The sequence below is a fragment of the Pleurodeles waltl genome, chromosome 2_1, assembly GCF_031143425.1.
Source record: "Pleurodeles waltl isolate 20211129_DDA chromosome 2_1, aPleWal1.hap1.20221129, whole genome shotgun sequence".
Taxonomy (NCBI): domain Eukaryota; kingdom Metazoa; phylum Chordata; class Amphibia; order Caudata; family Salamandridae; genus Pleurodeles; species Pleurodeles waltl.
This window is the reverse complement of record NC_090438.1, coordinates 593,174,690-594,328,122: the sequence shown is the minus strand read 5'-3', so window position 1 is coordinate 594,328,122 and position 1,153,433 is coordinate 593,174,690.

Here is a 1,153,433-nt window from a genome sequence, read left to right as displayed (position 1 = left end):
AATGTGGTAGTGTTTTGTATATGTGTGTGTATTTTGAGCGCGGCGGTGTGTACCGCCAATGGAATATCGTGGTTGAATGACCGCCGCGTGGATTCGTGGGTTGTGATAGTGTGGCCGTATTTCTGTTGGCGTGACGGTGGAGGTTTTGTTATCGCCAGTTTATCACTGACCTTTGGTGTGGCGGACTTGTGTGGGTGTCTAGATTTTGGCGGATTCCGGCCTTTGGGTCATAATGACCGTGGCAGAATTCCGCGGCGGTGTGTTGGCGGTCTTCTGCACTGCGGTATGCGGCTTTTAACACCAATGTTGTAATGACCCCCATAATCTTTAATCAGAATCTGGGGAATGATATAAGAACTCAGAGTCTGAATTGACAACTTAAACAACTGCCATAAGAAGGAAATTATCAACTTCATGGAAATGAACATGGATGGTGCTGAGTCTAATAGGTCTACTCCAATCTGTGGACTGATGGTGAGAGGCGCGTTGATTACTTGATTTGGGAAATGCAATAATGCTGTGTGTTTGTGTGCTGGCTGGCTCAAATTTGAAACTATGTGGTTGGGTGCGGGGTCTGTTGTAGGTAGCTGGAGGTTACAGACATGTGATGGATGATGTCACATTATACACATGGTCTAGGCTAACTATTATGATGATCAAACAGTAGTGGGTTTGATCATCCCGATACATCCGGCCACTTGTCTGTGATTGTTGGTTGTTGTAATTGCTCTCACTTAATTGATTGCACATCAGTCACAAAATGAATGATTGCAAAAGACTTTGCTCTTGCTCCGCCGCCTCTGAATCTTCTTGTTATACTACTCCTCATGAAGCTTACCTTCCATTCTATACTTCTTGATTCTACAATATCATGATAATCATTTCTGTTTTACAATCCAGAGGCCTTCTCTTCTACTTCACCATAACACTCATGCTTACCTTAACGGACCGCTTCAGGCAGGCACTCCAAAAGATTGAAGCGGCAATGCAAAAAAAATGCAGATGCAGCACACAATTTGTCAATATAGACTAGTATAATTTTTCTTTGAATAATCTTTTTTTAGAACTGTAGCCCTCATTACAACCCTGGCGGTTGGTGATAAAGTGGCAGTAATACTGCCAACAGGCCGGCGGTAATAAATATGAAATTATGACCACGGCAGAAACCGCTCAGACAGACAGCCACTTTAACACACCGACCGCCAGGGTGAAATTAATAGGCACCACAGCAGTAACCGCCTACAGCCAGGCGGAAGACAATGTTCTGCCCACTGTATCATGACACACCAATCCGCCACCTTTTCTGGGGCAGTACCAATGACATCAAAAGCCGGGTGGAAACACTGCATAGAAGGGAAATGACTCACCTCTGGAGACTCAAGGAAGAACCACGCTGCCATGGAGCCCGAGTTGCATGTGTTCCCCATGCTCTTCAAAGTTCTGCTCCACTACGAACACCAATGCTGGCAAAGACGACCACGCTGAGTACTGCCGCCTAGCACACAGGGGAGGGGAGGGAGGAGGAAAAAGAGAGTGACACACACACGCAACTCCCCCACCCCCAACACCATACACACAAGCAGATGCAATAACATTACATATTCACCCCATGCCCCTCTGGAATAATGCAAGGACAAAATGAATTGATTAAAGTGAGTGTAATATGATAAAATAGTATAAATACGTTCATCCAAATCAACAAGAATATACATATTTACAAATGTAGGGACACTGTCCAGTCCTCAATGTCCGTGGGCCACAGGGCCACATCACATAGTCCAAGGCCCCACCTCACTCCTGCAGCAAGATGGAGAGAACACTGCAGGGACATCAGGTCGAAAATAGCCAGGCACCTCAGGGGGACGGGTAATGGGGGATCACCTCAGCCGGAAGATGGTACAACGCCACTGGTCCTGGAGGGGCCAAGATGTTTATTACTCTGTCCTGGGGAGTGCAAGACCACAGTCTCTCAAGTGGGTGACTTGCCCACTGGCTCTGGAGGGGGCGACATGCCCTGTGCTTGGCCAAGGGGAGTGCAAGGCCACAGTCTCTCAAGTGGATGGCTCCTTCCATTGGTTCTGGAGGGGGCATTGTGCCCAGTGAGCTTCATCCTGTGGAGAATGGGTTGAGTGGATGGCTTCTCCACTGTTTCTGGAGGGGGCATTGTGCCCTGTGAGCTTAATCCTGTGGAGGATGGGTTGAGTGGATGGCTTCTCCACTGGTTCTGGATCGGGCATTGTGCCCTGTGAGCTTAATCCTGTGGAGGATGGGGTCAGTGGATGGCTTCTCGACTGACTCAGGAGGGGGCATTGTCCCCTGTGAGCTTCACCCTGTGGAGGATGGGGTGAGTGGATGGTTTCTCCACTGGTTCTGGAGGTGGCATTGTGCCCAGTGAGCTTCATCCTGTGGAGGTTGGGGTGAGTGGATGGCTTCACCACTGGTTCTAGAGGGGGCACTGTGCCCTGTGAGCTTCATCCTGTGGAGGATGGGGTGAGTGGATGGCTTCTCCACTGGTTCTGGAGGGGACATTGTGACCTGTGAGCTTCATCCTGTGGAGGATGGGGTGAGTGGATGGCTTCTCCACTGGATCTGGAGGGGGCATTGTGCCCAATGAGCTTCATCTTGTGGAGGATGGGGTGAGTGGATGGCTTCTCCACTGGTTCTGGAGGGGGCATTGAGCCCAGTGATGCAGATCTTTGGGAGTGCCAGGGCACAGTCTCCCACTTGGGTGACAGACCCACAGGATTTGTGGGGCCAGGCCGCACAGCAGCCCATGGAGGCAGTACTACATACTGTCCGCCGGTGGTGATGGCTGTTCAGTGGTGGTAGTGGTGGTGCTGCTGGCGGAGCTGGCAGTGGTGGTGGGAGGCTCCAGCCCATCCCTGCAACCTCAAATGGCTGCCTACTTGGACTGCTGCTGCTGGCATTGGTGCTGGTTGCGGTGCTGGCAGTGGTGGGGGGAGGCTGTAGCCCATCTCCTGCAGCCTCAGATGGCTGCCCACTGGGGCTGCTGCTGCTGGCAGTGGTGCTGATGGCGGTGCTGGCAGTGGTGGGAGGAGGCTCCAGCCCATCTCCTGCAGCCTCGAATGGCTACCCACTGGGGCTGCTGCTGAGGGCAGTGGTGCTGGTGGCAGTGCTGGCAGTGGTGGGGGGAGGCTCCAGCCCATCCCCTGCAGCCTCGGACTGCTGCCCACTGGGGCTTCTGCTGCTGGCAGTGGTGCTGGTGGTGGTACTGGTGCAGGTAGCAGTGCTGGCAGTGGTGGGGGGAGGCTCCAGCCCTTCCCCTGCAGACTCTGAGGGCTGCACCACCATGGTTGGTGGTGGGGACTCCAACTGAGTCCCTGCACCAGGCCCTTGTCTCTAGTGCTTGCTGTTGAAGGCCCCTTGCCCCTCCTTCATGCAGCTGGAGCAGCCTCCTTGCCCTTCCGTCCTGCAGCTGGGGCTGCCTCCTTGCCCTTCCATCCTGCAGCTGGTGTTGCCTCCTTGCCCTTCTGTCCTGCAGCTTGGGCTGCGTCCTTGCCCTTCCGTCCTGCAGCTGGGGCTGACTACTTGCCCTTCCTTGACGCACTTGGGCTGGCACCCTGTCCGTCTGCCTGGCTGGTGGCCGGGATCCTTTACCACCTTGAGTAGTTGGGGACACTATGGTGCCCGTGGACTGGGTGGCTGAGATGCTTGCCTGGGTTTTGATCGCCCTGGCCTGATGTGAGGGATGGGGGGGAGGGGTAGGAAAGAGGTCAATGGTGGAGAGGAAACGCTTCTTAGGGACATTGGGGCGGGAAGAGGGAGATGGTTTGGGAGTGGAGGAAGAGGGAGTGGTAGTAGGAGGTATCTGTCCGCAGTGTTTGGGTGCATGGGCTGGATGCTATTTTGAGGTGGATGGCTGTTGGGTGTCTGAGTGCTTGCATTTGTGTACTTTGGGAGGAGGGGGCACAGACACAGTGGGAGAGGACACAGGGGTAGTGTGCATGGATGTGGGGATGGTGACTGCCAGTGAGGGGCCAGTACTATTAGGTGTGCTGGTGATGGTGGTAGTGGATGAAGATGTAGTGCATGCAGGTGTGAGTAGAGATGCAACTGGGAGGGAGGTGGACGAGGAGGAGGATCGGGCCTCAGTGGAGGCAGTGAAAGTGGGTATGTCTGCTTCTGGATGGTGTTTATGTGAGTGCCTGTGGGATGAAGTGTGGTGCTTGTGTTTGCCATGTCCACTCTTGTGTGTTGTCCTGGATGCATGCTCGTCTGACTGTGTGCTTGGGATAGGTTGGGGTTGAGGGGAATGGGATTGGGAAGAGGAAGTTGGATGGGGGGAGGCTGGAAACAGGGACAATGGCTGCCATCAGAGAGGAGGCCAGAGTCTGCATTGATCTATGTTGGGCTGCCAAGCGAGTGTGAATGCCCTCCAGGAATGCGTTTTTCTGTTGCATTTGGGCTGCCAGCCCCTGGATGGCATTCACAATGGTTGACTGCCGAAAAGAGTTGGATTGCAGGAGGTTAATAGCCTCCTTATTCAGGGCAAAAGGGCTAACTGGGGCAGGGCCTGAAGTGTCTAGGGTGAAGGTGATGCCCACCCTCCTGGGTTAGCGGGCACGGGAAACTTGCTGAGTAGCTACTGGTAGGGTGGTGCTGGTACAGGGGGTGGTGTTTGTACCCGTAGCTGAGGTGGGCACAGAAGTGTTCACCACCGCCATGGAGCTCCCATCAGAGGAGGTATTAGTGTCTGAACTGTCCCCTCCTGTCTCCGCTGTGGTGCTCACCTCACCCTCCGTCCCATTGGTGCACTCACCGTCGATGGTTTCGGCCTCCTGGGTCCTGTGGGATACAGCTCCCTTCATCACTGGTGCCTCTGCTCCTCCACCAGATTATGCTAATGCACATAAGGACAGGGTGACAAAACAAATGGGGGGGACAAAGGATAAACTTGGTCAATGGCGCCAACAACACAACTGTTGGCTTACATGGCACACTCACACACAGGAAACAGCCCTAAGCACTACAAATCACAGTGCTAGTCACCAGCCCATGGCTAGGGACACCTAATGCCAATTGCAACATACCTGAAACCCACAGACCCCTGCCCAGTAGTGGATGCCTACTAGCTTGGTTGGAGTAGTTTCACATCAGAACCCTTTCCAAGTAAGGGACCTACCTTGCAAAGCCAGGCCTGGCCTAGGGGCACCCACAGGGCCTACACCTCTCACCCGGATCCCACCCCACCAGGCGCAGCTTGTATATTGAGGCACTGTACCACCCCCTTGTGGCTGCTGTGATGCCCCCAGGCGCCCATCTAGCTTTGGATAGGTCACCGCCAGTAAGCGGGCCATCAGGGGGGTCAGGGTTCAACGGGCACCCCTTCCTTGTTGGGAGGCCATCCCCAGCTGGGGCACCGAAGACTGCAGGTGCCCAGCTGGGCCTCTGCTATCTTTGGTGCCCAGCGTCTTAGGTCCTCCCACCGTTTCCGACAGTGGGTGCTCCGCCTGCTGTAGACCCCCAGGGTCCACATGTCCTTGGCGATGGCACACCATATACCCATCTTTTGATGGGTGCTGACCTGCAGTGAAATAGACACAGTGAAAGGTAATAGTCTGACCGTCATGCCTGTTACACTCATGGCCCACCATGCCTCTTCCCATCCCCATTCGCACAGACATGGCGGACCATACATGTTGCACGCTGCCCAGGGCCCATTCACCACCCACCATCTACATGAGGCCTTCACACACAGCACTCAATGCATTCATGCAGCATGCATCGTACTCACGGTATACTCACCTCTTGGTCTGGAGACCCATACAGCATTCTGTACTGGAGGAGGACCCCATCCACCAGTCGCTCCAACTCCGTCGAGGTGAAGGCAGGGGCCCTTTCCCTAGTCACACGAGCCATGGTCAGTTCCAGACACAGGTCACAGCAGTACATGCAGTGTAGGTCCTCTCCTGTTGAAGGTCAGGTAGCAAGTGAGTGAACAGATAGAAAATGGCGCTGACGTCCGCAGCGGTGCATACCGTCACCACCGGTGTACATCACCATTGGCCACTGTACCCCATTTGGCCCAATGTTAACCAGTGAGGAGTTTACACAGCGGTTCTTGACCGCCTCCCGCAGTGGCGCACAACATCAGCAGAATGACCTGATTTACAACTGTCCCTCCATACAGGACAGGTGGATGCCATTTCAGGGGGTGCAGGCCATGGATCCTAACTGCGTCACAGTACACAAATGCACCATTTGGACATCTCCAACAAAATACTGTTACAATCACAACATGCAATGAACTGTAGTGGTTTGAATTAATAGATAATGACCAGTTGCTCACTATTTTACCCCATAGTTTGCAACCGCCGCAGATAAATAGGAGATGGAGGTATCCCCCGTGTACAGACCCCTGGTGGACTTGGCAACAATGGAGGACAGGCACATTATCCTCACTTATAGACTTGACAGGGCCACAATCACCGAGTTGTGTGCTCGGAAATTCTCTCCTGTGTGCATGCAGTGGTGATAGGTGTCCATGCAGGTCTGTGAGGGGTGTCCATGCATTGGTGTTGCATGCAGGGCTTGCTATTGGGATGAGTGGGTTGTGATGGTGGGGTATGTAGGAGGTGGAGGAGTAATGGGAGTTTGTGATGGCATGCAGGTAGGGGGGTGCTAGTAATAGAGATTTGACTTACCAGAGTCCAGTCCTCCTCCTACTCCTACCAGGCCCTCAGGTAGTATGATTGCCAAGACTTGCTCCTCCCATGTTGTAAGTTACGGAGGAGTAGGTGGGGGTCCACCGCCAGTCGTCTGTACAGCGAGCTGGTGTCTTGCTGCCACGGAATGCACCTTCCCCGTAGGTCATTCCACCTCTTCCTGATGTCATCCCTTGTTCTGGGGTGCTGTCCCACGGCGTTGTCCACGATTCTCCGTCCATAATTCCATCTTGCTAGCAATGGATGTCTGCTGCACCTGTGATCCAAATAGCTGTGGCTCTACCTGGATAATTTCCTTCACCATGACCCTTAGCACCACCGCTGAGAACCAGGGGTGTTGTGGTGCCATGGGTTTAGTGTGAGTTGTGTGGGTCAGGGTGTGTTGGGGGATGTGTTGGGGTGTGTGATGTAAGGTGCATTGGTGGTGTATATGTGATGGTGTTCTGTGCCTCTGGTTGTGTGGGCCCTCTTGCTATATCTCTCTCTGGTGGCAATGCTTTGTAGTTGTAAACAGTTGTGGGTAATGTGGGTGTGTGTTTTATAGTGGTGTGGGTGTGTGGGTGTGGTGTGTGAATGGGTGTCAGGTATGTGTATTTTGAATTGTCCAATGTAGTGTTGTTTTGTACGTGTGTATTTTGAGCGCGGCAGTATGTACCATCAATGGTTTATTGCCATTGAATGTCCACTGTGGTGATTCGTGGGTCATAATGTTGTGGGCGTAGTTTTGTTGCCGTAACAGTGTGGATTTTGCTACCGCCAGTTTATCACCGACCTTTTGGCTGGCGGACTTGTGTGTGTGGCTGGATAGTGACGGATTGCTATGTGTGTGTCATAATATCTGTAGCGGTGATCCATCGCAGCAGCGGTATGTTGCTGGCAGTCAACATGGTGGTAAGCGGTACTTACCGCCAATGTCATAAAGAGGGCCTAAGTTCACGATGCTAGAGTTTTAGGGATCTTTTACATCTCATGTCTATTTCAAGATGGTTTAGGTCTTTGTATTCACAATTCTCATCTTTACAATTCTGCTTCTTGCATTGTTCATTATCCTGATCATTACAGCGAATTTATTTTACGGTAGATTGCAGTCTTGTTAATTAACCCTATTAAAAAACTTTACTGCATCTTCTTTATTGCCTGTGTGTAACTGAGACTTATTGCTCATGTGAGAAAAGAATAATCTCCCTTGAGATGTCTCACTCCTGAGTCCATGCATAAAGGTTGACAGAAATCACCTTTTGCTGTTTGGGTTGTTGCTGAGTTTCTGCTTGTAAGGGCTGGGAGTGTTGGGCTGAAAATTGCAACTTTTTGTAGGATTGGCCTAGTCGCCTACAAACAAAAGTGCTATCATCCCTAAACCAGCAGTCTTGCCTAGAGCAAGAATCCAACTACAACAAGACGATCACATTATATTATATTTGTTACACAAAGTTAACTTGCCTGCGTAGCCCGACAGAGTTTTTGCAACTTTGCTTAGTTCTGTGTAGCACGACTATGCAAATTCCGCCCAGGCCTACACTCAATTACACTGTGTCTGAAACACCACGGAAGGAGGATAAGGGTGGTTGATCAGGATTAAGTGCGATGGCTGAACAACTTTTGGTCTAACCCCCTGAGTTTGAGGATAAGCTCTACTTCCCTGACTGAATAGGGTACTCTATAACTTTCAGATTATTGCCAAGCTGCTTTACCAATACAATGAGCATAGCTATACGAACAATATACAGTTTGTGCTTGCTTTATGCTGTCCTACCATTTATTCACATGTATGGCCAGACTGGAGTTAGACCAGTGTGCAGCAAAGAAACCTCCCCGTTCCTTTAAAGGACATGAAGACGATGCCTTCCTCTATCCCATGCATATCCTTTTTTGAATTCCCTAGCAGGGCTAACTCAGTAAACATAATTAATTTACAAGATTGCCATTGTGTTGCTACTATGAAAACAGGGGAGATACGTATAGTACTACAATAGTACATCACAGTGCTTGGATTGCTACAGGTAACATTGCACCAATGAGTTCTATATATCACAAGTGTGAGTGATGATGAGTTATGTGGTGGCATATACTGAGGGTGTTCAACTAATTTGTAATCTTGATTTCAGTGATTTGCAATATTTGGGGGCTGATGGGTGATTTTACCTGAAGGTGATTTGCCCTTTCACATTTAGCTAATTTCACTTGCAGGTCCCCTCCTTGACATACTTTTTTCGGGTTCTTCAGAGACCATACCAGTCAGTTTATTTAACAACTACAAATCTACACAAAATGTTCAAATACCTTTGCTCATCTTGTTAACCAACAGCAGTGCACTACAGGTCTATCTCTTTCAATCTCATTTGTGCCAGACGTTGGACTGATTAGTTAATTGGAGTTGGAGTCAGGACTTAGTCGAGAATACTACAACAACCAAAAGAAGAAAGCTATCTACTCTACAATATCATTCCTGTTTTATATTCCATAGGCCTTTTCTTCTTCTACAGGAAGAAAAACGCTCCACAGCACTACTGCTTAGTGCTTACCTTCCTGGACGAGTTCATCAAGGCACTCAAGATGGACATACTGAAAAGAATGCAGCTGCAGCACCCAATTTGGTATTTATATACATATAGGGCCCTATTATGACCTTGACGTAGGGGTTTCCTCCATCACAAATGTGGTGGATATCTCGTATTATGATCCCATTAAATTAAATGAGATCGTCGTATGGCGGATGAGGTATCCATCACATTTGTGATGGAGGAAACTCCTCCATTGAGGTTGTAATAAGGTCTTTGATATTTCTTCTAATAATCATAAGGTTTAGAACTGTGTGGGTGACAGAAAATGTAGATATATAATAATTTGGGTCTCTTGGTCTAAAGGACTGCTTGCAGTGCATTTAATTGAACTGTCTTTAATTTCCTTCGACAACAGATTTGATGATATGCTGCTGTTTGACCTGATGAATATTGTTTTTGTGTGGTGTTTGTCTTTGTCACAACTTTCACCAACGCTACGTTCATATCCACTCATCAAACACCTAACCTTCTTCTCCCAGACTGTTTGATTCAATGAGGTGTGACTTTATTTATACCAGAAATAGGTCACACACTTGATGGGGTGAATGTGGGGAAAGCGACACCAACTCACTGCAGATTCTTCCTACCTAAATAATATAATACCCCACACCAGCACCACTTACCCACCCAGGCACAAAGGGTTAACATAATCATCACAGTGCAGAAGAGTGAGAACAATGTCTGACTCTGTTCCAGTGTCCCATGATAATGCACACTAGTTGAACAGTTTCTTATCATGATGGTCTGTCCTCAGTCTATGATAACAAACCCACTAACTCTGTGTTTTCTTCCAGTCTAGTTGCCTGTGATGAGTAAATAATCTTTTTGATGAATCTGACAGTTGGAGTTCACCTCATTGGAATAGGTGGGAATGGGACCTCGTTTTGTGAGGTTTTCCCTGGTAACACAGGAAGAGAATACCAATACCCCCACCATCAAATATATGCCCTTTTGGAAAACCTTGCATTAAGGTTTGGAAAGATTTCCAAGCGGTACCATCGCCTAAACAATTCAGGTAAGAAACAATTGGACAAACTTGTTAACGTAGTAGTTAAGTTGTTCTTTGGAAGGAGAGATACGTTACATTTTTGTCTATGTTGGCAGATCTCTACTGGCAGTTACAGGAGGTAGGACAAGGACAGTGACTACACTAACTACTACTATAATGTATAATTGATTAGTGGCTGGGTGCTGCAAAACCTCATCAAGTGAAACAGATTTAAATTAAATAATTAAATAGTTTTCTGCTCCCAGACAGTCTCACACTGGTGGTGGGGTATAACTTGACTGCAGGAAGATGTAAGTAACCTACTGAAGACAATACTACATGGTAAGGGACTTCGGGTAGGGAAAGTTTAGGCGGAACAGTACACTCAACAATGCTATAATAAATTATACTACTCCAACTAGCAATAGAAAGACAGATAATGAATGATGACAAAAAGTTCAAACCCATTTATTTTCACAACCCACCCTCTTCACCCACAACAAGGCCTCCCCCTCCCCAAGACAAAAAGTCCCAAAAAGTATGTCCAAAGTCTAAGCTCAAAAAGTCCATTGTAAAGATGCTTTCCCCAACCTTGTGGACCCACCCTCTCCACCCACAGCATAGCCACCCAACAAAACAAAAAATCAGTAAAAAAGGGCCTTGAGTGTATCAAGTTTACAGGCCAAGTCCTGCTGCCCTTTCTCGAGAAATGTTGTCTGGTGCGAAAGGTGTTGCAGGATGTGGTGGAAGAGATGGGGTGTTATTACATCGAAGGAGGGGAGGGCGGTGGTGGTACTAATGTTCTCTTCTTGCAGGTGCTGCAGGTGGCGGCAGTGGCATGACTTTGTTGGAAGTGAGCCTGGCTGGCAGCCTGAGGTACCAGCCTACACCTGGGCCTGTAAATCTTGCTCCTCAAGTTACTGGGCTACCAGTCAGTGATATTCGTCAGCCACTGCCTCCAACTTGTGCTGCTTCAGCTGGGTGGCTATCTCCTGCTCTGTCGGTGGGTGGGCCGGTGGTGGTGTCTGCTGCATGTTGCTGTCAGCAGGAGTAGTCACATCGAGAAATTAAGAGAAGAGCAAATTACAAAAACAAACTGTGATGTTGACCTCAAATGCTTGTTTATATTTTTATTGCCTATAGTGGCACAGTACAGAACATTTCTGTTCCCCTATGGCCATTGGAGTTTTATTTGGATGTGATGATTGATGATCTGGTTAGTGATATTAGTCAGTCACATACAACCTGGGCCAAGATTTTACCACCTATGCATCATATTATTACTAGGTAATCAATCATAACACTAATTGGAAGGAATACATTTAAAACAGAACACCAAAATATAATCACAAGAAAGAAAAGAAAACATGATTTTTTTAAAGGATTTAGTGAAACTGAACACACTCTTTGTGTGTTAAAAAATGTGGATTACTTTACCTGCCGTTAATGAGTATGCATGTTGCACAATTAATACTTGACTATGCTTCAGACAGCCCCATACCACCCCTCTCCATTTTAACAAAGATGTCATGGGGTCCTTTCCTCGGGATCTGCACGTTGCTGAACAGAATGTCCACCTCCCGGCGTCACCAACTCAGAAAGCTATTATAGCACAGAGTTATGGTGAAGCCAGTCGGCGGAAGGGAATTTTAGGGAGGGGAACAGGAGGGAGAGAGATCTGAAAAGGAAAGGTTAGAACAATATGCATTTACTCATTCATAGAAAAACGTAAATTGTTTATGGACTCTTGACTAAATGTGTCTCCGAGATATCAGGTGGAGACCTCTTCTAAAATGTGGGCGAAGACCTTTGTGAAAACACGACCTCAGATTCAAGAGATGGCAAGAACGCTGAACTACGATTTTACACAGAATATCAATCCTGCAACATTTATGTATTCACATCATAAACCTTTGATCATGACTTAGAAAATCTCAAGGACTTAAATGTTTTATCATATGTTAAGTTATTCAAAGATTAATGAAAACTTTAATTAGTTTTATCTCCAAAATAATTTCACATTCATAATAACTGACAAAAAGGTTTTCCTAATCAAAACCTAAAGCGCCTTACTTAATAACACCAGGAAGCACTTTTTATCTGGGAACTGAAACACCTTGAATTACTTGTGCACATAACGCATTTTCTCTGTGAACTGAAACGCTTTGAATTACTAAGTCAAAAGAGTGTTTTACATCTCTGACCGGAAAGCACCATGAATTACATGTGCGCTAAGTGCGTTATCTCTGTGAACTGAATTGCTTTGAATCACTGAGCCAAAAGAGCGTTTTACATCTGTGAACGGAAACACCATGAATTACATGTGCACTAAGCGCGTTATCTCTGTGAACTGAACCGCTTTGAATCACTGAGCAAAAAGAGCACTTTACATCTGTGAACGGAAACACCATGAATTACATGTGCACTAAGCGCATTATCTCTGTGAACTGAACCGCTTTGAATCACTGAGCCAAAAGAGCGCTTTACATCTATGAACGGAAAAACCATGAATCACGTGCGCACAAAGCGCATTACCTCTTGGAAGTATTAACTTCCTCCAAACTTGGATTCAGCAAGGCCTTACAGCTCCGAGTACGACCTACTCGCTTTTGGATGCACCATGGACTCTGGTTAGACGATACTCTGCCATTCAGAAACTCTGGACTTTTCCAGAGAAACCTCTACGAGGTCTGGCTGCATCAAAGTCTTCAAAATAGTGAGCAACATGCTTGGGTGTGGCTGGGCTTTATAGGCCTGCCACACCCCAAGATGGCCGCTGCCTCTAAAAACATGGGAAATGTAGTCCTTTCATAGGATAACACTGATAAGTGCATCTTGACCACCAATGCCCTGAACCTGCAGCTACGTGAGCTACGTGAGCTTTACCACAGGGCAGACAACGCTGATGGACATTCTTGGAACAAGCGGGGATGACCAGTGGTGCGCATAAAGCTCCACAGAGTTGCGCAGTGGAATTTTGGGCGAGACCTGGACTGCGCCTGGCCTTATTCCTGACATTACACGCCTCTCCCAAGCGCGGTCCAGGGCCTGGTTTAGTAGGATGGAGGAGGTGCAATCGTCGCACCAAACGTGGTGCATGGACATGTCTTGCACGTTTCCGTATCCTTTTCAGGACACCAAGTATCCAAGGGAAGCCCTAAATTTAGAGTGCAGAATAGCTCGCACCTCATACTCCCAATGATCCTGAACTAATAGAGGAGCAGGTTGCCTGATGCTTGAGGGTAAATCTGGTTTAAGAAGCAAAGTGTGAAACACTGGATGAATTTTCAAAGACAATGGTAATTTTAGCCTATATGTCACTGGGTTCACTTGTCGTATTACTTCATAGGGACTTATGAATTTTGGATGAAACATATTTTTGTTTTTGAATTCAAAGTTTTTTGTGGACAACCAGACTCTGTCTTTGGTTGTATAATGAGGACCAGGCTGGTATTTTTTGTCATATTGCATTTTATATTTTTTCTTTGCTTGACAAAGATTTATTTGTAGTTGCGCATGTATCTTTAGCATGTGGGTTAGCATGTCCTTGACTGCTGGAGTGGTTTGAGTAGATGTAGGTAACGTAACTGGCAAAATATGCGGATGTCATCCATATAAACCATAGAAAGGAGTTTAATTTATCGATGAGTGGTGAGAGTTATTCTAAGCCAGTTCTGCAAGCCATAAAAGATCCAGCAAGGTTGTCTGAGACTTTGCTGCATAACATAGTAAATATTGTTTCAGAGTTTGGTTTAGTCTCTCTGTTTGACCATCCGTTTGTGGATGATAACTAGTAGATAAAGTTGAATCAATTTTTAGAGCCTTGCACCATTGTTGCCAAAAACACGCAGAAAATTGTGTTCCTCTATCTGAGAGGATAAATCTTGGAAGTCCGTGAAGCCGAACTATATTTTTTAATATGATATTCGCTAAGGCATCGGAAGTTGGGAGTCCTTTACAGGCAATGAAATGTGCATATTTGGTGAGACTGTCTATTACCACTAGAATAGTTGTAAATTGTTTTATCTGCAGAAGATCAATGATAAAATCCATAGAGATATGTTCCCATGGATGATTGGGAACAGGTAGAGGTATCAATAGACCTTTGGGCTTACTATGTTCTCTTTTGCATCTTGCACATACTTCACATGATTGTAGCATTTGCTTAAGGTCATGAACGAATGTAGGCCACCAAAAATACCTTTTCATGAGTTCTATTGTTTTTTGAGGACCTGTGTGACCTGCCAGAGGATGCCAATGAGAAGCTGTCTCTCTTAACTCTTCACTAGGCAAAAATACTCGAGATTCATGGGGAGGTAAGCCTTGTTGAATAGACCTCTTGGTGTCTTGTTGTAACCACTCTTGCCACTTAGTGATGTGAAAATGATTACGGATGAGATCGAAAAATATCTCAGCAGCTCTTAAACACAACACTTTTGACGGTGCTATAATAAGCACTGGTTTTTGTTCAGTAGGTGTGATTGAAGAATCTTGTCTAGATAATGCATCGGCCTTACGATTATCTATTCCTGGTCTGAAAGTCACTATGAAATCAAATTCTGCGAAGAAGAGCATCCATCTTAGTTGTCTTGGAGTTAGTACCCTGGCAGAACTCATAAATTGTAAATTTCTATGATCAGAATATACAGTTATGGTGTGTTTTGCTCCCAACAGATAATGACTCCATTCTTTAAAAGCATTACGAATTGCTACTAATTCTTTTTCTGCTTTGATGTAGTTATGTTCTGCTTCATTCAATTTTTTTGATGTATATGCTTGTCAGGTTTCCCAATGACGTTGAGACAGGATGGCCCCAACAGCAACATCAGATGCATCAGCTTCCACTATGAATGGTTCTTCCACATTAGGGTGAGCTAAAATGGGAGCGGTAGTAAAGGCCTTTTTTAAATCTTGAAATGCTTTTTCTGTCTCTTGGGACCAGTTGAAAACGGCCTTTTTTCTTAACAACTTAGTGATTGGGGCTATGTTTTGAGAGAAGTGATGGATGAAACGTCTATAAAAATTTGCAAAACCCAAAAAACATTGAATATCACGCACTGATTTTGGTGCAGGCCATTCTGATACAGCTTGAATTTTTCTTTCAGCCATTTGCATGCCATCAGGTGTTAGAATGACTCCTAGAAATTCAACTTCTTTGGTTTGGTATGGAATTCACATTTACTTAATTTACAAAACAAATTATGTTTTTGTAGAGTTTTTAACACTTTTGTAACATGTTCTTCATGTATATCTTCAGAGTTTGAATGAATCAGACTATCATCAATGTAAACGATGACAAAGATGTCTAGATATTCTCTTAGAAAATCGTGTAAGAAATATTGAAAGGCTGCTGGGGCATTGCACAGACCTAACGGCATCACTAAATACTCAAAAAGGCCATATCGAGTCTTAAAAGCCGTTTTCCACTCATCTCCCTCTCGAATTCGAACTAGGTGATAAGCACCTCGTAAATCAAGTTTAGTATAGATGAAAGTGGATTTTACCTGGTCTAATGAGACTGGTATGAGAGGTAGTGGATACTTATTCTTAACTGTGATCTTATTAATTGCTCTAAAGTCAATACAAGGTCTCAAATCACCATTTGCTTTTGGTACGAAAAATAGTGGAGAAGCCGCTGAGGTCGTGATGGCCGGATTAGCTCGTTGGCTAAACATTGATCAAGGTCTTCTCGTTGCATTTGATTTTCTTTCTCTGATAGAGCATAGATCCTATAATTTGGTATATTAGCGTCAGGTACAAGATCGATCTGAGAATCGTACGGCCTGTGAGGTGGTAAAGATCTTGCTGTCTTTTCACTGAAAACATCAGTGTATTCAGCATACTGTGATTGTAACTTGATTTCCTTCTCAACTGCAGTCGCTATGGAGTGTTGAAGATTTCCTTCTTAGTTTCATTTTGATTGAAAACATTTCTTTGCACAAGAAGAGGAAAAACGCAAAACCTGGTTGCGCCAGTCTAAGCATGGATTATGTAACATAAACCACAGCATTCCTAGGATGAAACAATATTGAGGTGCTTGGATTATATCAAAACAAATTATTTCATAGTGGCTCTGATTCTTCTCATCTTTACAAATCATTTGTATTCATGATGTTTGGTTAGTAACGGGGCCTCCTGCCAACTCACTTCCATCAACTGCATACACGACTTCTGGAACCTTTTTCTTGACACTGGGTATATGGAGGTCTAGAGCAGTCTGTTGGTCCACAAAATTTCCTGTTGCCCCTGAATCAATTAGAACTTGAACATTATGGCCCTCATTCTGACCCTGGCGGTCGGTGATAAAGCGGCGGCCAAACCGCCAACAGGCCGGCGGTCTAAAATATGCAATTCTGACCCTGGCGGGAACCGCCAACACAGCCCGCCAACTTAACACTCCGCCCGCCACGGCGGTACAAACAAACAGCGCGGCGGTTCCCGCCAACAGCCAGGCGGCAGACAATGTACCGCCCACCCTATTACGACCCACCAATCTGCCACCTTTTCCGGGGCGGGAGCACCGCCGATAAGAACACGGCGGAAACAGACTACGAACGGGAAAACGCTCACCTCTACGCACTCCACGCGAGATTCCGGCAGTATGGAACCAGAGTTGCAGGTCATCACCGCACTCCTATACCTGCTCATATACCAGGAGCACGCCCGGCGGCGCGGAAGACATCGGTGAGTACTGCACCTACGACACAGGGGAGGGAAAAGATTACCGGCACACACCCACCCACCCACTCCCACTACAACACACACATCAATGCATTCCCACAGATCACTGTCACAACCCACAAACCACCCCCCACCGAAATAATGCAAAGACCAAAAGACGAGATCATAAACGGGCAGATATATTGAAATATGGACACCAGTAATCCCAATAAATAAATAAACTATGTACAAAATATATACAGCTACTAAATGTAGTCCAACCACTGTCCGTGGATCACAGGGGTCCTGTGCAAAGGGGCAAGGCCCAGTCCCACGACAAGAACTCCACGGAGAGAACACTGCAGGGGCATCAGAAAGAAAATAGGACAGGCACCTCAGGGGGAAGGGAAGGGGGGGCACCTCAGCCACTTGAGTACACGACGCCAGATCCACGAGGGGACTCCATGACCACTGGGCCATCCTGGGGAGAGCAAAGCCACAGTCCAAACAGTCCATACAGTGGGTGGCCTGCCCACTGGGCCATCCTGGGGAGAGCAAAGCCACAGTCCATACAGTCCATACAGTGGGTGGCCTGCCCACTGGGCCATCCTGGGGAGAGCAAAGCCACAGTCCAAACAGTCCATACAGTGGGTGGCCTGCCCACTGGGCCATCCTGGGGAGAGCAAAGCCACAGTCCAAACAGTCCATACAGTGGGTGGCCTGCCCACTGGGCCATCCTGGGGAGAGCAAAGCCACAGTCCATACAGTCCATACAGTGGGTGGCCTGCCCACTGGGCCATCCTGGGGAGAGCAAAGACACAGTCCATACAGTCCATACAGTGGGTGGCCTGCCCACTGGGCCATCCTGGGGAGAGCAAAGCCACAGTCCAAACAGTCCATACAGTGGGTGGCCTGCCCACTGGGCCATCCTGGGGAGAGCAAAGACACAGTCCATACAGTCCATACAGTGGGTGGCCTGCCCACTGGGCCATCCTGGGGAGAGCAAAGCCACAGTCCAAACAGTCCATACAGTGGGTGGCCTGCCCACTGGGCCATCCTGGGGAGAGCAAAGCCACAGTCCATACAGTCCATAACAGACCCCACTGCCACTGGAGGAGGCAAGTTGGCCAGAGGACATCCTGCAGCCCTGCCCGAGATAGATCCTGCCCTGCCACGTCTGCCAAAGGGCCAGCGGTTCTTGCCTTGAAGGGCCCAGTTCAGCGGTTCTTGAGACGGCGGGGCCCAGTTCAGCGCTCCTTGCCTTGAAGGGCCCAGTTCAGCGGTTCTTGAGACGGCGGGGCCCAGCGGAGCGGTTCTTGAGACGGCGGGCCCAGTTCAGCGCTCCTTGCCTTGAAGGGCCCAGTTCAGCGGTTCTTGAGACGGCGGGGCCCAGCGGAGCGGTGCTTGAGACGGCAGGGCCCAGTTCAGCGGTTCTTGAGACGGCGGGGCCCAGTTCAGCGGTGCTTGAGACGGCGGGGCCCAGCGGAGCGGTGCTTGAGACGGCGGGGCCCAGTTCAGCGGTTCTTGAGACGGCGGGGCCCAGTTCAGCGCTCCTTGCCTTGAAGGGCCCAGTTCAGCGGTTCTTGAGACGGCGGGGCCCAGCGGAGCGTTGCTTGAGACGGCGGGGCCCAGTTCAGCGGTTCTTGAGACGGCGGGGCCCAGTTCAGCGCTCCTTGCCTTGAAGGGCCCAGTTCAGCGGTTCTTGAGACGGCGGGGCCCAGTTCAGCGGTTCTTGAGACGGCGGGGCCCAGTTCAGCGCTCCTTGCCTTGAAGGGCCCAGTTCAGCGGTTCTTGAGACGGCGGGGCCCAGTTCAGCGCTCCTTGCCTTGAAGGGCCCAGTTCAGCGGTTCTTGAGACGGCGGGGCCCAGCGGAGCGTTGCTTGAGACGGCGGGGCCCAGTTCAGCGGTTCTTGAGACGGCGGGGCCCAGTTCAGCGGTTCTTGAGATGGCGGGGCCCAGTTCAGCGGTTCTTGAGACGGCGGGGCCCAGCGGAGCGGTGCTTGAGACGGCGGGGCCCAGTTCAGCGGTTCTGGAGACGGCGGCCGGTCTATGGCCAACTGCTAATTGCCTGGTGGTGCCCTCCTGGGCAGCGGGGATGGTGCTCCTTCAATGCCCACCTGGGCTGTGGGTGGTGGGGCCCTCCTGGCCAGCTGGGCTGGGTCCTCCCTGGGCAGCGGCTATGGGGGTGGTGGGCTCTCCCGGGGCAGCTGTGCCGGTTCCTCCCGGGGCAGCGGCTATGGGGGTTGTGGGCTCCTCCTGGGCAGCAGGCCTGCTGCCTGACCTCTCCGACTTGCTGCCCTTGCCCTCCTTAGTCGTGGGCCTGTGGCCCTTTCCTCCCTTTGGAGCTGTGGCTGGTGACTGTCTCTGGGTGGTGTCCGGGGGGGATGTAGAAGGCGGGCTCCTGCGGCGCCCCTTCCGCCTTCTGCTCCTCTTCCCAGGGGGTGGGCTGCCTGTCCCCTTGCTGCTGGGCGAAGATCCAGACATGCGGGCTGGCGGGCTCCAATACCCCTGCACCCTTGTCAAGGGGGCTGCAGGGCTGGTGGTGGCTGAGGTGCTCTTCTTACCCCGACGAGAAGGAGGGGGGGGCTCAGGGTCAGGAAAGAAGTTAGTAGTGGCGAGGAAGAGCTTCTTGGGACAATGGAGAGTGGTAGGTACAGTGGGAATGGGAGTGGAGGGAGAGGATGTGGTTGTAGGTGAGTCACGTTTGCTGTCTTTGGGTGCAGGTGCAGGAGGGATAGGCTGTCGTGAGGTGGATGGCTGTTGGGCGGGTGGGTGGCTGCGTTTGTGTGGTGTGGAAGAGGGGGTGACAGACACAGTGGGAGAGGACACAGGGGACGTGTAAATGGCAGTGGGGGTGGTGACTGCACGTGTGCGGACTGGAGTGGAGGGTGTGCTGGTGATGGAAACACTGGCTGATGGTGAGGTGAATGGAGGTGTGAGTGTAGACGTCACAGGGAGGGGGGAGGGAGACGAGGAGGTGGGGGTCACAGAGGTGGTAGTGACTGTTGGCATGTCTGCATCGGAATGTTGCGTGTGTGAATGTCTGCGTGATCTGTGGTGCTTATGTTTGGATGAGCTTCTCTTGGGTGTTGAGGTGTGTGCAGGCTGGTCTGATGGTGTGGGTGGGACAGGCAGAGGAACAGGAGACTGGGAGGAGGGAGTTAGTAGAGGCAGGCAGGAGACAGGGACAATGGCTGCCGTCACTGCTGAGGCCAGAGCCTGGAACGATCGCTGATGGGCAGCGTGACCCGAATGAATGCCCTCCAGGTACGCATTGCTGCGATGAACCTCCCTCTCCACCCCCTGGATGGCATTCAAAAGGGTAGTCTGCCCAACAATGAGCGTTCGGAGGAGGTCAATGACCTCCTCACTGAGGGCAGCGGGGGTAACAGGGGCAGGGCCTGAGGTGCCTGGGGCGAAGGAGATGCCCGGCTTCCTGGCAGAGCGGGCACGGGGCGAACGCTGAGGGGCTGCTGGGAGGGCGGAGATGGTGCGCTGGGTGGCGGCTGTACCTGTAATGGCGGGGGGCACGGATGGTGCCACCCCCGCAAGGGAGCCCCCTTCCGAGGACGTGTCCGTGTCGCTGCAGGGTCAGGTCGTCCCCGTCGTGGAGCTCCCCTCGCCCTCCGTCTCACTGGTCCAGTCTGACTCTGTGGCATGGCCCTCCTGGGCCATGTGAGATGCAGCTCCCTCCTGCCCCGATGCCACTTCTCTTCCGCCTGATGATGCTGATGCACACAAGCACAGAAAGACAAACAAAAAGGGGGGGGGAGAGAGAAATAAAGGGATATTGATTACATGGATCTCCGGTACAGTTAGCGGACATGACAGACACAGATGCCCCCTGCACTAAGTTGCACACTTGGGGTCCGCTACGCATTCCGTGGAACATGCCCTACACGCCTAGAGTTGACAACTGCACCCATGGATGACACGGCCCAGGGATGGCTGTACTGACAAATTACTGAGGGTGGTGGCTGGGGACACAGGGGCTTACGGGGGTGCCCAGCCTACAGATATCGCCCTGGCCTAGGGGGACCCACAGCCCTCCTCCCCCACCCAGACACCTCCACTGCGCGACAACAAAGTAGATAATGCTTGTACTCACCCCCTTGTGTCTGCTGTGCTGCCCTCACGCGCCCATCCAAATCAGGGTAGGCCACCGCCAGGATCCGGAACATCAGGGGGCTCAGTTGACGGCAGGCACCCCGCCTACGTTGGGAGGCCATCCCCAGCAGAGACTCGGCGGTCTTCTTGGTCCCGCGGCGGATGTCCTCCCACCTCTTGCGGCAGTGGGTGCCCCGTCGATGGTGGACCCCCAGGGTCCGGACTTCCTTGGCGATGGCACGCCAAATCCCGATCTTCTCATGGGCGCGGACCTATGTGACACGTACAGGGAGGGAGAAATACCACGTTCAAGTTTGTCAGCATTTTCCTTGCCAGTGGCCCAACGCCCCCCATCCCCGCCAGGCCCCCGCCAGGCCCCCCGCCAGCCTCAACATGCCCCCCATCCCCGCCAGGCCCCCCGCCATGCCCCCCGCCAGGCCCAACATGCCCCCCATCCCCGCCAGGCCCCCCGCCATGCCCCCCGCCAGGCCCAACATGCCCCCCATCCCCGCCAGGCCCCCGCCATGCCCCCCGCCAGGCCCCCCGCCAGGCCCAACATGCCCCCCATCCCCGCCAGGCCCCCCGCCATGCCCCCCGCCAGGCCCAACATGCCCCCCATCCCCGCCAGGCCCCCCACCATGCCCCCCGCCAGGCCCAACATGCCCCCCATCCCCGCCAGGCCCCCCGCCATGCCCCCCGCCAGGCCCCCCGCCAGGCCCAACATGCCCCCCATCCCCACCAGGCCCCCCACCATGCCCCCCGCCAGGCCCAACATGCCCCCCATCCCCGCCAGGCCCCCCGCCAGGCCCCCAAGCCAGCCAGTGGCCCCAAATCCAGATTGAATTAAACTCACTTGTTGGTCTGGAGGACCGTAGAGTAGCGCATACTGGGGGAGGACCCCATCCACAAGTTTCTCCAACTCCTCTCCAGTGAAGGCAGTGGCCCTTTCCCCAGGTGCAGCAGCCATTGTCCCTTCCAGACCGAGGTCACAGCAACACTTGCAGTATAGGTCCTCTCCTGTGAAAGTTCAAGTCGCAAGGGGATAAGTAGATAGAAAATGGCGGTCACGTCCGCGGCGGTGCGTACCGTGGCAGTGCGTCCCGCCACCGCCGGCGCCCTTCGCCATTGGCTCCTGAAACCCATAGGCTTCAATGTTAACCAATGCGGCTTGGCGCCGCGGTCTTGGCCCGCCGCCCGCCGCGGTGTGCCACGCCAGCGCATTGACCTCACATCCCATTGTCACACTTCACAGGTCAGGCAGCCGCCATTTCCAGGGCCCACATGGCTCAATTTCAACTGCGTCACACAGGCCTAGGCCTTGCATAGCCACTCAGACACGCCATTCACTGCATAGAGAATCGTTTTTGTGCTAGCTGTGAGTACGTACCTGTGGGTTGCTTGACTGTGTGCTCCATGTTGTCCTTCCTAGGCACCGTCCGCTGGGTTGGGCGAGGAGACGGATGAATCCTCCCGTGTACCGACCGCTGGTGGACCTGTCGACAATGGAAGAACGCCACATTATCCTGACCTACCGTCTTAACCGTGCCACTATCCATGAACTGTGTGCCCAGCTGGAGCCCGACCTGATGTCCCCCATCCGCCAACCCACAGGGATTCCCCCTCTGGTGCAGGTCATGTCAGTACTCCATTTCTTGGCAAGTGGGTCATTTCAGACAACCGTGGGAATTGCTTCTGGGATGTCTCAGCCCATGTTTTCGAAGGTGTTATCCAGAGTGTTGTATGCCCTGATGAAATCCGTGAGGAGCTACATCATTTTCCCTGAGGTGGGCGAATTGGCTACAGTGAAGGGTGATTTCTACGCCCTTGGACATATTCCCAACGTAATTGGTGCCATTGATGGGACCCATGTGGCTTTGGTTCCCCCAAGAGACAGGGAGCAGGTGTACAGGAACAGAACAAATTACCATTCAATGAACATCCAGGTGGTGTGTTTGGCTGACCAGTACATCTCGCATGTAAATGCCAAATTCCCAGGGTCAGTGCATGACGCCTACATCCTCAGGAATAGCAGCATCCCTTACGTGATGGAACAGCTACAGAGACACCGTGTATGGCTAGTGGGGGACTCTGGGTACCCCAACCTGTCGTGGCTACTGACCCCAGTAAGGAATCCCCGGACCAGGGCAGAGGAACGGTACAATGAGGCCCATGGGCGTACTAGGAGGGTGATCGAACGCACCTTTGGCCTCCTAAAGGCCAGGTTTAGGTGCCTGCATATGACAGGTGGATCCCTAATGTACTCACCTAAGAAGGTGTGTCACATCATCGTGGCCTGCTGCATGCTTCACAACCTGGCTTTGCGCCGCCAGGTGCCTTTCCTGCAGGAGGATGGTCGAGACGGTGGTGTTGTGGCAGCGGTGGAACCTGAGGAGAGTGACGAGGAGGAAGACGACGGGGCTGAAACAGACAACAGGGACAGAATCATTGAACAGTACTTCCAATAGGACACAGGTAACATTTCAAAGATAATTTAGTAAATGTTAACTACTCTCCTGCATCTCTGCTGCCTGTCTATTTGCCCCAGTGTATGATGACTGAGTTTTGGCTTTTCCCTCCCTATTTCAGATCTGGGGTCCCCACTACGAGTCCTGTGCTTCGTTTCCCCATGGACTACAGCTTTGTGGCAGCTGTTTGTTGACTTCACCATGTACAAGGACATATTTGCACTGTCATGTCAATTACAATATATTGAAATCACAGCCAGACTCCAGATATTTTGGTGCAAAATAGGTGTTTATTTAAGTGCTCAAAATGGGATGGGTGGTTTCAAGTGGGTGGGGGCTATGGTGAAGGAATGTCCATGGCAGAGTCCAGAGTAACAGTCACACAGGTGCATTGTCCAGAGGCCTGTGGAGAGATGGAGCATGGGCAGTTCAAGGATGGACAGGGTGACAATGTGGGACAGTGGGATGACATCAGGTGGTATCCATTGCTGGCGGGGGTCTTGACATCCTACTCTGTCTTCTTGCGAGATCTCAGGGCCCTCTTGCGGGGTGGTTCTTCTCCTGCAGGAGGTGGGGGTCTGGTGGGCTGCTGCTGTGCGGGGGCCTCCTGTCCACTAGCGCCGGCGGAGGTGGTTGGCTGTTCTTGGTCCAGGCTAGTGGCAGGGGCCCTTGGGTGTTGTTGAGTGTCCGCCCTGGTGTTGACGAGGTCCTGCAGCAGCCCTACCATGGTAACCAGGGTGGTGTTGATGGCTCTGATGTCCTCCCTGTACCCCCGATAGTGTTCCTCCTGCAGTACCTGGATCTCCTGGAACCGGGCCAGTACCGTCGCCATCGTCTCCTGGGAGCGGTTGTATGCTCCCATGATGGTGGTGAGGACCTCGTGGAGAGTGGGTTCCCTGGGCCTCTCCTCCCCCCCCTGTCGCACAGCTGCCCTCCGAGTTGCCCTGTTTCCCTGGGCCTCTGCCCCCTGGCCGGTGTGCCCACTACCACTGCCCCCAGGTCCCTGTTGTTGTTGGGGTGGTGGGTTATCCTGGGTGCCCTGTAGTGGTAGACACACCGCAGATTGACGCGCCCTGGAGACAGAGGCATGGGCCCGCTGGGTGGGAGCTGTGCTGGTGTTCCCAGAGGGGTTTGGGTCTGTAGTGGCCTGTGCCTGTGTGAGGGGAACCGACTGTCCAGAGGTCCCCGATGGTCCGGGCTGGTCATCGGTGTCCAGGTCGACAGAGCTGCTGTCATCGCTGACGGCCTCTTGGGTGGGGGGTGTGGAGAATTCTGGCCCCTCCGCCGCGGTGTGTTGACGGTCGGGTCCTGCAGGGGTATAGAGGTATGGTTATAGTTTCAATGTGTGGCATATGGGTGTATCTATGGGTTCTCGTGTCCCCAAGTGCTGGCATTCGTGTGTGGGGGCTTTGGTGAGGGTGGCTTGTGGGGGGGATGTGTATATGCATTGGGCATGCTTTGGTGATGGGTGTCCATGCTTAGTGGACGCATGCAGGCCTAGGTTTTGGGATGTGTGGGTTGTGATGGTGAGACATTGGCGGGGAATAGGTGTGCTGGGGTGGGGGTGAGGATGGTGGTGGGGGTGAGGATGGTGGTGGGGGTGGGGGTGAGGGTGGGGTTCGAGGATGGGGGTGAGGGTTGGGGTATGATTTGGCATGCAGGTGGGGGGGAAGCAGTAGTGAAGCTTCAACTTACCAGTATCCATTCCTCCGCCGACTCCTGCGAGGCCGTCAGGATGCAGGATGTTCAAGGCTTCCTCTTCCCATGATGTGAATTGTGGGGGTTGAGGTGGGGGTCCTCCGCCAGTCTTCTGCACGGCGATGTTGTGCCTGGATACCATGGAACGCACCTTCCCCCGTAGGTCGTTCCATCGCTTCCTGATGTCTTCCCGATTTCTGGGGTGCTGTCCCACAGCATTGACCCTGTCGACAATCCTCTGCCATAGCTCCGTCCTCCGGGCAATGCTGGTGTATTGTATCTGTGTGCCGAACAGCTGGGGCTCTACCCGAATGATTTCCTCCACCATGACCCTGAGTTCTTCGTCTGTGAAGCGGGGTTGTCTTTGGGGTGCCATGGGGTGGTGTGTATGATGTGTGGGGTGGAGTATGTGTATTTAAGTGTGTTGAGTGTGGTGGTGTGTGTTGTTTTGTGTGTGGATAGTGTGTGGGTGATGGTGTTGAGTGGCTGTGGCTGTTAGTTTGTGGATGCTGGTGTCTCGCTCTGGCCTTCTTTCAGAATTTTTTTGTGTAGGGGTTTGTGGGTGATGTGGGTGGGTGTTTTATATTGTATTGTGTGTGTGGGAGTGGTGTGTGTATGTGTATCAGGTGTGTGGGATTCAAATCGTCCAATGTGGCTGAGTTTTGTTCGTTTGTGTGTATTCTGACCGCGGCGGTGTGTCCCGCCAATGGAATACCGCGTTTGAATGACCGCTGCGTGGATTCGTGGGTCGTAATGGCATGGGCGTATTTCTGTTGGCGTGGCGGTGGAGGTTTGGTCACCTCCACCTTTCCGCCGACCGCTGGTCTGGCGGTCGGTTGTGGCTGTCGGATTTTCGGAGGTTTGCCTTCTGCGGGTCAGAATGACCGTGGCGGGTTTCCGCGGCCGCGGCGGTGTTATGGCGGTCTTCTGACCGGCGGTAAGTGCATTTTACCGCCGGGGTCAGAATGACCACCTATGTCTTTTTCCCCGCACAGTCACTTGTACTAAGATTCGGAAATGTTTGACTTAACGCTTTGTGCAAGAGTACATTGAAGGGATTGTCAATTTGCCCAAGAGGCCCCCTTCATTTTTTCTTGGGCACCTTATTTTCCCTGTGAATTTTCTAAAGCAACTGCTATCTTTTTCTTTGACACAACTGTTGGATCAATCTTGCCTTTGGGTTTCTTTTGGCACTCTCTTATAAAATGACCCTTTTTTCCACAATACAAACACTGACCATTTTTTTGTTGCAAGTCCATTTCCTCTTTCGTCAAAGGTGGGTGCACAGTTCCGATATCCATCGGTTCAATCATAGAATCTAAAGATAATTGAAAGTATCTGGACCTTTCCATTAGCCAATTTGTTTTTTCCCATATTTTCCTTGCTCATTTTCTTTCCGAAAGTCTGTGATCTATCCAAAGGGTTAGGTTAATTAAATCAGTACAGGTTTCTGGCTAGGGTTCTACTTGGGCCAAAACATCTTTTAGTTTGTCCTTTAGCCGCTGATAAAATACTGTTGACCTTTTTTCCTCAGGCCAAGCAGTTTCCACCACTAACTGGTTGAAGTGGGACAAATAAGTTATCAAGGGCCAGATGTAGCAACCCGTTTGCGAGTCGCAAACGGCGAAAATCGCCGTTTGCGACTCGCAAACGTGGGTTTGCTATGCAGAAATGCATTTTGCGAGTCGGATCCGACTCGCAAAATGCATTTCAGACTCGCTAATAGGAAGGGGTGTTCCCTTCCTATTAGCGACTCGCACTGGTATGCAATTCCATTTGCGGCCGCGAAAGCGGCCGCAAATGGACTCGCAGTTACCATCCACTTGAAGTGGATGGTAACCCAGTCGCAAACGGGAAGGGGTCCCCATGGGACCCCTTCCCCTTTGTGACTGGACCAGATATTAATTTTTCAGGGCAGGGAGTGGTCCAAGGGACCACTCCCTGCCCTGAAAAACCGAAACTAAAGGTTTCGGATTTTTTTAAAGTGCAGCTCGTTTTCCCTTAGGGAAAACGGGCTACACTTTAAAAAAAAAAAATCCTGCTTTATTGACAAGCAGGTCGCTAACATGGAGGCCTGCTGACGTCAGCAGGCCTCCATGTTAGCGAGTGCCTATACTCGCAATGGGGCCGCAATTTGCGACCCACCTCATGAATATTCATGAGGTGGGTCATTGCGACCCCATTGCGAGTTGCAGTCGGTGTCTGAGACACCGTACTGCATAGCAATTTGCGAGTTGCAAATTGCGAGTCGCAGGGACTCGCAATTTGCAAGTCGCAAATTGCTTTTTTCGTACATCTGGCCCCAAGTCTTTATTTCCTTGACGTAATTCTAATAACTCTTTGTCTGCAGTCATAGTGATGGCGCGTCTGTCAAAAACCTTTACGAATTCTTCTAAAAAGCATAGCCAATTGTACAAAAGACAACACTGATGGCCATTCTTGGAACAAGCAGGGATGACCAGTGGTGTGCATAAAGCACCGCAGAGTTGCGCAGTGGAATTTTGAGCGAGACCTGGACCGCGCCTGGACTTATACCTGACAAAAGAGCCCTGCATAAAAGGTGGTCCCTGAGGATCAGGGGGTCCGTGTGCCCCCCATATATTTTTTTTAATGTATCCCCAGGAGATGGTGGTTCCTAGGGCTAAAGAAATCCCATGAAGGGGTGCCCCATGCTCCCCCCTCACTATGTTTTATCAAATCTGCATGGCCCCTGGACCAGGCCTACAGGCCGGGTAAGTTAACCATAAGCACTAGTTTTTTTTGTCTTTATGTTCACAAATTCCCCGCAAGAAATGCTTTGTTGCCCTGGAAGGGTCACTGGGGGCCCCCAGCACCAAGGTTAAGGGGTCAGGGTATTCCTACTCTGCCCCCTTTTCTTTTCTTTTCTTTTTTTTTTTTTTACATTTTCTTTTGGGACTCAGCTGAAGTCGAGTCCATAATTGGATGTCAACACTTCCTGGTTGAAGAATTGGCAGCCAATAAGAGCTTTGAAGATCTCTGCACGAGCTCCTTATTATTCTTGAGGCCTTCGCACCTCTAGATATCTATTTATTTTTCTTTTTATATCTCAGAAACTACTGAATGGATTTACACCAAATAAAAAAAGCACTCTTTCTGGACCAAGAGTTACCTTCCTTCAAAATTTGATGGAGGGGTTGCGTGGCTCCCCTCCAGGAGCCAATAATGGCTCTGAGGACCACCACTTCCCCCAGGGCCAGCTCCTGCTATGTCCCGGGTTGCCCACCCTGGGACATAGCTGTTTGCTCTGACTTGGCAGGAGCTTTAACAGCTCCTGCCAAGTCAGAGCAAAGAGCTCTAGCTTGCTGGGAGTGGAGATTTTCTCTGTTTCCCTGTCCACAGATAGGCGAGCAGGGAAACAGAGGAAACAATTGCTCTCACAGACAGGGAGCTGCATGTTTAGCAGCTTCCTGTCTGTGACAGCACTGCTGGCTCCCGCAGGAGGCAGGGAGCTGGCTGGGACAATGGGGGCCTTTAGGCTCTTGCCACACTCCCCATTGATGATGCCTAGGTGACATGGCCAGGCCCAGGGATTTCTGGGGCCAAAATTGGCCCAGGGAAGGGGGCCATGTGGTGCCCCTCCGCCAAAAAATATGATAAGGTTGAGCCCCAGGCGATGGTGTCCACAGGGCCAATACTGGCCAGGGAATGGGGGCCATGCGGACCCCTCCTCTGTTTAATGGAGGATGGGCCCCAGGGTGGGGTCCCCATGCCCGAAATCTGACACAGCCCCCATTACTCCACACTGGCGATTCACCTACTGAGGTAGCACTTACTAATAAACCAGTAGAAAATACTCCAGCTGGATACACATTTTGTTCAAGACTCTTGTTAGGTAAATGAGCAGGTGAGTTTCCATTCTGGCCATGATGCTCATTTCACAGAAATTAAATCTAAACAGAAAGCACTTAAAAATATCAACGTGGCAGCTTCCCCAGTTGAAGCTCTATTTCTGGAAAGGATAAATGATCCTCACTCCTGAGTTTGGCAAAGCAAGTGTGTTTTGTCTGCGATTCCATATTGAAAAACAATCTGAAATCCTTTGTGGAGGTGAATGCATGTTTCATCTATTGGAGTGCAGTCAGACAGTCTCAGACCCACGCTCACATCCACATAAACCCTCTCACACCCAGACTGATACTCTCACAGCCATTTCCACACCCAGAGACACCCTCTCACACCTATTCCCACACCCAGATAGACAATCCATGTGGCCAACTCCCACAGAGCACGTCCAAAGACCATGCGCAGCGTGGGTTTTGTGGCTAGTGGGATAGGCCACAAGGACTGGCCACAGGACAGTCACTGCAGCCAACCCTGCCACGCACAGTCAAAGGCCATACAATGCAGTGGTTGGATTAACGTATAGTACTGAAAATTACTTTACATTAAACAAAACATAAGAATTCACAGAAAAAACTGAGGTTACAGGGAGCGTTATTGGTAGGAAATGGAATTAGAAAAAAAACATAGAAATTCACTGAAAAAAATGAGTCTGAATTTACTCGCACAAAACCATAACAATTCCGCAGTTATACTTAGAGTTATAGCGAGTAACTATAACTCGCACCCTACGGTAACTATAACGCACGCCATTGCCATGCACTGCTAATTACCCCAGATATTACAGCACTTGCGACAACTTCAATAGCATCATTAAAAATATAAATGAAACATTATCAGATAAATTATTGAAGGAGAACTGTGCATGGCGGGTGCAAGTTATAGTTACCTTACTTTGCGAGTTAAAGTTGCTTGAAATAACTCTTATTATAACTTCTGAATTTTTATGGTTTTGTGCAAGTAAATTCAGAACCTAACTATAACATCCCTGTAACCTTTGTTTTTTTCAGTAAACATATAGATCTAAAATAGAAAAATTAAACAACTGGCACAAAAAAAGGTTTGTTGGAAGATGAGGAACGGATGTATATCAAAAGACAACATCCCATAGCACCAACAATTTGTGTGCTACCGAAAGTAAACAAAAGAATGAAAAATCCTCCGGGCCGTCCTATAATCAGTTCCTGTGACTCATGACTGGAAAGTGCATCACAATTTGTAGACATTTTTTTACCCCCATATGTGGCAGCACTTCCATCTTATATTAGAGATTCCAGGGATTGTTTTAATCAGATAAATGGTATATCATGGAAATGCAAGTATGTAATGGCAATGGTGGATGTTTTGTCTTTATATACCTCAATCAAACATGGGGATGGCTTGAAAGCCTTTGCATACTTTCTACGCAGTAGATCATTAGGCTTTTTGGAGCACATACAGATGTTGTTAGAAATGATGGAGTTATGTCTTACTATTTACATCTTTATCTTTGATAGTAACTATTATATATTGAAGAAAGGAACAGCCATGGGAACATCCTTCGCTCCCACTTATGTGAACCTCACAGTAAGCTACTGGGAAGCGGAATGTATATGGACACAAGAACATACTGAGACTTTGGATCAGGTGGTCCTGTGGATTTGTTTTATTGATGATTTCTTTTTAATTTGGGAAGGAGAGCAGAATGAACTAGAGTTGTTCCTAAATTCATTCGAAAACAATCTACTTGGATTAGAATTTACATCTGAAATAAGCAAAGAAAGAATAACCTTTTTGGACATTGAAGTTTATATTGAAATGTACAAAACTATACCACAAACCTACCAGCTGTAATAGAATTGTATTTGCCAATAGCTTACACCCAAAAGCACTTAAATGGAGTGTGCCCTTTGGAGAATTCTTAAGAGCCAGAAGAAACTGCTCCGAGTTGAGCGAATTTAAAATGTGGGGCTAAGAAATGTTTCAGAGACTTACAAAGAGGGGATACCCAGCATGCATACAGGAGGATGCTATGACAAGAGCCATGGAAAAGAACAGGGAGGACTTGTTAGTTGCTGAAAATAATAAAAAAGAAAGGAACAATAATCAGGATCAAATCATTAGATATATTATGGATGATAACTGTTCAGATGAAGAAATTAGAAAGGCCCTTGGAAAGAACTGGAGGATCATTAGGAAAGACCAAGAATTGAAAGAATGAGTGACAGAACACACATGGATCACCTATAGCAAAACACCATCTTTGAACGACTTGCTAGTCAAAAGTTATCTATCCTTGCAAGAAAGTGGAACAAGAAGCTGGCTCCAAACAGATGGTTTTGTCAAGTGCACGAAGCGCAAAGCCTGCCAGGATGGTAAGAATATGACTGAGTTCAAATGTTTTGATGTATCCAGGAGGAGGATCACGAACCGGATATCAGATGAAACCCCATTTGTTTTTTATATCTAAGAATGTAAATGTGGCAAAAAGTACATAGGCAGCACTGTAAACAAACTGAAACTATGCATATTGCAACATTTAAGAGCAAAGCAAATAGATACTGCTCCTATGTCATTGCCAAACACATTTGGGATCACCATGCTGGAGAGTATAAGGAAGTTCGTTATTATGGCATCCTTCATGTGAAAACTAATATAAAGGGGTAGATTGAGAGCTGACCCTTAGGAGAGTGGAATCCAAATGGATCATAACGATAAGAAAAGAAATAACTTGGGGTTTGAATACGGATGAAGAACTTCATGTCCATTTATAAACAATATGAAAATCATAACTGTTGTTAGGACATCTCTGATACTTGGAACAGGTGAATATTCAAAGAAAGGAGATGCCATCCCTATGCCTATCACCTTTTCCATTTTTGTACATATGCTTTTTCACATAATTTATATTTAGGTTGTCTGTTACATAATTGAAATTGACGCACACCTCTCTTTTTTCCACGCCTCTCCTCCTCTGCGGGTCCTTGCAGAGACTTTGCCCGCAAACCAGGTAGTTTGTGCTTGCAGGAGACCTTTATTGCTTTTAGGAGACTAAAGACACTTTATATTATTTTTACAGTGATATTTCAAAATATACTTATTGCAACTTAATTGCTTTGACCTGCATCTAACCAGATAAATATTTTATATTTTTCTGAACACTGTGGTGTATTTTTGTGGTGTTCCACATGTGTTATTACATGATTTATTGCACAAATACTTTAAAGATTGCCTTGTAAATAAAGCCTGACTGCTCAGTGCCAAGCTACCAGAGGCTGGGCACAGGATAATTTGGATTGTGTGTGACTTACCCTGACTAGACTGAGGGTCCTTGCTTGGACAGGGGGTAACCTGACTGCCAACCAAAGACCCCATTTCTAACAACTATCATTCACTACCTACAAATGGAGTAGCAAGCAGTCGGATTAAGACATTCATTCATTATTTTTTTGATTTCCCATATTGTCACAAGATAATTTAAGCTGGTTTTCAAAGCATTTTGTTGAGAGGAGAAGGGGTGCCTCTGTAAGTACAACCACATAATAACATAATGATAACATAATGCAAGTGACCTCATTAGCCTAAAGCAACTCCATCTCTGTCTCTTTGTTTAAAGGTTGTATCCTAGGAACCAGTTTGCACCACGTGCATCGTGAAGCACCCATGAACCACTTACAGCATCAAGGTAGGTGTGTCAATTATGATCCCATGTACTCCCCCTCTATGACCCCTTAAATAGTCCTCACAATATAATTATGTTTTTTGTATATTTCGGTGTCAAGTAATTTAATAAAATCTGCTCTATTTTTCTAAATATGTTTGGGATTTTTCATGTGTTGTGTTTGCACTTTATTAGTGTTTGTGTGCTGCATAAATACTTCACACATTGCTTCTAAGGTAAGCCTGACTGCTTTTTGTGCCAAGCTAACTAGGGTTAAGCACAGGATAATTTAGTGACTTTTTGTGGCTCACCCTGCAAGAGAGTGTGGCTGTTGTTTGACTAGGGCTCACACTCAAGTCAACCCAAAACCCAGTTTCACATAAAACTTATCTCTCCTTGTGGTGTTTTAATGGAAATGTTATATAGTAAGATATTTCAGTTTAGTGTCATATTTTATGATTGATTCCGTTCAATGTCATCACTAATTCGATCTAGATGACTCTTATGCCAAAACATTCAATGTAACCCGTACTACAGTATAACTTTGAGATCCTCGCTGTGGTCCTTTTGTATCAGTCTACCTGAGATCAAAGTTAGTGTGATGGTGTTCTCTGACTCACTAACCTGATTGTTAGTCTGCCCTGGTGTATATTCTGCGTTCAATGACCGTCTGTGCTGTCATACCTATAAAGTGTAAGGCATAACAAGATATTATTGACACTACACCCTCGGTGTTACTATTCCGATATAATTTTTACATCGAACATTCAAGCGTGAGATCAAATAGTCGTGTATGAACCAGATAGTCTTGTAGTCTTTTGTCTTTTTGTATTTTGTTAAACAATAGTGAGAATGTTGCGACTACAGTCAGTCTTCCGGATTTTTCGTCAACTGCAGTTTCCACTAAGGGATCCCTATTAGTATTTCTGCTTTGCTGTTTGATTTTCTTGGGGTAATTCCTAGCCCTTAGTTTGTTTAATAATTCTAGTGATTGTGCTTCATAGGTTTTGCGTTTGGTTTCCTGTTTCCTTAAAACCCCAGACATTACCACAGAGGCTCACTGGGGAAGCTGGGCGGTGACTATTAATTAACATCAGAGAGTTCTTATGTGTTCATTTTCTGTACACTTCACTAAACAGTCTGCTCTCTTTAGCATTAATGAAGAGTCCAGGAAAGGCATTTGTTTATTATCGTGATGAGTTAATTTCAAGTGTAGATAACTTCCATTCAACAATGAGGCAATTTATATTTTGTTCTCCTTATTCCCCCCCCAGATGATAAACTCATCAACAATTTGCCCTTTGTGAACTCTCACGTTGGAATGTACCTTAATAATTGCTTGTTATATAATGCGTGATGGCCACACAAACATTCTCTGTGAGAGACAAAGATACAGGGTTGACTTAATTTATTTAAATGTGCTGTATTCATTGTTGGTGATGTCAAAATGTAATATAGAACTTATGATGATTGTTGTTTACAAAAGCACGCACTGTTGTTTTATTATTTATTTCTTCCATCAACGAAGTTTGCTGCATCATTTCATCTTTATTTTCTGTTCGTTTGATTATATTTGTTCCATCATTGTATCATTTTTATTGTATTGCATTAGTGGCACTTTTCCTGCTGCCCATGGTTGCCGATGAGTGCTAAAATACCATCCATGTCTATTTAATTTTAACTACCATTCATATGTGGAATTTGATAAATATGGTGAGCTAATATGCACTGCTAAATATCGACATCTATCCCTATCTTCAGGTTTAGGGATACTCGATTCTGAAGGTCAAAGAAGAAAATGAAGGCGGATTTTTTCTCCTTGGTAACATTTGAGATAATATATATAAAAGCATTCTTTTCAAAAGTATTTTGTCTGTACACACCCCGTTCACAGGGCCAAGAAGTAATTTGTGAGTTGTTTTTTATCAATCCATATAATTCGCACTTTTAGGCCAGGCCTAGAGACAACTTTAGCTGACTCACCAGTCTCGTGTTTACTAAAATAATAATAAACCCACCTATATTTGTTTATTTATTTATGACATTTCTACATCACACTGCCACCAACTGGTACCCTGGTGCTGGCCATAAACAAAAGACAGGTATGCTGATTGCTCAAACACACTGCTGTAAGTCCCAGCCAAGCTACTTAGGGAAGAGCCAGGTCTTAAGAGCCTTACTAAATTGCCAGAGGTCTGTTAGTGATCTAAAGGAGGCCTGGAGTAGATTCCAGAGTGTAGCAGCCCTGACCATAAAAGTCTGACTCTCTCAAACTTGGCCACCGATTCCTATTTGAAGTATATCTCCTTCATAAAGGGGCCAGGCCTGATCCCTGCAGAGCTCAAAACACAATACAGAGTGACTTGAACCAGATTCTTTATTTTAGCGGCAGCCAATGTAGCTCCTTTAGTGCTAAGTAGACCGAGGCCCTCCTTGGTCTATGCAGGGCACGTTTGGCTGCCACAACTTGCACTCTTGAGAACCAGAGTAAAAGGTAGTCTAGGGCACCTAGGAGGACATTAAAATAGTCGAGTTGATTAAGAATAACACAAAATATCACAAGGGCTCTAACTGAGGAAGGAAGCACAAAGAGAATCTTCCGTAAAGCTCTCAAAAGCACAACGCAAGTGCCCACTGTTTTATTCATGTGGCTTTCCATGCTGAGCTTGCCGTCAAACATAGGCACAGGCTCCAAACTGTGTCTACGGGAGTAATATTGCTGTCTGATGGAAAAGGCCAGAAATTAGGGGGAAGCCCCGTCTGTCTCTTTTCACCTGGACAGCATAGCAGCTCAGTCTTATTCCAATTGAACTTGAGGGAGTTAGAATTGAGCCACAGCTCAATCTCTTGCATGCAGTCATGAAAACAGGCCAACTCCTCGCTGACAGCCAATGACAAAATGAGTTGTGTATTGTGGGCATGATAGATAAAATGCAAATTGTAGGATTTCAACAATGAAATTAGAGGGGCCATATAGATGTTGAAAAGAATTGGCCTGACAGTAGAGGCCTGGGGCACACCTTGGTTCAGATTCCCAAACTTTGAGGAAAACGAAAGGAGTGCAACTGCCTGACATCGGCCTGATAGATACAAATGGAACCATTTCAGAGCTGTCCTGCCGACCCCAATTTCGGCCAGCCAGGACAGAAGTGTATTGTGACAGACCGTATCAAATGGAGCCGAGAGGTCCAACGGGATCAGGACCACTAATTGCCCTCATCAACCCTCATTCTGAGCCATTAATGGCTGTGAGCAATGCTGTCTCTGTCCCAAGCTCTGGCCGGAAACCACATTTTTCCCCTTCCAGCAGATTGTTTGCTTCCAGATATTGAGACAGTGCTTTACTTACAAATCACACCAGCATTTTCACAGGGCAAGGCAACAGAGATATTGGCCTATAATTGCTCAATATGGATGGATCCAAAGGAGGCTTCTTCAGAATGGGTGTCACAATGGCTTTTTTCCATGTGCCAGGTACCGAACCTGAAAGTAGCGACTGACAGCAAGTTTCCCAAAGCAGTGGAAAAAGCTCATCCTCCTGTTCTTTCCAAATATAATGTGGCAAGTGATTGAGGGATGAGGCTGAAGAGGTGGCCATGGCCAGCAGGTGGAAACTTCTTCTGAGAGTGGCCTAAGATTATGGGGGTGATTCTAACCCTGGCGGTCGGTGATAAAGCGGCGGCCAACCCGCCAACAGGCTGGCGGTCCAAAAAATGGAATTCTGACCCTGGCGGGAACCGCCAACACAGCCCGCCAACTTAACACTCCGACCGCCGCGGCGGTACAGACAAACAGCGCGGCGCTCACCGCCAACAGGCAGGCGGCAGACAATGTACCGCCCACAGTATCATAACTCACCAATCCTCCACCTTTTCCGGGGCGGGAGCCCCGCCGATAAAAACACGGCAGAAACAGACTACGAACGGGAAAACGCTCACCTCTACGCACTCCACGAGGAAGGAGGACAGCATGGAACCCGAATTAAACATACTACCTGCTCTCGTCTACCTGCTCATCTACCACGAGTACGAACGCCGGCGCAGACGACACCGGTGAGTACTGCACCTACGACACACGGGAGGGGGGAGGAGGAAAGCTTACGGGCACACACATATGCGACCCCCACCCCCCCAAACTATGTACACACCAATGCAGAGCAACAAGTCACAGTGACACCACCCAAACCCCCCTGATAAATGCAAAGACAGAATTAAATTTTGTATAAAAATGTATGTACAAAATAGTCTCTGAAAAGTTTTGGCAACTAGCCAAAAAATCAATATCAAAATAAGTCTATATACAGTGCAATGGATAACCGAGGCAATTAGTCCTGCACATCAAAAGAAAATCGAAGTGTCCGTGGGCCAAAGTGTAACAACACAAGGGCAAAGCCCACACAGGAGACCTGAGTCCTCTGGAGAGAACACTGCAGGGGCATCTGATGAAAAAACTACAGGCACCTCAGGGGGAAGGGAAGGGGGGGGCACCACAGCCACATGAGTCCACGACGCGAGAACCACGAAGGGGCCACCATGCCTACTGTGCCATCCTGGGGAGTGCAAAGCCACAGTCTCTCAAGTCTCTACAGTAGGTGGGTTGCCCACTGTTCCATCCTGGGGAGTGCAAAGCCACAGTCTCTCAAGTCTCTACAGTAGGTGGGTTGCCCACTGTGCCATCCTGGGGAGTGCAAAGCCACAGTCTCTCAAGTCTCTACAGTAGGTGGGTTGCCCACTGTGCCATCCTGGGGAGTGCAAAGCCACAGTCTCTCAAGTCTCACAAGTGGGTGGGTTGCCCACTGTGCCATCCTGGGGAGTGCAAAGCCACAGTCTCTCAAGTGGATTACAGTCTCCACTGGTCAAGGAGGAGGCATGGTGGGCAGAGTGAACCGTTAACAGTGCATGCAGGAAGGGCCCAGCGGAGCGGTGCTTGAGAAGAAGGGCCCAGCGGAGCGGTGCTTGAGACGGCGGGGCCCAGCGGAGCGGTGCTTGACAGGCGGGGCCCAGCGGAGTGGTGCTTGACAGGAAGGGCCCAGCGGACCGGTGCTTGACAGGCGGGGCCCAGCGGAGCGGTGCTTGAGACGGTGGGGCCCAGCGGAGCGGTGCTAGAGTTGAAGGGCCCAGCGGAGCGGTACTAGAGTTGAAGGGCCCAGCGGAGCGGTGCTTGAGACGGCGGAGCCCAGCGGAGCGGTGCTAGAGTTGAAGGGCCCAGCGGAGCGGTGCTAGAGTTGAAGGGCCCAGCTGAGCGGTGCTTGAGACGGCGGGGCCCTGTTCAGCGGTACTCTTCTGCACGGCGGGGCCCTGTTCAGTGGTGCTCTTCTGCACGGCGGGGCCCTCTTCAGCGGTGCTCTTCTGCACGACGGGGCCCTGTTCAGCGGTGCTCTTCTGCACGGCGGGGCCCTCTTCAGCGGTGCTCTTCTGCACGGCGGGGCCCTGTTCAGCGGTGTACTTCTGCACGGCGGGGCCCTGTTCAGCGGTGCTCTTCTGCACGGCGGGGCCCTGTTCAGCGGTGCTCTTCTGCACGGCGGGGCCCTCTTCAGCGGTGCTCTTCTGCACGGCGGGGCCCTGTTCAGCGGTGCTCTTCTGCACGGCGGGGCCCTCTTCAGCGGTGCTCTTCTGCACGGCGGGGCCCTGTTCAGCGGTGCTCTTCTGCACGGCGGGGCCCTCTTCAGCGGTGCTCTTCTGCACGGCGGGCCCTGTTCAGCGGTGCTCTTCTGCACGGCGGGGCCCTCGTCAGCGGTGCTCTTCTGCACGGCGGGGCCCTGTTCAGCAGTGCTCTTCTGCACGGCGGGGCCCTGTTCAGCGGTGCTCTTCTGCACGGCGGGGCCCTCTTTAGCTGTGCTCTTCTGCATGGCGGGGCCCTGTTCAGCGGTGCTCTTCTGCACGGCGGGGCCCTCTTCAGCGGTGCTCGTCCAGTAAGTGAAGGGAGCCAGACCTGGCCTGGACTCCCTGCTCAGTCGCCCTCCGACCGTGCTGTTGCTGGACCCTTCGGTGATGGAGTCCTGGGCCCTTTGTTTTTCTCCCTAACACCCGGGATGGGGCTTGTGGGCCCCTCCTGCTCAGCGCTCCTGCTGGCTGACTTCTCCGCCCTGCTGCCTTTCGCTCCTTAGATGGGGCTCTCGGGCCCTTGCCTCCCCTAGCTGTTGTGGCTGGTGAAGTGGGCGAACTTGGCTCCTTGGGGGCAGCCGTGTTAGTCCTCTCACGGCGGCCCTTTAGTTTCCGGGTCCTCTTGCCTGGGGGGGGGCTGGCTGTCCCCTTGCTGCTGATTGAAGTGTCACTGCTGGCAAAGGGTGGACTCCAGAACCCATGCACCACAGTGACACTCGAAGCTGGGCTGGTGGTGGCTGAGGTGCTCTTGGGACTCTTTGCAGATGGAGGGGGTGGGTCAGTGGAGGGAAAGAGGTCAAGATTAGCGAGGAAAACTTTCTTAGGACCAAGGTAAAAGGTAGGAGAAGTGGTGATGGGAGTAGAGGAAGAGGATGTGGTTGTAGGAGAGTCAGGTGTGCTGTCATTGGGTGCAGGTGCTTGTGCTGGAGGCTGTCGTGAGGTGGATGGCTGTTGGGTGGGTGTCTGCCTGCGTTTGTGTGTCTTGGAAGAGGGGGTGACAGACACAGTGGGAGAGGACACAGGGGACGTGTAAATGGTAGTGGGGTGGTGACTGCACGTCTGCGGACTGGACTGGAGGGTGTGCTGGTGATGGAAGCACTGGCTGATGGTGGTGTGCATGCAGGTGTGAGTGTAGACGTCACAGGGAGGGAGGAGGGAGACGAGGAGGAGGGGGACACAGAGGTGGTAGTGACTGTTGGAATGTCTGCATCTGGGTGTTGCTTGCGTGAATGCTTGTGGGTTCTGTGGTGCTTGTGTCTGGATGAGCTGCCCTTGGGTGTTGAGGTGTGTGCAGGCTGGTCTGATGGTGTGGATGGGATAGGCTGAGGAACAGGAGACAGAGACAGGCTGGAGGCAGTCAGAAGAGGGAGGCTGGAAACAGGGACAATGGCTGCCGTCAGTGCTGAGGCCAGAGCATTGAACGATCGTTGATGGGCAGCCTGACCCGAATGAATGCCCTCCAGGTAGGCATTGCTCCGATGCACCTCCCTTTCTACCCCCTGGATGGCATTCAAAAGGGTAGTCTGCCCAACAATGATGGTCCTCAGGAGGTCAATGACCTCCTCACTGAGGGCAGCAGGGGTAACAGGGGCAGGGGCTGAGGTGCCTGGGGCGAAGGAGACGCCCGCCTTCCTGGGCGAGCGGGCACGGAGCGTAGGCTGAGGGGCTGCTGGGAGGGCGGGGCTGGTGCGCTGGGTGGCGGCTGTACCTGTAGAGGCGGGGGGCCCGGATGTTGCCGCCACCGCTAGGGAGCTCCCATCCGAGGACGTGTCGCTGTCGCTGGTGTCACCACCGGTCCCCGTTGTGGTGCTCCCCTCACCCCCCGGATCACTGGTGCCCTCGGTGTCTGTTCCTGGTCCCACCGGGGCCTTGTGACTTGCAGCTCCCTCGTGTTCCGATGCCAATTCTCCTCTGCCTGATGATGCTAATGCACACATGCACAAGAAGTTGAAGAAAAAGGTTGGGGGGAGAAAAACGAAGACCAGGTTGAGTGCATGCGATGTCAACACCGTTGGCGGAGAGGACAGACACAGGAGCCTCATGCACTAAGCCGCGCATTCGGGGTACACTACTCAGTACTTCTGACTAGGACAACAGGTCTAGAGACGACAAAGGCGCACATGTGTGATGCTGGACCATCGATAGCTGTACTTGTCACCCTACAGAGGTGGGGGCCGGGAGCACAGGGCCATGCCTAAAGGAGAGGACTACACTACAGAAAGCGCCCTGGCCTAATGTCACCCACAACCCGCCTCCCCCACCCAGACGCCTCCACTGCGCAGAGAGATAGCAGAATGTGCTGATACTCACCCCCTTGTGTCTTCTGTGATGTCCTCAAGCGCCCATCCAAATCAGGGTAGGCCACCGCCAGGATCCGGGACATCAGGGGGGTCAGGGTACGACTGGCACCCCTCCTAGGTTGGGAGGCCATCCCCAGCAGTGACTCGGCGGTCTTCCTGGTCCCGCGGCGGATGTCCTCCCACCTCTTGCGGCAGTGGGTGCCCCGTCGGACGTGGACCCCCAGGGCCCGGACGTCCTTGGCGATGGCACGCCAAATGTCCACTTTCTGATGGGCGCTGACCTATTTGACATGTACAGGGTGGGAAGGAAAAATCATCAATTTTCTGCATGTTAGATGCGATTGGCCCCCCCTCCCCAACCTTGCCATATGGCACATGCTCTCATCTGTCGTGCGTTGCACTCCTCATTCGCCCCCCACCCCACCAACTTACATCCACCCCACTCCACACAGGCATAGCCCATTCAATGTGCACCCAGTGTACTTACCTGTTGGTCTGGAGGACCGTAGAGTAATGCATACTGGGGGAGGACCCCATCCACAAGTTTCTCCAACTCTTCTGTAGTGAAGGCAGGGGCCCTTTCCCCAGTCGCAGCAGCCATTGTCACTTCCAGACCGAGGTCACAGCAGCACTTGCAGTATAGGTCCTCTCCTGTGGATGATCAGGTCTCAAGTGATTAAGCAGATAGAAAATGGCGGTCACGCCCGCGGCGGTGCGTACCGCGGCGGTGCGTACCGCGACCGCCGGCGCACCTCGTCATTGGCTCCTGAAACCCATAGGCTTCAATGTTAGCCAATGCGGCTTCGGATAGCGGTCTTCGACCGCCTACCGCCACGGTGTGCCACGCCAGCCCATTGACCTCACATCCCATTGTCCCACTTCACAGGTCAGGCAGCCGCATTTCAAGGGCCCACATGGCATAATTTGTACTGCGTCACACAGGCCTAGGCCTTGCATTGCCACACATACACGCCTTTCAATACGTAGATAATCGTGTGCTATGCATGCAGTGGTGAACGTACCTGTGATTTGCTTGACTCTGTGCTCCATGCTGTCCTTCCTAGGCACCGTCCGCTGGGACTTGCGAGGAGAAGGATGAATCCTCGCGTGTACCGACCGCTGGTGGACCTGTCGACAATGGAAGAACGCCATATCATCCTACGATACCGCCTTGACCGAGCCACTATACATGAACTGTGTGCCAAGCTGGAGCCAGCCCTGATGTCCCCCATCTGCCAACCCACAGGAATTCCCCCTCTAGTGCAGGTTCTGTCAGTCCTCCATTTTTTGGCAAGTGGCCCATTCCAGACAACAGTGGCCATGTCATCTGGAATGTCTCAGCCTATGTTTTCAAAAATCTTGTCTAGAGTGTTGTCTGCCCTGACGAAACACATGCGGCGCTACATTGTATTCCCTGAGGAGGTTGATTTGGCCACTGTGAAGGGTGATTTTTATGCCCTTGGACATATCCCCAACATAATTGGTGCCATTGATGGGACCCATGTGGCTTTAGTACCCCCAAAAGACGATGAGCAGGTGTACAGAAACAGGAAAAGTTACCATTATATGAACGTCCAGGTGGTCTGTTTGGCTGACCAGTACATCTCCCATGTGAATGCCAAGTTCCCTGGGTCAGTGCATGACGCGTATGTGATGCGAAATAGCAGCATCCCTTATGTGATGGAACAGCTACAGAGACAACGTGTGTGGCTAATTGGTGACTCTGGTTACCCCAACCTGCCTTGGCTATTGACCCCAGTGAGGAATCCCCGGACCAGGGCAGAGGAACGGTACAATGAGGCCCATGGGCGAACTAGGAGGGTCATTGAAAGAACCTTTGGCCTCCTGAAGGCCAGGTTTAGGTGCCTGCATATGACAGGGGGATCCCTGATGTACTCACCAAAGAAGGTGTGCCAGATCATCGTGGCCTGCTGTATGCTTCACAATCTGGCATTGCGACGTCAGGTGCCTTTCCTGCAGGAGGATGGTCCAGATGGTGGTGTTGAAGCAGCTGTGGAGCCTGCGGAGAGTGAAGAGGAGGAAGACGAAGAGGACGACCCAGACAACAGGGACAGAGTTATGCAACAGTATTTTCAGTAGCACACAGGTAGGAATCACCCACGCCATTTAACATTTACTGAAAGCCCCCTGCATCTTTACTTTGTGTATTTCCCCCCAGTTCTTTTAAACTGATGTTTGATTTTCCCTTCCCTTTTCAGTGCTGTATGACCCACTGCGTGACTTCTGCTTGGTTAGCCCATAGACTAATGCTTATTGACATCGGTATGTTGTCATCACATAAATAACAGAACATTATTGATCAGTAATGTGTTATACATTTGTAAATAATACAGGCTGACTCCAGCATGATTTCAGTGCAATGAGTGATTTATTTTTAGTGCTAGATATTGGTACATGATATTAAAACGGTGATGGGTGAGGGTGGAGTTATGTCCATGGCAGAGTCCAGTTCTCGGTCGCACAGGTGCATTGTCCATATGCCTGTGGAAGGATGGAGCAGGGGCAGTTCAAGGTTGGACAGGGTGACACTGTGGGACAGTGGAATGACATCCGGGGGGATATTAGGCTGGCGGGGGGCTTGGCATCCTACTCTGTCTTCCTTTGAGATCTCAGGTTCCTCTTGCGGGGTGGTTGTTCTTCAGCAGGAGGTGGGGTTCTGGTGGGCCGTCGTTGTGTGGGGGCCTCCTGACCACTAGCGCCGGTGGAGGTGGTAGGCTGTTCCTGGCTAGTGACAGGGGCCCTTTGTGGTGCCACATGGTCCCGCAATGTGGTTTCTATACGGTTGAGGGCCTTTACTATGGTCCCCATAGCGGTAGCGATATTCCTGAGTTCATTGCTGAAACCCATGTAGCGTTCCTCCTGCTGTGCCTGGATCTCGGTGAACCTGGCCAGTACAGTCGCCATCGTCTCCTGGGAGTGATGGTATGCTCCCATGATGGTGGTGAGGGCCTCTTGGAGAGTCGGTTCCCTGGGCCTGTCCTCCCCCCCTGTCGCACAGCAGCCCTCCCAGTTGCCCTGTTTCCCCGGGCCTCTGTCCCCTGGACGGTGTGCCCACTACCACTGCCCTCAGGTCCCTGTTGTTGTTGGGGTGTTGGGTCAGCCTGGGTGCCCTGTAGTGGCGGACACACCGCTGATTGACCTGTCCTGGAGACAGAGGCATGGGCCCGCTGGGTGGGAGCTGTGCTTGTGTTCCCAGAGGGGGTTGGGTCTGCTGTGGCCTGTGTCTGTGTGTGGGGAACCGACTGTCCAGAGGTCCCCGATGGTCCGGGCTGGTCATCAGGTTCTAGGTCGACAGAGCTGCTGTCCTCGCTGGGGGCCTGTTCTGGGGGTGGGATGGACAAATCTGGACTCTCCGTGGTGGTGTGTTGGCGTTCGGGCCCTGCAGGGGTAAAGGAGTATGGTTATTGTTTCTGTGTGTGCCATGGCGTGCATTTTGAGTGCCCTTGGCCCCCAGTGCTGGCATTCCCTTGTGGGAGGTGTTGTGAGGGTGTTAGGGGGGGGTGGGTGTGTGGGTATGTGCAATGGTCATGCTTTGGTGGTGGCTGTCTATGGTTTGTGTTGGCATTCAGGGGTTGGTGTTGTTTAGGGTGGGTTGTGCTGGTGAGACATTGGCAGGGAGGTTGTGTGCTGGGGGTTGAGATTGGGGGTGAGGGGGGGGGGGTTGGCATGCTGGTGGTTGGGGGGGGTGAAGTAGTTGAGATTCGACTTACCAGAGTCCATTCCTCCGTGCACTCCAGCGAGGCCATCAGGATGCAGGATGTGTACCACCTCTTGCTCCCATGCTGTGAATTGGGGTGGAGTGGGTGGGGGTCCGCCGCCAGTCTTCTGCACAGCGATGTTGTGTCGCGACACCATCGAGCGCACCTTCCCCCGTAGGTCGTTCCATCGCTTTCTGATATCTTCCCGATTTCTGGGATGCTGTCCCACAGCGTTGACCCTGTCTACGATCCTTTGCCATAGCTCAGCCTTCCTTGCTATAGTGGTGTGCTGCACCTGTGTGCCGAACAGCTGGGGCTCAACCCTTATAATTTCCTCCACCATGACCCTGAGTTCTTGGTCCGAGAACCTGGGGTGTCTTTGGGGTGCCATGGGGTGGTGTGGATGAGGTGTGGGATGGTGTTTGTGGTGATGTGCGTGGTGATATGTGGTGATGTGTGCGTAGATGTGGTGTGGGTGATGAAGTTGGGTTCCTGTGTGTGTTGGGGTTTTCTATCGCTGTGCTCGCTCTCTCTATCTCTATCTCTCTCGCCTTCTCTCCGATTTCCAACTAGTGGGGGTTTGTGGGTGATGTGGGTGTGTGTTTTATAGTTGATTGGATGTGTGGGAGTGTTGTTTGTATGTGTGTCAGGTGTGTGTATTTCAAATTGTCCAATGTGGCTGTGTTTTGGAACTGTGTGTGTATTTTGAGTGCGTCGGTGTGTACCGCCAATGGAATACCGCGGTTGAAAGACCGCCGCGTGGATTCGTGGGTCAGAATGGCATGGGCGTGTTTGTGTTGGCGTGACGGTGGAGGTTTGGTCATCTCCAGTTTTCGGCGGCCCGCTGATGAGGCGGCCTTCCTTGGATGTCGGATTGTTGGCGGTTTCACAGTTGGTGGTCAGAATGACCGTGGCGGTCAGAATGACCCCCTATATTCCTACATTTGATGCTACGAGGCAAGGAGAGATTAGGGCATCCGACCTGACTCTTCAAAGGAGTCATAGTGGAATTTCAGGGACTGATATATTCTAAAATGTTGTTAATTTTTTCCTAAAAAAATATAACAAGCTCATCACAGAGAGCTTGAGAAGGCGTAACCACCTGATTCATGCTGGTCGGATGGGACAACTATCTTGTAATGTCAAACACCTTCGTAACGCTGTTCGGGTCAGCCAAAATCGCCTTAGCAAAGAACTCTGCTTTGGCCTTCATGATACCCATTTTGTACTCGCACAAGGCCTCCTTCAGGGGTATTTTCTCATCCTCCCTATAGGCAAGATGCCATTTTCTTTCTCCCTTCTTGCACTTTTGCTTCATAAGCTTAAGTGAGGCCTTATACCATGGAGCAGAGGGTTTCTGTTATTGCTTTGTTACCCTAAAAGGGATTACTCAGTCTAACGTTTCTGAAATTTGCTTTTCCAAAGCAGCATAGTAGCCCTTGACTGACCTATTGAGGTCAATACCCGGAGGCAATTTAAAGATGGAATCACCCGTACTTAAGGCCAGATGTATCATGCATTTTTGCAGTAGCAAACGGGCCGATTGGGATGCAAAATGCATTTTGGTATGTATGAATTCCAATTTGCAATTCAGTAACTTGTTACCGAATTGCAAATTGGAATTATGACTATGGCCCTCATTACAACCCTGGTAGTCGGTGTTAAAGTGGCGGTAAGACCGCCATCAGGCCGGCGGAATAAAAATGGAATCACGACCATGGCAGAAACCTCCAACATAGTCACTTTAACACTCCAACCGCCACGGCGGTACAAACAAACAGCACAGCAGTCATCGCTAAAAGACAGGCGGAAGACAATGTACCGCCACCCTATCACAACACAGCAATCCGCCACCTTTTCCGGGGCAGAACCAACGTGATCAAAAACACGGCAGAAACAGGACTTGGAAGGAAAAACGCTCACCTCACTACACCTCCGAGGAACCAGGACGCCATGGAGCCAGAACTCCAGATACTCCCTGTGATAGTCTTCCTGCTCCTCTATCAGGAGCACCAAAGATGGCAGCGATGACCACGGTGAGTACTGCACCTACAACACAGGGGAGGGGGAGGGAAAAGAGAGTGACACACACACGCAACACGCAACACCCCCACCCCCACCCTCACCCACAACACCATACACACAAATACATGCTGGAACATTTCATATACACCCCCGAACAACCCTGGAAGAAAGCAAGGACAAAAGGAAATGATTTGAACGATTGTAATCAATAAAAATCCAGTACTCAAAACTCTAAATATAGTATATACAATTATGTACAACAAATACACAAGTCTGGGTAGTGCACCAATTATTGTCCGTGGACCACTGGGCCCAAAATGCATGGGCAAGGCCCACACATGACACCAGACTTCAAACAGAGAACACTGCAGGGGCATAAGATCAGGAGGAGGGGGGCACCTGAGCCAAATGAATGCACAATGCCACTGCACCACGAAGGGGCTCCATGCCCATTGATGTATCCTGGGGAGTGCAAAGCCACAGTCGTTCAAATTTCTCCAGTGGGTGGGTTGCCCACTGCTTTATCCTGGGGAGGTCAAAGCCACAGTCTCTCAAGTCTCTCCAGTGGGTGGTTTGCCCAGTCTCTCAAGTGGATGCCTTTCTCCACTGGTTCTTGAGGGAGCATGGTGCCCAAGTTGCTTCATCCTGCCAAGGACAGAGGTGGTGGATGGGATACTCCACTGGTTCTGAAGGGGACTTTGTGCCCAGAGTGCTTCATCCTGCCAAGGACAGAGGTAGTGGATGCCTTTCTCTACTGGTTCTGGAGGGGGCTTTGTGCCCAGAGTGCTTCATCCTGCCAAGGACAGAGGTAGTGGATGTCTTTCTCCACAGAAAGTCACGCATCATGGAAGCTGCCCAGGCTCCTGGAACTGACCACCAGCCTCGGACGACTGACCACTGGGGATGGCAGCCATGTCTGCAGTGGTGCCACTGGCTCAGGATGTCGCGGGGCTGCTGGCGGTGCTTGCGGCGGGGTCATATAAGTGGTGCTGGCGGCGGGCTCTGTGGCATCAGTGATGGCGGTGGGCTCTGTGGCGGTAGTGCTGGCGGCGGGCTCTGTGGCGGCAGTGCTGGCGGTGGCCTCTGTGGCATCAGTCCTGGCGGCGGCTACTGTGGCAGCGGTGCTGGCGGCGGCCTCTGTGGCATCGGTGCTGGCAGTGGCCTCTGTGGCGGCGGTGCTTGCGGTGGCTTCTGTGGCATTGGTGCTGGCGGCAGGCTCTGTGGCGGCGGTGCTTGCGGCGGCCTCTGTGGCGGCAGTGCTGGTGGTGGGCTCAGTGACTGCAGTGCTGGTGGCGGGCTCAGTGACTGCGGTGCTGGTGGCGGCCTCAATGACAATGGTGCTGGTGGCGGTGCAGGTGGCGGTCTTCTCCGCAGTACAGGTTGGCGTCGGCGTGGAATGAAGGTGTGACACTGGTCCAATTGTTGGTGCCACCATGACCTCTCCTGACCTGACCTTTATTTTCTGGCCCTTCCCCACCTTGGATGGTGGCGCAGCTGTCTTGCCACCATCCCCTTTCGTTTTCCCTGAGCCCTTGGTCGCAGCTGTTTTATGCTTCTCCCTCCAGGATGTGGGCAACTTTTTGACTTTTGCAGGTGGCAGAATGTCCTTGCCCTCGCTCCGTGGCACACTGGCAGCCCTGTTGGTTGGCACACTCCAATAGCCCGCAGTTGCTGGCACCACTGTGCCTGGTGATGTGGTGGCTGAGGTGCTGGGTTGGGACCTGGAAAGCCTGGCCCTAGGGGAAGGACGGGGGGAGGTGTAGGGAAGAGGTCAATATTAGCCAGGAAACGTTTTTTAGACATACTGGGATGGTTAGATGGAGGGAGTTTGGGGGTGGAGGAAGAGGCAGTGGTTGTAGGAGGTGTATGCTTGATGAATTTGGGTGAAGGTGCATGGGCTGGAGGCTGTTCTGAGGTGGATGGCTGTTGGGTGGGTGTACTTTGGGAGGAGGGCTCACAGACACACCGGGAGAGGACACAGGGGATATGTGAATGGTAGTGGGGTGGTGAGTGCATGTGAGGGGAGTGTGATGATGGGTGTGCTGGTGATGGAAGTAGTGGCTGAAGATGTAGTGCATGCAGGTGTGAGTGGAGACGAGACAGGGAGGGAGGAGGAGGACGTGGAGGAGGGGGACACAGTGGATGTTGGTATGTCTGCATGGGTGTGATGCTTGTGTGAGTGCCTGAGCCACCCTTGTGTGTTGAGATGTGTGCATGCTGGTCTGATGGTGTGCTTGGGATAGGCTGAGGTACTGGGGATTGGGTCTGGGTGGAGGAGGTTGGAGGGGGAGGCTGAACACAGGGACAATGTCTGCCATCAATGCTGAGGCCAGAGCCTGAAATACTCTCTGTTGGGCTGCCACGCCAGAATGAATGCCCTCCAGGTATGCATTTGTTTGTTGCAAATGCCTCTCGACACCCTGGATGGCATTTAGAATGGTTGATTGCCTTACAGTGAGGGATCTCAGGAGGTCAATAGTCTCCTCAATGAGAGCAGCAGGGCTGACTGGGGCAGGGCCTGAGGTGCCTGGGGCGAAGGAGATGCCCACCCTCCTGGGTGAGCGGCCACGGAACACACGCTGAGGGGCTGCTGGGAGGGCGGAGCTGGTAGGGGGGTGGCGGCTGTACCTGTTGATGTGGGGGGCACAGAGGGGCCCGCCACCGCAAGGGAGCTCCCATCAGAGGAGGAGTCGCTGACTGAGCTGTCACCTCCTGTCCCCGCTCTGGAGCTCCCCTTGCCCTCCGTCCCACTGGTGGCTTCTGACTCTGTTGTCTCACCCTCCAGAGCCAAGTGGGATGCAGCTCCCTCCTGCTCCGGTGCCACTGCTCCTCTGCCTGATGATGCTGTTGCACATCAGGGAGACCACAAAAAGGGGGGGAAGACAGAAGAAAGACATGTTCAGTGCATGCAATACCACTACCGTTGGCGGACACTACAGACACAGCAGTCCTCTGCACTACGCCATGCACTTAGAGTTCCTAGATTATTCACAGGGCCATGGGGTACAAGGCCTATGCCCGATTGCTGCACATAAGGAGGTCACAGGAGCCTGACTAGGTGTAGATGGCTCTTACCACTGGTGGGGTTGGGGTGCCACATAACCTGCCTCACAAAGGGACCTTGCATACAAAGCTCGCCCTGGCCTAAGGTAACCCACTGCCCACCTCCCCCACCCAGACACCTCGTAATGCGTGCAGAGTCAGATGGATGTGACTGTACTCACCCCCTTGTGGTTGCTGTGATGCCTTCAAGGGCGCATCCAACTCCGGATACACCACCGCCAGGATCCGGTACATCAGGGGGGTCATGGTGCGACGGGCACCCCTCCCACGTTGGGAGGCCATTCCCAGCTGGGCCTCCACCGTCTTCTTGCTCCAGCGGCGAATGTCCTCCCATCTTTTCCGGCAGTGGGTGCTCCATCTGTGGTGGACCCCCAGGGTCTAGACGTCCTTGGCGATGGCATGCTAAGTATCCTTCTTCTGGTGGGCGCTGACCTACAGGAATAGTACAGGTGAAAAGGAAAATCTTTAACCGTTCGGACCGTCACATTCATTGGCCCACGTTCCCACCCTTGCCCTGACGCACATACACTCACCGTCCGCTCATGCAGGGCTCAGCCCCCCCCCCCAAATCTTCCATCCACACCACTCCAAACAGGCATTGCGTGGATTCGTGGGTCGTGATAGTGTGGGTGAATTCCTGTTGGCGTGACGGTGGAGGGTTTGGTATTGCCAGTTTATCACTGACCTTTGGTGTGGCGGACTTGTGTGGGTGTCTGGATTTTGGCAGATTCCGGGCTGTGGGTCGTAATAGCTGTCCCGGAATTCCGCCACCGCAGCGGTGTGTTGACGGTCTTCTGCACGGCGGTAAGCGGGATTTACCGCCAATGTTGTATTGAGGGCCTATATACCGATTCGGTATTAGCAAGCGGCATATCATGGGGCCTCCCTTCCTAATACCCATTCACAGTGGTTTGCAGGAATGTTTTGTGACCAAAATGCGGTCACAAAAGATTCGCATTTTACCACCTACTTCACGTAGGTAGTAACCCATTAGCAAAGGGGATGGGGTCCACTTGGGACCCATTCACCTTTGTGAATGCATGCAAAAAAAGTTTTTAAGATCAGGCAGTGGTTTCACAGACCACTGCCTACTCTTAAAAAATTAAAGGAAAACTTTCTTTTTCTTTTTTAACTGCATCCCATTTTCCTTTAAGGAAAATGGTCTGCAAAAAAATTATTGCTTTAATTAAAAGCAATCCCAGACATGGTGGTCTGCTGAGCCCAGCAGGCCATTATCCCTCTGACTTTAGAGTTTCCTAATGGGTCGCAAATTGCGACCAATCTCATGACTATTAATGAAGTAGGTTGCTCTGTGACCCATTAGGAAACACAAAATGAAAAACTCCATGAGTTTCATACATTTGAATAGCAATTCCCTAATTACAATTTGCAGGGTATCTCAATTAGGGAATCACAATTTCATTAAACTATACATCTGGCCCTCAGTCTTAAGCTTACTCTAGGCCCGCTACGGCGGGGCCGAACCGTGGATATTTTCAAGGGAACTGCCTCACGACCCTGGAGTTTGAAAGAAATAAGGGCATAATTGGTCCAGCAGATGGGTGAAATGTAGTCAACCAAAATGAGCCCTTCCATGGAAAAGCTAAGGTCCAAAATGTGGCCTCCCTCATGGGCCGGGCATGGACTAGCAGGCATATTCCTAACACCTCAGATGACCCTTGTAGGTTCCTGAGTTCAGACAATGGGTCTGAGTCAGACCATAGATTAAAATTGCAGAGCACCACAGAAGTGGGATGTTATTGCCATATTGCTAACACACTCAATGAGGGGCTGTAAGTATGACGTTGCAAGTCCAGGGGGGTGATAACATAAAATGCCTGAACATATGCAGCCTCTTCCTTGCTTTAGAGAGAAACCTAGGAGTTCGGACCCACAAGTTCATCCTGACAAATTGGGGCAAAATCCCACTTGTCCTTAAAGCTAATGGTCATCCCCCCTTCCTGTTCAGACGAGGTTTGTAAAAGACCTTATGACCCAGTGGCCAAGCTATGCTGAGGTTCACTGAAAAATCAGCAGAGGCCTAGGTTTCAGTTAAGAAGAGCGCAATCCAGTATCCTACTTGAAGCAGCAGGTGAATGTCTGTTGCATGCTTCTCTAGGGACCCTACATTCCGAAGTCCTCATTTTAGGGTGGTCCCCAGATGAGTCTTATTGTTGCAAGCTAAGCCCAGAGTAACATCTCTTCCCTTTGCCTTTTTGGGGCCATTGGGAGTTCTCCCCCCAATATCCAAAAGCTGTTCCTTGGATTACTGAGTACAGGCCTTAAGAATTACCTTATGTCTGCACTTGGCTAGCTCTGTGCACAGTCGTTGCACTGATGGGCACAGACAGGCTTGCCTGTGGTGCATCTTCAGCGTGACAGTGGCATGTCTGCTGCATGCGGTTGCACCAGCATCTGTAATTTATATTCTCCCCTTAACGACTAGACCGTCAACACAAATGGCTGCCAGGAAGTGACTCGCTCTAAGAGTTGGTCATTTCCAACACAGCTCGACCATACAGTCTTCACCCTAAAATATATATATTTTTTAAAACAACAACCTACACATGCACATATAGTAGTGGGTACATTTACTGTGGGAAAAATACTCAAAAACATAAAACCAAGTAACCACACATTTCTATGAAATGCAATAAAATAATTACAATTATACATACAAGAACCAGTGACTAATATAAAACCAGGAGTGATGTGGATTTGGGGGACTTCTAGCCCCAGTGTTCATCATGTCAGGAGGTGCACAGCATCCATAACGAGAGGGAGGAGCGCTATCAAGTGCTTTAATCATTTCCGCCATACAGACACATGTGGGTGAAGCCCAGGCCAAGGGCAGACCTGTGTTGCACACGACAGCCCCAGCAAGATGCAGGACAGGTGAACACCATTGGGCTCTCCCACAGAGATTTTACTCTTACACCTGGTAAGCTTTTATTTTATGTTCAGCACCTAGAGGCATACTTCTTGCTGCTTCTCGAGTTATGCTTTTCCCCTCAGCCTCCTCCAGGGACTTATTTATGATTTCCAGATTGTTATCTATTGAAGGACAGTATGACTGGTCTGTGCAGGATCCCAGATCACATGATGTCTGAGACTTTAGCTTAATGTCCTGCCTTTTTTAAAATTTTCATTTGCACATTAATGGGGCTTAGTTGCATGATTACATTGAACCGGAGAAGGAAGAAAATCATTTGGTTGGAGTGTGGATCTACTCTGCTGCAATTTATTTAACTTTGCTATCCATCAGGCAAGATCTGTGCTGCCTATTTTGGTGAGGACTCCGCAACCCATAGTGTCTTACGCCTGGAGGTGCTATTGTTTGGGGGAAGGAGGAATCTTCTCATTAGCGATTTACGCGCACTGTGCTTTACAGTCACACAGATCATCTGAGGCTGGGTCGGGCCATTCCCCCAACCCTCACTGTGCAAGAAGCATTACACCCTTCACTCTCCAGTTAGTGAGGTGAGCTTTTTCTATTGTTTTGTATGCTCAAAGCCTACTAATGTTCCCTGAAGCAGTCATCATCTGCTCCTCTCTAACAAAAACTAGTTAACCACAAAGGGCAAATGGAAAGCAACAGGGTCTCTTGGAGGAAAAGAAGCTCTCACATTACTAATGTAACTAAGACCATCTTGACTGCTCCAGTTCCTGATCATCCACAGGTGGCTTATGATGTGAGCCCCAGTGGACTGTCTTGTAGTGAGTACCAAGGGGTACTTGTACCTTGCACCAGGCCCAGTTATCCCTTATTAGTGTATAGGGTGTCTAGCAGCATAGGCTGATAGATAATGGAAGCTTAGCAGAGCAGTTTAGGCTGAACTAGGAGACGAGTGAAGCTCCTACAGTACCACTAGTGTCACTTGCACAATATCATAAGAAAACACAATACACAGTTATACTAAAAATAAAGGTACTTTATTTTTATGACAATATGCCAAAGTATCTCAGAGTGTACCCTCAGTATGAGGATAGCAAATATACACAAGATATATGTACACAATACCAAAAATATGCAGTATAGTCTTAGAAAACAGTGCAAACAATGTATAGTTACAATAGGATGCAATGGGGACACATAGGGATAGGGGCAACACAAACCATATACTCCAAAAGTGGAATGCGAACCACGAATGGACCCCAAACCTATGTGACCTTGTAGAGGGTCGCTGGGACTATTAGAAAATAGTAAGGGTTAGAAAAATAGCCCACCCCAAGACCCTGAAAAGTGAGTGCAAAGTGCACTAAAGTTCCCCAAAGGACATAGAAGTCGTGATAGGGGAATTCTGCAGGAAAGACACAAACCAGCAATGCAACAACGATGGATTTCCAGTCAAGGGTACCTATGGAACAAGGGGACCAAGTCCAAAAGTCACAAGCAAGTCGGAGATGGGCAGATGCCGAGGAAATGCCAGCTGTGGGTGCAAAGAAGCTGCTACTGGACAGTAGAAGCTGAGGTTTCTGCAGGAACGACAAGGGCTAGAGACTTCCTCTTTGGAGGACGGATCCCTCACGCCACGGAAAGTCATGCAGAAGTGTTTTCCCGCCGAAAGACCGCCAACAAGCCTTGCTAGCTGCAAATCATGCGGTCAGTGTTTTTGGATGCTGCTGTGGCCCAGGAGGGACCAGGATGTCGCAAATTGCGTCAGGCGACAGAGGGGACATCGAGCAAGACAAGGAGCCCTCTCAGCAGCAGGTAGCACTTGGAGAAGTGCCAGAAACAGGCACTACAAGGATGCGTGAAATGGTGCTCACCCGAAGTTACACAAAGGAGTCCCACGTCACCGGAGACCAACTTAGAAAGTCGTGCAATGCAGGTTAGAGTGCCGTGGACCCAGGCTTGGCTGTGCACAAAGGATTTCTGCCAGAAGTGCACAGAGGCCAGAGTAGCTGCAAAAGTCGCGGTTCCCAGCAATGCAGTCTGGCGTGGAAAGGCAAGGACTTACCTCCACCAAACTTGGACTGAAGAGTCACTGGACTGTGGGGGTCACTTGGACACAGTTGCTGGATTTGAGGGACCTCCCTCGTCGTGCTGAGAGGAGACCCAAGGGACCGGTAATGCAGTTCTTTGGTGCCTGCGGTTGCAGGGGGAAGATTCCGTCGACCCACGGGAGATTTCTTCTGAGCTTCCAGTGCAGAGAGGAGGCAGGCTACCCCCACAGCATGCACCACCAGGAAAACAGTCGAGAAGGCGGCAGGATCAGCGTTACAGAGTTGCAGTAGTCGTCTTAGCTACTTTGTTGCAGTTTTGCAGGCTTCCAGCGCGGTCAGCAGTTGATTCCTTGGCAGAAAGTGAAGAGAGAGATGCAGAGGAACTCGGATGAGCTCTTGCATTCGTTATCTAAAGTTTCCCCAGAGACAGAGACCCTAAATAGCCAGAAAAGAGGGTTTGGCTACCTAGGAGAGAGGATAGGCTAGCAACACCTGAAGGAGCCTATCAGAAGGAGTCTCTGACGTCACCTGGTGGCACTGGCCACTCAGAGCAGTCCAGTGTGCCAGCAGCACCTCTGTTTCCAAGATGGCAGAGGTCTGGAGCACACTGGAGGAGCTCTGGACACCTCCCAGGGGAGGTGCAGGTCAGGGGAGTGGTCACTCCCCTTTCCTTTGTCCAGTTTCGCGCCAGAGCAGGGCTAAGGGGTCCCTGAACCGGTGTAAACTGGCTTATGCAGAAATGGGCACCAAATGTGCCCATGAAAGCATTTCCAGAGGCTGGGGGAGGCTACTCCTCCCCTGCCTTTTCACCATTTTCCAAAGGGAGAGGGTGTAACACCCTCTCTCAGAGGAAGTCCTTTGTTCTGCCATCCTGGGACAAGCCTGGCTTGACCCCAGGAGGGCAGAAACCTGTCTGAGGGGTTGGCAGCAGCAGCAGCTGCAGTGAAACCCCAGGAAAGGCAGTTTGGCAGTACCAGGGTCTGTGCGACAGACCACTGGGATCATGGGGTTGTGCCAACTATGCCAGGATGGCATAGAGGGGGCAATTCCATGATCATAGACATGTTACATGGCCATATTCGGAGTTACCATTGTGAAGCTACATATAGGTAGTGACCTATATGTAGTGCACCCGTGTAATGGTGTCCCCGCACTCACAAAGTCCGGGGAATTGGCCCTGAACAATGTGGGGGCACCTTGGCTAGTGCCAGGGTGCCCTCACACTAAGTAACTTTGCACCTAACCTTTACCAGGTAAAGGTTAGACATATAGGTGACTTATAAGTTACTTAAGTGCAGTGTAAAATGGCTGTGAAATAACGTGGACGTTATTTCACTCAGGCTGCAGTGGCAGGCCTGTGTAAGAATTGTCAGAGCTCCCTATGGGTGGCAAAAGAAATGCTGCAGCCCATAGGGATCTCCTGGAACCCCAATACCCTGGGTACCTCAGTACCATATACTAGGGAATTATAAGGGTGTTCCAGTAAGCCAATGTAAATTGGTAAAATTGGTCACTAGCCTGTTAGTGACAATTTGAAAGAAATGAGAGAGCATAACCACTGAGGTTCTGATTAGCAGAGCCTCAGTGAGACAGTTAGTCACTACACAGGTAACACATTCAGGCACACTTATGAGCACTGGGGCCCTGGATGACAGGGTCCCAGTGACACATACAACTAAAACAACATATATACAGTGAAAAATGGGGGTAACATGCCAGGCATGATGGTACTTTCCTACACAACCCCCCCCCCCCAAACGAAGGACAATAAGACTAGCCATGACCTGATGAGTCTTCATTGTCTAAGTGGAAATATCTGGAGAGTCCATCTGCATTGGAGTGGCTACTCCCAGGTCTATGTTCCACTGTATAGTCCATTCTCTGTAGGGATATGGACCACCTCAACAATTTAGGATTTTCACCTTTCATTTGTTTTAGCCAAAGTAGAGGTTTGTGGTCTGTCTGAACAATGAAGTGAGTGCCAAACAGGTATGGCCTCAACTTCTTCAGTGCCCAGACCCCAGCAAAGGCCTCCCTCTCAATGGCAGACCAACGCTTTTCTCCAGGGGTCAACCTCCTACTAATAAAAGCAACAGGTTGATCCTGGCCCTCAGAATTAAGTTGTGATAGGACTGCCCCTACTCCTAATTCAGATGCATCAGTGTGGACATGGAATTTGTTAGAGTAACAAGGGCTTTTCAGGACACGTGCAGAGCACATGGCCTGCTTCAGCTCCTCAAAAGCTTTCTGACAGTTTGCTGTCCATAATACCTTTTTAGGCATTTTCTTGGATGTGAGGTCATTAAGAGGGACTGCAATGGAGCCATAGTTCTTAATGAACCTCCTGTAATACCCAGTGAGGCCTAGGAAGGCTCTCACCTGAGTCTGAGTAGTAGGGGGAACCCAATCTATAATAGTTTGGATTTTCCCCTGTAGTGGTGCAATCTGTTCCCCACCAACAAGGTGTCCCAGATAAACCACATTACCCTGCCCTATCTGGCACTTTGAAGCCTTGATAGTGAGGCCTGCCTTTTGCAGAGCCTCCAAAACTTTCCATAGGTGGACCAGGTGATCATCCCAGCTGGAGCTAATGACAGCTATATCGTCCAAATATGCTGCACTAAAAGCTTCCAGCCCTTGCAGGACTGTGTTCACCAACCTCTGAAAAGTGGCAGGTGCATTTTTCAATCCAAAAGGCATTACTGTAAACTGGTAATGGCCTCCAATGGTTGAAAATGCAGTTTTAGGTTTAGCATCTTCTGATAATTTGATCTGCCAATACCCTGCAGTCAAATCAAAAGTGCTTAGATACTTGGCAGATGCCAGTGTATCTATGAGCTCATCTGCCCTGGGTATAGGGTGAGCATCAGTTTTGGTTACCTGGTTGAGACCTCTGTAGTCTACACAAAACCGCATTTCCTTCTTTCCATCCTTGGAATGAGGTTTTGGTACAAGTACCACAGGAGAAGCCCATGGACTTTCAGAGTGCTCAACCACTCATAGTTCTAACATTTTCTGCACCTCTTGCTTTATGCAGTCCCTGACATGGTCAGGCTGCCTATAGATCTTACTTTTGACAGGCAAGCTGTCTCCAGTATCTATAGTGTGCTCACACCAAGAAGTGGTACCTGGCACAGTAGAGAAGAGTTCAGAAAACTGACCCAGGAGATTTATGCAATGGTCTTTCTGCTCAGAAGAAAGACAATCTGCCAAAACTACACCTTCCACTAGAGCATCTTGTTCTGTGGAAGAGAAGAGATCAGGTACAGGATCACTGTCTTCTTCCTGTCCCTCATCAGTTGCCATGAGCAGGGTGAGATCAGCCCTGTCATAGTAGGGTTTCAGGCGATTGACATGGAGCACCCTAAGGGGACTCCTGGCAGTGCCTAAGTCAACTAAATAGGTGACTTCACCCTTTTTCTCAACAATTGTGTGGGGTCCACTCCATTTATCTTGGAGGGCTCTTGGGGCCACAGGCTCCAAGACCCACACTTTCTGCCCTGGTTGGTACTGAACCAAAGCAGCCTTCTGGTCATGCCATTGCTTCTGGAGCTCTTGGCTGGCCTGAAGGTTTTTACTGGCCTTTTTCATATACTCAGCTATCCTTGATCTGAGGCCAAGTACATAATCCATAATATCTTGTTTTGGAGCTTTTAATGGTTGTTCCCAACCCTCCTTGACAAGTGTTAGTGGACCCCTAACAGGGTGACCAAAGAGGAGTTCAAAGGGGCTGAAGCCCACTCCTTTCTGGGGTACCTCCCTGTAGGCAAAAAGGAGGCATGGTAACAGGATATCCCATCTCCTGCGGAGTTTTTCAGGGAGACCCATAATCATGCCTTTGAGAGTTTTGTTAAATCTCTCCACCAGTCCATTTGTTTGTGGATGATAGGGTGTAGGCAACTTGTAAGTCACACCACACTCCTTCCACATGGCCTTTAAGTATGCAGACATGAAATTGCTTCCCCTGTCTGATACTACTTCCTGTGGGAAGCCCACCCTGGAAAATATTCCCAGGAGGGCCTTTGCCACTGCAGGTGCTGTAGTGGTCCTTAAAGGAATTGCTTCAGGATATCTTGTGGCATGGTCCACTACCACCAATATAAACCTATTGCCTGAAGCAGTAGGAGGGTCAAGGGGGCCAACTATGTCAACCCCTACCCTTTCAAAGGGAACCCCAACCACAGGCAGTGGGATAAGGGGTGCCTTTGGAGTGCCACCTGTCTTGCCACTGGCTTGACAGGTTTCACAGGAGTTACAAAATTCCTTTGTGTCCTCAGACATTCTAGGCCAATGAAACAAGGAAACAAGCCTGTCCCAAGTTTTCATTTGTCCCAGATGTCCAGCTAGGGGAATGTCGTGGGCTAGAGTTAGGAGGAACTTTCTGTACTCCTGAGGAATCACTAACCTCCTGGCAGTTCCAGGTTTAGGATCCCTTGCTTCAGTGTACAAGAGGTTGTCCTCCCAGTAAACTCTGTGAGAGTCACTGACATCCCCATTAGCCTGTTTGACAGCTTGCTGTCTTAGACCCTCTAGTGTGGGACAGGTTTGCTGTGCCACACTCAGCTCCTGCCTGGCAGGCCCCCCTTCACCCAAAAGCTCAGCAGTGTCTGCTTCCAGCTCCTCTGGTGTAGGTTCTGCACAGGGTGGAAATTCTTCTTCCTCAGAAGTAGAATCCACTGTAGAGGGAGGGATAGTAGGTAGTGCTTTACTTCTACTAGCCCTAGCTTTAGGGAGCACTTGGTCCATTGTTCCAGGATCCAAGCTTCCCTGTCCTTTTTGCTTTTTGGCCTGAGCCCTGGTTAAAGCAAAAATATGCCCTGGGATGCCCAGCATTGCTGCATGGGCCTCCAACTCCACATCTGACCAAGCTGATGTCTCCAAATCATTTCCTAGTAGACAGTCTACAGGTAAATCTGAGGCTACCACAACTTTCTTTGGACCAGTAACCCCCCCCAGTTGAGATTTACAACAGCCATGGGGTGGCTAAGTGTGTTGTTGTGAGCATCGGTTACTTGGTACTGGTGACCAAGTAGGTGTTGTTCAGGGTGGACCAGTTTTTCAATCACCATTGTGACACTGGCACCAGTGTCCCTGTAGGCCTGAACCTCAACACCATTTATTAGGGGTAGCTGCTTGTACTTATCCATATTAAGGGGACAAGCAACTAAGGTGGCTAAATCAATAGCCCCCTCAGAGACTAACACAGCCTCTGTGGTCTCCCTAACAAGACCAACCCCAACTAAGTTACCAAAAGTGAGCCCAGATACTCCCTTGGATTGGCTATTAGTAGGTTTGCTCCCACCACCACTGCTATTAGTAGGGACACTAGGTGTAGCAGTAGGGGTTGTAGTGGTAGGAGGCTTGGTGCTTTTCTCTGGACAACTGGGATCTGTTGTCCAATGGCCTTTTATTTTACATAAATAGCACCATGGTTTCTTTTCCTTGTTTTGATTAGAAGAGGATTTGGGCCCACCACCCCCACCAGAGTGTTTTTGTGGGCCTGATGAAGACTCATTCTTAGATTTGTCCCCACCCTTGTCAGAAGACTTACCACCCTTCTTCTTGTTGCCATCTTTGTCACCTCCTGTATGAACTTTTCTGTTCACCCTTGTTCTGACCCATTTGTCTGCCTTCTTTCCCAATTCTTGGGGAGAGGTCAGATCAGAGTCCACCAAGTACTGGTGCAACAAATCAGACACACAATTATTAAGAATATGCTCTCTCAGGATCAAGTTATACAGGCTGTCAGAATCAGTAACTTTACTGCCATGTAACCACCCCTCCAAGGCCTTCACTGAATGGTCAATGAAATCCACCCAGTCTTGTGAAGACTCCTTTTTGGTCTCTCTGAACTTTATCCTGTACTGTTCAGTGGGTAAGCCATAACCATCCAGGAGTGCATTCTTAAGAACTTTGTAATCATTAGCTTCATTTTCTTTCACAGTAAGGAGCCTATCCCTACCTTTTCCACTAAATGATAGCCAAAGGATAGCAGCCCACTGCCTTTGAGGGACATCCTGTACAGCACAGGCCCTCTCAAGTGCAGCAAACCACTTGTTAATGTCATCCCCCTCCTTATAAGGGGGAACTATCTTGTGCAGATTCCTGGAATCATGCTCTTTTGCAGGATGACTATGGGGAATACTGCTGCTGCCACCATGGGTTTCTAAACCCAGTTTCTGTCTCTCCTTCTCTACTTCTAAAGTTTGTCTCTCCAAATCCAGCTGTAGCTTCTTGAGCTTCAGTCTGGTTTGTTCCACTCTCAATCTATTGAGCTCCCTTTCTAACAATCTGTCATCAGGGTGGGTGGGAGGGACATGTCTTGAAACAGAAGTATGGTGAGAATGGACAGAAGGAGACCTGTCCCTTACAGAAGGCACCCTAACAGCTTGGTTAACAGAAACATCACTTCTACTGTGGTGAGAATGAATGCTCTTGCTATGATGTGAGACAACACTATCTGTATGGTGTGACTCTACATCAGTACCAACTATGCTAGACTGTCTAGTAATGGGCAGACTCTGAAGTTTCTTTCCTGAATCTTTTCCTATAGGTGTCCCTGGATCAGATTGGGAACCATTAGCTACTTTTTCAACAGATGGGGCCCTTTTGGCCTTATCTTGTTCTCTAAGCATGTTAAGTAACAATTCCAAGGAAGGATTCTTCCCTACACTCAAACCTCTCTCTATGCAGAGACTCCTTGCTCCTTTCCAGCTAAGGTGATCATATGCAAGTTTGGACAGATCAACATTTTGGCCTGTGCCAGACATTTTTTAGAGAGAGTTAAAGTGATAGAAAAAGTGAAAAAAGTTTTCAGAATTTTTAGAAAGACAGAAAAAAAAACTTTTTAAACTTTTAAGAACTTTTTAGAAAGTTTAGAAGTACTTTTCAGCACTTAGAAAAGAGTGAAAAGAGGAAATGCAAAACTTTTTAGTTGTGTGTACACACACTGAACTTGTTTTGTATATTTTTCTCTTATGAAAAGTACAATGACAAGAGTGGTAAGTAGTCTCAAAGCACTTATCCCACCGCTGCACAACCAATGTAGAAGCCTGGACTGGCTTGTAGTGAGTACCAAGGGTTACTTGCACCTTGCACCAGGCCCAGTTATCCCTTATTAGTGTATAGGGTGTCTAGCAGCATAGGCTGATAGATAATGGTAGCTTAGCAGAGCAGCTTAGGCTGAACTAGGAGACGAGTGAAGCTCCTACAGTACCACTAGTGTCACTTGCACAATATCATAAGAAAACACAATACACAGTTATACTAAAAATAAAGGTACTTTATTTTTATGACAATATGCCAAAGTATCTCAGAGTGTACCCTCAGTCTGAGGATAGCAAATATACACAAGATATATGTACACAATACCAAAAATATGCAGTATAGTCTTAGAAAACAGTGCAAACAATGTATAGTTACAATAGGATGCAATGGGGACACATAGGGATAGGGGCAACACAAACCATATACTCCAAAAGTGGAATGCGAACCACGAATGGACCCCAAACCTATGTGACCTTGTAGAGGGTCGCTGGGACTATTAGAAAATAGTAAGGGTTAGAAAAATAGCCCACCCCAAGACCCTGAAAAGTGAGTGCAAAGTGCACTAAAGTTCCCCAAAGGACATAGAAGTCGTGATAGGGGAATTCTGCAGGAAAGACACAAACCAGCAATGCAACAACGATGGATTTCCAGTCAAGGGTACCTGTGGAACAAGGGGACCAAGTCCAAAAGTCACAAGCAAGTCGGAGATGGGCAGATGCCCAGGAAATGCCAGCTGTGGGTGCAAAGAAGCTGCTACTGGACAGTAGAAGCTGAGGTTTCTGCAGGAACGACAAGGGCTAGAGACTTCCTCTTTGGAGGACGGATCCCTCACGCCGCGGAAAGTCATGCAGAAGTGTTTTCCCGCCGAAAGACCGCCAACAAGCCTTGCTAGCTGCAAATCATGCGGTCAGTGTTTTTGGATGCTGCTGTGGCCCAGGAGGGACCAGGATGTCGCAAATTGCGTCAGGCGACAGAGGGGACATCGAGCAAGACAAGGAGCCCTCTCAGCAGCAGGTAGCACTTGGAGAAGTGCCAGAAACAGGCACTACAAGGATGCGTGAAATGGTGCTCACCCGAAGTTACACAAAGGAGTCCCACGTCGCCGGAGACCAACTTAGAAAGTCGTGCAATGCAGGTTAGAGTGCCGTGGACCCAGGCTTGGCTGTGCACAAAGGATTTCCGCCGGAAGTGCACAGAGGCCGGAGTAGCTGCAAAAGTCGCGGTTCCCAGCAATGCAGTCTGGCGTGGGGAGGCAAGGACTTACCTCCACCAAACTTGGACTGAAGAGTCACTGGACTGTGGGGGTCACTTGGACACAGTTGCTGGATTCGAGGGACCTCGCTCGTCGTGCTGAGAGGAGACCCAAGGGACCGGTGATGCAGTTCTTTGGTGCCTGCGGTTGCAGGGGGAAGATTCCGTCGACCCACGGGAGATTTCTTCTGAGCTTCTAGTGCAGAGAGGAGGCAGACTACCCCCACAGCATGCACCACCAGGAAAACAGTTGAGAAGGCGGCAGGATCAGCGTTACAGAGTTGCAGTAGTCGTCTTAGCTACGTTGTTGCAGTTTTGCAGGCTTCCAGCGCGGTCAGCAGTCGATTCCTTGGCAGAAGGTGAAGAGAGAGATGCAGAGGAACTCGGATGAGCTCTTGCATTCGTTATCTAAAGTTTCCCCAGAGACAGAGACCCTAAATAGCCAGAAAAGAGGGTTTGGCTACCTAGGAGAGAGGATAGGCTAGCAACACCTGAAGGAGCCTATCAGAAGGAGTCTCTGACGTCACCTGGTGGCACTGGCCACTCAGAGCAGTCCAGTGTGCCAGCAGCACCTCTGTTTCCAAGATGGCAGAGGTCTGGAGCACACTGGAGGAGCTCTGGACACCTCCCAGGGGAGGTGCAGGTCAGGGGAGTGGTCACTCCCCTTTCCTTTGTCCAGTTTCGCGCCAGAGCAGGGCTAAGGGGTCCCTGAACCGGTGTAGACTGGCTTATGCAGAAATGGGCACCAAATGTGCCCATGAAAGCATTTCCAGAGGCTGGGGGAGGCTACTCCTCCCCTGCCTTCACACCATTTTCCAAATGGAGAGGGTGTAACACCCTCTCTCAGAGGAAGTCCTTTGTTCTGCCATCCTGGGACAAGCCTGGCTTGACCCCAGGAGGGCAGAAACCTGTCTGAGGGGTGGCAGCAGCAGCAGCTGCAGTGAAACCCCAGGAAAGGCAGTTTGGCAGTACCAGGGTCTGTGCTACAGACCACTGGGATCATGGGATTGTGCCAACTATTCCAGGATGGCATAGAGGGGGCAATTCCATGATCATAGACATGTTACATGGCCATATTCGGAGTTACCATTGTGAAGCTACATATAGGTAGTGACCTATATGTAGTGCACGCGTGTAATGGTGTCCCCGCACTCACAAAGTCCGGGGAATTGGCCCTGAACAATGTGGGGGCACCTTGGCTAGTGCCAGGGTGCCCTCACACTAAGTAACTTTGCACCTAACCTTTACCAGGTAAAGGTTAGACATATAGGTGACTTATAAGTTACTTAAGTGCAGTGTAAAATGGCTGTGGCTGCAGTGGCAGGCCTGTGTAAGAATTGTCAGAGCTCCCTATGGGTGGCAAAAGAAATGCTGCAGCCCATAGGGATCTCCTGGAACCCCAATACCCTGGGTACCTCAGTACCATATACTAGGGAATTATAAGGGTGTTCCAGTAAACCAATGTAAATTGGTAAAATTGGTCACTAGCCTGTTAGTGACAATTTGAAAGAAATGAGAGAGCATAACCACTGAGGTTCTGATTAGCAGAGCCTCAGTGAGACAGTTAGTCACTACACAGGTAACACATTCAGGCACACTTATGAGCACTGGGGCCCTGGATGACAGGGTCCCAGTGACACATACAACTAAACCAACATATATACAGTGAAAAATGGGGGTAACATGCCAGGCAAGATGGTACTTTCCTACACACACTCAATGAGGGGCTGTAAGTATGACGTTGCAAGTCCAGGGGGGTGATAACATAAAATGCCTGAACATATGCAGCCTCTTCCTTGCTTTAGAGAGAAACCTAGGAGTTCGGACCCACAAGTTCATCCTGACAAATTGGGGCAAAATCCCACTTGTCCTTAAAGCTAATGCTCATCCCCCCTTCCTGTTCAGACGAGGTTTGTAAAAGACCTTATGACCCAGTGGCCAAGCTATGCTGAGGTTCACTGCAAAATCAGCAGAGGCCTAGGTTTCAGTTAAGAAGAGCGCAATCCAGTATCCTACTTGAAGCAGCAGGTGAAAGTCTGTTGCATGCTTCTCTAGGGACCCTACATTCAGAAGTCCTCATTTTAGGGTGGTCCCCAGATGAGTCTTATTGTTGCAAGCTAAGCCCAGAGTAACATCTCTTCCCTTTGCCTTTTTGGGGCCATTGGGAGTTCTCCCCCCAATATCCAAAAGCTGTTCCTTGGATTACTGAGTACAGGCCTTAAGAATTACCTTATGGTCTGTGAATCACCCTGCACATGGCTAGCTCTGTGCACCGTCGTTGCACTGATGGGCACAGACAGGCTTGCCTGTGGTGCATCTTCAGCGTGACAGTGGCATGTCTGCTGCATGCGGTTGCACCAGCATCTGTAATTTATATTCTCCCCTTAACGACTAGACCGTCAACACAAATGGCTGTCAGGAAGTGACTCGCTCTAAGAGTTGGTCATTTCCAACACAGCTCGACCAAACAGTCGTCACCCTAAAATATATATATTTTTTAAAACAACAACCTACACATGCACATATAGTAGTGGGTACATTTACTGTGGGAAAAATACTCAAAAACATAAAACCAAGTAACCACACATTTCTATGAAATGCAATAAAATAATTAAAATTATACATACGAGAACCAGTGACTAATATAAAACCAGGAGTGATGTGGATTTGGGGGACTTCTAGCCCCAGTGTTCATCATGTCAGGAGGTGCACAGCATCCATAATGAGAGGGAGGAGCGCTATCAAGTGCTTTAATCATTTCCGCCATACAGACACATGTGGGTGAAGCCCAGGCCAAGGGCAGACCTGTGTTGCACACGACAGCCCCAGCAAGATGCAGGACAGGACAACACCATTGGGCTCTCCCACAGAGATTTTACTCTTACACCTGGTAAGCTTTTATTTTATGTTCAGCACCTAGAGGCATACTTCTTGCTGCTTCTCGAGTTATGCTTTTCCCCTCAGCCTCCTCCAGGGACTTATTTATGATTTCCAGATTGTTATCTATTGAAGGACAGTATGACTGGTCTGTGCAGGATCCCAGATCACATGATGTCTGAGACTTTAGCTTAATGTCCTGCCTTTTTTTAAATTTTCATTTGCACATTAATGGGGCTTAGTTGCATGATTACATTGAACCGGAGAAGGAAGAAAATCATTTGGTTGGAGTGTGGATCTACTCTGCTGCAATTTATTTAACTTTGCTATCCATCAGGCAAGATCTGTGCTGTTTATTTTGGTGAGGACTCCGCAACCCATAGTGTCTTATGCCTGGAGGTGCTATTGTTTGGGGGAAGGAGGAATCTTCTCATTAGCGATTTACACACACTGTGCTTTACAGTCACACAGATCATCTGAGGCTGGGTCGGGCCATTACCCCAACCCTCACTGTACAAGAAGCATTACACCCTTCACTCTCCAGTTAGTGAGGTGAGCTTTTTCTATTGTTTTGTATGCTCAAAGCCTACTAATGTTCCCTGAAGCAGTCATCATCTGCTCCTCTCTAACAAAAACTAGTTAACCACAAAGGGCAAATGGAAAGCAACAGGGTCTCTTGGAGGAAAAGAAGCTCTCACATTACTAATGTAACTAAGACCATCTTGACTGCTCCAGTTCCTGATCATCCACAGGTGGCTTATGATGTGAGCCCCAGTGAAACCATCTTTGTCCCCCATCCTATTATCCCCTTTGAGGCAAATATAGTGTACTCAAACAACTTTGCAGTTTTAGAAGTAAACCATCCGTGCTCTGGCCCAGCGGAGACATCAGCAAGAATCAACCTGGTATGTGACGGTGGAGAGTTCCCCAGTCAAGAAGCCACTATGGACCACTACAGATCTGGAATGCGTGCCACCGAATTTGGTAGTGCTCGTACGCGGTCCACAAGAAGAGATTAGTGGTTTGAATGGGAAACTCCTGGCCCTAACAGCAAGGGTTGCACAATTTCAGAACCCCAGGTAATGTGTGTGCCAAGTTGTTGCCAATCCCCAGTGTCCAGCACACCACTCCCAAGTGGTCAATTGCCAAGCGCATCCCAGACAAGGTCCAGACAATCATCCTATATCAGGGCACACACACCAGATGAGGTTTGTCTGTAATCCTAACTCATAAGCAACACAAAGGTCTGTAATCTCACCAATTTTGCGACCTGGCCCTAGCAGGCCCAGGTAACCAGATTTGGGTCACAGGGTACCTACGCCAGAAAGACTCACTCAAAGCCCTTCCCCAGTGCTTGGAGGGAAGATTACTATCTAGTATGGGGCAAGATGAGAGACTTGGTCCTCCTAGATGTGTGTATTTGATCAATGTTGATCTGTGCAACAAGAGAAGATGAGGAGTCTTTAGTGAACAAATGTATTCATCTGATAAGGCCACCTTGTAATTGTTATTCTGTGATTCATTCTGATATTGTTTATGCAAAAATAATCTTAAGGGATACACTTGATTACATTTAGCTAAAAGGCAGGTATGTCTATTTTGTTTATGGTCTTGTGGGCCTTGATTTTTGCAAGAATCCCCCGCCAGTCAGCCCTTCATGTGTTTTTTTACACAGCCCTGCTCTGTTCGTCCAATCCCTTTTAGGCCAAGAGCAGAGTCTATGATATCAATCGTTGACTGACTCAATGGAGGGCTGCAAGGCATTCCAGGCAAAGCAAGGGGTCATTTGTAGTCAAGTCTGAGCAACATATGGCCAAACGTGATGAAATCCCCAGTGCTGCGCCAGGAGTATAATCTGGGAATTTATTTGGCATCAACATCTTATCCTAGAGTGTAGAGGGTTTGAAAACCAAGCTAAATGTTCCTGACTAGGGTGCATTCATAGAACAGCATTTGCATGATCCAAGAAACCTTGGAGGGGAAATTCTACTCTGCTTGCTCCAAATTTGCATCATTTGTTTTATACGAATTTGGCGCAAACCTAACTCCATATGTATATTTTTGACGTTAGACACATCTAATTTCATAATATAGGAGTTTACACCATTTTTCAGATGCGTGCCCCTACCTTCCATCAAAGAGAGGCAAGGTGGGTGTTCCCATCTAAAAAATGGTGCTAGCCCCATGTTTATCCCCCTGTGCTAAAATGACGCACGGGTGGGAGGAGGGGCCAAATTATGTTGCAAAGCTTGTTTTGCACCATTATTTAACACCTGAGTCAAACCAGTTGTTTTAGGGGACCTCTGGACTCATTTCCATGGTTACACACCATGGAATGGGTCTACAGGTGGCCTCCCCAAGCCCCAGGAACACCCCCACCAGAGGGACACCGGAGGATGGGGAACCCCATTCTAGGTAAGTCTGGGTACGTTTTTTTTTTTTTTACATCGGCCCCTAACTTGGGACCCCCTGCATGGCACAGGTGCAGTGGGCATGGCCAGGGGACACTTGTCCCTTGTACTGGCCACTGGGTGGTGGGTATGACTCCTGTCTTTCCTAACACAGGAGTCATGTTTTTGGTGGTTGTGCACCAGGAAATGGTGCTAGTCTGGTTAGAGGCATTTTTTTTTGCCTCTAACCAGGCTAGCATAATTTCTTGATGCACAACCTCCTCCTTCCCTACCACCACCCCCACCTGCTAGCATCTTCTTTTAAGACGCAAGCCCATGTTTAGTAATATGGCGCCTGGCTGGTGCTGTTGAATAGCGCAAGCCAGCACTATACTTTTTGCCGCAAAACTACGTTTGAACAGTTTTGCTGCAGAAAGTATACGTCAGGCCCCTGGTGTCTTGACACCATACACAGGAATGGTTATGTGAACTTTGTCTCCACCCACCATAACGGGAAAGGTCGTCCCCCTGGTGGTCTATATACCAGTATTTGTACCTCCTTAAAATGTATGCTAAGTTTCTTGGATATTGTTTCACCTTACATCAAGGGGTTAGCTGTTTCCACAAAAGAGGGTCTCCTTCTACACGTATATAACATCTCCAATGGGGGGATCAAGGGTAGGTGGTGAAACCCAACCCATGAAACATGTTATGGCCCATAGGGAGCAATTTGACTCACACACCTCTATGATTGTAGAAGATGATTTTTAATGCGACCTATGAACCTTTTGACAACTATTGCTATTCCTCACTAAGGCTGAGGATGATGAATGGGGCACTTCAGAGATTGAAATACCCCCAGTGAAGCGTTGAACTGATAGAGCCCACCAATTGTTAGCTCTGGTGCTAACTTATTGTTTGAGGGCCTGTAATAGCTGAACTTGATCAGACCCATAAGCTCTCCATACTTATAATCGCCTGGGGAATTATTCCAGAATAGACTATGCTTTGATTGCTTTGCCCCTATGGAAACCAGTATCAGATACGAAGGTCATACCTAGGAGTGACAGCGATCGTCATGCTATTAATTTTATCCTCATGGATATATTTAAACATGCAGCCAAAATCCCACAGTTGCTATCTAGGGATCTCAGGCCGGCCAATCATAGGGAACACTAAAATGGTCACAAGTGTAATCTTACCCAGAGTTTAGGGCTGTTATAGCTAAGAGCTGCATGTTGCCCAAATGGAGCTTTTTAAACTACAGCTCTCTGGGCCTGATATTCAATCTGCCCTGACCATTCACGAGAACTTTTTCACCGTTGTGGGTGAATGTTTTCATCAGAATCACCTAAGGGCCCTCTAGTTAAGAAATCTGAAAGGACCGCTTCAATAAAGATTGCAGGAGAGCCAAAAATTATCTTTTTGAGGCCCTGAAAAGTTCTGATATTAATGCCATCAAATAAAAAAGAAAGCACTATAGATTAACACAGACTAAGGCTCTTAGGAGCTGGGATACCCAGATATGGGCTTACTTTTGTAATGCAAGTAAAATTAAAGACTCTGAGAAATTCAGGCAAAGTGACTAACCAGAGTCAGTGTGAAAAAATCTTTTGGCCAACTCCATTCAGCCACATAATTGGCATAGACATTTTTTCATGCTCTAAGGCTCAGGCCTAAAGGCCGAACAATTATATGCCCATTAGTTTAATTGATGACATTCAGAAAGTGTTCTGCAGGTAGATATATGGATAGAGGAACACAACTGCCTTTTCTTTTTACAAGCTGACTTTAGAAAACAAATTTGAACAGTTGACCAGTAGCTAAGGACTCTAGTCTTGCAGAACCAGCACCTTTACATTGTGTACGTAGGCTTAAAGTCTGCATTTGATTTCATACAATCCTGTAAACTTTGAGAAGTATTAGAACACAATGGTGTACCCCTAGACCTGCTTGATACCTGGTCTTACCTAATGAAGGGGCATACACATAAGTTAACTAGGACCCCCAAGGAGAACTAACAGAACCTATAGAGATCCATAGGGGGTTGTCAGGGGTGTGTACTTGCTCCCACCCTCTTTTGTTTATTTAAATGATGTAGCAGCCTATTTGGAGAATTATAATAATGTTGGCCGTATCAATGCTGGCCAAAAGATCCCCCCTGCTCCTTTTTGCAGACAATACATTGCTGGTATCCAAAACACTGGCAGTTCTGTAGGTTCTACTAGACCACTTTGATGCCTTCTGTGTAGGTAGAGGATTATAGATTAATCATTCAAAAACTGGGTTTATGGCTATAATTCCCCACAAATCTTTTAAAGGCTATATAAGGTTGTGTGGTAGCACTCTGGGAAGGTTCTCCCATTGTGACTACCTAGGAGTCAGATTAACCACTAATATGGCATGGTCTGCCCTGATCAAAAAAGCAGCCATAAAAGTAGGCCAGCACATAACTATAACTCCACCAAGGCAAACATCTCTCTCCAGCTATCAATGTATACAACACAAAGGTGGTAGGGAGTGTCCTTTATGGGAATGAGCTGTGGGTCCATTCAGGGCTTACCATTATAGAATGTACTGAAAACAGCTTTCTAAGAGCTCTATTGACCCTGACTAAAAGCACTTTCCCCTCCTTCCTTTGTCGTGGGATTTGGGAATTAAGGGGGTCATTCTGACCCCGGCGGTCATGGACCGCCGGGGCCAGGGTTGGAGGGAGCACCGCCAACAGGCTGGCGGTGCTCCACAGGGTATTCTGACCGCGGCGGTTCAGCCACGGCCAGAAAGGGAAAACTGGCGGTCTCCCGCCGGTTTTCCGCTGCCCTGTAGAATCCTCCATGGCGGCGCAGCTCGCTGCGCCGCCATGGGGATTCTGACACCCCATACCGCCATCCTGTTCCTGGCGGCAGAGCCGCCAGGAACAGGATGGCGGTATGGGGTGTCGTGGGGCCCCTGGGGGCCCCTGCAGTGCCCATGCCAATGGCATGGGCACTGCAGGGGCCCCCGTAAGAGGGCCCCACTTTGTATTTCAGTGTCTGCTTTGCAGACACTGAAATACGCGACGGGTGCCACTGCACCCGTCGCACCTTCCCACTCCGCCGGCTCAATTCTGAGCCGGCGTCCTCGTGGGAAGGCCGTTTTGCACTGGGCTGGCGGGCGGCCTTTTGGCGGTCGCCCGCCAGCCCAGTGCAAAACCCAAAATACCCTCAGCGGTCTTTCGACCGCGGAGCGGTATTTTGGAGGGGGGAACTCTGGCGGGCGGCCTCCGCCGCCCGCCAGGGTGAGAATCACCCCCTAAATCCATTGTGCCTAAGGCCAACTTAAGACCTATTCTTTATTGGTGGAGACTGAAGCACACCCTAGTCATTGAAAGATGTTATAGTGCCTTCCTAGATATAATTGCCCTTGATAAAGGCAGGAAAATCAAATGGATCCATTTTATCAAGGACTGTCTAACCCAACTAGGATTTGCCAATGCCTGGGGCTCCTGTGGTACCTGGTGTTGGTTACTAAGAAATATGTCATGGATTCCCTCTGTGCACTCCTCTGGGACAGGAAGTCTGTAACAAAAATCAAGAATCCCTCTCCTCCTAATTTATGGTTCTCAAGAATGGTAGTAAATTCAAAGACGTACTTCATTAGATCGGAATTCCAACAGCTAGGCAACTGTTTGTGAAGTTCTGGTATGGAACCCTCCCATAATATCTTTCGCCTAAAACAGGAGAATTCCATAGCCCAGAATAACACTTGTCCTGTTTGGTTGGAGGGAGCCGGAACTGCACCACATCTTTTGTTCTTCTGACCATGCCTTGATAAACTAAGAAAGCGATGGGTAGTGCCATTTTCTGACAGTTAGGATGCAGACAACACGTTGTGGTGCTGAGTCTCCTGCGAGCGGAAATCAAAAAATCTATTTTGAGCAGCATAACCTGCTATTTGCACTGGGTTTGGATTATAAGGCGTAAGGCACTGTGGTAGCCTCAAACTATGGGTGGACGCGTCCTAGGTTTTTGTCATATTTTGTAGAGATTAAATTTAATTTTGCAAGGGCTACCTCAAATTAGTTATCTGCCTTTCAGTTGTAGTTATGCTACTCTTTAGGTGTGTTACAGTGATGCTATGTAGCCTGTGCAAGGCCCCCTTTTTCCTACCTGCAAGTGTTGTCTTTTTAATTAATTTATAACTGTCTACGTTTGACTGTCATTATTTAACTTTGTTAACCAGTTGGCAGCCAAGGACGTAACAGTTACGTCCTTGGCTGCGGTGCTCAGGTGTCATGGATGTAACCGTTACGGACTTGGACTGGTTCATGGTGGGAGCGCTAGCGCTCCCCCAATGAGCCTCGCCTCGCCACCCCCAGGGCAGGGATGGAAGAGGAATCGCTTCCCCTTCCCCCTCCCCCTCCCGGAGTCTGATAATGTCAGCGCACGATCGTGCGCTGACCTCATCAGAGGCCTGCCCCACCGCACTGAAAGCTAAGCTTCCAGTGCGGATCGGAGGAGAAATGCAAAAGCATTTCTCCTTCAAGTACATGGAGGGGCCGAGAGAGTCATCAAAGGAAATGAAAGGCCTATCCTTTCCTTTGATGCCTTGCTCAGCATTTCTGCTGCCCGATCGCGATGCGATCGGGCAGAAGAAATGCCCACTACCCTCCAGGGGGCAGATCAGTCTATTTTTGGAAGGTTCATCTGCCCCCATGGGGGCAGAAAGTCCAACAGAGATCAGGGAAGATTTGTTTTTCAAAATAAGAGGGGGGAAGTATGGCCATATCCCTACCCCAAATAAATAGGGCCAAAGTTGTTATGCCCACCAGTGGGTAGATGAGGCAATTACCCATGATCCACAGGGGCAGAAAGTCAACTAAATGCCCGGGAATTTAAAATAAAACAAAAAATAGCGTGGTGGTGGCTACCAACCAGTATGGGCATGGTTATGCCCCCATCCCAACTGAAGGAGGTAACAGTCTCTCAGCTGTCCCCCACACACTAAAACATTTTATCCCATGGCAAGCAAGAGGATGTTTGATTATTTTGGGTTTTGGTTTTACATTTGGGCCATGAGAGCTTGGTTAACTCTCAAAATCGTCCCACTTTGAATGGTGAGGGCTGCACTTTTTTTACTTTGGGACACTGCCATGTAGAAAAATCCACAAGACCTAGACACATCTGAAGACTAAACATCTGGGTGAGTTCAGGGTGCTCACATGCACCCCACACCATTTTCTTACCCACAATGCACTGCAAAACTCCAACTTTGCTGGAAATCACACATTTGTTCCACATTTTTGTGATGAAACCTTCCGGAATCTGCAGGAATCTACAAAATTCCTACCACCCAACATTGTCTCATCTATACCAAGTAACATTCTGCCCCACTTGTCAGCATAACATTTTTTTTTTTCAAACTGCCCTTTTGGACCCGCTTTGGTTCCCCTCAATTTTGACATGTTTTTGGCTCATCCCTGTCACAGGCACTTGGCCCACCTACACAAGTGAGATACAAATTTTACCAGGAGACGTACAGGAACGTTGGGTGGTAGGAAAGTTGCCCCATTGAGGTGATCCCACACAGAAATGTGGAAAAAATGTGATTTTCCAGCTAAATTTGAGGTTTGCTGAGGATTCTGGGTAAGAAAACACTGTGGGATCCACGCAAGTCACACATCCCTGGACTCCCTTGGGTGTCTAGATTTCAGAAATGTCTGGGTTTGGTAGGTTTCCCTGTATGGCTGCTGAGCCCAGGACCAAAAATGCAGTTCTCCTCATTCCCCCACAAAAACAGGTAGTTTTGTATTTGATAATTTTGATGTGCCCAGATAGTGTTTTGGGGCATTTCCTTTCACGGGCACTAGGCCTACCCACACAAGTGAGGTACCATTTGTATCAAGAGACTTGGGTAAATGCTGGGTGGAAGGAAATGTGTGGCTCCTCTCACATTCCAGAACTTTCTGTCACCAAATGTGAGGAAAAAGTGTTTTTGGCCAAATTTTGAGGTTTGCAAAGGATTCTGGGTAACAGAACCTGGTGAGAGAACCACAAGTCACCCCATATTGGATTTCCCTAGGTGTCTAGTTTAAAAAAATGCACAGGTTTGGTAGGTTTCCTTAGGGGCTGGCTGAGCTAGAGGCCAAAATCCACAGCTAGGCACTCTCCAAAAAACAGCTCTATTTTCTTTGCGAAAATGTGATGTGTCCACGTTGTGTTTTGGGGCATTTCCTGTTGCGGGCACTGGGCCTACCCACACAAGTGAGGTACCATTTTTATTGGGAGACTAGGGGGAACACTGGGTGGAAGGAAATTTGTGGGTCCAGAACTTTCTGTCAGCGAAATGTGAGGAAAAAGTGTTTTTTGGTCAAATTTTGAGGTTTGCAAAGGATTGTGGGTAAAAGAACTTGGTGGGAGGCTCACAAGTCACCCCATCTTGGATTCTCCTAGGTGTCTAGTTTTAAAAAATGCACAGGTTTGTTAGGTTTCCTTAAGTGCCAGCTGAGCTAGAGGCCAAAATCTACAGCTAGGGACTTTGCAAAAAACGCATCAGATTTCAATGTGAAAATGTGACGTGTCCATGTTGCGTTTCCTCTCGCGAGCATTAGGCCTACCCACACAAGTGAGTTGACATTTTTATCGGGAGACTTGGGGGAAGATAGAATAGCAAAACAAGTGTTATTGCCCCTTTTCTTTCTCTACATTTTTTCCTTTCAAATGTAAGACAGTGTGTAAAAAAGACGTCTATTTGAGAAATGCCCTGTAATTCACATGCTAGTATGGGCACCCTGGAATTCAGAGATGTGCAAATAACCACTGCTTCTCAACACCTTATCGTGCGCCCAATTTGAAAATAAAAAGATTTTCTTGATACCTATTTTTCACTCTTCATATTTCAGCAAATGAATTGCTGTATACCCAGTATAGAATGAAAACCCATTGAAAGATGTAGCTCATTTATTGGCTCTAGGTACCTAGGGTTCTTGATGAACCTACAAGCCATATATATTCCCGCAACCAGAAGAGTCCAGCAGACATAACGGTATATTGCGTTTAAAAATATGACATTGCACGAAAATGTTACAGAGTGAAAAATGGAGAAAAATGACAGTTTATTTCACCTCAATTTCAATATTTTCTATTTCAGCTGTTATTTTCTGTAGGAAAACCTTGTAGGATCTACACAAATTATCCCTTACTTTTCAGAAATGTTTAGCTTTCTGGGATCCAGCACTGGTTTCACACCCATTTCTGTCTGTAATTGGAAGGAGGCTGAAAGCACAAAAATTAGTAAAAATGGGATATATCCCAGTAAAATACCAAAACTGTGTTGAAAAATGGGGTTTTCTGATTCACGTCTGCCTGTTCCTGAAAGCTGGGAAGATGGTGACTTTAGCATCGCAAACCATCTGTTGATGCCATTTTCAGGGAAAAACCACAAGCCTCCTTCTGCAGCCTTTTTTTCCATTTTTTCTGGAAAAAACAAAATTTGCGCTGTATTTTGACTAATTTCTTGGTCTCCTTCAGGGGAACCCACAAACTCTTGGTACCTCTAGAATCCCTAGGATGCTGGAAAAAAAGGACACAAATTTGGCGTGTGTAGCTTATGTGGACAAAAGTTATAAGGGCCTAAGCGCGAACTGCCACAATAGCTGAAAAAAGGTCTGGCACCTGAGGGGGAAAAGGCCTGGCAGCGAAGGGGTTAAATTTACTGTCCTATGCACAGATTTGTTCCACAAAGAACTCTGTGTGACATTTTTAGATGATGATAGTTAAATCTGATGGGTTTTGTCAAGCTTTGCTTATGCACTTTAATGTATTTGAACAGTTGATATAGCATGGCTTCCTTGGCATCACTTAGGGGGTCATTACAAGCTTGGCGGGCGGCGGTATCCAGCGGACCCCATTACAACATCCCCGCTGGGCCGGCGGGCGCAAACCTAGTTTACGCCCACCAGCCCAGCTGGGATGAGCGGCCGTGCGACGGGTGCAGTAGCACCCGTCGCGCTATTCACTGTCTGCTATGCAGACAGTGAAAAGCTGCACGGGGCCCTGTTAGGGGGCCCCTGCACTGCCCATGCCAGTGGCATGGGCAGTGCAGGGGCCCCCAGAGGCCCCAGGACTCCCCTTACCGCCAGCCTCTTCCTGGCGGTGCAAACTGCCAGGAACAGGCTGGCGGTAGGGGAGTCATAATCCCCAGGGCAGCGCTGCTTGCAGCGCTGCCTTTGGCGGATTATCACCACCGGGGCTAAATCGGCGGAAAAACCACCGCCCCGGCGGTGCGACCGCGACGGGTCTCCGTACCGCCAGCCTGTTGGCGGTACGGACGCCACATTACCCCTGGCGGTCTCTGACCGCCAGGGTCGTTATGACCCCCTTAGTCCCCCATGATAGCATTCATTACTGCCTTCTTTATTGAATACTGTTTTTGTACGTGCTTGTCATCAGTGTTACTTGTATTGAATATCAACTTATCTCATATTTGATGTGACTAATATTTTTTATATGAATTCAAATACAGATCTTATAAACTTGTATACCTGTTTTATTCTATTTATTAATTGGTGTACCTACTTTTATAGTTAGTTTTCTAACCGAATAAACTTTATTATGAAATAAACACATCTAATTTAAAAGCTGACAAAAAAAAATGTGAGACAGCAGAAACAACCTTAATAGATGTGTCGGTTTTACAAATTTCTAAAATGTGGTTCAAATTACTGTTGCCCAGAACTCCCAACAAGCCTCCAAGCCACTTTGCCCTTATTGAAATGTACAATGACCATTGCATTAGGAAAAGTGTTCCTTCCTCGACCGAATAAGTACTGTAAGGACATAAGGTGTCTTTGTTGAGGGATGAATTCCACTTAAAGGTAATATTCAGTGGTAGAAAACCCAGTCTGACTTTAGCATACAAAGGTGGTCATTATGTTGATGGCAGTGTGGCCGGCCATGCCGGCGGTGGCGGGAAAACCCGCCAGCCGGCATGGTGGGCCACACCTCCACATAATGACCACTATGAGGGCCGCCATTGGCGGCCCTCACTTGCCGCAAGGCTGCCTCTGTCAGGCAGCCTGGTGGCGGTCGGAATCATTATCCGACAGGGCAGAGGTGCTGCCCCTCGGATAATGATTCCTAAGCCTCCAGCCTTTCCCTGGTGGGTTTCCCTGCCAGGGAAAGGATGGCGGAAGGGGTTCACCGGGGCACCCCTGGGGGCCCCTGCACTGCCCATGCACTTGGTATGGGCAGTGCAGGGGCCCCTGTGCAGTGCTCCATCGCGCAGGTCACTGCCCGATTTTTGGGCAGTGATTTGTGTGACGGGTGCAGCTGCACTCGCCGCACAGAGGCATTGGTGGCAGCTCCATGTGGAGCCGCCGTCAATGTTTCTGCCCACCGGCCCACAGGAATGTTCTTTATATGGCCGGCGGGGATCCAGGGAGGCTGGCGGTCAGTAGTTTGACCGCCAGCATGAACACGCCGGTTTCGACCGCCGTGTTCATAATGAGGGCCATAATCTTGGCTAGAGCGGGCTTGCTGGCATACACATCTTTGATTTAGCAAGGTGTTATTGTCTTAAAAATGAAACCTCAGCGGTTTCCATGTTCAAGTGCACTAACGCCAGAACATAAATTTGGCTTTTACATTTGTTGCTGTCTCGATTGAAATTGATTCCTATCTGACTTGCTGATTTGTGGACATGTCTAAACCAGCCCAATAAACTGCTCCGAATAATAACCAAAATAACAATCTCACATGCTCTAAAGTGACTCAGTTCTGGGTTCCCTGTACCCTAACCCAATAGTGGAGAGGCAGCAGTTTTTCTTGGCAAGATATGCTTACAATACCAAGGTCGAACAAGAGAGATGCTGAGAGTACACAGTGAGAGGGGTAAAATCATCTTTGTATATAGAGGAGAGCCACATTGTCATACCCCACATTTCAACGTTATAAAGTGAGGCATTTCGATCTTGATCTCTGTGCACTTCCAGGGCAGGAAAGACCACCTGTCCACCATATTACCTAGCAAGGTGCACTGTTGCAGGTTCCTTGATGTCATCATTTTCAGTCTTTTGAAAGTTTAATTGCTTAACACCTAAAATTGTTTGCATGTTCTAGGACTGATCCAGCAAAAGTGCCCTTGAGGGGTCTAAAGGCCATCAGCTTGATTTTAGCAGTGAAAAACTCACTGAATGTATTTAAAAGCACTGAACTGTGTCTTTATGACAAAGGGCCTGATTTAAGTCTTGGCAGAGAGCAAAATCTGTCGCTACGGCTAGAGTTCTCTCCCCGCCAAGACTATGGTCCATCTGCTGATTTAAATTTGAAATGTGGGAGGAACATAGTTTGTCTATAGCTGATACTACTTTATCTCCACAGTGGTCAAAATTCTGTGATGGGCCGACGGAGTAAGGGCCGACAGCTCACTGGCTCCATTTCTGCCTACATAATTTTGATGGCCCGACAAATACTTGTTTTTCAACGTCCATCATCACCAGGGAAAACCTGGCACTAACAGGCATTGAAAAGTGCTCAATGCCCCAACTCCCATGGTTTAGGTGTCATTGTTTTTTTTCATTTTCACAAAGAAAATCCTAGTTTGATATTTTCTTTTGGAAAATACAAAAACATTGTAACTTTGCCATATGGTTCCGTCATGTTTGACGTAGCTGCCTGGCAATGTTACAATGCATGGACAGGAACCCCCTAGACGGTGGTTTTTGTCAATGTTTGAAATGTCTGAGAGTCCTATGTACATTTAAAAATTTGCCAGGCAGCACATCCACCAGGACGATGAAATAATTTTCTCCATCGCCCTGGTGGAGAATGGGCCAGCACTCTAAATTAAGACCCCTAAGTGAGTATCATCAGTAGAGTGAGATATTGGAAGCACCAAAACCGTGCAATCATTAGATATAGTACCAACATAATCCACTTCCTGGGTAATGTATCTAAGAAAGTGTATTTCTTTGTGTTTTTCACCCCCATGTTTCTGTGGACTGATGATGCTGGACTCTGTGCAGATCAACTGCTCCGGAGCACGTGATCCGGCCTCTAAAACATGTCAAAATTGTCTAACAGTTCATTTGCATCTTTAATAGGCGTGAGGAGGTGTTTTTTTCTGAGTGGCATGAAGTCAGGTGGGCTCTGCCAAGGCACCTAATCCACTTCAAAGAAATATCCACTGTCACAGCCAGATATCATAAAACACCTTTACAGGCTCATTTTTACTATAGTATTAGCTTCCAGAACTCTGGTGATCAAATTGGTTCAACATGGAAGGATATTTCCCTAGTGAACATTTCATACTATAATTCATCTAGCCTCCCCCAACAAGACAAGAGTGTCTTCCAATGTTCGAGTTGTTCCCAATGAACCCTTATTTTCTCTTGATTCCCTGTCTCATTTGCAGATATGAATTCGATAACAATGATATTTTGAGAAGCAGATTAATGGGCATTCAAAGATGATCCCAATGACATTAGTTCCACCTGATATTTTAATGGTTTCACCGAATGTCTTGTGCCAGATTACAAAATCTTATCTAGATGTCTGATGAGTCCTGATGTTTCCGAATCTAACTCTAGAGTGAAAGTAACCCTCTACTTAGGTTGAAATTTTAGTTCCACTGGTCTACTTTTAGGCCTTTCATCCACTGCTAAAGTCTTAGCTTTGGGGGAACTACTAATTGACAAGACCATGGGCACATACTGATGGATGTCAGCATTGGCTTGATCAATGCCAGATGTATTTTGCCCATCATTTTCATGGTTTGTTAGAGTTGCATTTGGAGAAGATTGACATGTATATCTGGGCAAATACCCTAAAAGATTAACTGGTCATGGTGAAAGGAAGGGTGTAAATGACAGAGATATTTATTTAGCCCCACAGAATGCTATTCTAAAGTTTCCATATAGCTACAATAACAACATATGGCTGAAAATGTGGGGTACTGAGGTGCTGACTCTGCAGTACAGCACTTGATCCGCAATTCAACTCTTGGGGGGCCCCCTGCATAACTCCACTTGCACTCTTGTATGTTATATTATCTGAAATCTAGTGTCACCATTTTTAACAGTTTCTAAACCGTAGTAGCAGTGTGGCAGGTGAGTATTTCCTTTTCCTTTTTTTCCTTTAATGCTCGCAGTACTTAGCAGCAAGATAGCTGTGAACCTTTGTATAGGACAACAAGGTGCAAATAGCAGCAGGTGCCAAAGATACTTATTGGAGTCATTTGCAAAGACAATGATGGTGATGGCAGGAAAATTTTAATCAAATTAAGTGGACTTAAACTTTTAACTCCTTATCTGCTAGGCCTCCCACCCCAACCCCTGTGCTGAACCCTTTTTTGGCGATTTGAGGTGGATCGCGCTTAGGGCTCTGTAACGTTTTTCCACATAAGGCATCTACATCAAATATGCACACATTTTTTCAACCTCCTGGGGATTGTAAAGGTACCCAGGGGCTTTGGATTGTCAAGGAAAGGGACCAAAAATATAGCTGGATTCTTTTGAGAAAAATGTGAAAAAGTGCCTTTTTTCCTAAAAAATGGCACCAACAAACGGTTTGCTGTGTTAAAGCCATCATCTTCCCCACTTTCAGAAACATGCAGAACTGAATAAAATCAGCTAATTGTTTACCACAGTTTTGGCATTTTTCAAAGTGGTAGCCGCTTTTTCCTATTTTTGAGCTCTAAACCTAATTCCAGTTTGTGGAGGAAACTTCTGTAAAACCAGTGGGTGCTCCAAGAAAGCTATAGATTTCTGAAAAGTAGACAACATACTGAATATAGTAAAGGGTCATATGTGTAGATCCTTCAGAGGTTTCCCCAAAGAACCTAACTGCTGTAATAAAGAAATATTTATAATGAGTAGGTAAAAACTGCAGTTTGTGACAATATTTTCATCTATAACCTTTGCTCACAATGTCCATTGTAAAAAAGCAATATACCATTTTAGCCCTCACTGGTTGCAGGGATATATAGGATTTGTTGGTTCTCCAAAAACCCCAAGGTACCCAGAGCCAACAACTGAGCTGCACATTACAATGGTTTTTCGTTGTGTACGGAGCGAAGACCAATTCATATGGTGAAATGTGTAGTGTTTCTGAAATGGGCATGAGATGTGTAGTTTAGGAGCAGATATTATTTGTACATCTCTGAATGTGTGAGTACCTGTATTAGCATAAGATTTACAGGGCATTTTTCAAAATGCTTGTTTCTTATACACTGGCTTAAATTTGGAAACACAAATGCAGTGAAATGCAATTGGTAATAACAAATCTTCTACTACTCTAGAGTTCCAAATGTCTTCCAATAAAACTGGTAGCTCACTTGTGTGGGTAGGCCAAGTGCCCCCAACAGGAAATTTGCTAAAATTCAACATGGACGCATTACATTTTTCCTCTCAAAACGGATCTTTTTTTCGAATGTTGGTAGTTGTAGATTTTGGACCCTAGCTCATCAAATACCTAGAGACACCAAGCAAACCTGCACCTTTTTTTAAACTGGACATCTAGGGAAATCAGGACTGGGATGACCTGCAGTGCTCTAACCAGGTTTTGTTACCCAGAATTCTGTTCAAACCTCAACGTTTGACTAAAACACATTTTCCTCACATGTATGTTATGAAAAGTTTTTGAATCTGCGGGAAGCAACACATTTCCTTCTACCCAACATACCCCCAAGTCTTCTGAAAGAAATGGTACCTCACTTGTGTGAATATGCCAAATGTCTGTGATAGAAACGGATGAAACCCAGGTCAATGGGAGCCCTTGCAAGAGGATTCACATTGACCCTGGTTTCATCCATTCTGGTCCCAGGTACTAGCCCAATACCACAGGTTTTGCAGTATTTTATTTGCACAAGTGGGGCAATACTGGGTAATAGGACGTTTGGGGATTCCTGCAGATTCCAGAAGTTTCCATCACACACATGTAAGGAAAATGAGCAATTTCAGGAAAAGTTCAAGGTGTGCAGGGCACTGTGGTAAAAAAGACCTTGTTGGATTCATGCAAGACACACCACCTTGGAATCCCCTGCCTGTATAGTTTTCAAAAATGAATGTGGATGGTAGGTTTCCATGGGTGGCAACCGAGCACAACTTCAAATCTGCAGCTACCTCTATTGCAGAGCTCTCCAAGTACAAGTAACACTTTAGGGCCCTCTGTTGTTTCAAGGTCTCTTGGCTCACATACACAAGTGAGGTACCATTTTTATCTTTGGGAAATGGTGTGGACCAGGAAATTGGTGGCTCCCAATAGATTCCCAAAGTTTTCCTCACAGAAATGTGAGGAATATGTTTGTTTAAGTCATAATTTAAAGTTTACAGGGCGTTGTTGGTAAGAAAATGGTGTGGAATGCAGGAGCACACCACCCCGGACTCTCCTGGCTGTCTAGTTTTTACAACCTTCCGGGTCTGGTAGGGTTTTTACAGGTTGGAGCCTACCCAAGCCCAAAAATTTCAGCCATTCACCATTGCACTTGGGAGTTTGTCACACTTTCATGGCCCATTTTGAAAACAACACCCAAAAGAATTAAGGTGGTCATTCTGAGTTTGGCGGTAAACGGACCGCCACGCCAGCGGTGGCAGTGGGACCCCCGTCAGGGTGGGGGTGCAGACCGCCACATAAAGAGTAAGGCGGTGAACCCAACAGAACATAGACAACTTACCGCTAGTACCGCCACCGCCGATGAGCAGCATCCAACGGCGGCAGCCAACTTCAGGCTGGTGGGAACTAATGTCACACCCACTATATTATGAGTCACCAGACCGCCAGGATATCCAGGGCAGGCTTACCGCGACAAACATTTTGGCGGAAACAGAAAGTACAAAAGGAGACAATCACATCCAGGTACACAGACGCGTCTGTGGCCACCATGTCAAACAAACTGCAAGTCCTTCCAGCGTTGTATCTCGTCACACACCGTCAGGGCCAGCGACAATGACAAAGACTGTAACCATAAGTACGCCTAGCACAGAGTGGAGGAACAGTACCCACAGATAACACACACTCCCAGCATGAACAGCGAAGGTCGCACACACACACACACACACACACATACAAACGTACCATTACAGCCCACATATTCACACACAAGCACTTGTAAAAACTAAGTACCCATTACCACACACAAAGCCAAGCAGATATGTGCCAAACACACAGCAAAACCCACACAAACACCACCAACACAGTCATACACATCCATACACAACACCCCCTAATCACACAATGACAACTAGACCACAAACACCTCAACGCAGTCATAGACAGTCATGTTGTGAAACACAACACATTCACACACACCAAAAACAGTATGTAGCAATGACCCACAATCACTAGCAGTGAATACACATCCAAACAATGACACAGGTGACACATCACGTACAACCAACATACAAGGAAATCCACAGATGCAGCACCATACACACTGACACACTCAACACCCATGCAATCCCACAAGCAGCAGTCAGACACATAACAACATGCACATGGCACAACCCATCTACCCAGCGCATGCAACAACACAGACACAACCCATACACAGACCTCACACACAGTTGCACACAGATGTCACACCACATTGTAGCAGGAAACAAGGACAAGCATCTCATCTTGCCAACCACAGCAATGTGGGCAGATGTATGTGGAACCATGAAAAATAAATTAAATATATATAGAATGTGCCAAATGGCAAGTCCAATTTGCAGAAATGCAGGACACATATTCCATATTTCACAGTCCCAACTTGATCCCTGACAGCAAATCGGCCTCCACATCATAGGAGCATCAATTGGACATGCAGGCACCTCAGGGGTTTGGGGTGATGGTGGTGGGGTGACTTGGATTCGGAAGGAAGATGTCTCTGTTTGGGCTTGGGAGGGAGGCCATTGGCTCTGGGAGGGGTGGAATTTTACTGGGCGGAGGAGCAGGGGAAACACCAGAGGGGGCACTAGATGAATGGGAGGTGGAAAGGGCTAGGTGGGGCAGGGGAACATGACGTTTAGGGGCAACAAGGGGTGGGATAAGAGAAGGGAAGATGTTAAGGGGAGCAAGGAAGACTTTTTTAGGCACACGGGGTGGTCACATGAGTGAGGGATGGGCGTAGGTGGTACAGGGAGTGCTCATGTGACGTGTTGGTGTGCTGTACGTGGATGCTGGTGTGTGCAATGTGTGCATGACTGTGGTGGGTGTATGTTGGGTGGGTGAGTGGGTGCATTTGTATGTCTTGGGAGGAGGGGGTAGAGATGCAGAGAAAGGGAATGGAAGACATGTGAGTGAATGTTGGGGTGGTGTGTGCAAGTGAGGTGGATGTGCTCCAGGTGGCAGAGAAGGTGGTCGTGGTAAGTGCGGACGTGGGTTTGTGGGGTGGTTGTCTGTGAGGCTGCTGTGGTGAGGGTATGACAGGAATGCTAGCAGGTCAAGTGTGTGATGATGCAGTGCTGGCAGGTGTAAGTGGTGATGTGGCTGTGTGGGAAGTATCTGTTGTTGTGTATGCAGATGTGTGTTGTGAGTGTGCATGGCTGTAGGTTCATTTGTGGTACTTATGTTTGTCTTTGCGCACCTTGTCTGTTGTAGCGGCTGTGTGCTGGTCTGTAGGTTTGCCCTGGTTGGGTGAAGGTAGAGGGGTTGTGGATTGTGAACAGGGAGCTGGAGGGAGGATGGAAGATGAAGGGACACAGGCTGCCATCAAAGAGGAGGCCAGAGCCTGAAACGATCTCTGTAGGCCAGACAAAGCACTGTGAATGCCTTCAGGTAGCCATTGGACTGTTGCGTCTGGGATGCCAGTCCATGTCTGTGCCACAGATATGGACCTCAGGAGGTCAATAGCCTCCTCACGGAGGGCAGCAGGGCTGACTGGGGCAGGAGCAGAGGTACCTGTAGCAAAGGAAACGCCCACCCTCCTGGGTGAGTGGGAATGAGCAATTAGGTGGGAAGCTACAGGGGGCAGTGCAGGTAAGGGGGGTGGCAGACAGGGATGGTGCTGGGGCTGTCCCTGATGGGTCCGCCACTACCAGGGAGCCACCATCGGAGGAAGAATTTGAATCAGATGTGGTGGTAGCTCCAGTCTCCCCATAGTGGTCCTCTTGCCCTCCGTCCCCCTGGTCCCCTTGGCTTCACTGGTGCCAGTCTCCTGGGTTCCGTGGGCTGATGCATCCCCACTCGCTGGTGCCCTTCCTCCTGTGCCAGATGATGCTATTGCACACATAGACAGAGGTAGAGAGAGAAGAAGGGTGGGGAGAAAAAGAAAGGGAGGAAATGGTAATAACACACACATCCACTTCACATGCAAACAATACATACATTTGCCCCTGTTGGGAAAACAAGAGCACATTTTGCAGTCATGAACAATAGAGTCCTGCAAGCCGTATCCAAACTTATCACCAATTACCTCATCCCTGAATCCTAGACACCTGATTGAAAAGTCCTACATGCCTGTCAACTGCATAACTGACTAATCCAACAATGAACCAATTAACATACCTAACCACATGTCAGTCATGATAGGATTAAACAAATCTGACCTCAGAGAACTTGTGCACACAAACTTAATGACAGGTATGTGTGGATTACATTTGGTACAGATGTCCATTGATATTGCAATTAAATCAATTGTAATATAATCAATTGCAATATTAACTAAACATACCTGTAAATACCCAAATACAGTGCCAAGAAGATCATTTTGAACTACCACAGTATAAGCAGATATGGCGTATTAAGCCAGTGAAATGCCTGAACATTAGAGTAACCCATATGTACAGTAACACCACTTCTGTTCCTGCATGGCTTTACATAGCTAACGTATCACACTCCAACACGGGTGGTGTGACAACCAGTACTGTACACTCCCCAAATTTCATCTGACCACATAAATCCCAAGTCCAGTGAGGGTCACAGTAGACAACCATGCAGGAGCCACCTAAGAGTCTAAACTTAACCCCTCATGTCTGCTGTGCTGCCCACAAGTGCCCATCCAACTGTGGGTAAGCCACAGCCAGTATGTGGGCCATTGGGGAGGTCAGGGTCCGACGGGCACCCCTTCCATGTTGGGAGGCTGCACCCAGCTGGGCCTCTGTGGTCTTCAGGCTCAGCATCTCAGGTCCACCTACCATTTCCTGCAATGGGGGCTCCCCTGGCAATGGACCCCCAGGGTCTGCACTTCCTTGGCGATTGCTCTCCACAACCCTTTTTTCTGGTAGGGGCTGACTTTCATGGGAAACATTATGAAACTGGAGGACATGATGTAAATGATACCAATACAGCTGCATCCTTTGGCGAGACACAATATACACGGCCCATGCACATTGCCAATATGCCAAACACCACTCACATAATGTGCGTGCAAAACTCTAAATCAGTCATCACATGTCAATGTGCACACACATTCACCATCAAACACCACCCAAAATGTGGAACAAAGCAATTTGTACTGACCTGTTGCCCTGGAGCCCCATACAACCGCCCATACAGGGATAGGACCCCATACACCAGTTTATCCAGCTCCTCAGCTGTGAAGGCTGAGGCTCTATCCCCTTCAGTGCGTGCCATCATTGCTCTAATATTCAGGACACAGCAACAAAGGAAGTGGAGGTATTCCTTGCCTGAACGTCAGGAGTCAAGTGAGCTTGCCCATACAAAATGACGGGCCCGTTTGCATTGATCATAACCATCAGCACCGGCGGTGATCATCATTGGTCCTAGTTTCCCATAGACGTCAATGTTACCCAATAAGGAGTTGCACAGCAGTTCCGAGCGCCTTCCACCATGACAACTGCCGCCAGCGGAATGAGGTCACTTCCATCTGTCCAATGCGTACATGACAGGCAGATGCCATTTTCGTATGTTACACGACTGTCCTGGGTTCACACTGCGTCATTACCTGTATACCGTCACAAAATTATTCATGTAGGTTATATTTTATGGATAATTGCATATGTACTGGGTGTCAGGTGACATCACCATACTTGTCACTACATATGCCTGTATTGACAATCCGTATGGTGAAACACATGGAAAGTCTATGTTTACATGTCCTGTACACATCCCTTTTCACAGGGATAATGTGGCATTGTCTGGCTAGGAATGGACTGTGGAGTAATGTGTCTTTTCACAACATTACAGTCAACTTACATGACCAATACTTCAAGATTGTAGTATGTCATACGTGTTGCACGACATTGTGAGAGGTGCCCAGATTGTTGTTTGTCTCCCTGCCTAGATACCACCAAAATGGAGTGATGAGGAATGCACCAGTTTACTGGCCTATGGCAGATCTTGAAACCATTGAAGAGTGCCACATCATCCTGACCTATCGACTGAACCATGTGTCCATCAAGGAACTGGTCACCCAGCTGGAGCCAGACCTTCTGGCTTTGAGAAATCCCCATGCCATCCCTCCAACAGTCCAGGTGTTGGCAATCCTGCATTTTCTGGCAAGTGACTCATTTCTGGTGACTGTGGGACTGGCTACAGGGATGTCACAGCCCAAGTTCAATAAGGTGTTACATGATGTGCTGGATACCCTACTCAAACATGTGAACAGGTACATAAGGTTCCCATAATGTGCTGAATTGCCCACTGTTAAAGCGGCCTTCTACAATATATCACATGTCCCACATGTAATAGGGACCATTGATGGAACTCACATTGCCTTGGTACCTCTGAGGGCCAATGAACATGTCTACAGAAACTGGAAGAGTATATATTTGCTCAATGTACAAGTGGTGTGTCTTGCAAATGAGTACATAACACATGTAAACGTGAATTTCCCTGGATCAGTACATGCTTCCTATGTCCTGAGGAACAGCAGTGTCCCTGCATTGATGTTACTGCTACATAAAAAAAGGACCTGGCTAATAATTATGTATACTGCTCTACATGTCTGACATTTGATACCCCTCCTTACACAGTCTGTACACTGCCTTGCATTGTTACCTATCGCCATATCCCTTTTTCCACACAGGTGACTCTGGATACTCCAACCTGCCCTGGCTCCTGACACCTGTTAGACATCCAACTACAGGAGGGGAGAACAGGTACATGGCTGGACGAGCCAGGTGATTGAGAGGACCTTTGGCCTCTTGAAAGCTAGATTTAGTTGCCTCCATGTGTCTGGTGGTGCCCTACATTACCGACCAGGGAAAGTCTGCAAGATCTTTGTTGCATGGTGCATGCTCCATAATCTGGTCCTCAAAAGGCACATCCCACTGCTGGAGGAGGGGGGCAATGATGCTGGAGCAGTGGTTGGGGCTGGTGACTCTGATACTGAGGAGTAGGCACACGAGGATGGAGAACATGACAACAGGAGTGCCCTGATTCGTCACTACTTTCAATGGCAAACAGGTATGTGTGATTTGTATGTCATGTTCACTTGAACTATGTAATGATAAAGCTAGTCTGTACTCAGAGTTTGCATGCATCAAGGTATGTGTGGGGACTACTGCCTTGGATCTTGGTTGCTGACTCTGAAAGGTAACTGACTTACCATAAGGGGTAATGGAAATGCATTGCTGCCAGTGACATGCGTGAAATGCTGGTGTCCTACTGGAACATCCTTATGGTTGTATCAAAGGTTATAGATCCTCAGTATGACTGTTTGGGTAAATGTAAAGGGGACTTTTCAGTCTTGTCCTGCTGTGTAGGCCTATCATGCTGCATTGTCAGCTGCTAGTTGGCAACTACCTGTTCCTGACTACTCAGGGAGGTGATCTGTATAGGATGTTACCTATGTGAAATATTTACTTTCATACACGTGTGTGAGTAACAATGCAGGCCCTTACATATGTGGTATCATAGCTGCAGGGGCAGTCATCGTGTGTTTGTGCTCTACTGCTGTTGATATGAATATGGAGTACATACCTCACAACATTGAGCCTAATTCTATGTAATTTTCACTCTTTAGGTCATGTCTGTTTGCAAGCTGATTACTAATATGCCTGTTGGCGTTGTTGACACTTGATGTTACAACAATGTGGATGTACTTACACACCTGCTGGACATTCCTACTACATCTTTCATTTTGACATTCTTGTAGTGCCAACATGTGTATTTGATTGTTGCTTGTAAACAGAAATGCCACTTTAAACAAAGAAGACACATGCACCATGGCCTGTGCAAATTAGTGTTTATAGAGTGTACTAGATCACAGTCCAGAGGAGTGGGGACTTGGTTAAGGTGAAGATCAGAGTGGGTGGTCCTGCTGTATGTTTCACAGGTCCTGTATTCATTAGCCTTGGGATGATGGGATCTTGGCATTGGACAGCCAACAGGGTGTAACAATGGCACACAAGGGTGTCAGTTCAGGAGAGGGATCACTTCCTGGTGGGGGGATTGCTCTTTGCCTTAGGTCCTACAGGATGTCTGGATGGCCAACCTCTTTTACAGAGTGGTCCCTCAGCTGCAGGGGTAGGGGTGCTGGTCACCTGTGGGTCCTCCTGCTGGGCCTCCATTCCAAAAGCAGGTACTGATGAGGGCAGTGGTGTTATGTGACTACTGGACGGAGCCGGCTGTTGGGCGGAGGATGTACGCAGAATTTTGTTGAGTTCCTTGAACGTCCCTAACATGGAGACCATGGTGGCATTGAGTTCCTGCCACTGCTGCATGGCCTCCTGGTGGTCTTCCCCCCGGCAGCCTTTGGGTCTCCTGCAAGGTGGTGAGTATCTAGCCCTTCTTGCCCTGGGATTGCTGGTAGGCTCCCAGGACTCTGGAGATGGCCACCTGGCCAGTCATGTCCTGTTGCTGCCTTGTCCTTTGATCCACAATGGGCCTCACATTGGCCGTTGCCCCCTGTGTCAGTACCACTGGTGCAGTGTGTCCCCTCCCACTGACACCAGGACTGCCATTGTCTTGGGATTGCAATGTTGACTCATGCCCCAGTCCTGTGGGGCACTCTGATGTTTGATGTGACCTTGGGACATAGGTTTGGGAAAGTCAGTTCTTCTGTGCAATGAATGTGAGGCTGGTGGCGGTGGACTCACCACTCATGTCTGATGGGCCAGGTACATCATCCCTATCCAGACGTCCAGGGGATTCCTTCTCTAGTAGACCTGCTTCCAGGCCAAGGCTTTCTGTCACTGGCATTCTCTGCTGTGTGGCAGTACTTGGGAGACCTGTGGAATGAGAGGTATTGTGTCACATGATGGTATTGTACAAGTGATACACATGGTTGTATGCCATCATAGACTGGATTTGCAGGACAGTAATGGCATTGACAGTTACTAGACTACTGCTTGTGTTTACATCAATGGAATGTTGCAATGGTCATATTTTGGGCAATGGTTTGTATTTGTCTTGCTACTGTACTGAAGTGCATTCCAATTACTTGTTAGTGAAGGGGGTGACATGGTTTAATGTGCATGTGCAGAGATGTGAAGTGGATTTAGAAGTCATGCAAGGGTAGGGACTGTTGCACTGTGGTAGGTGTAGTACTTGCTGCAGTGTGGGGTATCAATGTACTAGATGAGCCTGTGAGGGAATGGTGTTAGTAGGGAGTTGTGGCATGCAAGGGTGGGTTTGGGGTTCCATGGTGGGTCTGTGCATGTTAGGGTGGTGTGAGTGGGTGACAGGGTGGTGTGGGGGTACGTGCTGTGCACAGGTACATGTCGGCCGGGGAGTGTAATTGACTTACCAGTGTCCAGTCTCCTAGGTGTTCCCATCAGCCCCTCTGGGTAAAGGATGGCCAAGACCCTGTCCTCCCATGATGATAATTCTGGTGGAGGTGGTGGAGGCCCACCACCAGCCCTCATGCCGGTGAGTTGGTGCCTGGAAGCCATGGCCTGTACCTCCCCCGTAGGTCATTCCACCTTTTCCTAATGTCCTCCCTTGTGTGTGGATGGTTTCCCACAGCGTTCACCCTGACGATGATCCTCTGTCATAAGTTGTTTTTCGTGGATATGATTGTCTGCTGGACCTGTGCTCCAAACAGTTGCAGCTCCATTCTAACAATTTTTATTGACCATGACCCTCAGCTTGTCGTCTGTGAATTGTAGGTTTTTTTGTGGTGCCATGGTGGTTTTGTTGTGGGTGTTGGGGTGTGTGTTGTGCAGGGATGCTGGGTGTGCTGTTTGTTGGTGTGCGTTGGATGATACAATGTGCTTGTGGCTTGTGGTGTTTGTATGCAGTGGTGATGTGCGTGGTGTGTTTCCCTTGATTTTGTGTGATGCGTGTTCAGTGTGATAGGTGCCTGTGATATCTAAGTGCAGTGCATTCTTTCAGTGTGCTCTTGCCTCGCTCTGTCTAATTTTATGGTTCAAAGAGTGCAAAGGGTTCAGGGTATGTGTGGGGGGTGTTTGCAGTGTTGAGGAGAGGTGTGTGTGGTGTGTGTATGTGTATCAGATGTGGGGTATTTTCCCATGTGGTGCAGAGTGCTTTTTTCTCATGGTGGTTCGGACCGCCAATGGATTGGCACCGTGGTAAGACCGCAGTGCTGATTTGTGATTCGTTATTTGACAGGTTGGATGTTCTCAGTGTGGTGGTGCTGGTAGTGCAGACACCTCTTTCACTCCATCATACAGACTGACTATGTCATTTTTTGGGTAATTTTTTGGCCGTGTTGTGTTGGTGACTTGAAATGCGGCAGACTTCAGACTGCCATCACTGGTGGTCTTTCGGCGCCCGCTTACACAGCGGTTTTCAGTAAAGACCGCCGAAGCCAGAATGACCACCTAAGTGTCCTTTTTTTTTTTTTTTTTTAGATGGGATGCTTTAGTCTGCAGGGGAGCAGAAAGACTGTTGAGATTTTAGAAGTGAGTGTAGGGCGTGATGTTAGGATTAACAAGACCAACACCATTGCTTTACAAAAAATGGGTTTTCTGTCTGCAAGAGTCAAATTTGGGGCACACTCTGCCCCTTGAGTTGGGTGGGGGGGGGGAGATCAGTTTGTCCCTTTCAGGATGGAGTGTGGCCAATGCCAGACTGCAACATCCACACCACCTGAACATGATGGAAAGCCCCACCCCTATTCTTTTGTTTCTTTTTAAATCCCTACTGTCTAGTGGGCTTTATGCTACTGGGGGACAGATCAAGGTAATTACCCTCATGTGCATCTGAGGGGGAGCAGAAGGACTGTTGTATCATTTACTTGGGGCAGAGACATGGCCATGCCCATGCTGGGCAGCTCCTACCCTAATATTTAAAAAAATAAAACATTCTCTGGTGTCTAGTGGGATTTCTGCTCCATTGGGGCTAAAGATCAGGGTAATCACCCCATCTATTCCCAGAGGGAGCCAAAAAGCTGTTGCTCAGTTTAGTTGGGGTGGGGGAATAGCCATACCCATGATGGGCAGCCCCATTGCTATATATATATATATATATATTTTAAATGTCCATTACATATGGGCTTTCTACCCCCTCGGGTGCAGATTGAGGGTTATTACCCCATACGGCCCTGGGAGCAGAAAGCCTGCTGCCCCCAATTACTTATTACTTGGGGTGGAAGCATGGCCATGCCCACACTGGGTAGCACCCACCCCATATTAAAAAATATAAACGCATTTCTCTAGCATCCAGTGGGCATTGTACTCCCTGGGGGGTCCAATTGAGGGTAATTACCCCATCTGCCACCAGAGGGCAGAAAGACTGTTGGTATATTTACTTGGGGTGGAGCCATGGCCATGCCCCTGCTAGGCAGCCCCCAACCCTATATTTTTATAACAAAAATACATCTCTGGTGTCTCATCTGCTTTCTGCCCCCCTGGGATTGCAGATCAGGGTAGTTACTCCTAATCTGCCCTGCAAGGGGCATAAAGACTGTTAAAATATGCTTTTGGGGTAAGGGCAGGGCCATGCTTTGGTGGGCTGCCCCCCACCCCTATATGTTTCTAAAAAGAAAACATTCCTGGTGTCTAGTGTACTTTCTGCCCCCTGCCGGAGGAGATGATTGTGGTAATTACCCCCTTCTGCTCCCTGAGGGGGCAGAAAGACTCATAATTTTAAGGAGGGGTTTGAGGAGCACTAGCCTAAGGGACCACTCCCATTATCCTTGGTGTCTAGTGGGTGGATCCCTGCTTGGGGCTTGCTCTCCTGTGCCGATCCCCCAAGCAGGGATCCACTTGGCAGAGGTACCATCGAAAATGGGAGATTGCTGCCTTTCCAACTATACCTCTCTTGAGAGATTCAGTACTGAGGGGGCTGAGTTAAGCCCCTGAGCATTGATTCAGTGAAAGTAAAAGAAGCCCATCAGCTTGCTTTACTTTCACTTTCAGGAGTAATGACGTCAGCGTGCCCTTATCTTCATTTCAAATTGGGGAAAAAAGGAACATTCAATCTGGAAGCTCTTCTCGGGCAGTCACAGCTGCAGAAAGAAAGAAAGAAGGCACCAGAGGGCCCTTCCTATTCCTCCCCCGTGTCACCAATGGCCAACAGAATAATTTAAGGGATTAATTATTAATTAATAATAATAACATTTACAATGAAACAAATAGAGTACAGCCTCACCTCCTGTGTACACCTAGTGTGCCTCTCCTGCCTCTTGTGCCTTGTTGAATGTATAATATGCAGCTACTCAATTATGAACCAGGGGAAAAAATGAAGCACTGTATGAAGTGCTAAGTGACGCCAGTCATGTTGGAGGTAGCTGGTCACTAACTTCGATTGGTGATCCCCTGCACTCTAGAAGCCCAGCTCCCAACTGCTCCTGTCCAACCAACACTTTTCCCTCAGAGTAACACCACAAGGAAACTCAGCAATGGACTCCCTCTGGGATTTGAGTGGTGATATACACACATATTGCTGAGAGTAGGGAAGCTGCTGTGCTTCAAGCAAGGAACACATAATCAACACCAGGCAATTAGAAATACTGGAAAATGTTTCCAGTAAAACCAAATGCATCTAGTGGTCTGTTTTTACTTAGGTAATAGCAGTCAATAGGTTAGCAGTAATCTAGCAGTTAGCTAGTAAGTGAATAGGCCTCCTGCATCCAAGACTCAGATTCCAGGTTGCAGCTTTCCAAACACAGCAGAATGTAGAGCAGTTTGGGGGCAGGAAATGTGAGGGAATGTCAGATAATTCAAATGGAATGGCAAAGGCTTGTCAGCACATTTTACAGTCATAGATACATATATGCAAGGTCTTTTGGGCCAGCCATCTTCTTCCACTGGTCTGTTCAAGTGTTGCTCAAATTTAGCTTTCAACATGCAGCACGAGGCAATGGGTCAGCCCACTCTTACCAATGGATGCCTAGCACTGGAAGTGATGGCATTTTGTATATTTTACCTGCATACATGGGTTTTCACATGTTCCGCACTGAGAGGTAGAGTGCTCCTTCACCCACCAATGAAAAGTGCACACACCAGCCTTGAATTGAGCTGTCACATGTAGTGCACTTAGTGAAACTTGAGACAACTGGATGCAATCCATAGATGAAAACAATGGCACTTTACAAAAACCTACAGACAGCAGCTCCCATGTCATAAAGATCAAAGGGCTTAAATTGTATAATCTTGTCCCAACTCTTACGACATTCCTATGTTCAAAGCTGGCAATAATTCTTGCTACATGTATCTAATATGCATGATTGAATAACCAATTACTTTTACATTTTAAAACTATTTAAGAAAACTGATTGTAACATTACCTGTAAGAAAATGTGTTTTCAACTGTTATGTACAATGACAACAGTCTACAGTCAGAAACCACTAATACTAAATGGCAATATTTTACATTAATACCAGCAGAGAATTTAGGGGCATATTTACAAGCCCCATGCTCCGCCAGTATGTCACTTGTGTGATGCACCACTTTGCATTGGCTTTTTATGACCTCGCAGGTATGGTGTAAGGCAGAGCAGCGTACATTGCTGCATCAGGACGCAATCCATGGGCATTGTGGTGGGTTTTACCACACAACATCCATAGGTTTTGATGCATTCCCAGATTTACAAGGCTCTGTAAAGCTGGTGATGTGTCATGACCATACGCCTCGCCGGGGAGGCGCAACAAAGAGAAATATCTCCTTGTTTTTTTTTTATTTCTATATGTGATGCATTCTGCAGCACACATAGAAAGAGGAAAAAGCCTCCATTGATTGTTTCTGTTCAGTAAGTTTCCCCGTTCTGCACAAAAACAATCCTTCCTTGGTGCAAGGGTATCTGCATTGGGAATAGGAACCAAATAGTGCTTAGGCAGGCTGAAGGACTGGAATCTTGCAAATCTTGGAAATTTGGTGCATTCCTGCCCTTTCAAATTAGTGCAGGGCAGCACAGCAAAAAGGCTTGCGGTTCTGCCTTACTCCAACTTTTAGTAGATGTGCCCCTTAGTCTATCATTTTTAAAATATTCTTATTAGTATGCAAAACTCACAAATTGCGTCAAGCCTTCAGTTTTGATGCAGTGTTATGCCTGCTCCATATTGAAAAGTTGCTAAGAGTGGTGTACACCATGATTATCAACACCAGAATATTGAAGGCCCATAGTATTGAAGGCAAAATATTGAAAATAAAATATTGGCAGGCAAGTAACTCTAAATTACTTAACTCCACATAGATATATCTTGTCTAATAGCCTTGGCAAAGTTTGATGCTAAGTTCAGCTTCTGTTTTGAAAGTTTTGGGATGATCTGTTAAGCAGGGGCAGAGAAAAAGGAGGGGTCCCAAAATGCGATTTTCCCATTAATTTTCACATAGGTCATTTAGACACGCCTACATCCCGAACCACTGAACGGAATTACACCAAATTTGACACAAAGCTAGATTCTGTTCCGCAGATCCCACATTTTGTGATTTGGTGCAAATCGGTTCAGTAGTTTCCGAGAAATTCAAGGCCAAAAAATATATAAAGAGATGTGGATCCTCCACAGATCTACTGTGGGTCGATCTGCAGATCCATTCAACACAGAACTAATCTGATTGGCTGCCCGCAACCTGAGAGAAATGTTACGGCCGCCATTTTCTTTTGTCGGAAAACAGTCCCGGGTTGAAATGTGGTGGGTAATTGAGTTGATGGGGTCAGAGTACAGGGTTCCCGACCCCTTGGAGGTGATATAGTTGTGCTGACAGGAGAAATAATGGCTTTGAAATGCAGAAAATGTATTTTTTATGCTTCGCGACATCTGCGGTTTTACCCATGGGGCTCAGCGTGGCCCCTGGCTCGGGAAGCAGAAAAAAAGAGAAAACAGACTAACTTCTAACAGAGATACTCACGTTCATTATTACACACATAGAGACACTCTCACACCCAGTCTAACATGCAAGCAGACACTGTCACACCCACTCACATCTATAGAGATGGTGTTACATCCACTGTCACATCTACACAGACACTCTCACACTCACTCTCACACTCAGAGAGACATTCTTACATCCACCTTCACATCTTGGCATACACTGTCATACTCCCTCTCACACCCAGACAGAGACTCCCAAGCTCAGTCTCACACTAACATAGACAGTAACATAACATAGTGTCAAACCCTGAGACACATTCTGACACTCACGCCCAGACAGCTACTCTCACACTCAGTCTGACATCCAGGCAGGCACTGCAACAGCCACTCTCACACCTATGCAGAGAATCTCATTCTCACACTCAGAGAGACACGATCATAACCACCCTTGCATCCACAAAAGTGATTTTATTCCTTTCATGAGATCCACTGAGCCAATCACGGATCTGAGTGGGTATTGAAAAAAAAGTACATAAATATATATGTATCTGGATAATGGACTGGCTCTGAAAAGAGCCTTTGTGTTTTCAATGTGTAGGTGATTACTACACATGATTGAGGATACAGTCTCTCAAGTTATGCAAGAATAGTTTGTTGCCTTTCTCTCTTCGGTGAACGCCATTATTTCTCTTTATATCCTCCATATCAAATCGCAAGTTGTTGTGCTATATATAAATCCTATTATGGTCTGTGAGGAATGCAGACACAGTTTTATTGACATGTTCCTGGATTTCTCTATTTGTGGGCAGAACTGAGTTGATTTGAAAAAACCAAGGCAGTGTGTGGGAGTATCATAAATTTTTCAAAGGTATCTTTCATAAGGATTTTCAAATCAAATCCTGTGACTACACCGAGGTCATTGCTGCCACAGTGTGCAATCATAAGGCCGGGATGTTGGCAATCCTTAATATGTTCAACCAGTAATTGATGCCACTTTAACCCTCTCTGGCCATGCCAACTAATAACCAAATTAGACAAACCTAGGTCCCTGTCAATACCCCTTCTTTTTGCACTCTCTCTGGCCTAAAACACAAAGATGTGACCCACAATCCACACTGAGAATCTTGGAGGTAATCTGGAGAAGCACGCAGGAGATAGAGGCAGCTGAATGAGGCTGGTTTAAAATGAAAATCAGTTGAAATAGAGGGTAGTAGGTCCATCTATAAGAACTGATTACATTGGCTGTTCTAGATATTTTTTAAGTGAAGGTAGGTGGTGAGATTATGTGAATTGTAAGTATATATTGGATTGGGTTTAGAAAAATTGGAAGACAGTAAAAATAGCTGTGGTATGTTCACTCTGAAAGATTCAACCGCACCTGCTGGAGGTGGCTTGAACCTAAGCACGATTTAGTCAGAAACTGTTATCAATGTGTGACCTGCTGCAGCAGAATGTTGCAGACTATGTAACCATGGTAACAGAGCTAAAGGAGCATGAGGCGGAAGGGAATACAAAAAAGACTTAACTGTGACTTTGTTTTACCATATATGGAGACAGTGATGATTCATAATGATTGTTTAATGTTACGATCTGATTTTGTGTGAAAAAAGTGTTCATATGGATGTCTATTTTTATAAGATCAAAAAATTATTTCCAAATTTCGCTGTGGATCCACCATTGAATTTACAAATGGGGGCTGTGCTAAGTGCCATGATGGATCCGTAGATCCGGCGAAACTCACATTGTATTGGCTAACTTTTTAGGAGCACTGCAAAGGTTTAACTATACAAACCAGTGAGAAGTTGTACTACATTATATTAACATGAAAGGACGATTTTGATTGGTTTACTGACTCAGTAACATTTGAAAGGAGAGTTGAAGAGGTTGCCATCACTGGTTGCCTGCAATTGGAGTGGGAGTGGACTTACATTCTTGTGGTAGGTTTTTGAGGCTTGATCAGTCAGAAGAAATTCTAACTGATACTGAAAGAGAAGCAGAGCACAACAAAGAGAATCATCAGGTATGTGTAGTGAAATATGCTTTATTTTACAAAGTATTATTACGTGAGTACATTAATATTAAGTGAAGGAAAGTGAGCAGTGTGTTCAAAAAATGCTATAAAAGATATTGATACTATGTTTGTGATTAATTTAAAGGAATTATACAAGTATTTCAATACATAACAAAGGGATTCAGCTAAACTTTTATAAGGGGTTTTATGGATGTTTCCAGTTTCCATCAGTATATTAAAGCGATCCCTCATGTATCCTGAAGATAGTATGGAAAATGCACTTATGAGTACTGTAATGGTTAGAAATGTTGGATTGAGTTCTAAAAATGTAATGTGTTTGTTTATACAAAATGGGTATGTTTAAATACAATGTTGAATTCATGCAGAGAGCCACGTGTATGAGAGATAATAGAGGTTATTTCACTATGAGTTAGCCATCAATATGAGTGAAGTATATTGGGATTGGGTGAGAGTAGGTTGAACTGATTTTTGCTGTAGAAGGTGAGGGGGTCAGATATACTGTATGTAGGCTGAAGAGGAGGTCGCCATGTCTAAAGAAGAGAAAAGAAGTGTTGTTAATTTTCACTGTGTTAAACCTGCACCTGCTATGTTAAGTTATATGTATAGTCTCTAATATATTCCTTTTAGCAGATAGAAAATAATAAAGGTATAAAGCGGGACTTATCCTCAGTTATAGACATAAACAACCTCTTGTATATTGATGTACACATAGAGGAAAGAATTTGAGTACATAGGCTGCAGTAAGATGTATTTAGGATGTAATAAACTAAATGTGATATGTAGTTTTCAATATTGATAATGTAGATTCTTATTTATATAAATTGTGGTTTAAATGTGGTTTAGGGTACTAATTGTAACCACAGGTACCCAGTTTTATTTTTAAGTTTACTTGGCAGTAGAAAATGTGTATAAGTAGGTTTATGCTGTGTGTTGTGAGAAAAGTCACCTTTTAAGTGAGATGCATGTAGACTATAGAAAGAGTGTACTTTTGTTAAAAGATGAAACATGCTGTTCTAAGTTTTACTGATGGAGCTGAAAGGTTGCAGAGGCCTATGCCCAGGTATATATACACTCTACTTAAACATATGGTACTTATATAGCTAAAAAGGAAAATATACAGTCTGTCTTGTATCTAGTGAAACAGTGATAAAGTCACTTGTGTATTCACTGATGCAGATACTAACATACCAAGCCATACACCAAGGGTGACACTGATGGCTTCAATAACACAATCAGGGACATACTGATGAATACAGTGACACACCTAGGCACACACTGATCTATACACTGACACACCTATGCACACTATGATGTATTGACTGACATACCCAGATGTGTACTAAGGAGTGGAGTGAAGCAACCCAACTGACACATCCAGGGACACATTGATAGATACACTGAGACACTTTGTGCCCCACTACATGCATTACTGAACACAAAGATACGCTCTCATCTATACACTGACAGAGCCAGGTTCATACTGATGTATACACTGACACATCCAGACACACTTTCATACATATACTGAGACATCTAGGGATGTGATTATGTGTGTTCTGACAGATTGAGGCACACATTGGTGCATGCGGTGAAACACCCAGGTGGACACTGATGTATTTAGAGAATCATTCAGATATACACTGATGTATACACTGAGTCCCCCAGGCACAGAGAGATGGATAGAGTGACACTCACACATAAAGAGCACACTGATGTATACACTACCACACAACAATGCAAACACTAATACACTCATGCAAATATATAGATATATTGAGACACTTGCACAGTGATATAGAGAGGTATATAGTTAGGTACACACTAATACATAAGCTTACATACCAAGGCACATATTAATGCATACACTGAGACAGGTAGCTACACTATTGGATAGACTGACACACCCAGTTATACAGCTATGCAGAGGATGATATACCCAGTCATATGGTGATGCGTATACTGATGCACCCAGACCTCAGTGCTGCCAGATATCTTGAGAGAGATTAATGCATACAGCAAGAGAGTAAGTGAGAAACATATCCATAAAGTGACACATGTGGGAGGGCATTAATTCATTTAGAAAAGCTTTGAAGAAGACAGTGATACATATAGTGATGTGAAAAAGGTAACACTTATGAATATTGTGACACAGGTTGATATACAGCGTTACATTGACTAGTAGATGTAGGAGAAAGTCTTGTGTTCACTGATGCAGTAATACACAATCTATGATATAGTCTCACAGATACTGGTAAACACTAATGTAGTACATATTTACAAATTTAGTATAAAGTAAACTTTGTATTAGAAAATGTTGTTGTTTTTTCCACATGTTTAAACGTATTCTTTATTTGTTTTCCTGGTATTGATTTCTTCTTAAGTAAGAAGATAGAGAATGCCAGACAAAAGAGAAACAAGGAAAAAAAGAAACAGTTGTGCTATCTGCTCAAAACTGACAGTAAAAAAACAAAATAAGGTGGAAAATGTTAAGAAGAACAGAGATACTGGTAAGAGAACTAAGGGCTTTTAAAAATAAATATGCCGTAAACTGCAAATGATAGGAAGGTGTTAATTAAAAGTGGAAATTCTGAATGTAGTCATGAATTGCAACAAATGGATGATGTAAGAATTAGCAAATCTAATAAGAAGCCACAGACTTTTAGACAGCAACAATTTACGGAGTTAATAGTAAAAATGTTTTGAATCAGAGTATTTCAAAATTTGTGAAAGAACATGAAGAAGTATAAGAAGAGAAGTGCTATTATAAAACAAAAGCACCATATTGAGAATTTAACTGACAAGGAATTTGTAATGAAGAGGAAACCTTTTTTAATATGGAATAGAATGAAGACATAGGATAAAATAATTATGTAAATGAGGACTATGAGTTTCAGAAAGAGAATTATTAACAAAAGTAATTTTTGCAATTGTTTTTAAGGTGAATGGATGCACACATTTAGTATAGAACTGTTTTAATGGATCGAGTTACTTCCAGGAGAATGCATTAGTACATGCAGTTGATACAAGTGGTTGCTGATATGAAGTGAAAGATGGTGATCCTTTAGAAAAAGGAGAGATTGTTGCTAGGAACATAGAAGGCATGATAGTTGAAGAATTACAAGAGAGACATAAACAAGCTCTTAGGTGCAAGTGGAAGTGTACTAGTATTTGTAGGATCCGTCAGGAGTCAATTAATACATTGAAAGCATTCCTAATTGAATTTTCATGGAGGAGTATAAAACAAAAAAAACTGCATCAAGAATTAGATCCTTGCAGAGTTAGAAAATACAGTAACCTACAAGGGCATGCAAGAATGCAAAATCTGGTAATGAGACTATATTATGTGAAGACCACAGCTTTATGTTTAGGAGATTTTAATAGAGCTCTCTTACACTGTACTATAGCAGAGGTTGAGAGAGTTTCTAGAGACATTCATTTCTGTTTCTTTGGCCCAGAAGAAGACAATAGACACAGAAATTAATGTTGAAAAAATTAGAAAAGAAATAGGCAAATTCAATGCAGTGTGTTCTCAGAAACCTGAGTTTATTTATGTCTTTTGTCAACATACTCACTACAAAAACCAAACTTGTTATGTAGGTGTATTTTCCAAAACTGAAGATGATGATAATTATGAGTGGCAGGAATATGATACATATCTATTTGTAGAGGAACGCTTTGAATTAGGTACAAGGCAAATTATATGTAAAAATTGTTATAAGTTTCACAAGAATAAAATGCTAGCTAGGGCAATTCATAACAAATTAGAGTTGATACCTATGCCAGATGAACTTAATGAATTAAATGTGTATGAATCCATTTTAATACAAACTGAACATCCATTTCCAGAAATTGTTCGAATGGAGCCATAAACAGGGAAACTGACACCAGCAGAACTACAAAAAGGTCTAAAGGGAAGAGTAGTATATTTACCTCTAGATTAAAAAGATGAATTGATACTGTGCGTGTTGAAAAAGACGTAAATGAACCACTGATTATTATAGTAAATGGAGTTCCCATTAAAAGTAAACAAACCTAGCAAGAATTAGTAGATGGCAATAAGGTGAAAAAGCTACACCTTATTTGAAAGTAAATAAAAAAAATTTATACAGACATGGATACCTGTGTTGGAGATGAAGTAGTACAATCTAGTGGACAGATTGAAAAAGTGGACAAGCAGAAGTCAGAAGAAATATATGAACTCCATAGTATTCATCCACTACATTCCAAAGCTGTTGTAAGGGATTCTATTAATTTGTTTCAAATGAAGCAAGATAAAGGAGCTCCTTTGAGTGTCTGGGAAAAACGTTTAGAGGCTTGTTGCTTCCCACATCTATTTCCTACTGGAGTAGGTGAACATTATGATGACCGTCCTGCACAAATACCAGCAGCTGAGTACAGGTCAACAAGACTGAATTCAGAGAAACCTAGGTTTCTACAATGTATTCCTAATATATTCTATCTGTTATTTGAGAGTGATTTGTCTGGACTCTAATATGCTGTTAACCATATTCTTAAGACAGGAGTTAACCTCCAAAATCTTTCTGCAAGAGATTTTGTGGATAAGATACAAGTAAAAGATTAAAATCTGGAGTACAACTCAAGTAATTTGATGGCTTGTCAACGTGGCACTGAAGAATACTGGTACCATAGTAATGGAGAAGTTAAATGTATGCTACGCAACCCAGGTCCTCTTACTTGGTTTGTAACACTTTGTTCAGACTATGCGTGGAATGATTTACTAATATTTCCAAGACTAGCAAACTCTAACATAAAGGATATCCATTTGAAGACAGCAGGAGAACTTTGCTCTTTGGATGCTGCTAATTGTTGTTGATATTTCAATCACAAGTTTCAAGCTACGCTGGCTTTCATATGCAATAAAACAAATCCTCCTCTTGGATATGGTACAGATTTTTTGTGAGAAAAGAATACCAAGCAAGAGAAGCTCCTCATATACGCATACTGTTATGGATAAAGGCTGCCTTAAAATTTGGAACTGACCCTGATGAGTGTGTGCTGCCTTTTATAGAGCAGTATGTTACATGTGGCATTCCAGATAACAATCACAACAGACATTTAAGACAGAAAGTTCTATGTTGCCAAACACATAAGTGTAGCAAATATTGTTGCCGAAGATATAGATGCAAATTTTATACCAGATGTAATTTTGGATTTCCAAGGACTATCCTCTCCGAGGGAAGAGTAAACAGCTTTTTGTCTGCAGTAAGCAACACACTCACCAGAAAATTGCCAAAAAATATATACAATCTGAGAAAAGCAGAAGCATCCAAATATATTAATAATTACAATCCTGTCATCCTGAAATTATGGAATTCAAATATGGACATACAGTCTGTTGCTCACAATTCTATTGCTGTTGCTCAGTAAGTCACTTCATACATCACCAAGTCAGAAAAACAGAGATGAAGGAAACATGGGAGGACATTTCTGCAGAAAAGTCTCTATCAAAGAAATTGTACAGTTTCAGCTTGAAAATGCTGTCACACAGAGAGATAAGTTCTTATGAGTGTTGTGATATCTTTAGTTCAGCTAGCCTTTTCTCAAAGTCTAGAGGACTTGTTTGGGTTAGCCTAGGCCTTGTGAACATGAAAACTTTTCCAGAAATTCAGTACTAAGACACGTACTATCCAAAAGAAGTGTACACCTTAAAAATATGCAGACTTATGAAATTCTACAAAACTGTAGGCTTCTAAGTAATGTTTCAGAAAACATTGATAAAGGCAAATATAGTGTAGCTGGTTGTGACAGTTGTTTAGTTTGGCATGTGAAGGGTAACTTAATTAAGCATAGAAAACTTACTTGTCAATCTGCTGGAAAAAGATAATTTTTCTACTTGGCACTTCGTCTATTCAAAGCTTGGTGATCTGAAAAAGAGTTACTTGGACAGTTTGACTGCTATGGAGACTCGTTCAATGCTGTGAAAGACACCACTCAGTGTGCAATATTTCCAATCTTTATGAAAATGTTAAATGAAGGAATTGAATTAGAAGAAACAATTGCTTCTGAGATTGCAAAGGAAAGTTCACCAAGCAGTCAAAGTTCTGCACCTCTTAGTCAAGAACCTCTTGGACAGCCAGTAATAGAAAATGAAGCTGCCATTGCATTGAATGAAGTCAAGACAGCAATGCAACAAATAAGAGAAGAAAATGGTACGTAGGAAGATTTAGTAGACCAATTCAATAGTGAGTAGAAAGAAATATTTATGAAAGTCAAAGGAAAAATAGACCACGGATTACTGCATGAAAACAACCAAAGTAAGTGTTCAAGTTTTAAACCAATTCTTTATATTTCATTGGACAAGCAGGTACTGGAAAAAGCTTTCTAATGCAAGTTCTAATAATGTATCTATAGAAGACTACAGACTCAATTTTATCATGTGTAGTAACAGCTCCTACTGGTTTAGCTGCACACAATAACAAAGAAATTACCTGGCATCATCTACTAATGCTCCGTGTAGAACACAACAATACATGTGAATATTAAAGGTTATCTGGTGAAGCTTGTCACAAAGTTTTCAGAGTTTTGAAGAAACTAAAGCTTTTAATTATCGATGAGGTAAGCACGATGTCAAACTTAATGCTTGCCTTTGAGCATTTGAGAATGCAACAGATATGAAAAACTGACTATGATGTGCTCTTTGGAGGAAAGCATGTGCTTGTTTTTGGTGATTTATTACAACCTACCCCTGTGAAAGGACAATCTATATTTAATGCTCTATCACATGAAGAAACCCATAGTTCTTTAGGAAGAAATGGAAATGTAAATATTTGGGTACATTTTCAATACAAGGATCTGCTTACACACGTGCGTCAAGGATCCGATAAGCAATATGGAAGTATTTTGAAGGATGTTAGAGTTGGAATAAAGGAAAAGATTGACTGGAAGCACAACTTATAAAGAACAAATTTTCTTCAGAAAAAAGTGCAGCAGACCTATTGTTTGAATTTTATTCAAGAAAAAAAGTAAATTTTCTGCTTAATGCCTACCATTCAAGCATGCACCCATTTTAATGAACAATTACTACAACTACAGAATGAGCAAATATTAGTGTTGATCTCAATTGATAAAATGGAATACCAAGCAGTAACAATACTATTGAATGATAAATTACAATCAAAACTGAATTCTTTTGAAGAATCGGTTTCCAAAACTGCAGGATAGAAAATTCTTTGCATCTTTGTCAGAACCGTAGAGTAATTTTGCAGCATAATTTAAATGTTTAATAAGAATTAGTTAATGGGGCTATTAGAAAAATGTTAGATTTTATTCTGTATCCAAACAGAAATAAAATTCAGTATCTGACAATAACATTTGATGATCTTGAAGATGTAAAACAGATGGGAAGATCTGTTGCGCATTTCCTACTTGTGAAAGGCCTGTATGTACATAGAAAGCAGTTTCCATTATCTCCAGCATATGCTGTAACAATACATAAGTCTCAACGTTTAAATGTAGATGCAGCTTTTATTAAAATTTGTAGCACTGTATTAAAGGAAGGTATGTGTTATGTAGCATTATCATGCATAAGACGTTTGTCTGGTTTGTATTTAATAGACTATGATGACAGTGAGCAAATGCTGATTCCAGTTGTATATTGGAGTACAACTATTTGCGAATCCGGTATGCTCTCCATCTAGAGCAGTATCCTGTTTACAAGAAGCCTACCACCTTACCAAAACAAAAACTTTAAAAAAATCTGATTGATGTTCTGAGAGAAAAAAAATAAAATGAAAGAAGTATCAAAGAAAAACAAGAGTACAAGTAATAGTGAAATTGTAGATTACCAGTTATCAAATTTGTCTGGAGTCAACTGCTACACTAATGTAGTTGTTAATGCACTGTTCTCCTTACCTACTCTGGTCCATGAACTTAAAGAGAAAACAGAAAAACAATTTTGCTCTGTACTACTGACTTTGTTAGAATGGTTGTCGAGTCATAGAATGAAAACTTACTCTGCATCTTGTATTAGGGATTTTGCAGATATGTGCTTTGGATCTGTACAGTTTAGACAAAATACTCAAGAATAAGCACAAGAATTTTTGATGGCGCTACTAGGAATTATAGAAGGAGAGATGTACCTTTTGATGAACTGTTTGGACTAAGTTACTCATGGTAGCATGACTATGAAAATTGTTCCTTTTCTTCAACAACATGAATAGATTCAGAACGATTTATCTACCTAACTCTACCAGATTCAAAATCTGTCAGTTTTGAAAAGTTGTTGAAAGATGCTTCACAAAACAATAAATGCATGAAGTGCAACTCACACCTCCTTTCACGTTTGAGGATAAGAAAACCTGGGAAACACATCATCTTGATGCTACAACAATGCAAAGCAGATGATCTGAATTGAAAACGTAAATACAAATTATAAAGATGCATCCTTAGTGTGTATTCTTTATTGTGTATAATCACAATGAAAATGGTTTAGAACCTACTAACAGCAAGCACTACTGTGAGCTCAATTTAATGTGCAGACATTTTGTGGGCTATTGCCCACTGCTTCCTCTGTATCAGTTTTGGTACATTGACTATCTCCACATTATCAAAGAGTATAGGGAACCTCCAGCTTGGGCTATGTTCTGGATAAGTAAAGAAAATATCTAATGTTGGTAATCAACTAGGGCCAATCTTTGAGTAATCTTGAATAACATATACCACATTTTACCAGTCATTACTAATAGTAGGCACATCAGTTGTAATCTTGAATGACATACATAAGATTTTACCATTCAATACTAATAGTGGAGAGGTAATTTATAATATTGATTTCCTTTCTCAGTTAAGACAGGAACATCCTCTGCTGTGAGTTTGTCATGTGTTTGACTAGTACAAGTTGTTTTTGCTCTTCAATTTCTGCCTCCTCTTTTGAATCTGGTTTATAATAGTGTGCCATTCTAAACGTAGAGCACAATAACACACAATCTGTTAGCTAAAGGTGTCCTACTATGGTGAGGTGGTGGTCTTAATTGCATTGTAAATACACATGTTGCTTGCCCCTTAAACTCATGGGTATAGTTTGATCCTGTAGACCCACATACTGGCAACTTTCATGCATGCAGAGCTGCTGCAATACCGTCAAATGAACAGCAATATAATAACTAACAAAAACAGAAAGAATTCAACATAAGAAAAAAGGTGAGACAGACATCCTTGGTATTCCCAATGGGCGTGCACATGAAATTGAAGCAACCAGGGCCTGTAGTAATAGCTGACTGCCTAACAGGGCCATTATGAGGGAATTACATATCACCTTGGCTTATGATGTCCTCAGCAACCTTATCCTCTACAGACTAGACTTAACTTCAGAATGCCATCAACTGATGCAGGACACATCCAGTTGTTATACAACCACATTTTGCGCCCTTCTGGGGCTGCACCACTACAAACCATTGATCTTCAGGATCTTCTCAGCAGCAGAGGTGTTCCAAAATGCCATCAGGGAGTCACTGTCTGGAGACGTGGGAGTCCTATCAGCCATGACATGTGTGCAAAATCCATCCCAGACCATAATCAGGGCCTGAAAACCATATTGCACAGGATTTCTCACAGTGATCTAAAGCTGCATCAACAAGAATTCGAGGTTCGCATGTACAAATTACATTTCTCTGGGTAAACCATCCCTGGCCAGGGAGTCATGTGGGCACAAAAAGGCTGATAACATCAAATATGAACTAGCTCCTCAGAAGGCATAAGAGGTAATGAGATTCCTTGAGATGGCCATGTGCTGTTAATGATTAATCTCCAATCTAGACACCTTCATGGAGCCTCAAAGACAAATAATGAAGACTAACGGCCAGTGGAACTGGAGAGTAGAACAAAAGATGGCATTTTCATGAATACAAAATGCCCTGCTTAGAGACACTGAGAGAAAATAATTCATGCCAAGTTATTTCAAGCTGGTTGTGGAAGCTAATCTGTTGAGCCTATGACAATACTCTTTCAAATAAAACTAGGTAAAACTTGGATAACCAGTGGTGGTTTAAGACTTTTAGGATACTAGTTGAGAACAAACCTCTAGCAATCAAGTGAGGTTGCACTCATTTACGCCTCTATCTGTAGGGTCATGAGTTCAGGGAATTACCAGATCACAGACTGCTGATACACCTATATAAAGGATCATTTGCCCATGTCCTGCTTTGAATAGAAAAGCATATTTCACAACAGCAGCTGTTTTGACTGGAGGTACCCATTTGGAGTATAGAACAGGGTGTAGCAACCCTGATGATATTTGCTTAAGACACCCAGAGAGGCATCATTAGTTATACATTTAACATGATGCAAAACAACATATCAATATGGTGGCCTAATTGGCATGCTTGAGAGTAATCTTACTGCAAGACCTGATAAAGCCAGCAGTGGAGGAGGTGTGCTTCCAACAAGCAATCACCATATCCAAAGGCAACAAGTGGGGGTATTTTCCATCCAATACCAAACAAGACAAAAGAGTTTTATGGCAATTTGTAAAATTAGAAATGTAATCTCCACAACCAAGGTGGCTTTACTGTGTAGTAGACCCTGAATCATAGTCTCCATCTCCATCATAAGCCATAACGACACTAGCTCACCAAGGTCACCAATGAATAGTCAAGATCATGTCACCCCTCTTGAAGAAACATTAGTACGCCAGCAACAATGATGATGTTGTAAAACTATTAAACAACTATCATCTAGGTCAAGCAAAAAACAACCACGACAAGACAGCATCTATCATCTTTGAAGATGCATATGAAAAGCCCTGTTATGAACACAGTGAATGTTTCAGTTCACTTCCTGATGGGAAAGAACGCCTTTTGGTCCAAGACACACACTATCCTGTGGTGGAGCTTGTGGAGAGCACAGCGTTTGAGTTGATCCCATCTAAACAGAAGGGAACCTGCGCTGCATCTGATTTTCCGCTATCAGTGAAAACAGAAAAAGGACCCCCATTCTACCAGATGAAGCTCAAAGCATATTTCGATAACTTGGTATAGCACACCGAAAAGTTATCCCAATACATTCCGAGGTCAATGGGAAAGTTGATAGGATTATGTGAATCTTAATACAAATGCTGAAACTCGGTGGAAAATCCACTACTTTCTGAAAACCTACTGATTCCTCCCACACTCCACCACATAGTGTGGCTTGACAAGAATGCCATTTAGAAAATCTTTAAGAAAGTGATCCCAGAGGCTCCACAGTAGACCTCACCAACCCTGGGCCACTGTCTTCTTCTCTGGACGAGTTGATATGGCCAGTGCCTCGTTAGCTTGCCAGATCGTGACCATAGTCCCCTTGATTTTGGTCGCTCTTGAGAGGGTACATTGAAATTGCCCCTGTTTTTCTCTTTGGTTTGACTACATTGGTTATGTCCTTTCTTTTCTCCATTTCCTCTGGAAAATAACCAGTTTCTTGTAGAAATAAATTTCGTCTTGGACTAGAGTTTTATATTTCAAAGTTGAATTTATTTTTCAGCTGCTTTGGATTGTAATGGTCCCGAGTACTGTGTTATGTCTATCAGAAATTGGGAGGCACAGATAAGAACTGCAACTAAGTGGCAAACCTGTGTCATAAAGAAACTTTTCACTTAGTAATGCTAACAGAGTTGCACTTACTACTATATACAAAAAGGAATTCGACATCATGTCTCAGGCAAAACTTTAAGAAGTCTGCTTTGAGATCTTCAGGTGTTTCCTCAAATCAAGCTAAAAACTAAAGCGTAGAGAATATGTATCTGTCGTCCAGTAACCCTTGCAGAGTTCCAACTCTAATGAATCAGACCTTCAACCTAACCTTGTTCAGAAATGATTTTTTGAGCCTGCCTTCTTTAATTTGCTGTTTCAGGAAAAAAAGATGAAGTATGGATTCCATTCTGCTGTCCATTTGGGGTTTGTATCATCGTCTTTAGATCAGGGAGGGTGTGGTCGACCACTCTCACAGCGACACCGAAAATGCTGTTCTAATATTACAGCGATCGCATCTCAAATTAAACTAAGGTTTACAAACCAATTGCAATTGCCAAAAGAATGTGGATTTTTATTGAGCTATTTGCCTTTTCACACATAAAATCATAGTACAATTCCCAGTATGTAATTTTAAATTCTTACTAGCATATGGTTCCGTGTACTCTAATGTTGTTTCGTGCAACATTGCTGATTGCAGACTTTTTAAATAGATTTATAGTACAATTGTTCGTGTTTATAATACAGCAGCATTTCAATACTTTTTACATTTTGAGCCAAAGTTGTATTTTTATTTGAACGCTTTGCATTTTACAGAAACATACGCTAATCTATTTAAAAAGAGTTAACTGAACTCGGGCAGAAATCTACAATACGCGTCTAGAAGAGATTGACTACTTCTAAAACATATTAACTTTCCTCTTCTGGATTTCCCAATATTCTGGTATTGTTGTAAAACGAGGGATGGGTTTCTGAAATATAAAAGTGTGAATTTGTGTAGGTGGGTTGTGTCTGCTCCTAGAGTGAGATGTTATATATTTATTTGAACTATACTCAGCAAGATATAGGCTTCTACTGTAGGGGAAGAGGCACGGTATGTTTGTATATGCTGAGGCTGTCATTTAAACCCAATAGATTTTAGGACATTGCACGGATTCGGAGACGTTTACAATTCAGTATATATGATGACATTCAAAATTATTTTAAGTGCAGAACAGTGCTTTTCAAGCACTCTCTTTGCCTGCACGCTCTAGAACTGAGCACTTCTCGTTGAAATTACGCGCCTTCCAGTGGTAGCTTTCTAAAATCTGGGGCCAACTAATCCCTCAGTGGATCGTGGTCCTTTTTGAACTCCAAGTTAAATACAGAGTGACATTACCTTAAAAGAGAGGAAAGCTGATTAATAAACTTGGGCTGTGGGCTGCAGACAACACATTCATAGACCTCATATATGTAGGGCCTGATTTTAATTATGTCCCAGTAGATTTACTTCCTCAATTGGGTGCAGGTTTGCATAATTTAAGATTATATTTTCCGCCTCTGTAATGGATTCACTTCTGCAGCTCGAAGTATTAACTGAATCCATTGATGTGCGTACTGTTTATAATCATTGGTTCACCCATCGTTTAGCATGACTGATACATATAGTTCCCAGGGCCATTGAACCTCGTTGTTGCTGGGGCAGTTTATGAATTTTCTTCCTGGGGCCATTGATGCATGCATTGCCTGGAAGCACTGATGCATGTACCATTTGGGTCTAATTATGTTAATTAAAGCCAGGGGCAATTGGTGCTAGCTATTTTCTGGGGGACAGTGTTGTATTTCACTGCTTGTGTGCATTGATGCTTGCTAATTCCTGGGCCATTGGTGCATACTACTGTTTGGGGTTATTGATTCATGACTTCCGTGTGTGCATTAATGAATGCACTTCATGAGGCCCTTATCTTCTTCACCCTAGGTCACTATTTCTGCTCATTGTTGTCTCCTTTGTCAGTGAAGTACCTGTATTGATACGTACCTTTTAAAGGACACTTTCTATCTGATACTATTGATGATATTACTGCCTGGCCCTATTTATACATGTCATGACTCCCTCCACTGACACATATTACTGTCTGTACTACCAGGGCCATTGATGGACATTACTGTTTGTGGTCCTTAAGGCATGTACCTGTGTGATGACATTCGTATGTAATGCTGGGGTCATAACTGCATACTACTTCCAGGACAATACATTTATTTTCTGTCCAGGACCACTTACGCACAACACTGTTTAGAGAAATCGATACTCATTGTAGTATGGGGCAGTTAATGCATGTTACAATCTGTGGACATGGATTCATATATGTTTAGGGGCCACCAAGGTATATAGGGCCAGATGTATCATCACAGTCCTTTGCGATTCGGAAATAGCGATTTCTTAAAAATCGCAAATGCTATTACCGAATCGCAAATTGCGATACCAGCCCCATTCGCAGCTATGGGCCTGTTGGCCCATATCTGCAAATTTTTTGCATTTCCAAAATTGGCATTTCTGAACCAGAAATCGCAATTTTGGAAATGCAAAACCCCAGGGTGCTGGGGGCCAAGGCCCCCTCTGCTGCACCCCAAAACATTTTTGGGGGACATGTAAGGTGCACACATGCCAAAAGGGCATGTGTGCTTTACATGTACAATTTAAAAATGCATTTTAAATGCATTATTACATTTTGCAAATGGTTACCACCAAGTTCAACTTGGTGCTAATTAGCGATTCCTAAATGCCAAAATCGCATTTAGGAATTGCTTCATACATGTGCTAAGAAATCGCAAATAAGGAATCCTTATTTGTGATTTCTAATTTAGAGAGTCGCAATTTGCGTCTCTCTAAACAGGGTTGCAACTTTAAGGAATCGCTATTTTAGCGATTCCTTAAAATTGCGTTCAGAATGTATTTCATACATTCTGAAATGGCATTTTGCATTTGCAAACGGGCATTCGCACCGTTTGTGAATGTAAAATGCTTTCATACATCTGGCCCATATTGTCTGGAAACATTTATTTGTGTGCTGTCTGGGTTCACTGAAGCACAAATGGTCTGGTGCAACTAATTTCTATAATGTATGTGCCATGAATCCATATATTGTGAGTGGCCATTAATAAATAATAATTAAGGAATTAATTAATTATTATCGGATAACATTACAAGTAATGTTGCATCTGTTTTTTTTCCTGTTTGGAGGTGAACTGTTTTTTTTACTTTAATATTGAAACTTTCTCACACTATCCAGTTAATGGCTTAGTTGATAACATACTTATGTTTCTGAGGTGTTACGTAAACAAAATACAGTTAATTGTTCAATAGTTGACTTTTACTGATGTCATTTTCTGTGCTGGCACTGGAGTTAAAGATCATCCAATGTAATTTCCTTTAGTGAGCTTTGTGCCTCCATAATCCCACATCCCTGCATCATCACCTCTGCAATTCAAACCTAGGCTCAGAGAGGCCAAAAGTGGCAAAGGGTTTTGGAGAGGTATTTGCAGGAAAATAATCTGAAACAGGACATACTTGACTGCAATCTCTGAATTATCAATGGCTAGAGTAGGTTAACAGAAATGGATACTTAGGGCCAGATAAGCTGCTTAGCAGTCACAAAGCCTGTGATTCAGTCAACCACAGGGTCTGTGACTGCAAAATATATTTTCTAAATGAACTAAACTCATTTTGTAGTTTGGTAACTACTTATCAAATCACAAAATGGGTTTAGAAATAGTTTCTGAATCTAAAGGGGCATGTTTAGGGGGCCCTCCCAAATTGTTATATATCAGTAGACTGTGACCGCAATTCTGGTTGCAATCCATTGATAGTTCATGGACTCCTCAAGGGAGGTGGTAACCCATCTGCAAAAAAGTCAGCATTTGCGAATAAAAATATCTGTTTGGGAGTGGTTATTGGGACCACTGTCAATTCTTAAATACAAATATATATACATTTTTCCTAATGCAAATCCCTTTCCTGTAAGGAGAACAGTATGCATTTTATTTAAGGTAACTCATTTTAAGGCTGCACTTACATACATGGTGGCCTCCTGACCCCTGCAACTGAAACCATAATAAAAACTAATCTACAAACAACAGTTTCTGAATAACAAAAGTAAAATGCTCCAAAAATTATATAACATGCTTCATCACACTTGTTCTTGATCCCACCCCCCAAGATTTTTCCCCATTCAATGGAAGCATTAACAGATGCAGGAGTGCCCCCATTATATTACACAGTGATGGGAGGAGTGCTTGAAACAAAATCTAACCACTGTGAATCAATCAGGATAGCAATGGAACCCATTGTTCCTTGACCCACCATGCTACCTCAGTTTAGACCTAGCAATATTGCTCCAACAGGAACAATTCAGCCCAAACTGCCAGATAGTTGTTCCCTGAAACAGAACACAAGTAACCCAAGACCAGATTCGCCCTGCTTGTGGCTTGCCAGTTGGGTGTAACTTGGTTATGGTGGCACTGTGCGCATGGGGCCACCATCTGGGCATACCCTTCCTAGGTCATATGCAGTACCAAATACACAAAAGGTGATAGGAGGAATACTTGCAATACGTCTAACCACTGGCAATCACTTGAGATAGTATTTTAACCCATCGCTCTTTTGCTCACACTGTGTTATTTCAGTTTAGAACCAGCTATATGCAAATCAGTCTTGACCCTGCTCCTTTAGGAACAGTCCAGCCTGAAATGCCAGACCTGGTCCTCACTGAACCCGAACACAAGTAGTCCAAGACCTATCTCACCCTCAGTGAGGTCAGGGGAGGTGCGCTCACTGTGCCACTAGAACCAAGTTACACTTGATTGACAAGCCCCATTAAGACAGGTGCAAGTTCATTAGGTGATTACCACATCGGGTTATTTATAGGCTGCACAGGAGGTCCCGCTGACCTCACAGGGCTTGGGTGAGCACTGGCTTCACTCTGTAGGTCAGGTAGCTTCTTCTAGAAGAGTGTCTCTTCTACTACAGGCAGGCAGGCCCTCTCCTTCCCTCTGTGAGCAGGTAGGGAGTCTTCTAGGCACCAGTCAGACCCACAGCTTCCTCAACAAAGTGAAGTCTTGGATGATGTCACCTCATCTCTGAGATTGGCTGTCAACACACCAGCCCTGGTCTCACAATAGCTTTTCAATTTCTCTGAAGAGCACTTCCTTCCTTGGACAAGAAGAACCTGCAATTGATACAGGGAGGGAGGGTTTGTAACCCATCTTTGTACTTCTTTTACAGACCGGGGCTGCAACACCCCTGTCTAAAGCCCTAGAAGTGGGTTTGGGTGACTCCCTTTCATATGTACCTTTTCTGTTGTGGTGCAGGCACAACTTTCATGCAAGATGACAGCTCTCTCTGCAGATAGTGATGATGCTGGCCCCATGGAAGAGAATTAAAATCATGGACACAATGAAGAGTGAAGTCTTTGCACCTGCCTGTCATCAGTCTTACTGGAATAGCAATCAGGGAAAAGCAAGAGGACACCCATCTCCTTTACCCCTGCCAAATAGCAGTGCTCATGAGAACTGGTCAACAATCCCTTGCTAAAAGTTTCTCATAGACTTTCTGATCCATAAAGAATGTGTAAGAGTAGCCCTAACTTAATTCTCTTGAAATTTAGTGTCTGGAACTCCACATTCCAGCTTACCAGAAATGCAGGTTATACACGTCCACTATCTGGGGAAGCTTTACCCACCCTCCGCCTCATGCCATCATAAACCAAAGTCAAACCAAAATGCATGCCACTAGTCTCAACAGTCATATTTTCACCACACACAGTCTTTCTACCAAACATGTGTCACACTTCCACCATGCAAACATGAATGCAATCTCATATGGAATGTGAGTGAAAGGGTCTGTGTGTCATCTAATCTAAAGCAATTTATTGGAACTCTGCTCCAGAAGGAACTTACAAAGCACACATTAGTTCTTCTAAGGGAAACTCTTTTGGTATAGGAAGGGTTGTTTTCCTACCCTATAGTCTCAGGGAAGTAGTCCTCCTTCATTCGATAGGTACAAGCTCTGGCTGCTGACATCCTATTTAGAGGTGCACCTTGGGGTTTCCTACCGGCATCCCTATGCAAAGGTAGAGACAGGGTCCAGCCAATGTGTATTTTTTAATGTTTGAGATTTTTACAAAGATTATGTGCATAACTTGTTGAAATAGTGATTGTAATAATTGGAACATGTGACCCCAGTATATGCTTAGTGACCACTACTAATATATTTGATGTTCAGGAAATCTATAGCTAATTGTTAGTATTGGACCTGGCCCTTTTGCAGGGTCACCCCAGTTTGTTGCCTTCCTTTACCTTTCTTTGATGATCCCGTTTTATTGGCTTTTGGGACTCAATTCAATTTTCCCCTGCTAACTAGTGGTAATGTGTTCTCTCCCATAAGCATAGTAAAATTGGTTAACACCAGTTTGGTACATTTTAATTTTAAATTTCTAGCAATTCCCCAGGGTATGGTATTACATGTCCCCAAGTCATGTAAATAAATGCTACTAGTGGGCTGCAGTACTCATTGTGTCACCCAACAAAGAAGCCTGTGTAATCATGTCCCAGGCTTGCTACTGCAAGCTCATGGTGACTTTTTAAACTTCCATTAGGACCTGCCAAGTGAAACCTTTTGGCAGACCTAAACATTATTTTTGTATTATTTATATGTCACCCCTAAAGTAGGCCCTAAAGGCTCAGAGGGCAGGGTGTATGGCTTTTAAAAATACGACATTGTATGTTGAGGTTTTACATGGCCTGACAATGAAAAATTCCTAAAGTAATTTTCCACTGTTGTGTTACCCTTCTATAATTGGTAAGTGCTAACTTTAGATTGAGAACAGATAGAGAAATAATGTTAACACTCAAATAAATTGAAATTTAAGGAACATTTGGTTTTAAGTTACAATTGAAAAAATGCCTAGTTTGGAAAGTTATCATTTTTCTGCTCAAACCACTTTGCCTTTCTGCCAGTGTCCTAGTTCAGGTTGTGTATTGCTTCTAGACAGCAAGATGAAGCAAACTTACATTTTGGGTAAAGGGTCTTCCTAACAGTGTGGCTATGGAGGATTTGTGCTCTGTCCTTATTAAATTCAAAGGGCCCTGCCTGTGGCACTTGTTAAAAAACCTGGCACCAGTCCTGCCCTTGTCTTTGTCACCATAAAGAGTCCAAAGCCAGAACCAGGGGAAGGGACAGAACCGACCAGAATCAGTTTTTGGTGTAGTTCAGGGGCTATGCATCCCCCCCCAAGGCTGAGACTGTCAGAACACCTCATCAGACCGTTCCTGGGCCCATGGAAGATTCAGAAGAAGAATTGCCTTGCTGCTTGATTGAGGGAGTGCCAGCTGACTGAAGAAGGAAGATTGGACCTGCTTGCATTGAACCCAGGTTACCCAGGGTGACTCCAAGGTTCACTTATCCAACTTCCTGGATGAGCTGTAGGGACAGAATCAGCTTTCAGAGACCTCCATGCAACTGCCCAGCTGCCAGCATGAACTGGACCTGCCTGAGCCTGGCTGAAACCTGCTGCTGGCCTCTGCTGGAGAACGCATACTGAAGAAAAGGTGAGGTTACATATGTTTTGGGCTGCTTGAAACCACGAAGTGACCTCTTCACACCAAGAATTGACTGCCCATAATGACCCCCGATGGAAAGCTCCAGTGGGACTTACTCTTCGTGCAGACAGTGACCATCAAGGATGACTGGCAATGCGAGATCTGTACAATGCACTGACAGCATCCATCTACAATAATCAACCAACTCAAAGCTCCAGTGACAAATTGCTCTTTGTTATACAGGACTGACGGTGAGCAAATATCAACCTGCTCCTTGCATCAACAACCTCCTCCTCCTTGTACGTTCGGCTATTGGGAATGGCGCCCCTTGATCCGGAATGAAGAAGGTAACTATTTAGAGGGACTAACGTGGTTCCAGTGTCTGATCCAGGCTCCATTGCGGACAGCTTGAACTTGTGACTTTTACCCTGGTGTAGCGCAACCAGATAACTATGAGTGCTGCTTTGTGCTTCTTGGAGCTGTCTTCACCTGATACTTTCAAAACTCATAACTCTGGTTCTTCTGATTGGATTTTGATTTTGAGTGTCTTTTTTTTTAACGTACTTTAATTTTCTAAATTAGTTTGAGATTTTTCTTGTGTTACGTTTTCACTTCTTTACTGTTTGTGTGTTGCATAAATTAACAGATTGCCTCTTGGTATAGCCTGGATGCTTTTCTGCAAAGCTAACAGAGGGTTAAGTACAGGTTAATTTAGTCAGTTTTGTTGTTCACCCTGAGCAGGACTGTGTATATTATTTCAGTGAAGCTTGCTTCCAACACTCTCAACTAATACACCCATTTCTAACAGGTAGCACGTATTATGGTAAGCATGCCATTTGGAAGATGGAAGATAGGTTCCTTCCATGGAGGACAACCCTTTCCACCACTTCTTATTCTGGCAGCTGATATTTGTTTTCCAGGGCTGTAAGCAGGGAATTCTTTGCATTCGCCTGAAATATGTACATCATTTCATCTATAGAGACATTCTGAAAAGCACAAGCCAGTCAAAGCAGTCATGAGGCACAGACATTGCATTTGGAAGCCCTCTTTATCCCTCTCAATAGTTCATCAGAGTGCATCCTCAGGAATATCTAACTATAGGTGCAGCTAAACTGAAACATGCTGGTGAGCACACAGCTGCTATCCACAAACATAATATTTTTGTCATTCTCCACTGACCCTGCATTCGTCATGGTCCAGCACAGTTTGTATTCCATCTTGTCAGATCAAGAGAGGCCTGTGTGACTTGAAATTAATCCTCTGTGCATTTGGGCTCCATCCTGTCTGTTTCTTTGGGCCAGAGAGTGGGCTTCCTTAACCTTCATTGACATTGAGTCTCCCTAAATTTGAAGTCACTCACCCACCCTTCGAGCTCCCTAGTAAGGTAAAAAGCCACAATTTTATATCATTAAGCCCAAATATAGGAAAAAGGCCTTTCTTCGAGAGCCAATAAAGCTAATTTGTTTTGTTAGGCAATTTTTGTTCGTAACATCCTGTGCAGCCGTAGGACCAAGATGTCTTCTGACATATGTTGCACTCATAAATACCTCACTGATTATACTTTTCCTACTTGGCACATGGTCCCCATCATCTGCTGGATGCCTGGGTATACTGTCAATCATTTTCCATTGAATTTGTCTCATTTGGCTTTATGAAGGAGTACAATGGGATTTCAAATAGTAAATGTTACTCACCCTTACAAATTAACAATTTTGGAGGGAGCCATGTGTACTGACTGAGATCAGTTAGATATAGTGACATTTATTTCCCTGCCAGCATTGTATTTCTCTTTCATTGGGTCTGTAACTGAAATGTTGTGATATTGTGATTCCCGTTGGGTTGATCAACAGCAAATATGATATAGTTTTCATAGCCAAGTAATCTGGGTTTACTACTAAATTATTTGACAATGACATTGTTTGGATATATTTTGTATTGCATTCTTTCTATGATGCGATTCATTTTTTATACAATAAATTCATTTGTACATTCTTGAGCTATTAAGTAAGCTGTTATGTTATGTTATGTTATGTTATGTTATGTAATGATATGCTATGTTATGTTATGTAATGAGGATTTTTAGAGTTTGCTATCACCTGTAGGGGCATCCTAGAGGCTGGGAAGATGAGGTGTAGCCATGCCTAAGGTGTCTGGAGAGACTAATCAAAAAGCCAATTCTTCAATGTTTTGCCAAACTCAAGAATTTAGGAGGAGGCTCTGATGTGTAGCTGTAAGTTGTTCCATGACTTAGGAGCAATGTAGAAGAAGGCTTACACGACAGTCCGGTTGTGAGCTTGTAGGGGTCCTGCTGATCAGAGGTGTCTGGTGGTTTTGTAAATGAAGATACAGCCATTGAGGTATGCAGGGCCTGAAATGTTTCGAGCTTTGTAGATGTGAGTGACGAGTTTGAACTGTACTCATTTGTGCATAGGGAGCCACTGGAGTTTCTTGGAGTGTTGTGTGATGTGCATGCTGTGGGTGAGGCTGAGAGTTATTATGGCTGCCAAGCTCTGAATGGTTTACAGACTTCCATTGAGTTTTTTGCTGACTCCAGCGTATAAGTTGTTACCGTAGTCCAGCTTGCTTGTGACGATGGTATGAGTGACAGTTTTACATGTGTTGGTCAGGAGATTTTGCTCAGCATCTTCAGCAGGGGGTAACAGGAAGAAGCACAGCCAGCATTGATGTGTGTAGTCATGTTGAGTTTGCAGTTGATGATTATCTCGAGGTTCTTGGTGAAGGTGTGGTGGGTGGGTCCTAGTTTCTCCAGCCACCACAGTGAGTCCTATGGTGAGTTGTTATTTCAGAAGATCACAATTTCCGTCTTCTCTGTGTTCCTTTGAGAAAGTTAGTTTTCATAAGGTGGCAACTTTGGTCATGCAGGCTGTGAACATGTTCCAGATACTGGAGTCTTGTCCAAGAGGAAGAGTGTGAGATTTGGGCATACACCATAAAAGTCCACTAGACTGTCAGCAATATTAAACAGAACATTTTCTAAAATAAACTGCCTCATGATTACACTGGCTGTCATAGTCAGACATTTCTCACAAATATGGCAGTTATCAATTCCACACCACCAAGACCATAGCAATAATCTTGTCCCTATACATTTGTCTGAGCCTCAGGGAGTAGTTGTGATGAAAGTCTCAAAGGGTGCTTTGTTTAGTTAAACTCACAATCCAGGCCCTTCCTCAAGTAGGTGCTTCTTTCAAAGTAGTTAATCATTCATCTGTTAAACCACCTAAAAGGCAGTACCTTGGGTATCTGATAGGACACACAAAGATTATAATTGTCAAAGAGTGTCCAACAACAGAAAACTCATTTAGGGCACTTTACATCCAAACTAGTGATTACTTAGGAACTATCTTGTATTTGATATTTCCATAAACTCTATTTGTTAGACTTCACATCCTTGGTGTGGTATCTCCCACCCCTTTTTAACTCCCTTATTTTGCTGAACTTGTTCTTGGAATTTGGACTCTGCACTTTAACCCTGCTAACCAGGGCAAACATGCTTGTGCCCTTTCCCAAAATCATAGTAAAACTGTCATAAACCAGGTTTACTTGTACGTCTATACTAAATGGTAATCCATATATCCAGGGCCTGTAAATATAATGATACTAAATGGCAGCGGCACTTAGGCCCTCATTTATGGAGATTTGGCAGAGGACAGCAGAGCAAGTCACCTTCCTATGTTGTCCTACACCAAAGTGAAGGGGCAGGAATACACCATGTTTATGCAATATGTTGCATTCCTGTCCTTTCCCCCTACACTGGCACAGTTTTGGCAGCCTGGCCCCAATGCAGGCACTATGTTGTTCGCATGATTGTTTTTTTTCAGAAGGGTGAACTTTCTGTACAAAAACAATCCTGAGAGGCGTTTTCCTCTTTCTATAAAAAGTTACTTCTTCTCATTAATCCTCCCCTTAGGTGGTGTAAGGTTTTGGTGGATCCCCAGGTTCACATGGTTTTGTAAATCTGGGGAAAGTCAAAATCCATGGGTGTTGCATGGAAACACCAACTACAATGCCCATGGACAGCCTCTAGAGCACAGAATAAGGCAACACATTGACTTGCGCTGCCTTGCCTTACTCCATACTTATGAGGCCATTGAAAGTCACACAAAGTAGCTTTATGTGGCCTCGTAGATATGATTTTGTAGTTTGCACTGTTAGAGCATCATGAAAAGTGACGCTGTGGCGGCACAAGAGGCTCATATATATGCCCCTTAGTGTGTCACCCACTAAAATAGAACTGCCAAATGTGTCCCAGGCCTGGCACTGCATCTTGCAGTGAACCTTTAAACTGTCATTTTAACATGGCAAGGCCTAATCCTTCCTTTTAAAAATAAATGTCATCCCTAAAGTAGGCCCTAACTGTCCCTAGAGCAGCGTGAGTGGTATTTAAAATGCAGACAGTGTGTATTTAAGTTTTCCATGTCCTGAGAGTGAAAAATGCATAAACCTGTTTTTCACTGTTATTTCCATCTCTCCCATAGACTAACACTCGGTTCCTTTTTAGACTTAATAAGTCCCAACTACACTTTAAGACTAGACAGAAACGTTGTTTCCACCATAATGAATGGATGAATTGAAATCTAAAACCCTTCTTTAATGGTAATAACGGATTTTAGGTTACAGTTTGTAAAAAGCCACTTTTAGAAAGTTGGCACTTTTTACCCCAAAACAATTGTGCCTTTCTGCCAGTGGCCTGGGTCACATGACTATGAATGGCATTGCTGCTGTGGGCTATGGGTTACTTCCAGACCATGAAACAAAGGAATCCTAGGTGTGAAGGGAGTGGGTCTTCTTGACAGGATGGCTGAGGAGGAGGTGTCCCCTACACTTCAAAGGGCCCTGCCTTAAGCACACACACAAAGTAACACGACACCAACTAGCCCTTGCCTTTGTCATTATAGACAGTTTGCAGCCAGACCCAGGGGATTAACTGACCAGAATCAGTTTTAATGGCAGTTCATGGAATTCCCCCTCACAAAGACAGGCACCAGGTATAAAAGTAGAACTTTCAGAACTTCCCATGTGGTGGAAGATTCTGAAGAAGGACTGCCCTGTTGCCTAATAAAACGGGACTGACCTGATGATTGAAGAAGGATTGGACCTGTCTTCCTTGACCCCAGGCTACCCATAGTGACTCCAAGGGACAGCTGACTGATCTCCTGTGTGAGCTAAAGAGACACAACAAGCTTCCAGAGGGTTCCCAGAAACTGCCCATTTGCCCTGCACCAGCTTGACCTGCCTAAGCCTTACTGCTGGCCTCTGCTGGAGTGAGTCCTGATCCCCAAGAAGTACCTCCAGGTCCCGGAACCTTGGCTAACATCATTGAGAACTCCTTCTGATGAAAAGGTGCAATCGCACCGTTTTGGGCTTCTTGTGACTGTGAAGTGACCGCTTGATGTTGTGAATCAACCACCCGTGGCAACCGCCAACGTGAAGCTCCAGTGGGACCAGCTGTTCACACCAATGTCAAGGGACCACGATGACCAGCAATGCAAGTCATGCACTTTGCATTGACCTTGACAATCCATGATGATCAACAAACCCAAACATAAGTGAGACATACTCTTTCATGCAGACAGCGACCATCCGGGATGACCAGAAATGTGAGATATTGCACAACAGTTGCTACCCGCTACAAGCAACCAACGTGAATCTCCAGTGACAACTGGCTTTTTGCACTACAGCACTGTCTGTCCACAAAGCTTGACCTGCTCCTCACATCAACAGCCTCCTCCTTCATGCGTACTTTTTGAGCCAGACATGAGAAGGTAACACTTCAGGTGGACTAACCTAGTCCCTGCAGTTGACCAGAGCTTCTTCATGTTCGGCCTGAGCCAGTCATTTTCTTCCAGTCTGTCCTGACCAGACAATGCGAGTGGTGCTGTGCGCATCTTACCACTATTTTCACCTGAAACTTTAAAAACTCATGTATTCAGTTCCGCTGATTGGATTTTGATAATTTTGGTGTCATTTTAATTAATAAAAGTTACTCTATTGTTCTATGTTGGTTTAGGATTTTACTTGTGTTGTGTTTTCACTTTATTAATAGTTCAGTGCTGCATAAATACTTTACACTTTGCCTCTACGTTAAGCCTGACTACTAGAAGGTGAAGCACAGGTTAATTTTCTGACTTCTGTGATTCACCTTGACAAGTATTGCTTTTATTATTTGAGTGGGGTTCCACCCCTCTCAACTATTCACCTAATTTTGTACAGTATCTCATAGCAAACCTTAAGCACTGGGCCCTTCTGCATTGTTGAATGGGTGAAACCTTGACACAAGAAACCTATTACTGGTAGCACTTCCAGCTCTACCTAGGCCATATTAAAGGCTTATCTGCCACCAGTAGTTTTGCAATGTTACTTGCATACCATTGATGGGAAGAGTCTGGTACTCGTGCTCCTTGCTCTGTATTTGGGTAGGATAAATTCTCCTGCTCTGTATTTATATCTGCACACCTTATACTCTCTGTGGCACACACACACAGAATCACACATGCACAAACACTCATTCAAACCTTTGGATATGGTCACGCCTCACAATCTTTCTGTAATGGATTGCTTACATTGATGAACTGATAGCGTCATCTAACGTCAAGACCAGACGGGCATTTCCCTGTGTGCTGGAGCCATTGGAGGCACAGGGCGGTGACATTTGTCTCTGTCATTTTACCCAACTCCCTAGGATAACCACCACAGGCACAGTGGGGCATCAAGAGTGAGAGAGAAAAATGGGGGAAGGGAGCGAGTGATGAGAGGGCTAGAAGAGAGGGTGGAGAAAACGATAGAGGGAGAATGGATGATTGGGAAGAGACAGATAGAGCCAGGAGAGGAAGAGAGAGGAACATTTTTGCCAGGGCTATTTTGGTTCCCAGTGCGGCTGTAGATATGTATAGCTGACTGAGAGAGAGTTTGGTCAGAAGGATGACAGACCCCCTGAATGAGATAGGTAAAGGAGATCCATTTCTTTAATCCCATTATGGAGTAGCGGTAGTTAAGCAAACCCATTTGCAAAAGGGGGTCATGTTTGAATCACTGACACAGCATGGGTTTATTTTTTCTATTTTCAGTGGCATAGAATAGGTGAGAAAGGCCCAAGTGTAAGCAAAGAGAACTACCCTACCCCACCCCGATAGACTCCCTATCCTCTGTCAACGGATTATTTGTTGAATGCTGGGGGTAAGAAGTGAGCATTATGTGGTCCCCCATAATTTAGAAATGGACTGAGGACAAATAGATGTCAACTCTTTATGAACTTGATGTGCGCATTAAAGCCCTGATTTGTACTTTTACGTGCAAAACTGCGTTAGCGCAGTTTCGCATGTAAAAGTATAGCACCGGCTAGAACCATTCCTGGACGCTGGCCGGGCACCATATTTAAGGAATGCCGCTAGTCAGCTGTAATACCTGGTTGACACTAACTGGGTGGGGGAGGCATAGAGGGAACTGGAGGTTGTGCGCCAAGTAATGGTGCTACACTGTTTTGAGGCAAAAAAATTGCCTCTAGGCAGAGTAACAGCATTTCCTGGCGCACAACCCCCAGGGACTCCAGACAGGAGTCATACCTACCACCCCAATGGCCATGCCCAGGGCACAAATGGGCATGGCCATTGGGACCAGTGCCTAACAGGGTGCCCCAGGTTGGGTCCCCTAAGAAAAAAAAAAATATATATATATATATGTATGTATATATATATATATATACTTACCGGGACCTACCCGGGATGGGCCCCCCATTCTGTTGTGTCCCTCTGGTGTGGGTGGGTGGGGGTATCCCTGGGGCCAGGGAAGGGCACCTGTGGGCTTCCTCCATGGTCTCTGAACATGGAAACATGCCCACAGGTCCCCTAACACCTGCCCTGTCCCAGGCGTTAAATAATGGCGCAAAGCAAGATTTGTAACATTATTTGACCCCTCCTCCCCCGCTTGATTTTAGCACTGGGGGATAAATATGGCGCTAAGGCCATAAAGTCATTTTTTTACATGGGAACACCTACCTTGCATCTCATTGACACAAGGTAGGTTTCCACATCCAAAACATTACTTTAACTCCAAAGTATAAATATGGAATTAGTGTCAACACCAGGACAGTACGCGCTCTACAGGCAGCATAATGCAGAATGACAAACCTTATGCAATGTAATAATTCATGCATTGTGTGCTGATGTTGCATACTAACTTTTTGAATTACAGGTATTTATCTTGTAATGTCATTAATGATGTTTGTAATATATTGTTCATTTTCAAGCTTGTTCATTTGCAAAGCCTTTCTTGCAGCCTGGCTAGGGTGTGGCATGTGTGCGGAGCTTGGGTCTATTTAAGGAACCCAGCCCAGCTCCACGTGCTCACTATTCAGAGGTCCCGGTGCAGAGCAGCAGCATTTTCCAGGGCTCCTGTTCCGGAGGCCTACTTGGACATTTCCTGGCCCTGTCCTCATTATCTTGCTGATCTTCAAGCAGGGCGGTAAGGCGGAGTTCGGGATAGACCTCGATTCCATTTTCTAGAAACATTTGAGTTTTTGGCTTTGTGATTTAGCGGGTGTGTGATTTACTCTTGGCACTTAACCCTTGCAATTCAGATCGGCAGTGTGCGCAATCATTTTGAGGCATTTGGATTTTGATGGTTGAATCGGCAATAGTGAGCGCGATTTATTCTTGGCAATTAACCCTTGTAGTTCGGATCAGCAGATTGCGCAATCATTTCCAGACATTTGAATCTTGATGGTTGAATCGGCAACAGTGTGCGCAATTCATTCTTGGCAATTAACCCTTTTAGTTCGGATCGGCAGAGTGCGCAATCATTTCCAGACATTTGAATCTTGATGGTTGAATCGGCAACAGTGTGTGCGATTCATTCTTGGCAATTACCCCTTGCAGTTCGGATCGGCAGAGTGCAAGATCATTTTCAGGCATTTGAATCTTGATGGTTGAATCGACAACAGTGTGCGCGATTCATTCTTGGCACTTAACGCTTGCGGTTCAGATTGGCAGAGCGTGCGATCATTCCAGGTACTTGAGTCTTGATGCGCAGTCTGGCAATAAGGTGCGCAATCACTTCTAGGCAATTGAGTCTTGCAATGTAGATCAAACAGAGTGTGATCTTTCTAGACAGAACGAGTTGAGTCAGTTTGCCAATGTTACAGTATCATTCATGAAACATATAGCAGTTAATTCTTTGGGAACTAATGTACTCATTGACTCTTGTTGTGATGTAATTGCTATTTTTAGGATTAACTTGAGAAAGTTCAATGTTCAGAGTATATGATTATAAAAAGTTCATGGTATTGAAAAGGTCTTGATCTCTCATGTTACTAGAGTATAAAGAGTTAAAACAAAGTTCATGAAGATTAATGTGAATGACCTTGCTATTGTGTTCTTAACTCTTGCTTCCACAGGTCTCCTTCCCCGCTGTTCCCAACCTAAGCCCCATCCCCCGCTTGGCAATTCTTTCACTCCGTGCTATAACGGGTAGTAGAGTTTGGAGCTGCCAAGAGGTGGACATATTGGGAACAGGCGCAAACCCCGAGGATATGGTCTTGCTGACAGAATAGTGAGCCCACAAATTTTTATCCTCCTGGTTTTCGTTGTTTGCAATATGGCCACATTGGACGAGTTACTTAAGGTCATTACGCAGCTTCAAGTGGATGTAGTCAAATCTAAAAACATAGCAACTAATCTAGCAGAAAGGGTGGATCAGTTACAAGACAGAGTGGGAAAGAAGGAGCAAAGTCCTATGAGTGCAGGTAGGTTTAATCCTACTCCTCAAGGTCCAAGAGGGAATCCTCCAACTAACATTTCACTCACAGTTCCCACACCAATTCATTTGGCTCCTCTAGAAAGGTTTTCAGGAGATCCACAGAAAGTACAATCTTTTCTGACTCAAGTAGAATTGCAATTCACCTGTAGACCAAACACCTTCCCTGATTCCCAATCCAGGGTGGCCTTCTTGATTTCTTATTTGAGTGGAGACGCGGCCACCTGGGCAATCCCTCTTGTGCGTCAAGATAATCATTTGCTTTATAACTGGAGAGACTTTGTCCGAGAATTTGAAAGTGTCTTTGATCGAAGAACAGTTACTCTGACCACAGACCGAGAACTGTTATAATTGCGACAAGGAAATAAAGATCTTGTCTCTTACTTGGCTAACTTTAATCGGCTGGTAGCAGAAATGGCCTGGCCGGAGGAAAAGAGATCAGCCCTGTTCTATCAAGGACTCAAAGATTAGTTAAAAGACATTCTTGCACAAATTGACCCTCAAACCACGCAGTGTCAAGAGCTGATAAATCTTGTTTTAAGATTAGACCATTGTCTTGCAAAACGACAGGGAACACGTAAAAAGACTGAGAAAAATTCCTGGCGTGTTCATGAGCATAGAGAATGTCAACATCAGGGCAGTGCGTGCTCTACGGGTGACTGGAATGCAAAAACCTAGCACTTCCAAGATAACGTAATTCATGCATTATGCTGATGTACTGTTGTTTAACCTTTTGCATTGCAGAGTTTAAACCTGAAGACTTATATTCAAGGTGCTTATAAATACTGTTCATTTGCAATGTATTGCTGCAGGCTTTCAGAGTGTGTCGCGGTGTGGTCCCTTTCCAGGGCCTTCTAGAAGCTTCCTCTGCAGCATGACTGGGTGTGGTTTGTGGGCTGGGCCAAGTCTCTATATAAGGGAGCCAGCCCAGCTCCACGTACTCACTATTCAGAGGTCCCGGTGCAGAGCAGCAGCAACTTCCTGAGCTCCTGTTCTGGAGGGCTACTTTGACCTTCCGTGTCTCGCCCTTTCACTTTGCTCAGTGATTATTGATAAGGGTGGTAAGACGGAGGTCGGGCTGAGCCCCCGATCCCGTACTCGAAGGCTTTCGAGTTCTTGGACCTAATTTTCATGATAAAAGATTTTACCTTGTGCGTGTGAATGTGCGCTTGGCTTTTTCTGGCATTTGCATGCTGGCATTTGAATCGGCAAGACACGCAATTCATTTCTTGTGCTTAATCCATGTTATTCATTGTGCGCTACCATTTCATGGCATTTACAAGGTAGAATTCGAATCGGCAAGATGCGCGATTAATTTCTTGTGCTTAATCCATGTTATTCATTGTGCGCTACCATTTCATGGCATTTACAAGGTAGCATTCGAATCGGCAACACGCGCGATTCATTTCTTGTGCTTAATCCATGTTATTCATTGTGCGCTACCATTCCATGGCATTTACAAGGAAGCATTCGAATCGGCAAGACGCGCGATTAATTTCTTGTGCTTAATCCATGTTATTCATTGTGCGCTACCATTTCATGGCATTTACAAGGTAGCATTCGAATCGGCAAGACGCTCGATTCATCTCTTGTGCTTAATTCATATAATTTATTGTGCGCTACCATTTCATGGCATTTACAAGTTAGCATTCGAATCGGCAAGACGCGCAATTAATTTCTTGTGCTTAATCCATGTCATTTATTGTGCGCTACCATTTCATGGCATTTACAAGGTAGCATTCGAATCGGCAAGACGCGCGATTCATTTCTTGTGCTTAACTCACAATATTCATTGTGTACTCCCATTTCAAGGCATTTACATGGTGGCATTCGAATCGGCAAGGCGCGCAAATCATTTCTTGTGCTTAACTCATGATATTCATTGTGTGCAACCATTTCATGGCATTTACATATTCTTGTGGAAATCAGCAATTTGTGCAATTCATGTTTCTGCATTTTAGAAAAACGAAGTGTTAGATTCCTAGATGTTACATCATAAGTGCCTAATAAGTCCCTTAATACAACTCCTATTGTGTTCCAGAAAATGTTCAGATTATTTCCTTGTCCTCATGCAAAATGACTATGTTTGATTTTGAAAACATAATTCTAGAGGGTTCTTATGTTTCTAGTCAATGTGTAACATTTCATTAATAGATTCATTGAGAAGTTGTATTAATCATTCTTAATTTCTTCCTAGGTAACCAGACGTCTTGAGGTCTAGATAATTAGTCCATGCTTAAGTTATCCATGGTTACAATATGACAATGCTTAGAATCATAGTCTAGTAAAGATTTATATGATATAATCTTGATATTGTGTGTTTTAACCTTTTGCTTCCTACAGGTCTCCTTCCCAGCTGTTCCCTACCTAATCCTCTTTTCCCCACTTGGACTCTCTTAGACTCTGTGACATTCTAATCAGAGTATTGGTGCTGTCTTGTGGTGGAAATGTTGGGAACGTGTGCAGACCCCGAGGATCTGGTTACTCTGACAGAGAATCACAAGTTCATGGAGACCACAATCATGAACCAATGGAAATAGGAACCATCAAGCGGCCCTTAACGAAAGAAGAGAAAGATCTACGTAGAAAGAACGGATAATGTCTGTATTGTGGTCGAAAGGGCCATTTCACTAAAGAATGTCCAGTAAAACCTAAAAGTAAACAAACCTCTACCAGGAAAGTCATAGCAAATACACAGATCGATCAGGAAAACTAGAACACCCAAGATGTAAGAAAGGGTTGCACTTGGGAGTAACCATGGACCCTTCACAAAATGTTTAAAAGGTTTTACTTGAGTCCAGACATTTAAACTAGATCTAGAAGTACTGTTAAAACAAAAGACTTATCTAAAGAAAGCCTTAGGAGATTCCAGGGCTGCTGGTAATTTTATTGAAGCACAATTGATTCAAACATGGGGATCCCATGTAAGAAGAACAAAACACCAGAAATAATACAAGCTGTAGATGGAAAACTCCTAGCTGGAGGTCCGGTGACTCTGCAGACCTTCCCCTTGTCTGTGATCTGTAAAGGAGCAAATTAAGACACCAAACATGTATAAAAGATCCTCTTTGATGTAGTCCATGCTCCTCAGTATGGAATTATCCTAGGAATGCCGTGGTTAAGTTACCATAATCCTTTAATAAATTGGCAAGACAGGAAAATCACGTTTTCTTCATCTCTGTGTAAAGAAAAATGTCTCCAGACATCAAGTGTCACAGATTGCCACAAATCTCACATAGCCACAGCCGCTGAAAAAGATGTAACGCTGCATTTGCAGTATTCATCCTTCCTTGATGTTTTTGATGAAAATGAAGCAGGGACCTTGCCACCTCACAGTCCCTATGACTGTCGAATTGATCTGACTCCTGGTGCTATACTCCCTAGTTGTGTGTATGCCCTGTCTGAACATGAAAACCAATATCTAAGAAACTATTTAGATCAATTTCTAGCTAATGGATGTATCCGCCCTTCCAAGTCTCCTGCAACATTGCCTCTTATTTTTGTTCCCAAGGCTAATGGGGATCTTAGGGCTTGTATAGACTTTAGAGGATTAAATAAGATCACAATAAAGAATAAATACCCATTACCTTTGATCCCTGTCCTGTTAGACCAAGTTAAAAAAGCCAAAATGTACACGAAGTTGGACCTAAGAGGAGCTTACCACCTAGTCAGGAGGAGAGAAAATGACGAGTGGAAAACCACCTTTAAAACTAGATATGGTCTATTTGAATACACAGTCATGCCCTTTGGACTTTGTAATGCTCCAGCAGCGTTCCAATTCTTTCTGAATGAGTTCCTTAGAGAATATCTAGATCTATTTGCAATATTTTACATTGATGATTTTCTAATCTGTTTGGATAACGAAGTAGAACATGTACAACATGTCCAAAAGATTCTCGCAGCCCTTCGGAAACATCATTTATATTGCAAGTTGCTCAAATGTGAATTTCATGTTACCACCGTTGAATTTTTAGGGGTTATTCTTACCCCTCAAGGCATGGTCATGGCAGAAAGAAAAGTGCAAGCAGTATCCGATTGGCCAATCCCAAAAAGTGTTCGAGATGTTCAGTGCTTCTTTGGATTTGCAAATTTCTGTCGCAGGTTCATAGACCACTTCTCACAGACAGTGGCACCAATCACCAAGTTACTACGAAAGAAAGAACCAGTTGTTTGGTCTCCAGAAGATGACAAGGCTTTTTCAACCTTAAAAGAAGCCTTCTCCACTGCCCCAGTCCTGACTCACCCAGATACTGAACGTCCATTCATAGTAGAAGCAGATGCTTCAGATGTAGCAATTGGTGCAGTGTTATCGCAACGCAACAAAGATACTGGTCAGTTACATCCTGTAGCTTACATGTCCCGAAAACTAAACGAAGCTGATCAAAATTATGTCATTGCTGTGAAAGAACTTCTAGCAATCTGTGATGCCTTTAAAGAGTGGAGACACTATTTCCTGGTAGCAAAGTACACTATCACAGTATACACAGATCATCGTAATCTCCAGTTCATGAGTTCAGCTCGACTTTTGACTCCTCGACAATTACGATGGATGTTGTTTTTTGGCGAGTTTGATTTTGTGGTAACCTTTTATCCTGGCAAAGACAATCACAAAGAGGATGCCTTGTCCAGACAAGACTCTACCATGTTACCCACAATCCAGACCCCACAAGCTATCATTGCTCCAGACAAAATCCTTTTTATCCTTAAAACTGAAGATTTTTTAAAAATATTTGTAATTCTTTTTCCATCGAAAAGTGGCAGAAATGGGCTCAAGCAGACCCCAAAAGATCAATCAAACAAGGCCTACCTTTTCATGATGCATGTTTATTTGTTCCCACTACCAAGTTGCGCAAATTAGTGTTTCATTGGTTGCAAGTTATACCTACAGCAGGTCATCCAGGTATTCCTAAGACACTTGAACTAATCCAAATATATTTTTGGTGGCCTACTTTGACAAAAGACATCAAGCAAGTGGTAACTGACTGTGAAGTTTGTGCTCATACCAAGACAAGTCATTCAAAACCAAAAGGACTGTTACATCCTCTCCCAACTCCACTCCGACCTTGGGAACACATATCAATAGACTTTATTACAGGACTGCCAGTTGTTCAACATCACTCAGTAATCCTTGTAGTGGTAGAGAATCTCACAAAATATGCATATTTCATTGCTTGCAGGAAATTGCCTACCTCCTGTGAACTGGCAACAATACTTTTAAATTGAGTGGTCCATTATCATAGATTACCAAAAGTAATTCTTTCCGATCGAGGATCACAATTTGCCTCTAACTTCTGGGAAACATGGTGCAAAACGCTGCAAGTTACATCTACATTATCTACCAGCCATCATCCTCAAACAGATGGCCAAACTGAGAGACTCAATCAAACATTGAAACAATATTTGCGTGCTTATGCTGAAAAAGCACTTCATTCTTGGGTATCAATGCTTTGGTTAGCTAAACTGGCCTACAATAATTTGTGTCATACTTCTACTGGAGCAACGCCCTTTTTTGGTCTATTTGGTTATCACCCAAATACTTAACCAATCACAATTCCACAAGAAAGTTCGCTTACACCAACAGTGTCAGAAACAATACAACAACTCCATAAAATCCAGAAACAAATCCAACAACATCTGAGCAAAGCAAAACAAAAGTATAAAAAATATTATGACAAAAAACATTGTGAGGGACCACAATATAAGCCAGGAGATAGTGTGGCTTTCCACAGGCCATGTTGATTTCAAGAAAAGACATATGTTTAATCCCAAATTTATAGGTCCTTTCACAGTTCTTCAACAGATCAATCCAGTAACCTACAAACTGCAGTTACCAAAATCACTACATATTCATCCAGTGTTTCATACTTCTCTCCTGAAAAAGAGCTGTCTAGAAAGATTGCTCTTGACCAACTCCAGTACTGGTACAATGAGAACTGGAATACGAAGTAAAACCAGTTCTGGATTCAAATTCGTACTCTCTGGTATCTAATATCTTGGAAAGGGTACTGTCCAGAGAACGACTCATGGGTCTCAGCATCTGACATTCATGCTCCACAACTAGTGCTGCGTTTTCACCGCCTAAATCCAGACTAGCCAGGCCTTAGAGCACGTTCGGGAGGGGGAGTACTGTCCACACCAGGATAGTACACGCTGTACGGGCAGCATAATGCAGAATGACAAACCTTATGCAATGTAATAATTCATGCATTGTGTGCTGATATTGCATACTAACTTTTTGCATTACAGGTATTTATCTTGAAATGTCATTAATGATGTTTGTAATATATTGTTCATTTTCAAGCTTGTTCATTTGCAAAGCCTTTCTTGCAGCCTGACTAGGGTGTGGAATGTGGGTGAGGCTTAGATCTATTTAAGGAACTTAGCCCAGCTCCACGTGTTCACTATTCAGAGGTCCCGGTACAGAGCAGCAGAGCAGAGCAGGAGTAGGGCTCCTGTTCCGGAGGCCTACTTGGACATTTCCTGGCCCTGTCCTCATTATCGTGCTGATCGTCAAGCAGGGCGGTAAGGCAGAGTTCGGGATAGACCTCAACTCCGTTTTCTAGAAACATTTGAGTTTTTGGCTTTGTGACTTAGTGGGTGTACGATTTTCTCTTGGCACTTAACGCTTGCAGTTCAGATCGGCCGACTGCGCGATCTTTTTGAAACATTTGGATTTTGATGGTTGAATCGGCAACAGTGAGTGTGAGTCATTCTTCGCAATTAACCCTTGTAGTTCGGATCGGCAGAGTGCGCGACCATTTCCAGACATTTGAATCTTGATGGTTGAATTGGCAACAGTGTGCACGATTCATTCTTGGCAATTAACCCTTGCAGTTCAGATCGGCAGAGTGCGCGGTCACTTTCAGACGTTTGAATCTTGATGGTTATATCGACAACAGTGTGCGTGATTCATTCTTGGCAATTAACCCTTGCAGTTCAGATCGGCAGAGCGCGCGACCATTCCAGGTACTTGAGTCTTGATGCACAGTCTGGCAATAAGGTGCGCAATCACTTCTGGGTAATTGAATCTTGTAATGTAGATCAAAGAGAGTGTGATCTTCTAGACAGAACAAGTTGAGTCAGTTTGCCAATGCTACAGTATCATTCATGAATCATATAGCAGTTAATTCTTTGGGAACAAATGTACTGATTGACTCTTGTTGTGATGTAATTGCTATTTTAAGGATTAACTTGAGAAAGTTCAATGTTCAGAGTATATGTGTAATAATTCACACAGTCATTAAAGTGGATGGTCCTTTATTCGGGCAGTAGGTTTCTGTACAGAGATAATAGTAGTAATGGTAATACAACAACTCCTAGCACTCCAGCTTCAGCCTGCTTCCTCCTCCAACCTCCTCTCCAGCCTGTCTCCCTTCCCAACACTCGACCTAGAATGCCCCTTCCTCTACATTCCATTCCCCACTTATAAGCGTATCACTACACATCTCCCCCCTTACACATCCTACGAATTATACACACATAAAATTAAATAATACTTATTTACATTTAAAGATACTAATAATCCCCTACCAATTTCCTGATAGTCCCTTAATGAACACTTTTAACCACTCTTAATTTTGCATAAGTTTCCCATATTCCACTCTCTTCCATCATCCAACTTAACCACACTATTATACACCTTTACCACCTTATATTATTAGATTATAAAAAGGTCATTGTATTGAAAAGTTCTTGATCTCTCATGTTATCAGAGTATAAAGAGTTATAACAAAGTTAATGAAGATTAATGTGAATGACCTTGCTATTGTGTTCTTAACTCTTGCTTGCACATGTCTCCTTCCCTGCTGTTCCCAACCTAAACCCCATCCCCCGCTTGGCCATTCTTTAACTCTGTGCTATGATGGCTAGTAGAGTTTGGAACTGCCAAGAGGTGGACATATTGGGAACAGGGGCAAACCCCGAGGATCCGGTCTTGCTGACAGTTAGTTTTGCAATAAATTTGTGTAAAAAAAATTCTGCGTAAAACACGTATAAATATGCCCCTAACTGTCTACTTTGTCACAACAGCATATAAGTAAAGTACCATAAATCATTTTAAAAATAATGTATTTTTTACTTTGTTTCTAACCATAAATCTGATCCAGCTCATTAACATGTTATTTATTCATAGTCTGAGGGGCAAGAAAGTCCTACCCAAAACATACGGTGCATAGTCCTGGCAAATAAACAATTGTCCAGGTGCAGACCAATTTTTTTCTTCAATAAAGGTTAATCAGGTAAGTGACATTTTACAGACCTCCGGCTCGGCTGGGCTCAACTGTTATCTACTTTATTCACGTTCTCCTGAAAATATGAAATCTGAGATTGGTTACAATTTTTAATTGCATTTATTTCTGACCAGTAGCATAACAGGTTTTGAGTAGGAGTCTGCATGCATGGCAATATTAGTTCTTACTATTGATAGAGATTTTTGCAGTTCCAACCTTGTTATCTAACAAAATAAGTTTAACTTTTTACTCTTCAGATTGGGGGCAGTCTATGGGTGAGTGCATCCTTTTTCATTTATATCTGACACACACATACAAACACACACACACACTCAAGAGAATAACTAGGTTAACACAACGTTCCAGGAAACATATCGTGAGATATGGCTCACTGTTTATGGAATGTAGTATTCCAAGCCCACTTGAGCTGAACAGAAGAAAAGGCAGGTGGTTCCCAAAGAGTGTCAGAACCGTCTGGTGTGAGACTCCGCTTTGTGCAGAGAAAACACTGTGGGCCTAATTACGTGTGGGGAAACTTTTGTCCGACCCACGCATAAAGCCCTGTTTACGCTAGGCCTGAGCAGAATACTTAGGGTCAGATTTAAAAGGCCCTAATGCCACAGGATCATCACTTTTAGTGATGCTCCAGTGGCGCTTTGCACAACGCCATATTTAGAATGTGGCGTTAAGCCACTTTTTGTGGCTTAATGCCACCTTGTAAATATGGCCCCTTCACACACAGCACTTTGTGGGGAAGGGGCGTGCAATGGGTGTTGCTTTGGGCGTGCCACAGCAACATCCATTGCATTTTGATGCTGCTCCAGATTTACAAGTTTTCATAAACCTAAGGCAGCGCCAGAACCTAACACCACCTCAGGGGGGAGAAATGCTTTAATTTTTCCTTGTTTTGGATCTTTCTATGTGTGATGCATTCTTCAGCACTCACAGAAAGAGCAAATTGCCGTTGAAAATAGTTTTTTGGTAGGAAGGTGTCCCTTCCTTCCCAAATACAATCTCCCCCTCAGCGTAGCTAACCTTGCACCATGGCGCAAGAGTGACTGCATTGGTGTTTTGCAGCAAAATTAGCACTGATGCAGTATTTGATTAAATACAGACCATCCCTGCATTTTGAAAATGACAGAGAACGGCTCTGCCAAATGTGGTGCAGTGTCGCACTCCCGTATTTTCTTTTAAATATGGGCCTTAATTTCACTCGTGGAATCAGAAGAATTTAGTAATTCAACATTACTCTTATAAAGCACAATGACTGATAAATCCCGCCGTTCCCCCAGTGGAATTAATCTGCAGTGGTTTGGTTTCTAAACAGGGCAGGAAGAGGGAAACGTCCATCTGTTTGAAAACCACTGGACATTAAAGTTTAAACTGCAGTGTTTGTGAAGCATAGAGGGACTGCTCTCTCTTCCTGCCCTGGTAAGAAAGTATGTAAAGGTGCCAAGGGGTGCAGTTTACAATTGTTGAGAATCTGCTCTGTTTTCCTGCAGCAAACAGTCCCTGTACATTTAGAAGCTACACAGTACCACTTGGCGTCCTTATATAACCAGTATTTGCAAAATACATACTTCCGTCCATTTTTGGATGCGTGGTTGCATTTTGCACTAAGAAAATAGTGCAGAATGCTCACTTTGCCCTGCCATGAAATTCTAGAGAATCTGGCAGAATGTTTATGTAATTTTACAGAATCAAAACCCTTAGTTTACGCACTGCTTGGCATTACGAGTTTGGCTGTATTTAATGCATCTGATTATTATTGGATGCATTCAAAACCTTTACTGTAGTTACATTTTGACAGGTCAAACTGCCGAAATTTAACTGGGAAAATTGTATATTAACTGTACCTTGAAGAGTTTGGTGCATTCAATGCCAAAATCTGCATGTTATTTCCCTCAAACATATTTAATTGATGTTGTTTATTTCACTTAATCAGTGATGTACCTTGTGGTATTGTTATCATGTGTGAATAATAACACATACATTCGTAATCAGGAACTATGTGTTGGTGTCCCAATTATGAACTACAGTCCCAGAAGGCCCTACACACTTACATTGTTTGTAGACAGCTTGGCCATCCTGAGATATTGACATATTATTCCTCATGTCTTAGGTCGTCTTTCCTAGGAAATATTTTGTTGCAGCCAGGATTTTGCTATGGAGCAGACCTTTCTTTGGTAAATAAAAATCTATTTTCTTGTAGATTGTCAGTGGATATTGCAAAAACAAAAGTATTCTGAAATTCCAGTTGTGCTATGTAGGAAAATGGCCCTTGTTGCAGTTACCTCACCCCCTCCCACTTTTTGCCTGATGTTGACTCTGACTTGACTGGAGAATATGCTGGAATCCTGCTAACCAGGCCCCAGCACCAGTGTTCTTTCACTAAAAATGTACCATTGTTTCCACAATTGGCACACCCCTGGCAAACAGATAAGTCTCTTGTAAAAGGTACCAGTAGTGCCAAGGGCCATGTGACCATGGAGGGTCCCTCAGGGCTGCAGCATGTGTTGTGCCACCCTAAGGGACCCCACACCAAACACATGCACACTGCCATTGCAGACTGTGTGTGTTGGTGGGGAGAAAAAGGCAAAGTCGACATGGCATCTCCCTCAGGGTGCCATGCACCCTGAAACACTGCCTGTGGCATAGGTAAGTCACCCCTCTAGCAGGCCTTGAGGCCCTAAGGCATGGTGCACTATACCACAGGTGAGGGCATAGATGCATGAACAATATGATATGTTACTCCAGTTTCTAAGTCAATTCTTAGACAATATAAGTACAGTGTGGCCAGTGTGCACTGGGTGCTTGGAGAGCGTCATTGTTTTAATCTAAAAAGTGCCCAGAGAGCTCTTGATCTGTTTTTGTTGGATTCACTGCTGCGACCCAGGCAGTCTACTGTAAAATGCTGAAAACGCGCTGTCCCCTGTGCCTTTGGGGCACGAAGAAAAACAACTCGGAGCAAACGCGCTCCTATCAGTGCCCCCAGGGCAAAGCATGCTCGGGCACCAACCAGCCCTCACTGTAGTCAAGTCACCACTGTGGCCTGGGGAACCACGAGGAACACTCGCTCACCAAGTCCGGTGCGGGCGAGTTTGGGTGGGCTGCCCCAGGAGAGAAGGAGGCCTCATCAGAGGTCCTTCCCAGGGCCTGTGATGTGTCAAGGACGTGCTGGGGGAGAAGTGTTGCCCCCAGTGCACTAGATGCAGCCAGAGCCTCTCCTGTCCTGTTGGGTGGCCAGAAAACCTCCTCAGAGGTCCCGCCCGGCAGCATGATCATGCCCATAGTACTTTGGGGCCGAGAGAAGCATGACACGGGGAGTGAGGGGGAGTCTCTCCCCCCGGTCACTGCGTTTGGAGTGTGAACGCTCCTGTAGGTTTTTCTGGCCCCTGTTGTTTTGTGGACATTGTTTTACCCCCCTCCCCCGGTTGGAGGGCCAGTGGAGGGGCTGTTATACAAACTAGAGGGGGTGCAGGTCGTTCCCCTCCCCACAAAGGAGTGCAAGGCCCTCGTTTGGCGGAGAGGAGTGCCGGGGGCCCTCTTTTCTGGATCTTCTGGGCATGGGGAATGCAGTTTTCATCAGGACAAACAGGTATCTTTGAAAGGACATGATTTATAATGTTCCTGGGATGAACATTATTGATTTATATGTTGACCTGTTTTAGTGATGATGTGTTGCATATATGTGCTGATGTTCCTGTTATGGGCATGACATGCTAATATGTGGGTTTTTTTTTTCACTTGCCATTAGTTTTATAATGTTCCTGATATGGGCATTTATGAGATTTCTATGACAGGTGCATTTGTGTAGTAATGTGATTCCTGACTCCTGCTTATGTTTCAGAACACTAGGTAACCTGTGTGTTATATGTGACTACTGCTGTTTCTGAAGAGTAACTAATGTGTAACGTTCTGACAACTGCTAATGTAACAGGATATTACTGACTTGTTGTATTTGGTCTAATAATTGTGTTGTGTACAATACAGTATATTTTCATATAACTTGGTATTGTGTTTCCTTTGTGGTGGGGATAGTGTGCCAGGTGTTGTGTGGGTTGTGCAAACGCTTTACACATTGCCTCTGGGATTGGCCTGACTGCTCGTGCCAAGCTACCAAGGGGGTGAGTAGGGGATATCTTGGACGTGTAACTCCCTTGTCCTGACTAGAGTGGGTGGGTTCTGCCTGGCTTAGGTGCATACCCTAGCCAACCAGAAACCCCATATCTAATAGTCCCCATTCTCCAGGTCATTGAATCCATCCGTGTGAGACTTTAGTAGAGAGTGTGTGTTTCTCTCTAAGTGATTTGTAAGATGAGCTTTGATCATGAATCCATCGTAGCATTCCTTTGTACAGATAGCAACACAAATTAGAGAGCTTTGTTGAGACTACCAAGGTCCTTTTGTTGGACCTACAGACAAGCTGAAACGTTCTGGAATCCTTCCCTAGACCTGTACTCTAGCTTGGCTCGTGTGACCGATGGGTAAGGGTAAAATGTTTTTCCCTTGTCTCACTTGTGAGTGAGTCCAGGAATATTTCTGCCATTTCCAAAGCATTGCCATCGATAATCATGAATGTGTGCTGGGTTGGACTCTTTGTTTCTTTGACTGGGGCTGCTGGGCCCAAGAAAGATTGAAGAATAAGACTCAGCAATGGTGTGGAGCTTTCCCGTGCAGGAGAGGCTTAGTCAGCACAACATTCTCAAATAACATCCCAAGTCACAGATGCAACTGATGTGCCTGCCCACCAGCGCCGCACTGATCAAAGTCTCTGTGCACATGTGCACAGGGCAGGACAAGGGACCATAGGTAACTCTGTGAAGCCAGCAAACTTTGCTGTCTTCAGTTTGCTCAAAGAGAAACATGGCTTTTCCATTGATTACAATAATCCCCAAAGATATTTTGAAAAAGGTAAATGTTTGACACACCAAACCCAGCGCGTGTCTTATGGCTGCCTATCACGCACTGGGGGCAACACGTCTCCCCCCAAGTGCGTCCTTGTGACGTCACAGGCCCTGGGAACACCCTGGGGGTGAAAGGGACCTGGTTAATCTCAACACCCTTAGTCAAAGCCTGCAGACAGATGTGAAAGCCAACAGGTATCGTTCTACTTTATTGTGAAAAGCCCATTTTTACATTGATTAATGTTACTAAATGACAGTTTGTACATTTTCATACCTAGTATTCAAGTGTGTAGAAGTGTGTGTGTTCCAGGTCATAGGAAAAATGCCTGCTGGCCTGAAAACGGTGTTGAGTGCTACTATTGTTCCCACTGAGTTCTGGGTTGCTGTTAGACCTGACAGCTCTTGCTGTGGTTACCCCTGTCTTTTTGCTTCTGACCTGTTTTTAAGACTGTGCTGAATTTTCTTTTTGCTGACTTTAGGACTCTGTGCACTTTACCACTGATGGCCAGTGCTAAAGTGCAAGTACTGTTTGTATAAATGGTACTGGTGACTGGTTTATCCATGATTGGTGTTGGACTTTTGCTTATGCAGGGTCATCCTGAATCTTTTTGCCTCCTGCCTCCTATTTTTTCTGACCTGTCGCTGTTGGCTTTTGAACTCTGAGCACTTTACCAATGCTAACCAGTGCTAAAGTGCATATGCTCTCCGTGTAAATTGTATGTAATTGGTTTATCCATGATTGGCCTATTTGATTTACTAGTAAGTCCCTAGTAAGGTGCACTAGAGGTGCCAGGGCCTGTAAATCAAATGCTACTAGTGGGCCTGCAGCACTGGTTGTGCCACTCACATAAGTAGCTCTGTAATCATGTCTCAGACCTGCCACTGCAGTGTCTGTAAGTGTATTTTTACACTGTAAATGCGACTTAGCAAGTGTACCCACTTGCCAGGCCTAAACCTTCCCTTTTCTTACATGTAAGGCACCCCTAAGGTAGGCCCTAGGTAGCCCCAAGGGCAGGGTGCAGTGTATGGATAAGGTAGGACATATATTAATGTGATTTATATGTCCTGACAGTGAAATACTGCCAACTTCGTTTTTCACTGTTGCAAGGCCTGTCTCTCTCATAGGATAATATGGGGGCTACCTTTAAATATGATTAAAATGTAGATTCCCCTAGAGAGTAGATGGACATGGGGAGTTTGGGGTCCCTGAACTCACAATTTAAAAATACATCTTTTAGTAAAGTTGATTTTAAGATTGTGCGTTTGAAAATGCCACTTTTAGAAAGTGAGCATTTTCTTGCTTAAACCATTCTGTGACTCTGCCTTATTTGTGGATTCCCTGTCTGGGTCAGTTTGACAGTTGGGTTGTTTTTCACTTCGCACTAGACAGTGACACAAGTGGGGCTGGGGTGTAACCTGCATTTCCTGATTAGCCATCTCTGCTAGGAGGGAGGGGTGGGGGGGTCACTCTCATCTGAAAGGACTGTGCCTGCCTCTGACAATGCCGACTCCAACCCCCTGCTGTGTGTCTGATGCCTTGCCTGTGCAAGGCAGGATTTCACAAGTAGGTGTGAGTCCCCTTTGAAGAAAGGTGACTTCAAAGACTAAAATGGGTATAAGAAGGGCACCCAAATCTTCAGACTTTAGAAACACTTCTGGAACCAAGAGGAACCTCTGCCTGGAGAAGAGCTGATAGCTGAGGAAGAAGTGCTGCCCTGCCTGTGACTGTGCTTTGTGGAGCTTTCCTGCAGTGCTGTTTCTGCCAGAGTAAGAGGGCAAAGACTGGACTTTGTGTGCCTTCCATCTTGTGAAGATATCTCCAAGGGCTTGATTTAGAGCTTGCCTCCTGTTGTTTGAAGTCTCAGGGACAGCAAAGACTTCTCTCTGCCAGCACCTGGAGTCTCTGGAGAGACTCCTGCCCTGACAAGTGGTGCCCTATCCAGTCCCTGGGCCCTTGAAAGGAAAGCTGGTGGAATCCAAGGAAATCGACTTCGGATGACTTCGGACTGACGCTGCTGCTGAATCCGGTAACGCCGCCTGACCTGACGCCGTGACCTTCGCTGGAACGCGACGCTCTTCGCAGGCCTGACGCGGCAGCAGCCCCGCTGAAGTCCGCGACTCCGTGGAAGTCACTGCAGCACGTCGTGACCGACGCCGCACGAAGTGCGCGGATTCAACGTTTCGCACAGACGCCGCGATCCCCGACTTCGTGCATCGGCTTGTTTTCACTCTTCACCAAAGGTACTGTACTTGGGGGTCTACACGACCCCGTGTCCGGCGCCGCTGGTGTCGGCTTGTTGGGAACGACTCCGTCACGATGCCGTGTTAACATCTCATAGAAGCATTTTTGTTTCTAAACGCTATTTTTGAGTTTAATCTCTACAAATTCATAACTTGACTTGTGTATGTCGGATGTTTGTAGTTTTGGTCTTGTTTTGTTTAGATAAATATTCCCTATTTTTCTAAACCGGTGTTGTGTCATTTTGTAGTGTTTTCATTGAGTTACTGTGTGTGTCGGTACAAATACTTTACACCTAGCGTTCTGAAGTTAAGCACAGTCTGGGAGGAGGCTGAATCTGAGGGGGTGTCCCAGGATATACAGGGAAAGAAGTGGCCGAACTGGGGGACCTGCCTGAGCCGACCCATTGGTACTGGGATGAAAGCACCAGCAGGGAAGAGTTCTGTGCGGCACAAAAAGTGTGCCCCACTCTTGAGGGATTTCGGAAGCAGGCCAAAGCCCTGGCAGCTGGTGATACCTCTGGACCTCACATGATTTACTGGGAGAATGATCTTCTACATAGCAATGCAGAAGGTTGCTGAGCATGGGGCTACCCATTTGCTGATGGTACCCCAGGGTATCAGAGCCTTCCTACTAGGTCTGGCTCATGATGTGCCACTGGCAGGTCATTTGGGGCAGGACAAGACCTTTGACAGACTTGTCACCCACATTTATTGGCCCCAGATTAGGAAACACTCAGATGCGTCAAATCTGCTGGGCGAGTGCCAAATCTGGGAAGAGGTGCAAGGCTTTTCGTCAACTGTTTGCTGTCATGAGTACCCCTTGTGTGTGGATGGGCATTGACATTGTGGGGCCTCTACATCCCAATACAGCCATGGGCAGCCGTTTATCCTGGTCATGCTGGGCCATGCCAACCTGTACCAGGAAGCTATCCCTCTGAGGACAGTGACTGCCCCCACAGTGGCCAGGGCACTTATGGGGATCTGTAACCTTGTGGGTTTCCCCACAATAGATGGTATCTGACTGGGGCACCAATTTCATGTCATGGTATGTGGAAGGAATGTGGTGTTACCTACAAGTTCACCACGCCTTACCACCCCAAAAGCAATGGGTTCGTTGAAAGGTTCAACAGTACGCTGAAGGGCATGATTATGGCTCTTTCAAAACCCATGAGGCATAAGTGGGTCGTCCTGTTACCATGCCTGTTGTTTGCCTACAGGTAGGTATCGCAGAAGGGGGTTGGCTTAAGCCCTTTTGAACTTCTGTATGAGCACCCTGTGAGAGGGCCTCCCTGTTTGGTGAAGGAGGGCTAGGAGGAAGCTCCTAAGAAGCCACTACAGGAAGTATTCAGTTACATGCTGGCCTTCAGGAACCAAACAGTTTGCTTCCAGAAACTCACCCAGAAGAATATGGAAACTAGCCAGGAGGACAAAAAACAGTGGTACGATCAGAAGACCGCCGCTCAAGTTAAGTTTCAGCTTGGTCAGCCTGAGAGATGGGCCCAGTAGAGCCCGTGCTCTCCAAGACCATATGGCCATTTGAGGTGAAGGTGCACAAGAGTAATGTCACCTACCTGGTGGACATGCAGACTCCTAGGAATCCTTTGAGGGCTCTGCATGTGAATCGTCTCAAGCTGCACTTTGAGATGTCGAAGTTCACCATAATCTTGGTCACGAATGATGGGGTGGAAGAAGAGAGTGAATGTCTCCCTGACCTCCTGTCTTCCAAAGAGCAGGATGGGTCAGTGGAGGGTGTGAACCTCTATCCTACTCTGACCCTAGAGCAGCAAAATGAATGTTACCAGTTATTGAGACATTTCGGGGCATATTTATACTCCGTTTGCGCCGAATTTGCGTCGTTTTTTTCGACGCAAATTCGACGCAAAACTAACTCCATATTTATACTTTGGCGTTAGACGCGTCTAGCGCCAAAGTTCATGGAGTTAGCGTCATTTTTTTGAGTGAACACCTTCCTTGCGTTAATGATATGCAAGGTAGGCGTTCCCGTCTTAAAAAATGACTCCGATGCATATGCGTCGTATTTATACTCCCGGGCAAAAATGACGCCCGGGAGTGGGCGGGTCTAAAAAACCCGCATTAGCGTCTGATTTTAACGCCTGGGTCAGGGCAGGCGTTAAGGGACCTGTGGGCTAAGAATGAGCCCAGAGGTGCCCTCCCCTGCCCCCAGGGACACCCCCTGCCACCCTTGCCCACCCCAGGAGGACACCCAAGGATGGAGGGACCCACCCCAGGGACATTAGGTAAGTTCAGGTAAGTATTTTTTTTTTTTTTTTTTGTGGCATAGGGGGGCCTGATTTGTGCCCCCCTACATGCCACTATGCCCAATGACCATGCCCAGGGGACAGAAGTCCCCTGGGCATGGCCATTGGGCAAGGGGGCATGACTCCTGTCTTTTCTAAGACAGGAGTCATTTCAATGGGGGTTGTGAGTCGTAAAAAAATGGCGCAAATCGAGTTGAGGCGATTTTTTTGCCTCAGCCTGACTTGCACCATTTGTGGACGCCCATACTCCATTTCCCCCCTACGCCGGCGCTGCCTGGTGTACGTCGTTTTTTTTAACGCACACCAGACAGCGCTGGCGGCTAACGCCGGCTAACGTCATTGAATAAATACGGCGCCCGCATGGTGCTTCAGAATGGCGTTAGCCGGCGCTAATTTTTTGGGCGCAAAACTGCGTTAGCGCAGTTTTGCGTCAAAAAGTATAAATATGGCCCTTTGTCTTTATGTTCTCACTCATCCCTCCAGTCACCCACTTTTATACCCCAAATATTCAAACAGGGGACAGCCTGCCTGTTAAACACACTTCTTACAGGCTGACTGATAGAGTGAGGAACAGCATCAAAGAAGAAGTCTCTAATTTGCTGGAGTTAGGAATGATTGAGCACTCCAACAGTCCTTGGTCCAGCCCAGTGGATCTGGTCCCCAAGACTGCTCCACCCAGTGTCACACATGGACTGAGGTCCTGTGTTGACTACCAGGGGCTCAGTGCTGTCACCAGCACTGACTAGCATCCAATCCCTTGAGCCAATGAGCTCATCAACCGGTTATGAGCTTCCAAGTTCTTCAGCACGTTTAATCTAACGTCTGTGTACTGGCAGATTTCCTTGACCGAGAGGGCAAAGTAGATGTTGGTTTTCTCAATGCCAGAGGGACATTACCATTTCTGTGTTATGCCTTTTGGGTTTAACAATGTCCCTGGCACATTCCAGAGACTGGTCAACCAGGTCCTGGCTAAGTTGGAGAACTTCAGTACAGCCTTCCTAGGCGATATTGCTCTCTTGAGAGCCAGCTGGGGGGACCACTTGCACCACCTCCAGGACGTGTTTTACGGTCCTGCAGAGTGCAGGCCTCACTATCAAGGCAAGGAAGAGCCAGATAGGGCAGGGGTCTGTGGTGTACTGGGGACACCAGGTGGGGAGCGGCAAGGTGGCGCCTCTACAAGCCAAGTTTATACCATTCTGGCTTGGGCACCCCCAAGACCCAGACAGAGGTGAGAGCCTTTTAGGTCTCACCGTATAATACAGGAGATTCATCAAGGGGTATGGCACCATTGATGCCCCCTTGACAGAGCTGACTTCCAGAAAGCAGCCCGCCAGGTGATCTGGGGAGAGGCATGCCAGACCACTTTTGACACCCTGAATGAGGCCATGTGTACAGTACCTGTGCTCAAGGCTCCTGACTTCTCCAAGGACTTTGTGGTGCAGACAGACCCCTCCGAGCATGGTGTGGGAGGCGTGCATTTACAGCTAAATGAAGAGGCCCTAGATCAACCTGTAGCCTTCATTAGTAGGAGATTATTTCCACAGGAACAGAGGTGGAGTGCAATAAAAAGGGAAGCTTTTGTTGTGATCTGGGCCCTGAAGAAGCTAAGACCCTACTTGTTTAGGACTCACTCCTGGGTTCAGACAGACCACAGGTTCCTCTGATGGTTAATGCAGATGAGAGGTGAGAATCCTAAACTGTTGAGGTGGTCCCTCTCCCTACAGGGAATCAACTTGGAACACAACCCTGGAACAGAACACTGCAGTGCTGATGGTCTTTCAAGGTTCTTATCCAATGGTGAGGAGTACTTCCAAGAGGTTGAGTAGTTCTCCCTACCTTCAGCTGGGGGAACAGGTGTTAGACTTGCCAGCTCTTGGTGTGATGTCCCCTGTCTTTTTGCTTGTGACCTCTTGCTTTTGGTCCTGTGTTGAATTGTGTTTTTCTTACTTTAGGACTGGGCACTTTACCACTGCTGACAAGTTCTAAAGTGCAAGTGCAGTCCATCTAAATGATTGGCATATATGATTTACATGTAATTTCTTAGTATAGTGCACCACATGTACCCAGGGCCTATAAATCACATGCTACTAGTGGGCCTGCAGCACATGCGTTGCCCTGTAACCATGTCTCAAACCTGCCACTGCAGCATCTGTGTGGGCAGTTTTAAACTGCCATTTCTACCTGGCAAAGTGCACCCTCTTGCCAACCCCAGACCTTCCCTTTTACTACATGTACAGCACCTCTAAGGTTGGCCCAAGGCAACCCCATAGGCAGGGTGCAGTGTATTTAAAAAGTAGGACATGTACTGGTGTGTTTCACATGACCGATAGTGAAATACTGCTAAATTGGGTTATTACTATCACAAGGATGGTCCCTCCTGCTGGAGCGCTGACGGAGGTCTTCTTCCCACATTGGGTTCAGAAGCTGCAAAGAGTTGGGTGAGACACCATCCCAATTTCTCCCCCTCAGAAGTCGATTGAACCTTTGGACTTGTGATGAAGTCTGTAATTAGAATCATACAATCCCAAAATCATGAACTAAGCACACAGACAATTAAAACACCCTGAATAATTCAACACTAAACCAAAATTCCAAACTGAATAAAGTTGCAAATCTTTATTACAATCCCAAAGTCAATGTCACATAAATGGAGTGCAGAACAAAGTTATAAACGCACATGAAAACCATGGGTTGACCAAAGTGTCTGAAAAGATTCAAACTACTAATCATCAATACTGTTAAAAACTCCAAGGGCCGCAGAGGGGGCCGCCGGTGTCCCTGTTCCAGGTGGTGAAATGCGGCCTTTGGGCTCAGGATCTTGACCAGCCCGTTTGACCTGGTTGCTGAAGGCTGCTGGAGGTGGGGGGAGCCGGCGACTGCAGAGCCCAGGCAGAGCCCACTGTGTGGCGTGTGGCACACTACTGCCCACCCCGGTTTGTGGCAGAGGACCGCAGAGGACCGCAGAGGACCCGTGAAGTTCGTGGGGACCACTGAAGTCCCTGCACATTGGACCACAGGCTGCGGCCACCAGGAGACTTGGCCACCGGACTTCGTTTGGCCTCAGTTCTACCCTCTTCCACACCTTGCACTCCCTGAGCCCCTGTCTCCATCCGGGGGCCATGTTGGAGTCTGCTTGATCCTAGTACACCAGATTTTGCTAGTCCAGTCTGCTCTGTATAGCATTAAGTGACACATACAACTTTATTTGCAGTGGAAAGCCGAGTGCAGTGGAAAAACGCAGTGCATGTGAGTCAAATTAAAGGCAAGTGGGCCTGTGTGGGGACTGTGAGGTGGGCTGAAGCTTATGCTGCAGGCAGCCAGCATCAGGCAGGGGCAGCTGGTTTTAGGCCAGTGTGGCTTGCAGGGGCTGTGCTGTCCTGCACTGCCCTTGCTTCCATGTCCCTACTTCAATCTCTCTTTCATATCTTTAAGCCGTCGCAACCCCCCACAAGTAGTTCGTTGTAGTGCTGTGACAGTGTTGTTCAACATTATACTGTTTAATTTTTAGCTTACTAGCTAGCTTGAAGGGAGTGGCACAAGAACTGAGCCCGCCATGAGGTCTGGAAAAGGAAGAAAATACCTTATCTCTCAAAAACATAAGAAGTGTCATTGTGGTGATGCAGTGCTACAGCCCAGCTGTCACCAGTCCATGATGAGGAATGTCGTCCTTCCTGTTTCAGTTCTAACATGGCAGTGACCCCCCAGACTGTTTTACATGATGTTGAACGACTTAATACTGTAATCTTGAACCCCCATTATCCTGTTGTTCATTTGACTCAATCAAACTCACTGAAGCGCCGCGGATCCCCTCTGCTGGGTTTTTTTATTTTTCAAACCCAGCTGCAGCAAAGGTGGGGGGCAAAGCCACTCAGCCCGAGGTAAATTCCGACTCTCCTCTGACATCCAGTCCTATGGAGGCATTACCAAATGCTCTCTGACCTTTGAAAACACATGCTCTAGTTCATCGGCCTGTATTACCAGTCACTTTTGTGGACCATTCTGGTTCAGAAAGCCCCCTAGAGGTAGGGGAGATTTCCATCAAACTGATAGTTCTCAAAGATAATCTAAGCTCCTTGGTGTCACATGCGGACAATTCATCACTCCAAAAGGATTATGTAGATTAGCAACTGCACAATATGCACAATATTATTTGAATTCAAAGCCAGAAATGGTGACATCAGTAAATAATCAAAATACAGTTTTAATAATCAATTTCAGAACTGGGCCATTCCTAACACTAAGCTGAATTGTGACTTGCATGTGTGAGAACGGGCTAACACATACAGGCAAAAGCAAAGATAAAGGAAGGCAAAAATAATTTGGAAAACATCTAACTAGACCAACTATAAAAATATGCTGGTGTAATTACTAAGCTAGAGGAAACAACAAAACACATTCAGTTGTACCTCTCCTCATGGGACAGCAGATAGTGTTAATTCATTTAGGCAGTTCATTCACCATCTTCTGGGGTTGGTTTGGCGGCAGCATCAGTACAGTGCAAAACACAAGCTGCACATAGGACAGATCAGCAGTTTAGAATCAGGCAATTAAGACTATCATGAGAAAGCTCATCATGGGACTCAGATAAGAGAATTGAATAGCAGACTTAAGACAGAAGTGGACAAAGTTCTGGACAGCTTTAAGTTCAAAGTAGACTGACTCCCAGTTTTCTAAGTTCTTTCCTAATTAATTAAAATAGCCAAAATTAATTTCATTGGTCCATTAGGTGGGCACACTCTGGGCGTCCATTTCAACATCCAATCATTGTAGATGGCACCACCAAGTTTTGATACATACAGAATTCTTCTCAGGAAAAGTACATTGTCATCTTCCATCAGTTGCAGGGTTTTGCCAAAATATTACATTTTCTAATAATATGTTACTTGCAAACACTTTCCCATGGCACACTGTAAACTAAGCTAATATTCTTTCACATAAGCTTCATGAATTTTCCTGTGCCACTCAACAACTAGAATTAATTAAATGTAAAATCTTCTACAACATTCAACAGTACATTTGCTGCCTAAAGAAAAGAATTCAGGCTAAAGAGAAAAATAAACACATATAAAATGTTTCATTTCTGCTTGCAGTGAACTTTCAAGCTAAGTCATGTTAAAACAGCCTAATGCACAATAATACAATTAATGCATTAATGAGCATCTTTGCACACCTTACATTTTAAATCAAATTTGAAAAGCAAACTATTTTATTAAACATTATTAATGTTGTGTTAAAGCAATTTCAAACATGCATTTATTCTTCTAAACACCATAAGTGAATTTATTTTGAATTTATTTTAATACTCATAAAGACATTCCATTTCTACTATTTTTACTTGAAAATAATATTTTCAGGTTAATATTTATTAATAATTAACATATGTATGAATGCTAAAGGTTTTCATATTAAACATGGTGCTAGAAATACGAAAGGTAGGCACTAACTCCCATCACAATTTAAACTTGCACATTTTAGAATCAACATTATGTTTTCTGTTGAGCCTTTAAAACTGCATATTTATTAGCTGCCAAATGCTCTGTGTATGCCACTAATAAATTACTAAAACGTGATCACTCTCACTCCCATAGGGTAACATGAATATTGCCTTTAAATAGCTTTTACGTGTAAATTCCCATTGAGAGCAGATAGAGGTGTGGAATTTGGGGTCTCTGAAATCAAAATGTAAAAATACATCTTGAGGTGAAGTTGATTTTTAAATGGTAGGGTTGAAAATGTCACCTTCAGAAAGTGGGCATTTTCTTGCTTAACCATTCTATGCCTCTGCCTGTCTGTGGAATACACGTCTGGGTCAGGATAACAGTTGGTGTGTTTCTGAACTCACTATAGAGAAAGATTATGCAGGACACACCTCAGCTCCCTTTGTGTGACTGATGGGTCTTCCTGAGCTAGAGTAGTGGGAGGAACTGACTCCAGCCCCCTGTAGTGCTGTAGCGCGTCTGGAGCCAACGCAGGAAAGGCAGCATCTTGTGCACTACAAAGAATTTACTTAGAAGTATGTCTACTTCCAAGACAGAAATAGGTATCTGACTTCACAAAGTTAAAACACTTCTGGACTGAAGACATTCTGCCTGGAAGAAGAGCTGAATGCTGTAGGAGGGACTGGCACTCTGCCTATTGCTTTGGTGTGCTGGCCTGCTGGCCTGCTGGTAGCTGCTTTTGTCCTGGGAGTGAAAGGACTGGACGTTGCTTTCCACATCCTGCTTTCCAAGGTTCTCCACGGGCTTGAGTTGAGCGTGCGTACTGTTCAGAAGTCTCAGGAATATTAAAGACTTTGGGGGTCATTCCAACCCTGGCGGTCGGTGTTAAAGAGGCGGCCAACCCGCCAACAGACAGGCGGTAAAAAAAATGGAATTCTGACCCTGGCGGGAACCGCCAACACAGCCCGCCACTTTAACACTCCGACCGCCACGGCGGGACAAACAAAGAGCGCGGCGGTCACCGCCAACAGACAGGCGGCAGACAGTGTACCGCCCACCCTATCACAACTCACCAATCCGCCACCTTTTCCGGGGCGGGAAAAACACGGCGGAAACAGACTACGAATGGGAAAACGCTCACCTCTACACACTCCACGAGGAATCTGGACAGCATGGAACCCGAATTAAACATCCTACCAGCTATTGTCTACCTGCTCCTCTACCAGGAGCACGAATGCCGGCGCAGACGACAACGGTGAGTACTGCACCTACGACACAGGGGAGGGGGGAGGAGAAAAGGTTACGGGCACACACATACGCAACACACCCACCCCCCACCCCCCTCCCAAATCCCTACACACCAATGCAGAGCAACAAGTCAGAGTGTCACCCCCCAAACCCCACGGAATAATGCAAAGACAAAATAAAATGATCATTCAAATTGAAGTATATTATAGCACATTTGAAGTTAAGTGAAATATTAAATATATAAATAAAATAAATAACAACATGAACAATATATACATAGCCCAAAAGTCCGGCACATTTTGGCAACCTTCCATTGTTCGTGGGCCAATGTGCATAAACACATGGGCAAAGCCCACACACGAGACCCGATTCCATTGGAGAGAACACTGCTGGGGCATCAGATAATAAAACTACAGGCACCTCAGGGGGAAGGGAAAGGGGGGCACCTCAGCCACATGAGTCCACGACGCCAGATCCACGAGGGGCCTCCATGCCCACTGTACCATCCTGGGGAGTGCAAAGCCACAGTCTCTCAAGTCTCTACAGTGGGTGGGTTGACCACTGTTACATCCTGGGAAGTGCAAAGCCACAGTCCATCAGATGGATTACAGACTCCACTGGTTATGGAGGAGGCATGTTGGCCAGAGTGCTTCGTGAAGCCCTGCCCGACACAGATCCGGCCCTGCCAATGGGACAGCGGTGCTTGAGATGAAGGGCCCAGCGGAGCAGTTCAGAGACGGCGGTGCCCAGCGGAGCGGTGCTTGACAAGAAGAGCCCAGCGGAGCAGTTCAGAGACGGCGGTGCCCAGCGGAGCGGTGCTTGACAGGAAGGGCCCAGCGGAGCAGTTCAGAGACGGCGGTGCCCAGCGGAGCGGTGCTTGACAGGAAGGGCCCAGCGGAGCAGTTCAGAGATGGCGGTGCCCAGCGGAGCGGTGCTTGACAGGTAGGGCCCAGCGGAGCAGTTCAGAGACAGCGGTGCCCAGCGGAGCGGTGCTTGACAGGAAGGGCCCAGCGGAGCGGTGCTTGACAGGAACGGCCCAGCTGAGCAGTTCAGAGACGGCGGTGCCCAGCGGAGCGGTGCTTGACAGGAAGGGCCCAGCGGAGCAGTTCAGAGACGGCGGTGCCCAGCGAAGCGGTGCTTGACAGGAAGGGCCCAGCGGAGCAGTTCAGAGACGGCGGTGCCCAGCGGAGTGGTGCTTGACAGGAAGGACTCAGCGGAGCAGTTCAGAGACGGCGGTGCCCAGCGGAGCGGTGCTTGACAGGAAGGGCCCAGCGGAGCGGTGCTTGACAGGATGGGCCCAGCGGAGCAGTGCTTGACAGGAAGGGGGAAGGGCCCAGCGGAGCGGTGCTTGACAGGAAGGGCCCAGCTGAGCAGTTCAGAGACGGCGGTGCCCAGCGGACCGGTGCTTGACAGGAAGGGCCCAGCGGAGCAGTTCAGAGACGGCGGTGCCCAGCGGAGCGGTGCTTGACAGGAAGGGCCCAGCGGAGCGGTGCTTGTCTTGAAGGGCCCTGTTCAGCGGTGCCTGTCTTGGCGGGTCCTGTTCAGCGGTGCCTATCTTGGCGGGGCCCTGTTCAGCGGTGCCTGTCTTGGCGGGGGCCCTGTTCAGCGGTGCTTGGCGGGGCCTGTTCAGCGGTGCTTGTCACGGCGGGGCCTGTTCAGCGGTGCTTGTCACGGCGGGGCCCAGTTCAGCGGTGCTTGTCTTGAAGGGCCCTGTTCAGCGGTGCTTGTCACGGCGGGGCCCTGTTCAGCAGTGCTTGTCTTGAAGGGCCCTGTTCAGCGGTGCTTGTCACGGCGGGCCCCTGTTCAGCGGTGCTTGTCTTGAAGGGCCCTGTTCAGCGGTGCTTGTCACGGCAGGGCCCTGTTCAGCGGTGCTTGTCTTGAAGGGCCCTGTTCAGCGGTGCTTGTCACGGCGGGGCCTGTTCAGCGGTGCTTGTCACGGCGGGGCCTGTTCAGCGGTGCTTGTCACGGCGGGGCCTGTTCAGCGGGGCTTGTCATGCCGGGGCCTGTTCAGCGGTGCTTGTCACGGCGGGGCCCTGTTCAGCGGTGCTTGTCTTGAAGGGCCCTGTTCAGCGGTGCTTGTCACGGCGGGGCCCGTTCAGCGGTGCCTGTCTTGGCGGGGCCCTGTTCAGCAGTGCCTGTCTTGGCGAGGCCCTGTTCAGCGGTGCCTGTCTTGGCGGGGCCCTGTTCAGCTGTGCTTGTCTTGTGTTCCTAGGGAACCAGATCTGGCCAATATTTCCCGCTCAGTCGCCATCCGACCTTTCGCTTGCGGGGCCCTCCTGTGCTGGAGTCCTGGGCCCGTGGGTGTCCTCCGTCACACCCGAAATGGGGCTGGTGCGGCCCTCCTGGGCAGCTCGCCTGCTGCCGGACTTGTCCGCCCTGCTGCCCTTGCCCTCCTTCGCCGAATCTCTGGGGCCCTTGCCTCCCTTTGTGGATGTGCCAGGTGACGGTGCAAGGGTAGTGTCCTTGGGGGCAGCCGTCTCAGGCCTGTCGTGCCGGCCCTTCCCTTTTTTGGTTCTTTTCCCAGGGGGTGGGCTGGCTGTCCCCTTGCTGCTGGCCGATGTTCCTGCCCTAGGAGCTGGTTGGCTCCAATAGCCCTGAACTATGGTCCTAGTAGGTGCAGGGCTTGTGGTGGCTGAGGTGCTGTTTAGACTCTTACCAGATGGAGGGGGTGGGTCAGGTGATGCAAAGAGGTTAATTTTGGAGAGGAAAAGTTTTTTAGGAGCAATGGGAAGGGTAGGTGCAGTGGGTATGGGAGTGGAGGAAGAGGATGTGGTTGTAGGAGAGTCAAGTGTGCTGTCTTTGGGTGCAGGTGCTTGTGACGGAGGCTGTCGTGAGGTGGATGGCTGTTGGGTGGGTGGCTGCCTGCGTTTGTGTGGTTTGGAAGAGGGGGTGACAGACACAGTGGGAGAGGACACAGGGGACGTGTAAATGTCAGTGTGGGTGGTGTCTGCACGTGTGCGGAGTGTTCTGGTGGGTGTGCTGGTGATGGACGTACTGGCTGATGGTGGTGTGCATGCAGGTGTGAGTGGAGACGTCACAGGGAGGGGGGAGGGAGACGAGGAGGAGGGGGACACAGAGGAGGCAGTGGCTGTTGGCATGTTTGCATGTGGATGTTGCTTGGGTGAATGCTTGTGTGATCTGTGGTGCTTATGTCTGGATGAGCTGCCCTTGGGTGTTGAGGTGTGTGCAGGCTGGTCTGTAGGTGTGGCTGGGATAGGCAGAGGAACAGGGGAGTGGGACTGGGTGGGGGGAGTTGGAGGAGGGAGGCTGGAGACAGGGACAATGGCTGCCGTCAGTGCTGAGGCCAGAGCGTTGAACGATCGCTGATGGGCAGCCTGACCCAAATGAATGCCCTCCAGGTATGCATTGCTCCGATGCACCTCCCTTTCTACCCCCTGGATGGCATTCAAAAGGGTAGACTGCCCAACAGTGAGCATCTGGAGGAGGTCAATGATCTCCGCACTGAGGGCAGCAGGGGTAACTGGGGCAGGGCCTGAGGTGCCTGGGGCGAAGGAGATGCCCGGCTTCCTGGCCGAGCAGGCACGGGGCGAACGCTGAGGGGCTGCTGGGAGGGCGTAGCTGGTGCGCTGGGCGGCGGCTGTACCTGTTGTAGCGGTGGGCACGGATGTTGCCGCCACCACAAGGGAGCTCCCTTCCGAGGACGTGTCGGTCTCGCTGACGTCTCCACGGGTCCCCGTTGTGGAGCTCCCCTCGCCCTCCGTCTCACTGGTGAACTCGGAGTCGGTTGCATGGCCCTCCGGGGCCATGTGAGAAGCAGCTCCCTCGTGCGCCGATGCCACTTCTCCTCCGCCTGATGATGCTAATGCACTCATGAACAGGAAAACCCCAAAAAAAGGGGGGGAGAAGAAAGAAAGACATGTTGAGTGCATGCATTGGCGACACCGTTGGCGGAGAGGACAGACACAGAAACCCCCTGCACTACGCCGCGCACTCGGGGTACGTTACTCAATTGTTGTGACTTGGCCGACAAGTCTATGGACGACAAATGCACACATAGGTGAGTCCGGGCCATAGATAGCTGTACTTAGCACCCTACAGAGGTGGGGGGCGGGGGCACAGGGCCATGCCTTACGGAGGGGCCTAGCCTACAGAAACCGCCCTGGCCTAGAGATAGCCACAGCCCTCCTCCCCACCCAGACACCTCCACTGTGCGCTAATATAGCAGAATGTGCTGATACTCACCCCCTTGTGTCTGCTGTGATGTCCTCACGCGCCCATCCAAATCGGGGTAGGCCACTGCCAGGATCCGGGACATCAGGGGGGTCAATTGCCGTGTGACACCCCTCCTAGGTTGGGAGGCCATCCCCAGCAGAGCCTCGGCGGTCTTTCTGCTCCCGCGGCGGATGTCCTCCCACCTCTTGCGGCAGTGGGTGCCCCGTCTGTTGTGGACCCCCAGGGCCCGGACGTCCTTGGCGATGGCACGCCAAATGTCGATCTTCTGATGGGCGCTGACCTATGTGACGTACAGGGTGGGAAAAGAAACATCATCACTTTTCTGCAGTGAGTGGCCCCCCCTCCCCAACCTTGCCATGTGGCACATGCTCTCATCTGTCGTGCGATGCATTCCTCATTCGCTCCCCCATCGTTCATTCACCCCACTCAACCCAGGCATTGCCCACTAAGCATGGTCCCAGTGTACTCACTTGTTGGTCTGGAGGACCGTAGAGTAGCGCATACTGGGGGAGGACCCCATCCACGAGTGTCTCCAACTCTTCTGAAGTGAAGGCAGGGGCCCTTTCCCCAGTCGCAGCAGCCATTGTCACTTCCAGACTGAGGTCACAGCAGCACTTGCAGTATAGGTCCTCTCATGTGGATGATCAGGTCTCGAATGATTAAGCAGATAGAAAATGGCGGTCACGCCCGCGGCGGTGCGTACCGCGGCGGTGCGTACCGCGACCGCCGGCGCACATCCTCATTGGCTCCTGAAACACATAGGGTTCAATGTTAACCAATGCGGCTTTGCACCGGGGTCTTCGACCACCTACCGCCACGGTGTGCCACACCATCGCAATGAGCTCACATCCCATTGTCACACTTCACAGGTCAGGCAGCCGCCATTTCAAAGGCCCACATGGCTTAATTTCTACTGCGTCACACAGGCCTAGGCCTTGCATTGCCACTCATACAAGCCATTCAGTGCGTAGAGAATCGTGTACAGTGCAAGCTGTGTGAACGTACCTGTGGGTTGATTGACTCTGTGCTCCATGTTGTCCTTCCTAGGCACCGTCCGCAGGGACTTGTGAAGAGATGGAGGGCTGTTCCCGTGTACAGACCACTGGTGGACCTGTCGACAATGGAAGAACGACATGTCATACTCACCTACAGACTTGACCGTGCCACTATGCAGGAACTGTGTGCCCAGCTGGAGCCAGACCTGATGTCACCCATCCGCCAACCCACAGGGATTCCCCCTCTAGTGCAGGTTCTGTCAGTACTCCATTTTCTGGCAAGTGGATCATTCCAAACAACAGTGGCCATTTCATCTGGGATGTCTCAGCCTATGTTTTCTAAGGTTTTGTCCAGAGTGTTATCTGCCCTGATGAAATACATGCGGAGCTACATTGTTTTCCCTGAGGTGGAGGATTTGGCTACAGTGAAGGGTGATTTCTATACCCTTGGACATATTCCCAATATCATTGGTGCCATTGATGGGACCCATGTGGCTTTGGTACCCCCCAGAGGAAGTGAACAGGTGTACAGGAACAGAAAAAGTTATCATTCGATGAATGTCCAGGTGGTCTGTTTGTCAGACCAGTACATCTCCCATGTAAATGCCAAGTTCCCTGGGTCAGTGCATGACGCGTACATCATGCGAAATAGCAGCATCCCTTATGTGATGGGACAGCTACAGAGACACCGTATGTGGCTAATAGGTGACTCAGTTACCCCAACCTGTCATGGCTACTGACCCCAGTGAGGAATCCCAGGACCAGGGCAGAGGAACGGTACAATGAGGCCCATGGGCGTACTAGGAGGGTGATCCAGCGGACCTTCGGCCTCTTGAAGGCCAGGTTTAGGTGCCTGCATATGACAGGTGGATCCCTAATGTACTCACCAAAGAAGGTGTGTCATATCATCGTGGCCTGCTGTATGCTTCACAACCTGGCTTTACGACGCCAGGTGCCTTTCCTGCAGGAGGATGGTCCAGATGGTGGTGTTGTGGCAGTGGTGGAACCTGTGGAGAGTGAAGAGGAGGAAGACGACGGGGACGACACAGACAACAGGGACACAGTGATACTACAGTATTTTCAATAACACACTGGTAAGAATCAACACCGGCATTTTACAATTACTTACAGTCTCCTGCCTCTCTACTGTTTGTCCTATTCCCCCAGTGTATGTTAACTGAGTTGTGACTTTCCCTTCAAATTTCAGAGATGTGGCCCCCACTGCATGACCTCTGCTTTGTTTCCCCATGGACTATAGCTGTGTGACAGTGGTATGTTTTCATCACTGTGTAACTGGACATTTTGGCAGCATTATGTTTAATACATTTGTTCACAATACAGGCAGACTCCAGATTGTTTTTGTGCAATACGTGTTTTTATTAAAAAGCTGAATTTATGGACATGGTGGGAAATCGGTGATGGGTGATGGTGGAGGAATGTCCATGGCAGAGTCCAGCTTTTCAGTCTCACAGGTGCATTGTCCATATGCCTGTGGAAGGTGGAGCAGTGGCAGTTAAAGGTTGGACAGGGTGACAATGTGGGACAGTGGGATAACATCAGGGGGTATCCTTTGCTGGCCGGGGTCTTGACATCCTACTCTGTCTTCTTACGAGATCTCAGGCCCCGCTTGCGGGATGGTTCTTCTTCTGCAGGAGGTGGGGTTCTGGTGGCCTGTTGTTGTGTGGGGGCCTCCTGTCCACTAGCGCCGGCGGAGGTGGTAGCCTGTTCTTGGTCCATGCTAGTGACAGGGGCCCTTTGTGGTGCCACATGGTCCCGCAATATGGTGACAATCTGGTTGAGTGCCCCTACGATGGTGCCCATTGCAGAACTGATGGTTCGAAGTTCTTCCCTGAACCCCATGTACTGTTGATCCTGCATGACCTGGATCTCCTGGAACCTGGCCAGTACCGTCGCCATCGTCTCCTGGGAGTGGTGGTATGCTCCCATGATGGAGGAGAGGGCCTTGTGGAGAGTGGGTTCCCTAGGCCTGTCCCCCCCTGTCGCACAGCAGCCCTCCAAGTTCCCCTGTTTCCCTGGGCCTCTGTCCCCTGGACCGTGTGCCCACTACCACTGCCCCCAGGTCCCTTTTGTTGTTGGGGTGGTGGGTTAACCTGGGTGCCCTGTAGTGGTGGACACACCGCTGATTGACGTGTCCTGGAGACAGAGGCATGGGCCCGCTGGGTGGGAGCTGTGCTGGTGTTCCCAGAGGGGGTTGGGTCTGCTGTGGCCAGTGGCTTTGTGAGGGGAACCGACTGTCCAGAGGTCCCCGATGGTCCGGGCTGGTCATCTGGGTCCAGGCTGGTCACCTGTGTCCCAAAGAGCTGGGGCTCTACCCGAACTATTTCCTCCACCATGACCCGGAGTTCGGCGTCTGAGAATCGGGGGTGTCTTTGGGGTGCCATAGGGTGGTGTGGATGAAGTGTGGGGTGGTGTATGTGTTGTAGAGTGTGGTGAGTGTGGTGATGTGTGGTGTTTTGTGCGTGGATATTGTGTGGGTGATGGTGTGGTTTGCCTCTGTGTGATGGTGTTGTCTAAGCAGTGCTGTCTATCTCTGGCTTTCTGTCGTTTTTTTTTGTCGTAGGGGTTTGTGGGTGATGTGGGTGTGTGTTTTATATTGTATTGGGTGTGTGGGTGTGTTGTTTGTATGTGTATCAGGTGTGTGTATTTCAAATTGTCCAATGTGGTTGTGTTTTGTAAGGGTGTGTGTATTTTGAGCGCAGCGGTGTGTACCGCCACTGGAATACTGCGGTTGAAAGACCGCCGCGTGGATTCATGGGTCGGAATGGCATGGGCGTATTTCTGTTGGCGTGACGGTGGAGGTTTGGTCATCGCCAGTTTTTCGCTGACCTTTGGTGTGGCGGACTTTTGTTGATGTCGGGTTTTTGGCGGTTTGCCAGTTGCGGGTCAGAATGACGTGGCGGTTTACCGTGGCCGCGGCGGTGTTATGGCGGTCTTCTGACCGGCGGTAAGCGCCTTTTACCGCCGAGGTCAGAATGACCCCCTTTGTCTGTCAGCACCTGGGCTCCTCTGCTGAGAGCCCTGTTCTGCAAAGTGCTGCCAAATCCAATCTTGGCTCTTAAAGAAAGTTTTTGGTGCCACAAGAACAAAATTCATGCATCTACTCACTGAGTCAGTCTGAACCAATGCATCACTGCAAGAATCTGGCGCATTGTCTCTGGGTGCCATTTTCTTCATCGACACCGCACCGCAGTAAGGAACTGATGCGTTGTTCCGCAAACTATGGATTACCTATCCTGTAGCAGTAAGGAACCAACGCATCACCTCACATCACCCCCACACCCCTGCAACAGTAAGGAACAGACATATCTCTGCTTCTTTCAACACTTCGCCTCCTCTGCAGCCCACATTATCTTTCTTTTTGAAGCATCTCAGGAACTTTGCCTCAGTCAAGCGCTTCATGATTTCAAGGAACTACAATTAAATTTAATATTTTAAAAAGTGATATCTTTACTTGTGTATGTTGGATTTTTGTTGTTTTGGTCTTGTTTTGTTCAGATAAATATTGGCTATATTTCTAAACTGATGTGGATTACTTTTGTGGTGTTTTCACTGTGTTACTGTGGGTGCGTGTACAAATACTTTACATATTGTGCTCTGAGATAAGCCTGACTGCTTAAGCCAAGCTACCAAGGGGGTGAGCAGGTGTTGCCTTAGCTGTTTAGCTCCCTTACCCTGATTAGAGTGAGGATCCCTAATTGGACAGGGTGCAAACCGCAGCCAGTTAGGGACATTATTTCTAACATTTGCTAACCCACATCAGCTCTCTAAAAATGCCTTAGACTACTCTACCTCACTATTTGCCCAAGGGTGTACTTCGTGTTAGTGTTTTTTGGGTCCATTACTTAGGCGGACCCACAACACTAGAGGTAACAGGCTCTAATTGACACAACTGAAGCTCAGTGACCTCTGAATGCCCTTGGCCCTTCAAAGCTGTTCCTGCTGATTTGCTCTCTAGCATTCTCAGACCATGACACCTTTAAAGACTATTGCCTTGTTTTGAAATCTGTGAATTTGGGTACCTATTCCTGATAATTGTAAATTATATCTGCAGTTCTCTCCATTTCTGTAACTTTGGGTGGCCTGGAATAGCCTAAAGTATCACACTTGTAGAAGTGTAATGGCTCCTATTTGGGTTGGTGCTGGCATTGGCAGCTCTGGCAGGGGAAACGAGTTTTGCAATCTGCAGTGGCCTCCTCTGTAGGGCCCTGGAACATACTATTTTTACAGCTCTTTCACTATCACGGGCGTAGCTTAACCATTACGACTGGGAGAGCAAGAGTCAGATTTACCAACTATTATGCTGGTGTAGCATATTAAAATATGTTAAATGAGAAGCAGGATATGTGGGGGGCTTAAGAGGCAGATGAGAGGGAGGGGAGTGCAGATTGTTAGGGGTATTTAAACACAGTATTTTGCAAAATAAGCGATATTTTAGAGACCTTCAAAATAGAGACTAGACAGAATGCGTGTGTGTTTATTGCCTGTGTTTATGTAAACATCCCATTTGAAATCCACCAAACACCTCGCCATACCCGACAGAAAGCACCTGCACTACCTACTTACTAGTTAATACACTTATTAAGGGGATGGAACACCCCAAACACCCTCTCTGATGCTACGCCCTTGTTCACTAATAGTATGTTGATTGTGCTGTAGGATCCACTTGCTAATTCCTTAGAGGTTTGGTGTTGGCTTGATTCAGGAAAGTATTTGATTTTCTAGGGCATGTCCGTGTGATGACATGGAAGGTCATTCAATGACACTATCTCCTTCCTTGCCTGCCTGGTGCGACCTTTCATGGCAATCAGGGTATTTCAGCTTCATGCTTATAAATTCATGAGGTTTTCTGGGTTCTTCGTTTTGGGAGAAATAACGTGTTTATTTGGAAAGAGTGTATACCTTCTAAGTTTATATTTACACCACAAGTGCACTTCATAAACAGGTTACGCATATTTCCAGTCGATACAAATTGAGCAGTTCAAACTCTGATTTCTCAGCAGTGTGGTTTGTAAGTTCACACTTTCTACATTTTAGTGTTATTTTTAATAAGAAGACCTCCATTTCTTGAAGTTAAGAATATATATACATCGAGAACTCCTATGGGCAAGCTTTAATTGTAAGTTCCAGGTTTGGTCCCGTATTGGAGGTGTGCATGCTTTGATGTCATCTCAAACACTGGCACACGTAGTCATGCCCGTGTTATTAGGTGACATCTCCGACTGTCTTGTTGCTGTTTCTAGAATGATCATTAAGCTTGTTTTAGCTACTGTGACATTCGCGATCTGAATGTAAGACAGTTTCTGGGAGGAAACAGAAGAGATGTATTTTAAGCATACACGAGCACAGTCAGTCATATGGACATCTTGTCTGTTAAACTTTCTATTTTCATCTTAGTTTACTAATGCTGAATACATTTCAATTTATGTGCCTCGAGATTCTCGAAGGGAGCCAGGTATTCACGGCCTTCCATCGTTTGCATGTAGCGTAAATGAGACATCTGTCCTTAGAGTCTGAGGACATCTATATTAGAGCTCTATTGATTAAAGTGAGCAGAAAGCAGATCAACCTCGTTTACTCTCCTGTTTTACACGCCACGTGTAATTTGGTACTGTAAAACAGGCTGTGCAGCGTCATCTGTAATATTGAGTGGCCTGCAAAGAACTTGCCCTGGGATACTCACTGGTTGAATATTCCCCAGTCACTGGGATTTTATATTCAAATTATAGTATAGGGGTGCTGCCCAAAGTAAATACTACCGTCTAGAGGCAAAGGGGGCTGGCCAATCCCAAACACCACCATACCCTGGTGAAAGAGGATTACTTTAGAAGCCATCCTATAGTAATTGGATGATCATCCAACTACTTCAGAAGTCATTTTCATGTCATCAGACATCATCGAGCTCTGGAAGTCATCAGCAACCTTTAGAAACTAGGCTTGATGATTTGAAGATGATGTGAAAATTACTTCTTGTTTACTTCACAAGGTGTGATTTTTCCTGAGAACTTGAGGATGATTTGAAAATGACTTTCTGATTACTTCACAAAAGAAGATTGTTACTGATGATTTGAGGATGAGTACCTGATTACACAAGTTTGCTTATGTAGGGAAATAAGAATGTGCAATGGACTACATCAAGAGTCTTTACATTGAGGTAAGTAGTAGTACATTTACACTGCAGTTTGTACAACAGGAGTGCCTTTATTTTGCATCTGTTTAAAAAAATGATTTCCATAGGTCACAGAATGTGCAGAATAATCTGTCTTTTGTTGCCACATAATTTAGTCAACCTCGCCAAGTTTGCTTTTTAATTATAGCATTATTTCACTAGCTCTAATAATAACTACTATATGTGGCTGTTATAATAAAAGAATACACAGTTCCATAATATTACGTGTGGCTGTTATAATAAAAGAACATAATTCCAAGTGAAGCTTTGAAACAACTTCGAGGTTGGAGTGCCGACACCTGCTCAACATCCCGAGATTCTTAACCTCCATGTACTTAAAAAAAATGTGCAACGTCTGGCTCACCTATAACGTATCTCATTGTCGTGTAGAGCGTTCTGATGCCTTAGGGACACGTTTGCACTTAAGTATGTGTGCATCTGTAGATAGCAATGCATTCTATTAGTAAGGAAACTATTTGTCATTGCCAATGCTTGATGGCCGCCAAGTTAATGACCTGCACTGTGAATTCGCGGTAGTCCCTTTTCTGTTTCTTCCACCCAAATGTTTCTTCAATGGAACAGAAGCGGAAGTACAATTACATTGTGCCCGATGGCGAAGGAAAGGCTAAAGAGTTGCTGTTGCTCCGGGCAGTGCGTGGATTCAGTGCTGTGCTAAAGGGGATATTTTGTTCCATTTCACTTGGTATTTCTTTTGGAGACGTGTGCACCAGGGGAGAGGTGGAGAGTGAGGCAGGATTTGATTTCGTGGCTGTCGTCGCCCTTTTGAGATGTGTGTGTGATGCGCTTTGTTTGAAAGGCAGGAGACTGGCTTTTAAATGGAGCCCAAAAATGTACTGCCTGGTCATTTGGCGGCAAAGTGTGTTGGTACATAAGTGTTGAGGAATAGTTGTATATTGTGGAAGGCGCAGCAGTACAGAATAAATAAGACGGAGATGTCTAGGGAAATCCAAAAAGGATTTGAACGTTTTATTGATTTATGTATAGTAGTTCAATTCTTCAGATGGGCAATACTGTCCTTTCTCTAAGTTTCTTATCCTTGGTCCTTCTCAAATTATCATCTGCTTGCTGCTTTCTCTTCTAGGCGTTGTTGGGCTCCCGGTTTCAACTCTCTCTCGGTCTCTCGCCCAGGTCCCGGAAAAGCAAACAAACAGGACACAGGGTAAGTGTGGGTGTGGGTATTTTTTTATGTAGTCGAGGTTAGTAAGGAGGGTGGTTGAAGGAAAAGAAGTAGGGGTTGGTGTTTTAGGGGATATAGGTTTAGGGTTTAAAAAAAAAATCCTTCAGAGCTTCAATGGGGGTGCCTTGGTGAAGGGGTTCACACAGTGCATTAGTGCTCAGCCCAGTTGGTTCTACCCCATTCCCTCTGCCCTCCCCACTATCTCTTTTCCTCCCCTCCCGTATTAACAAACAGTTATTTCTTTTTAAAGTTCGATTGCCCCTTCAGAAGGGACCGTACCTTGGCTAGCCACAACCCTCCTGGGTCGTGGCGGGAGTTGTTTTCTTCACTCTGCGTTTCCCTCTTCTGGCTCGCTGGTTCTTCTCTCTCTGCGGCGTCTTTTCCGTTTTCGGGCTCCTCTCTCGGCGGGATGTCCTCTCTAATAGCTGGTTCCTCCCGCGGCGGGTTCTCCTCTTCCTGTTCTCGAACGACGATGCCTCTCGCGTCGTCCGTCGTTCTTTTCTGTGTCCCCCTCCAGAAGTCCAGCTCTGGGGAGACGGCCTGCCCCCACGCGTCGCCATGGGAACGCGGCAAGGGGTCGGCCGAAGTGCGGAAACACCGCCATTCTGCTGCCGTGGTAGATGAGGTTTCCGAGACCCGTCTACATCCCCATCCCAAGAATGGGACTGGTAGAGGCCCGTCGAGTCCGGACAGCGGGAAAGAAAGTCAGCAGGCCATTGCCGGGTACCGGCGATGTGGCGGACCTGAAAGGTAAAAGGCTGGAGTTCAAGAAACCAGCGCAACACTCGTGAATTACTGTCCTTATGGGAGGCCAACCAGGTCAAAGGGGCATGGTCAGTATAAAGGACAAAAGACCTGCCGAGGAGGTAATACTGTAAGCATTCAATGGCCCATTTTATGGCAAGGCACTCTTTTTCGATAGTAGGATAATGTACCTCCCTTGGAAGGAGTTTACGGCTAATGTAGACGATAGGATGGTCCAGATCCAGTTCGTCTGGTTGGGCTAAGACTGCCCCAAGACCTACGTTGGAAGCGTCCGTGTAGAGGTTCTGTTGTGAGGGCCTCCTTTAGTACCTGGAATCCCTGAGTCTGAGAGGTTGAGAAAGGGGGAAGTTTATTGGGATACTGTTTCTTTAGAAGGTCAGTAAGGGGGGCTGCAATGGTGGAGTACTGGGGAATAAACCTACGGTAGTACCCCACTAATCCCAAAAAGGAGCAGAGCTCTTTTTTCGTTCTGCGAAGAGGTATTTGTTTAATAGCTTCCACCTTGTCTTTTTGGGGTCGTAGAACTCCCTTACCAATAACATATCCCAGATAAGAAATCTGTGTTTGTCCTAGTACACATTTGTTTGGATTGGCCTTAAGGCCAGCCTGTGCTAATGTGGAAAACACTAATTGTAGATGATGTAGATGCTCGGACCATGTTTTGCTAAAGACGACAATGTCGTCTAGGTATGCGGCTGTAAAGGCTTGTAGTGGACGTAGGACCTGGTCCATTAGATGTTGAAATGTAGCAGGTGCTCCGTGAAGGCCAAAGGGAAGAACAGTGAACTGATATAACCCAGATGGGGTAGACAAAGCTGTCTTCTCTTTGTCTGTTGGGGCCAGTGGAATCTGCCAATAGCCTTTCGTCAAGTCAAGAGTAGACATATACTTAGCGTCTCCTAGGTGGACAGAACGAAATAAAGAAATATCATTCAGTCTCCGAAAGTCAATACAAAACCGGATGGTCCTATCTAGTTTCGGCACTAAAATGACCGGAGAACACCAAGGGCTAGTGGAGGGTTCGATTACCTTCAGTTCTAACATTTTCGTTATCTCTTCTTCGATAATATGTTTTCTGGCCTCTGGATTTCTATAGGGACGAAGACGTATTGTGCGACCTTCTGCCGGTTTTCCGCTGCCCTGGGGAATCCTCCATTGCGGCGCAGCTTGCTGCGCCGCCATGGGGATTCCGACCCCCATACCGCCATCCTGTTCCTGGCGGTTTTGGCCGCCAGGAACAGGATGGCGGTATGGGGTGTCGTGGGGCAGGGGCCCCCGTAACAGGGCCCCACCAAGATTTTCAGTGTCTGCCATGCAGACACTGAAAATCGCGACGGGTGCAACTGCACCCGTCGCACCCCTTCCACTCCGCCGGCTCCATTCGGAGCCGGCATCCTCATGGAAGGGTGTTTCCAGCTGGGCTGGCGGGCGGCCTTCTGGCGGTCGCCCGCCAGCCCAGCAGGAAACCCAGAATACCCGCGGCGGTCTTTTGACCGCACAGCGGTATTCTGGCGGATCCAGCCAGGCTGGCGGCTTCCGCCGCCGGCCGGGGTCAGAATGACCCCCTTAGTTCTCTATCTGTGACCTAGATTCTTTTTCTGCATAGAGTAACATTATACTTAATTAAACAAAACATTGCATTTTTTACAGCAACTATCTTCAAGTCAGGTATTTGAAGGTGCCCTTTCTCATGTATGATTATGAACAAAAAGAAGGCTCAAAAACCAGGAATACTTATTTGCCTGGGATCACACAGTTTGATCAAGCCAGGAAGCCCAGATTGATCCCCTTTCCCTGATTTCACCTGGGCAATCCAGCCACAAATATGGAAGTATTTTATTCCCATCAAAATTAATGCTTTGCTTTTAACTGTTTCACATGTGATTAGCACCCATATGACGGTCAGAAATTACATTTTTCTCACTGTATTATATAGCGTAAAGCAAACCTTTCCCAAGATCCCTAGAAATCTATGTATTTACCTCACTGAGTCATTTTCCTGATGTCAGAAAATGATGTACTTCACTGAGTCATTTTTTTGATGTCAGTATAGAAGGTGGTCTGACAGAATGAGACACACTGTCAGGAGAGCCTAATGAGTGTGACAGTATGGCAGGACAGACAATGAGAGGGGATTTCAACAGACAAAGACAGGTATGTATAGTTTGAGTATATGGTTCTTGGAAGAAGGTGAGATTGGAGAGTATTGTATTGAAGGGCTGGTGGGACAGCGTGGCAGTTTAATAGAAGTGGACAGGGAATGAGTGACACTGGATAGATGTGGGATAACTGTTAATAGAATGTAGCTGGGATGGGTCACAGTAGAAGTAAAATGTAGATAAAAGAAGGAATAAGTTGACATTGCTTGGTGGGAGAAGATGTCATTAAATAGGAGACCATTGTTAATGAATGGCTTAAGCACAAGGAGCAGTCGGGGATGGCCACTTGTTCGGAGCGGGTAATAGGTGCAAACAGTGTGTTATAGCTAATGGTTGACTGGTGTGAAAGGAGACGTGACAGATAGGAAATGCAGTGCAGAGGGGACAGGAAAAGTCATGGTTGGCATGGTTGAGAATAGGGATAGGTGGGAGTAGTGGATGTTGGGCAGATGAATATGGAGTTGGATGACATAGGAACAGTTACAAGAAGGGATGGCTTATAGGAGGGGACAAAGGCCTTTAAAATGGAAGAGGATTTGGTGCCATGACAAGATCACAGAATGGTAAAGGAGGTGGAGGAGGGTATTGTCCTGAATGAAGGGAAACAGTGTTGGGTGCCAGGAAAGGGACAGACTGAGGTAAAACTGGAGTGAGAGATGTGGAATGTGAAGTATTGGTGGCAGCAAAGAGAAGTAATTCATGATGGGATGGCTAAAAAGGAGTGGCAAACGGGCAGAAAGATGTACTCTATGCCACTCTATGCCAATGCACTCTACTTTAATGAGCAACTTTGCATGATTCCCCTCTGCACTGTGCACCACTCCAGACTCTAGGCCACTCCACACGACTCAACCATACACCAGTGCACTCTTTGCCACTCCACTCTATCCCAATAACTCTTCTCTAAATCACTGCACTCTACCCAATGTCCCCTTACTCCACTTTACTCAAAACCAATGCACTCTATGCCAGCTACTCTGCACCACTGCACTCTTCACCACTCTATTCTACTCTACAGCACTGTACTGTAGGCTACTTCTCTCTACACTACTTTACTCTGCAATACTCTACTGTACGCCAATGCCCTCTTCATCATTGCACTCTAAGACACAACTCTGCATGACTGCAGTCTCCGCCACTGAACTCTACACCACTGCATGCTCTATTCTACTCTGAATTACTGAACTGTACACCACTGCTCTCTACAGAGCTCTACTCTGCAACACTCTATGCCAATACAGTCCACACCACTGCACTCTGAGACTCTGCTCTTCAAGACTTCACTTTCCACAGCACTCTGCAGCACTCATCTCTACACCAATGCATTATCTGCTATTACTCTAGGCTACTCTTCATTACTGCACTCCATGCCACTGCACACTGTGACTCTACATCAATACACTTTGTGCCACTCATCTCTACACATCTACACCTTGCCCTGCACCACTCCACCCTGCAACACTTCACTCTACTCTGAAACAATGTACTCTATGCCACTACACTCTACACCACTAGACTCCACCCTGTGCCACTCTACTCTATTGTAGTCCAGCTGTGCTACTCCACTACTCTGCACAACTGCCCTCTAAGCCAATGCACTCGACACCACTGCACTCTATGCCAACTACTCTGCACAACTAGACTGTACACCACTATACTCAAGTCTACTCAGCAACACTATGCCACTGCATGCTACGCCACTCTGTACATTTCATTCTCCACCACTCAGTTCTACTCTGCACCACTGTACTGCAGGCTGCTGTTCTAAACAGCACTCTACTCTACAACGCTACATTATGCCAATTCACACTACACCACTACACTGTAAGACACTACTCTGCAAGACTGCACTCTGCACCTCTGAGCTTTACGTAACTGCACTATACACCTCTCTATTCTACTCTGCACCACTGAACTGTACACCATTGCTCTCTACAGCACTATACTCTGCAACACTCCACAGCAATACACTCTACACCACTCCTCTCTGTGACACTATACTCTATGCCACTCTAGTCTACTCTTCACCAATGTACTCTACGCCACTCATCTCTACACTTCTGCACTCTATCCTGCACTGCTCCACTTTACCCTGCACCACTTCACTCTACTGAAAAAAATCTACTCCATGTCACTGCACTCAACCCACCACCACTGTACTCTATTGCAGTCTACAGTGTTCCACTCCACTCTGCACCACTCGACGCCAATGAACTCTACACCACTTTACTCCAAACCAAGGCACTCTATCGCACTGCACTCTAAGCCAGTTTACTCTGCTCAGCTGTATTTTATGCCACTTCACTCTAAGCCACTCTACTCCATTAAACTCTACTCCACTCTGTGCCAATTTGATACTACAACACTCTAAGCAACTCCCTCTATGCCACTCCGTGCCACTGTACTCCACGCTGTGCTGTGACACCACTCCACTACGTCACTCTGTGTGACTCTAGCACTCCACTTTACAACAGCCCAGTCCATGCCTCTCTGCCACTCCACAACAATCTTTTCTGATCTACACCACTCTACTCTACACCACTCCAGAACTCTCTGCCACTCCACTTTAGGCGACTCTACTCCACTATGCAACACTCCACTCTGACACTCTACTCCATTCTGACACTCAGTATATGCCACTCTGTGACACTACCCCACCCTAAGCAACTCTCTCTGCCACTCATGCCCCTTTACTGTACACTATAACATACTACTTCAATCCACTATTTGACTCTACGCCACTTCAGTCCATGCCACTCTATGCCACTCCACTCTCTGACAATCTACTCCATTCTACACCACTCTACTTTGCTCTATACCACTCCACAACACTCTTTGCCACTCCACAGCACTCTACTCCACTCTGCACTACTCAAATCTATGACCCTCTACTCCACTCTGCCCTTCCACTCTATGAGACACTACTCACTCCACAACACAAAAAATTTCCAAACTACGACACTCCACTCTACTCTGCACCACCCCAAGCCACAACACTCTAAGGCACTCCATAACACCCCACTGTACTTTACAACACTCCACACCACTCCTATTTACACCACTGACTTTTAGCCATGCTGAACAGCTGCCATACTGGTGTACAACATGGCTAAAACACATTGGCAAAGCCAATAGCTGTCACAGAGGCAAGGCCTATTGGCTTTGCAAATGCTTGTGTTTTTTAGCACTCCGTAGAAAGCATGTGTTTTCTTGCCCCCTTCCTTGCTTACTGCTCTCCACCTGATGTACCACCGTTCATCGGGTGCTGCATGTTGCCCCTCTTCCACTACCCTCAACTTGTCCATTGCTTGCTTCCCAGCTGTTTGTTTTCGCTTTTTATTTGTTCCCCTGCCTCACGCTCCTCTGTTGCTACCCTTTCTACTACCGATTGACCCTATGCATTTACTACTCCCTCCACCCTCTTTCATTGCTCTCTTCCTGTCACAATCCTTAAAAAAATTTTTTTTTTTTTTTTTTTAATGGCTTGGCAGCTCTCATTTTCTTGCTTGCTCTCTCTGTTTTCAACAGCTTTTTTGTGCACATTTTAAAATCTGTACTCTATTGTTTTTATTTCCGTGCATTCCAAGTTGAGTCCCCATCTTGCACCTGTAAATGAAACAATAATTGAAACGGTGGCTGATTCATGCAGTATGGGTGTGCATTCATGGTGAGGCAAGCACATGTGTGTCATTCTTCTTGGCCACTACAGTGTCATGTGTCCACATTGCATTGGCACCCTCTTTTTCAGACTTTATTTTTGCCAGTACTGCAGACCATCAGCAACAAAAACAATGGCAAGCCATTTAGTCGAAAATGTGAGACCTATTTCCTTTTCCAATGCTTGTTTTTGTAGTAGTAATCTGCTCAGCCAACAAATTAATAAAACTGTGGATTTCTTTACTTCCTGAATGTCAAACATGGTTTACCCATTATTACTCAAGATCATTCTAAAATAATACATAACCATACTGAAATTGCCATGAAGTAATGCAGCCAGAACCAACTGTAGGGTAATACATCCTCAATGTGAAATCAACACTGACTAATACATTCCCATTCTAAAGATATCATGGGATCATCCTTGAGTAATAGAGTCCCATTCTGCGGTCATCTCAAGATTATTCTGTAATATTACGGCCCATCATGAAGTACTCATAGGATTATCCTGGAGTAATACAATCTAATCCTGAAATCATCATGGGATCATCCCACAGTAGTAAATGATCATCACATGTTTTCCACTGAAGTAATCAGGAACCCATCCTGGAGTGATACAGCTTAATCCAGAAATCATCATGGGATCATTCTGTATTAGTAAAAGAGCATCACATGTTTTCCAGTTAAGTAATCAGGAAGCCATCCTGGAGTAGTTTCTTTGATGACTCTAGAGTCATCTCATTTAAATATTTCGCCCTATACACATACTTCAGGATGGCTTGGGATGACTTCCCCAGATAATTGCAGTAATAGCACAGCTGAAGTCATCAGATGAATCCAGAATGACGCCAGGATGATCTTCCTTTTTGACTTGGGTAGGCCGAGGAATGGCTTTTAACATATTCACGAAACTGCAGTTGTCTTTTGGCTTGCAGTGGCCAGTGCATTGAGCGAGGTTCTGAAGGTATCTCTGTTTAAAAGACCAGTCAGAGACTGCACTCCCTAACGGTAGGGAGCAGAGGATTCCTCTGATAGATTATGGGTTGTTGCCAAGAACATTGATAAAGGAGGAAGGTGTGAAGGCTAACGCATAATATGAATGCACCTATCTGGTTAGAACAGAGTAAAGTGCCAGGGACCGAACTATCATTTGGCGCTGCAGTTGCAGTGGTACCGGGACGCAGGGCCCTGAGGGCCCACTGAACCCTGATAGGTGCTATAGTTAACTACCCCCATCAGTCAATGGGATCCTTTTCCCTGCTTGAGCCTGGGCCCACATCATCCTTCCTACACTACTATAGTGTGCTTGGCAAAGGTATAAACAATGAATCAAACAATGTCCCATTTGCCAAGTCCGCAATATTTACAATTGGTGTTGGTGTAATCTTACATTGTGATTTACAACCTAGTTTCCATTTTGACATTTGAATAGTAAGGCCTGGTGGTTTTACTCAGCCCAAATCAACACTGCCTATTTGTTGTAGTATTTTGAGTCGGGGTTCTCCAACTTCTTATCGATTTGGATACAGACTACCTTCACAATTGTAGCCTGTTAAAAGTTTAAACCCAAAGGTGAACTGTTAATAATAATTCATGGGACCACAGAATCATTGACCTCAACTTGCAAATTGCCATTGTAGCTGCGATCGCTTGCTCCACCGACTACAGAGTAACAGGCATTTCATTTCCGGTGTTCCTGGGTGCGTCTGATGTAGTTAACAGTTAGGCGGGTAGGTGGGCTGCGATGGGGGTGTTTGGACGTGAAAAGTCTGGTAGCTCTTCACCACGTATTTCTAATTGCTCTTTATGGTATACCCTGTGTGAAACCCATTGCTGTTTCAAGTTGTTATTTTTTGCCCCAGCTTATCGCCACCTGCTTTTTGCCAGTAATAGTGCCACTGTTGTCAGCCTACGCTCTAGTTGTTGCAGATATTTCACAAAATCAAGGAGACATATGGGTGGTTATTGGTCTACACGTCCCAGTGTTATGTCAGGTAAGGCTTCAGTGATCTCTGTTTATATATTTGAGGGTAAGTCCACACCAGGTATGTAAAATCCGAGTTAGGTGTTCCTACACACCTCACATCCTCCATTAGTTCGAATCTACACAATTTCATAGGTGTGTGATACATTTGATGTAGATATTTAAATACCCTACCCTTGATCTCTCTCTATACTGATTTGGGGGCCCTGTTTTCTACTTGATATTTAAATATATGACACGTAGATTGCAGTTAGAGGTGATCATAACCATTTGGGAACAGCAAACACCCAGTTAGCTGAGGTTAGTGGCTAGTCAAGTACCTTATCCCACCTCGCTAGTTCTGTGTTAGGTACTGGTACTCTGTTCTGCACAGAGTTGTATAATATAGTGATGAGGACTTTCCTGTGGTAGTGGTAAGCATTACATGTCATGCATGCAAGATTGGAGGTTCCTTCGGAAATGTACGGAACATTGTTCTCACTTCAGTGAGGAGTCAGTAGTATATAAAGATCAGTAGTTGGGTATGACCTTTTGTGCGGGTTATTTCCTCTAGTGTTGTAAAATTTTCACACAGACATATGTCCTTCATAGTCTTTAGTTTGGCCTTTTTAAGAAGTTCAAGTGCTTTTGGTTCGTGCATTACCAATATAGCTGGATCGTATAGCCGAAGAAATTCTGGCAAGTATACAGGCTCCTTATTACCTCGTGCACCCAGTTGTCGCCAGATCGTCGTGGTGCAGTGAATTGTAGTGAATTCCGACCTCCAATATGATCTGTTTTTGCAGTAAGATAACATTGAAAGGGATCTGGTAAGAGTCATCGCTTTCTATCGCTGTATGTGGGATGTAGAGGGTGCGAAAGAGGCCAGTAGAATGCTAAATGTGCCTGAGAGCATGATGTTAAGGTCAGCATCTCCTATAATATGCAGGGTTGTTGCCCTGCCCACACTACTTTTATAATGTGTGTTTTAAGGAGCTTAAAGAGTTGTTGTGGTAGAATAATGGGGATGTTGACAAAGAGGTATAGAAACTTGGGTAATATCACAATTTTCATGATGCTATTTTATCCACCCTAGACAGCAGCAGCCTAGAACATCTATGTACCTGATCCTCAAGTTGTGATATGGTTCTGCCATAGTTAGTTTTAGTACCAAGTTGAGGTCTCTGTTCACACAGATATTCAGATGTGTTACTGGGTGTTCGCTCAAATGTAATGGGAACTCTATTTCACATAGCTTGGTGGTCGGGTTTAGTGGAAGGATTATAGAATTGTTCCGGTTTATACCTAAGCGTGAGTATTGCCCAAATGATTTAGGGCCTCATTATGACCCTGGCGGGCGGCGGAGGCTGCCCGCCAGGATGCCGCCCTCCAAAATACCGCGCCGCGGTCAAAAGACCGCGGCGGGTATTACAAGTCTTCCCCTGGGCTGGCGGGCGGTTGCTGAAAAACCGCCCGCCAGCCCAGGGGAAAACTACCTTCCCACGAGGATGCCGGCTCGTAATCGAGCCGGCGGAGTGGGAAGGTGCGACGGGTCCAGTGGCACCTGTCGCGTATTTCAGTGTCTGCAAGGCAGACACTGAAATACTTTGCGGGGCCCTCTTACGGGGGCCCCTGCCGTGCCCATGCCATTGGCATGGGCACGGCAGGGGCCCCCAGGGGCCCCGCGACCCCCCCCTACCGCCATCCTGTTCATGGCGGCTTTCCCGCCATGAACAGGATGGCGGTAGGGGGGGTCAGAATCCTCATGGCTGCGGAGCGCGCTCCGCAGCCATGGAGGATTCACACGAGCAGCGGAAAGTCAGCGGGAGACCGCTGACTTTCCGCTTCTGACCGCGGCTGAACCGCCGCGGTCAGAATGCTCGTTGGAGCACCGCCAGCCTGTTGGCGGTGCTCCCGTGGTCGGTGGCCCTGGCGGCCACCGGCCGCCAGGGTCAGAATGACCCTCATAGTCTTGAATTATTGGTGCTAAATAAGTGACTGGATATTTCACGTATAGGTCTATGTCGTCTGCATACATCAATATACCCAGCGGCCTACGTGTACATTTCAGAGCTGAGGTGGAGTATTGTTGACATAGGACATACACTAGTGGCTGCATCGTGAGCCCAAAAAGCAAAGGGGGGAGGAGAATCTGCACTATCTAGTACCTCTGCATATGTGTATAGCAGCAGAGGATGTCCCATTAAGTTGCAAGGTTGTATCATTGTATAACAATCTGATCCATAGCTTAAAACCTGTGAGCATTCCCATTCTATGCAGGGTTGTGAACATATATCGCCATTCTACAGAATCAAATGATTTGGTAGCGTCTATTAGCACTGCAGTCACATCTAAGCTGGGGTTGAACTGATGAAATAAAGCAAAGACTGTATGCAGGTTGTATGTGCTGGATCATGTTGAGATCGTACCTACACTATTTACTGAGCTCATGTTCTTTTTGGAATACAAAGTAATCTCAGTGTCAGAACACCGGATCCAACAAAGCCCATGTCTGAAAGCACCACACAAACTGGGTGGTTATGTGCATAAGTATCCTTAGCTTAAGACGGATGGGTGTGTGATCTGAGAAGGTCTTAGGTAAGTGTTTTATTACATGTGTCCAGGTGCGTCATATCGGGTCACCAACCAATTGTCCAGCCTGGACCAAGAGCCATGTACCGAGGATGCCAATGTGCCCTCCTGCTTGGTGGGATTTTTAAGTCTCAACAAATAAACCACCTCATGTTCTTCCATAATGGCTCTAAGGGCTTTAGTGGACTGTTTACCTTGCAAGTCTGTTGTCACTGATCAGTCTATTGGATCTAAATACGTGTTAAGGTCTTTCCCTACAGTAAAGTTGTCGTCAGTGTGAGAAGCTGATTCCAAAGTGGTATGTAAAACTCTGGATCTTCCATGTTGAGGCCACAGATATTATCTAAGGTGCATCGATGCCACTTAGTGCACTGGTTGTAATCAGATGACCCCTGAGTATCTAGCTGTATATGCATGAACTGGAAAAGGGATGCCCTTTTTTATAAGAATCATAACACTCCTTGAATAAAAGGTGAAGAGAATGCCGTCCTGTGCTTAGCTTCTCTGGTGCCTATCCTGCTCTCAGTGCTGCACGTCAAATGAGTTTCTTGTAAGAACGCAACATTTATGTCATAGTAATCTAAAGAGGCTCTAGGTAAGTCGAAGTATTTTACCCCTGAGGGTAGTTATCGTCATATTTTGTCATTACACAATGTATGAGCTAAGTCGGCCATGGTGGTCTTCTGAGATCGATATAAAGTGGTCTGCAGCAATGCTGTAGTTCAATAAATAGCTTTGTTCCCTCACTCCTCCCACCCGCATCCGCATGCCAACGACATTCCCTTTTCCAAAAAAACATCGTAGTAGATGGATGTAAATACGTGTTCAATTTGAACTTTCGAATCTTCAACATATGTCTTCAATTGGGTTATTCCCTTGGAAGGTCGCTAGAGTCCTAATCTTAACCTCTGAGCTGGCGGAGGCAGTCAGGGAGAGTAGATGATGCATGGGCGTGGTCGTTCTTGTTGTTAGGAGCAGATAGGGGCGCAAAAAGATTAAGGTCGAACTTATAGTCCAAGCCACTGGGTCAGCTTAGTTCCACGTTTTGTGTCCATTTGTTTCACATTTCATATACTCAACCCAACCTTATAGGCCAAGCTTGCTGCTAGTCCGAGGGGATTGCCGTTTAATGTTCTTCTGCATCCATTTCAGAATCCTACGCACCATCTCATTGTTTAAAGATTGTTTTAAGGTATGCAGATGCTGCTTTAGGAGTTGTGAATATTTCCTGTTCACCATGGTAGTCGATGCATTTGTTGTTGTTGCTTGATTGGGAGCTATAAGCTGTCAGAACCACAACTGTGAAATCAGGAAGAATACCTATGTTGTTTCCTTGGTAGTTGGGGGTCTTTCTTTTTCCTAGCCAACTGATGTACAATATCTTGATCTCTGTAGTTTGGTAGTTTCGGAATGCTTAGGTGTGGTGGAGCTCCCAGCAGTGGGCGCACCATCAGAGAGCGGCAAGCTTGCTTCACAGTTAGCAAGTTGGAGTGGTTATCAGAAAAAATGAGATAACCACATAATTTCCACATATTGCTCGGCCCTGCCGGTATTCGTGGATTCTGGGACCCAATAATACGCAAGTCATTTTGGTGTGAGCGCACCCCTAGAGCTTCATTTTTGGCTTGAATCACTGTCAGTACTTTTTCCATATTAAAGTATTTGGTGGATACTACTTCCTGATCAGAGATCCTTTTGTCTGCTGAGGTGATGTGGGCAGTGTGCTTGTCTAGTTTTGTTGAAAGATTACCAATGAATAAGCTTAGTGTTTCTATTTTCCTATCAATTGAAGCCAGGCTGTCTTGCATGGCCTTATGCATTGTTGTAGGGTACTTTTCAATTGTTAGTTTATTTGCCTGCTTCGGGTTCATATGTTCTCCCATAGAGCTGTCTTCTGGCGGGCTTCGTGGTGCGCCTTGTCTCAAACAGGAGGCAAGACTGGCTGCATTCTGTCTTCCCCATACCAGATAATGATTTCACCATAGGGGGAGTGTGGGCAAGAAAAGCACTGTCCTATTGAGTGTAGTATTAAGTACGTCTACTCAGTAGATGATGATTAGAGAACTGTCAGCCTTTACCAATGTGTAGCCATTACTGCATCTAGTGGGCTATAATTAGATAAGGTCTCATGCCCGTTTTGTGATCTCTGCACAACCTCGCCCAAAGTTAGATTAATCAGTGTTCCGAGCTGTCTACTGCATCCGTGATCAGCAGCTGCTGTCCATCTAGTGCCATCCATGTATCACGGCTCACAGGTGCCAATAAAGAAGCAGGACGCAACGGTGCTCGGTCCAAGTGCATCTCTCCCCTAACCATGTGGCCTCGCCCGCACATTCCTGAGGACCACTCCTCAGGTGAATGCTGCTACAGCTTCTGTCAGTGACAAGGCCCAAGTAGAACGCCCAGCAAGGCTGTGCAGTCTTACCTTGATGGGGGTTCAGTCTATGGCTCTCCTGGCCCAGTGCACCATATTCAGCAGCTGTAGAGTGGGGTCCAACCAGGTGCGCTGCCTGGCTCACTGCAACAGCAGCCCAGAGATCCTCACCACCCAGCCATGATCAGCAGTCTTTGCGCCAAGGTTCCCGGAACTACCAGGTCCTATTCGCTCAATATCTGCCTAGGCACAGGGGGTGATTCCCAGGACAGATGCACTCCCTCGCCCACTGCAGCCATGGCCCATTATCTCACCACCCAGTCACGAGCAGTGGCCTCCATGCCAGAGGTCTTGGGCTGTCTGGCCTCAAACCGCTCAAAATCTTGGGATTGGCCCCAGTAGTGGATCTATCCAATCCCTACTGATGTGTGCAGGTTGTATCCCTCCATTTGCTAAGTGGCAGTAGACCAGATTGCAGACTATTTGACAGATAGTGTTCACCGACCAGTAGAAAGGCACTAAAGTGCAGCCATCTTGCCATAGGCTCTCTAACATGCCTGCATGCACAATACTTTACACTGGAAAGACATTTTTCTTTCTTTAATGAATATGACCTATCAGATAGACTGGATGCTGTCACCAGTGATGTCATATAATGTAATTTGATCTATCACAAGTGATGTAATTGATGATGTAATTTAGCATGTCATGAGTGATGTACATGCATGATTCAGACACACTCTTCCAATGTGTATTAAATCAGAATTTACATACATAATTGATCAGGAGACCAGAGAACTAAGACGTCTAAATGTGGTATAGGACTCTGTTAAATTTACTGGTAAAATGTCTGTCCTCATTTGTTAAACTTGTAACTTATGCAGCACTGTATATATATATATTGTTGGCAGAAGATTGAAACTAAGATGAAAACAAGGATGTTGTCTTGAATGCACTTTCTTTAATCTCCACCAATTGCCTTTGCAGCAGATAGCAGCAGCAAGGTGAATGCACCTGCGAAAGATGTAGTTGAGGTTGGGATATATAATACAACTTTATCCAATATTTCAGCAATGGATAAGTGCAAGTGCAAGCTAACCTGTTTTAATTGTAAAGCATTTTTGGAAGCAACACATACAATGGGAACCGTATAGAATTATTGCTTTTGCAACAAAGAATATGCATTTCACTAGAGAGATTCAGTTTCTTAGTATTTTTTTTCTCCTATTTTGAGTACTTTCTGCAACAGTTTGAAATGACAGGCTGTATAAATGGCTGTATATATGTCGTAAGCTTGAAAACAGCAGTCAGGCTAACAAGATGTTTTCTGTCAGAAGAGGCATGTTATGCAATTAGGAGCAGAGAATATAATTTTGATTAACTTACCTGCGCACTCTCACCATGCACTGCTAATTACCCCACAAATTACAGCACTCATCACATCTTTCATAACATAATTGATAATATCCATGGAATATTTCCAGTAAACATTTTGAGGAAAAAACTATTGGGGGCCTGAGTTATAGTTATCTTAGGGTAAGAGTTATAGTTACTTGAAAAAACTGCAACAGCTGAATTTCTATGTTTTGTAGTTCTATTTCCTAACTATAACATAATTGTAATAGTTTTTTAAGTAAATACATATATATATATATATATATATATATATATATATATATATATATAAATATATATATATATATATATATATATATATGTATATATATATGTATATATATACAAATTCACCTGTTATGCTTAGAGTTATCTCAAGTAACTATTACTCATGCCCTAAGGTAACTATAACTTGTGCCCCCACTAAGCACAGTTTTTTTTGTCAAAACGTTTACTGCAAATATTACATTGATATTATCAATTATGTTATCGAAGGGGTCGCAAGTGCCGTAGTTTGTGGGGTAATTAGCAGTGCATTTAAGGGTGCAATTTACAATTACCTTAGGGCACGAGTTATAGTTACTTGCAATAACTCTACCTAAAACATGTGAATTTCTATTGTTTTGTTCGTTAAAAATGTGAGCCTAACTATAATGTCCCTGTAACCTTTGGTTTTTTAAAGTACATTTCTATATTTTTTTAAATGCTGTTTCCTAACTATAAAGTCCCTGTAACCTTTGTTTTTGTTTCAGTGAATTTCTATGTTTATTTTTTAACATATAATAAATTTCATTACCACACAATAATCCAGTGGTGATCGCCATTAGGTAATATTACCTAGTGGCATTCACCACTAGGTAGTTATAGTTAGGACCTAGTTTCTATAGAAGAAGCAGTTTTTTGTTTGCCTATATCTTTGGAGCTGCTTGACGAATCTTCACAGGATTTTCTAAAAACATTTGACAGTCACTTGAGCTGCTGTCTGGAAAGTTTCCAGGTGATTCGTTAAGCGGGGGATGAGATAAAGGGGGGTGAAATTTAGAGTGTTAATTCCCATAGGAAAAATTGAACAGTGATAGTGCCAAAACCACTGGATGGATTTACACCTAATTTGGCAGAAAGGTAGCTCTTGGTCCTCAAAGAGCCCTTTTTGTTATTTGGTGTAAATCTGTTGTGTAGTTTTTGAGAAATGAAAAGAAATCCAAATTTGTATATTTAGGGACGCAAAGATTCGCAACAACTATGCGAATCCTTGCACCATGAGGAATACTGTGATTGGTTGGCTGCAACCTCTTCAGAAAGTTGCTGCCACCATTTATGAACTGGGGCACGGTCCCGGATGATGGAAATAGTTGTAAATATGTTCAGCAGTATTTGAGAAATTAAAGGAAATCAACATTTCTATATCTGGGGACACAAAGGATTTGCGACCCCTTCTGATCTCGTGCTGTGCTGAGATCTAAGTGGCTGCCAGCACTTCCACAAGGAAGTGTTGGCAGCCAGAAAAAAAAGAATAAAAAATACAAAAGGGGCCAGGGTATGAATATCCTGACCACATCGCTCCCAAAGGTAACCCCCAGGACTACAATACATTTTTGTAAATTTGTTTACCGTGGAATCGCCCATGCCACGAATCCGAGGTGAAAAAAAAAAACAAGCTCAGACTCCTGTGCTTGTTGTGGTTCTGGTGCCAGTGGCACTACTTTCTTTTTAATAGGGGGCCTTTCCCCCCCCCACACAGCCCTCGGGACCACCACCTCTCCAGGGCAATGAATGTAATTCATGCAGGGGGCCCGTGCCCACCCACCCCCGGGTACCAACACCTCCTGGGGCGAAATGTGTAAATTGGGGCAGGAGGCCTATCGCCTCCCCCTTAGCCCCAGGGCTATATGGAGATATGGAAAATAATATAAAATAATGATAGGAGGCCTTTTTTGGACTCCCTTAGCCCCAGGGACACACCACCTCTCCGGGACATCTTTGTTTGGAGTGGGGCCCCATGGACCCTCTTATGAAGCCATTGATGGCCCTGGGGACCGCCACCCCCATGGCTGGCTCCTGCTATGTCCCACGGTGCCTACCTCCGGGACATAGCTGTTTGTTGTCAAACAGGTCCTGCTGTGAAAATGTGCAGTTTTCACCTCTGTTCCCTGCATGCAGGTATGCGTGCGGGGAACAACGATGAAAGGATTGCTTCAGCAACCATGATGCTGCTACTTAGAGCAGCTCCTTGGTTGCTGAAGCAGTGGGACCACAGGGGAGATGTTGAACCTTCCCCGTGGTCCCACATAGCCCGTAAAGGGCTTGTTCTGAAATAAAAATAAAAATTGAAAACATGTAGAGCCTGCAGGGGAGCCCTTGGGGGCTCCCCACGGTCCCAGAAAGCCAATAAAGGGCTAAAAAAAAAAAAAAAGAATAGCTCTCTGTGAAGGTCATAGACTCCTTTCCCTCCTTGTTTTAACTACAAATGTTTAAGCCTCATACTGAAAGGTGATTTTACTGTTTTTGAATTACAAATAAATTTTTCTTTTCAATTTGTCCAGAAATATCTCATTCTAACCATATCATCTATCAAAGCCTAAAAAACGCTCTATCTCTCTTCCCTCTCTTTCTCTCTCTCTCTCTCTCTATCTTTTATTCTTTCTCTCACTCGCACACTCACATACTTAGCACCCACTCACATTCCCACTCAGACACTCATGCACCTACTAACAGACCCACTCAGACCCTTGTGCACCCACTCATAGCCCAAATCAGACCCTCCAAACCCACTCACAAATCCACTCAGTTATACACCCACTCAAAGACCCACTTAGGCTCTCAAACACTCACTCACAGACCCACTGACACCTTCATGCACCCACTCACAGACCCATGCCCACACTGATGCGCCCACTAAAATACTGATGTATGCACTCTCACACCCAGACAGACACTCTCACAGGCATACTCACCCCCAGATACACCCTCTTACAACTATTCTCACATCCATAGAGGTGACGGCCAACTCCCACTGCACACGGCCCAAGGGCTGTGCACAGCAGGGGGTTGATTGGTTGGGGTGGGTAGCTGCAGGATCTGGCTGCAGGCCAGATCTTGCAAGCTGCTTCCACTGCACATGGGTGAAGGCTGTGCATGGTGCAAGGTTGGGTGCTTATAGGAGGTTGGACTCAGAGCCTGGACACAGACCAGGCCCTTTGACCACCTGCCGCCAAGCACAGTCGAAGACCGTGCGCAGTGGTGGTAGGATTAACATATAGTAATGCAAATTAACTATAACTCGTGCCCTCAGGTAACTATAACATGCCCTCTCACCGTGCACTGCTAATTACCCCTCAAATTGATAATATCACTGTTATATTTGCAGTAGCAAATTTTGATGAAAAAACTGGGCATACTAGTTACCTTAGCGCATGAGTTATAGTTACTTGAGGTAACTCTAACTATAACTGGTGAATTCCTATGGTTTTGTATGTTTAAAATTTGAGACTCATTATAATGTCCCTGTAACCTCTGTTTTTTTCAGTGAATTTCTATGTTTTTTAAAATTCTATTTCCTAACACTAATGTCCCTGTAAACTTTGAATTTTTAAGTGAATGTGTGTATTTATATATATAACCACTATGGAGGGTATTAGGAAATAATCCCTCTGCTAAATGCCCCAGATCAATATATATATTCACTGAAAAAAGCAAGATCAAATTAATGTAATAGGAGACAATTCCAGTACCAATGTAACATTTTAACTCAAAACCCACTGAAATTCACATGTTAGAGATACTTCTAGTAACTATAACTCGTGCCCTAGGGCCCCTGTCATGCACAGTCTGGTCATCAATGAAGTAATTTAAAATGTTGCAGTGATATTATCAATGATGTTATAGAACATGTCATGAGTGTTGTAAAATGTGGAGTAATAACCTGCACATAGCAAGGGTGCATGTCAAGTTTCCTTGAGGTGTGAGTTATGGTTACAAGAGATTTTTATAATAGGTGAATTTCAGTGTTTTTAGGAGTTTAATGTTTTGGTACTGAAATGTTTATCTGGACCAGGTTCTACAACCAACCCCTCACAGTCAAGCAATGCCATGCCATGCACAGCCTTTGGTTATGAGCATCCCCTCCCACCAAGGCACTATTGATTCCGGGACAGTTTGTTTTTAAAAAGTGTACATGGCCCCTCCCTGAGTCTCTAGTGGCTCTGGGGACCCCCATTTCCCAGGGCATTTTTTTAAAGGGGAATGGACCACACAATCCCCCTCCCCAAGCCACTACTGACCCTGGGGACCTCATCTTCTGAAGCCAAAAAATATATTAGGAGAGGGGATGAGTGGCCCCTCCCCGGCCCAAATGGGCCCTGGGGGCCATATATTAATTATATGGAGAGGAGTGAAAGGTGTCTCCTCCCCCAGCTTTACGAGACCCCCAAAACATCATCACCCTGGGGCCAAATACTTTAGCATTAGGGGAGTGCACTTGGTCACCCTCCCCGAGTGTAAAAGGGCCCCAGGAACCCAAACCCCCAGGCCATATTTTAATTATAGGGAAGAGGGGTGAGAACCCACCTCACCGATACGTAGGAGATCCCAGGAACCTCTTCCCCGGGGCCAAATACCTTACTACTATGGAAGTAGGCACATGTCCTCCCTCCCTGAGCCAAAATGGACCCCAGGGACCCAATCTTCCAGGGTCATATTTTCATTATAGAAGAGGGGGTGTATGCACTTCTCCCTAAACCTTAAGAGGCCCCATGGACTCTATCCCCTGAGGCAGAATGTATTAATATCAGGGCGGGGTTTGTGTGGTCTCTATCCCCAAGCCCAAATAGGCAGTTGGGACCCTACCCTCTGGGGCCATATTTTATTTATAAGGGAAGCGAGATGTGCCCCCTACTCGAGCCTTAATGGGCCCTGGGGATGCCATCCGCCTGGGTCAAATACCTCTCCATTAGGGAAGAGGGGAATGTAATCCCTGTCCCCAAGCCCAGATAATTTAGAGGGAGAAGATCATGTACCACCCCCTTCCTGAGCCTTAACAGGCCCCATGGAACCCATTCCCTGGGGTCCAAGTCCTCATCATTACTGAATGGGGGGGCACATGGCCTCTTCCCCTAGGTCAGATGGGCTAGGGCCCATTGGACCATTCCCTGGGGTCAAACAGAACACTGTGGACTATGGGGTGAGCCCCCAAAGACCCTGTTGCCCCAGCTGGCCTGTGCACTGGAGCCAACATTGATCTCACTCACTATAAACCTCACACCAATTTATGAACACAATGTAATAAACAATTTGATAGCAAAAAGACAAAAATCCAAACAGTAGAACCCGAGATATGTAATTTTCAAGATTTTACCGAATATAGTATCTTGAATCACAAAGCACCTAATGTGGTTCTCTGGTCATGCCAAACCGGGACAAAGTAAGGTCAGGCTGACCATGATGAACTGTGGGCCAGAAATAGGGACAAACGTAGTCCCGCTGAATGAAGTACATTAAATCCTGACATGCAGAACATTGGAAGATCCTGCATCAAGCCTGTGTCAAACAACAGCGGTTCCAAGGAAGCTGAGAGGCTGCAATGCAGTCATCATCGAGGATGCCGTTGATGAGTGGCTTGCAATGCGAAGGCCTGCACCTAGGATGCATCAGACAGTATCAGTTGTGAGGAATCTGTGGGCTGGGATGCTAAGTCCTGCATTGGGGATGCATCGCACAGTGGCGGATCTGATGCCTTGCGCGAAGTTACATCATGCTGCATCAGTTCTCCTCGCAGGGCCACAACTGGGCTGAGCTTCAAAGAGTCCAGGACTAGGGTGGCAGCACTTGTGTGGTAGGACTCACAGCAGACAGAGTACAGTAGCTGGATTCAAGGTGTTTGGAGCTTTTACTAACTTGTCATTCCTATCTGCCCCCAATTGAGAGTTACCACTTATTAAATGCAAAAAGGGAACCCAATGCAATCTTATGGGAGAGGTAAGCCTCACCATTGTGTACATTAATATACAAGTTTTCTGTACCAGGACATGTAAAACTTAAAACTAGAAGTTCAACTTTTTAAATACTCTCCACTCTGCCCTCTGGCTGTGTCTGGCCTTCCCTAGGAGTGAGGTTTGGGACTGGCAATACTTACCAGGTTAAAATGGCAGTTTAAAACTACAAACACAGGGCCTGATTCACAAAGGTAAACTTACACTTTTGTGTAAGTTAACAAATGTTTGCTATTCACAAAGGAACTAACAAGTAGTATCTTTAAGAGTGCAGAGTCTCTGCACACAAAATGATAGGTCTTTTTATTTGCAGAGACTTGGCACTGGTAAAAAACTACTCGTAATTCCTTTGTGAATACCATACAATTGTAGACTTACACAAACTTGTAAGTTTACTTTTGTGAATAAGGCCCACTGGCACAAATGTCAGGCTTGGGACATGTTTAAAAGGCTAGGTACGTGTGTGGGACTATATGTGCTGCAGGTCCATTAGTTGCATTTAATTTACACTCCCAGGCTACATGTAGTACCACTTAACTAGAGACTTACGAGTAAATTAAATATGCCAATTTGGTGTAAGCCAATTTTACCATGTTTAAAGGAGAGAGCCACAGCACGGAAGCACTGGTTAGTAGTGGTAAAGAAAGCAGAACCTTAAAGACAGCAAAAACATAGACATCAAAAACAGGAGGTTTGAAGGTAAAAAGTTGGGAAAAACCAAGCCAAGATGTCATTTCCAACATGCTCCCACTCGACTGGAACATTTTCTAAGCTCTCACCGGGTGGGGGCACTCTTCTCTCTGTACCCAAAGTCAGGTGTACCTGTAGTAGGATCTCCAAGACACAGTTAAAGAACTGGACCTGGGGCATTGGGTGTCTGGGGCCTTCCATGGCTAGGGAAAGGGAGCCACACCCCTATCCCCCTACTATTGTTTCACACATGAGGGTAGGGTCAATAAACCCATTTAGGCTCTATAACAAAGGCCACACAGACCTCACCTATTAATAAAGTGGTTGTCTATAGGGGTGGGTCCCAGTTCCTCCACAGGCCTCAGCAGGCCTGGTGGGGGAGAAGCTAACTCAAATAAATATGCCTTGCTTACACACTCCATAGGATATTATGGACTTCAGTGAAGAGAAGCCCATACACCCAAAGGAGCCCTAGTGTGTTGCTGCTGTACGCAGAAATGCATACATATACCCCAGTGCAACTCCTTTTTCCCAGGAAGAGCATACAATCCTATTCATGCAAATACAATGTCTTTTACACCTATGTCACATTTATTTCTTTTTGACTGAACATAGTGAGTGATCTCAGCACTTACTCAGTGAAAACATATTAAAACAAACTGCAACTTTAATTAGCACCAGAGCTCAATCTGAGCTGTAGGTTGCAGATGGGACCCACTGGCCTACATTTTTATGGACTGGAAAGACTTTGGTCCAGAGCAAGAGACAGAAAAAGACAAAAAGGGAAAGGAGCAAGAGCCAGATGAAAAACAGAGTGACAAAGGGAGAAAGCAGGTATGAAATGGTATCTGCAAAAGTGAGATAAACAGGCAGAGGTAGCTGCTGGTTGATTAAAGAGGCATGAGGTGTAATCAGGACTATGCAGCCTTGGTATTTGACACCCAACATTCAATAACTCCGACCACGAACTTCTGAATGTAACATTTTGAATGTAACATTGGGCCAGTGGGTACTCTGTCAGGAAGGCAGAGGCATCCACCTGCCAAATCTTGAGTTATGTGCCAGCCCATAGCCAACTCTTAACAATGAGATGAATCACCATCACTATGATTCCTGTCAAGGTTGTAATGGTTTAAAGGACAGCTCCTCAGTGATGACTGGTGACTTTTAAAAGTGGTGGGGGGTGAATGTTGGGGATAAGTGCCTTGTGGCAAGCAAGCGTAGCAAGTGAGCTTGAGCGTCATAAGGAGGTTTAGGGGGGTTCTCCTCCAGGAACATTTTGACGCTGACAGGGCATTTGCACTCCACCCTACTTTAAAATACACTAACCTGGTATTATACCAAATAACATTTCAAGGCAGAATCCAGAACCACTGGTTGATAAAGTGCTGGGATGCACTAGTGGAATAGCAACAGACACTTTGGGCCTGATTACAACTTTGGAGGAGGTGTTAATCCGTCCCAAAAGTGACGGTTAAGTGACGGATATGCCACCAGCCGTATTACGAGTCCATTATATCCTATGGAACTCGTAATACGGCTGGTGGTATATCCGTCACATTTGGGACGGATTAACACCTCCTCAAAGGTTGTAATCAGGCCCTTTATCATCCATTTCCTAACGCATGGGAATGACTTGCTTAAGGTCACACAACGCTCAGTTTTAATTTTGCTGTTTTGGTTCTGATGATGTAAACTCCTGGTGAAATCTCTACTCCTCCCTCCCCCTAATTGGCTTTATCCAGTATGTGGGTGCCCAAGTGAGATCACACAGCACTAAATGGTGGATCATTACAGGGAGTGCAGAATTATTAGGCAAATGAGTATTTTGACCACATCATCCTCTTTATGCATGTTGTCTTACTCCAAACTGTATAGGCTCGAAAGCCTACTACCAATTAAGCATATTAGGTGATGTGCATCTCTGTAATGAGAAGGGGTGTGGTCTAATGACATCAACACCCTATATCAGGTGTGCATAATTATTAGGCAACTTCCTTTCCTTTGGCAAAATGGGTCAAAAGAAGGACTTGACAGGCTCAGAAAAGTCAAAAATAGTGAGATATCATGCAGAGGGATGCAGCACTCTTAAAATTGCAAAGCTTCTGAAGCGTGATCATCGAACAATCAAGCGTTTCATTCAAAATAGTCAACAGGGTCGCAAGAAGCGTGTGGAAAAACCAAGGCGCAAAATAACTGCCCATGAACTGAGAAAAGTCAAGCGTGCAGCTGCCACGATGCCACTTGCCACCAGTTTGGCCATATTTCAGAGCTGCAACATCACTGGAGTGCCCAAAAGCACAAGGTGTGCAATACTCAGAGACATGGCCAAGGTAAGAAAGGCTGAAAGACGACCACCACTGAACAAGACACACAAGCTGAAACGTCAAGACTGGGCCAAGAAATATCTCAAGACTGATTTTTCTAAGGTTTTATGGACTGATGAAATGAGAGTGAGTCTTGATGGGCCAGATGGATGGGCCCGTGGCTGGATTGGTAAAGGGCAGAGAGCTCCAGTCCGACTCAGACGTCAGCAAGGTGGAGGTGGAGTACTGGTTTGGGCTGGTATCATCAAAGATGAGCTTGTGGGGCCTTTTCGGGTTGAGGATGGAGTCAAGCTCAACTCCCAGTCCTACTGCCAGTTCCTGGAAGACACCTTCTTCAAGCAGTGGTACAGGAAGAAGTCTGCATCCTTCAAGAAAAACATGATTTTCATGCAGGACAATGCTCCATCACACGCGTCCAAGTACTCCACAGCGTGGCTGGCAAGAAAGGGTATAATAGAAGGAAATCTAATGACATGGCCTCCTTGTTCACCTGATCTGAACCCCATTGAGAACCTGTGGTCCATCATCAAATGTGAGATTTACAAAGAGGGAAAACAGTACACCTCTCTGAACAGTGTCTGGGAGGCTGTGGTTGCTGCTGCACGCAATGTTGATGGTGAACAGATCAAAACACTGACAGAATCCATGGATGGCAGGCTTTTGAGTGCCCTTGCAAAGAAAGGTGGCTATATTGGTCACTGATTTGTTTTTGTTTTGTTTTTGAATGTCAGAAATGTATATTTGTGAATGTTGAGATGTTATATTGGTTTCACTGGTAATAATAAATAATTGAAATGGGTATATATTTGTTTTTTGTTAAGTTGCCTAATAATTATGCACAGTAATAGTCACCTGCACACACAGATATCCCCCTAACATAGCTAAAACTAAAAACAAACTAAAAACTACTTCCAAAAATATTCAGCTTTGATATTAATGAGTTTTTTGGGTTCATTGAGAACATGGTTGTTGTTCAAAAATAAAATTAATCCTCAAAAATACAACTTGCCTAATAATTCTGCACTCCCTGTATGTTAGGGTTGCTGTCGCTTTTCTGAGGATGCAAACCACTAGTGCGACTCAAACTACTTACCATAATTTTCAGTACTCTAGTCTCTAAATCGTAGCCTTCCTCATCATAATCCTTCCTAATGAGGCTTCTGCCCCACAGCTTAGACCACCATAATTAAAACCAAAACAGTACACTGCAGAACAGATGATACCCCAGAACCATGCCCACAGTCTAAGTGTCCTTCTCCTTGTATTTATTTCCATTCACTCTCACCATAGTAAAATGTTATTCAGACATTTTGTGCATATTTAGCTTTCCGTTAACAGCCCAGGAAAATCCCATTGACGATGGTCATCCATGTCACTGATTTACAGAGGCTACCCTCAAAGTTATCTGATGAATTTAAAAATCAATTTCAGCACTGCCATTGCTGTGAACTGTCGGTGTCTAAGGACCTCTTAAGGGCTGAGAGCTCCATTTGGAAAACCTACTTAACATATCAAAAAACAGTTAGGCTCATATTTATACTTTTTTAGCGTCGCATTTGCGCCGCTTTTCGACGCAAAAACGGCGCAAAGTTACAAAATACAATTGTATTTTGCAATTTTATGCCGTTTTTGAGTCAACAAATGGCGCAAATGCGGCGCTAAAAAAGTATAAATATGGGCCTTAATGTGCAAATTGGTGTCATAAAGAAGCCTTCATTGCTTTTTCCTTTCATTACTAGCTACTCCCCCCACGCTCTTGAATTCTAGCCTCGGGGGTGAGACTTCAAAGAGCGCTTGTGAGGCGGTCCCCCCATCCACTCACACTCCCCACGCAGACACCTAAACCCTATTGTTGTTTTGATGTATCCTTCCAGCAGATTTAATGAATATTATAACCAGATCCGTCTTTGAGGCCAGCTGTCTGAATAATGGGCCAATGACTCATGGATGGGCCGGGTGATTACCAGTGTCTTCACAAAATACCGAAACAAACAATCAGCACTGCCCTAGTTTTTTGTTCCCTTAATTGAGATTATCTTTCAACTTTATTTTAAACTGGGCCCTTTAGTGCCTTAGTATCGCTCTGGTTCAAAAGCCTCCTTTTCAAAGAGCTAAACATGAATGACGTTGATGTTTTCTATATATTATGACACAGAGGTTAGAATTTTCAGAAAACTATAAAAAATATACTGACAAGCCACCATGTTCTATGTGTAACTGTATGTTACTGACAAAGGAGACCATATATCATACGGAGTTAATTGGCATAAGTAAGTCACTATTACTATCCCCTCTAGTCCCTTTGCCATTAGTTGTGTACCCAGTATTTGGAATCCAAGGCCCAACCGGGTTGATTTGCCGAAGAACACACAGCTCTCATGGATGGATCCTGACTTAAAAGTTGCTGCCGGTGTTCCAGTGGTGCACACCTTGTTATGCCTCCTTCCCTCCCCATACTTTTCTTGTCCTTTGAAAGGCCTGATTAGAGTAGCATAACATGAGATGATGCCCCATATTTATAGTCGGTTTGCGCTGAATTAGCATCATTTTTGTTTACGCTAATTCGGCGCAAACCTAACTCCATATTTATACTTTGGCACTCGACGTGTCGAGCGCCAATGTTATGGAGTCAATGTTGTTTTCGGAACAGAAAAACCTACCTTGCGTCAATGAGATGCGAGGTAGGCATGCCCGTCCAGAAAAGGACGACATGGCCTTTGCGCCATTTTTATCCCCGTGCTAAAATGCAGCACAGGGGGATGGGGACATTAGATAATGGTGCTAAGCTTGCTTAGCGCTACTATTTAACGCCTGGGTATGGGCAGATGTAAGGAGACCTGTAGGCATGCTTCCTTGGTCAGAGACCATGGAAATTGCCCACAGGTGCCCTTCCCTGGCCCCGAGGACACCCTCACCCACCCCACCCACAACAGAAGGACACCTAATGATGGGGGAACCCATCCTAGGTAAGTCCCTGTATGTATTTTTTTTTTCCGGCAACACCTCTCGGCGTCCCTGACTTGGGGCCCCCTGCACAACGCTGGCCCCAATGGCCATGCCCAGGGGACATTTTTCCCCTGGGCATGGCCATTGGGGTGGTGGGCATGGCTACTGTCTTTACTAAGACAGGAGTCATGTCCATGGGTGTTGTGCACCAGAAAATGGCACTACACTGCTTAGAGGCAATTTTTCTGCCTCTGAACAGTGTAGCACCATAATTTGGCGCACAAGCCCCAGTTTCCCCTACGCCTCCGTAGCCCTGTTAGCATCCTTTCCAAGGACGCTGACAGGGCATTAGCGGCAGATAGCGCCATTCCATAAATATGGTGCCCGGCCGGCGTCTTGGAATGGCGCTAGCCGACTCTATACTTTTTCATGCAAAACTGCGCTAACGCAGTTTTGTGTGAAAAAGTATAAATCTGCCCCGAAGTTTACTGTGTCCTGCACTGGCTAATAAATATAAATAACAGACAGACAGATGGCTGGGCAGATTCTCAGAGTAGGCCGAGGAGAGAGAGGAAGATAAAAATATTCATGGAAATAAATGACTGTGTAAGTACTGCTTCCTGATTTAAAACCTGCCCTTAAAAAACCGCAGAGCCATCAGTGACCATGGGTTGGGCAAGTCAAATCAACATTGGATTCGCCAGACAGTGCATAAATAACTCTGTTTGCACCATGGAAGCATTAAAAATGCAGGACACCTGAAGCTCTGCCAGTGCCCACTGTCAAACAAAAAAATGCTTGATAATTCAATGTAGTGACTTTGAGACTGTCACCCATTTACCGTTTTCCAAAATAATTGTAACTCAAACCTAAAACAGTACGCAACTGAGAGATTAAAATATTATTTTCAATTTATTGCACCTCTTATTTTTGTTTTTACACAGCTTCAGCGTGAGCATCTCTGAGTCCGAGTTTATGTGCAGCTTTAATAGTCACAGACAGCATACTGGTGTCCCGTGTCTTCCCTACCTAGAGCCACGCCTCGGCCCATGCATGCGGAGCACAGCTGCCAAAAGGCACCTCACTACAATAGCGTGCTTGCACTCGCACAATACCTGATGTCCTGTGCAACAATTGGTGTGGGTCTGAGCCCATAATTATGTGGCTGTGCATTTTCTATCCTGTGACACGTGTCAGGATGGAAAATGCACAGCCACGTCGTGTTTTATATCGTCATGCACTTGGAGTTGTATAACTGATGCAGTCTTTTATCTCAATGTATCTGCGGGTATGCACACTGCAGCAAATATTCTTGTATACATTACATTTTTGATGTCTGACTCTGAGCTAAAAATCATGTGGTTTGTTGGACTTTTTTGCTTATGCAGGGTCATCCCCAATCTTTTTGCCTCCTGCCTCCTATTTTTCAGACCTGTTGCTGTTGGCTTTTGAACTCTGAGCACTTTACCACTGCAAACCAGTGCTAAAGTGTATATGCTCTCTGTATAAATTGTAATGTTGATTGGTTTATCCATGATTGGCATACTTGATTTACTATTAAGTCCCTAGTAAAGTGCACTACAGATGCCAGGGCCTGTAAATCAAATGCTACTAGTGGGCCTGCAGCACTGGTTGTGCCACCCACATAAGTAGCTCTGTAATCATGTCTCAGACCTGCCATTGCAGTGTTTGTGTGTGCACTTTTAACTGTAAATTCGACTTGGCAAGTGTAACAACTTGCCAGGCCTAAACCTTCCCTTTTCTTAGATGTAAGGCACCCCTCAGGTAGGCCCTAGGTAGCCCCAAGGGCAGGGTGCAGTGTATGGTTAAAGAGGGACATATAGGAATGTGTTTTATATGTCCTGACAGTGAAATATTGTTAAATTCCTTTTATCCCTGTTGCAAGGCCTGTCCCTCTCATAGGTTAACATAGGGGCTACCTTTAAATCTGATTAAAGTGTAGATTCCCTTTGGGAGCGGATGAACATGAGGAGTTTGGGGTCTCTGAGCTCACAATTTAAAAATACACCTTTTAGTAAATTTGATTTTAAGATTGTGTGTTTGAAAATGCCACTTTTATAAAGTAAGCATTTTCTTGCTTATAACATTTTTGTGACTCTGCTTGTTTGTGAATTTCCTGTCTGGGTCAGTTTGACAGTTGGGCTGGTTGCACCTCACACTAGACAGTGACACAAAGGGAGCTGGGGTATAGTCTGCATTTCCTGATGAACCATCTGTGCTAGGAGGGAGGGGAGGAGTGGTCACTTACACCTGAAAGGGCTGTGCCTGTCCTCACACAATGCAAACTCCTGGTCTGACAAGTGGTGCCCTATCCAGTCCCTGGGCCCTTAGAAGGAAATCGACTTTGGACGACTTCGGACTGCTGCCGCTGCTGAATCTGGTGACGCATCCTGCACCCGACTCTGTGATCTTTGCTGGAAAGTGACGACCTTCGCAGGCCCGACGCCACTGCAGCCCCGCTGCAGTCCGCGACTCTGTGGAAGGAGCCGCACCACGTCGTGATCGACGCTGCTCGAAGTGCGCAGATTCAACGTTTCGCACAGACACCGCGATCCCCGACTTCGCGCATCGACTTGTTTTCACTCTTCACCAAAGTTACTGTACTTGAGGGTCTACACGACTCCGTGTCCAGCACCAATGGTGTCGGCTTGTTGGGACTGACTCCGTCACGATGCCATGTTAACACCTTATTGAAGCATTTTGTGTTTCTAAGCGCTATTTTTGAGTTTAATCTTTAAAAATTCAGAACTTGACTTGTGTATGTCTGATTTTTGTCATTCTGGTCTTGTTTTGTTTAGACAAATATTTCCTATTTGTGTTGTGTCATTTTGTAGTGTTTTCATTAAGGTGCTGTGTGTGTTGCTACAAATACTTTACACCTAGCACTTTGAGGTTAAGCCTACTGCTCTGCCAAGCTACCAAGGGGGTAAGCAGGGGTTAGCTGAGGGTGATTCTCTTTTACCCTGACTAGAGTAAGGGTCCTTGCTTGAACAGGGTAACCTGACCGTCAACCAAAGACCCCATTTCTAACATGGTTCATGTTCTTTAATCTAAGGCCCATATTTACACTTTTTCACACCGCATTTGTGCCGCTTTTTAACGCAAAAGCGGTGCAAACGTACAAAGTACAATTGTATTTTGTAAGTTTGCACCGCTTTTGCATCAAAAAATGACGCAAATGTGGCGCTAAAAAAGTATAAATATGGGCCTAAGTTATCAATGCTTGCGTGGTGCCCTGGGAGTGTGAGTTCCAGTTCCCTTTTCGAACAGCATCACTTGCACCTCACTCCCAAGGGGATGGAAAAGCACCATTTCCCGCTGCTGGAAGTTTGCCGAAGCCATGTAATCACTTTATCCTCTTCCACCAGTCTCCCTCAGTACTCCCCTGTCAAGCAACTGATTTACAGATGCTCCACTAAATGATTTAATGGCCAGTGAATGGTTTACATCCACGGACAGTAGTACACGGCAGAATGGCCACACGCAGTTACACATACATGGAACTCTCACAAAACAGGCCGAGCCCAGACTGGAACATGCAAAAGTGAGACTAGTACTGCTACTTGTTTTAAAACCTTCCATTAAAATCCGAGCAGCCAGCAGTAACCATGGGTCAGGCTAGTCCAGATTGAATACTGAATTTGCCAGACAATGGCATCGTATATAAAAAACGGTGTTTTCAGGGTAGTGACTCCGAAACACTTGTCACTCTAACTTAAAACAATACAGTACTCAACTGACAAACCAAACCCAATGTATCAATAAATTTTTCCTCTTTTCTGTTTTCTACACTGTAGCGTGTCCCAGTCGGACTCCAAGTGCTGCCTTGCGGAGTTGCGGTGAAAGTGCAGGCACCCCTGGACAGAAAATGCGAGGCTGAGAGGTGGTGGTCAGACGGAGGAATAATATTAATAATACCTCCTCTCTCGTGTCTGACCGCACGTCTTTGCTTCCTCATAGTGTGCTGTAACTGTAGTAGCCTTTTCAACAATAACTACTGTCTATAATCTCCAATCCGGCACTGGTGGAGCCATGGAGGCAAGAGAGACTGCGAGTACGGCAATGGCAGAAAGAGCAAACCATTGAATGGCATCATAATAAAGCCATACAGTGATTGGCCATGAGAGGTATTTTGACCTGAAGGAAACCTCTGACCCCAAGGCTGATGGAGGTCCAGCAACCACGTCTCAAAATCAATGCAGAAAATGCTCTCTTGCTGTTATGTTACCAAAAATGCGAGAGAGCAGTGCTAGGATTGACTTGGGCAGGTGAGGTTAGTGCTCATTACGAGACCAGGGTGCTGCAGCTGTGATTTCCCTCCAGCTCACTTATTGGGCATGTGGGGGAGGCCTGTAGTGCACATTTAAGGCTGGCCACAGAAAGGCTGCCATCCAACCTGATGTGTGCACTTCCAATCTGCTGCTTTCAAGTGTGAATGACTGTGGTCCCCTCCCACCTTCCTGAAGAACTTAAACAAACAACTGAACTGGCCTATGGCTGAGTGAAAATATCTGACCGCTGTGGTAAAAAAAAAAATATAATGAATATTTAAATGTAATACTGGGGATGGTGGGGCACAAACAGGGAACTGGGGGCCACAGATGTAATCGGGCAATGCCCCAGCACCCTCAAAGAGGAACTGCCCCTGAGGTTTGTCAAACATGATGGCTGACCATCCAACTTTTACACAGGTCTTCATTTATCAAAAGCAGACTCCTAAAGTGAAAGTTTGTTTGTTTTGAAAAATGACTGACCTCAAAACCATGGGTGGCGTCTCCCATGGTGTGGGAGAAGGGGTCATTTTTTTTTACTGCCCCTCACTGGCAGGTTTTTTCTTGCCGTATCAGTAAAAGATCTATCAGACCATCAGCTCTAAATAGGGTGGGCAATTGAATGGCAAACCTTCAGTGACCCAAACTCAGTTGGAGATCTGACTTCCAGCAATGTTTCTAAGTTCAAACTTAGAGCCGTTCACAGGGACCGATGGCAAGCAGCATCCAATCCACATTGAGGCCTTTCCGAGTGAGGATTTTGGCTTTACCCAGTCTAAACTTTCCTACCTTCATCAATGACTGCACTGGGACAGCCCCTATTCAGCAGACATCCTTTGTCAAGCCCCTTTTGACTTTCATGTGGGCAAGAGTGACCAAATGCTCCTGGTTGGAGCTTTGTGCATCCTTTAGGAGCTAAGAGATGGCAACAGAGCAAAAGGCAACCTGGCCTATACAAGAGCTGAATAACAAGGTGTACGAAATGAACCTTAATTAAAAAGGATTACAATAATTAGATAACATGAATATGTAAGCGACTATTGCATGAGGCAACCTCGAGAGAAAACTAATGCTTTTCAGTCTCGATAAAACCATGGGCTTCCGAGCCAAATAGGGGGTGAAACATAGGTTGGCTTCATTTATTACTTACATTTCTTCCGTTATTGATAACTGGAACAGTACTAAGATTTATCCAAAGAAAATATTTAGAGACAACTTTTATATACCAGGAAAGTAAATCATATACTGGATTTCAACTAGAAGCACTAATGAGAGGTTAGATAAAACATAGGAAATAAAATAAATATAAAAGCAATCCAAAAATAAATCCAGTGTTTTTAACGTTACCTATTTGGCTAACTTTTTTCTTTTATAGCTTGTATCAATTTGGAATGTTTTCTAACTATATTGGGAATAACCCTCTCTAAAAGATATCCTTTTGTAGTTCACTGGTTTATGCTAACCAGATACTCCCAATTGGAGTTTTGTGCTTTTTAGAGCTATTGTTAATTTAAACTTTCAAAACTCATCTCTCTGGTTCTACTTGCTGGATTTTTGTCATTTTGGTGTCTATTTTTTGTCTGTATTTATTGAAATATTCTCTATTTGAAACTGGCTTGGAAATTCTCATGTTGTGTTATATCTTTATTAATGTTTGTGTGCTGCATAAACACTTCACAAATTGCATCTAGGTTAAACCTGAATGCTTTGTGCCAAGCTAACAGGAGGCTAAGCACCAGTTTATATATTGACTTCATTGGTTGGCCCTGACAAAGAGAGTGATTATTATTTGAATTGGGTTCTCACCCCCTTCATTGGTGCTTGGCAGTTAAAGTCAGTTTTTTTGTTGTGAAGTGCCACTCAGGGATTAGGGTAAAAGTGAAAAATGTTTTTTTTTTTTAAATTTACCTCTGATTTTTTAAATTGGCCAATGTTTGTTTTTTTGCTAAAACGTCATGCCTACCTTCTGATTTTTTCTGCACCTGTGGTTTTTGAAAATGGAAGAGGACTTGAGCAACACTGAGAGCTTCAACATAGCAGAGTTGAAGAAGCTGTGCACAGAGAAGAAGCTAAAACTGGAAAAAAGGAGCTTAGAAAGTGGAATACTAGAGAGTCCTTAGAGCCCGGGAGGAGGTACGGTTGCTGCAGGCCCTCACATCAGAGCAGGGGGAGGTTGGCCTAGAGATGGAAGAAAATATAGAAGAAGAAGAAATAGAGGCAGAGGAGGGATGGCACTGCAGAGGAGCAGTGCAAGACGAGCATGACCCTACAGGATCCACGCCCCTGTCTTTTCCAGAACTGGGAGTCTAGCTTCACCTCCAGCCTGACCCAGTCAGACCTGGAGGCCAGACAAGCAGAGAGAGCCCCGTGGAGAATACATAGCTATAGAGGAGGCAAAGATGGCCATGGAGGACAGGAAAGCTGGTGGAGCAGCAGCAAGAGCCCTAGAGGAGAACGATTTGCTCTGGAGGAGAAGAAAATATTGTTGGCTCAAAACGTGTGTCAGAATGAACTGGACCTGAAATTCAGGAGGGTGACAGAGACCAGTAAAGATGATAGGCAGTGATACAGTTGTACCTAGAGGAGGTAAAAAGGTTCACAGCCCCAAAGACCTGGTGCCTTGCTTTGTAGTAGGGTTGACATGGACAAGTGGTTTGTGGCATATGAGGTGGCCTTGTACATGCACAGGGCCCCAGAGGAGGAATTAGGGGTCATATGCCAGTCACAGAGGGAGATTACCTTTTAGCCTTGGAAAAGGCAGACAGGATGAAGCCTTCTATGTCAAGGTTGGTCTTCCCCAGAGGAATACTGCTGAAAGTTTAGGGACAGCCAGAAGCTTTCTAACCAGTCATGGGTGGATTCCATGGAGTACTCAGTAAGACACTATATGGTGGGTGAAAGGCAGCAAAGTCAGTGACTATGATGCACTGCTTTATCTATTCATGAGAGAACACATAGGTAAGTAATTGCCTTACAGAGTTGTGCCAACATCTTATACATTGTAAACACACTGTGCCCAGAGATATTGCAAATAAAGGAGCACTCAACATCAGTACCAGAGTTTCAAAAAGGTTGCCTGGGAATAACCCAAAGATGGGTGGTTGAGGTCCCCATGGCAAAGCGAGGGTGATGCACAGGGTAAAAATGACAAAGTCCCAAAATGGTCCCAAAACAATGTGGGCGGGGGGTAAAGGATTCCCATAATTCTTCTGAGAATAAGGTGGGAGGCAGAAGCCCAGGGCACATTATTTCCAACCCAAGTGCTTTGACTTCCGGTCTAAACTTAAACCAAAATTCTAAACTTAAACCAAAAGTGTAAATTGACTACAAGTAAAGATAGATTTTAGGGCTGAATGTAGACTTGTAGTCTAAACGTAGACTTTTGGTCTAAGTTTATCTTTCTGAACTGGGCCCTATGTGTTTAGCCCATGGTTAAGCACAGCATGAAACTGTCATACAAAGAAATTAATAACACATTCTGCATGGAAGGGCAACTGATAAAAGAATGAAAAACATCTCCACTAAAATGAAGGTTTGATAAAATAATAAAAGGAATAAAAGTGGAATGTAACTTGGAGAGAGGGCACAGGCACCAAGCCCGGGGCAAAATAATGTGCCTGTGTAAAGGCTAAAATAAGCACATGACAAAGAGACCTCAGGATCAGGTAAGGGACTCCTTGCCAGACTCAAGGCCTGAACCTTGTTGGGGAATAAATCTTATATCAAGGTCAACTAACCCTTCAGCTATCCAACTTTCCCTTATCCTTAGTTCAATATAGTCATAACGGCCATTTGAGCTTTGTTGTGCTTCTACGATATCTGATCTAATAATAGAATAGCACTGTCTAGGGTGCCTAATAGAGTCAATCATTTTACTTTTTAATGAATCCCTATTCTTCCTCATTCTAGGGCTCTGATGTGGAACGTTAATCATGAGCAAGTTGATACCATTAACTTTATAAAACATTTATGTGGGGAGATTGCATAGGAAATTGGGAAGTGTCCTGCCCTTGCCACCCTGCTTTCTTTGTTGTCTTGGAGGACACCTAGAACTAGATAAAACTGTATTTGAAGAAAACTGACCAGGGGGATGGCCAGTTTGCGCACTATGCTGGTTTGGTAAAGTTCTCTGGAACTTTGGGCTGTATTATTTGCCTGTATAAACCATCCAAGCCCACCTCACCTGCATTCAATCCAACAAAGCCAGTACAATCAATTGGAGCACCCTTGTGGTTAGCCTGTTTGAAATAATAGAGGTAGAAAAGGGATCAAGGATCTTTGCCCACTTTCTGCCAGAGTTAATCTACAGTGCATGTAAACCATCAGTTTATTAGCCATGGTCATGGCAATTATTTTAGTTGGCTAACTTCCTGAAACAGTGATTGCTCTATGCTTAGGGTGGAATCTGTTTTAGACAGCATTGTGCTATCTGTTGATTAATCACTGAGACAGTGGCATGATTATTTGAAGGACTGAACTCATTACATCCAAAAATGGTCAGTGGATCACATCTATTAGAGCATTCTAACCAACTATTACAAATGGAGAGAAACGTTGCCTCTCAGGGCTGCTGATATTTTGACTGGAGTCACCTGAGCCAGATTGTGAAGTTTCCCTAATTGTCTGGTTGGCCGTGCTCCTTTTTGGGATGGCTTGCACAAGATCCTTTTGCAGTTCAAAATTACTACAAATTCCCTGACCTAATACTGGTTGTGACTTAGCTATTTATTTCTTAGCTTTAGCAAATATATCTTCCACTTTGGCCTTATTTGCTCTACATTGCCCTTATTTCCCTTCTTTTCCTGTGTTGACCAAAGTTTCTACCTGCACAGTGTGTTCAACTATGTCTTCAGTTATGCACATGTTAGCAATGTGTGGCCCTGCTTTCCTATTTTTAGGTGAGCTTGAGTGATGTTGGTTGCTTTCCTTTTCCCAATTATAAGGGACAGAACTGGCATATTGGCCTGATAAGAAAGAGCTCAAAGGGAACTAAGTGAAACTGAACTTTATGTAGGTAAGCCCCCTACATCAAGATAATACAAGAAACATGTAAAATAAATTAAACATACTAAAATTCAAACACTTATAATCAATTAGTCAATTTAAATGTTTGCTTAACAATATGTGGTAACACTGAGCAGTTTTAAAATGTAAATGTTAAACAAGAGCATTTGTTTTCCAAAATGGCCCAGCAGCAGAGTGGATGAGTTTAGTACAATTTATAAACTTTAAGTTTTTGAACAAAATATTGAGGAGACATAATTATCAGAGATAAAATACTGTGATACATAAATATCATTATGTAAGAATTTTTTTATAGCATTTTTAATATCATTGTCAGTAATACAGTTGTTAAAAATATTTTTTGAATCATATTTATGTGTTTTAGCTGATATATCATTTGTATTTGTTACCAGGGATTATATAAACACATGTTCTAAATACAGCATGCAATTTTAAGTGAGTCAGAATTTTTTATTTAATTTTTAATTGTAATTTATAGTGTTTTAAGGAGTTGTTGGGTTTGTAAGGACATGGGGTGGGAAGTTAACTTGTAAAAATAATTGTGAAGTATATAAAATTAATTATATTATTATTGATATGTATTACGTAGATTATGCAATACTGATTTTGTTTTGTTTAATAGTAATTTATAGTGTCATAGCAGGCTATTAGGTTTGTAGAAATATAAGGTGGGAAGGTAGTAATATTTAATCAACAAATAATTATTAATTGGTAGTCAATTATTCAATTCGTTTTAATTGTGTATTTTATGGAATACCTTTTATTTTAGTTATATTTTAGTTGTGGTAAGCTAAGTTTGCATGGGTATAAGGTGGGAAGTTAATTAGGTAATACATAATTAAGGACTAACTATTATTTGTAAATGAATGATCTAATTGAATTGTAACTATCCAAATTATGGAATACTTATTTATTTTGAATGTATTTTACTTCTGAACTGCTAGATTTGTAGGGATGTAGCGTGAGAAGTTAAGTAATAATTAAATATCAATTGATAATTAATTGATTTTACATTTGTAAATTATGGAATACTTATTTTTAGTTATAGTTTAGATGTGGACTGCTAGGTTTGTAGGGGTATAGTATTGGAAGTTAATTAATTACTAATTGAATAACAATTACTTATTAATTTATCATTATGGAATAGTAATCTTGAAAATGGATTAATTAGTGTGTGTGTTTGTGTGTGTGTGTGTGTGTGCATGCAGGGGTTAATGTTTTTTAAGTTGAGTTTAATTTTTATCTACATTCATGGCGTACTGCTTTGAAGTGAATCACTTTCTCTACTGTCACTTAGACTGCAGTAGGATAATAAAAACGAATCCCTCTGCAGTCCTACACTTTCCCTATTATTTCACTGTTTGTAGTGACAATATTAAATTTAACCCATCTGAGGTCCAGTGCTTTCCATATGTTGCACACACTGGAGTGGAAATAGTAAATTTAACCCCTTTAAAGTCCAACACTTTCCCTACAATTGCACTGTTTGTAGTGGGATTAGTAAATGTAACCCCTCTGAAGTCCAATGCTCTCCCTGCAGTTGCACTGACTGGAGTAGGAGTAGTAAATCTAACTCCTCCCAAGTCCACACTTTCCCGACTATCCTGGTGACTGGAATAGGACTCGTAAATCTAACCCTTCCCAAGCCCAACAGTATCCCTACTGTTGCTTACACCAGAGCGGGACTAATGTATTTAATATTTGTAGACTCCGAAAGTTTTCCTAATATTGGTTAAAGATTTTCTAGCATTAATTGTTTGTTTTATTTTATATTATTTGTTTTCACTTTGAAATGTAGTTTAATGTTTAAGCTAGCCTGTCTGATGAGGGTTGATGCTAACACCCCAAAACAAGTTCCAGGATGCTTGTTTTCCATTCCAGGGAGGACCTGGCCTGGCAGTTTGGGCTGGACTCTTCCCATTAGGAGCAGGGTCAAGACTGGTTTGCATCTGACTGGGTCAAAGGTGGGGTGGTGAGCAAAAAAGCAATGGATTTAACCCAGATCTGCGGCTGGGGTGAATGTTTGACAATGCTCAACGTTTACGTCCATCATCTTTTTGTGTTGCTAGAGTAGCCCTAAGTGGGAAGGATATGCCCAGACATGAGTCCTGTGCTCAGTGCACCACTGAATTCAAGATAGCCTGGCTGATGGGAGTTGACACCCAGAAATCGGTCCTATGATGCTTGTTTTCCGGTCCAGGAAGGATCTGGGCTGGCAGTTCTGGCTGGATTGTTCCTATGGGGACCAGGTGAAGACTGATTCACAAATGGCTGGGTCCAAACTAGGAAGGCATGTTGAGCAAAGAAAACAACTGACTTATCCCAGATCTGGGCCTGGAGATGAATGTTTGATAATATTCAGAATTCTATCCATCATGTTATTTTGTACTGTATATATATTCATAGTGATGAATGTAAAATATAAAAAAAAAAAATATTAACATTATTGTTTTAAATATGTTTAATTACTATGAATATATATATTTATATATATATATATATATATATATATATATATATATATGCAAAAAACAAAGGCGAACTCTGGGAAGTTCCCAATTTTAGGTGGAGAGCTGCTCTAGTAAGGAGCACCCTGCAACACCAGCGACACTCTAGATTTGCTCACATCAAATGTCTGCTTACTAGAGCAGCTCTCCACCTAAAATTGGGAACTTCCCAGAGTTCTCCTTTGTTTTTTGCATAATTTATGCGTCACTCTAACCCTGAAAGGGCCTTGGTTTGACATATACTGGGTGCTCCCTTGTGTCTGGACAAAGCTATACCCCTCTGAAGAGCTCTAATGAGAGCGAAACACGTGTCAGGGGTTGCTTTACTCATTCCAGGTTGGCTTTGATCGTATTTGACCAGTCCAAAGGTGTAATACTATTCCTGGAGTGGTAAATGGCTTTTGTCATTTTACAGCTCGGCGAGGATGACACTGTGTCAATCCTATGCTTAAAGATTTTGCTGTATAAATGGCAAAAGACTTTGGCCCTCATTCTGACCCTGGCGGTTCTCTACCGCCAGGGCCAACGGGGGCGGGAGCACCGCCGACAGGCCGGCGGTGCTCCCTTGGTCATTCTGACCGCGGCGCTTTGGCCGCGGTCAGAACGGGAAAACCGGCGGTCTCCCGCCGGTTTTCCACTGACCCTTAGAATCCTCCAAGGCGGCGCAGCTCGCTGCGCCGCCGAGGGGATTCTGACCCCCCCTACCGCCATCCTGTTCATGGTGGGAAAGCCGCCATGAACAGGATGGCGGTAGGGGGGGTCGCGGGGCCCCTGGGGGCCCCTGCCGTGCCCATGCCCATGGCATGGGCACGGCAGGGGCCCCCTAACAGGGCCCAACTAGGCTTTTCAGTGTCTGCGATGCAGACACTGAAAAGCGCGACGGGTGCTGCTGCACCCGTCGCACGCCTTCCACTCCGCCGGCTCGATTCCGAGCCGGCTTCCTTGTGGAAGACGCTTTCCCGCTGGGCCGGCGGGCGATCTGAATCAGATCGCCCGCCGGCCCAGCGGGAAAGTCAGAATACCCCTCGCGGTCTATTGACCGCGGGGCGGTATTCAGGCGGCTTCTGACGGGCGGGCGGCAACCGCCGCCCGCCTAGGTCGGAATGACCACCTTTGTCACTATCTAGCTCGGCGAGGATAGCACTGTGCTGATCCTATGCTTAAAAACTTTGCTAGATAAACAGACATTTGAGGTGAGCAAATCTAGAGTGTCACTGGTGTTGCAGGGTGCTCCTTACTAGAGCAGCTCTCCACCTAAAATTGGGAACTTCCCAGAGTTCTCCTTTGTTTTTTGCATAATTTATGTATCACTCTAACCCTGAAAGGGCCTTGGTTTGATATATATCTATATATATATATATATATATATATATCTATATAGATAGATATATATATATGTGTGTGTGTTCATAGTAATTATTGTAACATATAGAAATAAGGTAAATTAAATATTTTTGATTAATTATGTTACATTACACTATGGCCAAATAGGGGAAAGATTCATCCAATTTATTATAATAATAAGTAGTCTTAGTAATTCACATTATAATTTATAAAAGATTATTAGGAATTAGACAGTCAAATACAGAGGACAGTAGTACCCTAAGGAGTGCTGGAGTTTGGATGTGTGACCCAGCCCAGCCTCATCCAGGCACAGACGGGTGCATATGGGAGTTCTTTATGCTCCATATAGCGTTCTGGTGTTGTCCTCTTCCTTCTGGCCTCAGTCTTTTGTTGCACTATGGGGCTTGTAGTCCACAAAAAACACTGTGATGTGTTCTGCACCATGTGAATCCTTTCTGTGCTTTATAGCACACTGGGGTTGGCTCCTCCTCCTCCTGGTCTCAGGCTTTTTTTTGCACTTTGGGGCTTGGTGGCCCTAAAAAACAGCATGATGTGTCCAGCACCACCAGCATCCTTTGTGTGCTATGATGGCACCTCCTATTCCTGGCCTCAGGCTTTTGATGTACAATTGGGTAGCTGGGCAGCACCAATGGATCTCCCTGCCTTCAAAACTCGGCAGGAGCTGGGGGGTCACAAGGAGCCGACCTAAACTGCTAGGTTCTCTTTGTACCAGCAAAGGGGCCCAGGAAGATGGTGGCGGGGAGTACATATAGGGCCTCATTCCGACCCTGGCGGTTTGGGAGCACCGCCGACAGGCCGGCAGTGCTCCAATGGGCATTCCGACCGCGGCGGTAAAGCCGCGGTCGGACCGGCAACACTGGCGGTCTCCCGCCAGTGTACCGCCGCCCATAGGAATCCTCCAAGGCGGCGCAGCTAGCTGCGCCGCCGAGGGGATTCCGACCCCCCCTACCGCCATCCAGTTCCCGGCGGTTCTCCTGCCGGGAACCGGATGGCGGTAGGGGGGGTCGCGGGGCCCCTGGGGGCCCCTGCAGTGCCCATGCCACTGGCATGGGCACTGCAGGGGCCCCCGTAAGAGGGCCCCTAAATGTATTTCACTGTCTGCTTCGCAGACAGTGAAATACGCGACGGGTGCAACTGCACCCGTCGCACAGCTTCCACTCCGCCGGCTCGATTCCGAGCCGGCTTCATCGTGGAAGCCTCTTTCCCGCTGGGCTGGCGGGCGGCCTGAAGGCGGCCGCCCGCCAGCCCAGCGGGAAAGTCAGAATCACCGCCGCGGTCTTTCGACCGCGGAACGGTATTCTGGCGGCCCCCGACAGGCCGGCGGCGACCGCCGCCGGCCAATGTCGGAATGAGGGCCATAGTTTTAGAGAGGCATGGAATAAGACAAGTGTGACTGCAAGGAGGCTGCGCACAGCTAAAATTTATTTGAAATGGAAGTTAGCTGCAAATAGAAGGTAAGGTCCAGGTCATAATAGCATGTGGACTATATTCAGAAGACCCCAGAAGTTCACTGAAAGTATATCAGGGGTTAAAGTGGAATGATTGTTAGTTTTGGTTATACCACTGGAGCAAGTAGTTAAAAACCTCAGAAATCTATTGAAAAAACACAGTTAACCACTCAAATGCATGGAAAAAGCATTCACAACTACTGCACTACCTCAGCCGTGGGGTGGACGTGGATGTTCTACAGGGGCAGGTCTTAGGAGACCCTCCTGGCAATGTGAAAGTGCTTTTTCAGTAAATATAATGACAGGACCTAGGAAGATATATAGAACTGTAAATTGGAACTGTCAAAAATGGGTTGTTGTCCCTGACATCCCAAGTCCCAAGATATTCTATCTTCTGATCAATATGCAAGCTTATGAGGTTGTATATCAATCGAAAAGCATCTGGCTCTGCTGATAAGTGCTCTTCAAGGGCTTGGATTGAGCTTGCCTCCTGTTTTCTGAAGTCTCGGGCCAAAAATACTTAGGGGGTTATTCTAACTTTGGAGGAGTGTTAATCCGTCCCAAAAGTGACGGTAAAGTGACGGATATACCACCAGCCGTATTACGAGTTCCATAGGATATAATGGACTCGTAATACAGCTGGTGGTAAATCCGTCACTTTTCCGTCACTTTTGGGACGGATTAACACCTCCTCCAAAGTTAGAATAACCCCCTTAATCTCTGCAAAGAACTCCTTGTGTGGTGAAAATCAACACACAGCCTGCCGGAATGGTCGCACAGCCTGCCCTGTAGTGAGAAAATCATCGAACGCGAACCGGAACGACGCACCCTGGCTCTCCAAGTGGAGATCGACGCAGCACCAGCGTTGCAACCGGAACTTCGACACACGGCCCACTGGATCGACGCATCGCTGACCTGGGATGATGCAGCCCGACTTCCTGCGAGAAGAATTGACGCAGGGCCTGCTATGAGACTGAAATTTCCCCACATCGCCCACCGCATCGACGCAGCTCCTATGACCTCGTCCTGCACGCTCAGGATTTCTCTGCATCATCCACAGGGCGTCCACATACCCCGCAACCCAAAGAGGATCCAAGCTTGCGTGCTGAAAATCAATGCAAAGCCCTTGCTGCATGGAAAGACACTGACACATCATCTGTGTGCGCCCTGAGAAACCGACGCACACCTCTCCATTTTCATGCATTTCCTCCTCTGCAGTCCTGTGCAGATAACTTAGGACCAGATGTAGCAAACGTTTGCGAGTTGCAAATGGCCCGAATCGCTATTTGCGATTCCGCAAAATCGGAAATGGGATGCAAAAATCCCATTACCGACTCGCAAAATGTGCGACCCCATTTTGTGACCCGCAAATAGGAAGTCGCAATTTGCGAGTCGCAAACCATATGCAATAGGAACTCGCAAATTGCGACTAGTCGCAAAAAGCAGAGTTTGCATGTCCCATTTACCACTAACTCAGAGCAGGTGGTAATCATTACCAAAGTATAAAAGGAGACCCAGAAGGCATCTGGGTTACTCAAGATGGCGGAGATATACCTGATAGCAGTGAGGAGGAGAGTCCACGCAGCCCAGCAGAGGAGGAGGAGGAGCCAGAGACAGAAGAAGATATACAGAACAAGGCAGACTCTTTTTCAGCAAACTGAGGAAGAAATCTATGACAAATACAGACTTACCAGCGCAGCTATACTAGAATTAATTGAATTACTCAAACCACAGCTAGAACGCCAGACTCTGCACGGCTGCGCCATCCCTACGCATGTGCAAGTGCTATGCTCACTGCACCTCTTGGCCTTGGGGAGCTATCAGGGGGTCATTGCTGTGGCAGGTGGGGTATCTCAAAGTGCACTATCAAGGTTCCTCAGGGTATTCCTAGATGCCATACTCACACACATGTCTCACTACATATACCTACCCAGGAATGAGGCAGAAATTAACAGCACCAAGTTGGACTTTTACCGGATTGCCAACTTTCCCCATGTAATAGGGTGTGTAGATGGGACACATATTCAAATATGCCCTCCTGCAAACCTGGAATATCTGTTCCGCAACAGAAAATGTACCCACTCACTCAATATTCAGGTTGTTTGTGACGCCCATTATGTCATCACTGACATTGTAGTGAAATTTCCAGGCAGTACTCATGACTCCTACATTTTTAGGTACAGTGGGATACACCAACGCCTGGAACGTGGGGAGTTTGGAGACGGATACCTCCTAGGTAGAGCTGAAAACACCTTGTAGACATACACACAGATCAATGTGCACACCAACCAGGACTTTCTAACAGTGTATTGTTTGTGCCCAACAGGTGACAGTGCATATGCACTACGGCCATGGATAATGACTCCGTACTTAACACCCAGCAATGAATGTGAGAGACGATACAACAGTGCACATAAGAGGACCAGGAACCTGAGTGAACGCACCTTTGGATTGCTGAAAGCACGGTTCAGATGCCTCCACCGAAGTGGAGGTGCCCTCCAGTATACCCCCATTACGGCATTCAAAATTGTTGTCGCATGCGCTATCCTGCACAATATTGCCACCCGACGTGGGCTACCTCTCACCCCTGCAGACCCAGATTCTGAGGATGAAGAGCAAGAGCAACCACATCGCCATCATGGGGATTGGAGCATTGCAAATCAAGGCAGACTGAGACGGCAACACATTGCAACCCAATACTTTGGAAGGTACGTGTCAACTTCAACCATACTCACCTATTGACCAAAAACTCAATTTGTTAAGTGGAACAAAAAAATTATTTAATATGTGCAGAAATTGAACTATTTACAATGACAAACTGTTCAGGGAGTTCAGAAAGCCAACCAGGCATGGGGCACAATGCCATCATGTGCCCCAACATCAGGGACAGTGTTCAGTTTATGGCCTACGGTGGCCTCTGCCAGCCTGGCTGGTCCCAGGTTGTTCAGCAGTGCTCTGCCCCTTACTCCCACTCTGGAGCACCCTGGTGTCACCAGCAGAGACACTGCTCACAGTGGAGCCCTCTTCGCTGTCCTGTGGGGTGTCCCCTGTACCCCTGGACACATGCCGTGCCTCCATGAGGTCGATCACATGGGTGATCCGGCCCAGGCCTCTTGCCACATCACCTGCAAAGTGGCCCATTTCCACCTGGAGGCCGACTGTTCTTCTTGACAGCCCACTGGTGTTGACTGCCAGTCTGCAAATTGAGGAGGCCATCCTGTCCAACCTCTGGAGCAGCTGGCGGTCCCTGCGCTGCCCATCCTCGCTCTGTGACAGCAGTCCAGCCACCAGTTCACGCATGGACAGGGCTAGGTCCCCAGTGTTGTTGCCTATTACGTCCAGTTGTGCATGGAGCTGCTGCATGCTGTTTTCATTGCTCCTTACAAAGCGGTGCAGAACCCCACTAATCCTCCCTAACATTTGGTTCTGCAGGCGCTGACCACGTAGCAGTTGTGCCTCTGTCATGGTGGTGGATGGACGCCCTGACTCTGCCTGCAGCCCTGCTCTCCTGAACCTGTGTCGCCTGCACAGCGGTGGATGCCCTGTGAGATGTGCCTTGGCACTCCTGGCTGTTGCTGGTGCAGCCTCCGGAACCACTGTTGCAGGAGGTGTTGTGATCAAGGGGATGGTGTTGGTGGTGCAGGTGGGAGTGGTGGCAGCTCCTGTGCTTTCCTCATGGGGCTGGCTGACAGTTGGCACCTGGCTGCTGTGGCTGGTGGTGGGGTCTTGTGGGAGACCTGTGGGACATGGGGAACAGACTGTTAGTGTCTACTATCTGTTGCACACTTCCTAATAAACATTTGCCTATTGACTGCCTACTTGACTACATTGCCCATAATGCATCATGCTGGTATATGCTACCCTGAAATGGAGCTATCTTGGTTGTGCATGGCCCTGTGTACATGGTGGGTGGGGGTATGGCATTGATGGGGGTACAGGCTTATCACATGGTACTCACCGGTTGATATTCTGGGCTCAGAGGTGTCCAGATCTCCGAATCCTGTTACAGCCTCCTGCTCCAGGGTCTCCTCCACCCTTTTCTCTAGGGGTGTGGGTGGTGGCATGGATGATGGTCCCCCTCCTGTGCCTCTCATCTCCCGGAGCCTTTCTGCCACCCTCTCCTTGGTCCGGGAGCGGAGGTCATACCACCTCTTCTTTATCTCATCGACACTCCTGTCGCTGACCCCCAGGGAGTTCACCTTCTCCTGAATATCCTGCCAAATTGTTTTTTTAGTAGAGTCTGGCACATTGAGGTCTGACTTCCCAAATAGCTCATCATGGTGCTGACAGCATTCCTCTATCAGCACCTCCAGCTCCTTCTCAGCAAATTTCAATTTCATCTTTCTGGGAGTGTCAGCCATTGTTGCTGTTGCTCTGTTTGCAGTTCTGCTGTTAAAAAGGGTGTGGTCCTCCCTCCTCCCAGGTGTATTTGTAAACTTCCTGGCTGTGATGTCATCATCATGTGCCAGGAAGTGTTTCCAGAGTGTTCTGGAGTGGTTTCTGGAGTGTTCTGCAGCACCTGCAATCAATTTTCATTATAATCGCAATTTGCGACACCCACTCGCAAATTGCGTGTCCGTTTTGTGCGTGGTCGCAAAAAGCGACCTTGCAGACAGCGGACTCGCTATCTGCGTTGCGACTCCAGGTGCGAGTCGCAATTTGTCCCCGAAAATTGTACCTGCATTCCTATTAGCGACACGCAATTTGCGAGTCGCACATGCTCGCAAATTGCGAGTCGCTAATTTTTTGGTACCTACATCTGGCCCTTAGTAACAAACCAAGTATACTTTTTGCTTGCAAGAGACATTTGTTGCTTTTTAAGAACTAAAGGCTATATTTATCATTATAAAAGTGATCTTTCAATGTGTACTTATCAAATCTTGATCGTTTTGAACTCATTCTACTCAGATATATATATATATATATACTATATTTTTCGAAACCTGTGTGGTGTATTTATGTGGTGTTTATACTGTGTTATTGCATAATTTATTGCACAAATACTTTACACATTGCCTTCTAAGTTAAGCCTGACTGCTCAGTGCCAAGCTACAAGATGGTGGGCACAGGATAATTTGGATTGTCTGTGACTTACCCTGACTCGAAAGAGGGTTCTTGCTTGCACAGTGGATAACCTGACTGCCAACCAAGGACTCCATTTCTAACAGCTCTCACATTTTCCTAAGTTCTGAGACATGATGAAGAATCAAGAAAAGTGCAAGTTCCAAGGCAGAAAAAAGAGTTCCAAATGAAGTTCAAAAGTCAATAAGGATCAGCAAAAAGAGGGCGGTAAGAAAAAAAAAAAAAAAAAAGCTGTATGTGGTGACGTATTGGTCTGCACTGAAAACAGTAGTGTACACTTAATCACTGTATGACAAGTACAAATACAAGTGCAATCTTCACTGCTGATCACCAATGTTAGAAATGGGGACTTTGGTTGGCAGTCACGTTTCCCCCAGTCCTAGCTAGGACGCTCACTCTAGTCAGAGCAAAGGAGAAACACACCCGATTAACCCCCACTCATCCACTTGGTAGCTTGGCACAAGCAGAAAGGCTTCACTCGGAGACAATGTGTAAAGTATTTGTACCAACACACACCGTAATACAGTAAAACACTACAAAACGAACAACACCAAATATGATAAAAATCCATAATACACAATTAAAAATATGACTTTAGCAACTAAAAACACAAAATGAATATCTAGAAGAACTAATGCTGCAATTTTATGTTAAGCAGCGTCGTGACAGAGTTGTTTCCAACAATGCGACACCAATTGCGCTGTTTGGGGAGTCACATGGGCCCCCAACTACAATACCTTAGCAAAAGTGTAGAAAACAGATGGTGCATGGAGTCAGGGATCACGGTGTCGCTGGATCCAATGCGCCGGTGGTTCTGGTGCTGCAGAGTGGAGGATCGGTGGCGTCACAAAAAGTCGTCTGGTCCTTGCTGCGGAGTGGTGGAGGTGAGGTGATGTTGGTGCGAAGCTCTGGATCCTCACACTTCTGGTGGGGTCGATATCTGGCGTTACAGTATGGTGCGGTGAAGTTGAGTGTCATGGACATCTCTGACACAGCACTCGGCAGGTCTCCTGCGGCCTTGGGCCTGCGGGGTTGTTACACTGCAACAAGGACAGCGGTTCCTGGTGCAGGAGGCATTGTGGAATATACCACACAGTCCAGTCTTTGTCCCCTTTCGCAGGCAGAAGCAGCAACTGCAGGATAGTCCAACAAAGCACAGTCACAGGTAGCACTTCTCATCAGCAATTCTCCTTGGCAGAGGTTCCTCTTGAATCCAGAAGTGATCTAAAGTCTAGGGTTTTGGGTCCAATACTTATGCCTCTTTCTGCCTTTGAGGTTTAGTTTCCCAACCTCAAAAAAAGTATCTGTTGTTTACAGGATCCTGCTGTGCCCAGGCCAGGCCCCAGACACACACCAGGGGGTTGGAGACTGCATTGTGTGAGGGCAGGCACTGCCCATTGAGGTTTAACTTACAACTCCTCTCTCCACTCTAACCTAGATGGCTCATCAGGATATGCAGCCTACACCCCAGCTCCCTTTGTTTCCGTATCTAGAAGAGATTCACAAACAGCCCAACTGTCACTCTGACCCAGACAGGGAATCCACAAACAGGCAGAGTCACAGAATGATTTAAGCAAGAAAATACCCATTTTCTAAAAGTGGTATTTTCAAACTAACAATCTAAAAACCAACTACATTAACAGATGTATTTTTAAATTGTGAGTTCAGAGACCCCAAACTCCTTATTTCTCTCTGCTCTCAAAGGGAAACTGCACTTTAAGGATATTTAAAGGCAGCCCCCATGTTAGCCTATGAGAGAGCTAGGCCGTGCAACAGTGAAAACCAGATTTGGTAGTATTTCACTGTTAAGACATGTAAAAACACACAAGTACATGTCCTACTTTTAACATACACTGCACCCTGCCCATAGGGCTGGGGCTACCTAGGACTTACCTTAGGGGTGCCATACGTGTGCAAAAAGGGAAGGTTTGGGCCTGGCAAGTGGCTACTCTTGCCAGGTCGAATTGGCAGTTTAAAACTGCACAATCAGTGCTGCAGGCCCAATAGTAGCATTTGATTTAGGGTCCCTAGCACCTCTAGTTCACTTTACTTGGGACTTATCAGTAAATCAAATGTGCCAATTATGGAAAAGCCAATTACACATACAATTTCACATATGGAGCACTTGCACTTTAGCACTGGTTAGCAGTGGTAAATTTCCCAGAGTAACAAAAACAAAAACAGAGTCCAGCACACATCAACAACCTGGGAAGTAGAGGCAAAAAGTTGGGGGATACCACGCCAAGGATGCCAGGTTTAACACTGCTACAATTTCAGGTTTAAGCAGGGGCCTGTCTACTCCTTCCCCGAACCTCTTCAGCTATTATGTCTTCCATATCCCTAGGAACAATATCTTCTTTTTGAATAGGAGTACCTATCTCATAACAACAACCAGTTAAATCTACTGCGTGAACTAATATGCTACCCTGCAGGTATGCTTCCAGTAACCAGTAAAAATTTTACAAAAATTACTTTTTTCCTGTTACTGCATCTCTACATCCATGACACTGTTTCGTCTAGAGTTTTCATTCTTTTAAGTATTAATAAAAAATATTTCTCTTTAAGGAAAATGTCTTATCTACCACATCCTCAAAACATTTATTTTGTTTCAGCACTTGTGTTCTCTTTTTATACTGCTTATACTGCTTCATACCTTTCAGTAGGTTCTGAATTACTCTTCCACAAAACATGCTCTAATTTCTTTGAACTGTTGCTGTCTTCTGCTTATGTGTCTGTTTTCTTTAATTTGTGCTTACTTTTCTTTTGACATGATATTTCCACATCCCTGCTTGATTTCACATCTTTCTTTTCGTGCACATCATTATGCATTATGCAATTTTTTGCAAACAAATTTAACAAATTGTCAAGTTTTATTTGTCAGTAGTTCCTTTTTCTTTTCCTATTTTGTCTATATTAGAAATGGGATTTCCTGGTTGGCTAGGGTATGCACCTAAACTAGGCAGAACCTAACCACTCTAGTCAGGGCAAGGGAGTTACACGTCCAAGATAACCCCTGCTCACGCCCTTGGTAGCTTGGCACGAGCAGTCAGGCTTATCCCAGAGGCAATGTGTAAAGCTTTTGCACAACACACACAACACATGTGACACACTATCCCCACCACAAAGGAAACACAACACCAAGTTATATAAAATAAACTATATTGTACACAACATCATTAGACCAAAACATGTCATACCCTGCTACCCAAGCAGTTGTCAGAACGTCACACAGTGCTATTACTCTGCAGTAGTCACATATAACACACAGGTTACTCATTATTCTTCAACATAAGCTGTAGTCAGGAAAGACATTACTATAGAAATGCATTTATCATAAAAGTATCATAATTGCCCATACCAGGAACATTAAAAAATGTATGGTAAGTGACAGAAACAGAAACATATCACCCGGGTAAAAATTTACTAAAATTATGCACACATCACGGTAAAGCACATATCACCAGGAATGCATAAGGTTATAATAAACATAGATGCCCATAAAAGGAACATCGTATAACCTTTGGGAAGTCATGAGGGCATATCACAAGCAATGCCCAACATCATCAAGCAGCACACATTATAGACAATGTTCCCTAATTGGCAGGTTACTAGTATAATTTCTTGGATGAAATACAGAGATATTCTTTGCAAGCAATTATCACCCCACCAAAAGAGAATGGATCCCCAGGGAAGTCAACACATCCACATTGAGTAAAAAACTGCCCCAGAGAGGCTGGGCAGGCATGGGCCCTCTGTAGAGGGTCTCCTCCCTATCCTGCCAGCCCAGTGTACTGCCAGAAGAAAGGGCCAAGGCCGGGGCCTCGCTAACGTGTGCACTTACTGGGAGGTGCGTAGGGGTTACCTGGTGGGCAAATGCCCACCACATTGTGGCGAGGATCTCACATGATCCTGTTTTGAAGAAAAGGGGTAACCCTCCATTGCATGTGTGGGCCAGCTACCCTTGTGCTCTCACTGCGCACTCGATGACCCAAAACAGAAAGCGCACCTGGAGCCTCCCCAGGGCTGCTGCTAACCTGTGCCAGTAGCGGAGGAGCTCCTGTTGATGTCGGGGGCCAACCAGCCCTGCGCGTCCTCCACAGAGCAGGCCTCTTGCTCTGACGGCAGTGACTTTGTCCTCGCCGATCGACAGGCAAACTTGCTTTCTCCCCGGGTCGCGGCGGTGATCTTATCGGAGAGCGGTTCGCACTGGTGCCCTGGGGGTACCGCCAAAGGTTCTCCTGAGCCCCGGGGGGCAATTTCAAACGTGCTCCGGTGCCCCGTTGCATCAGTCACTGCTAATGTTTTGAGCGTGTCGGGCTTCCTCAGGCAGTGCTTTTCACGCGCTGTTATCAACTTACACAGCGCTTCAGGGCAATCACAAAAAGCAAAGCGCTCTCTGGGCGCTGGCTCAAATGATCATGTGCTCTTCTTGGCACTGCAGTAATCAAAGGCAAAGCATTCCTTAACGCAGCAAAGCCAGCAAATGCAGGGGGCAGGGGACACAGCACCCAGCCCCTGGAGGACACAAGTGGAGCACAAGGCGGTAGGGCCCAGTAGCAGGCCAGCACAAAGGGATGCAGACAGTGGCAGTTCCTCCAAGTGACCTAGCAGGACACAGGTCAGCACAGCAGCAGCAGTCCAGGGCGAGTCCTGGTGAGTCCCTCTAGCATCATTCTGTGTCCAGTTACAAGCATGTTAAAGTCCAGAGTGTCTCCAAATTGTGGGGAAAAATCCCCTGTACTTACACTCACTTTTGCAAAGGTTTAACAAAGAGGGGGAGAAGAGGTCCCAACCAGTTACAACTGGCTCTGGGAGTGCACCCTCTCTCCTCCAGCACATGCTCCAAACATCAGTTAGGAGTAAACGATCCCTTTGTGTGAGGCCAGGGCACAGCCTTCACATATGCAAGTGTGCTCCGCCTCCCCTTCTCTCAGCCCAGGAAGACCATTCAAAATGCAGATGTACCTCTGTGACACCTCCACCCTCCCTGTGTACAGGCTGTCTGAAAAGTATGCACAAAGCCCAACTGTCACTCTTCCCAGGAGTGGATTGGAATCAACCTGCAAAATGCCAGTGTCATATGCACAGAGAAATGCTCACTTTCTAGAAATGCCATTTCTGTAATGATACGTAAAAATCCACCTACACCAGTAAGCAGATTTTCTCACTACCATTACAACCATATTATACATGCCCACGCTACGCCTCATAAATCAGACAATACCCCTTAGACATAAGGCAGCGCATTTCCAATGCAATCCTACGAGAATGCAGCACTCACAGCAGTGAGATACCAAATAGGATGTTTGTCACTACCAGGATAGGCCACCCAACCAGGCACATGTCCTGCCTTCTACATACACAGCACCCGGCCCATAGGGCTAGCTAGGGCCTACCTTAGGGGTGACTTACATGTAGTAAAAGGGGAGTTCTAGGCCTGGCAAGTAAATTTAGATTCCAGGTCCCTGTGGCAGTAAACTGTGCATGAAGGCCCTGCACTAGCAGGCCTGAGACAGGTTTGATATGCTAATTCTGTGTGTGGCGAAAGCAGCGCTGCAGGCCCACCAGTAGCATTTAATTTACAGGCCCTGGTTATAGTGATACCACTGTACAAGGGGCTTATAGGTCAATTAAATATGCCAATTAGCTATAAGCCAATCATACCAACTTTAGAAGGGAGAGCACCTGAACTTTAGCACTGACCAGCACTGACAAAGTGCTCAGAGTCCTAGAGCCAACAGCAAGAGGTCAGACAAAAGAGGAGGCAAAAAGTCTGGGGATGAACCTGCAAAAAGGGCCCAGTCCAACAGTCTACATATTCACTGTTTTGTTTTCCTCTTGCACGTTGATGATATGTTTTCCTCTGTTTTTAGGGCTTTCAGTTTTCTTTAACATATTTTGGGAACAAAAAAAATCATTAACAGCTTTTCATTTTTTGGGAATACTTTACAATATTATATAATACACATTTACTTATTTTAAAAACAGACAAATCACTATCTGGTGCATATGCTACATATCTTCTTTTTCATGTTTAAACCACGCTATGGCATCTGGTGCTATTATTCCTGTCATGGTAAAAGTCGTATCTATATACGTTCCTATATCATTGAATATCTCACTTTATTAGAAGGTATATATGCATGCCCTCTCTAAAACAGGTATATGTAGGTAAACAAACTATAGATACCAACATCCTTCTCTATTTCTCACTGTGACCAGCATTTTCATCATTATAGCTATTACTTGTCAAAATATATTTATTAATTACTCTCCATCTCTCTCATTCTATTACTGTAGACCTGAAAATAGGACTTTATGCACAACTCTTTTTCTGAATGTTTTACAGTTGGACTCAGTATCTACATACATATCATAGTATAGACAACACTCTTTGCACACCTTGTAACGGCCTATAATACATTGACATCTCTGATGCACATTCAAATATAGAAACACATTGAAAAAGATTTCACAGATACATAAAGTACCTATATTAAATTTAAACTCTCCTCCATGCAATCGTACACAAATACATCTATTTCTATACATTTAAATTATGCATGTAATATCTGTTTGTCTCTATGTGATTCATTATACAGTTCTATCTCTTTTATAATTATTTACTCATCCTATTTTTGCATGTATCTAAAATTATACATAGAGAAAAATATAAATACTCCTTTTCACATACCTCTTAAATAGTAGCTCCTGATAGTTATAATACTTTTTTCTTTATTATAATTATAAAACCTCATTATAAGAATAATAGTGTACTCCCACACCAAGGGAAACTTAATGGCAACCTACTGAACTCTGCTCTCACTGGTATTTATTACCCAAGAACTGAATAATCTTCTTTTATTACCCAAGAACTGAATAGTTAACATCTGTTAACCCCTTCTTTGCCTACTAGAAAGAAGCCCAATGTGCTATACAATACTACAGAGTCGCATACCCCAGAGCAACACTCCCTTGTAAAACCGTATTTGATTCGTGACCCAGAGCGTGCGTAAAAGAATTCAATATTAAATCCTTATCTTTATTTTTCTATTAGGTATAATGCACACTAAATGAAATATCCTATTAAAAGTTATTACCTGCAAAATACATTTTCTAAATAAAATATCCCTCTGCCCTTCAAACCAAACACCCATCCCCCATTGTGTTTTGCTTCAGCTGCCATATCAACCTTATTTGTAACAATCCACTGTAGCAGCAGTTCATAAAGTCACAGCACTGTCTGCAAGAAGCATGACAGCTTTTAATTTGTTCTGTAGCAGATGTGGTTGACTGTTTGCAAATGTAATCTTATCCAAAACTCCATCAAATTTTACTCAAAAGTGTCACCCAATCACACAGTAACTTAATACTGTTAATTGCATCCTACATATCTATTTTAAACATCCAATCAATGTGCTGCTTTTTCACAACCTACTGCTCCCTTCATTTTCAGCTGTCTCACATTTTGAAAACTACTTGACTCAACTGCAGCCTTCTCTCTAGTGCTCTTGCTTCTACGATTAAAAATGCTGAGAGTGTGAATTGTAGGTCACAGCTATGTTTCTTGGGCTGGTAAGTATGCTAGAAACAGTGGCATTAACAAGGACCTTGCGGATATCACTGGGTTGGCGGGAGAGGCTTAAAATGGCATCAGTTGTTTCCATTGGTTGAAATCATTAGCGATTGCCAACTACCTCACCTCATGATTGCGCACTGTGGTGGAAATAACCTAGGCACACTGACTGGAGTAGGATTGGAAACCCTAATGAAAGATACCTTTAGTCAATTAATGACACTTTATCGCCACACAACATTTGTGTTCTCAAATATTTGCCAGAGACACAAATAGAACTGGTCCACAACGTTTTCTCCACAGATTGACAAAGCTAGGAAACATGGTAACAAAACTGTTTCAGCATATCTCAAAGGCCATAACATAAGTTGTATTTACAATACCAAACTACGCTTTGACATGCCAACATTATATAGAAGAGATGGTGTGCACTTTACAAACGAAGGCAATAGAGTGCTTCTGAATAACTTAAAACTCAGTATCCGCTCTTACCTCCATCAATAATATGCAAACAAATAACACAGAGCCTCTTCTTGGAGCCACACTACTATCTAAACTGCAAGTAATTACTTAAAAACCTACTTCCCTTTTCTTTGACCAATTTAAGAGCTGTATCTTGGCGCTGAAACGGAGTTGCGACTCCAAGTAACTTTACACCTTTTGTAAGAGTAGAAAAAATAAATCCCTCAGACATCTTTTGATATATCCATGATGTTACAATACATACACTTTGGCCCCTTCTATATATTTCATCCCAATTTTTATCCCTCAGGACCATGACAAGGTTTAGAAAATGCTGCCAACAACCCTAAGAACATATTATAACCAACCAAATATACAATGTTCATGTAAACCATTCTATCTCAAAGTAGGTCTGTAAGTGACTTCACAAGTGTGAGTGTTTCTATGACTCCATGACTGAGGAGTTTGGTGGTCTTTACTGAAGCCCACCGTGGTGCCAGCTGCCAAAAGACCACCAGTGATGGCGGTATCCTAACCGCTGTATTATGAGTAACCTAGTGAAGATGGCCTATAAACAGCCACAAATCCAACACCGCCAGGCCGACTGAGGGCAGGAGAGAGGCAATCCCACCACCACTCCCGCCCTCCATATTACGACCCACAAATCAGCACAGCGGTCATTGCACAGCGGAAAACCATTGGTGGTGCGAATCGCCGCAGTTAAAATGTCACCTTCACCAGAACTCAACACCACATTGGACAGTGTAAATACCCCAAACCTGACACATATACCCAAACTACACACACCCACACACACCATTATAAAACACCCCCCCACAACTCACAATCCTTTGCAATTACAACAACACACAGACAGCGAGGACCCACAAACCCATTACTAACCACTGATACACCATAAGCACATATCCACTTCCCACTCAGCACACACCTCACAACTGCACCATCAACACCATAAACACATCACAACTGCACACAAACATCACAACACACCAGCACACAAAACTAAAAACCCCACACACCCCATCGAGCCTCAAACACCCCACCCTTGCACACAACTCCCCTCCAAGCCAAGTCACTACCACCATGTCCCTTCAAAAGCACCTACGATTCACAGATGAAGAGTTGAGGGTCATGGTCTAGGAAATCATCAGGGTAGAGCCACAACTGTTGGGAGCAAAGCTCCACCAAACATCCGAGGCCAGGAAAATGGAGTTATGGCGGAGGATCGTTGACAGGGTCTACTCAGTGGGCATCCATCCTCGCACGAGGGAGGACATCAGGAAGAGGTGGAATGATCTACAGGGGAAGGTGTGTTACATGGCATCACAATACCAGATTGCCATCAACAAGAATGGCGGTAGGCCCCCGCATCATCCCCCAAAGTTCACATCGTGGGAGGAGAAGGTCTTGGACATCATGCATCCTGAGGGCCTGACTGGAATAACCGGAGGACTGGATTCTGGTAAATTACCAACACTCTCCTGGTACCAACAACTCCTGTACAGAATGTGTCCCCATCCCCCTGTGATCCCCAATTTACCCCATCTCACACTTCTGCCCCCCCCAATCACCTGATGTCCCTCCACTGCATGCTACACCACCCAATTCCCACTATCCCCACACAGTTCCTCCCTAGTGCCAGATAGCACTCACAATAGATAGCACAACAGCTCCTACAATGCAACACTCCCTACATATGAAAAGATGACATTCCCACTGCACAGTGAAACACCTGCATGTAAAACCATTACACATGCAGCACATACTGGATGCTTCAACTGCGTACTACTATACGCTAATGACAGCACTATCCACAAATCTCAATGGAACATGGAAACAATGTCACAATCCATCACCCACAAACAATGTCTGCAGTGCAACATATCTCATTGCCATCATTGGGAAGCAAGTCAAGCCACTGTATGCATCAGACTATGATATGAACAAGTACACCTCCACAATGTAACTCTCTCCCTCTTCATCCATAGGTACCCCTGTCACTGCCACCCTGCAGAGTATGCAGGGGCAGACAGCCCTTCCAGGATGAAGGACCCACTGGATATGTGGACATTGATGGCTTACCTGGCCCATCTGTGTCAACTGGTCAGTCCACCACCACCAGCCCCACCCTGCCCACATCTGAGTCCTCCACCCCAGTGGCAACAGCACCACAGCCAACCCCTCATCTCCAAACCTGTGTTCCAAGGACTGATCAATCAGCAGTGTGCCCCACAGTACAGGGGCCAGAGTCAACCCCTCACACCCAAGACAATGAAGGTCCTGGTGTAACTGGGAGTGGGCACACTGTGCCAGGGGCACAGGTGCAAGGGGCCAGAGGCAGTGGAAGGGCACTTGTGGGCCAAGGGATGGCCCCCCCAAGGGAAACAGCTGGCCATGAGACCATCTCCCATGTCCTGGGAACATACCAGCAAACCCAGGACAAGATGGGCCAGCTCCTCTCAACCTTGCAGGAGAACCAGAGGTTGCAGATGGAATACCACCAGGAGGACATGCAACAGTGGCAGGCTCACAATGCACCATGGCCTCCATTGCAGGGGTGCTGAAGGAACTAACTACCATCCTCCATGTGTCCTCCACCCACCAGGAGGCCTCTTCCACTAGCCACATACCAACTGAGCCTCCACTTCTGCTGCAGCCAGTGGAATTGAGGCCCTGTCATAGGACCCGCAGACCACCATCACCCCTCTCTCTATAGCTCAGGAACCCCCACGCAAACAAGGTCGTCCATCCAAACATTCTGCAGGACCTGATGCCAAGACTAAAACCACTGCCTGTAAGTGACCCTCTCCTGAGCAGTCCCCCTTGTGTCCCACTGAGACACATTGTTGACTGTCCACTGTCATGTCTCCATTTTCCATGGCCCCTTGGATACTTGACCTGACCACCCAAAGCTGGACCAACTTCTCTGATGATTACATCCAAAACAACCCCACTCATCACCCATTGCACTTACCTACTTAACCTGTCTTTATTGTAACAAGTATGATTTTCAGTATTATAATATGTAAGGACAATTAACCCATTAACCATTAAAAGTCTGGAAGATGGACCAAAGGGGGAGCAATGTGTAGCAAGTATAGAAGTAGAACATACATTTTCTGAAATCATGTATTAAGGGAGCCACCAGTCAAGCCAGGAACCAGCTTTGGCACTACCCAACAGACCTGCAAATAGACCAAGACAGGGACAGCCATCACAATAGGAGTCAATGTTGCCCACTCAACACACATTCAGTACATTGTGGACCTCCCTAGTGCGAACTAGCAAGTGGAATGGCAACACATATTACCATGGCAGATCCACTTTTACCATACATGCATTCCCAATGGTCCATCCCTCACAGCTGACATTAGCCAACTAAAGGCGAGTTCCACTGTCAGTAAAAGTCATGTGCCATATTCGTCCATTGTGTACAGTGAGGATAAGTAGCAAAACTGATAACACTACTATGTTTGGCAGTCCTATTGCAGTTGACATACCAGTACAGGGAACATACAACCTGGGCAATCCTTTGCAGATGCAATGCTTGTCAACAGAATAGTAAAAATTGCTCTGACATAAGAAGTGTAACACCTCCCCTGATGGCCAATATGTTTACCCCAAAAACCCACAAAGAGAGATATATGCACTTAACACTTCAACTGAAGGCACACAACAGGAGGAGCTATGTCACAAGCCAGAAGGGAGTACAGTTGACATGCAACACAGTTAACACATAGCTGTATTTCATTGGAAGTATTGGTGGATCAATTCTGTTCTAGAGTCAGCTGCATCTTCATCATCTGCCTCCTCATCACTTTCCATGTCACCATCATCATCCACTGGTCAAGCTGCCATCTCTTCAACATCCAGTAATGGGATGTAATGTCTCAGGGCCAGATTGTGTAGCCTGCAGCAGGCAACAACGATCTGGCAGACTTTTAGTGGACTGTAGAGCAGGGCACTTCCTGAGACATGTAGACACCAGAATCTGGCTTTCTGTAGCCTAAAGGTCCTCTCGATGACACGCCCCGTCCTGCTGTTGGCCTCATTGAAACGGGTTTCCCCATCTGTGGTTGGGTATCTCACTGGTGTCAGCAGCCAGGGAAGGTTAGGATAGTCGGAGTCACCTGTGTGCACAAAGGGTGAACCCATCACAAAACCGGTTGCGACACATGGCAGAATGTGAAGAGAGGTGAAATCACAGGTGAACACATACTCTTGGATACATTCCAATGAACCAGGCCCTCTCTCTCTCTGTAGTTGTGCCGTCATATGTGGGATGTTGCTGTTCCTCAGAATGTAGGAGTCATGCACAGCACCACGAAACTCGGCTGTCACCTGGGAGATATACTGGTCAGCGAGACACACCACCTGGACATTGATGGAGTAAAAGTTGTTCCTGTTCCTGTACACTTGTTCTTTGGTCCTGGGAGGAACCAAAGCAATGTGGGTGGCATCTATGGCCCCTATCACATGAGGGATATGAGCCATATCATAGAAGTCAGCTTTTAATAGTGGCCAAATCCGCACACTGGGAGAACTTGATGTAGCTATCTAGATATTTGAGTAAAGCACAAAGTACATCCTTCAACACAAGGCTGAACATCAGCTCTGACATCCCTGCTGCCAACCCCACTGTAATTTGGAACGAGTCTGAGGCAAGGAAGTGTAAAACAGGCAACATCTGTACTGTGGGAGGGATGGCATAGGGATTACGTATGGCAGGCAAGAGATCCGACTCCAACACAGTTCCATGATGGTCTGACAGTTCAGAGGATATGTCTGGATGATGTGTCGCTCTTCCAGGATAGCAAGGTCGACTAGGGGTCGGTACACCGGTGCATGTCTCCTTCTAACCATTGCATGGTGTCTAGGAATAGGAGAGAGGAAAAGCCACAAGTTGATGTTGACAGTTCACAAGCCACCGAACACTATTCTTGTAGCACACAAGAGTACTGTGGTCATAACACTGAAGTACACATAATTCATTTGGGCCTAAAAACTGACTGTGTATGCTATCCTAGATGACTGTTGCAGCCCCAGACAGACAACTTACCACACATGAAACATTTGACACTTCCATGTAATATAAACCTATTTCCACAAGTAATAAGGTGTAGGTAACATTTGAACATGTAGCTATGGTTACTAAGTCTATGAGGCAGCAAGTGACTGCACATGTTGTGTCTTAGAAACCAGTACATCTAACTACACAATCCATGAATGTCACACGTGTGAACCCCTGCTTTGATGTGTGAAAAAAGTTGATCTCTGCACATGTCACTAAAAATCATCCACGATGCACTTATCATTCACCTACAGCACACTAACCACTTGTAAAATGGCAGCCCCGTGGCCTGTGTGCACGGGACAGATGGAAGTGACCTAATGCCACCTGCATTCGTCATCATGTCGGTAGGCGGGGCTCAACCGGTGTGTGACTCCTCATTGGACATCATTGTTGCCTATGGGAGACTGGGGCCAATGATGATCACCGATGTACGCGGCGGCCGTGACTGCCATTTTCTGTTGCATAGCTCACTTGATTCCTGACACTCATGAAAGTAAGACCTGAACTGCGTGAGTTGCTGTGTACTGTCTCTGGGAGCCATAATGCCACGTCGTGCAGGAGATCGGGCCCCTGACTTCACCCAGGAGGAGCTGGAGAAGCTAGTTGATGGGGTCCTACCCCTGTATGGGCAGTTGTATGTGGTACCAGAGCAGCAGGTGAATCAAATGCTCCTGTCCTATCTGATAGTGATGTGTGAGGTTGAAAGGTGGTGAGACGATGCACATGGAGTGAATGCAGGCAGATGGCAATGGAGTTGGTGCTTTTGTGTCACAAAGACGTGTTAGTGTGGTCATGAGATGTGTCTGATGTGTAAAGTCCACTGCTGTTGCTGTGAAGCCACTGTACATGACTTTCTCCTTCTGTCTGTGTCTCCCATGCAGGTTAGTGACCTTCAGAAGAAGGGGATTTGGCGTACCATCGCCAAGCAAGTGTGGACCCTGGGGTCCATGCCCGGTGGAGCTCCCACTGCAGAAAGTGGTGGCAGGACCTGAGACGCTTGGCCCATAGGACCGCTGAGGCCCAGCTGGGGATGTCCTCCCAATGAGGGAAGTGGTGCTCATCTGACTCTGACCCCCGTAATGGCCTGCATTTTAGCCATGGCCCAACCTGAGGTAGAAGGGTGCTTAAGGGCAGCACAGCAGCCACAAGGGGATACATATACACTCACACCTTGCTAATGTAAGGCTTGTGTGGTTTACATTAACCTACTAGTGGGAAGACGAAGTATGGATCATTGTGAGAAGCACATCGGCTATGGGTCTGAGCCCTGGCAGGATTTGTATCAATCCCATGCAGACAGTGACTTATGAGGGGACTTACTTCCATGTTTGAGTTTGTCTGGACACACTTTACATCTTTTGAGTGACCAGCTCCTTCCATCAGCATCAGTATACCTGAGGTGTCAGGGCATCACCATCAGTAATAGTCTGCCACTATGACAGAGGTAATTTGTGAGTTCTGAATCAGCAGCCTTACACTGTATGTGTAGATGGCTGCAGGGGGTCAAGATATTACTGGCCACATTGTTTATGGATTTGTTGGCATGCTACCTTGTCATGCAGGAATCAGATGTATAAGGAGTACTGGGCATGACTATGTAAATGACCATGGGACTGTGCTAAGTACTGTGCTACGGTGAATTGTTTGAGCCTTCATCAAGTCAATGAGTGCCAATGTTCCCTCATCAATAGGTTTTTTCTGCATAGCATTTGTTTCCCCTATGATTTTCCACAGTTGTGCATGTCAATGTAAAGGCATGCCCTGCAATGGCATATGAGCAGAATAAGAGGTTGTTACTCTGTGTGAATGATGGGTATTAACCCATTGCACGCTTTCTTTCTCTCCCACCCTCCCTCCCTCTCCTTCTCTGTCTTTTTGTGCCTCAGCATCATCAGGTGAAGGAGAAGGGGCACCAGCGACTGGGGAAGCTGCAGCCCATGGGACCCAGGAGGCTGACACCAGCGGAGCCGAGGAGATCAGTGGGACAGAGGGCGATGGGAGTGCTATGGGGGAGACCGGATCTATAACATCCTCTTCAGATTCCTCTTCCAATGGACACTTCCTGGTAGTGGTGGACCCATCTGGGACCAGCCCAGCACCATCCTTGTTCGCCATCCCCCTCACCAGCACCACCCTCCATGTAGCTCCCCACCGATGTGCCCAGGCCCGCCCATCCAGGAGGATGGTCGTCTCCTTAGCCGCAGACACCTCTGCCCCAGTCTGCCATGCTAGTCTCAATGAGGAGGTTATTGACCTCCTGAGGTCTATCTCTGTGGGACAGTCAACCATTGTGAATGCCACCCAGGGACTGGCATCACAATAGCAGAGCAGTGCCCACCTGGAAGGCATTTACGGTGCCCTTAGTGGCCTGCAGAGATTCTTTCAGGCTCTGGCCTCCTCGTTGACAGCAGCCAGTGTCCCATTGTCTTCTGTCCCCCCTCCAGCTACAGGTGCTAAATTCCACACCTCTCTCCCCACATCCACCCAGAGCACGCAGTCAGACCACCATTCACTCACCTCAACTGAAAAAGTTGGCAAAGACAAACACAGGCACAACAAGACCCACCACCACCATGCACACAGTCAACAGACACACGCAGACACAACAACATTCACTCCCTACGGAGACTCCCCCACCACCTCCATCCTCACAGAGACTACACCACTCAAACCTGCCATCACCACATCCTCACTTCTAGATCCAGCCGCAAGTCCCCTCATGCCCCCTGTCACCACATTAGCAGACCCCCGTACATCCACCCTATATACCACAAGGGCACACACCACAATTACCAACACACCTACATGCGGCACATCCACCTTACCTGTAGACACCACCTCAACAGACACTCACACATCCACTCTGTCATCTCCCTGCATCTCTTCCTCCCTCCTCCCAGTACACCTAAACTCCCACACTCACCCACCCAACAGACACCCAGCACACACATGGCATCCACCCACGTATCTGCACCCAAGGCACCTACACGTGCACACCTCTCAACCACTCCCCCTCCCTCTACTCCCAAACATTTTTCCCATGACTGCCCTTGTGTCCTTAAAAAAAGATTCCAGTATGAGTTTTCCCTGTTTCTTCCCACTGTCCCGGTCCCTGTGTCCCCCAAGCATCCAGTTACCCTCCCCAATCAAAAAAACTAAGGGCCCTCCCCCAAAGGCAAGACTAAGGGCAAACCCTCCCCCAAACCCAAGCCAAAGGACCCCCCTAAACCAAGCCAAGGAACCCCCTCCCAAACCCAAGCCCCAACTTCGCTCCTCCCTCACTCCTGAGGTACCAGCTTGCCCTATTGATCCCCCTGCCATGTGGAGGTCACTTTGCAGTCAGGAGTCAAGTTGGGCGCAGAGACATTGGCCAGTGTGCCTGGGGCACTATGAACAATTGGAATGGCCAGTAGGCCTATATTGACCATAATATTTTATTATTCATATCATTTATATTTAATATTTCTGCTCCAGAGAATCTTTGGTGTCGAGGGTGACAAACTTGTCCTGGCTTTTCTTCCATATGTATGTGTTGTATATGTGCGATTCGGTGTGTGTGTTCTGTGTATGTGATGTGTTTGTGTAGCAGCATGAGTTGTGTAGGTGAGTTGTGCTATGGACTTAGGCCCTCATTTCAACATTCGCGGTATTGACCGCCTACAGCCACGGTGATGGCCGCCAACAAACCGCCACCGTGGCTACCAGCCGTCCACTGGCATCATAACCGCCGGTGGTATTCTGCCAGAATGCAGGCGGAACACCGCCGCCGGTCATGGTGGTGGCCGGCGGTAAGGCGGCGCTGCTGACAGCAGCACCGCCATGCCAGCAAAACACTGCCAACCGTATCAGGAGCAATGATACGGCCTGGCGGTGTTTTGCTGGTGGACGCTGCTGCTGACAGCAGCGCTGCAGACCGTCTCAGCCGGAGGACCGCCTGCAAGCAGGTAAGTTGGGTTCTCTGACCGGAGAGGGGGGTGGGTGTTGTGCGTATGTGGGAGGTGTTGTGTGTATGTTGGGGCTGTTGTGTGTATGTTTTGGAATGCATGCATGCGGGTGTGAGTCACTTTGGATGCATGTGTGAATGAGTGATTGTGAGTGTTGTGAATGCATGTGTGTGACAAGGTATGTTTGTGTGTGTTGCGATGTGTGGGTATGTATGTGTGCATGCATGGGTGGTGGTGGGTATGCGTGTGTGCATGAGTGTGTATGGGTGCATGTGTGGCTGTGTATATGTGCGGGGGCAGGAGAGAGAGGGGGGCCGGGGAGGTCCCTATCAGTGCCAGGGAACGGATTCGCTGACATTAATAGTGCCTACCACCATGGTTTTCGTGGCGGTATATTTGGCACGAAAACCATTGCGGTAGGCCGGGTCATAATCCCGTGGGTGGGATTGTGGCGGCCACCGGGCTGGACCGAAGTCTCCAGCCCAGCGGCTATTACCACCCTGCCGATCTGTGTGTTAAAGTGGCGGATTTGGATGGCGGTAACCACCATGATCCAAATCGCATTTTTTTACCGCCGGCCTGTTGCTGGTATTACCGCCGCATCAAACACCAACCGCCAGGGTTGTAATGAGGGCGTTAGTGTGATGTGTTGTGATGGTGTTGTGTGCCATTGTGTGGTAGTGGTGTGTGCGTCTGTGTGTGTTGTGCTTTGTGTGATGGGTGGACGTGTAATGTGATCTGACACGTTTGGCAGTGTTTTGGTTTGGATTGGATGTGTGCTATTGTTACGTGTTGCTGCCAGTATGTGTTGTCCTGTGGAAGTGTGGGGTGTGCCTCTCTGCCAATACCTGTGTGTGACTGGGTGTTGTTGTGTGTGGATGTGTTTGACAGTGGCAGTGGTGTGTGTGTGCAGTGTGGTGTGTGTATGACATGTGTATGTTGGCCATGGTGTGTGTTGTTTGTGTGCGAGTTTGTGTATATAGGTTTGTTTGTGTGTTGGTACAGGTGTAGGTTTGCATGTGTATTTGGCTATCGCTAGCCGTGCTGGGGTTGTGTGTTGTGTGTGGGTGTGTACTAATCACCTTTCCTTCAGTGTGTGCTAGGTGGGTATACTTATGGCAGTTGTTTTTGTCGCTGTTGCTTGTTCTGGAGTTGTATGGAGAGCAGGAGCAGTGGGAAGACTTCAAGTTCGGGTTCCGTTGTGGCTGCGGACGTCTGTGTTCCTGAAGGTGGGTGTCTCTTTTTATGTTGTTCGTTTCTGCCAGGCTTTTTGTGGTGGTGCGACCGCCCCGAAATCCTGGCAGTGTGCACCCTCCTAATATGTTCAGCAGAATCATGGTCCGCTGGTCTGGACATGCTTGCCAGTGGCCACAGCGGTCCGTTCGCACTTGCGGTACTGGCGGTGTATTGGCTGTGTTCTGTTTAGAACACCGCCATGCTCATAATATGGCAGTCTAACTAGTAATGACCACCTGAGTGTCTGCATCTGAGAGTTTTACCACTACTGTATGAATGGGTCTATGATTGGGTGCATTACTGTCCGAATAGGTTGTGACTGGGTGCACTACCCTCTGAGTGGTTCTGTGAATGGGTCTCTGGGTGCCTGCATAAGTGTTTGAGTGAATCTCTGAATGCGTACATGAGTGTCAGAAAGGGTCTGTGAATAGGTGCATGACTCTCAGAATCGGTATATGTTTAGGTGCATGAGTATCTAAATGGGTGTGAGTGAGAGCATGATTGTCTGTTAGTGGGAGCATGAGTGTCTGAGTAGCTCTCTGATTAGGTGCATGAGTATCTCAATGGCACAATCACTGAGTGCACGAGTGTCTGAATGGGCCTGTGAGTGGATGCATGAAGACCTGACAGGATATGTCAGTTGGTATATAAGTGTCTCACTGGGTCTGTGAGTGGCCTTATGAGGCTCTCACTGGTTTTGTCAGAATGAGCGCCACTGTGTTAATGACTATTCTTATACATCAACATTTGTCAGTAATGTAGAAGAGTGTCTGACACAGAATTTTGTGTGAATATTTTTATATTTTTTTCATTTTTTCCATCGCAGCTTCAGGAGGCGGGAAGGGGGTGCCCTGAAGGCTGCAATGGATTCGCGACTCGGCGATCATGGCCAAAAAAGGGTTTTGCTTATTTTAAACTCAAAAACTGTGCCCTCACACATAATTTAATGTTCACATGGGGTCGGAGTACCTCTACTCTGACCCCTACTGTTATATTGAACCCCTATTTCCATCCTCTGGGACCTGTTGTGGCCAACGAATAACAGTATTCCTCGTTGCGCAAGGGTCCGCGTAAGGGTCGCAAATCCTTTGCGCCCCTATATATTCAAATTTTCTTTTCTTTTAATTTCTCAAAAACTACTGAACATATTTATACTAAATAACAAAAGGGGCTCTTTCTGGTCCAAGAACTAACTTTCTGCCAAATTTGGTGTAATTCCGTTCAGTGGTTTTTGCGCTATCACTGTTCAGTTTTTCCTATGGGATCTAACATTGGAAAAGCTCTAAATTTTACCCCCTTTTTACTCAGGCCCTGCTTGATGGATCATCACAAAATTTTCCACACATCTCACATGACTGTCAAATGTTTTGGGAAATTTCATGAAGATTTGTTAAGCGACGCCAAAGATATAGGCAAGCAAAAAACAGCTTTTTCTATAGAAACTAGGTTCTAACTATACCTATCTAGTGGTGACTGCCAATAGGTAAGATATATATGTATATATATGTATATATTTATATATTTATATACACCAACTGTCTTCTCCGTTAAAGAAAGAATCTGCACTCCAATGGCAGTTGTATGAAAAGCCTAACGTGGAAAAGGGACAATTAAATTCTGATTGAATGTATAATGTTTGTACCATTGTAAAAATAAGTCGGATTGGATACCATTCGTATTGAAGTATTCAAGACTCAAGATGGCAATCTATTCTGGATGGCACTTTGTATGCTTTCCATGTTAGCCACATGTTGATTGGAGTGTTGGCCATAGTGTGGGATTAAGCATATTTAAAATTGAAATTGCAAACATGGTGCTGCTAACATAATCAAGGCTCATACCAAAACGCATTGTTAGCTTCTCGGCAATAAAACACTTTTCATATAATTGCCACTGGAGTGCTAATTCCTTCTTTACTGAAGATGATTGTTGGAGTGTGACGTGTGTTGACGGACATGCTTGTGAGCACCGTCAATGATCAGTGAAAAAGATCAAAGGTTAAAGGGACGTTATGGTTAGCTCTGAATTTACTCACACAAAACTATAGAAATTCAGCAGTGCACTGTTTTAGTACAAATGTTGCAGGCTAATATCAGCGATCACATAGAAGGTTTCATCAATGATGTAATTAGCCGTGCATGGTGAGGACATGTGTAGTGGGAGGTGGGCCAACCCCCTACTTGCAGCCAACCTCATGCTGTGCAGGGCCTCACCATGCACTTCTACTTACCCATATGGGATGGGGTCCCTTAGGCCCAGGGAGGGGGACCGTGGGTTGCCTGTCTTTAGGTGGTAGGCCACAGTTCTTGGCCACAGACCAAATCCCTGCTTGCATCCAGCCAATGCTGTACAAGGCCCTCAGCTGTGTGTGGCATGGTGTAGGCTACAGGGTGTGGCCTGTAGCCAGACCCTGTAGTCAATCCCCAAAAGGCAGCCAACCTGCTAGCCCCTACTTTGGGCTGCTTCAGGGTCTTTTGCAGCCGAGGGAGGTCGATGCAGAAAAATCTTGGGCATGCAGGACGAAGTCACAGGGGCTGCATCAATCTGGTGGGTGATGTGTCAGAGTTTTGGTCGCACTGCAGGCGCTGCATTGATTCTTCACGCAAGAAGTCGGGCTGCGTCATTCCGGTTCAGCGATGCATTGATCCAGTGGGCTGTGCATCAAAGTTCCGATCACAACACTAGCGCTGAGTCAATCTCCACTTCAGGAGCCGGGCTTCATCATTCTGGGTTGGCGATGCGGTGATTCTTTCACCGGACGGCAGGTTGTATGTCGATTCTGGCAGGCTGTGTGTCGGTTTTCTGTGCACAAGGAGTGTCTTTGCAGAGATGAAGTATTTTTGGTCCTGAGACTTCAGGAACAGGAGGCAAGCTCAATCCAAGCCCTTGGGGAGCACTCCTCAGCAGATCCAGATGCCAGCAAGTCAGCAGTCCTTATCAGAAAAGCAGCCCAGGTGAGTCTTTTGGGCAGCCAGGCAGTTGCTCTTGGCAGGTTGCAGGTTCTGGGGCAGGGTGTCTGTCCCAAAGTGTATCTAAATTGTCTAGAAGTGTCTAAATTGGTACGGTCAGAGACCCAACTTATATACCCTAAAGTGCCTTTGAAGTGGGGGAGACTTCAAAGAGTGGTTTTGAAGTGCACCAGGTCCCCTTTCAGTACAACCCTGTCTGCCAGGGTCCCAGTAGGGAGTATGTCAGTCTATTGTGTGATGGCATGCCACTGTCCTTTGAAATGTAAGTGTCAGGCACTCCACCCTCCCAGCCCAGGAAGATCCATTCAGTATGCAGATGTGTGCAGGTGTGACTGAGCATCTTGTGTTTGTGGTTGTCTGGCTGAAATGCACAAGGGAGCTGTCATCCAGCCCAGCCCAGACGTGGATTGTAAGGCACAGGTTTTAAGTGCAGAGAAATATTTATTAAAAGTGGCATTTCTAAAATAGTAATATAAAATCCAACTTCACCAGTAAGCAGGATTTTGTATCACCATTCTGGTCATACTAAATATGACCTCTCTACCCCTTTCTGATCAGAATCTACCACTTAAACAGTATATGAGGGCAGACCTAATGCTAGCCTATGAAAGGAGCAGGCCTCACAGCAGTGGAAAACAAATCTAGGAGTTTTTTACTATCAGTACATATAAACCACACAGGCATATGTCCTACTTTTTACCTACATAGCACCCTGCCCTATGGGTACCTAGGGCCTACCTTAGGGATGACATATGTCAAAAAAGGGGAGTTTAAGGCTTGGCAACTACTTTTAAATGCCAAGTCAAAGTGGCAGTGAGACTGCACACACAGGCCTTGCAGTGGCAGGCCTGAGATGTGGATAAGGGGATACTTATGTGGGTGGCATAATCAGTTATGCAGGCCTACTAGTAGCACTAATTTTATAGGCCCTGGGCACATGTAGTTCACTCTACTAGGGACTTACAAGTAAATTAAATATGCACTTTGGTATGAGCCAATGTTACCATGTTTTAAGGAGAGAGCATATGAACTTTAGCAATGGCTAGCAGTGGTAAAGTGCACAGAGTCCTAAAACCAGCAAAAACAGTGTCAAATGTGGACGGAGGCAGGCAACAAGTTGGTGGTGACCACCCTAAGGCTGTAAGGTCTAACAGGCTACATGCCCCCTTCTATTTCATTTAAAGTTTGGGGCATGGCAGATGAGGTACCTGGAGTTTAAATTGGCCTGTGGAGGGGGGCCATGTGTGTCCCTCTTCCCCCAAATAAATGTTCAAATACCTCCTGGGGCCCGGCCCACCAGGAGGGCAGAAAAAAAGCAAGTGATTTTTTTTTTTTTAATTCTGATGCAGATCTACCGATCCTCTGTGAATTCACTGCAAAATGTTTTAAAAAACAATGTTGTTGGCCCCAAGCCCCCTTCTAGTTTTTTTGCTCTTTTTGGGACTCGAGATAAGTCTTGAGTCCCAAAATGGCTGTTACCACTTCCTGGTTGTAGTGGTGGCAGTCAATCGGATCTCATCAAGAGAGCTGTCGGATCTCTGGAGGCTCTACGTCCTTAGATAGACATAAAAATATTTCTTTAATAACTCCAAAACTACAGAATGAATTTACACCAAATTTCAAAACACACTCTTTCTGGATGAAGATCTACCTTTCTGCCAAATTTGTTTGGGCTGTAGTCATGTTCAAAATCCCTACGGGAAATTGCACTGGAAAATCACGTTTTGGGGACCCTGATTTTTCACAGCCCCATTTGATGACTCACCCAAAAACTTTCCAGGCAGCAGTTGCATTGACTGGTACATTAGTTTTCAAAATTCATGAAGATTGGTCAAACAGTGCTAAAGTTATTAGCAGAATAAAAAACGCTTTTCCTGTGGAAGCTGGGTACCAACTATATGAGCACCAGTGGGTAAAATTTTACCTGCTAGCAGTTGCCAATTGGTAGTTATAGTTGAGGCCATGTTTTCATAGGAAAAGCATTTTTTGGCTTACCTATATCTTTGTCACCCTTTGACAAATTTTAACGCACATTTTCCAGCAACAAAATGCCGGTGATTCTTGTTGAGTATAGAAAGTTTCGGGGTGAGCTGTAAAGTGGGGACCAAGATAAAAGGGGGGAGGGCGCTTAAAAAGGTGCGTTTCCAATGATAATTCCCATAAGAGTTTTGAACATGAGTATAGCCCAAACCAATGGACAGAATTATGCCAAATATAGCAGAAAGCTAGATGTTGTTCCACAAATTGTACCTTTTTTTTATTTAGCATAAATCTGTTCAGTAGTTTAGTATAATTCAAAGGAAATCCAAATGTATATATCTGGTGGAGCCCTAGCACAGATCTCATGGATCTCTAACATGTTTTCTCAGCAGGGAACAACATCACCATCTCTCACACCTCTGATCTGCACTGGACTGACCACTGGTGAGTCCATTTTGCGTTCACGAAGACCACCGCATGCTACCATGCCCCCCAGCAGAAGCCGAGGCAAAGTCACCAAAGCGCAAATCACTGATGCACTCAGCCACTCCCCCCACTGGATGCCGAGAATGACTTAGTACGTAACATGCACCGCTGGATCACAGAATGCACCAACAGCATAGCCCCCTTCAGAAAACCTACCATAAACCAGCACTGCTAGAAACCAAGCTGCTTCACGTCAGAACTCCAACAGTCAAACCGCATCTGCACATGACTGGAACTAAAATAGAGGAACAGCAAAACAAGCGGAGACCACTCAGCTTACAAAAATGCAGTCCCCATGCACCACCAGCACATCAGAGCCTCCAACAAAGCTGCCATTGAAGAACACATAAGCACCAACTCACACAACCGCATGGAGCTCTTCAGAATAGTCAAAGAATTCACAAACACTGGAACAGACACCTCAGACATACCCCTCTCTCAAGACATCTGTGACAACCTCACTATCTTCTTTCACAGGAAGATACAGGACATATACGAAGGATTCAAGAACCAAAACCCACCTCCACCACCCAGCAGCACCACTACGGACCCCATGTCGCACCAAACCCTGAACCAGTTGTGAGAAGTTGCCGTGGTTTGTAGGGGGTACCAGAGGTACTTACACCTTATACCAGGTCCAGTGATCCACCTTAGTGAAATGCAGGCAGTATCTAGAAGCTTAGGCTGTCTAGAGGTAGCTGAAGCAGAGCAGCCAAGGCTGAACTAGGAGACATGCAAAGCTCTTGCAATACCACTATAGTCACACAGTACTTATACACAAGAGAGACAATACTCAGTGTTACCAAAAATAAAGGTACTTTATTTTAGTGACACAAGGCAAAAAATACAGGGAGTGCAGAATTATTAGGCAAATGAGTATTTTGACCACATCATCCTCTTTATGCATGTTGTCTTACTCCAAGCTGTATAGGCTCGAAAGCCTACTACCAATTAAGCATATTAGGTGATGTGCATCTCTGTAATGAGAAGGGGTGTGGTCTAATGACATCAACACCCTATATCAGCTGTGCATAATTATTAGGCAACTTCCTTTCCTTTGGCAAAATGGGTCAAAAGAAGGACTTGACAGGCTCAGAAAAGTAAAAAATAGTGAGATATCTTGCAGAGGGATGCAGCACTCTTAAAATTGCAAAGCTTCTGAAGCGTGATCATCGAACAATCAAGCGTTTCATTCAAAATAGTCAACAGGGTCGCAAGAAGCGTGTGGAAAAACCAAGGCGCAAAATAACTGCCCATGAACTGAGAAAAGTCAAGCGTGCAGCTGCCACGATGCCACTTGCCACCAGTTTGGCCATATTTCAGAGCTGCAACATCACTTGAGTGCCCAAAAGCACAAGGTGTGCAATACTCAGAGACATGGCCAAGGTAAGAAAGGCTGAAAGACGACCACCACTGAACAAGACACACAAGCTGAAACGTCAAGACTGGGCCAAGAAATATCTCAAGACTGATTTTTCTAAGGTTTTATGGACTGATGAAATGAGAGTGAGTCTTGATGGGCCAGATGGATGGGCCCGTGGCTGGATTGGTAAAGGGCAGAGAGCTCCAGTCCGACTCAGACGCCAGCAAGGTGGAGGTGGAGTACTGGTTTGGGCTGGTATCATCAAAGATGAGCTTGTGGGGCCTTTTCGGGTTGAGGATGGAGTCAAGCTCAACTCCCAGTCCTACTGCCAGTTCCTGGAAGACACCTTCTTCAAGCAGTGGTACAGGAAGAAGTCTGCATCCTTCAAGAAAAACATGATTTTCATGCAGGACAATGCTCCATCACACGCGTCCAAGTACTCCACAGCGTGGCTGGCAAGAAAGGGTATAAAAGAAGGAAATCTAATGACATGGCCTCCTTGTTCACCTGATCTGAACCCCATTGAGAACCTGTGGTCCATCATCAAATGTGAGATTTACAAGGAGGGAAAACAGTACACCTCTCTGAACAGTGTCTGGGAGGCTGTGGTTGCTGCTGCACGCAATGTTGATGGTGAACAGATCAAAACACTGACAGAATCCATGGATGGCAGGCTTTTGAGTGTCCTTGCAAAGAAAGGTGGCTATATTGGTCACTGATTTGTTTTTGTTTTGTTTTTGAATGTCAGAAATGTATATTTGTGAATGTTGAGATGTTATATTGGTTTCACTGGTAATAATAAATAATTGAAATGGGTATATATTTTTCGTTTGTTAAGTTGCCTAATAATTATGCACAGTAATAGTCACCTGCACACACAGATATCCCCCTAACATAGCTAAAACTAAAAACAAACTAAAAACTACTTCCAAAAATATTCAGCTTTGATATTAATGAGTTTTTTGGGTTCATTGAGAACATGGTTGTTGTTCAATAATAAAATTAATCCTCAAAAATACAACTTGCCTAATAATTCTGCACTCCCTGTACCTGGAGATAAGTATACACAATATATACACTAGTAGCCAAAATCAGGTAAGTAAATAGTCAAAAAATAGTGCAAACAGTGAAAAACACAAGCGGTTGCAATGGGCCAAGGGGCAACACAAACCATATACTTAAATAGTGGAATGCGAATGCCGGTTTCCCCCTTAGTCAATTGTAGTGTGTGAAGGGGCGCTGGGAGTGCAAGAAAACACCAATGGTAAGTAAAATACCCCACCCCAGAGCTCAGGAAAACAGGAGTAAAGTACAGCAGGTTTCCTCAGAACACACTAGAAGTCGTGGTAAAGGATTATGCAAAAATCAAGCAAGACTGCAAGATACCAATGATGGATTCCTGGACCTGAAGACCTGCAGAGAGATGAGACCAAGTCCAGAAGTCGATGAAGAGTCCAGGAAACACAGGAGCCCCTGCTAACCCGGATAAAGGTGCAAGAGTGGATTCTCAGCTTGGAAGAAAAAGTCAGGAATGCACCACAGAAGACAGCTGCGGGTTCCTGCTTGGTGCAAGAGATGCACCACATCGAGTCATTGGATGCAGGCTGTTTTTCGTCATTGGATTCCACCAACAAGCCTTGACTCATGCAAATGTCGCGGTTGGTGGGAAAAGGAAGGACCTGGGTGTCTCAACTCTGCCTGAGGAGACAGAGGGGGCTCTCAGCACTTTAGAGAGCCCTCAGAAGACCAAGCAGCAAACACAGGAGTCCCAGAACATGAGGACAAAGGAGTTGCAAAATGCGGTCGTCGCAGCACTACACCAAGGGATCCCACCCTGCTGGAGAACAACCCAGGAAGCTGAGCGTCGCAGGGTAGAGTGCTGGGGACCTGGGCTATGCTGTGCATGAAGGATTTCTGGAAGAATTGCACAGAAGCCCAAGGAGCTGCAGAACACATGGTGCACAGGGGAACTGTCTGGCACAGGGAGGCATCCCTTACCTCCACCAAACTTGGTCAGATGGACCATTGGACAGTCAGGATCACTTCAGTGCACCATCTGTGTTCCAGGGATCATGCTCGTCGACAGGATAAGAGTCCCAGAGTCTTGATTGTCGTTGCAGAGAGGTACCATGCTAGAAAGAGGCTACTTTCTCACACCAGTGGGCCCTTATCTCCACAGAGGACACCCCATAATCTCATGAATTCCATCCACTCAGGGCCACCCTCAGACCCGTGTTCACATCATATCTTCAATCTGGCCAGCGGCACCATTGCACTAGTGCGCTGCTGGACTATCAACTGCTCCATCGAGACCTCCACCTTCCCATCAGACTGGAAGCATGCAGAGACACAAGGGAGCTCAAGAACTACAGACTCATCTTTATGCTTCCCTTCCCAGCCAAGGGAATGGAAAAGGCCATCAACTTGCAACTCACAGAGTACCTTGAGGCAAACCAGATCCTAGACTCATCTCAGTCAGGATTCAGGAACAATCACAGGACTGAAACAGCCCTCCTATCAGTCACCAATGACATCTGCACCATACTGGCCGCTCTCCTTGACCTCTCTGCAGTGTTTGACACAGTCTCCCACTCCACCCTCTGCACCAGACTTTGTGACGCCAGCATCCACAAAACAGCACTGGAATGGATCTGATCCTCCCTTACCAGAAGAACCCAGAGTGTCAGACTTCTGCTGTTCACCTCAGCACCAAAAGACACTTGCTGTGGAGTACCCCAGGGATCCTCACTGAGCTCAACCCTCTTCAACATCTACTTGGCACCGCCCGCTAAAATCGCTAGACACATGGCATAATCATTGCCCCCTACACCGACAATACCCAACTGATCCTCTTCTGACTGATGACCCATTGAGAGCTGAGACAAACTTCCACAATGGAATGAGAGAATTCACCACCTTGATGGAAACCAGCTGTGTCAAACTCAACTCAGACAAGACAGAGACCTTAGTACTCTGCTCCACCCCCTTCACCTGGGACCACTCTTGATAGCCAACCACCCTAGGAAATGACCCCACTCCACCAACTACGCACACAACCTGGGCATCATCCTGGAATCCATGCTTTCCATGACCTGTCACGCAACCGCTGACTCAACATCATGCTTCCACACCCTGCTCCTCCTTCATAAGATTTTCAAGTGGATCCCCACCGAGACAAGAAGAATGATCACACACATGCTTGTCAGCAGCAAACTCGACTACTGCAACACACTCTATGCTGTCATCACAAACAAGCTTCAAACAAGACTACAGAAAATCCAGAATGCGACAGCCAGACTCATCCTGGGCATATCTCCATCCAGCCACATCTCTGTCCACCTCAGAGACCTGCACAGCAGGGGCACCCAGAATGGGCCTATTTATCACTAAGTACAGACTCTTCACATACACACAGCAAAGCTACATGATCATATATCCCATGGTACACACATATGACATCACAAAGGACCCAGTACATTAACCATACATAACCATAGGGCCTATACCTGGAGTAATGCTCTTATTGATTTGCCACTTTACAGTCATCTGCACCTTGTACAGCAGTGTCAGAATATAAACACATTTAGCCCCCATGGTCATCACAAACTAGTTTACCCACTGTGTAGCCAGAGTTCATGATCCATTCTACACACAAGTGCGACATACTTCAACTGACATGAAAAATGTCACTTCATATCCTCCCAACCCCACTGGTAATAGGAAAGGATGAAGCTGTCACATTTCCACATGTATGGAGTACAAACAGATTTACATCTCAGTGTAACTATATCCTATATCCAATTTGCATGCTACATGTCATTACAAACTCTCATGTCTGTCATCTACAAACATTGGATACTGATAATGAATACCTCAAGCCATAGGCTGCAGAGACAAACAGGAAAATACAATTTAAGTGAGTGAAAGGAAAAGAGGATAGGAGAATCCAAGACACATAGCTCAAACCTGGATAGTCTATTCCAGAAGATAATATTAGGATTATATGTAACAATAATTGTTAGAGTTGATACTCTATTACTGTATACCTTATATCAGTCAGCTTCCCCAACTCACATATAGGCATTGGAGCTCAGTAAAACACCACTGATGAATCTAGTCAGGAAGTGTTATAACATCTATCCACATCAAAATGTGCACATGCAACTTGTAAAGGTCCATTTCACATACATGCATGTCAGTGGAAGTACTAACTCATGAGCTCTGTCCTAGAGTCATCTGCCATATCAGCATTACCAGCCACTGGTCCTGCTGCCTCCCCCTCATCTGCTATCATTGGGATTAGACATCTTAGGGTTAGATTGTGGAACATGCAGCAGGCAATGATTATTTGACATACCTTGTGAGGCAAGTAGAGAAGGGCACCTACAGATTGGTCCAGGCACCTGAATCTTGACTTCAAGAGCCCGAATGTTCACTCTATTACACGCCTTGTCCTCCTGTGGGTCCCAATAAAATGGATTTTCCCTGGGGTGGCTGGGTACCTCATTGTTGTCAACAGCCAAGGTAGGTTTGGATAGCCAGAGTCACCTGTGAACACAATGGTAGAACAACACATAAATACTTTCAGCAACTACCTATGATGTAATGAAAGGTGACATAACACAGAAACACACAATACAATGCATACTTTACCAAGCAGCCAAGGCTTTCTCTGTTTGTAGTCTTACCATCAGATGTGGGACATTGCTGTTCTGCATTATGTAGGAATCATGCACTGATCCTGGATATTTGGCTGTGACTTGTGAGATGTACTGGTCTGCCGAATACACCACTTGTACATTGATTGAGTGATAGTTCTTCCTGTCCCTTTACACCTGTTTATTGCCACCGGGAGGGACCAGGGCTACATGGGTGCCATCAATGGCTCCTACTACATGCAGAATGTGTCCCAAATCGTAAAAGTCTGTCTTCACAAATGCCAAATCCACTCTTTGGGGGAACTTGATGTAGCTGTCCAGGTGCTTCAATAAGGCACAAAGTGCATCCTTCAACACCCGACTGAACATGGGCTGAGACATCCCTGATGTTAAGGTGATAGTATTCTGAAAGGACCCAATGCAATGGGGATTGTGAATGGCTAGCATCAGATCGGGCTCCAACTGTGTACATAGATCCATGATGGCATGACGATTCAGACGATATACCTGGATGACATGCCTGTCCTCCATGGTTGCCAGGTCAACTTGTAAACAGTACACTGGTGGTTGTCTCACTCTCCTCATTGCAGGATAACTAGGTTGAGAGGGAGAGGAGATAATGTACAATGGGTTATGCAGTATGCATACATCACCAAAACATTTTATGTTACCTGACAACTAACATCTATAGTGGTGGCATAGGACTGCTGAGATACATAATACAGAACACTGATATGTACCAAATTCACGGTCATTTTCTGCAAATTGGCTAACATGTAAATTGGAATGCACATATGAAATATATGTCATTGTACATTTGTGGGTGACTTTGCTGTCATGAACTCATTACACATATATTTTGGTATCAACCAATACCTAGTCAAGACCTATATACCTCAGAGTTGCTTTACATTGTTCTCAACATGTAGACATCCTGAACACTTCATTGTGTAAAGATTATAACAATATGTTGCACAACCATGATGCCCCAACACGCGGTTAAACTGAAAATATGGGGAGTAAGTGACTTATACAGATTTTTTGCACACCCATCGATTACATGTGCCCAAAATGGCAGGCGCTTGACTTACTGTAGTGAACAGTTAGAAGTGATCTAAATCCGCTTGCGGAAGTCATCATGGTGGTAGGCAGTTGCCACCACCGTGCTACTTGTCGTTGGTTAACATTGCTGCCTTTGGCAGACTAAGGCCAATGGACATCACAGCCGGCGGTGACGGTCCTGTACCTGAGACCCATGACCACCATTTTCTGAAGTTTTTCTCATTTGACTCCTGACACTATAGCCAGCAAGACCTCCACGACGTGAGCTGCTGTATACTGCCTCTGGGAGGCATCATGCCAAGTCCTACAGGTGATAAGGCCCATGCCTTCACCCCGAATAGCTTGATAAGCTAATGGAGTAGGTCCTACCCCTGTGTGGACAGCTAGATGGGGCACCAGAGAAGCAGGTGAGTTCAATGGGCCAGTCATGTGTGATAGATGTTGTGTGCGATGCTTAATGGGGCATGTGAACTGATGAGTGTGTAGATGCATGCAAAGGCCATGTTGTGAAGACGTGTGAGAAGAGAGTATGGGTAGGTGTGCCTACTTGCAGTTACAGATGTATAGTGACCACTCCTCTTGGTATGGTGTATGTAAACATGACTTTCTCCTTTTGTCTATGTCATCCATGCATGTGAACGCCCATCAGAAGAAGGGGATCTGGCATGCCATCACCAAGCAAATGCGGACCCTGGGGGTTTACAGCCAACAGAGCATCCACTGTCACAAGTGGTCAGAGGACCCAAGTCGATGGGCCTGGAAGATCATGGGGCCAAGTTGGGGATGTCCTCCCAATGAGGGTGGGGTGCCCGTCGAACCCAGAACCCCCTCATGCCCTGCATTTTGGTGGTGGCCTACCCTAAGGTGGATGGGTGTTTAAGGGCAGCACAACAGACACAAGGGTGTAAATAGTGACTGTATACTTGTAATTGGCTTTGGTTGCATGCTGTAGAAACTGTGACAATGTTGAAGGTGCTAAATGTATGTAGATTAGTGGGAATACATAATACCCACATTACCTACCTATTAGACATAGATCTGGCATTCAAGGTTTGCTATGCATACGTTTATTTCACCTGTGTCAATACATATCTATGACTGCATGTGGAGATGCTCAGGTGAGAATGCCACATGTGTGACTCCACCCAGCCATTTGTATGGTTGTAAATTGCACTTTCATCCTACTCATAGAGTATGTCCTGGTCCATCCTTCAGCATATGTGCTCTAGTAGCTCTAAGATGTCTGAGCACTCCCATCTATCTTGATCATCTGTATTTGCAGCTGGATGCCTGACATATTTTTTACAGTGGATATGTAATGTGTGTCCCGGTACAGGTATTGACTCCATGTGAGGCAGGCCTCTCAATCACTGTGCAGATATGGCCAGGATAGGATAGTACATATGGTTCTATAGATGTATCCCCATTGTCCCATCATCTTCATAATAAGGGGTATGTAAAGGTAGTAAAAGAAGGCTATTCTACTTTGGGTGCCTGATTTGGTCTATTTGCCCTTTTCATGCATTTCCATGGTATTGACATATGGGCAAATTACATTCATTCCAATGGATCTGTTCCCTATGCGTAAGTGTCTAGCAGAGCTACCCTTTTACTATGTGCAATGTCCATGCAATGTGTGCCAATGTCCTACCGATTACAGTGACACATATGTCATTATCTGCCTCCATCATGTCTCAATGGCTACTTGGGGTCACAAGTAATAGATTGGGTCAATTATTGGTATCCTATGCCTAGATGATATGGACAGTTTGGACAGAAAGTTTTCATTGACGGACTCCTAATTTGAAGGTATGATGGTTTAGCTGAACTACCATTTTTAATACAGGTGTTGCTGCAGGAAATGTCAGTGCAAAGGCAGTCCTGTAGTTCCATGTGTACATCAAATGTAGATATGTGTGTTGTCTGAACTCAAGTACGGGTAATCACATGTCAGGAAAGATGTGAGTGGTGCTGCTTTACTCGTGTAGAAATGGGGAGAAACTGTAACAGCGTGTCAAGTGGTATGTAAGGTGCCCTATGAACTATTTGTGGCTGGATAATGTTTAGGTGTCCTTACACTGTACTCAGTGATTGTCATTGGATGTCTCATGTGTGCTATGTAGCCCACTGTAGCTGTACATGCATGTATGATGTGATGTGGTGTATCTGTATTCAGTGTCTGCAGAGGTTCCTCTGGAATATGATACATGTAGTCACATTGCTGTTCTCCAGACATGTATTATACACATCAGATGTCACCTGTGTGGAAGTGCCTCATGTTGTGGCTACATCAGTGATTCTTTCCATTATGGTATATATGCACAGAGGGCTCAGCCAGGCATGTGATATGAATGGCAGGTGCTGTGTGTTCTGTGAATTTAGTTTCTTAACTGTCATGGATCATTACTTAATGGACATGGACTGGTCAGGTGCAGATTCAGAACATGCATGTTATGTGATCAGTGATTTGTTTTTTCTAAAGGTTATAGGAGTATGGAGAGTTCTGATCCAGATTAGGACAGATTTTCTACTTCTGCCAGGGCATAATGGGCATACTGACATAGCTTTACCGGTGATTTCTTGGAATGCTCCAGTTGTGCTACCTCATTTGGATCATGATGTGGATGAGAGGGAAGAGATGAAGGGGTGGATAGGAGTAAAATATTGGGACATGATGTAGGTTATGTGGGTTACTAGATGTCATAGCCTAGCCAGGAGATGTATAACTTCAGTTGTCCTTTTTCTAATGTATGTATGTGTAGAATATGATAACCCTCTCTCTCCCGCTCTACCTCTCCCTCCCTCTCTCTCTATTTGTGTGCATCAGCATCGGCATGCGAAGGAGATGGGGCACAGGCGAGTGGGGATACTGCTGGCCATGGGACCCAGAATGCTTCACGCTCAATTGCACTCCACCTACATTCTAGAGGAAGTAATCTCTACTAATAAAGGCTACAGACTGGTCTAGGCTCTCTTCCTTTAGCTGTTAAAACACTACTCCCACACCATGCTTTGAAGCATCGGTGTCCACGACAAGTCCTTCACAGACGTTAGGTGCCTTCAGCATGGGTGCCGTGCACATGGCTGCCTTCAGGACATCAAAAGCTGTCTGGCAAGCCTCAGTCCAGATCACTTTCTTTGGTTGTTTCTTGGAAGTTTACTCTGTTAAGGGGGCAACAATGGTGCCATACCCCTTAACAAACCTCCTATAGTAACCTGTGAGACTTAGGGCCTAATTATGGACTTGGTGGGATGCCCCGCCACCAACCGTGCCGGCATCCCCCAAATAATGACACATGAAGCCTCACAGCCATTGATGGCGGTGAGGGCCACCATGTGCCATGCTGGCTGTCTGTGGTGTTGGTGGATGCTGCTCTACCCTCACCGACATGTCAGACCATTCAGCGCCACACCTATAATGAAGCAATTAAAGGCGTGAGAGTGTATGGAGAGGCGGCGATGGTGGTGTAGCAGCATTCAGGGAACCTGTTCCCTCCTGCAGCAGCGTGATGGAATAGGTAAGTGCTGTCTGAGAGGGAAGGGGGGGGGGTGAGTGTATGTGTGGGAGGGATATGTGTCTGAGTGCATGTATGCATGTGTGCATGTAGGTGAATGGGTGCATGTGGATGTGGGGGTTTGGGGGGACCTGTATGTAGGGATGGGGGTGGGGGATGGTGAGTGTCTGGTTGGGGGGACCTAGATGGGGTTTTGGGGGTGGAGGGTTGGTGGGTCAGTTGTTGGGGTTCGGGGTATGGGTCATGGGGGTGGATCTAGGGGCTTCGGGGGGTGGGAAGGTGTAGTGGCAAGGGGGGGCCTGACATGTCACATACAGGTGACAGGAATGATTTCTCCTGTCCCCCTTAAGCTTTCTGCCAGAGTTCTGGCGTGGCTCCAGGAGCAGCAGCATTTTGGACCAAGAACATAGGGCTGGCCCATGGGCTACTGGAGAGCTCAATCACCCCAAGGGCTAACATTTTGGATACCTCATCCTTAATGTTGACCCTAACCTTGTCAGTCACTCTGTAAACGTTATGTTTCACTGGTAGACTGTGCCCAGTGTCCACATCATGTGTACATAAATGAGTGACCCCTGAGATGAAGGAAAACAATGAGGAAAACTGTCCCAACACCTGGCGACAGACCTCTGTTGCTCTGGGTTTAGTGAGGGGGAGACTTTCACACCCTCAACAGACCCATCTTTCTCTTTAGCAGACAGGGAGTCAGGAAGAGAGTCACTCTCTTCCTCCACTCCATCATCAGTTACTAGGAGAATTGTCACCTCTGTCCTCTCAAAGTGAGGCTTGAGGCAGTTTCCATGTAGGACCCTCAAAGTGTTCCTAGGAGTGCGCAAGTTCACCAGATAGGTGACATCTCTCTTGCACTCCAGTACTTCAAAAGGCCCAGTCCATTTGTCCTGGACAGAGCGGGGCTCCACTGGGGCCATCACCCACACTTTCTGGCCAAGCTGAAACTGAACCAAAATGGCATTCTGGTCATACCAGCGTTTCTTGTCCTCCTGTCTTTCTTCTAGGTTGTGTTGAGCTAGCTTCCTGAAGCGTACTGTCTGGTTCCTAAAAGCTAGCATGTCACTGAATACATCCTGGGGGGCCTTGCTGGAGGCCTTCTCCAAGCAGTCCCTATATGGACTTAAAGGTCCCCTAACAGGGAGGCCATACAACAACTCAAAAGGGCTAAATCCAAGACCCTTTTGTGGCACCTTCTTGTAGGCGAACAGAAGGCATGGCAAGAGGACGGCCCACTTACTCCTCAAGGGCTCTGACAGGCTCATGATCATGCCCTTCAAGGTGAGGTTGAATCTCTCAACCAGACCATTTACTTGGAGCTGGTAAGGAGTGGTAAATGTGTAGGTTACCCCACACTCCTTCCACAGAGACTTAGGCCCTCATTACAACCCTGGTGATAAATGGCATCTACCGCTGTGCTGACGGCTGCCAACATGCCGTGACCGTGGCGGTATACCGCTATGGGTATTATGACCCACAAAGAGAAATCCGCCACTATACAGACACCCACACAAGTCTGCCGGACCAAAGGTCAGTGATAAATTGGTGGTAGCAAAACCCACACCGTTACGCCAACAGGAATACGCCCACAGTATCAGGATCCACGAATCACGTGGCAGTCTTTCAACCGCTGTAAACCATTGGTGGTACACACCGCCACACTCAAAATACGCACACACTAACAAAACTACACAACATTGGACAATTCAAACTACACACACCTGACACACATACACACACCACACCCACACACCCACACCACTATAAAAATCACACCCACATTACCCACCACCCTTTCAACGAAAAAAAAAAGATTGCAAACAGAGAGAGACACAAGCCAGAAGCACCCACCCAATCTGAGCCACAGAACACCATCACCCATACACCATCCATGCACCTCACAGCACACTCCACAACACATCAACCCACACATCACCACACACATCCTCACACATATCACTCACACCACATCCATGGCACGCCAAAGACACCCCAGGTTTTCAGAGGAGGAGCTAAGGGTCATGGTGGAGGAAATCATCTGGGTGGAGCCACAGCTGTTTGGATCACAGGTTCAGCAGACGTCCATTGCTAGGAAGATGGAGCAAAGGCAAAGAGTCGTGGACAGGGTCAATGCCGTGGGACAGCATCCAAGAACAAGGGATGACATCAGGAAGAGGTGGAATGACCTACGGGGGAAGGTGCGTTCCGTGGTTGCAAGACACCAGGTAGCAGTACAGAGGACTGGCGGTGGACCCCCAACTCCTCCCCCACAACTAACAACATGGGATGAGCAAGTCTTGACAATAATGCATCCTGAGGGCCTCGCAGGAGTAGCAGGAGGACTGGACTCTGGTAAGTCAAATCTTTACTACTATATGCCCCACCCTACCTGCATACCATCACAAACACCTACCCCTACCCTTACCCCCATCACTCCAACACCTCAATTATACCCCACTATCACAACCCACCTATCCCAATACCAAGCCCTGCATGCAACACCAATCCATGGACCCCCATCACAGACCTGCATGGACACACATCACCATAGCATCCACACTAGTGAAAATCACTTAGCCAAACCAAGCACAACTCACACAAGCCAAAGAGGCCTTGGGAATAACAACCATAGTGGGGAACATACCCATGCACAAGATGGCACATGCAGAAAAATAAAAAATGCATTTGCATCCCCACAGGACCCCTACTCAACGTCACTGGCGACGAGTTGCCAGCAACATCCAGTCCCCCCCAGAAGAGGCCCACAGTGATGACAGCAGCTCTGCCTGGATCAGGATGACCAACCTGGCCCATCAGGGACCTCCGAACAGTCGATTACCCTGCCACAGTCCCAACCCACCACAGAGCCTCCCCCCTCAGGAAACACCAGCACAGCACCCACCCAGCGGGTCCATGCCACTGTCCCCAGGACACATCAATCAGCAGTGTGTCCACCACTACAGGGACCTCAGGCAACCCCACAAACCCAGGAAGATCAGGGACCTGGGGTCAGTGACAGTGGGCACATGGTTCAGGTGGCAGAGGCACAGGACAGCAGGGAAGCTGGGAGGACTGCTGTGTGACAGGGGGAGGACAGGCCCAGGGAACCAACTCTCCAGGAGGCACTCACCAACATCCTGGAAGCATACCACCATTCCCAGGAGACCATGAGCCAGATACTGTACAAGTTGCAGGAGACCCAGCGGCTGCAGGAGGGACAGTACTTGGGGATCAGAGATGACCTAAAAACATCCACATCATCCTGGTCACCATTGCAGGGGTGCTGGCTGACATGGGCAAGACCATGAGGGAGGCAGTGGCACAAGAACGGGCCCGTGACACTAGCCACACCGAAGAACAGCCCTCCTCCTCCGCCGGCGCTAGTAGACAGGAGGCCCCGCCACAGGAACAACAGACCACCAGCACCCCACCCCCTGCAGAAGGAGAACCACCCGCAAATGGTCCCTGCAATCCAGGCAGAAGCCAGAGAACATTGCTAAGACCCCTGCCAGGAAATAAGGCTCTCCTGATTGTCACCTTTCTGTCCCACTCTGTTACCCTGTCCACTTTGAACTGCCATTACTCCACTTCCTATGCCCCCTTGGACAATGCACCTGTGATACAAATAGACTGGACTCTACCCTGGACTTTCCTCCACTATCACCCCAGCCCATTGCACATCCCCCTCTACTTTTGAACACTTAAATAAACACCCTTGGAACAAATACAAATCTGGAGTCTGGCAAATGATTCAAATATGTATTAGAACAACATAATCAAAGCATAGGAAGTCATATGTACAGTTACATTTTCATTGGAATGACCTTAGGTGGGCAGCAGTAAACACACCAGGAGCCAGAGTGGGCCCCAAAGGACAAAGAAGTCGTGATAGGGGAATTCCACAGGAAAGACACAAACCAGCAATGCAACAACGATGGATTTCTAGTCGAGGGTACCTGTGGAACAAGGGGACCAAGTCCAAAAGTCACAAGCAAGTCGGAGATGGGCAGATGCCCAGGAAATGCCAGCTGTGGGTTCAAAGAAGCTGCTACTGGACAGTAGAAGCTGAGGATTTTGCAGGAACGACAAGGGCTAGAGACTTCCCTTTTGGAGGATGGATCCCCCACGCCGTGGAGAGTCGTGCAGAAGTATTTTCCCGCCGAAAGACTGCCAACAAGCCTTGCTAGCTGCAAATCATACGGTTAGGGTTTTTGGATGCTGCTGTGGCCCAGGAGGGACCAGGATGTCGCCAATTGCGTCTGGGGACAGAGGGGGCATCGAGCAAGACAAAGAGCCCTCTCAGAAGAAGGCAGCACCTGCAGAAGTGCCGGAATAGGCACTACATAGAGGAGTGAAACGGTGCTCACCCAAAGTCGCACAAAGGAGTCCCACGTCGCCGGAGGACAACTTAGAAAGTCGTGCAATGCAGGTTAGAGTGCCGTGGACCCAGGCTTGGCTGTGCACAAAGGATTTCTGCCGGAAGTGCACAGAGGCCGGAGTAGCTGCAAAAGTCGCTGTTCCCAGCAATGCAGTCTGGCGTGGGGAGGCAAGGACTTACTTCCACCAAACTTGGACTGAAGAGTCACTGGACTGTGGGAGTCACTAGGACAGAGTTGCTGGATTCAAGGGACCTCGCTCGTCGTGCTGAGAGGAGACCCAGGATACAGGTGATGCAGTTCTTTGGTGCCTGCGGTAGCAGGGGGAAGATTCCGTCGACCCACGGGAGATTTCTTCGGAGCTTCTAGTGCAGAGAGGAGGCAGACTACCCCCACAGCATGCACCACCAGGAAAACAGTCGAGAAGGCGGCAGGATCAGCGTTACAGAGTTGCAGTAGTCGTCTTCGCTACTTTGTTGCAGTTTTGCAGGCTTCCAGCGCGGTCAGCAGTCGATTCCTTGGCAGAAGGTGAAGAGAGAGATGCAGAAGAACTCTGATGAGCTCTTGCATTCGTTATCTAAGGAAATCCCCAAAGCAGAGACCCTAAATAGCCAGAAAAGAGGGTTTGGCTACTTAGGAGAAAAGATAGGCTAGCAACACCTGAAGGAGCCTATCAGAAGGAGTCTCTGACGTCACCTACTGGCCCTGGCCACTCAGAGCAGTCCAGTGTGCCAGCAGCACCTCTGTTTCCAAGATGGCAGAGGTCTGGAGCACACTGGAGGAGCTCTGGGCACCTCCCAGGGGGGGTGCAGGTCAGGGGAGTGGTCACTCCCCTTTCCTTTGTCCAGTTTCGCACTAGAGGAGGGCTGAGGGGTCCCTGAACCGGTGTAGACTGGCTTATGCAGAAATGGGCACCATCTGTGCCCATGAAAGCATTTCCAGAGGCTGGGGGAGGCTACTCCTCCCCAGCCCTAACACCTTTTTCCAAAGGGAGAGGGTGTAACACCCTCTCTCTGAGGAAGTCCTTTGTTCTGCCATCCTGGGCCAAGCCTGGCTGCACCCGAGGAGGGCAGAAACCTGTCTGAGGGGTTGGCAGCAGCAGCAGCTGCAGTGAAACCCCGGGAAAGGCAGTTTGGCAGTACCAGGGTCTGAGCTACAGACCCGTGGGATCATGGGATTGTGCCAACTATGCCAGGATGGCATAGAGGGGGCAATTCCATGATCATAGACATGTTACATGGCCATAGTCGGAGTTACCATTGTGAAGCTACACATAGGTAGTGACCTATGTGTAGTGCACGCGTGTAATGGTGTCCCCGCACTCACAAAGTCCGGGGAATTTGCCCTGAACAATGTGGGGGCACCTTGGCTAGTGCCAGGGTGCCCACACACTAAGTAACTTTGCACCTAACCTTTACCAGGTAAAGGTTAGACATATAGGTGACTTATAAGTTACTTAAGTGCAGTGGTAAATGGCTGTGAAATAACGTGGACGTTATTTCACTCAGGCTGCAGTGGCAGGCCTGTGTAAGAATTGTCAGAGCTCCCTATGGGTGGCAAAAGAAATGCTGCAGCCCATAGGGATCTCCTGGAACCCCAATACCCTGGGTACCTCAGTACCATATACTAGGGAATTATAAGGGTGTTCCAGTATGCCAATGTGAATTGGTGAAATTGGTCACTAGCCTGTTAGTGACAATTTGGAAAGAAATGAGAGAGCATAACCACTGAGGTTCTGGTTAGCAGAGCCTCAGTGAGACAGTTAGGCATCACACAGGGAACACATACATATAGGTCTCAAACTTATGAGCACTGGGGTCCTGACTAGCAGGGTCCCAGTGACACATAACAAACATACTGAAAACATAGGGTTTTCACTATGAGCACTGGGTCCTGGCTGTCAGGATCCCAGTGAGACAGTGAAAACACCCTGACATACACTCACAAACAGGCCAAAAGTGGGGGTAACAAGTCTAGAAAGAGGCTACTTTCTCACACATGGCACTGGTCCCCCGAAAACAGTTTCAAGCTGAACGCGCCCCAACCAGTGCCTGCTGTAGGTGGAACAAACAAGGGGAGAGACATGATACATGTCATGTGAACCGTAACGCACACGTTATTCCAAGCCATTTTCACTGCACTTAAGTAACTTATAAGTCACCTATATGTCTAACCTTCACTTGCTGAAGGTTAGGTGCAAAGTTACTAAGTGTGAGGGCACCCTTGTGTAGGAGGCTGGCCTGGATTATAGTGGGTACCTGATGGTGTGCCAGGTCCAGTTATCCCTTATTAGTAGATTAGTAGTGTTCTAGCAGCTTAGGCTGATAGAGGTAGCTATAACAGAGCAGCTTCGGCTGAACTAGGAGACATGCAGAGCTCCTTCTATACCACTTATATCACATAGGTACTATATCATAAGAAACACAATACTCAGAGTTACTAAAAATAAAGGTACTTTATTTTAGTGACAATGTGCCAAAAATATCTCAGAGGATATACTCCCTCAGGAGGTAAGTAAAATACACAAAATATACATACAAACCAAAATCAGGTAAGTAAAACAGTCAGAAAGTAGTGCAAACACTGTAGAATACAATAGGAAGCAATAGGCCTAGGGGTAACAAAAAACATATAGTAAGAAAGAGGAATGCGAACCACGAATGGACCCCTAGGCTAGTGTAGTGTGTGGAGGGTCGCTGGGAATATAAGAAAACACTAAGGCTGTCCAAGATACCCCACCCCAAGACCCTGGAAAGTAGGAGTAAAGTACTACTATTTCCCCAGAAACACACAAAAGTCGTGATAGAGGGTTTTGCAAAGCACTGAAGATGGATTCCTGGACCTAAGGACCTGCAACAGAAGGGGACCAAGTCCAAGAGTCATGAAAGTGTCCGGGGGGCAGGACCCCTGGAAGAAGGTGCAAAATGGCTAGGTCTGGATGGAAGAAGCTGAAGATTCTGCAACAACGAAAGGTGCTTCAAACTTCTCCTTTGTGCAGAAGATGTACCAAGACAGTCTTAAGTCCCGTTCCCGGGACACTATTGGTGAACCACCACAGACTTTAGCAAGGTATACAGGATGCCGGTCAGTCGACAGGGTCTTTCTGGGGTCAATGTCTCTCAAATTCCTCTTTGGCCCAGTAGAAGTCCAGTTGCGACTAGACTTCTGGTCTCTGGTCACAGCAAAAAAAGTGCTTCCCTTTTAAGGCTAGTGTCCATCCTGGACATACCAAACTACACTCTGATGACTCTCCCAGGTACGGCAGACTCGGGTGCAACTTTTGAGCATTGGGACTTGGTCATCCGGGCTTCTCATCTGTAGTCAGCGGTGATCAGGCAAGTGTGGCTACTGACTGGACAGAACTTGCTTCTTCAGCTTTTGCTTCCCTAAAGCTGTAACAAGAAGCCTACCAACTGACTCTTGGGCCCATACTTATACTCTGCTTGTGCCGAATTTGCATAATTTTTTTTACACAAATTTGTCGCAAAACTAATACCATACTTACACTTTGACGTTAGACCCATCTAACGTCAAAATATGTCAGTGTGCATCATTTTCTTGATGTGTGAAACTGCCTTGCATTAATGAGATGCAAGGTAGGCGTTCCAGTCCAAAAAATGACTTAAACACCCATGTGCCATATTTATCCAACCACGCAAAAATGCTGCACGGCTTGGAGGTGGAGCTGGAAAATGGTGCAAATCCCGATTTGTGCCAAAAATTAACACCTTAGTCAGGCAATAAAATGGGGCAAACACACCAGTACTTAAGGAATACTCACTGAAGCAATATCAGAACTCCAAAAGGAAGACATGGAGGTGCTATTCATCCAACATGCACAAAGACGCAGAGCACTGGAGAAACAGCATCAGCTTCCACCACACCAACAGGGACCCCAAAGGCAAAGCCAAAGGCAGGAGAGGATATTCCGGACATGGACAACCCTTCAGGGCCTCATTGAACATGACATCATCCAGAGGTACAGACTAAACTGGCAAGCCATACAGCCTATGCTGCGCCACATTGAGGCACAGTTGGCACCCCGCTTGCAGACACCCCACATCATTCCACTATAGACCAAGCTGCTAGCTGTCCTGCACATGTTGGCAAGTGGCTCTTTTCAAACCACTGGTGCCCTGGTTACCGTGATCTCGCAGCCCTGATTGTCTGCCTTCCTTCCCAAGTTACAGGATGCCATCATCTCCCTCACACCCCACCACACAGCAGACGCAGCAGGCGCCCAAACAAGGCTTCTATCAAATCAATGGCTTCTCACACGTGCTTGGTGCCATTGACTGCACACATGTACGGATTGTGCCACCTGCTGCAACGGAGCATCTATACCGCAACAGGAAGCACACACACTCCATCAATGTGCAGGCCATTGTGGATCACCGGGGATTGATCACCAACATCCTGGCAAAGTATCCTGGGAGTGTACATGATTCATTCATCTTCCACCACAGCACCATCAATCAACACTTCTAGGATGGACGATATGGCAATGGCCTACTTGTTGGTAAGTACAGAAACCTAGGTATATACACACAGCACAGCAACCCTGTAGGACACACAACACATACACCACTACATTGACACGTGGACAGGAAGACACTGAGGTTGTGACACTGGTAGTCATGTTTGATATCCTGACCAAATGGGATACACACCTATGGACAAATGACAGATGCAAATAACAATAGATGCCACTCCAGAGCCACACGGACCAATTTAAAACCACACAGTGACAATGACATGGCCTGCACTGGCAGTACATCTTGGAATATTAACCATTCAATATCACATCAATAACACTCAATCACACACCCTTCCAAGCAATACGTACTGTGTAAGGGGTGTGTAATGTGTTTTGCTGCAGGTCAAACACTATGAGACACATAGCATGATGATGCTGACTCTAATGAAGGTGACATGGAATCATTGAGGCTGTACCAACATCTCACATCACTCCTGGGGTGACACTGCCCGCCAGCAATAAGGAAGTGCAGTGTGCTATGAACACATATTGATGTGACACTAAAGCAAAGTGCACACTACTACACATACGGATTGAGACAATTACACATATACATAACAGATGTACAGGCACATGGACCTTCTGACACTTAAACCTTCACCCCCACAACCAAGTTAGCCAGCTTACCTGGAGCAGGTTCAGTATTGTAGGTACACGTTTATACATGAACCAACTCGGTGAGGGCACAAAAATAGGTTTGCCTAGAACTTGTCACACATGGGATATTTGTGCATTGTCATTAGTGAACACTTCAGTGCTGCCAACTTATGGAAATGTGTTGTTCATTGTCACCTGGCCAATTCATAGGGCCTCACTGTTCTTTATCACATGCTATTACATATGTTGAATTGGACGGGATGTTCAGGCCATATAATGCATTCATGTTATCACCACAGTGGAATCAATTCTGTGTGTGGAAGTATCATGTCACCTCCAGTGAATCACTTGGACACTTCTTTCACATGACATAATGCATGGGAGATACACAATGAACTGCAAGTTTACAAATATACCGCTGATATCAGGTCAATCAGTCAAACACCAGTTTTTATAATTAAACAACCCAATGCAGAAAGAACATCCCAGAATCCTAGGATCCCACACAATAACACAAACACAGATGAGTCACAGATGACACAAAATAACAACTGCCATGCAAAGTGATAATCAAGGTGCAACCAACATCCAAATATTTGCATTGATTTTCTCTTTCAGCTGATCTGGGTTAAGGGATCCAGCCATGGATCATGACCACATTTGCCAACCCAAGCACAGCATCAGTGCGTGCCTGTTAGAAATGGGGTCTTTGGTTGACAGCCTGGTTACCCCCTGTTCAAGCAAGGTCCCTCACTCTAGTCAGGGTAAAAGAGACTCACCCTCAGCTAACCCCTGCTTACCCCCTTGGTAGCTTGGCAGAGCAGTAGGCTTAACTTCAGAGTGCTAGGTGTAAAGTATTTGTACCAACACACACAGTAACTCAATGAAAACACTACAAAATGACACAACACAGGCTTAGAAAAATAAGAAATATTTATCTAAACAAAATAAGACCAGAACGTCAAAAATCCGACATACACAATTCAATTTATGAATTTTTAAAGATTAAATTCAAAAACAGCGCTTAGAAAAAAATGCTTCGATGACGTGTTAACACGGCGTTGTGACGGAGTCGTTCCCAACAAGCCGACACCAGCGGCGCCGGACACGGAGTCGCGTAGACCCCCAAGTACAGTACCTTTGGTGAAGAGTGAAAACAAGTTGATGCGCGAAGTCGGGGATCGCGGCGTCGGTGCGGAGCGTTGAATCCACGCACTTCGAGCTGCGGCGGTCACAACGTGGTGCAGCGACTTCCACGAAGTTGTGGACTTCAGAGGGGCTGCAGCGGCATCGGGTCTGCGAAGAGCGTCCCGTTCCAGCGAAGGTCACGGCATCGGGTGCAGGCGGCGTCACCGGATTCAGCAGCGGCGTCAGTCCGAATTCGATTTCCTTGGATTTCCACCAGCTTTCTTTTCAAGGGCCCAGGGACTGGATAGGGCACCACTTGTGAGTCCAGGTGCTGGCAGAGAGAAGTCTTTGATGTCCCTGAGACTTCAAACAACAGGAGGCAAGCTCGGAATCAAGCCCTTGGAGATTTCTTCACAAGATGGAAGGCACACAAATTCCAGTCTTTGCCCTCTTACTCTGGCAGAAGCAGCAACTGCAGGATAGCTCCACAAAGCACAGTCACAGGCAGGGCAGCACTTCTCCTCAGCTCTTCAGCTCTTCTCCAGGCAGAGTTCCTCTTGTTTCCAGAAGTGTTCTAAAGTCTGTGGTTTTGGGTGCCCTTCGTATACCCAATTTCTCCTTTGAAGTAGGCCTACTTCAAAGCAAAGTCTCCAGTGAATGTGAAATCCTGCCTTGCCCAGGCCAGGCCCCAGACACTCACCAGGGGGTCGGAGACTGCATTGTGTGAGGACAGGCACAGCCCTTTCAGGTGTAAGTGACCACTCCTCCCCTCCCTCCTAGCACAGATGGTTCATCAGGAAATGCAGACTACACCCCAGCTCCTTTTGTGTCACTGTCTAGTGTGAGGAGCAACCAGCCCAACTGTCAAACTGACGCAGACAGGGAATCCACACACAAGGCAGAGTCACAGAAATGGTATAAGCAAGAAAATGCTCACTTTTTAAAAGTCGCATTTTCAAACACACAATCTTAAAATCAACTTTACTAAAAGATGTATTTTAAAATTGTGAGCTCAGAGACCCCAAACTCCACATATCCATTCGCTCCCAAAGGGAATCTACACTTTAATCAGATTTAAAGGTAGCCCCCATTTTAACCTATGAGAGGGACAGGCCGTGCAACAGTGAAAAACAAATTTGGAAATATTTTACTGTCAGGACATATAAAACACATTACAATATGCCCTACCTTCACCATACACTGCACCCTGCCCTTTGGACTTCCTAGGGCCTACCTTAGGGGTGTCTGACATGTAGGAAAAGGGAAGGTTTAGGCCTGGTAAGTGCGTACACTTGCCAAGTCGAACTTACAGTTAAAACTGCACACACAGACACTGCAATGGCAGGTCTGAGACATGATTACAGAACTACTTATGTGGGTGGTGCAACCAGTGCTGCAGGCCCACTAGTAGCATTTGATTTACAGGCCCTGGTACCTCTAGTGCACTTTACTAGGGACTTACTAGTAAATCAAATATGCCAATCATGAATAAACCAATCATATACACATTTTGTAAAGGAGCACTTGCACGATAGCACTGGTTAGCAGTGGTAAAGTGCCCAGAGTAACAAAAACAGTAAAATCAGAGTCCAGCACACACCAACAACCTGGGGAACAGAGGCAAAAAGTTAAGGGAGACCACGCCAAGGATGAAAAGTCTAACAGTGCCTATAATGAGGCACCTCGGAGGACACGCACCATAGTTGAGAGGACTTTGGCATCCTGAAGTCCAGATTAAGGTGCCTGGACATCACCGGAGGCAGGCTCCTATATTCACCTGAAATGGTCTGCAAGATCATTTTGACCTGTGCTATCCTGCACAACATTTGTGTAAAGAGGAACATTCCCCTCTATGAACCAGACCCACAAATGCCTGAAGAGGAGGATGCTGTCTGTGAAAATGAGGGGGACCAGTCAAACACTGCAGCAGGATTGCGTCGGAGACAACACATTGTACAAAACGTCTTCTAACTATAGTCACCATCACCACTTTGTTATCATATGTCATTAAACACCTACCATCATCACTCAATTGTGCTCTGGGAATTGTATATGCATCACATGATCCCTAGGAATCACAATCAAAGTTTAGCCTCATGGAGCATTACAGAAATACAGATTAGGATACTGAAAAAGCCACATCACATTTGATGGGTATGAATGTACACCCAACATCACACACAGTGTAAATGACAGATATCCTGTCTATTTCACATGTGAAGGGCAATATCAGAGGACCACAGCTATGAGACACATTCATGTTGCCAACATGGTCCATTGCAGCACATGGCACACAACTAAGACACCATCAATCATAAGGTAAAAAAGTGTTTCATACATGAGGCAGTGGATGTGCTATTGCATTGGTAACAGGAATGTAAAACCAGACCGTTGACAGCAGTAAGTGTGAAATCAGCTATCTTTGCAAGGAGCATGTGTGACAAGAAGTCCATCTAAGCAGAAAATGGATAGCACGAGTGCTCACAAGCATTGCTCACAAGACAGTCCATCCCAGGTAATAAGTCCTGCCACTGCCATGTTTTCAGTCTCTGCCCACCCTTCTCTAGGGGCCCTGTAAATGGACCATCTGTACCCTGAGAATCTTCATCTACACACACCCAGACTCCCATTCTGCCTCCTGTGTGCTTCCCTCTTCAGTATGGTATGCCATAGTCAGAGTTCATCAGTCGGCATGTACTTCAGGTCCGATAATGCTCTGCCTGGTAGTCGGAAGGACCTGTAATCAGCTGTCCATTGCTTCCCATGTGAAAGGTCCAGTTGGCTCTTTGAACTTGATTCTCAACTTCAGGACTTGTGAGAGACTAAAGCTGCACACACCTGCGAGTACTTCCATGCAGACCAGCTATTTGAACCTGCCCTGCCATTGCTGCTGCCTGGAACTGCTTAGAAGCTGCCATTTTCTTGATCTCCTTGTTGTGCATTGATGTACAATTCTCTTGATGTGCAATCAATTTTCATTTATAAATTTCTCCTCCTCTTCATCAGAATGATCTTATCTACACTTGTTTCTTGAAACAATACAATAAATTAACTTTTTTTGTAGGTGTTGGTGAAAAATTCTGCTCTGCCGGCATAGTTTGCAGAATTTGGGAACTCCGCACTATGCGCGTAACACGGAGTTCCTGCTAAATTCCGCTATCTAGCATGCAGTAGAGGTTTTTTCCACCTTTTCATGCAAGAGTTTCTTACAGGCGCGCTGCTAAGCGCAATGAGATTTGCAGGCCGCTAGTGAGTGGAAACAATATTTACCGCCCGCTTGCATGGCTTATGGCCACCACTCAGCCTTCCAGTGCCATTTTCATGATGCTGGTGAGTGCAAGCTGCTGCTTCTAAACAGATTATCCACTCAAGAAGCAGCTAAATCTATTCAAAGGTGCTTTTGAGTGAATATTTGTTAGAAATGGGGTCTTTGGTTGACAGTAAGGTTACCCCCTGTTCACGCAAGGACCCTCACTCTAGTCAGGGTAACAGAGAATCACCCTCGGCTAACCCCTGCTTACCCCCTTGGTAGCTTGGCAGAGCAGTAGGCTTAACTTCAGAGCGCTAGGTGTAAAGTATTTGTACCAACACACACAGTAACTTAATGAAAAACACTACAAAATGACACAACACCAGTTTAGAAAAATAGAAAATATTTATCTAAACAAAGCAAGACCAAAACAACAAAAATCCGACATACACAAGTCAAGTTATGAATTTTTAAAGATTAAACTAAAAAATAGCGCTTAGAAACAAAAATGCTTCGATGAGATGTTGCGGCGTCGTGGCGGAGTCGTTCCCAACAAGCCAACACCAGCAGCGCCGGACACAGAGTCGTGTAGACCCCCAAGTACAGTACCTTTGGTGAAGAGTGAAAACAAGCCGAGGTGCGAAGTCGGGGATCGCGGCGTCGGTGCGAAACATTGAATCCACGCACTTCGAGCAGCGTCAGTCACGACAGGGCGCGGCGACTTCCACGGAGCCGCGGACTTCAGCGGGGCTGCAGCAGCGTCGGGCCTGCGAAGAGCGTCGTGTTCCAGCGAAGGTCACGGCGTCAGCTGCAGGCGGCGTTACCGGACTCAGCAGCGGCGTCGGTCCGGAGTCGTCCGAAGGTGATTTTCTTGGATTTCCACCAGCTTTCCTTTCAAGGGTCCAGGGACTGGATAGGGCACCACTTGTCAGAGCAGAAGTCTCTCCAGAGACTCCAGGTGCTGGCAGAGAGAAGTCTTTGCTGTCCCTGAGACTTCAAACAACAGGAGGCAAGTTCTAAATCAAGCCCTTGGAGATTTCTTCACAAGATGGAAGGCACACAAAGTCCAGTCTTTGCCCTCTTACTCTGGCAGAAGCAGCACTGCAGGAAAGCTCCACAAAGCACAGTCACAGGCAGGGCAGCACTTCTTCCTCAGCTATCAGCTCTTCTCCAGGCAGAGGTTCCTCTTGGTTCCATAAGTGTTTCTAAAGTCTGTAGATTTGTGTACCCTTCTTATACCCATTTTAGTCTTTGAAGTCACCTTTCTTCAAAGGGAACTCACACCTACTTGTGAAATCCTGCCTTGCCCACGCAAGGCCTCAGATACACACCAGGGGGTTGGAGTCTGCATTGTCAGAGGCAGGCACAGTCCTTTCAGATGAGAGTGACCACCCCACCCCTCCCTCCTAGCAGAGATGGCTAATCAGGAAATGCAGGTTACACCCCAGCTCCCTTTGTGTCACTGTCTAGTGGGAGGTGAAAAACAACCCAACTGTCAAACCGACCCAGACGGGGAATCCACAAACAAGGCAGAGTCACAGAATGGTTTAATCAAGAAAATGCTCACTTTCTAAAAGTGGCATTTTCAAACGCACAATCTCAAAATCAACTTTACTAAAACATGTATTTTTAAATTATGAGTTCACGGATCCCAAACTCCACATGTCCATCTACTCTCTAGGGGAATCTACACTTTAATCATATTTAAAGGTGGCCCGCATGTTATCCTATGAGAGAGACAGGCCTTGCAACAGTGAAAAACGAAGTTGGCAGTATTTCACTGTCAGGACATATAAACCACATTACTATATGTCCTACCTTATCCATACACTGCGCCCTGCCCTTGGGGCTACTTAGGGCCTACCTTAGGGCTGCCTTACATGTAAGAAAAGGGAAGGTTTAGGCCTGGCAAGTGGGTACACTTGCCAAGTCGAATTTATAGTGTAAAAGTACACACACAGACACTGCAGTGGCAGGTCTGAGACATGATTACAGGGTTGCTTATGTGGGTGGCACAACCAGTGCTGCAGGCCCACTAGTAACATTTGATTTACAGGCCCTGGGCACTTCTAGTGCACTTTACTAGGGACTTAACAGTAAAACAAATATGCTAATCATGGAGAACCAATTACGTACACATTTTAAACAGGAGCACTTGCACTTTAGCACTGGTTAGCAGTGGTAAAGTGCCCAGAGTAACAAAAACAGCAAAATCAGAGTCCAGCACACATCAACAACCTGGGGAACAGAGGCAAAAAGTTAAGGGAGACCACACCAAGGATGAAAAGTCTAACAATATTCTTCTCTAATGGACTATTTAGGTTGTTTTTCAGTGCAAAAAGCATTTTTCTTATTTTACTTTCTGTTTCAACAGGAAGACTCCAACATTGTGTTCCTGTCCAGCAGGCTCCTCCCAGTGTTTTGTTCATCTCCTAGTCACTTTCACTTGGATTTTGAGGAGGAAGGATCACTCTCTTTGTCTGCAAATCCTGCTGCATGTATGGAATTGGATTTTAAGGACTTTGTTTTTGTGATATCACAAGTAAGTTGATAAACATTTGTATAGGGATGTTGTTTTTTTGACAGAAGGATTGCACCAATTCTTATTTGTACTTTTATTTAAAAAAATTATTTGTTTGTGGTGGGTGGCCTTGAGTTTCAGTACGGGCCTGGTTATTATTTTGAATTTATTTTTTGTAAGGCAAAAAAGTTGCACAGTTCAGCACATTTTCTCAATGTTTGTTCAATTTGCACTATTCATTTATTTTACTATGTAGACAAGTCTGCCCATGGGCCATACAGCCATTACCAGTCATGGGTACATGAAACAACTATTTCTTAGGTTTGTTGTTCTAACGTATCATTTAGGCCGCGGGTGACATTGGATTGAATTAAAATGTGGGGTTTTATTTTGCATTTCATGTTTTTTCCTGCAAAGTTGTATATTGGTGGGGTGATATTTGACGCCCTGGGAGGAACCTTTATAGCTGACTTAATTATAATTTTTGGCATTGCTGAGTAAATGGTAGTGTTTTCTTCATTGTCATTGCAATGTCTCCTTTGTGTGACCAGTGTGTGTTTGCCATATGCCACCATTTGTCTTTTTTTGTTCTCCATGGCATGTGGCCAGGGTCCTTTTTGTGTTGTCAGTGTCCATAGGCATGTACATGTTCTTTGTTATCCATGCCTCCTTGCTTGTTGTTAGAGAATGTGGCTGATGGCCACTTTGTCTAGTCAGTCAGTGTGCTTTTGCCATAGGTCCGCATGTGTCTTTACGTCTCCAATGACTCCTTGCTTGCTGTTGTTGTTTGACCATGTGCCCAGCAGCCATTTTGTGCAGCCAGTTAGTTTGCTGTTACATAGGCTTGCATGTGTATTTTTGTCCATGCCTCCTTGCTTGTTGTTTGACCATGTCATTGCTGGCCATTTTGTGTGGGCAGCCAGTGTGCTTTTGCTAAAAGTCTGCATGTGTTCTTGTTCTCCAGTGCCTCCTTGCTTGCTGTTGGTGATGTTGTTTGACTGTGAGAAGATGGTTCTGACCATCTAATCTGTCTGGATTTTTTTTTGCTTTTGATCACCTGCTTTTTGACCTCCTACTCTGGGGGAGCCTCATAACCCGTCAATCACCCACAGTCAACTCATGGTAACATGGACTGCAGTGTTTACTGCTAGGGAATGACTTTTAGGATAATGCTACTGCGACACAGCAAGGATAAGAGGCACCTGGCTGGTTACACTTTGAGATGTGTGCACATGCATGTACACATGCATGAGGGCTGCACACAGGAGACTCCTATCATGCGCAGCCCAAGAACTACGGAGAGGTATCCTAGCGCAGAAGGGACTATGTAGAGTGGGTGGTGAACTGGAATAAGCCTTAAAATGTGGGTGTGCACATCTAGGGAAAGTCAGTGTGCTTTACTGTCCTGACTGTAGTGACACACCATTAATCTCCTATGGGAAAGGTTGCCGTAGGACACAACTCCAGTTCTCTAGGGCCGACAGACTCCATAGTCACACCAATGTACACTGTAACGTGTATGAAAAGAACACTGCTGTGAGGTCTAAAAGCATATCTGTTCAGCTTATGGATCATCCAGGATTGTCATATTTCTCTGACTCAGTCCAGTATCAGAGAACAGACCTTTTGTGACCCTGCTGAACTGGGTTAATTTTTTTTCCCATCAGCTACAGGAACAAAGGCCTCACCCATCAAAGAAAGCAGTGCTGAGATTAGCTCTGAGGGAGGAAGGACTTTGGTGAATGGGTCCACATCAATCGAATGGGGGCTCCTTTGGAGATCTGCTCGGGGAAGGCCCTGGCAGTGATGTCAGCAAAGTGTGCAGCTCAGTCCCCCAGAGCCCACTTTTGCTAGTGACTCCTGGGTGACGCCAGTTTGAGCTATCCCAGAAGACTGTGCAGGGAAGTTGGGACAGAGGCAGAGTGGTGATGTGGCACATCAGAATAGGGCAGAAGTCCAGCCATGCTGGACACCCTCGCCCCAACTTGAAATGTCCTGCTTAGAGAAGAGACCTCTCTATTGGATGTGCTTTTTCTGCCAACCACTGAGACTGGAGGCTGGTGCCATGGAGAATTGGAAGGAAGAACCCCCTGACTGCCGACTGGATCAAGGACTCTGCTTCTGAATGACCCCCATACCAGGTTGAGGAAGGACTCAGCTCTGCACAATGGGGAGTGGCCCAGAGGAGAACCAAGCAAAGTGCTGGAACAGGGAGCCAGTGAAACCTGCTTTCTGGACAGTGTGGCATCTGTGAGGCCAGAAGGCCTGAAGAAATTTCTCCAGGTAGAAAAGGTTCACCACCCCAAAGAAAATTGTCCCAAAGGGGCCTGAGGTATGGCTGTCGGAAGGTTGACGACTTTTGACCTTTCCAGCAGTAGCAATGAAGCATGTGGGGCTCCACCACTGTTTTAATGGGTGCCGTGGGGGTGGGCCAGTGCCCGGAGGCTATCCCCAAAGCAAGAAGAATGTGGGAAAGCACCGCTGCCATCTCCCTGTGAAGGTCAACTCCACGTGATACTCCACCATTTTGTGAAGGGGGCCCACGACCCCATCACTGGGCCCGTATGGAGGGAGAATGCGGGACTGCACCATCATCCCCCCATTACTACAATGAAGGGGGCTCAGGACCACACCCCTAGGCACCAAAAAACCTTAGCACCGAGGAAGTGCCGATGCCATAACCCCAAGAAGTAGGGAGTGGTCCCAGAACCCTATCCCTGGCCCAGCATGGTTGGAGAAGTGGGGGAGTGCTGCTACTCTCTCTTGTGCAGCCAGCCTTCCCTAGTCCCCATGCCTGAGTCCAGCAGGAGTGGGAAGGCCAGCAAGAGAAGACACATCTGCCAGCCAGAGTGGGCAGACAAGAATGTGACTGCTGGCTAGAGCGTCCACACTCAAGTGCGGTTAGCTGGTGAGAGCGCCAGGAGGTGGACTCCTTGAGCCGCTGTCCGCCAGAAGAGACAAGCACATGGGGTGTCTGGGTGGGACCAGACACGCCGAAAGGAAATTCAACCATGGCTCAAGGCTGTCATGAAAAAGAACAAGAAATAAAGGAAATGAACCAGGGGAGGACGCAGCTCTCTCCAGCACAGCGGGAGAGCCTCTGCTCAAGTACTCATGAACTGCATGCCCAGAGGAGCACCCCATAATGCCCTGTTGAGTTTACCCACATTTTTAAGTTAAGAACCTGTTCATTTTGCCATGTGGTTGCCCTAAGAGGACAGGATCACCACCAAAGGAAAGTACATGGGCCAGGGGAGCTGCAGGAGCAGTGCAGCCTCCCCCCAGCAGGAAGTTTTGCATCCCCACCCTAAAGTGGGTGGGACTCCAACCAGATAACCCCTCAAGGGTTTTACAATATTTTAAAACACTCACCCCTTGGAACTTTTGTTTTTAGCTGGAAGAAATGTTCCCAATAGTGGGGGAATTATGACTACTATATCTGTGGCCTGATGTGGTATAATTGGAATTGATCATGTTAAGAAACACCCTCTAGGGGTGAGAGGTGTTTATTATACCTGTGGTGTTACCAAAGTGATGTCCTTAAGGGACTATGTTAAATGTGCAGCATTCAGAGGATGAAACATGGCAACTCCCCCTAGGGGTAAAAGTCTATAATTACATAGGGATGTAATTATAAAATTGATGACCTTTAGGGCACAAACCAGTCAAGCATGTCTATAACATAGTCTTGTAAATGCTTTATTTAAATGTTGAGACTGTTGCCAGTATAAAGTGCTCTCACTCTAAGTTACACTCAGACATTGCATATAAGTACAAATTAATGTTTTAAAGGAGTGGTTTGTTGGTCTAAAGTTCCCTTTGGGAGAGACAAGAATGAACATGTAATGTCACCCAGAAGTATTTCAATCCGCTTATGTGTAATTGTACATTATTGCATAGTATTGAGTAGTGTGTGTAATAAATATACTTTTTCCTTTTTTTAAAAAAAAGCACAGACTGGACAATCAGTTATTGAGGTTTATTATTGCGTATTTGTGAGTAGGACTTGGACTGGTCTGCTTTGTTACCCTGTGAGAGTCAAGCAGTACAACAAGGAGTTTGGTTCCCACTGGAGACAAATTTGGATCCATTATTTGAGCTGGCCACACAACTAATGACCCATTTTCGAACATTGACCATGTGGCTGGCAGCCATTTTGTGGAGGCAGCCATTGTGCTTTTCTTATATTGATTGTCATGCATGTGTTTTTTGATCTCCAATGCCTCCAAGCTTGCTGTTGTTAATGTTGTTTGGCCACGTGGCCAGCAGCCATTTTATGGAGCCAGCTGGTGTCCTTTGCTTTTGCCATAAGACTGCATGTGTTCTTCTTTGTTGTTGATACCTCCTTGCTGGTTGTTTGACCATGTTGCAGGCAGCCATTTTTGTGAAGACAGTCAGAGTGCTTTTGGATCCCCGTCAACAAGAAAATAATGTTCAACCTCCTCACCCACACTCACAAGGCACTGCACAACACCGGATCAGAATACCTCGACAGATGGCTTTCCTTCCACACCCCGACCCAACAGCTTCCCTCTGCCGACCTTGCCCTGGCCACGGTCCTACCGGCAGCAGATCATTCTCACACCTCGCCTCCAAGACGTGGAACACTCTTCCCACCCACCTGCATCAGACCAAGGACCTCCTTACCTTCAGGAGACATCTTAAGACATAGCTGTTTGTGTAGTAGCAGCCCCCCCATTCAGCGCCTTGAGACCCTCACAGGTGAGAAGTGTGCTTTACAAATTCCCTGATTGATTGATTGATTGCCATAGGCGTGCATGTGTTCTTTTATATCAGTTTAACTATGCTTGAGGGTCATTGTAGTATATGTATGACAATGTTTAATAATACATTTGTTCCCCATTTTTCACCTGCACCTCCTTGCCTCCCAAATCTCAATGGGTTCCTCATAGTCTCCTAGTGCGCCAGCAATTATTTTTTCTTTATTTTTTTATATTTTTTATTTATTTCTTATTCATTAATTTCATGTTTTATTTATTAAAATATGTATTTTTTTTATTTATGTATTTATTTATTTTTAATGTTCCATCCATGCACCTCCTGTCTGCCATAGGCACCTGTCACACAGCAGCATTCATTTTTTAATTATTTTCATTACTCATTTTCCACTGTACCACCTGCCTGCTATAGGCACACCACTGCACACACCCACCAACGTTCATTTTTTAAAGGATTAGTTAATTTTCCTCTGGACTCTCCTGCCTGACTTTGTCACACACCAGCATTTATTTTTTAAGTATTATTCTATTTTCTCTTGAACTCCCTGCCTGCTGTAGGTGCACACCACCATTCATTTGTAAAAGATTACATTTTCCCCTGGACCCCCTGCCTGCCACAGTTGTCTCCTCTTACATGCACCTAACAAAAAATGTTGTATCTGTCTGCTGTTCTCCTGATTGAAAATTAAATATTATGTTAAGTTGGTGTGGTTTGACTTGGACGGATACACTAACCATTCTAAATTATATTGTTTGTACTATGAATAAGTACAGAAAACTGCAAAACTGCCTTGTTTCACTAAATGTTTTTCTTATTTGTTTGCTTTTAGGTGCACAAGATCCACAGGCAGAAGGCCGGCACAAAGTGACATGACTACAACATGTGAGTCTTCCATTCTTTTTCGCTTGTGCAGCTAAGTGCCACTGCCTTCTGACTGAACTTGAAGATGGCCCCAAAGAATGGTTTTGCCTAGAAATTGGCCAGTGAGGAGGAGAAGAAAAAGCTGATTTCCACCACTGGTGTGCTGCCCCAAACCTTTTTCAGGGAATGTGTGCCTGCCTCATGGTCTACTGGCCATTAAATTGGAAGCAGCGCTTCTGCTTCAACTGCACTACCCCACCCTAAGCCCAAAGCCATCTCTCTCTGTGAGGCAGCCATTGCAATCATGGTGACAAGCAGTGAGTCTGAATTGGAGTTGTCTGAATTGGAGCTAGTACTTAATCGTCACCACCACCACTGCCAACTTCCATTTTTGTAAGGCCCCCTCTGAGACCTGCACCCTCTACTCCCTCTCTCAAAGTATGCACTGCAGAGAGGCAATTGTCAACAAATCTATGTACTTCCAGTTCTTCAAGCACTGGCAGTGGCACCACTGGTCCAATAAAAAAGTTATCCTTCCCATTTTGGGGCTCCTTTACTATTAGCAAGCCAGAGGATAACATCACAATATGCTCTATTTGCCACTGGAGTGTTTGTCAAGGTAAGCCTGGTTAAACTTATGGTACTGAAGGCCAAGTAACCCATGTAAAAGAAAAATCAAGTGAGAGGAAAACCTTACAAAAATGCTGGTGGTGGTGGTGAAGAGAGAGGGGAATTAGCCCCAGGTGGGAGGTGAAGGTGATAGCAAGAAGAGGGTAACAGCTTTACGCAAAGCAGCCCTGTCTGCAGCAGGGTGCAAGCATCACCCACCTCAGCAATCTTGAAATGGCACAGTCAGAAAGAGACACCACTGCATACAGTGGCTGCCCCAAGATGCACATTAAGTCTACCACCTCTTAGTTCTCAGACTTCACCTGGATCAGTGGCACCAGAAAACAATTACCCAGGCTACCGAATGGCACATTTGCACAGTGGAAACCTGGCTAAAATGTTAGCACTGGACCTCCTCCCCTTTTTCTTTGTGGAAGGAGTGGGATTTTTGGAATTTGCAGCGGCCATCTGCTCGAAACAGAAGGTCCCCAATTGAACCTATTTTGCCAGAGTTTATTATGATGTGCTGCAATTGGTTTGACAAGCTTTACAGCAGAGTGTTGTTCACACTGCCGCTAATGACAGACATGTGGACAAGTTGTTAGGCAATTGATCACACGTGTATCACTGCACACTGGATCTCTTCTGCAGCGGTAAGGCAACAGCTTTCTACAGGTCTCAGTGCTGAAGAAACGTTTAAGGGCATTGAGCAGCATGCAACAGTAGCCATGTTTGCCATGGACAAATCCCATACAGTTGCAAACATCTTGGAAGACTTCAACCCAAGGTGTTTCAATGGCTACGACCCAGAAGTCTCAGAATTGGATTTGTTGCCACAAACAATGCAGGAAGTCAGCAAGTAGGACAGTGCGATGGGCCAAGCTATCCCTTTGTTGCATCTGCTACAGGACCAGTTCAATAAGGTCTCACAAAGGTGCACTGGTGTGAACAAAAATGCATGCCTTGGTTGAGAGCCTAATCCTTTACGTGGCTATTAACACAAGGCTACAAAGAGAAATTGGCCTATATTTATACTTTTTTAGTGCCACATTTGCATAATTTTTTTAAGCAAAAGTGGTGCAAACTTACAAAATACAATTGTGTTAAAAGTATAAATATGGGCCCTTGTGTTATACAAAGAGTGCATCCATTCCACAACACTTGATCCACGGTACAAAAAATTACTGGGCACTTTCATTCCTTTTTCTGAAGGGGATGTTTCACAATACAAGAAATGAGTTGTTGATCAAGCCAGAGACCTGAAAGAAGAATGTCTAGAAATTAGAATCCCAGTCCTGTTGTCTCACAGCAGTCAATACCAGTAACAAGAATCACTGGCAACAATCACAACAGAAACAGAAGAATTTGCAGCAACCTCTTTAACGGCTTGGTTTCAAGTGGCAGGTCTTAAGTCCAGTGCAGAGGCAAGGGCAAAAGAGGTCGAGTAAGAGGCAGCATCAATGACCATTCAGAGGATGTTCCAGGGGTATCTCAATGACCTAAGAGGTCATTGGTGCATTGGTATGGGAAGATGTGCCAATGGCCAGAGCTCAGAAGGCTGGCAATAAAGTATCAGCTTTGTCTGCTAGTCTGAGCGTGTGCTCAGCATGTGTTCAGTGCAGCTGGTGCCCTTTCCACAGTGACAAGGACATTCTATTGCTGCAAAACAGGAGAGATTGGCCATGATTAAAATGAATCAACACTTCATACCACAGAATTACACTGTTCCTGGTTTACCACAGGAGGAAAATAATTGGTCAGTCTCAAGTGTGCTAGCTGACTAATTTGTGAGATAACCACCTGAGTTTGAGGACAAACTCTAGTTTCCTGGTACAGTAGGCCACCATAGAACATTTTAATTATTTATTGCCAAACTGCTTTGGTAAAAAATAATGATATAGCTTGTGGAACATTATGTTTGTGTCTGACCTATGCAGCCCCACCATTTTAGGCACATGTATGGCCGGATTGGAGTTGGATCACTGCGCAGTGAAATAGCCTTTCCAACCCCTTTGGGGCATTGAAGGCAATCCCTGCCTCTCGCCCGTGCCTATCTTCCCTTTTTTCATCACCTAACGGGGCTTCTCCAGAAGATCATTTGATTTGCAAAACTGCCCGATTCCAATGCGTTACTTGTATCAAAAAAGGAAATACAAATGATTGATTGATTGATGATCTATGTGAGGGCAGACACTGAGGGAGAGTGTTCAAATAATTTGTAAAGTTGTTTTTGATGATTTTCAATTTTTGGGGACTGATGGGTGATCACTTTTCCTTAAAGTGATTGGCCCTTTCACACTTAGCAACATTTTTTTGCGGGTTTCACTCTTTTTTCTGGTTCTTCAGAGACTAGACCTGTGACTTTAGTGAACAAAAGAAAATCCACACAAAATACTCAATTTCTGTTTTACTTCTTGTTCTACAACAGCAGTGCACTACAGGTCTTTCTTGCTTGAGTTGGTACAGAGTTGACTGCTTCATTAATTGTTACTCAGAGTCTGGAGGAGGATGGGAGGACTCAGGGTGGGACTACCTCAACAGAAGAAGAAAGTTATCAACTTCAAAGGGAATGAATGGTGATGATGACTCTGGGGCCTACTCAGCTCTGTGGACTGGAAAGAGGTGCATTGATCCGGGAAATGCTGCTGAGTGTGTGTGCTGGATAAAATGTGAAACTCCTCCTACATGGTTGGGGCAGGGAGTCTGTTGCTTGCAAATAGCGATAGACTTGTGATGCAACATCAACACATTATGCATGCACTTGGCTAAATGTTGTGATGACAATTGTGAAATTGATCAGCCCAGTACATGCAGATACTTGTCTATGCTTTGTTTAAATTGCTCTCACTTCTCAGTTAATCAATCCCACACTAATCTTAATTAAATTAATGATTGCAGCAGCCTATGCACCTACTCTTCCTCTGAGTCTTCTTGGTACACTCCTCATGATGCTTACCTTGTGTTCATCTCCTTGATTGTACAATATATTTTCTGTTTTACAATCTGCAGGACTTCTCTAATCCTGCACAAAAGGCAAATGCTCCATAACTCTCCTGCTTACCTTGCCGAGCTGGAACAGCCAGGCACCCAAGCGTGACGGCCAATCGCAAAGTAATGCAGATGCATTGCCCAGTTTGGTAAAGCAGTATAATTTTTCTTTTTAATATAATTTTTAGAACTGGGTGGGTTCACTTCATTCCTCCATAATTTCCTAGGTGACAGAACATTTAGATACATATTATCATGGGTCTCTGGGGCTGTAGGACTGTTTGCAATGCCTTTAACTGAACGGTGTCATGCTCATTCCTTAATTTCCTTCCACAACAGATTGATAATGATGTATTGCTCATCGCACTGATGATCATCGTTGTTGTGCTGTTTGTCTTTGTCACACATTTCCCCAAACCCCCTTTCCCATTCATTTATCAAAGCCTTAACCCTCTTCCTAACCACTCACATATTGAGGGATGACTTAATTTACACTATAAATAGAACAGTAACTGTATCAAAGACACATAAGATGTACATATGGCTTAAAAATGCTATCTGGTTTATCCATGGAATTACCTGTGGATAATGTTGACATTGCTTGTGTTTCTGCTTTCAATTGGTTTTGTCATTGTTTATTTTTCTCTTAATAAATAGTCATTATCTTCCTGAATGCTTTGCGGTTCAGCCGGTGATGAGGTGTTAACACTTTATTTATCTCCCTTGTGAACATTTCTGCAGTTCCAATTCCTGATGGGATTGTTTGGGATAAAGTGCAATTTGACATATACAGCCTGTTAAAATATCAACGACTGACGTAATTACACCAGGTGTTGTTTCTGATGAATGGGATGTTAAAACAGTTGATTCTATGCTTCCTGAGCTAAACTATTACACTGTTTTTGAAATTGAAGATGTGTATATGAACACACCAAATTATGGGGAATTGTTCTGTTACAACAATGGGGACATTACTTTCTCCAACTAGCTAGTAAACCCAGAGCGGTTTTCAAGTACACACAATAGGAACATTGTTCGACTCCACCTGTGGGGACCTCGAAAACGTATAGAACAGTTTACATATTTCACTGGGCATGACACTAGAAATGCTGAGTCATAATATTTTAAATTGCCACCTTCCAGAATGAGGAAACTATTGGTAACTGACAACAAACTGATTTATTCAGACTCCTTTGTATCCTGACTCGCTGTTGAAGGTTATGAGTATTGAAAGAGCACTGTTGATATGAAAAGGGAACAAAAGATTTGCAGATACAGGGTAGGGAAGGTTTCGTAAGAGCATGGCTAAGTCCCTTGCAGATGATGGGCCAGATGTAGCAAAGGGTTTTACCTATTCTGTGTCTATGGGAAAATGTGTTCGTACATATGGCCCGATATTTTTAAATGCAACAGTACAACAAACATCATGCTTGGAAGTTAGCAAAAATGAAAGAAATGAACACCCCCCAATCCTTACACCAGCTGATTTCACAATTGGCAAATGCTTTTAAATGTCACTGAAGATCAACTAATGGCTTGGGTTATGAATGCTACCTTTAATTCCTCCCTTTGAAGTCCTGACGGGTGGTTTTTTTGGCCAAAGGACACAAACGGTTGCCAGGAAAAAAAATGTCATTCCTTGGGGGGTCTCAAAGCAAGCAGGCCAGACCCTTGCTATGTCTACGGGGAATACTTGCTACATACAATGTGGGTAAACTGTACCAACAAAGGTTACCCTGCTCCACCTTAGCAGCTGTAAAGCAACATCTTAATCTCCTTTAGTGGGAAATAGACTTACATGATCTCCTGTTAGGACCTAGGAAGCAACGCTGAAAACATTTCCTGTATGCCATATATAATGAGATTTGGAAGCTTCCTCAAATGTAAGCTGCTGCACTTTTAAGGCAGATAGATAAGGAAAACATGGAAAAGGCTTTAACTGTTGATAATGGCGTGAACAATTTGTCCAACAGAATTTTCACTTTAAATAATATTGCGGCATCTGCAATTGACATCATTCAGAATGACGTCCTTTTTACAACATGAGAAGAGTCAACTGTGTTCCATCAGGCGGTTAGGTTGGACATTGCAAGTTTTGAAAAATTGTTGCGTGCCCTGGAAACACATGAACAGTAGTGAATTATTTTCTGCTTTTAATTTATCAAGGGAAGAACAGACAATGGCCCTCATTCTGACCTTGGCGGTCTTTTCGCAAGACCGCCGAGTTACCGCCGCGGTGAAGACCGCCGACCGCGGCGGTATGCCGCTGTGCGCATTCTGACCGCTGGGAGCGTTCCGCCGGAAAACCGCCAGCAGCCACACTGGCGGTCGGCGGGAAAGTGGAGACTGGTCAACCTCCACCGCCACGCCAGCAGAACACCGCCCACAGAATTACGACCCACATTTCTGTGTGGCGGTCTTCTGTTGGCGGTCTTCTGTTGGCGGTCACCTCCCCATGGCTCCCGTCGCCTCCCGGAGGACCAACGCACAAGGTAAGTTGACCGTCCGTGAGGGGAGGGGGTGGGGGGGTGTTGTGTGATGTGGGCGTGCATGGGGGTGTGCGTGTGAGTGTGTAGAGGGGGTGTGTGAGTGCGTGTATGCGGGCGGGGGGTGCTGCTGTGTCTATGGGTAATGTGTGCTGTTCGGCAGGTGCGCATGTCTGCATGTATGTGTGCGGGTATGTGTCCCCGTTGTGTATGTGTGTGTAGGGGGTGTGTATATGTGCGTGTTGGGGGTGTGTGCATGTCGGGGTGCATGTATGTGCATGTCGGGGTGGGGGTGGGGAGGGGGTTCGTACCACCTCTGGGGGGTGGCAGGGGGGTGGAGGGTGTGGGGGGAGGACTCGGGTGGGTAGTGGGGGGTGGGGGAGACCCCTATCAGTGCCAGGGAAGGAATTCCCTGGCCCCGATAGTGCTTACCGCCATGGTTCGCACGGCGGTTCCCGCCCGCAAGAAACCGCGGCGGTAGGCAGGGTCATAATACCCTTGGCGGTCTTGGGACGACCGCCGGGCCGGAGTGCGCAAACTCCAGCCCCGCGGTCATGACCGCTGTGGCGGTCGGAGTGGAGAAGTGGCGGTCGGTCGCGGCGGGGACCGCCGCGGTCAGAATGCCATTTTTAATACCGCCGGTCTGTTCGCGGTCCGACCGCCGTCTCTCCGCCGACCGCCAGGGTCAGAATGAGGGCCAATGGCTAAAAAAGAAGCTAGTTACACCATGCTCAACGTTGAAAAGTTAGAAAAGTTGCCTTTTACTGTGGCAGAAATTCCCTCAGCAGTATGGTCCATACATGAAGTCATAAATCTGCCCATTTCCACCTTTTGTTTAACAAGCTCTTTGAAACATTTTGTTTTAGGCAGATATGAATGGCTAGGAGACAGTTATATTCACAAGGTGTGGGAGTTCCCTTTTGATTTCAAATGTCTGAACAGTGAAACAGAGTTTTTTTTTAGCAGAATCAAATGTGAGACTACTGTTAGTCATTCTATGATTTGTAAGCAGGTGTCCTTGCACGGCCTTTGCAATGCAGAGGTCACCAACTTGCCATTCCATCAAAGGGTACTCCCGTCCCTTTAATTTATTCAGTATTTCAGATACTTTCAAATAGAAGCTATTTCGTTCTGAATGATGAAAGTTGCTGCAGGATGAAGCTTGGAATTTCCTATGTCATTTCAGTTTTTCAAATGGTAACTTGTTGCAGCCATATATATTCCCCCCTACACATGAAATAAGAGTAGCGGTATTGGGACCCTACATTGCTCCTTCTGATGTAAGTTTTGACAAGCTGAGCAGACTAAAGGCACTATTGTTTAAAAAACAATTGACTCTGACATCAGCCAGAAAGATGTAACGATTTCCAGATTGCGGGGTTATCAGCTGATATACATTCCCTATTAAGTACCATTTTCCCCAAAGAATTGATCACCAGAATTTTCAATTCCTCTAGCAATGAAGGGATTATGCACTTTTAAAGGCTGTCTGTTCTAGAGTTGGCACCTTCCAGACCATGTTTGGAGTCAAATCTTTAGACTTACACTTAATCTTTTTGAGTGTCTTTGGTGGTTTCCCAGCTACTTTGCCGTTAATTGGTAGAATATGGCTGCTGTTATTTTTTATACCCAGACGCTGCCCAATTTCAGCCAAGCTGGGAGATGGAGATACCATCGACCCTGCTGTGTCATGATCGCATGATTCAGTACATTGGAGCCTCCTTGCTTGAAGAGCTAGAGCATTATTGGTCATTGACATTCAGACCAATTCTGATCTGTGTGCAGCCAGTTTTCAACTGCATTTAGTGTACCTTCGAATGTGCATCAGTAGTATGTCTTGCATTGCAGCCCGTGCCTCCTGTGGACAAGGATCTGTTAATGTTCTCGATGCGGGTTCATTCAAGGACATGCCCCTTGAGATTGAGGTTGACTCACGAGCCATCTTATGAGCCACTTCTTGTGGATTTCCTGGCTGAAATTACATCTGGCACAATGGACAGTGCTGCCTCTGCAAGTCATTCTGCGTTCAAGGCTCCTGTACATTTCTGCTGCATGGATCCCTCTGCTAATCCTTTGATGCATCTATCGCCTGCTAAAGTGGAGTCCTTTTTAGGTCTCAATCTTCACTGATGACATCAGAGACATTTTGCAAGACCACGATTATTGTTGATTTGACTATTGTTTTTTTCTAAAAAGCATAAAGTGTGATACCAAATTGCATTTCGATTTGGCCTGTCTGCCGGCCTGTTTTGCTTGTCATTGTTGGCATTATGGCCCTCATTATGACCCTGGCGGTGGTTGATAAAGTGGTGGTAATACCGCCAACAGGCTGGCCGTAATTTACCGGCAAATCATGACCATGGTGGTGATATCTCTGATAGACAGCCAATGTACCACACCGACTGCCTGGGGGGAAACAACAGTCACCACGGTGGTAGCCGCCGACAGCCAGGCGGAAGACAAAGTTCTAGCCACCATATTTTGACCCTGCTATCCGCCACCTTTCTGTGGTGGTACCAACACGATCAAAAGCCTGGAGGAAACAGAGCACAAACGTCAAAGGACTTACCATTGTAGACACAGGGAAGAACCATGCCGCCATGAAACCCGAACTGCAAGTCTTCCTGATGATCTTCTATGCTATGCTCCACCTGGAGCACCAAAGCTGGCGAAGACGACAACGGTGAGTACAGCCGCCTAGCACACATGGGAGGGTGGGAGGAAAACGAGAGTGACACACACGTGCACAACACACAACCAACACACACACACCGTACACACTACCAGCGGCATTACAAAAACAATTTGACCCTGAAAATCTCCAGAACAATGCAAGGACAACAAGAATTGACGAAAGTGATTGTAATCAGTTCAACAATAAAATCAACATTCCGATTTGGCCGTAAAACAGATATGTACACTTGTATAAAAACGGGACACTGCTCAGTCCATAGTTCAAAGGGCCCACCCGCACACAGGGCACAGTCCAAGGTCCTACTCGAATCATGTACCAATCCGAATAGAACACTGCAGGGCATCAGTTGTTAAATAGGCAGGCACCTCAGCCAGAGGGGGTGGGCACCTTAACCAGATGCAGGAACAAGCCCACTGGTTCTGGAGGGGGTAACATGCCCATTGCTTTGTCCTGCGGAGTGTAAGGTTACAGTCTCTCAAGTGGGTGTCTTCCCCACTGGTTCTGGAGGGGGCAACATGCCCCTTGCTTTGTCCTGGAGAGTGCAACGCCACAGTCTCTCAAGTGGGAGACTTGCCCACTGTTTCTGGAGGGGACAGCCTACACAGTAGCCCCTGGAGGCTGGACTACATGGTGTCCGCCGGTGATGATGGCTGCATGGTGGTGGTGGTTGGGGGAGGCTACTGGTCAGCCCCTGCACTCTGAGATGGCTGCACTGTGGTGGTGGTGGTTGGGGGAGGCTCCTGGTCAGCCCCTGTACTCTCTGATGGCTGCACTGTGGTGGTGGTTGGGGGAAGCTCCTGGTAAGCCCCTGCACTCTCTGATGGCTGCACAACCACAGCTGGCGTTAGGGGCCCTGTGACAGCTGGTGGTGTTGGCAGTCTTTGGCAGGCAGCTTCTGCTGGTGTAGATTGCCTCCTCTACTCCTGGTCATGGGTTGGGGATCCATTACCCTTCCTGGTAGCGGTGGATGGGCTCTTCCCCCCTCTGCCTAGTGATGCAGGCTCCTTCCCCTTCTTTCCAGCTGGTGCAGGCTGCTTCCCCTTCTTTCCAGCTGGTGCAGGCCACTTCCCCTTCTTTCTAGCTGGTGCAGGCTCCTTCCCCTTCTTCACAGCTGGCACCGGACTCCTCCCTTTCATCCCAGGTTGTGCCACCTCCTTCCCCTTCAGTATTGTTGGTTGGGTATCCCTACCACCACGAGTAGGTGGTGCTGCCACTGGCCCCATGGACTGTTTGGCTGAGGTGCTGGGCTGCTACCCTGCCCATACGTGCAGGACGGTGGGGAGGGGTAAGGAAGAGGTCAGTTGTGGAAAGGAAAAGCTTTTTAGGTATGTTGGAGGGAAGAGGGAGGAGTAATGAGAGTGGAGGATGAGGGAGTGGTCATCGGAGGTGTATGTCTGCTGGATTTGGGTGCAGGTGCATAGGCTGTATGCTGTTGTGAGGTGGATGGCTGTTGGGTGTCTAAATGCTTGCGTTTGTGTCCTTTAGGAGGGGGGGCAGACACGATGGGAGAGGACACAGACGACGCATGCATGGATGTTGTGGGGGTGTCTGTAAGTGAGGTGTGTGTTCTGCTTGGTGTGGTGATGATGCTAGTAGTGGATATTGATGTAGTGCATGCATGTGTGTGTGTAGATGTAACTGGGTGGGAGGTGGAAGAGGAGGGGGGAGCCAGAGGATGTTGTTGTGTCTGCAAATGAATGGAGTTTGTGTGAGTGCTTGTGGGATGAAGTGTGGTGCTTGTGTTTGCCTGTGCCACTCTTGGGTGTTACTTGGGTGTACTCCTGTAAGCATGCTTGTCTGTCGATGAGCTTGGGATAGGTTGGGGTTGAGGAGAATGGGACTGAGAAGTGGAAGTTGGAGGGGGGGCGGAGGGAACAGGGACAGTGACTGCCATCAGAGAGGAGGCCAGAGCCTGAATCGATTTCTGTTGGGCCGCCAATCCACTGTGAATGCCCTCCAGGAATGCATTGCACTGCTGCATCTGGAATGCCAGCCCCTGATGGCATTCACAATGGTTTATTGCTCTACAGAGTTGGATCTCAGGAGGTCAATAGCCTCCTCACTCAGGGCAGTAGGGCTCACTGGTGCAGGGCCTGAGTAGCCTGGGGCGAAGGAGATGGCCTCCCTCCTGGGTGAGTGGGCACAGGCAACTAGCTGAGGGGCTACTGGGAGGGCGGTGCTGGTTTGGGGTCTGGCGGCTGTACCTACAACTGGGGTGGTCACAGAGGTGCTTGCCACCACCAGCAAGCTCCCATCGGAGGAGGTATCTGAGTCTGCGTTGTCCCCTCCAGTCTCTACCATGGTGCACCCCTCACCCTCCGTCCCACTGGTGCCCTCAGCATCAGTGGACTCTGCCTCCAGGGTCCTGTGTGATGCAGCTCCCTCTGTCGCTGATGCTTCTGCTCTTCCGCCAGATGATGCTAATGCACATAAGAACAGGATGACAAAACAAGAAAGGGGGAAAGAGAGACAAAGGATACATAGGGAGAATGACTGAACCAACACCACCGTTGGCGTACACGGCACCCTCATACACAGGGAACAGGCCTACGCACTATTTATGGTACTACCAGTGAAATGGCTAGGCACCAAAGAATGAGGAGGGGCACACACTGCCAATTGCAGCACACCTGGGACCCACACAGCCCTGCCCAGAAGTGAATACTGATAAGCTAGGTAAGCAGTATTTCCCCTTCCAACCCTTAGCCACCAGAGAACCTACACTGCTATGTCTGGCCTGGCCAAGAGGCTACCAAGGACACACAACCACCACCCGGATACCATCCCACCAGCCGTAAGTTGTAATAATAGCCACTGTGGTCACCCCCTTGTGGCTGCTGTGATGCCCTCAAGCGCCCATTCAGCTCAGGGTAGGCCACCACCAGTATGTGGCCCATCAGGGGGCGACGGTCCCGCGGACACCCCTTCCTCGTTGGGAGGCCATTCCCAGCTGGGCCTCCACTGTCTTCAGTGCCCAGCATCTCACTGTTTCTGACAGTGGGTGCTCTGCCTGCCATAGACCCCCAGGGTCCTTGGCGATGGCATGCCATATTCCCTTCCTTTGATGGGCGCTGACTTGCAGAGGCAATACAGACAGGAGAACACTATTAGACAAACAGTCCAGCCTGTCACACAAATGGCCCACCATTGGCACACACATAGCCCAGCCCAGCCCACAACATGTACACCGCCAAGAGGACATCCACCCCCCTTACACGATGCCTTCACACACAACTCAATGCATTCATGCCACATGCATAGTGCCCACAGTGTACTCACCTGTTGGTCTGGAGGCCAATACAGCAGTCTGTACTAATGTAGGACCCCATCCACCAGTCGCTCCAACTCCTCAGAAGTGAAGGCTGGGGCCCTTTCCCCAGTCACACGGGCCATGGTAGGTTCCAGACACAGGTCACAGCAGCACATGCAGTGTAGGTCCTCTTCTATGGAAGCTCAGGAAACAAGTGAGGAATCAGATAGAAAATGGCGGTCACGTCCGCGGCGGTGCATATCATCACCGCCGGTGAGATCCACATTGGCCACTGTACCCCATGGGGCCCAATATTAACCAATGAGGAATTGCACGGCAGTTCACGACTGCCTATCGCCATGGCGCATATCGTTGGCGGCATTACCTCACTTCCACCTGTCCCTAAACATAGGACAGGCGGTCGCCATTTCGGGGGGTGAACAGGCCTATTAGTAATTGCTGCATCACAGGATCAATAGGCACATACTTCATAAATTACACTGTCCCATAACATGGTTGCACATTGTGGACTGTTTTTTTCACTCCATTGTTCAGTTTGTGACAGCCTACTCACTCTTGTGTCCCTTAGATACCTACCGTTGTGGATGAATAGGAGATGGAGACATACCCCGTGTACAGACCCCTGGTGGCCTTGGCTGCACTGGAGGACAGGCACATAATACTCATCTGTAGACTGGACAGGGCCACAATCACAGAGCTGTGTGCCCAATTGGAACCTGACCTGATGTCAGCTATCCGTCAGTCCACTGGGATCCCCCCTTTTGTGCAAGTTCTATCAGTGCTCCATTTCCTGGCAACTGGTTCTTTCCAAGTGACAGTGGGCTTGGCAGCAGGAATATCACAGACATTGTTCTCAATCGTGCTAACAAGAGTCTTGTCTGCCCTGATAAAACACATGTGCAGCTACATTGCTTTCCCTCAGTTTGAGGATTTGGCCACTGTGAAAACTGGGTTTTATGCAATGGGACATATCCCAATATAATTGGGGCAATTGACGTAACACATATTGCATTTGTACCCCCCCACACCAGAATGAACAGGTGTTAAGGAATCATAAGTGTTTCCACTCCATGAATGTGCAGATGGTGTGCTTGGCGGACAAGTACATCTCCCACGTCAATGCTAAGTATCCTGGTTCGGTGCATGGCACCATTGTCCTGAGGAATAGCAGCATCCCAAATGTGATGTCCCAACTACAGAGGCACAGGGTGTGGTTAATAGGTGAGCCCTGGTTCCCACCCAGTATATGTTGGTGTATGCCTATGGTGTTGGTCATATAGGATAGTGTTTAGCTAAATGTTGCCCCTCAATAGTTGCAGGTGACTCTGGTTACCCAAACCTATCATGGCTGCTGACCTCTGTGAGGAATGCCAGGACAAGGGCAGAAGAACGTTTTAATGAGGCACATGGGTGAACTAGAAGGATCATTGAAAGGACCTTTGTCCTCCTGAAGGCCAGGTTCAGGTGCTTCCATCTGAAAGGTGGATCCCCATGCTACTCATCCAAGAAGGTCTGCCAGATAGTAGTGGCATGCTGCATGTTGCACAACCTGGCCCTCAGACACCAAGTACCTTTTCTGCAGAAGGAGGAGATTGGAAATGCCCCTGTGGCAGCAGTGGGCCCTGAGGACAGTGAGGATGAGGAGGCAGAGGATGAGGATGTGGACAACAGAACATCAGTGATACATCAGTACTTCCAATGACACACAGGTGAGACGGTGCAACTTCACATGTCTATGAGTATTGGTGTATTCTGTGTGGCATTGGCATGCTGGCAGTACCCACTTCTTTGCCCTACTTACTGTTACCTATGGATATTCATTTTGCAGATGTTGGTGATATGACAACATTTTTCTGGTGTGATCACAACAGCCAGCTACAGGTCATTAATTCTATGCTCATACTACTTACAGTTCATTTGCAATGGTTGTGGCTGTTTCAATCTTACAAATTTGCTATACATGAAATGTTAGTAGTTGATTTTTATCCAAGGGTGTTTATTGTTCTGCTAAAATATAGAGGGGAAAGTGCAATGGAATGGGGTGATGATGGATTAAAGTCCAGGATATTTTTCCAGTCTGTTTGTAGCACAGGTGCATTGTCCATAGGGACATAGGAAGGGGAGCAATGGCAGTTCAAGGTGGCAAGGTGACAGTGTGGGACACAAGGGGGACAATGAGGATACTCTCATTTCCTGGTGGTGGTCTTGGCAAGTGTCTCTGGCTTCTGTCTGGTTTGCAGAGAACGTTTGCGGGGTGGTTCTCCTTCTGCTGGGAGTGGGGTGCTGGTGGCCTGTTTGTCCTGTGACGGGCCTCCTGACCACTGGCTGAAGTGGGGGGCTGTTCAGATGACTGGCTAGTGGCAGGGGCCCGCTGGTGTGCTGTTGCCTCCCTCATGAAGTTGGCCATGTCTGCCAGCACCCCTGCTATGGAGATCAGGATGTTGTTAATGGCCTGCAAGTCCTCCCTGATCCCCTGATACTGTCTCTCCTGCAGTGGTCTGTTCTCCTGCACGTTGTCTAGGATCTGGCCCATCGTTTCCTGGGAATGTTGGTAGGCTCCCAAGATCTCGCAGAGTGCCTCCTGGAGAGTCGGTTCCCTGCTCCTGTCCTCCCCCTGGCTCTCAGCAGTCTTTCCAGGGTCCCTGTTGGCCTGTGCCTCTGTCCTCTGAATGGTGTGCCCAATCCCACTGACCCCAGGTCCCTGATTGTCTTGTGTGTGAGGTGTGGCTGGGGTCCCTGTACAGGTGGGCACACTGCTGATTAACGTGTCCTGGAGACAGAAGTGTGGGTACGCTGGGTGGGTGCTGTGGTGTTGGATCCTGATGGGGGAGTCTCTGTGGTGGTCTGTCAGTGGGCTTGGGTGACCAGCTGTCCAGTGGTACCCTGATGGGCCAGGTAGATCCTCCAGATCCAGAAGTCCAGAGTTACTGTCATCACTGTGGGCCTCTTCTGTTGGGGGACTGGATAGTGGTGGCACCTCCTCTCCAGTGACATTGGCTGGGATACCTGTGGGGATGTAAATGATGTATTATGCATCAGGTGTCTGACATTTGTACTTCTGTAGCTTCCCCTCTATGGTTGTTGTTCCCCTGCCAGTTTTTGCTTGTGTATGTTGATGTATTGTGGTTATGTTAGATTCCCTATGCTGTGCATGCTTTGGTGATTAGTGTCCCTGCAGGCATGGCTGGGAGGGGTGTCCATGCATTGGTACAGCAGGCAGGGTCTGGCATTGGGATTAGTGAGATGTGATGGTGGAGAGTGTGGGATGTGGTGGAGTGAGGGTAAGAGTGTGTGATGGCATGCGGGTATGGGGGGTGATAATTGTTAAAAGTAGACTTACCAGTGTCCAATCCTCCTCCAACTCCGGCGAGTCCCTCAGGATGGAGTAATGCCAAGACTTGCTCCTCCCATGCTGTGAGATGGGGGGGAGGAGGTGAGGGTCCACAGCCAGTCCTCTGTATGGCGAGCTGGTGTCTACCTGAAATGGAACGTACCTTCCCCGTAGGTCATTCCACCTCTTCCTGATGTCGTACCTTGTTCTTGGATGCTGTCCCACTGCGTTGACTCTGTCCAAGATCCTTTGCCATAGCTCCATCTTCCTTGCTATGGATATTTGCTGCACCTGTGCTCCAAAGAGCTGTGGCTCTCGGCAACGCACCGACCCCACAGACCACGCCCGCAACCTCGGCTTCATCTTGGACCCTCTTCTCACCATGACCAAGCAAGTCAACGCCGTGTCCTCCGCCTGCTTCCTCACCCTCCGCATGCTCCGCAAGATCTTCCGCTGGATCCCCGCCGACACCAGAAAAACCGTGACCCACGCCCTAGTCACAAGCCGTCTGGACTACGGCAACACCCTCTACGCCGGGACCACAGCCAAACTCCAAAATCGCCTGAAACGCATTCAAAACGCCTCGGCCCGCCTCATCCTCGACATACCCCGCAGCAGCCACATCTCCGCACACCTGAGACACCTGCATTGGCTCCCAGTCAGCAAAAGGATCACCTTCCGACTTCTCACCCAATCACACAAAGCCCTCCACGACAAGGGACCCGAATACCTCAACAGACGCCTCAGCTTCTACGTCCCCACCCGCCTCCTCCGCTCCTCTGGCCTCGCACTCGCTGCTGTCCCTCGCATCCGCCACTCCACGGCGGGTGGGAGATCTTTCTCCTTCCTGGCGGCCAAGACCTGGAACTCCCTCCCCACCAGCCTCAGGACCACCCAGGACCACTCCGCTTTCCGGAGACTCCTAAAGACCTGGCTGTTCGAGCAGCGATAACCCCCCCCTTTTTCCCCTAGCGCCTTGAGACCCGCACGGGTGAGTAGCGCGCTTTATAAATGTTAATGATTTGATTTGATTTGATTTGGCTCTACCCTGGCGATTTACTCCACCATGACCCTATCTCCTCGTCAGTGAAATGGGGGTGCCTTTGTGGTGCCATGGTTATTGGGTGATGTGTTTTGGTGAGGGTGTGTAGTGTAATGTGGTGGGGTGTGTGGTGTGGAATGCATGAGGGATGGATGGGTGTGAGTGGTGTGTGTGTCTAGTTGTCTCTGTGCTCTTCTTCTCAGTCTCATGGTGGCAATAGTTGTTGGTAAAGGGTTGTGGGTAATGTGGGTGGGTATTTTATAGTGGTGTAGGTGTGTGGGTATAGTGTGTGTATAGGTGTCAGGTTTGTGTTGTTTGAATTGGCCAATGTGGTGTTGTTTTGTATGTGGGTGTCCATTATGAGCACTGTGGTATGTACCGCCAATGGTTTACCACCATTGAATGTCCGCCTTGGTGATTCATGGGTCGTAATGTGATAGGCGTAACGGTGTGGGTTTTGGGACCGCCACTTTATCACTGACCTTTGGTCTGTCAGATTTGTGTATCTGGCTGTATTCTGTCAGATTGGTGTGTGTGTGTCATAATATGGTGAAAGAATATTTGCCAGAGTGGCAGTAAGTTGGCAGCAGCCATAGCGGTAAGCGGTATTTACCGCCAATGTCATAATGAGAGCCTATATATCTTATGTATGATTTCAAATTTGCTTATAGATTAGTTTAGAGCATTTTTAGACTTTGAATTTTGCACTTTCATCAATAGTGCAGAGTGTCGTAGATCCGTTTTAAGTTTGCTCGGGTACAAGAGTTTAGCTCCGCCGTGGCTTGGAGGCCTGAGCCCTTTTACCTAGCTAAACATACTCTGTTTTACTATAAAAATTTTATTCATTTTAGCATTACTTGCAGTTCTTGGGTTCGTCATTGTGTCCCTTTGCTTCGCAGAATATGAACATGTCAGGCATTTTGTTATGATATTGACGATCCAAGTTTGCGCACACATTTTCACGCTTAGGTACATACCCACTTCAGGACGTCTGCACTGACAATCACATGGGTCTTATAAAAACACTCTGTGAGACCAAGGTTATTAGAGGGGGTTCCACCCAGGATATTCTATCCATACTGCATGTCACTTTGCAGCAGACCTCAGCCTTTGTGGCTCTACACTGCCTGATTTAGAGACTTGAGGCTAAACTTGTTCTAAGGTAACGGGTTGATACGCTTCTCATGGACGTGGCTTGGGCGCATTAGGTTTATCATGCCTTGCTCTCTACAGGGTAAACAACAAGCTCTAGGGAATAATTTGCGTATTCATGTTTATCACAAAATGTTGGGATTGTTCATATATTTACATCACTTATTCTCACAATTCTGATTTTGTCTCTTGTCACTATCCTGATAATTGCAACTTGTATTCGTTTGTAAATTGCAGTCTTTTTCAATAAATGTATTGAAAACTGTTCTGCATCTTCTTTCTTGCCTGTGTGTGTAGGAGACTCACTTCTAATGAGAAAAAAGGGTAAGACTTGTTGCACCGCGATTTCCCTGGGAGGATTTCAGAGTCTATGCACTAGGCTGCAAGAAATTACCTTTATTGTCTGTGTTTGGTGAAGTACTGCTAGAAAGCCCAGAGGTTTGGGTGACAACTGCCAACTGGTTTGGGAATGACTCAGTTGCTACAACTAGAGGTGCTGCCTCACATAATCCAGAAGTTTTTTAGTGATACAAGGGTCCTTATGAAAAAGTGAACTCACCGCACTGCCAGCATGAAGTGACCTATTGCATGTCCGGAATGTGCAGTATTATGCCACAATTAGGTTCATGCCCAGCGGAATGGTTCCTTTGCTTCTGAAATAAAAGGAATACAATGTGGGCTTCCGCACAATTAGGGGTTTCTCCTTCACTTTTATCTATGTGCACCTGTCTAGCTCAGTGTCCAAGATCTCCTAATATTGGGTATCTATGCTGTTAATAAACCCTCCCCTACAAGACCAATCTCCCTTCATGTCATCGAGGTGGATAGCCTTGCACTGAAACTCCCCAGCCTCAGACATGCTAAGGATCATGCTAAGACCGTAGGTGGAAGGGGGGGGGGCGGAGGTGTTTCTGCACTAGTTAGGTGGTTTAGCTACCTCCAAGAATCTCTTCTCAGGAACATTTGGGGGGGGGGCAAATAGTGTCTTCTTCTATAGCTCCCTTTTTGGGCATCCTGTCTAGCTTAGTTTAGATGTTGCTATGCTCGGTTAGAAGGTACAGAGTTGTGGGTCCGGTCTCTTAATAGGTCAGGTTTACTACTCCCCTATGGGGCTCCACTTTCTTAGGTTGTAACTTGGCCTTAATTCTACAGAGGTACAGATGGAGGAGGAATTTCACTTTTTCAGAGGCTACCGACTGAGATAAGTTTAATTTATATGCACCTACTGCGTGTGGTATCAGCAAACAGACATAACATGACTCGGCTGATATCTTTGAGCCCACGGTGGTCATGTGCTGATACCACATGTTGTGTAAAAGAACGTTGTGTAGTGCATGTGGGATGTTGCTGTTGGGTGTGGTGCAATTGAAGGTGACATATGTAAGGTCTCTACGCAATCATGGTGACATTTTCCAAATAGACGCCATCAGATCAGTCTGCTGTTTGGAACTACATGGATGCCGTAGCATTCCTAGCAACCAGAGAATGTATACGCTTTATAAAAACACATAACGTAGGCATCTTTGTAGATCTTGAGTTGATTCCAGCTGGGGTGTAAACTATTTTCTCAGTGACAGGAGTTTCTGGGTCACAAAATACAGGTCAAAATGTCTTTGGGGCAAGATGTAGTACAGGATCCCACTGGAGGTACTGGGGGTATGGTTGTGAAAAAGTCCTTGGGGTGTGTTGTGGTTCTTGATCCTTTTTGGTGCGAGAGATCCCAGGACTAGTATGTGGCTCTTGATCCTGTTCGGGATTTTGGTGAGGTTGCAGAAAAGGGGATGGTTTACTGTAGAGGTGGTGCACTTAACGACTGCACCTGTTGAACAGCAGTTAGGATTGGTTGCAAAAAAGAAAAACATTGCATAGCTGTATGTCACCAATTAATCGTTAAAAATGTCTGTGCTCTGCAAGTATTTCGATATGGCACAGGAGTGTAGCCCCCAATTGGGATACCTGGTTCCAGAAGAAATAGGTTATTTTATAAACATTTCATATCTACACATCATTGGGTCTCCCCCATCTCTGTGCTTAGTCGAGTATATATTTGAGAAGTGTGCTTTAGGGGTCATTCTCATGTATACAGGTAGTCTGCAACTTTTTAATTGGTGCTATGTTGAGTTGCCAGCCCTTCAGCACCCTGGTCTGTGCTCAGGGCAGTGTCATCAGTGTGGGTGGTTTTTCTAGCCTACACGTGTGGGCAGATGCAAAAGAGGAGTCGTCTTGCAGTGAACTTTGGTCAGGGAACACAGAGTGCCCTGAGCTCACATATGCACTCCTATGGTCTAAGCATGCGGCACACCCGTGAACCTCCAAGTGGCGCCAGGTGTCCTAACTACACACTTTTTCTCAAACCATCCTTTGGGCTAGCTTTGGGGTTTTTTGTTTGGCTTTTGGGCATTTCCCCAGACCTCTGAATTTTAGTGTTGTATACTAGTGAGGGTCATAGTGTGGTTCCGCGGCACATGAGTCTCTGATTTGCAAAACATGATATTGGGTTCATTGCTTCCTTCAAACTGTGTGAGGCCTTGCATGTCACCCTCTTGCTAGTCCTTTTGCAGGGGTGAGCTTACTCCTGCGTACTACTCTGCTCAGATCTGTGAAGGATGTTTTGGACATCTTTTCCTGGCACCCTTTCTCTCTAGGACCAAATCTTTTTGGGCCTATTGTTCCTGGCTGCTATTGGGATACTCAGAGAGGGAAATGAGTCTGGAGCAAGGCCTGAAACTCGTCAGAGTTTTACCCGCATTATTGAAATGGATTGGTGTGACTGGATGTCCTGGTGACCCCCCTTTCTACTGACTCGGTGCCTTAGGGTCCCTTGTTGGAACTAATGTATGCACTGTGAATGTTATGTGATCTTTGCTACCCGAGTGCACGAGGTAGCCTGGCTCTCAGCACTAGAGTACAGCATAATTTTAAAATGAAAATGGGGGCTCGCATTTGGCTAGGGGGCCACTGAGGGCACTATTCCTGCTGGTGCTATGCAACAAAGACATTTTGGTCCCGTCTGGGGCCTGAGAATGGGAACCATTTAATTTGGTAATTGGAACCCATCTCATTTGGTTGTGGACTCAAGCACCTTGTGTGCCTGCCTCTTAAGCAGCAGTTAGGGAGCTGTCCTGCCCCACTCAGTCAGACTGCTTTCCCCCTGGGATGTGGCCAGCTAGCCCCATCCTTAGATCCCAGCAGCAGAGTGGACCAAGACTCCCAATCGACACTAATATAGCAGCCCTGCACGGCAGACTCCAGCGAGGACACATGGTCAACAGCCACACACCAATCTGGAAGTCCCCAAGAATGAGTAAATGTTGACATCCCTAATGTTATTCTAATTTTTCTTTATTGAGGATTCTATTGTAGTGTCTTTTATGATGTGCTCAGAATGTGCACTTTTGTACCGGGGTGCTAAGGCTTACTGTGCATTTGGGTTCTGGGTCTGCATGAAGGTATTGCTTCCCCAAATGGTTACCCCTACCTGCCATGGCTGTGGCCTGGTTCTCCGGCTGTGGCTGCTGCTGTCATGAGCTGGTCCAATTATCTGACCCCTGCTGTGGTGGTGCGGCAGTGGACTCACCTCTATGCGGCTGTGTGTAGGGTGTGGCTAGAGATTCCTGGTGGCCCTGATTCTGTGGATGGGAGTTCTGTGGGGTCTTGCCTCTGCTTATTGACTTCTGCATGTGGTGTGCCTTTGGTCAGCACCTGTCAGCCATGTGGCCCATTTTATGGCAATCATAGCATTGTACGGGGTTTGGCTGCTGCCAACCACCCTGGTTTTCATCACTGTATCCATGTTGGAACCCTTGGGGTTCCTGGGACAGTGTTCCCTTCACAATTGGTGCTATTTGCATGCTTGCAACCAATGTGGCCCTCTTGAGGGTGGCCTTCCTTAGCTTATAGTGGATCAACTTAGCATTGTCCCTCCGGGCCTGTTCCTGCCTCTCCTTATCCTTTTGTTGTTTACTCTTGCAGAAGTGCAGTATATGCGCTTGTATTTCTCACCAGTGCTTGGTGTCCAGCCCTATCATGCTGTTCAAACCACTTTAAATTTCAGTGGGCAGCTCTTCTTGAGGATTTTGTAGAAGAAAATGACTTGACGGGCTGCATTCATCTATAGCTGTTCTGTCTGCTGTCCCTATCATTCTCTCATCCTGTCTAGGAATCCTACTATCGTTTCCCTAGGTTTCATGGCTTCTGCCATCAACCCGCCTACCTCTGGGCAGTTAGGGAATATTTCCCTCAGAGCCATCCATATCTGGTTACTGTATGAATTAAATGCAGTCCCATCGTGCCCTGAGTTGGTAAGTGTAACCACTGAGATACAGGAATGGGTGAACATCATGTTGGTCTTCTCATCAATAACTCTACTCAGCAGACCTTTGACATCACCTATTACTAAGGTGATCCCTGTGGTATTTTTCTCAAAGCATGATATCCATCTACCAGCCCTATCCAATAACCGCAGCAGCCTGGCTCTTATCCATTCCATGTCCATCTGAGCCCAGGGCATGTAGATGGACTCTGGCATGCCCTTTTGTAATGGTGGATATACCCTCGTTTTGGACATCTTCGCCAGTGTCCCTGTTACATAGTGTTACCATCTCCTCAGAAACTCCTGCATCTAAGGGAAGTTCCACTTACGATTTCCACCCTCCGTTCCTGATGAAGCCTTTGGCAATTGCTATATCTTCTGGTTTGACTGACCCCCCTCCGGCCAGTACCTATCATATTGATCACTTCTCTCCTCCAGCGGGCTAGCTCTGTCTCTTGGGGTCGGGTTACCTGTCCTGCACATTTGGGAGGAGTAGTAGAGATACTCATTGCTACTCTCCTAGTATGCATACAGTGATGCCATTTTGGTCCTAACTTGGATCTGCAGCAGACTGCCTTGGTCCCTAATTTCCTGTTCAGACCCTCTCCTTAGCTGGTGGCATGGCGAGACACGGACCGCAGTCAAAAGCTTCCCTTCTGATTCTATCTCTGATTCCTCTGTGACTGGGACCCTGTACCTACTCCCTATTTCCTCAGATGGAGAGTGCACTACCCTATTCTTTAATTGGGCTTCCAGGGTGAGGGCTCTTTTTCTTTCTCTCCTCAGTTCACGCCTTTCCTCTGACTCCCATCTCCTTTGCTCGGAACTATGTGTTGTCCTAGGTAGGGCCTTACTCTCGTGTTCACTCTCTGTGGTTTCCTTGGCACCCTGAGTGTACCCTGTGGCTCACTCCTTGCTGTCAGATATTGGAAGGATGGGACCTCTTCTCCCACTCACGCCTGCTGTTTAACTGTCCAAGATCACTAGAAATCTTCCCTTCATTCGCTTTCTGTCTCTGGGACCAGCAAGTGTGTGAGTTTGCTGTGCTGCGGAGGCTCGGTCTGTTGGTGGTGATGGACGGGGGTCTTGTACTACAATGGAGTGAATCAGGGACTGTTGGGCATATTAGCCTGTCAGTTCTCCATGCCGAGACCTAATAACCTGCTGTTTGGTAGGAGCCCCTTGAGCTCCCTCGACTGGTGGGGAACATGTGAGTATTGGTATGTGCGTGTAACTCATGGCTGAGCTTGCTAAGCTTTCTAGCCTGAATGTGGAACTTACCCTGCATGTGCTCAAAAGGTGATCCCATGGTGGTCTTTTCAGGGAAAAGCTACTCTGCTAGGTTTACATTCTTTAGGGTTTTCTTTTTCTAGTTTTCTAGTTCTTATAGATTTAATTTTTTTTACTCTGGTAATGAGAAGTATGTACAAGGGAACTCCGGTAGTGGGAAATATAAATATAAATATATGTATACTGTATATATATATATATATATATATATATATATATACATATATATATACATAGTGACAGTTGCCACTAGGTAGTTATGGTTAGGACCAAGTTTCTATAAAAAGTGTGTTTTTTGTTTTGCCAATAACTTTGCCACCACTTGACGAATCATGATGAAATATTCCAAGAAAATATGATGCTCACTTGAGCTGCTGTTTGAACGTTTCAGGGTGATTGAACCAGGAGGGTCTGAGAAAAAGGAGGTTCCCAAAACACTTTTTCTCCATTCATTTTTTTCTAGGAAAAGTTCAACAGTGATAGTGCCAAAACTACTGGACAGAATTACACCAAATTTGGCAGAAAGGTAGGTTCAGAAAGCAACCTTATTTTTTTCTGGTGTAAATCCGTTCAGAAGTTTTTGAGAAAGTAAGAGGAAAAAAATGTGCATATAAAAGGACAAAAAGGATTTACAACTTCTCCCAATCTTGTGCTAAGATCCGATTGGCTGTCAACACTTCAACCAGAAAGTTTTGGCAGCCATGTTGGGACTCAGCAGCCAAGTCCTCGAGAAAAAAGAAAAGGTGCCAGGGTACAGACATCCTGACCCCTTAGCTCTGACCCGCAATCTCAGGATGAAAAGCATTTTTTAAAGATTTTCACCGCACTGCTCATTACCCTAGAAATGTCGGCACTCATGACATTTTGATAACATCATTGATAATATCAATGTAATATGTGCAGTACATTTTTTGATGAAAAAACTGTGCATTGCAAGGGTGCGAGTTATAGTTACCTTAGGGCACAGGCTATCGTTACTTGAGGTCACTCTAACTCTAACTGATGAATTTCTATGGTTTTGTACGTTTAAAATGTGAGACTAACTATAATGTCCCTGTAACCTTTGTTTTTATCAGTGAATCTACATTTATTCACAGATGCTTCAAAGTAGACATTGAGTAAACAAATGCATGAAGGTTCATGATCCTAGAAAAAGTGCAACTGTTAGTTCACAGCAGCTGGCAATCTGGTGACAAAATAGCAAGCCTTACTTTGGCATCAAATAACAATTTGTTTAAATCAATAATATATTTGCTTATACATTAAACATTAACAAAGAACACAACATTCAACATTTAAGACAAACAAAGTCACGTTGGTCTACCAGCATCATAATATCAAAACAACACCATTTCAAATATCAAGGGAAATATTTACTAGGCCCCTCAAGTCTGAATTCCAGCTATGTCACACCCTGGGGTCCTTTGTACCATCTGTGTCAGACCCAGTGGTCCAAGTTAAAAACAATTCTCACTTCTTTCAAATACCACCAGTGTTAAGAAACTGTTGTCACTGAGATAACCAGGATAGCCTAGCAAGATTGAGATGTAGGACCGATATCACATCCAGACCCTATGCTTACTGACTACATCATGCCCAGCAGTCCAAGTGAAGGCACCTCAGAAAACAGGGAGCTGGCCCTGGGTCACAGCCGGAGTCCTATGCATACCATCTGTGTTATACCCAGTGGTCCAAGCGGCCAGCAACCAAAAACCCTGTAGTACACCCAAGACTCAAGCAGTAAGGTAATGTCGGGGTGGGGAGGGGGGTCCTGCCACCCTTGGGGGGTGGCAGGGGTGGTGGGGGGGTGTAGGTGAGGGAGTCGGGTGGGGGTGGGGGGTGGGGGAGATCCCTATCAGTGCCAGGGAAGGAATTCCCTGGCACTGATAGTGCTTACCACCATGGATTTCATGGCGGTTCCTACTGCTGGAAATCCACGGCGGTAAGCCGGGTCACAATACCGGCGGCGGTATTGTCACGGCCGCCGGGCTGGAAACCCAGGTCTCCAGCCCAGTGGTCGTCTCCGCCCTAGCGGGTGGAATGGAGAAGCGGCGGATGACCATGGCGGTAACCGCCATGGTCATAATTCCAAAAAAAATACCGCCAGCCTGTTGGCGGTCTTACCGCCGCTTTATCACCATCCGCCAGGGTTGTAATGACCCCCTATAGTTATAATTTTAAATATAAAAAATGTCTATGTTTGTTTAGAAATTGTCAAATTTTCCAAGGACTATGGTAGGTTACTATTTATTTTATAATATGCTTCTGGCTGTACTTTCTATGTAATCTAATCCTTTGTTGTATATGATGATTTTGACTTTCATTTGTAGCATCTCATACATTTGTTTAATTCATTTGCTAATTTTAGGGCCCATTTATCTAACACTGTAGGTTGGGTTATGCCTAGTGTGGATTGGAAGGTATTGTGCCATCCTTCCACTGCGTTGTTTATTTTGACTTCCTTTGCCAAAGTTCTGTCATAGACATTCGATGATGATATTTGGAATTTAGATTGACGTCTGTGTCCAGAACAATGCAGTCTACCAACACAAGTGTCTTTAAAATAGTCCATTAGGTGACTATAGGCCTGATTATGAGTTTGGCGGGCAGAAAACCCTACTGCCAAACCCGTGGTGAGGAGACCTCTGTGGACCTGGGGGTCTCCCCACCTGCTCTATTGTGAGTTTTATAAAGGCTGACTGATGGAAACCAGGGTTTCCACCAGTCAGCCCAGGGCAAAATGTATGGCGGCATTGGGCTTGATTCCAAATGGAGCCGAGTCCAACGCCGTCGCAAAGGGGGGATGACCAGCACCCTTTGTATGCATCCTGTGTGCTGAGCCGATAGTTCGCATTCCAACAGTGCTGGGGAGGGGGGCCCCTGCATTACCCACCCCAATGTTGTGGGTAGTGCAGAGGCTCCCTTGTGGCCTCCAGCACTTGTTCTCCACCAGCCTTTTCATTGCAGTTGAACCACCATGAAAAGGCTGATGGAGAACATGGTTGTAATCAACAGGGCGGCGTTGACTTTAGCGCCACCCTGGCTGATCACAACTAAGAGTGCCGTCATCCCTTTGGGATCAGAGATCCTGGTGGAGACGGAGGTCCCCTGGTCCCACTTTGACCACCATTGTAAGTCTGGCAGACTCATAATCAGGCCCTAAGTATGTCTTCCTGTTTTTGGTAAGAAGTGATTTTTATTAGAAAATTGTAGTTGGTGGCTACCTTTGTGACAGGACATAGACCAGTGCTATCATTTTTTAATTTCAAATGCAAATTGGCTGTTTGTAGAATTTCTACTCTTTGTACAGATTTTTGGAAGTGTTTCCATATACTTTGTTTGATGTGATAATAACAGTCTTGTATGACTGTGTCGGGTCAGTTTTCAGAATATGTTGAATCAGGGCTTGCTCAAAGTCTATGATTATTTTTTTGGGTTAGTAGTTATTTGTTTTATGATTTATATGGTTTAAGAAGTCCTAGTAAGTGCTGCTTTGTTTATTTGGTAATAGGGCACACACAAAAAGGATATTTGTGTTTTGATATTCATCATGTATGTTGTACATCTGGATGAATGGTTGGGACACATTTTGAGCCGACCATCATCCATGTTTGACATAGGCTAATTTTTAGTATGTTATCTGCTGTGGAGAATATTAGGATTTATTATTCAGGTTGTCATGTAAAAGGAAATGTTCCTCATTATGTGTAATTGTAAAATGTTCAGATATGCTTATAACTTGGTATCTTCTAGGGGCAGGTGGGGAATCACTGGTGTCTGTTTTTTAGTTTGTGCAATTGAAGGTTTAAAAGTAGGTATAACTGTTAGTTTGCCTGTTATGTTTTAGGGGACTCAGAGTAGTATATTTTTTATATATCATTTTTATTGATTTTCAGAACTAAGACGAACACATAGTTGTTAAAACTCCCCTTCACTCCCTTCCCGCGGGGCATTTCTTATTACAGCAATAATAAATATGGGGTTCCCCCTGGGTTAGTGTCCTGCTAAACTCCTTAGAGTTTCCAGTGGTCCCTCTGTGAGTAGAAGGGCTGGCATCAACCCTTACATGCCTCTCCCTGCCATGCATGTCACATCCTTATAAATGACTTACAAGACCAGGGCTGCTTCCAATCCAACCCATATTTTTGCATACTTCTTTTCATTGTCTCTACTGCAATATACCTTTTTTCTATTAGTCAACAATTATCCAGGCCGTCCCACTGTTCTACTCTTCCTGGAGGTATTCCATATCCCCATTTCCTAGTGATGTCTCTCTTCGCCACCATTATCAATACTTTGTGGTATCTAGTGTGGTCAGTGTGTCCCCATATTCCCAAAAGTGCTGTTTCTGGACACACCCTTCCAGGGGAACCCCAGTGGCTGCTTCCAATGTATGTCCCACCTCCTTCTAAAAGGGTTCGATCTTGGGGAAAGTCCATAAAGTGAGGAAGAATGTACCTTCCATTCCGCACCCTCGCAAGTACTCCGTGCTAGGCGCCCTTCCTAGCTTACTGACTAGAGTGCGGGTGTAGTAGACCTAGTGTAATATTTTAAGCTGTATTAATCTGAACAATGCAGATATCACAGTTTCAGCTTCCCACCAGTCCTCCTCTACCATATCTTCACAATCCCTCTTCCATTTTTCATACAAGGCATCCAGGAGGAGGGGGGGTGTTTCTCATTAAATTGCCATATGTGAGGGAGATCAGTTTCTCTGGGACTGCCTCATCTAGAAGCCTTAGTTCCAGTTGGCAGTCCTCCTGTGGTTCCTCCTCAGCTGGGATACTGAGCCTCAGGGCCATTCGTAACTGTGCATAATGCAGCCATTGTGTATTGGACATACTATATTCCTTTTGTAGATGTAGACTACACTGTTGGCATCCCATACCTCTGCCAGAGTGGAGATCCCTATGGCATCCCACTGTTGGAATCCCTGCAGGGCCTGTACTTTAGGAAGTTGTAAGCCCTCCCATAAGGGTGTGCTTGGGGTCAGACGGTTAGCCCATCCCATTTCCCTTGTCAATTTTCTCCAACTCTGACCACTGCAACCCTGACTGGACTTGTATTGGGCTCAATCCTTCCCCCAAACAGCCAGTGTATGTAGCTGTGATTGCACATATCTTCCCCATCTGCCCTGAATGTCGGGTCTTCCAAGGGGGCAAATGGCCAGTGTTTAACCACACTCACCTGTGCAACTTCGTAATTGCGATATTGGGAAGAGCTATCCCCACTTCATATTTGGATCTCTGCAGTGTACGTAGGGCCACCCTCGGTTGTCAACCCTCCCACAACAATGTACGAACCAAGGCCTCCACCCTAGTGAAGAAGGTATTTTGAATGTGGTATGGATAGTTTTGAAGAATATAAAGGATGCGGGTGAGGGTGATCATTTTGTGGAGGGCTGCTCTTCCCAGCACGGATAATGGTAGGGACTGCCAATGTTTGACGCCCTTCTCAAAACATTGTACCAAGGGGTCCAAATTAGTGCCATAGTATTGTGTGGACCGTTTTGTGACCCAAATCCCCAAGTATCTAAATTTGTTTGTCTCCACTCTAAATTGCAATGTCAGTACTTGATTCGGTTCCCAATTGCCAAGGTGGTGCAGCAAGGACTTGTCCCTGTTCAATGTGAATCCACAGGATTACCCAAATCCCTGAAAAATATCACCCAGTCACCCAATTGATGAGGGAACCTGCATTAAGTAGAGAAAGACACTGACAGTATATAGAAAGATGCACTTGTCTCTATTGCTGCTGATCAGTCAACCCCTAATCAGTGAATCTATCTATATCCAATTTGCTTATCCCTCGATAGCCAGCATGAATAGCATTTGTCATAGGAAGCATCCCTCTCGTGTACCCCTGTGCAGGACAAACTCATGGGAGGTGTATCCATTGGCCCTTAATTTCGCACATGGTTTGTCTTACAGGAGTCTGACCCATTTATTAAATTTGGGAACAATGCCCATTGTTTCCAAGAAACCAAACAGATAGGGCCATTCCACAGAATCAAAGGCCTTATTGGCATCTAGAGAGATTATTACTATCCCTGTAGTGAAGTCTTAAAGCCTAGTAAGGTTATTATGAAGTCATCATAGATTTGATGCTGTTCAGTACCCTGGGATAAAGCCACACTGGTCTGGGTGGACCAGGGTCACCATGACCTTTTATAGCCTATTTGCGAACAATTTGGCCAGAACTGTAATGTACACATTCAGTAGTGAGATCAGGCAGTAGGAGTCCCCCCGGTCTCATGGCTTGCCTGGCTTAGGGACTAGAACAATCATCAGACTCCCAGTCTCAAGTGCTCCTGTTAGGACTGCAAACAGATGGGGGATTGATCATTTGCCGAGTATCTGAAAGAACTCTGGCAGAAAGCCATTAGCCATTTCTAGTTTGTAATTGTCCTGCTGCCTTGGTAAGCTCCTCTTCCATGATGTCCTCCTTTAGGGCAGCACTTTGTTGAAGGGTCAACTTCGTCATGGGACAATCAGCTATGAAGCTGTGAACATCTTCTGTGACTGTCCGTTAAAAGGCATGGAACCCTTCTAGTTGGGAAGCAAGCTCCTCCACTATGCTTTTGGAGTCTCTAACCATCTCTCTTGACATAGTCTACAGTTCTTTTATAAATTAGTCAGTCCGCTTTTTGCTCTCTATCCAGGCGAATAACTTCCCTGTCTTGTTTCCTGCCTCTTAAAGGTGCTTTTGTGTTAGCAAATACCAGTGTTTCACTTTGTCTCGGAAAACTACTTAGTATTCCTCTCTGATTTGCTCAGCTTTTCTCTTCTTGTCTGGAGACAGGGAGGACGCTAAGCTCATCTTTTCCTCCAGCAAGTCACTCCTGAGGGTCTGCAGATGTTGTTGCCTTTCTTTACAGACCCCCACTTCTCTCGCCAGGATGACACCTTTAATAGTGGCATTATATGACTCGAAAGAGTTACTGGGTTCTACATTGTTCCTGTATTTTCAACAAGGTGCTGCTGGGAGACCTTTCACAGGTTTTCTACCACTTTTATATTTGCATGACACCCCATCTCCATCTTCCATCCTCCCCTAGGCGGCCTATCCCATATGTATATCGAGGGCTCAAATGAAGAATGGTTGCCAATGCCTCTTGCAAGGTACGTTGCTTCTCTGAAAATGGATAATGTGTCCTAGAGTGAACGTTATGAATGGCTGAGTAAAATAAGTAGCCCTTTTCCCTCTGATGTAGGCCCAGGGCCTGTAAGAAGCTTTCTAGTTTGCTCCTTGTTAAGCTCCCTTCTGTCGATGTGCTGGTTCTGTCTAGCCATGTGTCCATAACTATATTAAATCACGCCCCACTAAGGTACATGCCCAAGGGGTATCTGTCAGTTTTGCACCCACATACTGAAGTGGATCTCCCCATAGCCCAGGGGGTAGATATACATTGAACAGTAGTATCGGTATAGTGTTGTATTCCCCCTAGTATCCCTATATGGCATCCCTGGAGATCCACCCTGGTGCGAACCGTGTGAAATGGAAGAGATTTCCGAAGCAACACCACTAGCCACCAGAGCCTGAAGTATATTGAGTGGGGCCAGCCACCTTATATTTCCCCCCTTCCATTCTCAGTAGTATATTTTTAAGGATTTTGGTTGTGGGTTCCTGGGACCAAATGCTTGCCTCTCTTATATCCTACAATACTTCCCTTACTTCTATTTCTGTCACATTTTCGGGGTGGTTGTGCTTTCTTACATGAATTACAACACCATCTTTTGTAGTTGTCCCCCATTCCCAATAGCATGCATTAGAATAATAATATTTAGTACATTTACAATTTGTATCTTCTGATGATTAACTTTCTTGGTTGTAGGTGTAGCCCATGTGATTTAGTAACTGTTTTCTTTTCTGTGAAGTGACATACTTTGCAGCTTCTGTCATTGTATCTGAAATTAGTATAATAGTATGCATATATATAACATTTTAAAACTTGTACATTTGCTATTTACATGGCAAAATATTCAACTGCTTCTATTTTATATACTGACAGGTGTGTTCTGTATAACTGTTTCATACAGATTTGTAGCTTTGGTTTTAGGGGTGTTCTAATATGGAGCAGGTGCTTTCTTTCAGCTGATTAAAAAAACATGTTTTATTTTGAATGTTACTATTTTGGTAGTTTGTAGAGTTTGAAGTCGTTGGGTTCATTTTTGTTTTCTATTCTGGTGAGTTTATAGTTGTTATTAATTTATGTGCACTTACTTTTTTATAATTTTTAGCTGGGTGGTGATAATTTTTATTTTCTGGTAGTTTATCAGCTTTTCAAGTCATACTTTTTCAAGAGGTCTATATAAAGAGATAGAAGTTGGAGAGTGTTTTCCTATTTTAATTTTTTTTTATAAGTATAACCCCTTCGCTGCCAAGCCTTCTCCTCTCCTGTGCTGAGCCTTTTTGTGGCTATTTGGGGCAGATTTACGTCTTTTTTACCAACATCCTAGGGATTCTAGAGGTACCCAGAGTTTGTGGGTTTCCCTGAAGGAGACCAAGAAATTAGCCAAAATACAGCAATTTTTTTCAACAAAAAAAAATAAATGGGAATAAAGTGCTGCAGAAAAAGGCATGTGGTCTTTTCCCTGACAATTGCATCAACAAAAGGTTTATGGTGCTAAAATTACCAAATTCCCAGCTTTCAGAAACAGGCAGACTTGAATCAGAAAACCAAATTTTTCAACACAATTTTGGCATTTTACTGGGACATACTCAATTTTTACTATTTTTTGTGCTCTTATCCTCCTTCCAGTTAATGACAGAAATGGGTATTAAACCAATGCTGGATCACAGAAAGCTAAACATGTTTTAAAAGTAGGCACTCTTTTTATTTACAAAATGGACACAAGATAAGGTGTTGAGAAGCAGTGGTTATTTGCACTTCTCTGAATTCCAGGGACCCCGTACTTGCATGTGAATTACAGTGCATTTCTCAAATAGATGTCTTTTTTACACACTGTGTTACATTTGGAAGGCAAAAATGTTGAGAAAGAAAAGGGGCAATAACACTTGTTCTTATATTCTGTGTTCCCCTAAGTCTCCCAATAAAAATGGTACCTCACTAGCATGTGTAGGCCTAATGCCCGTGACAGGAAACGCAACATGGACACATCACATTTTTACATTGAAATCTGATGTGTTTTTTGCAAAGTGCCTAACTGTGGATTTTGGCCTCTAGCTCAGCCGGCACCTAGGGAAAGCTACCAAACCTGTGCAATTTTGAAAACTAGACACATAGAGGAATCAAAGATGGTGTGACTTGTGGGGTTCCCACCAGGTTCTGTTACCGAGAATCCTTTGCAAACCTCAAAAGTTGGCCAAGAAAACATTTTTTTCCTCACATTTGGGTGACAGAAAGTTCTGGAATCTGAGAGGAGCCACACATGTACTTCCACCCAGTGTTCCCCCACGTTTCTTAATAAAAATGGTACCTCACTTGTGTGGGTAGGTCTAGTGCCCATGACAGGAAATGCCCCAAAACACAACATGGACACGTCACATCTTCCCAATGAAAACAGAGCTGTTTTTCGCAAAGTGCTTACTTGTGGATTTTGGCATCTAGCTCAGCCGGCACCTAGAGAAACCTACCAAACCTGTGCATTTTTGAAAACTAGAAACCTAGGGGAATCCAAGATGGGGTGACTTGTGGGGCTCTGACCAGGTTCTGTTACCCAGAACCCTTCTCAAACCTCAAATGTTGGCCAAAATAACATTTTGTCCTCACATTTCGTTGACAGAAAGTTCTGGACTCTGAGAAGAGTCACAAATTTCCTTCAACTTAGCATTTCCCCAAGTCTTCTAATAAAAATGGTACCTAACTTGTGTGGGTAGGCCTAGTGCCTGCAACAAGAAATGCCCCAAAACACAACATGGACACATCACATTTTCCTAAAGAAAACTGAGCCGTTTTTTGCAAAGTGCCTAGCTGTGGCTTTTGGCCTCTAGCTCAGCCGGCACCTAGGGAAACCTACCAAACCTGTGCATTTTCAAAAATGAGACACCGAGGGAAATACAGGATGGGGTGATATGTGGGGCTCTCACCAAGTTTTATTACCCAGAATCCTTTGCAAACCTCAAAATGTGGCCAAAAAAACACTTTTTCTCACATTTCAGTGACAGAAAGTTCTGGAATCTGAGTGGAGCCACAAATGTCCTTCCACCGAGCGTTCCCCCAAACCTCCCAATAAAAATGGTACTTCACTTGTGTGGGTAGGCCTAGTGCCCACAACAGGAAATGACCCAAAAAACAACATGGACACATCACATTTTCCCAAAGAAAACCGAGCTGTTTTTTGCAAAGTGCCTAGCAGTGACTTTTGGCCTGTAGCTCAGCCATACCCTGGGAAACCTTCCAAACCTGTGCATTGTTTAAACCTAGACACCTAGGGGAATCCAGGATGGGGTGAGTTGTGGGGCTCTCACCAGGTTCTGTTACTCAGAATGCTTTGCAAACCTCAAGATTTGACCCAAAAATACTTTTTTCTCACATTTCGGTGACAGAAAGTTCTGGAATCTGAGAGTAGCCACAAATTTCCTTCCACCCAGAGTACCCTCAATTCTCCTGATAAAACAGGTACCTCGCTTGTGTGGGTAGGCCTAGTGCCCACGAAAAGAAATACCCCAAAACACTATGTGGACACATCAAAATTATCAAATACAAAACTACCTGTTTTTTGGGTGGGGGGGGCACCTGTGTTTTTGGTCCTGGGCTCAGCAGCCATCTAGGGAAATCTACCAAACCCAAACATTTCTGAAAACTAGACACTAGAGGGAGTCCAGGGAGGTGTGACTTGCTTGGATGCCCCAGTGTTTTCTTCCTAGAATCCTCGAATTTAGCTAAAGAAATCACATTTTCCCCATATTTCTGTGTGGGATCACTGCACCTGGACAAATTTCCTTCCACTCAACGTTCCCCTCAGTCTCCTTGTAAACATAACACCTCACTTGTGTAGGTGGGCCAGGTGCCTGTCACAGGGAAGAGACAAAAACACCTCAAAATTGAGGGGGAACCAAAACGGGTCCAAAAGAACAGTTGAAAAAAAAAAAACATTTTTAGGCGGAAAAATGGGGCAGAATTATTATCATTATAGATGAGACAATGCTGGGTGGTAGGAATTTTGTGGATTCCTGCAGATTATGGAAGTTTCCATCACAAAAATGTGGAAACAAATTGTGATTTCCAGCAAAGATAGAGGTTTGCAGGGCATTGTAGGAAAGAAAATGGTGTGAGGTGCATGTGAAGCACACCACCCTGGACTCACTCAGCTGTTTAGTTTTCAGACGTGTCTAGGTCTTGTGGATTTTTCTACATGGTAGCGTCCCAAAGTCCAAAAAGTGCAGTCCTCACCATTTCAAGTGGGACGATTTTGAGAGTAAGACAGGCTCTCATGGCCCAAATGTAAACCCAAAACACAAAATAATCAAATGTTTGCATACTTGCCATGGGATAAGATGTTTTAGTGTGCAGGGGGAGAGCTAAAAGCTGTTACCCCCTTTAGTTGGGGTGGGGGCATACCCATTCCCATACTGGCTGGTAGCTACCACCCCACTATGTTTTATTTTGTTTTAATTCCCTGGCATCTAGTAGGTTTTCTGCCCACCCAGGGAGTGAATCTGGGGTAAATTGCCCCATCTGCCCACTGGTGAGCAAAACAACTTTGGTCCCATTTATTTGGGGTGGGGGTATGGCCATAACCCTACCCTCTTTTATTGAAAACAAAATTGTCCCTTGTGGGCTTTCTGTCCCCTGGGAGGCAGATGGGCCTTCAAAAAACAGTAACATGCCCCCAGGAGCTGCGCCCCCAAACAAAGCACACACATATACACACACCAATCCCAGGTGCCTAAGTGGATTCTGCCCCATCGGCCTAATAGAAATAGGCCGATCTGCTCCTAAGGGGGCAGAAATGGCCCAAAATAAATTTGTCCCCCCAGGGGAGCGACCATTGCCTAAGGGGTTTCTCACCTTGCGTAAAATTGGCGCAAAAAAATAATCCCTGGTGTCTGGTGGTTTCAGCCTAAGAAAAATAGGCCGATCTGCCCCGAAGGGGCAGAAATGGCCTAAAATAAAATTGTCCCCCCAGGGGAGCGACCCTTGCCTAAGGGGTCGCTCCCATCTGTAAAAAATAAAAAAAAACTCCCTGGTGCCTAGTGGTTTCTGCCCCCCTTGGTGGCAGATCTGCCAAATTAAAATGTCCTAGAATAAATTTTCCCATCTGAGGGAAGCGACCCTTGCCTAAGGGGCCACTCCCCATATATATATATATATATATATAATCCCTGGTGTCTAGTGGTTTCTGCCCCCCAGGCCCCTGGGGCAGATTGGCCTAAAAAGAATAGGAAATGGGTAAAAAACGATTTGCCCCCCGGGGAGCGACCCTTGCCTAAGGGGTCGCTCCCCACACGAAAAAAAACAACATCTAAAAAATTATCCCTGGTGTCTAGTGGATTCTGCCCCTCGGGGGGCAGAAAAACGACTAATATTTAAATGCCCCCAGGGGAGTGACCCTTGCGCAAGGGGTTGCTCCCCTTCATATGTATATAACATTTTTTTTTAAAACTCCCTGGTGTCTAGTGAGCAAGAAAGCTCAAAGAGACATAGAGTGAAAGGAAAACCCTTTCCTTTCCCCTGATGCCTCTTTGTGTGCGATTCCCCCCACAAAGACGGAGGAGAAAGTTACCTGTTTCTCTGAAGATGCGCTGGAAGCCATTTGCTTCTAGCATGACCGGCATGGTGTTCTGCTGCCATTAGAGTGGGGTGAGGGGGTTGAGGGGGCGCGGGTGCCCTGGGGAAGAAGCTGGGACGTAATGGTTACGTCCTCAGCACAGGAGCACTGTGCCGCAGGACGTAACCGTTACGTCCGCGGCACAGAACCGGTTCATGACAAATGCGTTTTAGTATAAATATACGTTTTACTTACTTGGTTAGGTAGTTCTTTAGATGTATATATTTCTTTAATTGTCTGGTGAGAGAATCAGGCAGAGTTTTCTCGCCTTGCATAATTTGTCATTTTTGAAGTATTTAGCTGTTTATATTAGTGTCCCTTTTAGACTGCTTAGTTGTTTGTTTGTTTTTATTTGTTAAAATGTTTATAGTTTCATTTTAGTGGTTGGTTCAGTTTTAGTTGGATTTTGTTATCAATTGAGTCTTTCTATGGTAAATATTATTTTAGTTTTTTCTATGTATGATATATATGGTTTAATAGTTTTGAGTAAATATGTATACCTCTGTGTGTATATATATGTATATAGATATGTGTGTATGTATGTATATATTTCTTAATATTTTAGGTTTGTGTTTAAATGTTTGTATTTTATGCAAATTGTTTTGAAGTTGTGTTGTCAATACTTAAGTTCTATAATTGATTGGGGTGAATAGTACATATTTTGTTGATGTAATATTTTTATATTATTTAAATATTAGTGTGAATGATTTGGGTTTATTTGAAGTAATTGTTTTATGTAAAAAGTGTTTTATGTATATTAGTGATTATTTAATTATTTTGGTTATAATAATGCAGTCGATATTGTGTAAATCAATATTTTTGATATATATGTTTATGTAAAGGAAACAATATTTTTGTTTCCGATGTTTTTGTTTTTGATATAGGTAAATATGGATATTTTTAACAATGATATTCGTGTTCAAGATTTTTGTGGTGTTACTATTTTAGTATAGGAAGTCAATATTTTTGTTATCAATACTTAATTTCCGATATTTTCATGTTTCAATATTGTATGCATCGATTTCATGTCAGTAATCCTGGCAGGCATCACTTAGGTCTTCAGGCAAAGTGCTGTGAACATCAAATTTTCTTTCGAGAAAGATACAGGGGCAGTGGGGAACCCGTTTTGGCTCTATCCCCAGAATCTGTGGTTGTCATGTGGGTAGCTTCTTGCATACTGCAAAAACAGAAAGCAGGAGGGCTTGGGCGAAAGAACCAATACTTGTCACCCTTATTATTGTATCTGTTAGAAAGTAGGAGAATTTCCATTATCAGAGGTACCATAACACTGGGTGAATTACCAGTTGAGTACCACATTCACACATCATGAAGTATGAAAGACGATTTACTTTTCTTTTTTCCCCCGTAATACATAGTATGTGAACCCTGTGTCCAGGATCACAAGTGCCATACATTATTTATTATATTCAGCCCTCAGCATTCCTTGAAGCTCAGCAGGAGAAAACAAAATAGTGGAAACACTGGTAAAGCAGCTGAAACTGGATCCAGTACATATATACATATTCAAATAGCTCACTTTGTAGAAATGTTAACATTATTGCAAATGTATTAAAGATACCCTTTTCCATTAAGGAGTGAGGTACAGAAAGTACTTCCGCCAGGTGTGTTCATTTTCTTTTTATCATCTCCCAAATCAGAAGGTATTAATTATTTTATTTCTAAGTAATTGACTATTAAAGGCCTTAATAGCTTTACTGAACAGCCTGTTAAAAGTGAGACATAGTTTTGATGAATCCCTTGTGTGAAACTGCCTTGCAATAAAGTGAAATGCATCAGAAAACCAGTGATTCTTGTCATGGATGTTCTGGTCTTTAAGGTTACCTTCTAACAACATACCCTAAACTCTAACATAGTGAAGCCATGGAAAAGAGGAGAGCCTTCATCTGCCCATTAATTTGTGAGAAGCAACAATGCTGCTGGCTGGTCTTGAGTACTCACTGATTGGGGACATTGCAAAATTTACAATTGTGAATCAGTTATTGTATCTAATACTTCTGCACATTCCTTTGTGGCTTTACTGGTATAAATCTGTATGGCAAGAGATTTTTCAATCTAATTCTGGTCCTTTTTATGGCAAACCTCTCATGAAATGATGGTATGCCTCTCGTGCACTTTAGCAGTTATGTCTAAAATGAGACAATAAAGTGGAGAGGCTCTCATGGTGGCTAGGAAATAAGGATATTTAAGAGACCAGACAAAACCATGTGTCACACAGGAGGAAACTATTATACTTTCTTGGGAACATTGAGGAACAATATTGTAGTGAGCTTGATGAGCATTTGTTAAGTCACGATGAGCAGCATGAAATATGGGTCCAGATGTAGGAAGTTCCGATTTTGCGAATCGGAAATTGCGAGTCTGTGCGACTCGCAATTTCGGATTTGTAAAATCGGATGCAGAACGGTGTCTCAGACACCGTCTGCGATTCGCTATGGGGTTGCAAAGACCGACCCATTATTATTAATGAGGTGGGTCGCATTTTGGGACCCCATAGCGACTCCCTGCACTCACAGGGATGGTGGCCTGCTGAAGACAGCAGACCTCCATGTCTGTGACTGCTTTTTAAATAAAGCATATATATTTTTTTATTTTGCAGCCCGTTTTCCTTAAAGGAAAACGAGTTGCAAAATAAAAAAAATAACGAAACCATTTGGTTTCGTTTTTTCAGAGTAGGCAGTGGTCCATTGGACCACTGCCTGCTCTGAAAAAACATTTTGGGCAACATTCACAAAGGGGAAGGGGTCCCCTTTTGCAAATGGGTTACCACCAGTGTGACACTGGTGGTAACTGCAAATTGCTTTGCGACCGCATTCGCGGTCACAAAGCAATTTAGAATCGCGATGCGAGTCGCAAATAGGAAGGGGACACCCCTCTCGCAAATTGTGAAGGAGCATCGCGATGAGCATTTTGCATGGCGCAAACTGTGATTTTTGCAGTTTGCCCCATGCAAAATGCTTCCTACATCTGGCCCATGGTGTACAATGTAACGTGATACATTGTAAGCTGGAAGTCTCACTTTGCAAGCTCTTTTTGCGCTAATTGAGAAAACACATTTGGTGGAATTAATTCTGGCACCCTAGGAGATGGTCTATTCGGTGTCACCAAATCACCTCTATTCTTCTCTTCCAAATTCCTTGCATGTGAAATCATGAGAGAAGAGCATAACTGTGTAGCAATTTCCTCTTTTTGCCACATTTCCTTACAGTTTTGAAATTCTATATTGATCATATGAACAGCGTGCAATGTTTTAGAAAATGAGCCATTAATGGACTAACAGTTAATTCACACTGCAGCTTAACTCATCACTCACACTCGCATCAAGGTGCTAGACAGTCCCCAGAACTATTATCAGGGCTCATACCCAGTAATCAAAATGATTAACAAGAGGAGAAAGACACAAAATATACAAAGTAAAGAACAGGGATAAAGAAATACTGCACAGTGTTAATAGCTAGATACAACACAGCACCAAGTCAAAAGAAACCAGTATGACATTGTCAAGCAATGACACTGCTGGTTCACCAGGAAATACACACTAATTTCTTCACAAGTAGGAACTATAGATGTCAAAGCAGGGGATAGAGGTGTCTGGACTTTGAAAAGACCTGCAGCCCTGCTGCTGGAAAGGGATCCACATCCTTGCCTCCCAAAAATGCGGAAGGATGACAGAAAAGAGTTTGGAAAGAAGGTTTGTGGAGTCAGAGACACTGACAGTCCTAGCTTTTAAGGTGAGAACAGCACCTCCTCCTGGTGCCACATCTGACCATGCCCCTAGAAATATTCAGAAATCATTCTGATAGAGCAGCAACAGACACATGGGGATCATTACAAGTTTGGTGGTCTCATGACCGCCCTGTTAGCAGTGACGCTCATACCGCCAACAGGCTTGTGGAGAAGATTTCCAAATTATAACCACGGCAGTACTCCCAACAGAATATAGCCAATCCACAGCTGGCATCGCCAGTGTGGTCAGGCCGCCACAGACGACTGTGGCCACCTTCAGGCTGGTGGAGACCATGTCACCGCCGTACAGATTACCAGGCTGTACACCGCCAAGGTTTCTGCCGCGGTTGCACCACCAAGGAAACCCTGGCAGAAACCAACTCTATTAAAGGAGACACTCACCTTCACTCATACCTGTCTTGAGCCACCATTTAACCTGAGCTACACATCTTCCCGCTGCTCTTGCTCTCCCAACGACTTCGGAACCAGTGACGACAACAGCAAATGTGGGTATGCACACTTATCTGTCACTGTTGCACAATGCCAATGGATCTACACACACACAACATACGTATTCTGAACGGGTGGCGATGGCAACCCACACATGTACCCTCACACTGACACGCACACCCACACACAGCCACATACACAAATGCACATACATAGTACCCAAACTATAGCCAACACACACACACACTTCTAAAACACACACCAACCCACAGATACACAGCACCTGCACAGTCAAACACAACAACACACAATACTACCAAATGACACAACTACACCACAGCTGTAACACCTCAAAGGCACCATTAAGCATCCACAATGCACACATCCACTTTACAAATCATGCATACAGCACTACTTTACAGCACCAGAGAAACAACACACACAATCACACATCTATACAACGAGGCATACGTCATACCCCGAAAACACACTTCACATCAGATCTGACATACCACTCGCCACACACACACTCGCACATAGTCAACTACACAAGGGCATACAACACTCCAAATAACGCATGACAACATAATCACTACACACAATATCAACATAAATCCATGTCCCAAACTCATACATGACCATCACACAATACACAGCCATCACTGCAGGACAAATGTAATGCACACACCCACAAATGCTGCCCAGACACAACTGGTAGCACAACCACCACACACACAAAACGTGGTCACACACAAACTAAAGCAGCTAAGACCAAAACAGCCATGAGGAATGAAAGGCAGGACAAAAATGTAACCTTAGAAGCAACAACTGATTGGCCCAGATGTATGCCAATAAATAGATAATTATATATATAGAACTATATACAAATGAAGAAGGGCATAGGCCAGTAAAAACACATATGTGCAGTGTGCACATGTAGCAATTCCAAGTGCACCTACTTGACTCCTGACTGCTATATAATCTCTACAGATAGGGGCATCAAGGAGGCAGGCAGGCACCTCAGGGATTTGTGGTGGGGAAGAGGGGGGTTTGGGTTTAGGATTGGGAGGGGGATCTTTGGGCTTGGGCTTGGGAGGGGGGTTTTAGGTTGAGGCTTAGGGGAGGGCTGGTAAATCTTGGGAGGGTTCAACTTTTTGGCAGGGGAGAGTCATGGCTACCTGCAGGGGGGCCAGGGGAAGACTTGAAGGTGGAAGGGCTGGACTTGGGGAGGGACAAAGATCTTTTGAGGGTCACACGGGGTGGGAGAGGAGTAGGGAAAAGGGTCAACTCCAAGAGGACATTTTTTTTCAACACACTGTGAAAGTCATAGCAAAAGATTTTCGGAGTGGAGGGAGAGGGAGTAATTGTAAGAGGTGTTTTGGTGGATGTCTTGGGTGCATGTGTGTGTGTGAGGTATGCTTTTGTGTGCTGGGTGTCTGCTGGGTGGGTGAGTGTGTGCACTTATGCATCTTGGGAGGAGGAGGGTGGAGGTGCTGGGAGATGCCATGGTGGATGGGTGACTGTTGGGGTAGTGACTTCAGGTATGGTGGATGTGCTGCATGTAGATGTGTCTGTGGTTGTGATGTCCACGGATGTGGTGACTGGGGTGGATGCCTGCAGGTCTGCTATTGTGATGACTGTGGATAGGATATGAGCTGTGGCTAGCATTAGTTTCATATGTACAATCTCATTTACATTTTAGCCAATGTGCAGCAATGAGGGTGAATTAGGTGCATATCTATGGGCTGTACTGGATTTGTCAGAAGTGCTATGCTTCCTCTACAGAAGTTAGGTGTCAGGTAATATACAGTGTGTTAAATATGTGTGCATACTGCATTATTCATAGTATCTTCTCTTTTCCCAACATAGTTATCCTGCCATGAGGAGAATGAGACCACCACCAGTGTACCGTCCACTAGTAGACCTGGAACCCACGGAGGAAAGGCATGTCATCCAGACATATTGTCTGAATTATCATACTATTGTGGTTCTTTGTGCTCAGGTGGAACCCGATCTGATGCCTGCCACTCACAATCGTTATGGCATACTTCTCATCGTTCAAATCTTGTCAATGCTACAGTTCCTTTCCACATGGTCCTTTCAGAATCATGTTGCCTTATTAGCAGGGATGTCTCAGCCCATGTTCAGTCTGGTGTTGAAGGATGTTCTATGTGCATTGTTGAAACACATGGACATCTACAACAGGTTACCCCAAAGGGCGGATTTCGCATATGTGAAAGCAGACTTTTATGAGATGGGACATATTACTCATGTGGTAGGAGCCATTGATGGCACCCATGTAGCCCTGGTCCCTCCCAGTGCCAATGAACAGATGTATATGAACAGGAAGAACTACCACTCAATCAACATATAGGTGCTGTGTCTGGCAAACCAACACATCTCACTAGTTACAGCCAAGTTTCCCGGATCAGTGCATGGTTCCTACATAATGCGGAATAGCAATGTCCCACATCTGATGGCACAACTACAAACGTAGAGGGCTTGGTTGCTTGGTAAGTATACATTGTAGTGTGTTTCAGTGTTATGTCACCTATCATAATCCAGCCATTCGCAGCACCTATTTAAGAATTGTTCTACCATTGTGTATACAGGTGACTCTGGCTATCCAAACGTTCCTTGGCTGTTGACACAAGTGGGGTACCCAGTCACGCTGAAGGCAAGATTCATGTGCCTGGACCTATCTGGAGGTGACCTCCTCTATTCACTCCACAATGTATGCCAAATAACAGTTGCCTGTTGCATGCTCCACAAGCTGGCCCTAAGATGTCAATGTTGGACCTGGCCCTTTTACAGGATCATTCCCCAGACTTTTTGCTTTTTGCCTCCTTATTTTTCTGACCTTTGTCGTCTGACGTTTTGACTCTGAGCGCTTTTTCCCTGCTAACCAGTGCTAAAGTGCATGTGCTCCCCCTTACAAAATTGGTATGATTGGATTATACCTAATTGGCATAGTTAATTTACCTATAAGTCCCTTGTAAAGTGGTATCCCTATACCCAGGGCCTGTAAATTAAATGCCACTAGTGGGCCTGCAGCGCTGCTTACGGCACCCAGTGAAGTAACCTGTCAAACCTGTCTAAGGCCTGCTAGCGCAGAGCCCTTGTGCGCAGTTTCCTGCCACAGGGACCTGGCATCAAAATTTACTTGCCAGGTCCAGAGCTCCCACTTTACTACATGTAAGTCACCTAGCGCTTACTATCACAGAAATGCCACTTATAGAAAGTGACAGTTGGGGTGTTGTGCATACTTCTCAGACAGCCTGAATACAGGGAGGGTGGAGGTGTCACAGAGGTGCATCTACATATTGGTAAGCCTTCCTGGGCTGAGAGAAGGGAGAGGCAGGGCACACCTGCATTTGTAAAGACTGTGCCCTGGCCTCACACAATAGGGTTGTTTACCCCAACTGATGTTTGGAGCCTGTGCTTGAGGAGAGAAAGGGAACTCCCAGAACCAGTTGTAACTGGTTGGAACCGCCTCTCCTGACCATTGTAAAACACACTGTAAACCTAGTATAAGTACAGGGGAATTTTCCCCACAATTTAGACATAATTTTGGACATTCTGAAAACTCCAGGAACCTTACCTGGAGCTGGACAGGACTCTGTGAAAGGACACGCCAGAACCACCTTGGACTGCTGCTGATGTGCTGACCTGTAACCTGCCTAGGTCACCAGGTAGAACTGCCACTGCTTACATCCCCTTGTTGTGCTGACCGCTGCTGGGTTCTCCAGCCCTGCGCCCCCCTTCTTCAAGTGTTGTCTCCAGAGGCAGGGTGCTGTGGCCGCCGACCTCTGAAAACACCCTTCAGCACGAGGAGTGCTGCCTCGGCTGTGTAGCGCCTTGGGAGCCCTCTTGTATGCCCTTAAATGTGCTTTTCTAAAAGCGCTTTTGCAGACTGAAGAAAATCACTGCCGCAGCCCGGGATGTTGACTGGGGCCATAGTGCTGTGAAAAGCGCTCTCTAAATTGCCCCAAATCACCGCCGCGACCCGGATGTCGTATTTTAATCCAGCGCAAGGATCACGCTGTTTCCAGTGCCCCCGGGCACAAGAAGAAGTGAAGCGGAGCAAGCATGCTCCTGTCGGCGCCCCAGGGGCACGGTCTGCTCTTGGGAGCGCACCTGGGGCACCAGCCGCATCCGACTCTTCAGGAATCACCGCACGGCCTGGGAACAGCTTGAAATAATCGCGCACTGGATCGTGTGCGGGCGAATGTCTTCTCGGCCCCAAGGAGAGGTCCGAGCTTCAAAAACAGGCCAGCAGGACGCGGTAGAATGCGCGGGGAGCACCCCCTTCTCCCAGTCTCTGCCCTAGGAGCAGGACGCTCCTCTCTGTTGTGAAAACTGGCATTTTTCGTACAAGGAAGGGAGACCTCGACGGAGGCCCCCTTCCTCTCGCCCCTACTTTTCTGTTGGGCAGCGCCTGGCCCCCACCCCGAGGGCAGGGTGTGAGGAGGTCAAGCCAGGCCCCCACCATGATCACGAACCTCCGGAGGGGCCCGCTCATCAAGAGGAGGGGGTGCCGACTGCCCCTCTCCCCCAGGAGCACTGCGTGGCCCCCGTTGTGCGTGCAGGAGTGCTGGGGGCCCCCTCATGCTCTTCTAGGCACTGGGAGTGCCTCTACTGCAGAGACCAGGTACATTTTAGGGAACATGGGCTCCAGGAGCCTACTATAGACCTTGGGGTGTTTATAGATTTCCTACCTGCTTTTTGTCACTACATGTGTGAGCTGCTGTTCCTTTTAAGGGCATGATTAGCTGATATGTATTTTTATGACCTGTGATATGTTCTCTAATGTTCCGTTTATGGGCATTTAGGAGTTTTTCATGACAAGTGCATAGAATTCTTTCTGTAATTTCTGACTACTGCTTATGTTGCAGGATCCTGAGTACTTACGTGTTTTAATGTGACAACTGCGTATTCTTGCAGAGAATTAGTAACTTGTGTAACATTCTGACAACTGCTAAAGCAGCAGGGTATTACTTCCGTGTAATGTTGGTCTAATTATGTTTTGTGCAATACAGTTTATTTTTACATAGCTCAGTGTTGTGTTTACTTTGTGGTGTACATTTTGTGTCACGTGTGTTGTGTGTGTTGTGCAAACGCTTTACACATTGCCTCTGGGATAGGCCTGACTGCTCGTGCCAAGCTACCAAGGGGGTGAGCAGGGGTTATCTTGGACGTGTAACTCCCTTGCCCTGACTAGAGTGGGTAAGTTCTGCCTGGCTGAGGTGCATACCCTAGCCAACCAGAAACCCCATTTATAACAGTCCCATACCATTGATAGCAGATGAGGGTGAGGCAGCTCGACCAGTGGCTGGAAATGCTGATATGGCAAGTAATGGAGAGCTAGAGGAAGAAGGAGCAGCTGACTATAGAACAGAGCTCATCAATCAGGACTTCCAATGACATACAGGTATGTGAAGTGGACCTTTACAAGTGATGAATATGCACATTTTGAAGTGGAAGGCTTCCATTGCCTATGTGTGAATTGTAAGGTGTACAGTAATAGAGGGTCAGCTCAAACATGTATTGTTACATCTGATCCTAACATACACTTCTGTAATGGACTAATCAATGTTGAGCTATGTTTCTTGCATTCTCCTATTCTCTTTTCCTTCCACTCACTGAAATTGGATTTTCTTAATTTCCTCTGCAACCTATGGCCTGGAGTATTCATTGTCAGTAGCCAATGGTAATAGATGACAGACATGAGAGGTTTACATAACAGATAGCTTGTAAAATAGATTTAGTTATAGTGGGATGAAAACTTGTTTGCACTCCCTTCATACAAGTTGGATTGTGACTGCATAGTCCTTTCCTATTACCAGTGGGGTGGGGAGATGTGAAGTGGTGTATTACATGTCATTTGAAGTTTGTGGCCCATGTGTGAAGGTAGGATCATGGCCTCTGGCTACATAGTGAGTGGAGTACTTTGTAATGACCATGGGGCCTAGCTGTGATTGTATTCTGATGTTGCTGTCCATGGTGTAGATAACTGTATAGTGACAAAGGTGAGTAAAAATCCTTCAGGTGTAGGCCCTATGTTAGTGTATGGTTAATGTATTGGTTTCTCATTGATCACATATGTGGGTTCCATGGGATGTGTGATCATGTAGCTATGATATGTGTATGTAACAAGTCCAATCTGGGTGTCCCTGCTTTGTAAGTGGGTTACCATGGGCATGACTTCTGTTACCAGTATTTGTGCATTGTGTGCCACCGTGGCTTCCATCCTGATAGAACTCTCTGTCATGCTCTGCTTGCAGATTGGAATACTGACTATACTATGGTGTTGGCCTGGATTGCAGCCCCTTTGACAACTGTGCTATCACATTTCTACTGTACTGTTTCTCATGCTGAGGGAGCCCCCGCCTGATGACTTTACACTGGCTGTTCGATGAAGGGGGGCATGACCTGGCCTCAGTTGGCAAGCATGGCAATTGTTGATGTATTATAAAAGACACATTTACAGTAGCTGTACATATCAGAATTCTAAAGGTCAAAATCAAAGTGCTTAAATGTTAAATAGGGTAATGAGTTAGGTCATGGTAAATGGATTCATCAGAGTAGCAGCTACACCAGTTGGTTACACAGTTCCAGTGTCCTTGTACCATGGGAATATGGAGTCATGTCTCAGAACAGTCTACAAGGTGCCTCAGTGGCAAACAAGGGTGACATATCAGGAGAGGTTCACTTCCTGGCAGTGTGTTTGGTCTTGGCATCTGCTCCAGCCAGATGTCTGAGTAGACGTCCTTGTTTGAGAGGGGTTCCTCAGCTACAGAGGGAGGGGTGTCTGAGGCATATGGTTTCCCTGGCAGGGCTTCCATTCCCCTAGGTGACACAGATGTAGATGGGACAGATGTAACAAAGCTAGTGGAAGGGGCCTGATGAGAGTGGTATTGATGTCCCTTAGTAACCTTGCAAGGGTACTTATGGTGGCATTATGTGCCTGCCACTGCTGCATAACTTCCTGGTGGTATTCCCTCTGCAGCCTTTAATTCTTCCCCAACATGGTGATAATTAGGCCCATCCTCTCCTGGGAGCTTTGGTATGCTCCCATGACTTGGGTGGACAGGCGATCTCAAGTATCCTCTCCATGGTCACAATGGATGGGTTACCTGTGGAGGGAGTGAGACACAGAGTTCAGATTGGCATATGTGTTTAATTGCCTCTTTATGAATAGCAGACAGTGGCATTACATGATTCCCTGCAATGACATTGACAGATGCTACACAACATACCTTTGTTGTACATACTATACTCTGTCACTTGATTGCCATACTCCATGTTGGGAGCAGTCACACAAGTTTGGTACAGATTGCACTGCAGATGGGTTCTGTTTTTGTCTGATTATTGTCATGAATGTTCATCTCTGTTACCGGGTGAATAGTGAGGTTTGCTAGATGTCACAAATTAAAGCTGTGCAATGCACGTGTGTGTCCTAGTGGGAACATAGTACATGAGTATGCAAGGGTAATAGTCCTGTATCTAGCATGTGCATTGACTCAGCCATCTTACTTTCAAACCCTTGTCAGTATAGTTCTGGCTTGGGATATTTGATCTGTGGACATTAGGAATGGTCACTCAGCTGTAGCTCTATGTTGTTTTGCATGCTATTGTGAGAGTGCCATTGCATTGCTGCCATTGGCATGTACTGTTGCTGGCAAGGACAATCTAGATAGTGTAGCTAGTACTTCAGTTGTACATGCATGAAATATAATGTGTTGTGCACATTCTAGTTTTTCTAATTATTGGGTTAGTGCATTCTGGGGGTCGTAGTGATTTGATTTGCCAGCAATTAATGTGCCATTGCCAAGGTCTGTGTGGCAGTTGGGCTGGGTGGACTGCCCAACTGCAGGAGAGGGGCATTAGGTGATTAGGTGGGAGGTGTAGTGTGACATTTACGTAATTAGGGAGTATTTGGTTTGTGAGGGAGCACGCATTACAACACAGTTGTGTGACATGACTGTTGTGGGTACTTACCAGACTCCAGTCCCCCAGGTATTCCAGTCAGGCCCTCAGGATGCAGAATGTCCATGACCTTCTCCTCCCATGATGTGAACTGTGGGGGAGGAGGTGGAGGTCCACTGCCAGTCTTGTGCATGGCTTTTTGGTGGCATGATGCCATGGAACACACCTTCCCTGTAGGTTGTTCCACCTCTTCCTGATGACATCCCTTGTGCGTGGATGGCTGCCTACTGAGTTGACCCTGTTGACTCTCCTTTGCCACAACTCAATTTTCCTAGAAATTGTAGTTTGTTGGACCTGTGCTCCAAACAGCTGTGGCTCTACCCTAACAATCTCATCCACTTAGATGACCCTCAACTTGTCATCAGTGAAACCTGGGTAGTTTTGTGGGGACATGCTAGTGTTTGTGCCGACGGTGTCTGATACCCTGAACCCAGTCCCAAGATGCTTATTTCAGGTCCAGGGAGGACCTGGCATGGCCATTTGGGCTGTACTGTTTCGCTTGGGGAGCAGGGTCAAGATTTGCATATGGATGGGCCAAAACTGAAATGACATGGCGAGCAAAACAACTGATGGATTTAACCCAGATTTGTGACTGGGGGTGAATGTTTGATCTGTTCCACATTTCCGTCCCTCGTCTGTCCTGTTTGTAATTATCACCCTAGAAGGGTATGCCCATACGTAGGTCCTGTGCCTTCTATGCCATCAGATTCAAACTAGCCTGGCTGATGAGGGGTGATACCCCAAAAACCGGCCCAAGAATGCTTGTTTTTGGTCCAGGGAGGACCTAGCCAGGCAGGTTGAGCTAGAATGTTTCCCTTGAGGAACGAGGTCAAGACTGATTTGCATATGGCTGGGTCCAAACTGAAATGGCATGGACAGCAAAAAAACTAATGGATTAAACCCAGATCTGCGACTTGGGGTGAATGTTTGATTTTTTCCACATTTCATCCATCATCTGTTCTTTTTACAAATGATGTCAATGGGCAGGTGAGCATGATGAGCTAACTGTACTGAGGCACATTCCGATCCTCAAGCACAATTCCGGGGAAGTGCTCTACCCAGAATCCAAAGCAGGTCATCTTTCCATATGAAGTACCAATGGTACTCCTTCGTGTTGTCTGATGTAGTGAGAAGCCATCTATGTTCACTTCAGACAGGCCTAGAAAGAAAATTACAGCAGAGGAAGAAGTATGGGATTGGTTTCTCCTCTGTTTTAGATGGCCATAGAAACAGATCAGTAGAGAAAGATGTATGGGATAGGTTTCTCCTCTGTGTGCAGTATCCACCATCCAACAATCTCACTTAAATATATTACTATTCTCTCTGAGTGGTCCTAGTAATGGATGCATCAGTAGTGTTCATAAACAGGTCCGGACTGTCTGTACCAGACACTAGCCTTTTTCCCACTGGGCCGGCAGGTAAAGGGCCGGTTTTGTTGCTGGAGATTGGGCCACCGGCGTTTCGCGCCTGCAGCACTTAGCTGCTTCACAAACAACCAATGCAAAACAAATGGTTTTAAGCATGCCCACTCAGACGCTTTTGCTTCAAAACCATTATAATCACTTAGGAACATTTATGCCCTTCTGAAGTTCCCTGCTAATGATGCTATTAGTGAACCAAAAGGGTAGTGAGTTTCCTTTAACTTTTTATATGTGGCTTTGAGTGTTTTCTGTTGATGGAGTAACATTACAGTCTTCTTTATGTGCAGCATGTGCAGCACACTTTCTGAACTTATGTACTTAAATGTGCTGTTATGTAATGATGAATGAAATAGAGGCAATGTGAAAAAAGTAATTAACTAGGACCAATCAACATTATCAACTGAAAGCTGGGATGGATTAATGGTTTCTTGGTTTCAAGCTGTGCTATTCTGCTGCTATAGAGTTAGCGCTTTCTCTCTCCTGTTTCAGATTAAAGCTTAATGCTTTGTGTTTAATTCTTTGGGCATTAAAACAACCACTGTTTTAAAGACATTTAGATTATGAAGGTCTTACAAGGATTGATGAAGGCATTGTTTAGCGGGAGTGATGTTTTAGTGGGGAAGCTAAAATGAGTGCACTGAGACCATTTGCTCTATGTAGCTAAACGTTTTCATACATTGACATGCATTCTTCAATTGATTTTTCTGCCCACTCCTTATTGATTGTTAGAAATGGGGTTATTGTTTGAAGGGGCTAAACCCTTCTCAAGCAACAACCACAATCCTCATTATGGTGAACAACAAAAGGTCACTAAATTAACCTATGCTTCTCTCTGGTAGCTTGGCACAAAATCTGTCAGTCTTAACTTAGAGGCAATGTGTAAAATATTTATACAGAACTCAAACAGTAATAAAGCAAAAAACATAACAAATGAAAACTGAGTAAATTGTAATAAATAAAATGATACCAGAACAACAAACATTAAGGGCCAGATGTGGAAAGCGTTTTGCATGGTGCAAACAGCGAATTTCGCTGTTTGCGCCATGCAAAATGAACATCGCGATGCTCATTCCCATTTTGCTAGTCAGTAACCTGGTTACCGACTCGCAAAATGGGAATGCGACTCGCAAATAGGAAGGGGTGTACACCTTCCTATTTGCGATTCACATCGCGATGTAGAATTGCTTTGTGATCGCGAACGCGGTCGCAAAGCAATTCGCAGTTAGCACCCATTTCAAATGAGTGATAACCCATTCGCAAAAGGGAAGGGGGTCCCCATGGGACCCCTTCCCCTTTGTGAATGGCTGTGATAACATTTTTTCAGAGCAGGCACTATGGACCACTGCCTTCTCTGAAAAAATTAAACTAAAACGTTTCATTTTTTCGTGTGTATTGCAACTCGTTTTCCTTTAAGGAAAATGGGCTGCAATACAAAAATTTTTTAAAAAAATGCTTTATTAACAAGCAGTCACAGACATGGTGGTCTGCTGTCTCTAGCATGCCACCATCCCTGTGAGTGCTACGAATCAGAAGGGGGTCGCAAATTGCGACCCACCTCATCAATATTAATGAGGTGGGTCTTTGCGACACCCTTCCGATTCGCAGATGGTGTCAGGGACACCATCCAGCATCCGGGTTTGCGACTCGCAAGTTGCGAGTCGCCCAGACTCGCAATTTCCGAGTTGCAAACCCATTTTTTCATACATCTAGACCTAAATCAGTAAATCTGGAGATATGCCATTTCAAAGTCTTAGGTAAAAGTAGCACCAAGTTACACAAAGGGCCGACTGGGGTTATCCAGGCGGACCTGGACAAAGTCACAAGTTCAAGCTGATGGTTTACCACAATGGAGCATAGGCCGGATACAGGATGGAGTTCAGCCTGCTGGACAATGCATCTGGATAATGGACTGAGAGGAGAAGTCCTGTTTTGAGCTGCGTTAATGCCAATGAGGCTGCCGATCAGGAGCTGTGAGGTACTGCAATGTGAGATCCTACATTGCTCTGCATTGAGATACATCATGCTGCATCATTTCTGAGGGAACCTGCAGTTAGGCCAGTAGGAATACACTATGATGCCATTTAAGGATCCAAGATATGGGGCAACTCTTGGGGATCAGGACTCAATCCAGCAGAGGCCAGCAACAGGGCAAATCAACTTCCATTTGAGGCTGGGCAGGAGAGCAGATGCAGGGCAGGGCTCTAGAGCCTGTTATGTCACTGTAGCTCAGAACAGGAAGCCAATCACCTAGTCCTTGGAGTCACTCTGGTGGTTTTGAGTTCAAGAAGCAAGTCTAGTTTTTTTTCCTCAGGTAGCAGGGCAGACCTTCATCCATTAGTGCAGCTTGGCAGTCCTTCCAGCAGCAGATCAGTCCTTCTTCTGAGTCTTTCATAGGTCCAGATGGGATCTGAAGAGTTGGTTTGAGGGTCCTACATTTTACACCTTGTGCTGGCTTTGAAGTGAGGGAAACATCGAAACTTCCCCCTTATATCCGGTTCTGGATTGCCCTTACTCACTGCCTTGGTCTCATGATGTTGGGAGTTACGAAAGGCTAGTGTGAACTTATTTGTATGTGTGCTGAAGCAGCTCCTTTAAATTGTAACGTGGTCGGTGGCAGCTCCGTCTCCCCCACCCTGGCAGGATGGCCCACCCTGTCAACACCCAGCCCCCCCACAACTTTGGGATACTGTCTCAGAGGAATACACAAAGGCCAGCTACCAATTATCCTAGTCATGTGACCCAGAATACAGACTGCATGCACCAAATGGTTAGGACATGAAAGTGCCCAACTTTCTAAAAGTTGTATTTTCAGAATTGTGGCTTAAAATCCAACTTCAACAGTAAAGAGGGTTTTATATTATACATTTAAGAGACCAGACATGACATTTCTACCTGTTTCTAAACAAAAGGTATCACACATTAAATGTAATAAGCTAACCCAGTGTTATCCAACGGTGGGCTTACAGTAGTAAAAAACAAATTTGGGTGTTTTTCACTACCAGGACATGTAAAACTTTAAAATTACATGCCCAACTTTGTAAATACAATTCACCCTGCCCTGGGAAATATTTAGGACCTATCCTAGGGTGACTTATGTGTATTAAAAAGGAAGGTTTAGGCCTCGCAAAAGGTTTCTTTTGCCAGGTCTAAATAGCAGTTTAAAGCTGCACTACAGGCTGCAGTGGCAGACTTGAGACATGTTTTAAAAGCCTACTATAGTGGGTGGCATAATGAAATCTGCAGGCCCACAAGTAGCATTTGACTTACATCCATTGGGTACAAGTGGTACCACTTTACTAGGGACCCAGAAGTAAATGTAATGTGTTGGTCAGGTTGTACCATGTTTTACAGAGAGAGCACATGCACCTTAGCACTGGTTAGCAGTGGTAAAGTGCACAGCGTCCTAAAGCCAACAAAGATTAATTCAGCAAAACAGGAGGGGTGAAGCCAAAAGGTATGTGGATGGCCCTATATAGAGGGTTAGGTCTAACACCAATCCAACTATTAATGAATTAATTTGCCATGCACTGATATCTACAATATCCAACCATTGGATCAATTATTGGTTTCTAAAATGAACAATGTGTTGTAAAATTAACAATATCTGCAATTTTTGTCCAAACATGTTTATAAGGAAGAAAAACACCCCTAAATGCCCCCCCCTGGCAGTTTTTAGGCTTGCTCTTTGTGCTCACTCACAACATGGAGTATGATAACTACGGTGACAAAATGTGCAAGGACTGCTTTTGGATCCCAGTCCCATCCTGCTCAAAAAGTGATTATTGTGTGTAGCTGTTCTGTTGGTCGTGTTCTTTATTGCTGCCAAATATTCATATAATTCATGTGAACATTATAAACATTAAATAAATAATGAGCTTGAAAGGTCCTGTTGACCAAAGCATCTCAAGTTATTTAACAGTGGAGCTTAGTACTCAGCTTCCGTGGGTGAAATTATGCTCCTGAAAGCTGCTAGCTGCCATGGATTATACAGTGGTGGAATTGGAATCTACCTCTGTGGAATACAGGGCGAGGACATTTAGGATCGCCTGTTTTAGGACTCGCCCCCAGAGAGAGTCCCAATGAAGCACCAAATTGCACTTTGAGGACCTTCTCATGGGTCGCTCAAAGTATTACCATCAGTTAAAAAAAATAATTGCAGGAACTTTCTGGGACAAAGGAAAAATAGTGGTAATGCAGAGCTAAACAGGTTATCAGGTACTTATTTCCTTCGACGTGCTCACAGATTTTTTTATTTCTGTCATGGATGGTTAAAACAATTCTTTCAATAAAACAAATTATTGATACGTGGATTCCCAAATGCAGAATATTCTTCATCAACACTGATGAGATCACCTCCTGGTGTGCTATGTAATACTAGCAGCAATGTGGAGGCACCTAAAGTTCTTAATTTATAATAGAATGAGTGCCAGTGCCCATAGCTCTGCACAGAAACCAGAGGTCGGTGCTTTTAAATGTCAGCGCGCAGAATACCAAGGTTGCATAGGGCCATATAGCGGTGATGGTTGGACCGCCGCAATTGTGGCAGTTCGACCTCCACATTACAACCCTGGCTGGCGGATTCATCAAGAGACCATCGTCTCTGCTGGGAACATGGTTCCAGACGGTCAGACAGTAGTCCGGGTTGTACTCTTCCAGGATGGCATGGGCAGTACAGTTGCCCCCACCCAGCACCGTCAGAATGCGCACTGTCTGCTTTGCACCCTTAAGGGATATTGTAGCACTGTGGTCAGCCAGGAGGGAACATTGTAATACATTTGGGAGTGCTACCGCCATGACATTTGTGTCCTCCCCACTAGTTTGATGGTCCCACGGTGGGACCCCCAAACTCATAAGACCCATAGACTTGAATCGACCTTATGGTCATTACAATAGCCATAATACCAAGGGCCACATTGCAAGCAAGGAAATGGTCCATTTAACTATCCTTGGGGTAGTAAAATAAAGCAATTATTAGGGCTCAATGGGCTCCTCAGGGCCACGATGTACAGAACCTGGTGAACCAATGGTAGCTACATCCCTGCTTATGGCTCTTCCATCCCCTAGCGCACAATCCTTGCCCCTTATCTCACTCGTGCTGCACTGGGCAGAATTTAGCTGCTCGTGTTTATTTCCCGCCCCCCAATACTAATGAGCTGCACACGAGAATTTGCATCCCAGACTGAAAAAAATCATCTATTTTCGTTCCTCTTTTGGAAATGTATTTATCAATTCCTTTATTGGAAGCTATGAGTTTTAGCAATCGTAAATATATACCAGTGTATTAAATACTATTTGGTTTGAGTATTAAGGATCGAATTGGTTTACAGGTTGGGTCTTGCATTTAAATGTGTTGGCTCTGTTTGTCAAGCTACGATTTGTCATTCCCTTACCTCGCGTGACCTCGCGCTGGCTCATTTAAAAGAATGAATCCAGTACTACAAATTAGGTTGTTGTGGCTGAGTTCGGTCATGGAGTCGGATGGGTGAAGTCAATATAAGTCATCTTGATGTCCAACTTTTTGTTAATCTAAAGGCCGTCACTTTAAAAGCAGTCGATATGCTGAGGGTATATACACCTATGTTAATATTAGTAGCAGTAATAGTAAGATTAATAAACAACATGTCTTATTTAACGATACACCCCGTTCTTACGTCACTTCCTAGCACTGCAAATAACAACAGTTATCTCTAACCAATTTATGGTATTCAAATCACTATGGAAGACTGAATCTGCCTTGAGGAAACTGGAACAAACGGCCTCCAGCACAAAGCCTTACGATCAGGTTGCTTTATTTTCATGTATTTATTTATTGAAACAGCAATTCTAAAAGGTGATAATGGTCTTATCCTCTTTGTTCTTTTAAAATCCTATACTATATTTTTATTTAATTGAAATATTTGCATTTCACTTCTGAAGGGGCTCTGTCTTTTAACTTTCCGAGTCTTCTCACCATGACCACTAGATGTCAGTAAACCAAAATATTTGTGCTGGGTTTCTTCTCATGGGCCATTTCCATGAGGGTGATGAATTGTATTCATCCAGTGTCAGAAAGTAACACTGCCTTCAAATCATATTAATTGAAGTATGACAACTGTGAGCAATTATAGCCTGCTTTGGAGTATATACTTGACAATGTATATCCAATGGTATAATTTAGCATCACAATGTTCAATTGTTCCCTGCTGTACAATGATTCTTCACACCTGTACATTTAATGTTCCAAAATGAAATATTAGCAGCGCTTCTTGCTGCTCGGGGATACTTGAGGGATCCTTTTGTCCTGTCAGCAGTGTATTATCTATTCCTACTAGCGGTTATCAACCGCACACTTCTGTCCGCCTCTAATTTAGTTTGAAAATCTCTTTTAGGGAAAGAACTAAAATGAAACCGGGCATCCAATGCTTCTAACTTCCAATATGTAAAGCTGTGGTAAGGAGTGTTGGAAAATGGGTTATTGGTAGGGCAGGTAGGTACCTACACCTAGCAACAAGCCACTAACCTCCACATAGGTACAGTTAGGTCTCAGTAAATTAATCCCAGCTCAACCCTTGGTAGCTTGGCAACGAGCGTCAAGGCTTAACTTAGGAGACAAAGTGTAAAGCATTCATATATCACAAAACAGTAATTAAATAAAACACAGGAAACAGTTTAAAAATCCAAAACCAATTTATAAAAATAGTTTATATTTTTATCTTTAAAATGACACAAAAACGATTAAAATCGGTTCAGGGGAACCGGAGATATGAATTTTTAAAGAATTATTACTTTTCTAGCGCTTAGAAACAAAAAGTGCCAATCGGGTCATCTGGTTGCACCTCGACCGGGGCAAAGTCAAACTTTCAGGCCGACCGCGATGGAGCCCTGCTCAGCTACAGGTCGCGGGAGGCCTCGGTTAAAAAGTTACCTTCTGACTTAGTCTTTATTTTGAAGTTTTTCTTCACCGGGACGAACCTGCCAGTTGAATCCGACCTCCTGGAGCCCTTGTCCGGATACGCGATGTGGGTTTCCTCGGTGGAGACTTTTACCTTCGGACTTAGTCGTTTTTTCGAGATGAAAATCCTTCGACCGGGGTAAACCTGGATCTTGATCCGACGTCCATGGAGCCCTTCTCGGATACGATGGCAGGGAGGTCCCGGTCAACTTTTTACGTTTGGACTTAGTCTCTTTTTTGGATGTTTTTCTTTACCGGGACGAACCACGAAGTCAGGCCGGGTCGCGGTTGAGGCAAGCCGGCTAGAATTTCCGCGGCGGGTCGGTCCCTCTCTGGAGCTTTTTTCCAAAAATTCTCAAATCTTTTCCAAACTTCTGGGGCTTCACCCAGATGTTCTTTTAAGGTTCTTTTGGGGTCCACAGCTCACCCCAAGGGTCCAGAAGTTCTGTGATGGTCCTTGGGGGGTGCGGACTTCAACTCCCAGAATGCACCTGGCGCAAACTCCTTTTTGGCCACTGGACAGTGGTCAGCTGGTCGCTTTCTTCAGGAGTTGGTGCAGGGGACTCTGGTTTAGCAATTTTTCACCTGTAGCAAACAGGGAGTCCCTCCTTGAACCAGTTGAAGCCAGGCAAAGTCCTTCTTGTGGTGAAGCCCAAGTGTGCAGCTGGTGCAGTCCTTCTGAGTGCAGGGTCCAGGTGCAGGCCAGGGGTCCAGCAGGGCAGTCCTTCTTCTTCTTTAGTTCCTTTCTTGTTGAATTCTGGAGGGGATCTGAGGCGTGGGTGCAGGTCTGCCAGTTTTATCCTTGCTCCTGGGTGAAAAGCAGGGGGGCCCTGGTTCTCCAATCAGGGACAGGGTCGTCCCCCTGTGATGACCACTTCCTGGGAAGTGTGGCAAAAATCCATCCCAGAAGGCAACAGTCTCTAAAAATCCAACATGGATGAATCTGATTTTTGGAGGTTACATCTGGCTGAGCCCACCCACTGGTGTGGCTAAAAATCATAAACACACCCCTCTCCTGCCCTCTCCTAATCTAATCAAGGGGGCACCTAATTGTCTGGGGTTGCAGGATGTGGGGGTGTTGCTGGGTGCTGCAAATGTCCTTCTCTGCCTTTGAAGACCAGTTTGGCAGCCCTCCCCCTTCCTGCCTCACCATCTGCTGAGGGGAGATTCTCTCCCCCAAGCACATTCCTTTGTGTGAAGCCAGGCCACTTCACACCTAATCAAGGCAGCCTGGCAGAAGCTGCTGCAGGCTGGCCAATCAGAGCACAGCAGCAAAAACAATGCAGAGCTGAAATTGGCAACTTTTTAGGTAAAGTCTAAACTTTTTACCTGGACAAGTTATATTAAATTCAACAACTGGAAGTTGTGGGATTTATTACAACAATCAATTTGATACCAAATTCTTGGTATGTAACATTTAAGGAGACTTTAAAATTTAAAATAAAGTCTGCCCATTCTAGCCTATGAAGGCCATTTACTTCAATGAGGGAAAAACGAATTTGGCTGTTTTTACCTCACCAGGGCTTATAAATCTATTTTTATAAAGTCCCTGCTTATAGTTACATGGCACCCAGCCCTAGGGGCACATAGGGCACACCTTAGGGGTGACATATGTAAAAATAAGGTAGTTTAAGACTTTGGAAGTACCTTTAATTCCAAAGTCGAATTTGCATATAACTTTAATTTAAAAGCAGCCAGCAAGGCAGGCCTGCCTTTAAAATGACACTGGGCACCTCAGCAGTGCACCTAGGTGTGCACCACCTATGCTGTGGTCCCTAAACCTACATGCCCTACCATATACTAGGGACTTATAGGTAGGTTAACTTAGCCAATTATAATTAGCCTAATTTGCATATCCATTTTACACAGAGCACAGGCCCTGGGACTGGTTAGCAGTACCCAGGGCACCATCAGAGTCAGGAAAACACCAGCAAAAAGTGGAAAATGGGGGCAAAAAGTTATGGGGCCTCTGCAATCAGCCCTGTTTTCTCACACAACCCCCCCCCAGCCCACACGCCCAGGAGACTCAGCCCAACCCTGGGAGAGTCTTCCTGGCTTGTTAGGCGAGGAAGACAGTGAAGAAAACTGGCTGTCCCTTTGCAGGGCCTACTCTGCCTTACATCCTCCTGTCAGGGTCACTCCCTCTGGGTAGTGAAGCCATCCCAACAGTAAAAGGACCCAACTCAAACTGAAACTTCCCTCTAGGGGGGGTCTTCCTCCTCTCTCTCTGCCAACTTGGGTAGGGAGGTGCCCACCTCCCCTACTCCTAACTTTGCTAGGGCAACACCTAGCTTACCCAAAGAGGTTACCCAACACTTGAGCAACCCCACCATGACCAATAGGGTCATGGGGCCTACTTTGCTATTGGCCCTGGGGTCTGCCTCCCAGGCCAAGTACAGTGCTGCCAGGAAGGCTAGCACCCAGCAGAGGCTACTGACAGCTGTCAGTACCCAGAACCACACCCTAAGCTCTCCACTGACAGGTGGCTGAGCTGCTTTAAGGGCAACTTTGGGGTCCTGGTACCCCTCTTGCTGTCTAGAGTGGGGGGCTACCACCTCCTGTGGCAGACACCCTCCTTCCACTCTCCCTTCTGTCAGTGCAGGGGCAACACCTTGCATCTGGACAGCTGCCTGACTTCTCAGGACTTCCTTGGGGTCAGGTGAGGCCTCACCAGTGCCAACTCTGGGCTCCCCCCCTACTGGGGCAGAAGGCCTTTGGCTCCCTGGAACTCTCTTTAAGAGTGGCCTACCCTTCCTTTTCTTCTTTCCTTTTCTTGGGGACCCCTGTCTCCTAACTGTAGGGACTGACTCCCCAGGACTTTGGTTTGGGGGGGCGCCCTGGGCGACCACCCTATCTGTGACCAGACTCACCTCTGGGAGGTCATTGCCCAGGATACAATCTAGGGGAAGGTCAGCACTGACTACCACCCTAATCCAGTCAAGGATACCCTCCCTCTCTAGGGGCACTATGGCTACAGGTTTGGAGGTGACCTCCCCTGTGGCTATCCTGACTTTCTTTGTCTTTCCTGGGACATACATGTCTGGGGTCACTAACCGGTCACTCACTATAGTGTGACTGGCACAGGTGTCTCTCAGGCCAGTGGTAGGGATCCCATTCACTTGAATGTGGTGGAAGTGCCTACTCCCACCCTCAGGGATCACCAGCTTACCATCTGGTCCTGTCTCCCAGCTCAATGCTAGGAGGACTTCATCATCTGAGGAATTCTCCTCTATGGCTACACTGGACAGCCCAGTGCTAACCACCTTCTTTGGACAGGCTGCATCTCCTCTGAAGTGACCTGTCTGCTGACAGTCAAAGCAAGCCCTACTGTCCAAGAGTTTTTTTAACCCTGGGTCTCCCTGTCTCTGCTTGTCAGAGTGGGAGTGGGATTTACTCTCCTCCTTCTTAGGGTTCTGGGGTACAGAGGGAGTCTCTGTGGTGGGCTTACCACCTCCCTCCTTAGGTTTTTGGGGACCTGTCCCCCCCTTCTTGGAGTCTCCCCCCTGGGACTTGACAACCACCCTGGTTCTCAACCACTCATCAGCTGCCTCCCCTAGCTCTCTAGGGTTGGTCTGCTTAGAGTCCACTAGAAGCTGGCGTAACCTTTCTTGGATACAATTGGTCAAGATGTGCTCTCTCATGATCAGATTGTATAACCCCTCATAATTATCTACTTTCTTACCAATAATCCAGCCCTCTAGTGCCTTTAGTGAAATGTCCACAAAGTCAACCCAAGACTGGGTACTGACCTTCTGGGTGTCCCTGAACTTCATTCTATATTGCTCTGGGGTCAGACCAAACTTCTTGGCTAAGCACCTCTTCATACTAGGGTATGAATCTGCCTCCTCCACCCTTAAGGTCAGAAGCCTATCCCTCCCTGAGTTGGGGACCAACTCCCACAAAAGGGAACCCCAGTATTGAGGCCTAACCCTTCTCATTTGGAGTGCCCTCTCAAAGGCCCCTAGCCACTTATCTATGTCATCCCCCTCTACATAAGCAGGAACTACCCCCTTGGGTAATCTGGGGCAAACTCCCCCACCCATGGACACCTCAGCTTCTTTATCGCTGCTTCCATCTCTTTTTTCTTTGTATGCCCACTTTTTCTTTTCTAGGGCCAGCTTCTCTGCTTCCAAAGCTATGTATGCTAGCTGGGCCTCCAGCTCTCTTTCTCTGATGGATGGGTTCTCTCCTCCTGAAAGGACCCCCTTCCCACCACTAGCTTTGGATCTGCCCCTAGTGACTGTATTTACTGAGGACCGTTCTTCCTCATCCTCACTTGGGCTCAGATGCCTTCCCTCCCCTGAGTGGTTAGAGCTTGCATCCTCCCTTCTTTCTCCCTCCTCTGGAGCTTCTTCTGACTCTACCTCTTGGGCCTCAGCCCATGCTGTCAGGGATGTGATCAGGATTTGCTTCCTGAGATCAGTGGTTGCAGGCAACCCTCTTTCAATACACAACCCCCTAAGCTGGACTACTGTCAGTGTGGGTAGGCTAGCCAGATCAAGCTCCATGGTTCCCTAGTTTTGTGTCAACAAAAACTTTTTTCAAAAATTGGAAACAAGAATTTAGAAAAATTACAAAAATTCAATAATTGAAATTAATCCAAATTAAAAATTAAAAACAATTTTTGCACTAGGACAATTTAAAGGATTTTTAATTTGTTTTACCCAAAACTGTAACATGATATTGAACACAAGTACAGGATCCCACCGCTGCCCCCAATTATGTTGGAAAATGGGTTGTTGGTAGGGCAGGTAGGTACCTACACCTAGCAACAAGCCACTAACCTCCACATAGGTACAGTTAGGTCTCAGTAAATTAATCCCAGCTCAACCCTTGGTAGCTTGGCAACGAGCGTCAAGGCTTAACTTAGGAGACAAAGTGTAAAGCATTCAAATATCACAAAACAGTAATTAAATAAAACACAGGAAACAGTTTAAAAATCCAAAACCAATTTATAAAAATAGTTTATATTTTTATCTTTAAAATGACACAAAAAAGATTAAAATCGGTTCAGGGGAACCGGAGATATGAATTTTTAAAGAATTATTACTTTTCTAGCGCTTAGAAACAAAAAGCGCCAATCGGGTCATCTGGTTGCACCTCGACCGGGGCAAAGTCAAACTTTCAGGCCGACCGCGATGGAGCCCTGCTCGGCTACAGGTCGCGGGAGGCCTCGGTTAAAAAGTTACCTTCTGACTTAGGCCCTCATTCGGACCTTGGCGGGCGGCGGAGGCCGCCCGCCAAAGTCCCGCCGTCAAAATACCGTACCGCGGTCGCAAGACCGCTGCGGGTATTTTGACTTTTCCCCTGGGCTGACGGGCGGCCGCCGAAAGGCCGCCTCACTGTCTGCTATGCAGACAGTGAAATACTAGCGGGGCCCTCTTACGGGGGCCCCTGCAGTGCCCATGCCATTGCCACTGCAGGGGCCCCCAGGGGCCCCGCGACCCCCCCCTACCGCCATCCGGTTCCCGGCGGGAGAACCGCCGGGAACTGGATTGCGGTAGGGGGGGTCGGAATCCCCTCGGCGGCGCAGCTAGCTGCGCCGCCTTGGAGGATTCCAATGGGCGGCGGTACACTGGCGGGAGACCGCCAGTGTTGCCGGTCCGACCGCGGCTTTACCGCCGCGGTCGGAATGCCCATTGGAGCACCGCCGGCTTGTCGGCGGTGCTCCCGCGTGCCGCGGCCCTGGCGGTTCTATACCGCCAGGGTCGTAATGAGGGCCTTAGTCTTTATTTTGAAGTTTTTCTTCACCGGGACGAACCTGCCAGTTGAATCCGACCTCCTGGAGCCCTTGTCCGGATACGCGATGTGGGTTTCCTCGGTGGAGACTTTTACCTTCGGACTTAGTCGTTTTTTCGAGATGAAAATCCTTCGACCGGGGTAAACCTGGATCTTGATCCGACGTCCATGGAGCCCTTCTCGGATACGATGGCAGGGAGGTCCCGGTCAACTTTTTACGTTTGGACTTAGTCTCTTTTTTGGATGTTTTTCTTTACCGGGACGAACCATGAAGTCAGGCCGGGTCGCGGTTGAGGCAAGCCGGCTAGAATTTCCGCGGCGGGTCGGTCCCTCTCTGGAGCTTTTTTCCAAAAATTCTCAAATCTTTTCCAAACTTCTGGGGCTTCACCCAGATGTTCTTTTAAGGTTCTTTTGGGGTCCACAGCTCACCCCAAGGGTCCAGAAGTTCTGTGATGGTCCTTGGGGGGTGCGGACTTCAACTCCCAGAATGCACCTGGCGCAAACTCCTTTTTGGCCACTGGACAGTGGTCAGCTGGTCGCTTTCTTCAGGAGTTGGTGCAGGGGACTCTGGTTTAGCAATTTTTCACCTGTAGCAAACAGGGAGTCCCTCCTTGAACCAGTTGAAGCCAGGCAAAGTCCTTCTTGTGGTGAAGCCCAAGTGTGCAGCTGGTGCAGTCCTTCTGAGTGCAGGGTCCAGGTGCAGGCCAAGGGTCCAGCAGGGCAGTCCTTCTTCTTCTTTAGTTCCTTTCTTGTTGAATTCTGGAGGGGATCTGAGGCGTGGGTGCAGGTCTGCCAGTTTTATCCTTGCTCCTGGGTGAAAAGCAGGGGGGCCCTGGTTCTCCAATCAGGGACAGGGTCGTCCCCCTGTGATGACCACTTCCTGGGAAGTGTGGCAAAAATCCATCCCAGAAGGCAACACTCTCTAAAAATCCAACATGGATGAATCTGATTTTTGGAGGTTACATCTGGCTGAGCCCACCCACTGGTGTGGCTAAAAATCATAAACACACCCCTCTCCTGCCCTCTCCTAATCTAATCAAGGGGCACCTAATTGTCTGGGGTTGCAGGATGTGGGGGTGTTGCTGGGTGCTGCAAATGTCCTTCTCTGCCTTTGAAGACCAGTTTGGCAGCCCTCCCCCTTCCTGCCTCACCATCTGCTGAGGGGAGATTCTCTCCCCCAAGCACATTCCTTTGTGTGAAGCCAGGCCACTTCACACCTAATCAAGGCAGCCTGGCAGAAGCTGCTGCAGGCTGGCCAATCAGAGCACAGCAGCAAAAACAATGCAGAGCTGAAATTGGCAACTTTTTAGGTAAAGTCTAAACTTTTTACCTGGACAAGTTATATTAAATCCAACAACTGGAAGTTGTGGGATTTATTACAACAATCAATTTGATACCAAATTCTTGGTATGTAACATTTAAGGAGACTTTAAAATTTAAAATAAAGTCTGCCCATTCTAGCCTATGAAGGCCATTTACTTCAATGAGGGAAAAACGAATTTGGCTGTTTTTACCTCACCAGGGCTTATAAATCTATTTTTATAAAGTCCCTGCTTATAGTTACATGGCACCCAGCCCTAGGGGCACATAGGGCACACCTTAGGGGTGACATATGTAAAAATAAGGTAGTTTAAGACTTTGGAAGTACCTTTAATTCCAAAGTCGAATTTGCATATAACTTTAATTTAAAAGCAGCCAGCAAGGCAGGCCTGCCTTTAAAATGACACTGGGCACCTCAGCAGTGCACCTAGGTGTGCACCACCTATGCTGTGGTCCCTAAACCTACATGCCCTACCATATACTAGGGACTTATAGGTAGGTTAACTTAGCCAATTATAATTAGCCTAATTTGCATATCCATTTTACACAGAGCACAGGCCCTGGGACTGGTTAGCAGTACCCAGGGCACCATCAGAGTCAGGAAAACACCAGCAAAAAGTGGAAAATGGGGGCAAAAAGTTATGGGGCCTCTGCAATCAGCCCTGTTTTCTCACAAGCAGGGATAGACATGTTTCAAAACTAATTGAACGCTGCCTTATTTAATTCTGCATGCTTTCTATCGTCTTCAAAATGAGTTTCTTAGCAATGTTTTTGTGCCATATCAGGGGAACTATGAGGCGTGTCAGGAGTCATAGTTAGATATAACAAGCTTGACCTAAGCTCTTTTATGCAATGCCACAGAAATTATGCGGCTGTGGGGGACAACTATATGCTGCAGGGATCATTAAATCATGCAAATAGCAAAGGCAAATTATGAGACCCCCTTTAGCGCGTTCTGTGACTGCATTATTTCAAGGTTTTGTCATATTAACTCACATTATACAGCAGATGGTGTATTATGTAGCAAGTGCAGATATTCTATAAATTTTGCTGAAAATTGCACAAGCCCTTCCAACAAGTGTTCTACTATTTTGCTAGACCCTCTGTAAAAATTGAGCTAACTTTAAAGCCCTAAAGTATTGAAAGTAAAATTCAACATCAAATTGATTGCAACGTTTGATCGGATATAAAATGTTCCCTTCTGACTCCAGCTTTAGAAACATATCCTAATCCCAGATATCTTCAAGTATCATCAATACCAGTGGCGTCTGATGACCTTTGAAAGTGTTGGGTCGTGGTACCTGCCCCAAACTAAGGGCCATATTTATACTTTTTGACGCAAAACTGCGCTAATGCAGTTTTGCGCCCAAAAAATTAGCGCCGGCTAACGCCATTCTGAAGCGCCATGCGGGCGGCGTATTTATTGAATGGCGTTAGCCGGCGTTAGCCGACCGGCGCTGCCAGGTGTGCGTGAAAAAAAACGACGTACACCAGGCAGCGCCGGCGTAGGGAAAAATGGCGTTTGGGCGTCCCAAAATGGGTCAAGTCAGGCTGAGGCAAAAAAATCGTCTTAACCCGATTCGCACCTTTTTGTTTGGGCGCCCAGACGCCATTAACATGACTCCTGTCTTAGCAAAGACAGGAGTCATGCCCGCTTGCCCAATGGCCATGCCCAGGTGACTTATGTCCCCTGGGCATGGTCATTGGGCATAGTGGCATGTAGGGGGGCACAAATCAGCCCCCTCTATGCCACGATTTTTTTTTTTTTTAAATACTTACCACAACTTACCTTTTCTTCCCTGGGATGGGTCCCTCCATCCTTGGGTGTCCTCCTGGGGTGGACAAGGGTGGCAGGGGGTGTCCCTGGGGGCAGGGGAGGGCACCTCTGGGCTCATTCTGAGCCCACAGGTCCCTTAACGCCTGCCCTGACCCAGGCGTTAAAAAGCGGCGCAAATGCGGGGTTTTTTGCCCCGCCCACTCCCGGGCGTCATTTTTGCCCAGGAGTATAAATACCACGCACATGCCTGGGAGTCATTTTTTAAGACGAGAACGCCTACCTTGCATCTCATTAACGCAAGGAAGGTGTTCACGCCAAAAAATGACGCTAACTCCATGAACTTTGGCGCTAGACGTGTCTAACGCCAAAGTATAAATATGGAGTTAGTTTTGCGTCGAATTTGCGTCATAAAAAACGACGCAAATTCGGCGCAAACGGAGTATAAATATGCCCCTAAGTGAGTTAGTCAAACAATTGAGTTCCACTTCCTGAAGGGGTAAGGTAGGACTACGAGTTTTATCACTTAAATAACAAAAAAATCTGTCTTAAAAAATGCAATTTGCAGCGCAACCTTCCCATCACGTTTTAAAAAGCTTATCCTATGAAATGACACCAAATAATCTAATATGTTTACGGGTAACCAGCGAACCCAGATGGATGGAGCTATAGGGGAGAACAAAGGTGGGGATTTGAAGCTGATAGCTTAGACGTTTTGTTGCGGACTGTGAAGTATTATTTGCAGACAAACTGACCTTTAAAAAAGGGTTTTAAAGCACCTTAGGATGTTTAATTTTCAGGTCCGTCCCTCAGGCATTGATGATTTACGGTGTGTGAGGAAGAAGGGAAGAGAGATTACGGAGTATTTGAACCATGAGGGGACAGATTGCTGGAAAACGACATGGTCCAGTTTACGGTCTCGCGGAACAATCTTTCTTGACTTTTACCTTATTTGCTATTCTCATTTTTATGACAACGGGCAGGGCAGCGCATGGCACAGATGAGTTAACTCGGAGTATAATTTCCTAAAAATCCATTTTGCTTGTGACCCAGTTGCATCATCGAAAAGTACGAGAGATTTTATGTGAAAACTGCAGCGGCTGCTTCCTTCTTAAAAAAATACTTCTTCCACTGCTAGTGCCTCTTGATGTATATTGAACGCTCAGGTGATGTTTCAGAGTATTATGGCTTGTGAGCCGGGAGCTAGATGCAGTACAGTAAATAAACACAGCCAGCATAAACTGCACACCGAAGCATTACCATGAGCTGTAAAGTGTCTGCAGTTCATGGAAAGCAGCGAAGGATAAATGTTTACTCCTACTCGTTTCCCCCAGGAATGACTAAGCAAGAACCCAAAATACCCTAGTGACGCAGGTATTAATATTTGCGAGTTCACAGGAGTTTCGAAGCTGGGGAGAGAGGATAACAATAACCTGTCTGTGAATCAGGGCAAGAGAATAAAGACCATGGGGGTAATTTTGACCTCGGCGGTATTTTTCCAAGACCACCGAGGGACCGCCGTGCGGAAGACCGCCAGTGGTGGTGGTTTGCCGCTCGGCCTATTATGACCGTTGGCAGCTCTCCGTCCTTTTTCGGACAGAGAGCCGCCAACAGCCATACTGGCGGGAGGCGGGGAAGTGGAAGTTGCTGCACCTCCACTTCCACTCCAGCAGAACACCACCCAGCGAGTCACGTCGTGTGATTCGCCGTGGCAGTGTTCTGTTGACGGTGTGGTGTCCCGGAGGATCGTCGGACCAGGTAAGTCGATCGTCCATGAGGGGAGGGGGGTACTGTGTGTTGTGTGCGTGCATGGGGGTGTGCATGTGTGTATGGAGAGGGGGCGTGTGAGTGCGTGTATGCTTGCGGGGGTTTTGTGTGTTTGGGAGTGAGTGCATGTATGTCTGTAGGTATGTCTGTATGGATGTGTGCGTGTATGTTTGAATGTGGGTGTGCGTGTCTGACTGTGTGTGTGGATGTTGGAATATATGTCGGTGTGTGAGTGTGTCTGTGTGTTGGTGGTGCCTGCGTGCGTGTCGTGTGTGTATGAATGATGTTATGTTGGGGGTCGGGGTGGGGAAGGGGGCTCTGCCACCTTTGGGGGATGGCAGGGGTGGTGGGGGTAAGGAGAGGGAGTCAGGATGGGGGTGGGGGGTGGGGAAGACCCCATATCAGTGCCAGGGAAGGAATTCCCTGCCACTGATAGTGCTTACTGCCATTAATTTCATGGCGGTTCCAACCGCAGGAAATCCACGGCGGTAAGCCGGGTCAAAACACCGCTGGCGGTATAGTGACGGCCGCCGGGCTGGAGACCCAGGTCTCCAGCTCGGCGGGCGGAACGGAGAAGCGGCGGATGACCATGGCGGTTCATAATACAAAAAAAAGACCGCCAGGCTGTTGGCGGTCTTACCGCCACTTCTCCGCCTTCCGCCAGGGTCATAATGACCCCCCCATATCAGCTGCTTATCTGTGTCCTACATTGCCCATGTTGTGTGCACCAGGCGAACTAACACAATACTGAAAGGGACCGGTCCCTCGCAGCCCCGCTGTAATGGAGCGCATGCAGGGATGTTGAAAACTAAGGGCAAGATTTATACTTTTCAACACAAAACTGCTCTAATGCAGTTTTACGTCAAAAAGTTTAGCGCTGGCTTTTTGTAGGGCAAAATGACATTAATGCAGGAAACATTACTCTAATCCGGTTTACTACATGTAAACATGTTGCAAAACGGATATGTGCCATTTTTCCCCCCAATAGCGTCAAAAAGTGACGCAAACGGAGCAAACAGTGCTAAGGAGCCCAAAAATGGATCCCACAAGCCAGGAGAGACCCTAGGGAGACCCCAGACAACCAGGAACCAGCCAAGAGGACACAGGCAAGACCCAGGGGAGAGACAAGAAGAAGAGGAATGTTGCGTCAGTGCAGAGGAACATGAAATACTGGTGAGAGAGGTGACGGAGCACCAGCATCAACTCTTCATCAACTCTAAATTGCCAATTGGAAGGAGAGAGGCAATTTGGCAACAGATTGTGGGCAAAATTAAGTGCAGCAGAGGTCAGGAGAACTGTCACTGAGTGCAAGAAACGCTGGCATGACTGCAAGCGGAGGACAAAGGAAAAAATGGCAAGGAACAGGAAGTCAGCACTGCAGACCGGAGGTGGGAGTCCAGCACCGCAAGAGTACCTGGATGAGATGAAGGAGATGGTTGCAGCTGTCATCCTGGAGGAAATCGTCACTGATATCGCAGGACAGCGCAGACTACCAGGAAACAACACATATGCCGGGTAAGTTGCATGGGGGACCAAAATGCCTAAATGTCAAGTGCAAGAAGGGGGGCACATACCTACTACACAATGCATGTCAGCCCTGCAAATCAGGCAGTGGAAAGGGCAAAGGGGCATGGCATGGGACTCCCTGCACTGCCCATGCCAGGTGCATGGGCTGTTCAGGGGCATCCAGGGGCACAGCACACCTCTACACCAACAACCTTTGCATGGGGCTACACCCCCATGCCAAGGCTGCTGGAAATGTGGAAGCAGACCAGGAGGGTAGGGTAGAACATAAAACTGGTCTGGAGTCACAGAATAGCTAGTAGTCTCAGGCCATTGGCTCAAGCGGCATTGACAACATTTGTCACAACTACCTGTGCTGTGTGCGCTGGTCAATTAGGAAATGACAGTTAGGTGCCCATAGAACAAACACACTCCAAATGAGGGTTTAGTATGACTAAGTGATCAATCCCCATCAATCCCTATCCAAGTGCAACTCCTGTCAACTGGTCATGTCCATAGACTCAATAACCATCAGGCACTGTCACATACATAATGATGTACACAGCAGCATTCTCATACCCATGCTGCCCATCCATGGTTAACAAATGCCCCATTGGCAGTGTCCCCTAATCCGTGTATGCCCCCTTTGCCCACATAATGGCTGGGATCATGTGTGTGTAATGATGACAATGTAGCGCTAAACAGGGATTTGCCACTTTGCTGTCCTGATACAGTGAAATGTGGTATGCTGACAGTGTCTTACCTGATCATTATTGACAGAATGCATGGGCACAGGTGTTGCCATGGCACCTGAAATGTGTGACTAAGGGCCACATATACGAAGATCAGGTTTTTTGAGTCACATATTGCAAGACTTAGCAACTCACAATTTGCGAGTAGGATAATCTGAAGCACAACACTGTCAATGACACTATTTGCAAATCACAAATGGGGTAGCAAATGACCTACCTCATGAACATTAATGAGGAAGGTCTCATTTTGCAAACCCCTTGGGAATGGTGGTACTCACAGGAATGCTGACCTCCTGGGCTCAGCAGACCACCATGTCTGTGACTGCTTTCAAATAAAGATGTATTTTCTTTTTTTAAATGTAGCCTTATTTTATTAAGGATAATCAGAAAGCATGTCAAAAACAAAAACGTGAAATCACTGCCTGCTCTGAAACTATTTTTTGGCATGCATTCGCAAAGGGGAGGGGATCCCATGGGGACCCCTTCCCTTTTGCGAATGGTTTAGCACCATCTTGAAACTGGTGGTAACTGCAATTGTTTTGTGACGGCATTCGCGGTCACCAAACAATCAATCAGCGGACTGCGACTTGCAAATAGGAAGGGAACGCCCCTTCCTGAATGCCATTAGCAAACCCTGTTTTGTGATTCGGCAATGTGATTGCAGAATGGCAAAATTGGGTATGTGCATTGGAATAAAAAAATTTTCTCGATGTAAACACACAAATTCTGAAAACTAGGTTGTTTGTGACTATTAAAAATAGCTTTGTACATGTGGCCCTAAGTGATAGTCGTACATGACTCAACAAACCTCAAGACGGCATTGTTAACATGTATACATATGTGGACTCCATCTCAGTACTGGGACACTAACACTTTGTCCTGCTTGCATTGAACATAGCCACAAACATAGCATGCAGCACTTCAAGACATCTGCTACTGTCACTCAGGAGCATTCTACTGTACACATTTGTCAATGTGATACTCACGAACAGGGCCACTGATCACCACACCCAGGTGGTCCAGCAGATTCTACTCTCTGGCCACCAGGTCAGTCCAGCGATGCTTCAGCTGGTGCTAATTCCTGCTCGTATGGTAGACTCCTTCGAGGAGGTAAGCACCTTGCCCCACCGCAGCCGCCTCACCTCTGTGTGATACCCCTGTATCACACACCCACCCATCTCCAGCATCAAGGGAAGGAAGTGGCACATCAGCCATACAAAGCCCCCAAGCTCCTCTCCCCCAATGCGGGTCAGCCTCACCCTTCCCGACATGTCCTTAAACAACAAAATGGGTGTGATTTTCAAATATTTAACATGCATGCACCTTGTATTAACACAATGATAGGATGGTATGGCTTGGAGTGTGTGGTATAGTGGTTGGCCACACGTGTTAGAGCATACAACTGTGTGTTTTTGGTGTGAATGATCTGTAACAACAAGATGTGTGTTTCTGAAGGAACGGCATGCAGTACATTGGGCGTAATGCAAATGTATGAATGTGTTCCAAATGTGTGTAGTTGTTTGACTTTGGGGACATTACATTTCACACGATAAACACAACTAAGAGATGATAGAGGATGCCTGATCAGTGCTGTGTAGGATATGTTACCCCTCATATGTCATTAATTGTTGGTTACAACTTCATGGTGACTTGTGAGTGAGCTACACAAATGTCTGACATGTGTACATGTTTGGTACGTACTGTGTTTGAGACACTGTGCCTTAATTCCACCCATAAAATGTTTGGTACACACCAGTTGACTCATAACAATTACCTATGTTACTTGTGTTGCTGTGTTGGACCTGCTGCCCTGGCTGCATGTGTTCACATATTTTCAGATGTGCTTTCCCAGAAGTGTCCAGTTCAAGTGAGTGGGCATGTGTACCCTCTGTCAGGATTGGGCTCCATGGTGTCACTGTTTCAAGCGGGTCTAGTCCGGACTCGGTCAGGGGCACCCCTTGAGTTCACAGAGTATCTTGCACGGAGGTAGTACACCAAAGCAGAAGAGCAGCGAAAGGCACACAAGGGGAAAGACCAGCTCTGGTAAGGCAGAGAAAACCGAAATGTGAAGGCAAAGCAACCTTAGTGTGAACAAATATGGAACAGGTCAGTAATGGACAAACACCCTGGGGTTATCACTAAGGTTGTACACAGGTTAGGGCTCAGAACTTTCCACAGCAACAGGGAGCATCAGTGCCTCTGTGCAGATTAATCTTACAGCTAGTCACCACGCAAGCCCCATAGAAAGGAGGCAGCAGAAGTGATTCTGTGTTTGGACCCTTAGGGCCCAAACAAACAATAACCCTGGGAAAACAGAGAGAAGGTTTAGGCTGAATCAGAATGTAACACGATCCAACAAGGGTTCTGGAACACAAAGGAATCGTACTCCAATGAATGTTGAGGAGTTTCAGGGAATGGCAGCTTATAAGCAGTTCCAGGCAGCAGCAAGGCCAGGGCAGACTCACATGGCTGGGCTACATAAGAGAGGTCACAGGTGTGGGCAGCTTCAGTTTCTCACATGTCCTGGAGGAGAGAATCCAATATATAGGGACAACCAGACTTTTCCCATAGGAAGCAATAGACAGAAGATAACAGGTCTTACCGACTACCAGGTAGTGAATTATGGGACCTGAAGTACATGAAAGATAATGTAGTTCTTCTATAGCATGCCATATGGAAAAGGGAAGCAAACAGGAGTCAGAAAGTGACTCTGGGTGAGTGTTAATGATGATTCCCAGGGTACAGATAGTCTGTTTACAGTGCCTCTTAGAGATGGGAGGGCAGAGACGTAGCACATGGCAGTGGCAGGACTTATTTCCAGGGATGGGCTGCGCAGGGCATATGTTGTGCACATTGCATGTCATACCTGGGACATTCATGCTATCCATTTTCAGAAATGATGCCCCCCTTGTCAATCAAGCTCCTTGCAGAGGTTGCACATGTCACACTTATTAATGTCAGGGGTCTGTTCATACATTCCTGTTTCCACTGATATTTCACATCCACTGCCTCATGTATGGGGCGCTTATTTACCTTATGATTGGAGATGTCATAGCTGTGTTTCATGTGCTATAGTAGACCGTGTTGGCAACGTGGATGCAAGTCATATGCTGTGGTCCATTGATTTTGTCCTTCATATGTGAAATTCAAGAGATGAGTATTTTTATATGTGTGTGATGTTTGCTGTAGAATCATACTCATCACATGTGATGTTGCATCAGAAGTAGTCAGATTTGTCTTTCTAACATGCTCCCTGAGGTAATACTCACATTCCTAAGGAACATGTGATGGAGAATGAAGAAACCAGAGCAGGATTGTGTGATCAAGTAAGGTGGCTTTATTTACATATCTTAACAAGGTATGTAGAATGACTATTGGTTGAAAACGTTTTATACAATTAGCTGTCTACAGCGCATTCCTGCAGCTGTGTTCTGCTGCTCCCCCTCATTTTCCCTGCTACCATTCTCCTCCTCAGGCAGTTCTTGCTCTGGTTCATTTAGAGGGATATTCCTTCTCACACAAATGTTGTGCACGATAGCACAGGTAAGTATAATTTTACACACAACGTGTGGGGCATATAGGAGGCTGTCTCCTGCGATGTCCAGGCACCTGAATCTGGATTCAGGATGCCAAAGGACCGTTCCACAAGGGTGCGTGTCATCCGATGTGCCTCATTATAGGCACGCTTTGCTGCTGTGCTTGGGTTGGGGAATGGGGGTCATGATCCATGTTTGGATCTTCTAACACTGATCCACTGAAAAATATAAGAGGAGTGAGTATCTTGTTAGTGCTTGCAATAGGAATGTCATGTAGCATGGTAGCTGATATCTTGTGTCATCTGTGACTCATATGTGTTTGTGGTATTGTGTGAGATCCTGGGCTTCTGTGAGGTTTTTTTCTACAGTGGGTTGTTTGACTTGACAACTGGGGGTTGGCTCATTGACCTGGGATCTATGATTTTGGTTCCAAACTGTTGGTCAGTACGTATGCACCATGTGTTGTGTAGTGTCCAACATGTTTTATTGTGCTTTCACTGGAGGGGACATGATACTTCCACACACACAATAGATTCCTATGTGGTGGTAACATGGTTGCACTACATGACCTGGACATCCCATCCATTTAGACATATGTGATTGCAGATGAAATGCAACAGTGTGGCACTTTGATTTGGCTAGGTGACAATGCACAACACATCTCCATACGTTGGCAGCACTGAGGTGTTCAGTATTGACAGTGCACAATTTCCCCATGTGTGACTTGGTTCTAGACAAACCTTTGTTGTTCCCTCTCCCACTAGCTTATGTGCAACCGTGCACCTACACTACCAAACCTGCTCCAGGGAACTTGGCTAACTCCCTTGTGGAGGTGGATGTATATGTGCAGGAAGGGCCACCCCCCTGTACAAATCCTATTTTGATGGACAATTGGCTCTTTCAGTGTGTGCAGCAGTGTGCAGTTTGCATTCGTGCCACATCAATATGTATTCATGGCACAGTCCACTTCCTTATTGCCACCTGGCAACAGCACCCCAGGAGAGATATATGATGTTGGGACTGCTTCAGTATTTCCATTTCACCTACATCTGAGTCAGCATCATCATGCTATGTGACTCATGGTGTTAGACCTGCTGCAACACACATTACACACCCCTTCCACAGTTACATACTGCTTGGTAAGGTGTCGGATTGACTATGTGACCTTACGTAATTATAAATGGTTCATCTTCCAAGTTTTTCTTCCTTGGCAGGCCATGTCATTGTCACTGTGGGCTTTGACATTGGTCCATTGTTACTCTGTATTATCAGCTAATGTTTATGGCTGCCGTCATTTGTCCAGAGGTGTGTATCCTATTGTGTCAGGGTATGCAGCAAGACTACCAGTGTCACACCTCGGTGTCATCCTGCCTATGTGTCAATGTGGTGGTGTATGTTTTGTGTGTCCTACAGGGTTGTTGTGCTGTGTGTTTATTGCTAGGTTTATGGACTTACTGACAAGGTCATCGCCATATTGTCTGTCCTGGAAGTGCTGATTGATCGTGCTGTGGCGGATTATGAATGAATCGTGGACACTCCCAGGACACTTGGCCAAGATGTTAGTGAACAATCCCTGGTGGTCGGGGGGAGGAGTCAGAGAGAACATCGCAGCCAGCTAACGTGGTTCACGTAGGACCTCCTGAGCCGGTCCTGCTAGGTTCGCTGCACAACGCTCTCCTGATCCGAAGCAGCTAAATAATTAGGGGCAGGGGGAGCAAAACGTACGTCCCTGGAGCGTTGTGGCGGCAAATTCCAGGCCCACGATATGGACGTGGGCTACTTTCAAGCTGCAGCCCAGTAGGCGCGTAGCTGCAAGGATTCCCCTCCGGGGGAGCAAGGGAAGAGTCAGCACGAGTCATACTGTTGATGGGAAGACACCAAAGCTGTTTGAAGGCAGGAAACCTCAGGGGAATTTGGTTCTCCACACAAACTTCATACCAAGGAGAGGTAACTTGACCCTGCAGGGGGAGGTGATTGTATTTCCTGATTTTCCCCTCAGGGATGAAAATAAAATGTATCTTATTATGCAGAGTGCAAGGGGGTTGTATATGGGTAAAAGGAAAGGAGGAGGTGGAGCTGGGAAGAAAGGGGACCTGACTTACTCTCTGAGAAGTGGTAAGAGGAGTCCTAGCTTAAAGGGGAATTTGGTCCCCCAGATAGGGCCCCCCCACCTCAAAAGAATTTGAGATCTAGCAAATTTCTGTGGTGGATATCAAGGAAACGTGTGACAATGACAGCAGCAAGTATACAGGGGAGGTTTTCCCGAATTTAAGACACAGCAAACCTATTCCTAAGAAGTCAAGGATCACTCCATCTCTAAGGACTTATTTTAAAGTCCTGCCTGGCACTAAGGAGAGGGAGATGGAGGGAGAATGGCACGGGAATTCTGATCTAAGTCCAGAAAGGAGTGTAGAGAGCAGCAAAGTTTTGCAAATTGAGTGCTCCCCCAACAGATATCAGTTGTTAGAAGTGGAGAACTTGGCCCAGAGCAACAACAGTGGGGCATACAGTCAAGATGATGTGATGAATTCTTCAAAAAGGGTCTCTACCAGACATCGGCAGGATTCAGAGAAGGTGGAGAGGCAGGGTGGAGGCGGGGACTCACAGCAGGAGGAGGATGTAACCACCCTGGTGCAGGCTTCAACAGAAGAACCTCTTAGTCTATTGCAGGAATGATACATGATCTAACGGTGGAGGTTAGGGGTAGTTTCGAGACTTCAAACACTAATCAGAAAGAAATAAGAGGGTTATGCAAAGCTCTCGGGCAGAAATTTGATGATCTTGCAGAATGAATGGCAGCCCTGGAAATAGAAGTCTGTGATCTTAGGAGAGCTACAGAAGACAACAGGGAGGCAATCCAACAAGTGAAATTGGGGGAGGAAAATGTACAATTAAAACTTGAAATAATGGAGAATAAACTGAGGAGGAACAACTTGAGGTTCTTAAAAGTCCCCGAAGAATTGGAAGGCGGGGATCTGAAGCGTTTGGCGGTCCGCCTGGTTAAACGAGGCATGCAGGTCGAAGATGAAAAAGAAGACTTAGTAAAAGATATTCAGAGAGTGCAGAGTGATCCTTTTAAAAAAAAAACAATAGAGACAAACCCAGTAAGATTCTGGTCTGCTTCCATACTTATGCCATTCAGGAACATATCTAAGCGGCTGCATTAAAAAAAAAGATTCTAACAGCTGAGGGTATTAACTTTGAGATCAGATCTATTTAGTGTGACATTAAATAAACAGTGGGAGTTAGGAAAAAGAATTGATGTTTTGAAGCGGCTAGGGGCTACGGCCCAATTGAAATTCCCTGCTTCCTTGAGAGTGATGGCAAATAACAAAATGTATACCTTTAGTGATGCCAGAGAGGTAGACAGTCTGATTAAGATGATGGATAAGGATTAAGGAGCACAGTATCGTTATGGTTGATTCTTATGGACCGGGAGGAGCCTCCTAGGGCGGTTTTGCCTAATGAGGAGATAGGCTGGGTTCTCTCAGGGGAATGGAGGTGGGGTTGAGGGATTGTAGGGGGAAGTGGGGGGGCTGGGAGGGTGGAAGGGTGCACAGGGTGGGGAGCATGGGGAAAAAAGAAAAACATGTTTGTCCTCATTTATATGTACATGATATAATTGTTTTTTTTTGTCAATCTCAAGCGATGGTATGCAGACTCTGTGTGCAGGCAGAAAATGAAGACGAAGGTTAATGAATTGAGGCTTCTATCCTGGAATGTTAATGGTTTAAGGGTAAGGGGCAGGCCAAAGAGGTTAATACAATATTGTAGGGATGTCCAAGCTATGGTGTTAATTTTACAAAAAATGCACCTATCTACTGAGGAATGCATTGTTAAAGCCACATTGGTGGATCCAGCATACTTTAAGCTCTACACAGGCCGGGGGTAGTAAAGGGGTGGCTATAATAGTTAAAAATCACCCAGAAATTTCTTTTCAGGGAGGACCAGTGGATAAAGATGGCAGATGGGTATTACGGAAGTTACTGACTTTTAATCAGGGGTTTTATTTAGTGGATTACTATGGCCCGAACAGGGATGATGTTCAGCCCTTGCAAGAGTTGTATCAGCAATTGTTACAAAATACAGACCCCATAATATGAGCAGCAGATTTTAATGTAGTGCTAAACTATGACCCAGATAGGTCAAAAGGGAGTATGTAAAAAATGAACGAGAAGATGCCATCTCAGGTGATTATTATGATGTCTCATTTCGGGTTAGATGATATTTGGAGCGAGCTAATGGGATCAAGGCAGGGGTACAGATATAACAATAAGAAGTATAGACATCAAACCAGCATTGACTATGTGTTAGTTGATGGGAGGTTGAGAGAGAGTGTCAAAAAGATTTCTCATGTTGGAACGCTCTTATCAGACAACTCAGCAGTAACTGTGAGCTTTAAGCTCAGAGGGAATAATGCGCAAAGCAGGTGGACGTTAGACAGAACTCTCCTTCTAAATGAAGCAATTGTGGTAGGTTTGAAAAAGGATACAGAAGAATTCTTTGAGTTAAATGCCTGCTCGTCATCACCAGAGATGGTCTGGGATACTTTCAAAAGCCTTCTTGAGAGGCAAATTGATTAGAGCAGCCTCTTTTGACAGGAAAACATATAAAAAAAGATTAGCATCCTGGAAGAACACATACAATCAGTGGAAAAGGAACTAATAGGTAAAAAGGGCCAGGAAGAAGAAATGGAAAGATTAGCTAGGGTACTCCAAGAACTTCGAAATGAGCTCATAGTTGAATTAGGTAAGAGAGTCATGGAAAGATGTGAAGCTAATAGGATGACTTTATTTTAATATGGGGAGAATTGTGGGAAAATATTAGCTTTGCAAATAAAATCCAAGCAGGTTAGAAATAAGGTGGTGGAAATTCAGGGAAAAAACTTAGGGGTTATCTGCAGAGGGAATGAGAAAATAGGAGAGTTGTATCAAGATTATTTTGGGGATCTCTATATAGAGAGAGTGGATATACCCCCAGGGACAGTTCGGAAATGGTTGCAAGGAGTAGATCTTTTACCCCTGGGGGACGAGGATAGAGAAATTCTGAACGAAGGAATTAATCGAGGTACAGTGGAAGATGTGATTCGTTCTGGGAAATCAGGGAAGGCACCAGGTCCAGATGGGTTACCCCTTTGAGTCTCTCGAATTTTAGGAGATAACATAATCAATATTTTTGTAGGGCTATGTGATAGTATCTGCACGGAGGGGGCTGCGCTCCCTCCCTCTTTGAGGGAGGCAACGATTACCTTAATATTGAAGCCAGGAAAAGATCCCATAGGTTGTGACTTACACAGGCCAATCTCCTTATTAAATAGCGATTATACAATTTTTGCTAAAATTTTGGCGGCAAGATTGGGTATGGTGTTGGGGAAATTGACTCATGCAGATCAAAAGGGGTTTATAAAGGGTATATATCTACATAGTTTAACTCGATCTACCTCTAACTATTCTAGGAAGGGTTAACTTGGTTAAAGTGATGATTCTACCGAAAATGCTATTTATTTTTAATGCACTCCCTTTGAGATTTGACAAAGAATGGATGAATACATTTCAAGGCAAGATTAGTAGTTTTATATGGGGCAATAAGGGAGCACGTATAGCATGGAAGAAGTTGAGGTGGAGGAAAGAGAAAAGTGGGTTAGCACTACCGGATTTACAACTTTACACATGGGCAACCTTTATAAAAAATATGAGGAGGGCTTTTGGTGGGACTACAACCTCTGAATTGGGGCTGATTCTAAAAGTAATGATGAAATTTGAGAAGGTCGTAGAGGTGGGTTTCTGGTATAAATTTAGAGATCCAAAATTTTTTAAGAAAGTGAGGCTCAGAATATTGCTTGATTCAGCAAAAGTTTGGTATGAAGTGAGAAGGGCCACTAATTTGCTGTATTATAGCAAATACACCCCGATATGGAACTCACCGGGTGCGCCAGAATGGACCAAAGCTGTGCTAGCTGTATCTCTGAGGGAGGCCGGGTTTTGGCAATGGGGGCAATTGTGTACAGCAGAGGGTTTGATTCCCTATAAAGATCTTCTTAGAGACAAAGGAGGAAACTTATCTAAATTTAAATATTTCCAAATAAGGAGTTGGGTGAAAGAGATCAAAGGAGGAGAGGGTGGTTAGAATGTGGTGGAAAGGCTACTTCAGATGGTCGATATGGACAAAAAAGAACTATCGAGATGGTATTGAACACTCCTGGATACGATAGATGGTGAATTTCTTATGCCGGAAGACATCTGGAATGAACATCTCCCAGGAGCACGGATAAAAGAGCTATGGCATGTATCTATAGCTTTGTTGTATAGTCAAACTGGTGTGTTTAAGAAGGAATCATCTGTTTTCAATCTACAGGGTTTTCTGGACCCCTGAAAAGTTAACAAGAGTGAAGTCCGGTAATAAGGTTAGCTGCCGGAAATGTAGTATGGAATCTGCAGGTGACTTGCATATGTTTGTGGAAAGTCCCCATCTCAGCCGGTTTTAGACAGAGGTTGGTGACTGTATTATTAAGATTCTATCCATAAAGTGTAAGGTAAGCCCCTCTCTGATTATCTTTGGCTGTATACAGGGACTCGCAGCCACCCTCTTGGAAGCCTGCCAGGATCATTGGAGATCTGCCATCGAGTGACTGAGATTAGGAATAAAACTCGTACCCCTTGCCTCACCCCCCCTCCTTTCATCATTGCGAGGGCCGGGTGTGGAGGGACGCACCGCTTGTCGACGCGTATGGTACCGGTGCGCCCTGCCTAGCGGAGCGCCCTTGCCCCTTCCACCTGAAGTCTGAGGCTCTCGCCCTGTCGTCACATTGGTATCACGACGGACAGACACCCTTTCTTCCCGGGCTGAGACCCTCGTCCTTTTGCACCGCGGACCCCACTGGGATTGAACCGCACATCGACCACGTTGCTGTGGGACCCCGGGCCCTCCAACCTATTCTCCCCCTCTCACCTGTCTCCCTGACCTTGCAGAGTGCGACCAATTCCAGCTTTGAGCGAGGACCTCTGGGACCCCTGATCCCCCTGCAGCACCATTATCAGGCTCTGCGACAAGGCAGGAGATGGACTCTTCCACTCCGACTCCACACCTAGATGCAACGGCTGCGGAACAGAATACTCCCTCTCCCAACCTTGCCCCAGGAGGATCAGGGTCTGCCCACCTTCCTCCCCTCTCCCACCCCAGGGGACGGGACTAGGAGAGACTCCTTAACAGCGACAATGACAGAGGGCAGGTACTGCATGCAGTCGCGCTTCATACGCAGGCATCAGACAGAGACAAGTCCCGCTCCCCTTTGAAGCCCTCTACAGAGCCCACTTGAACTCGCCATACGCTATTGGCCTGTAGGAATCGAGCACCTGGCGATCACGGCCTCCTTTCGTCCTGGGGGCGGCGGACCCTTCCTTGACCCACCGGCTGGCTGAATACAGTTTTCTTATTACTGCATAATGTTGAGTGCTTTGTTATTGCTTTGTTATCTTTGTCAAGCAAAGTTTTCTTATAGACACAGTGCAGGAGCCGAGTTGATCCATGAGGACTGTCCAGACCCCATTGGGACTCTGAGTATGTTGGACAATACATGCTCCTCAGGCCTAGTAGCCCCGTGATTGCCCTAATGCTATAACTGTTAATACAATGCCGACTGTTTGGTTGTCTGATTGTTCATCACCGCTGCATTCCCTTTGAGGTTCACATGTTGCTCTTCGCATCCTCTCTCCCTCCTCTCTGTTTACACTTCGTTCTGACCCCTCTACCTCCCCCTTTGATGTGCATGCAGCACCACTGACACCATTGAGGCCTTCACTACCCCCCCTTCCCCCTCCCCTTCTCCTTCTCCCCCTTCATCCTTCCCCGGAGGGGCTTGCTGACTCCACCACGGTGTCCCCCAGCCTCCCCTCGACGGGTATGTTCTCCAATTGTGCGGCGTTGAGCTGTTTTACTCCCCGCTCAGTGATACTAGTCCAAACCATATCTCACTGCGTCACACCCTCCTGGGAGAACCCGGGTCCGAGCCCCTGGGAAGTTCGTACCGAAGTTACTACCAATGGACAATGGTGGCCCTGCGCTGCACCCCTGTTCCTGGCCGTGGCCCTGCCGTCCTTGCCTGGCGTTGGGACCATAAGTTCCGGGTTTACACCCGCAGATTAAAGTTTAGGTTCTCTGGGACCTTAGTTGGCTCCATTTTTCTTTTTCTTTTTTTTTTCTTACTCTTCCCACTTTCTTTTTTTTTTCTTCTTTTTCTTCCTCTCCCTTGCCTCTCCTCTTTCCTTTCCTTTTTTCTATTTCTTGACTCTCTTTTCCTTTGGTCCTTCCTCTTCACTTCTCTTCTCTTTTTGCTCTTCATTACCCTCCCTACCCTGATTGGGACCGGTTCTGGTCTGTTGCATCTGTCTTTTTGTCTGCCCGCTCTCCCCCCACCCCCCTTCCTTGCTCCTTCTCTCTCTCCCTCTCCCCTCCTCCCTCCCCTCCGCCCTTCCCCCACACTTTATACTTTATCTTCTTGCCCTCTGCCTTTTCTTCCCCCTTCTCTCCCCTCCTCCTGGTGTCTTTTCTATCCCACCCTCTCCTCCTCCTTTCTCTCTTCACACCCTTTTCCCCCACTCATAATTTTCTCAGTCTTATCTTATATTGAACAGTGCTCCACAATCCTTGCCCCCCTCCCCTATTTCTTTATCCCGCCTCTCCGCATCTTCTGCCCTCGCTGTACCTTCTAGCCCTTTCCCATGACTGGATGTCCGTATGCCCCACCTGCCCCGTTGCGGGTTGGCTCTTGGAACGTCAAAGGCCTAACCCATTTCATTAAACAGAAGAAAATACTCTTGTTCCTCAACACTAAGCGGGTGGATATAGCTCTCCTTCAGGAAACCCACTTGACCAAGCTTGAATCTGATAAGCTATGCAGGGACTGGGTGGGGACTGCGCTGTCCAGTTGTAGCACCCCTTCGTCGGACGACCACAGTGGTGCTTTGCGGAAATGCGGGGTTACGATATTGCTGCGAAAGAGCCTACCTTTTACGGTTACTAAATCATGGGCCGATCCGGAGGGGTGGAATATATTTGCCAAACTGAAGCTGGGGGGGTGCCTCGCTTTGTGTGGGATCCATTAATGCCCCAATAGGCCCCAAAAGACAATTTTTCCTTCGCATTAACCGCCTCCTGACGGAGATAGGAGCCTCCCAGCATATTATCGGCGGAGATTGGAATCTGTCCCAGGATGCCATACTAGACAGGACTGGGCCTCTGGACACCGTCAATAATGGGGACAGAGCCCATCAGTCTGACATAATGCACAACAACGGCCTGGTGGACTTCTGGAGACAAACACACCCGGGGATAGGGAATATACCTTCTTATACCCAGGCCATGGTACCCAATCCCGACTGGATCACTTTCTCATCTCACACAACCTTGTGGCACACGCGCAGGACTCTCATATGCTGAGTGGGGGCCTGTCGGACCATTCCCCGATTCTTTTCATCATACAGTTGGGCATTGTGTCCCCCGGTCGTAAGCCATGGCGATTTGCTGTCCACCACTACCGAACTCCTCAGGGGAAGGCACAGCTTCAGGCACACACATCCACATACGTCCGGGACAACCTTGGGCCAGTGGCGTCCAAGAGGATCACCTGGGCTGCGGCTAAAGCAACAATACAGGGTTCTATGGTGCGTGATGCTGCACTGGCAAACAAGGATAGAGGGGCGCAGCAAGCAACCTTAGAAGTTGACATTGCACGCCTGACGCGGCGCTACACAGCCCACCCCTCCCTCTCCAGCTGCAGGGAATTGGAGAGAGCCTGCATGGCTTTGAATGAACTCTTTACTTCTCAGGCTGAATATGCGCTGCAACACTGCGGGGACGGCATTAAGAACAATGGGAGAAGGCTGGCCGTTTACTGGCTGCTCAACTTCGACAGATAGCGGCGACCCTAGCTATACCTGCCATCAAGGCTCAATCGGGCAGATTCTCAAGCACCCGCAGGAAATAGTGGGTGAATTTGCGACTTTCTACCGCCACCTTTGTACCTCGGAGTCACAGTCCTCTCCTGCCCAGATAGAGGCTTTCCTCAACACTGTCACCTTGCCCTCACTTTCCGATAAGGGCCGTGAGTTGCTGAGGGGGACATCATCTGTCAGGAAATCCTGCAGGTCGTATGCGGTCTCCTGTATCACAAGTCACCTGGAGAAGATGGATTCCCAGCGGAATTCTACAAGGGGCGGGGGAGGAAACTCTTGATGTTTTGCACAGGGTGCTGGACGAAGCTTGTCAGACTAGCTCGCTGGGTGTGATATTTAATGCTGCTGTAATAGCTGTTATACCGAAGCCTGGCTGAGATCTTCTGCTTTGTGGCAATTACCAACCCATATCTCTCTTGAACAGCGATATTAAGATATTGGGCAGTGTTTTGGCGAACTGTATCCGCAAGGACATACCGTCCCTTATACACCAGTCACAGGTCGGTTTCGTGCCAAGTCACAGCTCACGGAACCATCTTCGTACCCTATGTCATGCCCTTTGGGGGCTCCCTGAAGCCGCCTTAGCTCTGTCCCTTGACACCGAAAAAGCGCTTGACCGCATAGAATGGCCATACCTCTTTGCAACACTAACCAAATTCGGCCCGGGAGACCAATTTATTTCCAAAATATGACTGCTATACAACCACTCTACGGCGTGGGTCAACTGTGGGGGCTTCCTCTCGGATAATTTTCCTATCTGCAGGGGAACAAGGCAGGGCTGCCCTCTTTCCCCTCTCTTGTTTTTGCTGGCGCTGGAACCACTGGCGGCCGTGATCCACGCATCCCCTGAGATGACAAACCTTTCTCCAGTCTGAAGGAGGAATTCCGTCTCCATTCTACGCAGAAGTGGAAGTACCTACAACTCCAGCATTGTATGCGTCAAAACCCTGATATTGTATGTCGGGGACTACAACCCTCACCTATAATAGCCTACCTAGTGACATGGGGGAGACATAAGGGTGTTATGGCATGCCTGTATGAAGTCCTTATTAATCATCTATTCTCCCGACCGGTCCTGGACAAGCTGTGTCTGCAGTGGCAAACCCACCTCCGGCAGACCTTTGACGAGGAGGACTAGGCATGGTAAAAGTGAGTCTCGCTAAAAGTTCTGCCTCTTTAAGGTCCTCCACGACTTCAATTGGACCCCGGTGAAACTACATACGGCTGGCCTTCTCCCGCATGCGACCTGTTGGCGCTGCGCAGACCGCGCTGTAATTTACTTCACATTCTCAGTAGTTGTCCGTCGGTACAGCCTCTGTGGAAGGCGCTGGAGCAGGTCCTGGCGGACTCCATGTTGCTTCCAACGCCCCTACCTTCATTGCACATGCTGCATGACATGGCATCCCTTCCGGCTCTATCACGACCGCATAAAAAAAAAGACTTTTGCACACAGCCTTGGCAACTGCGAAAATATGTATTTTACGACACTGGAGATCTGCGACCCCCCCTACGCCCAAGGAATGGATTGTGGCTATGACCAGCATAGCCAAACATGAGAGAGCCATTTACAACCTCCAGGACCAGGCTACTATTTTGGGCCCCTTTCCTGATTGATGTCTAGTCTACGCCTTTGTCCACACTACTACTCCCCAGCTCATCTCATGCACCTCCTATTTCTCCCTGTTTTTCTTTCCTTTCTTTCTTTCTTTCCTTCTTTCTTTCTTTCTTTCTTTCTTTCTTTCTTTCTTTCTTTCTTTCTTTCTTTCTTTCTTCTCCTTTCCCCCTCCCCTTTTTCCCACCCATCGTCCCTCCCTCCCCCTTAACTTTTCCCTTTCCATACCCCTCTTTTTTGTTCTTCTAGCCCTGGGTTCACTGCACTTGACCGCTCTCACCCCTCCCACCCCCCTCCACCCCCACCACTCCCTTCTCGCTTATCTCTCTCTAATTTGATGTCCCTCACTCTTCCTTTTTTCCCCAGCCCTCCTCTTCTTTCCTCTCTAATCATCTCCCAACTAACCCTGCAAGACCTGGGACTTACCGCCTTCCCACCACTCCTACCTCCGCAATCCTTGCTCTCGAACTGCCCAGCTTCCATGGAGCGGCTTCCCCTGTCAGATAGCCTTTGCTGAAGAGATGGACCCTGCTTGCGACAAACACATGCTTATTTCCTCACGTCAATCGTAAATGAGGGTGGAGATGATGTACCAAGACATAGGAAACCTTCTCGACGGATAACCTTCGGAACACTGCCTAAATTTGACCGCCGATTTCCCTAACCCCCCCCTTTTTTTCTCTGCAGATTTCTGAAAGGCATACGTCCCCCGTCCACCTCCCTACTCCTTTTGTTTCCTTCCCCCCTCTCTTTTCTTGGTATTGGCCCATCTGTTCCTTGTCACTGGTTGCCCCATTCTTCTTCTTATTATTATTATTATTTACTATTATTATTTCCTTTTGATCTTTCTTCCTTTTTTCAATTTCTCCCCCTGACATTTGGTTCCATAGACGTTGATATAGATGCCATGTTCTCACTGTCCTACCTCAGGCATAATTTTTGCGTTTTTTTTTTTTTCCTTTTATGGGCATATTGTGTGCAGAGTGAAGCATACTTGCCTTAGGCATATTGTATTGTATTGTAATCGTATTTATATAGCGCTTACTACCCCTGACGAGGCGTTGAAGCGCTTTTCGATGAGTAGCACGCTACTCCGGAACCCAACAAGAATTAGTGATGGATTAGTATTGTTAAATAATGAGTACAGTTTTAGTATTATTATGAGTTAATTTGAGCCGCGGATATGAGAGTTTGTTAGTTAGACTGGAGTAATGGAGGGGTGGAGGAGGAAATAAATCCAGAGGTATTAATTGGGAGTATATCCTTCATTTACTCAACCCAAAGGCTTGGGATGAGTAAAGGGGGGTGGAGGGTGAAGAGTATGTGGAAGGGTTAGGGAGAGCATAGTAGCAGGGTGAGATGAATGCAGGAGAATTTAGTAGGGTTGTGTGGGAGGTCACAGAGGTAGAGTGAGGTTTGGTGAGTTAGATGTGGAGGGAAGAGCTTAGGCAGAGATATTTAGGAGATGAAAGTGGTAGAAGGGATTTGGGATGAGTCAGAGTGAGAATGGAGGATAGTTTGATAGAGACATGACATAAGAGTGATGAGTAGATAAGTGTAATAAGATGAGAGCAGGAATTCATAGATATCTAGTATAACAACCCAAAAAAACCAGGAGCCATGCAATGATCCACGAACATGCCAAGCACAGAAACAACATATACACATACATATATACATATATATATATATATATATATATATATACACACACACACACACATATGCACATACAATACATAATTAGAATCATGGGTAAAAAAATACTTAGTCAGACAGGTTTAAAGAGTGTGTGTGTATTTTATTGTTATGACATAGTAGCAATACATATTTTCCAAAGAAACTATAAATAAATAGAAATATACATATAATCTGAAAAAAATATTTATCCACATAGGCATATGCAGTTCATAGTTGTTTGAAAAAGGTGGTTATGAAGAAAAGAGCCAACTCTTGAGTAGTTTTCTGAAGACAAGAAAGTTATCTGTGGCTCTTATAGTTGGGGGTAATGAATTCCATAGTTTGACTGCTTGGACGGAGAAGGATGTACCACCTATAGGCCCTCATTCTGACCCTGGCGGTCGGCGGAGAGGCGGCGGTCGGACCGCGAACAGACCGGCGGTCAGAAAAATGGCATTCTGACCGCGGCGGTCACCGCCGCGATCGACCGCCACTTCCCCACTCTGACCGCCACGGCGGTCATGACCGCCGGGCTGGAGTTTGCGCACTCCGGCCCGGCGGTCGTCCCAAGACCGCCAACGGTATCATGACCCTGCCTACCGCCGCGGTTTCTTGCGGTCGGGAACCGCCATGCGAACCATGGCGGTAAGCACTATCGGGGCCAGGGAAATCCTTCCCTGGCACTGATAGGGGTCTCCCCCACCCCCCACTACCCACCCGAGTCCTCCCCCCACACCCTCCACCCCCCTGCCAACCCCCAGAGGTGGTACGAACCCCCTCCCCACCCCCACCCCGACATGCACATACATGCACCCCGACATGCACACACCCCCAACATGCACATATACACACCCCCTACACACACATACACAACGGGGACACATACCCGCACACATACATGCAGACATGCGCACCTGCCGAACAGCACACATTACCCATAGACACAGCAGCACCCCCCGCCCGCATACACGCACTCACACACCCCCTCTACACACTCACACGCACACCCCCATGCACGCCCACATCACACAACACCCCCCCTCCCCCTCCCCTCACGGACGGTCAACTTACCTTGTGTGTTGGTCCTCCGGGAGGCGACGGGAGCCATGGGGAGGTGACCGCCAACAGAACACCGCCAACAGAAGACCGCCACACAGATATGTGGGTCGTAATTCTGTGGGCGGTGTTCAGCTGGCGTGGCGGTGGAGGTTGACCAGTCTCCACTTTTCCGCCGACCGCCAGTGTGGCTGCTGGCGGTTTCCCGGCGGAACGCTCCCAGCGGTCGGAATGCGCACAGCGGCATACCGCCGCGGTCGGCGGTCTTCACCGCGGCGGTAACTCGGCGGTCTCGCGAAAAGACCGCCAAGGTCAGAATGAGGGCCATAGTCTTTTTCTTGTATGGTGGTGTTCTAAGGCGGGGTGCCAGTCTTGAGCAGAGGGTTCTTTGTTGGATGTATTTGGTAATTTTATTTCTGATAAAAAGTGGTCCTGTTCAATGTATAGCTTTGTGGGTGATACAAAGCAGCTTGAAAGTGCATCTTTTGGCAACGGGTAACCAGTGTAGTGCTCTCAAGGCAGGGGAGATGTGGGCTTGCGGCTTTATATGTAGTAGTAGCCTGGATGCGGAATTATGGATACGTTGTAGTTTTTTCATAACAGATAGAGATGATCAAAGGTAGAGGCTATTGGCATAATCCAGTTTGGATAGTGCAAGTGAGATAGTAGCTTGCACCTTGTGTGGAAATCCGAGGTGGGGGAAGATGCGTCGTAAAGTCTTTAAGGTGATGAAGCTTGTGCGTGCTAATTTGTCTACTTGGGCATTCATAGTTAACTTGGAATCCATGGTGATTCCTAGGTTTTTAACTTCCTTGGATAATTGAGGAGGTGGTCCGAGATCGTCAGGGCAGACGCACAGAGGGTCATAACTTTTCCAGTCACCACATATGAGTATTTCTGTTTTGGAGGTATTTAGTTTGAGATGACTCCAGGTCATCCACTGATCAACGGCTCTGAGGCCACTGAAGATTTGTGAGTTTTCAATGTTTTTGGGGTCTTCTAATTTAAGTAGTATTTGTGTGTCATCTGCATAGTTGTAGCATTTGAGATGGAAATCATTGATCAGTTCTGGTAAAGATATCATGTAGATGTTGAAAAGCAAAGGTGAGATGATTGACCCTTGGGGGACCCCTGCTTTTGTGAGGTAGGGTTCGGACGAGAAGGGGGGCGAGTGGATGATATTTGCTCTTTTTTAAAGATAGGAAGTAATCCAGTCGAGAGCAATCCCTTGTATGCGGGCTTCATGGAGTCTTTGAGTTAGGGCGTCATGGTCAACCTTATCAAAGGCAGCCTGTATTCCTTCTGTTTCTTGTATATGAGACAATTATGTATTAAACTGTGTTGACATGCAGTTAGAAACAAACACATAAGGATCAGTGAGGGTTTAAAAGATTCGCAAGAACAGCAAGATAGCTAGACTTCGGAAGGGGATGTCAAGTGAGACCTTTCACTAGATTTAAGAGCGCTTTTCACTGAGCCGAGTTTAAAAACAACCCTGAATAAAGCAGACTTCATCCAGGGTGTGAAAACATACCAAGGTCTGGCAGAGGCATTGTGCTATAGTTGCATGTATACAGTGCTTCAGGTCCTGTCGAGATTTTGGACTGGTAGCAGGCTATTTTGTGGGATTGTTATGTTTTTTTTCTTTGTTAGTGTTTTATAAAGGGAGAACCTTCTACTCTGTGTCTCCAGTAGCAGAAGATAGAACCCGCTCATCACAGTCTCATACGGATTACGCTCCAGTACATCATCAATTCACCTCCAGGAAGGATTCTAGATCTTTTTCTGCTATGGAATCTCTGAGCGCAGAGCCTTCCTTTATCTTTGCCAAGCCCAAGAGTTAGGGTGGCTTGTCCTTTCCAGAAGCTGAGCTTCAACTGGGGCACCTGCTACGTTTATATTTGTAAGTGCTTCCTGTTGAGGTTTAGTTTCTGTAAAATGAGCATCATGGCCTACCCAACCGGAGTATTTTCTACGAGTAAGTCAGTAAGCGTTACCTAGCATGTTTTATATGCCCTGTTTATATTGTACACTAAGGCTACGTGATGGGTCATGGGGGAAACGTCTCCAACAACCTTGTGTGCCTTTGGCAATGTGATTGTTAATAGTGCGTCTTTGTGGAGATGTCCTCATGCTTCTGCGCATCAACAACGCACCACCTGAATCGGAGGTAAACGCAGTGGGGTCGTTTTGGAAAGCTGTCCATCATCCTGGTAAAAGCGGGAATTCCTTTGCCTACTACGAGGGTGGACGGGGCGTGGCTCAGCGGGCGGAGCTTACATGTGATTTAGAAAGGGAGAACCTTCTACTCTGTGTCTCCAGGAGAGGAAGATAGAACCCGCTCGTCACAGTCAGATACGGATTACGCTACATCACAAATCACAAGGTCTGCCTCCTTCCAAGATAAGGTGCAAGGTCTATTTACCCTCGTTGTACAGGCATTTCATCAAAGAGGACATCTTGGGATTTCCGGGAAGAATAAAGCATGTGATGCAGACATCTCAGCCCTGAAGACTGTGGACTCCTAGCTCAACTCGAGTCGATCTGTCAAGTCCCAGAGTATGGAATACCAAAAACAGCCACAAAGCGTCCTTGTGTCTGAAGCCACGCTCAGTAGCAGATTGAGAAAATATCTTGTAAAGTATGCGTGTCAGGGCCTTCTGAGAATCTCATGAAGGAACTTTCAATGCTGAATAGGTTTAACTGCAAAAAGAACCGATGATGGGCGGAATGCTGAACAATTTCAAAATCCGTCCCCAAATCACAGATCTGGCCCTAAATCCATTGTTTTAGGTCTTATTTGCACATGGCTGGTGTAGGAAAGTGCCTCTTTTGAAATAGTCACCCCTCCCCCCCCACACACACTTTTTGCCTGGTTTCTGGTGCAACTTTGACCAAAAGTGCACTGAGTCCCTGCCAAACAGGTCCCCAGCACCAGATCTCTTTCCCTAAAACTGCACAGTTTTTCCCAATTGGCAAACCTTTAGCTGCCACTAGTAAATCGTACCCCTGGTACCTAGGGCATGGGGTATTAAAGAAACTAAAGAAAGGCTCCTGACAGCTGCAGCACATATTGTGCAACTCTCAGGGACCCCCTCCCTAAGTGCACACAGTGTTGCTTTCGCAGACTGCATGTCCTGGTGCAAAACCAAATTGAAAACATGTTAAGGGGAAAGGTACAAGGTCCAACACTGCCTCTCTGCTTTAAAATACCTGTGGTTGGTTTGTAGGGTGGGACACCAACTGAGGTAGGACCAATATTCCTAAAAAACAAAGACCCGATATGGAGAAGCAGTAGGTTATTCCACCCCTTAAGTAAATAAAGAGAACAACATTTTTTAATGCTGAAGTGATTTTGTTAATACAGTTAAAACTTTTAATCTATTGGGTAAATACAGCAATATTGATCAAAATTCCTTTATACAGAAGGTTTCATTGAGCAGCCGACATGTGTCGCCCCTTACATGGCTGTAAGCCTGGGGCTTTCTCAAGACTGTAGAAGGTAGAAGACATAGCTGTTATTATTTACACCTATGGAGATTGAAATTTTGAAGAAGTGAGACCACCACCTAGTTGTGAGAATATGTAGAAAGGAGAGTGATTTCCCAAAGGAACTGGAAGCTGATATAAGCAACCAGCAAAGTGGGGCTGGCAGTTTGATAGGAAAACTGTCACAGCGCTCCTTCATGGTCCAAGGACACACCCGTGCAAATTAGTTACCAAGAGATGATGAAAAATGATGCGAAGGTGAACCAAGTGTGATCAGATAAACATTAAAAGTCATGAATACGAGCAGTGCTGGCAGTTTTTATAATATAAATAGCGGAAAAGTTATAATTTATTAGCTGTGTTTGTGATAGTTAAAGGGTGCTAAGGACGGGAAATATCTCTTATTAATAGTCCATAGCAATTGATCCTGTTATGTTATCCTTTTTACAACCAGTTATTCCAAATACCGCATGTCGAAATAGGGTGAAGATTCAAATTCATCTTAAACAAATGAAAGAACTAACAATTACACTACATACTTGTATGGAAAGAGGTCAAGCTGGATAACTGACTATAAAACACATTTTGTTTAATTCATTTAATGATCATCACAGAGAGACTGAAGTTCTATCGTAGTAAGAAACATCTCACTATGTACAGGTTTTCAAAGCCAAGTACTGCTAGTTACCAGCAAAGTAAAAGAAATGCTCCCATTGTTTGCCTGGTGCTCCCCGTAACAGAATACAAGACACAGAAAGTGTCGGTGGAATGCCTTCTTATCTAGAGCGCAAGTTCTAGTGAGATATTTGCTGGCAGAGATTGGTCACTAAAAATGAGCGAGCGGGCATTATTTTGTTCAAAGTATTCTATAAACCGGGTGAAGCAAACATTGGATGCCAGCGAGGGGCTACAGAATGCACTTACTGTGAGGAGCACAATTCTAAAACGGGTCGGTTCTAGAGGAACATACGATTGCAAAAATTAATCCTAGGGCTGGTGAAAAAGCACTCACCGCTCGTTAGTAGCAAGCCTAAAATCAACTCTATTAATCATTGGGGCTAAGTCCCAGGACAGTCAGCATCTGCTTGGAGAGTCAGCGTGCTACATAAGCGCCATACTGGTGGGATCTGCAGTCCCTCATCTCCCTCAATCATAGTAGAATGAGCAACGTGTCCGCCGTATTGGATTGGCCACCAGGTCATAGCCAAAAGAACAAAAACTTGGTCAGTTCTAGATGGGCCAATTTGACTGGGAACACAAAGCTATTAGAGAAAAGATTTGGAAACAGAGTATAATGGGATCAATAAATAGTTGCGCTAGTAAAAATGTCATAAGCTATCATGCAAAAAGGTGGGGTCCAAAGCTCTCAAGCAAGAGAGTCCCTAAACCATCTCTATGGCCGAAGAGGGGGCGGGCGATTATAGGGACTCGTCCGCCCTGTGTCTAGTAGTCATGATATGTGCCATATTTGAGATGTAAAGAGTCTAATTATTATAATGATCCCCATGTTGGAGATGTAAAATCTCAACGCTGCATATTAAGCTTAAGAATGGCTGGATGAAGTTATTATAGGGGTCAATCAATCAATCAGTGTAGTGCAGCTACTCACTCAAAAGGGTTTCAAGATGCTGAGGGGGGTGAGGGCGTGTCGCGTCCATCATTGTGAAGGTTCTTCAAATAGCCATGTCTTCACCTCCTTCATGAAGTTGAGGAGGGGTGTAGTCTGTCTGAAGTGGAGCAGTAGGGCGTTCCAGGCTGTGGCGGTGAGGTAGGAGAAAGAGCGTACCCCTGTTCTTGTTTTCCTGATGAAGGGTACTTCGCCGAGAGAGAGCTGGGCTGTGCGTAGGGTCCTGTGTGGTATGTGGAAATTGAGTTGCCTGTTCAGGTAGGCTGGTCCAGTGTCGTGGAGGGTTTTGTGTGCTTTGTGGTGCCAGTGTGTCCTCAGCCATGTGAGAGACAACTGTCTCCTCAACATAAGCATGTCACATTGATTTAAAAAATTTACTGTCACATGTAGAGGTCTGCAGCGGTCCCAGCCTCCAGAGCAGTGCCCACCCAATGTACCCAGGCAATGTGGCATCCAGACCTTTTTAGTCCGGCAGGGGTGGGGGGCAGGGGTGGTTTGGTGTTGTGTTTTCTCCATGGGTCAGTGGTAGACAGGTGTTATCCAGTCGTGGACAGAGGAGGAATCGGGAAGAAAAAAGTTGAGTTTTCATTCCTTTACCACACACTCAGAAGGGGAGGTTGAACCACCACTTTTTCCTCCATCCAAATATGGCAGGCATCCACTTTCCCTCTCCAGTCATCAAGGCGGAGACGGCAGTTCAAAAGCAGGCTTTCATCTATGTGACCGCCAAAATTTAAATAGGGCGGGGGCACCACCACAGAGGCAGACGGGTTTTCAGTCAAAAACTCGACGGCGGGACTGTTACCACCTACATCTCTAAGGGGCTCCTGGTAAGCTCCTAGATTAGGCAATATCCATAATATATGCCAGTAAAGTACAGGTCTGAGCTGATTTTCCTGGAGATTTTCTTAAGCGCCAAATCAAGATATAGTGAGTTCAAGGGCAAATTCATGGGGAGGGCAAAAAGGTATCTAATAAATCTATTTTCGGAGACTGTAAGGGCATTGCACTTAGTGTGGACCCAAAATTTCATAGCCATACAATACACTCTCAAAGCCTTAACAAAGTATAGATTTCTGGAGCAGCTCGCAGATTGTGTTTTATTAAAAAAATATTCATCAGAATTGTTGTGTAAAATTCTTTTGGACCTGCATAGACCAATCTAAATGTAAGAATTCGTAGGATGACTTTATAATACATATTGTCATTTAAGTTCAATCACCATTTAAAGAAATTGGGTATGAATAATACATACGATGTTATCAACTGCTTTATGTGCTTAACCACCACGGCCTCAGTCCAAGGCTACTGCCTGTTACAAAGATTACATAAAAACAAATACCAAACATCCTCAATGCTGCAAGGAGCATATTCATCCTGCTGTCTTCATATGCATTTAATGCCTATCCCATTAAATACATAAGAGTTCTGTAGGAAATTCTAACCCCTGGGGTCTGAAAGGATCAGTTTTGATCTTACTTATGAATCACTGTATTTGTTTTTTTAAAGCCTACCTTTTTACTGGGACTTGGGGTCTCTGTCAAGCAAAACAAGATGAGGTTGCACTCATTTCGAGATCTAGGGCCGAGAAGACTAATATTAACTGCTCAAGTCCATTCATTGTTTCCTAGAAATTGGGACTGCCTTAATGATTTAAGGTTTTGGTGAGAGGGGAAATGGTGTAAATGGAGCAACTACAACCCAGGGGCAAAGTTGAGTTATGGGGGAACAAAATATTTCAGTCTCCAACCCAGAGTAGGAAGCCCTGGCATTTTTTGCAAATAACACAAGGAAACAAACGAAAGGCAGGAACTGCACTCTGCCTACAGCATATCAGCAGTGAGATCCTAATGGAGACTGTGAGGTGGCCATGCCCCAACCACTGCACCAGTGACAGACCAAAGGGTTTCAGGATCAGTTTGGTAGCCTTCACTGGTCTTAATATCTACATCTAACACACAACCAGTGATGGAAGGATGCTTGAAATCGGTCTGTCAATCAGTCAGGGGAGCATTCCAACCCATCATTTTTTTGCTTGCCATGCCACATCAGATTAGACCCAGCTACATGCCAATCACTTTTGTCCCTACTCCAATTGGAACAGTCCAGCCCGAAATTTCAAGTGTAATCCTCTCTGAACTGGAAATTATGCCTCTCCACATTGATTCTAAGGTGCTGTACCTGTTTTGTGACTTGAAGGAGTCTGAAGGAGGAGAGATTTTAGGGATAAACATCTAGAATTATTATGTTATCATTTTGACAGACTAATGTGTGATTTAACTGATTAATAATGGTATTAACAAAACGGGAGACTTTTTGTAATAGCCACCATCTTATAGTGATGTCTGTTAACTTAAGCTGAACTGAGTTATTTTTCATTATTCAGTTTTTCTCAAGAGAAGAGTATGCTTCTTAACTAATAAATATGTTACTAGTGACATCTGCAGGACCAGAGCAGAAGCAGATGCAAAGTCACTGTGTAATGCAGCTGATGGAAATGTTTCAACTGTCTAAGTTTGAATATCTCACTGTTAGAGAAATGTTAGTAACGTGTGTATTTTCCTCGAGGGTGGAAGTAAAAGAAACTGTGCTAATCGTTCTTCCTGCATGTTCGTATTCTTGGTGAAGTGGGAACAAAGGATCCACAGATGAGACGGAAGGGAAGGAAAATAAGAATATAAAATGTATTAGTTTAGGTTTTGTCAATAGAGCAATAGCGAATAGAAAACGTGGTGTAAAACTAATGTATAATTTCTGGATATCTGTTAATATTCTGATTGGTCATAATTTTCTCACCTTATGTCTCATCCAATCATTTTCACTGACAAGTTTAATTTAACGTTCTGTCACCACTTTTGGGGGTCAGTCTTCGGAAAGTTACCTCTTGAGTGTGTGAATGGTTTAGTGAATCCTATTGTCCAACGTCTAAGCCATTACCCCTATCCTGAAGCTGATTGTGTCCCTCTGATGAAGTAGACGTAGTTGCTGTTATCTGTAGTGCATTGGTAATGTATGAACTGTGATTTGTTATGTGACTTGTTTTTCAGATACCAACTGCAACTCATTAACTGCTGCATATAATTTTTGATATAACCAGAGTAAGATGTTTTCCTAAATTTGTGTTACTAAAACTTTTACATGAAGCCCAAAATGTTAATGCTAATTAGTGGTTAGTGAGGGAAGTGTTTTCTCCCATGCTCATGATATGTTTCTGATGCTTTTTCGTTTATCATTATACTGATGTCTTCAATCTCTCAGATTCTGGTGCTATGTTTATCAATTGAAGGAGGTGAGTTTCTTGAATGGACAATGGGTGTAAATAGACTCAAGTCATATACTGAAACTCAGTTGAGATACCTGTGTAAGATTATTACAATGAGAGCAGGGGAAGTACACCAGCAACTACAAGAGGTGCAGATCAATATGAAATAGATCTCACAAAAACAAAAAACCTGAAGAGAAGTACAGATTCAATTTCGAAAAGGAACATTTTGGACACATGAGGTCTGCAGGAATGAAAACACATCTTAGGGAATTCCTAGAGAGCTTTGGATAAATGGGAAGGCAGATAGGCAAAGAAAAGAGAAAGACCAAAGACAAATTTAGTTACTCCTCTTGTAGATGTAACACAGACCAGAGAATCAGTGAAACTGTTGGCAATGAGAAAAACTCCAGGAGGGAATGTACTTTGGAGCAGGAGTGATATTTTAAGCTGTACAAATGATTATCTAAGGTTGAGAGAGAATACAGTGGAATGGTATCAGTAGACAAACCGGTTTGTGAAGCTTGGGAAATGCCTGTGGGAGGACTTCAATACTCTTTGATATTGTCGTTCCAGCACATTTGTGGACTGAGTGTAAGAGAAGTGTAGATTGGTCCTTAAGTGAGCCACAAAGATTTGAAAACCGGTGCACCATCTCCAGAAGTAATGAGATATTACTATAAGGTCATTGAGTTCCTCAAGACAAGGATTTTGCCGAAAAATATTGATGGCAACGCAGAGATAGAACAACACAGGAAGGGAAAGAGTTGATTCATACATATTATGAAAGGTTATTAGAAGCCTTTCAACTTTACAGTGGTACAGAAACAACTGAGCCGAAAGACCCTATTTATTTTGTGTTCAGATTTGTTGAAGGATTGAAACCAGAAATTAGTCAGATGAATAAAAGTCATATGATCTGTTGGCAAGCTAAAATGATTGATGATGTGGTACAGTATGCAAAATACTGTAGTGATATATAGAAATGAAGCAGAGAAAGTTGAAAAAGAAGGCAATGGTAATGCAGATTATGGATGCACAGACAGGAATGCAGGGGAATTTTCCACAACAGCCACAAGGGAATGTCATGTTTCAGAACCAAGGCAAAGGTCAAGGTGGAATGATACTTCCGGTTGTTAATCAGAATATAGATTTTAATTCTGTGAGGACGCAAGAAGAGCAACAATGAAAAAGAATGTTACTGTGTCATGTCTGCAGGGCAATTGGACATTGGAAACGGCAGTGTCCGATGTTGAATCAAGGGGGTGTTGTTCAGCAGACAAATGGTATCAATAACTATCAGAGCATGAGAGGACCCAGAATAAGAGATCAAAATCTGAATTTTCAGCATGGTGTGAATACTATGCAAGGTTTCCAGCCTTTACAGTCAATGCAGCAAATGTAAAATGTACAACCACATGTACAACAAATGCCCCAAGTACAACAATTGCAGCCACAGGTGCAGATGATGCCGGCACTTCAAATTCACATACCAAGACAAATTCAGGTGCCACAGAGTCCTATGGATCAGCAACAGGTGATGCTTTTTCAGGTGGTCACGAATCAGAAAACAATCAATGAATCAATTTCCTTTACATAGTGAGAATGAAATAAACTATGTATGGCTGACAGACAGCTCAGATGAGGAGGAGTGCATGATGGCAACATCAATTGAAGTGGATCAGAGAGGTCCTTATGTAACAATTTACGCAGATTCAGCATTATGCATAATTTGGCCAGATATTGTCACAGAGAGGTTTCCGAACATCTTCTGGTTTACCTGTATGGAATGGTGAAAGAATTCATGAATGGTTACAAGCTGTTCAGAAACCTGAGAAAATGTCTGTGGTGAAATGAAGTGCACACCAAAGGGGACAGGATTACGTGACATCTTGGAAATGCATTTGCATATCAGGGTGCAAAATTCTGAACATTGAATGGTATTTCTTTCAAGGGAAATTGGGAATTGATGCCTGAAAATGATTAAATCTACACAAATTTAATTATACAAAATGTTGATACCATGGGAAGAGCTGAAGGCTCTACAACACAATGTTTCACAAGACGAACGTAAAGACTGGGTGAAACTTAAATGCATCCAGAGGGAGGATGATATTTGGGTGACAGCAGAAGGGAGGGTGGTTCTGCCAAATAGTTTGCTGACTCAAATGGCTATATACTACCATGGTCAAGAACACAGAGCTAGAGATGCAATGATTCGGAGTTTTAAGCAACATTAGTTTAACCCGAAATTTAGACAAGTTACTGAAGTAGTTTGTCATTGATGTATTGTCTGCCAGCAGATGAACATTGGCAAAGGGACAGTGGTTAACAAGGGACACATTGGCCTGGTGGGAGGTCCATTCAGCAGAATGCAAATGGATTTTATTGAGATGCTTACATGTGATGGTTTGAAACATGTGTAGGTGATTGTTTGCATTTTTAGGCTTACTCTACAAGGAGAAATGATAGTCTCACATTATCTAGGTTACTACTTAGAGAGTTGATTACACATTTTGGTTTCCCGGTCTCTTTAGAATCAGATAGAGGGAGTCACTTCAACAATGAAGTGATAAAGTTAATATGTTCAGCTTTAAACATTTGGCAGAAACTCCATTGTAGTTACTGCCCAGAAGCTTTGGGACTTGTAGAGCAGATGAATGGAACTTTTAAGTCCAGACTTGCAAAGATGTGTGCATCAACACATTTGAAATGGCCGGATGCTTTACCATTAGTTCTATTGTCAAGGAGAAGTACCCTTGACAAGAAGCCAGGATTGTCACCCCATGAGATTTTAATGGGGAAAGCCATGAGACTACCAATAATTCCTGCAAATGCTCTTGTAAATGTTACAGATGACATGGTGCTAGATTACTGCAAAGACTTGGCTGATGTTGTTATATCTTTTTCTCATCAGGTGGAAGCAACCACAATTCAACAGTTTCAAGGTCAAGGAAATCAAGAACATAAAAAGAATTAGGTTAGGTTTTGCCAATAGAGCAATAGCGAATAGAAAACTTGGTGTATAACTAATGTATAATTTCTAGATATCTGTTAATATTCTGATTGGTCATAATTTTGTCACCTTATGTCTCATCCAATCATTTTCACTGACAAGTTTTATTTAACGTTCTGTCACCACTCTTGGGGGGGTCAGTCTTCAGACAGTCACCTCTTGGATCATTCCGTGAGTGTATTCTTACGCTATATTATTGTTCCGAATGCTTTAATGGTTTAGTGTATCTTATAGTCCGAAGTCTAAACCATTACTCCAATCCTTAATCCTGATGCTGATGGTGTCCCTCTGATGAAGTAGACGTAGTTGCTGATATCTGTAGTGCGTTGGTAATGTATGCACTGTGATTTGTTATGTGTCGTTTGTTTTTCAGATACCAACTGCAACTCATTAACTGCTGCATATATTTTTTGATATAACCAGAGTTAGATGTTTTCCTAAATTTGTGTTACTAAAACGTTTACATGAAGCCCAAGTTAATGTTAATTAGTGGTTAGTGAGAGAAGTGTTTTCTCACATGCTCATGATATGTTTCTGATGCTTTTTTGTTTATCATTATACTAATGTATTCAATCTCTCTTTGTCAGATTCTTGTGCTATGGTTTTGTGTTATAACCCTTGAGTTGATTTGTCTACTTGCATTGATTAAACTCAGTTATAAGGCGTTCAAATAAGCCTTTTGTTGTCTCTCCATATGTATCATTTGTGTTTGAGAATCATTTTTGTGACCCTAGCATTGTTCATATAGGTAAATAAAATTGTTAACTTCTTAATAAAGAAAGTGTTATTGAGATTGTATTGATTCTCATATGCAGTTGTGATGCTGTTGATGTTTTACAATTGACATCCCCTCCAAACAATGTTGGTTCATCGGCCTGATGCGTGAAATCCACTATTCAGTCTAAGATAATAGCTCGGCTTTCTCTGCGTTCACAAGTCTACCACGTGTCCTCTAATATGACATGGGAAAATTGCCATGTCATGAGGTGCTGACATCAAGCAGTGGTGGCAGCACACAGAGTTTTTTGAATGGATATATATGAGCAGCCCTTTTTTATACTTTGGAAATGGAGGAGCCCGACGACCCCACTTTTGTATATTTCTAATCCAATATGAAACTGAGCCCTGGCATCCCCTTTGAAGGTGTGGTGAGTGTGTAGGATTCAACACTGCAGCGAGAGTTTGACTGCTGGGATCACTGGGACTATTTTGGGTAGCCCTTGGTTCTAATATGGCATAAAGGATACATCTTCCCCCAGACATGTTAAGTATACTGCTTGCATTCCTGGAGCTCACATGAGAAGACCCAGGCAATTAAGTGAGGGAGGATGAAGAATGGGCTGGAGTTAGAAATTTCATAAGGACCTTTTAAGCAAGAGATTATTGTGCAATTCCTACTTTGCACTGCCAGTTGGTGGATGGTGAGGAGGGGGAGGTAGTCAGCAGATTCTGTTGATGAGGAGGTTTCTAGGCAAAGCCAGTCCTTTTGTCTTTCTTTCACTGCTACTTCAGAAAAGAGCTCACAGCAACATTCAGCCACATTGTTACACAAAGATGACATTGTACTCATGTTTTCGGAAACTTCTGCCTGGAGCCAGCATCATCAATATATGCTTTGAGAGCTATCACCTTGCACAAAGGCTGTGCACTGCAGCAAGAAAATGACATTTAAAACGCAACTACTTGGGGCGTGGCTTCAAATATGACTTATTTACTTGCCTAGATTGGCTGTGTTATACTGTACATTATAGTGTATGTTACCTGCTGATATACATAATAAAAAATTACAACACAAGAAAGAAATAAGGTTATTGTGCAAAATCATACAAAGACCACCCAATTTTTATGGGCGAGCCTAAAGCGCTCCATCCCATGCTGTAATCTCTCTTTGGGATTCTAACCACGCCCATGTCACATCAGTCACATTCATTGGTTCGCGGGCTTGCCTTTTAAAATCCGCTTGCTTTCATTTGTGAAAGGCGTGCATAAGTCATGCCTTTTCCGGTGTTTAGCCCACCCACACAGCACCGGTAAACTACTGAAACCATTTGAGGCTCGATGTTTTCAGCATGGTTTCCGGACTACTTTATCTTTTTATTTTCCATGCAGCGCGATTGCGCTTAGGTTTTCACAGCGCAATCGCCCTCGGTTTTTCCGTTTTCGATTTCAGCACTGCATTTTACATAGCGCAATCGTGCTGTGTTTTTTTTCTTGTAATTTGTGTGGCAAGAAAAGTCCAGTTAGGAGTTTACAACGCTAATAGCTCTAACTCGAGCAAATGTAAGACCAGTTGCATTGCAAATGCTTGTTTTTATATGCTCCTGGAATATTGGTAGGTAATCAAATAAACTGCTCCACACAGATTTACTAAACTACTGGAAGGATTCCCATATCATCGTGCTCCAAGAAACAAGGCTAATGGGTTCAATCTTACTCCTAGGTTACTTTGAGTTCCCAAATCCTTGAATAAAATCATTATTGAAATGCACCCCAAGTGAAGGCCTGGCAGTATACATCAGTGTTTTAATTTATGCCAGATACACTATCTGGCATCCCAAAGACCCTGTAATTCTGGTAGTACAAATGAAAAACTGAAACTAGCAAAATGAGCCAACACTTGTGCTGATAAACATGCATATATGTGTAAACCAGTAGACAAAATGTGACCTTTTTAAGAAATTAACACTATTAACATCTGATCTAAAAAATTACAGTGAGCAATTGACCTCTTAATATCTGGAGATTTTAATATGAAATAAATTCACACTCTGATAGAAAAGGAGCAGCTGTTGATCCTAGATCGACTGTGGAATGTTCAACCACTGTGAAAGAACCATTTGAATCATAGCGACAAAAAGAGGGAACTCAGCCACAGAGATAGCCCTGCTGGGCTGCTGAGTGCTAAATGGCAGATTTCCAGCAGAACAACGACTAACTCCATAATATGGTACACAATCATATAATTGTCTCTCTTCAGGGTAATAACATTGTTCTCTATAGAACAAAGTTTTGAAAGTTATAATTTCCCACCAAAGAATCGAACAGCAGAGTGTTTCAATATTTTTGCGCTCTGCAGCTCCTTTGTTGGGAATTTTTTATACATCAGGCTACAGAAGGTTAAAATTGACTGAGAATAAAATAAATTCATTAATGGAAATGTAATTGATATAAGGCTGTCCATATGCGCTCAACATCTCCTTAGAGAACTGGAAGCATTTTTAGGCAAGTTATTGACCATGCTGAAACATTCTAGATGACCAAACAAACTGACCATAAAAAAATTGCCCTGTAAAATATAGTAATGAACAACCCAAAGAAGGTCGCCATACGAAAAGAGAAATAAACATGGTATGGAGGTGTCACAGTGTCCTTTCTTCGAGATCTGCACGCTGCTGAACAAAAGGCCCACCTCCCAGCATCACCAACTCAGAAAGCTATTATAGCACAGAGTTATGATGAAGCCAGGCAGGGGGAAGGGAATTAGGGTAGGGAACTGCAGGGAGAGAGATCTGAAAAGAAAAGGTTAGAACAAATATGCATATACTCATTCATAGCAGTATAAATCATCAATAGACTCTTGACTAAAGGCGTCTCCGTGACATCAGATTGAAACCCCTTTTGAATTGAGGGCAAAGCCCCTTCTTAGAATCATGGAACAAAAGCAAACTACAACCTCAGAACCAAGAGATGGCAAGAGCTTCGGACTATGGTCATACTCTGAATATCAATCCTGTAACAACTATGCATTCATAACATAAACGTTTGATCACAGCCTAGAAATTCTCAAAGACTTAAATATGCTTTTCACATGTTATGCTTTCCAAAAACCATGAACTATAATTTGCTTATCTCCAAAAATGCTTTCACATTTACAACTATAAGTCTGTAAGTTTTATTCATTGAACTTAAAGCGCTTTATTCAGGGGGCAGAAGCGCCTTGTCGATTGTTCATGAAGCGCTTTGATTATTGTACATGAAGTGCTTTGTTCCTTATGCCAGAAAGCAATTTCACTTGTTTTATCTGAAGCGCTACACTCGTTATACTAAGAGGCGCTTTACTCATGTGGCTTGAATCAATTTGATTGTTGTGCCAAGGGCGATTTCCTCCTGTGGACGAAAGAGCTTTGATTGCTGTGCCAATAGCGCTTTACTCATGTGGACTGAAGCGCTTTGATTGCTGTGCCAAGGGCGCTTTACTCATGTGGACTAAAGGCCTTTGATTGCTGTGCCAAGGGCGCTTTACTTATGCAGACTAAAGTGCTTTGATTGCTGTGCCAAGGGCGCTTTACTCATGTGGACTAAAGCACTTTGATTGCTGTGCCAATGGCGCTTTACTCATGCAGACTGAGACACTTTTATTGCTGTGCCAAGGGCGCTTTCCTCATGTGGACTTAAGCACTTTGATTGCTGTGCCAAGGGCACTTTACTCATGCAGACTGAAGTGCTTTGATTGCTGTGCCAAGGGTGCTTTCCTCATGTAGACTGAAGCGCTTTGATTACCATGCCAAGGACGCTTTACTTATGCGGACTGAAGCGCTTTGCTCGTTGCGCTAAGGGACGCCTTACTTCTGTGCTCCAAAGCGCTTTGATTATCGTGCCAAGACTGGAAAACTGAAAACGCTTTGCTTGTTGTGCTAAGGGCTGCTTTACCTTTTGGAAGTAACAACTCCCTTCAAGATTGAGCCCATCAAGACCTTACCGCTATGAGTACGACCTACTGGTATCTGATGTCACGATGGAAACAAGGATACTCCTAAATGCCGTCGATCTGCCATGCAGGTAATCTGCTCTTCTTCAGAGGAACCCCCACGAGATCTGACTGCATCGAAGTCTTCAAAATAGTGAGCAATGTGCTTGGGTGTGGCTGGGCTTTATAGGCCTGCCTCACCCCAAGATGGCTGCTGCCTCTAAAAACATGGGAATTGTAGTCCCTTCATAGAATAGCACTGATAAGTGCATATTGTCCACCAATGCCCTAACCCTTCAGCTACGTGAGCTTTCCCACAGGGCAGACGACGCTGATGCCCACTTTTGGAACCAGAGGGGATAACAAGCGGTGCGCATAAAGAGGCACCAAACTGCGCAGCGGAGTTTCGGGGGGGACCTGGACCGTGCACAGCCTTATTCCTGACATGAGGTCCTTATGGAAAGATTCGCAAAATAAAGATCTGATTGCTTCTGGCAGCTAAATTTGACATACAGGAAAATGTTGGAAAATGGCTCTCTCTGAAGGCTCACCCCAAAGGTTTTGCCTTCCTCCTCCTCTTTATCTGACCTCATTTTTGTTGGCTTTAGGACTCTGGGCACGTTACCACTGCTAACCAGTGATAAAGTGCATGTGCTCTCTCCCTAAAACATGGTAACATTGGCTAATACCCAATTGGCAAAGTTAACTTACTTGTAAGACCCTAGCAAAGTGCACTACATGCTCCCAGGGCCTGTACATTAAATGCTACTAGTGGGCCTGAAGCACTGATTGTGCAACCCACATACGTAGCCCCTTAACCATGTCTCAGACCTTCCATTGCAAGGTCTATGTGTGCAGTTTCACTGCCACTTCGACTTGGCATTTAAAACTACTTGCCAAACCTTCATCTCCCCTTTTTCTACATATGAATCACCTCTAGGGTAGGACTATGTAGCCCATAGGGCAGGATGCTATGCATGTCAAGTTCAGGACATGTACTTATGTGTTTTAAAGGTCTTATTAGTGAAAAACTCACTAATTCATTTTCGTCTACTGAGTGGCCTGCTCCTCTCATAGACTGGCATTACAACTGCCCTCATTTACTTTTAAGTGATAGATTCTGATCTGGAAGGAGTAGCCCTGTCATGTTTAGTATGGCCAGAATGGTAATAGAAAATCCTGCTCACTGGCGAAGTTGGGTTTAATATTACTAATTTAGAAATGCCACTTTTGGGAAGTGGGCATTTCTCTGCACTTACTGCCATCTGTGCCTTGCAGCCTGTCTCCAACCTACATCTGGTCTGCGCAGTTGACAGCTTCCACCCTGACAGCCATATACACAGGACACTCAATCACATCTGAATTCATCTGCATACTGAATGGGTCTCCCTGGGCAGCAAGGGTAGAGGGACTCCCTCTTATATTTCAAAGGCCAGTGGCCTGCTCTCACCGAAAGGACAGATAATTCCCCACTGGGATTCTTGCAGACAATATTGGGCTGAAAGGGGAACATGTGCACTTCATAATCACTCTTTGAAATCTCCCCCACTTTAAAGGTATTTTGGGGTATATAAACTGGGTCTCTGACCCAACCAAATCAGACACTTCTAGAATTACACCTGAACTTTGCCCAAATGACTCATCTGGACTACTTTGCTGAAGGACTGTTTTCCTTCATGTTGCCCTACTACCTGGTGCTCCTGACTCTGTTGGATGGACTCTGCTTTCCTCCTAAAGTGCTCTCCAAGGGCCTGCCTCCTCTTTCTAAAGTCTCAGGGCCAACAAAGACTTCACCCCTTCAAGAAATCCTTGTGTATCAGAAAGTTGATGCAGCACCTGCATCGCAGCTGGAAAATCGACGCACCTCTGACCGGAATGATGCAGCGCCAGACTCGCAACTGGAAATCTGATGCAGCACCTGCCTCGCAGCTGAAAAATCACAGCATTGCCTACCGGATCGATGCAGCACCTGATCCCTTCTACTAGCGTGTCAAGAATTTTTAACACATCATCCTTGGGCGTCAAAATATCCCGTAATTGCAGCGAGGCCCCAAGACTGAGCTCCTGGAAATTGACACATCACCTTGCAGCATGGAAGGAAACAACACATTGTCTGAGCCGTGCCGGAAAATCTGAGGCAGCACATTATTCTTCAGCACATCTCCTCCTTTGCGACCCCCACGCGTCGTTATTTTTGACACATCCAGGTACTGTGTGTTACAAAAATACAACTACTGGTTCTGGAGGATTGAGCCTCTTTTAAACTTTTAAGTGACATCTCAACTTGTGCATATTGGATTTTTTTCATTTTGATCTTATTGTATTCAGATAAATATTTATTTTTCGAAACCTGTGTAGTGTATTTTTGTGGTGTTTTCACTGTGTTACTCTATGAGTTACTAAATAAATACTTTACACATTGCCTTCTAAGGTATGCCTGCCTGCTCTGTGTCAAGCTAGCAGAGGCCGAGCACAGGATAATTTAGATTGTGTTGTTACTTACCCTGACTAGGATTGTGGTCCCTACTTGGACAAGGGTTTGTACCTCTGCCAACTAGAGACTCAATGTCTAACGGAAAATAATCTGGGAAGAGAGGAAACACAGAGAAGACAACTTCAGGGAAAAGCTTCTACAGTCAAACACAGATTCAAATTGAAAGAAGTTCTGCCTCAGAGTTAACAAAGTAGGCTAATGCCCTTACAATCTAAACAACTCAACATTTTCAGAAATGGGTAACTAAAAAAAACAACTTTATTTATAGGAGAACACTGAAGTCCAAGGAAACCAAAAGTCCAAAGGGAAAGTAGCAGAGTAGAAAACTGCTGAGATATTGAAAGATAGTATGCTGTTAGAAGAACATAGTCTAGAGTGAGAAAATGTACTCCTGCCTGGAAAGTAGAGTTTGAAGATAATCAAGAATAGATGCCATGATGGAGCACAAGGACTAAAGGAGGCACTTCAGTTAATTTACAAGGCCAACCTAGAGTTCCAGGCAGCTCAACAAACTGATACCAGATTAATGGAGGGGTTCGAACCGTAACCCTATACATAAAGGCGGAGATAGAACAGCACCAGAAAATTGTAGCTTAATTTTCCTATTGAATAATGACGACAAGTATCTTGCCTGTTTTTTGCTACAAAATGTAACCGCTTGGGCCTGTGAACAGGAGAATATACCATTACAAAACAGGTTTTTGTCGAGGTGTACATACCTTTACAAATATCTTAGTGCTCTCTCTCACGAACAACCAGCAATTGAGGAAACAGACTTCTTTATATCTATGGTTTATAGACTTCAAAGCAGCATTCAACTATGTGGAGTGAGAGACACTGTCAGGAAAGCTAGCACACTGAAAAATATATTTGCCATTATTAAGGCAGATTCACCTGAAGTATACCAACACCTGGATAAGAATCAGAACAGGAGACAAGACATGCCTATCCAGGAAAATTGACTTATTTTGAAGCTGGGATGTGAACTGGCCCCTAAATTATTTTACCTGTTACTTTAGTAGATCTTTCATCACAGTTGAAACATGTTAATTCCTGTTTCCCTAGATTAAGTTCTTTTCAGCTAGGTAACTTGCTCTACTCTGACGATACCATGTTAATAAGCTAGACTAAATTGGGGTTTTCACAGCCTGATAGATTACCTACAAACCTACACATACAAAAGTGGCAAGGTAGTATACCTCACAAAGACAAAGGTGAGGGTATTTGGCAAGAAGTTGAAAAATTCCCAAAAGTATTTTTAGGAGGCTATGGCATTGACACACTGAATTATTACAAGCACCTGGGGATTTTGGTTGACCACAGCAGTTCATTCATCCCCCAAATGCTTCAACATAGAACAAAAGACGTAGCACTGATATCAGTCTTTCAAACACTGTATAAATCCTTGAAAGGATCATCCCTGCTTTCGATCTTGAAAGTAGTGGCTGCTGAAATGCTTCCAACTCTGATATATATCAGTGAAGCCCTATGTGGGAGGGAGGTAAAGCAATTGGACCTGATAGCCAAAATAGATACATCTTCTTTCTCCGGATAAAAATATAGAATTTGACCTTGTAAAACAAACAATAGCCAGGCAATGCGCATTTGTAGAAGTCGGCTATAGATTCAAAACATCTACCGATAAATCCTTACACACATACATGTGGCAAGAAATAGGTAACAGAGCTGTCAATCCACAAGCTTGAAGCTATCTGGAACACTTCTTGGTCAAACTTCAAATAAAACCTGTAGGGGAGTTTTAATGTACAAATTCAATGCTGAGAGAACAATAAATAAAACGATGAAACAACAACCTTACAAGAAGTGACGATCACATTTTCCGAACGTGGCCATGCTTGGATGCTCTTGGAAAATTATAACTTACTATCACACAACCTTATCTTGAAGCCAGACGTTCCATTTATTTAAAACAAAAGTTCTGTTTGGAAATCTGCCCTCACTCCACCTCACTCTTGCATGTTTGAAGACGATGAAGGACATCACTTGCAGGCTGTGTGGGTTGAGAGAAAGGATTTAATCTACCCACTTTGTAAATACAAAAAAATATTATAGACACGCACCAGACTTTCATGGAGAGGAGCAATCAATTGGGCAGGAATGCTATGCTGCCTTTCTTTGACCTAAAGGATACAAGATTTCTTTTTTTTTTTATTTTGACAGCTGCTGAAGTTGAAATAAAAGCTTGCAGAAATCTTATGGCAAGGGAAAAAGAGTTAACTAAGCTCTGAACTGTTGGGCCCATGCATCATCTAATCTAACTTCCAGTCACGGCTCGCAGTGCTAAAAAGGGGCTGGGTGGGTGCAGCATGAAGGGGGAAAAGGAAGTGGGAGGAGGGGAGCGGGGAGTGCATTTAATTATTTTTTAAAGATTTAACAACTTACCTAATTCGCTGACCCGTGCCGCTCTCCTTTCCGTTGTTGCTGCAGGTACAGGCTCCCAGCTTGCCCTGCGGCCAAGTCAGGACTGGCTGGGAGCTCCAGGCCAGGATGCTCCCTGGCAGACTGGGAGCCTACTGCGCATGTGTGTTTGGCTGGCCCAAGATGGCTGGCCAAACATACATGCAGAGAGAGGGGGAGTGCTGTGCACTCCCCCTCACTGCTAGTCACCCCCATGGCCCGCCCCTTTCAAAGAAAGGATAATAAACATAGTTATTATCCTTTTGTTCTGAAAGGTTTGCAGCTTCTGCTGCTGGAGGGGGGTGACTCTCCTTCGCCCTAATGGAGGAGTCGCCCCTGCTAACTTTGTAATAGAGACCCTACACTTTACCCAATGATACGCTACACCTGTCCACTGTAGTGCACCCCACGCCACTGTACCATAGAACACTCTTCTCCACTCAACTGCACAACACTCCATTTAATGACACTGGACTCGAAAATTTCAAATACATTTTTTTTCCTTTCTATTCAAATCACATTTAAACTACACAAACATTAGTTATACCACAAATGTATATTTTACGTACCACCTTTAAGTTACTGGAACTTTTTTTTTTCTATCAGACAAAACTATGGCCCTCATTATGTCTTTGGTGGTAAAAAATCCTACTGCTGCGGCGACGACTGCCAAAAGACTGTTGCCATGGCTAGCATCCGTCTGCTAGATTATGACCACAGCCGGATTTCCACCATAAGAAGGGCAGAAATCCAGCTGTGGTCATAATCTGGTGGATGGATGTTAAGGTGGCGGTGCTACCACAAGCAGGGCCACGCCAGTAGACTGCCGCCAGCCGTTTTATAAGAAGTAATATGGCCTGGCAGTGTTCTGCTGACGGGCACTGCTGTCGGTAGCAGTGCCTCGTCCCCTGCCAGAAATCACCCTGGATCCAGGTAAGTCGGGTTTCCGACAGGGGAGAGGGGTGTGGGTTTTTTGTGTGTGTGTGGGATGTGTGCATGAGTGTGTGCGTGAATGAGAATATATGTGTAGTGTTGTTTGCGTGCGTGTATGTATGGGTGTAAATGTGTGTAAGTATGGATATGCGAATGCGTGTCAGTGTGAATGTGGTGCAGATGTGTGTATAAATGAATGGAAGCATGCGTGTATGAATGTGTGAATGCCTGTGTGAGTTGGTGTGTGTATGTCTGGTGTGTGTATGCATGTGTGTGTGTTGAGGGGGGTTAGGGATTGGAAGGGGGATACCGTGGATGGAGGGGGGAGTCTGGAGAGTCGTTGGGGGGAGAGGGCCTCCTATCAGTGACAGGGAAGAAATTCCCTGTCACTGATAGGGCCTACCGCCATGGTTTTTGTGGCATTACGAACACCATGAAAATCATGGCAGTACGCAGAGTCGAAATGCCTGCGGCGGTACAATAGATTTCTATCTCCAGCCCGGTGGCTGCTACCGCCATGGTAGTCGGAGTGGTACATTGGCGGGTTGGCTTCAGCCAACCCGGCAATGTCATGATGTTGCGGTACCACCGCCACATTACCACCGACCGCCAGGGTCATAATGACCCCTTATGTAAGGAAATGCACGACTTGAAGGTGTTGTGTAAATGATTAAATATAAGGTATAAGTTTAGGATTTGTAAAATGTATGTTCTTTAAGTTTTGTTTGCATAGGGCATTGAGAGGATTGGCAAGGATGGCCCCTCCCCTTTTAAAATAGCAGACCTGGGGAATGGGTTACCCAGGACCTTTTCTAAGTTCAGGGAGGAAGGCCATGCACCCCACTTCTCTTTAATAATTATGCCGGACCCCTAGGAATGTGGGCCCCAAGGCTATGATGTGCTCAGGGAGGGTGGCCATGCACTTTCTCCACTTTTATAATCATGCTGCGCCCTGGGGAATGGGATTCCTTGGTCTCTAACTGGCTCAGAGAGGGGGTTGCATGCCCATCCTCTCCTTTCACAATAATGCTGGGTCCTGAGGATGAAGTTCGCAGGGCCATAATCGGCCCACTGAAGGGGGCTGCGCCCGTCCCTTTTCATAATTATGCCTAGTTTGAGGGGATGGTGTCCCCGGGGACAGGGGTGGGTTGTGGAGGAGGAACCATGCACACTTCTTACTCAATATGTATTTTGTTACACCTTCAAACCCAAGGGGGTCTCTTTACTTAAAAATAAAATGCACCTGCCATTCATTTTTTTAACACAATCGCACAGCAGAAGCAAGGGATTGTAGGAAACATATTTGTTATTATAATTTTGACTCTCTGGGACTCCCCCACAAGGATTAGGGTGACAGGATATGGCCCTTTATATTCTTTTTTGTAAAATAAATCCTTCCCAGAACAGGGGACTAAGACCCTGATTATGAGTTTGGCGGTTGGCAACACCCTTCCGCCAAACTCACAACAGGGAGGCCACCGCTGTAGTGGCAACCTCCCTTCCAGACCCATTATGACTTTCCTACTGGACTGACAGGCGGAAGCCAAGGTTTCTGCCCGTCAGCCCAGTGGGAAAGTGCCAGCACCATTGCTGCCGGCTCGTAATCGAGCTGCGGCAATGCTGCCACCTGCAGGAGGCGCCAGCACCCTGGTAATGCACACTGTCTGCTGCATTAGGAGGGTGCTGGGCAGGGGGACCCCTGCACTGCCCATGCCACAGGCATCAGTGTGCAAGGGCCCTCTTGGGGCCCCCTGCACCTGTTCTCTACCAGCCTTTTCATAGCATTGAAACAGCCTTAAAATACTGTTGGATTATCAGATTGTAATCAGCCAGGCAGCGCTGCCATGGCTGATTGCTATCTGCACCTGCTGTCAGCCTATCAGGATCATCAATGCGGTGGAGATGGTGGTACTCTGGCGGAGACGGTGGTACCCTGGAGGTCGAACCGCCAGGGTCATAATGTGTCAGTTCGACTGCCACAGCAGTGGTGGTCCAGACCGGCACTGTGAGTCTGGCGGTCTAGTGTCCATCAGACTTGTAATAAGACCCTAAGTCCATGATTCCTGTCAATGCTGCCACAACACATCTTTTCATGTTGTGAACAGTCAATCAGAGTCCTTGATATGAGACAACTCCCTCAACCAAATCAAATGGATTCATCTTACAATTGAAATTTTGGACCTACAGTTCAGATATCTATACATTTTGAACCTTAGTTTCTCAAAAACTGCTTAATGGATTTGCACTGAATAAACAATAGCAAACTTTCTGTACCAACATCTAGCATGACAAGTTTGATGAAATTCCATTTACCCATTTTGGTTGTACCCCTTTTCAAAAATCACTGTGGATGACAGATCACTCTGAAACTGTACAAGAAGAAGCTTAGCAAAAAGTGTCATTTTTTGGAAAGTTTTGTGAAGATTGGTCAAACAGCACCAAAGTTATTAGCAAATCAAATAATAATTATCCTATGGAAACACATTCCTAACTATACATTCCCTGCAGTCGCCATTGGGTGGTTACAATTAGGTCCTTGTTTCCATAGGAAATGCCTTTTTCTGCTGCTAATAACCTTGGCACCATTTAACGAATCGCCAGGAAACTTTCCAAAAAAGTGCTACTTTTTGTCTAGTATGCAGATACAAAGATTTGGGGTGATCTTGCAAGTGGGGGACGAAAAAGGGAGGTCCCAAAACACCTTAAATTTTCCATAGGAATTTTAGATACAGGTACAGCCCAAACCACTATATAGATTCAGACTGTTTGACCGAATGCTAGATTTCAGTCCAAGAAGAGTACTTTTTGTGATTTGGTGTAAATCAGGTCAGTTGTTTGTGAGCAACTAATGCTAAAAAACGTATATCTAGGGATGCAGAGCCTCGTGGCTCTGACAGATCTCCTTCTGAGATCTGATTGGCTCTTTTAAATTTACCCCCCCAGGTGGGATAGGTCCCGGGCGACATTAGCTTTAAAGGTTTGGGGAGGGTGTGCATAGACCCCCTTCAGAGCCTCTGTGAGAGCCCAGAGACACAATCCTCTGGGGCCACTGTAATATAAAGAAGGGAGGGGTTGTGCATTCCCCCTCTCAGAGCTTAATCATGGCCTGGAGACCTATCTCTGCTGCCAATTTGTAAAAAAAAGGGAAGGGAGCTATGCGGCCATCCTGCCTGAGTTGTAAAAAGGCCCCAGTGATCCTATACCCCAGGGCTGTCTTGCAGTATATAAAAGAGGAGGGGGCCATGTGTTCCCCCTACTCAAGCATTTAAAAACCCTCATGACCCCATCCCTCAAGGACGGCACAGCGACTGTGTCCCATGGAGCACACCTCCAGGATGCAGTTGTTTCCCTGCACGCACTACGGTGGTCAGGGAAATATATGTATGCTCCCATCCAACAAGAGCATTGTTATATCTCCTGCCAAATGAGAGCAAACATAGAAGTTGCCCCAGCCAGCAGGACCTTTGAAAATGCTCCTACTGGTTGGAAGCAGAATTGTATGTACATTTTTTATATGAAAATTGTCACATGTAGTAAAGCATTCAAATTGTTTTTTAAATAATACATTAGTACTTTGTCAATAACATAAAAATGTAAACATTAGGTAGACAGTGTTTTACAGTTGTACATTTGTATCTAAATGTTTTTTTTCTTCACTTTTTTATTTGTATATTAACAAAGTTGTTTTATATACATTATTTACAAATACAGTTTTACATTTCTTTTTATGTTTTGACAGTATTTATTTTACAGTTTACATAAGAGGTACGTATTTTGTATAACATTTCTTTTACATCTAAAGGTGTCTTATAGACATGTTGCTTTTCCCTTTCTTTTTTTGAAGTGAATAACTTTAGTTTCTAGTAAACCACTGTTAGAAATGGAGTCTCTAGTTGGCAGAGGTATGCACCCTTGTCCAAGTAGGGACCACAATCCTAATCAGGGTAAGTCACACACAATCCAAATGATCCTATGCCCACCCTCTGGTAGCTTGGCACTGAGCAGTCAGACTTAACTTAGAAGGCAATGTACAAAGTATTTGTGCAATAAATCATGCAATAACACAATGAAAACACCACAAAAATACACCACACAGTTTTAGAAAAATATAAGATATTTATCTTACTAAATTAAGCTCAAAACAATCAAGATTTGATAAGCACAAGTTGAAATATCACTTTTGCAATGATAAGAAGAATCTTAAGTCTTTGAAAATCAACAAACGTCTGTTGTGTGGAAAAAATGGTATGTGTCAAAATTACACACACGGAGACCACAGAGGAGGATATGGGTGGTAAAAGTAAGGTGTGCGTTGGATTTCTGGACACGCACAGACGATGCGTCGATTCTTTCCACGCTGCGAAATGATTTCCATTGCGCAGTCTTGGATCCTCACTGCAATGCAGGGTCTTGTGACGCCCAGGGACGATGTGTGGAAATACTGGGCATGCAGAAGGAAGTCACAGGTGATCCATCGATCAGGTGGGCGATGCATCAGAGCTTCTGTCACACGGCAGGCACTGTGTCCATTCCACACGCAGGAAGCCTGGCTCCGTTGTTCTGGCTCGCGATGCATCGATCTGGTGGGGTGTGCAGCGAAGTTCCGGTCGCAATGCTGGTGCTGCATTGATCTCCACTAGGGGAGCCAGGATGCGTCATTTCAGGTCAGCGATTCAGTGATTCTTTCACCACTAGGCAGGCTGTGTGTCGATTCTGGCAGGCTGTGCATTGATTTTTGACGCACAAGGAGTTAATTTGAAGAGATTAACGACCACGGAAGCACCGCCAACAGGCTGGCGGTGCTTCCTGGCCAATTCTGACCGCGGCGGTAAAGCTGCAGTCAGAAAAGGGAAACCGGGGGTTTCCCGCCGGTTTTCCCCTGGCCAAATGAATCCTCCATGGCGGCGCTGCAAGCAGCGCCGCCATGGGGATTCCGACCCCCTTCCCGCCAGGCTGTTCCTGGCGGTTTACACCGCCAGGAAGAGGCTGGTGGGAACGGGTGTCGTGGGGCCCCTGGGGGCCCCTGCACTGCCCATGCCATTGGCATGGGCAGTGCAGGGGCCCCCTAACAGGGCCCTATAAAGATTTTCAGTGTCTGCTTGGCAGACACTGAAAATCGCGACGGGTACCACTGCACCCGTCGCACCGCAGCAAATCCGCCGGCTCCATTCGGAGCCGGCTTCATCTTTGCTGGGGCTTTCCCGCTGGGCCGGCGGGCAATCTTTTGCAGATCGCCCGGCGGCCCAGCGGGAAAGTCGGAATGCCCCCGCGGTCATCTGACCACGGGGCGGTGTTTGGCCGGTTTCCGCCCGGCGGGTGCCGCCCGCCGCCCACCAGGGTCGGAATAACCCCCTAAGTCTTTTTGGCCCTAAGACTTCAGAACAGGAGGCAACCTCAATCCAAGCCCTTTGAGAACACTTCTCAGGAGAGCGAGAGGCCAGCAATAGAGCAGGGCAAAAGCAAGGCAGCAGTCCTTCACAGCAAAGCAGTCCAGGTGAATCCTTTGGGCAGCCAGGTAGCTCCTCTTGGCAAGTTGCAGGATCTGGTTCAGAGTGTCTGTCTCAGGAAGTGTCTGGGTTGGTAGGGTCATGGACTTAGTTTATATACCTAAAAGTCCCTTCGAAGTGGGGGAGACTTCAAAGAGTGGTTTTGAAGTGCATAAGGTCCGCTTTCAGTACAGGTCTGTCTGCCACGGTCCCAGTAGGGGGTGTGGCAGTCCTTTGTGTGAGGGCAGGCCACTAACCTTTGAAATGTAAGTGTCAAGCCCCTCAACCCTTCCAGCCCAGGAAGACCCATTCAATATGCAGATGTGTGCAAGTGTGACTGAGCAGCCTGTGTTTGTGGTTGCCTGGGTGAAATGCACAGGGGAGCTGTCAACCAACCCAGTCCAGACGTGAATTTGAGACAGGCTGTAAGGCACAGACGGATTTGAAGTGCAGAGAAATGCTCACTTTCTAAAAGTGTCATTTCTAAAAAAGTAATATAAAATCCAACCTCACCAGTCAGCAGGATTTTGCGTTACCATTCTGGCCAGACTAAATATGACCTGTTTACTCCTTTCTGATCAGTCTCTACCACCCAAACAGTATATGAGGGTAGCCCTAATGTTAGTCTATGAAAGGAGCAGGCCTCACAGCAGTGGAAAATTAATGTATGCGTTTTCCACTACCAGGACATATAAAACACTCAGATATATGTCCTGCCTTTTACCTACATAGCACCCTGCTCAATGGGTTACCTAGGGCCTACCTTAGGGGTGACTTATATGTAGAAAAAGGGGAGTTTAAGGCTTGGCAAGTACTTTTAAATGCCAAGTCGAAGTGGCAGGAAAACTGCACACATAGGCCTCCCACCCCGTGCCTCTGGCCAGCCGGAAAGGTTTTTAGGGGATACCAATGAATTTGATGTGTTTTGGAGTCAGTGGCAGTTGCAATTTCTGGTTAAACCTGGCACTTTTCCTTCTGACACAGCTAAGATGGTCTTTATCAAATCTGTTTTGGGGGCACAGCTGCTAACTGGGCTATTCCACTTATTGCAAATAATGATCCAGTCTTACATGATTTTGGAAGATTTGAAGAGGTGATGCATCGACTTTTTACCAAACACACCTTTGTTCAGGTGAGTGATAATGAACTTAAATCAGGGTAGTGAGGATCTTTTACATTTTGTGGACTGGTTACTGAAACTCAATGGCCAGAAGAGAAGTGAGCCTCCCTCTTTTATAGAGGTCTGAGAGATGACTTGAAAGATTTTTTAGCACACATTCTGAATCTCCCATCAGAATGCCTTGTGTTTATTGATTTAGTTGTCCGGTTAGCCAAAGGTTAACCGAACGTAAGGTAGAATTCCCTCAAGGGGAACATAAACTATTAGTGATATGTTCAGAGTGTAGGGAGATTGATACCAAGAATCAGGATAACACAGAACTTATGCAATACGAGGTTTACATGGTCTATTGACTACAGAAGAAAAAGATCAAAACAAAATAAATGTTTAATCTATGATTCTATTCTGATAAAGCAGGGCACTTTACCCATGAATGTGCATTCTAATCTAAAGGGATTCAATAGAATGTTGCTGTAATATCCTCTTCAATGCATGAAAACTAGAGAGTCCGGTTGATGTAGGGGTCATCCAGTCAGGTAAGGTCCTTGTACAGAGCCCCCCCGCACCCCTCATTTTTGACAAACACTTCACTTAAACTCAAAGTTCAATGACATTTTACTATATTGCTTACTTTTATACTTTCAACTCAACATTGGAAGGTATTACTTATACTCTTAGATTTTGGAGCTACTGGAAATTTTTTGATCTAGCTTTGGCCATATCTTTGCAGATACCAACTTTTAAGAAAAGAGAACCTGAACCAGTTAGAGCTTTGGATGGCTTCAAACTCTCTTTGGTATGATTACATATGAAACTGTTCCCATTACTCTAGAATGTGGGAATGGGCATACGGAGCCCTTGATCTTTGATCTCATAGACACACCCACATTTGGTGCTCAATTAGGGGTCCCTTTTCTTCAGCTTCACATTCCACTCATTGATTGGTCCCAACACCTTGTCACCTTGGGTTGCCCCTATTGTTAAAACCATTGTCATAAAGAGCCACAGTACGTTTTATCTCCATTGACGTGTGCAGCACTAAAGCAAGAATGCATAACACAAGTTCAGGCATTTTTAGATGTTTTTGACAGCCCAGGAAGGCCCATTAAAAATGCAGATGTATGCAATTGACGCTGATTATCCTGTGTTTGGGGTGTGTCTGAATTCACAAGGGAGCAGTCAACTAAACCCAGCTAGACGTGGATTGAAAGGCACAGAAGGATTTAAGTGCAGAGAAATGCTCACTTTCTAAAAGCGGCATTTCATAAATAGTAATAGTAAATCCAACTTCACCAGTCAGCAGGATTTTGCATCACTATTCTGGCCATCCTACTCCTTTGAGATAAGCAGCTACCACTCAAACAATATATGAGGGCAGCCCCAATGTTAGGCTATGAAGGGAGCAGGCCTCACAGCAGTGTAAAATCGTATTTAGGAGTTTTACACTACCAGGACATGTAAACTACACAGGTACATGTCCTGCCTTTTGCCTACACAGCACCTTGCCCTTTGGGTTACCAAGGGCATACCTTAGTGGTGACTTATATGTAGAAAAAGGGGAGTTTTAGGCTTGGCAAGTACTTTTAAATGCCAAGTCGAATTGGCAGTGAAACTGCACACACAGGCCTTGCAATGGCAGGCCTGAGACATAGTTAATGGGCTACGTATCTGGGTGGCACAGCCAGTGCTGCAGGCCCACTAGTAGCATTCAATCTAATGGCCCTAGGCACATGTAGTGCACTTTACTAGGGATTTACAAGTAGATCAAATATGCCAATTGGGTATGAACCAATGTTACCATGTTTTAAGGGACAGCCTAAGCACTTTAGCACTGGTTGGCAGTGGTAAAGTGTGCAGAGTCCTAAAACCAGTATAAACAGTTAAAAAAAGTGGAGGACGGCAGGCAAGAAGGTGGGGTCACCACTTTAAGGCTGTCAGGTCCAACAACCAGTATTTTAAATTTTGATTTCCTTTCATTTTTTTTGTTTTTTTCCAGGATGTTTTTTCTTTTTATGATTTGTCAGGTTATTTTATTCTTCAATTAAGATTTGGATTGTTTCTATGTATTATTAATGGACTTGTTTTATGTGCATTTTTTGGGGTTTATCTTCATTTACTTTTTCATTTGTTGGTGGATTATAGTTTTGAGTACATCAAAAGAAAAAAAGATCTGCAGCTACTAAAATGTAAGTTAGGCTTAAGTAAATTTTTTGGAGTAGGGAATGATATTTATTTACGGAATTGTATATGATACTATTGCACATTGATTTCTATTTTATATGTTTTATTTAATTGGTTTAGGTGATTTTATTGGTATTATGCTATCTGGTAGTTGGTGTTTTTTGTGTTTTTTAATTTATTAATGTGCATATAACTTTGCTCATCACTCTGACTTGTTTTTTCTGTTTTATTTTTTTTCTAAACCTTATGTGTAAAAATAATTTGTTTTCAAATTTTTCAAACATAGTGTTTTGTTGTTGGTTTGGATTTTAATTTGGTATTATTGGATGTTGTGCAGTCAACTTCAATTTTTACAATAGTGTTCTGGTTATTGATTCAAGGTAGTGTATCCCTTGTTGTTGACAAAGAGTTTTATTTTACATTATAGCATGCTGTATATTCTATTAATTTGTTTGGTTAGTTTAGGTTTAATTTGGTTTGCTGATTGATTCATTCGTACTTCTAGGAACCTTTTTTATTTTTGTAGGGTATCAATAAATTTGTGTATTATAGATTGGGTTCTGCCTATCATGGATTGAAGGTGTTATGCCATTCTTTCACTGCATTGTTTATTTTGGCTTCCTGTGCCATGGTCCTTTTAAAAACATTCCACCAGGGCATTTGGAATGTGGGTTGGTGGCTGTGTCCTGACTGATGCAGTCTGTCAACCCATGTATCTTTAAAACAGTCAATTAAGGGAATTAGGCCCTGATTTAGATCTCGGTGGAAGAGAATACTCCATCACACATATGACGGATACCCCAACCGCCATATTACAATCCCATTATATCCTACGGAGATCGTAATACAGCAGACAGGATATCTGTCATGTTTAGTGCAAAGTATTCCATCCACCAAGATCTAAATCAGGCCCTGAGTTTGAGTTAGTTTCCACTTGTAAGTTGTTGTGGTTAACTATTTCTGTGACAGGGACATAGGCTAATGCTATCATTTCTTTTAATTTGATACCCAAATTGACTGTTTTTTGTGTGATACACTCAGGCCCTGATTCACACAATGTATGAAAAGCACTGTTTTGTATTTGCAGAGATTCTGTTATCATAAAAACACTACTCTTAAATCCCTTTCTGAATAGCAATCAATCGTTAACTTACACTAAAGTGTAACTTTACCATTGTGAATCAGGCCTCAGTATAGATTGTTGGAGGTGTCTTCAAATACTTTGATTAAAGTGCTAGTAACAGCCATACATAGCTGGGTAAATTTGTAGTATGGTTTCAATTAAGGATTGTTCAAAATCTGCTATCGTTTTATGTGGTATGTAGTTGTTTGGTTTCCTTTTAATTTCATTTAATAGTTCTGAATAGGTACATTTTATTTATTAGGTAATAGGGACAATACAAATGTTGTATTAGTATTTTGGTACTCATCATGTATGGTATAGATTTGACAGAATAGTTTGGGGCACATTTTTGAATATGCCATCCATCATCCATGTTTGACATTGGGTTACTTTTAGTAAATTCTCTGGGATAGAAAATATTACAATATGTTTCTCGTTGTTTAGGTTATCCTATAAAAGGAATTGTTCCTCATTACAGGTGATGGTTAAGTGTTCAAGAATTAGGATATCTTGGTATATTTTAGAGGCAGGAGGAGTGTCAGTGGTAGCTTTTTTAGTTTGTGCTGCTAAGCATTTAAGGGGGTGAAGGAGGTAGCTAACCCTTGATGAGGTTGGAGACCTTTGGGCAGTACCTCTTAGTTGTGGGCGCTAAAAAACTGGTACTTGTTTCCTTTATTTCTTGAAGAACATGCCTTGCTTTGATTTCTGTGATATTTGGAGGATGGTTACTTTCCTTTACATTTATAACAATGTAATCTTTTGTTGTGGCTCTACCATAGCATATATTAGATAATATTAGGTACATTTGCATTTCACCATTTCTATTCTTATACGTTCTGTGTGGAAAAGTAATTGTTTTCCTTTCTGTGAGGTGGTGACCTTGCTCTTTTTGTCATTTTGTGTGAAAATCCTGTAATGATATATAGTGTTAAACATTTAAAAATTATACATATGCCCAATGTTAAGATACAAAATTAGCTCTCGTGTTTTATCATAATCATGTCTGTTTTTTGCTGGAAACAGTAGCTTATTTTTTTTGTTTTTCTGTTGGGGTTTCTGTAATGTGATTCAGGTGTGTACTTTCCTGTTGAGACAAAAAAAATTTTAGATTTGTTTGTTGGTAATTACTAGGGGCCTAGGGAGTTTAGTTTTTAACCATTTTAGGGTGACTTTTGTTTTGTGTCTAAACTTACTTTTTGTTAGTCTTTGTTCAGGTGTATATTTTTGGAGATTTGTGTGAAGTTTACTATTTATTTGACATTGCAGCAATTGCTTTGTAGTAACTATATGAACAGACATAAAAGTAGTAGTGTTTAGTTAGATAATGCTTCATTTTAATATTACAAAGAGCTTAATTAGTGCATAACTAAATATAAATTTATATTTTACTTACTTTTGAAAGTAGTTGTGAATATTCTTTTATTTTTGGGGGGAATATTCAACAGTCTTTTGTTCTTCTGGATTTTGTAAATTTTGAAGTAATAATTAGTTACATTTTGTGTGCTTCATTTTTTTTTTAACGCATGTATCTGGGTAGCTTATGAAATAACACATGATTACAATATAGTACTTCTCATCTACAGAGAGGAATAGCATTAAATATACATAACCAACACAGAAAAAAAATTGGATAATGAACTAAAGCCCACAATATTCAACAAGAGCCCCATGCGAATAGAGCCAATATAAACTTCTTTACTAACAGTGAAATAGAGGTCCCCAGGTATTACACAACCTTAGATAACCACTATTCCCTTTCAGTTCAGCCAAATCAAGTTCATAGTAATACTGCATTGTAACTAACCAATTATCAAAGGTGGGTGGAAGCTTATTTCTCTGATCACATGCCAATAGCATGTGCTTTAGCAAATCCTAGTGGCAATAATAGAGAAAAGGAGAGCTGGTGCATTACTCAGAGATTTCTTCAATTTTATAAAGAGCATAATATTCAAAATATCGACTTCAGCCTGGCTCCCAAAGTATATGAGAAAGCCACTAGCAAAAATGCATCAAATAGACTTGAATTCCAGGGCAGCTTGCAAACATATGAACAATATTCAACACCCATGTCCAGCATCTAGGGCAGCTTATACCGTTTTTCTGCATCCCTACCTACTTTGCCAATTGCTCAGGTTTTCAATAAAGCATTGCAATAGTCTTGTATTAATGTAACTTAGGCCTGTATGATATTAAATAAGTGAAAGATATTGCAAAAGCCTGAGCTGGCATGGAGTCACCAATCACTTTCCCCAACAGATTATTGGGGTTTATTATGACCTCAGCGGTCAGTGATAATGTGGCGGTAGTACCGCCAACAGGCTGGCGGTACAGACCGCCATATTATGATATTGGCGGGTTGGCTTCAGCCAACCCGGCAATGTACCACCCTGGCGGCCGCTATTGTACTGCTGCAGGCATTTTGACCCTGCCTACCACCGTGGTTTCCGTGTTGTTGGTAACACCACGAAAACCATGGCGGTATGTCCTATTAGTGACAGGGAATTCCTTCCCTGTCACTGATAGGAGGCCCCCTCCCTCAAACACTCCCCAGATGCCCCCCCACATGCCTATCCACGCTCCCCCCTTCAAATCCCCCTACACACACACACGCAGACATGCACCACGCATTCACACACTCACTCACATAGGCATACACCCATTCATACACAAATGCATCCATTCATTCATGCACACATCCGTACCACATTCACGCTGACATGCAGATACATTCACATATCCATTCATACACGCATTCTCACACATGCATACACGCATGCACACAACACTACACATACATTCACATTCATGCACACACTCACACATTCATGCACACACCCTCACACACACACAATACCCCCCACACACCTCCCCTCTCGGAAACCCAACTTACCTGGATCCAGGGGGTATTACGGCAGGGGACGGGACGAGGCGCTGCTACCACCAGCAGTGCTCGCCAACAGAACACCGCCAGGCCATATTATTTTACATAATCCGGCTGGCAGTGGTCTACTGGCATGGCGCTGCTGGTGGTAGCAGCGCCACCTCAATGCCATCCACCAGCATGGCCACAGTCAGATTTTCGCCCTTCTTGTGTGGAAATCCTGCTGTGGTCATTATTTGGCAGACGGCTGTTTGCTGCAGTGATTGTCTTTTGGTGGCTGTTGCTGTGGCGGGAGGCGGTAGGCGGCATTTACCACCCAATGTTTTATTGAGGGCCTATATCACTTTGTAGCCAATATCTCTATTTCATACTCCCTGAACTGGCTGAAGCAGATATACAATCTCCTGATACTAATCAGGTCTACACCTTTGCAAATTAAATCCAATAATTTATGTTCTCCAGAGATACAAATAGCTCTCCTAGAAAGCAAATCCCATATCTGGAGATATTGAAAAAATATTTTGAATGGGACAGAGAGCAACTTCTGTAAATCAGCAAAAGAGCAAATTGAACCATCTAAATTAAACTGACAAATAGCTTTAACACCCAATGTGTCCCATTCCAGATAAATAACATCATAACAAATGGTTGGAAAAGCTTTGGTTCTGTATACCAGTACATATGAATAAGTTTGACCGATATTACAATTTTGGCCCCAATCTTTCCAAATAAACCAGGCATCCTGTATTACCTTGAATAAAACCCTCTTGAAGTAGTTGGGCTCAAATCTAGAGAAACAAGCACAAACTTCAGGCCCAAAGCCAATTCCATGGATAAGTATGGTATGACGATTGCCCTCATCAGAGGCTGAACTCATTACCAAATACTTTTAAAAGTTCGGTAAGGACCATCCACCCTTTTTGTGTGCTGTTTTCAGCTTTTTAAGGCATGTCTGGCTCACTGATACCCCCAAAGAAAGCTACTAATAGCAGAATCTAACTGCTTGAAGAAGAAATTGGGAACGCAAGTGGTATAGCATGAAATAAGTGTAAAAACTCCAACAGTACAATCATTTTGAAAATATTCCACCTCCTCATGATAGAAACAGGTAACTAATGCTGAAGTCTTAATTAACTTTTTTTTCCAAGAAAAGCACCACAAATGAGTTTAAAAACTTCTTACATGTTAGCTAATGTTTCAATACTTAGATAGGTTGCAGAGAAGTATCACAAACATCATTAGTAATGTTAGGATGATTGAGTATATTTTGTGTCTTATATCCACACCTTGCCAAATTTGAATTCCTTCTCTTCAATGATGGTGACATCCGAGATGACATTAACTGAATATACAGCTACATCATCTGCATACACCATCACTTATAATTTGACATCAATACTGATGAAAGGTGACAGCAATTTATGATTAAAAATACAGGAAAAAAATGCTCTAAACCAACTTAAAAAAGTAACCGTGAAAGAAGACAACCCTCCTGGGTACCTTGTTGGACCTGACATGCCTGAAATGACTGATATATCTCTCCATTAATAGTTACCCTTGCATACAGTTTCTGAAACAAAATACGGACACTGTGCTGAAATTTTATGACAAACTCCATTCTCATCACTGCTTCTCAAAGATAAGGCAAAAAGATCCTATTAAATGCGTTCTTGGCATTGAAGAGGATCATACCAGCTGTTCTATACTGATTATTTTCCATGTCACAGAAGGAAATCAGAATATTTGTGTGAATACTGGTATTCCTAGCTTGGACAAATCCATTCTGTTTAGTATCCCCTCCAAATCTGCGGGAGAGGACCTTCGGGTAAATTTTTGTGTCAACATTGATCAAGGAGATCGGCCAGTAAGCGTAAGGTATTTTTTTACTTAGCTCACTATGACATTGATCATCTATGCCTTCCACACTACAGAAAGATTGACAGAAGAAGCCAAATTGTTCACAGATGAAATGAGGATAATGTTTTTCTTGCCAAAGTCATCTTTAATGCAATTAATATGATTCTAATTTTGCTTCTCCTTAGTTTTAAATGCTAGGATCTTACAGATCTGTTCCTAATACTCATAATCATCCCACATCTATGCATACAAGCAGCAGCAGCTTATTACCACAGTGTGCTCCTTATCTTGCTTCAGCACTCCATCATCTGAAAATAATACTTGTGGTCATCTAGATCTTTGAAGAAATCACAGAAGAATGCAGTCTTTCTAACCTTTCCCCAGCATATGCTTCCGTTTAGACACATACTTTACCATAATTCCTCTGATGCATGCTTTTAGGGCAACCAATATGACTGAATAGAGGCATAGCCCAAATTATGTCCAAGATATTTGGCAAAACATTTTTGCATCATGCCAATGTACTCAGGAGTTGACAGAAGTCGGCATTCAAATGACTAACACGTCACTCTTGACTGTGTCTGACCAGTTTTAAAAGTGAAAATAATGGGATTACGGTCCAAAAGAACGTTCCAGTGACTTCTACCTCAAAATTATATGTAAGACCAGGTTGGGTGAGTACATAATTGATGTGCGAGTATTGATTATAGACATGTGAATAATAGGTAAAGCCAGGATACCCAGGTTTAAGTGTCCACTAGATGCCTACCAGCCAGTGCACCCTGATAAGAAGACCAATTGCTTGTTCATTCAGGTGGTTGCACCAACATATGTTCTCTCTATTTTATTAATGAGAACCCAACTAAAGTCCCTAACTACTAGCAACGACCCTGACTTGAAGAGGAGCTCCCTCATACGTGTATCAAAAACAGAGGGATCATCTTGATTCAGGCCCTACACTATACATATTTCGAGACATTATTTGAGGCCCTCAATCTGTGCGATGACCCATCACCCGTGTCTATCTTCTGATGTTTTAATTAACTTAACAGAGCAGGGAGAACTAAAAAAGGACAGCAGTGCCCCAATTGAAATCTGTTGAGTTGTTATCCCCCTCAATTGAAAGCCAAGCTGCCAAAGCATTGTCCGATGCTTAATTGCAACATGCATCTTGGTAATACAAGCAATTTGTGGCTTGAACAGATTTACAATTTATTTAACCAACTGTCTATTAAGAGGGCTATTTAATCCTCTAAGTTTTCAATGCATACATTTTAAAACCATCATTACAGGCAAAAATAGAAATGTCTACCCTACCAGACCAGAAGTATGATTTGAACATAGGCATGCATCCTTCAATGCTGAAAAAGTGCATGTTCTCCCATCTATGTAGTATACATGAAAACATTTGAGTGATCCTCCCCTTTTGGTTTAGGGGGGAAGATGGCAACTCATTTTTGAGCTGTTACTGTCTCTAATCCCACACCAGTAAGGATGCCACCAGTTGCTACAACAATGTTTTAGCTTTTAGATGGAGAATGCCTGCCATTTTTTCGGCCATGGATAGCTGCTCACCCCTGCCAAGTGATTTATATTTTCCTTACTCTGCCCTGAACCTGGTGTATTTGAGGTCTGCATAAAGACAGGCTGTATGGCATTATGGTTGTTAAATACTGTACACCAGGCTCTTGAACTATTACTTCAAGATCCACCCTGCATGGTTGTCATCAGGTGAAGAATGCTCGTATAGTAATTCCCACTAGTTCCACCCAGAATATAGGCAAATGATCTGTTGCTGTGGGAAGCTGAGCAAACACATGGCAAGTAGCGGGATGTCTGCCAGGCTATGCAGGAAGGATGGCAGGGCAGGTGAATGGGTCTTGGTTGGGTGAAAGGCAAGAAGGAGGTCCACCACCACCCTCATTCTGAGTTCTCATGAGATGACCGCTGGCCTAGGAGAGGACGCAGAGCCAGCATAAACCATTTGACCCATGTAGAATGTGGGAAATCCTTTGATTGCTCTTCATCATCAATAGCACTTAAGAGTGCATTACTAGAGAAACTGATGGTTATCCAGGGAGTGTGGGAGCCAGGACTGGAAGAACAGGCTGGTGAATCCCATGTAAGTACACAGGAAGGTAATTAGATGACTGTGCTCAACCCAGAACTTGCTGTTAATACCTTTGCATTCGCCTGTGTTTTAGCCTGCTCAGAGGGTACAGGAGGTACCTCTGTGGTGGCTGTTGCAGGTCCCTCAGACATTATGAACTGGGGGCCTTCAAGTGGGGGGTAGAGTACATATGAGACTAACTCAGAATTTTCCAAGGGAGATGGGTCAATGGCCCCCTAGACCAAGGAGCCTGTTAGAAGAAGGGAGGTTGTTAGGTCTGACACCTGGGCTGAAAGCACTGAAAGGAAGTCTCAAACCTCCTTCATTTCTGAGTTGAACCAGGGCACCTACAGGTCTGTGCACCTTTTACTTACCTGGAGTCTCAGGAAGTGTGGGGCCCAACCTGAAGTAAAGTACCCTAATCCATCTAGGGCAGATTGATCAAAGCTGGGGAATAAAGATAAATTATAGCCAAAGAGAGGTTGTGGTCTGGATTCTTGGTGCTGAAGGGTCCCAAGTTATTACATAGGGTTGGTAGTGATTGGGGCCCTGCTAACATCATTGTCCACCTTTAACCTCTGCTATATTATAACTCAATGAGTACTCTGGTTTGGCTTACTGATTTGATTTGCAACACGGGGCTCATGCAAGTACAAATACCTAGGAGCCTTCCCCTGTGCAGCCCCCCTCCTCAATTTCTGTTACTACTCTTATTACAAACCTAGCATGAGATTTTGGATTGTAGTCATCACTCAAGGATGTTTTTTAACTCATTTGGGAGCATAAGTCGGAAACCCAGAGTCAATTTGCTGATATCAAAAATTGTAATGCTAAGATGCAGACATCAGTTATCAAATATCATGTGATATTAGTCCTATTGTCGATCGAATTACAGAGTTAGAGCACTGGACTGCCAAAAATGAGGATTCAGTGACTTAGTGGGTCATATTCCTTAATGAAAAAGTAAAGGATCTTGAAAATAGGCAACACTGTGATAATCTGCAGATTCTGGGGTTCAGGAGAATCTGGAAGGCAGTGATCCAAGGGGGATTATGGTGGAACTCTTTCAGAAAGCCTTCTTAGAACTTTCAGATTGGGATTGGGTCTCCCAGATCCAGTGGGCACATCACTTGCTGACCAAGTTTGCTAATCTTGTTCACCCTATAGCAAAGTAGCCTTGCCTGATTTTGATTTATATAGTAAACTTCATCTTCAGCAAGTGATATACTCTACAGCTAAGCCTTCCACTCCAATAATTGTTGACTCTGTTAAGTTCTTAGTAAGGTCTAACTTTTGTCATTCTGTTGTTCAATGGATTTGGCAATTCCACTGTAAATTGTGCCTTTGACAAGGTTAGGGACACAGGTGTTTCTTCAGGAGGGGAGGCCTCTCCTAGCCACTTCTCTGAGCAAGGTGTCCAAGTGGCTGTATATGAGGTGACTGATAACCCTGAACCGACTGAAGTGGATCCTAAAATGTACAGTATGGGGTTGGCCTTTTTGAGGTCACTGTCGTTATTTGGAAGGCACCCTTTGCTTCACATTTTTCGAAATATTTGTATTTTTTTGTTATAAAGTGGATTATTGTGACTTGCTATGGGGAAGATGTTTTCTTATTCATGTATATTTAGGAAGGACGGACTATGGCCATCGTTCCATGGTGGCTAGGGGAAGGATTGTTCAACCTATTTAGGACCCGCTCATGGGATGAGAAGGATGTACCAGGGTAGGGGAGTTTGAGGTGGGGGAAAGGGTGGGGGAGGATTTCTGTTAAGGGTGTACCTTTTATATTGCTAGTTAAATTGGTTGCTTAATTTTGTTGGTTAATATTGCTTGTATTGTGATTTTATTGGTTAGTGTTCTTTTAATTTACATTTTCTTCAAGTATTGCCTCTAGTTGCCTTCAATGGTGAACACTAATTAGTGTTTATTTTATAAAGATATTTATATGTAGTGTTATATTTGGTTTCATCTAGATTTGTGATTTATTTTTTCATATATAAATATAAAATAATTTACTGGTTGAATGTTAATTGATATACAAATATTTCTATATTAATATTTGTATGACTTGATATGCTCTTTTTTGGGTAATTTATGTTTATTGTATTTATCTTTGTAATGTAAAATTGTTAGAATGTTGTCAGAATACTCATCAAATTTTCTTGTGGCCTTTCCTAATTTTTTTTATATAAAATGTAGTTCTTTCCATGATTTTGCTTTAAAACAGCTGATTTTAACAATGTTATGTAGTGGATTTTTCGTGTTCCGATATTTGTGTGTGTTTCTATGTTTATTTAAAGGTGATGATATTTTTGTTTCCAATAACTGTATTGACTATTTGACAGCGATATTTTTGTTGGCAATATTTATGTGTTGATGTGTTTGTTAGTTAAGTATAGGAAGACAAGGGGGGCGTGGCCGAACCAGGCAAGATGTTGGATGCGTAGATGCGCAGCTCCGACAGGGCCTGCAATTTGATCCTGCTGAAAGGGCCTCCCAGGGGCCTAGCGGGTTAATTAGCCTGGTTCGGGAGACTCTGTTCCGGCGGGGAACAGCGGAGCCCGAAGCTGTCTCTCCCGACCCAGCTTGCGTGCCGATCGGGGAGCAGCCTTGGCGTGCACCGGGCTCGACTTCGGAGTCGCGGCCTCGGGTTGGGCGGAGCGCCCAATGGAAAAGGCAGACAGAGGCCAACGCAGTGGACTGGGCCATGCTGAGGGGCTGCCCCGGACCTGCCCCTGGTTTCGGCTTCGCTGGAGCTGCCCCGCTGACATCGGGTGCTGTGGCGGCGGCGGCTGGGGCTCCGGTCTCAGACGCACCAAGTAGGTGAGTGGTGGCCAAGGAGCGGGACCCGAATTGGACTGCGGGTGCCAATTGGACTGCGGGTGCCCCGGGCCTTACGGAGAGAGTCCCGGGTGCCCATTGGAGAGTGGCGAGGACAGCGGGGACCCCGTAGGGGAACAAGGGGCACCCCTCCACAGAGATGAGGGGATTGGCTGCCGTGCTCCCAGGCCCCCCAAGAGAATGGAAATACCGGAGCAGTGTTGAGGAGGTGGCTTGAGTTGAATGGGCAACGATCGAGTCTGGTTCTGGGAAGTAGCGGGCGAGCCCAGGCTGGGGCCTGATGGCTGCTCCGGGGCGCTGACCCCACCACAAGGACCTATGCCACTCCGTGGCAACACCGTGCAGACAGAGCGGATGGGGGGCTGGAGGCAGGCCCCCAAAAAATTACCTGCAATGACACATTGAGTGGGCAGAAAGTGTACCGGGTTCGTGGGCATCGGTGGAGGGAGAACCCTTTGTACAAAAGAACAGTGGCTGGGACATCAGCAGGCCCTGGTGGAGTGTGCCGCGAAAGTCGAGACCCAAGGCCTACAGCAGAGGGGACCTGCCCTGAATGGGTACTTAAAACCACAGAGCAGCGACCTGCAGATGCAATCCAGAGCCCAGAATAGAGGCAATATGACGAGTCGCAGAGCCCCAACCGAGCGCGGCAGAGAGCACAGCGGGGATCCCAACCACCCAACAGTGCAAGCCACACTTGATAAAATACTAGGTGCCATCGAGGACACCAAAACAACTCTGCAACATGATATCAACTAGGTAGCGGTGGAGGTGGGCCTCCTGAAAGCGGACCACCAAAAGTTAACAGACAGAGTCCGGGAGGCAGAAAACACACTTTTGGACATTGCCCCGAAACATGAGAACCTAGAAGCCATGATAATTGACCTGACCGACCGAGTACTACACCTGGAGAGGTGGGCAGAGGACATGGAGGGGAGAAACCGTAAGAACAACATACAGGTGGTGGGCCTACCGGAAGGTGCAGAAGGAAAAGACATGGTGGGATTACTGGAGGAATGGATGCGGACAGTGGCAGCCCCCGAAAGCCTGACCACTTTTTTCTCCCTGGAACATGTGCACCAGGTACCCTCGAGGCCCCTGGAGCCAGGAAGACCAGCCCCGGTGGTGGTGGCCATGCTGCTGCACTACAGAGACAGAGATGCCCTTCTCCAGTGTGCCAGATAGGCTGGACCCTTCAGGGTAGCGAATGGGGAGGTGACACTGTTCCCGGATTTCATGCTGGATGTACAAACCAAACGGGCCTCCTTCCTGACAGTGAAGAGAGTGCATAGGGAGGAGGGGATCCAGTATTCGCTCCTCTTCCCGGCCAAGTTGAAGGTGATTGCCAATGACAAAACTATGTTTTTCCTGAAACCTGATGAGGCATGGCAATGGCTGTAGTCACAAGGAATAGGAGAAGGGCGCAGAGGAGGCGGCGGCCAGGCCGGGTGAAACCCCCGTGGAGGACAGAGGAGACCATGGAATAGGCGCCACATACGGGTCGGACCGACCCGGGCTCAGAAGGATCTCGCTAAGAGAGTGTCCTTGGAGGCTGCGGCCTCCATTAGTAAGGAAATGTCCTCACAGGAAGGTAGTGGAGGAGAATCGGACCAGCCCTCTGTATCCTCTATGGGGGGTTCGGGTTGTTTCGCGTCTTCTCCGAGGGTGACCCCTCAAACGGCAGATGAACTGGGCTGAATGAATCCATAAATCGGACCTGAGGTGAGGAGCACAGTACGAACAGCAGGCCCTGGCGGGCATGGAGCTACCACCCCCCCACAGGTGTCTCGGCCACTCACCTCCAGATGGCGAGACCTATACTTAACTTGTTGACTAAGTCGCACTGTTGTGCTCTTTCATGGGCCATCTACAGTTCGAGAGGGGCCCTGGGGAATGGGAGTTGGGAGTTACAGTTTTATGTTTTTAATGGTGATGTCGCGGTAAGGGGCCACATATATATAGGACACACAGGCGGTGGGGCTAGTAGTGGGGCCCAGCGGGGTGGGGAGCACATGGCCTACTACAGTCATGTAATCATGACAGAATACAACATATTAACATGGACTATAAGGGGGATGGGGTCGCTCACCAAAAGAAATGGAGTGCTCGCCTACTTAAAAAGACGAGGTATACACGTGGCCCTCCTACAAGATACTCACCTTGTGGTGACCGAGATTGAAAAATTAAGACAAAGAGGGCAGATATTTCGCCACCAAATATTCGGCATTTGCTAGGGGGCCCTGGTGTGGGTTAGAGCGGAAGTCCCCTTTGAGGCCACCTCAACAGACATTGATCAGGAGGGTAGGTTTGTAACAGTAAGAGGGAAGTTGCATGGAGTCCTGATCGCATTCACCAGTGTATATGCCTCTAATCAATATCAGATCCTCTTCATGCAGCGCCTTTCCAGCCATATTATACGTGGCCAAGGGGAGGAGCTAGTGATTGGGGGAGATTTTAATAGTATAATGGACGTTGATCTAGACCAGTCCACACCACCACTGGTGGGAGCCGTAACGCATAAAATAGCTAAGAATCTGAGAGAGTGGTGAGGACTTGGGAGCTGATAGATGTATGGCATAGTCTGCACCCCAGGGAAAGGGACTACTCCTACTACTCCTGCCTCCACCGAGTCCACACCAGGCTAGATAGGATAGTGTGCTCGACCGCAATGGTGCAGGAGGTGACATACTCGGAATATCTAAGGCGTACCCTCTCTGATCATAGCCCCCTAATGCTTACATGGAAAGTGATCAATGATAGACCCCCATCCCAATATTGAGATTGTCCCCGACAGCGCTGGAAGACCAGGCGGATAGAGAGATGGCACGCTCTCACTTGGTGAACCATACCGCTATTAATAAGGGCTCTGCAACCGCAAGACATGTGGAATGGGAGGCACTTAAGGTGGCGACTAGGGGTTACTGCTTGGGGCAAACAGTCGGAATCAGTTGCACATTGGAGTGGGAACTGAATAAATTAGAGAGGATTATACATGAGGGTGAAAAAGGGGGAAGCAGAGAGGCGACTGAGCAGGATAGATACAAGGAAGCAAAGAAGAACTATTCACAGGTCGAAGAGCAGTTGAGATGCCATAGTACACAGGGACATTGGGCATCTGTGCAGGCGGAGGAGGGCAGATTGGGCAGGATGTTAGCCTGGTTGGTGAGACCAAGAGGAGGGGAGTCACCCATTGTAGGAGCCAGAGACATGAAGGCGGAACACAGAAGTACGCCTGGAACCATAAATGATGCCTTTAGAGAGTATTACACCTTCCTCTATAGGAGCCCAGGGGCGCACAAGACAGAAACATTAGACAACTACCTGCACCCATTACCTCTGAACAGACTGGAACAGAGAGAGGGGGACGAGCTGGGCGGACCAGTGACTTTAGGGGAAGTGCAGGAGGCCATCACACAGTCAGCAACAGGGAAGACCCCGGGCACAGACGGACTCCCGATGGACTTCTTTAAGAAGTATTTGACCCTGCTGGTGCCCCAGCTGGTGGAAATGTACACAGAGGCGTTCCAGCGAGGCCTACTGCCGGACTCAATGAGGGAGGCCCTGGTGATCCCTCTCCCCAAGACGGATTTAGGCAACGCATCTGTGACCGACTTTCACCCACTATTGATGATGAATAAGGACATGAAATCCTCAGCAAACTTATGGCCAATCGACTGCTCCTACATATATCTAACTTGATCCATGAGGATCAGAATGGGTTTGTACCTACCCGCAACACCTCACTAAACCTTAGACACCTTTTTGCCATCTTGCACATGCCACGCGAAGAGAGGCCCCCTACAGGGACGCTTCTGGCCATTGACTTTGAGAAGGCCTTTTATCCGGTCAGATGGAACTACCTGAGGACAGTCATGCGTCGGATGGGACTGGGGGAGGGATGGGTGAGATGGGTAGACCTATTATATGAAGCCCCACTGGCTAGAGTAAGGACGGGCAGGACAATATTGGAAACTTATCCTATATACAGGGGCACCAGGCAGGGGTGCCCACTGTCGCCATTGTTATTTGCTTTGTCGATTGAACCCCTGGGGGCACGGCTAAGGATGGAGGGCAAAGGAAGAGGACAAGCACATCATCACCCTCTATGCTGACGACATCTTGATCTACTTAAAAGATGGTAATTCGGGATTGCTGTGGGCACTCGACAACCTGGACCGCTTTGGCAGCTTGTCCGGCCTGCGTCTTAATAGGGGTAAGACCTTTGTATTTCCCTCGGTGGCGGGAAGCCCGTGCCCCCACTCCTGTCTAGAGGATATGGTATGGGCACCACACACCTTCAAATACTTGGGCATACAGGTGTTTCATGATCTCAGGGACCTTCGGGAAGGTAATGTGGGAAGGGCACTCCGGTCACTCCCTGCCTCTGTGGGATTCCGGCGATCTCTTAAATTGTCCATAATGGCCAGAGTGGCATTGTCCAAGATGATTATGTTACAGCGCCCCTTTTATTACTTCACCAACCTGCCGGTATTACTCCCTCTGTCGTGGTTTAGGGAACTGAACAGTCTCCTCAGGGACCTCATTTGGGATGGCGGACGCTGACGCACGGCGCTCACGATAATGTGTAGAACGACTAGTGCAGGGGGTTTAGCAGTCCCGGATTTTGAACTCTACTTTCTGGCATGCCAGCTACAGTGGATTTCCAGATGCTCTGGGGGGGCCGTCTGGACAGGTGCACTCAGAGGGGTATGACAGATACAGAGCGGATCATAGCACAAATGATTGGCAGACGAGTGGAGGCACAGGAAGAGATCATCATGACGAAGGTAGCCCTGTCGTTCTGGAAGCAATGTTTGAGACGCGTGGGGGGTGGGCACCCTTACTCTGCTGCTCTGCCTTCAACTGTGATGACACAGGGCACCAAGGAGGGCATCTTACTGGATTCCGGGCTGGGAGTCTGGGCCAAAGCTGGGGTAGAGAATATGGGGGACCTCTTCAGTGATGGGGTATTAAGATTTTTCACAGAAATGGCTGGTCAGAAAGGAATATCAACTGAGCAATTTCTACTACATCATCACGTGTTACACCACATAAAGGCACACTGGGACACAGTTAATGCGGAACCTTCTACATACCGGGTCCTACATCTCCTGTTAACCTCTGGAACCGACCAACACCAGGTATCCGGGTTGTATAAGGCCCAGAGTGAAGATGCACTCGATCCACTGTAGACACTGAGGGAGAGATCGGAAAAGACATTAGGTAAAGATTTGTCGGCGGCAGAGTGGAGGAAGGTTCTGGCATACCCGCGGGTGGTTTCACGGAATACTAGACTTCGATACATACAGTGCAATTACACCCATAGAAAATACCTCACCCCGCACAGGCTGAACCTAATATACGAGGGTGAACCCAGGGGATGCCTAGATGCAGAGAAGTAGATGCGGACCTGGACCATATGATGTTGCACTATCCTGGACTCCTGGGGAGCTGGAGGGCAGTTCTGACAGACTTGGAGGGCCTTCTGGGCGCCACTCTGGGACTGACCCCCTCTGTGTGTCTTCTGGGCTCCTACCATCACTTGGGAAGGTAGGCAATCGATTCCTCGATTTGGCCTTAGTGTTGTTCAAAAGACAGATCACGCTGGGGTGGAAGTCGCCGAGGCCCTCACTTATGGAGGACTGGAGACGGACCTGACAAAATGGGCGGAGGCTGAACTGCAAGTGCTGAGAAGTGAAGAGGCTCAGGGAGTGCGTCTGACATCTCTGGCTCCTAAATGGGAGGAAGCCCTGATCAAATGGGAGAGTAGGGAATGGGGGGTAGGGACATCGACAAGAGGGTCAGGACCCAACTCAGAACAAGAACATGGGAACCCATTAATATAACACATTTGAGACTAACATTGGGATGGACTGCGATTAATCATAACTGCGTGAATTAATACAAGTGCATGCAATAAACGGAACTGATTATGTCCACCAAAATTTTGAAAATGCAAATAAAAACAAATAAAAAAAAAGTATAGGAAGACAATACTTTCGTAAATGTTATTTATGTTTCAGTATTTTAGGGAATCAATATTATTTACATCGATAGTATGTCACTGATCTACGTGAACATAACTTACGTTTCTCCCAGGTCTCAACTCTGAGAGAACTGCCCCTTTGCTGATCATGTTTTTGCTGTAAGAAAGCCCTTTCCTTACATTAGCCATATTCCCAAAATGGCTCAAATAATGTTGATTTCTGAAGTTTCATATAACAATATTGCAAACTGAATCAAAGATTGATAATTTCTGAAGTACTGAATGACTACTGAGCATGAATGAAACTTAACAGCGTTAAGCAAATAACACAGTTGTTTAAGGTAAATCATTATTATCTAATGATTACAACTATGAACACAATTTGTAGTTTGGAATTGAAGTGAAAGAAGGCTTCAAAGAAAGAAAAAAAACCTCTGCTGAGTGCAAAGAAAACTCTTTGTTAAAAAAGAGTTTTCAGTGATGGGGGACTATTGTCAAGGGTAAACATGAATGCGAGTGAATCAATACCTGTTAGTGTATTACACTAGTCAATTTACTACTTTAGGCTAGTCACCAGCTATAATTTTCAATTTACTACAAAATTTAGGATTACAACTCCCCACCCTCTGAATTCAGAGGGTGGAACCGAAATTACAAATGCAAAAATGCTACTTGTAACCTTTCACACATAGACAGAGATCCGTCACAAGGCAGAGATCTCCATTTGGTGAAATATTTTCAAATAAATATTACAGTAAATTGAGTTCAAATATTTACTTTAAAATAGAATAAAATAAAAAGCTACAGCATTATTAGTTTCATTTTGAATTAAATAATTACATATTTTGAATTTATTAAATTCAGTTAAATTGTTTTTCTAAATATTTAAACAAATATGATAATTTTTTTGATTTATATATAATTATTTCACAATTTAATTGAAATTATTTATATATAATAGGCATAATAAGTTAATTTAATTAAACATTAGTTCCTATTGGTTTTTATTTGAAGCAACTACCACAATTTCTTCTATGGGAAAGTGTTTCAATACCAGTGTTTGACCATGTATGGTACTAAACTTACTTAAGCTCTGGGCTAGAACAACTACTGTTTTAGGACCTTACTTGGCTGTAGTACTTTTAGAAATACAGTTTGTGAATAACACTGCGCTTACTCTTTTGTGGGCTGGTACACGTCCCTACCTAAACCCATCCCTGTCCCTCCCTTAATCCTTTCTTATTTCTCTCCTAAACCTTCTCCTTTCTAGAACGTTTTGCCCAGTTTCCAGTCACTCCATCGCCCATTCCACTTTTACTCCTAAAAGGTAGGAGAGGCAGATCTATAGAACTCAGCATGTAGGTTTGTGAATAACTTTTTATAGTATATTAGTAGTAGTACTATTTTAGTTCTACTAACATCCTATAAACTACACTTTGTAAATAGGCCCCATAGCCTTAATCCCGCCATCCAGTAATTTCCTTAGATAAAGCGGGGAAAATAAATTCTTCAAGCACACAGCATTTTTTAAATGAATTACAACATAGTCAGCAATGCCCACCTAGGTGAGAAGCTGGCCCAGAGAACACGTCTTATCATTATAAATTCACAAAGTGGGGAAGATAAACCCCCTACCCCTTTGTGAAGCCAATGAATGATCTTAGTTCGAGCTGAACAAAATTCTCCTTTTTTCAGAAGTAAATGACAGTAATGTCTGGTAAAACAATAATCGAAGGGGTGGTTTTAGAGAAAGATGTAGATTAACCTTATTACATCTGCTAAACACCCTAGGGCTTTTTTTATTAGAAGGATATGAAAATGGCGACACAACACGCTTATGGGAGATGGCAAAATGGACAAATAAGAATGGCAACAATTTCAGATTTACAGCCTCTTCAATTGTGACAATGGTAGCATTGTTTTTGATGAATTGAGGGAAGAAATCGAACAAAGGTAGTAAAGGGAATCTCCTCCTTGCTGGGTGCCTTAGCAATAACAAAAACAGCTGCTTTGAAGACATAGAGCCTTTCATACATTCGTAGTCAAGTGTGGTCCAAAAAGGAACGAATGTTGATTAGCATATTGCCAACCAAAGCCTGGCAGAGACTTTAATTGACATTCTATAATTTATCATCAGAATTAGAATGCCAATCAAAGTTAAAACTCTTCTGTTTGGCCAAATGTTTGATCATTTATGAAGCCATAAGGAATAATTTATTTTCGACCTATGAACATCTGCCTTGATTGGAACATAGGTTCCAGCCCCGTGGATTAACAAGAGAATATGTATTTGGTAAAACTGTGAAATTAACTTTGTTAATGCCTGCTTTCTCAATAGGCAGATGATTGGCTGGGTTGTGGACAATGTTAATAAATTTTTCAATTTGAGCTATTTTGACATTAGTGGCACCGACGGCATATGAAAGAAATCTATCTATCGTGAAAGTAGCTTGGTGTCTCTCACTTTGGAAGATGTTGGCAGGGAGGGCAGTGGCTTCTTTCTGCAACTGACACGCCGCAGATAAGGATTAATATATTGATAAGAAATCATAAGATTCTTCACTAAAGAAAGTGAGATGCTCCTGGTGTGTGTATACATACATATGAATGCACTAAACAACCAAATATTACAGGGACGTTATAGTTAGTTTCAGATTTTACACACAGAAAACCATTGAAATTCACCAGTGATAGGTATAGTCATATCAAGAAATTCTAACTCATGCCATAGGTAACTAAAACTTGCGCCCCCACCACGCACAGTTTTCTCATCAACATTTTTTTGTTGCAAATGTTGCAGTGATAATGTCAATTAGTTTGTAGAAGATCTCATAACTAATGTTACATGTGGGGTAATTAGAAGTGCATTGCTAGGGTGCAATGGCTGACGCAACTTTTTTCTCAGGTTGCGGCCAGCCAATCAAGGCATTGCTGATGGCGAATGGATCCACAGATTTACTGTGGTGGATCTGCTACAGATCCACGTCTCTAGATATACATACATACTTTTTCTTTAATAACTTCAAAGCTACTTAATGGATTTACACCAAATTTCAAAAACACCCTTTCTGCACCAAGATCTAGCTTTGCGCTAAAATTTGTGTACTTCAGTCCAACGGTTTGGGCCCCCTTTTTCTTGGCCCCTAAACCTTCCAGACAGCAGCTGAATTGAGTGGCAAACTAGTTTTGAACATTTCATAAAGATCTGTCAAACAGCATCAAAGTTATTAGAAAAACAAAACATTTTTCTTATGGAAACTAGGTCCTAAGTATAACTACTGACTGGCGACCATATCTATCTATCTATCTATCTATCTATCTATCTATCTATCTATCTATCTATCTATCTATCTCTCTCTTTCTCTCTATATATATGTATATATATATATATACATATATATATATATATATATATATATATATATATATATATATATATATATTCAATTCCCTACTGACTCCTCGTCCTCCGTGACACAGTGGCATGCCATCAACTCCTCCAAAAATGCACATAAGGCAGCAATATGGTCCCCCAGAACATACAAGGTTCAGATTCAAATTAACATACAGGTTCAAGCTCTAGAAGTTTTATCCAAAATATTAGATGCAACTTGTCAAGAAACACAGTAGCAAACTTTCAGTTTGGGTCAGAGCACTGAAATGAAACAAGTCCTGGTGCTGGGCCTTGAGGGGCTAATACTCCAACAATGTCCATTATCTAAAATGTGCACATTCCTTCATGATCACCAGTCTTGGAAATGTCTACTAGACTATGGATTAGTGCACACTAACCTGAGGGGAAAGTACTTAGCCTTATCTAGTACTTTAACTTGAATACTAAGTTGAAAGGAGGCTATGGTACAGGAAGCCAAGAGGACATGGGAACGTAGATCATGAAGTAAGACACTGGAAGAGTTGGAGAAGCCATGATCACATGATCATCAGAAAGGCTTGGAAGACTAGAGTACTGGACATTATGGGCAACTCGAGAGGTGAGTGCAGGGATGATGCTTGAGCAGGACTGAAACAAGGCTAAGTGCTGATGCAGGATCAGAAGGGGTATTTTTTGCTGGAAGAAGAGATTGTTCCAGAAGGCACGATGACCAAATGGAATCTTCCTATGAACCTGGGAAAATCCCATATTGTATACAACGGATAGGAGGCCTTGCAGCTGGCACCTGCAAATGGTAATTGGAAACAATTAACAAGTATAACTGAACCCTAATTGCATGATGGTAGATTTCAGTAGTTCACAGTGGATAGCGTAACTTGTCCTAAAAAGACTTGATAATCTGCAGGTGCAAAACAGACTAAACTTGCTTAGCACGATAGCAGGAGGTTCAATGGCTCAAGCTTCCTGAGAAGAGGCAGTGGACTGTTCGAGACAGGAGGGCACCACAAGGGAAGGATGACATGGTATGCTCAGGACAGGAAGGCACCTCAAGAGAAGGATGACATGCGCTCAGTGAGTAAAACCCACAGCACATAGGACACAGGTTGGAGTTGTGACAGACCCCGTCCCCGCAAAGAACTACCTACCAGGCATGGTTTGTCAGGGTGGTGGGCATGAAATGAACAATCCAGGTGAGCAGCATGGAAATTACTAGCTTGTTCACAAGAGTGTTCCTCAGGACCATACCCTTTCCATGCAATTAGATAAAACAAACAACCCTTAGCATGCTGTGAATCTAGAATCCTTAGGATTCCAAACTCTAGGTGACCATCCAGAGCTACAGGTGGAGAAGGAGGAGCGGGACAGGCTTAGGCATGATATGGTTTGAGGAGGTAAACATGGAACACAGGGTGAACAAAGCAAATCATCTGGCAGTTAGCGATGGACTGCTATGGCATTAATAACATTTTCAATTGGTGAGGAACGAATAAATCGAGGTTGCAATTTGGGAGGACCAAGTAGTCGTACTTTTTTTGTGGCTAGCCAAAACTCATCTCAACTTTTGTGCTCTGGTGTTTGCCGACAATGTTTTTAGCCTTTTTCTCCATGTCTACTTTAGCCTGTTGTAACTGTTGTAAGACCTCTTGTTGGGAGTCAGAGAGGTGCATTACAAATCCTTGTATCACAGGTACAGTTTCAGATAAATTAACAATATTTTCAGGTAACATTCCTGGATTAGTACCTGTTACGCAACAGAAGTGGGATACCCCAGTGGCAGAATACTGTGATTTGTTATAAGCAAACTCTACAAAAGGAAACAAGGACTCTTTGGGAGCTGAGGTTAAAATATACTGTGGTTTCTGTTCCAGTAACTGATTTATCAGCTCTGTATGCCATCAATTCTTGGGTGACAAGCAGGTAAGGTTGACGTTCAATTATGTGCAAAGACTGTGCCAAAACTGGGAAATGAACTGCACACTTCTATCAGAAACAATGACAAAGGCCAGGCCATGTAACTGCAGGGTATGCTCCCCAAACACAGTGGAAATGATCTTGACACTGGGTAATTCTTGTGATTCGTCATCAGCTTTATTCGATCAATTGACCATGAAAGCAACAAAATACAATAGGTAATCACATTTAAAAAAAAGCATCTATAAATTAGTATAAAACATTTAATACATTAAATAAAATAAAATGTGCACATAAAAGTCTTGTCTAAGTCGGTTGTGTGGATCCTTGTTTTTTTTTGTTTTTTTTAAAAGGCGACGTATATGCCATGCTGCCACTAAAAACTTGCTTACTGCAAGAGTTACATCAGTAGAGTTATGACTTTTTAGAACCTGTATAGCCGAAGAACAGTTTTTTAATCCCATGACCCTACAGATTTTGCAGATCCATTTTGACCATGGGATCTAATATACTGGGCAGAAGAACATGAAGTGTTCAACAGTTTCTGAAGTACCACCACAAGCAGGAATTATATCGGGAAGAGTGGTCTGCCCCCAGCTATGGGTCAATGACATCAAAGGCAGAGATCCAAACCGAAATCTTGCGTATAAACTTTTACCCTGCTAATCCGGTATAATATCCAAATAAAATTCAAACTGTGGAAACAATTTGAAATCGATAAAAGAATTGGTTAAACGACCATGCGTTTAGCAGGTTACATAATTATCCCTGACATAAGACCAATAAATTGACTTTAAAACATTTTTGTGATGTCTTTCTAGATTATCGGGATTTTCCCAATAATCACCCAGACCCAACAAACGAAACCAGTGAGATACATGTCGGATCCAAGGGAGTGTGTTGACATTTTTACATTTTAGTAAATCGAATAATGAGGTCTTGTATATGTCTAATTCAGGAGTGGTCCATATCCTGATCCAATAAAGAAGAGGTCTTAAAATGACTAAGTCAGCTACTCGACTTACACCCAGGTCAAAAAATAATGGGGACAAGGGTGTGGTGCGTGGACACGCAATCAAGGCCCTTGTGAAATTGTTTTCGCCCACTGATATCTTGTTGCAATTACAAAATCCCCATACTTCCGCTCCATACAGAGCTGCTCCTTGCGCCTTCGCTGAATAACTTTTAATTGCTGGGGATACAACTTTTATAAAGGAGCTTTGATAGAAACGCAATATGGATGAAGTTCTATGTTGTAACAACCCTGCACTCTTTATGATCTGATCTTCCCATGATAATTTACTAGTTAGCCTAACACCCAGGTAATCTAGGGGGCTGACTTTCTTCAGGGGGACTCCATCAATATAGATGGTACATCTTTTACTGGGACCTTTGGAAAGCACCATCAATTTAGTTTTATTAATGTTAACCTCCAACCCATGTTCACTACAGAATAAATTAAATCTGTCAACAAGGGTTTGCAACCCCATTGGTGTCTTTGAAATGAGGAGTGAGTCATCTGCGAAAAGGAGAATGGGAAATTTTGGTGCATTCAAGGAGGGGTCATCATTCTGACAAGTGGTCACAACCTTCATCACTTCATTAATAAATAAGGTAAATAGTAAGGAGGCTAGCACGCAACCTTGGCGAACTCCCCTTCTAAATGGAATCTGTTCAGTCAGCTCGCCTTGATTGCCCCACCTCACTTGCGCGTAGGTGTTTTCGTGTAGTCCTTTTAACAAAAGTAGTATATCCCCTGCAACTCCCAGTCTGCCCAGCACTTCCCATAATTTAGCTCTTGGGACCAGGTCAAAGGCAGATCGCAGATCTATAAATACTACATATAAGCGCTGCTTGGCAATAATTACATGTTTCCAATACAATATAGCCAACCTGAAGACCTGGTCTACCGTGCTGGTTTTCGCACAGAATCCTGCCTGAAGTGAAGAGAGAATTTGATGATCCTCAACCCAGCTAGTTAGCCTCTGTAAAATTTGTTTAGCAAAGATCTTTTGTAAGTTATCTATAAGGCTAATTGGCCCGTAATTGGCTGGAAGATTTACATTGCCTTTTTTGTAAATTGGTATAATTTCGGCCCCCTTCCATGTGCCTGGGATTTGTCCCCCGGCAGCAATGCTGTTCGAAATAGCATTAATGTACTAGGACCAAATGTTTGGTTCAGATCTATAAAGATCTCCAGGGAGCTTATCCAGTCCGGGTGATTTGCCAGGTTTTAAACTATTTATGGCATCAAGGGTTTCTTCTACGATAAAAATGATACAACCCTTGAAGGCGCAGTGATCCCCCTCTAGAGGGGGCAGGCTAGGGCTCAAATCCGATGGCATTGATGGAGGATAGGCTACATTGGTGTCCGTTAGACCCTCTGGTAAGGCATAAAAACTTGAAAATGCTCTACCCAACTTTCGGGTTGCATGTGGTTATTAGGGCAATTCCTGCCACCATTTTCTCTTTTAGACAAAAGTTCCCAGAAGTGCTTATTGTTCTTCATTCTAGAGGCATCTAGTAATTCCTGCCACAGGGAATCCTCCCATCGCCTTTTAGCATTGGTTAGGGTTCCTTTGTATGTACACCTGGCTTGTTTGATCTCCTCCTGGGAACCTAACACTACTGCTGCTTTTAGCCTAGACTTTGCCCTGGAGCAGATCTCATCAAACTATCCCTTGCGAACCCTTTTCCCTTCACAAGGCCTTGGCCGACCCACTTTATAAAAAAAGCTCTGTAGCTGAATGGCCAGGCTGTCGTGTATTTTAAGAATCAGAATATTTCCCACAGCCTGGCCTTCATACTCAGCCAAGTTGTCTAGAAAAGTTTGATGTATTGCTCTGATCAGATAGGGGTTGAACATCACTTTGGGCCAAGTAACCTTGGTGAAATTGTTGTTCCAGCATGGTGGTGGAACCATTGTGAAGTGATTATTTAGTGTTCTCCTAAACATTTTCCCAGACAAAGTAAGAAGCAGAGGGAAGTGATCACTGTCACATCTCACTTCTACTCTCATGTCTTCCAAGTGAGGCCACAGCCTAACATCCACCAAAAAATAATCAATAGTACTTGTGGACATACCTCTTTTAAATGTTGGTGCTATGTTCAAATCAGATGATGTTCTACCATTGCAAGCCCTGAGGCCATGTTTTAAACATAATGTGGCTAGTTGCATGGCCACATGAGAGCGTGTGCAGGGCCGGTGGTGGATAACTGTGGAATCCCCCACAGCTCGTCTTCTTCGTCAGTTAGGCCACTAAGTAGGGTAGAGGGTTTGAATGTACAATTTAAAACGCCAGCAATAATTAAAATGGTAGAAGGGGGAGGCTTTCTACAAATTCAGAGAGTATAACCAGAGTGTGAGACTCAGAGCTACGTGACACCGATCGTATGTAAAAGTTGACAATAACAATTGTTAAACCCTGTTTTAACGTAATGCACATAGCCTTTACATCAGCAGAATCAATTTCCAATTGCTTATAATCACACTGCAAATTCTTGTTTAGAAGCAGTAGCAGCCCACCTCTGGCCCGAACCAACCTCTTCTCTGGAGGTAGGGCACGAACACTAAATGAAAGGAATCCATCTATATTATTAACATCATCTACCCAAGTTTCCTGAAACAGGCAGATTTCTATATCTTTGATAAAAGTAGCCCATTCTATATCGTCCAATTTCCTGGCCAAACCCGCAATGTTCCAAGACATGAGTTCCAAAGTACATTTGTCTGGGTTGATCACCGGGGTTGAATGACCTCTATTCCTCAAAACCAAATCGTTGTTACAGGTATCTAATAGTGGTACCCTGTCACTCCCCTTGGAGTGTGGGACCTTAGAACAGGTCGCCATATGTACCGCCGGTTCGGAAACCAGTCATACAGGGTCGGGCATCAAATGGAAGTTAGTAACTGCCATAGGTAAGGCACTTACTCGAGAACTGATTGGGCCGTCTGAACCCACATCTGGTCTAAAATTAAATGGGTCCAGTGTAAGTCTTATCCGCCCCTAGTTATCAAGCTAGTCAAACAGGTACGGGAATCAAAGTCCATTAGTTGAGTAACCAGAGTCTTATCTTCAAAGTGAATGGTAATTATATCGGAGTTGGTTCCTGGGATGCTACTTCTCTCGGATGCTAGTATGTCTGAGCGAATAACAGAGAGGCAATCCCATCGGGAGCGTATCCAATGTATGACTTTATTGGTCAAGGAGACTTGATTCTCGACCGACCATGTATGACTGGCAATTTTGGAACGTCAGTCAAGTAGATTTTATTTGTTCCACTGCGCGTGCCCAAATCCTGTTCCTTGTTAACTATATTTCCAGTGTCATTACGGGGGGAGAGATTATTTCTGTGTGAGGTTTTGAATGGCTTAATGGGGGACTGTAAAGCTGTCCTCGTGGTCAACTTTTGGGGGGTCAAATTCGGTTGCCCTACCTCTAACTTTATCATTGTTAGAATGGTCAAAATTACTTTTCCAATTTCTTCGGCGGTGTCTACATCTGGATGCGCTTTCAGGCATCCTTTTATGTCTCAGGTTGACTTTTGTATAGGTGAAGTGGTGATCCTCTCTTCCTGATGTAATTAATTCCCCACTGTTAGGGAGATCGAAGGTTCCCCTTGTCTCGGCCCCCATAGTTGGATCAATGGAGGAAAATGCTTTGCTTCCCCTAGCCTCCCCATTGTCCTCTTGACATATACAATTACATTCATGCTGGTGCGCAAAATTTCCCTTCATGAGATCTATTAATACTAGGACCAACCCCTTGACTTCATCCACTCTCTGGAGGACTGTAGCCAAGTTGTCTCTGCTGGCTGATGACTTAATGCCTTCCGGGTCAAACTTAGGATTTGGTGGGGTGGCACTAGGGTTAGCTATTCCAGCTAAGGACTTGGGGGCACTCATGAACGTGGGCAAGTCCTCTTTTTCCGACAGCGGTTCAAAGCGGTTATTGCACAATAACTTTGGGACCACCTTAATCACCGGGCTCAGAGGAAGGAAAGACGGTGCATGCGGCACAGGTGTGGAACCCTTCTGAGATACTGGGATACTTGTTGTACTGTGTGTAGAACTTGTATTAGGGTTCCTACAAGTGTGCAGGCCCTCGTTTCCGTCAACCTCTGTTTTTGCATCCGAGGAGTGCCTCTTCCCCTTCGTAATAAATATTTCTGAGATTTTACTATCCTTGGGAGGACATTTCTTCGGACTTTGCCCCTGTTGGTTGTGAGCCTAATATAGACTCAACTTCTTTGAGTAAAAGGTCTATTTTGTCAAGTGGATTTGACCTGCTCAGTGGTCCCGGGTTCAGAGATCTACATGAGCGATTTTTCGCTATTTTAGTCCCCTTGGTTTGCACAGGTATATCTACAGCCTTTCTTTTCCCCACAATGAGCAAGTACTCACAAGGTCAATAAATGCAAAGTGGAAGAAAGGAAAGAGGTTCCCTTACTTGTATGTTGATTGTCCTGTAGCTGGAATATTAGGCCCTGCCTGGCCTCTTCTGGGTGATAGCAGGCGTCCCACACATCGGTGAGCTGCAGCTTGTTGTGCAGCCCTCAGATAATAGCCCCCAGGTAAAAAAACAGCAGCGGTGAAGCCTGGGACTCAGTCCCACCAGACTAAGGGGAGCAACCTGTTGTTAGTAGTGACCATAAAAATGAGCAATGCTGACCAAGTTGGAACAATATCCATATGTTGTACTTCAGGAAGGATGGTGTGTAAATGGATCTAGGACCTCATATATATCGTGAATAGCAATGGAGCGGATCTCTTTAGCTGCAGATGTAAGAGGGGGGGCCCGGCCCGGCCTCCTCCGGTCACAGACGGGCACAGGACGGGCCCGTCCTTTGCCCGGGAGCGTCCGTGTGCATCCCGCGTTGCGGGAGGCAGCTGTGCGCTTTACGCGCTTGGTCTGGGGGCCCGCCCCTCCTCTCGCGATACTTTGGAGTCCTGCACGGCCCACAATCAGGTGGGCGGAAGAAAGAATGTCCGGGGCAGCGGGAGGCAGCTGAGAGCTTTACGCGCTCGGTCTAGGGGCCCGCCGCTCCTCTCTCGATCCTCTGGTGTCCTGCACGGCCCACAATCAGGTGGGCGGAAGAAAGAATGTACCGAGCAGCGGGAGGCAGCTGTGTTCTTTACGCGCCCGGTCTGGGCGCACCGCCCCTCCTCTCGCGATCCTCTGGAGTCCTGCACGGCCCACAATCAGGTGGGCGGAAGAAAGAATGTCCCGGGCAGCGGGAGGCAGCTGTGCACTTTACGTGCTCGGTCTGGGAGCTCCGCCCCTCCTCTCGCGATCCTCTGGACTCCTCAACGGCCCACAATCAGGTGGGCGGAAGAAAGAATATCCCAGGCAGTGGGAGGCAGCTATGAGCGTTACGCACTCGGTCTGGGTGCCCCGCCCCTCCTCTCGTGATCCCCTGGAGTCCTGCATGGCCCACAATCAGGTGGGCGGAAGAAAGAATGTCCCCACTGGGCACTGGCACTTGGTATTTGTTTTAAGGCAACAAACTGTGTCATCTTAGAAAACAGGTCAACAACAACCCAACTAATATTGTAACCATTGGAGTAGGGACATTTTGTGATAAAATCCAACTATCCAACTAGTATTGTAACCATTGGAGTAGGGACATTTTGTGATAAAATCCATACTTATAGTATGCCAGGTATACAAGGGTACAGGAAAGGTTTACCTCTTGTTGGGAGTCAGAGAAGTGCATTACAAATTCTTTCATTGCAGGTACAATTTCAGATACATTAACAATATTTTCAGGTAACATTCCTGGATTAGTGCATGTTACACAACAGAAGTGGTATACCCCAGTAGTAGAATGCTTTGATTTGTTATAAGCAAACTCTACAAAAAAGAAACAAGGACTCTTTGGGAGTTGAGATTAAAAGATACTGTGGTGTCTGTTCCAGTAACTGAATTACTGGCTCTGTCTGCCCATCGATTCATGAGTGATAAGTAGACAAGCGTCAGTGTTCAATTATATGCAAAGTCTGTGCCAAATCTGGGGAATGAACTTCACGCCTCTATCAGAAACAATGGCAAAGGCCAGGCCATGTAACTGCAGGGCATGCTCCCCAAACACAGTGGAAATTATCTTGGCACTGGGTATTTGTTTTAAGGCAACAAACTGTGTCATCTTAGAAAACAGGTCAACAAATACCCAAATAGTACTGTAACCACTGGAGCTGGGCAATTCTGTGATAAAAACCATACTTATAGTATGCCAGGGATATGGGGGTACAGGAAAGGTATTTAACAAACCTACAGGTGTATCGTGAGAAGTCTTGTTCTGAGAGCAGGTGGGACAGGGCTAGACATAATCATGCACATCCTTGGACAGTGTTGGCGGCCAAAACCATTGCTGACAATTAGCTAAAGTGTTTTGAATTCCAGGATGACCAAGTAGAGGACTGTAATGACACCAAGTCAATTCTTCCTGTCTTAATTCCTTAGTGGGAATAAATGAAGTGGTTCCGTGATATGGAAGATTTTCATGGACATGATTTTCTTTATCAGTTACCCAAGTCCTCCTGGTTCATGCTTTGTCTAATCCCAGTTCAAAATTGACTCTTGTTTAAAAAGACCTATTATTTGTCCAGGCACTGTGATGTTCTGTGAAGTCTGTTCCTGGGATATCTGATTTGAGTAACCCCACCTGAAAAGCTACCTTAGAGGGTCATTACGAGTTTTGCGGTCTGACAACAAGACCGCTGCGGTGGTAGCTGCCAAAAGAGCACCATGTTGGCAATCATTCAGACCGCTGTATTCCGATTTAGCCAGCCAAGCCTGCCAAAAGACAGCCAAAATCCCATCTCTGCCAGGACCCTGGAGGGCAGGAAAGAGACCGTCCGATCACCGACACCGCCAGCCGCCAGACCGCCAACCAACCACCAAACTTATTACAACTTGAAAATCGCCATTAGGGTCTTCCAATGGTGTCGAGAACCGCGACGGTCACCGTTCCCCACTGTAATACAATATACCACATTGGATAGATTTGAAAACAACACAGCTGACTCATATACACACACTCAACATACCCTCCAACCACACTATGAAACACACTTCTTCACATACCACAATCCTTTGCCTCCACAACACAGAACACAATAAAAGTAGTGCAAACAATAGGATAGGCACCACTTTCACATCAGCCACACTTCCCACATCCGTACTGCACCCCCAAACATATATTTTCACACTAACATACACTTCAATGCTTGCCAGCCACTCATCACACAGCACCTACATAATTATTTTCATTTTTGACCCATTCCCTCACCTTTTATACACTATCATGTCACCACAAAAACACCCATGATTCACCAATGAGGAATTAAGGGTCATGGTGGATGGAATCATCAGAGTAGAACCACATATATTTGGAGCCCAAACCCAGCAGATGACTACCACCCGGAAAATGGAAATGTGGCAAAAAATAATCGACTGAGTGAATTCTGTAGGTAGCTACTCGTGCACAAGGGACAACATTAGGAAGAGGTGGAACGACCTGAGCGGGAAGGTCCGTTCCATGGCTGCCAGGCACCAGCTAGCAGTATACAAGACTTTCGGTTGCCCCCACCTCTTCCCTCACAGTTCACATCATAGGAGAATGTCTTGGCTATCCTGCGCCCTGAGGGCTTGACAGGAAGATCTGAGGGAGTGTCAGATACGTCACAACCATAAAATGTGTCCCTGAAATGTATTGTTATTTATGCCCACAGCTCACCTTTACCCACCTACAATCTCAGCCCACACAAAAGCCCAGTGACCACAATTCCATAGACCTGGGGGGATAACATGCCAGTAAAGCAGGTGTACCTCATGGGTTGACAACACTACAAGTTCCAGCAGCCACTGTGATACTATCACCAATACCAGGACACAGTACCCTTTCAAAGAATTTCCACCTGTCAAAACTCCACATTGGAGTGTACCATTCTGGGGTCATTTAAATGGAAACTGAGTTGGGAAGACAGGCCAAGACAGCAATGCTAAGACCAAAAAGCACTGGGTATATCACTCCACTCAGCCACAAATGTGTACTCACCTACTTTGACCCTTCTCCCTCCACTCAGCTACTTAGCTGTACTCACATGAGAGGATCCCATCTGTATACTGTAGGGGAGGGCAGGCCAAGTTAGTAGTGCTAAGGCAAGAAGGCACTGTCTACCCAAAATAAAATTCCTGCCCAGTGTTTATTTGTACTAACATCCTCCCACATCCACTCACAATAAAAATTTACGCAACTGAGAGGATGACTCATGCATGCTGTATGTAGTAGTTGGTATAATAGTCCTTGAAAGCACAGGAGAGCCCGTACTTGAAAATCAAATCACCAGGCCAATGTCCACAATATCATTGTGTTGCTATCGGTCAAATCACTAATGAAGTTTACCTACCTGGGAGGGAATAACTAACAGATGATGTTACACTTTGGGATGTGCCTAACCAACTAGATCCATCTAGAGTAGATAAGTCAAGATCAAAAAAGTGTGGACAATAAGGACAGCCCTACCTGTGTGCATCATCACTGACAAACAAATGTACCAATATGCCTAATCTAAATGCATGTGGCAGCATACAAATACACAGTGCACTGACCACTTGTTGACAAGTAACATGTTCAACTACATGTTCCTTGGTCAGGAAGCATGACAGACTACTAGGTCCCAAGATGACCTCAGCCACATCGTGCCCTGCCACTGATTACACTGCACTGCTGGAATAATAGGAGTCCATAAAAAATCACCCAAGTACCAAGATACTCACATAACCTGCAGCAAGGTGATTTGAAATAGAATTTATCATCACCTCAAATATCAGGTCCATACAGTTGTCAGCAGATGTGCCTCTCACTTAAAGGGAGAAATGCAAGAGCAATGTGTATTTGCCATGACTAATTTCACTGTAAACTGTTGGATGTACATGTCACAATACAACCGGTAACATCCTGTCCATCAATTCAACGGGTCTATCTGTAATTGGGAACATAGAGATCCCTACAGAGACATTCACTCCTCCCCCGGAAGAAGCCCTCAGTGAGGATACAACTCCTGGACGTGTGGAATTTGAGGATGGAGTTGGCCCATCTGGGGAGCCTGGTCAGAAGTCACCGGTTGTATTCACCCTGACAACATAAACTCCTCCTAGCCCTGTTGCATCAACATCTCAGGCAACCAGTCATCCCAAGCCTGTCTCCTGAGGACAGATTCCACCATTGGTGACCTAAGTCCACGTATGTCTGTCTCATCTAGACACCTTGGACAGTGATGGACCTGGACCCAGTGGCTGGGGGCAAACTATGCCAAGGGTGCAGGTACATGGGGGTAGTGAGCGTGGGAAGGATGGTGTGAGTCAGCCGCATGAGATTGCTAGAGATGGGTCTGACCAGGACTCCATCACCCAAGTCGTGGGAGCATACCAACAGTCCCAAAGTGTGCTGGGCCAGGTACTTGTTGTACTCAGGCAGATCAAGAAACTGCAGAGGGATTACCGCCAGTAATGTTACAACAGTGGGAGGCCCACAATGCCACCTTGGCCTCCATAACAGAGGTGCTGGGGAACATCAACATCACCCTGAACAGGGTTAGGGGAAAGCAAGACACACCTTCCACTGGACCTATAACATCAGCCCCTTCAATATCTGAGGCAGCCAGTGGAAGGGAGGCCCTGCCAGGGGACAAACCTACCTCAGAGACCCCTGCCTCTGTAGCTGAAGAGCCCCCCTCTGCAAGTGGGGACAACCACCCAAGCATTCAGGAGGTGTGGATGCCAAGCCCTCAACCACTGCCAGGAAGTAACCTCTTACTAATTGAACTCTTGACTGTCCTTCAAACACTTTCCATTTTCCCAGGATAGTTGGACACTGGACTTTGGACTTCAAATGTTGTGGCAGCGTCTCTGATGATTACATCCATCATGACCATTCCCTTCACTGTTTGTGTTTGTTTATTTCTCAATACTTTGCACCTTTTACTTAAGAACTCCTGTAAATAAACACAATTAGCACTCTCTTCATGTTCAACAGTGTTATTTTGGAAAATCTTTTGGGATGTACAATGTGAAAAGCATGTGATGTTAATGAGGCACAAGTGAGAATGTCAATGTAAAGAGGGACAGATCACAGGCTAGGTCATGCTGAGTATCACTACCAACACGAAAACACAAGTGGTCTGTCACCCAAATATATTTATTTACACTGTACAGCCTATAGGATGCAAATATGTCTGTGCTGTAATAGCCAAGAATGACCAAACATTGATTCACTTATATATATACTGCTCACCTGAACATAGAAAAAAGGGTAATGTCAGACCCTGTACCATAGGATAGTCAGACAGATAGTTAGATATTGTCGCCAGCTTGAGTCTTATCCCATACCAAGCCCGTGTCTATCCAACTTGACATACTCCATGACATAGAGGACAGTACAACAGTTCCTAGTCAGAGGCCCATCTGATTACAGTGGTTAGGCATCCAGTGCCATGTCACACACCTATGTCAGTGTAAAGGCACAGCCACTGTGGCCTGCAATGTGGAAACAGATTGACAGCCACATACAGGGCATTTAGTAATATTGTCAATCTAATGTGAGGGGAAAATGCAAGGATTGGCCGCAATGATTTGTCACAAGGGCACATGAACACACACATGAGACCATTGGATAATCATACCAGGGTACCCAGGTCCATTCTCAAGCTCAAGTAACTCCCCTCCCACTGTCCAGACAACCTTAGCATGGTACCCACACAACCCAAATTTGTATTGAACAGTACCTAGATCCATTTTTGAGTGATACACACACAGCTTTATTCGATTAATTGACCATGAAAGTGACATAAAACAAAACTAGCAAAAGGTACAAGAATAAATAATAATTTTTTGTTAAAATACAACATCTACACATCTATAAATTAGTTTGGAATCATTAAAACAATAAAAAGCTCAAACTAGACATAAAACTCTAAAAAGATAATGACATTAAGTTGCTTTTTGGAGATGGCAGCGTACGCGCCAGGCTGTCACTAAATACTTGCTCACTGGAAGAATTCCATCAACTGAATTGTGACTTTTTAACACCCGTAGAGCCAGGGAACAGTTCTTAAATCCCATAGCCTTACAAGTGTTGCAGATCCATTTTGATTGTGGATTCGCATAGGCTGGACAGAAGAACATAAAGTGTTCGATGGTTTCAGAGGTAATGCCACAAGCAGGGCATATATCAGGAATACTGATCGGCCCCCACCTGTGAATCAATGACATCAGGGGCAAAGAGCCAAAGCGAAACCTTGCATATAGGCTTTTGCCGTGCAGGTCTGGTATAATGTCCAGGTAGGATTCGAACTTTGGGGTCCATTTAAGATCAATAAAAGAGTTGGTTAGACGACCATGAGATTTACAGGTTATGTTGTTATCCTTAACATAAGACCAATACGTTAACCTTAAAACATTTTTATGCCGTCTCTCTAGTTTGTGAGGATTTTCCCAATAATCGCCAAACCCCAACAAGCGGAACCAATGGGACACATGACAGATCCAGGGGAGAGTATTGGCATTTTGGCATTTTAATAGGTCAAGTAACGAGGTCTTATAAATATCTAATTCAGGGGTAGTCCATAACCTGATCCAATACAGGAGGGGTCTTAAAATAACTAGATCTGCTACTCGGCTTAACCCCAGATCCAAAAATATGGGAAGCAGGGGTGTAGAGCGTGGGCACGCTAACAAGGCCCTCGCAAAGTTGTTTTCCCCCACTGAGATCTTATTACAATTGGAGAAACCCCATACCTCCGCTCCATACATGGCTGCACCTTGTGCCTTGGCTATATAAATCTTTAATGCTGGGGAAACAGCTTTTGCAAATGAACCTTGATAGAAGCGCAGTATGGATGAGGCTCTGTGTTGTAACAACCCTGCGCTTTTTGTGATCTGCTCTTCCCATGATAGTTTACTAGTTAGCCTAACTCCCAAATAGTCTATAGAGCTAACTTCCTTCAAGAGAACACCAACAATGTAAATGGAACATCTTTTACTAGGCTCTTTGGATAACACCATTAGTTTTGTCTTATTAATGTTAACCTCCAACCCGTGGTTGCTACAAAATAAATTGAACCGATCAACAAGGATTTGCAACCCCATCGGTGTCTTGGAAATGAGGAGCGAATCATCCGCGAAAAGCAGGATAGGGATTTTTTGTGCATTCAAGGAGGGAGCATCATTCTGGCATGTGGACACAGCCTTCACTACTTCATTGATAAATAGAGTGAATAATAAGGGGGCTAGCACACAACCTTGGCGGACTCCCCTTCTGATTGGGATCTGTTCTGTCAATTCGCCCTGTTCGCCCCACCTCACTTGGGCATAAGTGTTTTCATGTAGTCATTTTAGCAGGAGTAGTAAGTCCTCTGGAATTCCCAGTCTGCCCAGCACTTCCCACAGTTTAGCTCTTGGAACCAGATCAAAAGCAGATCGCAGGTCTATAAATACTACATATAGACATTGCTTGGCAGTAAGGACAAATCTCCAATACAATATAGCCAATCGAAAGACCTGGTCTACCGTGCTAGTTTTAGCGCGGAACCCGGCCTGTAGTTGGGAAAGAATTTGGTGCTCCTCAACCCAGCTAGTTTGCCTCTGTAGAATTTGTTTGGCGAAAATCTTTTGCAAGTTGTCTATAAGGCTAATTGGCCTGTAGTTAGCTGGAATGTTGGCGTTTCCTTTTTTATAGATGGGTATAATTTCGGCCCCCTTCCATGTGCCCGGGATTTGTCCCCCTGCAGCTATACTATTTGAGATGGCATTGATATACCAGGACCAGATATTTGGTTCTGATCTATAAAGATCTCCAGGAAGTTTGTCCGGTCCGGGTGCTTTGCCACGTTTCCGACTGTTTATAGCCTCAAGGGTTTCTTCTACTTTAAAAATGAGATTACCCTTAGGGATATACTGGGCCCCCACTTGGACTGGCGTCCTGGGGTTCAAATCCAATAGCATGGATGAGGAGTAGACTACATTAGTGTCCGTTGAGCCCTCAGGTAAGCATAAAGAGTGGAGAAATGTTCTACCCAGCTTTCAGGTTGTATGTGGTTGCTGGGGCAACTCCTACCTCCATTTTCTCTTTGAGACTGAAGTTCCCATAAACGCTTATTATCCTTCTCTCTAGAGGCATTTAATAATTCCTGCCACAAGGAATCCTCCCACCGCTTTTTTGCATTGGACAAGGTTTCTTTATATAGAGACCTAGCTTGTTTAATCTCCCCCTGGGAACCAGACATTACTACTGCTTTTAGCCCAGACTTAGCCTTTAAACACCTCTCATCGAACCATCCCTTACGTACCCCTTTTCCTTCACATGGCTTTGGCTGCCTTGCTTGATAAAAGAACCCCCGTAGCTGAATGGCCATGCTATCATGTATTTTAAGAATCAGAATGTTCCCTACAGTCTGCTCTTCATACTGGGACAAGCTATTCAAAAAGATTTGATAAATTGCCCTGCTATGATATGGGTTGGACATCACTTTTGGCCAAGTAATCTTAGTGAATTTATTATTCCAGCATGGTGACGGGATTATTGTAACATGATTATTGAGTGTTCTCCTGAACATTTCTCCAGAAAGAGTAAGAAGCAAGGAGAAATGATCGCTATCGCTTCTCACTACTACTTTCATGTCTTCCAAGTAGGGCTACAACCTAACATCACCTAAGAAATAATCAATAGTGCTTGTGGACTTGCCCCTTTTGAACGTTGGTGCAATGTTCATATCAGATGGCGTCGTGCCATTACATGCCCTAAGGCCGTGTTTTAAACATAGTGTGGCTAATTGTATTGCCACCCGAGATTTTTTGCAGGGCCGAATAGTAGATAGTTGCGGGATCCCCCACAGGGTGGAAGGTTCAAAGGTACAATTAAAATCTCCAGCTACAATTAAAATAATCGAGGGGTGAAGGCTCTCTACAAATTCGGACAAAATGGCCAAGGTATGAGACTCAGAACTGCATGAGACCGATCGTATATAAACATTAACAATAACAATTGATAAAGTTCTTTTAAACGTAATACACATAGCTTTTATATCTACAGAATCAATTTCCAAAAGCTTATAGTCACACTGCAAGTTCTTATTAACAAGTAGTAACAACCCACCTTTCGCCCGGCCCAACCCCTTCTCTGAAGGTATAGCAGGAACACTGAATGAAAGAAATCCATCTATAATAGTAGCATCCTCTACCCAAGTTTCCTGAAAGAGACAAATATCTATATCTTTAATAAAAAAGGCCCACTCGCTATCATCTAATTTCTTTGCCAACCCAGCAATGTTCCAAGACATGAGTTCTAATGTACATTTGCCTTTGTTTATCACCACAGTTGAGCAACCAACATCCCCTGGGCCCAGGTCATTACTACAAATGTCTAACATTGGTACTTTATTGTTCCCCTTTGAATGTGAGACCTTGGAACAGGCCGTCACATGAGTCACTAATTCAGAAGTCAGTCATACAGGAGCAGGCAGCGACCCAAAATTGGTAGCTGCCTTACATACAGCACCTCCACAGGAATTGGTTGAGCCATCTGGTCCATCCAGTCCCCTATCTAGTCTGCGATTGTGTGGGTTTAACATAAGTCTTATCCCCCCCATAGTTGTTGCTCTATTCGAATGGGTGTGAGAATCCAAATCCATTAGTTGAGTCACCATAGTCTGATCTTCAAAATGGATAGTAATTATGTTGAAATTGGTCCCTAAGATGCTGTTTCTCTCGGCGATGTTATATCAGAACGAATTACAGAGAGGCAACTTCGTCGGGAGCGTATCCAGTGTGTGACTTTATTAATCAAAGAGGCTTGGTTCTCAACTGACCCTGGCAATAGTTTTGGAACATTAATCAAATAGATTTTATTTGTTCCATAACTTGTATACAAATCCTGTTCTTTAGTAGCTGTATTCTCAGTATTGTTGCGGGAGGGATTGTTGTTATAAAAGGTTTTATATGGCCTATTAGGGGATTGTGTAGAACTGTCCCCTTGGACAGTTTCCGGGGGGTCGGATCCATTGATTCTACCTCTGGCTCTGCCACTAGTTGGATGACTTGCCCAGTTCCCTTGACGGTCCCTGTTTCTGGGTACATTTTCAACCCTCCCTTTGGGCCTCAGGTTATCTTTGGTAGGGTTGTGATGATAATCTTCCCTCCCTTGTGAAGTTGTCCCCCCTCTAGCGGGGAGACAAGAATTAACCCTTGGCTCAGCCCCCTTGTTTGGGGCAGAGGAGGGGAATACTTCTTTTCCCCTGTCCTCTGCACAAACCCTGCAAATCCCTTCACAAGCACAGTTATTCCCATGCTGGTGCGCAAAATTACTCTTCAAAGGATCTATTAATACTAGAACCAATCCCTTAACTTCGTCGACTCTCTGGAGAACTTTAGCCAAATTGCCTCTACAAACTGCTGATTCATTATCTCCCGGATCAAACTGGGAGATCAATGGAATAACACTAGGATTTGATATTCCAACCGCAAGCTTGGACACACTCACAGGCACAGGGGAGTCCTCTGTTGCCAACAGTGGGTCAAAGCGATTAGTACACAATAGACTTGGAACCACCTTAATCACCGGGCTCAACGGGAGGAAAGATGGAGTATTTGGTACATATGGGAAACCCCCCTGGGATACTAGGGGACTCTCTATACTAAGAATGGGTTTTGGAGTGGGGTCCCTACAATTGTGCGGGCCCTGTCCCCGTCAACCTCTCTTGTTACATCTGGAGAAATCCTCTTCCCCTTCTTTTTAAATATCTCCAAGATTTTTCTATCCTTGGGGGGGCTTTTCCTTGGATTATTTATCCCCATGGTTTGTGTACCTAGCATAGACTCAACTTCTTTAACTAAGAGAGCTATTTCGTCAAGTGGATTTGGCTTGTTAAATGAGCCCAAATTCAGAGATCTATTTGGGCGATTCTTCGCTATCTTTGTTCCCTTGGTTTGCGCTGGTAAATCTACAGCCTTCCTTTTCCCCATGATAAAAGAACACTTGTAAAATCAATAAATACAGTTACAAGAAAAAAAAGACTCTCTTACTTGTGTATTGAATATCCTGCCACTGAAGTATCTGGCCCTGCCTGCCAAGCCTCTTCCGGAAAGTAGCAGCGTCCCGCTCTTCGGCTAAATACTTGTTTAAATGGGGCCCTCCGGATAGAAGCCACCAATAACAGCAGAGAGCTTGGAATGAGGCCTGCTGTTAATACAACTGTAATGATGAACAGAGCTACTCAGGTTAAACTGTGCAGTATAATCTGTATCCTCTTGGGTGACAGCTAGCCTCTTTACTGCTGACGAAAGAGGGAAGGCCCAGCCCAGCCTCCTCCAGTCACTGACGGGCACAGGATGGGCCCGCCCTTGGCCCGGGCTTTGCCCGGGCGCCTTGCACGCACGTCCCGCAAGACGGGAGCACTAGCAGGAATTTAAAGGGCTCCTGCCCTTTTGCTGCTCTGCTGCTGTCTCCTCCAGGCCACCCAGGTGCCGTAAACGTGCGCGTCCTGCGAGGCGGGAGCGCTATCAGGAATTTAAAGGTCTACTGCCCTTTTGCTGCTCTGCTGCTGTCTATTTAATGGCCCATTCACATGTCAGACTAGACACTTCCAACTGCCATTGACACAACTCTGAAATGTACACCACTTGAGGATGGCATGAGGATGAGACCTGGAAGAAAAAAGTCACATACAAGGATTTTAGGCAGGCAAAGGCATTCATGAAGCACAAAAGTCAGTCTAATCATCTGTAGTTTCACTGACAGTGCTATATAACTGCACAAACCAAAGGAGATGCTCAAGAGAAGGACATCATCAAGTCTGATGTAGCCAGGACACCTTGGCTCTATGATGCATTGCATAAAATGACCTGTCTCACAGTAAGAGACATATCAGTCACAACATATCATGACCCTTACAGTACTCCATGCAGTCAGAGCAATGCCAGAACATCAAGCACTTACACTCAAGTGAAGTAGTGATTGATTAGATCTGCCCCCATGTCTCCAACTTCATCCTCATCACTGTCATCCTCACTTGACATTTCATGATTCTCACCCTGTGGTACTGCCATCTCACCCTCATCAGAAAAGTATGTGATGTTCATCCTCAGGGCAAGGTTGTGGAGCATGCAGCAGGCCACAGTCATCTTACAAACTTTAGCAGGTGTATAGAAGAGGGCTCCACCTGTTTTGTCAATGCTACGGAATCTCGCCTTCAGGATCCCAAAAGCATGCTCCACAAAACAGCGTGTTCTTCCATGTGCCTCGTTGTAGTGGACTTCCCCTGGCATACTTTGGTTTCTCACTAGTGTCAACAACCAGGGATGATTTGGGTATGCAGAATCCCCTGTAAGGCAAGGTGACGTGTGCAGCTATGATTACTGAGCAAAGTGTCACTAACATCAGACATGATGTATACATATACACATGACATATGTGACTTACCAACCAGCCAGGCCCTCTCTCTGTACAGTAATGTCATCAGCTGTGGAAAAGCACTGTTCTGCATGATGAAGGCATCATGAACTGAACCCGGGTACCGAGCACAGACTTGGGAAATGTAGAGGTCCTCCAAACTCACTACTCGGACATTGATAGAATGGAAGTATTTCCTGTTCCAATAGACCTGTTCAGTGCCAAGTGGTGGAACCAATGCTTTATAGGTAACATCAATAGCTCCAACAACATGTGGGATGTATGTGCCAATCCATAGAATTCTACTTTCACATGCGCAAAAAGTCCTCACGTTGTGGAAATCAGATGTAGCTGTCCAGGTGTTTCAACAGTGCTGAGAGGACATCCTTCAATTCCAAACTTAACAGAGGCTGGGACATCCCAGCAGATAGGGCCACTGCATTTTGGAAGGACCCTGTGGCCAGGAAGTGCAAAACTAACAAGACTTGTAAAATGGATGTATGCTATTTGGATGACGGATGGCTGGCATCAGTTGTGGCTCCAACTGATGACATAGATCCATGATTGTCTGCCTATCCAGGCTGAAGATCTGAATCACTAATCTGTCCTCCATGGGTAGCAAGTCAGCAAGCGGACGGTAAACAGGAAAATGTCGGAGCCCTCTCCTCCCATGGTAACTATGTGGATTAATAAAGAAGCAAGGCAGTAAGTCAGTGTGTCCCACACATTTAACATGTAACATATTTGATACGTGATATCACATGCCATGTGATCCTGCGTAAACATGTTGGGCAAACACAACAGAGATAAGCCTTGCACATCCTGGGACACTAATGCTCTCATTATTAACATATGTATGGTAATCATCTTTAGGGCCAGGAAGCTCATGGCTAGAAAACTACCTAAACTGCCTGTGATTTAATTGACAACCTCCTATGTCCCACATGTGGGAGAGGGTGGTGGCTTTACCACCAAGCATGTTGTCACATCTGCATGACTACATATCAATATGGTTGGCAAAAGGATTGACTTACATGACCTGACTAGGCCAGTACTCAAAACACCCAAAACATCAATTATCTGGTTATGGATGCATCACATTTTTGTGTGAAATTGTTTTATATGCCCCTAAAATGGTGGATGCCTGACCTACTCCACTAGAAAATAGGAACTGCCCGGGACTGCTGGCAGAAGTCATCATGGTGGTAGGCAGATACTACCATGGTGGACACTGCCATAGATTAACATTGCTGCCTGTGGCACTCTTGGGCCAATGGTTGTATCTGCGGGTGGTGACAGTCATCTAGGTGGTGGGTGTCACCGCCCTTTTCTGCAGATTCCCTCACTTGACTTCTGACACTGCTGCCACCAAGACCTCCACAATCTGTGCTGCTGTGTACCTCCTCTTGGAGCAATAATGCCACGTCCAACAGGTGTCAGGGCCCTTGTCTTCTCACCAGAAGAGCTGGAGAAGCTGGTGGAGGACGTCCTACCCCGGTATTAATAGCTCTATGGTGCACCAGAGGAGCAGGTAAGCGAACATTGTGCACACTTTCCATCTATCTCTACCTATCTCAGCTTTTGTTAACCTATGTATGATCTCAGTTAAACATACATAAAGGCCCAGCCCGGAGAAGAAACTTCCACAGGGAGAAAATACGTTTTTTTGTGTGTGAAAAACCCTCACCCACCAGGGTTACCCCTTGATGGTATGCTTCATCATTGGGTTTCCTCCCATTCTGCTGCAGAACGAGGTGTGCTGCGACCGACGGAATACGTGAGAGCTCTGTTGGTTTCAACAATGTGAATGCTAGAAACAGATAGGTGTGGTGGAGTCTTGGTGAGTTAAAAATACTAACCCCGGATGATATTACTAATTTAATACGTCTCACGGGGTGGTATGATTAAAAAGGGGTGTTGGGATGGTGGGTATATTATGAACCTTTCCTCCTAGGTGGTCTACATGTTTCGGAGTCTACCCCTAGATCCCTCATCAGGACCAAAGTGGACTCCCTAGTGTCACTCCTTGTGCGTCTGCCACTAATAGAAGCACGATTACTAGTCGCTATGTGGGAAGGTGATGTATATAACTAAATTAAATAATACCCATCACTATTGTTGTTCTGCTGGGCAAACCTGTAGAAGAAAAAGGAAGAAAAGCATAAATGCATCTCTCAGGGGTGTTGTGCTATTGCCACCATCACCCAGACAAATGGCACTTGTAATCCATATAGAAAAACAAATACAAGACATACTACACATAAGAAACACTACAACACACTTAAACATGTGAGGTACCTCTAAGAAAACACACATGGTGTACGCGTGACTTACTTTCAGTATCTATGCTATTCGCATTTTAGGTCCTCTGGTAGGGGGGTTGTGCTTGTAGTCACACACTGAAAAATATATGTGGCAAAAGTCAGACTCACCGAGCGCGTTTTTACCACTGCAGGTGGTAAAGGACATTGTGCGCACTTACTTCGTAAAAGCAACACTCCCGCTAGTAGCCTAATTCTCACCTCGCCGGGGCCCGAATAACACCACAATCACAGTTGGGATCCGGTATTTATAAGAGGAAGCTGCTCACATGTCCCAACTCGTGGGCGCGCCTGGAACTAGACCGACGACCTCTTAAGATGGCAGTCGTTGGTGTCCACACTGAGGACTGCGAGGTCCCCATATTATGGGTACCCCTTGTGGTGCCTGTGACAAAATTGAACATCAGGGACCAGCTATCTGACAACGGAGGCAAGGGTGGGGAAAAGACACAGGAAGGAGGAGGGAAGAAAAAAACAGGGGGATGAACTTGAGTTGGAAAGGGCAAAGACAGGGGGGGAACTAGGATAAAACAGGAAAGAGGAAAGGAAAAAAGAAGGGAAGTGACCATTGAGTCACAAGAGTAATTGGAGAATTCATCGAAAAAATATAAGAAATAATAAAAAAAAGGGGGGTGAATAGGAGACAATAGCTACCATATGTTAGGGCTAGAAGAAAGGAAATTGTTTGTAAAGTATCTTAATGATGACTTAAATAAAGGAATCAATGCAAAGTATACCCGCATGTTCGGTTGGACGTGTTGGTCTCTTGCTCATGTGAGGGAAACAGTAGTTAGTGTTGCATTAGTTGTCCCCAGGGGATGTTTTCGTTCAGACCACATTGATGGGTACACAATTTGAAAACCCAGCGTTGTTCCTTTTTGAGTAGGAAGGATTCAGACCTAGCCTCCTTGTAATGTTCAAGGATGACCCATTGGTAGTCATCTACTGGGTGTACGCTATTGATGTAATGAGAGGAAGTTTTTGTGGTGGCGCGGCCACACCTTAAGTTACTACGATGTTCCCCAATGCAAATTTTTGCTTTGCGGGTAGTCATTCCTATGATGCAGATTGCATGGGCATGTAATCATATAGACTACTCCTTGGGTATTGCAGTTGGTAAAACCCCTGATTTTCCATGTGGATTTGTCATTAAAAATAACCCTCTTAGATGCGCTTGTCAAATGGCACACACTGCAATTGCAGCATGGGTAATGTCCTGTGGGTGGTGGTAGGAGGTTGGTGGTGTTTAACCCTGTCTTAAGTGGGCACGGTCGGGTGTGTACCAGTATGTCCTTTATGCTTTTGCCACACCTATTGGAAAACATAGGTTTGGGAAGGTCCAAATGGCCACTATTTAAAATGCTCCAATGCTTCTTGATAATCCTATTTACCAGGTTGGAGGCTACATTGAATGTCATAATACATATGGGCCTTTCCTCTGTCTCTTTCTGAGAAGGGGTGTCCAAAAGGGCCGCTCTGTTATTATTGCGTGCTCATTTCATGGCACGGTTGAGGATTCTGGGGAGAGGATAATTTCTAGCCTCCAATTTTGATGCAAGGTTCTGAGCTTGCTGTTTATAGTTGGATACCCCGGAACAGTTTCTCCTGAGTCTGAGGAACTGGCCAAAGGGAAGGTTCTCTCTCAAATGGTGAGGGTGTACACTGTCAAAGAATAGCAAACAGTTCTTAGCTGTTGGTTTCTAATGAGTGGTAATTTTTAGGGTGCCATTAGTTGCTACAATGTTAAGGTCAAGGAAAACTAGTTGTTCTTTGCTCTTTGTTCGAGTGAATTTCAGGAACTGTGCCTGCACATTGAGCCATGCCAAAAAAGGGGCTTCTTGTGTTTCCTCTCCTTTCCAGATGACTAGGATCTCATCAATGTATCTTTTCCATAGAGTGATGTTTTCCCTGAATGCATTGGTGGTTTTAAGAATTATTTAATTCTCCAGATGGTGAACATGAAGACCTGCTAGACTTGGAGCAAAGGTGCTTCCCATGCTGGTACCATGTTTCTGAAGGTACAGATTGTCTTCAAAACATTAAAAGTTCTTGGTTAATGCCCAGAAGCAGCATTCCAGAACCATGTTGTGTGGTGTCTGGTATTCCCAGTCTATATCAAAAGTGACCTCCTCTATAATGTGTAAAGTGTCAGAGTGAGGTAGACTGATGTACAGGCTCTCCACATCCAAACCCAACAGTGCTTCATTGGTAGGGTCAAAAGGCCTGTGTTTTAGGAGACACAGTATATCCTTCATGTCCTTCAAGTACGTGTCTGTGTTTTGGACTATGGGTATCAGGAAAGCATCAGCAAAACGTGACAGAGGTTCCAAAACTGAATTTATGTCAGACACAATGGGTCTCCCTGGTGGTACTTCCAGGTTTTTATTGGTTTTGTTGTCATGACCACACAAACTTGCCAAGTAAAATCAAAGAAGTGCATGAGAAAGGCAAAGAGATATCCTCAGTGGAGACAGCAAAGCCCAAACTGGAAGAAGGTTTGCAGAGTAATCTTGCGCTTATTTCAAAGGAAGAATCAAGAAGAGAAGATCCAAGATGGCCGCTGTGAGTCCTGAAGGTTAGTTACAGTTCTAGTCTTGCAATCGGTTGGTTGCTAGGTTACGAGCTCTCCAGCTGGAAGCCTTGCACTTCAACTGAGGTCTGACAGGAAGCAGCTGCGTGGAGAGAGAGCGCGCTTCAGAACAGAAACTCCTGTGAGGTAAAATTACATTTGATGATTATATTACAGAAAACTGATAAATATTGTCAAGGTTTATACGAAGAGTTTGATAGTAGACCGTTCCCGTGGAAGTCGGCAAGGCTACAGAGTTAATGTATGAATTAACCTTATGTTTACAAGGTTCTTGTTTAAGATATTAAAGTCAAAGAAAAAACGAACTTTAAAAGAGCAAGTATCTACAAATGTCAAGGCTATAAACGAAGGCCAAGTTTAAAGGAGAAACGAACTGTTAACAAATAAGCATTTACAAATTCAATGGTAATAAACCAAAATAGAGTTTAAAAGAGAAAAGAACTTAAATAAACAAGCATTTACAAATACAAGTTATCAACAAATGTCGAAGTAACAAAGGAGAAACGAACTTTAATAAACAAGCATTTACAAATACAAGTATTGACAGAAGTCGCAATAAGACAGGAGAAATTAAATAACATCAGCTGATTTGAAGAACGCATTATCACCAACTATATATATATATATATAGCAACATAAAACCAATCTCTAAACAAAGGTTGAGAAGTTCTTCCAGAATCAGAAATAAGCATTTTTTTTAAGAAGAGCTATCATTTATAGAGAGAAGCAAGGCTACACAGAACTCAGGGTGAGTGAAGAAATAATAGAATTAAAGAGAATTAAGTGTTGAGAGTAGAAAGTGAAAAACTGATGTTGTATGTCCCTAGTAATTGCGACTGTGACTCTTGCAGGTGCTGTATCCAATCTTAGATGTGAAGAGGCAGTCTGAGTACTGGCGTTCATCATCTCTGTGGCAGTCTCTCTACCATCCCATTCCCTTTTCCCCCTCCGGGGTACTCAGCACGAAGGATTAATATTCGTTGTGAGTAGCTCGGGTCGGGACTGAGCAGTTATCTTCTGCTTCTGAGGAAATCGAATTGAAGTATCCTGGCAGATTGAAGTGCCATCACCCTAATTTTAGGGAAAAAACAGATTTCCTCCTGAGCAGAATGGCAGAAGGAATTGATATAAAAGCATTAGCCACCGTTTTGGAAGGGTTACAGAAACAATTAAATAACACCATAGAAGAAACAGTCCAAATAAAACAGCGAATAAATGAGTTAGGGAACACCGCTAAATCAAATGAATCTGTGTTTTCACAAATCCCTAGCCCTTCACAGTCTGCAGGTATATCCACTCAAGTAATTCATGCAGTTTCCCCTATTATTCCTTTGGCTCAACCCGAGCGCTTCGGTGGGGATCCAAATAAGGCGCAGATTTTTCTGACCCAATGCTCATTACACTTTTTATGTAGACCAGTCATTTTTTCCGAAGACCAGTCCAAAGCGGCATTTATATTGTCTTATCTGACAGGAGATGCGGCCGCATGGTCCATGCCAATAATTTCCAGAAATGATCCTGTTTTATATCATTTCCAAAATTTCAAGGAAGAGTTCTTAAGAATATTTGATCGGCGAACTGCAGCTCAAGCCACTGACAATGAACTACTGGAAATCAGGCAAGGTAATAAAGATCTAGTAGCCTATCCGGCTCATTTCAATAAACTCATTGTAGAGACTGCCTGGCCGGATTCAAAAAGAGCTGCCATATTTTATCGTGGACTGAGAGATGAATTGAAAGATGCCTTAGCACAAGTTCCAAATTGACCCACCGAAATTTCGGAGTTAATTGATCTTGTGTTACAGATTGACCACCAGTTAACTGAACGAAGAGCAGAAAAGAGAAGAGAGTATCGACCATTTCCCCTGAGAATTGATCGTGTAAGAAATGATCATACGAGAGCCGGAGAAGGGATAACGATAGAAGAACCAATGCAAATTGGTTCCATCCGAGGTCCTTTATCTAAGGAAGAAAAAGAGAAAAGAAGAGTGAATCAACTATGTTTATATTGCGGTGCATCTGGGCATTTTGTTAAAAACTGTCCCAAGAAACCCAAAGCTCTTCAGTTGGGAAAAGGCCAGCTTCATCAGTAGAGGGAGTTGCCCTGATGAAAGCAGAACCCAAGACAACTCCTTTAGATCAACGAGTGGCGAATACCTTACAAACCGCAGCGCCACATTTGGTACAAACAGTATCAGTTAAGACCCTTGAGAAGGAAATTCAAGGGATCTCCGTTATGATAGACTCTGGAGCTACGGGCAACTTCTGTGATATCAAATACACTCGTAAAATGGGTATTCGATTTATCAAGAAATCTACTTTGGAAGTAGTAAGAGCTGTGGATGGAACCAATCTTTCTTCAGGACCCATTTCCCATGAGACCGAACCAATTCAGATGCAAGGTTTTGGTGGACATCAGGAGCAGATAATCTTTAATTTGATAGATGCTCCACAATTTCAACTCATTTTGGGTCTGCCCTGGCTTACAGAACATAATCCACAAATTGATTGAAGGAAAAGAACAATCAAGATGATTTCCTCTTACTGCAAAGAGAATTGCTTTCATGATGGAGTGGAAGTGTCCACCAAGTCCCAAGCGGCCTGTTTATCATCACACTCTTCAGTGATCTGTGCACTAAAGACAGCAAAAGTCCCAAAATAATATGAGGATTTAGTCGCCGTTTTTGATGAAAAGGAGGCTGAAAAATTGCCACCACATCGACCCTATGACTGCAAAATTGAACTGGAGCCAGGTGCGATATTGCCATGTAGCAGAATATACGCATTGACCGAAGCAGAGAATCAACATTTAAAGGAGTATTTGGATCAATATCTTGCTAATGGTTTTATTCGTCCTTCTGAATCTCCAGTGTCATCCCCACTATTTTTCATACCAAAGAAGGATGGGAGTCTTCGAACTTGCATTGATTATCGAGCCCTCAATCAGGTTACCATCAAGATTCGATACCCACTGCCTTTAGTGTCAGTTTTATTAGATCAAGTAAAGAATGCTAGAATCTACACCAAATTGGACCTGCGAGGAGCATATCATTTGATTCGAGTGGCTTCAGGGGATGAATGGAAAACCGCTTTTCGGGCTCGATACGGATTATTTGAATATCAAGTGATGCCTTATGGGTTATGCAATGCTCCCGCTGCCTTCCAGCATTTCGTTAATGATATATTACGAGAATTCCTCGACCGGATTGCCGTGGTTTATATAGATGACATTTTAATCTTTTCCGACAATCTAAAGGAGCACATTTCCCATGTTCGATCCATCCTCACAAGGTTGCAAGAAAACCATCTCTATGTAAAATTGGAGAAGTGTGCATTTCATGTGGAACGAGTTGAGTTCTTAGGATTAATTTTGTCACCAGAAGGAGTTAGTATGGATCCTGCCAAGATAAAGACAGTGCAACATTGGCCTTCTCCTTGCAATGTCAAAGAGATCCAGAGTTTCTTGGGGTTCGCTAATTTTTATCGAAGATTCATATCCAATTTTTCTTAAACAGTTACACCCATTACTAGATTGTTGAAGAAAGGAGTGAAGTTTGAGTGGACAAAAGAAGCTGAAAATGCTTTGAATTTTTTGAAGAATTCCTTCGTCTCAGCTCCAATCTTGCTCCACCCCAATCCAGATGAGCCATATTATGTGGAGGCAGATGCTTCAGATGTTGCCATAGGAGGTATCCTTTCCCAGAGTCATAAAGATACAGGACAACTACACCCAGTGGCCTATTTCTCTCGAACATAAACACCACCAGAGATAAATTATTCAATTGCGGATAAGGAGCTATTGGCAGTCAAAGAAACTTTTCGTGAGTGGAGGCATTACATTTTGGGAGCTAAGCATAAAGTGACCGTTTACACGGACCACCGAAATTTACAGTTTTTAAAATCAGCTCGAACTCTAACAGCTAGACAACTGCGTTGGTCCCTATATTTTGCAGACTTTGATTTTGTTATCACTTTCAGACCAGGAAAAGTAAATGGGAAGGCAGATGCTCTATCTCAAATTGATACCGGTGCAGTTAAAGAGCCTCCAGAAAAAGAATTGATTATTCCACAAGAGAAGTTCATATCTGCCATATTGTATGAAAATTTAACCAAAGAAATTCAAGAAAACTTAACATTCGAAGGAATGCTGAAGTGGTCCAAAGAAGGCCAAGGAAGAGAAATCAAAAAAGGTTTGCCTTACTTTAAAGGTGCACTGTATGTTCCGACTGTGGAGCTGCAAGAAAAAATTCTTCAGGCTTATCATGACGATCAATTGGCTGGACACAAAGGAATTCAAAAGACTCAAAATCTAATACAACGAGAATTTTGGTGGCCAAAAAGACCACGGGGGCCATTCTGACTTTCCCGCTGGGCCGGCGGGCGCCCGCCAAGGGAGCGCCCGCCGGCCCAGCGGGAAAGGGCCTGCAACACATGGAGCCGGCGGTGTTGCAGGTGTGCGACCGGTGCAGTAGCACCCTTCGCGATTTTCACTGTCTGCTATGCAGACAGTGAAAATCATGCTGGGGCCCTGTTAGGGGGCCAGTGGCATGGGCTGTGCAGGGGCCCCCTGGGGCCCCACGGCACCTGTTCCCGCCATCCTGTTCCTGGCGGTAAAAACCGCCAGAAACAGGCTGGCGGGAAGGGGGTCGGAATCCCCATGGCGGCGCTGCTTGCAGCGCCGCCATGGAGGTTCAGCCCAGCCAGGGGAAATCCGGCGGGAAACCGCTGGATCCCCTTTTCTGACCGCGGCGGCAATGAAGCACCGCAGCCTGTTGGCGGTGCTTCCGTTGCCCGCGGCCCTGGCGGTCTTGGACCGCCAGGGTCGGAATGAGGGCCTATGTGTCAACTTGTGACAAATGTCAAAGAGGGAAATCAAATAGAACAGCTTCACAAGGTCTGTTAAGACCTTTGCCCACTGCACCTCATGCCTAGCATACTGTTACTATGGATCTTATAGTGGACCTCCCTAGTAGCCAAGGTTTTAACACTATCCTAGTTTTTGTAGACACTTTCACTAGAATGGCGCATTTCATTCCTTTGAAAGAAATCCCTCGAGCCCCACAGGTTGCACAGTTGTTTACACAACACATAGTACGCGCCCATGGTATCCCAAAAATTCTAGTTTCAGACAGGGGGTCCCAATTTGTTTCTCGCTTTTGGAAGGCCTTTAGTAAAAGATTAGGAATTGATTCTCGTTACTCTACCAGTTACCATCCTGAAACCAATGGGCAAACAGAGAGAGTGAATCAAGAGTTAGAACAGTATTTAAGACTCAATTTATTCGATAAAGAGAAGGAATGGCCCGAGTTGATGTGGGCAGCTGAATTTGCTTACAATAATGCTGTTCATTCCACCACTGGGTTCACCCCCTTTTATCTGAACCATGGTAGACATCCTAATGTAATGTTGGGTAAAGAAGATGATTCAGTGCCTGCAGTAGAAGAGATGGTGAGGGATTTGCAGACCACGTTAGTTAGGGCTAGAAGAAACATAATTCAAGCAAAAGACTCATATAAGACTCAGGCTGATAGAAAAAGAAGAGAGAGACCCATTTCTTCGAAAGGAGACAAAGTTTAGTTATCCACTCGTCATTTACGTCTCAAAGGAAATCGCAAATTTCAGCCACGATTTATAGGCCCATTCAAAGTTGACAAGATGATCAATCCAGTGGCAGTTAAATTGCAGTTGCCAGCTCATCTAAAGATACATCCTGTTTTCCATGTCTCCTTGTTAAAGAACAGTCCTCCAAATTTACGTCAAAACTCCCCTCCAATTCCTATCCAGATTAGCTCTGCAGAAGAGTATGAGGTCAATCAAATCTTAGATTACAAAATCCGTAATGGCCAGCTTTATTATCTAATTGATTGGAAAGTGTTGGACCTGGCTTTTTGACAGGGACATCCCCAAACTTTTTGCCTCCTTCCTCCTATTTTTTCTGACCTGTTGTTGTTGGCTTTTGACCTCTGGGCACTTTACCACTGCCAACCAGTGCTAAAGTGCGTATGCTCTCTGTGTAAATTGTACTATTGATTGGTTTATCCATGATTGACTATTTAATTTACTTGTAAGTCCCTAGTAGAGTGCACTACATGTGCCTAGGGCATGTAGATTAAATGCTACTAGTGGGCCTGCAGCACTGGTTGTGCCACCCACCTCAGTAGCCCCTTAACCTTGTCTCAGGCCTGCCATTGCAAGGCCTGTGTGTGCAGTTTCACTGCCACTTCGACTTGGCATTTAAAGGTACTTGCCAAGCCTAGAACTCCCCTTTTTCTATACATAAGTCACCCCTAATGTGTGCCCTAGGCAACCCCTAGAGCAGGGTGCTGTGTGGGTAAAAGGCAGGACATGTACTTGTGTGGTTATATGTCCTGGTAGTGTAAAACTCCTAAATTTGTTTTTTTACACTACTGTGAGGCCTGCTCCCTTCATAGGCTAACATTGGGGCTGCTCTCATACATTGTTGAAGTGGCAGCTGCTGATCTGAAAGGAGCAGGAAGGTCATATTTAGTATGGCCAGAATGGTAATATAAAACCCTGCTGACTGGTGAAGTCGGATTTAATATTACTATTCTAGAAATGCCACTTTTAGAAAGTGAGCATTTCTTTGCACTAAAACCTTGTTGTGCCCTTCAATCCACGTCTGGCTAGGTTTAGTTGGCAGCTCCTTGTGCATTCACTCAGACACACCCCAAACACAGGGTACTCAGCCTCACTTGCATACAATCTGCATTTTGAATGGGTCTTCCAGGGATGGGAGGGTGGAGGGCCTGCCCTCACACAAAGGACTGCCACACCCCCTACTGGGACTCTGGCAGACAGGATTGAACTGAAAGGGGGCTTGGTGCATTTCTTAGACACTCTTTGAAGTCACCCCCACTTCAAAGGCACAACTTAGTATAAAACAGGGCCTCTGCCCTACCTCATCAGACACTTGCTGGAGAAGAAACCTGAACCAGAAACTACATCCTGCCAAGAAGAACTGCCTGGCTGCTCAAAGGACTCACCTGTCTGTTTTTCTACAAAGGACTGCTGCCTTGCTGTTGGCCTGCTGCCTTGCTGAACTCTTGTCTGGCTGTAAAAGTGCTCTACAAGGGCTTGGATAGAGCTTGCCTCCTGTTCCCTGAAGTCTCAGGACCAAAAAGACTTCTTGCTTTCACTTGGACGCTCCGTGCGCCGAAATTTTCGACGCACAGCTTGCTCCGCGGCAAGAAAAATGCCGCACACCAACGCTGATCGACGCGACGCCTTCGGGACGACCGAAACTTTGACGCACGGCCTCGCAAGGACAACGCCGCCTGACTTCTAAGAAGAAATCGACGCGACGTCTACCGTGAGCTCGAAACTTTGACGCACGGCCTCGCAAGGACAACGCCGCACGGGAGAAATCGACGCGACGCCTGCGGTCAGACTAAAACTTCGACACACGGCCTCGCAAGGACAATGCCGCCCGACTTCCAAGGAGAAAGCGACGCGACGCCTGCCGTGAGATCGAAACTTTGACACGCAGCCCCACAGAACGACGCGCAGCCGGAAAACAAGCAGGAAAATCCACGCACAGACCCGGGCCATCTGGTTATCCCCGCGGTCCACAGAAAGAGACTGTCCGAGCGCCGGAAAACGACACACGACTTCCCCACGTGGAAAATAACGACGCAAGTCTGTGTGTGCTGGGGAGAAATCGACGCACACACCATTTTTCCACGTATCTCTTCTCCTGTGGCCCTCTGAGGAGATTTCCCACCAGAAACCAGGTACTTTGTGCTTGAAAGACACTTTATTTGCTTTTTAAAGACTTAAGACACTGTATATCACTTTTCAGTGATATCTTTACAAATTCATATTGCAACTTTGATCGTTTTGACCTGCAAATACCCAGATAAATATTATAAATTTTTCTAAACACTGTGTGGTGTATTTTTGTGGTGTTATATTATGGTATTGTATGATTTATTGCACAAATGCTTTACACATTGCCTTCTAAGTTAAGCCTGACTGTTCGTGCCAAGCTACCGGCGGGTGAGCACAGGCTGATTTTGGATTGTGTGTGACTTACCCTGACTAGAGTGAGGGTTCTTGCTTGGACAGAGGGCAACCTGACTGCCAACCAAAAACCCCATTTCTAACATTGGTGATCAGCGGTGAGGATAGGACTTGTGTTTGTGCAGTGACATACAGTAGCTAAGTATTTCACTACCTACCCACAGTTGAAGGTCAACTTGATTTTTCATCTTTTTTGCTTTTGGTTCTCTGATGTCCTCCTGGATATACTATTGATATTTTGGACTTTGGATTTTGGTTTTTGCCAGTAAGACTTTGTCAGCAATGAGATTGCTTACCTACTCATTCTTTGTGCCTACTGACTTCCTCACTAAGGCTGACCTAAGGAAGCTTTGCAGAAAATGGGGCCTTCCTGTAGCAAGGAGATCTACTAAGGCGGAGATGCTACATGCCTACATAGTCTGGGGGGAAGAAAGATGGGCAGAGAGAGAGGCAGCAAGAAACCAAATGACTAAGTACCCCTCAGATGAGGAGGAGGACTACTTACATGAGGAGGAAGACTGCTCACATGAGGAGGAAGACTACTCAGACGAGGTAAGAGACCCAGTGAGAGATGAATGGCTCATAGCTCAAGCACGGTGGATGGAAGAGCTAGATGAGTTTCTTGAAAGGGCTGAGGCAGCAAGTCTCTTAGCCCTGCAAGAAGAAAAGATTGCAGCTCAAGAGCTGAGCTGTAAAGAGCTGAAACTGGAGGCCGGAAGGGCTGAGTCCAGTTCAGATGGTGGCAGCAAAAATCTTGCATCCAGTACTGCTGAAGAAGGGCACAAGCCCAGAGATGTGGTGCCCAACTTGAAGAAGGGAGTTGACACACCCCAGGTGGTTTAAGGGAATGAGGTAGTTCCCGTTATGCACAGGGTCCCTGAGAAGGATTGGGGAACTGGCACGGGGAGTCATATTCCTACTGGGGGGAGGGACCCTTTACTGACTCTAGCAGAGAGTGACAGAGAAAAGGGTTCCCCTCTGGTGGATGTCCTGGATATAGAGTATAGAGACATCCCAGAAGAGTATGGGTTGAGTTTCAGGGACAGACAGATACTGTCTCACCAGTCTCAGGAGGGTGATGTAGAGTGCTTTTCCAAGGCTGAGTTGCTGGGTGGTTGGGTGAAGGGTACTGTGGTTAATACATGTGAAGGGCAGAGTGATGTAATTGCTGGAGAGCATATGTCTGGTCCTTATTTTCTAGAGCTACGCCAACACCAGGTGGAGTGTGAGTTCTCTGACCCCAGGGAACTTACAATGGAGGCAGACTTCTGGGTGAGTACCAGAGAGTCTGAAGAGGCATTTGGGGGTGCTCCTGAAGGGAGTGGTCTAGGTGGTTCCCAACCAAGTGAGGTGGGAGAGGATTGTAGTGTCCCAGGTAGGTCTCAGAGCCTAGCCTGTACCGTAGGGCCACCTTTTGAGGGAAGCCCCGCAGTGTCAGAAGAACTTGGGGGGGTGACTGTAGCCAGCATCCCAACAGTTCTGGTGTCTGGCAGTACCACTCCTAGTGAGGGGGTGCAGAAGTCCAGACATAGGGATGAGAGGGGGTGGCAGACCCCAGTGGAGGACCTTGAGAGTCAGGGGTCAGCTCTGAGAGCAGAGCCCTCCAGGAATGACCCAGATGAGACCGTTTCTGGTTTGGGGGAAACCCAGACTCTGCCGGATGGGCAGAGGTCGGGAGACCTGCGCCAACCAGACTCTTGTGTGGCCCTTGGGGATGGTGTGTCCCTTGTGGGGGGTGAGAGTGCCCCCCAGGAAGTCCTGGCATGCCAGGCAAAAATTCAACCTCAGGGTGGTGACTCTGGGTTGAATAACCGGGTTCAGAGGTTAAACTCTGACCTGGCGGGGGTAGATGTGCCCCCAGAAAGTCCTGGAATGCCAGGCAATGGTTCAACCTCAGGGTGGTGACTCTAGGTTGGCTAACCAGGTTCAGGGGTTAAACTCTGACCTGGTGGGGGGTAGGTGTGCCCCCCAGAATGTCCTGGTATGCCAGGCAATGGTCCAACCTCAGGGTGGTGACTCTGGGTTGGATACCCAGGTTCAAAGGTTAAACTCTGACCTGGTGGGGGGTAAGTGTGCCCCCCAGAAAGTCCTGGCGTGTCAGGCAGTTGTCCAACCTCAGGGTGTTGACTCTGGGTTGGGTGGCCAGGTTCGAGGTTAAACTCTGACCTGGTGGGAGGTAGGTGTGCCTCCCAGAAAGTCCTGGGGTGCCAGGCAATTGCCCAACCTCAGGGTGGTGACCCTGTGTTGGAGAACCAGGCTCAGAGGTTAAACTCTGACCCGGTGGGGGGTAGGTGTGCCCCCCAGAAAGTCCTGGCATGCCAGGCAATTGTTCAACCTCAGGGTGGTGACTCTGGGTTGGATACCCAGGTTCAGAGGATAAACTCTGACCTGGTGGGAGGTAGGTGTGCCTCCCCAGAAGTCCTGCTGTGCCAGGCAATTGTCCAACCTCAGGGTGTTGACTCTGGGTTGGATGGCCAGGTTCAGGGGTTAAACTCTGACCTGGTGGGAGGTAGGTGTGCCTCCCAGAAAGTCCTGGTGTGCCAGGCAATTGCCCAACCTCAGGGTGGTGACCCTGGGTTGGAGAACCAGGTTCAGAGGTTAAACCCTGACCTGGTGGAGGGTCAGTGTGCCCTCCAGGAAGTCCTGGCGTGCCAGGCAATTGTTCAACTTCAGGGTGGTGACTCTGAGTTGGATGACCAAGTTCAGAGGTTAAACTCTGACCTGGTGGGGGGTAGGCATGCCTCCCAGAAAGTCCTGGTTTGCCAGGCAGTGATCCAGTCTGAGGGTACAGGCCCTGGGCTGGAAGACCAGATTCAGGGTGTCCCCCCGGACCTGGAGGGAGGGGCTACTGATAACAGTGCCCCTACCATGTTGTCTTCTGAGGAGGCCACTCCTAGTTGGAGGGGGCTGAAACCTAGAAGGGAGGGCAGGGGGAGGGAAGCCTCACCCCGGGCCCTAGTCCAACCTGAAGGTACAGACCCCAGGTTGGAGGGCCAGTTGCAGGTTAACAGCCCTGCACTGGTGGAGGAATGGTACAGGGCGACTTCTATAAGCACCCTGACCATGTTGGACTCTGGGAGTACCGCTCCAGGAGGGAGGGTACAGAGCCCCAGAGGGGAGGACCAGGGTCAGGCTGTCATCCCTGACCTGGTGGAAGGGAGAGTGGTTAAAGGGTGCCCAGCACCTGGGGCTACCGCCCCCCACTCTCTACAGCCACAGTGGTGGGAGAGCTTTGAGAGGCCTGGGGCCTGGCTCTCATCCCTGGCAGCTGTCAGTAACCACTGTGGCTTGCTGTCCGGGTGGACAGAGTTAGCCCTGGGGAGGGGACAAGTGTCACACCCCGGGGGCAGAGTCCTGGTGGTACTATCCTGCTCCTGGGATACATCTGTGAGCAAAGTAAGGTTAGGTGCTGCACAGATGGGATCCGCAGGTAAGGAGAAAGGTTCCCCATGGATGGGCTTAGTGGGCCCTGAGAGTATGGACAGAGGGATCCAATTGGAGTCAGGAAGGCGAAGAACTGGAGCATGCCCCTGCTGTTGTGGGCCTGGGTCCTTGTTCTATCGCCTCAAACAGGGAAGTACATCAGGATAGTGATTGCTCTCCCCTGGCTTTAGGCTGGTGGGGGGTCATGTTGGACCTGGCTTTTTGACAGGGACATCCCCAAACTTTTTGCCTCCTTCCTCCTATTTTTTCTGACCTGTTGTTGTTGGCTTTTGACCTCTGGGCACTTTACCACTGCCAACCAGTGCTAAAGTGCGTATGCTCTCTGTGTAAATTGTACTATTGATTGGTTTATCCATGATTGACTATTTAATTTACTTGTAAGTCCCTAGTAGAGTGCACTACATGTGCCTAGGGCATGTAGATTAAATGCTACTAGTGGGCCTGCAGTACTGGTTGTGCCACCCACCTCAGTAGCCCCTTAACCTTGTCTCAGGCCTGCCATTGCAAGGCCTGTGTGTGCAGTTTCACTGCCACTTCGACTTGGCATTTAAAGGTACTTGCCAAGCCTAGAACTCCCCTTTTTCTATACATAAGTCACCCCTAATGTGTGCCCTAGGCAACCCCTAGAGCAGGGTGCTGTGTGGGTAAAAGGCAGGACATGTACTTGTGTGGTTATATGTCCTGGTAGTGTAAAACTCCTAAATTCGTTTTTTTACACTACTGTGAGGCCTGCTCCCTTCATAGGCTAACATTGGGGCTGCTCTCATACATTGTTGAAGTGGTAGCTGCTGATCTGAAAGGAGCAGGAAGGTCATATTTAGTATGGCCAGAATGGTAATATAAAACCCTGCTGACTGGTGAAGTCGGATTTAATATTACTATTCTAGAAATGCCACTTTTAGAAAGTGAGCATTTCTTTGCACTAAAACCTTGTTGTGCCCTTCAATCCACGTCTGGCTAGGTTTAGTTGACAGCTCCTTGTGCATTCACTCAGACACACCCCAAACACAGGGTACTCAGCCTCACTTGCATACAATCTGCATTTTGAATGGGTCTTCCAGGGATGGGAGGGTGGAGGGCCTGCCCTCACACAAAGGACTGCCACACCCCCTACTGGGACTCTGGCAGACAGGATTGAACTGAAAGGGGGCTTGGTGCATTTCTTAGACACTCTTTGAAGTCACCCCCACTTCAAAGGCACAACTTAGTATAAAACAGGGCCTCTTCCCTACCTCATCAGACACTTGCTGGAGAAGAAACCTGAACCCGAAACTACATCCTGCCAAGAAGAACTGCCTGGCTGCTCAAAGGACTCACCTGTCTGTTTTTCTACAAAGGACTGCTGCCTTGCTGTTGGCCTGCTGCCTTGCTGAACTCTTGTCTGGCTGTAAAAGTGCTCTCCAAGGGCTTGGATAGAGCTTGCCTCCTGTTCCCTGAAGTCTCAGGACCAAAAAGACTTCTTGATTTCACTTGGACGCTCCGTCCGCCGAAATTTTCGACGCACAGCCTGGTCCGCGGCAAGAAAAACGCCACACACCGATGCTGATCGACGCGACGCCTTCGGGACGACCAAAACTTTGACGCACGGCCTCGCAAGGACAACGCCGCACGACTTCCAAGGAGAAATCGACGCAACGCCTGCTGTGAGACCAAAACTTCGACGCACGGCCTCGCAAGGACAACGCCGCCAGACTTCCAAAGAGAAATCAACGCGACGCCTGCCGTGAGATCGAAACTTCGGCGCGCAGCCCCGCAGAACGATGCGCAGCCGGAAAACAAGCAGGAAAATCCACGCACAGACCCGGGCCATCTGGTTATCCCCACGATCCACAGAAAGAGACTGTCCGCGCGCCGGAAAACGACGCACGACTTCCCCGCGTGGAAAATAACGATGCAAGTCTGTGTGTGCTGGGGAGAAATCGACGCACACACCATTTTTTCACGTATCGCTTCTCCTGTGGCCCTCTGAGGAGATTTCCCACCAGAAACCAGGTACTTTGTGCTTGAAAGACACTTTGGGGGTCATTCTAACATTGGCGGGCGGCGGAGGCCGCCCGCCAATGTTCCCCCTCCAAAATACTGCTCCGCGGTCGCAAGACCGCTGAGGGTATTTTGGGATTTGCTCTGGGCTGGCGGGCTGCCGCCAAAAGGCCGCCCGCCAGCCCAGGGCAAATCAACCTTCCCACTAGGATGCCGGTTCAGAATTGAGCCGGCGGAGTGGGAAGGTGCGACGGGTGCTGTTGCACCCATCGCGTATTTCAGTGTCTGCAAAGCAGACACTGAAATACTAAGTGGGGCCCTCTTACGGGGGCCCTGCAGTGCCCATGCCATTGGCATGGGCACTGCAGGGGCCCCAAGGGGCCCGCGGCACCCCCTACCGCCATCCTGTTCCTGGCGGGAGACCCGCCAGGAACAGGATGGCGGTAGGGGGTGTCAGAATCCCCATGGCGGCGGAGCGCGCTCCGCCGCCATGGAGGATTCCCCCGAGCAGTGGAAAGTCGGCGGGAGACCGCCGACTTTCCGTTTCTGACCGCGGCTGAACCGCCGCGGTCAGAATGCTCGAGGGAGCACCGCCAGCCTGTTGGCGGTGCTCCCGTGGTCGGTGACCCTGGCGGTCACCGGCCGCCAGGGACAGAATGACCCCCTTTATTTGCTTTTTAAAGACTTAAGACACTTTATATCACTTTTCAGTGATATCTTTACAAATTCATGTTGCAACTTTGATCGTTTTGACCTGCAAATACCCAGATAAATATTATATATTTTTCTAAACACTGTGTGGTGTATTTTTGTGGTGTTATATTATGGTATTGTATGATTTATTGCACAAATGCTTTACACATTGCCTTCTAAGTTAAGCCTGACTGCTCGTGCCAAGCTACCGGAGGGTGAGCACAGGCTGATTTTGGATTGTGTGTGACTCACCCTGACTAGAGTGAGGGTTCTTGCTTGGACAGAGGGCAACCTGACTGCCAACCAAAAACCCCATTTCTAACAGAAAGGTTATGGTCCAGAGGAACGAACCTGGGAGCCGCACGAGTATGTACATGCTTCAAGATTAGTGAGAAACTTTCATAGAACCTACCCAAGCAAACCTAAATTGGAGAACTGTTCCTTGAGGGGGAGTACTGTCATGACCACACAAACTTGCCAAGTCAAATCAAAGAAGTGCATGAGAAAAGCAAAGACATATACTCAGTGGAGACAGCAAAGCCCAAACTGGAAGAAGGTTTGCAGAGTAATCTTGCACTTATTTCAAAGGAAGAATCAAGAAGAGAAAATCCAAGATGGCCGCTGTGAGTCCTGAAGGTTAGTTACAGTTCTAGTCTTGCAATCGGTTGGTTGCTAGGTTACGAGCTCTCCAGCTGGAAGCCTTGCACTTCAACTGAGGTCTGACAGGAATCAGTTGTGTGGAGAGAGAGCGCACTTCAGAACAGAAACTCCTGTGAGGTAAAATTACATTTGAAGATTATATTACAGAAAACGGATAAATATTGTCAAGGTTTATTCGAAGAGTTTGATAGTAGACCGTTCCCATGGAAGTCGGCAAGGCTACAGAGTTAATGTATGAATTAACCTTATGTTTACAAAGTTCTTGTTTAAGATATTAAAGTCAAAGAAAAAACAAACTTTAAAAGAGCAAGTATCTACAAATGTCAAGGTTATAAACGAAGGCCAAGTTTAAAGGAGAAATGAACTGTTAACAAATAAGCATTTACAAATTCAATGGTAATAAAACAAAATAGAGTTTAAAAGAGAAACAAACTTAAATAAACAAGCATTTACAACTACTAGTTATCGACAGATGTCGAAGTAAGGAAGGAGAAACTAACTGTAATAAACAAGCATTTACAAATACAAGTGATCAACAAATGTCGAAGTAAGAAAGGAGAAACAAACTTTAATAAACAAGCATTTACAAATACAAGTATTGACAGAAGTCACAATAAGACAGGAGAAATTAAATAACATCAGCTGATTTGAAGAACACATTATCACCAACTATATATATATATAAATAGCAACATAAAAACAATCTCTAACAAGGGTTGAGAAGTTCTTCCAGAATCAGTAATAAGCATTTTTTTAAGAAGAGCTATCATTTATAGAGAGCAGCAAGGCTACAGAGAACTCAGGGTGAGTGAAGAAATAATAGAATTAAAGAGAATTAAGTGTTGAGAGTAGAAAGTGAAAAACTGATGTTGTATGTCCCTAGTAATTGCGACTGTGACTCTTGCAGGTGCTGTATCCAATCTTAGATGTGAAGAGGCAGTCTGAGTACTGGCGTTCATCTCTGTGGCAGTCTCTCTACCATCCTATTCCCCTTTCCCCCTCCGGGGTACTCAGCACGAAGTATTAATATTCGTTGTGAGTAGCTCGGGTCGGGACTGAGGAGTTATCTTCTGCTTCTGAGGAAATCTAATTGAAGTATCCTGACATTTGTGAATAGTGTAAAAGTATGGTGTCACTGGCTTCCTGTATATCAGAAAATCACCCTCTTTATGGGAAATCCAGTTGTGTGCCAATGCTTGCTCAACTATACTGCTGATCTTGTTTTTCAGGAAACTAGTTAGATCGTTCTGTAGTTTATCATAATTCTGTGCATTGCCTAGTGGTGCCCCCTTTGTCTGCTGGCTTGATGACTATATTTGTATTGTTGTCTAGGTCTTGTAGCACTTTCTTTTCTTCCCTTGTTGTATTATGGAATACCCTTAGAGAAGTAGGATCAATGCCTTTGATATCTTTTATGACCACTTGTTCGAAAGCCAAGATTTCCACTGGGATAGATGCAGTAGGTGGTGTGAAAGAGGATTTATTGTGTAGACCAGTGTCACCCATACTGGGGCCCACAGTAGATGGGCAGTCCCCAAGTAGGATCTAAGCTTAACATTCCTTGTGAATTTGTTGACCTCCATACATAACTTGAATTTGTTTAACGGGGCAGTAGGGACAAATCCTAAATCCAAATCCTAATCCTTAACTTGAGGACACTCAAGTTAACAACTAAACTGTGTGGTCACTTGGGCCCACTTGGATGTCCCGACTTGTGAGTTCTCCACTGTCATACTCCGGATTAGCATTCTCCCCTGCTCTACGTCCGGTGTTCAATGGAACTGAGACTGTCTCTTTGTCTTGTCCTTTGGGCGTCCTTGGCCTGTCACTAAAAAAAGACGGTACTGTGGGTGATGGTCTCCCTGGGAACCCCAATGCTCGAAAGGTAAAGAGTACCTATGAGGTGTCATGGGACATTGTGAAAAATCCCAGTTAGTCAGCTGGTGTCTGCAAATATCTATTTAGTGCTGTAAATGTGTATGGATGATTGACTGAATAGGCAGGCATTCATGCTAAGTGAAATGTCTGAAGTTGTGAGAAAATGTGATGAGTGTGAATAGAGTGTTCCCTGACCCAAGTTGCATTAGATCCACATGGCTAGATACGCTGACATGACAGCCATTCCCTTCAAAAAGATACCAGAATTGGTCTGTAAAGTGTATTCACATGTGGTTGCATGGCAGCAGGGAGGTTGATGACATATCATGTGTCGTGGTGGGTTGAGTGCCATTTGTGTTTATACACTGCTTACAGATAGGTCTGTGGCCACACGTGTCCTTTTTGGACTGTTGCACTGAAGCCAGGTATTGGTTCGCTAGGGCGTCAGATCTTGACATAGGCACGCATTGTAAAATGGCAATGGACTACATAATTAACTCTTTTGCATGTGATTAGTGGGACATGGTATGATGTGTAGGTCTGTCTGCTCTGACTGACGAGAGTAGTGCCTGTGTTTGTTTACCCACTGGAAAACTTGAGATCTGTCCTGGTATTGGTTTGCCTTTTGTCTTGCAATTGTGACACTGTGCCCATTACCAGATTTCCTGGACATGTGATGTGCAATTTCATGCCTCTCTGCCTATCTACAGCTTCTTAGGCCAATGTCCAGTCATCACCTTGGGATTTGCCTTGGGGGCAGGCTCATCATATGTGTCTAATATGATCATTTCATATTTTGGCAAAGTGTGTTACATAGCCCTTATGGATCCCTTGATCACTTAGCCCTATTGTCTCTATTTTACAGCTCTGAAGTGTCTAGTGCATGCACCTTCAATTTTGGACATTGCACAGCTGCAAACGTGAAATGTGCTGTTGTGAAATGTGCCCTGATGGTGAACTCTGTGTTTATGCTTATAAAGCTGGACATGTACAATGCAAGGCCAGGTATTTCCCTGTAGTGTCACAGTTGAATGTGTGAATGTATGTAGCTACTGGTTGAAGTGACACTGAAAACCCCCACCCACTGAACCAGCATGTGACAGCATCTGTCTCAGCACATGTGCCCTCACGGACAGGATTGCCTCCATGTTTGCTCCACCTGTCACTTTGAGTCTTTCAGTAGGTTTGTTGTTACATCTCATTACTTTTAGCAGACTGTGATATTAGGACCATGTGTTTCTTTTGGTGAACTGTTATCAGTGAGCTACAACTAACACTTGCCACTTTGTGGGATGTGTTCCATCTAGTACCTAATCAATTTCAATTGCTCATGTCATAATTTACCAAAGTTTTGGCAACTGGTGAGTGGAGGGCCTGAGCTGCAGGGTGTCTGTTGCAGCCAATTGAGAGGTGTTTGCAGTCATTTCCCTGTGTATAATGACTGCTTTGTGCCACAGGTGGACTGGAAGGTTAAGACAAGATGTTCTAGGCTTGGTACACTGACATGTATGTGACTGCCATTTTTTCATTGGACTTATGAACATGATATTTTGTCATGTTTTTATGCATCCATTCAGGTCAACGCCCAACAGGGGATATGGAGAGCCATTGCCATGAAGGTGCGGATCCTGGGGTTCTACAGCCGGTGGAGCGCCCACTGTCAGAAAAGGTGAGAGGACCTGAGATGCTGGCCCAGAACACTGAGGAGACCCAGCTCGAGATGTCCTCCCAAAGGAACTGGATGCCCGTTGGACTATGACCCATCTAATGGACCGCATTTTTCTAGTGGCCTTTCCTGCCTTGAATGGGCATTTGAGGGCAGCACAGAAGCCACAAAAGGGTGAGTACATATATGTATGACTTGCTTGCCCCTTTTGCCAAGTGATTGGGTTAGGGAGAGACTGCTCCCCCCTGACAATGTGGCATGTGTCATTCGTCACATATCTTCTGGCAACCTATTTTTGGAGAAAGCCCATGCATTCCCAACTGGTATGCTCATCCTATAGGCAATGGGACTTAGGACTAAACTATGTTGAACCTTCAGTTAAAATGTGCAGCAGTGAACACATATGTCAGTGTGAGGTATCCAGCAAAGAGTAGCAAAAAGCATGCTGAGTGTAACTTTGCACACGGAAACCACTCCAGACAGAATTGTCACAGTCCAAAGTTGAGTAGGATGTGGGCCTGTGTCTCATATATGTGTAGGTTAACATCTGTAAACCAGGGACAGGTTTTCTCCATTGTATGGTGTGTGCCTGAGCCTCACAGCAGTATGTGATGCATGGATGTCCATCATACATGTGACATGCCATACATGCAAATGTCTTGGCAGCTATTGCAAGGGACTTCCCCTTGGTAAGTGGGAAATGTGCATTGTCATGAGTGATGTGTCATCAGTGTAGCCAACATGTATTGTGGCTATGTTTCCGTGTCCAATACATTACATATCTATGCATGAGATGTAGGTATGTGGTAGCCATGGATATGGTATGATATCCCAGTTCCCTCACATATGTCTCCAAGGGTTCCTGTTGTAATCATGATACATCTGTAATCGACATTCTGGACTGTTTCATATCATATGCAGTCAAGCAGATACATTCATGCCTCATAGTATGTTGTCATGTGTAACAGCAGCAGACATGATGGACATGACAGCTAGGGGCAGAGTGTTGATCCACTTGATAATTATTTGTAAACTTGATGTGTTAGATGTTTGTGGGTCCCCAGAAGTTGTGTGGTGTTTGGAAATTGTGCCATGACTGTATGGATGCATCATGGATTGACTTGTAGTGATGTCAGCATGACCTGTTTTAGGTCAGGGATTCCCCCCAAACAGATGCCATGCTTATCATGTCTGTGATGCGGCTAGAGATTTTGTTTATCATAGTAAAACAATATGGCGTCTTCTTGATAGTGATTGCAATTTCTGCGTCTCTCATTCCTGCACGGTACAGTTATCTACTACACTCACACTCTGGAGTACCAATGAAAATGGGTGTGAGAAAGTTCTGAGGGCTATCCTGGGTCTTACTAGACCATTTATGTGTGTATTCTGGAGACATTTCTCCATGAACTATGGGACCTGACTTCCATGTAGTTTTGTGAAACTTCAGATGTGTGCTACATCAGAGTGGGCCTTGAAAATACCAGCCTTGACTTACATTGGTAAGGTGTGACTTGTGGAGCTGTACGTTGTTGTGTTCTCTCCCTAGTGAAATGGATGTTTCTATGTCACCTAATCCAGGCATAGCATTATTTAAATATTGTTGCTAGCCTTCCCTTAGCACCATCAGTGTTCCAATAGACATCTTGTCAGTGAAACGTAGATGTATGTGTAGGTTTGAGTCAATGTATTGCTTAGAGTACCTTGCAGAGGGATCCATAGTTTGGCTACTGGTTCCTGGTGCTGGATGTTGCACAAGTTTGCTGTGGAGTGGTCACATAGTTGTGGTATGGTTGGTGTACTAGCTAGACCTGCTCCATGCCATTGTAGTTATGTGACACTAAATTTTGTTAATGTGTTTCCTTTGGAATTCTAGATGGCATGCAAGGTTTTGTATTGGCACATGCTGGTGGCAATTTGCTGTCACTTCATGAAGGGTGAATTGACATGATGGTATTTTTGGCATCTCTGATTTGTAATTGCACTGTCTCCAAGTTGATGTCATAGCCTTCATTTTTTTCTTCTGGCAACATCAGCACCAGCAGGCGAAGGAGACGGGCCGCACCAAGTGGGAAAGCATTTGACCATGGGACCTCAGGTCACGAGACCACCTAGAGCAAGGTACCCAGTGGCCCGGAGGATGAGGGGAGAGCCACGGGGAGACCGGATCAACATCTTCATCCACGGACTCTTCCTCCCGTGGCCGCTCCCTAGTGGTGGTGGACCCATCAGGGACCATCCCAGTACTATCTTTGTCTACCACCCCCAATTCTATCACCAAGAGGGTGGGCATCTCCTTTGTCACAGGCACTTTGACCCAGCCCTGTTAGCTCTGCTGCCTCCAGTGAGGAGGTTATTGACCTCGTGAGGTCTACCTCTGTGAGTCAGACGGTCATTGTGAATGCCATCCATGGACTGGCAAGCCAGATCCAACAGAGCAATGTGTTCCTGGAGGGCATTCACAGTGCAATCTCTAGCCTACAGTGATCATGTCAGCGCCTGGCCTTCACACAGATGGCAGCCAGTTACCCCTTGTCTTCTGCCCCCCTCCACCTTCTTCTTCTCAGTCCAAATCCCCCTTCCCCAAACCACCTGAAGCACACAGACAGTCTCTGGCATCACACTGATGGCAGCCAGTCATCCCTTGTCTTCTGTAACCCCCTCCGCTTTCCTCTTCTCAGTCCACATCCCCCTTCCCAAGCCCACCTGAAGCACACAAACAGACCTGCATGCATCCACCTCAATAGACATAGGTATTGCACACAAACACAAGCACCACAAGACACACCACTGACATGCACACCAGCAAAATCAACCTGCAAACACATCTGCAGTCACAACTCCCCCTGACACCCACCCAGCATCACACACACGACAAATGGCATACCTGCAGACACTGCACTAACAGTCACAGATCTAGCCACCATACCTCTAATACCTGCAGACACCCCTACCAGAGAGACACCTACCTGTAGCATAGCTACCATACCTTCAGTCACCACCACAACAGATACTCTTCCATCCACCACAGCATTCTCCAGCACCTCTGACCTCTTCAGTCCATGACACATAAATGCCCTCACCCCCCACCCTTCAGACACCCACCACACAAAAGCACACTACCCAAAAACATGCACCCAAGACAGCAAGCCTGACACATCATACAACCACTCCCTCAACCTCCAAGTCTCATCCCCCTTCTGATGACTGTCCCAGTGTGTCTAAAAAATTGTTCCTTTGTGATCTTGACCTTACCCCTGTCCTTCCCCTGTACCATCCCAAACATTTAGTTACCCTCCCCAAGGCCAAACCTTCCACCTCAAGTCCTCCTCTGCCCTCCCTGCAGACACCCATGCCCCTCCTGCCCCTCTTCCTGCCAAGAAGCCTACCCCCCCAAAGAAGGTCTCCACCACTCCAAAGGCCAAATCAGACCCCCCTCTGAAACCCAAGCCCACCCCTCCAAATCCGAAAGCACCCCCTCCTCTGCCTGCCCTCCCGCACACCCACATTGATCACTGAGGGTGGCATCATGATGCCCCTACCTGTGGAGGTTATTCGGCAGTCAGTATTCAAGTCTTGGGGCCTGGATGGACTGATGGACTAGCCTATGGCCTTGGACTTGTTTAGTTCATAATGATTTATTTGGCAAATAAACCCAACCTGTTGTTGGAATGTGTGTTACACTTTTTTCCTGCATTTCCTTTCCTAGGTTTCTATTGTTCCTGGCTGATGATGTTTGTGTGCATATAGTTGTGTGTGTCTGTGCCGCTTGCTGCTCCATGTAATGTTTGTTGCAGTCTGTGAGTGTGTGTGCAGTACTGTTGTCCCCCAAGGGTAGGGTGTGTGTTGTGTGATGGGTATGTGTATTTAGAGTGAATGTTGGTGTAATGCCATTGGTTGTGTTTGTGATATGTGTTTCCTTTTGTGTTGTGTGATGTGGACATGTATGGTGTATGAGTTGTCCCCCTAATATGTGTATTGTGTACTTGTAGTGTATGTGTTCTTGACTTTTTGTCAGTGCAGACCTGGAGTGTGTGGAGCTGTGGTAGTTTGCTTTGCATTTGAGTGTGCATGTGTCCATTTAGGTGTGTGTTCAAGGCAGCTGGTTGCTGGAGGGGTATATTCCATGGAGTGTGAGGTGTGTGTACTGTGTTGCCTTGCCCTTACCTCCTTGTTGAACTGTGGTTGGTAATTGTTTTTGGTATTGGTTGTCCCTGAGATCCAATTGTGGTCATTTCATGTGAGCATGTTGTTTGGGGCCTTGCTCAACATGGTATATGTCCCAAGGCAGTCTCCTTCCATGTATGGCCCAGCTGGTCCTATTGCAGATATACAAGTGTTGTTGTGGTGGTTTGCTTTGTGTCTTTTGTGTGTTTGTCTATGAGTGTATTGTGCATGGCAGTGTGGATACATTGTGCTTTGTGTGTGCGTGTAATGTGTGTGTGGATTGCAGTGTTGTTTGATGATGGTTTTGTGTGTGTGCCATGGCAGATGGATATATATGTGTTTTGTATGTGTGCGCAATCCCTGGCCAGTGTTGTGTGTGTTGAACATATTTGTATATGTGTATTATTTGTGTTGTTGGTGTGTGTGTGTGTGTGTATGTTGTGTGGGCTTTGGTGTCCCTGATCGAGAGTTGTGTAGCCATGTGTGCATGCGTGCTATTGGCATACAGTGTGTGTGTGCTGGATGAAGTGTGTGTGTTATGCATGTGTAGGTGTCCATGTTACAGGATGTGAGTGTGTGTGTCATGAATGATAGGTGTGGGTGCTGGCCTTAGTGTCGACGCCTGAGGATGTGTTTGGTAGCGGAATGAGTCTGATCAAGATGAAAAAAAGAACAATGCCAGCTGGGTGTCAGTGCTTATGGTTGTTGTCATCCACATTGGCATTGATTCTGTCTTCTTTCTGCAAGCAGGAGCTGCAACATTACGTTGAGGAATGTCTCCATGGTGGCTCTGGATGTATATTGCAGAGTGCAGGTGAGTGCCTCCCTTGATACTGCTTGTTTCTGCCTCATGATGTGTGGTGGTTGGATCAGGGCGGTCACATTGGCGGTAAGCAACCTCGTAATGGGTCCATGGTCTCCATCGGCCTCTTTATGCCTCCAGGAGTCTGCAGTAGTATGTGCTGCATATCAGTGACGGCAGACCACTGGCGGTCTTCTATTTCCTATGCCGCCAACTTCATAATCCATTTTCCAGACCTGCTGGCCATTACCACTTCCGGGTGATACCCTTTGGGTTGAAAAATGCCCCACTATCTTCCAACGGTTGGTCAACGGGGTCCTAGCTAGCAAGGATTCCTTCTGCGCAGCCTACCTAGACGACAAGGTCGTCTATAGTTCAGGCAACAGGCAGGCCTGACCATCAAGGCTAGTAAGTGCCAGATTGGGCAGGCTTCCGTGGTGTAATGGGACACCTAGTAGGTGGTGGCAAGGTGCAGCCACTCCAGGCCAAGATTGAAACAATCAAGGCCTGGCAACCACCTAGAACACAGACACAAGTGAGAGCCTTCTTAGGCCTCACTGGTTACTACCATAGGACTGTCAAGGGCTATGTTTCATTGTGACACCCTTGACAGAACTTACTTCAAAAAAGCAGCCTAGGTTGGTGAATTGGACAGAGGCTTGTCAGAAAGCCTTTGACTCCCTGAAGGAAGCCATGTGCACTGCCCCCGCGCTCAGTGCCCCTGACTACTCCCAGGAATTTATTGTGCAAACAGACGCTTCAAAACATGGCAAAGAGGCTATTTTAGCATAGCTAAATGAGGAGGGCCTAGACCAACCAGTAGTCTTTATTAGCAGGAGACGTTTACCACAGGAACAGAGGTGGAGTGCTATTGAAAGAGAAGCATTTGCTGTGGTCTGGGCACTGAAGAAGCTAAGACCATACCTGTTTGGGACCCACTTCTGGGTTCAGAGAGACCACAGGTCCCTCAGATGGCTCATGCAGATGAGGGGTGAGAATCCTAAACTCTTGAGGTGGTCCATTTCCCTACAGAGGATGGACTTTACAGTGGAACATCGCCCGGGTATTGACCACGCCAGCACTGACGGTCTCTCCAAATACTTCCGCCTTAGCGATGAGAGCTCCCAGGAGGTTCGGTAGCTCTCCCCACTTTCAGCTGGGGGGACACATGTTAGACCTGACAGCCTTAGGTTGGTCTCCCTTAACTTTTTTCCTGCCTCCCTCCACATTTTAGATACTGTTTTTGCTGGTTGTAAGATTCTGCACACTTTACCACTGCTAACCAATGCTAAAGTGCATATGCTCTCTCCCTTTAAACATGGTAACATTGGATCATACCCAATTGGATTATTTAATTTACTTATAAGTCCCTAGTAAAGTGCACTATATGTGCCTAGGGCCTGTAGATTGAATGCTACTAGTGGGCCTGCAGCACTGATTGTGCCACCCACTTAAGTAGCTCCCTAACCATGTCTCAGGCCTGCCATTGCAAGGCCTGTGTGTGCAGTTTCACTGCCAATTCGACTTGGCATTTAAAAGTACTTGCCATGCCTAAAACTCTCCTTTTTCTACATATAAGTCACCCCTAAGATATGCCCTAGGTAACCCATAGGGCAGGGTGCTGTGTAGGCAAAAGGCAGGACATGTACCTGTATAGTTTACATGTCCTTGTAGTGTAATACTCCTAAATTCGATTTTACACTGCTGTGAGGCCTGCTCCCTTCATAGCCTAACATTTGGGCTGCCCTCATATATTGTTTGAGTGGTAGCTGCTTATCTCAAAGGAGTAGGAAGGTCATATTTAGTATGGCCAGAATACTGATGCAAAATCCTGCTGACTGGTGAAGTTGGATTTACTATTACTATTTATGAAATGCCGCTTTTAGAAAGTGAGCATTTCTCTGCACTTAAATCCTTCTGTGCCTTTCAATCTTCGTCTAGCTGGGTTTAGTTAACAGCTCCCTTGTTCATTCACTCAGACACACCCCAAACACAGGATACTCAGCGTCACTTGCATACATCTTCATTTTGAATGGGTCTTCCTGGGCTGGGAAGGTGGAGGGCCTGACAGTTCCATGTCAAAGGACATTAGCCGGCCCTCACACAAAGGACTGCCACAGCCCCTATTTGGACCCTGGCAGACAGGATTGAATTGAAAGGGGACCTTGTGCCCTTCTAAGCCACTCTTTGAAGTCTCCCCCACTTCAAATGCACATTTGGGTATTTAAACAGGGCCTTTGCCCCTACCAACTCAGACACTTCCTGGAGAAGAGAACCTGAACCAGAACCTGCATCCTGCCAAGAATAACTGCCTGGCTGCCCAAAGTACTCACCTTACTTCTTTCTGTGAAGGACTGCTGCCTTGCTGTTGCCCTTCTGCCTTGCTGCTCTCTGGCTGTTTTGAGAAGTGGTCTCCAAGGGCTTTCATAGAGCTTGCCTCCTGTTCCCTAAAGTCTCACAACCAAAAAGACTTCATCTTTACAAGAAGGACTCCAGGTGTGGCGAAAATTGGCGCACAGCTTGCCAGAAACAATACACAGCCTGCCTCGGTGAAAAATTCACTGCCCGCCGAACCGGAATGACGCAGCCCGACTTTGCAATGAGAAGATCGATGCATCGCCAGCATAGCGACAGAAATTTCGACACACTGCCAACTGGATTGATGTACAGCTACGCCGGAATGACGCAGCCTGACTTACAGAGAGGAATCAATGCAGCGCCTGCCATCCGAAGAGGATCCACAACCGAGAGCCGGAAATTGATGTACAGCCATCTCAGCATGAAAACTAAATGATGCATCACCCTGTGCGGCCCAAGAAATCGACCCACATCCCCTTTGCTTCCACACATCTCCTCCTCTGCGGATCTTTGCGGAGATTTTACACGCAAACCAGGTACTTTGTGCTTGAAAGAGACATTTATTGCTTTTTAAAGACTAAAGACACTTTATATCACTTTTACAGTGATATCTCAACATATACTTATTGCATTTTATTCCTTCTGCATCATATCAGATAAATATTATATATTTTTCTAAGTACTGTGTGGTGTATTTTCGTGGTGTTAATTTAGCTGCCAATAGTTCTCATTTGGCAGCTACGTAGTTCTGTTCAGCTGGCAACATCTTTTTAGAAAACAATGCTACTGGATGCATGTGTTCTTTTGTACTGTCGTTTTGTGACAAAATGCCAACTACTCTAACCTGACAGTCGTCTGCCTCTACAAATTATGGTTAATTGGGATCCAGATGTCTGAGTGCCAGAGCCATGATGCATTTCTCCTTGAGTAATTTAAAGGCATCATTGGTCTCCTTGGACCAGCCGAAAGTCACCTTTTTTTGCAAAAGGTTAGTAATTGGACTTACAATGTCAGAGAAATGTGTGATAAAGCATCTATACAAGTTTGAAAACCCCATGAAACTTTGTACTGCCTTGAATGTGGGTGGTTCTGGCCAATCCTGTATCACCTGCACCTTTTTCTGATCCATGGTAACGCCTTTCGAGATTAGGAAATATCCCCCAAATTCAACAGATTGAGTGTGAAATGTACATTTGTCTAGTTTAACAAAAAGGTCATGTTCACTGAGTCTTTGCGGCACCTTCCTGACATGTTCTATGTGTTCTGTCATGATGATGTTTTCAATTTATACTACTACACAAACATCTGGTAGATCTTGAAAAACCTTGCCTATAAAATACTGGAATGTTGTGGGGGCATTACATAACTCAAATACCCAAATGGTATGGCTGTATACTCAAATGACCCCCATTTGTTTCAGAAGGCTGTTTTCCGATCATCACCTTCCTTTACATGGATGAGGTGGTATGCGCCTTGCAGATCTAGCTTAGTGTACACAGTGAACTTCCAGTCCTGACCAAGCAAGACTGGACTCAGGGGCTATGGATATCTGTTCTTAACATTAACCTTTTTTAAGGCCCTGTAGTCTATGCGCAGTCCTAACTTGCCATTCTTCTTAGGTACAAAAAACAGTGATGAAGAGGCAGGGGAGGTGGAATGCAGATGAATCCCAGGGCTAATATCTCATGCAGGTATTCTTTCAGGTGTCTTGACTCACGTTCTGAGAAAGCGCAGACGTGACTGCAAGGAAGTGATGCACCTTGAATTAAATCTATGGGGCAGTCATATTCCCTGTGGGGAGGTAACTGAACAGCCTTTTGTTTGTCAAAAACATCTAAAAATGCTGATATTCTACCTGAACTTGTGTTATTCATTCTTGCTTTAGTGTTGCACATGTCAATGGAGATAAAGCGTACTGTGGCTCTTTATAACAATGGTTTTAACAATAGGGGCAACCCAAGGTGACAAGGTGTTGGAACCAATCAATGAGTGGAATATGAAGCTGAAGAAAAGGGACCCCTAATTGAGCACCAAATGTGCGTGTGTCTCTGAGATCAAAGATCAAGGGCTCTGTATGCCCATTCCCACATACTAGAGTAATGGGAACAGTTTCATATGTAATCATCCCAAAGAGAGTTTGAAGCCATCCAAAGCTCTAATTGGTTCAGGTTCTCTTTTCTTAAAATTTGGTATCTGCAAAGATATGGCCAAATCTAGATCAAAAAGTTTCCAGTAGCTCCAAAATCTAAGAGTATAAGTAATACCGTCCAACGTTGAGTTGAAAGTATAAAAGTAAGCAATATAGTAAAATGTCATTGAACTTTAAGTGAAGTGTTTGCCAAAAATTGTGGGCTGGGGGCTCTGCACAAGGACCTTACCTGACTGGATGACCCCTACATCAACCGGACTCTATACTTTTCATGCATTGAAGAGGATATTACAGCAACATTCTATTGAATCCCTTTAGATTAGAAAGCACATTTATGGGTAAAGTGCCCTGCTTTATCAGAATAGAATCATAGATTAAACATTTATTTTGTTTTGATCTTTTTCTTCTGTAGTCAATAGACCATGTAAACCTCTTATTTGCATAAGTTCTGTGTTATCCTGATTCTTGGTATCAATCTCCCTACACTCTGAACATATCACTAATAGTTTATGTTCCCCTTGAGGGAATTCTACCTTACGTTTGGTTAACCAGTGGCTAACCGGATAACTAAATCAATAAACACAGGACATTCTGATGGGAGATTCAGAATGAGTGCTAAAAAATCTTTCAAGTCATCTCTCAGACCTCTATATAAGAGGGAGGCTCAATTGTCTTCTGCCATTGAGTATCAGTAACCAGTCCACAAAATGTAAAAGATCGTCACTACCCTGATTTAAGTTCAATAACTCATTATCACTCACCTGAACAAAGGTGTGTTTGGTAAAAAGACGATGCATCACCTCTTCAAATCTTCCAAAATCATGTAAGACTGGATCATTATTTTTAATAAGTGGAATAGCTCAGTTAGCAGCTGTGCCCCCAAAACAGATTTAATAAAGACCATCTTAGCTGTGTCAGAAGGAAAAGTGCCAGGTTTAACCAGAAATTGCAACTGACACTGACTCCAAAACACATCGAATTCATTGGTATCCCCTAAAAACCTTTCCGGCTGGCCAGAGGCACAGGGTGGGAGTGGATACAGTGACGTGCACAGGATTACCATTTCTAATGGAGGGCTCACTGGTGGAATGTTTTGTTTCACCAAAGCATGCAGGAACAGGCAGAGTAGCTTTAGGAGATTTGCCAGCCCCTGCATCAGCTAATCAGGGTGAACGGTGGGGGCAATATTGAACAAATTCACCCTTAAGTGACTGATTTTCCTGTAGCAAATATTGAATTTGACCTTGTTCATCAGATAGTGCCTGAGCTGAACCATCAACAGGTATTTGGTTGTCAATATCAGAAAGTGTGAGGTTTGCTCTTCTGTCATACACTCACCTGGTTCCAACCACAGAGATGGTGCTGGACCTTCAGTTCTAGCTGGGACAACTTAATGAAACAAGTAACAACTATCTAGTTCCATCAACTGCCCCCACAGTGGTGACTGAGCTAAAACAATGTAAAGATAAACCTGCGTCACTGAGGGTCTGCTTTGCTGCTCTATGTACTGCCTTAATAGGATCGGGATTTCCTGGACCTCGTTATCCTTAATGCATGTGCTGAGCAACAAAATCAACAAGAGGCAATATTTCCCATCAGTTCTTAGCTAAGAATGATTTAGCAATTGTTTACAGGATATGTACACTTACAGACTTCATCACAAATATTGCATGTGAGAGAGCAGGAACCATTTCAAGAATAAACTGCAGTTTTCTGGCACTCTGTAACGTACAAGGTTCAGATTCAAACTTGTATACAAGTTAAAGCTCTAGATGTTTTCTCCAAAAACTATTAAAGTAACACAGTAGCAAACTTTACTCTTGGGTACAATAAAGTTCAGAGCACTGCAATGAAACGAGTCCACAGAGCAAGAAAAAAAGGGGCTCATAATCCAACGATGTCCAATATCCAAAAACATGTGCAGGCCTTCATGAAAATCAGTTGTGGAAGTGTATACTAAACTATGGATTAGGTCTCACTAATCTGAGGAGAAAGTACTTAGCCTTGTCTAGTATTTTAATTGGAATCTGAAGACAACAGGAGGTCTTGCTGCAAGAAACCAAGAGGAGGCGGGATCATAGATCATGAAGGAAGACACTAGAAGCATCACAGAATCCAGGATCACAGGTCCACCAGCAAGTTCTGGAAGACTAGAGTGTTGGAAGTTCCAGGCGACTCAGAAGTTCAGTGCAAGGACGATGCTTACATGGGACCAGAATGAATCCAAGTGCCAATGCAGGTCCAGAACGGGATATTTATGCTGTAAGAAGAGATTTTTCCAGAAGGCATGTGTCCCACGTCGAAGCGTGGAATATTCCAATGAACCTGGGAAAATCATGTGCTACATCCAATGGATATGAGGCCTTGCAGGTGACAGATGCAAACACTTATTATATACAGTTAACAAGTATAACAGAACCCAAAGTGGATGATGGTACAGTTCAGTGGTTCACATTGGATAGTGTAACTTATCCTAAAGACACATGATATTCTGCAGGTACAAAAGAGGCTAAACTTGCTTAGCAACAGAACAGCAGGTTCAATGGTTCTAGCTTCATGGGAGAGGGATGGATCACTCAAGAGAAGAAGGCCCCACAAGGGAAGGATAGCGTGGGGTTCTCGGGACAGAGAGGAACCACAAGAGAAGGATGATATGAGCCTAGCTACTAAAATCCACAGCACATAGAGCACAATATGGAGTTGTGACATGAACAAACCTCAGTAGTTTATTAATGTACACTAGAGCCATTCCTGAGATGCACAGAGTGGCATACAACCTTAGATCTATCCTCACCAGTATGAGATAAACCTCCTCTAAGTAAGGCATACTTACATTGTTTAATATTCTACAATCTGCAATGCATCAAGATCTTCACCATGGTATTTGAAATAAATATTAACACCTTATAAACGCCATTATTATAGAATGTATTTATATCACAGTAATTAGTTAAGAGGAACATGTTGCCACATATTCACTGTAAGGTAATCTTTTGCCAATAGCGGTTTTTGCCCTTTTCAGGAATTTTTAGAACAGACTTTGACTTTATGTCATAACCTACTTTCAATCATAACACTACAACGTACATCAGGCATGCTCAGCATTTACGTTGTTTAAATAATTAGAGCTCTAATTCCACCCTATACTTTTATGATTTGCAAATTGTGCAGCATATAACTTTCAACATTTGCAATTAAAGGGGCCTCCATGGCATACTTTGCTTCAGTGCTATGGATCCACACTTGTACACTAAACACTATGGTTTAAATAACTCTTCTGTTAGCAGTGATGTCATCAACAGCATTAGAAATATAAAATAGAACTGAGCTATAAATACTAATTATACCAAAATTGGCTTTAGGTATTAGGGCCAACAGACCTATCCCCTTGAAAACAGTGTACAAACCCCAGGGATGAAGATGAAATTGCAATAAGCAATAGTACAACAGAGTATGCTGTAGAAACTAGAAATAGGTATGACATGCTGCACATATAAGAAGATGAAGTCATCATTGTAGTAGTGACTGATAGATGTGCAAATGTCTTAGAAAATACTAGGAAAACATTAATAATGGCATACTTTAACATTTGTGAATCGGATAGAAAATTTAGAAGTAGGAAATATGTGTCTACGAGGATGCTACAGCAGGTGGCCTGTGATTACTACATATTGATTCATACTCTTTGGCATATCGACTTTTTCAAATAGTACATTACATACCACATGAGAATTTTCTTCAAGTGTAGAAAACATCAGAACATTACTTACTGTCCATTGTGTGTAAGCTATCCCCTTTCTATTATTACTAGTACATTTCCTCTTACCTGAGTAATCTTGTACTTCTTCTTATGTTGCATAAACTGATCAAGGCAGGCCCCCTCCTCCAATCTTCAACATCTCAATAGTAAAATGTCAGCATTCTGATTGACAATTGAGTAACTTATTGCCTGCCTTGGATCTTGACTCTTGACCTAATCATTATAGATGGCACCATTAAGTCTTTTCCTGTTTATGTGACAATTTTGTCCTAGCTAAAAGTCAACTTTGCCAATACTGAAAATTGTGTAAAATGGCAATCCATATTATGTATATCATGTCTAGGTACTCTACAATTCCTCAATGGTATTTTTATTATTGACCCTCACACACTTATTAATGTCACACTTAATTATAGAGTCTCTGTTAACTCTGCCAGTGAAGCTCACCGCCCACCCCTAGAGAATAGGTGTGAAAGGGTGTATCTCGGGGTGAGAACGGCTGTGTGTCTGGGTGTGACAGTGGGTGCATCAGTGTCTTAGTGGGGGCATCAGTGTCTGTGTGGGTCTGTGAGTGTGTGCCTGAGAGTTTCAGTGGATCTGTGAGTGGATGTGTGAGAGTATGAGTGGGTCTGTGAATGGGTGTGTCAGTGTCTGAGTGGATCTGTGAGTAGGTACATGAGGGTCTGAGTGGATCTGTGAGTGGGTGCATGAGGGTCTGAGTGGATCTATGAGTGGGTGCATGAGTGACTGAGTGGATATGTGAATGGGTGTGTAGGGGTCTAAATGGATGTGTGAGTGGTAGAAAGAGATTGAAAAAGAATAATTGAGAGAGAGAAAGAGAGTGAGAGGGAGAGAGAAAGAGAGATTTTTAGGGTTTGATGAATGATTTCATTAGAATGAGATATTTCAGGACAAACTAGAAAGGAAAATGTATTTGTCAATTAAAAAGAGTAAGATCACCTTTCATTATGAACTTTTAACAGTGAAGTTTAAACGAAATTAAAGAAGGAGAAGGAAAATGACCACAGATGCACTTGGAGTAGAACCCTGAACTTTCGTAGGGAATGTCTGTGACCTTAACATTTAAGCCATATGTAACTCCTTGCTGTGATGCTCTCTCTCTCTCTATCTCTTTCTCTCTCTCTTCTCTCTCTCTCTCTCTCTCTCTCTCTCTCTCTCTCTCTCTCTCTCTCTTTCTTCGCATTATAGGATGGAAGAGAGAGGGATAGTGACAGGGCCTCGGGGGAGCCTCAAGGCCTCCATGGTCTAAGCTAACTCCCCACATACTGCAGGAGTCGGCATTGCTCCCACACACAGGGAGCAGCTCTAATTAGCAGCTTCCTGCTTGTGGGAGGACTGTTTTCATCTGCTTCCCTGCATGCATATTTGCTTGCAGGGAAACAATGAAAACTCAGCTTTCTGCTAGTGAGGAGGTGGTGGCCACCAGGGCTGCAGTGAGGTGGTGGTCCCTGGGGCTTGAGGGGGCACTCGTCTCCCCTCCATTACAGTATATTATTGCCCAAGGGAGTTGGTGGTCCCCGGAGCGGGGAGTCTGAACCAGACACCCCTGATTATTTGATTTAACCCTGGGGAGGTCCTGGTCCCCGGGGCGGCGGGGGGCGAACAGCTCCCTGCGCATAGTATAACATTGCCTCTGGGAGGTTGCAGTCCCTTGGGCTGCAGGGGGGCTGAAACAGACCCCTCTTATTATTTCATTTTAGCCCATCTGCTGTGAGGGAAGCCACACAGCCCCTATGTAGCATATTAAATTAACCCCAGGAAGGTGGTGGGCCCCCGGTCTGTAGCAAGCCCAGGAAGGGAGCCCTGTGCACCCCCCTAATTTTTTTCACATGCCATGAGGACTTATCCACCCAGGGGCTTCACAAAAATGTCAGGAAACAACCCATTAAAAAAAATGTCAGGAAAATCTGTGGATCCGGATCTGCAGATTTTCTTGACATATTAAAAACATGCTTTTAAGTCATGCGGGGGGTCCCACTGTGACACCACCACAAGAGTTAAGGGGTCAGGGTGTCCCTACCCTGACCCCTTTTTCTTTTTTTTACTTTTTTTCCCTGAGACTCGACTGAAGCCAAGTCCAAAGGTGGCTGCCAACACTTCCTTGTTGAAGTGTTGGCAGCCAATCTAATGTCTGCATGGGGCAGTTAGGTATGCAGAGGAACCGTATCCCTAGATAGCTAAATTTTTTGATGCTTGGTTTGTCCTAAACTATTGAACACATTTATCCAAATCACAAAAAGCACAATTGATGCACCAACATCTGCCTTCCTGCCAAATTTGGTGCAATTCTGTTCAGCAGTTTGGGCTGTAGGCATGTTTAAGTACCCTATGGAAAAATGACTGGGGGAAACATGTTTTGGGACTCCCCCTTTCTCTCAGCCTACTCTTGATGTATCACGCCAAAACTTCCAAAACATCAGCTTAACTGAGCAAAATATGTTTTGAACATTTTGTGAAGCTTTGTCAACTGTGCCAAAAAGTTATTGGCAAAAAAAAAACGCTCTTCCTATGGAAACGAGGTCCTAACTATACATATATATATATATATAGATATATATATATATATATCTATATATATATATATATACACAATATTTGAGATGTCATCACTGATATCACTGACCATGTCATCAGTGATGTAATATGTGAGGTCATAAGCAGTGCATTATGGGGGCATAAGGTATAGCTGGGTGAGGTAACTATAACTGCTGACTTTCTGTGGTTTTGTACGTATGAAATGTCAGCCTAACTGTAACGTCATTGTAACCTTTAGTATTATTCTGTAAATGTACAATGTTTTTTTATTTGTGTGTCCTAACTATAATGTCCCTGTAACCTTTGTTGTTTTCATTCAGTTTCTATGTTTTATAAATGTTAAATAAGATCCCCATTGCAAATCATGGTCTGAGGGATGATGCAGTGCTTGGCTCCCTAATTTGCTATTTACTGTTGTATCCTTACTAGAAAATTATTTCACTTTTGACTTTTATTCCATCAATATGGCTTTGAGATGTGCCACACTTTTGGTATAAATTGAGATTGTTAGCAGTCTAGCTCTATAGAACCCTGTAAGGCGCTGATCACCAAGGAGTTAATGGCACTCTGGTGGTGGTGTCAAAAGTGAATGTTTGACTTCAATGAATATACATTTAAAGAAAGTTCAGAGATAGTAAAATAGTAAAAAGTCATAAACAGAAAATTGATCAAAATAAATCCCAACTGCAATAAGACAGGAGAAATGCACAAGCAGTGGTTAAATGATTAGTAGAAATTAGGTCCAAAGTAAAAATAGGAGAGCAGTAATGAAAGAAAGTTAGAAAGAGAGATGAAGAAATGAGCAAAAAGAAGAAAACAGACAGAGTCTGAGGAGAAAAATATGAGTAGAATGAGTCAAACAAAGTGTAAATAATGAAAGAAAGATTTGGAATGAGGATGTGGAAGGAAAAAAAGGAGATGCATATAAAATGTAACAACCAGATGAAAAATATATATGTAAGTATATGTAAAGATATATATGTGCAGAGATATACAAACACATATATATATACATACATAATGTGTATTTGTATATATGTATATAAATATGTAGCATATCAATGGTAAGAAAGAAAGAGAAATGGAACAACAGTGATTAAGAAGGTTTTTTTAACATAAATTTCATATTTGTTATGATCACAAAAACTCGCGATACGTATGTTCCGCTTCTACAGATTATTCACTGATGCCGCATGATTTTTTTGGAACTCTAAAACGCACATTTAGACATGTTATACATGATGTTTGACTACAACTGTTCTCTATTATAATGTTAAAAATAACCTTTTGTAACTTTTTATTGTAATGTACTTTCTAAGTGTATTTTGTGTGTTTGCAGTGACGTTATTCCTTGCGGTGAGCCACGTCATCGCACTTATCATGTTACCTAGAAATAGAGCTCTGTGATTGGAGGAGACACTTGTCATACACTTTCAAAAGAGGTTCCCACCTTTTCATTCTTCATGAAGGTTCTGCTTCATTCAGCTAAGCTTTTTAGCAGTGTAGCAATGTTTTTGGATGTTTTTCTTGGCATAATGGCTACTGGAAGGAGTGAAAATCCAGAAGAATTGCAGGAGAGAGAAACGCAGTGTCACTCTCAAACCGGTAAAGCAATCCTTTGACCTGATATTAGAAGCAGCAAGAAACCACACATCTTTTTTTATTTTCTTCATAGTTCTCTCCAATGTATTTGGAGTGTTTCTCTTTGATGAGATATGTTTTTTGAGTTCTTCATGTATTTTTGAGTTCTTCATGCCATTTTGTTAAAACAAAAAATCCAAAAAATTTACATAACCGTTAGAAAATAAAAAATAACATAAGTTGCAAAAAAAATAAGAAAAAAAGGCACTTCTTAGAACTACTTTTCAATGGTAAAAGAGTGTGTGTTTATATCTAAAAGTGAGTAATGAATGACTGAGTAAGCAGATTGCTAAAAGTATGACTATGGTGAATGGAGAAGTGAATGAGTCCATGTATTCGTGAGTGAGGGAGTGCATGAGTTTGTGCATTGGTGAGTGAGTGCATCAGCACATGTATGGGAAAGTCAATGAGTGCATGAGTGGAGTATGGGAGGTTGACTGAGTGCATGAGTGTGTATATGGGTGAGTTAGTGAATGTATGAGTGATGAATGGGTGACTGTGCATGAGAGGTGTATGGGTGAATATGTCAGTGCATAAGTGTTGTATGCATCAGTGAATGAATGTATGTATGGTGTAGGGATGAGTGGGTGAGGGTCTGAATGGTTCATGGGTGATTCACCATACATATGAGTGCATGTATGGATGAGTGAGTGCATGAGTGGTGCATGAGTGACTGATTGAGTTCATGAGTTCATGTATGACTAAATGAGTGAGTGCAAAAGTGGTGCACGAGTGATTGAGTGAGTGCATGAGTGTTTGTGTGGGTGAGTGAGTGAATGCATGAGTGTGTATGGCTGATTGTTCGAGTGCATGAGGGTGTGTATGGGTAAGTTAGTGAGTGCATGAGAGGTTTTTGAGGGACAGACTGAGTATCTATGGGAGACTGAGTGAGCTAATAAGTGCTGCATGGTTGAGACAGTACATGCATGAGTGCTGTGTGGGCGAGTTAGTCAGTGAATGAGTGATGTATGCATCAGTGAATGAATGTATTAACAGTGTATTGGTGAGTGGGTGAGGGTATCAATGGTGCATGAGTGACTCACTGTGTGTATGAATGCATGTATGGATGACTGAGTGATTGCATGAGTGGTACATTGATGATTGACTGAGTGTATGAGTGTGTGTGTAAGTGAATCGGTGAGTGCATAAGTGGTGTATGGGTGATTGAGTGAGTGCATGCATTGCGCCACTTTATAAATCTGGTGTGGAAATTTTGTTAGGCCACATTAGTATAAAAAAAGAATTTGCTAATGTGGCGAAAGGAGGCTATAGGGGCTCCTATTCAGCCCCTTAGTGAGCTTATGGCGCATATAAGACATGTTTTCTTGAGCATCAAGTACCTAATTGTGGAAGGCATTGGCATAGGTTAACTTGGTAATTATATAAGATTAGTCAGGACTCTGATGAGGGCAGAGACATGAATGGGTAAGAAATGGTATGGTAGGTGTGCTATCACAGGGATATTGCACAGGAAAAAGGCATATAGTAAAGGTAGTTACAGAGGCACATCATCTACACCTATGGATTCAAACCCGTTGGTGCCACCCTGGCACTGAAGGACAGTGACAGGTATGGGACTCGTTCTTGTCGGCCAGCAGTGATGTCAATGTTTGACCCTCACGATCCGCAGTCAATCTGCAGATTTATCAAATTTTTGACTGTCCACACCACAAACTTTGCTATTAAGGACACACCTTTAATTGACAGTTGGCTCACTTTTAAGCGTTCAGTTATTTTATTAATCGCGTATCAATGTTTTGACAATGTTGTAGCACGTGGAAGGACAAATTTTAAGATGACTCAGCTAACAAGGTAATAGAGGTGCACTTCTAATCTGGCAGAGAAGCCCATAGGCTTAACAGCAGGTCCCTGCGCTGTACACATTGATTTAGTATGTAACATCAACCGCACCACGGACATTAAGGGGGTCATTACGACCCTGGTGGTCAGTGGTAAAGCGGCGGTAAGATTGCAAACAGGCCAGCGAAAAAAAAATGGAATTATGACGTCATCCGCCGCTTCACCATTCCGACCGCCATGGCGGTGAAGACCACTTGGCTAGAGATTGCGGTCTCCAGCCCGGCGGTCATCACTAGACCGCCGACGGTATCAGGACCCTGCCACGGATCTCGGGAGGTTGGGAACCGCCATAAGATCCATGGCGGTGGGCACTATTAGTGCCAGAGAATTCCTTCCCTGGCACTGATAGGGGTCTCCCCCACCCCACGTTACCCCCCACAAATCCTCCCCCCACACCCCCACACACCTGCCACCCCCCAAAGGTGGCACAACCCCTCTCCCCACCCGACCCCGAACATGCACATGTACACACCACTACATGCACACATACACCCCGACAACATGTTCATTCTCCATAAGAAATTAGTAGATGTTCAATTTGCTGTACGATAAGTACATTACAGTCACAACACTGTACATAATGGTAGCTGGGACATATTCTACATTCTCACGGACTACCCTGTGTGCCAAACACTGCCCTTCTTCATAGTTTATGACCTTCTCTTAAGGGAACTTTGTGAAAATTCCAGAGCATGTCTGCCTTAATTTCAAAGGTAGATATGCTTGCTCAGTTCAAGTAATAGGCCTCCCAAAGCATATTCAGACACCCCCAGCTTGTATCCACAAAGGAGTTGGATTTAGTACAGTGAGTGCACTAAAGGTGCATGAAAAACATGTGTTAATGAGCTTCAGGTGGCTGTCATGAGAGTCATTAATAAAGGTTTCTTACGCATGCCTTCGGTAATGTTCAAGAAGAAAGAGGTGGTTACTTGACAGGTGGTAAAATGCAGTCAAATGTATTATGTCATACGTGATGTGAATGCAGTGATTGGTTAGATTGGGCCTGTGGCCGGCGGTATGAAAGTGTTGTGTGTTGTGCGTGAATTGGGTGTGAAAATAAAGCGGTTGGTGCCTTCAAGTGGCTTTATGGCTCACTTTCAGACGGCTTGGTTTCAATATTCAGCTAATTTGATAAGTATTCATGTTTTGAAACCATCATTTCTGGTGGTGCTAAAATGTGACTGGTGGATTAACCTTAGCGTAGTAGTACCAGAGGAGTCCAAGGGTTCAGGACTTGTGTGTCTCTCATCAGTTTCCCTTACCCCAGAATCCCCTTGAAATCACAAATTCTGCTTACAAAACACATTTGCCTTGCATTTCAGTGAGGGGAAGTCCTAGAATCTGCAGGCAGCCACAAATGTTCTACCACCTAGTGTTCCACTAAGTCTCCAGAGAAAAACGTTGCCTCATTTTTGTGAGTGGGCAAGTGACAGTGACAGGGAAGTGCCTAAAACGGATTGTGGAGACATCAAAATTACCTGCCACAAAATAGCCTGGTTTTGTAAGACAGTCATCTGTGTATTTGGTCCTGGGCTCATTGGCCATATAGGGAAACCTACCAAACCCAGACATTTCTGTAAAGAAGACACCTGGGACAGTCCATGGAAGTGCGCTGTGTTTGGATTCCACAAACTTTTCTTACCCAGAATACCCTGCAAAGGTGAACCATTGATTAAAACCACTATTTTTCCTTGCTTTTTTATCACGTATCTATAGGAATGTTCAGGGATCCACAAAATTCCTACCACCCAGTGTTTCCCCACTTGTCCTGATAAGAACACAGCCAGCCTTTTGTGCCTTGCCTAGTGCCCCCATTAGGAATGGATCACTCCAAGATCAACAGTAGCCCTCTTGCAAGGACTAATGTTGAACCTTGTGTCATCTATTCCTGTCACGGGCACTAGGCCCAGGCACACCAGTGGGGTAGCATTTTTATCGGGACAAGTTAGGGAATGCTATGTGGTAAGATGTTTGTGGATACATGTATATCCCTGTAGTTTACTTCACGTAAATGCAAGGAAAAATACTGTTTTTATTCAATGTTTCGCCTTTGCAGGGTATTCTGGGTAAAAAACGTTGGGGAAATCACACAAGCCATACCTCCATGGACTCCCCTGGCTGTCTATTTTTTTTTTAAATGTCTGGGTTTGGCAGGTTTCCCTATATGGTTCCAAATCCCAGGACTAATTAGTACACCCACCTCAGTTATCGTTATCGCCACAGTATGTTTTTGGCATTTTCTGTCGTGGCCACTAGTCCTACAACACAAGTGAGTTACCATTTTTATTGGGAGAACTAAGGGAATTCTGGGTGGAACAAATTTGTGGCTCCCCTCATATTGCAGAACTTTGCAGCACTGAAATGTGGGGAATAATGTTTTTAGCCATATTTTGAGGTTTGCAAAGAACTCTGGGTGACAGAACCCCGTGATAGCACCACAAGCAATCCCATGCTGCATTCCAGGTTTGCTAGGTTTCCCAGGTGCTGGCTAAGCGATAGGCCAAAATCCACTGCTAAGCACTTTCCGCAATAAAACACTTCTGTTTTCAATGGAAAAATGTGATGTGTCCACATTAGGTTTCGGGGCATTTCCTGTTTCGAGCACTAGGCCTACCCACACAAATGACATACCATTTTTATTGGGGGATCTGGGGGTGGAAGGATGTTTGTGGCTCCTCTCAGATTCCAGAACTTTGCAGCACCGAAATATGAGGAAAAAGATTTTCAGGTTTGCAAAGGATTCTGGGTGACAGAACCCAGTGAGAGCCCCCACAAGTCGCCCCACCCTGTATTTCTGTAGATGTCTAATTTAAAAAAAATTACAGGCTTGGTAGATTTCCCTAGGTGCCGGCTGATCCACAGCTAGGCACTTTGCTAAAAACACATCCGTTTCATTGGAAAAATGTGATATGTCCGCGTTGTGTTTTGAGACATTTCCTGTCGCGGGCAATAGCCCTACCCATACACATGAGGTACCATTTTTATTGAGAGACTTGGGAGAATGCTTGGCGGAAGGCAGTTTGTGGCTTCCTTTGGATCTCAGAACTTTGTAGCACCAAAATGTGAGGAAAACATGTTTGTTTAGCCATCTTTTCAGGTTTGCGAAGGATTCTGTGAGACAGAACCAGTGAGAGCTCCACAAGTCACCCTATCCTGGATTTCCCTAGATGTCTAATTTTCAAACATCCAGAGGCTTGGTTGGTTTCCCTCGGTGTTGGCTGTGTTTGAGGCCAGAATCCACAGTTAGTCACTTTGCAAAAACACATCTGTTTTCTGTGAAAAAATGTGGTATCCACATTGTGTTTTAGGGCATTTCCTCCCATGGGCACTAGGCCTATTCAGACAAGTGAGGTACCATTTTTAATGGGAGGCTTGGGGAAACACAGAATAGACGAACAAGTGTTATTGCCAATTGCCTTTCTCTACATTTTTGCCTTCCAAATGTCAGACAGCATTTAAGAAATACGTCATTTTGAGAAATGCCCTGTAATTCAAATGCTAGTATTCAGAGATGTTTAAGTAACCACTGATTACAAACTTCTTATCTTGTGCTGATTTCAGAAGTACATAGGTTTCCTTGATACCTATTTTTCACGCTTTATATTTTACCAAATGAATAGCTGTATACCCGGTATACAATGAAAATCCATTACAAGGTGCAGCTCACTTATTGGCTCTGGGTACCAGGGTTCTTGATGAACCTTCAAAACCTACATATCCCTGCAACCACAACAGTCGAGTAGAGGTAACAGTATATTCCTTTTAAAAAATGACCATAGTTGGAAAATGTTACGGAAGAAAATGTAGACAGAAATGGCTGTTCTTTTCAGCTCAATTTCAATATTTTGTAATTTCAACTGTTACTTTTTGTAGGAAAATCTATACAATGACCCTTTGCTAAATTCAAAATTGTGTCTACTTTTCAGAAATGTTTAGCTGTCTGGGATCCACCATTGGTTTCACACCCCTTTCTGCCACTAACTGGACGGAGGTTGAAAGCACAAAAAATAGTAAAAATGGGATATGGCCCAGTAAAATGTCAAAACTGTTTTTGAAAAAAATAGTTTTCTGATTCAAGTCTGCCTGTTCCTGAAAGCTGTGAAGATGGTGATTTCAGCACTGCAAACCCTTTGTTGATGCCATTTGCAGGGGAAAAAAGAGTTGCTTTCTTCTGCAGGACTGTTATCCCACTTCTTGAAAAAAACTAATTTCAGCTGTATTTTGGCTAATGTCTTGATACCCTCCAGAGGAACCCACAAACTCTGGGTAGCTTTTAAATCCCCAGAATGTTGAGAAAAAAGGACCCAAATTTGGGGTGAATAGCTTATGTGGACAGAAAGGTATGCGGGCCTAATGGCAACCTACCCCAAATAGCCAAAAAGGGCTGAGCACTGGACATTAACATAAACTTATGTGAATATTATTGGATTAACTGAAAGGTTTTATAGGAGATATGGAAAAAAATAACACAAATATATAGCAAGAGCATGTTTATGATTTCAAACTTTTTCCATGGTATCTGTCAGCTATATGTATGTCCTTTAAAAACTCTTTTGACATTCCTATCATCAAAAAAGTGCAGGAAATATTGGGATTTAATAAAAGAGAAAGATATGTTAGAATTTTATCTTCACAGTTACACAAACATAATAATACTCATGGCTTTACTTTAGAGCATTATTACATTGAAGTTAAAATTTCAATTTCATGTTTTCACTGTTCTCAGCTTTTATACTCTTTCACCATATAGCAATAGCTTTGAAAAGCGTGGGAAAAAAACAATCAATGGCACAGTGAATCACTACAAACGAGTGACATTATGCATTGCAGTCACTTAATTTCTATAATTAGCAGCTTTCTCTGTAATTACTACGGTAATTAAACAACGATATTTAATATTTTTTTTGAAATATTATTTCCCATACAATATCTCAAATAAATGTAAACTAGCTTCGTATTTTAGAGTTCTTCCCTGAAAACATCATCCATGGTAGGCCAAATGATGTCTAAGGTTCTGTTTATCCATGAATACAAAATCTCACTGAATAGTTTTTCTCCTCAATTATGGTGTAGAAGGTATATTGGAGAAACAAAGGGGCACTTTCTTTTACTGTTGGAGAAAAATTGTTGGTTCAACTTTGAGCTTCTGTAATTTGAGTATGTTCTTCCAGTTTCACTGTTTATTTAGAGAGTGTTGCATACATTTTATATATTAACTCCTGCATAGAATATCAAAAGGACTCTTGACATTTCATGATGTTTTTCAAGATATTACCCTAAATAGGCCAAATAATGTATGAACAACAGATGAAGCATGTAGAGAATACATGGTATACCATTTTTTTAACCATACTTTTTTCTTACAACTTTGGTTGAAGAAAAAGAAGATATGAGTTTGGTAGTTTGAAGTTAAGCTTTTGTTTGTATGCCAGGTTGATGTTGTTGCATTCTATCCATCCACTTTTACTTTTCAAATATGCAGTTAGTGCCCAGAGGTTATAGAAACTCCTTCATGAAAGATGATAGCCAAAGTAGTAAAAGTTCTATCAGAAAGTGATATTTGTCTGGCTTTAAAGTTTGTAATTTGAGTTTCTAATTTGCTTCTATCAGGTTTGCAGCATTGAGCATTACTATAATATATTTTTCTATTCTTCATGAAAATGTGTTGAGAGTTGTTCAAATCTGCAGTTTGGCCACGTGATATCTTGGTTAGCGTTTCTGTACAGTTTCTCGAATATACAGTTTTTCAATCAGGTAAAGTTAAGTATAGAAATTGTTCAGATTTGATTTCAGTGCTAAATGTAAAAGGGTAGTCTTAACGCTCAATGTTTCATTTGTAACGGAGTCCAAAAAGATTAGCAGTATTTGCTTCTTCTTCTAAAACTCCAAGCAACACCATAATGAATTCCTGTGTGTCTTATGGAGTATTGAGAGTAAACATTATTAGTCCACTACATACAGCTAAAAGAATTCAGATGCTTGAAGCTGAATGTGCTACACTTCTGTTATTTATTAAATGTTGCAGCAAATTACACAGTGCTGAGCACATTCTCTTATCAGACGTTTGTTCAATTTGATCAACTACATGGGGTAAATGGAATAGTATATTGAGAACGACATTCGCATAGCAGTTTACACCTGAATTGTTTTCCAATTGGTAACCTACAATTTCATTGCCATTGTCAACTTTCCTCTTCCTAGCACTATCTATGTTGTCTCTGCATCCTTTCTTTTCTTGAAGGTCTGTAGATTGTTTAGTAATCTGCCTCTACGGGCAGAGTATCCATTTGTTATAAACATGATACTGCCCTAAATGAGAAGGGTATAGAGATTCTAACCGATTATATTCTCTTACACAGCTAACATCTGCACTAACTTTTCCATTATCAAAGTCAATCAAAAACAATCCAGACAAAGTTCTAATTCACAACAATGCTACATATGACATTCTTTTTTTAAATACAGAGCTCCCAGCATTAACCATAGCTGAATCTACACTTAACCCTTGCATTTTATATATAGTTACTATGTATGCTAAAGATAGTGGAAACTGTTGCCTGTTGATATGTAAGTCTTTTGCAAACCAAAACCATGCAACACACTGGCCAATCTTCTTTACCTCAGGTATCTGATCACATTTTATGTTTATGGCCAAGTATTCCACCTCATCTTTATTTGGAAAATTATTGAACCTAACAATTGTATGCATGCCACCATTGACTAAGCCTTCCTCAACATTTAATTGCATTGTAAAATACAACAGTTTTTGCAGACACACTTTTCTAATCCAGCTGTTTTTATACTGATTGTTCCAAAGAATCCAATTCTGCTTGTTGTTTATCTGTCAAAAAAATTATGACTCCTTGATGTTTCATTTTATCAAGTAGTAATTTTCAATAAAGTTTGCATACTCTTGAATTGTTGGCAATGAACAAACTATAGTTTTCTCTTCTTTGATGAAGCTGAGCTTTAGTTCTGCTGCAGTTATACCAGATGGGACTAGAGTCCTGATTAGATGACTTTCTAACGCACGCTTCCCCGCTTTTGTAAGAACTCCTAATCTAATGTCTTTCAGTATCTCTCCATAATCTATATCAGATGTTTGGTGCATTATTTGTGCTAATTCTTTGTATTCAAAGTTTAACCAAATGTTTACATTGCCAATAATTTCTAGAGAATTCCTTGTTTCAGTATGCAGAAGAGTTTTGAAAATTGGTTGTCTTTTTACAGGGGCAAGTTGAAGTAAGTCACCAAAGACAACTAGATGTTGTCCTCCAAAAGGTTTGTCCTTAATACTTATTGCATCCTTAAGTGTATAAAAGCAATACGTTATGTTTGATACCATGCCCACTTCATCAACAATGAGAAGAGTCATCTTTTTTAATAGTCTTGATACTTCATGGCAAGCATCTCCAGTTAACGTCTGATATTCCAGTTTATTATCATGTTCAACAGGTAGCATAAGAAGTTGCAGCAGTGTAATTCCTTTAATATTATGAGCAGCTAATCCTGTTGGTGCAGTTACTACACATGGTACATTTGAATGAGTAGTCTGTTGTAGATAACTGGTAAGAACTTTAATTAGGAAGCTTTTGCCACTACCAGCTTGTCCACTGATGTACAATAATATTGGTTTATATGTAGGATAGTCACACAGTTTTTTTTTTGTTTTTTTCCACAGAGAAATCCATGTTCTATTTTAGGGTTTAACCTCATTGTAAATTTATCTCTGTTCATTGTCCAGTTGTTCTACTAACTTTTCGAAATCCACTGTTTCCTCTCTTTCCTGCTGCATGTCAATTTCCACTTCATTCATTGCTATAGCTGCTTCATTTTCAATTACTGGTTCTCCAATCTTGACTTTCTGGTACAGACATTTGGCTGCTTTGCGAACTCTCATTAGCTATTTTAGCAACAACGGTTTCTTACGCTGACTAGCGTCATACCATAAATATGACACAAAAAGTTTGGAGCACCCTGCCAAACATCCCAGGATGCAGTCAGCCCCATTGCATCATGATAAATGTAGTTCTTTAAAATGTTGTACTCCATTAATTTATTCACCTCAGATAGGTGCAGCCATTGCTGTGTAAGTTTGTTCATCTCTGGACATGTGTTTCTGGGTTAAATATGATGCCCCGCCGGCGTGTTGGTATGCCGCTAGCAGGCGGTAAACTTTCTGACGCTGAACTGCGTTAGCACAGTTCAGCGTCTCAAAGTTTAACTATGGGCCTCAGTTGCACTGAGTATGCATGGAATGATCTGCTTGAATTCTTAAGGGAATTAAACTCTAACATAAAAATATATCGATTTAAAAACACCAGGAGAACTCTGTTCATTGGATCCAGCAAACGTTTGCAGATATTTTAACCACCAATTTCAATCGATGATGGCTTTCATCTGTACCTAAGCAAATCCTCCTCCTGGTGGTCACTGATTTCTTTAGGCGGAAAGAGTACCAAGCTAGAGATGCTCCATATATTCACATGCTGTTTTAGGTAAAACATGCCCTAAAGTTTGGAACAGATACTGATAAGTCTGTTTTGTTTTTCATATACCAGTATGTGACATGTGCCATACCAAAGAAAACTCCTGATAAAGGATTGAGACAAGAAGTTCTTAGATTTCAAACTCATAGGTGAAGTAGATATTGTCAATGAAAAATACACATCAAAAGCAAATCTCTATACACAAGGTTATTTTGTATTCCCATGACTTGTGATCTCAGAAGGAAGACTCAATAACTTTTGTCTCCAGTGAGACACACCTTGAGATAGAAAGCACCAAAAAATATGTAAAGCCTCAGAAGAACAGAAGCATCAAAATATATCAACGGCTACAACCCTGTCATTCTAAAGATGTGGAATGCTAATATGGACAAATCATCTTGCTGCAGATAATTCTGTTGCTGTCGCTCGGTACATAAATGCTTATAAAACAAAGGCGGAAAAGACAGAGATGAAAGAGATGTGGGAATAGATTTCAGCAGAAAAGAGCCTCACCAACAAATTGTACAGTTTTAGTTTATAAATGCTTTTACACAGGGACATTGGTTCTTATGAATGAGCAGTCAGGGTGAGTTCGAGCAATTTTCCAGTTTTTTTATTAACTTCTTAATATATAGTAGGGGGTAGGGTTTAGGTGCATGCAACTTGTTTTGTTAGTTCTACCTAAGAAGAACTGTCCATCTTGAAAGCATGTGTTTGTATGAAATATTTCAACATTACAAATGTAGAACTAATGTCACTGAAATCATTGATTAAGGATGATTTGCAGTTACTGGATGTGATGGTTGTTTGAGAGACAAGAAAGGAAATGTAATTAATCACAGAAAGCTTAGTTGCCAAACTCCAGGCGGAAATACATTTTTTACTTGGTCCTTTTACAACTCTTGAAACCATGTCAAAATGAATCCCAATGACTTGAATACTATGGTCCAGATTTATACTTTTTTTGCGTGAAAAAGTACAGCGCCGGCTAGCGCCATTCTAAGATGCCAGCCGGGTGCCATTTTTATGGAATGGTGCCAGCCTGCGCTAATGCCCTGTTAGCGTCCTTGTAAAGGATGCAGAAAGGGTGAGGGAGGCGTAGGGGAAACCAGAGCTTCTGCACCGAATTATGGTGCTACACTGTTTAGAGGCAATAAAATGCAGTGCAATGTAGTGCCATTTTCTGGTGCACAACACCCATGGACATGGCTCCTGTCTTAGTAAAGACATGAGCCATGCCCATCACCCCAATGGCCATGCCCAGGGGACAAATGACCCAAGGGCATGGCCACTGGGGCTAGCGCGATGCAGGGGGCCCCAAGTCAGGGCCCCAGGGCATGACATTTTTCAAAAAAATATATACTTACGAGGACTTACCTGTTATGGGGTCCCCCCATACTTAGGTGTCTTCCTGGTGTGAGTGGGTGTGGGTGAGGGTGTCCCTGGGGCCAGGGAAGGGCACCTGTGGGCTCTTTCCATGGTCTGTGACCATGGAAAAAGGTCCACAGGTCCTATAATGCCTGCCCTGACCCAGGCGTCAAATAATGGTGCTGAGCAAGCTTAGGCCCACACCCCCTGTGCTAGATTTTAGCATGGGGGATAAATATGTTGCTAAGGCCATATCGTCGTTTTCTGCACAGGAACGCCTACCTTGCATCTCATTGACGCAAGGTAGGTTTCCACATCCAGAAAATGACGTAAACTCCATAACTTTGGCACTAGATGTGTATAGTGCCAAAGTATAAATATGGAGTTAGGTTTGTGCTTAATTAGCATAAAAAATGCTAATTCATCGCAAATCGAGTATAAATATGCCCATGAGTGTCACAAATCAAGTAAGTGATCCTAGATTCCTCCACATACATTTGAGCTAACTATGGCGATGATCACAATATTCATTTGTACCACATTGGCATGCCGACTTTATCAACAGATTCCCTTGCTGTCAGATTCTGGAAATTTACTCTGCTTTTTTTTAATGTGATTTACTGCATAGGATAATTCAGACAGGTCACTCTCAAGTAGGAGATGAAATATATAACGAATACACTGTCAAAATCCAGGGCCCTCTGAATACAGTCTAGTTGACCTGTACTCAGTTGCCAGTATTTGTACAGGCTAGTCGTCATACCTACCACCTACTCCCGTAGGAAATAAGTATGGGAAACAACGAGCTTCTAAAATTTTCTCCCACACACTTAATGAAGATCCTTTTGCTTTTTTCAATTGAAAATGCTCAATAGCATCTCCAGTAATCTCCTTAGAATGTAGAAAATGAATATTATAGTGCTCATAAATTTCTTCTGTTTTTGTTTGATCTACCTTTTCAATTCAACCTCTTGACTGTATAGTATCATCATCTATATGTGAAATATCTTGAAGAGAATCTACATCTCTATAGTAAATGTTATATTGTACCAGAAATAATGTTGCTTTCTTAAATTTCATAACATCTACTAACTGCTGTCATTTCTTTTCACTCTTAGCAGGCAAACCAGTCACTAGAATTAACAGCTCTTCTTCCAGATCTCTTTCAACACCTATAGTTTCAACATTCAGCTTGAAATCTAACAGCAACTAATCAACTCTACATTTTAGACCCTTCTGGAGCTCACTTGTAGGCAACTTTCCTGTTTGTGGCCCTATAGGGACAACTGCTTGAAATTAATGTACACGTTGTATAAGTATAGACTCATAAACATTCAACTCTTGCAGTTCTTGTGAAATAGCAACTAATTCTAAGTTGATATACAGTGCTTTAGCTGGCATTGTGTTCTCCTCTAATTTTTCTTAACAATACTTACAAATAACTTGTTGTGTACAAAAATCGAAGAATTCTTCTACAAATAAATAAGCTGTAAAATGTCCCCACTCATCTCTGTTATCTTCTTCAGTTTTACAACATACACAACACAGTCTGGTTTCTCTGAACGGGCTGTTTTAAATTTCCTAATTTCTTCATGAACGTTATCCACAGATAAACCTAACTCCTCTTCTGCTACATTTGCAGATTCTATCTGAACATTTTCTCTGCACTTCTGTTAAGGTTCAAAGAAGCAAAACTGGACATCATCACAAATCTTTTCTACTTCTGCCAGGGTTACATGCAAAAGAGCTTTATTCATTTCCCTTAAACATCGTGTAGGAGTCTTCACATGATGAAATATTCTAACTAAAGTTCGCATTCGCAAGTGGTGTACGGCTAACATTCTAAATTGATGAAAGGTGCTTTGGCAATCTTTCTTTGATAAACATGATAGTAAATGTCCTTGTAGATTTGTGTATTTTCTTGCTCTACATTAATCTAATCCTTACAAAGTGGAAATTGTCTGCTTGAGACTTTTGCATGGAAATTTTTCACTGTATCAATTGATTGTTGTTGAACACTGCGAATACTGCTACAGTTCCACTTGAAAACAGGGGACTGCCTATGCCTACCCTTAACCTTTTCATCCATGACTTCTTCTACATTTCTAGGTACTATTACCTCTTTCTCAAAAGGACAACCATCTTTAACTTCATAACTCCGTCCAGATTCACCAACTGCATGTACTAGTCTGTTCCCTTGCAAGTAGCTTTCTTCATTAAAGAAAAGATCACTACTAGATTTTTGTCTCCATTACCCACTAAAAACTTTGCAAAAGTTAGTTCTGTTTATAAGTCTTTTTTTTGGCCTTTTCTGATCATACGCAACACTATTTTATCTACTATTTTCATTCTGTTCAAAATCCAAATAAACATTTTTTTTTCAGAGCAGATGCCTTTTCAACTGTACCCTCAACATGTTCCTTTTGTTTCACAGCTTTTCTCCTTCTTTTATATTTCTTCATATTTCTCATTAGATTCTGCACTACTCTGCTATGGAATATTCATACTCTTATTTCCTTGAACTGGTGATTTCTTGAAGTTAAAGTCTCTGCTTATTTATAGGATTTTTTTAGTTGTGATATTAAGTGCTTTTACTTGTTTCTTACTTGATGTGAAACTTTCTCTCTTATTCACTACATTTTCCTATTTCACAAGTTTTTCACATAGTATTTTAAGGAATGTCTGTGTTTTCTTACCACCAGATCCTTGTTCTTTCACTACTTTTCCAGCATTCTGTCAATTTAATAATAATAATTAATAAGTCTAAATTAAAAATTATAAATTGTTAAATAGAAGATAAACTAATGTATTATTGTTGATCTCTGTTGCATATCAAACAGATGGCTTTACAAACCAGTTTAACATTTCAACTTCACTGGCCAGTGGTGTATCCCACACAGAGTCTGCACTAGTAGGTATGTCCCTTTTTAAACTCACTATTTTTGTTGGTACATGAAAAGATTCAGTAAGTAGTTGCTTATATATCTCAATAAACATCGCTATCTACATGTACTTGTGCTACGAGATATTTTAGTACACCTGCTTGCATGTAACTTCCTGTTTTACTTCTTATACGAGTGTCCAAATATGTACATTACTGCTTGAAGATATTTCTTAGTGCCTGTGTTATGGAATTAAGGGGTATGTGAGTATGTCTAATTGCCTTTGTTGTTGCTGATTAGATAAGTGTTGTCTGAGTATGTGAGTGACTCTAGAAGTGTTTATCTTTCCCTGTCCGTGGTTCAAACACAGCATCCATGGTTTGGAAAAATGAATCTCAATTCCTTGGTGAGTCGTATACTCTATGAACTGTTTGGTTTAGGACTGTAAGCACAAAATGAAGTCTCTAAAACTGAAAAATATATTTCATAATCACTTAAACACATTGCAGCATGCTTGATGGAATTCCTACAAAATCTTAGAGAGCTAAGACATTTGCAGAAAAAGATGTGCTTTTGACTTGGCAAAGCACTTTTATAGTCCATGGGGCATATTTATACTCTGCCTGCGCCAAATTTGCATCAAAAATTTTGACGCAAATTCAGCGAAAACCCTACACCATTATTATACTTTGGCACCCAACCCCGCAAATTCCAAAATTCTGCAGTGTGCGCCATTTTCTGGATGCGTGAAACCACCTTGCATTAATGACAAGCAAGGTAGGCGTTCCTGTCCAAAAAATGACTTAAACAACCGTGTGCCATATTTATCCTACTGCGCAAAAATCCTGCACGGCCGGGAGGCAGAGTCGGAAAATGACCTACAGCCTAATTTGTGTCAAAAAATAACTCCTGGGTCAGGGCAGGTGTTAAAATGGGGCAAACACACCAGTACTTCAGGAAACCCCACAGAAGCAACAGCAGAGCTCCAAAAGGAAGACATGGAGGTGCTGTTCATCCAGCATGCACGAAGACGCAGAGCACAAGTCCAACACCAGCAGCTTCCACCACACCAGTAGGGACCCCAAAGGCAACACAGAAGGCAGGAGAGGATATTCAGGACCAGGACAACCCTTCTGGGACTCAGGCAAAAAGACATCATCCAGAGGTACAGACTAAACTGGCAAGCCATTCAGCAGCTGCTGCGCAACATTGAGCCACAGTAGGCACCTAGCTTGCAGACACCCCACATCAACCCACCAGAGACCAAGCTGCTAGTTGTCCTCCACATGTTGGCAAGTGGCTCGTTTCAAACCATTGGTGCCCTGGTTGCCGGGATCTCACAGCCCTCATTCTCTGCCTTCCTACCCAAGGTATTGGATGCATTCATCTCCCTCACACCCAGCCACATTAGCTTCCCCAACAGACAGCAGAAGCAGCAGGAGACCAAATAGAGATTCTACAAAATCAATGGCTTCCCACACGTGCTTGGTGCCATTGACTGCACACATGTACGCATTGTTCCACCTGCTGCAACTGAGCATCTATACAGCAACAGGAAGCACACACACTCCATCAATGTGCAGGCCATTGTGGATCACAGGAGATTGACCACCAACATCATGGCAAAGTATCCTGGGAGTGTACATGATTCATTCATCTTCCACCACTGCACCATCAATCAACACTTCCAGGATGGACAATATGGAAATGGCCTACTTGTTGGTAAGTACAGAAACCTACTTATATACACACAGCACAGCAACCCTGTAGGACACACAACACATACACCACTACATTGACACGTGGCCAGGAAGACACTGAGGTTGTGACACTGCTAGGCATGTTTGATATCCTCACCCAATTAGATACACACCTAGGGACAAATGACAGATGCAAATAACTACAGATGCCAGGCCCCAGGCACCAGGGAACAATTTAAAATCACACAATGACATGGCCTTAACTGCCAGTACAACTTGGAAGAATAATCTTACAATATCACATCAATAACACTCAATCACACACCCTTCCAAACAATATGTACAGTGTGAGGGGTATGCAATGTGTTTCGCTACAGGCATAATACCATGACACACATAGCATGATGATGATGGCTCTAATGAAGGGGACATGGAATCATTGAGGCTGTTCCAATATCTCACATCACTCCTGGTCTGACATTGCCCACTACCAATAAGCATGTGAAATGTGCTAAGAACATATATTGATGTGACGATATTGCAAAGTGCACATTCCTACACATATGGTTTCAGATATTTACACATATACACAACAGATGTACAGGCATATGGACCTTCTGACACTTAAACTGTCAACCCCACAACCAAGTTAGCCGGCTGAACTGGACCAGGTTCAGTAGTGTAGGTACACGAAGGGCAGATAAATAGGTCTGCAGAGAACTTGTCACACATGGTATTTTTGTGCATTGTCAACTGTCAACACGACAGTGCTGCCAACATATGGAGATGTGCTGTGCAATGTCACCTAGCCAAATCAAAGGGCCTCACTGATGTTTAACAAATTCTAATGCATTTGTTAAATTGGATGGGATGTCCAGGCCATACAGATGCAACCGTGTTACCACCTCTGTGGAACTGATTCTGTGTATGGAAGTATCATGCCACCCCCAGTTAAGACACATGGACAGTGCACAATAGTAGAGAGGACCTTTGGCATCTTGACATCAAGATTCAGTTGCCTCAACATCACTGGAGGCAGCCTCCTATACTCACCTGAAATGGTCTGCCATATCATTTTGACCTGTGCCATCCTGCACAACATTTGTGTAAGGAGGAATATTCCCCTCTGTGAACCAGACACACAAATGCCTGAAGAGGAGGAAGAGGAGGATGTTGTCCATCAACATGAGGGGGACCATCCAAACACTGCAGCAGGATTGCGTCGGAGACAACTCATTGTACAAAACTTCTTTTAACTATAGTCACCATCACCACTGTCTTACTATATGTCATTAAACACCTATTCTAATCACTATATCATGGTCTGAGTAATCATTTATGCATCACATTATCCCTAGGATTCAGAATCAGAGTTTACCCTCATGGAGCATTGCAGATATACAGATCTGATACTGAAAAATCCACTTCACATTTGATGGGTATGAATGTACACCCAACTTCACACACACTGTAAATGACATGTATCCTGTTCATTTCACATTTGAAGGTCAATATCAGAGGACCACAGCTATGGCACACATACATGTTGGCAACATGGTTCATTGTAGTATATGGAACACAACTAAGACACCATCATTCATAAGGTAAACAACTGCCTGATACATGAGGCAGTGGATGTGCTATTGCATTGATAACAGGAATGTATGACCAGACCCTTGACAGCAGTAAGTGTGACATCGGCTATCTCTGCAAGGAGTATGTGTGACAAGAAGTCTATGTAAGCTGCAAATGGATAGCACGAGTGCCCCAGGTATGACAAGCATTGCTCACAAGACATGCCCTGCACATGCCATCCCAGGTCATAAGTCCTGCCACTGCCATGTTTTCAGTCTGTCCCCACCCTTCTCTAGGGGCCCTGAAATGGACTATTTGTACCCAGATAATCATTCATCCACACATATCCAGACTCACATTCTGGCTCCAGTGTGCTTCCCTCTTTAGTATGGCATGACATAGTCATAGTTTACCAGTCTGCATGGACTTCTGGTCAGATAATGCACTGCCTGGTAGTCTGTAGGACCTGTAATCACCTGTCCATTGCTTCCCTTGTGAAAGGTGCTCTCAGCCCTTTGAACTTGATTCTCACCTGCAGGACTTGTGAGAGACTGAAGCTGCACACACCTGTGAGCACTTCCATGCAGACCAGCCATTTAAACCTGCACTGCCCTTGCTGCTGCCTGGAACGGCTTAGAAGCTTCCATTATATGTATATCCCTGTTATACATTGCGGTATTAATCACTTGTGTAACACAGGCCTTGGGTTATTGTGTAACGTTGCAGCACAGAGGACAAATACAGTTTCCATTTCCACAGTGTTGTTCCAGCTGTGACCAGTTTCAGTCTGCTCACTGTGTATTTGCCTTGTTCAAGTTAGTTCCTGACAGAGCCTCTAACCTGTTAGCCTGATTGGTCCCTGTATTTCTGTTACCATAAAGGTTTCAAATAGCTACTTTTGTCTCATAGTTGCTTTCCATGCCCTCACTTTCCTCCGGGGGTATTGTGTCTGGTTGGTCTACAATGACTACTCAAATAAATTGTATAGTATAATCAGTTTACTTATCGTATCATGGGGTGGGACATGTCTTCAAATAGCCTAATCACGGCCCATCCCTTTTCTGGGTTTCATGTATGCATGAGTGACAAATAGTGACAGTGTACCATGGCTGAATGCATGGATTGGGTATGGTGCCTCCAGCACAACAAACAATGTTTGCTAATGTGCATGAAATGTCAAAATATGTTTGCGCCCTGACGGTCCACACACTGATTCACATTGGCCCCAACCTATTGATGGGGCTTGCATGGTGAATAGCTGTGAGATTAATCAGCACAGTGGCACTGATGTTCCTGGTTGCAGTGGGAATTTTAGAGGCCACCCTGTGTACAATTGTTGTGATGAAACCTGCTGGTTTGAAATTACTGATTCATCAACTTTGTGAGCACACCAAGGTTGCCCTGTTGTCAGTCTCATAAAACTTCTGCAGTGCCATAGCTGGACTATCCCCATGTGTGTTCTCAATTCCTCTTTGGCTTTCGTTCAATTCTGCTGTGAAGAATACTTTGTTAATGCAGGGAATGGCTCCACAGATTCATGAATAGACCTGCACATAACTGTGACAACATGGACCCCAATAATGACACAGGGTACCCATGGACACACACTTGAGTTGGACACCTTTGTGCAATCAACCACTGGAAATCTGTGAACACATGCTGCTTGGTCTGCTGGTCCTCCACTGCCACAAGAGAAACATAGGTTATTAATATGAGGCAAACTGTGAAGTTGCATTACATTTTTGGATTGGTTTTGGGAATCTGTGTCACAAACACTGTACATACATACCATTTTCAAATGCCTGACTCATGGGTAGTATACAAACAAGTGACCAGGAAGTGGTATCCAACATGTGATGGCTTAGTCTTGTAACATTGCCATAATCAACCGTCCTCTATCTACCCTGTACATGGTTTGTCATGAGAGATGCTTTTGTCCCAAAATTCAGGGAAATTCACACAGCATTTATTGCTACGTGTATGACACATTTCCTGACTCATTTCCACACTGAATAGCATCTGTTGGTTATCCACATTTACAACACATGCATACAAGCACATTTATGAAAACACTTCTTGTGATGTTCACACAGAGGGCCGACTAAAATTGAAATAGCCAATTCACAGACACTGACACACAGGCAATGAGTTACTGTATTAAGTTGCGTGGCCTTGCTATTCTCTATTGATGCACAACTTGCTCAAACTAGGTAATGCCAATTTGTTTACCAAAAGTTTGGCTATCTATTGCGTCAGTGAAGAGTGCAAATCCAGTACAACAACTAGAGGATCATGGTCCACAGTAGTGTGATCTGCCACATGTACCCAAACACTGGAATGCACAATGTAGGTGCAAACAGCCTATCTCGGTATAGTTACAGCTGTCATGTAATATAAAAATGTGAGAAATTACCCAAACCCAGTAAAAGACATAAATAATGATGCATATGTGTCAAAAAAGATGCATATGCAACAAAAAATGCTGCATATGCATAGAAAAATGATGCTCACAGCCATGATACAACCGTTGGCCCCAAGCAGTAATTCCCACACTGTACCCCATGAAATTGGTTACCAATGCAAAATATTTGGAACTATGGATGCGGGGTCATTTTTAAGCATGTGCGTAAAAAAAAATGACGCACGGACTGTGAGCGTCATAATATTTTGATGCATCATAATAAAAACGCACCGCATTTGAGGCAGGAAGTGATGTAATAGGATATCCTGTTTACAGAATTGGTACAGTGGGTGTACTTTCACTTTCACTTTGCAGTCTGTGATTTTTCTTGACTGTGTGGCTGTGTTTGGACTTGTCTCTCTGTGAATATTGTGAATTTGTCTCCTGTGTGCTCTTTATATTGTCTTTTGGTGTTTTGTAAGTGTCTGTGGTATCCCGTGTAAGTGTATTTTTGTCATTTTTGATGTGTAATTTTGTCTTTGTACTTTTGGGAGTCTGTTGTGGGTATTGTTATTTTGGGGGTAGTTGGGCTGTTTTAGGATTACTTTTATTTCATTTTCCTCCCTCTTTTCTCTTTATTATTCCCTGTACCCCCTTAATTTTCGTATTATTTCAGTCATGTTGGGAAGGCCACATCTGGGGAGAATGGGTGAGGAGGAGCGGGGGGGATTCATTTGGCTGGTGTGCCAATTCCTCCACTTGATGATCGAAGCAGGTGGCAGGGTGATACCTGGGTATCACACAGACGCGAGGAGGATCTGGTGGTCAAAGGTCTTGTACCATCTGGGATGCATCTACAACACACCGTGCAACGACCACCAACTAAAGCACCGCTGGGCTGACCTTGTTGCCAGAGAGCAAGACCTGCTGGACCACCTGGGTATTGTGATTGGTGGCCCTGTTGGTGAGTACAATTCAGAGTAATGTGCACATTTAAATGCTCTATAGTGACAGTAGCAGATTTGTTGATATGCTGCAGGCAAAGTTTTTGGACATGTGGAATGCAAGTTAAACATACAGTGGCCCTGAGTTACACAATAATTGCTACACATTACCGTCATTTGTTGACGCAACAGCTGCACTAAGTTACAAAACACAACTGAAGCCTGTAAATTAGTGCTGCCTTCACGTCAATAGATGATGCAAATGTGGCTCTAACATATGTTTTAGCCATGGTCTGTGAGTGTACCAGGAAAGAGATGTTTTTCACAGGCTAAAGCAAAGAATGAATGTGTTTCCCAATTATTTTGAATACATGTCTGAACTGCATTCTGGCCCATACAAACCAATTTCTTTCTAACCTCAGGTAATATCTTAGGCTGATGGTTTGACTTGGTTGTGCCGCAATTAAATTAGGAATGGATGCCAAAGTAATGCATACGGGTTCATATCTAAATGTTTGGTGCTACTTACCATAGCTGTAGCATATAAAATGAAGCAAATGATCTGAATTGAGGTATAACAACTATCCATGGCCCTCTGTTCATTGTACCTGTGTGTTTTAAATTGGTCTTGGACACAATAGCTGGAAGAGAGCTAATGGATTTCCCACCTGTGTTACTCTATAGCCATGCACTTCTCATAAGTTATGGGATCATCATGGGATACCTGATGTTGGGGAATGCATGTTCAGAATGTATTACGTGCACGATGTTGTGCAAGGGACCCCTGACCAATTCCATCATACATATAAAGTTCCCTAATACTTTGCTAGTTTTGTTTGGTACACCCTTGCTGATCTAGTGAAGCATATGTACAATAGCTAACTTCCCAGTATGGAGGCTATCACAGACATGGTTGTATGCTAAGATCAGAAGACCAACATTCCTGTGACTGCTGCCATTCCGAAGGTACATACAAATTGAAACCTACATCATCATAATTGAAACAGTGGTACATTTGCTAAACCATGTGTTATTAATATGACAGTGTCAGTTTGCTGTATACCCGCTGATCTCCCAACTAGGCAAATATAAGATGATGAATGTGGCTAACTGTGATTTCCAAAACCCATTATGGGTACACAGGTCAATGATTGACACATGTCAGGTACAATGACTACACCTGTGCCCATGCATTTTGTCATGGATGACCACAATATACACTGTCAACATACATCTCCTTGTTGTATTAAAATATTAAAACTGGTCAATCCATGTCTTGCCTCAAATTGTCAACAATTAACGTACAGGATCCCTGCCATTATGGTGTCATAGGGGGCATATGTGGCTCATGGTACACTGCTAATGTACTATATGTAACCTACACACAGCACAGGCCCTACATGTAAGGGAGCATAGAAAGCATGATAAATCATGACCTTAAATCGACCCACAGGAGCGTCACACAGTAAATGATTGTCCTTTGTTGCACAAGCCACAATACCTGAGTGACTGGTGTTGCAGTGCTCCAGGAATGTGGCTTTGCATGTCTCTCATTACTACAAATGATAAGGGGAGAACACTCCATAAATGAGTCTGCAACCAATTGATTGAGCATGTTTGTCACCACATGATAGTTAGGGCCACTGCATGTGTGCAGATATGTGTGTAACACTCACTGGAGTGACAGGGTCTATACATGTTTGCAGTGGTATGTATGTTGGAGTATCATCATGCCTGAGAGGCTGGACTTTCAGATTTAATGTTACACACAGTAATTTTATTTGAAAGTGTTGTACAGTGCACAGACATTGAGCACATTTCATCCTTCCATCCTTTACAGGTGGACCTGCCCCTCACACAATCGGAGAAGTGGCTCGATTTACGGACCCAGACATATCAAGTAAGTGTTGATATTTCAGTTCTGTGTTGTGTTTGCAGCTATTGTGTGATTGACTCCTGTGTGTTGGACAAATAGCAAGGTAAGATGTGTTGGCACATGATCTGATATGTAACTTGACTGGAGTTTCACTTTTTTTTCCATATTTGAGTTGGACAATCAGTAGTGTATAGTCATATTTTGGGATTGTAGTGCACCCCTGTATGCATGGCCATGTGAAGAGGGTGACATTTGAAAAATTAGCAGAGGGCCATATTCATGATTTAGTCATCAAGTCATACCCTGAATCTCACATAATAGGGATGCCAAATTCTTACCCACAGAGTTGAGCCTCCCTGTTCACTAATGAACATGTTTGACTGTATGTTTGACTTCCTAGCAGCATGTAGCTCCACATGTTGTGCTACGTGTATGTGGTACTTGAGTATAATGTCATAGGTGTACATGCAGCTCATGGCCATATGTGTGCTTGCATCTATCTGCTTGCTGTAAGACAGGTATTAGTGGTATCAAATGATGTTGACAATTGTCTGCATTTACAAACATAAATGTGGATGGGATTGTCCAAGATTTGGGTCTATCCTAGTTGGACATCCTCCTTACCTGTGGTGGATTGCCTAAACCCATGTACAGCTGTCCAAAGCTTCCTGGGTGTCCTTGATGTTTGAAAGTATGTGTTGCTTGTCCACCCCGAGGCTTAGGTTATGAAATGTGTACCTAGGTGTGATGATCCATGTTTAGTACACAGACATGTAAATCTGTAAATCACTTGTCCAAACCTAGGATGCCCCCTCATGATTAGCAACTGCATACCGTCCAGGCAGTTCCATTTACAAATCACAGGTCTTGCAGGCCTTGATTGTCATCCAGAAGATAGTCATTAGTTGGCCTGACACTTGTGGAGTACTTGCAGCATTTGTTATGTGACTAATAGCAGTACAATGATGCACAGATCATTTAATTAGGTAGACACCTTGTTGTGCATTGCTGTGCTGTTAGATAGTAGATGTGTAGGCTGCATTGGCATATCATTCCTCAGGGCCATTCTATAATCTTTACTGTGATTTGGACTGAATGTGCTATTTTTGAGGAAGTGTTAGAATATCATCTGTAGATGTATCACACAATGATGTCACTAATGTTTGGCTTTCTCTATTTTGACAGCTGCCGACATGAATGCCCATAAGATCAGGGAATTCCAGAGGAGGGCACTGTGTTACTGACACATACTAGATGTGGAGGCTGGGTTCTGCAATATGACACTCCGTTATCGCCATGAGAGAGCCACAGGGGTCTGGAGGGCATTTTCCCAAGGGGGCCAGCCTTGCCCACAACAGCCACCACCACCACTACAGCTCATACCACAGTTGCACAAAGGATGACAGCCACTGTAGCAGGTCCTTCAACCTCATCTGCTCCAGGCCCACAAGCAGCACCTCCTGCACCTCCCCCTCCAACCATGGCACCAGCACCAGCAGTGGCATCAACAAATGGAACACAAACAACCCCAGCTGCTGTGATAGACAATGTGGAATTTCAAACACTGAGACGTGACATGCAACGGATGTTGCACAGGATGGACAGGCTGCAGCAGGAGGTGTCCCGCAATAGCAGGAGACTGCAGGGTATTAAGAAGATCCTGCAGAGGGCCAATTTGTGACTTTTGGATCCTCACCCATGATTCCCGCCCCTCCTTCCTCTTTCCTGGTTCTTATCTTTAGTGGGTTTAGGGGGCTTAGTGTTAGGTCAGAGTAGGCTGTTAGTTTAGTTAGGATAAGTGGGTTGGGGGTGGAGGGGTTATATTATTACATTTTTTTTGTGGGTTGGTGGGTCGGGGGATGATGTTGGGGTTTATGTGTATAAAAAACAAAACAAAGAAATTATTAAAAAAAATACAAATAATAATAATATTTGTTTAGGATAAGTTAGTATGTGTTTAGGTTAGTATATGTTGTCCTACATGTGTCCCGTCACATAAGGGGGGGTGGGAGGTTGATGTTCAGAGTGTTTAGTTAAATGTGATAAGTAAGTTTAGCTTCGGGGAGTTAGGGCCAGTTGTGGGTAATGTGTAGTTAGCATAGGTTAGGTTAGTTAAGGTGCGTCCCCTAGTTTAAGTTACTTTTATTACTGTGAAATAAAGTTTTAGGTATTCCTTTACAGTATGTGTCATATGCTTGGGGATCAGGGCCTTGGCATGAGTGTACAGTGTCAATTTAGTATTTGCATTTCTGTTCCATCCTGCATCAGAATCCCATTATTGACATGGTTATTCCTAATTCCAAATGAGCTGTCACATTGGCAGCCACACCAAAGCTACTTCTCTATGCATCTGTCATCGATTGCACCCACCATTCAAGGTTACTATGGTTCCCAATGTGCTGTGAAGGCTGGACGTGTTTTAAAATCTTTCATTGTTTGAGTCCTGAACTGGAATCTTGGGCACTGTGGGACGTCTGCCTGCAGCCTGATGTTCATGTGAACCCTGATAAGCTGAGTGATGTTATAATCTTATGAAGTATTGTATATATAAATCACACCTATAATTTCTTACATTGTACTCCCAGGTTACATATTTCTCCATACACTCATACACATCCATTCCTGCTGCATGGTGTGTGTGTGTGTCATGAAAGTTTATAGTCAGATGTAACATACATAAAGATTGTATTGAAGGGAATGTTGAGTTGCAGCTTATACATACCTTGAAGCTGACTTTTTCTGTCTTACACAGCATTATGCTGTTTGTTTTCATTTCACTTCAGAAATAAGCCTAAGGAAGCACAGATGATGATAAAATCCAGACCCCAATACATAGCTATCAGCCCACATTCTTTCTACACTCTTGTATTGACATTCTATGGCCATTGGCATGTGACATACATCACTAATCTCCTACACAGTTAATGTGTCACATTACAAATAGACAAAGTGGTTGTGTAAGTGCGATTTATTTTAAAGTGCTGTAGTGCAATAGTTACATAGTCCAGGATTGTGAGCCCATTAATGTGATGCCTTCTATTGTGATGCAACACAAGTGCAATGGGACATGTCATTGGACATGCTGGGGTGAAGTGTCATACAGTGCGGAGGAACATGAATTGCCAATGTGGTAGTGAGAGACAATTACAGAGCATAGTGTCAAGATAAACGGTGTGCTGGAGAACAGTGCATGTGACCCACTGTAGCAAGACTGGCATGTTAACAAGCACAGGACCTAGGATATCAGTGCCCATGTAGCATGGACTGGTGCTACCGGGTACTCCTGCGGGAGAAGGTGATCTGTTCCACGTCTTCATCTTCTGATGTGTGTGTCGTCTCCTCTGCCCTTGGTGGTGGTGGGTTTGAAGGAGCAACACACACATCAGTGTTTGAAGACGTGGAGTCAGAATTCCTGTTAGCTGCCAACTGTGGGGCTATTAAGGTCATTACTGCAGCAAGGAGGAGCTACTGGTTCTTGAGTATACCAGCTACATCACTGTGGTAGGCAGCCAGGTCGGCCCTGAGGGGTTCATGATTGCATTTGTGCACGCAGAGAAAGGTTTGAGATGCCAGGTGTTGTGGCAACTCCCTAACTGCTGTGGTGAATTCCCTTACACATTGTTGTAGTCCTTGCAGGAGGTATGGTAGCACTTTCATGGCTGCTGCCTGTTCTGCAGATGACATAATGCACATGTGCATCCCCTCAAGGCTGGCTGCCATATTTTGCATCCCCACCCAGACCTCCTTGGCCAGCTCCAGCTGTACTCCCACTACTGTCCTCTCAAAGGTAATACCAGTGTCCTTAGAGTCCTCAGCTGGGTTGGAGTTAGCAGGTTGTACTATTGGGGTGGTGGGTAGGTCCTCTGTGGTGACTGCAGTATCTGTACTCCTCCTTGCGACTGAAGGTGTGGTCCAGAGGGTTCCAAGGACATCTTGGTGGGACTGCTGGCTAATGTTTGTCAGCTCGTCATCCATGTCATCAAGGAAGTCCAGGACAGGCATATCCCCAGGAGAGCCATCATCCTCTGCAATGAGATATTGTGCAATTAGTGTGTCTGTGTTGTGGCAGTTGTAATGTGACGTTACTGACTTCCTATTAGTGGAACATTGTAATCTTGGTTCCTGTTCATTGTTCCTGTCATTAATATTAGCATTCTCCCAGGCATATGCCCCACCTGCATGTCACATGTAGTGTAGGCAGTTTGGGGAATTGTCTGTGTCACATCCTCTAGGTGTAGGTTCTGTCCAAATTGTTGCCACCTTCGTGTCCTACTCAACCCTCCGTCTACTTCCATTAGCATGGTGAGGCCTTGCAATGGCTGTGGGTGTTCTGATGCCAATTGCACTACACTTAACAATATGGAACTGACCCAGTCTCAGATATTTCACATACACCTATATGTTTCTGAGACCTAGCATATACTATGTATAGCACTGGCATGACATGATACAGGTGTCAGCATTTGTAGTGTGTAATGTTGATATTGGGGAATGTGTGCTACATTGGATTGCAGTGATGGTCCTGGCAGTGTTCCATTTTCTCTTATGACGGTGCAGGTGTGTTTAACTAGCTAGACACATATGTCCTACCCCTCAATGCTGTTGTCGTAGCAGTATGACAGTTGGGATGTTGCAAGGTGGCATTGCAGCTATTGTAACACAGGCACAGGTTAGACCCTTAAATGTGCAGCATAGGTATGACATTAATGCTGTGTACTTCATAATATAAGTATCAATACCTGATGTTTATAGCCCCTGTAGACATGAGCATTTGACAGGATTTGCACTTTGTTAGGAATGACAGGGGATTGATAACGTCATCATCCTGAACCCTCTATTTTGGTGTGTTTGATCCATGGGAACGTAACTGCCATTAGGTACTTGACCTGCACACACAGCACAGGTTGGTAGTGGCAAATGTTGTCAATGGTAAATACCACTTGCGGATATTGCCTGAGACTGGAAGTTGAGCCCTAGTTCATGTAGCGACAATACCAGCTGTCATGTGACAGCAGGCCAGTTTTACGCTGTACCCTACCCTCCTGGACTGGCTTTGCCTTTCCAACATCCTTAGCATGGCAGAGTACCCCCATGCAAAGGTTGTTGGTGTAGTTTTGTGCTGTGCCCCTGGTTTCCCCTGCACAGCCCATGCACCCGTTCCGTGCCCCTTTGCCCTTTCCACTACATGATTTTCATGGCTGACATGCATTGTGTAGTAGGTATGTCCCCCCTGTTTACAGTTAACATTTAGGCATTTTTGTCCCCCATGCAACTTACCCTGCATCTGTGTGGTTTCCTGGTAGTCTGCGCTGTCCTGTCCTTGAATCCCTGTGACGATCTCCTCTGGGATGATGGCTGCCACCATCTCCTCCATGTGGTCCAGGGCCTCCTGCGGTGTTGAACTACCACCTCCAGTCTGCAGGGCTGCCTTCCTGTTCCTTGCCCTCTTTTCCTTGGTCCTGTGCTTGCAGTCATGCCAGCGTTTCTTGCACTCAGTGACTGTTTTCCGTACTTCTGCCACACTGTTTATCTTGTCCACAATTTGTTGCCAAATTGCCTTTCTCCTCCCAATTGGCAATTTTGAGGTGACAAAAAGTTGATACTGGTGTTCCGTCACCTCTCTCACCAGTATTTCCTGCTCCTCTGCACTGAACCAACACTTCCTTTTCTCCTTCTCCGTTTCCTGGGTCTTGTCTGGGTCCTCCTGGCTGATTCCTGGTCGGTTGGAATCTTCCTGATGTCTCTCATGGCTTCTGGGATCCATTTTGGGGCTCCTTTGCACATTTTGGTGTGTTTGCGCCGCTTTTTGGACGCTATTGCGGGGAAAAAATGGCACGTATGCGGTTTACGATGTCGTAAACCGGATGAAAGTAATTTTCGCTGAGTTAAAGTTTTTTTTCTTTACGACGTGGCACAATGGTTCGAGTAAAACAAAAATTACTCCAACCCGTGGTTTGCGCCACAGAGCGTCAAAGTATAAATTTGACGCCCTGGTGGTGCAAAGAAATGGCGTTAGCCGGCATTAAACATTTTGATGCAAAAATGCGTTGGTGCAGTTTTGCATCAAAAGTATAAATATGGCCCTAAGTTTGCTGCAAAAACCTCCATTTGTGTTGAGGAGGCTGCGAAGGGGAGGGGGATCGGAGCAGACGGTCATCGCTGTAGCATGAAGAGCAGGTCGGACGTCATGGATGGTCATTGCTGTTGCACAAAGAGCCAGCCAAGAGTTACAGATGGCCATTAAGGTAGTGCAAAGTGAGGATCCCACAATGTCAGTCATTGCTGGTGCTCGCTGTTGATACAAAGGACAGATCTCACCAGAGCTTTGTGTTGGCAGTCATCACAGGTGGCAGGGTCTTGGCACAAACAGGTTGTAAGGAGTCCAAACTTTAGGATTTTCACCTTTTCCTCAGGAGGAGTACATTCTGATGTCAGCCAAGATTCCAGGACCTGAAGAGGTACCTCTTGTGGATCAGGGACTCATTTTAGCAGAGGCCAGCAGGGATCAGCAAGATCCAGTTGCAGCTGGCCAGTTGACAGTCTCAGGGAAGCCTCTGAAGCTTGTGGTGTCCCTGTAACATACATAGTTGGTCACCCAACTGACCCTTGGAGTCACTCTAGTTAGCCTAGTATGAAAGCAAGCAGGCCAGTCTTCCTTCACAGGCTGCAAGGTAGACATCCAAGCAGCAGGGCAGTCTTTTGGCAGCTAGACAGTCTTCCTTCTGTAACTTCCACAGGTCCATGATTGTTCTGAAGTGAGGCTCTGGAGGTCCAATATTTATACGTGATGGCAGCCTTTGTGTGGAGGGACTTTCTGTTCTACCCCCACATCTGGTTCTGGATTGTTCTTCCCCTTCTCCTCTACCTGGTTTCAAACCGTCTATGGTGGAAAAGGCAAAGGCAAGCCTAGTTTCAGGCTCCTTTCTGTTTGTAAAAGGCAGGGCCCTTTGAACCGAATCAGTACAGGAGATGGCTCCTTCTCTGACATCTTGTCAGGAAGACCCTCTCATCTCACACCTAGGCTTCCTTTGTCTCACTGTTTGAAAGTAATACACACCCCACAACAGCATACCATTTGCTAGGGATCCATATGTAAATTACACATACCAATCAGGTAGATGCCAGTTGTACCGTGTTTTATGGAGGCTGCACAGGCACTTCACCACTGGTTAGTGGGGGAAAAGTGCACAGCATCCTAAGTCCAACAGAAATTGGTTCAGTAACAGAAAGCAAACCATTTAGTGGAGACCCTGCAAAAAGGGCCAGGCACAACAATTATGTTGTGTGGAATCTGGTAAACTGCCATGAAAAATATGAGTGTTTAGAGAGCTGACAGGTCACTGTAGGGGACTGCAAAGCAGCTTAGCTGTTGAATCAGGTCTGCAAAAAAATAAGGGAGCAGAGCTATTTGACAGAAGGATGGAGCACATAAGTACTAGAGTTCACATGAGCTTATGTGGTAGGTTACACATAAGGATCCTGTGGTATCAAGACTGTAATACTAAGTTGGGTGCAGTATAGTGGGTAGATTTATGAAAAGAGTGTCCCCAAACTATCAGTTAATTTGTGAATCATTTTCTCATCCCTTCTGGGACCCACAAAATGTGTTCTCAATGTAGAGGAAAGAACTGCACGGAAAGCGGTCCAAGATGGTGTAGTGTAATGTGCATGTGAGAGAGATATGACACATTAAAGCCTCCCCCTCTCGCCATCACCAGTACATGAAATGGCAAAAATACAAGAGCTTCAATTAATCTCTGTGTCTTTGTAATGGGGAACCTTAAAGGCACGAATCAAGCACAAGAAAACAAGTGCAGGAATGTTAATCTAAGCAAGTCGAGGAGCTCTGCTAGACAGCCTCAAGTGCAGCGCATCAGAGATGCAGTCCCATGTAGATTAGTTAGCAGGGAATAAAATAAAGTGTAATATGCGTCTTAAAAGTGGTACGGTTCAGCAAGGGCATCATTATGAAGGTCAAATAATCTTGGCTGTAGCATACTGGTAGATATCTCCATTTCAGCAGATATGATTGAATCTAAGAAGTCCTCTAGAGTGTCAAGTTAGTTGTACTCCACACTCCTTATATCCACAGTACTGACTATAGTGGCACGTTCAGGAAGACACGTTTCCTATGTCATTGTCACAAGCATGTCCAAAGTGCAACTTCAACTTCATCTAATGAGAGAAGTTCACTGATATGGAGATAGACATCCCATATATTTGATTTGTTTTCTGGCTGCCTGAAGCGCCGTCATGGAATGTTGATGATAAAGGTAATAATAGACAATTATCAGTTGTGGTCAGTTTTGTTCGGCTGTGTTCCTGGGCCATGGTAGGTTTTGCACATTGGCATTCCGAGACTGTATTCTTTGTGTCGTCTGAATTCCCGGAGGCTTCACAAAGGTGATGTTGAGAAGGCACACAACGAAGGTGACTAAAATCTCCCTTGTTTCATCCCTCTCAAGCTTCTCTGGGACTCTGTAAGACCTGACAATTCCCCCTCAAATATAGTCCTCTAGGTGTGCAACCTTTTTTTGAAGATGCCATAGCTCCCACCTCCATTCACAAGTGGTGTCCACATTTGTCTCTAGTGACTGAAGTTTTTGTTCAATAGAATCCAGTCATGAGTGGAAGGATGTGCGGTCTGAGATTACAGTCTTTGATTCCGTCTAAGTTTATGAAACTTTCCATTCCATTTTGCCCTTTGTGGAGCTGATAAACTTGATCTTCTTTATTATGGATTTCAAAGTGACAATCTGCAAAATAATTAATTGTTTTCAGTTTGGAGTTAGCCAGCAACTTGAAGAAGGGTAATGGCTGGAGTGAACAGTTGAAAGTCATCAAAGTGGCATGAGGTCTGGTATCCACTGGGCCATCCATGTGTGTGATTATAGGTCACCAGCAAGCAATGCCACTACCACAGTATACCACTATTAGGAAAAGATAGAGAAGTGAAGAAAGGCACGGACCAAGCCTTGATGAAGAGGAAAGTACGAGTGCAATGTTTGAGTAGTGACAAGTCTCCACGGGCTGGAATTCTTCGGAGATCAGGGACAGCAGTTGCAATCTTAGCACTAAATATGCTGTTACCATCCCAGATTATAAACTTTACCTGGGGAAATTAATGCCAATCTGTGAAAACGGAGACCAGAGAAAAGGTCACAAACTTGGCAAAAGGAGTCTCTGCATGGTTATTTCTCATCTCAAATCTCAATGTCCCTCACAGACAATCCCCTCTGCAATTCAGTATCCAGTTAGAACGAGGATGATAATCAGAACTAGCATACAACAGACATACAATAGTTCTTACAAAGTAGAGAGTAGCTTGTCGAAGATGAGGGCTCAGTCCCATGCAAAACCAGTGGTTTGCAGCACATATTTAGTTTTGTCGTCTTGTACTTAGAGATGTGTCCGTCCCTGATCAGTTTCAGTTTTGGGGAGGATGCTAAAGCAGTCTCTGGTAGTTTGAGTCTTAACACAACAGTTAGGCAGGCACAGCCAAAGAGGCAGAAATATATACATTGGTAGAGGTAGGGGCTGAAGAAGAGGTTATCATTCATCTTCTACAGTGCTCACCATGCCGCAACGCCTAAGTTCTTTCACTGCTGTCCAAAGGAGTCGCTCCGTGCCAGATGTATTGGGCCAAGACCACAACAATCAGAGTATTAGCACTAGCTTAGAGGGGTGGACACACTGCAGCACCCTCAGTGGTGATCAGCTGAGAACACTTCATTGCTATCCACAGCACTTTCAATGGATGAGATGCCAGGAGCCAAACAGAACAAGCTGTCATTGCAAGGTGAGCGCCAACACTGCATATGGTAAAACTATTGTCCCTATAGCTGAGTTTTGGGATATCACCATTTTATTGGCACTGGGCAAGTGGAAGTAGGTGATTCACAGATAACTGTAATAGAGCAGCCACCATATTAATAGCCAGACTGTGTCTCAAAACAAGTGGCTTCTAATGGCAGTGCCTGCGCTTACGCTGCTGTTGGAAACCTATGACTGATGCACATCCACCATGGGTTGGATCTTTCAGGATATTGAAAGGCCTCCTGCATTTAGGTAGGACCTTCTGTCATTTCCTGCATGGGAATGCCAGGAACTGCTTAGCAGCCGTGGGGTAGAAAATCATCTATAGGTTCAACGTGCTGGGAGAAAACTCTCTGAGTTTGTTGTTCTCAGGAAAATAACCACCTTTACAGGTTTTGTTTTGCTGAACCAAAAAAAGCTAGGTGTGCCACAATAGCATTGCAGTCTGCCCAGCATTAGATTTTTGATGAAAGGGCTCACATTGAGTCAGCAGAAGTAATTTAATTACACAATTTCTGCCAGAACATCAGAGAAGAACTAATACAGCAGGTGGACTGCTGGAGGGTGGAGTGGAGGTGGACCTCCACTACCCTAGTGGTTTGAAGGCTCACCCTCTCACCCTTAAATAATATCCATAGAAGGCAGTAGATAGATAAGATAGTTTTATTCAAGAAAGCGATAATAGTAATTAATCAACAGGTTATTGGAATTAACCATCAAAGGAGGACCAAATGATGTAATAGGGATGGCTAAATTAAGTGACAACATTTGCAATAGAAAAGACGAAATATGTGCATATTTCCAGATTAAATCAAATGGACTGTCACATTCTGTGGCATTATTATCTAATTATTATCTAGCTATTTGGCAAAGTCATTCATTGATAAAGAAAAGGACATCAACTATCGGTGGCCACCGTAAATGTCAAAGCGGGCGTGGGGGGCGATGAGGAGGGGGGAAACAATGGATAACAAAAAAAACCACTTACCTTGTCCGCCACCGCTAAATCCTGCTGCCTCGCTCTTCGCTCCTCTTCTTGTGGTGTCCCAGCATTCACTGGGACACCAGGACAGGCTCCTCAGGAATTGTGGTGCTGCTTTTATGCTAAATTTAGTATGTAAGCAGCACCAGGATTGCTCAGAGTGTCTTGGATTGCCGCTCAGAAACAGCCCTGGTGTCTGTGCAGTTTCTTCAGCGCCAGGTGTTCAAGGCAGCCGGGCTTGAGAAACCTAAGGGTGCATGTATGTTTGGCCAACCTGAACGGCCATCCTAACACACAAGCGGGCTTTGGTTCACTCTCTCCTCCTCCCCCCTCCCATGACCCAACCCCGCCTCTCCCGGCACTACTGGCTATGCCAGCGGATGAAAAATAAAATGATAGTAAGCTATACTTTCATTTTTCATCTCCGGGCTCTTGGCCAGGTGTGCAACACTCCTCTGCCATTGTGGAGTAGCCTTTCTGGAGTCATCAACGCTATAGAAAATAAACCGGTTTCCTAAGAATATAGGATAATTGATTAAAAAATGTAGTTACCAGCAACTATTGTTGGTGTCTTACCGAGAAACATATGTTTTGATTAATCCTGTCCCCTCTCACTCAAATTAAAAACCTAAAGCTGAAAATATACACAGTGTTGCATTGGCTACTTGTACACACTTCTTATAATAAATAATGTAACAGTCGTAGCATTTGTTTCTTTTAAGAAACAGCTCTTCTGAGAAGAGGCCAGATGTAGGAAACCGTTTTGCATGGAGCAAACTGCGAAATTCGCAGTTTGCGCCATGCAAGAAGGGTTTCGCGATGCACATTCCCATTTTGCGAGTCGCTACCTACTCGCAAAATGGGAATGCGACTCGCAAATAGGAAGGGGTGCAGAATGCAGAATTGCTTTGTGATCGCGAACTCAGTCGCAAAGCAATTTGCAGTTAGCACCCATGTGAAGTGGGTGCTAACTCATTCGCAAAAGGGAAGAGGTCCCCAGGGGACGCCTTCCCCTTTGTGAATGTCACCAAATATATTTTTTCAGAGCCGCCAGTGGTCCAATGGACCACTGCCTACTCTGAAAAAATGAAACCAAATGGTTTCATTTTCTCGAGGGTATTGCAACTCGTTTTCCTTAAATACAAAAAAAAATAACTGCTTTCTTAAAAAAGCAGTCACAGACATGGTAGTCTGTAGTCTCCAGCAGGCCACCATCCCTGTGAGTGCAGGGAATCGCAAGGGGGTTGCAAATTGCGACCCACCTCATTAATATTATTGAGGTGGGTCTTTGCAACCCCCTTGCGATTCGCAGATAGTGTCAGGGACACCATTCTGCATATGGGATTGCGACTCGCTCTGAATCGCAATTTGCGAGTCGCAATCTCAAACTTACCTACATCTGGCCCTAAGTGATCTCTTGAAAGAACTCATACTTTGAGAAAAGTGTCTGTGAAATAACAGGAGCTATGAGTAGGGTAACAGGGATGTAAAGATGAATTTGCACGAACAGCAAAGTAAAACATTTCAATCTTTCATCATACGTGTCAACCTGATTGAACTTTGCTTGTATATGGCCATAACATACCCGGTCCTTCAATTATTAACATAAACAACACTCTTTCTAACACTCTTTCTTTCAAAGTATGTGTGTACAGCCTACGATTGTCGTCACAATGAGCTACTTTTACTCTAGATTTTTTCACATCCATCTTTCCAGTGTTTGTTGGGCGACACTTCTCCGGAAATTCCTCCACATTCTTACCCATACCTACCTACCACAAACTTTCTTTATTTAAGTAGCACCCAAATGACCACTATGAGTCAAAGATAATATGGTATTCCTATATTTAACTGGTGAAATAAACTTATCACCTGGAAATAGAATGTTATTCTCAATTGTTAATTCACTGGCCATTTGGAAAAAAAACACTTCAATTCAATTTGCAAGTGTTTTATATGTGGCCAACCTTTCGCCACATATTTACACACCTTCTTTAACACATTATCATTATCACATGCTTTGAGCCAAACAGTCTCTTCTATCCTGCCCTGACATTGTTTAGAAATGTCCACAGCTGCAACAGCACATTCATTATTGAACATATCCAACTCATCCGTGCCCCCCCAATCCCTGGCAATCACGAAAAACAATCAGGGGGCGTGGTCTGGCCACGATCAGCGGTGGCTGCCTAGGAGACGAGCTCCGCTAGGTGGCGGGCCGCGTGGCAAGGGTGGCATCGCCAGGGGCGCACCAAGGGCCCCCCAACCATCGCTGGACCAGGTGTGGGGGATCAGAGGCGCGGGAGAGCTGCTAGTTCGGAAGGAGGACGCACGCTCTCCCCTGAGTGACCGGGGAGAGCGGAGGACAAGATTGAGGCCTGCGGCAGGACGGTAAGCTGCGACCTCAAGTAATAGGGGGGCCTAACCCGGGAGGCGCGCCATCCTCTGTAGTAGACTTTTGGGGGCGACAGGTGTTCGGAAACCCTCCCTGCGCACCCCCGAACCCCACACCACTGCCAAGCCGAGCGCTGCAGACCGTGGCACAGAGGACCCACGGTCTTGACCGGAGGACACTCGCTCTCCCCTGGGCGACGGGGGAGAGCGGAGGAAGAACCAGAGGCCTACAGCGAGATGGCAAGCCACGGCTTCGATTAGCTGGGAGATCCAGCCCTGGGCCTCCTCCGTTCGTGAACCCCTGGGGCGGCGGGCGCCCAGGAACTTTCCTGCCTGTCCTGGAGCACCCTTCACTCGCGGGGTATCGGTGGGGTCCGGGCAACCTGCGGAGACGGACCTGGAGCTGCGGAGCCCTCCCCCCACCTGAACTGGACTCACACCTACGAGCCATGGAGCCCCCTCCCCGAAGGCTCCGGACACACACACGTTGCTGTAGCTGGACGAGTGATGGCATCGCAAAGGCCTAAGTTGTGGCCCTTGCTATATCTGCCCCTTCACCTCTACCCTATGTCATAGTGGAGGCCTACAGGGAGGGGAAAGGAAGAGCAAAATAAGAAATAAGAAAAAAGATAGAAGAAAGTAGGAAAAAAAAAAAATAGTCAAGAAGAAAGAAAGAACGAGGGACAGAAAGAAGAAAGGGGAACAAGGGCAACAACAACAGCTGGGCCATTGAGCACCCTTGAGACTCGACCTAGGGGGCACACCCCACCTTCACTCCTTCTTCTTCCCTGCTAACTTCCTGCTGAGGCTGGGGACGGTGAGCTGCAGGGGGCCTCCTCATCAATGCCCGTCCAGACATACTGCCACACTGACCTCCTCCCTCTCTTGGAAAAGTGAGGGATTGCCAGAGACTACCTGAGATTGCCCCTACACCCGGTTCCACACTCTGTCCAAGCATCTGGATGTCAGTCTTCTGAGGTCGTCCTGTGAGACAAAGAAGTATCCATTTGAACTTGCCGACCACCTGGTGCCCCCCACTCTTTCTACATTTTCTAAATTTTGTACATTTATCACGCTCCCTGCATCCGTCACGCCAAGGACAGGTACCCTACGGATCCCTGCCTGCAAGGGGGAACCTGCAATGCTCAGGGGCAAGACTACGGGCATATAATTGGGTAAACCAGCCCACCACTGTGTCAACAGAAACAGAGGGCCCTCCACCCCGCCCCCATATCAACATCAACATGGCAGAGGACACGCAAGGTGCATCAATGGACCGTATATTGCAGGAGATATCAGTGGTGGGTCGCAAAGTGGAGGGTATGGACAGTGCCATGGTGGCACTGACGGCAGAGACAAGATCCATGCACCTGGAGATAGCGGGTTTCCAGTCGCAAATCTCTGGGCTAGATCAACGGTTGACAACCGTGGAAATCCAAGTAGCTTCCTGGACCGACAGAGACCAAGAACTCCTGCACCTCTGTAGCAAACTGACTTAACTTGGAGGATAGGAGCCGCAGGAACAATATTCGCCTTCTTGGATTTCCGGAAGGCACTGAGGACGCGGACATACTCTCCTACCTACGGGACACACTTTCCAAGCTAACGGACATAACATTTGATCCTCCTCTGGAATTTGAAAGGGTGCACAGGCTTGGCCCTAAGAGGCAAGACGGAAAGGGCCTCCCTCACCCAATTATAGCCTGTCTGCTGCACAATGGGCATGCTCGCCAACTACTACAGGCAGCCCGAACGCAAGGTCCACTTCGGTTGGGTACCCTGGAAATCTGACTCTCCGCTGATTTTTCCAAAGAGACTGCAGATCGAAGGAGAGCTTTCCTTTCCCTCTGCCCTCGCCTCCACCAATTAGATGTGAAATTTGGTCTGTTTGAGCCGGCCAGGATGTGGATCACTAAGAACGGGGAATCACGGACCTTTTACAACCCGGAGGACCTGAGAACATTCCTAGAGAGACTTCAGGACCAGACACAATCCATGGAGACAACAACCCAGATCCCCCAGGACACACGGGGCCTATCCTCGGGACCTGGCCATCCAAAAACCGCTTCTGACCCGGAAGGAAGAGCAAGCATAGCTCCCCAAACCAGGGGAAAAGACCTAGAGAGACTCACAAAAAACTACAACAACAGGGGCCAAGTACTCCAGGCGGTGGCGATGTACACTCAGTTGTCGGACAGAGACAAATCCTGATCCCCTTTAAAGCCCACAGTGGCCCCCTCCTGAGGTCGATCGAACACTAGCGCCCCTCGGAGCCCTCATCATCATAAACTTTGGGCTATCACGGACGTGCCAAAGAGATCCTGTGGCAGAGAAGACCAAACGGAGAGAGGAGTACTTGATCTTGTGAACTCATTAGACATTCTAATACTGCGATTCTTTATCTCTGCTCGGCCCCGATTGTTGTTGTTGTTTCTGATAATTTTTGATTGTCCTTGCTTATTATCACCTTTTTTTGTGCACCTTTTGCTGTTCTCTCTTCTCTTAGAGACTCAGAAACCACCCCCCTTTTTTTGTTTAGTAACACGTCTCCCGACCAGACTAGCCTGGTAACATGAGGTTACGCACCTCCTCAGAACCATTAGAACTGTTCCCATTTCCTACCAATTCGTCTTGGCTTGGTTTGTTTTCAGTGAGTGCTGTGGAAGGCCCACTGTGGGTAGTAGAGTAGTGTAGAGTAGAGTATAGTCGCAACTGCCTAGCGTACAGAAGCAGCGTAGAGCTTTAGATAAAATTAATAAGCATGGTCCTTACGGCTATCCTATCTTCTACAAACCTTGCAGATCCACACTCTTCGTTACCTCCCCTCACCTCCCCCTCCCTTTCTAAAGGCACATCATCATCACGCCTCTGGACCTAAGCTACCATGGGAGCCACACATGCCCTCCACACAACACCCCCCCTTGTGTCTCTCATATCCCTCCTGTGTCTCCCAGACCCACACGCAAGACTCAGTACAGGGGGGACATGGGTGCTGTGCGTGCGCCGCCCCCCTCGGCTCGGGGCCCGCTGGCCGGGCACTCAGGCTCAATAGGCCTGGGTTTTGGACCCGCAGGTTACAGTTCGAAAACGCCGGGACCCCAGTCCCGATTTCCTTTACTCTTTTCTAGTCTTCCTTTTTTTTACTTCAGCCTTGCTCACTTGCTCCTTTTACTGCAGACACCTTTCCTTTCCCTTTCCTCTTCTTACCACCCTATATATCTATTGCTTCCTCCTTCCCCCATCCCTCTCCTTCTACCCCACTTCTAGAGTCCAAGTCGAGTCCCTATCTCTCCCCACCTCTAATCCCTTCCCTTACTCCTCTGCCCTGCCCTTAGTGCCCACACCCCGGGTAGGGATGTCTGATTCGAACAAGGCACCAGTGGTACCATTACGGATCATATCATGGAATGTAAATGGCCTCACCCACTTCATAAAACAGAAAAAGTTCTGTCCTATCTTAACAACAAACAGGCCGACATTGCCCTCTTACAAGAGACACACCTGGACAGACTAGAATCCGATAAATTACGACGTGACTGGGTCGGTACCGTCCTATTTAGCTGCAACCCACCCTTTCCCAGTACGGAGAACACCCCGAGAAAATGCGGGGTGGCACTGTTGCTGCGTAAAACCCTCCCCCATACAGTCATCAAATCATGGACTGACCCCGAGGGCCACTACGCATTTGCCAAGCTAAAGATTTTTGACTCCTCACTATGCGTGGGCTCCATCTACACACCAATGGGTCCCAAACGTCTCTTCTTCCTACAATTCAATCGGCTTCTGACTGAGATAGGAGCATCTCGCTATCCAATAGGGGGTGACTGGGACATAGCTAGAGACGCGGTACTGGACAGAACGGGACCCCTGGACGTAAGTAATAATGCAGACAGAGCCCTACATACCGACGTCCTTTCAGACAACAGCCTAGTGGATCACTGGAGGCTGACCCACCCGACAGAAAGAGAATTTGCCTTCCTCTCACCGGTACACGACACCCAATCCCGACTCGACTACTTTCTTCTATCCCACAACCTCGTGGCCCACACCCATGATAAAAGCATATTAGAAGGCAGCCTCTCAGACCATTCCCCAATCAGTGTAGTCATCCAATTGGGCCTAGTATTCCCGGGCCGCAAACCCTGCAGATTTGCAGCCCATTGCTATCGATCCCCACAAGGTAAGTTACAACTGCAAGACCACGCAGCCATCTTCGCCCAAGATAATCTAGGTACTGTTGAATCTAGCTGCATCATGTGGGCCGCAGCCAAGGTTTTGATAAGGGGACAACTCATGCGGGATGCTGCGCTGGCGAACAGAGACAGAAAAGAACAGCAGGCGGCACTAGAACACAATATTCGTCGCCTCACTAGACAGTACACCGCACACCCCTCACTCTCAGGACGCCGACATTTAGAGCGTGCTCAAATGGCCCTTAATGAGCTATATACTGCCCAGGCCGAATATGCCCTACAGAGGTTACAAGGGAGACTCTATGAACAGGGCGAGAAAGCAGGGCACCTGCTGGCAGCCCAGCTCTGCCAAAGAACAGCTGCTCTTGCTATCCTGGCCATCTGCGCTTCCTCTGGGGAAATACCTGCACACCCGCAAGCTATTGCAAACAAATTTGCATCGTTCTACAGGTGCCTTTACACACCAGAAATAACATCCAGTCCGGCGCAGACTACAGCCTTTTCAGAAAGCCTTGACTTACCCTCCCTATCAGATGAGGGTCACAGTCTTTTAGAAGTTGAAATAAGCAGGGGAGGATGGATTCCCAGCTGAATTTTATAAATGGGTAGGGAAAGTGGCGATAGATATCATACATGAGGCCCTAAATGAAGCCTGTTCAACTCAGACACTAGGGGCCATATCCAATAATGCCACGATAGCCATCATATCAAAACCCGGGAGGGACCCCTGCTGTGTGGTAGTTATCGGCCCATATCTCTTCTAAATGGTGATATCAAGGGGCATATTTATACTCCGTTTGCGCCGAATTTGCGTCGTTTTTTACGACGCAAATTCGGCGCAAAACTAACGCCATATTTATACTTTGGCGTTAGACGCGTCTAGCGCCAAAGTATGAGGAAAGAGCGTCATTTTTTTGCGTGAACGCCTTCCTTGCGTTAATGAGATGCAAGGTAGGCGTTCCCGTCTAAAAAAATGACTGCGACGCAAATGCGTCGTATTTATACTCCCGGGCAAAAATCACGCCCGGGAGTGGGCGGGGCAAAAAAACCCGCATTTGCGCCGGATTTTAACGCCTGGGTCAGGGCAGGCGTTAAGGGACCTGTGGGCTCAAAATGAGCCCACAGCTGCCCTCCCATGCCCCCAGGGACCCCCCCTGCCACCCTTGCCCACCCCAGGAGGACACCCAAGGATGGAGGGACCCATCCCAGGGACATTCAGGTAAGTTCAGGTAAGTATAATTTTTTATTATTATTTTTTTTTTTTTTGGCATAGGGGGGCCTGATTTGTGCCCCCCTACATGCCTCAATGCCCAATGACCATGCCCAGGGGACATAAGTCCCCTGGGCATGGCCATTGGGCAAGGGGGCATGACTCCTGTCTTTACTAAGACAGGAGTCATGTAAATGGCGTCTGGGCGTCGTTAAAAATGGCGCAAATCGGGTGGAGGCGATTTTTTGGCGTCAACCTGACTTGCACCATTTTAAGACGCCCTAACGCCATTTTCCCCAACGCCGGCGCTGCCTGGTGTACGTGGTTTTTTTCCACGCACACCAGGCAGCGCCGGTCTGTTAGCGACGGCTAACGCCATTCAATAAATACGGCGCCCGCATGGCGCTTCAGAATGGCGTTAGCCGGCGCAAAACTTTTTGACGCTAAACTGCGTTAGCGCAGTTTAGCGTCAAAAAGTATAAATACGGGCCCAAAATTCTAGCAAGTGTCCTGGCAAATAGATTGCGCAAAGTTATACCGTCCTTAATCCACCATACACAAGTGGGGTTTGTACCGGGCTGAACCTCTAGGAACCATTTACGCACCTTATTCCATACCCTATGGACCTCAAGGGACTCACTGGAGACGGCGTTAGCCTTGTCCTTAGACGCCGAAAAGGTGTTTGATCGCATAGAATGGCCCTATCTGTTTGCGGCCTCGGAGAGATTTGGTCCGGGAGACAAATTTATCTCAATGGTGCGGCTACTTTACGACCATCCTGCGGCAAGAGTCAATTGTGGGGGTTTACTCAAAGGCCCCTTCCCTATCCGTAGAGGTACACAACAGGGTTGCCCCCTTTCCCCCCTTTTGTTCCTACTGGCAATGGAGCCTCTGGCCGCAGCTATTCGATCCTCCCCCTTCATAACTGGCCTTACACTTCCTGAAGGTATATCCAAAATCTACCTATATGCCGATGACGTCCTATTAACTCTCACGGACCTAGCGCGCTCCATACCAGCTCTGTTGGAGGTCATCGATGGATTTTCAACCCTCTCCGGTTACCGCATCAACTGGGATAAGAGCGAGGCGCTCCTCCTCTCGCGGATAACTATAAAGGCAGCACTCCTAGGTTTTCCATTTCGCTGGACGCCGAAACACTTTAAATACCTGGGAGTGCTAGTCAATCGACCCTAGTGCATATGGTGGCAGACAACATCGACCCCCTCATTGCACAGACGAAACTCGATTTTACAAAATGGACCCAACTGGGCCTTTCCATGTGGGGTCGAGTATAGGCGGTCAGGATGGTCACGGTACCCCGCTTCAAATATATTCTGGGGCTTCTCCCCTTACAGGTGTCCGTTCACACGCTCCGAAGCATAGATGCACTCATCAGATCATTTGTATGGGGCCCAATGCGACCACGATTATCGCCTGCCAAGCTCCTAGCCTGCTGCTCCCATGGGGGCATGGGACTTCCGTCGGTGGAACACTATTCGTTAGTACTACAGCTATCACAACTGTCCCACATTTTGTCCAGAGTGCCCGACCCGCCAGAGTGGATCGCAGTGGAACGGCAGCTGTTATCTGCGAATGAGGGACTTGGGGGACCTTACTGCGACAACCTCCCATCTGCCTACTCAGTGAACCCTATCTTGAAGGCGACCAGAGCAGCCTGGCGAAGGGTCCACCGACTGCTTGGGGTCCATCCCCTCATACACGCCCTGGTGCCCCTGTGGCGCAATAGCGGACTTCGGATAGGTGTTGAAGTGCTCAATTGGCCACGGTGGAGGAGGGCTGGCATCCACACTCTCTCTCAGATCCTGGGAAACAATGTGCTCAAGTCCTTCCCCAGACTACGGGAAGAATTTGATCTCCAGCCGAGCCAAGAGTGGAGATACTTACAACTTAAGCACTGTATCTCCCAGGGGACCGATGCTACCCGATGGGGGTCTCAGTCCTCACCCATAGTGGTCTACCTGCAGCAGTGGGGACAACATAGGGGAGTTATGGCAGGTCTTTATGACCTAATCACCTGACAGCTCTACTCCCAACCTCCCCTAGACAAGCTACGCTTACAATGGCAAATCCGGTTACAGCAGCCTTTAGACCCAGATGACTGCAAAGACATCCTAGAAGCACTGGACAGAGGTACCCGTGAGGCACGATTAAAGTTCTGCCTCTTAAAGGTCTTACACGACTGGTACTGGTCCCTAGCGAAACTGCATAGGACAGGGCTCCTCCCACATGAGAAGTGTTGGAGATGCCCAGAGACATACTGTGACCTAAAACATATCTTAACTGACTGCCCAACTGTCCGACCACTGTGGGATGTTGTGAGCTCCACCCTGGCCGAATCTATGTTACTCCTGTCACCGCTACCCCCTTCTCTTATACTTCTACAAGATACGACCTCCCTCCCAGACCTCTCCAGAACACACAAAAGATTGCTGCATACAGCACTGGCCACTGCAAACATCTGTATATTCCGTCACTGGTGGTGGGAGGTCTCTCCAACCCCGGAAGAATGGATCATAGCCATGACTCGCATGGCCACACATGAAAGAATCATCTACAACCTGCAAGACCAAGCTCAAATATTTACCCAGGTCTGGGCCCCCTTCCTCACTGGGGGACAATCATAGATCACCCAAAACCATAAGCCCTTCCCTCCCCCCACTTTCCTACTCCTCTCCTCCCCCTTCCCTATCCTACTCCCCCCTTTTCTTTTTTTCCTTCTTTTCCTCCTCACTAGTCCCCCTTTTTCCCTTCTCTCTCTTTTTTCTCTTTCCTAATCTCACCGGAGACTCGATACTTGTCCCTCCTATTCCCTTTAGCAGACTCCTTTTGCAGACTCACCTTTCCGAGCCATTGATAGGACACTTAGTACTAAGCAGGAACTGGCCGAGTGAAGAAAAAAGATTTAAGCCCCAATCTCCTGATTGCGCGACTTCCTTGACAATGCACTACCCTAGGGTATGCTACCGTTTTGACGCTATGACGCTCAAGGCAAAGATACCCGGCCTGGCACGGACGCCCCAAGGTAAATGTGCCCTATGACCTGTTCCAAATCCAGGTGTCGACACGGTACGGAATCTACCCTCTACCTCCAGGGTGCCAGATGACTCGGTATTCCTGCCCATGCCACCCGGCTGGCTCGCTTATTTGCTTATCTGCCCTACCTTCTCTTATCCTTACCCCGAGGGTCTAATAACACAATATTTTGTTTACTCCCCATCTCCTATCTCTTATCTCTATCTACACCTTTTTTCTTTTATCCCCTTCCTTTTTCCCGTTTGACTTGATCAGTACAATATGTTTTCAAACCACGATTGACAATATCCCATTGTCATATCCGTTCTCCAAATTCTCTGATTTATTGTATACAATTGTTTACAAATGCTGGGACTTCCTTCCCATTTGGGTTTTGTACTGTATTGCAGTGTTCATAATAAAACCTTAAAAAACACACACAAAAAATAGAAAAACAATCAGCATGAGAATTAGCAGAACCTGCAATATATCTCACTTGTGCTCTTGTAATTTAGATAAAATACCATATAAGCATAGAAAATGCCCCTGACATTCCCCTGTCCCCAAACAGAAATGTGAAAGATCTGTGATTTGTACTCAAAATGAAATGACATCCCCAAACATATGTTTTAAATTCTTCTATACCCCAGGCACATGCCAACACCTCCTTCTCTATTGTACTGTACATTCTTTGCACCTCTTTAAGTGCACATGATGCAAATGAAATGATGCGTTCCTGTCCATTGAAAGTGGACAGGAACTGACATAACACAGCACCAATTCCAATTGCATTTGCATTCACATCAATTGTGCAGTCCATGCCCGATATATATGTTTTTAAAGTTGGAATAGTCAATATGTATTTTTTATGTCCTAAAAAATGCTTTCATCAACAGCACCACCCACAAATATTTATTTTTTCTTCAACATTTTTTTTAGTGGTTCCATTACAATAGCATAGCATGAACCAGAAATAATAGTCAGATCACCCCACAAAAGATTTAGATTCATCCTTATCTTTAAGGTAGGTATGTCTCTTAATGCTCTGAAAAGATCCATTTTAGGCAACATGCCCTCAGGGGTGATGTTGTGACATAAAGCAACTGAATTCGTGCAAATCGTACATTTCTCTTCCTCCAAGTCATTCCTCTTTCTTTAAAAATGTTAAGCACTATGTCAAGAATCATGTTATGTCCTTCCGCTGCTTATCCATATATTAAATTGTCATCTTGGAAGGCTTGCACTCCACATACATCCTTAAGCAAAAAAAAGTCAACATCTGAAAAAACTAACTTCTCAGACCAGTCCAAACAGTAGTCTCAAAAACGGGTAGGCACTGCATGGTGTAATAAATGAAGTCAACAGTTGCAATTTTCACTCCAAAGTAATTTGATGGTATACTGCCTTCAAGTCAACAGTACTAAAAAACCTAGACCCTTCTAACGTAGTCAATAGGGCTTGTAATGATAGGAACATAGGTAAATCCATAACAATATTCTTATTTAAAGAACATAAGCCTGCACACAGTCTGATTTGACCTCCTTGTTTTAGCTATTACAATAGCACTAACTCATCCTGCTGCATTAACTGGTTCTATCACTTTGTTTTCCCAAAGCTTGTCCAAATGTTTTCTTAATTCATTCCTCACGCACAAAGGTACACTACATACTTTGTGAGCCACAGGTACCACATTTTATTTCAATACAATTTGATGCTCAAAGCCTTTTACCTCCTTAAGTTTGTCAGCAAACACATCTGAATATTTGCTGAAAATATTATCCAAATCCCTCTTGTCAACTAACAATACTGGGGTTCAGTTCCAGGTCTCATAATAATTCCTGACTTACCCTGATCTACCAAATCCATAATATCCTTGCCTTTTACGGCCACATATATTTTAGTGAATATTTCTCTTCCTGCAAAAGTTAACATGCCTTAAAAAAACAAAAAACAATGTTTCAAATTTAACATCAGCATCAGCCACCACCCTTATATCTGCTTGCTTAAGGTTCTTATTACCCCATTGGACTTTAAACGTGTTTTCTGATAGCATAGAAACTGAAGATCCAGAATCCACCATAGTCTTAATCACTTTATCACCAATTCTGGCAGAACAAAAGGGGCCATTCTTGCTTGCAATATTTTCCGTACACTCTCCTGTTTTAGCAACACTATGCTCCTCCAAACTCACTGATAAGACCACTTTGGTAACGTCCTCACTGACTTCTTGCACATCCGATTGATGTGTATAATTGATTTTCACAGGATTACTACTCTCACAAACTTTCATGAAATGCCCATTTTTTTCTATGAGCTGGGCAATTAATATTACTCCCAATCTGTGCATTTGACCCACACCTGAAACAAAAGTTTGTAAAATTCTTATTATATTAGGTTTTAACATCCTGCTCACTCACCTTATTCACAACATTCACACCTATACTATCCTTACTTTCACCTGCAATTAGTTTAACTGACTCTACTGATCTTTTAATCCCTTTAGCTATTTTTATGGCTTCATCTAAAGTGGGATTGGTGCAACAAAGTAAATGTGCTTGCACTTTTTAAATTTTTTTCAAAGCACAAATTCACACAATTTGATCTCTTATATATTGTTCTACAGAGGTCTCAAAATTACAAGTGCTTGCTAGTATCTTCAATCCCACCATATACTGATCAGTACTTTCACCCACACCCTGCTTCCTAGAATAAAAGTTAAGTCGTTCTAGCACAATGCTAGATTCCTGCACAAAGTGCTTTTCCAGATGTTTGACCGCTTCAATATAAACTTTCAACATCATGCATTACTAGATTATGCCTCAGTAGGTCTCACTGCTGGTAGATTATGAAAACATTTCTGTGCCTCCAATTCAAGACTATTGAATACAAGTGTGAGTATCCTGGCTGGTGTAAAGTTTGCTGTATCTGGAGCCACTAGATAGTTTTGGAAAACTCTGTATCAATCCTTCCACTTTGAGCCAGTTGAAATGAAGACAGATGGCAGCCTCTTTAGAAGAGAAGGTTCTTCTTTATTCTCTTAAGTTTCAGTTACTAATAATAACAATAAACACCTCAGCCTACAGATGCATCTCTCCCCAGTCTCCTTCTTCCTCTCTCTGCTCCAACTGCTCCTGTCACCTTGGAGACCCTCACATTCCAAAGAATGCATACTGAACTTAGAATGCCACACCAGTTTTCCAGGATTTTGCAAAAAATAAATAGATTGCTCTATTGCAGTATTAATAGCCATGTTTCAGAGTGTAAGCAATAAGGGTGTCCAAGATACCCCCCCAAGACCCTGAAAAGTAGGAGTAAAGCTACCCTACTTCCCCAGAAACACACTAAAGTCATGATAGTAGATTCTGCAAAGACAACAACTGACTGCAAAGCACTGAAGATGGATTCCTGGACCTGAGGACCTGTAAAGGAAGGGGACCAAGTCCAAGAGTCACTAAAGTGTGCAGGGGGGCAGGAGCCCACTAAACCCCGGAAGAAGGTGCAAAATGGCTGCCTCCGGGTGGAAGAAGCTGAAGGTTCTGCAACAACGGTAGATGCCAGGAACTTCTCCTTTGCATAGAAGATGTCCACTGCATGCTGGAGGATGCAGAGTTGTTTCCACGCAGAAAGACCACAAACCAGCCTTGCGAGCTGCAAAGGTTGTGGTTGAAGAAAATGGGTGCTGCCTGGGCCCAAGAAGGACTAGGAGGTCCCCCCTTGGAGGAGGAGACAGAGGGGGCACTCAGCAGCACAGAGAGCCCAGGCAGAAGCAGGCAGCACCTGCAGAAGCACTTAAACAGAGGTTCAAGAAATCTGAGCACGGCGGTCATCTCAACACTACAAAGGAGGGTCCCACAAAGCCAGTGGCCAACTCAGAGAGTTTAGCAATGCAGGACGACGTGCTGGGGACATGGGCTGTGCTGTGCATGAAGGATTCCTTGCAAAAGTGCACAGAAGCCCTAGCAGCTGCAGATCACGCAGTACACAGGATTACTGTCTGGCGTGGGGAGGCAAGGACTTACCTCCACCAAATTTGGTTAGAAGGACCACTGGACTGTCGGGGTCACTTGGATCCAGCTCCTGTGTTCCAGGGACCACGCTCGTCAAGTTGAGAGGGGACGCAGAAGACCAGTGATGCAGAAGTTTGGTGCCTGCGTTAGCTGGGGGAAGATTCCGTCAACACAAGGGAGATTTCTTCTTGGCTTCTAGTGCAGGGTGAAGGCAGACAGCCCTCAGAGCATGCACCACCAGGAAACAGTCAAGAAAGCCGGCAGGATTATGTGCTACAATGTTGCTGGTAGTCATCTTGCTACATTGTTGCGGTTGTCCTGGAACAGTCAGTGGTCGATCGTTGGTAGAAGTTGAAGAGGGAGATGCAGAGGAACTCTGGTGAGCTCTTGCATTCATTATCTGAAGAGAAACCCACAGGAGAGACCCTAAATAGCCATCAGAGGAGGATTGGCCACCTAACCAGGTAAGCACCTATCAGGAGGGGTAACTGACAGCACCTGCTGGCACTGGCCACTCAGAGGCCTCCATTGTACCCTCACACCTCTGCATTCAAGATGGCAGAGGTCTGGGACACACTGGAGGAGCTCTGGGCACCACTTGGGGTGGTGATGGACAGGGGAATGGTCACTTTCCTTTCCTTTGTCCAGTTTCACACCAGAGCAGGGGCTGGGGGCTCCCTGAACCTGTGTAGACTGGCTTATGCAAGGAAGGCACCATCTGTACATACAGGTGACTTATAAGTTCCTCAAGTGCAGTGTAAAATGGCTGTGAAATAACGTGGACGTTAATTCACAGCCACAGCTTACAATTTCTACTCAGGCTGCAGTGGCAGTCCTGTGTAAGAATTGTCTGAGCTCCCTATGGGTGGCAAAAGAAATGCTGCAGCCCATAGGGATCTCCTGGAACCCCAATAGCATGGGTACCTAGGTACCATATACTAGGGAATTATAAGGGTGTTCCAGTGTGCCAATCAGAATTGGTAACATTAATCACTGGCCTGTAGTGACAATTTTAAAAGCAGAGAGAGCATAAACACTGAGGTTCTGGTTATCAGAGACTTAGTGATACAGTTAGGCACCACACAGGGAAAACATACAGGGCACACTTTATGAGCACTGGGGTCCTTGCTAGCAGGATCCCAGTGACACAGGAAAAAACAAACATACATACAAGTAAAAATGGGGGTAACATGCCAGGCAAGATGGTACTTTCCTACACACCACCCCCCCCAAAAACGAGGGACAATAAGGCTAACCTTGCCGAGATGAGTCTTCATTGCTTAAGTGGAAATATCTGGAAAGTCCATCTGTATTGGAGTGGGTACTCCCGGGTCTATGTTCCACTGTATAGTCCACTCCCTGTAGTGATATGGACCACCTCAACAATTTAGGGTTTTCACCTTTCATTTGTTTTAGTCAAAGTAGAGGTTTGTGGTCTGTCTGAACAATAAAGTGAGTAACAAACAGGCATAGTCTCAATATTTTCAGTGCCCAGACCACAGCAAATGCCTCCCTCTCTATGGCAGACCAATGCTTTTCTCTAGGGGTCAACCTCCTGCTGATAAAAGCAACAGGTTGATCCTGGCCCTCAGTATTAAGGTGTGATAGCACTGCCCCAACCCCTAATTCAGAAGCATCAGTCTGGACTATGAACTTTTTGGAGTAGCAAGGGCTTTTTATGACAGGCGCAGAGCACATGGCCTGTTTGAGCTCATCAAAAGCATTTTGATAGCTGGCTGTCCACCATACCTTTTAAGGCATCTTCCTACTAGTGAGGTCATTAAGAGGAGTTGCAATGGAGCCATACTTCTTAACAAACCTCCTGTAGTACCCTGTGAGGCCTACAAAGGCTCTCACCTGGGTTTGAGTTGTAGGGGGAGCCCATTCCATAATGGCCTGGATCCTCCCCTGCAGTGGTGCAATCTGTTCTCCACCTACCAAGTGGCTCAGATAAACCACTTTCCCATGCCCTATCAGGCACTTTGGAGCCTTGATAGGGAGGCCTGCCTTTTGCAGGGACTCCAAAACTTTCCATAGGTGGACCAGGCGATCATCCCAGGTGGAGCTAAAGACAGCTATATCTTCTAGATATTCTGCACTAAAAGCTTCCAACCCTTGCAGGACTGTCTTCACCAAGCTCTGTAAAGTGGCTGGTGCATTTTTCAATCCAAAGGGCATAACAGTGAACTGGTAGTGCCCTCCAATGGTGGAAAATGTTGTTTTAGGTTTAGCATCTTCTGACAACTTAATCTGCCAATACCCTGCAGTTAAGTAAAAAGTGCTTAGATACTTGGCAGAAGCCAGTGTATCTATTAGCTCAACTGCCCTGGGTATAGGGTGAGCGTCAGTTTTGGTTACTTGATTGAGACCTCTGTAGTCAACACAAAACCTAATTTCCTTTTTACAGCATTACTATGAGGTTTGGGGACAAGCACTACTGGGTTAGCCCATAGGCTTTCAGAAGGCTCAATCACTTGCAGATCCAACATTTTCTGTACCTCTTGTTTTATGCAATCTCTGACATGGTCAGGCTGCCTATACATTTTACATTTGACAGGCAAACTGTCTCCAGTGTCGATTGTGTGCTCACACCAGGTAATTATACCTCGGATCAGTGAGAAGAGGTCAGAAAACTGATCTATGATTTATGCAGTTGTCCTTCTGCTCAGCAGTAAGGCAATCTGCAAGCACAACCCCCTCCACTAAGCCATCAGCTTCAGTGGTAGAGAAGAGGTCAGGGAGAGGCTCACTCTCATCTTCCTGCCCCTCATCAGTTGCCATGAGCAGGGTTAAGTCAACCCTGTCATAATAAAGTTTTAGGTAATTGACATGGAGCACCCTAAGGGGACTCCTGGCAGTGCCCAGGTCTACCAGATAGGTGACCTCACCTTTCTTTTCTACTATGGAATGGGGTCCACTCCATTTGTCCTGGAGTGCTCTTGGGGCCACAGGCTCCAATCCCCACACCTTCTGTCCTGGAAGGTACTGGGTCAGGACAGCCTTCTGGTCATGCCATTGCTTTTGGTGCTTGTGGCTGGCCTGAAGGTTTTTACTGGCCTTTTGCATGTATTCAGCCATCCTAGATCTTATGCCAAGTACATAATCTACAATGTAGCTTTTAAAGTTTGTTCCCAACCATCTTTCACAAGAGCAAAGGGACCTCTTACAGGGTGCACAAAGAGATGTTCAAAGGAGCTAAAGCCCACTCCTTTTTGGGGTACCTCCCTATAAGCAAAAGGGAGGCATGGCAACAGGACCTCCCATCTCCTCCTGATTTTATTAGGGAGTCCCATGATCATACCTTTGAGAGTTTTATTAAACCACTCAACCAGGCCATTTGTCTGTGGATGATAAGGAGTAGTGAATTTGTAAGTTACTACCTCTGTCTAACACTACTTCCTTTGGGAAGCCCAGTCTGGAAAAGATTCCCAGGAGGGCTTTTGCCACTGCAGGAGCTGTAGTAGTCCTTAAGGGTTTAGGGCCAGATGTAGGTAGGTAACATTTTGCGAATCAGAAATAGCGACTCCATGCGAATTTCTATTTCCGACTCGCAAAACCAAATGCAAGAAAGACTCGCGATACCAAATTGCTAGTCGCAGAGGTGTCGCACCGCATTTTGCGACCTTCGTTTTTAGCAATGTCGCAATTTGCGACCTCGCTAAAAGCGAGCTCACAATTTGCGCAAAGGGTGTGGTCTGATGTCGCAAATTGCGACTGCCTCGCAAATTGCCTGCAGGTGCAGCATTACAGTTGGGAAACCCACTTCCTGGCTCTTGGCGATCACCTCAGAACCAGGAAGTCACCAAATAGAACTGGGAGGCGGGAGGAGAACACCCATCCCAAACTGCTGAGCCACACCCAGGGGAGAGGAGCTGCAGCAACCATGGAGGAGACAGGCAGTGCTGGCAGGAGGAGAAAACTGAAATTCTCAGACACGGAGTTGGAGGTCCTTACAGAAGAGTGCTGCCTGCACCATGGCAAACTCTTCAGCATGGCAGCAATAAGTGTCCCTGACACTCATAAGAAAACAATATAGCAACAAATACAAGAAAAAATCAATGCCATTGGGGTAAGCCACCGCACATTAGAGGGAATCCACAAAAGGTGGTATGACCTGCGCTCCAGGACAAAGGAGAGGGTTGCGGAGCGCATGAGGGAGATGAGGGTCACCGGAGGAGGCCCATCCACCGTACCACCACCCACAGCCCTGGAAACCATGGAGGAGCAGACACTGGAGCCAGAGGGCGTACTGGGCATGGGAGAAGTGGACAGTTCAGCACCTGGGATATCAAAACGTGAGTACCATGAGATATGCTTTGACACCCACAAATGCAGTATACACACTATCCCAGTATACAGCAGCAGTCACCACCAGACTAGCTCCTTTCCAGTCCAGCAACCTCTAGAATAGTGAATTATGGGCAATGTAGTACACTGGTTCAAATATAGGCAAATGTTTACTATGAGGCATAAAACAGATTTGCGAGACTGACAGTGTATCCCCTATGTCCCACAGGTCTTCCACAAGGCACCCCCAGCAGCGAACCCATGCAGGGAGAGGCACATGGGCCAGACCCACAGCAGGAGGCTGCAAGTGACACAGCAGGGCCCAGCAGAACACCACCAGAGTCCATAGAAGATCCAACGCAGGACATGGAGGCAGCAGGGGTAGCACCAGGGCCCAGCCCCACAGTGAGGCGCACAGAGCCAGCAGCTGGAGCAGTGTGCAGACGCCGGCACAGAGTGAAGTCTGTGCCCCGGGATGATGTTGCAGACGTGGAGTTTGCGGGACTGGAGGCATCACTGGTTCAGAGTCAGTGCCTGCAAAACACACAATTATGGTCAATAAATAGGAATCTCAAAAGACTGCAGACCACTATGACCCATGGGATGGCAAATGAGGACAGTCAGTTCCAACACATGAACCAACATCTCGGGAACTTGACATAGGCCATTGAACATTTGGTCACTGAACTTGTGGCAGACAGGGCACAGGCAAGGCGCAGGGAGCACAACACTGCCGCCCGCTTCGACAGACTGGCAGCATCCATTGGGCGCCTTGCTACTAACACCACATGCCTGTCAAGGCGTACTGTCAGCCTGCAGGTTGAACTAGGTCATTTCTCAGGGGATGTGGCACGGGGACTTGGCCGCATCAGCCATGCAGTAGACCTAATGGAGACCAGGCAGGCTGCAAGGGGCACAGGGGATACCCCGTAGGACAGTGAGGAGGGCTTGACTATCAGCAGTGTGTCTGCCTGCGACTCTGGTGTGCTGTGGAGTTGCAGTGCATGGCAGGGGTCAGGGGACCCACCAGGAACAAGCCATGGTGGCCGCAGTAGGAGGAGGGTGTGAGCCACCAAAATGTACTCTTAATAAGGCACATGCATTTAATGTGTCTTACATGACTTTTGACAATTCAAGACTGTGGCATACAGCACTATTCTAATTTTTTCATAGTTTAGAAATAAAAAGTTTTTTTTTGTGTGACTATGTGTGTCTGACATTAGTGAGTGTGGTCACGGTTGCCACGTACCTGCCAAAGTATTGGGTTGTAATGTGGTTCCGTCTCTGTCTGCCCTCATTTGTGATGCTTCTATCCCCAGGCTTTCGGTGTGGTAGCTCTTGCTCCTCATCCTCCGTGTCTGTGTCCTAAGGGATGAGATGTAGCCCACGTCTGGTGGCAATGTTGTGTAAGATAGCACAGGCGCCAACTCTCTTGCATGCTGTTTCTGGGGCATACTGGAGTGCACCTCCACTTTTGTGGAGGATTCTGAATCTTGCCTTTAACAAGAAAAAGGTCCTCTCCACTACAGTTCTTGTCCGCCGATGTGCACTGTTATATCCCCTCTCGTTCTGAGGTGTTAGGTATTCATGGCATATGCACTGTCACCTGTTTGACAAAAAAGGCAAATTTAGCAGGGCATCACAGGGTTACACAGTGACCTGTATGTATGGCTTCAGGGTGTAGCCAGCAATACCTAATAGAAATCCGTCTCCAAACTCCTCACGTTCTAGGCGTTGGTGTATCCCACTGTGCCTGAATATGTATGAGTCATGTGTACTCCCTGGATATTTAGCTACAATGTCAGTAATGACATTATGGGCGTCACATACCACCTGGATGTTTAGTGAGTGGGTACATTTCCTACTGCGGAACACATATTCCAGAATTGCAGGAGGGCAAATTTGTAAATGTGTCCCGTCCACACACCCTATTAGTTGGGGAAAGTTGGCAATTCTGTAGAAGTCCAACTTGGTGCTGTTATTTTCTGCCTCATTCCTGGGTATATATATCTGGACATGTGTGTGAGTATGGCATCTAGGAAACATCTGAAGAATCATGAGAGTGCACTTTGGGATACCCCACCTGCTGCAGCAATCACCCCCTGATAGCTACCCGAGGCCAAGAGGTGCAGTGAGCATAGCACTTGCACATGTGTAGGGATGGCACTGCCGCGCATTGTCTGTCGTTCAAGCTGAGGATTCAGTAGTTCAATTAATTCTAAGATTACAGCACTGCTCAGTCTATATTTGTCATATATCTCCTCCTCAGTTTTTTGAAATAGTGTCTGCCTGGTTCGGTATATCCTCTCCTGTCTCTGCCTCCTCCTCCTCTGCTGGGCAGCCTGGACTCTCCTCCTCCATGCTATCACGTACAGTTCAGCCATTTTGAGTCACCCAGATGCCTTCTGGGTCTCCTTTTATTCTTTGGTTCTGGTTAACACCTGCTCTGAATCAGTGGTAATCTGGATGTGCTAAAAGGGCTTTTTGCGACCAGTCGCAATTTGCAACTGGCTTTTGCATATGGTTTGCAACTCGCAATTTGCGACTTCCTATTTGCGGGTCGCAAAATCAGGTCGCAATTTTTGCGAGTCGGTGCTGTGTTGCATCGCTATTTGCATTTCGGAAATGGGATTTTTGCATCCCATTTCGGATTTTGCGAGGTCGCAAATAGTGATTCGGGCCATTTGGGACTCGCAAAACTTTGCTACATCTGGCCCATAGTTTCAGGATCCCTAATGGAATGGTCCACTACTACAAGGATAAATCTATTGCCTGAACCTGTTGGAGGGTCAAGGGGGCCAAAAAAGTCAACCCCTACCCTTTCAAAGGGCACCCCAAACACTGGAAGTGGAATTAAGGGGGCCTTAGGTGAGCCACCAGTCTTGCCACTGGCTTGGCAGGTCACACAGGAGTGACAAAACTCCTTAGTGTCCTCTGACATGTGAAGCCGGTGAAACAATGGAACACATCTGTCCCAAGTTTTACTCTGGCCCAAATGCCCAGCCAAAGAAATATCATGTGCCAAAGTCAGAAGAAACTACTGCAAAGGGATGACCAATCTCCTGGCAGCTCCAGGTTTAGGGTCCCTTGACTCAGTATAGAAGAGGTTATCTTCCCAATAGCAAGCAAGCTGCGAGGATGCACACTGCCTCGCAAGGCGCCAACCCAGAAGCACAGCCGCGGGAGAGCCGTCTCTGTCGGAACAACTCGGAAGCCGTGCTCATCGAGACGAAGCCCACTAGGAGTCGCCGCCCAAAGCACGGCAAGTCGCCACAAGGAAAACATGAAAGCCCTCCAGGCCCCGCCGTGGAGGAGAAAAAGACAGCTTCAAGATAAACATCCACTACTGGTTGACCATTGTCACTCATCACTACTGCCCTGAAGAAGTCCTATGTTGAGGACGAAACGCGTTGGCTGTTGTTTTTATGATCTGGATTCGCAATGTTTTGACATACGACACAGAGTATAGGACTTCACACCACATAGGTGGGCAAATCACTCGCATTTTCAAGTGTTGTATTATGGCCGCTGTCCTGCTGATTTTTGGGATGTATTCACATGGTCATTATTTCCACCATGAACTGAGTTACTGGGCGCTACGTGTGCCAAAGCACGCAGTAACATGTTAGGAGTACAACATTTTGCATGGTGCATACATGTGTAGGACCCTGACATCTATACAACATTTCCATAACACAGGGATGCGCCGTCTTGAAAAGAATATGGTGCATCCCTGTGTTTCCCCCTGCACCAGGGCTAAATTAGCTGCCTAGCACCAACGCAGCCACCCTTGCGCCATGATGAAAGGATGGCTGCATTGCGGGGGATTATTTTTGGGCTGGAAGGGATGCCTTCCCACACAAAATCAATCATTCATGTGGATTTGCTCCTTCTATGTGTGCTGCAGACTGCAGCATACATAGAAAGAGCAAAAAATGAGGGGAAATAAAAGTATTTCTCCTCGTTGTGCCATGCCAACACCACCTCTGGTGTGGAGTAAGCTTCTGACGCTGCCTCAGGTTTACAATTTCTTGTAAATCTGGAGCAGTGTCAAAAGCAATGAGTGTTGTGGTAGAACGCACACAGCAACAACCATTGCATGCCTCTCTTCCACCGAAAACAGCTTCGGAGGGCCCATATTTACATGGTGGCATTATTTCACAAAAAGTGGCATAGCAGCGCCTTTTAACTGTGGGAACCGGCACAGCGCCACCGAAGCATCACAAAAAGTAAGTCTCGGGTGGCACTAGGGCCTCATAATGAGTCCCCATGAATAGTAACATGTGTGCATTTGTTACATGGCATTGCACACAGTGTACAACATCACACACACTACATGCACTACAGATTGCACATAAGGTAGACACTCACTGGTAGCATCACAGTCTTCAAAGCTTGCCACCTTCACCCATGGTATACAGCTGGGGATCACCTGCAAGAGAGAACATGAGACATGGCACTGTAAATGTTATACAATGGACATGATGGTCAACTATTGCACATTACACCTGATTTGCTAATAAACATAGAAGACCTAGGTTAGTGAATAAGCAGATACATGAGTACCTACTGCACCATTTCCAAGCATCACTAATTGTGATGCCACTCTGCATTTGCATGACTCACAGGACACAACCAGCCTTGACTCCCTTCACTCCTGCATCAGTGTTCTCATCACATGTACATGACTATGCAACATTAAACAGTAGATGGCCGTAGTGGACATGGACACTTGTCCCTGGTAAAGATGTACCCTTGTACCATGACACAGGTGTGTCAGCATTTGTACAAATCTGATCTTTGTGACTAAACACAGAATATGTAATGTGTCTCCTAAATGGTGCATTACTGACATTGTCATGGGACAGACACACTACTTGCAGCCCTGGCCTTTGTCATGACTTGCTAAAGGAGGCCCTATGGCCCACAGACATGTAGTTTTAATTGCAAAACAAGAGACAGCAACATAAATTCTGTACTGACAGACAGTTCCACCAACTTCAATTACACGGTGGTACAGAAGGTCCCGTTCCCTGGTGACAAGGTCTGCCCAGTGATATTTTAACTGGTGGGCTGTGCATTCCACCTCAAAGACAAAGATCATGTGGAGAAGGACCTTCCCCCACCTTATCTTGTGTGCCTCTGTCTTGCAGCCTTGTATTACCCTACCCCCCATGGCTGCAATATGAGGGTGGTAGTGCAGAATCAGCCATATGAATCCCCCCAACTCATCAGCACTGAGGTGACGGGCCCTCCCATTTCCCAACATTTCACACTCCCAATCCAAGGTACCCTTTACAACTAAAAAGATTACCCCAAACTAACCTCAACTACCCCAACAGACTACCCTATCCCAAAGATGAACACCCGACAATTCAATCACAAACATATGCAAAACACAATAAGAATGAACAAAACAGAGGTCATGTTCACTATAGGGAAAGAAGACAGCACAAAAACCACCTCTACCAACACTCCTCAACACAGCTCCAACAACACACAACTGCTTTCCAAAATAGACAAAACAACTGTGGCTGAACGAGCAAGTGAAAGTTACTTTGCAGTCTTGGTTTGGCACATGACTGAGCCATTGCATCACTTCCTGGGCTGCTGTGGTGCATTTTTGGGCTATGCGTAAATTATTTTGATGCACCACTCCTAGGCGTGGAGTTTAGAGGATGCATGATTAACTAAAGATGCATTTCTGATGCACGGATGTAATGCAACAATTTTCAGCATACTGGATTGGCAGAAAAAACATGCATTGGAGCACAACATCATTTTTTTCAACGCAAGACCTGCAAAACTGAATTTGTGTTTGGTGTCTTTTGGGAATCATTTCCCCAGGCCTATGGATTTCTGAGTTACCTGTGAATGGTTTTGTTCCACATACACCTATCTTTCCATGTGTCCACATATGTATGTTTGACATTGAAAAATCCCCTGCCCTATTATCTACTAGGGACGGACTTGTAGGTAGTTGGAGTCAACCTTGCCCTATTATCTACTCTGGACTTGTAGGTAGTTGGAGTCAACCTTGTCCTATTATCTACTAGGGACTTAAAGGGTTTTGTCAGTTTCAATTGAGCTTGTGCCAATGTACCATATACCTTTTCTTCAGAGTAGTGACCATCGGCCTGGGTAGCAGATCAAGGGTACAGCCAGGGTCAGTCAACACGATTTTCAGTGTTAAAATGTTTGTAGTATGTGCAAACTGAATTACTTTCTCACTCTGGTCTATATGCTACACATCGTTTGTGATGCCATATGTTTTGTCACATGGGTCTAGTTTTTCCTGTCATCATTCTCTTCTGCCATTGTGTGAGTCACTCAAACATCTGCCACATATTGGACAAAAAATTGTGGACTCAGCAATGTTGCTGATATTAATGTTACATTTTGGTATTGCTCCCCATCGTCAACATACTCATTGTCCAGCTGTTCCTGCTCCTCGTTGTCATTGGCCCATAGGAGATCATGTCCTGCACATGTTTCTTGCAATATGCAGCACACTGATGTTGTTTCAATTTGTATTGATGGGGGGTAGGGTAAATGGTCCCACAACCTATCATGACTCCAGGAGTAATACTAGTGTACTCTGGTAGCCTCCTACACAATGTAGTAGGTCCTGTTACAGCCATGATTTTGACTCTGCTTGGCTTTCCTGTCTGTGTGTTTATGAGGAGTAGTCAGCCACAGCTACAGACAAAATCCTTTGTCATCTGCACAGTGAGTAGGGATGGTTTGGGGGAATGTTGTTCACAGCAAATGGCTTCACAACTTTGTGCAAGTTATGCAGTGTAATGATGTACTCAGACCCATAGAAATCTGCCTGACACATGCAATGACATTGATTAGCATACAAGCAATATGACCACTGATTTGTTGGACACTGTGCTACACATACAGATGTACTGACCTCTATGATACACTTGTTAGTTGTCATACATGTAGGTGCCAAAGATGTTGATGTTGTGAGTTGTCAGCAGTGTAATGCATCTTTCACCCACTGATTTGACACATATCTAGCAGTGAACAAACGTTCCTGACAAATATTTACAATCCTTGGCATACAGAGTTGCCCTGATGCTTCACATAGTGATTCCTATCCATCTGTTTTCCTTTCGGTACAACAGTTCAATGGCAGATATGTGTGTTTTCAGTCAAACGTGTTTTTTGAGGCAATGCAAACTTTATACACCACACTTTTCAGAGCACAGTGCATTGTGTCTGGTACGTAGTGGATCAAAACACTGTGCACACAAGTTAACAACTCTGAATCTACTCATGGCTTCCTTGATATGAATCATCTTGTGAAATAGCACTGACACATACACTCCAAAGCGTATTTACATGGGAATATTTATTTACATGTTTGGCAGTCATGCCTTACTCAACATAGTTAGTTGAAAAACTGCTGTACAATGTGGGCACATAGCTGTGCTCCAGCAACACTATTTTGTATGTCGGGATGATTTGCGTGGTTATCCTCCTCTTCACTGAAGGTTCTGCTCTACATCCCAGGGGACGTTTGTTTTCAAACAGATGTTTTGCAGTATGGAACATGCCATGATCATCTTGCACACTAATGATGGTGAATACAGCAGTCACTCACCTGAAACATCCAGGCACCAAAAGTGGGATTTTAACAGGCCAAATGTCCTCTCAATGATAGCCTGGGTCCTGCTTTGTTCTTGGTTATAAGCCCTCTCTGCATCTGTTTGTTGATAAGGTATGGGGGTTGTTAGACTTTTCATCCTTGGTGTGGTCTCCCTTAACTTTTTGCCTCTGTTCCCCAGGTTATTGATGTATGCTGGACTCTGATTTTGCTGTTTTTATTACTCTTGGCTCTGTACCACTGCTAACCAGTGCTAAAGTGCAAGTGCTCCTGTTTAAAATGTGTATGTAATTGGTTCTCCATGATTGGCCTATTTGTTTTACTGTTATGTCCCTAGTAAAGTGCACTAGAGGTGCCCAGGGCCTGTAAATCAAATGTTACTAGTGGGCCTGCAGCACTGGTTGTGCCACCCACACAAGTAACCCTGTAATCATGTCTCAGACCTGCCACTGCAGTGTCTGTGTGTGTATTTTTACACTTGCCAGGCCTAAACCTTACCTTTTCTTACATGTAAGGCACCCCTAAGGTAGGCCCTAGGTAGCCCCAAGGGCAGGGTGCAGTGTATGGATAAGGTAGGACATATAGTAATGTGGTTTATATGTCCTGACAGTGAAATACTCCCAACTTCGTTTTTCACTGTTGCAAGGCCTGTCTCTCTCATAGGATAATATGGGGGCTACCTTTAAATATGATCAATGTGTAAATTCCCCTAGAGAGTAGATGGACATGTGGAGTTTGGGATCCCTGAACTCACAATTTAAAAATACATCTTTTAGTAAATTTGATTTTAAGATTGTGCGTTTGAAAATGCAAATTTTAGAAAGTGAGCATTTTCTTGCTTATACCATTTCTGTGACTGCCTGTTTGTGGATTCCCTGTCTGGGTCAGGTTGACAGTTGGGTTGTTTTTCACCTCACACTAGACAGTGACACAAAGGGAGCTGGGGTGTAACCTGCATTTCCTAATTAGCCATCTCTGCTAGGAGGGAGGGATGGAGTGGTCACTCTCATCTGAAAGGACTGTGCCTGCCTCTGACAATGCAGACTCCAACCCCCTGGTGTGTGTCTGAGGCAGGATTTCACAAGTAGGTGTGAGTCCCCTTTGAAGAAAGGTGACTTCAAAGACTAAACTGGGTATAAGAAGGGCACCCAAATCTACAGACTTTAGGTACACATCTGGAACCAAGAGGAACCTCTGCCTGGAGAAGAGCTGAATAGCTGAGGAAGAAGTGCTGCCCTGCTCGTGACTGTGCTTTGTGGAGCTTTCCTGCAGTGCTGCTTCTGCCAGAGTAAGAGGGCAAAGACTGGACTTTGTGTGCCTTCCATCTTGTGAAGATATCTCCAAGGGCTTGATTTAGAACTTGCCTCCTGTTGTTTGAAGTCTCAGGGACAGCAAAGATGGCTGCCAAGTGGTGACAAGTGGTGCCCTATCCAGTCCCTGGGCCCTTGAAAGGAAAGCTGGTGGTAATCCAAGGAAATCGACTTCGGACGACTTTGGATCGACACCGCTGCTGAATCCGGGGACACCGTCTGCACCCGATGCCGTGACCTTTGCTGGAACGCAACGCTCTTCGCAGGCCCGACGCTGCTGCAGCCTCGCTAAAGTCCGCGACTCCGTGGAAGTCGCCGCACCACGTCGTGACCGACGCCGCTCGAAGTGCGCGGATTCAACGTTTCGCAGAGACGCCACGATCTCCGACTTTACGCATCGGCTTGTTTTCACTCTTCATCAAAGGTACTGTACTTGGGGGTCTACACAACTTCGTGTCCAGCGCCGCTGGTGTCAGCTTGTTGGGAACGACTCCGTCACGACGCCGTGTTAACACCTCATCGAAGCATTTTTGTTTCTAAACGCTATTTTTGAGTTTAATCTTTAAAAATTCATAACTTGACTTGTGTATGTCGGATTTTTGTCATTTTGGTTTAGTTTTCTTTAGATAAATAATTCCTATTCTTCTAAACCTGTGTTGTGCCATTTTGTAGTGTTTTCATTAAGTTACGGTGTGTGTTGGTACAAATTCTTTACACCTAGCACTCTGAAGTGAAGCCTACTGCTCTGCCAAGCTACCAAGGGGGTAAGCAGGGGTTAGCTGAGGGTGATTCTCTTTTACCCTGACTAGAGTGAGGGTCCTTGCTTGAACAGGGGGTAACCTGACTGTCAACCAAAGACCCCATTTCTAACAGGGGTCATCAGCCATGGCTGAATGCCATAACCTTGACCAGCTGAAATATTTAATGAACAAAAATGTAATTGCTTTGGTTTACTGCATTTGCACGCATCTTGCCCATGTGTGTAACGTGTATTGGTTTGTTATGTACCTCAGCCAACTGTGTCCCCATGATATGTTAGTCTTGCCAGTGTGGTCAGTTTCCAGGGGCATGTTCACTCACTGTATGTGGGCTCAAATGCAGTACATGGGCAGATATATCATGACAATAAACGTCCTGACTGTCATATGTGTGCACCATCTTTGGATGGTGTGTGATTCCCATTGCTTTAGTCCATTCAATGCTTTGTGTTGCCATTACATGGTGCAACAGATTCTGTGTGGGAATCTTTTTTGTTGGTCAAACCTAGGTTGTTGGTGACATGCCAGATATGGCTGACAGAGGCACGTGCATGGGTCCCTGCTCCTCCTCAGATGTTGGAATTGACCTACATTACATTTGCCCATGCCTTTGTTTGCTCCACATTGTCCATGGCAGTGGACATGATGCCATCCATACAGTATGCCCTCACACATCCCACATAGGTCTCTTGATGTGACAAGTGGCATTTCCCAAACAATGTTTGCATGTCAAAATGTGTTGACATTGTGTACATTTGTGAGATATTTATGCACAATTTGTGCCCAGAACACATGTATCCAGCAGATTTGGGGATGCAAATCTGCAGTCAAGCTACACAACTTCCTACACTGTACTTCGGCTCTTGGAAAGGGAACTGGTATACATTACTTGGAGACTCATGCCAATTTGTGGTCCATTCAAGTGGAACAGCACAAACGTTGCCTAGGGAGTGCACATTGACATTTGCATCAGGGGCATTTTGTGCATCTCTTGGCTTACAGGATGTATATTGTTGATGCATGAGCACCTTCCAGCCAAGATTGCTGACTGTGAGTACCATTGGACTTCACACATGTGAGATGTGAGTTATTTGACATAGCATTGGTCATTTGTACAGTTACATGCGACCCAGCCATGGGTGGTTGCTTGTCAACTGGCACCTAGGGCCTCATTGGCGTGGCCCATGGCGCAGGGCAGCCCAACACAGGCCTTGCTGTGCTGCCATGCACCACTATGAAGTGCCATGAAAACATCTCATTGACGCACAACTTGCTCCCTAGCACGAAGGCAGGCAGCCTCGCAAAACAGTGCACGGGTGCATTCATTGTGGGATATTAGTTTTTATGCTAGAGGGAACACCTTCCTGCACACAAAGTGAACTAACAATCATAAGAGGTGTTTCCCTCTTTCTTTGTGTGTTTCAGAATGCAGCCCACATAGGTAGACAGATATACAGGGAGTGATAGGGATATTGCTGCCTGTTGCGTCACTCTTACGCCACCCCTGAGATGTTGTACAATAGTGATTCATTCTCTGCCTTGTATATCTGTGAATACATCAGGTACCTTGTTCATCCATGAGTGTTGTGTGAGTATACCCCAAGGAACACCCATGGATCAGCCCTTTCACAGAGTGTTCAGCATGTCAGTGGTCCGTATTCACAAGGCCATGATAAGCCATGCAAGATGGTCTTGTAAATATGGACTTGTACACTGTGCCAGTGAACCATCCAAACAATGTTGCTCCGGTGGGACAGAGTGACACAAGGACAGGGTAACATATGCCCCAATCCCTGGTGTTTGAAGCTGTTGTTGCATGTGTGTTGCATGTAAAACACGCCCAGGGTAGATTGTACACCTCCCTTGCACACAGAGATGTAGTTCAGATGTCCTGTCTGCCATGAATGGCTATGTGCTTTCCATCATGCAACTTTTGCAAAAGTGGTTTGAGATGCCTTTACCTGTATGTCAGGGTGATTTGCATTAGACCTGTGCACAGGGGCAAATTGTATGTATGTATGACAGGCCTCAACATGCAATTCTTTTCTGTGTAGGCAGAGAGTGATGTGTGTATCTTGTCCCCCATATGTATTTGTTCTTTTGTCAGTTAGATACTTGCTGTTTGCTTACCTACAAGCAGGCCATTCCCATATTGTCCATCCTAAAACCTCTGGTTGAAGATAGAGTTTCTGAAGATGAAGGAGTCATGGACGCTGCCTGGGTATGTGGCTACCACATTGATGATTAATCTGTGATAATCTGCGATGAACTGCACATTCATCGAGTGAGTGTGCTTCAGGTTGCTGTACACATTTTCTGTTGCAGCAGTTGGAAAAGTTGCACACAGTTGCGGTCTATGACTTCTAGGACATGTGGAAACCCAGCAATTGTGTAGAAGCCCTGTTTAATTTTCTGCCACAATTGCTGGGTTTTGGGGAAGAGAATGTGGTGTGGTGTGAGACAGATGATTTCATCCAGAACAGAGGGCAGGGATTAGGACAGGGAGGGCTGCGATTTCCACCCACTTGTGCTGCTGTGGTCTGGAAGGATCCAGATACAAGAAGGTGAAGCACAGCCAGAAGCTTGGTCAATGGTGTGATCTTGGTGGAACACGCAACCATTGGCTGTAGATGTAGCACAATGACGTGGGGCAGTTGTATGATGGATTCCCTGTACAGCCAGAAGAAGGTGATGACCTTCTTCTCCCTGAGGCTAATCTGGGATGCCCACTGCCAGTAGTCATGCTCTCTTCTCCTACGCTGCTTCTTTGGTCTGGGTGGTGGTAATTGTGGTGGTGCAGGTTGTTGTGGTGGTGTTGTTGGAGGTTTTACTCATCTCCTTGATGTCCCAAGTTGTAAGAGGAGTAGGTCCATGTTGTTTTCGAAGTTGCCAGAGTGTTTTGTGAGTGTTCTCCTTATACACCTATGCCTGGGGGACATTTTAACATCTGGTCTGGCCAGGCGTTAAAATTTTGACGAAAATCTGATTTAATTACACTTTTCCTAGGCGTGCGCCTACCTTGCATATCACTGACAGTATCTGACGTAGCCAGATCCGACGCTAATGAAAAATGATGCTAGCTCAGAAAATGTGATGCTGGAGCCCTCCAGCACCACTTTGTAAATCTAGTAATGATTTAGCGCAGCCTTACTGTAAAAAAACTGACGCTATGGCAGAACTAAATCCTTGCAAATGAGGCCCTAAGTGTGATGGTCTTGTTCATTAGGAAATGTAACTATTTTCTCCACCTACAAAAACTGTTTCGGTAATAATTAAACTGCTTCTATCTATAATGCAATTTATTATTTGAATATTTAATTCTCCTACCCACCTGCACACGAATTCCTAACTTTTCAGGAATTACTTTACATGTCTTTCAAGGATGGGCACAACCATGCAAAATAATAAAATGTTTGGGAATACCCACAAACATCTACCTTTGTGATAGTTCTAAGTATTTTTCACTTCATAGTCAGGACATTCCCTTAGCCTCCACTTCTTCCTCATCTTCTTAAAAACTGCAACTATTCAACGCCCATCACTCTTGTGAACGAATCTGAGTTCTAAATGGATTTTGCAATGAGAATAATCTGTAAATCCTGATTCTGATAATGTGGATTAGGACTTGTGACTGTAAAATATAACTTTTTTAATATCCATTGTTTGTGACTTTGGCCCTACATGTTTATTTTCAGTATCATGCCTCAGGTACTAGTATTAAATTACATATGGGTCCATCGAACGATAACTGTGAAGTATTATTTTAAGAGTGAGGAGAGTTGACGTTCTGCATCACCATATCAAACCAAGAGTAAAGTAAAGGCATTTATGCTTCTGTTTGTAATCTTTCCTTCAGTAAACCCTATCAATGTCTTCACCTAGCAAGCAAGATCAAACTCTGGCGTATCCCTTGTCATATGGGAGAAATGCCTCTTTCCAGCAGCACAGGTTGTGACCCTGAAAATAAGGAACTAGCCTAGGTCAAAATTCTGAATTACATACGGAAATAACTTTACTGTACTGAAGTCCTATATTTATGTACTAATCTAAATAAATTCTGAATATTTTTTCTGAGTGGTGGTGTTTTTCACCGTAATTCTACAATGCCCCAATCATGCGTTAATGTATTTTTCATGATTGACTTAATAATAATAAACTGCATTTTATCATCTCACCTTTGAGCTACTATCTTTGCACATTTCATCTCTCACAACTCTGCATTAAGTTCTTTTTGTAGATTACGTTGATAGCTTAGCTATTATCTTGACATTCCCACATTGTGCTTATAACCCCATGGGACCAATATTGTTTAATTTGCTTTGTGTGACTTTACCTTGTCTATATCGCATTGATACCCTGCTATTGTGACTATCTCTTGAATGCATGTTTCTCTTTCCTCTATTATCTTATCTTACATCGTGCATACTGTTCTTTGCAGCCCTCAAGTCTTTATGACCCATCATTATTATTGATTGAACTGTAGCTGTAATCTGCTTGTAGGCAGTTTCTTTCTACTGTCTGCTTATCTTTTATCCACCAACTATAGCGGTCTCTTGAAAATCAGATAATCAGACAGTTAAATCAGAAACAAAGTGTATGTGCTCTCTCATCTTTAGTTAATGTTAACCTCTGTTATTCCTTTAGAATGTCTTTAATGTTTCCTTTTCATTGCCTTTAAGACTATCATCACCTTTTGTTCCTGTGTATTTGTTTCGTCTTGTTTGGAGGCGTCTTCATGTTCCCCTTCAACACACCTCTTACCACCAAGTAAGCAGGATTATTCAGTTTTCACTGGCTATTGCTCACTTTTCATTCCATTAACGTGATGAAAAGGCTCAGAACATTGTCATAACACAAAGGCAGTGTTAAAGATGATAAAGACCGAATTATATAAACGCTTTAAAAAACAATTCAACATTATTTGGGAGGCAGCCCACCTGGTGTTCATGCTGTCATATATGTTTGAACGTTAGAACAATTATCTCCGTAGTAAATCACAATACAGTCAGTCCCACCTCTGAAAAAGGGGGAAGAAACAAAGATATTATTCACTTATATATTTTAGATTTGTGTATAGAGCCTTAAGCCATTTTCATGGTCTTCAGAATGCATAATGGGGGAAAAACTTTGTGACTCAAGGTTATAAGTAAGCATGTCAAACTAGTTTGTAATTCACATTTTAGATGTGACATCGTTCCAACTACTGGAGGGAACTATAACTATGAGGTTTTGTTTGTGTTGGTCTAAACAATGAAAGATGGTACATAATTAAAAGAAAAGAGAGAAGTAGAATAGGGTTGGCACACTTGGGCCGATATTTATACGTTTATTGCGCTGCAAAAGCGGTGCAAATTTACAAAGTATTATTGCATTTTCTAAGTTTGCGCCGCTTCTGAGTCAAAAAATGACGCCAATGTGGTGCAAAAAAAGTATAAATATGGGACTTGGGCCCATATTTATACTTTTTGACGCTAAACTGCGCTAACGCAGTTTAGCGTCAAAAAGTTTTGCGCCGTCTAACGCCATTCTGAAGCGCCATGCGGGCGCCGTATTTATGGAATGGCGTTAGACGGCGCAATCAGACCGGCGCTGCCTGGTTTGCGTGGGAAAAAACCACGTAGACCAGACAGCGCCGGCGTAGGGGGAAAATGGCGCATGGGCGTCTTAAAATGGGGCAAGTCAGGTTACGTCTAAAAAATCGTCTTAACCCGACTTGCGCCATTTTTTAACGACGCCCATCCCCCATCAACATGACTCCTATCATTGTAAAGATAGGAGTCATGCCCCCTTGCCCAATGGCCATGCCCAGGGGACTTCTGTCCCCTGGGCATGGTCATTGGGCATAGTGGCATGTAGGGGGGCACAAATCAGGCCCCCCTATGCCACAAAATATTATTAAAAAAAAAAAAAAAATACTTACCTGAACTTACCTGAATGTCCCTGGGGTGGGTCCCTCCAGCCTTGGGTGTCCTCCTGGGGTGGGCAAGGGTGGCAGGGGGGGTCCCTGGGGGCAGGGGAGGGCACTCTGGGCTCATTTTGAGCCCACTTGTCCCTTAACGCCATGCCTGACCCAGGCGTTAAAAAGCGGCGCAAACGCGCCGTTTTTAGCCACGCCAACTCCCGGGCGTCTCTTTTGCCCGGGAGTATAAATACCACGTAAAGGCCTGGGAGTCATTTTTTAGACGGGAACGCCTCCCTTGCATATCATTAACGCAAGGAAGGGGTTCACGCTAAAAAATGACGCACATTCCGGGAACTTTGGCGCTATTCGCCTCTAACGCCATAGTATAAATATGGCGTTAGTTGGCGTTAGTTTTGCGTCGAAATTGCGTCAAAAAAAACGACGCAATTTCGGCGCAAACGGAGTATAAATATGGCCCTTGGTGTTTCAATATGCTACTGCAGCAAGAAGGTAAGAGAAATGCATCTCAAGGTATAGACAGTGGAATTCCAACTGTTAGGGGCATTATGTTTCAATAACTTGTTATAAAGCATGCGCTCCTGCAATCCCTGTGTAAAAAACTGTTTTTGATAACTTTACAGTGGGCTTCACACCCGGTCGATGACTTCAGAACTCAACTGTAATAAGTTATTACAGTTGATTTCTGAGGTCACAGTGCCTGCTGCCGGTCCCCAGCAGCGGAGCTAAAAGACAGTTTGGGTCATAAAGGATAACTAAAGCAGCTGTTTAAAGAAGGAAAACTAAAGTTGCTTTTCTTTTCTTTTTTTCTTCTCTTTTTTTGCAGTTCTTCAGAAAGAAGATAATGTGACAACATGTTTATTTTTTGCATTAAGTATTTAAAATAAAAGTTAGAATATTTCTGCATGTTTAGCCTGTGTTTCTTTAAAAACAACAGACATGTGTAACTCATTATGATATCGTTTTGCAACCAATATGTAACAACTTTTTTTTATTAATGTTGCACTAGAGATTCTACTTTTATCTTTCATGTTTGCAAACATGCACTCTCACATGAAAGATCTACCCATAAATGATTTAAGTAGTTTGTGGGAAAGGTGATGGTGTGACCCTATTTCATAAGGAATAAAGTACCCCCAGCAATAAATGAGAATGATGTGGCAAGTCACCTCAGAGAACTTAGCTTCCAGGTTTTGTCCCTCAGTTTGGTCACTGACCTCCTTGGTGACTTGCAATATTCGGATAATGTACAGCAGGACATACTTCATCAAATGTATAATAAATTATATTTGTAATTTCCTTATGAATGACAATTAATCATTTTCTCATTCCAGGTATGTTATGAGTGTGAAATGCACCTATACTAATACAATTACAAAACTCCTATTTGTTATAAAACTTTGTACACATGAGTAGTGATATTAAAACATCACCTATTTTTGTGCTACTGGTTAGGTCTTTCTTGGCCTGAGAACTCACCAGCAGGAGGAAGGAGCCCTGTCAGCGGAGAAAGATTTTCTATCCTGCATGTAAATAAGAAACCATGAGGCAAAGGGGATGCCCTACTAACTAGAGCACTTTAAAACTATTGTGGGGCCAGTATGATTGGACTTTACAGAGAATAAATACAAATGCAGACTGTGGGGAATTCAATGGAGAAAACATCATAATGAAATAATCAGGTTGTCACAGGCAAATTAACTTAAACCTTTTCAGCCAGTCTGTGTTATAGCCATATCAGGAAGTCATTAGTTTGATAGAGGTGAAAGACAAATTAATGGTAAAACACTCTACCCAAACCTATGCAAGTCTTGGTGACAGTTGTTTACAGACAGAGATGAAACAAAGTATCTGGTTCAACATTCAATGATTAAAGCTTAACCTTGCTCAGGGGCACGGGGGATGTAGTACAGATCACACATAGTAGAAATCAGTGCAACAGTTTACACATTTTATGTCCAAACTATAGTATTTCTAATAATAAAGTGATGCACTGACTCAAAAGGAATTTTGCAAAGGTGCCCTATACATGTGGTATAACATAGAATAATCAATATAAACAAGGTTCTAAGACAAGGATTTTACATTAAAGGAATATTACTAGGCGAGGAAAAGTTTGCTTTAGACCTTCAAAGTTAATCAAATTCCGAGACTGTTGTAGTTCAGGCACTACACAGAGATAAGCATTGTTCTTCTTCATTGCAGAGCCCCTTTCTTTTGATGCCGAGCAGGCAAAAGCTTCTCAAAGGATTCTCAGGGGATGCCCATTCTAGCTCAGACTAATCAACACTTATTCCATTGTTGGAGAAGTCTGGGCATCAGGTCAGCAAAACTGGCAAGATAGACCATTTCATTGGTTCATTCCTGCCTCATGTTCTACTGTGAAATCTAGGCCTTGCAGGGAGATAAACTATCTCTGCAAATTAGGATTCTGATCGTTCATTACCATCAAACACTTAAGTGGTTTGTGATCTGTCTGGATCAGAAAGTTAATTCCAAACAGCTACCACATAAACCTTCTGAAAGCCAATACTATGGCAAAGTACTGATTCTCAGTGACTCCCAGTTCTGTTCTCTGGATTGTAATTTATGACTAAGAAAGACCCCTAGATGCGGCACACCTTGCCATCAAGTTGATCCAGTACCAATCCAACTCCTTTCTCTGAGGCATCCATCTGTACAATGAATGGTTAATTGCTGTCGGGGGTTTTAGTGCAAGTGCACTGGTTAGTTCTCTCTCATTAGTTCTTCAAAAACTTTCTTGTTATCCTCAGTCAAAAGCACTATTTTGAGCTGCTTCCTCGTCACATCTGTGAAAGCGTCAATTATTGTCTCAGAGTTAGCTACATAATTCCTGTGGTAACCAGTGAGTCTTAAATAGGCCCTTCCTTCAGTCTGGGTAGTGTTTATTTCTCACCCTAGGACAGACTGAATCTTAGCATTGCAATACAAATTATCCCATTCCCTGCCAGATGCCCAAGGTAAACTTGCTGTACCTGCCACTTGGTTGCCTTGAAGGTCAGTTTCACCCCGTATCCTGATCAAGAACTGTTCTAGGTGCTTCAGGTGGTCCTCCCACAACCTGCTAAAAACTACAATGTCATCGAGGTAGGCCACACAGCCCTCTAATGGGCCTCATAGAACATGGCTCACCAGGCACTGAAAAGTGACAGGAGAATTTTCAACACAAATATCATTACCTTAAATTTGAATAATTCTCTGGTGTAAATAAATTTGCCTTCTCATTAACACTAAGGCCCTCATTACAACCTTGCCGGGCGGCTGAAGCCGCCTGCCAAGTTCGGACCGCCGGGCAGCTGCCAATGAGGCCGCACCCCGCAGCGGCCATTTGGAGATCCCTGCTGGGCCGGCGGGTGGAAACCTAGTTTCCACCCGCCGGCCCAGCAGGGATCTCGGCCGCAACACAGGAGCCGGCTCCAAATGGAGCCGGCGGTGTTGCAGCCATGCAACGGGTGCAGTTGCACACGTCGCGCTTTTCACTGTCTGCACAGCAGACAGTGAAAAGCTGCACGAGCCCTGTCAGGTGGCCCGCGACTCGGCCGTACCGCCAGCCTTTTTCTGGCGGTTCAAACTGCCAGGAAAAGGCTGGCGGTAGGGGGACTTGTAATCCCCTGGGCAGCGCTGCTAGCAGCTCTGCCGTGGCGGATTACTACCGCCGGGGCCATTATTGCGGGAAACCGCCGGCCCCGGCGGTGCGACCGCGGCACTTCTGCCGCGTTCGTAATGACCTGGGAAGCACCGCCAGCCTGACCCTGGCGGTCTTGGACCACCAGGGTTGTAATGACACCCTAAGTGATAAAGCAATCTACAAGTAGCCAGTGGTTAGATAAAATGTACCCAATTTACCTTGCAGCACCCAAACAGACAACAACATCATGCGTCTGTCTTGGTGACTTTATTGAGGACTTTGTGACCTGCACAAAAAAACAATTCTGTGGAATGTATGTTGGCTGATTACACCATTGAGATGACTTAAGGGTTTCAAAATTGTTCAATGACCCCCAAAGCCAATATTTTGGCCACTTCTAACTTAATGATTTCCTAGACTCAACCTGACACATTGATAAGCATTCTTAACAGGAACACTGTCTCCTGTGTCAGTCTCATGACCACAGGCAGGTGTGAACCATGGAGCTGGAGAAATAAAGTAGGACATTATCTATGAACCGCTCTATAAGCTCTCTACTCCACAGGTGTCAACTCTGGGGAAAGCTGTACCCTTTCTGCAGATCCCTCCTTCATTTGCACTATGCAGTGATTCAGGAAGAGTTAACACTTGATAGGGTAACCCAATAATTCCCAGCAGACTGGGTATACACACTTTCCAAAAACACAAAGGAATCCTGAACAAGTAATTCCATATTGACTTCAATAAATACACTGGATGGTATATGAGAAATCCAACCACTACTTCAATTTAAACATTTAGAGAACAGGACATGAATGTACCCTAGAGACTGTAGTGAGGTGATCAATTTCAAAGAGCACATTCGATGAGAAAGAGTTTATTTTGATAAATATTTTTTTCAATACTAAATCATTTACATATCATCATTGGGTCACAGTGAAAGCACACACATTGACATGAAACCGCATTGATGTTTGTAAGAGTCAAAAAGTAGTGGCCTTAGTCAGTGGAAAATCTAATAATTTAATATAGATAAATCTGTTTATCATAATAAACTGTTTCTCCTTGAATGTGATTCCAAATGAATTTTGCCTCACTACAGGGTATAGTCTGAGTTATGTTCTCTTCTCCAAAATCTTTAATTTAAGTCGTGGTTGGATTCCTCAGATACCCACCAGTGTTGCTAACCAGCTGAAGTCTTTGGACCTATTTGGGCAGTGCTTTGAGCTTGAAAACAGTCAATTCTGCAGTGGTGCAGGTCGCACACCCACACATGAGCAAGTGTCACGGCCTGTGGTGGCAGTGGTTTGTTGAAGCACACTTTGGCCAAGTAGCACAGACCAGTAGCAGGCAGGAGATGTATTCTAACCTTTAGTATAGCCCCTCATATCACAAAGGTCACCATAATGTGACAGTTTATGTTTTATGTTAATTGTAGTTATAATATATAAATGTAGAAAGCTGCACTAACACACAATTTATATGTGCACTTGCTTGTATTTCAGAGATTGATTTAAGTGACCTTTGAATTAAAACACGTTAGAGGGAAACAATTGATGTTATAAGGTAATTTAGACTCAAGACTAACAGTGAGTGCATATAAAAACAATATTGAATTTTTATTGGTCAATGAATTAAAAATGTGTGTAAAAGTGAGAGAACTGCAATTCTGTTGTACCTAATGAAATGCAGTAACAAAGCTTTCCCATTTGAAATGAAATGCATTACTCACATTAACCCCATCGCTGACAGGCCTTTTCCCCCTCCTGTGCCGAGCCTTTTTTTGGCTATTTGGGGCAGTTCACGCTTAGGCCCTCATAACTTTTTCTCCACATAATTTTTCAACACAATTTTGCCATTTTACTGGGACATACCCCATTTTAAAAAAGTTTTGCGCTTTCAACCTCCTTCCAGTTAGAGACAGAAATGGGTGTGAAACCAATGCTGGATCCCAGAAAGCTAAACATTTCTAAAAAGTAGACAACATTCTGAATTCAGCAAGGGGTCATTTGTGTAGATCCTACAAGGGTTTCCTACAGAAAATAACAGCTGAAATGAAAAAATATTGAAATTGAGGTGAAAAAAACAGCCATTTTTCTCCACGTTTTACTCTCTTACTTTTTCCTGCGATGTCAGATTTCTGAAAGCAATACACCGTTAGGTCAGATGGACTCTTCTGTTTGCGGGGATATATATAGGGCTTGTAGGTTCATCAAGAACCCTAGGTACCCAGAGCCACTAATTGAGCTGCACCTTGCAATGGGTTTTCATTCTATACCGGGTATACAGCAATTCATTTGCTGAAATATAAAAAGTGAAAAATAGGTATCAAGAAAACCTTTGTATTTCCAAAATGGCCACAAGATAAGGTGTTGAGAAGCTTTGGTTATTTGCACATCTCTGAATTCTGGGGTCCCCATACTAGCATGTGAATTACAGAGCATATCTCAAATAGACGTCTTTTTTACACACTGTCTTACATTTGGAATGAAAAAATGTACAGAAAGACAAGGGAAATAACACTTGTTTTGCTATTCTGTGATCCCCCAAGTCTCCCGATAAAAATGGTACCTCACTTGCGTGCAACAGGATATGTCCCAAATCACAACGTGGACACATCATGTTTTCAGAAAGATAACAGAGCTGTTTTTTACTAAGTGCCTAGCTGTGGATTTTGGCCTCTAGCTCAGCCGGCACCTGGGGAAACCTAGCAAACCTGCACATTTTAAAAAACTAGACACCTAGGGGAATCCAAGATGGGATGACTTGTGGGGCTCTGACCAGGTTCTGTTACCCAGAATCCTTTGCAAACCTCAAAATTTGGCAAAAAAAAACACTTTTTCCTGTCATTTCGGTGACAGAAAGTTCTGGAATCTGAGAGGAGTCACAAATTTCCTTCCACCCAGCGTTCCCCCAACTGTCCCGATAAAAATGGTACCTCACTTGTGTGGGTAGGCCTAGCGTCCGTAACAGGATATGCCCCAAAACACGACGTGGACACATCACATTTTCAGAAAGAAAACAGAGCTGTTTTTTACTAAGTGCCTAGCTGTGGATTTTGGCCTCTAGCTCAGCCGGCATCTGGGGAAACCTAGCAAACCTGAGCATTTTTGAAAACTAGACACCTGGGGAATCCAAGATGGGGTGACTTGTGGGGCTCTGACCAGGTTCTGTTACCCAGAATCCTTTGCAAAACCTCACAATTTGGCCAAAAAAACACTTTTTCCTGTCATTTCGGTGACAGAAAGTTCTGGAATCTGAGAGGAGCCACAAATTTCCTTCCATCCAGCGTTCCCCCAAGTCTCCCGATAAAAATGGTACCTCACTTGTGTGGGTAGGCCTAGCGCCCGCGACAGGATATGCCCCAAAACACAACGTGGACACATCCCATTTTTTCACAGAAAACAGAGCTGTTTTTTGCAAAGTGCCTACCTGTAGATTTTGGCCTCTAGCTCAGCCAGCACCTAGGGAAACCTACCAAACCTGTGCATTTTTGAAAACTAGAGACCTAGGGGAATCCAAGATGGGGTGACTTGTGGGGCTCTGACCAGGTTCTGTTACCCAGAATCCTTTACAAACGTCAAAATTTGGCTAAAAAAAACACATTTTCCTCACATTTCGGTGACAGAAAGTTCTGGAATCTGAGAGGAGCCACAAATTTCCTTCCACCCAGCGTTCCCCCAAGTCTCCCGGTAAAAATGATACCTCACTTGTGTGGGTGGCCCAGGTGCCTGCAACAGAATAAGGTCCAAAACTTGTAGAGATAGAGAGGATAGCACAGCGAGTTTATAAGGACATGTTCTTCTTTTATACATCTTTAGGCTGACTCTGCTTTGGGGACCCACTTAAGTAAGGTGTCATTTTACTTGGGAGACTGAGGGGAACACTGGCGAGTAGGAATTTTGTGCTGGAGCGGTGATCGTACAAACGAAAGTCAGTAAAATACGCTTTTTTAAGCAAATTTTGAGGTTTGCAGAGGAGTCTGGGTAAGAAAATGTTGGGGGATCCACGCAAGCCACACCTCCCTGGACTCCTTGGGGTGTCTAGTTTTAAAAAATGTCTGGGTTTGGTAGGTTTCCCTAGATGAAGGCCGCACCCAGGACCAAAAACATAGGTGCCCCCTCCCCCCCAAACACAGGTAGTTTTGTAATATATCATTCTGATGTGTCCACATACGTCTGTGATGTGCCAAACACTTCAATTGTGAAAAGAAACGCACTTAGGTTATGTGAAAAAGACCCCTCACCCACCAACCAAGTTGGTGGCATGCTTCATCATCGGTTTCCCACCTGAGGCACCTAGCGTGTCACAGGTGTGCTGCGACGCCTGATTACAGCGGAGCAGGTTTTGTCATTTTTACCACACATACTGGTTGGATATGGCACGAGGGTGAGTGATGGTTCAGTGGATCAAATTTTATTAACAAGAGATTTCACAAAAATGAAATGCACTGTTAATAACTGAAAAGCAAAAAACTGAACCAATGACTCACAGCTCGTGAGCTGTAAAGCCGCGACAAGACACCAATCGCTTTACAGTCCATTCACACACCTTACACCATACATGACACGCACAAGACCATTCACACCGCCAGCCATGGGCCCTGCACATTAAAACACTCACACCGACAGACAGCACCACTCAAGGGCCCATCACTTACATACGCCCACATGCGTGATACAACAATGACACCAGCTAATAGGAGTGTGTGGACTGGTGTTTGGCTGGCAGTGTGTTGCAGTAGCCAACAACAAGTCAATATGTACACTATGTATACCCTCAGCCAAGCCCCACTCCACACACAATGGCATCATTTTTTATTTATTTTTTTAAACAGAGGAACCCCTAACTAAGTAGAAATAATTACAAAACTTCAAACACAAAAGCTCTAACTAAGTACATGACAGAAATGCTAACCATGAAACTGAACACATGAAAATACAAAACAGACATGAGTTTACACTCATGGTTGTTCCCAGTAATTCTTCTGGGTGTGGTAGTTCTTAAAACAACCACCCATACACAGCCCAGGCTTTGAAGGACAATCTGGGCAGTACATTCGAGTCTTCCTCCGGATACCTATTCGAAAACACACTATACATTTCTTAGCTGGAAAGTCTTTTTTGGGTGTGGGAGGAATGTGCTCAGCAAAGTGTCGATCTTTCAATCTAGCCACATCCTCCACCACTGCTTCTCTAGGAACTCTGGCCTGTTCTACCGCAATAAGGCTCTCTATCACTGACTCCTGAAATTTCACAAATGTCATCATTGAATCTGGAGACCTATCCTTAAACACAATAAAAGCACTAAAGGTTGCTAAGTGGAAGAGGTGAATTGCTAACTTCTTATACCAAACGTAAGACTTACGAATAGCAGTATAAGGTTTCAACCTCTAATCAGCTCTATCTACACCTCCCATGTGCTTATTATAATCTAAAATGCACACAGGTTTGCGCTCTTCTGCAACCTGGCCCCAAACAGTCACAGGGGAAGTACGCTCATCATGGATGGTACTTAGCATGTAGACATCCCTCTTGTCTGAAAATTTCAAAGCTAGCAGCTCATCATTCGGGAAGGCACAGCGCGGTCCCCTCTCAAGTTTTTTACAAACAAGCTCCCTTGGATAGCCTTTCCGGTTACAACGAATTGTGCCACAGGCAACAGTGTCCACTTTAAACAATTCCTTGAACAACTGCACTCCAGTGTAGAAGTTATCTACATACAAATGGTGACCTTTGTTGAACAGTCGTCTACCAAGATCCCACACAATTTTCTCAGTAACTCCAAAAGTGGGAGGACAACCAGGGGGGTCAATATTGGAATCCCTATCAGTGTAGACACGGAAGCTATACACATATCCTGTACTACTTACAGACAGCATATACAATTTAATTCCATATCGTGCCTTTTTGGTAGGAATGTACTGCCTAAAAACCAAACGACCCTTGAAGAGGACCAAAGACTCGTCCACACTTATCTCTTTGCCTGGAACATAGACCTCCGAAAACCGATCTACAAAATGATCAATGACAGGCCAATCTTAAAAAGATGGTCAGAATCAGGGTGATCTCGTGGCAAGGCTAATGCATTGTCAACAAAATGCAGCATCCTAAGAAGAAGCAAATACCGATTATGATTCATGGTCGCAGGAAATATAGCTGTTGCCATCAAGGGACTAGTAGACCAATAAGAATTCAGTGACGGCTTCCTTATCAACCCCATCAAAAAAGTCAAACCCAAAAACTTTTTCATCTCCTCCAAATTTGTGGGAATCCACTGGGCAGCTCTAGAGTGTGGCCTAAGTCTATCAGCGTTGTCCCTCAAATGCTGCTCTGCATACAAATTAGTCTGCTCAACAATCTCTTCCAAAAACACATCATCCACAAATAACTCAAAGAAATTGACAGGCAAGAAGTTCTCTGTATTGCCGCTACACCCCGGGAGACCAGTAAAGGCAGGCAACTCTGGCTGCTCCATGTTTGGGGCAACCCAGAGATCAGGTCTTATAACGGTAAACCTTTCAGCCCCAGGTTGCTGCACTAATGGCACAATCATGATCAGACAATGACTCAAAAAGCATACCAACCACCTGCTGAGCAGTTATCCTGCGGCTAGCCATGATCTTTCCTACTAAAATTAACTGGACAAATTCACCACCAACAACCAGAACTGTGTAAGATAAGTAATAAAGTGTAGCTTTATTAGTAAGAGTTATAAACTCAAAAACAATACCACTGACTTGCCTGAAAAAGCTTGAATCACCAGCAACTACTCTGCACAGACACAGCAATCACCAATGATATCCCACTAAAAAGAAAGAAAGAAAAGCAAATTAGAAATAAGACAAACAAATATAATTGTGCACAAATTTAAGGACAATTTCACACACAATCCTGCATTTAGTACACCCCCTACAAACATGTCATTCATGCATGGCAACAATATTCCTTTGGAGTAAATTGTTTTTACTTACCTAAAAACATGCAACTATGCAAACCACAGGTCAACCACCTCCAAAACCGCAAGGAGCCACAGCAAATAAAGCAAAAGCTTTGAACAAAAAGGAGGACATTTTTTTTAATCACAAATGCAAATACTTCATCAGTTGACAAACACCCCACCATCAAACATTTAGAAATTGGTGACTAAGTGGATTCTGCCATAGGGGCAGATGGGCCTAGTAAAGAAATAGGCCCATCTACCCCAAGGAGGGCAGAAAATTCCTTTAGTAGTGTGTCCCCATGGGGAGCGACCCTTGCCCAAGGGGACAGCCCCCAAACAAAACAAAAAAAAAACACACACACACACTATCCCTGGTGCCTAAGTGGCTTCTGCCCACCTTGGGGGCAGATGGGCCTAGAACAATAGGCCCATCTGCCTCCAAGGGGGGCAGAAATGACCAACAGGTCGATGCCCCCCACAAAAATAAACATTAAAAAAATCCCTGGCGTTCTAGTGGTTTCTGCCCCCCTTGGGGACAGATCAGCCTAAAAATAATAGGCCGATCTGCCCCCAAGGGATGCAGAAATGGCCTTGGTACATGTGCTCCCAAAGGGGGGGGGGGCGACCCTTGCCCAAGGGGCCGCCCCCCATCCACTAACACACACACACACTATCCCTGGTGTCTAAGTGGCTTCTGCCCCCCTTGGGGGCAGATGGGCCTAAAAAAATAGGCCCATCTGCCCCAAGGGGGGCAGAAATGGCCAACAGGTCAATACGCCCCTTGGGGGGTGCCCCTTGCCCAAGGGGACGCCCCACCACAAAAATAAACATATTTTAAAAATCCCTGGCGTTCTAGTGGTTTCTGCCTCCCTTGGGGGCAGATCAGCCTAAAAATAATAGGCCGATCTGTCCCCAAGGTGTGTAGAAATGGCCTTGGTACATGGGGCCCCAAAGGGGGGGGGCGACCCTTGCCCAAGGGGCTGCCCCCCCATCCACTAACAAACACACTATCCCTGGTGTCTAAGTGGCTTCTGCCCCCCTTGGGGGCAGATGGGCCTAAACAAATAGGCCCATCTGCCCCACGGGGGGCAGAAATGGCCAACAGGTCAATACCCCCCTTGGGGGGGCACCCCCCCTAAATAAACAAAAATAAAAACATCCCTGGCGTTCCAGGGGTTTCTGCCCCTGGCGGGCAGATCAACCTAAAAATAATAGGCTGATCTGCCCCCAAGGGGGGCAGAAGTGGCCCTAAAAGACATGCCCCCCAAAGGGTGGTGAATCTTGCCCAAGGGGCCACCCCCCCATCCACTAAACACACAATCCCTGGTGCCTAAGTGGCTTCAGACCTAAAATAAATAGGCCGATCTTCCCCAAAGGCCAACAGTTCTATGCCCCCTTGGGGGGGGGCGCCCCTTGCCTAAGGGGGCAGCCCCCACATAAATAAACAAAAATAAAAACATCCCTGGAGTTCCAGTGGTTTCTGCCCCCCTAAAATAGTAGGCCAATCTGCCCCCAAGGGGGGCAGAAATGGCCGATAATAACTTGCCCCCAAAAGGGGAGCGACCCTTGCCCAAAGGGCCGCTCCCCGACACTCAACAAACACATCAAAATAAAAAAATAAAAATCCCTGGCGTCTAGTGGGCCTTCCTGCTGCCAAATCGCAACGCGATCGGGCAGAAGGAATGCTCAAAGAGACACCGGGGGAAAGGAAAACCCTTTCCTTTCCCTTGGTGCCTCTTTCTTTCAAACCCCCCACCCACCGGGAAGAGAAACTCACCTCTTCCTCCGATCGCGTACAGGAAGCAAATGGCTTCCTGCGCGACTGGCACCCTGTAATGAAGTCAGCGCACGATTGCGCGCTGACGTCATTATGGGGGGGTTGGGGGGCGGGGTGGAAGGGGAAGGGCTTCCCCTTCCATCCCTGCCTTTGGGGGGTGGGGGGAAGCACACAGAGGGAGCAAGAGTGCTCCCTCTGAGCTGTGTGCCGAGGACATAATGGTTACGTCCTCAGCACAGAAGCACTGTGCCGCAGGACGTAACCGTTACGTCCCGGCACAGAACCGGTTAATGAAATATTATTAATGCTGAATTTAGGTCTGCATACTACCTGTGTTTAACTAAAATGTATTCATTAAATGTTTTATTATTATTCCCTTGTGTTAGCGTAAGTGAAGCCTGTTAAAGCTTGTAATTTGCGGCCGTTCTGGAAATGCTGATTAATTTACTAATGTGAACTTTCTTTTAGATTATGTCTTCATGAAAAGCCTAGCTAGTTGGTAATAGATTCTATTATTTAAGTATAGAGAGAATGCAGTGTAGTGTCCTTGAATGAAGAACATCGTGAAACATGGGCCGTTATCATATATAATTGTTTCAAACGTGTGTGGAGTTACACAGATGTAAGATGTTTTCATGTAAAGCTGGGGAAAAGAAGAGTGTGTTACAATTTGGAGTCTGGTGATCGATTACTATTGGATGATGCCCATTCAACGTGACATGAACTGATAACTTTGACGAATAAGAATGCTTTGTGAATTCTAAAATATCAATAACATTTGAACTTTGAGCAGTCCCCAAAGTTCCTAGCAGTTTAGAGAAAGCTCTTGAGGTTTGCAGATGTCTTGCTGATCCTGATGCTTTGTTGATGAAGATTCCCACAATGCTGCATCTTTGGAGAGGTATCTTCCTCTCTGCCATTACCTTTGAAATTCCCTTTTATATTTAGAAATCCTTTAATTTTCCTTTTCTGAAAGCTCTTGACTGAGCTTCTGATATGATGAAGCTTTCTCTTTTTTCTTATCTTTTGCCTAACTTACCTAGTGACCTGCAGTCTGAGATAATCTTTTTCCAAATTATTTTTGCCATTTTTATGCTTTTTCTATTTGGCCCGCATTTGTTTCTCCCCAAGCATGCATTTCCCTGATTTAGTTAGTTATAGGATTCACCTGTGTCCAGATAAAGATTATTGACCCTACTAAATTAAATCTGAGCAACGTATCACCTCTGTAACTCAGATATTCTTGTTGATGATATGCATAATTCTTCTTGAATGCTTAGTTTTATCAATGATAGTTCACCTAAATCTATCTTGATGCCTTTGGCAACCCTTAGTGATTATGTACCTTTACAACTTGGTTTTGTGCATTGTCTACATGACTTTGAGTTTGTGTTTGTAATATATTATGGAACTTTATTTCCTGATTGGAGTTTTTCCTTCCTAGGTCACATTCATCATGGAGTTTAGATTTGTTTGGCGTGGTATTGAGATTTTGTTGATGGTTTTATCACACTGTTACTGGGTCCAAAGATTCATCCACCTCAAAGCACATTGACTCCTGGGAAGGATGAAAATGTGTTCTGTGTGAGACACTCATCGGAATTCCAGGCATTCCGATGAGACGATGACAATTCCCCAATCCTGGTAAGGACTAAAGTGACTGTGATGAAGAGTACATTGTCCTCTCGCAAGTCCTCAAGGGGAAGGGGGTTCTGGGAAGAAAAATACCAGCTTCTGCTTCATGGACTGCAGAATCGGACTGCTGGTCCCTAGACTGCATGTCATATTGGGTGTCAGGACTTGTGATTACTCAAAATACTAGGTTTTTGCTTTTTAGGATTCTCGGCTCAGAGTCGCTGAAGCAATGTCCAAACTCAAAAACAATCAACTTGACTAATGGACCTAATGGTGTTGATGAACTTGCTCTGTTTCCAATCTCCTAATTCTCAGGGGAGCACTTGTCACAGGAAATACATATATCTGTAAGATAAATCACACTAGTTCTTATTGTCATGAATTATTTAAAAGACAGAGCTCTGTTTTCTTTCATTTGAGCGATTAATCTTTCTTTACCTTGAAATTAAGTTACTTGCTTGAAAATTTCAGAAGATCCCACACAGTTTTTTTTTTGCCTTTCTTGTTTTACCTACTTCACAGGTAATACAGGATTGTTGGCAAAAGACTGAAGAGTAGGGCCGGGACTCTGCAGGAAACCGACCGGAGGGCAAGGATCACCAGAACTCGACTGGAGGCTGTCCAGAGGACAAGAAACGCTGGAACTCAACTGGAAGCAGCTGGTTGGAGAACAAGGAACACTGGAACTCGACTGGAGGCAGGCTGGAGAACAAGGAACTTGACTTGCAATAGAAGTCGACTTGAGGCAGGCTGGAGGACAAGAAACTTGACTTGACTGGAAACAGATGAGAATAGCAATAGGTACAAGCCAAGCAAGGCCTCAGACTCCCAAGCATCTTTAAATAATCAAATGTGCACATGTGCCTTTTGACAGTTGATTGCTTGTTAAAGAAATGAGCAATTATCCTCCTGATTGTGGCACATGTTCAATACAGATCACATTGCGAAGAGCACATGTTTTGGCAGTTACAGTTGGAGCAGATGAAAAGGCAGTTGGTTGCTTGTTAAGGAAATAAGCAATTATACTCATTATTGTGGCACATGTTCAATACAGTCACATTGCGAAGAGCACATGTTTTGGCAGTTACAGTTGGAGCAGGTGGAATACAATGTGCATAATCAACAAGCACTGGTTATAACAAATGAGATATTTAACAAGCATTAGTTATTGCAAACTTGATATTCAAGAATATAATGAACATACCCAAATAAGTCTGAATTTTACAAGCAACAGCACCATAATGTAATCGAACTCTTGGATGTGCTAGTGTACCGAAAACAAAATTCTACAGCACAAGTTTTGTCAGGGTAATCCCCTCACGAATACTTCAGTGGTGCAGTAGATCTTTCTCTTCAGCTAGGGTAACAGGCTTCAATCTGAGAGCTCACTGGTTACTCTTGTGGGAGTTTCTGTTGGATCCTCAGCTTCATGACCAACTGTTCTTGTCCATGCTGGCAGTCAGCTCCTTCTACATGGTTGGCTTGATCCTTTCCTCTTCTCTCAGACAGGTCACTTCCAGATAACCCAGGACAGACAGACAGTTGTTCCTTCAGATCAGACTGTAGGTGATGACTTTTCATTTCAGGCAAGCTGACTGTCAGGCAGACACTAGTTCTGGATGTATAACTATGAATACTCCATGGACAAGCCTGCAGTAGTTAGAAACATCTTGGAACTGGAATAAAAAGTGGATCAACAGATCCCATATTTCCACAGATACAACAGATAGGAGATGTGCAGTCACAGTCACTTTTAGAACTGGTTTGGTTCAGTTCTCCTTTCAAGTGTCCTTCTCACACAGACTTCCAGATTCAGTCTTTCTCTCTACTGTTACTCACAGACTGGAGCAGCCAAAATAGGGAAAAAAGAGGTGTGAGCATTTTGCACTTGACTATCAAGAGCCACGCAGGTAGTGATTGGGCAAAGAGACAAAAGGCTGTCTCTTTATTAAGGACCTTCACATTCTGAAGAAAAGAGACTGCATCCCCACCTTGCACCAAATAACTGTACTCAGAAAGACTAACACCAATGCTTTGCAGCAAATGGACCATACTGAATTACTAAGGGGAAGTTTGGCTCATCTCTGCCAACCTCAATATCTAGGTCTCCTCCCTTTAATTTTAGAATTGTAAAAAATGCATTGCCACTGTTTGGAAAAGTAATTTCACCTCTATCTTATGTACAATGACATTCCAGGGGTTAAAAATGAAAGCCACTGGCATCATTCCCACTGATTCATTCAGACACACATGATGCATGTAACACATTGACGACACACAGACATACAGGAACACATGGTAGTTAGTGCAAGAATCTGGGTTTAGTTTATAGCAGTGGAACTTCACACAAGTGGTTTAGTAAGCTGCCACTCCTGCTAGTACCTATGTCAGGGACAGTAGTCCACTGTCACTAAACAGAATGCACTTGATACACCCTTCCAGATCTAGGACCTGTCTAGAGTGGGTCGAGGACAACACTCACATCAACGGACAGGCCTATATCTTGGCACATATGCTTGATTACCATGAAGCAGGGGCCAAAAATCAAAATTCCATTTCAGATAATCTAAATTGTGCACTCAGGGCAAAGAGCGTGACTGTATACCATACAGGTCAATATCCCTGTCTGAATAGTAGTATATACTAGAGGTAGGGTCATGAGAAAAAAGTTACCAAGACAATAAGGGCCTGATTACAAGTGCTTTGTCAATGATTAACTCATGCCCAAACATCAGTTTGCGCAAAGAAGTGGTGGGATATTGATCACAACATGAAAGCTTCCACACCTGTGAAAGTATGGTAGGACACACCTGCAAGCATTTAAAGTGGGAGAGAACCATTAACTTCTGGAAAATGCACGTTTTAGTGCAGGAAACACCAAAATCGACGTTATTTTCCAATAAAGGGATGAAAATAAGAACAGGCGCAATTTATGACACCTGATGAATTCCGAATCCTTGGTGTTGTATTTTATGGGTGTGATAAACACCAAATACTGCTCTAGGGCACTCATAATGAGGCCCTAAGTCTTCCTTGAATTTTATGAGTGGAGTCCAGAAAGATTTTCACATTACTGATGCATCTGGTAGGTGCTCTTGATCACCACGCTTGTGTCTGATGAAAACTTGCTGGCAGGGGGCCAAAATAGGTGAAGTATGATGCAGATTCTGGTAACTACACTCACTTGTGGTCAACCATGTGCATATTTAGAAAGTCCACATAACATGAGCTTAATTCTTGTGTCTTTTGTTCTCATATGCTTCACCGTAGCATGTTTAGTAAAGAGTTGCATGGTGGGACCAGCCTCCAGCTGTCTGGAAATGTCAACTGCCCTGAGACAGTAATTTTATGAACCTCTCTTTATTTTTAGGGTCAAGCGCTCAAGCACTTTGGCCTCTTGTAATCTTTCTTGCCCATTGCAATCGCTCTGCAGGTTTCTAACCACACCCACTACTGCTATCCATTCTTTGTTGTGCTTATCAAGTGCTTCATTTTTATTGGTGCATTTTGTGAAATGTCATTCCTTTGTGTGCTGAGTTACCTCACAGGTGATTTCACTAAGTGAACATTTTTGTTGGTCATCACACTACAGCACACTTTCTCCTGTTACAGCATGTGATGGCCCCTCCACCTCTTTAGAGTGGCGTTTCATCCCATCCCAGCTGTGTTCTAGACATTCACGTGGGGAGCCAATAACTCTCACAGCTGCCGTGCAGCTTTAAACTGACTATTTTATATTCCATTTAAACTTACATTTTGTGGTGCTGGGCACAGACATATAAGTATGTACCTATCTTACGTTACTCCCTTTCACTATACCTTCTATGTCTGTGGTGACTGCTATTCTCTTTCTTGCTTTCTCCCTAGTTTCTCCAACGTCTGGCTTGCTTGAACATTTTGTTGTGTAATGTACTTAGCAACTTGAGAAATAGAGAAGCAGGGTTATCCTTAGTAGTCCTCTGTAATGCACTTGTTCCTGACATCTAATATGCATCATTTTTTAAACCAAGGCCAAAGCATGGCCCATCCGCTTCATAACATGAGGGAAAGTCTTGTTGACAACAGCAGACAACTAGGTTTTAAAACTGTATGCTACTTTATCACCTTTGATTGACAGAAATAGAGGGCTTCACTGTGATTATGTGGTACTGCCTCAGACAACTCTTGTATTTGAAAAATATCACATGAATAGCACAAAGGTACTCTGAACAGTTTAGTACTGGGTTGGGCAGCGATTGGTTGATGTTTGGTGAGGCCACGGATCTAAAAAAAAAGGAGTTCCTGAGAGATGCTACTTAGCTCATGGACAGTGATTTTAAAACAGTTAATCATATAAGGTGGGATGAATGAGCACATTTATCTGATATTTATGTATCTGGTGTATCTTTGCAATTGACCCATAAATACTGAAGTGTGTGTGCCTACTGTGGGCAATCATTCTCATGTACATTTTCCTGTAAAATACTTTTCAGTACCACCATGGAGATTGTGTGGGAGACAGACAGCTTGGGCTTGATTCACAAAGGTAAATGTGCACATTTGTGTAAGTTTACGCTTTTTCAGGATTCACAAATCTGCGTTTTAGTAGTAAGCTTTTGAGTGTGGGAGAGACTCACAGCTGGGGCAGAGAACTCCGAAATGACCAATGTGTTTTTGTGAATCAGGCCCAGTCAAGTCTCATTATAGCAGGAAAGGAAATTTTAGGTTTGCTTGATAAGACATTTTCCACTTTTTGGCCGATGCAATACAGACACCAAATTCGAAATTCGACCCTAAATCAGGGCCTGCTTCACATAGTAACTTGGCACTGTGACTTAAATGCAGAACAAATTACACATTGTTGCTAAATGTATTCCCCTCACACTAGAACACAGTAAACATATCTCTTACTGGATAAGACCACCATATAATACACCCCGAAAAGTGTATTCTGTACTAAATAGTTGGGTACAAGGGCCTTCAGTCAGGTAATGTGATGTGCCTGTCGGATTTAACCTTTTATTTTTACATGCCCTCACACACAAAAACACACACACTCTCTCTGCTATGTTTTGAAAACCTTGAGAAATGATTATTAGTTGGAAAACTTTTGGGTTTTAAGTACCCCAAAGAATCTGCATTCCTCTTTCCACTGCCCCTTAATTCCCCTTCATGTCCTGCTTATCCTATAATGTGTTTTAACACTATGCCGTAGCGTGATTGTTGGGAAATATTAACCTCATTGCCCTCCCCCTACGCCTGCCCCACTCCTGTAACTCATACAAGTCATACCTATGCCCCTGCCTGTGAAGGAGGTGGATTGAAAGTAGTGCAGGGTATAGAAAACTTCAACAGAAATATCACTAATAACAAGGTATCTATATTAATATGAAAGGCAGTAGCATCTAAATTATAGTTCTACATTCTCTGTTTTGCCCTATTCCTACGCATGAATGCTAGCATATCTGAGCGAACACCAGTTAAAAGCCCTGCAGCGATCCCTGACTGTCATAAGAACGGTGTCTTTTGGACTACGTGGCACATTTTCGACTACAATTGCCATTTGCTTCTATCACCACACGCAAAACACTTTTTACTCGGCATGTTCCGAGATGAATACTGCGACCCTTTTCCTCTTGCTAAGTGAGAATTTACAATCATATTGAACTCTGCACTGCAAAGCGTTTCATCTGTTTGTTTCCAGGCTGCCCATGGAGAAAACGAATTTCAAAAGGTCACCATAGTTGGTGACAGCCTGTTAAATTTCAACATGCTCTATATGAACATGGTAAAAGAAAACCGAACTTTTTAGCAAGGAAACTGCAACAGAAAATTAAAGTCACACACGCATAATACTTTGTACGATTTCCCCGATGGTAATTTGTGAAATAGAATACTGCACTTGAAACGTAATGTAGCCTTATAGGCCGTGTCGATTATATAGGTTGTTAAAGGCCTTGAACCTGAGGTATAAGCCTAAACCACAGGCGAGGCCCTATAATGAGGTACAGGACCCTTAACAACCTGTTTAGATTAAGGCAGAAGGACTATAAGGCTATTAGAATGTTTCACCTACTGAGGGTAAAATGGTCTAAAAAAGGGAGAAACAGAAAGACAGGCCTTTCTTGGAATGGTAGAGCAGAAGGCTTATACATACTACTATTAGCCCTCAGACACTTCATTATCTTCAAGGGAGCTCCCAACATTTCAGTGCTTTATTACAGAGTTATATCCTACTGCTGAGTTCTACATAACTTGTTAAAGGCCTTGGACCCGAGTTCGGCTGCCTTTCCCACTGACAAGCATTCAAAGTACTGAGCCATCATGCGGCATACTGTTTTCAGAGCAGTACCAAATCATGAAATGAACCTTTTATTTTTTTAAATAATATTTTTAATACATTTTTAGGTGAATACAACACCATCACAGTCACGTTACAACATAACAAATAGAAATTAAATAACAGTTCCCTCCGAAGCCCTCTACTCAGCACAGGACTCATCTGGACTGCTTTGATCAGAAGGACTGCTGCCCTGCTCTTGCCCTGTTGCCTTGCTGTCAAGTGCTCTCCAAGGCCATGGATTGAACTTGCCTCCTGTTTTCTGAAGCCTCAAGGCCAAAAAGGCTTCATCTCTTCAGGAAACTCCTTGTACGCCAAAAACCGATGCGCACTGTTAGAAATGGGGTTTCTGGTTGGCTAGGGTATGCACCTAAGCCAGGCAGAACCCACCCACTTTAGTCAGGGCAAGGGAGGTACACGTCCAAGATATCCCCTGCTCACCCCCTTGGTAGCTTGGCACGAGCAGTCAGGCCTATTCCAGAGGCAATGTGTTAAGCGTTTGCACAACACACACAACACACGTGATGCACTATCCCCACCACAAAGGAAAAACAACACCCAGTTATATGAAAATATACTGTATTGTTCACAACGCAATTATTAGACCCAACACAACATATCAGTAATGTCCTGTTACCTTTGCAGTTATCAGAGTGTTACACATTAGTTACTCTACAAAACTAGCAGTAGTCACATATAACACACAGGGTACTTAGTATTCTGTAACATAAGCAGTAGTCAGGAATCACGTTACCACACCAATGCACTTGTCATAGAAATATCATAAACGCCAATACTAGGAACATTATGAAAATTATGGCAAGTCAAGAAAACATTTTAGCATGTCATGCTCATAAAAGGAACTTTAGCATACATATATGAAACTTAATAAAACAACCAGGTTAGCATAAGAATATATTATGTCCATATCAGGAACATTATACACTGTCGTCCAAAGTACCTGTTTGCAATGAAGGCACCTCCAGTGTAAGAAGAAGATGAAAAGGGGCCCCTGGCACTCCACTGCGCAAAACGGGGGCCCTCCTGTGATTGGGGGGAAGAAGGGGGCAACACGTAACCCCTCTGGATTTATAATGCGCACCTCCTGGGGCCCACGATCGCTGGGAGCCCCCGGGCCTGAACCGGCCCTCACGAGGGGGGCCAAAGTCAGCCAAACAACTTAGGGCAGGAGGGTGGCACCACGCACCCCCTCCAGTTTAATAATGGGTCCCTCCTGGGGACCGCAATCTCTAGGGGCCCCCCTGGCCTTAACTGGCCCTCCATAGGGGGGTGCAAAGCAAACACGACAATTGGGGCCACACAAGGAGACCTGCGGCACGGGGGCCTCCGGCAAGGCTTCCGCTCTGCCCGTTGTTTCTGCCAGGAATAATCAGGGCTTCGGTGGGGCAGGGGGAGCCTCGATGAAGCTTCCTTCCCCCCTGCCCATCTTGCAGCTGAAGAAGCAAAGGGGCCTGGTGGGGCAGGGAGACTCCGAGGAGGCTTCTTTCCCTGCCCATCATCGGGAACACACAGCAGAGCCCGCCTGGGCCTGTTCTGGTGATCAGCCCCAAGTTAGGGCCTTCTGGTGCCCCTGCGGCGCTCCACAGGGTGAACCTCACCCCGGGGGCACCGATAGGAGCACACTTGCTTCGGTTTTCATTAGTCAGGTTTTCTTTGTGCCCCGGGGGCACTGTACAGGGTGGTTCACTCACACTTCAGCAAAACAGCCTCCCCGTGCTGCGGTGGTGAATTGTGCACAACGGCAACACACTTTTTCAAAGCCTTTGGGGGCGAATAAACAACCCGGGTCGCAGCAGTGATATTCATGCAGCAGAAAGCGCTCTCAAGCGCTACGGCAATCAACATAAGGTGCTTTCTAAAGCACTGGGGCGAAAAGAAGCACTCCTGGTGCTTTAAATGGATGCAGGGGTCAGGGGCCACTGCACCCTGCCCCTGGAGGATGAAGTCAAAGGAGCACAGTGCGGGAGGGCCTTTAGCAGGCCAGCACAAAGTAAATGCAGGCAGTTGGTAGTTCCTCCACATGACCCTGCAGGTCACAGGTCAGCACATCAGCAGCAGTCCATGGCGGTTCCTGGGGAGTCCTTCCAGCAGTCTGTGTCCAGTTCCAGGTAAGCTCCCAAAATGTCTCCAAATTGTGGGGAAAATTCCCCTGTACTTCTACTCAGTTTTACAGTGTGTCCACAAAGGAGGGGAGAGGAGGTTTCAACCAGTTACAACTGATTCTGGGAGTGCCCCTCTCCCCTCCAGCACAGGCTCAAAACATCAGTTGGGGGTAAACGACCCTATTGTGTAAAGCCAGGGCACAGCCTCTACAAATGTAGGTGTTCCCCGCCTCTCCCTTCTCTCAGCCAGGAAGACTATTCAGTATGCAGATGCACCTCTGTGACACCTTCACCCTCCCTGTGTACAGGCTGACTGAAAAGTATGCACATAGCCCAACTGTCACTGTTCCCAGACGGGAATTGGAGTCAAGCTGCAAAACACCAGAATCATAAGCACAGAGAAACGCTCACTTTCTAGAAGTGGCATTTCTGTAATAGTAATAGAAAATACACCTACACCAGTAAACAGCATTTCTTACCACCATTACTACCATACCAAGCATGCCTACGCTACACCTCATAAATCAGACAATATCCCCTACTTATAAAGCAGGGCATTTCTAATGCAATCCTATGAGAAGGCAGCACTCACAGAAGTGAGACACCAATTTAGGCTGTTTGTCACTACCAGGACAGGCCACACAAACTGGCAAACGTCCTCTCTTCTACATACAAAGCACCCTGCCCATAGGACTGGCTAGGGCCTACCTTAGGGCAGACTTACATGTAGTAAAAGGGGAGTTCTAGGCCTGGCAATTAAATTTAGATGCCAGGTCCCTGTGGCAGAAAACTGCACACCCAGGCCCTGAGCTAGCAGGCCTGAGACAGGTTTGAAAGGCTACTTCAGTGAGTGGTGCAAGCAGCGCTGCAGGCCCACTAGTAGCATTTTATTGACAGACCCTGGGTATAGAGATACCACTGTACAAGGGACTTATAGATCAATTAAATATGCCAATTAGGTATAAGCCAATCATACCAACTTTAGATGGGAGAGCCCCCACACTTTAGCACTGATCAGCAGTGATAAAGTGCGCATAGTCCTAGAGCCAACAGCAAGAGGTCAGAAACAAATAGGAGGAAGGAGGGGATGAACCTGCCACAATGGCCAGTTCCAGAACACACCCTGCCAGAAATGACACACAGCCGTTTGCGAGTCTCCTCCTCTGTGGTCTCTGTGTGTGTTATTTTTTACACAAACCAGGTACTTTGTGCAAACAAGTGACAACTGATGATTTTTAAGATTTAAGACTCTTTTTAATCTTGCAAAAGTGATATCTCAACTTGTGCTTATTGAATCTTTATCATTAATTTAACCAGATATATAACATATATTTTTCTAAACCTGTGTGGTGTATTTTGGTTTTGTTTTCACTGTGTTATTTATGATTTCTTGCACAAATACTTTACACATTGCCTTCTAAGCTAAGCCTGACTGCTGAGTGCCAAGCTACCAGATGGTGGGCACAGGATAATGTGAACTGTGTGTCACTTACACTGACTAGGATTGTGGTCCCTATTTGGACAAGGGTATATACCTCTGCCAACTAGAGACCCCATTTCTAACATTGGTGATCAGCGGTGAGGATTAGACTTGTGTTTGTGCAGTGACATACAATAGCTACGTGTACACTACCTACCCGTAGAAAAATGTCAATTGGATTTGTTCTCTTTTCCTGCAATTTTTCCTGCTTGACATTTGAATGTAATCCTAAACAACATGTCTCTGGTTGGGTCTCAATTAGGAGCTGGAGAGTTTTAGCTAGCTAAGGTGTAGACATACACTGTTAGCCACCTGAAAGGGTTCTACAAGGGGATGAGAGTACATTCCGGAGTGCCTCCAGGAAGGAGGAGTAGGAGAAGAAGCCCATTCACAAGAGGATGTTGAAATGGAAGTGCTAGACGAGGGCTCTCCAGGGGATTTGCCAACAGCAAGGGAAGGATTACACCCCTGGATCTGTGCCCCCTGTTGAACCAGGGAGCAATGTCTCAAGTCATGGCCTAAAAGCAGAGGAAAGGAGGGAGGAGAGAGAGTTCCAACTGTAATTGGCAAAGTTAAACATGGATGCAGAGGAAAGGAAAGCTGAGAGGGCCTTGGCTGAAAATAAACTACTTCTGGACCATGAACTGAGTCTAAGAGGACTGGACCTCAAGTCTAGGCAGTCTGAGTCCAGCAGTGTTGGTGGCAGCATACATACAGGACCTGTTGGAGACAAAAAGATTTGGATACCCAGAGATGTGGTGCCAAGCTATGTGGTGGGAGATGACGTTGACAAATGGTTTGAGGCCTATGAAATTGCACTAAGGGCTTCTGGGGTTCCTGAAGAGCAATGGGTTGATGGCTTGTGGAAACATATACCAGTAATTGGGAGGGACACAGTCCTCACTTTAGAACCAGAGGACCATCACACATAGCTGCTCATGAAAAACAGTTTTATTGCCAAGTTTGGACTGACCCCTGAGACGTATCGCCAAAGATTAAGGGACGGTACCAAACTCTCCACCTAAACATGGGTAGACTTTTATGATTTCTCTAGCAAGGCACTGAATGGGTGGGTGCAGGGCAGTGAAGTAGATGATTATGTGGGGTTAAATAATTTGATCCTGAGAGAGCATATGCTCAGTATTAGCTTTACAGAGTTGCGCCAGCACCTGATTGACAGTAAGCTGACTGATCCCAGGAATCTTGCTGAGTAGGCGGACCTCTGGGCTAGCACAGAGTGTGCATGAAGGTACCTAGTAGTAACCCTAAGAAGGGTGGTTCTAGTTTCCCCCAACAGAGTGGAGGGGCGGTTAAAGATGACCAAGGCAATTCCCAGAGTATGGGGGGAGGAAAGAGTTCCCATTCCCCATCTAAGAAACAGGGTGGTGGTCCTGGTGGGTGGTGGCCCAGAGCACCTCATTTCCATCCCTGCTGCTTTGAGTGCTCCCATCAAGGACACAAGCAGGGGGACTCTGCCTGTCCAAAGAAACCACCCACTGGTGGGACCTCTATAGGGGTAGCCAATGTGGCCTTAGTGGAAAGTAGTCCCCGGGGCAGGTCATAGACCAGGCCCTAATCTCTCTCAGTTGGGAGATAGACTCAGAGGGTGAACTGGGGATCCCTGAGGATGGAAGTCGTCACTTCCACCAGGTGGGAGTGAATGGGGTCCCAGTCACTGCTCTGAGGGACACCGGGGCTGGTCATACCATGGTGGTGCACTAGTTTCCCCAGAGCACTACACCTGCCAGGTGTGTAGGATAACTCTAGCCCATGGGGAGGATTTCTTCCTCCCTATGGCCCTTGTGTTCCTGGATTGGGGTGGGGAGTTAAACCAGAGAAGGGTAATAGTTTTCAAATGCCCATTGACTGCAACCAGGGGAATGAGTTACCCCTGGTGGCAGGAGAACTGAGAGGGATGACCCCAAAGGGCACCCTGCCAGTTCAGTTGACTGGCAGTACCACTCCCTAGAGGAGGAGCCCATGTGTAGGGGCAAGGTAAAGGGGGACTCACACCTGACCCCTGACCCTGGTTCAGCCTCAGGGTACAGACCCTGGGTTGGAGGACTAATGTCAGGATACTACCCTGAACTGTTGGGAGGTAGAGTAGAGAAGAGGTAGAGGACCCATGGGGATACTGCCCCCATTCTGAGATGCCTCAGAGGTCAGGAAAACCTCAGGAAACTATAGGGAACTCCCTGCCATCCCTGGAGGAGAAGCCTCCCCAATGGTCCCACTCAGGGCATTCACTTAACAGTGGATGGCCCGGGCCTGGCTCTTGACATTGACAGCTGTCAGTGGCTCCTGTTAGTTGTTGTCCTTGTAGACAGAGTTTTCCCTGTGTTGGGGGCAGAAGTCAGACCCAAGGTTTGGAACGGGCCACATCACTTTGGTGGCCATGGTGGTACTATCTTCCTAATGGGATGCATCAGTGGGCAAATTAAGGTTAGGAGATTCACAGATGGGGTTCCCAGATGAGAAGTGCTCCCCATGGGTTAGTTCAGTGGCCCCAGACAGTATAGACAGAAGAGCCTCACTGAGTTCAGAAAGGCATAGAACTGGCAAATGCCCCTGCAGTAGTGGGCCATTGTCCATGCTCTATCCCCCTAAGCAGGGAAGTCCATCACAGTATTGATTAGCCTACCTTGGCGTTCGGCTGGAAGGGTCACCCCCAAAATTTTAGCCTTCCTCCTCTTCTTTTTTTTACCTCATTTTTTGCTGGCTTGAGGACTCTGGACACTTTACCACTGCTAAGCAGTACTAAAGTGCATGTGCTCTCTCCCTAAAAACATGGTAACATTGGCTCCTACCCAACTGGCATATTTAGTATACTTGTAAGTCCCTAATAAAGTGAACTACATGTGCCCAGGGCCTGTAACTTGAATGCTACTAGTGGGCCTGCAGCATTAGTTGTGCCACCCACATTAGTAGCCCTGTAAACATGGTTCAGGCATGGCACTGCAGTGCAGTTTTAAACTGCCAATTCGACTTGGCAAGTGTACCCACTTGCCAGGCCTAAACCTTCCCTTTTTATACATGTAAGGCACCTCTGTGGTAGGCCCTAGATAGCCCAATGGGCAGGGTTCAGTGTATGTTAAAGGTGGGACATGTACTGAAATACTGCAAAATCCGGTTTTCACTGTTGCAAGGCCTATCTCTCTCATAGTTTAACATCGGGCTGCTTTTAAATAATCTTAAAGTACAGCTTCCCTTTGAGAGCAGATAGAGATGTGGAGTTTGGGGTCTCTGAACTCACAATATAAAACCACATCTCTTAGTGAAGTTTGTTTTTAGATTGTTAGTTTGAAAATGCCACTTTTAGAAAGTAGGAAGTTTCTTGCTTAAACCATTCTGTGACTCTGTCTGTTTGTGGATTCCCTGTCTGGGTCAAACTGGCAGTTAGACTTTTTGTGAATATCCTCTAGACAGTGACACAAAGGGAGCTGGGATGTAACTTGCATATCCTGATGAGCCATCTGGGCTAGAGTGGAGGAAGGAGTGGTCACTTACATCTGAATGGGCAGTGCTGCCCTCACAAAATACAGTTTCCAACCCCCTGGTGTGTGTCTGGGGCGTGGCCTGGGCAAGGCAAGATCTTCAAAACAACAGAGACTTTCTTTTAAAGTTTGCCTACCTCAAAGGCAAAAAGGGCTACAGGTAGTGGAACCAAATCCCCAGATTTTATATCAGTTCTAGAACCAAGAGGAAGAGCTGAAGAGCTGGAGGACAAGTGCTGCTCCTGTCTGTGACTGTGCTTTGTTGGGTTCCCCTGTAGGTGCTGCTTCTGTCTGTAAAAGAGGACAAAGACTGGACTTTGTTTTGCATTCCTGCTTGAGAAGAATCTCCAAGGGATGGAACTGAGCCCTTCCTCTTGTTTTGAAGTCTCAGGGCCATCAAAGACGTATTCTGCCAGCACCTGGACTCTCTGCTGAGACTCCTTCCCTGCCAATTGGTGCCCTAGTCAGTCCCTGGGCCCTTGAAAGGGGAAGTTGACAGAACAAGGACTGAAATCCATGCACAGAATGCCGTGTGGGGAAATTTTCAATGCACCATCTACAATTCGGTTGATAAGCAACGTGCCACCTGCTTCTATGCTAAAATCGACGCTCCACCTACATTGCGGCTAGGAGATTGACGCATTGTGGCTGGAAAAATGATGCAACACCCGCTTGCGGCTGGTGATAACGACTCTAACACTGTGTGACCGGATTTCTCACGCATCGTTGCTGTGTGTAAAAATCATCCTGAACCTCTTGTCCAGTCTGGAAATCAACACATCGCTCTCTTGCGAGGGAGAAAAATGACACATCAGCTACCCAACTGGAGAAGAAACGACACACAGCCTCACTTGCGAGAACGGAAACAACACACTGCTGACTTTTCCAACACACGCTCACCTGTGCTGCTTTATTTTTTAAGCAAACTAGGTACTTTGTGTAAAATCAACATCTCCATTGTTTTCTATGGAGTAAAACTCTTATTCTTTTGAACATTCATATCTAGTCTTGTGTATGTTGGATTTTTGTCATTTTGGTCTTGTTTGATTTAGATAACTATTGCCTATTATTCTAAACTGGTGTGGTGTCCATTTTGTAGTGTCTTCACTGTATTACTGTGTGTGTTGGTACTAATATTTTACACATTGCTTCTGAGTTAAGCCTTTCTGCTCATGCCAGCTGCCAAGACGGTGATTGGGGGTTAACCAGGTGTGGTTCTCCTTTGCTCTGACAACAGTGAGGGTCCTTGCTTGGACAGGGGGTAACCGGACTGCCAACCAAAGGCCCCATTTCTAACATTACACATAGCTAGGTCACCATGAAGTCAGATGCTACATATAGTTAGGTACACTTAGCCAATCAGAACACAACACCCTCAGCATACACTGTGATCACACGCCCCTCAGGTCGGACATCTGCACACATACTCACCTCACTGGCCCTCTTTGTGTCCATGCAAGGTCGAGGCCCATCTGCTTTCCCTATCTAGAATTGCATCTATGACTCCATGATGAATGTTCGCTTTTCATTACTTTATTGCACCCAGACAAATGTATAAAACATGCATCAAACAAATGTGCTACGATAGTTAGTTCTCAGACCTTTGTTCTGTAACTGCTCTCCTGGCCATAATGTTTCATTAAATGAACGGTTTCCTGTTTTGCCAAGCGCCTCTTGTCATTTGTTTCTATGGTAAAATCTAATTTGAGCAACATTTTGGAGAGCCAGCCAGGAGCTGATTGGTTCTTCTGACCCAACTGCAACCAAAGGAAGTGGACGCTGCCTGGATGGATTCACAGTTACCCACCTAGAAAGGTGAGCAAACGCTGCAATTGATTGGAAGTCCTGCTGAATCCACAGGGTGGTGGTCTGTCCTAAAGCTGCCATCACAAGGGTAAAAGAGCACATCAGAGCCTTAGTGCTTACATTTGGTGTGTGACAAACTAGGAAAATGCATATTCGCAGAAGTCACTTTCTTGATTGTCAGCATTGGGAAGGGTGATCGCTTGGATCACTGGGCATAACTCAGTCAGTAGGCTTGACCCCTGGGTGTAATACAGGATTTTTGGCTTGCTAGCCGCTTGGACCACTGGGCATTACACAGATGGTATGCATAAGGCTCTGGGTGTGACATAGGGCCAACTCTCTGTTTTAAGAGATGCCTTCGCTTTGAAAGCTGGATGTGATGCATTTGGCATGTAAAGGCTCTGGGTGTGATGTAGGTCCCACATATCGATCTCTTTAGCCTATACTGGTTTTCTCAGTGCCACCGGTTTATTAACAATGGTGTTATTTGAAAGAAGTGAGAGGTGTGCATCGCTTGGACCACTGGACATGACACAGCTGCTATGTAGGACCCCTAGATGTGACATAGGGAGAATTTGGGTGTAAGGATACTATACGCAATTGGGGTCCAGGAACTTAGGCATAGTTTGTTTTTTGCAAAGTAAGATCTATGGTCATTGTAGTAAGTCACTTCTTTTGCTACATAAATTGTTGCAATCATTTCCCCCAAACTGTTATCAACAAGATTATCAGGCTCACTTAGTCCAGCACAGCGCAGAGCTTCCCTTGGTCACAGGATAATACACACTAGTAGCGGACAGGGCTATGGTATTGTAGGCAAGTTGTTCCCCTGATTTTTTGGGGCCTAGTCAGCATCTTCACTGCCTGTTGAAATAGTATCGCTTTGATATTATGAGGCTGGTATACCAATGTGACCATGGTTGTCTTAAATGTCAGAGTGCCCAAAAGATCTTCACCCAGCCCAACGCTTTTCAACATCTACATGGCCCTGCTTGCTAAGATCACCAAATAACATGGACTAAACATAGTCTCCTATGCCAACAACACCCACCTGATCCCCTCTCTGTCTGAGAATTCTGCTCAGACCAAGACAAATTTCCACAATTGGATGAGAGCAGTCACCGCCTGGATGGAGGCCAGCTGCCTCAAGCTCAACTTGGACAAGACAGAGATCCTCAAACTGGCTCCACCCTTATGCCTGGGACAACTACTGGTGGCCCCCCACTCTGGGAATCCTCCTGCACCCACACGCTCAACCTGGGCATTATCCTGGATTCCTCACTATCCATGACCTGCCAAGTCATTGCCGTCTCTTTGTTATGCTTTCACACCCTCTGACTCTCGTGGAAAAGTTTGAAGTGGATTCTCTCCGACACAAGGAAGACAGTCACCCATGCACTCATCACCAGCAAACTGGACTACAGCAACACCCTCTATGCTGGCATCACCAAGAAACTTCAATCAAGACTTCAAAGAGTCCTGAATGCAGCAGCTAGACTCATCCCGGATATCCCTTGATACAGCCACATCTCCTCCCACCTCAAAGAGCTACACTGGCTCCCTGTCAACAAGTGCATCACATACAAACTCCTGATCCACATCAACAAGACACTGCACAACATAGGACCAGCATACCTCAACCTCCAACTCGCCTTCTACATACCCAACAGACCTCTCCATTCCTCTCAGCTCACCCTTGCAGCGGCTCCCAAGACCTGGAAAAGCACAGCAAGAGGAAGATCCTTCTCCTACCTACCAGCCTGGACATGGGACGTGCTACCTCTCAAGCTCAGGCAGACCACATCACTGATGCAGTTTAGGAAGGACCTCAAAACCTGGATCTTCGACTGAGCTGCACGTCCACAATCAGTGCCTTGAGCCCTATGGTTGATAATCCGCGCTTTACAAATCCATGCTTGATTGATTGAGATGTTGAATGCTGTGTTGTTGACAATGCTTAATGTATACATGAAGATATTGTTGATTCCCACTAGTCATTCTTTGATGCCAAAATAAGGCTCGCTATTTTGTTGCCAAATTACAGGCTGTCTTGAACTAACAATTACACTTTTTTCCTGGGAGGGTGTCCCTTCATGCATTTGTTTGTTAAATGTTTATTTTGATGCATCTGTGAGTAACGCTAATCACATTAGCTCAGTCTATCCTCCTCCACCAGATTAAGTTTGTTAAACCCTTTGTGTATATAGTTCCCATTACTGGGAAGATACAGTAGCACCCTTGTGCACATTTTCCCGTCACCTGAGTAAAATTTATAAACCCATAAAAACAGAAAAGTTAGCAACTAAAGAGAGAAAACCCTATAAAAGTATAAAGTTAGAACATGTGTAACTTAAAACTTCCCTAAAACATGTGAACCTAGATGAGTAAAGATCCACTAACAAGACTACTCTACTTCCATCATGGGATCTCCTTTAGAGCACATGTAGAGTGAGTTCCCCCGCAGACAAAAAGCTTAGCAAGCTCTGCCATGAGTTACACAAGCATACCAAAACACAAATGTTCCCCTGGCCCAAAGAGGGAACATTTGTCACCAACATCATTGAGCATAGGAAATACACAAGCAAAAGAAGGACAAAAGGGAAGCATTGCTGGAACTACAGGCCATCTTTGAGGAAGTACGGGCCAACAGCATTGACCCACTGATGGTAAGCAAGGCATCTGCACCTCCCTCATCATATCTAGATATGGAGGTGCTCTCCCCAAAGCCTGCTGTCTCTGCGTTAGGATACACTAACACACCAGTTGAGAGAGCTCAAGGGGCACCTACCGAGCAGCAGGCTGTTAGGTCCAGGCGTGTGCAGACCAACAGGCCCACCGGCCCCACACTCCCTGCACTGCCACACTCCAGCACTAGAGTGCACCAAAACACAACCCACCATCTGTCGCAGTCAGCAGACAGAGCACCAGTGGAATGGGAAGCATCCACCCCCACTGGTTCCAGGAAATGATCCAGAGTGAAGGGAAGATTTATAGCAGTCTTGGATAGTGAGACAACTAGCGAGAGTGAGGCAAGAGGTCCCAGTCCTCTGAGATCTAGCAGTGAGGACGGAGCCACAGGTAACACACAGGTAGCTCGGTATATAGAGTAAGCATTAGAGCAGGTCCCCACTTCAAAGGACAGCACATTGCTCTGAGTGAAAGAGATAATGTAGGTGCGAATCAGAGGAAAGGCATGAACTGAGAACAAACTGAGGAGAGAGAGGGAGAGAGCTTTCACCCTGGAAGCCCAGTGAGAGAGTAGGTGCAGAGCCTCAGCCACAGAAAAATCCAAGATCGAGGCAGAAGGGAAGCTTTTGTCTGGGGTACGTGCCCCACCAGAGCACCAATGAAGGAAAGAGGCTGACCAGGAGATTAGGGACCAAGCAGCATGGTGTACACCCTGTGTAGACATAGGAGAACCAAGATAGCACATTTGTGTGTGCACAGGGAGAGCAGTGACAAAGACCTCCACTGTTCCTCCCAAATGCACCGGAATGTTAAGCTAATCCCATATTAGCTCAGGAGGAAGGTGAAATCTTGGCCGACCCTTTTGCCATCTTCTAGCAACTGGACTGAAAGAAGAGACAGATATGATAGGCCCTGGCCAGAGAAGAGATCCGTGGAACCAGAAGACATAGTGATTGCAGAGGACTGATGGGGTGATCCCAAGTGGAACTTACCTTACATGTAGAAGTGTATGAGGAAATGAGAACGCTATGTAGGGGCAAAACCAGCAGAGTTATCCAGAACAAGAATATGCCCATTGCTACAGAATGGCACGTCAGGAACCATCTATGCGCCATGGGTCCAAATGGACAAGGAGGGGTTAGGAGCCAAGTTGCCGCTGTTTTTGGATGGGGCTTGGAAATGGATCTCATGCTTTGAGAAGAACACTGCTGGGATCACTCTAGCGATAGGCGAAATTAAGAGTCTGCTAAGCAGCATTATCAGTGACCAATCCAACATGGTTGTCGCCCACATCCCAGTGGTCGCATTGATGAACTCAGAGCACAACCTGACTGCGTTCAGTCCTTTACGGCACCAGATATGGATGTCCCTGAAATTAATATTTTCTTGCTGTCCAGATATAAGTGGGTTAATGGCAGAAACCATGAAACCTGGGGAGACCATAATAGGACGGGAGACAGGACAGCCATGGTCAGATACATGCCCTCAAGTCATTTTCTTTTATAACATCATCGAGAAGTGGCTGCCCTCTGACATACAGAGCAGTTTGGACAGCATAGCAGGGCCTGAAAGAAAACCCTGATGAGAAATGCAAGCACACATACTGCACTTCCACAAGAGGAAACAAGAGAAGGATAAAGAGAAGCAGGAACAGGCCTAGAGGGACAACGATAAGTTGATCCAACATAAGCTAAGGAAGACATGGGGGCCAAATTGGCAGCAAGCTTGCAACTGGCACCAGTCATGATGGGAACTCCACTGCAAGACCCCCAAGGGTTCCAAAATGGCTACAGCGATGAAACCATGGTGGTTGGCAGCAGCCAAACCCCATACAAGGCTGCCCTAAAATGGGCCACATGGCCGAAAGTTGCTAACTAAGAGTAAACCACGTGCAGAAGTCAATTACCCAAGGCCAACTACTAGTTTCTTGATGTAACGCAGCCCAAAATATACAGCAATATTGCAACTAAGGTCTGTGGTTCCATCTTCTCATCCGCTATTGTCCATCTCAGTTCCCATTCGGCTCTGACCCCCATTCTAACATTTTATAAAAATACATATGCTTGGCTGCTAAGGTACAGTGGAGCAGCCCAATGGCATGCAGGTCGCCACCTGGCATAAACTGGGCAGCTGGAGTATTGAAGGTGGGGTCAGAGGCAGATCACCAAAGCTACTGCAGTCTATTCCTGGCCTCCACTCTATGAGCCTCATTGGGAGCTAACAGCAAGGGATATGGCAGCAGCTCCACTCTCTTCTTGCCCTGGCTGCTGCACCCATCACAGTGTGACCCAGGTGGTTGGGGAGTGACAGACGCGAGGGTCATGACACAGGAACAGGGAGACGGCTCTGCAGAGTCACCACTAGCTGACAGAACTGCCAAAGTAACCTCACAGTGTATAAATAAGTTGTTCTAGTGGTGTTCATATTAGCAACCACATTGTTTTGACTGTCTCTCTGATTTGTGACTAGTCTCAGTCCACTTTAGTGGCATGATCAGAGATACTTTCAGAGAGTCGATGCACTGATAAGGGGGGCATTTATATTGATGTTTTCTGTGTACATTCTCTGCACAGTGCACATACTCTCGGGATGGAAGTGCATATCTACAGCTCGCTATTTGTTGATGGCAACTGAGACCCCTGTGTGTACATTGTAAGCACATGTCAGGGCGCATTATGGACCTATACAGTGGACTGCCCTTGGTGGCTGCAGTGTGTGCATTATGTCCACATGACTTCGGTATGCACATGTGTGTATCTTAATTGGAGTGGGTGTGTGCAGAATTAGTCATCGGTGTATTGGAAGCAGTGAGCCATAGAGAGCGATTAGAGCAGTGGTGCTTTTATTTAGCAAGTGAAAGTGGGCCTTCTTTCACCACTCTTCTTGAGTGTGTGGGCAATGCAGCAGTAAGGAATTCTGCACTTATTATTCACATATTCACAGTACATGAGTTTCCAGACTGAGGCCTGTGGACAAGCGGCAGTCCTTGCAGAAGTGTCTATTGTTGTGCAGAGGGGGGGCAGGCGACCATGCATGAAGATTGGTTTGTGTCATCACACCACAGAATGCTACAGATATCACTCTTATCTTCAATTTCTGAGCTGTTTGTGTTATGTTTTGGATGATTAACAGAGCTGGCCTATTTCACTGCAGCTCCTTTGAACACATTGTCATGTTGTTTGAGCTGAATGTTGTGTTCTATGACCAGATAAACAGAACTCCACTGAATCTCACAGAGTTTTTATATAACTCTGCAGAAATCCACGTAGTGAAAATCCACAAGCTCCACCCACCCCTGCTTTCAACCTAGCCCTGTCTCCAAACATCAGTAGGAGGTAAGTCAGCCCTTTGTGTGAGGGCAAGACATAGCCTATTGGCATGTAATGTGTGAGCGACCTCTCTCAGCCAAGGATGACTGTCAGTAAGCAGTTGGATGCAGATTCTGCTTCTGTCACACCCAGCCCTACCTGTGTTGTGGCTGTCTGGAAAGTATGCAAAAAGTGCAGCTCTTACTCTGCCTTAGATGTGGTTTGGAGTCAGCCTGCAAAACACTAGAACTATAAGCACAGATAAATGCCTACTTTCTAAAAGTGGCATTTCTAAAATACAACCAGTAAGCAGGATTTTTCACTTTCATTCCAAACATACCAACCATACCAAACATGCCAATGCTACTTCTTTCAGATTGGAAATGACCACTTAAAACATATAAGGGAATTCCCAATGCTAACCTATGAGGAGCATCCCTCACTGTAGTGAAAAACTAAATAGGTTGTTTGTCACTTCTAGGACATGCAAAACATAAAAGTACATGTCCTACCTTTGACATACACAACACCCAGCTGCTAGGGCTTTCTACGGCCTACCTTAGGGGTGGCTTAGGTGTAGCAAAAAGGGAGTTTAGACCTTGGCAAGTAGTATGAAATGCCAAGTTAAGGTGTCAGTAAACTGCACACAGGCAGTGCTTTGGCAGACCTGAGATAGTGTTGAAAGGCTACTTCTGTGGGTGGCGTAATCAGTGCAGCAGGCCCACTAGTAGCATTTATTTTACTGGCCCTGGGTATATGGTATACCACTTTACAAGGGAAGTACATGTAAATTAAATATTCCAAACAGGTGTAAGCCAATTATACAATGTTTTAGGGGAGAGAGCACATGCACTTTAGCACTGATTAGCAGGCCTAATGTGTCCAGAATCCTAAAATCAACAAAAAAGTAAGTCAGAAAAATAGGAGGAGGAATAAAAAAAAGTTTGGGGATGACCCTGCAGAAAGGGCCATTTCCAACACACACAATAATGGAATTTGTGACTATACCTACAATATGAATAACAGCATCAAAGAAGCGTTAGAGGCCCTTCCAGAGATATGATTTAACAAAAACTCCTGGGGAAGGGGATAAATAATACAGGATGAGGTGTGTCTTTTGAAACTCTGTTTTACGATATTCATCATTTTAATATTGCACTCTGAATCTATACATATGTTGTTATATTATGTTATCAGTATTTAGCCACATTTCTGATTTTTTTCTGTAAACATTTCGATTAGTATTCATCCTCATGTTTATATGAAAAATGTACTCTCGCACTTGAATTTCTTAGTAGAGAACCAAATATGAATAAACAATTTTATATGCATGCACCTTTATTTTTTCATTTTTGAAAAATATCTTTAAAATCGGTTTCCTTTGAGAATCATATCTCTTCCACATAAATCAAAATGTTTCAATAATATTTATACATATCATACGGACACAGCCAAAACATGTTTTGTGGGGATCTGGCCATTTCTTTATGGTTCAGTTACAAAGAAAATCCTTCATGAATTGGTCATGAAATATCAAATGTAGAAATCTGACAAATATAATGCCAAAACAATCCTAATTCACTAGTATGGCTTCACAATATATTATTTAGCAATATAAAATAAAATGACACATTTTGATTACAGTTGTTACTACTTTTCTTCACTTGAACTTGAAGATATCCAACCACTGCAATGTTATTGCTTGTGCAACATTTAGCACTTTATTAACACTGGGAAAAGATGCCCAGACAACACAGCTTGAAAAACTGAGTAGCTGCACACATGTTTAGTAAAACATGGCTTCCATTTTATTTCATTTACATAAACAAAGAAGCATATAGGTAAAAGACTGTTCTTTATCTGTGTATATTTGTAAACTATTGCTAAACATTGACATCTTAAAGCCTTCTGTATCATTCAGTAAGGTAGGCCACTGAGCAGTGAAGTGCTGGAAGTACACACATCGAAAAGCTGCAAGACTGGAGGACAGCTCGTGGGGGGACACAGCTTCTTCAGCCCCACCCGAACCATCCCCTGCAAGGAATTGGTGACTGACGTTCTTTCACACATTCCCTCCATAGGCATTGCAGAGGCACAGGCATACCGCTGAGATTACTCTTAACATTGTGGGCCGCAGAGGGGGAAAGTGACACAACACAGCAATATGGACAAATACACAGTACCCACTGCCTCACATTGAGAGATTGGGAGCCTGCCCCAGACCTAACACCGAATCTGGCTCTGACGACAACAGAGCCAACCCTCAAAGAAATCATGGCTGGTATCCAAGAGATAAAATCAATCAATCAGATGTTATTTGTATAGAGCGGCTTGTCAGCCGAGTGGGAATCCGGATGCTTGATGCAGATGTTAATTTGAAAAGGGTTTTCAGTCCGTTTCTGAAGTGGGACATTGAGGATGTGGTGCAGAGGTGGAGGGCGTCTCCTCACCAACCACTTTGGCAGCAAGGTGGGAGAAGGAGCGTCCTACAGCACAGCATCGGCGTATGTGTGGTATCTTTGCAGGGGCGATGTTTGCCAATCAGAGGTTCCTGGTCGGTTGGGGGAGATAAAGGTGGTGGTTCAGGTAGGTGGGTCCTTGGCTATAGCGGGCTTTGGAGGCCGGGGTTGTACATCTTATCTGGATCTGGAGCCACTGGAGGCCCTTCAGGAGCTGGGTGATGTAGGTTTCCTTTGGCAGGTTGAAGATCAGTCTGGTAGCTGCAATCTGGATCATCTGGAGTCTTTGAATGACTTCAGTGGTGGTGTCTGGATAGCGTGCATTGCCGTAGTCCAGTCTGCTGGTGATGATGGCCTGCATCACTGTTTTCCTCATGACAATGGGGAGCCAATTAAAGATCTTTCAGAACACGCAGAGCATAAAAGCAGGCTGAGGAAACAGCAATGACCTGTTATTTCATGGAGAGTTCATTGTTGTGATTAATGTAGAGGTTGCGAGTGATATCTTTCGGTATGGGGTTGGGTCCAAGCTCTGCTGGCCACCAGGAGCCCTTTAAGAGGGTTGAGTGTCTGCTGAAAAGCAGAACTTCTATTTCGTCCGTGTTGCGCTTCAGGCAGTTGTCCCTCATCCAGGGGGATGCGTTCTTCATACAGTTGTGGAGGTTGGTCTTCATCTTGGTGGGGTCTCTTGAGAGTGAGAAGATGAGCTGCATGTTGTCAGCATAGGAGATGATGTTAATGTTGTGCGATCTCAAAATGTCTACGAGTTGTGTTATGTAGATGTTGAAGAGTTCGGGGCCTTACGGAGGAGCCCTGGGGGATGCAGCAAATTGTGTGGTTGACCTGTGAGGTGAAGGGGGGGAAGCAGACTCTCTGGGTGCATCCTGTGGGGAAGGATGCCATCCAACTGAGAGTATTGTCTGTGATCCGAATAAGGCATAGTCAGTTGATCAGTGGGTGGTGGGAGGTGGTGTTGAGCAGGGCATGGATATTGTCTGTTGCGACGATCAGAGCTGACTCAGTGCTGTAATTGACTCTGAAGCCTGATTGGGAGGGGACTAGCAAGTTGTTGCTCTCCAGGTGTTCCGTGGTTTGGAGGTTGATGGCCTTCTCCAGGACTTTGGCAGGGAATTGGAGCAGAGAGCTCAGGCAGTAATTATGGCACTTGCTGGGGTCTGCAGAGGGCTTCTTGTGGAGGGGTCTGATCTCTGAGTGTTTCGAGACGTTTGGAAAAGTGGCCATGGTTAACAAGGTGCAGAGGATGGTGGTGAGGCTGGTGGCTGATCTTGTTTCTTCTGAGGTTGAAGATCCTGTGGGGGGCAGGAGGCAGTGGGTGCTCCAGAGTGTCTGGAGCTCATAAGTGTGATCATGTTTGGTGTGCTGAGTTGTCCCCATGCAGTGAGTGGAGGTTGATGGGATGCTGGAGAGGTCGGTGGGTTGGGGATTGAAGTTACTGTAGTTGGTTTCTATCTTGTTGTGGAAGTGGTCGGTGGAGTTTTCGATAGGTAGGTAAACTCCCTGACTATGGTAAAGAGTTCCTAGGTGTGATTGTCACTGTTCTCGATCCAGTGGATCAGGGCCTCTTTTTTTGTGGCTTAGATCTGTAGGTGATAGTCGTTGAGGGCCGCCTTGAAGGGGGCTTGGTCAGCGTGGTTCTTGCTGATGTGCCATCTTCTCTGGGGTGGTACCAGCTAGCTTTCTTGTCGGTTGCGTGGGTCTTGGCTGGTTTGGTTGGGGTGACCAGTTTGCCGGCATTGATGATCCAGCCATTAAAGTTCTGCATTGCCTGATCCAAGTTGGTGGTGACATTAGGGTTGTGAGGTACTGAGGGTATCGGTCCATTGCTGCTGAGTGACCTTGGTCCAGCGCAGGAGGGGCACTGTGGCAAATAGGGTCGATAGGGGTGGTGCGGGGGCATCCGGCAAGAGTGAAGTGTATGGTGTAGTGGTCTGACCAGGTGAGTTCTGTGGTGTGGCTGTGGCTGATTCTGTTGCTGGACATGAAGTTGGGGTTCAGGGGGTGTCCTGCTTTGTGTCTGGGACCCGTGACCAGCTGCATGTCCAGGCCAATGTTGTCCAGTCTTTCCAGTAGGTCAGTGCACTTGTCCAAGTGGTAGTTGAGGTCTCCCAAGAAGATGTAGTAATCGGATTCAATGGCAAGCTGGGGGATGAATTCAGTGATGGCATCATTGAGGCCGGTTCTTGGTCCTGGTGGTCTGTATGCAAGACTGCCTTTGATGGTGGTGTTGTCATCAGCATGGGGCTGGAAGTTCATGTGTTCCATGATTGGTGTGGTTTAGTCATTGGTGATTGGTGCAGGTGATTGATTCATTGTGTGTGATGGCAAAGCCGTCTCCGTGCCTGTTGGTGCAGTATTTCATTTTGTAGCCAAGGGTGTTGTCATGATGATAGATGAGCCAGGTCTCTGTGATGATTGTTGCATCAGGAGTGAGATTGGAGATGGTATCCCAGACCTGGGTTGTGTGTTTGCACAGCAGTCTGAGGTTAAACACGATGCACATGAGTTGTTCCAAGGAAGATAGGGGAGAAAGATAAAGGTAGATTATAAATAGGAGCTAAAGATAAAGGTAGATAGGAGATAAAAGGAACTCTGGAGCCCAAAATTGACTAATTTGTGATAGAAATGTCCTTGCTGCGGGCTGATGTCAACAAGAAAAATGCCCTTCTGAGAGGCACTGAAGGAAAAGTGTATGAAATTAGTGACTCCAGAGTCACTCTAAGAACCGCCTGCAAAAAGACAATGCCTTAATGCAAGTTACAGTAGAAGGCATGGAGGGAATGTTGCATTGCATAGCAATATTCGCCTGGTGAGCGTGCCGGAATGAGTGGGAGGTCCAAGTGTGGACCACTTTGTGGAGCATTTTATCCTCAACACTCCCAGCCCCGAGGACCCTCAAAATTATTTTCCGTGGAGAGGGCCCACAATGCACCCTTCCAGATGTCCTTTACTTCGGATATCCCACTGAGGTTGCTGCCTTACTGGCAGCCTCCCTGCGGGCCCTATAATGACTTTCCCTCTGGGCCTCTTGTGTTCCGCCCATTAGCCCAGTGGGAAAATGGCAGCAGCACTGTCTCTGGCTTGTAATTGAGCCAACAGCAAAGCTGCTGCCCGCAGGAGGCACCAACATCCTCGTAATGCACACTGTGGCCCCCAGCAACTTTTCTCTGCCATCCTTTTTATGGCAGTCAAACCACCATGAAAAGGCTGGCAGAGAACCAGGTCATAATCAGCAGAGCGGCTCTGACTTCAGCGCTGCCCTTGGTGAATATGAGCTGCAGCACCATCAGCCCATCAGTAACAGTGTTCCCGATGGAAATGGCAATTGTTTGGCAATCCGACTTCCAAAACGGCAGTGGAAATGACCGCCAACATGAGTCTAGAGGTCTGTCGACCACCAGACTCGTAATCAGGACCTTGTGTTGTATTGGAGGACACAATGGGAATGTATCTGATGTCAATTATCCACTTGTCTTTGATAGCTTTTTTTGATTTTCCCTTGCTGAACAGACCAAATATGTAATACTCTATAATCTGCCAACTCTTTCTTTGTAGTGCTTTATTTCTTTTCTAAAAAGACAATAAAAATATATTTTTTAATATTTTACAAACAGGATATGGTTTAAAAAAAATATGTTTTAAGTTAAAGTGTAAGGAATTGTTTTTGTTTTATTTCTTTATTTTTCATGGTATTTTGATTTGTTTTTGATGCACTTTTTAGTGTGTTATTGAAACTTTATATTTTTAGTGGTGGGATGTATGGATTATAGGGGAAAAGGATTGGGGGTGTTTTAAAATAAAAAAAATTTAAACAAAATACAAAAATAACAGTGCAACCTTCTTGCTTTATATTTGTTTAAACTTGTTTTCAAAGTTAACATTTTTGTATTATATCAATGTTCATGAAGAGATTATTTCACAACTTAAATGTTTAAATACTTTTTAAGACATATTCTAGAACTATCTTATATTAAATATGAAGTTTTGATTACATTTTATTATTTTTCTTTTATAATGTATATTATTTTTAATTTAATGGTTTTATTCTTTAAAACATATGTTTACATTTTAATACATTTTAATTTTTATATTTTGTTTTCTTTCCTTTATTTGTTAAGGGAAGCATCTGTTGATGTTATTTTTGCTTTAAATTTCTTTAGTAAAGTTGTCTTTTACTTTTTTAAAGTTTCATATTTTAAAGCTTCATAATTGATACAAAAAATAAATAATTTCAACATTTAAAATAGCATAGAATAATTTCAATCAAATAAGATTAATTTATTACATGTTGTCAAATGTATTTATTTTTAATTTACTACATTTTGTATTCTTTTTTTATTTGTTTGAAATATAAATAAATATTGGTTTTATTTGAGAGGACGCTCTAAATATACACTCATTGAAGTCCAGCACTTTCCTGAGTGTAGCTTACATTGCAGTGGGAATAGTAAATCCACCCCCATTAAAAGCCAATACTTTCCCCAATATAGTTTAGGATGGAGTGGGTGGATTAGATGTAACCCCTTGAAAGTCTAACACATTCTCCAATGTAGCTTGCTTTGTAGTGGAAATAGTCAATCTAAATCCTGCAGTGTCCTATACCTTCCACAACGTCACTTAGATTGTACTGGGAGTAGTAAATCTAAACTCTTTAATGTCCATTCCTTACTCCTCTGTACCTTAGATTGGATTGGTAACAGTAAATAAATCCTCCTTGTAATGTAGAGGTTTTTCGCCAGGTAGGTTAGGATGCAGTGTTGTTGGATTATCAAAAATAATTGTGACTCATTGATTTTATGTCACATTTATTCTTACATTTGCAGTAATTTTTTACAAGACGTATTACATTTTTATTGATTTCTAAATATATGTGATCCCTATTACATTTCTATCACACTTATTTTAACATTTAGGCCCATATTTATACTTTTTTAGCGCCGCATCAGCGTCATTTTCGGACGCCAAAGTGGCATAAACTTACAAAATACAACTGTATTTTGTAAGTTTGAGCTGCTTTTGCGTCAAAAAGCTGCATAAATGCGGCGCTAAAAAAGTATAAATATGGGTCTTATTGTTATAAATGCACATTTTTGCATTTCTTTTTATATTGTTGTTACATGTTCATACTTTTACATTTAAAAAAAGTATTATTAGGTATATGTTTTACATTTTTGCATATTGTAGCATTTTTAGCTAGTTTTTTTACAATACTTATTTATCAAATAAGATATTTTTTACAAAAGCATTTTTATAATATTTTGACATCCATGCTAATATTTATGCATTAATAATTACAGTAAATTAATGGATATAAAGATGTCATTACTTTTAAAATTATGGTACATTTTTCATAATTTGTTTAACATTTCTAAAGGTGTTTCTTTTTTCCAGCATAAAAAAACTGTTTATTTAAGTTTATTTTTTATTTTCCATTGTTTTATGGGGATCCATAGTCCTATTCATGTTCATTTAGTGGTCATACGGTACTATTACCTTTATTATAACCCTATTAACCTCATTTTAGTTTGCTCCAGCTTCTCTGCTCTCACTGTTTTCTGTTGCTGGTATACAGATCAGGTAAGAGTAATATTAAGTTACATGATGGGGATTTTGTAATTGGAGATGTGTTTATGGTTAGTATGAATTACTTTTTTATGGTTTCGTGGTTCCGTGTTTGGTTGTAGTCTTAGTCTTTGCCACTGTAGGAAATTGAGCTGTTGCTTGACTGGGGTATGAGCCCTGATCAAGCAGCAACCTCCATCCTTGTCAGGGTGAGGCACAAGCAAATCCCAAATTAACCTGTGCTCAAATCCCTGGTAGCTTAGCACAGAGCAGTCAGGCTTAAGTGAGAGGCAATGTGTAAAATATTTGTGCAGCACTACAAACAGTAACACAGTGAAATAACACAACACAAGGGGCCCACAACAGAGTTAAACAAGTAAAATAGTTTTTAGTAAATAAAACAAGATCAGAAAAACAAAAATAAAAATAGTAGAACTGGAGATATTGAAATTAAAAGATTTTTTAGTAAATAGGTCAAAACAGCAACTGTGGATATCTGTTGGACTAGGAAAAAGTCAAAAGTTGTAAAAGAAAAAGATGTAAAGTGCCAACTATGGATATCGGGCCATGCTGGACCAAAATAAAGTCAAAAGGTCGGGCTGAGAGTGGGCCGGCTACAGGGACCCAGCTGGGCCTGCTCACCAAAAGTACCCTTAATCATGGTTTGTGGAGCATTGCATAGATCCACATCAAAGATGTGTTGCATGGCCGAGGTGATGTGTTGGTTCCTGTTTCTCTGGTGTGAGGTGCTGTTGTGTCAACATTGAGGATCATCTTGATGGGGCCTGCGATGTGAAGTCTGTTGTCGGGAATGTGATGTGCATTCAGAGTGAAGCATTGGTTACAAAGAGTTGCGAGGCTGCGATGCGGAGTCTGGCGTCATAGTCAAGGCTGCCGCCAATGAGCTATGCAAGGGCCTGCACTAAGGATGTGTCATGCAGTGATGATTCTGAGGGCAACGTGGTTTGTGGGGGTGATGTGAGTCTTTGTGACAAGTCAAATCCCACAGCGATGGTGATGCGTTGGTTCTGCTTGGGGATGCATCATGGAACAGAGGAGATGTATCAGTTCCACCTGATCCACTGGCTAGAGGGGCACCTTCGGCTCACTCCAGGACTAGAGTGGCACCACCGAGGAGGACGGACTCACAAATGGCATAGTCCAGGTGCCTGTTAGGTCCCTGAAACTTCAGATCAGGAGGCCAGCCAATTAGTCCTTGGAGTCAATCTGGGTTCAAGAGATGCAAGTCCAGTTCTTCTCACCCAGGCAAATGGGCAGAAGACAATACATCAGCACACCAAAGCAGGAGTCCAGCAGAGTGTCAACCCTTGAGCAGCATAGCAGTCCTTTCTCTGGCTGAGTATCCACAGATCCAGGAGTGTACTGAGGTGGTTGTGCCTGACGTCTATCTTTTATATCCCTTTCCAAGGTTCTGGAAGTTGGGAGAAGCTTCTAGACTGTAGCCTTGAACTACAAGGAACTCCCTACCTCCCCTGGCTCCAAGCTAGCTGGAGTGACAATGCAGAGTCATGTGTGGACAAGACAAAGGCCATTCAGGTGTAAGTGAAGCTGTGTCCAGATCCTCCCTCCCATCCTGCCAGTGGTGGTCACACCTAAGCACCCATTATGTGTGGCTTTCTAGGAGAAATACAGAAAGCCCAACTGCCAACTATACCCAGTCATGTGATCAGAGACAGGCTGCAGGCACCAAATGGCTTAGGCAATTAAATGCCAACTTTCTAAAAGTAAACTAACACTATTGATGGACGGAATGCGGAACCAATCATTGCTCGCCATGCCATCCCCGTTTGGACTCAGCCATACACAAACCAGTCTTGACCCGGTTCCCCATGTGAACAATCCAGCCGAATTGCCAGGCCAGGTCCTCCTTGGACCAGAAACAAGCATCCTGGAACTGGTTTCAGGGTATCACCCTTCATCAGGCAGGCTGGCTTGAATCTGGTGGCTGGACTGTTCCTATGGGGAACAGGGTCAAGACTGATTTGCATATGGTTGGGTCCAAACTGGTGAGCAAAATAATTGATGGATTAAACCCAGATCTCTGACTGGCGGTAAATGTTTGATTGGTTCCGCATTCCGTCTATCATTTGTGTTTGTTTGCTTTTGTCAGCTGGGTTCAAACTGGAATGGCATGGCAAGCAAAAAAATGATGGATTAAACCCAGATGTGTGACTGAGGGCAAATGTTTGATTTGCTCTGCATTCCGTCCATCATCTGTTGTTTTTGAACTTTCTAAAAGTGGCATTTCCAGGATTGCAATGTAAAATTTGACTTTAAAACACAAAGCATGAGACACCAACCAAGACATTTCTACTTCTTTCCAAACAAACGTTTTCACTTATTAAATGTAAAAGGTTTTTTTAGTTGTGATTCCAGAGACATCAAACGTGAAGGAGAAATATCACCCCAGTTGTAAATTACTCTTCTAAAATGAAATGAGGTGCTTCCAATGTTATCCTTTGGGAGAGGTAGGCTTTGCAGTAGTGAATAAACAATGTAAGAGTTTTTCATTACGAGGGCATCTATAACTTAAAAGTACACATCCAAGGGGCGAAATATATACAAAAAAATTAAGGTTACGGTCTGGCAGAAGACTTATTTTGCCTGGTCGAAATGGCAGTTTAAATTGCACACACAGGCTCTAGAATGGCAGACCTGAGACATGTTTTACAGGGCTACTTAAAGTGGGTGGCACAACCAGTGCTGCTGGACCAATAGTAGCATTTAATGTACAGGCCTATGTGGCATGTGTGTTATGCCACTCTATTCGTGACTTATAAGTAAAGAAAAATGCCAGTTGCGGTTAATCCAATATTAATATGCTTAGATGAGAGAGTGCAAACATTTTAGAACTGTTTAGCGGTGTTGAAGTGTGCAGAGTTCAAATACCAGCAAAAACAAATGTCCGAAAAAGTGGTGGAGGAAGGCAAAAAGTTTGGGGGGACCACCCTAAGACTGACAGGCCTATCAGTCATGGTCTTGAAAAATTATGAAAGGCTGATCATTCTTGAAGACTGACTTTTGATTTGCATTTTACACACACACCACAGCAGCAAGTGGCAACTCAATGACCTATTCCACAAGCCTCATAAATCACTTTATTGCTTTCTAACGCAATGCGTATTTCGGGCCAGCAGAGCCTGTCAGAGTAAACTCTTTACAACTTTAACAAGTTCACATCCATTCTTAGAAATCTTCCTGCAGCCAGACAGAACAGCAAGCTCAGAATGCAAATTCGATTCTGTATACATTATTATTAGTTACATGAGAGTTTGCTGCAGAGAGTGTAAAGTGAAAAGACCTGCTCTGTATAAATAGAAACTCTGAAAACATGCACTTGCTAGTCGTGTAAGGTCCTTTAAGCCTATAATTGTCTATCCTGTTGATGCTTCTGCTTTTTCTTCACGGTAAAGCAGACCAAAAAGAGTGCTGAAAAGCAGAACATAGCGGCAGGAAGCCTGCATAACTCTTATCGTAGTTCAATTTAGAACTGGTCAAGAAAGCATGCAAGTAAGCCTCGTTGAGATGAGGCTGGAAAACACATTCTTCCTTTATTAACTTTGTAGAACCAACAATTCGCATCCCTCGTATCCACTAGCCTCCATCCACTGCAGTGTGAGCCAGAGCTCATCAACCACACCACAGCGTGGGTGCCAGAAGTAATGTTCCCAGGCCACACTTGACTGTACCGTGAGCATATCTGGCTGTGCAGAAATTCCGCATCCCTCTGACTTGCTTACTAAATGGGTCCAGAGCTCGAAGTAGCTCTTTCTAGTGCCCTTAATTACCACTTTAATTTTTGAGAGGCCTAACTGACATTTCCCTCTGATGGTCAGTGCCTAGTCTCATTGGTAAGATGTTCTCTCTTGGATACTTTTGACCAGGTGTCACTAGCATATTATGGTCATAATAAATCAGAATTTTACATTTCAACATCAACCCAACTCTAAACTACGATCCTTGAACAAAATCATGTTTTTGAAACTCTAACATAGGCATTGTGAAGTGGTATAAAATTGTCTTATGCAAATACTTTATCAAGGTCTTCAATAAGCTGCAGTAATTGTTTTATTTCTTTTACAGTCATTGGGATTGGTTAGTGATGGTAAATAGTATAGTGGTGGCTATCAGTTGTTAGCAGGTGGATCGAATTCAGATTCCATCCTATGGGATAACATTAGTTCATTGTTTCTCAGGAAAGCGAACTGTAATCATTACGTTGTGAATAGTATTTTACAATCAACATAAAGATACCAAAGAGCACGGTGAACAATTTAGTTTGGTGTGGAAAATTGGTAGCCAGGTTCCAGCCGAACACACAACATTGGTGTATTTTTCTGAATGGGATCGCAAGGATGTTTTGTCTTTGAATATTGCGAACAGTACAGTGATCATAACCATTTTAGTGATTGGAAAAATAATGTCTGAATGAATCTTAGGTGTTCTGTCTAGGCCATTTTTGTGGATTGCATTTTGTGAAGTATTTCTCTCAGGTTCATTATTTATACATTTCCAAATTTAATAATATTGTTGTTCTTTTAACTAGGCAACAACTCCTTCATTACGGAGAATATTTTGAATGTTTTGTACTGTCTTTAGTCGCATTTGACACCACCTCTCATTAGTCAAACCTACATTATGAGCAGCGTCCAATCATAGAATGGCACATCAAAGTCTAAGGGCCAGATGTATAAACCAAAAAAGCACATCGCGATGCCCCCATCCCCGTTTTGCAGGTCGGTAACCTGGTTAACGACTCGCAAAACGGGACTGCGAGTCGCATTTAGGAATGGGTGTTCACAGCACGATGCTGTATTGTTTTGTGACTGCGAACGCAGTCGCAAAGCAATCGCAGTTCCCACTAGTGTCACACTGGTGGTAACCCATTCGCAAAAGGGAAGAGGTGCCTGCTCTGACAAAATGAAACGGAAATGTTTAATTTTTTAGTTTTGTAATGCATCTCGTTTTCCTTTAACCCCTTCCCCGCCAGGGACGTAATGGTTACGTCCATGGCAGCGCCCGTGTGGGCCATGGACGTAACCATTACGTCCTGGGACTGGCAGTCGGGGGAAGCGCTAGCGCTTCCCCCGAGGGCCGCCCCCCAACACCCCCAGGCCAGGGCTGAAAGGGGAATCCCTTCCCCTTTCACGCCCACCCCCCCTCCACCCCCCCATGACGTCAGCACGCGATCGCGCGCTGATTTCATGGAAAGGGGGAAAGACGCGCTGGAAGCCATTTGCTTCCAGCGCGTCTAAGGGAGAAGGTGAGTTTTTCACCTTCGTGCGGGATGGGGGTGCTCTGAGAGAGGCATTGAGGGAAAGGAAAGGGTTTTCCTTTCCCTCGATGTCTCTTTGAGCATTCCTGCTGCCCGATCGCGATGCGATCGGGCAGCAGGAATGCCCACTAGACACCAGGGATTTCAGTATGTGTGTGTGTGTTATATTAGTGTGGGGGAGCGACCCCTTGGGCAAGGGTCGCTCCCCTTTGGGGGCACATGTATTTTACGTCGTTTCTGCCCCCCCTGGGGGCAGATTGGCCCTATTTTTAGGCCGGTCTGCCCCCAAGGGGGGCAGAAAGCCACTAGACACCAGGGATTTTATTGTTGATTTGTATTTTTTGTGTTGGGGGCGGCCCCTTGGGCAAGGGTCGCTCCCCTTTGGAGGCACATGTATTTTACGTCGTTTCTGCCCCCCCTGGGGGCAGATTGGCCCTATTTTTAGGCCGATCTGCCCCCAAGGGGGGCAGAAAGCCACTAGACACCAGGGATTTTATTGTTGATTTGTATTTTTTGTGTTGGGGGGCGGCCCCTTGGGCAAGGGTCGCTCCCCTTTGGGGGAAACTGTATTTTACGTCGTTTCTGCCCCCCCTGGGGGCAGATTGGCCCTATTTTTAGGCCGATCTGCCCCCAAGGGGGGCAGAAAGCCACTAGACACCAGGGATTTTATTGTTGATTTGTATTTTTTGTGTTGGGGGGCGGCCCCTTGGGCAAGGGTCGCCCCCAGGGGCCCTCATGTATTTTTGGGCAGTTCTGCCCCCCTTGGGGGCAGAGAGGCCTATTTTTTTTAGGCCTTTCTGCCCCCAAGGGGGGCAGAATCCCAATAGCGCCAGAAATAGTATGTATGTATGTGTGCTTTGTGTTGGGGGGTGGCCCCTTGGGCAAGGGTCGCTCCCCCCAGGGGCGCAATGTATTTATTGTCGTTTCTGCCCCCCTTGGGGGCAGATTGGCCCTATTTTTACGCCGATCTGCCCCCAAGGGGGGCAGAAAGCCACTAGACACCAGGGATTTTATTGTTGGTTTTTATTTTTTTGTGTTGGGGGGCGGCCCCTTGGGCAAGGGTCGCCCCCAGGGGCCCACATGTATTTTTGGTCAGTTCTGCCCCCCTTGGGGGCAGATATGCCTATTTTTTAGGCCTTTCTGTCCCCAAGGGGGGCAGAATCCCCATAGCGCCAGGGATACTATGTGTGTGTGTGTGCTTTGTGTGGGGGTGTGGCCCCTTGGGCAAGGGTCGCCCCCCCCCAAAGGGTGCAATGTAATCTGGGCGATTTCTGCCCCCTCCCCTTGGGGGTAGATTGGCCTTTTTTTTTTTAGGCCCATCTTCCCCCAAGCAGAGAAGACTAGACACAAGGGAAAATGAAAAAATGGTTAGTGGCGGAGTGTTTGTCAACTGGCAAAGTATTTGCTTTTATGATAATAACAGTTTTTCTCCTTTTTGTTTTAGTTCAAAGCTTTTGCTGACTTTGCTGTGGCTTGTTGCTGTTTTGGCAGTAGTTGTCCTGCGGTTTGCGTAGTTGCATGTTTTAGGTAAGTAAATAAATTTACTCCAAGTGAGTATTGTTGCAATGCATGAATGACATGTTTGTAGGTGGTGTACTGAATGCAGGATTGTGTGTGAAATTGTCCTTAGAGTTATGCACAATGATTATTGTGTTGTCTTATGTCTAATTTGCTTTTTTTTTCTCTTTTTAGTGGGATATCGTTGGTGATTGCTGTGGCTGTGCAGAGTAGTTGCTGGTGAGTCAAGCTTTTTCAGGCAAGTGAGCAGTATAGTTTTTGAGTTTATAATTCTTAGTGATAAACCTATACTTTGTTACTTATCTTACACAGTGCTGGTTGTTGGTGGTGTATTTGTCCAGTTAATTTTTGTAGGAAGGATCATGGCCAGCCGTAGGATGACCGCTCAGCAGGTTGTTAGTGTGCTTTTTGAGTCATCTTCTGACCATGAATATGAGACTGACTCTGCATCTGAGGCAGAGGAGGAAGTGCAGGATTCTGGAAGTAAATTTTCTGTCAGAGATGAATCATCTGATGATGAAGCCACTCTCAGTGCTGATGAAGGGCCTGTTTTAGAGGAGGACAGTGATGTGCCAATGGTGCAGGAGCCAGCGGCTGAAAGGCTTCCCATTGGAAGACCTGACGCATGGGTTGCACCAAACATGGAGCAGCCACAGTTGCCTGCGTTTACTGGTTTTCCAGGGTGTCGAGTTAATACGGAAAACTTTTTGCCCGTCAACTTTTTTGAGTTGTTTATGGACGATATATTTTTGGAAGAGATTGTTGAGCAGACTAATTTGTATGCAGAACAGTTTTTGAGGGACAACGCTGCCAGACTTAGGCCACACTCTAGAGCTAGCCGGTGGATTCCCACAAATCTGGAAGAGTTGAAAAAGTTCTTGGGTTTAACTTTTTTGATGGGGCTGATAAGGAAGCCGTCGCTGTCTTCATATTGGTCTACTAGTCCCTTGATGGCAACTGCTATATTTCCTGCCATCATGAGTCGTAACCGGTATGAGCTTCTTCTTCGGATGTTGCATTTTGTAGATAATGTTTTAGCCTTGCCACGAGATCATCCTGATTCTGACCGTCTTTTTAAGATTAGACCTGTCCTTGATCATTTGGTAGATCGGTTTTCAGAGATCTATGTTCCAGGGAAAGAAATATCTGTAGATGAGTCTTTGGTCCTGTTCAAGGGTCGTTTGGTTTTTAGGCAGTACATTCCTAGCAAGAGGGCTTGGTATGGAATTAAATTGTATATGCTGTCAGAAAGTAGTACAGGATATGTTTATAATTTCCGGGTCTACACTGGTGGGGATTCCAATATTGACCCCCCTGGTTGTCCTCCCACTTTTGGAGTTAGTGAGAAAATTGTGTGGGAACTTGGTAGACGACTGTTTAACAAAGGTCACCATTTATATGTAGATAACTTCTACACTGGAGTTCGGTTGTTCAAGGAGTTGTTCAGAGTGGACACTGTTGCTTGTGGCACAATCCGCTCTAATCGGAAAGGCTATCCAAAAGAGCTTGTCTGTAAAAAACTTGAGAAGGGACAGTGCAGTGCCTTGCGGAATGATGAGCTGCTAGCTCTGAAATTTGTAGACAAGAGGGATGTATACATGCTAAGCACCATCCATGATGAGAGTACTTCACCTGTGGCTGTTTGGGGTCAGGTTGCCGAAGTGCGCAAACCTGTGTGCATCTTAGACTATAATAAGCACATGGGTGGTGTTGATAGAGTAGATCAGAGGTTAGAACCTTACACTGCTGCTCGTAAGTCTTATGTGTGGTATAAGAAATTTGCGCTTCACTTGTTCCACTTGGCAACTTTTAATGCTTTTGTTGTGTTTAAGGATAGTTCTCCAGAGTCAAGGATGACATTTGTGAAATTTCAGGAGTCTATCATAGCTAGCCTTGTTGTGCTGGAACAGGCAAGAGTTCCTAGAGAAGCAGTGGTGGAGGATGTGGCTAGATTGAAAGATCGTCACTTTGCTGAGCACATTCCTCCCACAGCCAAAAAAAACTTTCCTGCTAAGAGATGTAGAGTCTGTGCTCGAAGAGGTATCAGGAAGGAGACTAGGATGTACTGCCCTGATTGTCCTTCAAAGCCTGGGCTGTGTGTGGGTGGCTGTTTCAGGAGCTACCACACACAGAAGAATTATTGGGAAATTCCGTGAGCGTAAACTGGTGTTTTATATTTTTATATGTTCGGTTTCACGGTTGGCATTAGTCATGTATTCAGTTAGAGCTTTTGTGTTTGTAGTTTTGTACTAATTTATGATTAGTGGTTTCTTTGTTGTTTAAAAACAAAAAAAAGGGGATGGCATGTGTAGAGTGGCGCTTGGCTGGCGGCGTGGGTGTGGTGGCGCTTGGCTGGCGGTGTGTGTGGGGTGGCGCTTGGCTGGCGGTGTGTGTGGGGTGGCGCTTGGCTGGCGGTGTGTGTGGGGTGGCGCTTGGCTGGCGGTGTGTGTGGGGTGGCGCTGGGCTGGCGGTGTGTGTGGGGTGGCGCTTGGCTGGTGGTGTGGGTGGGGTGGCGCTTGGCTGGTGGTGTGGCGCTTGGCTGGCAGTGCCGGCCAAAAGCCAGTCCACATACTCATCAGCTGGTGTGATTGCTGTATCAGGCATGTGGGCGTATGAAAGTGATGGGCCCTTGACTGGCGCTGACTGTGGATGCGAGTCTTGTAATGTGCTGGGCCCGTGGCTGGCGGCGTGAATGGTCTAGTGCATGTCATGTATGAAAGGTGTGTGAATGGACTGTAAAGCGGTTGGTGCCTTGTCGTGGCTTTACAGCTCACGAGCTGTGAGTCATTGGTTCAGTTTTTTGGCCTTTCAGTTATTACCAGTGCATTTCACTTTTGTGAAATCTCTTGTTAATAAAATTTGATCTACTGAACCATCACTCACCCTCATGCCAAATCCAACCAGTATGTGTGGTACAAATGACAAAACCTGCTCCGCTGTAATCAGGCGTCGCAGCACACTTGAGACACGCTAGGTGCCTCGGGTGGGACCCCGATGATGAAGCATGCCACCAACTTGGTTGGTGGGTGAGGGGTCTTCTTCACATAACCTAAGTGTGTTTCTTTTCACAATTTTAGTGTTTGGCACATCACGGACGTATGTGCACACATCAAAGTGATATATTCCAAAAATACCTGTGTTTGGAGGGGAGGGCCCACCTATGTTTTTGGTCCTGGGTGCGGCCGTCATGTAGGGAAACCTATAAAACCCAGAAACTTTTTAAAACTAGGCACCCCAAAGAGTCTAGGGAGGTGTGGCTTGTGTGGCTCCCCCAACATTTTCTTACCCAGACTCCTCTGTAAACCTCAAAATTTGCATAAAAAAGCGTATTTTCCTGATTTTTCTTAGTAGGATCACCGCTCCAGCACAAAATTCCTACTCCCCAGTTTTCCCCTCAGTCTCCCAAGTAAAATGACACCTCACTTATGTGGGTCCCCAAAGCAGAGTCCGTCTAAAGATGTATAAAAGAATATGCCCTTATAAACTTGCTGTGCTATCCCTTCTATCCCTTCAGGTTTTGGGCCTTATTCTGTTGCAGGCACCTGGCCCACCCACACAAGTGAGGTATCATTTTTATCGGGAGACTTGGGGGAACGCTGGGTGGAAGGAAATTTGTGGCTCCTATCAGATTCCAGAACTTTCTGCCACAGAAATGTGAGGAACATGTGTTTTTTTAGCCAAATTTTGAGGTTTGCAAAGGATTCTGGGTAACAGAACCTGGTCCGAGCCCCGCAAGTCACCCCTCCTTGGATTCCCCTAGGTCTCTAGTTTTCAGAAATGCACAGGTTTGGTAGGTTTCCCTAGGCGTCGGCTGAGCTAGAGGCCAAAATCTACAGGTAGGCACTTCGCAAAAAACACCTCTGTTTTTTTCCAAAATTTAGGATGTGTCCACGTTGCGCTTTGGGGTGTCTCCTGTCGCCGGCGCTAGGCCTACCCACGCAAGTGAGGTATCATTTTTATCGGGAGACTTGGGGGAACGCTGGGTGGAAGGAAATTCGTAGCTCCTCTCAGATTCCAGAACTTTCTGCCACAGAAATGTGAGGAACATGTGTTTTTTTAGCCAAATTTTGAGGTTTGCAAAGGATTCTGGGTAACAGAACCTGGTCCGAGCCCCGCAAGTCACCCCTCCTTGGATTCCCCTAGGTCTCTAGTTTTCAGAAATGCACAGGTTTGGTAGGTTTCCCTAGGTGCCGGCTGAGCTAGAGGCCGAAATCTACAGGTAGGCACTTCGCAAAAAACACCTCTGTTTTTTTCCAAAATTTAGGATGTGTCCACGTTGCGCTTTGGGGTGTTTCCTGTCGCCGGCGCTAGGCCTACCCACGCAAGTGAGGTATCATTTTTATCGGGAGACTTAGGGGAACGCTGGGTGGAAGGAAATTTGTAGGTCCTCTCAGATTCCAGAACTTTCTGCCACAGAAATGTGAGGAACATGTGTTTTTTTAGCCAAATTTTGAGGTTTGCAAAGGATTCTGGGTAACAGAACCTGGTCCGAGCCCTGCAAGTCACCCCTCCTTGGATTCCCCTAGGTCTCTAGTTTTCAGAAATGCACAGGTTTGGTAGGTTTCCCTAGGTGCCGGCTGAGCTAGAGGCCAAAATCTACAGGTAGGCACTTCGCAAAAAACACCTCAGTTTTTTCCCAAAATTTAGGATGTGTCCACGTTGCGCTTTGGGGTGTTTCCTGTCGCCGGCGCTAGGCCTACCCACGCAAGTGAGGTATCATTTTTATCGGGAGACTTGGGGGAACGCTGGGTGGAAGGAAATTTGTAGCTCCTCTCAGATTCCAGAACTTTCTGCCACAGAAATGTGAGGAACATGTGTTTTTTTAGCCAAATTTTGAGGTTTGCAAAGGATTCTGGGTAACAGAACCTGGTCCGAGCCCCGCAAGTCAGCCCTCCTTGGATTCCCCTAGGTCTCTAGTTTTCAGAAATGCACAGGTTTGGTAGGTTTCCCTAGGTGCCGGCTGAGCTAGAGGCCAAAATCTACAGGTAGGCACTTCGCAAAAAACACCTCTGTTTTTTTCCAAAATTTAGGATGTGTCCACGTTGCGCTTTGGGGTGTCTCCTGTCGCCGGCGCTAGGCCTACCCACGCAAGTGAGGTATCATTTTTATCGGGAGACTTGGGGGAACGCTGGGTGGAAGGAAATTCGTAGCTCCTCTCAGATTCCAGAACTTTCTGCCACAGAAATGTGAGGAACATGTGTTTTTTTAGCCAAATTTTGAGGTTTGCAAAGGATTCTGGGTAACAGAACCTGGTCCGAGCCCCGCAAGTCACCCCTCCTTGGATTCCCCTAGGTCTCTAGTTTTCAGAAATGCACAGGTTTGGTAGGTTTCCCTAGGTGCCGGCTGAGCTAGAGGCCAAAATCTACAGGTAGGCACTTCGCAAAAAACACCTCTGTTTTTTTCCAAAATTTAGGATGTGTCCACGTTGCGCTTTGGGGTGTTTCCTGTCGCCGGCGCTAGGCCTACCCACGCAAGTGAGGTATCATTTTTATCGGGAGACTTGGGGGAACGCTGGGTGGAAGGAAATATGTAGCTCCTCTCAGATTCCAGAACTTTCTGCCACAGAAATGTGAGGAACATGTGTTTTTTTAGCCAAATTTTGAGGTTTGCAAAGGATTCTGGGTAACAGAACCTGGTCCGAGCCCTGCAAGTCACCCCTCCTTGGATTCCCCTAGGTCTCTAGTTTTCAGAAATGCACAGGTTTGGTAGGTTTCCCTAGGTGCCGGCTGAGCTAGAGGCCAAAATCTACAGGTGGGCACTTCACAAAAAACACCTCCGTTTTTTCCCAAAATTTAGGATGTGTCCACGTTGAGCTTTGGGGTGTTTCCTGTCGCCGGCGCTAGGCCTACCCACGCAAGTGAGGTATCATTTTTATCGGGAGACTTGGGGGAACGCTGGGTGGAAGGAAATTTGTAGCTCCTCTCAGATTCCAGAACTTTCTGCCACAGAAATGTGAGGAACATGTGTTTTTTTAGCCAAATTTTGAGGTTTGCAAAGGATTCTGGGTAACAGAACCTGGTCCGAGCCCCGCAAGTCAGCCCTCCTTGGATTCCCCTAGGTCTCTAGTTTTCAGAAATGCACAGGTTCGGTAAGTTTCCCTAGGTGCCGGCTGAGCTAGAGGCCAAAATCTACAGGTAGGCACTTCGCAAAAAACACCTCTGTTGTTTTCCAAAATGTAGGATGTGTCCGCGTTGCGCTTTGGGGTGTTTCCTGTCGCCGGCGCTAGGCCTACCCACGCAAGTGAGGTATCATTTTTATCGGGAGACTTGGGGGAACGCTGGGTGGAAGGGAATTTGTAGCTCCTCTCAGATTCCAGAACTTTCTGCCACAGAAATGTGAGGAACATGTGTTTTTTTAGCCAAATTTTGAGGTTTGCAAAGGATTCTGGGTAACAGAACCTGGTCCGAGCCCCGCAAGTCACCCCTCCTTGGATTCCCCTAGGTCTCTAGTTTTCAGAAATGCACAGGTTTGGTAGGTTTCCCTAGGTGCCGGCTGAGCTAGAGGCCAAAATCTACAGGTAGGCACTTCGCAAAAAACACCTCTGTTTTTTTCCAAAATTTAGGATGTGTCCGCGTTGCGCTTTGGGGTGTTTCCTGTCGCCGGCGCTAGGAAACCCACGCAAGTGAGGTATCATTTTTATCGGGAGACTTGGGGGAACGCTGGGTGGAAGGAAATTTGTAGCTCCTCTCAGATTCCAGAACTTTCTGCCACAGAAATGTGAGGAACATGTGTTTTTTTAGCCAAATTTTGAGGTTTGCAAAGGATTCTGGGTAACAGAACCTGGTCCGAGCTCCGCAAGTCACCCCTCCTTGGATTCCCCTAAGTCTCTAGTTTTCAGAAATGCACAGGTTTGGTAGGTTTCCCTAGGTGCCGGCTGAGCTAGAGGCCAAAATCTACAGGTAGGCACTTCGCAAAAAACACCTCTGTTTTTTTCCAAAATTTAGGATGTGTCCACGTTGCGCTTTGGGGTGTTTCCTGTCGCCGGCGCTAGGCCTACCCACGCAAGTGAGGTATCATTTTTATCGGGAGACTTGGGGGAACACTGGGTGGAAGGAAATTTGTAGCTCCTCTCAGATTCCAGAACTTTCTGCCACAGAAATGTGAGGAACATGTGTTTTTTTAGCCAAATTTTGAGGTTTGCAAAGGATTCTGGGTAACAGAACCTGGTCCGAGCCCCGCAAGTCACCCCTCCTTGGATTCCCCTAGGTCTCTAGTTTTCAGAAATGCACAGGTTTGGTAGGTTTCCCTAGGTGCCGGCTGAGCTAGAGGCCAAAATCTACAGGTAGGCACTTCGCAAAAAACACCTCTGTTTTTTTCCAAAATTTAGGATGTGTCCACGTTGCGCTTTGGGGTGTTTCCTGTCGCCGGCGCTAGGCCTACCCACGCAAGTGAGGTATCATTTTTATCGGGAGACTTGGGGGAACGCTGGGTGGAAGGAAATTTGTAGCTCCTCTCAGATTCCAGAACTTTCTGCCACAGAAATGTGAGGAACATGTGTTTTTTTAGCCAAATTTTGAGGTTTGCAAAGGATTCTGGGTAACAGAACCTGGTCCGAGCCCTGCAAGTCACCCCTCCTTGGATTCCCTTAGGTCTCTAGTTTTCAGAAATGCACAGGTTTGGTAGGTTTCCCTAGGTGCAGGCTGAGCTAGAGGCCAAAATCTACAGGTAGGCACTTCGCAAAAAACACCTCTGTTTTTTTCCAAAATTTAGGATGTGTCCACGTTGCGCTTTGGGGTGTTTCCTGTCGCCGGCGCTAGGCCTACCCACACAAGTGAGGTATCATTTTTATCGGTAGACTTGGGGGAACATAGATTAGCAAAACAAGTGCTATTGCCCCTTGTCTTTCTCTACATTTTTTCCTTCCAAATATAGGAGAGTGTGTAAAAAAGACATCTATTTGAGAAATTCCCTATAATTCACATGCTTGTATGGTCACCCCGGAATTCAGAGATGTGCAAATAACCACTGCTCCTCAGCACCTTATCTTGTGCCCTTTTTGGAAATGCAAAGGTTTTCTTGATAGCAATTTTTTACTCTTTATATTTCAGCAAATGAATTGCTGTATACCCGGTATAGAATGAAAACGCACTGCAGGGTGCAGCTCATTTATTGGCTCTGGGTTCCTCGGGTTCTTGATGAACCTACAAGCCCTATATATCCCCGTAACCAGAGGAGTCCACCAGACGTAACGGTATATTGCTTTCCATAATCTGACATTGCAGGGAAAAGTTACAGAGTAAAACGTAGAGAAAAATTGATGTTTTTTTCACCTCAATTTCAATATTTTTCTCTTTCAGCTGTTATTTTCTGTAGGAAACCCTTGTAGGATCTACACAAATGACCCCTTGCTGAATTCAGAATTTTCTCTACTTTTCATAAATGGTTAGGTTTCTGGGATCCAGCATTGGTTTCATGCCCATTCCTGTCACTGACTGGAAGGAGGCTGAAAGCACAAAAAATTGAAAAAATGGGATATGCCCCAGTAAAATGCCAAAATTGTGTTGAAAAATTGGGTTTTCTGATTCAAGTCTGCCTGTTCCTGAAAGCTAGGAAGCTGCTGAGTTTAGCACTACAAACCCTTTGTTGATGCCATGTTCAGGGGGAAATCCACAAGCCTTCTTCTGCAGCCACTTTTTCCATTTTTTTAAAAAAAATAAAAAATTTCACTGTATTTTGGCCAATTTCTTGGCCTCCTTCAAGGGAACCCACAAAGTCTGGGTACCTCTAGAATCCCTAGGATGTTGGAAAAAAAGGACGCAAATTTGGCTTGGTTAGCTTATGTGGACAAAAAGTTATGAGGGCCTAAGCGCGAACTGCCCCAAATAGGCAAAAAAAGGCCTGGCACAGGAGGGGGAAAAGGCCTGGTAGCGAAGGGGTTAAGGAAAACTGGCTGCATTAAAAAAACAAAATGCTTTATTTAAAAGCAGTCACAGACATGGTGGTCTGCTGTCTCCAGCAGGCCACCATCCCTGTGAGTTCCGCCACCCGCAAGGGGGTCGCAAATTGCGTCCCACCTCATTAATATTAATGAGGTGGGCCTTTGCGACCCCCTTGCCAGTTGCAGATGGTCTCTGTTGGAAAATGGGTTATTGGTAGGGCAGGTAGGTACCTACACCTAGCAACAAGCCACTAACCTCCACATAGGTACAGTTAGGTCTCAGTAAATTAATCCCAGCTCAACCCTTGGTAGCTTGGCAACGAGCGTCAAGGCTTAACTTAGGAGACAAAGTGTAAAGCATTCAAATATCACAAAACAGTAATTAAATAAAACACAGGAAACAGTTTAAAAATCCAAAACCAATTTATAAAAATAGTTTATATTTTTATCTTTAAAATGACACAAAAACGATTAAAATCGGTTCAGGGGAACCGGAGATATGAATTTTTAAAGAATTATTACTTTTCTAGCGCTTAGAAACAAAAAGCGCCAATCGGGTCATCTGGTTGCACCTCGACCGGGGCAAAGTCAAACTTTCAGGCCTACCGCGATGGAGCCCTGCTCGGCTACAGGTCGCGGGAGGCCTCGGTTAAAAAGTTACCTTCTGACTTAGTCTTTATTTTGAAGTTTTTCTTCACCGGGACGAACCTGCCAGTTGAATCCGACCTCCTGGAGCCCTTGTCCGGATACGCGATGTGGGTTTCCTCGGTGGAGAATTTTACCTTCGGACTTAGTCGTTTTTTCGAGATGAAAATCCTTCGACCGGGGTAAACCTGGATCTTGATCCGACGTCCATGGAGCCCTTCTCGGATACGATAGCTGGGAGGTCCCGGTCAACTTTTTACGTTCGGACTTAGTCTCTTTTTTGGATGTTTTTCTTTACCGGGACGAACCACGAAGTCAGGCCGGGTCGCGGTTGAGGCAAGCCGGCTAGAATTTCCGCGGTGGGTCGGTCCCTCTCTGGAGCTTTTTTCCAAAAATTCTCAAATCTTTTCCAAACTTCTGGGGCTTCACCCAGATGTTCTTTTAAGGTTCTTTTGGGGTCCACAGCTCACCTCAAGGGTCCAGAAGTTCTGTGATGGTCCTTGGGGGGTGCGGACTTCAACTCCCAGAATGCACCTGGCGCAAACTCCTTTTTGGCCACTGGACAGTGGTCAGCTGGTCGCTTTCTTCAGGAGTTGGTGCAGGGGACTCTGGTTAGCAATTTTTCACCTGTAGCAAACAGGGAGTCCCTCCTTGAACCAGTTGAAGCCAGGCAAAGTCCTTCTTGTGGTGAAGCCCAAGTGTGCAGCTGGTGCAGTCCTTCTGAGTGCAGGTTCCAGGTGCAGGCCAGGGGTCCAGCAGGGCAGTCCTTCTTCTCCTTTAGTTCCTTTCTTGTTGAAATCTGGTAGGGATCTGAGGTGTGGGGTCAGGTCTGCCAGTTTTATCCTTGCTCCTGGGTGAAAAGCAGGGGGGTCCTGATCCTCCAATCAGGTACAGGGTCGTCCCCCTGTGATGACCACTTCCTGGGAAGTGTGGCAAAAATCCATCCCAAAAGGCAACAGTCTCTAAAAATCCAACATGGCTGAATCTGATTTTTGGAGGTTACATCTGGCTGAGCCCACCCACTGGTGTGGCTAAAAATCATAAACACACCCCTCTCCTGCCCTCTCCTAATCTAATCAAGGGGGCACCTAGTTGTCTGGGGTTGCAGGATGTGGGGGTGTTGCTGGGTGCTCCAAATGTCCTTCTCTGCCTTTGAAGACCAGTTTGGCCGCCCTCCCCCTTCCTGCCTCACCATCTGCTGAGGGGAGATTCTCTCACCCAAGCACATTCCTTTGTGTGAAGTCAGGCCACTTCACACCTCATCAAGGCAGCCTGGCAGAAGCTGCTGCAGGCTGGCCAATCAGAGCACAGCAGCAAAAACAATGCAGAGCTGAAATTGGCAACTTTTTAGGTAAAGTCTAAACTTTTTACCTGAACAAGTTATATTAAATCCAACAACTGGAAGTTGTGGGATTTATTACAACAATTAATTTGATACCAAATTCTTGGTATGTAACATTTAAGGAGACTTTAAAATTTAAAATAAAGTCTGCCCATTCTAGCCTATGAAGGCCATTTACTTCAATGAGGGAAAAACGAATTTGGCTGTTTTTACCTCACCAGGGCTTATAAACCTATTTTTATAAAGTCCCTGCTTATAGTTACATGGCACCCAGCCCTAGGGGCACATAGGGCACACCTTAGGGGTGACTTATATGTAAAGATAAGGTCGTTTAAGACTTTGGAAGTACCTTTAATTCCAAAGTCGAATTTGCATATAACTTTAATTTAAAAGCAGCCAGCAAGGCAGGCCTGCTTTTAAAATGCCACTGGGCACCTCAGCAGTGCACCTAGGTGTGCACAACCTATGCTGTGGTCCCTAAACCTACATGCCCTACAATATACTAGGGACTTATAGGTAGGTTCACTTAGCCAATTATAATTAGCCTAATTTGCATATTGATTTTACACAGAGCACAGGCCCTGGGACTGGTTAGCAGTACCCAGGGCACCATCAGAGTCAGGAAAACACCAGCATAAAGTGGAAAATGGGGCCAAAAAGTTAGGGGGCCTCTGCAATCAGCCCTGTTTTCCCACACAACCCCCCCCCAGCCCACACGCCCAGGAGACTCAGCCCAACCCTGGGAGAGTCTTCCTGGCTTGTTAGGCGAGGAAGACAGTGAAGGAAACTGGCTGTCCCTTTGCAGGGCCTACTCTGCCTTATATCCTCCTGTCAGGGTCACTCCCTCTGGGTAGTGAACCCACCCCAACAATGAAAGGACCCATTTCAAACTGAAACTTCCCTCTAGGGGGGTCTTCCTCCTCTCTCTCTGCCAACTTGGGTAGTGAGGTGCCCACCTCCCCTACTCCTAACTTTGCTAGGGCAACACCTAGCTTACCCAAAGAGGTCACCCAACACTTGAGCAACCCCACCATGACCAACAGGGTCAGGGTGCCTACTTTGCTATTGGCCCTGGGGTCTGCCTCCCAGGCCAAGTACAGTGCTGCCAGGAAGGCTAGCACCCAGCAGAGGCTACTGACAGCTGTCAGTACCCAGAACCACACCCTAAGCTCTCCACTGACAGGTGGCTGAGCTGCTTTAGGGGCAACTTTGGGGTCCTGGCACCCCTCTTGCTGTCTAGAGTGGGGGGCTACCACCTCCTGTGGCAGACACCCTCCTTCCACTCTCCCTTCTGTCAGTGCAGGGGCAACACCCTGCATCTGGACAGCTGCCTGACTACTCAGGACTTCCTTGGGGTCAGGGGAGGCCTCACCAGTGCCAACTCTGGGCTCCCCCCCTACTGGGGCAGAAGGCCTTTGGCTCCCTGGAACTCTCTTTAAGAGTGGCCTACCCTTCCTTTTCTTCTTTCCTTTTCTTGGGGACCCCTGTCTCCTAACTGTAGGGACTGACTCCCCAGGACTTTGGGTTGGGGGGGCGCCCTGGGCGACCCCCCCATGTGGGACCAGACTCACCTCTGGGAGGTCATTGCCCAGGATACAATCTAGGGGGAGGTCAGCACTGACTACCACCCTAAACCAGTCAAGGATACCCTCCCTCTCTAGGGGCACTATGGCTACAGGTTTGGTGGTGACCTCCCCTGTGGCTATCCTGACTTTCCTTGTCTCTCCTGGGACATACATGTCTGGGGTCACTAACCGGTCACTCACTATAGTGTGACTGGCACAGGTGTCTCTCAGGCCAGTGGTAGGGATCCCATTCACCTGAATGGGGTGGAAGTGCCTACTTCCACCCTCAGGGATCACCAGTTTACCATCTGGTCCTGTCTCCCAGCTCAATGCTAGGAGGACTTCATCATCTGAGGAGTCCTCCTCCATGGCTACACTGGACAGCCCAGTGCTAACCACCTTCCTTGGACAGGCTGCATCTCCTCTGAAGTGACCTGTCTGCTGACAGTCAAAGCAAGCCCTACTGTCCAAGAGCTTTTTTAACCCTGGGTCTAACTGTCTCTGCTGGTCAGAGTGGGATTTACTCTCCTCCTTCTTAGGGTTCTGGGGTACAGAGGGAGTCTCTGTGGTGGGCTTACCACCTCCCTCCTTAGGTTTTTGGGGACCTGTCCCCCCCTTCTTGGAGTCTCCCCCCTGGGACTTGACAACCACCCTGGTTCTCAACCACTCATCAGCTGCCTCCCCTAGCTCTCTAGGGTTGGTCTGCTTAGAGTCCACTAGATGCTGGCGTAACCTTTCTTGGGTACAATTGGTCAAGATGTGCTCTCTCATGATCAGATTGTATAACCCCTCATAAGTATCTACTTTGTTACCAATAATCCAGCCCTCTAGTGCCTTTAGTGAAATGTCCACAAAGTCAACCCAAGACTGGGTACTGACCTTCTGGGTGTCCCTGAACTTCATTCTATATTGCTCTGGGGTCAGACCAAACTTCTTGGCTAAGCACCTCTTCATACTAGGGTATGAATCTGCCTCCTCCCCCCTTAAGGTCAGAAGCCTATCCCTCCCTGAGTTGGGGACCAACTCCCACAAAAGGGAACCCCAGTATTGAGGCCTAACCCTTCTCATTTGGAGTGCCCTCTCAAAGGCCCCCAGCCACTTATCTATGTCATCCCCCTCTACATAAGCAGGAACTACCCCCTTGGGTAACCTGGGGCAAACTCCCCCACCCATGGACACCTCAGCTTCTTTATCGCTGCTTCCATCTCTTTTCTCTTTGTATGCCCACTTTTTCTTTTCTAGGGCCAGCTTCTCTGCTTCCAAAGCTATGTATGCTAGCTGGGCCTCCAGCTCTCTTTCTCTAATGGATGGGTTCTCTCCTCCTGAAGGACCCCCTTCCCACCACTAGCTTTGGATCTGCCCCTAGTGACTGTATTTACTGAGGACCGTTCTTCCTCATCCTCACTTAGGCTCAGATGCCTTCCCTCCCCTGAGTGGTTAGAGCTAGCATCTTCCCTTCTTTCTCCCTCCTCTGGAGCTTCTTCTGACTCTACCTCTTGGGCCTCAGCCCATGCTGTCAGGGATGTGATCAGGATTTGCTTCCTGAGATCAGTGGTTGCAGGCAACCCTCTTTCAATACACAACCCCCTAAGCTGGACTACTGTCAGTGTGGGTAGGCTAGCCAGATCAAGCTCCATGGTTCCCTAGTTTTGTGTCAACAAAAACTTTTTGCAAAAATTGGAAACAAGAATTTAGAAAAATTACAAAAATGCAATAATTGAAATTAATCCAAATTAAAAATTAAAAACAATTTTTGCACTAGGACAATTTAAAAGATTTTTAATTTGTTTTACCTAAAACTGTAACGTGATATTGAACACAAGTACAGGATCCCGTCGTTGCTTCCAATTATGTTGGAAAATGGGTTATTGGTAGGGCAGGTAGGTACCTACACCTAGCAACAAGCCACTAACCTCCACATAGGTACAGTTAGGTCTCAGTAAATTAATCCCAGCTCAACCCTTGGTAGCTTGGCAACGAGCGTCAAGGCTTAACTTAGGAGACAAAGTGTAAAGCATTCAAATATCACAAAACAGTAATTAAATAAAACACAGGAAACAGTTTAAAAATCCAAAACCAATTTATAAAAATAGTTTATATTTTTATCTTTAAAATGACACAAAAACGATTAAAATCGGTTCAGGGGAACCGGAGATATGAATTTTTAAAGAATTATTACTTTTCTAGCGCTTAGAAACAAAAAGCGCCAATCGGGTCATCTGGTTGCACCTCGACCGGGGCAAAGTCAAACTTTCAGGCCTACCGCGATGGAGCCCTGCTCGGCTACAGGTCGCGGGAGGCCTCGGTTAAAAAGTTACCTTCTGACTTAGTCTTTATTTTGAAGTTTTTCTTCACCGGGACGAACCTGCCAGTTGAATCCGACCTCCTGGAGCCCTTGTCCGGATACGCGATGTGGGTTTCCTCGGTGGAGAATTTTACCTTCGGACTTAGTCGTTTTTTCGAGATGAAAATCCTTCGACCGGGGTAAACCTGGATCTTGATCCGACGTCCATGGAGCCCTTCTCGGATACGATAGCTGGGAGGTCCCGGTCAACTTTTTACGTTCGGACTTAGTCTCTTTTTTGGATGTTTTTCTTTACCGGGACGAACCACGAAGTCAGGCCGGGTCGCGGTTGAGGCAAGCCGGCTAGAATTTCCGCGGTGGGTCGGTCCCTCTCTGGAGCTTTTTTCCAAAAATTCTCAAATCTTTTCCAAACTTCTGGGGCTTCACCCAGATGTTCTTTTAAGGTTCTTTTGGGGTCCACAGCTCACCTCAAGGGTCCAGAAGTTCTGTGATGGTCCTTGGGGGGTGCGGACTTCAACTCCCAGAATGCACCTGGCGCAAACTCCTTTTTGGCCACTGGACAGTGGTCAGCTGGTCGCTTTCTTCAGGAGTTGGTGCAGGGGACTCTGGTTAGCAATTTTTCACCTGTAGCAAACAGGGAGTCCCTCCTTGAACCAGTTGAAGCCAGGCAAAGTCCTTCTTGTGGTGAAGCCCAAGTGTGCAGCTGGTGCAGTCCTTCTGAGTGCAGGTTCCAGGTGCAGGCCAGGGGTCCAGCAGGGCAGTCCTTCTTCTCCTTTAGTTCCTTTCTTGTTGAAATCTGGTAGGGATCTGAGGTGTGGGGTCAGGTCTGCCAGTTTTATCCTTGCTCCTGGGTGAAAAGCAGGGGGGTCCTGATCCTCCAATCAGGTACAGGGTCGTCCCCCTGTGATGACCACTTCCTGGGAAGTGTGGCAAAAATCCATCCCAAAAGGCAACAGTCTCTAAAAATCCAACATGGCTGAATCTGATTTTTGGAGGTTACATCTGGCTGAGCCCACCCACTGGTGTGGCTAAAAATCATAAACACACCCCTCTCCTGCCCTCTCCTAATCTAATCAAGGGGGCACCTAGTTGTCTGGGGTTGCAGGATGTGGGGGTGTTGCTGGGTGCTCCAAATGTCCTTCTCTGCCTTTGAAGACCAGTTTGGCCGCCCTCCCCCTTCCTGCCTCACCATCTGCTGAGGCGAGATTCTCTCACCCAAGCACATTCCTTTGTGTGAAGTCAGGCCACTTCACACCTCATCAAGGCAGCCTGGCAGAAGCTGCTGCAGGCTGGCCAATCAGAGCACAGCAGCAAAAACAATGCAGAGCTGAAATTGGCAACTTTTTAGGTAAAGTCTAAACTTTTTACCTGAACAAGTTATATTAAATCCAACAACTGGAAGTTGTGGGATTTATTACAACAATTAATTTGATACCAAATTCTTGGTATGTAACATTTAAGGAGACTTTAAAATTTAAAATAAAGTCTGCCCATTCTAGCCTATGAAGGCCATTTACTTCAATGAGGGAAAAACGAATTTGGCTGTTTTTACCTCACCAGGGCTTATAAACCTATTTTTATAAAGTCCCTGCTTATAGTTACATGGCACCCAGCCCTAGGGGCACATAGGGCACACCTTAGGGGTGACTTATATGTAAAAATAAGGTAGTTTAAGACTTTGGAAGTACCTTTAATTCCAAAGTCGAATTTGCATATAACTTTAATTTAAAAGCAGCCAGCAAGGCAGGCCTGCTTTTAAAATGACACTGGGCACCTCAGCAGTGCACCTAGGTGTGCACCACCTATGCTGTGGTCCCTAAACCTACATGCCCTACCATATACTAGGGACTTATAGGTAGGTTCACTTAGCCAATTATAATTAGCCTAATTTGCATATTGATTTTACACAGAGCACAGGCCCTGGGACTGGTTAGCAGTACCCAGGGCACCATCAGAGTCAGGAAAACACCAGCATAAAGTGGAAAATGGGGGCAAAAAGTTAGGGGGCCTCTGCAATCAGCCCTGTTTTCCCACAGTGTCAGGGACACCATCCTACATTCTGGATTGCGACTCGCAAATTGCGAGTCGGTCTGACTTGCAATTTGCAATTCACAATCCAGATTTTTGCTACATTTGGCCCCAAATCGCAAACCTAGCTACTATATTTTTTTGCAGGACAAGCAACAGAGGCAAATTGCCTCCTTCAGTGAATGCCAGAAAGTATCATGAGAAGTTAGATACCATCATGAGTGTTGCTACGTTACTATCCAAAATGAAATGCCACTATGATTGGGTTTAGGAAGGGCATGCAAAGCAGCTCAAGGGCTTGCACAGCAGTCTCCCGAAGAAGCCTTTTCTGCCAAACTGCATGATGGTACTGTCTAATACCATCATCAACAAAAGTGTCAGGAAATAAGAAAATTGTCTACACATACTAGTGAATAGTAGTACACTACGGTTCAATAAGACACTAATTTGCTACACATGTGCCACTAAAGTATTTGAGTGTGACTGGACAAGCTCAAAGAAAATAAGGAAAAAATGTTCACAATGTTTTCAGGAGATCTTTTTAGGTCTGGCAAGCCTACCTTTCGATTAGATAAATCTCAAGCTGGTCCTATTCACCATCCCCTTATCCCACTGACATAAGTCAGTATAGTAATAGTATTAAGACGCAGTAGATTTACCTAGGGATGACTGTGGCCACTACCCACGTAAAATAAGTCGATTGACTTCTGATAGCGTGTCTAGTCTTTATAAATTACTTATACTGGGACACGCCGGAGGTCAGTGAACCTTTTAACCGAGTTGGGTTCTCCTCATCCAAGAGTAGTCGGATCCCTCAAATCAGTAATCAATAATCATTTTAATCAATAATCAATACTTAATTAATAGATCAAACAACAAATTAGTTAAACAGAAAATCAGTAATTAGACACACCATGACCTTTCAGTCATGAATAACCACACCTGTTTATTAAAGGTTAATGAGTTTATTTCCCTATATTAACAAAGTTAATACAATATAAGTAAGTCTCAAAATCATATGGTATACATATACGAACATTACTAGCTGTTCATAGCGACGGAAGAAAAGCAATCTACGCAAGATTTGGATTATAATGCACTCGGTTATAGCAATGCAAATCACTAATATGAGTAACTGAATTTGACTAATTGCATACATCTGTCAGCATAACAAGATTTCAATTTAGCATGGTGCATCAAGCGAATACCTCAACTAACCTCTAATTAGCATTGGCATGTGGGGCTTCATGCAAAACGAATTTAGTCAACACAAATTTAGAAAACTTCTAGCTTGGGCTCTGTCAGAAGAAGCAGTTGGTAACTAAGAAGGAAAATACAATGCATAATACAATTATCCTTTTATAATTACCAATTACAATCAGCATTCAAGGAAAAGTCTTCGTCCTTCAGGTACTGGTTCGATCAGCATGGGGCAGATTTCAAAGGGGCAAAGTTTAAGGCAAGTTTCCTTGCGGCAGCAAGGAAAATGGGGGCAAAAGTTACTACATGGACAAGACCGGGGCAAAGTTAAAGTTAAAGTCTCTAGGGTGAGAATTCTTTAAAGTCTCTTTCTCTGGGATAGAGAAAAGCATCAAAGTGTCCTTTAAAATGGCATCTTGAATCTAGCTTCAAAATGGCATCAAAGAAAATGGCTGACTTCTCTTTGTCCGGTGGGTTTAAGTAAGAAACGTTCCAAATTCTTCAGGGTCTTCCATTGGAGGGTCCATAGGGTGGCTTCTTTTTGACCAATGAATAGTGTCTTTCTCTTAGCACTCATTTATGCATAAGGTTTCCTTGGAGTTTTGGAACACAAGTAGTAACAAAGTTTGCCAATTATTTCTGTATCAGTGTCTTTATTGTCTGCACCTGCAGAAACTGACCTTGCTTCAAAAGGGATGAAACTTGCCTAGCACTAAACCTTGAGATAAGTGTATTAGTCATTCTACTGGAAAAATACAGCCTTTAAAGTTAAAAATATGTTTTTGTTAATACAAGTGAAATCCAAGCAGTTAAATTTGAGACCAGGCAACTAGGCCAAAGCCTCTGCTAAAGTTAAGCTAAGCATATAACAGTTTCAACAAGAAAATCATAGAATACATCTGCAATTATGACGGATTACTACATTGTCGATTCTTTGTGATTAATTAAGCTCATTTATAATAATGGCGAACTACCTCGTGGGCACATTTTCCCACATACATTATTTTTCTTTGCTAAAATCACACTGCCTTATATGATTTTGTTACATGATATATAAGCGTTTGTTAGCCTTTCTTTTTCCTGCTTCATCAATCCCTCTTCTAATGACTAATTATGTCATCACATCAAATCTTCCACCACAAATTTTATTTCATTAAAATTCTGTTTATTAATTTGCCATTTCAGTCAATTCCCTCTTTCTTTTTGTTCCCTTTGATTTCTCCCTGTATATTTCTACTATTTTTTTTTGTTCTTTCTCTTCTCTTCTTCTCTTGTTTCTTGATTTCAGTATTTTAATAGCTTTCCATATTCCCCAAATCCCTATTAAGCAAATTAATATTATTAATATCCCTTTTACTATTTTCAGTAATATTCCGGTCCAAATGTTGCTGAGCCAATTTCCCACGGAAAAAAATCCTTTTTCAACCTTTTCCCATAGTCCTGGTTCTTTCAATTCCTTCAAATCTGCACTATCATTAGTTAAATTTGCAAGAATGGTTCTAATTTGTTTTACTGTTGTCCGGTATATAAGAACAACAGTGACCTGCACTAAGCATTTTGCAAACGCCGCCAGTCTTTGCTAAAAGAATGTCTAAAGCAAGCCTGTTTTGAAGAGCCATAGCTCTTTCTGCAGCAAGTTCAGCCTCAATCAGGATCATGGCTCCTGAGAATTTTGTCAGCATGTTATCCACAATAGTAGCAATAGTAGACAACTTTCGTATTTTGATTGAATTCAAAATAACTCCTACGGAAGGAATCATTGCTCCAAAAATATATCTCCTACCACACCAGAAGCTTTCTCCCTTTTCTGAATATGATGTAATTCAGACAGCTTTGGAAATTTCTTTAAGTCGTCCAGTTGAAAAATCTTTGGAAATATTATTCCCAAATAACATCTCCCATGCCATCCTTTTGGAAGACGATAATAGGCATTGAGTCCACAAATATAATATACTCCTGGAGTAGCTGGATCTAGGCCATTTAACATGAACGTCCATTTAGCCTGGAACAAAAACATGTGTTTACATTCACTCATTCCTACAAAGATTGTGTCATAATATGATTTAGGTCTACATATACAAAGCTTCCCTACGTGTATTGCATCTAATGCCAGTTTCCCTTGTGTCTTTATTGCGGCAAAAGCATAGTTATCTACAGATGTTCTTTTGTGTAATTCTTTTTCTAATTTTTCTTTTACCACTTTCCTTCTATCTTCAGTGTGATCTAAAAAGCTTTTCTCTACAGGTGAAAGCAAGCATGTAAGGTTTTCTCTACGAGCTTGAGCTGTGGGAAAAGGTGATAATGGTTTAAAGAAACCTCTAGCTATTTTTATATAATAATCTCTTGCTACTTTACTCAAGTACTCTATTATGGGAACATATGAAAATATGACATCATGATTGGAATAGAAGTATTGAATATACTCCTGCCCATAAAATCTGGTTAGTAACAAGCTACATTTTATTCCATACGTAAGAGGCATTCTATGATATGTCACCCCTTCTATTACTGAGGTAGGTATTTGTGTGCATACATAACAATCTTTCGCATCCATTGTCTCAACATACTCATTCAGCAAGCGATAGAAAACATTAGAGGAGAGTTCCTTCTTGCCATGCAAATATTTCTCGTCTTGTTCGAGTTTCTGCAAAGGAGTTAGTTCAGTAGCAGTTTTAAAGGTAGAAGCATCATTCGTGTCTCTTTTATTCCCTCCATGTATTCCAAGAATTATTGCCATAATTATTAGTACACATGCAGTTATTAGACCTATACACATGTATTTACAATATTTCATTTTGTGTCCTTGTGTAGTACTGCCTGGCATGATCTATATATAGAATCAGAAAGTTGAAGACACTTTATCAAATCAGATTTGCAGATATATATATAAAGGTTGAACGAGATAAAAGTTCACACGGTTTTCTTTTGCAGCTTAGTCTCTTATCGGTTAGAAGCTTTGTCTCAAAATCGGTTTCAAAGTCAATCAAGTTATCAATGTCTTATTCGGTTCAAAAGTATCAATGTCTTATGCGGTAATGTCCATGAAGTTCCACTTTTCAAGTACCAAAGTGTCGTTCTGCTTCTTCGTTTTCAAGACTGAGAGATAGAAATTCGTCTGACCAATCGTTAGTAGCTGTGTATGCCCACTCTGGACCAGAATATCTTCTGCTCTGTATTCTTTTCCTTTTCAATTTTGCATCCCCTTTTGATTCTCTTTTGCTTATGTCTTGTTCTTTGGCTGTGTCTTTTTCTTCATTCGATGTTGTTATTACGATAGACACTTCTTTTCTTTTCTCCTTCAGCTTTGGCCCTTCATTTTCGTTTAATGTTTCTTTAGTCTTTGATTTCACTGGCGATATGCTTTGTCTCCGTTTCGCGCAGCTTTCACCTGATGGTCCTGCAACCGCCTCTGGAAGAATTTGAACAATTTCACTCCGCTCTGTCTTGTCTCCTTCCTCTAGGAGGTCAATCAGGTTTTCTCCTTCTTTTCCTGTATCGTCTGCTTCTGGGAAAGCCCTCCTCTTATCAGGCTCTCATGCTTCTTTACCTGTGACAGGATCTTTGTCACCTCCAGGATTTTTTACACTTCCTGAGGCTTCTTCTCTATTGTCCTCAAAAAGATCAACTGCGTCTTCCTCAGAGAATGTTTCTTCTGTCTCGATTTCTTATCGTTCGCCTTCAGACTCTCTTCGTTCTGTCTCAATGCCTGGTACTTTCCTGTCAGTTGTTGGTAATTTCAGTGCTTCAATTTTCTCTTCTGTGGGAAACGTCACCCTTTTCGTGTGACTGGCGTGAATCCAGTTGGGAACTCCCGCACACTTCACAGCAGTGGTAGTTGTCAGAATCACTTGAAAAGGTCTTTTCCAACGAGGTTCCAGACACGACTTCCTCACGTGCTTCTTTATCACGACCCAGTCACCTGCTTTCAGGGTGTGTCCTGGACCTTGGATCGGTGGCAAGGTGGTTGCCTCCACCTGGTAAGAAACAGAGCAGACCACATCAACCAGACCTTTGCAGTAGTCCAATACCATATCATCTGTAATATTTACAAGAGCATTTGCAGGAACTGCTGGAAGTCTCAAGGCTCTGCCCATGAGAATTTCGTGCGGTGATAGTCCAGTTTTTCTATCAGGTGTGTTTCTCATTGACATTAACACCAAGGGCAATACGTCAGGTCATTTCAAGTTTGTGGATGCGCATATTTTTGCCATCCTTGATTTCAGTGTACCATTCATTTGCTCCACTAGACCTAAAGCTTCAGGGCGGTAGCTACAATGCAATTTTTGTTCAATGTTCAGTGCTGCACACAATAATTTGATTACTTCGTTATTGAAGTGACTTCCCCTATCTGATTCTAAAGAGATCCGAAACGTGGTATTAGTTCTCTCAAGAGTAGTTTTGCAACTGTGAGACTGTCATTTCTGCATGTAGGGTATGCTTCAATCCAATCCAGTGACTAAAAATACACACAATCACCAACACATATTTCAAGCCTGTATGCATAGGCATCTCAATGAAATCCATTTGCATTCTGCTGAATGGCCCATCTGCTCTTCCAATGTGGCTCAAATTTACCACGGTTCCCTTCCCTGCGTTCATTTGTAGGCAAATGACGCAACGATGGCAAACTGCTTCAGCAACTTGGCGGAATTTGTGATTAAACCAATCAATTTTGAATAGTCTAATCATGGCATCCCTTCCAAGGTGGGCTTGTCCATGATACAACCTGGCTAATTGCGTCAAAAGACTGTCTGGCAAAACCAATCTCCCTTCACTTGAAACCCACAAATCATCTGGTTTCTTTTTCTTTACACATTGTAATTTACTCCATGAGAGTTTTTCGTCTTTACTAACATTATTTTGTAGGAATTTTAATTCTTCGATTGTGTCTACGACCTTTAGAGCAAAGGCTTCACTTGGTTCAAGTTCTGGCTCATTTATCAAGTTCCATTCGTCTCTGAGCAATATACAGTTCAATGCGCAAAACCTTGCGACTTGATCTACATATCCATTTCCCAAAGAAATGAAGTCTTGTGATTTTGAGTGTGCACTGCATTTTACCACTGCCACTTCTCCTGGCAACTGGATAGCATGTAAAAATTCTCTTATTCTTTCACCATTTTTCACTGGTGATCCTGAAGAGGTCATGAAGCCTCTTTGTGACCACAATTGTCTAAAATCATGCACTATTCCAAATCCGTACTGACTGTCAGTGTAAATGATGACTTTCATTAATGCGGAAAGTTGGCAGGCTCTATTAAGGGCTACTAGTTCCGCTACCTGTGCAGAGTAAACTCCCTGAAGCCAAGATGCTTCCAGAACACCAGTTTTTGTACATACAGAATATCCTGCTTTCAATATTCCTAGTGCGTCTCTTAAACATGAACCATCAACAAAAGTAATTTGATCATTTTCTTCCAATCAGGTGTCTCTAATATCAGGTCTTGGTTTTGTACAAAATTCAGTCACTTGAAGACAGTCATGCTCAATATGATCCGCATGTTCAATCTCAACATTTTCACTAGGAAACAAAGTTGCTGGATTCAATGTGGTGCACCTTTTCAATTGCACATTTGGTGATCCCAAAATTATTGTCTCGTACCTTGTAAGCCTAGCACCAGTCATGTGCTGTGGTCGGGAACGTGTCAAAAGTATTTCGACTGAGTGAGGGACCATAACTGTTAAAGGATGTCCCATCACGATTCCTTCACTCTGATTTAAGCTTATACCAACTGCTGCTACAACACGCAGGCATCACGGTAAGGCTGCTGCGACTGGATCCAAAGTAGCTGAAAAATATGCTACTGGTCTGTTTACGCCACCATGGCCTTGTGTCAAGACAGACAAGGAATATGCATCACGTTCATAACAAAACAATGTGAACGGCTTTGTGTATTCAGGCATACCTAAAGCTGGAGCTCTGCACATGCATTCCTTCAATTCAATAAAGGCATCCATTTCATCTCTTTTCAACACTATTTCTTCCTGTGCATCTTTCTGGGTCAGTTTCAGTAAAGGTTTGGCTAGAGTCGAGAAATTGGGAATCCATTGGCGACAGTAGCTCACCATTCCCAAAAATGTTCTCACCTCTTTTCCCGTTTTGGGTGGACTCATTTGTAGTACACTCGTTACTCTTTCTTTCATTATTCTTCTCGACCCTTTCTCTATCTGGTGACCCAAGTATTTCACTTTCTTCTGGCAGAATTGTAATTTTGAAGGAGACACTCTGGTGGTCATTACAACCCTGGCGGTCGGTGTTAAAGCGGCGGTAAAACCACCAACAGGCCGGCGGTAACAAATGTGGAATTATGACCATGGCGGAAACCAACAACAAAGACAGCCACTTTAACACTCCGACTGCCACGGCGGTACAGACAAACAGCGCGGCGGTCACCGCCAACAGACAATGTACCGCCCACAGTATCACAACAGGCCAATCCTCCACCTTTTCCGGGGCGGATTCACTGCGGATAAAAACACGGCGGAAACAGCCATTTCAAAGGGAAAACGCTCAACTCTACACACCCCACGAGGAACGACGACACCATGGAGCCGGAACTCCATATTCTCCCTGCGATAGACTTACTGCTCCTATACGAAGATCAACAACGCCGGCGGCGAAGACCACAGTGCGTACTGCACCTACGACATAGGGGAGGGGGAGGGAAAAACACAGGGACACACACAACCAACATCATAACCCCCACCCGACCCTCACCCACTACAACACACACACCAATGCATGTCCAAACATTACAGCAACAACCCCCAACCCCCCCGGAAGAATGCAAAGACAAAAGGAAATGAGTTGAACCATTGTAATATATCAAAATACAGTAACCAAATATATACATATATATATATATATACACATTAAACAAAATATACACCACGATTAGTAGTGCAGGTAATGCACCATTCATTGTCCGTGGACCACTGGGCCCAAAATGCATGGGCGAGGCCCACACTAGATACCTGATCAAAATGGAGAGAACATTGCAGGGGCATCAGATAGAAATACAACAGGCACCTCAGGGAGAAGGGAAAGGGGGCACCTCAGCAGGATGAGTGTACCACGCCAGATCCACAAGGGGGCTCCATGCCCATTGACGTATCCTGGGGAGTGCAAAGCCACAGTCTCTCAAGTCTCTACAGTGGGTGGGTTGCCCACTGTACCATCCTGGGGAGTGCAAAGCCACAGTCTCTCAAGTCTCTACAGTGGGTGGGTTGCCCACTGTAAGATCCTGGGGAGTGCAAAGCCACAGTTTCTCAAGTCTCTACAGTGGGTAGTTTGTCCACTGTACCATCCTGGGGAGTGCAAAGCCACAGTCTCTCAAGTCTCTACAGTGGGTGGGTTGACCACTGCTTTATCCTGGGGAGTGCAAAGCCACAGTCTCTGAAGTCTCTACAGTGGGTAGTTTGCCCACTGTACCATCCTGGGGAGTGCAAAGCCACAGTCTCTCAAGTCTCTACAGTGGGTGGTTTGCTCACTGTACCATCCTGGGGAGTGAAAGCCACAGTCTCTCAAGTGGATAACAGTCTCCACTGGTTCTGGAGGGGGACTGGTGCCCAGAGTGCTTCATCCTGTGCAGGACAGACGGAGTGGATGCATGTCTCCACTGGTTCTGGAGGGGGACTGGTGCCCAGAGTGCTTCATCCTGTGCAGGACAGACGGAGTGGATGCCTGTCTCCACTGGTTCTGGAGGGGGACTGGTGCCCAGAGTTCAGCACTCACCCCGCGACAGTCCCAGTTGCGTCACTGCCTCTGCCACTAATGGGCTAGCAGTGCTTGCCTTGGCGGTCTTTGCCCTGTTCGGCGGTGCTTGAGTTGGCAGTTTCTGACCTGTTCAGCGGTGCTTGCCCTGTTCAGCAGTGCATTCCATGGCGATCTTTGCCCTGTCCAGCGGTGCTTGAGTTGGCAGTTTCTGATCTGTTCAGCTGTGCTTGCCCTGTTCAGCGGTACATTCCATGGCGGTCTTTGCCCTGTTCAGCGGTGCTTGAGTTGGCAGTTTCTGACCCATTCAGCGGTGCTTGCCCTGTTCAGCGGTGCATTCCATGGCGGTCTTTGCCCTGTTCAGCGGTGCCTCAGTTGGCAGTTTCTGACCTTTTCAGCGGTGCTTGCCCTGTTCAGCGGTGCATTCCATGGCGGTCTTTGCCCTGTTCAGCGGTGCTTGAGTTGGCAGTTTCTGACCTGTTCAGCGGTGCATTCCATGGCGGTCTTTGCCCTGTTCAGCGGTGCTTGAGTTGGCAGTTTCTGACCCGTTCAGCGGTGCTTGCCCTGTTCAACGGTGCATTCCATGGCGGTCTTTGCCCTGTTCAGCGGTGCTTGCCCTGTTCAGCGGTGCTTGCCATGGCGGCCTTTGCCTTGTTCAGCGGTCCCTGGCCTGTTAAGCAGTGCTTGCCAAGGCGGTCCTTCATTGCCCAGCAGGCCTGTGGCTGGCGGTCCTTCATGGGTCAGCTGGGCTGTGGTTTGCGGGGCCCTCCTGGCCAGTGATGATTGGGCTGGCCTCCTGGGCAGTGACTCTGGCGGTGGCCTCCTGGCCAGTGACGATTGGCCTGGCCTCCTGGGCAGTGACTCCGGCGGTGCCCTCCTGGCCAGTGACGATTGGGCTGGCCTCCTGGGCAGTGACTCCGGCGGTGGCATCCTGGCCAGTGACGATTGGGCTGGCGGTGGCCTCCTGGGCAGCGGGGATGATGGCGGTCTTCTCCGCCGTGCTGCTCCTCCCAGACTTTGGAGATTTCTTCTGCCCCTTCCCCACCTTGGGAGGAGTCACAGCTGAGTCGACACTACCCCCGGGACCCTTGTGAGTGACTTTGCTGTCTGGAGTCTTCCCCCTATCCTGCCGGGCACTGTCCAACTTCTGGTGCTTTACAGGGGTTGGGGGACTGGCTGTGCTGTGGCTCCGTGCCACACTGGCTGGCCTGGTGGCCTGTGCACTCCACATACCTGTAACAGGCACCACTGGTCCCGGCAATTTTTTGGCTGAGGTGCTAGTACGGGACCTATGAGTTGGAGGGGGGGTGGGAAAGAGGTCAAGGTTGGCCAGGAAAAGTTTCTTAGGAACACTGGGATGGGTAGCTGGAGGGGGTTTGGGAGTGGAGGCAGTGGTTGTAGGAGGTGTACGTTTGGTGACTTTGGGTGAAGGTGCATGAGCTGCAGGCTGTCGTTAGGTGGATGGCTGTTGGGTGGGTGTGCGCCTGCGTTTGTGTATCTTGGGAGGGGGCATCACAGACACACTGGGAGAGGACAAAGGGGACGTGTAAATGGGAGTGGGGGTGGTGACTGCAAGTGAGCGGGGTGTGGTGGTGGGTGTGCTGGTGCGGGACGTAGTGGCTGTAGTGGTAGTGCATTCAGGTGAGAGTGTAGACAAAACTGGGAGGAAGGAGGGAGACGATGAGGAGAGGGACTCAGTGGAGGCAGTGGATGTTGGTGTGTCTGTATGTGTGTGATGCTTACGTGAGTGCCTGTGGGATGTGTGGTGCTTATGTTTGCCTGAGCTTCCCTTGTGTGGTGAGGTGTGTGCATGCTGGTCTGATGGTGTGTTGGGATAGACTGGGGTACAGGGGATTGGGACTGGGTGGAGGAAGTTGGAGGGGGGAGGCTAGAGACAGGGAGAATGGCTGCCATCAGTGCTGAGGCCAGAGTTTGCAGGGTTCGATGAAGGGCAGCCTGACGAGAATGAATGCCCTCCAGGAATGCATTTGTGTGTTGCAATTCCCTTTCTACACCCTGGATGGCATTCAAAATGGTAGACTGCCCAACAGTGAGTGACCTGAGGAGGTCAATGGCCTCCTCAATGAGGGCAGCAGAGGTGACAGGGGCAGGGGATGAGGTGCCTGGGGCGAAGGTGATGCCCACCCTCCTGGGTGAGCGGGCACAGGCGAAGGCTGAGGGGCTGCTGGGAGGGCGATGCTGGTAGGGGGGGTGGCGGCTGTACCTGTAGAAGTGGGGGGCACAGATTTTGCCGCCACCACAAGGGAGCTCTCATCGGAGGACGAGTCTGTGTCGCTGGTTGCTGATCCTGTCCCAGCCGTGAAGCTCCCCTCGCCCTCTGTCCCACTGATGTATTCCGAGTCCGTGGTGTGGCCCTCCATGGCCATGTGGGATGCAGCTCCCTAGTGCTCCGGTGCCACTGTACCTCCGCCTGATGATGCTGATGCTCACAAGAACAGGGAGACCACAAAAAGGGGGTGGGGGGGTGACAGAAGAAAGACAAGTTGAGTACATGGCTTACCGCTACCATTGGCGGACAATACAGAAACACCAGTTCCCCTGCACTACGTAGCGCTGTTGGGCTCTACTGATGCAATTCCTGGGATATGTCCTACATGACTATGGTCGACATCTGCACACATAGATGACACAGGGCCATGTATACCTGTACTTGGCACTCTACAGAGGTGGGGTGGGGTGGGGTGCCACATGGCCTGCATTATTCGGAGGGGCTTAGCCTACGGAACTTGCCCTGGCGTAGGGAAACCCACAGTCCTCCTCCCCCACCCAGACACCTTCACTGCACGCAAAGTCCGCTGAATGATGTTGTACTCACCCCCTTGTGTCTGCTGAGATGCCCTCAAGCGCCCATCCAACTCAGGGTAGGCCACTGCCAGGATCTGGAACATCAGGGGGGTAATGGTTCGACGGACACCACTCCCACGTTGGGAGGCCATCCCCAGCTGAGCCTCCGCCGTCTTCTTGCTCCAGCGGCGAATGTCCTCCCATCTTTTCCGGCAGTGGGTGCTCGTCTGTGGTGGACCCCCAGGGTCCGGACGTCCTTGGCGATGGCACGCCAAATATCCTTCTTCTGGTGGGCGCTGACCTAAATGACATGTACAAGGGAAGAAGAGAAGTCATTGCCAACTGCACCGTCGAAGTGAGTGGCCCACATCCCTACCCTTGCCATGTGGCACATGCATTCACAGTCCTTCATGCATGCAGAACGGTGCCCCCTTCATTCTTACAACCAGCCCTCTCCACACAGGCATAGCCCATACAACTTGCTCCCTGTGTACTTACCTGTTGGTCTTGAGGACCGTAGAGTAGCGTGTACTGGGGGGAGGACCCCGTCCACAAGCTTCTCCAACTCCTCTGCAGTGAAGGCAGGGGCCCTTTCCCCAGACGCACGAGCCATTGTCTCTTCCAGACCGAGGTCACAGCAGCACTTGCAGTGTAGGTCCTCTCCTGTTGAAGATCAGGTATCGAGTGATTGAACAGATAGAAAATGGCGGTCACATCCACGGCGGTCACGTCCGCGGTGGTGCGTACTATCACCGCCGGCGTACATCGTCATTGGCTCCTGGGACCCATAGGGTCCAATGTTAACCAATGCAGCACTGCGCCGCGGTCTTCGACCACCTACCGTGATGGTATACAACGCCAGCGCAGTTACCTCACATCCCATTGTCCCACTTTAGAGGTCAGGCAGCCGCCATTTCAGGGGCCCACATGGCCTCATTACCAACTGCGTCACACAGACCAAGGCCTTGTCGCGCAACACAAATACAGGCCAGATTTTGTGTATGAATGGTGTTCTGTGTAGACTGTGGGTATATACCTCTGAGTTGTTTGACTCTGTGGTCGCTGTTGTCATTCCTAGGCACCGTCCGCTGGGATAGGTGAGGAGATGGCGGAATCCTCCGGTGTACCGACCGCTAGTGGACCTGTCGACAATGGAGGAAAGACATTTGATCATCACCTACAGGATTGACCGTGCCACAATCCAGGAACTGTGTGCCCAGTTGGAGCCAGACCTGATGTCAGCAATCCGCCATCCCACAGGGATTCCCCCTCAAGTGCAGGTGCTATCAGTGCTCCATTTCCTTGCAAGTGGGTCATTTCAAACAACAGTGGCCATGGCATCAGGGATGTCCCAGCCTATGTTTTCCAACGTGTTGTCCAGAGTGTTGTCTGCCCTGCTGAAACACATGCGGAGCTACATCGTTTTCCCTCAGGTGGAGGATTTGCCTACAGTTAAAGGTGACTTCTATGCTCTTGGACATATCCCCAACATCATAGGTGCCATTGATGGGACCCATGTAGCTCTGGTACCGCCCGAAGGAGTGAACAGGTGTACAGGAACCGGAAGAGTTATCATTTAATGAATGTACAGATGGTATGTTTGGCAGACCAGTACATCTCCCAGGTAAATGCTATGTTCCTTGGCTCTGTGCATGACGCCTACATCCTGCGGAATAGCAGCATCCCTTATGTGATGGGTCAACTCCAGAGGCACCGGGTGTGGCTATAAGGGGACTCTGGTTACCCCAACCTGTCATGGCTACTGACCCCAGTGAGGAATCCCAGGACCAGGGCAGAGGAACGCTACAATGAGGCCCATGGGCGGACTAGGAGGGTGATCGAACGCACCTTCAGCCTCCTGAAGGCCAGGTTCAGGTGCCTCCATATGACAGGTGGTTCACTATTCTACTCACCAAGGAAGGTGTGCCAGATCATCTTGGCCTGCTGTATGCTTCACAACTTGGCTTTGCGACGACAGGTGCCTTTTCTGCAGGAGGATGGTCCAGATGACAGTGTTGTGGCAGCTGTGGAGCCTGTGGACAGTGATGAGTAGGAAGCAGAGGAAGAAGACATTGACAACAGGGACTCAGTTATCTAGCAATATTTCCAGTGACACACAGGTGAGAACACATTCCTGCCTACTACAAGTACTTTCACACTTCTACCTCTATCCTGTCTGTCGATTTCACCCAGTATATGGTAACTGAGTTGTACATTTCCCTTACGGTTTCACAGGTGTGGTTTCCAACGTGTGTCATCTGCTTAGATTCCTCATGGACTTGAGATGTGTGACATAGGTATGTTGACATTACATTTGAAAATGCATTTTGTCACTGTCATTGCTAATACACATTTTCGAAATCACAGACTGACTCCAGATTGTTTTGTGGTTCAAGGGTGTTTATTAAGTGCTAAATATTGGAGGGGGGTGGTAAAATGGTGAGGGGTGATGGTGGAGGAACGTCCATGGCAGAGTCCAGTCTATTAGTCTCACAGGTGCATTGCCCATATGGGCATAGGAAGTGGAGCTGGGGCAGTTCCAATATGGACAGGGTTACAAAGTGGGACAGTAGGATGACAATCAGGGTGGTCTCATTTCTTGGCGGGGGTCTTGGCATCATGTTCTGTCTTGTTCCTAGATCTCAGGGACCGTTTGCAGGGTGGTTCTCCATCTGCAGGGGGTGGGGTGCTGGTGTGGTGGTCCTGTGGCGGGCGTCCTGTCCACTAGCGCCGGAAGTTCATCGTCCATGCTAGTGTCAGGGGCCCCTTGGAGTGCCACAGTGTCCCTCCTGGTGTTCAGTATCTCCTTCAGCACCCCTACGATGGTGCCCAGGGCGGAGCTGATGGTTCTGAGTTCCTCCCTGAAGCCCAAATACTGTTCCTCCTGCAGCCACTGGGTCTCCTGAAACTTGGCCAGTACCGTTGCCATCGTCTCCTGGGAGTGGTGGTATGCTCCCATGATGGAGGAGCGGGCCTCGTGGAGAGTGGGTTCCCTAGGCCTGTCCGCCCCCTGTCGCACAGCAGCCCTCTCAGTTCCCCTGTGTTCCTGTGCCTCCGTCCCCTGGACTGTGTGCCCACTACCACTGCCCCCAGGTCCCCGTTGTTGGGGTGGTGGGTTATCCTGGGTTCCCTGTAGTGGTGGACACACAGCTGATTGACGTGTCCTGGGGACGGAGGTATGGGCCCGCTGGGTGGGTGCTGTGCTGGTGTTACCAGAGGGTGGAAGGTCTGTGGTGGCCTGTGACTGGGTGTGGGGAACCGACTGTCCCGAGGCCCACGATGGTCCGGGCTGGTCATCTGGATCCAGTTGGACAGAGCTGTTGTCAACACTGTGGGCCTCTTCTGTGAGTGGGGTGGAGATGTCTGGACCCTCCTGTCTGGTGACATTGGGTAGTGGTCCTGCAGGGGTATAAAAGCATGATTATTGAATCTGTGTGTGTCATGGTGGGCAATGGGTGGGTGAGCGTGTACCCCAGTGCTAGCATTCCTGTGTGGGGGCTTGTGTGATGATGGTTGAGGGGGGTGTTATGGGTATGTGCAATGGGCATGCTTTAGTGATGTGTGTCCATTCTTTGTTGTGTCATGCAGGGCTTGGTGTTGGGATGGGTGGTTTGTGTTATTAGTACATTTGTGAGGAGTTGGAGTGATAGGGGAGGGGGCGAGGGTAGGGGTCTGTGATACCATGAAGGTAGGGTGGGGGATATGATAGTTAAGATTTGACTTACCAGAGTCCATTCCTCCACCGACTCCTGTGAGGCCCTCAGGATGCAGAATAGTCAAGACTTGCTCCTCCCATGTTGTTAGTTGTGGCGGAGGAGGTGGGGGTCCGCCGCCAGTCACCTGTACTGCGAGGTTGTGTCTTGAGACCACAGAACGCACCTTCCCCCGTAGGTCGTTCCACCTCTTACTGATGTCGTCCCGATTTCTTGGGTGCTGTCCCACTGCGTTGACCCTGTCGACAATTCTTCGCCATAGCTCCATCTTCCTAGCTATGGAGGTGTGCTGCACCTGTGATCCAAATAGCTGTGGCTCTACCCGTACGATTTCCTCCACCATGACCCTGAGCTCCTCCTCAGAGAACCTGGGGTGTCTTTGCCGTGCTATAGGGGGGTGTAGGTGATGTGTGGGGTGGTGTATGTGGTGATAAGTGTGGTGATATGTAGTGGTGTGTGGTGTTTTGTGCGTGGAAGTAGTGTGTGTGATGGTGTTATGTGCCTGTGGCTGCTAGTTTGTGGATGGTGGTGTCTCTCTCTAGCCTTCTTTCTGAAGTTTTGGTTGTAGGGGTTTGTGGGTAATGTGGGTGTGTGTTTTATATTGTATTGGGTGTGTGGGAGTAGTGTGTGTATGTGTATCAGGTGTGTGTATTTCGAATTGTCCAATGTGGCTGTGTTTTGTAAGAGTGTGTATATTTTGAGCGCGGCGGTGTGTACTGCCAATGGAATACCGCGGTTGAAAGACGCCGCGTGGATTCGTGGGTTGTGATAGCATGGGCGTATTTCTGTTGGCATGACGGTGGAGGTTTTGTTTTCGCCAGTTTATCACTGACCTTTGGTGTGGCGGACTTGTGTGGGTGTCTGAATTTTGTCTTGATTTCGGGATGTGGGTCGTAATAGCTGTGGCGGAATTCCGCGGCTGCGGCTGTGTGTTGGTGGTCTTCTGCACGGCGGTAAGTGGCTTTTACCGCCAATGTTGTAATGACCCCCTCTGTGTCATGGTTCAGTAGGGCAATAGTGTCAACCTTACAGTCATTTTCTGTTTTGAATGCAATCAGCAAATCATCAATATACTGTACTAAGGTTGATTCGAATGGTAATTCCAATGATTCAAAATCTTTCTTTAGAATCTGATTGAATATTGATGGTGACTCTGAAAACCCTTGAGGAATTCGATACCAACTGTAGACTCTGTCCAAGAATTTGAAGCAGAAGAGAAATTGGCTGTCCTCATGAAGAGGCACAGAAAAGAATGCTTGTGACAAGTCGATGACTGAGAACCACTCTGCATCACAGGGAATTTGAAACATTATCACAGCTGGGTTTGGTACTAGGGGACAACATTTGACTATTATGTCATTAATTTTTCTCAAATCTTGAGCCATTCGGACCTTTCCACTTGGTTTTATTAGTCCCATGATTGGTGAATTACATGGACTACTTAGTACTTCTTTCAGTACTCCCTGTTTCACAAATTCGTCAATGAGTTGGGCAACTTTCATGAGCATATCTTGTGGCATATGATATTTTGGGGTCTGTGGAAAATCTGCATTAGGTTTTACAGTCCCTTCACTGGTTCTGCTCCTTTGACCAATCCTACTTCTTTCCCTGTCATATCCCACACTTCCTTTTCAACTGTTTCCTGTAACTCAGCTGGAATATGTGCTTCAGTGAGCATAGGATAAAGAGTAATCAGGAGATACTCTTCATCAACAGTTTCCACTTCATCCTCTCCTTAACTGTCCTCTTCTTCCTCATCACTGTTTGTCTGAATTTTAATTCCATTGTTTGAGCACATAATCGAGCATCCCAATTTGCACAATAAATCTCTCCCTAATAGGGATATCGGACTTGAGTCAAACACCACAAATTTATTTGAGCCTTGAAAGTTACCAATTTTAACTTGCACTGGATCTGTAATTGGGTTTGTCAGATACCTATTTGCTACTCCCACTACTTGGACTGTTCTCCCTGAAAGTGGCAAATCTGTTACTTTGATACTTCTGACTGTAGAGCATGTAGCTCCTGTGTCAACCAGGAATGAAACACTGTGACCCATAACTCTTCCTTACACATATGGTCCCTTTTGATCAACTTCCAAAGATGCTGCAAGCATACAATTTCCCTCCTCATCTGAACTTTCACTCTCCCATTCATTGTTTATTCCATTCTCACTGTGTAATGGGAATTGGTGTACTGTATCACTTTGATTCATTCCTTTACCTGTAACCTGTTGAGGAAGCATTACTTGTTGCTGATTCATTGGTGCTAAGGGTATTTTCATTTGCTGATTAGGTACCATAGCAAACTGCTGCTGCATTGGCTGCAACTGCGCCATTTGTACACAGGGCATTTGCACGTGCTGTGGCTGTATGGGTTGTAGACCCTGCATCTGATTTACATTATTTTGGAAATTTGGACCTCTCAATTTCGGTCCTCTCATATTCTGCAATGTATTGACATCATTGTTTTGCTGACCTACATCTTCTTGCACCATCATTGGGCACTCCCGTTTCCAATGCCCGACGATTCCGCACGTGTGACATGGCATCACCTTCTTCATTGCCTGTATACCATTAGGAATCACAACAGTATTCAAATCAGGACCATTATTCACAAAACCTCCTCGGCCTCTGCCTCTCATCTGTGGCTGAAACATAGCATTTCCCTGCTGTTGCTGCTGCGGCTTGTTGGAAACCTTGCAAACCTTGCAAACCTGTCTGAGCTGCTCTAATCTGCATCACCATCACTTTTTCTTTCAACCTTTTCTGCTTTTTCTCAATCTCATCACTGCAGTATTTTGCATAGTTCAACACTTCATCGATCGATTTTGACTGCCAACAAATCAAATGCATTTTAATCATCTGGCTAATTTCGGGTCTCAATCCTTCCACAAATCTGAATACAAAATGAGCATGTCCTTTGGCTCAATCGTTTCCGTGCCACTGTAATTTTTAAATGCTTTCAACAACCTCTCATAGTATGTATGTATCGACTCTTTAACTTCTTGTACTGTTCTGTCAATTGTCTGCCAATCTACATTTTTCGACGCAACTTTTGTTTTCAAATGCTCAATCACCTTATGATATAAACTCATTACCGTAGGCGATGGTGCACCTGTGTCCCTATCTCTTTCTGGTTCACTTGTTGGCCAACCTACAGCCCTTTTACAATCTTCCCACAAATCTGCCAGAACTACAATTTCGAATAAGGTATTTAGGTCTTCCCAAAGACATTTTGCGAGTTTCACAAATCTGTCTGTTTGTTGATACCATTCCATCGGTTTCTCTCTTAACTTGGGGAAATCATCCGTGAAGGATTGATATCACACCTGTGCCATGGTACATGGACAAGTTTTCCCCTTGCTGTTTCTCTCATTGGTAACATGAATATCAGATCATCATTCTGTTGTATTTTATCATTCCGATCTGGGGTACTTTCTTTCTTCTTGTCCTTTTTCTTAACCCACCTGCTCTCCCACTTGTCTAAACATCTCCAAACCTGCGCACTTTGCAGTATCTCTTTAAGGTGTGTTTTCATTCCTGCAGACCTCATGTGTTCAAAATCTTTTGTCTCAAAGTCTAACCTGTAACTTCTACTCAAGTGTTTGGTTTTACCTACGTCTACCTTGTATCTGTCTGCAATTTCTTGTAACCTTTTATGTATGCTGCTTACTTCTCTTGTAATTCTAAGGCTAATGTATCTCAGCTCTTCTTCTGTGTATGATTCTAACCTGTTCAGACCCATCGTTCTCTCTACTAGTTCATCTGCTTCCATGCCCAATCTTATTCTATTCAAATATTCTTCTCCTTTCCCGCTGGGTGTGCTCTGTAGGGAGTTCAGGCTGTTCAACCATTGTGTTAACTGTTGCACATTCAGTCCCATTAATGTGGCATTTACATCTACTGCTACTGATGGTTTCTGTAACATTTCTGTTTTTGAAGTTAGCGGTACTACTAGTGGTGGACTTCACCTTACCACAGTTGACGGAGCACAAATTGGAATTGGACTAAATTCCAACAAAGACCCAGATCCATTTAGCAGTGTTCCTACCGGAGGTGTTTCTTGAGTATTTTCTATGTATCTCCTCCCTGTCTCATTTTGTGTCATTACCCCTTGATCGCATACACTTGGCTTTGCTTGTACATACAATGGTACTGGCGGACCTACAGTGATAGGCAAAGATATTGCATCCGGATTCTGTCTGTTCCCCAAGTTCTGTGACATGTTAATTCCCACATTATGGTTCATCATTGCTGGTATGCCTAACTGGTTTTCTGCTGTTTGAAAGTATTTTGGCACTTCTTGCATCTGCTTTTGAGGCATCAAAATTTGTGTTGATTTGGTTTGAATCAATGTCGGTCTTTGGTAATTCTCTCCTCCCTGCACCATTAAGTTAGAAGTCATTTCCAAATTATGCTCATCATAACAGCGCCTTTGAACCTGTGGCTGATAATCATTGACAGGTTTCAGTTTAGGCACATCAGGATATATTCTCTGAACTTGTGGTATTTCTGGTGTAAAAGGCATATCGGGACTACTTTGCCTCTGCAATATTCTCAAATTCTGAGCTACAGTATCCTGTATTGATTCTGGAGGGGCAGTACTAGTGCTTGGGCCATTTTCGCTTTCCACCTATCGTGGTGGACGGTCATTTAGCAATTGCAGAATGAACTCCTCATCGTCTGATTCATCTGACCTTTTCGGGTTTCTGTCATTTTCTCTATCTCTGGACTGACTCCTGTTTGTTTTATAGGTAGCTTTCCTTCCTTCCCTCTCTGCTTCGTCAGTAATTGCTGGAAACAATTTAATTCCCTGCAATATATCTGATCTCCAAACCTTTTGAGTAGTATCCCATCTAGCATCCGCTAGTGTCTTTTCCACTTTTCTCACTCTTGTCTCAAACTTCTTTTGCATTTGCCTTCTAGCCATTTGTTCCCAAATTGCTAATGCTTCAAACTGTGCTGGTCTTGGAGGTACTTTCATGTCGCATAGCGCAAACCTCAAATTCTCCAAGACTCTTAGGTTAAATGTCCCATGGATGGGAAATGCTACACTTCCATGTTTTTCTGTTAATTTACACCATTGCTTTAACCAAAGACATGGTGCAACACCCTTTTCTTCAATCACGATGTAAGCTGGTGTACCCTCAGGCGGTGTTTCTTCTCCTACATTTGCTTTAATATATACATCTCCCCTTAAGGCACTCTTAAATGCTTTGAAAAATTTAATCTTTCCGTCTTTTGATTAAAAATCTAATCAATAAGCGACTTTAATTCCCGGAATACTCTTCGCTTGCCTTTCCCCACCAATTGCGCTTCACGGACTGCGTCCAATCCGTGCGCGACCCTTCTCACCAACCAACCTATCCTAGCGCAGCTCCTAGTGACGTCACACCTACACACTGCGGCTGACAAAGTCTTGCGGCTTGTCCTCCTTCATTCAGCTTCACTCAAAACTAATTTCTGCAATCTATATTGCGAGCACTAACCAAAAAGAAGAAAACAAATCTGTCGGTTTACTACAGGAATGGTAATACAACCGCTTCAGAAACCTTAGGGATTTTTCACTAGCCTCAGCAGTTATTCCATCTTTCTCGGTTTCCCACTTTCGCAAGCAAAATTTGACCCACAAACTTTACTCACTGATCAATGAACTATTCTAGTGCACCTCAGAATTCGTCAAATCTCAAAGTCGAAAATTTCCTTTCATTCTTCAATATTCATACTGACTCGTTGACCACGCCCGATCAACCTATTAAACCAAACAGACTACAACATCAATCAAATGTCTCATATACTTTTCAACATACTCCGGAGTCTCTTGACCTCGCAGGGCCCGTCTCAACATCAACAACCACGTGGACAATTTTTCTTGCACAAAGCGCTACACTCATGAAGTTTGACGACTTCCCTACTCTCACACTTTGGAGTATCACTCCTCTAAAAATTTTTGGAGTTCGTAACCCCCTAAAATCCTCTCAAACTTCACAATTCATCTGCGGCATGGGCTATGCAAGCGCAAAACCCTAACTTCACTCATACCGTCACTAGAAACTGCAAAAACATTCTCACACCTCCATTTCCTCCATTCTCGCAAGCTTACAGATTCCCGGAAAGTCATTGGGGATTTAGGGAATCATCATCTGTCCAACTTGTTTTATCAAAGAAAATTCTAACTCAAATCCGTCTATTGTTCGGATGGGGTCCCAAAGGGCGAAACCATCAATCTCTGCTACCATCTACTGATGGCGCGTCCAGTCTTTCTAAATTACTTATACTTGGACATGCCGGAGGTTGGTGAACCTTTTAACCGAGTTGGGTTCTACTCATCCAAGAATAGTCGGATCCCTCAAATCAGTAACCAATAATCATTTTAATCAATAACCAATACTTAATAGATCAAACAACAAATTAGTTAAACAGAAAATCAGTAATTAGACACACCATGACCTTTGAGTCATGAATAACCACACCTGTTTATTAAAGGTTAATGAGTTTATTTCCCTATATTAACATAGCTAATACAATATAAGCAAGTCTCAAAATCAAAGGGTATACATATACGAACATTACTAGCTGTCCATAGCGACGGAAGAAACGCAATCTACGCAAGATTTGGATTATAATGCACTCGGTTATAGCAATGCAAATCACTAATATGGGTAACTGAATTTGACTAATTGCATACATCGGTCAGCATAACAAGATTTCAATTTAGCATGGTGCATCAAGCGAATACCTCAACTAACCTCTAATTAGCATTGGCATGTGGGGCTTCATACAAAACAAATTTAGTCAAGACAAATTTAGAAAACTTCTAGCTTGGGCTCTGTCAAAAGAAGCAGTTGGTACCTAAGAAGGAAAATATAATGCATAATACAATTATCCTTTTATAATTACCAATTACAATCAGCATTCAAGGAAAATCTTCGTCCTTCAGGTACCGGTTCGATCAGCATGGGGCAGATTTCAAAGGGACAAAGTTTAAGGCAAGTTTCCTTGCGGCAGCAAGGAAAATGGGGGCAAAAGTTACTACATGGACAAGACGGGGGCAAAGTTAAAGTTAAAGTCTCTAGGGTGAGAATTCTTTAAAGTCTCTTTCTCTGGGATAGAGAAAAGAATCAAAGTGTCCTTTAAAATGGCGTCTTGAATCTGGCTTCAAAATGGCATCAAAGAAAATGGCTGACTTCTCTTTGTCCGGTGGGTTTAAGTAAGAAACGTTCCAAATTCTTCAGGGTCTTCCATTGGAGGGTCCATAGGGTGGCTTCTTTTTGACCAATGAATAGTGTCTTTCTCTTAGCACTCATTTATGCATAAGGTGTCCTTTGAGTTTTGGAACACAAGTAGCAACAAAGTTTGCCAATTATTTCTGTATCAGTGTCTTTATTGTCTGCACCTGCAGAAACTGACCTTGCTTCAAAAGGGATGAAACTTGCCTAGGACGACACCTTGAGATAAGTGTATTAGTCCTTCTACTGGAAAAATACAGCCTTTAAAGTTAAAAATATGTTTTTGTTAATACAAGTGAAATCCACTCAGTTACATTTGAGACCAGGCAACTAGGCCAAAGCCTCTGTTAAATTTAAGCTAAGCATATAACAGTTTCAACAAGAAAATCATAGAATACATCTGCAACTATGACGGATTACTACATTGTCGATTCTTCATGATTAATTAAGCTCGTTTATAATAATGACGAACTACCTCGTGGGCACATTTTCCCACATACATTATTTTTCTTTGCTAAAATCACACTGCCTTATACGATTTTGTTACATGGTATATAAGCGTTTGTTAGCCTTTCTTTTTCCTGCTTCATCACTGCTTTTTAAGGAAATAATGTTTGTATTCATTAATACATTGATTTCAATACTGAGGCACACAAACAAAAACCTGGAATGATTGTGAATGGAAAGGAACTTATCAATTCTGGTATATTTGTTTGTATGGTTACCTGAATATGTTTCTGCTAATATTTTGTACAAATCCCAAGGAACAATGGAGAATGATTGCTTCCTGAAAATTCAACAAGGTCAACCCTTTCCCTAATCATTCTCCGTGGGAATTCCAGTGTAAAAGACACTGGAATTCCCAGCTCTAATAGCCACCAGTCCCTGCATTTCCTGCTGGGAGTGGGACAGGTCTTAGAAGCAGAAAAGCCTGTGCAGATCTAAGTGGTTTGTGGTTTTGATCTTCAATGTACCACTTGCATGCTTTGGCAGGGGGCTGCTGTCAAATGAAACTGGAGTGGACATGTAAACTGAACTTCGCTTCAGCTTTTAAAAGGCTCTATGGCATCACAACCCGCCTTAGTGATAGAACATTCCTGCTTCTTTCCTATCATGTGTGTGGGTTGAATGTCATACATATGTCTCGAAGTATCACAGTAAGGAGTCACATGTGGACTAATGTGTGAGGTCACAGACCCTCACACTGAGACTTGAGAGTTCTAATCCATGTGAGGCCACGACTATTTCCCTTCTTTATTCTCTTTTAAAGTTCAAATGTTTAAGGTTCATACTGAAAAGTCATCTTACTCGCTTTAAATGACAAATACACTTTTCTTTTTAGTTTGTCCTAAAATATCTCATTCTGTGTATATCATTCATCAAAGCCTAATAATTGTTTCTCCCTCTCTCTCCCTCTCTCTCTCAAATTCTGTCAATCTCTTCCTCTTAATTTCCCTCCCTATCTCACTTTTTGTCTCTCTCTCTCTCTCTTCAATCCCATAATGTAAGTTCTGGCGTAATGATCAAGGTCTTGTACTATTGATCAGCTGGCTGAAGGTTCAAATCCTAGTATCGCCTGGCAGTGTGGTTGTTTATTAACTAGAGTTTTGAATATTAAACCTTCCTATTGATGTAACAATCACGCTTCTTTCCTAGCAAATGCATAGGATGCATGTCATAGGTATGTCTGGAAGTGCCAGAGAAAGGATTCACTAGTGGCCTAATGGTTAAGGTCACAGTTCCTCCCATTGAAAGTTTAGGGTTCTACCAGAGGTGTGTCCATTGTCATTTCAGTCTTTTAATTTATTTTATTCAAAGGTTTAAGGTTCATCCTGAAAGGTCATCTCATTCGTAAATGACAAGTACACTATTTTTTTAAATTTGTCCTACAATATCTCATTTTACACATATGATTCATCAAAGCCTAAAAAACTTTCTCTCCCTTCTCTCTCCCTCTCTGAAGTGTTCTCTTTCAATCTATTTCTCTTAATTTCTCTCTCTCTCTCTCTCTCTCTCTCTCTCAATCTCTCACTTTCTGTATTCCTCTTTCCCTCTTCCATCCCATAATTGCATAGAAGAGACAGAGAGAGATTGTTATTGCAATGTTCTCTCCATACAATGACTTCAAAGAGTCAGACTAGCAAGATGTTTGGTAAAAATGTTATAGTTACGTTTGGATGCAAAGCAAAGCAAAGTCATTTCTGGTCTAATTGTCAAGGTCTTGTACTGTTACTCAGTGGGCTGAAGGTCCAAATCTTAGTTTCTCTTGGCCATGTGTTTGGTTATTCACTAATGTATTGACTCAAATCTTCCTAGGGATGGAATGTTGTATGTTGAATACTGGATGGTCACCCTCTGCTTATTGATGTCAGATGCTGTTGTTTTTTACCTTTCAGTGTACTGAGGCCTGCTAACCAAGCCCCAGTACCAATTCCCTTAAATACCTTTTGGCAAGGACCTTATCACCCCTGTAAGACCCCAGTTAATGGTACCCAGGGTAAGGGTGAAAAAGGGGGTCACCAGGGCGGTAGCACCAACTGTGCCACGCTGAGTAACCCAAGTAAAAGAGAGACTGCACAGCTGCCATGTCAGAGTGCACGACCAGCCTGCAGCTCAAGTAAGACTCCGCTCAAACCAGGTGCAGGCAGAGTCCCTGTTACTGCCCATGGAAGGTCAGTCACCTCTAAGGCAGGCCCCCTCTAGCCCATGGGGCAGGGTGCACTGTCCTACAAGGGAGGAAATATGTGCAGGAGCACATATGCCCCTGTGCTAGCCTAAGTAACGGGCAGTAGATTGGATGACATGGGCTGACATCTGGCCACTGCTCAAATCTCCACCTCTGCAATGACCCAGCTGAATCCCGTTGTGTTTGGTATCAAGCACTGTGCTTTTTAACCCTGAACATGATGCCCATGTTTAGGATTAAAAAGCAGATGTCCAGGTGGCACCCTTAGAAGGTGTCCACCAAGTTATTGAGTCCTGTACTGTTTTGGTGGGCTCTTCTGAGCCACTGCCACTACAGACAAGAGTCTGACCTCCTGCTGGTGGTGATAGTCCCTTGGCAGTATGTAAGACAAAGCGCCTGGGAAGGAAGAAGGTAGGCCTCCTCCTACCCAGGCTGGTTAGTGAGATAAGCATTAGGGCGGTGAGCCTCAAAGGCTTTCACTGCCTTTGATGTGTAAGTAGCTGTCCCCCTAGTAGAGGACAAAGCCCTTCCCACCCTGCCCAGCGAGGAAGGTGGGAAATTAGTTGTGCAGGAGGCGTGAACTCAAAAAGACTAGCCACTCCTTTAATCTGGGTTAGGAGGTCTGCACAGCTGAGGGTGGGTTCTGCCATATTGGCAGACCCAAAGAATAGTGGGTTGTGGGTAGAAAAGTGACGCTCTCCCACAGAAAGTCATCACCTCAGGGGCAAATTAGCCGAAGGGACTAGTAGCCCATTGTCTACTGTCTCTCACACCCTTTATTGCCCCCTACACCTGCATATATGGGGCTCCCCTGACACCAGAACTCAGATCTTACCTGGAAAAGAAGAAAAAAGCACAAAGAGACATCTTAACCAACAATGGGACCTGGACTCCAGCCCCAGCGCAAAGAGAGGACACAAAGTGATCTAAAGAGACCAGAACTGAGTACCCAATGTGTGCCCAAAGTGAAGACTCATTGGTCCCAGCAAGAAGGACCACAGTGGACACTGAGAATCTAAAGAAGACTTCTCTGACTGGTGGTATCAGTCCCTTGTAACATGCAGGAGTAAAGGAGAGCTTAGATGGCAGAACTGAGGCCTGACAGGCTCTACATGGCTGAGCCTAAAGAAACTTGGGACCCAACATCTAAAGAGTAGAAGTAAGGCCCATGCTAAGTTTCAAGTTTCAAACCTCTATTCCCCGCCACGAGTCCTCCAGCTGCCAGAAAGCCCATGGACCACCCTTGCAGTTACCAAGGCATGTCACGATGTTCACTGACTCCAGAGCACTTCCCCAGCATATTGACCGATGTTGCCAGTGACCCCTCTCCTGTGGGTTTGCAGCCTGAAAGAAGTGACTCTGACTGGAGCAGTAAAGCATCTTTGACTCAACCAGCCCATGATTGACAGCTAGAAGCCAGTGCTGCACCGGGAGCCACCAAACAAGGTGGTGAAGATCCAACTGTTAATTCCTGATCCTGACCCCCCAATGATCTCTACATCCAAAGGGTAGAGTATAAATCCACCCCAAGTTCATTTTTGCAATGGAGTGCAAACTGCACCGACCACTGCGGACCGTTAAGGACAGTCACCTCTGGATCTGGATCCGGACTCCCTGGGCAAGGTAATCAAAGCCTGACTGTTGAATCTTGGTCTAGGTCCCCGCAGTACCTTAAGTTCCAGTGGGTTCATTGGAACGCACCCTACAAGTACCTGATTGCACACTGCTATTTTCCCCATTGACTTTAATGGAAGCCCTTTAAACCTACAAAGTGCTGTATTTTCTAAAGACTTAAAAATTCACAACTCCGGTTGTACAAAAGCTAGAAAGTTCATTTTGGTGTCTAAATTAAGATTAAAATTGAATCTGTTTTTCTAAGTTGGTGTCAGATGTCTGTTGAGTTGTGTCATTTACCTATCCTCCATTTTGGTATAGTGAAATGCTTTACACATGTTTCTCTAAGTAGCCTGACTGTTCTTTGCCCCACTACTAGGACTGAACTAGGGTTTACCGAGAGTGAATCCGAGGTCCTCCACTGGGTATTGTGTTCATATTCTATGGAAAGACTACCTAGTCACACCATATAATACCAACACCTTGCTACATCACCTGAGGCCCAGTGGTTAATGTATGTCCCTAACACAGAAAGTTGAGGGTTCTACTCCAAATGTGTTCCATGGTCATTTTCCTTTATTAATTTCTTTTAAACTTCAAAGGTTTAAGGTTCCCACTGAAAGGTCATCTCACTAGTTTTAAATGACAAATATACTTTTTTTTTAATTAGTCATAAAATATCTCATTCTACATATATCATTCATCAAAGCAAAAACAAACTTCTCTCCCTGTCACTCCCTTTCTCTCAAGTTCTCCCTGCCACTCCATTTCTCTTAATTTCCCTCCCTCTCTCTCAGTCTCTCACTTTCTGACTCTCTCTCTTCCATCCAGTAATGGGATGGAAGAGAGAGATTTTATTGCAATGGTCGCTCCATACAATGACTTCAAAGAGTCAGACTAGAAAGATGTTTGGTACGAATATTATAGTTATTTTGGATGCATAGCAAAACAAAGCCACTTCTGGCCCAATGGTCAAGTTTGTGAACCGTTACGCTGTAAGTTCAAATCCTAGTATCGCTTGGCAGTATGTTTTGATATTTACTAGTGTTTTGACTTCTTTCCTATCACATGCATGTGTTGAATATCATGGGTGTGCCTGGAAGCATCCCAGTAAGGAGTCATCTGTGGCCTAATGGTTAAAGTTAGAGTTCCTCACACTGAAAGTTGGGAGTCCTACTCCAGTTGTGTTTGTGGTCTTTTCCCTCCTTTAAAACTTCCAAAGTTTAAGGTTCATACTGAAAGGTCATCTCACTAGTTTTAAATGACAAATACACTTTTGCTTTCAATTTGTCCTAAAATATCTCATTCTACATAAATCCTTCATCAAAGACTAAAGGACGGGAAACATCCTGAACAACTAGGTCTAAACCACTACTTGCCTGAACCACTACTGCTAAACAACTAAAAAGTCTCTACAACTAAGTACTTGCAATGATCTCTTATACAATGATTTCAAAGGAGTCAGACTAGCAAGATGTTTGGTACTAATATTGTAGTCTTGTTTGGAGACAGAGCAGAACAAAGTCACTTCTGGCCTGATGATCAAGGTATTGTACCATTACTCAATAGGCTTAAAGGCTGAAGGTTCAAATCCTAGTATCACTTGCCAGTGTGTTTGGTTATTCACTAACCTTTTTACTATTAAATGTTCCTAGTGATGGAACTTTCTTGCTTCTTTCCTATCACATGCATGGGTTGAAAGTCATAGGTATGTCTAGAAGCATCACAGTAAGGAATCTCCTGTGGCCTCATGGTTAGTGACAGAAATCTTCACACTGCAAGGTGTGGGTTCTATACCAGGTTTCTCTGTGGTCATTTCCCTTTTTCAACTTCAAATGTTGGAGGTTCCTACTGAAAGGTCATCTTACTCGCTTTAATTGACAAATACACTTTTCTTTTTAATTTGTCCAGCAGCCGGACTAATTCTACCCAACGGCCCAGAGAACAAACCCTGTGCCAAGTTTGGTGGGACTGCAACCTCCAGTGGCTGAACTGTGCAATAGTCAGGGGTACTGGACATCCAACGTAAGAAACTCAGAAGAAAAGTCCACTCTGGACTCTCCAAAGACCAGAAGTAAGCACCAGTCGAGGGACTTCAAGACACCCCAGAACCACTCCACAGGGTGTCCCTGCTGACCTGCTAACCACCCTGCAAATGAACTGCCTCTTGGTTCCAAGGGCACATTTGCATACAGCTCTTGGCTGATCTATCTGCTCTGCACCTGGCCTCTCTATCCCCTGCACCGTAGAACTAGTTGTGCTGTAGGGGTCCCCTACCTCTTACAACCTTTGCACTTCAAGGGGACCCACCAGACTCACCTTGAAGTCCACCTGTGCAGTGCATTTCCAAGTGCCCCCCTTCGCATTTCCTGCACAAGCTCCAAGACTTTCTGCAGCTGCTCTTGCTTGAACCAAGAACTGCCCAAACTTCTCTGGCTGGCTCACAGGACTCCTCCATGATCTCAACCTAAAAACATAAGGAGACATTGGTAAACGCATTGTCTGATTTTATATGCATTTGAAAGTTTTCTCCCATTGATTGCTACAGTTCGTAATTTCCCACAAAAAGACTATTTTTGCTAAACTTTGAAAAATCATAACTTAAAAAGTAATTACCTGATTTGGATGATCTTAGTCTTTAAAATTTTTAAATATCTGATTTAGTAAATTGGTCTTGAGTTGTTCTTTTGAGGGTGTGTCCACATTTAATGATGTTGTGAGTACTGCAAATGCTTAGCACTTCTCCAAAGTTGGCCTAACTGCTCGACTAAACTGCCACAAAAATTGAAGCGTTAGGTGGTCTAGTTTTTACCTCTATAAACCATGGTGCGGTTGCTCAGACTCTCGGACTCTGTGCACAGTGCACATCATTTTTTTAACACTATATGGAGAGCCAGCCTTATCCAGAGAGAGATTCTTATTTCAATAGTCTCTCCATACAATGACTTCAAAGAGTCAGACTAGCAAGATATTTGGTGCGAAAGTTGTTTGGATGCAGAGCAGGACAAGGTCACTTCTGGCCTGATGGGCAAAATCTTGTAATGTTGCTCAGTAGGTTGAAGATTCAAATCCTAGTTGTCACGGTCTCCGCTTCTCTCACCACCATAGGCTGAAGAACTTGAAGGAATGCCTGGTCTTTTACTGGTTCTGGACTGGCCAAGAGGGGGGTAACCCTTTCTAGTAGCCACGGTGCTGCTGGCTGGAAAAGACTCCAAGGCAGACCACATCCACCAGAAGACGTCACAGAGGAAAAAACCCAAAATTGGGAAAAAAACTCTACCACAGAGACTCTTAAAAAAGAGAGATAAAACAATGAAAAAAGGGAAAAAATAGAATACAATCTTGCAGGAAGGAGAAAGAGCATGGAAAACACAGAAAACAGGAGCGAGGATCACCACCAAAACAGGAGTGTTTGCAACACAAGGAGAAAGGAAATGCAGTGCTTATATACCAGAAAACAGGAAGCGGCACAACAGGAAGAAATTACGACACCATCTTGAACTGGGAAAGACCGTATAGAAATGAATAGGAAAAAAGACCAAGTAGAAAAGAAAAAGGAAAAGGGCATGCTTAGAAGAAGAATACCAAGGAAGAAACACAATGTGGAGACCAGGAAGAAAGAAGAAATGAAGACAGAAGAAAAAGAAAAAGACAAAGGACCAAAGAGGAAAAGACCCAAGGAGGTGAGTAGGGGGAAAATCAGGGAGGCTGTCAGGGGCTGCGGCATGACCTACAGTATGAAATGGGCCTCCTGGGTCGCACCGCATTAAAATGAAAAAGAAAAACAGGCGGCGGTGGTGCCGGCGTCCCGGAATGTGGACTGTCGGCCCAACCACGGTCCGATAGAGACACGTTGCAGTAGTTTGCGGCTACTGTGGCATCACAGTAGGCCCCCTTCCCGAGGCTCCAGGCTTTCCAGGAAAAAGAGAGAAGAAAGTGCAAACAAAATGGGGTGCATGAACTGAGGAAGCATCTTCATATGAACAGTCACTGAGAGGAGAACCTTTCCAGTGAATCAGGAATTGAAGCTTGTTCCGAAAGATACATGAATCACAGATCTCCTGTACCTCATATTCAGGATGGCCATCCACAGAAAGAGGAGGAGGACATTGAAAATGCCTATGGTAAGCATCAGGAACAAAAGGTTTAAGCTGTGAGACATGAAAAACATAATGAACTTAGCAATTCTGGGGTAAACGTAACCGAACAGCGACAGGATTCAATAACTGAAGTATGCGAAAAGGGCCATACAAGCGGGGTTTGAGCTTGTTTTGAGAAAAAGAAAAAGGCAGAAATTTAGACAAACACCACACTTTGTCTGCCGGATAATAAGATGGTGCTGCCTACCGTTGGCTATTAGCCTTTCTTTTCATAGTTTGTTTAGAAACAGAAAGAGTTGTACGGATCATGTCCTGAATATGGCGGAGTCATCATGCAAATGATGTAAACGCAGGAAAGGAAGGCAGCACACGAGGTATAGTGGAAAAAGTCTTGGGATGGAAGCCATAGGTGCAATAAAAAGGTGTTGATCCTGTTTTACTATGCACCGTATTATTATAGGAAAAGTCAGCTGAAGAAAGGAAATCCGACCAGTTACTCTGAGTGGCATTACAGAAACAACGTAAATACTGTTGGAGTTCCTGATTCAAACTTTCAGTTGGACCTTAGTTTGTGGATGAAATCCTGTTGAAAGGGAGACATCAATATGCAGTAATGTACAAAAAGCCTTCCAAAAATGTGACACGTATTGGGTCCCCTGTCTGAAATGATTACTTGCCGAAGGCCATGTAGGTGAAAGATATCTTGCATGAATATATGACTCATTTCTTTGGCTGTAGGCAATTTCTTTAAGGTTGTGAAATGCACCATCTGTGTAATGGAATCAACAGTTACTATGATGACATGCTTTCCTGATGAAGATGGTAATGAACATATTAAATCTGTAGACGGGTATGCCATGGAGCAGAAGGAACAGGCAGGGTCATCAATAGTCCTCCTGGCTTGGTCTGGGGTGTCTTGGTTTGGGCACATACAGGACATGATGTTACATAGGATTCAGCATCGGTCTTAAGAGTAGGACACCAAAAAGAACCTAGGAGCAACTCCTGTGTCTTTTTAATTTCACGATGTCCAGCTACAAGGAAGAATCATGGCATATCTCTAAAGCCTCAGTCTGTACTTTCTTAGTTGTCAAAAATAGTGAGTTTTGATAATAGAAGTAGTCCTGATACTTTTGTAATTGAGGACTCAAAGTATCCCCTTCTTCAAGTGGAAGATACTGGTATTCTGACATAACACGATCAAGAAAGGACTGAGCAACCCCGATGATTCAACTGGAGTCTATTATATTTGGAGAGGAAGTGTTAGCGCTTTCTGGATAACGACGGGATAATGCATCAGCTACTAAGTTCTGGAATCTGGTACTGTAGGTCACAATGAAGTCATATTGGCTATAAAAGAAATCCCATCTTGCCTGACGGCTATTCCGACATTGTAAATTTCGGAGATATTGTAAATTACGATGATCAGTTCTTGCTTCAAACGGTTCTTTGGTACCCATTAAGAAATGTCTCCATTCTTTACAGGCAACCTTGAGAGCAAGTAATTCCCATTCTAACACAGAATAATTGCGTTCGGCTTCTGTCAGTAAGTGGGATAAGTAAAAGATAGGATGTTCCAAGCGATCGTCTTCTTGTTTCTGAAGTAAGACTGCACCAATTGCTCTTTCAGAGGCGTCAGTGACTACTAATAAACTTCTTACTAGTATCCGGGTGTCATAAAATAGGAGCTTGGGTAAAGGCCCGTTCCAGATTTTGAAAGGCCATTTCAGCACTGACAGTCCAGACAAATCCCTTCTTCAGATTGTTTCCCTTGATGGTCTGGGTGATAAAACATTGTTGATGGGCAAAGTCTTGTATGAATTGCCGATAGAAGTTGGAGAGACCTAGGAAGCATCGGGTTTTCTTTACACAAGAGAGAGATGGCCAAAGCTTTTACTTTGTCTGGATCCACAGCTATTCCAGTCTGATTGATGCGGAACCCAAGATACTGTACTTCAGTCTTGTTAAATTCACACTTTTCAGGTTTACAGTATAGCTGATTCTGTCTGAGTCTTTCCAAAACCTGGAGTACATGCTCAGTATGCTGTTCAGATATACAAGAATAAACTAGAATGTCGTCCAAATAAATCACCACACTGTGATTCAATAAGTCAGAAAACACGGAGTCCATGAATCGTTGAAATATGGATGGTTAAACCAAAAGGCATGACTCGATATTCATAATGACCAAATGGAGTACGAAAAGCTGTTTTCCATTCATCTCCTTCTTTGACACATAAGAGATGATAGGCACCCCTCAAATCAAATTTTTTAAATCTCTTGGCACTTTGGACAACATCCAGTATATCCCTAATAAGGGGCAAGGGATATCGATCCTTGACGGTTATTTTATTAAGTCTGCGAAAGTCAACACAAGGACGCAGATCTTTTGTTTTCTTTGGAACAAAGAAAAGAGGAGCCCCTGCAGCAGATGAAGAGGAGGCGATGAAACCATTCAGTAGATTATCATCTAGGTATTCTTTCAGTACCTTCTTTTCTTGTTCAGTCAACAAATACATCTTTCCAAAGAGAACCACTTCTTGCAGAATCAAAGGAATGGCACAGTCAAAGACCCGAGGAGGAGGTAAAACTGGTTTGTAAGGCTTCTGGAATACATCACGGTACTCTTGGTAACAACTTGCTACTCCCTCTACCATGTTGACAGAGCAGCTTGAATCTTTGGAAAAAAATTAAACCTTTTGGAGACCAATAAGAGTTTGTGGAGGAACAGTTCTGTTGGCAAAACTGTGATGATAAAGATAATGTTCTTGTTTCCCAATTGATATATGGGTTATGCTGAGTTAACCAGGGAATTCCTAAAGTCATAGTATGATTTGGAAAGGATATTAGATCAAAGGTAATATGTTCCTGGTGTGTCCCAAAACACAGAGCGAGAGTGGGTGTAGAATCCACCACTGGTCCTGAGGTTAAAGGAGACCCATCAACTGTGTGGACTTGTTCTGGCATTTCTTTAGGAACTCGTGGTATACCTCTTTCTTTAGCTGAAGTCTCATCCAAACGTATACTGCTGGCTCCACAATCCAATAAAGTAAAAACCTGCTCTTCTTGACTTTGGGAACATTGTACCTTAACAGACAGTATAAACAGAGCGGAAATATTATCTCTGGAGGAACATATTGAAAGTAAGGCTACTCCTCCCATCCCCTTCCTCCTCACAGGGGGCGGGAGCTGGCATTTCCGGAAGGTCTGGAACGACAGACAGAACACATCTGGATCAAGTGACCATCTTTGCCACAATATAGACAAAGGCCCTTTTGTCGCCTGTCCTCTCCTCCTGAATCAGATAAAGGACCATGGACTAGATCTATCTGCATGGGTTCTTCTGTAAACTTGTTCTTCTCAAGATAGACTTCGTCAGAACAACGGGTTTTGGAACCAGGTAATCCGGACTGATACTGTAAGCAAATCTTTCGTCTTTCCATCTTACGTTTCTGCAACCTATACTCTATATTCAATGCTTGATCCAAGCCCAAGTGCTCTCAGCTGCTAGCTGTTTAAATCAGGTTATGTATTGTTATGCATCCTGATTGCCTTGCTGTATGTCACAGAATACTTCTTCAGCAGCTGCCTCCAACCCGGGTCATTCAAATATCTGCTTAAAGAGTTTAAGAAAGGCAGGATAATTTGCTAATACAGGACCCTCTGCAGAGACCAAGGGAGTCGGCCGAGCTAGTGCAGGGCCAGACAAGGCACTGATGAAATAACCCACCTTGGCTTTGTCAGATGAGAATTGCAAGGGTCGAAAGGCAAAGAAGACTGTCAAAGAGTCCAGAAATTCCTTTACTTTATGCGGGTCTCTGGAATATCGTAGTGTCGAGGTAGACACAGGAGGTATATCCACAGTTCGAGAAGACAAGGCTTTGCGTGAACGCATTCCTTGCGTTAATGAGATGCAAGGAAGGCGTTCCCGTCTAAAAAAATGACGGCGACGCAAATGCGTCGTATTTATACTCCTGGGCAAAAATCACGCCCGGGAGTGGTCGGGTCAAAAAACCCTGCATTTGCGCCACTTTTTAACGCCTGGGTCAGGGTAGGCGTTAAGGGGCCTGTGGGCTCAAAATGAGCCCACAGGTGCCCTCCCCTGCCCCCAGGGACCCCCCCTGCCACCCTTGCCCACCCCAGGAGGACACCCAAGGATGGAGGGACCCATCCCAGGGACATTCAGGTAAGTTCAGGTAAGTATACATTTTTTTTTTTTTTTTTTTTTTAGGTGGCATAGGGGGGCCTTATTTGTGCCCCCCTACATGCCACTATGCCCAATGACCATGCCCAGGGGACATAAGTCCCCTGGGCATGGCCATTGGGCAAGGGGGCATGACTCCTGTCTTTACTAAGACAGGAGTCATGTAAATGGCGTCGGGCGTCGTTAAAAATTGCGCAAATCGGGTGGAGGCGATTTTTTGCGTCAACCTGACTTGCACCATTTTTAAGACGCCCTAGCGCCACTTTTCCCAACGCCGGCGCTGCCTGGTGTACGTGGTTTTTTTCCACGCACACCAGGCAGCGCCGGTCTGCTTGCGCCGGCTAACGCCATTCAATAAATACGGCGCCCGCATGGCGCTTCAGAATGACGTTAGCCGGCGCAAAATTTTTCGCCGCTAAACTGCGTTAGCGCAGTTTAGCGTCAAAAAGTATAAATACGGGGCCCGGTCTTTTACTGGTTCTGGACTGACCAAGATAGGGGCGACCCTTTCTAGTAACCATGGATCTGCTGACTGGAAAAGCCGGCAAGGCAGAACATACCCTCCAGAAGGAGTCCCAGAGGAAAAACCCCAAAACTGGGAAAAAAACTCTGTCACTGGAACTCCTGAAAAAGAGGGAAAAAACAATGAAAAAAGGGAAAAAATTTAATATAGGCCCTCATCATGAACACAGCGGTCCGTGCCACTGGCGGTGGCGGTAAAAACCCCCAACAGAGGAGTGGTCTGGACCACCAAATAATGAACCAAACGAAACACAGGCATCCAGAAAACCACCCACCGACAGTAGAGGAGTGCCAACGACGAAGGCAGAGTCTGCCCACAGCCCAACGGAAAGGCCCAACCCATCCATCCAATAATGAACCATTAACCGCCGTCAGTTCTGGGACGGGAACCACTGCCACGCAAAGCCAGGCGGAAATTAACCAAATTCAATGAAACACTCGCCAGAGGCCCTCACAACGCGCCAAAGCAGACATAGATGGAGAGCTGCAGATCATGTCAGCCCTGCTCCATGCCAAATACCTCAACGACGAGTCTGCCGACGGGCACAGTTACATACCAACCCACTCCGCCTACCCAGCAATGCCCCCCAACCCTTCACAGCAGCACAAGTCATGCACCCCACAGCAAAAGGTTTTACCCGACACAAGGCAAATCCAACTTGACGGGGGTGGGCCTTGGACTTTCATTTGGAAGGTAGAGGGGGTGTGGGCTTGTCCTTAGAAAGGTGGGGGCTGTTTTGAGCGGGTGGAGCCAGATGGACTAGGGTCTGCCCAGGCCTTATGTTTCTCTGGGGAAGGAGCACAGGAATGGGAAGGGCGGACAGGGGTGGGCTGTGAAGTGGAAGGATTGGAAAGGGCAAGGAGGTAAGCACGCTTAGGGACAAGACGGGGTGGGCCAGTGGGTTGGAAGAGGTCAGCATGGGAGAGGAAATGTTTTTATAGAGCAATTGGGGTGGTCCTGGATGAGGGCGTGGGAGTGGAGGCAGAGGCAGTGGATGTATGTGATGTAGGGGTGCGTGTAGTGGGTGCAGGTAACTGGACAGTATGCTGTGGTGGATGTGTGATGGGTGGGTGTCTTGGTGCATTTGTGTGTTTTTGGCTGAGGGGGTGGACACAGTGGGAGAAGACAGGCAGCTAGTGTGGATGTATGTTGTGTGGGTGTCTGCAAGTCTGGTGAGTGTGCTGCATATGTCAACTACAGTAGTTGTGGTGAGTGCAGGTGTGGTGTATGGGGTGAATGTATGGATGTCTGCTATTGTGGTGAGTGCAGTAAGAGGAGCAGCAACAGTGACTGAAGGTGCAGTGCACGAGGGTGTGGATGTAGAGAGGACAGACAGGGAGGCGGAAGAGGTGGGCACACTGGGGGCAAGTAGATGTTGTTGTGTGTGCATGTGTCTATTGGCTGTGCAAATGCTTGCAGTGAGAGATATGGTGCCTGTGTTTAGAGGTGTGCTTCTTGTGTGCTGATGTGCTTGACTGCATGTCTGAATGTGTGCTTTGGACGGGTGAAGGGAGTGGGGTGCTGGAAGGGGTAGAGGAGGTTGGAGGGGTGATGGAATGCCCAGGAAAACTGGCTGCTGTCCAAGAGGAGGCCAGAGCCTGAAAAGATCTGTGTAGGGCAAACACAGCACTGTGAATGCCATCCAGATAGGCATTTGTCTGCTGCACCTCTGATGCTATCCCCTGGATGGCATTGACAATGGTTGTCTGCCCTTCAGAGATGGTGCTCAGGAGGTCAATAGCCTCCTCTGTGAGGGCAGCAGGACTGACTGGGGCAGGGGAGGAGGTGAATGGGGCGAAGGAGACACCCACATTTCTGGGTGAGCGGGCATGGGCAACTCGGTGGGGAGCAGAAGGGAGGACGGTGATGGAATGGGGGATGGTGGAAGATTTCACTGTAGTGGTGTGGCCACTAGAGTGTGCCACCACCAAGAGCCCCCATCGGAGGAGGTCTCAGAGGCACTACCTCCAGTGGTAGTTGCCTCCCCTTGGAACTCCCCTCCCACCCACTGGTCCCCTTGGTGATGGATCTCTCTGCCTCTGAAGATCCAAGGGCCGCTCCTTTCCGTCTTGCCGGTGCCTCAGCTCCCTCGCCAGATGTTGCTGCTGTACCAAACCAACACAAGAGAACAGGGATGGGGAGACAAAACAGGAGAGACACTTCTAAATAGCTGAATGGAGGTACACAGTGACCAGACATACACCCACCTAGAAGATACACCCAACAGGCAGCACTGTTCACTATGGCCATGGCCATGCCCCTGACTACTGACCACAATACTGCTCTAGACTCATTCCATGGACTACCTAAAGAGGTGACGTGTGTGAGACCTGACAAAGACACCCCTACACCCTTTGGGGACCATGATGTACATGGACACCAGTCGGAGTCCCTGCCTCTAAGCAGCATGAACCCTAATGCACACACAGACATCCTTCCAGACTGAAGTTTGTGACATGAGTACTCACCCTCTTGCGAATGCTGTGCAGACTTCAAGCACCCATCCAGGTCTGGGTATGTCACCGCCAGGATACGTCGCATGAGGGAGGACTTCCCCAGCTGGGCTTCACAGATCTTATGCGCCCTGCGCCACAGGTTCTTTCTACCTCTTTCTGCAGTGGGTGCTCTGCCGGTTGTAGACTGCCCAGGGTCCGCTTCTCCTTGGCAATGGCGCTGACCTAAAAGGGTGACACAGATATGGAACACAGAGGTCAGGCACTTGCAAGATAGGTACAGCTGGCTATTTGTCTACTATGGGACGGACAGTACTCTCAGACCTACAGGCCATACGCACGCAGCATGCCATGCACCACGGCCCATGCAGGCTCAGAGGTGCACACATATGTCCATTCAACACCATCCATTACACCCAAACAGTGCCCCCAAACCCAGACTCACCTGTACCTTTGGCCGTACGTAGAGTTTTGCGTACAGGGGCAGGTCCCCATCCACTATGCTCTCCAGTTCCTCCTGGGTGAAGGCCGGGGCCCTTTCCCCTACAACATGAGCCACATCCATGACCAGAGTGTAGGAGGCTGGCCTGGCTTAAGGGGGGAACCAAGGGGTACTTACACTGTGTACCAGGTCCAGTTATCCCTTATTAGTGTAGAAGAGGTGTTTCTAGCAGCTTAGGCTGATAGAAGGTAGCTATAGCTGAGCAGCTTAGGCTGAACTAGGAGACATGCAAAGCTCCTACTATACCACTGGTGTCATATGCATTTTCAAGAGAGAGATGCAGAGGAACTCTGATGAGCTCTTGCATTCGTTATCTAAAGAGTTCCCCAAACCAGAGACCCTAAATAGCCAGAAAAGGAGGTTTGGCTATCTGGGAAGGAGGCTAGGTTAGCAACACAGGTAAGAACCTATCAGAAGGAGTCTCTGACGTCACCTGCTGGCACTGGCCACTCAGAGCAGTCCAGTGTGCCAGCAGCACTTCTGTTTCCAAGATGGCAGAGGTCTGGAGCACACTGGAGGAGCTCTGGGCACCTCCCCTGGGAGGTGCAGGTCAGGGGAGTGGTCACTCGCCTTTCCTTTGTCCAGTTTCGCCGCCAGAGCAGGGCTGGGGGATCCCTAAACCGGTGTAGACTGGATTATGCAGAGATGAGCACCATCTGTGCCCATCAAAGCATTTCCAGAGGCTGGGGGAGGCTACTCCTCCCCAGCCCTGACACCTTTTTCCAAAGGGAGAGGGTGTAACACCCTCTCTCTGAGGAAGTCCTTTGTTCTGCCTTCCTGGGCCAAGCCTGGCCAGACCCCAGGAAGGCAGAAACCTGTCTGAGGGGTTGGCAGCAGCAGCAGCTGCAGTGAAACCCCGGGAAAGGTAGTTTGGCAGTACCCGGGTCTGTGCTAGAGACTCGGGGGATCATGGAATTGTCTCCCCAATGCCAGAATGGCATTGGGGTGACAATTCCATGATCTTAGACATGTTACATGGCCATGTTCGGAGTTAGCATTGTGACGCTATACATAGGTAGTGACCTATGTATAGTGCACGCGTGTAATGGCGTCCCCACACTCACAAAGTCCGGGGAATTTGCCCTGAACGATGTGGGGGCACCTTGGCTAGTGCCAGGGTGCCCACACACTAAGTAACTTAGCACCCAACCTTTACCAGGTAAAGGTTAGACATATAGGTGACTTATAAGTTGCTTAAGTGCAGTGGTAAATGGCTGTGAAATAACGTGGACGTTATTTCACTCAGGCTGCAGTGGCAGGCATGTGTAAGAATTGTCAGAGCTCCCTATGGGTGGCAAAAGAAATGCTGCAGCCCATAGGGATCTCCTGGAACCCCAATACTGTGGGTACCTCAGTACAATATACTAGGGAATTATAAGGGTGTTCCAGTATGCCAATGTGAATTGGTGAAATTGGTCACTAGCCTGTTAGTGACAATTTGTAAAGAGAGAGCATAAACACTGAGGTTCTGGTTAGCAGAGCCTCAGTGAGACAGTTAGGCATCACACAGGGAACACATACATACAGGCCACAAACTTATGAGCACTGGGGTCCTGGCTAGCAGGGTCCCAGTGACACATAACAAACATACTGAAAACATAGGGTTTTCACTATGAGCACTGGGCCCTGGCTAGCAGGATTCCAGTGAGACAGTGAAAACACCCTGACAAATACTCACAAACAGGCCAAAAGTGGGGGTAACTAGGCTAGAAAGAGGCTACTTTCTCACACAACCCCCTCCCCCCCCAAACGAAGGACAATAAGGCTAACCTTGGCCAGTTGAGACTTTATTGTCTAAGTGGTGATAAGTAGAGAGTAGCTCTGCAATAGACTGGTTACTCCCTTTCTCATCCACTATATGGTTACTTCCCTGTGAGGATGTAAACCACCCTGTTTGAAGTTTTTTAGCTAAGCAACAATGTGAATATATTTTCAGAGTTTCTATCAGTAAGTTTTAGTTTAGAACAGTGGGAATTGTCCACTGGACCTATTTCTAGTGATGAGAATGCCAGACAGGGATGCTGTCCCAGTAAAGCCATAGCTGGGCAAAAACTTTGTCCATATGGCTGGAAGAGAGAACAGGGATGCTGTTTCTCTTGATTTGGAGCAGAGCAGGGATGCTGTCCTATGAGCTCCATACTAGGGCAGGGTTGCTGTCCTAAGTGTTGTGAGGCAGTGCAGGATTTCTGCACTAAAGTTTCTCTGGGAGGGTTGGAGGGATGCTCCATGTTAACTAAAATGGTGGTCTTTTTCTCACCAATATTAGTTATCCCACAGAGAGGTACTTCCACCTCAGGGAGTACAGCTATGCCAGCTGATGATTCCATTGAAACAGGTGCCACCCCAGGAGAGGTTTCTCCCACCACAGGAATGGTATCCTGAATGGCAGGGTGGTTAGGGGATACTGTGATACCCTTTTTACCTGTTGTTGGAGAGGGATCCTGAGTTTTCAGGCCTTTTTCTCTCCTTTTCTTTTTCATTTCAGTAGAAATGAGAGGGAACAATTCCTCAGGGATACCCAGCATGGCTGCATGGGTATAAAACTCTACATCAGCCCAACCTGAGGCCTCTAGGTCATTACCTAAGAGACAGTCTACAGGTAAGCTAGGTGATACCACCACCTGCTCAGGGCCAGTAACTCCACCCCAACTAAGCTGAACTATAGCTAAGGGAAGAAACTTAGTGGAGTTATGGACATCAATAATCTTATACTGTTGTCCAGTGATGTGTTGTTCAGGAGCCACTAGGTTTTCAGTCACCAATGCGATACTGGTACCTGTGTCCCTGTAGGCCTGGGCCTCAACACCATTTATTGAAACTGTCTGCCTGTACTTATCCATTGTAAGGGGACAAGCAGCCAGTGTGGCAATGCCAATGCCATTAGGTGTGACAGAAACTGTCTTGGGACTGACTACCCCAGTTTCTATGATGGACCCATAAGTGAACCCAACTACACCCTTAGCTTGACTGTTGCCAGCAGTCCCACCACTAGTACCACTACTGCTAGGGGCACTACAGCTTTATGTATTAGTGGTGGTAGGCTCAGGGGGTTTACCTGGATAGGACTTATCCCCTGGCCTATGGCCTCTATTTTTACACACAAAGCACCAAGGCTTTTTAATGTGTGTAGGTTGTGAAGAAGAAGAGGAAGAATTTGTTTTATCCCCACCCCCTGAATGGTGTTTAAGATTTGAAGCAGGATCTTTGGTTTTACCCTTATCCCAATGCTTATCCTAAGATTTCTCACCATCTTTCTTCTTGCCATCCTTGTCACCACCTGTATGAACTTTTCTGTTCACTCTTGTTCTGACCCATTTGTCTGCCTTCTCTCCCAATTCTTGGGGAGAGGTCAGATCTGAGTCCACTAGATATTGGTGTAACCAATCAGACACACAGTTATTCAGAATATGCTCTCTCAGGATCAGATTATACAGGCTTTCATAGTCAGAAACTTTACTGCCATGTAACCACCCCTCCAAGGCCTTAACTGAATGGTCAACAAAGTCTACCCAGTCTTGTGAAGACTCTTTTCGGGTTTCTCTGAACTTAATCCTGTATTGTTCAGTGGTTAAGCCAAATCCATCCAAGAGTGCATTCTGTAAAACTGTAAAATTATTGGCATCACTTTCCTTCACAGTAAGGAGCCTATCCCTACCCTTTCCACTGAAAGATAGCCATAGGATAGCAGCCCACTGCCTTTGAGGGAGCCCCTGTACAACACAGGCCCTCTCAAGTGCAGCAAACCACTTGTTAATGTCATCCGCCTTCTTGTAAGGGGGAACTATCTTCTGCAGATTCCTAGAATCATGCTCTTTCACAGGATTACTATCTGCAATACTGCTGCTGCCACCATAGGATCCTAACCCCAACCTCTGTCTTTCTTTTTCTAAGTCTAAAGATTCCCTGTCTAGAGCCAGCTGTTGCTGTTTAAGCTTCAGCCTGGACTCTTCCACTCTCAATCTATTGAGCTCCTTTCTAACATTCTGTCATCAGGGTGGGTGGGTTGGGCATGCTTTGACACAGAATAATGGTGTGAATGAACAGAGGGAGAATTGTCCCTAACAGTTGGCACTCTAACAACTTGACCTGCAGGAATGACATCCCTACTGTGATGAGAGCTCACATTAGTACCAGTTATGCTAGGTGGTCTGCTAAGGGGCAAGATGGAAAGAATACTGTTAGACCTGACAGCCTTAGGGTAGTCACCCCTAACTTTTTGCCTGCCTCCCTCCATTTTTTTGGACACTGTTTTTGCTGGTTTATAGACTCTGCGCACTTTACCACTGCTAACCAGTGCTAAAGTGCATATGCTCTCTCCCTTAAAACATGGTAACCTGGAATCATACCTGATTGGACTACTAATTTACTTATAAGTCCCTAGTAAGGTGCACTTTATGTGCATAGGGCTGGTAAATTAAATGCTACTAGTGGGCCTGCAGCACTGGTTGTGCCACCCACTTAAGTAGCCCCGTTTTCCTTGTCTCAGGCCTGCCATTGCAAGGCCTGTGTGTGCAGTTTCCCTGCCACCTCGACTTGGCATTTAAAAGTACTTGCCAAGCCTAGAACTCCCCTTTTTCTACATATAAGTCACCCTTAAGGTGTGCCCTAGGTAACCCCTAGGGCAGGGTGCTGTGTGGGTAAAAGGCAGGACATGTACCTATGTAGCTATATGTCCTGGTAGTGTAAAACTCCTAAATTCGTTTTCACACTACTGAGAGGCCTGCTCCCTTCATAGGCTAACATTAGGGCTGCCCTCATACACTGTTGAAGTGGCAGCTGCTGATCTGAAAGGAGCAGGGAGGTCATATTTAGTATGGCCAGAATGGTAACACAAAGTCCTACTGACTGGTGAAGTCGGATTTAATATTACTATTCTAGAAAAGCCACTTTTAGAAAGTGAGCATTTCTTTACACTTAAATCCTTCTGTGCCTTACAATCCACGTCTGGCTGGGCTTGGTTGACAGCTCCTTGTGCATTCACTCAGACACTTGCTGGAGAAGAAACCTGAACCAGAAACTACATCCTGCCAAGAAGAACTGCCTGGCTGCTCAAAGGACTCACCTGTCTGCTTTCTACAAAGGACTGCTGCCTTGCTGTTGCCCTGCTGCCTTGCTGAACTCTTGTCTGGCTGTGAAAGTGCTCTCCAAGGGCTTGGATAGAGCTTGCCCCCTGTTCCTTGAAGTCTCAGGACCAAAAAGACTTCTTCCTTTCACTTGGACGCTCCGTGCGCCGAAAATTTCGACGCACAGCTTGTTTCGCGGCGAGAAAAACGCCGCACACCGACGCTGATCGACGCGACGCCCTCGGGACGATCGAGACTTCGACGCACAACCTCGCAAGGACAAAGCCGCCCGACTTTCCAGGAGAAATCGACGCGACGCCTACCGTGAGCGCGAAACTTTGACGCACGGCCTCGCAAGGTCAACGCCGCCCGACTCCCAAGGAGAAATCGATGCGACGCCTGCCGTGAGACCAAAATTTCGACGCACGGCCTCGCAAGGATCACGCCGCCCGACTTCCAAGGAGAAATCGACGCGACGCCTACCGTGAGATCGAAATTTCGACGCGCAGCCCCGCAGAACGACGCGCAGCCGGAAAACAAGCAGGAGAATCCACGCACAGACCCGGGACATCTGGTAATCCCCGCGACCCACAAAAAGAGACTGTCTGCGCGCCGGAAAACGACGCCCGACTTCCCCGCGTGGAAAAGAACGACGCAAGTCTGTGTGTGCTGAGGAGAAATCGACGCACACACCCCTTTTTCCGCGCATCTCTTCTCCTGTGGCCCTCTAAGGAGATTTCCCACCAGAAACCAGGTACTCTGTGCTTGAAAGACACTTTATTGCTTTTTAAAGACTTAAGACACTTTATATCACTTCCCTGTGATATTTCTACAATTTTCCATTGCAACTTTATTCTTTTTGACCTACAATTATCCTGATAAATATTATATATTTTTCTAAACACTGTGTGGTGTATTTTTGTGGTGCTATATGGTGGTATTGTATGATTTATTGCACAAATACTTTACACATTGCCTTCTAAGTTAAGCCTGACTGCTCGTGCCAAGCTACCAGAGGGTGGGCACAGGATAATCTTGGATAGTGTGTGACTTACCCTGACTAGAGTGAGGGCTTTTGCTTGGACAGAGGGTAACCTGACTGCCAACCAAAAACCCCATTTCTAACATTGGTGATCAGCGATGAGGATAGGACTTGTATTTGTGCAGTGACATACAGTAGCTAAGTATTTCACTACCTACCCACAGTTGAAGGTCAACTTGGTTTTTATCTCTTTTTGAAAATCTGTTTTTTCCTGACAATTTTCAAAAACTAAATCCTCACTCAACATGTCTCTGACTGGGTCTCAGACAGGGGACTTTGACCTAGTCCAGTTGGATACATACATGGTCAAACAACTAAGAGGATTCTGCAGGGCATTAAGGGTACCCACCCAAGGGGCCTCCAGAAAGGAGGACTTTCAAGTGGCGCTGAGGGCCTGGGCAGAAGCCCATTTAGAGGATGATGAGGAAGGGGAGCCAGAAAATGGCCCCGCAGAAGGATTTTCACTATCTATGGATGGTGTTACCACTGCAATTGTGCACCCTTCCAGACCAGGGAGCAGTGTCTCCATGCAAAGCCTAACCGCAGAGGAAAGGAGAGAGGAAAGGGAGTTCCAATTGCAAATGGCAAAACTGAAAATTGAGGCGCAACAGGAGGAGAGGAGGGCAGAAAGAGAAGCCAAACAAGCTGAGGCTGAAAGAGCAGCCAAACAGATTGAAGCTGAAAGGACAGCCAAACAGATTCAAGCAGAAGCTGAAAGGGCAGCCAAACAAGCAGAAGCTGAAAGAGCAGCCAAACAAGTGGAAGCTGAAAGAGCTTTGGCTGAAAAGAAACTATTGTTGGCTCATGAACTGAGTCTCAAGGAGCTGGAGATCAAGGCAAGACAGTCTGAATCCAGCAATAATGGTGGCAGCATACAGACAGGACCTGCTGGAGAAAAGAAGGTTCGTATACCCAAAAATGTGGTGCCCAGTTTTGTGGTGGGAGATGACATAGATAAATGGTTAGCTGCTTATGAAGTTGCACTAAGGGCTCATGAGGTTCCTGAAGGGCAATGGGGGGTAGCTATGTGGGGTTATGTGCCGCCATTGGGGAGGGACACACTTCTCACATTGGATCCACCGGATCAAAACACATACCCACTCCAGAAAGCCACTTTACTTGCCAAGTTTGGGCTGACCCCTGAGGGATACCGTCAGAGGTTCAGGGACAGCACCAAACAAACCACACAAACATGGGTAGATTTCTTTGATTTCTCTAGTAAGGCACTGAATGGATGGGTGCGGGGCAACAAAGTAGCAGATTATAAAGGTTTATATGACTTGATCCTGAGAGAGCATATGCTTAATGTTACTTATACAGATTTGCGCCAGCACCTAGTGGATAGTAAGCTGACTGATCCCAGGAAGCTTGCTGAGGAGGCGGACCTCTGGGTTAGCACCAGAGTGTCCAAAAAGGTACCTGGGGGGGACTCCCACAAAGGTGGTCAGGGTTCCCAACAGAAGAAAGAGGGGGGAGATAAACTTACAGATAAGGAACTCTCTAAAGGCCCCCAAAAGAATTCCCAGGGAGGGGGTGGCAACCCTTCCTTTTCCAAATTTGGGAAAAAGCCAGGGACATTTGACAAGTCAGGAAAATCTAGCCCCAAATGCATGGAGTGTTACCAATATGGTCACTACAAAGGCGATCCACAGTGCCCCAAGAGGGCACCGTCCACTACCGGACAGGCACCTGGGTTGACTAGTGTAGCACTCGGGGGGGAGATGGACCCAACTAGCTTTGGGGAGCAGGTAGAGATTTCCCTAGTGTCCCTGGGAGAAGGAGAAATGGTGCCCAAGGCCCACATGCCCAGAAATACTTCCAAGTACCGGCAGTGGGTCACCATTGATGGGCAGAGGGTGGAGGCTCTGCGTGACACAGGAGCCAGTATGACTACTATCAAGAGTCAGCTGGTGTCAGCAGAGCAGATAGTACCTAATACATTCCACCAGGTCAGAGTCGCTGACAATCGCGAGAGTCACCTACCGGTGGCTCTGGTTCCCTTTGAGTGGGGGGGGGTCTCTGGTACTCTGAAAGTAGCTGTGAGTCCTGCCATGCCTGTATATTGTCTGTTAGGCAATGACCTTGAGCACACTGCTTGGAAAGAAGTGGAGCTCAGGTCTCACCTGGAGATGTTAGGGTTACCTGAGTGGGTCTGCATGACCACACGGTCCATGGCTGACCGAGAGGGAAGTCAAGGGCATCTGGAGCCTGGAACGATGGCCCAGAGAGCTGCCAGGAGGAGGGACCAGGGGTGCGGGAAACCGGCCCCAGCTGTTCCCACAGTGGCTGACGGGGCTCCTGAGGAGGAGGCTTCTGAGCCAACTGGGGAAGACATTGCCGCCCTAGGTGACTTACCTGAGCTTGCTGGCTGGCAAGTTGAGGGTGGACCCACCAGGGAGGAATTCTGCAAGGCGCAGAAAGAATGTCCCACTCTAGAAGGTTTGAGGAAACAAGCCTCAAACCAGGCAGCCGGCGACGCCTCTGGCGATCACCACCTATATTGGGAGAATGATCTCCTCTACAGTGAGCCTAAGGTTCCGGGCTTTGGGGCAGCACGTGTGCTGGTGGTCCCCCAATGTTACCGAACCTTCCTACTGGGTCTGGCTCACGACATTCCCCTGTCAGGACATTTGGGGCAGGGCAAGACCTTTAACAGGCTTGTCACCCACTTTTATTGGCCCAAAATGAGGACACACTCAGACAAGTTCTGCAGATCCTGTCCTACCTGCCAGGCCAGTGGTAAAGCAGGAAAAAGGGTTAAAACCCCCCTGATTCCACTTCCGGTCGTTGGCACCCCCTTTGAAAGGGTGGGCATCGACATTGTTGGTCCCTTGGACCCCAAAACTGCCTTAGGCAACAGGTTCATCCTGGTTTTGGTGGACCATGCCACCCGTTACCCAGAGGCAATCCCTCTGAGGACAGTAACTGCACCGGTGGTGGCCAGAACCCTGATGGGGATATTTACCCGTGTGGGATTCCCCAAGGAAATAGTGTCTGACAGAGGCACTAACTTCATGTCTGCATACATGAAGTCTCTGTGGGATGCGTGTGGTGTAACTTACAAGTTCACCACACCCTATCACCCCCAGTCGAATGGTCTTGTGGAGAGATTCAACAAGACCCTGAAAGGCATGATTGGTGGCCTCCCTGAGGCCATGAGGCGTAAGTGGGACGTCCTCTTACCATGCCTCCTCTTTGCTTACAGAGAGGTTCCCCAGAGAGGGGTAGGGTTCAGTCCCTTTGAACTTCTCTATGGGTACCCTGTCAGGGGACCCTTAAGCATTGTCCAGGAGGGATTGGAGAAAGCTCCAAAGACACCCCCTCAGGATGTGGTCAGCTATATGTTGGCCCTCCGCAACCAGATGACCCGCTTCTGGAAAGAAGCCCAAGATAACCTTGAGGCCAGTCAAGAGGTGATGAAACAATGGTATGACCAGAAGGCCACCCTGGTAGAGTTTCAACCTGGAGACAAAGTGTGGGTAATGGAGCCAGTAGAGCCCAGAGCTCTCCAGGACCGCTGGTCTGGCCCATTTAAAATAAAGGAGCGGAAAGGGGAGGCCACTTACCTAGTGGACCTCAAAACCCCTAGGAATCCCCTAAGGGTGCTCCATGTGAACCGACTAAAAGCTCATTTCGAGAGGTCGGAGATCAACATGCTTCTGGTCACAGATGAAGGAACGGAAGAGGAGAGTGAACCTCTCCCCGACCTCCTCTCTGCCCAAGAAGGTGATGGGTCAGTAAGCGGGGTCATTCTGTCTGACTCCCTGACTCTAAATCAGAAAGGAGACTGTTATGAGCTGTTGGAGCAGTTCTCCCCCCTGTTCTCCCTTACTCCTGGGCTGACCCACCTCTGTGTTCATGATATTGACACCGGTGACAGTCTCCCTGTGAAAAACAAAATTTACAGGTTGTCGGATAAGGTGAAGGCCAGCATCAAGGAAGAGGTCTCCAAGATGTTGACTCTAGGGGTCATTGAGAAATCCAGTAGTCCCTTGGCCAGCCCAGTGGTATTGGTCCCTAAGGCTACTGCCCCAGGTGCGAAGCCAGAACTCCGGTTCTGTGTGGACTACCGGGGTCTCAACTCAGTCACCCGGACTGATGCTCACCCCATCCCCCGAGCTGATGAGCTCGTGGACAGGCTAGGCGCTGCCAAGTTCCTGAGTACGTTTGATCTTACTTCAGGGTACTGGCAGATCGGCCTAACTGAGGGGGCCAAGGAAAGATCCGCATTTTCAACCCCGGATGGCCATTACCAGTTCCGGGTGATGCCGTTTGGGTTGAAAAATGCCCCCGCTACCTTCCAACGGTTGGTTAACGGGGTCCTAGCTGGCAAGGATGCCTTCTGTGCAGCCTACCTGGATGACATAGCTGTCTACAGTTCCAGCTGGGAGGAACACCTGCTTCACCTCAAGGAGGTGCTTCAGGCCCTGCAACAGGCAGGCCTGACCATCAAGGCCAGTAAGTGCCAGATTGGGCAGGGTTCCGTGGTGTACTTAGGACACCTAGTGGGTGGTGGCAAGGTGCAGCCACTCCAGGCCAAGATTGAAACTATCAAGGCCTGGCAACCACCCCGAAAACAGACGGAGGTGAGAGCCTTTCTAGGCCTCACAGGATACTACCGCCGATTTGTCAAGGGCTATGGTACCATTGTAACACCCTTGACAGAACTCACTTCCAAGAAGCAACCTAGGTTGGTGAATTGGACAGAGGCTTGTCAGAAAGCCTTTGACGCCCTGAAGGAAGCCATGTGCACGGCCCCCGTACTCATGGCCCCTGACTACTCCCAGGAATTTATCGTGCAGACAGACGCTTCAGAGCATGGCATAGGGGCAGTCCTAGCACAGCTGAATGAGGAGGGCAGAGATCAACCGGTAGTCTTTATTAGCAGAAGGCTATTACCACGGGAACAGAGGTGGAGTGCTATTGAACGAGAAGCTTTTGCTGTGGTCTGGGCACTGAAGAAGCTAAGACCCTACCTGTTTGGGACTCACTTCCGGGTTCAGACAGACCACAGGCCCCTCAGATGGCTCATGCAGATGAGGGGTGAGAATCCAAAACTCTTGAGGTGGTCCATTTCCCTACAGGGGATGGACTTTACGGTGGAACATCGCCCAGGGGTTGACCACGCCAATGCTGATGGTCTCTCCAGGTACTTCCGCCTTAGCGATGAGAGCTCCCAGGAGGTCGGGTAGCTCTCCCCACTTTCAGCTGGGGGGGACACATGTTAGACCTGACAGCCTTAGGGTAGTCACCCCTAACTTTTTGCCTGCCTCCCTCCATTTTTTTGGACACTGTTTTTGCTGGTTTATAGACTCTGCGCACTTTACCACTGCTAACCAGTGCTAAAGTGCATATGCTCTCTCCCTTAAAACATGGTAACCTGGAATCATACCTGATTGGACTACTAATTTACTTATAAGTCCCTAGTAAGGTGCACTTTATGTGCATAGGGCTGGTAAATTAAATGCTACTAGTGGGCCTGCAGCACTGGTTGTGCCACCCACTTAAGTAGCCCCGTTTTCCTTGTCTCAGGCCTGCCATTGCAAGGCCTGTGTGTGCAGTTTCCCTGCCACCTCGACTTGGCATTTAAAAGTACTTGCCAAGCCTAGAACTCCCCATTTTCTACATATAAGTCACCCTTAAGGTGTGCCCTAGGTAACCCCTAGGGCAGGGTGCTGTGTGGGTAAAAGGCAGGACATGTACCTATGTAGTTATATGTCCTGGTAGTGTAAAACTCCTAAATTCGTTTTCACACTACTGAGAGGCCTGCTCCCTTCATAGGCTAACATTAGGGCTGCCCTCATACACTGTTGAAGTGGCAGCTGCTGATCTGAAAGGAGCAGGGAGGTCATATTTAGTATGGCCAGAATGGTAATACAAAGTCCTACTGACTGGTGAAGTCGGATTTAATATTACTATTCTAGAAATGCCACTTTTAGAAAGTGAGCATTTCTTTACACTTAAATCCTTCTGTGCCTTACAATCCACGTCTGGCTGGGCTTGGTTGACAGCTCCTTGTGCATTCACTCAGACACTTGCTGGAGAAGAAACCTGAACCAGAAACTACATCCTGCCAAGAAGAACTGCCTGGCTGCTCAAAGGACTCACCTGTCTGCTTTCTACAAAGGACTGCTGCCTTGCTGTTGCCCTGCTGCCTTGCTGAACTCTTGTCTGGCTGTGAAAGTGCTCTCCAAGGGCTTGGATAGAGCTTGCCCCCTGTTCCTTGAAGTCTCAGGACCAAAAAGACTTCTTCCTTTCACTTGGACGCTCCGTGCGCCGAAAATTTCGACGCACAGCTTGTTTCGCGGCGAGAAAAACGCCGCACACCGACGCTGATCGACGCGACGCCCTCGGGACGATCGAGACTTCGACGCACAACCTCGCAAGGACAAAGCCGCCCGACTTTCCAGGAGAAATCGACGCGACACCTACCGTGAGCGCGAAACTTTGACGCACGGCCTCGCAAGGACAACGCCGCCCGACTCCCAAGGAGAAATCGACGCGACGCCTGCCGTGAGACCAAAATTTCGACGCACGGCCTCGCAAGGACCACGCCGCCCGACTTCCAAGGAGAAATCGACGCGACGCCTACCGTGAGATCGAAATTTCGACGCGCAGCCCCGCAGAACGACGCGCAGCCGGAAAACAAGCAGGAGAATCCACGCACAGACCCGGGACATCTGGTAATCCCCACGACCCACAAAAAGAGACTGTCTGCGCGCCGGAAAACGACGCCCGACTTCCCCGCGTGGAAAAGAACGACGCAAGTCTGTGTGTGCTGAGGAGAAATCGACGCACACACCCCTTTTTCCGCGCATCTCTTCTCCTGTGGCCCTCTAAGGAGATTTCCCACCAGAAACCAGGTACTCTGTGCTTGAAAGACACTTTATTGCTTTTTAAAGACTTAAGACACTTTATATCACTTCCCTGTGATATTTCTACAATTTTCCATTGCAACTTTATTCTTTTTGACCTACAATTATCCTGATAAATATAATATATTTTTCTAAACACTGTGTGGTGTATTTTTGTGGTGCTATATGGTGGTATTGTATGATTTATTGCACAAATACTTTACACATTGCCTTCTAAGTTAAGCCTGACTGCTCGTGCCAAGCTACCAGAGGGTGGGCACAGGATAATCTTGGATAGTGTGTGACTTACCCTGACTAGAGTGAGGGCTTTTGCTTGGACAGAGGGTAACCTGACTGCCAACCAAAAACCCCATTTCTAACAAATACCATCTAACATTCTTGCTGGGGCTGCCCCAGAATCAGAGTGTGAACCATCTCCTAACTTCTCAACAGATGTGCCAGCTAAGGCCTTATCATTTTCAATGAGCATGTTAATCAACAATTCTCTAGAGGGATTCTTCCCTACCCCTAAACCTCTATCAATGCAGAGACTCCTTACACCTTTCCAGCTAAGGTAAGCAGAGCTGACCAGATCAAGAGTAGGACCTGTGCCAGACATGATAGAAAAAGGTTTAAGGGACAGAAAAAGAAAGAAAAAGTTTCAGAACATTTTAAGGAAACAGAAAAAAAAAAACTTTTTCAACTTTTTAGAAACGTTTTGAAAGTTTAGAGGTACTTTTCAGCACTTAGCAAATAGAGTAAGAGAAGAAAAGCAAAACTTTTTGGTTAGGTGTACATACACTGAACTTGTTTTGTATATTATTCTCTTATGAAAAGTACAAAACGACAAAGTGGTAAGTAGTTGCAAGTACTTATCCCACCGCTGCCCGACCAATGTAGGAGGCTGGCCTGGCTTGTAGTGGGTACCAAGGGGTACTTACACTCTGTACCAGGTCCAGTTATCCCTTAATTGGTGTAGAAGAGGTGTTTCTAGCAGCTTAGGCTGATAGAAGGTAGCTATGGCAAAGCAGCTTAGGCTGAACCGGGAGACATGCAAAGCTCCTACTATACCACTGGTGTCATATGCACAATATCATAAGAAAACACAATACACAAATATACTAAAAATAAAGGTTCTTTATTTTTATGATAATATGCCAAAAGTATCTCAGTGAGTACCCTAAGTATGAGGATAGCAAATATACACAAGATATATGTACACAATACCAAAAATATGCAGTAATAGCAAAAGGAAGTAATGCAAGCAGTGTATAGTTACAATAGATTGCAAAAGGAGCACATAGGTATAGGGGCAACACAAACCATATACTCCAAAAGTGGAATGCGAATAACGTATGGACCCCAAACCTATGTGAGCTCGTAGAGGGTCGCTGGGTCTGTAAGAAAACAGTGAGGGTCAGAAAAATAGCCCACCCCAAGACTCTGAAAAGTAGGTGTAAAGTGCAACTATATTCCCCAGAGAGCACAGAAGTCGTGATAGGGGAATTCTGCAAGGAAGACCAACACCAGCAATGCAACAAAGGTGGATTTCCAAACTAGAGTACCTGAGGAACAAGGGGACCAAGTCCAAGATTAGCGACAAAGTCAAGATTGGGCAGATGCCCAGGAAATGCCAGCTGAGGGTGCAAAGAAGCTGCCACTGGATGGTAGAAGCTGTGGATTCTGCAAGAACGAAGAGGACTAGGAACTTCCCCTTTGGAGGATGGATGTCTCACGTCGTGAAGAAGCTTGCAGATGTGTTCCCATGCAGAAAGACTGCAAACAAGCCTTGCTAGCTGCAAGGGTTCCGGTTAGGGTTTTTGGATGCTGCTTTGGCCCAGGAGGGGCCAGGATGCTGCCAATTGTGTGAGGAGACAGAGGGGGCGCCCAGCAAGATAGGAAGCCCTCACAGGAGCAAGCAGCACCCGCAGAAGTGCCGGAACAGGCACTACAAAGAGGAGTAAACCGGAGCTCACCCGAAGTCACAAAAGGAGATCCCACGACGCCAGAGGACAACTCAGGAGGTAGTGCACTGCAGGTTAGAGTGTCGGGGATCCAGGCTTGGCTGTGCACAAAGGAAATCCTGGAAGAGTGCACAGGAGCCGGAGCAGCTGCAAATCATGCAGTACCCAGCAATACAGTCTAGCTTGGCGATGCAAGGACTTACCTCCACCAAACTTGGACTGAAGGGTCACTGGACTGTGGGAGTCACTTGGACAGATTTGCTGAGTTCCAGGGACCACGCTCGTCGTGCTGAGAGGGGACCCAGAGGAACGGGGATGCAGTTCTTTTGGTGCCTGTGGATGCAGGGGGAGGATTCCGTCGTTTCACAGGAGATTTCTTCGGAGTTTCTAGTGCAGATAGGAGGCAGACTACCCCCACAGCATGCACCACCAGGATAACAGTCGAGAAGGGGGCAGGATCAGCGATACAAGGTTGCAGTAGTCGTCTTTGCTACTTTGTTGCGGTTTTGCAGGCGTCCTGAGCAGTCAGCGGTCGATTCCTTGGCAGAAGGTGAAGAGAGAGATGCAGAGGACCTCTGATGAGCTCTTGCATTCATTATCTAAGGAATTCCCCAAAGCAGAGAACCTAAATAGCCAGAAACGGAGGTTTGGCTACCTAGGAAGGAGCATAGGCTAACAACACAGGAAAGAGCCTATCAGAAGGAGTCTCTGACGTCACCTGCTGGCACTGGCGACTCAGAGCAGTCCAGTGTGCCAGCAGCACCTCTGTTTCCAAGATGGCAGAGGTCTGGAGCACACTGGAGGAGCTCTGGGCACCTCCCCTGGGAGGTGCAGGTCAGGGGAGTGGTCACTCCCCTTTCCTTTTTCCAGTTTCACGCCAGAGCAGGGCTGGGGGATCCCTGAACCGGTGTAGACTGGCTTATGCAGAGATGAGCACCATCTGTGCCCATCAAAGCATTTCCAGAGGCTGGGGGAGGCTACTCCTCCCCAGCCCTGACACCTTTTTCCAAAGGGAGAGGGTGTAACACCCTCTCTCTGAGGAAGTCCTTTGTTCTGCCTTCCTGGGCCAAGCCTGGCTGGACCCCAGGAAGGCAGAAACCTGTCTGAGGGGTTGGCAGCAGCAGCAGCTGCAGTGAAACCCAGGGAAAGGTAGTTTGGCAGCACCCGGGTCTGTGCTAGAGACTTGGGGGATCATGGAATTGTCTCCCCAATGCCAGAATGGCATTGGGGTGACAATTCCATGATCTTAGACATGTTACATGGCCATGTTCGGAGTTACCATTGTGACGCTATACATAGGTAGTGACCTATGTATAGTGCACACGTGTAATGGTGTCCCCGCACTCACAAAGTCCGGGGAATTTGCCCTGAACGATGTGGGGGCACCTTGGCTAGTGCCAGGGTGCCCACACACTAAGTAACTTAGCACCCAACCTTTACCAGGTAAAGGTTAGACATATAGGTGACTTATAAGTTACTTAGATGCAGTGGTAAATGGCTGTGAAATAATGTGGATGTTATTTCACTCAGGCTGCAGTGGCAGGCCTGTGTAAGAATTGTCAGAGCTCCCTATGGGTGACAAAAGAAATGCTGCAGCCCATAGGGATCTCCTGGAACCCCAATACCCTGGGTCCCTCAGTACCATATACTAGGGAATTATAAGGGTGTTCCAGTATGCCAATGTGAATTGGTGAAATTGGTCACTAGCCTGTTAGTGACAATTTGTAAAGAGAGAGCATAAACACTGAGGTTCTGGTTAGCAGAGCCTCAGGGAGATAGTTAGGCATCACACAGGGAACACATACATATAGGCCACAAACTTATGAGCACTGGGGTCCTGGCTAGCAGGGTCCCAGTGACACATAACAAACATACTGAAAACATAGGGTTTTCACTATGAGCACTGGGCCCTTGCTAGCAGGATTCCAGTGAGACAGTGAAAACACCCTGATATATACTCAGAAACAGGCCAAAAGTGGGGGTAACAAGGCTAGAAAGAGGCTACTTTCTCACACAGAGGCAGGACACAGCAGTACTCACAGTGGAGTACATGCCTGCATGAGATCAGGGAGTCAAGTGAATAATAGACGACAAAATCGCGTACGTACGGCGTCGGTGTGCACTGTCACCGCCGCCGGCAATCAGGATACACCAGAATTCCCCATTTGCATCCATGTTAACCAATGACGGTGCGAACGGTGAAAAACACCGCCTTACGCCGTGAAGTCAACCGCTAGCGGTATGAGGTCACTTCCACAACGAAAGGCCTGGATTACAGTGGACAGACATTTTGGCTGTAACTACGCATCTTGAAATAAAAATGTGCACAATACAGGCCCTTCTAGCCACATGAAGCACCTATGCATGTGATCATTCCATAATATAACACACATGAAAAACGCTGTTCTCTCATTGAGAAGTAGATGTTGATCTGTCAAGAAGCAGTTAATGTTGAGTCATTGCAATGAAATATGCAGTGCACAATTGATGACAATGTGTGCCTATGTATGTGTGTTCATCACACCTTTTTGATGCCCCTTGAAGGTACTAACCCTTGTTGTGAGGAAGGGCACTATCGGTGTATAGACCACTTGTGAATATGAGGACCATGGTGGAGCATCAGGGGGCATATTTATACTCTGTTTGCGCGGAATTTGCGTCGTTTTTTTCGACGCAAATTCGACGCAAAACTAACTCCATATTTATAATTTGGCGTTAGACGCGTCTAGCGCCAAAGTTCATGGAGTTAGCGTCATGTTTTGGCGTGAACACCTTCCTTGCGTTAATGAGATGCAAGGTAGGCGTTCCCGTCTTAAAAAATTACTCCCAGGCATGTGCGTGGTATTTATACACACGGGCAAAAATCACGCCCGGGAGTGGGCGGGGCAAAAAACCCCGCATTTGCGCCTCTTTTTAACGCCTGGGGCAGGGCAGGCGTTAAGGGACCTGTGGGCTCAGAATGAGCCCAGAGGTGCCCTCCCCTGCCCCCAGGGACACCCCCTGCCACCCTTGCCCACCCCAGGAGGACACCCAAGGATGGAGGGACCCATCCCAGGGAAGAAAAGGTAAGTTATGGTAAGTATTTTTTTAATATTTTTTTGTGGCATAGGGGGGCCTGATTTGTGCCCCCCTACATGCCACTATGCCCAATGACCATGCCCAGGGGACAGAAGTCACCTGGGCATGGCCATTGGGCAAGGGGGCATGACTCCTGTCTTTGCTAAGACAGGAGTCATGTTAATGGCGTCTGGGCGCCCAAAAAAAATGGCGCAAATCGGGTTAAGACGATTTTTTTGCCTCAGCCTGACTTGCCCCATTTTGGGACACCCAAACGCCATTTTTCCCTACGCCGGCGCTGCTTGGTGTACGTCGTTTTTTTTCACGCACACCTGGCAGCGCCGGTCGGCTAACGCCGGCTAACGCCATTCAATAAATACGGCGCCCGCATGGCGCTTCAGAATGGCGTTAGCCGGGGCTATTTTTTTTGGCACCAAAACTGCGTTAGCGCAGTTTTGTGTCAAAAAGTATAAATATGGCCCCAGATCTTAATCAATTACAGACTCACACATGCAACAATTCAGGAACTTTGTGCTTTACTGGATCCTGCACTAACTCCGGGAAATCGTAATCACCATGCCATCCCTACTGAAGTGCAGGTGCTCTCCGCACTCCATTCCCTTGCCACAGGCTCATTTGAAGTGACAGTGGGCATGGGTGCTGGATTTTCACAGCCAATGTTCAGCATGGTGCTGACAAGATTTCTAAATGCATTTGTACGACACCTGCAGTCCTATGTGAGGTTTCCCCAAAGTATGGACCTCCCTGCCATCAAGTCAGACTTCTATGCCTTTGCCAACATACCCCATGTGTTAGGAGCCATCGATGGCACCTACATACCGATCATCTCCTCAAGAGTGAGTAAACAGGTGTACCGAAACAGAAAGAACTTTCACTCCATGAACATCCAATTGGTATGTACTGCAGACTAGTACATCTCACATGTGAATGCCATGTTCCCAGGTTCAGTCAATGATTCCTTTGTGTTGAGGAACAGTAGTGTGCCACAGAGGATGGAACAACTCCAAGAGGACAGAGGGTGGATTATAGGTAAGTGTGTCTGTCACTAACTGACACAAAGCAGACAGCCAGGCTGTCTGACTAAGGGGCTTAACAATGACTATTCTGTATTGCACCTTTTTCTAGGTGATTCTGGCTATCCAAACCTATGTTGGCTCCTGACACCAATGAGGAATCCTAGGACGGATACAGAGAGGAATTACAATGAGGCCCATGGATGTACTAGGAGGGTGATAGAACGCACAATAGGTCTCCTGAAGGCTAGATTTCGTTGTATACACGTCTCTGGGGTTTCCCTGGCCTATGGGCCTGCAAAAGTGTGTAGAATAGTGGTGGCCTGCTGCCGCTGCACAATGTGACAGCGAGACATTCTATCCCCCTCTTGGAGGTGGAGGGTACTGTTTGTCCCGACCAGCTTCCTCAGAGAGGGGAGGAGAGTGATAGTGCTGATGCGGAAGGGGAAGATGTCAATTCCAGGACTCAACTGATACAACTGTACTTCCAGTAACTGTGTGGGACTAAGGGCTGACATTGGGGTTTGTGACACATACTGTCAGTGTGCTCAGTCATATGAGGGGGTGATAATGATATGTGAAACAGGGTCCAGGTCTGCATGGTACAGATTGATATTTTCAGCATTTATTTAGGGCCCACATTTGGGCACACAGGACTCCCTTCATGCAAAGATTTGACAATAAAGTGGTTATCCATACTTCACTTTGTTCACATTTTAACACAGGGGACAGTGTTACAGGTGTGATATGTGTTTTATTGGTTGCAGGGAGTGAATAGTGTTATTTACATTGATGGCAAGTCGTAGGGGGTGGGTGTCCTCAAATCCAACATGCTGGCAACCTTGTGGGTAGTATTGATGGGTCCATCTTTTCTTAAAATATTTCATATTGCCTCTTAGCAATGTGTGGTGGCTGATTGAGTGGGATGGTTGTTGTGCAGAGTGTTGCAGAGTTACTTCTTGAAGGGGGCCTTGTTCTTTGCTGGGGTTCCAGTGCCATATCTTGTCCTGAGGGTCCGTTTGTGCGCCTGCTGTTGGTCTTGAGTGGATGACATGGTAGGCCTTAGGGTTTCCTATGAGGGAAGTTCCTGGCATGTTTCTGCTGATGGTGTAATTTCATGGTGGGTGTCCGGTGCTGTAGTGGGGGCCTCCTGTCCTGTGTGGGTCTCAGACCGGGTTTGTACCAGCTGCAGAAGTGCTCCTGCTATGGTGGCCATTGTGGCGTTGTGCTGTTTCCACTGCTCCATGGCCTGTTGGTGGTGTTCCTGCTGCATCCTCGGACTGTACTCCAAGGTGGACACTATCTGTGCCAACCTGTCATGGGTATGCTGGTAGGCCCCCAATACTTCTGATATCACATCCTGGGCTGCTGCATCCATCCTGTGGCCTCCCCGCTGGCCCAATGACACCCTTGCACTTGCTCTAACCCCTTCTGCCTGTGTTCCCTGCACAGGTCTGGCAGTACCACTCATACTGGGGCCCTCGCCTTTTTGCACGTTGGGAGTGGGAGACTGTGGCCTCTGGAACTGTGTTCCACCAGTCTGTGGCCTGGATACACTGGTTTGGGGACGCTTGCCCTGGGCTGCTGGTCTTGACTGGGTGGTATGGGTGACAGTGGTTTCCTGGGTGGAGCTGCTGCATGATGACAGTCCAGGACTGTGTGAGGGGCCTGTCTGCTCATCAGTGTCCAGGGATCCTTCACCATTGTCCTGTGAGGTTCCTCTGTCTCCATGGGGGGCACTGGCACTCCTTGTCCAGTCCGTGAGGGTGGCATCGGTGGTGGTGCCTATTGGGGGACATAAACATGTCTGTTGCAGCTGCATGAACGTTTGGGGTGAACAGCACTGGGCTATTTTGTGCTGGGGTTACTTTCAGTGGCCTTACACAGTGCCTTTGTGAGGTTGACACTGCATTTTGCTTCGACTCTGGGGTTGCATTGTGGTGGGGGTGTTGCTCCATTGTGGGTACTTGCAGTGGTAGGAGGCTGTGCACAGGGGGAGGGATGTGGGCCTGTTAGTGGGTTTGTGGTCATGCGGGGTGGATTTAGTGGCTGTTGCCTGCGTGGGGTGTTGGTCCTGGTGGGTGGGAGGGGTGGTGCATGCATAGCAGGTATGGTGTATATGGGGTATATGTTGATGACTTACATGAGTCCATTCCTCCAGTGAGTCCAGTGAGTCCCTCAGGGTGCAGGATGGCCAGTGCCTTTTTTCTCCCAGTCTTTGTATTCTTGTGGTGTTGGTGGCGGTCCTCCCCCAGTCTTCTGGACTGCAATATGGTGCCTTGATGTCATGCCCCTGACCTTACCCCACAGGTCATTCCGTCTCTTCCGGATGTTGTCCCTGTTGCGTGGGTGGTGTCCCACTGCATTGACCCTGTTCACAATGGACTTCCATAGCTCCATCTTCCTTGCAATGGGTGTGTGCTGTACCTCGGCCCCGAATATTTGTGGCTACGCCTTCAGGATGTCATCCACCATGGTCCTTAACTCCCATTCTGTGAAGTGTGGATGTTTGGAGGGTGACATGGTGAGTGTGGTGAATGGTGTCGGGGCTGGGAATGCGGCGAGGGTGCTCTTATGTGGGTCGGTGTGTGTCTCGTGTATGGTGGCATTTGGTGTCTGCCTCTGGTGCTCTCCATCTTCTCGGCCTGGTTTTGTTGCAAAGGATTGTTGGTTATGTCTAGGGTTGTTTTATGGGGTTATGGATGTTTGTCAGGTGTGTGGGTTGCACGCTTATCCAATGTGATCACTTCTTGCTGTTCAGTCCACTTGCCGCCCGTGGCGGTCGGAACCGCCAATGTCCGTCTGACCTCCACTGTCTGCCAAGGTGATTTGTGCATCATTATTTGGAGGGTGGGATGTGGGTGTGCTCGGCGGTGGCGGGGAGGACTGGGATTCCCACCGACAGGGTCGTGGCAGGGAGTGGTGGACTGGTGATTTTTGGCGGGGTTAGGATTTTCGTTCATTATATGGCGGGTTTCCATTCACCGCCAATGGCGGACTTCTGTTCACCGGCACCATAGCCGTCGGCGGTGTTTCCCGCTATGTTCATAATGACCGCCATAATCTGGCAGGAAGAAGCAGGAGCACAGAAAACAGGAGCGAAGATCATCACCAAAACAAGAGTGTTTGAAGCGCAAGAAAGAAAGGAACTGCAGTGCTTATATACCAGAAAACAGGAAGCGACACAACAGAAAGAAATTATGACACCATGTTGAATTGGGAAAGACCATATATAAATAAATAGGAAAAAAGACCAAATAGAAAAAGACATGCAGGGAAAAAGAAAACCAAGGAAGAAGACAATATGGAGACCAAGAAGAAAGAAGAAACAGAAGACAGAAGAAAAAGAAAAAAAAAGGAGGAAAGAAGAGGGAAAGACACAAGGAGGTGAGTAGAGGAAAATCAGGGATGCTGTCAGGGGCTGTGGCATGACCCAGAGCACGAAATGTGCCTCCTGAGCCGCACCGTAGTAAAACGAACACAGAAAAACAGGCTGCGGCGGTGCCAGCGTAGTGGAATGCTGCCTACCAGCATGGTCCGATAGAGAGATGCAGCGGTAGTTTGCGGCGTCACACTACTATCACCTAGCAGTGTGTTTGTTTATTCACTAGCTTTTTGACTATTAAATCTTCCCTATTATGGAAAATTCACATTTCTTTCCTATCACACTCTGTGGGTTGAATGTCATAGGTATGTCTGGGAACAGCAGAACAAGGAATAATATGTGGCTCAGTGGTTAAGATCACAGACTTTCACACTAAATGTTAAGTGTTCAACTCCGGTTGAGTCTGAGGTCATTCCCTTTCTTTAATTTCTTTTAGACTTCAGAAGTTTAAGGTTCATACTGAAAGGTCATCTCGCTCGTCTTAATTAATAAAAATACACTTTTTTAACATTTCTCCTCAAATATCTCATTTGCTACAGCCCACAAAGCTTCTCCCCCTCTCTCAAGTTCTTTCTGTCAATCTAAATTCTCTCCCTCTCTCTCAATCTCTCACTTTCTGTCTCTCTCTCTTTTACTCTTCCATCCCATAATGAGATGGAAGTGAGAGAGATTGTTATTGCAATGATCTCTCCACACAGTGACATCAAAGAGGCAGAATAGCAAGATATTTGGTACGAATGTTATAATTATATTTAGATGCAGAGCAGAACAAATTCACTTCTGGCCCAGTGATCAAGGACTTGTACTGTTACTCATTAGGCTGAAGGTTCCAACCCTAGTTTCACTTGGCTGCATGTTCGCTTATTCACTAGTGTTTCGACTGTTAAACTTCCATAGTGATGGAACATTGATGTTTCTTTCCTATCAAATGCATGGGATGAACGTCATAGGTATGTCTGCAAGCATTAAAGTAAGGGCTTCTCTGTGGTCTAATGGTTAAGGTCACAGCTCCAAAAACTGAAAGTTGAATCTTTTTTTAAAATTCAAAAGTTCAAGGTTCATACAGAAAGGTCATATGTGTTTTAAGTATGCAGACATGAGGTTAGAGCCTCCGTCTGATACTACCTCCTTAGGGAACCCAACTCTAGTAAAAAATACCAAGGAGGGCTTTTGCTACTGCAGAAGCAGTGATGGTCCTAAGGGGAATGGCCTTGTGGTATCTAGTGGCATGATCTACTACTACTAGGATATATCTATTCCCTGATGCTGTCTCAGGGTCAAGGGGGCCAACAATATCAACCCAAACCCCCTCAAAGGTCACCCTAACCACAGGGAGTGGGATTAAGAAGGGCTTTAGGAGGCCACCTGCTTTGCCACTTGCTTCACCGGTGATACAGGACTGGCAAACATTCTTCACCTTCTGGGACATTACAGGTCAGTAAAATTGACTAACCTTGTCCAAGTTTTACTTTGGCCAACATGCTGAGCTAGAGGAATGTCATGGGCTACAGAGAGGAGAAACTTTCTTTACTGCTGAGGTACTACCAGTCTCCTGGTTGCACTAGGCTTGAGGCCTCTACCCTCAGTGAACAGGAGTACATTCTCCCAATAAACCCTCTGGGTACCACTGACACTACCCTTTTATTCCTTTGCAGCTTTCTGCCTCAGGCCTTCAACAGTGGGACAGGTTCCCTGTCCCTGGCACAGATCCTCCCTGGAGGGTCCCCCTGGGCCTAAGAGTTCTGGGTGGTAAGGTCCAAGCTCTGCAGGCTCAGGTGGTCATTATGACCTTGGCGGTCGGGTTACTGCTACGCGGGCGATGGCGGTAGTACCGTCGCCAGGCTGGCGGCAATGACTGGCAAATTTTGACCATGGCGGTGATCCCTCCCATAGACAGCCAATGTACCACACCAACCACCAGCGTGGTACGACCACTGAACACAGCAGTAGCCACCTACAGGCAGGCGGAAGACAAGGTTCTGCCCACCATATTATGACATAGCACGCTGCCCGGATTTCTGGGTCTGGGCCAAAAGCCTGGTAGAAACACATAATTTAAAAGGAGACACTCACCTCCAAGGACACAGAGGAGTCCGCGGCTGCCATGGAACCCGAACCTCAAGTGTCTCCTCAAGTGTTCCCGATGCTGTACCACTCCATGGCCGTCCTGGAGCACCAACGCTGATGAAGACGATGACGGTGAGTACAGTTGCCTAGCACAAGGAAGGGAGAGAGGGAGGGAAGAGTGACATGTACAATACACCATACACACACCATATACACACCACACACCCAGAACCAGCTGCAGAGTAAATTGATTGTGAGAGGGCACAGGAGCAAAGAAGGCCAGGACACATACCTCTGTTCCAACCACTGTAATCATGTTGGATGACAATTAAAAATCAAAAAACATACAACTGCATATGTACATGCAGGCCCAAAGGCCAGTTCAAAGTCTCTAATGCCCATAGGGCAAAGTCCAATCCCCAGCTTGACTCCTGACAACATTGGGACTCCACTGTTCAAGGGCATCATGTTGGAAATGGGCAGGTACTTCAGGGGGCAGGGAGGGATGGGGTGGTTAGGGGGTGCCACTCATTGGGAGGAGGCTCCTAGCCCACTGGTTCTGGAGAGGGCTCCTTGCCCACTGGAAACTGAGGGGGCAACTTGCCCACTGGTTACTGAGGGGGGTTATTGCTCACTGGCTCTGAAGGGGCTCCTTGCCCACTGTTTCTGGAGGGCACCCTTGCCCACTGATTTTGAAGGGGACCCTTGCCCATTGATTCTGGAGGGGACCCTTGCACACTGGTTTTGGAGGGGGCTCCTTGCCCATTGGATACTGAGGGGGCTCCTTGCCCACTGGATACTGGAGGGTCTTGTTGCCCACTGGTTACTGAGGGGGCTGCTTGCCCACTAATTTTGAAGGGGCTCCTTGCTCACTGGTTCTGGAGGGGACCCTCGCCCACTGGTTCTGGAGGGGACCCTTGCCCACTGGTTCTAGAGGGGACTCCTTGCCCACCCGTTACTGATGGGGCTCCTTACCCTTCGGTGATGGGGGGTGCTCCTTGTTCACTGGTTCTGGAGGGGTGTACGTGGCCACTGGTTCTGGAGGGGGGTCCCTGCCATCAGGTGATGGAGGGGGTTCCTTGCCCACTGGTTCTGGAGGGGTGTCCTTGGCCACTGGGTCTGGAGGGGATCCTTGCCCTCTGGTGATGGAGGGGGCTCCCTGCCCACTGGTTCTGGAGGAGGGTCCTTGGCCACTGGTTCTGTGGGGGATACCTGCCCTCCGATGATGATGGAGGGGGCTCAGTGCCCACTGGTACTGTCGGGGGCTTAGATTTTGTAGGGGCCTCCTTGGGCTTACTTTTTGTAGGGACCTCCTTGGGCTTTGTTTTTGTAGGGGCCTCAGTGGGCTTTGTTTTTGTAGGGGCCTCCGTGGGCTTTGTTTTTGTAGGGGCCTGCTTGGGCTTAGATTTTGTAGGGGCCTCCTTGGCCTTGGTCTTGGGAGGGGCCTCCTTGGTCTTAGGAGGGGTCTCCTTGGCCCTAGGTTTTGGAGGTGGCTCCATGGTCTTGGTTGCCGGTTTGGGAGGGGGCTGCACTTTAGTCCTCCTTTTTGGGGACGGAGGAGTGTCCTTGGGGTTTGGGCCAGCATCGCACTCATGTGGCCCTTAGTGGCTGCTGGAAACTTAGGGGGTGGTACAATGTCAGACTGTGTGCTTGAGGTACTGGGCTGGGGGGTGGGACCTTCCTCTTACGGGCAGGACAGGGGGAGCGAAGAGGTCAAGGAGGGAAAGGAAATGCTTCTTAGGGCCAATAGATCGGGATGTGGGAGGAGGGATTGGAGTGGAGGTAGAAGGAGTGATTGTAGGAGGAGGAGTTGTGCTGAGCTTGGGGGCAGGTGAGGGACAGTGCGCGTGTGTGAGGTGGATGGCTGTTGGGGGTCTGAGAACGAGCATTTGTGTGTCATTGGGGGGCAGACAAGGTGGGGGAGGACATGTGGAAGGATGTTGTGGTGGTGTCTGCAAGTGAGGTGGGTGTGCTGCATGATTTGGTGATGGTGGTGGTGGTGACTGCGCATGTGGAATGTGGGGTGCATGTCTGCACGTCTTCTGTTGTGGTGACTGTGAGCAAGGCTGTGTAGGTGGCAGGATCAGTGACTGTTGATGCAGTGCATGCAGGTGTGAGTGCAGACGTGACTGTGAGGGAGGAGGAGGGGAGACAGTGGAGGCAGAGGATGATGCTGTGTGTGCTTCTGTCTGTTGGCTGTGTGAGTGCTTGTGTACTGAAGTGTGCTGCCTGTGTTTGTCTGTGCAAATCTTGTGTGATGTTTTGTGTACATGATGGTTGAATGTGTATGTGGGATGGGTTGGGGTGAAGAGAGTGGGACTTGGAAGTGGTAGTTGGAGGGGGGACAGACGAAACAGGGGCACTGGCTGCCATCAGTGAAGAGGTCAGAGACTGAAACGATCTCTGTAGGGCCACCAAGCAACTGTAAATGCCCTCAAGGAAGGCATTGCATTGCTGCATCTGGGATGCCAGCCATTGGATGACATTCACTATGGTTGACTGCCCAACAGAAATGGATCTCAGGAGGTCAATAGCCTCCTCGCTGAGGGCAGCAGGGCTGACTCTGGCAAGACCTGAGGTGCCTGGGGCGAAGGAGATACCCACCCTCCTGGGTGAGCGGGCATGGGCAGCTCGGTGGGGGGCTACTGGGAGGACGGTGCTGGTACAGGGGGTGTCAGTAGAACCTGTAGCTGGGGTGGTCCCAGAGGGGTCCACCACCACCAGGGAGCACCCATCAGAGGAGGAATCAGAGTCAGTGGTATCACCTCCTGTCCCCACCTTAGTGCTCCCCTCGCCCTCCATCCACTGGTCCCCTTGGCGTCGGAGGATTCTGCCTCCTGGGTCCCGTGGGGGGCAGCTCCCTCACTCACTGGTTCCCCTGCTCCTTTGCCACAGACAAAAGGAGAGCGAGGGGGGAGAAAGAAAGTGAGCACACGGTCAATCACAGCACCAACAGCACAGATGGCATATACATCACTGTCACACACTAAGAGTGGGCAGTATGGACCACACTGGCATTCCACTGGCTATGTACCACAGCAGGAAGGAGCCAAACACTGCCAGCTACACGCCCACTGGGCCCAAGTAAGCCCTGTCTGTCATGGAAAGCCAGATACCTAGCTATCAAAAACATGCATTTTACCCTATTTACCTAAGCTGGACCATGCAGCAATGCCTAAACTGGTATATTGGGGCATCAAGTGACTAGTACCCTGCACCCAAATCCCATTCCAAGCAACAAAGATGGTGTAGGAGGCTGTCCTGGCTTATAGTGGGTAACTTGTGGTACTTACACCTTGTGCCAGGTCCAGTTATCCCTTATTAGTAGAATAGAGGTGTTTCTAGCAGCTTAGGCTGTTAGAGGTAGCTATGGCAAAGCAGCTTAGGCTGAACTAGGAGACATACAAAGCTCCTACTATACCACTTATATCATATAACACAATACCATAAGAAAACACAATACTCAGAGTTACTAAAAATAAAGGTACTTTATTTTAGTGACAATATGCCAAAAGTATCTCAGAGGATACCCTCACTTAGGAGGTAAGTAATATACACAAATTATATGTACACAAACCAAAAATCAGGTAAGTAACAGTAAGAAAAGTAGGGCAAACAATGTAGAATCACAATAGGATGCAATAGGTAGAAATAGGCCTGGGGGCAACACAAACCATATACTCCAAAAGTGGAGTGCGAACCACGAATGGACCCCAGGCCTATGGTAGGTTGTAGAGGGTTGCTGGGACTGTGAGAAAACAGTAAGGGTTTTCAAATACCCAACCCCAAGACCCTCAAAAGTAGGAGTAAATGTACCCTACTACCCTAGAAAGACAGAATAGTCGAGATAGGGGATTCTGCAAAAACCACAACTGCTACCAAAGCACTGAAGACGTATTCCTGGACCTGAGTACCTGTAAAGGAAGGGGACCAAGTCCAAGAGTCACGCAAGTGTCCGGGGGGGGCAGGAGCCCAATAAACCCCAGATGAAGGTGCAAAAGGGCTGCCTCCAGGTGGAAGAAGCCAAAGATTCTGCAACAATGGAAGGTGCCAGAAAGTTCTCCTTTGGTCAGAAGATGTCCCATGGCACGCTGGATGATGCAGGAGTCTTTGCGCACAAAATACCACAAACAAGCCTTGCTAGCTGCAAGAGTTGCGGGTGAGGATTTTGGGTGCTGCTTGGAACAAGGAAGGACCAGGATGTTGCCCCTTACAGGAGGAGACATAGGGGGCACTCAGAAACTCAGAGAGCCCTGACAGAAGCAGACAGCAGCTGCAGAAATACCGGAACAGGCACTTAGAAGATCTGAGGACAGTGGTTGACTCAGAGTCACAAAGGATGGTCCAACGACGTCGGAGTCCAACTGAGCGAGTTGGGCAATGCAGGACGGAGTTCTGGGGACCCAGGCTAGGCTGTGCACAAAGGAATCCTTGGAAAAGTACACAGAAGCCGGAGCAGCTGCAAATCATAGAGTACACAGGTTTGCTTTCTGGTGTGGGGAGGCAAGGACTTACCTCCACCAAATTTGGACAGAAGGGCAACTGGGCTGTGGGAGACACTTGGACCCAGCTCCTGTGTTCCAGGGACCATGCTTGTCAGGATGAGAAGGGACCCAGAGGACCGATGATGCAGAATTTTGATGCCTGCGTTGGCAGGGGGAAGATTCCGTTGACCCACGGGAGATTTCTTCTTGGCTTCCAGTGCAGGGTGAAGGCAGACAGCCCTCAGAGCATGCACCACCAGGAAACAGTTGAGAAAGCCGGCAGGATGAGGCACTACCATGTAGCTGGTAGTCGTCTTGCTACTTTGTTGCAGTTTTGCAGGCGTCCTAGAGAAGTCAGCGGTCGATCCTTGGCAGAAGTCAAAGAGGGAAATGCAGAGGGACTCTGGTGAGCTGTTGCATTCGTTATCTGACGAATAGCCCAGAGGAGAAAACCTAAATTGCCCAAAAAGGAGGATTGGCTGCTGAAAAAGGAGGCTTGGCTACTGAGAGAGGTAAGCACCTATCAGGAGTTGTCTCTGACATCACCTGCTGGAAGTGGCCACTCAGAGCTGTCCATTGTGCCCCAGCACCTCTTAATCCAAGATGGCAGAGGTCTGGGGCACACTGGAGGAGCTCTGGGCACCTCCCCTGGGAGGTGCTGGTCAGCGGGGTGGTCACTCCCCTTTCCTTTGTCCAGTTTCGTGCCAGAGCAGGGCTGGGGGATCCCTGAACCGGTGTAGACTGGCTTATGCAGAGATGGGCACCATCTGTGCCCATCAAAGCATTTCCAGAGGCTGGGGGAGGCTACTCCTCTCGGGCCCTTCACACCTATTTCCAAAGGGAGAGGGTGTAACACCCTTTCTCAGAGGAAATTCTTTGTTCTGCCTTTCTGGGACCAGGCTACCCAGGCCCCAGGGGGCAGAAACCTGTCTGAGGGGTTGGCAGCAGCAGCAGCTGCAGTGGAGACCCCAGAAAGCAAGTTTGGCAGTACCCAGGTTCTGTGCTAGAGACCCGGGGATGCATGGAATTATCCCCCCAATACCAGAATGGTATTTGGGTGACAATTCCATGATCCTAGACATGTTACATGGCCCTGTTCGGAGTTACCATGGTGATGCTACATATAGGTATTGACCTATATGTAGTGCACACGTGTAATGGTGTCCCCACACTCAAAAAGTCCGGGGAATTTGCCCTGAACAATGTGGGGGCAACTTGGCTAGTGCCAGGGTGCCAACACACTAAGTAACTTGGCACCTAACCTTCACCAAGTGAGGGTTAGACATATAGGTGACTTATAAGTCATTTATGTGCAGTGAAAAATGGCAGTGAAATAACGTGGATGTTATTCCACTCAGGCTGCAGTGGCAGTCCTGTGTAAGAATTGTCTGAGCTCCCTATGGGTGGCAAAAGAAATGCTGTAGCCCATAGGGATCTCCTGGAACCCCAATACCCTGGGTATCTTGGTACCATATACAAGGGAATTATAAGGGTGTTCCAGTGTGCCAATGAGAATTGGTCAAATTAGTCACTAGCCTGCAGTGACAATTTTAAAGCAGAGAGAGAGAGCATAAAAACTGAGGTTCTGGTTAGCAGAGCCTCAGTGATACAGTTAGGCACCACACAGGGAACACATATAGGCCACACACTTATGAGCACTGGGGTCCTGGCTAGCAGGATCCCAGTGACACATATCAAACATACTGACACCATAGGGTTTTCACTATGAGCACTGGGCCCTGGCTAGCAGGATCCCAGTGAGACAGTAAAAACACCCTGACAAATACTCACAAACAGGCAAAAAGTGGGGTTAACAAGGCTAGAAAGAGGCTACCTTTACACAACCCCGCCCCCCAAACGAGGGACAATAAGGCTAACCTTGGCCAGTTGAGTATTTATTGTCTAAGTGGTGATAATTGGAGAGTAGCTCTGCAATAGATTGGTTACTCCCTTTATCATCCACTATATGGTTACTTCCCTGTGTGGATGTAAACCACCCTATTTGAAGTTTTTTAGCCAGCCAACAATGTGAAGTTATATTCTCAGAGTTCCTATTAGTATGTTTAACTTTAGAGCAGTGGGAATTGTCCACTGGACCTATATCAAATGATGAGAATGCCAGGCAGGGATGCTGTCTCAGTAAAGCCATAGCTGGGCACAATCTTTGTCCATATGGCTGTAAGAGAGAACAGGGATGCTGTTTCTCTTGAGTTGGAGCAGGGCAGGAATGCTGTTGTATGAGCTGTACACTAGGGCAGGACTGCTGTCCTAAGTGTTGTGAGGCAGTGCCTGGTTGCTGCACTAAAGTTGCTCTGGGAGGTTTGGAGGGATGTTCCATGTTAACTAAAATGGTGCACTTTTTCTCACCAATATTAGTTTTTCCACAGAGAGGTACTTCTACCTCAGGGAGTACAGCTGTGCTAGCTGATGGTTCCCTTGATACAAGTGCCACCCCAGGAGAGGTTTCTCCCACCACATGAATAGTATTCTGAATGGCAGGGTGGGTAGGGAATACTTTGATGCCCTTTTTACCTGTTGTTGGAGAAGGATCCTGAGTTTTCAGGCCCTTTTCTCTCCTTTGCTTTTTCATTTCAGCTGAAATGAGAGGAAGCAATTCCTCAGGGATACCCAGCATGGCTGCATGGGTAATAAACTCTACCTCAGCACAACCTGAGGCCTCTAAGTCATTACCTAAGAGACAGTCTCCAGGTAAGCTAGGTGATACAACCACCTGCTTATGGCCAGTAACTCCACCCCAACTAAACTGAATTATAGCTAAGGGCAGGAATTTAGTGGAGTTATGGACATCAATAATCTTGTACTGTTGTCCAATGATGTGTTGTTCAGGAGACCCTAGGTTTTCAGTCACCAAAGTGATACTGGCACCTGTGTCCCTGTAGGCCTGTGCCTCAACACCATTTATTGAAACTGTCTGCCTGTACGTATCCATTGTAAGGGGACAAGCAGCCAGTATGGCAAGGCCAATACCACCAGGTGTGACAGAAACTGTCTTGGGACTGACTACCTCAGTTTCTATGATGGACCCATAAGTGAACCCAACTACACCCTTATTTTGACTGTTGGCAGCAGTCCTACCACTATTACTACTACTGCTAGGGGCACTAGAGTTTGATATATTAGTGGTGGTAGGCTCAGGGGGTTTACCTGGGCAGGACTTATCCCCTGGCCTATGGCCTTTATTTTTACACACATAGCACCAAGGCTTTTTAATGTGTGTGTGTTGTGAAGAAGAGGAAGAAGTTGATTTATCCCCACCCCCTTAAGAGTGTTTAGGGTTTGAAGAAGGATCTTTAGTTTTACTTTTATCCCCATGCTTATCCTGAGATTTCTCACCATCTTTCTTCTTGCCAACCCTGTCACCTCCTGTATGAACTTTTCTGTTCACTTTTGTTCTGACCCATTTGTCTGCCTTCTTTCCCAATTCTTGGGCAGAGGTCAGATCTGAGTCAACCTAGTAGTGGTGCAACAAATCAGACACACAATTGTTAAGAATATGCTCTCTCAGGATCAGATTATACAGTCTTTCATAGTCAGATACTTTACTGCCATGTAACCAACTCTCCAAGGTCTTTACTGAACAGCCTACAAAGTCTGTCCAGTCTTGAGAGGACTCTTTTCCGGTGTCTCTGACCTTAATCCTGTATTGTTCAGTGGTTAAGCCAAATCCATCCAAGAGTGCATCCTTCAAAACTTTGTAATTATTGGCATCAGTTTCTCTGACAGTAAGGAGCCTATACCTACCCTTTCCAGTGAAAGATAGCCACAAGATAGCAGCCCACAGCCTTTGAGGGACCAACTGTACCATACAGGCCCTCTCAAGTGCAGCAAACCACTGGTTAATGTCATCCCCCTCCTTGTAAGTGGGGACTATCTTACGCAGGTTTCTGGAATCTTGCTCTCTAACAGGATTACTATCTGAAACATTGCTGCTGCCACCATGGGGACCTAACTCCATTCTCTGTCTTTCCCTCTCTATATCTAGGGATTCCCTGTCTAAGGCCAGCTGCTGCTGTTTAAGCTTCAGTCTGGTCTCTTCCAACCTCAGCTTTCTGAGTTCCCTTTCCATTAAGTTATCCTCAGGGTGGGAGGCTTGGGAATGTTTGGATACAGAGGAGATTTGGGAACTGGCAGAGAGAGACCTGTCCCTAACTGTCTGGACCCTAGTAACCTGGCCTTTAGGAGTGAAAGATGCCCTACTAATGTGTGAACCTCTCCCACTACCTGTGTCACTAGGAGGCCTGCTAGAGGGCAGGTCTTTGTAAGAACCCTCCCCACCATCTCCAGGGAACTCCTCTGAGTCTGACTGGGAAGTCTCCCCTCCTACCTACCTGTTTCTCCTGAGATGGGCCAGACTGGTTCTGGTCACTTTCTAAGAGCAGATTAAAGAGAAACTCGTTTGTAGGATTCTTACCAATGCTTAAACCTCTTTCTAAGCAGAGACCCCTCAAACTTTTGTAGTTTAAACTCTCATAAGTTGCCTGAACAACTTTGGGGGTGAGCTCTACTGAAGACATGATAGAAACGGTTTAAGACAGAGAGACAAAAAGTTTTAGAACTTTAGAAAAGCACAGAGAGAAAAACTTTTCTAAATTTTAGAAAACTTTTAAAAGTTTTCAGAACTTTTCAGAAACTTAGTAGAACATTTTAGAGCAGAAAAGTAAACTGTTTTTGTTCAATGTACACATAATGAACTATTTGGCATACGATTTTCTTATGAAAAGCACCAAATGACAAAGTGGTCAAGCAGTTACAAGTACTTATCCTACCGCTGCACCACCAATGTAGGAGGCTGGCCTGGCTTACAGTGGGTACCTTGTGGTACTTCCACCTTGTGCCAGGTCCTGTTATCCCTTATTAGCAGAATAGAGGTGTTTCTAGCAGCTCAGGCTGTTAGAGGTAGCTATAGCAAAGCAGCTTAGGCTGAACTAGGAGACATGCAAAGCTCCTACTATACCACTTATATCATATAGCACAATACCATAAGAAAACACAATACTCAGAGTTACTAAAAAAAAGGTACTTTATTTTAGTGACAATGTGCCAAAAGTGTCTCAGAGGATACCCTCACTTAGGAGGTTAGTAATATACACAAATTATATGTACACAAACCAAAAATCAGGTAAGTAACAGTAAGAAAAGTAGTGCAAACAATGTAGAATCACAATAGGATGCAATAGGTAGAAATAGGCCTGGGGGCAACACAAACCATATACTCCAAAAGTGGAATGCGAACCACGAATGGACCCCAGTCCCATGGTAGGTTGTAGAGGGTTGCTGGGACTGTGAGAAAACAGGAAGGGTGTCTAAAATACCCCACCCCAAGACCCTGAAGAGTAGGAGTAAAGTTACCCTACCACCCCAGAAAGACAGTATAGTCGAGATAAGGGATTCTGCAAGAACCACAACTGCTACCAAAGCCCTGAAGACAGATTCCTGGACCTGAGCACCTGTAAAGGAAGGGGACCAGAGTCCAAGAGTCACACAAGTGTCCGGGGGGGCAGGATCCCACTAAACACCGGATGAAGGTGCAAAAGGGCTGCCTCCGGGAGGAAGAAGCCAAAGATTCTGCAACAACGGAAGGTGCCAGGAACTTCTTCTTTGGTCAGAAGATGTCTTACAGCGTGCTGGAGGACGCAGGAGTGTTTCCATGCAGAAATACCACAAACAAGCCTTTCTAGGTGCAGGAGTTGTGGTTAAGGGTGTTGGGTGCTGCTCGGGACCAGGAAGGACCAGGATGTCGTCCCTTGGAGGAGGAGACTGATTGGACACTCAGCAACTCAGAGTGCCCCTACAGAAGCAGGCAGCTCCTGCAGAAGTACCAGAACAGGCACTTAGAAGATCTGAGGACAGCGGTCAACTCAGAGTCACAAAGGAGGGTCCCAGGATGTCGGAGTCCAACTCAGCGAGTTGGGCAATGCAGGACTGAGTGCTGGGTACCCAGGCTAGGCTGTGCACAAAGGAATCCTTGGAAAAGTGCACAGAAGCTGGAGCAGCTGCAAAACACGGAGAACACAGGTTTGCTGTCTGGCGTGGGGAGGCAAGGACTTACCTCCACCAAATTTGGAAAAAATGGCCACTGGACTGTGGGAGACACTTGTACCCAGCTCCTGTGTTCCAGGGACCACGCTCGTCCGGATGAGAGGGGACCCAGAGGACCGGTGATGCAGACGTTTGGTGCCTGCGTTGGCAGGGGGAAGATTCCGTCAACCCACAGGAGATTTCTTCTTGGCTTCCAGTGCAGGGTGAAGGCAGACAGCCCTCAGAGCATGCACCACCAAGAAACAGTAGAGAAAGCCAGCAGGATGAGGCGCTTCAATGTAGCTGGTAGTCGCCTTGCTACTTTGTTGCGGTTTTGCAGGCGTCCTGGAGCAGTCAGTGGTCGATCCTTGGCAGACGTCAAAGAGGGGGCATGCAGAGGCACTCTGGTGAGCTCTTCCTTTCTTTATCTGATGAATAGCCCAGAGGAGAGACCATAAATAACCCAAAAAGGAGGATTTGCTGCTGAGAAAGGAGGCTTGGCTACTGAGAGAGGTAAGCACCTATCAGGAGGGGTCTCTGACGTCACCTGCTGGTACTGGCCACTCAGAGCTGTCCATTGTGCCCCAACACCACTGAATCCAAGATGGCAGAGGTCTGGGACACACTGGGGGAGCTCTGGGCACCTCCCCTGGGAGATGCTGGTCAGGGGAGTGGTCACTCCCCTTTTCTTTGTCCAGTTTTGTGCCAGTGCATGGCTGGGGGATCCCTGAACCAGTGTAGACTGGCTTATGCAGAGATGGGCACCATCTGTGCCCATCAAAGCATTTCCAGAGGCTGGGGGAGGCTACTCCTCCCCAGCCCTTCACACCTATTTCCAAAGGTGGAGGGTGTAACACCCTCTCTCAGAGGAAATTCTTTCTTCTGCCTTCCTGAGACCAGGCTGCCCAAACCCCAGGGGGGGCAGAAACCTGTCTGAGGGGTTGGCAGCAGCAGCAGCTGCAGTGGAGACCCCAGAAAGCAAGTTTGGCAGTACCCGGGTTCTGTGCTAGAGACCCGGGGATGCATGGAATTGTCCCCCCAATACCAGAATGGTATTGGAGTGACAATTCCATGATCCTAGACATGTTACATAGCCATGTTCGGAGTTACCATGGTGATGCTACATATAGGTATTGACCTATATGTAGTGCACACGTGTAATGGTGTCCCCGCACTCAAAAAGTCCAGGGAAATTGCCCTGAACAATGTGGGGGCAACTTGGCTAGTGCCAGGGTGCCCACACTCTAAGTAACTTGGCACCTAACCTTCACCAAGTGAGGGTTAGACATATAGGTGACTTATAAGTCACTTATGTGCAGTGAAAAATGGCAGTGAAATAACGTGGATGTTATTTCACTCAGGCTGCAGCTCCCTGAGCTCCCTATGGGTGGCAAAAGAAATGCTGCAGCCCATAGGGATCTCCTGGAACCTCAATACCCTGGGTATCTAGGTACCATATAGAAGGGAATTATAAGGGTGTTCCAGTGTGCCAATGAGAATTGGTAAAATTAGTCACTAGCCTGCAGTGACAATTTTAAAGCAGAGAGAGAGCATAAACACTGAGGTTCTGGTTAGCAGAGCCTCAGTGACACAGTTAGGCACCACACAGGGAACACATATAGGCCACAAACTTATGAGCACTGGTGTCCTGGCTAGCAGGATCCCAGTGACACATATCAAACATACTGACAACATAGGGTTTTCACTATGAGCACTGGTCCCTGGCTAGCAGGATCCCGGTGAGACAGTAAAAACACCCTGACATATACTCACAAACAGGCCAAAAGTGGGGGTAACAAGCCTAGAAGGAGGCTACCTTCCTACAGATGGTTTTCAAACACACTGTACTCACCCGCTTGTGGCTGCTGTGATGCCCTCAAGAGTCCATCCAACTCAGGATTGGCCACTGCCAGCATGCGGGCCATTGGGGGGTCAGGATCCGAGGGGCACCCCTCCCCCATTGGGAGGCTGTCTCCAGCTGGGCCTCCGTATTCTTCCGTGCCCAGCGTCTAAGGTCCTCCCACTGTTTCCTACAATAGGTGCTACACCTGCTATAGACCCTCAGGGTCTGCACTTCCTTGGCAATGGCATGCAACAACCCTTTCTTCTGATGGGCGCAGACTTGCAGAGGAAACACAAACTGGACACAATGAACCAGACAATCCAGCCTGTCATACATATGGCCTACAAACTGCATTAGCCCCTCATCACGCACACACATAACCCATACACCTGCATTAACACTGCACCAGCCATAGTCCCCCAATGACACCCTGCTGGCACACTCATACATCTACATGCAGCCATGTCGCCTGCAACGTACCCATGATGTACTCTCCTGTTGGTCTGGAGGCCCATACAACTGCCCATACAGGGGTAGGACCCCATCCATGAGCCTCTCCAACTCTTCCGATGTGAAGGCTGGGGCCCTTTCCCCTGTTGCATGTGCCATGGCAGGTTCCAGATACAGGTCACCGCAGTGCACACAGTGGAGATGTCGTCTTGCGAAAAGTCAGGAATCAAGGGAAGTGGTAGAAATAAAATAGCTGTCACGTCCCTGTCACTGCTGGCATTCATCATCATTGATTCCCATACTCCATCGAGGGCCATGTTAGCCAATGAGGAATTGCACGGCGGTGCAGACCGCCTCCCACCATGACGTGAACTCTGGCAAAGTGAGGTCAGTTCCACCTGTCCCTGCATACCGGACAGGCGGTTGCAATTTTCTAATGCTAGTACACATGTACAGATTTAAAAGTGTGTTATTGTAGTTGAATGTACCTACCTAGAAAATTCCAGTGTTCAACATACAAGCATGCTCTGTGTACACTGCTGTAGTGTGCTCATGGTTCCTGTTGTCACTCCCTTCTTACTTTTGGGTCTCTTAGATACCAACCACTGCAGAGGAATAGGAGGAGGAGGCAAGCAGCCATGTACAGACCCCTTGTGGACTTGGCTACACTGGAGGACAGGCACATCAAACTCACCTATTGTTTGGACAGGGCCGCAATCACAGAGCTGTGTGCACAATTGGAGCCTGATCTGCTACCTGCTATCCGTTGCACTACAGTAATACCCCCTCTTCTGCAGGTACTCTCAGTGATCCATTTCCTGGCAACTGGCTCTTTCCATGTGACAGTGGGCTTGGCTGCAGGAATGTCACAGCCAGTGTTGTCTATTGTGCTTGCAAGGGTTTTGTCTGCCATGCTCAAACTCATGTGCAGCTACATCTCATTCTCTCAGGTAGATGATTTACCCACTGTGAAGGCTGGATTCTATGTGATGGGACATATACCACATGTAACTTGGGCCATTGACGTGACCCATATTGCCTTAGTTCCCCCCCCAGTGCCAATGAACAGGTGTACAGGAGTAGGAAGAGTTTTCACTCACTCAATGTCCAGTTGGTGTGCCTTGCTGACCAGTACATCTCCCATGTCACTGCAAATATCCTGGGTTGTGCATGATACCTTTGTCCTGAGGAATGGCAGTGTCCCACAGCTGATGGCACAACTACCCCATGTCATTGTGCAGGACTAATGTGTGTCCCTCACTTCCTGCAGGTGATTCTGGCTACCCAAACCTGTCCTGGCTCCAGACCCCTGTAAGGAATCCGAGAACAGGGGCTGAGAATAGGTACAATGGTGCCCATGGGCGTACCAGGAGGATTGTTGAAAGGACCTTCAGGCTCCATCTGACAGGTGGATCCCTATGTTACATCCCTATGTTACACCCCTGGGAAGGTCTGCAGGATTATTGTTGTGTGCTGCATGTTGCACAATTTGGGCCTCAGATGGCATGTGCCCTATCTGTAGGAGGAGGAGGGTGATAATGCAGCTGTGGCAACAGTGGACACTGAGGACAGTAAGGAGGAGGAAGAGAAGGAGAATGTGGACAACAGGACACATATGATCCAGCAGTACTTCCAATGACACTCAGGTAAAACTGTTGACCTAAACATTTCTCAGTTTTAGTGTTGTGCTGTGTGGCTGTAGCATAATGCTAGTCATTACCTTTGCATCCCACCTGACTATTACCTATGCCTTCTCCTATTGCAGATGTTACTGTTGTGTACAGACTGCTGAGACGTTTGTAGGATGGATCAACATATTAGTGGACATTTACACAGGATCATGCAGTTTTTAACAGTTCTATATATTGTACATTACCTTCCGATAAAGCACTATTACTCAAGCTGTGTCAAAGGGTGTTTATTAAAAATTGGTATACAATGCAAAGTACAATAGAGTGGGATGATGGTTGGGAATAGTCCAGTTTAGTGGGTCAGTCTGTTTGTGGCACAGGTCCAGTGTTCAAGGCGCCATAGGAAGGGGAGCAATGGCAGTTCAAAGTGGACAAGGGGACACAGTGGAGCACTAGGGGGACATTCAGGAGGGGCTCATCTCCTGACAGTGATCTTGGTCTTGGCAACTGTCTCTGGTGTTTGGGACTGTTTGAGGGGTGGTTCAACTTCTGCAGGGGGAGGAGTGCTGGCGGCCTGTGGGTCCTGTGGCAGGGCCTCCTGTCCCCTAGCTGCAACAGATATGGAGGGCTGGTCAGTACGCTGGCTAGTGGAAGGGGCCCTCTGGTGTGCTGTATATTCCCTCATGATGTTGACCATATCACCCAGCACCTCTGCAATGGAGGGCCTGCAATTCATGCTTGATCTCCTGGTGGTGTTCCTCCTGCAGCCGCTGGTTCTCCTGCATGATGTTTATCACCTGACCCATCTTGTCCTGGGATTGTTGGTAAGCCCCGAGGACATTACTAAGGCCGTCTGGGCAGTCAGTTCCCTGGGCCAGTCTTCCCACTGGCACACAGCTGTCTTCTGACTATCTCTGGCCCCCAGTGCCTGTGTCCCCTGAACGGTATGCCCACTGCCACTGGCCCCAGGACCTTCATTGACTTGCCTGTGAGGTGTGGACTTGTGATCCTTCACAGGTGGGCACACAACTGATTGATGTGTCCTGGGGACAGAGGTCTGGGGACGTTGGGTGGCTGCTGTGGTGATGGATTCTTATGGAGGAGGCTCTGTAGTGGATTGGGTGGGAGTTGGGGTAGCTGACTGACCAGTGGTCAGTGATGGGCCAGGGAGTTCATCCAGAGCCAGAGTTGCTGTCATCAATGGGGGCATCTTCTGGTGGAGGACTGGGTAGCCATGGCACCTCCTCGCTGCTGAGAATGGCTGGGGCGCCTGTGGGGATGTAAGTGGTGTATTATGCTACATGTCTGTGACATATTCTACATCACTAGCTTTCCCTATACTATTGCTGTTGCCCTGCCACCTTTGTTTGTGTATGGTGATGGATCATGGGATTGTTAGTTCTCCATGCTGTGCATGCATTGGTGGTGGGTGTACATGCAGGGCTGGAAGGGATGTGCGTGCAGTGGGTATGGCATGCAGGGCTTGACATTTCGTTTTTTTTATTGTGGTGGTGCACTGTGTGGGATGGAGTGGGGTGGTGGGAGTCAGGTGAGGGTTTGAGATGGCATGCAGGCATGGCGGTGATAGGTAGTAAATGTTGACTTATTAGTGTCCAGTCCTCCGGCTATTCCAGTGAGTCCCTCAGTATGCAGTATTGCCTAGACTTGCTCCTCCCATGCTGTCAGCTGTGGCGGAAGAGGTGGGGGTCCATTGCCAGTCCTCTGGAGGATGAGCTGCTGCCTTGCTGCAATGGAACGCACCTTCCCCCCGTTGGTCGTTCCACCTCTTCCTCATGTTGTCCCTTGTGCATGGATGTAGTCTCATGGCATTCACCCTGACGATCCTCCGCCATATCTCCACCTTCCTGGTAATGGATATCTGCTGGACCTGTGCTCCAAACATCTGTGGCTCTACCTTGACTATTTCCTCGACCATGACCCGCAACTCCTTATCGGTGAAACTGGGGTGCCTTTGTGGGGACATGGGTGTTGTGTAGTGTGTGCAAGTTGTGCAGAGTGTGATGTGTGATGTGGTGGGGTGTGTGTTGTGTTATGCATGTGGGATTATCAGGTAGTTGTGATATGTGTGTGCAGTTCTCTTTTGTGTTAGCATCGCTAAGTGTATCCGTCTTGTCGTGATAGCAAAGGCCTGTGGGTGATATGGGTTTGTGTTTTATAATGCTGTTGGTGGTTGTGTGGGGTATGTGTATTTGTGTCAGGTGTGGGTTTTTTGTTCTGGCCAATGTTGTCTTGTTTTGTATTTGGGTGGCCTTATCCGTCGTGGAGGTGTTTACCACCAATGGTTTACTGCCATTGAATTTCCGCTGTGGTGATTTGTGGGTCATTATTTGGAGGGCATACTATTGGTGGCGTAACAGTATGGGTGGTAGTTCTGAGAGTTTATCACATTCAGTGGGTCTGGCAAATTTGTGGTTATGACAGTTGTCTGTCAGTTTTACGTGTATGTGTCATAATCTGGCGGATGGATGTTCGCCTCCACAGTGGTATGTTGGTGGCAGTCACCGTGGCGGTATTTGGAATTTACCACCAATGTCATAATGAGGGCCTAAGTTCCCTCTGGGATTAACAAGTCCTCTTCCTGAGACGAGGGGTTGTGACCTGTGATATGTATAGAAACTGGCTCCCCAGTCTTCTTGTCTTTTCTCTTTGAAGGTTGGTCCACTATTTTAAAATCCAACACTTCTTTTTTACTGTGCAGTTTTCTCTGTGCCCTCGTCTTCGCACAGGCCCATTCTGGGATCCCAAGCATGGCTGATCGGGTCTTCAGTTCTTCTCCAGCCCACGGGAATGCTCTAGATCATTTCCAAGCAGACAGTCTACTAGGATGGATGGGGACACAACCACTTCTTTCTGTCCAGCTACTCTCCCCGAGTCAAAGGTTGCCATTGCCATGGGATGGAACTTTGTCTCATTGTCAGCGTTGGTGATAGCATTAAACTTCCCTACCAGGAACTGATTTGAGTGGACCAGGTTTTGGGTCACCATGGTAACAGTAGCCCCTGTAGCCCCTGTGTGTCTCAGGGCTTCTACTTTTTCCCCATTAATCAGAGGGTGGTGATTGTATTTGTTCATATTGCCAGGCAGCATAGGATAAATCTACCCCTCCCTCTGTGACTAGTGTTGCCTCTATGGGTTCACTGACATGGTCAGGCCACAACTGTGATCCTATCTGGAGATTACAACTGTATATACTGCAGGTTGACTAGAGGCATTTTGCGTGTTTTTTCAGCTAGGGTCTCCATTTTGGTGTTCTCTATTCTTGCAGTCATGGCATCAAGCCTTGTTTAGATCAAAGTTCATATCTTTGTACCCACCATTAGGCTGTGAGGAGTCTCTGGGACCACCCTCCTGAGCAGGCTTTTAGGGGCCTTGAGAAGATTGTTTGTTTTTGTTCTGGCTCACATATTTCCCTTGGTTGGCTTTTTGGCCTATTTTATTTTGCCCCCCCCCCCACCAGTGGTAGTTTTGGTCACCATTGTCTTGACCCAGTGTTCTGCCTTCTTCCCCAGCTCTAGAGGAGAAAGTGAACCTAGGTCTACCAGGTATTGATGCATCTTCTTATTGTAACAATTACTTAGCAGATTATTTTTAATTAATAGGTTATACAGCCCATCATAATCTTGTTACCAGATAACCAACCACCCATCATTTTTACTGAACAGTCCACAAATTATACCCAAGTAAGACTGTGGGGTTTTCAAGCCTCTCTGAACTTTATGTGGTACTCTTCAGTTGCAAATACAAAGCCCTCAACCAGGGTACCCTTCATAAGGTCATAAGATTTAGCATCTGTCTCTCTGAGTGTCAGGAGCCTATCCCTTGACTTTCTTGAGATTAAATCCACAACAGTGTGCCCTAATGTTTCTTTTCAATTTCCCACCTAATATAGTCTCTTTCAAAAACTGAAAACCATTTTACAATATCATCTCCTTCTGAAAAAGGTGTGACAACTCCTCTTAGGTTGACATGTTTTTCCCTCAATACGTGTATGCTCCCACCGGAGATGGGTCCTAGGCCTAGCTCTTTTCTCTTTATTTCTATTGTCAAAAGCTGAGCCTCCAGAGCCAATTTTTGGTCTGCTTCCTAAAGCCAGGTCCACTTCTGTGGGTAGAGGATCTACCTTCATCCCCACAACATTATCTTCTCCTCCAGAGACTTTATCATCTACTTTCTGTAGGGAGTTTATTGCTTCATACTGTGCCAATAGAAGCCTAAACGTTTTTGAGGTGGCATGTTTCCCAGTATCAATCATGAATAGCTGACAGAGCTTCCTTGACTGGGCATGGTTATATTCCATGTAAGGTTCCAGTTTGAGCTCCTGGCTCCAGTTCCTTGAGTCTAACATGTTTTATGCTGCTAAAGTTGAAACCTTTTTAAGAACTTGGAACCCTTTTTGCCAAGGCCAATTATAGTAAGGACTTTAAAACTCCATCTTTTATCATAGGGACCTCACCAGGGTCCTAGATGTTAGTTTAGAAACTTGCAAAAAAAAGGCCCAGTTGAAAACATTGCAATTAAGCTAAAGACAATTTGGAGAGTTATTTATATGCTCACAAATCAACAAATTAGTATCAGCAAATGTAAAGACCTGTATCCCATAGCTAAGACACCAAATGCCGGAGGCTGGCTTTCTATATAGTGTACAAAAAGTGATGTTTAATGTGTAGAGAGACCAAGCAACCCCACCACACAGGAATGCATTGCACAGGCGGATTTCAAGGTGAGTCCAATGGGTCCCCTTGGACAGTAGAGGTCAGAAGGTGTGGGGGATCCTTAGAGCACAGCTGGTTTTCCGGTGCAGGGGTCAAGGAGGCTAGATGAAGAGCAGACCGGTGAATCAAGAGTTGTGCTCAAAAGTGCCCTTGGAACCAACAGTGACATCACTTGGTGGGTGGATTGCAGGTCAGCAGGGCCACTCCTTGGGGTGGCTCATTTGTGTCCTGAAGTCCCTTGATTGGTGCTTGCTTCTTGTTTGGAGAGTCTGGTGCGAACTTTTCTTCTGGACATCTTATGTTGGGGGTCCAGTACCCTGGCTATGGCACGGTTCAGCCACTGGAGGATGTAGTGTCACCAAAAAGTAGCACACTTGCAGCATTTGACCTCCAGGTTTGCTGTGTGAAAGTTGGTCTGGCTGCAGTGTCCAGTTCCTTGGTCAGCAGCCAGTCAGTGAAGTGCCTTCACTGGTTTCTGCTTCTTGCCTGCAGGAAGTGATGCATTTACTCTGGAGGCAGGTGTGAGGCAATTTTCAGAAGGTTGGAGGTCATCTGGGGTTTTGGAGAGTATGTCCAATATCCAGTCAACCCTTCAGTGGCAATTGTCCAGTCCTGGTTGCAGTAAGGTTTGGCACTGTTTTCTTGGTGCAGCAGGACTTCAGTTCTTGGGCTTTGGGTCTTCTTTGTTGCTTGCCTTCTTGTGTCCATCGAATGTGATCGGCAGGTCTAGGAATGGCCACTAAATACTTCATTTAGGGGAGTGCCTAGTAATGGCCAATAAGCCATGTACCTTAGGGTGGCTACACCCACTATGTGACCTTCTTCCTGTGGGCAGAGGTCACATCCCTATTGCTGATTGGCTATTTTCCTACCATGCAAAACGGAGGAAAATGAGATGGAGAATTCACCTCACCTGCAACACCTTGTAGGTGGTGCAGCTTGGGGGGGCACTCCTCCTGTTCATTTTGCATTTTCCTACCATTGCTCCAACCAAATGTGAGAGGTTTGGAATGGGGCAGCCATCTGCTGATAGCAGAAGGTATGGGGGTCAAGTTTCAAGGGCTACAAGCCTTTTGAAGCTCACTGGCAAGACAGTGCATGTTCTTGGGGGAGGCGGTGTAATACCTCTACCCAGGAAGGGCTTTGTTTTCTGGTCCCAGAGAGCAAAGGCCCTCACCCAAAGGATCCAGAATCTTGGCTGGTCATGGTAGGCTGGTTAGGACCATCCAGCAACCATGCCAGGGTTAGTTACCATTTGCAGGGGTCACCTCTAAGGTAGCCCCTGGGTTGAAATCCGATACTGGTACCAGTTTCTATGTGTGTATCCTGAGTTATTTGATACCAAACAACCCAGGGTTCAGATTGACCATCATGTAGCTGTGAAACTCGTACTGACCAGTGTCCAGCACATGCACTTAAAATGGCTGCTCTGTACACTCACTATGTTCTAGGTTTGACAAGGACACAGTGGGACATATTGCTCATCAACCTATTCCCATACATGCATTATAGTGCACACTGCCTTAGTGCTGGAAGGCCTGCCAAAGGAGAGGCAACTTATATTGCATGCAGTGCATAGTGGACAGGTGACACTAGTTTTCAATTACAACCACACTTTTCTTTTTAATTTGTACTGAAATATCTCATTCTAGGTATGTCATTCATCAAAGCCTAAAATGTCTCTCCCCCTCTCTCTCTCTGAAGTTCTCTCTGTTGATCTCTTTTTCTTAATTTCTCTGCATCCATCTCAATCTCTGACTTTCTGTCTCTCCTTCTCTCAATTTCATCTCATAATGGGATGGAAGAAAGAGAAAGATTGTTATTGTAATGGCCTCTCTATACAATGACTTCAAAGAGTCAGACTAGCAAGATGTTTTGTATGAATGTTATAGTTGTACTTGAAGAGAGAGCAGTGCAGTGTAATTTCTGGCAAAATTGGCAAGGTCTTGTACCGTTGTTCAGTAGGCTAAAGATCCAAATCCAAGTGTCGCTTGGTGGTGTGTTTGGTTATTCACTAGTGTTTTGACTGTTAAACCTTCCTTGTGATGGAACAGTCATACTTCTTTCCTATCACATGCATGAAATGAATGTCATAAGTATGTCTGAAAGCATCACAGTAAGATGTTACCTGTGACATAATGGTTAAGGTCACAGATCCTCAGACTTAAAGTACTCCAGGTTTGTCCATGGTCAATTCAATTCTTTATTTTCTTTTAAACTTCAAGTTTTAAGGTTTATAGTGAAAGGTCATCTACCTCGTTTTAAATGAAAAACACACATTTATTTAAATTTGTCCTGAAATATCTCATTCTAGGTATAATGGGATGCAAGAGAGAGAGAGGGAGATTATTAATGCAATCGTCTCTCCATACAATGCCATCAAAGGGTCAGATTAGCAAGCTGTTTGGTATGAATATTTTAGAACTCGCGGAGGCAGACCAATACAAAGTCTCTTCTGTACCGATGGGAAAGGTTTTGCGCTCTTACTCAGTAGGCTGAAAGCTCAAACCCTGGTATCACCATGCAGTGGTTTTTTTTATTCACTAGTATTTTGACTGTTGAATCTTCCTAGTGATGGAACATTCACTTTCCTAACACAATCTGTGGGTTGAACGTCCTAAGTATATCTTGAAATGACAAAGTAAGGAGTCGTGTGTGGCCCAATGATTAAGTTCAAGGACCCTCAAACTGAAAGTTAGGGTATCGCCTCCAGGTGAGTGTGTGTTAATTTCATAACTTAATTTCTTTGAAACTTCAAAGGTTTAAGATTCATGCTGAAAAGTCATCTTACTCATTTTAAGTGACAAATACACTTTTCTTTTTCATTTGTCCCAAAATATTTCAGTCTACTAATTTCATTCATCAAAGCCCAAAGCACCTCTCTTCCTCTCGCCCAAGTTCCCTCTGTCATTCTCTTTCTCCTAATCTCCCTCCCTTTCTCTCAGTCTCTCAATTTCTCTCTCTCTCTCTCTCTCTCGCCAGAGAGAGAGAGATTATTATTGCAATGGTCTCTCCATACATTGACTTCAAAGAGTCAGACTAGCAAGATATTTGGTATGAATGTTACAGATAAGAATGGGTGCAGACCAGAAGAAAGTCACTTCTGGCCTAATCATCAAGGTCTTCTGCTGCTATTCATTAGGCTGAAGGTTCAAATCTTAATATCAATTGGCAACGTGCTTGCCTATTCATTAGTGTTTTGACTGTTAAACGTTCCTAGTGATAGAACATTCACTTTTATTGCCTATCAAATGTGTGTGTTGAACGTCACAGGTATGTCTGCAAGCATCAAGTACACAAAAGGAGAGCACTGGGAGTGTTGCTAACCCACACCCTCTCCCAAGAGAAATCTATATAATTACTAAAGGTGTGGGGTAGTAGGAACTGAGGGTAGGACTGAGTTAGTCTTTTATCCAGTATCCAGTATTAGTTAGGTTACTTTAAATCTTGAGACAGGAAAATCATGGTTGGAAAATGTCCAAGCAAGGGGGTGCTGTGTTGTCATACAGGAGTAGTAGGGAATTTCCTTTACGGACTAGGTGGTCTCACACACATAATAGTGTCTTGCTTCATCATTTGACCACTTAGCCCCACCCAAGTAAGATGATACTACTTGGGCGGACTCAACCTCTTGGTTAAAAGAACCAGAGGGAGTGCTGAAATTAAACTAACTGGATAGTTACAGTGATCCAGAAAGGGTGAATAATAAAATTACCGAACATGTCACCAGTAGCTATTGCTAATTTTAATGGTGGTGCATGCTGATAAGACTAAGAATAAGTGGGGGAAAAGGCTCGTTAGAGAATAATGTCTCCTGGAGTCTAAAAAGAGATGCATAAGACCAACATGTTTCTGCCCTCACTGAGTGCTGGTGGGTCAGGGGCATTCGTCAGGGTCAGAGCACACATAGTAAGTGGGGTGCTCAAAGTGAATAATGGATGGCATACCTGAACAGGTAGTTCACGGTGGGGTAGGCCTATGATGGATGATAAATCAATCACAATTATTCAGAGTGAAAAAATCGTATTAGGAGTGAAAAAAGTGGCAAACCACTGCACACGACACAGCAATAGGTGAGAAATGTAAAAAGCACTCACACACGCATGCAATAGTGACTTACCCCGGAGAGGGGGGGCGATTTGTTTCTGGTCTGGCTAGTGCCGGGGGGGGTTTTCCCTTGTAGACACACTCTGAGGAGATCGAGGGTTTAGCATGGGGGAGACAAAGAAACGGAAAACAAATGAGGATGCCCAGCGCGCTGAGGAAAGGAGGGGACCAAGGGGGCAAAGGAGTGAAAGAAAGAGGAGGGGGAAAGAAAAAGAAGACAGACAAAACATGAAAGAATCAGAATAAAAATAGAAATCGAAACACATGAAGCGAGAGGGAGAAGAGGAGAAAGAGGTGCCAGAAGAAGTAAAAGCCTGGCTTACCAGAGGAAGAGATAACTGGTAGCAGGAACGGGGAGAGAGAAAGAGAGAGAGATAGAGAAATCCAAGGGGCCAGGGAGGCCCACACTTACCACTCCAAAGGGAATACAATGGGGGGTACCTACATGACGGAGCCAGGCCGCTCTGGTACTGGCTAGGAGGCTAGACAAGTCTTTAAGAGGAAATGCGGCCAATCGGTATGGAGCTTCGGGCGCTGGGGGCGGAGCCTGATGGAAATGAAATCAGGTGTGTCGGGCGTCACGCCCATGCGACCGGCCGAGCCCTCTCCGGGGCTGTGCCGTGTTGGGAGCCTGGAGGGCCCTGATTGGCCTTGGTGGAGGGCGACGCCCCGCGGGACCACTCAGGGATGGGGTCCCGTGGGGTCAGTCGCGTGTAGAGATGGTGAAGTTGCCCCCTACGTGGCGCCGCTAGCGCGCACAGGGGAGCGTCCTGCAGTGACGCGTCGCGTGTAACGCAGCGCGTCACTGAGACCCATGGGACGCTGGGAGAGTGAGTCCCATGGGAGAAGCCCGGTCGCCCAGAGGGGGCAACCGGGCCAAAGTACAAAAGGAAAGGGGGGGAGGGGCAAAGAAGGCGGGAATGCGGGGAAGGGGGGGCAAAAAGCGTGAAAAGAGCAAAGATGGAAAGCAAAGAGGAAAAAATAATAATAATAATAAAGAGGAAAAAAATAAAAATAAAAATAAAAAGTGAAGAAGAGAGACAAAAGACACGAACGGACCCACGGAGGAGGCGGGGCAAGAAAGACACAGGTGCACAGAAAAAAAGGGAGGGGGAGTTGGGGGTGGAAGAGAAGGGGGGCAGAGGAAATGGGAGAAAGGGGGGAAAGAAGGTAAGGGGGGAAAGAAAGGTGAATAGAATGGAGGAAGCAGGAAAGGCAGAAAAAAAGGAAGAAAGTGTTAGAGAGGGAGAAAGGGGAAAGAAAAAGGGGCGGTGGGGGAGGGGTTTGGTTGGCAAGAAGAAAGGGGAACCCAGCAAGGGTATAGACGTAGGATAAAGAAAAAGAGGGAGTAGAGAAGGAGTAAGAAGGGAGGAGTGACAATCGCTTTACTACCAGGGGTTTGGGAAACTACTCTAGTGGGTCGAATTAATACACAAGGTCATGACAACAAGGGTGGTAAGAGTGAATCCCACAGTGTGGCATTTCAGGGTCCATTGCATGAGGGGTCATTAGTAAGATTATCAAATACAGTTTAAGATCCTAAATGGGTTATTTGACACGGTCTCCCATAGAGGAAGGATATCATGTTGGTATCTGGTCCTCAGCCTAAGGCTGACCATTGGATGTTGTCATTCAATCCTAAAGTATCCGTACGCAACCTCCAGATCCATCTCTTTTCATATAGCAGGAGCTTGTGTTTAGCGTTAGTTGTTGTGGATTTTAATTGGTCCAGTACCACCCACTGCATGTGATCAGGATGGTGATTGCTGGAGATATAGTGCTCTGTAAGTCTTGTGCCATCTCTTTTACAACGGATGGTGCTTCTATGCTCGCAGATGCGTGTACCCACTCTTCTTGTAGTCATCCCGATGTATTTCTTGTCACAGGGGCATGTGATCATGTACAGCACGTTTTTACTGTTGCAGTTCGTTAGTTGTCTAAGTTCCCAGGGTGTTTGTAACCCTAGGTCAAGTGTAAGGGTTTTCTTGGTGAAAGCGCAAAAAATGCAACTGCCGCAGGGGTAGTGTCCTTTGTGGGGGGGGAAGGTCCCAGTGGGTCTTTTGTCTACTTGTGGTGGAGTGTTCCTGTGGGCGGGTATGTACGATCATATCCCGAATGCTTTTTGCCTTTCTGTAGGCATTCATTGGGATCTCAAAGGGGAGACCCCCAGAGGTGAGGATTTTCCAGTCTTCATTTATTATCTTTTTGATCAGGTTGGACACTGGGTTGAACGTGGTCACACAGATCAAAGGGTTCCCCTTACTGATTCTACTGCTTGGGTGCAGTAGAGTCTCCCTTGGGCTCACACGGGCCCGTTTGTTGGCTCTCCTCAGTAGGTGATCCGGGTATCCTCGTGCTCGAAGTTTGCCAGTAAGTTGTTGAGCATGCTTTTCGTAAACCGTTAGTTCGGTACAATTCCGCCGTAGGCGGAGGTATTGACCCACTGGGAGGTTTTCCCTGAGGGAGCGTGGATGGAAGCTCTGAAACTGAAGGAGAGTGTTTCGGTCAGTGGGTTTGTAATATACTTCTGTTACAAGGGAGCCATTTCTTTCAGTTATTAGTAGGTCAAGAAAGGAGACTGCCGGATTGCCTAATGTGGCTGTAAATCTTAGAAAGGGGTTCAAGGTGTTTAACCAAGTGATGAAGATGGTTGCTTCTTCCCTTGTGCCTCTCCAGATAATCAGGATATCATCGATATATCTTTTCCATAGCCTGATATGGTTGATATATGGGTTCTCTTCAGTGAGGACCATTTCTTTCTCGAAGTGATCCACGTATAGGCATGCCAGGCTGGGTGCGAAGGTGCTCCCCATCGAGGTACCCTGGATCTGTAGAAAGAAGTTTTTATCGAACTCAAAGACATTTCTGGTAAGAGCCAGATGGGCTAGGTCCAGGATAAATTCTGGGGGGGTGATATAGTTCCAGTTGCCCCTATTTAGTAGATCACTGACCACCTCTAGAGTTGCCTCTTGTGGAATATTAGTATATAATGACTCCACATCCAGTGTCATGAGATGTTCTCTGTCTTTATCAAATTCTAGGGTGTTTATAAGGGAGAGCACATCTGTTGTATCTTTGAGGTATGTGGGAATTTGTTTCACAAATGGTTGGAGGAACCAGTCGCAGAATTGGGACAGTGGTTCTAACATAGACCCAATCCCGGAGACTATTGGTCTCCCTGGGGGTGGATGCTTATTCTTATGGATTTTGGGCAGAATATAAAAATATGGAGTTTTTGGATCGGGTTGGGTGAGGAAGGAGGCCTCATGTTTAGTTATCCAACCGTTATTCATACCCTTGTCAACCAGGAAAGTGATCTCTTCCCTGACCTCTTCTGTTGGGTCTCTTGATAGTTTCTTATTGCGATGGTCGTTGTTTAGTAGGCGTAGGCATTCAGTATTATACATCACCGTGGGCATTATCATTATAGCTCAGCCCTTGTCGTCTGGTTTGATAGTGATGGAAGAGTCATTACTAATATCGTGGAGGGCTGTGAGTTCTTCGGTGCTGATGTTATGGAAAGTCTCCCTCTGTGTATTCTGTAGAGCGTCGATCCTCCTGCTCACTGATTTCTCAAATGCCAGGACTTCAGGTGGCATAAGGTGGGAGGTGGGAGTGAACTTGGATTTGGGGCGTAGCCCAGTGTTCTTTTCACGTTCCGTGTTGGGTTCGGGGTTCTGGAGAAAGAAGGTTCTCAGTCTGATCTTCTGAAAGAACTCTGCTAGTTCTATCCTTAGTTTAAAGACGTCAAGTTTCGGGGTGGGGACGAAGCCCAGACCTTTCTCTAAGGCTTGGAGCTTGTTATTACTTAATACTCTTGAGCTTAAATTAACATCAGTGGTGGACCCCTTATATACGTTCTGCTTGTGCTGGGGGATTCGTCGTCTGTTGGTCCTTCCATTAGGTTCCAACTGACTCCCTTTTTCCTGCCCCTTCCCCGTCCAGGGCCTCTCCCAAAAAAAGGAACGTTGGGATAAGACCAGGTCGTTTGTGGCTGGGGATACAATGGGGCTTGAAATTGGCTTGGTGGCCCATAGGGGGAGTGCCACGCCCAGGGAGGCATATTAAGCAGCGGGGGCGGGGGGCCCGTAAATGGTGTGGGCCAATTACTCCGATTATTCCCCCTCCTACCCCACCTTGGCCGTGTCGGTTGTGTCCGGCTAGTATCAGAGTCCGAACTAGAGTAACCCCCGGAGGATGTATCGGAGGGCAGAGAGGATTGGGCTGCAAAATCTTCCCTAGAGTAAGGATGTACTCTCTCTAGGGAGAACCTGTCCAGGTCTTTCTGGAATTTGGCAATTTTGCGGTGAGTCAAGTAGTCTTTGAACTCGCCGATTGTCTTATTAGTTTCTTCTAGTTTCTTCTTGAATGCCGTGGCTGTAAGTCCAGTTTGTAGGTTGCTTTCTGCCGCTTTAATTTGGATTACCAGGGCATCTGATAGTCTGGTGGCTGTCTTGATGATTAGGATTAACCAATCACGTGTGCACTTCCAGGCTATTAGTGACCAGTCTTTTCTAAATTCTTTATCTTCTAGGAAGATACGTGGTTCAGTGGTGATAATCAGACCATTCGGTGTTGCGTTTTTTCTCAGATATTCAGTAAGGACAGCCGGGTGTAGTATTGTTTTTACTTGTGTCCTCTTTAATTCGATTAAAGTGTCCCAATCCCCTAGTTGGGCTATTGTCTTGGAAAGTGAAGAATCTCCTAAAAGTGAAGGTGCCGCGAGGATGGCCTGGAGCTCATCCTCGCTGAAGGCAAGCCCTTCAGCCATGTTCGGGAAGGGTAACAGAGGTTTCAAATACTCCTGTGCGTATGTCACAGGGTTTTAAAAAAACAAGTCTCTCACAGCTGGCTGCTGCGCTAACTACAAGTACACAAAAGGAGAGCACTGGGAGTGTCGCTAACCCACACCGTCTCCCAAGAGAAATCTATATAATCACTAAAGGTGTGGGGTAGTAGGAACTGAGGGTAGGACTGAGTTAGTCTTTTATCCAGTATTAGTTAGGTTACTTTAAATCCTGAGACAGGAAAATCATGGTTGGAAAATGTCCAAGCAAGGGGGTGCTGTGTTGTCATACAGGAGTAGTGGGGAATTTCCTTTACGGACTAGGTGGTCTCACACACATAATAGTGTCTTGCTTCATCATTTGACCACCTAGCCCCACCCAAGTAAGATGATACTACTTGGGCGGACTCAACCTCTTGGTTAAAAGAACCAGAGGGAGTGCTGAAATTAAACTAACTGGATAGTTACAGTGATCCAGAAAGGGTGAATAATAAAATTACCGAACATGTCACCAGTAGCTATTGCTAATTTTAATGGTGGTGCATGCTGGTAAGACTAAGAATGAGGGGGGGAAAAGGCTCGTTAGAGAATAATGTCTCCTGGAGTCTAAAAAGAAATGCATAAGACCAACATGTTTCTGCCCTCAATGAGTGCTGGTGGGTCAGGGGCATTCGTCAGGGTCAGAGCACACGTAGTAAGTGGGGTGCTCAAAGTGAATAATGGATGGCCTACCTGAACAGGTAGTTCACGGTGGGGTAGGCCTATGATGGATGATAAATAAATCACAATTATTCAGAGTGAATTTTTTTTATTCAGAGTGAAAAAAGTGGCAAACCACTGCACACGACACAGCAATAGGTGAGAAATGTAAAAAGCACTCACACACGCATGCAATAGTGACTTACCCCGGAGAGGGGGGGCGATTTGCTTCTGGTCTGGCTAGTGCCGGGGGGGTTTCCCTTGTAGTCACACTCTGAGGAGATCGAGGGTTTAGCATGGGGGAGACAAAGAAACGGAAAACAAATGAGGGTGCACAGCGCACTGAGGAAAGGAGGGGACCAAGGGGGCGAAGGAGTGAAAGAAAGAGGAGGGGGAAAGAAAAAGAAGACAGACAAAACATGAAAGAATCAGAATAAAAATAGAAATCGAAACACATGAAGCGAGAGGGAGAAGAGGAGAAAGAGGTGCCAGAAGAAGTAAAAGCCTGGCTTACCAGAGGAAGAGATAACTGGTAGCAGGAACGGGGAGAGAGAAAGAGAGAGAGATAGAGAAATCCAAGGGGCCAGGGAGGCCCACACTTACCACTCCAAAGGGAATACCATGGGGGGTACCTACATGACGGAGCCAGGCCGCTCTGGTATTGGCTAGGAGGCTAGACAAGTCTTTAAGAGGAAATGCAGCCAATCGGTATGGAGCTTCGGGCGCTGGGGGCGGAGCCCGATGGAAATGAAATCAGGTGTGTCAGGCGTCACGCCCATGCGACCGGCCGAGCCCTCTCCGGGGCTGTGCCGTGTTGGGAGCCTGGAGGGCCCTGATTGGCCTTGGTGGAGCGCGACGCCCCGCGGGACCACTCAGGGACGGGGTCCCGCGGGGTCAGTCGCGTGTAGAGATGGTGAAGTTGCCCCCTACGTGGCGCCGCTAGCGCGCACAGGGGAGCGTCCTGCAGTGACGCGTCGCGTGTAACGCGGGGCGTCACTGAGACCCATGGGACGCTGGGAGAGTGAGTCCCTTGGGAGAAGCCCGGTCGCCCAGAGGGGGCAACCGGGCCAAAGTACAAAAGGAAAGAGGGGGTGGGGCGGGGGGCGGGGAAGGCGGGAATGCGGGGAAGGGGGGGCAAAAAGCGTGAAAAGAGCAAAGATGGAAAGCAAAGAGGAAAAAATAATAATAATAATAAAGAGGAAAAAAATACAAATAAAAAAAAAAAATGAAGAAGAGAGACAAAAGACACGAACGGACCCACGGAGGAGGCGGGGCAAGAAAGACACAGGTGCACAGAAAAAAAGGGAGGGGGAGTTGGGGGTGGAAGAGAAGGGGGGCAGAGGAAAAGGGGGAAGGGGGGAAAGAAGGTAAGGGGGGAAAGAAAGGTGAATAGAATGGAGGAAGCAGGAAAGGCAGAAAAAAAGGAAGAAAGTGTTAGAGAGGGAGAAAGGGGAACGAAAAAGGGGCGGTGGGGGGGGGTTTGGTTGGCAAGAAGAAAGGGGAACCCAGCAAGGGTATAGACGTAGGATAAAGAAAAAGAGGGAGTAGAGAAGGAGTAAGAAGGGAGGAGTGACAATCGCTTTACTACCAGGGGTATGGGAAACTACTCTAGTGGGTCGAATTAATACACAAGGTCATGACAACAAGGGTGGTAAGAGTGAATCCCACAGTGTGGCATTTCAGGGTCCATTGCATGAGGGGTCATTAGTAAGATTATCAAATGCAGTTTAATATCCTAAATGGGTTATTTGAGATGGTCTCCCATAGAGGAAGGATATCATGTTGGTATCTGGTCATCAGCCTAAGGCTGACCATTGGATGTTGTCATTCAATCCTAAAATATCCGTACGCAACCTCCAGATCCATCTCTGTTCATATAGCAGGAGCTTGTGTTTAGCGTTAGTTGTTGTGGATTTTAATTGGTCCAGTACCACCCACTGCATGTGATCAGGATGGTGATTGCTGGAGATATAGTGCTCTGTAAGTCTTGTGGATTCTCTTTTACAACGGATGGTGCTTCTATGCTCGCAGATGCGTGTACCCACTCTTCTTGTAGTCATCCCGATGTATTTCTTGTCACAGGGGCATGTGATCATGTACAGCACGTTTTTACTGTTGCAGTTCGTTAGTTGTCTAAGTTCCCAGGGTGTTTGTAACCCCAGGTCAAGTGTAAGGGTTTTCTTGGTGAAAGCGCAAACACTGCAACTGCCGCAGGGGTAGTGTCCTTTGGGGGGGGGGAGGTCCCAGAGGGTCTTTTGTCTACTTGTGGTGGAGTGTTCCCGTGGGCGGGTATGTACGATCATATCCTGAATGCTTTTTGCCTTTCTGTAGGCATTCATTGGGATCTCAAAGGGGAGACCCCGAAAGGTGAGGATTTTCCCGTCTTCATTTATTATCTTTTTGATCATGTTGGACGCTGGGTTGAACGTGGTCACACAGATCAAAGGGTTCCCCTTACTGATTCTACTGCTTGGGTGCAGTAGAGTCTCCCTTGGGCTCACACGGGCCCGTTTGTTGGCTCTCCTCAGTAGGTGATGCGGGTATCCTCGTGCTCGAAGTTTGCCAGTAAGTTGTTGAGCATGCTTTTTGTAATCCGTTAGTTTGGTACAATTCCGCCGTAGGCGGAGGTATTGACCCACTGGGTGGTTTTCCCTGAGGGAGCGTGGATGGAAGCTCTGAAACTGAAGGAGAGTGTTTCGGTCAGTGGGTTTGTAATATACTTCTGTTACAAGGGAGCCATTTCTTTCAGTTATTAGTAGGTCAAGAAAGGAGACTGCCGGATTGCCTAATGTGGCTGTAAATCTTAGAAAGGGGTTCAAGGTGTTTAACCAAGTGATGAAGATGGTTGCTTCTTCCCTTGTGCCTCTCCAGATAATCAGGATATCATCGATATATCTTTTCCATAGCCTGATATGGTTGATATATGGATTCTCTTCAGTGAGGACCATTTCTTTCTCGAAGTGATCCACGTATAGGCATGCCAGGCTGGGTGCGAAGGTGCTCCCCATCGAGGTACCCTGGATCTGTAGAAAGAAGTTTTTATCAAACTCAAAGAAATTTCTGGTAAGAGCCAGATGGGCTATGTCCAGGATAAATTCTGGGGGGGGGGTGATGTAGTTCCAGGTGCCCCTATTTAGTAGATCACTGACCACCTCTAGAGTTGCCCCTTGTGGAATATTAGTATATAATGACGCCACATCCAGTGTCATGAGATGTTCTCTGTCTTTATCAAATTCTAGGGTGTTTATAAGGGAGAGCACATCTGTTGTATCTTTGAGGTATGTGGGAATTTGTTTCACGAATGGTTGAAGGAACCAGTCGCAGAATTGGGACAGTGGTTCTAACATAGACCCAATCCCGGAGACTATTGGTCTCCCTGGGGGTGGATGCTTATTCTTATAGATTTTGGGCAGAATATAAAAATATGGAGTTTTTGGATCGGGTTGGTTGAGGAAGGAGGCCTCATGTTTAGTGATCCAACCGTTATTCATACCCTTGTCAACCAGGAAAGTGATCTCTTCCCTGACCTCTTCTGTTGGGTCTCTTGATAGTTTCTTATAGTGATGGTCGTTGTTTAGTAGGCGTAGGCATTCAGTATTATACATCACCGTGGGCATTATCACTATAGCCCCGCCCTTGTCGGCTGGTTTGATAATGATGGAAGAGTCATTACTAAGATCGTGGAGGGCTGTGAGTTCTTTGGTGCTGATGTTATGGAAAGTCTCCCTCTGTGTATTCTGTAGAGCGTCGATCCTCCTGCTCACTGATTTCTCAAATGCCAGGACTTCAGGTGGCATAAGGTGGGAGGTGGGAGTGAACTTGGATTTGGGGCGTAGCCCAGTGTTCTTTTCACGTTCCGTGTTGGGTTCGGGGTTCTGGAGAAAGAAGGTTCTCAGTCTGATCTTCCGAAAGAACTCTGCTAGTTCTATCCTTAGTTTAAAGGTGTCAAGTTTCGGGGTGGGGACGAAGCCCAGACCTTTCTCTAAGGCTTGGAGCTTGTTATTACTTAATACTCTTGAGCTTAAATAACAACAATGGTGGACCCCTTATTCACGTTCTGCTTGTGCTGGGGGATTCGTCGTCTGTTGGTCCTTCCTTTAGGTTCCAACTGACTCCCTTTTTCCCGCCCCTTTCCCGTCCAGGGCCTCTCCCAAAAAAAGGAACGTTGGGATAATACCAGGTCGTTTGTGGCTGGGGATACAATGGGGCTTGAAATTGGCTTGGTGGCCAATAGGGGGAGGGCCACGCCCAGGGAGGCATATTAAGCAGCCGGGCGGGGGGCCTGTAAATGGTGTGGGCCAATTACTCCGATTATTCCCCCTCCTACCCTGCCTTGGCCGCGTCGGTTGTGTCCGGCTAGTGTCAGAGTCCGAACTAGAGTAACCCCCGGAGGATGTATCGGAGGTCAGAGAGGATTGGGCTGCAAAATCTTCCCTACAGTAAGGATGTACTCTCTCTAGGGAGAACCTGTCCAGAAATTTCTGGAATTTGGCAATTTTGCGGTGAGTCAAGTAGTCTTTGAACTCGCCGATTGTCTTATTCGTTTCTTCTAGTTTCTTCTTGAATGCTGCGGCTGTAAATCCAGTTTTTAGGTTGCTTTCTGCCGCTTTAATTTGGATTACCAGGGCATCTGATAGTCTGGTGGCTGTCTTGATGATTAGGATTAACCAATCACGTGTGCACTTCCAGGCTATTAGTGACCAGTCTTTTCTAAATTCTTTATCTTCTAGGAATATACGTGGTTCAGTGGTGATAATCAGACCATTCGGTGCTGTGTTTTTTCTCAGATATTCAGTAAGGACAGCCCTGTGTAGTATTGTTTTTACTTGTGTCCTCTTTAATTCGATTAAAGTGTCCCAATCCCCTAGTTGGGCTATTGTCTTGGAAAGTGAAGAATCTCCTAAAAGTGAAGGTGCCGCGAGGATGGCCTGGAGCTCATCCTCGCTGAAGGCAAGCCCTTCAGCCATGTTCGGGAAGGGTAACAGAGGTTTCAAATACTCCTGTGCGTATGTCACAGGGTTTAAAAAAAACAAGTCTCTCACAGCTGGCTGCTGTGCTAACTGCAAGTACACAAAAGGAGAGCACTGGGAGTGTCGCTAACCCACACCGTCTCCCAAGAGAAATCTATATAATCACTAAAGGTGTGGGGTAGTAGGAACTGAGGGTAGGACTGAGTTAGTCTTTTATCCAGTATCCAGTATTAGTTAGGTTACTTTAAATCCTGAGACAGGAAAATCATGGTTGGAAAATGTCCAAGCAAGGGGGTGCTGTGTTGTCATACAGGAGTAGTGGGGAATTTCCTTTACGGACTAGGTGGTCTCACACACATAATAGTGTCTTGCTTCATCATTTGACCACCTAGCCCCACCCAAGTAAGATGATACTACTTGGGCGGACTCAACCTCTTGGTTAAAAGAACCAGAGGGAGTGCTGAAATTAAACTAACTGGATAGTTACAGTGATCCAGAAAGGGTGAATAATAAAATTACCGAACATGTCACCAGTAGCTATTGCTAATTTTAATGGTGGTGCATGCTGGTAAGACTAAGAATAAGTGGGGGAAAAGGCTCGTTAGAGAATAATGTCTCCTGGAGTCTAAAAAGAGATGCATAAGACCAACATGTTTCTGCCCTCACTGAGTGCTGGTGGGTCAGGGGCATTCGTCAGGGTCAGAGCACACATAGTAAGTGGGGTGCTCAAAGTGAATAATGGATGGCCTACCTGAACAGGTAGTTCACGGTGGGGTAGGCCTATGATGGATGATAAATAAATCACAATTATTCAGAGTGAATTTTTTTTATTCAGAGTGAAAAAAGTGGCAAACCACTGCACACAACACAGCAATAGGTGAGAAATGTAAAAAGCACTCACAAACGCATGCAATAGTGACTTACCCTGGAGAGGGGGGGTGATTTGCTTCTGGTCTGGCTAGTGCCGGGGGGGGGGGGGTTTCCCTTGTAGTCACACTCTGAGGAGATCGAGGGTTTAGCATGGGGGAGACAAAGAAACGGAAAACAAATGAGGGTGCACAGCGCGCTGAGGAAAGGAGGGGACCAAGGTGGCGAAGGAGTGAAAGAAAGAGGAGGTTGAAAGAAAAAGAAGACAGACAAAACATGAGGGAATCAGAATAAAAATAGAAATCGAAACACATGAAGCGAGAGGGAGAAGAGGAGAAAGAGGTGCCAGAAGAAGTAAAAGCCTGGCTTACCAGAGGAAGAGATAACTGGTAGCAGGAACGGGGAGAGAGATAGAGAAATCCAAGGGGCCAGGGAGGCCCACACTTACCACTCCAAAGGGAATACCATGGGGGGTACCTACATGCCGGAGCCAGGCCGCTCTGATACTGGCTAGGAGGCTAGACAAGTCTTTAAGAGGAAATGCGGCCAATCGGTATGGAGCTTTGGGCGCTGGGGGCGGAGCCCGATGGAAATTAAATCAGGTGTGTCGGGTGTCACGCCCATGCGACCGGCCGAGCCCTCTCCGGGGCTGTGCCGTGTTGGGAGCCTGGAGGGCCCTGATTGGCCTTGGTGGAGCGCGACGCCCTGCGGGACCACTAAGGGACGGGGTCCCGCGGGGTCAGTCGCATGTAGAGATGGTGAAGTTGCCCCCTACGTGGCGCCGCTAGCGTGCACGGGGGAGCGTCCTGCAGTGACGCGTCGCGTGTAACGCAGCGCGTCACTGAGACCCATGGGACGCTGGGAGAGTGAGTCCCATGGGAGAAGCCCGGTCGCCCAGAGGGGGCAACCGGGCCGAAGTACAAAAGGAAAGAGGGGGAGGGCGGGGGCGGGGAAGGCGGGAATGCGGGGAAGGGGGGGCAAAATGCGTGAAAAGAGCAAAGATGGAAAGCAAAGAGGAAAAAATAATAATAATAATAAAGAGGAAAAAAATAAAAATCAAAAGTGAAGAAGAGAGACAAAAGACACGAACGGACCCACGGAGGAGGCGGGGCAAGAAAGACACAGGTGCACAGAAAAAAGGGAGGGGGAGTTGGGGGTGGAAGAGAAGGGGGGCAGAGGAAATGGGGGAAGGGGGGAAAGAAGGTAAGGGGGGAAAGAAAGGTGAATAGAATGGAGGAAGCAGGAAAGGCAGAAAAAAAGGAAGAAAGTGTTAGAGAGGGAGAAAGGGGAAAGAAAAAGGGGCGGTGGGGGGGGGTTTGGTTGGGAAGAAGAAAGGGGAACCCAGCAAGGGTATAGACGTAGGATAAAGAAAAAGAGGGAGTAGAGAAGGAGTAAGAAGGGAGGAGTGACAATCACTTTACTACCAGGGGTATGGGAAACTACTCTAGTGGGTCGAATTAATACACAAGGTCATGACAACAAGGGTGGTAAGAGTGAATCCCACAGTGGGGCATTTCAGTGTCCATTGCATGAGGGGTCATTAGTAAGATTATCAAATACAGTTTAAGATCCTAAATGGGTTATTTGACACGGTCTCCCATAGAGGAAGGATATCATATTGGTATCTGGTCATCAGCCTAAGGCTGACCATTGGATGTTGTCATTCAATCCTAAAGTATCCGTACGCAACCTCCAGATCCATCTCTGTTCATATAGCAGGAGCTTTTGTTTAGCGTTAGTTGTTGTGGATTTTAATTGGTCCAGTACCACCCACTGCATGTGATCAGGATGGTGATTGCTGGAGATATAGTGCTCTGTAAGTCTTGTGGCATCTCTTTTACAATGGATGGTGCTTCTATGCTCGCAGATGCGTTTACCCACTCTTCTTGTAGTCATCCTGATGTATTTCTTGTCACAGGGGCATGTGATCATGTACACCACGTTTTTACTGTTGCAGTTCGTTAGTTGTCTAAGTTCCCAGGGTGTTTGTAACCCCAGGTCAAGTGTAAGGGTTTTCTTGGTGAAAGCGCAAACACTGCAACTGCCGCAGGGGTAGTGTCCTTTGGGGGGGGCGAAGGTCCCAGAGGGTCTTTTGTCTACTTGTGGTGGAGTGTTCCCGTGGGCGGGTATGTACGATCATATCCCGAATGCTTTTTGCCTTTCTGTAGGCATTCATTGGGATCTCAAAGGGGAGACACCCAGAGGTGAGGATTTTCCAGTCTTTATTTATTATCTTTTTGTTCATGTTGGACGCTGGGTTGAACGTGGTCACACAGATCAAAGTGTTCCCCTTACTGATTCTACTGCTTGGGTGCAGTAGAGTCTCCCTTGGGCTCACACGGGCCCGTTTGTTGTCTCTCCTCAGTAGGTGATCCGGGTATCCTCGTGCTCGAAGTTTGCCAGTAAGTTGTTGAGCATGCTTTTTGTAATCCGTCAGTTCGGTACAATTCCGCCGTAGGCGGAGGTATTGACCCACTGGGAGGTTTTCCCTGAGGGAGCGTGGATGAAAGCTCTGAAACTGAAGGAGAGTGTTTCGGTCAGTGGGTTTGTAATATACTTCTGTTTCAAGGGAGCCATTTCTTTCAGTTATTAGTAGGTCAAGAAAGGAGACTGCCGGATTGCCTAATGTGGCTGTAAATCTTAGAAAGGGGTTCAAGGTGTTTAACCAAGTGATGAAGATGGTTGCTTCTTCCCTTGTGCCTCTCCAGATAATCATGATATCATCGATATATCTTTTCCATAGCCTGATATGGTTGATATATGGGTTCTCTTCAGTGAGGACCATTTCTTTCTCGAAGTGATCTACGTATAGGCATGCCAGGCTGGGTGCGAAGGTGCTCCCCATCGAGGTACCCTGGATCTGTAGAAAGAAGTTTTTATCGAACTCAAAGAAATTTCTGGTAAGAGCCAGATGGGCTAGGTCCAGGATAAATTCTGGGGGGGTGATGTAGTTCCAGGTGCCCCTATTTAGTAGATTACTGACCACCTCTAGAGTTGCCTCTTGTGGAATATTAGTATATAATGACTCCACATCCAGTGTCATGAGATGTTCTCTGTCTTTATCAAATTCTAGGGTGTTTATAAGGGAGAGCACATCTGTTGTATCTTTGAGGTATGTGGGAATTTGTTTCACGAATGGTTGAAGGAACCAGTCGCAGAATTGGGACAGTGGTTCTAACATAGACCCAATCCCGGAGACTATTGGTCTCCCTGGGGGTGGATGCTTATTCTTATGGATTTTGGGCAGAATATAAAAATATGGGGGCATATTTATACTCCGTTTGCGCCAAATGTGCGTCAAAAATTTTGACACACTTTCAGCGCAAACGTTGCCCCATATTTAAACCCTGACGCCCGATCCGGCGCACCAGGAAAATGGCGCAATGTGCGCCAGTTTTTGGAAGCGGCACCCCGCCCTGCGTTAATGACATGCAGGGTAGGTGTTCCCGTCCAAAAACAGACGCACATAGCGGTGCGTCGTATTTATGCTTCCGGGCAAAAATCACTCCCGCGAGGCAGGCGGCGCAAAAAAATCACGCAAAGCACGAATATCGTGAAATTTTAACGCCTGGGTCAGGGCAGGCGTTAAAATGGGGCAAACACACCTGTACTTAATCAGAACACACAGAACAAACAACAGAGCAGCAGAGCAGCAACAGGGAGACATGGAGGTGCTTTTTCTTCAGCGTGCACGTAGACGCAGAGCCCTGCAGCAACAACAGCAGCCACAACAACAACAGCAGGGACCCCAAAGACAGCACAGAAGGCAGGAGAGGATATTCCGCCCAAGAACAACCCTGCATGGCCTCAGGGAACGAGACATCATCCAGAGGTACCGGTTGGACTGGCAGGCCATTCCGCAGCTGCTGAGAAATATCGAACAGCAGTTGGCCCCCACTTTAGTGACTCCACGCACTATCCCAACAGAAACAAAGCTGCTTGCCGTACTTCACATGCTGGCAAGTGGCTCCTTTCAGACAACTGGTGCCATGGTTGGTGGAATCTCACAACCATCTTTCTCCGCATTCCTGCCTAAAGTACTGGATGCCATCATTGGACTGACACCCCGCCACATCTGCTTCCCTAACACAGTGCAGAAGCAGCAGGAAACTAAACAGGGGTTCTATGCCATCAGTGGCTTTCCGCACGTCCTTGGTGCAATCGACTGCACACACGTACGCCTTGTGCCACCTGCTGCTAGTGAACACCTCTACCGCAACAGGAAGCACACACATTCCATCAACGTGCAGGCCATAGTCGATCACCAAGGACTGATCAGCAACATTGTGGCTAAATATCCTGGGAGTGTACATGACGCATTCATCTTCCGTCACTGCACCATCAACCAACACTTCCAGGATGGACGGTATGGCAATGGACTACTTGTTGGTAAGGACAAAAAATCTACTTATATACTCACTGCACAGAAACCCTCTAGGATAAACAACCCATACACCACAATAGCAACACCTAGACAGGAACACACTGAGGTACTCACATCACTAGCCATGTTTCACAAGTCACCATTGAACCTCTCACACATTAGAAGTTACTCTACAGCTTAGTGTGAAGACATTTATGACTGTGGTTGCCTAAATGTCACCTTGCAAATTGGAAGTCTCACAATAACCTGTACACTAATACAATGCATAAGTTTTAAGGGATGGGATGGCCTGGGTATGTCCAATGGAACGTTTCTAATACACTTTCATGTTTCAACTCTGCATGGAACTATCATCACACCCCCAGTGAGGACACACGGACACCTGTGTCACAAGTCACAATGCAAGGGAGGGCACACTGTACTTGAGAAACCAATACATCCTGCTGACAAACAGTTAGCCAACAAACACTTGCTCAGCCAAGGAACAAAAACAATGCCAAAGTTTCCACCAACAACCATAGGTTGTCACATTAGTACACAAAATAGTCACAGACAACACAACACAACTACTTCCATCAAAGATACGTACAACAGTGCCTCCTACATCTAATTGATACCATTCTGTGTTTCTCTTTCAGCTGATCAGGGGTATGGCATCCAGCCTTGGCTAATGACACCATATGGGAACCCAAATACTGCTGCTGAGCGGGCATACAATGACGCCCACAAGAGGACACGCAGCATTGTGGAGCGGACCTTTGGGATCCTAAAGTCAAGGTTCCGCTGCCTTGACATCACTGGCGGAAGCCTACTATACTCCCCAGAGATGGTCTGTAAGATCATACTCACTTGTGCCATATTACACAATATTTGTGTAAAAAGGAACATTCCCCTCCTTGAACCGGACCCACACATGCCTGAGGATGATGATGAGGAGGATGCTGGCCTGCAACAGGAGGGGGAACAACCTAACACGGCAGCAGGAGTGCGTAGGCGCCAACAGCTTGTGAACAATTTTTTTACTTAAGTTATTATAATCACTTGTATTGCACACTTGTAAATAAACACAGATAACAAACACCACATCATGCTTTGGCCTATTCATTTCTGACCACCTTTAGTTTGAAATAGCTGAAGATGAATGTCGTCTCATTGATCAAGAATGCCATTAAAATTCATCACACCAAAAATAAACATCACAACTGTATGCACAGAGGGTAGGATGTGACATGAGACATTAACATACACAGAGCCCAACAAGAGTACAAATGTGACAATTACCCATGCCGGATCCAAACAACTGAAACAGTCTCTCATCCAGCCCAAAATTGGAGATCATTTGAAAGTCACATTACACGTGTTCAGAGACTGGGTGGGACCATCCATGTGTACGTGACCATGTCATCAATGGCTTCTCTCAAGTGTGTGATATGAGCAATACACAATAGCTACAACATCAGCTGCCACTAACTCAGGAGGAGACCTTGAAGTTACAGTGACAACATACACCCAGACAGGTGATAGTGGATGCACATTCCCACACACATGTACACATATGTCATACAATCAATCTAATATTTGAAAGTAGACCATCACAGTTGTGTCCCAGTTTGAACCTAGCAGGAAGATTGTAACATGACACTAAACCAGTTTATGCAGAAAGGGACACAGACAACCAAAATATTCTTCTCATTATCACATCGGGAACGCTGAGAGTCTTGCAAACATAGTCATAGGAAAATGGTATGCAAGTTAGCTCCAATTCATCATTACTGCAAACGTCAAATGGGCTAATGAGATCAATGAATGGTCAACAGTCATTCATACCATATGGCCTTACATTAGCCCGCTGCTGCAGGTTTGCCATGATATAATAAATATACTCCATGGATACAGTAGCTATTCTGGATGGTCAAATCCTAGGGTGCTGGGGGCCTAAGCCCACCTCTACCGCCCCCAAAACATACAAGAATCATGTACTTGTGAACGAAACACATGCATAAGGCACATGTGTGGCCTCCATGTCACAAGTCCAACACAAATCTGAAACACAAAATCATAATGGGACATGCTCAGCCCCATAAAAACTGAAAGTGACTCTCCCACTCCCTGTTAGGACTACAGATAAAAGCATCACCATCATAAATGTGGACACATTTTGGAGACGGAATACATAATGGTATTCCATCCATCATTTCAAAATAGCCATCAGCAATTACACCAAATATGTCGTCAAATATGGTCAATACATTAGTTAACATATCCCAAACATTACAGTGTGAATGCCTCCTATACATAAAACAACGGACATGTGTCATCTACAAACACATATGTGTATCACATCGCACCGTTTGTCCATGACAAATCACCTTTCCAAAGCTAAAAACATGAAGACATAAGGATAAATTTGCTCCATATTCTACGCATACAGCATGTCCGTCATAATTTGTTCACGTACATGTGTGCACACAATGCAGAGTCAAATACAAATGTATACAAAAGTGTCTTAATATTTCGCCTTCAAAGTATAATTTACATCCACAATATTTTTGACTCTGCATCATGTGCACTACTGAACGTGTAAAAAAAATGACGCCCATGCTGTATGCGTGGTAAAATTGACGCTACATGGACAATATGTTGGTCATCTCATGTACATTATAAATTATTAATATTCATATCATATTTTTTCACTCCGCATCATGTGCACTACTGTACGTGTAAAAAAAATGACGCCCATGCTGTATGCGTGGTAAAATTGACGCTACATGGACAATATGTTGGTCATCTCATGTACATTATAAATTATTAATATTCATATCATATTTTTTCACTCCGCATCATGTGCACTGTAATGCGTCAAAAAAAAATGACGCACAACTGTGTATGCGTGAAAATATGACGCATAACGGGAAAATAAAAACGGCGGCCATTTTCTGCAGGAAGTGATGTAATAGGATATTCTGTTGACAAAATCTGTACTGGGAGTTAACTTTCACTTTCACTTTGCAGTCTCAGATTTATCTAGACTGTGTGGTTGTGTGAAAGGTGTTGTCCTGTGTTTTACTGCTTTTGTGTCCTGTGTGCCTTGTATTTTGTCTTAGTGTCAATCTATTATTGTTGCATAACATTGTCTCAGTCTGTTTAGTGTTATTTTGTCTATACCTGTGATAGTTTGTATTGTCAGTGGGAGTCTGTTGTGGGTAGCATAGTTTGGGGGGTTAGTTGGGCTATTTTTCTCCTTCTTCTTTATCTTTCACACCTCTACCTTTCCCCATTTCCCACTTTTACTTTCATATTTATTTTGTCCATTATTAGTCCTCTCAATATGTCAGGTAGGCCTCGCCTGTCCAGGATGGGTGAAGACGAATTGGGGGGGTTCATATGGCTAGTAAGCCATTTCCTCCCACTAATGCTGGAACCTGGGGGCCGTGTGATACAGGGGTATCACACGGAGGCGAGGAAAATCCGGTGGGAGAAGGTGCGCCATCACCTGGTCCTGGTCTACGGGAGTCAGAGAAATGTACACCAACTCAAGCACCGCTGGGCAGATCTGATCACCAGGGAACAGGACCTGCTGGACCACCTGGGACTCCGGATTGGTGGCCATGTTGGTGAGTAAAAATCTATTAAATGGGAATGATAGAAATCTGTGTGTGAACATGTGATGATTGTTAGCCAATCTGCAAAATAAGTAGCTGACTGTGTGTAATGCTAGGGAAACCTACGCCCATGGTTATACACATAAATCCCCATATTTTGCAACACATGTACACGCAATAACAGCATTAAAATCCAACATCTATTTGTATTTTGCTAAGTCGCCCCCTCTCTGCGTCCCAAAATGTTGCAAATGCTGCGCTACAAAGGTATACATATGTGTCCTAATGTGTATTTGTTGCAGAATGTGTATGAAGACCTATGCTACCAGTCCGATGGCTCATTTTTGCAACACATACCAGATGCCTGTAGCTGCATGTAATGTGGTGTTGCATTTGTGTCAGAAAAGCAACACGTGAACTTCTCTATTTGTACTCCACTGGTCATAATGGCCAGTGAGTACGTCATGTAGAAACAACATACCTACATATGCAGATGCCATAGCTAGACAGAAAATTGGAAACACATGATGATGCTATACATGTGTGTTGCCTTCACGTCACATGAAGTTAGTCATGTTGTTCACACATATGTCACATGTGTGTCTGGTTGCTGTGTGTTGAACCTGTCCACATAGCCTGTTTGATTGTGAGTGGTCATGCAGTCCTCATGGAACCAGTTTTGGAATGTCTCTCTGGGATGCACATGCTGAGATGTATGGTTAACATTATTGTTGGGGCATACTAATGGAGGATCAACTTGGACGACACATGACTGTCCTGGCCACTGCATGAGTGTAGTAGGGTGTGACACTGGAGCAGGAGACTCATCCAATGATAATGTTGAATACAAAGTCATCCATGCAGGATGAGCATGTGTGAAAGTCTATCATTACCATGTCATATTCACACAGTGTCATTGTAACAGAAATTATTTGTCCGTTCACCCAGTCTGAGTATAATCTTTGTTTCATGCTTTACAGGTGGACCAGCCCCGTACACCGTGGGAGAGGTGGCCCATTTTGACGACCCCGATACCTACAGTGAGTGTCGCCTGAGTGCTATTTACATTGTTTGGTAATGAAGCATGATGGATTACTGTGTGTTCAAGAGAATTCATGATTTGATGTGCTGGCCGTTCATTGGCTTTGTTGTTTTAGTGTGATATCAAATTTGAATAATGTTTCTCTAAAGCAATACCTAGTCATCTCTCAGATTGAGGGGTTGTAGCCCATTCAATTAGGGCGGCAATTGGGAATGGTATGACTCATTTGGAATACACTGGTCAATGTTAGACTTGGTCAGGGACTTGCCATCAACTGAGTCTGCATATCAGACTGACAGTCTCCCAGATAGCTTAGGCACATGGCTTTGATGACAAGTGTTTCTTCCTAGTTGAGGATGGACTGTGTACACTGTAGGTCGGATCTTCCGAGGCCATGTACTTCCACAAGGTGAACTCGAAGTGTATGTGACTTGAGTGCAATGGCCTAGGTGTTCAGTTGAATCATGTGAATGGGTGTTCTACCTCCTCTGTGTGTGTTGTTAAACATGCCTCACTAATAGTATGTTATGTTGGGCTAAGTCATATCATTTTGACATGTGTGGACCTGGGATGTGACAAGGTTGGGCTGACTACAACGTGTTGCTAGCCCTTCATAGGTGTTGTGTGTGAAGGCACATACTTGTTGAACTTTCTGTACACTCTTGGGTGTGCATTGAACATGGGATTGTTGGTTGTTCTTCCCACACCACCCACAAAGATTGGGATGTTACTGTGAAACAGGGTACCTAGGACTGTAGCAACCAGTATGTTACACGTACTTAGCACCTTTTGTGACTTGAGTTAGTACCTAGGGCCAGTGTGAGAAAAATGTCTACACGTTGCAAATGGCATAAATATATGTTTGTGATTTGCAAACGTCTGTTTCCTATTCCAAAATGTATTTGGTGGTCATGTACATATTAGGAAAATGCTTTTCAAAATGGAAATGATAAAGGGGTTTACCAGACCTACTTGCAAATCACAGTGGTAGGCAATCCCATTTGCAACCGAGTACGTGGTTGCAAAGTGAGTAGCTGTTATCATCCACTTGAAGTGGATGGTAACCAACTTGCTGACTGGAAGGGGTCTTCATTGTAAACCTTCACCTTTGTGAGTGGACCAAAATAATCCTGCACAAAACAGCCAGTGGTCTAAGGGACCAATGATTACCGTGAAAATTTCAAAGTTGAATTGTTGTGTTATTAAACTAATTGCAGCTCCTTTTCTTTTCAGGTAAACGGCCTACACTTGGGGAAAAATTACTTGCTTCATTTAAAAGCAGTCACGTCTATGGATTTCTGCTGCTCCCAGCAGGCCTCCATCCCCGTGAGTGCCCATAGTCGCTACGGTGGGGCAACTTGGAACCCACATCATTGATGTTCATGAGGTGGGTTTTCGGGACCCCATAGCGACTCGCAGACGGTGTCAGAGACACCGTTCTGCTTTGCATAATTGCTAGTTGTTATTTCAAGATTCCTACATCTGACCCCTAGTGTGGACATATGATTCTGGGCCAGGGGTTCAATCTTAGCACACAACTAATTCCAAATGCCATTGAGTGAGGAGTGTGATTGTTATCACATAGAATGACATATGTAGTGAAGTCAGTATGCGGAAGAGCTGGTGCCATAATGTCTCATGCCTTAGGTATGATTTGTTTGAGTAGTTTAGGGTGATGTCATCCATCATGTAGAGACATGTATATGCTAGGTGTGATATGCCCTTAGGTATGCAGGATTCACATGTACTTCCTCTGAGCCTTTCCGTGAACTATGTTGTAACAATTGCAGCAAAAAATACATTTCTAGTAATGGACAAATGACCCATGGTGGTATTCAACCCACTGTAAATTCAATGCTTAATATTTCCCTTTTCTCTTTACAGCTGCAAACCTGAGTGCCGCAGAGCGCAACCATTTCGAGCGCCGTGCAATGAGGTACAGGCACATCCTGCAGGTGCAGTGTGGGTATCGGAGGATGGCCCGCAGATATAATTCGGATCGGGCCTCCGGGGCGTGGTATGCCACACCACAGGCTCCCCCAACAGTGCCACCAACAACCACCGCCACTACATCCACCAGGTCTGCCCAAGGGGACACAGCAACGGACCAGGCATCTTCATCCAGACCTGGACCCAGCCGTGTGTTGGGAGCAGGGCTGTCCCGTGGCCACTCCACTCCAGCAACAACCTCCACCTCCACCGGCACCCAGACCAGCACTGACCCTCCTATTGACCCTGCAGCCTTCCAGGCATTGGCCAGAAAATTGGACAGGTTGATCCGCAAGGTTGACAACCTTGCGGAGGACATGAATGAGGTGAAGAAGAAGGTGCGCTCCATCCGGCGCACACTACAGAGGGCAAATCTGTAGTCATTTTGCCCTCCTGAACTTTTACCCCTCCCCTCTCACCTCTTTCCTTTTTCATACTGTTAGTTGGGTTTGGGGGGTTAGTTATAGGATAAGTATAGGAAATTAGCTTAGTTAGTGTTAGGTAAGAGGGTGGGGGGTCCTTATTCTTTCTATCTAATATTTTTGTGTGGGTGGGTGGGTGTGTGGCAATGTTGGGATTCCTGTTTAATAAAAAAAAAAAAAAAAATCAATAAAAAAAAATAATTCAAAAAAATATATGTTTGTTTAGGATAGTATAGTATGTGTGTAGGTTAGTAAGTGTTGTCCTGCATGTGTCTTGTCTCTTAATGGTGGGTGGGGGGTTGATGTTTAGATCGTTTCGTTACATGTGTAGAGTAAGTTTAGCTTAGGTTATTTAGGGACAGTTGTGGGTTAGTAGTAGTCAGGTTAGATCAGTGTAGGTTTTCCTTTCCCTTAGTTGCCTCTTTTATTACTACTTTGAAATAAAAAATTTGTTAACCCTTTACCTGATGCGTTAGTTGCTACCTTTTCATAGCCTTGACATCAGTGTAGCAGAAAGTTTTAGTATAACATTTGTGTTCCATGCTCGCTATCCCCAGGCTAATGACGTTTAACATGCCAGCTACCCGTGTGCTAACTTGGTAAGTATCCACCATGTGGGAGAGCCAACATTGGTAGTGTGCATTGATCATCAAGGTTTGGGGTTGGTATGTATCCTACTTCACAAAGAGTGCTTCCCGACTTGTTATTGTAGGTAAATAGATAGGTCGGACAGCATTGTGAAGTTCAGGGAGAGCTTTGTAGATGAGGATTTGTTCACACTCTTGTCTTGTTGCTGTCATTGCTGACCTACATCATGTGTGTACTGATTCAGCATGACTTTCCTTCATGGAAGTATACGCCGTAAGGGTGATTGATGCAGTGTAATTTGTTTATCATTCCTTTCATTTTACAGCATAATTTCCAATTTTAGTATCGCATGGTGCCTACATTTCTCAGCCACCATTAGTTGTCTAGAATAGCTGTAGATGGTGCATCATTCTGTCCAACACAGCATGATTGTGTGTGCTTAGTCCCTTCATCAGTTATTTTCCTCAGTATAGTAAAGCTATGATGCAATCCTGGCCACTGCACAGATGTTTCAGTATACATGAAATCAGGACAGTAGTATGGAGAATCGACATGGTTGCCACACAGCCACTTTGGAGTTATCTACTGCACAGTTGAAGTGTGAAATGACACAGAGACACAATAGGTGTGCAAGTGATATTTATTTGTAGGTGGTGTAATGCAAAATGTCCATTCACAATGTTAGCTGAGTCCGTTCTGGTGCATTATTACATGGTGATCCTACAGACGGGGTGTGGATGATGCTCCTGACATGCTGGGGTGATGTCACAGACGGTGCAGAGGAACATGAATTGCCAAATGGTAGGAGAGAGACATTCACTGGCAATGGGGACAAGTCATACAGTGGATTGCCGAACAGTCATTGAGGGTAGTTGTAGTGAGACTGGCATGTGTCAAAACGTAGGACCTTGGTCAGAGTAGGCCATGGTGCAGGGACTAGGGCTTCCGGGTACTCTTGCGTGTAAATGTTATCTGTTCCATGTCTTCTTCTTCTGATGTGTGTGTTGCCTGGTGTATCCTTGTTGTTGTTGGTTGTGAAGGGGCAACACACATCTCAGTGTTAGATGACATGGAGGCAGACATCCCGGGGGCTGATCCCTGTCGAGTAATGAAGGGCAGTACTGCAGCAAGGAGGGCCTGCTGGTTTTTCAGAATGGCAGCCACATCCCGATGGTAGGCAGCCAGGTCGGCCCTGAGGGGTTCTATGTTGCATTCGTGCACACGTTGACTGGCTTGCAGTTGGAGTTGTTGTGTCAACTGGATGACAGCTGTGCAGATTTCCTTCTGTGTTTTTAAAAGTTCCTCCAAGAGCGATGTTCTGGCTTGCATTGCAGCTGCCTGATCAGCAGTTGACAACATGCACGAACGCACCCCCTCAAGGCTGGCTGCCATAGTTTGCATCCCCACCCGCACCTCCTTGGCCAGCTCCCGCTGGACCCCAACGACAGTTCTTTCGAAGCTGGTGCCAGTGTCGTCAGAGTCCTCAGCTGTGTTGGAGCTGGCAGGTCTTACAATTGGGGTGGCGGGTGGTTCTACTGTGGTGGCTGCTTCTTCTGTGCTCCTCCTTGTGACTGAAGGTGGGGTTTGGAGGCTTTCAAGGACCATGTCAATGGTCTCTTGTGGGAGGTTGATGGTCTCGTCATCCATGTCATCAGGGAACTCATGGACAGGCAGATCGGCAGGAGATCCGTGTTCCTCTGCAATGAAACAGGGTACAATTAGTGTGTCTGTGTTGTGACAATTTTGCTTTAAGATACAAGCCTTTGGATGCCTTAACTTTGTACTCTGTGTTTGTCTTGGTATCTGCTGTCCGTCATAGGGCATTGTTGTAGGCCTATGGCCCACCTGTGTGTCACATGTATGATATGGATCTTTCAGACATGTCTGCCAGGTCGCCTCTAGGTGTTGCTTTGTAATTATTTAGAAATAGGCGTTTTTTTGTCCTACTCCTCCCTCGGTGTTTCACTATTGTTATGGAGGGACATTTTGTTGGGTGGCCTCTCATTATCCTACATGTGATTCTTGGCTTTCTAGGCAGCAGGATAGCTAATGGTGTGGGGGACTAAGTTTGACCCACTTGTATATAACTCTGTCACCCAGATATTCAATTTAGCTCAGACTAACTAGCAGTGCCTCTGGTCTCCCACATCAAAGGAATGTTTAGACATCCGAGCGCATGACATCTTTGGAACTTCTCAGGGAAGTGGTGGTCACTCAGGTCCTACACATTTCTATCTTTTCCGGTATGTTCCCATACACAAATGACAAAGACAGTATTTGTTTGATATGAAGTTTCATTGTACATCTGACTTGTAGGAATTTAGGTGTGAGCCCCAATAACCCAAACAATACACACTGTTAGAATTGAAATAGTCCGCAGGAGAGTAATACATTAGTACACAACTATCATGGTGCCTAACAGTTTCTACTCTCCCTCTGCTTGTTCTATGTATAGCACAGCATGTTAAGTTTGGAGCTTGCCTGTCTGAATCACAGGGGAGACATCATCCCTCATATCAGAGGAATGGGCTGGGATCTGGTTGTGCATCAGCAGCAAGGCAGGCAGCATCTAGTTGTGAATTTCTGTTTGGAAACTCCCCCATGCGTGTCTTGGGACGAGTAAGTGAATTTTAAAGACATATGTCATGGTGATGACAAGGTTTCCCTACGCAGGAATGCCAGACCTTCAACCCTACCACATCTATCAGCAACGTACCAGACGGTATCCTTGACTGGGGCACAGAGTGAATATGTTCTGGCAAACTCCAGTGCAGAAATAGGCAAAACAGGGTGATTTGACTAATTAACAACACCCTAGGACTGACTATTTGCTACATTAACTGATAGGAAGGGCAATGATAATCATTTGGTGCAAAGTGCTCTGAGGCTCTTAGATGTGAGCAAATGAGTATTAGTACATTCAGGGTAAGATGCACAAAGGCCTCCAGCCTGAGGCTAATGCGCAAAGTATACGTTTCACTTGCCACACTACACTTTGACTGACTGTGGGTGTTGTGACTGCCCTGCCAGCACACTTGCCTCTCAGGCCCTGCCCCATACACTTTTTATTGACATTGCATGAACTGTACATGTTACGTGGGATTACCTATGCATGTCAATGTTAGGATGTGGTATGGATGTAAACATTGTTGATGTTTGTATATGATGGGGTATGATGTGTGTCTTACTGGATTGGCCTGTTTATCGTATGAATGTCCCATTTTTTTGTCAGACTGTGCAGATGTGTTTCAGTGCCCAGTTGCCTGTGTCCCCTCCTCAATGTTGCTGTCTGAGCAGCATGACATTAGTGATGTAGCCTTGTTAGCCAGGCACGTGAGGGACCCTGACGTATGCAGCATGTGTGTGTCGTTAGTGCTGTGTGGCTCCTATTACTGTTTACTTAGGGTTATGTATGTGTCAGTTATGGACATTCGGCATTTGAGTGTACTGGTACCTTTGTCTTATTTCTAGGAGTAATTGCAGATGTCATCCTCACCCCCTATTTTAGGTATGTATGTCCCAGGGTGGGGTTCCTGCCATTTGGTGCTATAGCTGCACAGAGATGAGAGGTGTTATTGTCAACTGTGGTGGCAGTTAAGTTGCAGTTGTTGTATTTGCTACAGCATTACTGTTAGGGACCTAGTTGATGTAGAATAGATTTTGCAATACAAGTGCCTAGATGTGGATTTGAGGTAGTGTCCTTCCCACCTGTCACTGCTTTCCCTTGTCTCTCTTGTTGTAATTACAGGATGTCCCCGTGGGACTGTTGTTGTTGCTGTATTTTGTCGTGCCCCAGCTTCGGTCAGTACTGGGCATGCCCCCCTGCTGTACCCCTTTCCCCATGCCACTTCATATATGTGCTGACTTACATGCATTGTGTAGTAGGTATCCCCCCCTGCTTATAATCCTCATTATTGCATTTGAATTCCCCATGCGACTTACCCTGCATGTGCGTTGTCTCCTGGTAGTCTGCGCTGTCCAGTCCTTGAATCCCTGTGACGATCTCCTCCGGGATGACGGCTGCGACCATCTCCTCCATGTGGTCCAGGGCCTCCTGGAGTGCTGTACTCCCCCCTCCAGTCTGCATTGCTGCCTTCCTGTTCCTGGCCATTTTCTCTTTGGTCCTACGTTTGCAGTCATGCCAGCGTTTCTTACACTCGGTGACTGTCCGGCGTTCTTCAGCCACACTGTTAATCTTGTCCACAATTTGTTTCCAGATGGCCTCTCTCCTACTGAGTGGCAATTTAGAGGAGATGAAAAGTTGGTGCTGGTGTTCCGTCACCTCTTTCACCAGGATTTCCTGCTCCTCTGCACTGAAGCGACACTTTCTTTTTTTTTTTTAAATGTCCTGGTTGCTGTATGCTTCCTCCTGGCTGTTTCCTGGTCTGCTCTCATCCTCCTGGGGTCTGTTGGGGCATCTAGGATCCATTTTGGGTCTCCTCTCCTGAAAGGGCAGTTTTCGCACAAAAATGTAACGCAATTGCGTGAAAAAAACCGGCGTTTTCACGATTGCGCTGTCGTAAATCGACCCACAGTGATGTGCGTCGCATTTACGTTGGTTTCCTTTACGACAGACGGACGCTGTGTGCATCACGAAATAATGACTCCCACCTGTTGGTTGCGCCGCCGTACGTCAAAGTATAAATTTGACACCCTCATGGCGCTTCCAAATGGCGTTAGACGGCGCAATTTTTTTTTACGCAAAACTGCGTTGGCGCAGTTTTGAGTCAAAAAGTATAAATATGGCCCATGGAGTTTTTGGATCGGGTTGGGTGAGGAAGGAGGCCTCATGTTTAGTGATCCAACCGTTATTCATACCCTTGTCAACCAGGAAAGTGATCTCTTCCCTGACCTCTTCTGTTGGGTCTCTTGATAGTTTCTTATAGCAATGGTTGTTGTTTAGTAGGCGTAGGCATTCAGTATTATACATCACCGTGGGCATTATCACTATAGCCCCGCCCTTGTCGGCTGGTTTGATAGTGATGGAAGAGTCATTACTAAGATCGTGGAGGGCTGTGAGTTCTTCGGTGCTGATGTTATGGAAAGTCTCCCTCTGTGTATTCTGTAGAGTGTCGATCCTCCTGCTCACTGATTTCTCAAATGCCAGGACTTCAGGTGGCATAAGGTGGGAGGTGGGAGTGAACTTGGATTTGGGGCGTAGCCCAGTGTTCTTTTCACGTTCCGTGTTGGGTTCGGGGTTCTGGAGAAAGAAGGTTCTCAGTCTGATCTTCCGAAAGAACTCTGCTAGTTCTATCCTTAGTTTAAAGACGTCAAGTTTCGGGGTGGGGACGAAGCCCAGACCTTTCTCTAAGGCTTGGAGCTCGTTATTACTTAATACTCTTGAGCTTAAATTAACAACAGTGGTGGACCCCTTATTTACGTTCTGCTTGTGCTGGGGGATTCGTCGTCTGTTGGTCCTTCCTTTAGGTTCCAACTGACTCCCTTTTTCCTGCCCCTACCCCGTCCAGGGCCTCTCCCAAAAAAAGGAACGTTGGGATAAGACCAGGTCGTTTGTGGCTGGGGATACAATGGGGCTTGAAATTGGCTTGGTGGACCATAGGGGAGTGCCACGCCCAGGGAGGCATATTAAGCAGCGGGGCGGGGGGCGTGTAAATGGTGTGGGCCAATTACTCCGATTATTCCCCCTCCTACCCCGCCTTGGCCGTGTCGGTTGTGTCCGGCTAGTATCAGAGTCCGAACTAGAGTAACCCCCGGAGGATGTATCGGAGGGCAGAGAGGATTGGGCTGCAAAATCTTCCCTAGAGTAAGGATGTACTCTCTCTAGGGAGAACCTGTCCAGGTCTTTCTGGAATTTGGCAATTTTGCGGTGAGTCAAGTAGTCTTTGAACTCGCCGATTGTCTTATTCGTTTCTTCTAGTTTCTTCTTGAATGCCACGGCTGTAAATCCAGTTTTTAGGTTGCTTTCTGCCGCTTTAATTTGGATTACCAGGGCATCTGATAGTCTGGTGGCTGTCTTGATGATTAGGATTAATCAATCACGTGTGCACTTCCAGGCTATTAGTGACCGATCTTTTCTAAATTCTTTATCTTCTAGGAAGATACGTGGTTCAGTGGTGATAATCAGACCATTCGGTGCTGCGTTTTTTCTCAGATATTCAGTAAGGACAGCCCCGTGTAGTATTGTTTTTACTTGTGTCCTCTTTAATTCGATTAAAGTGTCCCAATCCCCTAGTTGGGCTATTGTCTTGGAAAGTGAACAATCTCCTAAAAGTGAAGGTGCCGCGAGGATGGCCTGGAGCTCATCCTCGCTGAAGGCAAGCCCTTTAGCCATGTTCGGGAAGGGTAACAGAGGTTTCAAATACTCCTGTGCGTATGTCACAGGGTTTAAAAAAAACAAGTCTCTCACAGCTGGCTGCTGCGCTAACTACAAGTACACAAAAGGAGAGCACTGGGAGTGTCGCTAACCCACACCGTCTCCCAAGAGAAATCTATATAATCACTAAAGGTGTGGGGTAGTAGGAACTGAGGGTAGGACTGAGTTAGTCTTTTATCCAGTATCCAGTATTAGTTAGGTTACTTTAAATCCTGAGACAGGAAAATCATGGTTGGAAAATGTCCAAGCAAGGGGGTGCTGTGTTGTCATACAGGAGTAGTGGATAATTTCCTTTACAGACTAGGTGGTCTCACACACATAATAGTGTCTTGCTTCATCATTTGACCACCTAGCCCCACCCAAGTAAGATGATACTACTTGGGCGGACTCAACCTCTTGGTTAAAAGAACCAGAGGGAGTGCTGAAATTAAACTAACTGGATAGTTACAGTGATCCAGAAAGGGTGAATAATAAAATTACCGAACATGTCACCAGTAGCTATTGCTAATTTTAATGGTGGTGCATGCTGGTAAGACTAAGAATAAGTGGGGGAAAAGGCTCGTTAGAGAATAATGTCTCCTGGAGTCTAAAAATAGATGCATAAGACCAACATGTTTCCGCCCTCACTGAGTGCTGGTGGGTCAGGGGCATTCGTCAGGGTCAGAGCACATGTAGGAAGTGGGGTGCTCAAAGTGAATAATGGATGGCCTACCTGAACAGGTAGTTCACGGTGGGGTAGGCCTATGATGGATGATAAATAAATCACAATTATTCAGAGTGAAAAAAATGTATTCAGAGTGAAAAAAGTGGCAAACTACTGCACACGACACAGCAATAGGTGAGAAATGTAAAAAGCACTCACACACGCATGCAATAGTGACTTACCCCGGAGAGGGGGGGCGATTTGCTTCTGGTCTGGCTAGTGCCGGGGGGGGGGTTTCCCTTGTAGTCACACTCTGAGGAGATCGAGGGTTTAGCATGGGGGAGACAAAGAAACGGAAAACAAATGAGGGTGCACAGCGCGCTGAGGAAAGGAGGGGACCAAGGGGGCGAAGGAGTGAAAGAAAGAGGAGGGGGAAAGAAAAAGAAGACAGACAAAACATGAAAGACTCAGAATAAAAATAGAAATCGAAACACATGAAGCGAGAGGGAGAAGAGGAGAAAGAGATGCCAGAAGAAGTAAAAGCCTGGCTTACCAGAGGAAGAGATAACTGGTAGCAGGAATGGGGAGAGAGAAAGAGAGAGAGATAGAGAAATCCAAGGGGCCAGGGAGGCCCACACTTACCACTCCAAAGGGAATACCATGGGGGGTACCTACATGCCGGAGCCAGGCCGCTCTGGTACTGGCTAGGAGGCTAGACAAGTCTTTAAGAGGAAATGCGGCCAATCGGTATGGAGCTTCGGGCGCTGGGGGCGGAGCCCAATGGAAATGAAATCAGGTGTGTCGGGCGTCACGCCCATGCGATCGGCCGAGCCCTCTCCGGGGCTGTGCCGTGTTGGGAGCCTGGAGGGCCCTGATTGGCCTTGGTGGAGCGCGACGCCCCGCGGGACCACTCAGGGACGGGGTCCCGCGGGGTCAGTCGCGCGTAGAGATGGTGAAGTTGCCCCCTACGTGGCACCGCTAGCGTGCACGGGGAGCATCCTGCAGTGACGCGTCGCATGTAACGCGGCGCGTCACTGAGACCCATGGGACGCTGGGAGAGTGAGTCCCATGGGAGAAGCCCGGTCGCCCAGAGGGGGCAACCGGGCCAAAGTACAAAAGGAAAGAGGGGGGAGGGGGTGGGGGGAGGGTGCGGGGAAGGCGGGAATGCGGGGAAGGGGGGGCAAAAAGCGTGAAAAGAGCAAAGATGGAAAGCAAAGAGGAAAAAATAATAATAATAATAAAGAGGAAAAAAATAAAAATAAAAAGTGAACAAGAGAGACAAAAGACACAAACGGACCCACGGAGGAGGCGGGGCAAGAAAGACACAGGTGCACAGAAAAAAAGGGAGGGGGAGTTGGGGGTGGAAGAGAAGGGGGGCAGAGGAAAAGGGGGAAAGGGGGGAAAGAAGGTAAGGGGGGAAAGAAAGGTGAATAGAATGGAGGAAGCAGGAAAGGCAGAAAAAAAGGAAGAAAGTGTTAGAGAGGGAGAAAGGGGAAAGAAAAAGGGGCGGTGGGGGGGGGTTTGGTTGGCAAGAAGAAAGGGGAACCCAGCAAGGGTATAGACGTAGGATAAAGAAAAAGAGGGAGTAGAGAAGGAGTAAGAAGGGAGGAGTGACAATCGCTTTACTACCAGGGGTATGGGAAACTACTCTAGTGGGTCGAATTAATAAACAAGGTCATGACAACAAGGGTGGTAAGAGTGAATCCCACAGTGGGGCATTTCAGGGTCCATTGCATGAGGGGTCATTAGTAAGATTATCAAATACAGTTTAAGATCCTAAATGGGTTATTTGACACGGTCTCCCATAGAGGAAGGATATCATGTTGGTATCTGGTCATCAGCCTAAGGCTGACCATTGGATGTTGTCATTCAATCCTAAAGTATCCGTACGCAACCTCCAGATCCATCTCTGTTCATATAGCAGGAGCTTGTGTTTAGCGTTAGTTGTTGTGGATTTTAATTGGTCCAGTACCACCCACTGCATGTGATCAGGATGGTGATTGCTGGAGATATAGTGCTCTGTAAGTCTTGTGGCATCAGCATAAGGAATCCTTTGTGGCCTAATTGTCAAGGTCCCAGACATGCATTTTGAAAGTTGATGGTCCTTCTCCAGGCATGTCAGTGGTCACAAATGTAAGGTTCATACTGGAAAGTCATTTCACTCATCTTAAATGACTAATGCACTTTTGTACAAAAAAAGTCTAAAACATGTCTCTCCCTCTCTATCCCTCTATATCAAGCTCTCTCTGGCATTTTTTCGATTAATTTCCCTTCCTCTCAATCTCTCCCTTTCTGTCTCTCTCTTCCTCTCTTCTATTCCAAATGGGATGGAAAAGAGAGAAAGACTGGTATTGTGATGGTCTCTGTTAGAAATAGGGTCTCCGGTTGGCAGTCAGTTTGTACTATGTCCATGCAGGGACGCGCAAAGCTCGCAGTTAACAGAAAATGGCACTGCCTGAGACCAGGAGGGACCAGGTGGACTCAACCCAGGAATTGAAGAAAGAGGGGACTCTCAAGAGCTCAGAGAGCTACCAGAAGGCAAAGCAGCGAACCCAGGAGTCCTGCGGCATGGGGACAAAGAAGGTGCAAAAGGAGGCCTATGCAGCACTGAGACAAGGGTACCCACGCCACCGTAGAATGACTCAGGAAGGGGTGCATCACAGGATAGAGTGATGGGGGCCAGAGCTGCATGGTGCATGAAGAACCTTGTGGAAGGATGCCAGCAAGACTGGGCAACTTGACAACATGTGGTACATAGGGGCACTGTCTAGCATGGGGAGGCAAACTTTTACCTCCACTAAAGTTGGACTGTAGGACATCAGAACCGTAGGGACCACTTCCCTCTACCACCCATGATGCAGGATCCATGCAGCTAATCAGGAGAGGGGATCCATGCAGCTGGTCGTCATTGCAGTAGGTGCCTGCTGAAGCAGGGGAGTGGCTCCTTCGTCCCAAGGGAGATTCCTTCTCTCTTCAGGTGCAGGCTGAAGACAGGATGTCCTCTGAGGATGCGCAACTGGAAAACAGTTGCAGTTACTGGCAGGAGCTGAAGATAAAATGTTACAGAAGTCGTCTTTGATTCTTTGATGCAGTTTGTAAAGCTCCTAGAGGGTCCAGATGCAGTTTCTTTGGTGAGAAGTTGAAGTAAAGGATGTAGAGGATTCATGCTGGAGTCTTGCAATCTGAATCTGAAGAACCATACACAAACAAGAGACCCTAAACAGCCTTGAATGGTGGATTGGTCAGCTAGACAGGTAACAGGGGAGGTCTCTGATGTCACCTGTTGGCACTGGCTACTCTGATGCTCTCAGAGATTCCTGCCAACTTGGAATCCAAGATGGCAAAACCCAGGAACCCTCTGGAGGAGCTCTGAGCACCACCCCTGAGGTGGTGATGGACAGGGGAGTGGTCACTCCCCTTTCCTTTGTCCAGTTTCATGCCAGAACAAGGACTGGAGGTCCTTGAACCAGTGTAGACTGGATTATGCAAGGAGGGCACCATCTGTGCACTTCAAAGTATTTCCAGTGGCTTGGGGAGGCTACCCCTCCGAAGTCTGTAACACCTATTTCTAAAGGGAGAGGGTGTAACACCGTGCTCCCAAAGGAAATGCTTTGTTCAGCCTTCCTGGGACTGAGCTGCTCAGACCCCAGGAGGGCAGAACCCTGTATGTGAGGTGGCAGCTGCTGTAGCTGCATTGCAAGCCTCAGATAGCTGGTTTGGCAGTACTGGGGGTCCATGGTGGAGCCCCCAGGATGCATGGAATTGGCTCCCCAATACCAGAGTTGGAATGGGGGACAATTCCATGATCTTAGAAACCTTACATGGCTATATTCGGAGTTACCATTGTGAAGCTACATATAGGTATTGACCTACATGTAGTGCACTAGTGTAATGGCTTTCCCACATTCACAAAGTCACGGGAATTGGCCCTGAACTATGTGTGGACACCTTTGCTAGTACAAATGTGCCCTCACACTTAGTAACTTTGCACCTAACCTTCAGCAAGTGAAGGTTAGATATATAGGTGAGTTATAAGTTACTTAAGTGCAATGAAAATGGCTGTGAAATAGTGTGTGCACTATTTCACACAGGCTGAAATGGCACATTTAAAAGCAGAGAGAGCATAAGCACTGAGGTTCTTGTTAGCAGAGCCTCAGTGATACAGTAAAGCACTACTGACAACACACACATTAGGCCACAAACTGTGAGCACTGGCAAAACACACTGACATATAGGGTTTTCACTATGAACCCTGGGGCCCTGACTGTAGGAAAGTACCATCTTGCCTGGCATGTTACCCCCATTTTTAACTGTATGTTTGTTTGTTTTTGCCTGTGTCACTAGGATCCTGCTAGCCAGGACCCCAGTGCTCATACGTTGTGCCCTGTATGTGTTCCCTGTGTGGTGCCTAACCTTATCACTGAGGCTCTGCTAACCAGAAGCTCAGTGTTTATGCTCTCTCTGCTTTTAAAATTGTCACTGCAGGCTAGTGACTAATTTTACCAATTCTGATTGGCACACTGGAACACTCTTATAATTCCCTAGGATATGGTATCTAGGTACCCAGGTTATTGGGGTTCCTGGAGATGCCTATGGGCTGCAGAATTTCTTTTGCCACCCATAGGGAGCTCAGACAATTCTTACTCAGGACTGCCACTGCAGCCTGAGTGAAATAACGTCCATGTTATTTCACAGCCATTTTACACTGCACATAAGTAACTTATAAGTCACCTATATGTCTAACCCTTACTTGGTGAAGGTTAGGTGCAAAGTTGCTTAGTGTGTGGGCACCCTGGCACTAGCCAATGTGCCCCCACATTGTTCAGGGCAAATTCCCCGGACTTTGTGAGTGCGGGGACACCATCACACATGTGCACTACATATAGGTGAATACCTATATGTAGCTTCACAATAGTAACTCCGAACATGGCCATGTAATATGTCTAGGATCATGGAATTGTCCCCCAATACTATTGGGGGACAATTCCATGCATCCCCGGGGTCCAGCATAGAGCCCGGGTACTGCCATACTAACTTTCCAGGGTTTTCTCTGCAGCTACTGCTGCTGGCAACCCCTCAGACAGGTTTCTGCCCCCCTGGGGCCTAGGCAGCCTGATCTCAGGAAGGCAGAACAAACGATTTCCTCTGAGAGAGGGTGTTACACCCTCTCCCTTTGGAAATAGGTGTGAAGGGCCTGAGAGGAGTAGCCACTCCTGGCCTCTGGAAATGCTTTGAAGGGCACAGATGGTGTCCTCCTTGCATTAGCCAGTCTACACTGATTCAGGGATCCCCCTAGCCCTGCTCTGGTGCAAAACTGGACAAAGGAGAGGGGAGTGACCACTCCCCTCACCAGCACCTCCCAAGGGGAGGTGCCCAGAGCTCCTCCAGTGTGTCCCAGGCCTCTGACATCTTGGATGTAGAGGTGTGAGGACACAATGGACACCTCTGAGTGGAGAGTGCCAGCAGGTGACGTCAGAGACCCCTCCTGAGAGGTGCTTACCTTTCTCTGTAGCCAATCCTCCTCTGAGGGCTATTTAGGGTCTCTCCTGTGGGTTTCTCACCAGATAACGAATGCAAGAGCTCACCAGAGTTCCTCCACACTTCCCTATTTGACTTCTGCCAAGGATCGACCTCAGAACTGCTCCAGGACGCCTGTAAAAACGCAACAAAGTAGCAAGACGACTAACAGCAACATTGTAGCACCTCATCCTGATCCTGCCGGCTTTCTCGACTGTTTCCTGGTGGTGCATTCTATGAGAGCTGTAGGCCTTGCCCTGCGCTGGAAGCCAAGAAGAAATCTTCAGTGCGTCAACAGAATCTTCCTCCTGCCAACGCAGGCATCAAAGGTCTGCATCACCAGTCCTCTGGGTCCCCTCTTATCTTGACGAGCGTGGTCCTTGGAACACAGGAACTTGATCCAAGTGTCCCCGACAGTCCAGTGGCCCTTCTGTCCAAATTTGGTGGAGGTAAGTCCTTGCCTCCCCACGCCAGACAGTAATCCTGTGTACTGCGTGAACTGCAGCTGCTAGGGCTTCTGTGCACTTTTGCAAGACTTCCTTTGTGCACAGCCTAGCCCAGGTCCCCAGCACTCTGCATTGCCCAACTCGCTGAGTTGGACTCCGACTTTGTGGGACTCCCTTTTGTTGTGCTGACATGACCGCTGTGCTAAGATTTCCATTGTGCCCTCACACCTCTGCATCCAAGATTGCACTTGATAGTGAGGCCTGCCTTTTGCAGGGCCTCCAAAACTTGATTGAGACATCTGTAGTAAACACAAAACCTCATTTCTCTTTTACCATCTTTACTGTGAGGTTTTGGGACCAGCACCACTGGGCTAGCCCATGGGCTTTCTGAAGGCTCAATCACTCCTAAGTCCAGCATTGTCTGTACCTCTTGTTTTATGCAATCCCTGATATGGTCAGGCTGCCTATAAATCTTACTTTTGACAGGTAAACTGTCTACAGAGTTGATTGTGTGCAAACACCATGTAGTTGTACCTGGTATCAGTGAGAAGAGATCAGAAAACTGATTTAAGAAATGTACACAGTTGTCCTTCTGCTCAGCAGTAAGGCAAACTGCAAGTACTACCCCCTCCACTAAGCCATCTGCTTCAGTGGTGGAGAAGAGATTAGGGAGAGGGTCAATCTCTTCTTCCTGTCCCTCATCAGTTGCCATGAGCAGGGTGAGATCAGCCCTGTCATAGTAGGGTTTTAGGCGGTTGACATGGAGCACCCTAAGGTGGCTCCTGGCAGGGCCCAGGTCTACCAAGTAGGTGAACTCACCCTTTTTCTCAACAATGGGGTCCACTCCATTTGTCCTGGAGTGCTCTTTGGGCCACAGGCTCCAATACCCACACCTTCTGTCCTGGGAAGTACTGGGTCAGGACAGCCTTCTGGTCATGCCATTACTTTTGCAGCTCCTGGCTGGCCTGAAGGTTTTTACTGGCCTTATTTATGTACTCAGCCATTCTGGATCTTAGGCTAAGTACATAGTCCACAATGTCTTGTTTAGGAGCTTTTAAAGGTTGTTCCCAACCCTCCTTCACAAGTGCAACGGGACCTCTCACAGGGTGCCCAAAGAGGAGTTCAAAGGGGCTAAGGCCCACTCCTGTTTGGGATACCTCCCCATAAGCAAAAAGGACGCACGGTAACAGGACATCCCATCTCCTTCTGAGTTTTTCAGAGAGTCCCATTATCATACTTTTGAGAGTTTTATTAAACCTCTCAACCAGACAATTTGTTTGTGGATGATAAGGAGTAGTGAACTTGTATGTTACACCACACTCCTTCCACAATGCTTTGAGGCATGCAGACATAAAGTTACTACCTCTGTCCCAAGTTTTACTCTGGCCCAAATGCCTAGCCAAAGGAATGTCATGTGCCAAGGTAAGAAGAAACGCCCTGTACTGCAAAGGGATGACCAATCTCCTGGCAGCTCCAGGTTTAGGGTCCCTTGACTCAGTATACAGGAGGTTGTCTTCCCAATACACTTTATGGCTATCACTGACATCCCCATTCTGCTGTTTGACAGCTTGCTGTCTCAAACCTTCTATTGTGGGACAGGTCTGCTGTGCCACACTCAGCTCTTCGCTAGCAGGTCCCCCTTCACCCAAAAGCTCAGCAGTGTCTGCTGCCAGCTTCTCTGGTGTAGGTTCTGCACAGGGAGAGGATTCCTCTTCCTCAAAAGGGGAATCTTCTGTAGAGGGTGGGATAGTGGACAAGGATTTACCTTTACGACCCCTTGCTTTTAAGAGCACTTGGTCCATTGTTCCAGGATCCAAGTTTCCCTGTCCTTTTTGCTTTTTGGCCTGAGCCCTTGTCAAAGCAAAAATATGCCAAGGAATGCCCAGCATTGCTGCAAGAGCCTCCAACTCCACTTCAGCCTAAGCTGATGTTTCCAAATCATTGCCTAGTAAGCAATCTACAGGTAATTCAGTGGCTACCACAACTTTCTTTGGACCAGTAACCCCGCCCCCCCAGTTGAGATTTACAACAGCCATGGGGTGGATAAGAGTGTTGTTATGAGCATCAGTCACTTGGTACTGCTGACCAAGTAGGTCTTGATCAGGGTGAACCAGTTTCTCAATCACCATAGTGACACTGGCCCCTGTATCCCTGTAGGCCTCAACCTCAACACCATTAATTAGCGGAAGTAGCTTGTACTTACCCATATTAAGGGGACAAGAACCAAGGTGGCAAAGTCAATATCACCATCACAGACTAAAACAGCATCTATGGTCTCACTAACAAGACCAACCCCAACTACACTACCAATGGTGAGCCCAGCTACACCCTTTGATTGACTATTTGCAGTAGACTTCCCACCACCACTGCTGTTACTAAAGGCACTAGAGGTTGCAGTTGGGGTTGTGGTAGTGGGAGCCTTGGTGTTTTTGTTTGGGCAGGTGAATCACTTGCCCAATGGCCTTTACTTTTACATAAATAACACCAGGGCTTTTTCTGATTGTGAGAATAGGATTTGGACCCACCACCCCAGAGAATTTCTGTGGGCCTGATGAAGACTCAGAATATTTTTTTATCTCTGTCCCCACTGTTGTCAGAAGACTTACAATCCTTCTTCTTGCCATCCTTGTCACCCCATGTATGAACTTTTCTGTTCATTGTTGTTCTGACCCATTTGTCTGCCTTCTTTCCCAATTTTTGGGGAGAGGTCAGGTCTGAGTCTACCAGGTACTGGTGCAACAAATCAGATACACAATTGTTCAAAATATGCTTTCTCAGGATTAGATTGTACAGGATTTCATAGTCAGTCACCTTACTGCCATGTAGCCAACCCTCCGAGGCCTTCACTGAGCAGTCTACAATGTCGGTCCAGTCTTGAGAGGACTCTTTTCTGGTGTCTCTGAACTTAATCCTGTACTGGTCAGTGATTAAGCCAAATCCATCCAAGCGTGCATTCTTCAAAACTTTGTAGTTATTAGCATCACTTTCTCTGACAGTAAGGAGCCTATCCCTACCCTTATCAGTGAAGGATAGCCACAAGTTAGCATCCCACAGCCTTTGAGGGACCAACTGTACCATACAGGACCTCTCAACTGCAGCAAACCATTTGTTAATGTCATCCCCCTCCTTGTAAGGGGGGACTATCTTATGCACGTTTCTGGAATCTTGCTCTCTAACAGGATTGCTATCAAAAACACTGCTGCTGCCACCATGGGCAACTAACCCAAATCACTGCCTTTCCCTTTCCACATCCAGAGATTCCCTGTCTAAGGCTAGCTGCTGCTGTTTAAACTTCAGCCTGGCCTCTTCCAACCTCAACTTTCTGAGTTCCCTTAAGTTATCCTCAGGGTGGGAGGCTTGGGAATTGTGAGACACAGAAGAAATGTGGTAATTGGCAGAGAGAGACCTGTCTCTAACTGACTGGACTCTAGTAACCTGGCCTTTAGGAGTGAAAGGTGCCCTACTAATGTGTGACGCTCTCCCACTACCAGTGTCACTAGATGGTCTGTTAGCTGACAGGTCCTTGGAAGAACCCTCCTGAGCATCCTCAGGGGACACTTCTGAGTCTTGCTGGGTACCCCACTCCTCTACCTCCTGATCCTGGGATGGGAAAGACTGGTTCTGGTCACTTTCTAGGAGAAGGCTAGGGAGAAGACCTTTTGTAGGATTCTTACCAATGGCTAAACCTCTTTCAATGCAGAGACCTCCCAAACTTTTAAAGTTTAGATTCCCATATGTTGCCTGGACAACTGTGGGAGTAAGTTCTACTGCAGACATGATAGAAAGGGTTTAGGACAGAGAAAAAAAATATAGAAACTTTTAAAGAAACAAGAAAACTTTTTAAACCTTTTCAAAACTCTTGAAAACTTTTCTAAAACTTTTTAGAAAGTTTAAAGACGGAAAGTTAAACTGTTTAGGTTAACTGTGTATATTCTGAAGTATTTGGTATATGTGTTTCCTATGAAAAGCCCTAATGACAAAGTGGTAAAGCAGTTACAAGTATTTATCCCACTGCTGCACCACCAATGTAGGAGGCTGGCCTGGCTTTTAGTGGGTACCTTATGGTACTTACACCTTGTGCCAGGTCCAGTTATCCCTTATTGGGAGATTAGTAGTGTTCTAGCAACTTAGGCTGATATAGGTAGCTATAGCAGAGCAGCTTAGGCTGAACTAGTAGACATGCAAAGCTTCTACTATTCCACTTATATCATATAGCACTATATCATAAGAAACACAATACTCAGAGTTACCATAAATAAAGGTACTTTATTTTAGTGACTGTAGGAGGCTGGCCTGGCTTATAATAGGTATCCTGTGGTACTTACACCTCGTGCCAGGTCCAGTTATCCCTTATTATTAGATTAGTAGTGTTCTAGCAGCTTAGGCTGATAGAGGTAGCTATAGAAGAGCAGCTTAGGCTGAACTAGGAGACATGCAAAACTCTTACTATACCACTTATATCACTTAGCACCATATCATAAGAAAACACAATACTCAAAGTTACTAAAAATAAAGGTACTTTATTTTAGTGACAATATACCAAAAGTATCTCAGAGGATATACTCCCTTAGGAGGTAAGTAAAATACACAAAATATACACATAAACCAAAATCAGGTAAGTAAACAGTTAGAAAAGTAGTGCTAACACTGAAGAACACAATAGAATGCAATAGGAGACAATTGGCCTAGGGGCAACACAAACCACATACTCCAAAAGTGGAATGCGAACCACGAATGGACCCCAGGCCCAGTGTAGTGTGTAGAGGGTAGCTGGGAGTGTAAGAAAACACTAAGGGCCATATTTATACTCTGTTTGCGCCGGATTTGCGTTGTTTTTTTTAACGCAAATTCGACGCAAAACGAACTCTATATTTATACTTTGGCGTTAGACGCGTCTAGCGCCAAAGTTCATGGAGTTTGCGTCATTTTTTAGCGTGGACACCTACCTTGCGTTAATTATATGCAAGGTAGGCGTTCCCGTCTAAAAAATGACTCCCAGGCCTGTGCGCCGTATTTACACTCCCGTGCAAAAATGACGCACGGGAGTAGGCGGGCCTTAAAAAATGACGTCTAGCCGCGTTAGCGTCATTTTTTAATGCCTGCTCAGGGCAGGCGTTAAGGGACCTGTGGGCTCGGAATGAGCCCACAGGTGCCCTCCCATGCCCCCAGGGACACCCCCTGCCACCCTTGCCCACCCCAGGAGGACGCCCATAGATGGAGAGACCCACCCCTGGGAACTTAAGGTAAGTGCTGGTAAGTATATTTTTTTTCTTTTTTTTTGTGGCATAGGGGGGCCTGATTTGTGCCCCCCTACATGCCACTATGCCCAATGACCATGCCCAGGGGACCTAAGTCCCCTGGGCATGGCCATTGGGCAAGGGGGCATGACTCCTGTCTTTGCTAAGACAGGAGTCATGTTAATGGCGTCTGGGCGTAAAAAAAAATGGCGCGAATCGGGTTGAGGCGATAATTTTGCCTCAGCCTGACTTGCCCCATTTTTAGACGCCCAAACTCCATTTTCCCCTACGCCGGCGCTGCCTGGTGTGTGTCATTTGTTTTGACGCACACCACTCCGCAGCGCCGGCTAACGCTGGCTAACGTCATTGAATAAATACGGCGCCCGCATGGCGCTTCAGAATGGCGTTAGCCGGCGTTAAATTTTATGACGCACAACTGCGCCAACGCAGTTGTGCGTCGAAAAGTATTAATATGGCCCTCAGGGGCATACTTATACCCTGCTTGCACCGAATTAGTGTCATTTTTTTTTACTCTAATTCGGTGCAAAACTAACTCCATATTTATACTTTGGTCCTAGACCCCTCTAGCACCAAATTTATGGAGTTAAAGTCATTTTTTGAAAGTGGAGACCTACCTTGCCTTAATGAGATGCAAGGTAGGCGTTCCCATGCAAAAAATGACTCTATAGCCTTAACGCCATATTTAGGGGCATATTTATACTCTGCGGCATATTTATACTCTGTTTACACCGAATTAGCGTCACTGTTTTTACTCTAATTCGGTGCAAATCTAACTCCATATTTATACTTTGGTGCTAAACCAGTCTAGCACCAAGGCCCTGATTTATACTTTTTTTGCGCCGCATTAACGTCATTTTTTTACGCAAAAGTGGCGCAAACTTACCAAATATTGGCTTTTATTTATACTTTTTGCTGCACAACTGCACTAACTCAGTTTGGAACCAAAAAGTTTAGCACCAGCTTGCACCATTCTGTGCACCAACCGGGCACCATATTTATGGAATGGTGCAAGCTGGTGCAAAGGGTAGGCTAGAGTTAAAAAAAAATGACTTTAGTCGGGTGGGGCTGGCAGTATAGAAGAAGAGGGTTTAGCACCAAAAAATGGCTTTAGGCAGGTTAGAGTAAAAAAAAAATGACTAACCAGATTAGTGTCATTTTATGGTGCTAAACCTACCATGCCACGCCCACCACCCCAATGACCAGCACAGAGGACAGGGATCCCCTGGGCATGGCCATTGCACACTATGCTATGTATGGGGGCCCATTTCAGGGCCCCCTATGGCACTTTCAAAAATAAAATTCAATTTTACCTGTACTTACCTGGGATGGGGACCCCCATCCTCGCAGTTCCTCTAGTGTGGGTGGGGGTGCCCCTGGGGCCTGGGGAGGGCACCTGTGGGCTTATTCCATGGTGTTCCACCATGGAAAGAGGCCCACAGGTCCCCTAACGCCTGCCCTGACCCAAGTCTTAAAAAATGGGGCAAAGCAAGCTTTGCCCCATTTTTTGACCCCTCCTCCCTCCCTTGCACCATTTTTGCATGGGAGTATAAATAGGGCGTTATGGCCATAGAGTCATTTTTTGCACGGGAACGCCTACCTTGCATCTCATTAAGGCAAGGTAGGTTTCCACTTCCAGAAAATGACTTTAACTCCATAAATTTGGCACTAGACTGGTCTAGCACCAAAGTATAAATATGGAGTTAGTTTTGCACTGAATTAGAGTAAAAAAGAAATGACGTTAATTTAGTGCAAACAGAGTATAAATATGCCCCTTAGTGTCAACAAATGATGTTAATCTGGTCAGAATAATTTATTTTGGCTCAAACCTGCCTAACATCATTTTTTTTCAAGCTAGCCTACCCTTTGCACCGGCTTGCACCATTCCATAAATATGGTGCCCAGCTGGTGCTAAAAAACTGGTGCAAGCCAGTGCAAAACTTTTCGGTGCAAAACTGCGTTAGTGCAGTTTTGCACCAAAAAGTATAAGTATAAATAAGGCCCTAAGGGTGTCCAAGATACCCCACCCCAAGACCCTGAAAAATAAGAGTAAAGTTACCCTACTACCCCAGAAAGACAGTAAAGTCGAGATAGGGGATTCTGCAAAGGCAAAAGGAGGGGTCTCTGACGTCACCTGCTGACACTGGCCACTCAGAGGTCTCCATTGTGCCCTCAAACTTCTGCATTCAAGATGGCAGAGGTCTGGGAAAAACTGGAGGAGCTCTGGGCAATACCCCTGGGGTGCTGATGGACAGGGGAGTGGTCGCTCTCCTTTCCATTATCCAGTTTCACGCCAGAGCAGGGGCTAAGGGATCCCTGAACTGGTGTAGACTGGCTTATGCAAGGAGGGCACCATCTTTGGCCTTCAAAGCTTTTCCAGAGGCTGGGGGAGGCTACTCCTCCCCAGCCCTTAACACCTATTTCCAAAGGGAGAGGATGTAACTCTCTCTCTCACAGGAAATCCTTTGTTCTGCCTTCCTGGGATTGGGCTGCCCAGGCCCCAGGAGGGCAGAAACCTGTCTGTGGGTTGGCAGCAGCGGGAGCTGCAGAGAAAACCCCAGAGAGCTAGTTTGGCAGTACCCGGGTTCCATGCTGGAGCCCAGGGGATGCATGGAATTGTACCCCCAATACCAGAATGGTGTTGGAGTGACAATTCCATGATCCTAGACATGTTACATGGCCATGTTCGGAGTTACCATTGAGACGCTACATATAGGTATTGACCTAAATGTAGTGCACGCGCGTAATGGTGTCCCCGCACTCACAGTGTCCGGGGAATTTGCACTGAACAATGTGGGGGAACTTTGGCTAGTGCCAGGGTGCCCTCACACTAAGTAACTTTGCACCTAACCTTCATTAAGTGAAGGTTAGACATATAGGTGACTTATAAGTTACTTAAGTGCGGTGTAAAATGGCTGGGAAATAATGTGGACGTTATTTCACTCAGGCTGCAGTGGCAGTCCTGTGTAAGAATTGTTTGAGTTCCCTATGGGTGGCAAAAGAAATGCTGCAACCCATAGGGATCTCCTGGAACCCCAATACTATCTAGGTACCTAGGTACCTAGTATCTAGGTACCATACACTAGGGAATTATAAGGGTGTTCCAGTGTGCCAATGATAATTGGTAAAATTAGTCACTAGCCTGAAGTGACAATTTTAAAAGCAGAGAGAGCATAAACACTGAAGTTCTGGTTAGCAGAGCCTCGGTGTTTCAGTTAGGCACCACACAGGGAACACATATAGGCCACAAACTTATGACCACTGGGGTCCTGGCTAGCAGGATCCCAGTGACAGATATCAAACACACTGACAACATAGGGTCTTCACTATGAGCACTGGGCCCTGGCTAGCAGGATCCCAGTGAGAAAGTAAAAACACCCTGACATATCCTCACAAACAGGCCAAAAGTGGGGGTAACAAGGCTAGAAAGAGGCTACCTTCCTACACTGCTGTACTGGCCTCAAGTGCCCATCCAACTCAGGATTGGCCACCATCAGTATGCAGGCCATCTAGGGGTCAGTGTCAGACGGGCACCCCTCCCTCATTCGGAGGCCATCTTCAGCTGGTCTTCAGTGGTCTTTCGGGCCCAGCATCTCAGGTCCTCCCACCATGTCCTGCAGTGGGTGCTCCGTCTGCTGTAGTCCCCTAGGGTCTGCACTTCCTTGGAGATGGCATGTCACAACCCCTTCTTCTGATGGGTGCTGATCTGCAGAAGAAAGACAAACAGTGGGCCACCATCAACCAGGCGATACAGCCTGTCACACATATGGCCTGCACACTTCATTAGCCCCTCATCAGGCACACACATGACCCGTACCCCTACATTAACACCTCCACCAGCCCTACCCCTCCAATGGGACACTGGTGGCACACTCATACATCTCCATGCATCCATGTCGCATTCAACACATCCTTGATATACTCATCTGTTGGTCTGGAGGCCCATACACCTGCTCATACAGGGATAGGACCCCATCCATGAGCTGCTCCAACTCTTCCGACGTGAAGACTGGTGCCTTTCCCCTGTTGCACGTGAGATGGCAGGTTCCAGACATAGGTCACAGAAGCACACGCAGTGGAGATTTCGTCCTGTTGAAAGTCAGGATTCATGTGAAGTGGTAGAAAGAAAATGGTGGTCATGTCCACGGCAATGAACATCGTCACTGCCAGCATTGATCATCATTCCCATATTCCATAGAGGGCCATGCTAGCCAATGAGGAATTGCAAGACGGTGCAGACCACCTCCTGCCTTGACGCGAACACCGGCAGAGTGAGGTCACTTTTACCTGTCCCTGCATACAGGACAGGTGGATGCCATTTTCTAATGTTAGTACACATATATAGATCTAAAACTGTGTCATTGTAGTCGAATGTACTCATGTAGACAATTCCAGTGTCCAATATACAAGCATGCTCTGTGTACACTGCTGTAGTGAGTTCATAGTTCCAGTTGTCGCTCCATTCTTACTGTTGGGTCTCTTAGGAACCAACCACTGTGTAGGAATAAGATGGGGAGGCAAGCACCCTTGTACAGACCCTTGTGGACTTGGCTACACTGGAGGACAGGCACATCATACTAACCTATTGTCTGGACAGGGCCACAATCACAGAACTGTGGCAGAATTGAAGCCTGACCTGCTACCTGCTATCCATTGCACAACAGTAATCCCCTCTCTTGTGCCTGGGCTCTCAGTGCTCCATTTCCTGGCAACTGGCGCTTTCTAGGTGACAGTGGGCTTGGCTTAAGGAATATCAAAGCCAATGATCTCTATTGTGCTTACAAGGCTTTTGGCAGCCTTGTCAAGAACATGTGCAGCGTCATCGCATTCTCCCAGGTAGATGATTTACCCACTGTGAAGGCTGGATTCTCTGCAATGGGACATATTCCACATGTTATTGGGGCCATTGACGGGACCCAATTTGCCTTATTCCCAGATGGGCCACTGAACAAATGAATAGGAAGAGTTTACACTCGCTCAATGTCCAGATGGTGTGCCTTGCTGACCACTACATCTCCCACGTCACTGCCAAGTATCCTGGGTTGGTGCATGATGCCTTTGTCCTGAGGAATAGCAGCATCCCACAGCTGATGGCACACCAACAGACGCACAAAGTGTGGCTTATAGGTGAGCCTGAGTCCCCACCCAATGTATGTCAGTGTATGCTTTCTGGAGTCATACCCCATGCCATTGTGCAGGATTGATGTGTGTCCCTCACTTCCTGCAGGTGATTTCGGCTGCCCAAACCTGTCCTGGCTCCAGACCCCTGTAAGGAATCTGAGAACAGGGGTTGGGAATAAGTAAAATGATACTCATGGGTGTATCAGGAGGATTTTTGAAAGGACCTTTGGGCTCCTGAAGGCTAGATTCAGGTGCCTCCATCTGACAGGTGGATCCCTATGCTACTCTCCTGAGAAGGTCTGCAGTATTGTTGTTGTTTGATGTATATTGCACAGTTTGGTCCTCAGACGGCAAGTGCCCTATCTGCAGGAGGAGGAGGGGGGTGACAATGCAGCTGTTGCAACAGTGGACACTGAGGACAGTGAGGAGGAGGAAGAGGAGGAGGACTGTTGTACTAAACATTTTTCAATTTTTGTGTTGTGCTGTGTGGCTGTAGCATTATGCTAGTCATTACCTTTGCATCCCACCTGTAACCTATACCTTCCCTTATTGCAGATGTTGCTATGGTTACAACAGTGTAATGCTGTGATGCGTACAGACTGCTGAGACACATTTGAGGGATAGATCAAAATGTAACTGGACATTTACACAGGTTCATGTAATTCATAACAGTTCTATACATTGTACATTACCTCCAGATAAAGCACTATTACTCAAGTTGTGTCCAAATGTGTTTATTAATAATTAACATGCATTGCAAAGTGTAATAGAGTGGGGTGATGGTTGGGAAAAGTACAGCGTAGTGGGCCAGTCTGTTTGAGGAATAGGTTCAGTGTCCAAGGGGCCATAGGATGGGGAGCAATGGCAGTTCAAAGTAGACAAGATGACATAGTGGAATAAAAGGGGTTTATTCTGGCGACGCTCATTTCCTGGCAGTGGTCTTGATCTTGGTAACTGTCTCTGGTGTCTGTTTGGGTTGCGGGGACCATTTGCTGGATGGTTCACCTTCTGCATGGGGAGGGGTGCTGGTGGCCTGTGGATCCTGCGGCAGGGCCTCCTGTCCACTAGCTGCTGCAGATGTGGAGGGCTGGTGAGTACACTGGCTAGTGTAAGGGGCCTGCTGGTGTGCTGTATAATCCCTCATGATGTTAGCCATATCACCCAGCACCCCTGCGATACCATGTGGTGCTCAGGGCATGCAGTTCTTGCTTGATCTCCTGGTGGTGTTCCCCCTGCAGCCACTGGTTCTCCTGCATGATGTTCATCAGCTGACCATCTTGCCCTGGGATTGTTGCTAAGCCCCCAGGACATTAGTGAGTGCCTTCTGGGTAGTTGGTTCCCTGGGCCTGTCCTCCCCCTGGTGCACAGCTGTCCTCCGACCGTCTCTGTCCCTCTGTGCCTGTGTGCCCTGAACGGTGTGCTCACTGCCACTGACCCCAGGACCTTCATTGTCTTGCCTGTGAGGTGTGGAATGGGGTCCCTGTACAGGTGGGCACACCACTGATTGTTGAGTTCTGGGAACAGAGGTCTGGGGATGTTGGATGGCTACTGTGGTGTTGGATTTTGAGGGGAGAGGCTCTGTAGTGGACTGGGTGTGGGCTGGGGTAGCCAACTGACCAGTGGTCCCTGGTGGGCCAGGGAGTTCATCCAGGTCCAGAGCTCCAGAGTTGCTGTCATCACTGGGGGCATCTTGTGGTGGGGGATTGGGTAGCCGTGGCCCCTCCTCACCGCTGAGATTCTCTGGGGCACCTGTGGGGATGTAAGTGGTGAATTATGCTACTTACCTGTGACATATTCTGCATCACTAGCTTCCCCTAAAGCATTGCTGTTGCCCTGCTGCCTTTGTTTGTGTATGGTGATGGATTGTGGGATTGTAAGTTCTCCATGCTGTGTATGCATTGGCTACCGGAAGGGGTCGCCCCTACCTCGGCCAGAGCAGAACCCGTCGGAACAAGGACCGTTCCCCTACACCTCTCAGCTACGAGGGTAAGACCATTGAAGACTGCGGCAAATTTAGTAAAGTGAAGGTATTATATGGTATGACTGGGTAGTCTTACCATGGAATACCAACACAATACCCAGTAGTGGACCTCGGATTCACTCTCAGCAAACCCTAGCTCAGCCTTGGTAGTGTGGCAAAGAGCACTCAGGCTACTTACAGGAACATGGGTAAAGCATTTCATAATACCAACATGCATGATAAGTAAATGAAACAACTCGACAGAAATCTGATACCAATTTAGAATTAATTTTAATCTTAATTTAGACACCCAAAAGGAACTTTGTAGCTTTTGTACAACTGCAGTTCTGAATTTTCTCAGTCTTTGGAAAATACAGTACTTTGTAGCTATAAAGGGCTTCCATTGAAGTCAATGGGGAAAATAGGAGTGCACACTTGGGCACTTGTTTAGTGCGTTCTGACAAACCCATTGCAACTTAAGGTTCTGTGGGGACCTAGACCAAGATTCAACAGTCAGAATTTTGTTACCTTGCCCTGGGAGTCCACTTGCAGAGGTGACTTGGCTGTCCTTGGTGCTGATGTAGGGGTCTTTGGGGGGCCAGGACCAGGAATCTACACTCGGATCTGCACCACCTTGTCTGGTGGCTCTGGGTGCAGAGGTAGCTCCCAGCTGTCAATCACCAAGCAGGTCATGTCAAAGATGCTTTGCTGCTCCAGTCGAAGTCACATCCTTCTGGCTGTAGTCCCACAGGAGAGGGGTTGCTGGCGATATTGGTCTCTATGCTGGGGGGGGGGGTGTCTGGGAGTCGGTGAACATCACATGGCCATCGGTTTTGAGGCAGACGACAGACATGTCTTGGTAGCTGCAAGGATCATCCACGGGCTTACTAGTGGATCAAGGTCATTTGGCTAGGCTTGAAACCTGGCACAGTTCTTACTCCCACTCATTATATGCTGGACGCTGAGCTTCTTTAGCCTCAGGCACTCAGAGACCATCTCCTCGTAGTTCTTCAATCTCAGCCCTTCTTTACTCTTACAATTTCCAGGGACCAGTGCCACCAGTCAGAGGAGTCTTCCTTGAAGTTTCAGTGTCCCCAGAGGTCCCTCTGATTGGGACCAATGATCTTTCACCTCCAGCACATCAGGCACTTAGTTCCAGTACTGTTCCCTTTAGGTTAAGCTGTGGCCTCTTCTTCGCTCTGGGAGGCAGGTCCTGTAGTGGGTGCAGAGTCTCTTTGCACTTCTTTCTTCTTTTCCAGGTAAGAACTGAGCTATGGTGCTAGAGGAGTCCCTTAAATCTGGTTTAGGGGTCATTTAAGGGTGTGAGGAACAGTGGTAAATGGGATACTGTCCCTGCGGCTAGCTCGCCGCTGCAGTGACCCAGACCCCAGGAGGGCAGGACCTTGTCTGTGAGGTGGCAACAGCTGTAGCTGCAGTACAAGCCTCAGAGAGCTGGTTTGGCAGTACTGGGGCTCCATGGTGGAGGGCCCAGGATGCATGGAACTATCTCTCCAATTCCAGGTTTGGAATGAGGGGACAATTTCATGATCTTAGATATGTTACATGGCCATGTTCGGAGTTACCATTGTGAAGCTACATATAGGTATTGACGAATATGTAGTGCACGCATGCAATGGTGTCCCTGCACTCACAAAGTCTGGGTAAATGGCCCTGAATTATGTGGGGACACCTTTGCTAGTGCAAGGGTGCCCTCACACTTAGTAACTTTGCACCTAACCTTCAGCAAGTGAAGGTTAGATATCTAGGTGACTTATAAGTTACTTAAGTGCAGTGAAAATGGCTGTGAAATAGCGTGTGTGTTATTTCACACAGGCTGCAATGGCAGGCCTGTGCAAGGGTTTGTCTGACCTCCGTATGGGTGGCAAAATAAATACTGCAGCCCATATGGATCTCTTGGTTAGCAGAGCCTCAGTGACACAGTTAGGCACTACACAGGTATACATATTAGGCTATAAACTATGAGCACTGGGGTCCTGGCTAGCAGGATCCCAGTGACAAAGTAAATACATACTGACACACACTCACAAACAGGCCAAAAGTTGGGGTAGCCATGCTAGAAAGAGGCTATTTTCCTACACCCTCTATAGTCAACACAAAACCTCATCTCTCTTTTCCCATTCTGAGAGTAGTGTTTTGGGACCAGCACCACTGGGCTAGCCCAGGGGCTATCTGAGTGATCAATGACTCCCAGTGCTTTGATACAATCCCTTACATGATCAGGTTTCCTGTAAATTTTACTTTTGACATGCAGTCTGTCCCCTGTATCAATGGTGTGTTCACACCATGTGGTTTGACCAGGTGTCAAGGAAAAAAGTTCAGAGAACTGTTCCAAAAGGTTTCTGCAGTCTTACTTTTGAGACTGAGAAAGGCAAACTGCTAAGACCACCCCCTCAACTGACCCATCAGCTGCAGAATTAGAAAAGAGGTCAGGGGGAGGGCCACTCTCTTCTTCCTGTCCCTTATCAGTGGCCATGAGCAGGGTTAAGTCAGCCCTGTCATAGTATGGCTTTAGGCAATTCACATGAAGTACTCTGAGAGAAATTGTTGGAGTGCCAACATCAACTAAGTAAGTGACTTCAGAATTTTTATCCACTATGGCGTGTGGTCCACTCCATTTGTCTTGGTGTGCTCTTGGTATCACAGGCGAACCACTACAGTCCGTGCCCTCCAGAAGGAGTCCCAGAGGAAAAACCCCAGTAGGGTAAAAAACCTCCACAGGAACTCCCTGAAACGAAAAGGAGGACACCAGGGTATTAGGACCGTAGATCAGGAAGGCAGGAAAACAAGGCAGATCAGGAACAGACAGGATTCGCAGAAGGTATCAAATAGGAGCGTGACTACCACCAAAGAGTGTTGCAACGCAATGGACAAGTAGTTGGAATTCCCTTATATACCCCTGGACAGGAAATAGAAAACAGGAAGTAGAACACCACCATCTTGGATTGGGAAAAAGAAAACAATAATGAATTAGGTATGTGTGTTTAACAATGCATGCTGGGCAGAGAGGAAGTGGTAAGCATGCTGGGAAGAGAAAAAGGCAAGTATAAAGAGCCCCAAGTGTAAGGGTTTGGTTTGCCCTAGGAACATCGGTAAGTGGTGGGCAGGAATAACATGCAAGAAAAATGAATGTAAGCGCATGATGCGCTGTGTGCGGCCATGCCTGAAACCCCCTCGGGGTTTCAGGCTCTGCCGCGTCTGCCTTTATGGCAGAACTTGAAAAAAGGGAAGCGGCGAGCGCCGCGGCCCTCAGACCGGCTCCCTGGAGCCTCAATGGCTCTTGCGGGAGCCGCGGCAACCCCCGCTACCTGGGCGTCCGCCGTGGGGTCCACCGCGACCCGGGCGCCGGCCGCGGCAGGATTAACGTGCCGCGCCGCGGCAACCTGAGCTCGCGGCCGCGGCGAGCGCCACGGTGAGCGCCGCGGCATGACAAAATTGGTGTTACAGCGGTGCAGATCTTGAACTTGTGTTTTACCTTATCACTAAGAGATATGTATATTTTTTGGAGTACACAAGAAATCCTCAAATTCACTTTTAGACTCAAAAATTATTTTTTAGATTTCTTTCTAAAAAGCAGGGTAATTGGAATTGCCAAGGCCCTGTGTTACATTCCCATTCCAATAGGTCATAAAAGTTACAAAATATTTCTCAGAGAAGCTAAGGCAGTTAGGTAAAAGAGGTTTTCAAAAGTTTAAAAAGTTCCCAACATGTAGGGTAAAACAGTGTACAGTGGAGAAGGTCCTGAGCCTCGATCAACCTCACGATCAATGACCTGAGGGTAATGTGAAAAGCTAGAGGCATCAGCTTTAGGGGTAACCTTGTAGAGATCCTCAACTCTTTGGAGCACTGGGTCTCTCTACTGTGGGAGTTATTCCCATTAAGGACAAAGATAGATTTTTGACCCTACCAGAGGAAGTGGCTGAGTCCTATCCTCATATGAAATACAACCTCATTGAAGGATTTGGATTCACCACAGAGGAGTACAGAGTCAAGTTTAGGGTCACCTGAAAAGGCCAAAACCAGACTTGGGTGGACTTTGTAGACTCCTCAGTCAAAGCACTAGAGGGCTGGGTAAAGGGCAATAAAGTTTACGCTTATGAAGGGTTATCTAATCCTTTGATGAAATTACATATCCTGACTAATTGTTACACAGAGAAATTGCGACAGCATCTGGTACATTCTTAGTCGCTTTCTCCCAGAGAGCTGGGAAAGATAGCTGACAAGTGGGTAAGGTTCAGGGAAACCAAGACCAAATCTGAAGGTGGAGGTGACTCCAAGAAGGGTGCACAAACTTCTCAACAGAGGAAGGGGAATAGCACTGAGAAGGGTAGAAAGACAGAGTCCTCACCAAGCCCCAAAAGAAGTCTAAGGAGGGTGGTCCCTGAGAATTTTCCCAGACCAAAGGCAAAGGGTATCAGGGTAAGAACTGGGATCACCAGAAGGCTGGGACATGCTTTGACGATGGTCAGCCAGGGCATACGAAAGGTGATTCAGTTTGCACCAAGAAGTCAGTTTGAGTAAAGGTGTGCTCTGGAAAGGCCAGCGATTATACTGAAGCTACCTTGACTTCCCTGGGTGGGATGGATATTGAACCCTTGACTGTCTCACCTTCCAGTTTGGAAAGGTACAGACAGTGGTTAAGAACCAATCGGTCTGAGGTAGAGGCTCTGAGGGTTACAGGTGCCAGTGTCACTATGGTGATAGCCAAACTGATTTCCCCAGAATAGATGATCCATGGTGAGAATCACTTTGATACCAGTGCTGATAATGAGACTAGGCCACATCCAATGGCTTTGGTGAACCTAAAATGGGGAGGAGTAACTGGCCCAAAAAAGATGGTTGTGTCTCCTGCCCTCCTATGAGAGTGTCTGTTGGAAAATGATTTGGAAACTTCTGCCTGGGCAGATATTGAGAAGAGGGTCCATGCAGAAATGCTGGTTCTCCCTTGTGACTACAAAGGCACAGGCTGCATGTTAGGGCAAAGATAAGGAACTAGAGCCTGAAACTATGGCCCAGCACCTTAAGAGCAAGAGGAAGGCAAAGTAACTGCTAACCCAGCCTCAACTTCCACCCAGCATTAGGGGAGAACTCACCTCAGAGTGAGGCCTGGCTGCCTGAGGAAGGAACTGCAACTGAGGAAACCTGGCCTGACCTGGCAAACCTACTCAGTGCAGGGGGGCCATCCAGAGAAGAACTTTGCAAGGAGCAAAGAAGTTGCCCTACCCGTGAGAGCCCCAGGCAGCAAGTTGCCAGGCAAGAACAAGGAGATACCAGTGGGACTTGCAGAGTCTATTGGGAGGGAGTTCTACTGTTCACTGAGACCAGGGACCACAAACTAGGGGCAGCCAGGAGAGTGGTTGGCCCCCCGGGTATGCAGGGAATTCATCCTCACTTTGCCTCATGATATTCCACTGGCTGCACATCTGGGACAGTCCAACACTTCGGACCGGTTAGTGGCCCATTTTTACTGGCCTCAAATGTCTGAGAGAGGGAAGGAGTTTTATCACTCCTGTGTGACCTGCCAAGCCAGTGGCAAAACAGGCTCACAGCCAAATGCTCCCTTAATTCCACTACCTGTGGTTGGGACCCCTTTTGAGAGGGTAGGGATTCACATGGTTGTTCCCTTTGACCCATCTATTTCATTTGGGAACAGACCATGCTACTAGCTACCCGGAGGCAACCCCACTTAGGACTGCCACTGCACCTGCAGTAGCCAAGGTCCTCCTGGGTATCTTCACCAGGGTAGGGTTTCCTAAAGAAGTGGTCTCTGATAGAGGTATGAATTGCATGTCTGCACACCTAAACGGTATGTGCGTGAATTTGGTGTGACTAATAAGTTCACCACCGCTTAAAACCCCAAGAATAATGGCTTAGGTCAAAGGTTCAACAGGACCATTAAGGGCATGATCATGGGACTCCCAGAGAAACTCAGAAGGAGGTGGGATGTCCTCTTGCCATGCATCCTGTTTGCATACAAGAAGATTCCTCAGAAGGGGGTTGAATTCAGCCCCTTTGAACTTCTGTTTAGGCACCCTGCAAGGGGTTCTCTGTGTCTTGTGAAGGAGGGATGGGAAACATCTCGAAAAGCAACCTAAGCATAACATAGTGGACTATATACTAGGCTCGTGATCTTGCATGGCAGAGTACATGAAAAAGGCAAACAAGAATCTTCAGGCCGGCTAGGAGCTTGTAAAGCACTGGCATGATTAGAAGGCTTCCCTGGTTGAGTTTCAACCTGTCCAGCTGGTGTGGGAATTCAAGCCTGGCGCTCCCAGGGTCCTCCAGGACAAGTGGACTGGTCCCTATCTCATTGTGGAGAGAAAGGGTGAAGTCACCTATTTAATTCACCTAGGCATCCTCAGGAATCCTCATTGAGTGATTCATGTCAGTCACATCAGACCACACCAAGACAGGTTGACATGACTATGCTGTTGGTCACAGATGGAGAGCAGGAGGAAGAGAGTGAGCCACTTCCAGACCTTCTGTCATCCAACCCACCAGATTGTACAGTGGAAGGTGTTGAGCTGTCAGATACCCTCACTGCACAGCCGCAAGCTTACTGTAGGCAGGTTCTCAGTCAGTTTGCAGAGCTCTTTTACTGAGCCACTGGACACACAAGCTGGTGTACCCATGATGTGAACACTGTTGACAGCCTCCCTGTCAAGAACAAGTTGCACTGTCTGTCCAACCAAGTTAAGTATTGTATCAAGAAAGAGGTCAAGAAGATCCTAGGGGTGATTGAACCCTCTGATAGTCCCTGGGCTAGCCCAGTAGTATTTGTCCCCAAGTCTAACTCAAAAGGTCGGATACCTGAGATGAGGTTTTGTGTGGAGTATAGAGGGTTGAATGCAGTCACTAAAACTGATGAACACCACATCCCCAGAGCAGATGAGATTATTGAAACGCTAGGGGTAGCCAATTTCCTAAGTACCTTTGTCTTAACCTCAGGGTACTGGCATATTGGACTGACCCAGGGAGCAAAGGAGGGATCTGCATTCTTCACTCCTGAGGTCCACTTTCAGTTTTAAGTGATGCCCTTTGGCTTGAAAAATGCAGGTGCCACTTTTCAGAGGTTCGTGAATTGAGTCCTCTCAGGCTTTGAAGACTTTTTGCAGCTTATTTAGATGACATATCTGTCTTTATCTCCACCTGGTAGGATCACTTCGTCCACCTCCGAGAAGTTTTACAGGCCCTGCAGCAGGCAGGCCTGACTATCAAGGCCAGTAAGTGCCAGATAGGGTAGAGTTTTATTGTCTACTTGGGCCACCTGGTAGGTGGGGCCAAGATAGACCTCTCCAGGCCAAGATCCAGGCCATTTTGGACTGGAAGCGTCCCTCAACCCAGACCCACGTCAGAACTTTCTTAGGATTGACAGGGTATTACAGGAGGATAATGAAAGGGTATGGAACCACTGTGGCACCTCTCACTGAGTTCACTTCTTAGAAACAACCCAGGAAAGTCATTTGGACAACAGCCTGTCAAAATGCCATTGATGCTTTGAAAGCAGCCATGTGTTCAGCACCTATCCTACAGGCACCTGATTATGGGAAACAGCTAATTGTTCATAAAGACTCTTCTGAACTAGGGATTGGGGCAATGTTGTCACAGACCAACAATGAGGGTCAGGATCAGCCAGTAGCTGTTATTAGCAGGTGACTCCTTCCTAGAGAGCAGCGTTGAAGTGCGATTGAGAGGGAAGCCTTTGCTGTGGTGTCATTCCTGAAGAGGTTGAAACCATTCTTGTTTGGTACTCAAATCAAGGTTCAAAGGGACCACAGGCTTCTCAAGTGATGAATGCAGATGAGAGGACAGACCCCCAAATTGTCGAGGTAGTCCACTTCCCTACAGGGGATGGACTTTGTAGTGGAACATAGATCAGGGACTGACCACGCCAATGTAGGTGGCCTTTCAGGTTTTTCCGCTTAGAAGATGAGGACTACCAGAAGGGAGGTTGTTGATCATCCTCTTTCATGTGGGGATGTTGTAAAGTGCCCCTTTTTGGATGGTCACCCTGTAGAAGGCTGGCCCTCTATGTAGTGTGCAACGCTAAGTACACTGTGCAGGGTGTCCAGGCAAACATACATTGGTTTACAGAGCTAAAAACTAGACCACCTAATGCTCTAATTTTTATGGTAACTTGGTTGAGCAGTTAAGCTAGTATTGGAGATGTGCAAAGCATTTGTTGTACACACAGTATCAATAAATGAGTCCTCACACTCTAAAGAATAACTCAAGACCAATTTGCAAAAATACTTTGGATTTTTATATAAAGTTTAAGACCAAGATCATCCAGATCAGGTAAGTACTTTTCAAGTTATGATTATTGAAGTTTTAATAAAGTTAATCTTCCTGTGTGTAATTATACACCAATGAGATCGATGGAGAAATACTTGGAAAATCACAGTAAATCAGACAATGCATTACCAGTGTCTCCTTTTGCAGGTACATCGAGGCTGTTGATGAGTACCCTAGGCCATCTGGAGAAGTTCGGGAGACTCCTAGTTCCAGCAGGAGCAGCTGCAGAAAGTTGATGGTGCTGGTGCCAGGACACTGTGGCAGACCACTTGGAACAGCACTGCACAGACGGACTTAAAGGTAAGTTTGGTGGGTTCCTGCTGGGGTGTCGAGGTCACAAAGGTTGGGGGACTCCTAGGACACAGCTGTATCTTCGGTGCAGGGCACAGGGCAGCTGGGTTTAGAGCGAATCATTGAGCCAGAAGCTGTGCAAAAAGGTGCACTTGGAAGCAGGAGGTAGCTTACTTTGTGGGTCGCTTGCATGTCAGCAGGGGCACTCTGGTCCGAGGTCCAGTTATTTCCAGAAGTACCTAGAATGGTGCTTCCTGCTGGTCACTTTTCAGTCTGGAATAGACTGTCCTTCTGAGTGTCTGACTTGAGGTGACCAGAACCTAGGGCTGTTCTACAGTCTGTCCACTAGAGGGCAGAGTGCCAACAGACTTGGTACACTAGGAGGTTTTGTCCTCACTGTCGGAAGGGTCAAGTTTTGGTTCGGTTGTGGTGTCCGGTTCCTTGGTCAGCAGCCAGTCAGTGAAGTGGCGTTTACTGGGTCTTTGGTTCTTTGGTGTGGTAGAGTGATGCCTTTTATCTGGAAGGAGATCGTTGGCAGTTTTTGAAGAGTGGATGTCTTCTGGGGGGTTTGTAGAGTCTGTATGATGCCCAAGCAACCCCTCAGTGGCAATGGCCGAGTCCTTGGTGCAGCAGGCAGGGATTGGCGCCTTTTTCGTGGTGCAGCATGACTTCAGTTCTGGTGCCTTCGGTCTTCTTTGTTGCTGGTCTTCTTTTGTCCTTTGAATGTGATTTCTTGGTCTAGGGATGCCCACCAAATACTGTATTTAGTGGGTATTTTAGGGGGTACCTGGTAGTGGCCAATAGGTCATCTACCTTAGGGTGGCTACACCTACTAAGTGACCACTTCATGTGGGCAGAGGTCACTTCCCTACACCTGATTGACTATTTTCTTTACATGCAAGATGGATGAAAAAGAAATGGAGCGGTCACCTTGCATGTAACTGGTTCAAGCCAGGACTGACCACTCCTCCTAACCTTTGTCTGTTTTCCCACAGTTGGTCCTGCTAAACATGGGGATTTACAAAGGCGACAGCCATCTGCTGCTAGCAGCAGGCCTGGGGGGGTCAAGTTTCAAGGGTGGTAAGCCATTTGAAGCTCACTAGCAGGGTAGTGCACATTCCTGAGGAAGGGGGTGTTAGTACCTCCACCCAGGAAGGGCTTTTTCCTGAATCCCAGAGAGCAGGCTCTCTCACACCAGGGATTCAGACCTTTGTCTGGTGGTGGCAGGCTGGTTGTGACCAGCCAGCAATCATGTTGGGGTAGTTAGCTTTTGCAGGGGGGCCCTCTAAGGTGACCCCTTGGGTAAATTTTGGGATAAATCGAATACTGGTACCAGTTTGGATTTATTATTCTGAGTTGTTTGATACCATACAACCCAGGCTTCGGGCAGCCATCATGTAGCTGTGGAATTTCTACTGACCCGTTTCCAGCATGTGCATTAAAATGACTGCCCTATTCACTTACTATGTTCTAGGTTTGGCAAGGACACAGTAAAGGCATATTGCTCATGCATCTATGCCCACACATGTCAAATAGAACACCCTGGGGCTGGAAGGCCTGCCAGATGGGTGACTTACCTATAATTCATGCAGTGTATGGTGGACAGAGCACACAGGCTGTGTGCCAGGTTGAGGTTGCCATTTAGGATTGTATCAGAACACTCAGCCTGCACTGGCAGTGCTGGGTGCTTCTGGATGCATGGCCCAAGAGGGTGGGAAAATGTTTGCTGCTGCCTTCAGGGGCCTACCCTTAGTACTCCATGCATTGTGTACCTAAGTACCAATTACTAGGGACTTTAAGTGGCAGCTAAAGGTTTGGCCAAGTTTGCCAATGAATCACAACAGGTATAGAGAAAGAGATCTGGTCTAGGGGTCCTGGTTAGCAGGGGCCCTAGGCACTAACAACTTTAAGGCTACATCACATACTAGACAGAAAATTAGGGCAAACCATGGCAAAAAGGTGCATGTTCTCACACTACCTCTCCCAAATGAAAGAGAATGAGAATACCCTTCCCCAAGTGAGTCTTCATCATCTAAGTGGAAGAACCTGGAAGGGCCATCTTCATTGGTGTGGGCTTCCTCAGGTCTGTGTTCCACTTGAATGTCCATCCCCTGTAGGGAAATGGACCACCTAAGCAGTTTGAGGTTTTCACCCTTCATTTGTTTTAGCCATCTGAGAGGCCTGTGGTCAGTCTGAACTATGAAGTGACAGTCAACAGGTATGGTCTCAACTTCTCAGGCCCCAAGCCACAGCAAAGGCTTCATTCTCTACGTCCATTTTGGTTCCCTAGGGAGTAGTCCCCTGCTTATAAAAGGAGAAGGCTGGTCATGTCTATTATCATTTGCTCTGGGTTAGAACCAATCCTACCCCCAGTTCAGAGGTATCTGTTTTGACAATAAACTGCCTGGAGTAATCTTGAGCTTGTAGGACTGGAGCTGAGCACATAGCATTCTTCAGATAGTCAAAGGCCTTTTGACATCTCACTGTCCGGTTAACCTTTTTGGGCATTTTCTTGAAGGCTAACTCTGTGAGGGGGACAAGTGTTACAAATATCTTATAGTATCCAGTCAGGCCAAGGAATGCCCTGACCTGAATCTGGGTTGTGGAAGCTTCCCAAGCCAAAATGGTCAGAATCCTGGATTGGAGAGGTTGAACTTGGCCTCCTCCAACTAGGTGTCCCAAGTAAACAGCTTTGCGATGCCATGTCTGGCACTTACTGGCTTTGAAAGTGAGCCCTGCCTTCTACAGAGCCTCAATGATGTTCCCTGGGTCGATCAAGTGATCCTACCAGGTGGAACTGTAGATAGCCATGTCACCAAGGTAAGGTGCACTAAAGGACTTGGTTCACCAACTTCTGGAAGGTGGCACATACTGTCTTTAGTCCAAAGGGCATAACAGTGAACTGATAATGCCCACTAGGAGTAGAGAATGCGGACCTCTCCTTTGCTCCCAGGGTCAGGCCAATCTGCCAATATCTTGGTGTCAAATCAAAAGTACTCAGATATGTGGTTGCCCCTAACCTGTCAATAAGCTCATCATCTCTTGATATTGGATGTGCATCAGTTTTTGTTACAGAAGTAAGGCCCCCTGCAATCCACACAAAACTTTGTCTCATTTTCCTCTCCTTTTGAGTAAGGTTTGGGGACTAAAACTACTGGGCTAGCCCAGGTACTCTCTGAGGATGCAATGACACCATCATCCAAATTTTTTTACTTCCGCTTGTATGCTGTCCCTGATATAGTCTGATTGTCTGTAAATGTTGTTTTTGACAGGCAAGCTGTCACTGGTATCCACATCATGGGTACACCAATTAGTCCTTCCAGGGGTCAGGCAGCATAACTCAGCATACTGGTTGAGGTCTTGCTTTCAATCAGCCTGCTGTTGCTCTGTGGGAGTTTCTGACAAGACCACTCCATCTACTGGGTTGCTGGAGAGATCAGGGAGAGGTTCACTCTCTACTTCCTGTACCTCACCTGTCACCATCAGCTCTGTCATAATAGGGTTTTAGGTGATTGACATAGATAATTCTCTTTGGGTTTTTGCAACCAACTGCCTAAATCAACCAAGTAGGTGACTTCCCCTTTCTTTTCAAATATGGGCTAGGTCCCAGACCATGTGTCCTGGAGAACCCTTGGAGCGACAGGTTCCAAAACCCAAACATTCTGCCCTGGTTTGAACTCATTGAACTCAACCATAGTAGGTTTTTGGTCATACCATCTTTGAACTTAGCCCAAGTACATAATCCACAATGTCTTGCTTGGGCCCTTTGAGAGGTTTCTGTCAGCCTTCCCTCACAAGACTTAGGCCCTCATTACAACCCTTGCGGTTGGTGTTAAAGCAGTGTTAGGACCGCCAACAGGCCGGCGGTAAAAAAAATAAAAAATCACGACCATGGCGGAAACCGCCAACATAGACAGCCACTTTAACACTCCGACCGCCACGGCGGTAGAAACAAACAGCACAGCGGTAACCGCCAACAGACAGGCGGAAGACAATGTACCGCCCACCCTATCACAAGATGCCAATCCGCCACCTTTTCCGGGGCGGAACCAACGTGAACAAAAAAATGGCAGAAATAGGACTTGGAAGGGAAAACACTCACTTCTCCACACCCCACTAGGAACCAGGATGCCATGGAGCCAGAACTCCAGATTCTCCATTGCGATGGTCTTCCTGCTCCTCTATCAGGAGCACCAAAGACGGCGGCGACGACCACGGTGAGTACTGTACCTACAGTACAGGGGAGGGGGGAGGGAAAAGAGAGTGACATACACACGCAACACACAACACCCCCACCCCCACCCTCACCCACAACAACATACACACAAATACATGCAGCAACATTACATATACACCTCCCAGGTCCTTGTAAGAACGCAAGGACAAAAGGAAATGAGTTGAACAATTGTAATCATGAAAATTCCAGTAGTCGAAACTCGAAATTCAGTATATACAATTATGTACACCAACTACACAAGCCCGGAGAGTGCACCAATTATTGTCCGAGGACCATTGGTCCCAAAATGCATGGGCGAACCCCACACATGATACCAGACTTCAAACGGAGAGAACACTGCAGAGGCATCAGATCGAAATGAAACAGGCACCTCAGGGGGAGGAGGGACTCCGCAGCCTGATGAATGTACGACGCCACTGCTCCATGAGGGGGCTCCATGCCCACTGCTGTATCCTGGGGAGGGAAAAGCCACAATCTCTCAAGTCTCTCCAGTGGGTGGTTTGCCCACTGCTGCATCCTGGGTAGTGCAAAGCCACAGTCTCTCAAGTCTCCCCAGTGGGTGGTTTGCCCACTGCTGCATCCTGGGGAGTGCAAAGCCACAGTCTCTCACGTCTCTCCAGTTGGTGGGTTGCCCACTGCTGTATCCTGGGGAGTACAAAGCCACAGTCTCTCAAGTGGATAACAGTCCCCTGGAGGGGGCTTTGGGCCCAGAGTGCTTCATCCTGCCAAGAACTGAGGTAGTGGATGTCTTTCTCCACTGGTTCTGGAGGGGGCTTTGTGCCCAGAGTGCTTCATCCTGCCAAGGACTGAGGAAGTGGTTGTCTTTCTCCACTGGTTCTGGAGGCGGCTTTGTGCCCAGAGTGCTTCATCCTGCCAAGGAATGAGGGTAGTGGATGCATTTCTCCACTGAAAGTGGTGCATCATGGAACCTGCCCAGGCTCCTGGAACTGACCACCAGCCTCGGACGACTGACCACTGGGGATGGCAGCCATGTCTGCGGTGGTGCCATTGGCTCAGGATGTTGCGGGCCGCTGACGGTGCTTGCGGCGGGGTCAGTCGTGGCGGTGCTGGCGGCAGCCTATGTGGCAGCGGTGCTGGCGGCGGCCTCTGTGGCAGCAGTGCTTGCGGCGGCCTCTGTGGCAGCGGTGCTTGCAGTGGCCTCTGTGGCATCGGTGCTTGCGGCGGGCTCTGTGGCGCCGGTGCTGGTGGTGGGTTCTGTGGCAGCGGTGCGGTGCTGGTGGCGGGCTCTGTGGCGGCGGTGCTGGTGGCGGGCTTAGTGACTGCGGTGCTGGTGGCGGGTTCAGTGACTGCGGTGCTGGTGGTGGTGCAGGTGGCGATGCAGGTGGCGGTCTTTTCCACCGTACAGGTTGGCGTCGACATGGACAGAAGGTATAACACTGGTCCCTTTGTCGGTGCCACCATGCCCTCTCCTGATCTGCCGTTTATTTTCTGGCCCTTCCCCACCTTGGATGGTGGCACAGCTGTCTTGCCACTATCCCCTTTCGTTTTCCCTGTACAGGGGAAAAGGAAAAACGTTAACTGTCCGGACCGTCACAGTCATTGGCCCATGTTCCCACCCTTGCCCTGACGCACATACAATCACTGTGCGCTCATGCAGGGCTCAGTCCCCCCCCCATGTATCTTCCATCCACACCACTAGAAACAGGCATTGCCCATGCAGCATGCTCACAGTGTACTCACCTGTTTGTGTGGAGGACCGTAGAGTAGCGTGTACTGGGGGAGGACCCCATCCTCTAACTTCTCCAACTCCTCCGAAGTGAAGGCAGGGGCCCTTTCCCCAGACACATGAGCCGTTGCCGCTTCCAGACTGAGGTCACAGCAGCACTTGCAGTGTAGGTTCTCTCCTGTTGAAGGTCAGGTATGAAGTGAGTGTACAGATAGAAAATGGCGATCACGTCCGTGGCGGTGCGTACCGTCACCACCGGCGTACATCGTCATTGGCTCCTGGGGCCCATAGGGTCCAATATTAACCAATGCAGGATTGCGCTGCGGTCTTCGACTGCCTACCGCAATTGTGTAGAACGCCAGCGCAGTAACCTTATATCCCCTTGTCCCACCTTACAGGTCAGGCAGCCACCATTTCAGTGGGCCACATGGCATTAATAATAACTGCGTCACACCTATCTAGGCCTTGCATACACACAGTAACAGGCACATTGCAGATTAACAAATGTGTGCAAATGACATTTTGTAATACCTCAGTGTTGGCTGACTCTCTGCTCGCTGTTCTCCTCCATACGGCACATCGCTGGGGGACGTGATGAGATGGCGGCATCCTCCAGTGTACAGACCGATGGTGGACCTGTCGACAATGGAAGAGAGACACGTAATAGTCACCTACAGACTTGATCGTGCAACAATCCATGAACTGTGTGCCCAGTAGGAACCAGACCTTATGTCAGCAATCCGCAATCCAACAGGGATACCCCCTCTAGTTCAGGTCCGGTCAGTACTCCATTTCCTGGCAAGTGGTTCTTTTCAAAGTACAGTGGCCATTGCATCAGGGATGTCCCAGCCAATATTCTCAAACGTTTTGTCCAGACTGTTGTCTGCCCTGATGAAACACATGCACAGCTACATCGTTTTCCCTCAGGTGGAGGATTTGCATACAGTGAAAGGTGACTTCTATGCCCTGGGACATATCCCCAACATCATAGGTGCCATTGATGAGACACATGTGGCCTTGATACCCCGCCTGCAGGAATGAACAGGTGTACAGAAACCGGAAGAGCTACCATTCGATGAATGTGTAGATGGTGTGTTTGGCCGACCAGTACATCTCCCATGTCAATGCCAAGTTTCCTGGCTCAGTGCATGACGCTTGCATTCTGAGGAATCACAGCATCCCTTATGTGATGGGGCAACTCCAGAGGCACCATGTGTGGCTAATAGGTGAGGACAAGGACCCTAAACCCAGTGAATAGTTGTATGGGTCTGGGGTTGTCCCTACAGGTTAGTGTGTGTCTAACAGTTGTCCCTCAACATTTGCAGGTGACTCTGGGTACCCCAACCTGTCATGGCTACTGACCATAGAGAGAAATCCCAGGACAAGGGCAGAGAAACGCTAGATTGAGGCACATGGGCGAACTAGGAGGATGATCGAACTGACCCTCTGGGATCTGGGGTCCCTGATGTTCTTGGGGTGGTGGGTTTGCCTGGGTTCCCTGTAGTGGTGGACACACTGCTGCTTGACATGTCCTGGGGACAGAGGGATGGGCCCTCTGGGTGGGTGCTGTGCTGGTGTTTCCTGAGGGGGAGGCTTTGTGGTGGCATGTGCCAGTGTCAGGGGAACCGACTGTCCCGAAATCCCAGATGGGCCGGGCTGGTCATCTTGATCCAGTTGGACAGAGCTGCTGTCATCACTGTGGGCCTCTTCTGTAGGGCGACTGGACATGTCTGGATTCTCCTGTCCGGTGACGTTGGGTAGGGGTCCTGCAGGGGTGTAAAAGCATGATTATTGTATCTGTGTGTGCCATTGTGTGCAATGGGTGAGTGACCCTGTACTCCAGTGCTTGCATTCTTGTCTAGGACCTTGTGTGATAATTAGTTTGGGGTTTGTGTGGGTATCAGTTGTGGACATGCTTTGGTGATGGGTGTCCATGCTTTGGTGTTGCATGCAGGGCTTGGTGTTGGGATGGGTGGGTTGTGATAGTTGAACATTTGTGAGGTGTTGGAGTGATGGGGGTGAAGGTGGGGGTGTGGTATGTGAAAGCATGCAGGTAGGGTGGGAGATGTAATAGTTAAGAGTTGACTTACCAGAGTTCTTTCGTCCTGCTACTCCTGCGAGGCCCTCGGGAAGCAGTATAGCCAAGACTTGCTCCTCCCATGTTGTTAGTTGTGGGAGAGGAGGTGGGGGTCCGCCGCCAGTCCTCTGTACTGCAGTCTGGTGTCCTGAGACCACGGAACGCACCTTCCCCCGTAGGTCGTTCCACCTCTTCCTGATGTCATCCCGTGTTCTTAGATACTGTCCCACTGCGTTGACCCTGTCGACGATTCTGCGCCATAGCTCCATCTTCCTAGCAATGGAGGGGTGCTGCACCTGTGATTCGAATAGCTGTGGTTCTACCCGGATGATTTCCTCCACCATGACCCTGGCCTCCTCCTCAGAGAACCTGGGGTGTCGTTCAGGTGCCATGATGTGGTGTGGGTGATGTGTGAGGTGGTGTCGGTTGTGATGTGTGAGGGGATGTGTTTGGGTGTGTTTTCTGAGGTGCGTGGATGGTGTGTGAGTGATGGTGTTGTGTGCCTGTGGATGCTAGTGTTGTTTCTGGTGGTGTCTCTCTCTGGCCTTCTTTTTCAATTTTGGTAGTAAGGGTTTGTGGGTGATGTGGGTGGGTGTTTTATATTGGATGTGGTGTGTGGGAGTGGTGTGTGTATGTGTATCAGGTGTGTGTATTTCGATTTGGCCAATGTGGTTGTGTTTTGTAAATGTGTGTGTATTTTGAGCGCGGCGGTGTGTACCGCCAATGGAATACTGCAGTTGAAAGACTGCCGCATGGATTCGTGGAGTTGTGATAGTGTGGGCGTATTCCTGTTGACGTGACATTGTCGGTTTTGTTATTGCCAGTTTATCACTGACCTTTGGGGTGGCGGACTTCTGTGGGTGTCTGGATTTTGGCAGATTCCGAGCTGTGGGTCATAATAGCTGTAGCGGAATTCCGCCGCCGCAGTGGTGTGTTGGCAATCTTCTGCATGCCGGTAATCAGGATTCACCGCCAATGTTGTAATGAGGGCCTTAGTGGTACCTTAACAGGATGCTGAAACACAATTTCAAATGGAGAGAACCCTACTCCCATTTGTGGCACTTACATGTATTCAAAAAGCCCACATGGAAGTAAGACATCCCACCTCCTCGTGAGTTTTTCAGGGAATCATGCATTTTAGGGTCTGGTTAAATCTTTCAACCAACCTATTTGTTTGAGGATGGTATGGGGTACTGGACTTATAAGTCACACAACATTCTTTCAACATGTTTTTCAGTATACAGACATGAAGTTTGAACCTCTGTCTGATACTTCCTCCTTAGGGAACCCTACTCTGGTAAAAACACCCAGGAGGGCTCTTGCAACTGTAGGCGTGTAGGAAAGTTCCATCTTGCCTGGCATGTTACCCCCAATTTTACTGTATGTATGTATATATGTTTGTTTTTGCCTGTGTCACTGGGATCCTGCTACCTAGGACCTCAGTGCTCATAAAGTATGCCCTGTATGTGTTTCCTGTGGGGTGCCTAACTGTATCACTGAGGCTCTGCTAACCAGAACCACAGTGTTTATGCTCTCTCTTCTTTTAAAATTGTAACTGCAGGCTAGTGACTAATCTTACCAATTCTGATTGGCACCCTGGAACACCCTTATAATTCCCTAACATATGGTACCTAGGTACCCAGGGTATTGGGGTTCCAGGAGATCCTTATGGGCTGCAGCATTTCTTTTGCCACCCATAGGAAGCTCAGACAATTCTTACACAGGACTGCCACTGCAGCCTGATTGAAATAACGTCCACGTTATTTCACAGCCATTTTACACTGCACTTAAGTAACTTATAAGTCTCCTATATGTCTAACCTTCACTTAGTGAACGTTAGGTGCAAAGTCACTTAGTGTGTGGGCAGCCTGGCACTAGCCAAGGTGCCCCCACATATTCAGGGAAAATTTCCTGGACTTTGTGAGTGCAGAGACACCATTACAGTTGTGTGCACTACATATAGGTCAACACCTATATGTAGCTTCACAATGGTAACTCTCAACATGGCCATGTAACATGTCTAGGATCATGGAATTGTGGTATTGGGGGGAAAATTCCATGCATCCTGGGTCTCCAGCACAGAGCCCGGGTACTGCCAAACTACCATCCCGGGGTTTTCTCTGCAGCTACCGCTGCTGCCAAACCTCAGACAGGGTTCTGCCCCTCTGCAGCCCAGTCCCAGGAAGGCAGAACAAATGATTTCCTTTGAGAGAGGGTGTTACACCCTCTCCCTTTGGAAATAGGTGTGAAGGGCCTGGGAGAAGTAGCCTCCCCTGGCCTCTGGAAATGCTTTGAAGGGCACAGATGGTGCCCTCCTTGCATAAGCCAGTCTACACCGGTTCAAGGATCCCCTCAGCCCTGCTCTGGCACATAACTGGACAAAGGAAAGGGGAATGACCACACCCCTGACCAGCACCTCCCAGGGGAGGTGCCCTGAGCTCCTCCAGTGTGTCCCAGACCTCTGCCATCTTGGATGCAGAGGTGTGAGGGCACAACGGACAGCTCTGAGTGGCCAGTACCAGCAGGTGACGTCAGAGTCCCCTCCTGATAGGTGCTTACCTTTCTCTGTAGCCAATCCTCCTCTGAGGGCTATTTAGGGTCTCTCCTGTGGGCATCTCACCAGATAACCAATGCAAGAGCTCACCAGACGTCCTCTGCACTACCCTCTTCGGCTTCTGCCAAGGATCGACTGCTGACTGCTCCAGGACGCCTGCAAAACCACAACAAAGTAGCAAGAAGACTACCAGCAACATTGTAGCGCCTCATCCTGATGGCTTTCTCAACTGTTTCCTGGTGGTTCATGCTCTGAGAGCTGTCTACCCTCACCCTTCACTGGAAGCTAAGAAGAAATCTCCTGTGGGTCGACCCCTCCCAATGCAGGCACCAAACTTCTGCATCACTGGTCCTCTGGGTCCCCTCTCATCCTGACGAGCGTGGTCCCTGGAACACAGGAGCTGGGTCGAAGTGTCTTTGACAGTCCAGTGGCCCTTCTGTCCAAATTTGGTGGAGGTAAGTCCTTGCGTCCCCAAGCCAGACAGTAATCTTGTGTACTGCGTGAACTGCAGCTACTAGGGCTTCTGTGCACTCTTTCAAGACTTCCTTCTTGCACAGCCTGGACCAGGTCCCTAGCACTCCGTCCTGCATTGCCCAACTCGCTGAGTTGGACTCCGACTTCATGGGACTCCCTTTTGCTGTGCTGAGTCGACCGTGATGCTCAGATCTTCTTAATGCCTGTTCAGGTGCTTCTTTGGGTGCTGCTGCCTCCGTGTGGGCTTTCTGTGTTGCGGAGTGCCCCCTCTGTCTCCTACTCCAAGGGGCAACCTCCTGGTCCTTCCTGGGCCCTTGCAGCACCCAAAACCTTTAACCGTGAATCTTGCAGCTAGCAAGGCTTGTTTGTGGTAACTCTGCATCCTCCAGCACACAGTGGGACATCTTCTGACCAAAGGAGAAGTTCCTGGCACCTTCCGTTGTTGCAGAATATTTGGCTTTTTCCACCCAGAGGCAGCCCTTTTGCAGCTTCATCTGGGGTTTAGTGGGCTCCTGCCCCCCCCGGACACTTGCGTGACTCTTGGACTTGCTTTCCTTCCATAAACAGGTCCTCAGGTCCAGAAATCTATCTTCAGTGCTTTGCAGTCAGTTGTTGTCCTTGCAGAATCCCCTATCTCAACTTTACTGTCTTTCTGGGGTAGTAGGGTAACTTTACTCCTACTTTTCAGGGTCATGGACACCCTTAGTGTTTTCTTACACTCCCAGTGACTCTCTAGACACTACTCTAGGCCTGGGGTCAATTCGTGGTTCGCATTCCACTTTTAGAGTATATGGTTTGTTTTGCCCCTAGGCCTATTTCTTGCTAACACATTCTATTGTGTTCCACAGTGTTTGCATTACTTTTCTAACTGTTACCTGATTTTGGTTTGTGTATATTAACTTTTGGTTTGTATATTTTGTGTATATTACTTTCCTCCTAAGGGAGTATATCCTCTGAGATACTTTTGTCACTAAAATAAAGTACCTTTATTTTTTAGTAACCCTGAGTACTATGTTTTCTTATGATATAGGTGGTCATTACAACCCTGGCGGACGGTGTTAAAGCTGCGGAAATACAGCAAACAGGCCGGCGGACAAAAAAAGGGAATTATGACCCTGTCGGAAACCGGCAACAAAGAAAGCCACTTTAACACACCGCCCGTCACGGCGGTACAGACAAGCAGCGCGGCGGTCACCGCCAACAGACAGGCGGCAGACAATGTACCGCTCACAGTATTACAACCCGCCAATCCGCCACCTTTTCCGGGGCGGATTCACTGTGGATAAAAACACGGCGGAAACTGCTTTTGCTATGGGAAAACGCTCACCTGAACATATTCCACGAGGAACGAGGACTCCATGGAGCCGGAACGCCAAATACTCCCTGCCCTTGTCTTTCTGCTCCTCTATGACCAACAGCTACGTAGGCGCCGAAGACAACGGTGAGTACTGCACCTACGACACGGGGAGGCAAAAGTAAGGGGGACACCCACCAAACGCCCCCACCCTCGCATATTACAACATACACACCAATACATTCACAAAAAATCACAGTAACAACCCACAATCCCCCCGGAAGAATGAAAACACTAAACGAAAATCGGTCAAACAATGTAATGTGCCAATATACATGTCATACAAAAATATACAGATATATATTTGAAAATCAGTCATAATTATATACAATACGAGAAGTAGTGCAGATATGTACATAACAATGTCCGTGCACCATCAGTCCAAAAATGCATGGGCAAGGCCCACAAACGATACCTGACCACAATCGGAGAGAACACTGCCGGGGCATCAGATAGAAATACTACAGGCACCTCAGGGGGAAGGGAAGGGGGGGCTCCTCAGCCGGATGACTGCAAAGCCAGATCCACGACAGGGCTCCATGATCATTTATGCCATCCTGGGGAGTGCAAAGCCACAGTCTCTCAAGTCTCTACAGTGGGTGGGTTGCCCACTGTGCCATCCTGGGGAGTGCAAAGCCACAGTCTCTCAAGTCTCTACAGTGGGTGGGTTGCCCACTGTGCCATCCTGGGGAGTGCAAAGCCACAGTCTCTCAAGTCTCTACAGTGGGTGGGTTGCCCACTGTGCCATCCTGGGGAGTGCAAAGCCACAGTCTCTCAAGTCTCTACAGTGGTTGGTTTGCCCACTGTGCCATCCTGGGGAGTGCAAAGCCACAGTCTCTCAAGTCTACAGTGGTTGGTTTGCCCACTGTGCCATCCTGGGGAGTGCAAAGCCACAGTCTCTCAAGTCTATACAGTGGTTGGTTTGCCCACTGTGCCATCCTGGGGAGTGCAAAGCCACAGTCTCTCAAGTTGATGCAGGTCTCTACTGGTACTGGGGGGGACTGGTGCCCAGACTGGATGAGTCTCCCCGTGAAAGGTCGTGTCCTCTCACTGTCCCAGCTGCACATGGGATAAGGATGCCTGATGTGGCGGTCCATTCATTCCTACCCGGTGCTTGCCCTGTTCAGCGGTGCTTTGCCATGGCGGTCTTTGCCCTGTTCAGCGGTGCTTTGCCATGGCGGTTCAGGACTGTTCAGCGGTGCTTTGCCATGGCGGTCTTTGCCCTGTTCAGCGGTGCTTTGACATGGCGGTTAAGGACTGTTCAGCGATGCTTTGCCATGGCGGTTCAGGACTGTTCAGCGGTGCTTTGCCATGGCGGTCTTTGCCCTGTTCAGCGGTGCTTTGATATGGCAGGTCGGGACTGTTCAGTGGTGCTTTGCCATGGCGGTCATTGCCCTGTTCAGCGGTGCTTTGACATGGTGGTTCAGGACTGTTCAGCGGTGCTTTGCCATGGCAGTTCAGGACTGTTCAGCGGTGCTTTGCCATGGCGGTCTTTGCCCTGTTCAGCGGTGCTTTGACATGGCGGTTCTGATAAGGACATTGGTGTGTGGCATGACGTTCTCTACACTGGACATTGGTGTGTGGCATGATGTTTCATCATTGCCCAGTGGGGCTGTGGCAGCCGGGCCCCTCCAGGGCACTGACTCCTGCGGTGGCGGTGGTCTCCGGACCAGTGACGATACTTGGGCCCTCCTGGGCACTGACTCCAGCGGTGGTCTCCTGAACAGTGACGATACTTGTGCCCTCCTGGGCACTGACTCTGGCGGTGGTCTCCTGACCAGTGACGATACTTGGGCCGTCCTGGGCTGTGATTCTGGCGGTGGTCTCCTGACCAGTGACGATACTTGACCAGTGACAATACTTGGGCCCTCCTGGGCTGTGACTCTGGTGGTGGTCTCCGGACCAGTGACGATACTTGGGCCCTCCTGGGTACTGACTCCGGCGGTGGTCTCCTGACCAGTGACGATACTTGGGCCCTCCTGGGCTGTGACTCCGGCGGTGGTCTCCTGACCAGTGACGATACTTGGGCCCTCCTGGGCTGTGACTCCGGCGGTGGTCTCCTGACCAGTGACGATACTTGGGCCCTCCTGGGCAATGACTCTGGCGGTGCTCTCTGGACCACTGACAATACTTGGGCCCTACTGGGCACTGACTCCGGCGGTGGTCTCCTGACCAGTGACGACGGTGGTGGCGGTTGTGTCTCGACTGCCGGAAATTATGGCGCACTTCTCCACCGTGACACTCACAACAGGCTGGGCAGACTTCCTCTGGCCCTTCCCTACCTTTGGTGGAGTCACAGATGACTCTCCAATCCCCTTGGAACCCACGTCAGTTGTTTTCCCACCAGGAGTCTTAACATGCTCCCGTTGTCCACTCTCCAATTTTAGAGCTTTTACAGGGGGTGGGCTGCCAGTGCCTTGGCTCCAGGTCCTACTGCCTGCCCTGGTGGCCGGTGCACTCCACAGACCTTGAACAGGCACCACTGGTATTGGAGGCTTTTTGGCTGAGGCGCTACGACAGGACTGATGAATTGGAGGGGGGGATGGGGGCAATAAGGTCAACTTTACAGAGGGACAGTTTCTGACGAACACTGGGATGGGTAGCTGGAGGGGGTCTGGGAGTGGAGGAAGAGGACGTGGTTGTCGGAGGTGTCACTTTAGCTGTTTTGGGTGCAAGTGCAGGTACTGGAGGCTGTCGTGAGGTGGATGGATGTTGGGTGAGTGATTGCCGGCGTTGGTGTACTTTGGGAGGGGGCGTCACAGACACACTTGGAGAGGACACAGGGGACGTGTAAATGGCAGTGGAGGTGGTGAGTGCAGGTGAGCGGCTTGTGGTGCTGGGTGCCCTGGTGCAATTCATGGTGCCTGTGGATGTGGTGCATGCAGGTGTGTGAGTAGACGAGACTGGGAGGGAGGGAGGAGGGAGAAGAGGAGGAGGGGGACACAGAGGAGGCAGTGGATGTTGCTGTGTCTGTATGTGGGTGAGGCTTGCGTGAGTGCCTGTGGTGTTCGTGGTGCCTATGTTTGCTTGCGCTACTTGTGTGTGTTGACTTGTGTGCAGGCTGATGCCCACCCTCCTGGGTGAGCGAGCACGGGGCGAACGCTGAGGGGCTGCTGCGAGGGCGGGGCTGGTAGGGGAGGTGGCGGCTGTACCTGTAGAGGTGGGGGGCACAGATGATGCCGCCACCACAAGGGAGCCCACATCGTCGAACGAGTCCGTGTTGCTGCTTGGTGATCCGGTGGCCGACGTGAAGCTCCCCTCGCCCTCCGTTCCACTGGTGCATTCAGAGTCTGTGGTGTGGCCCTCCATGGCCATGTGGGATGCAGCCCCCTCGTGCGTCGGTGCCACTGTACCTCCGCCTGTTGATGCTGATGTACAAAAGGACAGGGAAAGCAGAAAAAGGGGGGGAGACAGAAGAAAGAGAGTTTTAGTGCATGGCATAAGGCTACCGTTGGCAGACAAGACAAATGCAGCAACCCCCTGCATTACGCCGTGCTCCTGCCCTCTGCACATGCAATTTCTGGGATCTGGCCTATATGGCAATGGAGGACATCTGCGCACATGGATGCCACAGGGGCAACTATACCTCGACTTGGCACTCTGCTGAGGTGGGGTAGAGTGCCACATGGCCTACATTACGGAGGGGCCTTGCCTACCTAACTCGCCCTGGCCTAGGGACACCCACAGACCACCTCCCCCACCCAGACACCTCCACTGCACGCAAAGTCCGCAGAATGAGGTTGTACTCACCCCCTTGTGTCCGCTGTGATGCCCTCAAACGCCCATCCAACTCCGGGTAGGCCACCGCCAGGATCCGCAACATCAGGGGGGTCATGGTGCGACGGGCACCACTCCCACGTTGGGAGGGCAACCCAGCTGAGCCTCCGCCATCTTCTTGCTGCAGCGGCGAATGTCCTCCCATCTCTTACGGCAGTGGGTGCCCCGTCTCTGGTGGGCCCCCAGGGTCCGGACCTCATTGGCGAGGGCACGCAAAATGTCCCTCTTCTGGTGGGCGCTGACCTACGTGACATGCACAAGGGAAGAGGACAGTCATTACCAACTGCACCGTTGTTGTGAGTGGCCCCCTCCCTACTCTGGCCATTTGGCCCATTTATTCCAATGCATTAATGTTCTATGAACTCTGCCCCCTTCCCTCTTCCAACCAGCCCTCTCGACCCAGGCCTAGCCCATACAACGTGCTCCCTGTGTACTAACCTGTTGGTCTGGAGGACCGTAGAGTAGCCTGTACTGGGGGAGGACCCCGTCTACCAGTTTCTCCAACTCCTGTGCAGTGAAGGCAGGGGCCCTTTTCCCAGACGCAGCAGCCATCGTCGCTTCCAGACCGAGGTCACAGCAGCACTTGCAGTGTAGGTCCTCTCCTGTCGAAGGTCAGGTATCTAGTGATTGAACAGATAGAAAATGGCGGTGACGTCTGTGGCGGTGACATCCACGGCGGTGCGCATCATCACCGCCAGCGCACCTGTTCATTGGCTCCTGGGACCCATAGGGTCCAATGTTAACCAATGCAGCATTGCACCGCGATCTACGACCGCCTACCGCGACGGTGTGCAATGCCAGCGCAGTTACCCGCAATCCCATTGTCCCACTTTAAAGGTCAGGCAGCCGCCATTTCAGGGGCCCACATGGCTTCATTTACTACTGTGTCACACATAGCTAGGCCTACACTCAACACACATACAGGAAGGGTTTTGTGAGTGGTGTAGTCTTCTGTGTAACTGTGGGTACATACCTGGAGGAAGAATGACTAGTTCTTCGCTGTTGTCCTTCGTAGGCACGGTCAGCTGGGACATATGAGAAGATGGCGGAATCCTCCAGTGTACCGACCGCTGGTGGACCTGTTGACATGTCATCGTAACCTACCGGTTTGACCATGCCACAATCCAGGAACTATGTACCCAGTTGGAGCCAGACCTGATGTCACCAATCCGCCATCCGACTGGAATACCCCCTGACGTGCAGGTGCTGTCAGTGCTCCATTTCCTTGCAAGTTGCTCTTTTCAGACAACAGTGTCCATGGCATCAGGTATGTCCCAGCCTATGTTTTCCAACGTGTTGTCCAGAGTGTTGTCTGCCTTGCTGAAACACGTAAGGAGATACATCATTTTCCCTCAGGTTGAGGATTTGCCTACAGTGAAAGGTGACTTCTATGCCCTTGGACATATCCCCAACATCATAGGTGCCATTGATGGGACCCATGTAGCTCTGGTACCCCCCCACAGGAGTGAACAGGTGTACAGGAACCGGAAGAGTTATCATTCGATGAATGTACAGATGGTCTGTTTGGCAGACCAGTACATCTCGCAGGTAAATGCTATGTTCCCTGGCTCAGTGCATGACGCCTACATCCTGCGGAATAGCAGCATCTCTGATATCCTGACGAGCGTGGTCCCTGGAACACAGGAGCTGGGTCGAAGTGTCTTTGACAGTCCAGTGGCCCTTCTGTCCAAATTTGGTGGAGGTAAGTCCTTGCGTCCCCAAGCCAGACAGTAATCTTGTGTACTGCGTGAACTGCAGCTACTAGGGCTTCTGTGCACTCTGTCAAGACTTCCTTCGTGCACAGCCTGGACCAGGTCCCTAGCACTCCGTCCTGCATTGCCCAACTCGCTGAGTTGGACTCCGACTTCATGGGACTCCCTTTTGCTGTGCTGAGTCGACCGTGATGCTCAGATCTTCTGAATGCCTGTTCAGGTGCTTCTTTGGGTGCTGCTGCATCTGTGTGGGCTTTCTGTGTTGCTGAGTGTCCCCTCTGTCTCCTACTCCAAGGGGCAACCTCCTGGTCCTTCCTGGGCCCTTGCAGCACCCAAAACCTTTAACCGTGAATCTTGCAGCTAGCAAGGCTTGTTTGTGGTATTTCTGTGTGTAACTAACTCTGCATCCTCCAGCACACAGTGGGACATCTTCTGACCAAAGGAGAAGTTCCTGGCACCTTCCGTTGTTGCAGAATATTTGGCTTTTTCCACCCAGAGGCAGCCCTTTTGCAGCTTCATCTGGGGTTTAGTGGGCTCCTGCCCCCCCCCGGACACTTGCGTGACTCTTGGACTTGCTTTTCGTCCATAAACAGGTCCTCAGGTCCAGAAATCTATCTTCAGTGCTTTGCAGTCAGTTGTTGTCTTTGTAGAATCCCCTATCTCAACTTTACTGTCTTTCTGGGGTAGTAGGGTAACTTTACTCCTACTTTTCAGGGTCTTGGACACCCTTAGTGTTTTCTTACACTCCCAGTGACTCTCTAGACACTACTCTAGGCCTGGGGTCAATTCGTGGTTCGCATTCCACTTTTAGAGTATATGGTTTGTTTTGCCCCTAGGCCTATTTCTTGCTATCACATTCTATTGTGTTCCACAGTGTTTGCATTACTTTTCTAACTGTTACCTGATTTTGGTTTGTGTATATTAACTTTTGGTTTGTATATTTTGTGTATATTACTTTCCTCCTAAGGGAGTATATCCTCTGAGATACTTTTGTCACTAAAATAAAGTACCTTTATTTTTTAGTAACCCTGAGTACTATGTTTTCTTATGATATAGGTGGTCATTACAACCCTGGCGGACGGTGTTAAAGCTGCGGAAATACAGCAAACAGGCCGGCGGACAAAAAAAGGGAATTATGACCCTGTCGGAAACCGCCAACAAAGAAAGCCACTTTAACACACCGCCCGCCACGGCGGTACAGACAAGCAGCGCGGCGGTTACCGCCAACAGACAGGCGGCAGACAATGTACCACTCACAGTATTACAACCCGCCAATCCGCCACCTTTTCCGGGGCGGATTCACTGTGGATAAAAACACGGCGGAAACTGCTTTTGCTATGGGAAAACGCTCACCTGAACATATTCCACGAGGAACGAGGACTCCATGGAGCCGGAATGCCAAATACTCCCTGCCCTTGTCTTTCTGCTCCTCTATGACCAACAGCTACGTAGGCGCCAAAGACAACGGTGAGTACTGCACCTACGACACGGGGAGGGGGAGGCAAAAGTAAGGGGGACACCCACCAAACGCCCCCACCCTCGCATATTACAACATACACACCAATACATTCACAAAAAATCACAGTAACAACCCACAATCCCCCCGGAAGAATGAAAACACTAAACGAAAATCGGTCAAACAATGTAATGTGCCAATATACATGTCATACAAAAATATACAGATATATATTTGAAAATCAGTCATAATTATATACAATACGAGAAGTAGTGCAGATATGTACATAACAATGTCCGTGCACCATCAGTCCAAAAATGCATGGGCAAGGCCCACAAACGATACCCGACCACAATCGGAGAGAACACTGCCGGGGCATCAGATAGAAATACTACAGGCACCTCAGGGGGAAGGGAAGGGGGGGCACCTCAGCCGGATGACTGCAAAGCCAGATCCACGACAGGGCTCCATGATCATTTATGCCATCCTGGGGAGTGCAAAGCCACAGTCTCTCAAGTCTCTACAGTGGGTGGGTTGCCCACTGTGCCATCCTGGGGAGTGCAAAGCCACAGTCTCTCAAGTCTCTACAGTGGGTAGGTTGCCCACTGTGCCATCCTGGGGAGTGCAAAGCCACAGTCTCTCAAGTCTCTACAGTGGTTGGTTTGCCCACTGTGCCATCCTGGGGAGTGCAAAGCCACAGTCTCTCAAGTCTCTACAGTGGTTGGTTTGCCCACTGTGCCATCCTGGGGAGTGCAAAGCCACAGTCTCTCAAGTCTATACAGTGGTTGGTTTGCCCACTGTGCCATCCTGGGGAGTGCAAAGCCACAGTCTCTCAAGTTGATGCAGGTCTCTACTGGTACTGGGGGGGACTGGTGCCCAGACTGGATGAGTCTCCCCGTGAAAGGTCGTGTCCTGTCACTGTCCCAGCTGCACATGGGATAAGGATGCCTGATGTGGCGGTCCATTCATTCCTACCCAGTGCTTGCCCTGTTCAGCGGTGCTTTGCCATGGCGGTCTTTGCCCTGTTCAGCGGTGCTTTGCCATGGCGGTTCAGGACTGTTCAGCGGTGCTTTGCCATGGCGGTCTTTGCCCTGTTCAGCAGTGCTTTGACATGGCGGTTCAGGACTGTTAAGCGATGCTTTGCCATGGCGGTTCAGGACTGTTCAGCAGTGCTTTGCCAAGGCGGTCTTTGCCCTGTTCAGCAGTGCTTTGACATGGCGGTTCAGGACTGTTCAGCGATGCTTTGCCATGGCGGTTCAGGACTGTTCAGCGGTGCTTTGCCATGGCGGTCTTTGTCCTGTTCAGCGGTGCTTTGATATGGCAGGTCAGGGCTGTTCAGTGGTGCTTTGCCATGGCGGTCTTTGCCCTGTTCAGCGGTGCTTTGACATGGTGGTTCAGGACTGTTCAGCGGTGCTTTGCCATGGCAGTTCAGGACTGTTCAGCGGTGCTTTGCCATGGCGGTCTTTGCCCTGTTCAGCAGTGCTTTGACATGGCGGTTCTGATAAGGACATTGGTGTGTGGCATGACGTTCTCTACACTGGACATTGGTGTGTGGCATGATGTTTCATCATTGACCAGTGGGGCTGTGGCAGCCGGGCCCCTCCAGGGCACTGACTCTGGCGGTGGTCTCCGGACCAGTGACGATACTTGGGCCCTCCTGGGCAATGACTCCGGCGGTGGTCTCCTGAACAGTGACGATACTTGTGCCCTCCTGGGCACTGACTCTGGCGGTGGTCTCCTGACCAGTGACGATACGTGGGCCCTCCTGGGCTGTGATTCTGGCGGTGGTCTCCTGACCAGTGACGATACTTGACCAGTGACAATACTTGGGCCCTCCTGGGCTGTGACTCTGGTGGTGGTCTCCGGACCAGTGACGATACTTGGGCCCTCCTGGGCACTGACTCCGGCGGTGGTCTCCTGACCAGTGACGATACTTGGGCCCTCCTGGGCTGTGACTCCGGCGGTGGTCTCCTGACCAGTGACGATACTTGGGCCCTCCTGGGCTGTGACTCCGGCGGTGGTCTCCTGACCAGTGACAATACTTGGGCCCTCCTGGGCAATGACTCTGGCGGTGGTCTCTGGACCACTGACAATACTTGGGCCCTACTGGGCACTGACTCCGGCGGTTGTCTCCTGACCAGTGACGACGGTGGTGGCGGTTGTGTCTCGACTGCCGGAAATGATGGAGCACTTCTCCGCCGTGACACTCACAACAGGCTGGGCAGACTTCCTCTGGCCCTTCCCTACCTTTGGTGGAGTCACAGATGACTCTCCAATCCCCTTGGAACCCACGTCAGTTGTTTTCCCACCAGGAGTCTTAACATGGTCCCGTTGTCCACTCTCCAATTTTAGAGCTTTTACAGGGGGTGGACTGCCAGTGCCTTGGCTCCAGGTCCTACTGCCTGCCCTGGTGGCCGGTGCACTCCACAGACCTTGAACAGGCATTACTGGTATTGGAGGCTTTTTGGCTGAGGCGCTACGACAGGACTGATGAATTGGAGGGGGGATGGGGGCAATAAGGTCAACTTTACAGAGGGACAGTTTCTGACGAACACTGGGATGGGTAGCTGGAGGGGGTCTGGGAGTGGAGGAAGAGGAGGTGGTTGTCGGAGGTGTCACTTTAGCTGTTTTGGGTGCAAGTGCAGGTACTGGAGGCTGTCGTGAGGTGGATGGATGTTAGGTGAGAGATTGCCGGCGTTGGTGTACTTTGGGAGGGGGCGTCACAGACACATTGGGAGAGGATACAGGGGACGTGTAAATGGCAGTGGAGGTGGTGAGTGCAGGTGAGCGGCTTGTGGTGCTGGGTGCCCTGGTGCGATTCATGGTGCCTGTGGATGTGGTGCATGCAGGTGTGTGAGTAGACGAGACTGGGACGGAGGGAGGAGGGAGAAGAGGAGGAGGGGGACACAGAGGAGGCAGTGGATGTTGCTGTGTCTGTATGTGGGTGAGGCTTGCGTGAGTGCCTGTGGTGTTCGTGGTGCCTATGTTTGCTTGCGCTACTTGTGTGTGTTGACTTGTGTGCATGCTGATGCCCACCCTCCTGGGTGAGAGAGCACGGGGAGAACGCTGAGGGGCTGCTGCGAGGGCGGGGCTGGTAGGGGAGGTGGCGGCTGTACCTGTAGAGGTGGGGGGCACAGATGATGCCGCCACCACAAGGGAGCCCACATCGTCGAACGAGTCCATGTTGCTGCTTGGTGATCCGGTGGCCGACGTGAAGCTCCCCTCGCCCTCCGTTCCACTGGTGCATTCAGAGTCCGTGGTGTGGCCCTCCATGGCCATGTGGGATGCAGCTCCCTCGTGCTCCGGTGCCACTGTACCTCCGCCTGTTGATGCTGATGTACAAAAGGACAGGGAAAGCAGAAAAAGGGGGGGAGACAGAAGAAAGAGAGTTTTAGTGCATGGTATAAGGCTACCGTTGGCGGACAAGACAAATGCAGCAACCCCCTGCATTATGCCGTGCTCCTGCCCTCTGCACATGCAATTTCTGGGATCTGGCCTATATGGCAATGGAGGACATCTGCGCACATGGATGCCACAGGCTCAACTATACCTCGACTTGGCACTCTGCTGAGGTGGGGTAGAGTGCCACATGGCCTACATTACGGAGGGGCCTTGCCTACCTAACTCGCCCTGGCCTAGGGACACCCACAGACCACCTCCCCCACCCAGACACCTCCACTGCACGCAAAGTCCGCAGAATGAGGTTGTACTCACCCCCTTGTGTCCGCTGTGATGCCCTCAAGCGCCCATCCAACTCCGGGTAGGCCACCGCCAGGATCCGGAACATCAGGGGGGTCATGGTGCGACGGGCACCCCTCCCACGTTGGGAGGGCAACCCAGCTGAGCCTTCGCCGTCTTCTTGCTGCAGCGGCGAATGTCCTCCCATCTCTTATGGCAGTGGGTGCCCCGTCTCTGGTGGGCCCCCAGGGTCCGGACCTCCTTGGCGAGGGCACGCAAAATGTCCCTCTTCTGGTGGGCGCTGACCTACGTGACATGCACAAGGGAAGAGGAACAGTCATTACCAACTGCATCGTTGTTGTGAGTGGCCCCCTCCCTACTCTGGCCATTCGGCCCATTTATTCCCATGCATTAATGTTCTATGAACTCTGCCCCCTTCCCTCTTCCAACCAGCCCTCTCGACCCAGGCCTAGCCCATACAACGTGCTCCCTGTGTACTAACCTGTTGGTCTGGAGGACCGTAGAGTAGCCTGTACTGGGGGAGGACCCCGTCTACCAGTTTCTCCAACTCCTGTGCAGTGAAGGCAGGGGCCCTTTTCCCAGACGCAGCAGCCATCGTCGCTTCCAGACCGAGGTCACAGCAGCACTTGCAGTGTAGGTCCTCTCCTGTCGAAGATCAGGTATCTAGTGATTGAACAGATAGAAAATGGCGGTGACGTCTGTGGCGGTGACATCCACGGCGGTGCGCATCATCACCGCCAGCGCACCTGTTCATTGGCTCCTGGGACCCATAGGGTCCAATGTTAACCAATGCAGCATTGCACCGCGGTCTACGACCGCCTACCGCGACGGTGTGCAATGCCAGCGCAGTTACCCCGCAATCCCATTGTCCCACTTTAGAGGTCAGGCAGCCGCCATTTCAGGGGCCCACATGGCTTCATTTACTACTGCGTCACACATAGCTAGGCCTACACTCAACACACATACAGGAAGGGTTTTGTGAGTGGTGTAGTCTTCTGTGTAACTGTGGGTACATACCTGGAGGAATAATGACTGGTTCTTCGCTGTTGTCCTTCGTAGGCACGGTCAGCTGGGACATATGAGAAGATGGCGGAATCCTCCAGTGTACCGACCGCTGGTGGACCTGTTGACATGTCATCGTAACCTACCGGTTTGACCATGCCACAATCCAGGAACTATGTACCCAGTTGGAGCCAGACCTGATGTCACCAATCCGCCATCCGACTGGAATACCCCCTGACGTGCAGGTGCTGTCAGTGCTCCATTTCCTTGCAAGTGGCTCTTTTCAGACAACAGTGTCCATGGCATCAGGTATGTCCCAGCCTATGTTTTCCAACGTGTTGTCCAGAGTGTTGTCTGCCTTGCTGAAACACGTAAGGAGATACATCATTTTCCCTCAGGTTGAGGATTTGCCTACAGTGAAAGGTGACTTCTATGCCCTTGGACATATCCCCAACATCATAGGTGCCATTGATGGGACCCATGTAGCTCTGGTACCCCCCCACAGGAGTGAACAGGTGTACAGGAACCGGAAGAGTTATCATTCGATGAATGTACAGATGGTCTGTTTGGCAGACCAGTACATCTCGCAGGTAAATGCTATGTTCCCTGGCTCAGTGCATGACGCCTACATCCTGCGGAATAGCAGCATCTCTGATATGATGGGTCAACTCCAGAGGCACCGTGTATGGCTATTGGGGGACTCTGGTTACCCCAACCTGTCCTGGCTATTGACCCCAGTGAGGAATCCCAGGACCGGGCAGAGGAACGGTACAATGAGGCCCATGGGCGGACTAGGAGGGTGATCGAACGCACCTTCGGCCTCCTGAAGGCCAGGTTCAGGTGCCTCCATATGACAGGTGGATCCCTATTCTACTCACCGAAGAAGGTGTGCGACATCATCATCGCCGGCTCCATGCTCCATAATTTGGCTTTGCAACGCCAGGTGAATTTTCTGCAGGAGGATGATCCCGATGACAGTGTTGTAGCAGCTGTGGATTCTGTGGAGCCTGTGGACAGTGATGAGGATGAAGCTGAGGAAGAAGACAACGACAACAGGGAGTCAGTCATACAGCAATATTTCCAGTGAGACACAGGTGAGAACATTTTCATTTTTAGCATTACATTAACTTTCATACGTCTACCTCTATCCTGTTTCTCGATTTGAATCACTATTTGGTAACTGAGTTGTACCCTTCCATTACGGTTTCACAGGTGTGGTTACCTACGTGTCAACTGGTTGCATCCTTCAAGGGCTTGTGATGTGTGACATAGGTATGTTAGCTTTACAATGGTAAACCCATTATGACTGTGATTGACAATACATTTTTACTAAATCACAGACTGACTCCAGACTGTTTTGTGTTTTTGAAGGGTGTTTATTGAAGTGCTCAGAAATGGGAGGGGGTTGTAAAATGAGGATGGGTGATGGCGGAGGAATGTCCATGGCAGAGTCCAGTCTATTAGTCTCACAGGTGCACTGCCCATCTGGGCATAGGAATTGGAGCTGGGGCAGTTTAAGTATGGACAGGGTAACAAAGTGGGACAGTGGGAGGACAATCAGGGTGGTCTCATTTCCTGGCGGGGGTCTTGCCATCTTGCTCTGTCCTGTTCCTGGATCTCAGGGACCGCTTGCGTGGTGGTTGTCCATCTGCAGGGGGTGGGGTGCTGGTGTGGTGGTCCTGTGGCGGGGCGTCCTGTCCACTAGCGCCGGCAGAGGTGGTGGGCAGTTCATCGTCCTGGCTAGTGTCAGGGGCCCCTTGGAGTGCCACGGTGTCCCTCAAGGTCTGCTGTATGTCCTTCAGCACCACTACGATGGTGCCCAGGGCGGAGCTGATGGTCCTGAGCTTCTCCCTGAACCCCAAATACATTTCGTCCTGCAGGTGCAGGGTCTCCTGCAACTTGTCCAGGACCGTCGCCATCGTCTCCTGGGAGTGGTGGTATGCTCCCATGATGGAGGAGAGGGCCTCGAGGAGAGTGGGTTCCCTTGGCCTGTCCGCCCCCTGTCGCACAGCAGCCCTCCCAGTTCCCCTGTGTTCCTGTGCCTCTGTCCCCTTGACCGTGTGCCCACTACCACTGCCCCTAGGTCCCTGTTGTTGTTGGGGTGGTGGGTTACCCTGGGTGCCCTGTAGTGGTGGACACACCGCTGATTGACCTGTCCTGGGTAGGGAGGTTTTGGCCCGCTGGGTGGGTGCTGTGCTGGTGTTACCAGAGGGTGGAAGGTCGGTGATGGGCTGTGCCTGTGCAAGGGGAACCGACTGTCCCGAGGCCCACGATGGTCCGGGCTGGTCATCAGGATCCAGTAGGGCAGAGCTGCTCTCGTCACTGTAGGCCTCTTCTGGGGGTGGAGTGGTGTTGTCTGGACCCTCTGGTGTGGTGACGCTCCTTCGGGTTCCTGCAGGGGCATAAGAGCATGATTATTGCATGTGTGTGGAATGGTGTGCAATGGGTGGGTGTTTGTATACCCCAAAGCAAGCATTTCTGTGTGTGGGGTTGTGTGGTGATGGTTGGGGGGGTGTACTGGGGGTCCATGCTTAGTTGTGTCATGCAGGGCTTGGGGTTGGGATGTGTGGTTTGTGTCATGGGTACATTAGTGAGGAGTTGTAGTGATAGGGGAGGGAGGGAGGGTGGGGGTGTGTGATAGCATGCAGGTAGGGTGGGGGTATGACAGTTAAGAATTGACTTACCAGTGTCCCAGCCTCCACTGACTCCTGCGAGGCCCTCAGGATGCAAGATGGTCAAGACTTGCTCCTCCCATGTTGTTAGTTGTGGGGGAGGAGGTGGGGGCCCTCCGCCAGTCCTCTGTACCTCAATGTTGTGCCTGGAGACAGTTGAGCGCACCTTCCCCCGTAGGTCGTTCCACCTCTTCCTGATGTCGTCCCTATTTCTTGGGTGCTGTCCCACTGCGTTGACCCTGTCGACTATTCTGCACCATAACTCCATCTTCCTGGCTATTGATGTGTGCTGTACCTGTGAGCCAAATAGCTGTGGCTATACCCATAGGATTTCCTCCACCATGACCCTGAGCTCCTCCTCGGAGAAGCGGTGGTGTCTTTGGCGTGACATGGGGTGGTGTGGGTGATGTGTGGGGTGGTGTATGTGGTGATGGTTGTGGTGAGTGTAGTGGTGTGTGGTGTTTTGTGCGTGGATGTTGTGTGGGTGATGGTGTTGTGTGCCTCTGTGTAGTTGGGTTGTCTATTCTGTGCTCTCTCTCTATGTCGCCTTTGTCACTAATTTTTTGTCGTAGGGGTTTGTGGGTGATGTGGGTGTGTGTTTTATATTGTATTGGGTGTGTGGTGTGTTGTTTGTATGTGTGTCAGGTGTGTGTATTTGGAATTGTCCAATGTGGCGGTGTTTTGTTGAAGTGTGTGTATTTTGAGCGCTGCGGTGTGTACCGCCAATGGAATACCACAGTTGAAAGACCGCCGCGTGGATTCGTGGGTCATAATAGCATGGGCGTGTTTCTGTTGGCGTGGAGGTGGAGGATTTGTTTCCGCCAGTTTATCACTGACCTTTGGTGTGGCGGTCTTGTGTGGGTGTCTGAATTTCGGCGGATTCCAAGATGTGTGTCATAATAGCTGTGGCGGAATGCCGCCGCCGCAGCGGTGTATTGGCGGTCTTCTGCACGGCGGTAAGTGCCTTTTACCGCCAATTTTGTAATGGCCCCCATAGTGCTAAATGATACAAGTGGTATAGTAGGAGCTTTGCATGTCTCCTAGTTCAGCCTAAGCTGCTCTGCTATAGCTACCTCTATCATCCTAAGCTGCTAGAACACCTCTAATCTACTAATAAGGGATAACGGGACCTGGCACAAGGTGTAAGTACCACAAGGTACCCACTATAAGCCAGACCAGCCTTCTACAAGGAGCAGTAATGGTCCTAAAGGGAATAGCCTCAGGATCTCTAGTGGCATAATCAACTACCACTAGTATGTATTTTTTGTCCTGAGGCTGTTTAGTGGTCAAGGGGACCAACAATATCCATGCCTACCCTCTCAAAGTGAACCCCAACCACTGGTAGTGGCATTAAGAGGTCCTTCAAGTTCCTCCTACCTTGCCACAGGCTTGGCAGGTGTTGCAGGACTGACAAAAGTACTTCACTTTTGTGACATTCCTGGCAATTAGAAGTGGTTAACTAACACAATACAAGTTTTATTTTCACCCAGATGCTCAGCTAGGGGAATGTCATAGGCTAGAGTGAGGAGAAACTTTCTGTACTGCTGAGGTAGTACCACCCTCCTGGTTGCACCAAGCCTGAGGTCTCTCGCCTTAGTGAACAGAAGTCCATCCTCCCAATAGACTCTGTGGGTACCACTGACATTTCCTTGTTCTCCCTCTGCAGCTTGCTGCATCTAGCCTTCAAGAGTGTGACAGGTTCTCTGCTCCTGGCACAGATCTTCCCTGGAGAGTCCCTCTGGGTTCAAGAGCTCTAGGTGGTAAGGCCCAACCTCTGCAGGCTCAGTTCCCTCTAGGAATAACAAGTCCACTTTCTGAGAAGTGGGGTTCTGACCTGTGATCTGTGTAGAAGCTGACTCCCCAGTCATCTTTCCTTTTCTCCTGGAGGGCTGGCCCACTATTTCAGGACCCAACACCTCTTTTTCACTCTGACGTTTGCTCTGTGTCCTAGTCATAACAAAGGCCCATTCTGGGGTCCCAGACATGGTTGCATGGGTCTTCAGTTCTACTTCAGCCCAGGGGGGAATGCTCCAGATCATTACGAAGGAGACAGTCTACTGGGATGGAGGGGACACATCACTTCTTTTTGCCCAACTGCTCCCTCCAGTCTAAGGTTACCATAATCATGAGATGGAACTTTGTCTCATTGTCAGCATTGGTGAGAGGATAAGACTTCCCTACTAGGTACTGATTTGAGTTGACAGGTTCTAGGTTACCATGGTAACATTAGCCCCTGTGTCCCTCAGTTCTTCCACTTTCTCCCGATTAATCAAAGGCTGCTGCCTTTAGTTTTGTTTATTACTTGGCCAGGCAGCACCAGAGAATTCCCCCCCTTCCTCAGTGACTAATGTTGCCTCTGTGTGATCACTGACATGGTCAGGCCACATCTCTGATCTCATCTGGAGATTAGAAACTGCAGTTACTACATTCTTTTTGTTTTTACAGGTAGGATCTCCAGTTTGGTGCCGTTCGTTTTTGCAATTATAGCACCAAGCCTTGTTGGGATCAAAGTTCTTTCCTTTATATCCACCCCTAGACTGTGAGGATTCTCTGGGCCCACCTTCCCGTGTAGGGTTTTTGGGGTCCTTGAAAAGAATCTTTGTTTTTATTTTGGATCACATCTTTCCTAGGTAGGAGGGGGCTTTTTGGCCTCTTTCTTTTGGTCTCCCCCACCAGTGGTAGTCTTGGTCACCCTTGTTTTGACCCAGTGGTCTGTCTTCTTCCCCAACTCCTGAGGGGGAAGTGTACCTTGGTCTACCAGTTATTGATGTAGCCTCTCATTGTAATAATTACTCATCAGATGCTCTTTCATGAATAGTTTTTACAGACCATCATAATCTTGTACATTTTTACCAGCTAATTAACCACCCAGCAGCATTTTTACTGAATAGTCCACAAACTCTACCCAAGTTTGGCTCTGGGTTTGTTGAGCCTCCCTGAACTTTATACAGTATACTCCAGTTGTAAATCCAAAGCCCTCAATCAGGGAGCCCTTCATGAGGACGTAGGATTTAGAATCTGTCACATTCAGTGTCAAGAGCCTGTCTGTGCGCTTTCCTGAGAATAACTCCCATAGCAGTGTGCCCCATTGTCTTTTTTCCCAATTTCCCACTCAATGCAGGCTCTTTCAATTGCAGGAAACCATTTTACTATATCATCCCCTTCTGTAAAAAGAGGTACAGCTCCATTTGGGAGTTTAATATTGAAAGGTTTTTCTTTCAATATTTGGATGCTGCCACCAGAGATGGGTCCTAGGCCCAACTCTCTTCTTTGCCTTTCAATTTCCAAACGTTGACTCTCTCAGGACAGTCATTTGGTTTCCCTGGCCAAGGCCATGTTTTCTATGCTTTCACTGGAGTAGCTACCCTCATCCCAATTTCCCACAAGGTTTTCTCTCCCCCCATCACCCAGCAGAAGTTTCATCATGTACTGTATCTGTGGGGTGCTCTTTCCCATGCAGGGCCACCAGAAGCCTAAGCTTGCCTGTGTTGGCATACTACTAAGTCTGAATTTTGTACAGCTTGCAGAGTCCGGTGGGTCCCCTTGGTGTATCAAGGTCACAAGCAGTGGGAGACCCTTTGGGTACAGCTTGAGATTTGGTGAAGGGCACAAAGTGGCCGAGTGCAGAGCAAATCGGTGAGCAAGGAGCTGTGCAAAAAGGTTCCCTTGGAATCAGGAGGTAGGTCTCTTTGAGGATCTCTTGCAAATCAATAGGGTCACTCTGGTATGAGGTCGAGGTGGCTCCTGAAGTCCCTTGACAAGAGCTCACTCCTGGTTCTTCTTCAGACTGGAATGGACTGTCCTTCTAGGTGTCTGATGTGAAGTGACCAGTAGCTAGGGCTATTGCATGGTCTAGCCACTGGAGCGCACAGTGCCACCCTCTCCCCTTGGAAATAGGTGTTACAGGCTTGGGAGGGGTAGCCTCCCTGAGCCTCTGGAAATAGTTTGAAGGGTACAAATGGTGCCCTCCTTGCATAAGCCAGTCTACACCAGTTTAGGGGCCCCACAATCCCTGCTCTGGCACAAAAGTGGACAAAGTAAAGGGTAATGACCACTCCCCTGTCCATCACCACCCCATGGTGGTGCCCAGAGCTCCTCCAGAGCTCCACCAGAGTCCCTGGCTTTAGCTATCTTGGATTCCAAGGTGTGGGGACCCTCTGGAGACCTCTGAGTGGCCAGTGCCAGCAAGTGACGTCAGAGACCCCTCCTGATAGGTGCATACCTGGGTAGGTAGCCAATCCCCCTCTCAGGGCTATTTAGGGTCTCTCCTCTGGGTGTTTCCTCAGATTTAGTTTGCAAGATTTCTCCAGGACTCCTCTGCATCCTCTGCTTCAGCTTCTGACCGTCAGATCAACCACAGACTGCTCCAGGAACTGCTGTAACTGCAAGAAAGTATTCAGGACGACTCCTGTGACCTACAACTTCAGCTCCAGCCAGCATTTGCAACAGTTTCCAAGGGGTGCATGCTCTGAGGTCTGCCTGTCTTCACCCTGCACCAGAAGAATCGAAGAACTATCTTGTGGAGTGACAGAGTCACTTACCTGTTTCTGCAGGCACCCTTCAGTGACGACGACCAGTACTCTGGGACTCCTCTCCTGATGACGAGCGTGCTCCCTGGAACAAATGTGGCCAACCGAAGTGACCCAGACTGTCCAAGGGTCCAACTGTCCAAATTTGGTGAAGGTAAAAGCGGGCCTCCCCGTGCTGCAACAGTACCCCTGTGCACCATGTCTTCTGCAGCTCCTTGGGCTTCGGTGGACTTCTTCCAAGAATCCTTTGTCCACAGCAGAGCCCAGGTCCCCAGAACTCCATCTTGCGAGACACAGTTCCTTGAGTTGTTCTCCGGTGGCGTGGGACCCTAGAGTGTAGAGCTGCGATGACTGCACTTTGCATCTTCTTTGTTCCCTTGTTATGGGACTCCTGTGGGTGCTATGTGGTCTTCCGAGGGCTCTCTGAAGTGGTGAGAGCTCCCTCTGTCTCCTTAGTCTGAGCTGAGACCCCCATGTCCCTCCTGGGTCCAGGCATCTCTTTTATGACACAAACCGCATACTTGCTTGAACCAAGAACATTCCATTGTGAAGCTACATATATGAATTGACATATATGTAGTGCATGCTTATTTATTTATTTATTTTTAACACTTTTGTTTTATTGGCATTTCAAGTTAAGCAGGCATAACATGATACATTGTTAATTCTGCGGTGCAAATTTAAGCATTTGTACAAGTAAACAAAGCTTAAGCTTACTGCTTTGTTGAGCCTCATGTAATACTTGGTGAGTTTGCATTATCGTTAAAGAATGTCACTCCTCCATTGGGGTATAGTTATTGGTCAATTGTTCAGCAAAACTGTTTAGTAACCATGGATGAGAGGGAGTGAAGATATATGTAAGCATGCCGTGTATGGCCAGTGCACAGCTTTCCAATAGGTAAATGTACATGCCATCTGAGGATTACCAAACAACTTCACTAGTTGAGATATGAAAAAACTAAAGACTAAACCAATGTTATAAGAATCTGATAATTTGCCTGTGGTCCATGTATATGTGCAAACAATCTGTTTAATGACATCAAGGATGTGTTACACCATTTATGCAGTATCTTTGAATCGGTCCGGAGGATAGCTCCCTAAGTGAGTGTGTGTGTAAAGGAGGCAGCAGTTTGTTCATGCATCAATATTTTTTAGGTCCTTTAGTTGTCCCAGGGGTGCCTATCCAACATACCATTCCTATTAAATTGTTGTAGTGCTCACTGCATCACTTCCCAAGTCTAACTCTAATCTTTCAGCAGTGTTTTCCCAGCTATCAATGACTTCCGTCCACAGCGGGCTAGTGACCTGCGTCTCATTCCCATGCTTTCCTCCCTTATCAGAGCTCTCTCCTCCACCCTACCCCACCTCGTTACATGTAGTGTCCAGGCCAGTAAGCTAGCTCCCTTATCATGTTTCCACACTATCAACACTCTTCGCTTAGCCAACAGCAGGGCCAGATCAGCAAACCTGTTACCTATTGTTTTGGGGCGTGGCTTAGCAAATAACCCCAGGAGACATGTCTCTATTGGTGTCTCTAGTCATCTATTCAGTACATGGTTAATTTTTTGTATGACCCCTTCCTAAAATTCTTGCAGCTGTGGGCATCCCCATGTCATATGACCGAATCGCGCATCAGGTAAGCGGCACTGTGGGCAACCTATCTCACTTCCCCCATAGAGGAGCCTCAACTGATGTGGGGTAAGGTTAGTCCAATGAGTGTAGATATATTGTATATATTTTAATTGGGTGTTTCGGTTGACCAAGGGTGCATATGCCAAAATTCTGTTCCAATCTGTGTCGGTGAGGGGTCTATCTAAGTCTACCTCCCACTTAGCCCAGAGAGCACCTAGCGGGTTATGTACCACTGCCAATAGCGCCTTATAGAGCCAAGAGACCAAGTTTGAACTATCACCAATCACCAGCATAGTTTGTAAGAACTTGTGTGTAGGTGGTTCGCCCTCTATGTCTCTCCAGAGGTCCCAAATAGCCCCCAACACCATTTCATAAGTCGGGAACTGCCCGCAAGGCAATCCGGTCTGGTCCACAAAATCCTCAAAGGGGATGGACATTCCCTGGCTATACAGCACGCCTAACGTATGTGTCTGTAGACGTCCAGCAGTCAAGTTGTCTTTTTGTAAAACAGGAGAGTGGTTCTCCATGAGGTATCCCCACCAATGACAGATCTGGTGCATAGGGTACTTCTATGTATGTTCTTCTGAAAACTCTCTGCCAGTTGGCCAGGGCTGTTGTCAGCAATATTCCCCACCTAGGGTCCTGTGGTTTAGGCACAAGCAGCCCAGCCACCAGTCCACTAATACTGTCAGTTCCATAAGCCCTACCCCACTGAGCCATTGTGTAGGCCATTGGAACTGAGCCGCTAGAAAATATAGCTCAAAGTCGGGGACGCCAAGCCCTCTAGCTTCAAGAGGTAGGCGTAGAGTGGCCAGGGCCACTCGCTGCTGCCCACCATCTGATAGCAATTCCCTGAGTAGCGTGTCTAGTGGATGAAACCAAGAGACCGGCAGTGTAATGGGAAGGTTAGTAAAGTAATACAGTAGCCTTGGAAGTACTACCATCTTAATGAGAGATACGCTTGCCATGATAGGCAAGCAAAGGGAGCGCCAGAAGGCGACTTTGGACTGCAATGCCTGGATTGCTTTTCCCAAGTTGCCCTCCCTGAGATCCTGCAGCTCATGATAGATATGGATTCCCCGATAGCGGAAGCTAAGTGGAGCCCAAGTCACTTCCTCAGGGCAAGAAGACGGACAGTCTATTCCACTAATCACCAGGAAGACTCAAGTCTTTCTTTTATTTAATCGAAGGACAGAACAGGCACCGTACTCGTCCAGCAGTTGGAACATCTGGGGCAGCGTTGTTGGACCATTTTTAAGGTAGATAAGGAGGTCATCTGCTTTGAAGAAGATTATGTGAAATTATCTGCGTCAGCATAATACCCATTCTCTGGCCTTATCCCGGAGTCTCGTCACCAGTGGTTCTATTGTGATGGCGAACAGTAACGGGGATAAAAGACACTCCTGTCGGGTTTCTCTGTGCACGTAATAGCTACAGGAGATCATCCTTCCTGCCTTGACCGGCTCAGTAGGGTTCGTGTAAAGCAACCTAACCCAATTACCCTAGGCATCGCCCATATCCATCTTTGAAATAGTAGCCTCAGGAAATTCCCGGCTCACTGTGTCAAATGCTTTTTCAAGATCCACCTACACAATTATGGCTGCTGGATCAGGAGGATGAAAATCATTGTAGAGCAGGGAGTACAGCCTATGGAAGTTATTGGAGGTGTTACGAGCTGGAATTAACCCATGCTGGTCCTCGTGTGTGAGGTTATTCATATGGGGTAGCCATCTTACAGCAAGTGCCTTGCTGAAGATTATAAAATCAGTGTTAACCATGGACAAGGGCCTGAAATCGGTAACCCTCCTATCAACATGTTTGGATTCGGGCAAGGGGATCACTATGGCCTCCCTCGTCATGGCAGGCAACAAGATAGTCTCATAGGCTTCGGTGCACATCTCCATCAGCCTTGGAGCCAGGACATCACAGCCCAACTTATAGGACTCTGAGGGAAAGCCATCAGCACCTGGGGTCTTACACGTTGCCAATGTTTTAATGGCTGCCATGATCTCTCCCACTGTTATTCCTGTGCCCAGCGCATCTCTATCTCCATCAATGAGGACACTTTGAGGCAGTGCGGACAAGAAGCTCTCCCTCTTGTTGGATGAGTCCACTCAGAAGGGACCGTGCAAAGATTTATAATAAGCTGTAAACTCAGCACAGATCTGGGTAGGTGCATAGATAGTGTCACTCTCCTTGGTCATCAGGCTAATAATCAGTGTCCTTCCCGCCTCTGGGCAAACCAACCATGCCAGAAGCATCCCCGCCTTTCCTTCTTCTTCATGCATTTTTGCCATATATGTCTTTTAGTCGTGACACCTAAGACGTTCTAACGCTGTCTGATATTTCTCTCTGACCTCCAGTAATGTCACATGTGTTTCTGGGGTGCCGTCAAGGTCATTATCATGTCGGTGTAATTTGGCCTCTAAACGTGAAATGTCCTGCTCAAGGTCTCGTCTGATACCCACAGTCTGCCCGAGGCAATGACCCCGCACTACCACTTTTAGGGCCTCCCATTCGACACCTCTACTGGACTCCGACCCTGGGTTCTTCGTCAAGTATTCGGTCAACCTGTGGAGTAGTGCTGTGCAATAGACGTCGTCCTCCAATGCTGCTGGGTGCAAGCACCAAGTCAGGATGGGTTAGCGAGTCTCCATCGTGGTCAGGTAGATCAACAGCGGACTATGATCGGATATAGTCTGGCCTAAGTATTCTGCATGTGTAACCATACCACTAAGAGAGGCTGAACAAAGGATTCAGTCTATTCTGGTGTGCACGCGATAGAAGTGTGTAGTATGAGTAGTCTCTACCAAGAGGGTTCTGAAGGCTCCAGATAGCTACCAGTTTCCAACTGGAGATCCAGGTCGACATACCCGTTGCCACACTAATAGTTTCTGCCCCTCGAAGTGATGTGGTTGAACGGTCTAGATCGGGGTCTAACACTCCATTAAAGTCTCCTCTGAGTAGAAATGGAATATTAGTAAAGCGCGCTAACTGGGCAGATAATGAATGCAGAAACTGGAGCTGGTCCTGGTTCGGGACATAAACACTACCCAGGACTAGCAGTCTACCACAAAGTCGCTCCTCTACTAAAACATTAATGGCCCTCCTTATCTGCGTCGATGGTAGTGGCCTCAAAGGATACTCCCGCTTTTACCCATATTGCCGTTCCCTTGTATATGCTCAGTATGTAGTTGCAAACAATTGCCCTGGTCAACGCCTTCGAAGGTGGTCTGTTTCCACCTGGGTGAGGTGAGATTCCTCCAACATGTATTCTCCTAACTTTCATATATGAAATTATCCTGTGGTGCTTCGCACTCGAACCCATGATCCAGACATTCCTAGACATTATTTTAGAAGAAAAGTGTGTTGCTGCCATACCATCAAGGAGAATTATCACGGAACATGTATCTCCCCCTTCACAGTTCCCCACAGGACACTTCAAATGCACGTCACAGATTTCTAAGTGACCACGGCTAGAACAAGCAATACAAACAACCCCCAACTCCCCATCCCAAGAGCAGACAAGCAACTGCTGAACGCCCAAACCATAGTAACCATTATATAAACATTTGGTATCATCATCCAACTAGACTATCCTGTGGTTAATCAGGGGCCGGCCTAAGCGGCATAAGAGCGACCTGCTCGAGCCCCAGCCTGCCCACATCGCAGGTTTATGAGACCATCTGAAAGTGGTAAGGCCCCCATGGATTCAGACAATGTCATCCGACATCTGAGGTGTCATGTGGGGGAGTTCCTCCATCACACTGACTGCCGAGTCTACATCGGAGAGGCCCCTGGTCCAAAGTCTCATGCTCCGACCTTTGGCCATCATCCAAACTTCTCGCCTCCATCAGGGAGGCCACCGCATGGAGCGCCGTCCTGTTCCCCTGGTGAGCTTGCTGGTTTGTTGGCTGCCCGTGGAATCTCATGAGTGTCTTCTCTTGCCATGTCATAGAGGTGGTTTGAGTTCCACTTGTTTGGCACCCATTGTGCCTGCGTGGTATGACCCAAGCCACGTCCATGCTTCATCAGGTTCCTGAAAAAAGTGGGTAGTTCCATCTAAGATAATCTTCAGCTTAGAGGGGAACAGCAGAGAGTACGGGAGTCCGTCTTCTCGTAGGGCCCGTTTCACTCCCATGAAGGTTGCTTACCGAGGTTGGACCGTCATTGTGAATTGTGGAAATAAGGTGGTGTGGCCGCCTTCTACCTGGAATGGGCTCCCTTCGCAGGCTTTCTGCAACAACAGGTCTCAGTCCCGGTAGTGAAAGAGTTTTGCCACTTTTGGGAAGGGTGGCCTCCCCAGGTCCGATCTACGAGTCAGGACTCAGTGTGCTCTTTCCAATGCGAAGAACGGTGTAAGGGGTCACTCACCCATAAGAGTGCGCAGCCAGGTCTCTAGGTATGTCACTGCATCAGGTTCCTCAACGCCCTCCCGCATTCCAATGGTTCGTACATTATTGTGCTGATTGCAGCCCTCCGCATCCTCAGAGCGGTGCTCTAGTTCCTGAACCTGTTCAGAGAGGTGGGTAACCTGGACCCGAAGGGCTCGGTGCGTGGGCTGCAGCTCCTCCAGAGTTGTTTTAATAGCTTTCACCCTATCAACCAGTTTGTGATGGTCTGTTCGTAAGTGCTTAGTTCGGCGGAGGCCTTTCCAATCTCCCGGCTCACAGTCAGTTTGGTATCCTCAATCGCCCTTAGGATCCTGTTAAGGATATCCTGCATAGTGGTAGGCATCAAGCTTTCCCCATCTTCATTGTTACTCAGCTGCCATGCAGGTGCCAGAGCCACCTGGGACGCCCCCTGCAATTTGGGTCTGGGTTTCCCCATAGTCTCACACGATGTCCCAACGACCCTCACACCTCACCGCCACAAGCCCAGATCTCAGCCTCCCTCGTGTCTCGTGTTCAGCTCGGGGGGAGCGCCCCATGGCCAGGACCTCCCATGTCGTCACTAAGGAGTACGGGCGGGGCTGCACCGCCACAGCGCACCAGCCGCACTCATGATGTCACAGAACACCCCCGAGCAACACCCCGGTAGTCAGCCAGCCGCCGGTCATTCAGGTGCGTGCCCGCACCAAAGGCTCCTCTCCTTCGTCTGCCGCTCTCCGGACTAATGGCCCGCGCGGCTGGCAGGGCCAGGCCATGTTCCCCGATCAGCCGAAGTGCTTGTCTGCCTGACGGGGCCACCAGCAGCATCCGGCACCCCCACTCGGGTCTCCGTCTTCCATAGGACCTTGTGCATGCAGGCCCACTTCCTCCTACAATGTCAGGGGGCCCCCCGATAGCCAAGGGATACCAGAATTATTAACGGGCTGGCTCGGAGCTCCGGCACTAGGCAGCCGCCATCTTGGTTGGGCAAGCTCTGCCCTCATATGTAGTGCACACTTATAATGGTGTCCCCACACTCACGAAGTCTGGGAAATTGGCCCTGGACAAGGTGGGGGCACCTTTGCTAGCACAAGGGTGCCCTCACACACAGTACCTTTGCGCCTAGCCTTCAGTAAATGAAGATTAGACATATAGATGACTTATGAGTTACCTTAGTGCAGTGAAAATGGCTGTGAAATAGTGTGTGCACTATTTCACTCAGGATGCAGTGGCAGTCCTGATGAAAGGTTTGTATGAGCTCCTCATGGGTGGCAAAAGAAATGCTGCAGCCCATAAGGATCTCCTGGAACCTCAATTCCCTGGGTAGCTACGTACCATATACTAGGGACTTATAAGGGAGGTCTAGTGCCAATCACAATTGGAATATGGAGTCACTATTCCAATTTCATAATGTCACCTTCTGGTTTTAGGTAGAGATCATTGAGATATCCTGTGGGCCAGCCGGAGACGTTTGGGCAGTTCCAACTTCGAGCAGGAGCAGAGGTTCTTGGAGCTGGTGCAGGACACGAGAGGGGGACCACCTGGAAATGCACTGCACAGACGAACTTAAAGGTGAGTCTGGTGGGTCCACTTATATTGTAGAGGTCCCAAGGAGTTGCGGACCCCTAGAGAAAAGCTGGATCCCCGATGCAAATGACAGGGAGGCCAGGTAGAGACGATATATCAGCCACGATCTGTGCGCAAAGGAGCCTTCGGAACCAGGGGGCAGGTTAATTGGAGGGTGGATTGCAGGTCAGCAGAGCCAACTCTGGGGGATGTTCTTGGGTGTCCTGAAGTTCCTCAACAGGCGCTTGCTCCTGTTCCTCGGAGAGCCCAGAATACACTTTTTTTCTGGGTGTCCGACATTGGGGGGCCAGTACACCCGGCTATTGCAGGGTTTAGCCACTGCAGGTTGCAGTGCCACCAAACATGGCAGGGTTTGTCTTCAATGTCCCTCAGAGTAAATTTGGTCCAGCTGCTGTGTCAAGTTCCTTGGTCAGCGGCCAGTCAGTGAACTAGACTTCATTGGATCTTGCTTGCTGGCTTCGGGGAGTGATGCTTTCACTCTGGAGGGAGGTTTTTGGAAATGTTTAGAATGTTAGAGGACCTCTGGGGTTTCTTATAGTCCGTCTGATTTCCATTCAACCCCTCACTGGTGATTGCTGAGTCCTGGATGCAGCAGGCAGGGTTTGGAGCCTTTTTCTTCTTGCAGCAGTACTTCTGTTCTTAAGCCTTGGGTCATCATCATCATCAAACAGACTTTATTCGACTTTCAACAAGTCATAAAAGTATCAAATAAAAACACATCTATGCATATAAACACAATAAATAAATAAAATATTAAAAGAATGAATAGTAAAAAAATAAAAATACACATCATTAATTTATCCGTATACAAATATTTAAATAACCTTGATAAATTTAGGCCAATGCGCCCATGGACTTCCTTGCAGTTAGTACTAAGCATAACAAAAATTTCCAAAATTCCACACATTTCGATAGAAGATAAAACCTGTAAGCTAAAATACGCATCACGACACTGGTGCAAGTTAATCAATCTTAGAAATGGCAATAAAAAGCGTTTTCTCTGTTTATCATAAAGTTTACAAAAGAGGACCACGTGCATCATAGATTGGGCTGCCTTTGCATCTCAGGGGCATACTCTTAAAACTGTACTCCAGTCATTCATAGTCGGGAAAGTTACTAGACGATGGAAGGTGTCTAATCGTAATCTTGTAAGGACAAAACGATGTTGAGGGTTTGTCACACTTACTAGGTAAGGCTGCATGCCTTCCGTGGACAGAATTAGTTGGTTGGACATAACACTGGCCATTTTCGATTCAGCTTCCCATCGCTGGTCTTCCAGGTACTTCAATGTCATGGCTCTCAATTCTTTCCTGTTTTTTTCCCAATGATTCTGGGTTTGTATAATAGTCTTTACAACCCATGTGTCCAAAAAAGAACATAATATATTTCAACCAAGGAACTCTTAGCGAGTGAGTTAGCCTCATACAATCAGATAGGATGGCCTTGTTTCATCCAGTGTGCTCCGAGGTCCACACTTTGTGCTATAATAATAATGGCAGTATCTTTATCAAATCAGCTACAAAAGAAACCCCTAATTCCATGTGGCTAGTGTATGACGATGTACCGTTTGGTACCATTAACAAGTATCTGAGGAAATCGTTCTCCACCGTCTGAATCGGATTACAATTAGTATACCCCCAAATACCTGATCCATACATGGCAGCCGGGATGAACTTAGCTTTGTAGATTTTTACCATATTTGGCGGGGTAATCCCACCTAGCCTTTTAGAAACAATCTTCAGAGCCGCCGTTGTTTTAATGATCTGGTCTTTTTTAGTTTTCACACAATGTGCCCAGGAACCCTGTTTGTCAAACATTATGCCCAGATATGAAAAGGTACGAGCTATCTCCACTTTGTCCTCATGGATGGTAGTATTGTAAATCTTACCCGAATGCCTACCGCAATTCATTATAAAAGTTTTGGACCGATTGACTGTAAGTCCCAGAACTGTCATAAAGATTATGCAGGTAGTTAAAGGTTTTTGGAGGGCTAAAGGTGTCCTAGCCATAAGTACTGCATCATCTACGTAAAGCAGTGCAGGGACAGCACGGTTACCTATTTGGGGGAAGGTCTTTACATTTGCTTATCAGTTCACGTTCTAGATTGTTTATGTATAGTGAGAACAAGAGTGGAGCAAGAACGCAGCCTTGGCGCACCCCTATATATATATGCCGAAAGACCTAGTGCATTCCCCTCTCTCCTGTACCTTATTCTTGCTCTACATCCTGTATACATGTCCCGTATAAATGGAACTATTGTTAATTCGACCCCCATGCTACTTAAAATGTCCCATAACTTCTCATGTAATACGCAGTCAAATGCTGAGGATAAATCTATAAAGGCCAGCTACAAGTTACCCTCTCTGGTCTTTGTATACTTCCCCACTAGGAGGCTTAAGTTCAGGCCCTGTTCCACTGTAAAATAATAATTGTGGCACCCGTTGTTCTAAAGTAAAATTAATTAGATTAAAAAATCAAATTATATCACAATACATGATTTTTCGAATATATCAAAACAACCACTAGCTATAATCTATAATTATTTAATATTTACATCTTAGTAAATTCTTAGTTTGAATTTCCTATTGTTTACATCATCCAATTAAACAATCAATCCTTAATATATTTCACAAGTCCCAATTATATCAGTCCATATAAACACGTGTTTCGTCATTTGACTTCCTCAGCGCTGGGATATAGTTGCTCCTTATAGTATATTAATCTGGAACCCAAGAGTCATCACAAACACATTATTTAACTCTATTTGACTTGAATAAATGTATATATGGATGAATCAATAGCTAGTACCAACATAAAAACCTATAACCAAGAGTGATTCAAAATGGTGAATAAGTGTCAATATCCAAATCAGACCCCAACTCATTTAGGTTTTAATTTAATTTAAACAGACCACCACAGAGTGACTGCCTCAACATGCATACCCAACAATAGTGTCACCAGAGTACAAGAGAAACAGTGTGCAACCCTTTATAAAAAAGTTAATTTAAGAACCGAAGAAAAAGACGTTTTCCTTATATAAACATACCTTTATTTGTCACAAAATAAATAGACAGTACGTCTTCCTATGTAAGCCAATGGTCACCCCAAGAAAAACTCCAATGATAAATATATATATAATAATAAAATACCTTCCAACTTGCCACCAGTATATGCACATTAAGTGTATCAACCAGTTGACTCCCCTGTCATCTGGAAAGTTCTATAGGTCATCTTTCATTTGCCTCGTACATAATTCCAAAAGGAGTAGCCTGTGTGAAAAAGGACATGTACAAATCTTCATTCACTTTCCACATATTACCATTCCCCCGATAGTACTACAAGTCTACTCCAATAAACTTGTCAAGTTATATAACCTCCTGCCAGATCTCACCATAAAAACGACCTGTGAATAATTCGTAATACCGAACACATTAGACTCCTCACAGTTGAAATTATCCTAATTATCCGTACCTCTTCTCCAATCTCCAACCGGTTGCCCCAGGGAAGGTGGCCTGCCTGCCGACCTCCCCGTAATTCTTTTCCTCGTGTGTCTGTATCTACGACCGCATAGACGCCGTGACACGCATAGAGCAGCTCGTCTAATTTCAAACTATCCCCTACGTAAATGCCATTTACGGCGTGTTCATAGACCCCTATTACAAGGGTTCTTCCATCAATAACATCAAGGAAGGACTACTTCCCTTCCACATTGATCAACACAAAAGTAGGACTGCTGCTACACACTCATGTAATTTCAGCCAAAACCCTGATAAGTTATTAAGACTCAATACAAAGGAAAAAGCCAATAAATATCGATATTGATCACAATATATATCTATAACTCTACCCATATTTAATAAATAAACTCATTTATTTCTGTCTGTTTATTTTGTATGTGACAACTAACGGCAGTTAGTAGAGTTAGTATGAAAAAAGGAAGTAAATTATTCAAGAATCCAACACTAGGAAAAAATCATATTTAATTGAATAACACTAAATATAAAAAATAAAAAATATATAAACTATATATTAGAGACATTTTATGAAAATAAAAATAATAATAAAAATAAAAATAAAATCAAAGAGTAAGTGAAAGCAGAGAAAGAAGGAGAAATGTTATAACGAACTCATCCCACATACCTTCAACAAAATAATCTATCATAAAATATTCAAGTCATACATTAATATAAATACAATCATAATTACAATCTTCCTCTGTTATAACAGAATACCTTGTACTTTCTGGTATTAATTAAAGGCCATTCTTATAGTAACAACATCACATATTACATATCCTCAGAGAATTTTTTACTTCACAATCTAATAAAACACTTCACAGAGCTACTTCTACATTACTCTCAAACTTATGTAAATTAATATGTTCAATCTCCCAAAAAATACTCTAATTCCCTATCAGTATTCAATCCGTCTTCTACTGCCCTTAACCGCATTATCCACATTGCTTCTCTTCTGCGTAGTGTTAATTCTCTATTCCCACCTCTCTGATCTCTTAATATTTGTTCGCAACTAAAAAAAGTGAAGCCGATTCTTGTATTTTGTGATTTACAATTGATCATATGCGCTGCCACTGGATATCTAACATCCTGCTGAGCCAAAGCTCTAGCATGTTCTCCAATCCTGATTTTTAACGATCGGATTGTACTGCCAACATAATATCTTTTACATTTGCAGACCAAAATATATACTACAAAGGAGGTATTACAGTCCATATATGACCTAATAGGAAATGTTTCACCCAATAGATTAGAAAATTCCTTACGCCCATGACAGGCCCATCTACAGAGTCCACAACCTCCACATTTGTAAAATCCCACTTTCTGCATTTGCAGCCAATTATTTGAGAGCAATCTAGAAGTAGCTCTGTGAAGTGTTTTATTAAATTGTGAAGTAAAAAATTCTCTGAGGATATGTAATATGTGATGTTGTTACTATAATAATGGCCTTTAATTAATACCAGAAAGTACAAGGTATTCTGTTATAACAGAGGAAGATTGTAATTATGATTGTATTTATATTAATGTATGACTTGAATATTTTATGATAGATTATTTTGTTGAAGGTATGTGGGATGAGTTCGTTATAACATTTCTCCTTCTTTCTCTGCTTTCACTTACTCTTTGATTTTATTTTTATTTTTATTATTATTTTTATTTTCATAAAATTTCTCTAATATATAGTTTATATATTTTTTATTTTTCATATTTAGTGTTATTCAATTAAATATGATTTTTTCCCGGTGTTGGATTCTTGAATAATTTACTTCCTTTTTTCATAATAACTCTACTAACTACCGTTAGTTGTCACATACAAAATAAACAGACAGAAATAAATGAGTTTATTTAATAAACATGGGTGGAGTTATAGATATATATTGTGATCAATATTGATATTTATTGGCTTTTTCCTTTGTATTGAGTCTTAATAACTTATCAGGGTTTTGGTTGAAATTACATGAGTGTGTAGCAGCAGTCCTACTTTTGTGTTGATCAATGTGGAAGGGAAGTAGTCCTTCCTTGATGTTATTGATGGAAGAACCCTTGTAATAGGGGTCTATGAACACGCCGTAAACGGCGTTTACGTAGGGGATAGTTTGAAATTAGACGAGCTGCTCTATGCATGTCATGGCGTCTATGCAGTTGTAGATACAGACACGCGAGGAGAAGAATTACGGGGAGGTCGGCAGGCAGGCCACGTTCCCTGGGGCAACCGGATGGAGATTTGGAGAAGAGGTACGGATAATTAGGATAATTTCAACTGTGGGGAGTCTAATGTGTTCAGTATTACGAATTATTCACATGTCGTTTTTATGGTGAGATCTGGCAGAAGGTTATATAACTTGACAAGTTTATTGGAGTTTATTGGAGTACACTTGTAGTACTATCGGGGGAACGGTAATATGTGGAAAGCGAATGAAGATTTGTATATGTCCTTTTTCACACAGGCTACTCCTTTTGGAATTATGTATGAGGCAAATTAAAGATGACCTATAGAACTTTCCAGATGACAGGGGAGTCAACTGGTTGATACACTTAATGTGCATATACTGGTGGCAAGTTGGAAGGTATTTTATTATTATATATATATTTATCATTGGAGTTTTTCTTGGGGTGACCATTGGCTTATATAGGAAGACGTATCGTCTATTTATTTTGTGACAAATAAGGGTATGTTTATATAAGGATAACGTCTTTTTCTTTGGTTCTTAAATTAACTTTTTTATACAGGTTTGCACACTGTTTCTCTTGTACTCTGGTGACACTATGGTTGGGTATGCATGTTGAGGCAGTCACTCTGTGGTGGTCTATTTAAATTAAATTAAAACCTAAATGAGTTGGGGTCTGATTTGGATATTGACACTTATTCACCATTTTGGATCAATCTTGGTTATAGGTTTTTATGCTGGTACTAGCTATTGATTCATCCATATATAAATTTATTCAAGTCAAATAGAGTTTAAATAATGTGTTTGTGATGACTTTTGGGTTTCAGATTATTATACTATAAGGAGCAACTATATCCCAGCCCTGAGGAAGTCAAATGACGAAACACGTGTTTATATGGACTGATATAATTGGGACTTGTGAAATATATTAAGGATTGATTGTTTAATTGGATGATGTAAACAATAGGAAATTCAAACTAAGAATTTACTAAGATGTAAATATTAAATAATTATAGATTATAGCTAGTGGTTGTTTTGATATATTCGAAGAATCATGTATATGTGATATAATTTGATTTTTTATTCTAATTAATTTTACTTTAGAACAACGGGTGCCACAATTATTATTTTTTATGTTACCTGACTGGTAGCACAGTCAGGAATTTTGGGGTTTGGGTGTGTTCCCCAAAGTAGTGCACCGTTGCATTAAGAATTTGCAGTTGTTAATTACTTATCGTTAATACTCTCCTCAGTGCACCATTTCTCACCATCTGAATACACCCCACTCTGTACATAAACCTGTTCCACTGTACCTATTCCTGTGCGGAAGCCATACTGCACTGGGGATAAGATGTCATTTCCTTCCGCCCATGTTTGGAGTCTATTTAAAATGATTCTCCCAGCTAGTTTAGCTGATGTATCAAGCAGGGAGATTGGCCTATAGCAAGCTGGGTTGAGGCGGTCACCTTTTTTATATATAGGGATGATGATGGAGTCTCGCCACGTCGATGGGGGGCCTTGTGTACAAAAGGCCCTCAGTACCTGCGTCATTAGAGGGCCCCATATGTGCGTGTTTGCCTTGTATAAATCTATTGTGACGACGTCGGGGTCCGGCGCTTTCCCCGCTTTGCTTATATTTATGGCTTCCACCACCTCCTCTAAACTAAACTGGGGTATTACAGCCAAACCTGGGCCTTCTTGAGCGTCTGGGGCCTTTAAGAAGACCGCAGTGTCTATGTCAGTAGATTGGCGGTATATCTTAGAAAAATATACGATCCAATCCTCTTCCGAAATTGTAATTTCCATTCTGGGGATATCTCTATTCCCTAACACAGGGGTATTTATTATTTTCCAGAAGAGGACGTTATCCTTCGCAAGTCTAGCTTTATGTAAATTTTCCCACAGGTTTCCTCTCAGGGTGGATTTCCTCTTTTTTATGGCTGTCTTATATGCCTGTCTACACATGCGTATTTCAACCGGGCATCTTATTGGTGCACTTAAAGCTTTTTTTAATCTCTTGTGTGCTTTTGTGCAATCATGGTCGAACCAGCCACTCTTAATTTTTTTCCCTGCCTTTCCCGGCCTGGTAGTAAGAACTTCCTTCACTCCTTGCGTTATCTGAGAAAAAGCACTTAAACATTTTCCTGGTTCTATGTCCTCACTAAGGCAGTCTACGAAGTCTTGGTTATATTTACGTAATGGCTGTTTCAATAGAGCCTGTGAATCTATCTGAGACCATCTAAATGTATATCCATTGCTCGGGGCTAATTCAATGTTGTTTACCATCGTGACCTTCTCATCTTTAGCCAATGTAACAGGAGTTAGTGAGAGTTCCAAACTCTGAGGGAAGTGGTCGCTTATTGCAATGTCATGAATTGTATAGTAAGTAAAATAATATGAAAAATGGGTTGACATTAAAACATAATCGATCACCGTATCAGCGCCCCTTCCATTAAAAGTTGGTCTAAACTGTGGTTCTTTGAAATGTAATTTGTTTACAAAAGACAGGTTATGTTTTTGGGCCACTAAGTTCATGGCATCTCCTTGGATGGTATGTGAGAAATGAGGCCTTAAGGCAGTGTCTTCAGTGTCCCAACCGCACACCTTTTCCGAAAGTTCTTTACAAAGATGAACATTAAAATCACTGCCCCATATAATAAAAGTCTCACGTCTAATATTTGCACATATTTTCTCTAGGTCCTCTCCCATCTCCATTAAAATATTAATAATTTCTCTTGGTGATGCATTGTTATAAAAATTAATAACTACTAGCTGAGTATTCTGATCCAGGTTACTCTCTATCATTTGGTAGTGTGGTCTCGTAATTTGCATGTTTAAATTCTGTAGCCACAGCTTATTGGAAATGTATGTGCATAAACCTCCTTTTGGTCTACCATGCTTGGTCTGTACTGATGGTGTGTGGAATGTCTTATAGCCATTTATGTGAATAAGGTTTAATACCCAGGTCTCCTGGAGGCATATGCAGGAGAAATCTTCTATAAAGTTCACCCAAAGCTTGTTATTAATCTTACTAATTAGGCCTGCCACATTCCAATAAAATATGGCTATTCCCATATTCTGATGAAATTGGGAACACACATTATCTGTGATTGGTGGGGGTATGCCGCCATCTGTTGTATAGATTGCTGTCCAAAGGGGATATCTCTGGTTCGACCAGGTCTCTGCGGTGTTCCTATCAGATACCATTGCATGTGATGTATCTCCCCTGTTCATATTAGGCCCTTCTGTGTTTGCTTCCGGGACCACTTCAGAAAATGAGTCTTTCTTATTCATGCTGAGTCAATCCAGACCTTCTAGTGTTGTAAGAGTTTGGAATCTATTACTAGAAAAAAAGGGGTCTTTGTCACTGGTTTTCTCATGTCCATCGAATCTGATCTGCCGGTCTAGGGATGCCCACTAAATACTGCATTTAGGGGGCATTTAGGGAAGTACCTGGTAGTATCCAATGGGCCATCTACCTTGGGATGGCTATATTCATTAGGTGACCACTTCCTGAGGGGAGAGGTCACACCCCTAAATCTGATTTGCTATTTTCTTAACATGCAAGATGCAGGAAACTGAAATGGAGAGGTCACCTCGGAGAGGGCAGTGCATATTGCTGGGTGAGGGGAGGAAGTGTAACACCTTTGCCCAGTAAAGGCTTTGTTTTCTGCTCTCAGAGAGCAAAGGCCTTTACCCCAGGCATCCAGAATCTTGTCTGGTGGTGGCAGGATGGTTGGGACTGGCTAGCAACCATGCCGGGGCTAGTTAGCTTTGCAGGGGGTCACCTCTAAAGTGGCTCCTGAGTACATTTTGCAACAAATACAATCCTGTGCCCAGTTTCTGATTTGTTGCTATGAGCTGTTTGATACCAATCAGAGTGGCCTTCAGGTATCTGTGAAACCTGTACTGGCCAGAGTCCAAAACATGCAATTAAAATGGCTGCTCTGTACACTTACTATGTCCCAGGTTTGGCAAGGACACAGTGAGGACACATTGGTAATGCACCTATGCCCGCATACACATTATAGTATACCCTGCCTTAGGCTGTAGGGCCTGCCAGGTTGGGTGGCTTATCTATATTGCATGCAGTGTGTAGTGGACAGGTCATGCAGGATGTGTTCTATGTCATATTTGCATTTTAGGGTTGCACTAGGACACTCAACCTCTAATGTCAGGGCTGAGTGCACTTTGATGGAGGGTCCCGAGAGTGGCACAACTGTACTGCTGCCCTCCTGGGCCCACCCTTAGTACCCTATGCCGTGGGTACCTAAGTACCATTTACTAGGGACTTATAGTGGCTGCTAAAGGTGTTGTCAATTGTGCCAATATATCAGAACTGTTTTGATAAAGAAATCTGGCCCTGGGAACTTGTTCAGCAGTGGTCCAGGGCACTTGCAACATTGAAACCACATCATATACCAGGCAAAAAGTGGAGGGTTAGCTATGTCAAAAGAGGTACTTTCTCACACTACCACACCTCCAAACGAAAGAGGATGAGACTGTTATATAGCTATTTTAGCTATGTTTTAGACATGTTGTTTCAGCCTACTAGGCCTGCCGATGTGCATTTCAATCCAGTTACATTTTATTCAGCATTGCTTTATTTTTCTAGCAATAGCCACATTTGAAGTGCAGTTTTATTTTCTTTATCTCATTGTACTTTTTCCTAGGAAATCATCACATTCCTAGTAGGACATTTATTTTGATTTGGGCTTTCTCCATGGCTACAGTCAGATAAGGTTGCCGACAAACGTGATATGTTGTGTCTGCAACATTCACAGAAAACACACACTCATATGTGGAGACTATTTCTTGGAATGTCGGCTGTTGTATTATAAAACCACCCTTTTGTCCTTGATACATTAGAGGGAGATTCCAGCCAGATGATCAGGACAGTATGCTGATTGCTTCGTCGCAGCTACTTGCTTAGATGGCCGGACCCCTGATCCACGTGCGGATGGTGTCTCTCCAGACTACAGGCTTCTTCCTCCACATATGATGAACCCACAGGGGGGAAACCCGAAGGGCAGATTAGGCTTATTACGCTGTGCTCAAACATAGTGTAGGAGAAATATATATATATCACTCCTAGTGACAGTATGGTGGGACTATTCTTGTGTTTTGCTCTGCTAGTCACCTTCTTGCTTTTATTGTCTTTTATCATCCTAGTTATTGCAAAACATGCCTTTTCATCTAAGATGCAGATACTTCAATAAAACCTTATTGAACTATATTCTTTTTCTGTTTTTGCCTATATGAGATGTTAGGTAACTGAGCGAAAGGGATGGGATCTGATCAACCACGATTCCCCTGAGGAGTCTTTCTTGTCATGCATCCGGTTGCCACAATCATCTCGGCCAGAGATGAGGCGCTGCTAGTTAGCCGGAGAACCGGGATTAGGCAGACAGGCATCATGTGGTGTGGAATCATACTTAGTACCCACAATCCATCTGATCCTGTCTCCAAACTCCAATAGCCTCATTAGCATAATGAGAACCTACGTGACAAGACTACTCTTTCCCTAGTGAGTCTTCATCATCTGAATGGAAAAATCTGGAACGACCATCTGCATTGGCATAGGCAGTCCTAGGTCTGTGTTCTGCTTTAAAATCCATTCCCTGTAAGAATATAGACCACCTAAGCATTTTGGGATTTTCATGTTTCATTTGTTGAAGCCATCTTAGATGTCTGTGCTCTGTTTGAACCAAGAAGTGGGAGCCAAACAGGTATTGCCTAACCTTCTTCAAGACCTAGACCACAGCAAAGGCTTTCCTCTCTAAAGCACTCCATTTCTGTTCCCTAAGGAGACGTATTCTGCTTATGTGTTTCTGATTATGTCCTTCATCATTTTTGTGGGCTAGGGCCACCCCTACCTCTAGTTCCGAGGCATCAGTTTGGACAATTAACTGCCTGGAGTAGTCCGGAGCTTGTAGGACTGGATCAGAGCACATCACATTCTTCAGAGTGTCAAAAGCCCTTTGACAAATCGTTGTACAGTTAAACTTTTTTTTTGCCATTTTCTTGGAGGTCAATTCTGCTAGGGGGGGCCACGGTGCTACCATAATCCTTCAAAAATCTCCTATGGTAGCCAGTCAAGCCAAGGAATGCCCTGCCCTGAGCCTGGGGATTGGGAATTTCCCAGGCCAGAATGGTGTGGATTTTGGGCTTGAGAGGTTGGACTTGGCCTCAACGTACCAGGTGGCTCAAGTAGAAAACCTTTCCCTGTGCTATCTCACACTTACTGGTCTTGATAGTGAGGCCTGCCTCTTGTAGGGCATCCAGAACCTTTCCTAGGTGGATCAGGTGATCCTGCCACGTGAGCTGTAGGCAGCTATGCCATCGAAATAAGCTGCACTAAGGGACACCGGCCCAGCAAGGACTTTGTTCACCAACCGTTGGAAGGTGGCAGGTGCATTCTTTAATCCAAAAGGCATATTTGTAAACTGATAATGCCCACTTGGAGTGAAGAATGCAGACCTCTCTTTTGCTCCATGGGTCAAGCAAATCTGCCAGTACCCAGATGTTAAATTTAAGGTACTCAGATATCTGGCTGCCCCCAGTCTGTCTATGAGCTCATCAGCTCTTGGACTTAAGTGGACATCTGTTTTTGTGACTATGTTGAGGCCCCTGTATGCCACACAAAGCCCCATCTACTTTATCTCACCCTTGGAGTGTGGCTTGGGAACTAAAACTATTAGGATAGCCCGGGCGCCCCCTGAGGGTTCAATTACACCCACGTCAAACATTTTATTGATTTCCAATTGGATGTTCTTTCTGACATGGTCTGACTTCCTATAGATTTTGGTTTTGACAGGAAATATGTCACCAATGTCCACACTATGGCCCTCATTACAACCCTGGAGGTAAAGTCCACTGACCGCCGTGCCGACGGCTGGCAACATACTGTGTCCGCGACAGAAATCCGCTACGGGTATTATGACCCACTCTGAGAAATCCTCCACTATACAGGCACCCACACAAGTCCGCCACACCAAAGGTCAGTGATAAATTGGCGGTACCAAAACCCACACCGTCACGCCAACAGGAATACGCCCACACTATCACAACCCACGAATCAACGCGGTAGTCTTTCAACCGTGGTAAACCATTGGGGGTACACACCGCCACGCTCAAAATACACACACATTTACAAAACACCATCACATTGGACAATTCAAAATACACACACCTGACACACATACACACCACACCTACACACCCACACTACTATAAAACACACACCCACATTACCCACAACTGCTTACAACAAAAAGTTTGAAGAAGCAGAGAAACAGAAAAGCTAGGACCACACCAGCATCCAGAGGCACACAATACCATCATTCATACACCATCCAATCACAAAACACCACACACCCCAAAACATCACCCACACATCACATCACCTCACACATCACTCACACCACATCATGGCACCTCAATGACACCCCAGGTTTTCTGAGGAGGAGCTCAGGGTCATGGTGGAGGAAATCATCTGGGTTGAGCCACAGCTATTTGGATCACAGGTGCAGCAGACATCCATTGCTAGCAAGATGGAGCTATGGCGCAGAATTGTCGACAGGGTCAACGCAGTGGGACAGCATCTAAGAACACGGGATGACATCAGGAAGAGGTGGAACAACCTACGGGGGAAGGTGCGTTCTGTGGTATCCAGACACCAGGTAGCGGTGCAGAGGACTGGTGGTGGACCCCCGCCTCCTCACCCACAACTAACAACATGGGAGGAGCAAGCCTTGGCAATTATGCATCTTGAGGGCATCGCAGGAGTAGCAGGAGGACTGGCCTCTGGTAAGGCAAATCTTTACTACTATATCCCCCACCCTACCTGCATGCCACCAAAAACTCCTTTCTTTACCCTCATACCCATCACTCCACCACCTCACATGTACCCCACTATCACAACCCACCCATCCCAATACCAAGCCCTGCATGTTACACCAATGAACGGACACCCATCACAGACCTGCATGGACACCCATCACCAAAGCAGGTCCAAGGAAGAGACTCACCCAGGGCACACAATCACCACTCACACAAGGGCCAAGCCGATATTGCAAGCACAGTAATAGAGGGAAACACTCCCACTGCACAAGATTGCACACACAGATAAAATAACAATGCATTTACACCCCAACAGGACCCCTACCCAACGTCACCGGACAGGACTTGCCAGCCATATCCAGTCCCCCCACAGAAGAGGCCCACAGTGACGACAGCAGCTCTGCATGCCTGGATCAAGATGACCAGCAAGGCCCATCAAGGACCTTTGGACAGTCGGTTCCCCTGCCACAGTCCCAACCCACCACAGAACCTCCCCCCTCAGGAAACACCACCACAGCACCCACCCAGCGGGCCCATGCAACTGTCCCCAGGACATGTCAATCAGCAGTGTGTCCACCACTACAGGGACCCCAGGCAAACCCACTAACCCAAGCAAATCAGGGACCTGGGACCAGTGGCAGTGGGCACACGGTTCAGGGGACAGAGGCACAGGACAAAAGGGAAGCTGGGAGGACTGCTGTGTGACAGAGGAAGGACAGGCCCAGGGAACCCGATCTCCACGAGGCACTCTCAAACATCATGGGAGCATACCACCATTCCCAGGAGACCACGAGCGCAGTACTGGCCAAGTTTTAGGAGACCCAGCGGCTGCAGGAGGGACAGTACCTGGGGATCAGGGAGGACTTGAAGTCCATTAACACCTCCCTGGTCACCATTGCAGGGGTGCTGGCAGACATGGCCAGAACCATGAGGGAGGCAGTGGCATACCACTGGGCCCCTGACACCAGCCCAAATGATGAACAGCCTTCCATGTCCGCCGGCGCTAGTGGACAGGAGGTCCTGCCACAGGACCAACATTCCACCAGCACCCCACCCCCAGCAGAAGGAGAACCACCCCGCAAACGGTCCCTGTGATCCAGACAGAAGACAGAGAACATTGCCAAGACCCTGCCAGGAAATAAGACTCTCCTGATTGTCACCCTTCTGTCCCAGTCTGTCACCTTGTCCACCTTAAACTGCCATTACTCCCCTTCCTATGCCTCATTGGACAATGCACCTGTGAAACCAAGAGACTGGACTCTACAATGGACCTTCCTCCACCATCACCCTAGCCCCTTCCTGTAGGAGGCTGGCCTGGCTTATAGTGGGTACCTGATGGCACCTACACCTTGTGCCAGGTCCAGTTATCCCTTATTATTCAATTTGTAGTGTTCTAGCATTTTAGGCTGAAAGAGGTAGCTATAGCAGAGCAGCTTAGGCTGAACTAGGAGACATGCAAAGCTCCTACTATACCACTCATATCATGTAGCACTATATCACAAGAATCTCAATACTCAGAGTTACTAAAAATAAAGGTGCTTTATTTTAGTGACGATGTGCCAAAAATATCTCAGAGGACATACTCCCTTAGGAGGTAAGTAAAATACACAAAATATACACACAAACCAAAATTAGGTAAGTAAACAGTAGAATACAATAGGATGCAATAGGAAGAATTAGGCCTAGGGGCAACACAAACCATATACTCTAAAAGTGGAATGCAAACCACGAATGGACCCCACGCCTAGTAGGGTGTGTAGAGGGTCACTGGGAGTGTAAGAAAACACTAAGGGTGTCCAAGATACCCTACCACAAGACGCTGAAAAGTAGGAGTACAATTACCCTACTTCCCCATAAACACACTAAAGTCATGATAGGAGATTCTGCAAGGAAAACAACTGACTGCAAAGCATTGAAGACTGATTGCTGGAGCTGAAGACCTGTTAAGGAAGGGGACCAAGTCCAAGAGTCGCGAAAGTGTCCAGGGGGGCAGGAGCCCACTAAACCCCGGATGAAGGTGCAAAAGGGTTGTCTCTGGGTGGAAGAAGCTGAAGATTCTGCAACAACGGAAGAAGCCAGGAACTTCTCCTTTGCACAGATGATGTCCCACGGCGTGCTGGAGGATACTGAGTTGTTTCCACACAGAAAGACTACAAACAAGCCTTGCTAGCTGCAAAGGTCGCGGTGGAAGGAAAATGGGTACTGTCTGGGCCCAGGAAGGACCAGGAGGTTGCCCCTTGGAGGAGGAGACTGAGGGGGTGCTCAACAGTACAGAGAGCCCATGCAGAAGCTGGCAGCACTCGCAGAAGCACATGAACAGGCATTCAAGAAATCTAAGCATGGAAGTTGTCTTAACACTACAAAGGGGGGTCCCACGAAGCTGGTGGTCAACTCAGTGAGTTGAGCAATGCAGGACGGAGTGATGGGGACCTGGGCTAAACTGTGCATGGAGGATTCCTTGCAAAAGTGCACAGAAGCACTAGCAGCTGCAGATCACACAGTACACAGGATTACTGTCTGGCGTAGGGAGGAAGGGACTTACCTCCACCAAATTTGGACAGAAGGACCACTGGACTGGTGGGGTCACTTGGATCCAGCTCCTGTGTTCCAGGGACCACGCTCGTCGAGATGAGAGGGGACCCAGAGGACCAGTGATGCAGATGTTTGGTGCCTGCGTTGGCAGGGGGAAGATTCCGTCGACCCACAGGAGATTTCTTCTTGGCTTCCAGTGCAGGGTGAAGGCAGAGAGCCCTCAGAGCATGCACCACCAGGAAACAGTCGAGAAAGCAAGCAGGATTAGGCGCTACAATGTTGCTGGTAGTCATCTTGCTACTTTGTTGCGGTTTTGCAGACGTCCTGGAGAAGTCAGCGGTCAATCTTTGGCAGAAGTCAAAGAGAGAGATGCAGAGGAACTCTGGTGAGCTCTTGCATTCATCATCTGAAGAAAAACCCACAGGAGAGACCCGAAATAGCCCTCAGAGGAGGATTGGCTACCTAACCAGGTAGGAGCTTATCAGGAGGGGTCTCTGACGTCACCTGCTGGCACTGGCCACTCAGAGGTCTCCATTGTGCTCTCACACCTCTGCATTCAAGATGGCAGAGGTCAGGGACACACTGGAGGAGCTCTGGGCACCACCCCTAGGGTGGTGATGGACAGGGGAGGGGTCACTCTCGTTTCCTTTGTTCAGTTTCACACCAGAGCAGGGGCTGGGGGATCCCTGAACCGGTGTAGACTGGTTTATGCAGGGAGGGCACCATCTGTGCCGTTCAATGCATTTCCAGACCCCAGGAGAGGCTACTCTTCACAGGCTCTTAACACCTTTTTCCTAAGGGAGAGGGTGTAACACCCTCTCTCAGAGGAAATCCTTTGTTCTGCTTTCCTGGGACTGGGCTGCCCAGGCCCCAGGGGGGCAGAAACCTGTCTGAGGGTTGGCAGCAGCGGTAGCTGAAGAGAAAACCCCATACAGCTAGTTTGGCAGTACCCGGGGTCCATGCTGGAGCCCCAGGGATGCATGGGATTGGTACCCCAATACCAGATTTGGCATGGGGGGACAATTCCATGTTCTTAGACATGTTACATGGCCATGTTTGGAGTTACCATTGTGAAACTTCACATAGTTACTGACCTATATGTAGTTCACATGTGTAATGGTGTGCCTGCCATCACAAAGTCCAGGGAAATTGCCCTGAACAATGTGGGGCCACCTTGGCTTGTGCCAGGGTGCCCTCACACTTCGTAACTTTGCACCTAACCTTCACTAAGTGAGGGTTAGAAATATAGGTGACTTATAAGTTACTTATTTGCAGTGTAAAATGGCTGTGAAATAACATGGGATGTTATTTCACTCAGCCTGCAGTGGCAGTCCTGTGTAAGAATTGTCTGAGCTCCCTATGGGTGGCAAAAGAAATGCTGCAGCCCATAGGGATCTCCTGGAACCCCAATACCCTGGGTACCTAGGTACCATATACTAGGGAAATATAAGGGTGTTCCAGTGTGCCAATCAGAATTGGTAAAATTAGTCACTAGCCTGCAGTGACAATTTTAAAAGCAGATAGAACATAAACACTGAGGTTCTGGTTAGCAGAGCCTCAGTGATACAGTTAGGCACCACACAGGGAACACATACAGGGCACAACTTATGAGCACTGGGGTCCTGGCTAGCAGGATCCCAGTGACACAGGCAAAAACAAACATACCCACAAGTAAAAAATTGGGGTAACATGCCAGGCAAGATGGTACTTTCAGACACTCAGGCTGCAGTGGCAGTCCTGTGTAAGAATTGTCTTAGCTCCCCATGGGTGGCAAAAGAAATGCTGCAGCCCATAGGGATCTCCTGGAACCCCAATAATTTGGGTATCTAGGTATCATATACTAGGGAATTATAAGGGTGTTCCAGTGTGCCAATTAAAATTGGTACAAATGGTCACTAGCCTGGAGTGACAATTTTAAAAGCAGAGAGAGCATAAGCACTGAGATTCTGGTTAGCAGAGTCTCAGTGACACAGTTAGGCACCACAAAGGGAACACATTTAGGCCACAAACTATGAGCACTGGGGCCTTGGCTAGCAGAGTCCCAGTGAGACATATAAAACACACTGACAAATAGGGTTTCCACTATGAGCACTGGGGTCCTGGTTAGCAGGATCCCAGTGAGACAGTAATAACACCCTGACATATACTCACAAACAGGCCAAAGGTGGATGTAACAAGGCTAGAAAAAGGCTACCTTCCTACACTTCCACATACCCCTATACACATTAGCCCATGAATAAACACCCTTGAATCACAAACCAATCTGGAGTCAGTCTGTCCTTTCACAAATGTACAATTACAACATCATCCACAAATATCAATGTCAATGTTCATTTGGTCATACCAATGTATGACAGTTGTTGGGAAGCAGTAAATATATCAGAAGGCAGAATGAGTTACCCAGATCTGTGAAATGGAAAGCCAAAGTGCTGATGTATACAATGTCCTACAGTACTCAGTTATGAGATGAGCAGTGCCAGTCTCTTACCTGTGTGTCACTGGAAGTACTGCATGATGATGTTGGTTCGGTTGTCAAAATCTTCTTCCTCTGCCTCCTCTTCCTCACTTTCCACAGACTCTACAGCTGCCACAAGACCATCATCAGGCCCATCTTCCTGCAGAAAAGGCACCTGGCGTTACAAAGCTAGGTTGTGCAACATGCAGCATGCCCCGATTATCTGGCACACCTTCTTCGGTGAGTAGTATAGGGATACACCTGTTAGAAGGAGGCACCGGAATCTGGCCTTCAAGAGACCGAAAGTCCTCTCTATAATATACCTAGTTCGCCCATGTGCCTCATTATAACGTTCCTCTGCCCTTGTCCTGGCATTCCTCACTAGGGTCTAGAGCCATACGAGGCTGGGGTAACCAGAGTCACCGGCAAATGTCGAGGGATATCTGTTAGACACACACTAACCCTTAGTGACTACGTCATTCCCAGATACCTATTCATACTGTGTGGGGACCTTGGGCTCACCTATTAGCCTCACCCGGTGCCTGTGGAGTTGGCCCATCACATAAGGGATACTGCTATTCCTCAAAATGTAAGTATCATGCACAGAGCCAGGATACTTGGCATTCACATGAGAGATGTACTGGTCTGCCAAACACACCATCTGCACATTCATAGAATGGTAGCCTTTTCGATTTCTGTACACTTGTTCATTTCTGCTGGGGGGGACAAATGCCACATGTGTACCATCAATGGCACCAATTATGTTGGGGATATGTCCCAGGGCATAAACGTCAGCTTTCACTGTGGGCAAATCCTCCACCTGGGGGAAAACGATGTAGCTGCGCATGTGTTTCACAGGGCTGACAACACTCTGGTCAACATGTTAGAAAACATTGGCTGAGACATCCCTGATGCCATGGCCACTGTAGTGTGAAAGGAGACACTTGCCAGGAAATGGAGCACTGACAGGACCTGCACTAGAGGGGGTATTCCTGTGGGATGGCGGATAGCTGACATCGGGTCTGGTTCCAATTGGGCACACAGTTCTTGGATTGTGGAACAATCAAGTCTGTAGGTGATAATGATGTGTCTGTTTTCCATTGTCGACCGGTCCACCAGGAGTCTGTACACCGGAGGATGACCCGATCTCATCATCTGCCCCAGCGGATGTGCCCTATGGAGGAGAATGGTGAGCAGAGGGTCATGTACTACATAGGTTGCACAAGTGTTTTTGCAGTAATGTGAGTAAATCTGTGTGCGGCGTTGTTAGTCCGTATTTACCCATGGCCCCCTTGAAATGGCAGCTGTCTAACCTGTAAGGAGGGACAAGGGGAAATGAGGTAACTGTGCTGGCGTTGTGCAGTGTCGCGGTATGCAGTCAAAGACCGCAGCGCAATTTAACATTGGTTATCATTGGGCCCTATGGGTTCCAGGAGCCAATGACGATGTATGCCGGCGTTGACGGTACGCACCGCCGCAGATGTGACCACCATTTTCTTTCTGTTTACTTACTTGATACCTGACCTTCAAAAGGAAAGGACCTACACTGCGAGTGCTGCTGTGACCTTCCTCTGGAAGTGACAATGGCTCATGTGTCTGGGGAAAGGGCCATTGCCTTCACCGCAGGGGAGTTGGACAAACTGGTGGATGGGGTCCTCCCCCAGTACACGCTACTCTACGGTCCTCCAGACAGACAGGTGAGTACACTGTGAGCATGATGCATCGGCAATGCCTGTTTGGAGGGGTGTGGATGGAAGATACATTTGGGGGGTGCAGAGGCCTGCATGTGAGGATGGTGAGTGGATGTGAGTCAGGGCATGGGTGGGAACTGGTGGACAATTAGTATGATGGCCCGGACGGGAGAGTAATTTCCTTTCATCCTTTACCTCCTCCAGGTCACAGCCCACCAGAAGAAGGGTATTTGGAGTGCCATCGCCAAGGAAGTGCGGGCCCTGGGGGTCTATCATAGATAGAGCACCCATTGCCCAAAAGATGGAGGACCTGCGCCACTGGAGCAAGAAGATGGAGGAGGCCCAGCTGGGGATGGCCTTCCAACGTGGAAGGGGTGACCATCGCACCATGGCTGCCCTGATGTTCTGGATCCTGGTGGTGGCATATCCGGAGTTGGATGGGCGCTTGAGGGCATCACAGCAGCTACGTGAGTACAGTGTTATTCAGCTGACTCTGCACGCTTTACGAAGTGTGCGGGTGGGGGATGTGGGCTGTGGGTTCCCCTAGGCCATGGCGAACTTGGTAGGGTAGGTCCCTTGTTAGGCAGGCTTTGAGACACTCCAACCCCAATAGTGTTAGTGGGCATCTACAACTAGTCAGGCTACTGTGGGTTCCAGGTGTGCAGCAAATGGTGTTAGGCATAGTTCCCCAAGGGCAGGTGATTTTCCTACTAACTGCTAGTGCATGGCCTACAGCATAGGGCTGCTCCCTGTGTGTTGTGTCTGCCAACGGTAGTGCTGTTGCTGGCATTGACCATGTGTATCTTCTGTCTCCCCCCCCTTCTTGTTTTGTCACCCTGTCCTTGTGTGCATTAGCATCATCTGGCAGAGGCACCAGAGACGGAGGGAGCTGCATTCCACATAGCCCATGAGGGTGAATCTATGGAGTCTGAAAGCACCAGTGGGACGGAGGGCGAGGGGAGCTCCACTACGGGGACAGGAGTGGACACCAGCGACAGCGACTCCTCCTCTGATGGGAGCTCCCTTGCGGTGGCGGGCACCTCTGTGCCCACCCCAACAATAGGTACAGCTGCCAGCCCCCCTACGAGCACCGCCCTCCCAGCAGCCCCTCAGCGTGTTTCCTGTGGGCCTCTCATTCGCCCCAGGCACCTCTGGCACTACCCCAGTCAGTCCTGCTGCCCTCAGTGAGGAGGTTATAGACCTCCTGAGATCCCTCACTGTTGGGCAGTCAACCATTCTGATTGCCATCCAGGGTGTCGAGAGGCACTTGCAGCAAGCAAATGCATACCTGGAGGGCATTCATTCTGGTGTGGCGGCCCAACAGGGAGTATTTCAGTCTCTGGCCTCAGCACTAATGGCAGCCATTGTCCCTGTGTCAGCCTCCCCCCTCCAACTTCCACTACCCAGACCCAATCCCCTCTACCTCAGCCTATCCCACGCACACCATCAGACCAGCATGCACACACATCAACATACAAAAGTGGCTCAGGAAAACATAAGCACCACACATCCCACAGGCACTCACACAAGCACCATACCCATGCAGAAACACCAACATCCACTGCCTCCACTGTGTCCCCCTCCTCCATGTCCTCCACCTCCCTCCCAGTCTCGTCTCCACTCACACCTGCATGCACTACATCCTCAGCCACTACCTCCATCACCAGCACACCTATCACTACACACCGCTCACGTGCAATCACCACCCTGCTATCATTTACACGTCCCCTGTGTCCTCTCCCAGTGTGTCTGTGAGCCCTCCTCCCAAATAACACAAACGCAGGCACACACACACTCAACAGCCATCCACCTCACAACAGCCTACAACCCATGCACCTTCACCCAAACTCAGCAGACGTACACCTCCTACAACCACTACCTCTTCCTCCACTCCCAAACCCCCTCCATCTTCCCATCCCAGTGTGTCAAATAAACGTTTCCTAGCTAACTTGATCCTCTTCCCTACACCTTCCCCCACGTCCTTCCCCTAGGGCCAGGATGTTTAGATCCCAGCCCAGCACCTCAGCCACCAAATCTGCATCAGCTGTGGTCCCTGCTACTCCAGTGCGGTCAAAGGGGGCACAAACAGAAAGGAAGGACCACCCTATTCCACCACCTGCAAAGCTCAAAAAGGGACCGGCTTCCAGCAGGGGACAGTCACACCACCCACCCAGCAAGGCCTCGCACAAACACCGAGTGGACAGTGCCAAGGTCCCTGCAGCGACTGTCAAGATGGGGAAAGGCCACAAGCCAAAGGGCACATCACCTCTGGGCACGATATCACCTGGTGAGGGGCTGGTGACCACCAAATCATCAGGGATGGCAGCCACATCCATCATAGTCACCACCATTACTCCGACTGCCACCTGCACCGCCACCTACACCTACACCTGCACCGCCGCTGCCACATCAGTCTGCAGCATCCTCCCCAAGGATCAGCCATCCGAGGCTGCCAGAGATGGTATGGTGTCTCCATCCACTGCAACAGTCACTTGCACCACGGCCAGCACTGGCAGCATCTCCACCACAGCCACCGCCGCCTGCACCACCATCAGTGCTGCCACATGCACAGCCGATGCCACTCTGTCGGACATCAGCCCCATCCCCAGTGTGCAGTCGTCAGAATCTGCAGGTGACGTCCTGGACCCTGGACACGCCACTTGAGACACCATCTCCAGCACTGACACAAACCAGCAATTGGCAGCCTAGGTCACCGCAGGATGGAGTGTGGGTCTTCCTCCATGGAGTAGCATGCTACCTGTTCCAGGTACATCGCATGGCTGAGACACCCAGGTGAGACAAAATCAACTGCCACACCCCAGGTGCAGAATCACTGGGCACAAAGCCCCCTCCAGAACCAGTGAAGAAAAGCATTCACAAACACAGTCCTTGGCAGAATGAAGCCCTCTGGGCACAAAGCCCCCTCCAGAACCAGTGGAGAAAAGCATCCACTAACACAGTCCTTGGCAGAATGAAGCACTCTTGGCACAAAGCCTCCTTGGCAGGATGAAGCACTCTGGGCACAAAGCCCCCCCAGAACCAGTGGAGAAAAGCATCCACTAACACAGTCCTTGGCAGGATGAAGCACTCTGGGCACAAAGCCCCCTCCAGAACCAGTGGAACATGTCATCGACTTGAGAGACTGTGGCTTTGCACTCCCCAGGACCAAGCAGTGGGCAAACCACCCACTTGACTGACTTCAGAGACTGTGGCTTTGCACTCCCCACGACCAAGCAGTGGGCAGTGCACCTACTTGAGAGACTTGCTAGACTGTGGCTTTGCACTCCCCAGGACCAAGTAGTGGGCAGTGCACCCACTTGAGAGACTTGAGAGACTGTGGCTTTGCACTCCCCAGGACCAAGCAGTTGGAATGGAACCCCCTCGAGGAGCAGTGGCATCGTAGCATCATCCGGCTGAGGTACCCCCTCCACTTCTCCCTGAGGTGCCTGTTTTTTTCTCAACCTGATGCCCCTGCAGAGTTCTCTCTATTTTGAGGCAGGTGTCATGTGTGGGCTTCGCCCATGCTTTTTGGGACCACTGGTCCATGGACATTTCATGGGACAGTGTACAGACTTGTGTACTTGCTGTAAATATTTGTGTATACTGATTCTTTGCTGTTCTCTTGGCTATCTGATTGTTCGAATATCACACTAGTTAAACTCATTTTGTTTTGTCCTTGCGTTCTTTCAGGGGGTGACGGGGTGTATCTTTGATGTTTTGGGATATGTGTGTGTGTGTGTTGTTGTGGGTGGGGGTGTTGCATTTTGTGTGTGTGTGTCACCCTCTTTTCCCTCATTCCCTCCCCTGTGTGCTAGGTGCACTACTCACTGTCGTCGTCGCCGCCTTCTTTCCACTTCGTGGTGTATTAATAGATACAGTAACATGGGCAGGACCTGTAAATCGGGCTCCATGGTGTCCTGGTTCTTCATTGAGTGTAGAGAGGTGAGTGGTTTCCCTTCTGTGTACTGTTTCTGCCGTGCTTTTGATGGCGTGGGTACTGCCCCGGAAAAGCTGGCGTATTGGTGCCTTATAATAGTGTGGGCGGTACATTGTGTTCCGCCTGTCTGTTGGCGGTGACCGCCGAGGTGTTTGTTGCTACTGCCATAGCAGTTGGAGTGTTAAAGTGGCTGTCTGTGTTGCCGATTTCCGCCATGGTCGTGATTCAATTTTTTTAACTGCCAGCCTGTTAGCGGTATTACCGCCGCTTTATCACCGACCGCCAAGGTTGTAATGAGGTCCTGTATGTTTGAAAATGACCCTTTTAAAAAGTGGGCATTTTCTTGCTTAAACCATTCTGTGACTCTGCCTGTTTCGGGATTCCCTGCCTGGGTCAGTGTGATGTTTGCACCTCTCTCTAGACAGTGACACAAAGGGAGCTGGGGTGTGACCTGCATATCCTGAAGAGCCATCTGTGCAAGGAGGGAGGGGAGGAGTGGTCACTTACACCTGAAAGGGCTGTGCCTGCCCTCACACAATGCAGTCTCCAAACCCCTGGTGTGTGTCTGGGGCCTGGCCTGGGTAAGGCAGGATTTCATAAACAGGAGAGACTTTTCTTCGAAGTAAGCCTACTTCAAAGGCCAAAATGGGTATAAGAAGGACACCCAAAAGCACAGACTTTAGATCACTTCTGGACATCAAGAGGAACCTCTGTCTGGAGAAGAGATGAGGAGAAGTGCTGCCCTGCCTGACACTGTGTTTTGTGGAGCTATCCTGCAGTTGCTGATTCTGCCTGTGCAAGAGGACAAAGACTGGACTTTGTGTGCCTTCCTGATTGTGAAGAAATCTCCAAGGGCTTGTCCTGAGCTTGCCTCCTGTTGTTGAAGTCTCAGGGCCATCAAAGACTTCTCCTGCCAGCACCTGGACTATCTGCTGAAACTCCTGCCCTGCCAAGTGGTGCCCTATCCAGTTCCTGGGGCCTTGGAGGGTGAAGCTGGCAGACCAAGACTGAAAATCCACACACAGCCAGCCGTACTGGGAAGAATTTAACGCACCTTCTGAGATGCGGCTGAAAAACGACGCACCGCAGGCTTCGCGGAAGAAATCGACACTCTTTCTGCATTGTGGCTGGAAAATTGATGCATGGAGCTGGAAGAATGATGCGCAACACCCACTCAGGGAGGTAGGTAACATCGCAACCCACATTGCGTGGTTTTGCTGATACAGTGCAGCAGGATTTTTGATGCAAACATTGCTGGGTGCGGAAAAATGATGCAACGCATGCCCGGACCCGAGTGCTGCCCGGATTGACACATCACTCCTATGCAGGGAGTAAAAATGACATATGCCAACCCGACTGGAGAAGGAGAAACGATGCACGGTCTCGCTTGCGGGTGAGAAATCGACACACTGCTTACCTTTTTGGACGTACACTTGCCTGTGCATGTTTTTTTGATGCTACCCAGGTACTTTTCAATGCTAACTGTGTTTTACCTGTTTTCTCAAGGATTTAAGTCTCTTCTTGCTTTTTAATTAAGAACTTGACTTGTGTATGTTGGATTTTTGTCGTTTTGGTACTATTTTGTTTAGATAAATATTTTCTATTTTTGTAAACCTGTGTTGTGTCATTTTGTAGTGTTTTCATTAAGTTACTGTATTTGTTGGTACAAATACTTTACACCTAGCACTCTGAAGTTAAGCCTGCCTGCTCGTGCCAAGCTACCAAGGGGATGAGCGGGGGTTAACTGAGGATGATTTTCCTTTATCCTGACTAGAATGAGGGTCCTTGCTTGGACGGGGGTAACCTGGCTGCCAACCAAAGACCCTATTTCAAACTCTACATATGATCACACATCAAGCACATGAAACCTCAGCTAACCATGTGCATCAGTCACAAGGTGACTCAGGGAACACTCATTGCACTCTCTCCATAATGTCTCAGGACTCTAAGGGCCTGATTTATACTTTTTTAGTGCTGCATTTGTGTCATTTTTGTGACACAAAAGAGGTGCAAACTTACAAAATATAACTGAATTTTGTAAGTTTGCGCCACATTTGCATCAAAAAATGATGCAAATGCAGTGCTAAAAAAGTATAAATGAGGCCCTAAATTTGTCAATTCAGCTAGGTATATGCCCACGAACTCAACCATTTAAGCACACTGGTAGCACACACCATCTGAAATTTTGCACAAAAGCCTAGGCTAACTAAGGCAAAGATTAGTAGAGCTACAGAAGCATATGTTCACATGGTGCTCTTTACTTGCTTCTCTGATGCACCATGGAGCTATCCATACAGGGGTAGGACCTCCTCCACAAGCTTTTCCAGGTCTGCTGGTGAGAAGGCAGGGGCCCTATCGCCTATGGGATGTGTCATGTTTGCTCCCAGAGACAGTACACAACAGCTCAAGTTGTGGAGGTCTTGCTGGCAGCAGTGACAGGAGTCAAGTAAAAGGTGATGCAGGTGATGCAGTCAAGTCTGCCACATATGCGACCGTCACCATCGACGGACACTGCCATTGACCATAGACTGCCACAGGCAGCAATTTTATGTAATGGCAATGTCCGCCCCTGTAGCATCCATCTATCGCCATGATGACTTTTGCTGGCGGTCGCTGTCTTTTCCTATTGTACAGTGACATATTCAGGCAGTCACTTTTTTAAAGCCTTTTGATAGTGGGAAAAGGTTATTTTTGACACGTCACATGTGGAAACCATTTCTACAGCATAATCAATAGTGTTGGCATTGTCTGAAGATGCATAACTGTCTTGATTGAAGGATCGTGTTGTCAAATTGTTCTGCTAATTTCAAGAAATCATTGGTGCTACAATCACCACCCTCTCGGCTATGGACAATCTTGTGTTTTGGGGCATTTAAATATAGTCTCACTGACATAATAGTTTATATGTATATCTTAGTTGAAAGAGGTGGGGATGACATCTAACTACTGTGACACTTTTACCATTGGTATGCAATGTGTAACGTGTTTTCACTGTATCAAATGGCATGTCACAATTTTTATGCAACATAGGGAGTGTCAATTATAAAGGACACAATGAGTGATTGATATACTTTCTTATTTTCTCTCACATAGTTAGCCCAGAATGAGAAGGGCCAGACAACCTCCTGTGTACTGTACACTAGCAGACTTGCAGACCATGGGGAATAGATGTGCCACACAAATTTACCGCCTGGATAGGCAGACAATCAAGAATCTCTGTCGCCAGTTGGAGCTACATCTAATGCCTGCCATTAGTCATCCAAATAGCATACCACCCATTGTTAAAGTCATATCAGTGCTGCACTTCCTGACCACAGGCTCCTTCCAAAATACAGTGTCCGTAACTGCAGGGATGTCCTGGCTTTGTTCAGTCTGGTCTTGAAGGATGTACTCTCTGCAATGTTGAAACACCTGGACAGGCTACATACGATTTCCACAATGTGAGGATTTTGCCTATGTGAAGGCAGACGTCTGTGGTTTGTCACACATCCCACATGTAGTGGGAGCCATTGATGGTACACATGTAGCTTTGGTTCCCCCACATTCCAATGAACAGGTCTATCGGAACAGGAAAAACTTCCACTCCATAAATGTCCAAGTAGTTTGTTTGGCAGACTATTACATTTCCCAAGCATCATTTGGAACAGCGCTATCCCATAGCTGATGACACAACAGAACCCAGAGATGGTATGGCTGGTTGGTACATTACATATGTCATGTGTGTTTGTATGCCATGTCTGCTGCCAAATGGGATGATGCCCTATACTCATATTTCCACATGTCACAATTCCTTACTGGGGACTCTGCCTACCAAAACCAGCCCTGGTTGTTGACAACAGTGAGAAACCCAACCACACCAGTGAAAGTCAACTTCCCCAAAGTCCATGGAAGGACAGGGCATGTCATGGAGTAGGCTTTTGGGCTCCTGAAGGCAAGATTATGCAGCATCAATAAGTCTGGTGGAGCCCTCCTCTACTCACCGGCTAAAGTGTGTCAGATCATTGTGGCCTGCTGCATGCTTCACAACCTTACCCTGAGAAGACAGATCCCATACATCCCACATGAAGGGGAACAAGCAGTTCCACTGGGTGAGAATGCAGAAATGTCAAGTAAGGATGACAGTGATGAGGATGAAGGCTTGAGACATGAGGGCAGATCTCATCAATCAGTACTTCACCTCAGTGTAAGTATATGATGTTCTGTGATTTTGCTGACTCCTTAGGGTACTCTAGGGGTCAGGATTAGGTGAGAAGGATCTCTGTGTGACCATCAGACAGGACAGTTGATGTTATGCAGTATACAACTAAAGTTTTCTGGCAAGTTTAGACTTGGAGTTGTGACTCCTGTGAGGATCTCCTTTGTTTGGGGCAGTCAAAATGTACAATCAAAGACACAATAATATTTGGACCAACATTTTCCATCTCATTTAAGTCTTTATCTTCCTAAACTCTGTTTATTACTTTGTCCTTCCAGGTCTCTTCACAATGCCATCTTCATGTGAACATTAGTGAGTTGTGTCAATGGCAGGTGGCGTTAGCTGGTCTGACATGTGAAGTGGACATGGATTGATTCAGGTACTGTGTTACATTTTTTGGGGTGTATGAATACCATGTCCAGGCTGCCAGGACAGTGGGATGGCAGAGATCTGTGCCTCACAATGGATCTGTTTGACATGGTATTTGGGTCTAGTGGTGTCATGTGTGTGATCATCTGTCTTAACACATCATCCTGTGCAATCCATTCCCTCAACCTTCACAGTGTGTTGAAAATGATCCTGTTTGACTTATATGTAGCTGTCATTGTGTTCCCTCATTGCAGGCCACAGTGCATGCATGTCAACACTAATATGGGTGAGTAACATGCCTACAGATGCCTGACTATTGTACTGTCCTCTGTCTGTATTATGGGGTATGTTGAATTGGTAGGCATGGTTTTGGTATATGATGAGGGTAGAGCTGGTGACAATTTCAACCAACCTGTTGGTCTATTCTGAGGGACAAGGTCCCTACCTCAGTGGTCAGTGGGATGCTACTGACTGACACCTAGTCAGAAGCAAAATATATTTAGACATACTTGATTATTACAGTCCTGGCATTTAAGCAGGCTATGTGCTCCACAGTATAATAAAAAAGAGTTTGGTGACTGTTCAATTGTGTCATTGTGTTTGTAATGATCCTCAAAATGAGACTACCTGTGACATGCCCCTCCTCACATTTCCTTCTTCTGAGTTAATCAAGAGCATGAAATAGATTTCACATTCAACAAGTCACATTAATGAAAAACTGACAATAATACATAGTGTATTAGTTGTGTTTATTTTGATGTGCACAGGGGATTAGGATGAATGTGATGAAAAAAGCATGTTCAAACAGTGAAGGGATCAGTCAGGGTGGGTGTTATCATGAGGGTAGCAGCCACAACATTTGAAGTCCCAAGTCCAGTTTCATACTATCCTGTAAAATTGGAAAGGGGTTGTCGAAAAGTCAAATGGGTGCATCTGAGGCACACAAAGGGAATGAATCAGTTAGATGTTAATTCCTGGTTTGGTTTTTGGTTTGCCATCTGCACCTCCTGGTTGTTTTGGTGGACGCCCATGCTTAAGGGGGTGGGGTACAGGTACAGAGGTAGGGGTGTCTCAGGCAAGTCTCTCTCCTGGTAGGGTCTCCATTCCACTGGCAGCCACAGATGTTGAAGGGGCTGGTGTAACTTGGCCAATGGAAGGAGTCTGGTGTACTGGAAGTTCCCTGCTCAGGGTGGTGTTGATGTCTCTCAGCACCCCTGTTAGGGAGATCATGTGGGCATTGTGGGCCTCCCACTGTTGAATGACTTCTTGGTGGATGTTGCTCTACAGCTGCTTGATCTGCCTACCATGGCATGTACCTGACCCATCACACCTTGGGATTGTTGGTAGGCTCTCAAGACTTGGGTGATGGTGTCCTGGCCAGAACTATCCTTAGCAGCCTCATGCCGCTGGCCTACACCATCCCTTCCATGTACCTTACCCCCACATGCCTGCACCCTTGGCACAATTTGCTCATTGCCACTGGTGCCAGGCCCATCATTGTCAGGGTTTTCAAGTTGTGATTCTGGTACCTGGACTGAGGGACACATGATGGTTGTTACTGTCCTTGGGAAACAAGTTGGGGGGCAAGAGGTTGCCTAGGATGTTAATAATGCAATCGAGCTGGGACAAGTCGATGTGGGCAGGGTGAGGTTAACAGTTGTCATCTGACTTGTGTTCCGCAGATGGGCCAGAGCCGTCCTCAACGTCCACACATCCAGGATTGGTCTCCTCATTGAGGGCTTTATCCAGGTGGGAGTGGCAGCCCCAGGAGTGCTTTCCATGGTCCCAGTGGCAGGTCCTGTTGAAGATGAGAAACAGACAGCTACAGTTTATATTGTGACACGTAGCACAATTTTGTACAGGTAGATATGCTTTGGGTCATATAGAGATTGTCTTTGCTTGATCCCCTTTGGTGACAGTGACACCTGCTTTCAATAATATAGACCTGACATTTCTGGTACAGACATTTCATTTTTGAGTCAGGATGCCTGAGTATCTTGGCACTTAGATGTCTGTTCATAGACTCATATCTTGACAGCAGTGGAGCATAATACGTTTCAGGGTACCTCCCAGTTAGCAAAACTTCATTGTTGAGTTAAAAGACAGCTGCACAACATCATGTGTACACTGGCCTTGCCATCAGATTTGGAGCTACCATTCTACCTGGGTATATGTGTCAGGTTTCACCAAATACAGCACACTGCATATAGGTAAGACCCCCCTCAAGTGAGTACAGTTCTCTAGGTGACCGGAAATAGAAGGGACAGAGTAGCAAAGGACACATCTGTAGGTGTGTGAAAGGAGTACACCAGTGGCAGCTCTCCTTCGCATTCTTGTCAATATCTGCTCTATGCCAGCAGACTATACAATTGTTATTCCCCCAGGTAAGTACAGTTCTCTCGGTGATGGGAGAAGAGGTAGAAGACACAGATTAGCAGAGGACGCAGTTGTAGCTGTGTGTTAGTGGTATTATACTAACAGCTGTCCATAGCATTGCTGTCATTCCTACAGACCATACAATTGTGAACAATTCAGATGAATATACTCCATTGTTTAGTGTACATGCAAGGCTATTTTCCGTATGGTACACTGTTCTGGTTTTAGTAATGGTAGAATAATGACTGCTGGGAGTTGTAGGTAGTGCTGTCAGTCCTTATACTACCCACACCATACACAGTTACTGTGCCCCCAGACGAGTTAACTTCACATGTGATATGCCAGACCGGGGTATTCGGACACTTGGACACAGGGGTGGAGTGGTGTGACAGTGAAGGTGGCAAAAGGTGATCCATGAGCATGCATGACAAAACATTTTGGTAACATTATTGGTTTTGTGACTTACCCGACTCCACTCCCCCAGGTATTCCTGTCAAGTTCTTAGAAAGCAGGATGGCCAAGACCTTCTTCTACCATGATGTGAATCATGGGGAAAGAGGTGGGGACCACCACCACTCTTGAGGAGCGCCAGCTGGTGCCTGGCAGACACAGAATGCACCTTCTCTCTGAGATCGTTCCACCTCTTCCTGATATCCTTCCTTGTGTGAAGGTAGCTGCCTATAGATTTCACACATTCTTTGCCACATTTCTATTTTTCTCGCAAATGTAGTCTGCTCGGCTCGGGCTCCAAATAGGTGTGACTCTACTCTGATCATTTCATACACCATAACCCTTAAATCAACATCTGTAAAACTGGGGCATTTTGGTGGTGACATGGTGGCGGTACACAACACAAAAAAGGATGTTGGGGTGCAGGTGTGGTGTGGTGAGGGGGTGACGGTTTGTAAATGATGTGTGGAGATACTATTATGTGTGGTAGTTGTGTTGTGCGGGTGTGAGATAAGTGCTATATGAAAGTTGGAGGGGTGCCTAATCTAAGATACTGTGGCCCTCATTCTGACCCTGGCGGATTGAATCCGCCAGGGCCGAGGGCAGCGAATGCACCGCCAACAGGCTGGCGGTGCATTCATGGGCATTCTGACCGCGGCGGTAACGCCGCGGTCAGAAACGGGAAACCAGCGGTCTCCCGCCGGTTTCCCGCTGCCCATGGGAATCCTCCATGGCGGCGCAGCAAGCTGCGCCGCCATGGGGATTCCGACCCCCTTCCCGCCAGCCTGGTTCTGGCGGTTTACACCGCCAGAACCTGGCTGGCGGGAACGGGTGTCGTGGGGCCCCTGGGGGCCCCTGCAGTGCCCAAGCCAATGGCATGGGCACTGCAGGGGCCCCCTAACAGGGCCCCACATTGCTTTTCAGTGTCTGCTTAGCAGACACTGAAAAGCGCGACGGGTGCCACAGCACCCGTCGCACACCTTCCACTCCGCCGGCTCCATTCGGAGCCGGCATCCTCGTGGAAGGCGCTTTCCCGCTGGGCCGGCGGGCGATCTTTTGCAGATCGCCCGCCGGCCCAGCGGGAAAGTTGAAATGCCCCCCGCGGTCTTCTGACCGCGGGGCGGTGTTTGGGCGGTTTCCGCCCGGCGGGCGGCGTCCGCCGCCCGTCCGGGTCGGAATGAGGCCCTGTGTATCTGAATTTGGTCTCTGGCTTCTTTGTGTGGCATTGTAGGTGCAAAGGATTGTGGTGTGTGAAGGTGTGTGTTTTATAGTACAGTTTTTAGGTGTGTCGGGTGTGTGAATGTGTGCCAGCTGTGTGGATTTGGAATCCATCCAATGTGGTGTTGTGTATTACTGTCAGAACCGCCGACCACCAAGGTTCGCACAATCATTAGAGGACCACCAAGGAAGAACCACCATTGTGATTTGTGAGTCACAATATGGTCAGTGGTTGGTTGATGGGCTGGCGGTGCTGGTGGTTGGACTGTATATTTCCTGCCCTCCAGAGACCTGGCAGTGCTGTTTTTTTGGCAGAGTTTTGGCAGTCCTGGTTGTTCAATTCATAATACTGTGGTCTGTGAGATCGCCAACACTGTGGTCTTTTGGCTGACACCACCATGGTGGTCTGACGGTTAGACCACCAAACTCGTAGTGAGGCCCCTACTGTTTTATTGAAATAATTTTCTACATTTGTTAGCTAGTCATTGCTAAAAATAGTACAGTAACGTTTACCATTTTATGGAGCTCTCGTCAGTGTTTGCAAAACCACTTTTTGAATCAATGAAAGGTAAAATGGCAGACAGCAACTTCCATGTTTTTGTCACTGCAATGTAATTGCATGTCCAGTCAGTGAATGGAGGGCCCACCTTTCTGAACCAAATGACAATGTAAGAAGGCCATCCTTTGTGGAGCCATCATTATATGCAGATCACATGCATAACAAAACTAATTTCTTCTATTGAGGTTCTCTTTGTGTACTGGTAGATGGTATAAACATGGATGTAAGCTTTCATCTGCAATCAGGATTAAAAGTCTGCTTGTAATGGGGCCCCGAAGAAAGGCTGACACACATTCAGAATATGGTACTGCAATATGGGTAAGTGTGGGATAGAGCTGGCTAAGTGTCATGTTGTATAATCTGGATATCCATGAGGATAGGGAAACACTCAAAACCTTGAAGCACAGTATGTCCGAAAAGACTTTGATGCACAGGCATTTGGCTTTGGAAGACCTGTATAATTGGACAAAAACAGATACTACTCAAGCCCACATCTCTGGCATGGTGTGGAATAGGGCCATTAAGAGTAATTACTCACATGATTGGCCACTACCTTTGGTGAGTTGGAAATACACTCAGTTATAAGTTGTACTGGTGCATCTGAAAGAATAATCATGCTGCTCTGAGATCAATCAGTTCAGGTTAGTGCCTCTTAAATATCAATAGTATTAGGACCACGTTGAACTGTCAGTCAGTCAGTCAAATAAACTTTATTCAGCTTACGAAGAGCCAGAAAAGCACAGGTTAAAACATATAACAATAAAAATTGATAACCTATAAAGAATAAACAACAAAGACTGAAAAACCACACCCCCATACAAAAGCATCCAAATACAATCAACAAACCTCATTGTACAGACCTATATCTATTTCTTATTCTCAACGCAGAGTGAACAAAATTGCCCAGTGCAACACAGAGTTCCAAATATAGAGTTTTTGCAAAACGATAAAGGTCTTGCTGTCTCTCTTAGATCTGTGCAGAATTGGGGTCAAAAACAGGCTTCCAGAGGTATTATCACAAGGACAACTTGGCATAATATGGTTCCAGTCAATATCCCTGGGAAAGACCACTAGTAATTATAATGTGTTAAAACAAAACCTACTCATATAAAATCTACAATTTGAATTAAACACTTATGTTAGATAAAATTCACATCTTGGCAATGTTTTAATTGGATTGTAATTAGTGCTACTACCCAGTTTGTCAAACTGCCTGGTGAGGGGTGCCCCACCTTTCTCTAAATGCCACTTTCACCTGACCCATTACATCCAGCTTAATGTGTGATGGATTAAAAAATAATCCAAGGAAACCTAGGTCCCTAAAGCCCTCCTTAATATAATTAATCCACGGGATCACTTGAGCATAATCCTGGGAGAGACAATCTTCCAATATAACTTTTGAAAGAAGTGTGGGACCTAGTTTCTCCCAAATTCTAATACAGAGTAGCAGGCGGTCCAACTTGATCCTGTCCTCTATAGAAGGCAAACCGACCTCAGAATGACACATAAAATATGGAGCTAATTGAGGAACTGCCGAAAACTAGCGTTAAATTTGTTCTCGACCATCTGCAAAGGACATCCACCTATGTACCCCCAAACTGCTGCACTGTGGGATGCTTCAGCAATACACTGACTTTTGTATATGCTGATCATTTCATGCACTGGCCCTAGTTGGTGGCCAAAATTGAAAACTGACTCTGCAACTCTTTGGCATTGCCCTGTTGTTAAAAAGAGTGTACCAACTCAAATTTTGATCCATAAGGATATCAAGATAGTAAAACATTTTGACCATACAAATTTCAGACCCTCGGAAATAAACAAATTTGGTTTTAGTGTTTGTAGGGCTGATGCACAGAACAAAAGATTTGCTTCGATTGGTTTTAAGGTTGAGCCCCCCAATAAAATCTTATAAAGCATTTAACAGGTGTTGTAGTCAATCAGCGCTTCTGGAAATTAAATCTGTGTCATTGGCATACAGGGAAACAAGGAGGACACCAGATTTCATCATTTGCTTATCCTTCCCTGCTCTACTCAAGTGAAATTCTAAATCATTATTTTAGATCAAATATAATAAGGGGGCCGTCATTCACCACTGCCTAATCCCCTGTGCGGATTTGATAGCCGGGGAAAGTTCACCCTCAAAAACCATACCTCACTCTATTCAAACAGTCTCAATGCATCATCTGCAATAAACCAATTATAGCCTGATCTATACCCATCATAGTCATAATGTCCACAACTTGGACCTCTTGACCAAGTCAAAGGCAGAAGAGAGCTCCATAAATGCTAGGTGAATCAACTCTCTCCTTGTCTTGACGTGCTTGCTTATGACCAGCTGAAGGATTACGCATTGTTCCACTGTTCCCAATCCTGGGCAAAAACCTGAACTGTACTTTAGAAAGAGCCTGATTTTCCTCCAGCCAACCCTCAAGCCTAGTGGCAATAAATCTGCACAAATGTTTGAGAGAGCTATATCAGGGAAATTAAGCTATAGCAGCATAGTGAGTGTCTGTTCCCTTTCTTAAAAATGAGAACAATCACCGTTTCTTTCCGAGACAAAATGAGGGCCCCTTTAATAAAAGCTTTAAAAACATTTGCTAAAATTGGAGCTCAAAGTGCTGTTTTGTCTTTAAAAAGGTCTAAAATGGCTCCATCTGTTCCTGGGGCTCTGATTGAAGGTGACTACTGTGTCCTTTACTGAGATGGAATCACTGAGATTGGAAAACAACTACAGGTTGCAAAGGTTACCTCATCATGCTCTAAAATAGGCTCTGATTTGCAAGGATTAAAAATGCTGTTATAGTTGCTCACGTAAACCTTAACTCAGATAACCGGGTCCACTGATGGCTTTTTATACCCTGAGAAAAAGGGCCAATTAATAACCTTTCAATATAGTGCAGAATCCTTTGTGTGAGAAGCTCCTTCCCAGTCCCCCATACTTCTGGTCTTAGCTCTGACCTCCTAGCCTCCAAGGTAGATTTGTAGCTTCTCCTAGCACTCAGCATATCACCTTAGAGTGTGGTTTGGAGGAGAGGGCTAGTTTCAGTCTCCTGTGTGCCAAAGTGCAGTCATGATCAAACCATCCAATAGGTGAACATTTTTGGGGAGCTTTGTTTTGCCTCAACCCGTCATCTATGGATATACATAAGGTCTTAAAGCATTAGAGATAATCTTGGTGGGCTCCTTCTCCAGGGTGAGTACTAATATAGCTTTCCTATTCTCCAACACTAGCTTTCGCACGAAAAAGCCTCCCCATCCACCCTTTCCAATTGTCCTGCTTCCTAAATGCACCAAACCAGTAAAGGTCCAGCAATATGGATAGGGTTTGTGATCACTAATACAGTAGATGGACACATTGTAGCCTATCATCAAATTAGCTAGATCATGAAAAACCATAATAAAATCAATCTCACTACCCTTTCAAGCACCATTGTGCGAGGGGATAAAGGGGGTCTTGGTACCTTATAGTCTTTAGCAAATACCAAAGAAATGGTAGTCATCGATCTATTCGGAGCCTCTCCAAAGGGGGTGTGCTGGAAGTGTATAAGCTCCTCCCCATCCTTTGTCTCCATATTGCAGGTAGGTGGATCTCTGTCCCACACAACCTTGTATTCAAATCTCCTGCTCGCACTTTCAATGTCTCCTTATTATAGATGTCTTGAAAGCTTGCTAAATCCCTCTCTTGCTCTTCAATTAAGGTTATCAGGCGAGTCAAAAAAGTTGTCATACCTATTAACCAAGGTAAAATCTAAACTTTACGTTATCTGCAATACCAGCAGTTGATAATTAGGCCTACTGAGAATTACTTTAGTAGACAGTCTGGTTACTTTAACTGAGCATAAGGTAGCTAATCCTTCCTTAACTCTACCTGCAAGGGAGGGAGTGGCAGCGCTACACAAAGCAAGGTATTCATTAACACTGACGTTCTCAGTGGCCCAGGTCTCTTGCAATAACACTTCTGAGAGCCAATCTGGATTTTAAAGCTTGAAGTAAACCCCAGCTATATTACACATCATTATTCTCAGCCCTGTCTGCCCAGTCCTTTATTTATTTTTATTTATTTTGATAGTTTTCTATAGCTCTGGCAAGACCCCAAGGGTATCCAAGCAAGCGCTTTACAACAATATAGATAATAATAAACACATGAATTCAAAGAGAACAGTTATACAGTGGGTTTCACATGGTCAAGAAGATAAAAATACGACAGTGCAGGGGTAAGGGGGTGAGAGATTCTTTTTGGAGTGGAGGTTTGTTGAGTAGGAATTATTTAAGTAGCTTCTTGAAGATCTGATGGAAGGGTTAGATCTGATGTGAGTAGATGTGGAGTTCCAGATTCTCAGGGCGTTGCTTGAGAAAGAACATGTCCAAGTTTTTTGCTTCTAAGTTTTTGGCAGGATGAGGAGGAAGGTGTTTGAGCTTCTTAGTGATCTTGTTTGACCTGCTTTCAAGAGTTTATTGGTGAGGTATTCTGGTTTCCCACTGTGAAGGGCTTTATGTGTTAGGCAGGCAGTTCGGAACGAGCAGCGGGCTTTGATTGGGAGCCATTTTAGACTCTTCAGGGCAGGGGAGATGTGATTATATTTTTTAATTCCAGTCACCAGTCTGGCAGCTGCATGAAGAGTGGACCTCATGGGGGCAAGTTGGAATTTGGCCATGCCAGTAAGGATGGAGATCCCATAGTCTAGTCTTGAGAGTACCAGTGCTAAAGTGGCCTGTTTGAGATCATCTTGGGGAATGAAAGATTTGATATTGTTCAGCAGTTTAAGGCTGTGGAAAGCATTGTTAGCGTTCTTTTCGATGTGGTCCTGCATAGTCAGGTTGGAGTCCAGAGTGATTCCCAGTGACTTGACCGTGCTCGTAGGGGTGAGAATACTTTTGACAGTGTCGATGGATTTCAGCCATTCTTGCATCTGGGGGAGCTGGTTAGATTTAGAAAGGAGGAGTATTTTCGCCTTATCCTGGTTGAGTTTGAGATGGTTGTGGGATAGCCAACAGTGAGCGTTTTTGAGGGTGTTGTTCAGGTGGTGGATATCTTCTAAAGAGGATATTTCAATGTAAAGTTGCATGTCGTCAGCATAGAGATGGAAAGGGATGTTAGTTTGTGTGAGACTGGTGGTAAGAGGGTCCATGTAGATGTTAAAGAGTGTGGGAGAGAGGACAGATCCTTGCGGGACTCCTCTGGTAATTATTTAGGTGGGCTAGGTCGTGTTATGCATTTTTACTTGTTGCGTTCGGTTTTGTAGGAAGGAGGAGAACCAGCGGAGGACTGTGCCTTCCATGCTGACTCTCTTTTGGAGAGAGTCCAGAAGGAGCTTGTGGTCGATTGTGTCGAAGGCCGCTGTTAGGTCTAGGAGAATCAGAAGGCAGCATCAGTCAGCATCAAGGGAGTTGCAGAGGTCATCTACTATGTTGAGAATGGCTGTTTCTGTCCTACAGCCTTTTCGGAAGCCTGATTTTAGAGGGTTAAGAAGGATGTTGTTATCAATGTGTTGGGTTAGTTGGTGGAGAACACATTTCTCGAGAGTTTTGGCAAGGAAGGGAGGGTTGGAGATTGGTCTGTAATTATGGATGATGTTAGAGTCGGCTCCTGGTTTCTTAAAAATCGGCGTGATTTGGCCTAGTTTGAGGCAGTCAGGAATCACGCCAGTTTGAAGGGGGCTTTTGATGATCTTGGTCCAGATCGGGGTGAGGGACTGGTGAGTTTTTTGCCAGGGAGGAAGAGAGAGGGTCAGCGAGGTGAGAGGATGTTTTGGAGGTGGACACTAGTTTGGAGATGTCCGATGCCAGGAGAGGGTGGAAGGCTACCCAGCTAGTAGCGGTGGTAGACAGTTGAACATAGTTAGGGAGATAGACTTCAGTTTTGAGGGGCGGGTTGTCAGAGGGGGATGGGCCATGGATATTCTTGTTAGTGGTGGGAGGGGGCTCTGTGTTTGGTGGAGTATCCAGCACTAGGGAAAGCTCAATCTCAGTGATTTTAGCATTGAAGAAGCAAGCAAAATTGACACAAGTATCTATGGTTGCAGGTAGGGGGTTAGGGGGAGATTTAGCAGTTTGTTGTTTGATGATGTTGAAGAGCTCCTTAGGGCAGTTTTTGGCTCTGTCTAGAGAATACGGAAGAAGGTGTTTTTTTCGTTGGTTATGTGTTTTTGTAGCTTCTCCACTCTCTTCTGAGTTGTTCACGGTGGGTAGGGAAGGGTTGGATCTCCAGAGTCTTTCGGCTGCTCTCAGTTTTCTTCTTTCTAAATTGAGATCATTGTTAAACCAGGCTCTGGATGGTGTGTTTCTCACTCTTTTCAGTTTCATAGGGGCTAATTGATCGAGTATGCTAGTGTTAACGCGTCCTTCTATGTTAATTTATACACATTAGGACTCGTTTTAGGCCGATGAATCTTTGGACCCAGTGGTGAGACACCGTAAGACGAGATAACTGATCAATATATCAAGCAATACATCAATAATATTGTCAACATATATCACCACAATATATTTCACATTAGACATTGGTTAAATCTTCGGCGCAACCATGACCTTTCAGTCATAAATAATCACACCTTCTTGAAGTTTTTGTGAATTTTATTCCCTATTAATTACAATCTAATAGCAAAAACGTATTAATCTCAAACCAAGTAGCGAAGGAGCATAGTCACAATGCGGTAATGATGCAGAGATCACAAACATGAGACAGTAACATGAAGATTAACAATCCCAAAGCGTAAACCTCATAGGGGTTTAGTTCAGCATAGTACTACGTCAGTAACGTCAGTTATGTCAGTCAGGATGAATGCCTTATCTACCCACTAATTAGCATCGGCATTTTGGACTTCATGCAAAACAATTTAGAACACCAATTTGGAAAACATCTAACTAAGGTCTCTAATCAAAAATTACACAGCAGTTGGTACCTAGAAAGAAAAAGCAAATAGACGAGTTTCAATACCATCAGATATATTTACCCTCCTCGGAATAGGTCAGCATACAGGATCAGTCTTCATCTTCAGGACATCAGTTTGATTGCCGTCAGTCTATCTACTCTAAGGCAGGGGGCACTTCCCTCATAAGGAGGAAAGTGAAACGGGGTAACTAAGGGTGTGGATGGTTTATTAAGTCTCAAGTCACCAAACAGAGTGACAGAGTTTCAGGATGCAATTGATATCATTCCCTACCTAATGTGTCGAGTCTCTTGTGTCATGGGTTTTTATCCCTTTTTCTAGATACATTCCCCCAAATTTCTATTGGATAATCACTTCACCCCACTATCTGTAACCTATCAAATTATACATTAAGTAATGCACCTGTAATTTTATGATAAAACTCTACACTTTGATTGGTCTTCATAATTGACGTTTTTCGTAGGTGGCACATCCGGGGTTACTTCATTTTCTGGCATGTTCTTCGGGTCAAAAGTTCTCTTTACCGCGATTCGGTGTCCTTGAGAGTGTCCATATTTTTGTTGCAAGTGGACGATTTTATACTAAAGCAACTAGCATACGGATGAAAGTTAACAACTAACGATACAATAAGCGGAGGAAAAAGAACAAATGCTGGGTCATGGCCTTTTGCGAGTCAGCACTCTGGAGAAACAGAAAAATATGCTTTAATATGAGAGCTACACAGCTAGTTTCCGACTCACGCTAACTTAAGACTTATGAATTCTAATAAATGCAAACTTCATACGTGTTAACATATTCAAACAAGGATATCTGATTAATCGCAATACAATTATTTCTTAAGTTGACATTAGTTTAGGCATACAATATCTCTTCTATGTTTAAAATGCGTTTCAATGAATAACGTTATTAATGCAGCGTTGTTAACATAAACACTTCACATCTAAAATAGGTAATGTTTAGACTACACTCTCTCACTAGTAATAGTAGAGTTGTACTGGGTGGTTGACTCTGTAGTTGAGAGGTTGGTCGAAGGGGGCGGTAGTAGGGAGGTGATTTTTTCTTCAAGAGTAGTTAAAGGGATTTGGTCAATGTTTCTTTTCCATTTAAATGTCTTTTGGGATTGGGTAGTGTTTTGGGGAGTATAGTTAAGATGGAATAGAATGATGTGATGGTCTGACCAGTCACAGGAAGAATATCGTCAATCGTGAGTAAGTCTTTATGAGCTATTATTGCATCTAGTGTAGCTCCTTTGATGTGGGTTTGGCCCTTGCAGTGCTGGGCAAGGTCTTAGCTGTGTAGAAGGTCATTTAAGGATTGGATTAGAGCATTGTTCTCTTCATTACATCGGAGGTTGAGGTCGCCCAAGATGATGGAGTTGGGGCATGAGAGGGAGCAGTGCGTTATTAGGTCAGCTAGGTGGTCAACGAAAGGTAGCGTGTTACCTGGGGGTGGTAGAGAAGGTGGAAGGTCACCTTGGAATTGTCACTCGTCTTGATGGAAGCATAAAGGTGTTCACAAGAGTTGTAGTTGAATGAGTCTTTTATCTCTATTTCAATGTCATTTTTGTGAATGACCCCAGGGCGGTCTTTTCTATCTTTGTTGGTTTTGAGAAACCGGGAGGGACAAGGAGATCCATGAACGATTGCGAGTGTTCAGTTTGCCAGGTTTCTGTGATGAAGGCAATGTCAATGTTATGATTAAGGATGGCATCAGCTAGATCCACAGCATGGTTGACTGCCAATCTGCAGTTAATGAGCATACAGTTTGTATGCTGATAGATCTTGGGGTCTGGAATCGGAGGGATCAGGGGGATATTGACGAGGTGAGCTGGGGGTCTGAGCGAGGAAGGTGGTATGAGATGTCAACCAAGGCCTGTGATGACCTGGATGTTGGATGGGGGGTTCGGGATGGGTAAGAGCGAGTTGTAGGATTGAGCAAGTTTGATTGCTTCATTGTGTGGCAATGGAGAATTAGTTCTTCTTGGCCTTGAGGTGCTAATGTGGAAGGTCCTGGAGGGCCAGTTAAGACTGTGGGGTGGTCATGTCTGGCGGAGGCGTGTGTGCCAGGGTCAGGGAGGGGTGCATCAGTGGGTTGAGGCTTCTCACTATCATGTTGATGCCCTGTATGATGAGTTTGATTTGGGATTCAAGGTTGGAGAGCCGTTTGCTCATTTTAGAAGTGGAAGTGGGGTTAGAGGGGGGTGCGGGTCATGTGGCTCCTATTTGCAGAGGTCTGATGTGACTGTTTCTGATGGTTCTTTAGATCCCTGGGTATTATGTGGGAGGGGACAGTAGTAGGGTGTTTGGGATTGGTATCAGGGGTGGGTTAGAGGTGACATAGGAAGTGGGCAGAACATGAGTGTCTCTTCGATTCATAGAGTCTAGTCTGTTTGTGGGAGGTAGGAGAGAGGGGTTGGGAGAGGGGACTGTGATGGGGGAATCTTGGAAAGGTTTGGGGATTGGGGTGGTATTGTGTGAGAGGATGGTGGTGGTGTGGGCTGGAGAGCCTTTAAGGATGTTGTGATTGAGGGTTGTAAGGTTTAGGGAGTAAGAGGCTTGGTCAGGGGGAGAGGGGTTGATGGGGATGGGTGGGTCGCTCAGGTTGTAGATGGTGTCTGTAGGAACCGTGGGGGAGCAGGGGGTAGTGTTGGGGGGTTGGACGTGAAGATAGAGTGAAGTTCTAAGGGGCTGGGGATCTTGGGGGGCTTGTGTGTTTAGGGAGTTGAGGTTGTGAGAAGGTTGACTTTAAAGAAGGGAATATGGATTAGAAAGCTCGGAGGTTAGTGTCGTTAGCTTGAATCATGATAGTTCTGTTTCTGAAAATAGATATAATGACATTTCCCTGGAACGTGGGCGAGCTGGAGATTGAGAGTTTGCAGCCCTATGGGATGTTGGTAGTTTTAGAGGAGAGGAGGTAGCTGGTGAGGAGAGTGTTCCATCTATCTGGGCATTTGGTGAAGAAGATAAGATCTCTCCTTTTTGGGCCTTTATGGGCATTGTAGTAGGTGTCGCAATAAGTAGCTACGGGTGTTGCCTGATTAGTTTGCGCTTAAAGTTTTTAAGCGCAGTGGAGGAGAGGTTGTTGGGGGGAGATATGGAGAAACAGTTGGGCCCGTAGGGTTTTAGGAAGGAGGAAATGGGTGAGATTGCGGGTCCTGTAGGGTCCGACATTGTGGGCTAATGAGGTTTGGGGTGGGGGATGAAGGTGGGGCAAGGTTGGGGCTGAGGATCTTGGGGGGGGCTCCTGGTTATGTTCACCCTACCTTGGTGTTGTTGCTTGTAAAACGATTGGGTGGTCCTACTGATTGCGTTGGTTGTAGGTAGGAGAATAATTGAAAAATCCTGCTAAATTGTCAGTACTCACTTTGGGATTAAAATGGTCGCTAGCAGAGGGGGCCAAACAAAGTGGGGGACTCCGAGGGGGGGGGATAGAAATGCATACCAGAAAGTTTCAGTCAGGGTGGGGGGGAGGCAGTGGCTCAAGAGTCCGCCATCCCTTAGGAGGAATCACACAATGGCAAGAGGTCAGGAAGAGCTGAGTTAGAGGGGGGAGGGGAAGAGGTGCTGACTGGGGGGCGAGTAGCGCGGGGACACAGACCATTTCGTGTGGGAGGGTGTCCTCTAGCAATGTTGATCGGCGGAAGACTCGCTCCCCGCAAATGATATGGGATCCACAAGAGGCGGGTCTGGGGGGATCAACAAAAACAGCCCTCGTCCCCACTGTCATGTGTTCAGGGGAGGATGATGGCCCCAGGGGGAGGGCAGCCCAAAAACAGGGAAGCCCGAGAAAGGCGCGCTACCCAGGGGCGAGTTAATCCCTACCCTCTAATGGCTATGAAGCTCCTCATCCGGAGGAAACCCTAAGTACATAGCTTGGGTAACCAATTATTTCCTGAGTGGTGAAGGTGGCAACAGCTTGCACAGTTGCTGAGGGTTTGGTCTCCAAGTGTAGAGGCCAGTAGGTTTAGTGATAGGAACTTGGTTAGACCACGGTCTCTCGCAGCTGGGTTATATAGCATCTGCCATGAGCAGAAGGAATAGAAAGCTAGCAAGGCTCAGTCAAAAAAAGAGATAAAACTTCCTCCAGTATATATTTACCTGGATGTGCATCATTATGATTGCTTTCCCAGTCAGTGTTGCTCCAAAGAAGTTCCAAAAAGGAACAAGGAAGTGTTTGCATGTTATCCCAGCTAGATCAAAAAGGGGGTTTGGAAACTCATCAGGGGTTCCAAAGCCAGGAGTCCCGACCTCGGCTTGGTGTCAGGGAAGTGAGGATTCCAGCGGACTGCAAGCGAGGAATCCGGCAAGGATACGAGCCCTCCAGCCCGGAGGGAGCTGAAGCTTTTGGCTCGTCAGCTGGGGTCGGCTCCGGGAGTCCAAAAATGCAGCTGGCTCCAGATCCGGGAGTCAGGAGGAGTGGCTGTGCGGCAGGCAGGCGGCTGGAGCCTGGGCCGAGGCTTGGGCAAATCCTGTTGCCTGGAGCCTGGGGCGAGGCTTGGGCAAATCCTGTTGCCTGGAGCCTGCCGAAAACGCGGCGGGCTTCAGCTCCGGGAGTCGGAGGTGCGGCAGGCAGGTGGTTGAAGCCTGAGGCGAGGCTCAGGCAAATGTTGCCTGGAGCCTGCTACAGATTCCGTGTAGATAAGGTCTGCTTCCTGCCGGCATGCAAACCAAAAAATGGCTGATCCCCGACGGTCTCCTTATCGCAGATTGTGTCGGTGCGGCGACTGCCGGAGGAGGCGAAGGAAAAAGAACGGGATTTTCACAAACTGTGATCCCGTCCCTCTGGAGCTCCGGGAGGTGCGTCCGTATTTGTGGCCATCTTAGGTTCCAGAGCCCTTTCTCTCTCTGAGATGCACTTAGGACCCAAGGTCGAAGTTATGGAGCCTTCCTCTACAGGCTCAACCTCCCTGACCTGCTCTGCCCTGCTGCTACCAAACTGACAGGAGTCTATGCTAGTTGGCTCCGGCTACTAAAAAGTCAATCCAGGTCTTCTAGTGAAGCAAGAGCCGCAAGGATTTCCTAACCTCAACATTGTACAATGGGTTCACACCTTTCCAGCTAGACTCAAAACCCTTTTCAGATCGTAGAGAAAGCATCCCTGGCCGATATAAAAAATAACCTAATGTTAATACATATATAGCACTGAAAGTCAAGGGCCAATCATAGCAAAACTTAAATAGGGAGTTGACTGTGATGTCCCCACTCACTTCCTTTTTACCAAGAACAATCCAAGGGGTTCTTCGGATCATTAACATGTAATTTGCAAAATGAAATAACCATACAGTTCTTTTCCATAGCCAATGGGTAACTTTATTTTTCAGTGCCAAGTGATCCTCCTTTGCTAAGGGCCTGAGGGCAGGAACATTCTTCAGAATCACCACATATGAGCTGCATTCTGCAGGGAGCTGGGGGACAGAGTTTGCCATTGGAGAGGGAACTCTATTAGAGGACCCAGCACCTTTCCCACCAGCTCTCTCTACTGAATTTATCTGGGGAGTATCATGCGAGCTGGAGATCTCCCCTGGATTGCTTCAGTATCTGCTCCAGGGAGGTATTGCAAAGCTCAGGGGGCAGTGGGCACCGAAGATAGAAACTGAGAGCTGACTTCCATGGCTCCCATGGGTGCAACCTCAGCTGGCCTGCCCCTGGGACTATTGTACTAATTTTTGACAAGTGCATTACAAAGGCAAGTCAGGTCAGAATGTTGCAACCTCTGGGTGTCTGAGAGAAGAAAATAGGAGTTAGATCTACTTCTAGGGGTATCACATGGCGTGTTTGATTTTACTCATTAGTGGTACTGCTTCTTTACGTCTGAAGTTATCTTTAGATACAATGTAGAATCATGGCATTTTATGTTTCACTTTGTGCTGGATGTACATTGCAGCGACATACAGACATCCACTTTATTTGGCGTCACTTTATGTAATTAATTTCATCAATATCCAATGCCCTCGCTGCTCCGTTCGGGTCATGGTTTTCTGTAGTGTGGTGCTGGGTTGAGCTTTTCTTCCAGGGCTCATTTTTGTTTCGAGAGCAGAATTTAACTAGGACTCTGCATATGAAATTAAACAATATTGTTTACTGCATACTTTTTTGAGAATAACATGCTTACTGCAGAAAAACCATGGGGCAGATTTATGAAAAGTGGCACTGCAACTAGTGCAGCGTCACTTTTCTTGTGCCCCCCTAACGCCACTATGTGTGCGCAATATTTAATATACGGCGCACAATGGTGGTAGTTAGGGAACTAGTATCAGAATTTGTGACACTAGTTCAGCACTTTGCAGGCTTAGCATTAAAAACTCTGACTCCACTTCGGCATAGCACCCAGAGGTCCTTTGAAACCAATGAGAGACTCTGAGCAGGTATTAAAAGTGCCGAAATATTGACACAAAGAAATCGCTTAGCTTTCTTTGTGCCATTTTTTGGCCCCCCAACCAACAGGGGAACACCCTCTTTGCATACATTATACTTAGGGCAGACACAATGTAGCACAAAGGGTTACAAAGTGGTGCAATGCATAAATTGTGCCACTTTGTAAATTTGATGCAGCGATTTTGGCCTTGTTGGCCCACATTAGTCTAAAAAAATATCACGCTAATGTGGCGCAAGGAGGCCCTAGGGGGTCTTAAGTGGGACCCAATCTGTTCCTGTAAAAACAGGCTCTTTCTCCTTGTTAAATTCCAGCCGGTTTGACCTGCCATTATTTAAAGAATGCTACGATATTTATCGTAAAAAAAGGACTATGGTAAATTGAAATAAACATGACACCATTTGTAATTGCAGTCCATGTGCAAACGAGTGTTTGTGGATACATCGCAACGGGCGAGTCGTGATAAGGGCTGATTGATATTTCTTTGGGCGATGTCACAATAATTTTATTCCGCCTACTTTTATAACATATTACTTAAATCTTCAAAACTGTATTCAAAATTTAGTAGTTTTAGACAAAAAGATGCCTCTGAGAAATGCTTGTCTGTTTCTGAGGAGCCTCTCCACGTTCACTCGCAATGATTGCGATTCCCTTTCCTCTCTGTGAAAGTACTACTTTCATTCTGGAAAAGTTTCTTTAGTGGCTTCTGAAAAAGATGTCAATGGGGCTTCAGAATCATATGATTCCAACACCTTTGCCTTTTATTTTCTAGTGCATTTAGTCCAAAACGTATTAGCAGCTGCTGTGGTTAGATCCATGGGTTGGGAAATGCTTTCAAAATGAATGCACTGGAAGCACTTACCCATTGAGTATTAGCTCTGAACCCAGGATACCCAAATGCTTTCAAGTTAACTGACTCGAAGATACTGTTATGACAGGAGGGGACACTGTTGCACAAAATCTAGTCCACATAATTAATTACTTAGGGCCATATTTATACTTTTTTACGCAAAACTGCGCCAACGCAGTTTTGCGTCAAAATGTTTAATGCCGGCTAACGCTATTTCTTTGCACCACCAGGGCGTAAAATGTATACTTTGATGCTCCGTGGTGCAAACCACAGGTTAGAGTCATTTTTTTTTTTACTCTAACCAATATGCCACGTCGTAAATCAAATCAACGTAACGCAGAGATAATGACTTTAATCCGGTTTACGACGTTGCAAACCGGATACAAGCCATTTTTCCTCGCAAACACAGCAAAATGTGCTGAGGAGCCCCAAAATGGATCCCAGAAGCCAAGAGAGACCCCAGGGAGACCCCAATCGACCAGGAACCAGCGAGGAAGACCCGTCCTGGACCCAGGAGAGGGAGAAGAAGAAAAGGAAGTGTTGTTTCAGTGGAGAGGAGCAGAAAATACTGGTCAAAGAGGTGATGGAACACTAGCATCAACTTTTTGTCAGCTCAAAATTGCCAATTGGGAGGAGAGAGGCAATTTGGCAACAAATTGTGGACAAGATAAACAGTATTGCAGAAGTACGGAGAACAGTCACTGAGTGCAAGAAACGCTGGCATGACTGCAAGCACAGGACCAAGGAAAAAATGGCAAGAAACAGGAAGGAAGCACTGCAGACTGGAGGTGGGAGTCCAGCACCGCAGGAAGCCCTGGACCAGATGGAGGAGATGGTGGCAGCCGTCATCCCAGAGGAGATCGTCACGGGAATTCAAGGACAGGACAGCGCAGACTACCAGGAAACAACACAAATGCAGGGTAAGTTGTATGGGGGACAAAAATGCCTAAATGTCAACTGCAAGCAGGGGGAGGTACATTCCTACTACACAATGCATGTCAGCCATGGGAATCAGACAGTGAAAAGAGCAAAGGGGCACGGCATGGGTGCATGGGTTATGCAGGGGAAACCAGGGGCACAGCATAACACAACACCAACAACCTTTGCATGGGGGTACTCTTCCATGCCAAGGCTGTTGGAAAGGCCAAGCCAGGTCAGGAGGGTAGGGTAGAACGTAAAACTGGCCTGCTGTCACAGGACAACTGGTATTATCACAACAAGAACTAGGTCTCAATTTCCAGTCTCAGGCCATATCCGCAAGTGGCAGGTACCATTGAGAACAGATGCCACTACCACCTGTGCGGTGTGTGTTGGTCAAGTAGCAAAGGGCAGTTAAGTGCCCATGGATCAAACACACCCAAAATAGAGGGTTCAGGATGACGATGTTATCAATCCCCTGTATTTCCTAACAAAGTGTAAATCCTGTCAAATGCTCATGTCTATAGGCGTAATGAACATCATGTATTGTTACTTACATTATGAAGTACACGGCAGTAATGTCCTACCCATGCTTCCCATTCCAGGGTCTACCCCGAGCCTGTGTTACAATAGCTGCAATGCCACCTTGCAACATACCAACTGTCATACTGCTAAGACAGCAGCATTGAGGGGGAGGACATATGTGTCTAGCAAGTTAAACACACCCGCACAGTCATGAGAGGAAATAGAACACTGCCAGGCCCATCAGTGCAATCCAATGTAGCACACACTTGCCAACATCAACATGACACACAACCAATGCTGGCACCTGTACCGTGCCATGCCAATGCTATACATATTATGTGCTTGGTCTCAGCAATGTATCGGTGTGTGTTAAATATCAGAGACTGGGTCAGTCCCATATTGATAAGTGTGGTGCAAGTGGCATCAGAACACCCACAGCCATTGCAAGGCCTCACCATACTAATGAAAGTAGAGGGAGGGTTGAGTAGGACAAAAAGGTGGCAACATACAATTTGGACAGACCTACACCTTGAGGATGTGACTCAGACAACTCTGCAAACTGCCCACACTACATGTGACATGCAGGTGGGGCATAGGCCTGTGAGAATGCTAATATTAATGACAGGAACAATGAACAGGAATCAAGAGTACAATGTCTCACTAATAGGAAGTCAGTGACGTCACATTACAACTGCCACAACACAGACACACTAATTGTAAAATATCTCATTGCAGAGGACGATCGCTCTCCTGTGGATATGCCTGTCCTGGACTTCCCTGATGACATGGATGATGAGCTGACAAACATTAGCCCGCAGACCCTCCAAGATGTCATTGGAACCCTCCAGACCCCACCTTCAGTCGCAAGGAGGAGTACAGATGCAGCAACCATCACAGAGGATACATCCACCACCCCAATAGTACGACCTGCCAGCTCCAACTCAGCTGAGGACTCTGAGGACACTGGTATCAACTTTGAGAGGACAGTTGTGGGAGTACGGAGGGAGCTGGCCAAGGAGGTGCAGGTGGGGATGCAAAATATGACAGCATGCCTTGAGGGGATGCGCATGTGCATGATGTCATCTGCAGAACAGTCAGCAGCCATGCAAGCGCTACCATCCCTCGTGCAAGGACTACAACAATGTGTGAGGGATTTTTTATCAGCAATTAGGGAGTTGCCACAACACCTGGCATCCCAAACCTTTCACTGCGTGCACTAATGCAATCATGCCTCCCTCAGGGCCGACCTGGCTGCCTACCACAGTAATGTAGCTGCTATACTCAAGAATCAGCAGCTCCTCCTTGCTGCAGTAATGCCCTTAATAGCCCCACAGTTGGCAGCTACTGGGAATTCTGATTCCACGTCTTCAAACACTGAAGTGTGCATTGCCCCTTCAAACCCACCACCACCAAGGGCAGAGGAGACGACACACACATCAGAAGATGAAGACGTGGAACATATAACCTTCACCCTTAGAAGTACCCGGTATCACAAGTCCATGCCACATGGGCACTGATTTCCTAGGTTCTGTGCTTGTAATCATGCCAGTCTTGCTACAGTTGGTAACATGCACTGTTCTCCAGCACACTGTTTACCTTACCACTATGCACTGCAATTGTCTCTCATTACCTCATTGGCAATTAATGTTCCTCTTCACTGAATGACACCTCACCACAGCATGTCCAATGACATGTCCATCACCATTACAATTGTGTTGCATCACAATAGAAGGCGTCACACTCATATACTTACAATCCTGTACTATGTAAATATTGCACTACAGCACTTTAAAATAAATAGCACTTACACAACCACTTTATCTCTGTGTAGTGTGACACGTCAACTGCGTAGGAGATTTGTGATGTATGTAACATGTCAATGGCCATGGAATGTCAATACAACAGTATAGAAACAATGTGGGTTGTTAACTATGCACTGGGGTCTGGATTTTAGCATCATCCGTGCTTCCTTAGGCTTATTTCTGAAGTTCAAAGATAACAAACAGTATAAGGCTGTGTAGAACTGAAAAAGTCAGCTCCAAAGTATGTATAAGATGAAACTCAATGTGGCCAACTTTCCCTTCAAGTTAATCTTTATGTATGTGACATCTGACTATAAACTTTAATCACACACACATACCATACAGCAGGAATGGATGTGTACAAGTGCATGGACAATTATGTAACCTGGGAGTACAATGTAATAAATGATAGGCGTGAGTTATGTCTACAAAAGGTCATTAGATTATGATATCACTCATCTTATCAGGGTTCACATGAGCATCAGGCTGCAGGCAGACATCCCACAGTGGCTAAGAATCCAATACAGGACTCAAACTATGACAGATTTAAAAACACACCAACCTTTACAACACATTGGGAACCATAGTCACCTTGAGCAATGGGTGCAATGGATGGCAGATGCATAGAGAAGTAGCTTTGTTGTAGCTGCCAATGTGACAGCTCATTTGGAATTGGGAATAACCATGTCAATAATGGGATTCTGAAGCAGGATGGAACACAAATGCAAATACTAAATTGACACTGTACACCCATGCAAAGGCCCTGATCCCTAAGCATATGACACATACTTTAAAGGAGTACCTAAAGCTTTATTTTACAGTAATATAGGAAACTTAAACTAGGGGAAACACCTTAACTAACCTAACCTATCCTAACTATACATTACTCACAACTGGCCCTAACGGCCCTAAACTTACTTACCACATTTAACTAAACACTCTAAACATCAATCCCCACCCCACCTTACATGACGGGGCACATGTTGGACAACATATACTAACCTAAACACATACTAACTTATCCTAAACAAATATATATATAATTTGTTTATTTTGTTTAAAAAATTTTTTTTGTATTTTTGTTTATACACATAAACCCCAACATCATCCCCCACCCATCCACAAAAAAGCATGTAATAATATAGCACCTTCCACCCCAACCCACTTAAACTAACTAAACTAACTGCCTACTCTAACCTAACACTAAGCCCCCTAAACCCACTAAAGAAAAGAAAGAGGAAAGAGGAGGGAGGGAGGGGAGGGGAGGGAATCATGGGTGAGGATCCAGAAGTCACAAATTGGCCCTCCGCAGGATCTTCTTAATACCCTGCAGTCTCCTGCTATTGCGGGACACCTCCTGCTGCAGCCTGTCCATCCTGCTCAACATTCGTTGTATGTCACGTTTTAGTGTCTGTATATCTTGATTGTCCACTACAGCAGCTGGGGTTGTCTGTAAACCACTTGTAGATGCTGGTGCTGGTGCCAGAGCCGTGGTTTGAGGGGGAGTTGCAGGAGGTGCTTCTTGTGGGCCCTGGGCTGACGAAGACGAGGGACGTGCTACAGTGGCTGTATCCCTGGGGCCACTGTGGTCTGAGCTGTGGTGGTGGTGGCAGTTGTGGGCAATGGTGGCCCCTAGTTGGTAAATGCCCTCCATCCCCCTGTGGCACTCTCATGGCAATATCTATGTGCCATATTGCAGAACCCAGCCTCCACATCAAGTATGTGGCGGTAACACACTGCCTGCCTCTGAAATTCCTGTATCTCCTGGGCATTCATGTTGGCAGCTGTAAAAATAGAGAAAGCCAAACATTAGTGACATCATTGTTTGATACATCTACAGATGACATTCGAACACTTAATCAAGAATAGCACATACAATACAAATCACAGTACAGATGATAGAATGTCCCTGAGTAATGACATGCCAATGCAGCCTACCCATCAACTATCTAACAGCACAGCAATGTACAACAAGGTGTGAACATAATTAAATGATCTGTGCATCATTGTGTTGCTATTAGTCACATAATAAATGCTGCAAGTACTCCACATGTGCCAGGCCGACTAATAACTATCTTCAGGATCACAATCAAGGCCCACAGGACCTGTGATTTGTATATGGAACTGCCAGGAGGGTATGCAGTTGGTAATCATGAGGGGACATTGTGGTTTGGAACACATGAATGCTTGAATTACATGTCTGTCATCTTCACTGAGATCATCACACCTAGGTACACATATTTTCTAGACCTAACCCTGTGCCTCGGGGGGGAGGGTAGACATGCAACACATACTTTCAAACATCAAAGACAACCACAAAGCTTTGGACAGCTGTCCATGTATTTAGTCAGTCCACCACAGGTAAGGAGGGCTGCCAACTAGGATTGAGTCAACCATTGGACAATCACATCTAATTTTGGACAATTGTCAACATCATTAGATCTCACTGACACCTTTCCAAAATCAAGCACAGTGATGCAAGCACCCATATGTCCTTGACCTGCATGCACGCCTATGACATTTTACTCAAGTGCCACATAAATGGAGTATAACATGTGGAGCTAGATGCTGCCGGAAAGTCACCCATACATTCCTACATGTTCATTACTTAACACGGATGCTCAAGTCTGTGGGTGAAACTTATGCATCACTGGTCTGTGTGAGTCAGGTTATGACTTGCTGACTAAATTATGACACTGGCCACCTCCAAATCAATTATTGGCATACATGTAGCAACAAATCACCTAGCTCACCTGCCCATGCCTATAGTGCAGCACTCAACTCCCAATATATGACTCTCCGCCACAGAATATCTCACTCTGACAGGGAACAAAATGTCAACCTCCAGTCAAGTCTCATATCAGATCACGTGCCAGCACATCATAACTTGCAATGAGTCCAACACACAGAAGACAATCACACAACAGCTGCAAATACAATACAGGACAAACATGTTAACACTTACTGGATACGTCTGGATCCGCAAATTGAGCCACTTCACCAATTATATAGGGGGCTGGTCCACCTGTAAAACATGGAAGGGTGATATGTGCTCAATGTCTGCTCACTGTACAAAACTTGGAACAACAAATTACTGTGTGTGACATTTTAAATGACAGAGCTGCACATCAGGCATGTAGACACACCACCAGACATACTACTGCAAACATGCATTGCCACTGTCACTCCAGTGAGTGATACACACAAATATACACACATGCACTGGACCTAACAGTCATGTGGTGCCAAACATGATTACTCAATTTTGTGCTTAATTCGTTCTAGAGGGTACTCCATTTCATCATTTGTAATTATGAACGACATGCAATGCCACATTCCAGGTGCACTGCAATACCAGTGTCTCAGGTGTTGTGGCTTGTGCATCAAGGAACAATGAGTTACTGTGTGATGCTCATGTGGGTTGATTTGCGTTCAGGAATTATTGTGCTTTAAATGGTCCATTATATGTGTGCCAATGCTGAATGTAGGTTACATATGCCACATTGGCAGTTTACCAAGAGCCGTACATGCCCCCTATGACAACATGATGGCAGGGATCCTGTGTGTTACTTGATGACAATGTTACACTAAACATAGATGCGACATTTCTCTGATTCAAACCAACAAAAAACTGTATGTTGACAGTGTCTAATTTGATCATCCTTGACAGAGTGCATGGGCACAGGAGTAGCCATTGCAAATGAAGGCCCATATTTATAATTATTTGGCACCGCATTTATGTAATTTCTTTACATGAAAGCAGCGCAAACTTAATAAATACAATTGTATTTTGTACGTTTGAGCCAATTTTGCATAAAAAAACAACACAAAAGCGGTGCAAAAAAAGTATAATTATGGGCTGAAATGTGTTACTCTGGGCCCTGTGTACCGATATCAGGTATTGTAAATCACACTTTGCCACATTCATTAACTTTGAATTGCCAAGTTGAGTGATCTGTGGTAATACAACCGAACTGACATTGTCCGACCATTAAAACTTGGGTTTGCAAATGTCCTACTTCTGCAATCTTGATGAGGCAGGTGCAATCTTGAGCACCTTGGGAATGGCGGCACTCACAGGAATGCTGGCCTGCTGATCTTAGCATACCACCATGTCTGTGATAGCCTTCGGATTGAGAAGTTAACAATTGTACGTATGCTGCACTATATCAGCAGGGGTGTACCAAAAGTAAAATAACAACCTATTTTGTCACGTAAATTATATAATGGAATCAGTCAGTGGTCCCTTGCACAACAACATGCCAATATATAGTTTGTGACCATGCATTCACAAACACAAGGGATCCCATGATGAGCCATTCACTTTACAAAATAGTTTGGCTTTAAAGTAACACAGATGGTAACTGCACTAGCTCAGTACCAGCAATTGCGCCCAAGGCAAAAATGTTGTTGGGCTATGCTACTCAAAGATAGGATTTCAACGCCTACTTCGAAAAGCCACGAGATGTAACTGTTTTGTGCTACTGCAGTCTGGTAGCATCCTGGCACAGTTGGGCTGGCCATGTGAAAGATTATCTGTCCAGATGTAAACACACAGAAACAATGAGCTTGGGCCAGATGTGTTTTCTTTGTTTGTGTTGCATTTGCTTCATTTGTTTACGCTACAGCTATGGAAATTGGCACAAACAATTTGATTGTAGCAAGTGTGCTATACTTTTGCATCCAGAAATAATGCAAATGCTGCACAAACAAAATAAACATATCTGCCTATGATATTAGCAGTGGTTAGGAAGAGCTTTGTATGTATGGCCATGAGTACTGTTCAGACATGGTTTAAAAAAACTGGGGACTACATTGTCTCCTTGTATTAGCATGTGAAATATATCCCATTCCTGATACAATCGAAGGCCCTGAATCATAATTTTGTTTGTGCCACATTACCATCATCTATTGACGCCAAAGCTGCACTATTTTACAAGAATGAGTTGTCTTTTGCAAGTTTGTGCAGCTTTTGCGTCAACAAATGACGGTTATCCGTTGCAAAATTGATATAAATCAGGGCCACAGTTTGTTCAACTTGCATTCCACATGTCCACAAACATTGCATGCAGCATGTCCCAAAGTCTGCTATTGTCACTCCAGAGCATTGTACTGTTCACATTAGTCAAATTTGTACTCACCAACAGGGCCACCACTCACCACACCCAGGTGGTCCAGCAGGTCCTGCTCTTAGGCCAAAAGGTCAGCCCAGCAATGCTTTAACTGGTGGTCGTTGCGCTGTCTGTTGAAGATTCTTCTTAGGTGGAACAGCACCTTTGCCCACCTGAGCCTCCTTGCCTCTGTGTGATACCCCTGTATCATCTGGCCCCCAGCCTCCAACATCAGAGGGAGGAAGTGGCACACCAGCCACACAAAAGCCCCTAGCTCCTCCTCACCCATTGGCCCCAGACGTTGTCTTCCCATCATCTCAAACAAAATAGGATAGGAAAGGGTAAAGAGGGAAAAACAGGGAAAGGAGGTATGAAAAGGAAACTCAACTAACCCACAGGCAGCCCAACAATACCCCCAACTAATAATACCCACAAACACACTCCCAACAGTACAAAGACTAATATAACCACAATAAATGACAAAATAACACTTACACAGATTAACACAGACACTTACAAAACACCAGAATACAATAGCAATAGCACACAGGAGACGAAGGCACAATATTCACAGAGACAACTCAAGACACAGCCACACAGTCTAGAATAAGCACAGACTGCAAAGTGAAAGTGAAAGTACACCCACTGTACCATTTCTGTAAACAGGATATCCTATTACATCACTTCCTGTCTCAACTGCGGGGCTTTTTTTTATATTGCGTGTGATTTTATGACGCTTACGGGGTTTGCGTCAATATTTTTTGACGCATATGCATGAAAATTCCCCCGCATTCAAGGATCAATACATTTTAAATGGATAACAGATTTCCTGGGGTGCGGTATTGGAATTAACGCTAGGGACCAATCAATGTATTATGTGTGTGAGTATCATTTTTTAATGCATATGCGTTATATTTTGACGCATATGTGTCTTTTTTTACGCGTTTGCGTGAAAAAATCCGTCTTTAACTGTGTTTGTGTGATTTTTCAAATTTTTACTTGTATGCAGCCTATAACTATACAAAGATAGGATGGTATGACCTGCAGTGTGTGTTCTAGTGTTTGGGTACATGTGGCAGACCATACTACTGCGGCCCATAATACTCATGTTGTTGTGCAGGATTAGCTCTCTTAACTGACACAACATCAACACAAACTTTTGGAATAAAATTGGTATTTCCTAGTTTGAGCAGGTGTTGCATCAATAGACGACAGCAAGGCTACGCAACTGAACAAATAGACTCATGGCCTGTGTGTTTATGTCTGTGAATTGGCTCTTCAAATTGTTGTTGTGCCTCTGTGGGAACGTCACAAGAAACATTTGGTGTAGTGTGCATGTATGAATGTGTTATAAATGTGTATAATCATCAGATACCATTCATTGAGGTACATTAGTTATGATATGTGTTTGTTATATCTGTTGGGTCTTATGCTGTGTGTACTTCCTTGAATTTGGGGACAATACATTTCCCATGACGAACTATACACAGGATAGATAGAGGACGGTTGATAATGGCTATGTCAGATATGTTACCCATCACATGTAATGAAATGTTGGATACCATTTCATGGTCACTTGTGTGTATACTACCCATGAGTCCATCATTTGAACATGCTAGGTAGGTATAGTGTTTGTGACACAGAGTCTCAAATCCAATCCTAAAATTGTTATGTACACCAAAGTTTGAGTCATGTAAATTATCTATATTTCTCCTGTGGCTGTCGAGGACCAGCAGACCATTTCCAGTGGTTCATTGCACAAAGGTGTCCAGTTCAAGTGTGTGGCCATGTGTACCCTGTGTCAGTATTGGCCTCCATGTTGTCACAGTTACGTGCAGGTCTAGTCATGAGTCTGTGGAGCTAACCCTTGAATTAACAGTGTATCCTTCAAAGCAGAATTGACCAAAAGCCAAAGATCAACTAACAACACATATGGGGATAGTCCAGCTATGGCACTGCAGAACTTTTATAAGGCTGACGACAGAGCAACCTTGGTGTGCTCAAATACGTTATGGATCAGTAATAGGAAACAGGCAGGTTTCATCACAACATTTGTACACAGGGTGGGCTCTAAAATTCCCACTGCAACAGGGAACATCAGTGCCTCTGTGCTGATTAAGCTCACATCTACTCACCATGCAAGCCCCATCAAAAGGTGGTGGGAGAAGCGAATCTATGTGTGGACCATCAAGGCACAAACATGTTTTGTCCTTACATACACATTAGCAACTCTTGTTTGTTGTGCTGGAGGCACTGTACTGAATCCATGCATACAGCCATAGCACACTGTCACTGTTTGGCACTAATGAATACATGCAAAACCAGATAAGGGATGGGGGCTGGATTAGATCATTCGAATACATGTCCCAGAACGGAATACAATAAGTAAACTGATTAAACTATACTATACATTTGAGGATTCATCATAGACCTACCAGACACAATACCCCAAGAGGAAACAGAGGGCATGGAAAGCAACTATGAGACAAATGTAGCCACAGGGAACCTCTTTGGTTAAGGCAAAGACTAGAACCAGTCTGTCTAACAGGATGCAGGGTCTGTCAGGGAAAAATTGTAAACTTCGCACTTGTATAGTGCACTACTCACCCATTAGGGTCTCAAGGTGCTGTACGCATACCGCTGTGGAACCCCTCTTGGCTTTTCCCTGTGAGGCACCCCCTGAATCCAAGCACTGTCAGGGCTGTTGTGGATATTAAGCAAGCTATTTCCCAGAGATACAAAGTGAGACCCATTAATTAGATTAGGCACCAAGGTGTGAATTATCTGTACAAGGGAATTGAGCCCAAGACCAGTTGAGGCAGGAATTGAACCCCAGCCCTGGGCCATATCTCTGCATCAGGGTCCGCTGCTCTAACCATAGTGCCACTCTTCTCCACTAGGAAGAAACATGAACAATGCATATACACAGTGAGCAGACTCTGACTGGGACAAGCTGTACAACACTGTAGGAACAAAAAAACAGTTTGTGCTGTGGTCTGCACTGTTACACAATCCCCCAAGGACTCTGTTATACAAGTGATTTGTACGCCAATGCACAACAAGGTGATTCAGACAATGGCAGCTTCTAAGCAGTTCTAGGCATCAGGAAGGGCAGGGCAGGTTCAAATGCCTGGTCTGCATGGAAGTGCTCACAGGTGTGTGCACCTTCAGTCTCTCACAAGTCCTGGAGTTGAGAATCAAGTTCAAAAGACCAACTGGACCTTTCACGTGGGAAGCAATGGACAGCTGATTAAGGTCCTACCGACTACCAGGCAGTGCATTATCGGACCTGAAGTCCATGCAGACTGATGAACTATGACTATGGCATGCCATACTGAAGAGGGAAGCACACAGGAGTCAGAATGGGAGTCTGGGTGTGCGTAGATGAAGATTCTCAGGGTACAGATAGTCCATTTACAGGGCCTCCTAGAGAAGGGTGGGCAGAGACTTAAAACATGGCAGTGGCAGGACTTATTACCTGGGATGGACTGTGCAGGGCATGTCTTGTGAGCAATGTTTGTCATATCTGGGGCACTCCTGCTATCCATTTTCAGGTTTGATGGACTTCCTGCCACACATGCTCCTTGCAAAGATAGCTGATGTCACACTTACTGCTGTCAAGGGTCTGGTCATACATTCCTTTTACCAATGCAATAGCACATGTACTGCCTCATGTATGAAGCACTTTTTACCTTATGATTGATGGTGTCTTAGTTGTGTGCCATTTGCTGCAATGGACCATGTTGGTAACATGGATGTGTTTCATAGCTGTGGTCCTCTGATATTGCCCTTCAAATGTGAAATAGACAGGATATATGTCATTAACACAGTGTGTGATATTTGCTGTACATTCATACCCATCAAATGTGATGTGGCTTTTTCAGTATGCAAATTAGTATTCCTGCAATGCTCCATGATGTAAAACTCTGATTATGATTCCTAGAGATCATATGATGCATAAATAATTACCCAGAGCAGGGTTCTGCAAAGTCGGTCCTGGAGAGCCGGGTCCATGCCAGGTTTTTAGCATTTCCACATTTAGAAAAAAGATGTTTCAGAAATCTACATTTTTCTAAATGTGGATATGCTAAAAATCTGGCATGGATCTGGCTCTCCAGGACCGACTTTGCCGAACCCTGACCCAGAGCATGATTGAGTGATGAAGTGAGGTGTTTAATGACATATGATAACAAAGTGGTGAGGGTGACTATAGTTAGAAGAAGTTTTGTATGATGTGTTGTCTCCGACACAATCCTGCAACTGTGTTTGGATGTTCCCCCTCATTTTCACGGACAGCATCCTCCTCTTCAGGCATTTTTGGATCCGGTTCGTAGATGGGAATGTTCCTCCTCCCACAAATGTTGTGCAGGATGGCACACATCAAAATGATCTTGCAGACCATTACAGGGGAATATAGGAGGCTGCCTCCGATAATGTCAATGCACCTGAATCTGGACTTCAGTATGCCAAAAGTCCTCTCAACTATGATGCGTGTCCTATGATGTGCCTCCATTATAGGCACGCTCTGCTGCTGTGCTTGGGTTGGCAATTGGGGTCATGATCCATGGCTGGATCCCTTAACCCTGATAGGCTGAAAGAGAAAATGAGGGTAAATATTTAGTTGTTGGTTGCACCGCGATTGTCACTTGGCATGGCAGTTGTTATCTTGTGTCGACTGTGACTCATCTGTGTTTGTGGTATTGTGTGGGATCCTAGGCTTCTGTGATGTTATTTCAGCTTTGGGTTGTTTTACTATCAAAACTGGTGTTTGGCTGATCGACATAATATCATTGGTATATTTACAAACTTGCAGTTTAGTGTGTATCTCTCATGCGTTATGTAATGTGAAAGAAGTGTCTGTGTGCCTTCACTGGCGGTGACATTGTTAACGCGTCCTTTTATGTCAGTTTATACCGATTAGGACTCATTTTAGGCCAATGAATCTTTTGACCCAGTGGTGAGACACCGTAGGACGAGATAACTGATCAATATGTCAAGCAGTATATCAATGATGTCACCAATATTTATCACCAGAATACACTTTACTTTGGATAAAGACATTGATCAAACTGTCGACGCAACCATGACCTCTCAGCCATGAATAACCACACCTTTTGATAGAATTTTATGAATTTTATTCCCTATTGATTACAATCTACTAGCAGAAATGTTAATCTAAAAACCAAGAACCATAAGAGCATAGTCACAACATGGCAACTGTGATAAGATTTCATTAATGCAAGAATCACAAACAAAAGAACATAATACGGTGTAAACATAGATCAGAATACAAAGAATATTATGTAAGTCTCAGTTCAGCATAGCACAACGTCAGTCTTTGTCTATTTGTGTCAGACATGGTGATCACCTAGCCTAACCACTAATTAGCATCAGCATGTTGGACTTCATGCAAAACAATTTAGAACACCAATTTAGAAAATATCTAACTATGGCCTCTATTAAAAAATACAGCAGTTGGTACCTAGAAAGGAAAAGCAAACAGACAAATTACAATAGCATTGTCATAATTACCTTCCAAGGATTAAGTCAGCACACAGGATCAGTCTTCATCTTCAGGGCATCAGTCGAATCGCCCTCAGTCTAACTTCGTCTAGAGGACAAGGGACGCTTCCCTCATAAGGAGGAGAAGCATAAAAAGGGCAGTCTATGGGTGAGGATAGTTTATTAAGTCTCAAAGTCACCAAACAGAGTGACAAAGTTTCTGGATAAAATCGACGGCATTCCCCACCTAGTTCTCCCGTCCCTTTGTGATATGAGTTTTTATCTCTTTTCGTAATGCCTTCCCCCAAAATTCTATTGGATATTCACTATACCCCATTATCTTTAACCTATCAAATTATACATTAGGTAATCCCAATTGTCACCCCACGATAATTTATAACACTTTGATTGGTCTTCATAATTGACGTCTACGTAGGTGGCACATCCGGGATTACTTCACCGTGTTGGTATGTTTCTCGGGTCATGAGTTTCTTTTGTCCATGGTCAAATGTCCTTGTACATTCTTTCATATACTTTTGTTTCAAAATCTGTATAAAACTTATACTAAGGCAGCTAGTATGCGGATGGGAACAGGATGGAATTAAATACATAAAATGAAGGAAAAGAATAATTGCAGGGTCATGGCCCTTTAAGAGTCAGCACACTGGAAAACAGAAAATATGCTTTAATATGAGAGCTACACAGCTAAATCTTCAACTTACGCTAACTTAAGGCCTAGAAGATTTTTCTATACAATGCAATAACATAAATGTTAATATAAACCATAGCATGAACAGTTTTATTTATCATTGTTAGCTTCACGTATATAATTGTGACCACACACGTTACAGTCGAATTTTCAGATGCATATTTAAGCATTACTCTAAGTATTATCGTTTTCTATGTAGCATTATTGATCATTGATATAAGCATTTCACATTTAGCATATGTAATATTTAAACTACGCTCTCTCAGTCCCTCCCCTGATGACGCTCGTCATCACATAAACCTTTCCCTTGGTCCTTTCACTTTTAATTTTTCACCTTGCGCATAATACGCATTTCAACATCTTGCCCTTTATGTGAACTTTCGCAGATTTCATTGAACATTTTCTCTCTTTCTTCGTTTCTCCTGTTTTTTTTTTCAATTTCTCTTTATTTTGTCATTAATTTTGCATGCCCCCATAATCCTAATAGACAGACCAAAACAATTAATAGACCCATCAATATTTTTGCAAGTAGCCCATTCCAAATGCTGGAAACCAACTCCCGACTCTGGCAATTCCCTTTCCAAATTTCTCCCAAACCCCAAGTTCTTTCAAATCCTTTAAATCTGTACTATCTCTAGTAAGGTTAGTAAGCATACTTCTAATCTTTTTACTGTTATCCGGAATGAATGAGCAACAATGACGCTCATTGAGCATCTTGCAGACCCCTCCACTCTTAGCTAAAAGAATGTCTAAAGCAAGCCGATTTTGAAGAGTCATAGCTCTTTCTGCAGCAAGTTCAGTATCCATCAGGAGTATAGCCCCTGTGAAATTTGTCAGCATATTATCCACTATAGTAGACAACTTTTGAATCTTCATAGAATTCAAGATAACCCCTACTCAACGGATTATAGCTCCGAATATATCACCAATGACAGCCGCCACGGATTCTCGTTTTTGTCTAGGATGTTGTAATTCAGACATTTTAGGTATCTGTTTTAAGTCATCAATCCTGTAAATCTTTGGAAATACTATTCCCAAATAACATGTCCCATACCATCCCTTGGGGAGACGGTAATAAGCATTAAGCCCACAGATGTAATAGATCCCAGGGATCGCTGGATCCTGTCCATTCAGCATAAAGGTCCATTTACTCTGAAACAAAAACACATGCCTGCACTCACTCGTTCCCACAAACAGGTTGTCCTGCTCAGATTTTGGCCTATATATTCAAAGTCTACCTACATGTAATGCATCTATAGCTAATTTTCCTTTTTCCTGATTGCAGTGTAAGCATAATCATTTGCGTATGTGCACTTTTGTAACCCTTTTTCTAATCTTTCTTTCAATGCTTTGTGTCTATCATCAGTGTGATCTAAAAAGCTTTTCTCAACAGGTGATAATAAACAAGTCAAATTATTGCGATGTGCATAAGCAGTCCCGAATGTAAGCGTTGGCTCAAAGAATCCCCTAACTATTTTTATATCATGTTCCTTAGCTAATCTGTTTAAAAATTCAATCACAGGCACAAAAGAAAACACAACATCCAAGTTTGAATAAAAGTATTGCACATGCTCTTGATTATAGAACCTTGTTAGTAGCAAGCTGCAACTTATTCCATAAGTAAGAGGGAGGCTATGGTATGTAACTCCCTCTTGCACAGATGAAGGAATCTTAGTGCATACATAACAATCTTTCGCATCCATGGTTTCCACATACTCATTTAGTAAGCGAAAGAAGACATTAGTAGAAAGTTCCCTTTTGCATTAGTTCCCTCATGCATGTGTCTTGCATCCTGCTCAAATCTTTCCCACGGTGTTAAAGTGGTACTTTCAGGTTTTGAAGTAGCATTAATAGTTTCTTTCTCTATCCATGGCATTCCCACAATCACTCCCACAATTATCACTGCACACACAACACCTATTATAAGTCCTAGCCAACCACACACTTTACCTCCCTTGCTACTACTTCTATTGTAAACCATGTTTGTATAGAATCAGATAGTAGATCAACAGTCAACTTGAGGATGATTTCGAATATTCTCTTGCTTTCTGCGTGTATTTACAGCGTTTTCACTCACTCCAGGACCCTTTTGTCAAATCAGGTTAGCAGCTTGTCGTAATCAGGTCTTAAAAGTCAATCCGGTTCTAGTGGCACTTTCGATAATTTATAAAGTCTCTTTTTCAGTTTTCAAATTTTCAGATTCTAACCAAGCTTTCATCAGATTCGTTCAGGTACCGTAGTATTGGCCTGGTACTTCTTGATCAAAACTGAATGCTAGGAATTCTTGTTGCCAAAGCATACGCCCATTCAGGACCTGTATATCTTCAGTTTGCAACTCTTTTTCTTTTCAGCCTTCGTTCACCCTGTTGTTCTCCTTCACTTAGATCTTCCACTCGACATGTATCGTTCTATTCTATTATTGTGTCTTTTGATACGTCTCTTATCTTGAGGAGTGGTCTATCTGGCCAGTTATCACCTTTATGCGGCTTCCCTTGATGTGTCTTTTCAGGACGCTGGACAGCACCCTCCTCTTGTGATATGGCGTTTTCACTTGATGGACCTGCAGTTGGCTCGGGAGACTCTGGTACGCTCTGATTTCTCTCTAAAATTTCTCCTTCTTCTTCTTCTTCTTCTGGGTCTGTGCCGGGTTCGAGTTCTAACCCGTATTTGTCTACTTCTGGGAGAACTTCTCCTTGATTTAGTTCTCCTGCCGCCTCTACTGAGATAGGCACTCTGTCACCTCTCTCGAACTCGTTGACTGCTTGAGGGACAAGGCTGTTCTCAGTGGGCTCTCCGGTAGTCTCAGTTCCTTCTTGACTGTTTTCTGGCCCTGAGACTTCTCTTCCTGAAGCTGTTGTGCCGGAAACTTCAAGTTCCTCTTCAGTAGGACACGTTACCCTTTTCGTGTGACTGGCATGCATCCAGTTTGGAACTCCGGCACACTTTACAGCAGCAGTAGTTGTCAAGATTACTTGATATGGCCCCTTCCAACGTGGTTCTAGACACGATTTTCTCACGTGCTTCTTGACAACCACCCAGTCACCAGCTTGTAGAGAGTGGCCTGGATCGCCAATTGGTGGCAATGTGTTAGCTTCCACCTGGTGAGAGAAAGAGCGAATCACATCAGCCAAACCCTTGCAGTATTCCAACACCATATCATCTGTAATATTAACTAGCGCATTTGCAGGTACTGCTGGTAATCTCATAGCTCTACCCATGAGGATTTCGTGGGGGGATAGTCCAGTTTTTTTGTCTGGGGTGTTTCTCATTGACATCAGCACTAGAGGCAAGGCATTTGGCCATTTCATGTTAGTGGCTGCGCACATTTTTCCCATTCTAGATTTCAAAGTACCGTTCATTTGTTCTACTAGTCCTGATGCTTCAGGGGGTAGCTGTAATGCAGCTTTTGTTCGATGTTAAGTGCGGCACACAGGAGTTTACTCACCTCATTGTCGAAGTGTCTACCCCTATCTGACTCTATAGAGACCGGAAACCCGAACCTTGGTATCAGTTCCCTAAGTAGTAATTTTGCAACTGTAAGACTGTCATTTCTACGTGTGGGATATGCCTCAACCCAGTGACTGAAAACACACACAATCACCAACACGTACTTCAATCCCCAACAAACAGGCATTTCAATGAAGTCTATTTGCATCTTGTTGAATGAACCACCAGCTCTCCCAATGTGGCTCAAAGTTACCACGGTTCCTTTCCCGGCATTCATCTGTTGACAGATGATGCACCTGTGACAGGTAATTTCTGCGGCATGTCTGAATTATGGGTTAAACCAATCAATTTTGAATGACCTGATCATTGCATCTCTTCCAAGGTGAGCCTGTCCATGGTAGAGTCTGGCAAACTGAGATAGAAGACTGTTTGGCAAGACTAGTTTCCCTTCCTCTGAGAACCACAAATCATCAGCCCTTTGTACACATTGCATTCTTTGCCAAGAGCGTTTCTCCTCTTTGCTCGCACGGCTCTGTAATGTTTTTAACTCATCTAATGTGTCGACTACCCGCAATGCAAGGTTCAGACATGTGTCATTTTCAGTTTGTGGTAATAATTCCCATTGCTCCTTGAACGATATACAGTTCAATGCGCAAAATCTTGCGACTTGATCTGCATAGACATTTCCCATGGACACAAAGTCTTGTGATCTAATATGAGCACTGCATTTCACCACGGCAATTTCAAGAGGTAACTGAATTGCATGTAACAAATCCTTTATTTGCTCACCATTTTTCACAGGAGAACCAGATGAGGTCATAAAACCTCTCTGTGACCAAAGTTGGCCAAAATCATGTACAATTCTGAATCCGTATCTGCTGTCAGTATAGATAGTGACTCTCAAATTTACAGCTGCGTGGCATGCCTTAGTAAGGGCAATTAATTCTGCCACTTGAGCGGAAAACACTCTCTCGAGCCAGGAGGCTTCAACGATACCAGTTATGGTACATACCGCATAGCCAGCTCTCAGTGTTCCAGCAGAATCTCTTAGACAGGACCCATCGACAAACACGATACAGTTATTTTTTTTCAACTGTGTGCCCTGAATGTTTGGGCGAGGTTTGGTACATAGCTTGGTTACCTCAAGACAGTCATGTTCGAATTCTTCCTCATTTTTGATTTCAGTATTTTCAACAGGAAGTAAAGTTGCCGGGTTCAATACATTACAACGCTTAAGAGTGACATTTGGTGACCCCAGTATGATTGTCTCATACCTAGTGAGACGAGCATTTGTCATGTGCTGAGTTTTAGTTCGAGTCAACAGAATTTCAACAGAATGTGGAACCATTACTGTTAGGGGGTATCCCATGACTATGCCTTCACATTGTGTAAGGCTCTGACCAACTGCTGCAACTGCACGCAAACAACCCGGTAAGGCTGCTGCGACAGAGTCCAAGGTAGATGAAAAATATGCTACAGGGCGATTTGCATCTCCATGGACCTGTGTCAAGTGAGACAAAGAACAAGCATCACGTTCATGACAAAACAACAGAAAAGGTTTCTCATAGTCAGGCATTCCCAATGCTGGTGCCCTGCACATGCATTCTCTCCATAAATGACTCAAGTTCTTCCTTAGACAAGGTTATAGTATATGGCTCATCCTTGATTTCTTTGCCTGTCAGCTTTATCAATGGTTTTGAAATGATCGAGAATTTGGGTATCCACTGGCGACAGTAGCCCACCATTCCCCAAAACATCCTGACATCCCTTTTTGTTGTTGGGGGGGTTCATTTGTAAGATAGCTGTTATTATTTCCTTTGATATTCTCCTGGAACCTCTTTCAATCAAATGCCCTAAGTATTTCACCTCCTTCTGCCAGTATTTTAGCTTTCTGGGTGACACCTTATGTCCATTCTTTCCCAGATGATTCAGTAATGCAATGGTATCTTATTTACAACTGTCTCTAGTTTTGGACGCAATTAGCAAGTCGTCAATGTACTGCACAAGAGTTGAATTAAAAGGCAGCACCAGTGGCTCCAAATCCTTCTTCAATATCTGATTGACGATGGACGGTGACTCAGAAAACCCTTGAGGAATTCTGCACCAACTGTACACCTTATCCAGGAATTTGAAACTGAACAAAAATTGGCTGTCCTCATGAAGAGGTATCGAAAAGAAGGCTTGTGATAGGTCTATCACAGTAAACCATTCAGCACCGCAGGGGACCTGGAACATTATTACTGCTGGATTGGGCACCACAGGGCAACATTTTATCACAATTTCATTTGTTTTTCTCAAATCCTGTACAATTCGAACTTTCCCGCAGGGCTTCTTTAAACCCATTATGGGAGAGTTACATGGACTGCTCAAAATTTCTTTCAGAACTCCCTGCCTGAGAAAGTCTGCAATTATTTGTGACACTTCAATGAGAACGTCTTGAGTCATGTGGTACTATGGCACTTGAGGGAATACCGCATTTGGCTTTACCTGGACTCTAACTGGTTCTACGCCTTTTATTAGTCCCACCTCCTTCCCAGTCAGATCCCATACTTTCTCTGTTACCGTTCCCTGTAATTCGACAGGTAAATCAATCAAGGTATGCATCGTGAATAGAGTAATCAGAGGGTAGTCTTCATTTGTTCCTGTTTCTTCCTCTAAAACCTGACCTTCGTCTCCTTCATCGTCACTATTTGTCTGCACTTCAATTCCGTCATTGGAACAGGTAATTGAACATTTTGTCTTACACAGTAAGTCTCTTCCCAGCAGGGATACTGGACTTGAGTCACAGACTACAAACCTATGTAACGCCTGGAAGTTGCCAATCTCAACCTGCACTGGATCTGTAATTGGGTTAGTCAGATACTGATTTGCTACTCCAACCACTCTTATGGTACGCCCTGAAAGAGGCAATCTTGGAACTTCCGCACTTCTAACTGTGGAGCGTGTGGCTCCTGTGTCGATCAGGAACGAAACCTTGTAACCCATCACCTTTCCTTCTACATATGTGCTTCTCTGATCCACCTCTAAGGACGCTGCACGCCTGCTCTCCTCACTATCTGAGCTATCATCTGATTAATCCTCATTCATGCCATTTTCGCATCGTAATGGGAACTGTTGTACAGTATTATTTTGATTTGTTACCTGGCCTATGACCTGTTGAGGAAGCATCACCTGTTGCTGTCCCATCGGAGCCATTGGTAATTGCATTTGCTGTCTAGGTACCATAGGAATCTGCTGCTGTACTGGTTGCATTTGTACTGACTGAAAACGCGGCATTTGCATCTGCTGCATGGGCTGTACCCCTTGCATTTGTACCAGATTGTTCTGAAAATTCGTGTTTTGATGTCTCATTTTCGGGCCCGTACATTTTGTAATGTACCGACATTAGCACTTTGCTGAACAGCACCATCCTGCACCATATTCGGGCACTGCCGTTTCCAGTGCCCCACGCCCCAGCACGCGTGACATGGTGACATCTTTTTCGCCCCTTGCACCTCATTTTGAATTACAACCGTATTGAAGTCTGAACCGCGATTCACAAACCCTCGACCTAGACCCCTCGGTTGGGTCTGAAACACACTGTTCATTTGCGGTTGCTGCTGTATCATTTGTTTAACTCCATTTCCCTGTATTCCTGCCTGTGCAGCCCTTATCTGCATCACCATCACTTTCTCTTTCAGCTTCTTTTGTTTCAATTCAATCTCATCACTACAGTATTTCGCATACTGTAACACCTCATCAATCGGCTTTGCTTGCCAACAAATCAAATGATTCTTAATCATCTGGCTAACTTCTGGTCTCAGTCCTTCGACGAACCTAAATACAAGATGATTCATGTCCTTTGGTTCAATTGTCTCAGTACCACTATAGTGTTTGAATGCCTTTAGCAGTCTTTCGTAGTAAGCATGTATTGATTCTTTAACCTCTTGAGAGGTCTGGTTGATTTTCTGCCAATCAGTCACTTTCGGCGACACCTTTTGTTTCAAAAACTCAATCACCTTATGATAATACTTCATCACCTCTTCAGAGGGTGCCCCGGTCACCTTATCTCTTGCCGGCTCCTTCGTCGGCCAATCTACCCCTCTCTTGCACTCGAGCCACAAATCAGGCGGAACAATGATCTCAAATAAGGTAATCAAGTCATCCCAGGGACACTTCGCAAGTTTCACAAACCTATTTGTTTGCTGATATCACTCGATCGGTTTCTCTCTCAATCTGGGATAATCGTTAGTAAAAGATAGAATGTCTCCTCTGGTCCATGGCACATAAACTAGGACACCACCAGCTGTCTCTCTCATAGGTAATATTTTTACTGATTCCAGATCGGGTGAGGCCTTGGCTTGATTAGACCCTGGACTGTCACCTTTTCCATTGTCTCTTTTCTTTGCCCATCTGCCTTCCCATTTCTCCAGTGCACCCCAAATTTGTGCACTTTGCAACAATTCTTTCAATTGTGCCTTCATTCCCGCAGACCTCATGTGCTCAAAATCTTTCGAGTCAAAATCTAATCTGTAACTTCTTTTTAAATGTTTAGTGTTTCCGATATCAATATTGTATTTATCTGCCAGGTTCGCTAATCTCTGATGCACCTTGCCTACTTCCTTGGTAATTTTGGGACATAGGAATCTTAATTCTGCTTCTGTGTATGACTCTAATCTGTTTACTCCCATTGTACCTTCCACTAACTCAGAAGCTTCTGCCCCTAGTCTTACAAAGTTCAGGTATTCGTCTTGTTTTTCTTTTTCTGGTTCGACTGTAACCACTGCAGTCTTTGGTGAAGTATAAGTCTTTTCTAACCATTCATTTAGCTGTTGGACTGTAAAACCCTGTAACGAAATGTTCCCTGCATGCATCATTGGGGAATGTGAGATGTTCGTACTCATTGTCTGTGGAGTTAAAACATCTAACCCTGCTTGACGCATTGCTTCGATAGGTGCTCCCACTGGACTAAGGTCCATTAAAGACCTCGGTTGTTCAACTGCTTGCTCTCCTTGGGGCCATTATCTGGGGGGTTCCCATAGACCCTCCTCTTATCACATCTTGAGTCATCACTCCCTGATCACATACGCCAGTTTTACCCTGTGCATACAATGGCACTGGTGGACCAACAGTAATTGGCAACGATATGGCAGCAGGTGTCTGACCCGGTCCCAGACTCCGTGGAGCAGTGACTCCATAGGTCTGTTCCAAGGTACCCGGAATTGGTACTAATGGTGGACCAGCTACAGGGTTGTACCCTGGTATCAGCTGTGGTTGTGGTTGGGATAGTAATTTTGGAGTTGATTCAATCTGTATTAACTTTGGCTTCATGTATATCGGGTCTGGCGGTACTATCAGATTTGTAGTAGCCTCAAGTACTGGAACGTCTGGGTAGATTCTCTGTATCTGCGGTGGAGGTTGCAACTGTATCGGTATGTCTGGTGCAGTGGGTACACTGACACCATTCTGTATCGAAGCCATATCACTAGTCTGTACCGTATCAGCAACTCCCTTTTCCTGTGTCTGGTTCCCAGGTTCTATGCTAGTACTTGGAGCACTGTCGCTCACTGCATAAGGTGGCGGGCTATCATGTAATAACCTGTCCATAAATTCCTCATCGTCTGAATCATCTTCCTCCTCCCAAGATCTTTTATTCTCTTTAGATTTGTTCAAGTCTTTATCTGTTTTACAGGAGGCTTTCTTTCCCTGTGTCTCTTCTCCCTGTGCTATCGCTGAGAACAATTTTAATCCGTCTACAATCCCCCGTCCCCACATTTTGTTCTCGTTATCCCACCTAGCCTGTGCATAAGATTTTTCTGCCCTTCTCAATCTCCTCTGAAACCTTTCTTGTCTATGTTTAAGAGCCATCAAGTCCCAAATCGCTAATGCCTCATACTGAGCTGGTCTCGGAGGTGGTTTCTGTGTACTTAACATCCACCTTAAGTTCTCCAATACCTTTGGATGGAATGTCCCATGTTCTGGGAACGCTAGACATCCCTCTTTCTCTGTTAATTTGTGCCACTGTTTCATCCATAAACAAGGCGCGACACCTTTCTCTTCCATGACTACATAAGCTGGAGTACCCTCGGGTGGTGTAGGCTCCCCATCAGTTGCTACAATATATACGTCTCCTTTCAGAGCTTTAACAAAATTCATTTTTGCGATTCTCTCTTAGTTTTCTATTTAAGTGACTTAGTTCCCAGGACACTCTTCACCCACCTTTCTCAGCCTATTGCCTCTCACGGACGGCAGCCAATCCGTGCGCGACCCCACTCAACAACTGACCTTTCTCAGCGCGGCACACTGACGTTACATTCACATACACACTGCAGCTGACAAAGTCTTGCGGCTCGTCCGCTCCTCAATGAACCCACACAAACTAATGCAAATTATTGCGAGCACTTTAAATGACAACACAAATATGCCAGTTTACTACAGGAAGGGTAACACATTCGCTTCAGAACTTTACAGAGATTTCACTTGAAGCCTCGGCCGTTACTCTCTCCTTATCAGTTCCCGCATACGCAAGCAGAATTAGACTCTCGTCAATGGCTCCTCCTAGTGCACTTTAGAATTTGCCAAATCTCCATCGAAGGTTTCACACATACATTATGATTCAAACTTGTCAACCACGCCCGATTGACCTATTAAACCGCAAAGATTACAACATAAACCCAAGTGTCTCCCACACTTGTCTACATACTCCAGAGTCTTAGACCTCAACAGGTCCGTACATAACAACCAACCACGTGGGTAATTTTTTGAGCATTAAGCGCCATACTCACATGAAGTACGCCGACTTCCCTACTCTCATACTGCGGAGTACGCCCACTCCTCCTAAAACAACATTTACTTGATCTAAATACACACAAATTTCACAATCACCTGCAAAAGGCATAAGCTAAGTAAGCGCAAAAACCCTAAACCACATACATTATGGCGCAAGAACATTCCCAACTCACTTAGGCAGGCTCCGAGATCCCAGGAAAGTCATGGTGAACTTAGAAACCCATCATACCTCCAATTTGCATTATCTCGGAAAAACAAATTAAACAATGACTCTCCGTCCTAGGGCCCCCAAGGGCCAAACCGTCGCTCTGCTACCAGAACTGTTAAAGCGTCCTTTTATGTCAATTTATACCCATTAGGACTTGTTTTAGGCCAATGAATCTTTTGACCCAGTGGTGAGACACCGTAGGACGAGATAACTGATCAATATGTCAAGCAGTATAACAATGATGTCACCAATATTTATCACCAGAATACACTTTACTTTGGATAAAGACATTGATCAAACTGTCGACGCAACCAGGACCTCTCAGCCATGAATAACCACACCTTTTGATAGAATTTTATGAATTTGATTCCCTATTGATTACATTCTACTAGCAGAAGTGTCAGTCTCAAAACCAAGAAGCATAAGAGCATAGTCACAACATGGCAACTGTGATAAGATTTCATTAATGCAAGAATCACAAACATAAGAACATAATACGGTGTAAACATAGATCAGAATACAAAGAATATTACGTAAGTCTCAGTTCAGCATAGCGCAATGTCAGTCTTTGTCTATTTGTGTCAGACAGGGTGATCACCTAGCCTAACCACTAATTAGCATCAGCATGTTGGACTTCATGCAAAACAATTTAGAGCACCAATTTAGAAAACATCTAACTATGGTCTCTATTAAAAAATACAGCAGTTGGTACCTAGAAAGGAAAAGCAAACAGACAAATTACAATAGCATTGTCATAATTACCCTCCAAGGATTAAGTCAGCACACAGGATTAGTCTTCGTCTTCAGGACATCAGTCGAATCGCCGTCAGTCTAACTTCGTCTAGAGGACAAGGGACGCTTCCCTCATAAGGAGGAGAAGCATAAAAAGGGCAGTCTATGGGTGAGGATAGTTTATTAAGTCTCAAAGTCACCAAACAGAGTGACAAAGTTTCTGGATAAAATCGACAGCATTCCCTACCTAGTTCTCCCGTCCCTTTGTGACATGAGTTTTTATCCCTTTTCGTAATGCCTTCCCCCAAAATTCTATTGGATATTCACTAAACCCCATTATCTTTAACCTATCAAATTATACATTAGGTAATCCCAATTGTCACCCGAAGATAATTTATAACACTTTGATTGGTCTTCATAATTGACGTCTTCGTAGGTGGCACATCCGGGGTTACTTCACCGTCTTGGCATGTTTCTCGGGTCATGAGTTTCTTTTGTCCATGGTCAAATGTCCTTGTACATTCTTTCATATACTTTTGTTTCAAAATCTGTATAAGACTTATACTAAGGCAGCTAGCATGCGGATGGGAACAGGATGGAATTAGATACATAAAACGAAGGAAAAGAATAATTGCAGGGTCGTGGCCCTTTACGAGTCAGCACACTGGAAAACAGAAAATATGCTTTAATATGAGAGCTACACAGCTAAATCTTCAACTTACGCTAACTTAAGGCCTAGAAGATTTTTCTATACAATGCAATAACATAAATGTTAATATAAACCATAGCATGAACAGTTTCATTTATCATTGTTAGCTTCACGTATATAATTGTAACCACACACGTTACAGTCGAATTTTCAGATGCATATTTAAGCATTACTCTAATTATTATTGTTTTCTATGCAGCATTATTGATCATTGATATAAGCATTTCACGTTTAGCATATGTAATATTTAAACTACGCTCTCTCAGTCCCTCCTCTGATGACGCTCGTCATCACATAAACCTTTCCCTTGGTCCTTTCACTTTTAATTTTTCACCTTGCGCATAATACGCATTTCAACATCTTGCTCTTTATGTGAACTTTCCCAGATTTCATTGAACATTTTCTCTCTTTCACTTTCTTCGTTTCTCCTTTTTACCTTATGACTGATGGTGTCTTAGTTGTGTGCCATTTGCTGCAATGGACCATGTTGGTAACATGGATGTATTTCATAGCTGTGGTCCTCTGATATTGCCCTTCAAATGTGAAATAGACAGGATATATGTCATTAACACTGTGTGTGATGTTTGCTGTACATTCATACCCATCAAATGTGATGTGGCTTTTTCAGTATGCAAATTTGTATTCCTGCAATGCTCCATGAGGCAAAACTCTGATTATGATTCCTTGAGATCATATGATGCATAAATAATTACCCAGAGCAGGGTTCTGCAAAGTCGGTCCTCGAGAGCCGGGTCCATGCCAGGTTTTTAGCATTTCTACATTTAGAAAAAAGATGTTTCAGAAATCTACATTTTTCTAAATGTGGATATGCTAAAAATCTGGCATGGATCTGGCTCTCCAGGACCGACTTTGCCGAACCCTGACCCAGAGCATGATTGAGTGATGAAGTGAGGTGTTTAATGACATATGATGACAAAGTGGTGAGGGTGACTATAGTTAGAAGAAGTTTTGTATGATGTGTTGTCTCCGACACAATCCTGCAACTGTGCTTGGATGTTCCCCCTCATTTTCACGGACAGCATCCTCCTCTTCAGGCATTTTTGGATCTGGTTCGTAGATGGGAATGTTCCTCCTCACACAAATGTTGTGCAGGATGGCACACATCAAAATGATCTTGCAGACCATTACAGGGGAATATAGGAGGCTGCCTCCGATAATGTCCATGCACCTGAATCTGGACTTCAGTATGCCAAAAGTCCTCTCAACTATGATGCGTGTCCTATGATGTGCCTCCATTATAGGCACTCTCTGCTGCTGTGCTTGGGTTGGCAATTGGGGTCATGATCCATGGCTGGATCCCTTAACCGTGATAGGCTGAAAGAGAAAATGAGGGTAAGTATTTAGTTGTTGGTTGCACCGTGATTGTCACTTTGCATGGCAGTTGTTATCTTGTGTCATCTGTGACTCATCTGTGTTTGTGGTATTGTGTGGGATCCTAGGCTTCTGTGATGTTATTTCAGCTTTGGGTTGTTTAACTATCAAAACTGGTGTTTGGCTGATCGACATCATATCAGTGGTATATTTAGAAACTTGCAGTTCATTGTGTATCTCTCATGCGTTATGTAATGTGAAAGAAGTGTCTGTGTGCCTTCACTGGCGGTGACATGATACTTCCACACACACAATCGATTCCACTGTGGTTGTAACATGGTTGCACTATATGTCCTGAAGATCCCATCCAATTTGACATATATAATTGCAGGTGAAATGCAACAGTGAGGCCCTTTGATTTGGCTAGGTGACAATGTACAACACATCTCCATAAGTTGGCAGCACTGAAGTGTTGAATTGACAATGCACAATTATACCATGTGTGACAAGTTCTATGCAAACATATTTTTGTGCCCTCACCAAGTTGGCTCATGTGCAATCGTGTACCTACACTACTGAATTTGCTCCAGGTAAGCTGCCTAACTTGGTTGTGGGGGTGAAGGTTTTAGTGTCGGAAGGTCCATCTGCCTGTACATCTGTTATGTATATGGGGAATTGTCTCAATCCGTATGTGTAGCAATGTGCACTTTGCATTAGTGTCACATCCACATGTTTTCATAGCACAGTCCACTTCCTTATTGCTAGCTGACAATTTCACCCCAGGAGTGATGTGAGATGCTGGTACTGCCTCATGATTCCATGTCACCTTCATTAGAGTCAGCGTCATCATGCTATGTGTCTCATGGTGTTTGACCTGCAGCAAAACACATTACACACCCCTTACACAGGACATGTTGCTAGGAAGGGTGTGGGACTGAGTGTTATTGATGTGATATTGAAAGGTTCATCTCCCAAGTTGTACTGTCAGTTAAAGCCATGTCATTGTCACTGGCTGGTTTTAAATTGGTCCCGTGTGGCTGTAGAGTGGCATCTCTTGTTATATGCATCTGTCATTTGTCCATAGGTGTGCATCCAATTGGGTCATGATATCAAACATGATTACCAGTGTCACACCTCAGTGTCTTCCTGGACACGTGTCAATGTAGTGATGTATGTGTTGGGTGTCCTACAGGGTTGCTTTGCTATGTAAAAATAACTAGGTTTCTGTACTTACTAACAAGTAGGCCATTGCCATTGTCACGCAGGCTCTCATTATTCTAATGAGACTACTGGATTTTGAGCAGCAAGATCGTCCACGGTGTGGGAGACTGAGTCTGACCCCCAGTGGGAGATACCTGCCACTTCAAATCCGGGTTTTGCTCTGGCTAACTAGCAGTGCCTCATCTCTCCTAAAAGATAGAGATGATTGGGCAGCTGAGCGCATGACATATCATACTTCTCAGGGAAGTAGTGGTCACTCAGGACGCATCCGGTTCTCTCATTCGCAATTCAGTCTCATTTATTAATGACAATAAAAAGCGGTATGAGTTTTAAAGACTGGTTTTATAAAACCACTGCATTTTAGATAGCAAAGCGTGAGCTACAATAATCAGGACGACAGAACATGACAATATTAAAATGGTGACGATGAGAGTGAAGCATAAGAATAACGCTGTCATATTGCCACTAGAATCGATGGACTATTTTCTTTCTGAGACATAATCTGAACACAGCATGTTAAGCTCTAATTCTGCCTTTCATGTTCCCCCGGGAGGACATCAACCCTCATACCTGAGCAAAGGCCTGTAGTCTGCGTTAGCATCTGCAGCGAAGCATTCAGCAATCAGCACACAGTCGTGGTTCCTTGGCTGGAATCTCCCTCTTAATGTGTAATGCGACTAGGAAGTATTTTTATAATAACACAGGTAATGTTCTAAGAAAATGTCCCTACGTAAGGATGTGTATTTTCTACGAATGTTGGAGACTAAGCTTCTACCACGTTCACCGGAGATGTACCAAACTGTAGGCTTGACTAAAGCACAAAGTGATCAAGAATGTCTTGTTTGAGAACACAGTGCTGGGCTAAGCAAAACAGTTAGATAGATGAAATTAAAACAAGATCGTAAAACTGGTTCTTGTATAAATAACAATGCGAAGCTGAATAAAATATATCTAGGTCTAGTGTATTAAACTAACGTGCATTTTACTATAGCTAAAATGGCTACACAACACCATATCGTCCATTCTGTAAGTGCCGATTGATGGTGCTGTGGCGGAAGATGAATGAATCATGTACACTCCCAGGATACTTTGCCATGATGTTGGTGAACAATCCATGGTGATCCACAATGGCTTGCACATTGATGGAGTGTGTGTGTGCTTTCTGTTGCGGTGTAGGTACTCAGTTGCAGCAGGTGGCATAATCCTGACATGTGTGCAGTCAATGGCACCAAGCACGTGCGGGAATCCATGAATTTGATAAAACCCCTGTTTGGTCTCCTGCTGCTTCTGCTGCATGGTGGGAAAGCCGATGTGGCGGGGTGTGAGGGAGATGATGGCATCAAATACCTTGGGAAGGAAGGCAGAGAATGAGGGGTGTGAGATCCCGGCAACCAGGGCACCAGTGGTTTGAAAAGAGCCACTTGCCAACATGTGCAGGTCAGCTTGCAGCTTGGTCTCCGGTGGAATGATGTGGGGTGTCTGCAAGCTGGGTGCCAACTCTGGCTCAATGTGGCGCAGCAGCTGCTGTATGGCTTGCCAGTTTATTCTGTATCTCTGGATGATGTCATGTTCCCTGAGGCCCTGAAGGGTTGTCCTGGTCCTGAATATCCTCTCCTGCCTTCTGCATTGCCTTTGGGGTCCATGTTGGTGTGGTGGTAGCTGCTGCTGTTGCTCCTGTGCTCTGCATCTTCGTGCATGCTGCATGAGTATCACCTCCATGTCTTCCTTTTTAAGCAATTTTGTTGCTTCTGTGAGTTTTCCTTAAGGAGTGGTGTGTTTGCCCCATTTTAACGCCTGCCCTGACCCAGGCGTTACATTTTGTTGAAATTTGTGATTTGCGCCATTTTCCAGCTTCGCCTACAAGATGTGCGCCATTTTTGCACAGATGGATAAATATGGCGCATGGGTGTTTAAGTCATTTTTTAGACAGGAACGCCTACCTTGCATCTCATTGATGCAAGGTGGTTTCACGCATTCAGAAAATGGCGCACACAGGGTTATTTTGACGTTAGACAAGTCCAGCCTCAAAGTATAAATATGGTGTTAGGTTTGCGCCGAAATAGCGTAAAAAAAAATGATGCTAATCCGGCGCAAAGGGAGCATAATTATGGGCTATAATGTGTTGATGAGACATGTTTTTTTTGGTGACTGTCAGTTGGTATTTAAGTGTTTTGCCATAAGTGTCCTTGCTTTGCATATGGCATGATTGCCACAACACTGTTGCTTGTATATGCAGTTGTGGATTTTGATTACAAACATTCTACTTATGTGATTTAACGTTGGTTTAACATTGGAGAACTTCGGTTACTGCTGCACCTTTGGGGATAGAAAAACGGCAACCCCCATAGTGCCTTGAGGGAGCAGGCAGATAGAAGATCTATCTCACTCTGCAGTGCACTATTTTAAGCGAACATCAGACCTACTGCACAGGTTCCTTGGTCACTGCTCTATCCTTGAGGGTATAGGAACAACAGCCCTCGTAGGGCCAGATGTACGTAAAAAGTGTTTTGCGATTCCCTTTTGGTGAATCTATGGGATTCACTATTAGGAAATCACAAACTGGGATATGTGTTTGGCACTGTTTATGATTCCAAAACGGGTCGCAAGAGACCTGCCTCATTAATGTTCATGAGGCAGATCGCACTTTGTGACCCATTTTGGAATGGCCACAATCACAGGGATGCTGGCCTGCGGAGGGCAGCAGACCACCATGTCTGTGATTGCTTTCAAATAAAGCAGTCTTTGTTTTTTTTTTTTTTTTTGTAATGCAGTCTGTTTTCCTTAAAGTAAAACAGGATGCATTACAAAATAAAAACTGAAAAGTTTTCTTTTCATTTTCGAAGAGCAGGCAGTGGTCTCTGGGATCACTGCCTTCTCTATAAAAATGTTTGCACTCCTATTCGCAAATGCTAAAGGGGTCTTTTGGGGGCCCCTTCCCCTTTGCCAATGGGTTACCACCAACTTGAAGTTGGTTATAACTGTGATTGTTTTGCAACCACATTCCCGGTCGCAAAGCAATCATACATGTGCCTGCAAGTCGCAATTGGGAAGGGACACTATTGGCACTTCCCTTCCTAATAGCGAGTCTCAATCCCTATTTTGTGAGTTGCTAACAGGATACCAACCAGCAAAAAAGGGATGCTACATGCACCAGGACTATTTTGCAGTTGCAAAAGGCAAATTTCTCTGTTTCCACTCGCAAAATAGATCAGTATCAGGCTTAGGATGTCAGTACCTGGTAATGTCTCCTCCCATGACTTATGTGGTTGTAATTATGTAGTACCTATTCAGCAAAGGAATTTGATTGTCTCCGACAGCTTAACGACTGGTAAGTGGATTTCAATTATTAAACAATACAAGATAACTTTATTTGAAGAGGCCTGGGCAACTAATGGCGTCTTTGTGATTTTTTTGCATGTTATTCTGTACCTGATATTCTTCATCCTCAGGAAGAGCAAGATTGTTTGGTTCATTACATACTCTGAGAAAACACAGCCATAGCTCAGTTATGGTCACCAACAAAAACAAAAAAACACTGAAATTTTACAGTTATGATTCAGTAAACAAACCTTAACTTGATCTCCGTCATGAGGGGGCATGGCTATGGATGCAAAGATAGGGAATGCCCCATAGCAGAGGTTTGCTATCAATGCCCATAAAATACTGAATATATCCCCTACGAGAAGCAGCATCCACGTTGTAGGAGGCTGTACTTACACGTAATGCCAGGTCCAGTTATCCCTTATTAGTGAAATGAAGACAGTGTCTAGGAGCCAGGCTCTCTAGGAGTAGCTGTAGCTGTGCAGCCAAGGCTTATCTAGGAGACATGCAATGCTCATGCAATACCACTGTAGTCACACAGCACTCACACACATGAAAGAAAATACTCAGTGTTACAAAAATAAAGGTGCTTTATTTTGGTGACACAATTGCCAAAAATACCATAAAGACTATGCTCCCTTAGGAGGTAAGTAATACACAAATTATATATACTAGTATGTAGAAATAGTTGACAACAACTAGAAAACAGTGCAAATAGTGAAAATCACAATAGTTAGAAATGGGCCTAGGGGGAACACAAACCATGTACTAAGAAAGTGGAATGCATTTGTTGGTTTCCCATCTAGGCAAGTGTAGTGTGTAGATGGGTGCTGGGAGTATTAGAAAATCACCAAAGGTAAGTAGTAGAACCCACCCCAGAACCTAGTAATGCAGAATTAAATCACAGTAACTATCCTAGAACACACAAGAACATTAGAAGGAAAATTATGCAAGAACCAGAAGATGCTGCAAGACACCAATGATGGATTCCTGGACCTGAAGACCTGTGGAAGAAGGGGACCAAGTCCAAGAAGCACAGACGAGTGCAGGGAGAACAGGAGCCCCTGCTACCTCAGATAAAGGTGCAAAAGAAGAACTACCAGTGAAGAACAACAGTCAGTACTGCACCCAAGAAGACGGATGCGGGTTCCTGGTTGGTGTAGATGATGTCTCACGTCGGATGGATGATTGCAGTCTGAATTGCATCACTGGATTCCACCAACAAGCCTTGGCACACGCAAAGCTCGCGGTTAGTGGAAAATGGTGCTGCCCGGGACCAGGAGGGACCTGGTGGACTCTACCCAGAAAGGGGAGTCAGAGTGGGCTCTCACCAACTCAGAGAGCCCTCAGGTGACCAGGCAGCATGCACAGGAGTCTCACAGCATGGGGACAAAGAAGGTGTAAAAGGAGGCCCATGCAGCACTACAACAAAGGGTTCCACACTGCCAGAGAACCATGCAGGAAGCTGTGCATTGCAGGAAGGATTGCTGGGGGCCGCAGCTGCACGAAGAACTTTGTGGAATGATGCCAACAAACCTTGGCAACTGCAAAACACACAGTGCAAGAGGAAACTGTCTTGCGTGGGGAAGCAAGCTCTTATTTCCACCAAAGTTGAACAGTTGGACGTCAGGACCATCAGGACCACTTCAGTCCACCACCTGTGATGCAGGATCCATGCAAATCGTAAGGAGAGGGGACCCATGCAGCTGGTCGTCGATGCAGAGAGGTGCCTGCTGAAGCAGGGGAGTGACTCCTTCACTCCAAGGGAGATTCCTTTGTTCTTCTGGTGCAGGCTGAAGACAGGCTGTCCTCTGAAGATGCACGACTGGGAAACAGTTGCTGGCAGAAGCTGAAGATACAAAGTGGCAGAAGTCGTCTTTGCTTCTTTGTTGCAGTGTGTGGAGTTCCTGGAGGGTGCAGATGCAGTTTCTTCGGTAAGAAGGTGAAGTAAAGGATTAAGAGGATTCCTGCTGGCGTTTTGCAATCCGAATCTGAGGAACCACCCAAGAGAGAGATCCTCAATAGCCCTGAAAGGGGGAATGGTCAACTAAACAGATAAGCACCTATCAGGGGAGGGCTCTGATGTCACCTGTTGTCACTGACCACTCAGAAGCTCCCAGAGTGCCCTGTCAACTTGAAATCCAAGATAATAAACCCAGGGATTCTCTGGAGGAGCTCTGAGAACCACCGCTGGGGTGGTCATGGACAGGGGAGTAGTCACTCCCCTTTCTTTTCTCCAGTTTCGTGCCAGAGAAGGAACTGGGGGTCCCTGAACCAGTGTAGACTGGATTATGCAAGGAGGGCACCATCTGTGCCCTTCAAAGCATTTCCAAAGCTTGAGGAGGCTACCCCTCCCAAGCCTGTAACACCTATTTCCAAAGGGAGAGGGTGTAACACCCTTCTCGCAAAGGAGATCCTTTGTTCTGCCTTCCTGGGCTTGAGCTGCTCAAGCAACAGGAGGGCAGGAACCTGTCTGAGAGGTGGCAGCAGCTGGGGCTGCCTGGAAAACCTGAGAAGGCGATAATGGCAATACCAGTGGTCCTCTAAGGAGCCCCCAGAGTACATGGAATCATACAACCAATGCTTGCAAAAGCATTAGGGTATGATTCCAACATGTTTGATACCAAACATGCCTATGTTCGGAGTTACCATTATGTAGCTGGACATAGGTAGTGACCTATGTCCAGTAAACACGTGAAATGGCGTCCCCACACTCACGAAGTCTGGGTGCCCTCACATACAGGTACTCTGCACCCTGCCCACAGGGCTGGAGGGCCTGCTATAAGGGTGACTTATAAGTGACCTGGTGCAGTGTAAATGGCAGTGAAAGGGTGCATGCACCCTTTCGTGCAGGCTTCAATGGCAGTCCTGCATAAGCCTTTGCATGGTCTCCCTTAGGGCAGCAAAAGAAATGCTGCAGCCCATAGGGATCCCCGAACGCCAATGCCTTGGGTACCTAGGTACCACATACTAGGGATTTATAAGGGGGCATCAGTATGCCAATTTTGGGTGAAATACTGGGTTACTCAATGAGGAGAGAGAGCAGAATCACTGGGGTCCTGGTTAGTAGGATCCCAGTGAACACAGTCAAACACACCGACATCAGGCAGAAAATGGTGGTAACCATGGCAAAAGAGGGTACTTTCCTATACACAGTGGCCAGTGAAGGGGGGAGATGGTGACTGCCAGTGAGGCATGATGCCAGAATGTTACCCATTTATCCAAGCCACCGGCCTATGGTGACCACCAAGAGGTGACAGGTCCTTCCCTGTGGTACCACCTTGAATTTATTGAAGTGAGGCACTAAGGCCCTCATTACAACCATGGCAGTTGGTGATAAAGTGGCGGTAATACCGCCTACAGACTGGCGGTAACTATCGCCAAATTATGACCATGGTAGAAAGATCCCAGATAGACAGCCACTTTACCACACTGACCGCAGGGTGGAAACAAAAGGCACCACAGCAGTAGCCGCCTACAGCCTGCCAGAAGTCAATGTTCCCCCTACCATATTAAGACCCTGCAATCCGCCACCTTTTCCAGGGCAGTACCAACGACATCAAAAGCCTGGCGGAAACAGACCTCAGAAGGGAAACAACTCACCTTTGGTGACACAGGGAAGAACCACACCGCCATGGAACCCGAGCTGCAGATTTTTCCTATGATCATCTATGTCCTGCTCCACCATGAATACCAACGACGGCGAAGATGAGGCACGGTGAGTACAGCCGCCTACCACACAGGGGAGGGGATAGGGAAAAGTGAGTGACACACAAGCATAACACCCCCCACCCCCAGCACCAGACACACAGTCAGATACAGTAAGAAAACATATATACCCTGTACCCCTTAGGAATAACGCAAGGACAACACGAATAGGTGAAAGTGAGTGTAATAATAAAAATACATCATTAATACATACATCCAATCTAAAAGTATATACATATGTACAAATCAAGGGACACTGCCCAGTCCTCAATGAGCGTGGGCCACAGGGCCACATCACAAAGTCCAAGGCCCCACTTGTCTCCTGCAACAACAGAGATAACACTGCAGGGGCATCATTTCGAAAATAGTCAGGCAACTCAGGGGGACGGGAAACAGGGGGTCCACCTCAGCCCCAGATGGAACAAAACCACTGGTCCTGGAGGGGTCAACATGCCCATTGCTCTTTGTCCTGGGGAGTGCAGGGCCACAGTCTCTCAAGTGGGTGACTTGCCCACTGGCTCTGGAGGGGGCAACATGCCCTGTGCTTGATCCTTGAGAGTGCAAGGCCAGAGCCTCTCAAGTGGGTGTCATACCCACTGGTTCTGGAGGGGGCATCGTGCCCTGTGAGCTTCATCCTGTGGAGGATGGGGAGAGTGGGTGTCATACCCACTGGTTCTGGTGGGGGCATCGTGCCCTGTGCTTCTGTTCCTGGGGAGTGCAAGGTCACAGTCTCTCAGCTGGGTGTCATAGGCACAGGATCTTCAGGGGGCAGGCCACACAACAGCCCATTGAGGCAGGTCTAATGAATGTCCACGGGCGGTGACGGCTGCTCAGTGCTGGCAGTGGTGCTGCTGCTGCTGCTGGTGGTGGTTGTGGAGGAAGCTGCAACAGCATCAGATGGCTGCCCACTGCTGGTGGCGGTGCTGCTGGTGGTGGTGGTTGTGAGGAGGGAAGCTCCAGCCCATCCCCTGCAGCCTCCGATGGCTGCACAACCATGGTTGGTGGTGAGGGCTACAACTGAGTCCCTGCCCCAGATCCCTTCTCCTTCCTGCCTGCTGGTATAGGTCCCTTGCCCTTCCTAGCTGCAGCTGGGGATGGCTCCTTGCCCTTCCTGGCAGCAGCTGGGGATGGCTCCTTGCCCTTCCTGGCAGCTGATGGGGATGGTTCCTTGCCCTTTCTGGCAGCAGCTGAGGATGGCTCCTTGCCCTTCTGGGCAGCACTTGGTGCAGGCACCCTTTTAGTGGAGAGGAAAAGCTTCTTAGGGACATTGGGGTGGGAAGAGGGAGAAGGTTTGGGAGTGGAGGAAGAGGGAGTGGTTGTAGGAGGTGTCTGTCTGTTGTGTTTGGGTGCAGGTGCATGGGCTGGATGCTGTTGTGAGGTAGATGGCTGTTGGGTGTCTGAGTGCTTGCGTACCTTGGGAGGGGGGCACAGACACAGTGGGAGAGGACACAGGGGACGTTTGCACGGCTGTTGGGCTGGTGTCTGCCAGTGAGGTGTGTGTTCTGATAGGTGTGGTGGTGATGGTGGTAGTGGCTGAGGATGTAGTGCATGCAGGTGTGAGTGGAGATGCAACTGGGAGGGAGGTGGAGGGGGAGCAGGAGGAGGACACAGTGGAGGCAGTGGATGTTGGTATGTCTGCATCTGTATGGTGTTTGTGTGAGTGCCTGTGGGATGAAGTGTGGTGCTTGTGTTTGCCTGAACCACTCTTGTCTGTTGTCTTGTGTGCATGCTGGTCTGCCTGTGTGCTTGGGATAGGATGAGGTTGAGGGGAAAGGGATTGGGTAGGGGACGTTGGAGGGGGAGGGTGGAAACAGGGACAATGGCTGCCATCAGAGAGGACTTCAGAGCCTGGATTGATCTCTGTTGGGCCGCCAAGCCAGTGTGAATGCCCTCCAGAAATGCATTGGTTTGTTGAATTTGGGCTGCCAGCCCCTGGATGGCATTCACAACGATTGACTGCCCAACAGAGATGGATCAATAGCCTCCTCACTCAGGGCAGCAGGGTTGACTGGGGCAGAGCCTGAGGTGTCTGGGGTGAAGAAGATGCCCACCCTCCTGGGTGAATGGGTGCGGGAAACTCGCTGACGTGCTGCTGGGAGGGCGGTGCTGGTACATGTGTGGCGGCTATACCTGTAGCTGGGGTGGGCACAGAGGTGTCCGTCACCACCAGGGAGCTTCCATCGGAGGAGGTATCTGTGTCCGAACTGTGCCCTCCAGTCTCCACTGAGGTGCTCCCCTTGCCCTCCGTCCCACTGGTGCCCTCACGGTCGGTGGACTCTGCCTCCTGGATCCTGTGGGATGCAGTTCCCTCCATCACCGGTGCCTCTGCTCCTCCGCCAGATGATACTAATGCACATAAGGACAGGATGACAAAACAAAAAGGAGGGGAAGAGACAAAGGAAACACTTGGTCAGTGGCTGCACCAACACCACCGTTGGCGTACACAGCACCCTCACACACAGTGAATAGCCCTACAAATTATGCAGTGCACTACCAGTAACAATGCTAGTCACCAGGCCATGGGGAGGGGCACATACCGCCAACTACAGCATACCTGGGACCCACACAGCCGTGCCCAGTAATGGATGCCTCCTAGCTAGGTAGGAGGAATATCACATCTGAACCCTGCCCAAAATGGGACCTACTCTGCAATGTCAGGCCTGGCCTATGGGCACCCCGATACCACCCTACCATGCATAAGTTGTAATGATGGGCACAGTACTCACCCCCTTGTGGCTGCTGTGATGCCCTCAAGTACCCATCCAGCTCCGGATAGGCCACCGCCAGTATGCAGGCCATCAGGAGGGTCAGGGTTAGACGGGCACCCCTCCCTCATTGGGAGACCATCCCCAGCTGGGCCTCCACCGTCTTCCATGCCCAGCATCTGAGGTCCTCCCACCGTTTCCGATAGTGGGAGCTCCGCCTGCCATAGACCCCCAGGGTCTGTACCTCCTTGGCCTCCTGGATCCTGTGGGATGCAGTTCCCTCCATCACTGGTGCCTCTGCTCCTCCGCCAGATGATGCTAATGCACATAAGGACAGGATGACAAAACAAAAAGGGGGGGAAGAGACAAAGGAAACACTTGGTCAGTGGCTGCAACAAACACCACCGTTGGGGTACACAGCACCCTCACACACAGTGAATAGCCCTACAAATTATGCAGTGCACTACCAGTAACAATGCTAGTCACCAGGCCATGGGGAGGGGCACATACCGCCAACTACAGCATACCTGGGACCCACACAGCCTTGCCCAGTAGTGGATGCCTCCTAGCTAGGTTGGAGGAATATCACATCTGAACCCTGCCCAAAATGGGACCTACTCTGCGATGTCAGGCCTGGCCTACGGGCACCCAGATACCATCCTACCATGCATAAGTTGTAATGATGGGCACAGTACTCACCCCGTTGTGGCTGCTGTGATGCCCTCAAGTACCCATTCAGCTCCGGATAGGCCACCGCCAGTATGCAGGCCATCAGGAGGGTCAGGGTTAGATGGGCACCCCTCCCTCATTGGGAGACCATCCCCAGCTGGGCCTCCACCGTCTTCCATGCCCAGCATCTCAGGTCCTCCCACCGTTTCCGATAGTGGGAGCTCCGCCTGCCATAGACCCCCAGGGTCTGCACCTCCTTGGCAATGGCACGCCAGATACCCTTCTTTTGATGGGCGCTGACCTGCAGAGAAAATACACTGGGAAAGGAATTACTCAGACTGTCCTGTCTGTTACACTCATGGCCCACAATGCCCCTTCCCACCCCCTTTTGCACAGACATGGCCTAGCACATAAGCTTCACACGAGGCCTTCACACACCACTCCATGCATTCATGACCCATGCATCGTGCTCACAGTGTACTCACCTGTTGGTCTGGAGGCCCATACAGCAGTCGGTACTGGGGTAGGACCCCATCCATCAGTCGCTCCAGCTCCACCGAGGTGAAGGCAGGGGCCCTTTCCACAGTCACACGCGCCATGGTAGGTTACAGACACAGGTCACAGCTGCATATGCAGTGTAGGTCCTCTCCTGTTGAAGGTCAGATAGCAAGTGAGTGAACAGATAGAAAATGGCGGTGACGTCCATGGCGGTGCATGCCGTCACCGCCGGCGTACATCACCATTGGTCACTGTACCTCATAGGGGCCAATATTATCCAATAAGGCGTTGCACGGTGGCTCCCGACCACCTCCTGCAGTGGCGCACAACATCAGCAGAATTACCTCACTTCCACCTGTCCACACAGGACAGGTGGACTCCATTTCAAGGGGGGGTGGCAGGCCCTGGATTACAACTGCATCATAGTTCACAATTGTACAATCTGGACAAATGCCACATATATATTTCAAAATAACATGCATTGTACTGTTGTGGCTACAATGTACAGTTTATGACCGGCTCCTCACTCTTTTGCCCCCTAGATTGCAACCACTGCAGATGAATAGGAGATGGTGACATACCCCAGTGTACAGCAACTGCTAGACTTGGCAACAATGGTGGGCAGGCACATTATCCTCACCTACAGACTTGACAGAGCCACAATAATGGAGCTGTGTGCCCAACTGGAGCCTGACCTGATATCTGCTCTCCGTCACCCCAATGGGATCCCCCCTCTTGTACAGGTATGTGCTCCATTTCCCGGAAACTGGTTCTTTCCAAGTGACAGTGGGCTTGGCAGCAGGAATGTCACAGCCAATGTTCTCAATAGTGTTGACCAGAGTGTTGTGTGCCCTCATAAAACACATCTGAGGCTACATTGTTTTCCCCCAAGTGGATGATTTGGCCACAGTGAAGGCTGACTTCTATGCAATGGGACATATCCCCAACATAATTGGGGCGATTGATGGTACACATATTGCATTTGCCCCCCCGGCAAAATGAACAGGTGTACAGAAATCAAAAGAGTTTTCATTCAATGAATGTCCAGATGGTCTGCCTGGCGGACCAGTACATCTCCCACATCAATGCGTAGTATCCTGTGTCTGTGGTTGATGGCTTTATCCTGAGGAATAGCAACATCCCAAATGTGATGGGCCAACTACAGAGGTACTGTGTGTGGCTAATAGGTGAGCCCTGGTTCCCACCCAGTGGATGTTGGTATATGGGTATGATGTGGGCCATAAGGGATAGTGTGTTGCTAAATGTTGTCCCTCGAAATTTGCAGGTGACTCTGGTTACCCAAACCTATCATGGCTACTGACCTCTGTGAGGAATCCCAGGACAAGGGCAGAGGAATGTTACAAAGAGGCACATGGGCGAATAAGAAGGATCATTGAACATACTTTTGGCCTCCTGAAAGCCAGGTTTCTGTGCCTCCATGTAACAGGTGGATCCATGTGCTACTCACCCAAGAATGTCTGCCAGATAATCGTTGCATGCTGCATGTTGCATAACCTTGCCTTGAGACACCGTGTGCCTTTTCTGCAGGAGGAGGAGGCTGGAGATGGCCGTGTGGCAGCAGTGGACCCTGTGGACAGTGAAGATGAGGAGGCAGAGAATGAGGATGAGGACAACAGGACTACAGTGATTCGACAATATTTCCAGTGACACACAGGCAAGACAGTGTTACTTCACATTTAATTGTCATTTTATTGTTTGCGATTGTCACTGGCAGGCTGTGATTTCCCGCTTTTATGCCCACTCACATTACCATTTGGTAACTCTTTTTGCAGATATTGGTGCCCCACTATCGCTCATGGTGTGCTCACTGCAGCAAACTACAGGTCTATGCTATGTGCACATTACTGTACAGTTGAATTGCAATGTTTGAACCTTGTTAAAAGAATACATACTTAAATCATTTGACATAATCCATACTAGTATTTTTTTCAAATGGTGTTTATTGCAGTGCTAAAAAGAAAAGAGGGAAGTGCAATGGGCTTGGGTGATGATGGAGGAAAGTCCAGGGTATAGTTCCAGTCTATTTGTAGCACAGGTGCATTGTCCAATGGGGCATAGGAAGGGGAGCAATGGCAGTTCAAGGTGGACAGGGTGACACAGTGGGACACAACGGTGACAATCAGGAGAGTCTTATTTCCTTGAGGGGGTCTTGGCAATAGTCTCATTCTTCTGCCTGGATCGCAGGGAATGTTTGTGGGGTGGTGCTCCTTCTGCTGGGGGAGGGGTGCTGGTGGCCTGTTGGTCCTGTGGCGGGGCCTCCTGTCCACTAGCGGCAGTGGAGGTGGCAGGTTGTTCAATTGTCTGGCCAGTGGCAGGGGCCCGATGTTGTGAGGCTGCCTCCCTCATAATGTTGGCCATGTCTGCCAGCACCCCTGCAATGGATACCAGGGTGATGTTAATGGCTTTCAAGTCCTCGCTGATCCCTTGGTTGGTGCAGCTGCCTGTTCTGCTGCACATTGGCCAGGATCTGGTAAGTGCCTCCTGGAGAGTCAGTTCCCTGCGCCTGTCCTTCACCTGGCGCACAGCAGTCCTCCCAGCTTCCCAATTGTCCTGTGCCTCTGTCCACTGAACCGTGTGCCCACTGTCACTGACCCCAGGTCCATGATTGTCTTGGGTATGGGGGTATCCTGGGGTTCCTGTAGTGGTGGACACACTGCCGATTGACGTGTCCTGGGGACAGAGGTGTGGATACGCTGGGTGGGTGCTGTTGTGGTGTTTCCAGATGGGGGAGGCTCTGTGGTGATGTGTAACTGTGCTTGGGCCAGGTTGGTCATCCAGATCCAGGCGAGCCGATTCACTGTCATTACTGTGGGCCTCTTCTGTGGGGGGACTGGCAAGTGCTGGCACCTCTTATCTGGTGACAGTGGCTGGGATACTTGTGGGGATGTAATACAGTGTAATGCAGTGTTATTGTTTTGTGTGTGACATTTTGTGCATGGGTGGGTTGCCCTCTTTGGTTATATATGCTCTGGAAGCTTTAACTTGTGTGAGTTGGTATGTGGTAAGCTAGCTGATTCTCTCCAGTGTGCATGCTTTAGTGATGGATGTCCATGCAGGTCTGTGAGTGGTATCCATGCATTGGTGGTGCATGCAGGGCTTGGCATTGGGATGAGTGAGATGTGATGGTGGGAGGGGTGTGAGGTGGTAGAGTGAAGGGAGTATGTGTGGGGGTATGTGATGGCATGCGGGTAGGGGGTGATAGTAGTAAAGAGTTGACTTACCAGAGGTCAGGCCTCCTGCTACCCCAGCTAGGCCCTCAGGATGCCTGATTGCCAAGGCTTGCTCCTCCCATGTTGTTAGTTGTTGGGGAGGAGTTGGGGGTCCACCGCCATTCCTCTGTACAGCTAGTTGGTGTCTGGCTGCTATGGAACACACCTTAACCCAATGGTCTTTCCACCTCTTCCTGATGTCTTCCCTTGTTCTGGATTGCTGGGGTGTCATTGTGGTGCCATGGGTGTTGTGTGGGTGAGGTTGTGTAGGGTGATATGTTGGTATGTGTGTGGTATGGTGCGTGGGTGGTGCATAGGTGATGGTGGTATGTGGCTCTGGTTGTGTGAGTGGTCTTTCTGTCTCTCTCTGGTGGCCATTATTTGTATTCATAACGGGTTGGGGGTAATGTGGGTGTGTGTTTTATAGTGGTGTTGGTGTGTGGGTGTGGAGTGTGTATGGGTGTCAGGTGTGTAGTGTTTGAATTGTCCAATGAGGTGCTGTTTTGTTCGTGTGTGTGTATTTTGAAAGCGGCGGTATGTACCGTTAATGGTTTATCTCAGTTGAATGTCCACCGTGGTATTTTGTGGGTCATAATGTGGTGGGCGTTGTTCTGTTGCTGTAACGGTGTGGGGTTTGATACCACCAGTTTTTCACTGACCTTTGGTGTGGCGGATTTGTATATGTGGCTGATTGGTGTGTGTGTGTCATAATGTGGCTAACGGATAACCGCCGCCGGTAAAATGTATAATGAGGGCCTAAGTGACATATTGAGTACTAGTGCCATTTGTGGCTTTGAAGGGGGGGCTCAATTTGACTGTCTTTGTGGGCTGCAAAGGACCAGACTGTCCCTTTCCCAATGTGGAATCTCCTGACAGAGATGGCAGTGTGGCCTACTTCACACCACTCAACGTTGTAATTGTACCAGGCAAGCCATGGGCGATTGCTATTCTCACTGTGTGCTGGGATATCAGAATTGTAATCCTGCATGTGTTCTACAGTCCACCTTTGCATTTCATGGAGTTCTGTGCGTACTGGGATCGTGGGGAGCCAGAGGGGGTTAAACACTGTTGTCTGGGCCCTGAGCACAAATCTTGCCTGGAAGGAACAGTTCAGCACTCAGCTGATGAGTCAGGTGGCCAGTGAGTCCTCTGACACCCATAAGTTGCCACTATTTACTCATCTCTCATTCTATTGGCGACTGGCTGTTCTGGAGAACTGTTGGATCTAAGTTCACCCCTCTGGGGTCCAAAGGCCATTGATCTGGAGCCAGGAAATCTGCCCCAGAGCTCTTAAGTGATGCAGTGGCTGTCTGGTCTCAACCTGACCTTTAGGCTGTGTCGCACCTGGCTGACCTGAGGGCCTCATTCACAACCCCCCACAGGCACACTGCACAACTGGAGCATAATTTGTTTTGATGCTCTGGTGGCACAAAGTGCCAGCCTATATTTACAAGACAACGCAAAGCCACCTTGCATGGCCTTGCAAGGCTTTGTTAATATTGCCCTCTTTCAGGCATAACTCTGGTGAAAGAGGCATTCCATGGGTGTTGCTGTAGGTGTTCCCACGCCACACCCAGGGAATCTGATGAATTCCCTGTCTAATAAGGCTGGAATGCATCAGATACCTCCGCCACCTCAGAGTTTGTTTTAAAATGGTGCAACAGGGAGAAATAACATTTCTCAGCTCATTCTGCAGCACTAATAGAAACAGGAAAACACAATGAATGATTCTTTATGTGCAGGAAGGTGTCCCTTCTGGCACAGAAACAATCATCCCTGCTATGCAGACACTCTTGCACCATGGGGTGAGGGTGCCTGCATTGGCGCTAGGCAGCAGTTTATGTGCCACAGCAGAGAAAAGTACAGGGATGCATCGTATTTCTGGAAATATGACGCATCTCGCACTTTCAAAATGATGCAGTGCAGCAAGCTGGATTGCAGCACCACTCTGAATTATTTTTTTGTAAATGAGCCCCTGAGTGTTCTGTCCACTGTTATCCCACCCAGTGAGGTTGAGTCAGGATTTGCTGTTTGGATGTAAATGACTTTGGGCTTCCCCCTAAGCTGTGAGATTGGACCTAAAGGAGCACCCAGTGGTAGAGGCCAGGATTCTGCCAGCTGTCTTCTGGTGGTTCTGGTTTACTTTGGCAGTTCTGGTTTACTTTTTTGTCTTACAGGCATTCTCCGGGGTGCTATCCCCCACTCCCCGGAGAAGGGCACCCAGTGGTTACTGTATGGGACCCTCGACCAGCTTTAGTCATCAATGATTCTACATTATGCCCTGCCAGGGTTGCAGTTATAGCCTTACAGAGGCCAACTTGGTAAAATACTCTTCTTATCCAGCAACAAAACCAAGCACATACACCAGTGGCATTTTCCACTTTTAGCCACAACAATATACAACTAGAAAATCATTGCTCTTTTGTGTTTCTTGATGAATGCACACTCCAGGATTTGCATCCATAGGTTTCTGACATACAAACAGCTCCTTGACTTAACAGTCTGACTCCTCACTTTAGAGACTTGTGCTGAAGATGCAAAAGGGTGTTCCTGTAGGAGAAATCTGCCTATAGTAGGTTTAATAGGGGGAGCAAAGGATTCCGACCGATACCATACTAGCAGTCATGGATAAAAGGCTTCATGCCCCTACATTCATTTACCTCATATTTTCAAAAGAAAGAGCCCAAACGTTGAAACACCATGCATCCAGATACAGCACCATAGCCAATGTGATCTTAAGAGAGGCTAGGTGAATTTCCTCACTGGATAAAGAAAACAATTACATAATGCTTTTCCCTGACTACACTATTGCAATGCAGCGTGAATGGGCATTCTTCATGGGGGTGAAGTGTAAGTTTCTAGAGATGGGCCTACAGTATACCCTCTTATTTCCAACAAAACTTAGGACCATCGCTATTGGCAGTTCCCATTTTTTTGATGATCCCACAGATGCTTGGGTAGAACGATTGTCATCCTCAGCCTACCTGATGTCGTAAACCACCTGGGAGTGATCAGCCTGAAAACATGAATGGAAAGGAGGCAAGAGACGGCCACCCTGGTGGTCATTACAACCCTGGCGGTCGGTGTTAAAACGGTGGTAAAACCGCCAACAGGCTGGCGGAAACAAAATTGGAATCACGACCGTGGCGGAAACCGCCAACATAGACAGCCACTTTAACACTCCGACTGCCAAGGCGGTACAAACAGACACCGCGGCGGTAACCGCCAACAGACAGACGGAGGACAATGTACCGCCCACAGAATTACAACAGTCCAATCCGCCACCTTTTCTGGGGCGGATTCACCGCAAACAAAAACATGGCGGAAACAGGACTTGGAAGGGAAAACGCTCACCTCTACACACCCCACGAGGAATCAGGACGCCATGGAACCCGAGCTCCAGATACTGCCAGCCTTTATCTTCCTGCTTCTCTACCAGGAACAACAAAGACGGCGGCAAAGACCACGGTGAGTACTGCACCTACGACACAGGGGAGGGGGGACGGAAAAGAGAGTGACACACACACGCAACACGCAACACGCAACACCCCCACCAACACCCTCACCCACGACAACACACACACTAATACATCATGATACATTACAGTTACACCCCCCAACACCCCCTGGAAGAATGCAAGGACAAAAGGAAATGAGTCGAATTATTGTAATATATTCAAATACATGAATCAAAAATATATACATATATAAAGATATTCACACTATAAACAAATATATACACCAATAATACAAGTCCAAGGGTTTCCACCATCATAGTCCGTGGACCACTGGGCCCAACATGCATGGGCGTGGCCTACACTCAATACCCGAACAAGACGGAGAGAACACTGCTGGGGCATCAGATGGAAATAAAACAGGCACCTCAGGGGGAAGGGAAGGGGGGCACCTCAGACGGATGAGTGCAAGATGCCAGATCCATGAGGGGGCTCCATGCCCACTGCTTTATCCTGGGGAGTGCAAAGCCACAGTCTCTCAAGTCTCTCCAGTGGGTGGTTTGCCCACTGCTTTATCCAGGGGACTGCAAAGCCACAGTCTCTCAAGTCTCTCCAGTGGGTGGGTTGCCCACTGCTTTATCCTGGGGAGTGCAAAGCCACAGTCTCTCAAGTCTCTAGAGTGGGTGGGTTGCCCACTGCTTTATCCAGTGGAGGTCAAAACCACAGTGTCTCAAGTCTCTCCAGTGGGTGGTTTGCCCACTGCTTTATCCTGGGGAGTGCAAAGCCACATTCTCTCAAGTCTCTCCAGTGGGTGGGTTGCCCACTGATTTATCCTGGAGAGTGCAAAGCCACAGTCTGTCAAGTGGATAACAGTCTCCACTGGTTCTGAAGGGGTCCTGGTGCCCAGGGTGCTTCATCCTGGCAAGGACTGAGGTAGTGGATGTGATACTCCACTGGTTCAGGAGGGGGCTTTGTGCCCAGAGTGCTCCATCCTGCTCGTGGTGGCCTCAGTAGCGTCAGAATCTTTGTCGCTCACTGGCCTGCGGTGCTTGTTGCAGCGGTGTCCTGTTCAGCGGTGCTGGTGGGGCAGTGTCCTGGGCAGCGGTGCTGGTGGCAGCAGTGTCCTTGGCAGCGGTGCTGGTGGTGGCGGTGTCCTTGGCAGCGGTGCTTGTTGCGGTCTTGTCCGCCGTGCAGGTTTTCCCACACTTGCCGGTTTTACTGTGCCCGTTCCCCACCTTGGGTGGTGGCGCAGCTGTCTCCACACTCCCAACTGTACCCCTGGGAGCGGCTTTGGTAGCAGATTTTTTTCCTCTCTCCAGCTGGGCACTGGCCAACTTTTTATGCTTTTGAGATGGGGGACTGTCCGTGCTCTGGCTCCTTGCCACACTGGCTGCCCTGCTGCCTGGCGCACTCCAGAAGCCGGTTACTACTGGCACCACTGTTCCCTCAGATGTTGTGGCTGAGGCGCTGGGTTGGGACCCGGAGAGGTGGGTCCTAGGAGACTGAAGGGGTGGGAAAGGTGAGGGAAAGAGGTCAAGGTTGGACAGGAAAAGTTTTTTGGGCACACTGGGACAGGTAGATGGAGGCGGTTTGGGAGTGGAGGAAGAGGTAATGGTTGTAGGAGGTGTACGTTTTCTGAATTTGGGTGAAGGTGCATGGGCTGGAGGCTGTCGTGAGGTGGATGGCTGTTGGGTGGGTGTGTGGCTGCGTTTGTGTACCTTGGGAGGTGGGCTCACAGACACACTGGGAGAGGACACAGGGGATGTGTGAATGGTAATGGGGGTGGTGAGTGCACGTGAGCGGGGTGTGGTGGTGGGTGTGCTGGTGATGGAGTTAGTGGCCTACGATGTAGTGCATGCAGGTGTGAATGGATACGAGACAGGGAGGGAGGAGGGAGACGAGGTGGAGGGGGACACAGTGGAGGCAGTGGATGTTGGTATGTCAGCATGTGTATGATGCTTGCAAGAGTGCCTGTGGGATGTGTGGTGCTTATGTTTGCCTGACCTTTTCTTGTGTGTTGACGTGTGTGCATGCTGGTCTGATGGTGTGCTTGGGATAGGCCGAGGTACAGGGGTTCGGGTCGGGGTGGGCGAAGTTGGAGGGGGAGGCTAGAGACAGGGACAATGGCTGCCATCATTGCTGAGGCCAGAGTCTGAAAAGCTCGCTGTTAGGCTGCCTGACCAGAATGAATGCCCTCCAGGTATGCATTGGTTTGTTGCAACTGCCTCTTTACACCCTGGATGGCATTCAAAATGGTAGTCACCCCAACAGTGAGGGACCTGAGGAGGTCAATGGCCTCCTCACTGAGGGTAGCATGGGTGACAGGGGCAGGGCCTGAGGTGCCTGGGGTGAAGGAGATGCCCACCCTCCTGGGTGAGTGGCCATGGGGCTAAGGCTGAGGGGCTGCTGGGAGGGCGGTCCTGGTAGTGGGGGTGGCGGCTGTACCTGTAGATGCAGGGGCACAGATGGGCCCACCACCACAAGGGAGCTCCCACCCTCGCCCTCCGTCCCACTGGTGATTTCAGACTCCGTTGTGTAGCCCTCCAGGGCCATGTGGGATGTAGCTCCCTCCTGCTCCGGTGCCACTGCTCCTCTGCCTGATGATGCTAATGCAAACAAGAACAGGGACACCACAAAAAGAGGGGGGAAGACAGAAGAAAGACATGTTGAGTGCATGCAATACCGCTACCGTTGGCAGACACTACAGACACTGAAGCCCCCTGCACTACACCGTGCACTTGGAGATCCCTAAACAATCACAGGGACATGGGTTACAAGGCTATGCCCGATTGCGGCACACATGGATGTCACAAGAGCCTGACTAGGTGTAGTTGGCTCCGTACACAGGTGGGGTGGGGTGCGACAGGGCCTGCCTTCAGAAGGGACCTTGCCTACTAAACTCGCCCTGGCCTAGGGGAACCTACAGCCCACCTCCCCCACCCAGACACCTACAATGCGCGCTGAATCATCTGAATGAGAGTGTACTCACCCCCTTGTGGCTGCTGTGATGCTCTCAAGCTCCCATCCAACTCCGGGTACGCCATCGCCAGGATCCGGAACATCAGGGGTGTCATGGTGCGATGGGTACCCCTCCCACATTGGGAGGCCATCCCCAGCTGGGCCTCCGCAGTCTTCTTGCCCCAGCGGCGAATGTCCTCCCATCTTTTCCGGCAGTGGGTGCTCCGTCTGTGGTAGAACCCCAGGATCCGGATTTCCTTGGCGATGGCATGCCAAATATCCTTCTTCAGGTGGGTGCTGACCTACAGGAATAGTACAGGAATAGTACAGGGGAAAAGGAGAAGATATAACCATCTGCACTGTCACAGTCATTGGCCCGCATACCTACCCTTGCCATGAAGCACATGCACTCACCGTCGTTTCATGCACGCCTCATTCTCCCCCCCATCTTTCATCCACAGCACTCCAAACAGCCATTGCCCATACAGCATGCTCACAGTGTACTCAGCTGTTTGTCTGGAGGACCGTAGAGTAGCGTATACTGGGGGAGGACCCCATCCACTAGTTTCTCCAACTCCTAAGTGCTGAAGGCAGGGGCCCTTTCCCCAGACACACAAGCCATTGTCTCTTCCAGACTGAGGTCACAGCAGCACTTGCAGTGTAGGTCCTCTCCTGTCGAATACCAGGTATCAACTGATTGAACAGAGAGAAAATGGCGGTCACGTCCGAGGCGGTGCGTACCGTCACCGCCGGCGTACATCGTCATTGGCTCCTGGGAACCATAGGGTCCAATGTTAACCAATGCAGGATTGCGCTGCGGTTTTCGACCGCCTACCGCGACGGTGTATAACACCAGTGCAGTTACCTCATATCCCCTTGTCCCACTTTACAGGTCAGGCAGCCATTTCAGGGGCCCACATGGTATTATTTTGGACTGCATCACACATATCTAGGCCTTGCTTAAACACTAATACAGCCATATGTCGGTTTGCAAACATTTTCCGATTAAGTTGTGTTTACATACCTCAGAGTTGGTTGACTCTCTGCTTGCTGTTCTCCTCCACAGGCAACGTCCGCTGGGGCAGGTGAGGAGATGGCGGCATCCTTTGGTGTACAGACCACTGGTGGACCTGTTGACAATGGAGGAGTGACATGTGATCATCACCTACAGACTTGATCATACCACAATCCTGGAACTGTGCGCCCAGTTGGAGCGAGACCTGATGTCAGCTATCTGCCATCCCACAGAAATCCCCCCTCTAGTGCAGGTGCTGTCATTACTCCATTTCCTAGCAAGTGGGTCTTTTCAAGCAACAGTGGCCATAGCATAAGGGATGTCCAGCTTATGTTTTCCAACGTGTTGTCCAGAGTGTTGTCTGACCTGCTGAAACACATGCGGAGCTACATCGTTTTCCCTCAGGTGGAGGGTTTGCCTACAGTGAAAGGTGACTTCTATGCCCTGGGACATATCGCCAACATCATAGGTGCCATTGATGGGACACATGTGGCCTTGGTCCTCCCACGCAGGAGTGAACAGGTGTACAGAAACCGGAAGAGTTACCATTTGATGAATGTGCAGATGGTGTGTTTGGCTGACCAGTACATCTACTATGTGAATGCCAAATTTCCTGGCTCAGTGCATGACATTCTGAGGAATAGCAGCATCCCTTATGTGATGGGGCAACTCCAGAGGCACAGTGTGTGTCAATTAGGTGATGACATGGACCCTTTACAGTGTGAATAGTTGTCTGGGTCTGGGGATGTCCCTATGAGTTAGTGTGTGTCTAACAGTTGTCACTCGCCATTTGCAGGTGACTCTGGTTACCCCAACCTGTCATGGCTACTGACCCCTGTGAGGAATCCCAGGACAAGGGCAGAGGAACCCTACAATGAGGCCCATGGGTGAACTAGGAGGATTATAGAGAGGACCTTCGGCCTCCTGAAGGCTAGGTTCCGGTGCTTACATATGACAGGTGGTTCCCTATTCTACTCACCAAAGAAGGTATGCCAGATCATCGTGGCCTGCTGTATGCTGCACAACTTGGCTTTGCGACGACAGGTGCCTTTTCTGCAGGAGGATGGTCCAGATGGAGGTGCTGAGGCAGCTGTGAAGCCTGTGGACAGTGAAGACGAGGAAGCAGAAGAAGAGGACATAGACAACAGGAACACGGTGATCCACCAATACTTCCAGTGAGACACAGGTAAGAAGACAACACTGCCTGCCACATCTGATTTAATTCTACTACCTCTCATCTGTCTGTCATTTTCACCCAGTGTATGGTCACTGAGTTGTCACTTTCCCTTACGATTTCACAGATGTGGGTCCCAATGTGTGACATCTGCTTTGTTTCCGCATGGACTAGAGCTGTGTGACATGGGTATGGTGACAATACAATGGACATTGCTATTTCCCTCAGTTATTGCAAATACACAATTGTGAAAGCACAGACTGACTCCAGATTGTTTTGTGATTTAAGGGTGTTTATTTAAGTGCTAAATAGTGGAGGGGGTTGTAAAATGGTCGGGGGTGATGGTGGAGGAATGTCCATGGCAGAGTCCAGTCTATTAGTCTCACAAGTGCATTGTCCAAAGGGGCATAGGAAGTGGAGCTGGGGCAGTTTAAGGATGGACAGGGTGACAAAGTGGGACAGAAGGATGACATTCAGGGTAGTCTCATTTCTTGGTGGGGATCTTGGCATTGTTCTCTGTCTTTGTACTGGATCTCAGGGACCGCTTGCGGGTGGTTCTCCATCTGAAGGGGGTGGGGTTCTGGTGTCGTGGTCCTGTGGCGGTGCCTCCTGTCCACTAGCGCCGGCGGAGGTGGTGGGCAGTTCATCATCCAGGCTAGTGTCACAGGCCCCTTGTTGTGCCACAGTGTCCCTCCTGGTGTTGACGAGTTCCTTCAGCACCCCTACAATTGTGCCCAGGGTGGAATTGATGGATTTTACTTCCTCCCTGAAGCCCAGATACTGTTCCTCCTGCAGCCGTTGGGTCTCCTGAAACTTGGCCAGTACCATTGCCATCGTCTCCTGGGAGTGGTGGTAGGCTCCCATGATGTTGGAGAGGGCCTCGTGGATATTGGGTTCCCTGGGCCTGTGCTCTCCCTGTTGCACAGCAGCCCTCCCAGTTCCCCTGTGTTGCTGGGCCTCTGTCCCCTGAACCGTGTGCCCACTGCCCACAGGTCCCTGGTGTTGTTGGGGTGGTGGGTTACCCTGGGTTCCCTGTAGTGGTGGACACACTGCTGATTGACTTGTCCTTGGGACAGAGGGATGGGCCCGCTGGGTGGGTGCTGTGCTGGTGTTTCCAGAGGGGGAAGCTCTGTAGTGGCCTGTGCCAGTGTGAGGGGAACCAACTGTCCCGAGGTCTCAGAAGGGCCGGGCTGGTCATCTAGATCCAGTTGGACAGAGCTGCTGTCATCACTGTGGGCCTCTTCTGTGGGTGGAGTGAACATGTCTAGACCCTCCTGTCCGGTGACGTTGGGTAGGGGTCCTGCAGGGGTGTAAAGGCATGATTATTGCATCTGTGTGTGCCATGGTGTGCAATGGGTGGGTGACCCTGTACCCCAGTTCTTGCATTCCTGTGTAGGACCTTGTGTGATAATGGTTTAGAGGGGTGTATGGGTATGTGCAGTTCACATGCTTTGGTGATGGATGTCCATGCTTTGGTGTTACATGCAGGGCTTGGGATGTGTGGTTTGTGATAATGGGACATACGTGAGGAGTTGGAGTGATGGGGTGAGGGCGAGGGTGGGGGTATGTGATAGCATGCAGGTGGGTGGGGGATGAAGTAGTGAAAGATTTGCCTTACCAGAGTCCCTTCCTCCAGCTACTCCTGTGAGGCCCTCAGGATGCAGTATAGCCAAGACCTGCTCCTCCCATGTAGTGAGTTCTGGGGAGGAGGTGGTGGTCTGCCACCAGTCCTCTGAACCGCAAGGTGGTGTCTTGAGACCATTGAACGCACCTTCTCCCGTAGGTCGTTCCACCTCTTCCTGATGGCATCCTGTGTTCTTGGGTGCTGTCCCACTGCGTTTACCCTGTCCACGATTCTTCCCCATAGCTCCATCTTCCTAGCTATGGTGGTGTGCTGCACTTGTGATCCGAATAGCTGTGGCTCTACCCAGATGATTTTCTCTACCATGACCCTGAGCTCCTCCTCAGAGAACCTGGGGTGTCTTTGCGGGGCCATGGGGTGGTGTGGGTGATGTGTGGGGTGGTGTGTGTTGTGATGTGTGAGGTGATATTTAGAGGTGTGTTGTGTGAGGTGCTTGGATGTTGTGTGAGTGATGGTGTAGGGTGCCTGTGGATGCTATTGTTCTTTCTGGTGGTGTCTCTCTCTGGCCTTCTGTCACAATTGTTGATGTGAGGGTTTGTGGGTGATGTGGGTGTGTGTTTTATATTGTATTGGATGTGTGGGAGTGGTGTGTGTGTGTGTATCATGTGTGTGTATTTCTTATTGTCCAATGTGGATGTGTTTTGTAAATGTGTGTGTATTTTGAATGGGGCGATGTGTACCGCCAATGGAATACCGAGGTTAAAAGACCGCCGCGTGGATTTGTGGGTCGTGATAGTGTGGGCGTATTCCTGTTGGCGTGACGGTGGAGGTGTTGTTATCACCAGTTTATCACTGACCTTTGGTGTGGCAGACTTGGGTGGGGGTCTGGATTTTGGCAGATTCCGAGCTGTGGGTCATAATGACCGTGGCGGAATTCCGCTGCTGCGGCGGTGTGTTGGCGTTCTTCTGCACCTCGAGCAAGGTTGATTCTATCTCCCCTTGATCATCCTTGTTTAGACCAGTGGTTCTCCTGGACGTAACTCCTCAGACAACGGAGGATCTAATCTAACACATTGCCCTCAATCAGCACCCTTGCTGTAGGCCTCATGGTGTGAGCTTGAAAGGTTTTTATAGTTGTTTGCCTGGATCAATAGTAGTTTTTGTGAAACTCCACAAACATTGCTTAGCACTAATGTCTGCATTGATTCCACTCTGCAATACACTGGCTAGATTGTTGCTCACTCCTGGCCATTTGACTCGGGGGCATAACTCAAATAAATTCAGTGTGGTGTAATGATATTGAAGCACCTGAGAATCCCATGAGATTATGCTTAATTATGTGAGAAAAGTTATTGTGTGTTTAGTTCTATTTTTAGCACAGAAATGATTTCAAAAGTCCAAAATGGGCACAAGAATGCATTTTGCGCTAATAAATAGAAACAGATTTAAATGCAACAGAACAGGAATAGCAAGTGGGAACAGTCTCTTTCACGTGCTAAGTGGGGCCTTTGGGGTAGGATTTTCAACCAACATACCCCTAACAGTTAGCACTAATTTGTGATTGCAAAATGCCCTAATTGTGTCAAAATTGGCATGGGGGCATTAAATAGCACTACACGTGCTGTTGGGGTAGAATTTTCCACAACTTACTCCTGGCACCTAGCTTTCTCATCTTAGTGCCCAATGCACCCTTGTGAGGATCCATTTTGCATCAAGAAACAACTCTAGCAGCAGAATGGAAATAGCGAGTGTGAGCGGCTGCTAAATGTGCTCATATGGTAGGATTGTTTTCCCCCAAATTACTTTTAATTATGCGTGCAGGCACAATCAGGTCAAAGAGTAACACAGAATTACTGAAATCGCTCTGATTACACTAGGGTAATTAAAATGTCTTCTGGGCCTACATTTCACGAGGCCATGGAACCCCCTTTCATCACACCTTTGCTCCTGCACATGTTATGATTGATTAATGCTGTCACACAGCTCCTAGTGATGCAAGGTGCATTGTATTAAAAAGGCAGGACATGTACTGATGTGTTTCACATGTCTTGATAGTGAAATGCTACCAAATTCATTTTTCACTATTTGAAGGCCTATCTCCCCCATAGGTTAACATGGGAATTGATTTTAATTACCTTTTAAGTGCAGTTTTCCATTGGGAGCAAATGGAGAAGCGCAGTTTGGGGTCTCTGAACTCACAATTTAAAAATACATTTTTTGCTCAAGTCTGTTTGAAAATGCTACTTTTAGAAAGTGGGCATTTTCTTGCTTAACCATTCTGTGCCTCTGCTTGGCTGCTGAATCCACGTCTGGGTCTGACTGACAGTTGGGCTGTTTGTGAATTCACTCTAAACAGTGACACAAAGGGAGCTGAGGTGTGTCCTGGATATCCTGATGAGTCTTCCTGGGCTGGAGTGGGATGGAGGAGCTGACACTTAAACTTGAAAGGGCTGTGCCTGACCCCTCACAATACAGTCTCCAACCCCCTGGAGTGTGGTTGGGCAAAAAAGAATCAGGGTCTTGTGCACTACAAAGACTTTTCTTTGAAGTTTGCCTACTTCAAAGGCAGAAAAGAGTATAAGTGGTGGACACAAAACCCCAGACTTTCAGAACACTTCTGGACTGAGGACATTCTTTCGGGGAGAAGAGCTAGATGCTGTAGGAGAAACTGCCACTCCGCTTGTTGCTCACCTGTGCTGCCCTGCTCCTTGCTGCATCTGTCCTGGGAGTGAAAGGACTGGACTTTGCTTTATACATCCTGCTTTCCAAGGTTCTCCAAGGGCTTGAACTGAGGTTGTCTCCTATTGTGAAGTTCTAAAAGATTTCATCTGCCAGTGCCTGGGCTCTTAGGCGGAGAGTCCTGACTTGCTCAGTGGTACCAAATCCAGTCCCTGGGCCCTTAGATTTAGAAGCTGCTAACCTGAGTGAAAATATATGCACTGAGGCCATTGAGGCAGAAAAATCAATGCAGCTCCTGCACCGCCTCTGAAAAATCAAAGCAGCACCTGTCTCGCTGCTGTGAAACCAACACATCGCCTGCTTCAACGTGGATCCATCTTTACAGTACATCTGGATTTTCCACAAATCATCACTTGGGTGTCATTTTCCCAGTAAGGAATAGATGCATCGTCAGCCCGGCGGAAAAAGCATCCACGCATTGCCAGTCTGGAGAGGAAATACTTGACGTATCACAAACCCGGCAGTAAAAGAATCCACACCTCTCCAGTCCAGCGGGAAATATTGAACCCATCACTTGCTTTTCCAATGCATCACCTCCTTTGTGGCCCCCATTGTAATTAATTTTGTCACATCTAAGGTAATGTGTGTTATAAGAACAGAACCACTGATTTTTCAGGATTAAGACTCTTTTAAACCTTTAAAAAGTGATAACTTTCATTGTGTATGTTGGATTTTGTCATTTTGGTCTTGGTTTACTCAGATAAATATTGGCTATTTTTCTAAACTGGAGTTGAGTGCTTTTGTGGTGGTTTCACTGGGTTACTCTGTGTGTGTACAAATATTTTACACATTGCCTCTGAGATAAGCCTGACTGCTTGTGCCAAACTACCAAAAGGGTGATCAGGGGTTATTTGAGCTGTCTATCTCCCTTACCATCCCTAGTGTAAGGGTCCCATACTTGGACACGGTGTAAATTGACTGCCAACTAGACACACCATTTCTAACACCTACCTTCACCAGCATCTACAATCATGTTTTTCCAGCAATTTTGCAGCCTTCCCCTGGTGCTCTGTGGAAGCTATGGACTTTGAAGTTGTACATTTAACTCATTTGATGTAAATGTTGCTTTGTTTTGCCACTTTGTAACAAAATAAAAATGCCAATAAAATCTGATAGCTTGCTTCCCATCATGCACTGCTTATAATCTTATGCATTACATCACTTGTGATGTGACTATGACATCACTGATATCAATGTTGCCTTTCAAATGACATTATGGCTCTCTTTTGCCTGAGCTGCATAAAACTTGATGTACTAAGGCAAAAATAAAACAGTAAAGGGCATATTTTTGAGCCCCTAGTGCCACCGGTGTGTCACTTTTTGTGACGCTTTGGTAGCGCAATGCCCGGCATCATATTTACAAGGTGGCATTGAGCCACTTTTTGTGGTTAAACGCCACCTTGTAAATACGTCCCTTTCACACACAGCCCTTTGCATGGAAGGGGCGTGCAATGGATGTTGCTATGGGTGTGCCACACCAACACCTATTTCATTTTGATGCTGCTTCAGATTTACGAGTATTCGTAAACCTGAGGCAGCGCCAAAATCTAACGCCACTCCAGAGGTGGCATTAGCATGGTGCAACGAGGAGGACAATTTTGAATTCTCCCTGTTTTTTCCTTTTTCTATGTGTGCTGCATTCTGCAGCATGCATAGAAAGGGCAAAATGCCAGGCATGATTGGTTATGTGGTGGAAGGGGTCCCTTCCTGCACATAAAGAATCATTTCAAAAGAACGCTTCGGCACTTCTGTATGTGCTGCATTCTACAGCACACACAAAAGTGCCAATTTGCCATTAGTGATTGTTTATGTGCGGGAAGGGACACCTTCCGACACAGAAACAATCAAACCCCTCAACGATGGTGCAAGGATGCCTGTGTTGGTGCTAGCCAGCTCAATTTAGTGCAAGCACAGAGGACAACACTGAGGAGCGCTGTATTCAATAAAATACGGCACCTCCCTGCATTGTGAAAATAACAGAGCGCAGTGCTGCCAATTTTGGTGCTCAGTCATTTTATTGGCTTAAGGGGCATATTTGAGAAACAATAGAATATTTAGGAAAAGCGGTGCTGTAAACAGTGCATCGTCACTTTTCTTGCACCCGTTTGTGCCCCCCTACAGCCACCATGTGTGCTCCATATTTAAAATAAGGTGCACCATAGCGCAGGGTAGGGGGCAATAGTATCATATTTTTACGCTATTGATATACTCCACAGGAGTAGTGCCAAAATTTGGCACTGCTCCACAGAGTACAAATGGACCTATTGTATTCAAGGGCATGCCCCCTTTTAACACCTGTTCTGAGCAGGCACTAAAAGTACAGTAAAAATGACGCAAGGAAATCTGTTAGATTTCCTTGCGCCATTTTTTGGGCCCTCCTAACAGGGGAACACCCTTTTTGCATACAGATATGCCTGACACAGGCATAATGTAGCACAAAGGGTACAAAGTTGTGTAATGCATGCATTTTGCCACTTTGTCAACATGGTGTGGCGTTCTTGGCCTTCTAACGCCACATCAGCATAGAAAAATGATGCTAATGTGGTGTTAGAATGGTGCTAGGGGCTCTTAAATATACCCCTAATGGTTTGCAAAATGTCATGATGTCTCATGAAACAATATCGTAAGTACTAAATGAACATTTTTGGAACCCCGCGCTTTGTAAATATGATCTACCCTTGTATAATCAGCAAAAATGTAAAAACTAATAGTGTGCTAAACATGCTAAATGTCTGTCAACCTTCCAGGAGACTTCTCAAACAGTATTAAAGTTATAAACAAATCAAAGTTCACCTTGTTTGGGTCCTACTTGGTAAGTTTTGTACAGATAACTTAAGCGGGCGAAAGAAAAAGAGGGAGCCAAAAGTGTGATTTCCCATGTTAATCACCATAGAAAAGTATGCTCACAAATTGAGAATACATAGCTGGAAGGATATATCCCAGATTTGGCAAAATGTTAGAACTGTATCCAAAAAGCATGTTTTTTTCATTTGATGTATATCTGTTCTGAAGTTTTTTAAAAAGGTCCTCAGTTGATTATAAAAGGTTTCACTCTGAGAAAATGTTAGAGATATTTGAACAGGTAATTTGTGGAGGATCCATAGTACTAATACTGCAGATCCTCACCAAATACAACATTTAAAAAAAAATTGGCTGTGGGAGCTTTTTCTACTGTCAGCCATTTTGGTACTTCACATCCGAAATTACCAGAATTATCTGATTTGCTGGACACACCATCAGGAGAAAATGCTGTGCCCACCATCACAGGACGGGGAACTCTGTTACTGTGTCCTAAAAAAGTTGAGAAAGAGTACATAAGGGGGCAGGGTAACTACCCAGATGCCCTGGACCAAGTGGAGTAGACCCAAAGTGTTCCCCTGTTGCTAAAAATAGTAAAAATAATGACAAGGTCTGCAGTACACCAATGGAACCCAGGGAGGCTTCTGTGTTTTTCTGCTGGAATCAATGTAGTCCCGCTGGAGCAGGCTTTTCTTGCAAGGTGCTGTGGTCCCATGCAGGATTCCACTCCATTTGTACCTGAACCTCAATATCATTTTATGTACTGCAGATTCGGCACCAATGAATGATGCTTGCATGGCACAGTGACATAATGGTAGGAAAGCTTGCACCCCAAGATGGTGACTGCCTAAAGAAAATTGGACTCAGGTATAACTAGTTAACTCGCAGTGCAGAAATCCTAAAGCACACTGTCACAATCATCGAATGGCACCATCAAAGATGTCATCAGTGATCTTATTTGATATGTTGGCTCTGTTATCATCAATTATCTCATTTAACATGTCTTGGGTGATGTCATATGCAAAGTCACAAGTAGTAAACGACAGAGGCACATGCTATTTTTAGTTAACGGAAGTATAACTGTGAATTTCAATGTTTTTTTTCAGTTTTGTTTTCGAACCATAACTGCATTTGTTAAGTTTGTCAGTAAATTTCTGTAGGAAAAAGCAACTTTTTGTGTGGTCACCCCCATTTGTTTGCTAGAATTTGTATCTGTGTTTTCCACTATGCACGCTGGAAAACTCGTATAGAGTGCCCAGTGGATGTGCTCTGACTCATAGAACGATGGTGAATGGATGTGCACCTTGCTGGCACATTTAACATGTACCCACTGCCTGTAATCAAAATGTCACTAGCAGCCTGCAGCAAATATTGTACTTCCACTAAAGTGGAAACGCAAAGCATGTCTCCAGGCCTGCCCTGAAGACTAGATGTGCAGCTTTAAAACTGACAATTAGACCTGGCCAAATAAACCTTTACCCAGGCTTAAACCTTCCCTTTAAATACTTATGCCATCCCCAAGGTAGGCCCTAAATGTTTACAGGATAGAGTGCATGGTATTTGCAAAGTAAGACATGTATATTTTATGTTTCACATGTCCTGGCAGTGAAAAACTTCCAAAGTTTGTCACTGTGACAAGGGTGGTTGTTCTATATAAAATCACTGGATTACATTAATACACTTTGTAATGCCTAACTTCAGTTTGGGAATAACTGGAAAATGATTATAGGACTCATGTGAATAGCAATTTAAAATCCAATTTAATGATCAAGTTGGTTTTTATGTTGCTGTTTTGTACATGACACTTTTAGAAAACTGTAATTTCTCTGCCAGAGCCAAACGTGCCTTTTTGCCAGTTTTCTTAGTTACCCAGGAGCTGAATGACTCCTTGACTAGGGATGAGGCAAAAGTAAAGGGGGTGGCTTTCCCCTGACAGGATGGTCAAGAGAGCTGTTCCTAGGAACTTTATTAACTTCAAAGGATGCTTAACCTGTCACAGGCAAATGTAGCCCAGAGATGGGCCTTCTCAGTCTACTGTGGTGTTAGTCAGCCAGACACCAATCACAATGGGAGATGAGCTACGCCCAGAACTAGTTTTGAGTGCCCACATTGGAGTATTTGCCTACTTTGGAAGAAAGCTTCTAATATCTTAGATTTAGATTTAGAAGAACACTGTGGTATGGTTTACAGTAAACAACACAGGAAGTGCTGCAAAGGTAGATTAAGTAATCCCAGGGAACCTTTACCTATTGGTTCAGAAGTAGCTGAAGTTCCCCCTCATTAACAAGTTGGCACTGGGCATAAATATGGCACCCCCCAGTACCCTCCTCAGAACATTTCCGGAAAGTGGCAGATAGAAAATAACTGCACCTATTGATGTAACATGTGAGGTGAACCCTAAGGGCTGAAACTGTTCCCACTTGTACCCTGGTCTGGGAAGTGGACTCTAAAGGTCAGCTGTCTGACCTCCTGTTTAGCTACAGAGATACAAAAGCTGCAAGAAGCCCACCTTCCCAAAGAGCCCAACTAGACCTCTCCTGAACTCTGGGGGCAGTGGGCACACGGTTCAGGGGACAGAGGCACAGGAAAACAGGGGAACTGGGAGGACTGCTGTGAGACGGGGGAGGACAGGCCCAGGGAACCCACTCTCCACGAGGCCCTCTCCAACATCATGGGAGCGTACCATCATTCCCAGGAGACAATGGCAACGGTACTGGCCAACTTTCAAGAGACCCAGCGGCTGCAGGAGGAACAGTATCTGGGGATCAGGGAGGAGCTTAGGTCCATCAACACCACCCTGGTCACCATTGTAGGGGTGCTGAAGGACCTTGTGAACACCAGGAGGGACACTGTGGCATAACAAGGGACCCATGACACTAGCCTGGATGATGAACAGCCCACCACCTCCGCCGGCACTAGTGGACAGGAGGCACCGCCACAGGACCGCGACACCAGCACCCCACCCCTTGCAGATGGAGAACCACCCCGCAAACGGTCCCTGAGATTCAGGACAGAGACAGAGAACAATGCCAAGACCCCGCCAGGAAATGAGACCCCCCTGAATGTCATCCTTCTGTCCCACTTTGTCACCCTGTCCATCCATCAACTGCCATAGCTCCACTTCCTATGCCCCTTTGGACAATGCACCTGTGAAACAAATAGACTGGACTCTGCCATGGACATTACTCCGCCCTCACCCCTGCCCATTTCACAACCCCCTCCACTAATTAGCACAGAAATAAACACCCTTGATTCACAAAACAATCTGGAGTCAGTCTGTGCTTTAACAAATGTGTATTTGCAATAACTATGGAATATAGCAATGTAAATTGTATTGTCAACATACCAATGTAACACAGCTCTAGTCCATGAGGTAATATAGCAGAGGTCACACAGTGGGACCCACATCTGTGAAATGGAAAGGCAAAGTGACAAGTCAGGGTCCATACAGTGGGTGAAAGTGACAGACTTATGCTAGCTCAAACAATAGTATGAGATGTGTGAGGCAGTGATACCTTCTTACCTGTGTCTCACTGGAAGTATTGCTGGATAACGTAGTTTCTGTTGTCGATATCCTCTTCTTCTGCCTCCTCTTTTTCACTGTCCACAGGCTCCACAGCTGCCACAAGACCTCCTTCTGGACCATCCTCCTGCAGAAAAGGCACCTGTTGTCGCAAAGCCAGGTTGTGCAGCATACAGTAGGCCACAATGATCTGACACATCTTCTTTGGTGAGTAGTAGAGAGAAACACCTGTCATATAGAGGCACCGGAATCTGGCCTTCAGGTGGCTGAAGGTCCTTTCAATCACCCTCCTAGTTCCCCCATGTGCTTCATTGTAGCATTCCTCTGCCCTTGTCCTGGGATTTCTCACTGGGGTCAGTGGCCATGACAGGTTGGGGTACCCAGGGTCACCTGCAAATGTGGAGGGACAACTGTTGGACACACACTAACCCTTAGGGACAACCCCAGACCCAGACAACTATTCACAGGGTATAGGGGCCTTATCCTCACCTATTAGCCACACACGGTGCATCTGGAGTTGCCCCATCACATAAGGGATGCTGCTATTCCTCAGAATGTAAGCATCATGCACTGAGCCAGGAAACTTGGCATTCACATGGGAGATGTACTGGTCGGCCAAACACCCCATCTGCACATTCATAGAATGGTAGCTCTTCCGGTTTCTGTACACCTGTTCACTCCTGCGGGGTGGTACCAAGGCCACATATGTCCCATCAATGGCACCTATGATGTTGGGGATATGTCCCAGGGCATAGAAGTCACCTTTCACTGTAGGCAATCTTCCACCTGAGGGAACACGATGTAGCTGCGCATGTTTTTCAGTCAGGGCAGACAACACTCTGGACAACACTTTTGAGAACATAGGCTGGGACATCCCTGATGCAAGGGCCACTGTAGTTTGAAAAGAACCACTTGCCAGGAAATGGAGTACTGACAGGACCTGCACTAGAGGGGGGATCCCTGTGGGATGGCGGATAGCTGACATCAGGTCTGGCTCCAACTGGGCATACAGTTCATGGATTGTTGCACGATCAAGTCTGTAGGTGACTATTACCTGTCTCTCTTCCATTGTTGACAGGTCCACCAGCGGTCTGTACACCGGAGGATGCCGCCATCTCATCACCTGCCCCAGCGGACGTGCCCTATGGACGAGAACAGCGAGCAGAGAGTCAGCCAACACTGAAGTATTACAAAAGTAATTAGCACACATTTGTCAATCCGCAATGTGCCTGTTACTGTGTGTATGCAAGGCCTAGATAGGTGTGACACAGTTATTATTAATGCCATGTGGCTCCCTGAAATGGCGGCTGCCTGACCTGTAAGGTGGGACAAGGGGATATGATCTAACTGCGCTGGCGTTCTACACCGTCGCGGTAGGCGGTCGAAGACCGCAGCATAATCCTGCATTGGTTAACAATGGACCCTATGGGTCTGAGGAGACAATGACGATGTACGCCGGTGGTGACGGTATGCACCGCAGCGGACGTGACTGCCATTTTCTGTCTGTTCACTCACTTGATACCTGACCTTCGACAGGAGAGGACCTACACTGCAAGTGCTGTTGTGACCTCAGTCTGGAAGCGACGATGGCTCATGTGTCTGGGGAAAGGGCCCCTGCCTTCACTTCGTAGGAGTTGGAGAAGTTAGTGGATGGGGTCCTCCCCCAGTACAGGCTACTCTACGGTTCTCCAGACAAACAGGTGAGTATACTGTGAGCATGCTGCATGGGCAATGCCTGTTTGTGTGAGTGTTGTGGATGGAAGATACATGGGGAGGGATTGAGCCCTGCATGAGCGGACGGTGAGTGTATGTGTGTCAGGGCAAGGTTGGGAACGTGGGCCAATGACTGTGACGGTCCGGATGGTTAAAATCTTCCTTTTACCCTGTACTATTCCTCTAGATCATCGCCCACCAGAAGAAGAATATTTGGCATGCCATCGCCAAGGACGTCCGGACCCTGGGGATCCAACACAGACGGAGCACCCACTGCCGGAAAAGATGGGAGGACATTTGCCGCTGGAGCAAGAAGACGGCGGAGTCCCAGCTGGGGATGGCCTCCCACCATGACCCCCCTGATGTTCCGAATCATGGCGGTGGCGTATCCGGAGTTGGATGGGCGCTTGAGTGCATCACAGCAGCCACAATGGGGTGAGTACCATCACATCCACCTGATTCTGCGCGCATTACGAGGTGTCTGGGTGGGGGAGGAGGGCAGTGGGTTACCCTAGGCCAGGGCGAGCTTTGAGGGCAAGGACCCTTTGTGAGGCAGGCTATGTGGCACCCCAACCCCACCAGTGGTAAGAGCCATCTACACCTAGTCAGGCACCTGTGACTTCCATGTGTGCAGCAATCAGGCATAGGCCTTGTACCCCATGGGCATGTGATTAATCTAGGAACTATAAGTGCATGGCGTAGTGCAGAGGGCTGCTGTTTCTGTAGTGTCTGCCAACGTTAGTGGTATTGCATGCACTGAACATGTCTTTCTTCTGTCTTTCCCCCCCTTTTGTGGTCTCCCTGTTCTTGTGTGCAATAGCATCATCAGGCGGAGGATCTGTTGCACCGGAGCCGGAGGAAGCTGCATCCCACTTGGCCCTGGAGGACGAGACAACGGAGTCTATAGCCACCAGTGGGACGGAGGTTGAGGGGAGCTCCACGGCGGGGAAAGGAGGTGACAGCAGCGACAGAGACTCCTCCTCTTATGGAAGCTCCCTTGCGGTGGCAGGCCCCTCTGTGCCCCCTGCATCAGCAGGTACAGCCGCCACCCCCCCTACCAGCACCGCCCTCCCAGCAGCCCCTCAGCGTGTGTCCCGTGACTGCTCACCCAGGAGGGTGGGCATCTCCTTCGCCCCAGGCACCTCAGGCCCTGCTCCAGTCAGACCTGCTGCCATCAGTGAGAAGGCTATTGACCTCCTGCGATCCCTCACTGTTGGGCAGTCTACCATTTTGAATGCCATACAGGGTGTTGAGAGGCATTTGCAACAACAAATGCATACCTGGAGGGCATTCATTCTGGCCAGGCAGCCCAACAGAGATCATTTCAGGCTCTGGCCTCAGCACTGATGGTAGCCACTGTCCCTGTGTCAGGCCTCCCCCCTCCAACTTCCTCCACCCAGACCCAATCCCCTGTACCTCAGCCTATCCCAAGCACACCATCAGACCAGCATGCACACACCTCAACACACAAGGGTGGCTCTGGCAAACATAAGCACCACACATCCCACAGGCACTCACACAAGCATCATACCCATGCAGACATACCAACATCCACTGCCTCCACTGTGTCCCCCTCTTCCACGTCATCCTCCTCCCTCCCTGTCTCATCTCCACTCACACCTGCATGCACTGCATCTTCAGCCACTACCTCCATCACCAGCACGGCCATCACCACACACTGCTCACGTGCACTCACCACCCCCATTTCCATTCACACATCCCCAGTGTCCTCACCCAGTGTGTCTGTGGGCCCTCCTCCCAAAGTACACAAACACAGGCACACACCCACCCAACAGCCATCCACCTCACAACAGCCTCTAGCCCATGCAACTTCACCCAAATTCTGCAAGCGTACACCTCCTACAACCACTGCCTCTTCCTCCACTCCCAAACCCACTCCATCTACCCGTCCCAGTGTGTCTAAAAAACTTTTCCTGGCTAATATTGACCTCTTCCCTACACCTCCCCCGTCTGTCCGTCCATCCCCTAGGGCCAGGCTTTCCAGGTCCCAACCCAGCACCTCAGCCACCACATCACCGGGCACAGTGGTGCCAGCAACTGTGGGCTATTGGAGCGCGCCAAGCATCAGTGCTGCCAGTGTGCCACGGAGCGAGGGCAAGGACATTCCGCCAGCTGGTAAAGTAAAAAAGTTGTCCATATCCCGGAGGGAGAAGCTGAAAACACCTGCCACCAAGGGCTCAGGGAAAACTAAAGGGAATAGTGGCAAGACAGCTGCACCACCATCCATGGTGGGGAAGGGCCAGAAAATAAAGGGCAGGTCAGGAGAGGGCATGGTGGCACCGATAATGGGACCAGTGTCACACCTTCTGTCCATATCGACGCCAACCTGCACGGTGGAGAAGACCGCCACCTGCACCGCCACATGCACCACCACCAGCACCGCTGTCATTGAGCCCGCCACCAGCACCCATGTCATTGAGCCGCCACCAGCACCGCAGTCCCTGAGCCCTCCACCAGCACCGCAGTCACTGAGCCCACCACCAGCACCGCCGCCATAGAGCCCGCCGTCAGCACCGCAGTCACTGAGCCCGCCACCAGCACCGCCACCACAGAGTCCACCGCCAGCACCGATGACACAGAGCCCGCCGCCAGCACTGATGCCACAGAGCCCACCTGCCAGCACCGCTGCCACAGAGTCCGCCTCCATCACTGATGCCACAGACCATGCCACAAGCACCGCTGCCACAGAGACCGCCGCAAGCACTGCCAGCGGCCCCGCGACATCCTGAGCCAGTGGCACCAGTGCAGACATGGCTGCCATCACCAGTGGCCATCGTCCGAGCCAGGATGAAGCACTCTGTGCACAATGACCCCTCCAGAACCAGTGGAGAAAGGCGTCCACTACTTCAGTCCTTGGCAGGATGAAGCACTCTGGGCACACGGCCCCCTCCAGAACCAGGATGCAGCAGTGGGCAACCCACCCACTGGATAGACTTGAGAGACTGTGGCTTTGCACTCCCCATGATAATGCAGTGGGCAAACCACCCACTAGAGAGACTTGAGAGACTGTGGCTTTCCACTCCCCAGGATGCAGCAGTGGGCAATCCACCCACTGGAGAGACTTGAGAGACTGTGGCTTTGCACTCCCCAGGATAACGCAGTGGGCAACCCACCCACTGGATCGACTTGAGAGACTGTGGCTTTGCACTCCCCAGGATAATGCAGTGGGCAAACCACCCACTGGAGAGACTTGAAAGACTGTGGCTTTGCACTACCCAGGATGATGCAGTGGGCAACCCACCCACTGGATAGACTTGAGGGACTGTGGCTTTGCACTCCCCTGGATGCAGCAGTGGGCAACCCACCCACTAGAGAGGCTTGAGAGACTGTGGCTTTGCACTCCCCAGGATAATGCAGTGGGCATGGAGCCCCCTCGTGGAGCAGTGGTGTTGTGCACTAATCTGGCTGAGGTGCCCCCCTTCCCTTCCCGCTGAGGTGCCTGTTTCATTTCGATCTGATACCCCTGCAGTGTTCTCTCCGTTTGAAGTCTGGTATCTAGTGTGGGCCTCGCCCATGTATTTTGGGCCCAGTGGTCCACGGACAATAATTGGTGCACTATCTGGACTTGTGTAGTTGGTGTACATATTTGTATATACTGTATTTCGAGTTTTGACTACTGTTTTTTTCATCATTACAATCGTTCAAATCATTTCCTTTTGTCCTTGCGTTCTTCCAGTGGGGGTGTGGGGGTGTAAATGTAATGTTGCAGCATTTATTTGTGTATATGTTGTTGTGGGTGAGGGTGGGGGTTTTGCTTGTTGTGTGTGTGTGTCACTCTCTTTTCCCTCACCCCTCCCCTGTATTGTAGGTGCAGTACTCACCGTGGTCGTCGTCGCCGCCATCTTTGGTGCTCCTGATAGAGGAGCAGGAATACCATCGCAGGGAGTATCTGGAGTTCTGGCTCCAGGGCGCCCTGGTTCCTTGTGGGGTGTGGAGAAGTGAGTGTTTTCCTTCCAAGTCCTGTTTCTGCCGTGTTTTTGTTCGCGTTGGTTCCGCCCCGAAAAAGGTGGCGGATTGGCCTCTCATAATATTGTGGGCGGTACATTGTCTTCCGTCTGTCTGTTGGTGGTGACCGCCGCTCTGTTTGTTTGTACCGCCGTGGCGGTCAGAGTGTTAAAGTGGCTGCCTATGTTGGCGGTTTCCGCCACGGTCGTAATTAAAAAAAAATTCCGCCGGCCTGTTGGTGGTATTACCGCTGCTTTAACACTGACCGCCAGGGTTGTAATGAGGGCCTAAGTCGTAAAGGTAGTCTAAAGGTAGAACTCTTCACAGGGTGAAGACATCAAAACAATTTGTCTTACTACGGACCTTACTTGACCATGAAATCCAGTTATCTCTTGTTCTAAGCTTACCCTCAAAAGTCAAGTGATTCACTGAGCCCGTGTTTAGTGCCAATCCGATGACGTAGACGTAGATGCTGTTTTTTACCTCAAGAAAATATCACTCAGAAGAGACATGACAGAATCTGCTAAGAGCAAAATCACTAAGAGAGAAACTTATTTTAGGTTAGGGCAATATTTCACAATTTTTCATAATCATTCTGCTATTGTTGCACTCTAGATAAATGGTTGATCCATTTATCCTAGTAGAAGGAAAGTGTGCCTCAATATCACTACAACTCAAATTAGGCATGATTTGTTTAATCACCCGCCATCTGAGGTAATTTGCTGCATGCCCTAGTTCAGAAAAATGCATTAGTTGTGCATTTGATGCAGTGCATCTTTTTCTGCTCTCAAGTTTTATGATAATTGTTCTGATGTTTGAGTGGTTTGGCCTATAAAGATTTTCTCCTGTGTGCATTACATTGTGTAAATTTGTTTTTAAGAATTACAGTGTCAATCATGTATAAATGATCATTCAGTCTCTCATGAACAAAAACTTTTCTTTTTTTGCAGATTGTGATACAAGCTGCTTTAGCAGCATTTAAAATGGCCTACAGTCTGAACTTGAAAAATGATATATGTTGATTTTAGTGCCAGGTCTAATGTTAAAAAAATTATGACATTGTCAAATTATCACCTTTTTCACTTGGTAGCTGACACTATTGAAAGTGGTTACACAAAGAAGTCTGTCTTCACTGTTAGCGAGTGTCTTTCAAGTGACATGAGATTTTCTTGTTCAGTACTAAACTGCTTTCTTTTACTCATTCCAAAGGTATTCTGGAAGTTGTTTTTGTATTTCACATTGCATTTCTGATGCAAAAAGTGGCCATGTGGTATGCTATCAGTATCATGTAGGCTATGTGTATGTTGAACTGTGTAAGTCGCTTTTGTGTTTAGTATTGTATTTCTGATGCGAAAAGCGGCTGTTAGATTGTCAGCCTTACCTCGGTCTTCCCTTAAACATTTTGCCTCCCTCCTCCACTCTTTACTGATCTCATTTTTGCTGGCCTTAGGACTCTGTACACCTTACCACTACTAACCAGTGCTAAAGTACATGCGCTCACTCTTTAAAACATGGTAACATTGGCTCATCTCAAAGTGGCACATTTAATTTACTTATAAGTCCCTAGAAAAGTGATACTCCCTGTTCCCAGGGCTGGACATTAAATGCTACTAGAGGGCCTGCAGCACTGATAGTGCCACCAACTTAGTAGTCTTTTAAACACGTCTCAGGCCTGCCATTGTATCTGGTTTGTGCAGTTTAATACTTTCATTCTGACCTGGCAAAATAAACCATTTGCCAAGCCCAAACAGTCCTTTTTAGTACATAGAATTTACACCTAGGGTAGGCAGTGGACAGCCCGTAGTGCAGGGTGAAGTGTATTTAGAATGTTGGACATATACTTTTAACTTGTGCATGCCCTGGTAGTGATAAACTCTTAAGTTCATTTTTCACTACTGCAAGGCCTACCTCTCCATAGGATAGCATTGAAGTTACCTTATTACATTTAATAAGTTGTAATTTCCAAATGGGAGCAGGTACCCCGTTCATGATTGATGACTCTGGATTTGTAATGAAAAATATTCCTACATGGTAAAATCCGATTTTAATTACATTTTTGAAAATGCAACTTTTAAAAAGTTGGCATTTTCCTGCCTTCTAGTGCCTTTAGCTTGTCCCTGGGTCTAATGACTGAGTTTAGCTGACAGTTGAGCTTTGTGTATTCCTCCTAAACAGCCACACACAATAGATAGCTTAGGTGTGCCTATATGGGCCATCCCTATCAGGGTGAGATGGCAGAGTTGGGCCCAGCCCTTCTTACATTTGAATACACTGTGTCCTGCCTTCACACAAAGGGCTGCATAGCTCCTGTAGTTACTCTGGATCCAGGGCAGAAAAGACAGTATGAGTGGGGACCTCAAAGGGAAACCTCAAGAAGCTTCTCCCACTTCCAGAGTAAGGGTGCCAGGTACAAATATTGGACCTCAGACACCACCTCTTCAATACATTTCTGGACCTGTAGGTACTCTGTCAGGAAGGACTGTTGTGCTGCTGAAAGGACTGCTAGACTGCTGCTCTGAAGAAATTGCTGCTTTGAAGGAAGTGCTGACCTGCTGGCCTCTTCATTGGGCAAGAAGGACTGGACCTGCTTGTGTTGAACCTAGGATCCCAAAGTGACTCCAAGAGCTGGTTGGCTTGGCTTCTGTCTTGAGCCTAGGAGCCTAGGCTCCAACAACCTTGAACCCAGCAACTGGACTCGGCAATCTGTGAATCTACCCTGTCAAGTGGTGCCATTTCAGTCCTGGAATTTTGGAGGTGGGGCTCTGCCAGCCTCTGTGGATCCAGCGGAGCCAATGCATCTGCCCTTCTGTGAGGCCCAACCACGAACAGAACAGACACATCATCGCTGCTGCATGGATTGGACCATTCCAAAGACCTCCATTGCCTTCACAGTCTGTGGCCTCTTCAGATCTGCTGCTGCGTTATTGCATCTACAGTATAATACAGGCCCTCACATCCCTCCATGATGGCTGCCTCAACCATGATGCTGGACACTGTATTGCACCCTTGCAGTTCCTCAGAACCGATGCATGACTCTTACCTCATAACGCATCTTCAGTGCTAGACTTCACATTGCAAGATCCTCAACAATGATGCAGCACCTTGCATTGCAGCTTTGTCTTTGCTCTCTACTGACATGTCCCCTCGGCTGTGCGAAGCGTGTTCAACGCAGGTCATCAACGCTCAGCAAACCTGGATTTAAGGCACTTTTCTCTGCACGCCTATCTGAGTGTCTGATTCAACTAACTGGATTTATGTTGTGTTGGTCTTGTTTTATTTATTACACATTACTGTATTTTTAAATCTGGTGTGTGATCTTTTTGTGGTGTGTTTTCAGTGTGTTACTGTTTGAAGAATTGCACAAATACTATACACATTGCCTCTAAGTTTTAGCCTGGCCGCTCTGTGCCAAGTTTCCTGAGGGATGATCACAGGTTATTTAGGAAATGCAGATGTATCAAACATTTTTGCATTCGCAAACGGTGCATGAAAGGCATTCACAGTGTGAAAATAAGGAATTGCTAATATAGCAAATTTTTGCGACTGTGACATGCTTTTGCGTGCCGCAAACAGCGTATCGCAAATGTTGATCTGCAAAATCCTGGCACAATTCGCAATACGCTGATTGCGACGCACAAAACCATGTCGCAATTCGATGCATCAAAAAATCGCAAATTGCAAATATTCGCAGAATGGCCTTTTGCTCATGCAATTTACCACAAATTGAAATCAGGTGGTAACCAGGTGCAACCTATATAAAGAGGCCCAGAATGACTCAGCCTCTTTTCCACAATGGTTTCACTCTGCGCGATTGCGAGGAGAATGAGGATCTTGGCTGGTTTGGGGGGGAGAGAAGAGCGCATTTTCAGAGTGCGCATAACCCTTTTTGAGCAGACTGAGGAGGAAATGTATGAGAAGTACAGGTTAAGCTCAGCCATGATACTTGACCTGATAGCAGATCTATGACCCATACTGCAGTGCACCACACACAGAACCAATAGTATACCCACCCATGTGCAGGTATTATGCTCCCTGCACCTATTAGCCTCAGGGAGCTATCAAGGGGTCATAGCAGCAGCAGGAGGGGTCTCACAGAGTGCCCTCTCACGCTTCTTCAATGCATTTCTCAATGCCATGCTGAGGAAAATAAAAGAGCACATAAGATTCCCCAACACCCCACAGGAATTACAACAGACGAAAATACATTTCTATCAGATTGCACAATTCCCACATGTTATAGGTGTCATCGGTAGGACACATGTAGCAATGTGTCCACCATCGGCCACTGAGTATTGTAACCGTAAGAACCATCATTCCATGAATATACAGGTGAATAGCAATTCCTCAAACATCGTAACCGATCTTGTGGCCAGATACCCAGGTAGCACACTTGACTCGTACATCTTTCGCAACAGCAGGATTCACACAAGACTGCTAGCTGGGGAGTTTGGCGAAGGATACCTACTCAGTAAAGTAATAATTGACAATGTTGCATTGATGTTATTGTGACGTCAGATATCAACAGTACTCATTTTACTCTCTGTTAATTCCAGGAGACAGTTCCTACGCAGTGCAGACCTATAAACCGACGCCCTACCTGAGCCCTGCAACGCCAGCAGAGAGGAGGTACAATGCTGCACACAGGGCAACCCACAGTTCGGTGGAGCAGACCTTTGAACTGCTGAAGAGCCGCTTTAGGTGCATCCATAAGAGTGGAGGTGCACTACAGTACAGCTCAGAGACGACCTACAAAATTGTGGCTACATATGCAATGTTGCGCAACATTGCAACGAGAAGGGGCATACCAGTTGAACCAATGGAGCCGCACTCAGATGAAGTTGGTGATCCCTTACCACCCCATCACCCAGTAGACAGGACCAGTGCAGCAGAGGGCAGGCAAAGACGTGCTGACTCCATGCACAACCATTTCTGATGTAAGTAATGACAACACCACTTCAATATTATGTATTTCTGTGGTTTGCAACTTTATTACCTTGACTTCAGGTAACGTATGTGTCAATAGGACATAGCCATGCACTATAGGCAAACATGTGCGATTAACAGCGTCACACTATTAGTATCATAGTATAACTGTATATCTACATGTTACAGTAGTCCGCTGTAGCCCTCACCATTACTTCCTACGTCCACGCACTTCACTTGAGTGCTCAGTGGCCTCACTGGCACCTCTTGTAGCGGGTTCACAGGCAGTAATGTGCCGGGTACTGTGACGCCTAGGATCCATCACAGGGGCTGTAAGACTGCTGAGTCTAGAGAACTTCTCACTATCCCCACCACCGAGTTCGCTATTTGTAGCACTGCGTGCTGTCTGCCTTGCATCCAGAACATTGGTTATTTGCACCAATCCCTATGCAACGTCCTGACTGCAATGTGCCATCTCCACCTGAATGCCCACAGCATGTCGTGAAATCAAGGCAGTTGAGCTAGCAAGCCAATTGACTGATCTGCAGAACCCATCAAACCTTCTCATAAATTGGTGATGGCTCCTATGGTGGCTGACACACTCCTGCTGAATCTCAGTGCAGAGGTCCCTAATGGCGTTTGTCAACTCCTTTGTGTTTTCTGCTGCTGTTTGCTGTCCCTCATTTACAAACTACAACTGCTTGTGCATTGATCAACTTTTTTCATTGACTGCATCCATTTGCTTGTGCAGTATTCCCATATTGTCACTGTGAGACTCAAACTGCCTGTGCATTGCATGGAAGCTTCAAGGCCGCCAAAGATTGATGGGCCCTCTCCTCTGTGCACTGACTGCCTGGTTTATTCTGCCTCCTGAGGGGAGTAGACATCTGCAACGACAATGTGCAGCATGTCATTTATGAATATAACACAAGAGGATGCACAATAGTAATAAATGTATACTGACATTGTATCTGTCAGGGAGACCAGATCCTCAGAGCCTGCATACGCTTCCAACATGTCCACCACTAGACAGCTCCAAAACTCTGATAGAAATATCACAGAGCCTGAGAGAGTCCAAGCCGGGGAAAAGGGAATTTGGATGGGAACAGCTGGGAAGGAGACCTGTAGGAAGCAAGAGGTTAAACAACACAATATCAAGATATTATCACATTGGTTTTCACTAGACTATGATTCCAAGCATTGTCATACTGTAACCATGGATAACTTAAGACTATAACTAGACCTCAAGATGTCTGGGTACCTGGGAAGGAAGGAATCAAGAATGGTTAATACAAAGTTTCATATGAACTTTTCATGAAAGGTCACATACTGTCTACGAAAATAAGAACCTTCTAGAATTATATTTTCAGAACAAAAAACATTGCCTCTTTACATGAGGACAAAAGGTAATCTGAACATTCCCTGGAAAACCATAGGAATTGTACTATGAACTTAACATGCACATAGAATGTAACATCTTGAATGTAACACCTTTGCAGAAAATTCAAAAGGCTCCGGATAATCGTGTGCACTTCAGGAAACACTACACATCAAAAGTTTTAATTGCCATGAAATGATCACGCACACTGTAAACGATCTGAACATCAAGGTTTAAATGCGGGAAATGAATCACGCACACTGCCGATTCCAACAAGTACATGCAAATGCCATGAAATGATCGCGCACACTGTAAGCGATCTGAACACCTAGATTTAAATGCAGGAATTAATCATGCACTCTGCCGATCTCAACAGGAATATGCAAATGCCATGAAGTGATCGCGCAAGCCTTTGCCGATCCGAACACAAAGATCTGAATCAGAGAAATGATTTGCGTACTCTGAAAGTTTTACCAATAGGTCCCAAAACTCAAGAGTCTCTTAGAACGGGGTCGGGGCCCAGCACGACCTGCGTCTTACCAACCTGCTCAAGGATCGCCAAAAGAATGCGGGGTAGGCCTGGAACGCCAAGGTAGGCCTCCGGAACAGGAGCTCAGGAAAATGTTGCTGCTCTGCACCAGGACCTCTGAATAGTGAGCATGTTGAACTGGGTTAGCTCCCTTATATAGAGTCTGGCCCAGCCCACAACCACACCCAGTCATGCTGCAGAGAAAGCTTCTGGAAGGCCCTAGAAAGGGACCACACCCTAACACACTCAGTAAGTCTGCAGCAATACCTTGCAAAAGAACAGTTATAGCAAACATCAATAATAGTGTTTTTCAAGGTTAAAGTCTGCAATGCAAAAGGTTAACATGCTGCATATAAACACAATGCATGAATTATGTTCTTGCATAAAGGCTGGGTTTTTGCATTTTAGTCGTCCGTAGAGCGCACACTGCCCTGATGTTGACAGTATCACTGTGAGTTGTGTGTGTTGTTTCTCTGTGTGGCTGAACACTAACTTGCTATTTATGTGGTATTTTGACTTTAGGGTTGTGGACTACCACTCCCATAAGGCAGAGTTGCATGGTATTTAAGATGTGGCATGGACTACTTATCACAATGCATCTAACTAATAGCTATCTTCTAAGGGGCATTTGTACATGCACATATGGGGATACACATCATTGCTGGCCTTACCTTTGCTGGTGCTGGGTGTATCTGAGGTGTCAATGTCAGTGACACCACTGACAGCTTCAGGAAGCAGTGTGGGCTCCACCATGTCTTCCATTGGTGTAGATGGTGTCTGGGTGGGTGGTCCTCCTCTGGTGCTCCTTGCCTCGTTTAGCCTGCTGGCTGCCCTCTCTTTGGCACAGGAACACAAGTCATACCATTGCTTGCGTATCTCCTCAACAGAGCACTGTGCAACACCCACTGTGCATATTTAGGTCTGGAATTCTGACCACAGTTTCCTCTTCTCACTTTCAGCTACCTGGATTGAGTTCTTCCCAAGCACTTTGTCATGGTTCCTGATCACCTCCTCAGTGAGCACCTCCAATTCCTGCTCACTGAATTTTAACTTACGCGTCCTGTTTCCTTTCTCGTTCACATTCCCATCATTGGCCATGTTGCAGTTTGGTCCTGGCTGGCTCACAAAGCTGGCTCCCTGGTGCTGGGCTGTGTCTCTCTGCCTGCTCCTGTGAGTGTGGCTCCTGGAAACAGCATTAGCTGACTCACTTCCTGGTTGTGATGTCATCAGGCTGTTGTGGTTTGCCGTTTTCACAATTTTCGATTTTCAAATACCGAATTGCTATTTATTTGCGATTCAGTATTTGTTAAACGCAAATTGCGTTTGCGAATTTTAAGAAATCACTATTACCGACTCACAATTTTGATACATCCCATTTGCATTACTAAAATAGCGATTTCTTAAAATTAGCTATTTAAGAAATGCAAACCAGGAGCTTGATACATATGGTCTAAGTCCCAAAAAATAATTTAACCTTTATCGCACGACATAGAGAGCAGCAGTTAAGCCAAGTCCCAAACGTTTTCATTGTTGCAATGTCCTTGTCCTCTCTATATGTCTTCCAGAGCGTAAGATGCTTAACAAACAATATCTGCTGTGAACACATTCGTTAGGGTCGATCGTGCCACTTCCATGTCTGAGTGCATGGAGAGCAGCGCTAGCGTGCTGAGCAATCCAGGCGAGTCAGTCAGTAGAGCTATTGTGTGTTGGAGCTCTTCTTGTCGTGCGTCAGCATAGGCGGGCAGGAATAAGATCGAAAGTCAGCAGCAATGCCCATGACGGGCCATGAAAGGCAGTGAAGCACATCCATCATTCTGTGCCAGCATCAGGCCCACAACGCTGAGAAAGTGTTGAGGCACAGCGACGATCTTCTGAAATGATCAAAGTGGTGCAGCCTTCGACTTAGCTAAGAACTGCGCTGTTGCTTGTGAATGTACCTTGCTAAAACCATGCCCCTGTGATGCAAAAACACATCAATCCACAATCCATGTGGTTTTATTCTGTAATTTTTACGCCTACCAGAGGAAGCGCCTAGTTGTTCCGCTTTTAAGGTCAATCAATCTCCCCCAGTGTCGCACAGCCTATGCCTGTCTTCAGTTACTATCTTCTTTAGAGATGTGTGGAATTTTAGCTAATTTTTTATGTTCTGTATTAAAGATAAGGAAATCTTTGGGGGAGGTGATTGAATTATAACTTATTGTGATAGGGTATTTATTTATTGACATACTAGACTGTTTTATTCTTGTGAGTTTTTTATATTTTTATTATTTTACTTGACCTTCTATTATATAATGAAATGTACGTATTATAATTGGAGATTTGATATGACTGTTATGTCTTTTATGTCTTTTATGACTTGTTGAAAGTCGAATAAAGATTTTATACTACTACTTGTGAATGTATAACTATTTGATACTTCTCAGAGAGGAAGTATTTAGCCTTTCGATTGACACCTATCTACAACCCTCACCAATTTTATGTGTATTTTTTTGACGTTTCAAACTAGAAAATGGTTTCCTCCTGCTGTTGCCATGAGTACATTTTCAACTGGTTACAGATAGGGGAAACTACTAACAAAGGTTTGGTAAATACATGTGAGTTGTACTTGCTCACCAGTTTTGCAGGTGGACTCACCAAAGACAGTCTACAACCCTGTCACTGAGATCAGTTTAGCTCACACTGAATTTGGACAGATTATATGCAGTAGATCCCATGTGGTGACGAAAATGGAGGGATTTCTGAATTTTCTTAAGAGCACTGAGTAAATATAGGACTGTATTGAACATTTCTAAAGGCATGAACAGTTCTAAAAGTCTGCCTAGAAGCAGGCATGTGTTTTAACATTTACTCCTTTGTTGTTGGCAGCAAAGTAGAACAAAAAAGGAGCATACACCCAGAAGAGAGAGTGGGTCTTTTGGGATTCTATAAAATGTACCTGATAATGCCCTGGGAGGATTTGTATATATTATATGGAGCTAATGCTGTTTTAATATAATATGATATTGTTTTGTGTGTTTACATATTTGTGATGTGGATGTATTGCAATGTAAGTGTCGGATGTGTGTTTGATGAAGAGTGATTTTAAAATAATCATTTTATTGCTTGTGCTGCTACTGCAACTATTCGGTTCCATTTATGGACCAGATTCACAAAGATGTTTCTATGAATACGCGTGACCTACTCCCACTTGCTCCTGGAATTCAGAAGTAATCCAAGAGTACTCCAAGGATTAGCAGTCATAAGAAGATGAAACCCCTAGTAAATCTTAAGTGCCCATACCCTTTGTACTCTGCTGAACAATTATTCTGACTAATTATTCCCTTGAAAAACAATACAATTACCTGTGAATTCCTTTTGTCCTATCTCTTGTGTTATGGTACTGCTCTTCGTTTATACTATTATTTACATGGTTTATAATTAGTGATCTAGTTTAAAAAAGGAACCCAACAAAGAAACATAATTATGCATCGTGTTATGAATTCACATTTTTCCAAGGTGGTGTATTAACATTTCTTTTCATTTCAGTTTAATGATGTGCTCTTTTATTATTCGTTTTCACACCTGTATATTTTTAGAAACAAGTAAATTACATGAGAAGCCGAGTATTCAGATGCAATTATAAACGTTATTTATTTTTGCCTGCTTAATAACCGTTTGTAGATCACATATTAGATTATTAGTGTCAACACACTATTATCTTGAAATACATATTTAGGCTAATTTCATAATAATCCTTTCCAACTGAAGGCATTGGCTGAATTATGTAATCTAAATAACGGAAAATATAAATTGTGCAAATTATCAGTAAAATAAAACTGAACCTTTATAAATTATACATTTATGGTAAATATATTTAATAATAATTAACAAAAGCGAACAAATGACATGCAATGCCGTTTCATACAGTTTTTCACAAATGTGAAACGCTACAGGAATTGATAAGGGGAACATTTAATGCCGACAAACCAGTGAAATTAACTAGTGAGAGGTTAGTGAATTTAGAATGACTTGTGCTGTCATCATGCACTGCTTATGTCCTCATATAATACATCACTCGGGATATTTTGAATGACATTATTGATGACATCACTGAATCCATTAAGAAGTAACTGTGACAGTTTCCTATAGGGTGTGTGGACTTGAAGTAATTCAAGAAGTTACACCTGTGCCTAATTTTCTATAATCAATCAAGTGATAATTGACATGGCCTTTGACCACATGCTGGGCATGTAGCATATCTACCAGTCCACCCTCCTTTTGTGGCTGTACACTCTTTCTATTGCTATTCACCCAACTAACAAACAAAATGTCTTCATATCCTGTAATTAGGTTGCCCCATTTTTAAACATGAAACACCCCTCAAAAAAGAGTTTGTACACTATTCACCTTAACATAATCATCTGCTTACAACTTTACATAAGCCACAAATTTAAGTCAAAACATTGACAGTTATGCATACCACTGATCAGACATCTTTTGCCTGGCAGTATGAACAACCCTCCATATTTTGCTAAAATATGTTACACACTTTGTTGAGATGATTACAATGGCGTACAACCTTTCTTACAACCCCATGACAAGTGTAGGAGGCTGGCTACCAAGGGGTACTTACACTCTGTACCAGGACCAGTTATCCCTTATTAGGGTAGAAGAGGTGTTTCTAGCAGCTTAGGCTGATAGAAGGTAGCTATAGCTGAGCAGCTTAGACTGAACTAGGAGACATCAAAGCTCCTACTATACCACTGGTGTCATATGCACAATATCATAAGAAAACACAATACACAGATATACTAAAAATAAAGGTACTTTATTTTTATGACAATATGCCAAAGTATCTCAGTAAGTACCCTCAGTATGAGGACGCCAAATATACACAAGATATATGATAGGATCACATAGGTATAGGGGCAACACAAATCATATACTCTAGAAGTGGAATGCGAACCACAAAAGGACCCCAAACCTATGTGAGCTTGTAGAGGGTCACTGGGACTGTAAGAAAACAGTGAGGGTTAGAAAAATAGCCCACCCCAAGACCCTGAAAAGTAGGTGTAAAGTGCACCTATATTCCCCAGAGAGCACAGAAGTCGTGATAGGGGAATTCTGCAAGGAAGACCAACACCAGCAATGCAACAAAGGTGGATTTCGGGACGAGAGTACCTGTGGAACAAGGGGACCAAGTCCAAGAGTCGCAACAAAGTCGAGATTGGGCAGATGCCCAGGAAATGCCAGCTGAGGGTGCAAAGAAGCTGCCACCGGATTGTAGAAGCTGTGGATTCTGCAAGAACGAAGAGGACTAGGAACTTCCCCTTTGGAGGATGAATGCCCCATGTCGTGAAGAAGCTTGCAGACCACGCAGAAAGGCTGAAAACAAGCCTTGCTAGCTGCAAGGGTCACGGTTAGGGTTTTTGGATGCTGCTGTGGCCCAGGAGGGACCAGAATGTCGCCACTTGTGTGAGGAGACAGAGGGGGCACCCAGCAACATAGGGAGCCCTCACAGAAACACGCAGCACTCGCAGAAGTGCCGGAACAGACACTACGAAGAGGAGTGAACCGGAGCTCACCCGAAGTCACAAAAGGAGATTCCACGACTCCGGAGGACAACTCAGGAGGTTGTGCACTGCAAGTTAGAGTGTAGGGGACCCAGGCTTGGCTGTGCACAAAGGAAATTCTGGAAGAGTGCACAGGAGCCGGAGTAGCTGCAAATCATGCGGTACCCAGCAATGCAGTCTAGCGTGGGGAGGCAAGGACTTACCTCCACCAAACTTGGACTGAAGAGTCACTGGACTGTGGGAGTCACTTGGACAGAGTTGCTGAGTTCCAGGGACCACGCTCGTCATGCTGAGTGGGGACCCAGAGGACCGGTGATGCAGTTCTTTTGGTGCCTGCGGTTGCAGCGGTTGCATTGTCAACAGGTCCACCAGCGGTCGGTACACCGGAGGATTCTGCCATCTCCTCACATGTCCCAGCTGACGGTGCCTAGGAAGGACAACAACGACCACAGAGTCAAGCAACTCAGAGGTATGTACCCACAGCTACACAGAACACGCAACAAAATCCAAAAAGTTGTCTGAATGTGTGTTGAGTCCAGGCCTAGGTATGTGTGACGCAGTTGAAAATGAAGCCATGTGGGCCCCTGAAATGGCGGCTGCCTGACCTCTAAACTGGGACAATGGGATGTGAGGTAACTGCGCTGGCGTTGTACACCGTTGCGGTAGGCGGTCGAATACCACTGCACAATGCTGCATTGGTTAACATTGGACCCTATGGGTCCCAGGAGCCAATGACAAAGTGCGCCGGCGGTGATGGTACGCACCGCCGTGGACGTCACCGCCACAGACGTGACGTGACCGCCATTTTCTATCTGTTGAATCACTCGATACCTGATCTTCGACAGGAGAGGACCTATACTGCAAGTGCTGCTGTGACCTCGGTCTGGAAGAGACAATGGCACGTGCGTCTGGGGAAAGGGCCCCTGCCTTCACTGCACAGGAGTTGGAGAAGCTCGTGGACGGGGTCCTCCCCCAGTACACGCTACTCTATGGTCCTCCAGACCAACAGGTGAGTACATAGGGTGCAAGTTGTATGGGCTATGCCTGTGTGGAGAGGGCTGAATGTAAGAAGGAAGGGGGCAGAGTTCTGCGAGCATGAAGGACTGTAAATGCATGTGCCACATGGCAAGGGTAGGGATGTGGGCCACTCACTTCGACAGTGCAGTTGGTAATGACTTCTCTTCTTCCCCTGTACATGTCATGTAGGTCAGCGCCCACCAGAAGAAGGATATTTGGCGTTCTATCGCCAAGGACGTCCGGACCCTGGGGGTCCTCCAGAGACGGAGCACCCACGGCCATAAAAGATGGGAGGACATTCGCCGCTGGAGCAAGAAGACGGCGGAGGCTCAGCTGGGGATGGCCTCCCAACGTGGGAGGGGTGGCGGTCGCACCATGACCCCCCTGATGTTCCGAATCCTGACGGTGGCCTACCCTGAGTTGGATGGGCGCTTGAGGGCATCACAGCAGACACAAGGGGGTGAGTACACTCTCATTCAGCTGACTTTGCGCGCAGTGAAGGTGTCTGGATTTGGGAGGAGGGCTGTGGGTTTCCCTCTGTAGAGTGCCAAGTACAGGTATACATGCCCTGTGTCATCTATGTGTGCAGATGTCCACCATAGCCATGTAGGCCATATCCCAGGAACTGCATCTGTAGAGCCCAACAGCGCGGCGTAGTGCAGGGGGCTGCTGTGTCTGTATTGTCCGCCAACAGTAGCGGTAAGCCATGCACTCAACCTGTCTTTCTTCTGTCGTTCCCCCCCCTTTTTGTGCTCGCCCTTTTCTTTTGTGCATCAGCATCATCAGGCGGAGGTACAGTGGCACCGGAGCAAGGGGGGCTGCATCCCACATGGCCATGGAAGGCCATGCCACGGACTCAGAATACACCAGTGGGACGGAGGGCGACGGGAGCTTCACGGCGGTCACCGGATCATCAACCAGCGACACGGACTCGTCCTCCGATGGGAGCTCCCTTGTGGTGGCGGCAAAATCTGTGCCCCCCACTTCTACAGGTACAGCCGCCACCCCCCTACCAGCACCGCCCTCCCAGCTGCCCCTCAGCCTTCGCCCCATGCCCGCTCACCCAGGAGGATGGGCATCACCTTCGCCCCAGGCACCTCAGCCCCTGCCCCTGTCACCTCTGCTGTCCTCAGTGAGGAGGCCATTGACCTCCTCAGGTCACTCACTGTTGGGCAGTCTACCATTCTGAATGCCATCCAGGGTGTAGAAAGGGAGTTGCCACACACTAATGCATTCCTGGAGGGCATTCATTCTGGTCAGGCTGCCCATCATCGAACCATGCAATCTCTGGCCTCAGCACTGATGGCAGCCATTGTCCCTGTGTCTAGCCTCCCCCCTCCAACTTCTTCCACCCAGACCCAATCCCCTGTACCTCTGCCTTTCCCAAGCACACCATCAGACCAGCCTGCACACACCTCAACACACAAGGGCAGCTCAGGCAAACATAGACACCACACATCCCACAGGCACTCACACAAGCATCACCCACATACAGACACAGCAACATCCACTGCCTCCACTGTGTCCCCCTCCTTGTCGTCTCCCTCCTCCCTCCTAGTCTCGTCTACACTCTCACCTGCATGCACTACCACTACAGCCACTAGGACTCACACCAGCACACCCACCACCACACACCGCTCACCTGCACTCACCACCCCCACTCCCATTTACACATCCCCTGTGTCCTCTCTCAGTGTGTCTGTGACGCCCCCTCCCAAAGTACACAAACGCGGGCAAACACACACCCAACATCCATCCACCTCACAACAGCCTCCAGAACATGCACCTGCACCCAAATCATCAAAGGTTACATCTCCTACAACCACCTCCTCTTCCTCCACTCCCAGACCCCCTCCAGCTACCCATCCCAGTGTTCGTCAGAAACTTTTCCTGAGCAACGTTGACCTCTTTCCCACCACCCCCCCTCCAATTCATAGGTCCCGTACTAGCACCTCAGCCAAAAAATCTCCGGTACCAGTGGTGCCTGTTAGAGGTATGTGGAGTGCACCGGGCACCAGGGCAGCCAGTGTGACACGGAGCCAAAGCACAGCCAGTCCCCCCCCTGTGAAGCACCAGAAGTTGGACAATGCCTGACGGGAGAGGGGGAAGACTACTGCAGGCAAAGCCGCTCACAAGGGTCCCGGGAGGAGTGTTGAGTCAGCTGTGCTCCTCCCAAGGTGGGGAAGGGGCAGAAGAAAGCTCCAAAGTCTGGGAAGAGCAGCACGGCGGAGAAGGCCGCCATCATACCCGCTGCCCAGGACGCCACAGCCAGCCCAATCATCAGTGGTCAGGAGACCACCGCCAGAGTCAGTGCCCAGGAGGGCAGTCCAATCGTCACTGGTCAGGAGACCACCGCCAGAGTCAGTGCCCAGGAGGGCAGCCCAATCGTCACTTGTCAGGAGACCACCGCCAGAGTCAGAGGCCAGGAGGGCCCTGGCAGCCACAGCCCCGCTGGGCAATGAGGGACCGCCATGGCAAACACCGCTGCACAGGTCAGAGACAGCAAAGTCAAGCACCGCTGAACAGGGCAAAGACCGCCGAACAGGGCAAAGACCGCCATGGCAAGCACTGCTGAACACGTCAGAAACTGCAAAGTCAAGCACCGCTGAACAGGGCAAAGACCGCTGAACAGGGCAAAGACCGCCATGGCAAGCACCGCTGAACAGGTCAGGACCTGCAAAGTCAAGCACCGTTGAACAGGGCAAAGACCGCTGAACAGGGCAAAGACCGCCATGGCAAGCACCGCTGAACAGGTCAGAAACTGCAAAGTCAAGCACTGCTGAACAGGGCAAAGACCGCCATGGCAAGCACCGCTGAACAGGGCAAGCACCGCAAAATCAAGCCCAGGTAGCCCATGTGCGGCAGGGGCAGTGACGGAACTGGGACCGTCACGGGGAGAGTGATGCACTCTGGGCACCAGTCCACCTCCAGAATCAGTGGAGAACAGCATCCACTCCGTCTGTCCTGCACAGGATGAAGCACTCTGGGCACCAGTCCCCCTCCAGAACCAGTGGAGAACAGCATCCACTACGTCAGTCCTTAACAGGATGAAGCACTCTGGGCACCAGTCCCCCTCCAGAACCAGTGGAGAACAGCATCTACTACCTCAGTCGTTAACAGGATGAAGCACTCTGGGCACCAGTCCCCCTCCAGAACCAATGGAGACTGTTATCCACTTGTGAGACTGTGGCTTTGCACTCCCCAGGATGGTACAGTGGGCAAACCACCCACTAAAAAGACTTGTAAGACTGTGGCTTTGCACTCCACAGGATGGTACAGTGGGCATAACACCCACTGAAAAGACTTGTGAGACTGTGGCTTTGCACTCTCTAGGATGGTACAGTGGGCAAACCACCCACTGAAAAGACTTGTGAGACTGTGGCTTTGCACTCCCCAGGATACATCAATGGGCATGGAGCCCCGTTGTGGATCTGGCGTGGTGCTGTCATCCGGCTGAGGTGCCGCCCCTTCCCTTCCCCCTGAGGTGCCTGTTGTATTTCGTTCTGATGCCCCAGCAGTGTTCTCTCCGTTTCTGGTCAGGTATCTGATGTGGGACTCGCCCATGCATTTAGGGCCCAGTGGTCCACAGACATTGAATGGTGCATACCTGCACTAATAATCGTGATGTATAATTTTTGGAATGTATATATATATATATATATATATATATATATATATATATATATATATATATATATATATATATATATATGTATATATTAGCCTACTGTATTTTGTAACATTACAATGGTTGAACTCATTTCCTTTTGTCTTTGCATTCTTCTGGGGGGGTTGGGGGTTGTTACTGTGATGTTTGGAAATGCATTGGTGTGTGTGTTGTAGACTGCGAGGGTCGGGGTGGGGGTGGGGGTGTTGCGTGTGTGTGTCCCTTACTTTTGCCTCCCCTATGTCGTAGGTGCAGTACTCACCGTTGTCTTCGGCGCCGGCATTGCTGATGATCGTAGAGGAGCAGGAATACTATCACAGGGAGTATTTGGAGTTCCGGCTCCATGGTGCCCTCCTTCCTCGTGGAGTGTGTTAAGGTGAGCGTTTTCCCATTGAAATGGCTGTTTCCACCGTGTTTTTATCCACGGTGAATCTGCCCCAGAAAAGGTGGCGGATTGGCCTGTTGTAATACTGTGGGCGGTACTTTGTCTCCCGTCTGTCTGTTGGCGGTGACCGACGCGCTGCTTGTCTGTACCGGCGTGGTGGTCGGAGTGTTAAAGTGGCTGTCTTTGTTGGCGGTTTCTGCCACGGTCATAATTCACTTTTTTATTCCGCCGGCCTGTTTGCGATTTTACCGCCACTTTAACACCGTCCACCAGGGTTGTAATGACCCCCTCTATGTTAATACTGCTAAGGCTATATCAAAATGTAGGTCTACTTGAGTTTTTTGCATGTTTAAAGATGGCCGCACCATTAGTTTATACCAGTATGAAATGGAAACAAATGATGGTTTTTAACTTATATATATGATGCCGGTTTTTTGGCTAAGTTTGTCCAGCAGAAGGCGTTTGCCGAAACGCGTTGACATTCTGTGCAGGAAACTGTGATACCATTATATGGAATAAAATTTATGAAATTCAACTCTGAACTTTGAATTTTACTTCGTCCTCACGATCTGGAGACGATCAAGGGATTAGTGCAGCCGTCGGGTGGATATTGTTCCATCTGTTGAGGATTAATATATATATATATATATATATATATATATGAAAAAATGCCCTGCAACAGCTGACTTCAACCACCAAGGGGGCCGGTGCACGGCTCTGGATGCCGGCTCCGTAAATGTCCACAGATTTCCTTTCAGTCCACAATCATGAAAAAGGTCGCCGGCACTCTGGACTGCTGCACAATAATCAATTTATTTCGTGCCAGTAATACGAACTAAAACAACACCCTAAGGCTCTGGGCAACGCGTTTCAACCACACCGGTCTTCTTCATAGCCCACCTTATTCCAAATGAAAAAATGCAAGCTGCACCTGCCCTCCCTCTTATATCCTGTTTACCATTAAACATAGAAAAAATCCTACAATTCAACAATCCTAAACATCAAAAATCAAAAATAAATATCAAAGTATTTTCTCCCTTCTTAATTCATTTTCTCAATTTCTCAAACATAATTGATTTTTCAATAAAGCCACTTTTTCATCATTTTTACTAAATAAATATACAATTGTCATTCTCCGTCCAATCATACTAATATCTCAAATACTGAATTAATTTCCTAATTTTCTACACCCTCATAATATTTACAAAACTTTTTTCACTCACTGTAATACTAAATCACCTACTACCAAGAAAAAAACCAAAGGTCATTACAATTAATTTCTCAATCCGAGGTGATGGTGTCAGCTAATCAATTCAATCAGCGCCTGGTCCTCATAAATATCTCATCAACCCACATGTATATACAATTCTTCATACTGTTTCAGCCCCCACGGGGCTCTGCTGTTAAGTCTGATAATATATTCCGATTCCATTTTCCTCAAAATCCGTTCCCTGTCTCCTCCTCGTGGGGATAGCAGGGCCCTGTCAATTCCAAAAAGTAACATGTCATCAACTCTCCCCTCATGAATTTGTCTGCAGTGTCGTGCTATGGGATAATTGGCATCATTGTTCTTAATTGCCCGCCAGGGTTCCAGTATCCGTTTTTTAACAGGAAAAATTGTGCTGCCCACATAACAAAGGTTACACAGACATTTTATAACATACACAGTATAATCCGAATTACAATTTATGAACTTATCAATCTTCTCCTCCCCTGTGGGCAACATGTACGTTTTACAATTTTTGCTATATTTACATGCCTTGCATCTCATGCATTTATAAAAGCCTGTCTGTTTCATAAGCCCCAAATTCTCATTTTTGCTTTTATTCACATAACTGTGTACCAAAATATTCCACAAAGATCTACTCTTCCTGTACGTAATCCGTGGATAAGGGCCCACCATCAAGCCTATAACCCTGTCCGTTTTAATTAAATGCCAATTTTGCTTTAAAATGTTCACCACTGCTTTAGAGCCGGCATTGAAGGTAGTAATACATCTTATCACTTTCTCATCATTATCTTGCTTTCTTGGAAACAGGATGCTTTCCCGATTAATATTCGCTACTTTTCTACAAGCATCCTTGATACCACTACTGGGATAGTCTCTAGCTCTAAATCTGGCAATCATGTCACTTTGTTCTTTCTCAAAACTAATATTCGTACTGCAATTTCTTCTTGCTCTTAACAATTCACCATAGGGTATGCTCCATTTAAGTCTAGCGGGATGGGCACTCCTAGCATGCAAAATACTATTACCTGCTGTGCTCTTTCTGTATAAACTTGTCTGTACTTTATCCCCCTCCATTACAGGTAGAACATCCAAAAACTCCATCATTTGTCTATCCATTTTGTATGTAAACTTCAAATTAAACTCATTCCTTTGTAAACCCTCCACAAAATCCAGTAACACGTCCTCTGATCCATCCCATGTTATAAAAATGTCATCAATAAATCTTGTCCAAAAAATCAAATATTTCATCCACCTATCATTCTCTTCTGTCATCACATATTGGGTTTCCCATCAGCCCATAAATAGGCATGCAAAACAACTCCCCATCGCAGTCCCAGTAATCTGTCTGAACCAATTGTCATCATACAAAAATAAGTTATTTTCCAAACAAAATTTCAACATTTTTGATAACATTTTTGTATGTTCATACATCTTCAAAGGCTTATCCCTGAAAAAATATTCACATGCCTTGATCCCTAAATCATGATTGATACTGGTATAAAGGGATACCACATCTACAGTTACCATAATCTAACTCTGCTTCCATGGGATGTCCTGTATTTTGGTAATAAAATCCATGCTATCCCTGCAATATGAGGTCAAGCTCAAAACATACGGGCATAAAAAATTATCCCGATAAAAAGATGTGTTTTCTAAAAGACTGCCTCTTGCTGACTCTATTGGTCTTCCTTGCAGATTATTTTGCTCTTTATGAATCTTGGGCAGCATATAAAAACATGGTGCTGTTGGTTTTTTCACCATCAAAAATTCAAATTCATCTCTACTCAATAAACCTCGATCATACCAATCCAAAAGCATAGAATGATAGGTCTTAATAGAGGCCTTATATGCCATTACCGTTGATGCCTCATAACATATTGAAAATTCCAGCTGTTTCCTTGCCTCCTTGTTTGTACTTCCTCACATCCCACAGCACCACATTTCCCCCTTTTGTCAGCGGGCTTAATGACAAAAGATGTTGCATTCCTCAATGTCTCAAGTGCTCGTTTTTGCCCCATCGTCAAGTTACTAGCCCAACATTTCGCACTATTCCTCCATAATTGTAATAGATCAAATCCTCCTGCCTCATGAAAGGCATCAATGTTATCATGCGGAGTAACCGGATTACATCTTGACTTAGGTTTAAAGCCACTTCCACTAGAACTTTCACAATCCAGTCCTAGTTCATTTAGCAGACCTCTCTCAGTCTCCCACATTCATTCTCCTACTTCCAATTCTCTTAAGACAGCTAAGCCCTCAAGGTCTCCTATACACAAATCCTCCGATGCCGAGACTTCATCCCCATCCTCTTTCTGTGACACCTGCCCTCTCACCTTCTCTTTTTGTTGTGTGAATATCTTTAACAATTTCAACTTCCTCACAAACTGAAAAATATCTATTTGTGTTTTCACATAGTCAAATTCCCCCATAGGACAAAATGAGAGACCCAATTCCAATACAGAACGTTCATCCTAAGTTAAAACATCGGAAGAAATGTTCACCACTGTAGCTTATTCTCACTTACTACTTCTTCTTTCGAGTCTGTCGCAGAAATCTCCCCTGTTGTCCAAAATCTTCTTCCAAATGACCTCCCTCTCCTCCTTTTCCGTTGTTGCTTCCTCTTCCTCCTGGAGGCTTTCTCCAGGGTCGTTGGTTCAATTGTAAAAAACGATATTCCTCAGCTGTTGTTCATGGTACACCTAGATTTCCACTCGGGCCTGATTGCTCATCCACATCTGAGATGTTATCCGGGCTCAATCCCATAGAGACTAGCTCCTGTTGTTGCAACGACTATTGCGTCGAAATTCCTGTCTTGCCAAATCAAATCTCCTCCCAAAAGTGAGAACCCTTCCCATAGTATAATCCATCTTATCCCTCAAAAATTTCTGCTTTTTCCTTAATTTGATTTCATCCTCATATTTGATCAATCTTGCTTCCATTTCTTTCATGAAACCATTCACTTCCTCCTTCTCTGGGCTATTCTCCAAACTTACTCTCAATTTTATGATTTCGTTACTTGTTTCCTTCAATTCCATTGCTGCATATTTGGACAGCAAATCCAACATGCCCTTACCAGTAGATGCCATTAACACCGACCTTTCTTCTAGAGGTTTTGGATGAGGGTTTCAATATGTAGGAGTTATCAAAATACGTAAACCCCGAGGGATCCTGCCCACCTCAATGTAATTGTTTAAAGAAATGACCTCCCAGCTTCTATTTATCTCTTTTTTACATAAACGTTCCAATTGCCATAATTGCTGTTTAATACATCCTACCATCAATGCCAGTATTTCTTTTCCGACCGTCATAAAGTGATCCTGACTCACTCTCATCAAACAGATTACGTGCTCTCTCCATTCTCACTTTTATGGCTTCTTCCATCTCCATTCCGTTATTTACCTGCTCAATAGTTCACCCCGTATGTCACGTGGATCACCTTCTTCACTAATCCTATAAATGTTAACAGTCGTTTGCGGCTTCAAAAAAAGGGACTCGTTACACCCCAATGAGAGAAACCTTCGTCTTCTCCGTTTCTGTGTTTGTGCTCAACGCATCATATCAAGTGCCCCACTCTCAAGGAGACACCACTCGCTCCTCTCGTAGCTCCGTAAAAATGCCAAATAGTGTGGAAAAAGTGTTTTTTGCCAAATGTTGAAGTTTCCAAAGGATTCTGCCTCGCAGAACCTGGTGCGAGCCCCACAAGTCACCCCATCCTATATTCCCCTAGGTGTCTAGTTTACAAAAATGCACAGTTTTGGTAGGTTTCCATAGGTGCCGGCTGTGCTAGGGCCAAACTCGACAGCTAGGCACTTTCCAAAAAACAGATTTCAATGTAAAAGTGTGATGTGTCCAAGTTGAGTTTCCTGTCACAGGCACTAGGCCTAACCACGCAAGTGAGGTACCATTTATATTAAGAGACATGGGGGAACACAGAATAGAAGAACAAGTGTTATTGCCCCTTGTCTTTCTCTACATTTTTTCTTCCAAATGTAAGACTGTGTGTAAAAAAGACATCTATTTGAGAAATGCCCTGTAATTCACATGCTACTACGGGCACCCCAGAATTCAGAGATGTGCAAATAACCACTGCTTCTCAACACCTTATCTTGTGCCCATTTTGGAAATACAAAGGTTTCCTTGATACCTATTTTTCACTCTTTATATTTCAACAAATGAATTGCTGTACACTAGGTATACCAGGAAAGCCCATTGCAAGGTGCAGCTCCTTTATGGGAACCTAGGGTTCTTGATGAACCAACAAGGCCATTATATCCCCGCAACCAGAAGACTCCAGCAGATGTAATGGTATATTACTTTAAAAAATCTGACATTGCAGTAAAAGGTTACAGAGTAAAACGTGGAGAAAAATGGCAGTTTTTTTCACCTCACTTTCAATATTTTATTATTTCAGCTGTTATTTTCTGTAGGAAAAACTTGTAGGATCTACACAAATGACCCCTTGGTGAATTGAGAATTTTGTCTACTTTTCAGAAAGGTTTAGGTTTCTGGGATCCAGCATTGGTTTCACACCATTTCTGTCACTAACTGGAAGGAGGCTAAAAGCACAAAAAAATGTAAGAATGGGTTATGTCCCAGTAAAATAACAAAATTGTGTTGAAAAGTGTGATTTTCTGATTCAAGTCTGCCTGTTTCTGAAAGCTGGGAAGATCATGATCTCAGGCCCACAAATGCTTTGTTGATGCCTTTTTCAGGGAAAAAAAACACAAGCCTTCTTCTGCAGCTCTTTTTCCAATTTTGTTTTTTTAAAAAGGAACTTTTTGCTGTATTTTGTCTAATTTCTTGGTCTCCTCCAAGGGAACCCACAAACTCTGGGTACCTCTAGAATCCCTAAGATGTCGGAAAAAAAGGACACAAATGTGGCTTGGGTAGCTCTTGTAGACAAAAAGTTATGAGGGCCTAAGTGCAAACTGCTCCAAATAGACAAAAAAAGGCCTGGCATCTGAGGGGACTGGCAGCGAAAGGGGTTAAATCGCATTAACAACATACCTTGGAAAGAGCAGTACATTATGGCTAGAATAGATGTAGTGTCCTTCTACAGTTCCATAGCACATGGAGATGGATTAAAAACCTTCAGATATTTTTTACAATCTAGATTGTTTATTTGAACATACCGAAAGGTTCATGGAAATTATGGAATTCTGCTTGACCAATAATGTATTTCTTTTTGTTAGGAAGATGTATTTTCAAAAACAGGGCACAGCAATGGGTTCTTCTTTTGTGCCAACCTACACAAATCTACCCATGGGATACTGGGAAGGAGAAATAATTTAGAGAGATGAAAACAGTGAAAAGCTGGAACATATTGCCTTATCGGCACGCTCCATATAAGATCTTTTCACAATCTTGTATGGTGAGATTGAAGAATTGAATTCATTTTTATGATGACTGAATGACAATCCTATGAAATTGAAGTTCACCTATGAGATAAACAAAACCAACATCAGCTATTTGGATATAGATGCTTTTGTGGAGAATATGAAACTTTGCCCAAAGAAACATAGAAACCCACAAGCAGCAACAGCATTTTATTTGCTAACAGTGGCCATTCAAATGCTCTAAAATGGATTGTACTGTATGGTGAATTTTTAAGAGCACTTTAAAAAATAAAATATTTACCTGTACTTCCCCATACTTACCTGGGATGGGGTCCCCTATCCTCCGCTGTCCCTCTGGTGTGGATGGGGGTGTCCCTGGGGAGTGGGGAGGGCACCTGTGGGCTTATTCCATGGTGTTCAACCATGGAAATAGGCCCACGGGACCCACAACTCCCTGACCCAGGCTTTGGTGCAAGCTTTACACCATTTTTTTACCCCTCTTACCTCCCGTGCGTGATTTTAGCACAGGGGATGAATATTGCACTAAGGCCATAGAGTCATTTTTTGCACAGGAATGCCTGCGTTGCATCTCATTGACACAAAGTAGGTTTCCACGTCCCAAAAATTATTTTAACTCCATAAATTTGGTGCTAGATAGATATAGCACCAAAGTATAACTATGGAGGTAGTTTTGCACCGAATTTGCGTAAAAGAATGATACAAATTCAGTGTAAAACAAGTCTAAATATGCCCCAAAATGACTTCAAAAAAATAGTAAAATGGTTTTCTTCATTAAAACTTCAAAAAATGGTTATTTGTAGAACTGCCACATTTACTTCAAAGAGCTGTGTCCGTGTATGGATCATTATGTGACTGGGTGTGTCAGTGAATGTAGAAGTATATGCCTGACTGTGTGGGTGTATTCATCAGAGTGTGTCTGTATATGGTCATGTATGCATAAATGTGTGCATGAATGAGATAGTGTATGCATCATTGTGTGCATTGCTGTGTCAGTGTATGCATCAGAATGTTCCTGGTTGTGACAGTCTATGCCTCAGTGTCTCCCTGGGTCTCTGGGTGTATCACTGTATAAATCAGTGTCTACGTGCATACTGTATATTGGAGTGTGCATTAGTGTGTCACTGGGTGTGTGAATAAATACAGCAGTGTATGCCTGGCTGTGTCAGTGTATGCATCAGTGTGTGCCTGGATCTGAAACTGTATCCATTATTGTGTGCTTGGATCTGGCAGCATGTGTATTAGTGTGTCCCTGGAGGTGCCAGTACATGCATCAGTGTGTCTATGGATGTGGTAGTGTATACATATGTGTGTCCATTGTGTGTATGGCTGTGTCAGTGTATGTATCAGTATGTTCATCGGTGTGTCAGTGTTTGTGTTACTGTGTGCATGGGTGTGTCACTGCACAAATCAGAGTCTACCCGGATGTGTTGCAGTACGTATTTCTGTGTCCCTGGGTATGTGTTAATATCCAGTATGTGTTAGTGTATGTGTCAGTGTGTGCATGGGCATATCACTATGGTGGTCATTACAACCCTGGCAGACAGTGTTAAAGCGGCGGTAAGACTGCCAACAGGTCGGCGGTAAAAAAATTGCAATTACGACCGTGGAGGAAACCGCCAACAAAGACAGCCACTTTAACACTGAGACCGCCACGGCGGTACGAACAAACAGCGTGGCGGTCACCGCCAACAGACAGGCGGGACACAATATACCGCCCACACTATTATGACAGGCCAATCCGCCACCTTTTCCGGGGCGGATTCACCGCGGATAAAAACACGGCGGAAACAGGAATTTCAAAGGAAAATCGCTCACCTCTACACACCCCAAGAAGAACGAGGACACCACGGAATCGGAACTCCAAATTCTACCTGCGATAGTCTTCCTGCTCCTCTACCAGGAGCACGAACGCCAGCGGTGAAGACCACGGTGAGTACTGCACCTACGACACAGGGGAGGGGGGAGGCAAAAAACAGGGACACACACATGCAACACCCCCACCCTCACCCACTACAACACACACACTAATACATGTTGATACATTACAGTTATACCCCCCAAGCCCCCCCGGAAGAATGCAAAGACAAAAGGAAATTAGGTGAACTATTGTAATCTATTAAAATCCAGTACTCCAAAATATATATACACTATAAACAAATATATACACCAATAATACAAGTCCAGGTATTGCACCGTTTATAGACCGTGGACCACTGGGCCCAAAATGCATGGGCGAGACCCACACTCGATACCCAATCAAAACAGAGAGAACACTGCAGGGGCTTCAGATAGAAATACAACAGGCACCTCAGGGGGAAGGGAAGGGGGGGCATCTCAGCCGGATGAGTGCACAACGCCAGATCCACAAGGGGGCTCAATGCCCACTGTTCAATCCTGTGGAATGCAAAGCCACAGTCTCTCAAGTCTCTACAGTGGGTGGGTTGCCCACTGTTCAATCCTGGGGAGTGCAAAGCCACAGTCTCTCAAGTCTCTACAGTGGGTGGGTTGCCCACTGTTCAATCCTGGGGAGTGCAAAGCCACAGTCTCTCAAGTCTCTGTGGTGGGTGGTTTGCCCACTGTTCAATCCTGGGGAGTGCAAAGCCACAGTCTCTCAAGTCTCTACAGTGGGTGGTTTGCCAACTGTTCAATCCTCGGGAGTGCAAAGCCACTGTCTCTCAAGTGGATAACAGTCTCCACTGTAGGGGGACTGGTGCCCAGAGTGCTTCATCCTGTGAAGGACAGAGGTAGTGGATGGATGTCTCCACTGGTTCTGGAGGGGCATTGGTGCCCAGAGTGCTTCATCCTGTGAAGGACAGTAGTAGTGGATGGATGTAGTGGATGGATGTCTCCACTGGTTCTGGAGGGGAACTGGTGCCCAGAGTGCTTCATCCTGTGAAGGACAGAGGTTGTGGATGGATCTCTCCACTGGTTCTGGAGGGGGACTGGTGCCCAGAGGACAGAGGTAGTGGATGGATCTCTCCACTGGTTCTAGAGGGGGAATGGTGCCCAGAGTGCTTCATCCTGTGAAGGAAAGAGGTAGTGGATGGATCTCTCCACTGGTTCTCCACTGGTTCTGGAGGGGGACTGGTGCCCAGAGTGCATCACTCACCCCGTGATGGACCCAGTTGCGTCAGTGCCCCTGCTGCTCATGGGCTAGCGGTGCTTGAGTTGGTGGTGACCTGTTCAGCGGTGCTTGAGTTGGTGGTGCCCTATCCAGCGGTGCTTGAGTTGGTGGTGCCCTGTTCAGTGGTCCTTGAGTTGGCGGTGCCCTGTTCAGCGGTGCTTGAGTTGGCGGTGCTCGGTTCAGCAGTGCTTGAGTTGGCGGTGCCCTGTTCAGCGGTGCTTGAGTTGGCGGCCCTTCATGGCCCAGCGGTGCTTGTGCTTGTACTGGCGGTCCTTCATGGCCCATCGGTTCTTGTGCTGGCGGTCCTTCATGGCCCAGCGGTGCTTGTGCTGGCTGTCCTTCATGGCCCAGCGGTGCTTGTGCTGGCGGTCCTTCATGGCCCAGCAGTGCTTGTGCTGGCTGTCGTGAGGTGGATGGCTGTTGGGTGGGTGTGTGGCTGTGTTTGTGTATCTTGGGAGGGGGCATCACGGACACACTGGGAGAGGACACAGGGGACGTGTGAATGGTAGTGGGGGTGGTGACTGCACGTGAGCGGGGTGTGCTGGTGGGTGTGCTGGTGAGGGACATAGTGGCTGTAGAGGTAGTGCATGCAGATTTGAGTGTAGGCAAGACTGGGAGGGAGGAGGGAGACGAGGAGGAGGGGGACACAGTGGAGGCAGTGGATGTTGGTGTGTCTGCATGTGTGTGTTGCTTGCGTGAGTGCCTGTGGGATGTGTGGTGCTTATGTTTGCCTGAGCTTCCCTTGTGTGTTGACGTGTGTGCATGCTGGTCTGACGGTGTGCTTTGGATGGGCAGAGGTACAGGGGATTGGGTCTGGGTGGAGGAAGTTGGAGGGGGAGGATAGAGACGGGGACAATGGCTGCCATCAGTGCTGAGGCCAGAATTTGTAATGCTTGGGGAAGGGCCGCCAGAATGAATGCCCTCCAGGAATGCATTAGTTTGTTGCAACTGCCTTTCTACACCCTGGATGGCATTCAAAATGGTAGACTGCCCAACAGTGAGGGACCTGAGGAGGTCAATGGCCTCCTCACTGAGGGCAGCAGGAGTGACTGGGCAGGGCCTGAGGTGCCTGGGGCGAAGGTGATGCCCACCCTCCTGGGTGAGCGGGCATGGGGCGAAGGCAGAGGGGCTGCTGGGAGGGCGGTGCTGGTGGGGGGGTGGTGGCTGTACCTGTAGATGCGAGGGGCACAGATGTTGCCGCCACGCAAGGGAGCTCCCATCAGAGGACGTGTCCGTGTCGCTGGAGTCAGCTCCTGTCCCCGCAGTGAAGCTCCCCTCGCCCTCCGTCCCACTGGTGAATTCCGAGTCCGTAGTCTCGCCCTCCAGGGCCATGTGGGATGCAGATGCCTCGTGCTCCGTTGCCACTGCTCCTCTGCCTGATGATGCTAATGCACACAAGAACAGGGAGACCACAAAAAGGGGGGGGGCGACAGAAGAAAGACATGTTGAGTGCATGGATTACCGCTACCATTGGTGGACAAGACAGACACAGAAGCCCCCTGCACTACGCCGCGCTCTTGGGCTCCACTGTTCAATTCCTGGGAAATGGCCTACAAGGCTATGGACGACATCTGCACACATAGATGACACAGGGGCATGAATAGCTGTACTTGGCAGTCTACAGAGGTGGGGTGCCACATGGCCTGCCATACGGAGGGGCCTTGCCTACGGAACTTGCCCTGGCCTAGGGAAACCCACAGCCCTCCTCCCCCACCCAAACAACTCCACTGCACGCAAAGTCAGCAGAATGAGAGTGTACTCACCCCCTTGTGTCTGCTGTGATGCCCTCAAGCGCCCATCCAACTCCGGGTAGGCCACCGCCAGGATCCTGAACATCAGGGGGTGTTGGTGCGACGGGCACCCCTCCCACGTTGGGAGGCCATCCCCAGCTGAGCCTCCGCCGTCTTCTTGCTCCAGCGGTGAATGTCCTCCCATCTTTTCCGGCAGTGGGTGCTCTGTCTGTAGTAGATGTCCTTGGTGATGGCACGCCAAATATCTTTCTTCTGGTGGGCGCTGACCTACATGAAATGTACAGGGGAAGAAGAGAAGTCATTACCAACTGCACCGTCAAAGTGATTGGCCCCCATCCCTACCCTTGCCATGTGGCACATGCATTCACCGTCTTTCATGCACGCAGCACTCTGCCCCCTTCCTTCTTACATCCAGCCCTATCCACACAGGCATAACCCATACAAAATGCTCCCTGTGTACTTACCTGTTTGTCTGGAGGACCGTAGAGTAGCGTGTACTGGGGGAGGACCCCATCCAAGAGCTTCTCCAACTCGTCTGATGTGAAGGCAAGGGCCCTTTCCCCAGACACTCAAGCCATTGTCTCTTCCAGACCGAGGTCACAGCAGCACTTGCAGTATAGGTCCTCTCCTGTCGAAAATCAGGTATCGAGTGATTGAACAGAGAGAAAATGGCGGTCACGTCATTGGCTCCTGGGACCCATAGGGTCCAATGTTAACCAATGCAGCATTGCGCCGCGGTCTCCGACCGCCTACCGCAACGGTGTACAACACCAGCGCAGTTACCTCACGTCCCATTGACCCACTTTACAGGTCAGGCAGCCGCCATTTCAGGGGCCCACATGGCTTCAATTTCAACTATGTCACACATACCTAGGCCTAGACTCAACACACATACAGGCCACCTTTTGTGTATGTTTGGCCTGGGTAAACTGTGGGTACGTACCTCTGAGTTGTTTGACTCTGTGCTTGCTGTTGTCCTTCATAGGCACCGTCCGCTGGGACATTTGAGGAAATGGCAGCATCCTCCGGTGTACTGACAGTTGGTGGACCTGTCGACAATGGAGGAGCGACATTTGATAATCACCTACAGGCTTGACCGTGCCACAATCCAGGAACTGTGTACCCAGTTCGAGCCAGACCTGATGTCAGCAATCCGCCATCCCACAGGAATCCCCCCTCAAGTGCAAGTGCTGTCAGTGCTCCATTTCCTTGCAAGTGGGTCTTTTTAAACAACTGTGGCCATGGCATCAGGGATGTCTCAGCCTATGTTTTCCAAGGTATTGTCCAGAGTGTTGTCTGCCCTTCTGAAACACATGCGGAGCTACATCGTTTTCCCTCTGGTGGAGGATTTGCCTACAGTGAAAGGTGATTTCTATGCCCTGGAACACATCCCCAACATCATAGGTGCCATTGATGGGACCCATGAGGCTTTGCCCCCCCCCCACAGGAGTGAACAGGTGTACAGAAACCAGAAGAGTTATCATTCTATGAATGCACAGATGGTATGTTTGGCAGACCAGTACATCTCCCATGTGAATGCCATGTTCCCTGGCTCAGTGCATGACGCCTACATCCTGTGGAATAGCAGCATCCCTTATGTGATGGGTCAACTCCAGAGGCACCATGTGTGGCTATTAGGTGAGCCCCTGGAAGCAAGTCAGTGGAAATGGTTGTCTGGGTTTGGGGTTATCCCTCCAGGTTGGTGTGTGTCTAACAGTTGCCCCTCACCATTTGCAGGTGACTCTGGTTACCCCAACCTGTCATGGCTACTGACCACAGTGAGGAATCCCAGGACCAGGGCAGAGGAACGCTACAATGAGGCCCATGGGCGAACTAGGAGGGTAATCGAGCGGACCTTCGGGCTCCTGAAGGCTAGGTTCAGGTGCCTCCATATGACAGGTGGATCCCTATTCTACTCACCAAAGAAGGTGTGCCAGATCCTCGTGGCCTGCTGTATGCTTCACAACTTGGCTTTGCGACGCCAGGTGCCTTTTCTGCAGGAGGATGGTCCAGATGGCGGTGTTGTGACAGCTGTGGAGCCTGTGGACAGTGATGAGGAGGAAGCAGAGGAAGAAGACATGCACAACAGGGACTCAGTGATCCAGCAATATTTCCAGTGAAACACAGGTAAGAATACAATCCTGCCTACTACATGTACTTTTACACTGCTATCTCTCTTCTGTCTGTCGTTTTCACCCAGTGTATGGTCACTGAGTTGTCACTTTCCCTTATGGTTTCACAGATGTGGGTCCCACTGTGTGACATGTGTTTAAATTCCTCATGGACTAGAGCTGTGTGACATAGGTATGTTGACATTACTTTTTCAAATACATTTTTTCATTGTAATTGCTAATACACTATTTCGAAATCACAGACAGACTCCAGATCATTTTGTGCTTTAGGGGTGTTTATTTAAATGCAAAATATTGGAGGGGTAGTTAAATGGTGAGGGGTTATGGCGGAGGAGTGTCCATGGCAGAGTCCAGTCTATTAGTCTCACAGGTGCATTGCCCATATGGGCATAGGAAGTGGAGCTGGGGCAGTTTAGTTATGGACAGGGTGACAAAGTGGGACAGTAGGATGACAATCAGGGTGGTCTCATTTCTTGGTGTGGGTCTTGGCACCGTTCTCTGTCTTGTTCCTGGATCTCAGGGACCGTTTGCGGGGTGGTTCTCCCTCTGCAGGGGGTTTGGTGCTGATGTGGTGGTCCTGTGGCGCGGCGTCCTGTCCACTAGAGCCGGTGTGCAGTTCATCATCCATGCAAGTGTCAGGGGCCCCTTGTAGTGCCACAGTGTGCCTCATGGTGTTGAGTACTTCCTTCAGCACTCTTACGATGGTGCCCAGGGTGGAGCTGATGGTTCTGAGTTCCTCCCTGAAGCCCATATACTGTTCGTCCTGCATGCGCTGGGTCTCCTGAAACTTGGCCAGTACCGTTGCCATCGTCTCCTGGGAGTGGTGGTATGCTCCCATGATGGAGGAGAGGGCCTCGTGGAGAGTGGGTTCCCTTGGCCTGTCTGCCCCCTGTCGCACGGCAGCCCTCCCAGTTCCCCTGTGTTACAGTGCCTCCGTCCCCTGGACCGTGTGCCCACTGCCACTGCCCCAGGTCCCTGTTGTTGTTGGGGTGGTGGGTTATCCTGGGTTCCCTGCAGTAGTGGACACACAGCTGATTGACGTGTCCTGGGGACGGAGGTATGGGTCCGCTGGGTGGGTGCTGTGCTGGTGTTTCCAGAGGGGGGAAGGTCTGTGGTGTCTGTGCTCGTGTCAGGGGAACCGACTGTCCCGAGATCCCTGATGTTCCGGGCTGGTCATCTAGATCCAGTTGGACAGAGGTGCTGTCATCACTGTGGGCCTCTTCTGTTGGTGGTGTGGACATGTGTGGACCCTCCTGTCCGGTGACATTGGGAAGGGGTCCTGCAGGGGTATAAAAGGATGTTTGTTAAATCAGTGTGTGTAATGGTGTGCAATGGGTGGTTGACTGTGTACCCCAGTGCTAGCATTCCTGTGTGGGAGCTTGTGTGATGGGGGTTTAGGGGGTGTATGGGTATGTGCAGTGGCCATTGTTTGGTGATGGGTGTCCATGCTTTGTAGTTGCATGCAGGGCTTGGTGTTGAGATGTGTGGTTTGTGATGTTGGGACATTTGTGAGGAGTTGGGGTGCTGGGGGTGAGGTTGAGGGTGGGTGTATGTGATAGCATGCAGGTAGGGTGGGGGATGTAATAGTAAAGCTTTGACTTACCAGAGTCCATTCCTCCACCTACTCCTGCGAGGCCCTCAGGATGCAGAATCGCCAAGACCTGCTCCTCCCATGTTGTTAGTTGTGGGTGAGGAGGTGGGGGTCCGCCGCCAGTCCGCTGAACAGCCAGGTGGTGTCTTGAGACCATGGAACACACCTTCCCCGTAGGTCGTTCCACCTCTTCCTGATGTCCTCCCGATTTCTTGGGTGTTGTCCCACTGCGTTGACCCTGTCCACTATTCTGCGACATAGCTCCATCTTCCTAGCTATGGAGGTGTGCTGCACCTGTGCTCCGAATAGCTGTGGCTCTACCTGGATGATTTCCTCCACCATGACCCTGGGCTCCTCCTCCGAGAACCTTGGGTGTCTTTGCCGTGCCATAGGGTGGTGTAGGTGATGTGTGGGGTGGAGTGTATGGTAATAAGTGTGGTGATATGTAGTGGTGTGTTGTGTGAGGTGCGTGGAAGTTGTGTGGGTGATGGTGTTGTGTGCCTGTGGATGCTGTTGTTCTTGCTGGTGGTGTCTCTCTGGCCTTCTTTCTGAATTGTTTGTCGTGGGGGTTTGTGGGTGATGTAGGGGTGTGTTTTATATTGTAATGATGTGTGGGAGTGGTGTGTGTATGTGTCTCAGGTGTGTGTATTTTGAATTGTCCAATGTGGGGATGTTTTGTAAGAGTGTGTGTATTTTGAGCGTGGATTCGTGTGTCCTGATAGTGTGGGCGTATTTCTGTTGGCGTGACAGTGGAGGATTTGTTTTCGCCAGTTTATCACTGACCTTTGGTGTGGCAGACTTGTGTGGGTGTGTGAATTTTGACAGATTCAGAGATGTGGGTCATAATAGCTGTGGCAGAATTCCGCGACAGCGGCGGTGTGTTGGCGGTCTTCTGCACGGCAGTTAGCGGCTTTTATCGCCAATGTTGTAATGACCGCCTATGTGTCTCTATCCATCAATGTGTGCTCGCTTGTGGTAATGTATGAACCAGTGTGTGATTGGGTGAGTTAATGAATGCAACAGTGTCTGTCTGGATCTGTCAGTGTATACATCAGTGTGTTGTTGCATAAGTTACTCTATGCATCAGTGTAAGCATAAATGGGTTTGTGTACGCATGAGTGTGTCCCTGAGTTTCAGTATATGCATCAGTGTGTGCCTGGGTGCAGTAGGTGCAGTAGTGTATGCATAAGTGTGAGCTTGGCTGTGCCACTGTATGCATGAATATCTGCTTAAATGTATTTGTATATCCATCAGTGTGTGCCTGGATGTGTTACTGTATGCATCAGTGTACGTCTGTGTGTGTGATATATAACTAGTTACCTACATTCGCACAGTAAACAGTTTGTGTAATCTGTTTAAAAAGGAAACATAAATAAAAGTTAAAGTTTCATATTGATAGCTTATGTATTAAAAACCGTCAACCTGAAATACAAATAATATAATTAATTGCAAGACAAACTAATTGTATATTTCTGTATAAAAATTACAAACTTTACTTAAACATTTCATATTCCCTTCTTCACTATTCTCATCTTCAATACTTTTGCACTATAAATTAACTCCTTATAGCTACTCATCCTTAAACAGTTGAGGGGTAGAAACAGTCACATTGGCTTTAAAAAAACATAACTACGTAGCATGTTATTTAAAATTAACATTACTATGTAAGATATTCATATATCTACTATCCTTACTATTGGAAACAAAGCCTATGCCAGGTATGTGGAGTGCACTCTATGTGGAAAATACCTTTCTAGAGGCGTAGAGAAAAAGTACAGTTATGATACTTGCACTATGTGAAAACATTTGGAAATCTCTGTTACATGTAAAAGAAGTTGCTGATCCTTCTGCACCGGGTCTATCTTTTTCTTTGAGTGCCACAGCTGTGCAAATACATCTATTTTACCAGTTCCAATGAGCTCAAGGAGATGGTGATCCGTTGTAGCAAGTGCTGAGAACTTGTTCTTAAAAAAACCCCAGATATTATCAATAAATATCTATATCAGTATAGACATAGACATTTCACTTTTTAATACTAAGTATAACATTTTAAATATTTTAATAAGTAATCACTGCATTCTGTATTCTGGCTTCAACATAGGCCAGGGGTCGGTTAAGTATACTGAAACAGCATAGAAATGCCCATACACCACCTTTTCTAATTTCTACTAAATCATTTTAGTCATTTATTGGCTGGCTTGTATACTTTCTTTGTATCAATTACAAACCTGCAATGTGTATATATGTGATGACATTTTGGTAGCAAACTACTGAGTTGCATTCACCTGGAATTCATTCATTTCTTTACTAATACTTTCTAACATAAAGTCCAACTTTAATACACATACCTGATAAGTGTGCTTGTTGCAGTGTGTGCTTGCTTTACAGTATCAGTCAGAATTTCTTCTTACTAAAAAATGTACAGAAAAACAACCACAAGAATCGAAACCTACTCTCACAGCTGGCAAGCATGAAATGGCAACCTTTTCACCTTTGCTTTCAAGGTCACTCAATCAGAAAACCAATCACGATCTCCGTTTCATCTGAAACTCATGTTCTACCACTTATGACTGGCTTCTATACTTGACCCATTCCAACACTCCTCAAAAGATAGCCAAATTTGGGTGGAGTTTTTGCCGGATCTGAGGATCCGCTGCGTAGCTCGGCGCTGCACCTGCGTAAATTAATCCACGGCTCAGCAGAGAAATCCGAAAATGATTTCATTAATATATTAAAACACACACACCCATATCAAAGCCTTTTTTACACAAAAGAAAATCTGAACTACAAATAATTATTGCGAATCATTATTGCTTCTCCTATTGCAGCGATGAAGTCGCAGTTTAGTATTTTTTTGTATACCCTTCCCCCCTCATGCACTTGTAGCTTTGTATCCATAGCTACATAGTTTGCAACATTCTGCTGCATCAGATCACAAGTCCATAACAGTTTCAGTCTAGAGCATACTTACTTTTAAACTGTTTTTAGCAGGTGTGGTTGAACCTTTCACAACAAACATATCAAAGGTAATAATATAGTTTCAATTTTTTGTAAAGCCAATCCATCATTTCCTTACAATCCACATAACCTCACTACCAAATCCCCCCAAAACATATCTTCAAGAGCCAATTAAATCTGTTCTTTAAGATTCTACCTTCTACCCTCCATTTTAACAGAATTTAATTTCATACCAGCTGTGTCCAGCTGCAACCATCTCCTCTGTGCTTCTCCAAATTACCTCCAAAAGGCTCAGAGTGTTGACTGTGGGACTAAGCTTTGTTTTGAGCCAGAGAGAGTGCAAACAGAAGTGGTATTGACAGGAACCTGGGTTTATCACATCTGGATATTACTTGGGTTTGCCAGAAAGGGTTAAAGTGACATTAATTACTCCCTTTGGTTGAAATCATTAAGGATTGCCCACATCCAGACTCTATAATTGTGCACAGTGATGGCAATGACCTACGCAGAGTTACAGGGGTTGATTTGGAGATCTTAATGAAGGATATCTTTGGAAAATTAGTGACACTTTTCCTGCATACTGTCTTTGTATTTTTAAACACTTGCCAAAGGCAGAATTAGAACTGGTCAACTCATTTTCCCCACAAATAGACAAATCCAGGAAACGTGTTAATAAAACTGTTTCTCCATTCCTCAGGGACCATAACATGGGCTCTATATATCACAACAACTTATGATTTGACATGGAGGGTATATACAGAAATGAGGGAGTTCACCTAAAAGACAAAGGCAACAAAGGTGTTCCTGCATAACTTGAGAGACTGCATCCCCTATCATCAGAAACAGTCATGTACACATCATGAACACAAAGGCTCTTCTCAAAGCCAATATATTAACCATCCATAAACAATTTATTTTTTAAAATGCTCATATTTTTAAATGTCCTACGGATCAGCAGATCCACCTGCATCCCCAAAACAACAAAAATAACTATTTTTAACATCTTGTTCACATTTTATTAATGTGCCACATTAATTTAAATGTATTTACTAATGAAGCTCGTACCCAAACACATTTATATGCATCACTGCCCACATATTTGCCCCAGTACACTTTTGTACTTACTGTATGTCAGGACACTGGATTTTCAGCATTATTCTAGCTGTGAGACGGCTGGAACAGTGTCTTTCTTGCTGTGGGAGTGAATGTGATAGTGTATGTGCCACGTGAGGGTGAGTGTCAGAGTGTGTCTTTGGGTGTGAGAATATCGATCACAGTGTCCATTTTAGTGTGAGACTGAGTATGAGACTCTCTGGGTGTGAAAGGGAGTATGACGGTGTCTCCCTGGACATGAAATTAGGTGTAAAAGTGTCTCTTTATGTGTGAGAGTGAGTGTGAAAGTGTCTGTGTAGGTGTGAAGGTGATTGTCAACTGCTCAATCCCCAGGAGGGCAGAAACCTGTCTGTGAGGTGGCAGCAGCTGGGGCTGCAGTGGAAACCTCAGAGAGCTGGTTTGGCCGGACCGGGGGTCCATGGTGAAGCCCCCAGGGTGCATGGGATTGGCCCTCCAATACCGGATTTGGGAATGGGAGGACAATTCCATGATCTTAGACACCTCACATGGCCATATTCTGAGTTACTATTCTGAAGCTACATATATGTATCAACATATATGTTGTGCATGCGTGTAATGGTATCCCCGCACTCACGAAGTCTGGGGAATTGGCCCTGAACAACGTGGGGGCACCTTTACTAGTGAAAGGGTGCCCTTGCCCACAGTAATTTTTCACCTAGCCTTCAGTAAATAAAAGTTAGACAAATAGGTGGCTTATAAGTTACTTAAATACAGTGAAAATGGCTGTGAAATAGTGTGTGCACTAAATCACTCAGGCTGCTGTGGATGTCCTGAAGAATTGTCTGAGCTTCTTATGGGTGGCAAAAGAAATGCTGCAGCCCATAAGGATCACCTGGAACCCCAATGCCTTGGGTACTTAGGTACCATATACTTAGGTACTTATAAGGGGGGGGATATGGTGTCACCAAACTATAGTGACAAATTTGGTAAGTAGAGAAAACATAAGCATTGGATTGCTGGTTAGCAGAACTTAAGTGACACAGTTAAGCATACCTACAACACACACATAGGCCACAAACTATGAGCACTGGGGTCCTGGGTAGCAGGATCCCAGGGAGACAGGCAAAACATACTGAGAAACAAGCAGAAATTGGGGATAACATGTTAATAAAGATAATACTTTCCTATAGCAAGGCAAGCGTCCTCCTCAAGGGTAGGAGGGTAGGGTGTGTGAATGGATGTGTGTGTATGCAAGTCATAAATTAGGGGGAGGGGGAGTGTTTGTGTGTGCTTGTGTGTGTCTGTGCTTAAATGTGGTGATGGGATGCTTGTGTGGGTGAATGTAAATGCTTGGTCAGGTACATATGTGCATTCATTTAGACAGGGGTGGAGGTTGTGTGTGTATGTATGTTGAGGAAAGGAGTGGCTGGAGGGATGGAATGTATATGCATGTCATTAGGGGTGAATGTAGTGAGTGCGTGTGTGAATGGGGTGTTGTGTGTGTATGGATTTGGGGGGTGTTGTGTGTGTGTGCGTGAGTGTAAGGGTGTTGTGAGTGTGAGTGAGTGAGTGTAAGGGTGTGCGTGTCTGTGGGTGTGTGTGGGTGCGAACATGTATGCGGAGGGTGGGGGTAAGTATGGGGATCGGGGGTAGGGAGTAAGTACATGTATGCAGGGGTGGAGGGTCACTACTGGGAGCAGGGGGGTGTGGGTTACTGGGGTCTTCGTGAAGTTTGGGGTAGGAATGTTGTAAGGGAAAGGGGGTGGGAGGCTCTTTGGTAAATGTTCGGGGGAAGCCGTCTACCGGAATCAGGAATGCAAATTCCTGTCGTCAGTAGCCTTTCTGCCAGGGATTTTGTGGTGGTGCTACCGCCACGCAATCCCTGGTGGAAAAGGGACTCATGATACTGTCGGCAATATTGGGTGGACCGCTGGTCCGACCACCCTGGAGGCAAGCATGGGAAAGTGGTAGTTTGGAACAGGCCAAATCACCTCACTTGTAATGTGGCAGTCTTCATCATCAGCCTGTCAGCGGTGAGACCTCCACCGCGGCACTGGTGGTCTCCAGACCACCAGGGTCAGAATGACCACCTGAGTGTCAGAGTGTGTTCATGGGTGCGAGAAAAAGCGTAAGAACATTTCTCTGGTTGTGACATTGACTGTGGGTAGCCTGGGTGTGAAAGTAAGTGTAACAGTGCGAGTCTGGATTTAAGAATAGATGGGAGATGTCTCTCTAAGTATAAGAGTGAGTGTCTGCATGGCTGTGAGAGTGGGTGTGAGACTGTATGGGTGTGAAAGTGAGTGTCAGAGTGTGTCTCAGGGTGTGCGACTGTGTGACATTGTCTGACTGGGTGTGAGAGTAAGTATGAGAGTTTCAGTCTTGGTGTGAGAGAGAGTGAGACAGTGTGTGCCTTAATATGAGAGTTGGTGTAAGAGTATTTCTTTCTGAGGCTGAGTGTGAGAATGTCTGCATGGGTGTGAGAGTGGATGTGACTGTGTCTCCCAGGGTGTGACAGTGGATTTTAAGGTGTTTGTCTGGGTGTTGGAATAGGTGTATGATTTTATATCTACTGTATATTTGAGTTGATGTTCCCCAAACGCTGCAGAGCCACCCATGGATTTACACTTGGGGGGGGAGCTGAACTAAGCCCCACGGATGGATCAGCGGAATTCTAAAACAGTAAAAAAATATGTTGTAAGGCATTTGAAGACCATTTTTGGTTATTTATCATAAATTTATAACACCCATTTGGTCAGGGAACCTTTACACTGACCCATCATCTACATTCATCCAAACTTTCAGCCCCAGTAACCATTTCCCGATGAAATGAAATGTCGGCCACAACATTCCTGCCAGGTTGCGGCCAGCCAATCAAATCCTCCCTGTGGCACATGGCTCTACGGATCGATCCATGAGGATCTGCTGGAATCTAGATATCTATATTTTTTGCCCTTAAATTACACCTAAACTACTGAATGGATTTACACCAAACCACAAAAAGTGGAACAGAATCTAGCTTTGTACCAAATTTGGTGTAATTCTGTTCAGCAGTTCGGCTGTAGGCGAGTCAAAAGAATGCAAAATTTCCATAGACATAGAATGGAGAAAACATGGTCCTTATTATAACTACATAGTGGCAACTGCCACTAGGTAATATTTATATGTATTTTTTTTTTTTTTATAATCACATTTTTATTGTTTTGAAAAGGTACAAATAAGGACAAACAGATAACTAGCAAAACTTGATCTCTTTCACACCGGTTGGACAATAAATTCTGATCTGATCTTTCAATGCTTCAAATAACTGTAAGAAGTCACTTCATCACATTTTGCCAGGGTAAAAACAAGGTAGGAAGAACAAGGGTATACATTTATTCTAAGCCCCATATCTTAGTTTAGCAGTCCCACCCATTTCCCCCATATTCTTTCATACTTGTGAGGGCATCCCCTTGATTCATATACCACTTTTTCTTGGGCTGCACACCAGTCCACCCCCTTCCTCCATTTCTGAAGATCCCTCCATATCACTCATCAACCCTAATAGTATCGTTTTGGGAGTCAGTACCTTTGGTGATCCCAAGGCTTTATTCAGCTCTTGATTTATCCCCTTCCAGAACCAGTAAAACACAAGTTTATTAGTTAATTAAAACCATAAAACTTTCCTTCCACATAAACATTTAACAGAACAATTTTAGTGCAAAAAGGCAATTACAGTTCTTTAGCTTTAGGTGAAGTGGTTAGTGAGTTTTTCTTCTCTATACAGATTTTAAGAAAGGAACATACTGGTGCTATGAGTATTAATAATTAGACAACAGAACAATCTTTTTTTTAAATGTAAAATGAATACAACGCCGGATAAAATCCTATGTTTAAAATGAAAAGCTATATGAGATATCGTTCCCCCGAGATATTTAACGGAAACATTGGCAGACAACTGAGACATTGGTAAAAATAAGACAAAGTGGGGGGAGGCCTTCCATCAATTTTATCTACCCCTACTTACGTCTGATTGTTGAAGCCGGACTTTATTATGACACGAGCTAAGCAACTCTGTGAACTGCATAAGAGCCTTCCCTTCTTTAGGATATACAAAGCGGATTATATGAATTTCGCTATCGTTTCCGCCCTCACTCTATCTGGACATTTCGAGAGGTCGTGGTTTTATGAGTGAAAATTTCCAGAAATTGAACCAGCCTAATGTTCAATATAGTATTTTGAGGGTTAAAGGCTGCAATTAGTGCTTGTCTGCAGGATCTAATTCTTAAGACGTTAAATTATTTTTTCAGCAAGAGTCTCCTTTCGGCCGCCAGGGCTGGACAAATGCAGACCACATGCATCAGGTTTTCATCTGCTAGATGGCAGAGACGGCACTCCTGGGAGTCTGCTTGCCGCTCCTTCATCCATTTTGGCATGAGGTCTAAGGTAGGGACCTCACCCAGCCTAAGTCTGAGAAAGGATTGCTTGATTTTCCGTGAGTACGGGCCCGCCATAAGTGGTGATTCTTTAAATGTTTTGTAGGAGTTAAGGATCAACCAACTATGTCCCCTTTGGGACAATGAGGTCTTGTCTTCTAGCCGGCTCTGTAATTTACTCGCTTTATTCACTACTTTATTGAAAATGGGGATGGGTACGGACCTGTTCCATACCTCATCTAATTTCAGAAGACTCTTACTCTCTTCTAGGAATTTTATGTAGTTGGAGTTCCCTCTTTCTAGGATAATTTCCTGCCAGACTAGATTGGCTAAAGACCCCTTTGAAGCGCGGCTCAATTTGTAGCAGCATTTAATGTATGCCGCCGGACGGGCTAACGACTGTTTGACCAGCATGAATTCCAGTCTGACCTGGGCTGGCGATGCACACCCAGGTAGCCGAAAAACACGTTTACAGGTTTTTATCAGAAGCTTTTCCAGAAGACCTACTTCCATCCCCCTCATTATTTCGGTCCCATAGGTGATAGTTGGAAGAAGCTTCGCTCTCATTACAGCTGTTAATGGGTTCAGAGCATGACCACAGATTGAATTTGCTAGCTTACAAAAGGCGTAAGTAAGGGCCTGCATTTTGTTTTTTATTGCTTCTTTTTGTGCCGTGTAATTACCTCTAGCATCCACCACCAATCCTAGGTATCTGTATGATGTTACTTCCTCTAGGGTTTTCCCATTCATATGCCATTTACCTTGGGTGGATGGCCTGCGGTTAAAGGTAATCATTTTAGATTTTTTATGATTAATTTCTAAATCATTGGAGCCTGAGTATTCTTCTAATGCCTTTAACAATTTCTGCATTCCTATTCTGGTATTACTGATTAGTAATAGGTCATCTGCATATAGTAGGTTGGATACTTGTTGGCCTCCCAGTGAGGGAGAGTGAGATGAGTGACCATTTAACTTGGTGAGGAGGTCTGCTATGTACAGGTTAAAGAGTGTTGGGGCCAATACACAGGCTTGCTTCACCCCCACTGTTGTTTTGACTGCCCTGGATAGGTGAGAGCCATCCCCAAGTTTAACCTTCACCCAAGTATCAGAGTATATCATTATGATGGCATTTAAAATAGAATGTGGCAGCCCCCACTGAAATAGTTTGGCCCACAATTTACAGCGGGAGACACAGTCAAAAGCAGCTTTAAAATCAACAAAACATAAATAGGTTGGAGTCCCCTGTGCTTTTGCTCTGTTTATAATCAAGCCTAGCCCCATAAGATTTGTTAATGTTCCTTGGTGCTTGGTGAACCCGGTTTGATTGAAGGGTAGAATATTGTTATCTGTGATCCAGGCTTCTAGATGTTTTAGCACACAGCAGGAAAAGTATTTTAGGTCAACGTCTAAAAGAGAGATTAGTCTGTAGTTGCTTGGGGAGAGCACGCACCCACGCTTATATATGGGGTGGATTACTGAGCCTTTCCAGGATGCCGGGACGTTGCCTGTTGTGATCACGTCATTAAACATTGCTGCCAGGAAATTGGCCCATCTTTCTGTTTCTTGTTTAAATAGTGCTTGCGGTAGGCCATTGGGGCCGGGAGCGCAGTCCATTCGCGACTTCCCAATGATTTTTAGTCATTCTGGTGCCGTAAATTTCAAAGGTTCCGGGATGTTGGGATCCTAGCTAATCATGTGCGACTGAATTTGAGGGCCTTCTTCGATGATCCGTTCTTTTAGATGGGACTTTAAGGGCCGTATTTATACTCCGTTTGCGCCGAATTTGCGTCGTTTTTTTCGACGCAAATTCGACGCTAAACTAACGCCAACTTACGCCATATTTATACTATGGCGTTAGAGGCGAATAGCGCCAAAGTTCCCGGAATGTGCGTCATTTTTTAGCGTGAACCCCTTCCTTGCGTTAATGATATGCAAGGGAGGCGTTCCCGTCTAAAAAATGACTCCCAGGCCTTTACGTGGTATTTATACTCCCGGGCAAAAGAGACGCCCGGGAGTGGGCGTTGCTAAAAACGGCGCATTTGCGCCGCTTTTTAACGCCTGGGTCAGGGATGGCGTTAAGGGACAAGTGGGCTCAAAATGAGCCCAGAGTGCCCTCCCCTGCCCCCAGGGACCCCCCCTGCCACCCTTGCCCACCCCAGGAGGACACCCAAGGCTGGAGGGACCCACCCCAGGGACATTCAGGTAAGTTCAGGTAAGTATTTTTTTTAATTTTTTTTGTGGCATAGGGGGGCCTGATTTGTGCCCCCCTACATGCCACTATGCCCAATGACCATGCCCAGGGGACAGAAGTCCCCTGGGCATGGCCATTGGGCAAGGGGGCATGACTCCTATCTTTACAATGATAGGAGTCATGTTGATGGGGGATGGGCGTCGAAAATAAATGGCGCAAGTCGGGTTACGACGATTTTTTCGACGTAACCTGACTTGCCCCATTTTAAGACGCCCATACGCCATTTTCCCCCTACGCCGGCGCTGTCTGGTCTACGTGGTTTTTTCCCACGCAAACCAGGCAGCGCCGGTCTGATTGCGCCGTCTAACGCCATTCCATAAATACGGCGCCCGCATGGCGCTTCAGAATGGCGTTAGACGGTGCAAAATTTTTTGACGCTAAACTGCGTTAGCGCAGTTTAGCGTCAAAAAGTATAAATATGGGCCTAAATGGGATACCCATACTTCCTCTGTTATGTTTGCGTTATTGCCTGCTTTTGCGCCATTGTCTATTATATTGATGATTTTCCAAAATCTTTTGGAATCAGATGTTTTAGTCGCAAAATGTAGTTTGGCCCACAAGACCTCCTTTTGGGCTTTTTTAAAGGTCCATAGATCCCTTTTGTACAATTTCCTTTGCTCTCTCAGGGCAGTTAGTATTGATACATTATCTGGGGATTTACGTAGAGACCTTAGTAGTTTCCCTACAGCTGCTTTCCTTTTGCGCACTGGCAGCGGTAGAAGTGAACTTTGGCGATGATTCAATTGCGCTCCCTTTCTTGTGTTACATAAGGAATCTTTTTTAGTGAAATCTAGGGCAAAGTTCTCCCAGACTGTTGTCAGCTTTGCCCCACTTGTGGTATTTGATTCTAGGTTTCGTAGGGCCTCTTCTGCCTGGGTTTTGATGGTGTCTGAGGACCATTTGAGTCGCTTTAGATTTTCGGTGCCTAGTGTCCCGTTTAGGGCTGCCACTTTCTCCGGTTTTTGCGGTGATGCACAGATCCCCAATACCTGTGGCTTATGGTCGCTTTCCGTGCGGTCTATGATGGTGAAGGTGTTTACTAACTTATATAAAGCAGGGGACACTAAAGTGTAGTCTAGATAGGAGACTGATTTCCCAGAGAATCTTCTGGATCACTGGGCAGGACCATATCATATGATAGAAGTCAGCTTTGTCCTCCTTGCATCTTGGGCACCGACTAGAGTCAAGGGCACCCATTTTGTACATTCTGTCTGGAGTTAGATATGCTTTGTGTAGATAGAAGAATTGTGTCACCCTTAACCTCGTCGACACTACCAGCATTCGGGGGGCCATCAGTGCCTCCACCCAGTCTTCCTCTTCAAGTGGACCCACCCATTTCTCCCAACCTTTCTTGAGATGATCCAGATCCCCTGGAGCGTTTGTGATCAGCATTCTATAGATTTGAGAGACCCCCTTCCTCCCCAGATTGCCCATTATTGTTTTGGCTTCTACCGGGTTGAACTCTGGTATATGGGATATTTCTTTTAAGTGCTTAGTGAGGGCATGTCGGAGCTGGAGATATTTAAAGAATTGTTTCGGGGATAGTTGGAATTCTTGCTGCATTTCATCAAAGGATTTCATCAAGCTTCCTTTCCATACGTCCCCAACCAAGGATATTCCCAATGTGTCCCAATTCCCGAACCCCTCCAACCCGGCCGTCTCTCTCAGCCATCTGCCATGCCACAGCGGTGTTTGCCGAGTGATCACTTTGCTCCAACCAGTATGTCTTAGAGCCGCTCTCCATGCCAAAAATACCGCTCTGGTGATGGGCTCTAGATTCAAGGGGATTGGAGCCCCATATAACACATCCAGGATATGGGGATATCCCAAGGCGTCTAATTCCACCTGATATGCTGGATCTGACCAGCCTCCGTTGAACCAGTCATGTACCACCAGGAGCTGTGTTGCCAGGTAATACAGGTATGGGTCAACCATGCCCTACCCCCCGTCATGTATGTCTCTTCGGCAGTTCCGGGTTGCTACTTTATGTCTCGCTCCCCCCCACATAAAGGAGGTGGTGATTCCGTCCAGTTTTTTAAACCCCGAGCGTGGAATGTTAAATGGTAAGTTCTGGACCACGTATAAGAGGCGAGGTAGGATCATCATCTTGTACAAGGCAATACTGCCCAGAATATTCAGCGGTAGAGACTGCCAATGCCTAAGGTCTTCCCGTATACGAGACATCAGTGGATTTAGATTCAGGGACCAGGACAACTCAGGGAGCAGTGCGACCCATATCCCCAAGTATTTAAAACTTAGCCGACGCAGTGGAACCGTCTCCTGCCAGTGAAAGCAGTCTCTCGACTACGTCAATGGGACCAGCACCGATTTAGACGGGTTCATTTTGAGCCCCGTGATCGCCATGTACAGCAGGACATCATCCGCGTATAAGGCCACTCGATCTTCATAAGAGGGGCCCCATCTCCAACCCTGGTAAATCGGATCATCTCTCAACATTCTCGCCAAAGGCTCAATGGCCAGAGCAAAGAGGAGAGGGGAGAGGGGGCAGCCCTGTCTCGTTCCCCGCTGTATCGGAAAGGCCGAGGACAAGACTCCATTGACCCGCACCCGCGCCAAGGGTCTGGTATACAGGGCCTGGACCAGTCTACGAAATCGTGGCCCAAAGCCTGCCCGCCGGAGTACACCGAAAAGGAATTCCCAGTTTACTGAGTCAAATGCCTTTTCAAAATCGATGAATAGAAGAGCTAGTTGCTGGGGTAAACGGTGACGTCCTGCAAGAGCCACTTGGAGCCTTCGAATACAGTGGCGTGTGCTACGTCCGGTCATGAAGCCGCATTGGTCTGGGTGCTCAGTAAGGGCATCACCCTTTTGAGGCGGGAGGCCAACATTGTGGCGTAGATCTTTATTTCACTATTTATGAGAGATATGGGTCTGTAGCCTGCGCAGAAGAGGGAGGGGTGCTGGGTCTTAGGCAACACAACAATGGTGGCAATGTCTAGACCATCCGGAAAGAAGCCCTTTTGGTCCACCTCGGCATAGAGATTCATTAGATGGGGGACCAGCTCTTCCCTGAATCTTTTATAGTATTCTGGGGGAAACCCATCGGGTCCTGGAGTTTTCCCCACCCCCATTGCCGCTATGGCCTCGCTAATTTCCACTTCCGTGAACTGTTCCTCCAGAGCCCGTATGTCCACCGTAGGCAGAGCCGAGAGTGACCTGACCCCCAAGGATCCGTCTGAGGAGTCCCCAACCTCTGAACTTGTGGCTCGGCATAGGGTCTTATAGTATTTGGCGAATGCTTCAGCCACCTCCTGGAGCTCCACCACTCGATCTCCCTGTTCATTGTCTATCTCAGGGACGATTCGGGGAGTCTGTTGTTGGGAAACCAACCAATACAGTAATTTCCCTGTTTTATTACCCCAACCGTATACTCGAGCCATAGAGGCCCGCCACATGTGTTTTGCCGTTTCTAGGGATAGACTGCGTATTTCTTCTAGAATCAACAAGAGGTTTCTGGTTATTTGTTCGTCTGAGTGAGATTCCTGTTCTCTCTCAAGAAGAGTGGCACGAGCCTCCAGTTGTGTGATTCTGGAGTTGCGGGCGTGTTCCCGAGCACGGATCAGAAATTTGGCTATCCCTCTCATTACTACCTTACTTGCAGCCCATAGGATTCCTGGTGATCTCACTGAGCCCTCATTAGTGTTGAAGTAGTCGCGCAACGACACCCTTAAACTATCTACCACTTCCTCATCTTGCAAATGCCATGCGTTTAGTCTCAATATGGGGCGGATCAGCGGGTCAGCCAGGCCCATCTTAAGCCGAACCGGCGCATGATCCGAGATCCCACGCGGTAGGATCTCGATGTGAGTGAGTTGTCCACAATCCCTGACTGACACAAATACCAAGTCTATTCTGGACTGTGTGTTGTGGGCTGCCGACCTATGCGTGAATTGTTTGCTTCTCGGGTGCCACACCCTCCATGCATCGCAGAGCCCAGTTGCTGCCATCCACCCTTCCAGACTAGTGGACAGTGCCTGTCTATGTGCCGAAGGTCCCCCGCTTGTATCTAGATCTGAGTTTAGGACTGCGTTGAAATCGCCCCCTATGACCGTTTTCCCGGGGGGTAATTCTGCTAGTAACCTTGTCAAATCTTCTAGAGTTTTACGCACCAAGTTCGGGGGAGCATAAGCGCTCACAATATTAATTGTCTGGCCTTCTACCAATCCTGAGACTGCCACGTACCTCCCCAGCGGGTCTCTCCATTCTTGTCTCACCACCAGGGGTAGGGAGTGATGTAGCAGTACAGCAACCCCCCTTGAGCCTCTTGTAAACCCTGCATGAAATACCCTGTCAAATCCCTTGCGGGCTAAGAAGGGGCACTGATTCCCCAAGAGGTGTGTTTCCTGCATCAGAAGTATGTTAGGTTTGTGTCTATGAATGTAGGTGAGTACTGCTGATCTCTTAATCTTGTCAAGGAGCCCGTTGACGTTCCACGATATTATGTGAGTCATCCCCATTCCTTCCCTCTCATCCATCCCCGTCCCAGCCCCCGCAGCCTCTCCCCTGGATCCTTCCAAGCCTTTCTGTGTCTGAGTGTCCTATCACTTTTGTTCCCTGCCATTATTAGAGACCCTAGATCTATATTGACTATTTCGAACAATAACAACAGCCTGCTGGCTGGAAAGAACCAAACATGCCACCCAACTCCCAACCCACCCCATACTTCCCCCCAGAAGCATCTGTCTCCCACTACCAACAACCCGTTCCCAAACATAACGAGCTGCTAACTGCTTGTGTCTGAGCTTTGGTGGACCCCTCCATTTTTACGGATTAAGAAGTGCTTACGTTTTGTAATGCTTGACTCCAAGCCTGACGACCATCTCCTTGGTCTCTGGCCTTTCAAGTCTGTCTTTCCTCTCTCTCCCTCTCCGGAGGAGGACTCAGATCACTGGACTCTGTGATAGATCCGTGTCATCTACAGTTCCGGGGAGCAGTTCTCTAGGATCCAGGGGGGTCTGGTTCATTTCTTGGTCTCTCGGTCTCACTTCTACCCCCTGTCTTTGGGTTGATTCCTCAGTGGATCCTCGAGGGGAACCCAAGATCGTCTCCCCTCCCTCCCTGCGCCTCCTGGAACGAGTTCTTTGGCGAGACATCCGGGGCTGTCGCTGCCGGTTGCTCCTTTGCTGGCCCGAGAGTGCCAGCCGTCGTTCTCCCTCATTAGGACCCATTGGGACCTCTTCGGTCAGCCACCTCCAGGCCTGATCTGGGGATTCAAAGAAGTGGGTCTTGTTGCCGTGAACCACCCTTAGCTTGGCCGGGAAGAGGAGATGGTACGGAACTTCCATCGCCCTTAGTTTTTGTTTTATTTCTATAAACGAACAGCATTGCATTTGAACGTCTTTGGTATAATCAGGAAACACCATAACTTTGGACCCATCACAATGCAGTTCTCCTTTTGTTCTTGCCGCCTGGAGAATCGCATCCCTGTCTCTGAAGTTAAAGAGTCTAAGGATCACTGGCCTCGGTGGAGAGCCTGGCGGGGGTCTGGCTTGTAGGGCCCGATGGGCACGTTCGATCGCAAACCAGGGTGTCAGAAGATCCCGGGGCAGCCAGGACCCGAACCAGTCCTCCAGGAATATGGCCAGAGAGGACGCGGCGGTGTTTTCGGGCAGTCCCACAATTCTGAGGTTGTTGCAGCGGGATCTATTTTCGGCATCCTCTGCCCTTCGATATAGTTCCGCTGTCCGGGTTGTTAAAGTTGATACCTGTGCTTTAAGGGTCGCCAGCTCGTCTTCCACCGTAGAGATCCTGGACTCCGCTTCTGCAATCCTCGCTGTAGCATTGCAAAGGTCCTGGAGCACCAGGGCCACGTCCACCCTTACTTCCCCCAATTTTGCCCTCCACCGCCTCTTGGGAGGAGTGTATTGCTTGAAGGATAGCTGTCGGGATTTTCAATGGTCTTACCCCTGCAGCTGAGAGGTGTAGGGGAACGGTCCTTGTTCCGACGGGTTCTGCTCTGGCCGAGGTAGGGGCGACCCCTTCCGGTAGCCACGGTGCTGTTTGGTATGAGTGAACCACTACAGTCCGTGCCCTCCAGAAGGAGTCCCAGAGGAAAAACCCCAGTAGGGTAAAAAACCTCCACAGGAACTCCCTGAAACGAAAAGGAGGACACCAGGGTATTAGGACCGTAGATCAAGAAGGCAGGAAAACAAGGCAGATCAGGAACAGACAGGATTCGCAGAAGGATATCAAATAGGAGCGTGACTATCACCAAGGAGTGTTGCAACGCAATGAACAGGCAGTTGGAATCCCCTTAAATACCCCTGGACAGGAAACAGGAAACAGGAAGCAGAACACCGCCATCTTGGATTGGGGAAAAGAAAACAGTAATGAATTAGGTATGTGTGTTAAACAATGCATGCTGGGTAGAGAGGAAGTGGTAAGCATGCTGGGAAGAGAAAAAAGGCAAGTATAAAGAACCCCCAGTGTAAGGTTTCGGTTTGTCCTAGGAACATCGGTAAGTGGTGGTGGGCAGGTGAATACATGCAAGAAAAATAAATGTTAAGCGCATAATGCGCTGTGTGCGGCCATGCCTGAAACCCCCTCGGGGTTTCAGGCTCTGCCGCGTCTGCCTTTAAGGCAGAACTTGAAAAAAGGGGAGCGGCGAGAGCCGTGACCCCCAGACCGGCTCCCTGGAGCCTTCATGGCTCTCGCCGGAGCCGCGGCGACCCCCGCGACCTGGGTGTCTGCTGCGGCGTCTACCGCGGACCGGGCGTCGGCCGCGGCAAAATTAACGTGCCGCGGCAACCTGAGCCCGCGGCGAGCGCCGCGGTGTAACAGTATGCCCCCTCCCCGAGGCCCCGGGTTTGTGAGGGAAGAGCCGAAAAAAGCGGCGGATTAAAAGAGGAGCATGGACTGAAGAGGCATCCTCCCAGGAACACTCACTCAAAGGGTATCCCTTCCAATGAATAAGGTATTGGAGGCGCCCATGGAAAAATCGAGAGTCACAGACCTCCTGCACTTCGTATTCAGGCACATTGTCAACCATCAAAGGAGGGGGACAGGGCAACTGCCTATGAAAGAGATCAGGACGGTAAGGTTTCAGTTGCGAGACATGGAATACTGGGTGGATCTTCCATGTCCGAGGTAGGCGAAGACGCATAGACACTGGGTTGATCTTCTTGAGAATTAGAAAGGGACCATAAAAGCGGGGTTTGAATTTGTTTTGGGTAAGTCGGAGAGGTAGGAATCTAGAGGAGAGCCAGACTTTATCATGGACCTGATATAGAGGAGCTGCACAGCGTCTTCTATCTGCTATCTTCTTCATGCGGGACTTGGTGGACACGAGGTTGGAATGGATACTTCGTTGTATACCCCGTAGCTGTCGAACGAAGGAGGAGACAGCAGGAAGATTGGAGTTGTCTCTCAGGGGAGTTGGAAAGGCCCTGGGATGGAAACCATAAGAGCCATAGAAAGGAGAGACTTTAGAGGCACTGTGTAGAGAGTTATTATAGGAGAATTCTGCAAGCGGTAAGTAGGGAGCCCAATTACTCTGTGTAGCGTTACAGAAGCTACGTAAGTACTGTTCGAGACCCTGATTGAGTCGTTCCGTTTGTCCATTGGTTTGAGGGTGGAACCCGGATGATAAGGCCACCTGGATCCCCAAGGTCTTGCAGAATTGATTCCAGAAACGGGAGATATATTGAGGACCCCTGTCCGATAAAATAACTTGGGGTAACCCATGTAGCCTGAAGATTTCTTGAGTAAAGATCTGACTTAACTCCTTTGCCGTTGGTAACTTTCTCAAGGCCGTGAAGTGGGCCATCTTAGTGAAGGAGTCCACGGTTACCATTATGACGTGGTTTCCCATTGAGGAAGGCAATGCGCACATAAAATCGGTGGAGATGGTATGCCATGGGCCTGGGGGAACAGGTAATGGGCGGAATAACCCCAAAGGTCTGGTTCGGGGTGTCTTGGCTTGAGCACATGTGGGACAGGATAATACATATGCCTCAGTGTCAGCCTTGAGAGTTGGCCACCAGAAAGAGCGAAGCAAAAGATCTTGAGTCGTTTTCATCCCTCGATGACCTGCAATAGGGGAATCATGGCACATGCGTAAAGCTTCGATTTGCACTGTTTTAGTGGGTAAAAACAGGGCCTTATCACGATAATAGTAGTCATGATCTATGTGCAGCTGTGGACGTAACTTTTTTAGTTCTGTTTCGTGTCGACGGGCATATTCGGACTTGACTTGATCTAAAAAAGTCTGTGCTACCCCTATGATTTTATTGTTGTCAAATAAGTTTTGAACCGCGGAATCACCGCACCCAGGATAACGTCGGGACAGGGCATCTGCCAGGATGTTCTGAGAACCTGGGATGTAGGTGATATAGAAATCATATTGGCTGAAGAAGAAAGCCCATCGAGCCTGCCGGCTATTTTGGCACTGGAAATTTCTTAAGCACTGTAGATTTCGGTGATCGGTCCGAGCTTCAAAAGGCTCCTTGGATCCCATCAAAAAGTGTCTCCATTCGGTGCACGCGACCTTTAAGGTGAGTAATTCGCGTTCTAGCACGGAATAGTTTCGCTCAGACTCAGATAGAATATGTGAAAGATAAAATACAGGGTGTTCTAGGTCATCATCGTCTTGTTTTTGTAACAAGGCAGCCCCAATGGCTCTTTCTGAGGCGTCTGTGACAACAATGAATTGTTTGCTGGTGTCTGGGTGTCGAAGAATAGGGGCTTGAATAAAGGCTTTCTTTAAGTCCTGAAAAGCTGACTCAGCGCCTGGTGTCCAACAAAAACCTTTCTTTAGATGTTCCTTTTTGAGGGTTTGGGTAATGAAGCTGGTTCTCTGGGCAAAGTCTGCTATGAATTGTCGGTAGAAGTTGGCTAGTCCCAGAAAACATTGAGTCTCCTTGATGGAAGAAGGAGATGGCCAATTCAATATAGCCTGTACTTTGTCTGGGTCCATGGCAACTCCGGTTTGGTCTATACAGTACCCCAAGTATTTTACTTCTATCTGATCAAACTCGCATTTTTCAGGCTTACAGAACAAATGATGTTGTCGGAGTCTCTCTAAGACTTGGCGAACGTGCTTTGAATGTTCCTCTGGATGAACCGAATAAATTAGGATATCGTCAAGATACACTACCACTGTTTGTTGCAAAAGATCAGAAAAGATAGAATCCATGAATCTTTGAAAGATGGATGGGGCATTAGTGAGCCCGAAGGGCATTACTCTATATTCATAGTGACCAAAAGGTGTTCTAAAGGCGGTCTTCCACTCATCACCTTCTCTGACTCTTAGTAGATGGTAGGCTCCTCGGAGATCCAGCTTAGTGAATCTCTTGGCTCCTCTGACTGCTTCTAAGATGTCTTTGATGAGGGGTAACGGATACCGGTCTTTGATAGTGATCCTGTTTAACCCTCTGAAATCGATACAGGGACGCAGATCTTTGGTTTTCTTTGGCACAAAGAAAAGAGGAGCCCCGGCGGGTGAAGAGGATTGAGTTATTAACCCACTTTGTAGATTCTCATCTTGGTACTCCTTCAAAATTTGTTTCTCTGGTTCGGTGAGGGAGTACATCCGCCCAAAAGGAACTACAGTGTCTGGCTCTAAAGAAATGGCACAGTCGTATTCTCTGTGGGGTGGCAATTCAGGTCTTTCTGGCTTCTGGAATACATCGATATAGTCCTGATACTGTCTGGGAACTCCCTGTAGGACATTAATGGATCCTCCCACCTGAGAAGGTGTTGTTGAGAGACTTTTTGGGGACCAATAATCCCCGGCCGGATAGCAGTGGTGTTGACAAAAATGGGAGGATAATGAAATGGTTTTTGTTTCCCAGTTGATGTAAGGATTGTGCTGTGTAAGTCATGGAATTCCCAGGATCATGACATGGTGTGGTGATGAGATTAAGTCAAACGAGAGGATTTCCTGATGTTTACCGAACTGTAAACAGAAGGTAGGGGTGGTGTATTGTACAGGCCCAGAGGCCAAGAGCGACCCATCAACGGTATGTACCTGTTCTGGTATTTCTTTGGGTATTTGTGTTATCTGTCGTTCTTTGGCCCAGGTTTCATCTAAATATAGGCCACTGGCTCCGCAGTCCAATAAAGCCAAAGTTCTTGCTTCGCGGCCATCAGTTAAATGGAGGGTAACTGGTAAGAGAAAAAGAGCAGTTCCTTCCTCCCTGGAAGAGCAAATAGAAGGTATATCACGATATCCCGTCCTCACCCTTCTTACTGGGGACGGGAGCTGGCGTTTCCCAAGGGCTTGGTTGGACGAATGGGGCAGGCGCGAATTAGGTGACCAGCTGCACCACAATATAGGCAAAGCCCCTTCCTTCGTCTATGTTCCCTTTCACTGGCGGATAGAGGTCCGCGAGCTGTATCAATCTGCATGGGCTCTTCTTCGGTATTCCCTTTGGATTCAGGGCGGACTTCCTCGGCGCGATGGGCAAAGGGACGAGATGGTACTGAGTGAGAAGGCAACCGACTCTTCTTTTTCTCCATTCTTCGTTCACTCAACCGATACTCTATTGTTAGTGCCTGGTCCATCAACCCTTTGAGGTTTTCTATCCTGGCAGAATGTACTAGTTCATCTTTGATGTCCTCTCTTAGACCTCTACGGAAGAGTGTCACCAAGGTACGTTCCACCCAGGTTGTTTCTGCAGCTAATTGTCTGAAACGGGTGATGTATTGTAATACATCTTGACTCCCTTGTTGGACTTCGCAAAGAGCCTCTTCTGCTGACGCCTCGAGTCCAGGGCGTTCAAACATCTGTTTAAAAGTAGTGATAAAGGTGGAATAATTAGATAGACAGGGATCGTTTCTAGTTACTAGAGCTGTGGCCCAGGCCAAGGCTGGTCCTGATAAGGCACTAATCAAATACCCCACCTTGGACTTATCTTGTACAAATTGCGAGGGGCGAAAGGCAAAGTACACCGTTAAGGTATCCAGGAATTCTTTTAATGTGGTAGGATCCCCGGAAAATCGAGGTGTAGAGGCGGTTACTGCAGGGACATCTGTGGTCCTGGAGGCAAAAGCTTGTCGATAAACAGTATTCTCTGTACGTAGTTGCTGGAGTTCTTGAGCCTGTTGTTGTATCGTCGCCAGTAGGTCCTGGTTAGTAGGTTCCGGGCTTGCCACCGGGTTATCCATAGTTCCGGACTGCAACTGGAATTTTGGGCGTTGCAATCTGTCGGGATTTTCAATGGTCTTACCCCTGCAGCTGAGAGGTGTAGGGGAACGGTCCTTGTTCCGACGGGTTCTGCTCTGGCCGAGGTAGGGGCGACCCCTTCCGGTAGCCACGGTGCTGTTTGGTATGAGTGAACCACTACAGTCCGTGCCCTCCAGAAGGAGTCCCAGAGGAAAAACCCCAGTAGGGTAAAAATCCTCCACAGGAACTCCCTGAAACGAAAAGGAGGACACCAGGGTATTAGGACCGTAGATCAGGAAGGCAGGAAAACAAGGCAGATCAGGAACAGGCAGGATTCGCAGAAGGATATCAAATAGGAGCGTGACTATCACCAAGGAGTCTTGCAACGCAATGAACAGGCAGTTGGAATCCCCTTAAATACCCCTGGACAGGAAACAGGAAACAAGAAGTAGAACACCGCCATCTTGGATTGGGGAAAAGAAAACAGTAATGAATTAGGTATGTGTGTTAAACAATGCATGCTGGGTAGAGAGGAAGTGGTAAGCATGCTGGGAAGAGAAAAAAGGCAAGTATAAAGAACCCCCAGTGTAAGGGTTCGGTTTGTCCTAGGAACATCGGTAAGTGGTGGTGGGCAGGTGAATACATGCAAGAAAAATAAATGTTAAGCGCATAATGCGCTGTGTGCGGCCATGCCTGAAACCCTCTCGGGGTTTCAGGCTCTGCCGCGTCTGCCTTTAAGGCAGAACTTGAAAAAAGGGGAGCGGCGAGCGCCGTGACCCCCAGACCGGCTCCCTGGAGCCTTCATGGCTCTCGCCGGAGCCGCGGCGACCCCCGCGACCTGGGTGTCTGCCGCGGCGCTGTGTAACAATAGCTGCCAGATCGCTGTTCCCGGTTTGTTTCTCGTCATTATTACCGGTCTTTCGGTCCTCTTTCGAGGCTCCGTTGGGCCCTGTGGCGAATTGGTCAATGCGCATTTGCGCTGCGGCGGGGCGGGTTTGCCTATCTTTGCCCATTTAATTACCTTGTTGGGCCTGCTTGCGGGATATTTCCTTGCCGCTTATTCCTCGGTTTCTCCCGGAGTACCCGTTTCTGCCCTTGTGCTCACTTCTGCTGGTGTGTCCTAGTTCGTCTTTCCGTCACATGGGCCTCAGCCTTTCTTTATGTCAACCTTGCCGAAAGGCTCCATTCATCACCTTACCCACCTCTCAGTTCTTTATTTCCTCGTGGCCGAGGACTGTTAATCACGAAAGGGGGGGGGGGAAAGCGAGGAAACGATAACTCACTCTCCCCTTACCCCTAGTCCCCGGCGTCTTCCCCAATATATCTCAAAAAAAGGGGGGGGGTTTGGGCGCTCACCGTCACGAAAGGGGCGATGAGGAAGCGATGAAAAAGGTCCCCGTTATCCACCCCCGTCCTTCAGGGCGCTCCCGGCATTCTCGGGATCTCCAGGCCTGTTTCAGTCCCTCTGATTCAGCGCCACTTACCGCCGTCCATGGGGGATCGGGCCCTCCCCAGCCGAGGCCTCCCGGCTTCACTGCTTTCTGTCTTCTCCGTACCTGTCAGTTGGGCGCGGGGCATCCGAATCTGAGGACCTCCTCTCCCCTCCCCAGCCTGCCCAGCATCGTCGGACCTATGCGCCGTCTTTGGTTTTTCCCCCTTCAGGCCGGTCACCTCCGGTCGCCGCCTCTTCACCGGCGGCGATTATGAGGTCTGAGCGCCTGCCATTTTGCGTGCGGGCCGCTCCGTCCGTTCTCCGCTCCTCCTGGGCCCCCGAGCACCGGACCACAACTCCTCTGCTCCGGAGGTTGCCCCGATCCTTCTCCGTCTCATCCCTCCTCCGGGTGGGTCCGATTCGTGCGCGTTTCCCGAGCGGATGACGGAGGGGTCCGGAGCACCTTTAAGGTGCAGTCGCCATCTTGACGCTCAAGCCACGCCTCTGATATTTATATGTATTTATAGATATCTCATGGTTCAATATAAAGGCCCTCATTACAACCCTGGCCGTTGGTGATATAGTGGCAGTAATACCGCCTACAGGACAGCGGTAATAAATATGAAATTATGACCACGGCGGAAGTCGCTCAGACAGACAGCCACTTTAACACGCCGACCGCCAGGGCGAAAACAACAGGCACCATGACGGTAACCGCCTACAGCCAGGCGGAAGACAATATTCCGCCCACTGTATTATGAGACACCAATCCGCAACCTTTTCTGGGGCGGTACCAATGACATCAAAAGCCTGGCAGAAACACTGCACAGAAGGGAAACGACTCACCTCTGGAGACTCAAGGAAGAACCACGCAGTCATGGAGCGCGAGTTGCATGTGTTCCCCATGATCTTCTACTTTCTGCTCCACTACAACACCAATGCCGGTGAAGATGACCACAGTGAATACTGCCGCCTACTACACAGCGGAGGTGGGGAGGAAAAAGAGAGTGGCACACACACACAACACACAACACCCCCATCCCCAACACCAACACACAAGCAGATGCACTAACATTACATATTCACCCCGTGCCCCTCAGGAATAATGCAAGGACAAAATTAATTGATTAAAGAGAGTGTAATAAGATAAAATACTATAAATACCTGCATACAAATCAACAAGTATATACATATTTACAAATGTAGGGACAATGCCCAGTCCTCAAAGTCCATGGGCCACAGGGCCACATCGCATAGTCCAAGGCCCCACCTCACTCCTGCGACAACATGGAGAGAACAGGTGCATCAGGTCAAAAATAGCCAGGCACCTCAGGGGGACGAGGAATGGGGGGGCACCTCAGCCAAAGGATAGTACAATGCCACTGGTCCTGGAGGGGGCAACATGCCTATTACTCTGCCCTGGGGAGTGCAAGGCCACAGCCTCTCAAATGGGTGACTTGCTCACATGCTTTGGAGGGGGCAACATGCCCTGTGCCTGATCCTTAGGTGTGCAAGGCTACAGTCTCTCAAGGGGGTGACTTGCCCACTGGCTCTGGAGAGAGCAACATGCCCTGCGCTTGATCCTGGGGAGTGCAAGGCCACCGTCTCTCAAGTGGATCACTTACCCACATGCTCTGGAGGGGGCAACATGCCCTGTGCTTGATTCTGGGGAGTGCAAGGCCACAGTCTCTTAAGTGGGTGACTTGCCCACTGGCTCTGGAGAGGGCACTGTGCCCAGTGAGATTCATCCTGTGGAGGATGGGGTGAGTGGATGGCTTCTTCCACTGGTTCTGGAGGGGGCATGGTGCCCAGTGAGCTTCGTCCTTGGAGGATGGGGTGAGTGGATAACTTCTCCTACTGGTTCTGGAGGAGGCATTGTGCCCAGTGCGCTTCATCCTGTGGAGAATGGGTGAGTGGATGGCCTCTCCACTGGTTCTGCAGGGGGCATTGTGCTCAGTGATGCAGATCTTGGGGAGTGCTAGGTCACAGTCTCTCACTTGGGTGTCAGACACACAGGATTTGCTGGGGCAGACCGCATAACAGCCCATGGAAGCAGGACTACATACTGTCCACTGGCAGCGGCGGCTGCTCAGTGCTGGTAGTGGTGGCGATGCTGGTGGAGGTGGCAGTGGTGGAGGGATGCTCCAGCCCTTCCCCTGCAGCCTAGGACGACTGTGTAGGAAAGTAGCCTCTTTCTAGCATGGTTACCCCCACTTTTGCCCTGTTTGTGAGTGTGTGTCAGTGTGTTTTTACTGTGTCACTGTGATCCTGCTAGCTAGGACCCCAGTGCTCGTAGATAAAAACCGATACGTCAGTGTGTTTTGCCTGTCTCACTGGGATCCTGCTATCCAGGACCTGAGTGCTCATAGTTTGTGGCCTAATGTGTATGTTGACAGTAGTGCTTGACTGCGTCACTGAGACTCTGCTAACCAGAACCTCAGTGCTTATGCTCTCTCTGCTTTTAAATTTGTCACTGTAGGCCAGTGACTTCATTTACCAATTTCAATTGGCATAAGGGACCCCCCTTATAAGTCCTTAGTATATGGTACCTAGCTACCAAGGGCATTGGGGTTCCAGGAGATCCATGTGGGCTGCAGCATTTCTTTTGCCACCCATAGGGAGCTCAGGCAAACCCTTACACAGGACTGCCGTTGCAGCCTGCGTGAAATAGTGCACACACTATCTCACAGCCATTTTCACTGTACTTCAGTAACTTATAAGTCACCTCTATGTCTAGCCTTCACTTGCTGAAGGTTAGGTGCAAAGTTACTAAGTGTGAGGGCACCCTTGCACTAGCAAAGGTGCCCCCACATAGTTCAGGGCAATTTCCCTGGACTTTGTGAATGCGGGGATGCCAATATACGCGTGCACTACATATAGGTCAATAATTTACTTACCTTTACTGTATTCTTACTCTCCCAGCAATTCTGCACACACTACACTTGTATAGGGGGGAATTCATGATTCAGATTCCACTTTTTTAGTATATGGTTTGTGCTGCCCCAGACCTATTTTCTCCCATTGCATTCCATAAGATTTCCTACTGTTTGCATTGTTCTATGAATATTAACTTGTCTCATTTTGGTGTCTAGTGTATATATTGTGTATAATACTTACCTCCAGAAGGAGTATTGTCTCTAAGATATTTTTGCTACTGTGTTACCCAAATAAATACCTTTATTTTCGGTAACACTGAGTATTGTCTTTACTTGTGTAAAAGTACTGTGTAACCATAAGTGGTATTGCATGAGCTTTGCATGTCTCCTAGTTCAGCCTAAGCTGCTCTGCTATAGCTACCTTTATCAGCCTAAGCAGCTTGAACACTACTACATTCACTAACAAAGGATAACTGGACCTGGTGTAAGGTGTAAGTACCCAAGGTATACACTTCTAACCAGGCCAGCCTCCTACAGGCTGCCCACTGGGGCTGCTGCTACTGGCTTTGGTGCTGGTGGCATTGCAGGTTGTGGTGTTGGTGGCGGTGCAGGTGGCAGTGCTTGCAGTGGTGGGGGGAGGTTTCAGCCCTTCCCCTGCAGCCTCAGACTGCTGCCTATTGGGGCTGCTGCTGCTGGCAGTGGTGCTGGTGGCGGTGCTGATGGCAGTACAAGTAGCGGTGCTGGCATTGGTGAGGGGAGGCTCAAGCCTATCCCCAGCGGCCTCCGACAGCTGCACCACCATGGTTGGTGGTAGGGACTCTGACTGAGTCCCTGAACCAGGCCCCTTGTTTCTACTGCCTAGTTTTGCAGGCCCCTTGCCCCTCTGTCCTGCAGCTGGTGCTGCCTACTTGCTCTTCCGACCTGCAGCTAGTGCTGCCTACTTGCTCTTCTGACCTGCAGCTGGTGCTGCCTCCTTGCTCTTCCGTCCTGCAGATGGTGCTGCCTCTTTGCCCATCCATCCTGCTGCTCGGGCTGACTTTGTGCCCTTCCTCAATGCACTTGGGGGTGGCACCCTGTCCGTCTGCCTGGCTGGAGGCCGGGATCCTTTCTCACCTTGAGTAGTTGGGGACACTAATGTGCCCGTGGACTGGGTGGCTGAGGTGCTTGCCTTGGTTTTGACCGCCCTGGCCTGACGTGAGGTGCAGGGGAGGTTTGGGGAAGAGGTCAATGGTGGAGATGAAAAGCTTTATAGGAAGATTGGTGTGGGAAGAGGAAGATGGCTTGGGTGTGGAGGAAGAGGGAGTGGTGGTAGGAGGTGTCTGTCTGCTGTGTTTGGGTGTAGGTGCATAGGCTGGATGCTGTTGTGAGGTGGGTGGCTGTTGGGTGTCTGAGTGCTTGTGTTTTTGTGCTTTGGGAGTGGGGCACAGACACACTGGGAGAGGACACAGGGGACGTGTGTATGGATGTGGGGTTGGTGACTGCCAGTGAGGGGCATGTACTGTTAGGTGTGCTTGTGATGGTGGTAGTGGATGAGGATGTAGTGCATGCAGGTGTGAGTGGAGACACAACTGGGAGGGAGGTAGGTGAGGAGGAGGAGGGGGCCACAGTGGAGGCAGTGGATGTAGGTATATCTGCTTCTGGATGGTGTTTGTGTGAGTGCCTGTGGGATGAAGTGTGGTGCTTGTGTTTGCCAAGTGCACTCTTGTGTGTTGTCTAGTGTGCATGCTGGTCTGGCTGTGTGCTTGGGATAGGTTTCGATTTAGGGGAATGCGATTGGGTAGAGGAAGTTGGAGGGGGGAAGATGGAAACAGGGACAATGGCTGCCATCAGAGAGGAGGCCAGAGCCTGGATTGATCTATGTTGGGCCGCCAAGCCAGTGTAAAAGAACTCCAGGAATGCATTTGTCTGTTGCATTTGGGCTGCCAGTCCCTGAATGGCATTCACAATGGTTGGCTGCCCAACAGAGATGGATCGCAGGAGGTCAATAGCCTCCTCACTCAGGGCAGCAGGGCTAACTGGGGCAGGACCTGAGGTGCCTGTGGCGAAGGAGATGCCCACCCTCCTGGGTGAGCGGGCAAAGGAAACTCACTGAGGGGCTGCTGGGTGGGCGGTGCTCGCATGGGGTGGCAGCTGTACCTGTAGCTGGGGTGAGAACAGAAGTGTCCGCCACCACCAGGGAGCTCCCATCTGAGGACGTATCCATGTCTGAACTGTCCCCTCCTGTCTCCGCCGCAGTGGTCCCCTCAGCTTCCGTCCCACTGGTGCCCTCACGTCAGTGGATTTAGCCTCCTGGGTCCTGTGGGATGTAGCTCCCTCCATCGCCGGTGCCTCTGCTCCTCTGCCAGGTGATGTTAATGCACATACGGACAGGGTGAGAAAACAGAAAGGTGGGGGAAGACACCAAGGATACACTTGGTCAGTGGCGGCAATAACACCACTGTTGGCGAACACAACACACTCACACACAGGGAACAGCCTTTGCACTAGGCAATGCACTACCAGTCACAATGCTAGTCACCAGCCCATGGATAGGGACACCTAATGCCAATTGCAGCATACCTGAGACCCACAGACTCCTATCCGGTAGTGGATGCCTACTAGCTTGGTTGGAGTAATTTCACATCAGAACCCTGCCCAACATAGGACCTACCCTGCAATGCTAGGCCAGGCCTAGGGGCACCCACAGGTCTCACACCCCCCACCCAGATGCCACCCCACCAGGCACAAGTAGTATATTGGGGGCACGGTACGCACCCCCTTGTGGCTGCTGTGATGCCCCCAAGCGCCCATCTAGCTCCAGATGGGCTACTGTCAGTATGCGGGCCATCAGGGGGGTCAGGGTTCGGGGGGCACCCCTTTCTTGTTGGGAGGTCATCCCCAGCTGGGCCTTTGCCATCTTCCTTGCCCAGCATCTCAAGTTCTTCTACCATTTCTAACAGTGGGTGCTCCGCCTGTCGTAGACCCCCAGGGTCAGCACATCTTTGGCGATGGCATGCCATATACCATTTTTTTGATGGCCACTGACCTGTAGAGAAAAACACACAGGGAAAGGTATTACTCAGACCGTCCTGCCTGTTACACTCATGGCCCACCATGCCCCTTCCCATCCCCATTTGCACAGACATGGCCGACCATACATGCTGCACGCTGCCCAGGGCCCATCCACCACCCACCCCCACATGAGGCATTCACACACAGTACATTGTACTCACGGTGTAGTCACCTGTTGGTCTGGAGGCCCATACAGCATTTGGCACCGGGGTAGGACCCCATCCACCAGTCGCTCCAACTCTGCCGAGGTCACATGAGCCATGGTCATTTTCAGACGCAGGTCACAGCAGCACATGCAGTGAAGGCCCTCTCCTGTTGAAGGTCAGGTAGTAAGTGAGGAATTAGATAGAAAATGGCGGTTACGTCCGCGGCGGTGCATACTGCGCCACCGGCGTACATCACCATGGGCCACTGTACCCCGTAGGGCCCAATGTCAATCAATGAGAGTTGCCTAGTGGTTCTCGACCGCCTCCTGCAACGACACACAACATCAGTGGAATTACCTCATTTCCACCTGTCTCCTCCATATAGGGCAGATGGACACCATTTCAGGGTAGGCCATGGATCCTAACTGCATCACAGTACACAAATGCACCATTTGGACATCTCCAACAAAATACTGTTACAATCACAATATGCATTGAACTGTAGTGGTTGGATTTAAGAGATAATGACCAGCTGCTCACTATTTTACCCCATAGTTTGCAACCACTGCGGATGATTAGGAGATGGAGACATCCCCTTGTATACAGAACCCTGGCGGACTTGGCAACAATGGAGGACAGGCACATTATCCTCACCTATAGACTTGACAGGGCCAAAATCACGGAGCTGTGTGCCCAACTGGACCCTGACCTAATCTCTGCTATCCTTCAAGCCACAGGGATCCCCCCCTCTTGTGCAAGTGCTATCAGTGTTCCATTTCCTGGCAACTGGCTCCTTCCAAGTGACAGTGGGCTTGGCAGCAGGAATGTCACAGCCAATGTTCTCAATAGTGCTGACCAGAGTGTTGTCTGCCCTGATAAAACACTAATGCAGCTACATCGTTTTCCCCCAGGTGGAGGATTTGGCCACAGTGAAAGCTGATTCCTAGGCAATGGGATATAGCCCCAACTTTGTTGGGGATATTGATGGAACACATATTGCATTTGTACCCTCCCCTGGCGAAATGAACAGGTGTTCAGGAATCGAAAGAGCTTTCACTCCATGAATGTGCAGATGGTGGGTTTGGCGGACCAGTACATCTCCCACGTCAATGCAAAGTATCCTGGGTCTGTGTCTGATGCCTTTATCTTGAGGAATAGCAGCTACCCAAATGTGATGACTCAACTTCAGAGGCACAGGGTGTGGCTAATAGGTGAGCCCTGGTTCCCACCCAGTAGATGTTGGTATATGTATATGGTGTGAGCCCTAATTGTAAGTTTGTGGCTAACAGTTGCCCCTCGATATTTGCAGGCGACCCCTGTGAGGAATCCCAGGACAAGGGGAGAGGAACGTTACAATGAGGCACATGGGCGAACAAGTAGAATTATAGAGATGACGTTTGGCCTCCTGAAGGGCAGATTTCGTTGCCTCTATCAAACAGGTGGATCCCTGTGCTACTCACCCAAGAAGGTCTGCCAGATCTTTGTGGTATGTTGCACAACCTTGTCTTGCATCGCCAGGTGCCTTTTCTGCAGGAGGAGGAAGCTGGAGATGGCCGTGTGGGAGCAGTGGACCCTGTGGACAGTGAAGATGAGGAGGCAGAGGATGAGGACAACAGAATTGCAATAATTAGTCAATACTTCCAATGACACACAGGTAAGACAGTGTATCTTCACATTTAATTGACAGTTTTGTGTTTGACATTGTCACTGGCAGGCTGTTTTTCCCACTTCTATGGCCACTCACTGTATCCTTTGGCATCTCTATTTGCAGATATTGGTGCCCCACTATCGCTCCTGATGTGTTCACTGCAGCCAACTACAGGTCTTTCCTATGTATACATTGCTGTACAGTTGAATTGCAATGTGTAAACCTTGATAAATGAACACATACTTAAATCATTTGACATACTCTGTGCCTGTATTTTTTCAAAGGGTGTTTATTTAAGTGCTAAGAAGTAGAGGGGGAAGTGCAATGGGCTGGGGAGATGATGGAGGAAAGTCCAGGATAGAGTCCAGTCTATTTGTGTCACAGATCCATTGTCTAAGGGGGCACAGGAAGGGGAGCAATGGCAGTTGAAGGTGGGCAGGGTGACAGAGTGGGACACAAGGGTGACAATCAGGAGAGTCTTATTTTCTGGTGGGGGTCTTTGCGGGTAGGTTCTCCTTCTGCAGGGGAGGGGTGCTGGTGGCCTGTTGTTCCTGTGGTGGGGCCTCCTGACCACTAGCGGCAGCAGAGGTGGAGGGCTGTTCATCGGTTTGGCTAGTGTCAGGGGCTCAGTGGTGTGACACTGCCTCCCTCATAGTGTTGGCCATGTCTGCCAGCACCCCTGCAATGGAGACCAGAGTGATGTCCTTCAAGTCCTCCCTGATTCCCAGGTACAGTCCCTCCTGCAGCCGCCTGTTCTCCTGCAACTTGCCCAGTATCTGGCCCAGCGTATCCTGGGAATGTTGGTATAGTCCCAGGATCGTGGTGAGTGCCTCCTGAAGAGTTGGTTCCTTGGGCCTGTCCTCCCCCTGTAGCACAACAGTCCTCCCAGCTTCCCTGTTGTCCTGTGCTTCTGTCCCCTGAACTGTGTGCCCACTGCCAATGACCCCAGCTCCCTGATTGTCCTGTGTTTGTTGGTTGTCTTGGGGCCCATGTGGTGGTGGACACACTGCGGATTGACGTGTCCTGGGGACAGAGGTATGGGCCCACTGAGTGGCTGCTGTGGTGGTGTTTCCTGAGGGGGGAAGCTCTGGGGTGGTGTGAGCGTGTGCCTGGGTAACCGACTGTCCGGGATACCTGTGGGGATGTAATTGCATTATTATTGTTTCTGCATGTGACATATTGTGCATGGGTGTGTTGGCATCTATGGTTGTTATTGCCCTGGCAGATTTGCCTTGAATGAGTTGTTATTTGGTGGGCTAGGTGGTTCTCTCCAGTGTGCATGCAGTGGTGATAGGTGTCCATACAGGTCTGTGAGGGGTGTCCATGCATTGGTGTTGCATGCAGGGCTTGGTATTGGGATGAGTGGGTTGTGATGGTGGGGCATGTGGGAGGTGGTAGAGTGATGGGAGTGAGGGTAAGGGTGGGGGTTTGTGATGGCATGCAGGTGGGGTGTGATAGTAATAGAGATTTGACTTACCAGAGTCTAGTCCTCCTCCTACTCCTGCCAGGCCCCCAGGATGCATGATTGTCAAGACTTGCTCCTCCCATGTTGTAAGTTATGGGGGAGGAGGTGGAGGTCCACCGCCGGTCCTCTGTACTGCGAGCTGGTGTCTAGCTGCCATGGAACGCACCTTCCCCTGTAGGTCGTTACACCTCTTCCTGATGTCATCCCTTGTTCTGGGGTGCTGTCCCACAGCATTGACCCTGTCCACGATTCTCTGCCATAGCTCCATCTTACCAGCAATGGATGTCTGCTGCACCTGTGCTCCAAATAGCTGTGGCTCTACCAGGATGATTTCCTCCTCTGAGAACCTGTGGTGTTGTTGTGGTGCCATGGGTGTTGTTGTGGTGCCATGGGTGTTGTTGTGGTGCCATGGGTGTTGTGTGAGTGGTGTGGGTGATGGTGTGTGGGGTGATATGTTGGGGTGTGTGATATAAAGTGTGTGTGTGGTGTATAGGTGATGGTGTTATGTGGCTCTGGTTGTGTGTGTGCTCTTGCTGTCTCTCTCTGTTGGCAATTAATAGTAGTCATAAAGGGTTGTGGGTCCTGTGGGTGTGTGTTTTATAGTGGTGTGGGTGGGTGGGTGAGGTGTGTGTTTGGATGTCAGGTGTGTGTAGTTTGAATTGGCCAATGTGGTGTTGTTTTGTTAGGTTGTGTGTATTTTGAGCGAGGAGGTATGTACTGCCATTGAATTTCTGCCACGGTGATTCGTGGGTCAAGATGTGATGGGCATTGTTCTGTTGGCGTGATGGTGTGGGTTTTGCTAATGCCAGTTTATCACTGACCTTTGGGCTGGCAGACTTGTGTGTATGGCTGTATAGTGACGGATTGGTATGTGTGTGTCATAATATGGTTGACAGTTCTCTGCCGCCGCCGCTTTAAGTTGTCGCAGTCAGCATGGTGGTAAGTGGTATTTACCACCAATGTCATAATGAAGGCCAAAGTGTATCATTTTAAGTAATGCAGACCTGCTGACTTTCTCAAGGGGTCAGAACACCAAAAAAGAGAGCCTATTGTTTTAATCAAACTTTTAGCATAACAGCATACATAAAGCAGACCTATTGTCTTTGTCAAAAATATCACCAATAATTATAACCAAATGTATATTTGATGATTTTACACTTGGGAAAGTTTAATAAAAATGTTTGTCATAAAATGTTTTTTTAAAAAGCCTTATTAAAAAAAGTATTTGGGTCATTCTTTTACATTTTTCAGGCCACAGGGTGCAGCCATGCAGCAAACTCAAGGAGGTCGTGCACTATATCTGAAGAGCATACAGTTCTAGAGTGCTTTAAAAAATATGGTGCACTTTCTCTTGGGATTATGAGTTCAATGACCACAGATAGTTATTGTCTTTTTTAATGCTGCTGTGATACTGCTGTTCGCACTCAGTGGCACCCAACTTGAGTCCTCTGCCAGCTCCTAAGTCATTACCGTGACATAAGATGACCTTTTTTAAAATTGTTTTAATTGGGTTCCTTGGTACCCAGCTGGGGCGCCCACAACACCACTGACACTGGGGACCCTGGGGGGAGTCCTAAGGCCCCACATGCCCTTGCCGGCTACACAGACAGCACCTATTGTGGTGCTGAGGGAAGCAAACTCCAGTGCAAAACTTTCTGTACTGCCCACACTCTCCCAAGTAGGAAACAACAGCATCCCAGGGGATGGTGTCCCTGGCACATTGCTTGGATCAGTCTCCGGGGATGGGGTCCAGGTGCTGCTGAGTAGCTTAGGAGGAGGACTGCATGGCCTGTAATTTTAGAAAGAGCTCCGGTGGATGGAATCCCCGGTCCTCATAGTGGCATGTGGAAGGAGGCTAAGGGACATATTTATACTTGTTTTGCGCCAAATTAGCGTCATTTATTTTGATGCAAATTCGGTGCAAAACTAACTTCATATTTATACTTTGCCACTAGACCCATTTAGCACCAAAGTTATGGAGTTAAAGTCATTTTTTTGGACGTGGAAACCTACTTTGCGTCAATGAGATACAAAGAATGCGTTCCTGTGCAAAAAAAGTCTCTATGGCCTTAGCGTCATATTTATCCCCTCATGCTAAAATCACTCACTGGGGAAGGAGGGGTCAAATAATCATGCAAAGCTTGCTTTGCACCATTATTTAACGCCTGGGTCAGAGCAGGTGTCAGGGGACCTGTGGGCCTATTTCCATGGTGGAACACCATGGAATAAGCCCACAGGTGTCCTCCCCAGTGTGCATTCCGAGGGTGGTTGCAGGGGGTCCCCTGCACCACCCACGACAAGTTTGCAGGCAGTGCAGGAGACCTCCAGTGGCCCCAAGCACTAGCTTTCTACCAGCTGTTTTGTGGCGGGCACCTACAATGAAAAGGCTGGTGGAAAGCAAGGTCCTGATCAGCACAGCAGTGCTGAACGCATCACCTCCATGGCTATCCATGACTTTGACCACCGCCAACTCATTGGTATCCATGATCCCAGTGGAAGCGGCAGTCTCCTTGCAGTCTGACCGCCAGGATCATAATCCAGTGGTTGGATTACCAGGATTACAGTGGTCCGACTGCCACAAACTCATAATTAGGCCCTTAGTTCCTGAATATGGACCAAGTACTAGGTTTCTGTCAGAGTTGGTGTAATTCTGTTCAGTTATTTTGGCTGGTGCTCTGTCTGATTTTTCCTATGGAAAAATAAATGGAAAAAAATGTTTTTATGATCCTTCTTTCTTTCTTCCTTTTTTCTTCCTTTCTTTCTTTCTTTCTTTCTTTCTTTCTTTCTTTCTTTCTTTCTTTCTTTCTTTCTTTCTTTCTTTCTCTCTTTCTTTCTTTCTTTTTCTCTTTTTGTTCAACTATTAAAAACATTCATAAAAGAGTGACAGAAAAAATACATGTTTACATAAAAATGGAATCCAGATTCATAAATAGCACATCTACATTTGAGAAATGAAGATATTTAAAATACAATGGACAAAAAAGAAAAAGGAAAAAGTAAAACATTAGGTTAGACATTACAAACCATTGATTTGAAAACACAGACTTTAAAAAAGGATACGCTAAAAATGTATTGTAACGCGCCAATACTACTCACTTCAAAAAATCCTCTATATTATAACAAACAGCCTGCTCAGTACTCAAAGATAATAAAACGCCGGTCTGTATTGGCAGAAAACACGAGTACTAAGAATGGGCAGCAGGTGCCTCCGTCTCTTGAATCTGAGGTGTAGCTAATTAGTAGTTCCTTAACTCTCCCCCACTCACTCAGGCCCATCATATGAAGGGAACTATACAAATCAGGCCAGCCCAGCCATTATAACATAGTTTAGCCATGCTCACAGTTCAAAGATCATATTGTAATTGCAATTGAAGGGGATATGCTGATTACTCCAAACCACCATCCTAAAGAGAAGTGGGCAAGTTTAAATTTTCTTCATAGGCTAAATTCAGTTCTTCATTAGCAAAAAGTTTATATCTGCCAGGGCCCAAACCTTGTAGCCTTAGACAGAAGCGATTCTCCTCCTGCTGCTGCTTTGAGTATTCGCAATACCCCCATATAGCTGCACTTCAATTTGTATATTTCCAGCAGGGGAAAAAATAGGTTTACATCTAACACTGGTGACAAACCTGAACAATACCTCAAATTATATGTTAAAATGTAGGCAGCAGTTTGAAAGTCAGGGTAGCCTACAGTTCCATAGGTCAAAGATAATCCCCCAATCGGGAAACTTGAAGACTCTACGATGTTTTTGCCTTTAATGGAGATTGGTCTCAGTATGCAGGTCTGACTCCCATGTTACATTGTCAGCATAATGAAGGGCAGAGAGCGAAGCTCACTACACACTAGGGATTGTATTTGCTAAATTACGGGAAGCAAACTCTTGGGCAAGGGTCACTTCCCTTCTGAGGCATTATTTGGCAAATGTTTTTGGCTGTTTCTGCCCCCTTGGAGGCAGATTGGTCATATTTGTAGGTCGATCTGCCCCCAAGGGGGGACAGAAAGCCACTAGACATGAGGGAAAAAAGTTTTTGCAATTCAGGAGCAGCCCGTTTGGCAAGGGTCTCTTCCCTTTTACTTTGACAAATGTTTGGCAGTTTCTGCCACCCTTGGGGGCATTTCAGCCATATTTTTAGGTCCATTTGGCCGCAAAGAGGGCAGAAAACCACTAGACACCACTAGACACCAGGGCTGCTCTCTTTTTATTTTGACAACATTTTTACCAGTTTCTGTTCCCTTTGGGGGCAGATCGGCCATATTTTTGGGCCCATCTGCCCCAAGATGGGTAAAAAGCGACTAGACAACATGCACAATTTGGGGAGCAGACCTTTTGGGAGTGATTGCTCCCTTTTATTTTGGAAAACATTTTGTCGGTTTCCAGCCCTATTTTTAGGCCCATCTTTCCACAAAGGAAGCAGAAAGCCACTATACACCAGGGAGATGAATATTTGTATTTTTGGAAGTGGCCCTCTGGGCAAGTGTTCCTTCCCTTTATTGGGGCAACGTTGTGGCTGTTTTGTACTCTTCATGGGCCTAAGAATATGGCCGATCTGCCCCCAAGGGACAGGGCAGAAAACCTCTATACAGCAGCAAAAGTTTTTGGTGGGTTTCCGTTCAAAATAGGCCTCCTGAGTAGGGCACAGAAATACATGCACTCCTGCTAGTGGTAATATGGCATAATTTATAGCGGCAAGGAGCGTTGTGTAATAGCATGGGGACTGCTTGGGTATGAGCCAATAATCAATAAATGATCCCTTGTCTGTGGGCAGGGACAGAAAAGGATCCGGGTGACTAAGTTGGGACGACTCAGGTCAGATTCTGGAAGTTGCAGTACCTAAGCAGGTACACCATACCCCATCTGAGAAGTGCAATCTGGCTTCAAGGGGAGTGGCTAGACTCCTCCGGGCTGCTGAGCTGATGAGCCCCTTTTAGTGAGTTACGATCCTGCCAGGCGTGGGCTGGTGCAGAGCTGCAGCAGGGGAGGGCAAGACGGTGATGTGCTGACTTCTGAAGTCCTATCCTGACCTCTGACCATGAGAGCATGGCAGAGAATCCCCTAAGGGTCATTTGCACCGTGTGTTGTTGGAACTCAGGACCCTGTTACAGGTAGGCTGCTTTCCTTGTTGGACAAACAACTCACGCCACACCACATGGGCACTTGTACAGTGATGGTCCTGGAAAAGTATGTGAACAAACACTGGGGCAGAGCTGCGTTCGTGGTCATAAAGTGCTAACCACCATGTTGATCGTAAGGAAACAGCAGAGCTGTCCGCACGAGCGGATTCTGGTAAATATGGTGTGTTTCCGCAAAATGCTGGTAAAAGATAAGCAGAAGTGGGACACAGCACTCCCAGTACGCTTGGTCACCTGGAAGGCTCCTGAGGGGCACAAAGGAGCAGGCAGGCCAGTACAAAAGAGCAAAAGTTCTATGGTAATTCCTGAGTGCACCCAAAGTCAGGGAGCAGCTGGCAGCAGATCAATAATAAATAAATCAATTCTAGTGAGTCCTTCATGCCACCCAGCAGCATTAGGTAGCAGGGCAACAACAGAGGAGCAGTCCAGTTGAGTCCTTTGTGTAGTCCAGCAGTCCTTCTGACAGAGGTTCGGTCCTAGTTCCAGATACGCTATAAAATTATGGGGTGAGAGCCCCTGTACTTATTCTCCAAAATTGCCTCTGTCTAGGAGGTAACTTCAGAGGGACCCTTTCAAGTGAAGCATAGCACTCTTTCAACCCAGCCCTGTCTCCAGACATCAGTAGATGGTAATCAGCCCAATATGTGAAGGCAGGGCACAACCTACTCACATGTAGGGTATGAATGACTCTCCCTCCCCCCAGCTTAGGACACTTATCAGGATGCAGAAGACTTTTCTGTCAGACCCAGCCCCTCCTTAGTGATGTCTGTATGGAAAGTATGCAATAAATGGAGTTGTCACTTTGCCCCGGACGTGAATTGGAGTCAGGCTGCAATACACTAGAGTTATGAGCACAGAGAAATTACCACTTTCTGAAAGTGGAATTTCTAAAATAGTAATGTAAAATCCACCTACTCCTTACAGATTAGAAATTACCTCTCAGATACATATAAGGGAATTCCCAATACAAACCTATGACAGGAACAGCACTCACGGCAGTGAAAAATGAAATACGCCGTTTGTCACTACTATGACATGTAAAACATAGAAATGTATGTCCTGTCTTTTACATAGACATTAACTTGCCGATCGGGCCATCTAGGGTCTAGCTTGTGGGTGTCTTAGGTGCAGTAAAAAGTGAGGTTAGACCTTGGCAATTACTTTAATTTGTCAAGTCAAAATGGCAGTGAACTGTTCATGCAGGCACTGCAATGGCAGGCCTGGTAGAAGTTTGAAAGGCTACTTTTTTAGGTGCACAATCTAGGCCCACTAGTAGAATTTAATTTACAGACCCTGTGAATAAGGTTTACCACTTTACAAGGGGCTTGCAGTTAAAATATATGAGCCAAACCGATACAAACTGGTTATACCAAGTTTAAGTGTCCAGAGTCCTAAAGTCAACAAAAAGAGGGCCAAGAAAGTAGGGGGAGAAAGACAAGAAGTTTGGGGATAACCCTGCAGAAAGGGCAATGCCTAACATTGACTTATTTGTTGTGTGACTGTTATTAGCAAGGATTATAGCTAGCTTTAGGATTACCATTCAGCAGGTTGTCACTTTTCAAATCTTCCTCTGATCATGGTTCTGAGACTGACTTTGCATTTGAGGCAGAGGTGGAAGTCCAAGATTCTGACAGACAATTTTCTGTCTGAGAGGGACCATCTGATGATGAAGCCACTCTCAGAGCAGAGGAAGGACCTCTTTTAGAGGACACTGGTATGTAGTGCAGCAAGAGGCATCTGGATTGCAGCCTGGGATTGAAAGTCTTCTCATTGGAAGTGTTCAACTCTTGGTTGCCCCAAACATGGTGCAACCTGTGTTTCCTGACTTTTCCAGATGTTGCAGTGTTTAGATTGAATACTGAAAACTTTTTGCATATACATTTCTTTCAGTTGTTTTTGCACATTGTATTTTTGTATTAGATTGTTGACCAGACTAATTTGTATGCTGAAGAATATTTGAGGGATAACAGTGTCAGACTGAAGCCCCACTCTTGAGCTAGCCAGTTGACTCCCAATAATCTGGATGAGTTGAAGAAGTTCTTGGGTTTAACTTTATTGATGGTCTTGATAAGGAAGCAGTAACTGTCTTCATATTGGTCTACTAGTCACTTGATGGTACCGGACATATTTCCTGCAACCATGAGTCATGATCAGTATTTGCTCCTGCTTTGAAAGCTGCATTTTATTGAGACCGTCTGTTCAAGATTTGATCTGTCCTTGCTCACTTTGTAGATCACTTTTCAGAGATCTATATTCCAGGGAAATAAATAGCTGTGGATGAGTCTTTGGTCCTGTTCAAGGGCCATTTGGTTTCTAGACAGTAAAGTCCTAGCAAGAGGGCATGTTATAGAATTAAAATGAACATTTTGCCTTTGAGTAGTAATGGATATGTCTATACTTTCCGGGACTGCACTGTTACGTATTTCACTATTGACCCCCTGATTGTTCATCCGTTTTTGGAGTAAATGAGAAAATTGTGTGGGAACTTGGTAGAGGACTTGTAACAAAGGGCACCATTTATACATAGATAATGTCTGCATTGGTTTTCAATTGTTCAAGGAATTGTCAAAGTGGACACTGTTACATGTGGCACAATCCACCCTACCCGTAAAAGCTACCATAAAACAATTGTGTGTAAAAAAAAAGTTCAGAGGGATAGTGAAGTGCTTTGTGTAGTGATGAACTTCTAGCTGTGACATTTTCAGATGGGAGAGATGTCAACATGCTGAGAACTATTCATGATGAAAAGTACTTCACCTGTGACTGTTAAGGGTCAGGTTGCTGACGTGTGCAAACCTATACACATTTTAGACTACAATAAGCACACAGGAGGTGTAGAGAACATCAGAGGTTGGAGTCTTGTCTTGCAGTGCAGTTCGTAAGTCATACATTTGGTATAAGAAGTTGGCTGTTCATTTGTTTTATTTGACAACCTTCAATGATTTTATTGTACTGAAGGATTGTTCTCCAGATTCAAAGATGACTTGTTGAGTTTCAGCAGTCTGTGATAGACAGCCTTGTTGAGGTGGAGCTGGCTAGTGTTCCTTGAGGTGGAGTGGTAGAGGATATGGCTAGATTGAGAGATCCCCAATTTCCTGGTTACATTCTTCCCACACCCAAATTGAAAATCCCTATAGAAGGTGTAGAGACTGTGCCCAAAGAGACATGTGGAAGGAGAGTCATATATACTGCTTGAGTGTCCTCCTAATCCTGGACTATGTATCCCCGTATGTTTGAAATTGTACCAAAGACAATGGAAATATTTAAAGCAACCGTGAGCATAAAAGTGAACTGATTGGTCTGTATTGCTTTATCTTTTGTGTTCCTGATTTCACGGTGGGCATTAGTGTGATGTATTTAGTTAGAACTGTTTTATTTGCAGCTATAGTTTTTAATCTTCTTCCAATAAGTGTGTGTTTTCTTTTTTGCTGAAACAAAATGTGATGGCATTGAGTGTGGACTGGTGCTTGGCTTATGGTGTGCATTGACTAGTGGTGTGCATGGGCTAGCCCTTGGCTGGTGGTGTGCATGAACTGGTGGTGTGTGTGGACTGGTGCTTGGCTGACGGTGAGCGTGGACTAGTGCTTGGCTGGTGGCATGTGTGTGTTGGCACTTGGTTGCCGGTGTGTGGGAGCTGGCATTTGGCTGGTTGTATGTGAGTAGTGATGTGCTGCTGAGCACTATATACACTGCTCGCCAAATGGCAGTCCAAACGCTCTGTCAGTCGCCAGCCGGTGTGATTGCTGTGTCAGTCATGTGAGCATATGAAAGTGATGGGCCCTTGGATGGCACTATCTGTTTATGTGAGTATTGTAATGTGCTGGGCCTGCGGCTGTTAGTGTGAATGGTCTTGTGTGTGTCATGCATGAAAGGTATGTGAATGGCCTGCAAAGCATTTGGGGGCAGAGTTATAGAAAGTGGTGCTGCACCGAGTGCAGCACCACTTTCCCTGCGTCCCTTAACACCCCCCCCTACTGCCACCATTTAAAATACAGCGCACCATGGCGCAGGGTAGGGGGCAATAGCATCCTCTTTTTTCATGACGCTATTGATGTACTCTGCAGGAGTAGTGCCAACATATTGGTGCTACTCCTGCAAAGTACATAGGGCCCAATTCTAAAGAATGGAAGTCCCCTTTTAATGCCAGCTCTTGATCGCACAGATTTCCGTACGCCATTTTTCCGGCTCCCCTAACGGGGAAACGCCTCTTTGCATACATAATCCCTGACACAGGCATAATGTAGAGCAAAGAGTTACAGAGTGGTGCAATGTATGCATTGCGCCACCCAGTAAATAAGGCACGAGGATTGTGGCCTCGTTGGGCCCCTTTAATGTAAAAAATAATTACGCTACTGTGGTGCAAGGTGGCGCTAGGGCATTATAAATGTGTCCCTTGGTGCCTTGTCTGTGCTTTACAGCTCACAAGCTGTGAGTAATTGGCTCAGTGTTTGAACTTTCAATTATTAACAGTGTCTTTCATTTTTGAGAAATCTCTTGTTAATATAATTTACATTTTGAATCTTTCACTCACCCTCATGCCAATTCCAACCAGTATGTGTGTACGAGAGGAATAGCTGGTTGTGCAGTAATATTTGTCTTTTCTGTTTTTCTCTGCCAGGGTGTACATTGTCTCTAGGGACAATTCTACCAATTCTGGATATTTTCATAAACTAAGCACCCCAGGTAATATTGGGTCCACCTCTTGTGGACCCAAGCAAGTTTTCTTTCCCACAATGCCCTGCAAATCTCATTAAGTGACTAAAATAAGACCTTTTCCTTGCAGTTCTGTGCAATATTTCTTCCAGAATCAGAAGGAAATCACAAATTTTGTACCACCCAGCTTTTCCACACTTGTCCTAATAAAAATGTTGCCCCGCTGGGCTTAGTGCCTACCTAAGGAACACATCAAACTAATATCAATTGAGGGTCCTTGCAAAGAGACCCTCATTGACCTTGGTTTGATTTGTTCTATTGCAGGGACTAGGCCCAGCCACACAAGTGAGGTTTCATTTTTATCACAAGACTTAGGGGGAATGCTAGGTGGAAGGAAGTTTGTGGCTTCCCCCAGATGACAGAACTTTTCATCACAGAAACGTGAGGGAAATGTGTTTTTTTAGTTAAAGTTTGAGGTTTTCAAAGGATTATGGGTAATACAATTTAGTGAAAGCCATGCAAGTCACCCCATCCCAGATTGCTCGAGGTGTCTAATTTGTACAAATATATAGATTAGCTAGGTCTCCCTAGGTGCTGGTTGAGCCGGGGACTAAAATCCAAAGTTAGGCGCTTTGCAAAAAAAGGGTCAGTTTTCAATGGAAAAACGTGAAATGTCCATGTTGTGTTTTGGGCCATTTCCTGCTGCGGGCACTGTACAATTGTTCATCAAAAGGCTTAGAAGAATGCTGGTGGAAAGGAAGGTTGTGAATCCCTGCAGGTTCCAGAACTTTCCATCACAGAAATGTAAGGAAAAAATATTTTTTAATCAAGGTTTGAAGTTTGCAAAGGATTATGGGTAACACAACCTGGTGAAAGCCACACATGTCACTCCATCCTGGATTCCTCTTGGTGCCTAAGTTTAAAAAATGTATAGATTTGCTAGGTGTCCCAAGGTTCCGGCTGAGCTAGTGCCCAAAATCCACAGATAGGAGCATTGCCAAAAAGTTTGAGATTTCAGTGGAAAAATGTGATGTGTCCAAGTGGCGTTTTCGGGCATTTTCTGTTGCGGGCGGTAGACTTATCCACACAATTAAGGTACTATTTTTATCAGGAGACTCAGTGGAACACAGAAGAGTAGAACAAGTGTTATCACTAGTGGTATTTACCTACATTTGCGCCTTCCCAATGTAAGAAAGTGTGTAAGAAAGAAGTCATTTAGAAAAATGCCCTTTAATTCAATGTTAATATGGGTACCCCCTAATGCAGAGATGTGCAAATGACCACTGTCTCGAAATCCATATCTTGCACCTCTTCTGAAAATACATAGGTTTCCTTGATACCTATTTTTCACTATTAACATGTTTCCACATAAATTGATGTATACCTGGTACACAATGAAAAACCATTTCAAGGTGCAGCTCAGTTATTGGATCTGGGTACCTTGTGGTCTTGGAAAACCCACAAACCCTTTATAGCCTTGCAAGCAGAAGGATCTAAAGATGTTATGGTATATTGATTTGGTAAAACAGACATTGATGCGAAAAGTTAAAAATGAAATTATTGTCACAAATGGACGTTCTTTCCAACTAATTTCCAATATATTTTTATTTCATGACTTACTTTCTTTGAGAAAACCTTGAAGAATCTCCACAAATACTTGCTGAATTTAGACATTTGTCTAGTTTTCAGACATGTATAGCTTTCCAGCATCCACCATGGGTGTCTCACCCATTTCTACTACTAACTGGAAGGAGGTTGAAAGCACAAAAAATAAGAAAAACAGACTATCTCCCAATAAAATGCCAAAACTGTGGTTACAAAAAGGGTTTTCTGTATCAAGCTTGCCTGTTCCTGATAGCAGGGAAGATGATAATTTCTAGCACTACAAATCTTTTGTTGATTCCATTTGCAGCAAAACAAACAGACACTTAGGCCCTGTTTTATACATTTTGGTGCAAAACTGCACCAACGCAGTTTTGTACCAAAAAGTTTAGCACCGGCTTGCACCATTTCTGAGCACCAGCCGGGTACCATATTTATGGAATGGTGCAAGCCAGTGCAAAGGGTAGGCTAGCGTAAAAAAAACTGATGTTAGCCGGGTGGGTTAGAGAAGACAGGAGTCATGCCCACCACCCCAATGGCCAGCGCAGGGGACCAGGGTCCCCCCAGCATGGCCATTGCACCCAGTGCCATGTAGGGGGACCCACTTCAGGGCCCCCAATGGCACTTTAAAACAAACAATACTTACCTGTACTTATCTATACTTACCTGGGATGGGGTCCCCCATCCACTGCTGTCCCTCTGGTGTGGGTGTGGGTGTCCCTGGGGCCTGGGGAGGGCACCTGTGGGCTTATTCCATGGAGTTCCACCATGGAAATATGCCCACAGGTCCCCTAATGCCTGTCCTGGCCCAGGCGTTAATTAATGGTGCAAAGCAAGCTTTGTACCATTATTTGACCCTTCCTACCCCCGTGTGTGATTTTAGCACAGGGAAATAAATATGGCGCTAAGTCATTTTTTGCACAGGAACATTTATTTTGCATCTCATTGACGCAAAGTAGGTTTCCTCATCCCAAAAATGACTTTAACTCTATAAATTTGGCCCTAGACGGGTCTAGCGCCAAAGTATAAATATGGAGTTCGTTTTGCACTGAATTTGCATTAAAATAAATGACGCAAATTTGTTGCAAAATAAGTATAAATATGCCCTTAACTTACACAGCACTTTTCCCCCATTTTTCCCCCAAAAAACAAACTTTAGCTATATTTTGGCTAATTCCTCTTTCCCCTCAAAGGGAATCCACAAGCCTTGGGTAACTTTAGAATCACAGGCCTGCTGGAGAAAAGGGCACAAATTTGGAGTGGATAGCTTAGGTGGGCAGAAAGTTATGGAGCCCTAAGTGCAAACTACCCCAAATAGCCAAAAAAGGGTTAATACTAAGGGGGAAAAGGCCTAGCAGGGAAGGGGTTGAGATCTGAAAAGCATCTAAAAGGGATGTGTAGTATTCTAGAATATACATTCTAGAATGGTGGGGGAACTCTTGCCTCTCTCACAAGTCGAGCGTTGAGTGGAGACGGACCGTTGGTTGTGTGGCTTCTTCTGGGAAAGAGCGTGTGGGTGGTTGAGTCATATTTTAAGGATCTACAAATAAAGAAAGATCGAGCCACTTACCCGACTGCTTTTATTTGCAACACTGGCGACGAAGATGGCCGCCGGCTAAATGTCTGGAAACGGCCATCTGCAGTAGTGTTCAGACATCGCCATGAGACTCTTTGACGGCATTTGGTGTCTTTCCTGGCGGTGCCTTCACCTCTTGGCTTTGGAGTTACCTTGAGGTACAGGGAAGATTCCTTTAACTTCTTCAAATGTTGGCACTCGTGGTTACACGAGCGCGCGGACGCCTTCTTCACGCGCTCCAACTTTGTTGCTATGTTTACATAGCAGGGCCATTAAAGCGCTTTGCAACGCTTCCATCAGGTGACTTCCTACGACTTGCTGCTCCGTCTGCTGTTACTGTTGCCATAGTTACATGGCATCCATAGCGTGTTTAACGGAGTGACGGCTGTCTTCTGTTTTTACACTCTGCTTCCTGTTGCTCATGGCAACGATGACTCGCTGAACTGTATCTCAGCGGTCTGCTTTGCTCTTCTGTTGTTTTTTCCCTTTGAGACGCCGATCTAAGATGCTATTTTTCCACTTTGTGTGTTTGTGTGTTTTATTTTTTCCTTTCTTTCAGTCCTGCTTTGGAACTTCTGGAAGTTTTTTCTCGCACATCGCTGTTGTACACAGCATAACCTTGCACATCTTTCTATATACTATAACATCCCTGTAACCTTTGTTTTTTCAGCAATTTTCTAGTTTTTTTTTAACATTAAGTAAGACGCTTATTGAAATGCATGGTGGGGCGTGGGTTGGATGCAGGGCCAGGCCCGGCATTGCTGCCCCCCCCCCAAGATTGCAGCTCCTGCCCCCGCCCTACTTGCCATCCATTGTCACAGTCCATGCCCCTGCTCCCTCATTACAGTCCTGCATGGTTGTTGTTCTGCTACTGCCCTTCCCACCTACCCTAAACAGCTAGCTTGCATGCGTCAGCTTCTTCCCTACCCTCAGTTTTTTTAGTCCATTCACCAGTCCCCTCTCTTCTGCCCTGCTTTGTCTGATGGGCTACCTCTGCCCTCTATATAGCTTGATATCCCTGCCCACTCCTTCTTCCCGGTGTTGCCCAATTCCATGTACCATCATTTCCCTACTGCTTAATCGCTGTGCTTAGCTTGCTGCCTATACCCTCCTTCTCCCTGCTCTCTGATGTCTGTGTGCTTGTCCCTGCTCCATCTGCTCCATCCTTTTTGCCCACGATGCTACAAGGGCCTGCTACTGCTCCTTCTTTCTACTCTGATTGTTCTGTTGAGCTGCCGCTGTCCCTCACATCTGCCTATCATGGTCAGATGGCTGCCACCTGTTCCTTCCATTTCCATTTTGCATGTCCGAGTTCTATACCTCTATCCCCTCCCACCTATCTTCCATGGTTCATTTTGCTGTCACTCCTTTCTGCCCTCCATGTTCTGTTGTGCTTCAACCACTCCTCCTGTCTGCCCTGTGTGGTCTTTTATGAAGCCCCTTTCCTTGCCCTCTCTTGTTTTTGTCCAGGCCCTACCCCTTCCTTCTGTTCTCCACGTTACTTTGTGAATGTCCCTGCCCCCTCCTTCTTACCCACCATGGTCATTTTGCTGCCTCTAACCCTCCCACCTTGCCCACATTATCTTTGTGTATGCCTTTATAGTCTCAATATTCATGGTATGTTGTGCTTCTAGTGCCCATCCCGCCTGCCCTCCATGGTCAGTTTGCCTCCTTGCCCCCTGTACTCTGGTTTCCATGTATAGGCCACAATCCCCTCCCTCCTGCATTGTTTGACCCGTTGTTGTACCCCTGCACCCTCCCTCCTGCCCTTCATAATCTATTCTGCTGCAACTGTCCCTCCTTTCTGTCCAGTATGGTCAGTTTGCTGCTTTTGCCTCTTTCCCCTCAGCCCTCTGCTGTCCATCTGCATGGCCCTGTCCCCTCCTTTCCACATTTCTTTGAGCTGCCCCTCTGTCCCGCTTGCCCTCGGTGATGTATTTTGCTGCTGAAAATTCTGAAGCCTGCCCTGTAAGGTCAAACCCGTGGCCCTGTCCATCTCCCTCATGCATTCTGTTATGTGAGTCCATGTCCCTACCTCATTCCTCCTGCTCTCAGTAATCCAATGTACCATTTTTGTCAACATTGGGGTAATTGATTTTCCCAATTGACTTAAATTGAAAACGAGGAGATTTTGGGTGGAAGACAGATAAAAAAAGCCCTTTTGGGATTAAAAACATGGAGAGGGCCTGCCTGAATCTGGTCTGATGGCATGTATGGTTGTACTGCCACTCCCTCTTCCTTATGTCATCAATGGTCTGTTATATTGCCACAACATCTCTTGCCTGTCCTGCAACTCTCCTATTTCCTAATTTACTGCAGTACCCTCAGTAGAAAATGCTTTCAGTTTTCCACTTTGATTCCATGAAGATGGTATTCAGATGTGTCACACTTTTGGCATAGATTCAGAATGCTAGCACTTTAGTTGCTTATTAGAACACTCTAGAAAAGCTGCTGATCACCAAGGAGTTAAATGGCAGTCTGCCGCTGGTGTTGAAAGTGCATGTTTTAGTCTTCATGTCAGAATGTTTTAATGAAATATAAGGAGATGTTTGAGAACTCACTCAAACATGTCTTAATTTTTCTTTCTACAGCACTAAACATAATGTTTATGACAAAATGAACCCCCTAATGTTGTTCCTTTATAAATTAAATGTTTTAAGTTTGGCCAGTTTAATTCAATCAAGATGGATTTAGTGTGCCAAACCTTTGTCATAAGTAAGACTGTTAGCGCTCTAGTTGTTCTTTACAACACTCTGGAAGGCTGCAGTTCAAAACAAGAGAAACAACTGACAGGCTGCTCCTGTTAGACATACATGTTTTACTGAGAATGTCAGACTTCATTGTTATATTCTGTGAAATATAGTGTGAATTTACTGAAAATATGCTCTCATTTTAGCTTATGGTCCACCTTCCATATCTTCTATAGGAAAATCATGAGAAAACAGTTTTCTCACAACAATTCATGAAATCCCAGCAGAAGACTTTTTCAAGGGGTGAAAGCACCTCTATTCCTAAAATTAGTATGGTACTATCAACAAATGATTTAAATTGTAACTAAAATCGTTTATCACCCTGTTCTCCTGCCAAATTAGGTGTAATTCGGTTCAGTGGTTCAGGCTGTAGTCATGTCTAAAGACCCTGTGCGAAAATGCATAGACTCCCTTTTTATCGGCTTCTGCTTGACGAATCACCTCAAAACTTTTAACACAGCAGCTGAACTGATTCTCATATTCGTTTTGAAAATTTCGTGACGATTCATCAGTAAGTGCCAAAGTTATTGGCATAACAAAAAATGCATTAGCTATTCCTAAACATATATTTACATACTAGGGCCCATATTTATACTTTTTTAGTGCCGTATTTGCGTCATTTTTATATGCAAAAACAGAGCAAACTTACAAAATACAACTGTATTTTGTAAGTTTGCATCAAAAAACGACGCAAATGCAGCACTAAAAAAGTATAAATATGGGCCTAGGTATTTATAGTTAGGACTTTGTTTCTATAGAAAAATCTGTAATTTGCTTGCCTATATCTTTGGCGCCACTTGACGAATCTTCACAAACATTTCCCAAAAGTTCAACAGATGTGTGAGCGCCTGTCTGGAAAGTTTCAGGATAATCTGTGAAGGGGGGGCGAGATAAAAGGGAGGTGAAATTTAGAGCATTTCCAGTGTTAATTTCCATAGGAAATATTGAATACAATGGCACCAAAACCACTGGACTGAATTACACCAAATTTGAAAGAAAGGTAGATCTTGGTCCAGAAAGAGCCCTTTTTGTTATTTGATGGTTTTCGAGAAATTTAAAAAAATCAAAATTTGTATATCTATGGATGCAAAGGATTCACAACCCCTTCTGCTCTTGTGCTGAGATCTGATTGGCTGCCAACACTCAGCTATCTTAGGACTCGGCTTGAGCTGAGTCCCAAACAAAAATGTAAAAAAAAAAAAAAAAGAGTATGGACACTCTGACCCCTTAGCTCTGGTGCTTAGGTCCCACAGGAACACCTCCAGAGCTAAAAAGCATTTTTGCTTCACATTTTTGCTGTGATTTGCAGTGGATCCATGGATCAGGCATTTAAAAAAACCAAAAAAAAACCAGGAAGCACGGGTTCCTGCGCTTCGTCTTTTACATGCCCATGGCTGGGCCAAATACTGGGGGCAATACTTATGGAAGTGCATGGGCCACCTGTTCCCCCACAGCCCTGGGGACCAACACCTCCCCGGGCATTAATTAATATTGATGCAGTGGGGTTGCCAGCCCACCCTGCAGCCCCGGGGACTACCACCTCCCTAGGGCACTGATTTCATTGTGTGTGTGGGGGACAACAGGTACAAACATTTTAAATGAACTGTACATAGACTGAGCATAGATTATTGACCTGTAGCTGGCTGCAGTGATCACACCAGGGGTATTTGTCAAATCACCAACATCTGCAAAATTAATTGCCAGAGGGAACAGTAAGTGGGCAAAGAAGTGGGAAATATCAGCATGCCATTGCCACAGAGTTCAATCAAAGGCACTGAAGTGTAAAGTTACACTGTCTTACCTGTGTGTCATTGGAAGTATTGACAGATCATAGATGTTCTGCTGTCCTCATCCTCATCCTCATCCTCCTCATCCACACTGTCCACAGAGTCTACTGCTGCCACTGGGGTATCTCCAGTCTCCTCCTCCTGGAGAAAAGGTACATGGCATCTGAGGGCCAGTTTGTGCAACATGCAGCAAGCCACTACTATCTGGCAGACCTTCTTAGGTGAGTAGCACAGGGATCCACCTGTTAGATGGAGGCACTGGAACATGGCCTTCAGGAGGCCAATGGTTCTCTCAATTATCCTTCTGGTTCGCCCATGTGCCTCATTATAACTTTCTTCTGCTGTTGTCCTGGGATTCCTCACAGGGGTCGGTAGCCATGATAAGTTTGGGTAACCAGAGTCACCTGCAAATATTGAGGGACAGAATTTAGCCACACACTATCCTGTCTGGCCCACACCAGAGGAATACACCAACATATACTCAGTGTTAGACCTGACAACCTTAGAGTGGTCACCCCAAACTTTTTGCCTGCCTCCCTCCACTTTTGAAATACTGTTTTTGCTGGTTTTTAGACTCTGTGCACTTTACCACTGCTAACCAGTGCTAAAGTGCATATGCTCTCTATTTTAAACATGGTAACATTGGATCATACCCAATTGGGCTATTTAATTTACTTATAAGTCCGTAGTAAAGTGCACTATATGTGCCCAGGGTCTGTAGATTAAAAGCTACTAGTGGGCCTGCAGCACTGATTGTGCCACCCACTTCAGTAGCCCCTTGACCTTGCCTCAGGCCTTCCATTGCAAGGCCTGTGTGTGCAGTTTCACTGCCAATGCAACTTGTCATTTAAAAGTACTTGCCACGCCTAAAACTCCCCTTTTTCTACATATGTCACCCCTAAGGTGTTCCTTGGGTAACCCCTAGGGCAGAGTTCTGTGTAGGCAAAAGGCAGGACATGTACCTATGTAGTTTACATGTCCTGGTAGTATAAAACTCCTAAATTTGTTTTTACACTGCTGTGAGGCCTGCTCCCTTCATAGACTAACATTGCGGCTGCCCTCATACATTGCTTGATTGGTAGGTGCTGATCTGAAAGGAGTAGAAAGGTAATATTTAACATGGCCAGAATGGTGATACAAAATCCTGCTGAATGGTGAAGTTGGATTTTATATCACTGTTTAAGAAATGCCACTTTTAGAAAGTGAGCATTTTTCTGCACTTAAATCTTTCTGTGCCTTACAATCCACGCCTGGCTAGATTTAGTTGACAGCTCCTTGTGCATTCACTCACACACCCCCCAAATATAGGATACTCAGCCTGACTTGCATACATCTGCATTTTGAATGGGTCTTCCTGGGCTGGGAGGGTGGAGGGCCTGCTCTCACAAAAGGACTGTCACACCCCCTACTGGGAGCCTGGCAGACAGGATTAAACTGAAAGGGGACCTGGTGCACTTCTAAGCCACTCTTTAAAGTCTCCCCACTTCAAAGGCAAATTTGGGTATAAAAACAGGGCCTCTGCCCCTACCAACTCAGACACTCCCTGGAGAAGAGAATCTGAACCAGAACCTGCATCCTGCCATGAAGACCTGTCTGGCTGCTCAAAGGACTCACTTGTCTGCTTTCTGTGGAGGACTGATGCATTGCTGTTTCCCTGCTGCCTTGCTGCTCTCTGGCTGTGGTGAAGAAGTGCTCTCCAAGGGCTTGGATAGAGCTTGCCTCCTGTTACCTGAAGTCTCAGGACCAAAAAGACTTCATCTCTGCAAGAAGGACTCTTTGTGCGACGAAAATCGATGCACAGCCTGCTAGAAATGACACACAGCCTGCACCGTGGTGAAAATTTCAATGCACGCCGAACCGGAACGACGTAACCTGACTTTGCAACAAGAAGATCGACGCAGTGCCAGCGTAGCGACCGTAAATTTTGACGCACGGCCTCACCGGATTGACGCACAGCCGAGCTGGAACAACACAGTCCAACTTCCAGAGAGGAATTGACGCAGCGCCTGCCGTGAGGTAGAAAATTTGATGCAATGCCTACAGGATCGACGCAGCTCCCGTGACTTTGTCCTAGCAGCGCCGGAAATCTACGCATCATGCCCAGGGCGTCTGAAAATCCCACAACCTGAAGAGGATCCACGACCGAGCCCCAGAAATTGACGCACAGCCGTCCCTGTGTGAAAACTAAATGATGCATCGCCGTGTGCTGCCCGAGGACACACACCCCTTTGTTTCCACGCATCTCCTCCACTGCGGCCCTTTGTGGAGATTTTTATCGCAAACCAGGTACTTTGTGCTTGAAAGAGACTTTGTTTGCTTTTAAAAGATTTAAATACACGTTATATCACTTTTCAGTGATATCTTTATATTTACTTATTGCATCCTTGATTGTTTTGACCTGCATTTATCAAGATAAATATTATATATTTTTCTGAACACTGTGTGGTGTATTTTGTGGTGCTATATGGTGGTGTGTATGATTTATTGCACAAATACTTTACACATTGCCTTGTAAGTTAAGCCTGACTGCTCAGTGCCACGCTACCAGAGGGTGGGCACAGGATAATTTGGATTGTGTGTGACTTACCTTGACTAGGGTGAGGGTCCTTGTTTGGACAGGGGGTAACCTGACTGCCAACCAAAGACCCCATTTCTAACAACTACAAAATGGACACCACACCAGTTTAGAAAAATGGACAATATTTATCTAAATCAAACAAGACCAAAATGACAGAAATCCAACATTTCTAACACTGGGTGGGAATCAGGGCTCACCTATTAGCCACACACGGTGGCTGTAGTTGGCCCATCACATTTGGGATGCTGCTATTCCTTAGGACAAAGGCATCATGCACAGACCCACGATTCTTAGCATTGATGTGGGCGATGTACTGGTCCGCCAAGCACACCATCTGAACACTCATGGAGTGGAAATTCTTACAATTCCTGAACACCTGTTCATTCTGTCGGGGGGACAAATGCAATATGTGTACCATCAATCTCACCGATTATGTTGCTGATATGTCCCATTGCATAAAACTCGGACTTCACTGTGGCCAAATCCTCAACCTGGAGGAATGCAATGTAACTGCACACGTGTTTTATCAGGGCAGACAACACTCTTACAGCACTATTGAGAACATTGGCTGTGACATTCCTCTTGCCAAACCCACTGTCACTTGGAAAGGACCAGTTGCCAGTAAATGGAGTACAGATAGCAGTTGCACAAGAGGGGGATTCCAGTGGGGTGACAGATAGCAGATATCAGGTCAGGCTCCAATTGAGCACACAGCTCTGTGATTGTGGCCCTGTCAAATCTATATTTGAGGATAATGTGTTTGTCCTCCAGTGTAGCAAGTCCACCAGGGGTCTGTACCTGGGGGTATGTCTCCATCTCCTGTTGTCCTGCCATTTGATTAATTTTGTTTGACCAATTACTTTGTGTTTCACCACTGCGCATATTAGTTGCTCAGTGTTCACCAGTAGCACATTGTGGTGGTCATTCTGACCTCGGCGGTAAAAGGCGCCTACCGCCGGTCAGAAATCCTCCATAATCCCGCCGCGGTCGCGGAAACCCGCCACGGTCATTCTGACCCGCAGAAGGCAAACCTCCGAAAATCCGACCGCCACAACAGACCGCCAGACCAGCGGTCGGCGGAAAGGTGGAGGTGACCAAACCTCCACCGCCACGCCAACAGAAATACGCCCATGGCATTACGACCCACGAATCCACGCGGCGGTCATTCAAACGCGGTATTCCATTGGCGGGACACACCGGCGCGGTCAGAATACACACAAACGAACAAAACTCACCCACATTGGACGATTTGAATCCCACACACCTGATACACATACACACACCACTCCCACACACACAATACAATATAAAACACCCACCCACATCACCCACAAACCCCTACGCTTAAAAATTCGTAAAGAAGGCAAGAGCGAGACACCAGCATCCAAAACATAACAGCCACAGCCACTCAACACCATCACCCACACACTATCCACACACAAAACAACACACACCACCACACTCAACTCACTTAAATACACATACTCCACCCCACACATCATACACACCACCCCATGGCACCCCAAAGACAACCCCGCTTCACAGACGAAGAACTCAGGGTTATGGTGGAGGAAATCGTTCGTGTAGAGCCCCAGCTGTTCGGCACACAGATACAATACACCAGCATTGCCCGGAGGACGGAGCTATGGCAGAGGATTGTCGACAGGGTCAACGCAGTGGGACAGCACCCCAGAAATCGGGAAGACATCAGGAAGCGATGGAACGACCTACGGGGGAAGGTGCGTTCCATGGTATCCAGGCACAACATCGCCGTGCAGAAGACTGGCGGAGGACCCCCACCTCAACCCCCACAATTCACATCATGGGAGGAGGAAGTCTTGAACATCCTGCATCCTGACGGCCTCGCAGGAGTCGGCGGAGGAATGGATACTGGTAAGTTGAAGCTTCAATACTGCTTCCCCCCCACCTGCATGCCAAATCAGACCCCAACCCTCACCCCCATCCTCGAACCCCACCCTCACCCCCACCCCCACCCTCACCCCCACCCTCACCCCCACCACCATCCTCACCCCCACCACCATCCTCACCCCCACCCCCAGCACACCTATTCCCCGCCAATGTCTCACCATCACAACCCACACATCCCAAAACCTAGGCCTGCATGCGTCCACTAAGCATGGACACCCATCACCAAAGCATGCCCAATGCATATACACATCCCCCCCACAAGCCACCCTCACCAAAGCCCCCACACACGAATGCCAGCACTTGGGGACACGGGAACCCACAGATACACCCATATGCCACACATTGAAACTATAACCATACCTCTATACCCCTGCTGGACCCGACCGTCAACACACCGCGGCGGAGGGGCCAGAATTATCACACCCCCCACCCAAGAGGCCGTCAGCGATGACAGCAGCTCTGTCGATCTGGACACCGATGACCAGCCCGGACCATCGGGGACCTCTGGACAGTCGGTTCCCCTCACACAGGCACAGGCCACTATAGACCCTAACCCCTCTGGGAACACCAGCACAGCTCCCACCCAGCGGGCCCATGCCTCTGTCTCCAGGGCGCGTCAATCTGCGGTGTGTCTACCACTACAGGGCACCCAGGATAACCCACCACCCCAACAACAACAGGGACCTGGGGGCAGTGGTAGTGGGCACACCGGCCAGGGGGCAGAGGCCCAGGGAAACAGGGCAACTCGGCGGGCAGCTGTGCGACAGGGGGGGGAGGAGAGGCCCAGGGAACCCACTCTCCACGAGGTCCTCACCACCATCATGGGAGCATACAACCGCTCCCAGGAGACGATGGCGACGGTACTGGCCCGGTTCCAGGAGATCCAGGTGCTGCAGGAGGAACACTATCGGGGGTACAGGGAGGACATCCGAGCCATCAACACCACCCTGGTTACCATGGTAGGGCTGCTGCAGGACCTCGTAAACAGCAGGGCGGACACTGAACAACACCCAAGGGCCCCTGCCACTAGCCTGGACCAAGAACAGCCATCCACCTCCGCCGGCGCTAGTGGACAGGAGGCCCCCGCACAGCAGCAGCCCACCAGACCCCCACCTCCTGCAGGAGAAGAACCACCCCGCAAGAGGGCCCTGAGATCTCGCAAGACAGAGTAGGATGTCAAGACCCCCGCCAGCAATGGATACCACCTGATGTCATCCCACTGTCCCACATTGTCACCCTGTCCATCCTCGAACTGCCCATGCTCCATCTCTCCACAGGCCTCTGGACAATGCCCCTGTGTGACTGTTACTCTGGACTCTGCCATGGACATTCCTTCACCATAGCCCCCACCCACTTGAAACCACCCATCCCATTTTGAGCACTTCAATAAACACCTATTTTGCACCAAAATATCAGGAGTCTGGCTGTGATTTCAATAGATTGTAATTGACATGACAGTGCAAATATGTCCTTGTACATGGTGAAGTCAACAAACAGCTGCCACAAAGCTGTAGTCCATGGGGAAACGAAGCACAGGACTCGTAGTGGGGACCCCAGATCTGAAATAGGGAGGGAAAAGCCAAAACTCAGTCATCATACACTGGGGCAAATAGACAGGCAGCAGAGATGCTGCAGAGTAGTTAACATTTACTAAATTATCTTTGAAATGTTACCTGTGTCCTATTGGAAGTACTGTTCAATGATTCTGTCCCTGTTGTCTGTTTCAGCCCCGTCGTCTTCCTCCTCGTCACTCTCCTCAGGTTCCACCGCTGCCACAACACCACCGTCTCGACCATCCTCCTGCAGGAAAGGCACCTGGCGGCGCAAAGCCAGGTTGTGAAGCATGCAGCAGGCCACGATGATGTGACACACCTTCTTAGGTGAGTACATTAGGGATCCACCGGTCATATGCAGGCAGCGAAACCTGGCCTTTAGGAGGCCAAAGGTGCGTTCGATCACCCTCCTAGTACGCCCATGGGCCTCATTGTACCGTTCCTCTGCCCTGGTCCGGGGATTCCTTACTGGGGTCAGTAGCCACGACAGTTGGGGTACCCAGAGTCCCCCACTAGCCATACACGGTGTCTCTGTAGCTGTTCCATCACGTAAGGGATGCTGCTATTCCTCAGGATGTAGGCGTCATGCACTGACCCTGGGAATTTGGCATTTACATGCGAGATGTACTGGTCAGCCAAACACACCACCTGGATGTTCATTGAATGGTAACTTTTTCTGTTCCTGTACACCTGCTCCCTGTCTCTTGGGGGAACCAAAGCCACATGGGTCCCATCCATGGCACCAATTACGTTGGGAATATGTCCAAGGGCGTAGAAATCACCCTTCACTGTAGCCAATTCGCCCACCTCAGGGAAAATGATGTAGTTCCTCACGGATTTCATCAGGGCAGACAACACTCTGGATAACACCTTTGAAAACATGGGCTGAGACATCCCGGAAGCAATTCCCACGGTTGTCTGAAATGACCCACTTGCCAAGAAATGGAGTACTGACATGACCTGCACCAGAGGGGGAATCCCTGTGGGTTGGCGGATGGGGGACATCAGGTCGGGCTCCAGCCGGGCACACAGTTCATGGATAGTGGCACGGTTAAGATGGTAGGTCAGGATAATGTGGCGTTCTTCCATTGTCGACAGGTCCACCAGCGGTCGGTACACGGGAGGATTCATCCGTCTCCTCGCCCAACCCAGCGGACGGTGCCTAGGAAGGACAACATGGAGCACACAGTCAGGCAACCCACAGGTACGTACTCACAGCTAGCACAGTATACGATTCTCTATGCAGTGAATGGCGTGTCTGAGTGGCTATGCAAGGCCTAGGCCTGTGTGACGCAGTTGAAATTGAGCCATGTGGGCCCTGGAAATGGCGGCTGCCTGACCTGTGAAGTGTGACAATGGGATGTGAGGTCAATGCGCTGGCGTGGCACACCGCGGCTGGCGGCGGGCGAAGACCGCGGCGCGAAGCCGCATTGGTTAACATTGAAGCCTATGGGTTTCAGGAGCCAATGGCGAAGGGCGCCGGCGGTGGCGGGACGCACCGCCGCGGTACGCACCGCCGCGGACGTGACCGCCATTTTCTATCTACTTATCCACTTGCGACTTGAACTTTCACAGGAGAGGACCTATACTGCAAGTGTTGCTGTGACCTCGGTCTGGAAGGGACAATGGCTGCTGCGACTGGGGAAAGGGCCCCTGCCTTCACTGGAGAGGAGTTGGAGAAACTTGTGGATGGGGTCCTCCCCCAGTATGCGCTACTCTACGGTCCTCCAGACCAACAAGTGAGTTTAATTCTATCTGGATTTGGGGCCACTGGCTGGCTTGGGGGCCTGGCGGGGATGGGGGGCATGTTGGGGCTGGCGGGGGGCCTGGCGGGGGGCCTGGCGGGGATGGGGGGCATGTTGGGCCTGGCGGGGGGCCTGGCGGGGATGGGGGGCATGTTGGGGCTGGCGGGGGGCCTGGCGGGGGGCCTGGCGGGGATGGGGGGCATGTTGGGCCTGGCGGGGGGCCTGGCGGGGATGGGGGGCATGTTGGGGCTGGCGGGGGGCCTGGCGGGGGGCCTGGCGGGGATGGGGGGCATGTTGGGCATGGCGGGGGGCCTGGCGGGGATGGGGGGCATGTTGGGCATGGCGGGGGGCCTGGCGGGGGGCCTGGCGGGGATGGGGGGCATGTTGGGCATGGCGGGGGGCCTGGCGGGGGGCCTGGCGGGGATGGGGGGCATGTTGGGCCTGGCGGGGGCCTGGCGGGGATGGGGGGCATGTTGGGCCTGGCGGGGGGCCTGGCGGGGATGGGGGGCATGTTGGGGCTGGCAGGGGGCCTGGCGGGGGGCCTGGCGGGGATGGGGGGCATGTTGGGCCTGGCGGGGGGCCTGGCGGGGATGGGGGGCATGTTGGGGCTGGCGGGGGGCCTGGCGGGGGGCCTGGCGGGGATGGGGGGCGTTGGGCCACTGGAAAGGAAAATGCTGAGTAACTTGAACGTGGTATTTCTCCCTCCCTGTACGTGTCACATAGGTCCGCGCCCATGAGAAGATCGGGATTTGGCGTGCCATCGCCAAGGAAGTCCGGGCCCTGGGGGTCCACCATCGACGGGGCACCCACTGCCGCAAGAGGTGGGAGGACATCCGCCGCGGGACCAAGAAGACCGCCGAGTCTCTGCTGGGGATGGCCTCCCAACGTAGGCGGGGTGCCTGCCGTCAACTGAGCCCCCTGATGTTCCGGATCCTGGCGGTGGCCTACCCTGATTTGGATGGGCGCTTGAGGGCAGCACAGCAGACACAAGGGGGTGAGTCCAAGCATTATCTACTCTGTTGTTGCGCAGTGGAGGTGTCTGGGTGGGGGAGGAGGGCTGTGGGTCCCCCTAGGCCAGGGCGATATCTGTAGGCTGGGCACCCCCGTAAGCCCCTGTGTCCCCAGCCACCACCCTCAGTAGTGTGTCAGTACAGCCATCCCTGGGCCGTGTCATCCATGGGTGCAGTTGTCAACTCTAGGCGTGTAGGGCATGTTCCACGGAATGCGTAGCGGACCCCAAGTGCGCAACTTAGTGCAGGGGGCATCTGTGTCTGTCATGTCCGCTAACTGTACCGGAGATCCATGTACTCAATATCCCTTTATTTCTCTCTCCCCCCCCTTTTTGTTTGTCTTTCTGTGCTTGTGTGCATCAGCATCATCAGGCGGAGGAGAAGTGGCATCGGGGCAGGAGGGAGCTGCATCTCACATGGCCCAGGAGGGCCATGCCACAGAGTCAGACTGGACCAGTGAGACGGAGGGCGAGGGGAGCTCCACGACGGGGACGACTGGAGCCTGCAGCGACACGGACACGTCCTCGGAAGGGAGCTCCCTTGCGGGGGTGGCACCATCCGTGCCCCCCGCCATTACAGGTACAGCCGCCACCCAGCGCACCATCTCCGCCCTCCCAGCAGCCCCTCCGCGTTCGCCCCGTGCCCGCTCTGCCAGGAAGCCGGGCATCTCCTTCGCCCCAGGCACCTCAGGCCCTGCCCCTGTTACCCCCGCTGCCCTCAGTGAGGAGGTCATTGACCTCCTCCGAACGCTCATTGTTGGGCAGACTACCCTTTTGAATGCCATCCAGGGGGTGGAGAGGGAGGTTCATCGCAGCAATGCGTACCTGGAGGGCATTCATTCGGGTCAGGCTGCCCATCAGCGATCGTTACAGGCTCTGGCCTCAGCACTGACGGCAGCCATTGTCCCTGTCTCCTGCCTGCCTCTACTAACTCCCTCCTCCCAGTCTCCTGTTCCTCTGCCTGTCCCACCCACACCATCAGACCAGCCTGCACACACCTCAACACCCAAGAGAAGCTCATCCAAACATAAGCACCACAGATCACGCAGACATTCACACACGCAACATTCCGATGCAGACATGCCAACAGTCACTACCACCTCTGTGACCCCCACCTCCTCGTCTCCCTCCTCCCTCCCTGTGACGTCTACACTCACACCTCCATTCACCTCACCATCAGCCAGTGTTTCCATCACCAGCACACCCTCCACTCCAGTCCCCACACGTGCAGTCACCACCCCCACTGCCATTTACACGTCCCCTGTGTCCTCTCCCACTGTGTCTGTCACCCCCTCTTCCACACCACACAAACGCAGCCACCCACCCACCCAACAGCCATCCACCTCACGACAGCCTATCCCTCCTGCACCTGCACCCAAAGACAGCAAACGTGACTCACCTACAACCACATCCTCTCCCTCCACTCCCATTCCCACTGTACCTACCACTCTCCATTGTCCCAAGAAGCTCTTCCTCGCCACTACTAACTTCTTTCCTGACCCTGAGCCCCCCCCTCCTTCTCGTCGGGGTAAGAAGAGCACCTCAGCCACCACCAGCCCTGCAGCCCCCTTGACAAGGGTGCAGGGGTATTGGAGCCCGCCAGCCCGCATGTCTGGATCTTCGCCCAGCAGCAAGGGGACAGCCAGCCCACCCCCTGGGAAGAGGAGCAGAAGGCGGAAGGGGCGCCGCAGGAGCCCGCCTTCTACATCCCCCCCGGACACCACCCAGAGACAGTCACCAGCCACAGCTCCAAAGGGAGGAAAGGGCCACAGGCCGACGACTAAGGAGGGCAAGGGCAGCAAGTTGGAGAGGTCAGGCAGCAGGCCTGCTGCCCAGGAGGAGCCCACAACCCCCATAGCCGCTGCCCCGGGAGGAACCGGCACAGCTGCCCCGGGAGAGCCCACCAGCCCCATAGCCGCTGCCCAGGGAGGACCCAGCCCAGCTGGCCAGGAGGGCCCCACCACCCACAGCCCAGGTCTGCAGTGAAGGAGCACCATCCCCGCTGCCCAGGAGGGCACCACCAGGCATTTAGCAGTTGGCCATAGACCGTCCGCCGTCTCAAGAACCGCTGAACTGGGCCCTTCAAGGCAAGAACCGCTGAACTGGGCCCTTCAAGGCAAGAACCGCTGAACTGGGCCCCGCCGTCTCAAGAACCGCTGAACTGGGCCCTTCAAGGCAAGAACCGCTGAACTGGGCCCTTCAAGGCAAGAACCGCTGAACTGGGCCCCGCCGTCTCAAGAACCGCTGAACTGGGCCCTTCAAGGCAAGAACCGCTGAACTGGGCCCTTCAAGGCAAGAACCGCTGAACTGGGCCCCGCCGTCTCAAGAACCGCTGAACTGGGCCCTTCAAGGCAAGAACCGCTGAACTGGGCCCTTCAAGGCAAGAACCGCTGAACTGGGCCCCGCCGTCTCAAGAACCGCTGAACTGGGCCCCGCCGTCTCAAGAACCGCTGAACTGGGCCCTTCAAGGCAAGAACCGCTGAACTGGGCCCCGCCGTCTCAAGAACCGCTGAACTGGGCCCTTCAAGGCAAGAACCGCTGAACTGGGCCCCGCCGTCTCAAGAACCGCTGAACTGGGCCCCGCCGTCTCAAGAACCGCTGAACTGGGCCCTTCAAGGCAAGAACCGCTGAACTGGGCCCTTCAAGGCAAGAACCGCTGAACTGGGCCCCGCCGTCTCAAGAACCGCTGAACTGGGCCCTTCAAGGCAAGAACCGCTGAACTGGGCCCCGCCGTCTCAAGAACCGCTGAACTGGGCCCCGCCGTCTCAAGAACCGCTGAACTGGGCCCTTCAAGGCAAGAACCGCTGAACTGGGCCCTTCAAGGCAAGAACCGCTGAACTGGGCCCCGCCGTCTCAAGAACCGCTGAACTGGGCCCTTCAAGGCAAGAACCGCTGAACTGGGCCCTTCAAGGCAAGAACCGCTGAACTGGGCCCCGCCGTCTCAAGAACCGCTGAACTGGGCCCTTCAGGGCAAGAACCGCTGGCCCTTTGGCAGACGTGGCAGGGCAGGATCTATCTCGGGCAGGGCTGCAGGATGTCCTCTGGCCAACTTGCCTCCTCCAGTGGCAGTGGGGTCTGTTATGGACTGTATGGACTGTGGCTTTGCTCTCCCCAGGATGGCCCAGTGGGCAGGCCACCCACTGTATGGACTGTGGCTTTGCTCTCCCCAGGATGGCCCAGTGGGCAGGCCACCCACTGTATGGACTGTTTGGACTGTGGCTTTGCTCTCCCCAGGATGGCCCAGTGGGCAGGCCACCCACTGTATGGACTGTATGGACTGTGGCTTTGCTCTCCCCAGGATGGCCCAGTGGGCAGGCCACCCACTGTATGGACTGTTTGGACTGTGGCTTTGCTCTCCCCAGGATGGCCCAGTGGGCAGGCCACCCACTGTATCGACTGTATGGACTGTGGCTTTGCTCTCCCCAGGATGGCCCAGTGGGCAGGCCACCCACTGTATGGACTGTATGGACTGTGGCTTTGCTCTCCCCAGGATGGCCCAGTGGGCATGCCACCCACTGTATGGACTGTTTGGACTGTGGCTTTGCTCTCCCCAGGATGGCCCAGTGGGCAGGCCACCCACTGTATGGACTGTATGGACTGTGGCTTTGCTCTCCCCAGGATGGCCCAGTGGGCAGGCCACCCACTGTATGGACTGTATGGACTGTGGCTTTGCTCTCCCCAGGATGGCCCAGTGGGCAGGCCACCCACTGTATGGACTGTTTGGACTGTGGCTTTGCTCTCCCCAGGATGGCCCAGTGGGCAGGCCACCCACTGTATGGACTGTATGGACTGTGGCTTTGCTCTCCCCAGGATGGCCCAGTGGTCATGGAGTCCCCTCGTGGATCTGGCGTCGTGTACTCAAGTGGCTGAGGTGCCCCCCCTTCCCTTCCCCCTGAGGTGCCTGTCCTATTTTCTTTCTGATGCCCCTGCAGTGTTCTCTCCGTGGAGTTCTTGTCGTGGGACTGGGCCTTGCCCCTTTGCACAGGACCCCTGTGATCCACGGACAGTGGTTGGACTACATTTAGTAGCTGTATATATTTTGTACATAGTTTATTTATTTTTTGGGATTAATGGCGTACATATTTCAATATATCTGCCCGTTTATGATCTCTTCTTTTGGTCTTTGCATTATTTCGGAGGGGGGTGGTTTGTGGGTTGTGACAGTGATCTGTGGGAATGCATTGATGTGTGTGTTGTAGTGGGTGTGGGTGGGTGGGTGTGTGCCGGTAATCTTTTCCCTCCCCTGTGTCGTAGGTGCAGTACTCACCGATGTCTTCCGCGCCACCGGGCGTGCTCCTGGTATATGAGGAGGAATAGGAGTGCGGGGATGACCTGTAACTCTGGCTCCATACTGCCGGAATCTCGCGTGGAGTGCGTAGAGGTGAGCGTTTTCCCGTTCGTAGTCTGTTTCCGCCGTGTTCTTATCGGCGGTGCTCCCGCCCCGGAAAAGGTGGCAGATTGGTGGGTCGTAATAGGGTGGGCGGTACTTTGTCTGCCGCCGGGCTGTTGGCGGGAACCAACTTTGTACCGCTGTGGCGGTCGGAGTGTTAAGTTGGCGGGCTGTGTTGGCGGTTCCCGCCAGGGTCAGAATTGCATATTTTAGACCGCCGGCCTGTTGGCGGCTTGGCCGCCGCTTTATCACCGACCGCCAGGGTCAGAATGAGGGCCTGTATGTTTTGTTCAGTTGAGCCGCCTATTGGCTTTGACATGGCATTAGCCATTACTTTCTGTATCCAGTTTCGCCGCCTATTGCCTTTGACATTGCATTAGCCATTACATTCTGTATTCTGCCTATTGGCTTTGACATGATGTATTCAGTCTAGCTGCCTATTGGCTTTGACATGCTATTAGATATTACATGCTGTATTCAGTTCAGCTGCCTATTGGCTTTGACATGATATTATATATTGCATTTTGTATTCAGCTCAGTTGCCTATTGGCTTTGACATGATATTATACATTGCATTTTGTATTCAGCTTAGCTGCCTATGGGCTTTGACATGATATTAGACATTGCATTTTATATTCAGCTCAGCTGCCTATTGGCTTTGACATGACACTAGACATTGAATTTGATATTTAGGTTAGCTGCCTATTGCCTTTAACGTGGAGTTAGACATTGCAGTTGAGAATCCAAGCTGTATTTTTCCAAGCTGTGTTTTTGCACAAGATGAACCAAGCTGTTTTCTTCTCACAGTAGACTAGACCTGATAAGAGAGGGTACATTGGTTGTTTTTCTCTCTGCTTGAGCTTGGGAAGAGGAGCAGTCTCGGAGATCTGGCCAGTCTTCAAAGGCTTGCGTAGTTTTCCCGAGTCTGGGAGGAGGGGGCACACCTTTGTAACGAATATCACAGGCTTCAGAGAATTAGATTTGAATCTGCCTGACTTCGTGCTGGAACTAGGCGCCAGTTGCCAGCATCCCGTGTGGGTAGATAAATCTCTTTCTCGCAGCTGACGGGGAGTCATCAGCTTGCAGACCCTAGAAAGATGAAGCTGTAAATACTTTCTCACACGGTGAAGTATTTGTTTTGCTTTGCATTCAATATCTTATAAATATAACCTGCTGTGTATATTGCAAACTGATATATTTTGTTTTCATTAACGTGTGCTTGAAATCTAATAATTCGTCATTCACGAAATCGCGGTTGGGGAAGAATTAACAACAATAAAAGTCTTCTTTGAACTCAGAAGTGCATTCTTGATATGTTATGTAAGTGCTAAAAACTAGATAAGAGCAAAAGCACTACACCTGTTCATCTGCAGTGGTAGATATCTAAGGGACACAAGAGTGAGGAGGCTGTCACAAACTGAACATAGGAGCCACAACAGTAGTTTGCATTTTGTAAACATGTAATGGGTCAGTGTGATTTGTCCAGTATGTGCCTATTTCTCCTGTGATGCAGCATGATTCTGTAGAGCTACTCCCCCCCCCCCCGGAAATGGTGTCTGCCTGTCCTGTGTGGAAGGACAGGTGGAAGTGAGGTAATTCCGCTGACGTTGTGTGCCATGGCCGGAGGTGGTCGGGAACCGCTGTGCAATTCCTCATTGGTTTAAATTGGGCCCTATGGGGTACAGTGGCCAATAGTAATCTATGCCGGCGGTGACAGTATGCACCGCTGTGGACGTGACCGCCATTTTCTATCTGATTCCTTACTTGCTACCTGACCTTCCATACGAGAAGACCTACACTGCATGTGCTACTGTAACTTGTATCTGGAACCTACCATGGCCTGTGTGACCCGGGAAAGCACCCCAGCCTTCACTTCGGAGGAGTTGTAGAAACTGGAGGATGGACTCTGACCCCAGTACAGACTGCTGTATGGGCCTCCAGACCAACAGGTGAGTACACTGTGGGCACGATGCATGTGGCCTGCATGTATGGAGGTGTGTTTTACAACTCTGTGTAAGGGGGGAGGTATGTCCTCCTGGCTGGGTACACATTGGGTGCTGGGCTATGTGTGTTCTAATAGTGCTATAAACGGGTATGGTGGGCCATGTGGGTAACTGGCTGGACTGTTTGTCAAATGGTGTTTTTTGTGTGCATTGCCTCCGCAGGTAAGCGCCCATCAAAAGAAGGTTATATGGTGTGCCATCGCCAAGGACGTGCGGACCCTGTCGCAAACGGTGGGATGAGTTGAGACGCTGGGCACAGAAGGCAGCAGAGGCCCAGCTGGGTATGGTATCCCAACGAGCAAGGGGTGCCTGTCAGACCCTGACCTCCAATGGCCCACATACTGGCAGTGGCCTATCCAGAACTGGATAGGTGTTTGAGGGCATCACAGCAGCCACAAGGGGGTGAGTACAGTGGCTATCATTACAACTTGCAGCTGATGGGGTGGTATCCAGGTGGTAGTTGTGTGTTAGTGGTTGCCCCTAGGCCAGGCTGACATAGCAGCGTAGGTCCTCTGGTGGCTTGGAGTCTGAAGGGATAATCCTACCTACCTAGCTTGTTAGCATCCACAACTGCCCAGGTCTGCGTGGGTCCCAGGTGTGCTGCAGTTGGCGGTTTGTGCCCCTACTCATGCCTTGGTGGCTAGCAATATCAGTAGTGGTGCAATGCATGGTGCAAATGCCTGTTCCCTGTGTGTGAGGGTGCTGTGTATGCCAACAGTGGTGTTGGTGCAGCCACTGACCCTGTGTATCCTTTGTCTCTCTACCCCCTTTCTTGTTTTGTTATCCTGTCCTCATATGCATTAGCATCATCTGGCGGATGGAGCAGAGGCACTGGAGACAGAGGGAGCTGCATCCCACAGGACCCAGGAGAGAGAGTCTACCGATGCTGAGGGCACCAGTGGGATTGAGGGCGATGGGAGCACCACAGCAGAGACTGGAGGGGACAAATCAGTCTCAGATACCTCCTACGATGGAAGCTCCCTGCTGGTGGCAGACACTTCTGTGACCACCCCAGCTACAGGTACAGCCGCCACCCCCGTACCAGCACCGCCCTCCCAGCAGCCCCTCATCGTGTTGCCTGTGCCCGCTCACCCAGGAGGGTGGGCATCTCCTTCATCCCAGGTACCTCAGGCCCTGCCCCAGTGAACCCTGCTGCCTTGACTGAGGAGGCTATTTACCTTCTGAGATCCATCTCTGTATCGCAGTCAACCATTGAGAATGCCATCCAGGGGCTGGCAGCACAGATGCAACAATCTAATGCATTCCTGGAGGGCATTCACACTGGATTGGCGGCCCAACAGAGATCGATCGAGGCTCTGACCTCCTCTCTGATGGTAGCCATTGTCCCTGTTTCTACCATCCCCCCTCCAACTACCACTTCCTAGTCCCATTCCCCTCAACCCCAACCCATCCCAAACACACAGCCAGACGAGCATGCACACAGGGCAACATCCAAGAGTGTCACAGGCAAACACAAGCACCACACTTCATCCCACAGGCACTCACACAAACACCATCCAGTTGCAGACACAACAAAATTCACTATTTCCACTGTCTCTCTCTCTTCCTCCTCCTCCACCTCCCACCCAGTTATGTCCTGCATGCACTACATCATCATCCACTACCTGCATCATCACAACAAACAGAACACACACCTCACTGGCAGATCCCTCCCCAACAGCCATGCACACGTCTCCTGTGTCCTCTCCCACTGTGTCTGTCCCCCTTCCTAAAGTACACAAACGCAAGCACTCAGACACCCAACAGCCATCCACCTCACAACAGCATACAGCCCATGCACCTGCACCCAAATCCAGCAGACAGACACCTCCAACAACAACTCCCTCATCCTCCATTCCCATTACTTCTCCCTCTTCCCGCCCCAATGTCCCTCAAAAGCTTTTCCTTTCCATCATTGACCTCTTCCCTACCCCTCCCCCGTCCTGCACATATGACCAGGTTATCAAGAACCCAGCCAAGCACCTCAGCCACACAGTCCGCAGGCCCACTTCCATCCGCACCTACTCGCGGTGGAAAGGATTCCAGGCCACACATACTAAAGGGGAAGGAGCCTGAACCAGCCAGTCAAAAAGGGGAAGGAGCCTGCACCTGCCATCCGAAAAGGGAAAGAACCTGCACCAGCAGGCAAGAAGGGCAAGGAGCCTGCACCAGCAGGCAAGAAGGGGAAGGATCCTGTACAAGCAGGCAAGAAGAGAAAGGAGCCTGCACCAGCAGGTAAGAAGGGGAAGGAGCCTGTGCCAGCAGCTGTCACTGAGCCCCCACCACCAACTGTGGATGTGCAGCCATCGCAGGGTGCAGGGACTGTGCAGGAGCCTCCCACCACCACCGCCACCACAGTGCAGCCATTTGAGGGTGCAGGGGCTGTGCAGGAGCCTCCCACCACTACCACCAGCACCACCACAGTGCAGCCATCACCACTGGCAGACGCAATGTGATCCTGCCTCCATGAGCTGCGGTGCGGCTTGCCACTCCAGGACCAGTGGGGAAGATACCCACTTGAGAGACTGTGGCCTATCACTCCCCAGGAGCGAGCACAGGGCATGTTGCCCCCTCCAGAACCAATGGAGAAGACACCCACTTGAGAGACTGTGGCCTATCACTCCCCAGGACCAAGTAGAGGGCATGTTGCCCCCTTCAGAACCAGTGGGGAAGACACACACTCGAGACGAGAGAATGTGGCCTTGCACTCCCAGGACAAAGCACAGGGCGTGTTGCCCCATCCAGAACGAGTGGTCTTGTTTCCGCTTCCAGCTGAGGTGTCTCACCCTTTCCTGAGGTGCATGCCTATTTGCCAACTGATGCCCCTCTCCGTATTGATGCAGGTGACAAGTGGGGCCTTGGACTTTGCCCGGTGGCCATGTGGCCCACGCAAACTTAGGACTGGGCATTGTCTCTTTTCTGTACATTTGTTCTTATCTGTAGCATTGACTAAATTATTATTTATTCTGTGTTGATCTTATTACAATCACTTTAGTACATTCCTGTTGTCCTTGCATTATTCAGCCGATTTAGGCGGATTAACTTGTTTTCTTGTGCAGCTGGTTGTGTGTATGTGTGTGTGTATGGGGGGGGGTGTATGGTGCATGTGTGATTGTCACTGTCGTTTTCCTCCACCCTTCCTTGTGTTCTAAGTGGCTTTACTCACCGTCGTCATCTTCGTCCGCATTGGTGTTCGTGGCTGAGCACAACCAATGGTGAGTCCTTTCACTTCTGTGCAGTGTTTTCGCAAGGCTTTTGATGTCGTTGGTACAGCCCCGGAAAAGGTGGCGGATTGTCTGGTCAAAATATGGAGGGCAGTGACTTCCGCCTGGCTGTCAGTGCCTGTTGTTTCCACCCTGGCGGTCGGTGTGGTACATTGGGTGTCTTTCAGAGATCTTTCCACCATGCTCCTAATTTGGCGGTAGTTACCTTTCGATCTAACTAAAAATCATTCTCTCATTTCATAACATTAGATTTTATCACACCAATTAATGGAATCTTGTCTTATGTCTCAGTCCTGTTCTCTTCTGTTTATTTTATCACCTTCTTAGTCTCCAATGGACTACACTCTGGATCAAAACCTTTTTTCTTGCTTAACTTGTTTTCCTTTATGTCTTAGATTGACTTTTCAGCATTTAGACTACCTGTTCCTCTTATAATGGGTAGTAGGTTTCCTCTCTTGCTTATAAGAGTAGAAGTTTTTTTTAGTTTACTTGCCCCGTTCCCTACTTCAACAGGTAGAGGGTAATTTTGGACCCTTGCTTCCATCCCTGTGTTCTTGGTAACTCGTTCCTTCCCAATGTCTGTTTGGATAGAAAGTATTGGTGACGTACTCACATCCCGATGTATTTGTGGAGGCTATCATGACTGGCTTGCTGCCTCTCCTGCCATTCTAAGTAGACTGTGACAGTAGACTGTGACTCTGGCCCTCATAAACCATGTTCTTCCCCCAGTACCTGCCTGTTGCATGACATATCTTTGGACCAGGTGCCTTGCGGTTGCCGCCTTCCCCTGACTTCTCAAGGTGTAAGGTAGAGCTGGTCCAATTCCTCATTCCTATTGTCTACATCCTTGTTGTTCTACCTGTTTTCAGTCCTTCATATTTTCATTCTTTTGGTAGGCAAATGGCTTTTATTCCAGCCATGTTATCCTGGAGTGCTTCTTTTTTGCACTGCATAGGTCAAAGCCAGGCCTATTTATAGGCAGCTTTCTCCTCTTTATTGCGCCAAGGCAGCTCTTTCATGTCATCTACTGAGTATAGCCAGATCCTATCTTTTGGGTCAGCAGCAGGAAGAGTGTCTACCAACTCCTAATTACACAATTCTTGTTCACAGGGCTGTCTTCCACCTGTGGCTTGTAAAGGAGGCAAAATAGTCAAGCTGCCTGCTACATGTATATATTGATAGATGATCATTGATGAACAGCAGCTGTGCACTGATGAACACATGCTCATTAATTAAACACAGTTCGGAGATTAGCAAGTTAATTGACACAGCCCAGTTGAACTGTATATTTATTACAGAGACCTGGGCCAAGGAGGACTCGGGCCCTGATTTTGCTATTGCTACACCTCCATGTTAGTGGGTGGTGAGAATGGATAGAACTATGCGTAGGGGGAAGGTCTAACTATTAATTTCGGAGAACAGTTAAATTGCACATTAGGACCCAGTAACATGTCATTTGAAGGTTGGGAGGTGGGGCATTTTAAAATCGTGTATAAAAAGTTAGGGAGATTGGAGGGGCTACTGATCTACCATTTGCCTGGCCTCAGAAAGCAGTTTATTGTTAATTGGCACCAAGTGTTGGGACCTGTTATTTCATGTAATAATTTGACAATCCTGGAGGATTTTAATCTTCATCTACAGGAGAAGCAGGACAAAAGGACACTATGGTGGTCATTCCAACCCTGGTGGTCGGTGTTAAACCTGCGGCCAAACCGCAAACAGGCTGGCGGGAAAAAAAATGGAATTCCGACCCTGGTGGGAACCTCCAACAGAGACCGCCACATTACCACACCGCCCGCCACGGCGGCACAAACAAACAGCGCAGTGGTCACCGCCAACAGACAGGCGGGAGACAATGTACCGCCCACTGTATCACAACCTACCAATCCGCCACCTTTTCCGGGTCGGTAGCCCCGCCGATAAAAACACGGCGGAAACAGGAATTTCGAAGGGAAAACGCTCACCTCCATACAGCCCACGACAGCATGGAACCCGAACTCCACATACTCCCAGCGATAGTGTTCCTACTCCTCTACCAGGAGCACGAACGGCGGCGCAGAAGACAACGGTGAGTACTGCACCTACGACACAGGGGAGGGGGGAGGAGAAAATATTACAGGGACACACATACGCAACACACCCACCCTCACCCACACCCACTACAATACACACATCAATGCATAGCAACACATCAGAGTTACACCCCCCAAACCCCCCGGAAGAATGCAAATACAAAAGGAAATGATTCGAAACATTGGAATATATTGTATTACTGACTTAAAATTATATATACACATCAAAAACTCACATATACATAAATGTACAAGTCCGAGCATTGTAGCAGGCATTGTTCGTGGACCACTGGGCCCAAATCAAATGGGCAAAGCCCACACAGGATACCTGTGACTCCAACAGAGAGAACACTGCAGGGGCCTCAGATAGCAAACCTACAGGCACCTCAGGGGGAAGGGAAGGGGGGGCACCTCAGCCAGATGAGTGCACGACGCCAGATCCGCGAGGGGCCTCCATGGCCACTGTCCAATCCTGGGGAGTGCAAAGCCACAGTCTATCAAGTCCAGACTGTGGGTGGTTTTCCCACTGTGCCATCCTGGGGAGTGCAAAGCCACAGTCTCTCAAGTCTCTACAGTGGGTGGTTTGCCCACTGGACCATCCTTGGGAGTGCAAAGCCACAGTCTCTCAAGTCTAACAAGTGGGTGGCTTGCCCACTGTTCAATCCTGGGGAGTGCAAAGCCACAGTCTCTCAAGTCTATACAGTGGGTGGTTTGCCCACTGTTACATCCCGGGGATTGCAAATCCACAGTCTCTCAAGTCTCTACAGTGGGTGGTTTGCCCACTGGACCATCCTAGGGAGTGCAAAGCCACAGTCTCTCAAGTCTAACAAGTGGGTGGCTTGCCCACTGTTCAATCCTGGGGAGTGCAAAGCCACAGTCTCTCAAGTAGATAACAGTCTCCACTGGTTCTGGAGGGGGCCTGGTGCCCAGACTGCTTCGTGCAGCCCTGCCCGACACAGATGCGGGCCAGCCCCTGCCGCTCATGGTGCAGCGGTGCTTGAGACGGCGGTGCCCAGTTCAGCAGTGCTTGAGACGGCGGTGCCCAGTGCAGCGGTACTTGAGATGAAGGGCCCAGTTCAGCGGTGCTTGAGACGGCAGTGCCCAGTGCAGCGGTGCTTGAGACGGTGGCGCCCAGTTCAGCGGTGCTTGAGACGGCGGAGCCCAGTTCAGCGGTGCTTGAGACGGCGGTGCCCAGTTCAGCGGTGCTTGAGATGAAGGGCCCAGTTCAGCAGTACTTGAGACGGCGGTGCCCAGATCAGCGGTGCTTGAGGCGGCGGTGCCCAGTTCAGCGGTGCTTGAGATGAAAGGCCCAGTTCCGCGGTGCTTGAGATGAAGGGCCCAGTTCAGCGGTACTTGAGACGGCGGTGCCCAGTTCAGCGGTGCTTGAGTCGGCGGTGCCCAGTTCAACGGTGCTTGAGATGAAGGGCCCAGTTCAGCGGTGCTTGAGATGAAGGGCCCAGTTCAGCGGTACTTGAGACGGCGGTGCTTGAGACGGCGGTGCCCAGTTCAGCGGTACTTGAGACGGCGGTGCCCAGTTCAGCGGTGCTTGAGATGAAGGGCCCAGTTCAGCGGTGCTTAAGATGAAGGGCCCAGTTCAGCGGTGCTTGAGACGGCGGAGCCCAGTTCAGCGGTGCTTGAGACGGCGGTGCCCAGTTCAGCGGTGCTTGAGATGAAGGGCCCAGTTCAGCGGTACTTGAGACGGTGGTGCCCAGTTCAGCGGTGCTTGAGACGGCGGTGCCCAGTTCAGCGGTGCTTGAGATGAAGGGCCCAGTTCAGCAGTGCTTGAGATGAAGGGCCCAGTTCAGCAGTACTTGAGACGGCGGTGCCCAGTTCAGCGGTGCTTGAGACGGCGGTGCCCAGTTCAGCGGTGCTTGAGACGGCGGTGCCCAGTTCAGCGGTGCTTGAGATGAAGGGCCCAGTTCAGCGGTGCTTAAGATGAAGGGCCCAGTTCAGCGGTACTTGAGACGGCGGTGCCCAGTTCAGTGGTGCTTGAGATGAAGGGCCCAGTTCAGCGGTGCTTGAGATGAAGGGCCCAGTTCAGCAGTACTTGAGACGGCGGTGCCCAGTTCAGCGGTGCTTGAGGCGGCGGTGCCCAGTTCAGCGGTGCTTGAGACGGCGGTGCCCAGTGCAGCGGTACTTGAGATGAAGGGCCCAGTTCAGCGGTGCTTGAGATGAAGGGCCCAGTGCAGCGGTACTTGAGATGAAGGGCCCAGTTCAGCGGTGCTTGAGATGAAGGGCCCAGTTCAGCGGTGCTTGAGACGGCTGTGCCCAGTGCAGCGGTGCTTGAGATGAAGGGCCCAGTTCAGCGGATCCGGCCATGGTGTGGAGGTCATTTGCCACCTGTCCTGTGGCTGGCGTGGCCTTCTTGCCCATCTGTCCTGTGGCTGGCGGGCCTTCCTGCCCATCTGTCCTGTGGCTGGCGGGGCCCTCCTGGGCTGCAGTGCCGGGCCTGTTGGTGGCCTCCTGCCCACCTGGGATGGGGCTGGCGGGGCCCTCCTGGCCAGCTGGGCTGATGGCGGTGTTGTCGGGCGTGCTGCCCTTCCCAGCCTTCCCTGATCGCCTGTGGCCCTTCCCCACCTTGGCCGGTGTGCCTGCTGTCTCCACACTTCCTGCCGGAGCCATGGTAGGGGTTTTAGTCCCTGGTGTTTTCACCCTCTTGCGCCAGCCACTGCCTATCTTAGGATGTTTCTCTGGGGGTGGGCTGCCCGTGCCTTGGCTCCGTACTGAACTGGCTGCCCTGGAGGGTGGGGGACTCCACAGTCCATGGCAGACTGTCATGACAGGGCCCGGTTTTGTCGTGGCTGAGGTACTGACTGTTGTCCTATGACATGGACGGGGTGGGGGAGTGGGTGGAAAGAGGTTAAGTTTGGACAGGAAAAGCTTTTTAGGAGCAGTGGGACGGGTAGGTGTGGTGGGTATGGGAGTGGAGGAAGAGGTTGTGGTTGTAGGAGTTGTAAGTTTGGTGTCTTTGGGTGCAGGTGCTTGGGCTGGAGGCTGTCGTGAGGTAGATGGCTGTTGGGTGGGTGGCTGCCTGCGTTTGTGTATCTTGGAAGAGGGGGTCACAGACACACTGGGAGAGGACACAGGGGACGTGTAAATGGTAGTGGGGGTGGTGATTGCACGTGTGCGGGGGGTTCTGGTGTGTGTGCTGGTGATGGACGTAGTGGCTGAAGATGTTGTGCATGCAGGTGTGAGTGGAGACGTGACAGGGAGGGAGGAGGGAGACGAGGAGGAGGGGGACACAGTGGAGGCAGTGGGTGTTGGTATGTCTGTATGTGGATGTTGCTTGTGTGAGTGCTTGTGTGATGTGTGGTGCTTATGTCTGGCTGAGCTTCCTTTGGGTGTTGAGGTGTGTGCAGGCTGGTCTGATGGTGTGTCTGGGATAGGCAGAGGTACAGGTGATAGGGTATGGGTGGAGGAAGTTGGAGGGGGGAGGCTAGAGACAGGGACAATAGCTGCCATCAGTGCTGAGGCCAGAGTATTGAACAATCGCTGAAGGGCAGCCTGACCAGAATGAATGCCCTCCAGGTATGCATTACTCTGGTGCACCTCTCTTTCGACACCCTGGATGGCATCCAAAATGGTAGACTGCCCAACAGTGAGCATCCTCAGGAGGTCAACGACCTCCTCACTGAGGGCAGCAGGGGTAACTGGGGCAGGGCCTGAGGTGCCTGGGGCGAAGGAGATGCCCACCTTCCGGGGTGAGCGGGCACGGGGCAAACGCTGAGGGGCTGCTGGGAGGGCGGTGCTGGTGCGGTGGGTGGCGGTTGTACCTGTTGTTGCGGGGGGCACAGATGTTGCCGCCACCACAAGGGAGCTCCCATCAGAGGACGAGTCCGTGTCACTTATGTCTGCCCGAGTCCCCGCTGTGGAGCTCCCCTCGCCCTCTGTCCCACTGGTGAATTCAGAGTCCGTTGCATGGCCCTCCATGGCCATGTGGGATGCAGCTCCCTCGTGCTCCGATGCCACTTCTCCTCCGCCTGATGATGCTAATGCACACATGAACAGGAAGACCACAAAAAAGGGGGGGGGAATAAAGACATGTTGAGTGCATGCATTGGCGACACCGTTGGCCGACAGGACAGACACAGAAGCCCCCTGCACTACGCCGCGCACTTGGGGTCGACTACTCAATCCGTGGGACATGGCCTACAAGCCTATGGACTACATCTGCACACATAGATGACACAGGGCCATGAATAGCTGTACTTGGCACCCTACAGAGGTGGGGGGCGGCGGCACAGGGCCATGCCTTACGGAAGGGCCTAGCCTACAGAAATCGCCCTGGCCTAGGGATACCCACAGCCCTCCTCCCCCACCCAGACACCTCCACTGCGCGAAAAGTCAGCAGAACAAGAGTGTACTCACCCCCTTGTGTCTGCTGTGATGTCCTCACGTGCCAATCCAAATCGGGGTAGGCCACCGCCAGGATCCGGGACATCAGGGGTGTCAAAGTCCGACTGGCACCCCTCCCACGTTGGGAGGCCATCCCCAGCTGAGCCTCTGCCGTATTCCTGCTCCAGCGTCGGATGTCCTCCCATCTCTTCCGGCAGTGGGTGCCCCGTCTGTGGTGGACCCCCAGGGTCCGGACGTCCTTGGCGATGGCACGCCAAATATCGATCTTCTGGTGGGCGCTGACCTATGTGAAATGTACAGGGGGAAAATAATAGTCATCACTTTCTGCATGCTCAATGTGCGTGGCCCCCCGTCCCTACCCTTTCCATGTGGCACATGCTCTCATCCGTCGTCTGATGCATGCCTCAATCGCTCCCCTCCCCACCATCTTTCATCCATCCCACTCAACACAGGCATTGCCCACAAACATGGTCGCATGTGTACTTACCTGTTGGTCTGGAGGACCGTAGAGTAGCGCATACTGGGGGAGGACCCCATCCACAAGTTTCTCCAATTCCTGAGCAGTGAAGGCAGGGGCCCTTTCCCCAGTCGCATGAGCCATTATCTCTTCCAGACCGAGGTCACAGCAGCACTTGCAGTGTAGGTCCTCTCCTGTCGAAGATCAGGTATTGAGTGATCAAGCAGATAGAAAATGACAGTCACGCCCGTAGCGGTGCGTACCGCGGCAGTGTGTACCGCGACCGCCGGCGCACATGGTCATTGGCTCCTGAGACCCATAGGGTTCAATGTTAACCAATGCTGCTTTGCGCCTCGGTCTTCGACAGCCTACCGATACGGTGTGCCACGCCAGCGCATTTACCTCACATCCCATTGTCGCACTTTACAGGTCAGGCAGCCGCCATTTCAGGGGCCCACATGGCTTACTTTTTACTGCGTCACACATACCTAGGCCTTGCATCAACACTCATACAAACCAATCAATGCATTGGGAATCGTGTTATGTGCAAGCTGTGGTTACGTACCTGTGGGTTGATTGACTCTGTGCTCGCTGTTGTCCTTCATAGGCACCGTCTGCTGGGACATGCGAGGAGATGGAGGAATCTTTCCGTGTACAGACCGCTGGTGGACCTGTCGACAATGGAGGAAAGACATGTCATACTGACATACAGGCTTTACCGAGCCACTATTCATGAACTGTGTGCCCAGCTGGAGCCAGACCTGATGTCACCAATCCGCCAACCCACAGGGATCCCCCCTCTAGTGCAGGTGCTGTCAGTACTCCATTTCTTTGCAAGTGGGTCATTTCAAACAACAGTGGCCATATCATCAGGGATGTCTCAGCCTATGGTTTCCAAGGTGTTGTCCAGAGTGTTGTCTGCCCTGCTGAAACACATGCGGAGCTACATCGTTTTCCCAGAGGTGGGGGATTTGCCTACAGTGAAAGGTGATTTCTATGCCCTGGACATATCCTCAACATCATAGGTGCCATTGATGGGACACATGTGGTTTTGGTACCCCCCAGCAGGAGTGAACAGGTGTACAGAAACAGGAAGAGTTATCATTCGATGAATGTACAAATGGTGTGTTTGGCAGACCAGTACATCTCCAATGTAAATGCCAAGTTGCCTGGCTCAGTGCATGACGCGTACATCATGCGGAATAGCAGCATCCCTTACGTGATGGGTCAACTCCAGAGGCACCGTGTGTGGCTAATTGGTGACTCTGGCTACCCCAACCTGTCATGGCTACTGACCCCAGTGAGGAATCCCAGGACAAGGGCAGAGGAACGCTACAATGAGGCCCATGGGCGAACTAGGCGGGTGATCGAGCGCACCTTCGGCCTCCTGAAGGCCAGGTTCCGCTGCCTCCATATGACAAGTGGATCCCTATTCTACTCACCAAAGAAGGTGTGCCAGATCATCATGGCCTGCTGTATGCTTCACAACCTTGCTATGCGACGGCAGGTGCCTTTTCTGCAGGAGGATGGTCCAGATGATGGTGTTGTAGCAGCTGTGGAGCCTGTGGAGAGTGAAGAAGAGGAAGCCGAAGAGGACGACATAGACAACAGGAACACAGTAATACAGCAGTATTTTCAATGACACACAGGTAAGAATCCACACCGGCATATTACATATACTTAAACACTACTACCTCTCTACTGTCTGACCTTTTCCCCCAGTGTATGTTAACTCAGTTGTGACTTTCCCTTCCGATTTCAGAGATGTGGGCCCCACTGCGTGACATCTGCTTTGTTTACCCATGGACTACAGCTGTGTGACAGTGGTATGTTGGCATCACAATGTAAATTAGCATTTTGGCACGGTAATGTCTAATACATTTGTACAAAATCACAGCCAGACTCCTGATTCTTTTGTGCAATAACTGTGTTCATTTCAGTGCTCTATATTGGTGGGTGGTTGCAAATCGGTGAGGGGTGATGGTGGAGGATTGTCCATGGCAGAGTCCAGACTATTAGTATCACAGGTGCATTGTCCAAATGCCTGTGGAAAGTGGAGCATGGGCAGTTTAAGGATGGACAGGGTGACAATGTGGGACAGTGGGATGACAATCAGGGAGGTATCCTTTCCTGGCGGGGGTCTTGGCATCTTACTCTGTCTTCTTCCTGGATCTCAGGGCACGCTTGCTGGGTGGTTCTCCTTCTGCAGGGGGTGGGGTGCTGGTGGCCTGTTAGTCCTGTGGCGGGGCCTCCTGTCCACTAGCGCCGGCAGAGGTGGTAGGCAGTTCTTGGTCCATGCTAGTGTGAGGGGCCCTTTGTGGTGCCACAGTGTCCCGCAATGTGGTGACTACCTGATTCAGAGCCTCTACAATGGTGCCCAAGGCGGAACTGATGTTTCGTAGTTCCTCCCTGAAGCCCAAATACTGTTCCTCCTGCAGGAGCTGGATCTCCTGAAACCTGGCCAGGACCGTTATCATCGTCTCCTGGGAGTGGTGGTATGCTCCCATGATGGAGGAGAGGGCCTCGTGGAGAGTGGGTTCCCTGGGCCTGTCCCCCCCCTGTCGCACAGCAGCCCTCCCAGTTCCCCTGTTTCCCTGGGCCTCTGTCCCCTGGACCGTGTGCCCACTACCACTGCCCCCAGGTCCCTGTTGTTGTTGGGGTGGTGGGTTAACCTGGGTTCCCTGTAGTGGTGGACACACCGCTGATTGACGTGTCCTGGGGACAGAGGTATGGGCCCGCTGTGTGGGTACTGTGCAGGTGTTTCCAGAGGGGGGAAGGTCTGCAGTGGCCTGTGGCTGTCTGAGGGGAACCGACTGTCCCGAGGTCCCCGATGGGCCGGGCTGGTCATCTAGATCCAGGTCGACAGAGCTGCTGTCATCACTGTGGGCCTCTTCTGGGGGTGAAGTGGACATTTGTGGACCCTCCTGCATGATGACGTGGCGTTCGGGTCCTGCAGGGGTATAAAAGTATGGTTATTGCATCTGTGTATGTCATGGTGTGCAATGGGTGGGTGCCCGTGTACCCCAGTGCTGGCACTCCCATGTGGGGGCTTTTGTGACGGTGGTTTGGTGGGGGGATGGGTATGTGCAGTGGGTATGCTTTGGCAATGGGTGTCCATGCTTTGTGGTCGAATGCAGGCCTAGGGGTTGGGATGGGTGGGTTGTGATGGTGAGACATTTGCAAGGAGTAGGTGTGATGGGGGTGAGGGTGTGGGTGGGGGTCCATTCCTCCAGATACTCCTGCAAGGCCCTCAGGATGCAGGATCGCCAATACCTGCTCCTCCCATGTTGTTCCGCTGCACCGCAATGTTGTGCCTGGATACCATTGAACGCACCTTCCCCCGTAGGTCGTTCCACCTCTTCCTGATGTCATCCCTATTTCTTGGGTGCTGTCCCACAGCGTTGACCCTATCGACTATTCTGCTCCATAGCTCCATCTTCCTGGCAATGGGGGTGTGTTGCACCTGTGTCCCGAATAGCTGTGGCTCTACCCGTACAATTTCCTCCACCATGACCCTGAGTTCATCCTCAGAAAACCTGGGGTGTCTTTGCGGTGCCATGGGGTGGTGTGGGTGATGTGTGGGGTGGATTGTGTGGTGCTAAGTGTTGTGATGTGTATTGGTGTGTTGTGTGAAGTGCGTGGTAATATTGCTGGGTGAAAGTAAAATGCGCGTCTGGGTGCTCGGATCTCTATTTCTCTGTGCGTGGTCCCGATTCTGTAGGAGTGGAGGTTTGAGGGTGATGTGGGTGTGTGTTTTATATTGTATTGGGTGTGTGGGAGTGTTGTTTGAATGTGTATCAGGTGTGTGTATTTGTAATTGTCCAATGTGGCAGTGTTTTGTAAGAGTGTGTGTATTTTGAGCGCGGCGGTGTGTACCGCCAATGGAATACTGCGGTTGAAAGACCGCCGCGTGGATTCGTGGGTTGTGATAGTGTGGGCGTATTTCTGTTGGCGTGACGGTGGAGGTTTGGTCATCGCCAGTTTCTCGCTGGCCTTTGGTGTGGCGGACTTTTGTGGTTGTCTGTATTTTGGCGGTTTGCCTGTTGTGGGTCAGAATGACCGTGGCGGTTTACCGCGACAGCTGCGGTATGTTGGCGGTCTTCTGACAGCGGTAAGCGGCTTTTACCGCCAAGGTTGGAATGACCCCCTATGACTTTTTTGGACCTTATGCTTAAATGGCCTGATTCAACCGATCTAGCTCCCGACCCATGTAGCTGGATATACTTTAGAATATATTTTATCCACTCAGGTGACCTTGATTATAAGCGAATACTCGCAGTTAGATTGGACTGATCATAGTCTAATTTTGCTTAATGTCCATGAGACAAATGGACAGGAACAGAAGGGGAACATCACTAAGAATACCAGAAATTGTGGACGAATTAAAGTTGGGGAGCTTGCCCATTTCCTGGAAAACAGAAAGGAGAAGGTCCTTTTGGGCCTGGGTCCTTTGGCAGAGAACTTTAATAACAGGGTCAGATTGTTGGTAGAAGAGACCCCCCGTTTGAGGAGATCTAGCTCTAAGAGTAGGAAGAAACCTTCGGCCAAGTGGTTCTCAGAGGGGCTCCAGGAGTTCCAAAGGCAGCAAAGGAGGCAGGAGCAGAGATGGAAACTGGACCCCAATCAGGAAGAGAGAACAAAACTCAGAGAGCTTACTTCGAAGCACAAAAGTGCAATTAAAACAGCAAAACCTAATTATTTTGCCCAGAGGATAAGATCAGCTAAGAATGTTCCCAAAGAACTGTTTTACATGGTGTGCACCCTTAGGGCTTCCCGACACACCAGGAGGTTAATAATTCTCAACTCCTCTGTGACAAAGAGGCAGAGTTTAAGGCTTCCATCAACGGTTCTGAGGCAGATGGATTTCTTTCTCCCGAGGGTGAGGAAGGGGTGGTTCTAGACCAACATAGCCCTGGGTGCTTAAAAAGATTCTCCCCACTGCCTGCATCTAAGATCAAGAGCCTGTTGGTGGGCAATGCCTCAGGCTCTCCACATGACCCATGTCCACCTAGGATCCTGCATTTGGCCCCAAACCCTGCAGCTGAGGCTTTAGAGAAGATCTTTGCAGAGATCCTAGAGTCGGGGGTGTGCACACAGGAGGGGAAGATGGCAGTGGTCATCCCTTTGCAGAAAAAGCCAGATGGAGACCCCAGCAATTTGAAAAATCTTCACCCCATCTCATTGCTACCGACCCCTCCTAAGATTATGGAGAAGCATATCAACAAGGAACTGACTGAATAACACAAGAGGAGAAGTGAAGAGCAAAGACGTTCTTGAGAATCTGCAGAGATTCCTGCAGGGTTTTTGTCTTTTTATTCATTATCATTTGTTTCAGGATTAATGCTGAGGGGTTATTATGTGCTGTGGGACCAGATCATTGAATACTTTAAAGGATAATTTACCTAAATTGCGAATAGTTACTGTTAATATTTGTGACTTGAATTACAGAGTGCAAAGAAAGAGTTTTGTAGCAGGGCTGAAGGCATTACACGCAGATGTCCTTTGTATGCAAGAGACACATGTAGAAGATGCAGGAAAAGGTTTAGTTGAGTCTTTAGACTTCATGCTATTGCCATACTCTACACATGAAACAAGCATACGGAGGTGGCAATCCTGGCACACAGGAATATTTGCATGTTTAAATGCAGTATCTCTGACAAATATGGGAGATGGGTGGTGGTAGAATGCCAGTTTGGCACAGGAATGTTCACTCCTTGTTCGGCGGATGGGCCAAATACAGATGACCCAGCTGTGTTAAATTATTTGAACATTGAATTGGCCGTATGCCCTGCACCAGTAATTGTGTGTGGAGACTTAATCATACGTTTGGTCCGTGAGTCTGCTGATTTCACACAGCAACATTTTCTAGGAAGAAAACTTAGGGTTTTTTTAAGCATTTCATAATGTAAAGAATAATCATGGTTTAGTAGTTATCTGGCAGAACGTTAAAGCAACAGACCAGGGTTATACTTTTTCTATGCCCCCATAAAAACATGCTAAATTTGAATATTTTATTTATTTTCTTAGTTTGACTACTGGGATACAAATTGACAAACATCCTCAAGTCATGTCAGATCATAACCCCTTGGTTATTAAAATCGCTTTTCACAGTGGATTGGCAAGGGTGCACATAGGTCATTTGAAAGGGGTCTATTAGTCAATGAAGAATATATCTATCACATACATGAATGGATTCTGGCTATTTTTGGATAATAACTGTGGGAGTTCTTTGGCCGGGGTAATGTGGGATGCACTGAAAGTCGATATAAGGGGGGAAACTCTTAGCTTCAGTTTAAATTGACAAAATAATCAATCTCGGTTTCTGATGAGCAAGTATAAGAAACTAAGCAATTTAGAGGCTCAGTTGCTGTTTTGGAGAGGGCTGACCTGGAAGAAACTAAGGATATGGTGAGGGTTGTGAAATTTGCTAATCATGGAAAAAGTGAGGTGGCAGAAAAGTATATGTCTCATAGGAGAGAATGCTATGAGTATAGTGAGAGGATGGGGCACTTGCTGGTGGTCTGAACTAGGGAAAAGATGGTGACTTGCGAAATTGCAGCGGTCCAGGATAAGGGAGGACTAGTTGTTACTACTCCAGTGCCAATAGGGTTGTTTTAGACATTTATAAGGAATTATATCAAGGGAAAGAGAATGGTATGCTAAGATACCTGGAGGCAAACACAGGTTGTAAGGTTGACTCTGAAGAGCACCCACTTCTGGATACTCCCTTCTATAATTATAAAATCAGGGGTCACTCAACACCCTGCCTTCTGGAAAGCTGGTGGGCAAAGATCAAATGCCATTGGAGTATTGTAACGCCTTTTTCCGGTGCTTGAAGGAGATATGGTTAAAATCTTCCAAGGGGTTCAAAGAGGCCGACTCGTCCCGGATAGTTGGAACACTACTATTATAGCAGTGTTTTAAAAAAAAGCAAAGCCCCCCAAGATCCTGGCTCTTATATACCCATCACTCTAATTAATAGTGACACTAAGATTTATTCACATATTTAACAACTAGGTTAAGCCTGGTTATCAGTAAACTGGTCTCTTCAAGACGACACAGATTTATCCCTAACACAAACCAAAAAGTAAAATTGCTCAACCTGCATATAAATGAAATCCCTGTGTGTGGAATCTGCTCGCTGGCATAAACTGTCCAAGCATGGCTTGAAAACTTAAGAGAAGTACCCTGCCCAAAAAAAATAGTAGTCATCCTAGATTCAGGTCTTACTCTAAAACATCAATTAGGTGGTGTGGTGAAATCGTGAACACATAGGGGCATATTTACAAGCCCCTTATGACACATTAGCGCTGCCATAGCTTCATTACTTGGATTCTAAGGTGGATTTTCTGCCACAACATATTTATAACGTGGTGCAATGCTTGCATTGTTCCACTATGTAACCCCATGTGCCACATTATGCCTGCAAGGGGAGCATTCCAGTGCAGGGAGGCCAAAAAAATGGCACAGGGAAATTTGCAACATTTCACTGTGCCTTTTTTTCTGTCAAATTTAACGCTTGCTCAGAGAAGGCGTTAAAATGACGCGTCCATTATATTCAATGGCCTCCCCGTGCTTTGCTGTAATAGTGCCAAAATGTTTGATGCTAGTGTAGCAAAGCACCACAATAGCGTCAAACATTTTTACGCTTTTGTGCTAAAGACCACCATGGTGCACTGTATTGTAAATATGGTGTAGTTAGGTGCCGGTAGGGGAGGTGCAAGAAAAGTGGCGCATCATCTATGATGCACAACATTCTTGTAAATATCCCCCATATTTTCGAAATCTTAACATGAATTTTGCTTTACTAAACGATACCTGCCCAAGCACAACGAAAAACTCTGATCAACCACAGAACTATTGCTCCACAGTACAACTCAGGATAATGCATTTTTCAGAGAACTAAATTTTGTTTTTAACAAGCAAAACTGCATGAATGTCTTTGACACACCCTTCAAATAAGAGCAATCTGAAGTGTAGCTAAAACAGGACAAGAAAGTGTTTCATGGTCTCATGTACCTCTCCATCTCTTCCCATATAGGTCCTTCTATGTCAAAACAGTCAAACACGCAGGTCCACTTGCTGTTGCTGTGGACAGGCAGCGTGGCATAAGGCCGAATTACTGTGCAGTTGCACACTGCACATGTACCAGATAAAGTAATATAGCATAACATATTTTATTGAGTTATTCCATGTTCATCTTTCTGCTGCACATTTTGGATAACTTCATGTGGTGGAGATCAGGGATGTCCAATGCTCTTTCCATATAGGAAGATTCACACCCCATTTTCAAGATAAGCACTCACTATTTACCAGAATTATATTGTATGTATTTAAATGTATCTTATCCTGAAAGCCAGAAAGCCTGGCATGGACTCAGCTTTTTAAGAGCCATGTTCGACATCCTTGGTTTAGAACATGAGTGATCCGATAGCTATGGTCTGAATAAATATGACCCACCTTACTTGTTGTCCGTGGGTGAAATCAAACAATTCACATTAAGGCACAATTTTCATGACCAGAGATAAGCTTGCTGGGTATAGTTCAACACAGTCTAGAACTAGTTTAAACTGTTTCCTCTTGGCTAGAACACTATAAGAGATGTCAAGCACCAGTTTCTAAAACAAACATGCTTTTTGGGGCTGTGCTTGCAAAAGTGAAACCAGCAAGAAACAACATCAAAAACTCTTCACAACTTGCATTTCCAAAAGGAGCTCGTCTCGCTTTATGTGGCACTAACATAAGCAATAAAGGGGCAGATTTATGGAAAGTGGCAGTGCATTTTCCCTGTACCCCTTAGCACCACCCTACCGCCACCATGTGTGTGCTGTATTTAAAATACGGTGCACCATGCGCAGGGTAGGGGCAATAGTGTCATTTTTTATGACGCTATTGATGTACTCTGCAGCAGTAGCAGAAAAATATTGCCGCTACTCCTGCAGAGTACAGACGAGCCCATTCTAAAGAATGGAAACCCCCTTTTAACACCTGCTCTTGAGCAGGCATTAAAAGTGCCTAATAAATGGTGCAAGGAAATCTCATGGATTTCCTTGCGCCATTTTTCCGGCTTCGCTAACAGGGGAACGCCCCCTTTGCATACATTATTCCTGGCACAGGCATAATGTAGCGCAAAGGGTTACAGAGTGGCGCAATGCATGCATTCAAACTTCAATAACTTCAAAATAAACGACTTTAATGTGGCGCAAAGTGTTTATTGCTTGGCTATTTATTCCAGATGATAACATCTCAGAAATTGTACTAATGCAGCTATTGTTTACGTTATTACAAATAGATTTCACCTCATAATTTTCACACAATACATTTGCTATACAAATACAGTACTTGCCATTAATATTAATGCTGCAAAAATATGTAAAGCCCTCCCCTGTTATGGAACACTGGGTTTTTGACATGCTTGTTTTTTAAAGACGTTCTGATTTGTGCAAAGGGACAACAAATGTACTGTTCCATTAAATGTGAGAATGGCATTTTCTACAAAAACATTGAAAACGAACATTACTGATGTCAGTTCCTAATAATGTACTTAAAAGCTTCAGCATGCTACGGCATCTCTTTTTAGCAACAAATAGCCCTCTAATCTAAAAGCCTGCAGATTTCAAAGCTACATTGTTTTCTAAAAGAACATTGACGTGTCTCGTATCGAAGACGATTCATTACTATTACCTCCAATATTTGCTGTCATGTTAATTAATTTAAATGAAAACATGTAACTAAACATATTGTAATATATTAGTTAGCACTTTTTAAAACCAGACTTAGACAGTGTTCGAGTTCTTTACAGAAGTCTTCGTAAGTTAAGGCAACTTATATTTATGTATTCAATCATTTATTTGCTAATTTACAGAGGATGAACTGCTGCATACAAGCACTTTATAGGAGAACACTTACATGGGTTTTATTACATAAAATCCATAGACACAGTCACATTAAAATACACATATCTCACGGATGAACAACTTTCAACACAATGGCACAGACTGTGCAATGTAGGTATGTGGTAGCAAACACAAGACAAACGGCAAGCGTTCATTATTACTTTCATAAAACCGCCAAAATTATACATAGATTAAGTAGAATATTAGAGAGCGTTAGAATTCCAGAAGTTAGAGGCTGTTTAATGTCCTTTCTTTCTTGAAGGCTGACATTTCCAGAAAAGAGTTTCAGAGCTCTGCAGATAACATTAAATGCCCATAAAGACCAGTTTGTGTGTAAAATGGTTAAGTGAACCAGCGTGGAGTGCTTAATATGAGTTAGTTTGAGAAAATGTTTTCTTCCACGCAAAGCCATTTGAGAGAGACCCCAAAAAAGTTCTGTTGTTTCTGTTGGCCAGTATAAATTTTGGATGTGTGCACGGTTAACCGCTGCACAGTGGTACTTTGAAACTTATAGATGAGCACTTTACCATTGGTGTTTCGTTGCAAAATTGATAAAATGTGTACTTTTAACAAGAACAATAATGCAGATACATAAAATATTTATGATAACCAACGCACCTTTGCTTATGGTGCATGGATCCTACCCCCAAACGTACCTTATGCTAATTTGTATATCTAGATTATTTTGACTTTACAGATATTATATTCCAGAAATAGGAAGCCACACACATGAGCATGTGAGTCATACTGTAGAAATCATAATACAACAAAAGACCGCTATCCATCATCAAAGTTTAGACACCCTGGACCTCATTTACAAGGATTGATGCATTGCTGCGTTGCGGCAGAGATGCATTAAAAAAGATACTTCACATCAAAATAGTTTACGACCCCATGGATGCGTTGTAGTTACAATACGGTTCTCCGTGGTGTGTGGTCCCAGGATGCGTCAGAAAATACTGATGCAGTTGAGGGAAGGATGCCATAAATCATCCTCCTAAAACCTGTGCATTATTGAACTTGGTGTCTGAACTGACAAAACTTCAGCAATGTGTCAAAAATCTGAGACAATACTTACCTGTTGTCCTTTTGAGTACGCAGACCTGGACTGGGGACACATTCCTCCCTGGGGAAGTGGCAATCCTGGCCTGCCCCTTGCAAAAAGTATGCAATGTCACATTGTCCTGGTGCAGTGGATGATGAAATCATAGGTGCCATGGTCCCAAGTTGGTCAGGGGGTCCTACAACATGATTGGCACATGTGTAGACCTACTACAACCAGTGGGGAGGTGCAAAACATACATCTTCCATGCTGTGTAATGACATCAAATATCCAGATTCCTGTTTAAAAGTCACTGCATCAGTGCTTACGCCTGGGTTTTGGTGGTGTGGGAATTTTGAAGCGTTTCAGGTTATGCATGATGCATCTTGAAGATGCGTCAAAGAAGGAAAATGTTGTAAATATTACTGCATCAGTTGTAAGTTACTTTTTACTGTGGTATGCATAGTCTGCATATATTAATTCTTTCGTGGCGCAGACTGATCCCGCACATGTTTTTTCTAATGTGGGACCAGGAAAAGTGAGGCATTTGGCTAAATGCATCATGTTGTAAATATGAAGTCAGCACTGCACAGCCGGTGCGTAAACAATAAAATGATGCAACGGCGGTGCAATCTCCTTGTAAGCAAGCCTCCTGATATGTTACCTTTCCATAGAAGAAGTAAAGAAGATGGCTCCAAAGAAGCAGGTCCACACCAAGAAAGCAGCCAGTGAGGAGAAGACTGTTGCCACAACAGACATCAAACATTTTTACAAGAACTGACAAATGGATGCAGTAAGTTGGCGACATATCAGAAAAGCATGTGTTGGTGTAGGACAGTTCAAAATGGTTTGGATGACTCTGTAACGGATCCTATTTAGCTTTAATGAGAATCAGAAGTTTAGCTTAGGCTTCTGGCTTGCAGGCCTGTGTCTCATCACCTAGTGACTTTTAACCTACTTAGCTTGCTTTGTCTTAGCCTATTTATTTAATTATTTCTTCCAAAATGGCTGCTGTGTTTATAGTTAGGGAAGTGTTTTGATTTTGCGTTATCAGTGCCACTCTGTGAAGGCGTAACTATCGGTATCAAAGTTAAGTGAGATATGTATGTATTTTCACATCATGTCCCTTTCCCACTTACGTGTGACAGGAACATATTGTACTATTCGGAGAATTGTTTATATAATTGCCAGCCTATGCATGCCTCCTTATCTATTGTTTGAGGACATACCTGGTCAGGGGTCCTACAAGATGTGTATAAATACATCTCACGCAGAAAAGGTTTTCAGAGGGATTCCTACCAAATGCTAAGGACGCCATCTATGCTGCACGTCGCCTTGATGCAGAGCCAGCTTTTGTGTCCCCACAGAGTCCGATCTAGAGACCTCATTCCAAGGTAACGAGAGATGGGGCGCTTCCCATGGACCTGATACTGGCAGATTAGGTTTAACGCAAAAACAACAAGTGATGGACGGAATGCTGAACATTGTCAAACATTCACCCCCCAGTCACAGATCTGGGTTTAATCCATCGTATTTTTGCTGCCCATGCCATTCCAGTTTGGACCCAGCCATATGCAAATCAGTCTTGACCCTGTTCCCCATGGGAACAGTCCAGCCTGAACTCCTAGGCCAGGTCTTCCCTGGACTGGAAACAAGCATCCTGGGACCGGTTTCGGGGTTTCACCCCTCATCAGCCAGGCTAGCTTGAATCCAGTGGCATGGGAAGCACGGGACCCACGTCTGGGCATACCCTTCCCACTTAGGGCGAAAAATGCAAAAACAACAAGTGATGGACGGAATGCTGAACATTGTCAAACATTCACCCCCCAGTCACAGATCTGGGTTTAATCCATCGTTTTTTTGCTGCCCATGCCATTCCAGTTAGGTTTAACACACTTAGCTTTCACTTGGTTAGAGATTAGGTTCTTCTTTGCTAGGGTTCCAGGGATTTTACATTACATGTTTATTGCAAGATGGTCGGGGTCTTTGTATTCACGACTCTTATCTTTACAATTCTGCTTCTTGCATTGTTCATTATCCTAATCATTGCAGCTCATGAATTTTACAGTGGATTGCAGTTAAAACTTGACTGCATCTCCTTTATTGCCTGTGTGTGATTGAGACTTAGTACTAACGTGAGAAAAGGGTAACCACCGTTCCACAACAGCTCCCCTGAGATTTCACACTCTAGATTCCATGAGTAAAGGCTGCCTGAAAATAGGCTTTCACTGTTTGTTTTTTGGTGAGGTACTGCTTGTGAGCCCGGAGGATTGGGCTGACAGTTGCGAATTGTTGCAGGTTTGGCCTAGCCGCCTACAAACAAAAGTACTGTCATCCCTGAAGCAGCAGTCTCACCTAAAAGCAAGAGTCCACCTACGACATGGTGCCACCAACAATGGTGTTTTGGCACTAATTTACGGATACCCTGAGTATCTGTGCCTCACACACTACAGGTACCTTAAGTACTGTTATATGGAGACATCAGTGGTCTTGGGGATTGTTAGAAATGGGGTTTCTGGTTGGCTAGGGTATGCACCTAAGCTAGGCAGAACTCACCCACTCTAGTCAGGGTGAGGGAGTTACAAGCCCAAGAGAACCCCTGCTCACCCTCTATGGTAGCTTAGCACGAGCAGTCAGGCATATCCCACAGGCAATTTGTAAAGTATTTGCTCCAACACACACAGTAATACAGTGAAAACACTACAAAATTAATATTACAACAACTTAGAAAAATAGGCAAGATATATCTAAATCAAACAAGACCAAAACAATAAAAATCCAACATACTCAAGTCAAGATATGATTTTTTTAAATAGAAAGACTCCATAAAAAACAATGGAAATGTTGTTTTTACACAAAGTACCTGGTTTGTGTAAAAAATAAAGCCCCCCAGATGAGCCTGTGTCGAAAAAGTCACTGATCCATCATTTTCTCACTCGCAAGTGAGGCCGGCAGTCGTATTCCGGATGGGGCACCTCAGGTCCGAGCTGTTTTACATTGATTTTTGATCCCCCGCGATGATGCATGAGGAATCCAGCTGCACAGTGATGGAAAACTGCACTGTATGAGGTTTGCATTGTTTTCAGCACCCGCAAACAGGTATTGCATCATTTCCGCAGCCACGATGGAGGTGATGCACCGATTTCCCAGCGCGATGCAGGTGCTTCTTCAATTTCAGGTGCGAAGTAGGTGGGGCGTCATTTTTTCAGCCCCGTTGCAGGTGGTGCAGGTGGTTTTCCCACTGGACGACCTGCTCGTGGTTTTCAGCCTTTTTTCTACCAGCTTCACCTTTCAAGGGCCCAGGGGCTGGATAGGGCACCACTTGGCAGGGCATGAGTTTCAGCAGAGAGTCCAGGTGTTGGCAGTGGCAGAGGAAGTCTTTGCTGACCATGAGACTTCAAAACAGGAAGCAAGCTCAGTCCAAGCCCTTGGAGATTCTTCACAAGCAGGAATATACCACAAAGTCCAGTCTTTATCCTCTTTGAGGCAGAAGCAGCAACTGCAGGCCAATCCAGCAAAGCACAGTCACATGCAAATGGGCAGTACTCCTCCTCCAGTTCTTCAGCTCTGCTCATTGGAGAGAGGTTCCCCTTAGTTCCAGAAGTAATCTTAAAATCTGGAGTATTGGGTACATGACATACCCCTTTCTGCCTTTGAAGTAGGCAAACTTCAAAGGAAAGTCTTTGTTGTTCACAGTCCTGGCTCCAGACCCACACCAGGGGGTTGGAGATTGCATTATGTGACGGCAGACACAGCCCATTCAGGTGCAAGTGACCACTCCTCCTTCCACTCTAGCTCAGATAGTCTATCAGGATGTCCAGGCTTCACCCCAGCTCCCTTTGTGTCACTTGCTAGAGGGGGTTCACAAACAGCCCAACAGCCCAGCCTGCCTGACCTAGATAGGGAGCACTTGCGCTTTGGCACTGGTCAGCAAGGGTAATTTGCCCAGAGTAACAAATCCAACAAAAATAGAGTCCCGCACACAATCAAATCATAGGAAGCAGAGGCAAAAAAGACAGAGAAGACCACACCAAGGAGGCCGGGTCGAATAGGGATAATTCTCCTCAGCTGAAAAAGGAGCACCTAACTAGGCTGTAGGTTGTTCAAGCTTGAACTCTTAAAAGGACTTTCTCCCCATTTGGTATTCCTTTTTTTTACCCTTATCCAACAAGGCTCATGCCATAGACATTCCAGAAAATGGTAGACATGCATTAACACTACACCTAATTGTAGGGGGCTGGCCTGGTTTGTAGTGGGTACCTAAGGTACTTATACCTTATACCAGGTCCAGTTATCCCTTATTAGTGAAATGTAGACAGTGTCTAGAAGCCAGGCTCTCTACAGGTAGTGTGGATGAGAAGTCACGGTCTAACTAGTAGACATGCAAAGCTCATGCAATACCACTGTGGTCACACAGTACTCACACACATGAAAGAGAATACTCAGTGTTACAAAAATAAAGGTAGTTTATTTTGGTGACACAAATGTCAAAAATACCATAGAGACTATACTCCCTTAGGAGGTAGGTAATACACAAAATATATACACTAATATGCAGAAATAGCTGTAAAAAGAGTTAGAAAACAGTGAAAATAGTGAAAATGGCAACTGTAAAGCGCGCAGTGCACAGGGATACTGTCTTGCATGGGGAGGCAAGCTCTTACCTCTACCAAAGTTGGACAGTTGGACATCAGGTCTGCCGGGACCACTTCATTCTACCTCCCATGATGCTGGATCCATGCACTTTGTCAGGAAAGGAGACCCAAGCCACCAGTCATCACTGCAGAGGGGTGCCTGCTGAATCAGGGGATTGACTCCTTCACTCCAAGGGAGATTTCTTCATTCTTCTGGTGCAGGCTGAAGACAGGCTGTCCTCTGAGGATGCACGAACGGCAAACATTTGCTGGCAGGAGCTGAAGATACAAGGGTCCATATTTATACTCCGTTTGCACAGGATTTGCGTCATTTTTTTATGCAAATGCAGCGCAAACTTCACTCCATATTCATATGTTGATGCCAGAGCCATCTAGCGTAACAAATATGGAGTTTGCGTCATTTTAAGGATGCATGAAACCATCTTGTGTCAATGAGATGCAAGGTAGGCGTTCCTGTCCAAGCGAGCAAGCTGTGTAACTGCCTTGCAATGTGTGCTATGACACATAAATGGGCCCTTTGTCACACAGTAGTTGTGTGAACAATGTACACATATTGCATTTGCAAAGCAAAAGGTAGTGCAACTTGCTCTCATTTACTGTTAGTAGGACATTTTCAACACATCTACGTGTAACATATGTGAATGATAACATCTGTTTGCCAGCAAAATTAATATTGGCAACATCTATAATAGATCATCAATAAAGTATTGCAATTTAATTGCAGGTAGGCAAACAACATCTCCTGTCCATCAGCCTGTCCTAGATGACCAACCTGTTGGTGATGACATCCTGCCTCCTATGGATGATGACCCTTCCAGCAACTCCTGGAATGCATAGAATTTCCTTCTCCGGACATAGCAAGAGATGACAGCTTTGCAGGGTCTACAGAGGAACCGCCACCCACAGATAGTGCCCCATCTACCAGTCCAAGCCTGATTGTGGACTCCTAAGACACTAAAGTTGTCTTCCAATGGCAAGTGGTAGGAGGCCAGCAGCAGATGTTTGAAGACGTGTTGGAGAGGATGGAGATCATAGGGGGCAGCATAAAAGGAGTCCATAGGTGTCTCCATTCCAATAAGGATACATCTGAGGCAATTAAAGGCACCAACACTTCTCTCCATGGTATGGGTGAGGCCCTAGCTGACATTGCTGGTGTCATGAGGCAGAGGCAAGAACAACAAGCTTCAACATCTGACACCAGTGAAGTTGCCACCAAGCTGAGGACCATCGTTAACATCATGCTATCTATGGAGCACAAGTTGTACTGCTACATAGCAACAACGGTACCCTCTATAGAGACGTCACTTTGCTGAGAAGTCATCAGACTCTTGTTAGCGCTGTGCTGCCTTCCTTGATTGCACAGACAAATGCTCTTGGGACAGGGGAGACACATCTTCTGACCTCAATGTGCATGTCACTCACATGTCTCCCACACAAAGACCACCAACTGCAGGGTAGGCACAACACCCAACAGAGGAGAAAGATGTGGACTTCTCCAATTTCGGTCAGAGAACTGGCAGATAACGTTTGTCTGTGCTGCCTCGACAGTTCCCCAGTGGTCCTGTAGCTATCATCATACCACCTCCTATGTGTTCCAATACTGCCCCTTTTTGTCTGTGCACCTGTTAATCATATCCACTTGTGAACTGTTGAAGTGACCAACATTCCCAAATGACAATTTGTATTTCCTCATTGAAATTCTCATCACCTCTACATATCACTTAACATGTCTCCCAAATGGACTTTGTCTGGACATCCTTTGCTCACTTTCAATGTTGTTGGTGTTGCCCCACACAATGCAAAAATGCTCATGCAGACCAACCCACACTTGTAAATAAATTCACTTCTATAAACCTGAGTGCTATTTGTCTGTTGCAGAAAGGACTACTTATACTATGGTGGATGTGTAGATACAAAACCTACTAGTTAGCATCTCAAGGAAACCGATATAAAGCCTGCTCTTGTTGTATATGCCGAAACATCATGTACATCCACTGCCATGGCATTATGCGGAATGTCTTATCTACCAATTGAACTTCAAGACATCACAAAAAACTTCAGCTACTTGACTGGCAGACGGTGAAAACACCTTAATAACACACAAATGTCTACCTGCTCAGAATAGGGCTTGTGATACATGTGAGCCAATAACAGTTTCACTCATCCACATATATCTAGATCAACAAACATGACCATTTGTTCAAGCATATATGATAGCCTCAATGCTTACACTGAAGAGAGCCTAAAGTACATTAAATTATGCTTGCACTGATAATATACAGATACTTATACAGAGACTCCTTCTGAATTTGTATCATACCTGTGCCACAAAAGGATGTACAAGTTCAATCCAACGCATTGGATGTCAGTATGAATGAAATGCAACTAATTACTTTGGGGGGGTCCTACACCAAATCATAAATGCTGTTGAAAAGTACACTGGGGTCCATAGGGTAAATGTGTTCCTCTGCTCCTGAGAGGCTCCACATGTATTGAGTGTGAGTGTAACCACACATGATATCAGTTTTACAGTATACACATGTAATACTAATTAGGAGCCAGAGCACAAACCCAGGAACAAAGCAACACCTCCCCAGGGTAAGGGGAGGCAGGAGACTTATGATTTTCAAACTTTACAACACTCAAGGCCAAGGATGATTGAGTTCCTCAAGGCCGGTGAGGGCCACATTCATGATTTGTAACCATCTAACGAACAATGACCTACTTGCATAATGTAATTGTAATTGTAATGTTTCTAAAGCGTGTATAACTAGAAAGCATCCCAGCACTCAGCTGAATGAGACTGAGAAGAAGATGAAAACTAGGGCAAGGAGAACTAACACGCTCCATCCTCTCAAAGGGAGGGCTATTTAGAGAATAATCAGGGTTTCACTTGTCCATGAAATATAAGGTATGTCTTTTAGCTCCTGATATATTACGGAAGGGAATTCCACAACTTGGTGGCTGCCACTGTGAAAGCCTGTTCTCCCCACCTAGCTTTTCTACACATGGAAACAACCATCTTCCATCAACCCACAGATCTCAGAGACCTCTTAGGAGCATACCAATTAAAGGCTGTTCGGAAATAGGATGGTTCCTGCAAGTAGAGATCCTTATAGACCAAGCAGAGGAATTTACAAACCACCAGCTTCTGAACTGGTAGCCAATTTAGAGGCCTCAAACCCTACCTGACTGAACAATGTTTAGGTACACCAAGGACCAAGTGAGTGGCTGCATTTTGGATGGTTTGAAGCTTGTTTAGGTAGAACTGGTTAATATTTAAATACAGGGCATTGCAGTAGTCTAGGCACAAGGTGAGAAGTGCGAACACCACTGCCATCCTGCCACTGGTGCAAGGATGTGTGCGCTAGTCGCAGGTATCAATATGTGCCCCAGCACAGCCCAGAATCTAAAATCTGTAGTTACAAAACCATCCAAATTATACATGCTCGATCTCTTTCACACACAGTGCTGCAGTAGGTGACTATCTGTGTTGGGCTGTGTATGAAATCACACTAAGATGACCACTTACATTAAGAATGTGAAATGGTCCTTAAGTGAATCAAATGTGAGGTACAATAACTGTTGACAATAGGCCACTCACAAAACAACACATACCTTTAAAGACTGCAGGGCGGTAGCCATATCATGTACTCAACTCAACATACTCAATGTTATATACTCTCAATGATGTAATGATTACAATGTTGTGAAAGTGTATACAGTTTTACTACTAAGAAATCCAAACTACAACAACCTATCCTACATTAACTAATCATAACACTATGTTACACGAATTTAACTTATCCTAACCTATCTTAAACACTAGATACAAATACCATGTTAAACATCAACCCCCACCCTCCTTAATACACATCGACTGGCACAATACAAACAACAACTACACTAAAACATAAACTAACTGCATCTGTGAACCTAATCAAATATATATTTGTTTGGTATTTTATATTTGTATTTTTTTGTTTTATTATTTCAAATATTAACCATCAACACCCCACCCACTTAAAACCTTAAAACCAGAGAAAAAGATATATAAACATTTACACATAAAACAAGTAAAGCTAAATCCTAACTACACTAAACCTATCCTAATCACTAACTATCTCTATACCTGCCTTTATAAAATACCAAACTACAAATATAAGCAGACAACAGATTGTCCATGACGGAGTTTAGATGAGTTGGGACGCCTGCACTAGGGCGTTCATCGTTGTATCTACTCTTTACCGCAGGCTGGCCTGCTCCCTCTGAATCCCATCCAACCTCAGGTTAATTTTCTTAAAGTCTCTCAACATATAGTTATTGAAAATGGAGTCACGGCATCTTCTTGGCCTCCTGGCCTGTGTGGATGTGGGCTGGGTAGCTGCAGGATTAGCCACTGGAACCTAGGGTTGGGATGACTGTTACAGGGTTAGTCCTGTTGTGGTTGGGGTTGTGGCAGATGTTGCTGCAGAAGGTTTTATGGTCTGATGGATATTCCAGGACCCCACTGTTAAAGTAGGCTCATAGAGTTTTCCCATCATGCGGTAGGCCATTGAAACATTTTTGATGTACCAATATCAGCCCCACGGCAGGTCAAAGGTCCTGGCTCTTCAGCTGTCATGTTATCTAGGGTGGTAATGCAAAAACATTTCAAGCACGAGCTGTACATGTACATGATATGTGTGAAAATAAGCTGACATTGTAACACAATCATATGTGCCTGACCAGACCCACTCCAGAAAAACACACCATTAACGTTTTTGAAGTTTAACTGATACCAAGACAAGGTACAGCATTGAAGAAATACTCTTCCGACACTTAAACATCATGTGCAGTTGGTACTTAAATTAAGTTGTCCTGTGTACAACATCATTAGTACCTTGATTTGTTAATCAGTGCAGATGATGTGGTTCAGTCCATTCAGACATTTTGAGATGAGACAATACGACACACAGATGTTCTGTTGTCACTGCCATTACAGGATTAGGGAGAGTATGACAGAATAGGAAATCACTGTTTGCACATTGCTGTAAATTGTTTCCACTATGAACACATGACACTAGGGGCCAGGCATTTCACAAAGTGGCGTAGTGCAGCACAGCAAGTGACCTTTCACCATGCAATGGTGCGCAATGGACTGCCTTTGTTGCGTGTATGATTGCCTTATTGCAAACAATCCTTAGAGCCATATTTCCCTATCTATGTGTGTCACAGAATGCAGCACACATAGGAAGTGACTTGGACAATTTACATCGTTCATCCTTGTTACTTATCACCTAGGAAGGCATATATATTTTACACATTCCCAGGATAACCATGTTTGGTATACATGATATTTGTCAACCAACATGAGAGCTGCATGGATACACCCACACAACATAAATGGAATACCTCCCTTATACACAGTAATGCAACACAGCATTTGTCACAATGTTGCACGAGTCCATATTTTGACTGACATTACCAAACCACACAAAGTGGCTTGACATTACCTCAAATATCTGACTTAGGAGTTTGTATCACACATGCACCACAAAGCATGCATGCTGCAAGTATGAGGCACATCACATCACTCTTACATATGCCCCAAGCTCCATCAACAGACACAGAGATGGATGTTATTTCCTAAGTTTCTACATGTTTGTTGGTATGTTGTGTACTTCAGATTTACTTACCAACAAGTAGCCCATTTCCATGTCATCCATTCTGGAAGGGCTCCTTGGTAATACTGTGCTGGAAGAAATAGGCATCATGAGCACTTCCAGGATATTTGGCTAGCACATCAGTGAACATCCACAGATGGCCCACCATGGCCCGGATTTGCAGGGAGAAACAATTGCACATGTGTGTAATCCATAGCACCCAAGGCATATGGAAACTCTGCAATGTCATAGAATCCTTGTTTGGTCTCCAGCTGTTGTGGGTAGGTCTTGGGGAAGAGGAGGTAACTGAGGTGTGAGGTGGATGATGGCATCCAGGACAGTGGGTATAAAGGCAGAAAATAATTCTGGGAATATTTCTGCCACTTTTACTGTTGTGACCTGGAAGGAACCAGAGGTCAGCATGTGGAGCACAGCCATCAGTTTCACCTGGGGAAGAATGTTGGTGGGTCTGGCAGGTAGTGGCACCAGAAGTGGCCCAAAATTCTGGAGCAGTTCTACAATACATTTCTTCCTGAGCCTATAGAATTTTATAACCTCATCCTCCCTGAAGGTGATGAGGGAGATGTGCTCTCCCCTTCTTTGCTGACTACATGGTGGTGTTGGTGGTCTTGTGACACTGATCTGCAGGATCACAACCTAAATTGAGTAGTTGAGCTTGCCAAAGTGTTTTTTGGATGTTCACGTTTTCATATAACAACCACTGCATCGTTTCCTATGCCTCAGATACTAATGCACAGATTTTTTGGCTCATTACAGGCTTTACGTGCCGCACCCAAGTGATGTGTCATGCATTGCCAAACCCATAAATCACTGTGTTATCTTTGCATGACATTTTACGGGGAAATGCCTACCTTGCCTATTTGGCAAATACATTGTCTCATTGATACAGAATAGTGTTTGAGCCACCTTTGCATCACCATTTTTTGGGCGAGGGCAGTGCAAGACTCTCATGAATATGTCCATAAGTGCTTTATAGTGATCCTTATTGTGATTACCAGATTCCCTCTTCTTTCCTCTTATGAAGGAACTGATGAGACAACCTGTCATTACAGTGTGTGACTCTGAGGCTTCACTCGCTAACTCCTTCATAAGATCCCTTCAATCATAGGCAAGAGTACGTTGCAGTGTGTGTGAATTATGTTGGCATGTTTTTACAAATTGCCATGTTTTTTGCACTAGTTTGCAGTCTTTGTAGTGATCATCCACTGTGTATTTAGGAGCAGTAGCACACAACTGAGTACAGCATGTTACAAGAAGCATTTCTGGCTTCTTTGAATGCTCCTTATGTCCTTCATCTATGTTTGTAGTATAGATATATCATGAATAATCTTCTCTGTTTGCGTACTACAGGACCTCATGAGCCTTGCAGAATCAGCATTGGTATTCCCAGCAGGAACACACTATGGTTATTGAATGAATGCATGCTGGCTGTGCAGATGAAGTCAGGGATCCACATCCTAGCAAAAGCCATTGATCTCCTTGCAGGTCCCTTTAGTAGGCTGAAACATGTTGACCTAACGGATATGGAAGTACTGATCTCTTCCTTGAATCCCATTAGTTTTTAATGGTTTCAACATCTTTTAAATTAAAAGGTAAATTCCTAAGGAGGGCTTTAAGATTTTTATGCATCTCTGGATCCTTTTCCTCACCTTCCTAAAAAAAGTGTTCCCTGTGAACTCAAGGAGACTAAACACACCATTAGAGTATTCCTTGGCAAGTGTGGGAGGGCTGATCATGAAGTATGACACACAGGGTGGTGTGTGAGATCATTCCTTATAATTATGGGTAATATCCTGTTCCAGATGATGACACGAAGACACATGGGGTTCCTCAAGGAAATGGTAATTTCCATTATAAAGACATTGAGAACCTATAACCCCATACATTTGCATTTGCTATTTAAATTTTTTGTTAAATTGCAAAGATCAATTACAAAGACCCAGCTTCCCCAGCTGACATCAAGGGGATCTCCAAAAAAGTAATCTATGTGGCTGAACTTCAGGAATTTACATTATTGAGATATAATAATTTCATTGATTAATAAAACCTTAAAAGCATAAGTTGACTTAAGCTCACATGGTATTGACTTTATTCTTTATTTGTAGAACCTTGGTACTAAAGTACTGAGACCCAGATTTATACTTTTTGATGCAAAACTGCATTTTCGCAGTTTTACATCAAAAAGTATACCCTTGGCTAGCGCAATTCCAGGAATCCAGCTGGGTGGCAAATTTATGAAAGGCACAATCTGGTGCAAAGGGTGGGCTAACGTCAAGGTAAATGATGTTAGCCAGGTGGGGGTGGGGGTGGCGGAATGGGAGAAGGGAGGTTTGCACTGAACAATGATGTTAGGTTGGTCTCTAACCAGCATAGAGTAATTTCTTGATGGAAAACCTACCATACCACATGACTCCTGTCTCACAAAAGACAGGAGTAATGCCCACCACCCCAATGGCCAGCACAGGGAAAAAGGGTCCCCTGGACATGGTCATTGAACCCAGTGCCATGTAGACGAGCCCATTTCAGGGCCCCCAATGGCACTTAAAATATTTAAAAAATATCTTCACATCTCCTTACCCTACGTACCTTGGATGGGGTCCCCCATCCTCCGGTGTCCCTCTGGTGTGGGTGGGGGTGACCCTGGGGCTTGGGGAGGGCACCACCATGGAAATGGATTCACAGGTCCCCTAACATCTGACCTGACCCAGGTGTTAAATAATGGCACAAAGCAAGCTTAGTGTCATTATTTAGGCCCTCCTCCATCCTGTGCACCATTTTTGCACAGGAGGATAAATAAGGCGCTTGGGCCTTAGAGTCATTTTTTGGATGGGAACGCCTACCTTGCATCTCATTTACGCAAGGTGGGTTCACGCATCTAAAAAATGACTTTAACTCCAATGTTTTGACATTAGACTAGTCTAGCATCAAAACATAAATATGGAGTTAGGTTTGCGCTAAATCAAAATGACGCTAGTTCAGTGCAAAGCAAGTATAAACCTGGGCCTGAAATTGATGTTCTTCATCTATTGAAATCTTCTTCTTCCAGTTACTGGTGGCATTTAGCTAGGTGACAGTGCTCAATCAACTATACAAGCAAAAGATGGCAGGCGATCTGAGGAGAATATATAACACTCCTCCAATCTATAATATCTATTGCCTCCACTGCTCACCACGAAGATGAAGTGGAGGAGGACCTGGACAAAGAGGAGGGCATTGTTGCCCCCACACAGACCACATTTACAAAGGCTGCTTCATGGCTGGGCAGTAGTGTTTCTTTTAAGACCCTTGTGAGGGTTGCTAGTCTACAGCCTTTAGCTACGTTGCCACAGATGTGAATTCTGCTTATGCAGAAATCACCTCCACACAGCCCTCAAATCACAATTTTCACTGTACAGTCTCCTAGGCTCTCTTCCTATAAAGTGTGAGGTAAAGTACACTCATGATGAGGAACAGGTATCTCCAAATCATGAATATTTCCACATAACCTTCTGAATGCCACCCTTTCCATGCTGGTCAACCTGGTAGCTATATCAGATAACCATGCATGGGGGGAAGGAAGTAGCATGGTTGCGCACTGTTCATGTGGTATAGCCTGCGACTTCCTGCCCGGCCCCTTTCACTCCTTACAATTTAGGTGGTGTCCCTATTTTTGTCATAACACTGCACAGGGTCGATGACCCTACCTTTATCACAGCTCTGCATCAGGTTTACCTCCCTTAAGATTCACCACAGCCCCCATCTGGCATGCAGGGTTCTGAACAATGCATATGATGGTTGTGAACTATGCACACGGGCTGACAGCCTGATCACTGTGGTGGTTCTGATGGACTAGAATGTCAAACTCTCCTGCCAGGTTCTACTATGCAGGATCACCACTGGACATTAATCCTGCCAGCCAATCTCTTTCACCTCATTTGGTCCTCTGGTCAGAGGTCAAACAAAAACTAATGCTCCAAAGTGAGTGTTCTTGATTCTCATGGGTGATGCATGGGAGACTGGCAGACTGTGCATGGGAGACATGGGAGACTGGCAGACCGCAGGTCCCCTGTCCTGGTCACAACAGGCAGAACCCATGCTGAGCTTCTCCATGCTGGTGTACAGCTTCAGTTTGCCAACTTGGGAGTCTCAAGCCCCCTTTTTCAGAATCCTTACCCAGACACAAATGTGATTTAGTGTTTCTGCTTTTGAAGTTTGATTTTAAGGCTGCCCACTTTGAAGTGTCCATTCCTTTGTCTTACTCTTCCACCAGAGAGTAGTCTATCATAGCAGGAGTATCCCCAAATCTGCCATAAACACAGGCAGGAATGACTAGGTGATCACATTCAGATATCAGCCTAATAGATATGTGTATGAAAGGGTTACAAAAGGCCCTTACCCCTACTCTTTATGATTCCCTTATCAGCTCCATCTCCTTCCTGAAAGGCGCCAAGGCCCTGTGGACCAGTGACCTTTTTAGGATCAGAGAGCCTGGCTCTTCATTCTTACAGTGTATGTCCTACACAACACTCTGAAATGCAACAATCCACAAACATGTTTCCTTCTGAGGACCTCTATACTGCTACATGCTCATCTGGCAAGCCTTGGGTCTCCTAAAATGGAACCCAGAGATCTTCATGTATGACCTTCACTAGCACACATACATTCCTGCATGCACAGGCAACCACTGGTGCTGACTCTCATGTACTGCACCACTTGAAAATTCCAGTTGAAATCAGTAATCTATCCCCACCTGAAGGAGAAGCTTTGGACATCCCTTCTGGTCTTTAGCAGAACTGCATTATGTGAAACAGGCATACGTCATGACACATATGCATGATCTAAGTTCACCTATGGCCAAAAAATTGTTATCAAGGATCCAGATATCCCCATAGATGGGGCACTTATGATAGGGTTAAATATCCATTACCGTGCTAGGGACTTTTCCGTCCCAGTAGGGAAGAAGTGCAAGGAACCATGCCTCAGCCATGAAGATGATAGAGGGAATAGGTAAAGAAATCTAATGTCAATTTTCAATGCCAACACATGCAGGAGATTATACAGAGACACTGCAGCATAGGACGGACACAACAACAGCCAACCTCACTCCTCTACCTAGCCACCTTCACCACTTGCACCACCTCCACCACCTGCACTAATTCCATTACCTCGATCATCAATACAACCACCCATATCACAAGCACAGATTTAAATATTCTCATCACCAGCACTGTGTGGGTGGATCAGTAGGATAACCCTCCAAAATAATTGTAAAAAATTGTCACAGGTTTCAATTTTGGCACTAACTTTCACTGTCACCATTGTGTTGTGATAAAAAATAGACATCAAATGGCTGGCTGAGGCGCACCAGACATCCAACTGGATGTAGAAGACATGGGGCTGGCAAGAGAAACAGGGATCCCAGGCAAGGTGGGAGATAGAGAAACAGGATGTGTAGTGGGAAGCAAAGGAAGACACAAGTTTAGATCTGTTGTGAAGGAAGTCACAAGACCACATAACTTTCTGAGCTGCTTAGTGGCTATCTCTGTGTACATCTTTAATATGGCAACTGCATTCCCTATAGCCCAGCAAATCACTAACTAAACATCTCTGATTGGCTTCAGAGCCTCCTTGAGAGCAGCCAAATATCCATAACCAAGGGGAAAAGGAATGAGCTACACAGGATGGGTGTGGAGTGTCAAGGCAGAAGTGTCCCTCAACACTAATTGTTCTGACCAGGCAATGGGAGGAAGAGATGAAGACTACGCAAGGGCTGTAGTTGGAGGCATTGATGCAATGGGGGACTCTGGAGTTACTGAGGGGCTGGGTGCAGGCCTGGGTAGTGTGGGACCCTACTCTTGACACACCACAGGTTGGTGTTGCTCAAGGCCAGGATCAGACCCAATATCTTCCTCCTCCTCGAAGATTGTGTTCACATCCCCACCTCCCACAGTTGCTTCTTCAGTCTCTTCCTGGAATCTCTTTGGGACAGATCTTATTATTCTTGATTGGGGCACACTACCCTGTTAGTTGTTGCTTCCTCCTGCACAGTGATAGGAGAAAGCCTTGACGCCGGCCTAGAGGCCATTTTAAAATCTATACATAGAATGTATATCTATGTAACTTTGTTCAAAGGAATTTTTTCACACGTAATTCAAGTAATGACATTGAGGAGTCTTTAACATTTCACTCTCCTCTGCTATCACATTTTAGCAATTAGAAATAGTTAAACAAAAAGAAAATTGAATAATATATGTGAAATCAGCCGTTCAACGCAGGAGAGAGGATTGTATTAAAAGCTGATTTCTGAAATAATCTACTTTAATATGATGAAAATGTTGTTTTAACGGTTGCCAATCTGAGAGGACAGATTTCTAAAACATTTCAAAAAAGTTTTACAAAGGATTTTTAATTGGTCCATATATTTTAATAAATATATTTCATGCATTATTAATTAGCTATGAAAAACTGGAAAGACAAAGGTGTTGGTTATGAGACAATATAAGCATTAAATAAACTTTATTGTTTAGTCAATCCAAACATAGCCAAAAAAACATGCATGTCAGCAAATTTTAACTTTCAAATCTTTCAGACAACCAAAAGAGCAATGGTTTGATACAACATGTAAGGTTATGCAAAGCTTACAGTGAACACATTACAGGACACCACAAACACAAGTGCACTTAAATGAATATTCCTAATATACATGTACCATCTTGCTGCTGTTCAAACTCTTCTAGCTGACAATGGAGGATTGGCAAGGCTACACTCAGGACCCTCTGGTACACTAGTGTCATGCAGGGCTGCTGTGAATATGGCTGAAATGACAAGCTCATAATATGCTAGGCCTTTATTCAGGCCCACTTATGAAGGCCAACACTTATGGCAGAGCTTTTCCCACAGAGAGTGGACACTCACTGTACTACAGTATGTGGCTATGGGCCATATGTACAAACCCATTTTCCCATAGACAAAGAATGTATAAAACCCATTGCTACATCTGGCCCTATGTCCTTTCTGCTTTGGGGCCACTCTGCATTGCTCAGATGGGTCTCATGACCCTAACAAACCTTAGGTAGTTGTCAACCGCTCTCTGGCTGATCATCTCTAATTCGACCTCAGAGAAGGGGGAATTTTCATCAAATTTTCGAACCATGTTGGGGTGAGGGTGAGGCAGGAAGCAGCCAGATGGAGGAGGATGTTGTTGTGGTAAAGCAAGTGTGGCTAATAATCTGAGAATTATTTCAAATTGGCCAACTTCCTCTTTTTGTTGTGGTACATGGAGCTTCACACCTGAGTGAGCAGTATCTTCAAGGTAGAGACTCTGCATTTAGGGCGTAGAACTCCACATGTGGGAGGGCACACTCTGCACTCTCAAGGGAAACTCCGCAGGTGGGACAGAACACTCTGCATAGAAAGGAAATATCACCTCATGCAGCTGTGAGAGTCCATCGTGTAGGAAAATGGCCAGGAGGACAATCATTTTTACATTATCTTTTAAGTTCAAATTAGGTTATTAAATATTTTTGAATTAAATAATTAAATCATTAAATATTTATTTTTATTTTAAATAGTTTTATTTAATTAACAATTATTTTCTTCAGGGTTTAATTGTAAGTCCTTTCCAACATTATTTGGTATGGGAGAGTGCTTGCAGTACCAGCCAGTGAGTGGTTGGTCATGGGAGTGCAATTTGTGAATACAGACAAAAGGAAACTTACTCAAAAGTGCAGTTCATGAATCAGGCCCATCATATTTATTTTCTATGTAGAACAAAGAAAAAATGTTGTAGCACATTAAATTCATTTCAAAATAGATCTTTCATTAATTTCAATACTTTAAATTGAATGGAAATTATTTTGTTGAAGTCCAAATTTAAAAATAAATTCCCATCTAAATTAAAAAAACATATTTTGTATTATGCATTATAAGTATTGGGATATATAGAATTGATGAAAAGTAATTTATATATATTTTATTGTAATTTAATCTTAGCCTAATTTTGAAATGTAGAAAAATATTGTTAAAATATATATAATTAAATGGTATATTTATTCACATTTGTAACTATTTCAAGTAAAATAATTTAATTTAACACTATTTCTAAGACTGGGTGAAATATAAATATTTAGCTCGCACAATTTGTTCAATTTTGTGTTGGACTTTTTTTGCAACATATCCCTAAATTACACAATCATGCCACTTGCACAGCATTGTTGGTAAAAATGTTTTGTGCATGCATAATTCCAGGAAAAGACTTAACATGAATGCATGCGAACAACAGGATGCTACTGGCTTTTGTTTAAATACGTCCTTGTTCCATAAAATTGATAGGAGACTGTGGCCCTCATTTTAACCCTGTGGGTCTTTTAACCGCCAGGATTAATGTGGCGGATCACCGCCAACAGGCTGGCGGTCTATAGCGCCACATTATAAGTGTGCCAACCCGCCACATCACCACTCATACCACCACGGCGGTATGAATTGCCAGACTGAAGATGTACATCTCTGACCCGGTAGTCTACACATGACTGCCAGCGGCATAATAAGCTGGCATATCGCCATGGTTTTCAAGGCGGGATCACCGCCACGAAAACCATGGCAGTAAGGCTACCGGTGACAGGGAATTCCTTCACTGTCACCAGTAGAAGGCTCCCCCAGCAATCACCTAACCCCCTGCCCCCTACCCCCAACCCACCCTAGAATCACAGGCACAGGCGGTCTTCTGGAGCCCATGGCATCGGTGGTCTAGGGAAAAGACTGCCAATGTCATAATGAGGGCCTGTGTTTCACGCTAAAATATAGTAAAAAATGATGGCTTTGTATTTTGTGTAATTATATATAAATGAATTTACATTTTATGTAATTACCTGAAAGCAAATTACTCAAATTTGGCACACCCTTCATTATTTGCTATGGGAGTTTTATTTTAAGTCCCTACCACCGCTGATTTCTAAGGGAGAGAGTTGTAGTAGCAGTGGTTGGTCATGTGTGGTGCTAGACCTACTTCGACTCTAAGGTGAAGAAATTTGCCACTGTTGTGGGTCCCTTTTAGGCTGTATTGTCTTGCAGTTAGTGAATAGCAATGCACTTACTTTTTTGTGGTTGGGTACACATCCCTCCCTAAACGCCTCTGTATGCCTCTCTTAACCCTTCGTTACTCCTCCCTAAACCCCTATTTTGTTATAAGTAGGTATTCTCCATTTTCCAGCCACAACTCCCTGCCTCCCACACAGAGATAAGACAGGTGGAGGTGATGTTCTGCATGAATATTTGTGAATCATATTTAATAGAATGTTTATAGTTCCAGTGTAGTGCTACAAAACATACTACAAAATGCAGATTGTGAATACATCTGTAGGTGTTTGCTTAGGGTTCAGTACTCTGAAACCATATCCAAGAATGCCTTTATCTGTCAGTAGTGTCTTTCACACTGTGCGTAGAGAAAAATAAGTTATGACCAGACCAAAAAACTTGGGCCCAGATTTAAGAGGGCCTTGCGTCTCCTTGTGCCAAATTAGCATCATTTGTTTTCACCCTAATGTGGCTCAACAAGGCCAAATTTGCTGCACCAGATTTATGAAGTGGCACAAAGCATGCATTGCAACACTTTGTAATCCCGTGGCATAATGGCATAATGGATGCAAGAAGGGCAGTGAGATTCCTGTGTCGCATTTGGTGACATTTTTAATTCCTGCATAGAGCAGGCATTAAAAGGAGGCACACCATTATTTGTAAAGGGCCTCTTGGACTTTTCATGATTAGCCCCAACATTTTTGGCACTAATCCTGAGAAGTCCAAGCATCAAAAATGTTGATGCTATTGCCTCTACCTGCGCCAAGCTCCACCATATATTAAATACGATGCACACATGATGGCGGTGGGGGGGGCACAAGGGGCAGCGAAAAAAAGTGGTGTTACATGTAATGTAGTGCCACTTTTCTTAAATCTGTCTCTTGGTTCTTTGCCTTGGCAGACATAATGACTCTAAGCGTGTCTGTATGTTCAAGAAAAAAAGCCTCCTCTGGATCTAATGGATGAAGGTGTGAAAGTTGGCTTACACCCCAATATAAGTGCTCTCTGAATATTCAAAGCAATAGATAATGACATATCTGACATTTTGGATTAATAGTCTGAAACAACTAAATAGGATCTTCACCTTCTGATTCTTCTGGTATACCATACATTCTAAGATTGTTGTTTCTATTGCGATTTTAAAAGCCCTCCTCTTGATTTTAAGATGAGGAACCTTACTTGACTTCTAAGGGACCCAAGTATTCCAGTCCAAGGAAAATTGTGAAGATTGGATAGAACTTTGTGACTTTTGACACAGGTTTCAAAGAATTACTTGAATGATGCATTAGAAAACCATGGCAGCCACTTCAAGGCCAAACGGAATCCTGTGAAATCTGTATGCCCCTACTGATGTGATACAGAATGGGATAGACCTCAATTTGAGGTATAATTCGACCTGTAGGAGGAGAGGTCTATCACACTAAAGCAACTAAAATCACATATTAAAGCCACCAACCCATATTGTGGTGCTAGGCTCTGTGAGATCAACATACATAAGGAAGCTCTCTTTATTTGATTTCTTTTCAAAACAATAGTGCACATTCGGTGAAATCCATGTGTTTGATTAAATGAATTCCAATAAACTTTTTAGCTCATTTCTAAGTAGTTCTCTGGTCAAATGGGGCATTGGGAGTGTTTCTGTACCTTTTGTTTTGCTCCCTCCTTTAGGTTTATCTTATGTTGAAAATCCTTTAACAGTGACATTTTATCTGAAAAGACTTCTGGAAATTGAACACGAATATAGTTGCGGCTGAAGGATCTTCCCACTAAAAGACCAGGATTTTGCTCATTGTTGCTCAAGATTTATCCTAAACTATTTCTGGTGCTTCCAGACAAGAAGGTTGAAATGTCTTTTCACTGGGCAAACATTTCCTATTGTAGCTGTCTCCTTAAATGTAATGCAACTCTTTACCAAGGCCTCCAAGCGAATAGGGTCTATACAGTATTCCCTGGGATACTGATTAATTGCTCCAGAGCATAGCTGATAGGCCAGGGTTTCTCAAGAAAAACTAGGCTATTTCTGAAGGTATATGGAGAACATAAGCAAGTGTTAGACCTGATAGTCTTAGGGTGGTAATCATCTGACTTTTTGCCTGTGTTCCTCTATTTATCTGACCCTGTTTTTGCTGGTTTTAGGACTCTGCACACTTTACCACTGCTGACCAGTGCTAACATGCATGAGCTCTCTTCCCTAAACATGGTAACATTGTATTCCACCCAATTGGCATATTTAATTTACCAGCAAATTCTAGTACAGTACACTCGAGGTACCCAGGGCCTGCAAATTAAATGGTACTAGTGGACATGTAGCACTGGTTGTGTCACCCACATAAGTAGTCCTTAACCATGTCTCAGGCCTGCCATTGCAAGGCTTGTGTGTCTGTAGTTTCACTACCACTTTAACTTGCCTATTTAAACTGCTTGCCAAGCCTTAATCTCCCTTTTTTCTACATATGTCACCCCTAAGGTATGCCCTAGGCAACCCATAGGGCAGGCTGCTATGTAAGTAAAAGGCAGGACATATACTTATGTATTATATATGTCCTGTAGTGAAAGACACACAAATTAATTTCTCACTACTGTGAGGCCTGCTTCTCTCATAAGCCAGCCTTAGAATTGCCCTTATATACTTTTAAGTGGTAGATTCTGATCTGAAAGTAATAGTCCTTTCATGTTTAGTATCACCAGCATGGTAATAGAAAATCCTGCTTAGTAGTGAAGTTGGATTTAATATTACTACTTCAGAAAGGGCAGTTTTAGAAAGTGGGCATTCCTCTGCACTTACTGTTATCTGTACTTTACAGCCTGTATCCAATCAATGTATGGACTGTGCTAGTTGACAGCTCCCCTTGTGCATTTCACCCAGACAGCCATAAACACAGCACACTTAGCCACATCTACAATCATCTGCATACTAAATGGGTCTTCATGAGCAGGAAGGGTGGATGGGCTCTCCTTTACACTTTAAAGGCCAGTGGCCTGACCCCGCACACAGGACTGATAACCCCCCACAGGGATCCTGGCAGACATGATTGGGTTGAAAAGGGAACTTGTGCACTTCAAAACCACTCTTTTAAGTTTCCCCCACTTCAAAGGCACTTTTGGGTATATTTGCTGGGTCTCTGAGGCCACCAAATCGGACACTTCTGGATCTACAACTGGACTCAGAGGGACTGCCTGGAGGCCCAAAGGACTCATCTGGACTTCTTTGCTGGAGGGACTTCTGCCCTCCTGCCTGCTGGTCCCTGACTCTCTTGGAAGGACTCTGCCTTCCCCACAAGTGCTCTCCTTGGGCTTCAATTGAGCTTGCCTTCTGTTCTGAAGTCTCAGGGCCAGAAAGACTTCACCAAAGAGAAGAAAATCCCTGTGTATCAGAAAATCAATGCAACACCGGCAGAAATCAATGCAGCAACCACCTCATGGCTGACAAATCACTGCATTGCCTACTGGATTGACACAGCACCTGCTCCTTCTACCAGCGCATAAAGAATTTTCAAAGCATCGTCCCTGGGCATCAAAATAACCCTTCATCGCAGTGAGGAACCAAGGCTGTGTTCCTGGATATTGACACAGCACCTTGCAACTTGGAAAGAGATGATGACTTGTCTGTGCTGTGCATGAAAATCTGACACACACCCTTACTTTTCAATGCATCTCCTCCTCTGTGGAACCTGTGCATCTTTATTTTTGATGCATCCCAGGTACTGTTTGTTAAAAGGATGCAACCGTTGATTTGTAAGGATTGAGACACATTTAAGTTATATCTTGACTTGTGCATATTGGATTTTTGTTGTTTTGGTCTTATTTTATTCAGATAAATATTGTCTATGTTCCTAAACCGGTGTGGAGTACTTTTCATGGTGTTTTCACTGTGTTACTGTATGAGTAATTGCAAAAACACTTTACACATTGTCTTATAAGTTAAGCCTGCCTGCTCTGTGCCAAACTACCAGAGGGTGAGCACAGGACAATTTAGATTGTGTTGTGACTTACCACAACTAGGATTGTGGTCCCTTCTTGGACAACTAGAGGCCCAATTTCAAACATCCAACCATTACTTTGACAATCTCATAATATGCCAGATCTTGGTAAAGCAACTTTGGTACTGTCATTCTTAACTTGGGGCACACACTTGTTAACAGAGTCTTCAAGATTTACCACAACATTAATTTTGTTACATTGTCGTAAATAATATTAAGTAACCTTAAAGGGGAAGCAGTAGCTTTGACAGTATGCCTGCAGCTCCGGGATGTCCCTCCACAGGATCAAGAACGTGAGCTGCCTATTTTTATTGCCTAAACCTATTCAAGGATAGGTTGGGATAGTTTGGGAGACAGACCTAGTAAACCACAATTATAAGGTAAATTCAACAAGGATTTTACCAAGCAAGCAGCTGAGGGTTCTAAAAAACACTGGAATAAACAAAAACAAAGACATAAAAAAGACAGGGGAGAATCTCCACAATTGGAGACCTCTGCAAAACGCTCCATACTTAAGAAATAGGGATAACATAAAAACTCCTGATAGATATCAATATATTTCAGTACTCACCGTATAAACATAGTGAGAAAGTTGGGTGGTCAGAACAAGAAACAGAGTATGTGACACAAAAAATTTCACAGCGCTCATCAGAAGTTTCAATTAAAAAAGAAGAAAAACTTCTACAACAAAAACAGCACTTTAAAAAAAAGAAGGTGGCAGCTATTTCTGCAAGAAATGCCACACAAGATGAGAGTTTTACTGAAGAACAGGAACTGGACGTTGGCTCTGCTAGACAGCGCAGAAGAGGTCACAATAGTTTGCCGGAAACTTCAAGAGCATCTGGAGGTGAAAGCAAATGATGACTTTTTAGAAGTCGAAACTGTGGACATGAGCATCTCCCCTCCCAAAAGGGTGCATGCAATGAAAATGTAATTTGAGGGAGACATTGAACATATGATTGATATTATATTCTTTGAGCAACCAAGTCATATTTATGATATCTTACTGGCCTAAAAAGATTGGTCACCAAACTTCGGTCGCAATCTCCCAAGAGGGGAAGAGATCATTATACATTTTTCCTCACCTCTGGTTCATGCAGAGTTAAGAGACTCTTACACATTTGATTGCCAGTTAGAACTGGCCCCCCTGCTGTATCACAACCATGTCGGGTAAGATAAAGATTCTCCATACCACATAATACCAACTAGGTCCCAACCACAGCCTCAACCTCAATATCCTATTAAGCATGAGGCTAAAACACGTGAGACAAATTCTCACACAGCTAGAACATCAGGATGTAACCCTGCATCTTATCAATGAATAATTCCCGATTTCCTGTTGCTAAACTGGACCATTTATATAAATAGTCTACAGACATTTACACAGTCATAAATGCACATTTACTATCCAAAATTCACATAGCACAGCACTCATTTACAATATAGTGCTCAAAAAATACAAAACGTTGGATATTTCCAACAGGTTTTTTTTGCCAAAATATAGCCCCTGAAAGTAGGGATCTAACAGCATTTAACACTTTAGGCTCACAGAAAAAAAAACATTTGTATGCTCCCTCAAGGTTATAAGAACAGTCCTGGGCTGTTTTTAGTAAGTCTAAGATCCATTTTACATGACATTGATCTTGAGGCGTTGTCCTATGTACACAACATCTACCTTACAGATGATGATCACGTTCAACATATAAAAGGGGTAGCCCGCATTGGTGTGTGATTTGCAAATTCGGCTGCAAGTTCAATTTAAAAAAAAAAAAAAAATGCCTTTCTCAGTGTCTTATTTTTGTGATGCAACTTATCAAGTAAAGGAAAGAGCCTAGCTCCCCACTTGCTAGAAAAATGTGCACAATTGCAACTCCCAGACACCAATAAAAAAGCTTCAGTCATTATTGGGCTTTTTAAGCGTCGGCAGAACTTACATCCCAGATAATACACAATGCATTAAACCATGATATGATTTAATTCACCCCACCTTTTCAAGCAAATATTGGACAGTTGAACACACATGCATTATCAGGGCATTGCAACAAGATATGCTTGCAGCAAAACATTTACACACAAGGGACAACAAAACACATTTAGCTATCAGAGTAATTGCTGGTGCCATTGGCTTCACCTACGTAACATTTAATGAGGGTGATACTGTCCGTTTAGCATACGAATCACATTTATATTCCTTAGAAGAACACACTTTGCTCCCACAGTAAAGATTCTGACTGCTGTTTAAACGTCTGTCATTAAAAAGAGACCTCTGGCTTAGAGGAAACGCATTATTGTGTGTCTCCGATCCCAGCCCTTGAGGCTGTTGCAAAGACCAGCATTCCAAACTCAAAAGCATTACATCCATGCTGGATCTAATGGGCAATGTCTTTGACAGCCACCTATATAGATTACATTTTTGACTCAAAATTAAAAACCCAAGAATTTCTCCAATACAAACTGGAATATCCAATCACAGCAAACATTTTGCTTACTAACCAGTATCACAAATTATTTACACTAATGGTTTAGCCCAACCAAACCAACAATAAGCACTAAACACCCATACTCCGCCGCTTGTGCGACTGTGAGTGGCTACATAAGAGTGGTGAATTCCATCCACAAAATACTTACACACAGACCTTAGGGGACTTCACTGCACAACTAGCAGAGCTTAAGCCTCTGGTGAGGGCACTGGAATACACAGATACATCAAAACAGCATTATTATTCTTATTTCTGTGTCCAGTCCTTCAAATAATATATGCACTACTGGTATCAAAATGGGTTCAGAGATTCAAAAGGCAACACCAACAAACACAGATTACTGTGGGGATAAGTAGTGGATTTGAAAGAAATGCTACCCAATGCCCATGTAGTTTATACATTAGGAATCACTATGTAGCAATACAAGTTGCAGGCAATACCTTGGCTGACGTAGCAGGCAAGTCAGTAGTAACTACGGCTTCTGTTGCTGCCCTTTCTGGTTAACAAAGAGGTTGGATGATGAAACATTTGCTGCTGTGAAAGCTTTGGCAGATGGCAAACCATTACCAAAGGCATATCCTGCAAATATTCCCACAGCAGAACTAGCTTGAATAGAACCTTAATAACAATACCAGGGGTGGTAAATTGTGTGATCCCCAACCAAGGCCAAAGATCTGAGTTGATAAAAGCAGCACATGAGGAAGTTGCTTCTGCTCATGCAGTTGTGATGGCTACTATTTCTTTACTACAAAAACGCTATTGGTGGTCAGGCCTATGTCAACAGACAAAACAGTATGTCCTTTGCTGTGACATCTGTCAGCAAAAAAAAGGATCAACCGTCAAACACCCACTGCAGACACCTCTTTTTGTTTTAAACAAACCACTACAATGTGTGTACCTGTACTATTGTGTTCCCCTGACACATTATGGTGCATACAAATACATTTTAGTTACTGTCAACTCATACGCCAGATTCCTATGGGTATGGCCATAACAATCAGCTGACTCTCAAACTGTTATTAAAGATTTGCAAGCCTTTATCAAGACATATGCAGCTGTGGTATTCCACTCAGACCAAGGCCATGCTTTTGCCTCAAGGGCATTCGGGGACACCATGGCTTTGTTAGGGGTCCAAGTGCATTTCTCATTCCCCTACCACTCTGAGGGGAAAAGTGTAGTGGAACGGAAAAAAACAAGAGTTAAAGCAATCCTTAACACCAAGAGTGTTAGGCACGGGTTGAAGTTGGCTTAATTACCTGTATGGAGCCGAGAGAGCACTGAATAATCTGCCCAGAAGTCTACCTGGGGGCGGTGTACATTGTCGCTGTCTTGTAGGAATTACAACAGTTCAGTGAAGAAAACACGCCTGCCTGTGCTGCCACCTTGGGAATAAGGAATGCACCAATAACATCCACCATCTGGATTCCGAATGTTGGGTCTCTAGTGTGAGAAAAAATTGTTGTAAAAAAGGAATTTGGTCCTTTATATTGTGCATCAGTTTCAGTCCTGGGAATGCACAGTACAAGAACTGTTATGCTACCACCCCTGTCTGGTTTAAAAGAAAACCGCTTTGTCTCCATTCATAATGTTAAGTTACACCATGTGCTGATCCTAAACAGCTGACCTGCAGGACTCCTGGGTAGTTCCAGAATCCCTCTCACAACGGACCAGGAAGTTCATCTACAGGTTATGAGCAGCGATGCTGACAATACCTGAGTATGGGGAGGATGGAAATTGATCTTTCATTAGTACCACTATCTTCTTCCGCAACAAAAAACAATCAAAATAATGTGCAATTCTACTCACTATCAACTCACACTGATGGAATCATTTACTATGAACCAGCAAGGGAAACGTCTGCCAGTTCTACACTTCCTCACACAGCTTCAGTCTTTGCACAATCTGCTTTTGGATATTTTGCTGACATCAATTACTTTTTCACCAGCTCATCAACTTCTTCTGCGACACCATTGTCAAGAGCATGTATGCTGATAAATTAGCTCACAATTAACTATTTTATTTGTCCATGGAACTATCAATCGCTCATACTAAATGCACTTGCCTTTTTCCTTTGGGTTGGGTTTGCCATCTTTTTCTTACTCATACATGGTCACTACCTTCCTGAGCACTCTGCAGTCGAACTGATGGATGGGGTCCTAATACTGCATCTTTCTTCACATAAAGTCCATTGAGACTTTTCCCTAGTGAACATTTCAGCTGTACCAAATTCTGATGGGATTGTTTGGAATAAAGAATCTTTTGATATTTTTGGCCCAACAGTTCTTCAAATTCCATACATTTTCAAGCTTTCATTGAAAGATGTGATAACACCTGAGGGTTTTTCTGATGACTGAAATGTGAAAACAGTTGTTTCTAAGGTTTCTGGGCTTGAATAATTTACTATACTTGAAAGGGAAGATATTTACCAAACAAAAGAAAATGTTGGAGATATTTTCTGTTATAGTTATACCTTTACAAATGATATTTTTAAATGACACAGTGCAGAAGACAAGTTATCTAGGCTTGGCTACAACAAAATAATTGAATGCACCTTTTATACTTACTTCCACAAACTTTTATAAATGGTAAAAATACATTAATGTAACTGAGGAACAGCTCGATGGGTGGGTCCAAAATCAAACATTCAACACAACACTTTCAAGTCCTGGCGGGTGGTTATTATGACTAGTGGACACAAATGGCTGTAATGCGCATTTTGTAAATTCCACAGAGGGTTTTTGAGTGAGCAGACCAGACCCTTGTTTTGTGTCATCAGAACATGTGGGTATTGTGACACCATGGAGTGTATGAAAATTATGCCAACAATGGTTAAAAAGTTCTTCTCTAGACACTGTAAAAGAACACCTCAGTCTCCTGGCAAATAACACAGGCTTACAAGAAAACAATGTAAAAAGTGCTTTTTAGAAGCTATTTACAACGAAATTTGGAAACTTTCACAAGAAGCTGCTGCCCAGTTAAGACAAATTGATCAGGAAAACTTACAGAATAAGAAGCCATTGAAGATAATGGGATTAACACCTTGTCCGACAGCATATACATTCTTAACAACAAACTTTCTTCTGCAATGGACATTATGCAAACTGACATGTCATCTTTGTAACATGTGAAGAGTCAGCTTAGGTTTGTAATGCAGTTGGGTTGGTCACTACAGACATTGAAAAGTGGTCGTATTCCCTGGCAACATGTTAGAGCAAAATACCTCTTTGCAGCATTTATTTAACATGTCAGTAATAAATAATTGCTAAGAAAAAGCAACTTATGTTATGTTGAACATGGAAAAGTTAGAAAACTTGCCTTTTACTGTGGTGAAATTCCTTCTGCACCATGGCTAATTCATGGTGTTATCAATGCCTATTTCAGCACTACACTTCACATCCTGCTTGAAACTCATTCTAGTGGGCAGATATGAAAGGCTAGGAGATAGCTACATTCATGAGGTGTGGGGACTACTCTTTTCATGCAAATGTTTAAGTGGCATGAAATAGGTCTTTGTTAACGGCAGCGAATGCAAGGCCTCTGTGAGCCATTCACTGGTTTGCAAACATCTGTCATTGCACGGAGCATGTAACACTTCTGCAGCAAATTTGTGTTGTTACCTGGGCGGAGTTCCCATCCCCTTGATTCAACCAGTGTTCCAGGTACTTTCAAATGGAAGTTATGTGCTTCTAAACAGTGCAGGCTTTTGTGGAATGCAAGCTAGAGTTGCCTATGTAGTTTAGTTCTCCAAAATTATTACTTGTTGCAGTAACATCCTGCTTGAAACTCATTCTAGTGGGCAGATATGAAAGGCTAGGAGATAGCTACATTCATGAGGTGTGGGGACTACTCTTTTCATGCAAATGTTTAAGTGGCATGAAATAGGTCTTTGTTAACGGCAGCGAATGCAAGGCCTCTGTGAGCCATTCACTGGTTTGCAAACATCTGTCCTTGCACGGAGCATGTAACACTTCTGCAGCAAATTTGTGTTGTTACCTGGGCGGAGTTCCCATCCCCTTGATTCAACCAGTGTTCCAGGTACTTTCAAATTGAAGTTATTTGCTTCTAAACAGTGCAGGCTTTTGTGGAATGCAAGCTAGAGTTGCCTATGTAGTTTAGTTCTCCAAAATTATTACTTGTTGCAGTAACATGCCCCCTCCACGCAACAGACAAAAGTAGCAGACATTTGGCCTCATATTGATACTTCTAATGTAAATTTTGACAGGCGAAGCAGACTAAGCATACTAAAATCCCTTGTGTTTCAGAAACACGTAGCACTGACATCTGCCTGTGAGACCTATGCGCTCCAAGTAGCAAGGTCATCTGCAGGTATACAGTCCCTTTTAAATACAAACTTTCCAAGACACTTCATTGAACTCGTGGGACAGGAAAATGTTTCAATGCATCCAGTACTGCAGGGATTGCACATTTCTTTACATCTATTGGTTCTGGGTTTGTCTCCACGTTTTCATCTATATTTGGTGTAGTACCTCCAGCCATATACTCAATATCTTCAGGTATTTTGGGTGGGTTCCCAAGTACTTTGCATTTTGCTGTTGCGTTGCTATTCTTTATCTACAATGGCTGCCTCAGCAAGGAGGACTGATGGGGCCTCCACCATTTGAACTGTGTTGTGATCGTATGATACAATATTTTGGAGCACCACTCCTTGAACAACTGGAGTGCAACTGGTCTTTATTGTTTAGACTGGTCCTGGACTGTGTGTATCCAGTGTTTTGTTTCCTTTGGTGCCTTTGCGAATGTGCACTGCAATTGTGTCTTTCTACACAGTACTTACTTTTTTTGGTTGCTGATCTGTGAAAATGTTCTTGCTGAGGGCTCATTACCAGACATGCGTGTTGAGGGTGTGTTTGCTATGGGAAGCCTCCTATGAGCCGCCCTTTCTGGATCAAGTGGCTCTGGATACTTTAACTTCTGTCACTATACAGAATGATGCTGTCTTGACTGGAGCTGAGCTTTTGGAACACTCCTGTTCTTTGGTTTTCCTTGGCACCGATTTGGTCACATTAACGCCTGCTGAAGTGGGATATCTCCTTGATTCAATTGTTATGGATATAATTAGCAGTTTTCAAAATGACAGTGACTTTTGATATGTTGATATTTGTCCTTTATGAACAGGATTGCAAAATACTAAATTGACCATTTTTATGTGGCCCGCTTCAGTATGTTTTGCTTGTCAACTTGGACATTTCTGTATATATTTTAGTTCATTTTCATGTATTACAATTGGGCTGACCTCTACAATTTGAACAGCAAAGGGGAGGGTGTCATGAGGTTATTTTAGCAGCATTTTATGGGCATGCTATTTTATCCATAAGCCTGAAGCTTGTGTCCTTTTATTCTTTAATCTCTTGTTTGCTCTGCTTAGAAATTGTTTTAATTTTTTAGCATAACTTTTTAACTCTGTGTTTTTCTCAAGGATGTACATGATAATGTTGTTGATACAAAGTAGAACTTCATGTTCCCTGTCATTTAATTACATTGGGGTAGTTTTCTTAGAATACCAGATGTTTTATTATAAAACACCATTCTGCCCTCATACGTTAGTGGGAAATTCCAGCCAGAAGTTGACACTGCATGCTGTTTGCTTCATTGCTGCTGTCTTCTGAGATTAGACATCTTTCCTGCCTCCATGGAAGAAGACTCTCGGTAGACCAACAGTCCTCTTCACTACTATCACATTCAGGTATGGGAGATGGTATCTTCCCAGGGGTCCTGAAGGGCAGATTAGGGCTAACACTGCTGTGCTGTAGTATTAAACTTTAGTGGTTTGTGTAGGAAATCTGAAAACTAGCATCATACACTATGGTGGGACTTTTCGTATGTTTTACTTTTTTCATTACTGCTCTGCTATTATCATGTTTAATGATCTTTATTAATGTAGTACATGTTTTTTATCTAGAATGCAGTTGATTCAATAAAATTAATTGAAGCAATTCCTGCTTCTGTTTGTCTTTGCTTGTGTGAGATGACCAGAACTGAGAGAAAAGGGTGAGATCTGTTCCACCATGATTTCACCAGATTGTCATGCACATGGCTGCCACAAATCACCCCTACTCTTGTGTACTGGCGAGGTGCTGCTAGCTGGAAGGGTTAGGCGACAGTTGTCACACGGTGTGGAATTGGACTCAGTCCCCCACAGTCCGGTGGTGCTACCGCCTGAACCAGCAGTCTTGTGGTTATAATGAGAGGCAACATAGCACGGGCTACTGCAGTGTACACATCAGTAAAAATAATTGTATTGCTGCCTGCATGGATCGCACTGGGCAGGGGGGTGACTCTCCCTCAGCATCAGGAAGAAACCGCTGCTGGTAAACAGAAGCAAACAAAATATGTGAGATAAAACAGCTGTAGCATAGAAAAATGTCCTGGCTCACAGGAAAGATGATTATTGAGAAACAGGAAGGAAGTTACAGTGGGAATGGTCACACATATTAGCTCACAGAGGTTTATTGTTGAATGTTGATGAGGGAGAAACAAAAGAGGAAAGAACTGGGAGTTGTGTAGAGCAGTAAAAAAGTGAAGGTTAATTTAATAGGAACATATTACAGCAGCTTTTGTTTTCTCTTTAAATTAAGATTGCAGTTTGTTTGCTACTACTCTCTGATTCAAATTTCGCACTGGGAAAATTTTTGTCTGAAGGGTATGAAGCCTGTTACATGTCTGACCTGCATACCATTCTTCTTTATTTTTCTTTTTGGAGCATATTTTATTTGTTTTTCAAAGTTCATGCACAAGGGTATCCAACATGCAAACACTGTAGTGCCCTCCCACTTGGTGGTTTAATTGTTTGAGTTTGTGTCATTTTGAACAGGAGTAATGTCTCTTTACTTCAGCATCATGATGGGGTGGTTCAGTTCCCAGTATGCTTGCACACAGGTGATTTTGGCCATTTCTAGTTCTCAACGTCATTTGGTCTGGTTTTCTGTACATTGTCTCCTGCCTTCTACACAGCGAACCATCCACCCCATATTTTCTCAAACTGTTTGCAGCACCCCCTTTCTTTGTATATTCATTTTTCCTAGTGTAGCGTACATTCATTTTCCATTCCCAGTGTTGGAGTCTTAAGCCTACTGTGCTTCCCCATTTCTGTGCAAGTTCCCAATTCATCTATAGGAATCCAAGGTTAACTAAGGTTTTCTCGTTGCAATTGATATCTGAGTGCCTCCAAATCCCCAGTAGCATCAGTGAGGTTTGGCTTTCGGTGTGTGTTGCTACGGCTTCTGGAAAAGGGTTTGCAAGTATAGAGTGGCATAGCAAATGCCTCCGCAGCACCTATGGTGCAGGGGACCTGAGCTCCAGGGGGCCCCTTCAGCCGAACATCCTGGCCTGAGAGTGAGTGTGTTGGGGGCATCCATCAGGGGGCCCCTTCTAGCTTTGTTATGCCACTGCAAGTCTACTAAAGCTACCTAGCATTGAGCACACACGTGCAGCACATGTAGCTTTGGATGACATTGACATGTTTTTCAGTACATAGCTTTTACTTCAAGATAAGGACATTTAACCCCAAAACGAAACACTTTCTCGAAAAATTGAAACATTACAATTTAGAGACCAACAGTGGCTTTTAGAGTTTTCAATATTTGTTTTCAGAGCAGCATCAGTGATAAGAGCTTTCCACTTTCCTGAAAAATTATGTAAAAAATAACGATTGGAAATGGAAATATTTATTTTTACAGACTCCCAATGTGTCTTCGTAAAACTCTGATAGCTCTGCATCTGTAATTTTTTAAGTAGAAAATAATAGGTACATACTACATTTTCAAATAACACCAACTGAATGTAAATTCACCTTTCAACATAGCTCCGCATTATACCATTGTGTGACTGCTGGCATTGCCATGGTGTTAGAAATTGGGTTTCTGGTTGGCAGAGGTATGCACTCTGTCCAAGTAGAAATCACCTCCTAGTCAGAGTAAGTCACAAAGACATCTAAAATTAACCTGTGCTTATCCCCTGGTAGCTTGGCACAGACAGTCAGGATTAACTTATGACGCAAAGTATTTGTACAACACTTCAAACAGTAAAACAGGAAAACACAACACAAAAAAACACCACACCCAGCTACAAAATCTTGAGATATGAATTTTTAAAGAATACATTTATTTGTAGTGCTTAGAAGCATAAAGCACCAACTGGGCTGTCTAGTCACGCTAAACTGGGTCAAATCTGAAAAGTAAGGTTGACTTTGATGGTGTGCAGGTCAGATACGGGGACCAGCCTTGGCCCCGAAACAGTACCTTGGTTCAGAGATGTGTCAACATCGAGAGCAAGATGGCAGGAGCCCAGGAGGTGATGCACTGGTATTGATGCTGAAGATGTAGACAATGCATGTACTCTGAGATGAGTGAAAGTTCAAGAACTTCCAAATACCTGAAGTAACATCAACATCCAATTTTGTGACTTCTGCACTCAGAAAAAGGGGGCATAGGGAAATTACACAATGGGCAACCAAGGTACATTAAACAATGGATTCAGAGCCACTGATTCACAAGAGTGACTTACACTTTTGATTAGGCTTCTACTTCAGGGTATATTTATTGCTTTTCAGCATTTCAAAACTGCGGTTAAAAGTTACTAGTAAAAACAAAATCAGCCCAGAACTACACATAGAAAACAACTGTTAATGCAACACCTTCCCATAAAAAATAACGGAAATAGGGACTTAAAACCACATAGAAAATAGAGATAAAATAATGTAAATTACTTAAAATAGTTAAAAGTATGAATACATATAAATTAATGTTAATATTATATCTAAAAATGGTACATTTTGATGTTTTAGTTATTAAATATATTAATAGCCTATTTGTGATTGTATGTTACAGTACATGGTATCATTACAATTAACTTACTTTTTATCACCCCTTTACATCACTATTAATAAACATAAACATTTTTTTCTTTATATTGGAATTTATATTTTATCTTAATCTTCAGAAAATAATTTTATTTAATGTAATATGATTTTATTATAGAACAGTTGATTTAAAAATAATTTACTAGTGTAGTATCATTTTTGTAAATTGTGCTCTACATTTAAAGTAAATATATAAAATGAATGCACATTAATATTTAACACTGAAATATGTTTACAATTTATTGGTCATCACAGTGGTGGCAAATTAAACCTCATTGGTTTGGGTGTCCGTCCTCCCCTTGCGTGCCCAGAATGTGGAAAAAATATGGGAGATCAGCGTGAGATTTTCAGATTCCTTTCTGGAACATCTGAGAGTTCGGACTGACCTGCTTGACCCATGTACTGCACAAGAGATGACTGCATTCAGAAGAACTGTCTGTGCTGCACTTTAATGGCTCCTCCTAAGAAGGAATTTGCCTATCTTCAAGGCTAAAGAGTGGACTTTTGAGCAGCATCTGGTAGAAAAATGCAGGATGAAGCAAACTGCAACATTCACTCCTGCTGACCAGCCTCCCCTGAATTTTCCTGGATTGATTAGGTGCATTGTGGGAGGTGGAGTCCCCGACCCCCTAAGAGGCAAACCAGAACTTCTGAACCCTTGGCTGGTGCTGTGGGCCCTTTCTGACTCTCAAGAAGCCTTTCAGAAAAATATCTGAAAGTCTGGGAACTCTTTGACAACTTTTGTGAAAAAGCTCAGGAAGGAGACAGGCTCGATGTCTGGAGGCAAGCCACAATTGTTGAACTGTGAGTCAGCCTAATCGCAGTGGTTTGCCCCGCTGAAGGCTCTGGAGGTCCTAGTAATCAACCCCAGAGACCCACAGAGGCTTGCGCTGAAGTGGGCAGTCATTGTTGAAGCAAAATCCAGGGTCAAGGACCCAATTACTCAATGGCAAGAAGAAAATCTCCAATAAGTGACTAAGGGGGTGATTCTAACCCTGGCGGTCAGTGATAAAGCGGCGGCCAACCCGCCAACAGGCCGGCGGTCCAAAAAATGGAATTCTGACCCTTGCGGGAACCGCCAACACAGCCCGCCACTTTAACACTCTGACCGCCACGGCGGGACAAACAAACAGGTTGGCGGTCACCGTCAACAGGCAGGCGGCAGACAATGTACCTCCCACCCTATCACAACTCACCAATCCGCCACCTTTTCCGGGGCGGGAGCCCCGCCGATAAAAACACGGTGGAAACAGACTACGAACGGGAAAACGCTCACCTCTATGCACTCCACGAGGAAGGAGGACAACATGGAACCCGAATTAAACATCCTACCTGCTCTCGTCTACCTGCTCATCTACCACGAGTACGAACGCCGCCGCAGACGACAACGGTGAGTACTGCACCTACGACACAGGGGAGGGGGGAGGAGGAAAGGTTACGGGCACACACATATGCGACCCCCACCCCCCCCAAAACTATGTACACACCAATGCAGAGCAACAAGTCACAGTGACACCACCCAAACCCCCCGGAAAAATGCAAAGACATCATTAAATAGAGAAACAAAATTTATGTAAAAAATTGCCTCTGTTAAGTCATGGTCAAATAGCAATAAAAATAATACCAAAGAAAAGAAATATTTTGTGCAATCCATAAACCGAGACAATTAGTCCTGCACATTTAACGAAATTCCAAGTGTCCGTGGGCCAAAGTGTATCAACACAAGGGCAAAGCCGACACAGGAGACCTGAGTCCGTTGGAGAGAACACTGCTGGGGCATCTGATGATAAAACTACAGGCACCTCAGGGGGAAGGGAAGGGGGGGCACCACAGCCACATGAGTCCACGAAGAGGCCACCATGCCCACTGTGCCATCCTGGGGAGTGCAAAGCCACAGTCTCTCAATGTCTCTACAGTGGGTGGTTTGCCCACTGTACAATCCTGGGGAGTGCAAAGCCACAGTCTCTCAATGTCTCTACAGTGGGTGGTTTGCCCACTGTACAATCCTGGGGAGTGCAAAGCCACAGTCTCTCAATGTCTCTACAGTGGGTGGGTTGCCCACTGTACAATCCTGGGGAGTGTAAAGCCACAGTCCATCAGGTGGATTACAGAGACCACTGGTCATGGAGGAGGCATGGTGGGCACAGAGAACCGTGAACAGTAGCTCGACACAGAACCGGCACTGTCATTGTGCCAGCGGTGCTTGAGACGGCGGGGCCCAGCGGAGCGGAGCTTGAGACAGCGGGGCCCAGCGGAGCGGTGCTTGAGACGGCGGGGCCCAGCGGAGCGGTGCTTGACAGGAAGGGCCCAGCGGAGCGGTGCTTGAGACGGCAGGGCCCTGTTCAGCGGTGCTTGAGATGAAGGGCCCAGCGGAGCGGTGCTTGACAGGAAGGGCCCAGCGGAGCGGTGCTTGAGACGGCGGGGCCCAGCGGAGCGGTGCTTGAGATGGCGGGGCCCAGCGGAGCGGTGCTTGAGACGGCGGGGCCCAGCGGAGCGGTGCTTGAGACGGCGGGGCCCAGCAGAGCGGTGCTTGACAGGAAGGGCCCAGCGGAGCGGTGCTTGAGACGGCGGGGCCCAGCGGAGCGGTGCTTGAGACGGCGGGGCCCAGCGGAGCGGTGCTTGAGACGGCGGGGCCCAGCGGAGCGGTGCTTGAGACGGCGGGGCCAGGCGGAGCAGTGCTTGACAGGAAGGGCCCAGCGGAGCGGTGCTTGACAGGAAGGGCCCAGCGGAGCGGTGCTTGAGACAGCGGGGCCCAGCGGAGCGGTGCTTGAGACGGCGTGGCACAGCGGAGCGGTGCTTGAGACGGCGGGGCCCAGCGGAGCGGTGCTTGAGACGGCGGGGCCCAGCGGAGCGGTGCTTGACAGGAAGGGCCCAGCGGAGCGGTGCTTGAGACGGCGGGGCCCAGCGGAGCGGTTCTTGAGACGGCGGTGCCCAGTGGAGCGGTGCTTGAGATGGCGGGGCCCAGCGGAGCGGTGCTTGAGACGGCGGGGCCCAGCGGAGCGGTGCCCTTCTGCACGGCGGGGCCCTGTTCAGCGGTGCTCTTCTGCACGGCGGGGCCCTGTTCAGCGGTGCTCTTCTGCACGGCGGGGCCCTGTTCAGCAGTGCTCTTCTGCACGGCGGGGCCCTGTTCAGCAGTGCTCTTCTGCACGGCGGGGCCCTGTTTAGCGGTGCTCTTCTGCACGGCGGAGCCCTGTTCAGCGGTGCTCTTCTGCACGGCGGGGCCCTGTTCAGCGGTGCTCTTCTGCACGGCGGGGCCCTGTTCAGCGGTGCTCTTCTGCACGGCGGGGCCCTGTTCAGCGGTCCTTGTCCAGTAATTCAAGGGAGCCAGACCTGGCCTGGACTCCCTGCTCAGTCGCCCTCCGACCGTGCAGTTGCTGGACCCTTCGGGGACGGAGTCCTGGGCCCTTGGGTGTCCCCCCTTACACCTGGGATTGGGCTTGTGGGGCCCTCCTGCTCCGCGCTCCTGCTGGCTGACTTCTCCGCCCTGCTGCCTTTCAATCCTTAGATGAGTCTCTCTGGGCCTTGCCTCCCCTGGATGTTGTGGCAGGTGAAGTGGCCGAACTTTGGTCCTTGGGGGCAGCCGTGTCAGGCTTCTCACGGCGGCCCTTGAGTTTCCGGGTCCTCTTGCCAGGGGGGGGGCTGGCTGTCCCCTTGCTGCTGACAGATGTGTCACTGCTGCCAAAGGGTGGACTCCAGAACCCATGCACTACAATGACACTTGTAGCTGGGCTGGTGGTGGCTGAGGTGCTCTTGGGACTCTTAGCAGATGGAGGGGGTGGGTCAGGGGAGGGAAAGAGGTTAAGATTGGAGAGGTAAAGTTTTTTAGGACCAAGGAAAAGGGTGGGAGTAGTGGTGATGGGAGTTGAGGAAGAGGATGTGGTTGTAGGAGAGTCAGGTGTGCTATCTTTGGGTGCAGGTGATTGTGACGTAGGCTGTCGTGAGGTGGATGGCTGTTGGGTGGGTGGCTGCCTGCGTTTGTGTGTCTTGGAAGAGGGGGTGACAGACACAGTGGGAGAGGACACAGGGGACGTGTACATGGCAGTGGGGGTGGTGACTGCACGTGTGCGGACTGTACTGGAGGGTGTGGTGGTGATGGAAGCACTGGCTGATGGTGGTGTGCATGCAGGTGTGAGTGTAGACGTCACAGGGAGGGAGGAGGGAGACGAGGAGGAGGGGGACACAGAGGTGGTAGTGACTGTTGGCATGTCTGCATCTGGGTGTTGCTTGGGTGAGTGTTTGTGGGATCTGTGGTGCTTATGTCTGGATGAGCTGCCCTTGGGTGTTAAGGTGTGTGCAGGCTGGTCTGATGGTGTGGATGGGATAGGCTGAGGAACAGGAGACAGAGACAGGGTGGAGGCAGTTAGAAGAGGGAGGCTGGAAACAGGGACAATGGCTGCCGTCAGTGCTGAGGCCAGAGAATTGAACGATCGTTGATGGGCAGCCTGACCCGAATGAATGCCCTCCAGGTAGGCATTGCTCCGATGCACCTCCCATTCTACCCCCTGGATGGCATTCAAAAGGGTAGTCTGCCCAACAATGATGGTCTGAAGGAGGTCAATGACCTCCTCACTGAGGGCAGCAGGGGTAACAGGGGCAGGGGCTGAGGTGCCTGGGGCGAAGGAGACGCCCGCCTTCTTGGGCGAGCGGGCACGGAGCGTAGGCTGAGGGGCTGCTGGGAGGGCGGGGCTGGTGCGCTGGGTGGCGGCTGTACCTGTAGAGGCGGGGGGCCCGGATGTTGCCGCCACCGCTAGGGAGCTCCCATCCGAGGACGTGTCGGTGTTGCTGGTGTCACCACCGGTCCCCGTTGTGGTGCTCCCCTCGCCCTCCGTATCACTGGTGCCCTCGGTGTCTGTACTACGGCCCACCGGGTCCTTGTGAGTTGCAGCTCCCTCGTGCTCCGATGCCAATTCTCCTCCGCCTGATGATGCTAATGCACACATGCACAAGAAGATTAAGAAAAAGGGTAGGGGTAGAAAAAAAAAACAGGTTGAGTGCATGCAATGTCAACACCGTTGGCGGAGAGGACAGACACAGGAGCCTCATGCACTACGCTGCGCAATCGGGGTATACTACTCAGTACTTGTGACCAGGCCTACAGGTCTATGCACAACAAATACACACATGGATGATGCAGGACCATGGATAGCTGTACTTGGCACCCTACAGAGGTGGGGGGCGGGGGCACTGGGCCATGCCTAAAGGAGAGGACTACACTACAGAAAGCGCCCTGGCCTAATGTCACCCACAACCCTCCTCCCCCACCCAGACGCCTCCACTGCGCATATAGATAGCAGAATGTGCAGATACTCACCCCCTTGTGTCTGCTGTGATGTCCTCAAGCGCCCATCCAAATCAGGGTAGGCCACCGCCAGGATCCGGGACATCAGGGGGGTCAGGGTACGACTGGCACCCCTCCTAGGTTGGGAGGCCATCCCCAGCAGTGACTCGCCGGTCTTCCTGGTCCCGCGGCGGATGTCCTCCCACCTCTTGCGGCAGTGGGTGCCCCGTCTGATGTGGACCCCCAGGGCCCGGACTTCCTTGGCGATGGCACGCCAAATGTCGACTTTCTGATGGGCGCTGACCTATTTGACATGTACAGGGTGGGAAAGTAAATATCATCATTTATCTGCATGTTAGATGTGATTGCCCCCCCCTCCCCAACTTTGCCATGTGGCACATGCTCTCATCTGTTGTACGTTGCACTCCTCATTCGCTCCCCACCCCACCATCTTACATCCACCCCACTCAACACAGGCATAGCCCATTCAATGTGCACCCAGTGTACTTACCTGTTGGTCTGGAGGACCGTAGAGTAACGCATACTGGGGGAGGACCCCATCCACAAGTTTCTCCAACTCTTCAGAAGTGAATGCAGGGGCCCTTTCCCCAGTCGCAGCAGCCATTGTCTCTTCCAGACCGAGGTCACAGCAGCACTTGCAGTATAGGTCCTCTCCTGTGGATGATCAGGTCTCGAGTGATTAAGCAGATAGAAAATGGCGGTCACGCCCGCGGCGGTGCGTACCGCGGCAGTGCGTCCCGCGACCGCCGGCGCACATCCTCATTGGCTCCTGAAACACATAGGCTTCAATGTTAACCAATGCGTCTTCGTACAGCGGTCTTCGACCGCCTACCGCCACGGTGTGCCATGCCAGCGCATTGACCTCACATCCCATTGTCCCACTTCACAGGTCAGGCAGCCGCCATTTCAAGGGCCCACATGGCTTAATTTCAACTGCGTCACACAGGCCTAGTCCTTGCATTGCCACACATACACGCCTTTTAATACATAGATAACCGTGTGCTATGCAAGCTGTGGTGAACGTACCTGTGATTGGCTTGACTCCATACTCCATGTTGTCCTTCCTAGGCACCGTCCGCTGGGACTTGCGAGGAGAAGGATGAATCCTCGCGTGTACCGACCGCTGGTGGACCTGTCGACAATGGAAGAACGCCATATCATACTACGTTACCGACTTGACCGTGCCACTATACATGAACTGTGTGCCCAGCTGGAGCCAGCCCTGATGTCCCCCATCCGCCAACCCACAGGAATTCCCCCTCTAGTGCAGGTTCTGTCAGTCCTCCATTTTTTGGCAAGTGGCTCATTCCAGACAACAGTGGCCATGTCATCTGGAATGTCTCAGCCTATGTTTTCAAAGATTTTGTCCAGAGTGTTGTCTGCCCTGATGAAACACATGCGGAGCTACATTGTTTTCCCTGAGGAGGCTGATTTGGCCACTGTGAAGGGTGATTTCTATGCCCTTGGACATATCCCCAACATCATTGGTGCCATTGATGGGACCCATGTGGCTTTAGTACCCCCAAAAGACGATGAGCAGGTGTACAGAAACAGGAAAAATTACCATTCTATGAATGTCAAGGTGGTCTGTTTGGCTGACCAGTACATCTCCCATGTAAATGCCAAGTTCCCTGGGTCAGTGCATGACGCGTATGTTATGCGTAATAGCAGCATCCCTTATGTGATGGAACAGCTACAGAGACAACGTGTGTGGCTAATTAGTGACTCTGGTTACCCCAACCTGCCTTGGCTATTGACCCCAGTGAGGAATCCCCGGACCAGGGCAGAGGAATGGTACAATGGGGCCCATGGGCGAACTAGGAGGATCATAGAAAGAACCTTCGGCCTTCTGAAAGCCAGGTTTAGGTGCCTGCATATGACAGGTGGATCCCTGATGTACTCACCAAAGAAGGTGTGCCAGATCATCGTGGCCTGCTGTATGCTGCACAATCTAGCATTGCGACGGCAGGTGCCTTTCCTGCAGGAGGATGGTCCAGATGGTGGTGTTGTAGCAGCTGTGGAGCCTGTGGAGAGTGAAGAGGAGGAAGACGACGGGGACGACACAGACAACAGGGACACAGTTATCCAACAGTATTTTCAGTAGCACACAGGTAAGAATCACCCACGCCATTTAACATTTACTTATAGCCTCCTGCATCTCTACTTTGTGTATTTCCCCCCAGTTCTTTTTAACTGATTTTTGATTTTCCCTTCCCTTTTCAGTGCTGTATGACCCAACGCGTGACTTCTGCTTGGTTAGCCCATGGACTAAAGCTTATTGACATCGGTATGTTGTCATCACAAATTGACTGAACATTATTGAACAGTAATGTGTAATACATTTGTAAAAAATACAGGCTGACTCCTGAATGATTTCAGTGCAATGAGTGATGTATTTATAGTGCTAGATATTGGTACATGTTATTAAAACGGTGATGGGTGATGGTGGAGTAATGTCCATGGCAGAGTCCAGTTCTCAGTTTCACAGGTGCATTGTCCATATGCCTGTGGAAGGATGGAGCAGGGGCTGTTTAAGGTTGGAGAGGGTGACAATGTGGGACAGTGGGATGACATCAGGGGGTATCTTAGGCTGGCGGGTGTCTTGGCATCCTACTCTGTCTTCCTGTGAGATCTCAGGTTCCGCTTGCGGGGTGGTTGTTCTTCAGCAGGAGGTGGGGTTCTGGTGGCCTGTCGTTGTGGTGGGGCCTCCTGTCCACTAGCGCCGGCGGAGGTGGTAGGATGTTCCTGGTCCTGGCTAGTGACAGGGGCCCTTTGGGGTGCCACATGGTCCCGCAATGTGTTTTCTATCCGGTTGAGGGCCTGGACTATGGTCCCCATAGCGGTACCGATGTTCCAATGATGGTGGTGAGGGCCTCTTGGAGAGTCGGTTCCTGGGCCTGTCCCCCCCCCCTGTCGCACAGCAGCCCTCCCAGTTGCCCTGTTTCCCCGGGCCTCTGTCCCCTGGACGGTGTGCCCACTACCACTGCCCCCAGGTCCCTGTTGTTGTTGGGGTGTTGGGTCAGCCTGGGTGCCCTGTAGTGGCGGACACACCGCTGATTGACGCGTCCTGGAGACAGAGGCATGGGCCCGCTGGGTGGGGGCTGTGCTGATATTCCCAGAGGGGGTTGGGTCTGCTGTGGCCTGTATCTGTGTGTGGGGAACCGACTGTCCAGAGGTCCCCGATGGTCCGGGCTGGTCATCAGGTTCTAGATCGACAGAGCTGCTGTCCTCACTGGGGGCCTGTTCTGGGGGTGGGATGGACAAATCTGGACCCTCCGTGGCGGTGTGTTGGCGGTCGGGCCCTGCAGGGGTAAAAGAGTATGGTTATTGCTTTTGTGTGTGCCATGGCGTGCATTTTGTGAGTGCCTTTGTCCACCAGTGCTGGCATTCCCTTGTGGGAGGTGTTGTGAGGGTGGTTGGGGGGGTGGATGGGTATGTGCAGTGGTCATGCATAGGTGATGGGTGTATATGGTTTGTGTTGGCATTCAGGGGTTGGTGTTGTTTAGGGTGGGTTGTGCTGGTGAGACATTGGCAGGGAGGATGTGTGCTGGGGGGTTGAGATTGGGGGTGAGGGTGGGGGTGTGGTTTGGCATGCTGGGGGGGGGTGAAGTAGTTGAGAATCGACTTACCAGAGTCCATTCCTCCGGGTACTCCAGCGAGGCCATCAGGATGCATGATGTTTACTACCTCTTGCTCCCATGCTGTGAATTGGGGTGGAGTGGGTGGGGGTCCGCCGCCAGTCTTCTGCACAGCGATGTTGTGTCGCGACACCATCAAGCGCACCTTCCCCCGTAGGTCGTTCCATCGCTTTCGGATGTCTTCCCGATTTCTGGGATGCTGTCCCACAGCGTTGACCCTGTCTACGATCCTTTGCCATAGCTCTGCCTTCCTGGCTATTGTGGTGTGTTGCACCTGTGTGCCGAAGAGCTGGGGATCTACCCTAATTATTTCCTCCACCATGACCCTGAGTTCTTGGTCCGAGAACCTGGGGTGTCTTTGGGGTGCCATGGGGTGGTGTGGATGAGGTGTGGGGTGGTGTTTGTGGTTATGTGCGTGGTGATGTGTGCGTAGATGTGGTGTGGGTGATGATGTTGGGTTCCTGTGTGTGTTGTGCTTTGTGTTCCCTGTGCTCTCTCAGTGTATTGTGCCTTCTCTCAGATATTTGTGGTCGTAGGGGTTTGTGGGTGATGTGGGTGTGTGTTTTATAGTTAATTGGGTGTGTGGGAGTGTTGTTTGTATGTGTATCTGGTGTGTGTATTTCAAATTGTCCAGTGTGGCTGTGTTTTGTGAGGGTGTGTGTATTTTGACCGCGGCGGTGTGTACCGCCAATAGACAACCGCGGTTAAAAGACCGCCGCATGGATTCGTGGGTCAGAATGGCATGGGCGTGTTTGTGTTGGCGTGGCGGTGGAGGTTTGGTCATCTCCAGTTTATCGCTGCCCGCTGATGAGGCGGGCTTCCGTGGATGTCGGGTTTTTGGCGGTTTCACAGTTGGAGGTCAGAATGACCGTGGCGCTTTACCGCGGCGGTAGAATGGCGGTCTTCTGACTGGCGGTAAGAGCCTTTTACCGCCGAGGTCAGAATGACCCCCTAAGTGTGAAGGTGAAATTATGGCTGGGACCTATCTCTTAACCTATTACCGTATCCAAACTGCACTTCATTTGGTTGACCTAAACCTTGACTTTGTTCTGTTCTAGTGTGACCGGATATCTGTGGCTGGCGTTTATGCTTGTTTGTGCAAGAGTGCACATTTACTCATTCAATATTTGAAAATTCATATCTACGGTTCCCTACATGATATTTCTGTCCTTTTGGTGTCATTGGTGATTTGAAATGGTTTACCCTTACCTGTCTACTAAGTTAAGCCTGTCTGCTCATTGTCAAGCTACCAAGAGTTGAGCAAGTCATAATTTATTGAGACTTGACTGGAACTTATTAGTTATTGTCGTATACTACTACCTGCTAATAACTCACTTTCCTACTCCTTTCAGGACTAACGTGATTCAGGAATGATGCACAATGGGCAGCAGTAAACGTGATGGAGTGTTCATGTGCTCGCACCATGGACACTGAAAATGTATTTGACTTTTTGTGACAGACATGTCTCTACTCCTGGGTCGGTTATTCTTCATTCACCTTTGCAATAAGCCATGAAAAACCAGAAGAGGATGGATGTAGCTCACCAATGGTATTTGACTGGATCTCCTGTTTCCTATCTTAACCACATTTTGGTCTCGTTGGCTAGAGACATTATGTACATATGGTGCAACAATGATGCAGATGTTAGAATATATTGTTAAAAAATATGAAAACATACTTGTGATCAGTTATATGACCCAAACACTTAGGCCCTCTTTACAACCCTGGCAGTCAGTGTTAAAGCAGCAGTAACACCACCAACAGGCCCGCGGTAAAAAACTAGGATCACAACCACGGCGGAAACCGCCAACATAGACAGACACTTTAACACTCCGACCACCATGGCGGTAGCAACAAACACTGCAGCGGTCACCGCCAACAGACAGGCGGAAGACAATATACCGGCCACTGCATTACAGGGCACCAATCCGCCAGCTTTTCTGGGGTGGTACCAAAGCGGAAACTGAACAACAAAGGGGAACCACTCACCTCTCGTCAATCCGCGAAGAACCAGGACGCCATGGAGCCCGCATTGCAGATCCTCCCCATGTTGGTGTATCTACTAATACACCACAAAGTAGAAAGAAGGCGGCAATGATGGTGAGTACTGCACCTAGCACACAGGGGAGGAGGGAAAAGAGAGTGACACACACATGTGGCACGCAACACACCCACCTTCACCCACAACACTGTACACACAAACATACCCAACAACAATACAGATACACCCCGTCACCCCCTGGAAGAACGCAAGGACCAAAGGAAATGAGTCTAACCAGTGTTATATTGGAACATTCAGATAGATCAAGAGAAAAGCAAAAAATCAGTACATACAAATATTTACATTATGTACACAAGGCCATACACTGTCCCTTGTAAATGTCCGTGGATCAGTGGTCCCAAAAAGCATGGGCGAAGGCCACACATGACACCTGCCACAAGACAGAGAGAACACTGCAGGGGCATCAGGTCGAAAAAGCACAGGCCTCTCAGGGGGGAGGGGAGGGGGGCACCTCAGCCAGAAGATGGTACTATGCCACTGCTCCTCAACGGGGCTCCACGCCCACTGCTTGGTCCTTGGGAGTGCAAAGCCACAGTCTCTCAAGTCTCTCAAGTGGGTGGATTGCCCACTGCTTGGTCCTAGGGAGTGCAAAGCCACAGTCTCTCAAGTCTCCCAAGTGGGTGGTTTGCCCACTGCTTGGTCCTAGGGAGTGCAAAGCCACAGTCTCTCAAGTGGGTGGTTTGCCCACTGCTTGGTCCTGGGTGGTGCAAAGCCACAGTCTCTCAAGTCTCTCAAGTGGGTGGTTTGCTCACTGCTTGGTCCTGCTTGGGAGTGCAAAGCCACAGTCTCTCAAGTCGGTGACATGTTTTACTGGTTCTGGAGGGGATTTTTGCCCAGAGTACTTCATCCTGCCAAGGATTGGGTGAGTGGATGTATCTCTCCATGGGTTCTGGAGGGGGCTTTGTGCCCAGTGATGCTGCACCTGGGGTGTGGCAGTTAACATCCTCTCACCTGGGTGTCTGAGCCACGCGATGTACCTGGAACAGGTAGCATGATACTCCATGGAGGTAGAGCCACACTCCATCCTGCGGCGACTTAGGCTGCCAACTGCTGGTCGTGCCAGTGCTGGAGGTGGTGCCTCAAGTGGCGTGTCCCGGGTCCAGGACGTCGCCTGCAGCCTCGGGCGTGGTACCGGCTGTGCACGTGGCAGTACAGATGGTGGTGTAGGTGGCGGTGGCTTCATTTGAGATGCTGCCTGTGCTGGCCGTAGTGCAATTGTCTGTTGTGGTGGAGGGAGACACCATACCGTCTCCGGCAGCCTCGGATGGCTGATCCTTGGGGAGGATGCTGCAGACTGACGTTGTGGCAGTGGCTGTGCAGGTGGCGGTTCAGGTGGCAGTGCAGGTAGCAGTCGTTGCGGCGGTGGTTACTGTGGAACAGGTCACTGGCATCCCTGACGAAATGGTGGTCACCAGCCCCTCACCAGGAGGCATCGTGCCCTGAGGTGACTTTGGCAGTCGCTGCTGGGACCTTGGCACTGTCCTCTCTGTGTTTGGGCGAGGCCTTGCTGGGTGGTTGGTGCGACATTCCCCTGCTGGAAGCCGGCCCCTTTTTGACCTTTGCAGGTGGTGGAATAGGGTGGTCCTTCCCAAATGTAGGTGGCACACTGGCAGCTCTGATGGGTGCCCCCTTTGACCCACCCCAACTTGCACGGATTACAGCAGACGCAGATGTGGTGTCTGAGGTGCTGGGCTGGGATCTAGACATCCTGGCCCTAGGGGACGGGTGGGGGGGAAAAGGGGCACGCGTACCTAGGAAAAGTTTTTTAGACACACTGGTATGGGAAAATGGAGGGGGTGTGGGAGTGGAGGAAGAGGTAGTGGTTGTAGGAGGTGTACGTCTGCTGAGTTTGAGTGAAGGTGCATGGGCTGGAGGCTGTTGTGAGGTGGATGGCTGTTGATTGGGTGTGTGCCTGGGTTTGTGTACTTTGGGAGGAGGGCTCACAGACACACTGGTAGAGGACACAGGGGACGTGTGAATGGTATTGAGGTGGTGACTGCACGTGAGCAGTATGTAGTGTTGGGCGTGCTAGTGATGGAGGCAGTGGCTGATGATGTAGTGCATGCAGGTGTGAGTGGAGACGAGACTGGGAGGGAGGTGGAGGATGTGGAGGAGGGGGACACAGTGGAGGAAGTGGATGTTGGTATGTGTGCATGGGTATGGTGCCTTTGTGAGTGCCTGTGGGATGTGTGGTGCTCATGTTTTGATGAGCCACTTTTGTCTGTTGATGTGTGTGCATGCTGGTCTGATGGTGTGTTTGGGATAGGCTAAGGCAGAAAAGATTGGGTTTGGGTAGTGGAAGTTGGAGGGGGGAGGCTGGACAATGGCTGCCATCAGTGCTGAGGCCAGAGCCTGAAATGCTCTCTGTTGGGCCGCCTCGCCAGAATGAAAGCCCTTTGGCAATGCATTTGTTTGCTACAAATGCCTCTCGACAGCCTGGATGGCATTCAGAATGGTTGACTGCCCAACAGTAAGGGATCTCAGGAGGTCAATAGCCTCCTCACTGAGGGCAGCAGGGCTGACTGGGGCAGGGCCTGAGGTTCCTGGGGCGAAGGAGATGCCCACACTCCAGGGTGTGTGGGCACGGGAAACATGCTGAGGGGCTGCTGGGAGGACGTGCTGATAGGGGGTGTGGCGGCTGTACCTGTTGTTGGGGTGGGTACAGAGGTGTCCGCCATCGCCAGGGAGCTGCCTTCAGAGGAGGAATCGCTTTCGCTGGTATCCCCTCCTGTCCCCTTCGTGGAGCTCCCCTCACCCTCCGTCCCACTGGTGCCTTCACCCTCCATGGATTCCACTTCCTAGGCCATGTGGGATGCAGCTCCCTCTCTGTCGCTGCTGCCTCTGCTCCTCCGCCGGATGATGCTAATGCAGACAAGAACAGGGCGACAAAACAAGAATGGGGGGAAGAGACAGAGGACACACATGATCAATGCCAGCAACACCACTACCGTTGGCGGACACAACACACACAGAGCTGCCCTGTGCACTAGGCCTTGCCCAACCACTCACTATGGTAGTCACCACCCCATGGGGTACAATGCCCAATGCCAACATATGCACACCTGACACCCACAGGACCCTGCACACTAATAGCTGTCCAATTGTACCATTGGGGTAGGGGTGCTTCTGAGCCTGCAAATAAGGGAGCTACCCTGGCATGACCGCCCTGGCCTAGGGGAACCCACAGCCCACACCACCACCCAGATCCCTCCTAAACCGTACAGAGTCAGCTTTATGACACTGTACTCACCCCCTTGTGGCTTCTGTGATGGCCTCAAGCGCCCATCCAACTCCGGATAGGCCACCGCCTGGATGCGGAACATCAGGGGGGTCATGGTACGACGGGCACCCCTCCACGTTGGGAGGCCATCCCAAGCTGGGCCTCTGCCGTCTTCTTGCTCCAGCTGCGCAGGTCCTCCCATCTCTTGTGGCTGTGGGTGCTCCATCTGTGACAGAACCCCAGGGTCCGCACTTCCTTGGCGATTGCACGCCAAATACCCTTCTTTTGGTGGACGCTGACCTACAGGAAGAAAGGAAATTACTCACCCATCCAGACCGTCATTGTCATTGCCCACCAGTTCCCACCCATGCCCTGACGCACATACACTGACCATCCTCACAAGCAGCCCTGAGCCCCCCTCAACATGTGGCTTATATCCACACCACTCCAAACAGGCATTGCCCACGCATCATGCTCACAGTGCACTCACCTGTTTGTCTGGAGGACTATCGAGTAGCGTATACTGGGGAAGGACCCCATCCACCAGTTTGTCCAACAACTCCGCAGTGAAGGCCGGGGCCCTTTCCCCAGACACATGAGCCATTGTTGCTTCCAGGCTCAGGTCACATCAGCACTTGCAGTGTAGGTCCTCTCCTGTTGATGGTCAGGTATCAAGTGATAGAAAATGGCGGTCATGTCCGCGGAGGTGCGTACCATCACCGCCGGCGTACATAGCCATTGGCTCCTGGAACCCAACCCATAGGGCCCAATGATAACCAAACCTGAGTTACGCGGCGGTCTTAGACCGCCTGCCGTGACGCTGCACAACACCAGCACAGTTACCTCATTTCCCCTTGTCCCTCCTCACGAGTCAGACACCCACCATTTCAGGGATGCACATAGTATGGCACCTAACTGCGTCACAGCACATATTGGCACATATATGGACTAACTTTTTCACACATGGATTTACTAACATTACTGCTTACAGAGTTGTGCTACCTATGTGGTAAATGACCCTTTGCTCACCATTCTCCTCCATAAGCTAAAACCGCTGGGGCAGATCATGAGATGGCAGCATCCTCTGGTGTACAGACCCCTGGTGGACCTGTTGACAATGGAAGACAGACACATCATAATCACATACAGACTTGATCGTGCCACAAACCAAGAACTGTGTGCCCAATTGGAGCCAGACCTGATGTCATCTATCCGCCAGCCCACAGGTATACCCCCTCTAGTGCAGGTCCTGACAGTGCTCCATTTCCTGGCAAGTGGCTCCTTTCAAACTACAGTGGCCATGGCATGTGGGATGTCTCAGCCAATGTTCTCAAACGTGCTGACCAGAGTGTTGTCTGCCCTGCTGAAACACATGCGCAGCTACATCGTGTTCCCCCAGGTGGAGGATTTGGCTACAGTGAAAGCTGACTTCTATGCCCTGGGACTTATCCCCAAGATCATTGGTGCCATTGATGGTACATATGTGGCATTTGTCCCCCCGGCAAAAATGAACACGTGTACAAAAATAGAAAAAGCTACCATTCGATGAATGTGCAAATGGTGTGTTTGGCGGACCAGTACATCTCCCATGTGAATGCCAAGTATCTTGGCTCTGTGCATGACGCCTATATCTTGGGGAATAGCAGTATCCCTTATGTTATGGGCCAACTCTAGAGGCACTGTATGTGGCTAATAGGTGAGCCTAAGGTCCCCAGACAGCATGAGTAGGTGTCTGGGTATGGGGTAGTCCCTAAGGGTTAGTGTGTGTCTAACTGGTATCCCTCGAAATTTGCAGGTGACTCTGGTTACGCCAACCTCTCGTGGCTACTGACCCCAGTGAGGAATGCCAGGACAAGGGCAGAGGACCGCTACAATGAGGCACATGGCCGAAATAGGCGTATTATTGAGAGGCCGCCTGAAGGCCAGATTCCAGTGCCTTCATTTAACAGGTGGCTCCCTATATTACTCACCGAAGAAGGTGTGCCAGATAATCATGGCATGCTGCATGTTGCACAACCTGGCATTGAGACGCCAGGTGCCTTTTCTGCAGGAAGATGAGCCTAGTGATGGTCTTCTGGCAGCGGTGGAGCCTGTGGACAGTGTTGAAGAGGAGGCAGAGGAAGAAGATATTGACAACAGAACGAACATCATAATGCAGTACTTCCAGTGACACACAGGTAAGAGACTGGAATTCTTCCTCACATTTCAGAATACTGTAGGACATTGTACATGTCAGCCTCTTCACCTCTGTCTATTGACACTGACTATTCCCTTTGGATTTACTTTTTGCAGATCTGGGTACCACATTCTGCCTTCTGCTATATGTACTGCTGGCCAACAACTGTCATACCCTGGTATGAGTAAATGAACATTTACATTGCTATTTGTTGCTAATGATGTCATAATCCATTTGTGAAAGATCAGACTGACTCCAGATTGGTTTGTGATTAAAGGGTGTTTATTTAGAGACTAATGAGTATAGGGGTATGTGCTAGGGGCTGGGATGATGGTGGAGGAAGGTCCATAGTAGAGTCCAGTCTCTTGGTATCACAGGTGCATTGTCCAATGGGGCATAGAAAGGGGAGTAATGGCAGTTCAAGTTGGACAGGGTTACAAAGTGGGACAGATCAGGAGAGTCCTATTTCCTGGCGGGGGTCTTGGCAATGTTCTCTATCTTCTGCCTGGATCGCAGGGACCATTTGCAGGATGGTTCTCCTTCTGCAGGGGGTGGGATGCTGGTGGCCTGTTGTTCCTGTGGTGGTGCCTCTTGTCCACTAGCGCCAGCGGTGGTGGAAGGCTGTTCCTCGGTTTGGCTTGTGTCAGGGGCCCTTTGTTGTTCCACTGCCTCCCTCATGGTCTTGCCCATGTCAGCCAGCACCCCTGCTATAGTGACCAGGATGGTGTACATTTTGATGAGGTCCTCCCTGATCCCCATGTAGTGTCTCTCCTACAGCCGCTGGTTCTCCTGTAACTTGGCCAGTACCGTGCCCATGGTCTCTTGGGAATGGTGGTTTGCTCCCATGATTTTTTAGAGTGCCTTGTGGAACGTGGGTTCCCTGGGCCTGACCTCCCCCTGTTGCACAGCAGTCCTCTCAGCTTACCTGTTGTCCTGTGCCTCTGTCCCCTAAACCGTTTGCCCTCTGCCACTGACCCCAGGTCCCTGATCATCCTGGGTTAGTGGGTTTGCCTGGGGTCCCTGTAGTGGTGGACACACTGCTGATTGACGTGTTCTGGGGACAGTGGCATGGGCCCGCTGGGTAGATGCTGGGCTGGTGTTCCCTGAGGGGGAGGTTCTGTGGTGGTTTGAGACTGTGGCAGGGGAATTGACTGTCCAGAGGTCCGAGATGGGCCAGGCTGGTCATCCTGATCCAGGCGTGCAGAGCTGATGTCATCACTGTGGGCCTCTTCTGTGGGGGGACTGGATATGGCTGGTACCTCCTGTCTGGTGATGTTGGGTAGGGGTCCTGTTGGGGTGCAAATGTATTGTGATTGTATCTGTGTGTGCCATCTTGTGCAAAGGGTGTGTTCCCCTGTATTAATGTGCTTGCACTATCGCCTTGGCCTTGTGTGATTGGGGATTATGTGGGTTGGGTGAGTCTCTCTACTGGGCATGCTGTGGTGATGGGTGTCCATGCAGGTCTGTGATGGGTGTCCATGCATTGGTGTTGCATGCAGGGCTTAGTATTGGGATGGGTGGGTTGTGATAGTGGGGTATATGTGAGGTGTTGGAGTGATGGGGGTGAGGTTAGGGGTAGGAGTTTGTGATGGCATGCAGGTAGAGTGGGGGACAAAGTAGTAAAGATTTGACTTATCAGAGTCCAGTCCTCCTGCTACTCCTGCAAGGCACTCAGGATGCATGATCGCCAAGACTTGCTCCTCCCATGTTGTTAGTTGTGGGGGAGGAGGTGGGGCCCACTGCCAGTCCTCTGTACAGCTATCTGGTGTCTTGAAACCACGAACGTACCTTCCCCCGTAGGTCGTTCCACCTATTCCTGATGTCATCCCTTGTTCTTCGGTGCTGTCCCACTGCCTTGACCTTGTCGACAATTCTCCGTCTTAGCTCCATCTTCCTTGCAATGGAGGTCTACTGCACCTGTGATCTAAATAGCTGTGGCTCTACCCGGATGATTTCCTCCACCATGACCCTGAGCTCCTCCTCAGAAAACCTGGGGTGTCTTTGAGGTGCCATGATGTGGTGTGAGAGATGTGTGAGGTGATGTGTGGGGTGATGTGTGGGGTGCTGTGAGGTGCGTGGATGTGTGATAGTGTTCTGTGTCTCTGGATGTGTGGTCTTTGCTTTTCTCTCTCTCTGGTTGGTCAAATGTTTTCGCTGTAAGGGGTTGTGGGTAACATGGGTGTTTTTTTTATAGTGGTGTGAGTGTGGTGTGTGTGTCAGGTGTGTGCATTTTTAATTGTCTAATGTCGTGTTGTTTTGTAAGGGTGTGTGTATTTTGAGCGCAGCTGTGTGTACCGCCAATGGTTTACCGTGGTTGAAAGACCTCAGCGTTGATTCGTGGGTCGTGATACGTGGGCGTATTCCTGTTGGCGTGACAGTGAGGATTTTGCTGTCGCCAGTTTATCACTGACCTTAGGTCTGGCGGGCTTGTGTGGATGTCTGTATAGTGGCGTTTTTCTCAGTGTGGGTCATAATACCCGTAGCAGAATACCGCTGCGGTAACGGTATGTTGGCGGCCGTCAGCATGGTGGTAAGTGGGATTTTCCGCCAGGGTTGAAATGAGGGCCTTAGTTCTATCAGTTAAGGTGCAATGATTACAGATTTTATTAATGTTGTTTACATAGTCTGAACCTGTACCATTTTTACACACCAGTTAGCAGTGTGCACATCTACAATCATTTCAACTATTTTATGTCATCATCAGACAAACAATTTTCACGTCTTTGACTGGACAAGATTTCCACGTTCAGATTATTGCCTTTTTTATACCTCCAAATTCTCCAGCAGGAAGATAAGACCGCAAGTGATGAGGTATGTGTGTTTTGGGCAAACAGATGTAGTCTCAAACAGCACCATTGGTTCAAATAATGTTTCTTTGTGATAAAAGTGGCACACATTTATCAAATGGATCAAACGATCAGCTTTGCCAAACAGTATATAGGTAGCCCTAGAATCCAGTATAGATATTATGAACCAATACCATTACTGATGAAGGAACTTTCAGTTCTCAGCTTCTTTACAATAGTCATATTGCAATGGGACTGGAAAATGCAATTCACAGAAAACTCCTTGTGCATTCTCATTCAAACCAATATTGTTATGTTATGCCAAGCAATCCAACACATATCCTTCCCCAAAGATCCAATCACTAGCAATAATACGTATTTTTAATACAGTGTGATACCACACGTTGAGGGTAACACTAACTGCACTTAAGTGGCCCTCATCCTACCCAGATAATGCAAACATGTGTGCCACAATGTTAACACCACCATTTTGTAAATCTAGGTTCAGGCTGTGTGTGAAGCAATGCTGTTGCACGGATTAGCCATGTTGGAAATGGGGTCTCTGGTTGGTAGTCAGTCTGCACTCAATCGAAGCATTGTAGTCAGGGCAATGGAGATATACACTTAAGATAACTCCTGCTCACCCCTTTGGTAGCTTGGCACAGGCAGTCAGTCTTATCTCAAAGGCAATATATAAAGTATTTGTAGCAACACCCACAGTAATACAGTGAACACACTACAAAATGGACACCACACCAATTTAGAAAAATAGACAATATTTATTAAATCAAACAAGACCAAAACTACTGAAATCCAACATACAGAAAGTCAAGATATGAATTTTCAAAAGAAAAAGAGTCTTACTTCATGGAAAACAATGGAAATGTTTATTTTACACAAAGTACCTGGTTTGCATCAAAAATAAAGCTGCACGGGCGAGTGTGCATCAGGGCAGTCAGCAATGTGCTGATTGCTTACTCCCAAGTGAGGCCGTGCATCGTTTCTTCTCCAGTCGGGTCGGTGATGCATCATTTTTCTCTCCTGCAAGAGAGCGATGCAGCAATTTCCAGACGGGCACACACAGATTCATGATGACTTTGACACCCAGCAACGATGAGTGAGAAATCTGGTTGCATAGTGTTGGACTTGGCATCCTTGGCTCCGTCTCCCCCAACTTTCTGCCTCTGTTTCCTAGGTTGTTCATGTGTGCTGGACATTGTTTTTGCTGTTTTTGTTACTCTGGGCTATCCAGTGCTAAAGTGCTCCTGTATCAAATGCTTATGTAATTGGATCTCCAAGATTGGCATATTTGATTTACTTGTAAGTTCCTTGTACGGTGCACTAGAGGTGCCCAGGGCCTGTAAATCAAATGCTACTAGTGGGCCTTCAGCACTGGTTGTGCCACCCACATTAATAGCTCTGTTTCTCAGGCCTGCTACTGCAGTGTCTGTGTCTGCAGTTTTAAACTGCCAATTCCACTTGACAAGTTTATCCACTTGCCAGGCCTAAACCTTCCCTTATCTTAAATGTGAGACACCCCTAAGGTAGGCCCTAGGGAGCGACATGGGCAGGGTGCAGTGTATGTTTAAGGTAGGACATGTCCTAACAGTGAAATACAGCCAAATTCAGTTTTCTCTGTTGCAAGGCCTATCCCTCTCATAGGTTAACATGGTGGCCGCTCTTTAAATATGATTAAAGTGTAGATTCCCTTTGGGAGCGGATAGACACCTGGAGTTTGGGGTCTCTGAGCGCACAATTTAAAAGTACATATTTTAGTCAAGTTGATTTTAAGATTGTGGGGGTCATAATAAAAAAAAGGGCCACCGACCACGGGAGCACCGCCAACAGGCTGGCGGTGCTCCCACGAGCATTCTGACCGCGGCGGTTCAGCCGCAGTCAGAAGCGGAAAGTCGGCGGTCTCCCGCCGACTTCCCGCTGCTCGGGGGAATCCTCCATGGCGCTCCGCCGCCATGGGGATTCTGACACCCCCTACCGCCATCCTGTTCCTGGCGGGTCTCCCGCCAGGAACAGGATGGCGGTAGGGGGTGCCGCGGGGCCCCTGGGGGCCCCTGCAGTGCCCATGCTAATGGCATGGGCACTGCAGGGGCCCCCGTAAGAGGGCCCCACTGTGTATTTCAGTGTCTGCAATGCAGACACTGAAATACACGACGGGTGCAAACTGCACCCGTCGCACCCCTGCAACTACGCCGGCTCAATTCTGAGCCGGTGTCCTCGTTGCAGGGGCATTTCCTCTGGGCCGGCGGGCGCTCTTTTGGAGAGCTCCCGCCGGCCCAGAGGAAATGTCTGAATGGCCGCCGCGGTCTTTTGACCACGGTGCGGTCATTTGGCGGCGGTACCTTGGCGGACGGCCTCTGCCGTCCGCCAAGGTCATAATCACCCCCTGTGTGTTTGAAAATGCCACTTTTACTAAGTGAACATTTTCTTCCTTAAACCGTTCTGTGACCCTGTCTGTTTGTGGATTCCCTGTCTGGGTCAGTCTGACAGTTGGGCTGTTTGCAAATCCCCTCTAGACAGTGACACAAAGGGAGCTGGGGTGAAGCCTGCGTATCCTGATGAGCCATCTGTGCTAGAGTGGAGGGAGGATTGGTCACTTACACCTGAATGGGCTATGCCTGACCTCACACAAAGCAGTCTCTAACCCTCTGGTGTGTGTATGGTGCCAGGCCTGGGCAAGGCAGGATATTGTGAACAATAGAGACTTTCCCTTGAAGTTTGCCTACTTTAAAGGCAGAAAGGGGTATAAGTAGTAAATCCAAACCCCCAGATTTTTAGATCAGTTCTGGAAACAAGAGGAACCTCTGCCAAGGATAAGATCTGAAGAGCTGGAGGAGGAGTACTGCCCCTTCCTGTGACTGTGCTTTGCTGGGTTGGCCTACAGTTGCTGCTCCTGCATGAGAGAGGACAAAGATTAAACTTTGTGGTATTTTTCTGGTTGTGAAGAATCTCCAAGGGCTTGGATTGAGCTTGCCTCCTGTTCTTAAGTCTCAGGGCCATCAGAGATGTCCTCTGCCAGCACCTGGACTCTCTGCTGAGACTTCTGCCATGCCAAGTGGTGCCCTATCCAGTCCCTGGGCCCTTGAGAGGTGAAGTTTGCAGAACAAATTCTGTTACTAGACATGTCCCTCTCCATCTCCCTAGCCAATGCCCTATTTAGTTGAGCTTTCCTTCTGCCTATAAAGGCCAGAACTGGTTCACTCACCCACTGTGACAATAGCCTGCCTGTTGAGGAGGGCCCTAGTGGTGAATGAGAGCATCCCTCTTTGCCATTCAAACGGAAACATAAATGCTTGTGAAGGCTGTCCATTCCTCTGCCAGGTGTCCATTCTCAGATGGCTAATCTGTGCTACTTTTCCAGTAGTAAACACAATATATCTACTAGAGTTCTCAAAAATCTTTTTTCTCCTTTTGATTGCATTCTAAATATTTAGAGGAAAACAACTTTAAATTTAAGTTTTAGAATTTTCCCAAGCAAAGATAAAAAGTTAAATATGTTAATCACATCCAATCTTATGGAAATGGGATGGGAGGATGCTTGCAAATATTCTAACCACTGGCAATCACCTGGGGTAGAACTCCAACTCATCGTTCTTTTGTTCACCATGCCACCTCAGATTGTATCAAACTATATACACCTCACTTTATCCTGCTCCAATAGGAACAGTCCATTTGAATCGGAACACAAGCCACCCAAGATCATTTTTGTCCTTGGTTGACCTCATCAGTCAGATGTAACTTGGTTCCAATAGCACAGTGAGCATAGACCCACATCTGGGCATACCCTTAGCCACTTAGGGCGTTACAGCAAACACAAAAAAAGATGATGAGAAGCTGCATGCAATAAGTCTTACCACTGGCAATTGCCAAAGATAGTATTCCAATCTATCATTTTATGCCTGCCTTCCATTTCGGGGAAGTCATGGCCTAGCAGTTTGGGCTAGACTTGGAGCATGGTCAAGACTGGTTTGCATATGGCTGGGTCCAAACTGAGCTGGCATAGTAGCAAAAGAATGATGGGTTGCAATGCTACCTGAGCTATTGCCAGTGGTTACAAGCCACACCTCATTATGTGAAAGTGGAAATTCCACCATGTCAAATTGGATTGCACAAAAACACCTGACAAACAGATGAAACATTGTCCAGCTGGAAATGCTTAAGTGAGCATCACAAAACAATATCTTACAAACCAACATTGAAAACTACAAAATACTAGTTTGCACTGTTTGAATTTAAACAAATAATTTAGCAACATGTATTTGTTCCACTCCTCTCTCGCACTCGTAATAACATCTTGGATCTCATGATTGGGCGTGAAATGTTCATTAAAACAGTTAGGCCCTCATTCTGACCCTGGCGGTCGGCGGAGAGACGGCGGTCGGACCGCGAACAGACCGGCGGTATTAAAAATGGCATTCTGACCGCGGCGGTCCCCGCCGCGACCGACCGCTACTTCTCCACTCCGACCGCCGCAGCGGTCATGACCGCGGGGCTGGAGTTTGCGCACTCCGGCCCGGCGGTCGTCCCAAGACCGCCAAGGGTATTATGACCCTGCCTACCGCCGCGGTTTCTTGCGGGCGGGAACCGCCGTGCGAACCATGGCGGTAAGCACTATCGGGGCCAGGGAATTCCTTCCCTGGCACTGATAGGGGTCTCCCCCACCCCCCACTACCCACCCGAGTCCTCCCCCCACACCCTCCACCCCCCTGCCACCCCCCAGAGGTGGTACGAACCCCCTCCCCACCCCCACCCCGACATGCACATACATGTACCCCGACATGCACACACCCCCAACATGCACATATACACACCCCCTACACACACATACACAACGGGGACACATACCCGCACACATACATGCCGACATGCGCACCTGCCGAACAGCACACATTACCCATAGACACAGCAGCACCCCCCGCCCGCATACACGCACTCACACACCCCCTCTACACACTCACACGCACACCCCCATGCACGCCCACATCACAAAACACCCCCCCACCCCCTCCCCTCACGGACGATCAACTTACCTTGTGCGTTGGTCCTCCGGGAGGCGACGGGAGCCATAGGGACGTGACCGCCAACAGAAGACCGCCAACAGAAGACCGCCACACAGAAATGTGGGTCGTAATTCTGTGGGCGGTGTTCTGCTGGCGTGGCGGTGGAGGTTGACCAGTCTCCACTTTCCCGCCGACCGCCAGTGTGGCTGCTGGCGGTTTTCCGGCGGAACGCTCCCAGCGGTCAGAATGCGCACAGCGGCACACCGCCGCGGTCGGCGGTCTTCACCGCGGCGGTAACTCAGCGGTCTTGCGAAAAGACCGCCAAGGTCAGAATGAGGGCCTTAGTCCTGAGATGTTCATCAAATATTACCTTAACATCACTGGAATGGAAATATTTTAAAATGTAGCAGCTCCATTTCTATGTAAATATCCAACACATGCGAATGCTTGAAGCAAGCAATCAGCACCAATTTTGTCACCAAACGTTTGAAGATTTAGTGAAGGGCCCGTTTTGAAATGCTACAGTTATTTTCTGCGACTAAAATGATACAACTGCATTTTCAATTTAGGTTACAAATTCTTGAAGAATCAATTTCTCACACTACCAAATTAAGGTGATGAAAGAGGACGAAATCTCTTTTATTCTTAAAGGAAAAGGGTGCCTGTGCAGCAAAACAGCTGTAATATCAGTGTAAATCTGTTTTCTTAAGTAAAAGAAAGTTTTATTAAATTGACTTCCGGTTCAAAGCCTCCTTCTTAAGTGTTCTAGGAAGAAGAAAATTATTCAGTAAGCAAACCCCTTTCCTTGTTATATCCAAATTAGAATATTTTTTATCAGTTATGTCCAAATTAGAATATTTTTATCAAAGCACAATTGCCAACTATCACTACTGAATATCTCTTTGAATATGAGAAACCCACTGCATAACATTTGAATAATACATTATGCAAAATTTGAAATATCCACGAGACTTTAATGTAAATTAATTTCCTATTTTTTAAATAATGCTCACGTAAAGAAAGGTTCATATAATGTTAGGTTTATTTTGTTATATTAGGGTATATTTCGAATGCTTTAATGTTTAATTTTTTAAAGCTTACAATTTTATCAACATTTTGTTGTATTCATTCTTAGGCTTGCATTGCAATCCATTTTTCCAGGGTCAGGTTGTTTGTGCGCATTACTGGAACTTACAGATGCTGAAATGGATAGGCAGGGAGAAATGCTTGAACTTGATTCGCAGAATCAGTTGACAGTCCATCTTTCCCTTGGAACTCAAGATAACATGCAATCCACAGGTGACCTTATTACACACAGGGTACACTTTTCCTGTTTGTGCCACGTCACACCTTTAGATATGTGCGCTGTGTGCAAACAGGGAAAGTGTGCCATATTACAGTGAATAGCTGCCCTCAGAGCGGCCACAAACTTGTGCTGCACTGTGGGAAGCACATTCAAGTGATTATTATACAACGCTTCTGTTTCCAAGCGGCTCTGTGTTTCAATATTACAGGTGGCAACCTACCTGCACTTTAAAGAGGGATAAGAGATCAAATGTTGCAGTCCGGAGAGAAGTTGCGTTCTTGAATTGTGGTAAATTTGGTCCTGCCAACTTAGGGAACGTCAACAAGCTTGCAAGTTTGTGGATTGCACAAAGAGTTTGTATGTCGCTTTGCATTTCAGAAATACACACAATTATTGTCTGACTGTAAAATGTTACAGAAAAAATATTGGCATATGCTTTTGTACATTTACACTATGTGTACGCTGAGCATTGTCCACCCCAAATGTGCAGACAATAGTCAGAATGCATTTCTGCATAATTTGCCCACTGTACAAGTCTCTATCCAGAAGACAAGAAAGTAGAGCTAGGAAGTGTGTCAGAGAGAACTGTGGTGTCAGAGAGAACTGCAGTAATAAAACATTAGTGGAAACAGGCAGCATTTATTGATATGCTTTGCTGATAGGATGACATGCAAAGGGTCAGTGAATGAGAGGAAATGGCAGATTACAAGGGGAGCACCTTCTCTGAGAATGTATATAGCAACACATTACAAGTTCATATGTGCACATACATCTCCAATAATTTGCATTGCTTTAGAATCTTGTTGTGTGGTGCTGTGAGTCCTTTTCGGGTCGAAGGAACATAGGTAAGAATAATAAGAAATATTTTACTGATATCGACAGAAGTAGCAGAGGACTCATTTAAAATAGAAATACTTAGCTCTTTGAACTACAGCTATAGGCTTAGCAAAACATGCTGTAAAATCGACTGCTGCTATGATGTTTTTCATTACACTAAAATACTGTTGACGTGTGACAACGGAAACGCACACACCAGCATTAAAAACTTTCAGGTCAATTATTAGTCCGCTAAAAGAAAATCTGTTTCCACCCCCATGGAGAAAATTATTTTCCGTTTGGTGAAAGAAAAATAACTTTAAAATGCACAATCTATTTGCTTTTATTTTCCACATGTAGATGACAGGCACTCGAGCTCTGGACCTCCTTCCCACTTGCCATCATAACAAGTCCCCCCAATATAGTGAAATGAAAAAAGTACATTTTCAAGGAACTCTTCACAAATTGATCTAGAATATTTATGAAGCTAAAAACATTTCTGGTAGGCTTAAGAACTAAGGGCCATATGTATGAACACATCTTCCCATAGACACAGAATGGGTAAAACCCTTTGCTACATCTGGCCCTAAGTCCTCCTTGTTCCTATGCTGTGGTCAGTGTGTGAAATTAGTTTCTTGTTTGACATCTTTATACTACTGGATGAATCAGTTCTTAGTATTCTTGTTGGACCGGTCAGCCTTAGGGTGGTCTTCTACCAAACCTTTTGCCTTCCTCCTCTATTTTTGCCGAACTTATTTTTTTCTGGCATTATGACTCTGCGCACTCTACTGTTGCTACCCAGTGCTACAGTACATGCACTACCTCCTTAAAACATGGTGAAATTGACTCATCCCCAATTGGCATATTTAATTTACTTATTAGCCCCTAGAAAAGTGGTACTACATGTACTCAGGACCTGTAAATTAAATGCTACTAGTGTACTTGCAGCACTGATTGTACCATTGACTTAAGAAGACCTTTAAACCTGTCTCAGGCCTGCATGTGCAGCCTGTGTGGAGTTTAAACTGTTGGTTCGACCTGGCAAAATACACCTTTTGCCAGGTCCAATCCTTATTTTTTTATACATATAAGTCACCCATAGGATAGGCCCTACACAGCCCAGATAGCAGGGTGCAGTGAACTTAATAGTAGGACATGTACTTTTAAGTTATTCATGTCCTGGTAGTGAAAAACTCTTACATTTGTTTTCCATCACTGCAAGGCCTATTTCACCTACCAAAATAACATTAGAGATCCCTTATTACACGATTGTGTATTTTTTTAATGAGACTAGGTAAGGAGTTGATGTTTGGTGTCTCTGGAATCCTTATTTGAAATCCTAACTTATGTTGAGGATGAATTTTAAATCACAGTTTTAAAAATGGCACTTATAGAATGTTGGGAATTTCCTACAGGAGCCAATTAGCACCTGCAGCCTGTCTCTGGTCATATGACCGGATGTAGCTGACAATTGGGTTTTGTGTGTTTCCCTGAGACAGCCACATACAAAAAGGAGCTTAGGTGTGCCTTGATGCGCCATCAATGACAGAATAGGAGAGAGGAGTGGGCACAGCCCTGCTTAAACCTGAACAGGCTGTATCTTGCCTCCATACAATAGGCTGCATACCCCTGTAGTTGGTCTGGGTCCAGAAAAAAGGAAGGTGGGTTGCCTGGGGACTTCAAAGGGGAACATCTAGACTCTTCTCCAACTTCAAACCCCACCAAGTATAAATATTGGACTTCAAATAACAACTCTTTAGTACCCTTCTGGACCTGTGGAAGACGGTGCCAGAAAGAAGAAACGTTGTGCTGATGAAAGAACTGCCACTCTCCCTGCCTGCTGGGTTGTCCAGCTGCCCTCTTGGCTGTGTTAGAAGGTCTGGACCTGTAACCTGACCCAGAACCACCAGATTGACTCAAAGGGCAATGTGTCTTGTACCTAGGATCTGGACTCCACGAATGCAAGTCCTAACCTGCGAAATGGTGCCACCTCAGTCCTAGACCATTGAAATTGGGCCTGAAGTTGCTCTGTCAGTCCATTTGTGGATTCAGCTGAACCGATGCCTTTCCTCTGCTGTGCGGAACAAATCCAACCAGAATTTCCACATTTCTACTGCTGCATCGACTTTTCCCAGCACCAGGATTCCATATCACAGCCTTGCAGCTCCTCAGAACCGACTCCTCTCTTCTGCAGCATGACACATCATTGACGCCAGACTTTGCTTCACAAGTCCTCAATCAACAGGATCCTCAGTGATGATGCAGGACTTCACATCACAGCCCTGGACCTCCTAAGTGCTGTTGCATTGCTTCATCTGTGAACTTCATCACTTCATTGCTTCATCCTTGATGCTGGACATCGCAACATGCTGCAACCAAGATTTAAGGTACTCTTGTTCAGTGGGCCTAACTGGGTCCCTGTAGCCAGTCTGATCTTTATTGCAGTCAGCCTGAACTTGTGACTTTGTATTGGTACAGGAGCAGAAGATCCACATATGGTGCTTTGTGATGGTTGGAGCTATTTTCACTTTAAAATTGCATTTCTCTGGTTCTACTGATTGAATTTTTGACATGTTGATCTTGTTTTATTTAATAACATCTACTCTGTTTTCTCATTTGTTGTGGGGTCCTTTTTGTGGTGTGTTTTTACTGTGTTACTGTTTGAAGTGTTGCACAAATATTTTACACGTAGCCTCTGAATTAAGCCTTACTGCTCTGTGCCAAGCTACCCAAGGGTTGAGCGCATGGGTTAATTCAGTGTTACCTTGTGACTTCACCATGAGAAGGATTGTGGTTCCTGCTTGTGTGGTTCCACCCCCTTTAAACAGCAACCCAATATCTTACATAATGCTTTAATGCCACTCTCCAAAGTCACATATTTATAAAGTTCTGTGTTTTTTAATCATACCAGTTGCTTGTTATTCTCTGGCAAATGCCACCTATCACCTGTTTAAATGCCATAAACTACATTTTGACATCATCCAAAATAATGAAGTAACCAGTGATCAGCGGCATTTTCTTTTTTTTATTCTTCTGACCTCTGTTAGGTCTTTGCCCTCAACTGTTTGGTGAAACAGTTGTTCCCAGCTCGAAGGGCCCAACTGTAATTCAGGAGCAGTAGCTTCTATTAGTGCAGCATGTGCAATGGCACCAGGACCCAGAGGACTAAAGGGGCCACTGAACCTTAATTATTGCAGAATTTTAGAACTCAAACACAGCCACGGGGCCCATTTTCATCCTTGCATTAGGGCCTATAACACACTGGCTATGCTACTGCTGGAAGACCCTTCAGGCTGAGCATTGCCAGTTCAGAACCATGGGCCATATGTACAAACACATTTTCCCATAGACACAGAATGGGTAAAAACCTTTGCTACATCTGGCCCCATGTGTACTACTTTTCTGACAAAATAAGTTTGGACCAAACTAGAAAAATCAGCCTGTGTTTTCCTCTTAGCTTTGAATGACTCTTTTGTTTTAAAACTGAATGACTATAGCACGGGAAGAGTAAAATGGAGTCATAATAGATTCTTTAGGTAGTAACGTTTCCAGAGACCAGAGCTCAATCCTGCAAGACAGGCTCCATGTTGGTCACCTACTCATCAGTTAAGAGATCCCTCCATCTTGCTATTGCTTGCTTTGTCGTAGAGGAGATGCATAAATTTCCATACTGTGTCTCGTTTTGAGCGTTCTTCGGCCAACAGAGGCTTGCCATGTCCCTGTTCTTCCTGCTTGTTTCTCACATTGTCTGCTGCTTGCTTTTTCATTCTGCACCGTTTATTGTTGTTCTGCAAGTATTCTACAACTTCTTTACATTTGCCTATTGGTATTGCTTTGTGCAGAGATTGTTATCTGCAAAACCCTGAAGCAATTTCTGCCCCTTCCTCTATCTCTTCATGCGTGTAGTCCTAAGTGCCTTCAGTGTAAATGTGCAGGCAGACTTGTTTTCACAGGGTGAAACTACTACAAGTTTCCTGTTAGACCAAATAGGGGTGTCTCACGTGCGTATTCACATTGTCTATGTGCTAGGGCCCTGACACAGAATACACTCTTGCTGACCCTCGTCAACAGACTTTTAGGGTCAGCTTCTTCAGTTCCCTGGTACGTCACTGGTTCAGCCTATTTTCACTCCAAATGAGAAACCATTGTCTTCAGGGCCTATTATCCCTCCCCTTCCTCTCCACAGTTTTGGGCTGCCTTTTCTAACTGTTACTTCTTATTTCCAGTAGTACCTTCTGCAGGTGCCTTCTTCTTTATGTGGTATTCTACAGTTCATACATTATCCTTTTTTTCTTAAGCTGCTGTGCAAAGGCCCAACACCAAGCCAGAATGCTTCAACAGAGCCCCTTCACAATTAGTCGCAGCCGCCATCACTTCAGTTCTAGCACTGATTTCATAGCACTTTGGGGCATATTTATACTTGTTTTGCGCCAAATTTGCATAATTTTTGTTTTACGCAAATTTGGTGCAAAATTAACTCGATATTTATACTTTGGCGCTAGACCCATCTAGCGCCACATTTATGTAGTTAAAGTCATTTTTTGGATGTTGAAACCTACTTTGCGTCAATGAGATGCAAAGAAGGCGTTCTCGTGCAAAAAATGACTCTATGGCCTTAGCGCCATATTTATCGCCTGTGCTAAAATCACGCACGGGGGAGGAGGGGTCAAATAACGGTGCAAAGCTCGCTCTGCACCATTATTTAACGCCTGGGTCAGAGCAGGAGTTAGGGGACCTGTGGGCCTATTTCCGTGGTGGAACACCATGGAATAAGCCCACAGGTGCCCTCTCTAGGCACCAGGAACACCCCACCCACACCAGAGGGACAGCGGAGGATGGGGGACCCCCTTCCCAGGTAAGTATAGGTAAGTTCCATTGGGGCCCTGAAATGGGCCCCCCTTCGTTGCACTGGGTGCAATGGCCATGCCCAGAGGACCCTGGTCCCCTGTGCTGGTTATTGGGTGGTGGGCATGACTCCTGACTTTTCTAAGACAGCAGTCATGTGGTATGGATGGTTTTGCATCACAAAATCACTCCAGGCAGGTTAGAGTCATTTTTTTACTCTAACCTGCCTAACTTCATTTTTTGGTGCAAAACCCCCTTCTTCCATACCGCCAGCCCTACCCGACTAACGTCATTTTTTTTACGCTAGCTTACCCTTTGCACCATTCCTTAAATATGGTTCCCGGCTGGTGCACAGAAATGGTGCAAGCCAGTGCTAAACCTTTTGGTGCAAAACTGCACTAATGCAAGTATAAATCAGGGCATTTGTGACCCAAGACATAACGGCTAGTCTATGTTTTGCTAGCACGTGGTGCTTGTTAGGGCTACAGAATGGTGTTTCTACTAACTTGAGTGTTGCACCTGTTATCTCACAGAAGCCTCTTGAATTCCATATTTCATATGCCAAATACTAGGAATTGTTAAAGGTCCAACACAGAACCTAACAAGGATGAGTAGATTTTTGTAATCTTTCCACTTTTTACATTCCCTTCTCCTGATATTCTCACTCAGAAAACTCTGTTTTCATAACAGACCTGTCTTACTCAGAGTTAAGGTTTTGGACTAAGGAGTTATGAAATTGCACTTCACAAAATAACAACATTAAATGAGAATTTAGTACATACAACATAGATCTATTAAATTCTTAATATGGTATATTAGACCTTGCGTGCAAATTTTATACAGTGAAAGTTAAATGAACTACATCAAGGTATTAATTGGTTGCCCTTAAATTTCGTATTGATAAAGGTGATTTGTCTCTACTTAAATATTATAGTCTGATTTTTCTGGGATCTTCACCTACTGTAGTGGATATCGATTAGTAGAGTTGAGTTGTCTCGTTTGAATTGACATTAATATTTATTTCACACTGTTTCACAACGTACTCTAAAAAGTTAAATTAAATCATACCAAGAATCTATGGTAGGCTTCGTTCTATAGTTTTGAAATAATGTCTCCAATAAATGCTTCTTGGAGATTGGAAATTAAGGGGCATATTTATACTCTGTTTGTGCCATATTTGCATCATTTTTTTCACACAACTCCAGCGCAAACTTAACTCCATATTTACATTTTGGGGCTAGACATGTCTAGCACCAAAATATTGGAGTTAACGTCATTTTTTGCCAGCAGAAAACTACCTTGAGTCAATGAGATGCTAAGTAGGTATTCCCAGGCAAAAAAATGATTCAAAGGCCCTAGCGCCTTATTTATCCTCCTGTGCAAAAATCACTCACGGGAGGAGGAGGGTCTTAAATAATGGCACTAAGCCTCCTTAACACCATTATTTAACGCCTGGTTCAGGGCAGGCATTAGGGGTCCTGTGGGCCTTTTTCCATGGTCACAGACCATGGAAACAGCCCGCAGGTGCCCTTCCCTGCCCCCAGGGGAACCCCCACCCACCCGCACCCACACCTGGAGGACACCTAAGGATAGTGGGACCCATCCCAGGTAAGTCTAGGTAAGTATTTTAAATTTTTCTTAAACGTGCCATAGTGGGGTACAACTTGGGCCCCTCTACATGGCACTGTGCCCAATGGCCATGCCATTGGGCACAGGGAGGGCATCGGGCTGAGGAAGGGCATGACTCCTGTCTTTACTAAGACAGGACTCATGCCATGGGGTTTGTGCATCAAACAAAATTGACGCTAGTCAAGTTAGAGTCATTTTTTTACTCTAACCTGACTAGCGCCATTCTTTCCTGCACAACCTCCAGTTTTCCTTACGCCTGCCCTACCCAGTTAGCGTCATGCACATTGACGTTAACCGGGCCTTACCGCCGGCTTGCGACATTCCCTAAGTATGGCGATAAACTGGCGTCCTGGAATGGCGCTAGCTGGCGCTATACTTTTTGACCCAAACCTGTACTAACACAGGTTTGTGTTAAAAAGTATAAATATGGGCCTAAATGGGTCAGGTACGTTCTTGAGTACAAAATCTCTGGAGGCAGTTTAACAGCCTCTGAACATGGGCCAAGATGGGGACTGAAAAATTAAATCTCGCAGGACCTTGGCAAAGACCGTATCTCTTGAGAGCTCTTTGCCACGGATGTAATTTAGTATGGGGAGTCAACACGGTTTGAAGTAGTGAGTTGCATGCACGACTTTGGGTCTCCTAAAGAGACACTGATCTGGAAACAAGAGCCACCCTCTGGGTAATATGAATGAGAGATGAGCGCTCCATTAAGAAGCAGGCACCCAACAGCTGTATAGCTCCGCTGTAGGGAGATGTGCATTGCTCCAAATAGTGGATTTAGAACTGTAGGTGTAGGGCAGGAGTTTCACTCTTTGAGAGGATGGCCTGTGGACTGTAACCAGGGCTTGTCACACTTTAAAAAAAACTCCCCTGTCACAAGCAGATAAAACTGACACGAGGCTTGGCCTCTTCCTTTTTGTCTCTCGCCAACTTCACTTCAAACCCAGTTGAGCGGGAGAATTGCCCCAGAACTCATTTGGAGTTCCCATTATTATAGCCACACTACTGGGTGAGCACAAAAGCTCTGACCAGATGAAGAAGGGTTCTGCCACATGAGATTGTCCCAGAATGCTGTGCAGGAGGGTTGGTATTGAGGTGGAGGGATGATGGAATGAGAAGGATCAAGTCCCTGGACCTAGATGATGAAGACACCAGAAGCATGATGCCACTGAAGAACTAAGTACTTTGCCTATAACTACTCCACAGGACTAGATGAGTCTCTCCCGGGTCCTTATGCCTCCTGAGGAAAGACCTGGACTCCACTGCTTTTCGAGATGCCTTACAAAACAGCCAAGCGCTATGGGGTCTGTGGAGGGCAAAGCAGAAGGAAAGGCTGGCACGGAATCAGTGAAAACATTTCCTCACACGGTGTGCCCCTAGGAGGCCTGGAGGCCACCCGAAAGTGCTCCTGGTGGTTAGAGCTCACCACAAGGAGTAAAAGGAGCCCCAGATAGATGAAATCAGCCTATAGGGATCTGGGGTATGCACCTTTGCAGGATGTGACTTTTGACCCTTGCTCAAGAAGCAGAGGTGGGCCTGTGCATAGGACTAGGTGTAAATAACTTTTAAAACTTTCATGGGGAGAGAGGTGTGCAAGATGTCCACATCTTCTCTAGCACACAGTAGCCACCATCTCCTTTGGGACATTTGTGAAAGAAATGCCTGATTGACGTCCAAGAAGTGGCCCACCGACTGCTTAGATATTCATTTCTACAAGCCAGGGAACATCACATATTTTCCTGCTTGGCTTCATTTGCAAATGTTTTTCTTCTTTGTGATGTCCCAAAGAGGGTCACAGGTGCCACCAACATAATTTTTTGCATTGTGGAAGCTGCAGGGATGCAGATTCACCGCCCAGGATGGATTTGGAAAATTATTCTCCGGTCTGAGCTTTTGCTCCACAGCTCAGAATTGCAGGGACCTCTAGTAGTGGGTTTTATGGCCACATTTTATGTGGTTTCAAGTGGTGAAAGGAAGACTTGGACATGATACTTTGATTTACAATGCTTTATTTAAAACATTTTTATTAACAATGATTGTTGATGTACACAACAATGCTTTATATTAATAATGAGTGTCTTTGAATGCCTTGGTTTTAATGTTGATTCTTAACATGTTATTGTTGTTTTTATTAACCGGTTCTGTGCCCAGGACGTAATGGTTACGTCCTGAGGCACAGTGCTGCTGTGCCCAGGACGTAACCATTACGTCCTGGTCACAGAGCCCAGAGGGAGCGCTAGTGCTCCCTTTGTGGGATTCCCCCCAACCCCCCCAAGTCAGGAATGTAACCCCCTCTGTGACATCAGCGCACAAGCGCGCGCTGACAATCACAGAGCCTCCCCCATCGTGCTGGAAGCTCAGCTTCCAGCGCGATCGAAAGAGAAATGCTTTGCATTTCTCTTTCGATCACGTGGGGAGGCCCAGAGAGGCTTCAAAGGGAAGGAAATGTATTTCCCTCCCTTTGAAGTCTCTCCAAGCGTTTCAAAAGCCGGATTGCTTGCAATCCGGCTTTTGAAACGCCCACTAGACACCAGGGATGTTTTTTTTTTTTAAATGGATATAAGGGAGCGACCCCTTGGGCAAGGGTCGCTCCCAGGGGGGAAATTTTTTGGGAAGGCCTTTTCTGCCCCCCCAGGGCAGATCGGCCTATTATTAGGCCGATCTGCCCCCAGAGGGGCAGAAACCTCTAGGCACCCGGGATAATTTCTTTTTGTTTTTTTTGTTTTTTGTTTACTTTTTTGTTTTAGGTGTGGGGAGCGAGCCCTTAGGCAAGGGTCGCTCCCCTAAGGGGCAAATTATATGTAGGCCATTTCTGCCCCCCTTGGGGGCAGATTTGCCTATTTTGATGAGGCCAATCTGCCCCCAAGGGGGACAGAAACCACTAGACACCAGGGAGTCTTTTTTTTTTTTTACATGTATTTCACGCTGGGGAGCGACCCCTTAGGCAAGGGTCGCTCCCCTGGCGGGGGGAATTATTTTAGGCCATTTCTGCCCCCCTGGGGGGTTGATCAACCTATTTTGATTAGGCTGATGGGGGCAGAAACCACTAGGCACCAGGGATTTTTGTTTTTTTTGTTTTACAGATGGGGAGCGACCCCTTGGACAAGGGTCGCTCCCCTGGAGGGGAAAATTGTATTTAGGCCATCTGCCGATTTTTGCTACACCAATCTGCCCCCAAGGGGGGCAGAAACCACTAGGCACCGGGGATTTTTTTTTTGGGGCGCCAATGTCACGCAGGGGGAGCGACCCCGTAGGCAAGGGTCGCTTCCGGGGGGGCTTGGGGGGGCAAATTTATTTTAGGCCATTTCTTCCCCATCGGCCTATTATTAGGCCGATCTGCCCCCGGGGGGGCAGAAACCTCTAGGCGCCAGGGCAAATTTTTTTTGGGTGTTTTTTTTGTTTGTTTGTTTGTTTTTTTTAGAGATGGGGAGTCACCCATTAGGCAAGGGTCGCTCCCCTGGGGGGGAAATTGTATTTAGACCATTTCTGCCCCCCTTGGGGGCAGATTGGCCGATTTTAGGTCAATCTGCCCCCAAGGGGGCAGAAACTACTAGGTACCGGGGATTCTTTTTTTGGCGCCAATGTCACGCAGGGGGAGCAACCCCGTAGGCAAGGGTCGCTCCCAGGGGGGGGCCAGGGGGGGTGGGGGTGCAAATTTATTTTAGGCCATTACTGCCCCCCCTGGGGCCGGCTGGGCTAGAGGCCAAAATCCACAGGTAGGCACTGTTTTCTATGAAAAAATTTGATGTGTCCATGTTGTGTTTTGGGCCATTTCCTGTCACGGGCGCTAGGCCTACCCACACAAGTGAGGTATCATTTTTATCGGGAGACTTGGGGGAACACTGGGTGGAAGGAAATTTGTGGCTCCTCTCAGATTCCAGAACTTTCTGTCACCGAAATGTGAGGAAAACGTGTTTTTTTAGCTAAATTGTGAGGATTGCAAAGGATTCTGGATAACAGAACCTGGTCAGAGCCCCACAAGTCATCCCATCTTGGATTCCCCTGGGTTTCTAGTTTTCAAAAATGCACTGGTTTGCTAGGTTTTCCCAGGTGCCGGCTGAGCTAGAGGCCAAAATCCACAGGTAGGCATCCTATGAAAAAATGTGATGTGTCCACATGCGTTTTGGGGCATTTCCTGTTGCGGGCGCTAGATCTACCCACACAAGTGAGGTATAATTTTTATCGGCAGACTTGGGGGAATGTTGGGTGGAAGGAAATTTGTGGCTCCTCTCTGATTCCAGAACTTTCTGTCACCAAACTGTGAGGAAAATGAGTTTATTTAGCAAAATGTTGAGGTTTGCAAAGGATTCTGGGTAACAGAACCTGGTCAGAGCCCCACAAGTCACCCCAACTTGGATTCCCCTAGGTCTCTAGTATTAAAAAATGCACAGGATTGGTAGGTTTCCCTAGGTGCCGGCTGAGCTAGAGGCCAAAATCTACAGGTAGGCACTTTGCAAAAAATTTGATGTGTCCACGTTGCGTTTTGGGGCATTTCCTGTCTCGGGCACTAGGCCTACCCACACAAGTGAGGTATCATTTTTATCGGGAGACTTGGGGGAACATAGATCAGCAAAACAAGTGTTATTGCCCCTTGTCTTTCTCTACATTTTTTCCTTCCAAATATAAGAGAGTGTGTAAAAAAGACATCTATTTGAGAAATGCCCTGTAATTCACATGCTAGTATGGTCACCCCGGAATTCAGAGATGTGCAAATAACCACTGCTCCTCAACACCTTATCTTGTGGCCATTTTGGAAATACAAAGGTTTTCTTGATAGCTATTTTTCACTCTTTATATTCCAGCAAATTAATTGCTGTATACCCGGTATAGAATAAAAACGCACTGCAGGGTGCAGCTCATTTATTGGCTCTGAGTACCTAGGGTTCTTGATGAACCTACAAACCCTATATATCCCACAACCAGAGGAGTCCAGCAGATGTAACGTATATTGCTTTCGAAAATCTGACATTGCAGGAAAAAGTTACAGAGTAAAACGTAGAGAAAAATTGATGTTTTTTTCACCTCAATTTCAATGTTTTTCTTTTTCAGTTGTTATTTTCTGTAGGAAACCCTTGTAGGATCTACACAAATGACCCCTTGCTGAATTCTGAATTTTGTCTACTTTCCATAAATGTTTAGGTTTCTGGGATCCAGCATTGGTTTCACACCTATTTCTGTCACTGATTGGAAGGAGGCTGAAAGCACAAAAACTTTAAAAATGGGGTATGTCCCAGTAAAATGCCAAATTTGTGTTGAAAAATTGGGTTTTCTGATTCAAGTCTGCCTGTTCCTGAAAGCTGGGAAGCTGGTGATTTTAGCACCGCAAACCCTTTGTTGATGCCATTTTCAGGGAAAAACCACAAGCCTTCTTCTGCAGCCACTTTTTCCCATTTGTTTGAAAAAAACTAAATTTTCAATGTATTTTGGCTAATTTCTTGGCCTCCTTCAGGGGAACCCACAAAGTCTGGATACCTCTAGAATCCCTAGGATGTTGGAAAAAAAGGATGCAAATTTGGCTTGTCTAGCTTATGTGGACAAAACGTTATGAGGGCCTAGGCACGAACTGCCCCAAATAGCCAAAAAAAGGCTCGGCACAGGAGGGGGAAAAGGCCTGGCAGCGAAGGGGTTAATATGGTCAGGCCTTGACAAAACCAATAGGTGTGCCTTATGTATGTGGCGACCCTCTGATAAAGCCAATATGCTTGCCTTGTACTATCATGTGGTGATTTCTTAGACCTGCCTTATATATTGATGTGGTGACCCCTTGACAAGGCTCATAGGTCTGCCTAATATATTGATTGATGATCCCTTGAAAAGTCAGTAGGCCTGCATTAATTAAAATAACAGCACCATATATGGTGATGTTGCTTCTAGTATAAGTGGGGTTGGGGATGTTGTGATTATGGGGGTCATGACCCACTGTGGGGTCAAATGTGATTTCAGAATGTCACCAAAATGATTTCTATCTCATGTATACATTTGGAAATTAATGCAAAGTATCTAGTAGTATGTTTATAATAAATGTGTTTTCTATTTTAAAAGAAATGGCAGTGACTGGACAATGATTTATTGAGTGTTGTTGTTGTGTGCCAGCAAATGGAGGTTTCTAGCCCACACTACCTACCCCAAGGAGGCCTTGGACCGCTCTGCTTTCCTTCCCCAAGATAATCAGGTGTACAATTAATAGCCTATTACATTATTTTGCTGTGTTTAGAACTCTCTATACTTCTACTCCTGCCAAATAGTAGTGCCTGCAAACCCCCTTTGCCCATGTTATATGGCTCACTCTTGATTGACATATTTAAGTTGCTTACGGGTTCCTTAGTATGTGATGTAGAAAATGCACCCAGTGCCTGGAAGATATATGTCACCTGTTTATTGGAGCAATTATTGTGCTATCTACAGAGTTGACCTATAAAACATGGCTTCAAGAATGCCATATTTAGCCAGACTATAGCAACATAAAACCCTGCTCTCATTCCTGTCAAAATAACCATTTTTGAATTGTGGGAAAAACTGCTTTCAAATATTAAGAAGCCACACCTATTTACACCTTGTTGCCCGCAAGGTAGAGTGCCTGACATTTAAAACTGGAACATCTTCAAAATTAAAGTTGGCATGTTCTTCCAGTAATCAGCCCTCCAAAAGGGTAGGCCTACACTGGTAGGGCTATAGCTGAATCATAGAAAATTTTAAAATAATGATCATAAATGTTAATAAATGTTAATCTGTCACCTTTGCCTTTGGCAGGAAACAGCTATAAAAGCCACTCAAAGTCTACCTTTAATAGTTATTGAAAAATTATTTTATTGGTAAAGTCAGAGTTTATTTCATAAATATTTAGAAAAATTACCTTTCATCTGCCTGAACCACCAATGACTAATAAGCATTAGCTACTGACAGCTGGTATAACAGTGCTTGACTTTAACGAGATATGAAAACTGCTCCCAGAGCAGAGGCAATAGCCTGGAAATAGGGAGATGTTTTTCTTCCCCTTGCAGGAAGGGTAGTTAATGTCTAGCAGGAACTTCTTCAGCTAGTAAAGGAGCAAGATGGGGCCTGCCCTTTCATAAGTAAATGTAAAATGAGACTTGTGAGAAGAGATGTATTTGTCCCCCGGGCCAACACGACAAGCATTTTGACTCAAAACCTAGTGGAGGGAAACTGTTCCCGAGTGGACACAGGGACACAGGGGAGAGGACTGCTCATTTCCCTGGTCTCACCTCTGGGTAGACACAAAGGCTCTCCACAATGGAGGAAGTGTTCCCTATCTTGGATTTTAGTAGTGAAGTACACCGTGGAATTGCTTGCAGTGTGAGGAACAGGAACTGCTGGTAGGGTAATCTTTTGAGAACTTTACACCAGTGGGTAAGGAGAAACCAGGAGTCAACCCCACTCACAAGCTAAGGCAAACCATAAATCAGGTACACCAACATTTTCTGAGCCTGGGATACCCAGAACAAAGAAATGGACTCCAAGGGTCAGTTGGCTGACCTGCTTTGTGGCTACAGGGACACAACAAGCTGAAGAACAACTCTTTCTTGGCAGACCAGTTGCCTATTCACAACTGGACTTGAAGTTCCTAGAGTGGTCCTAAAGACTGGTAGTCTGAGATGAAAACCTGATAAAAAGTGGATTACTGCTTCAAAAGTTTGTGGCTTACAAAAATACTCACTACTAGCTACTGGAGGACTGGGACAAATCCTCAAAGTGTGCCTGATCTCTTTCTACCAAAATGAACAGTTCCACTTGACTTGAATCTGGGTGAATTGTGTGCTAGTATGCCAGGGTGTGTGCTCCCTGCTTCTTTTATGGATCTCTTTCAACACCTGTCTGACTTCAGAGAGATATTTACAGATTCAGCCTGCTGCCTTGCCACTCTGAAAGATTTTGGCTTCCATTTTGCAGACTAAGTCTGAAGGTAAAATCCTTGGCTGGGCCTACTTGCTTAATATATTCGACCTCAGGATCCATCACAGTTGGCCTCAAATTCCACTAAGGGCTCCTCGGCCTGACTTGTTTGCTCTGTGCCGCTGCTCCCAGGGATGAGCTCAGTTTAATTTAGTGACTTTTAGGCTTCACCCTGATGGCATAGTATTAATAATCCTTGAGATGGGCATCTGCCCACCCCAAATGTTCATCCTAGGCATTTCACCAGACATTTGTTAGACCCTCTTGATTTTTACATTGTCACTGTGAAGTTCTAATTAATTGATCATCGGCCCAGTCTTGGCAATTTCAATTAGGTTCCATGGTCACACAGAGGTATGAATGGATGGTGTGAGTTGTAACTGTTAGCCTGGCATCCCTGGTTTGGTTTCCCCAAACATTTTACCTTCTGACGTCCTGCTTTCCTGACTTCATTTTTGCTGGCTTTAGGATTCTCCCATGCGTTAACAATTGTGTTATCTTGAAGAAGCCTTTAAGTATCATTTCCAAGTGGGAAAAGATAGAAATTCTGAGTTTGGTGTCTCCAGACTCAAAATTTAAAATCACAACTTATGGTGAAGTCGATTTTAAAATTATAAGCCTGAAAATGGCACTTTTAGAAAGTTGGCATTTTCTTACTTTAACCATTCTGTTCCTCTGCCTGCGTGAGCCCATGCAAGTTCCAACCTTCCATAATAGAGCTAAGTTCTCCCATGCAGCAGTAGTGTACATTTTCTGTTTTACCAAGCTTGGACTACACCTACTCTTAACAAGCTCTTCAGCCACCTGTGGATGACTAAGGAAGTATCTGTAATGTTATCATGCAATTGTCAAATTCTTCTTCAATTGATGTACACCTGCAGAAAATTGCATAGATCTTGAAAAATACTCTCCATCACTAATTTTCATGTTGGTCGTGAATGGACTGTAAGTGTAAAATTCTAAAATATTTTTTTCGAGTTTCAAGTCTATTTGGGTCTCAAAAGAACCCAACCTTTTGAATTGGGACAATGCACTGAACGTACGAAAATAACAAAACTTTGAGGTATGAAAATAGAAGCGGTATCCGAGTAAGCATGACTAACACTGTGGACTCGAACCTTAAGCAGACCAAGGCTGTAAAATGTTTGAAGAGAAAAGGATGGTGCTTCAACACGGTTTGATTACACAGGTAAACAGGAATGTACCAGGAAAGACAAAGTACTTGCTCCCTCGCGAAGGAAGAACTCATGTACTCCTCTGTGACTGGTAGTAATGGCCATCCAATAGTTCTCAAAACCCGAACAGACAAAAACAAAGGAACTTCCTGGAACGCCTAGTAAACATTTCTGAATAGGGGAATGGGCAAAGAAAACAATTTTCTCGTACACTGGATGAACCTTTTCATTTTTTGTTCAAGAATTCCTCACAGAAGGACCCTTTCTCCACTGTTGGCTTACAAGTTCATAATGAAAGTGATGGATCCAAGCTTTCCTTTCTCTGTCCTCCAGCATGCGCCTTGATTGAAGCTGTCGACGTGAAATTTACATTATGTTCATTTTACACATGATACATGCTGCATACCTAGGCCAGTCTCAAAAATCTAAATTTTCCTTCTGGCATTATGCATGTTCCATTTCACACATGAATCTTACATTATCTACTAAATTATCGAGTGTTATCAAATGTTTGATAGCACAAATTCATTGAATGTTAATGATACATCTACATAGCAAACATGATACCTATTCTGACAAACAGTCTAACACACTCTGAAAGCAAGGTTGTTGCAGAATTGTTTTTGTGTCAGGCTATTTTACCTTTCCGAGAAAGAAAAACATTTAATGAATATATGGAATAGAAAAGTCACTATATTCTCTAATGTTATTACCATGATTTTATTTCCTGAGAATGCTGTGTGATATTCAAAGCTTTAATATGAAGTTTTGGTTTAACCGTACATAGATTTGCAGGTATTTGCTTTTTCTTATAATAAATTTCAAGTTTTTGATCACTTTAAGACATATTTCTTCACCTTATTCGCAATCATGTTCCTCTCTATACGCAAATGAACAAGCACTCAGAACATGGTGTGCAATTTTTTTCAGTTAAACATTTTTATTTAGTCTTAAAATGATAAAACATAGGTAGAAAAAAATGTGAATCATCAAATATGAAAAATAGTAAAGTACATACAAATCAAAATAGATAAAATAAATACAGAGAATTGTGTTTGTAAAACAAAATCTAATCATAGGTGAACAGATGTATATTGTAAAGGTGAATGTAAATATATATATATATATATATATATATATATATATATATATATATATATATATATATATATATATACAAGATCAATAAATTAGCATAACACTGGCACATGAGAGGGTTTACTTAACGAATCATGAGCATATAGAATATAGAACAATAGTAAGATTTCCCAGAGAAAAGGCTAAATATTTCATTCATAAATGTATATGAAATAACATATTATTAGTCTTATTACAGTAAATATGAATGACTGAAATTGCTTGAATTCACTAAATAGCATCTAAGGTGGTTTCCAATTGTCTTTTGGCAAGTGAAACATCCGAAATGATTGAGGCTAATAATCCATTAGAGAATGCCAAATTGGGTTATAATTTGTAACTTTGATAGCATGATGGGAGGAAAGCGATTGTTTTCAAAGGATTGGCAGAATTTACATTTGCAGAGATCTACAGGTAGACCAACACGACAATGCCCATAAACAGCGATGATATGTGACATCATATTGCACATTTTGATGCATTTATTTTACATTCCTATATCATAATTTATCGATAAAATCAAATGATGTGATAACTTTTCTTAAGTTCGTCAAATGTATCATGAAAAATGTATTTTTCTGAATGGAAACTGCCTCTATGCCAATTTGTGTTTCGCAACATCTATGCATTAAATCGCACGTTTCATCAGGGAAAAATATACTACGCTCATCCTTTTCAGGGTAAGGTGGATTAGACTCTTTTCGTCGGTTTTAGTGCATTTTGTATTGATCACAATATTAGGAATTGCATTTGGGGCTTCGAAAGGAATAATTATTTCTAAGGATCACGCATTACAGACCTGCCTCTTTAATTAATAGCCTGCTTGGCACAGTAAGGTTAGACCTCAAACAACAGAAATGAGGCAATTGTAACTGTTTATTTAGAGTTCAACCAGGGACCTTTACTACTGTACAGGTAGCACAATCAGGGTCTCATTTACAAGGAGCATGCACCACCGCTGCATCTTTTTTTTGATTCAGCGGCAGTGCAAGAATAACTCCATATCTACAAAGTGATGCTAGAACACTCTAGCATCTCTTTTTATCCCCCCCTGCATCGTTTTTCCATGCCTAGTAGATTTTCAAAAAAGTATGCACACTTTGGAAAAGTTGTTCAAAGTCTGCAATGCAACAACAATTTAACGCCTGGTCAGACCAGGCATTAAAATGACACATTGGCATAGGCACATAAGGGGAAACGCCCCAAATCACTATGACAGGCTCTAGGAAAACACACATCTACTCCTACTTCAACTTTTAGCACCAAGAAGACCACTGCTACCACAACCATCAACAGCATCTCCTACATGTCCATCACAATCCGCACCACCCGCACCATAGAGGCAGTGCAGAAGAAAGGAGTGCATATATCAGCAGCGTACCTCACTGATTGGATTAAGGGAGGAAGAGGTAATCACCTATTACCATCTGCGGAGGAAGTCCATCGTCCAGCTGCTCCACCTCATTGCACCCAGACTGCAGGCAACGGTCGATAGGGTCACCAATATTCCATCATAGACCAAGCTCATGGCCATGCTACTCATACTGGCTTCAGGGTCCTTCTAGACCACTGCAGTACAAGAGTCAGGAGTTTCACAGCCATCCTTCTCAGCATTCCTCTCCTCTGTCCTGTATGCCATCATCTGAGTCACACCCCACCACATCCTCTTCCCTAATACCCAGGAACTGCAGCAGGAAATTAAGCAAGGTTTCTATGGTACCACTGGCTTTCCACATGTACTGAGTGCCATGGACTGCACACATGTGCAACTCGTTCCTCCTGCTGCTACTGTCCTTATATACCGCAATAGAAAACATACCAACTCCATCAAAATACAGGCCTTTATTGACCAAATGAGGTGGCCAAATACCCTGGCAGTGAACATGATACCGTCTTATCCTGGCAGTCCATCATCAACCAAAGATTCCTGGATGGACAATATGGAAATGGCCTACTTGTAGGTAAGCACACAACAACTACCTCACAGACACAATAAAAATAGATGAGACACAATACACCGCACTGTCTGCCTGCACAAATAGGGACTGCAGAATGAAGTCTGTTCCACATACATGCACCATGCTTCAGTTTGCATATGCAATGGAAATCACCTTGACATACATGTGAATGCATCTCAAGGCAGTTTTGCACATGTTGCAGGATGTAAAGGTGCACAGCCATGCATGGCAGGCAGGAAATCTGCCCAACATCACTGTGAGAGAGCGAAGTGTACCATGTACACTGGAGGGTGTTCTCATGCAACACACATGGGCTATCAGCTGTTTTATGGCTCACACATCAGGGACTAGGTGTAAGCTGAAAAACCATGGCCCATGGGCAGTTGACATGTAACTCTACAAATGTTTATTGCTATGCAAATGAACTCACATCTCACATTTGTGATGTATAATGCTACATACACACATCCCTCACCATGTCTCTGAGGCAGCAGCTTTGGCTGGAACTTGCTCCTCACACACAAGTACCATCCTAAAAGCAAAGAAGAACCCATACAATCCCTCATGCAAGTGTGAATGTGTACTCTCTAGACAACTTGTGTGCAATTCTGGTAATAAGGAACCAGAAAGTGTAGGGGGCTCCATATATTGTGTGGCAGTTCCCGTTCATATCGATGTTGTACAGTGCAGGAAGTTGCATAGCTGGACTGCAGAAGACAATTCACAAATCTTCAGGATACATTGTTGTATGCACAAATTGCGCACAAGGCTGTCATACGCGTAGACAATGTTCCGCCACCATGACATGGAACCATGTATTGAGAAATGGCAGTGGTGACATGATGTCACTCATTTGGGATGTGTGAGCACATATTGTGCGAGTGCCATCATGCTGACTGCCCTGGACAATATTATACTCTCAAATACCTTTGTCAATGACATACAGACCAACACCAACATCTGGGGGGTGACCATGGACTCAGCCATGTCTGATATGTTATCACCCACTTAGGATGGTCTTACAAAAAAGATTCACATCCATATTCTCTCTCTCCACCCATGTAGTGTGAACACATAATTTTGAGTGGACTAGAGCAATGGGAATCAGCCACCACAAAAATCTGCTGCAGAAATATGTCAGAATTTTGAATTGCTTGATGTATCTACTCATGCACTGCCCAGTGACAATGAGGAGCAGGAAGAACCACGAGATGAGTATTTGGAAAATGAGGAGCAAGCACAAAATGTACACAAATAGCAGTGACATTGCTGATGTACCATATACTGGTCATGTGTCTGGTACATGTATGAGTGACTCTCACAATGTCAGAAAATATGACAACAAGAATCATTGTACCTATGTAAAGCAACACACATAAGCACAACCAGAGTGTAGGCAAATTACCTGCCCAGGTACAGTGTGAGGAAGTCATCCTTTTAGCATGTTCACTCAAACCTTTATGATTGATACTGGTGATGACTGACCCTCGCTGTTCCCTGGGTCTTCTAACAAGGCACAGTGCCACACACCTGCATAAAAGGTATATGGTAAAGTGGTAAAATCACAATTGCCAATGACAGACTCCTGTAAGTCTCTAGTAGAAGAAGATATTCAGATATGAGCCTAGGAACCAAAGGCCGATGAGGCTGGTATCACCTCTCCCATGGACCATCTGACGGCACAAGGCTCTCAACAATATCCATAATGCCATGGAAAGTCCAGCTGTGTTTCAAATCATGAAATGATACCTATGGACTAACAGAACAAACCCCAAGAAGTCATGGGTGAATTGGAGGGACTTTGTTGGTGCATCAGTGCTGGACAGCCCACATGGATTGGCTGGACGAACAATGGAAATATGTTGTGTCACATGTGGCTGTAGAAGAGGTTCACATATCCACACATTATGCTGCCATTTTGCATCACAGTTCATTCAACACATTCATGCACATATACCATCCAAGGCCCAGTACAACAAAGCCAATGTGAGCTACATAATGCAGGACACATTGGAGCAGATGAGCCAAGGTCACATCAATTGATACATCCTTATTTATGCTCTACGGGGGATGTCTGACAGGTTTGGGACTGAACCTATTCCACATAAGTCCCATTACCTGTCATAAAGTTTAAATACATGGGGAATGTATGTGTGCACCCACTGCGATGCACAAGCAACACCACCTTCATGCAGAGTGGAGTAACAATTGGAGGTATGTTGCCTTGCTGTCCTTAGTACATCTGAGGCCATGCAGAGGCATCCTCAGCGTGAGCGAAGCCATGTGCGCTACGTATCATGTGAAATGGTCAAGTCAAAGCACATTCACATGCTAGCCCACTTGGAAATGACACCTTAAGTACAACAATATCCTCACCAGGTTTCGCATGGTTTAAGTAGTGCAGATGTAGATTGGCCCTTTGTACACTCTTAGTTGTACCCCAGTGTCCCTGCAGGTGCCTGAAGGTGCTGCACATGTATGTACTGACAATTATAACAAAGCTGTAGTTTATGGATACTCATACTGGCTGTGGCAGCAACAGAGGGTGCACCTTCTTGTGAAAATGAACGTGGGCCCATGGTATTGAGATGATCACCTGATCTGAAATGGACTCTGTCTGTAAGATGTGGGGCCAGGTGCAAAGACAATCTCCAGAGGTGAACTGGCAGTGTGTCCCCTGATGAGATGCCCCTGCAGGGGGGAAATGGTCAAATTATACCATTCATACATCTCTTCAGGTGTGTTCAGGCTATCACAACACTTGCCTGCACAAGAGACTGTAACCCTCCCATGTTGCCTGACAGCCTGCTGTCTGCACTTTGGGACACAGCACAGATTGGCAAAAGCCTGGACTGTCATAGAGGTGGGTGTGCTGACCACATTCCAGGGAAAGTCCATGGCATCCCTGGATGTCATCTAACCAATGGAATCAGGTGCCAATACATAGTTGACATTCGGGGCAACCATTCTAGGGTGTGCCGTTAACCAAACAAAGGAATTGTGCACTATGCATAGTCATCCTAGTAATACATGTACTTTCACCTATGTACACTCACAAAACAAACATTGGACACACAAAGACAGGAATGTGGTAAACACAACTATTCACAGGCAAAACAGCAATCCATACGACTCTTTACATGCACTCCACATCACACCATACAAAAATCCACACATTTCAGCCATTGTGTGAAAAAAATAGGTGCCCAATGCATGTTTTTCCTGCCATCGCCTCAGCCATAAATGATTCTTCCTATCTGATGCTTCAGAATTTCCTCATGGTGCTTTGTCATGCATTATTTAAAATCCACGTTTTGGCGGGAAGAGCACAAAGAAATGACACTTTGGCTGAAAATGTGCTGCATCCACACAGTGATGCAATGGATCAGCCATTTGGCAAACCAGAAACTGTGAAGTTACTTTCACTTTCTCTTCCACTCACAGTCTTTGAGTCTGTAATTGGGAGAGGTTGTATTGTGCTTTTGGTGGAGAGAAGAGAGCTGTTTTTTGAGACTGTTGTTCTGTTTGCTGTCCCTGTATTGTCCCTGACGTGTATGTCCTTGACTGTATTTATATTTTGTGTTTTATTTTACTGTGTATTGTCAGGTGTTTGTTTTTGGGGTAGATTAGTTCTTAGGGGTAATTAGGGTTCATTTTGGGTATTTTTATTTTGTGGTCAAATGTGTGTCTTGGGTGGAACATGTCGGGGAAGGGAAGAGCCAGGAATATGAGCGTGGATGAGTTTGGAGGATTCCTTTGGCTGGTGACCCACTACCTCCTGAACATGATGGACATGGGAGGTTCAATGGGTGCAATCCAAGGATACAAGATGGAGGTATGCAAGCTGCAGTGGGAGAAGATCGACTTACACATGAAGCGCATCTTCAGGATCAAGCAGACAACCCACCAGCTGAAACATTGCTGGACAGACCTAATCAGCAGGGAACGTGACCTCCTGGACTACCTCAGGATCGAGGTCAGTGGAACTGTTGGTAAGTACAAATTCCTTGTGGATGACTCTTTGGATTGCACTTGCATTTAGATGTCTGCTTGCCATAGGGCCTCTGTTACTGAGATATGACTCAGTGTGGGGTTGCAATTTGTTTAGCTCTGCCAACCTGCATCCATAATAAGTGCACCAACGTGCCATAAATATGCCATATGGCACATTACTGTCTTTTTTCCCTGTGCTGGTGCAGATTTTGCTGACCAGCACCAATGCAATGCATGGTGCCATGGTGCAAGTGTCCATGGTTGACAAGGGTGAGTGTTCATATGCAAGAAGGGACACCTTCCTGTCCATGCATAATCATACACAATCATCAATGGCATTTTCTTTGTTTATTTGGGCTGTAGAAAGCAGCACACATAGGAAGATGAAAAACATAGAGAAATCATGTATGTCATTTTCATTTGGCCACTGTGACGCTACCCCAGTGATTACGATGCATTTCCAGCCTTGTGATCATGGCCTGGAACACTGTGCCACAGAAACATCACATAAATGTTGCTCTGGTGGTGAAGGGTGACATTTGGGCTTGTAAATGAGGCCCATAGTGTCAGTGGTTCACATATGTCAGGGCACAAATGCCATTACACCACAAAACCGGCATTTCCGAGGTAAAGCGTGACACAAAGGAGTCCGAATACTGGGCTGGCACCCACGCTGTGCAGCGTCCCTTTAATACCTGTTGGACACTTTCTCTGTTGGCTCCATGGTGCACGTCAACAGATGTGTTGTGGCCACCCTGAGGAAGTGTGCACATTTACAATACAATGCATGCTGCTAGACCTTATGTCAACTTGTGCCACCCTGGGGGACATGGTTTAGCAGGAACCATCATATTTTGAGACACTTCAGATGTTCATGTCTCATGTAAATGAGGCATGATATATGTGGCTTTGTTCATAGTTGTGACATGTAGACTGTCATTCATCTGTATATGTCACACACATGTCTTTTTCTGATTTCTGAATGTTGAGTTTTGAGGAAGGACAAGACGTATTTCAGTGTCTATGAAGATGCAGTAATGACATCTACTGGTGTCTGTGACATGAGGGGACAAGGATGTCTGACTAGTGTTGTATGTAGCATAGTCAATCAATCAATCGATCAATCAAGGATTAATAGAGCGCACTAATCACCCGTTAGGGTCCCAAGGCGCTTGGGGGGGGGAAGCTACTGGTTATAGAGCCAAGTCTTGAGGCATTTCCTGAATGTTAAGAGGTCATGGGTCTGGTGAAGGTGGAGCGGTAGGGAGTCCCAGGTCTTGGCGGCTAGGTGAAAGAAGGATCTTCGTCCGGCGGGGGTGCAGCGGATGCGGGGGATGGAGGCAAAGGCGAGGCTGGCGGAGCGAAGATTGCGGGTGGCGGTGTCGAAGGTGAGTCTGTCTTGGAGGTAGGCTGGGCCTGTGTCGTGGAGAGCCTTGAATGCATGGATGAGGAGTTTGAAGGTGATCCCCTTTGATACTGGTAGCCAGTGAAGGTCTCTGAGGTGGGGGGAAATGTGGTCGCGGCGTGGGATGTCCAGAATGAGGCGGGCAGATGCGTTCTGGATTCTTTGCAGCTTTGTTAGGAGTTTGGTTGTTATTCCTGCATATAGGGCATTTTCGTAGTCCAATCGGCTGCTGACCAGGGCGTGGGTGACAGCTTTCCTGGTTTCGACGGGAATCCACTTGAAGATTTTGCAGAGCATGCGGAGAGTGTTGTAGCAGGAAGAGGAAATGGCATTGACCGGCTGAGTCATGATGAGTGTGGAGTCCAAGATGAAGCCTAGGTTGCATGCGTGGGTGAGGGTACGGTTCCTAGGGAGGTGGGCCACTAGGAGTCATTACAAGCTGAGGGGTTGGTGCCAAAGATGAGGATTTCTGTTTTGTCTGTGTTTAACTTGAGGTGGCTTGATTCCATCTAGCTGGCGATGGCATGAAGTCCGTTGTGGAGGTTGTTCTTTGCAGTTGTAGGGTCTTTCATGACGGAGAGGATGAGCTGAGAGTCGTCTGCGTAGGAAACTATGTTGATATGGTGGGTTCGTGCGATGTTGGCAAGGGGGGCCATGTAAACGTTGAAGAGTGTGGGGCTGAGCGAGGATCCTTGGGGAACGCCACAGATGATTCTGGAGGCTTCTGACAGGGGCGGTGGGAGGCGGACTCTCTGAGTTCTGCCTGAGAGAAGTGACGAGATCCAGTCGAGTGCCTTGTCGCGGATTCCAGCGTTGTGGAGGCGTGTGCCAAGAGTGTGATGACATACTGTGTTGAAAGCTGCAGAGAGGTCCAGGAGGATGAGTGCTGCTGTTTCTCCTTCGTCAAGCATGGTCCTAATGTCGTCTGTTGCAGCAATGAGTGCAGTCTCGGTGCTGTGGTTTCTGTGGAATCTGGATTTGGAGGTGTCGAGTACCTTGCTGTCTTCCAGGAACCGGGACAGTTGGCTGTTTATGATTGTTTCGATGACCTTGGCTAGGAAGGGGAGGAGGGAGATCGGCCGGTAGTTCTTGGGGTCGTCTGGGTCTACCTTTGGTTTCTTCAGCAGGGCGTTGATTTCTGCGTGCTTCCATCTTTCTGGCAAGGTGGCTGACTCAAAGGAGCTGTTGATGGTTTTGCAGAGGTGGGGGCGATGATGATGTTTGCCTTTTTGAAGATATGGTGTGGGTAGGGGTTCGGTGGTGATCCGGAGTGGATGGAGGCCATGGTGGTGGCAGTGTCCTCAATGTTGACAGGGGTCCAGGTGTGGAGGAGGTGGGTGTTGCTTGCAGCGTTGGGTTCTTGGGTGTTTGTAGTCAGCTGGTGGGTCTGGGGTTTGAAGCTATTGTGGATTTCTTCTGTCTTTCGACGGAAGTGGGTTGCCAGTGAGTTGCAGAACTCCTGTGATGGTGGGGGTTCGTTGGAGCAGGTCCTGGGGGTGGAGAGCTCATTGATGATGTCGAAGAGCTCTTTACTGTTGTGAGCGTTGGCGTCGATGCGGTTTTTGAAGTGGGTCCTTTTTGTGGTGCAGATCAGTTGGTGATGTTTGTGTAGGGCATCCTTGAAAGCGATGTGGTTAGAGTTGGTAGGGTCAAGGTGCCAGGTTTTTTCCATTCTGTGACATAGCCGTTTGGATTCCTGTAGTTCTGGGGTGAACCATCTGGCCTTGATTCTGTGGGAGGTGTTTGTTTTTTTTTTGAGCGGTGCGAGGGTGTTGGTGCAATCTTCTATCCAGCGATGCAGGTTGGTGGTGGCTGTGTTGGGGTCTGGGATCCCAGGGGGTGGGGCCCGAGCGAGGGTGGAGATCAGTTGATCTGTTGATATTTTGCTCCAGTTGCGTTGGGGGGGTTGTGTTCGGTGGTGGTGAGTGACTGGTTTCTGGTAGGAGAAGTGGATGCAGCGGTGGTCTGTCGGTGGTGTGGCTGAAAGAGGCGTGGTTGCTGGCTGAGAAGATGGGGTCGAGTGTGTGGCCTGCGGAGTGGGTGGGTGAAGTGACGAGTTGCTTGAGGCCGAAGTTGGCAAGGTTGTCGATTAGGTTGGTGGTGCTGATATCGTTGTTATTTTCTAGGTAGAAGTTTAGGTCACCGAGGAGGATGTAGTCTGTTTAGGCGAGGGCTTAGGAGCTGATGGCGTCGGCGATGTCATCGCAGAACTGCGGTCTGGGTCCAGGGGGTCTGTAGACCAGTGTTCCTCTGAGTGTGTTGTTGGTGTTGATGTGGATTTTGAAGTGGAGATGCTCAGCGGAGTTGATGATGTCGTGGGAGTTGGTGGGGACTCCTATGGTGTTTTTGTGGACTATGGCGATTCCTCCTCCTGGTCTGTTGATTCGGTCTCTTCTGGTGATCTTGTAGTTTTCTGTTATGGCTATGGCTATGTCTGGTTCCGATGCTGAATTCATCCAGGTTTCGGTGAGGAATGCGACGTCAGGCGAGTATGTGGTCAGGAGGTCCCAGAGTTCAATTGAATGTTTGTGGACGGAGCGGGTGTTAAGTAGGATGCATCTTAGGCGGTTGTCTGTTTTGATTTGGAGTTTGGAGGTTAGGTTGCAGGTGAAATTGCAGGCTTTGCAGGAGAAGGGTCCTTTGGTGCACCACAGAACCACAGTGTTCTTCTATGAACAATCACAGTGCTATGTCTTATGTTATGTCTTACAGGTGGACCTGAGCCTAACACCACCTGAGAGGTTGAAAGCTTCAGCGACTCCAATGCTTCCAGCAAGTGTCATACTTTAAGTCCAATGGGCGTTGAGAAGATTGTGTGTCTGATGTTTTCTGCTCTGTGCAAAGTGCATGTATACAAAATCACACTCCATATGCTTTACATGTATACGGAAAGTAAGGTATAGTTTGTGTCCAGGATGTGTATTGGCGTCGGACAAATGTCCAGGAAGTTCTGATTGCTATCAGGACGGGTCCAAATGTTTGCTGGTATGACCAAAGAGCAATGACCACAGTGCCAGGATTTGTGAACATGTGTAATTGTTTGTTCATGTGAACATGGCATGGGACTGTATACCTAACAAAAAATCTCATAAGCACAGACAAACTGTTGCTACTTACAGTGCAATCTAGTTCAGATGTGGATATCTAGCCCACACAGGGTTGATGAGTCAAAACACAGTGACAACACTAGGGATATGTGCCAGAATTATAGGGAATTACACATCTATGCAGGGTGGCAATATGTGGTTCACACAACATGTTCCTGCTGTGCATTAATAAGAACGTCACTGTAATTCATGTTCATCCAGGACTGTGAACCCTGTGAATAAGGCCCTAAGTGAAGCAGGACAGAGGTCAACATACAACACTTGGAACTGCAATCGATTTGCCCACTCATGTGGTGTGATGCCCGATACCCTATGTTGATGGATCAACATTGTTATCCCTGTAATCTTCCCTGATCTGGCAATGTGTGTTGGACCAGAGGAATGTGTGTACAACAATGTCATCTGATATGTCAATTTCAAATCTATCTTTAGATAGTGCTGGCCCTGATAGTCTCCAGGATGTACTGCAAACAGGTTCATACAATGGACTGCATTAGCCATTGCCATCCCAAGATCCCTGAGCAGATGAGAAGTAGGCCATGCATAGACACACTCATAAAATGGCTGCAACGAGTGCTGGTATACAGAATGTTGACAGTAGTATTGAACACGTACAAGCAATGGGCTGCATGGCAGGACACATCCAGTTACTTAGGGAGTATGAAAGAAGTTGTGTCACATCCCACTATGTGCTGACAGGAGTTGATTTAGGAGTTGTTTTGAGTGTTTGGGTGTGATGTGAGTGAGCTATCCATTCTCCATTCTCACATATGATAGCCTGGCACATGTAGATTCTATGTAGCAATGTTTCCAGATATGTATCCTTGCCATATCAGGCACATAGGTGGTTATTATGAACATGGCAGGAAACACCGCCGACTGCCGTGGCGATGGTGAAAGGAAGACCGCCAGTAGCGGTGAAGAGCACACTGCCATATAATGATGACAAAAACAGAAACCTCCAAAAATCCTGCAACCTCTAGCCACCGCCAGGGCCCATGATGGCCCATGATCGCAAAAAGTCTGCACACCCCACCCCGCCACCGCCAAGCAGAAATCCTCCACCCACCAAATAATGATGCACAAATCACCATGGCGGATAGTGGATGTGGAACAACCATTGGCAGTACGGACCGCCACGGCCAGCAATGGGACCCACCAGCAGGAAATGCACACATTGGCAACTTTGAAACCCACACACCTGACATCTATCCACAACACTATAAACACTCACATACACACCCCAACAATCCTTTGCAACTCCAATTGCATGAATCAGCCTGACAACACTACACACATACACTGTACACGACATAACAAAAGTCACACACACAGATACACAAAAGCACCTGCACCAATACACCCAGAACACCACACCCATAACACACACCATGACACCCCCTTAAAACCCATGTTTCATAGCTAGGAAGCTGAGGACCATGGTGGATGAAATACTGAAGGTCGAGCCACAACTCTTCGGGGCACAGGTGCAGTACACACCCATTGCCAGGAAGATAGAGTTATGGCGGGCTATTATTAACAAGGTCAATGCAGTGGGAAACCATCCACGCACAAGGGATGACATCTGCAAGAGATGGAACCACCTGCACAGGAGGTGAGGTCAATGGCATCCAGGCACGGTACAGAAGACTGGGGAAGGACCCCCACCTACATCCCCCAACTACACCAACTGGAAGGTGAAGGTACTGGCTATCCTGCACCCAGAGGGCCTCACTGGACTTGGGTAAGTCAACTACAATATCTTAACAGTCACCACAACTCTAATACATGTATCACCACATCCCTCTCACTACCACCAGGACCATATCCCCACCCAGGCCACAACATCCACATCCAGTCACCCTGCCTGCCCATAAACCCATGAACAGGCCCACATCCCTCCTCCTGTGTACAGTCACCTACCCCTGCAAGGATTCACAATGGCATTACTGCACCCACAATGCACCCCCACATCCCATTCAAAATTAAAGGATAATCCCACAAAAGATCCCTGCAAGGCCCAACAGGGGAATAAACAGCATAAAATAGGGCAGGGCTGTGCATCTTTATCCGATTTTGTACATGTAATATACATGTCCACTCCCCCCCACAGGCACCACCACCCATGCCACCTGGACGGAAAGGAAAGGAGTGCCAACACCCCACATGTAGACAGAGGCGCCACTCAGGAGACTGGAGAGGGATGTATGGACTGTGAGGAATACCCTGGCCCATCACACAGTCCTGGACTGTCACCCTCCAGCAGCCCCACTCAGGTGCTGCAGCATCACTACCCTAGGCAGCCTGAGAACCTCACACACCAGGAAGCCCCTACCACTGCCCAGGACACAGACCTGCCATCCACATCAGCAGCAGCAACTGGACTGGTGGCACTGGCAGAGGACACACAGGAGACCAGCACCCCTAGCCCTGCAGCCCAGCACCAGTCACTCAAACGTGCCCTCAGACACAGATATGGCACTGGAACACCTGCCAAGACCAAGGCCCCCCCTTAAAAAGTGACTCTGCCCTGAACTGTCTCCCTTGTGTGCCACTGTGCTACCATCTTGACCCTCCAATACAACATACCAACTTGCAAGGGACATATGGACTAATACCCACTGCCACCAATCGCTGAGCCCATGTACCTGGTATGGATATGCACCATGAGCTCACACCCTATCACTGTACATTGCACCTATGAAATTGTGACACGTAATAAAACACACCTACACCAATTTGTATGTCCCCTGTCATGAGTAGTAAATTGTTAGTGTCAATGCATTAGCCAGTCAATTCCATAATCATACCTTTATTGCAGGAATAGTACCCCACTCTCAACAGTGTCTGGAGTAAGTCAAAATGTACACCATGTTTGTTTCCATGGCACATGCCACCTCAGTCTTTAGGTAACAGTGTCAATGACTACAGACACCACATCCCCAAGCAAATGAGTCACACAAACATTATGCAGTGCAGACAACAGCATCAGTGAACAGTACCTCATAGTCACTGGAAGTATAGGTGGATCAGCTGGTTCCTGGAGTTGACATCTTCCCTCTCTTCATTTTCACAATAACTCGCATGCCCTCTCAGAGTTTGCAGGTCTGGATGTACAGCACCCTCCTCCTCTACGAGGGGGATAGCTCTCCTAACAGCCAGGTTGTGCATCATGTAGCAGGCCACCACTATTGTACAAACCTTCTAAGGGCCATAGCACAGGCATCTCCCAGAGAGATGGAAGAAACAAAATCTATCCTTCAGGAGACCTACAGTGCACTCAATCACCCTCCTTGTACGTCCATGGGCCTCATTATGATTCCTCTCTGTATCTGTCCTGGGATTCCTCACAGGTGTCAGGAGCCATTGCAAGTTGGGGTATCCAGAATCATCTGCAAAAGTGGGTGAAAGAGGACTTTAACAAACTGCTATTACTTGCATACAGCTTGGCTGTCAGCTATGTTATGATCAAGTGTCATACACACTCACCTATGAGCCAATCTCTGTCCCCTTGTAATTGATCCATCATGTGTGGTACACTGCTGTTCATCAGGACAAAGGAATCATGAACCGATCCTGGGAACCTGGCATTGACATGTGAAATGTACTAGTCAACAGTGCACACCAATTGTATGTTCATTGAGTGGAAGTTATTTCTGTTCCTGCACACCTGTTCATTCACTCTTGGTGGGATGAGAGCTATGTTGGTTCAATCAATAGCACCTATCACATGTGGTATGTTAGCAAAGACATAAAACCCAGATATGATGGCAGGGAGTTCTGCCTTTTGGGGAAACTCAACATATGTCTGCATGTGTTGTACAAATGCACATAGGAATTTTGACAGGATGAGGCTAAGCATTGGCTGTGAGATCCCTGCACCCATGCCCACTGCCACCTGAAATGAGCCAGTACCCAAAAATGGTTTTCATGGTTGTCAATGGGGAAACTGGGCCGATCATGATCGCCACCGGCGGTGATGGTGACCACCGCTGCGGAGTGTATGCCATGTCATCACACCAATTTCACTTGACTCTCAAATCCTGTGCATGCAAGTACTCCATTGAGTGTGCTGCTGTGTCCTGACTCTGGTTAAGAGGAGCTTGAGAAGCTGGTAGACGGGGTCCTACCCCTGTATGCCAGGAGATATGGGCGACCAGAGGAGCAGTTGAGTTGGCGGTTGTCTTGCATAGATGTGTGTGATGGTGGCGGATGACTGTATGCATGTGTGCTCGATTTGTAACTGCACAGGTGTAGATTGTGTGGCATGTACCGTTAGTGATTTGGTAAAATGATCCTGTGAAGTTTCAGTCCCATAGGGCATGACATGACATCTGTAATCTTCTTCTGTGTGTGTCCCATGCAGGTGAGCACCCATCAGAAGAGGGGACTCTGACAAGCCATTGCCAAGAAGGTGCGGACCCTGGGGGTCTACAACTGGTGGAGCCCCCACTGCAGGAAGCGGGGAGAGGATCTGAGGCGCTGGGCCAGGAAGACCTGCAAGGCCCAGCTGGGGAAGGCCTCCCAACAAGGAAGGGGTGCCCATCGGACCCTGACCCCCCCTAATGGCCCGCATTCTGGCGGTGGCCTATCCGGATCTGGATGGGCGCTTGAAGGCAACACAGCAGACACCAGGCGGTGAGCACCAATACTGTTCAATGCTACTTTGATGGATGTGTTTGGGTGCTGTGGTATGTATTCTGTCTAGTGCCAGGCACTCTGACAGGTGTGTTCCTGCAGTCCTGCCCCCCACAGGCAAGGAACTGGTGTAGGCCAGGTGTCAACGGTCCAAATAGGCCCGTGGGGGTTGAGCTTCCTGTACTGTAGGATTCTTTGTAGGCCCATGGACTAGTAGGTGCATTGGCCTGCCATTGTCCCCCATATGTGTAGTCCACACAGTTCATCAGGTCTGTGTTTCATGTGAGAAATGAGTGGTAATCTAGGGTAGTGGCCACTAGTCAGGGGCATAGTCATGACTATTGTTGTAGGTGCTGTGTGTAGGTTTGTAAGCAGGATGTGGATGTGTGTGCATCAAGTATGTACATTCATTCAGGTATTTACAGAATTCTCTCATGTTTTTCTCCCCACCCCTGTGCTCTTGAGACCTTTGTGTACATCAGCATCATATTGTGAGGGAGCAGTGGCACCGGCGAGTGGGGATGCAGCGGCCCATGGTTCCAAGGAGACAGAGTCAGCGGAGCCCAAGGGGACCAGTGGGTTGGAGGGGAGTACCACAGGGAGGCAATTACCATTGGCGGCAGTGACTCTGATACCTCCTCCGATGGCAGCTCCCTGGTGGTGGTGGACCCTAGTGGGCCCACCCATTCTTTGTCATCTTCCGCCACCCCTTCTGCCATCTCCACCTTCCCAGTTGCTCTCCATCCAGTTGCCCGTGACAGCTCACCCATAAGGGTGGGCGTCTCCTTCGCCCCAGGCACCTCATCCCCTGCCCCAGTCAGCCTTGCTGCCCTCACGGAGGAGGCTATTGACCTCCTGATGACCATTTCTGTAGGGCAGACAACCATTGTGAATGTCATCCAGACGCTAGCATCCCAGATGCAGCAATGCAATGCATACCTGGAAGGCATTCACGGTGCCATGTCTGGCCTACAGAGATCTTTTCAGCCTCTGGCCTCCTCTTTGACGGTAGCCAGTGTCCCTGGCCTTTCCGTCTCCCCTCCCAGCACCTCTATCCCTTCCAGCACCCCTCTCCCTTCACTCATCCCAAGCACATGTTCAGACCGCCATGCACACACCTCAACACACAAGAAGCACACAGAGAAACCCAAGCACCACACTTCCCACCACAGGCATACACACACACACAACATTCAAAGGCACACACAATAACATCCACTTTCCGCAGTGTGTCGACCTCTCCCGCTTCCCTGTCTGTCACCTCAACATGCACACCCACAAGCACTGCACCCTAAGTCACTGCTGCTGGCCCTATTTTTGCAGTCACCACAACATTTGACATCCAGTCATCCACCCCAGACACCACACCTGCACTCACCAAAACTACATTGACTGACACATGCAGCACACTCACCAGACCTTCAGACACCCAGACAACATCCATTTACACTGACAGCCTGTCTTGTCCCACTGTGTCCACCCCCCTTCTTCCCAAGACACTCAAACATTCACAGACACCCACTCAACACACAAACACCACACTTCAACATATTGTACAGGCACCCACATCCACATCCAGCATACCTACACCTGGTACAAGCACTCCCTCTTCCTCCACTCCCACACTTTCCTCCATATTCACCCCAACTGCCCCTAAGAAATGTTTCCTCTCCTGTGTTGACCTGTTTGAACCCACTGGCCCACCCCGTTTCGTCCCTAAATGTGCCCATCTCCTTACTCTGTCCACTCCATCCTCGTCCAAGTCCGCCTCAGTCCACCCTTCCCATTCCCGTGCCCCTTCACCAGAGAGGAAGAAGCCCTGTGTTGCCCCTGGTCCCTCTTCCACCCCTGGTCCAAGCCCACTCCCCCACCTTCCAAGGGCAAGCCCAAACCCCCTCCACCTTCCAAACGTAAGCACAAGCCCCCCTTACAGGCCTAAGTCCCCACCCCTGCCTCCCCCTGTTCCCTGAGGTGCCTGGCTGCCCCATTGATGTCTCTTTACTGTGGAGTACCCTGTGCACATGTGGAAGTCAAGTCTGGACCATTTGGGCCCTCCAGGCTATTTATCATGGACTGGCCAATGGCCTTATTTGGACATTCCTATATTGATTTTGTATTAAAGTTTGTGTGCCCAGTGGTGCTGTTGGCACAATATGGAGACGTGGTTCATCGTTTCATTGTGGGGGTGTGGTGTGCACATGTGTGTACTTTGGTGCATGTCTTTGTTGCCTTGTGTCGTGTAAGTACCTCTTATTCTGGTGTGTATGGCTTGAGATGGTAGGAGGGGTTGGGAGTGCGGTGCAGGGTGGGTGGGGTGGGTGTGTAAAGTTGCTCTTTCTTCCCATGTTTACTCGGTTGCAGTACTTACCGTTGTCGTCTTCATTGGCGGTCACGGTCATGGAGGTATATTGCAAGGAGCAGGACTGGCATTATTTGCAACTCTCTCTCCATGTCTGTTTCGGCGTGTTGTGTGTGCCTACAGTGAGTGCTTCCTTTTATTTGGTTTGGTTCTTCCACGCTTTGCATGGCAGTTGTTCTCACCCCGGAATTGATGGCGGTCTTGTGCTTCATGATTTGGTAGGTGGGCGGGGCCTTTCTGTTGGCCTGTGGGTGGCCTCTTCCGTTGTCATCGGCACTACAATGATGGTGTGTGGATGGACCGCTACTAGTTTCACATGTGCTTCATTATTTAGCGGTCTGGACTGCCAGCCTGTTGATGGTAATTACCGCCACCGCAGGTGGAGCGGTGATTGCCGCCATGTTCATAATGAGGGCCATAATGTTGTGAAACAATATATGTACCTTGCAGTCCTTGCTCAACTGATTCTGGCTGATGCCAATGGATTCAAGGGCATTTGAGGATGCAGAGGGATATTGATGATCAATACAGCATGAGTGTGCCATACCATGGTTATAAAACAGAATTGTTTATGTGCATACTCATTGCTAACCTGGTCATGTCTATTTGTCCCAAGATGGGGCACTGCTATTATGCAACATTAGCTTAGCCTTTGTACCTCGACCATAATAAATATGGAGATGATGGATTTTGTGCAGATGTGTGTTCATTTTGACCAATCTGATGTATTTGGGATTTGTGAAGTGCAACATGTGATGTCTGAACATGGTATGTCCATGGCATAGTTGATGTTCATTTGCCAGCCAAAGCTTTGAATGAAATGTTTTTTTCATGATTACACAGGGAACATGACCCCAGCCCAGAAGAAGAAGCATGAGGTGAGGGAGGAAAGGTATTGCCACATACATCAAATACTCAAGGCCTATGAGGGGATGGCAAAGATAATAAAAAAGGAGAAAGCACTGGGGTCCTGGAGTGCCTTTCCCCATGTGGTTCCCATGTTGGAAGGAGCAATCACAAGCAAGGCTTGGGCAACAGAGTAAGGTGGGTCTGCAGGGGCAGGTCCGTCAAACTCCACCACTACTGATAGCACCACTACTCATACTGTCCCATCTACATCCCATGGCACTCCATAGGTACTTCCTATTGACTTTTATAATGACTCGTGGAATGAATTGGCTGATCTCAATTACTGTGTCTCTGGGCTGGAATATAAAACAGACATGATGCTCATCCTGTTCCGGGAAATAAAGCAAGCAGTCACGAAACCATAATGAGCAGGATGGGCCAAATGGACCCTTACATCCCTTCCTTTTGTAGACACTTGTTTTTATTGCTGCAGTAGATAGCTGAGTTCAGATAAGTTAGTGTAGTGGAGGTTAGTTGTAGTACATTGAGGTTTTCATTAATAGTGGGTAAAGTTTTAGGAGTTTGTTTTTATCAGGTGTGTTTGGTGGGTGGTGGTTAATGTTTAAGGTATGCGTTTATAGAAATTAAAAAATACAAAAAAATACAAAAGTGTAAAAAATACACACAAAAAATATTTTCGTTTAGACATAAATATTTAGTTTATCTATAGCTGTAGTTACTGTTGCGCTTCACTGTAGATGTGTTTTAAGGGGCAGGGGGCTGATGGTTACCATGTGGCATTGCACGTATAGGATAGGTTGGGGAAAATAGTAGCAGGTATCATTTAATATAATGTTGTGTAAGTTAAGTTAGGATAGGGTGGTTTTGTAACTTAGGTGGTTTTAGTGACTGTTCGACTTGGCATCCTTGGCATGGGCTCTATTCACTTTTTGCCTCTGCTTCCCAGGTTGTTGATGTGTGCTGGACTCTGTTTTTGCTGTTTTTGATACTCTGGGCACTTTACCACTGCTAACTAGTGATAAAGTGCAAGTGTTACTAAGTAAAATGTATGTGTAATTGGCTATTCATGATTGGCATATTTGATTTACTAATACGTTCCTCATAGAGTGCACTAGAGGTGCCCAGGTCCTGTAAATCAAATGCTAGTAGTGGGCCTGCAGCACTAGTTGTGCCACCCACATTAGTAGCCCTGTAAACACGACTCAGACCTGCCACTGCAGTGTCTGTGTGTGCAGTTTTAAACAGCCAATTTGACTTGGCAAGTGTTCCCACTTGCCAGGCCTAAACCTTCCCTTTTCATACATGTAAGGCACCCCTAAGTAAGGCCCTAGGTAGCCCCATGGGCAGGGTGCAGTGTGTGGTTAAGGTAGGACATATGCTAATGTGTTTTATATGTCCTGACAATGAAATACTGCCAAATTCGTTTTTCACTGTTGAAAGGCCTATCTCTCTCATAGGTTAACCTGGGGGCTGCCTTTAAACATGATTAAAGCGTAGATTCCCTTTGGGAGCAGATAGACGTGGAATTTGGGGCCTCTGAACTCACAATTTAAAAATACTTATTTTAGTAAAGTTGGTTTTGAGATTGTGTGCTTGAAAATGCCACTTTTAGAAAGTGGGCCTTTTCTTGCTTAAACCAGTTTTGTGACTCTGCCTGTTTCTGGATTCCCTGTCTGGGTTAGTTTGACAGCTGGGCTGTTTGCACCTCTCTCCAGACAGAGACACAACGGGGGCTAGGGTGTAACCTGTATAACCTGATGAGCCATCTGTGCTAGGAGGAAGGGGAGGAGTGGTCCCTCGCATCTGAAAGGGCTTTGTCTGCCCTCACAAAAATGCAGTCTCCAAACCCCTGGAGTGTGTCTGAGGCCTTGCCTGGGCAAGGCAGGATTTCACAAACAAGTGAGTCTTTCCATCGTAGTAAGCCTACTTCAAAGGCCAAAAATGGGTGTGAGAAGAGCATCCAAAACCACAGACTTTAGACACTTCTTGGGGTAAATACTCCGCCTCACAGACACTTCTGGACAAGAAACCTGCTGGTGAAGATTCTCTGAACCAGACCTGCCAAGGGGAACTGCCTAGCTGCTTAAAGGACTCTCCTGGACTGCTTTTCTGAGAAGGACTGCTGTCCTGCTGTTGCTCTGCTGCCTTGTGGTTCCCTGGCTGTGCAGAGAAGTGCTATTCAAGGGCTTGGATAGAGCTTGCCTCCTGTTCCCTAAAGTCCCAGGACCAAAAAGGCTTCACTCCTGCAACTGGACTCCTTATGTGGTGAAAATTCAACGCACAGCCTGCTAAAAACGACGCACAGCCTGCCCCGCGGTGAGAAATTCACTGCACGCCGAACCGGAACGACGCAGCCCGACTTCGCAAGGAGAAGATAGATGCAGCGCCAGCGTAGTGACCGGAACTTTGTCGCATGGACCACTGAATCGACGCACAGCCGACTCAGAACGCCGCAGCCTGACTTCCAGAGAGAAATCGACGCAGCGCCTGACGTACGGGAAAAATTTCCACGCAACGCCCACCAGATCGATGCAGCACTTGTGACTTTGCTCCGCAAGCCCAGGATTCCAAAGACCATCCGTGGGGCACCAGAAAACCCTGCAACCTGAAGAGGAACCAAATCCGCGCACCAGAAACTGACACAAAGTGTTCCCCTGTGTGGAAAATAATGACGCAAGTTAGTGTGCGAAGGGGTGAAACTGACGCACACCTCCCTGTTTTCCACGCATCGCCTCCTCTGCGGTCGTTTGCAGAGATTTTGAACCCAAACCAGGTACTTTGTGTTTGCAAGAGACGTTTATTGTTTTTAAGAGACATTTATTTATTTTTCAAAGACTTAAGACACTTTATATCACGTTTACATTGCATTCTATTCTTTTTTACCTGCATTTTATCAGATAAATATTATCTATTTTAACACTGTGTGGTGTATTTTTGTGGTGCTATATGGTGTATGATTTATTGCACAAATACTTTACACATTGCCTTCTACCTTAAGCCTGACTTCTCAGTGCCAAGCAACCGGAGGGTTTGCACAGGATAATTTGGATTGTGTGAATTACCCTGACCAGAGTGAGGGTCCTTGCTTGGACAGGGGGTAACCTGACTGCCAACCAACGACACTGTTTCTAACAACTACAAAATGGACACCACACCAGTTTAGAAAAAGAGGCAATATTTATCTAAATCAAACAAGACCAAAACGACGAAAATCCAACATACACATGTTAAAATTTGAATTTTCAAATGAATAAGAGTCCTACTCCATAGAAAACAATGTAAATGTTGATTTAGCATAAAGTACCTGGTTAGAATCAAAAATAAAGCTGCAGGGGCAAGCTTGTATCAGTAAAAAGGCAGTGATGCATTGATTCCTTCTTCGCAAGTAAGGTTGTGTGTTGTTTCTTCTCCAGTTGGGTCGGCGATTTGTCGTTTTTCTCCCTTGCAAGAGAGTGCTGTGTCGATTTCCGGATGGGGCACCTTGGATCTGCGCAGGGTCACGATGACTTTGATGCCCAGGGACGATGCGTGGAGAATGTTGTCACACGGTGTTAGAAACCCACGCTGTGTGGGGTTTGCATCGTTATCAGCAGTCGCAAGCGGGTGTTGTGTGTCGTTTCTCCAGCCACAATGTGTCAATCTCCCAGCCACGATGCAGGTGAAGCATTGGTTTTAGCTGCGTTGGGAAGGGTTAGGCCTGGCAAGTGAGGACACTTGCCAAGTCTAATTTACAGTTTAAAACTGCACAAACAGACACTGCAGTGGCAGGTCTGAGGCAGGATCACAGGGCTACTTATGTGAGTGGCACAACCAGTGCTGCAGGCCCACTAGTAGCATTTGATTTAAAGGCCCTGGGCACCTCTAGCGCACTTTATTAGGGACTTACTAGTAAATCAAATATACCAATCATGGATAGAGCAATCAACAGAACAATTTACACAGAGAGCATATGCACTTCAGCACTGGTAAAGTGCTCAGAGTTCTAAAGCCAACCAAAAACAGGCCAGGAAAAATAGGAGGAAGGAGGCAAATGTTTAGGGATGACCCTGCAAAAAGGGCCAGGTCCAACAGTAGTGTTTCACAGTATTACGTTGTGTGTTGGTACAAATACATTACACATTGAGTCTGAGTTAAGCCTGCCTGCTCGTGCCAAAACACCAAGGGGGTGATTGGGGGACTAACCAGGTGTGCTTCTCCTTTGCCCAGATTAGATTGAGGGTCCTTGCTTTGACAGAGGGTAACCTGACTGCCAACCAAACACCCCATTTCAAACATTAGTGGGCAGCGGTGAGGATTGGACTTGTATTTGTACTTGACATACAGTGATTATGTGTACACTACTGTTTTCAACGCAGACCATTACATGACCACATACTATTTGTATTTCCTTTTGCTATTTTGGACTTTTTCCTGCTTCCATATTTTTGATGATCTTTTAATTATTCTGAACTTCTCATTGGTAACTCTGTTTCTGCCTTGGAACTTTGCACTTCTGATTTACCAGTATGTCTCAATCTGGAGAAGCACCAACTGGAGCTGTTTGGAAAGTTACACAGTTGCTCAATTGAAACAGTCCTGTAAGGATCTTGCCTGTCCCATTAGGAGCTCCATCAGGAAGGAGGAGCTACAAAAGGTGCTGAGGGCCTGGGTGACAGCCAAGGAAGCTGGGGGGCACACAGATGAGGAAGATGAGGATGAAAAGGTGCAGAGAATACACAATGGTACAGTGGGTGGACCTGTTATGCCTGAGGGGAAGACCTCCAGGGCAGGCAGCAGTGTGTCATCCAAAGGTCTTACTCCTGAAGAGTTACAGGACAGACAGGCAGAGAGGGCTCACCAGTCGGAATCAGAGACGTTTAGGATGCAAAGGGAGATGGAGGAGAAGAGAATGGCCATTGAAGAGAAAAAGTTACTGCTGGCTCATGAGCTCAGCTTGAGGGAGCTGGATCAGAGGAGCCACTCCAGTAGGGATGGTGGCAGCAGTACGTCAGTGCAGCCTGAGAGAAGGGTAACTATTCCTAAAGACTTAGGCCCACACACACAAGTCCGCCAGCCCAAAGGTCAGTGATAAACTGGCAGTAGCAAAACCCACACCGTTACACCAATAGAACTACACCCATCACATTATGAACCACAAATCACAGTGGCGGACATTAATCCACAGTAAACCATTGGCAGTACATACCGCTGCACTCAAAATACACACAACCTAACAAAACAACACCACATTGGACAATCCAAGCTATACATACCTGACACACATACACACACCACACCCCACTATAAAACACACACCCACATTACCCAAAACCCTTTACGACTACAACAGAGAGAGAGCCACGCCAAGAGCACCCACAGAACCAGAGCCACAGAACACCATCACCCATACACCATCCACGCACCTCACAGCACACATCCCAACACATCACCCCACTTACACTCACACATACCACACACACTACACCCATGGCACCGCAAAGACACCCCAGGTTCTCTGAGGAGGAGCTAAGGGTCATGGTGGAGAAAATCATCCAGGTAGAGCCACAGCTATTCAGATTACAGGTGAATCAGACGTCCATTGCTAGGAAGATGGAGCTATGGCAGAGAATCATGGACAGGGTCACCGCCGTGGGACAGCACCCAAGAACAAGGGATGACATCAGGAAGAGGTGAAATGACCTACCGGGGAAGGTACGTTCCATGGTTGCAAGACACCAGTTAGATGTACAGAGGATTGGCGGAGGAACCCCACCCTCTCCCCCACAACTAACAAAATGGGAGGAGCAAGTTTTGTCAATACTGCATCCTGAGGGCCTGGCAGGAGTAGCAGGAGGACTGGACTCTGGTAAGTCAAATCTTTACTACTTTTACCCCCTACCTGCATGCCATCACATACCCCCTCCCAAACACTCACCCTATCACTCCACCACCTCCCATATACCCCACCATCACAACCCACTCATCCCAGTACCAAGCCCTGCATGCAACACCAATGCATGGAAATCACTCACAGCCCTGCATGGACACCCATCACCACTACATGCACACTAGAGACAATCGCTTAGCCAACCAGAAAACAGCTCACACAAGGCAAAGCTGCCATGGTAATAACAACCATAGAGGGCAACGTATCCATTCACAAGATGTCACACGCAGAAACAATAACACTGCATTTACATCCCCACTGGACCCCCACACGTCACCGGAGAGGAGGTGCCAGCAACATCCAGTCCCCCCACAGAAGAGGCCCACAGTGACGACAGCAGCTCTTCAAGCCTGGATCTGGATGAACAACCTGGGCCATCAGGGACCTCTGGACAGTCGGTTACCCAGGCACAGTCCACCCACCATAGAGCCTCCCCCTCAGGAAACACGAGCACAGCACCCACCCAGTGGGCCCATCCCTCTGTCCCCAGGACACGTCAATCAACAGTTTGTCCACCACTAAAGGGACCCCAGGCAACCCCACAAACACAGGATGATCAGGGACCTGGGGTCAGTGGCAGTGGGCACACGGATCAGGGGACAGAGGCACAGGACAACAGGGAAGCTGGGATGACTGCTGTGAGACAGGGGGAGGACAGGCCCAGGGAACCGACTCGCCACGAGGCACTCACCATCATCTGCGGAGCATACCACCATTCCCACATGAACATGGGCCAGATACTGGCCAAGTTGCAGGAGACCCAGCGGCTGCAGGAGGGACAGTACCTGAGGATCAAGGAGGACCTGAGGGACATCAACACCACCCTGGTCACCATTGCAGGGGTGCTGACAGACATGGCCAGCACCATGAGGGAGGCAGTGGTACACCGACGGGCCCCTGACACTAGCCACACTGATGAACAGCCTTCCACGTCCGCCTATGCTAGTGGACAGAAGGCCCCACCACAGGAACAACAGGCCACCAGCACCCCCTGCAGATGGAGAACTACCCCGCAAGCGGTCCCTGCGATCCAGGCAGAAGCCAGAGAAAATTGCCAAGACCCCCGCCAGGAAATAAGACTCTCCTGAATGTCACCCTTGCGTCCCGCTCGGTCACCTTGTCCACCTTGAACTGCCATTGCTCCACTTCCCATGCCCCATTGGACAATAGACTGGACTCTATCCTGGACTTTCCTCCACCTTCACCCAAGCCCATTGCACATCCCCATTTACTTCTCAGCAATGAAATAAACACCCTTGGAAAAAAACAAATATGGAGTATGTCAAATGATTTAAGGATGTAGCTGTTTAACAATCTGTAGACATCGCAAATAGACTGTACAGTTATGTATATATAGGTATGACCTGTAATATGCTGCAGGCAATACACCAGGAGCCACAGGAGGGCACAGATATCTGCAAATAGACATGTTAAAGGGTACAATAAGTGGCCATAGTAGTGGGAACAACAAGCAGCCAGAGAAAATTCACTTCACAAAATAGCAATGGAAGGTGAGGTTACAGTGTCTTACCTGTGTGTCACAGCAAGTACTGTTGTATGATAGTTGTTCTTTTGTCCACATCCTCTTCCTCCTCTTCGTCACTGTCCACAGGCTCCACCGCTGCTACACGACCATCTCCAGCCTCATCCTCCTGCAGGAAAGGCACCTGGCGTCTCAAGGCTAGGTTGTGCAACATAAAACATGCAACGATGATCTGGTAGACCTTCTTGGTTGAGGAGCACAGGGATCCACCTGTCAGATGGAGGCGCCTGAACCTGGCCTTCAGGAGGCCAAAGGTGTGCTCAATGATCCTCCGTGTTCGTCCATGTGCCTCATTGTAATGTTCCTCTGACTTTGCCCTGGCATTCCTCACTGTGGACGGTGCTCATGAGAGGTTGGGGTAACCAGAGTCACCTGCAAATATCGAGAGATACCTGTTAGCCACACACTCACCCTTAGGGCCAACCCCAAACCCATATACCAACATATACTGGGTGGGGACCATGGGCTTACCTATTAGCCATACCTGGTGCCTCAGGAGCTGAGCCATCACATATGGGATGCTGCTATTCCTCAGGATATAGGCATCATGCACAGACCAAGGATACTTTGCATTCACATTAGAGATGTACTGGTCCGCCAGGCACACCATCTGCACATTCATAGGGTGAACCCTCTTTCGATTTCTGTACACCTGTTCATTTCTCCGGGGGGAGAGACAAAGGCAATATGTGTACCATCAATAGCACCAATGATGTTGGGGATATGTCCCATTGCATAGATGTAAGCCTTTACTGTGGCCAAATCCTCCACTTGGGGGAAAGCGATGTAGCTGCGTATGTGTTTCATATGGGCAGACAACACTCTGGTCAGCATGTCTGAGAACATAGGCTGTGACATCTCTGCTGCCATGGCCACTGTCACTTGGAAGGAGCCACTTGCAAAGAAATGGAGCACTGATAGGACTTTCACAAGAGAGGGGATCCCAGTGGGCTGACAAATTGCTGAGATCAGGTCTGGCTCCAATTGGGCACACAGCTCTTGGATTGTGGCCCTAACAAGTCTGTAGGTGAGGATAATATGCCTGTTCTCCATAGTTGCCAGGTCCACCAGGGGTCTGTACACGGGGATGTCTCCACCTTCTATTCATCCTCAGCGGTTGTACTCTAGGGTGAAAAACAGTGAGCAGCTGGTCATATTCAAATATATCCTCAGAGTAAAATTCCTTGCATGTTATAACAGAAACAGTATGTTAACGTGTAGTCCTGTAAATGTGCCTATGGCCCTCATTACAACCTTGGTGGGTGGCAGAGGCTGCCTGCCAAGGTTAAACCGCTGAGCGGCTGCCTATGCAGCCGCAAACCCTCCGGCCGCATTACAACACCCCCGCTGGGCCAGCGGGGATGTCGGACGTAACATTGCAGCTGGCTCCAGATGGAACCGGCAGTGTTGCGGCTGTGCGACGGGTGCAGCTGCACCCATCGTGCTTTTCACTGTCTGCTGTGCAGACAGTGAAAAGGCATGGTGGGGCTGTGCCTGGGGGCCCCTGCACTGCCCATGACAAGTGCATGGGCAGAGCAGGGGCCTCCAGGGGCACCGCAACTCCCCTTCCCGCCAGCCTTTCCATGGAGGTCTCTACTGCCATGGACAGGCTGGCGGGAAGGGGAGTCATAATCCCCAGGGCAGCGCTGCAAGCGGATTATAACTTCTGTGACAATGATGGCGGGAAACTGCCGGTCCTGGCGGTGTGACCGCAGCGCTACTGCCACGGTCAAAATATGGCGATTTGTACCGCCAGCCTGTTGGTGGTACGATCGCCAAAACAACCCTGGCGGTCTTTGACCACCAGGGTTGTTATGAGGGCCTATGTCTGCTGTGACGCAGTTAGATGCCATGGCCTGCTCCCCCATGAAATGGCGGCTGTCTGACCTGTTTGGAGGGACAAGTGGAAATGAGGTAATTCCACTGACATTGTGCGCCTTTGCGGAAGGCGGTCGAGGACCGCTGTGCAACTCCTCATTGGTTATCACTGGGCCAGATGGGTTCCAGTAGCCAATGGTGATGCACCGCCATGGACGTGACCGCCATTTTCTATCTGTTCACTCACTTGCTACCTGACCTTCAACAGGAGAGGACCTACACTGCAAGAGCTGCTGTGACCTGTGTCTGGAAGCGACCATGTCTCGAGTCTCTGGGGAAAGGGCCTCAGCCTTCACTTCTGAGGAGTTGGAGAGACTAGTGGATGGGGTCCTACCCCAGTACCATTTACTTTATGGTCCTCCAGACCAACAGGTGGGTACACTGTGAGCACAATACATGGGGCATGAATGCATGGAGTGCTGTGTGTGTAAGCCTCGTGTAAGGGAGGGTGGCTGAGGGGTCCTGGGCAGAGTGCTGCATGTATGGTGGTCAATGTCTGTGCGTAAGGGGATGGGAGGGATATGGTGGGTCATGAGTGTAAGAGGCTGGACGGTATGGCTGATACCTTTTTTTATGTATCTTTCTCTGCAGGTCAGCGCCCATTAGAAAAAGGGTATTTGGCGTGCCATTGCAAAAGACGTACGGACCCTGGGGGTCTTTGACAGGCGGATCACTCACTGTCGCAAACGGTGGGAGGACCTGCGCCTCTGGGCAAGGAAGACAGTGGAGGCCCATCTGGGGATGACCTCCCAACGAGGAAGGGGTGCCCATCAAACCCTAACCCCTCCGATGTTCTGCATACTTGCGGTGCCCTATCAGGAGTTGGATGGGCACTTGAAGGCATCACAGCCACAAGGGGGTGAGTACAGTTTCAAAATCAGCAAATTGCACATGGTGGGGTGTTTTCTGGGTGAGGGATGTGGGCCTGTGGGTGTCCCTAAGCCAGGACAAACATGGCAGGGTGGGTTCCATGTTGGGCAGGGTGTGATGCACTCCAGCCCCAAGCATGCTAGTGGTCATCTACTACTGGACAGGGTCCTGTGGGTTTCAGGTGTGCTGCTATTGGCGTTGGGCATTGTACTCCATGGCCTGGTGACTAGCATTGTAACTGGCAGTGCATGGCCTAGTGCATAGGACTGTTCCCTTTGGTGTTGTTGCTGGCATTGACCAAGTGTATCCTCTGTCGCTTCCCCCCTCATTTTGTTTTGTCACCCTGTCCTTGTGTGCATTAGCATCATCTAGCAGAGGGGCCGAGGCACCGTCGACGGAGGGAGCTGCATCCCACATGGCCATTGAGGCCGAATCCACCGACGGTGAGGGCACCAGTGGGATTGAGGGCGAGGGGAACACCATGGTGGAGACAGGAGGGGACAGTGACACCTCCTTCGATGGAAGTTTCTTGGTGGCGGCAGACAGGTCTGTGGAGCCAAAACTACAAGTACAGCTGCCACCCCGTACCAGCACCGCCCTCCCAGCAGCCCCTGAGTGTGTTTCCCGTGCCTGCTCACCCAGGAGGGTGGGCATGTCCTTCGCCCCAGGGACCTCACGTCCTGCCCCAGTCATCCCTACTGCCCTCAGTGAGGAGTCTATTGACCTCCTGAGATCCATCTCTGTTGGGCAGTCAACTATAGTGAATGCCATCCAGGGTCTGGCAGGGCATTTGCAACAAACAAATGCGTTCCTGGAGGGCATTCACTCTGGTGTGACGGCCAAACAGAGATCATTCCAGGCTCAGGCCTCCTCCCTGATTGCAGCCATTGTTCCTGTCTCTAGCCTCCCCCCTCCAACTTCCTCTACCCAGTCCCATTCCCCTCAACCCCAGCCATCCCAAGCACACCATCAGACCAGCTGACACCCTCAACAACACACAGAAGTGGCTCAGGCAAACACAAGCACCACACTTCATCCCACAGGCACTCACACAAGCACCATCCAGATGTAGACACACCAACATCCACTGTCTCCACTGTGTCCCCTACCTTCTCCTCGTCCACCTCCATCCCAGTAGCGTATCCACACACACCTGCATGCACTACATCATCATCCACTACCCCATCACCATCACGCCTATCACTACACGCCCCTCACTGGCAGTCACCACCCCCACATCCATGCACACGTCCCCTGTGTCCTCTCCCACTTTGCCTGTGCCCCTCCTCCCAAAGTACACAAATTCAAGCACTCAGACACCCAACAGCCATCCACCTCACAACAGCATCCAGCCCAAGCACCTGCGCCAAAACACAGCAGACAGACTCCTCCTACCATCACTCCCTCTTCCTTCACTCCCAAACCTTCACCCTCTTCTAGCCCCTGTGTCCCTAAAAAGCTTTTCCTCTCCACCCTTGACCTATTCCCTGCCACTCCCCCGTCCTTCACTTCGGGCCAGGTAGGGTAGAACCCAGGCTAGCACCTCAGCCACCCAGTCCACGGCCACTGTAGTTTCTTTTCTGAAGCTATTGCAGTTGTGAGAGGCTCCAAGGAGACAGCCGTCAGCACAGCCAGTGTGCCTGAACCATCTGCCAAGGACAAAAAGGGACCACCAGCTGGCAAACGCAAGGAGGCACTACCAGCTGGCAAAGGCAAGGGGGCACCACCAGCTGGCAAAGGCAAGAAGGGGCCACCAGCTGCCAAGGGCAAGAAGGGACCACCAGCTGCCAAGGGCAATGACAAAGGCACAGATGCTGCAGGCAGGATGGATATGGAGCATGGTGCTGGAGCAGTATGTGAGCAAACAACACCAGCCATGGCACTTCAGCTGTCGGAGGCTGCAGGGGATGGGCTGGAGCCTCCCCCCACCACAGGCAGCACCGCAGCCAGCACCGCCACCTGCACTGCACCAGCACTGCCACCAGCACCACTGCCAGCAGCCCCATTGGGCAGCCGTCCAAGCCTGCAGGGGAAGAGCTGGAGCCTCCCCCTTACCACAGGCAGCACCGCTGCCAGCACTGCTGCCAACACCGCCACCTGCACCGCCGCCAGCACCGCCACCCGCACCGCCACCCGCACCCCCACCAGTACCACTGCCAGCAACAGCAGCCCCAGTGGGCAGTCGTCCGAGGCTGCAGGGGACGGGCATCCTCCCACCACTGCCAGCTCAACCAGCAGCACCATCACTGCCACCACTAAGCAGCCGTCACCGCTGGCGGGCAGTGTGTAGTCGTGCCTCCATGGGCTGTAGTACATCCTGGCCCCTGCACATCCTGTAGGTGTGACACCCAGGTGAGAGACTGTAACCTTGCACTCTCCAAGATCGGCATCACATGGCACAAGCCCCTCCAGAACCAGTGGAAAAAGGCATCCACTCACCCGCTTCTTGCCAGGATGAAGCGCACTGGGCAGAGAGCCCCCTCCAAAACCAGTGGAGAAGCCATCCACTTGAGAGACTGTGGCTTTGCACTCCCCAGGACCAAGCAGTGGGCAAACCACCCACTAGAGAGAATGTGGCTTTGCACTCCCCACGACCAAGCAGTGAGGAAACCACTCACTTGAGAGACTGTGGCCTTGCACTCCCCAGGACAGAGTGATGGGCATGTTGCCCCCTCCAGGAGCAGTGCCGTTGTACCATCTTCTGGCTGAGGTGCCCCCCATTCCCCTTCCCCCTGAGGTGCCTGTGTATTATCGACCTGATACCCCAGCAGTGTTCTCTCTGTATTGAGGCAGGAGTTTAGTGGGGCCTTGGCCTATGTGATATGGCCCTGTGGCCCAGCGACATTATGGACTAGGCAGTGTCCCTCCATTTGTATATATATATGTAGATACTGTTTTGTGCTTTGAGGACGCAAATCTAGAACTTTATATTATTACACTCACTTTAATCACTTCCTTTTATCCTTGCATTATTACTGAGTAGTACGGGGTGGATATGTAATGTTGTTGCGTTTGTTTATGTGTATGTTGTTTGGGGTGTTGCATGTTTAGTGTATGCATCACTCTCTTTTTCCTCCCCGCTCCCTTGTGTGCTAGGGGCGGGACTCACCATGGCCATCTTGGCCGCTGTTAGTATTCCTGGTGTAGGAGGAGATAAACCAGCATGGGTAACACTTGTAGTTCGGGCTCCATGGCTTTGTGGTTCTTCCTTGAGTGTCCAGAGGTGAGTTGTTTCCCTTCTGTGTACTGCCCCGGAAAAGCTGGCGGATTGGTGCCTCATAATACAGTGAGCAGAACCTTGTCTTCTGCCTGGCTGTTGGCGGTTACCGCTGCTATGCTTGTTGCTACCGCTGTGGTGGTCGGTCTGTTAAAGTGGCTGTCTATGTTGGCGGTTTCCGCCATGATCATAATTCCATTATTTTTACCTGTGGTCTGTTGGTGGTATTATCGCTGCTTTATTACCGACCACCAGGGTTGTAATGAGGGCCTTAGTGAAGGACTATAAGAGGGAGAATGACATATAATTGTGGTTCAAGGGGTATCAGTCTGCTTTCCAAATGAACCTGGTTTCTGAGGCACATTGGGGGGGGCGTGTCTGTGCAAGCACTTTGAGGTAGATGGGAGGGACACCCTGACTACCTTAGAGGATCCTCAGGGACTCACCTACACCATGATGAAGGACCCCCTAATCACAAGATATGGTATGACCACTGAGCAGTCCAATGACAAGTTTAGGTCCTACAAAAAAAAAGAGTCCCAAACTTGGTTGGAGTGTGTAGATTCCTTTTGCAGGTCAATGGATGGTTGGGGGAAAGGCAGCAAGGTAACAACGTATGAGGGGCTTTATAATTTAATTGCTTGGGAGCACTTGTACAGTCTTTGTTTTCCAGAGCTGCGCAGGCACCTGATTGACAGCAAGCTGACTGACCCCAGGAAGCTTGCACAGGAAGTGGACCATTGGGAGAGCACCTGGGTCAGAAGAGGTATGGGGTAGACCATGTCAAGGGTGGGCAGGGTCCCTCTCTGAAGAAATGGGGGATACACAGTGGAGTTCTCTAAATGGTCCCAACCTAGTTCCCAGGGTGAGGATTCTTGGCCTCCAGTGAGAAGAACCCATGGTTCTTCAAAGGGAAACCTGCAATGGGAGTCCCTGCAAATGCTTTGCATGTGACCAGGTGGGTCATGTGAGGGGGGACCCCAAATGTCCCAAGGGTACACCGGCATCCACTGGTGCTCATTCACAGGGTTTGGCCAGTGTAGCGCTTGGGGAGGAATTGGTTCTAGGTGTGTGGGAGCCAGCTGAGATGACCCTTATCTCACTAGAGGACAGTGAGATGGTCCAGAGAATCATAGTGCCTGAGAACACTAAGAAGTACAGGCAGTGGGTGACCATCAATGGACAGAGGGTGGAGGCTCTGAGAGACACAGGGTGGTGCAGAGTGGTGCAGGTTCCCTTTGAATGGGGAGGTCTCAGGTTCCTTGAAAGTAGCTGTGAGTCCAACCACGCCTGTGGATTGTTTGCCTGGCAATGACCTGAAGGAATCCACTTGGAAGGAGGTGGAACACATGTTACACTTGGAGATGTTGGATCTGCCTGGGTATGCGTATCTACCCGGTCAATGGCAGCCCGCCAGGGTGGTCAGAAGCCCCTGGAGCCTGAAACAGTGGCCTGAGGGTCCACCAGTAGGAGGAAGGGCAAGGGGCATGGGAAAATAGCCCCAGAAGTTCCCACGGTCGGGGAGGAGGCTGAACCTGAGGGTGATGCCCCAGAGCCTACAGGGAACAGGTGGCTGAGCTGGTGGAGGTCTCTCGGCTGTCCCAGTAGCAGAAGGAAGGAGGACCCACCAGGGAGGCATTCTGTGAGGCACAGAGAGTATGCCCTACTCTGGAGCATTTGCAGCAGCAGGCTGCAGACCAGTCGGCTGGCAAGGAGCCAGGATCTCACCTTATCTCTTGGGAGGATGGCCTCCTGTATAATGAGCCTAAGGTTGCTAATCTTGGGTCAGCCCGTGTGCTGGTGGTACTCCAGTGCTTCAGAGCCTTCCCACTGGGTCTGGTTCATGATGTGCCTTTAGCTGGACATCTGGGGAAAGAGAAGACCTTTGACAGGGTTGTCATCCACTGTCCTTGGCCCTAGATGCACAGGCACTCAAATGCACATTGTAGGTCTTGCCAGACTTGTCAGGCAAGTGGCAAGAGTAGTGAGGAGTGCAAGGCTCCCCTCCAACCTTTTCCTGTGGTTAGTGCCCCCTTTGAAAGGGTTGTATTTACATTGTGGGGCCTCTGGATCCCAAGACAGCCATGGGCAACAGGTTTATCCTGGTCTTGGTGGACCATGCCACTCGGTACCCAGAAGCCATTCCACTGAGGTCAATCACCTCCCCTTTGGTGGGGTGTGCATTGATGGGGGGTTTTACCTGCAAGGTGTTCCCCAGGGAAGGGGCATCTGATAGGGGTACCAACTTCATATCTACTTACATGAAGTCTCTGTGGCAGGAGTGTGGTGTAACGTATAAGTTCACCTCTCCTTACCACCCCCAAAGAAATGGTCTCGTTTAAAGGTTCAACCGCACCTTGAAAGGTATGGTTATGGGCCTGTCAGAACCCTTGAGGCATAAGAGGGATATCCTCTTGCCATGCGTTCTGTTCCGCTACAGGGAGGTGCCTCAAAAAGGCCTTAGACTTAGTCCTTTTGAGTTACTGTATGGCCACCCAGTCAGGGGACCCTTGAGTCTGGTGAAGGAGGACTTAGAGAAAGCCCACAGTAAACCTCCCCAGGATGTATTCAGTTACATGCTGGCTTTTAGAAACCAGACTGCCCGCTTCAGAGCTCTCGCACAAGAGAACCTAGTAGCAAACCAGGATGACATGATACGGTGGTATGACCAGAATACCATTCTGGTCAAGTTTCAGCCTGGACAAAAAGTGTGGGTGAGCCTAGGGCCTACGGTACTCCAGGACAAGTGGGCTGGGCCATTTGCAATAGTGGTGCGCAAGAGCGAAGTGGTGGACTTGTGGACTCTCAGTAACCTCTTGAGGGTCCTACATGTGAACCGCCTCAAGCCACACTTTGAGCAGACTGAACTGTCCATGCTTCTAGAAACAGATGACGGGGTGGAGGAAGACAGTGTGCCTCTTCCTGACCTCATGTCTGCTGGAGAGAAGGAAAGGTATGTGGAGGGAGTAAATCTCTCCCCCTCCCTGACCTCAGAACAACAGAGGGACTATCGACAGGTGTTGAATCAGTTTGCCTCCCTGTTCTCCTTGATCCCAGGGGTCACACACTTGTGCACACATGATGTGGATACTGGGGACAGCCCACCTGTTAAATAGAAGGTTTAAAGGGTGACTGATAAGGTCAGGGCTAGCATCAAAGATGAAGTATCAATTATGTTAACCCTAGGGGTAATTGAGTTTTCTAATAGTCCTTGGGCAAGCCCTGTGGCCTTAGTCTAAAAGGCTGCTGCTACTGGTGCCACACCAGAACTCCGGTTCTGTGTGGATTACTGGGGTCTCAATGCAGTCATTAAGACTGATGGGTGCCCCATCACCCGAGCTGATGAGCTCATTGATCGTTTGGGAGATGCCAAATACCTTAGCACCTTTGACTTGACATCTGGGTATTGGCAGATTGCCTTAACTGAGGGGGGCAAGGAGAGGTCAGCATTCTATACCCGAGATGGGCACTTCCAGTTTGAAGTGATGCCATTTGGGATGAAAATGCCCCTTCCAGCTTTCAGAGGTTGGTCATCCAGGAGTTGACAGTGCTGGACGATTTTAGTACAGCCGACATGGACAGCATTGCAGTGTTCAGTTCCACTTGGGAGGAACACTTGCAACACCTCTGCAGAGTGTTGGAGGCCCTGCAAAAGGCAGGCCTCACTATCAAGGCTGGTAAGTACCAGATAGGGCATGGTTCAGTGGTGTATTTGGGACAGCAGGTAGGGAGTGGCCAGGAAGCATCCCTACAACCCAAAATTGACACCATTCTGGCTTGGTAGTCTCCCAAGACCCAGACTGAGGTGAGGGCCTTTTTGGGCCTCACTGGCCATTACAGACATGTTTTCAAGGGGTATGGCACCATTGTTGCCCCTTGAATGAGTTGATTTCCAAGATGCAACCGAGGAAGGTGATCTGGACAGAGTCTTGCCAGTTAGCTTTTTATGCCCTGAAGGCTGCCATGTACACAGCACCTGTGCTGAGTTCACCTGATTTCTCCAAAGAGTTTGTTGTGCAAACTGATGCCTCAGAGCATGCTATAGGAGCGGTGTTATCACAGCTAAATGAAGAGGGCCTAGATCAACCTCTAGCCTTCATTAGCAGGAGGGTTTAAGTATTGGACACAAAAGCCCTGAAAATTAGATCACTTGTGGAACCAAGAGGAAACTCTGTCAAGGAGAAGAGCTGAAGAGCTGAGGAGAAGTGCTGCCCCTGCCTGTGCTTTGTTGGGTTATCTTGCAGTTGCTGCTTCTGCCTGTAAAAAGGGACAGACTGGACTTTGTGGTATAGTCCTGCTTGTGAAGAATCTCCAAGGGCTGGAACTGAGCTTGCCTCCTGTTTTGAAGTCTCAAGGCCATCAAAGACTTCCTCTGCTTACACCTGGACTCTCTGCTGAGACTCCTGCCCTGCCAAGTGATGTCTCATCCAGTCCCTGGGTCCTTGAAAGGTGAAGCTGGCAGACAGAAAGCTGAAAATCCATGCACAGAATGTGTGTGGAGAACTTTTCGACGCACCATCAGCAACACAGCTGATAAACGACACAGCACCAGCTTCGTGGCTAAAATCGACACTCCACCTGTTTCGCGGTTGGAGAAACGACACGCAACACCTGTTTGCGGCTGCTGATACCGACGCAAACCCCATGCAGTGCAGTTTTCTAACATCATGTGACAGGATTCTCCATGCATCATCCCTGGATGTCAAAGTCATTGTGAACTTGCGTGGGTCCATGGTGCCCCATCCGAAAATCAATGCTTCACTCTCTTGCGAGGGAGAAAAATTATGCATCTCTGACCCGACTAGAGAAGAAACAACGCATCACTGCCTTTTCTGATGCACACTTGCCCATGCAGCTTTGTTTTTTACGCTAACCAGGTACTTTGTGTAAAATCAATGTTTCCATTGTTTTCTATGGAGTTGAACTCTTATTCTTTTGAAAATTCATATTTTAACTTGTGTATGTTGGATTTTTGTGGTTTTGGTCTTGTTTGATTTAGACAGATATTGCCTATTTGTCTAAACTGGTGTGGTGTCCATTTTGTAATGTTTCACTGTATTTCTGTGTGTGTTGGTACAAATATTTTACACATTGCTTCTGAGTTAAGCCTGCCTGCTTGTGCCAAGCTATCAAGGGGGTGAGCTATCTGTGTCAGTGTAGAGTGAGTGGGGGTTAACCAGGTGTGATTCTCCTTTGCCCTGACAAGAGTGTGGGTCCTTGCTTGGACAGGGGGTAACCTGACTGCCAACCAAAGAACCAATTTCTAACAGTGACATATTTATGTTTTCATTAAATATTCTTGTTTCCTACATTAGAGACTTCATCAGTGTTTACTGTGTAGGAGTTAGCATGTCTGTACATGTTATGTGACATACATTCCTTTGGCTGTGCTCGCAGTATTTGGCAACATATGTGAGTGGATGAATTCTCTATGAGAATGTACCTGTCAGTTTGGCAATGAAATCACATCAGCTGTCTAAAAACATTGTTGACCAATGTACGTGACAATTTGGATGTGATACACACCCCAAAATAGGTATCCATCTGCAGTTGATCTGTGTTGGTAAGTCATGATACATGCATTGGGGGAATGCTGTCGTTATTGCAATCACCCTAATTACAGGATTTGTTACTCACACACTTAGGCCTCCCCCTCACAGATTCACACTTGCATCATTTGGTTGTCACATCAATGTTGAATTGTTTCTACTATCCATGCTTAGACTAGCAACCTGTGGTGTGAGTTACATCAGCCATCACAATGACTGCATGATACCTGTTGGACTTCATGCTTGGGAGCCCCAGGAACTGCTTAATAGTCAACATACATATATAAATTAATTATGTGTCTGTGTGCCCTTTGGCAAGTAGTCTGTGTATTTGCTTCACACAATGCAATATGTTCATATTGGGACAGCTTCAGACTCACATACAACACAAAGGCTGTAGTTAGTGATTTTATTTACATATGCACATTTACGTGATGTACCTTTTCATGTGACAACAACCCCAAGCCATTGGATGTCCAGAGTTCGGGGGGCTGGTGGTGGGGGTGGTTCGACGTCGTGTCATGGGACATGTTTCGGAAATGAGGGCTTCAGTCAGGAGGAGAACCGCATTGCCATTAGGGAACATTAGCCACAATGACAGTCCACATATGTGAGAGTCAAATTGAGGACAGTGCCAGTTTTTTGGACACTGGCATGATCTTTAGCACAGAGCAAAGGAGAAAGTGGGCATGGACCAAAGAGAAATGCTACCGGGTAGTTTTCCTGGTGAAAGGTGTTCCTTCCACAGCAGCAACGTCACTGTGGAAGGCACCCATGCTGGCAATGAGGGAGTCCTGCTTCCACTCCATGGACTCCAAGACATTTTGTATTGGCCCAGCCTGTTAGTAACCTCGCTGGTGCCACTTTGGCTGGGTATTTGCTCATACCTCCCCCTCATAGCATCAGCGATGTCAGCCACGGACTGCTGCAGGCCACAAAGCGGAGAGAAGGTGCTTAGTATGGCAACCAAGTTGTCCTTATTCTCGACTAAGGCACTGTGGGCTGCCTCTAGGGTACCCACAATGGTCTCCATCCACACCCGCTTCTGATCTGCCAGCTCCAGCTGGACACCTACCGCATTTTGTTGGAATGTAAGTCCTGGTTCTTGGGAGTGCAGGGCTGTGGGTGGGCTGGCAAGTGGTGTGTTTTGGATGTTGGGCAGATCACCGGGACACCCCACAACATTGTCTAGCCTCCCTGCGACCAGAGATGGTATCTGTATGGCACCCCATATTTTCTGGATGTATGGTTTGCAGCTGGTCATCCACATCATTACAAAAGTCCAGGACAGTCAGCTGGCCAGGACGTATGTGTTCATCCTCTGCAATAAAATGGTGATTAGTTAATGTTGGTCTTTGCTAGATGTTGACATGAGTAATCAGGTCAATAATCAAGGTTTTCAAAGGAGCACTTTCAGGGCCTCATTTCCGAGTCTCTTTCAGCACACTGAACAACCAGAATGTCATTGTTTTTGATACTCTGGTGGCACAGTGTGCAGGCCCCATACTTACAAGGCCATACCAAATTTATTTTAGGCCATTTCTGTCCCCCCTGGGGGCAGATCGGCCTATAATTAGACCGATCGGCCCCCGGGGGGGGCAGAAACCTCCAGGCGCCAGGGCAATTTTTTTTTTTGTTTTTTTTGTAGAGATGGGGAGCGACCCATTAGGGAAGGGTTGCTCCCCTGTGGGACAAATTGTATTTAGACCATTTCTGCCCCCCTTGGGCGCAGATTGGCCGATTTTAGGTCAATCTGCCCCCAAGGGGGCAGAAACCACTAGGCACCAGGGATTTATTTTTTGGTGGCAATGTCACGCAGGGGGAGCGACCCCGTAGGCAAGGGTCGCTCCCAGTGGGGGGGGTTGGGGGGGGTGGCAAATTTATTTTAGGCATTTTCTCCCCCCCCTGGGGGCAGATCATCCTATTGTTATTAGGCCGATCCGCCCCTGGGGGGACAGAAACCTCTAGGCACCAGGGCAATTTTTTTTGTGTGTTTTTTTTTTGTTTGTTTGTTTTTTTAGAGATGGGGAGCGACCCATTAGGCAACGGTCGCTCCCCTGGGGGTCAAATTGGATTTAGACCATTTCTGCCCCCCTTGGGGGCAGATTGGTTGATTTTAGGTCAATCTGCCCACAAGGGGGCAGAAACCACTAGGCACAGGGGATATTTTTTTTGGCGCCAATGTCACGCAGGGGGAGAGACCCCGTAGGCAAGGGTCGCTCCCAGGGAGGGTTTGGGAGGGTGGGGGTTCAAATTTATTATAGGCCATTTCTGCCCCCCCCCCGGGGGCAGATCGGCCTATTACTAGGCCGATGTTCCCCCAGGGGGGGCAGAAACCTCTAGGCGCCAGGGCAAATGTTATTTTTGTGTTTTTTTTTTTGTTTGTTTGTTTTTTTAGAGATGGGGAGGGGGAGCGGCCCCGTAGGCAAGGGTCGCTCCCGGGAGGGGCTTGGGGGGTGGGGGGAAAAATTTATTTTAGGCCATTTCTGCCCCATCAGCCTATTATTAGGCCGATCTGCCCCCTGGGGGGGCAGAAACCTCTAGGCGCCAGGGCAAATGTTATTTTTGTGTTGCTTTTTTTGTTTGTTTGTTTTTTTAGAGATGGGGAGCGACCCATTAGGCAAGGGTCGCTCCCCTGGGGGGCAAATTGTATTTACACCAATCTGCCCCCAAGGGGGCAGAAATCACTAGGCACTGGGGATATTTTTTTGGCGCCAATGTCACGCAGTGGGAGCGACCCCGTAGGCAAGGGTCGCTCCCAGGGGGGGCCCTGGGGGGGTGGGGGGGCAAATTTATTTAGGACATTTCTGCCCCCCTTGGGGCCGGCTGAGCTAGATGCCAAAATCCACAGGTAGGCACTTTGCAAAAAACACCTCTGTTTTCTTTAAAAAAATGTGATGTGTCCGCGTTGTGGCTCCTCTCAGATTCCAGAACTTTCTGTCACCGAAATGAGAGGAAAAAGTGTTTTTTTTGGCCACATTTTAATGCTTGCAAAGGATTCTGGGTATTAGAACCTGGTCAGAGCCCCACAAGTCACCACATCTTGAATTCCCCTGGGATTCTAGTTTACAGAAATGTGCTGGTTTGTGAGGTTTCCCCAGGTGCCGGCTGAGCTAGAGGTCAAAATCCACAGGTAGGCACTGTTTTCTATGAAAAAATGTGATGTGTCCACGTTGTGTTTTGGGCCATTTCCTTCGTGAGCGCTAGGCCTAACCACACAAGTGAGGTACCATTTTTATCAGGAGACTTGGGGGAACACTGGGTGGTAGAAAATCTGTGGCTCCTCTCAGATTCCACAACTTTCTGTCACCGAAATAAGTGGAAAACTTGTTTTTTTAGCCAAATTTTGAGGTTTGCAAAGGATTCTGGGTAACAGAACCTGGTCAGAGCCCCACAAGTCACCCCACCTTAGATTCCCCTTGGTCTCTAGTTTTCAAAAATGCACAGGTTTGGTAGGTGTCCCTAGGTGCCGGCTGAGCTAGACGCCAAAATCTAATGGTAGGCACTTAGCAAAAAACACCTCTGTTTTCTGTCAAAAATTGTGATGTCTCCACATTGTGTTTTGGGGCATTTCCTGTCGCAGTCGCTAGGCCTACCCACACAAGTGAGGTATCATTTTTATCGGGAGACTTGGGGGTACGCTGTGTGGAAGGAAATTTGTGGCTCCTCTTAGATTCCAGAACTTTCTGTCACCGAAATGTGAGGAAAACTTATTTTTTTAGCCAAATTTTGAGGTTTGCAAAAGATTCTGGGTAACAGAACCTGGTCAGAGCCCCACAAGTCACCCCATCTTGGATTCCCCAAGGTCTCTAGTTTTCAAAAATGCACTGGTTTGGGAGGTTTCCCTAGGTGCCGGCTGAGCTAGAGGCCAAAATATACAGGTAGGCACTTTGCAAAAAACACCTCTGTTTTCTTTCAAAAATGTTTATGTGTCCACGTTGTGTTTTGGGGCATTTCATGTCACGGGCGCTAGGCCTACCCACACAAGTGAGGTATCATTTTTATCAGGAGACTTGGGGGAACGCTGGGTGGAAGGAAATTTGTGGGTCCTCTAAGATTCCAGAACTTTCTGTCACCGAAATGTCAGGAAAACGTATTTGTTTAGCCAATTTTTGAGGTTTGTAAAGGATTCTGGGTAACAGAACCTGGTCAGAGCCCCACAAGTCACCCCATCTTTGATTCCCCTAGGTCCCTAGTTTTAAAAAATGCACAGGTTTGGTAGGTTTCCCTAGGTGCCGGCTGAGCTAGAGGCCAAAATCTACAGGTAGGCACTTTGCAAAAAACACCTCTGTTTTCTTTAAAAAAATATGATGTGTCCACGTTGTGTTTTGGGGCATTTCCTGTCACGGGCGCTAAACCTAACCACACAAGTGAGGTATCATTTTTATCGGGAGACTTGGGGGAACGCTGGGTGGAAGACAATTTGTGGCTCCTCTCAGATTCCAGAACTTTCTGTCACCGAAATGTGGGTACCTAGGGTTTTTGATGAACCTACAAGCCCTATATATCCCCGCAACCAGAAGAGTCCAGCAGACATAACGGTATATTGCTCTAAAAAATCTGACATTGCAGGAAAAAGTTACACAGTAAAACGTAGAGAAAAATTGCTGTTTTTTTCACCTCAATTTCAATATGTTTCTTTTTCAGTTGTTATTTTCTGTAGTTAACCCCCTGTAGGATCTACACAAATGACCCCTTGCTGAATTCAGAATTTTATCTACTTTTCAGAAATGTTTAGGTTTCTGTGATCCAGCATTGGTTTCACGCCCATTTCTGTCACTGACTGGAAGGAGGCTGAAAGCACAAAAAATCATAAAAATGGGGTATGTCCCAGTAATATGCCAAATTTGTGTAAAAAAAAATGGGTTTTCTGATTCAAGTCTGCCTGTTCCTGAAAGCTGGGAAGCTGGTTATTTTAGAACCGCAAACCCGTTGTTGATGCCATTTTCAGGGAAAAAAACACACACCTTCTTCTGCAGCCACTTTTTCCCATTTATTTATTTTAAAAACGGAATTTTCACTGTATTTTGGCTAATTTCTTGGCCTCCTTCAAGGGAAACCCACAAAGTCTGGGTACCTCTAGAATCCCTAGGATGTTGTTAAAAAAGGACACAAATTTGGCTTGGCTAGCTTATGTGGACAAAAAGTTATGAGAGCCTAAGCGCATACTGCCCCAAATAGCCAAAAAAAGGCCTGGCACAGGAGGGGCAAAAGGCCTGGAAGCGAAGGGGTTAAATATCTGGAAATGCATCAGATGTCTACACCACCTAAGGGGTGGCATAGAAGTGGTGCATCTTGAAAGAACTGACAATTTTCTCCACATTTTACTTCCTCTTTCAATGTGTGCTACATACATAGAAAGTGAAAGATGGCATTCATCATTGTTCACGGTTAGGAAAGTGTCCCTTCCAGCACATGAGTAATCATCCCTGCAATGCAGGCATCTCTGCACCCTGGTGCAAGGGTGCCTGTGTTGTCGCTAAGTAGCAGTTTGCGCACAATGGTTGAGGAAAGTACAGGGATGCGATGCATTTTGGTAAGTACAATGCATCCCTGCACTTTCAAATTGATGAATGCAGCATAGCAAGCTGGTTTGCAGCACTATGGTGCATTGGTTCCTCATTCATGGGGTCCTGAGTTGAACACTGATGTATCATACACCTGTTGAGCATGAGTATTGATGCACAGTTTCCCAAAATTTACATTACAAAGGACTGTTCTCACAAACACTGTGTGCCTGTTCTGAGGGGATGGGCCATGTCATACTACGTAATTTAACTCACTTACATTCCCACCATAACATCCTGATGAGAGTTATTTATCTGCAGAGTTTCACATGTCATGTGTCTCAGGGCCACACCATTGTATGTGTGCAGACCTCCCCAGATTACCCACTTGTGGGTCCTGGTACACGGGTAAGTGGCACACAGTGATCCTTCGCAGATCATACATTCATTCTCACATGCCTATGAAACATCGATCATGCATGAACATATCCAGTAGTACTAGGGGGGTAATTACAACATTGGCAATAAAAGCCACCTACTGCCGTGCAGAAGACCGCCAACACACCGCCACGGCCACGGAATTCCACCACAGCTATTATGACCCACAGCTCGGAACCCGCCAAAATTTGGACACCCACACAAGTCTGCCACACCAAAGATACACACACTCTTACAAAACACTACCACATTGGACAATTCCAAATACACACACCTGATACACATACACACACCACTCCCACACATTCAATACAATATAAAACACACACCCACATCACCCACAAACCCCTATGACCATAATTCTGACAGAAGGCCAGAGAGAGACACCACCATCTACAAACTAGCATCCACAGGCACTCAACACCATCACGCACACAACATCCATGCACAAAACATCACACACCCCTAAACATCACCCCACACATCACAACACACACCACCTCACACATCACCCACACCACCCCATGGCACCGCAAAGTCACTCCAGGTTCTCTGAGGAGGAGCTCAGGGTCATGGTGGAGGAAATCATCCAGGTAGAGCCACAGCTATTCGGATCACAGGTGCAGCACACCACCATACCTAGGAAGATGGAGCTATGGCGCAGAATTGTGGACAGGGTCAACGCAGTGGGACAGCACCCAAGAACACGGGATGACATCAGGAAGAGCTGGAACGACCTACGGGGGAAGGTGCGTTCTGTGGTCTCAAGACACCAGATTGCAGTTCAGAGGACTGGCGGTGGACCCCCACCTCCTCCCATAGAACTAAAAACATGGAAGGAGCAGGTCTTGGCTATACTGCATCCTGAGGGCTTCACAGGAGTAGCTGGAGGAATGGAGTCTGGTAAAACAAAGCTTTAGTACTTCATCCCCCACCCTACCTGCATGCTATCACATACCCCCACCCTCGCCCTCACCCCCATCACTCCAACTCCTCACAGATGTCCCACTATCACAAACCACACATCACAACCCCAAGCCCTGCATGCAACACCAAAGCATGGACACCCATCACCAATGCTTGGCCACTGCATATACCCACACACCCACCTAAATAATCATTACACAAGGTCCCACACAAGAATGCAAGCACTGGGGTACAGGGTCACCCAACCATTGCACACTATGGCACACACAGATGCAATAGTCATACCTTTACACCCCTGCAGGACCCCTACCCAACGTCACCGGACAGGAGGGTCCAGACATGTCCACTCCACCCACAGAAGAGGCCCACAGTGATGACATCAGCTCTGTCCAACTGGATCTAGATGACCAGCCCGGCCCATCTGGGACCTCGGAACAGTCAGTTCCCCTCACACAGTCACAGGCCACCACAGAGCTTCCCCCTCTGGAAACACCAGCATAGCACCCACCCAGCGGGCCCATACCTCTGTCCCCAGGACACGTCAAGCAGCAGTGTGTCCACCACTACAGGGAACCCAGGCTAACCCACCACCCCAACAACACTAGGGACCTGGGGGCAGTGGTAGTGGGCACACGGTTCAGGAGACAGAGGCCCAGGAACACAGGGTAACTGGGAGGGCTGCTGTGCGACAGGGGGAGGACAGGCCCAGGGAACCCACTCTCCACGAGGCCCTCACCAACATCATGGGAGCCTACCATCATTCCCAGGAGACGATGGCAACTGTACTGGCCAAGTTTCAGGAGACCCAGCGGCTGCAGGAGGAACAGTATTTGGGGTTCAGGGAGGAATTCAAATCCATCAATACCACCCTGGGCACCATTGTAGGGGTGCTGAAGGAACTTGTCAATACCAGGAGGGACACTGTGGCACAACAAGGGGCCCCTGACACTAGCCTGGACGATGAACTGCTCACCACCTCCACCGGCGCTAGTGGACAGGAGGTACCGCCACAGGACCATGACACCAGCACCCCACCCCTTGCAGATGGATAACCACCCCGCAGGCGGTCCCTGAGATCCAGGACAAAGATAGAGAACAATGCCAAGTCCCCCGCCAAGAAATGAGACCACCCTGATTGTCACCCTTCTGTCCCACTTTGTCACCCTGTCCATCCTTAAACTGCCCCAGCTCCACTTCCTATGCACCTTTGGACAATGCACCTGTGAGACAAATAGACTGGACTCTGCCATGGAAATTCCTCCACCATCACCCCTGACCATTTTACAACACCCTCCAATATTTAGCACTTAAATAAACACCCTTAAATCACAAAACAATCAGTCTGTGCTTTCGAACATGTGTATTTGCAATAACTGTGGAAAAATGCAATATCCAATGTATTGTCAACATACCTGTCACACAGCTCTAGTCCATGCGGAAACAAAGCAGATGTCACACAGTGAAATGCACATTTGTGAAATTGAAAGGGAAAGTGACAACTCAGGGTCCATACACTGAGTGAAAGCGACAGACAGATGAGAGGTAGTAAAATTATATCAGATGTAGCAGGCAGTGATGTTTTTTTACCTGTGTCTCACTGGAAGTATTGATGAAACACCGTGTTTCTGTTGTCTATGTCCTCTTCTTCTGCGTCCTCGTCTTCACTGTCCACAGGCTCAACAGCTGCCACAACACTTCCATCTGGACCATCCTCCTGCAGAAAAGGCACCTGTTGTTGCAAAGCCAAGTTGTGAAGCATACAGCAGGCCACGATGATCTGGCACACCTTCTTTGATGAGTAGAACGGGAAACCACCTGTCATATGGATGCACCAGAACATGGTCTTCAGGAGACCGTAGGTTCTTTCTATAATCCTCCTAGTTCACCCATGTGCCTCATTGCAGCGTTCCTCTGCCCTTGTCCTGGGATTCCTCACTTGGTTCAGTTGCCATGACAGGTTGGGGTAACCAGAGTCACCTGCAAATGTCGAGGGACAACTGTTAGACACACACTAACTCTTAGGGATATCCCCAGACACCTAGTCACACTGTATAGGGTCCATGTCCTCACCTAATAGCCACACATGGTGCCTCTGGAGTTGCCCCATCACATAAGGGATGCTGCTATTCCTCAAAATGTAAGCGTCATACACTGAGCCAGGAAATTTGGCATTCACAACGGAGATGTACTGGTAGGGCCAAACACACCATTTGCATATTCATCGAATGGTAACTCTTCCGGTTTCTGTGCACCTGTTCACTCCTGCGGGGGGACCAAGGCCAAATGTGTCCCATCAATGGCACCTATGAGGTTGGGGATATGTCCCAGGGCATAGAAGTCACCTTTCACTGTAGGCAAATCCTCTACCTGAGAGAAAATGATGTAGTTCCGCATGTGTTTCAGCAGGGCAGAAAACACTCTGGACAACACGTTGGAGAGTATAGGCTGGGACATCCCTGATGCTATGGCCACTGTAGTTTGAAAGACCCACTTGCCAGGAAATAGAGTACTGACAGGACCTGCACTAGAGGGGGGATTCCTCTGGGATGGATGATAGCTGACATCAGGTCTGGCTCCAACTGGGCACACAGTTCCAGGATTTGGTACGATCAAGTCTGTAGGTGACAATTACAGGTCGCGCCTCCATTGTCGACAGGTCCACCAGCGGTCTGTACACCGGAGGATGCCGCCATTTCCTCACCTGCCCTAGCGGACGTGCTCTATGGAGAACAGTGAGCAGAGAGTCAACCAACATTGAGGTACGTAAACACAACTTTATTCCACAATTTATTAAAACCGCTATGTGCCTGTATTAGAGTGTATGCAAGGCCTAGATATGTGTGACACAGTTAAAATTAATGCCATGTGGCCCCCATAAATGGCGTCTGCCTGACCTGTAATGTGGGACAAAAGGATATGAGGTAACTGTGCTGGCGTTGTACACCATTGCGGTAGGCGGTCGGAGACCGCGGCGCAGTCCTGCATTGGTTAACATTGGGCCCTATGGGTTCCAGGAGATAATGACAATGTACGCCGGCGGTGGCGGTACGCACCGCCGTGGACGTGACCGCCATTTTCTCTCTGTTCACTCACTTGATACCTGATCTTCGACAGGAGAGGACCTACACTGCAAGTGCTGCTGTGACCTCAGTCTGGAAGAGATAATGGCTCATGTGTCTGGAAAAAGGGCCACTGCCTTCAGCACAGAGGAGTTGGAGAAACTAGTGGATGGGGTCCTCCCCCAGTACACGCTACTCTATGATCCTCCAGACAAACAGGTAAGTACACTGTGAGCATGTCGAATGGGCAATACCTGAGTGGAGTGGTGTGGATGAAAGATGGGGGGGAGAATGAGGCGTGCATGACACGACGGTGAGTGCATGTGCGTCATGGCAAGGGTAGGGATGCAGGCCAATGACTGTGATGGTGCAGACGGTTATATCTTCTCCTTTTCCCCTGTGCTATTCCTGTAGGTCAGCGCCCACCAGAAGAAGGATATTTGGCGTGCCATCGCCAAGGAAGTCCAGACCCTGGGGGTCCACCACAGACAGAGCACCCACTGCCGGAAAAGATGGGAGGACAATCGCCGCTGGAGAAAGAAGACAGCGGAGGCCCAGCTGGGGATTGTGCCCTTCACACCATGACCCCCCTGATGTTCCGGATCCTGGCAGTGGCGTATCAGAGCTGGATGGGCGCTTGAGGGCATCACATCAGCCACAAGGGGGTGAGTACACTCTCATTCTGCTGATTCAGCGCGCATTGGAGGTATCTGGGTGGGGGCGGTGGGCTGTGGGTTCCCCTAGGCCAGGGTTAGTTTAGTAGGCATGGTCCATTCGTAAGGCAGGCCATGTGGCACCCCACCCCACCTCTGTTCAGAGCCAACTACACCTATTCAGGCTCCTGTGACTTCCATGTGTGCAGCAATCGGACATAGGCCTTGTACCCCATGTCCCTGTGATTAATTAGGGAACTCAAAGTGCACGGTGTAGTGCAGGGAGCTTCTGTGTCTGTAGTGTCCGCCAACGCTAGCGGTATTGCATGCACTCAACACGTCTTTCTTCTGTCTTCCCCACCCCCCTTTTTGTGGTCTCCCTCTTCTTGTGCGCATTAGCATCATCAGGCGGAGGAGCAGTGGCACCGGAGCAGGAGGGAGCTGCATCCCACATGGCCCTGGAGGGCGACACAACGGAGTCAGAAGCCACCAGTGGGATGGAGGGCAAGGGGAGCTCCATGGCGGGGACAGGAGCTGAGACCAGCGACACGGACCCCTCCTCTGACGGGAGCTCCCTTGCGGTGGTGGGCCCCTCTGTGCCCCCTGTATCTACAGGTGCAACCATCACCCACCCTCCCAGCACCGCCCTCACAGCTGCCCCTCAGCGTGTGCCCCGTGGCCGCTCACCCAGGAGGGTGGGCATCTCCTTCGCCCCAGGGCACCTCAGCCCCTGCCAGCCCTGCTGCCCTCAGTGAGGAGGCCATTGACCTCCTCAGGTCCCTCACTGTTGGTCAGTCTACCATTCTGAATGCCATCCAGGGTGTAGAGAGGCAGTTGCAACAGACCAATGCATACCTGGAGGGCATTCATTCTGGTCAGGCAGCCCAACAGTGAGCTTTACAGACTCTGGCATCAGCACTGATGGCAGCCATTGTCCCTGTGTCCAGCCTCCCCCCTCCAACTTCCTCCACCCAGACCCAAACACCTGTACCTCAGCCTATCCCAAGCACACCATCAGACCAGCATGCACACACCTCAACACACAAGGGAAGCTCAGGCAAACATAAGCACCACACATCCCACAGGCACTCACACAAGCATCATACCCATGCAGACATACCAACGGGCACTGCCTACATTGTGTCCCCCTCCTCTTCGTCGCCCTCCTCCCTCCCTGTCTCGTTTCCACTCAAACCTGCATGCACTACATCTTCATCCACTACGTCCATCACCAGCACACCCATCACCACACCCCGCTCACTTGCACTCACCACCCCCACTACCATTCACACATCCCCTGGGTCCTCTCCCAGTGTGTCTGTGAGCCTACCTCCCAAGGTACACAAACGCAGCCACACCTCCACCTCACGACGGCCTCCAGCCCATGCACCTTCACCCAAAGTCAGCAAACGTACACCTCCTACAACCACTACCTCTTCCTCCACTCCCAAACCCCCTCCATCCACCCATCCCAGTGTGTCCCAAAAACTTTTCCTGTCCAACCTTGACCTCTTCCCCTCACCTCCCCCACACCTTCAGTCCCCTAGGGTCCACCTTTCCAGGTCCCAAACCAGCACCTCAGCCACAACATCAGCGGGAACAGTGGTGCCAGCAGTAACCGGCTTCTGGAGTGCGCCAAGCAGCAGGGCAGCCAGTGTGCCACTGCCCGGCGGGAGAGAGGCAAAACATCTACCATCAAAGCCTCTCCCAGGAGGACAGTTGGGAGTGGTAAGACAGCTGCGCCACCATCCAAGGTGGGGAAGAGGCACAGAAAAACAGGCAAGTCTGGGAAAACCTGCACGGCGGACAAGACTGCCACCAGCACCGCTGCCAAGGACACCGCTGCCATGGACACCGCCGCCACAAGCACCGCTGCCAAGGACACCGCCGCCACCAGCACTGCTGCCAAGGACACCGCCGCCACAAGCACCGCTGCCAAGGACACCGCCACCACAAGCACCGATGTCAAGGACACTACCGCCACCAGTACTGCACTGCTGCCAAGGACACCACCGCCACCAGCACAGCTTCATAGGACACCACCGCCACCAGCACCGTAGGCCAATGAGCGCCAAAAGCTCCGACGCTACTGAGGCCGCTACGAGCAGGATGAAGCACTCTGGGCACAAAGCCCCCTCCAGAACCAGTGGAGATTCACATCTACTAGCTCAGTCCTTGGCAGGATGAAGCACTCTGGGCACAAAGCCCCCTCCAGAACCAGTGGAGATTCACATCCACTACCTCAGTCCTTGGCAGGATGAAGCACTCTGGGCACAAAGCCCCCTCCAGAACCAGTGGAGACTCACATCCACTACCTCAGTCCTTGGCAGGATGAAGTACTCTGGGCACAAAGCCCCCCCCAGAACCAGTGGAGAAAGACATCCACTACCTCAGTCTTTGGCAGGATGAAGCACTCTGGGCACAAAGCCCCCTCTAGAACCAGTGGAGATTCACAACCACTACCTCTGTCCTTGGCAGGATGAAACATTCTGGGCACAAAGCCCCCTCTAGAACCAGTGGAGAAAGGCATCCACTACCTCTGTCCTTGGCAGGATGAAGCACTCTGGGCACAAAGACCCCTCCAGAACCAGTGGAGATTCACATCCACTACCTCAGTCTTTGGCAGTATGAAGCACTCTGGGCACAAAGCCCCCTCCAGAACCAGTAAAGAAAGGCATCCACTACCACAGCCCTTGGCAGGATGAAGCACTCTGGGCACAAAGCCCCCTCCAGAACCAGTGCAGACTGTTATCCACTTGAGAGACTGTGGCTTTGCACTCCCCAGGATAAAGCAGTGGGCAAACCACCCATTGTAAAGACTTGTGAGACTGTGGCTTTGCACTCCCCAGGATAAAGCAGTTGGCAAACCACCCACTGATAAGACTTGAGAGACTGTGGCTTTGCACTCCCCAGGATGCAGCAGTGGGCAAACCCCCCACTTGATAGACTTGTGAGACTGTGGCTTTGCACTCCCCAGGATAAAGCAGTGGGCAAACCACCCACTGAAAAGACTTGAGAGACTGTGGCTTTGCACTCCCCAGGATGCAACAGTGGGCAAACCCCCCACTGGATAGACTTGTGAGACTGTGGCTTTGCACTCCCCAGGATAAAGCAGTGGGCAAACCACCCACTGAAAAGACTTGTGAGACTGTGGCTTTGCACTCCCCAGGATAAAGCAGTGGGCAAACCACCCACTGAAAAGACTTGAGAGACTGTGGCTTTGCACTCCCCAGGATACAGCAGTGGTCATGGAGCCCCCTCGTGGATTTGGCGTCATGCACTCATCCGGCTGAAGTGCCCCCCTTCCCTTCCGCCTGAGGTGCCTGTTGTAGTTCTATCTGATGCCCCAGCAGTGTTCTCTCTGTTTTAATCGGGTATCTAGTGTGGGCCTCGCCCATGCATTTTGGGCCCAGTGGTCCACAGACTTTAATGGTGGAATACCTTGGACTTGTATTCTTGGTGTATATATTTGTTTATACTGTATATATATATTTTTGATTACTGTATTTTAATAGATTTCAAACGTTCAACTCATTTCCTTTTGTCCTAGCATTCTACCAGGGGTGGGTTGTAAATGTAATGTATCAACATGTACTTGTGTGTGTGTGTTGTGGTGGGTGAGGGTGGGGGTGGGGGTGTTGCGTGTGTGTGTCATTCTTTTTTCCCTCCTCCCTCCCCTGTGTCATAGGTGCAGTACTCACCGTGGTCTTCGTCACCGTCTTTGATGTTCCTGGTACAAAGGCTGGGAGAATCTGGAGTTCCGGCTCCATGGCGTCCTGGTTCCTCGTGGGGTGTGTAGATGTGAGCGTTTTCCCTTCCAAGTCCTGTTTCGGCCGTGTTTTTGTTCGAGGTGAATCTGCCCCGGAAAAGGTGGCGGATTGGACTGTTGTAATACTGTGGGCGGTACATTGGGTTCTGCCTGTCTGTTGGTGGTTACCACTGCAGTGCTTGTTTGTACCGCCGTGGCGGTCGGAGTGTTAAAGTGGCTGTCTATGTTGGCGGTTTCCGCCACAGTAGTAATTCCATTTCTTTTACCGCTGGCCTGTTGGCGGTTTTACCACCGCTTTAACACCGACCGCCAGGGTTGTAATGACCACCTATATGTTGTTTTGTTATTGACATCAATTATTAGGGCCTCACCCTACATTGTGGTGGTGGTGTGATTGGTGTCAAGTCCCTTCATCTTAATCCCATGTTAGAAGTTCACCCACTTCTGCCTTGGTTCTTCCATGGGTTGTACCAATTGTGTGGCTAGCTGTTGCTTGGAATCCGTTGGCAAGTCCCTGTTTGACATCCTCCAAATTGTAAATGTATCACTGTGAGACAATGTTTCATTATACTCCCTCCTGGCATGTGCCACATGTGTCCCCTAGTCCATATGACATGTACGTTGTAATTCTTTAATGAGCTTTTCTCTGCCATCCCTTTCCAGGTGTACCACAAGCATTGCACAGTCAGATCTAGAGGCGCATGTGTATTTGTGTAGGTACCATGCAGTACACATTTAAATTCCCAACTCCCCAGTTTGCACAGTCTCCCCATTCACACTGAACGTAATTTAGCCATGCACAGACAGCACCTAACATGCAGATAGTGTCCCATCTTGCCAACACATAATCATTAGTTTGTGCCCACAGGGACCAGTGGTATGCATTTCTTGAATTACCCTCCCTCTAATTTATTATTTGGGATGAGTCCTGTGGCTCCCCTCCATGGCAGCTGACACCTGTGTGTACTCATTCTGCATGCCATGTCAGCTGGGTACAATAAAGTTTCATGCAGGGTACAATAGACATATCTCTTATCATGTCAGTATGTGTGGATACTTCCCATCGTCCCCACCAGGCCCCCCTCTCAGATGAGTTGTTTGTCCTGTGGCACAGCTATTTCAGAGGATTTACATTCTAAATTAATGTGCATCAGCTCAAGTGAGACAGGGCTGCTACATAGTGCAAGGGTGCCTGCCTTGGAGCTAGGCAGCAGTTTGTGTGCCATCACTGAGGAAAGTACAGGGATGCATTGAACTTCAGTAAATAAGACGCATCCATGCACTTTATAAATTACAGCATGTCGCAGCTAGCTGACTTGCTGTGCTGCGTCATTTCTGCTAACATGAGGCACAATGTGAGATAAACCATGACTGATGCACTTCACACAATGAAGGGAGTGAGGTGATGGTTCAGGACTTGTGGGATGTCAGTGTGCATTATATCTATTTGATGTTTAAACGTAGATGTGCCAGCATACTACCCTTTGGCCTGTAGACTGCATTTGATCGCAGGGACATAGATGCCTCCACCTTATGCTATTGCCTAGTTACCACATTTAAACTCACTGCAACGTAACCTGTGGTTCTTACAGTTCATCATATGCTGCACTGCCCTGTCCTGGGACTCCTGCTACCAACTCCTCAAGGATGACGGGTGCCACCATCTCCTCCAACTCATCCAGCTGCTCCGGGGGTGCTGGACTTCCACCTCCGGTCTGCAATGTTGCCCTGCTGTTGCTGGCGAGGTTCTACTTTATTCTGTGCTTGTAATCATGCCTGCACTTTTTACAGCTGATGACTGTCCTCTTCACCTCTGTCACACTATTGACTGTCCACAATGGACTGCCATATGGACTCTCCACCCCCCTAACAGCAATTTAGAGGTAAAGAAGAGCTGGTTTTGATTCTCTATCACCTCAGTGATCAGAATGTCGTTCTACTCCTCACTGAACCTGCTCTTCCTATTTCTGTTCCCCTTCTCCTGGGAGTCTGTCTGGACATCCTGGCTTGTACTGTGGTTGTTGAGGTTGTCCTAGGGCCTCTGGTCTTCAGGGTTCTAAACATCTGCTTCTACAGTATCCCCTGTTTATTTTCTCTTTGTTAAATGCTGCATTTTATGACTTTTTTTCCTTGAGTCTGCCATCTGGAAGCCTTGTACACTTATCTCTAAGTGCCAACCGGGAAAATGTTTGGTGTCATGGAGAGTATAATATAATAGAGACATGCAATGCTTTGTGCAATAGGACATTAGCATAACCCTTGATTCTTGGAATGGGACTCTTTATAAAAAGGCTTCCATCTAGGTGTGGGAAATTAGGTTAATAAGAACACACTGCTTTCACATAGGTACATAGTTATACAGAAGCACTGCAATCCTGTGCCCACAGATCACAAACACTTGCACAGTCCACATACACCACACATGCCGTTTACACACACACTATTAGTTAAGCCAAGTTTTTTTGGCATGAAACATATCGCAACACAAGATTTAAAAAACTTTAACTAAAATGAATACTGATTTATTTGTTCGTACATATACTTGAGGGTACAAATGACTGTATCACCAAGCTGTGTCTGCCCCCCACTGAAAGCTGCAGAATGATAACGCGTACAACAATATCTTGACATCAATTTGTATGAAATGCACAAACTAGAGCCCTCAAATTTGCACCAAAAATGTTTAGATTTAGTGGGTTAGAATAAAGGAATAATGTGTTTCTGTTTGTCACAATAAACGTCCATCAACTGGAGAAAGCCCCATTGCCCCAAACTCAGAAGAATGACTTAACATGTTAACTTGAGAGGCTCTATTCACAAAATGGTAGAAAAGGTACCAGCAAAGCTCTACTTACACCTTCCTGCACATAAACAATCATTCATGGCCTTTTGTTTTTTCTGTGTCTGCTGCAGAATGCAGCATACATAATAAAAGCAAAAATGAGGAGAATTAAAAGTAGTTATTGTGCCACGGTAACGCCACCTCAAGGGCGGTGTTAGGTTTTGGTGCTGCCACAGATTTACACCTTCTTGTAAATCTGGTGCAAAGTCAATAGCAATGGGTGTTGCTGTTGAACGCCCACAGCAACACTCATTGCACACCCCTCTTTCGCAGAAAACTGCGTTGGAGGGGTCCATTTTTGCAAAGTGGTGTTAATCCACAAAAAGTGGCTTACTGCCACCTTGTAATTGTGGCGCACTGCACAACACCACCAGAGCGTCTCAAAAAGTGACGCTCCAGTGGCACTAGGGCCTTGTAAATCTGGCACTAAGGCCCTCATTTCGACCTCAGTGGTCTTTTTTCAAGACCGTCGAGGTACCGCCGTGCTGAAGACCGCAAGTGCAGTCGGTTTTCTGCATGGTGTATTATGACTTGGTGTGGCGGTGTTCTGGTGAAGGGGTGCTGGCGGCGGAGCAGCCCCCATGGATGCCGTCCCCTCTCGGAGGATCAATGGACAAGGTAAGTTGATCGTCCGTTAGGGGAGGGGGTATTGTGTGTTGTGTGCGTGCATGGGGGTGTTCGCGTGAGTATGTAGAGGAGGTGTGTGAGTGCGTGTATGCATGCAGGGGTGTGTTGTGTGTATGGGAAATGTGTGCGGGTCGGTCTGTGTGCATGTCTGTTTGTATGTGTGCGGGTATGTGTTGTGGTGTATGTGTGCATGTAGGCATGTGTGTATGTGCATGTTGGGGGTGGGGTTGGGGAGGGGGTTCCTGCTTCTTTTAGGGGTGGTAGGGGGGTGGGGGATGTGAGGGGAGGACTCTGGAGTGGGGGAGGGGGTGGGGAAGACCCCTACCAGTGCCAGGGAAGGAATTCCCTGACACTATTAGTGCCTACCGCCATGGATTTCGTGGCGGTGCCAAACCATCCGAAATCCATGGCGGTATGCAGGGTCCTGATACCGCCGGCGGTCTGGTGCCGTGGTCGTCACCGCCTTGGCGATCGGAGTGGAGAAGTGGTGGATGACCATGGCGGTAACCGCCATGGTCATAATTCAATTTTTTCTGCCGGCCTGTTGGCGGTATTACCGCCACTTCTCCCCCATCCGCCATGGTTGTAATGAGGGCCTAAGTATCTTGTGTTATTACAATTTTTAAGTTTAGGCCTTTGGTATATTTTATGGTTATTTAAACTTTACAAAGTATTATGTGTCTGAATAGGTTAAGGTAGTTTAAATAAGTAAGTGGTAATGTAGCATTTGTTTTCATTTCTCAATTTATGGAAATAATATTTATCGTCATTTGTATAGGTATCTTAAATTATGTTTTTGCATTAGGGAACAGATAATTAGAATTTCCATGTACTGTTTTTTCTTAAAATAGAAACGCTTGCTTGTTTACATTTCAGATGTACTGTTTTTAAGTACGCGAGGGCAGGGGTAAACACCCTCAGCTGGAGGCGTCTAGCGGGGCTCTCCTGCTGAGAGAAAGCGTCCTTGTGGACTCTGGAGAGTGCTCTCTGGCTGACTGGCTTGTGTGGGTCCTTTTTTATGAAGTGGTGATGTCTCACCGTAGCGGATGTGACAGCATCCGATGAAAGGCGGACATTTTGATTTTACTGCTATTTCAAGCATTTAAAGCAAACACTGACCATTTTAGTGAAGCATTGTGGCTTGTGACTGGCTTGTTGCAAGAATTCCAGTTATTTTAACTGGGTTTTTGTTATGAATGGGTTGCAGGTGAAGTGATTTCGGTATTTTGGGAAGAAATTTATACAAAAAAAGAGAGAAAATTTAAAGAGGGCAATAAGTTTAGATTTTAAAATTCACTTAATACTGTAAGAAATATATGTTTAGTTGGGTTTAGGTTTAGAAAAATATTGATTTGGAAAACAGAATTGTATCTTGGCAAAGAGGTGGACTTATTGCCACAGAGAAGGAGGGTGTCCAACCGAACACAAGAGAGGGTGTCCTTGGTGGCACGAAAGAGATTAAGGAACCACCTGATAAGAATGATGCCCATGACCTATGTGATGATAATTTGGATGATAATGATGATGATAGATGGGACATGGAGAATGATAAATTAGTAGAGACATTGAGGAAAGAGAAGGGGATTGTTAAGGATCCTGAGGGTGTAGAGATGTTTAGCCCAGACATGATCAGGGATCCCAGGAGTGCAGATTGGTGGCCTATGTCACATATGACTGATTCTATTAAGCTATGGATTAAGAGGCCATTGGAAAAGAAAGCAAAAGCTGTGATGACAACTGAAAGTTCTTGCCAGGAAGTAGAGGATAAGGCTTGTGTGACCCCAGATTTGAATCCGGGCTTTATCAGTTTCCTCTTTAAGTTGGATAGCCCAAGGAGGCACCGAAACAGTGACAATATAGGCTACTGGATGTAATAGGACCTTTAGCAAGAGTACGAAGTATTGCTGAGGAAACCAAATCAAAGGCAGTCCATGTGAAACAGAATTATTGTGTGGATGGCCACAGGGGCGATACGTTTCATAGGAAACACCAACGCAGCTTTGATGATTGAAAGGAGAAAGGCTTTATTATTGTGAATTAATCCTAAATTAGGGGACTTTGCAGAAAAAGAGCCGTCAGGAGATCCTAAAGGGTATCTGTTTGGAGATGGTTTGATGAAGGGCACACTCACCAGCCTAGATAAGGCACAGTCCTCATTGAGGAGATTTTTTGGGGGGGCCTGTTTTTTATAGGGCTAAAGCACGGGGGTGTTTCTCTGGCTGTCTTTTGCAAGGTCTCAATATCAATCTCAAGGAAAGCTCATGTAGAGGGTTTCAGTCCTGTACAGGAATTTATACTCAGAAAGCAAGAGTTGGCTTGGGTCACCAGGGGTCACCAGGGCAGAGGAAGGGCACAGTTCACCCAAGGTTTCCAAGGTAAGTATGAAGACAGCTGTTGGTTCTTACCTAGGAAAGGGAAAATACATTTGTGGATAATTGGAGCGTCTCATCAATGGGTCCTAGATGCTGTACATTGTTACATAATGAAGTCCAGGAATGTTTCTGTTCAGACT